Source organism: Triturus cristatus, chromosome 5_1 (genome assembly GCF_964204655.1).
Source record: "Triturus cristatus chromosome 5_1, aTriCri1.1, whole genome shotgun sequence".
Classification (NCBI taxonomy): domain Eukaryota; kingdom Metazoa; phylum Chordata; class Amphibia; order Caudata; family Salamandridae; genus Triturus; species Triturus cristatus.
Window position 1 is genome coordinate 925835480 of NC_140587.1, and position 1055832 is coordinate 926891311.

Genomic DNA, 1055832 nt, shown 5'->3' on the forward strand with positions numbered 1-1055832 from the left:
TGAGAAAATATTTTTCTCTCAATCATGATATCCCAGCAGAAGGCTTTTTCACATGGTGAAATCACCTTAGAACATACCACAATTCCTAAAATGAGTATGGTACCATCAACAAATGATTTATAATGTAACTAAAGTCTTAAAACCTTCTATTAACTGCAATGCTTTTTAATGAGGTGCTATCATGTATATTGGTCCCAGGATGGCTGCCAACACTTCTTGGATGAAGTGCTGACAGCCAATCAGATCTCAGGATGAGATGTGTGGTTAGGCTCCGCCCATATATAGATATGATTTTACTTTTGATTTTCTCAGGAACTACTGAACAGATTGTCACCAGACCTGCAAAAGGCACATCCCTGAACTGAGCACTACCTCTCTACCAAATTTCAAGTAATTCTGTTCAGCCGTTCGGGCTGTACCTTGGACTAAAGGTCCCTATGGAAAATTGCATGGGGAAAACATGTTTTGGGACCCCCCTTTTTTCTGAGCCCCCGCTTGACGAATCCCCCCGAGACTTTCAGGGTAGGAGCGGAGCGCCCCACCTATTTTGAAAATTTCGCGAGGATTCGTCAACCGGCGCCAAAGTTATTCCAAATAGAATGTTGCGGATTTCCTATGGAAACACGGTCCTAACTATAACTATCTACTGGCGACCGCCAGTAGATAATATATATATATACACACATATGTAGCAGCAACATCAAATGCTGACAATATATATTCTCGATTTTTGAGTTCAGTGCTTGTGCTACTTCATCACTGCTGTATCCTCTACAATCTGTTCCAATCCATTTCCAATGGATCCTGCGTTCTTGTCCCCTTGGGACACAAATTTTTAAGGACATGTTGAGTCTCGTATACGAGATCTAGTCTGCGCGGTGGTCAACATGCCCCAGTAAGTGGACATGTTCCAGTATCTCTCCCACCCCCAGGGGCTCCCTGCTTACTTCATCAAGGTGTGGGTGTCGTCAAATCAGCCTCTACTTCCTCCGACGATGCCGAATTCCATAAATCTAAACTCCTCCATTCTTCTGCTCACATGGGTTGTTCTGGCCCGCCTGCTCGAAAGGCAATGCAGTTGAGTAATGGTTTGTATGGTGGCCATCTTAGTAGAGTGACACAAGTCTCAATATAAATAGGAATGCAGGTGTATCAGGGGAATATCCAATTCTGAATGCTGGGACTTACCAATAAATGATTACTTCTTTACGTATAACTTCAGGTAATTTACAGTCAGTTGTGCTTCATGTCTGTTTATACGATTACCTCTGTACATTGGACTACATTGATGATATAATCATTGTTATAGAAATTCCAATAGTCCCTCCAACAAGGTATTTTTATTTGTGTGCCCTATTGTTTAATTGACATGGTATCATGTCAATTTGCTATTAACTTCCTGTCAGCAGTTTTTATATGTTTTCATTACTATTTCCTAACTGTCCTCATCCTAATTCTGGGGCCCGATCTACAGATCCATAACTTGCTTCTATTCCTTATAATCCCTTCTGTGCACATGGTCATATCATTCCATTTGTGATAACACCGTCAGATATCACTTCATATGTCCATATGGGTTGAAGTACATATGTGCTTATATTTCTCTAATAGATCTAACAATCTTTAACATGTGTTATTCAATTGGTACCGGGGAATCAAATCATTGAGTGCCTTTTTTTCTGCTCTGAAGTCTGTGTGCCTATCTCTGTTCCCGTAGGAACAGCAATCTCGGTGTGTCTACTGTAGTTGTGGGGACGTACAGTCAGCCAATTCCTAGCCACCTGAGATCTTTTTCTGTGTGATTCATTTCCAAAAAGTGAGCCGTAAGTTTCCTCATCGTTTTTTTACACCTCACATTACTCATGTGTTCGAAAATTCTTATCTTGACCCGCCTTGTGGTCATACCCACATATTGTAAGCCACAGTGGCATTTAATTGAGTATATTAAACATTCTGAATTGCAAGTAGTGTGGGTTCTCAATTCCCATGGATATTTGATCCCCAGGTCCACAGATTTACAGTTTGTGGTTTGCGGACAAATTCGTATATGACCCAGTACTGAACAGGACTATGGGCACAACCGTAAGTGGATTTCCTAGAACTAGAAGTTGCCGCTGTCATAACAGTCCACAATGATCAGGATAAAACAACTGCACTTTGGGAAAAATCAGCAACACCACCAGCCCATGACAAATGGAAAGATATTAAGCAGCAGCAGCAGTTGACATGTATTCACATTTTACTTTGCAGTTGCATCTAAAATAATTCATGTTCAAGGACACACATCTAATATTCATGGTCCAAAAACTCATATTTCAGTTTCTTCAACTTTTTTTCAAAAGTAAGTCCCAACAAGGAGCAGGTTTGCTAAATACAAAACACTCAATTGTTTTTCAAAATCTAACTTCATTAAATGTAAATATTTTCATAATATATCTGGTATTTATTCAAGCTTTCTTACATTGTGTAACTCTACCCTAAGGATGTCAACATGTTTGCAGTAAACAAACCTGCCTGAGCTAAATGTGAGTGATAGAGCATCAGTATTTGAAAAGAAAGTTTGTGTTGAAAATACTATAGTCTTCTCATCTGAGCTAATTGGGGAGTTAGTTCCAAAGTGTAGAGGCCACTAAAGAGAAGGATTTGTGTGCATCTTAGTGAGATTCGAATTTCATCTTTTCAAGTACGAGACTACTTCACTCCTGAGCTTTCTTGCCCCACCGGAAATGTGTAGTATGGAATTAATATAGGTGTTCCAAGAGTCTGATACTCAAATAAACAAGTTTCAATGTAATGACCTCCAGATGGAGCCAATGATAGTCTCTCAGTATGGGGTAATATGTGCAATTTTCCAGGTGTTTGGTGTTAGACTAGTGTCCGAATGAAGAAGGGAATTCAGAAGTGCCAGTAAAGTCTCTCTAGCTCCAGTGAGAAAAGAATTTCAATAGCTGATTTTTAAAATAACAATGATTTACAGATCAAAACTAAGATTGAGTGGAAGGAGATCTAAGTCAAATTTAGAGAGCAGATCTGCTCAAGCTGATTTGGTGATATCGTCAATATGAGAATGCATGGAGAGGTTTGAGTTAATCCAGAAGCCCAAGGATTTGACTTTTCTAAGTTAATTTGGGAGTAAAGCCATCAGCTTTATGTACAACTAATCAGTCAATATCTTAGGATAAATTCTGATTTTTCAAGATTTTACAGATTCATAGTTTCATAACATAATGAGTACATATTACAAAATGAGTGTGGTTTTGGAAAATGCAAAAAAGCTTTCCTTGATGTGCTATGGAAGAAATTTAAAGAAAACCTCTATAACATCATCAAACATTATTAAACAGCATAACATACAAATAAAATTGCTATGAAATTCTGTATACTTCTTTTTATTTCAAATGGGCTCTGTTGGAAGGTGGTTTATTAGTAGTTGCAGGTAGATACCTACAGTTAGTAATAACACCAAAATCACAAGTAAGGTCCATCAAGTCTCAATAAATGAATCCTTGCTCAACCCTTGGTAGTTTGGCTCATGAGCAGACAGGCTTACCTTAGGAGACTTGTGTGTAAAGCATTTAAAAAAAAAACAATAACAGTAAATAAGTAAGACACAGCACACAATAAAAATCTAACAACAATTTATAACAATAGGAAATATTTTTATGAATAAAATGATGCCAAAATGACAAAATCCTATATAAGAATCGGAGATATGAATGTTTAAAGATTAAACACTTCCTAGTGCCTAAAAACCAAAAGTGCCAATTTGGGACATCTGGTCATACTTGATCGAAACAAAGTCAAATTTTCAGGGCAACTGCGGTGGAGCGCCGGTCGGATAGGGTGAGTGGTAGGGCCCGGTCAAGTTTTTACCTTTTGACTTAGTCACTTTTTTGCAGCTTTTTCTCTCAATGTCAAGCGAGGGTCCTCGTCAGGCCGGGTTGCAGTTTGACGACAGGCCTCGATGAACTCCTGGAGGTCTCGTCGATAGCGAAGAGCTCCGGAGCTTCAACCGGGAAACCTGAAACTCAGGCCGAATCAGGGTTTGACATCGCATGCTCTCGACGATGGGTCAGTCAATTTATAGAGCCTTTTCCCCAAAATTCTCCAAATAGTCTCAAACCTCTGGATCTTATTCCAGAAGGTCTTTTGTGGTCTTAAAGTGCTCACAATACCAATCTAAGGTTCCAGAAGGTCTGAGTTACTCTTTGGGAAGTTGGGACGACAAGAACCACAATGCACCTGACCAAAATGCTTCAAAGTTCAGGTGAAGATGGTCAGCTGAGTTCTTCTTGGTGGAGATATTGCAGGTGGAGCTCTTTTGACCTGTTGCTTTCAGGTAGTCCATTACTTAAACTTTCAAAGCAAGGCAAATTACTTATTTTGGTGAAGCCCAATGTGTGCAGCAGATGCAGCCCTTAAGAGTGCAGTCCTCTTAGTTCAGGCCATCGGTTCAGCAGGGCAGTCCTTCTTCTTGTTTCTTTCAGACAGGGATCTGAGTTTCTGGGCAGCTCTCCCATATTTATCGAGGATTCTGAGATGGCAAGCAGAGGGGCCCCCCTGACCAATGAGAAACAGGGTTCCACCCTCAGAGATGACCACTTCTCCTGAAGTGTGGTATATTCTTGTCAAAGAAAGCTCTATTCCTCAAAAACCAAAATGGAGAAAATCTCTCCTGGAGCTGGCTAACCCAACCTACAGGTGTAGCTAACTTTTTCTAGCACTCTTCTTCCAGCCACTCTGCTAATTCAATTACAGGGGCTCCCATCTGGACGGGGGTGCAGGAAGGGGGGGTGTGCCTGGGTCCTGTCCGAAGTGTTTTTACCTTTTTGAAGACCAGTTTGGCTACCAAGCCCCCTTTCTGCCTTTTGCTCTGCAGCTTTCTGATCTCCTCCCACCAGATGTCTTTTTGTGTCCACTTCACACCTCATCAGAGCAGTTTGATTCAGCCTATCAAAGCCTGGCCAATCAGAAGAGGCTGCTGTGAGCTGAATATAGGCACATCAGACAAGCAAGGTACCTAACTTCTTTTCTGTCATAGTTGTAATACATCTAACCTTGGCAAGTTGTTGGATTTATTCTAACTATTAGTTAAACACTTTGAATTATTATTTTAGCTCACTCCTGTCAATAGTTAGACTTTATTAAAGTTTAACAAAACCTTCCCATGTTAGCCTACGGAGCTAATGCACTACAATGGGGAAAAACGAAATTGGCAATTCTTTCCTCACCAGGGCTTATAAAACATCTTTTTGATGTTCTGTGTTTATTTTAACATGGCACCCTACCCTTGGGGTACCTAAAGTAGACCTTGAAGGTTCACATAACTAATCTGAGATAAAATCCTAAACTTACTACTTTTGGTATTCACAGAAGGCATTTAGTAGTATTAAAGTTAGGACTCCTAACTTTACTACTAAATTGAGATAAAATCCTAAACTTACTACTTTGGGTATTCACAGAAGGCAATTAGAGGTAGTACTACTAAATGCCTTCTATGAATACTAAATGTAGTAAGTTTAGGATTTTATCTCAGATTAGTTCTGTGAATCGGCCCCAAGGTAGTTTAAGACTTTGGAAGTACCTTTAATTCCAAAGTCGAATTTGTATGTAGTTTTATTTTAAGTGCACAATGCAAGGCAGGGCTGGCTTTTAAAATGATAGCAGGCACCATAGCAGTGCACACGTAAGTGCATTGAATCTACTGTGCCGCTAAACCTACATGCCTACCATATACTAGGGGCTTACAGGTAGGTTGACATAACAATTGTAATTACACCTAATTACGATAAACATTTTAAACACGGCACTGGCCCTGGGCCTGGTTAGCAGGGCGCAGGGCACAATCAGAGTCGGTAACTACCAGAATCAGTCACAAAATGGGGGTGATCAGGGCGAAAAGGATGACTGTCTCACAAGCTCCCATCAGTATTGTGTTTGTTACAGCTTCTCCACCGCAGATACTTATCATTACTATGATGTTAAAGTTAATTTTCTATCTCCTTTCCATCTCTTGCTACAAATCAGGTTCTTTCTTAAACCAAGAAGTGTTAGCAGTCATTAAGAACTCTACCATAGTACGTCAAAAATGTGTATTCATTTCATTTAAATTTATAATCACTGTTATGGTTGTCTCCTATTGCCATGATGTTTTATCATTAACACTGTGGTTTACAGAGGAGATTTAACTTGCCACTGAAAATATTAATTTGGCACTTGCATTGTGTACTGCCTCCTAGAGAGGTTTGGCAAGCTTTTTGTTTTTTGCACCTGCAATTGTTTGGGGAAAACTGCATCTTCCTGGTACACAGAAGCTAAATAAGCCACCACCTAACTTTCCCAGAAACCAGTGCTAGAAATAGGACACTATGAAAGAAGCATTAACCAGTGCAGCACATTCCCAATAACCCTTCTCTCTCCTGTATCCTCTCCAAATAACTAGATTCTACCATCTGTTTCAGAGAACCTTGTAGTGAAAGACATCCCTTGGTTCAAATTCTGCATCACCACTGAGCATCTGGACCCAATTCTGGTAACACAGTGAGGGTATGAATCAATTGCTTCAGAAAGGACATACGTTCAGGAAGGGTGAATTGTTAGGCATTTTGATATGTTAGCTATGGCATATGCAATAATGTGTGAACCCAAAGAACGTGGTGCAAATCTTTGATTCCCATCAAGTATCACATTTCTGCTGTTTACAAATGGTTTGTTCCTCTTGTATGCAGAAACTGGTTTGCATTTTTTTAGAATAGCTTTTGTAGGTGATCTTGGATATCTCAAGTGATCCATTTAAATCACATACCACTTTTGCAATGTTCAAATGTACAGAACGTACTTGCCAGAAAAAAATATTCTCCACAGGAAGCACTCTTGTGTAAAGTCCATACATACATTAAAATGGGGGTTTGCTCCAATGAATTGTGGAGAGCATTGCTGTTGGTTAATTCTGCAGCACTGGACACACCCACTCACATTGTATTGCCTTCAGATATAAAACAGTCCAAAAATTGCTCAAGCGTCCGAGCCACCCTCACGCTCAATCCAAGTTTGTTCGTGGTAACTGGTTTATTGACAAACTATTGTATATTAGAGTTTAGAGAAGTCCTGCCAGAACCATGAGGCTAATTAATGGGAGCACTAGTCACATACGGTATAATGGGGATCTCCATGAAAATGCATTACGTGACTTAGGAAACTGGTCACCAGATGTCATTCAGAGGGTTTACAACAGAAGGATAGAAAGCGCGTCAATTTAGTGGGTTAATGCACAATAACAAAGATCATGCTGAAGGGTTATTCATTTGCCATTTTGACTGAGATACTGATAGATATGTGCTCAATAAAATGAATGGGGTTGGCAAAGGTTCAAACAACCGCCAGGATTTTGTATGGTGAAATGCAGATGTTCACTATCAGCAAAATGTGGACACAAGCACTAGTTTCTTTTCATCCCCCTCAGTGACCCACAATATTACTCATAACACCACTTGAAGACTTGTTCCAGAAAGAAAGGACTGTTATAAGTAAAGCTTGATCCTGAAATAGCACAACACTAAGGGGACGATACACAAAGGACCTCTGCACTAAAGGCGGAGACCCTGCAGTTGTGGTGGGGGTACACTTGCTGACCTGGCCCCACACTAGTAGCGGGACTTCCACAATGGGTAACTGCAGTACGAAGGCAGTGGCATAGCCTTGGGAGCGTGTTCGGGGTGTTACCCTAAAAAATGTATTCCGTAGTAAATAGTTGGGTACAAGTGCTTTCAGTCAGGTATGATGTGATGTCTGTCGGATTCCATCCTGGATTTTTACATGTCCACATAGACAAAAACACACACACACACACACACAAAGATGCTTGTCTCCTTTAAAACTTGGTTAGTTTAAAAACTATTAAGTACCCCTAACAATCCGCACTCCTCTCTCTTTCCACAGCCTGTTAAGTCCCCCTCAATTCCTGTTTCTCATAATGTATTTTAACAAGCTATGCCAGCGTGAATATTAGGAAACCTATAACTTGCATCCCCCCAATCTTACTGACCAAGTGACGCCCCTGTACGGAGATCCCGCCACCAGTGGAGAGGCCCTTTGTGAATTGGGCCCTAAACTGAAACTCTGTTCTGTTATCCCTCCAACCATCCCTTCTTCCTCAATAAGGAATTGGCATACTCGGTCCTTTTCTCGAATTCGATTAATTCCCACATACTGATCTTCTTTTGCTGTGCGCTATCTGCACCAGGCGCGTAACACCCATTGGACTCACAGGGCTTCAGCCCCCCCCCCCGTCGCGTGTGTCAGCCCGGGATGAGACAGCCTCGCGGCGCACATACAGCCGCACCCGAGCACTTCACAGGTCTTTAAAAGACCATTTGCATGTTAATGACGCCTCGCTGTTGTTTTACCCCTTCTAAGAGCCCCTGCAGCTCCACTCTGCCTATGGCTTAAAAGATTCAGCCCCCCCCCGAAATTTTTTCTTAGCCCCCCCCCGAAATTTGGCTCTAGTTGCGCCTCTGATCTGCACTGCGTGTCTGTCAGATTTAGCATGAGTGGATCCAGAATGAAGAGGTTTGCTATGAACACAGAATAGACCCCAATATACCTCAGCAGTAAGAGGCAGGCAGACCACACACATTGCACATTCCAGTGGTCAGTGAGTCCAGTAATTGGGTGACTGGCCCTCAACAGGTGGTTTGATCATCACATCATCTATTTTGCAAGCAGAAAGTGTTTCTAAATAGAAGCCATTATGTTCATTTTGTGCATTGTTTTGACAACATTGACCCTACTACACAACTGGACCCATCTGCCTCAGCTAAGCCTGGCTAAACTACTTAAGCTGGCTCCCTGAAAAGACCGACTCTCGCTTTAAAGGGACTACCACCCTCACCCAGTGTTTATTTCGCCTTATCTTCCTATACGCACCAGCTTCTGTTGAACTCGGTAACGTTCCTCCCAATCGCACGCAAAGACCACACAAGGGTGCGTACGCAGGAATACGTGCACACAGTCACCCATTCACAGGCGTTCACACATTTGTTGGCCCTTGTGAATTTATGTACCTGAATCTCTCACTCCTTTGACCTAATTGCTTCGTTCTCCTCTACCAGACAATATGCCTCTCTCTCTCTTAATTTTCTGAGACTGTTTCTGTAATAACCTGGCTCTTTTGTCAACAGTGCCTGTCAATATATCCATGCACGAGACTGGCTTTCTAAAATTCCTTAAGTGTCTGTTTGTATGCGTAGGTGTGCTATACAACGCCGAGTCTGTCTCCTTGCAGCTGCTTCGCAGCACTTCGAGGCCCAGCAAGCACACAAACATACCAACATCAATAATGGTGTTCTCAGGGCCGGCTTTAGGGCGGTGCGACCGGTGCCACCGCACCGGGTGCTGGCTTCCTGGGGGCGCCGTGCTTGAAAGTTTATTATGCTTTTGAAGCACCTGCTGCAGCCTTTCTTTCCCCCGGCAATTACCAGGCCGCACATAAATGTCAAGATAACTCGTGTGATTAATTATCTTCCTGGAGAGAGATCAGCATTTTGTATAGTTGAGGTTTTGACTTAGGTGAAGTTAGTGCAGAGGGTTAATATGCCTGCTGCAAAGAACGTGTACCAAGTAGATTACAGAGTGCGTATGATGTAAACAGATCAGCAGGTTACTGCTTTCAAAAGAGGCATCCTTTTATTACTTGTTATTTATAACTTAAAGTCCTAAAATAGGATAGTGAGCTATTAACTTTCATCCTCGAACTGCATACACACTGCAAAGTATACATTATTAGAACATTGATTAATTTTGCAAAAAAGGTTAATTTGGCTAGAAATCGATTCTTGTTATTAAAGAAAACTCCCAACTATGCTGTTTCTTTTTCGACTCTGAGTTTGTGCTTCTCCACATCAAGCACTTTTACACTATACTGCCTACCAGTATGGATGACATGTGACTCCTACACTTTTAGTCCTTTGGCTTATGTAGCATTTCCTATACACTGATTTACACACGTATGATTGATTGTCTCTGTGTAATGTGTGTGTGATGCAAAGTGCTCGGACACCCTACAGTGGTATGAGTGGCGCTATATAACTAATTCAATGCATCTGAGAGGGTGTGGGTATGGAGACTTGGTCACTGTTAAAGGGTGCTAGTGAGAGACTCTGTGGTGGAGGTGGTCACTGGGGGGGGGGCACCAACAAACATTGTCGCACAGGGCGCCACCAGCACTAAAGCCGGCCCTGGGTGTTCTTGCACTACAGCAGGGGACGGTCTTGCACTCTCACAGAATTAATCGTAATCCGTTCTACATTTACTAGGCGAAGTAAATCAGGTTGTCCTTATTTTCCAATCCAAGAAATGTTGTTCTTTTAACCTGAATGAAAAGGAGGAAACCAACATGCTTTTTTGGCAGGGTCAGTACTTGGTAGCAAATTAGTTTACAGCTGCTCATGACAAAACAGACAAATACTGTACCAGAGGAAACCACAAGTAGGAAGCAGCCTGCGCTTTTGTGACCCTCTGAGATATTTTTATACTCCAGTGTGGGCAGGCGGCCTCATAAACATTATTGGAAGAACTTGAACCGGATTTTAAAAGATAAACAGATTCATTCAATAATTCAAATCGTTGTGCATAAAAGGGTCTTTGTTAACTGAGTAAAGCTGTCCCTGGTCATCGCACACAGAACCTTGATCCCTAACTCTAGAGACTTGCAACTTTGCTGATGTGTGAGATGACCCTCTGTTTAATGTAGGCGCACGAAAAAGCCAATGATGGACATAATTCCAGTGCATAATTTGTGCTGGTGTTTGCAGGTGGTGTGCACCAGCACACATTTGTGGGGACGGGGGATTTATTTCTCATCCTCCAAACTTAACCTAGAAAAAAACAAGTTATAGTTCTACCTTAACTACCACTTTTGGGTTAGGTGTAGACTCAGGGCTGTTAAAAAATGTGCGGGAGAGGCAAAGGGGGCATTATGCTCAGGCCCCACACTTTCCAGGGCCCCTTTTACCTTCAGCAACATTTGTTAATAGATTTTCAATTCTGAGCAAGCTTGATACCTGCATTAACAAAGACTCAGCTTGTGTGGCTGGGCCAATAGTTAGAGCCAGAACCCATGTTTTTGCTTTTCCAGAAATACTTTTTTCATACTTTGAAAAAAGATGCTTCTTATCACACCTGGCCAAAATGGAAGAAGCATCCAAATGACCCCGCATTAAGTTTAGCCCTCAGCTCTCATGCAAACTTCTGATAACTTTGTGCATATAGGATTTCCATGTGTAGTTTTCGGGATTTTTGTCAATTACCAGAACGTTGCAGATCTACTCAAATCACCTGCCCTTGTGATGAGAACATTTGAGGACTCTCGAAAATGGCTGTGAATTGGCTTCTAATAAAACTTTACTTTGTTTATTTACAGGTTTCTGTGAGCTGGTGTATTACTATTCCTACATTTCAAAGCACTCTCATTCAAAGACATTGTGCCACGTGGATTAAACTTTAAAAGTTTCTAGTTAAGGTATCTGCTAGACTGTTAGGCCTGAGCGCTGAGGAGATTGGAAAGCACTAGACAAAGTCATGAAGATGAAGTGGTTAAACTTGAAGAATACACTTCTGTGTATTGTGAATCCCTCTTAAACCATCTTCAATAGTAAGTTTCTAGCATTTGCGACAAGAATTTTAGATTCTATTTAGGACATGGAGGCGAGGCTTATGCTTCTCAATCTTTACTACTCAAAACATAACAGGCAATGAAGAAACAGTAAAACACACTACATATCCCATGAGGCTTTGAATAATGCCTCCTCGTCAACCCACCATTAGTGTCTAGGCATAACATACAACATAGAGAGGCACCATATTTCCTGCCTCTTTCTTTGCAAAACAAACCTCAGTCAAACAAGTAAGAGAACCATGTCCGTAAAAAGGTACAAAATAACAGTTCAAAATGCCACTCAATGGACAGGCACAAAAGTCCACAGAACATCAACCTTTGGAGCAGACAGGAGTTCCACAGTACACCAACCAGATCTTTGAACGCAGTCTACAGAAAAACAGTAACCCTCAGGTGCCTCCGTTTTCCTTCGATTCGGAGCCTGAAAATAAAAGTGAGAAATAATTCCAATCGCAAGCCTTACTGAATCACAAGGGTGAGGAAACTTTAACAGTCTGTAAGTAACAGGATTTTCAAAGCAATGATACCACACAGCTGACCTGTCCAAATAGGTGGGACAATCCTCACCTCTGTGTCCTTAATAGAATCTAACATTCTTGTTGCAAATGCTAGAAAAGTTTCTATTCTAAGGCAGGGCTGGAGGCTCCGATTCTGCTGTTCAAAGATGACTGACCACAACAGACGAAGCATGCACAGTAGGCTTATAAAGCAAAATCTTTAACATATGATCAGATGACCAATCAGCAGCACACAGAATATCTTCTATCCTTGATCCCAACGCAAATGCTTTGGACGCCATGGCACCTCTAGCTAAGTAAGCACCATACCAGGAGTCAATGCCAGCTTCCGAGATGACCCAGGGGACCCAATGGACCAAGGTCGCTGCCGAACCGGATGGAAAGGTTTCGGAATAGCCAACAAGCGAAGACCCAGAGGATCAGCCCTATGCAACATAGTGTGTGCCTCATAAATCCTTAAACAATTGACCACACATAACTTTGCATTGTGCTGAAAAGCTGGATAGTCAATGAACTGTGACGTAGTCTTTGTCCTTTTTGAAATAAGAAATGAAACATCTTCTGAAGGAAAGAACCAACCTGCAAGTTCCAAGCCTTATACATCCGACACTTGTCGACACAAAATCAGGCATAAGAGCATAGACAACTTTGCGGAAAATTGTTTCAAGGATAAATTAGAATAGTCAGGCCATGACTCAAGTAAGGTCAGAACATTATTCACATCCCATAACTGAGAACACTGAGGCCTCGGAGGGTTTTTCACCCTAATACCTTTCAACGACTTACACATCAGAGAATGTATACCTACCAGCTTGCCATTATTGAGATCGTGACCAGCAGACAAAGCAGACCTGAAATTATTAACTGACCTGTAACATAATCCAGATTCAGCACATTCAGAAAGAAAATGTTATACATTTTTCAAATCAGATCCCACTGGATCCACCTCCCGTCAAAGGCAACAACCCACCCATCTCTTCCATGCAGAATAATATCATTTGTGAGTGGAAGGAGCCCAGGCTTGTGTATAAAAGTGCCAGCCGTAGATGAAATGCCCTCATTGTGGCCGTGTCTTCCGATATCTTCCAAGCCATGAGAGTCAACTGGCCTTAAAGGAGAAGAGGATGTGGGGAGCCCACTGGATCCAAGAGAAGATGCAGGAGTGCCGGAAGAAGTATGGGAAGGGCTCTTGACATTTCCAGAAGGGTTGGAAACCAAGGCTGTGTCTTCCACATCAGAGTAACCAGAACTAGGGACACCAACTGTTTCCTGGCATGAGCCGCAACCCTCGGAATCATGGCAAAGGGCGGGAACACATAATTCACCAACCTTGCCAATTCTGTAAAAAAGCTTCCATTGCCAGGGCCATCAGATCTGATCTCCAGCTGTAAAAATCCTTCAGTTGAGCATACAAGCAGGAAGCAAACAGGTTTACCTGACACAGCCCCAAGAAAAGCATAATCTTCTGGAAGATACCAGGATGGAATTTCCAGTCACTGTAATTCACCAGGAACATGGAATTCCAATCTGTCATGAGATTGTCCTTGCCCAGAAGGAATTCCACAAGAACTGCTATCTTCTGGGAAAGGCAAAAGAGCCCCAACCCCCTGGCTATGTTTGCCAGAAGGCAGGATCTGTCCCCCCCCCCAATTGACTGAAATATTGAAAAGCGGAGACATTTTCCATCCGTAGAAGGATGCAGCAATTACTCTTCACAGAAGAAAGGGAACTCATGGTGAATAAGCCTACCAGGAGCTCCAAACAGTTTATGTGAAGTTTGCGTTCTTCAGATGACCATCAACCGCCTGAAGAAAAATTGCCGGATCTTGCTCCCCAGCCCTATCGACTGGCATCTGACTCGATGACAACGTCGGGAGGCGCTCCGAAAATGGTCTTGCCCTTCCACGTGTCCATGTGAAGGAGCAACCTCTGAAGTTCCTCCTGGGCTTCGTAGGATAATGGAACCAGATGATCATAACTGAAACCCTGTTGCAGATAACAAATTTTCAAGCCTTGAAGAGCCCTGTAGTGTATCGAACCCGGGAACACTGCTCGAATCAAAGATGCTAGCAACCCACAATCCGAGCCAGAGATCTCAAAGACAAATGCAAAAACAACAGTTGATGGACAGAATGCAGAACAATGTCATACATTCACCCCAGTACAGAGATCTGGCATAAATCCATCGTTTTTTTGCTCACCATGCCATTCCAGTTTGAACCCAGCTATATGCAAATCAGTCTTGACCCTGTGCCTCATGGGAACACTCCAGCCCGAACTGCCAAGCAAGGTCCTCCCTGGACTGGAACCAAGCATCCTAGGACCGGTTTCGGGGTTTCACCCCTCTTCAGCCAGGATAGCTTGATTCCAGTGGCATGGAGAGCACGGGACTCACGTCTGAGCATACCCGTCCCACTCGGGGTGACAAATGCAAAAACAACAGTTGATGGACAGAATGCAGAACAATGTCATACATTCACCCCAGTACAGAGATCGGGGCCTAAATCCATAGTTTTTTTGCTCACCATGCCATTCCAGTTTGAACCCAGCCATATGCAAATCAGTCTTGACCCTGTGCCTCATGGGAACAGTCCAGCCCGAACTGCCAAGCCAGGTCCTCCCTGGACTGGAACCAAGTATCCTAGGACCGGTTTCGGGGTTTCACCCCTCTTCAGCCAGGATAGCTTGATTCCAGTGGCATGGAGAGCATGGGACTCACGTTTGAGCATACCCGTCACACTCGGGGTGACAAATGCAAAAGCAACAGTTGATGGACAGAATGCAGAACAATGTCATACATTCACCCCAGTACAGAGATCTGGGCCTAAATCCATCGTTTTTTTGCTCACCATGCCATTCCAGTTTGAACCCAGCCATATGCAAATCAGTCTTGACCCTGTGCCTCATGGGAACAGTCCAGCCCAAACTGCCAAGCCAGGTCCTACCTGGACTGGAACCAAGCATCCTAGGACCGGTTTCGGGGTTTCACCCCTCTTCAGCCAGGATAGCTTGATTCCAGTTGCATGGAGAGCACCATATGTTTGGATAGAGTAGAATTCAACTCCCATTTGATGGATTTCCCTTTCAGCGGAGGAAGCAGCAATTGGGCCATGATAGAATCCACTTGAAACCACAAGAATTCTATCTGTTGCAAAGGGATCATCATGGATTTTTGGGAGTTAATCACAAACCCCAGTTCCTGGAGCAGAGACACTGCCCAAGACAGTTGCATAAACAGTTGAATTTTGTTTTGTGCCAAGAGAATCATGTCATCTAGATAGAAGATCATGCAAACCCCCATCTCACCTAGACGTACCACCACTGGTTTCCAGATTTTTGTGAACACCCAGGGAGCTGACGTAAGACCAAAGTGAAGGGACCGGTACTTGTAGCGCTGACCTCTCGAGTGGAATTGCAGATACCATCTGTGAGAGGGACAAATGGGGACTGACAGATAGGCACCCTTGAGATCAAGATGAACCATCCAATCTCTTGCCTAAAGCATATCCGTCAGCAGATGGATACCTTCCATCTTGCAATGGCGATAAACCCCACACGGGTTGTGTTCCCTGAGGTTGAGAACCAGCCTCTGACCTCCACCATTTTTTTCTGAACCAGAAACACATTGCTGAAGAAACGTTGTGGATGGGGGGATGCTGGGGCAATAGCATGTTTTTCAAAAATTTCTAGAATTTTGGAGTCTATAAAAGAGATGGATTTTTGGTAAAAAGTGGGAGGAGGGGGAAGAGAGGGTTGCACAGGAGTGTGAGACAGTTCTATATGAGAGCCCTGAACTTTATCCAGCACTCAACAATCTGAAGCAGTCTTGGCCCAGGTGCGAAAAAAATTACGTAACCTGCCCCCCAGAGGAAGAATTGATGGAAAAGAAGGACTCATTACCTGTAGATTGGTTGTCGGAAGTGTGATAGCCCCTGTTGACGCCTCTCCTTGTTATCCCCTGGACCTCATGCAGTAGAAGCCCCCTTGGGCTCGGTCTTCACCATAGACTCTGAGTCTGGGACTGAAACCTCGTTGTTGAAGCTGCCAGTTGTGCGTCCTCTGACATGACCAGCCCAGCCAAAAAGGGGGTTGAACACTCGCTTCAAAGAGGATTTAGACTTAGCAAGACATGTGAAGGTGTTTACAAATTTGGCAATGTCTTTGATGAATCACTCCTCAAACAATTGCTCCACAGCCAGGGGGCCTGGTTTAGCAGATGCCAACTCGACCAATTGAGGGTCAATCTGCAGCAGTACCAATATGCAGTGTTCGGAGGCTAGAGCGCAGTTGGCGGTACCCAGGAGACAAATCTCTTGTTGTGTCCACCAAGCCAGAACCTCACAATGAATTGGGGCACCAGTATCCTGTGCATCGAGGGCCAGTTCCAGGATATTAGCCAAGGGGCTGTAGCTATCCAGACGTTTATCCTGACAAGCCCTAACGGCTCTATCGATACCTTTTTTCTGATCTTTTTTACTTTTTTTAGAAAGTCAGCATTTTGTATTCTGTGTCAGGAGTAAGGAGAGTTTTATGAGGGAGATCAGGCCTAGGGCATTAGGCCTTGAGCTGGGATTGGACTTCTTTTTCAAAGCCTCTATGGAGGTGTTGGTGCATAAAGTCAGCAACTGCAGGAGCCAGGGTCCAATCGGAGGGCCTGGAGTGGACAGTATCTGAAGGTTCAACTATGTACGAAGTGGGTGGAAGGGAATGCTTGCACTTCTTAGAACGTATAGGAGCATGGGACTTGTGAGAAGAAAAGGAATTGGTATCCATGTCAGTAATGGGGGAGTGCACGGGGGTGAGTCTGGAGTAGACCCTGCACTGTAAGCGTGATCCTTCAACGCCCCATGGAAATTTTAGTAACGGTGTTAGAATGAGGAAAAGAGGTGTCTGAGGAGGTGGTAGAAGTGGGAAGAGATGGACCACCAGATGGGAGAGGGTGGAAGGGCGGTCTGCAAGCTCATCAAGATGTTGTGAAATAGGTTGTAAGGCTGAGATGAGGGCTTTATCAATGGATTTCTGGACTGATTTATAAATAACTTCTTCTAGACCCTCGTCATGATAATAATCCTAATTTTCTTTAGGGCCTTAGGCTTTAAGGCCCTGATCAAAAGCCTCATAATCGGACACGGTCACTGGAGGAAAAACCTCATAATCAAAATCCCCAGAGGGAAGCAAGGGTCTTTAAGAGATACACAGGTGAAAAGGGTTTAAGAGACCCTAAAATCAAAATTATTACAGCTCTGACCAGCCCAATGGATCAGGACATCCATAGGAACAAAGAGCTGGCAGCAGGACAACCAGTAACTGACAGAAATTAAGTTCCCAAACATTTGGTTGGCTTATAAGCAGGGAAAAACCTCTTAAATAGCCAAGTTCAAATCAGGAAAAACAGGCCCCAAATAAATATCATTGCCTGCAGGAAATCCCCTATTATTTCAGCCCAGGGAGAGGCGGCACAAGTGTGTTAACTGGGAAGCTGCCAAGAGAATGACGCTCTGGCTAGCTTCCCAGAGGCATGCGCTCGTAGCCCAATTGGGCTGCACATGCAACCTCGATCCCGGGAGGAGCTGCTGCCTCACTGCAGCTGCGCAAACACCCTGAAATGGAAGGGCAAAGTATTACCTAAACAAAGGGCAAACCAGGGCTGAAAAAAGCACAACACAAACCAAGGGATGGAAAGGAGAGAGACCGAAGAGCGGCCGTGCCTTCAAAGTGGGCATGTAGCACCGAGGATTAAAATAGAACCATAAAGGTACCATACATAAGCACAATATTAAAGAACCACAGAGTGAATCAAAATGGAGAGGCACTTATCTTGACTATGGAGCAGTAAAAAAAGAGGCAGAAAAAATGGTCCCTCTCTATTTTGCATGTTATGCCCAGACACTATTGGTGGGTTGATGAGGAGGTGTGGTTCAAGCCTATGGGATATGTAGTGTGTTTTACTGTTTTTTCATTGGATACTATGTTCTGAGTAGTAAAGTTTGAGAAGCATAATCAGAGTCACCAGTCCTACCATGGTTTTAGTGGAACAACTATTGCCTGATGGTAATGTTAATTAAGTACTTCCAATCTTACCTGTGGCCGTTACGGGCAGCCGCTGAATAAATTGCTACCCACCCTGCTCTTACACATGGCTGCGGGGTGGCAAATGCAGGGGCCGCCACAGGTGGCCATAGGTCTAGCTACGCCACTGAGTTTAGGTTCAGCTTTTAGGAACAGATTCATGGTAATACAAAGCTTCGGTCCTCGGAGTCCGAAGGATCTGTCTTCCTGTTTCACGAAGAAAGCTTTCTCACAGTAAAAACATTCTCTGAAATTCTTCCATTGAGGCTTTTAACCATCGAAATAAAAATATACAGAAAATTGTGCCCACCCCCAACTTTACAAGTTTGAAGTTTTCAAACAATTTGTGTTGGCACAGTCAATAATAAACTATAATCAATCAAGTGTGCACTTGGCAGTATGCAAATAAATATTTGCAAACGTTGTACAGAGAGAGGCTATTATTCAAATACATTACTATAAATATGTGCGTGTAGGTAAATAAGTGGGGCTATCCAACACATAAAGGCAAATTTGCAGTAGCACAATGTTTAATTTTCGAAACTCTGCACAATCATTCACAACACTAATGACACATGCAAACACTTCTGGGGTCAACATGTAATACTAGTTCAGAGAATATTTAACATTGAGGCTTGGAGCAAATAAACAGTGACATAAATATTTAGTCAGAGCATGAAGGTGTGTGCTTTTGTAAGTGTGTCTGTGAGTCTGTTTGGCGAAGATCTTACAGTGGTGGACCAAGGCAAATAGTGCTGGCACAAGGATATAATAAGTGCTGGCACAAGATATCACATCACTAAGCAATTAATTGACTGCCATATAAGGGGACCCTTTTAAATGAGATCTGCTGGTGAAAGGGTGACAGTGGTGAAGGCCTCAACTATAACAACAAGGTGATGGATGGAATGCTTGAATTAATCTCAGCCACTGGCAATCAATCTGGGCACATCCCAGTCTATCATTTTTCAACCACCATGCCATATGCAAATTGGTCTTGACCCTGTTCCAACAGGACCAGTCCAGCCCGATCTGTTAGACCAGGCCTTATCTCACCCCGAACACAAGCAATCCATGACTGGTTTCGCCTTGATTAGGGATCGTTATTCTGGTATAACTTGGTTCCAGTGGCAGACTGAGCTAGGGGCCCAAGTGTGAGCATACCTGTCGCACTTAGGATGTCAACTGTAACAACAAGGTCATGGATAGAATACCTGAAATAATCTCAGTCACTGGCAATCGCTTACACCACATCCAGTCCATCATTCTTTGCCCACCACCCCATCTCAGTTTGGATCCAGCCATATGCAAATCATTCTTAGCCCCACTCAAATAGGAACAGTTTAGCCGGAATTGCCAGGCCAGGTCCTCCCTGAACCGGAACACAGGCAACCCAAGACTAGTTTGTTCTAATTAGGGATCATCATTCGGGTGTATCTTGGTTCCAGTTGCACAGTGTGCACAAGACCCACGTTTGGGCACATCCACCCAACCTAGGGTGTTGTACTGAGGTATATAAAAAATGATGGATGGAATGCATTGATTAATCTCAACCACTGGTAATTACTTGGGCCATATCCCAGTACATCGTTATTTTGCAGACCGTGCCATCTCATTTTGGACCCAGCCTGATCTGCCTGGCCAGATCTTACCTGAACCAGAGAGCAAGCAATCCAAGACTTGTTTTGCAATGATCAGGGTTCATTAGTCAGTTATGGTTTTGTTCCAGTGGCAAAGTGAGCAAAGGGCCCATGTCTCGGCATATCCGCCACACGTATGATGTCAACAGCAACAAGCAACAAACAAATCCATCACTTTTTTGTACACTTCAGTGTGACTGCTTAAGTGGGAGGGTGTATTCTGACATGGGTCCCATGAACACTGGGTCACTAGAACCAAGCAAGCACCAACTGGTGAGCCCTAAAAGGGGTGTAACTGGTCCTTGGAGCTTGTGTGTCAGTTTAAAGAGCTGTTCTGGCTATTCCTATTGGAGCTGTGTCAAGATTGACTTGCATATAGCTTTCTCCAAACTGAGGTGGCATGGTGTACAAAATAACAATGGATTGGGATGTGGCCTCGAGTAATTACTAGCGGATGAGAATGATTCAAGCATCTGTCCATAACTTTTTTGTATTCTTAAATGTGAAGGTAGAGCCTGTAAGGTAGTCATGCCTCTTGCACAATCCTATGAAAAAATAATGACTTGGTTTCAAGTGCTAAGATGATTCAAATGTAAACTGTTATTGGAAAGAATGAAGCATTGAAAGCTAATTGGATGAGTATGATAGGAAACCAAAGTGTGATAGGTAACTGACTTTACTGAGTGATGTATTATTAGTGATGAAGGAACAAAGGTTAATTGAGAGGTAGAGAGAACTATTTCAGCTGAGATGGAGAGTCCTCAGAAGACACCTATTAGTGGCTCGTAGTCACTGCTGAATGCTGAAAAATAGGCCTTTTCAGGTAATGTTTGCACAAAACATATAATTTAGAACAGAGTCCTGAAAGTCCTTGCACTGTTCCTGGAGGGTGTGCCATCTAAATGTGAAAACAAGGTGGACTCAGAAATCAGCGTAGGGAGGCAGTGATGTAGATTGATATATAGATCTTGCTCTAAGATCGTTGATGTTCATCTGAGTCAAGGGTTTATCACTGTTCTTCTAGTTGACATGCTAACTAATAGTCCTCTTTAGTTCTTTTGAAGTGGCTCTCTTTAACAGCAATGTTTGTTGCCAAAGATTAGTGAGCTGTGAATATTTGCCCATGCTAGCCAGAACCATAATGCTAAAACCACAACCCTCTGTACTCCTGAGTCAGACAAGATAGAATTGTATTAAGTTTTATGTATATATGTTTGTAGACATGTGGGATTTATATAGCACAAATCCAGACAAAAGGTTAAAAATGTAAAAAGAGGAAGATGTTTCCGCAGACACCCAAGATGCCAAATTTAAAATCTACAAACCTTAGTTGGAGCTAACATGTGAAGGCCCATTGACTAGCGGTACATCTCATAACAAATATCTCAGTTTTATCAGAAATCATTTTGACTCAGTGACTGCTGTCTAATCCCTGACCTCTGCCATACATTGTTGAAAGGAATGGGCTGACACACTACCGCCTCCATCCGAAGTTTACCATCTGCTTATATGTAGAATACGAGTCCATAGTGGAAACTTTTTGTCAAGGCTTGGTGTGACAGTCAGAAGAGGAGAGGACAGAACCTTGTGGCACTTCATAAATGGAATAGTGTTTCACTAAGGTGAAAGGTGTATTGTGTGGAATTGAGTGTCTATACAAAATGAAAATCCAGATAAATAGTAACACTTCAGTTCCAAATTCTTCCATCTTGTTGAACACATAGAATCGTATGGTCAACATTGTTTAATGCCATTAGGAGGTATAACAAGATCACATCATTGACACAGTTGTCATCTATTACAGTGCATAGGCTATCTGATATCTCAAAACATATGTTTTCAGAGCTACTATTGAGAATCCCACATAAGCGTCATTCAGCTAGTTTGATCTCCAGTAATGCAGCGTTCCATTAACTTGGCCACCATTGGGAGCGGGGACATTTGGTGATAGAGAAGAGGAAGCAGTTGATTATGAACTTTCTTTTAAGCAACAGAGAATACCACTGCTTGATGGAATGCAGGGAAAACATGTTGAGTTAATGGTCCATTAAATATGTTGCTTAATGAGTTAGGGATCTTTGGCATAACCTTTTTGATTAGATGCACTGGCCATTTGGCATTGATCTAACTTGGAACCTAATTTCAGGTTTTCAAGTACAGTTTAGACGTTTCTGCTAAGATGACTGGTATCAAAATCTCTGGTTCGTTAGAAACCAAAGTATGTCATCAGAAAACAAGGAAAACTGTTTTGTGGTGATGCCAAATATATTGAGGGTATTAGTTATATAATTTATAAGGGTTCCATCGTGAGAGCAAAATAAGGGGCAATACAGGCACCTGTGTTTTGTGCTTTTAGAGAAAAGATAGCTGTTGAGATGTATTCCACATTAACTATAATGCTGTCTGGTGGAGCCACAAAATTGACTATACGTTATCATGTTTGATCCTAGACATTGTGTTTATCTGGTACAACAACCCCCTGAGGACATCAAGACCCACACTGTACATGCAACCTGTTGAAGAAGGACAGGGTTTCCCCAAAATCAGACACTACAAATATGCATCTCACTTATGTTCTGGCCTAGAATGGTATTGCTCATCAATCACAAAACCATGGGTGTTGTTAGAGCATGATTATTCCACCATTCCTTTACACAATGTCCTTTGCTGTCCATCTAGACATAGTGGCCCTTGCACTGAACTTCTTTCCTTTGTGTAAATCTTACTAGAATATTGGAACCTCGTAACTCGGAGGGCTGGTGCCACATGTCTCTCGCCATTGATGCTGTTCAAATACAATTCTGACATCTGTCCAGGAGTCACTGGCTAGACGTCCAGTCCCGGATGCAAGTTTCAATAATTGGAGTGGGTACGATCCTCCATAATCCTCCATGTTTAGGTGATCTGTTTGATGGTGGGGAATTACAAGGCATGGAAAAGGGAGAGAAGTCAGAGATACACAATACTTTGAACTATGTCACATATAACACTGAGCAAGCAAGGGAAGGAAGCAAGTTTAGAATTCATTCTTGGGTGCTCCCCTTAAAGAGATTCTGAAAACAATAAGGCAGAAGGGCATGTTTATTATCTCACTTCATCCATTTATGCTTCTGTATGTTGTTTTCCCTCTTAGGTTTCTTCTCTTATCCATTGTAGTCAAGGGCCCCTTTTCACATGGTCACCCCATACTTTTTGCTGATGTTTGATGTGATTTGGACTGGAAGTGTGCTGAGTTCCTACTAACCAGGTCCCCATTGTCAGATCTCTTACCCAAAACTGTGCTATTGTTTTCCCCAATTGGTGATACCTTGTACGCTCTGTAAGTCCCTAGCAAATTGTACCCCTGGTACCTTTAGACTGAGATAGTAAAGAGGGTCCCCAAGGGCTACAGCAAGAATTATGCCACCCTAAGACCCCTCAAAAAGCTCATGAAAACTGCCACTGCAGGCTGCGTGTCTTGGTGCAGACAAAAGGTGAAAACATGACATCGCACACAGCCTGTGTGCCCTGCCTGTCGACACTTCATGAAGTATAAGTAAGTCACCCCTACAGCAGGCTGAACCATACCTAAGGCAGGGTTCACTATACTGCATGTGAGGGCATAACTGCATGGGGTTTGCCCCCGTACTGGTCAGTTCCATTCTCACCAGTAGATCAGGCAAACCGTTAATTAAAGCATGTACTGGACACTGGTGAAAAGGAGTTCCCCAGCTACATGATGGCTTCGCTGAAAACAGGTTTGTATGGTATCAAACATCTCATATTAATACACTTACACTGATGCCAGTGTCAGATTTTAGTAATACATACACTCCCTGAAAACCGACCAGTTACTGGTGTGCTGACTGACTGGTTTTTGCCGGTTTGCCACCTGAGATGAGTTCCTGACCCCCAGGGTGAGGGCCTTGGCTCTCTGGGGACCATAAACCAAGCCAGCTCAAGCAGGGGGTGCTTTGCAGGATGACCTGTGGATTAGCAGTCCAAGGCCGAGGAGCTTCAAAGAGGATTCTCTCACAGGAGTGGAAACCGACCACCTTTTGTCCAGAGCCCTTGGCCCCTGGACAGGTGGGAAAATTAGCAAGGCAAGACAGGCGTGCCCACCCTCAGATGAGCCCGACCCTTGAACTGGGCTACCTGAAGTGGATGAGACATTTCAGAAGTGACAATCTTGGTGATGACAAATGTAGGATCTCTGGGAAAGGGCTATGCCCCTTCCCCCAGGAAGTGGTCATATGGGGGTGTAGTGATTCAATTAAAGAACAGGATTAAAATTCCTTAGTGTCTGCTTAGAAACACATTTATGTAATCATTTGGAAACAGGACCTGAATGTCAAATTAGACTCAATGTGACACAACATAGGTGCTACAGCTGCTAAGTTATCTGTATGTTCTTTCCATAATGCAAATATGAATACATTTGTACTGAGGTGGTATTTTACCACAACGGGTTGAAGGCAGTGCATAGAGACTCAGAAGTGAGCTGGAGGAGGTGGGGCAGGCCTGGACCATTATACATTTGTGGTGACCCTGCACTCAAATCCGGGCTAACTGGGAAGGGGATTTAGCACATATTAAGGTGATCAGAGGAACAGAATTTGCACTTACCTTAATGATTCTGGTTCTGGGAGAACAGCAAAAGGATGGTATATACAGACTGACAATCCAAATGGGGAAATTGTTTATACACCTTCTCCTTTCTGATGCAGTGAATAAAGTACATAACTGGGACCGATATACCCTGCCCATTGACGTCTATGTGGTGGATCAATCTGCGCAACATTTATGCTATGGAAAAGTTGTTGGCCATTGCAAATTATAAAGTGAAGAATTTAAAAACAAAGGGGCCTATGCATCAACAATGCCATTTGCGATTCCTTATTAGCGAAAAATAAGGAATCGCTAATAAGGAATAGCAAAAGGCTATGCATGTAGGAATCGCTATTCAAATAGCGATTCCTTAATATTCCTTATTACCGAATCGGTAATACCGAATCGGTAATAAGGAATACCTACCCATTCATTCCTATGGGCTTGGAGGCCCATAGGAATGAATGTAAAGCCAGTCTGTATTAGCGATTCGGTATTACCGAATCGCTAATAGCGGGAGCACTTTCAAGGGTGCCAGGGTGTCAAAAGGACACCCTGTTGCACCCCTGAAAATGATATGTGCACATATGTTGCACACACACATGCTCTAAGGGCATGTGTGTGCGCAACATGAAACTTTGAAAAATGCACAAAAGTGCATTTTTCAAAGTTTTTGCAAATTACCATGCAGTTCATCTTCATGGTAATTTGCTCACCCTATTAGCGAAATCGCTAATTTTTTAACTTTGATGCATTGCATTTAAGGAATCTCACTTTGGGATTCCTTAAATGCAATCGCTATTTAAGGAATCGGTATTTAAGGAATCCCTATTTAAAGAATCGCTATTTAAGGATTCCTTAAATAGCGATTTCTGCTTTTGGGTTGATGCATTGGGATTGGGTATTTTTTACTTAATACCGGGAGCTATTACCGAATCGGTATTTTACCGACTGGATTTTGGGTTGATGCATGAGGCTGAATATGTGGTTGCATTTCAAAACTCAAATGAAAAGGGATCGTGTTAGTGCTAAAGGTTGCCCTGAGATGCAGGAGGCACTCACAAGTCGACTATATTTGAAACGTCGTCCTCTTCTGGAGGCATTAGAACTGCTGATAATTGCCAACAGCATATAAAATAGGTGCAGAATGAGCAACATCTGGAAAAATAGTCTACATAGGGAATATGCAGTAAATCAGTAGAAAATTAAACCTCATCCTTAGTAGTTAAGGGAATAGGCCAAAAATATCTGGCTCACCCCAAAAACATTTCATTTGATAACAAAATTCACAATAGAAAGCAATAGAAATCGTACACTCAGCATAAGGTGGGCAAATGTATCAACATATCATCAAATCAGAATACAGCATTAAGAAACGGTCATGTATTACCACCATCATAGCACTATCCCTCTAAATGAATAATAACGAATTCCATCTGACCTAATGTCATTGGACATGTCAGAACAAACCTGGTTACATTGACAATGGAAAACTTATGAATGTATAGACTCACAGTAAACTAAGTAGGAAAAGGCCTTGGAGTGCAACAATTTAACTAAAGAACTTCCACAGAGGATCTCTAAGAACAGCTTGTCAATACAAAGCATCAATGACAATTGTGCTGCTTTTGATGTCAAAGAGAAATAATAACATGATGAAAATATGGCGGCTTCAAATCCAAAATGGAGTCAAGGGATAATGGAGTCAAGGATTAAAATGCTAGAAGAACATAGTGCGATATATATTACAGCCTTATTGTTTCACTTGGAAAGAGTATTCATTTTACAAAGCAAATAATATTTTAAACTGAAAATAACACCAAAAAATTTCCCCTCTGATTATTATAATAATCATCAAAATCCCAGTGTGTGAGAAGTTGGCCTGGCATATGCTGTCTCCTAGTTATAGGGACACCTTGCACCAGTCCAATTCGACTCTTATTGATGATAGGTTTAAGACAACCTTTAAAGAAAGCTATCCTAGTGGTAGCTGTGGAGAGCAGCCTTCAGGTTAAGTCTTGAAGGAGTGTTAAGCTTATTGTTTTACCATAATAACCTCTTGAATAACCAAATGAAAGAGTAGCCCACACAGGTATATATATAAAATATATGTATTTATTCTAGACAGAATCCCACAGTCTCTTTATGAAGCTGTGGCAAAGTTATAATATCAAACAAGCATTGATAGACACAATAAATAGCACTATTAACATGGGGCCCCAGGGGGGGACCAAACCATATACTAAAAAAGTGGTATAAGAACCACGACAATTCTACAGGCAATCCCTAGGGCATTCAGGATCGCTGGCCCCTTAAGAATCCACCCCAGGTTATGAGGAAGGGGACCCACGGGAGACGCGTGCAGTGCAAGTAGCTGCTATCGGGATCTCTATTACAGCCTATGGAGAATGTCGAGGTTGGAAATAAACAGTTTAAAAATACTTCTAGCAGGAGTACAAAGTTAAAACTTCAGACTTAAGCTTTTGAAGAGCCCACTACCACGAGAGTACAGAGGTACCACTGTTACCTGCCCCAGGGAAGCCGGGTGCATAGGTCGTTTCTGCTGTCGGGTCGTGAACTGATTTTCAATGGGAAAATAGTCAAAAGTTCTGCTAGCCAAAAGCGTCGATGATGCCGTGAAGATCAAAGATGTGAAGATTGTAGAGAAGAACCTGAAAGCAGAGGGGACAGAGTCTGGGTCACGGCAAAGTGACCAGGAGGCTCAAAGCAAAGAGCCCTTCGATGTCGGGTGCTTCAGGTGGAAAGTGGTGTAGCTTGGATCTGCAGCCACGGGCTCCGGGAGGCTTCAAGGAAGGCCAGCTTCTGGAGGGCAACTGTCCCACATCGGATGAGGGTCACTGCGGTGTTAGTGTCCGGATTGGATCTACTAAGCCTTGGCAACCGCAACCCACGAAGAATAAACAAATCTACTACAGTGCAGACCCGCGAGGTCTGGGAGAGGTCTCCTTCAAGGAGACTGTAGAGCAGGCCTGGAGCAACCAGGGGAACTCTTGGGTGTAAAGATAGACCTCCTCTAGGGCCCACAAGTCGAGAGACAAGGGACCGCGGGAGGCGGCAATTTGGCATGCGTAAAAGGGCACCCACGGGCCACCGGAGGAGGCTAGGGTGCTGGTCTTTGGCACAATTGCTGTAGAGTGGTTGGCTCAAAAACGGGCCAAAGCACAACTTCCCCACTGGTCAGGGTCGTGTGCTATGCAAGAGGTGGTTGGTGTCTCGGGGTATTGGGGATCTCGGCACCCACGCGGTCCACGGTGCCCAAACTCGTTGAGCACACTCACTGGCCTCTGGGATGCGCTGGAAACCCACCTCAAGGTTTCTGGAAGTTGTTGAAGTTCGTGAGAGCAGCGAAATTCCAACTGGGTCACTTGCAGTGTTTCAGGTGCCTGCCAAGCAGGGGGATAACTCCTTTATCCCAAGGGAGATTTCTTCCGTCAGCTGGGCAGCAGCAAGTCGAAGGTCAAGACTGTAAAGTTCAAGATTAATCTGAGGCTCTGGGGCCAAGTTATTCACCTTTATCCCCAAGATTAGGAGAGTATCCAGAGTAGTGTCCACCAATGAGAGGTGAGGCGGGAAAGGGTGGCTACACCCTCTCCCCTTTGTGTGTTTCCCGCCTGGGCGAGGGAGGATGCCCCTGAACCGGTTCCAAGCGGTGTATGCAAAATGAGGCTTCTGCAGCTGCCTACGTGCAACTCTGAAAGGACCTTTGGTGCACCCACCCTGTTCCAATCCACATTATCCTGTCTGGGGAGATGCTAGCACCTCCCTGCCACAGGAGCCCTATTGTCCAGCTGGCGAGGCTGGGGTTTTCCCCAGCAACAGCCAGCCAGGGTCGTGTAGGTGGCAGGCAGTAGCCATTTTGTGTTACTTGTGCACTTTTAAATTGGTGTCTAAATTCTACCGCTTTTCCCATATCGCCCCTCTAGCAGGATGGAATCGTACCCTCATGCCCATGACTGGACTGGGGGTATGATTCCTACATGTTTGACACCAAACACGATATGGTTCTGTGTAGCCATTCTCAAGTTATCACGCTATCGCAATAGACTTATAATGCGGTTAAGAGTATCTGGTATGGCTACACTACAAACAACCCAGCAATGATTTTACGAAGGTTGCAGAGAGGCCCTACTCATGTAGGGGTCCCCCCTCACACATACCTCAGCACCCTGCCTTGTAGGATTACCAAGGCCTGCTATAGGGGTGACCTATGAGAGTATATGTGTTGTAATGGGGTGGGATATAGGGTAGCTATTTCCCTGTAAGGGGTGATAGCACCACCTTATCCAGACTACAGTAGTGGTCTGGTGGTGTCAGTTTGTATTGCTGTCCCAGGGTGGCACAATGAGTGCTGCAGCCCTGGTAGGCCTACTGAGGGACCCATGCCCTGGGTACCTAGGGTACCATCTACAAGGGACTGTCAGGGCATCCTCAGCATCCAATTCGTTTGTACCTAGGGTACTTCACATTAGTTTTAGGGAGAAAGCAGATAGGCTGGGGTCCTGGATAGCAGGATCCCAGCCAGGCTAGTCAAAAACCACTCAAATACCAGGCAAAAAGTTGGGGGCAACCATTAGTCAGATTCCACCTTCCTACACAGTGTCACAGTTTATAATACATTTTACATCACTTTGTCTCATGCATCTCAATTCGCCCAATGCCTTGATGTGATCATATGCTTGTACTTTAATATCTTCCACCTCAAAATCTTCATGTTTCCTCTTATTTGTAGATATTACAGTCACTTTCTTTTCACACCCAAAATGTATTCCCTCTTTGCAACACATTGCTTCAAGCATTTTAAACAGAAGAATGAAACCAATTAAGAAATATAGTACAATATTTTGAATAATAATATAGTATGAAACATACTCTCTCCTATACTGTCAAACCACTGACCAACCTTTGCAAATTCCTTTCCAGTCTCACTAAACCAATAACCAACTGATTCCCATAATTCATATTCTTTAAGAGCCTTTACCTCATGCAAAATATTAGTGATATTTTGTTTATATAGATATTAAATAAGCTTACTGTTATCAGGGTTGAAGGTACAGCACTGTTGTACCCTCGAAACATGGCAGACTTCACCCTCTTTTGCAAGCAAAATACATAAAGTAAGACTATTTGGCATGATTCTACCTCGCATATCCATTATTAATCATGAATATGAGTTATTGCTCCAGCAATGTTAGAAGAAAAGTGTTGATAACCTAATAATCTTTGCATCATTTAAAGCAACCCCCAAAAAACTGACTCATAGCACCAGCACATCTAATACATTTTGACCTAAGCCATGTTTCACTCTTTTCAAACTAATAACATCATTTATTTCATTAACATGGTAAACCTTAGGGAGCAACAAAGGAAGATAGCAGCTTCCCACCTAATTATGTGGTAGGTTAAAATGAGCTGTCTGTATACATAATATATTCCTCTCAAGATGAGCTCTTCACCAATCAAAAACTTATCAGCAACTTCTTTCACTCCCACTCTCTCCAACTAGTTCTATTGGACTACTTGTTACCATATTTAACACTCATTTTCTCTTTTGCTCCATCCTCAATCTAGGATGCACATTAGAATTTCACATTTTGTTCAGCCTCTTTCATTTCACTTGCATCTTCCCAATTTCTCATTATTTTCATCTTTGTTTCATTATTCTCCTTAATAAACTCACACTCTTCGTCACTCAAACTAAACACCAGCTCATTTTTAGTAAAGTTAGCATTTGAGTTACATTGTCCAATTTGTGTTTCCCATGATCATCAGATTCAGGAAATTCTTCCAAGGTAGCATTGAAATCCCCCAAAAATGTGCAAGAAACTCCTTTCCATGAAAATTTTTAGCAAACACATTACAGGATAATGAATAAGATAGAGGCAATTGCAAATATGCTGTCCCCTCTGTTACTGATGTAGGTAAGTAAGTGTATATATAACAAATATTTACATTCAGGAGAGCAGTATACACTTCTGTTAGATTTTAATATAAATTCACTTTAAAATTACCTACATGCGTATCTCTATGTGTCATGCTTGACGTATCATTGTGCGCAGTGTTTAATTGAACTTGTTGTGGTGAAACATATCCACTGGAGAAATAAAGCACAACAACAGGCTAGCTGATATTATTATTATCATTGTCAGTAAGAATATACTAAAAATTGTGCAGCATCTCTGCTTGCCTTTTGAAATCCTTCTACTAAGTAAAATAAACATAAACAAAAACTAAAATATTATTCAGAATGTTCAATTCATAGATGTAGTCCATAGTGTTCAAGAACCCCAAATCTTGTACTGGATAAGTAAGGTACAAAAAAATCACTTTCTAACTATAAAAATCTTTTGTGCACAGTTGAAAAAACTTTCATTTCAAAAATCCATCTAAACTTTTTTTATTAGTTCAGGGTGGTTCTTCTATCTAAAATACACTTACAGCTATTTCTCAAATCATAGAATTCCACATCTGATTTGTCATCCACAGGGGCTGATGTTAAATCAGTCCTTTCAGGAAATGTGTTCTTACTGTTTGGTGCATATACTTGTTTTTTAATTCTGTTTGTTAGATTTACAACTTTATCATTCTGTAATAGTATAAATTGATAACACGATTTCAGTAACAACCACACATAGCTCTTGTCAGTCTTTTGCCTGAAGGCGATTCATTTTCACTTTTGTCAAAGTTTAATTCAACTGGTCTGGCTCTTCTCTCATTACCTCTGGTCTTTGACTTTGGGTACAGTCTTCTGCTTCTTCTCACTGCCTCAAGCCACTTTTCTCCTTGATGCACATTCTCACTCTCAGATTATATTATGATTATTGCTGAGCCTTCTTCTTCTCTTGCAACTTGATGTGTGCCCTCATCTGTATCAACAGGCTGCACACTATAAACCATGGCTATTAGCAAACATCTTCCCAGGTGCCGCAACGTGTGGTCTGAAGTGTGCCAGAGGGCCGCATTGATGCCAGCAGGGTGGGAGTGAGGCATTGTGAGGAGAAGGGTTAAGATGGGGGGTATTGCTGGCTTGGGAGATTAAAGTGTGAAAAGAAAGTAACTTGATTATTGTTTTGGAATAAAATAGAATTGCACAATGTGAAACCAGAAAACCTGGGCTCAATCCTGGCCTCCCCACTTGACCAAATTGCGTGATCCTAGACAATGGTATAATTTCACTTTGGCTCTTTTTTCTTGATTGTGACATACAAGAGCACCTTAAAATACATGAGTGCAAAAGCAACCTTGTGGGTTTGATTTAATAAACTACACTGTTGTCCATGTATAATAACAAGCAAGACCTCCCAGAAGGTTCTATGTGACCACTGGCTTGCCTCTTAGTTCACTATTGACATTGTTGTCAGGGTGGGTAGAGACACAAATGTTTCTACATTCATTTTTGAAAACTATCACTTTTAAAATACTTCTGAATGCACTGATATAATCTGATGTACTAAGGTGAAACACATTTGCGTTGAGATGAAATACACTTTTTTGAATTTTAAAGAGAGTTTATCATATATTTATATGTTTATTGCAAAATGTCTTTAAAACAATAATGATTATCTCAAGTTAAGTGATGCAGGACATCTTATTTGCTTCTTCTCTTTTACTTCAGTTAGGGTAAATAAACGCATGTTTGCCATTTATTTAACATCTTTGTGAATGTTGCTGCTTGATCAAGTAAACAGCAGCCCAGTGCAGTCATTCTGCTGGGGGCCGCCTGTATAGGTCAGGAGGACCGCATGCGGCCCCTAGGCCGTTCTTTGGGTGTTACTGCTGTAAATCACTTCCCTTTAGGTGTTTTTGAGACTCAGTTTTTCAGCTTCACTCCTTTCCCACAAACAGCAGTTTCTATTTCTTGTACTTTTTGTTGTACTTGTTCATGATATGTTTCTTGCTGATTTTGATATTCATTTTCTACACTTCCTTGGATCTTCTCCCCCTCTGGATCCATGCAATGGAGGACAGCCGCCTCAAACTGACCACAGACAACACGGAAATCCTCATCCTCGGATCCAACCCCTCCGCATGGAAAGACTCCTGGTGGCCCACGTCACTGGGGTCCCCCCCCCCGGCCCCCACCGACCATGCACGCAACCTGGGAATCATCCTTGACTCAAAACTCTCCATGACCAAACAAGTCAATGCAGACTCCTCCACCTGTTTCAACACCCTCCGCATGCTCTGCAAGATATACAGATGGATTCCGACCAACACGAGGAAAACAGTCACCCAGGCCCTAGTGAGCAGCAGACTCGACTACGGAAACGCCCTCTACGCCGGAGCCGCGTCCAAGCTCATCAGCAGACTACAGAGAATCCAGAATGCCTCCGCACGCCTGATCCTCGACGTCCCGTGCTGCGACCACATCACCCCCCACCTGAGGAACCTGCACTGGCTCCCCGTCGACAAAAGAATCTCCTTCAAGCTCCTGATCCACGCACACAAAGCAGTCCACAAAACCAGCCCAGCCTATCTCAAAAGTCAACTCTCCTTCTACGTACCCAACAGGAATCTCCGCTCCACTGACCACGCCCTGGGCACGGTCCCACGCATTTGGAGAACCACTTCTGGAGGCAGGTCCTTCTCCCATTGCGCCGCCAAGACCTGGAACACCCTCCCCCTCGACCTGCGACAAACCGAAGACCTGCTGACCTTCAGGAGACAACTCAAGACCTGTCTCTTCGACCAGTAACCGCACCCCCCCCCCCCCACTCCCCCAGCGCCTTGAAACCCTACCGGGTATGTAGTGCGCTTTACAAATTATGTGATTGATTGATTGCAACAAACTCAAGCCTGACACTGTGAATCAGTGGTTGTTGTTACCACTTCTTCATCTGTGGTCTTCACTTTCTTTGGTATCCCCTGTTAGATACCAGCACACTTCACAGCAGTGCTAATCACAAGAATCACTTAGTGGGGTGGTCACAGGATTTTCAAACGTGCTCCTTCACCAGTACCCAATCGCTAGGTTAGAGCACATGACAGAAAACTTATTTTGTTGCTGGAGTTGCAAATTCACCTGATGAGAGACAGGTCGCACAACATAACCAAACCTTTGCAGTAATCCAAACAATTTCATCACTAAGGGCCATATGTAGGTAGCCTAACATTTACCACTTCATAAATACCGAATTTTAACCGATTCGGTATTTATGAAGTGGTAAATGATATGTAGGTAATCCATCGGTATTATTTACTGATTCGGAATGGGTCGGTAATTTAGAATCGGTATTTACCGATTCGGTAATGGTAACTGGCTTCCCATTGATTCCTATGGGCCAGGAGGCCCAAAGGAATTAATGGGAAGCCAGTTACCATTACCGAATCGGTAAATACCGATTCAGTAATGGGGGGAGCACAATCAAGGGTGGCAGGGTGTCACAGTGACACCCTGTTGCACCCCTGATTCCTGCATGTGTGCACATGTGGCACACATACATGCCCTAAGGGCATGTATGTCTGCCACATTGCACACTTCAAAGTGCAGAAAAATGCTTTTTTTCAGCTATTCGTCATTTACCACCAACTTTTAGTTGGTGGTAAATAACGAATCCCCACAACCACCACACACTCCCCCTACATATCATTTCAGGATTCGGTATTTACCGAATCGGTAAAATTACCGATTCGGTAATTTTACCGATTCGGTAAATTACCGAATCCTGAAATGTGCCCCCTACATACCAAAAGCCTGAATACCGGTCGGTAACGGGATATTTACCGAAAATCGTCCGTTACCGACCGTTATTGGGCTTCCTACATATGGCCCTTAGTCACACTAGTGCAGTAGAGAAGATACAAGGGATTCGCATAGCCCTTTGGATAAGAACCTCATGGTGGAGACAGGCTATTCTTTCTACCTGAAGTGCTTCTAATGCTCATCAAACCAAGTAGAAGTGTGTCTGGCCATTTCAAAGATGTTGAGGCACACACCTTAGCTTGTTTGGATTGTAGATTGACATTCAATTACTTAAACCATTTGTGCTGCTTCCAGTTTGTAACTACAATGGAACAGCTGTTCAATTTGTAAAGCTGTGCATATTAACTTCAGTATTACATTTTTAATATGAGCTCCTCTGTCTCTTTCAATAATAGCAGGCATACTGAATCTAGTGATCAACTCCCTCAAGAGTAGTTTGCCAACTGTCTTGCTGTCACATATCTTAGTTGAACAGGCCTCCACCTACAAAAACAAGTAAACTGTTACTACAATGTACCTAAGACCATTGTGAACAGGGATTTTGACATAATCAGCCTGTATTCAGGTGAATGGTCTCTCTAACTTCCCTATGTGACTCACAGTCACCATCATTTTTTTGCCTGAATTAATAAGTTGACTAGTAATGCTTTTCTGACACAAATCTTCTGCTATAGATCTGACTTGAGGGTCATGCCAATATTTTTTTAACTCCTCCCTATTGCACCTTCTGGGATATGGCTATTAGGGTCATTTTCGACATTGCTAAGTTAGCCTGAGCTCTGCAGCCAAGATGCTGCTTTTACGGACATTACTACATGACTTTATTTTGCAAGACTCTGTTTATGCCTTTCACATGAGAACTGTCTGCTTTTCGCGTTCTCTGCTGGTTCCTGGAGTTTAGTCTGAACACAATGTGCAAGGTCGATAAACAATGCACCTTGTATTCTGTTCTGGTGAGTCCCTAGCACCTAGACAAAACTTGCTAAAAGCTGCACTGCTGGAAACTCGTGCTTTTTTATATTACGGGGATGCATGTTGTTCAAACACACACTTGGAGTGAGACTTTTCCAGGGAGAAGAGCTATGCAGTTCCTATGATGTAAAACTTCCATCTAGACACTAAGATATGGCGTCTGCTGACAAAGCCCAGAGATCTTCCTTTATATAATAAACCTCACCTTACCAAGGGAGGCATGGTTAGGCCTTATAGTCCTATTTTGACTTTCTTTATATGATGACATCCCCCTTTATATTCTATGGAATTGTAACAATGCTAACGGTGTTAGGTTTGTGCATTTCGCTGCTGATAGTGGCCCGTATACTGCATTATAGAGCACGATAGTTAAAATAAATATTTTGAACTGTGACAGTGACTCTGACAATTCTTATTGTGGACAAGTATGAGTGAGTGAGTGAAAGGGTATTTCTTGCTACCGCGATTCCTGAGAGAGTCAGGAGTGTTGTGTTCAGGGTTGTCTAATCATTCATAGCTTCGCGATCATGTAGGAGAATGAATGAGACACTATAGCTACTCGGTTTGGGGATTTTGGGTACTAAGGTGGTAGGAAGGTACAACCCCTATACACTGAGGTCCTGTTTTCCTGCGCATAGTTTTGTGCATGTGCAGAATCCCGGCAACACTCCACTTGCATGTTTTGGGGCATGGAAAACCTGGCCATTGCGGGAAATATATTTTAGAGAGAGTATATTTATTTTCAGCTGTTATCCAGATATCATTAACATTGTTTTACAACCAGTTGTCTGTACCTTTTCTTTTCATCTTCCAGTACCTCCTCTTTTAGTTCAAGAAACTCACGCAAACCTGTTTATACTGGATTCACCAAAAAACAGATCACATTGTTAGTTTAATCAATTTCAGTTTTACATTGTTCCCATTCTTTTGAAGTGATTGTTACAGTTTCAAGAGTGAAATACCTAGCAACCTCATCTGTGTAGTGGTTGCCCATGGAGACAATATCATCACCACTCTTATGAGCAACACACTTTACAAATAAATTGAGTGCACTCTGCACTCTGCATGAGTGACTGTCCGATCTACAGACCTGTGGACTAGATCCCGCCATAATAATATTCACCTGCGGGGAGTCCTGGTGGGCGCCGAAAACTCTGACATACAGAGTTATGCGCAAGTGCTGTTCCGCTTTATTCTGGGGCATTCCAAAGACACTACCTTGCAGCTTGACAAGGTACATTGGGCGAGTCATCTGGGCGCCCCAAAAGCAAACCTCTGGACATCTTGGCACGTGTACATGACTTCCAGACCAAAGAATGCAAAAACAACAGTTGATGGTCAGAATGCAGAACAATGTCATACATTCACCCCAGTACAGAGATCTGGGCCTAAATCCATCGTTTTTTTGCTCACCATGCCATTCCAGTCTGAACCCAGCCATATGAAAATCAGTCTTGACCCTGTGCCTCATGGGAACAGTCCAGCCCGAACTGCCAAGCCAGGTCCTCCTTGGACTGGAAACAAGCATCCTAGGACCGGTTTTGGGGTTTCACCCCTCTTTAGCCAGGATAGCTTGATTCCAGTGGCATGGAGAGCACAGGACTCACGTCTGAGCATACCCGTCCCACTCGGGGTGACAAATGCAAAAACAACAGTTGATGGACAGAATGCAGAACAATGTCATACATTCACCCCATTACAGAGATCTGGGCCTAAATCCATGTTTTTTTTACTCACCATGCCATTCCAGTTTGAACCCAGCCATATGCAAATCAGTCTTGACCCTGTGCCTCATGGGAACAGTTCAGCCCGAACTGCCAAGCCAGGTCCTCCCTGGACTGGAAACAAGCATCCTAGGACCAGTTTCGGGGTTTCACCCCTCTTCAGCCAGGATAGCTTGATTCCAGTGGCATGGAGAGCATGGGACTCACGTCTGAGCATACCCGTCCCACTCGGGGTTACAAATGCAAAAACAACAGTTGATGGACAGAATGCAGAACAATGTCATACATTCACCCCAGTACAGAGATCTGGGCCTAAATCCATCGTTTTTTTGCTAACCATGCCATTCCAGTTTAAACCCAGCAATATGCAAATCAGTCTTGACCCTTTGCCTCATGGGAACAGTCCAGCTCGAACTGCCAAGCCAGGTCCTCCCTGGACTGGAAACAAGCATCCTAGGACCGGTTTCGGGGTTTCACCCCTCTTCAGCCAGGATAGCTTGATTCCAGTGGCATGGAGAGCACGGGACTCACGTCTGAGCATACCCGTCCCACTCGGGGTTACAAATGCAAAAACAACAGTTGATGGACAGAATGCAGAACAATGTCATACATTCACCCCAGTACAGAGATCTGGGCCTAAATCCATCGTTTTTTTGCTAACCATGCCATTCCAGTTTAAACCCAGCAATATGCAAATCAGTCTTGACCCTTTGCCTCATGGGAACAGTCCAGCTCGAACTGCCAAGCCAGGTCCTCCCTGGACTGGAAACAAGCATCCTAGGATTGGTTTCGGGGTTTCACCCCTCTTCAGCCAGGATAGCTTGATTCCAGTGGCATGGAGAGCACGGGACTCACGTCTGAGCATACCCGTCCCACTCGGGGTGACAAATGCAAAAACAACAGTTGATGGACATGATGCAGAACAATGTCATACATTCACCCCAGTACAGAGATCTGGGCCTAAATCCATAGTTGTTTTGCTCACCATGCCATTCCAGTTTGAACCCAGCCATATGCAAATCAGTCTTGACCCTGTGCCTCATGGGAACAGTCCAGCCCGAACTGCCAAGCCAGGTCCTCCCTGGACTGGAAACAAGCATCCTAGGACCGGTTTTGGGGTTTCACCCCTCTTCAGCCATGATAGCTTGATTCCAGTGGCATGGAAAACACGGGACTCACGTCTGAGCATACCCGTCCCACTCGGGGTGACAAATGCAAAAACAACAGTTGATGGACAGAATGCAGACCAAAGAAGGCATTATCAGAAAGGCCAGAGACTTGCATCGTTTACACTTTTGCAGTCATAAAATTGCACTCTTTCAAAACATCCTGGTGCTCACCATCCAATGCTGCAGAGACGTTGAACTGATTACTGAATTCTTACAATATAAAGAGGTCTCCTACAGGTGGGGTCATTCTTTAGACTGTTCTTTCACTGGGAGGACCAATTGTTTTAAACCAAGGTGCTGGGAGAGGTACACTGCATTCTGGGCCATCCCGGGGACCGTCCTTCCCACTCAGTGCATGGATCTCTTCCTGGCTCCTCCCACGCACTGCATTCTGGCAAAAGGCAGGTAAACTCAAGAAACACCCCCACCCTGGCCCAAAAGAAAGTGCTCAGGAATGACAAGCTGTCCTGGATAGAATGTTATTGAATATTGACAAGCACCCCAAATGACTCTCCATACTTTTGATTCTCTGCACCGTTGGCATATGTATATGCCCAGGGAATCTCTCTTGTTGCTCTGGCCTGGAGCGGCAAAGGGTAGCAACAAATCCGTTCACCTTGAAGTTCATGCATTGCCTGTCTGACTGGATTGTGCCCCACTTAAAGTTTTCCATTGTTAATGAACTTGTTTTCAACTTAACTTTGTTTCTTTGTTATTCATTACATTCCACAGACTGACCTCCACCACACACGAGCAAGGACTTAAATGCCCCCCCATGTCAGGTTTTGCTTTCCCTGAATCAAGAGCGTTGCACTGGGAGGTGATGACACTACTTGAAGAGACATATCTTCTTCCCAAGGATGAACATAGAAAATGAAATCCGTCTGGCTCCCATGCCAGGTGTGGTCCTCTGAGCCTGCAAAGAGTGACAGGGTTGCAATCCTTTTGTCTGTTTTTTTCTGGGGTGATGTCCTGGGTAAGGTGGCTGAGATTAAAGGTTGGATGCTCGCATACAGTATACAAGTGGGTTATCTCCCTATCATACTTGTCTCCCTATATGCGCCCAAGGACCAGCAGGTAAATTTCCTTATAGGAACCCTGACGTCCATTTTGCAACTCCTTGACATGGCCATCATAGTGGGGGGGGGGGGGGGGGGGCGTCCTGAACCTTGCCTTGAATATTGACTTAGACAGATCTGGTCAGCGTTTAGTTTCAGACTGGCTCCTTGCCACCTCAGGAACCACGGTGGTTGAATGATTGTGGTTTAGGAGAAATTTGGTGGTACTCTCGCCCTATTACCCATGAGTACACATACTACTCTGCAGCCCCAAACAACATATGCCTGCATTGATTACTATCTAGTCACCCCCGCAATACAAGCACTTGTCCAAGATATGTTCATCACCTCTATGTCCCTATCCGATCATGCCCCCTTCACAATGGTGATGTCTGACTCTATTGCTGGAGACTACGAGATGCCCTTCTCCTGTCTGAGACCAGGGTCACTGCTATCCACAATCTGATTGCCGACTTACTCCGGAATAACCACATGGGGGCGACGTCTGTGGCCTCACTGTGGGAAGCACTAAAACTGGTAGTCAGAAGTAAATTGATAGCGATCTAAGCAGCAGCAGACAATCACCCCCGGAGAAAGAAGCATTTAGGCTTTGAGCAGAAGATCCGAGAAATTAGAAGCCTCACACAAACACACCGGGGCCTCAAAGGTGTGTTGGGATCTAGAGAAGGTGTGCCTACAACTCAAGTGCCTGGACCTCGACAGGGCAGAGTACGCAATGTCACATCTTAAGCATAAAGGTTACTTGGGGAGAAGCCGCTGTGGACGGATGTTGGCCCATCACTTCCAAGCTAGAACACATAGGGAATCCGTCAAAATGATACTTAACTATGAGGTTACCGAGATCTGTGGGAATACACAAATCCCAAAAGTATTTCAGGACTTTTACAAAGCACTTTACAAGGCTCAAGAAAGTCCTGTGGACGGTATTCCGTTATACCTTGAGGCATCCCCGGTGACCTCGCTGACTTCATCTAACTCTGATTGCCTGGAGAACTCCATTAGGATTGCGGAAGTGATCCTGGCCATTGCCAGATTGAAGCCATTAAAGGGGCTAGAGGCTGATGGCTACTCCTCCAAATTCTACAAAATATTCTGTCATCCCTTGACCCCACTGCTTGCCTGGCTTGTTAATTTCTTCTCAGATACCGGGACCATCACTGACATCATACTTGAGGCGTTAATAACTATTATTCCTAAGCTAGGTGAAGATACCACATTATGCAGTTCCTATAGACCTATCTTGATTCTTTACATTGACGCCAAGTTGTTTAAAAGTATCCTTGCACATCGCCTTAATCCTCTTATGCCTGACCTGGTCGATCCTGACCAAGCAGGTTTAATCCGCATTCACCAATGTGTATACTCCACCTCATGGATAAGATCTTCCGGTTCCCTTAGGAGGCACTTCTCCTTTCAACCGATGCCAAAAAGCCATTTAACATAATACATTGGTACTATGTCTTTGTGACCTTGAAACAATTTAGCTTTGGGTACAGATTTAGGCACCGAGTCCAAAGCGTTTATAGTTCCCCCGCTTTCGTCGGTGAGGGTTAACGGTGTGTCGTCTCAATCCTTTCCCATTCTGAGGAGCATACAAAAGGGATGGCCTCTCATTTGCCTTATACATAGAGTGTACCGCCCAATGAGTAAGAGCAATCCCCACCATTGCAGGAATACCTTTCAGAGGGGACCAACATATCATTAGGCTCTATGCTGACAATGTTATTATTGCCCTCACTAACCCCCTCCCATCCCTTCTACCCCTGGTGACAGAACTCCATTTCATCGGGAAGTTTCCGGGTTCAAAGTCAACATACACAAATCCCAATTATTGAACCTCTCACTTACTCCACAGCACAAAACCTATCTCCGCTCTGTGTTCCCCTATATATGGGCCAAAAAGTCAATACCGTACATGAGAATTAAGTTGTCTCGAGCAATAGTACAGGCAGTAGCACTGAACTACACTGTTTTTCCTTGCAGGTCCAATCTGACCTGGCTAACTGGTGACAACTGCAACTGTCCTGGGAGGGTAGGATAGCTCTTACCAAAATGACTATTCTCACCCGCATCTTGTATGTCTTCCAACCCCTGTGCCTGACACCACCAAAAACCACCTTTCGTGCTTTACAACTGGGAATCAATTATTTTATTTGGAGAAGCAAAAGGCAGCGACTCTACAAGCAGTTACTTTAATGTATGTTCCTGGAGGGTGGATGGTCATCCCCATGGTCTGTAGTTACTTCTAAGCTACCCATTTTTGCTTTTCGTGGAGCGGAGTTGTCCCACCTCCAACAAATACCAGTCTTCAATAGACCAAGCAGTGACAGGAGCCAATATCTTGAAAGAGCTCTGGCTCACCTGTAAACATAGGGCATGGAGTCTTCACTCTTTCCCAGTGACTGGTTCTACCTTCAGGATTTGATATGCCATGGTACTTTGAGCCAAGCTGACCTCCTTTCCTTCTCCCATGACTCCCATACTAGCCACCCCTGAGTTTTTTACCAGGTGTGCAAGAAGAGTGATTTCGGCAATGGCAAGGAAGAGGCTGCAAACGCGTAGTGTGCATGTTTGACGCCCAGGAGATAATTCCATTTGACTCCTGAAGACAGAGTGTGACTTATTAGAGGCAGACCACCTCCAGTACTTACAAGTTCAGCACTGGTTGATGCACCCATCCATCAGAACGTATGCTGAGTGTCCTCTGATGTCCTTTGAGAAATGGGTTTTCCATAAGCAGGATAACAGAAGTCTGGTGAAGGACATGTACGCGCTTCTGGGGTCAGGCTCCTTTGTCAGACAAAACAGCAGGGCAGAGGCGGTGGGAGGCAGATTGAGGCAGGACACTCACCACCAAAAAATGGGAAGATATCTACTACAGGGCCCGACAAACTGCACAAAATATGGCAAGCACAGAAATGGCATATAAAATAGTTTCCTATTGGTACTTAACTCATGCCCCCTCCAATCCTCATCCCCGGGACGCACAAAGGAATGCTGGAGAGGTTGCCAAGGGACAGGCACCTTAGTACACCTATTATACATACCCAAAACTGGTCCAATACTGGGTACAAATCCTGGATGACATGGCTAAGGCCTTTAACACTACAATCCTGATGTTCCCTGTTAACACTATATTAGGGCTTCCTAGCCCTGTGACATACCCCTTGAGAACAATAAGCGGGAGGCAGATTGCTCTGGCTCTAGGGGCAGCTCATCAGGCCATGCTTACCGTTTAGGGCTCTGACATGATCCCTGACAATACAGCTTTGTTACATAAACTATGGTGTATTTTTTGGATGTAAAAGCTAAGCTATCCTTAGCTGTGGAATAGAAATAGGACACCTACTCCAAGCTGGGGGCACCATTTATCTCCATTCTATACACTAAATTCAATTAATTGACATGCCCAACTTATCTCAAGCTACTACACGTGAACCCTTCAATGCAAATACCCACTAAGAAACCCGCCCCAAACATCTGGGTAGCTACTTCTGAAGGTTCAAGTCTGTGGCTTAACCCACCTGATAAAGGGTGTAAGTCATCTATGCTTTACATCTGGAAGGAGTGAGGGAGATGGTGGGGGGTTATGTAGTTTGTTTTTTTGGCTTGTGTTTTGTAGTTTGATTTGATTTCTAGATACTGATGGCGCCTGGGCTGTTGGCGGACAGCTGTGTACCATGACTAATTTGCTTCTGCTTTCTATAATAAACAGAACTGATCCATAAAAAATGTTTCAGGTCTGCCACTGCAGAGCTTGTTTGTACAGAACTAAACTACTCTTTTGACCTGGCAAGCTCACCAACTTTCTAAGACCAAACCTTTCCTTTTATTACATATAAGTCACCCCTAAGGTAGGTCCTTAGTAGCCCCATGGACAGGGTGCAGTGTATTTAAAAGGAAGGACATGCACTTTTGAGTTTTTCATGTCCTGGTAGTGATAAACTGCTAAATTCTTTTTTCACTACAGCAAGGACTATCTCTCCTATAGGTGAGCATTGGAGCTGCCTTGTAACGCTTTACAAGTGTAACTTCTATTTGGGAAAAGATAGGAAAAGTACATTTGGCATCTCTGAACTCACAATGTAAAAACACATCTTTTTTTGTGAAGTTGATTTTTCAGCTGAAGGTTTGAAAATGCCACTTTCAGAAAGTTAGCCTTTTCTTACTCTAACCATTCTGTGCCTCTACCTGTCTCTGAAATACATGTCTGGGTTGGGTGACTGCTGGACTTTGTGAATTCCCTCTAGACAGTCACATAGAAAGGGAGTGGAAGTATGCCCTACATATCCGATGGCTCTTCCCAAAACTGGTGGATCTTCCTCAGCTACAGTGAGAGGGAGGAGCTGACACTTGCACCTGAATTGGCCTGTGCCTGTTTCCACACAAAGAGTTGCATACCCCTCTGAAGTGTGTCTGGAGCTGGGCAGGAAACGGGCAGGTTCTTGTGCACTACAAAGACTTTTCTTTGAAGTTTCCCTACTTCAAAGGCTAAACTAGGTATAAGTGGCGGACCTCTTATGCAAAATACTCAGAATGCTTCTGGAACTGAGGACATTCTCCCAGGATGAAGAGCTGTTGTGCTGCCAGGAGAGACTGCCACTTTGCTGCTTGCTTTGCTGTGTTGGCCTGCTGCCTGCCGCTTCTTGTCTGGGAGTGAGAAGACTGGACTTGACTCTCTACATCCTGCACCTCTAAAGGTTCTCCAAGGGCTTGTTAGGCGTGCCTCCCATTTCTGAAGTCTCAGGAATATCAAAGACTTCTCCTGCATCTTGCTATTAGCACCTGGGCTCCTCTGCTGTGGGTACTGCTCTGCCGAGTGGTGCCAAATACAGTCCTGGGCCAGTGGGTCTTTGGTGCTGCAATCCAAGAAACCAATGCATCAACACCAAGGTATTGATCAGAACTGGCACATTTCCCTGTGATATCAACGCATCGCCACTACCTGCACCAAAGCCGGGGCAACCGCTCTCCAACTGCATGATGCAACAAACTCAACTTACAACGCAGTCCTGACTTTTCAGATGCAGTGCCTCCCCATCACCGCTGCTGTATGAGTCTCAGACACTGCATCACCGATGTCTGCGACACACTGTCCCCAACTCCGATGCATTCCCGGCCTCAACAACATTGCCCGGCTTCAGAAATAACACATTGCCTTCGACAGCGAGGCATCCCCTCCTTTGCTCAATGCCTCGTCCTCGAGCTTCAACGCATTCAAGGTACTGTCAGCGGGTCTGCATGATTCCTCTACTGGCCCGCGCTCTATCATGGTTGGAATGAACTTTTGGATCTGCCCAGGTCGAGCAAGGCACCAGTTGGAGCTACTGATTTCTAAGTACTGCATTTTGATTTAAGCTTGCAAAATTCGTATCTTGATTGGTGTATGTTGGATTTGTATCATTTTGGTCTTGTTCTACTCAAATAAAAATAGGCTCTTTTTCTAAACTGTTGTGGGATATTTTGGTGATCTTTTCAATTTGTTACTGTGTGTGTTTGCACAAATACTTTACACATTTAGTTTAGCCTGACTGCTCTGTGCCTATCTACCAGAGGGTGAGCCCAGGTAAACCTTTAGTGTTTATTACCTTTACCCTGACTAGGATTGTGGTTCCTGCTTGGATAGGGTACATACCTCTGCAAACAAAAAACCCAATTTCTAACATGTGTCCCAAGTAGATAACTTTTCCCATACAATACTGTTTTTCTGTGCATGACACCTTACACTCATTATCTACGAGATGGTTCAAGAGTTGCAACTGTATCAAATTTGCATTCTTTTTCTGTCTTAGAGGCGACATCTGCTCATCAGTATACTGCATCAGCACTGAATTACGGGGCAGCTGTAGAGTTTCCAAAATTTTCTTTGGCTCTGACTAAAGATTGAGAAGCTTTCTGTATACCCTTGTGGGATTTGACACCAAAATAGGACGTTTTTCAGGAATATGATCTCGAAGAGAGATTGGCTACAAAGAGGAATGGAAAATCACCTTTTGCACAACTGAGCTGGTTATATCTCTATGCCCTATATACAAAAAGGAGCTCAAGAGGGAACAAGGTCATGGGCGCCTTCCACTAAAACCATCACTTTAAACAAAGGCCCTTGATACATCACACAAATCTAGTAGTCAACACATGGGGTCCCCCTAGTTGATATTTTGGGTAGGAAAGGTTCTAGGGTTTATCTAGGAACATCCCAAGTATGTGTGTTGTATTAAAAATGCAGGCCCTGTGCCTATAGATAAAAGGAAACACTCACAAGTGAAAGGTTATGTGAAAATATGTATAAAAATATAGGAAGTGCCTCATGTAAGCAACCCCAAAGGAGTGATTGGCAGGTTCTCACCAATTTTCATCATCGACAACTTTCCTATATACAAAGGGCCAACTCCTGAATAAGTTCTGAAGAATGCTGTATGTGTGTGTTTCCCATATCACCCTGTTGTGTGTGACACATATCTCAAAAAACCCTAGCGTCCCCATCGAGGGAGAAGAAAAAATATTATTAAAAATGAGTTGCGAATAGCAATTAGTAAACGTTTTTAACCCCTTCAGTGCCACGCCCTTTCCCCGCCCTGTGCCGGGCGTTGCATTAGCGGGCGGGGTTCATGACGAGATAGTCTCGTCATGGGCACAGCGCAACCGTGCTCCATGACGAGACTATCTCGTCATGGGCACTGAAGAGGTTAATTGTTTATGCCTGAACTCAACATACCATGTATTAGACCATTTTAAGAAGAATGGCTGAACACGTTCCATTGCCACTTTTTTACCTGCTGGCAATTTCTTCAGGGCATGAAGACTACACATCCCCAATTTGTGCACCGGACCTGTGTATGAAAAGAAATAAAAGACAAGCATTGGCATAGCCAATAGGTCTCACCTTTGGGACCTTATAAGCGTTTAGCCATGCAACAGTTGATGTTGTTGCACCAAGGTTATTGTGCTGAATAACTAAACACTTATAAGGTCCCAAAGGCAAGACCTATTGGCTATGCCAATGCTTGTTTTTCTGGAGGTCAGTGGGGGTTCTGGTCGGAGTGGTTTTGGTTAAGCTGGGGCGCCATAACAGGTGTGAATCTCAGTTCACCCTCCACATATATTGTAAGATGGATTGATCATTTTGTGTTCCCTGCTTGGGGTTAGTCAGAAGATGGGATCACTAGATGTGAATTCGGGTATGTACAGCTATCGATTGCGCGATTCTTTCACCCTATCATATTGTATTATATTGTGTATTCCATTTTAATGAAAATATCTGCCTTTTGCACACTTTGTAAGTCCTTGCTCACAGATGTGCTAGCAAGGGACCCACCACAGTTACTTTGAAGTAAGTCTGTCAACTGTAGCCCTGTATTTATATTGAAGCAAAACAATACTACAAGTACCAGAATGCAGTGCTACAAGCAGGCCTGAATGAATTACTCACAACATGGATGGGAAAACATGAGCTAGCTGGGTAAACTTTACATTGTTTCATTTTTCATGGATTTCTGCATTTCTCGCATTGCAAACCGAAGTGCTTCGAGGCACGCTTACAGACATGGGAGGTGAGAAAACGGAGGCACTTGTGTAAAGTCACACCGTGCAAGCAACGAAGAAGCTGTGATGCTATTTCTGATGGCTCCTCGGTTTAGAGCAGAGTGGCGAGGTGTTCTGTCTTAGCAATGAATCACCAATGCCACCCCTGAGCTTTCCTCACACGTGGTGTGAATTGTTTTGGAAAACCACAGAATGATGGCTGTGGAGCTGCCACGTGGCCCCATGTCACGTGCGGCAGCATTAGCCAGTTTTAGCTTTTTAGCAAGTGGTCCCTTGCTTTCTGGGGCTTGTATTTTTATATTTTCCATTATACCTGTGGAATTAAATGTCCAAGAATGCCACATGCTGTTGGCTACAAAGACAGCACTGGTTGAAATGGTCACATGTGACATGAGGCCTATCGGTGGGTATATAATTACAGGGGATGCATCGAATTTAAGTTCTGGGAAAAAAGAAAAAGTTCAAAACGGTACATTTTGAGATATTCTAAAAATATATCTGCATATTTCAGCTGAACATGGTGATCTAAAAGGAGTGACTTTTGTATTTTTGTTCTCCAAGTATGCTTTTTATTTTCTAATTTGTTAATAAATGTTTCTCTGTTAGGTGCACATTATGTATTATGTTAGAAATATGCCAACACAGGATTTTCAAATTCTGTTTGCCGACACTTGTCTCTTGGGATAGTTTTGCTATTACATAAAGTATGTCTTTCTGGTAGACATCATCTTCCTTCTATAACGTGTTTTCCAGTAATTTCTACCGCTTATTCACGAGAAGAAAGTGACGAATTTTCTCCGATTAGTAAACCTGTGAAAAAATGTTGGTGAAACGAAACATAATTGATGTTTGGTTCATCAACGTATGTTCAGTATTCTATTTTCTTAAATAGTGGAAAATACTGCCTTGACTCGTTGTTGCAGCCCTTATCTACTGGTTGGAATGCACACCCAGGCTGTGTGACCAAGCCAGCGCTCTTCTCCTTGACTGCAGCACACAGATAACACATCTAGTTTACCTTCCCTGAGGCATTTCTAAGGAGGTTGAAGACTTAAAGAGCTCTCTGCAGAACAGCGTTGGTAACCGCATGGCCAAAGAAACTCGGGTAAATATTGGCCTTGTTGCTCAACCCTCTGTCATATAGCATGTATGGTAATCGGATGCTGTGACGTTTGGCGCGACAAAGAAGGTAATGGCTCACTCTGTAACCCCACAAAGAGACGGTCTCAAAACATGAGCTGTTCCGGGTGCAGGTCCAGTGGTAAATCCTTTGCAGCTCCAGCACTGCACGCGCTGAAGGAGCAGTGTGGGAGACCACGCGACCTCCCCCCGGTCCCAAGCCTGCCAAGCACACTGACTGGAAGATTAGCGCCCCCACTGATGCGGCAACTACAATATTCCACTGTCTAGTATCAGAAGCTTCGCTAGGAGCACCCACTAGACTCAGCTGACGCAAGCAACAAGGCTAAGGCCGCCAAACTCTGCAGAGTGATGCCTATCAGGAGTCACGATATCTCGGATGCAGGATCTTATTACAAAAAAGAAGCCATGTTGAAGTCGGGCGTCTCTCCTTACAATACATAGGAGTGATATTTGGCAAGTTAAGTAAATCACACAACGGCCTCACAGTGCGCCAAATAAGCATATAGATGTCCAGAAGCAGGGAAGAAGGGACTGGCATTAATTATTCTCCCAGTGACAAAGCCATTAATGGCAGCGGAGGCAATTTAAAGTGAGAAAATAATAATAAATAAATAAAGAAGAACTAAAGCCAACGAAAAGGAGGCAATGTCTCCTTTCCTGTATTTGGGAACCCAAGTGAACAAACTGCACAACTATGGTGAGAGGATAGCCATGATTGGGCAGGAGAGGCATTGCATTTAAGTGAGAGTTGCCAAAGAAACAAGCCCGGGAGTGGTGCGTGCATGTGTGCGCAGTCTGCTCATTTTCAAGCACTGCACTCGTGCTTGTGGCGCGCCCCTGCTCGCTCCCGCAAGGGGAATGCCGCCACAAGCACGAGTGTGTGCTTGAAAATGAGCAGAGCGGCGGCTAAAGGCCCTCCTAAGCAATGCATGCTCGCTGCGTAGGCGAGACCTAAAAAAACAGACGGCATAGGAGACATGTTTAATTCAGATGTCATATGTACTTGTCCCAACTACATATATCAAAGGGCACTTAGGTGACAATTACCATATGGCTACCGGGTGAATCCCTGCCAGTAGACCACACAGGAGGAGCAGGAAATGTCTTTTGACAACTGCTTGGTCGCCTAAAATAAAATGGTGTATATCCATTCATAATCCTTTGACAACTCTATTTACCACAAAACAGCACTGCAATCTATTTAATCTGCTCGCGGATGAGGAGGAAAACTTACTCTACCCTCATGTAAAGCCTACCAACATCATCTACACTGACAATCTATTTAATGGGGATCCTTATATCACTGGTTAAGGGTCGTCCTGCGTCACACAACTCAGCATACAGGATCCTACTCCTAGCCTGGCCTTATGTGTAAAAACCTACACATTTTCTGTAAAATGGCGTGGTTTATTCAGGCCACCTCTTAGATATTGCAAGCTATAATATATTAGCTCATTCATATATGTGACCAATTGCCCCGGTTTGTATCACACTACTGGAAAACCATTAACACATAATTTGAGTTACTAAATGCCTGATAACAGGCCGTCCTTCGTTGTTGATAACACTACCAACACAGCCCAGATTCTTATCTCAACACAATCTGCCACAGTCGCTGCTACAAGTGATAGCCTGCAGCAGTCATTACACCACTAGCCCCGAATTCAAACACCACATCACACTTACCACTGGTATTGGCGCCTGTGTAAACAAACGATCCTCACCGAATCAGGACTCGAATCACACAATGTGAATTGGTGATGATTTTCAATAGAACCAATTTTTCCGGCAATACTTGCTGTAACCTGATTATCTATCTGCTTTTTTGAAATACCTACAGTTTGGACTTTTTTTCCCGAGAGGGGTAGGTTTGGAACCTCTATGGAACGAACTGTGGAGGGGTTGCACTCAATCAGGAATGATACAAGGTGGCCATTCATTGTGTCATTTACATATGGGCCACTCTGATCTACCTCTAGGACAGCACCATGCATGAAATCTTCCTCCCTCTTCAAGACCATCATCGCAAATTAATTGTGTTCGGTGAAACTGTGAGAATTTAACATTTATAATCAGATGATTTTGCAGAACACCTGAACTCTGCTTAAAGTGGGTCATTTTTTTCTCTGGATTTGCTGCATCACTAGAGTGACAGGCACATTTTATTGAATATTTCTTGATTTTGCACATTTCTTATAGAAGTCTGTTTGGCTGGGGCACCTAACTGTGTAATATGATTCACATTCTGCTTCATCTGTGGGATAAAATTGTTTTGAATTTGATCTGAATTCGGTCTTCATTCTTTCTTGTAGTGCCTAATTTTCCCACAGAAATGACACTGTGTACTCTTTTCAAACCTGTTAAAATTCCCATTCTTTCATTCAAGTTATTCACAAACCGTCTATTTGCTTGCACACCAGCTCCTTGTACTCCTTGTATACCAGAATTCATACCAGAATTTGCACCATCAACAAAACCAAAAGCAGAACTCAAATTCACCATCTGATGTCTACCACCTTTTTGTAATTACTTCATCTGCACAACCATCAGTTTGTCTTTAATCTTTCTCTGTTAAGGGTTGAAGCTGCCATGGCAGTACCTTGTTCATCAATTCTCTTAGTTTACCAACATATGCGACTCTGCTGAATATGAGAACTGAGCTCAGGATGCAAACCTAAAATAAAAGCCTATACACATTTTCCAATGTCTTCTTTTGCTGGATCTTCAACTCCACAGTTTTTTCTATAGATCTGCATTCGCTTCTCATAGTATTTATATACTGACTCTCTTGACTCCTGTGTAGCCCAATTCACCTCTTTCTCCAGCAGCTTAAGCTTCTAAAGCACTAGAACTTTCTTGTATTTGTCCATCACAAGAGCAGCAAGACCATTTTTAGTATACGTTCTTGGAGGCTCTTCTGTTGGACATGTGCACTCATCCTACAAATCTTTAGGCACAATAATTTCAAATAACATATTCAAATCTATCCAAAGCACCTTCGAAATAGCCACTAGTCTCTCAACCTCTGAGTTTCCCTTATCCAGTTCTTTACTAAAGTTTGGAAAATGTGTCTAAAGTTTTTGTGCAAGCTTTTCTTTTTGTATAAATCAATTTCACATTCTTCTGTTATTATTCAAACCTATCATATGCTTCCCTTTCACACATGGCTGATTATTTGGTTAAATATCTCAATTGGTCAACATTACACACAGTTAGTCTCCCTCTATCAATTGTACCCTGTAAAATTTGTACTCATTCATTTTTCAAATTACCCATATTAATTTCTCTCCTTTCGGGTTCAATCAGTTTTGCTGTAGTAACAACTGCATTACCAACCGAGACAACTGTATCAACTGTAGGTGAAATAATAATCCCTCTGTGTATATAGGATCTGCTTCACTCTTAGGTGGTGCACTTAGTACTGTTAATGAATGCGTGATCATGACTGGATCTCCTGCACCCATATTATGTGCTGGGGGTCTCGGTATCAGTTCATCATCAGTATTAGGAGGATGTTTCAAATCTAATAAATCATCTTGAAAATTATCCTCCTCATTACAATTAGGGGCCCATTAGGATGGCAGGCAGACTTTAGTCCACTCGCCACCCTAGCAGTGCTGGGACCGGTCGCCAGTGGTGCGGCAGTCCCTCACCTGCAATTAGGATTCCACCACCACCGTGGCGGTGGCATCCTCCATTCCCAGAATTGTGGCGGGCGGTGCTCACAGCACTGCCCGCCACAATGCTGGGAATGCACTGTGTGCACAGTCATGCAGAAGGTGACAGTCACCGCGAGGTGCCTGCCACCATGTACATGACAATGCAGGGGGGTACCATAGGTAACCCCCATGTGCATCCCCCAACCCCCTACCCTGGGGGCCTGCAACGGGGCCCCCACAGCAAACCCTGCATGCCTTTCCGTGGCGGCATCGCCACCATGGAAAGGCACGTCTCTGCCCGCATCCAAATATGGATGGCGGTGTCATGCAGACACCGCCACCATATTGAGCACATTTTCCGCCCGGTCGACTAGTCGACCGGCGGACATTCTTTCCGTCCGCCGGGGTCCCCCCGCCATACTGATATGGCGGGGGGAAATGGGTGGCTGGCGGTGAAGGATGTAGGGCGGATCGCCACCGCCATGTGGGCGGTAGCGATCCGCCCTACATCCTAATGGGCCCCTTAGGTTCCATATCTCTCTTTTCTCTTCCATTTTTAGTTTCACTGGATTTGCTCTCAATCTTCTTTTTTCTATCTCAATAATTATTGCTATAACATACCCACATCCAGCTTCGTTCATATCCTGTCTCCATGCTTTTCTCTGCATGTCCCAATAAGGCTCTAACCATTGACTCATTGTATTCCTAACCTGAGTCTTCATTCTATTTCTTTCCTGTTCACTTGCCGTTTGATCCCACTCATTCAAATCCTGAAATTGTGCAGGTCTAGATTGTAACTTTCTCTCACACATCATATTCCTCAAATGATCAAAGTTTCTTATATTTAAAGTACCTTCTAATGGAATGTTCATGTTCTTGTCACCAGATGTGATCTCATGCCAATCGATTAATCATATACATGCATGAAAACCCACATTCACCACCATCTCATATGCAGGGGAATCATCATGAGGAATCTTTTCTCCTTCAATATTAGGAACCTTAAAAACTTTAGACTTTTTCAATACAGCACCCTTTTTCCCTCTAACCGATTATACACATTCCACATAAAATAATCCAATGACAACGAGCCTATCGCAGTCCAGCTATGGGAAAGGTTCACCAAATCACCACACAACATGTGGGGAAACTGACCAAGGCCAGCGCAACTCACTGTGATGCTTACCAATCCCAGTGCCGCCTCCCAGTGACAGTCAATCAATTGTAGTGCACCTTCTTCGTGACTGTATAAATTTGCCAACTACAATGCTATTTCCTAGAACTCACTGCCTTTCAGACCATAAACAAAAATACACAAAAAGGGTGATGTGGCCGTACAGCAAGAATGGCAGACGCAAAACTGTGAGGCTCCATCCACAGTCCTGTTCATCTGATCAGTGCCATGGCTGCCGAAGCACCGAAGGCAAGGCCATTTTGGCACCAACACACCACGGACCCGTAAGGGTTGGTAACATGATCTCCGGAGACCGCATTGGCCGGAGTGAGGAGAATCTACACATCAGCTGTGACTGGCCCTGAGGAGGAGGTGACGCTTTTGGGTCGGGATGACCCTCAGAGGTGGACGCTATATGGCTGCTCCTGTCCCCCCAAGTCACGGGGGTGAGGCGACCCATACATTGAGTCAAACATGCCTTGGGTCGGGAGGAGGCCTGGAGCTTGCTGCTGAGAGATCGGGGCATGGCTAGGCCAGCAGTGTGCCCACCAGTGCTTGGCCCCACAGGGAAGCTCAGCATAGACTCGCAGAACACATCCCCTCACGCAAATGTTTGGCCCTGTCAACTAAGGCCTCCTGAACACATAAACTGGAAGAGGTTGTTGGTGGCCCTGTAGATACATTCGTTAGACTGGGTGGAACCTAGGGGTATCGAGGTACATGTCTCCTAGAGTGGTCCTCACCCCCTGCGGTCCTTGAGACAAGACCAGTGACATAGAGTAGAGACTTTGCTGTCCTTTCCTGCAATTGACAGCTGCCTGGGCCCTGCGCAAAAACATTGCATGGTAGGAACCAAGCAGAGCCGTTGGAGGCTGCATCGGTGCAACTCACTGCGTGGCGATGGAATACACAGGCCCTTTGGGTGGTAGGGTTTCCTCGGTGACTGCGCTGCACTCTACCTACTCAATAGAGGGAGCACTGAGGCTGGGGGCAGAGAGATATAACCAGCCCTGTTGGTGGACGTGCTCTTGAGGAGGATCGCCCTTTTCTCCCTAGACAATGGAGCTTGCCATTTTTCCTCCCTGATGGGCAGTAAGACCCACAGTGGCCATAGGCACAGAGGCTCAGCTGAGGTAAGGGATTCTGGGGAAGCAGCAATATATACTTCAAGTGGCGTTCCACACAGACCCATCATTATGGTGAACGGGAAATACTGACCCTTTTGTTACACCAGGATCGAGCATGGCTGATTCCCCAGCTGGAGGGAGCATCCAAGGACTAACAGCAGTACAGGGGAGACCTGGTGTCCTCAGCCACTAGTCTACTTGAAATACGTGAATGAAGAGAAGCCCAGGCAGGGCGGATAAATGGAGTGGGCATGGAGGTATCCCTCTTGAGCCAAGATTTGTAAAAAGCGACCAACCATATGACAGAGAGGGAAACCTGGGTCTCCAGCACTTTCACAGCAGAATACCTGCTGAGGGCAATATTAGATCATGCCCCTCTAAAGGTGACGTCGGGAAACAAAGGTGGCACCCAAAGGGGTGAGTGGAGCCTCAGTAGCTGGGAGCTCCAAGATAGAGAAGTGAACATTGAGCTCTGTACAGAGTCCTCGTTTTATTTTTAAGAAAACTGAGAGGTGTGTCCTCCTTAGTGACGCTTTGGGAGGTGTACAAGACAGTCGTTCGAGACAAGGAGCAAAACATCATAACCTGGAAGAAGAAACAAACACTGTAACGTATAGTTAGGATAGAGAAAGAGTTTATTGTCTGCAAATGGTGCCATCTCAAGACAGGAGAGCAAGAGGTATTAAACCAACTAGAGGCTCTGCGTAGATCTTACCATTCACTGACTCCTGACATAGCGAAGTAGCTATAACTAGCCACTTTTAGGAAATTGTATAAGGTGGAAGATAAAACACCTCCTAGCCTGGCTGAGTGTGAAGGAGGAGAAGGCTAGATGGGTGGAGGAGCTCCAGGGTGAGACGGTACAGCGGAGGCTTTCACACAATACTACCAGGAACTATACAGGGAGAGGCACACCGCCTATGAGTTTGCCATCATAGCTTTTCTTGAAAAAGTGCCAATCCCAAGATTAGACAATGTCTGCAGCACAGCCCAGAGCCAGGAGTTCTTTCTCATCAAAATAGCAGAAGCATTAGGAAAGATGTAATGGGGAACGACCCAATAGGATACGGGTAGAGTTCTATGACTGAACCCTCTAAATTTTGGGGTCCCACCACATGGCCATGTTTAATGAACTGTGGAAGAGAGGTGAGCTGGCACCAAACTTACTACAAGTGATAATTCTTGTGATTCCCAAGGTGAGAAAATCAGGAACTGCATGTGCATTGCATAGGCCGATCTCTCTGTCAGAAACAGTGGACAACATCTTAGCCACGGTTCTAGGAATTCCCCAGATGATAGTTATCTCTCCTTAGTCCATAGGGACCAGATGGGATTCCTGCCCAACCGTGCCACATGGCAAAATCTCTGCACATGCACACTTAGTTCGATTATCAAAGGAATGTCCAAGAGCTGCTAGCCCTTTTGACTAAGGCATTTGATTCTATAGATTGGATGTACTTCCATCAGGTGTTGGGGCGATTTGGGTTTGGTTTGGGCTTATGCTGGGTGGAGTTATTATACAGGAAGCCAATGGTGAGGGTGAAAGTGAATGGCATGCTTTCAGAGACATTTTTACTAGAGAGGGGGACTCAGCAGGAATGTTCGCTATCCCCTCTGCTGTTTGCTCTCTGCATGGAGCCATTGGCAACCTTGGTGCGAATCACAGGCAACATAGTAGTTTACCAGGAAGTGTGGAATGAATCAGAAAAGGTGTCATTATATGCTGACGATATCCTGTTATACCAACATGAACCAAAGCCATCACCACAGACGGTTTTGTGGGTGTTCCATAACTTCCAAAAATACACAGGATGTAGGATTAACTTAGATTAATCACCTTTATTTATATTGGGGGATAGGAAAGTGACACTCCCAGTCCCTGTTAGCATTAAGGTGTTGAATGAGGGATTCCGCTACTTGGGGATTGAAATAATATGAAAAAATTGGTTCTGTCGGGTAGGTCAATGGATTTGTACAAAGTATTCAATACATTAAGAAATATACGTTCTAGTCATATTTCCAAGTAACACACCAAGAAGGAACAAGTCAAATGTGCAGTAAATGAAACTCTTTACTTCTTGTATATACAAATCTAATTAAAAAAAGGTTGGCTGTCTGTGTCATAGTACACATAGGACGAAGCTACAAAAAACTACAGTGTACAATTACTGACTTATGGTGATAAGTGACAAAAGTGCTGTACAAAGGTGACATGAATGACATATACATAAAAAAGGGGGAAAGAAACTTATAGGTCAAGTCCAAAAATCAATGCATAACCCTCCGACAGTAGTTATAGCTTCCTGTTCAAGTCAGGGAGATTGCGTGGACTAATAGTGACAGTAATGTCGACGTTTTGACCCTTGGCAATGGTGCAGCTTATTAGGCATCAGACCATTGTCAAGGGTCGAAACGTCGATGAGGTTATGCATTGATTTTCGGACTTGACCTATAAGTTTCTCTCCCCCTTTTTGTATGTATATGTCATCCTTGTCACCTTTGTACAGCACTTTTGTCACTTATCACCAGAAGTCACTAATTGTACACTGTAGTTTTTTGTAGCTTCGTCCTATGTGTACTATGACACAGACAGCCACCCTTTTTTATTAGATTTGTATATACAAGAAGTAACGAGTTTCATTTACTGCATATTTGAGTTGTTCCTTCTTGGTGTGTTACTTGGAAATATGACTAGAACGTATATTTCTTAATGTATTAAATACTTTGTACTAATCCATTGACCTACCCGACAGAACCAATTTTTTCATATTGTACTTATCCAGGTTCTGAGGGACACAGGGTTACCCCATTATCTTTAATGACTTGGGGATTGAAGTCACGTATAGCAGAGCCCACTTCCTCAGAAAAACTTAGAGGTGGTTTACTGGGAGTTTCAAGCCAATGTGAATAGATGGAGGCATTTACCACTCTCGCTTTAGGTAGGGCTTCTTTATTCAAGATGATTACCCTATCTAAGTTCCTGTATATTTTCCAGGACACCACTTGCTCTGTTCCTGAAACTTGCTTTGATAGAGTGCATCTTACCCTGCACCTTCTGCTCTGGGATGGAGGCGTCCCCCGATTAGCCCTGCAAACATTGCAGATAAATGCCTACAAAGGTGGCAACTCCCTACCGGGTCTTAGAGTGTAGTGTTGGACCCACCAGCTGCAAGCAATAAATGAATGGAGGTTTGCCCCCAAAGACGCCTGGAGACAAGATTAGAATGTTCTCTGATGGAAGGGAATATATACATATACTAAATATATGGCAAGTCATGCAGGTAAGCGCTTCAGGACTGACCAGGGCTTCGCTGGAGTCACGGGAAAAGGCCAAAAGGTTTGTGGAATGGCAGCATAGGTGCTCTAGGGCAACCCCCCTCAGGAAAGGTGGCAGGCTGAAGGAGACACAGAAATTGTCTGGTTACATATGGTGGGGCATGATAGGCATCTCCACATTAGGCAATGTGGCTCGAAGGTGAAGCCTCTGTTCCAGCCTACCAAATAAATTTTGAAAAGCGCATTTGTGGCATGTGCCACATTTTTCTGGTCAACTGATTTATGAAGATATACATTTACGGTTATGTCTGTTCACATTTATCTCTTTCATCCTTTGTTATCTTGAGTGAATGACTAAGCCAAAGCTTAGCACAGATCAGTGACACCCAACTATTCTGTAGAAAAACCTCTACCTACCATAGATCTCTGTAACTTACCCTGCAGTACAGTATGTTCTCTTACTGCCAAGTGCCTTACTCATTATTGAGAGGTAATTTATTTTTCTTTTAAGTTTATTTACACATAAAGTGTTAGTTTTGTTTTGTTTTTGTACTAGGAAATCCTTTAAAAGGAAAAAAACATGTAGTTCTAATCTTGGCTTAATTCCTTGAAGCCAGTCAGTGCTTCTTTTTATGTGAGGCATGTGTGGGCAAAACTTGGCTCTGTGACAAATCATATCAAACATTCCAATTGCACTAGGGCAGCGATATACTGCTACTGTTCAACTAGCCACTTTATAAACAAGTGTTTGCATAGAGCATTCTTTACAATTTGTCTTTCTCTTTCTTCATATAGCTACTCCTGTTGGTCGACCATCTCGCCTGGATATATCAGCCCAGCTGCTGCAGCAGTGGGTCGAGGCCATCCAGGCCAAACATCACTGGCTAGGGGCTCTGGCATGGGCCCCAGTCCCTCCAGCCAGCCAATAGTGATTCCATCCCGGCCGCAACATCAGCACCGCTGCCTGCAGCTGGGATCTTTGACCCAATCCACCACTGCTGCCCCACCTCCTATGCAGACCGCTTCCAATACCACATGGTCTTGAGTTGACGCTGCTTGTTATCTTATCTTATCTTAATAGTGACTTGTAGAGCGCTCGTACACCGGTTGGTTTCATGGTGCTGAGAAACTAGGGGGTTACCAGTCCGGAGCAGATTATTTGTAAACCTGTGTGAATAACCAGGTTTTGAGAGATTTTCTGAATTTAAGCAGGTTGGTGCTAAGTCTGATTTCCAGGGGGATGGAGTTCCACAGGCGTGGGGCTAGGGTCGCAATCCTGCAGCCCCCTTGGCGTTTCAATTTGAAGGTGGGAGTTGTCAGAAGGTGGAGTTGGGCTGAATGGAGATTTCGAGTGGGGGTGTAGCGAGAGAGGAGATTGTCAATGAATTTGGGGCTGCGACCGTGTAGGGATTTGAACATCAGGCAGCCGACTTTAAAGGCGCATCACTGGGGAATAGGGAGCCAGTGCAGCTTCCTGAGGAGGGGGGAAGCGTGTTGCCATCTGTGCTGTTTGTGTATTAGTCGGGCCGCCTGGTTCTGTACCAGCTGAAGTCGCTTGGTGAGGCCAAGAGGAAGTCCCAGGTAGGTGGCGTTTGCGTAGTCCAGATGAGACAGGACCAGAGCTATCACCACCTGGACTAGTGCAGCGTGGGACAGTAGCCTGCTTATTTTCTAATTTTTTCGTAGCTGCAGAAAGCAGGCGGAGACCACCGTGCCTACGTGCGTTTTTATGGACAGGTCGTTGCCTATGGTGACACCTAGGCTTTTTACTGAAGTGGAGGGAGCAGGGGGGGGATGTCCCAGGTTGCTAGGCCAGTATTGTGGGCCCCACGGATAGTGACCTACAGGAGGTGGCAAGCCTTAGCTCCAAAGTTCATGTCCTTTGATGGCCTTTTGTATTTTTTACTTTGGTGGGAAAAAATGTGTTGTGGCTGGAGAGTGTGAGAATTGGGAAGGGAAAGTTGGATTTTGGGACATTATTTCTTTTGGACATTGGTTGGTGTCGAGGTGAAGTTTGGGGAGAGGGGTATGCCTGTTGTGTGGGTGGAGAGGGTAGGTTTAATACTTTTATGGATAAAAAAATAAAGGGACATTGTTATTCTACTTTATGCCTCAAATCTTTTTTTGGTGTTTTATCTTGCACTGCTGCCTTTAAGCGCAGCCTGTTTTTTTTTATCTGCAAGAAAAGTGTATACAAGTTAGGTATATTCTTGTCCTACTACCCTCTGTAACCACATTGACCACTGAGGGGAATTGCTTTGCTTCTATTGCCTACAACTTAGATAAACAACTTCTTCAGTAGAAGCTAATTACTAACTAAACTAGCTCACTTCACTCCATAATTCTATTACCTGAATAGATGAAATAATCGCTACTACTTGTCTCAAGGTTTCCCAAGGTGCCTTCTTAATGGTGTGGTGGTAGTAGTAGCAGGCTTGCTCCCTAACAGGGAAGGCATAACAATCAAGGTCCCACTCCTACCTTGATGAACTCCAATAGTAGGATTAGCCAAAGGATTATCTATCGCAGTCAACTAGATTGAAAGAAACACAGAGTTTGTGGGCTATATTATAATTATTTATTTTAATAAAGATGTTGTTACTGTGATCAATGCAATAATCAAGGCATAGCGAAACAGTATATTTAGAGTTTGTGGAGTCCAGGATTAATCAATTTCCAGTGTGAAACCAAGGCAGTTACAATATTCACTACCCCATCACAGGATACAAAATTGCATCCCAATTAAACAGTAATGGTATATTAACGAAAAGCAGGCAGTGGGTGGGCGCTATAACAATCTTCGAAAGAAAGAAACCCACATATCCACACCCTCGAAACCATTGCGTGTGGGGGGGATAGGGCACAGAAGAATGGCAGAATGAAGGGGAGGAGGAACCCCACTGTAGGGAACAAGAAGAGCAGGAGGGACTGTCTACAAACCATTGCAACAACCCCCGAACTCTGACCTGTGATACTCGCTGCACACATGGACTGCCAATAACGTGCACTCATCCCAGCCTCACTCTGTCTGCTGCACCTTAAAACCTCCCCGGAAGAGTCTCTGGACCTAGATTTGGGGAGGCAGCCAGGATGTCGTCTGTTGGCAGCTGCGCCTGTGTTAAGCTATCCAACATGTCAGCCCAACGTTCTAAATCTTGTTCAGTATACTCATCAATGGATACCTTCTGCAGTCTTCTCTCCTCTGCCACACCCCAGTCCTGTAGGACTAGCAGCCAACTCTGCACCGCCGGTACAGTAGGCTGTATCCAGTGGATGGCCATACAACGTTTACCAAGCTCTAGGCCCAGAAGAGTAAATCGATAGTTCATCCTGGTTGTGTGTCGGGGAGTCAGGAGTACCCCCAATAGGTAGCTGCTGAGGAAGGACTCCAATGCCACATGTGGGACCTCTCATAAAATCCCTCCTCAATAGCCCTGGAGCCTACTACAGTCCCATGTCATATGTAGAAAGGACTCCGGTGATACCCCACATCATTGGCAAGCATCTGACCTACCCTGCTAATACTGTGCAACCACTGCGGGCCATGTAATCATGATGCAAAATCATGGGTCAATTTGAACCGAGTGTTACTCGCCACCTCCCAGATCTGAGCAAGTGCTCTTTTCAAAGTGCCATCAGAAAGCGGCATAGGTAGAGCATCAATCTGTTGCAGAACCCAGACATGTCTATTTGGCGATCACCCTTAAGAGTCTTGCATATTCTAGATACTAACCCCTGAGTCGACCCAGAATCCAAAATCAGATGAAGCGTCTGGGACTCCATGGACCCCGCAGGGAAACTGGTCCAAATCTCATGACATGTGTGAGACACCTTAAAGTACTGCAAAAACTGTCTGCAGCAATGGTCAAACAGGTTCTGTGTCACCCCCAGTGTGACAAAAGTGCTTTTCAGATAGACGTCTCCAAACCTGTGGCAGCCTCCCTCGGAACACTGTGACATATCCATCATGGCTCAGACCATGTGAAAGGGCTGCAACCAGTTGAGAGCAACAATCTAGCATAGGGCACCCAATGTAACACACGTACCACTGTATGTTCTCAGACTACTGCCACCCGTCGGACAATAAAGGAGTGTGCAACCAGAATACCCGACCCTTGCATGGGGCACCGTGGAATATCAGCACCTGCCCCAATGCTCCCAAAAGCCTCGTCTCCGCATTCAGTTGTCTTCCCACCACTGAGCTACATATTGATGAAGGCCCACAAAATAATACAATTAGATATAAGGTAACAACAAAACACCCAGAACGGTATCTAATTAGAATGCCCAATTTATCCATGCTCCTCTTTCCAGCCAACACCAGAGACACCAGAAGGCTATTTAATTTAATACATGTGGACTTTGGGACTGTGTACATGACATTCTGCAGTATATACAAACCCCTAGGCAATAAAACCATTCTGCACAGTGCAATATTGCCCATAACTGACAGGGGAAGCCAACCGCAGAATTTGATTGATTCCGCTAGGCCCTCTATGACTCTGGCCATGTTAAGACAGTAGCGTGCTTCTGAGGTGTTCGCTACCTGAAGTAGCGTAAATTATCTCTTTCCTACCAGAGTCTAGTCTTTGGCAGGTCGGCCCATGTCGAGCGCACCAGTCTGCCAGAGGGAGCAGCACTGTCTCTTGTTTATTGACCGACAGGCCAGATACCATTCCGTATTCCTTAATGATTTGCAGCTGAGCCACAACCAATCTCTCTGAGTGTGTGAGATATATGAGTGCATCGTCTGCATAAAGCGAAACACCATGGATCACCCCACCTACTTCAATGCCCCACCTAGCCATGTAACTGCAAAGTCGAATCACCAAAGGCTCTATTGCCAATGAGAAAGAAAGCGGCTAGAGGGGGCAACCTTGCCTCGTTCATGTCCCAATAGGGATGTTCTCCGATATCACCCATCCATATCTCACATGGTCAACCAGCCCCGCGTAGAGCAGTCGTACCCAGGACATAAAAGTTGGTCCCAGCCCCATCCTCTGGAGAACATCCCAGAGATACTCCCAATTGAGAGTGTCAAAGGCCTTCTCGATGTCCAAGGCGATTAGCACTGCCTCCAACTCCACACCAGCAATGGAGTGTATTACATGGGACAGTCTCCACAGAATCATGTGGATCCTCCTACCAGGCATGAAACCGCATTGATCACTGTGCACTAAGTCGGACACCACACCACGCAATTTAGTCATGAGTGCCTTCACGTCTATTTTGGTGTCGACCCCTAACATTGAAAGGGGTCTATAGGATATGGCTTGGGGAGCATGACTATATTGGCCTCCCTCATAGTTTGAGGCAGTATCCTTAAGCTCTGTGCCTCCTAAAGTATCTCCAACAAGCGGGGCAGAAGTAATGCGGAGTATATCTGGTAGTATTTCTGAGGGAGCCTGTCTGGTCCCGGTGCCTAGAATCTACCCATATCCTGGACCACCTCTTGTAAATCCTCCACCAGGAGCTAGGCCCTCCACCTGTTCAGCCATGAGTCGAGGGAGAGTAAGACAATCGAAAAAGCTACCAGTCTCTGCTGACATTCCAGCCCGGGTCCACTATAAGCCGTCGCAAGGTGATCACGCAGGAGCTGGTTGATGGTAGACTGTGAGTCTGCAATAGAGCCGTTTAGCCATCTCAGTGAAGGGATCACCGGGTAGGGGCGTGTTCTCTCTTAAGCAGCCACACCAGGAGGTGTCCTTACTCATCACCCTTCCTATGAAGTAGCTGGCAGCAATCTCGCAGAACCAGGCAATCCAGCCTCTCCATAGTCTCCCCATCATCATCTTGGCTCACAATAGTGACCCCCACCACACTTCTCCATTGTGGGGGAATCAAACTGAAGGGTTGCCAGCTGCTGCCAGTTGAGCCTCAGAACGGCATCAGGTGCCTCCAATACGAAACAGGCACTCACTCAGGTTACAGCCTTAAGGGCATTCCATCCTGCCCCTCTAAGCGATGTCATGGTCCCATTGGTTTCAAAATATCACACAGTCATTGCTCTAAGTTCCTCATGGGTCTGTGGCTCATCGAGCGTCTTGGGGCGGAAGTGCCAAAGTGGCACCCAGGGCCCACGCCCACATACTCCCCATTCCATAATCAATGGCGTATTGTTGGAGAGAAATCTACCCAAGATGTAGACAGCACCTGCTTCAGTGACAAGCTCTCCTTTATAACAAGAACGTATCTAGGCAGCTGTATACGGCATGTGCAAAGCCATAACAGGTGCACTCCTAAGACTCAGAGTGGGTTGTGCGCTAAACATCCAGACAACCCAAACGCTTCATCACACCTTGCAGCACGGCCACCATATTAGCCTTCGTACCCTGTCTTGGGGATGACAATCCCAATTACTGTCAATCACACAATTGAAGTCCCCTGCCCACAGCAGGGGGGTTCTGGCATAAGGGATGGTCTCACTCTCCATAGCAAGCTAGAGGACTCCATCATCTGCATTAGGGGCATATACATTCAAGAAGTACACCTCACGTCCATCCAGTGTGCCATATAGCAACAGGTATCTACCTTCGACATTCGCTTCTATAACCCGAACACTGAAAGGTACCTGTGAGGCAACCCATATTAAAACCACCAGGGTGTAGGAAGAGTAGGTAGCTGAGTGTAAACTACAAAATCTGCAATATTGGGGGAAAACAATCTGATCCCATGTACACACATCCGACACCCAACACTCACTCACACTCTCTTACACACAATGCCTACAATCACATACTAGCACTCACTACCAGTCAATCAAAATCCCTGCTAGCTAAACAGAAAGGGAGAAGAGAGTAGCCCATCCCGTGCTGTGCACAATGCCAATCCCTAACCCATATCCACAGACTTTCCCATAGAATCACTTAACAGTTGTCCCCAGTCCACCTCATGAGACCTAAGTAGAATTCCCCCAGCTGTGCACTCTGCTGGGAAAGCCAAAGGCCAAGAGCCACAGAGAGTAGACCCATATAGAGGGAGTAGTGCTCAAAGTTAGCAATGCCAGGGGAACCAGTCACAAAATCAGGAATCCCCCAGTTCCGGACTCTCCTCCACTGCATGTCTGGTACTATCATCAGAGTCGGAGGCTGTAACTGCTTCCATCAGGGCCTTTGCCACCTCCCTCTTCGACTGCTGTTGCTCCAAGTCCAAGGTAGCATCTCGGCAAACCACCACTCGAGAGGAAGTTCTAGTGGCATCGGCACCACGTTGCCGACCTCTCCATAAAGGACAGGAGTGGTACGAGCTCCCTGTCCAGTGTCTTGAGCCGAGGGAGACTGCCCGGCGTCGGGATCCAACCATCACCTCGGATCTCCAACCAGTCCCACACCATTTCCAGGGTAGTAAAGAAGTGTGATCGGTCCTCATGAATCACTTTCAGCTTCACGGGGTGGAGAAGCATATAGTGTAGTCGCATAGCTCTCAGCTTTTTTTTGGCCACCACCCGAATGTAAGTTTGTAAGGCAACATGCAGAATGGCTTCCCTGTCTCTATAATTGAGCACCTTTGCTATCATGGTGTGGGAGGGTGCCCCAATAGGGGGCTTTAGCATCAGGTCTAGCATCCAGTGCATCTGGTTTAGCCGTCAACGTGCTCAGTTTAGCTCACAGGGAGGCAACCGCCTCCTGAAGTTTGGAGACATCCTGCTCCATCACCAATGAGCTCCCCACCACCTTGCGGAAATTCACCCTCAATAGACCAACATACAAGGAGTTAGCAATTTTTGGCTGTACTGCTGCACTCAAGGTCTCTATTGTGGTGAGTGTCTGGGTGCCTCTGAGACCCTGAGGCTCCTGTCAGGTGTCTGTACAGCCCTGAAATGGGGGGTTTCCAGCCTACTCAACCCCGGGCCGTGTATCTGTCCATATTGATCTGTTGGGCTGCTCTCTGTCATCTTCCTTTTCTCATAATAGGGTCTACTGTGTGTAGTATCTCCAAGCAAACTTTGCTTCCCAAGTGGGAACTTTCTACACCTGTCAGTGGTCAGAGATTGTATTCAACACACTTAATAATCAACACAACACGAACATCATGTATTTCTGGGCATAATGCACACTTGGAACTTTTACTTGCAGTACTAGGCCCAACCACATTCAAATGACATCAGCAATATGCACACTTTGGAAAAACCCTAATCTACCCCCCCCCCCCCCAGCATCCTTATGCGGTACAACATGTTGTCCACCCCAGGTCCATCCTAGCAATTCTTATAATTCAATTCCACACAGTTATTGGGTGCACCCTGAGTCACAATGATATCAGAAAAATGTACATACAATAAATTGTGGCACTTTTTAGCAGCACCGTGGGCCGTGGATGCTCAGGAAAAAACAATGGCAAACGTAATGCCTTTCTGGCAAGAAATCAGCAGATTGTGCAAACTACCATCCAGTGTTGTGAATCACGGTTGGTTCCCCACAGTAACTCACACACACACACTCACTCTACACCACTACGTGGTGCAACGGATATCAGACAAGTCCATACGGAAGACTTGCACAAATACGCCTTAGGTACCCTAATGCAATCTGACTGATACCCACAGGTCAATTGGTTACATTCTGCAGACCCCATGGCCCCAAGCCTCTCTCTGCCCTCAAACTTACCCTGATTATCTGACACCCACACATTGGAGAAGCCCCCATCCCTCCCCCGGCACTAGGCTGCACCGTAGGCTGCACACGGCTGAAGTCACACTTAGTCAGGGCCCCTGGAGCAGGTGGATATAGACAGCAAGGTCAATTAGGAGGCAGGCGGCAAATGGGTTTTGGCAGCCACTCTGGAAGTTCACTGACAAGATGTGGATCAGACACGGGCCAAGGGTAAGAGACGGTCACACCAAAGGGATCCCTATGGCTTTCTGACTCCAGCCCAGTTCTGAGAAGCACGGGGGGGTCACGCAGTCTCTAGACCCACTTCTGATTGTTCTCGGAAGTGTTCCTCCAGCCCAGTCAGTCACTCTCAACACCCAGGCCCGAGCTGGACAATACTACCTGGCACCACAGTCTTGTTGGGGAAAGCCGGGTGAGGAGAGGGCACATGGTCTGCTATACTGAGGGTCAAGGAAGGGAATAGTAGATTCATGGCCTCTCGGGAGAAGGAGGCCCTCCGTCAGGTGCACGTTGATCAGAGTCGCACCCAGGAAATCAGGGCACAATGTCAGGTGTGCGATGATATGGGTTGCACCAGACCATTCCGGTCACACAAAACGAAAAGTTTAAAAATGCATACCTCCTTAGAAATGAGGCACAACTTCTGGTGCAGAATGATTTTGGCTGCACTGGACAGCTCCAGTCACTCACGATTGAAGTGTTGCAAATTCCGTACCTCCCTGGAAATGAGGCACAAAGTCCGGTGCACGTCGATATTGGTTGCAAGAGACAGTTCAAGTCAAACACACAGGCATATGTTCAGCAATTCCTCACGAGGTAGAATGAGGCCCTACTACATTTACAGCCCCCTCCTCTGAGGGTCGCAACCTGTGAATCAGACACTGCATGCAATGAGTATGCAGTTGGTGTGTCGGACGAGAGAGATGCGGCGTGGTTGACAAAGCGGGCCACTCTGGGTCCTGCAACTGGTTAATCAGCTCACCACCATCTAGAATCTCATGCATGCCAAGGTCCTCACGATGCGGGGGCCACATGCCTTAGATGCAGGACAGACTCTGGGGGCTCGGCACAAGGCGATCTGGTCTCCCGGCACAATTCTTAGTTCCATGCCGTGCTACCAACAGGAATCCACCAGACGATATGGGCCCTTGGGAGGGCTCTGTGATTCAGGGTCACAGGTAGATGGTGTGGGTCTCTCTTAGGGGAGCTTTGATGTCCCTAAGACATCCAAAAGAACAGAGGGCAAGTTCAACAAGCCCTTGGAGGACACACTTCAGAGTGCCACACAGAAGCAGAAAGTCGACCCAGGCCAGCCACTATTCAGGAAGGTCATGCGTTCTCTTTCAATGGCAGTAATCCTCCTTGTATACAACAGAGTCCTCTGGCAATGTGCACCAGGCAGTTCCAGGTTCTCCGGTCTCACATCCCACAAGCGTATCTCACCATTTGCTGCAGCATGGCACCAATAGTTATACTGGAGTGTACCTTTGAAGATGGGGGCAGTTCAAAAGGTCTCCCTTTAAACCACAGATATCTTCCCTAAATTTCAGTCCCGTCTGCCATGAGGCCATGGAATGCAGATCTTAATCTTTAGTGGGGCCACGATCTTGCTCTGGAGGCCCAGTGTCAAAACCTCCTCCTACAATCTCTGCAGCGAGGCCCACAAATAGAGGAGGTCAGTCATTATAATTGAATGCGCAGTGTTTTATAGCTGTCACTGGGGAATGCTCAGATGTGCTCTTCCAATCTCCAGTGTGGACGGGAGCCAAGCACCAAGGCACATAAAGAGATTTAGAGCATAGAAATTCCCACTTTCTAGTCGTGGTATTTCTACACCAATCCTGACAAAGACACCTTGACCACTGGCAAGGGCTTGTCGCTGCAAATCCAATGATAGAAAACATCATGCGGCTGCTCCACTGCAATCCACTATTGCAGCCTGAAGTAATATCAACCATTTCCCCATGTTAGCTTACGGGAAGAGTAAACCACATAGGTAGCAAAACACACATGGGTATTCCTCACTACACAGGGCAGGGGACACACCTGTGTACCTGCCCTGTCTTTCAACTACCACTCACTTCACCCCTTAGGATGTACCCTCAGGGTACTCATGTGGAAGTGAAAGGTCCTTTCAGGATTACTAGTGACTTAAACAGGCCAGGCTGCGTAAACTCACAATTGCGCACATCAGCCTGCAATGGCAGGTTGGACACGTATTTAAGAACACCATCAGTGCAAAGCACACACCAGCTTGCAATGGCAGGCGGGACACGTAGTTAAGAGCACCATCGAAGCAAAGCTCATACCAGCCTGCACCGGCAGGCTGGATACGTATTTAGGAGCACCATTGGTGTGATTGTGCACACCAGCCTTCAATGGCAGGTGGACATGTCTTTATGAGTCTTTATGAGTATCATGGTTGCGAGGGCTCACACCAGTGTTCAATAGAAGGTTGGCCACATATTTAGGAGCAGCATCAGTGAGAGTGCACACATTAGCCTGCAATGGCAGGCCACTTAAGTCTTTACGAGCACCATCGGTACGAGTGCGCACACCAGCCTGCAATGGCAGGCAGGCCACGCTTAGCACACCCTCTGTTCCGAGGGCACACAAACTGCATTGGCAGGCTGGGAGCCAGTCTTAAAACATACTAGGTGCGAGTGTGCACCCACTGGCTGGCCATGGCAGACCTGTCGGACGTTTTCGAAACCTCAGGTGAGCACCCCTTCCTAATGTGCACTGCACTTACAGTGGGAAAGTTCCCCAGGCCCTAAAGCCTTAACCGGAGAATCGGCAACACCCAGGTAGTGTTCCGTAGAGAGAGTCAACCCCCTAGGTAGGGAAGAGCCATATGGGGGTTCATTCCTACCCAGGAAGTACACACACAGATGTATCTACCTGGCCACTCACTTAACTCAGGATGGTGGCAGTAAACATCCCCCTCAGGGTTGGCTAGAGAGTGAGACCGGCCAACCTGAGTATGAGACACTTTTGACAGACTACTCAGGTGAGTGGCACAATCAGCGCGGCGTCCACCTATTAGCCAATATCGCACCCGCCCTGGGTATGCGGTGTACCTTTTTACAGCGCACTCACAGGAATGACACCTAACCCAATCAAGTAAGCACCCTCTTTTGACATGTGCAGGAAGGGAGCGCACACTTTCCTGCTGCAGTACAGTGGGAAAGTGCCCAGAGTCTTACGGTCAGGTTCAGGAGACTTGGCAAAAACCAGGAGTACAAAAGCAAAACTTTTTAGGGCAATCCCCCTAAGAAGAGCCATGTCCAACAGCACCTGTATGGGATTTCTCCATGGTGAATATGGCTACTGTTGAATGCCGCCAAACACCCTCAAAAGTTTCTTCAGCGCCAAGACCTGTAAATAGCTGTTCTCTAACCCCCCCCCAAAAGAGAGCCAGTGTGCAGTGATGCACATGTAAACAGTGGCTTGACAACTGGTTCACATGTCTGTCGTCAGGTGGATAGTGTGAACAGCACTCTGCTGCAAAGTTTTTCCTACCAATTCCAGCACACCGTGATGGAGCTCTAAAACAGCAACTCTGGCAAAATAGATCTGTCTGGGAACCTTCCATTCTGGCAGATGGCCGCCACAAACTCTAAAAAAACATCTTCTTCCACAAAAGAACACACATTGGAAATGCAATAGGTCTTAAATTTGTTGGAGTTGGAGCTATTGGCAGGATAAATATTTTGTATCTATGCAATAGATATGCCCTACCCACCTAGATAAATAAAGAACTCTGTTGTGTGTTTTTTTTATGTAATACACCTGCAGTGGTGCTGTAGCTAGTGCTGGGAGTGAAAATGGCAGTTCTGACTCCAGGTTAAAACAAGCAGCGTTGTGAGGGTGCAGAACCACAGGCTGTCACTGGGTGTCCATTGGGACCTCTTTTGGCCACATATGGTACTGCTCCCTGAAACATGGCTAGGCAAAGGATATGGCAGTGGTGAGTGCTGCCGACTGGTGAGCTGGGGATTCTTGTTCAAGACTGCTTTCAGGCTCATCATCATATGATAATGGGCTGATTGTTTAATTAACCAGAGCCCATGGCTAGCGTTTGTAAGGTAAAAAAAATCATGCAAAACAGTAGTGGCCTCAGAGGGGAGGGGTGTGCGGAAGGCACAGGGAGATTAAGGGATATGAAGCAACCAAAGCAGTGTTGTGAGAGGGGTGAGCTGGAGGCACAGGAGACAAGCATTGAAAATGCAATAGGTCTCGGCTTTTATTAAGTTAAAGCCATTTGCTTTGTCAATGGTATTGTATAGCAAAGCAAATGGCTTTAACTTAATGAAAGGCGAGACCTATTGCATTTTTAATGCTTGTTAAGTAACAGATCTCCATCTGCAAAAACCTTTGAGGCACTAAACGGAGGCGGTAACCCTACACCAACAGGATACTGCATAATGTTTGCAGGATATATACACAGCAATGCGAGGCCAGTAGGCACAAAGAGCACCCAGGCAAACTTAGCAGCAGAACAATGCACGAACAATGTAGCGTACATTAATTTTCAGCATTGGTGAGAAATGTATTAATGCCTGCCCTTATCTAAGTGAGCGAGCTTTGGGGTCAGGCAGTGCAGTCACACAGCCTGCAGTTCAAAACCCCATACACAGCTGCCAAGGAGTGCCATGCCATGTCCCTGGTTGGGCGTGCGGAGGTGGGAGCCAATAAATGAAGAGCCACTTCCCTTTTGTTGGAAAAGGGCAACTGTTTAGTGTGTAAGAAAGCTCCCCATCTTATCTCTATTATGCGCGACGCTTAAAAGACTCCAAAATGAGCAAAGCGATCTACGCACTTCCACGGCATCATAGTGATCAAAAGTCAGCGCGAAACTTGCCATTCTTGAAGCGCTCCGGCAATCAGCCTTTCAAAGACGCCCTGCTGCAGGCCTAGAAACTTCACGTCACAGTACTTGAGCCCCTGGTCTCGGGATGCAAGAAGTGCGCAAGCAAATTGGTGCAGTAGAATTCGCTGCGGTACGCACGAGGAAATTCTAAATGCTAAAAATGTATACGGAAAAAGTGTTCTATTGCAAATAACTTAAAAGGAAGACTGACCTTATCAAAACATATCAGCTGGCTGCACTGTCCATAAAAACAGTCTCTGATGCTCAGCAGCAAAGCTCACTGCAGTGATTATTCTGTTATGTTGCTTCGTAGCATAACCAATCTAAACTACATTATTTTAAAGGTGTGGTGGTTCCTGCTTTACATTCGAATGTAATTTATGCTGTGAGAAAAGACGATGTGAAAAGTTATCTTGAAGGAGAGTTGGGTAGAGCCTTGACGTTAGGGCTCTGTTGGATACAACAGTTCACCAGTTACAAAGGTTTTCTATTGGCTGGCCTTATTAGAATATGTGATTTATGCTGTGAGAAAAGACAATGTGACGCCGCAATTATTATGAGACGTATTTGTGGCGAGCAACCTAAATGTGTTGAGCGGGTTACCGACTACATACGCAAACTGTTATGCTTTAGAAATACCTGAGTCGCAGTCCCGAAAATGAAAGCAGACCACGCATGTAACTTACAAAATAACAAATTTAAAATATAGTGCTTACCGAGTAATTGAAGGAGGCCGTTTCCCTCCGCAAGTAAAGGATCCAATCTCGGTGGGCGGGGTCAAAAGTGGACAGGGTGGCAACCCTCAGTGTAATAATTGCCTCCGGTGCAATCATTACACTGCGTTTTGCATAAACCATGACGCAAAATGACGCGCACGAATCAGAAAAAGGGCAGAGCTTAGACACGGCTTCTGGAAATGTATCGATTCCAAGAAGCCCTCTGCATGCCGAGAGCAGCGCATTCGCTGCTCACGTCAGGCCGAGACCTAATAAAGCACAGCAGGCAAATTATGTGACCGAAGTTTCATTGCACAATAAACAGAACTACTGAGGTAATGGTGGATGCAGTTCTCAGTGGGGGCCTACCAAATTTGGGAGCTGGAAGTGGTGGTGGTGTTGTCAGTCCCATATCCCTCAGAGCAGGTTGAATAGAAGGGGTAATGTTGGTCTCCTCTGGGCCAGCTTCCATGACTATGACTGGCTCGTCACCCTCATCCCCCATAATTGTAAGACTTTCAGGAAATGTTCTTTTTCCCTGGCCTCTCTTGACATGTTTCAGACTTTCGTGGATGAAAGTGGCCATTTACATGCCTGTGTTTTTAATCTGAGGACACTCGCTGCACCTGATAAAGATTGTCTTTCGTGTGAGTGATACCCCATTTTAACTATGAGAATAGTTTATCTTTCTTCACAGTTGGGGACCAGTGGGCACTGAGTAAGCTGCATTTACTCAGTGTTGTTTGTCACACACTTTCTTGATTTACTTCCTTCTTAAATTTCTCACCTCTGAGAAAGTTCACGTACACATGTCGTTTCTGTTTTGGCCAAGAAAGCTAATTATGATGAAAACGTGGGCATACTGTTGAGTACCATCCAGCAGCTCCCTGGGTTTGCGTACATGAGGTGCTATCTGGCCTCCTTTCACATTTTCTTCTTTCTATTCTTTGTAGCACATATTAATATGAGGGGTTAAAACCACTTTGTTGTGTGTATGTGGTTATTGACATTTAATTTAAGCAGAACAGACCGGACCAGCAGGTCGTAGGCAATGAGCTGTACCTGTTAGGGAAGTTGAGAATATTAGGTGAAAACTCCCTGTGGGTTCCAAAAGTATAAAGGTTCTCTGTTTGATAGATGTCAGATCTGATAGTGTTTGAAATGATGAGTGGGGGATGGTCTTACTTCTTTAATCCCCCTGTGCTCCTGTTGTGTTTGTGATGTTTCGGACTCAGACAGGGTCCAATCCATGTTCAGATCTCCAAATGGGGGGCTTGGAGAAGATGGTGGAGTACACTTAGTTTTTCTTGCTAGGGATCTGGAAACCAATGGTGCTAAAAGAAGAGGTTCTTCCTCAGCAGGAAGTTCAACTTCCTGTTTTACTCCTACTTCTGAAACATCTACTGTTGCTGGCTGCGACTGTTGCCCACTTTTCTCAGTTGAGAGCAACGATTGGGTACTACTTTACGAAAGAGACAAATCCACTTTAATGCACTGCTTATCTGTGCCACCATGATTCCAGTGGCTGCCTCGCTGACAGACATGGGCTTGAGCTTAGTTTGGGGTGGTCCCATTGATGTGGGAGTGCTGGTCCCGGCTTGCTCCCTGGAGGATGTTGTGGCAGGCACAAGTTGCCGGGAAGAGGTTGTGATTGGCACACCAGTGGTGGAAAGCTACTTCTTGAAACTGTCAGTCAGCAGTGGCACTTAGCTGCCCAAGTGGAAGACATTGGAGGACGCACTTCACAAGTTGTGTGGTCACATGACTTTATATAGGCAGTACTCTGGGTGATGTCTCTTGTGCACCTAAAAGCAAAGAAGCAAGAAAAACATTTAGTGAAATGTAGCATTGTTGTAGTTTGAATTAGTACTGATAAACACAATATAATTTAATGTGGTTATTTAATTTATAATTATCCTAAATGATTAACAACAATACAGTGTATCCATTCCAAAGACAAACCACATCACCATAAGATAATATTTCATTTCCAATCATGATAACAACATACAGATGTAACTGTTTGCTTTTATGTGCATCCAAGGGAGGCACATGTGGCAATCAGCGAGGTGCAGGGGAAAATGGAATAATCCTTAAAAAATTAATGCTGGTGTGCATCTATGGCGGGCAAAGGGGTCCAGGAGGTAACAGATTATTCCTTAAACAATCAATGGTGGTGTGTGTGCACCTATGGCAGGCAGGGGACCAAGGGGAAATGGAGTAATACTTACAAAATGAATGCTGTTGTGTGGCTGTGTGCCTATGGTGGAAGGGGATGGATGGATGGTGGGAAAATGTACAAAACAAAACGAAATATTTAAAAAAATGTCAAAAGAAATGTCATTCTTTTTTAACATTACAAAAATAATAAATAACATTTTTTTTAAATTACTAGTGTACTAGGGGACTATGAGAATTTGAGAAACCCATTGGGAGGCAAGGAGGTGCAGACAAAAAATCCCAAAAATGCATATCATATATAAAATTGTTAATAATTATAGTTTACCTATACTACAATAATCCTCAAGCATATTATTAAACTGATATTAGGGGAAAGTAAAAAATTAACACAAACAAAAAGGCATAGTCCTCTTCTGTTAATCTTCTTAGAAACTGGCTTTGAAAACTAGAATAAAAGAGTGGCTGCACAAAATGGCCGCCGGCCAGATGGTCAACCAACAACATCAAGTAAGGAGGCATGACCACAACAAAGAACACATGCAGGCATATGGCATAAGCACACTGGCTGGCTTCACAAAGTGGCTGCTAGCCACATGGTAAAACAACAACATCATGCAAGGAGGCATGGCCACAACAAAGAACACATGCAGACCTATTGCAAAAGCAGACTAGCTGGCTACACAAAATGTGCCACGGTCCACATGGTCAAACTACAGCAGCAAGCAAGGAGGCATGGCCACAACAAAGAACACATGCAGGCCTATGGCAAAATCACTTTGGCTGGCTATACAAAATGGCCACCGGCCACATGGTCAAACAAAATGCAAGGAGGCATGGAAAGCAAAGAACACATGCAGGTCTATGAACACTAACTACACAAAATGTCCTCTGGCCACATGGCATGGACAACATAGATAAATGGTGGCCTATGGCAAACACACACACACACTGGTTAGACAAAGGAGGTACGGGAACACTGAAGAAAACACTACCATTGATTCAGCAATGTTAAAAACAAAAGTAACTGAGCTATAAAAAATTTATAACAGCACCCATCCTCCTCAGGTCTCAAATATTACCCCACCTTTACACTTTTTTCCAAATTTATTTTTGAAATACATCAAAAAAACTAAACATTTTAATTTAATCTAATGCCATCCCTGTCCTAATTGATGTTGCAAAATAACATATGCCACAGAAACAGTTGGTTCATGCCCCCATGATTAGTACTGGGCCTACTTGCTGGATGGCCTACTGGCTAGATAGTAAAATAAATGAAGGATATGTGACGATACAACACAATCATTTAGATCGCGGTACGTTACATCGCAGTTATTACAATGCAAGTCGTTACAGCGACTTGCGTTTGAGGCGCTGGACTTAGGAATTGTATGATTTACTATTCCAGCTCCAGTGTGTGTAACAGTAGGGAAGGTGTTGGAATAGTAAATCATACTATTCCTAAGTGTAGAGCGCCATCCAGTGCAAGTCGTTGTAACGACTTTTGTTGTAATGTCCGCAATTTAAATGTATTGCTGTGTACTGACCGCGTTGTAAAGGTTGTTTCCCATAAATAAACATTGCAAATTTAACATAGAGAAAATGTACTGAGCTGTGCAACATTTTTCCAATACAAAAGATGAAAAATTAAATGCAAAATAATAACTAGGCCCCTGCTGAAACTACAGGCCACCCACCACAATACATTCTAAAAATCAAATAAAGCACAAATACATTATGGTGCGTGCCCTCTATTAAACAAACAACACCCTTATGCAGCATCTTTTTAAATTTCTTGTGATATTACAGAAACAAAGTCCTTAAATCCAATGGTATATACGTAGCAAACAAAGAGAGTGAACCTTCCAGCTCCAAATCTAAATGAAAAGTGACCAGCAGTAGTGGCCCGTGGAGGGAGTGCCGCGGTGGGGTGGTGGGGCGGGGAGGGGGAGGGGCAGGGTGGGGGTAGTAAACTCCAGCTCACGGCTGACCGGAGTAATGTAAGTAAATAAATAAATAAAACAAATTTCATTGCGTGCGCTGAAAAGCCAAATGCGTTTCAGTGCGTAATGAAATTCATTTTATTTATTTAGCAGATAGCAGAATTTAGCAGAAACTCCACATTACAGGCGTAGTGCGCAGGTCACAAATTCCACCAACTCTGAGAGCGGAGTGAATTTTTCCACCCATGCCTAATCATGAGCAAAATATGGAAAAATTGTTTAAGTCCAGAAAATGTAGCAAATCAATAGAAAATTGGACCGCATCCCTAGTAGCTCAGGGAGCTAAAAACATCGGGCTCACCACCAAAAACATATCCTTTTACAACAAATTCACCATAGAAAGCAGTTGAAATCACACAGTCAGCCAAAGGTGAGCAATGTATCAACATATCATCAAATCAGAACAGCATTATGACAACGTCATATACTACCACTCTCCTCCTAAATGAATAATAATGAGTCACTTGTGACCTAATGTCATTGGACTTGTCAGAACAAATCTAAGTACATAGCCAATGGAAGTCTTACAAATGAATAGATATAATAAACTAAGCAGGAAAAGACCTTGGCGTGCAACAATGTAACTAAAGAACTTCCTCTGAGGCTTTCCAAGAACAGTCTGTGAACAAAAAGCATCAATGGAAAGATTTTGCTACGTGCAGTGGCAATGAGCAATAATAACATGAAGAAAATATGACTGCTTTTAAATCCAAAATGGAGTATAGTCCTAATTAAGGCCTAGTTCTACCTGTGCTAGAAAAACATCACAGCATTATCATTTCAACTGCAAATTATTCAAGTTACAAATCATTTTGTTAAACTAAAAATAACACCGACACCTGTGTCCAAGGAGTGATTTTTTATTTGATTTGATTTTTTATTTTATAGAGCGTGACAATTGCCCAAGGGAATCAAAGCGTTATAGCCATATATAAACCCTATCTATATGTCCACCATAGAAAAAGAAATGCAAACTATAGAGTATAGAGCTAGGTTTTGAGTGCTTTTCTAAAAGTCAACAAATCTGGGATAGCCCTCATGCTTTACGCAAGAAAGTTCCAGAGTCTGCTTGCAGCAATCAAAATAGCTTTATCTTCCCATTTCTTCTTTTGGGTCCTCTGCACAGTAAGCTGGTTATTGTGTTCCAGTCAGAGGCTTCTACCTGGACTATTTTTTTTTTTTTTTTTTTTATTTTAGCGATTTCTACAGCGCCTGGTGACCCAAGGGTATCCCCGCGCTATGTAACTTGAACCTATTGAGACGGGAGGTAGTCGAAGGGTGTTACTTGGGAAACAAGTGGGTCTTAAGTTTTTTTCGGAACGCAAGGTAATTGGATTCCAATCTGAGGGCCAGGGGGAGTGCGTTCCAGCCTTTGGCCGCCTGAACGGAGAATTGGCGGCCTCCCGTGCGGACTTTTTTGAATCTGGGAATGTGGACTCGATTCTCATTTTGCGATCGTAGCACTCTGGTTGCTGTATAGGGTGTAATCATGTTGCTGAGGATCGCTGGGCCGGAACCGTTGTAGAGCTTGTGTGTGATACACATTGCTTTAAAGTGCACCCTTTGGCGCACCGGTAGCCAGTGCAGGGTTTTAAGGGCTGGCTTGGCAGATGTTCTGGAGGGGGTGTGGGTGATCATACGTGCTGCCGCGTTCTGTGTGCGCTGGAGTTTCGAGATGGTAGCCTCGGGGGCACCCAGATAGACTAAATTGCTGTAGTCTAAGCGGGACAGCACTAGGCCCTGGATAAGGAGCTTTCTGGACATAGGAGGGAGTAGGGGCAGGATTTTACGAGTCTTACACATGAGCCCAAAACATGTGCCCGAGGTTTTGGTAGCCTGGGTCTTCATCGTGAGTTGTGGCTCTAGCCACACCCCGAGTGTTTTGATTTCAGATTTAGGGGGGGGGGATTTCACCGAACACATCGGGCCATATCGTGGGAGGGATAGATGTCCATTGCTTACCGAGTAACATTACCTCTGTCTTTGTCCCATTCAATTTCAAAGATGATTCGTTCATCCAGTTGTGGATGTTTATGAGGCAGTTAGTCAGGTTTTCCGGATGGTCAATCAGCTGGGACAGGGAGACAACCAGTTGGGTATCATCGGCGTAACTCACCATTTTGATGTTAAATGGTGTTACCACGTCCTCGAGGGGGGCCATATAGACATTAAAAAGCGTGGGGCTCAGGGAAGAGCCCTGAGGCACGCCGCTGGTGAGTGGGAGGGTGGATGAGTGGTGACTGTCATCCCAGACTTGAAAGGTGCGTCCTGTAAGATAGGATTCGATCCATCCGATAGCTGTCCCGGTAAGTCCTGCTTTCGCCAGTCTGCTCAGAAGGACACGGTGGTTGACCGTATCGAAGGCTGCACTTAGATCCAGGAGGATCACTGCCACTGATCCTCCTGAATCTAGTAAGCCCCTTGCCTCTTCAATCACCGCAAGCAGTGCGGTGTCCGTTCCGTGGCCTGGGCGAAATCCGGTCTGGGATTGTCTGAGCAGTTTGTTTGTCTCAAGGAACTGAGATAATTGGATATTTACCAATTTCTCGGTGACTTTACTAATGCCAGGGAGTAGGGATATTGGCCTATAGTTGGTCAGGTCTGCTGGATCCAGCTGGGGTTTTTTTATGAGTGCTTTGACCACCGCACTCTTCCAGCTGTCGGGGACGATGCCATGTAAAAACGAACAGTTGATGAGGTCCGTAATGGTGGGAGCTATTACTGGGGCTACTGTCTTAAGGAACCTGATGGGGGCTGGGTCCAGGGGCGATCCACTTTTCATTTTTACAAGGGTTTGCTCAACCTCTGCGGGAATGACAGGTCGAAAAGTCTTAAGCGAAGGACGACATCTGCTTTCAGACAAATTGGGGACCGGACTGCTTTCCGTAAGGCTGGGAAGGCTGGAGGGAGGGAGGGAAGCCAGGATACGGGTGATTTTTTCGTTGAAAAAAATGGCTAATTCATTGCTTCTGTCGACTTTGGGTGTGTTAGAGGAGGAGGTGGTGGGGACCTTGGTCAGCTCTTTGACGATTAAAAAAGATTCTCGGGCTGAATTGGATGCTTCTTGTATGCGTGTGGTATAGTAGGAAGCTTTGGCTGATTTGATAGCTTCTTTGTAAATTTTGACCGCAGCCTGGTAGTCTTCTTTGTTGGCATTTTGCCAGGTCTTTCTCCAAAGACGTTCGGCCTTTTTGCAGTTTTTGCGGAGTGCTCTTAGCTCTGTGGAATACCATGGAGCTGAGCCACGTTTGCCGTTTTTATTTTCCCTATTTCTGAGTGGAAGTATAAGGTCTAGGGAGGCGGTAATCCAATCTCTGAATCTTTTGTCTGCGGTATTTGGGTCTTCTGCCTGGGCAGGGATGTTTTTTTCCAGGGTCTGAGTCCATTCGTCCGTGGAGAGTCTGGGCCAGGTCCTATCCTTGCTAAAAGTGGGGGGTGTGCGATTTTTCTTGGAGGTTACAGGTAGTTGGAAGGAGACCATAAAGTGGTCTGTCCAGGGGAGGGGCAAGGCCTCTTTGGCTGACATTGAAGGCGAGTTTGTAAGTACAGGGTCTAAGAGGTGGCCCTTGGTGTGGGTGGCACCGGAGTTTAGTAACCGGATGTCAAGAGCCGCTAGATCTTGAATCAAGTCAAGGGCTGCCGAGTTGGCCAGGTCTTCAAGGTGGATGTTCAGGTCGCCAACTATCATGTAGTTAGAGAAGGCGTGGGCTTGGGTTGTAATTAGGTCCAGAAGCGAGCTGATGAAGGGGCCCGGAGTGCTATGCCAGTGAAACATATCTTTAATACCCCCCACCAGACTGTGAAGAAAAAGGGCCTTATGAAGCATACATATTGCTTTGAAGAGTGTGAAGTTAGATGTTTGGGAGAGAAATTCCATTGATATCAATGGAGCTATAGACTTCTTAAAAGGGTTAGGAAGGAGCCAGGAGTATGGCACGCTTCAAATGTGAGCGATATTTTGGATACCACTGGGGTGGAGGGCTGATCATCAAGCTTATAATCAACCACTTTATTCTGAAGTAACAAAGAATCAGAAGCTAAGTCCAAAAGCTTTATTTACGTTGTAAGCAATAGACATCTCCAGCTTGCGAGGGCAGCTCTGTCAAACACCACAAACCAACATTCTAAGTGGTCTCTCTCTCAAGGTTCCATGGGAGGGACCACTGAAGCTAGAGAATATGGGGTTGACTGGGAACAGGAGCTATATACATAAGTTATAACACATTCCACACGTTAGTGAGATCTGATTATAGTTTGGAAGTTGGCAATAAATTAATGTTTGTCTTTTGTTATTTATTGGTACATAATATGTGCATGATTAATTTGTTTGTAACGGGCTCACATCTTCGTCTGATTACTATTACGCTATGAGACTTCTGTTGATCTCAGTGGGTAGATCCACCTGTAGCATTTGGCTGGGGATGGCAGCAGCAGTGACTTGCTCCAGAAGCAGCAGTCAATTAGATTGGAGGTAGTAGCGACTGGTGGCAGTGGATGCAACAGGTTGCCCTAGGATCCTCTGACATGTTTTGAGACACTGTTATTGGGTAATTTGTGCCAGTGTTTGCCAGTGATTGGCCCTGTTGCTTGTTTCTAAACACCGACAATTAATTTAGAACAGTATACCACAAGGTGATTGTCTCTCTATTTTTTAGCAAAACACGTCAGTAGAGTGTCTAACAATGCAATGTACTATAAAAACATAAATAGAACTAGCACTTAAGGGACTTTCCTAAAGCTCGGGGCGACCTGGAATTGTGCAAAATGTCAGCTTCTTTAAGTGATGCTGCCACAGTACTACAGACACTGGCATTTGGAGGAGCTGTGGGTTAATGCCAGCTGCAATGGCAGACCTCAGGCCCTGGGACTTATATTTTTACAAATGAAACTGGGGTCTCTTCAATAATTGTGATGCAAATTAAAGGCTGTAAAGTGTGATGTTCACAATAACCAAAACCCACACATAATAACATGCTTAAAATGATCCCTACAAATGAAAAGTGTTTGTTTGTAAGATAACTGATTGATAATATGCTTTTCGGTCATAATTTCAGCCAGAGGAACACAGTGTGCGGGTGAAAGAGTGGTAATTGCACTGCTTTTAGCAAAATGGAAACATCACCGTTTTTCCATTTTATGCAAATAGAAAGGCAGGCATTATTAACGGCAAGATTGATGCCTGACGAGGATGTCTCCGCGCAGACAGGAGTGACTAAGGGCCTCGTTTATATATTTTTCCTATAAATATGCTTGGAAACTGGTTGCATCACTGAAGTGCACATTTTCCGAGCATTCGTCAGAGCATCAGATGACATCTCAAACTGTACTCAGAGTAACCTATGACAAAGATCTCAGTTGATTGAGAAGGGATTGTGGATACAAAAATGTTATCGAGCAATGACGAAGCAAAGTCACAAATTCTGTAGAAAACCTGTCACTCCTCTCCACAGGTTGCTATGCCACGGTGCTCACCTTCACGGTGGAGGGACGTTGGCATTAGTCGATAAATGAAGGATTTTGTTTCATGTGCTCTACTCACCCCTTCTTGTGTAGTGAAGTGAAGATTCTAATAGACAGTAGTTTTTTTCCGGGCAACTACTGCCAATCGGATATCGGGCCAAAGAGCCTGAGCCGGTTATTCCGATCGAGGAAATAATCCGAATTTTTAAACATTAAGTTATTACACGAAATCATGTTTTTGCCTGTCTTCCAACTCTGCTATAGTACTAGGGCCAACTCTACATGATGACTCCGAGCGGGAACAAGGAGGAACTTGGATCACAGTAAGTCTCTCCCTTGATGAAATACTTACCCCAGTACTTACCCCAGTAAGGGGGTCTACATTGTCAGTGCCCACTTTTATTTCTCCTTCCCAAGATTGGGGGTGTTTTCCCAGTATGTAGGAACATAAAACTTACCTTTCAGTGTTATGGCCCCGGCCAGTGCTTTAAATGGGTCGGTCCTGTCCGGTACGGAGTACCAGCACTTTTTTATTTTGGGAGGGAGAGTACCGGCACTTCTCAAGAGAAATTCAATACTTTTAATTGGAGAGTACAAGCAGGTACTCTGCTACAGAGTACCTCCTTTTTTCTTTCCATTTTAAGCACTGGTGCCCCGCAATTCTCCCTTTTAGGAGCGTCATTCCCTGGTGCTGACCCCATGAAGCGACAGTGGGCCAAAGAAGCTAACTGAAATAGTTGGTCCATCATCATAGTTGGTGGCGATAGTGATACACCTCAAACCTGACATCCCCCATCAAGAAGAATTTCATATCTGGAGGTGCAGGCAGCGAATCTGATGTATTCTTGACGGATTCTTCATTACCACGCTTTTCTAAATCTGAGCCTTATTACAGAATAGTGTTTAGTGGAGAGGAGTTGGCCTAACGGCTAGGGCGGTGGACCTTGAATCTGGGGAACCGGGTCCGAGTCTCGGCCATGACGCTGAACATGATCATCCTGTGATTCTGGAAAAATCACTCAAGCTCCCCGTGCCTAACAAAAATACAAAAAATGAATGTGTCCTCATGTAACGCAACTGGTGCTATGTAAAGCGCTGATACCCGATTCAGGTCACGCTCCATAAAATTCGGTAAAAAAATAAATAGGAATACCACTGGAGGAAAATCCAGACTACTGCTAAATGTTTAACAAAACACCGGTATAGAAGGCCACAAAACCACGTTGGACGGGTGATAAATCAGACCAAGAAATGTAATACCACTTTGGTCAATATTGGTAGTATACTACACCACCCATAAAAATCACCTAATACACGGGTCTTGGGACTCACCCTTTGAGATTCCCTTTACAAAAATACAGGCAGCTTTGATGTGTGATTGTTTCAGGGGACAGCACTGCAAGGACAAACAGTGTGTGTGCCAGGCAAAGAGTGGTTACTGATGTAAGTACAGTGTGGCTTGCTTGTGGCTTTGTTGACGATAGCAGTCACGGCGAAGATGTTCAAACCTCCTGCTCCCTTTCTCCCTGTCACTCTTTATCCATGCATGCATTAATGATTCATGGTTTCTCTTCTCCAGCCCTCTGCCTGTTGCAATGAAACTGGGGGAGCTGAGAGGGGCCAGCAGCAGCCCTGGCCTTCAAGAACCGGCCTTCAATGGCCAAATGCCCGATGGAAATAATGCGAGTCTGATAAGCCCGTGCCCCGCTAAAACATGTTTAACAACGACTGGAACGCATGAAGAGTAACGGGCGTCAAAGAATTGCAGCAAATAACACAGAAACTTAGAGACAGGACAAGCAAAGGGCAATGCACAATCTTTTTAAGAGCACCTCGTCTATTTTCTTTCCACAATGCGCCCGATTCACAAAGGAATTTTGATCCCTAACTGCATGTTTACAGAGTGAGCCACCTTCACTTACACCTGCCAGGAATTCACAAAAATAACCCTGGCGGGCAAAAATGGGGGTTTCTACTGCAAATTTGTCTGCCACAAGTGCGAGAAATGCGCAGTACTACTTCCAAGGTAAAACGGGGGAGCAAAACAAGCTTTGCCTTGTAAATTTGTCAACTCAATAATGTGTAAACACTCACAAACTCAAACTCCTCCCAAGCGCGAGTTGCCTCCCCCTCCCTTAGTCCTTTTCCAACTGCGCCCTTTTGACCTTTGAACAAATCATGGACAACTTTCTTGGTGCCAAAAAAGGTCGAAGAATATTAAACACTTAAACATTTTATACATTTGTTTCTAGTGGTTATACATAACATTTTGTTGCCTCGCTTAACGATTATCCATCATGGCTCATTCAGTCCATTTTTGGTTATCTGCTTTCAGACAGATCACCTTTTGGAAGGAGGGACCCAATACCACGGCCATTGTTGCCCAGGGGTTAGGCTTCAACTTGCTACCGACTTGGTGGGTGTTTGCCCGGGCTGCAAGTGCCGTCCCACTTGCCTTCAGTGCCACCTTGGCCCCTCCCTGCTCTTTGGGGTCCCTGCCGTGTGGCATCCCAAGGACCCCATGTGAGCACCTCCTCTATCCAGCCTTCTTCTCTTGCCATCGGAGGGGATTGAATGCTTGAGGGGGCTGCTTGTCCACTTCTTAATCCCCTCCACGGCTCGCGGCCTGCTCCCCGTGATTGGGGGAGGCCGAGTTACACCTGGGACGACCAATCGTGGTCGCCCCTTTTTCTTGGGTTTGTGCCCCATGGGGGGGGGGGGGAGGCTTCCTGCCTCCTGGTGGCATTTGGCCCGGGCCTCCATTGGGTTCGGCTTTGCCTTCCCCGACCCAGGCTCCAATCCGCCCCATTCCCTCCCTAGAAATGGTCGGAGACTTACTCCAGCAAAAGTTTGGTGAAACTCCAGTTCCAGAACTGATAGAGGAATAGATCACCTCTAAATCTGGTGTTTGTATGTATGTGTTATTTCTGAAGCGCAGCTATCCCTCAGCGGGAGTATCTTGGCGCTTTGCAGAAATAGACGAGAGGTACAGGATGGTGCTGCTGTCTCGGAATTACTGGAGCGTTAAATGAGAGACAAGCAAAGAGAGTCCGGAGCTCCAAAAAATCCAAGTTTTCAGAGATTTCCTGAAACAGGCTTCAGATTGGAGGAGACGAAGATAACTGGGGAGTGTATTCCATGCTTTTACTCCAAGGCCAGTTAATGATCTACCCCCCTTAGTCTTATATCTGAATGGTGTGGGTTTTAAGAGGTTAGCTGAGGAAGACCTAAGAGGCCGTGTGGTGACATAGGGCATGAATCTAGATCTTAGATATGCGGGCTTGAGGCCCTGAAAGCTCTGAAAGTGATGGCTAGTATTTTAAACAGTACTCTTTTGTGAATGGGAAGCCAATGAGGCGTTTTTAAAGCTGTGGAGGCTGAGGATCGCCATGGCAGTTTAAGCACCAGGTGGGCTGCCGCATGTTGAACGGTCTGAAGCTTTTTAAAGATTGCTTTGTTGGCACCCGCATAAAGGCTATTTCAGTAGTCTAATCTGGAGGTTATTAGGGCTGCTGTGACAGTTTTTCTTGCTGTAGCTGGGAGAAGGTCCAAAAACTTTTCAAGGATTTAATCAGCTAGTTGGTGTGTATGGAAAGAGTTTGCTACCCAGGGAAAAAAATGCGGAAAAATTAACTCGCACTTTACATCTATTACCCCTGTGTGTATTTGTATGGTATGTACAATAAGGCGTGTGGAACATTAGAGCCTTGGGAAAATGGCACTTGACTTTCCCAGTAGTACAGTTAGAAGCGTGCCTGGTGCAGCTTTCTATGCACACTACTGAGAATGCTTGTGAATTGCAAGAAAGTAATGATTTGCACTTGTCTATAGATCCACTTTTACAGGTATAGATTTACTGTGTGTTTTTGATTTGCCCCCAAGATGTCTGTGTCTCTATAATTGTTGTACGAGAGTTGCTTAACTTTGCTGGCCAGCCAGAAGTAGCCAAAACCAACAGTGTGTAATTTAATGCCAACAATCTTTCAACAGTAGGTTTTGACTAAATAGAAGGTTCTCGTCTGCTAACAGCTACTTTTCAAGACATCAGCCCAGGGTGCAACAATTTTAAAAGAGATGCAAACTGGATGACCTTGGTACTTCACAAAACGGAGTCATCGATGTAAACACGAAAATCATTTGTTTGTGGGGAAAAGAAGTAAAACAAAGGATTCAAGAAATGGTTTCAAGTGAATTGGAATGTACTTTATTGAACATAGGACTCGGTAATGGCACAGGGAACTGCTGACAAGCAGGTAAGAGCCACACCTTTAAAAGCTGAAGTCAGACTTTAGGTCGATTCAATAAGAAACACATGCGAATCGCAGTATTCTATAAAAATAGCATGAGTGTTACCATGTTATGACTGTTCAAGCATTCTTGCAATGAATTCTTGACTAAAACCTCAGTTACCACATTTAGGGGCTCATTACGATGTCGGGCTGATACCGTCTCAGATTCGGGACCGACCAACTTGCAGTCGGCAGTTCCGAATGCTGGATTATGATGCGACCGAAGGTGAAATGGGGTGTGTGTGTAAAACCCTGCAACCTGTTGCATGCATCCCATGTTGCCTGCCACACAGTGCAGGGTTTTACAGGGCGGGACCTTAGTTACCCCCTCGGCCACCAACCATAGGCTGCGGGGGCTAGGGGCCCTGCTAAGGGCCCCATACTCACTCTCCGACAGCCTTTCTGTGTTGGAAATGCTGGCACGGAAAGGCTGTTGGAAACTGACATCTTAACCAACATCTTTCCATATGGGGGTTACAGTGTGGTTCCAACTGAAAGGAATACTCTGCAAGTTGGTTGGAGACGAGTCGGAATGATCGGCCAGTTCACATTCCCACCGCGAACATCGTGATCGGGCGGTCGGACTGTAAACCGACCGAGTCGGTCAAAAGGGCTCTGATGCGGTCGGGAAGAATCTAACTGTCGGGCAGAGGCTTTCCATGCAACATCGTAATGAGCCCCTTAATCTATCAAAAAATTCCCATGCAAAAGTGGAACCTCTGTGGGCAGAGGAAGCAACCTTAGTTCATCAAATTAACAAGTACCAGGTGAGCAAGTCACATACTCATCTAACCTCATCTCCCTCTTAGTTCAGAGCAGCAATTTATATAGGACAACCTCATGACTAAGACATGCAGTGCTTGATTCACTAAGCTAAACGTACACTTTTGTGTAAGTTTACGATTTTTGTAAATCACAAAGACATTTTCAGAGTAGTATCTTTATGACTGTGGAGTCTCCGCACTCGTGGTGGAGACTCTGCACATAAAAAGATAGACAGTCATGAAGATACTGCTCCTAAAATTGCTTCGTGAATTGCAAAAAATCTGAAACTTACACAATAGTGCAAGTTTTCCTTTGTGTATCAGGGCCACTGACTGCAGTCATGGACGTCAATTCATCAAAATGCAAAGAGTAGCAGAAGTGACATTATATGACCCTTAGCCCTGATAGTAAGACAGAAGTGACATCATATGATGTTGGGGCCACTACAAGTGACATTAAGAAAGCAGATGTTTAAATCATAAATACAGGCTCTGCTTTGGAAACATGTCAGGGAACGCAGTGTAGCACCAAGAGTTGCTGTGCTGTGTTGCGTGACAGGGAGAGAGCAGGAAAGCAGCTTATCTACAAAGATATGGCACTATCCTTCTCCATATCTAGCGGTGGTGCCCAATTATATCTACAAAGATATGGCACTATCCTTCTCCATATCTAGCGGTGGTGCCCAATTATGCTGCTGAGTGCCACACACCTTTACACCATAGTCCAAGGGTGTGTGCATGATGTCTAGAATAGGCCTTGTACTGGAAGGATACCATTCCAGTACAAAAGACTATGCCTAGACAAACTTGAAACATTTTCTCTATTCGGATGTGTGCTGTACCGTGCTGCACACATCCAAAGTGGGAAAAGTTAAGAGAAATAAAAACATTTCCTTTTTTAATGCCTGCTTCAAAGTGGTGTTACTTTTTGGTGCTAATCCCTGCCTACTATTTTAAGTAGATTAGAATTTGCATCAAAAGCCATGGATGGGTGCATGGGAACCCCAATGTACTACCAATGGAAAGCCCCCTTGAGGCAGCATAACGCAAATCAGCGCAAAGTGCTACTTTGCATTACTTTGAGTCAACGTTCCCACGCAAAACAAGCTCTGGTCTGGAAAGTAAATCCCCCCAAATTATTTTTGCGCCAATTTGCATCACTTTTGTGACTAAAACCTGGTGCAAAATGTTTGTAAATCTACCCCACAATCTGAAGTCTCACATTAGCTGGAACCTCCTGAGGCTCAGCCGGGAGTAGACAGCCGTTAGCGCTTGCTGCCTAAATGCTTGTTGCTCTGTTTTTAAAAACGCGAAGACTGTTTTAATCTCACTCACCCCCTATCCTCCTCACTTGCTCTTGGTGTGCAGGCATCCCCCAGCTTAACGTGACGTTCGCTGGTAAGGGAAATCGCCGTCCCACTCCATCTGCTTCCCCCACGCCCAGACAGCGACACGCCCACTCCGAGGCCACGCCCCTCGCAACTTGTACTAATTACGCGCTGAATCACGAGCGCGACAGTTAGTTTTGCTTGGAACCTCCTGAGGCTCAGCCGGGAGTAGACAGCCGTTAGCGCTTGCTGCCTAAATGCTTGTTGCTCTGTTTTTAAAAACGCGAAGACTGTTTTAATCTCACTCACCCCCTATCCTCCTCACTTGCTCTTGGTGTGCAGGCATCCCCCAGCTTAACGTGACGTTCGCTGGTAAGGGAAATCGCCGTCCCACTCCATCTGCTTCCCCCACGCCCAGACAGCGACACGCCCACTCCGAGGCCACGCCCCTCGCAACTTGTACTAATTACGCGCTGAATCACGAGCGCGACAGTTAGTTTTGCTTGGAACCTCCTGAGGCTCAGCCGGGAGTATACAGCCGTTAGCGCTTGCTGCCTAAATGCTTGTTGCTCTGTTTTTAAAAACGCGAAGACTGTTTTAATCTCACTCACCCCCTATCCTCCTCACTTGCTCTTGGTGTGCAGGCATCCCCCAGCTTAACGTGACGTTCGCTGGTAAGGGAAATCGCCGTCCCACTCCATCTGCTTCCCCCACGCCCAGACAGCGACACGCCCACTCCGAGGCCACGCCCCTCGCAACTTGTACTAATTACGCGCTGAATCACGAGCGCGACAGTTAGTTTTGCTTGGAACCTCCTGAGGCTCAGCCGGGAGTAGACAGCCGTTAGCGCTTGCTGCCTAAATGCTTGTTGCTCTGTTTTTAAAAACGCGAAGACTGTTTTAATCTCACTCACCCCCTATCCTCCTCACTTGCTCTTGGTGTGCAGGCATCCCCCAGCTTAACGTGACGTTCGCTGGTAAGGGAAATCGCCGTCCCACTCCATCTGCTTCCCCCACGCCCAGACAGCGACACGCCCACTCCGAGGCCACGCCCCGCGGACGCTTTCTACACTATATAAATGTGCAGCTCCCGGAAGCGCAGCGGACGAGCGCAGCGGGCGCGCCGATTGCGCGCCGAAGGCGCGCTTAAGGCAAGCTCGTCTGCGCTCGTCCGCGCCCGACCGGGTCCAGGGCCAGATCTCATGCCCGATTTCATGCCGGAACCTGCCCATAAAATAATTAGTTACTCTCGCCGAGTTCTCCTGAGTCTTAGACCCACTAACAACACCTTGTGCACGTATGCTTATGAAGGTGACGGACCCTTCTCCAGCTGCACACTCTGTCAGCCAGCCCGGCTTCAGTTCACAGACTCCCCCACCCTACATCCTGGTCTTAAATTAGCTGTTTTGAATTGTAGATCGCTCCCTAAGCATGCTTTACTTATCAATCATCTACTTGTAGACCATGACCTTGATGCTCTGTTTCTCACGGAAACATGGCTTACTGCTTACTCGGACTCGGATGTCGTTATAGCCTTACCCCCAGGCTTTCTCATTCAGTCCCAAACACGCCCCTCCGGCAGAGGAGGTGGATTAGCTATCCTCTATCGGGATCACTTTTCCTGCAGAATTAATGATGCCCACATCTTAGACTCAGAAAGCTGCAATTTCACCCTCCAGCTGGCTCCGACAAGCTCGCTGTCGGGCCTCCTAGTATACCGCCCCCCTGGCCACTCTGGCCCCTTTGCTAGTGCCCTCCTAGAATCAATAGCTTCACTAGCCTATTCTACCTCCAATTTTACCATACTTGGAGACTTGAATATTCATTTCGACGACCCCCTAGATTCAGGGGCCGCCGATTTGATTCTAGACCTGGCAGCCTACGGCCTCCAATTGATTAACTCTGGAGCCACTCACACCAAAGGCCACTTGTTAGACCCAGTTTTCACCAATGTTCACACCCTCCAATCCAAAACGTCTCTTCCCCTCCCTTGGACAGACCACTTTCTGGTCCCTCTCTTTCTACCAGGAGTATTTAGGAAACCCCACAAGCCTGCTATTCGTATCAGGGACAGGGCCTGGCCCAAGCTCTCTACAGAAGACTGGGCCAGAACTCTCAACTCGATGACCCTCACTCCGTCAGAGGACCCGGTCACAGCGGACAGAAATTTCAGAGAGTGGATTTCAACTTCCCTGGATTCGATCCTACCCATCAAAAATCATGAGGGAAAATACGGAAAGACAGGATCAGCTCCCTGGTTTAGCCAGGAGCTTAGAAGCCTCCGCAAAGAATGCAAAAAAGCGGAGCGACTGTGGAGAAAGGACTGGCTCCACTCGTGCAAGGATACCTACCGTAAGGCAGTGAGAATTTATAAATCCACCCTGAAACTCACTAAAGCCTCATACTACGATGCCAGAATACAAAACGCCACTAATTCGGTGAGAGAGTCGTACCTTATTGCCAAAGAGCTTTTGAACATACCAACACCCCCCTCCTCCAACAGCTCCCCTCTGGGCAGAAGCGATGAACTGGCAACTTACTTCGACTCCAAAATCTCCCGCATCCTGGCATCCCTTCCCCCTCCCAGTCAGCCAACCCACAGCAACACCGTTGTGTCTACTACTCTCACTGGAAACACCTCTCATCCTCAGCTAACTGCGTTTAGGGCTGTATCCCTGGACGAAGTGGAAAAAACCTTGGCCAAAATGAAAAGCGGATCTCCTCTTGATCCCGCTCCCATGAGATTCCTGAAAACAGTTGCCCAGGTCATTGTATCTCCTATTACGGAGCTGATCAACATCTCGCTGTCTCAAGGCTCTGTCCCCCCAAGCTGGAAGGGTGCAGTAGTCAAGGCCCTCCTTAAAAAACCTCAACTGGACCCCACCGACCTGGCAAACTATAGGCCGATCTCGCTCCTCCCGGGCATTAGCAAAATTGCCGAAAAACTCGTCAATGCCCAATTGTCCCTGTTCCTTGAATCTAACAACCTTCTGCGCCAATCTCAAACAGGGTTTCGCCCTGGCCACGGTACGGACACCGCCCTCCTCTCAGTCATCGAGGAGGCAAGGTGTATCCTCGATTCAGGAGGGTCAGTGGCAGTGATCCTCCTGGACCTGAGTGCAGCCTTTGACACGGTGAATCACCGTGTCTTGCTACACCGGTTGGCCAGGGCAGGTCTTAGGGGGACTGCGCTTGCCTGGATAGAGTCCTTTCTATTGGGCCGCTCCTTCCAGGTATGGGACGACAATTCCCGCTCAGCCTTATTTCCTCTCTCTAGCGGAGTCCCCCAGGGGTCCTCGTTAAGCCCCACTTTGTTTAACGTTTATATGGCCCCCCTGGAGGATGTAGTGGCCCCGTTCGGTATCAAGATAGTGAGTTATGCAGACGACACACAATTGGTCGTCTCTCTCTCACATCTTGACCACTGCCCAGACAATCTATTGAACTGCCTCCAGGAAATCCATCACTGGATGTGCGATTCATCACTTAAGCTCAATGGATCTAAAACTGAGGTCATGCTCATGGGTAAGAAATGGACCACTATTCCTTCTTCGGTTTGGCCTGACGTTTTTGGCGAGGCACCCACTCCGAAGAAGGAAATCAAGACCTTGGGAGTCTGGCTTGAACCTGATCTCTCCATGAAGACCCAAGCAGCCAAAACGGCAGGCACCTGCTTTGGACTCATGCGCTCCATACGAAAGATCCTCCCGCTACTCCCTCCCCTATCAAGGAAACTTCTTGTCCAAGGCTTGATCCTTGCCCGTCTAGATTATAGTAATGCCGTTTATTTAGGAGCCCCCGAATCCACCCTGGTAAAATTGCAGCGAGCTCAAAATGCTGCCGCCCGGCTTATAATGAATCTTCCCACTAGAGCCTCTGCCAGACCAGTACTTAAGGCCCTTCACTGGCTCCCTATCCGTCAGAGGATTCAGAGGATTCAATTCAAGGCCATGTGCACCACCCACAAACTCCTCTTGATCCTGAGAGACATGGTCACTCCTTATAAGGCTTCCAGATCCTTGCGCTCTGACAATGAACGCCTGGCCAACGTTCCGAGATTCAGGAAGGTGCGCTCTGGTGGTCGACGCTTCGCCGTAAAGGCGTCCTCCGGTTGGAACTCACTTCCACGCTATTTGCGTCTGGAATCCTGCCACCTCCGGTTCCGCAGAGAATTGAAAACCTTTCTCTTCCCTAAATAATTCCTCCTCCCCTGAGCATTACTAGCCCTTTCAGCGCGGGGATGCCTCCGGGTCACCAGGCGCTATACAAATCGCTAATAATAATAGCTGGCACAAATACCAAAAAACATGTTTATCTCAAATCCTACGGATATTTTCTGCACACGAGTAGGACAGCTGAAGGATATGTGTATGTCCCGCCCAGGTGCTTTGAGTTCGGAAGATCCACCCTCTCTCAGTGCCACTCACACCACACACATCCTCTCATCAAGAAAGATCTTAGTGGACAAATAATTATGCATTGTTTCCATTAAGTAAACTTCATGTTAGGATGGCTTCTTACCCACCGATGAGATAATGTGATTAAAATGACAAATTATTGCAAACATTGCCCCTGAAAGTGAAACCTGAGAAGATTTTAAATATACATTGGGCATCTCACAGTGGGAAATGAGGGAGGCATTAAACTCAAAAACTGATTATGTTACATCACAGTACCAGAGCTATGAATAGGCCTCAAATTGAATCGGGATTACAAAGCATGTTGTCTTTGCTCTTTTGCGGGCAGGAGAGCTGCACAAAAAGAGTCTTGTGGCCAAGCTGCACAACTGTACCGCTTGGGGAATGAAAAGGAGCGAATAAACCTGTGTTCAGCTGGGAGGTTGACGCCTGTTTTGGTTTTTCACTTGGATGGTACTTTACCAGCCTGGCTAATATTCTTATAATAATACCATTAGAAAATGGTCATTTCAGTGAATCTGGAATGTTTCTCTTTTGAAATATCAAACTAAAACAGAAAACACATGAAGAAAACACGTAAAAAAGTAATTGAAAGCTGTCTTTATTAATTCAATATGATATTAAAGCAACAAGATAAATAATTGCCAGATAAACAAGAATACTGAGTATTTTAAACAAATTCTTATTCACCTACCAGCTCTGGGCCCTTCCAGAATGATGACAGGTGAACATACAGAAGGTATAGTTGTCATAGAACGGTGACAATCATAACACTGTGCAACATCCTTGGCCAGCCTGAACCATTTAACCAAAATCACTTTGAAAGTTGGGATTTTTTTTACTTCATATTTATGAGCTCAAAATGTTATTTATTTTTATTTTACTCATTTGTATGGTGCAGTGAATCATCCCCAGCCGGATCTCTCGGCGCCTGAGAGAGGAACACCAAATGGGCAGTAGAGTCTAAAACAGCCAGGTTTTAAGTAGCTTCTTGAACCGTGCAAAAGTAGAACAGGCATTAATCTCCTCCGGGAGCCTATTCCAATGCTGAGGGGCAAGATGAGAAAAGCCCGGCCACCTGTCTTGACCTTTCTGATTCTCTGAGTACAGAGTAGAGAGCGATTACTAGATCATAACTGCTGCGTTGGTCAGTACAATTCAAGTTTTTTCTTCAAGTAAGCAGGCCGATCCCCTGTATAGACTTAAAGACCGTACATAGCAATTTAAAGATGGCCCGCTTCCTGATGGGGAGCCAGTGCAGTTGATGTAGGAGAGGAGCAGAAGGCGTACGTGCTGGCTTATTCAGGGCTAGGCGGGCTGCCGTGTTTTGGACCACCTGCAGTTTTGATGCCAGGTCTTCCCTTATTCCCACAAGCAGGGAGTTGTCATAGTCTAATCGACTGATCAAAAGAGAAGCAAGAAGCCCAAGAATATAAAGTGCAATTGGCACAAACATCAGGATGTTCTGGAGATGTCACACAAAAAATGCACTCCCCTATTATTAGTTGTGCAGGATATGAGGCCTTCACAGGTGATAGGTCTAGAATCATCTCCTTGTAGGGTATCAAGCACCCCATTGCAGCGCTTGACTCTCTCAGAGTAGCGAATCAGAGCAGTCCAGGGCCTACTCAGGGGAGGCAGTGTGGACTAATAATAACCATTTGCTGGCACGCTATAGCTACACTCAGTATATTATTGCCCAGTCTTGCTTTTTGTTTGAAAAAAAATTCTCAAACACGCTACTCAATATTGCACACTTATTTACAAATATATATACCTAAGGTAAAAAGAAGTACCGTTGGTGATACTCTGCTGTCACATTTGAATCCTAGTGGGTCACAACAGCCGAAATTACAATACCTCCCCTCTATACCTGATACAACAATATAAAGGGGTGTCAATCTCAATACCCCAGAGCTATTGACTTTGTCGGTGGGGGGGCACTTCACAATATATAAGGTAAACCTATTTACTTTGTCAGGTTCACCCACATGTTAAAAATCACCATCTTGTCACGGGAACCAGTAGCCATGTTTACATGCATTATCATTATTATTATTTGAATTTGTAATGGGCGCAGCTGCCCTGATGGGTTTCCCAGCGCAGAGCAGGTAGGGGAGAGATTCCTGAGTGAAACAAGTTAAAAGAGCCAACTCTTCAAACATTAGCGGAAAGCAAGGAAGGACATACAGCTTCTCAGTGACTCTGGGAGAGAATTCCAGAGTTTCGGGCACAAATATGAAAAGGAACGCCCTTTTATACGAGTCAAGCTGAACCTAGGCACACTGAAAAGGGAGTGATTCTTAGATCACAAAGATCGAGTAGGATGATACAGTGACACCAAATCCTGAATATATATATTGTGGCCCACTCCCTGCTTCAGCCCTTGAATACATAGCATAAGGCTTTGAACTAGATATGGTTAGGAACTGTCAGCCAATGAACACTCCCGAAGAAGGTTGGAGACTGAGGATATTTTTGGAAGTCCTTAAAGTAGACTCACAGCTGCATTCTGAACTAATTGCAACTGGCGGGTTGTAGCTTAATCTGCTCCCAAATACGACACATTGCCGTAGTCCAATCTGTATATAATTAAAGCCTGGATCATAGTCCGTTGAGTGGGAGCTGGGATCATCCAAATTATCTTTTTTTAGCTATTTAAGCGTTATTCACCTTAGCCACTTGAGGCTTCATAGACAATTTGTCATCCAAAAAGAATCTCAGATTTTTAACTTTCTAGGATCCTAGAGAGAGGTGATTTTTCCCAGAATCATAACCTCAGTCTCATCACCATTGTGCCTGAGAGTTTTTGTTAGGCAGATGCAACTCAGGCCTAAGCTTAAATCTGAGGGTCCATGGTTCTTTTTAGATGACAATGTAAAGATGATCTGTGTGTCATCTGCATAGCAGAAAGTGTCAGACCACACCTCTCCACTTCATCCACCAAAGGGCAGACGTAAATGTTATAAAATAAATGGTTCACACCGAACCTTAGGGCACTCATACCCTCAGAGCATGAGTCTCAGATCTGGCATTGGAGGAAAAGACTTAAAAATGTACTAATCTGTTAAAAATGATCAGAGCCAGGCAAAGGCCAAACCCACAAGGCCCATGACAGTCGGTCTCTCCTCCAAAATGCAATGAGACACCGTATCGAATGCTGCGATAAGGTCTAACAAAATGAGCGCGGCTGTCCACCCTCATCAAGACACTGCCTCAAGCACTCAGTAACTCCCAGGAGGGCGGATTCCATACTGTGTTCAGCCCTAAGTATCCGACTAAGAATGGTGAGGAAAATTCTGAGCCTCCACAAATTTGGTGAGGTGACCATTAATATGTTTTTTCCAAAACCTTGGAAAAAATAGGAAGAAGGGAAATAGAACGAAAGTTGTACATATTGGCCTGGTACAAGTTGTGTTTTTTTGGAAGAGGAAGGGCCATAGCATGTTTTCATTTCCGGGGAAACAGCCCCTCCCCAAGAGAGATATAAGGAAGATTCCTTAACATGGATAACAAGTTAGAATCCAGTTGCCTAATCATGTTACGGGATCCAAAGGAGAGCCTGATTTAATTCATTATTGCTAAGCAAAAGCACTGCAATGTTCATCAAATCACTGTTGATGGAGCAGGTAAAACAACATTTTGTATACCTCCTCTATTTTGCATGAAACTAATTACGTAATCATTCCAAGAATTAACTCGTACTAATTAGTTTGACGTGAAAAAGTATTAACCAACACTTACACCTTGATAAACACAAGACACACATGGGACTAAATTGCTAATTGCATGGCAGAACAACTCATTAATTAACTGTGGTACGCAAACTAACTTTAGATTGTGGTGAAATAGAGAATTGCATGATTCATGTTGCTTTTGTGATGGTTTGTGCTTTCAGTACTGCATAATGCTGAGTATTATTGCTTTAATGTTGCTACAAGCTAGGAAAATACTAATATACATTGGGATTAGAGTGGGATTAAACATTAGAATCTTCGTTTCTATATTCTAATTACTGTTATGTCTGTTTTTGCTTAAGTTGGCATTTGGGCCCGCTAGGCCACAGTACTTAAGATGGAGCTCCTGTGAAGCCGCCGTCATGTGAGCGCGATAACTTCTGCGCAGAATCGGATGGATCTGGAGATCTCCAAGTGACCTCAGCCCCTGTACCATTGTGTTCCTTGTCAAGGAAAGGAGCATGGAGGGTTGCCAAGTGATGAATGGTGTGAACTACCAAGGGGACAATGAAAGAGCTGCTTGTTGTTACCTTTGAACTTTTGCCTGTGAACCGGAGGAGAAGAAATACATTTTGCGCTTTGCTGCGCCAAGTCTCATGGAAAACCAGTGGGTCATGTGAAACTTTTAAGAAATTGCAAGTTGACCCGGACTGGCCAATCCGAACAGTTTCTACCCTTAAATTATTGCATGTTGATCTGAAGTAAGAGGAAAAAGGGTATAAAAGACCCTCATCCGCCCAAGGGTGGTGGTTCACTGGGCGTTGGGTCTACGTTGAACTGAAGAAGATTTCCATGGTTTACCTTGGGTTTCTTTGATTTTCAGGAAGTTATTTCATCTGATGGTTTGATCATTGCTGTGGGTTGGACAGTTTATCCCAGAGATTGTAGCAGAGACTTTGAATAATCCTCTGTGTGATCGGAGAGTCGCCAACTTTTGTTACCTGGTAACTATCAATTACATTTCTAAATCTATGCTTATGTTCCAAAGATTTGATTTTCTTCTTGAAATAAACCGAGTTATGTTATAATCTGTAGCGCCTAAATGCTAATGCAGTGCAAATTAATATTGGATAAACAAGTTTGGATTAATAAAAAATGAGTTTGTGATTCTTTAATGGAATACTGACAATTATTCAAATGTTTCCTAGGTTTTAATTGTGTTTTAGCTGTTTCTAAATCACCATCAACCAGTCCAACTAATTGGTCCGTCGACCAAGTGGTGGAGTGCCGTAATGTTAAGGTCAGGATTCTATAGGTGCAGATGTATATAATATATATAATGTAAAGAAATTAAATCCTGATAGGTAAAAAGGTACCCACATGTCCAGCGCTTTTTCTCCTGTGTACATATTTGTGTAAGACAAGTGTGTGTTGGTGTTATGGGCCCCACCAATGAATGAGTGTATGGATGAGTGGTTGTGATGACGAGTATGTGACATAGAGATAATATGTAAATTTGTCCTTTTCCGCTGGAGCACCTTCAAGGTTACGTTTTTAAATAAAGACTTTAAAATCAACATCATATGTCTGTGTCTTTCTTGAACCACATTAGGCCACACTGAGTTCATAAACGAAAGCAAACTACAAAGCAAATGTTCCAACCCAAAATCCTTATAAAACATAAAAGTCTCACCAGGCTACATTTCATGAGACCTGGAAGACATAGGGGCATTTTAAAAAAGTTGCTTTTGGGACACTGCTGTACTCCTGCAGATCAAACACTTTTTTACCTGTGTTGGGTGTGCCCCTGCCTGTTTCGGGGCAACCGCAAAGCCAAAATCAGAAGCCCCCTCTGCCCCTCAGGGCATTATGTGCAGCTTAGTTGATAGGAGCACGAACATTTCATCTGCATCTCCGTTTTTTTGTTTGTATTTGCATGTCCAAACATCTTTTTTTGCTTTCCTCAACGGGGTTGACTGGTATGCTCCCAGACAGATTTCATATTGAGGGTCACGGGGGGGGGGAGCCTCGTCGTGCTCCCTGGATGCCCTCCACCTTGGACATGGAAGCTGCACCCGGGCCCGCTTTCACTGGGTGGGAGCTTCATTGGTCATTTGCTCCCACCTACACAGAAGCAACACTGCCACCCAGCTTGCGAGGAGTGTGGGCAGGGTGGCTGAGGGCTAGTGTGCCCTGCTCCCATTCAGGGGGCAGGCAACATGCCCAGCCTCATTGGGCATTTTGCGATCCAGAGGATGGGACCCCCACCCTGAAGATAAACACTAGACTGAACCTTGAGGAGATAGGGGGCCCCAGGGGTGAATGAGTGGTTGGGAAAGGGGCTCCACACTCACCCCTCTCCCCATAAGAAGAGCACTGGCCCACACCAGGAGTTGTTTTAGAAAGTATGACAGAGCTCCACGTGCCTCATTTTCAGTACAGGCATGCTTAAACGAGCCATCTTCCTGGGTGTAGAACTCTGGCTGCGTTGGGCCGATTACCTTGATCCTAGGCTTTTTTTGCTCCTTGTGTCAAATCATAGTCACTCCTTGCGCCAAAAGGAAGCACTTTGCAGGAAGCTGGTTCACTGGATCCCTGCATCTGCTTTCTCCTTTTTGTGACTCCGTCGTCCATCAGGGCATCAGAGGGCTTGTCCTTCCATCTGTCCACAGTGTTGCATCAGTCACTGTCTAAGTCCTGGGTCTAGCTCTCTGTTTCTCCCTTGTGCAAGAATTTATGTGTGGTCAGAAAGTTTTAGATGCCATATCACGCCTGTACCCCAGTCCCAAGCCCCCTGCACAGCTTTCTAGGACAATCTAATATGTCGCTGTCAAGTGGTCTTTGTGCACAGCTTCTCTGAGGCTTTAACTTCACCACTAGCCGATATCACTGCCATGGACTTTCCTAAAAAAATCTTCAAAGGAGAAAAGAGAGACCCTCCTGTGTTGGCTCTCAATGTCTGGGCTTCATCCTTTGTTCAGTGGGCCTGGGCTGTCCCAACCCAGGTACAGTGTGACAGCTAATTACCAGTTGCAGATTTTTCTCCCCACTCCTTCCTTCTCAGGAGGTGAGTGAAGCACTGATAACTTCTCCTTTTGTGTGGGTCAACGCCTTTGTCACCTCTTCTGAGGAACACAGTAATTAACTTGCAAAAGGCGTGGAATCTGATTCTGAGCTGAGCCAGAGAAATATGACAATTCTTGATAACCTATAAGGAGTACATGCATGTTTTTGCAAGCTACATATTCAAACTCAGCATGCATGTTCCACCCCATTTTTACACCTCACTGGAATGTGTAGACCTAAGTAAGTGAAACGACAATTTAAGGCAGATTTTCCCTTATGTGTATAATACAGTGACATTGCAGATAATCAAGTAACTTACTGACCTCTCTATGAGTGCCCACTAATATTGTAAGGCCTACCCCAGTTCAATATCTATCCCTGCAGAATTCCTTCTGTGCTAGGTTACCTGAGATCAAGTAGCAGGCGGCGCACAATGGCAGTCTCACATGAGCAGCCCACATGTGTGCACATCTGTGTGCATACATGTTCAAACGTAACTATCACAGTGCCCCTTACCCTAGCTGTGTCGCAGCAGCCTTATATTAAAGGCAGACACTCGAGTAAACATATGCAGTCCAATTACCATATGATTAACGTGGTTGAGACTCGAGTAGTGAAACTCACCCACAATAAAGGCCCAAAAACCAGTTGATCAAAAAGCAAAAAAATCTGTGTGGGCTAAATGAGTAGAACCCATTTTGCTACATTGCATCTAGGAGCCGCCTCCAGTATCGAACAGGAAATAACCAGCTTAGCCTGAAAGGAACTGAGGGACTTGAAGATATATCCCAGCACGATTTTAGGGCCTAACCGTAAGAGATTGTGTTTAATATTTAGTGTGTTGCCTCTCTGCTTTTGGTGCTTACGTTAAATATATTCTTTTCACAAAAGCAAGTATTTGACTGGACAATCTCCTTATGGTGGCTACAGTTTCTACTTTGAGTCTTGCGCCTGGTTATGCCTCACACGTACCTTCCCTTCGAAAAGCTTTGGACTGCTCAACCAACGCTAGCACTGAGCGTCAAGTGCTTAAAGGGGTAGTACTTAGCCCAGTTAGTGAGGGCTTATAGTAGGTCGGGCCCAAAACAGCTGCAGTAAAAGGGACTCAACCCCTGCAGTTGGGTCCAGTACATCCTGTTTCATGGTACTCTGTAAATGGGTCCTGAAAGTGCCCATAACAAAAGTGTTAAAATCAAAACTTTAAGCCCTGCAATGCAACATGCTGTTGGCTGAAAAGCCAGAAATGTGTGATGGTATTTCAAATGATGGATCACTGCCCATGTTTGTAACCACTCAGGAGGTGTGAACCAGATAAGATATCTTGTTTTGCCTAACTAAACCGTCATAAAACCACACACTGAGACCTTTACTTAGAACTCGGCCGTAGTAGACACTTTACTCACCCCACCACTCCTGCAAACTCCATCCATCCTTCCCGGAAACAGGAAGCCAGAGCGACTACTACATGTATGACCGCCCCTCGGTGAAAAGCAAAGGTGGGGGATATCTGAGGTTCCTCGAGGTAGGAGGCCTGAGCGGGTCTTTGCAAGGCAGCCCCTAGGTGGAAGCCTACCCCTTGCTCCACCACAGGGTGAGCTATAAAGCCAAAATGGCAATATATGGACTTTTTCTTCCAGCAGGCATGTGGCCATTTCATTTTTTCAGAAATAATTAAATAGCGTTATTATGTTAGATTAAAGCTACTTTATTGTTTGTGACTGAGGCACAGGAAACGACAGTTTGAGCATAGACTCTCAAGAAGAATATTATTGAATCCGTTTCCCCTCCCCTATTACAATGGCGTAGACTAAAATTCAGAAAAACAAATTGACTGGTCCCAATAAGGCGGGGCACGTGTCTAGCTAGCTTCAAATTTAGCGTCCCGACCGCGAGACCACAGTCCCGCCTGCGCAGTATAACAATGTGTGGCAGCTGAACCCAGACCCGTGGTGATTACAGCTCTTGCAAAGCTCGTATAGTTTTCACAAGATAGATAAAGAAAATAAACATCGTCCTGTAGGGTTTTTCTAAGGCCGAAGGCTGCCAACAGCCGGTGAAGTGACATTACTATGTTTTTCCTGCATGTGCTTCACCGCACTTGTAAACACTTGTTTCCCTTGGGCATTGTTTCATGCTTTATACGTACAATATTTTTACGTTATCATCGTTGCAATTTTAAATTTAGAGTCTACATAGGTAGCCAGAACTTCGTATTTGCATTTCTATTTCTCGTGGAATCTTTTTACTTTTGTCGAGTAACAAGTAGAAAACACTGAAAGTGCTGGGCCAGAAGAGATTGCTCAGCTGAAGCACATTGCAAAAGATATTATTTGGGTGAGCAGGGAAATAAATACAGAATGAATGGTATGGCGGAACTATAACCCTTACGTGTTCGCAGGTAGGTTAGTTCGATCTGAACTGCCTTTGACATTTTTCTCACTGCAAGTGAATTAGTCCTCTCCTCTGAAACTAAAGTATATATGTTGTGGCCTTTATGCTACGCGTAAAATAATCAGTTCTGGCCTCTATTTGATTGACACTGGAGCCGTCAGGAAACCAGTGTCCAGTGTTAACTAGCTCGTTCCTTACTACCAGAAGAAGTACTATAACAGTGGAAAGAAACAACGTCTCAACAGGTAAACCAAGCGGGGGGACCGATTAAACAGTTTATCAATCGCATAGCACAGGGAAGAAAACAAGGGAGACCAAAGGAAGGTGAAAAGATTGTTATTTGCATATAGAGGCACAAAATTACAACTAAATTGCAGTAACCATAACAATCAATTGTGCACTGAAAAGTGTTGTGGTGAATAAACGGCGCAGTGACACAAGTGATTAAGAAACAACGTGGGGCGGCACAAAAAAATAATAAGGTAATCAGTGAAGGTCAAAAAAGGTATTTAAAATCACAAAACATGATTGCATTGTCTGTGGAGACCTATAGAAATGCCGCAATTGGCATTGTAGAGTTGACGGCGTTTCGACCTTTCTAACTTGAGGTCATCATCAGGACGATGGTTACATAATTGACACTGGAGCTGTCAGGAAACCAGTGTCCAGTGTTAACTGGCTCGTTCCTTACTACCAGAAGAAGTACAGCATAGTTATCTGTGTAACCATTCACGAGGGCAAGGTAGAACGTGAAATCCTTACTCCCCTCTTGCAAGAAATTGTGAAGGAATAAGGCAAACTATGGGTGAAGAGTTGCACCAACAGATCAGACCTCAAATCAGAAGCTCAAAATGGCCAGATGGACTGCTGAGTGACATAAGGCCTTTCCAGCCATGAAATGGGCAGCATGTAAAGTATTGTACTGAATGTTCCTGACTATGACCAGCCCTTTCTAGTGCACACAGACACTTCAGGCAAAGGAGCTGGAGCCATTCATTTGCCAGATATTTAATCCTCCAGTTTGGTACCTCACTGGATCTGCTAAGGATGCTAATTCACTGCCTTCACCCTTAGCCCCCTGAATACTCACTTTGGAACCAAGGTGGAGCTGTAACTAATCTTCCTATTTTCAAACTGGTTTGGGAATCTCTGTTAATTTATGGGGTGATGGGTATTTTTTCTACTGATTTTTGGGACGTTTTGCCAAACTCTTTGACACGTGGGCCCAAACCTGTAGACATTCCTTTACTCCAGACAGAGCAGCTGTATCACAAAGACAAATTGAAAAATGCTTTGTAGCATTCTGACTAAAATCTTTAACTTCATTCTCTGGAGACTGTTAACAAACTCACAGTAAATGCCAAAGATTCGAGTAGGTACAGAGATTGCCATGGGCTTATGTTCTCCATGATCAACCATGAAATACCATTGTCATTAGAAGCCCATGTTATTTGAAATATAGCATTTTACAGCATAAGTGGTACAACACTGTTCATGATGATATCTCTGCTCGAGCAGGCATTTGAGCTCTCTGGGAATTTTGTGTTGTTCCTCATCTTATTTACCCGCTTTACAATCCCATAAACACGACTATAACTCTGGTTGAACATTGAACTTACTGAGGGTAAGCACTGTGTCCATTGGTATCAGAGGTCCATACCTGGTACTGCTTTCTAGAGTAAAGCTTGCCTGCTCGACCTCACTGCCTATTAAAATTCAAGCGTAGAAAGGGGGTAACTATCTAATTGCAGGGTAATGCAATCGTGTCTGAGGTCCAAGGTAAGCAACAGTATCAACAACTAGAACTACAGAGAATCACTGACTGCCCTTGACTGCAATAAACCAACACCCTTGTTATCTCAGTCTGAATAGTGGCGGTAGCAGGAACAGTCTTAGGGGCTTATCAACAAGGGCTTTATCTCTGCTTTTTTGGCTTTAAAAGCCCAAAAAGCTGAGATAAAACTAGTGCCCTATCAACAACAGGGTGCTAACACGCAAATTTGCATGTTAGCACCCTTTTACTCTACGCTTCCCCTTGCATCTCTAATGAGATGCAAAGGGGGCGTTCCAGAGTAAAATAATAGGAGAAATGTCGCTAAGCGACATTTCTCCTATTATCAAGAATGTCGCTAACTCTGTTAGAGACAAAAAAAGCAGCGCTAACCGCGGTTAACGCTGCTATTTTACGTCTGGTATTTTTCTGACTTAGCCATGATATCCTATGTAAGGTGGATATCATGGCTAAGTTTGCCTGTCCCTATCCACAAGGTAACGTGAGATTATCGCTGGGTTTCCAGCGATAATCTCACGTTAGCCTGTTAGTGTGAGGATTTTTATCGCTATTGAGATAAGCGTTGCTAATAGCACGCTATCTCAGCGATAAAAACTCACGCTAGCCGGCGATAATTATCCTAGCGCTAAGTGCGCTTAGAGATAATCATCGCCGGTTGTTGTTGATATGCCCCTTAGGCTTCTTATCTACTATTTTGGGTGGGAATCACACGTGCAGCAAATCGACTCAGTTAAAGTCACAGGAATCCAGCGGTGACGTAAGTAGTGCAATCAAAGGTAAACATGATGATAAATATAGCTTGAGAGATCTCTGCAAAGTAAATGACTTGTTCCACATATGTTTGTAAATTAAAGATATCAATAGAAAGTCAAGTCACGTCAAAGTTTATTGTGTGATTACTTAAAAACAAACAAGTTACATAAAACACGACTACTGCATAAGAACACTATTAAAAGCCCTTATAAAATATAATTTCCTATATGGGGAGATATTTTGCAAGTGCGATAAAATTAGTACAAACTTTTAAAAGTGTGAGCTTTCTTGTTGTGTTCTTGGCAAACCGCCTGTCTTTTTTTAAAAAAAAGATTGAAAGTTAGTAATGTGTACTAATAATATGTGTGTGGCGGCTGAGGTCATGCAAAGATAGCAGTGTCTGAAATGCCATGGGCCATGTCATTAATGGGCAAAGGGCAGTAGCAAAGGCTGTACAGCTTGTAAACTGCAAACGGTCAGTAAAAAGGAGCAATGCATGTACAAAAACAACTCAGAATCATGCTAGGTGTGTTGATGCAGGCCATAAAAAAGTGCAAAGTGCAAGGCCGGAAGGCATACGTCTTCTTTGGTGCAAGTGGAATGATACAAGTTCATGTGCAGAAGCAACACAGGGTCTGCATTTTATGAGGCACCTGCAACAGAATTGATCAAGATTTTTTGCAATGAAACAAGAGCAAAAATAAATCTAGCTTCTAAAACCTCCCCATACACTCGGATGATCATATATAAAGTGCCTTGTGCTTTGACTTTGCCGTGGCTAATCTCCCCCACCCCACTAAAAGCCACCCTGATGGTAGGGCCAATCCCTGGTCTTCACACTGCCACTGGCCATAGCCTTGAAGGGACACTTGTAGGTGGCTTCTCACTTAATAGGTCAGTGTTCGATACCACCATGCTCCGGGTTTCACAGCTTTACTGATTCTTAGTACTTCTCAGGGCCCACTGTCTTATTTAGTTCAATTCGGACCGCTTTCATATACTTTCCGATTTTGGCCAGGTCCGTGGGCACTGTACAGGTGAAAAGCCATGAGATTGCCTCTAATCGGGTCCTAATCACTTGCCGTAGGAACATTGGCTTTAGGAGTGTCCAACGTTGTTGCAGTAATGCAGGGCAGCAACATACAATGTGTAACAGGGACTATGCTCTATATTTGCACTGCCTGCATCTGATTACCTGCTGTAAGCATTTCCATCCTGGGTTGAATTCCTTGATTGGAAGTTGTGCTATCTGGCCCATTGGATATCTTTGAGGCATTTCTTGCCCAGAGCGCTCTTCAAATATGGCTGCACGATGTCAGGCCTGGTTATTTTCCCTTTTCCTTCTGTCTGGCTACGCCTTCCGCCCTCAAGAGCTTAAAAACTTGTTTATTGAGAGTTTTCTTCATTGCCAAGTAATTCATTTCTTCCAGTGACCAATTGGCTATTGCTAAGTTCAGTTTGGACACTGCCAGTTGCATGTAACTGTTTCATGGATTCGATCCCCCTTAAAAAATGTCTTTAAGTATTTCTTTTAGAGAACCTGTGCGTGGTTTGAGTGACTGGGAGTAGTATTTTGCAAGGGTGCTCATGAATTCATACTTTTGTTGTACCAGTCCAAACTCCAACCTGGTCAAACGGTTGCTTGTGTGCTTTGGTAGTTGCAGACACGTTTATAACACTCGACGGCAGACACTGTGTCCGAATAGGCGGGTCAGCGGCGGTGGATCCTTGACGAATGTTTGACTACAGGACACTACCTTGACACACGAGGTCTGCATGATGCTAGTAGGCATCGATCAGTAGAAAATCTACTGGATTTCGAGTACAAGATGTGCAGGTGAGTGCATTAGGCCTCACTCTTGGTATGCATGTAGCACATGCGTAAAAACAAGGCAGGGACCTTAAAGTTAAGGAACAGTAATATATCGCCCTGACGAAGGCCCCCAGACCCGATTGGGCTATCAACATGGGCCGAAACATGTTGGCACTTATATGAGGGTATATTTGAATAAAATTATGTTAAAAAAAAAACCAACACATGGTTTTTAATGGTACCACGAGTACCCCAGAATAAAGGATTGAGTAGGGGTATACTTGTAGGTATTTTTATTTAAAATCTGGTTCCCTGCTTGACCAGTCATTTACTTATCTAAGCACTCCCATTACATCTTTGGTCGAGTCCGCCCATATAGTACCACCTTATCTGGGTGTGGAGAAAACGCCTATGATGAAGCATGTCACTATTATGTGAGTGAGGCGTCTTCTTCAATATCTTGGATATTCCACCTGACATAGTAAATAGCATAGTAATACCTCGTTAAAATTGAAGACCTTGTGGGTCTCTTTCTTTTGGCAACAGTTGCTGACTGTGATAAAAAAAAACGTTTATAACACTGTCACTGGGCTTTTTCCAGTGCGGATTCCATCTGCCCTGGTAAAGCTTGCTGAGCGTATCCTGCAACCGCTAACAACATAGATTTCATTGCTCTCCTGATTGGTATCGTCATAGGGGCTGCATAGTTTCTCCAGTAGTTTACCTTGTGTGTATGTGGTAGCTTGTGTTTTGGCTTTCATCTGGGTCTGGGGTGTCTTTGCTTTCCCTGTGTCAAATAACCATGCCCCTAGATAATTGTAGGTTCTTACTATTCCTATCATCCGGTTTTCCAGCCTCCATCTAAGAAAGGTTTTTCTTACATGTTGCCCAAAGACTGCCACCTTGGTCTTATTTGCATTAGTTGCTAGCTCATTGGCCTCATTATATAAGTTCAGGGCATCCAGACTTCTTTGTAAACCTACTCTGGTACTGAAGTAGGTGCAATCTATGACCCCCTAATTTTGGGGTAACTAATTTGGCACCTTGAAGGGCCTTGCCTAGATCTGCTGTATAAAATTTAGAAAGTGCTGGGGCTAGGGTGCAGCCCTGTTTCAGGCCCCGATCCATGTACAACCTTTTTGAGACTGTGTCCCCAGCAGTGGCGGCTGGTAAATGTAGGAGGGCGGGGGCGGACGTGACACACAAGCACATGCACACATACTCGTACAGATTCACAACCATGCATTCACACATGCGCACACACACACTCATCCATCCACAATACTAATTACAAAATGTTCAAACATAGACGCATGCACCAAAAATTGATTTACAAAAATCACCCTTACCTGCAGCTCTTCCTCGGATGAACCAGGAGGTTTGGGACTGCTGCCTTCCCACATTGGATGACCTGTGGTCTGCCGATGAAGGAAGGCAGCAGTCCTTACGTCATCACATATTGGGATGGGGTCAATGAGACTGCTGACCCCACCCTACTCTGTGACGAACTGTCCTGATTGACACTCGATCCTGGGCGCTTCAGATCTTAAAACTGAAGCTCCCAGGTGCAAGGCAATGAGTGACGCTACCCTTTGTCATTGAGGGGGAGGGCCTCAATGACCTTTGCTGAGCTGAGGAGGTCACGCCCGCAAGAGCTGTGACATTCTCAGCCCAGCAAAGTTCAGCTCAGGCAGCCAGGAGACTGTGCATTTAGCGCATGTCTAGCTCCTGGTTGCCTGACCTGAAAATGGACAGTGTCTATCAGGCCGACCTTTGCTCAGCCTGACAGACACTGTTTGTGAGGGGCAAAAGGTGAAGGGGTGTGGCCCCTCAGCCCCAGTGGACCAGCCACAGCTGGTCCCCAGTCAGTTTTATTCTCAACCAGGTGTTACTAAATAGTGAGATATAGAAAGTTATCTCAGATATACCAGCTCTCCATTTTTTTCACAGCTTGGTTCTGCAGACACCATCAAACACCACTGAGTAGTCCACAAAGCAGGCGAACACGCATGTTGCTTTTGGTGTTCACCTGTGTTCGCCTGCTGGGCCAAGTATGATAATGCTACTATGTTATCAATCATTGAACCACCCTTTCGAAACCCTGTTTGGTAGAATGATATAATGTCATTTTCCTTGATCCAGTCACTTAACTCATTTAAAAGAGAGCTGGTTCATGCTTTCCCTTCTATGTCCAACAGGGCTATTAGCCTGTAGTTCTTTAAATCCATTTTATCATCTTTATTGTATATCGGTTGCAACAAGTAGCCTCTCCAGAAATCCGGTACATCTGCTTTTGCCCTGCATTCCATATAAAGAGTGGATAATGTCTCTGCCCAATAAGCCTGGCCATCTTTGAACATGTCACCTGGGAGGCCTTTGGGCACTGGTGCCCCATCTCTTTTCATCTTTTTAATAATTTTTTGAACAGCATGCTGTTCCTGTGCCTTACCATCGTCTGTCTTTTGCCTGCCAATATGCCAACTCCCAACAGGGTCTCCCTGGCCCCTTGCCACGATGCACTTGGATCACTTGTATATATTTCTGCTACATCTGTTTGCCATGCTTCCGCTGTTTCTAAATTTTGCTGATCTATCTTTTCATTCTCTAGTTTGGCTATATAATCCCAGAATTGCTTATGCTTGTTGTTTTTGCATAGCTCATGTATCTTAATCCATTCATCTTCTGTGTGCCTTTGTTTTCATTTCCAGGTGAGATGTTTATGCTCTCGGTTGGCTTGCTAATATCCCATCTCGGTGACTTGTGTTCCAAATTTTCTAGTGGATCCTTTTTGCCTGCCTTAGGGTTTGAATGCTATCACTTAGGCCTCTACTGTCTTTTAACTTACTCCTGGATTTCCAGTTCCTCTTGTATGTTGGCGTTCGGGCAGTGTGCAAGTCTGCTATCCAGATTCCCCAGTTTTGTAAGAAAGGCATAAAAAATTCTTTCCCCACCCATTTCCCTTCTCTAATATCCATTTCTCTAACTTTACTTAGTTATCTGTATTCCACTTGATCCTCTTTAGCAGCTTGTGTTCCTCTGTGCCCCTGGTGTTGCTGATGGCCTCAATTGGTCCCCGTTGTTCGATGTTAAGGTTGAAGTTTGCTCTAAGCTCTATACGTAGATGTATGTGCCTGGCTGTGTCAGTCTATCAATGTGTATGTTCATAGGTGTGTCAGTCTATGTATAACTGTGTCCCTAGCTGTGTTAGTGAAGGCATAGGTGTGTACCTGCTTGTGTCAGTGTATATGTAAGTGCATATTTACATCTGTCATTACATAAATGAGTGCATGTTTGGATGTGTCAGTGTATATCTTAGTGTGTCCATGGGTTTGTCAGTGTATGTGGTAGTGTATGCCTGTGTCTGTTAGTCTATGCATCAGTGCGTCCATGACTGTGTCAGTGTATACATCAGTGTGTCAATTTGTGTGTCAGTGTATGTATTAAAGTCTCACATGGTGTTTCAGTTTATACATGACTGAATGACTGAGTGACTCTTTTAATCCATGATTGTGTGCATGGGGGTCTTAGTGTATTTATCAGTGTGCCCTAGGGTGCCTAAGTCTGTATATGAGTGAGTTACTTTGTGAGTTAATGTATGTATGACTGTGTGCTTCAGTGTCTTAGTAGATATATCTGTCAGTACTAGATTGTATCATGGTGTGTATGAATGAGCGTATAAATGTATTACTGAACTGATTAGTGTGTTTATGGGTGTGCCAATGCATGTCTCAGTGAGTCCCAGAATGTTTTAGTGTATGTGAGTGATTACATTAGTGCGTGTCTGGGTGTGTGAGTACGTGTTTCAATTAGTACTTGGGTGTGTCAGTGTATGAATCAGTGTTTAACTGGGTGTGTCAGTGTATACATCAGTGTTTGCCTAGAAAAGCGAAAGTATTACATTTTCCAAAAAAAACAATAACAAAGTACTGTAAATACTACAAAAACAATAAGGTAAAACGAATGATAATGATGGAAAAGTTAGAAAACAATGCAGTAGATAGAGTTGGAAAAAGAATCAGGGGGGTTTTTAAAGCCCAGATATTCACCCGATGGGTCTCAAGGTGCTGGGGGGAGGCATGCAGCTTCTGGATGTTCACGGGGATTCTTCGAAAAGCCAGGTCTTGAGGTCCTTCAGGAACTTGGAGAGTGTTGATGTCTATTGGAGGTGGAGAGGGAGGGTGTTCCATGCGTTGCCCGCGAGGAGGGAGAAGCAGCTTCTTCCTGTTCTGGAGTTCTTGTTGTGTGGTACCGTCGCAAGAGAGAGCTGGGCTGAGCGGAGGGATCTTTGGGTACGTGGAACGAGAGGTGGTGTTTCATGTAGGGGGGTCCGGTGTTGTGGAGGGCCTTGTGGGCATGGGTGAGAAGCTTGAAGGTGATTCTCTTCTCGATGGGAAGCCAGTGTAGTGACCATAGGTGTTGGCTGATGTGGCAGTGGCGCAGTAGGTTGCTGACTAGTCTGGTGGCGACGTTCTGGTTGTTATGTAGTTTGCGGTGAGGTTCTTGTTGATCCCGGAGAAGAGTGCATTGCCATAGTCCAGTCTGCTGCTGATGAGGTTTTCCTGTGTTAGTGAGAAATCCAGATGAAGGTCTTTTTGAGTAGGCTGAGGGTGTGGTAGCATGAGGAGGTGGCAGCATTGATCTGGTGGTCCATTTTGAGTTCGGAGTCCAGGATGACTGTGAGATTGCATGTGTGGTCCATGGGGGAGGAAGGGGTCCCGATGGTGGGGGGCCACCAGGTGCAATTCCAGGCATCTGGGCTTGGGCCCATGATGAGAACTTCGGTTTTGTCCGTGTTGAGTTGAAGGCAGCTGATCTTCATCCACCTGGCGACTGCTTCCATTCCTTCTTGGAAGTTGAGTTTGGAGATGTTGGGTTCATTGGAGAGGGAGAGGATGAGTTGGGTGTAGTCTGCATCGATACGATGTTGAGTCTGTGTGATCTGACAATGGATGCGAGTGGGGCCATGTAGACGTCCAACAAGGTGGGGCTGAAGGAGGATCCGTGGGTGACTTTGCAGGTGGTCATTGTGGGTTCCGAGAGGAAAGGAGGGAGTCTGACCCTCTGCATTCTGCCTAAAAGAATGAGCGGATCCAGTCGAGGGCCTTGTTCTGGATTCTGGCGTCATGGAGTCTGCTGGCTAGGGTGCGGTTTGAGACTGTGTCGAAGACGGCGGAAAGGTCCAGGAGCAAGATTACCACAGTCTCTCCTCTGTCAAGGAGGGAGCGGATGTCGTCTGTCGCAGCAAGAAGGGCAGTCTCAGTGCTGTGATTCTTCCCGAAACCTGATTGGGATGGGTTGAGGATGTTGTTTTCTTCTATGGAGGAGGCGAGTAGACTGTTGACTGCTTTTTCCATGACTTTCGCTAGATATGGGACTAAGGAGATCGGTCTGAAGTTCTTGAGGTCAGTGTGGTCTGCTGAGGGTTTTTTCGGGAGAGGGTTGATCTCGGCATGTTTCCCGTCATCGGGGAAGGAGGCGGTCTCAAAGGAGCGGTTGATGATTCGTTGAAGCTCGGGGGCAATGATGTCTGTGGCTCTGTGGTAGATGTGGTGGGGCAGGGTTCCGTGGGGGCCCCTGAGTGGGTTGTCTTCATAGTCTTTAGGGTGTCGTCGATGTTGAGGGCAGTCCAGCTCTCCAATGTCAGCTGCGTGGTGTGGGGAGCGGTGAGTGTGGGTTCCTCGCGAAGGTTGTTGTTGTCAAACTTGTTATAAATGGTCTTGATTTTGTGATGGAAGAAGGTGCTGAGTCTGTCGCAGAAGTCCTGGGAGGGCGGGATGTCGGTAGTCTCACTGTTGGGTTTGGCGAACTCTTTGATGATGCTGAAGAGTTCCTTGTTCTTGTGTGCGTGGGAGGAGATTCTATCCTGGAGAGCTTTCTTCCTTGAGTATCTGATGAGTTTGTGGTGGGCGGTGGTGGCTGCTCTGAAGTTGTCGAGGTCGGCTGGGGTTTTGGAGTCCCTCCATAGTTTTTCGAGGTATCTGCAGGTTCGTCTGGATTCTCAGAGTTTAGTGGAGAACCAGCTGCTTTCTTGGCGTGTGGGTTGGACGTTTTCTTGAGGGGGCGATGGTAAAAGCGATGGCAAAAGAGTTAAAAGGAGACCAAAATATAGACAACAATAATACATTTATTTAACAAAACAATTAAACACCATTGATATCTTACATATAACTACTATAGCTGTTGTAACTCACTCTGTCTCTCTCTCTTTCTCTTTCATTCTCTCTCTCTCTCTCTCTCTCTCTCTCTCTCATATATATATGTGATCTGGACACTTGTCTAAAGTCCATTTTTCAGTAGCTCCTATGTTCCTATGTCTCTGCATCTAACATAGTTGTGGAGTGTTTGCCCAATGGGGCTTAATTGTGTGGTAGAGTACACTATGCATTTATGCGAATATACATAATGGGCCTCTGGACTACTAAGGCTGCAAAATGATGTTGGTCTTAGCAATTGAAAGTATATGAAAAATTCAGTAAAATATTTGCAAGTCTATCGGACTTGCCTAATATTTGGCTCTCTTGGAATTAGATTGATGCAAGGTGATTGTGCTACCTTGTATGAGGTAAATTTAAGGTAACATGTTTCATCGTTTAATTGATGGCAATGTATTATTCCTTAATATTCTTTGAAATGCAACATAATGTATGAAGGATCTATCACACTGCATTCTGAGATATGCAACTTAGAAGTGGAATTTCGGGAATGTCATGTAATCAATATTTAATGTATTTCAGCACAGTTAGTAATTTAATGATTTATTTAACTGTCACATATTGAATTAATTATATTCGTTGCACACATTATTTCTTTAGTGTCTTCACCAAGTTGAGTAGTCACAAGTAGTTTTTAAGTGTAAAGAAAATGGCAGCCGTACTATGTGAACAAGGTGGCAGTGGCCACAAAAACACGTCATCCTTTGTCAGCTTCTGCCAAGAAATAAAAAAATATCGGAATTCCATGTTGCCGGTGCCTGCTATGGGAGCTGAAAGGGCAGGAATGCTATTGATATATATATATATATATATATATATATATATTATCTACTGGCGGTCGCCAGTAGATAGTTATAGTTAGGACCTATTTTCCATAGGAAATCCGCAACATTCTATTCCCAATAAGTCTGGCGCCGGTTGACAAATCTACGCGAAATTTTCAAAACTTTTGTCCAGTTCCGCTCTGCTCCTACCCTGAAAGTTTTGTGGTGATTCGTCAAGCGGGGGCTGAGAAAAAGGGGGGTCCCAAAACACATTTTCCCCATGCAATTTCCCTTAGGATCTGTTGTCGAAGCTACAGCCTGAACCACTGAATGACACCAAATTTGGCAAAGAGGTAGTCCTCAGTTCAGACTCGTGCCTTTTGCATAAATGGTGTGAATCTGTTCAGTAGTTCCTGAGAAATTTAGGGTAAAAAAGTTAGTGATATCTATGGCCGGGGAGGATCCGCGCACCCTACCCACACCGTAAGCGCACCCTCCCCGAACCGAGCGCGCACCCTCCCGATCATGCGCTGAATGCTAATTGGCTGTCGAGGGTCTGTCTACATTCGAAACCAGGAAATGTTGGCGGCCATTTTCTGCCTCGGTAGAAGCGAGGCTGAAGAAGCAAGGGGAATAAGTGTGTAAAACATATAAAGGGGGCAGAGTGGAAATACTCTGACCCTCTAGAGGTGCTTAGGGGGTCCCAGAAGGACCCCCTGGGGCCCCCTGTTTTTGTAAAAAAAAAATGGCAAAATGCGCGCAGGGTGTGCGCATCCTAACGCGTTGGGTGCACGGATTCTCTCGCGTTGGGTGCACGGATCCAAGGGGAAAAAATTGAAATTTTTGGGAGATGAAGATCAAGCTTAAGTGTTTTGTTCTTGAGTGCCTCTAAAAAGAGCCGTTGTGTTCATTGAGAGTTTTTGGTACTTATAAGTAAGTACCTATACAGAGTCTAAAGTTGTTGAGGAAGACTCTGTTTCCTTCACCAGTAAAGTGTACTCCATCTCTCCTATACATCTCTTGCATATGAAAGTGCAGATTGTTATTGTAAATGGACCCCATTCTATCGTCTCGGAGAAAAGCAGAAACAGATTTATTCACATGTTTCCTAGCTTTCTCAATTTGTGGATAAAAATGATCGGACCAGTTCCATTTCTGCCTTTGGCATATGTTAGAATACACAAAGGCAGTTTTGGGGAAAAGTGAAATCAGTTCTGCAAAGGTGTCCTTAATAAGGATTTCCAGACCTACACCATTCAAAGTGCCTAGGTCATTGCCACCACAGTGCACTATTATGAGGTCAGGGTGTTGGATATGCATGAAGGATTTCACCAATGGCATCAATTGGTGCCACTTTAACCCTCTCTGTCCAATCCATTTAATGTCTAAATTTGGCAAACCTAGGTCTTTGTGAATGCCTTGGTTTTCTGCATACCTTTGGCTCCAGAAAATATAGCTGTGTCCCACAATCCACACTCTAAGCATTTTTAAAGGAGGTCTGGATGCACTCAGATGGTCTCTGTGAATTAAATGGCCGTTTGGAAAGTAAGATGTTTCTAAAATGGTGGCTAAGATGCAGTTTTGAAAAAAGACAAGAAATCATTGGTTGTTTGACAACCTTCTACACTGAAAGGGAGGGTGCATTTTTCTGTTTTTTAAACGCATGATTCTTATTTGTTAACACAAACTGATTGTAAGGAACATTATGGTGCCGATTCCGATCCTGTAAAACCCGGGTATGAACCGTCGTACAGAGCGTTTTCTCTGTCCGACTCGTACCCGGGAAAACCACCTTACAAACCCGCAAGTACGATTCGTAGAGAAATACCATTTCCGTACGAATCGTAAAAAACACCGACCGACGAAAGTACACCCACAATTCCGATACGGGACACCGCGTACGTGACGTCCGGACGGAGTCAGGCAGCGTTTTACGAACCAGCAAGTACGATTCGTGCCTACGTCACTCCGCACGGATAATATTTTACGGCAGCCAAAAACTGCCGGGAAATTGAGGAGGACGCGAGGAAGGAGCACCTGTACGCGACGGACAGCCATGGACCCCATCCTACGTGTCATCCCGGCCCTCATAGCCTACAACCTGGTGCACAGGAACCGACGCAGATGCCGCAGAAGGTCAGAGCAACACCCTGGGGCAAAGGTGGGGGGCAGGAAACATAACCCCCACCCAAGGCAAAATGTATACATGCCCTGTACTTACTGTACCTCTAGGGTCTAGTCACTTGGGGGGGGCGTGTCCCCCAAGGCCTGCGTCCCGCCACAACGGAAGTGGACGTAGACGCGTCCCGTCACCACAACAATTGTGGTACGCACCGTACCCACGCCTTAAGAGCGTGCATACGGGTCATACCACACCTACCCCTACGTCACCCCAACATTGGGGGTACGGTCTGTACCCAGGCCTGAAGAGCGTGGGTACGGGTAACACCACGCCTACCCCTACGTCACCCCAACAATGGTGGTACGGCCCGTACCCATGTTCTGTAGGTCTGGGTATGGGCCGTACCACCATTGTTGGGGTGACATAGGGGTACGCGTGGTGCGACCCGTACCCACGCTCTTCAGGCCTGGGTACGGGAGGTAACCCTACGTCACCCCAACAATGGTGGTATGGCCCGTACCCAGGCCTGAAGAGCGTGGATACGGGTCGCACCACGTGTACCCCTACGGCACCCCAACAATGGTGGTACGGCCTGTACCCAGGCCTGAAGAGCGTGGGTATGGGTCGCACCACGCATACCCCTACATCACCCCAACAATGGTGGTACGGCCCGTCCCCAGTCCTACAGAACGTGGGTACGGGCCGTACCACCATTGTTGGGGTGACGTAGGGGTACACGTGGTGCGACCCGTACCCACGCTCTGAAGGCCTGGGTACGGTCCATACCCCTACGGCACCCCAACATTTGGGGTACGGCCCGTACCCAGGCCTTCAGAGCGTGTGGGCGGGTGGGTGGGTGTCGTGCTACGATTCACATCAGTGGACAGAGACTTAGGGGTGGGTGCCTATCACTCCCAGCAGTGCCCAGACATATGAGGGGTGGGTGCCCATCAATCCCAGCAGTGCCCAGACATATGAGGGGTGGGTGCAGAGGACTCCCAGCAGTGCCCAGACATATGAGGGGTGGGTGCAGAGGACCCCCAGCAGTGCCCAGACATATGAGGGGTGGGTGCAGAGGACCCCCAGCAGTGCCCAGACATATGAAGGGTGGGTGCAGAGGACTCCCAGCAGTGCCCAGACATATGAGGGGTGGGTGCCTATCACTCCAAGCAGTGCCCAGACATATGAGGGGTGGGTGCCTATCACTCCCAGCAGTGTCCAGACATATGAGGGGTGGGTGCCTATCACACCCAGCAGTGCCCAGACATATGAGGGGTGGGTGCCTATCACTCCCAGGAGTGCCCAGACATATGAGGGGTGGGTGCCTATCACTCCCAGCAGTGCCCAGACAAATGAGGGGTGGGTGCAGAGGACTCCCAGCAGTGCCCAGACATATGAGGGGTGGGTGCAGAGGACCCCCAGCAGTGCCCAGACATATGAGGGGTGGGTGCAGAGGACCCCCAGCAGTGCCCAGACATATGAGGGGTGGGTGCAGAGGACTCCCAGCAGTGCCCAGACATTTGAGGGGTGGGTGCCTATCACTCCCAGCAGTGCCCAGACATATGAGGGGTGGGTGCAGAGGACTCCCAGCAGTGCCCAGACATATGAGGGGTGGGTGCAGAGGACCCCCAGCAGTGCCCAGACATATGAGGGGTGGGTGCAGAGGACCCCCAGCAGTGCCCAGACATATGAAGGGTGGGTGCAGAGGACTCCCAGCAGTGCCCAGACATATGAGGGGTGGGTGCCTATCACTCCAAGCAGTGCCCAGACATATGAGGGGTGGGTGCCTATCACTCCCAGCAGTGTCCAGACATATGAGGGGTGGGTGCCTATCACACCCAGCAGTGCCCAGACATATGAGGGGTGGGTGCCTATCACTCCCAGGAGTGCCCAGACATATGAGGGGTGGGTGCCTATCACTCCCAGCAGTGCCCAGACAAATGAGGGGTGGGTGCAGAGGACTCCCAGCAGTGCCCAGACATATGAGGGGTGGGTGCAGAGGACCCCCAGCAGTGCCCAGACATATGAGGGGTGGGTGCAGAGGACCCCCAGCAGTGCCCAGACATATGAGGGGTGGGTGCAGAGGACTCCCAGCAGTGCCCAGACATTTGAGGGGTGGGTGCCTATCACTCCCAGCAGTGCCCAGACATATGAGGGGTGGGTGCCTATCACTCCCAGCAGTGCACAGACATATGAGGGGTGGGTGCAGAGGACCCCCAGCAGTGCCAAGACATATAGGGGTGGGTGCCTATCACTCCCAGCAGTGCCCAGACATATGAGGGGTGGGTGCAGAAGACTCCCAGCAGTGCCCAGACATATGAGGGGTGGGTGCAGAGGACCCCCAGCAGTGCCCAGACATATGAGGGGTGGGTGCAGAGGACCCCCAGCAGTGCCCAGACATATGAGGGGTGGGTGCAGAGGACTCCCAGCAGTGCCCAGACATATGAGGGGTGGGTGCCTATCACTCCCAGCAGTGCCCAGACATATGAGGGGTGGGTGCCTATCACTCCCAGCAGTGCCCAGACATATGAGGGGTGGGTGCAGAGGACTCCCAGCAGTTCCCAGACATATGAGGGGTGGGTGCCTATCACTCCCAGCAGTGCCCAGACATATGAGGGGTGGGTGCCTATCACTCCCAGCAGTGCCCAGACATATGAGTGGTGGGTGCAGAGGCCTCCCAGCAGTGCCCAGACATATGCGGGGTGGGTGCCTATCACTCCCAGCAGTGCCCAGACACATGAGGGGTGGGTGCAGAGGCCTCCCAGCAGTACCCAGACATATGAGGGGTGGGTGCAGAGGACTCCCAGCAGTGCCCAGACATATGAGGGGTGGGTGCAGAGGACCCCCAGCAGTGCCCTGACATATGAGGGGTGGGTGCAGAGGACCCCCAGCAGTGCCCAGACATATGAGGGGTGGGTGCAGAGGACTCCCAGCAGTGCCCAGACATATGAGGGGTAGGTGCCTATCACTCCCAGGAGTGCCCAGACATATGAGGGGTGGGTGCAGAGGACTCCCAGCAGTGCCCAGACATATGAGGGGTGGGTGCCTATCACTCCCAGCAGTGCCCAGACATATGAGGGGTGGGTGCCTATCACTCCCAGCAATGCCCAGACATATGAGGGGTGGGTGCAGAGTACCCCCAGCAGTGGACAAAGACATTGGGGTGTGTACGCGTATAATCAAAAGGGGGACGTCAGAGCTTGTTATTTATCGAGGTCCTGTTCCCGTGCTCCAAGGCATGTCTGTTAATATCAAAAAGGGGAACAGTTCCTCTCTATGGGCCTGAGTGGAGAGTTGCAATGACTTTCTACACTATTAGAGATGGTATCAAGGGGGATCTGCAAATTCAGATCGTAATGCCCTCACACACCTGTTAGGGTGTCATGCTTCATCATTGGGCGCTCCTCGTCGGACCGGCGCTGCAATGTCCGACGGGCCTGGTGGCATCTTTAACGGAGATCTTTTGATCTGGGAACGCCGTTTGGTGAGTGAGGTGTGTGGGGCTATAGGAGAAACATTGTCTTCTAAAGAGTGCAGGATGTGGTTTAAAACAGGCCCCTCGCCTTGTTAGTTCACTTTATTAATGTTTAAGGGTGGGACTTTATTAAAAACAGTGCGGCTACGTGTAATAAATGAGGGTATTTGAGTAGCCTTTTGTTGATTAGGTCAACATGTTTCGTGTCTGGTGCTCTAGGGTAAAGCGACACTTCTTCAGGACCAAATTGACATGACCGCTGTTTGTCAGTCACGGGAGGAGAGCTCCCTTTCTTAAAGTCAAGATCCTTTGTCTATGGTTCTTGATATGGCATTCCACCTGAATAGATAGGGCCAAGAAAGAAAGGGATATGGATACCATCAGAAACTCGTACAGGTGGACTGGTCAGCTAAATTACAAGCCAGTATGTCACACAAAAAGGGGCCAAAAGGGCCGCTCTCGTTTCATAACTGTAGGTTTTGGAACAGATAGATAAAAGTATATCTATTAAACTAACGCTAGGTGAGTATTAAAAATATGACATGAAAAAGTTATAACATGAGAAAGTTAACAGCAAAACATGGCTAAGGTGACATGACTGAGGTAACAGATAAAAGATAACTCCACTCACAAGGGGGAGGTACCGTTGTAGGGGGTTGAAGGAACAATTCTTACCTCCTAAAGGTTGGATGGAGAGCCTCATAGGTAAGGGAAGACGACCCGACCACTTGAACGGGTATACTACATGACAGGAAGTAAATGAGACAACAAACTAGAACCAACATGATACTGTAAAAAGAGACATAACAGAATAGAACAAATGTGTATATACTAAAATCCAGTGCTTTCCACTTTCAGCCGGCCCACAACGAGTCTGTCGGGTCATCTTCGGCATAACGCCCCTCACCTCCCTCACCATCGAGGTACTACTGCTTCACTGACGTCGGTATTGCCACATTAGTCTAGCACTAATCCACTGTTAATACCCAAGCCCACGGGACCATTTATAGTGTGGGCACGGGTAAGAATCTTCACCTTTCAGGTACGGTACACCTAGGCTGTCTATAGCGTCACTCACTGAACACTCACGGCATATTGCCCCACTCCTCATGCATCCTCAAGGTACGCCAGCTATAATATTCCCCCTAGTAGCATAAGCGTGGCACTAGAGGCAGGTGGGACACCGTTACCTTTTCCCGTGGTGAACATCTAATGCTGGTACATTCCTGTGTTGACGTGAATCATTAATGTCGATACACGAGTCTGTTTTGATGTGGACATTTAATGTAGACACAGTTCAGAGGCATATGAAGTGACATATCACTCCCACTGGATTTTAGTATATACATATTTGTTCTATTCTGTTATGTCTCTTTTTACAGTATCATGTTGGTTCTAGTTTGTTGTCTCATTTACTTCCTGTCATGTAGTATACCCGTTCAAGTGGTCGGGACGTCTTCCCTTACCTATGAGGCTCTCCATCCAACCTTTAGGAGGTAAGAATTGTTCCTTCAACCCCCTACAACGGTACCTCCCCCTTGTGAGTGGAGTTATCTTTTATCTTTTACCTCAGTCATGTCACCTTAGCCATGTTTTGCTGTTAACTTTCTCATGTTATAACTTTTTCATGTCATATTTTTAATACTCACCTAGCGTTAGTTTAATAGATATACTTTTATCTATCTGTTCTAAAACCTACAGTTATGAAACGAGAGCGGCCCTTTTGGCCCCTTTTTGTGTGACATACTGGCTTGTAATTTAGCTGACCAGTCCACCTGTACGAGTTTCTGATGGTATCCATATCCCTTTCTTTCTTGGCCCTATCTATTCAGGTGGAATGCCATATCAAGAACCATAGACAAAGGATCTTGACTTTAAGAAAGGGAGCTCTCCTCCCGTGACTGACAAACAGCGGTCATGTCAATTTGGTCCTGAAGAAGTGTCGCTTTACCCTAGAGCACCAGACACGAAACATGTTGACCTAATCAACAAAAGGCTACTCAAATACCCTCATTTATTACACGTAGCCGCACTGTTTTTAATAAAGTCCCACCCTTGAACATTAATAAAGTGAACTAACAAGGCTAGGGGCCTGTTTTAAACCACATCCTGCACTCTTTAGAAGACAATGTTTCTCCTATAGCCCCACACACCTCACTCACCAAACGGCGTTCCCAGATCAAAAGATCTCCGATAAAGATGCCACCAGGCCCGTCGTACATTGCAGCGCTGGTCCGACGAGGAGCGCCCAATGATGAAGCATGACACCCTAACAGGTGTGTGAGGGCATTACGATCTGAATTTGCAGATCCCCCTTGATACCATCTCTAATAGTGTAGAAAGTCATTGCAACTCTCCACTCAGGCCCATAGAGAGGAACTGTTACCCTTTTTGATATTAACATTGGGGTGTGTACATCATCCTCCCATAAGCAAAACTCCATGGGTGCATGAAGGCATCCACAATGTGCGACTATGTTGAGAGTGCTATGACAACACATCACTGACAGCAGTGTCCCACTCCCATGAGGATGGATGTCCTTCCCCCACTGCATGACACACCACATGTGGGTGTGATGACAAATTACACATGCATACCCACCACTGGCGGTGGCAGCACAATACACACACTGAGATCATGCAACAAGACTGTATCCTCATGTTAAACCCCACTCAACTAAGAGAGCCTAAGGGAACACACACGGTCACCCACATTCCAGGACTGATAGGAATGTACAGGTGCTGGGGCAGCCAACAAGTTGTTGCCTCCCATGGAGGGAAAAGTGTGGAGTACCCACAGATACAATGCCCACAATTGTCAGTCAGGTGCCCAAATACCCTGCAGAACAAGTAACACATGTGTGCTAGGCTGGGAGTACACACATGCATAGTGCGGAAAAGGGACCATGTCCACATAAAGCCATGGCAACATACTCCATACACAAGTACAGTGACTACCAAGGATGGCACAGACGATGCAGGCGGAGACATTGCTGAACAGGCATGGGCAAAGTTGAAGGGATCCCTCACACAGCAAGGAAATGTAGACACAGGTCAGCACAACAATTGGGAAACACCCTGCAGGGAAGAAGTCAGGTGCCACAGAGGAAGGAACACTCCTTGAGACAATGTCACCATACAGTAAGAGGTTACATGACCAAAGATTATTTGCAGAGACCTTGTGATGGCACGCAGATACCAGGGTCCTCCCCATGAGCAGCACACTACAACATTTCCCAGACACCTAACACATTAGCACCACCCCAACTCAGGGAGCAGCAGCACCAACAGCAATACCAGAAAAGCATTTGTGTGCAAATGAAAAACAAAATGCTTTATTCAGCATAAAAAATGATTGGATTTGAAATGTACACTATATACAAGGCCCATAGGCCAGTCCATATGCCTATTCCTGGGGGGGGACACATTGGGACGCGTCTCCCCTAGCTTGCCTGCACAGTTCAGAGTTCCTTTTCATCCACGGGGGGGGGCATCATGTGGGGGGGAAGGACCAGGTACTGCAGGGACAGGAGGGGCAAGGGTAGGTGTTGTGGGTGCAGGGACAAACGACTCCACCACAGGGGGTGGGGCAGCGCCAAAGGTGGTGGTTAGGATGGCGCTGCACACGGTTGCAAGCTCTCCCAGCGTCTCCCCTGCACCTGAAGGAAACACAGGCCCCAAGGAGGGGGGGGGGTCGCAGGGATGGGTTGCAGCGCTAATGGGGGAGGGTGCGGACGGGGGGGACTCAACTCCCCTGCCTGGGGACTTCCTCGACCGCTTGCTGGGTGGTGTCACACTGGGGCTGAGGGACTGACCGGCCATGAAGGACTCTCTGTCCGACTGTTGGGCAGGGGAGCTAAGGGGAGTGGTTTTGGAGGAAGTGGGTCGTGAGGACTGCGGACTCCCACTGTGGCTGCGTGGCTGCCGTTTGCCCCCCGACCCAGTGGGTGTGCCTACTTCCCCCTGTGTGTGCGTGACAGGAGGTGTGCGCTTGGCCTTCCCTGTTGGTGTGCTGCCTGTGTCTGGTGGGGTATGTGCATCGGGACGTCTGGGTGTGCTTGGGACAGGCATGGGAGAGGGAAGTGTGGATGGTGCAGGGGTAGGGGGGGACGAAGCGCTGCAGGAGACCCACTGCTGCCATCAGTGACGAGTCCATGGACCTCAGCAACATCCGTTGGTCAGACATCGCTGCTGACATGCCCTCCATGTAAGACACCATCTGTGTCATCAGTCTGGTGTGGCCATGGAGGACATTAAGCAGCGATGTCTGACCAACCTGCAACTGCCGCAGGATGCCCACAGACTTGGCATTGACGGCAGCAGGGGAGACAGGGGCAGGGGGTGCGGTGCCTAGCACGAAGGAGACATGTGGTCGCCTAGGACGGACAGAAGGGACCCGAGCAAGTGGGAGGGCAGTGATGGGAATGGAGGGAGCGGCGAGAGATGTACTGCTGCTTTCAGCTGTGGGAGCAGCCTCCGCCCCCTCTGGGAGCTCAGCCTCGGACCCGTCAGCGTCATAGTCGGTGTTGGGACTGAACAGGTCCTCCGCCTGACTCCCCTCACCCTCCGTGCCACTTTCTGCGCCAGACTCCCCAGCACTGGTGGCACCGGTGCTGGATCCCTCCTCCACATCCGTGCCGGTGTCTCCCTCGGTGTCCCCTGACGATGCTGTGGGCAAGGTAAAGAGGAAATAATCAGACACCTGTATATATATGACACATGAGTCCAAACTACATAGGTCACAGTGCATAGCATGAAAAGCATCATGAGTAGCATCTACAATACTACGCACATATGTAGGCCCTGCACTACACAGTTGGTTGACCCACCATGCCACTTTGAAACAATGGAGAGCATGACACAACAGCAAAGAACTTGATATCGAATTATACAGAGAAGCTAGTGTCTGTGGACAGTCGAGCACAGCATCTGGATCACACACCGTTGCCAAAAATGGATGAGCAGGAACCATGTCTTTTAACTTTTGACACATGCTGCAAAGCACAAACATTAAACCCTGCACAACATGACTGGGTCAATACTTGTTGAGTGTCTGTTCCGACTATCATCACACACAGGCCAGACCTGGCAAGGAGACATAAGGTTTGGACATGTAGGCCTTGCCCGCACAAACCCCCCCCTACCTGAGACAATGTGATTGAGACAGAGGAAGGACTTACACCTCTTAATCAGGGATCACAGAAATGGGCTCCATTAAATCCTAATTGCACTCTAACTACCCCTCGTGGGGATGACCACACATATTATTGACAAACAACCATCATCAGATAGTTGTACACAGACACACAGGCACTGGCCAGTGTGAGGATGCACAAGCCACATTGGGTCACTCTTTACAGTGTACACATGTAGCACACTTTATGTAAATACAAATGAGGCCAGGGTACAATACCACAGAGGCCAACCTATGCTGAAGACACTGAGAATGTCCACAGTGTTGGATGACACACATGATACCTAGGAAAAGGTGTCTCAGGGGACTGTAGTGGCCACACTGCTCCATGGTCCTGGATAGATCTGACTGCAACAGGTGCAACCGTCCCTGCACTATGCATATCTCCCCCTCATGCACAACATGTCTGAGGCCACAACATCGGTCATGCATGCTGCAAGGCAGTTCATTTTAAGCCTCACACTCCTATGTTGAGATTCTGCATCAGTGGCAACTATCATGGACCCCCAAATGACTGAACTGGACAGGGCACAGGCAAGGTCCCAACACATGTCACAGACCACCCCCACACATGATGCTGCAAGCATTGGGCACTTGGATTAACTGCCAGCCTAGATTACCTTGTGCAAGAGTGACTACACACAGACCAGGGAACACATGTCAAGGAGGGGAAGGGAGGAAGAACAGGACCGGTTGACTTTGAGGAACAGGATATGCACTGCACATATAAACCCTGGCAGTGTATCCGGGCGAATGAGCACTTCCAAAAGCTGGTGACACACAACAAACACACATGTACCTACCCCCTTCCTGCTGCTGCTTCTCCTGTAACCACCTATCCATGTCAGGCAAGACCACCGCCAGGACACTTTTCATTTGGTGGGTCAGGCGCCGGCGCCCGCCTTATTTGCGTGGAGGTAAGTCCCCCAGCAGGACCCGGGCGATCCTCCTGGTCCAGCACCGGATATCCTGCCAGCATTTCCTCACCTGGGCTAGGCGCCGACTGCGACCCTCCACTGACCTCACGGCCCTGACGGCCCGCTTCCATATCTCCCCCATGGCATAGGCGGCTACCTGTGAGGATGACAAAGTGAGACAACATCAATACACCTGCTCCATGTCACAGAGACACACATTAGAACAATTGGGCTTGTTTGAACAGGGCATAGTATGCAGCCAACTCATTGCACCTTTGTCATAGGGACATTATCCTCTGGGGAAGGCCAAATGCACTACGTGGCATTTAAAATACACAGGTGGCATGAGGGGTGCAATAGAATCAATGATCATGGGTCACACTGTGCATCACAAGCAACACCAGGATTATGGACAGCACCTCAAAGCAGTCACATGCCCCAGGCCACTGACGCAACCTCATCGGAGTACACAGACACACACAGGCACAGGACAATCACCTGCCATTGGCAACTGCGGGTACAAACATCACTCTGCACATGTGCCACTTGACTGGGGGGAGTCACAGATGTGGGGCTAGCTCAGCACGTCAGACACACAGCACGGCTCCCTGCTCACATCAGATGGGTAGGGCATATGCATCCTCCATGCAGCTGGGGTGCAACACTCCACATAGACACTCACCCACACGACAGGGGACTTACACACACACCAATGTCCAGGGGCCGTACACATCATTTGGACACTATCACCACAGGTACACTCAACTCACACACATCTGTGGGTACAGTCACCTGTCACACTGGGGGGACCACAGAATCACATCAGGACTATAGAAACAACATTCCCAAGAGGATTAGCCAGGCTGAATGTGGCATGCACCATGCAGTGATTGTCACAGTAAGCACAATGCAAGTGAGGAGTGCAGATATGAACCACATCAGGCTCTGCATGGGAGACATAAGGCATTCCCCCCCCTGGGACCCACCATGAACAACATTGCATGTCTGTCACACCTGGACACAATGCCAGAAGTGACAGACACAAAAAAGTGGCACAGTCAAAGCTAGTGGAGTCAGCACTCACCTGCTCCCCTGGTCTCCCATACAGGCAGGGCTACTGTGGGAGGACGACGTCCAGCAACGCCTCATTCTCCTCTTGGGTGAATGGCTGGGCCCTCTCCATAGACCTGGACATGGTGCCAGAGCAATCACAAGCAGCAGCAGTGGTGTGGAATGAAAGGTTGTGCAGGCAAGTGCTCTCTCATGGGTCCTGGCTGCCTTATATCTCCCTTGCTGGGCTGTTTCATTTACAGGAGTACAGAGTGATTGGTCAATCTCATTTGCATACTACGTTTCCTCCAATCCCTTTAAACCTACCCCAGTGAGGGCCTTTGCATGGTTCAAAATTTGAGCATGATGTTAAGTCAACAACCACTTTGCAACATAGTATATTGTCTCCAACTGACTTTTGCTGCCCACCTGATGCAAAATTTTGAACTGGAAACTCGGTCTCCATGACAACCAGCATGCATTTAGGCCCTTCTACTTGTCCCTCATGTGTCCCCTATGTAATTTCACTATCCACACACAGGTACGTTGTGTTCCACACGTACCCCTAGGGCACCACTACTCCAGTGATACGGTCCGTACACGCGTGTGTAGGGCCCGTATCACTTTGGTAGTGTTGCCGTAGGCGTACGCCATAGAGATACGGGCCGTACCCTCGTATGTACGGCCTGTAGCACTATGGCGTACGCCTACTGCAACACTACCCTAGTGGTACGGGCCGTACCCGTGTGTGTAGGGCCCGTAGCACTATGGTAGTGTTGCCGTAGGCGTACGCCATAGAGATACGGGCCGTACCCACGTATGTACGGCCCGTAGCACTATGGCGTACGCCTACGTCAACACTACCCTAGTGCTACGGCCCGTACCCGCGTGTGTAGGGCCCGTAGCACTATGGTAGTGTTGCCGTAGGCGTACGCCATAGAGATACGGACCTTACCTACGTATGTACGGCCCATAGCACTATGGCATACGCCTACGGCAACACTACCCTAGTGCTACGGGCTGTACCCGCGTGTGTAGGGCCCGTAGCACTATGGTAGTGTTGCCGTAGGCGTACGCCATAGAGATACGGGCCGTACCCGCGTATGTACGGCCTGTAGCACTATGGCGTACACCTACGGCAACACTACCATAGTGCTACGGGCCCTACACACGCGGGTACGGCCCGTAGCACTATGGTAGTGTTGCCGTAGGTGTACGCCATAGTGCTACGGGCCGTACATACGCGGGTACGGACCGTATCTCTATGGCGTATGCCTACACCAACACTACCATGGAGATAGGACCAGTGTGTACACGTACGTGTGTACGGTCCGTGCACACACGCGTACTCCTACCCAAACCCCATATAGTGATACGACCGTACACACGCCCTCAGAGCGTGTGTACGGTGCGTTTCACAGCTTACACTGGTGATAGGAGGCGCACAGGAAAGGAATGGAGGTGTATGACTCGCACAAGGATGGACATCAAGTCATTGTCAGTGCAGTGCATCATGTGTAGGGCCTAGGTGTGTCAGGCAGTGAGCTGGCACATGTCTCCTCATGTTTTAACCCAATAGTTGTGTGCTGACCTGTGTACACATGTCACGTGTGATGGGGCACCATGTGGCGCACTTCCCCTTCACACCTTTTACATGTGTGCATGTAGTTCAAACTTGTCAAGCACTGCATCACTGGCATGGCACAATCCCCAACACCCGCAACTGTCCCCTGATGCCAGGTACACGGATGATGACACCTGACATCTCACTACAAGCGTGCCACGATGTGACTATGTCATGTGTGTGTCATGTGTTCCCATGATCTTGCTGTTGGTGTTCCATCAACGGCATCTGCTGTAGCTGCATCCAACATGTGTCTGTGTGTAGATGCCCATGTCAGACTATTACCCACACCAGGACACATGTGGAATAACATGTGACGTGTGTCTGTATGCATCTAGCAGAGACTTGCGAGCTTAGGACATATCTGCGTAGGCTCAATGTCTGTGTGATCATATTTAACATGTACCCCTTCATGGCAAGGTGTGTGGTCTGTCATTTTTCCATGACATGTGACCTGTGCGTCTGGCTTGCCGGCAGCTGTCTGTATGAGGTGACATCCTTCAAATGCACATATGTGGAAGTATGTCACTCCTGTAATGTGTCTGGCTGTTCACTCACACTGGCCCACAGCTACTTTCATGGCATGTCATGTAGACCTTGACTATCCATGTTTGTAGCTGGCTCTTGGTAGGAGTATCACCTGGCTGCCATACGTGTGCAGGATGTATTGCACAGACCAGACTCTGTATGTGGCATATGTGTATTAGCTGTTGAACATGTGCTCAGTTCATTGACATTGGTGTAGTAATGTACTCAATCTTCGTTATTCCTTCCAATTTTCTGCAGGGCACCGCCTCTCCCCCGACCAATGCCAGACTTGGCTGCCATGAGGGAATGTGACTGCATACGCTGCTACAGATTCCCCCAATGGTTAATTGTGGAAACAGGCTGGCACCACACCTCCAACCGCGACACAGTTATCCGACTGCGCTGACCCCCAAGATGAAGGTGATGGCAGCCCTACATTTCTTTGCCACCGGTACGTTTCAATTGACCATAGCTGATGTGGGTGGCATGTCTCAGACCATGTTCAGCCGTGTCCTGCATGATGTTTTGGAAGCCATGTTGGAGCACCTGGATGAATTCATCCATTTTCCAACTCGTGAGCAGTTGACAGGTATCGAGGGTGAGTTCTATGCCCTGGGAGGGATGCCACATGTAATTGGGTCCATTGATGGGACACATGTGGCTTTGGTACCACCACAGGCACAGGAGGTAGCCTTCCGTAACCGTAAACATTACCACTCCATTAATGCCCTTGTGGTGTGTCTTGCTAACATGGTGATTTCCCATGTCTGTGCACATTTTCCAGGGTCAGCACACGATGCCTACATCATGAGGCGTAGCAGGGTGCCAGAAATGATGCTGCAGCTGCACAACGAACAAGCATTTTTTGTTGGTGAGTAGACTCTGTTTGTCCAGTATTCAGCGGTATCTTAGTATGTGACGGCATCTCCTGACCCACTTCTTTACATGATGTTTCCATGTAGGGGACTCTGGCTATCACAACATGCCATGGCTGGTGACGCCTCTCCGCAACCCGAGAACAGCTGCAGATCACCGTTACAACCACGCCCATGGGCAGACCAGGCGAGTGATTGAGAGGACGTTTAGCCTCCTGAAGAGCCGATTCCGGTGCCTCCACAAGACCGGCGGGTCCCTCCCATATGCACCGGTGAAGGTCTGCAAAATCTTCCTCATGTGCTGCATGCTGCACAACATGGCAGTGGAGAAAGCTGTGCCACTCATCCTGGATCCCGATGAGCAGGCACATCGACCCGTGGAGGATGATGGCCTTGGTCACGAGGCAAGTGAGGAGGAGGAGAAGGAGGAGGAGGAGGACATCCGGAGTCAGCTCATACGCAACTTCTTCTCATAATGGTGAGTCCCTGTGTCTGAGTGTGCACGCTTGGAGCCTTGTGTGGCATGTGTTGCAATGTGTGTGTCCAGCTGACTGTATGCTAAGTGACTTTGAGGTGTGTGCTGATGTGTCACTCGAGTGCTGATGTCATTCCACACATTTTAGCTGACACACTCAATTGACAACTAGCATGGTGTCAACCTTATTCATGTAGAGTACATGACCATGCATGCGGATGACTATGTTTTTCCTGACTTCTTGTGTGTCTCTCATCCCCAGGTAGTTGCGCATGCTGTCTGCTCGTGGCATCGTTGTGCTCCTGCTATTCCTCATGAGTAATGCAACGTGTGCTGAATCAGTGTTACATGCACGGACATGGTGAAAATTCTCCTTTGGGTAAGGATTCCAGCAAGGCTTTTTGGGTGTAGTAGTTGTTTGTAATGTGTGGGCACTGCTCCTGTGCAGGTTTTGTTACTATGCATACATGTCGACTCACCATGGGGCACATGACATGTGGCATGACTCACATGAATTGATAGTCACACTTTGTGACAGTCATCTGTTATGGGATTGTGGTTTGTGATGAAGGCATCAATGTGTGTACAACTTCCCTCGGAAACATACGGGAGGCTACGGGTGAACATATTGCGGGACATCCCCATATGATGCTAAATGGGGAATTGCAGCCTCTCCGTGTGCAGCAGGGGATGTTTGGCTCAACCCCTTCATGCGGCATCTCTGGCATGGTTGTCAAGGATTGTGCATATGAGTCTATGTGTAGATTAGCAACCTGCATGCTGTTCTTCATGTATTTGATTCTCTATTGTGCATGATGTCCATGGCTGTGTATGTGTTTTGGCATGTTAGTCCCCCCCATGGGCCGTCAACACCCTCTGGGGTGTGTTTCCTGTGCGCAGCTCGGCCTTCAGTTTCATGATCCGGTGTCAGTCACCTTTGGTAACTGTGCATCCTTTGTCTCTGGGTGTGTCATTGCAAACCGGTAACTCCTTCCTTGACATACTCCTGTTGCAGTAGTCCTTTCTGACATCCTAGTCTTTGTGTGGATATTGTGGCATAGTTCCCAGGACATGCCGCCTGCTGTTGCAGCCACTGCAGCAAGGGCACACGTAGTTTCCAGATTTGGCAACACACACACATCAAAGGTGCTCCTCCCTTCCTCCCTCAACACATTCATTTGGCTGTCTTCAGCTTGTCTGTGCCACAGTTGCGGCCATGCGGTACCAAAGGCTGGACCGTCTGCACATGCAATGTGCACATTGCACGACCCTCAGGTCCTTGCATGACCCACATCACACTACAGTCTGATGTTGCAGCCACCCTCCAAGCAAGGTCCATCCACACATCTCCCGCCTGCTCTCAGGCATGCACTGAGCGCACACATAACACCTTTGCATGATGAGTGTGCAACTCTGACTGCCTACACAGCGCTGCCACACCTTCTAGGACCTGTCACACCCACCAGGTCATGTCCCTCCTACTCCCCACCGGCTCTGTACCCCTGCAAGGCCATGGGAGTGGGACTCAAGGCTTCTGCATATAGTATGCTTTTGTCGTGAGGCACATGGCACAGGTATCATCTCTCAGCGTGTCAATCTACAATGTGTCCAGGACCCCCCTATCCACCATCACATGCGCACACGACCTCATCATCAACTCGTATGCGCTCCTCACCCTCACCAAGGACGCAGACATTTCCAGTTCCAATATTCAAGATTGCATGGGATCCATAGATGAATGGCAGAACAGCAGCCACCTGAGGCTGGACTTGTACAGGACTGAGGTCAACATCTGAGGATTGTCTCCTTACAGCTGGGTCAACTGCTTGTGTCCCACCCACCGAAGCCCCACACAGGCACCCAGTGTCCACGCACACAAGATGTTGTGCATCATGGATTGCTTGCTCAAATTTGCCATGGTAATCACCAGCATCTGTACCTCACACTGCAACACCCTCAGCATTATGCACATGATCCCCAGATAGATCCCTCCAAGGTAAGACGGACCATCCCCCAGGTCCACGACAACATCCATGTCAAATACTGCCCTGCCCTCTACGGAGCAGCCACATCCAAAATCCAGGGACACTTGTCCACATCCAGGCTGCATCTGCACACCTCAGCGTCAACATCCCGTGCCCCAGCCACATCACCGTCCAGCAGAGATAGCTGCAATGGCTCACTGTGTGCTGCGGGATGACCTTCAGACTCCTCACCCACACTCAGGAGGCAGGCCACAACCCTGACCCAAAACCAACCTTGTACCACTGTCATCCGAGACCCCGTAGTGCCATCTCCGTGCATCCAACCTTGACCTGGCCACCATTCTTCTGATCCACCGTACTCCTGCATGCAGGACATAGTTCTCCCACCTGGGAACACATACCTGGGACTCCCTCTCCGGGAACCTCCAAATGAGGCATGACCTCTACGCCTTAATGTTACTCTTCCAAATAGGTGTGTCCTCACAGTTTCCCTAGCACCCCCTCAGCAACTTGAGGCCATCACAGGTCAGTATTGTGCTCCATGTCTGCATTGAATGATAACTTCTGACCCATGTGTGTCCTGTACCACACTCAGATCCCAGGGTATGGATGGGTGGAGTTGGTTCAACACTCAGGCATAGTTAGACATTTACACACACATATGTTGTGGACTAAAACCAAATGACAGCAACATCTCATGAGAAGCAAAAAAAGAATGTATTTTTGGTGGGGTGAGTCTTTTGGTAGATGTGCTAAGGTGCTCTACCGGGTGCATAGAATCCAAAGTTCACAGGGGGAGATGGCATCCTTGTCAGTTGGAGTCATCAGAGTCCAGACCACAGTGTTGGTCATCATTGGTCAGACTGTGACCAGCAAGTCCATGTGGCAGAGATTGTCATTGGGTGAGGTGCTGCTGTTGCGCCAGAGGTCCAGGTGCCAGGCCAGATGACCTGGGAGATGTTGATGGTCCGCTGACTCTCACGGTCTTTTCCGTGGACGACCCACCTTCCTCGCGGGACCCTCAGATGCAGGCTTTGACGATGTCTGTGATGCTCCATTGGACGAATCCTCCTCCTCCTCCCTCCCTGTGGCTGGTGGTGGTCTTCGCTTGATGGCACAGGGAGGGTTGCCCATGTTGTCGGCGATCCGACGGAGTGAACGGCTCATGTCCGTTTGCACCGCCAGGAGCTCAGCCAGTCTTGCCTCCATCCATCCTTGGTGTTGTTGTTGACTGGCATGTTGCTCGGCCTGCAGGTTTTTCATCTCGTCGAGGGTCCCCTTGATGTCTGTGAGGCTCGACACAACCTGGCTGATGCCCCTGGTGTCACGCCGGTATGTGTCCAGGATGTGGCGCATGTGTGCCATACCGGTTCCCACAGCTGGCTGGTCAGGTTTTCGCCTCCGCCTGCCTCCACTCCCACCACCCCTGCCCACACGAGCCTGGCCTGCCGTTGTGGGTACATCAGGTCTACGGGACCCCTGAGGGATGGCATTAGTGTGGTCGTCTGCCTCCTCCTGGGTGCCCGGAGAACCTTGTCCCTCCTGGTCAGACTGGCTGTGTTGGTCAGTGCGAGCAGGGCTCCTGGGTGTCTCCTGGGATGTGGCAGGAATGGGGGTGGTGGTTGGCACAGATGTGCCTGATGCAGGTGCTGCAGGGGCTTGGGCACCAGAGGGCCAGGTTGGTTGGGGTCATCCACGGAGTGGTGGGAGTCGTCACTGCCGGTGGGATCATCTTCACGCTGAGCCTGGGACTGTGATTGTTCCCCCCCATTGTTAGGGGGAGGTCGATGACGTTGCCCTGTGTGTGAGAGAGAGACAATGTTAATGCTGTTTCATGCCACATCCATGTTTCATACATATTCAAGTAGTCACAGTTCCTCCAGGTGGTTGGATGTGCCTAGCATTCCTCTCAATGTACGCTTGGGGATGGGTATGTTGCGGGGGACAGATTGGTATGTGCTCCTGAGTGTTTGCCAGTAGATTTTTGGCTGGGATGCTTATTTGGCTATGGATTGGTCTTGTTGTGTCACATGTCCATTGTGTGAGTGGGTAAATCCGTTGCCTGCTCCGGGGGTGTGTGCTTGTGTGAGGGGGGTGTGTGACCGGGCCTGCTGTTGTGTGTAGTGTGAGTTGTCATTGGGTCTCCCAGGTGATGTGTCTGTCCCCTCATGGTGCATGCTGGCATGACAGTGTGTGTGTGTTCCTGTGCTGGGTATGTGAGCTAGTGGAGTTGTTGTTTGAGGGTACAGTGGTCACAGGAGGGCCTTGTGCTGCCTACAGCAGGGCCAAGTGTCAGCTACCTTGTCAGTACTTTGCCAGTCCCTGCGCATTGGGCATGGTGCATGGGTATGTACCTAGGCCATATGGGCTGTGGGCATTGGTGTCTGGTTCTGAGTTGCACAATGTGTTGTGTGAGCCCCACCCTCCCAGCATCCCGGACATCCAGTCTTGGGTTTGTGGTTGGTGTGCCCTGAGACATGTCATTGCCTTAATTTGTGAATGGGGCATGGAGACGTTAGTGGCATGAGCGTGGTTTTTGGGTGTGGTTGTGTGCAGTGAGGGCTTGGGGGTAGTTGCGTGCAATTGGTGTATTTGTGGTGAGGATGCCATTCCCCCCATGTTATGTGAGTTGTTTGTGTACTCACCAGGCTTTGCGACTCCTTCGACTATGTGTACTCCCACCGGCGGAAGCGTGGCCATCACCTTCTCCTCCCAGGGATGGTAATGTATAGGTCTGCAAGGCAGCCCTCCTCCAGTGATGTTACTCTGGGCGTATTCCTCGTTCATTTTCCTCTTGACTGCCCTGCGCAGATCGTACCACCTGGCTTGGCATTCATGCCTGGTCCTTCGGATGGGCGCAACAGCATTCACCTTATCGACGATCCTCTGCCACAGGCTGGTTTTTTGGGCTATGCTGGTCTGTCTGACCAATGTTCCAAACAGCTGTGGCTTGACTCTGATGACTTCGTTGACAAGGAACTCCAGCTCCGCCGTTGTGAACTTTGGATTCTTGTCTGTGGGCTTGGTGTGGGGTGTGGGTGTGGATGGTTGTGGGTGTATGGGTGTGAATGTGACGGTGTGTGTGTGAAGGTGAACAGAGGGTGTTTGTGAAGGAGGTTGTGTGATGGTGTGTCAGTTAAGGTGTATGGGTGCAGTTGTTTGTCTCTGGTGTCTGTGAGCAGTGGGTCTGTTGCAATGGCTCATGGGTTGTGTGTGTGGGCCTTTTTTATTGGTCCATTTGTGGGTGTGGCTGTGTTTGAATTTGTGGTGGGTGTGTTATAAGAGGTGGTTGTGATTTGGGCCTCTGTTTGCCTGTTTGGATGTGCCAGGACAGTCATAGAGATGTATTTTGTCATGTTGACGTGTTTTGTGGTGTTGTGTGAGTCGAATTGACCCTCCTTGTGCTGTTTTACAGTGTCCTGGTTCTGTACGAGTCTTTTTCGCGTAGGTACGGTCCCTACATACGTGATGCTGGGTGAGGGCGCTGGGGTACGGTGTTGGGGTACGGTGCGTACAGGTGCGGGGCTGTGCTATGGTGTTGGGGTGCGGCCCGTACAGGTGCGGGCTGTGCTACGGTGTTGGGGTGCGGCGTGTACAGGAGCGGGCTGTGCTATGGTGTTGGGGTACGGTGCGTACAGGTACGGGGCTGGGGTAAGGTGTTGGGGTACGGTGCGTACAGGTGCAGGGCTGTGCTACGGTGTTGGGTTGCTGCGCGTACATGTGCAGGGCTGTGCTACGGTGTTGGGGTGCGGCGCGTACAGGTGCGGGCTGTGCTACGGTGTTGGGGTACGGTGCATACAGGTACGGGGCTGGGCTACGGTGTTGCGGTATGGTGCGTACAGGTACGGGGCTGGGCTACAATGTTGGGATACGGTGCGTACAGGTACGGGGCTGGGCTACGATGTTGGGGTATGGTGCGTACAGGTACGGGGCTGGGAGACGGGCCTGGGGTGCGGCGCGTACAGGTGGGGGGCTGGGGTACGGTACTGGGGTGCAGCGCGAACTGGTGGGGGGCTGGGGTACGGTCCTGGGGTACGGGGCGTACAGGTGCGGGGCTGGGAGATGGGCCTGGGGTGTGGAGCGTACAGGTGCGGGCTGTGCTACGGTGTTGGGGTGTGGCACGTACAGGTGCGGGCTGTGCTATGGTGTTGGGGTATGGTGCGTACAGGTACGGGGCTGGGCTACGGTGTTGGGGTATGGTGCGTACAGGTGCGGGGCTGGGAGACGGGCCTGGGGTGCGGCACGTACAGGTGGGGGGCTGGGGTACAGTCCTGGGGTACGGGGCGTACAGGTGCGGGGCTGGGAGATGGGCCTGGGGTGCGGCCCATACAGGTGCGGGGCTGTGCTAAGGTGTTGGGGTACGGTGCAGAGGGGGGGTACGATGCTGACATACGGGGGTACGGTGCTGACATGTGCGGGGTGAGGGGGGCTGTACGACTCGTATTCGGGCACAAGTTTACCCGTGTACATGTAGGCTATAGCATTCGCTCCGTACGGGGCCTTTTACATGCGGTTGTGTATTCGGACGGGCGGTACGGATCGTACTTGCGCGCTCGGACTTCTGTTTTACGATTTGCACGTTAAAATGTCCGGCTCCCTATCGTACACTTTTCCCGACGCTATTCGGACGTAAATATTTACGGCTCCCTCTCGGACCATTTTCCCGACGCCATTCGTATGTATTTTTCACGTACGAATCGTACTTGGCCGTTTGTACGTACAAAAATACGGATACGAGTCGGACTGTAAATTTTTTTAACGGATCGGAATCGGCACCTAGATATGGTAAGCTGATATGTTGAAAAGATAAGCACGCTTGCTGTCTTGATTAGCAACATTGTGTGCTGAACTTGTGACCTGTGTGCTCAGTACAGTGTTCCATGATCTGTTTCTATGGTAACGGGCAGAAGGCAGATTGGGGGAAGGGTTTCAATTTATGTCATTTGGAAAAGGTCGAAATGTTTAACCAATAGAAATGTGTGTTTGCTTTTGAATTTATGTGGGAAGGAATGTGATTTGATGTTTACATGTACATGTGTGGGAAATGAGAGAGATACTTTGCCATTCTTTGGTTCTGCTGACAGGTGGACTGTGCAGAGATTCTGTATAAAAAAATCTGGTGTGTGACTGATATCTGGTGTGTGACTGATATACTTCTTAAGCTACAAAACAACTTGAAAGGTGAGTTATTTAATTGTGTGGGGATGTATGTAGACTATTTTGATTTTAATCAGACTAATGTATTTCTCCTGCTAAAGTGTAGGGAGTACTTTTTTTCTCTACAATCTTGTTGACAGTGTGTGTGCATGTAGAAACCATTCTGTGATAAGCATTTGTGTTTTCCATGTGTTTGCAGACAGATAACTATGCTGTTTATATATTTTGGTAGAATTAGAAACCAGTCATTGTTTATGAATTTGTGAAATGACTTATGTTTCTACACTAAAATGTAGTACTCCTTCTAGATGAAGAAATGTGTTTTGGTATAGTGCAAGGGATAGTGTTGTTTGTCTATAATCATACAGTAAGTCTGTGTGCATTTGGGAACCACTGTGAGAGAAGCATTTGGTAACATTGTGTATTTGCTGACAGATAACTGTTTTAAAACCTGTCATGTTGTCAAGTTTTAGTAGCATTAGAAGCCAGTCTTTGCTTATGCATTGATAAAATGAGTCATGCTTTGACACTAATGTGCTGTACTTTAATATGTAGATTGTGTGTAGTCTCCTTACCCCTTGCACAGTAGTGAATGAGTTTTGGTAAGCTGCTAGGGATAGTGTTGCTTGTCTAGAATCACACTGTGAGTCTGTGTGCATTTGGGAACCTCTGTGAGAGAAGCATTTGGTAACATCGTGTATTTGCTGACAGATAACTGTTTTAAAACCAGTCTTGTTGTGAAGTTTTAGTAGCATTAGAAGGCAGTTGTTGCTTATGCTTTGATTAAATGAGTCAGGCTTTGACACAAAAGCGCAGTCCTGAAATATGTAGATTGTGTGCAGTTCCGTTACCCTTCCACAGAAGTGTATGAGGTTTGGTAAACTCCTATGGATAGTGGTTGTTGTCTCGAATCACACTGTGAGTCTGTGTGAATTTGGGAACCACTGTGAGAGAAGCATTGGATAACATTGTGTATTTGCTGACAGATAACTGTTTTAAAACTTGTCATGTTGTCAAGTTTTAGTAGCATTAGAAGCCAGTTTTCTTTCTTATGCATTGATAAAATGAGTCATGCTTTGACACTAATGTGCTGTACTTTAATATGTAGATTGTGTGTAGTCTCCTTACCCCTTTCACAGTAGTGAATGAGTTGTTGTAAGCTGCTAGGGATAGTGGTGCTTGTCTAGAATCACACTGTGCGTCTGTGTGCATTTGGGAAGCACTGTGAGAGAAGCATTTGGTAACATCGTGTATTTGCTGACAGATAACTCTTTTAAAACCTGTCATTTTGTCAAGTTTTAGTAGCATTAGAAGCAAGTCTTTTCTTATGCGTTGATTAAATGAGTTAGGCTTTGACACAAAAGTGCAGTCCTGTAACATGTAGATTGTGTGCAGTTCCCTTACCACTTCCACAGTAGTGAATGAGTTTTGGTAAACTCCTAGGGATAGTGGTTGTTGTCTAGAATCACACTGTGAGTCTGTGTGCATTTGGGAACCACTGTGAGAGAAGCATTTGGTAACATTGTGTATTTGCTGATAGATAACTGTTTTAAAACCTCTTATGTTGTCAAGTTGTAGTAGCATTAGAAGCCAGTCTTTGCTTATGCATTGATAAAATGAGTCAGGCTTTGACACTAAAGTGCAGTACTTAAATATGTAGATTGTGCGCAGTACCCTTACCTCTTCTAGACTAGTGAATGAGTTTTGGAAAACTCCTAGGATAGTGTTGCTTGTCTAAAATCACACTGTGAGTCTGTGTGCATTTGGTAAGGATTGTGAGAGAAGAATTTGGTAACATCGTGTATTTGCTGACAGATAACTGTTTTAAAACCGGTCATGTTGTCAAGTTTTAGTAGCATTAGAAGCTAGTCTTTGCTTATGCATTGATAAAATGAGGCAGGGTTTGACACTAAAGTGCAGTACCATGTACTGTTCTCTTCACTGCGCCAGAACTGAAAATTTAAAAGTTTTACCCAGGCACTGTCCTAGCAGTAGTCTATTGATTTAGTCAGTTTCCAAGTACTCATGTTGTGAACCATACATTACCACATAGACTGCTTCAAATGTCTATGCAGTATGCATGCAGTCTTCTAACATACTATACACTTGTATTTCACACCTTCAATACCCTAGTCAGTATCCATACAGTCCAACAAACATCCTGTCACTCCCTTTGCACTCCTCTAGTGACCCATTCAGTACCAAGTACTAATCCATTCACTGTGCCAAAAGCCAACCACTTATCATTCAGTCAGTACCCAAGTACTCATGCAGTGAGCCAGGCCTTAGCACATGGACTGCTTCAAACGCCTATCCACTATGTATGCAGTCCTCTTAACCACCTACACAGTTGTCTTTCACACCTTCAATTCCCCAGTCAGTGTTCATACACTTCTAGCAAACACCCTGTTACTCACCCAGTGTGTCTCCTTATAGTACTGTAATCATTCAGTCAGTTGGCATGTAGTCTTTTAGTGAGGTAGGCTTTAGGGCATGAACTGCTTCAAAGTAGTATGCACTATGCATGTAGTGTTTTAACCATGGTCACACTTGTGGTTCAGGGCTATAGTTTCTTAGTCAGTTTTTATATAAAATGTGTTTGTACAGTAATGGAATAGTATAAATTTGAAAGTTATTAATATACATTTATTTGTGATTCTTTTTTACAGATACTGTTTTTCAACGTTAAAATAGAGAAATCATGGCAGAAAAAAAAGAAAAAGAAACTCAGAAAGGCGCAGGAGCAGGAGTGTTTCTCATCCGTTTGCACTCTTCTCGTGCAAGATTGTTCGGATTAAGGATCCTTAGGTGCTTCATCATACTTGCCGTGCCGCACGAGTATTTCTTGTTAGGATCCCCTCGCGACAGCACTCTTTTGAAAATCTTGCACGTGACCAAGGTGGCATTGGTCTTTGTCTGCCCCTCGGGAAAAGTAAAACATTTCCACACCACTGAAGAAAAATGTTGTGGGTGTGGTGCCTCCTCCAAAAATTCATCCTTCGATTTGGTGAATATTTTAAAGCGGCAACATTTACAGTTTTTGTAAGTTAAATCTATAAACTTTTGTTAGCCATAAGCATTTTATATATGTGTGATTTGTATCTTGTGGTATTTTACTGAGAATAGCATGTTGTTTTTTTTTTTTAACAATCTCTCTGATTGTTTTTTTTTGCCCGCTGTTAAGTGATGAGTACGATTGAAATCACTATTTCTAGTGAAATTCAATATATTCTGAGAACAGCAAAAAAGGCAAACAAATTACTTTGTGGAAATTATGCTGTGTTGTAAAAAATTTATTATTACATGTTATAATTTTTTTTTTCTTTTCTTTGACAGATCCAAATTTTAAAATAAGCAATTTATATGAATTTAGATTGCAATGAAAATCTGAAAAAAATGTATACCATTTTTTATTCCTATTACTGTGAAGGTGAGTTTAACTAAGTCTCAATATGCAGAATGAGGAGGTCTGCAAGAAGCTACAAAGTTGAAACACGTTTCTTAAAATACTCTGTTTATACCTATGTAGTTTTGAAATCTGACCATAATCAGATATCATGTGACCTGAAAAAAAAGAGATTTGAGGGGTTCATAATATTTCCCATTGTACCTATTGAAGTACCGCAATCATGTCAATCATTCTTCTTTTAACATCTTTGCAGACAAAACTCTGTGCTTACCTTCTATCATTCGCAAGGAATTTTAAAACCGGATATATGTCACTTTTTGTAACATAGTCATTGCGCAAGATACTCTTTCATATTTACAAAGAGAGGAAAAGGCACTCTGTGCACTTTTTATACTCCATGTAAATACAACCTCATAATGCACACCACTTTGTGTTGAAAGGGTGTTCTATAAGTGTTGTTGTGCATGATTGCACTGAATACTCATAGAACAAGACACATGTCTAGATTTATCAGAAATCATAAATCTCGATATGTGTGTGAATGCTGCACCATTCTAAAATTGGTGTAGGAAAGCACAAGAAGGAGAATTGTTTTCATTTCTCCACATTTTTATATCTTCAATGCATGCTGAAATGTTCAGCATACATTGAAGGAGAAAAATGCATTTTCTCATTGTTTTTGTGCAGGAAGGTGTGTCTTCCTGCAGAAAAACAAACAGCTTATGACACAGATATCCTTGCATTATGGTGCAAGGGTGCCTGTGTCACCACATGGCTGCAGTTTAAGCAGCTGTGCAGAGAGAAGCATAGATTTGCAACATATTTATGTACATATGTTGCATCCCTGTGCTTCGGAAGTACTACAGCACACTGCAGTTAAAGAGGTTACTGTGTGATGCTGCAGCACTTCCTCATAGTTCTGCACTTATACATTCACCATACGCTACTAATGCATTCTTTCAGTCAATTACATACTACACATACATTCATCTAAACTTTCTCACACTAACAAAGAAATTTAGCTCTTTTTTTAAACAAGGAAAGTTAGTTCTTAGAAGAACTTTTTTTTTCTTCTTTTATATTTTTGGGGGGGGGTTTCTACTAATTTTGTGCTTTTTTTGGTTTTTCTGGAAAAAAAAAACAAAAAACAAAACAGGAGGAACCAAACAATGAACTTCAGGGAACAAAAAAAAAACCCAAAAAACCTAGCAATTGTGACTTTCTTGGCGGCGGCAGATCAGATCAATCGACTGCTCACAGTAGCACAAAGTCGCATTGCACTTAGTGCAGAGCACTTTTAAAAATTGAAATTGAGGACGGATGTCCAAATTTTGGGCTGATGGATGCACTCTTGAAGTGCTCGGCTGCGATGAGGTGGAAGGCGCAGGAGCAGGAGTGTCTCTTATCCGTCGGCATTCTTCTCGTGCAAGATTGTTCAGATGAAGGGTCCTCAGGTGCTTCATCATACTTGCCGTGCTGCACGAGTATTTCTTGTTAGGATCCCCTCGCGACAGCACTCTTTTGCAAATCTTGCACGTGACCAAGGTGGCATTGGTCTTCGTTTGCCCCTCGGGAAAAGTAAAAAATTTCCACACCACAGATGAAAAACGTGGAGTGCATGGTTTCTCCTCCAAAAATTCATCCTCAGATGTATGAGGAGATGCAGGTGATGCCTGCTGCCCTGAAGCCATTTTTGGTTGAAAAAAGTTAGAGCTAAGTGAAATCTTAGTCCCAAAAATCTTCTTCTCTGCAAAGAGAGTCTCCTCCAAAGAAGGTCAAAGAAGAATGATTGAATTGGGTGGGGTCTTTCAATAGTTAGAACAGGAAGTGTAATGAACCAATCAAATCTCTTTTTTTGCAGGTCACATGGGATCCGCGCACCCTGTGCTTACGCATCACGCACCCAGCGCACATCCGCGAAATTTAATTAAAAAAAAAATATAGGATTAGATGTAAAAATATATTACTTTTAAGACTAGTTTAGTTTGTCTTCAATTAATATTCACATGAAATACATATATATGTAGACGCAGATGACGCATCGTGGAAGCGCGTAAACGTCGCGTTACATACATCGAACGTGTCGCGTATAGGCTGGGAGTCGCGTACCGGTCGCATTGCGATCGCGCACTGAAAACATACCCAACACATACCATGTGTGGATGCTGTCGCGTAGGGTTCGAGAACGGTGCACATAGGGTGCGCGGATCCAAAAAACATGGAAAAAATATATAAAATAAAGTTTTGAACATATAGTTAAAAAAATATTTTAAAAAATATAAAAAAATATGTTTGAAAAACCCAATAAAAACAAATAATATTTTTTAATTGTTAAAAGATTTAATTGAAAAAATAAGTTTAAAAAATGGTGATAAAAAAGAATTTCAAGAAAACATAATTAATGAAATTGACACACTGAATTTGAAAAATATAGAAATTCAATGCAAATCATTAAACATGATATCTTCAGACATAAGTTATAGATAGGAATTAACATTTAAAAAACCTTTGAAATTCACTGAAAAAACCATAGGTTTCATGCACGTTATAGTTAGGAATTGGCTTTAAAAAACCTTTGAAATTCACTGAAAAAACCAAAGGTTTCAGGGGCGTTATAGTTAGGAATTGGCATTTAAAAAACCTTAGAAATTCACTGAAAACACCATAGGTTTCAGGGGCGTTATAGTTAGCTGGACATTTCCCTCGTACAAAACCCTAGAAATTCCCCTGTTATAGTTAGTTCAGCTAACTATAACTCACGCCCCCGCAATGCACTGCTATGATGTCACATATTACATCACTCATGACATGGTCAGTGACATCACTGATGACATCACTCATGACATCTCAAATGACATCACTGATGACATCACTGATGACGTCATCCATGTGATAAATTAGTGCATCTTCTCACACCCTAATATAACCTTTGATACACCGGCTCAAAATTTCAGACGGCCATTTTGAAAACCTTAGATACTCCAATACCAATAACAACATACCCACTCATTGACACTTAGGTCTACATACATCTCCACTCACTCACCTGTACAGTCACTCATACTTACAGTCACTCCGTACAAGACTATCATATGCATTTATACACCTATATAGACACTCACACACCGCCAATCATCCATTGAGGTACTGACACACCTAGTCAGGCATGCAAATATTTAAACACAGACCAATTTACTCACCTATACAGTTAAACACACTCAAGTTCACTTACTCATAAAAATACTAACAAATTCTGACGCTCTTATACAATTACTAATCCAAGCACACACTCATCCATACAGCCACTCCCGCAATCCCTAACACACCCATACATACACTCACCCAACCATACAGTCCATCACAGATGCACTCTTAAAACCATGCACCCATAGAATCACCCACTCACACATCTATGCATAGAGTCACACACACCCTACCCACACAAACACTCAGGCACCCATACAGATACTCAGACAACCAATCAATAACCCATATAGACACTCATATAGCTATTCACAAAACAATGCAGCCACTTATACACCTACACACAGACACATACAGACATTCATACAGTTTAGTCACTAGTCTGCAGTAAGATACATTTAATGACTCACTTAAAGAGTCAGTTACGCACCTACAAAATCATCCATTCACACTCTTGTACACCCACTCATTCTTCAACAGACCTTTCCCTATATATATTAAACATATTAAAACTGTACAGAAACACATACCTACTGGATGATGTCATCAGTGATGTTATCAGTGATGTCACTGACCATGTCATGAGTGATGTAATATGTGACGTCATCAGCAGTGCATTGCGGGGGCGTGAGTTATAGGTAGCTGAACTAACTATAACAGGGGAATTTCTAGGGTTTTGTACGAGGAAAATGTCCAGCTAACTATAATGCCCCTGAAACCTTTGGTTTTTTCAGTGAATATTTATATATATATTATCTACTGGCGGTCGCCAGTAGATAGTTATAGTTAGGACCTATTTTCCATAGGAAATCCGCAGCATTCTATTCCCAATAAGTCTGGCACCGGTTGACGAATCTTCACGAAATTTTCCAAACCTTTGGCCAGCTCAGCTCCGCTCCGACCCTGAAAGTTTCGTGGTGATTTGTCAAGCAGGGACTGAGAAAAAAGGGGGGTCCCAAAACACGTTTTCCCCATGCAATTTCCCATAGGATCTGTTGTTGCAGCTACAGCCTGAACCGCTGAACGGAATGACACCAAATTTGGCAAAGAGGTAGTCCTCAGTTCAGACTCGTGCCTTTTGCATAAATGGTGTGAATCTGTTCAGTAGTTCCTGAGAAATTTAGGGTAAAAAAGTTAGTGATATCTATGGCCGGGGAGGATCCGCGCACCTTACCCGCACCGAAAGCGCACCCTCCCCGAACCGAGCACGCACCCTCACGATCGCACGCTGAATGCTAATTGGCTGTCGAGTGTCTGTCTACATTCGAAACCAGGAACTGTTGGCGGCCATTTGATGCCTCGGTAGAAGCGAGGTTGAAGAAGCAAGAGGAATAAGTGTGTAAAACATATAAAGGGTGCAGAGTGGAAATACTCTGACCCTCTAGCGGTGCTTAGGAGGTCCCCATTTAAAAAAAAAATGGCATAATGCGCGCAGGGTGCGCGCATCCTAATGCGTTGAGTGCACGGATTCTCTCGCGTTGGGTGCGCGGATCCAAGGGAAATTTTTTTTACATTTTTGGGAGATAAAGATCAAGCTTAAGTGTTTTGTTCTTGAGTGGCTCTGAAAAGAGCCGTTGTGTTCATTGAGAGTTTTTGGTACTTATAAGTAAGTATCTATACAGAGTCTAAAGTTGTTGAGGAAGTCTCTGTTTCCTTCATCAGTAAAGTGTACTCCATCTCTCCTATACATCTCTTGCATATGAAAGCGCAGATTGTTATTGTAAATGGACCCCATTCTATAGTCTCGGAAAAAAGCAGAAACAGATTTATTCACATGTTTCCTAGCTTTCTCACTTTGTGGACAAAAATGATCGGACCAGTTCCATTTCTGCCTTTGGCATATGTTAGAATACACAAAGACAGTTTTGGGGAAAAGTGAAATCAGTTCGGCAAAGGTGTCCTTCATAAGGATTTCCAGACCTACCCCAGTCAAAGTGCCTAGGTCATTGCCACCACAGTGCACTATTATGAGGTCAGGGTGTTGGATATGCATGAAGGATTTTACCAATGGCATCAATTGGTGCCACTTTAACCCTCTCTGTCCAATCCATTTAATGTTTACATTTGGCAAACCTAGGTCTTTGTGCGTGCCTTTGTTTTCTGCATACCTTTGGCTCCAGAAAATATAGCTGTGTCCCACAATCCACACTCTAAGCATCTTCAAAGGAGGTCTGGATGCACTCAGATGGTCTCTGTAAATGAAATGGCAGTTTGGAAAGTAAGACGTTTCTAAAATGGTGGCTAAGATGCAGTTTTGAAAAAAGACAAGAAATCATTGGTTGTTTGAGAACCTTCTACACTGAAAGGTAGGGTGTATATTTCTGTTTTTTAAACGCATGTTTCTTATTGGTTAACAAAAACTGATTGTAAGGAACATTATATTTGATAAGCTGATATATTGAAAAGTCAAGCACACTTGCTGTCTTGATTAGCAACATTGTGTGCTGAACTTGTGACCTGTGTGCTTAGTACAGTGTTCCATGATCTGTTTCTATGGTAACGGGCAGAAGGCAGATTGGGGGAAGGGTTCCAATTTATGTCATTTGGAAAGGGTTGAAATGTTTAACCAATAGAAATGTGTGTTTGCTTTTAAATTTATGTGGGAAGGAATGTGATTTAATGTTTACATGTATATGTGTGGGAAATGAGAGGGAAACTTTTCCATTCTTTGGTTCTGCTGACAGGTGCACAGTGCAGAGATTCTGTATAAGAAAATATGGTGTGTGACTGATATCTGGTGTGTGACTGATATTCTACTTAACCTACAAAACAGCTTGAAAGGTGAGTTATTTAATTGTGAGGGGATGTATGTAGACAATTTTGATTTTAATCAGACTAATGTATTTCTCCGGCTAAAGTGTAGGGAGTACTTTTTTTCTCTACAATCTTGTTGACAGTGTGTGTACATGTAGAAACCATTCTGTGATAAGCATTTGTGTTTTTCATGTGTTTGCAGACATATAACTGTGCTGTTTTTATATTTTGGTAGAATTAGAAACCAGTCATTGTTTATGAATTTGTAAAATGAGTTATGTTTCTACACTAAAATGTAGTACTCCTTCTAGATGAAGAAATGTGTTTTGGTATAGTGCAAGGGATAGTGTTGTTTGTCTAGAATCACACAGTGAGTCAGTGTGCATTTGGTAACCACTGTGAGAGAAGCATTTGGTAACATCGTGTATTTGCTGACAGATAATTGTTTTAAAACATGTCATGTTGTCAAGTTTTAGTAGCATTAGAAGTCAGTCTTTGCTTATGCATTGATACAATGAGTCATGCTTTGACACTAATGTGCTGTACTTTAATATGTAGATTGTGTGTAGTCTCCTTACCCCTTGCACAGTAGCAAATGAGTTTGGGTAAGCTGCTAGGGATCGTGTTGCTTGTCTAGAACCACATTGTGAGTCTGTGTGCATTTGGAAACCACTGTGAGAGAAGCATTTGGTAACATTGTGTATTTGCTGACAGATAACTGTTTTAAACCTGTCTTGTTGTCAAGTTTTAGTAGCATTAGAAGGCAGTTTTTGCTTATGCTTTAATTAAATGAATCAGGTTTTGACACAAAAGTTCAGTCCTGAAATATGCAGATTGTGTGCAGTTCCCTTACCACTTACACAGTAGTGAATGAGTTTTGGTAAACTCCTAGGGATAGTGGTTGTAGTCTAGAATCACACTGTGAGTCTGTGTGCATTTGGGAACCACTGTGAGAGAAGCATTTGGTAACATCGTGTATTTGCTTACAAATAACTGTTTTCAAACCTGTCATGTTGTCAAGTTTTAGTAGCATTAGAAGCCAGTCTTTGCTCATGCATTGATAAAATGAGTCATGCTTTGACACTACTGTACTGTACTTTAATATGTAGATTGTGTGTAGTCTGCTTACCACTTGCACAGTGGTGAATGAGTTTTGGTAAGCTGCTAGGGATAGTGTTGCTTGTCTAGAATCACACTGTGAGTCTGTGAGCATTTGGGAACCACTGTGAGAGAAGCATTTGGTAACATTGTCTATTTTCTGACAGAAAACTGTTTTATTTTAAAACCTGTCTTGTTGTCAAGTTTTAGTAGCATTAGAAGGCAGTATTTGCTTATGCCTTGATTAAATGAGTCAGGCTTTGACACAAAAGTGCAGTCCTGAAATGTGTATATTGTGTGCAGTTCCCTTACCACTTCCACTGCAGTGAATGAGTTTGGTAAACTCCTAGGGATAGTGGTGCTTGTCTAGAATCACACTGTGAGTCTGTGTGCATTTGGGAACCACTGTGAGAGAAGCATTTGGTAACATCGTGTATTTGCTGACAGATAACTCTTTTAAAACCTGTCATGTTGTCAAGTTTTAGTAGCATTAGAAGGCAGTCTTTGCTTATGCGTTGATTAAATGCATAAGGCTTTGACACAAAAGTGCAGTCCTGAAATATGTAGATTGTGTGCAGTTCCCTTACCACTTCCACAGTAGTGAATGAGTTTTGGTAAACTCCTAGGGATAGTGGTTGTAGTCTAGAATCACACTGTGAGTCTGTGTGCATTTGGGAACCACTGTGAGAGAAGCATTTGGTAACATCGTGTATTTGCTGACAGATAACTGTTTTAAAACCTGTCATGTTGTCAAGTTTTAGTAGCATTAGAAGGAATTGATAAAATGAGTCATGCTTTGACACTAATGTGCTGTACTTTAATATGTAGATTGTGTGTAGTCTCCTTACCCCTTGCACAGTAGTGAATAAGTTTGGGTAAGCTGCTAGGGATAGTGTTGCTTGTCTAGAATCACACTGAGAGTCTGTGAGCATTTGGGAACCACTGTGAGAGAAGCATTTGGTAACATCGTGTATTTGCTGATAGATAACTGTTTTAAAACCTGTGTTGTTGTCAAGTTTTAGTAGCATTAGAACGCAGTTTTTGCTTATGCTTTGATTAAATGAGTCAGGCTTTGACACAAAAGTGCAGTCCTGAAATGTGTGGATTGTGTGCAGTTCCCTTACCACTTCCACTGCAGTGAATGAGTTTTGGTAAACTCCTAGGGATAGTGGTTGTAGTCTAGAATCACACTGTGAGTCTGTGTGCATTTGGGAACCACTGTGAGAGAAGCATTTGGTAACATCGTGTATTTGCTGACAGACAACTGTTTGAAAACCTGTCATATTGTCAAGTTTTAGTAGCATTAGAAGCCAGTCTTTGCTTATGCATTGATAAAATGAGGCATGCTTTGACACTAATGTGCTGTACATTAATATGTAGATTGTGTGTAGTCTCCTTACCCCTTGACCAGTGATGAATGAGTTTGGGTAAGCTGCTAGGGATAGTATTGCTTGTCTAGAATCACACTGTGAGTCTGTGTGCATTTGGAAACCACTGTGAGAGAAGCATTTGGTAAGATTGTGTATTTGCTGACAGATAACTGTTTTAAAACCTGTCTTGTTGTCAAGTTTTAGTAGCATTAGAAGGCAGTTTTTGCTTATGCTTTGATTAAATGAGTCAGATTTGACACAAAAGTTCAGTCCTGAAATATGCAGATTTTGTGCAGTTCCCTTACCACTTCCACAGTAGTGAATGAGTTTTGGTAAACTCCTAGGGATAGTGGTTGTAGTCTAGAATCACACTGTGAGTCTCTGTACATTTGGGAACCACTGTGAGAGAAGCATTTGGTAACATCGTGTATTTGCTGACAGATAACTGTTTTAAAACCTGTCATGTTGTCAAGTTTTAGTAGCATTAGAAGGCATTGATAAAATGAGTCATGCTTTGACACTAATGTGCTGTACTTTAATATGTAGATTGTGTGTAGTCTCCTAACCCCTTGCACAGTAGTGAATGAGTTTGGGTAAGCTGCTAGGGATAGTGTTGCTTGTCTAGAATCACACTGTGAGTCTGTGAGCATTTGGGAACTACTCTGAGAGAAGCATTTGGTAACAAGATGTATTTGCTGATAGATAACTCTTTTAAAACCTGTCATGTTGTCAAGTTTTAGTAGAATAAGAAGGCAGTCTTTGCTTATGCGTTGATTAAATGCATAAGGCTTTGACACAAAAGTGCAGTCCTGAAATATGTAGATTGTGTGCAGTTCCCTTACCACTTCCACAGTAGTGAATGAGTTTTGGTAAACTCCTAGGGATAGTGGTTGTAGTCTAGAATCACACTGTGAGTCTGTGTGCATTTGGGAACCACTGTGAGAGAAGCATTTGGTAACATTGTGTATTTGCTGACAGATAACTGTTTTAAAACCTGTCATGTTGTCAAGTTTTAGTAGCATTAGAAGGCATTGATAAAATGAGTCATGCTTTGACACTAATGTGCTGTACTTTAATATGTAGATTGTGTGTAGTCTCCTTACCCCTTGCACAGTAGTGAATAAGTTTGGGTAAGCTGCTAGGGATAGTGTTGCTTGTCTAGAATCACACTGAGAGTCTGTGAGCATTTGGGAACCACTGTGAGAGAAGCATTTGGTAACATCGTGTATTTGCTGATAGATAACTGTTTTAAAACCTGTGTTGTTGTCAAGTTTTAGTAGCATTAGAACGCAGTTTTTGCTTATGCTTTGATTAAATGAGTCAGGCTTTGACACAAAAGTGCAGTCCTGAAATGTGTGGATTGTGTGCAGTTCCCTTACCACTTCCACTGCAGTGAATGAGTTTTGGTAAACTCCTAGGGATAGTGGTTGTAGTCTAGAATCACACTGTGAGTCTGTGTGCATTTGGGAACCACTGTGAGAGAAGCATTTGGTAACATCGTGTATTTGCTGACAGACAACTGTTTGAAAACCTGTCATATTGTCAAGTTTTAGTAGCATTAGAAGCCAGTCTTTGCTTATGCATTGATAAAATGAGGCATGCTTTGACACTAATGTGCTGTACATTAATATGTAGATTGTGTGTAGTCTCCTTACCCCTTGACCAGTGATGAATGAGTTTGGGTAAGCTGCTAGGGATAGTATTGCTTGTCTAGAATCACACTGTGAGTCTGTGTGCATTTGGAAACCACTGTGAGAGAAGCATTTGGTAAGATTGTGTATTTGCTGACAGATAACTGTTTTAAAACCTGTCTTGTTGTCAAGTTTTAGTAGCATTAGAAGGCAGTTTTTGCTTATGCTTTGATTAAATGAGTCAGATTTGACACAAAAGTTCAGTCCTGAAATATGCAGATTTTGTGCAGTTCCCTTACCACTTCCACAGTAGTGAATGAGTTTTGGTAAACTCCTAGGGATAGTGGTTGTAGTCTAGAATCACACTGTGAGTCTGTGTACATTTGGGAACCACTGTGAGAGAAGCATTTGGTAACATTGTGTATTTGCTGACAGATAACTGTTTTAAAACCTGTCATGTTGTCAAGTTTTAGTAGCATTAGAAGGCATTGATAAAATGAGTCATGCTTTGACACTAATGTGCTGTACTTTAATATGTAGATTGTGTGTAGTCTCCTAACCCCTTGCACAGTAGTGAATGAGTTTGGGTAAGCTGCTAGGGATAGTGTTGCTTGTCTAGAATCACACTGTGAGTCTGTGAGCATTTGGGAACTACTCTGAGAGAAGCATTTGGTAACAAGATGTATTTGCTGATAGATAACTGTTTTAAAACCTGTTATGTTGTCAAATTTTAGTAGCATTAGAAGGCAGTTTTTGCTTATGCTTTGATTAAATGAGTCAGGCTTTGACCAAAAAGTGCAGTCCTGAAATGTGTAGATTGTGTGCAGTTCCCTTACCACTTCCACTGCAGTGAATGAGTTTTGGTAAACTCCTAGGGATAGTGGTGCTTGTCTAGAATCACACTGTGAGCCTGTGTGCATTTGGGAACGACTGTGAGAGAAGCATTTGGTAACATTGTGTATTTGCTGACAGATAACTCTTTTAAAACCTGTCATGTTGTCAAGTTTTAGTAGCATTAGAAGGCAGTCTTTGCTTATGCGTTGATTAAATCCATAAGGCTTTGACACAAAAGTGCAGTCCTGAAATATGTAGATTGTGTGCTGTTTCCTTACCACTTCCACAGTAGTGAATGAGTTTTGGTAAACTCCTAGGGATAGTGGTTGTAGTCTAGAATCACACTGTCAGTCTGTGTGCATTTGGGAACCACTGTGAGAGAAGCATTTGGTAACATCGTGTATTTGCTGACAGATAACTGTTTTAAAACCTGTCATGTTGTCAAGTTTTAGTAGCATTAGAAGCCAGTCTTTGCTTATGCATTGATAAAATGAGTCATGCTTTGACACTACTGTGCTGTACTTTAATATGTAGATTGTGTGTAGTCTGCTTACCCCTTGCACAGTAGTGAATGAGTTTGGGTAAGCTGCTAGGGATAGTGTTGCTTGTCTAGAATCACACTGTGAGTCTGTGAGCATTTGGGAACCACTGTGAGAGAAGCATTTGGTAACATTGTCTATTTTCTGACAGAAAACTGTTTTAAAACCTGTCTTGTTGTCAAGTTTTAGTAGCATTAGAAGGCAGTATTTGCTTATGCTTTGATTAAATGAGTCAGGCTTTGACACAAAAGTGCAGTCCTGAAATGTGTATATTGTGTGCAGTTCCCTTACCACTTCCACTGCAGTGAATGAGTTTGGTAAACTCCTAGGGATAGTGGTGCTCTTCTAGAATCACACTGTGAGTCTGTGTGCATTTGGGAACCACTGTGAGAGAAGCATTTGGTAACATCGTGTATATGCTGACAGATAACTCTTTTAAAACCTGTCATGTTGTCAAGTTTTAGTAGCATTAGAAGCCAGTCTTTGCTTATGCATTGATAAAATGAGTCATGCTTTGACACTACTGTGCTGTACTTTAATATGTAGATTGTGTGTAGTCTGCTTACCCCTTGCACAGTAGTGAATGAGTTTGGGTAAGCTGCTAGGGATAAGGTTGCTTGTCTAGAATCACACTGTGAGTCTGTGAGCATTTGGGAACCACTGTGAGAGAAGCATTTGGTAACATCGTGAATTTGCTGATAGATAACTGTTTTAAAACCTGTCTTGTTGTCAAGTTTTAGTAGCATTAGAACACAGTTTTTGCTTATGCTTTGATTAAATGAGTCAGGCTTTGACACAAAAGTGCCGTCCTGAAATGTGTAGATTGTGTGCAGTTCCCTTACCACTTCCACTGCAGTGAATGAGTTTTGGTAAACTCCTAGGGATAGTGGCGCTTGTCTAGAATCAAACTGTGAGTCTGTGTGCATTTGGGAACCACTGTGAGAGAAGCATTTGGTAACATTGTGTATTTGCTGACAGATAACTGTTTTAAAACCTGTCATGTTGTCAAGTTTTAGTAGCATTAGAAGGCATTGATAAAATGAGTCATGCTTTGAGACTAATGTGCTGTACTTTAATATGTAGATTGTGTGTAGTCTCCTTACCCCTTGCACAGCAGTGAATGAGTTTGGGTAAGCTGCTAGGGATAGTGTTGCTTGTCTAGAATCACACTGTGAGTCTGTGAGCATTTGGGAACCACTGTGAGAGAAGCATTTGGTAACATTGTCTATTTTCTGACAGAAAACTGTTTTATTTTAAAACCTGTCTTGTTGTCAAGTTTTAGTAGCATTAGAAGGCAGTATTTGCTTATGCTTTGATTAAATGAGTCAGGCTTTGACACAAAAGTGCAGTCCTGAAATGTGTATATTGTGTGCAGTTCCCTTACCACTTCCACTGCAGTGAATGAGTTTGGTAAACTCCTAGGGATAGTGGTGCTTGTCTAGAATCACACTGTGAGTCTGTGTGCATTTGGGAACCACTGTGAGAGAAGCATTTGGTAAAATCGTGTATTTGCTGACAGATAACTCTTTTAAAACCTGTCATGTTGTCAAGTTTTAGTAGCATTAGAAGGCAGTCTTTGCTTATGCGTTGATTAAATGCATAAGGCTTTGACACAAAAGTGCAGTCCTGAAATATGTAGATTGTGTGCAGTTCCCTTACCACTTCCACAGTAGTGAATGAGTTTTGGTAAACTCCTAGGGATAGTGGTTGTAGTCTAGAATCACACTGTGAGTCTGTGTGCATTTGGGAACCACTGTGAGAGAAGCATTTGGTAACATCGTGTATTTGCTGACAGATAACTGTTTTAAAACCTGTCATGTTGTCAAGTTTTAGTAGCATTAGAAGGCATTGATAAAATGAGTCATGCTTTGACACTAATGTGCTGTACTTTAATATGTAGATTGTGTGTAGTCTCCTTACCCCTTGCACAGTAGTGAATGAGTTTGGGTAAGCTGCTAGGGATAGTGTTGCTTGTCTAGAATCACACTGTGAGTCTGTGAGCATTTGGGAACCACTGTGAGAGAAGCATTTGGTAACATCGTGTATTTGCTGATAGATAACTGTTTTAAAACCTGTGTTGTTGTCAAGTTTTAGTAGCATTAGAACGCAGTTTTTGCTTATGCTTTGATTAAATGAGTCAGGCTTTGACACAAAAGTGCAGTCCTGAAATGTGTAGATTGTGTGCAGTTCCCTTACCACTTCCACTGCAGTGAATGAGTTTTGGTAAACTCCTAGGGATAGTGGTTGTAGTCTAGAATCACACTGTGAGTCTGTGTGCATTTGGGAACCACTGTGAGAGAAGCATTTGGGAACATCGTGTATTTGCTGACAGACAACTGTTTGAAAACCTGTCATATTGTCAAGTTTTAGTAGCATTAGAAGCCAGTCTTTGCTTATGCATTAATACAATGAGTCAGGTTTTGACACAAAAGTTCAGTCCTGAAATATGTAGATTGTGTGCAGTTCCCTTACCACTTCCACTGTAGTGAATGAGTTTTGGTAAAATCCTAGGGATAGTGGTGCTTGTCTAGAATCACACTGTGTGTGTGTGTGCATTTGGGAACCACTGTGAGAGAAGTATTTGGTAACATCGTGTATTTTCTGACAGATAACTCTTTTAAAACCTGTCATGTTGTCAAGTTTTAGTAGCATTAGAAGCCAGTCTTTGCTTATGCATCGATAAAATGAGGCATGCTTTGACACTAATGTGCTGTACGTTAATATGCAGATTGTGTGTAGTCTCCTTACCCCTTGACCAGTGATGAATGAGTTTGGGTAAGCTGCTAGGGATAGTGTTGCTTGGCTAGAATCACACTGTGAGTCTGTGTGCATTTGGGAACCACTGTGAGAGAAGCATTTGGTAAGATTGTGTATTTGCTGACAGATAACTGTTTTAAAACCTGTCTTGTTGTCAAGTTTTAGTAGCATTAGAAGGCAGTTTTTGCTTATGCTTTGATTAAATGAGTCAGATTTGACACAAAAGTTCAGTCCTGAAATATGCAGATTGTGTGCAGTTCCCTTACCACTTCCACAGTAGTGAATGCGTTTTGGTAAACTCCTAGGGATAGTGGTTGTAGTCTAGAATCACACTGTGAGTCTGTGTGCATTTGGGAACCACTGTGAGAGAAGCATTTGGTAACATCGTGTATTTGCTGACAGATAACTGTTTTAAAACCTGTCATGTTGTCAAGTTTTAGTAGCATTAGAAGGCATTGATAAAATGAGTCATGCTTTGACACTAATGTGCTGTACTTTAATATGTAGATTGTGTGTAGTCTCCTAACCCCTTGCACAGTAGTGAATGAGTTTGGGTAAGCTGCTAGGGATAGTGTTGCTTGTCTAGAATCACACTGTGAGTCTGTGAGCATTTGGGAACTACTCTGAGAGAAGCATATGATAACAAGATGTATTTGCTGATAGATAACTGTTTTAAAACCTGTTATGTTGTCAAATTTTAGTAGCATTAGAAGGCAGTTTTTGCTTATGCTTTGATTAAATGAGTCAGGCTTTGACCAAAAAGTGCAGTCCTGAAATGTGTAGATTGTGTGCAGTTCCCTTACCACTTCCACTGCAGTGAATGAGTTTTGGTAAACTTCTAGGGATAGTGGTGCTTGTCTAGAATCACACTGTGAGCCTGTGTGCATTTGGGAACGACTGTGAGAGAAGCATTTGGTAACATTGTGTATTTGCTGACAGATAACTCTTTTAAAACCTGTCATGTTGTCAAGTTTTAGTAGCATTAGAAGGCAGTCTTTGCTTATGCGTTGATTAAATGCATAAGGCTTTGACACAAAAGTGCAGTCCTGAAATATGTACATTGTGTGCTGTTTCCTTACCACTTCCACAGTAGTGAATGAGTTTTGGTAAACTCCTAGGGATAGTGGTTGTAGTCTAGAATCACACTGTCAGTCTGTGTGCATTTGGGAACCACTGTGAGAGAAGCATTTGGTAACATCGTGTATTTGCTGACAGATAACTGTTTTAAAACCTGTCATGTTGTCAAGTTTTAGTAGCATTAGAAGCCAGTCTTTGCTTATGCATTGATAAAATGAGTCATGCTTTGACACTACTGTGCTGTACTTTAATATGTAGATTGTGTGTAGTCTGCTTACCCCTTGCACAGTAGTGAAGGAGTTTGGGTAAGCTGCTAGGGATAAGGTTGCTTGTCTAGAATCACACTGTGAGTCTGTGAGCATTTGGGAACCACTGTGAGAGAAGCATTTGGTAACATTGTGTATTTGCTGATAGATAACTGTTTTAAAACCTGTCTTGTTGTCAAGTTTTAGTAGCATTAGAACACAGTTTTTGCTTATGCTTTGATTAAATGAGTCAGGCTTTGACACAAAAGTGCAGTCCTGAAATGTGTAGATTGTGTGCAGTTCCCTTACCACTTCCACTGCAGTGAATGAGTTTTGGTAAACTCCTAGGGATAGTGGCGCTTGTCTAGAATCAAACTGTGAGTCTGTGTGCATTTGGGAACCACTGTGAGAGAAGCATTTGGTAACATTGTGTATTTGCTGACAGATAACTGTTTTAAAACCTGTCATGTTGTCAAGTTTTAGTAGCATTAGAAGGCATTGATAAAATGAGTCATGCTTTGAGACTAATGTGCTGTACTTTAATATGTAGATTGTGTGTAGTCTCCTTACCCCTTGCACAGCAGTGAATGAGTTTGGGTAAGCTGCTAGGGATAGTGTTGCTTGTCTAGAATCACACTGTGAGTCTGTGAGCATTTGGGAACCACTGTGAGAGAAGCATTTGGTAACATTGTCTATTTTCTGACAGAAAACTGTTTTAAAACCTGTCTTGTTGTCAAGTTTTAGTAGCATTAGAAGGCAGTATTTGCTTATGCTTTGATTAAATGAGTCAGGCTTTGACACAAAAGAGCAGTCCTGAAATGTGTATATTGTGTGCAGTTCCCTTACCACTTCCACTGCAGTGAATGAGTTTGGTAAACTCCTAGGGATAGTGGTGCTCTTCTAGAATCACACTGTGAGTCTGTGTGCATTTGGGAACCACTGTGAGAGAAGCATTTGGTAACATCGTGTATTTTCTGACAGATAACTCTTTTAAAACCTGTCATGTTGTCAAGTTGTAGTAGCATTAGAAGGCAGTCTTTGCTTATGCGTTGATTAAATGCATAAGGCTTTGACACAAAAGTGCAGTATTGAAATAATTAGATTGTGTGCAGTTTCCTTACCACTTCCACAGTAGTGAATGAGTTTTAGTAAACTCCTAGGGATAGTGGTTGTAGTCTAGAATCACACTGTGAGTCTGTGTGCATTTGGGAACCACTGTGAGAGAAGCATTTGGTAACATCGTGTATTTGCTGACAGATAACTGTTTTAAAACCTGTCATGTTGTCAAGTTTTAGTGGCATTAAAAGCCAGTCTTTGCTTATGCATTGATAAAATGAGTCATGCGTTGACACTACTGTGCTGTACTTTAATATGTAGATTGTGTGCAGTCTCCTTACCCCTTGCACAGCAGTGAATGAGTTTGGGTAAGCTGCTAGGGATAGTGTTACTTGTCTAGAATCACACTGTGAGTCTGTGAGCATTTGGTAACCACTGTGAGAGAAGCATTTGGTAACATTGTGTATTTGCTGATAGATAACTGTTTTAAAACCGGTCTTGTTGTCAAGTTTTAGTAGCATTAGAACGCAGTTTTTGCTTATGCTTTGATTAAATGAGTCAGACTTTGACACAAAAGTGCAGTCCTGAAATGTGTAGATTGTGTGCAGTTCCCTTACCACTTCCACTGCAGTGAATGAGTTTTGATAAACTCTTAGGGATAGTGGTGCTTGTCTAGAATCACACTGTGAGTCTGTGTGCATTTGGGAACCACTGTGAGAGAAGCATTTGGTCACATCGTGTATTTGCTGACAGATAACTGTTTTAAAACCTGTCATGTTGTCAAGTTTTAGTAGCATTAGAAGGCATTGATAAAATGAGTCATGCTTTGACACTAATGTGCTGTACTTTAATATGTAGATTGTGTGTAGTCTCCTAACCCCTTGCACAGTAGTGAATGAGTTTGGGTAAGCTGCTAGGGATAGTGTTGCTTGTCTAGAATCACACTGTGAGTCTGTGAGCATTTGGGAACTACTGTGAGAGAAGCATTTGGTAAAAAGGTGTATTTGCTGATAGATAACTATTTTAAAACCTGTCTTGTTGTCAAATTTTAGTAGCATTAGAAGGCAGTTTTTGCTTATGCTTTGATTAGATGAGTCAGGCTTTGACACAAAAGTGCAGTCCTGAAATGTGTAGATTGTGTGCAGTTCCCTTACCACTTCCACTGCAGTGAATGGGTTTTGGTAAAGTCCTAGGGATAGTGGTGCTTGTCTAGAATCACACTGTGAGCCTGTGTGCATTTGGGAACCACTGTGAGAGAAGCATTTGGTAACATCGTATATTTGCTGACAGATAACTCTTTTAAAACATGTCATGTTGTCAAGTTTTAGTAGCATTAGAAGGCAGTCTTTGCTAATGCTTTAATTAAATGTGTTAGGCCCTTTGACACAAAAGAGCAGTCCTGAAATATGTAGATTGTGTGCAGTTTCCTTACCACTTCCACAGTAGTGAATGAGTTTTGGTAAACTCCTAGGGATAGTGGTGCTTGTCTAGAATCACACTGTGAGCCTGTGTGCATTTGGAACGACTGTGAGAGAAGCATTTGGTAACATTGTGTATTTGCTGACAGATAACTCTTTTAAAACCTGTCATGTTGTCAAGTTTTAGTAGCATTAGAAGGCAGTCTTTGCTTATGCGTTGATTAAATGCATAAGGCCTTGACACAAAAGTCCAGTCCTGAAATATGTAGATTGTGTGCAGTTTCCTTACCACTTCCACAGTAGTGAATGAGTTTTGGTAAACTCCTAGGGATAGTGGTTGTAGTCTAGAATCACACTGTGAGTCTGTGTGCATTTGGAAACCACTGTGAGAGAAGCATTTGGTAACATTGTGTATTTGCTGACAGATAACTCTTTTAAAACCTGTCATATTGTCAAGTTTTAGTAGCATTAGAAGGCAGTCTTTGCTTATGCATTGATACAATAAGTCAGGTTTTGACACAAAAGTTCAGTCCTGAAATATGTAGATTGTGTGCAGTTCCCTTACCACTTCCACTGTATCGAGTGAGTTTTGGTAAACTCCTAGGGATAGTGGTGCTTGTCTAGAATCACACTGTGAGTGTGTGTGTATTTGGGAACCACTGTGAGAGAAGTATTTGGTAACATCGTGTATTTGCTGACAGATAACTGTTTTAAAACCTGTCATGTTGTCAAATTTTAGTAGCATTAGAAGGCAGTCTTTGCTTATGCATTGATAAAATGAGTCATGCTTCGACACTAATGTGTTGTACTTTAATATGTAGATTGTGTCTAGTCTCCTTACCCCTTGCACAGTAGTGAATGAGTTTGGGTAAGCTGCTAGGGATAGTGTTGCTTGTCTAGAATCACACTGTGAGTCTGTGTGCATTTGGGAACCACTGTGAGAGAAGCATTTGTTAATATCGTGTATTTGCTGACAGATAACTGTTTTACAATCTGTCTTGTTGTCAAGTTTTGGTAGCATTAGATGGCAGTTTTTGCTTATGCTTTGTTTAAATGAGTCAGGCTTTGACACAAAAGTGCAGTCCTGAAATGTATAGATTGTGTGCAGTTCCCTTACCACTTCCACTGCAGTGAATGTGTTTTGGTAAACTCCTAGGGATAGTGGTGCTTGTCTAGAATCACACTGTGAGTCTGTGTGCATTTGGGAACCACTGTGAGAGAAGCATTTGGTAACATCGTGTATTTGCTGACAGATAACTGTTTTAAAACCTGTCATGTTGTCAAGTTTTAGTAGCATTAGAAGGCATTGATAAAATGAGTCATGCTTTGACACTAATGTGCTGTACTTTATTATGTAGATTGTGTGTAGTCTCCTTACCCCTTGCACAGTAGTGAATGAGTTTGGGTAAGCTGCTAGGGATAGTGTTGCTTGTCTAGAATCACACTGTGAATCTGTGAGCATATGGGAACCACTGTGAGAGAAGCATTTGGTATCATCGTGTATTTGCTGACAGATAACTGTTTTAAAACCTGTCTTGTTCTCAAGTTTTAGTAGCATTAGAAGGCAGTCTTTGCTTATGCGTTGATTAAATGCGTTAGGCTTTGACACAAAAGTGCAGTCCTGAAATATGTAGATTGTGTGCAGTTCCCTTACCAATTCCACAGTAGTGAATGAGTTTTGGTAAACTCCTAGGGATAGTGGTTGTAGTCTAGAATCACACTGTGAGTCTGTGTGCATTTGGGAACCACTGTGAGAGAAGCCTTTGGTAGCATTGTGTATTTGCTGACAGACAACTGTTTGAAAACCTGTCATATTGTCAAGTTTTAGTAGCATTAGAAGCCAGTCTTTGCTTATGCATTGATACAATGAGTCAGGTTTTGACACAAAAGTTCAGTCCTGAAATATGTAGATTGTGTGCAGTTCCCTTACCACTTCCACTGTAGTGAATGAGTTTTGGTAAAATCCTAGGGATAGTGGTGCTTGTCTAGAATCACACTGTGAGTGTGTGTGCATTTGGTAACCACTGTGAGAGAAGTATTTGGTAACATCGTGTATTTTCTGACAGATAACTCTTTTAAAACCTGTCTTGTTGTCAAGTTTTAGTAGCATTAGAAGCCAGTCTTTGCTTATGCATTGATAAAATGAGGCATGCTTTGACACTAATGTGCTGTACGTTAATATGTAGATTGTGTGTAGTCTCCTTACCCCTTGCACAGTGATGAATGAGTTTGGGTAAGCTGCTAGGGATAGTGTTGCTTGTCTAGAATCACACTGTGAGTCTGTGTGCATTTGGGAACCACTGTGAGAGAAGCATTTGGTAATATCGTGTATTTGCTGACAGATAACTGTTTTAAAACCTGTCTTGTTGTCAAGTTTTAGTAGCATTAGAAGGCAGTTTTTGCTTATGCTTTGATTAAATGAGTCAGATTTGACACAAAAGTGCAGTCCTGAAATGTGTAGATTGTGTGGAGTTCCCTTACCACTTCCACTGCAGTGAATGAGTTTTGGTAAACTCCTAGGGATAGTGGTGCTTGTCTAGAATCACACTGTGAGTCTGTGTGCATTTGAGAACCACTGTGAGAGAAGCATTTGGTAACATCGTGTATTTGCTGACAGATAACTGTTTTAAAATCTGTCATGTTGTCAAGTTTTAGTAGCATTAGAAGGCATTGATAAAATGAGTCATGCTTTGACACTAATGTGCTGTACTTTAATATGTAGATTGTGTGTAGTCTCCTAACCCCTTGCACAGTAGTGAATGAGTTTGGGTAAGCTGCTAGGGATAGTGTTGCTTGTCTAGAATCACACTGTGAGTCTGTGAGCATTTGGGAACCACTGTGAGAGAAGCATTTGGTAACAAGGTGTATTTGCTGATAGATAACTGTTTTAAAACCTGTCTTGTTGTCAAATTTTAGTAGCATTAGAAGGCAGTTTTTGCTTATGCTTTGATTAAATGAGTCAGGCTTTGACACAAAAGTGCAGTCCTGAAATGTGTAGATTGTGTGCAGTTCCCTTACCACTTCCACTGCAGTGAATGAGTTTTGGTAAACTCCTAGGGATAGTGGTGCTTGTCTAGAATCACACTGTGAGCCTGTGTGCATTTGGGAACCACTGTGAGAGAAGCATTTGGTAACATCGTATATTTGCTGACAGATAACTCTTTTAAAACATGTCATGTTGTCAAGTTTTAGTAGCATTAGAAGGCAGTCTTTGCTAATGCTTTGATTAAATGTGTTAGGCTTTGACACAAAAGTGCAGTCCTGAAATATGTAGATTGTGTGCAGTTTCCTTACCACTTCCACAGTAGTGAATGAGTTTTGGTAAACTCCTAGGGATAGTGGTGCTTGTCTAGAATCACACTGTGAGCCTGTGTGCATTTGGGAACGAATGTGAGAGAAGCATTTGGCAACATTGTGTATTTGCTGACAGATAACTCTTTTAAAACCTGTCATAGTGTCAAGTTTTAGTAGCATTAGAAGGCAGTCTTTGCTTATGCGTTGATTAAATGCATAAGGCTTTGACACAAAAGTGCAGTCCTGAAATATGTAGATTGTGTGCTGTTTCCTTACCACTTCCACAGTAGTGAATGAGTTTTGGTAAACTCCTAGGGATAGTGGTTGTAGTCTAGAATCACACTGTGAGTCTGTGTGCATTTGGGAACCACTGTGAGAGAAGCATTTGGTAACATCGTGTATTTGCTGACAGATAACTGTTTTAAAACCTGTCATGTTGTCAAGTTGTAGTAGCATTAGAAGCCAGTCTTTGCTTATGCATTGATAAAACGAGTCATGCTTTGACACTACTGTGCTGTACTTTAATATGTAGATTGTGTGTAGTCTGCTTACCCCTTGCACAGTAGTGAATGAGTTTGGGTAAGCTGCTAGGGATAGTGTTGCTTGTCTAGAATCACACTGTGAGTCTGTGAGCATTTGGGAACCACTGTGAGAGAAGCATTTGGTAACATCGTGTATTTGCTGATAGATAACTGTTTTAAAACCTGTCTTGTTGTCAAGTTTTAGTAGCATTAGAACACAGTTTTTGCTTATGCTTTGATTAAATGAGTCAGGCTTTGACACAAAAGTGCAGTCCTGAAATGTGTAGATTGTGTGCAGTTCCCTTACCACTTCCACTGCAGTGAATGAGTTTTGGTAAACTCCTAGGGATAGTGGCGCTTGTCTAGAATCAAACTGTGAGTCTGTGTGCATTTGGGAACCACTGTGAGAGAAGCATTTGGTAACATTGTGTTTTGCTGACAGATAACTGTTTTAAAACCTGTCATGTTGTCAAGTTTTAGTAGCATTAGAAGGCATTGATAAAATGAGTCATGCTTTGAGACTAATGTGCTGTACTTTAATATGTAGATTGTGTGTAGTCTCCTTACCCCTTGCACAGCAGTGAATGAGTTTGGGTAAGCTGCTAGGGATAGTGTTGCTTGTCTAGAATCACACTGTGAGTCTGTGAGCATTTGGGAACCACTGTGAGAGAAGCATTTGGTAACATTGTCTATTTTCTGACAGAAAACTGTTTTAAAACCTGTCTTGTTGTCAAGTTTTAGTAGCATTAGAAGGCAGTATTTGCTTATGCTTTGATTAAATGAGTCAGGCTTTGACACAAAAGTGCAGTCCTGAAATGTGTATATTGTGTGCAGTTCCCTTACCACTTCCACTGCAGTGAATGAGTTTGGTAAACTCCTAGGGATAGTGGTGCTCTTCTAGAATCACACTGTGAGTCTGTGTGCATTTGGGAACCACTGTGAGAGAAGCATTTGGTAACATCGTGTATTTGCTGACAGATAACTCTTTTAAAACCTGTCATGTTGTCAAGTTTTAGTAGCATTAGAAGCCAGTCTTTGCTTATGCGTTGATTAAATGCATAAGGCTTTGACACAAAAATGCAGTATTGAAATAATTAGATTGTGTGCAGTTTCCTTACCACTTCCACAGTAGTGAATGAGTTTTAGTAAACTCCTAGGGATAGTGGTTGTAGTCTAGAATCACACTGTGAGTCTGTGTGCATTTGGGAACCACTGTGAGAGAAGCATTTGGTAACATCGTGTATTTGCTGACAGATAACTGTTTTAAAACCTGTCATGTTGTCAAGTTTTAGTGGCATTAAAAGCCAGTCTTTGCTTATGCATTGATAAAATGAGTCATGCGTTGACACTACTGTGCTGTACTTTAATATGTAGATTGTGTGCAGTCTCCTTACCCCTTGCACAGCAGTGAATGAGTTTGGGTAAGCTGATAGGGATAGTGTTACTTGTCTAGAATCACACTGTGAGTCTGTGAGCATTTGGTAACCACTGTGAGAGAAGCATTTGGTAACATCGTGTATTTGCTGATAGATAACTGTTTTAAAACCGGTCTTGTTGTCAAGTTTTAGTAGCATTAGAACGCAGTTTTTGCTTATGCTTTGATTAAATGAGTCAGACTTTGACACAAAAGTGCAGTCCAGAAATGTGTAGATTGTGTGCAGTTCCCTTACCACTTCCACTGCAGTGAATGGGTTTTGATAAACTCTTAGGGATAGTGGTGCTTGTCTAGAATCACACTGTGAGTCTGTGTGCATTTGGGAACCACTGTGAGAGAAGCATTTGGTAACATCGTGTATTTGCTGACAGATAACTGTTTTAAAACCTGTCATGTTGTCAAGTTTTAGTAGCATTAGAAGGCATTGATAAAATGAGTCATGCTTTTACACTAATGTGCTGTACTTTAATATGTAGATTGTGTGTAGTCTCCTAACCCCTTGCACAGTAGTGAATGAGTTTGGGTAAGCTGCTAGGGATAGTGTTGCTTGTCTAGAATCACACTGTGAGTCTGTGAGCATTTGGGAACTACTGTGAGAGAAGCATTTGGTAAAAAGGTGTATTTGCTGATAGATAACTGTTTTAAAACCTGTCTTGTTGTCAAATTTTAGTAGCATTAGAAGGCAGTTTTTGCTTATGCTTTGATTAGATGAGTCAGGCTTTGACACAAAAGTGCAGTCCTGAAATGTGTAGATTGTGTGCAGTTCCCTTACCACTTCCACTGCAGTGAATGGGTTTTGTTAAACTCCTAGGGATAGTGGTGCTTGTCTAGAATCACACTGTGAGCCTGTGTGCATTTGGGAACCACTGTGAGAGAAGCATTTGGTAACATCGTATATTTGCTGACAGATAACTCTTTTAAAACATGTCATGTTGTCAAGTTTTAGTAGCATTAGAAGGCAGTCTTTGCTAATGCTTTAATTAAATGTGTTAGGCCCTTTGACACAAAAGAGCAGTCCTGAAATATGTAGATTGTGTGCAGTTTCCTTACCACTTCCACAGTAGTGAATGAGTTTTGGTAAACTCCTAGGGATAGTGGTGCTTGTCTAGAATCACACTGTGAGCCTGTGTGCATTTGGAACGACTGTGAGAGAAGCATTTGGTAACATTGTGTATTTGCTGACAGATAACTCTTTTAAAACCTGTCATGTTGTCAAGTTTTAGTAGCATTAGAAGGCAGTCTTTGCTTATGCGTTGATTAAATGCATAAGGCCTTGACACAAAAGTGCAGTCCTGAAATATGTAGATTGTGTGCAGTTTCCTTACCACTTCCACAGTAGTGAATGAGTTTTGGTAAACTCCTAGGGATAGTGGTTGTAGTCTAGAATCACACTGTGAGTCTGTGTGCATTTGGAAACCACTGTGAGAGAAGCATTTGGTAACATTGTGTATTTGCTGACAGATAACTCTTTTAAAACCTGTCATATTGTCAAGTTTTAGTAGCATTAGAAGGCAGTCTTTGCTTATGCATTGATACAATAAGTCAGGTTTTGACACAAAAGTTCAGTCCTGAAATATGTAGATTGTGTGCAGTTCCCTTACCACTTCCACTGTATCGAGTGAGTTTTGGTAAACTCCTAGGGATAGTGGTGCTTGTCTAGAATCACACTGTGAGTGTGTGTGCATTTGGGAACCACTGTGAGAGAAGTATTTGGTAACATCGTGTATTTGCTGACAGATAACTGTTTTAAAACCTGTCATGTTGTCAAATTTTAGTAGCATTAGAAGGCAGTCTTTGCTTATGCATTGATAAAATGAGTCATGCTTCGACACTAATGTGTTGTACTTTAATATGTAGATTGTGTCTAGTCTCCTTACCCCTTGCACAGTAGTGAATGAGTTTGGGTAAGCTGCTAGGGATAGTGTTGCTTGTCTAGAATCACACTGTGAGTCTGTGTGCATTTGGGAACCACTGTGAGAGAAGCATTTGTTAATATCGTGTATTTGCTGACAGATAACTGTTTTACAATCTGTCTTGTTGTCAAGTTTTGGTAGCATTAGATGGCAGTTTTTGCGGATCACTGACATAATATCGACTACAAAAATATAGACTTACAAAAATATCGATGCCAAAATATAGAATGCCAAAATATCGAAGTCCTATCTCCAAACAGGAAATTACAAAAATATCGAATCCAAAATATCGTTGTAAGTAATATAGTTAGTCAAAATATCGAATTTTTTAAATGTTTTAAAAGTAATGTTAAATAAATGAAATAATACATATAATTAACTGACACATACTTAAAAATACTTAAATAACAGTAAACTTAATGAATAATTAAAGTAAGTAAAAAAAAAAATTAATACATATATCTTAACGTGATATTAATTAAAAATATTCAATATTTTCTGTGTAGGATAGCGGGCGCGTAAAATTTACTATTACCACTCCAGTAAGTGCAATAGTAGGGAAAGCGTTGGATAGCGGGAGGGTAAAAATTACTATTCCCACTCCAGAGAATGCAACAGTAGGGAAAGCGTTGGATAGCGGGAGGGTAACATTTACTATTCCCACTCCAGTGAGTGCAACAGTAGGGAAAGCGTTGGATAGCGGGAGGGTAACGTTTACTATTCCCACTCCAGTGAGTGCAACAGTAGGGAAAGCGTTGGATAGCGTAGGGGTAAAAATTACTATTCCCACTCCAGAGAGTGCAACAGTAGGGAAAGCGTTGGATAGCGGGAGGGTAACATTTACTATTCCCACTCCAGTGAGTGCAACAGTAGGGAAAGCGTTGGATAGCGGGAGGGTAACATTTACTATTCCCACTCCAGTGAGTGCAACAGTAGGGAAAGCGTTGGATAGCGTAGGGGTAAAAATTACTATTCCCACTCCAGAGAGTGCAACAGTAGGGAAAGCGTTGGATAGCGGGAGGGTAACATTTACTATTCCCACTCCAGTGAGTGCAACAGTAGGGAAAGCGTTGGATAGCGTAGGGGTTAAAATGACTATTCCCACTCCAGAGAGTGCAACAGTAGGGAAAGCGTTGGATAGTGGGAGGGTAAAAATTACTATTCCCACTCCAGAGAGTGCAATAATAGGGAAAACATTGGATAGCGTAGGGGTAAAAATTACTATTCCCACTCCAGAGAGTGCAACAGTAGGGAAAGCGTTGGATAGCGGGAGGGTAACATTTACTATTCCCACTCCAGTGAGTGCAACAGTAGGGAAAGCGTTGGATAGCGTAGGGGTAAAAATTACTATTCACACTCCAGAGAGTGCAACAGTAGGGAAAACGTTGGATAGCGGGAGGGTAACATTTACTATTCCCACTCCAGTGAGTGCAACAGTAGGGAAAGCGTTGGATAGCGTAGGAGTAAAAATTACTATTCCCACTCCAGAGAATGCAACAGTAGGGAAAGCGTTGGATAGCGGGAGGGTAAAAATTACTATTCCCACTCCAGTGAGTGCAACAGTAGGGAAAGCGTTGGATAGCGGGAGGGTAAAAATTACTATTCCCACTCCAGTGAGTGCAACAGTAGGGAAAGCGTTGGATAGCGGGAGGGTAAAAATTACTATTCACACTCCAGAGAGTGCAATAATAGGGAAAGCATTGGATAGCGTAGGGGTAAAAATTACTATTCCCACTCAAGTAAGTGCAATAGTAGAGAAAATAATAAATGTATTTTTATTTTTAAATTAATTAATTATTAATACAAAAACAAGTATTACCATTAATTACCAATCACACAAGAATTGATCATTTTTAAATACCAATACATTTTTGTTTAATTAATTAACAATTAATAATTAATTAACAAACAATTGTTTTTCAATAACAAACATTAATAAATGCAAATAATACCAATTAATAATTAATTTATAATATATTAATTAAGGATATACACAAATTATTTAAATAAGTTTTTTTTTCCCAATTATATTACTTCCCACCATATTCCCGTATAAACACAATACCCGCTACAAATATTAATTGAATACAATTAACATGATTATCAATTTACCTATTAATACTAATTAATTACCAATTAATACTAATTATTTACAAATTAATAATTAATCAACAAACAATTAATTTGCAATACCAATTAATAATTAACTAATAACAATTAAATTACTTCCCACCCTATTCCCCTATAAACCCACAACCCGCTACAGAAGTAAAATGCAAAATTAAATTAAAGATATATTAATTAACAATATACACAAATAAATTACATAATTATTTATTTACAATTATATCACTTGCCACCATATTCCCCTATAAACACACTGCCCGCTACAAATATTAAATGAATACAATTAACATAATTATCAATTAAACAATTAATACAAATTAATTACCAATTAATACTAATTATTTACCAATTAATAATTAATCAACAACCAATTAATTTGCAATACCAATTAATAATTAACTAATAACAATTAAATTACTTCCCACCCTATTCCCCTATAAACCCACAACCCGTTACAGAAATAAAACGCAAAATTAAATTAAAAATAATTAATAATTCCTATAAATTATTATTTAATAATATATAATTAAATTACTTCCCACCCTATTCCCCTATAAACCCACAACCCGCTACAGAAGTAAAACGCAAAATTAAATTAAAAATAATTAATAATTCCTATAAATTATTATTTAATGTACTATAATTAAATTACTTCCCACCCTACTCCCCTATAAACCCACAACCCGCTACGGAATTAAATTACAAAAAAATAAAAAAACATAAAATTCAATAATTTAAAAATATTCTAACATACATTCCAATATTAATACATACTTTTAACACATATACTAACACTTAAAACACTATAAAAAAATCGATATTTTTAACAACTATATTTTTGCAATCGATATTTCTTACCTGTTTTTCGATATTCTTCACCACTATATTTTTGCAAGTCGATATTCTGTCCATTCGATATTAAAAACTCGATATTCTTGCTACTCGATATTTTTTTTTCGATATTATGTCTATTTACCAGTTTTTGCTTATGCTTTGTTTAAATGAGTCAGGCTTTGACACAAAAGTGCAGTCCTGAAATGTATAGATTGTGTGCAGTTCCCTTACCACTTCCACTGCAGTGAATGTGTTTTGGTAAACTCCTAGGGATAGTGGTGCTTGTCTAGAATCACACTGTGAGTCTGTGTGCATTTGGGAACCACTGTGAGAGAAGCATTTGGTAACATCGTGTATTTGCTGACAGATAACTGTTTTAAAACCTGTCATGTTGTCAAGTTTTAGTAGCATTAGAAGGCATTGATAAAATGAGTCATGCTTTGACACTAATGTGCTGTACTTTATTATGTAGATTGTGTGTAGTCTCCTTACCCCTTGCACAGTAGTGAATGAGTTTGGGTAAGCTGCTAGGGATAGTGTTGCTTGTCTAGAATCACACTGTGAATCTGTGAGCATATGGGAACCACTGTGAGAGAAGCATTTGGTATCATCGTGTATTTGCTGACAGATAACTGTTTTAAAACCTGTCTTGTTCTCAAGTTTTAGTAGCATTAGAAGGCAGTCTTTGCTTATGCGTTGATTAAATGCGTTAGGCTTTGACACAAAAGTGCAGTCCTGAAATATGTAGATTGTGTGCAGTTCCCTTACCAATTCCACAGTAGTGAATGAGTTTTGGTAAACTCCTAGGGATAGTGGTTGTAGTCTAGAATCACACTGTGAGTCTGTGTGCATTTGGGAACCACTGTGAGAGAAGCCTTTGGTAGCATTGTGTATTTGCTGACAGACAACTGTTTGAAAACCTGTCATATTGTCAAGTTTTAGTAGCATTAGAAGCCAGTCTTTGCTTATGCATTGATACAATGAGTCAGGTTTTGACACAAAAGTTCAGTCCTGAAATATGTAGATTGTGTGCAGTTCCCTTACCACTTCCACTGTAGTGAATGAGTTTTGGTAAAATCCTAGGGATAGTGGTGCTTGTCTAGAATCACACTGTGAGTGTGTGTGCATTTGGTAACCACTGTGAGAGAAGTATTTGGTAACATCGTGTATTTTCTGACAGATAACTCTTTTAAAACCTGTCTTGTTGTCAAGTTTTAGTAGCATTAGAAGCCAGTCTTTGCTTATGCATTGATAAAATGAGGCATGCTTTGACACTAATGTGCTGTACGTTAATATGTAGATTGTGTGTAGTCTCCTTACCCCTTGCACAGTGATGAATGAGTTTGGGTAAGCTGCTAGGGATAGTGTTGCTTGTCTAGAATCACACTGTGAGTCTGTGTGCATTTGGGAACCACTGTGAGAGAAGCATTTGGTAATATCGTGTATTTGCTGACAGATAACTGTTTTAAAACCTGTCTTGTTGTCAAGTTTTAGTAGCATTAGAAGGCAGTTTTTGCTTATGCTTTGATTAAATGAGTCAGATTTGACACAAAAGTGCAGTCCTGAAATGTGTAGATTGTGTGGAGTTCCCTTACCACTTCCACTGCAGTGAATGAGTTTTGGTAAACTCCTAGGGATAGTGGTGCTTGTCTAGAATCACACTGTGGGTCTGTGTGCATTTGGGAACCACTGTGAGAGAAGCATTTGGTAACATCGTGTATTTGCTGACAGATAACTGTTTTAAAACCTGTCATGTTGTCAAGTTTTAGTAGCATTAGAAGGCATTGATAACATGAGTCATGCTTTGAGACTAATGTGCTGTACTTTAATATGTAGATTGTGTGTAGTCTCCTTACCCCTTGCACAGTAGTGAATGAGTTTGGGTAAGCTGCTAGGGATAGTGTTGCTTGTCTAGAATCACACTGTGAGTCTGTGAGCATTTGGGAACCACTGTGAGAGAAGCATTTGGTAACATCGTGTATTTGATGATAGATAACTGTTTTAAAACCTGTCTTGTTGTCAAGTTTTAGTAGCATTAGAACGCAGTTTTTGCTTATGCTTTGATTAAATGAGTCAGGCTTTGACACAAAAGTGCAGTCCTGAAATGTGTAGATTGTGTGCAGTTCCCTTACCACTTCCACAGTAGTGAATGAGTTTTGGTAAACTCCTAGGGATAGTGGTTGTAGTCTAGAATCACACTGTGAGTCTGTGTGCATTTGGAAACCACTGTGAGAGAAGCATTTGGTAACATCGTGTATTTGCTGACAGATAATTCTTTTAAAACCTGTCATATTGTCAAGTTTTAGTAGCATTAGAAGGCAGTCTTTGCTTATGCATTGATACAATGAGTCAGGTTTTGACACAAAAGTTCAGTCCTGAAATATGTAGATTGTGTGCAGTTCCCTTACCACTTCCACTGTAGTGAATGAGTTTTGGTAAACTCCTAGAGATAGTGGTGCTTGTCTAGAATCACACTGTGAGTGTGTGTGCATTTGGGAACCACTGTGAGAGAAGTATTTGGTAACATCGTGTATTTGCTGACAGATAACTGTTTTAAAACCTGTCATGTTGTCAAGTTTTAGTAGCATTAGAAGGCATTGATAAAATGAGTCATGCTTTGAGACTAATGTGCTGTACTTTAATATGTAGATTGTGTGTAGTCTCCTTATCCCTTGCACAGTAGTGAATGAGTTTGGGTAAGCTGCTAGGGATAGTGTTGCTTGTCTAGAATCACACTGTGAGTCTGTGAGCATTTGGGAACCACTGTGAGAGAAGCATTTGGTAACATCGTGTATTTGCTGACAGATAACTGTTTTAAAACCTGTCATGTTGTCAAGTTTTAGTAGCATTAGAAGGCATTGATAAAATGAGTCATGCTTTGAGACTAATGTGCTGTACTTTAATATGTAGATTGTGTGTAGTCTCCTTACCCCTTGCACAGTAGTGAATGAGTTTGGGTAAGCTGCTAGGGATAGTGTTGCTTGTCTAGAATCACACTGTGAGTCTGTGAGCATTTGGGAACCACTGTGAGAGAAGCATTTGGTAACATCGTGTATTTGCTGATAGATAACTGTTTTAAAACCTGTCTTGTTGTCAAGTTTTAGTAGCATTAGAACGCAGTTTTTGCTTATGCTTTGATTAAATGAGTCAGGCTTTGACACAAAAGTGCAGTCCTGAAATGTGTCGATTGTGTGCAGTTCCCTTACCACTTCCACAGTAGTGAATGAGTTTTGGTAAACTCCTAGGGATAGTGGTTGTAGTCTAGAATCACACTGTGAGTCTGTGTGCATTTGGAAACCACTGTGAGAGAAGCATTTGGTAACATCGTGTATTTGCTGACAGATAATTCTTTTAAAACCTGTCATATTGTCAAGTTTTAGTAGCATTAGAAGGCAGTCTTTGCTTATGCATTGATACAATGAGTCAGGTTTTGACACAAAAGTTCAGTCCTGAAATATGTAGATTGTGTGCAGTTCCCTTACCACTTCCACTGTAGTGAATGAGTTTTGGTAAACTCCTAGGGATAGTGGTGCTTGTCTAGAATCACACTGTGAGTCTGTGTGCATTTGGGAACCACTGTGAGAGAAGTATTTGGTAACATCGTGTATTTGCTGACAGATAACTGTTTTAAAACCTGTCATGTTGTCAAGTTTTAGTAGCATTAGAAGGCATTGATAAAATGAGTCATGCTTTGAGACTAATGTGCTGTACTTTAATATGTAGATTGTGTGTAGTCTCCTTACCCCTTGCACAGTAGTGAATGAGTTTGGGTAAGCTGCTAGGGATAGTGTTGCTTGTCTAGAATCACACTGTGAGTCTGTGAGCATTTGGGAACCACTGTGAGAGAGGCATTTGGTAACATCGTGTATTTGCTGATAGATAACTGTTTTAAAACCTGTCTTGTTGTCAAATTTTAGTAGCATTAGAAGGCAGTTTTTGCTTATGCTTTGATTAAATGAGTCAGGCTTTGACACAAAAGTGCAGTCCTGAAATGTATAGTGGTGCTTGTCTAGAATCACACTGTGAGCCTGTGTGCATTTGGGAACCACTGTGAGAGAAGTATTTGGTAACATCGTATATTTGCTGACAGATAACTCTTTTAAAACATGTCATGTTGTCAAGTTTTAGTAGCATTAGAAGGCAGTCTTTGCTAATGCTTTGATTAAATGCGTTAGGCTTTGACACAAAAGTGCAGTCCTGAAATATGTAGATTGTGTGCAGTTTCCTTACCACTTCCACAGTAGTGAATGAGTTTTGGTAAACTCCTAGGGATAGTGGTGCTTGTCTAGAATCACACTGTGAGCCTGTGTGCATTTGGGAACGACTGTGAGAGAAGCATTTGGTAACATTGTGTATTTGCTGACAGATAACTCTTTTAAAACCTGTCATGTTGTCAAGTTTTAGTAGCATTAGAAGGCAGTCTTTGCTTATGCGTTGATTAAATGCATAAGGCTTTGACACAAAAGTGCAGTCCTGAAATATGTAGATTGTGTGCTGTTTCCTTACCACTTCCACAGTAGTGAATGAGTTTTGGTAAACTCCTAGGGATAGTGGTTGTAGTCTAGAATCACACTGTGAGTCTGTGTGCATTTGGGAACCACTGTGAGAGAAGCATTTGGTAACATCGTGTATTTGCTGACAGATAACTGTTTTAAAACCTGTCATGTTGTCAAGTTTTAGTAGCATTAGAAGCCAGTCTTTGCTTATGCATTGATAAAATGAGTCATGCTTTGACATTACTGTGCTGTACTTTAATATGTAGATTGTGTGTAGTCTGCTTACCCCTTGCACAGTAGTGAATGAGTTTGGGTAAGCTGCTAGGGATAGTGTTGCTTGTCTAGAATCACACTGTGAGTCTGTGAGCATTTGGGAACCACTGTGAGAGAAGCATTTGGTAACATTGTGTATTTGCTGATAGATAACTGTTTTAAAACCTGTCTTGTTGTCAAGTTTTAGTAGCATTAGAACACAGTTTTTGCTTATGCTTTGATTAAATGAGTCAGGCTTTGACACAAAAGTGCAGTCCTGAAATGTGTAGATTGTGTGCAGTTCCCTTACCACTTCCACTGCAGTTAATGAGTTTTGGTAAACTCCTAGGGATAGTGGTGCTTGTCTAGAATCACACTGTGAGTCTGTGTGCATTTGGGAACCACTGTGAGAGAAGCATTTGGTAACATCGTGTATTTGCTGACAGATAACTGTTTTAAAACCTGTCATGTTGTCAAGTTTTAGTAGCATTAGAAGGCATTGATAAAATGAGTCATGCTTTGAGACTAATGTGCTGTACTTTAATATGTAGATTGTGTGTAGTCTCCTTACCTCTTGCACAGTAGTGAATGAGTTTGGGTAAGCTGCTAGGCATAGTGTTGCTTGTCTAGAATCACACTGTGAGTCTGTGAGCATTTGGGAACCACTGTGAGAGAAGCATTTGGTAACATCGTGTATTTGATGATAGATAACTGTTTTAAAACCTGTCTTGTTGTCAAGTTTTAGTAGCATTAGAAGGCAGTTTTTGCTTATGCTTTGATACAATGAGTCAGGCTTTGACACAAAAGTGCAGTCCTGAAATGTGTAGATTATGTGCAGTTCCCTTACCACTTCCACTGCAGTGAATGAGTTTGGTAAACTCCTAGGGATAGTGGTGCTTGTCTAGAATCACGCTGTGAGTCTGTGTGCATATGGGAACCACTGTGAGAGAAGCATTTGGTAACATTGTGTATTTGCTGACAGATAACTCTTTTAAAAACTGTCATGTTGTCAAGTTTTAGTAGCATTAGAAGGCAGTCTTTGCTCATGTGTTGATTAAATGCATAAGGCTTTGACACAAAAGTGCAGTCCTGAAATAAGTAGATTGTGTGCAGTTTCCTTACCACTTCCACAGTAGTGAATGAGTTTTGGTAAACTCCTAGGGATAGTGGTTGTAGTCTAGAATCACACTGTGAGTCTGTGTGCATTTGGGAACCACTGTGAGAGAAGCATTTGGTAACATCGTGTATTTGCTGACAGATAACTGTTTTAAAACCTGTCATGTTGTCAAGTTTTAGTAGCATTAGAAGGCATTGATAAAATGAGTCATGCGTTGACACTACTGTGCTGTACTTTAATATGTAGATTGTGTGTAGTCTCCTTACCCCTTGCACAGTAGTGAATGAGTTTGGGTAAGCTGCTAGGGATAGTGTTACTTGTCTAGAATCACACTGTGAGTCTGTGAGCATTTGGTAACCACTGTGAGAGAAGCATTTGGTAACATCGTGTATTTGCTGACAGATAACTGTTTTAAAACCTGTCTTGTTGTCAAGTTTTAGTAGCATTAGAACGCAGTTTTTGCTTATGCTTTGATTAAATGAGTCAGGCTTTGACACAAAAGTGCAGTCCTGAAATGTGTAGATTGTGTGCAGTTCCCTTACCACTTCCACTGCAGTGAATGAGTTTTGGTAAACTCCTAGGGATAGTGGTGCTTGTCTAGAATCACACTGTGAGTCTGTGTGCATTTGGGAACCAATGTGAGAGAAGCATTTGGTAACATCGTGTATTTGCTGACAGATAACTTTTTTAAAACCTGTCATGTTGTCAAGTTTTAGTAGTATTAGAAGGCATTGATAAAATGAGTCATGCTTTGAGACTAATGTGCTGTACTTTAATATGTAGATTGTGTGTAGTCTCCTTACCCCTTGCACAGTAGTGAATGAGTTTGGGTAAGCTGCTAGGGATAGTGTTGCTTGTCTAGAATCACACTGTGAGTCTGTGAGCATTTGGAAACCACTGTGAGAGAAGCATTTGGTAACATCGTGTATTTGCTGATAGATAACTGTTTTAAAACCTGTCTTGTTGTCAAGTTTTAGTAGCATTAGAACGCAGTTTTTGCTTATGCTTTGATTAAATGAGTCAGGCTTTGACACAAAAGTGCAGTCCTGAAATGTGTAGATTGTGTGCAGTTCCCTTACCACTTCCACTGCAGTGAATGAGTTTTGGTAAACTCCTAGGGATAGTGGTGCTTGTCTAGAATCACACTGTGGGTCTGTGTGCATTTGGGAACCACTGTGAGAGAAGCATTTGGTAACATCGTGTATTTGCTGACAGATAACTGTTTTAAAACCTGTCATGTTGTCAAGTTTTAGTAGCATTAGAAGGCATTGATAACATGAGTCATGCTTTGAGACTAATGTGCTGTACTTTAATATGTAGATTGTGTGTAGTCTCCTTACCCCTTGCACAGTAGTGAATGAGTTTGGGTAAGCTGCTAGGGATAGTGTTGCTTGTCTAGAATCACACTGTGAGTCTGTGAGCATTTGGGAACCACTGTGAGAGAAGCATTTGGTAACATCGTGTATTTGCTGACAGATAACTGTTTTAAAACCTGTCATGTTGTCAAGTTTTAGTAGCATTAGAAGGCATTGATAAAATGAGTCATGCTTTGAGACTAATGTGCTGTACTTTAATATGTAGATTGTGTGTAGTCTCCTTACCCCTTGCACAGTAGTGAATGAGTTTGGGTAAGCTGCTAGGGATAGTGTTGCTTGTCTAGAATCACACTGTGAGTCTGTGAGCATTTGGGAACCACTGTGAGAGAAGCATTTGGTAACATTGTGTATTTGCTGATAGATAACTGTTTTAAAACCTGTCTTGTTCTCAAGTTTTAGTAGCATTAGAACACACTTTTTGCTTATGCTTTGATTAAATGAGTCAGGCTTTGACACAAAAGTGCAGTCCTGAAATGTGTAGATTGTGTGCAGTTCCCTTACCACTTCCACTGCAGTGAATGAGTTTTGGTAAACTCCTAGGGATAGTGGTGCTTGTCTAGAATCACACTGTGAGCCTGTGTGCATTTGGAACGACTGTGAGAGAAGCATTTGGTAACATCGTGTATTTGCTGACAGATAACTCTTTTAAAACCTGTCATGTTGTCAAGTTTTAGTAGCATTAGAAGGCAGTCTTTGCTTATGCGTTGATTAAATGCATAAGGCCTTGACACAAAAGTGCAGTCCTGAAATATGTAGATTGTGTGCAGTTTCCTTACCACTTTCACAGTAGTGAATACGTTTTGGTAAACTCCTAGGGATAGTGGTTGTAGTCTAGAATCACACTGTGAGTCTGTGTGCATTTGGAAACCACTGTGAGAGAAGCATTTGATAACATCGTGTATTTGCTGACAGATAACTGTTTTAAAACCTGTCATATTGTCAAGTTTTAGTAGCATTAGAAGGCAGTCTTTGCTTATGCATTGATACAATGAGTCAGGTTTTGACACAAAAGTTCAGTCCTGAAATGTGTAGATTGTGTGCAGTCCCCTTACCACTTCCACTGCAGTGAATGTGTTTTGGTAAACTCCTAGGGATAGTGGTGCTTGTCTAGAATCACACTGTGAGTCTGTGTGCATTTGGGAACCACTGTTAGAGAAGCATTTGGTAACATTGTGTATTGGCTGACAGATAACTCTTTTAAAACCTGTCATGTTGTCAAGTTTTAGTAGCATTAGAAGGCATCCTTTGCTTATGCATTGATTAAATGCGTTAGGCTTTGACACAAAAGTGCAGTCCTGAAATATGTAGATTTTGTGCAGTTTCCTTACCACTTCCACAGTAGTGAATGAGTTTTGGTAAACTCCTAGGGATAGTGGTTGTAGTCTAGAATCGCACTGTGAGTCTGTGTGCATTTGGGAACCACTGTGAGAGAAGCATTTGGTAACATTGTGTATTTGCTGACAGATAACTGTTTTAAAACCTGTCATGTTGTCAAGTTTTAGTAGCATTAGAAGGCATTGATAAAATGAGTCATGCTTTGACACTAATGTGCTGTACTTTAATATGTAGATTGTGTGTAGTCTCCTTACCCCTTGCACAGTAGTGAATGAGTTTGGGTAAGCTGCTAGGGATAGTGTTGCTTGTCTAGAATCACACTGTGAGTCTGTGAGCATTTGGGAACCACTGTGAGAGAAGCATTTGGTATCATCGTGTATTTGCTGACAGATAACTGTTTTAAAACCTGTCTTGTTCTCAAGTTTTAGTAGCATTAGAAGACAGTTTTTGTTTATGCTTTGATTAAAAGAGTCAGGATTTGACATAAAAGTGCAGTCCTGAAATGTGTAGATTGTGTGCAGTTCCCTTACCACTTCCACTGCAGTGAATGAGTTTTGGTAAACTCCTAGGGATAGTGGTGCTTGTCTAGAATCACACTGTGAGTCTGTGTGCATTTGGGAACCACTGTGAGAGAAGCATTTGGTAACATTGTGTATTTGCTGACAGATAACTGTTTTAAAACCTGTCATGTTGTCAAGTTTTAGTAGCATTAGAATCCAGTCTTTGCTTATGCGTTGATTAAATGAGTCATGCTTTGACACTGATGTGGCGTACTTAAATATGTAGATTGTGTGCAGTACCATTAACTCTTCCAGAGTAGTGAATGAGATTTGGTAAACTCCTAGGATAGTGTTGCTTGTCTAAAATCACACTGTGAGTCTGTGTGCCTTTGGGTAAGGATTGTGAGAGAAGCATTTGGGAACATCGTTTATTTACTGACAGATAACTGTTTTAAAACCTGTCATGTTGTCAAGTTTTAGTAGCATTAGAAGCCAGTCTTTGCTTATGTGTTGATTAAATGAGTCAGGCATTGACACTAAAGTGTAGTCGTGAAATATGTAGATTGTGTGCAGTTCCCTTATCACTTCCACTGTAGTGAATGAGTTTTGTTAAACTCCTAGGGATAGTGGTGCTTGTCTAGAATCACACTGTGAGTCTGTGTGCATTTGGGAACCACTGTCAGAGAAGCGTTTGGTAACATTGTGCATTTGCTGACAGAAAACTGTTTTGAAACCCTTCATGTTGTCAAGTTGTAGTAGCATTAGAAGCCAGTCTTTGCTTATGCATTGATAAAATGAGTCATGCTTTGACACTAAAGTACAGTACCATGTAGTATTGTCTTTACTGCCCCAGAACTGAAATTTTAATATTTTTACCCAGGCACTGTCCTAGAAGTAGTCTGATGATCTAGTCAGTTTCTAAGTACCTATGGTGTGAACCATTCATTACCAACTGCTTCAAATGTCCATGCAGTATGCATGTAGTTCTCTAACCACCTACACAGTTGTTTTTCACACCTTCAATTCTCTAGACAGTTTCCATACACTTCCAGGAAACACCCTATCACTCTCTTTGTAGTCTTCTAGTGACCCATTCAGCACCATGTAGTAATTCATTCACTGTGCCAAAACCCAAACACTTATAAATTCACCAAGACACTCTCTTTCCAGTACTCTAATGATTCAGTTACTGTCTAAGTATTCATGCACTGAGCCAGGACATAGCACATGGACTGCTTCAAACCCCTATGCAGTCTTTTAACCACCTAGAGATTTCTCTTTTATACTTTCAATTCCCTAGTCAATATCCATATAGTCCAGCAAACATCTTGTCACTCCCTTTGCAGTCTTTTAGTGACCTTTTTAGTACCAAGTACTAATTCATTCCCTGTGCGAAAAGTCTACCAGTTATAAATTCATCCAGGCAGTCTCCTTGCTGTAGTCTAATCATTCAGTCAGTACCCAAGTACTCATGCAGTGAGCCGGGCCTTAGCACATGGACTGCTTTAAATGCCTATCCAGTATGCATTCAGTTCTCTAATGAGCTACACAGTTGTCTTTCGCAGCTTCGATTCCCCAGTTAGTATTCATACACTTCTAGCAAACACCCTGTTACTCACCCAGTGTGTCTCTTTTTAGTACTGTAATCATTCAGTTAGTTAGCATGTAGTCTTTTTGTGAGGTAGGCTTAAGGGCATGAACTGCTGCAAAGTAGTATGCATTATGTATGTAGTGTTTTAATCATCGTCACACTTGTGGTTCAGGGCTATAGTTTTTATATAAAATGTGTTTGTACGGTAATGGAATATTGTAAATTTGAAAGTTATTAATATACATTTATTTGTGACTCTTTTTTGCAGATACTGTTTTTCAACGTTAAAATCGAGAAAGTATGCCAGAAAAAAAAAGAAAAAGAAAAGAACAGAGACAGGAGGATTATTTGAAGAAACATCAACCACAAGGAAAAAATCTTCTGGTAAGATCACGAAGCAATTTATTAAAAATGTTTGTAGGAGCAAACAAACAGAATGTAGAGAATGCTGCAACTTCAAATAATTTTTTGAGTAAGAAAAAAAATCAAAATAAGAGGAAAAGTAAAAAAGCAAATGTTCAGTCAAAGGAGATAAAGTATGGTAAAAGAAGACAAAATCAGTATAAGGAATTACGCAAAAAAATATTTTACAAGAGAGTAGTGCATAATTTGCTGAAAGATGTAAAGAAATATAAAAAGAGAGCTTTATTTTATAAAAAGAAGAAGCATATTGAAAGCATTGTGGAAAAGGCTTTTGAAGTAAAAAGGAAACTGTTTATTTGAGCGTTGAACAGAATTCGATCACTAGATAAATCAATATATGTAATGAAGGCTAAAAGTAGGAGGAAAAGAGTTATTAATAAAAAAACAATTTGTGAAGTTTTTTTGGGAGAATGGAAACACAGTTCTAGTTCAGAGCCTTTTTTTAATGAAGAGAGTTATTCACTAAGTGAAAAATTATTGTACGCAGTTGACACCAGTGGTAGAGGTTATGAGGTTAGTGATGGTTGTCCAATGGAGAAAGAGAAAATGGTTGAAAGAAATGCAGAAGAAGTGATAGCTGATGAAGTTTTAGGGGGACGTGCTAAAAACCCTGTGTACACTTGGGATTGCAGTAGTGTTTGTAGTGCACGACAGGAATCTATTGAAAAATTATGTAGTTTTTTACGAGTCTATACTAAAAAAAGTGTAAAAAAAAAGATTAAGCTGTTGCAAGGACTAGACCCTTGCAGAGTGAGAAAACATACTGGTTTGCAAGGTCATTCTCTGGCTTGTCTTTCTAGGAAAGTTTGTGAAAGTGTTTTTCACCATTTCAGAATGCTGGCAGTACATCATACTCAAATGCGGAAGTTAGTGAGAAGGTTGTATTATGCAAAAAGTCCAGCACTAAAGTTAAGTGAGCTGAACAGTGTTCTTTTGCGTGGGTCAGTTTCAGATGTGAAGCAGGTCTGTGAGGATATTGAGTTTTGTTACTTTGGGCCTCAGCAAGAGAGTGAAGAAACTGACACATTAGTAGAACAAAATGTTGAAGACAACGTAGAACCTGTAATTACAGAAAAATTTGAGGATGAAATGACAAAGTTTAAGGTAATTTCAGGTGAAAGACCAAATGTTTCTTGTATTTGTTGTCGGCGAAGTCACTATAAAAATCAGACTAGGGGTGTCAATCTGTATTTAAAAAGTGAAATAGAAGATAATGATAAGTGGATGGAATTTGCAACTTATTTGTTGGTAGAGGATTGTTTTGATTTGGGATGTGAGCAGCGTATTTGCAAATATTGTTATAATAAATTAGATGAGAATAAAATGCCTGCTAGAGCTGTTCATAATAATCTAGAGTTGGTTGCTATTCCTCCAGAGCTGATAGACTTAAGTACGTACGAGTCTATTCTGATACAATGTGTTCACCCTTTTCAGGCTATTGTTCGTATGGAGCCCAAAACAAGTAAATTACCTCCATCAGAGTTGCAAAGAGGATTGAAAGGAAGAGTTGTGTATTTACCTTTAGATTTAAGGAAAAATGTTGAAACTATTGGTGTAGATCATGCAGAAATGAGCCACTAGTCATTCTAGTTAATGGTGTTCCTACTAAGAATAAGAAAATCTGGCAAGAGTTAGTGGATGTTAGAAAAGTGCAAAAGGCATCATTGTATCTGATAAAAAATAATGAGTACTATAGAAATGTGTTTGTTGGAGAAGAAGAAATATATTTAGCAGAAGATAGTGAAACATTAAGTGGACAAATTGAAAAATTGGACATGTCCAGATGTGAAGAGATCTATGAACATTACAGTGTACATCCACTTCATTCCAAAGAGGTGATGGGGAATACAATTGAGTTGTTTCAAATGAATAAAGCAACAGGAAGTCCCATGAGTGTATGGGAAGAGAGTTTGAAAGCTCGTTGTTTCCCGCAGTTGTTTCCAACAGGAAAAGGTGGAGGATATGATGAACGTCCTGTGCAGATTCCTGCATCTGAATATCGGACAACAAGATTATATGCAGAAGATCCAAGATTTCGACAATGTATCCCTTATATGTTTCATCTTCTGTTTGAAAGTGACTTGTCTGGACTTTCATATGCAGTAAATCACATTTTAAAAACTGGAATGCATCTGCAAAATGTAACTGCAAAGGATTTTATGGATAAAGTACATCAGAGAGATGATCATTTAGAATCTCAGTTGATTAATCTGATGGCATGTCAGTGTGGGACTAATGAATATTGGTACCGTCAACATGGAGAACTGAAATGCATGCTACGGAACTTGGGAACTCCTACATGGTTTGTTACACTAAGCTGTGCTGCGTATGCTTGGGATGATTTACTTGAAATTCTTCGAGAGGCAAATTCCAATATAAATAATATTGAATACAAGGCACCTGGAGAATTGTGCTCTTTGGATCCTGTCAATGTATGCAGATATTTCAATCATAGATTTGAAGCTATGATGTCTTTCATCTGCAATAAAAAGAATCCTCCTCTTGGAGAAGTTGTGAATTTCTTTTGGAGAAAGGAGTATCAAGCAAGAGGTGCTCCTCACATACATCTGTTGCTATGGGTCAAGGATGCCCCCAAATTTGGAACAGATTCAGATGAAAGTGTTTTGTCTTTCATTGAAGATTATGCTACATGTGCTGTACCAAATAGCAGAGAAGACAAAAACTTAAAAGAACAAGGCTTACGATTTCAAAGCCATAGGTGTGGAAAATACTGTCGACGAAAGTACAAGTCAAAGGATAAGTTCTATACCAAATGTCGTTTTGGATTTCCACGTCCTGTATTAGCCAAAGGAAGAGTGAACAGTTTCATGTCAGCTGTACGACATACCATCACAAGAAAGTCTCCGAAAAACACCTACAACTTAAGAAGAAGCGAAGAATCGAAATACATAAATGACTACAACCCAGTTATTTTATCCATGTGGAACGCTAACATGGATATTCAGTATGTTGCGGACAATTCTATTTCTGTTGCTCGATATGTAACGTCTTACATTACTAAATCAGAAAAGACTGAATTGAAAGAAATGTGGGAAGAGATTTCTCACGAGAAGAGTCTAAGTAAGAAATTATACAGTTTCAGTTTGAAAATGTTATCGCATCGTGAAATTGGAGCATATGAATGTTCAGATCGGTTATCATCTGCAAGTCTATATTCCAAAAGTAGAAGAATCATTTGGGTGAGTCTAGGTCTTGCAGGAATGCGAAATCGGGTACTGAAATCTGTTCAAGAAATTGAATATTTAGCAGAAAATGACCCTGAAAGTACAGATATTTTGAAAACCAATATGTTGGACACATACTATCCAAAGAGAAGTCATCATCTTGAGAACATGTGTCTCTATGAAGTGTTGCAAAACTACACTTTTAAACGAAATATTACAAAGAACATTAACAATGGAAAATATGGAGTGATTGGTTCTGAAGGATGTCTGGTGAAACAAAGGAAAGGAAATTTAATTAATCACAGAAAACTGAGTTGCGACACTGTTGACAAAAGGGAATTTTACTATTTAGCCCTTTTGCAAATGTTCAAACCATGGCATTCTGAACTGGAATTACTTGGAGATTTTCCCAGCTATGAAGATTCATTTAATGCTTGTAAAGATAGCATACAATGCAGTGCTTTCGCAAATTATGTGAAAATGTTGAATGATGAAATTGATCAAGAAGCTACAATTGCAGCTGAGATTGCTAGAGACAGTTCTCAAGATATTCAAAGTTCTGCTGCACTGAGTCAAGATCCACTTGGACAACCAATTGTTGAAAATGAAGCAGCGATTGCCATGAATGAGGTGGAAACAGCAATGTATCAAGCACAAGACGATGCAATACAGTTAGGAAACTTGGAAGAGCAACTAAATGTTGAACAGAAACAAATATATCAACAAGTGAAAGAGCAGATTGACCATGGATTACTTCATGAAAAGAAAGACTGCTCATGTACATCATTTCAACCTATCCGAATGTATGTGAGTGGTCAAGTTGGAACAGGAAAGAGTTTCTTAATTAAAGTAATTACAAGTTATCTGCAAAAAACAACTGAGTCGCATTTGTCTTGTGTTGTCACTGCTCCAACTGGATTGGCAGCACATAACATTAAAGGAATTACTTTACATTGTTTACTAATGCTGCCAGTAGAGCATGAGAACAAATTGGAATACCACAAGCTATCTGGAAAAGCTTGTTGTGAAGTTTCAAGAGTCCTGAAGAACATGAAACTTCTTATTATTGATGAGGTGAGCATGGTTTCAAACTTGATGCTTGCCTTTGTGCATTTAAGAATGCAGCAAATTCTTAAAACAGACTATGACGTGTTATTTGGAGGAAAACACGTCATAGTTTTTGGAGATCTACTGCAACTGACACCGGTAAAAGGACAACCGGTATTTAAAACACTTGCCCATGAAGATACCAGAAAGTCTCTTGGCAGTGTTGGTAATGTGAACATTTGGAGTAATTTTGAATACAAAGAACTGACAACAAATATGCCACAGGCAAATGATGCTGAATATGGAAGTATTCTTCAAGATATAAGAATTGGAATTCTTTCAAAAAAGGGAAAGAAGCTTTGGAGAGTCGATTACTTTGCAATGTCTTTCCAAATGAAAATGCAGTTGCTGCAAAAGTGTACGTGGAAATTGCTAAAAATAAGTCAGTGATTTGCTTAATGCCAACACTGCGTGAGTGTTCAATATTCAACGAAGAATTATTAAAATTGGAAAATGAAGAAATTGTCAAAATGGAAGCCATCGATAAAATACTACATGAAGGAATCACTATTATTTTAATGGGTAAGTTGAGATCAAAACTAGATTGTTTAGAAAAAAAAATATCTAAAACTGATGGTTTGGAAAAGACACTGTATGTGTGTGTAAACTGTCGGGTAATTTTAAGGCGTAATTTGGATGTAGAGAAAGGTTTAGTTAATGGTGCAATGGGCAAAGTGGTGGATTTTGTGAATTATCAGAAAAAAGAAGGAATTGAATTTTAAAAATTAAATTTGATCAGATTGATGAAGTTAAAGAAATTGGTCGTTGTTCAGTTCGTTTTTTTTTTTTGTTGGAGATTTATATGTCCGTAGGAAACAATTTCCATTTTCTCTGGCATATGCAGTGACTATTCATAAATCTCAAGGATTAAGTGTAGACAGTGCATTGGTGAACATTGGATCTACTGTATTTAAAGAGGGTATGGCATATGTTGCTTTGTCGCGAGTCAGAACATTATCTGGTTTGTTTTTGATTGATTTTGATGAGACAAAGGTTACTGCAGATGCAAACTGTGTAAAAGAGTATAATAGGTTAAGAAGAGTGTATGCTCCAAATTTAGGTCAATATCCTGTATTTTAAAAGCGTGTGGTTGGTCGAAAAAGAAGGTTAGAGAATATCTTTTCTGAAGGTGTCAAGAAAAGAAAAGAACAAGATAATGTTGTGATTGCAGGTAAAAATAATGTGGACACTGTTGGAGAGATTGTTGGTTATCAGTTTGAAAATAGTTCTAGTGTCAACTGCAATGCTAATGTAGTGGTCAATGTTGTTTTTTATCTTGAAGGTTTGCAAGAGCAAATTATGGAGAATAGGCAAAAAAGATTTTGTTCTCTGTTGCATTCTGTTTATGAAAAATTGACAACAGATAGAAGTAAAATACAATCTGTTTCAGATGTTCGTAGTCTTTTGGATGTGTGTTCTGGTTCTACACAATTTACACAAAATATCCAACAAGATGGTCAGGGATTTTTAATGTATATGCTTACCATTTTTGAAAATGAATGTGTAGAAATAGAAAATATTTTTGGCCTTTCTTACAAATGGGAACATCATTGTGAAAATTGCACGTATACATGTAGCACCAATGTAGACACTGAGAGATTTCTGTATTTAACATTACCAGACTGTAAATCAGTGACTTTCAATAAATTAGTGAAAGGTGCAAATCAAAACATGGAGTGTAGCCAATGTAAATCAGAAATGTTATCTACATTATTGTTAACAAAATATGGAAAAGACATAATTTTAATGATACAACATTGTACAGCTGATGGAAGAAAATTGGATACTTTAATACAACAATTTGTAGCAGCACAAATATCAATATCAGGAAGGACTTTTGTAGCAATTGCAATAATTTTCCATGATGGTCCTTCCACCACATCTGGACATTACACTGCCTATCTAAAAATGTGACAAAGGCTGGACACTTTGTAATGATGCCCAGTTGGTTTTCAAACAACGTTTGCCTAGGGAATTACAAAATTCCTACCTAATATTTTTGAAGCCAAAGTTTTAGGATGCTAATTTACTCTCTGAGGAATTTATTATTATAATTTAATAGAACTACCATTGGACAGTTTACATAAAGAAGAAGTGCAAAAATACCATTTGGCCTCAAGAAAAGGTATATTTTTGAATTTTGGACTTTTTGGTGGTCATTTATTCGGTGATTATTTTAATGTGGCAACATTTGCAGTTTTTATAAGTTAAAGTTATAAAATTGTGTAATCTGTAAGCATTTCACATGTGTATGATTTGTATTTTCTGGTATTTTACTGAGAATAGTATGTTGGTTTTTTTTTAACAATCTTTCTGATTGTTTTTTTTTTCCCGCTGTTAAGTGATGAGTACCATTGAAATCACTATTTCGAGTGAAATTCAATATATTCTGAGAACTGCAAAAAAGGCTAACAAATTACTTTGTGGAAATTATGTTGTGTTGTAAAAAATGTATTATTATATGTTATAATTTTTATTTTATTTTCTTTCACAGATCCAAATTTTAAAATGAACAATTTTTAAGAATTTATATTTGAAAGAGAAATAGGCAAAAATGAATAACATTTTTTATTCCTATTACTGTGAAGGTAAGTTTAACTAAGTCTCAATATGGAGAATGAAGAGGCCTGCAAGAATCTACAAAGTTGAAACACGTTTCTTAAAACACTTTGTTTATGTAGTTTTGAAATTTGACCATAATCAGATATCAAGTCACCTGCAAAAAAAGAGATTTGAGGGGTTGATAATATTTCATCTTTTTAGCTGTTGAAGGACCGCAATTATTTCAATCATTCTTCTTTCAACATCTTTGCAGTCAAAATTCTGTGCTTACCTTCTATCATTCGCAAGGAAATTTAAAAACGGAAATATGTCACTCACACATCTAGTCACAGAGTCATACACACCCTACCCATACAAACACTCAGGCACCCATACAGATACTCAGACAACCAATCATATAGACACTCATATAGCTATTCACAAAACCATGCAGCCACTTATACACCAACACACAGACACATACAGACATTCACACAGTTTAGTCACTAGTCTGCAGTAAGATACATTTAATAACTCACTTATGGAGTCAGTTACGCACCTAGAAAATCACCCATTCATACACTTATACACCCACTAATTCTTCCATAGGCTTTTCACTATAAATATATAAAACATATTTAAACTTTTAAGAAAAACACACATTCACTGGATGATGTCATCAGTGATGTCATCAGTGATGTCATTTGAGATGTCATCAGTGATGTCATCAGTGATGTCACTGACCATGTCATGAGTGATGTAATATGTGACGTCATCAGCAGTGCATTGCGGGGCACGAGTTATAGTTAGCTGAACTAACTATAACAGGGGAATTTCTAGGGTTTTGTACGAGAGAAATGTCCAGCTAACTATAACGCCCCTGAAACCTATGGTTTTTTCAGTGAATATTACCTACTGGCGGTCGCCAGTAGGTAGTTATAGTTAGGACCACGTTTCCATAGGAAAACCTCAACATTCTATTTTGAATAACTTTGGCGCCGGTCGACGAATCCTCGCGAATTTCTCGAAATAGGTGGGGCGCTACGCTCCGCTCCTACCCTGAAAGTCTCGGGGGGATTCGTCAAGCGGGGGCTGAGATAAAAGGGGGGTCCCAAAACGCGTTTTTCCCATGCATTTTTCCATAGGACCTTTAGACAGGGCTACAGCCCGAACGGCTGAACAGAATTACTAGAAATTTGGCAGAGAGGTAGTCCTCAGGTCAAGGAAGTGCCTTTTGTAGGTTTGGTGTAAATCTGTTCAGTAGATTCTGAGAAAATAGCCTTTAAATCAATATATATATCTGAGCCCGCTTACGGTACGCTTACCGTACGCTTACGGTAAGCGTACGGCGGCGTGCGCGAGCGCGATTCTGATTGGCTGTTAGATCTTAGTAAACATTCGAATCGGTCGAAACCAGGAAGCGGCGGCCGCCATTTTGTGTATTTCACTCTGAAAAAAAAGAGTGAAAACAAGGAAAGGGGGCAATGAGGAGAGTTACAGACCCCCTAACATTTGTAAGGGGGTCAAAGAAGGACAGAAAAGTACAAAAAAAACATTTATTGATTTAAAAAAAAATCACGGGGTACGCGTACGGTAAGCTTACGGTAAGCGTACGGTAAAAAAAAAAAAAAATAGATAAATGAAAAGCAGATTTAAGAGTTTAGAAATTAGGGAGCTCTAAAAAGAGCTGTTGTGTTTATGAAGTCATTTTTTTAGTGGTACCTACAAGTAAGTACCGATGCAGAGTCTAAGGTTCAAGAGGAAGACTCTGTTCCCTTCATCATTGAAGTGCACACCATCTCCTCTATAAATGTCTTGCATGTCATAACGCAAGTTGTTGTGGTAAATGGCACCCATACCATAGTCACGGAGGAAAGCAGAAACAGATTTGTTGACGTGCTTTCTTGCTTTGTCAATCTGTGGACAGAAATGATTGGACCAGTTCCATTTTTGCCTTTGGCATATGTTGGAAAACACAAAGGCAGTTTTAGGGAAAAGTGTAAACAGTTGTGCAAAGGTGTCCTTCATAAGCATTTCCAGACCTACCCCAGTCAAAGTGCCTAGGTCATTGCCACCACAGTGCACTATTATGAGGTCAGGGTGTTGGATTTGAATGAAGGATTTCACCAATGGCATCAATTGGTGCCACTTTAACCCTCTCTGACCAATCCATTTAATGTCTACATTTGGCAAAGCAAGGTCTCTCACCATATCTGTTTTCTCTGCAAACTTTTCACTCCAGAAGACATAGCTGTGCCCTACAATCCACACTGTGAACATCTTCAAAGGAGAACTGGATGCACTCAGGAGGTGTCTTTCAGTAGAATGGCAATAAGAAAAGAAAGACAGTTTGGAAATGGAGGCATACATATTTTTTTAAAACAAAAAGAACTGATTGGCTGTTTCATACCATTCTAGAATAAAAACTAGGCTGTATGTGAAAATTAATAGAAGCATGTTTTGTATTGGTACAAAAAAATGTGTAACCAAAGAACAGTACTATGGATTTGCTGTAAGGTTTGAAAAGTCAAGCACTCTTGCTCTGTGGAATTGAAACATTGTGTGTCGAACTTCTGACCTAACTGCACACAGCAGTGTTCCATGAGCTGTTGCTATGGTAGCAGGCAGAAGTCAAGTTGGGGGAAGGGTACTAGGCAGAAGTCAAGTTGGGGGCAGGGTACTTTTGGAAAAGGGTTGGTTTTCAACCAATAGAAATGTGTGAATACATGTGAAAAAAAGGGGGAAGCACTGAGATTTGAAACTTACATGTATATGTGTGGAAAAATAGAGGGAAAGTTTGCCATTATCTGGTTCTGCTGAGAGGAGAGAGGTGAACAGAACAGAGATCCTGGCTCTGATAATCTGCTGTTTGAGTGTCACATTTCTTTCACAACTAACTAATTTTAAAGGTGAGTTTACAGTTTGAGAGGGGATGTATGTGGTAACTTAAGAAATGAATAATAGAAATGGGAATTGTTTTTGTTGTAGTTACACATGGTGGTTTCATAATGTGTCAGTGTGTAAAAGTGATTTACACTTGCCCCGAAAAAAAAAAGAGCAGTAAGTGTGCTTTCAAATTGGCAAAGAAATTTCGTTTTGGCACTAATGTGAAAACATGACTCTGTGTGCATAGAAGAATTATAGGCAGAGATTTATTGCGTCTTGCTCTGGTGATTTCACAGTTGCATTAGATGGAAAGGGGGAGCGAATTTTTGGGGGAAGAAGCAGAGGCTTAGCACACACCCATGTCCTTGCCGTGTATAGTCATGCACAGTATTTACAAGCGAGTGGGGTTTTCAGGTTTAAGTCTGTAATGCAAATACATTCAGCATCACTAAGGCTGGTTGCCCTTGGTGGAGTGTAAGCAGTCACAGAGAATGCACATGGTGGTGGTCTGAAAAAAAAACAGCTTGGACACGTGCAATTAAATAAATCAAAAATAGTGGTTTCATAATGTGTCAGTCTGTAAAAGTGATTTCAAATTGTAAAAAGAGATTTTCACTTGGCCCGAAAAAAAAAAGAGCAGTAAGTGTGCTTTCAAATTGGCAAAGAAATTTCGTTTTGGCACTAATGTGAAAACATGACTCTGTGTGCATAGAAGAATTATAGGCAGAGATTTATTGCGTCTTGCTCTGGTGATTTCACAGTTGCATTAGATGGAAAGGGGGAGCGAATTTTTGGGGGAAGAAGCAGAGGCTTAGCACACACCCATGTCCTTGCCGTGTATAGTCATGCACAGTATTTACAAGCGAGTGGGGTTTTCAGGTTTAAGTCTGTAATGCAAATACATTCAGCATCACTAAGGCTGGTTGCCCTTGGTGGAGTGTAGGCAGTCACAGAGAATGCACATGGTGGTGGTCTGAAAAAAAAACAGCTTGGACACGTGCAATTAAATAAATCAAAAATAGTGGTTTCATAATGTGTCAGTCTGTAAAAGTGATTTCAAATTGTAAAAAGAGATTTTCACTTGGCCCGAAAAAAAAAAGAGCAGTAAGTGTGCTTTCAAATTGGCAAAGAAATTTCGTTGTGGGACTAATGTGAAAACATGACTCTGTGTGCATAGAAGAATTATAGGCAGAGATTTATTGCGTCTTGCTCTGGTGATTTCACAGTTGCATTAGATGGAAAGGGGGAGCGAATTATTGGGGGAAGAAGCAGAGGCTTAGCACACACCCATGTCCTTGCCGTGTATAGTCATGCACAGTATTTACAAGCCAGTGGGGTTTTCAGGTTTAAGTCTGTAATGCAAATACATTCAGCATCACTAAGGCTGGTTGCCCTTGCTGGAGTGTAGGCAGTCACAGAGAATGCACATGGTGTTGGTCTGAAAAAAAAACAGCTTGGACACGTCCAATTAAATAAATCAAAAATAGTGGTTTCATAATGTGTCAGTCTGTAAAAGTGATTTCAAATTGTAAAAAGAGATTTTCACTTGGCCCGAAAAAAAAGAGCAGTAAGTGTGCTTTCAAATTGGTAAAGAAATTTCGTTTTGGCACTAATGTGAAAACATGACTCTGTGTGCATAGAAGAATTATAGGCAGAGATTTATTGCGTCTTGCTCTGGTGATTTCACAGTTGCATTAGATGGAAAGGGGGAGCGAATTATTGGGGGAAGAAGCAGAGGCTTAGTACACACCCATGTCCTTGCCGTGTATAGTCATGCACAGTATTTACAAGCCAGTGGGGTTTTCAGGTTTAAGTCTGTAATGCAAATACATTCAGCATCACTAAGGCTGGTTGCCCTTGCTGGAGTGTAGGCAGTCACAGAGAATGCACATGGTGGTGGTCTGAAAAAAAAACAGCTTGGACACGTGCAATGAAATAAATCAAAAGTAGTGGTTTCATAATGTGTCAGTCTGTAAAAGTGATTTCAAATTGTAAAAAGAGATTTTCACTTGGCCCGAAAAAAAAAGAGCAGTAAGTGTGCTTTCAAATTGGCAAAGAAATTTCGTTTTGGCACTAATGTGAAAACATGACTCTGTGTGCATAGAAGAATTATAGGCAGAGATTTATTGCGTCTTGCTCTGGTGATTTCACAGTTGCATTAGATGGAAAGGGGGAGCGAATTTTTGGGGGAAGAAGCAGAGGCTTAGCACACACCCATGTCCTTGCCGTGTATAGTCATGCACAGTATTTACAAGCCAGTGGGGTTTTCAGGTTTAAGTCTGTAATGCAAATACATTCAGCATCACTAAGGCTGGTTGCCCTTGGTGGAGTGTAGGCAGTCACAGAGAATGCACATGGTGTTGGTCTGAAAAAAAAACAGCTTGGACACGTCCAATTAAATAAATCAAAAATAGTGGTTTCATAATGTGTCAGTCTGTAAAAGTGATTTCAAATTGTAAAAAGAGATTTTCACTTGGCCCGAAAAAAAAAGAGCAGTAAGTGTGCTTTGAAATTGGCAAAGAAATTTCGTTTTGGCACTAATGTGAAAACATGACTCTGTGTGCATAGAAGAATTATAGGCAGAGATTTATTGCGTCTTGCTCTGGTGATTTCACAGTTGCATTAGATGGAAAGGGGGAGCGAATTTTTGGGGGAAGAAGCAGAGGCTTAGCACACACCCATGTCCTTGCCGTGTATAGTCATGCACAGTATTTACAAGCCAGTGGGGTTTTCAGGTTTAAGTCTGTAATGCAAATACATTCAGCATCACTAAGGCTGGTTGCCCTTGCTGGAGTGTAGGCAGTCACAGAGAATACACATGGTGGTGGTCTGAAAAAACAGCTTGGACATGTGCATTTAAATAAATCAAAAAAAGTGGTTTTATAATGTGTCAGTCTGTAAAAGTGATTTCCAATTGTAAAAAGTGATTTTCACTTGGCCCGAAAAAAAAAGAGCAGTAAGTGTGCTTTCAAAATGGCAAAGAAATTTCGTTTTGGCACTAATGTGAAAACATGACTCTGTGTGCATAGAAGAATTATAGGCAGAGATTTATTGCGTCTTGCTCTGGTGATTTCACAGTTGCATTAGATGGAAAGGGGGAGCGAATTTTTGGGGGAAGAAGCAGAGGCTTAGCACACACCCATGTCCTTGCCGTGTATAGTCATGCACAGTATTTACAAGCCAGTGGGGTTTTCAGGTTTAAGTCTGTAATGCAAATACATTCAGCATCACTAAGGCTGGTTGCCCTTGCTGGAGTGTAGGCAGTCACAGAGAATGCACATGGTGGTGGTCTGAAAAAAAAACAGCTTGGACACGTGCAATTAAATAAATCAAAAATAGTGGTTTCATAATGTGTCAATCTGTAAAAGTGATTTCAAATTGTAAAAAGAGATTTTCACTTGGCCCGAAAAAAAAAGAGCAGTAAGTGTGCTTTCAAATTGGCAAAGAAATTTCGTTTTGGGACTAATGTGAAAACATGACTCTGTGTGCATAGAAGAATTATAGGCAGAGATTTATTGCGTCTTGCTCTGGTGATTTCACAGTTGCATTAGATGGAAAGGGGGAGCGAATTATTGGGGGAAGAAGCAGAGTCTTAGCACACACCCATGTGCTTGCCATGTATAATCATGCACAGTATTTACAAGCCAGTGGGGTTTTCAGGTTTAAGTCTGTAATGCAAATACATTCAGCATCACTAAGGCTGGTTGCCCTTGGTGGAGTGTAGCACTGTGGACATGGGCTTTTTAAAAAATCTGAAAAGTGGTTTCATAATGTGACAGTTTGTAAAAGAGATTTTCACTTGCCCAAAAAAAAGAGCAGTTTGTGTGCATTCAAATTGGCAAAGAAATTTCGTTTTGTGACTATTGTGAAAAGAAATGTAGTAATATATTTAAATACAATAACAGATTTTTTTTTTAGTTTTTTTCAGGTATTGCTGAAGAACAGTGAACAAAATTTAAGATGCCTACAAAATCTCGAGTTCAAAAAACGCTAAAAAAAAAACAATATTTGAAGACAACTGGAGGACCAAAGTTAGTAGAAGATGCTGATGTTGGGAAAAAGAAAAAATCTTCTGGTAAGCAAAAAAAACAATTCCTAAACAAAATATTTAAAACAAAGAAAAATGTAGAAAATGTCTGTTCTCGGAAAAATGTAACAAAACATAGAGAACAGCAAAAAATTGAGAATTTAGTTAATGCAAATATACCTTCTGCAATTGAAAAGTTTAACATAAACAGAAAAACAGCATTTAAAGAGATACGTAGAAAAATGTTTCAGAGAAGAGTTATGTCCAATTTGATAAAGGATATAAAGAAATATAAGCAAAAGGCTAAATATTACAAGAGAAAAAAAGAAATTGAAGCCATTGCAGCAAAAGCATTAGAATTAAAAAGGAAACTGTTCATATTAATTTTGAATAGGATGCGTACATTAGATAAAATGGTTAATGTACTGAAATCACAAAGCAAAAGCAAAAGAGTAGTGAACAGAACAAACTTTTGTAAAGTGTTTTTAGGAAAGTGGATGCATAGTTCAAGTAGTGAACCTTTTTTTAATGAAGAGAGCTATTTTCAAAGTAATAGTTTGCTGCATGCAGTTGACACCAGAGGTCGTTCATACGAAGTAAAAAATGGTTGCATAATGGAGAAGGAGATAATGGTTCCAAGAGATGAGGTACAAGTGATGGCAGATGAGGCAATGGGGAGACGTCCTAAAGCCCCAGTGTACACTTGGAATTGTAGTAGTATTTGCACTGTGCGTCAGGAATCTATTGACAGATTTCGAGAGTTTCTAAGAGAATATAGTAAAAAAAGTGTAAAACAAAAGATTAAGGTGCTTCAAAGTCTGGATCCATGCAGAGTGAGAGAGAATACTGGTTTGCAGGGTCATTCTCTTGCTTGTCTATCTAGAAAAGTGTGCAATAGTGTTTTCCATCATTTTAGGATGCTGGCTGTTCATCATACTGAAATGAGAAAGTTTGTGAGACGGTTGTATTTTGCCAAAAGTCCAGCAATAAAGTTAAATGAATTGAATAGGGCTCTGTTCCGAGGAACGGTATCAGATGTAGAGAAGGTTGTTGATGAAATTCAGTTTTGTTACTTTGGTCCTGAACAAAACAGTGCAGAGAAGGACACAGTAAATGAGGAAGAAGTGGAAGAGAATGTAGAACCCTCTGTAAGTAACACATTTAATGATCACATAACAAAATTTGCAATAGTCTCTAATGAAAGACCAAATTTTACTTGTATTTGTTGCCGCAGAACTCATTATAGAAAACAAACTAGGAATGTTGATCTCTACAGAAAGAGTGAAAATGAAGATAATTATAAGTGGAAGGATTTTGCCACATATATATTTCTAGAAAATTGTTTTGAATTGGGTGAAGATCAGCGTATTTGTAAATACTGTTATAACAAGTTAGAGGAAAATAGAATGCCGACCAGAGCTGTACATAATAATTTAGAATTGGATGCTATTCCTGCTGAACTTTCTGAATTAAATACATATGAGTCTATACTCATTCAATGTGTTCATCCGTTCCAGACCATAGTACGTATGGAGCCCAAAACTGGTAAATTACCTCCTTCAGATTTACTGAGAGGTTTAAAAGGTAGAGTGGTGTATTTGCCCTTGGATTTGAAAAAAAATATGGAAACTATTGATGCGGATACTTTGGAAACTGAACCATTAATTATTCTGGTTAATGGTGTACCTACAAAGAATAAGAAGATTTGGCAGGAGCTGGTAGATGTGCGGAAAGTACAAAGAGCAAATTTGTATTTGAAAAAAAATAACAAATGGTATGAATCAATTTATATAGAAGAAGAAGAAGAAGAAGAAGATTTACAAGGAGACACAGAAACACCAACTGGACAAATTGAAAAAGTGGACAAGTCAAAGGAAGAAGAAATTTATGAACATTTTAGCATACATCCTCTCCATTCGAAAGAAGTTATGGGAGACAATATTGATCTCTTTCAGATGAAGAAAGCAAAAGGAAATCCCATGAGTGTATGGGAGGAGAGCTTGGAAGCTCGATGTTTTCCCCAGCTGTTTCCTAAAGGAAAAGGAGGACGATACGATGAACGTCCAGAACAGATTCCAGCTTCAGAGTATCGAACTACAAGACTATATGCTGAAGATCCCAGATTTCGACAAAGTATTCCTTATTTGTTCCATCTTTTATTTGAAAGCGACTTGTCTGCACTGTCTTATGCAGTAAATCACATTTTAAAAAGTGGAGTACATTTACAAAATGTGTCTGCTAAGGATTTTATGGAGAAAGTGCAGCACCGAGATGATCATTTGGAAACACAACTGATCAATCTGATGGCTTGTCAGCGTGGGACAAATGAATATTGGTACCGACGCCATGGTGAACTAAAATGCATGTTACGCAATTTAGGAACACCAACATGGTTCCTTACCCTAAGCTGTGCCGAGTACGCTTGGGATGATTTACTGGATTTTCTACGAGAGGCCAATTCAAACATTAAAAACATCGAATACAAGACAGCAGGAGAACTGTGCTCATTGGATCCGGTTAATGTTTGCAGATATTTCAATCATAGATTTGAGGCTATGATGTCCTTCATCTGCAATAAAAAAAATCCACCCCTTGGAGAAGTAGTGGATTTCTTTTGGAGAAAAGAGTACCAGGCAAGAGGTGCTCCTCATATTCATATGCTGCTGTGGATCAAGGATGCCCCAAAGTTTGGAACAGATACTGATGAAGCAGTGTTATCTTACATTGAAGAATATGCAACATGTGCTATACCAAAAAGCACAGAAGAGAACAAGTTAAAGGAGCAAGTTCTACGTTTCCAAAGTCATCGGTGTGGAAAATACTGTCGACGGAAATACAAGAGCAAAGAAAAATACTACACTAAGGTGCCAATTCCGATCCGGTAAAAAAATTCCCCGTCCGACTCGTATCCGGATTTTTTTCCGTCCGAATCGTCAAAGTAGCGTACAAACTGCCAAGTACGATTCGAACGGAAAAAAGTCCATACGAATCGCATTGGGAAGATTTCCCCACACGTCCTCGGGTCGGGAAAAGTCACCGACACGTCCCCGGGCGAGAAACCCACCGTGCGGAAAAATAAAGTCCGACTGCGCAAGTACGATCCCTCCCGTCCTCCCCATTTCACAACCGTACGCAAAAAACACCGTCCGAACCGAACTCCCATAGCAACCATGGAGACATGTGCCCGCATACGCGCCGAACACCCCACCACCCCCCGCCCGCGTATGTACGCCCCGAACCCCCACCCGTGTATGTACGCACCAAACACCCACCCGTGTATGTACGCCCCCGAACCCCCCCCAGCCGTGTATGTACGCACCGAACCACCAGCCGTGTATGTACGCCCCCGAACCCCCCCCAGCCGTGTATGTACGCACCGAACCACCAGCCGTGTATGTACGCACCAAACCCCCCCCCAGCCCTGTATGTACGCACCGAACCACCAGCCGTGTATGTACGCCCCCGAACCCCCCCCAGCCGTGTATGTACGGACCGAACCACCAGCCGTGTATGTACGCACCAAACACCCACCCGTGTATGTACGCCCCCGAACCCCCCCCAGCCGTGTATGTACGCACCGAACCACCAGCCGTGTATGTACGCACCAAACACCCACCCGTGTATGTACGCCCCCGAACCCCCCCCCAGCCGTGTATGTACGCACCGAACCACCAGCCGTGTATGTACGCCCCCGAACCCCCCCCCAGCCGTGTATGTACGCACCGAACCACCAGCCGTGTATGTACGCACCAAACCCCCACCCCAGCCGTGTATGTACGCACCGAACCACCAGCCGTGTATGTACGCACCAAACACCCACCCGTGTATGTACGCCCCCGAATCCCCCCCCCAGCCGTGTATGTACGCACCGAACCACCAGCCGTGTATGTACGCACCAAACACCCACCCGTGTATGTACGCCCCCGAACCCCCCCCAGCCGTGTATGTACGCACCGAACCACCAGCCGTGTATGTACGCCCCCGAACCCCCCCCAGCCGTGTATGTACGCACCGAACCACCAGCCGTGTATGTACGCACCAAACCCCCCCCCCAGCCCTGTATGTACGCACCGAACCACCAGCCGTGTATGTACGCCCCCGAACCCCCCCCAGCCGTGTATGTACGGACCGAACCACCAGCCGTGTATGTACGCACCAAACACCCACCCGTGTATGTACGCCCCCGAACCCCCCCCAGCCGTGTATGTACGCACCGAACCACCAGCCGTGTATGTACGCCCCCGAACCCCCCCCAGCCGTGTATGTACGCACCGAACCACCAGCCGTGTATGTACGCCCCCGAACCCCCCCCCAGCCGTGTATGTACGCACCGAACCACCAGCCGTGTATGTACGCACCAAACCCCCACCCCAGCCGTGTATGTACGCACCGAACCACCAGCCGTGTATGTACGCACCAAACACCCACCCGTGTATGTACGCCCCCGAATCCCCCCCCCAGCCGTGTATGTACGCACCGAACCACCAGCCGTGTATGTACGCACCAAACACCCACCCGTGTATGTACGCCCCCGAACCCCCCCCAGCCGTGTATGTACGCACCGAACCACCAGCCGTGTATGTACGCCCCCGAACCCCCCCCAGCCGTGTATGTACGCACCGAACCACCAGCCGTGTATGTACGCACCAAACCCCCCCCCCAGCCCTGTATGTACGCACCGAACCACCAGCCGTGTATGTACGCCCCCGAACCCCCCCCAGCCGTGTATGTACGGACCGAACCACCAGCCGTGTATGTACGCACCAAACACCCACCCGTGTATGTACGCCCCCGAACCCCCCCCAGCCGTGTATGTACGCACCGAACCACCAGCCGTGTATGTACGCACCAAACACCCACCCGTGTATGTACGCCCCCGAACCCCCCCCCAGCCGTGTATGTACGCACCGAACCACCAGCCGTGTATGTACGCCCCCGAACCCCCCCCCAGCCGTGTATGTACGCACCGAACCACCAGCCGTGTATGTACGCACCAAACCCCCACCCCAGCCGTGTATGTACGCACCGAACCACCAGCCGTGTATGTACGCACCAAACACCCACCCGTGTATGTACGCCCCCGAATCCCCCCCCCAGCCGTGTATGTACGCACCGAACCACCAGCCGTGTATGTACGCACCAAACACCCACCCGTGTATGTACGCCCCCGAACCCCCCCCAGCCGTGTATGTACGCACCGAACCACCAGCCGTGTATGTACGCCCCCGAACCCCCCCCAGCCGTGTATGTACGCACCGAACCACCAGCCGTGTATGTACGCACCAAACCCCCCCCCCAGCCGTGTATGTACGCACCGAACCACCAGCCGTGTATGTACGCACCAAACCCCCACCCCAGCCGTGTATGTACGCACCGAACCACCAGCCGTGTATGTACGCACCAAACACCCACCCGTGTATGTACGCCCCCGAACCCCCCCCCAGCCGTGTATGTACGCACCGAACCACCAGCCGTGTATGTACGCACCAAACACCCACCCGTGTATGTACGCCCCCGAACCCCCCCCCAGCCGTGTATGTACGCACCGAACCACCAGCCGTGTATGTACGCCCCCGAACCCCCCCCAGCCGTGTATGTACGCACCGAACCACCAGCCGTGTATGTACGCACCAAACCCCCACCCCAGCCGTGTATGTACGCACCTAACCACCACCCCACCAGGGAATGTACGGACCGCACCCCCACCAGTGCATGTACGGACCGTACTGACGCCAAAAAAACACGTACTGAACCCGGACAAACCATATTTACACAAGGAGAGTCAAGTAGAGTTTCCCCACACCACCAAACAGGCCCAACAACCCCACAAACATCACATACACTCACCTGCAACTGCCAAACTGCCAAACAGAGGCCCAAAACTCAATCACTCCTCATAACACACCCACACAAATTTCAAACACAGCCACACCCACAAATGGACCAATAAAAATGGACCACACACACAAACCATGAGCCTTTGCAACAGACCCACTGCTGCCAGAGCCCACAGACGACCCACACCACCATACTTGAACCTCACACTTGCATACCTTCACACAACCACCTACACAAACACCCCCTCATCACATTCACACACACACCTCCACTACCACACCCACACACCCACAGCCATCCACACCCACACCCCCACAACCACACCCCACGCCATGTCCACCACCAAGAATCCAAAGTTCACAAAGGAGGAGCTGGAGATCCTTGTCGACGAAATCCTCAGAGTCGAGCCACAGCTCTTTGGGACATTGGTCAGACAGACCAGCATATCCGAAAAAACCGCCATGTGGCAGAGGATCGTCGATTCTGTGAATGCTGTTGGGACAACCAGAAGGACCAGGCACGAGTGCCAATCCAGGTGGTACGATCTGCGGAGGACGGTCAAGAGGAAGATGACTGACAATCACAACCAGGGGAACATCACTGGAGGAGGGCCGCCCCCCAGACCGGTACAATACCATCCCTGGGAGGAGAAGGTGATGTCCACGCTGGCGGTGGAGGGACTACACGGACTGCCAGGACTCCCAGACCCTGGTGAGTACACAAACAACTCACCTCACATGGGGGGGATGCCATACACAATCAATCATGCATGCCACCCCCCCCCAAGCCACCACCGGACACAACAACACTCCACAAACACACACATGCCACTGGCGCCTCCATGCCCCATGCATCAATCAGGGCCATGCCAAGTCACAGGCCACACAAAACACCAACACAACACAGGATGTGGTCGATGCTGGGAGTGGGGGCAGCAAAACTAACATTGAGCAACTCACAAGCACACAACAATGCCCTCAGCCCATATGGCCCAGGGCACAGCCATACAAACTGTGTGTACCCACACAGTACTGTCTTGCCTGCAAATGATGGCTGCCATGCAGGATGCCATGGGTCTGAAGGCACAATTTGCACATAACAGCAGACAATGAAGATGCATCGCTCTGATAGAGTCTCAGCACACACCGCCACAGCAGCAGCCTACACTCAGACACACTGCCCAATGGGTGCCCGGAGAACAGGGACTAACTCACATGAACAAGCCAATGGCCATTCAAAGACCGGCTAACTGTGTGTGCCCAGGAAGCTGGCCTGAGGTGACAGAGAGTGACAAAGAGAGGGAGGGAGAGGGGGAATGAGAGGGAAGGAGACAGAGGGGGGACACAGGGAGACAGACAGAGGGAGGGAGTAGGGTGACAGAGGGAGACCGACAGAGGGAGGGAGGAGGGTGACAGAGGGAGGGAGGAAGGGAGACACAGGGAGACTAAATCACCCTTGGGTGGTGTGGCCATGTCCACTCGTCAGCCGGTGGACTGTGTGCATGCAGACCAGGTCTGGCAGTGCCTCAACCCCCCCTTCCGTAGATGAAGACCGGTCCATGTGTCAATCTGTGCACGAGTCCATCCGTGCTGCAGGCACAGACCTAACCACACACCCAGTATACCCACCCACCGTGTCGGTAAGAACCCTGTCACAAATGCTTCAGTCCCCTACCTGCAACATCAAATTGCCTTGCCAAAACACCATTTGGCCACGTACAGTGCAACACGTAAGGCGCCTCTGCATGGCTCGCTACGCCCGCACACCACACTGCTGACTGTGTACCCAAATAGATGCATCAACTAAGATTGTGTCTCACACATGCGTAAAGCCCTGACAGCTGTGGCCAAGGGACATAGCCATGCACAAGTGCACTGTGAGAGGAATGCAGGACAGATCCAACTACCCAGAGGAAGAGTGCCAAATCAGAAATGCATGCAACATGGATGCCACATGTGACACTGTTAACATTGTCTCTCTCACACACAGGTCAACGTCGACGAACACCCCCCAACACTGGGGGGGAAGTCACACAGGACCAGGCTCCGCGGGATGATGACCCCACCGCCAGCGATGACTCTCACCACTCCGTGGATGACCCAGACCAACCTGGCCCCTCTGGTGTCCAACCACCTGCAGCACCTGCGTCAGGTACAACTGTGCCAACCACCACCCCCATTCCTGCCACATCCCAGGAGACGTCCAGGAGCCCTGCCCGCACACGACCACCCAGCCAGTCTGCCCAGGAGGGACACGGTCCTCCGGGCACCCAGGAGGAGGCAGGCGGCAACGCAGATGCCATCCCTCAGGGGTCCCGGAGACCCGATGCACCCACAACGGCAGGCCAGGTGCACGTGGGCAGGGGTGGCGGGAGTGGAGGACGGCGGAGGCGCGAACCTGACCAGGCAGCTCAGGACCCGGTAGTGTCCCAGGTCAGCAACATCCTGGATACATACCGGCGTGACACCAGGGGCATGGACCAGATTGCGTCCACCCTCAATGACATCAAGGGGACCCTCCAGGAGATGAAGACCCTGCAGTCCCAGCAACATGCCTGTCAACTGCAACACCAAGGAAGGATGGAGGATAGACAGGCTGAGCTCGTGGCGGTGCAAACCCAAATGACCGGTGTACTCCGTCGGATTGCCGACAACATGGGCAACCCTCCCTGTGGCACCAGGCGAAGGCCATTACCAGACACAGGGAGGGATCAGGAGGAGGAGGATTCATCCGACGGAGCGTCACAGACATCGTCACGGACTGCTTCCGAGGGTCCCCGCAGGAAGGTGGGTCGTCCACGAAAAAGACTGTGAGAGTCAGCAGAACATCACCATCTCCCAGGTCACCTGGCCTGGCACCTGGCCCTCTGGCCCAATAGCAGCACATGACATTCTCTGCCACATGGACTTGCTGGTCACTGTCTGACCTATGTTGACGAAGACTGTGGCATGGACTCTGACATTTTGCTACGACAAGGATACCAACTCCCCCAGTGAACTTTGGATTCTACACTCCCGCTGTGCACCTCTTGTCATCCCCACAAACCCGTACCCCACCACAAATAAATTAATCACACTTACAAGATGATGCCGTGATTCTACATTATTACAATACATGTGTGTGTCGTACAGTCAAAGCATGCCTGATCTCAGAATTAACTCCAACCATCCAAACCGTGGGGTCGCAGTCTTGCCCAGGACACACATGGGTCCCAATGTCTCATCTGATACAGACATGGAGTACCAAACTCACCTGTGCTGGGCCCAACCAGCTGAGTGGTTCCCGCACAACTGTGGCTACAGACACATTCAGGGGAGCAACAGTCATGCGCAGAGGTCAGGGATCATGTGGAGTGACCTGGCTTGCCGCTCCCAGGTATGTCTAGACATGTGTCCCTACAATGTGCAGCATGCTTGCGTCAGGCGGATGTTGAGAATGGTGGCTAGGCCAAGGTTGGATGCATGGAGATGCCAGAATGCAGTTTAGGATCACTGTGCCACATGGTTGTGTTGGGGTTGTGGGCTGCATCATGAGTGTGGGCGTGGATCTAGAAGGTCATCCTGCAGCTGGCTGTGAAACATTCCCCCCATCCCGTTAGGACGTTGATGTGGCCTGGTTGCCCGACGCAGTAGCAGAGCTGTGCAGATGCACTCCGGATATGGACAAGTACCATGGGAGTCGTGAGGCACATGTCCGTAGACTGCAGGGTAGGATTCTACACAGATGTTGTAGTTTCCCTGGGGGATGGTCTCTCTTGCCTTGAGGTGGATGGAACTGTGCATCTTGTGCATAATACAGTTCCCACTCCCTGACAAACCCCTAGCATCTTGTCACTCTACACATAGACACATATGCACCACCTATGAAAACTATGCCAGACCTGCGGCACGCACAGTGGCAACAGGGCACCATTGACAGGGAAGAGGCACCTTGGAGACAGAGGGACAAATTTATTAGTCATGTGTGTTGGAATGACAATGATACTCTGTCAACACATACACAGGTCATGTGGATGTACATGTGGGAGCAACACTGGCACCCCCCATTGCAACACAGATGCTGGCATCCCATTGACCTGGCACACAAGTGACGGATAACAGCTAAACACCCCCTGCTGCCACGGAGAGGCCGCTATACACCATTGAGGCCCTGATGGGGCAATCACACACCATGTCAACCCGGTGCAACCTGTATGTTTCCGAGGCCAGTGTTACACACAATGATGGCCTCATCACAATCCCCAATCCCCTGCCACATGACAGTCACCAAGTCTGAGCATGGCTCCAGGTGAAGCCTGCCCCATGTCATGTTCCCCATGTAGGATCACCATGTATGCAAATGGAACACACATGAACCGGAGAAGTGCACACAGACTACAAACAATTCACACACCCAAAACGACGTGAGGCATCCCTTACCCTGAGGAGATTTCAACACTTGGCCGTGCATGTGACGCTGAATCAGCACATGTCGCTGTGTTCATGAGGAGTAGCAGGAGCACAACAATGCCACCAGCAGACAGCATGCACATGGACCTGTGGAAGAGAGACACACAAGGATTCAGCACAAAGGAGCACATCCGCAAGCATGTACTTAACACGTATCATGTTGTTAACATGACAGGTGACAATGATGACCCTCAGACAACATCCTTCCATTGCGCCATCACTTGAGTGACACTTCAATACACACCACTGACTCACTTGGCAGACATGCAGATGGACACACACATTGCAACACATGCCACACACGGCCCAATGCGTGCACACTCAGACACTGGAACTCACCACTAAGCAAAGAAGTTGCGTATGAGCCGACTCCGCATGTCCTCCACAGCCTCCTCCTCCTCCACATCACTTGCCCCGTCACCAAGCCCTTCATCCTCCACGGGTGGATGGTCCTGGTCATCTTGATCCAGTATGAGTGGAACAGCTTCCTCCACTGCCATGTTGTGCAGCATGCAGCAGACGATGATGATCTTGCACACCTTCACCGGGGCATATGGGAGTGCTCCGCCGGTCTTGTGGAGGCACCGGAATCGGCTCTTCAGAAGTCCAAACGTCCTCTCAATGACTCTCCTGGTCCGCCCATGTGCGTTGTTGTAGAGGTGCTCGGCAGCCGTGCTGGGGTTGCGGACAGGCGTCATCAGCCATGGCATGTTGGGATAGCCAGCGTCCCCTACAAGGAAACATCATGGACAGAAGTGTGTCAGCACAGGCAGTGAGATTGGAAGATGACGCCAAACACTGAACTGCCAGAGTCTACCCACCAACAATACATGCTCGCTCGTTCCGCAGCTGCAGCATCATTTCTGGCACCCTGCTACGCCTCATGATGAAGGCATCGTGTGCTGATCCTGGAAAGCGAACACAGACATGTGAAATCACCATGTTGGACAGACACACCACAAGGGCATTAATGGAGTGATAATGTTTGCGATTCCTATACACCACCTCCTGTGCCTGTGGTGGTACCAACGCAACATGTGTCCCATCTATGGACCCAATGACATGGGGCATCCCTCCCAGGGCATAGAACTCACGCTTGACATCTGTCAACTGCTCACGATTTGGGAATTTAATGTACTCATCCAGGTGAACCAACATGGCCTCTAAGAAATCATGCAGAACACGGCTGAACATCGTCTGGGACATGCCCCCGACATCAGCAATGGTATGTTGGAACGTACCCGTGGCAAGGAAATGTAGGGCTGCCATCACCTTCAACTTGGGTGTCAGTGCACTTGGATACCTGTGGCGCGGGAGGAGTTGTGCTTCCAGCCGGCCAGTCAACTCATCAATCAACCGTTGGCTGAATCTGTAGCGGCGTATACAGTCCCGTTCATGCAGGGCAGCAATGTCTGGCATACGTCGAGGGAGAGGCGGAGCCCTGCAGTGAAATGGAAGGAACACCTAAGAGTGAGCACTGTACAACAACATCGTCAATGCACTGAGCACATGTTACACAGCCAATACACATATGCCACGTTGTGAGTCAGGTCTGTGCCACAGTTCCTGGACACGAACGCCAGTCAGGTTACACTCCTACCAAGGGACAGCCACTAACGGAGGGGGGCAAGATCACGATGACATGGCATGAGACTAGCTGTGGGCCAGTGTAAGTGAACATGCACACGCATCACAGGATTCACAGACATCCACACATGTGCAGAGGTAGTATGCGTATGGTACAGACAGGTAGTTGGATGCGATATGCACTGGTCACATGTCATAGGAATAGGACAGGCCACACACATTGCCTTTGAGGAGTACATGTCGAGACAGAACATACATAGGGAGCATGTGGATATGTACTTGTGTTGATACTCCGTGTAGTTGGATACATACACACCTCATGGCTAATCACATATGTGGGCTGGTGTGCGGAACAGTGTGCCATGCCCATCGACACACAGACACATGTTGGCAGCAGCAACTGCTGACACATTGAATCACACACCTACAGCAAAATCATGGAAAGACATGCCACACACATGACATGGTTGCAGCATGCAACGCAGCCATACACGTGTCATATGTAATATTCCGTGTACCTGGCATCAGGGGACAGGTGCGGGTGTCCGTGACTGGGACATGCAAGTGACTCATGGCTCCACTAGTGTGTACGACATGCACACATGTCAAAGGAGTGCAGGGGATGTGTGGTACAATGCGCACCATCACACACGACATGTGTACACAGCTCATCGTACATGTGCTTTGCCCACACCTCAGGGGTAAAGTGCCACATCACATCCTGACACACCTGTGTCACACACAGGTGGTATTGCACAGACAATGCATTGGTGTCCACCCTTGGCAATACCTGTCCGCTCCATTCCTGTCTGTGTGCCGCCTGTCACCACTGACAGTTGTTATACGCACCGTACATACGCTCGGAGCGCGTGTATAGGGTCCCTGGGCCAATATTGCCGCTGGCGTATGCGTACGCCACAGTAGTACGGACTGTACACGCGCTTGTGCGGTCCGGATCACAATATGGGCGCTGGCGTATGCGTACGCCACAGTAGTACGGACTGTACACGCGCTTGTACGGTCCGGATCACAATATGGGCGCTGGCGTATGCGTACGCCACAGTAGTACGGACTGTACACGCGCTTGTACGGTCCGGATCACAATATGGGCGCTGGCGTATGCGTACGCCACAGTAGTACGGACTGTACACGCGCTTGTACGGTCCGGATCACAATATGGGCGCTGGCGTATGCGTACGCCACAGTAGTACGGACTGTACACGCGCTTGTACGGTCCGTACTACTGTGGCGTACGCATACGCCAGCGCCCATATTGTGATCGGGACCGTACAAGCGCGTGTACAGTCCGTACTACTGTGGCGTACGCATACGCCAGCGCCCATATTGTGATCCGGACCGTACAAGCGCGTGTACAGTCCGTACTACTGTGGCGTACGCATACGCCAGCGCCCATATTGTGATCCGGACCGTACAAGCGCGTGTACAGTCCGTACTACTGTGGCGTACGCATACGCCAGCGCCCATATTGTGATCCGGACCGTACAAGCGCGTGTACAGTCCGTACTACTGTGGCGTACGCATACGCCAGCGCCCATATTGTGATCCGGACCGTACAAGCGCATGTACGGTCGGTATCACTGCTTGTGGGGTGCCCTAGGGCGTGGAACGCACCGTACCTGTGTGTAAATGTATGAAAACACATAGGGGACACATGAGGGACAAGTATAAGGGCCTAAATGCCTGATGGTTGCCATGGAGACTGAGTTAAATTTTTGAATTTGAGCACCAGGTGCACAGCAGAAGTCAGTTTGAAAGAATCTACATTGTTGCAATGTGGATGTTGACTTGACATCATTATCAAAACTGAAACCATGCAAAGCCACACACTGGGGTAGGTTTGAAGGGATTGGATGAAACGTAGGATGCTAATGTGACTGACCAATCAATCTGTACTCCTATACATGAACAGGCCAGCCAGGCATATATAAGGCAGCCAGGTCCCATGAGAGAGCACTTGCCTGCACATCCATTCATCCATGACCACTGCTGCTGATAGTGATTCCTCTGGCACCATGTCCAGGACTGTGGAGAGGTCACAGCCATTCACCCAGGAGGAGAACCTTGCCCTGATAGATGTGATCCTCCCACAGTTCCAGAGCCTGTATGGTCGACCAGGGGTTCAGGTGAGTGCAGACTCCACTAGCTTAGACTGTGCCCCTTTTGTGTGACAGTGACTTCTGGCATTGTGTCCATGTGTGACAGACATGCACTGTTGTTTGGAGTGGGTCCCAGGGTGTGGAAGGCCTCATGTCACCCATGCAGAGCATGCTGTGTTTCCTGTGTGCACTCCTCACTTGCATAGTGCCTACTGTGACAATGAATGCAAGGTGCATGCCACATTCTGCCTGCATACTCCTCCTGGGGATGTTGTTTCCACAGTCCTGATGTGATCCTGTGTTCCCCCCAGTGTGACAGGTGTCAGTACCCATGGATGTGTGTTTGTTCAGTGTACCTGTGCTGTGAGTGTCCAAAGGCCGTGTTCGTCCCCTGCACATTGGTGTGTGTGTTAGTCCCCTGTCATGTGGGTGAGTGCATATGGGGAGTGTTGCACACAAGCAGCATGAGGGATGGATATGGCCTGGCCATCGGATGTGAGCAGGGAGCAGTGCTGTGTGCATGCCGTGCTGAGCCAGCCCCACACCTGTGACACCCCCGTCTACTGGCACATGGGCAGAGTGAGGTGTGTACCCGCAGTTGGCAATGCCATGTGATTGTCCTGTACCTGTGTGTGTCTGTGTACTCTGCTGAGGTAGCATCAGTGTGCTGGGGCAGGTGACTGCTGTGAGGTGCTGTACATAATCCTGGTGTAGCCTGTGAGGCACAGTGTGATCCCTGGTCAGTGAGTGTGTGGTACCCCTCATGCCACCCGTGTGCTTCCACTGGCACGTAGTGCATTTGGCCTTCCACAGTGGATAATGTCCCTATGACAAAGGTGCAATTAGTTGCATGCATACCATGGCCTGTTCATAATGAGGATTGTTCTATATGTGTGTCTGTGTCTTTGCTCATGTGGATTAATGTATTCTCTCTTTTGCATCCTCACAGGTAGGCGCCATTGCCAAGGGGGAGATCTGGAGGGAAGCCGTCAGTGCCGTGAGGGGTACAGAGGGTCGGAGGCGGAGCCTGTCTCAGGTGAGGAAACGCTGGCAGGACATCCGGTGCTGGACGAGGAGGATTGCACGGCTCCTGCTGGGGGACTCACCTGAGAGCCGTAAGAACCGTGGCCGCCGTCGTCTGACCCACATCCAGAAGCGTGTGCTGGCGGTGGTCTTCCCCGATATGGACAGGCGCCTACAGGAGAGGCAGCAGCAGGAAGGGGGTAGGTACATGTGTGTCAGTTGTGTGTCCCCAGCCAATGTAAGTGTGCAGTTGCATGGATACACTGCCAGGGTTTGATTGTGCAGTGCGTCAACTTCTCCACAAAGTAGCACAGTGCTGTTCTCACTCCCTCCCTTCCCCTCCTTGCAATGTGTTCCCTGGTCTGTCGCCACTCTTGCACAAGGTTATTTATGCAGGCAGTTCATGCAGGTGCCCTATGCTATCAGCATCATGTGTGGGGGTGATGTGCCACAGGTATGGGGACCTTGCGTGTGCCATGGCCAATTTCAGTCATTGTGGTGTCCATGTCACTTGGCACTGATTGTGAATCACGACATAGGGGTGTGTCTCCAAAATGTACAGCCTTCCAGCATGCATGTCCAATTGTGTGCCCTCTGACATGATGTGCCTGAGTGGGAGGCCTGCTAAGTGCAGGGACGGTTGCTTAATTTGCAGTCATGTCCATCCTGGACCATGGAGGAGTGTGGGCACTACTGTGCCCTGGGGCACCTCTTCCTAGGTATCATGTGCGTCATCCAACAATATGGCCATTCACTGTGTCTTTGCCATGGGTTGCGTAGGGTGGCATTGTACCCTGGGCTCAACTGTTAGGACCTACAGGTTGCTACATGTGTCCACTGTACAGGGGGACCCATTTTGCTTGTGCATACTCACAGTGGGCATTACCTGTGTGTGTTGTTGAGACAATCTGATGATGTTTGCCTGTCAATGATGTGTGGACATGGCCACCAGGGGCTGTGTGTTTACAGTCATGAATTAGTGGAGGCCATGTGTTTCCATCCCAGAGTAAGAGGTGTACATACTTTCTCCGTCTCAATGAGATTGTCTCAGGTGTGGGTGGTTTGTGCGTACAAGGCCTACATGTCAGAAGCTTCATCCTCCTTGCTGGGTTTAGCCTGTGTGTGATGTTTGACTGGACATACGCTCAAGGTGCAGTGACCCTGTCATGTGTGGCCTGGTTTCATGTATTGCCTTTGCAGCATGCGGCAAGAGTAAATGGATATGATTCATGCTCATCCCTTTTTGACGACGCAGTGTGGTGCAGGTGCTGTGCACATTTGTCCCCAGAGGCTGACTCCTCTCTAAAAATTCAGGTGCAGTGATTTGCTGTTGTGTCATGATCTCCATTGTGTCTCAGTGGCATGGTGGGTAGAAAAACTGTGTGTTCCATGGCCTACATGTGTACATTGTTTTGTAGGTGTTACTCCTGTTGCTTTTCAGGCTATGCAATGTGACCTATGTATATTTGACTCATGTGACATAAGTGTACAGGTGTCTGATTTTCTCCTGTCTCTTCACCTTGCCCACAGCATCGCCGGGGGACACGGAAGGAGACACTAGCACGGACCGGGAGGAGAGATTGAGCACCAGTACCAGCAGTGCTGTCCTGTCTGGCACATGGAGTGGCACGGAGGCCGAAGGGAGTGAGGCGGAGGACCTGTTGACTGCCAACACAGACTATGACGCAGACGGGTCCGAGGCTGAGCTCCCAGAGGTGGCGGAGTCTGCCCCCCCAGCTGATGGCAGCCCTCCACATCCCCCCGCCACCTCAGGTTCCATCACCGGCCTCCCACATGCTCGTGGCCCTTCCCTCCGTGCTCGGTCCCCACATGTCTCCTTCCTGCCAGGCACCGCACCCCCTGCCCCTGTCACCACTGCTGCGGTGAGTGCGGAGTCTGTGGACATCCTGAGGCAGTTGCAGGTTGGTCAGACTGCGATGCTAAATGTCCTCCATGCCCACACCCAGGTGCTGACCCAGATGGAGGCATACATGGAGGGCATGTCGGCTGCGCAGTCTGACCAACGGCAGTTGCTGAGGTCCATAGACTCCACACTGACTGCAGCACTGGATCTCCTGCAGCGCTGCGTAACACCCCCTACCCCTGCCCCATCCACAATTCCCACTCCCGTGCCTGTCCCACGCACATCCAGACGTCAGCGTGCACGCACCCCAACAGACACAGGCACCACACCACCAGGGAAGTCGAAGCGCACACCTCCTGTCACGCACACACAGGGTGAGGAAGGCACACCCACTGGGTCGGGGGGGAAACGTAGAACACGCAGCCACAGTGGGAGTCCGCATTCCACACAACCCACTCCCTCCAAATCCACTCCCCTTAGCTCTCCTGGCCAACAGTCAGTGACAGCATCATCCACTGCGAGTGTGCCCCCCAGCCCCAGGATGACACCACCCCGCAAGCGGTGGAGGCGGGACCCGGCCAGGGGAGTTGAGTCCCCCACCCTGTCCACACCCTCCCCCAGTGGCGCTGCGACCCATCCCTTTGCCCCCCCCCCCTCCTTGGGGCCTGTGGTTGGATTGGGTACGGGGGAGTCGCTGGGGGAACTTGCCGACGTGTGCAGCGCCATTCTGTCCTCCACCTTTGGCGCTGGCACCCCCCCTGTGGCAGATTCATCCCTCCCTGCACCCACAACACCTACCCTTTCCCCTCCTGTCCCTGCGGTGCCTGTTTCCACCCTCCCCCCTGATGCCCCCTCTTCTGTGGATGAAATGGACTTGTGAACTGTGCAGGCAAGCTAGGGGACACACGTCCCGATGTGTACCCCCCCCCCGGACATTGCTGCTGGGCTGGCCCATGGCCCTTGTACATAGTGGACATTTTCTCTGATATATTTTCCTGCTGAATAAAGCCTTTTCTTTTTGTTTTGCACACTGATGCTTTCCTGGACTTGCTGTTGGTGCTGGTGCTCCCTGCGTTGGGGTGGTGATAATGTGTTAGGGGTCTGTGAAATGTTGGAGTGTGCTGCTCATGGGGTGTACCCTGCCATCTGCGTGCCATCACAAAGGTCTCTGCAAATGGTATTTGGTCATGTTTGCTCTCACTGTATGGTGACATTGTCCCAAGGTGTGTTCCGTCCTCTGTGGCCCAGGCCATTTTTCCTGCAGGGTGTCTCCCAAATGCTGTGCTGTGCTGTGTCTACATTTCCTGGATGTGTGAGGGTTGCCTTTCAATATAGCCATGCTGGCTCAGCGATGGCTCCGCCTGCATCTGGGGTATCACCCTTGTAGGTCACTGAACTTGTTGATGGGGTATATTGTCCGATGTCTGGGCACTGCTGGGAGTGATAGGTACACACCCCTCCTGTGTCTGGGCACTGCTGGGAGTGATAGGCACACACCCCTCCTGTGTCTGGGCACTGCTGGGAGGACCCTGCACCCACCCCTCCTGTGTCTGGGCACTGCTGGGGGTGTTTTGCACACCCCATTCTTATAGCAGGTTCGGTGCGTACATGCACGGGTGGGGGTTTGGTGCGTACATACACGGGTGGGGGTTCGGTCCGTACATACACGGGTGGGGGTTCGGGGCGTACATACTCTGCTGGGGTGGGGGTTCGGTGCGTACATACACGGGTGGTGGTTCGGTGCGTACATACACGGCTGGGGTGGGGGTTTGGTGCGTACATACACGGCTGGTGTGGTGGTTTGGTGCGTACATACACGGGTGGGGGTTCGGTCCGTACATACACGGGTGGGGGTTCGGAGCGTACATACTCTGCTGGGGTGGGGGTTCGGTGCGTACATACACGGGTGGTGGTTCGGTGCGTACATACACGGCTGGGGTGGGGGTTTGGTGCGTACATACACGGCTGGTGTGGTGGTTTGGTGCGTACATACACGGGTGGGCGTTTGGTGCGTACATACACGGGTGGTGGTTTGGTGCGTACATACACGGCTGGGGTGGTGGTTTGGTGCGTACATACACGGGTGGGGGTTTGGTGCGTACATACACGGCTGGGGTGGGGGTTCGGTCCGTACATACACGGGTGGGGGTTCGGGGCGTACATACTCTGCTGGGGTGGGGGTTCGGTGCGTACATACACGGGTGGTGGTTCGGTGCGTACATACACGGCTGGGGTGGGGGTTTGGTGCGTACATACACGGCTGGTGTGGTGGTTTGGTGCGTACATACACGGGTGGGGGTTCGGTCCGTACATACACGGGTGGGGGTTCGGAGCGTACATACTCTGCTGGGGTGGGGGTTCGGTGCGTACATACACGGGTGGTGGTTCGGTGCGTACATACACGGCTGGGGTGGGGGTTTGGTGCGTACATACACGGCTGGTGTGGTGGTTTGGTGCGTACATACACGGGTGGGGGTTCGGTCCGTACATACACGGGTGGGGGTTCGGAGCGTACATACTCTGCTGGGGTGGGGGTTCGGTGCGTACATACACGGGTGGTGGTTCGGTGCGTACATACACGGCTGGGGTGGGGGTTCGGTGCGTACATACACGGGTGGTGGTTCGGTGCGTACATACACGGCTGGGGTGGGGGTTTGGTGCGTACATACACGGCTGGTGTGGTGGTTTGGTGCGTACATACACGGGTGGGCGTTTGGTGCGTACATACACGGGTGGTGGTTTGGTGCGTACATACACGGCTGGGGTGGTGGTTTGGTGCGTACATACACGGGTGGGGGTTTGGTGCGTACATACACGGCTGGGGTGGGGGTTCGGTCCGTACATACACGGGTGGGGGTTCGGGGCGTACATACTCTGCTGGGGTGGGGGTTCGGTGCGTACATACACGGGTGGTGGTTCGGTGCGTACATACACGGCTGGGGTGGGGGTTTGGTGCGTACATACACGGCTGGTGTGGTGGTTTGGTGCGTACATACACGGGTGGGGGTTCGGTCCGTACATACACGGGTGGGGGTTCGGAGCGTACATACTCTGCTGGGGTGGGGGTTCGGTGCGTACATACACGGGTGGTGGTTCGGTGCGTACATACACGGCTGGGGTGGGGGTTTGGTGCGTACATACACGGCTGGTGTGGTGGTTTGGTGCGTACATACACGGGTGGGGGTTCGGTCCGTACATACACGGGTGGGGGTTCGGAGCGTACATACTCTGCTGGGGTGGGGGTTCGGTGCGTACATACACGGGTGGTGGTTCGGTGCGTACATACACGGCTGGGGTGGGGGTTCGGTGCGTACATACACGGGTGGTGGTTCGGTGCGTACATACACGGCTGGGGTGGGGGTTTGGTGCGTACATACACGGCTGGTGTGGTGGTTTGGTGCGTACATACACGGGTGGGCGTTTGGTGCGTACATACACGGGTGGTGGTTTGGTGCGTACATACACGGCTGGGGTGGTGGTTTGGTGCGTACATACACGGGTGGGGGTTTGGTGCGTACATACACGGCTGGGGTGGGGGTTCGGTCCGTACATACACGGGTGGGGGTTCGGGGCGTACATACTCTGCTGGGGTGGGGGTTCGGTCCGTACATACACGGGTGGTGGTTCGGTGCGTACATACACGGCTGGGGTGGGTGTTAGGTGCGTACATACACGGGTGGGGGTTTGGTGCGTACATACACGGCTGGTGGTTCGGTGCGTACATACACGGCTGGGGGGGGGTTCGGTGCGTACATACACGGGTGGTGGTTCGGTGCGTACATACACGGCTGGGGTGGGGGTTTGGTGCGTACATACACGGCTGGTGTGGTGGTTTGGTGCGTACATACACGGGTGGGGGTTTGGTGCGTACATACACGGCTGGGGGTTCGGGGCGTACATACCAGGGTGGGGTGGGGGTTCGGGGCGTACATGCACGGGTGGCGCTTGGGTGCGTACATACACGGGTGGGGGTTCGGGGCGTACATACCAGGGTGGGGTGGGGGTTCGGGGCGTACATGCACGGGTGGCGCTTGGGTGCGTACATACACGGGTGGGGGTTCGGGGCGTACATACCAGGGTGGGGTGGGGGTTCGGGGCGTACATACACGGGTGGCGCTTGGGTGCGTACATACACGGGTGGCGGTTCGGGGCGTACATACACGGGTGGGGGTTCGGGGCGTACATACACGGGTGGTGGTTTGGTGCGTACATACACGGCTGGGGTGGTGGTTTGGTGCGTACATACACGGGTGGGGGTTTGGTGCGTACATACACGGCTGGGGTGGGGGTTCGGTCCGTACATACACGGGTGGGGGTTCGGGGCGTACATACTCTGCTGGGGTGGGGGTTCGGTCCGTACATACACGGGTGGTGGTTCGGTGCGTACATACACGGCTGGGGTGGGTGTTAGGTGCGTACATACACGGGTGGGGGTTTGGTGCGTACATACACGGCTGGTGGTTCGGTGCGTACATACACGGCTGGGGGGGGGTTCGGTGCGTACATACACGGGTGGTGGTTCGGTGCGTACATACACGGCTGGGGTGGGGGTTTGGTGCGTACATACACGGCTGGTGTGGTGGTTTGGTGCGTACATACACGGGTGGGCGTTTGGTGCGTACATACACGGGTGGTGGTTTGGTGCGTACATACACGGCTGGGGTGGTGGTTTGGTGCGTACATACACGGGTGGGGGTTTGGTGCGTACATACACGGCTGGGGTGGGGGTTCGGTCCGTACATACACGGGTGGGGGTTCGGGGCGTACATACTCTGCTGGGGTGGGGGTTCGGTGCGTACATACACGGGTGGTGGTTCGGTGCGTACATACACGGCTGGGGTGGGGGTTTGGTGCGTACATACACGGCTGGTGTGGTGGTTTGGTGCGTACATACACGGGTGGGGGTTCGGTCCGTACATACACGGGTGGGGGTTCGGAGCGTACATACTCTGCTGGGGTGGGGGTTCGGTGCGTACATACACGGGTGGTGGTTCGGTGCGTACATACACGGCTGGGGTGGGGGTTTGGTGCGTACATACACGGCTGGTGTGGTGGTTTGGTGCGTACATACACGGGTGGGGGTTCGGTCCGTACATACACGGGTGGGGGTTCGGAGCGTACATACTCTGCTGGGGTGGGGGTTCGGTGCGTACATACACGGGTGGTGGTTCGGTGCGTACATACACGGCTGGGGTGGGGGTTCGGTGCGTACATACACGGGTGGTGGTTCGGTGCGTACATACACGGCTGGGGTGGGGGTTTGGTGCGTACATACACGGCTGGTGTGGTGGTTTGGTGCGTACATACACGGGTGGGCGTTTGGTGCGTACATACACGGGTGGTGGTTTGGTGCGTACATACACGGCTGGGGTGGTGGTTTGGTGCGTACATACACGGGTGGGGGTTTGGTGCGTACATACACGGCTGGGGTGGGGGTTCGGTCCGTACATACACGGGTGGGGGTTCGGGGCGTACATACTCTGCTGGGGTGGGGGTTCGGTCCGTACATACACGGGTGGTGGTTCGGTGCGTACATACACGGCTGGGGTGGGTGTTAGGTGCGTACATACACGGGTGGGGGTTTGGTGCGTACATACACGGCTGGTGGTTCGGTGCGTACATACACGGCTGGGGGGGGGTTCGGTGCGTACATACACGGGTGGTGGTTCGGTGCGTACATACACGGCTGGGGTGGGGGTTTGGTGCGTACATACACGGCTGGTGTGGTGGTTTGGTGCGTACATACACGGGTGGGCGTTTGGTGCGTACATACACGGGTGGTGGTTTGGTGCGTACATACACGGCTGGGGTGGTGGTTTGGTGCGTACATACACGGGTGGGGGTTTGGTGCGTACATACACGGCTGGGGTGGGGGTTCGGTCCGTACATACACGGGTGGGGGTTCGGGGCGTACATACTCTGCTGGGGTGGGGGTTCGGTCCGTACATACACGGGTGGTGGTTCGGTGCGTACATACACGGCTGGGGTGGGTGTTAGGTGCGTACATACACGGGTGGGGGTTTGGTGCGTACATACACGGCTGGTGGTTCGGTGCGTACATACACGGCTGGGGGGGGTTCGGTGCGTACATACACGGGTGGTGGTTCGGTGCGTACATACACGGCTGGGGTGGGGGTTTGGTGCGTACATACACGGCTGGTGTGGTGGTTTGGTGCGTACATACACGGGTGGGGGTTTGGTGCGTACATACACGGCTGGGGGTTCGGGGCGTACATACCAGGGTGGGGTGGGGGTTCGGGGCGTACATGCACGGGTGGCGCTTGGGTGCGTACATACACGGGTGGGGGTTCGGGGCGTACATACCAGGGTGGGGTGGGGGTTCGGGGCGTACATGCACGGGTGGCGCTTGGGTGCGTACATACACGGGTGGGGGTTCGGGGCGTACATACCAGGGTGGGGTGGGGGTTCGGGGCGTACATACACGGGTGGCGCTTGGGTGCGTACATACACGGGTGGCGGTTCGGGGCGTACATACACGGGTGGGGGTTCGGGGCGTACATACACGGGTGGTGGTTTGGTGCGTACATACACGGCTGGGGTGGTGGTTTGGTGCGTACATACACGGGTGGGGGTTTGGTGCGTACATACACGGCTGGGGTGGGGGTTCGGTCCGTACATACACGGGTGGGGGTTCGGGGCGTACATACTCTGCTGGGGTGGGGGTTCGGTCCGTACATACACGGGTGGTGGTTCGGTGCGTACATACACGGCTGGGGTGGGTGTTAGGTGCGTACATACACGGGTGGGGGTTTGGTGCGTACATACACGGCTGGTGGTTCGGTGCGTACATACACGGCTGGGGGGGGGTTCGGTGCGTACATACACGGGTGGTGGTTCGGTGCGTACATACACGGCTGGGGTGGGGGTTTGGTGCGTACATACACGGCTGGTGTGGTGGTTTGGTGCGTACATACACGGGTGGGGGTTTGGTGCGTACATACACGGCTGGGGGTTCGGGGCGTACATACCAGGGTGGGGTGGGGGTTCGGGGCGTACATGCACGGGTGGCGCTTGGGTGCGTACATACACGGGTGGGGGTTCGGGGCGTACATACCAGGGTGGGGTGGGGGTTCGGGGCGTACATGCACGGGTGGCGCTTGGGTGCGTACATACACGGGTGGGGGTTCGGGGCGTACATACCAGGGTGGGGTGGGGGTTCGGGGCGTACATACACGGGTGGCGCTTGGGTGCGTACATACACGGGTGGCGGTTCGGGGCGTACATACACGGGTGGGGGTTCGGGGCGTACATACACGAGTGGGGGTTCGGGGCGTACATGCACGGGTGGGGGTACGGGCCGTACTTCCACGGGTGGGGGTACGGTCCGTACATACCCCTGCCCACGCTCTGCGTGCCTGGGTACGGGCCGTACCCATGCCTTTGGTGTGTGGGTACGGTGCGTCCCACCATTGTTGCGGGCCGTGGGGTCCGCACCGTACACAGGCCTTGGGGGCGTGGCTACGGGTCGTACCACGCGTACCCCTACATGACCCCAGCAATGCTGGTACGAGCTGTACCAAGGCCTTTCTGACGTGGGTACGGGCCGTACCGCTATTGTTGGAGTGACGTAGGGGGACGCGTGGTACGTTCCGTACCCACGCTCTTGCGGCCTGGGTAGGGTACGTACCGGTTCGCGTGACCATCCACTTCCGTTGTGGCGGACGCTTGCGTTGCTGGCCTTGCCCCCACCCCCTGGAAGTGACCAGGCCCTGATGGTCAGGTATGTCCAGGCCATGTGTGATTTGGTACCATGTGTTGGTGTTGTGTGTCCTGCCCCTGCCCCCCCCTTTGCCCCTGGTTGTTGTGCTGACCTTCTGCGGCGTCTGCGTCGGTTCCTGTACGCCAGGTGGACTGCTAGGAGGGCAGGGATGGCACGTAGGTTCGGGTCCATGTCTGTTCGTCGCGTCCAGCTGCTCCTTGCGTGTGTCGTCCTGATTTCCCGGCAGTTTTTGGCAGCCGGTAAATATTTTCCGTGCGGGATGACGTCGGTTCGAATCGTACTTCCTGGTTCGTGAAACGTAGGCTGGATGCGTACCGACGTCACGTCGGCTCCTTTCAGGATCGGAATTGTGTTTAGTTTCTGTTCGGTCGGTGTTTTGTTCGAATCGTACGGAAATGGTGTTTCCGTATGAATCGTACTTGCATTTTCGGATGGATTTCGCACCGGGTACGAGTCGGACGGAGAAAAGGCTCCGTCCGACGGTTCGTACCCGGTTTTTACCGGATCGGAATTGGCACCTTTATGTCGATTTGGATTTCCTAGACCTGTTCTTTCAAATGGAAGAGTCAACAGTTTTATGTCAGCTGTGAGACATACTATCACAAGAAAATCACCTAAGAATACCTACAACCTTAAAAGAAAAGAAGAATCTAAAAATATAAATGACTACAACCCAGTCATTTTATCCATGTGGAACGCTAACATGGATATACAGTATGTTGCTGACAATTCCATTGCTGTTGCTCGATATGTAATGTCTTACATTACGAAATCAGAAAAAACAGAATTGAAGGAAATGTGGGAAGAGATTTCTCACGAGAAGACTGTCAGTAAGAAGCTGTACAGTTTCAGTTTGAAGATGTTATCGCATCGAGAAATTGGATCCTACGAATGTTCAGATAGGTTATCTTCTGCAAGTCTCTACTCGAAGTCAAGAAGAATAATTTGGGCAAGTTTAGGCCTTGCAGCAATGAGAAATCGGGTACTGAAATCTGTTGGAGAAATTGAATATTTGGCTGAGAATGACCCAGAAAGTACAGATATATTGAAAACAAACATGTTGGACACATATTATCCCAAGAGAAGTCATCATCTGGAGAACATGTGTCTCTATGAAGTGTTACAGAACTACATTTATTCACGGAAAGCTGCAGAAGACATCAACAGTGGAAAATATAAAGTTGTTGGTGAAGAAGGATGTTTGGTGAAGCAAACCAAAGGAAGTTTGATAAATCACCGGAAGCTGAGTTGCGACACTACCGACAAGAAAGAATTTTACTACTTGGCTCTTTTACAGTTGTTTAAACCATGGCGTACAGAGGATGAACTACTGGGAGAATTCCAGAGCTATGAAGATTCTTTTAATGCTTGTAAAGACAGCATACAATGCAGTACATTCTCAACTTATCTGCAAATGTTAAATGAAGAAATTGAACAGGAAACTACAATTGCAGCAGAAATAGCTAGAGACAGTTCTCAGGACAGCCAAAGTTCAGGAACATACAGTCAAGATCCCCTAGGACAACCAATCGTTGAAAATGAAGCATCAATAGCCATGAATGAAGTGGAAACGGCTATGAATCAAGGTCAAGAAGAATTTATAGACTTAGAAAATTTGGAAAGACAACTGAATCAAGAGCAGCAACAAATTTATGAAGAGATCAAAAACAAAATTGATCACGGATTTCTACATATCAAAAAAGAGTGCTCATGCACATCATTTCATCCAATCAGGATGTATGTAAGCGGACAAGCTGGCACTGGAAAAAGTTTCCTAATTAAAGTCATCAGAAGCTACCTAAAGCAAAAAACGGATTCTACTTTGTCTTGTGTGGTTACTGCTCCAACTGGGTTAGCAGCATATAACATAAAAGGAATCACCTTACATCGTTTGCTAATGTTACCAGTGGAGCATGAGAACAAAATACAATTCAACAAGCTAACTGGAGAAGCATCCTTGGAAGTTTCAAGAGTATTGAAGAAGATGCAAGTTCTCATTATTGATGAGGTGAGCATGGTATCGAACTTAATGCTTGCCTTTGTGCATTTAAGAATGCAGCAAATTTTGAAGACAGACTATGACGTGTTATTTGGTGGAAAACACGTCATAGTTTTTGGGGATCTTTTGCAACTTACTCCAGTTAAAGGACAACCAGTGTTTAATACTGTGACACATGAAGACACGAAGAAGTCATTGGGAAGCATTGGAAATACAAATATTTGGTCCTTCTTTGAGTACAAGGAACTTACAACTAATATGAGGCAAGCAAACGATGAAGAATATGGAAGTATTCTGAAAGATATCAGGATTGGAATACTCACAGAAGTTGGGAAAAAAGCATTACAGAGTCGGCTGCTACATAATTTATTTCCAAAGGAAGAAATAGTTGCAGAGAAAATATACAAGAATATTGCAGAAAACAAAAGTGTCATCTGCTTAATGCCAACTCTACGTGAATGCTCAATATTTAATGAGGAGCTTTTGAAATTGGAAAAGGAAGACATCAGGAAATTGGAAGCAGTGGACAAAATTGAGGATGGAAGAATTACTGTCACAGTAACAGGCAAACTGAAAAATAAATTGGACTCACTAGAGAAGAACATCTCCAAAACAGCAGGATTAGAAAAAAATCTTTATGTTTGCATGAACTGTAGAGTGTTTTTAAGGAGAAATTTGGATGTTGAGAAAGGCTTAGTGAATGGAGCAATGGGAAGAGTTGTGGGTTTTATTAATTATCAGAAAAAAGAAGGAATTGAATGTTTAAAAATAAAATTTGATCAGATAGAAGAAGTTAAAGATATTTGTCGTTGTACAGTTCGTTTTATGCTTGTGAAAGACTTATATGTACGTAGGAAGCAGTTTCCGTTTTCTCTAGCATATGCTGTAACTATTCACAAGTCTCAAGGATTGACTGTAGATTGTGCATTTGTGAACATTGGTTCAACTGTGTTCAAAGAAGGTATGGCATATGTAGCTTTGTCACGAGTCAAAACATTATCAGGTTTATTCATGATAGACTTTGATGACTCAAAAGTTAGTGCTGATACAAACTGTGTAAAGGAGTATAATAGATTAAGAAGAAGCTATGCTCCTCATTTAGGTCAGTATCCTGTGTTGGAGAAACGTGTAGTTTCTCGTAAAAGGAGAAATGAGAATATCTGTAATGAACATATAGAGAAGAGGAAAAAAAAGAGGAGTGATGTAATTGCAAGCAAAAAGAAAAAGGAAAATGAAGAACAGGTTGTAGGATGTCATTTTGAAAATAGCTCTGGTGTCAACTGCTATGCAAATGTAGTGCTGAATGTTGCATTTTATCTGGAAAGTTTGCAAGAGCAGATAATAGTAAATCAGGGAAAAAGATTCTGTTCAGAGCTGAGTCTCCTTTTTCAAAAGCTGAGTAAAGATAAAACTCAAATAGAAAGTGCTACTGACATTAGAAAACTTTTAGATGTATGTTCAGGACGAACACAGTTTTCTCAAAATGAACAGCAAGATGCACACGAATTTTTGATGTATTTTCTTCAGGTAGTGGAAGAAGAAGGAGTTCCCATTGACATTTTTTTTGGTCTCTCTTATAAATGGGAACATAGTTGTGATAATTGTTATAATATATGTGGCTCTATTGTTGATAATGAAAGGTTTATTTATTTGACATTGCCAGAGAGTAAAACAGTCACTTTTGCAAAATTAGTTAAAGATGCTAATCATAGCATGAAATGTGGTGAGTGTAATTCTGACATGTTATCAACATTAATTTTAAGGGAATACGGACAGTATGTAATTTTAATGATGCAACGATGTAGAGCTGATGGATCAAAATTGGATACTTTAATAAAGAAGTTTACAGGACAGCAATTATCAATTTCAGGAAAAACTTTTGTAACTGTTGCAATAATTTTCCATGATGGACCTACTGTTACTTCTGGACATTACACAGTTTATCTAAAATGTGAAAAAGGCTGGACACTGTGTAATGATTCCCAATTGATTTTCAAACAACGTTTGCCTTTTGATTTAGCAAATTCCTATCTAATCTTCCTGAAACCTAAATTTTAGAGAGACTTGGCAAGATCTGGACAAAATAATTTTACCATTTTACTGGATTACCATTGCAATTTTGTAGAAAAAATATTTTTAAAATTATCATTTGGCCTAAAGGAAAGATAACCAATTGTAATGTGGACTTTTTTAATTTTTAATGCAATTTTGAAAAACCAATAATTTAGAGATAATCGGTAACTTCTGCACATTTTAAATTTTGGAATGCTATTGAACTGCCATTGGAAATTTTTTTCAAAAATGATTAAAAAAATTACTATTTGGCCATGTGGAAAAGTAAGCAATTCTATTGTGGACTAAATAAATTATTCAAAAAATTTTCGTGAACCAAAATGTTACAGAGAATCGGTGAGATCTGGACAGATTAAACTTTAGAATTTTAATGGATTTCCCTTGGAAATTTATTCCAGGAAAAAAAAAAAAATACTATTTGGCCTAAAGGAAATAAAATCAGATGTATTTTGGAGTTATTTGAGATATAATATTGTGATTATACTTCTCAAACAAACATATCAGACGGTATTTTAAAGAAAAAAGTATTGTTTTTAGATGATATTTTTTTAGAATAATATGCATTTCTGTAATGATAAGTTTAAGTGAGAAGAGATTCTGGGCTTTTTTAATACAATCTTTGTGATTGTTAATTTTTTTTGCCCTCTGTAAAATGATGAATGCAATTGCTTTCACAATTAATAGTGAAATGCAATTTATTCTGAAAACAGCAAAAATAAGGCAAAAATATTTTTTGGTAAAAAATGTAAATATGTGTACTGTATTATTAAATGGTTTAAAAATATTAATACTTTTTTCTTTATTTTCAGATCGATATAGAAAATTTTCGGAAACTACAACCATTTTAAAAACTATTTTTTAAAAAAACAAATGAATAAATATTTTTTTGAGTGAGTATGGTAAGTCAATAATAAAAATTGTAGTCTCTCAAGGACTTTATAATGTGATAAATGATTTTTAGTGTTTTTTTTTAAAAAATAAAAAAAAGGTACGCTTACCGTACGCGTACGGTAAAAAAAAAAAAAAAAAGTTTTTAAAAACAAGTAAAAAAAAGATGGAAGATAAGGTTGGCTCTTAAAAGAACCGTTGTGTTCATGCAGGGACAGAGGAAAGGAAGCATGGGAAAATCATTCAAAGCTACAAATGTGCTGATCTATTTTGTTGTTTACTAGGGAAACACTGGTCTCCCTATGACAAATTAGACCTTTACAAAATGTGCAATGAATATCAACCTTCCGAAATCGAAGGTTCATTTCCAGAGGGCCAGCAAAAGGAGATTCTCCCCCCACAGATGAAGGGCTCACCTGACCTGCAGAAGAAGGAGTAAGCCCTGCAGGTGATGGTCCAGGCTGAGCTGCTGTGGATGTACTGGCTCGTCTTTCTGAAGAGTTACCTCCAAAAAGATGACCATGTGTCCTTCTGTGTACATCCTGGAGGTGTCTCTTCATGGTGTGATTCCCAAAGGAATACTTCCTGTTAGGATTACCTCTAGAAAGTACACGCTTACACAGCTTGCAAGTAACTAAGGGTGCATTCACCTTTTGCTGGCCTTCTGGAAAAGTAAAATAATCCCAAACATAAGAAGGCTTTACTTTCCTCGCTCTCTGCCTCAAGACAGTGCTGCTGGTGCTAGCCTCACTCTCAGAAGAGCTCTGCTGTTCTGCCATCGTATCCCAAAGACAAACCAGCTCCTTCTCCCAAGGGATCACAAGCAGAAATGAGGGGAATGGGTGTGGTGTAGGAGAGTTCTAGAACTGAAAGTACTTTCAACCAATCAAAAGTTGTGTTTCATGATCACATGACCTACCATACGCTTACGGTACGCTTACGGCAAAAAGTACGCGTGCGCGTAAAAAAGACACGCGCTTCCGCGCATGCGCATAACAGTCACTCCCCGGCACTTCCGCGTAATGTGCGCGTGTGGCGTAAGCGCGCACGCGTCCCACGCGCAGTACGCGCGGCTACGCAAATTGCGTAACTATACGCAAGCAGCGTAGATAGATTACGGACGTTGCGTAAACCGTACGCTTACCGTGAGCTTACGGTACGCGTACTAAAAAAAAAAAAATAAAAAAAAAAAAACATCTGGTAATAAATTTTACATGTTTATTTTAAAAAATATATTAAAAAAAAATATTTAAGGATTTTAAAAATTTAAGCATAGTCTTTATAAAATGAAAGAAAATTAAATTAAAAATATGTTTGAAAAAAATGAAGAATAAAAAAAAAAATTAGCATTTAAAAAACCTTGCAAATTCACTGAAAAAACCATGGGTTACACACACGTTATAGTAAGGAATTAGCATTTAAAAAACCTTGCAAATTCACTGAAAAAACCATGGGTTTCACACACGTTATAGTTAGGAATTAGCATTTAAAAAACCTTAGAAATTCACTGAAAAAACCATAGGTTTCACACACGTTATAGTTAGGAATTAGCATTTAAAAAACCTTAGAAATTCAGTGAAAAAACCATAGGTTTCACACATGTTATAGTTAGCTGGACATTTTACTCGTAAAAAACCAATGAAATTGCCCCGTTATAGTTAGTTCAGCTAACTATAACTCGCGCGCCCGCAATGCACTGCTGATGACGTCACATATTACATCACTCATGACATGGTCAGTGACATCACTCATGACATCACTGATGACATCTCAAATGACATCACTGATGACATCACTGATGACATCATCATTGTGATAGAGTGGCAGACCTCCTCTCACCTTAATATAAGCTTTGATACACACATTCAAAAATAGAGACTAAAATTTTCAAAACAATGGACATACCAATACCAGTTACAACAACCTCTTCAGTAATTCTAAGATCAACATACACATCCACTCATTCACCAACAGTCCTATACAGTCACTCATACATGTACTCACTCATCATATGTACTCATACACCTATACATCCTGTTACATAATGCCACTCATCCATAGAGTTACTCACACACATAGTCACTCATGCTAATAAAGAATCAAACATACATTCACCTGTATATACAGTTATACACACACCACCACACTTACTTCTACGGAAACTTACACATACTTAGTCTTTTAAACAATCACTTATAGAAACACATACTTATTCATACAGGAACTCTTTCAATCTCTCCCTCTCACATATACTCACATATATACACCAATAGTCACATATACTAGTTTAAAACATATGTAGTTACTCATAAAGACACTATTCAGACAGTCATTCACTCACTAACACACCAATACACGCACGCATCCACCCATGCAGTCCTGCACACATGCTCTGTTCAACACATACAAACAGTGAGTCACTCATTCATGCACCTATGCACTACGTCATACCCCCCACCGAACCATGCAGACACTCAGACTAATACTCAAAAAAACCAACTAATAACCTATATAGACACCCATGTAGCTACTCACCAACCCATGCAGCCACTTATACACAAAGTGAAAAAATGATACAGATATTTACATATTTAAATATTACTCACTAAGCCATGTATTCACTATGATACACTTAATCAGTCAGTTACACAATCAATTTTTCAAAAAGAAATCATCCATTTAGACAGTAATATACCCATTTATTCTTCTATCAACCTTGAGATATACATATATAAAACATATTTAATTTTCAGAAAAACACACATTCACTGGATGATGTCATCAGTGATGTCATCAGTGATGTCATTTGAGATGTCATCAGTGATGTCATGAGTGATGTCACTGACCATGTCATGAGTGATGTAATATGTGACGTCATCAGCAGTGCATTGCGGGCGCGCGAGTTATAGTTAGCTGAACTAACTATAACGGGGCAATTTCATTGGTTTTTTACGAGTAAAATGTCCAGCTAACTATAACATGTGTGAAACCTATGGTTTTTTCACTGAATTTCTAAGGTTTTTTAAATGCTAATTCCTAACTATAACGTGTGTGAAACCTATGGTTTTTTCAGTGAATATATATATTGGTAGTACCGGCTGGTGCTACGGAAGGAGGATTTGATATATATATATATATATATATATATATATATATATATATATATATATATATTCACTGAAAAAACCAAGGGTTTCACACACGTTATAGTTAGGAATTAGCATTTAAAAAACCTTAGAAATTCAATGAAAAAACCAAAGGTTTCACACATGTTATAGTTAGCTGGACATTTCACTCGTAATATGTGATGACGTCACATATTACATCACTCATGACATGGTCAGTGACATCACTCATGACATCACTGATGACATCTCAAATGACATCACTGATGACATCATCCAGTGAATGTGTGTTTTTCTGAAAATTACATATGTTTTATATATGTATATCTCAAGGTCGATGGAAGAATAAATGGGTATATAAGTGTCTAAATGGATGATTTGTTTTTGAAAAATTGATTGTGTAACTGACTGATTAAGTGTATCTTAATGAATACATGGCTTAGTGAGTAATGTTTAAATGTGTAAATACCTGTATCAGTCTCTCCCTTTGTGTATAAGTGGCTGCATGGGTTGGTGAGTAGCTACATGGGTGTCTATATAGGTTATTAGTTGGTTTTTTGAGTATCAGTCTGAGTGTCTTCATGGTGCGGTGGGGGGTATTACGTAGTGCATAGGTGCATGAATGAGTGACTCACTGTTTGTATGTGTTGAAGACAGCATGTGTGCAGGACTGTATGGGTGGATGAGTGTGTGCATGGGTGTGTTAGTGAGTGAATGACTGTCTCAATAGTGTCTTCATAAGTAACTACATATGTTTTAAACTAGTATATGTGACTATTGTTGTTTATAAGTGAGTATATGTGAGAGTGAGAGATTGGAAGAGTTCCTGTATGAATAAGTATGTGTTTCTATAAGTGATTGTTAAAAAGACTAAGTATGTGTAAGTTTCTGTTAAAGTAAGTGTGCTGGTGTGTGTATAACTGTATATGCAAGTAAATGGATGTTTGTTTCTTTATTAGCATGAGTGACTATGTGTGTGAGTAACTCTATGGATGAGTGGGATTGTGTTACAGGATGTTTAGGTGTATGAGTACATATGATGTGTGAGTACATGTATGAGTGACTGTATAGGATTGTTGGTGGATGAGTGGATGTGTATGTGGATCTTAGAATTACTGAATAGGTTGTTGTAACTGTTATTGGTATGTCCATTGTTTTGAAAATTTTAGTGTCTATTTTTTAATGTTTGTATCAAAAGTTATATTAGGGTGAGAGGAGGTCTACCACTCTGTCACAAGGATGATGTCATCAGTGATGTCATTTGAGATGTCATCAGTGATGTCATGAGTGATGTCACTGACCATGTCATGAGTGATGTAATATGTGACGTCATCAGTAGTGCATTGCGGGCGCGCGAGTTATAGTTAGCTGAACTAACTATAACGGGGGAATTTCATTGGTTTTTTACGAGTGAAATGTCCAGCTAACTATAACATGTGTGAAACCTTTGGTTTTTTCATTGAATTTCTAAGGTTTTTTAAATGCTAATTCCTAACTATAACGTGTGTGAAACCCTTGGTTTTTTCAGTGAATTTGCAAGGTTTTTTATATGCTAATTCCTAACTATAACGTGTGTGAAACCCATGGTTTTTTCAGTGAATTTGCAAGGTTTTTTAAATGCTAATTTTTTTTTTTTCTTTTTTTTTTTTTACATATTTTTTTTTTAATTTTCTATCCTTTTTTAAAGACTATGGTTAAATTTTTAAAATTCTATAATATGTTTTTTTTAATATATTTTATAAAATAAACATGTAAAATTTATTAGCAATACATTTTTTCCTTTTTTTAAATTTTTTTTTTAGTACGAGTACCGTAAGCTTACGGTAAGCGTACGGTTTACGCAACGTCCGTAATTTATCTACGCTGTTTGCGTATAGTTACGCAATTTGCGTAGCCGCGCGTACTCCGCGTGGGACGCGTACGCGTGTATGCTACACGCGCACGTTACGCGGAAGTGTCGGGGAGTGACTGTTAAGCGCATGCGCGCAAGCGCGTGTCTTTTTTACGCGCATGCGTACTTTTGCCGTAAGCGCACCGTAAGCGTACCGTAAGCGTACGGTAGGTCATGTGATCATGAAACACAACTTTTGATTGGTTGAAACTACTTTCAGTTCTAGAACTCTCCTACACCACACCCATTCCCCTCATTTCTGCTTGTGATCCCTTAGGAGAAGGAGCTGGGTTGTCTTTGTGATACGATGGCAGAACAGCAGAGCTCTTCTGAGAGTGAGGCTAGCAGCACTACCTTGAGGCAGAGAGCGAGGAAACAAAAGACCTCTTACGTATGGGATTATTTTACTTTTCCAGAAGGCCAGCAAAAGGTAAATGCACCCTTAGTGACTTGCAAGCTGTGTAAGCGTGTACTTTCAAGAGGTAATCCTGACAGGAAGTATTCCTTTGGGAATCACACCATGATGAGACACCTTAAGGATGTACACAGAAGGACACATGCTCGACTTACTGAAGGTAACCCTTCAGTAAATCAACCAAGCACATCCACAGCAGCTCAGCCTGGACCATCATCTGCAGTGCCGAGTCCTTCTTCTGCAGGTCAGGTGAGCCCTTCATCTGTGGGGGGAGCATCTCCTTTTTCTGGTCCTCTGGAAACCAACCATCGGTTTGCGAGGGTTTTAATTCGGTGCGCCACTTGTCATGATCTAATTTGTCATAGGGAGACCAGTGTTGCCCTAGTGAACAATTTAATAGATCAGCACATTTGTCGTACCGACTAATATTCCCATTCTTTCTTTCCTCTGTCCCTGCATGAACACAACGGCTCTTTTAAGAGCCAACCTTACCTTTCATCTATTTTTTATATATTTTTTTAAAACTTTTTTTTTATTTATTTTTTTACCGTACGCGTACGGTACGCGTAATTTTTTATTTTTTTTAAAAAAAACACTAAAAATCAATTATCACATTACAAGGTCCTTGAGAGACAACAATTAAAAACTGCAAATGTGATTGTAGAGAAGTGGGAAAAAAGGGACCATGACATTATTGACTTACCATACCCACTCAAAAAAAGATTTATTCATTTAATTTATTTTTAATTGCTTTTAAAATGGTTATAGTTTTCGAAAATTTTCTATCTCAATCTGAAAAAAAAGAAAAAAGTATTAATATTTAATAAAACATTTAATAATACAGTACACATATTTACATATTTTTCAAAAAATATTTTTGCCTTTTTTTTGCTGTTTTCAGAAAATATTGCATTTCACTATAAATTGTGAAAGCAATTGCATTCATAATTTAACAGCAGGCAAAAAAAAATTAACAATCTCAAAGATTGTTTTTAAAAAAGCCCAGAATCTCTTTTTTCATAAACATAACTTTAAAGAAATGCATAATATTCTAAAAAAATATCATCTAATATCTATACTTATTTCTTTAAAATACCGTCTGATATTTTTGTTTCAGAAGTATAATCACAATAATATATGTCAAATAACTCCACAATACATCTGGTTCCATTTCCTTTAGGCCAAATAGTAATTATAAAAATTCTTTTTTTGTTTAATTTCCAATGGTAATCCAATAAAAAACAAAAGTTTAAATTGTATAGATGTCACCGTTTCTCTGTAACCGTTTCGGGTTTTGTACGAGAGAAATGTCCAGCTAACTATAACGCCCCTGAAACCTATGGTTTTTTCAGTGAATATATATATATTGGTAGTACCGGCTGGTGCTACGGAAGGAGGATTTGATATATATATATATATCAATCTTTGAACTGTGGCTGGCATATATATATATATATATATATTCACTGAAAAAAACAAGGGTTTCACACACGTTATAGTTAGGAATTAGCATTTAAAAAACCTTAGAAATTCAATGAAAAAACCAAAGGTTTCACACATGTTATAGTTAGCTGGACATTTCACTCGTAAAAAACCAATGAAATTCCCCCGTTATAGTTAGTTCAGCTAACTATAACTCGCGCGCCCGCAATGCACTACTGATGACGTCACATATTACATCACTCATGACATGGTCAGTGACATCACTCATGACATCACTGATGACATCTCAAATGACATCACTGATGACATCATCCAGTGAATGTGTGTTTTTCTGAAAATTACATATGTTTTATATATGTATATCTCAAGGTCGATGGAAGAATAAATGGGTATATAAGTGTCTAAATGGATGATTTGTTTTTGAAAAATTGATTGTGTAACTGACTGATTAAGTGTATCTTAATGAATACATGGCTTAGTGAGTAATGTTTAAATGTGTAAATACCTGTATCAGTCTCTCACTTTGTGTATAAGTGGCTGCATGGGTTGGTGAGTAGCTACATGGGTGTCTATATAGGTTATTAGTTGGTTTTTTGAGTATCAGTCTGAGTGTCTTCATGGTGCGGTGGGGGGTATTATGTAGTGCATAGGTTTATGAATGAGTGACTCACTGTTTGTATGTGTTGAAGACAGCATGTGTGCAGGACTGTATGGGTGGATGAGTGTGTGCATGGGTGTGTTAGTGAGTGAATGACTGTCTCAATAGTGTCTTTATAAGTAACTACATATGTTTTAAACTAGTATATGTGACTATTGTTGTTTATAAGTGAGTATATGTGAGAGTGAGAGATTGGAAGAGTTCCTGTATGAATAAGTATGTGTTTCTATAAGTGATTGTTAAAAAGACTAAGTATGTGTAAGTTTCTGTTAAAGTAAGTGTGCTGGTGTGTGTATAACTGTATATGCAAGTAAATGGATGTTTGTTTCTTTATTAGCATGAGTGACTATGTGTGTGAGTAACTCTATGGATGAGTGGGATTGTGTTACAGGATGTTTAGGTGTATGAGTACATATGATGTGTGAGTACATGTATGAGTGACTGTATAGGATTGTTGGTGGATGAGTGTATGTGTATGTGGATCTTAGAATTACTGAATAGGTTGTTGTAACTGTTATTGGTATGTCCATTGTTTTGAAAATTTTAGTGTCTATTTTTTAATGTTTGTATCAAAAGTTATATTAGGGTGAGAGGAGGTCTACCACTCTGTCACAAGGATGATGTCATCAGTGATGTCATTTGAGATGTCATCAGTGATGTCATGAGTGATGTCACTGACCATGTCATGAGTGATGTAATATGTGACGTCATCAGTAGTGCATTGCGGGCGCGCGAGTTATAGTTAGCTGAACTAACTATAACGGGGGAATTTCATTGGTTTTTTACGAGTGAAATGTCCAGCTAACTATAACATGTGTGAAACCTTTGGTTTTTTCATTGAATTTCTAAGGTTTTTTAAATGCTAATTCCTAACTATAACGTGTGTGAAACCCTTGGTTTTTTCAGTGAATTTGCAAGGTTTTTTATATGCTAATTCCTAACTATAACGTGTGTGAAATCCATGGTTTTTTCAGTGAATTTGCAAGGTTTTTTGAATGCTAATTTTTTTTTTTTTCTTTTTTTTTTTTTACATATTTTTTTTTAATTTTCTATCCTTTTTTAAAGACTATGGTTAAATTTTTTTAATTCTATAATATGTTTTTTTTAATATATTTTATAAAATAAACATGTAAAATTTATTAGCAATACATTTTTTCCTTTTTTTTTATTTTTTTTTTTAGTACGAGTACCGTAAGCTTACGGTAAGCGTACGGTTTACGCAACGTCCGTAATTTATCTACGCTGTTTGCGTATAGTTACGCAATTTGCGTAGCCGCGCGTACTCCGCGTGGGACGCGTACGCGTGTACGCTACACGTGCACGTTACGCGGAAGTGTCGGGGAGTGACTGTTAAGCGCATGCGCGCAAGCGCGTGTCTTTTTTACGCGCATGCGTACTTTTGCCGTAAGCGCACCGTAAGCGTACCGTAAGCGTACGGTAGGTCATGTGATCATGAAACACAACTTTTGATTGGTTGAAACTACTTTCAGTTCTAGAACTCTCCTACACCACACCCATTCCCCTCATTTCTGCTTGTGATCCCTTAGGAGAAGGAGCTGGGTTGTCTTTGTGATACGATGGCAGAACAGCAGAGCTCTTCTGAGAGTGAGGCTAGCAGCACTACCTTGAGGCAGAGAGCGAGGAAACAAAAGACCTCTTACGTATGGGATTATTTTACTTTTCCAGAAGGCCAGCAAAAGGTAAATGCACCCTTAGTGACTTGCAAGCTGTGTAAGCATGTACTTTCAAGAGGTAATCCTGACAGGAAGTATTCCTTTGGGAATCACACCATGATGAGACACCTTAAGGATGTACACAGAAGGACACATGCTCGACTTACTGAAGGTAACCCTTCAGTAAATCAACCAAGCACATCCACAGCAGCTCAGCCTGGACCATCATCTGCAGTGCCGAGTCCTTCTTCTGCAGGTCAGGTGAGCCCTTCATCTGTGGGGGGAGCATCTCCTTTTTCTGGTCCTCTGGAAACCAACCATCGGTTTGCGAGGGTTTTAATTCGGTGCGCCACTTGTCATGATCTAATTTGTCATAGGGAGACCAGTGTTGCCCTAGTGAACAATTTAATAGATCAGCACATTTGTCGTACCGACTAATATTCCCATTCTTTCTTTCCTCTGTCCCTGCATGAACACAACGGCTCTTTTAAGAGCCAACCTTACCTTTCATCTATTTTTTATATATTTTTTTTTAAACTTTTTTTTTTTTTTTTTTTTTTACCGTACGCGTACGGTACGCGTAATTTTTTATTTTTTTAAAAAAAAACACTAAAAATCAATTATCACATTACAAGGTCCTTGAGAGACAACAATTAAAAACTGCAAATGTGATTGTAGAGAAGTGGGAAAAAAGGGACCATGACATTATTGACTTACCATACCCACTCAAAAAAAGATTTATTCATTTAATTTATTTTTAATTGCTTTTAAAATGGTTATAGTTTTCGAAAATTTTCTATCTCAATCTGAAAAAAAAGAAAAAAGTATTAATATTTAATAAAACATTTAATAATACAGTACACATATTTACATATTTTTCATAAAATATTTTTGCCTTTTTTTTGCTGTTTTCAGAAAATATTGCATTTCACTATAAATTGTGAAAGCAATTGCATTCATCATTTAACAGCAGGCAAAAAAAAATTAACAATCTCAAAGATTGTTTTTAAAAAAGCCCAGAATCTCTTTTTTCATAAACATAACTTTAAAGAAATGCATAATATTCTAAAAAAATATCATCTAATATCTATACTTATTTCTTTAAAATACCGTCTGATATTTTTGTTTCAGAAGTATAATCACAATAATATATGTCAAATAACTCCACAATACATCTGGTTCCATTTCCTTTAGGCCAAATAGTAATTATAAAAATTCTTTTTTTGTTTAATTTCCAATGGTAATCCAATAAAAAACAAAAGTTTAAATTGTATAGATGTCACCGTTTCTCTGTAACATTTTGGTTTCCGAAAGATTAATTAATAATTAAATAAGTCCACAATAGAATTGTTTACTTTTCCGCATGGCCAAATAGTAATTTTAAAAATCTTTTTTGAAAAAATTTCTAATGGCAATCCAATAACATTCCAAAATTTAAATTGTGCAGATGTTACCGATTTTTTCTAAATTTTTGGTTTTCCAAAATTTCCTTAAAAAATGGAAAAATTCCACATTACAATTGGTTACCTTTCCATTAGGCCAAATGATAATTTGTTAAATCTTTTTATTTGTAAATTCCATATGGTAATCCAATAAAATGGTAAAATTGTTTTCTCCAGATGTTGTCAAATCTCTCTAAAATTTAGGTTTCAGGAAGATTAGATAGGAATTTGCTAAATCAAAAGGCAAACGTTGCTTAAAAATCAATTGGGAATCATTACACAGTGTCCAGCCTTTTTCACATTTAAGATAAACTGTGTAATGACCAGAAGTTACAGTAGGTCCATCATGGAAAATTATTGCAACTGTTACAAAAGTTTTTCCTGAAATTGATAATTGCTGTCCTGTAAACTTCTTTATTAAAGTATCCAATTTTGAACCATCAGCTCTACATCGTTGCATCATTAAAATTACATACTGTCTGTATTCCTTTAAAATTAATGTTGAAAACATGTCAGATTTACACTCACTGCATTGCATGCTATGATTAGCATCTTTAACTAATTTAGCAAAAGTGACTGTTTTACTCTCTGGCAATGTTAAATAAATAAACCTTTCAGAATCAACATTAGAGCCACATATATTATAACAGTTTTCACAACTATGTTCCCATTTATAAGAGAGACCAAAAATATTTTGTATTTGTACCCCTTCCTCTTCCAGTACCTGAAAAAAATACATCAAGAATTCCTGTGCATCTTGCTGTACATTTTGAGAAAACTGTGTTCGTCCTGAACATACATCTAAAAGTTTTCTAATTTCAGTAGCACTTTCTATATGAGTTTTATCATTACTCAGCTTTTGAAAAAGGAGACTCAGCACAGTACAGAATCTTTTTCCCTGATTTACTATTATCTGCTCTTGCAAACTTTCCAGATAAAATGCAACATTCAGCACTACATTAGCGTAGCAGTTGACACCAGAGCTATTTTCAAAATGACATCCTACAACCTGTTCTTCATTTTCCTTATTCTTTTTGCTTGCAATTACATCACTCCTCTTTTTTTTCCTCCTCTCTACATCGTCATTACAGATATTCTCATTTCTCCTTTTACGAGAAACTACACGTTTCTCCAACACAGGATACTGACCTAAATGAGGAGCATAGCTTCTTCTTAATCTATTATACTCCTTTACACAGTTTGTATCAGCACTAACTTTTGAATCATCAAAGTCTATCATGAATAAACCTGATAATGTTTTCACTCGTGACAAAGCAACATATGCCATACCTTCTTTGAACACAGTTGAACCAATGTTCACAAATGCACAATCTACAGTCAATCCTTGAGACTTGTGAATAGTTACAGCATATGCTAGAGAAAACGGAAACTGCTTCCTACGTACATATAAGTCTTTCACAAGCATGAAACGAACTGTACAACGACAAATATCTTTAACTTCTTCTATCTGATCAAATTTTATTTTTAAACATTCAATTCCATCTTTTTTCTGATAATTAATAAAACCCACAACTCTTCCCATAGCTCCATTAACTAAATCTTTTTCAACATCCAAATTTCTCCTTAAAAATACTCTACAGTTCATGCAAACATATAGATTTTTTTCTAATCCAGCTGTTTTGGAAATCTTCTTCTCTAGTGAATCCAATTTATTTTTCAGTGTGCCTGTTAATGTGACAGTAATTCTTCCATCCTCAATTTTGTCCACTGCTTCCAATTTCCTGATATCTTCCTTTTCCAATTTCAAAAGCTCCTCATTGAATATTGAGCACTCACGTAGAGTTGGCATTAAGCAGATGACACTTTTGTTTTCTGCAATGTTCTTGTATATCTTCTCTGCAACTATTTCTTCCTTTGGAAATAAATTATGTAGCAGCCGAGTCTGTAATGCTTTTTTGCCAGCTTCTGTGAGTAGTCCAATCCTGATATCTTTCAGAATACTTCCATATTCTTCATCGTTTGCTTGCCTCATATTAGTTGTAAGTTCCTTGTACTCAAAGAAGGACCAAATATTTGCATTACCGATGCTTCCCAATGACTTCTTCGTGTCTTCATGTGTCACAGTATTAAACACTGGTTGTCCTTTAACTGGAGTAAGTTGCAAAAGATCTCCAAAAACTATGACGTGTTTTCCTCCAAATAACACGTCATAGTCTGACTTCAGAATTTGCTGCATTCTTAAATGCACAAAGGCAAGCATTAAGTTCGATACCATGCTCACCTCATCAATAATGAGAACTTGCATCTTCTTCAATACTCTTGAAACTTCCAAGCATGCTTCTCCAGTTAGCTTGTTGTATTGTATTTTGTTCTCATGCTCCACTGGTAACATTAGCAAACGATGTAAAGTGATTCCTTTTATGTTATATGCTGCTAACCCAGTTGGAGCAGTAACCACACAAGACAAAGTAGAATCCGTTTTTTGCTGTAGGTAGCTTCTGATGACTTTTATAAGGAAACTTTTTCCAGTTCCAGCTTGTCCGCTTACATACATCCTGATTGGATGAAATGATGTGCATGAGCACTCTTTTTTTTCATGTAGAAATCCGTGATCAATTTTGTTTCTGATCTCTTCATAAATTTGTTGCTGCTCTTGATTCAGTTGTCTTTCCAAATTTTGTAAGTCTATAAATTCTTCTTGAGCTTGATTCATAGCTGTTTCCACTTCATTCATGGCTATTGATGCTTCATTTTCAACGATTGGTTGTCCTAGGGGATCTTGACTGAGTGTTCCTGAACTTTGGCTGTCCTGAGAACTGTCTCTAGCTATTTCTGCTGCAATTGTAGTTTCCTGTTCAATTTCTTCATTTAACATTTGCAGATAAGTTGTGAATGTTCTGCATTGTATGCTGTCTTTGCAAGCATTAAATGAATCTTCATAGCTTTGAAATTCTCCCAGTAGTTCATCCTCTGTACGCCATGGTTTAAACAGCTGTAAAAGAGCCAAGTAGTAAAATTCCTTTTTGTCAGTAGTGTCGCAACTCAGCTTCCGGTGATTTATCAAACTTCCTTTTGTTTGCTTCACCAAACATCCTTCCTCACCAATGACTTTATATTTTCCATTGTTGATGTCTTCTGCGGCTTTCCGTGAATAAATGTAGTTCTGCAGCACTTCATAGAGACACATGTTCTCCAGATGATCACTTCTCTTTGGGTAATATGTATCCAACATGTTTGATTTCAAAATATCTGTACTTTCTGGGTCATTCTCGGCCAAATATTCAATTTCTCCAACAGATTTCAGTACCCGATTTCTCATTGCTGCAAGGCCTAAACTTGCCCAAATTATTCTTCTTGATTTCGAGTAGAGACTTGCAGAAGATAACCTATCTGAACATTCGTAGGATCCAATTTCTCGATGCGATAACATCTTCAAACTGAAACTGTACAGCTTCTTACTGACAGTTTTCTCGTGAGAAATCTCTTCCCACATTTCCTTCAATTCTGTTTTTTCTGATTTCGTAATGTAAGACGTTACATATCGAGCAACAGCAATGGAATTGTCAGCTACATACTGTATATCCATGTTAGCGTTCCACATGGATAAAATCACTGGGTTGTAGTCATTTATATTTTTTGATTCTTCTTTTCTTTTAAGGTTGTAGGTATTCTTAGGTGATTTTCTTGTGATAGTATGTCTCACAGCTGACATAAAACTGTTAACTCTTCCTTTTGAAAGAACAGGTCTAGGAAATCCAAATCGACATTTAGTGTAGTATTTATCTTTGCTCTTGTATTTCCGTCGACAGTATTTTCCACACCGATGACTTTGGAAACGTAAAACTTGCTCCTTTAACTTTTTCTCTTCTGTGCTTTTTGGTATAGCACATGTTGCATATTCTTCACTGTAAGATAACACTGCTTCATCAGTATCTGTTCCAAACTTTGGGGCATCCTTGATCCACAACAGCATATGAATATGAGGAGCACCTCTTGCCTGGTACTCTTTTCTCCAAAAGAAATCCACTACTTCTCCTAGAGGTGGATTTTTTTTATTGCAGATGAAGGACATCATAGCCTCAAATCTATGATTGAAATATCTGCAAACATTAACCGGATCCAATGAGCACAGTTCTCCTGCTGTTTTGTATTCAATGTTTTTAATGTTTGAATTTGCCTCTCGTAGAAAATCCAGTAAATCATCCCAAGCGTACTCAGCACAGCTTAGGGTAAGGAACCATGTTGGTGTTCCTAAATTCCGTAACATGCATTTTAATTCACCATGGCGTCGGTACCAATATTCATTTGTCCCACGCTGACAAGCCATCAGATTGATCAGTTGTGTTTCCAAATGATCATCTCGGTGCTGCACTTTCTCCATAAAATCCTTAGCAGACACATTTTGTAAATGTACTCCACTTTTTAAAATGTGATTTACTGCATAAGACAGTGTAGACAAGTCGCTTTCAAATAAAAGATGGAACAAATAAGGAATACTTTGTCGAAATCTGGGATCTTCAGCATATAGTCTTGTAGTCCGATACTCAGAAGCTGGAATCTGTTCCGGACGTTCATCGTATCGTCCTCCTTTTCCTTTAGGAAACAGCTGGGGAAAACATCGAGCTTCCAAGCTCTCCTCCCATACACTCACGGGAGTTCCTTTTGCTTTCTTCATCTGAAATAGATCAATATTGTCTCCCATAACTTCTTTTGAATGAAGAGGATGTATGCTAAAATGTTCATAAATTTCTTCTTCCTTTGACTTGTCCACTTTTTCAATTTGTCCAGTTGGTGTTTCTGTGTCTTCTTGTAAATCTTCTTCTTCTTCTTCTTCTTCTATATAAATTGATTCATACCATTTGTTATTCCTTTTCAAATACAAATTTGCTCTTTGTACTTTCCGTACATCTACCAGCTCCTGCCACATCTTCTTATTCTTTGTAGGTACACCATTAACCAGAATAATTAATGGTTCAGTTTCCAAAGTATCCGCATCAATAGTTTCCATATTTTTTTTCAAATCCAAGGGCAAATACACCACTCTACCTTTTAAACCTCTCAGTAAATCTGAAGGAGGTAATTTACCAGTTTTGGGCTCCATACGTACTATGGTCTGGAACGGATGAACACATTGAATGAGTATAGACTCATATGTATTTAATTCAGAAAGTTCAGCAGGAATAGCATCCAATTCTAAATTATTATGTACAGCTCTGGTCGGCATTCTATTTTCCTCTAACTTGTTGTAACAGTATTTACAAATACGCTGAACTTCACCCAAATCAAAACAATTTTCAAGAAATATATAGGTGGCAAAATCCTTCCACTTATAATTATCTTCATTTTCACTCTTTCTGTAGAGATCAACATACCTGGTTTGTTTTCTATAATGAGTTCTGCGGCAACAAATACAAGTTATATTTGGTCTTTCATTAGAGATTATTGCAAATTTTGTTATGTGATCATTAAATGTCTTACTTACAGAGGGTTCTACATTTTCTTCCACTTCTTCCTCATTTACTGTGTCCTTCTCTGCACTGTTTTGTTCAGGACCAAAGTAACAAAACTGAATTTCATCAACAACCTTCTCTACATCTGATACCGTTCCACGGAACAGAGCCCTATTCAATTCATCTAACTTTATTGCTGGACTTTTAGCAAAATACAACCGTCTCACAAACTTTCTCATTTCAGTATGATGAACAGCCAGCATCCTAAAATGATGGAAAACACTATTACACACTTTTCTAGATAGACAAGCCAGAGAATGACCCTGCAACCCAGTATTCTCTCTCAGTCTGCATGGATCTAGACTTTGAAGCACCTTAATCTTCTGTTTCACACTTTTTTTGCTATATTCTCTTAGAAACTCACAAAATTTATCAATAGATTCCTGACGCACAGTGCAAATACTACTACAATTCCAAGTGTACACTGGGGCTTTAGGACGTCTCCCCATAGCCTCATCCGCCATCACTTGTACCTCATCTCTTGGAACCATTATCTCCTTCTCCATTATGCAACCATTTTTCACTTCATAAGCACGACCTCTGGTGTCAACTGCATGCAGCAAACTATTACTTTGAAAATAGCTCTCTTCATTAAAAAAAGGTTCACTACTTGAACTATGCATCCATTTTCCTAAAAACACTTTACAAAAGTTTGTTCTGTTCACTACTCTTTTCCTTTTGCTATGTGATTTCAGTACATTAACCATTTTGTCTACTGTACGCATCCTATTCAAAATTAAAATGAATAGTTTCCTTTTTAATTCTAATGCCTTTGCTGCAATGGCTTCAATTTCTTTTTTTCTCTTAAAAAACTTTGCCTTTTGCTTATATTTCTTCACATCCTTTATCAAATTGGACATAACTCTCCTCTGAAACATTTTTCTACGTATCTCTTTAAACGCTGTTTTTCTGTTTAAGTTTATCTTTTGAGTTGCAGAAGGTATATTTGCATTAACTAAATTCTCAATTTTTTCCTGTCCTTTTCGATTCAAATCATTCTTTCCAGTACAGACATTTTGTACATTTTTCCTTTTTTTGAATATGTTCCTTAGAAAATCTTTTTTTTGCTTACCAGAAGATTTTTTCTTCTTTCCAACATGAGCATCTTCAACTAACTTAGGTCCTCCAGTTGTCTTCAAATATAGGTTTTTTTTCTGCTCTTTTTTTGCTCTGGATTTTGTAGGCATCTTAAATTTTGTTCACTGCTCTTCAGCAATACCTGAAAAAAACTAAAAAAAAATTCCTTTATTTTATTTAAATATATTACTACATATGTTTTCACATTAGTCACAAAACGAAATTTCTTTGCCAATTTGAAAGCACACTTACTGCTCTTTTTTTTGGCAAGTGATAAACACTTTTACAGACTGACACATTATGAATCCACTTTTCAGATTTTTTACAGAGCACATGTCCAAACTGCTTTTTCAGACCAGCATCATGTGTAACCTGGGTGTCTGCCTACACTCCAGCAAGGGCAACCAGCCTTAGTGATGCTGAATGTATTTGCATTACTGACTGAAACCTCAAACCCCACTCGCTTGTGAATACTGTGCATGATTCCACATGGTAAGCAGCTACCTGTGTGCTAAGAGTCTGCATCTGCACCAAAAAATGTCTCCCCCTTTCCATCTAATGCAACTGTGAAATCACCAGAGCAATACGCAATAAATCTATGCCTGTAATTCCTATTTGCACACAGTCATGTTTTCACATTAGTCACAAAACGAAATTTCTTTGCCAATTTGAAAGCACACTTACTGCTCTTTTTTTTGGCAAGTGATAAACACTTTTACAGACTGACATATTATGAATCCACTTTTCAGATTTTTTACAAAGCACATGTCCAAACTGCTTTTTCAGACCAGCATCATGTGTAACCTGGGTGTCTGCCTACACTCCAGCAAGGGCAACCAGCCTTAGTGATGCTGAATGTATTTGCATTACTGACTGAAACCTCAAACCCCACTCGCTTGTGAATACTGTGCATGATTCCACATGGTAAGCAGCTACCTGTGTGCTAAGAGTCTGCTTCTGCACCAAAAAATGTCTCCCCCTTTCCATCTAATGCAACTGTGAAATCTCCAGAGCAATACGCAATAAATCTCTGCCTGTAATTCCTATTTGCACACAGAGTCATGTTTTCACATTAGTCACAAAACGAAATTTCTTTGCCAATTTGAAAGCACACTTACTGCTCCTTTTTTTGGCAAGTGATAAACACTTTTACAGACTGACACATTATGAATCCACTTTTCAGATTTTTTACAAAGCACATGTCCAAACTGCTTTTTCAGACCAGCATCATGTGTAACCTGGGTGTCTGCCTACACTCCAGCAAGGGCAACCAGCCTTAGTGATGCTGAATGTATTTGCATTACTGACTGAAACCTCAAACCCCACTCGCTTGTGAATACTGTGCATGATTCCACATGGTAAGCAGCTACCTGTGTGCTAAGAGTCTGCATCTGCACCAAAAAATGTCTCCCCCTTTCCATCTAATGCAACTGTGAAATCACCAGAGCAATACGCAATAAATCTATGCCTGTAATTCCTATTTGTACACAGAGTCATGTTTTCACATTAGTCACAAAACGAAATTTCTTTGCCAATTTGAAAGCACACTTACTGCTCTTTTTTTTGGCAAGTGATAAACACTTTTACAGACTGACACATTATGAATCCACTTTTCAGATTTTTTACAAAGCACATGTCCAAACTGCTTTTTCAGACCAGCATCATGTGTAACCTGGGTGTTTGCCTACACTCCAGCAAGGGCAACCAGCCTTAGTGATGCTGAATGTATTTGCATTACTGACTGAAACCTCAAACCCCACTCGCTTGTGAATACTGTGCATGATTCCACATGGTAAGCAGCTACCTGTGTGCTAAGAGTCTGCATCTGCACCAAAAAATGTCTCCCCCTTTCCATCTAATGCAACTGTGAAATCACCAGAGAAATACGCAATAAATCTCTGCCTGTAATTCCTTTTTGCACACAGAGTCATGTTTTCACATTAGTCACAAAACGAAATTTCTTTGCCAATTTGAAAGCACACTTACTGCTCTTTTTTTTGGCAAGTGATAAACACTTTTACAGACTGACACATTATGAATCCACTTTTCAGATTTTTTACAAAGCACATGTCCAAACTGCTTTTTCAGACCAGCATCATGTGTAACCTGGGTGTCTGCCTACACTCCAGCAAGGGCAACCAGCCTTAGTGATGCTGAATGTATTTGCATTACTGACTGAAACCTCAAACCCCACTCGCTTGTGAATACTGTGCATGATTCCACATGGTAAGCAGCTACCTGTGTGCTAAGAGTCTGCTTCTGCACCAAAAAATGTCTCCCCCTTTCCATCTAATGCAACTGTGAAATCACCAGAGCAATACGCAATAAATCTCTGCCTGTAATTCCTTTTTGCACACAGAGTCATGTTTTCACATTAGTCACAAAACGAAATTTCTTTGCCAATTTGAAAGCACACTTACTGCTCTTTTTTTTGGCAAGTGATAAACACTTTTACAGACTGACACATTATGAATCCACTTTTCAGATTTTTTACAAAGCACAAGTCCAAACTGCTTTTTCAGACCAGCATCATTTGTAACCTGGGTGTCTGCCTACACTCCAGCAAGGGCAACCAGCCTTAGTGATGCTGAATGTATTTGCATTACTGACTGAAACCTCAAACCCCACTCGCTTGTGAATACTGTGCATGATTCCACATGGTAAGCAGCTACCTGTGTGCTAAGAGTCTGCATCTGCACCAAAAAATGTCTCCCCCTTTCCATCTAATGCAACTGTGAAATCACCAGAGAAATACGCAATAAATCTCTGCCTGTAATTCCTATTTGCACAGAGTCATGTTTTCACATTAGTCACAAAACGAAATTTCTTTGCCATTTTGAAAGCACACTTACTGCTCTTTTTTTTGGCAAGTGATAAACACTTTTACAGACTGACACATTATGAATCCACTTTTCTGATTTTTTACAAAGCACATGTCCAAACTGCTTTTTCAGACCAGCATCATTTGTAACCTGGGTGTCTGCCTACACTCCAGCAAGGGCAACCAGCCTTAGTGATGCTGAATGTATTTGCATTACTGACTGAAACCTCAAACCCCACTCGCTTGTGAATACTGTGTATGATTCCACATGGTAAGCAGCTACCTGTGTGCTAAGAGTCTGCTTCTGCACCAAAAAATGTCTCCCCCTTTCCATCTAATGCAACTGTGAAATCACCAGAGCAATACGCAATAAATCTCTGCCTGTAATTCCTTTTTGCACACAGAGTCATGTTTTCACATTAGTCACAAAACGAAATTTCTTTGCCAATTTGAAAGCACACTTACTGCTCTTTTTTTTGGCAAGTGATAAACACTTTTACAGACTGACACATTATGAATCCACTTTTCAGATTTTTTACAAAGCACATGTCCAAACTGCTTTTTCAAACCAGCATCATTTGTAACCTGGGTGTCTGCCTACACTCCAGCAAGGGCAACCAGCCTTAGTGATGCTGAATGTATTTGCATTACTGACTGAAACCTCAAACCCCACTCGCTTGTGAATACTGTGTATGATTCCACATGGTAAGCAGCTACCTGTGTGCTAAGAGTCTGCTTCTGCACCAAAAAATGTCTCCCCCTTTCCATCTAATGCAACTGTGAAATCACCAGAGCAATACGCAATAAATCTCTGCCTGTAATTCCTTTTTGCACACAGAGTCATGTTTTCACATTAGTCACAAAACGAAATTTCTTTGCCAATTTGAAAGCACACTTACTGCTCTTTTCTTTGGCAAGTGATAAACACTTTTACAGACTGACACATTATGAATCCACTTTTCAGATTTTTTACAAAGCACATGTCCAAACTGCTTTTTCAGACCAGCACCATTTGTAACCTGGGTGTCTGCCTACACTCCAGCAAGGGCAACCAGCCTTAGTGATGCTGAATGTATTTGCATTACTGAGTCCAACCTCAAACCCTTAAACTATTCTTTTTTTATACCAGTACACCTTAATTTATTGTGAAAACATAGTCCATATTATTTTACATGTTCCTCACATTTAAATTTCTCCCACAACAGAAAATAATAAACACAACTTCAACAAAAAGAATTGCATTTCTATTATTCATTTCTTAATTTACCATATACATCCCCTCTCAGACTCTAAACTCACCTTTAAAATTAGTTAGTTGTGAAAGAAATGTGGCACTCAAACAGCAGATTATCAGAGCCAGGATCTCTGTTCTCTACACCTCTCTCCTCTCAGCAGAACCAGATAATGGCAAACTTTCCCTCTCTTTTTCCACACATATACATGTTAGTTTCAAATCTCAGTGCTTGCCCCTTTTTTTCAAATGAAATCACACATTTCTATTGGTTGAAAACCCAACCCTTTTCCAAAAGTACCCTTCCCCCAACTTGACTTCTGCCTAGTACCCTTCCCCCAACTTGACTTCTGCCTGCTACCATAGCAACAGCTCATGGAACACTGCTGTGGGGAGTCAGGTCAGAAGTTCGCCAAACAATGTTTCAATTCCAAAGAGCAAGAGTGCTTGACTTTTCAAACCTAACAGCAAATCCATAGTACTGTTCTTTGGTAACACATTTTTCTGTACCAATACAAAACATGCTTCTATTAATTTACACATACAGCCTAGTTTTTATTCTAGAATGGTATGAAACAGCCAATCAGCTCTTTTTTTTTTGAAAAAAATATGTATGCCTCCATTTCCAAACTGTCTTTCTTTTCATATTGCCATTCTACTGAAAGACACCTCCAGAATGCATCCAGTTCTCCTTTGAAGATGTTCACAGTGTGGATTGTAGGGCACAGCTATGTCTTCTGGAGTGAAAAGTATGCAGAGAAAACAGATATGGTGAGAGACCTTGCTTTGCCAAATGTAGACATTAAATGGATTGGTCAGAGAGGGTTAAAGTGGCACCAATTGATGCCATTGGTGAAATCCTTCATGCACATCCAACACCCTGACCTCATAATAGTGCACTGTGGTGGCAATGACCTAGGCACTTTGACTGGGGTAGGTCTGGAAATGCTGATGAAGGACACCTTTGCACAACTGTTTTCACTTTTCCCTAAAACTGCCTTTGTGTTTTCTAACATATGCCAAAGGCAAAAATGGAACTGGTCCAATCATTTCTGTCCGCAGATTGACAAAGCAAGAAAGCACGTCAACAAATCTGTTTCTGCTTTCCTCCGTGACTATGGTATGGGTTCCATTTACCACAACAACTTGCGTTATGACATGCAAGACATTTATAGAGGAGATGGTGTACACTTCAATGATGAAGGGAACAGAGTCTTCCTCTTGAACCTTAGACTCTGCATCGGTACTTACTTGTAGGTACCACTAAAAAATCACTTAATAAACACAACGGCTCTTTTTAGAGCCCCCTAATATCTAAACACTTAAATCTGAATTTCATTTCTTTTTTTATTTTTTTTTTCTACCGTACACTTACGGTAAGCTTACCGTACGCGTACCCCGCGATTTTTTTTAAAATCAATAAATGTTGTCTTTGTACTTTTCTGTCCTTCTTTGACCCCCTTACAAATGTTAGGGGGTCTGTAACTCTCCTCCTTGCCCCCTTTTCAAGATATCACTCTTTTTTTTCTGAGTGAAACACACGAAATGGCGGCCGCCGCTTCCTGGTTTCGACCGATTCGAATGTTTACTAAGATCTAAGAGCCAATCAGAATCGCGCTCGCGCACGCCACCGTACGCGTACGGTAAGCGTACCGTAAGCGCACCGTAAGCTGGCTCAGATATATATATTGATTTAAAGGCTATTTTCTCAGAATCTACTGAACAGATTTACACCAAACCTACAAAAGGCACTTCCTTGACCTGAGGACTACCTCTCTGCCAAATTTCTAGTAATTCTGTTCAGCCGTTCGGGCTGTAGCTGTGTCTAAAGGTACTATGGAAAAATGCATGGGAAAAACGTGTTTTGGGACCCCCCTTTTATCTCAGCCCCCGCTTGACGAATCCCCCCGAGACTTTCAGGGTAGGAGCGGAGCGTAGCGCCCCACCTATTTTGAAAAATTCGCGAGGATTCGTCAACCGGCGCCAAAGTTATTCAAAATAGAATGTTGCAGATTTCCTATGGAAACGTGGTCCTAACTATAACTACCTACTGGCGACCGCCAGTAGGTAATATATATATATATATATATATATATGTATATATATATATATATATATATATATATATATATTTTATTTTTTTTATTTTTATTTTTTTATTTTTTTTTTCACTGAAAAAACCATAGGTTTCAGGGGCGTTATACTTAGCTGGACTTTTCACTCATACAAAACCATTGAAATTCCCCCATTATAGTTAGTCCAGCTTACTATAACTCGCGCGCCCGCAATGGACTGCTGATGACTTCACATATTACATCACTCATGACATGGTCAGTGACATCACTGATGACATCTCAAATGACATCACTGATGACATCACTGATGACATCATCCAGTGAATGTGTATTTTTCTGAAAATTAAATATGTTTTATATATGTATATCTCAAGGTCGATGGAAGAATAAATGGGTATATAAGTGTCTAAATGGATGATTTTTTTTTGAAAAATGATTGTATAACTGACTGATTAAGTGTATCTTAGTGAATACATGGCTTAGTGAGTAATGTTTAAATATGTAAATATCTGTATCAGTCTCTCACTTTGTGTATAAGTGGCTGCATGGGTTGGTGAGTAGCTACATGAGTGTCTATATAGGTTCTTAGTTGGTTTTTTGAGAATCAGTATGAGTGTCAGTATGGTTCGGTGGGGGGTATTACGTAGTGCATAGGTGCATGAATGAGTGACTCACTGTTTGTATGTTTTGAAGACAGCATGTGTGCAGGACTGTATGGGTGGATGAGTGTGTGCATGGGTGTGTTAGTGAGTGAATGACTGTCTCAATAGTGTCTTTATGAGTAACTACATATGTTTTAAACTAGTATATGTGACTATTGGTGTATATAAGTGAGTATATGTGAGAGTGAGAGATTGGAAGAGTTCCTGTATGAATAAGTATGTGTTTCTATAAGTGATTGTTTAAAAGACTAAGTATGTGTAAGCTTCTGTAGAAGTAAGTGTGGTGGTGTGTGTATAACTGTATATGCAAGTAAATGGATGTTTGATTCTTTATTAGCATGAGTGACTATGTGTGTGAGTAACTCTATGGATGAGTGGCGTTGTGTAACAGGATGTATGGGTGTATGAGTACATATGATGAGTGAGTACATGTATGAGTGACTGTATAGGACTGTTGGTGAATGAGTGGATGTGTATGTGGATCTTAGAATTACTGAATAGATTGTTGTAACTGGTATTGGTATGTCCATTGTTTTGAAAACTTTAGTTTCTATTTTTTAATGTGTGTATCAAAGGTTATATTAGGGTGAGAGGAGGTCTGCCACTCTATTACAAGGATGATGTCATCAGTGATGTCATCAGTGATGTCATTTGAGATGTCATTAGTGATGTCATGAGTGATGTCACTGACCATGTCATGAGTGATGTAATATGTGACGTCATCAGAAGTGCATTGCGGGCGTGCGAGTTATAGTTGGCTGAACTAACTATAACGGGGGAATTTCAATGGTTTTGTACGAGTGAAAAGTCCAGCTGACTATAACGCCCCTGAAACCTATGGTTTTTTCAGTGAATTTCAAAGGTTTTTTAAATGCTAATTTCTAACTATGCCTACAGAGATAGGACATGTGAAGAAAGAAGAAAAAACGCACAGAAAGAAAAAAAAGAAATGCAGAAAGAAGCAACAGAAGTCCTCAAAGACAAAGAAAATTGCAAGAAGAAGGATAACGTGCAGAAAGAACAAACAGAAGAGCAGAAAGAAGCCTTGTTGCAAAATCATCCTGTACCCTCAACTTTTTCAGACAGATACTGGTGGTAACTGAGTCTGACTAACCAGTCCTAGAGCCAGTGCTATGTTAAAAGACACTCAGAATACAGTGAAAACACCTACATACACTAGGGAACACTATGCATTGGGGTCCCCCTGTGATTAGCATGACCTCCTCTGTAAGCCCCTAGTATATAATAGGGTAGGAGGATTAAAACTAACTGTGTCAGTTTTAAATTGGGAGATTAAGTCCCCTTGAATCCTGAGGGTCCCTAGGGTCCAACTAGACCACTAGGTACCTCCAGTAAGCGCCACAGAGCTGCGTTGCAGAGAGATGTAAAAAGGGGCACGGCCTAGACCACCTCTCTTGGCCGTGGTCTAGGCCTCCTCCACCTCCTCCCTATCCTCTGTTGTCTGAATCCATGGACTAGCCTCCTCCCTCCTGCCATGCATGGTCTGATGTGCTGCCACTGTCCTCCATTTAGCATGATGTACCAGTCCACGCCTCCTGCCCTCCGTTGCCCAATTATATGCCCCATCATTGACCTCCTGCTTAGCCTCTGTGCTTAGCTTGCTGCCCTTATTCTCCTTCCCCCTGCCCTCCGATATCTTTGTGTATGCCCCTTCTCCATCCTTTTTGCCCACCATGTTCCATGGACCTGCCATTCCTATCTACTCTGAGTGTTCTGTTGAGCTGCCACTCCCCTCCCACCTGCCTAGCATTGTCAGATGACTGCAACCTGTCCCTGCCACCTCCGACCTACCTGTCCACATGCCATGCCCCTATCCCCTTCCTTCTGTCCTCCATGGTCCATTTTACTGCCACACCCTTCTGCCCTCCCTGGTCTGTTGTGCTGCAACTGCTCCTCCTGCCTGCCCTGCGCGGTCTGTTGTGAGGCCCCTTCCCCTGAACACTCTTGTCTGTGCCCAGGTCCTGACCCTCCCTTCTATCCATGGTCCTTTGTGCATGCCACTGCACCCTCCTTCTTGCCCATCATAGCCATTGTGCTGCCACTAACCCTCCCGCTTGCCATGCATGGTCTTCTGTGCTGCCACGGCCCCTCCCACCTTCCCTGTGTGGTCAGCTTGCTGCCCCTGACCCCCTCTCACCTTCCCTCCATGGTCTGTGTGTACGACATCATAGTCTCACTGTTGCTCTCCATGGTGTGTCTTGTTTCTAGTGCCCATCCTGCCTGACCTCTATGGTTATCTTGCTGCTCCTGTCCTGCACCCTTGCCCCCAGCCCTCTGTTTCCATGTGCAGACCCCTATTCCCAGCCTCCTGGCTTGTCTGTTCCATTGTAATGCCCTGATCCGTCCCTCCTGCCCTTTATGGTCTGTTATACTGCAGCTGTCTCTCCTGTCTGTCCACTGTGGTCAGCTAGCTACCATTGCCTCTTTCCCCACTGTTCTCTGTTGTCCATGTGCATGGTCTTGTCCCCTCTCTATTGCTTTCTATGGATTGTTGTGCTGCACTCCCGTCCCACATGCCCTGTGTGGTGTATTGTGCTGCTGCAAACCCTGATGCCTGCCCTGTGGGGTCAGTTTGGTGCACCTCTTCATGTCCCTCCTGTCCTCTGTTATCCGAGTCCATGTCCCTACCCCAATTCCTCCTGCCTTCCATGATCCAATGTACCATACTTGCGAACATTTTGAACTTGGTAAGAGAGAGATTTTGAAAATAAACTGGGGTATTGATTTTCCCCTTTGAGTTACAGTGAAAAAGAGGAGATTGTAGACAGGAGACAGATCAAATAAAGCCCATTTGAGCTTAAACACATTGGACGTTTCCTGGCTGAATCGGGTCTGTTGGCATGTATGGTTGTACTACCACTGCCTCTTCCTTCTGCCCACAATGGTCTATTATATTGCCACAGTCTCTCTTGCCAGTCCTGTATTGTTGGTTTGTTGCCCCTGCCCCCCTTTCCACTGCCCTCCATGGTCTGTTGTGCTGCCACTGCCCTTCCTGCCTGCCCAGTGTGGTCAAATTGTTGCCTCTGCACCCTCCTACCTGCCTTCAATTTTCAGAGTCCGTGCCCCTGGCCTCTGCCTCTCAACAGTATCCTAATGAACAACTAGATTGCTACCATTCTATATTTATTACAAAAGTGTGGAATGCCTGACGTCATCTTGATGTAATCAAAACTGTAATACCTAGAACATTTCCTTTAGAAATTACATATATGAGAGGGTCTTATTTGCATCAAAATTATGGTTAGTGCTCTAAAAAACTAAAATGAGGACATATTTTCGGAGTTTTCAAATAGCGACAAAGCACTTTTAAATTATTTGTTTTTATGTTTTTTTATCCAGTTCAACACTTGATTAAATGTTGCACTTAAGGGAGAGGATGTGGTGTTACTTCCAGAACGGCAGACTTTGCAACTGGGGAACCAGGTTGGAGTTTCTGCTTCAGCTCAACATTTTGTGATTCTGGTCAAATCACTTAATCTCCCCATGTCTACAACCAAAATGAATTTGATCTTGTGTGATGTAACCAATGGTCATGTAAAGCACTCCAATACCTGACAAGTCTGTATATAAAACTGCAAAAACACAAAAAATAAGTGTTTTGCACACGTCTGTCAATGGGCTACATGTGAGCTACATCTGGGTGATATTTGTGCTGCATTTGGTCTCTTTTGTCTCTGGTGGCCATCTTGGGAGATTTACTTGTTATGAAGTTTCCTAATTTCCTCATTTACTGCAGTCTCCTCAGTAGGAAATGCTTTCAGTTTTTTACTTTGATTCCATCAAGAAGGTATCCAGATATATCACACATTGGCCAAAAAGCCTTCTGCTGTGATATCATGAATCATGTTTGAGAGAAAACTATTTTCTCATGCTTTTCCCACAGAGGTTTGGAAGGTGATCTATAAGCTAAACTGAGAGCATATTTTCTGTAAATTCACATTATCTTTCTCAGTCATGTGAGAATGAAGTCTGACATTCTCAGTAAAACATGTACATCCAACAAGGGCAGAGACTGTCAGTTGATTCCTTTGTGTTCTACTGCAGCTCCCAGAGTGTTCTAAAGAACAACTAGAGCGCTAACAGTCCTACTTATGACAAACGTATGGCACACCTGAAGCCATTAGGTTGGAATAAAGTGGTAGCTCTTAAACCATTTAATTTAAAAAGGAACAAAATGAGGGGGTTCATTTTGCCATAGAAAGTATGATTAGTGCTGCAGAAAGAAAAATGAGGGCACATTTTGAGTGACTTCTCAAATCCTCTTCTATTTCATTTAAAAATTCTGACATGCAGACTGAAACATGCACTTTCAATACCAGCAGCAGACTTCCCTGGTGAGCAGTAGCTTTACTACAGTGATCTAATAAGCAACTAGAGTGCTAACATTCTGAATTTATGGAAAATGTGTGACACATCTGAATGCCTTCTTGATGGAATTAAAGTAAAAAACTGAAAGTATTTCCTACTGAGGAGACTGTAGTAAATGAGGAAATTAGGAAACATCATAACAAATAAGTCTCCCAAAATGGCCACCAGGGACAAAAGAGCCCAAATGTAGCCGAAATATCACCCAGATGTAGCCCAAATATAGCCCAATGACAGAATGTCCCAGAGTGTTCTAACGAACAACTGGAGCCCTTACTGTCTTACTAAGTGAAATTGTATCACAAATTGACCTTCCACGAGTGTGGCGATGTTGTTTTGTTGAAAAGATTATATATCACGAATTATACCTATATTTTTACACTATCCTTCCAGATTGTTTTTTACAGGAAAATACCAAGAAGGAATTGTATGAATGTTTATAATATGCATATTAGTCCTTGACATTGGTCAGGCACACCACATAAGTTATTTCTAGAGTGATACGAGGGATTAACAGCTTTGGTCCTGAAGAGAAGCCTAGGGTAGGCTTCGAAACATGTAGAGCAGAGAGGAAACAGCCCATTACAGCATAGTTTCCTCCTTTGTCTGACTTTTTACTAATACCAACTACAGGGAGTATTAAAGCTTTGTTTCCATGCAGCCAGGTATTTTAACTCACATCATTTTTCTGACCCTTCCACTTTCACATCAAACACATAGTATCACCTCACTACTACTAAGTGCTCCCACCTCTCCGTGGGTCGTAGCACGCCCCGTCCCGCAGCGGGTCAGAAGAACCCGATGATGAACATGCCACTTTTTACTGGGTGAGGGTTATTTTAAGAACACACATTGTTTTCCCACACATACTCAGGGAACTCTAAAATTCTCTTATAGTCACTTTAGAACACTCATTGGAAGGGCAGTATTTTCTAAAAAAAAGAAAGGGTGGATTTTCTTTGTTTTTTCACCCTACTTAGAGTCTTCATCCTCTAGACACTGTTTTGACTCAAGTCGTGGTTCTTATACCACTATTTTAGTATATGGTTTGGTCTCCCCCTTGAGCCCACTGTGTATTAGTGCTACTTACAATTGTTTCTGTGCTACAGTATTGTGTACTTTGTGTTTATCTGTGTGTAGAAGATACTGTGAGGTATTTGGAGTGTGTTATAATAATAAATACATATTTTTATAAATACTTTGTGGTTCTCCTTTCATTTAACCAATACAATAAGGTTGCATTCTGGTAAAACAAACTGCTTAACATTCCTTCAAGACTAAGTCTGAAAGCTGCTCCCTTCAGCAACCACTTGGATAGCTTTCTAAGGTTATCTTTGACCTCCTAAATCACCATAAGGGTTTTTTGGACTGGTACAGGGTGTCCATTTTAATTAGTGGACAGCATATACCAGGCCAACTTATCACACCACCCAAAGCACATGTTCTGGTGCCACTGTGTTAGGAATGTAAGGCAATCTCACCATTGTGTGTTGCAATATAAGCGCAAGAAAGTTACTAAATTCTACAGGCAACAAAAATATGGAGACAGTGAAGACCTGTATCGCTATGCAGACACCTCATGTTCAATCACGGTATCTGTTGCCAGCCTGGGGTACATAGCCTTCCCAAACCAAGATGGCAGATACTAGCACTTTCAGGGCAAGAGACAGTATTATACCCAGCAAAATTACGTTCTCTTTGGCTGATGACTGGATTTTGTTGAGTTTCGCCGCTCTCCTACCAGTTCACACCCAACTCACCCTCAATTTTCACCTTTATTGTTTTGGTTGCTCCCTTAGGTTTTCCTACTCATGATATCCTTCCTGGCTTCTCAACTTCAGTATTCCTGTTACCTGCTGATATAAAAACTGCTCTTGAAATCCTGCTGTTGTCATCTCTTCCTCTTCCCTGAATCTATTCTGGACTGGATACTCACAGTGCGGGTGACACCTAGCCTGCAGTGCTGAGTACAACAAACCATCTCATTTACCATGTCAATTGTCATTTCAACATAATAATATGCTATGTCTCACTGGAGGTGGGGAAAAACTGCAGAGAGACTGTGGAAGCATTCCAAGTCCACAGGACAGCTCGAGTATGTGTGCCTTCCCCACCACTCCTTTCCAATGTACATAGTTCTTGTTCAATTAAGTACTTACAATCAGCCACAATGGTAGAAGAGAGCTAAGCATCGGCATCTATATTCTGCTGTCCTGACAAACTGCTATGGTAGTGCTCAAAACAATGGAGATGCATGATCATCTTTTGAGGCCAGCAGTACAATGAAGAGTGATACAATAGGGAGCAGAGAGAATAGTGTTTCTTTCAGATTTTAGCTCACAGGAAAAGAGCATTTGCAGACATCCAACAGCAGCTGACAAAGAGAGGAATCACAGTACTACTGCGCTTTCCAATGAGACTGAATACTGAAAAGCAAGGGGAAACGCATTTGTCCTCTCATGTGGACTCTGTCAGAGCTTTTCTTGACAGCCTGGTCTCACATCTGGGCTGACATTATGTGTGGCTCTGAGATTGATTGTGGTAGAGGCCATGGAATCATCTCACTGAAAATGGGGCGTTTTCTACATTTCAGGCAGGGTCTGACATGGAGAGAGGGTGTTCGTTTCTGAAGAGGGTGACGATTTTCAATATAGAGGCAGTCTGTGATGACATATTTGTTTCTGTCTGCTTTTGCACTCTATTATTTTACAGAGATATCTGAGATGATGTCATTGGGGCTTGTATTGTTATGTAAATTTTCACTTTCTATAATTGCGGTCACTCTTGTGGTTTGGTATTTTGTCAGATAGGAAAGCTTGGAGTGACTGTTGTCACTGTGGTGTGTGTGTCACAATATTTCATGCCCCTTTCTGACTTTATAAGTTCTTAATATTAAAACAGATTAAACTTAAAATATTTGAAATTACTTTACAGCTATTGAGACAGGCAAGATGTTTTACCAAGCATTGCATACCATAAAATAATTTACATTCAACTGTCCTTGAATTGCAATCAAGCTTCAACTGTCTGTAAAGATCTCATGTCATCACTAAATAAAGCAGCACACCATACAACAGTTTTCAGAAAGGAGCTTTGATTTGTCCCCCTTTGGCTAGTAGCATCTTTGCTCTACCTACCCAGCCATTCTTAGCCAAATCATCCCCAACTCAATCTCCCTATCAAAGCTCCCTTACTCTACCCAACGTTCTCCTACCCTTCCCAACCTTCCCTGCCCATCTCAACACTCCCATGCCCTCCCATATCCTACCTAACCTACCATATCCTACCTAAACATGCCATACCTTAGTTAGACAATACCCTACCCCCACGGAGCGCATATTTCATACATAGAGTAAAGTGGCAGTTTGGTAAAAAAAAGGAGACAAGTTATGTATGAGTTAAATTTGACAACCATGAGTCAACCTATCCCGATTAAATTTGAAATAACTTCTTGCAAGGGCTGAATCATAGAAATTATGAAATCCTATGATTAAACGAACAACCCACAAACACTAATTACATACTACCCACATGCTAACCTTTTGCACTATAACACAAACTAACATTCACACAACATCTTACACTTACAAAAGCCAATTGATTGCCCCTCTGTCGCATCTGGGTGAATGCCGTACGTCAGTCTGCTGGTGGTACAAAGGTGCATCAACTGGATAGCTCTTCTGTTGCTCCCCATCGTTCATGGGTAGACCCTATAAAACACTACCATGTGTTTTAACAGTGTTTTCAATGGTTTGGGTCTTCAGATGGTACTGAGTGAGCTCCATATACCATAATAACCCCCAATGCACATCAACTGCCAACTCTAAAATGTTAAGTACCTACACATGAAACTATGTTCATTCTTCCATTCTCTGCAACATCCTTGCTGAAGCAGAGTAAAATGTAGCACACTGTGTGCCACTAGGTCATTAAACCTCACATCCCTTGCCCAACATGTTTCCCATGGGCCACACCACAAACTCGCCCAGGAACCTGATAAATATCAGAATTATTCATGGCTTGACCACGATTAAGAAGCACTATATAAATAATGGAACCTGATCACCCAGAAAAGTGTGTCAGTTCTCACAAAGGGTCAGGGAAGTGTGTTTTATGGTCTGGCTGACATCACTAGAGAGTGGACTTTTGGCTTCACCCACATGTTGAGGGCCAGGAATCCATATTTTGATTAGACAGAATTTGTGTGCTTCTGCAAAAAAGTGCTTGTCCTCCACCCAGCTGTAATCATTTTGTTTATCTATCCAGTTGCCTGAGCTTGAATGTTCAGGGGCACACACAATATTGCAATTCTATTAACGTGTTTTAGATAACTAGATCATTTATGACGTTTTTCTTTGACATCAACAAAGATTGAAGTAGGACAGTCATTAAACACCATGGATTTTTGGGTCTGGCTTGACAGTGCAACTGTCAACTGAGCTTTTATCCTAAACCAATATTATTCTATAGTTCTTTGCATACACACAAATACAAATACATTGCCATACTATTTACTAGATACAGAATTGGTTTAATGCCTGACCTATTGGCATTGCCAATACTTGTTAAATACTGATTCAACACAATGCAAACTAACAAGCAGCAAGCATAAGACATTACGAATACTCACAATAAACTTCACAATAGCATTAAACAACAAACACTCATGGCAACCCCTCTCTACCTCAAAAACAGTAGTAGTAAAGAATTTAAACTGCAGTTCTATCAAATTCAACACTTACTAGCACTTCACACCCACATCAAAAATACAACTAGAAATAAATATAATAAAAAAGCTAAAGCATTTCCACTAATGCTAGTTCACCATTCTTTTCACTCCTGTACATTGAAAATATTTGCTTAAATTAACTAAACGAACCAATTCTTGATTTAAAAAATAAACCTTAATTTGATTTGAATTCCTTTTATAAGTTTTACATTTGCATTTTATTATTTATAATTCAAATATAATGTATACCTAAATAAAAACATAACACAATATCCATCTCTTTCAACATTGTATTTTAACAAAACTAACAATTCCAACTTACAACATATATGCCAGACTTCTTGACATTGCCTATGCTCATTATACGAGTTCGCATGTCATTGTTTTCTTTCCTTCCACTGTTTTAGACATAAACTGTTTTGCTGTGACAGCCACAAAGTACAATGATGCACCATTTTGAAATATTGTTATTCTAGCACAGAATTAACATGCACTCAGCAGGCAATTTGCATTACCAGAAAGGAAGAACAAATATTTGATTTAATGTGGTTTTCATTATTTTTTATGTAAAATTGGTTTGCGTTGAAAAATAAGCTAAATTAAAAACAATCATTGAAGCACGACCAAACCAAGTTTCCTGAAAATGCGGCAAGTCTGGATGAAGGATGTAAAACCACAATTGAGATGTTTATAGACCATTTCCTACTGTAGCATACAACTGTGGTACTTGAAGTCCCACCTACTTGGCGTGATTCTGCTAAAGGCAGACTCTTGAATGACAGTTTGTTTTCAGACATTTGTGTGCAAATGAGCACTGGAAGCTTCCCAACTATATTCTGCACTGCCCTTAAAGGTAGACCATGCGCTCCATTGGAAAATTGGACTCTTGTGTCTGGTGGTTTATTCAGTCAGACATGAGGTACTGCAAAGAAAAAAATAATAATGTGGGAAAGGAAGTTGAGTGAGTCACTAGGAAAATGAGTCTATAAAGACTGCATAATAAACAGACTGGAACAGAACTGAGTTGAACTAATGCACCACCTCTTATGACGTCAAAACACCTCGCCCTATCCTCCTCCTCTCACCACATCCTCAGCTTCCTGCCTCCCACATATGGGGTTGTGCTTCCAGTTTGAGGATGAAGCCATAGACGACTTTCCCTAAATGTTTTTTACATCAATCTTTCGTTCTTTAGCTCACAGTGTATTTTAAACTAACTTATGCAAATAAATGATTGCATTTTTTCTGTTTACTCAAGTGCTCATCTTAAAGTAAGAAAAAACTGAATTGTCAGAGTTTAACTATTATTGTGAGTTCCATTTTTGTCACTGTATTATTATTCAAGTAATGCTGAATTATGGTGTCCACATCAGAGTGTTTAATTCATGAAAATTAATAAATATATGAGGGAAATTAAGTTTACCATATCTGCCAAAAGCCAGGGTTGCCGAATGCCATGGTTGTGTAGGTTTAATTTCACCTCATGCCTCTTTCTTCCACCACCTTCCACTTCCTGGGTCGGATTACACAATGTTGAGCACTTGTAGTGCTATTTAAGATGTATTGTGGGACTTTGTTTTAGACTGACTAGTGTCATCGTTTTTAATAGTTGCAGAATGCTCTTATTACCATTAGCTGCTATTAATTAGTGACCCTGTGCAGCAATCTGAATGCCCGATTGTAGCCAGTATGTTTAAAATGTGGGTCCCGGGGGAAGCGAAGGCACAGCCTTGTCTTCCCCTGGGAGGCTTTGCGAGGTTAAGTGGCACAGCAGGACAGGATTGGCGGTTTGCGGGAAGGGTGGAGTTTGGGGGGTCATATTATAAGGAGTCAGGAGAGGGGGTTTCAGCCTCTTTCTGACTCCTCACACTATCGAGGGGAAAGAAGTTTGTATAGTTTTATTGGGGTTTGGGACCTGGTTTGATTATGTGCTGAAGGGTTGCCATGGTAGGACAGGTTTCAAGGGCAGAGTCGGTGTTTGGGGGGAGAGGGGGTGGAGAGTCAGGTGCAGGCGTATCCACCCCTCGAAGGGGAGGGAGGGAGCATATGGGAAGGAAGATGGTGTGCGGGATGCCTGGAACACGACAAGGAGGCTTCATTGGAGGATGCTCGGGTACACGAAGTGTGAAAGAGACTGAGAATGGAAGGAGGCTATTGAAAGAAAGGTGAAAGGAGGAGTGCAGCAAGATGGGGTGCTGAGGTGAAAGCTGGGGTTGAAGAGAAAATGGTGGGAAGAAAGGGTTTACGTTTAAAGATGTTTTGATAATTATAATAAATTGTTGAAGGTATGCAATCCTGTCCTAATAAATGGTCTTTTACGCATCATGGAGTGCAGTGTCTGATTACCTCGCGACTACTCTTTGCGCCCTCTTGCTTCAACGGGACGAAGATAATTGCAATTATGGAGTAACACAAAAGCACTGGCACATCAATATTTCCTTGCCCGACAAAAGTTGCAGGTGTACATGTGCATTTTTTAAAACCTCCATCATGCACGTTTAAAAAAGCACTCCTCAAAATATTTTTGGCACCCATTGCCACCTCCAACCAGCTGCTTTCATAATGTGGTTGTGAAAGTCGCCTGCCCGAAACACTGACCTAATTTATCAGCATGGTCATGGACTAATGCCATCTTGAATGTTTTGGGATCCATTTCCTTACCTCTTTATCTCCCTTCTGCAGGTTATTTTTCATCTCAGTTTCTCCCTTTTGTCGCTGTTTTCTTAATTTCTCCTTCTTCTGTTTCCTCTTTTCTGCCTTTCTCTCTCTCCTGATGAGGAACACAGCCTGATAAGAATAATACGCTCTAGGGGCCAAAAAAGTGTCCATTCTGACCACTGTCAACCTTTGGATCAAAATGAGTAAAGCCTTTCATAAGTAAGACATGGCAACATTTGTGAACCAGGAAAAGGAAGCTTTTTAGAAAATTATGGCAAATTAATTGAATTGCATTGGAGTGGATGATTACCTACAAAGTATAAATGAAGGCCCTGCATGCACAGGTCTTCGGTTCTTCTATATCAGGGACAATAGGTAAGACTTATTCTAATAGATTGTAATTGGGGAAACTAAGGGGCATATTACATTTAGTGCCGTTGTGTTGGCGTTGTGTTGGCGATAGGGCCTTTCCCTTATTTACATGTCAGCATTAAGCTGCTTTACATGGCTTAATGCTGCCTTGTAAATAAGGCACCCTTTCACACTGTACTTAGCGTGAAAGTGGTGGGCAAAGGGGTTTGCGGTGGGCATTCCACCGCAACACCCATTGATTTTGACGCTGCCCCCTATTTACAAGGGTGACATAAATAGGAGGCAGTGCCAAAATTAAGACCAGGAAAAAACTGGTCTTAAAAAGGCTAAACAAGGAGACATGCTTTATTTCTCTGTTTTTTGCTGTTTCCATGTGTGCTGCCTTGTGCAGCACACTAGAAACAGCAAATTGCCATTGATTATTTATGTGCAGGAAGGTGACCCTTCCTGCACATAAACAATACCCCCCCAAAAAATGACGTTTTGCAGCTTTTATGTGTGCTGTATTAGGACACACACATAGAAATTACAAAACACAATGAATGATTGTTTATGTGTGGGAAGGGAGACCTTCCAGCAAGTAAACAATAATTTCCCCCAACGCAGACATCCTTGCACTATGGTGCAAGGGTGCCTGCGTTGGTGATAGGAAGCTGAACTCAGCGCCAGCACTCGGGGAAACACAGGGGTGCGCCGCATTCTTGTGAATACGGTGCATCACTTCATTTTCTGAATAGGGAAGTGTGGCGTTAGCAATATTTGCTTAACACCACGCTTCTCCATTCTGTTGTAAATATGCCCCTAACTGCGATAAGTGATTTGCAATATGATGTGATATCACATGAAGTGATGTCATAACTCATCACATCTGTCATGCACCTTACATTAAAAGGAATAGGCATATTATAATTGAGATAATATCTTTATATCAAAACAGAGATACTATCTTTACTAAGTATGATGTAAATATATCAAGAGCGGCCATGCTGGTAGGAGCAGTGGGGCAGTGGGGCGAGGGGGGGGGACTTGACCAACGACAATGAGGGGAAATTAAATATAAATAAATATTTCCTTTTGTCAAATTCAACCCACCCAGACCCACCGATCTTACCTGCACAAACCGTTCCTGAAATATGTACACAATGGTGTTTACTCATACCAGAACCACAATAATTAATATCTATTAAATGGCTGTGAAAATAATGCAATAAGTCCTTTAAACAATAAACATTTAATCATTTGCTCAGAATGAAATAATGTAATGTACATTCTTGCAGTGTAATGAAATACATGTTGAGGAATGCATATTTTACTGCAGGAGATATCCTTTACATTTGGAATTCAAAGCTATTATCAGAAATGAGAGACGTCAACTCCGTTTAGCTGAAATAACCTGAAGACAGCAACCATCTGAATCTAATCTCTCGATCCTACGGGTCGAACGCCAAAAATACAAAAAACATAGCTTCAGAGAAAAATCATCCTTTTTCCTGGAACAACTGGAATACTCCAAGAGCAGACCCAATGAACTTTTCCACATCATAAAGTAGCAAACATCCTCTTTCCCTCAACATGCAATTAACAACTCGACCAAACATCGTGAAGAATTTGCAACATTTTTCTCTGCAAAAGTATCGAGTATTGAACTCTCTCTTGAGCCCACCCACCCTGCCACCTTACACCAAGGCTGTCCCCTGAGGAAGGGGCCCTCCTGAACCCCATCTTCCGAATGCAGCTCATCTCCCTTACTCAACAGCACAGCTCTCCTCCTCATCAACACAGCTCTCTAATCCCAACTACTTGTAACTGAAAAACAATGCAACCAGGTTGGAATTCAACAATGTCAAAGAAGAAGAAGTCAGCAAACTACTTGCAAACATGAAGGCGACATCTCACATCTCAGAACCTCTCCGGTGGCATGTGTAATAAAGCTCAGTCACATCATCTCTCCTATATGGACCAATATAATCAATTCCTCCCTATCAAGCGGCTCCATGCCGGCTCCCCTCAAACTCGGCCAAGTAACCTCCCTCAGCAAAAAAAAGATGCAGACCCAAATTACCCAAATATCTACAAATCCAATGCTAACCTCCATCTCCTCACAAAAACCAGTGAAAAATGTGTGCTTGCACAACTCAACACCCACATTAAAAAATACAACTTAGATGACACCTTCTAGTTGGGTTTCAGGAATGGCTGCAGTACAGAGACTGCCATAATGAGCATCATAGTTGATCTTCACGTATCTCTGGATGAAGGAAATCTCAAATGCCAGTCTCACAAAGTGTCCCGCAAGGGGTAACCCTGTCCCTTGCTGTATTCCACCTCTATATGGAACTTCTCACAGTGATCCTGAAACAAGCTAGAACTGCCTATCACATATATGCAGATGACACCCAACTTTACATGAAAATCTCATCAGTCAGAGACATCCATCACCTAATGAGTACTCTACACAAAGTTCTATTATGGCTAACCACCAACCACTTCAAACTCAATCCTAACAAAGCAGAACTCCTCCTCATCCAACCCAAAGATAAAACCTTTCCCATTGCTAGCTGGCTCAACAACATCACTACACTCAAACTGTCCATCTCAAACTCTGTTATACTAGGGGAATCACACTTGACAGTCACTTAACCATGAAGGAGCATATTAAGACCTCTGCAAAAAGTGCCTTCTGCTCATTGAAACACCTAATAAAAGCCAAACCCTTCATACCCAGCAATGGCCTAAAGACTGTGGTGCAAGCCCTCGTCCTTCACAAGCTGGATTACAGTAACGCAATGATTATGGGTGCTCCACAAACATACCAAGCCCCTCTGAAAGTAACACTCCATGCTGCGGCCAGTCTACTATCGGGGGAGAGGCGACATGATCACATCACCCCCACTCTCAAGCAGTTCAACTGGCTTCCAGGAGAGGCAAGGGCTATATTAAAAACTGTATGCATAACTCACAAAACTCTCCACACGGATAAATCAGCTTACCTTTAAAATAAATTATCAATAGCCGGGCAAAAGAAACCTCTACAAAGCTCAAACAGCTGTCTCCTGATTCCGCCTAAATTCAAGAAAGAGAAATCTCGCCTCTGCTCTTTCTCTGGGAATGCCCCCAGAATCTGGAATGCACTACCTCAAGAATTACGCGAAAAACAATCTTCCCCCCAATTCAAAACTAAATTGAAACTCCTTCTCAATAAATTTCTGATCCCACCCTCCTAAAGCACCAGACAGACACGTGCTGCCACACACAAAGTCAAGTCTAAGCCTCCACACCTTTATCTTGGAAAAACTCTCATACCTTCACTCCCATTCCACTGGGATGCCCATCACCAGCTACCAGTGAACTATCTCACCCATCCAATCTACTGCACACCACAGCCCACTGTCAATCCCTGGTCTTATGTATGCTTACTTATCTCCTGGGTAACCCTGCGCAATTGCTTCTATGCATTGTTAAAACACTATCTATATATATTTATATATATATATATATATATATATATAGAGAGAGAGAGAGAGAGAGAGAGAGAGAAAGAGAGAGAGAGAGAGAGAGAGAGAGAAAGAGAGATAGAGATGTTGCTTCTACCTCAATGTTGTATCGGCTACTTCTCCTAATGCCTTCATGAATTTCGATTACACGTGCCGCAGAGCACTGTTAATCTTTGGCCCTATTGTAGTTTTTTACTTATGCCTCGTGTAACCCTGCACAAATGTATCTATGCATTGCTAAAAACTTTATAATTACATTTATGAAGTTTCTACCTCAATAATGTGTTAGCCACTGAGCCTAATGCCTTCATTTCTTTCGTGTACATACTGCCATCATGTCTTTATGCCTACCCAAATAGTTACTGATGCTATGCACTATTAAAACAATATCTATGTCTATAAGCTGTCTCTTCGTCAAAACACCTTAGATTATTTGCTTACGTACTGCTATTATGTCTTTATGCATACCCAATAGGTGCTACAGTATGCGTTGCTAAAACAATTTCTATATTGATAAGTCAATCAATCAATCAATCAAACCAAGCTTTATTCGATTTTGAGAATTAAAATCATAAAATCAAACATATTAATAAAAACAACAGCTAAAAATAGAAGCATTGGTTACATATAAGATACATCGTTATACTGTAAATACAGAACGTGTGAGAGATGATGAAAATATATTCATAAAATACATCTGATCCAAAAGAGGGAAAGTTTCATGAACGAGTAATGTCGCCCTGACTGATTCCAACCTGTGTCGAATTTGAAGATTTAATTATTTACACATTTTCTAGCTCGTAACACGCCCTTTAAAAAACCCAACACTGATCCAATGCAATAACAATTTTCCAGCTTCTGTAAATACATGAGTGCAGGGCGGCATTGCCTCCATCCACCTTGTTTTAAAAAGGGAATCAACCATCTACGCCTTTCATTAATATAAAATTTACAAAATAAAATGACATGTATAGTAGATTGCGGTGAAATATTGTCACATGGGCAGCAGAAAAGTTCCCTCGACCAATCATTAATTTTAGGGTGGGTGGTTAGGCGATAAAAAGACCCAAATCTAAATCTGGATAGCAAATATCTGTCATACCCTCGTGCAACCCATGCTAGGTATGGTTGGATCTCGCATGTTACAGTAATAATTTGGCTATTAATCACCGTGATTTTATTCAATTCTTGGGCTAGCCTGACTTCTTCTAAGTGAGTCATGCAAGTTTTTTTGAGGTCCTTTCGATTAAAAGAATTCATATTTTCAGGTAAAAATAAAAGTCTGGGCGGCCAATATCATGCATGAACTTTTTGACATATTTGAGCCAGGGTATTTTGTCCACATTATCCAAACTCATGGCGTCCATAATAATGTCCCTATTTAAGCCAGTGCTAACTGAAGTCCAAATTCTGTGCCATAACAAGATTGGTTGGATTTTAATTAAGTCAGAGATATAGACGACTCCGAGCTCGCTGTGGCAGTTAAAAACTGAAGTGCTAGCTGGAACCCCCAGGATATACCTTAAAAACCCGTTTTCAATGTATTGTAACGAAGCACAATCATGGAAGCCCCAAATGGCCGCCCCGTAAATGGCTGTGCTGACGCATTTCGCTTGATAAATTTTTAGTAATATTACGGGCGGCCTTTTCCCCAGTTTTTTCGAGAAGTTTTTTAAAGCGGCAATGGACTTCATAAAAAGTAGGCTTCTGGCCTTGACTGCTGCGGTCCATGTGCCGGTTCTGTTAAAGAGGACGCCCAGATAGCTGAACCGGTCAATACTTTCCACCCTATCTCCACCCGCCTGATAGCTTCTGGCTTTATTAGTGGTCCCCCCGCAGGCCATGACAAAACTTTTCTTAGCATTTAACCTCAGGCCCAGCCTATCCATAAAACTCGTATAAAAAGCAAGAGCCCTTTGGAGGCCAACCTGTGTACGAGCCATGAGCACCGCATCATCGGCGTAAAGGAGGGAGGCTATCAGGCGTGCGTGTACCCTCGGGGGATCCCTGGTGTGTGACACCAACTCCTGTTCCAGGGCGTTCGTATAGAGTGAGAACAGGAGAGGTGCCAAAACGCAACCTTGCCTGACGCCCCTCTCCACCTTAAAAAATGCAGAACACTCGCCCTTCAGTCCATAACGGACTTTTGCCCTTGCGCCAGAATACAGCTGTCTCAAGAAAAGTATTATCACAGGGTCGACTTTTAACGCATTAAGGACTTCCCACAGCTTATCATGTATTACACAGTCGAAAGCGGCTGTGAGGTCGACAAAAGCCAGGTAAAGTTTCCCTGTCTTTGCCTGTGTATATTTACCAATTAATATACTAAGATTCAGGATCTGCTCATTAGTGCCTAACCCAGCTCTAAAACCATATTGCACATTGCTTAAAATGTCGTTTTCTTCTGCCCATGCTTGTAAATGATCTAGGACAATTCTACCGGCGATCTTCATAAGGGAGTCCAGCAGGGATATTGGACGGTAGCAGGCGGGGTTCCCTCGCTCACCCTTTTTAAAAATGGGAACTATGATCGATTCTGACCAAGTCTCAATAAAGCCTTTTTCGCAACAGGCTTGTAGGACCCTTGTCAGGATGGGGCCCCACACCTCGAGGTTTGATTTATAGAGGTCTATAGGTATCCCATCTGGGCCCGCGGCCTTGCCTCCACTACTGGCCTTCACTGCCGCGTTGACGTCCTGAAGTGAAATATGAAGGTTGACAGGCCTGAATTTCTGTTTCCCTCTAGCAGTATCTTGTTCCTCGTCAGTGGGCACCCCATCACACTCTATTGAATACACATTGGAGAAAAAATCTAGCCAGGTTCTCTCGTCGATTGCCACCTCCATAGTTGGTTCTTCCAGGTTATTAACTAAAAATGGGGCGTTCACAGCCGACCAAAATTTGGAGCTGTCTTTACTCTCGGCGGCCTCGCAAAGATTTCTCCAATGATTGTCTTTCAATTTGTTCTCCCTGGATTTTCTTGCGGCATTATACAATTTCCTGCAGGCCCTAATCTCACTGCTGTCTCTTTCGGGTCTATGCAGAGCTTTCTTCAGGTTTGAATAACATCTGGTGCAATCCTGGTCGAACCATCCCTTCCTAGGATTACCTTTACCTCTGCATTCCCTGGACAATGTGCTTTTCACAACCTCGGTGATACAGTCAAAAGCTTTTAAAACATCATCATGCGACGGGTTATCACTTAGACATGTTGTAATTGGATCTATTGCCTTGGAAACTATTTCATTATTGAGCTCTGCAGGGTCCCGGCTAACCCAGCGTATGGCATAGCCATTTTTCCTGCCCAACTCAATATTCTGCAACCATGCCATACTGGTACATAATTTTCGAGACGCGCTATTAGTGACGGCTATGTTCACACTGATGGCCAAGTGATCACTCATGGTATTTTGGTGAATTTTGTAACCTTTCACATAATTAGCGTGATGATTGGGGATAAGAATAAAATCAATGATTGATTTGGCACCTCTACCAATAAATGTATGGCCAAAATCCACCTTAGGCGTGCATAAGCAGTTAGAGAAGCCAAAGTCGTATTTAAACATGAGCTCATTTAAGAGCTCACCTTTGGCTGTGTGCTGAAAGTGGACTGGAGGATCATTCTTATTCAGAGTTAGGCCGCATTTACCCGCATCTATAAGTGGGCACAAGCTAGTATTGAAGTCACCACCCCAAATGGGGATTAAAGTTATGTCACCTCTTAATTTTAGGTTATTAATATCCCTACTAAGCTTTTCTAATACAGACCCCAACTGATCCTTTTCCACATTATTATAGAAATTAATCAGAACCAAAACAGTAAACAGATCCATATGAATTAAGACGATTTGATAAAAAATTTCTGCACACACCATCTCTAAATTACGTACCCCCAACATGTTAGACACATATACACAAAGCCCCCCTTTTGGTCTGCCAAAAGGTGATCGAATAGCAGGAGTGTGGTATGTTTTAAAGCCATTAATGTGGACTCCGTCGATTACCCAGGTCTCTTGTAGGCATAAGATATTAAAATTACTAACAAAGTCCAGCCAGGCGGGATCATTCACTTTTTGCTTTAGGCCTGCCACATTCCAAAGACAAATGCTACAAATCCCAGCATGATGGTCAATAAAATCCACAGTAGTCCCCAAAGTGATATTTTTACTAGCTTGGGTGCTGCCTCCATCGTCCACTTGTTCCGGCACAGACTGGTCCAGTGAAGTTGGTGCACCCCATATTATGCTAGTAGGAGGTGAAGGCACCCTCAGGGGTTGTAAACTTTTAGTTGGTGGTCATTCATTCGCCTCTAGGGTAGATAAAGGGGCGAATCTATTTGAGACAACTAAATTGTGGTAAGGGCCCTCCTTATTCCAACAATGCAAGCCTTGGTTTTCAACAGGATTTTTAAATGGCAAGCGGTAAAAAAAGTCCAACTGGCGGACTTGGATACTATTGTTAGTAAGGTTCAGATGTTGGAATCTTGACAAGATTTCATTAACAAGAGCTGGTGAACCTAACGATAATACTATACAGTCTCCTTTATAAGGTTTGCTGTTAGTTCCAACCCAGTCCACTCTCCTCACCATTTTAAATTCCCCGAAGAGTGCATTTGTTAAACCAGTCCTGTTTCCCAACCAATTTAGGGTTTTATTTCTCAAGGCAGGCCAGGTTTCGTTAGCTGCCGGATCCAGTTTGGGTACATTGGCTAGGATGATAGTATATGGTGTTGCAGCCGGAGGGAGGTTAAGTGTTTGGGCTCTATTAATCGCCATCTTATTGATATCTTCTCCCCCGTCCGTCTATCAAGGGGTTTATAGCCTGCCCTACCCGTCTCCTTATGCCTGGAAGGTTTGCCATTTACTAAGGGGCTGATAGTAGTAGTCGTGGAGCCGTGATTAGACGTGTCTGGACGACCATTTTGCCCCAAACCTGCTAGTGCGCCCGTATCGGGCCGCACGACAGTTCCGCTCGAGCCCTCCCTCTCTACTCGATCGTAACCACCTGTTGGCCTCTGGGGCACCGTACCAGCCCCTAGGACAGTAGAGGGTTGGGCCGCGAGCAATTTATCCAAGCATTTTTCCATTTTCTCTATCCTAGTTGAAAAAGTGTTTAGTGATTTTGTCACAAATTCCTTTAAATCTTTAATGATTATGATTAGATTGGCCGATTCACATGTAGAATCGCTGCACGTCTTTTTCCCCTTCATTGCACTTGGTATGCCTAAGTATTTTTGTGCATTATATTTAACATTTTTTTGTTTTCCCTGGCACTTTTTTGGTTGAATCCTAGTTTGTGTAGGGGTCGAAATGGGGTGCGGGTGGATTACTATCACATCCTCATTAGGAGTGTTATTTGATGGCTTTGAAATAAGTGGGGTACCCATGCTGTTAGGTGAGACAAGGGGGTCGCAAGCTGCTGTTCCTGCTAGGACAGCGTCGTTATTAACCTGGATGGACCCATTAGTCTGTTGAGCGTGATTAGGGGTACCAGGGAAATCACTCGTTCCCGCCCCTTTATCCCTTGACCTGTTACTAACCGTGTTCCTCAGTTGGGGTAATAAAGGATCTGCTGTATCATTATTTAGTGTCTCTTCCACTGAGTTGATCTGTCTTTCGATGTCCCCAACGGCCCCAGTTAAATAATTCAATAGGGTCATATTGACCTTCCTGTGTTTACTGGGTATTTTAGGTGAATGGTTTGCTGTCTGTTTTCTTTTCCCCATTACAAGCGTTTAGGTCGCAAACATAGGACAGATGAAACACTCAAGCAACACTGTGGGAGCACAAATGCCAATAAATTTTTACCACAGAAACAACTCGCCCCAAAAGCAGAGCTAAAGCTGTGCGGATAAACCCCTATATTGGGGAAGGTCCGAAGATGTTAACAACGGCGAAGCGAGTTGTGCTAGATAGCGAAAGGGTCCAACCTAACCAAGGAAGTACACAATCAAATATAATGAAAAAAAAGGGCTACAGGCTCACAATAAGGGGCCACGAGGATGGTCACAGTACCTTTGTGTGCAGTCCAGGAGTTAGCACAGGAGGGCGGAGGTTAAGGGACTGGCCCTGCCCTGGCTCGTACTGGCGAGGACGGGCAAGGACGGGCCCGCCCTTGGCCCGGGCGCAGCCCGGGCGCAGCCCGCGCCTCCCGCGCCGCAAGGATTGTCGGCGCTTTTTAGCGCGATTCTGGTTGTTGCCGCCTCCCACCTGGAAGCGAGGTCTCTTGGGCTACTGAGTCCTGTAAAGTGCAGGTGCCTGAAGGTATCTGAGCGCGTCCCGCGCCGCGAGGATTGTCAGCGCTTTTTAGCGTGATTCTGGTTGTTGCCGCCTCCCACCTGGAAACGAGGTCTCTTGGGCTACTGAGTCCTGTAAAGTGCAGGTGCCTGAAGGTATCTGAGCGCGTCCCGCGCCGCGAGGATTGTCGGCGCTTTTTAGCGCGATTCTGGTTGTTGCCGCCTCCCACCTGGAAGCGAGGTCTCTTGGGCTACTGAGTCCTGTAAAGTGCAGGTGCCTGAAGGTATCTGAGCGCATCCCGCGCCGCGAGGATTGTCGGCGCTTTTTAGCGCGATTCTGGTTGTTGCCGCCTCCCACCTGGAAGCGAGGTCTCTTGGGCTACTGAGTCCTGTAAAGTGCAGGTGCCTGAAGGTATCTGAGCGCGTCCCGCGCCGCGAGGATTGTCAGCGCTTTTTAGCGCGATTCTGGTTGTTGCCGCCTCCCACCTGGAAACGAGGTCTCTTGGGCTACTGAGTCCTGTAAAGTGCAGGTGCCTGAAGGTATCTGAGCGCGTCCCGCGCCGCGAGGATTGTCGGCGCTTTTTAGCGCGATTCTGGTTGTTGCCGCCTCCCACCTGGAAGCAAGGTCTCTTGGGCTACTGAGTCCTGTAAAGTGCAGGTGCCTGAAGGTATCTGAGCGCGTCCCGCGCCGCGAGGATTGTCGGCGCTTTTTAGCGCGATTCTGGTTGTTGCCGCCTCCCACCTGGAAGCGAGGTCTCTTGGACTACTGAGTCCTGTAAAGTGCAGGTGCCTGAAGGTATCTGATAAGTCATGTCTACCCCAAAAATACAACAGCTATTTATCCAACAACCGTCATATATTTCACTCATGTACTTACAATTTTGCCTGTATGTCTACCCCAATATGTTTTATGTATTCCACATAATTACTACTCTGTAACACTGCGAAGTGCTTTGATGTCTTCAGGTCAAGTTCACACTATATAAAACTCTACAAATAAATGAATAAATATAAAGCCAAAGGAAAATATTTGTGAATAATTATGAAATGCGGCATGGTATTTAACATTTGTGTTCATGTGCAGGTTTTATCATCTCTGTTATATGGTTTCCTGGCTGCAAATGTGCTTCACAAAATCAATAAATACAGGCAGTTACACATGTGATAACTTTGTTTTACTTATTGTAAATGACATCTCAAAAATTGCAATGCAATTGAGGCCGCACATTACTGCGAAGAAGGCAACATCCTTATACATGAGAAACAGGCAGCTTCCGATTCTGTAATACATCCTGTGGCCTGACACGTTTCGATGGACTCTCACCATCTCTTCAGAGGCCTCGTGAGCAGGAAAAAGTAACCTGCATGACTCGCCGCCCCTTGCATTCTTAAATACGCAGTACCTTAATCGGCCACCGGTGTGCCGATATTTTTGCATTCTGGGCAGCGTAGTCTATTTAAGCACCATTTATCCCCTCCAGTGGGTTACATGCCCATGGTTGCTTGCAGGATAAATGTTTTTAAAGCCCTCCATTAGGCTTCCCAAATATGACTATGCCTGTTTAAAGTTACAAATCGCAGTACCATTTACAGGGGGAAGATGCCCCCTGTCCGCATCCACAAACCTCTTAGGATGGTGCGATCCCTCTGCGGCCTGGAACCGCCGCATAATAATATCCCAAAAATTGCCCAGCAATTGAGGCCGCACAATACTGCGAAGAAGGAAACATCCTTCTACATGGGAAACAGGCAGCTTCCGATTCCGTAATACATCCTGTGGCCTGAAACGTTTCGATGGACTTTCACCATCTATTCAGAGGCCTCGTGAGCAGATAAAAGTAGCGTGCATGACTTGCCCCCCTTGCATTCTTAAGTACGCAGTACCTTAATTGGCCTCCGGTGTGCCGATATTCTTGCATTCTGGGCAGCATAGTCTATTTAAGCACCATTAATCCCCTCCAGTGGGTTACATGCCCACGATTGCTTGCAGGATAAATGTTTTTAAAGCCCTCCATTAGGCTTCCCAAATATGACTATGCCTGTTTAAAGTTACAAATTGCAGTACCATTTACAGGGGGAAGATGCCCCCTGTCCGCATCCACAAACCTCTTAGGATGGTGCGATCCCTCTGCGGCCTGGAACCGCCACATAATAATATCCCAAAAATTGCCCAGCAATTGAGGCCGCACAATACTGCGAAGAAGGAAGCATCCTTATACATGGGAAACAGGCAGCTTCCGATTCCGTAATACATCCTGTGTCTTGACGCGTTTCGATGGACTTTCACCATCTCTTCAGAGGCCTCATGAGCAGTAAAAAGTAACGTGCATGACTCGCCGCCCCTTGCATTCTTAAGTACGCAGTACCTTAATTGGCCTCCGGTGTGCCGATATTGTTGCATTCTGGGCAGCGTAGTCTATTTAAGGACCATTTATCCCCCCCAGTGGGTTACATGCCCATGACTGCTTGTAGGATAAATGTTTGTAAAGCCCTCCATCAGGCTTCCCGAATCGGACTATGCCTGTTTAAAGTTACAAATCGCAGTACCATTTACAGGGGGAAGACGCCCCCTGTCCGCATCCACAAACTTCTTAGGATGGTGCGATCCCTCTGCGGCCTGGAACCGCCGCATAATAATATCCCAAAAATTGTCCAGCAATTGAGGCCGCACAATACTGCGAAGAAGGAAACATCCTTCTACATGGGAAACAGGCAGCTTCCGATTCTGTAATACATCCTGTGGCCTGACACGTTTCGATGGACTTTCACCATCTCTTCAGAGGCCTCGTGAGCAGGAAAAAGTAACGTGCATGACTTGCCGCCCCTTGTATCCTTAAGTACGCAGTACCCTAATTGGCCTCCGGTGTGCTGATATTCTTGCATTCTGGGCAGCATAGTCTATTTAAGCACCATTAATCCCCTCCAGTGGGTTACATGCCCACGATTGCTTGCAGGATAAATGTTTTTAAAGCCCTCCATTAGGCTTCCCGAATCGAACTATGCCTGTTTAAAGTTACAAATCGCAGTACCATTTACAGGGGGAAGACGCCCCCTGTCCGCATCCACAAACTTCTTAGGATGGTGCGATCCCTCTGCGGCCTGGAACTGCCACATAATAATATCCCAAAAATTGCCCAGCAATTGAGGCCGCACAATACTGCGAAGAAGGAAACATCTTTATACATGGGAAACAGGTAGCTTCCGATTCTATAATACATCCTGTGGCCTGGCACGTTTCGATGAACTTTCACCATCTCTGCAGAGGCCTCGTGAGCAGGAATAAGTAACGTGCATGACTCGCCGCCCCTTGCATTCTTAAGTACGCAGTACCTTAATTGGCCTCCGGTGTGCCACTCTGGGGCACTCTCAAAGCTAAAAATAATGCTTTAATTTGCCTCGGTCAAGTCCTTAATCATGAGGCATTTCCACCTCCGACAGAAGTTTACCATGCCTCCAGACTAAGATCCAAGTTGTATAGAGTGACTTCTAGCACTAATGCTATGGCACAATAAGAGGCCTCTCCCCCAGTCCTTTCTCCTCTACATACCAAGTCCAAATTATTAGAGGTGCCAAACGAAAGGCAGAGAGGGAAGTGGACTAAGGAGGAGGAATGCGAATAGGGGTAATGAAGATTACTGGTTAGTAATTGAAGCATCACCCTCTCCTCTATGTCTCTTCATCCCAGTCCACACCTTTTGAGGATATAATAAGCTGAAATATTCTCACGCTGACATCAAGTGATGCTGAAAACATATTTATTTACATCAACAATTACTTCATTGCTGACATTATAACAGTAGATGTAAAATTACATTGAGCAGAGTACTATATACAACCTATAAAATTTTACAAAGGTGTAAGCAACAGCCATAATACTTGTTTATGGTGAACCACAATACACTAAATTAACCTGTGCTTAACTCTTTCATCGCTTGGCACAAAATCAGTCAAGCTTAACTGAAAACTTTCACACTGATTTAGTAAAATAGAGAACTGGAGATATCCAATTTCAAATGTTTAGGTAAAAATAGTGCTTAAATAGTGGTTATCTGGTGATGCTAAATCAGGACAGAATTATACTTTACATCCTTGATGCAGGGTATTGCTCCACACAGTGTTAGTTCTGAGGAGCAATACGGGGTTCTGTGTTGATATGCTTCGTGCACCGTCGGTTCCGATGAGCGGTGTGTGGGTTTAAGTTATGCTGCATCTGTGCCAATGAATAGCTGCGAGGTCCATGTCACGTTGTGTCACTGCATCGATTCTGATGAGGAGCTACAAATGCTGAGCCCCTGTAACAAAGAGCAGGAGGCCAGCCGACTAGCTTTTGGAGTTACTCTGGTGGTCATGGGCTCAAGGTGCAGAGGACGAACTTCTTCCACGGGTAGCAAGGCAGCAGACCAGTCCTTCTTCTGAGTCTTTCACAGGGTCAGAAGTGATATGAAGAGTGGGTCTGAGTGCCCTCTTTTTATACCTGCTGCCCACTTTGAAGTGGGAGAAGCTTCTGGAGTTACCCCTTAAAGAGGTATATGGAATTTCCTGTCTCCTTGTCCTAGTCTCAGCCTGTCGGGGGCACAATAGGCTAGTGTAAAGTATGAAGTCTGTTGTGTGTGTGATGGGCCAGTGCCTTTGAAGTGTAAATGGGGTAGGTGACAGCCCCACCCCTATCCTTCCAGAGATGGCACATCCTGCCAACCCCCAGAACTTCTATTGTGATATTGCCTAGGAGGAATAAACAAAGATTAACTGTCAATTACACCTAGTCATGTGACTCAGGAACAGGCTGCAGGCACCAAATGGTTAGAACAAGAAAATGCAAAATCTCTAAAAGTTGAACATGGCATTCGTTAAACAGGGAATTTAATTTGAATTACTAATTGATATCAACGGATTACGGATTGAGACTTGAAAACTTATTGGATTAATTAAAATAAAAAATTTGAAACTCACTGAATGGGAAGTGTGATTTAGGCAGTGCATCCCTTGTTGGGATCTGACGAGGCTCCATGATTTTTCAAATCTCTAAAAGTGGCATTTTCAGAATTGTGGCTTAAAATCCAACTTTCCCATTCAAGAGGATTTTTAATTACAATTCCTCAGACACCAAACGTGACTTACACACCTGCTCTCAATCCAAAGTTATCACTTATTAAATGTAATAAGGTAATCCAATGTTATCTGGTGGGAGGGGCAGGTCTCAAAAACGAATGTGTGAGTTTTTAACTACATGGACATTATAAAACTTAAAAGTACATGTCCAACTTTTTAATGACTATGCACTCTGCACTATCGGCGGCCTATGGCCTACTTTAGGGGTGACATCTTTTTTTCCCCGGAGTTTTATTTAGCTCGAACTAGATCTGAAGGCATCAGAGTGCTTTATATGAGTACCAGTTACGTTACAGATGGAAACATTCATTTTTGTTAGGCACGGGGAGATTAAGCGAATTGCCCAGAATCACAGAATGTTGAGCGTCCCTGCCGAGACTCGGACCCGGTTCCCCAGCTCCGAGGTCGACCGCCCTAGCCATTAGGCCACATGTTTAGGATTGAGAAAGGGGTTATTTTGCAAAGTCAAATTTGCAGGTTAAAATTGCCATCAGACTGCAATTAAAGGCCTGGGACATGTTTTAAGGGGCTATTTTAATGAGCTGCACAATAAGTGTTGTTGGCTCAACAGTAGCATCTATTTTACTATTATAATGTCTAACACTTTATTAGGGATTTATTGTCAGATGTACTAACCTGAGCTATCCTGAACCCAGCTGGACCGAGCTCCGAGGTCGACCGCCCTAGCCAATAGGCCACATGTTTAGGATTGAGAAAGGGGTTATTTTGCAAAGTCAAATTGGCAGGTTAAAATTGCCCTCAGGCTGCAATTAAAGGCCTGGGACATGTTTTAAGGGGCTATTGTAATGAGTTGCACAATAAGTGTTGTTGGCTCAACAGTAGCATCTATTTTACTATTATAAGGTCTAACACTTTATTAGGGATTTATTGTCAGATGTACTAACCTGAGCTATCCTGAACCCAGCTGGACCGATGTTCATGCTTGTCCTACCATGCCCCTCACTGTGAGGTGAACTGCATTTCTGCTGTCCCATTTCACAATGAAGGGAATGGGACAAAATAATATAGAAACAAGATCTGGTCCGTTGGCTCACTGAACATCCTCGTCTGTGGTTGCCAGATAGGCGTCACCCTTGACATAATACCAGGTGGGCATGGAGGATGTGGTGCACTGCCTAATGCAAGCACTCCCCTGTGTATCGCACCACACTCACTTCAGTATCTGTATAACCTTTTCACACCAGTTGGAGGGTTTCCCGCCCCGCCGACTGCCGAAGGATATACCACACAGGTTGGACCTATAATAATTTTTATCTGAAATACTGCAGCCCTCATCGATGAAATCCATTGATTCACTCCTTGAATAGTTCTACTAACGATTCCCTATTGGTGCTCCTGGCAGCTTGAACGGCCCTCGGACCAGCCCTGATATTGATTCTTATGCAGCACTACAGATTACTGATATCTCAAAAGAACCTAAGTGAATATCTCCATTTTTCAGGTGGGCCTGTTTATCCCACACTGCTTATCTATCTCCACCCTGATGAAGGTGTTGCCCTGTCCAGGGCTATACACCGAAACGCGCGTTGGCGTTTAACTTTTCCCATGTTCTTGGACTCTGTTTCCACTCACCACCGGGATGATACACTAGAGAACCTTCCATTCTAACATCAGTTGGCAATCTTACCACCTTGATTGATTTGTAATGTTCTAGGAATGTGTTTGTTTTGAGGAATGAATGTGTATGTCACTATGAGTGAATATAAGTATGACTGATGGGTTTGTATGTTACTTGTGGAACAATGCATTTATTGATGATACCTTATGTATTTATTTATGTATTTTTGAAGTTTGATAACTATGTGTGACATAATGATAATAAAAGAAAAATAATTTTGCTCATTAATTCTATAGTCGAATTCCTTGAATATATGCATCTGTCAGCCCTAGCTGTTGGTGTATAATATTGGGACCCTCTTCTTTGGGCCTTTTGCAATTTCTATATAGGCAGGTGGCCCATGTTAGTGTTGGTTTCTACTAACCTTTTCACACCAACAGATCAGCAGGTAGCCTAGAATCTTGGCTCAGGAGAACGACAAGCTGTTGCCTTCAGTTAAGTCACTGAAAAATCACCGGAAGGAGTGGAGCCCTTCTTCAATCCAAAATTGCTGTAAGGCACCTTACACACGTGCCTCACAATAATGAATTGTCCAGACCTGAACTAGGTAAACCTTCGGGTTACTTCATCCTCCAAATATCCCTGGTGGCCATCCCTAAACATTGCAGCAAGCTGGGCATACGATGCTGAGGGCAGTGTCATATGCGCTAGTAGTTGTAGTCCTGAGTGTACTGACTTTGCCAAGAGCTGCTGAAATGAGATTCTATAGTGAGGTGTTAAAGATGCCCCTTTGCGGGTGTACGACTGGCTGCGCGACTTACTGTACACTTTCAGATGCACAATGTCCGCTGCAGGTCCATGACACGGGATGGCGTGCTGACATCCACTGCAGACTTGTGACACAGGATGAACATGTCCACTGCAGACTCATGACACAGAATGATGCACTGATGTCCTCTGCAGTTTCATGACTCAGTATCCACTAGATGTCGTTATCATGATGCCCAATGGCAACCGGAGCTGCTCTGAAGATGCGACTGAGGCCGCACAGACTCCTGATTGCCTAGCAACCGGATGAGGGCAGGGAGTGCCTTTATAGTCCCGGTCCAATTAAGATAGCTACTGAGTGGGTGACTCATTTCCTGGTTGTATAATCACCAAACTCATACCGTGAGTGTTCTGGTTGCCTTATTTCCTGATTGTATAATCATCAGACCCAGTCTGAGTGACCCCTTTCCTGATTGTATAATCAACAGCCTCAGTCTGGGTGATTCATTTACTAATTGGTTATTCACCAGGCCCATACCATGAGTGTTCTGGGTGACATATTTCCTGATTGTATAATCATCAGGACCAGTCTGCGTGACTCACTTCCTGATAATATAATCATCAGGCCCAGACCATAACTAATGGTGTCAACACAAAAACAAAAGCAAAGACAACAGCTGATGGACAGAATGTAGAACAATGTCATACATTCACCCCAGTGCAGAGATCTGGGCCTAAATCCATCGTTTTTTTGCTCACCATGCCGTTCCAGTTTGAACCCAGCCATATGCAAATCAGTCTTGACCCTGTGCCTCATGGGTACAGTCCAGCCCGAACTGCCCACGAGGTCCTCCCTGGACTGGAAACAAGCATCCTAGGACCGGTTTCGAACTTGATAGTTTGGGCTGGACTGCTCCCATGAGGCCCAGGGTCAAGACTGATTTGCATATGGCCATGTCTGAACTGGGGTGGCGTGGTGAGCAAAGTAACGATGGATCAAACCCAGATCTGTGACTGGGGGTGAATGTTTTGCCAATGTGCAACATTCCGTCCTTCATCTTGTGTGTTTTGCTGTTCGCTATATGTGGGAAGGGTATGCCCAGACATGGGTCCCATGCTCACTACGCAACTGGAGTCAAGCTATCCTGGCTGAAGAGGGGTGAAACCCCGAAACCGGTCCTGGGATGCTTGATTCCGGTCCAGGGAAGACATGGATTGGCAGTTTGGGCTGGACTGTTCCCATAAGGCACAGGGTCAAGACTGATTGGCATATGGCCATATCTGAACTGGGGTGGCGTGGTGAGCAAAATAACGATGGATTAAACCCAGATCTGTGACTGCGGGTGAATGTTTTGCCAATGTGCAACATTCCGTCCATCATCTTGTGTGTTTTGCTGTTCGCCCTATGTGGGAAGGGTATGCCCAGACGTGGGTCCCGTGCTTACTACGCCACTGGAGTCAAGCTATCCTGGCTGAAGAGGGGAGAAACCCCAAAACTGGTCCTAGGATGCTTGATTCCGGTCCAGGGAAGACATGGCTTGGCAGTTCGGGCTGGACTGTTCCCATGAGGCACAGGGTCAAGACTTATATGCATATGGCCATGTCTGAACTGGAGTGGCGTGATGAGCAAAATAACGATGGATTAAACCCAGATCTGTGACTGGGGGTTTTGCCAATGTTCAACATTCCGTCCATCATCTTGTGTGTTTTGCTGTCAACACCAAAACTACACACTAACTATATGGGGTGAGAGCACACACAAATTCAGATGCATATGTGGAAAGCACATAGATAAGCCACACAGATGCATATGGGCTATAAATGTGGGTTTATACAGAGCACATCCTCCAAGATAGCACAGAGCCTGTCCAGGGATGCACATCATGATAAGCGTCATATATGGTGGTGTATGTCCCCATCACACTTATAAGTATATTAAATATGCCAATCATGTGTAAGTCACTCTTACCATGTTGTAGGGAGTGAGTACAAGCATTTTAGCAGTGGTTAGCAGTGGTAAAGTGCACTGAGTCCTAAGACCAATAAAAAAGAATTAAACAAAATAGGAGGGGTGAAGGCAAAAAGTTTGGGGGAAGACCACCGTAAGGCTGACAAGTCTAACAATGGCTATGTAGCAGCCCTACATATTTCTTGCACAGAGGACCCTTTGACTCTGTGCATGAAGGGGATACTGCTCTAGTTAAATGTTATTGTTTATTAGAGGGAATCGATTCTCACATTTATCTATTTACCTGGGAGATTACCTCCTCTAGATTTGAGTTGTTACCTTTTTTCCTCTATGTGCTGATTTGTAGGAAATTTACAGAGACCTGAACTCTTTTGTACATTCCAAACAAATTGTCAAGATTATACTGACATCCAATGTGGGTGGAATTTTAGCATTGCCTTCTGATTAGTGAACTGGAAGAATGATCTTATGGGCTAGATGGAAATGCAAATGGATTTTCAGAACATACTTGGGATCTGGTTTAAGGACAACCAGGTCTGGAAGAAACTCAATTATTGGTAAGATGTCACAAGTACACCCAAGTTGCCTAACTGTTTTGCTGAATAGATAGCAGTAAAAAACAAAGCCGATCTGCCTGTCCTAAAGGCTCAAAAGGTGGTTGTTGAAAGCCTCGCCGAACAGGAAACAGGCATGTTTAGGATTCAGAACCACAGGTTTCTTGAGTGTAAAACTTCTTAGTACCTGTAAACTAACTGATAAATTCTCGAGAAGTCTTCTTCTATCTAGTCTAAGGGCTTTAATGACCAGCCACTGAGTAGATAAGGTTGCTGGAGATAACCCTTTCAAAAACCCATTCCTTAAGAACTAAAGTGTCTTAAATGGATAAGCTTGCAAAGAATTAAACCCTTTGGCCATACATCATTTTCTAAACGTAACCCAATTTTTCTTGTATGCAGCTAGAGCTGAAGACTTCTTCTAAGCTTGTGAAGAAGACCCTATCCTTTTAAAACTTACACTCTCAAGCTCCAGGCCATCAATTTGAGGTGCTGAAACTTGATTAATTGCTGTCATGAGAAGTAGAGATTGGAGGAGGATATAAACGTATTCTCCCCTATAAAGGCTCATAAGTAGGGAGAAACAAATGCACCAGGGCCAAAATGATGCTACCAGTATCACAGAGGTCCTCTCCTTAAAATTCTTCCCAAAGACCCTTTGGAGAGAAGAATTGGTGGGAAGGGGTACAGTAGCCCCTGGAGCCAATGTATTGCAATGGAATCTATTGCCCAAGCTTGTAGACACCGTTGTTCCATATAGAATGTTGGCAATGTTGCATTTTGGGGGAGATGAGAGTATATATATTCAGGGGGTTCTACATCTGGAATGAACTCATGGGCCAGTTGAATCCTGGACAGCCAGGTGGTAGCTCACTGATGACGGCAGATTGCAGCTGCGGCTGTCAGTCTGGAAATTCAACCTTCCCTGAATATACAGTGCTGTTAATGCTAGTAAGGGTAGAACTGGCCGGGGAAAGATCTGTTTTGCCACAATATTTAGATATCCCTGCTCTTTATCCACTCCGACGTTTAAGATAACATCTTCTTACCTGATAATGACGTTCTTGCTTCCAATTAAGTGGCGAAAGAGCAGAAAGCATTCCGCATGGTGTTAACTCACTCCAGTTGGATGAATGCTCCTCCACTTCCTATGGCTAGGCACCCCTCATTTCCTGATCCATCAGAATTAGCCCCTAAACCCAAAACTGGCATCTGTGGTCTACTGAACTGGTGCAGGATAGGTAGGGAGACACACTTTGACAGATTATATTCCATTAACTACAACCTCAACTCCAGTTCTATCTGAGTTGTTACTAGGAACTGTGATTAGGTGATGTAGTGTTGTAAACTTGGGGACCAATGCATCACTATATGATGATCTAACACTTCAGATGGTAATGTGCCCATGAGACAGCTGATGTTGACACAGTCATAAACCCTAGTACCCCCAACCAGGCCCTAGCCATACTCATGGATTGGCAGAGAAGGAGTCTCTGAATGTGCTGAGTTGGCACAATTTTTGCTTGGGGAATAAACACCTGTCTCAGTTAGGTACTGAAATGGGAACCAATGAATAGCTTGTTCTGGGATGGTTGCATATAGGATTTCTTGTAATTGATGACAAAACCCAGGTCCTCTAGTCTTATAGTCACCATCTACACATCTTTGATCACCTTGAGGAGAGAAGTAGCAGACAAAAAATAATCATCAAAATATGGGAAGGCAATAACACCTCTTAATTGAAGGTATCCAATGATAGGGGTTAATGCCTCTGTGAACACTCTGGGAGAGGTTGCCATTACAAAAGGCAGAGCTTGAAACTGGAAATGTTGATTCCGTTTACAAACATGCAGGAAACGCTGATTTTCCAGATTGATCTTCTTGTGAATGATTTACAGACATAGCACAAGGAACAAACAATGATCCCATTGAATCAAACAGTCTTTTGAGATACTTTTGGCACTACAGACAACATATTGACTCTGTCAATACTTGTAAGGAACCACCATACACCTTTGAGAGTAGATCTCTATGCCTGTTTTATGGACCTTTGATACAATTGATCGAAATGTACTTCGCACAAATTTAAAGGGTAGGAAACAGACCCCAGTTTGCTAAAGCCCATTTAGGATGTTGTTAGAAATAGGGGTCTCTAGTTGGCAGTGGTATGCACCTTGTCCAAGAAGGGACCCTTGTTTCTAGTCCGGATAAGGGAGTTACACACTTTAGATAACCCCTGCTTACCCTCTTGATAGCTTGGGTTGGGCTTGTCCCAAAGGCAATGTGTAAAGTATTTGCGCCCAGACACACAGTAACACAGTGAAAATGCTAGAAATGGACACCACACCAGTTTAGAAAAATAAAGTTTCTTTATCTAAACCAAGCAAGACCAAAATGACAAAAATCCAACATACACAATTCAAAATATGACTTTTAAAAGGATTACTGCAAACATACAGCTCACAAAAACATATCGCTCCAACTGCCTATGCTTGGTAATAGTCAACAAATGAAAATTTTCATTTAGTATAAGATCTTGGATGGAGAGATAGCATTGGAGTTTCGTTACCATTAAGAATGCATAAGGTAGTGTACCTGCTAAAGACTTTACAGGAACAGACAAGAGTGCATTTATAATAACCATAAGGTATTCATTGTTATGAAGTTGTGTTAAGAATTGCCATCATGAAGGTGCACAAGTGAAAGTTAAGTGAGACGTTCGGTGACAATATTATGAGAGATCTAAAAGGAGGGACCATATTTGGCACTTTTAGTATGGTATGATGATTTTTGCATGATTATTCTGATTTGTAAAAGATCAGTTTAGATTATTTTGGACATGATCATATAGAGAGAAGTCTATAAAGATGAGGAGGTAAATGTTGTAAGAACTCGCAAACACCTGAAAATGCGACTAAAGTCTAATGGTATACGAGGAATCATATTGACTGTCTGATGGGACAAAGCATTCAAGGATAAGTTAATTATGGTTGTTGCTATAGATAGTTGCCATTGCTGTCTCTAGAAGTGAAGTGAATTGGCATAATTTAAAGGTTTCTTACCTAAAACTGGAGAACCACAGCATCTCAGCCACTGTGTATGCAGTTCACCCACAAACTCTAAGGGCGACTGCAGCTCACAGCCCTCAATGCTACCTTCAACAAGGAATCTCTGCAGATGGCCACCCCACCAAATAGGACAGTGACTGGTCCTGGACTGAATTTGCTTTTCGCATTCTCCGGGACACGTCAAAGAGAACAACGGAAGGGTCAAAGGGCCAACATTCTTAGAACGGCAGTGTCAGCAACTGTACTCTTAGATACACAGGGCATTAGCACTAGGCCTGGGCGTAGTTTGCTGAGTTTTGCTATGCGGAACTCCGCAAAGTTACAAAAAACTCTGCAAAGTTCCGCGAGTGGCGAAGTGGAGTGTGAACTGCAGTTTGTGCTGGTATTCCTGCCGCTCGGGTAGAAACTTACCGTTCGCGATCACAAACTTACCGCTCGGTAGCGAGGAAAAAACTCAGCTGCACATCGCGAAGCGGAGTTTTCTGCACTCCGTGAGCTCCGCAGAGTGCGGAGTGCAGAAAACTCCGCAAACTCCGCGAACGGAGCGAAGTTCACCGCCCAGGCCTAATTAGCACAGGCCTAGCTGGTAGTTTTGATAGCCACAAGAGGGACAGTTCAAGGGGACGTTATGGATGTTAGGGAACTGTGATGCATTGAGAAGAGCAGAGGTTTACAAAAGGGCAGGTGGCGGGCTAGGAAGTTCAAGCTCTTGGGAGGCAGCCACAGGCTTGCCCACCGTGAAAAACAATACCACTGAAACTGTTGGAGAAATTCGTCAGGTAAATGAGTACTCAGTGGGGAAGAAATCGCTTGCCAACACAGACACTGTTCACAATATGGGTGATTCTTGAGGCTTCATACCTGTACTGCAGCTTCCTGAGATGCAGCATCAGCCACTCAATAAAGTGTCAAAATCTGTCTTCAGTGTCACAGCACATTTACAACTAAAAGCATTCTTCAAACCAATCCCACGTCAAGCACAAACAAATGGCCTAAGGTTGCTTTACTTTCATTCAACTTACAAAATTGGCACCTGAGTGCCACAAGCCCTAGTTCTGCTAACTGTAATTTTAGTGGAAAGGTTTTCCACTAAAGATAGTTTAACAAGGAATAGGTTTTATTCTCAAATGATTGACTGTCTAAGACATTCTGGACAGGCTATTGACCACATTACACTGGAAAATAACAGTTTTAATTCATAAAAATAGACTATGTTTAGGCTAACTTGTCTCAGAGTATTATCAATATCAGAAGTTTATGTAGCTTTTAGTCAAACAAATATTGGCACCAGGATAAGCAAGATTGTCACAGTCACAGTTCTTCCCACAATAATACCAGTCTCTGTTCTCTTGTTAGCTAATGAGTGTCCCATTAAAAACTGGAAAATCACTCATACCAGCACTGCAGCTGACCAGTGAAGGAAGTGAAGAAAGCATACTAGCTGTGCTCACACTAGCACCTTCAACTGATGTGAGAACAGCAGTTGTGTTAGGACTAATGGGGGTAGCTTAAGGAAATGAAAAAAACGAAACATGTGTTTGTATTAGCACTACAAATAATAACTGAATGATGTGCAGAAACTGTCCCATATGTGTCAACAGTGCCACTGATATAATGAATAGAAGAAACTGAGTACACCAAGGGCAGCATCATGAAAACTCACTGGCTGAGCGTGGGGCCCGGCACCTGTTTTTGTGTTTGAAGTCTCTAAAGCTCATATTTTTAAAATGGAATTTCTCAGAGTTAATGCTTGAACTTTAGAACATGTTGGAAGCAGAGAGGCAATCTCTGCTCATTGTTATCAAAATAGTTATGTCTGCATTCCATGATTCAATTTAGGGAAATTCCGAGTTGCATATATAAAAGTCTAGGCCATCTACAGAGTTTCTTCAGAGGGGACAGGTCATTCTAGAAGAGTGAGCGGCGAAAGGGACATGTGTTTGTATTAGCACTACAAATAATAACTGAATGATGTGCAGAAACTGTCCCATATGTGTCAACAGTGCCACTGATATAATGAATAGAAGAAACTGAGTACACCAAGGGCAGCATCATGAAAACTCACTGGCTGAGCGTGGGGCCCGGCACCTGTTTTTGTGTTTGAAGTCTCTAAAGCTCATATTTTTAAAATGGAATTTCTCAGAGTTAATGCTTGAACTTTAGAACATGTTGGAAGCAGAGAGGCAATCTCTGCTCATTGTTATCAAAATAGTTATGTTTGCATTCCATGATTCAATTTAGGGAAATTCCGAGTTGCATATATAAAAGTCTAGGCCATCTACAGAGTTTCTTCAGAGGGGACAGGTCATTCTAGAAGAGTGAGCGGCGAAAGGGAAAAATTATAAATTTGCATCTCAATACAGGGCAACCAATGTGGCCACACATTAATCCACTCAACTCTTTTGATCTGAGTTTAGTACGTTTTAACTATATATTTAAAAACTATTAGATGTAGATCAATCTCAGCAAAATCATATAATTGTACAGAAAGATCATAATAAGTAAAAATCTCCTTAAGAGATGTACCCTATATAGTACAAAGCAAATGACTAATTCTAAGATAATGACGCAGACAATCAGGAAGAAGAAAGGAAGGATAAACAGCATCAGATGATTTTCTTTAACAAGCATGAGCAAACTATCTTTCCCTACACTACAGTAACAGAGGCAGCCTAACTATAATATTTGGGTAAGGGCATAATCAGGAAAGAAAGAAAGATGTCAGCATTCGGAGTCTTCAGTAGAAAGCACTCCAACAATGGGTCAAGTAGCGTAAAGCCACCCAAGCAGAATTATTGGTCTGCTATCTGAGGAAACTTCAGATGGACATTCTCCCTCATTAAGCACAGTACATACTATCAACTGCAGCTGAATTGACACTCCCATGTGACTTCTTCTTTGGGAACTTTCCATAGCTCTAGCACAACTGGAAAATGTCATCAACTTTCGCACCTAGATAAGAAACAATCTCTTTTCGTACTTGATAATTCCTCTCATCTCCTATGAGAACTCCTCTCCTTGCTTGCTACTGCAATTTCCTCGGCCGACTCCTTCTTCTCAGGCTTTGCTATCTATTAAGACAAGACTCCATTATTCTAATTAATTAGGCTTATCCACACCTGCAGTAGAAACAAAATGAACCTAAACATTCCACAGCGAAGACTAAACACAGACATAACATGAGATTACAACGTGAGCTTGCACTGAAACAGACAGTTAAGCTAAGATAAAATAACATATGAAATTAAGCTAACATACAAATTAGGCCGCAATTTAACTGTTGACTTTGGCTAGTGCACTGGATTTCAGCTTCTTCTAACCATGAATATAATGCAACAAACTGCAAAAGTGACATTCTATTTATACCTACACATAATTATTTTGGGTTATATATGTACATTTGTTAAATACTATTTGCACACATCCTAGTTAAATATCTCACAATAAGTCATTTCATGATAATTTTTCCTGTCACATTAATGTGTAAATCGACATGTAACTTTTTAACTAACGTTCTAAACACATATATTTTTAATGAAGTACTTTTGGTATGAAATACTCCACTCCATTTAGTACATTAATTACAAGAGAGGAGATTTAAGTGCTGGCTATGCTTGAGTATGATGCACTCCTACATTTTCTCTGATGAAATCAGGATTACACTTCTCCGCATGTAATAGCTTTAGAAACCTCAAATAGAAACCTCAAATGCAAAAAAACAAGTGTTCGGAACTGTAGGGTGCTTTATAAAGCAGCAATTGGGCGTAGGAAAGAAGAAATCAGAGAGAAGGGATGGCAGCAGCTGGTTAGTGCTTCTTCCAGAAATTACACCGCCCAATTATGGAAGATAGTTAATGATCCTTTCTTCTCAACCCGCCCTAGCATCGTTACTGAGGTATTTATCCTCAAACACAAATGAGTTGAATATTTTACTGAGGTATATGATCATAGTGTGCAAGTGCTGGAGCAGAGTTTTCTGTTGAAAATTTATCGAGTTTTAAGCTCCAGTTTCGTGTATATGTTATGATTTAAAATTACTAATTTGTAATGATTAATTAATAGTTTGTTTTTGTCTGGATTAATCAACATTACTAATGAGAGAAATTACACGTGGGATGCATATATGTTGCTTAATAATAATGTGCGGTTTTATTAAATGTGTGTCGTAAGTGCAATTTGTTTTGTGTTTGTGCGTTTAAAATAATGTGTGCTAATGCTTTATTGTGTTGCAGAAGGCTAGATAAGTACATACACATAGGGGTATTAGTGGGAATTAACACTGTATAATCATTATAATGTAGATCTGCTCAAGTGGCTGAATTGGTGGCATTGACAAAAGGTGGCAAAATTGGGAAAAACCTGAGAGTGACTGTGATGACTGATAGTCAGTACGGATTTGGAGTCGTTCATGATTTTGGCCAGCTTTGGCTACAGAGAGGTTTCTTGACGTCGAGTGGGACTCCAATAAAGAATGCTGAAGTGATTGGAAAATTACTTGAGGCGATACAGCTGCCTAAAGAGTTAGCAGTAGTGAAGTGTGCTGCTCATGGACAAGGAGATGATTTTGTTACTCTTGGTAATCGTTTTGCCAATGACATAGCACAGTATTGTGCCAAAAACAATCATTCGATTAATAGGGCACGAGAAAGGGAGATGTCTTTTTGTTCTGTGATGTTTACTAATGTCCTAGAAACGTGGGATGAAGTGAAACAGTTGCAGGATGAGGCAGGAGATGAGGAAATGAGAGATTGGATCAAGGCAGGTTGTGCCCCAAGAGAAACAGATCATGTTTGGATCTATAGAGATGGTAGACCAGTCATGCCCAATTCAATGCTGTCGACAATGGCAAGAATATATCATGGCCAAGGACATCTGGGGAGGGACGCAATGATTAGGTCATTCAAGCAAACCTGGTACAATGCAAAGTTCAGGTTGATTGCAGAAAGCATCTGTCAAAGATGTTTGATTTGTCAGCAGTTCAATACAGGGAAAAAAGACAGTGGTGAGTCTAGGAACAATAGGCAGAGAATGCAAATAGATTTCATTGAGATGCCCCAAGTGAATAAATTGAGGTATGTTTTAGTGGTAGTCTGTTTGTTCTCAAGATGGGTGGAGGCTTATCTGACTAGGAGAAATGATGGGATAACAGTTGCAAAGTTACTGTTAAGAGAGTTGATTCCTAGGTACGGGTTCCCAGTGACCATTGAGTCTGACAGAGGTGGACACTTCTACAATGAGCTCATGGGTTTAATTTGTGAAGCATTGAGCATACAGCAGAAGCTACATTGTGCATACAGACCAGAGGCTTCTGGAGTCGTTGAACAGATGAATGGCAGAATAAAAAACCGAATTGGTAAGATGTGTTTAGCCACTGGAATGAAATGGCCTGATGTCTTGCCTCTAGTGCTGATGACTATTAGGTCTACTCCAGATAGAACCACAGGGTTGAGTCCGCACGAAATTTTAATGGGACGTGCGATGCGACATGCATTTGTGCCTGTCAACAAGTTGATGACAATAACTGATGACATGATTTTGGATTACTGTAAAGGCCTGGCTGACGCAGTTCATTCTGTGTTTCACCAGGTTGGAGAAGACGCTACCACACTTGAGAAGAAGCAAGCTCATGATCTGAGTCCAGGAGACTGGGTGAGGATTAAAGTACACAGAAGAAGAAATTGCTTGGTTCCAAGGTGGGGAAGGCCAAGACAAGTCATTCTGACTACGACAACTGCAGTAAAGTGTGCTGGTGTGAAAAACTGGGTGCATGCGAGTCATCCTCTGAGAGTTCCAAATCCAAAAGATGGGACTGGTAAGGAGTATTTTGAAGAGTCAGATTCCAGTGATGATGCAGAAACTGAACCAGTGAGAAGGGGGAAAAATCCTGAAAGAGGTGAAGGTGAAAGAGAGTTGAGTGATTCTTTCCCTTTTCCGAGAGAGGCTTCAAGAGAAACATTGAGAGTCTCAGAGGAGAGATCGGATTCTGTAAGAGTGCCTGGGGTTCCAACAAGCAGTAGAAGAGAAAAGAGCAGTTCCACAGAAATTACACCTGAATCAGATGAAGAGGTTGAAAATCCACTTGAGATTACACCTGAAGAGGCAGGGTCAGAAGAAGATAGAGAGGGACAGATTGCGGAAGACCCCCGAGGAGGTGTAGGGAACATTCCTGATAAGCTAGGTGAAGGGACAAGTAGACAGCAAGAAGATTGCGTGTCGGAGACCCGAGGAGGGACAGAATTAGGGAAGTCTCAATTAGTAGTGGAAAAGACTGTGGAGCGAAAGAAAATTGTTGAAGAACAAGAGGCAAATGAGACGGAATCAGATGAGAGTGAAAATGAGAAATCAGAGGGTCGAGTTCTGAGAAAGAGAACTTGGATCGGAGAAAGAAATAATAAAGAGGTGAGACCAAAAAGGGTTGTAAGAGGAGATCTTTGGCCCAATAGGATCAAGAGATTAAGGTATAGACTGACACGAGCAAATTCATCGAAAGCTGAACAGGTGAACGAGGTGTCAAGTCAGAATCAAACGAAAGGTGAAAAACAAAAGGTCTCAGAAGAACCAGAGGAGATCAAGAGAATCAGAAAACCTAACCAGAAGTATAGGTCACCGGAATGGACGTACGTGGCACTGTCTGAAAGTGAAGAGGCAGAGAGTCAAGGAAATCCCGAGGGGACCGTACGAGAAGTGGTTGAGGAGAAAACTGTTGGAATCCTGAAAGTTATCCTGACTGACATTGGAGAAGAGTCGGATGCACAGGATGTTGTTGATGATCTGATACAATTTGATGTTGCTGAAGAAGAAGTGAAAAGTGATGAAAATCCAAACTGAGTGAATTAAAAGAGTCACTTGAAGGAAAGTGAAAAGAAAAGATCTGAAAGTAGCTGTGTGAAATAATCTAGAGTTTTAAATTCAGTAGTGGAGTAGAAGAGGCTAAGTCAAAAGACACTGTCAAAGTAGTAAAATGGCTAACACAGAGAATAATCAAAGTAGATGTGCCTTCTTGAGAAGATGGTGTAAAATGTGCTGCTGCTGTACTGGATTAATAATGCTGTTATGGGGTGTATTAGCTTTATTAGTTACCTTTAGGGTTACAATAGACACCTTAGGAATACATGCTGAGAATATGACTAACTTAGAGAAGAATTCACAGAAATTAGTTCCAACTAGAAGTAGTAACATTTACATACATAAAGATAGGTCAATTAATGATTTTTCTAGCAATGTTTTTTCAAAGTTGTTGTACGAATATGTAAGGCAATGGAAGTTAGGGATTGCTACGTTTGTATGCAATTACCTGCGTCTGTTTCAGAGGGTGTTACTTATCACCATTTACCAGCTACGTATGGAATTTCATGTAGTGTGCTAAGTAGTGTTTTTTATTTGTTAGGGAAAATAGATTATGAGATGTCTAACAAAGATAATATTTTTGGGCAATTGCCTATGAACAACAAGCTGAATCCAGCTAAAGAAGCTAACATTTTTGGTGAGATTTTTATTGAGAAAGAAGAATTAACATTAGATTACATTTTTAGAAACAATTTAACTTGCAGTTTGAAAGGAGAGGAGAAGACTTTCCTAGACATGGTAGAGGAAAGGAGAATGAACATGCATGAAAAGGCAGGGAAATACAAAGTGAGTGAGACAATATGGGACATTGAGATGGGAAAGGAGTTAAAGAATGGGGCTAGTCCAACTTTGGCTTTAGATGCACCACAGAAGGGTAAACTATGCATTACCAGAAAGAGATCCCAATATGATAGCTATTTTGTTGGGACTAGTGAGTGTCATGATACATATTTCATTGCAACAGGATGGGGTTTTAAAGGTGGAGAAGATCCAGTTTTCCCAGGAGTGTATTATGTTTGTGGGAACAAGGCTTATTACAAGTTGCCTGACCATTGGTATGGCACGTGTTATGTGGGCCTGGTCTTTCCGAAGATTTTTCATATAGATAGGATAGAAGATATAGAACACATTAATTTACTAACACGTTTTAAGAGAGAAACTTGGTCAGAAATTGTAGGAGATATCTTTGGAGCTTTAATTCCAGCAGTGGGAATTTCTTTAAATGCATATGGGATTCGGAAACTGTCAACAGTGGTGGATCGCTTATCGACAAGTACCGCTGGAGGGTTTCTTTTGGTAAATACGGAGATGATTGCCGTACGTGCCATGTCTATGCAAAATCGACTTGCCCTTGATATTCTATTAGCCAAGGAGGGTGGAGTCTGCGGAATGCTGAAAGTTCAACATTGTTGCACTTACATTCCTGACGAAAGCAGAGATCTAAAGGTCTATATCAAATATATTACTGATTTGCATGAGGAATTAGTACCCCTGGAAGCTGAGAGTATCTGGACTAAAATAGCTAATAAGTTAGTAGCTGTTAAGAGTTTTATTGCTAAGATAGGTAGTACCATTATTGGTAAAATATTATTTCCATTGACATGCGTAATTGTTGCTTTATTGATACTAAGATTGGGGTGTTTGTGTTGTAAAAACAGGGGAGGGAAAAAGAGAATAATTAGAAGGGATACTGAAAAGAAACAAAAGAGGTCAAGGAGAGACCCACAAGAAATAGAATTAGAAGAATTGAGGGAGAGTGTTTACTTGCAGTCAAAGAGGGATGATGTGAGAGAGTCTGGTGTTTAATGTTCATAAAAGACATTTCCAATTTCTCCTAAAGATTGGGACTAAATTTTTTCATTTTGGGTGGTTTTTGTGGTGATAAGATATCACCAAAGGGGGGATTGCTGGAGCAGAGTTTTCTGTTGAAAATTTATCGAGTTTTAAGCTCCAGTTTCGTGTATATGTTATGATTTAAAATTACTAATTTGTAATGATTAATTAATAGTTTGTTTTTGTCTGGATTAATCAACATTACTAATGAGAGAAATTACACGTGGGATGCATATACGTTGCTTAATAATAATGTGCGGTTTTATTAAATGTGTGTCGTAAGTGCAATTTGTTTTGTGTTTGTGCGTTTAAAATAATGTGTGCTAATGCTTTATTGTGTTGCAGAAGGCTAGAAAATTACATACACATAGGGGTATTAGTGGGAATTAACACTGTATAATCATTATAATGTGGTAACGTTGTTTTGTGTTTCTTTTAATTAAGATGGTCCGTTTTGGCCTAAAACAAGATGGCTGCCATTTACAGCCTGCACTCGAGTGATTGAATTTTGACGAGAGGCCTTGCTGAACATGGTCGAAAGTCACCTGACCACAGCTTCTGCCTGTGTAGAAAGTTTCCGTGAGGACAGTAGCTCTGGGAATTATTCCAATTGTCCTTGGAGAAGGATAAAGCCACAATGAACAATGACCAGTCTGCGGTGGCTCTGCTATGATACCAAGGAAGAGCATTTACGAAAGTAACATTTGCAAACTCGAGTTTCCTTCTTCCGTATTTTTTATTTTTGTGATTTTTCCTGAGCGGAGGTTTTCTAAATGTAACCAAGAGACTTCCTTTCCTGCTCGCTCTGCTCAGCGGCTCAACGGATACCTAAAGTTTGTTTGTAACTTTTATTTGTTATTTTTCCTATAAAAATGTTAGACTAGAGAGGGTCCATGTTCATTGCGCTCATTACATTCATTGCGTTCCTTGCGGTCATCGCGTTTTGGACTTCTTCCTGAACCTATGCTGAGGACGGCAGCTCGAGAGACTTTACCGAGAGACCAGTCCTGACCTATTTAGCTAGAATAGGTAATTATGAGAATAATGATTTGCTAATGATTGATTTCTATTTTTGAACTAATTTAGATAAATAAGCATTTATTTGAATTCTTGTGTCGGGTGGTTATTTCTTTGTCATTTATTGAATTTCAGATGTATTTCCTATGTTTTAAATCATGACTCAGGACAATTTCTTTAAGGTCGCATTGGCCTCGCTTTAGATGCAGATTGGTTTAGGTTTCTCTCCTATATTCAGTGTGGATAGAGTAATAGTGTGAATTTTAGTGTGTTGGGCCCTAGCGTGTGATGAGTATATGTGCGTGTGACTGTAGATTTACTCTGTCCGTGGAAGTAGGGAGAATTTATATGCGCCGATCTGCAGCACAAGTGCCCACAGAATGCTGCACGGATACAGACCTAGGGAGTCTAGCAAGCTCAGGAGATTTCAAAATCTCTCTTGGCGATGTCATCACTGCGGTAAATAGATGCCAAAGCCAAAAAGCACCAGGACCCAATGGAGTTCCAGTTGATTCTTTTTAAGGGCAATTATCGTCCTATATCATCAATTGATTCAACAGTAAAAATATTGGGCAGAGTCCTGTTGAATCATTTGGAAATCTGGGCAAATGAAAATCTGATTTTGTCACCAGCAGAGTATGGTTCCAAACACGGTCTAAGGATGGAAGTTCAATGTCTGAATCTTCATTTGGTAATTAGTAAATACATGGCCATCAAGGAGGGTTGTCTCTTCTTGGCATTCATGGATCTAAGTGCAGCATTTCACAATGTCTTAAGGGAGGAATTGTGGTCCATTCTATTAAGTAAAGGGGCCAATCCCAAAATTGTTTACCTCCTTCCCCAATTGCATGATGATGTGGAAGGAAGGATTAGGTCCTGGCCACATGGGGAGTGTACCTCTTGCACAAAGATTAGAAAGCAAGTTAGGCAAGGCTGCGAGTTGGCCCCTTTACTTTTTAGCTTTTATATTAATGAGCTAGAGAAATACCTGGCAAAAGTGGAAGCAGATCCCCTAGAATAGGGACATGGTAGCTACCTGTCCTTATGTACCCTGAAGATTGTGTGCTTATGGCCTGGACGAAGAGTAGTGGCATAACAATGGACCCTGCGGCCCCTACAGTGTGGGGGGCTTTGAGCTCCAGGGGGCCCCCTAAGCACATTAACCTGGCCTGAAAGCTCTGCGGTGAGTCTGGAGGAGGCCAGTCCATGTACTTTGCAAGAGGGACCCCTCAACTTACATTACGCCACTGGACTCTAGAAACTACTGGACTGTTTTGTGGGGTTTAACTCTGATCTAGGGCTTTCAAAAAACAAATCCAAATCTTAGGCTATGGTTTGTGGGCATCCACAAAGTAGGCTAACTCCATTTCATATCGGCGATACGAGATTAAATGTGCTCCCATGTTCTAATACTTGGAGGTTCCATTTGATAGCCGGAGCACGTGGGTGCACTTGAAAAGTGTAAGGGTTACACAGTTTAAGCAGGCTCTTCTGTCCCTTTTTAAATTTGGCTCTAAACTGGGGTCTATGCCTTTGGATGTAGCACTCACCATCTATAAGGCTAGGCCCATAGCTACAGCCACTTATGGAGCTGGTCTATGGAGGATAACAGACTATTCACTGTTACAGATCAGCAGAAACATTTTTTTGCTCAGGCTTTTGTCCCTCCCTAACAGCATTCCCTCATCAATGACGCACAAGGAATTGGGATTACAGTATTTGGGGGCAAAATAAGGATGGCACCTACATTACTTTGGCTTTCAATTTGGTGCAGATCTGAGGCAGCACTAACACAGTCAGTGATCAATGATTGTTTACATTTATCAGGGGCCCACAAGATCAACGAAGAACGAGTTACGATCGATAAGTAGGATAGAGTTGTTTCCAGATCATATGTCCAAGGACCGCCAGACCAGATTACTTGTAAAAAGAGAGCTACTGCATCTGATAGCCAAAAGGAGGCGGGAGAGTGAGCAGAGGAAGGGTTTGGTGAGGATGTATTTTCCTTTGTGCATTACATCTAGCATAGAGCCATAACTGCTGAAGGTGCGCCGTCACCAGAGATTTCCTCTGTTGAGGTACTTTAGACTTGGTCTGGCCCACTTTCTGGTGTCTTACCCTTCCAATATTTTTACTGAGAAAGATGTAGCTCCATGCCCACACAATTCAGTTACGTCCCAATCTTAAACGTACATGCAATTTTTTTCTGGGAGCATTATAAAGAACAGAACATTTGGATCCTACAGCCCCTTATGAGGATTTTAAACATTAGAAAGTGCAAAGAGGTTATAGAGTAGCTACAATTGCTCCTGACTGATCAGGTTTGTATAACTTTATATAGATTTGTTGCTGGTATCATGAAACACAGGAAATTAGTTGGGAAATAAGGATTAATTATTTGACGCTTGCCTATTTCAATACCATTTAAGTGAATGTTTTATGAGATGTTGTATTTTATATGTACTAAAGCAGTTTATTCTGACTTGTATTTCGAGATGAGCTCAATTGTATGTTTTTTACGATTTATAGTGTCTATGTTCGAAATCTTAATTGTTTTTATCTGTATGTTTTTATCGTTTGTTTCTAAAACCGAATAAAGTACTTGAACTGAGCTGAACTGAAGTGTTCAGCTATGTGTCCAGCCAGCTTAGCTCTTCATGTTACAGTTCATATATGTCTGCACTGCTGAAACCAAAAAATGAATGTCAATACAATTCAAATAGTTATGTCACTGTTCCAGTCATTGGAGAAGAAAGTGAAGAAGTATGACTGAAAAGGTAAAATTACAATTAAGATCCACAAGCTAGAAAATACCCCCCTGAGGAATCTTTCTATGGAACCTTGGGCATGCGACAGCATTACAAAGGTTTGCTATTAAAAGTGGTCCCTGCAAGCCTCATGGACCCTTCCCACAAGATTACAAGCAGATGCTTTCCTCAGCATACTATTTCAATACAACAGTAGATCAGATTTCACCACTGTGGCTGTGCTCCTCTTTAAAATCAGGTGGTGTATTGAGAGCCTTGTTGGCTTCTTGGTGATTGAAAATATGCATGTATCAGTTAGCACTGCATGTTGATTTAAGAGATACTATATCATGTCTCAGAATCTGTTTGCATCTCATTCAGAACATGATGCTGCACTGATCTAAAGCTCAACCACACCAAGACAGAAATCTTGTTATTTGCCAAGAACAACCAGCAAAAAGTAGTAACAAACTTGCTCAAATTTTCACCCATTGCCAAGTCACTTGGATTTAACTTGGACACCAACCTCACCCTAGCACATGACCAATAAAACAAAGTCTGCTGGATTCCAGATCTCTTTGCAAAAGAAAGTCAAATTGTTCCTCCCAGAAATCAACTTCAGAATTGACGTTAAAGCCTTTGATCTCTTTGCTTAGGATGGTAGAAACATCCTGCTCATTGGCCTGTAAAGACTCCACGCCACCTCTCCATTTAATGGCATCTTGCATGCAACAGCACGTCTCATCTAGGACCAAGAGAGATATGATTGCATCACACCCATCTTGATGGAACTCCACTTTCTCCCCTTGCCAGACTGCCTCATCTTCAAAATCAGCTGTATCATTTATAAAGTCGCCACGGCAATCTGGGGCAACAGGCCTTTTGCATCTGTGCTCTCAGGATCTGGAACAACATCGGAACTTCACCAATCTGGTCCAGATCATAAAAGGGTTGGAGATGCTCCTCTCTAAAGAACGTTATATCACGATGCAGTAACAATCAACAAACTAGCTACCTGTCAAATCACTTGTTGACTTTTTTTTTGCCTTTGATCGTGTACATCACTCGGCTGCCTTTATTTAGGTTCTCGCACTACAAATACCTCATATTTAAATACATACATGTATCAAAAACTTCAAGACCATAAAATTATGTGCTGCCATAAGCAGCTCAAGTTCTCCATGAAATATTGGTGCACCTGAGGCCACTGACCCACAGCTAGAACCAGACTACAGAGAACAGGTGAGTTTTGGAATACACTTTCTAAGAAGGCTCATCGATTTTACTCACATATAGGTGGCTTGAAATCTAGCCATCTATATGAGGTCACAGTGGCAAATTTGAGGAGAGTGAAAGTGAACACCAATTGTCAATGATGGCCCTTATGGCCAAATACTGTGAAATTTAAAAGTTTCTAATTGGGAAAAAGCACTGGAGTAACATATGTTAGCCCTGTAACACAAAACAATGTAATTAAAAATACGTTCCAGTACAACATGAAATAAATGGAGTTACAATGAACATAGCAGAAGATTTTAGAAAATAAGACCAATTAAGCCAGGTTTTCAGTGCATTGCAATAGATCATAAAGATGAATACAGTCCATTTTAAATCCTAACTATTATTGCCAGCTTTGTAGGTTTACATAAAAATCACATAATAGTGAGCTGAGGGTAAAGCTATAGATCTTGTGAAATTGACAGAGATCAAACGTTTCGTGCTTGAAAAATGAGGATGGTCAAGGTTGTTAATGGTCTATCACAGTGAGGGTAGATACCATGGTGAGCAAATAGATCTTTTCCTGTGCATTCTCTGTACATTGCACTATTCATAATTTAAATTTAGAGATGAGTGATACCTGCATCAATGTTCTTAAATTAGGAAAACGTTATGATTTGCACAGGAAGTATATATTTCTTCTGTCAAAGCACCAATCTGTGGGAGTTACTAAAAGTAGCAAAAGTGCATTCCTGCTCCCAAATTCACCACTGAGCAGGGTATGCCGAACAGATTGGGTGCGAAGACATGATATGCTGTTTGCTCTCCACTTTTACTGCATCAGTGTCAGGAAGCCAATCATTACCATAACACAGCAGTATAAAAAGAGAAGTGAGTTCACAGAAGATATGTGACTTAGGAAGCAGGTGAAGATTTGAAAATATGTTAATTGTTGTAAACAAGTGCTAGAAAGAATGGTCATTATATTGAAACTGCTTCAGTCTAAAGACTTGGACCTTTTACAACGAGACAAAAGAAGAACTGCAGCAAAGCAGTTGCCAGAATTGGGTGAGCTTCAAGGGCTGCTTCTCCATGTGGGTGGAGGGGTGTTGCCCCACTGCTTTCTCGCAGTGCGAGAGACAGAAACATTTAAATGGTATTATGAATACGATTTTATCTTTCTGCTACTCGCACTACAAGACAGCAGAAGGGTTTGATTGGGGGTGGAGGGTGATCGGGTCTGCTCGAGGGCAGGGGTGGAATGGTTTGCCCAATGCTGCGGGCCCTGACTGTTTGGTCGGCCCTCTGGAGCCGACCAAACCAGTCATAGGCACTCTCCCTTTTCTCCATGTAGGCTGAATGCAGCATTGTGATTGGCTTAGGGGAGGGGAGGGGGGCTGCCTGCTTTCGGTTCCTGCAGAGGCAGGAAAGCAAGATCCGGAGCTGGAGGTGAGAAAAGGCGGGACCCGGTAAAGCTAAGTTGTATTTTTTTATTTATTATTATTTAAACCCCGTCTCTCTTGTGACCCCCTTCCCTCATAACCACTTGCCCGTCCCCCACTCTGCGCGACCCTGTGCCCGCACCCCACCCGGGAGCCATGCCGGCCGCGACTGGTGAGCTTTGAAGAAAATAAAAGCTCAGCGTCAGGAGCTCAGGGGATTGACCCCAGCTTTACTTAAAAAAGGACCACAATGTGAAAGTAATTGATGAGCTCTTGAGAACAAAAGTTATGTTATTCTAAAGAATATTTAACTTGGTTGTTTCCCGATTACATAGATACTGTTGACCATCAGAAAAATAAGCAATTCTCTTGAATGAAAAACATGTTGCAATGATTTTAATCCTGAGAGCTAGTAATGAAGAGTAACCATGAGAGTTAATTCTAACTCATCATTTAGGGCAGTGTTGAAGGAACAAATAACACAAATGTTAGGTGTCACGATAAAGAATATGACAGACCTTTTATTTTTTTTAAATAACACAACCTTCCAAAGTGTAATACACGTTGCAACAGCATCTCCTACAATTACTCTTACTCAGTTGCGGCTCCTAGTGGGAGTGCTGTGGGGCGGCGGGGCGGGGGATGAGCAGGGTGGGGGGGTAGTTAACTCAAGCATACGGCCGACCGGAGTTAAGTACATAAATAAATAAATTAAACAAATTACATTGCACGCGCTGCAACGCAAACTTGCCCTGTGCACTTTTTACCTCTTATCTCCCTCTTTTCTCTCTCTATCTCCACTCTACTCTCACTCCTCCTTTGCCACCTTTTGTTTTTCTTGCTTAAATATTTGTATTCGTACTTTGTTTATTGAATGAACAAGGGTTACAACAGATGCAAATATAGCCTGAATTTGTAGCTTGAAATACATTGCAAGTTCGGTCGCCGAGCAGCGGATGGAAAGCCCACAGTAACGACTATGCCGCACTGCAAAATAATGTGATAATGGTGTTGCGTGCGCAATTGAGAGAATCCGTGCGCACAGCAAACAAGCAGAGATTTGCCCAATGGTGCTCACGGTGTAGTGTAATTGTGCATGTGGGCATGTGGGCGAGGTTAACGGTGCGGATGGATCATGTAGTAGTAACTAACTGCATGCCTTAGCGATTTGGTCCCAGCTTTTGTCTATGTCCAAGATCCTGTCGGCCAGCGTCCCATTCGCATGTGGCGTACCCTTAGTATTGAGTGATTGGGGAATAAGTGACAGCGACGTAGAGTCACATCGTAGGTATATGTGTTGATTGTTGCCGTCTATAGTGGTCTAGACCCTGGCTGGCACAGGTGTACTATGCGTTTCCGAGCAAGGGTAATGGGATCCCTGTTGAGGTTTTTGGAGGTCCATAAGCATGACGTCCCAGGCAGACGCCAGGGGAATTTTGTATAGTTCCAGAGTGTCCTCCCGTCTCAGTGCCATGCTCTGTGCTGGAGCCCAATTTATGAAAGAATGGAGCCATGCCTCCCTGTTGGGGGTTCAGGGTTTTGCCACTGCCTGGTGACTAGTCTTTTGGCGGCAATCAGGCCCAAGTCTATGAAGGGTGATGACGCCTTGCGCTCTTTGGACCTACAGAAGAAAAAGGCGGGGGCCGTCATCGGCCCTGCCGCAGGTATGGCGGGGCACCGACCCCCTCCCCCCTCGCCTGCTCTCCCTGATGGGGCACGCTTTGCCGCGTCATCATGGTGCGGTGGACGTGCCACATCGGGGATTGGCCTGAGGGGGCTCCCCCTTGACCCGGAAGCGATTGAGTCGCTTCCGGGTCAAGGAGGAGCAGGGGTCAGGCCGGTTAGAACCGGCCTGGGCAGGACTAAGGGTTAAAAGACCAGGGAGCGCGGGAGTCGGTCTCTTTGTCCCGCGCTCCCAGGTCTGCCCCACCCAGCCTCTAGGAGGCTGTAAACTTTTTGTGTTCTTTTCTTGTTGCAGGTTTCAAGTGACGGTGGGGTGCTCTTCGGTGGCCGGCGGTTCCTGTATTTTCCCCCGACGCGGATCGTGGTCTCGCGGCGGAGAGCGGAAGCAGGAACGTACGGAGGACGGAGCCGGCGGACACCTAGGAAGTTGAACGGCGCACCGGGGAGTTAAGTAAGGCGCGCGCATGTGCCTACAAGGTATGGGCAAAGGGGGAATCTGAGGAAATATTCACAGAATCCGTGTTGCTTTAGGAGTCACGGTGGCCTAATGGTTAAGGTCTGAGTCTCTTACTGTCAAGGTTACAGGTACAATTCTCGTGATTCTGTTCAGTTAGATCTCTTTTTAAAAACAAGAGCTTTGCGCAGTGGCAGTATCATAGCTAATGAGGTCTAACGTAGGCGCGATTATTGCTTATTGAAAACTTTCCTCAATACCCCGCTGTGGCGACTTGAAATTATTCGATTTTACAATTTTTAGATAGTCTCCGAGGAGACTGGTAATTTGTTGCAGCAGGAAATAGCTCAGTTGGGAGAGCTTTAGACTGTAGATCTAACGGTCCGTTTTTTCAATCCCGGCTTGCGGCACAGAGGCCAATTCCTTAACAGGGCAGTAGGCAGGAGGTTTCAAGTTGGGCATCGCATTTCCTTGTAACATTGGCAATTTTTTGTGATTTGGGGCAAATTATATGAGCGTCCTCAGTGGCAGGGGGCATTTAAGGGGTGTTTATAGTGGCATCATTTAACAAGAGACTGTATGAGTTGGATTCAAGTGTATTGTTGCTTATCCATTGCTTATGCTAACCTAGTTTTTCATTATAGGAGTACATAGTGGGGTGCTCTTCATACTAGACCAGAAGGAGGCGAGACAGAGAGTATCGCTGTAAGGGGACACAGACAGGCCTGCACTTCACTTTTTCTGTGGGCCGCCGGGCTAGAGTTCGCTCGCCTACCGCCCAGGCTAGCTGGTGTTTGCCGCGGTCCCAGTTGCGTGGTGCTTACGGCCAGTTTGTGTACCCCCAACGTACAGGTAAGGACCTGGATAGGTCCCATTTAGGTGACAAATAGCATTTTGCTCGCAGGTGTAATTGCTGATCAGTGTGTGGGTTACCTGGCAATTGTTGGCCCACGAAAAGTGGCTAGTAAACGGGGTGCAAAGCATTCCCGCATGGAACATATGTTGGAATCTATGATGCGCAGGATGGCGACAATGGATAGGAGATGGGGAAAGGTAGAGCAAATGGGGCATAGCCTGGTGGAGCTCAGACAGAAAGTAGATGACCAGAGTGGCCCATCAGGCAGGCCCAAGCGAACAATAGTGCCCCCAAAACCCAGAGGGGAATTAGAATCACTCCCCAAGCGGGCTAGAAACAGGAAGGGGAAGAACCAAGACCCCACACCAAGGCAACCTTTTGGGGAGATTCCTTCTGGGGAGGGTCCCTCAGGTCTTCCAGTCACACCAGAGAGCCCTATAGCTATACCAGAGTTAGCGCCAAGTGTCCCATTGACCCCTGTGCCTTCCCCGCCTGTGCCTGCACCAAGTTCGGTGCCTCCAGCAGCTACCCCGGTGGTACCAATGATAATCCCAGTGGTGCCCACACCATGCCCAAGGGTTCTGGTCCTGAATCCAGTGGCCCCCATCCCGGTTTTAGCGCCAGCAGAGGTTGGTCAGGTCCCGCCGGAGTTAGCAGTGCAGATAGCGGAAGTCCTCCCTTGGTTAGGAAAGGGGGGAATGTTACCACCTTCTGTGGGCGCAAAAGAAGTAGGAGAGGACCCATTAGCAGAGGCGCAGAGGATGGTGGCGAGGATTATGGCTGCCCCAAGCGGGGTGCCGAGCCCAGGCCCGAGTAATACCAGTCTACCCCAACCAGCGCAACAAGAGAGCGACATTGGAAAAGACAAGATGGCGGAGCGAGCTGGAGTTGGGGTAATAGGTAAGGAGGTGGCATTGCCATTGCTGGGCGCGGGTGTACTACCCTCTAGAAGGGAACATTTAGCAAGGCATGTAACACGGGAGGTGAAGGAATTGATATGGTCTGGTGCTTATGTCAATATGTTTTCTTTACTTGTAGATAACAGGGAAATGGAGTATGCCAAGAAGCAAAAGGATTGGATGCTTCCCAGTGAATGGCGGGTTGAAATGTCGAGATTCAGGGTGGAGGAGACCCTGACCAATTGGATTAGGGCTTTCTCAGTGTTTATGGCCATAATAGCTGAGCGTTCGCCTAATCTGCAAGCAGAAATGGCGTGTTACCAGAGCAGGGTTACTATGACTCATGATAAATATGGGAGGGTAGGTTGGAAAGAATATGACATGAATTTCAGGAAGGCTAAGGAATTTGACCCATCACTTACATGGGACCGGGTTGACTCAATCTTATGGTTTGATCAGTTTGGCCCAGGGCAGCCGGGCAATGCAGTTCAAAATTAGAACAAGAGTCACACTTTCCAAGCACCTCAGCCCTTTCGGCCACCACAAACTGGGGGCACGGCGACTGGTGCAGGGAGGGGGGGCGGTCGCAAAGGAGTATGCTGTGATTTTAATAGAAAGACATGCACCAAAGCCCAAGGCACTTGTAAATTTAGACACGCATGCTCCATATGTAATCACCCCTCTCACCCAGAATCAAAATGCCTCAAGAAAGGGAATGCATTCTCAGGAAATAGAGGGAGGAAGAAACAAGAATAGAGAAAAGGAAAAAATGGTAACACATTCACCCATTGATGTTCTGGTGATGACTCCTTGGTTAAATAGGTACCCAGATCGTGCCACGGCTAGGATGTTACAGGAAGGGTTTTTGTATGGTTTTAGGATTCCGGCTGTTGACAATACAGGGACACCAGAGTGTAAAAATCAGCTGTCGGTAAGGTCCAACCCAGGGGTAGCAGCAGTTAAAATTGCAAAAGAACTGCGCCTGGGTAGAAGAGCGCGTCCGTTTGACCACATCCCCGTGCCCAACTTTGTCTGCTCGCCCCTGGGGGTGGTCCCAAAGAAAGATGAGGGGGAGTTCAGGTTGATTCATAATCTGTCAGCCCCTAGAGGCAATTCATTAAATGACGCCATCAACGAAGAAATCTGTAGAGTGAAATATGCTTCTTTTGACCAGGCAGTTGGTATGCTAAGGGTTCTGGGAGCAGGGGCCTTGCTAGCCAAATCAGGTGTTTAATCCGCCTTCCGGCTGCTGCTGGTTCATCCTTTAGATCACCACCTGTTAGGCTTTTCATTTGAAATTCTACATGGATATGTGCATGCCCATGGGTTGTTCTGTTTCCTGCGCTTACTTTGAAAAATTCAGTTAATTTTTGGAATGGGTTTTCAGGCAGGCAACGGGGCGCCACTATGTCATGCATTATCTGGATGACTTTCTCTTTCTGGGGTAGGCGGGCTCCCGGGAATGCGCGGTGGCATTGCAGGAATTTTGCGTGCTCATGCGTGCTTTTGGGGTCCCTCTGGCACCAGGGAAGACATTGGGTCCAGCAACCACAATTGAATTTTTAGGCATTGGATTGGACTCTGTACAGGGATGTTTTAGGTTACCTAAAGAAAAAATAGTGAAATTTAGAGCAGTACTCCAGAAATGTTTGGCAAAAGATAAAGTAACCTTACACCAGCTACAACAGGCAGTGGGCCAGTTGAACTTTGCGCTACGGGTAATACCTATGGCACGACCATTCTCCGGTTCCATCTCACAGGCCATGACAGGCCTGCAAGAAAAACATCATCACACAAGACTGTCGTCTGAGGTTCGCCAGGACATGCGGATTTGGATTGCATTTGTGGAGGGTTTCAACGGCAGGGTAGTGAGGCCTGGTCCCCCCACTACTTCCGTGGAGTTAGGTTTATGGACTGACGCTGTGGGCAGTGTGGGATTTGGTGCCATACTCGGGAACAAGTGGGTGGCGCAACATTGGCCGGCTTGGTGGGTTGGGAGTAGTCTGACAGCCAACATAGGTTTCCTGGAATTTTTTCCCATTTGGGTGGCATTGACTGTTTGGCCTCATCACCTGCGAAATCAATCTGTGATTTTTTGGTCAGACAACATGACAGTGGTGGAATGCATCAACCAACAGGCTGCACAGTGCAAAATGATCCTCTGCCTGTTGAAACATACAGTTTAAGGCTAAACATGTCCCGGGGGTGCTGAATAATGCTGCTGACGCACTCTCTCGCATCTGCAGAGGCAACACCAACACACTTCCCGGAAGTACTCTGGCAGATTGGTGCCCCCAGCTACAGAACCTCGTGGCAGCTAGCCTAGCACCCAGGACCAGGAAAGCTTACAAAGGGGCGTTTTGGTCTTACTGCACGTTTTTGGGGCAGGAATGGGCAGATAGCTGGCATAAGTCAGGGGGATTTCTCCTGTATTTAGACACTTTGAATAAAGAGGGGCGCTCTGCGGCGACAGCCAGGCGACATGTAGCAGCGGTTTCTTTCTTTGCACAGATCAGGGACACCAAAGACCCCACGAATAGTTTAATTGTAAGAAAGGCGCTGAAGGGGTGGCGGCACCTCCAGGGGGCTGCTTCTGACACCAGACAGCCGATTGGTTTGGAGCGGCTGACTGCACTGCTAACAGCCTTGGGTGCCATTTGCAGTTCAATAGGGGAGGCATTACTATTCAGAGCTGCCTTTGCACTAGCCTTTTATGGGGCATTTAGGGTGGGGGAACTGGTGGCACGCAACAAGCAGGACGTACAAGGTGGGCTCCTGCTGGAGCATGGGAAGATCCAAGGAGACGCTTTGCTAAAAACCATTAAAAAATCTAAAACCGATCAGGAAGCCCATGGTCGAAGGGATGGTACTCCACCGGGCACAAAGCCATCCATGCTGCCCAGTGATGCACCTAGAAGCTTACCTCCGACAGAGGAATAGTGCGGTAGGTGGGACATTGTTAATGCATGCGGACAGTACCCCGCTTACCATGTTCCAATTTAAAAGGGTATTGGCCATGGCGATCGGCATGACAGGTTTGAATCCAAAGGACTTTGGGACTCATTCATTCAGAATAGGGGCTGCCACTGAGGCAACAGCGAGAGGGTTGCATAGCAACAGTGTAAAGAGGATTGGAAGATGGTCTTCTAATAGTTACAAGCGCTATGTGCGGCTGCACATGTTGTGAGGGTACCATACAATTGTGGACTGATGCCTGTCCTGTTTGTTTGTTTGCTTTCAGTTTCTCGAACCTGTCACGCAGGGGGGAAACTGCCATCGGCACAACAGCAAGATTCTTCACAACGGCGGCCACAACCACAGGACAAGGGAACACGGGATGTGTGGGTCATTGGTCATTCTTATATACGGTGTATGAAATCTGTTTTCCTTTCAGGTACTTACAGACAAAGAGCTGAGCAGGATGGTTTCAAGGTTTCTTTCCATGGAAAAGGGGGTCTCTGCCTCAATCAGTTTAGAGATTATGTGACAGATCTTTTGAATAGACACAGCCCTCCACCCACGATAGTTATCTTGCATTTAGGTGGGAACGACCTGGTAAAACTGGGGAGAAGGGTCTTGATGGAGGACATAATCTCTGAAGTAGGCTGGTTAGCTAAGGCATGCCAGGGCTGCACCATAGTTTGGTCGCAGATGATACCCAGATTCAAATGGAGGGGGGGAGATTCTGTGAAAGCGTTGAATCACTCAGTAAGGAGGATCAACAATAAAATAGGGAAATTGTTCAGGTCCCCTCAGTTACTAAACATTGCACATGGGTGTGTCAGGGGGGAATCGTGCTTCTTAAAATACGGGGTCCACCTGACTAGGTTAGGTAATGAATTGATGTTAGAAAATATGATGGCTTGGCTAGGGAGTGTAAGGGCTGGGCATGACCTTTCAGGGTAAGAGGAGGGGGGGCCAGATAGTCGGGAAACTACGCTGGCCTGTGGCGGTAAGGTCATGACTGGTGAGCAGTAAATTTAAGGTCCCTCCCATAACTCCAGGGGCGGTACATCCGGTTGGCTGGATGGGTGCGGGGAAGGGGAAGTCACGCTTTCTTTAGGCTGGTTGGCCACCCCGCACGGGCACGATGACGTCACTAAATGGCGCAGAGTGCAAGAGCCCCCATTTTTAATGGAGTTCAAGGAGCGCATGGGGGTAACGGGGGGAAGTACCCTCTCGGTAAAGGCCTCCGTGTCTGAGGGCCGCCGCTTATGGTTCCATGGCCAAAGAAAACAGGAGCAGGGATGGCGGCAACCTTGCCTGGTACCATGCTCAATGGATACTGGGCTGGACAAGTAGGGGCCTGTTTTCACTCTTGCCTTGGGTAAGGAGTATAAAAGTTTAACCAGGCAAAGGCAACAGTCGCCTTGGCGGTATATGGAGAGGACAGCTAGTAAATAATCCCATTCTAAAGGATTGAAAGCCTTCTCTAAATCAAGAATCATGCACCCCGAATGTGCCATTGTTTCAGTGAATACCTGGCCACTCGAAAGAAGCAGCACAGATTTAGAGATGTACTGCGAGATGGAACAAATCCATTTTGGTCGGTGTGGACCAATGTAGGGACCAGAGGGACCAAGCGTTCCGTCAATATTTTGGAGATAATTTTGTAGTCTGTGTTAAGAAGCACTTGGGGGCGATATGAGCCCAATAGTTCTGGGTCTCTATCTGGTTTTGTCAGAGAGACCAGAAGGGATTCCTATAGCGACAGCGGCAATCTAGACGCCTCCTGCTAGGCCTCATAGACAGCTAATAAATGGTGGGCCAGGTCTGCGGCATAAGCCTTCTAGTACTCCGCCGGCAGACCATCTGGGCCAGGAGCTTTCGCAGTGGTCAGTGCTTTAATAGCCTCCTGCACTTTGTAGAGTGTGATCAGTTAGTCTAGCTCAGCATGTTGCTGTGGTGTGATAGTGGGCAGAGGGAGGGGAGAGAGAAACTCTTCCAGAGTTTGCAGGTCTGCAGCAGTGAGGGAGCCATACAATGCTGTGTAGTGCTAAAAAAACTCAGGGTGGATTTCCTTTTGACTATGAAGTAGTTGACCAATTCTTGATCACAGCACAAGGACTGGCCGGTGTGGTTGTTCGTGCCTGACTAGCCATGCCAGCAAGCAGCAAGCCCGGTCCGCAGAGGAGTGAGTGCGGGCTGAGTGGGTGGCGTAATTTAGGCATCAAAGATTCTCTAGCAGCTCCTTATGCTTGTGCCTTGCTATGGATAAGTGTTGGACACCTGTTGGATCAGATATCGCAGAGGATTCCAAACGGTGGAGCGATCGTTCAATTTGTGTCACTTCCTTGTCCAACTGTTTACGGATGCCCCAGCTGAGGCCCAGACATTGGCCACAAATTACCGCCTTATGAGCCTCCCAATCTGACTCTGCATCCATCCCTAAGCCTTTGTTATTGTCAAAAAAGGTGCGTATAGCATCCCCCTGAGCCGCGAGGTAGGGTGGATCTTCTATAGCCGCCAGATAGGGGTGCCATAAGCTCATAATCTGGCCATCCCCTAGCCACCTGATCTGGAGGAGATGTGGTTTGTGGTCTAAATGTGTACGCCCCAGGTAACCTATGTGGTGGCATCCAGGAAGTAACGACGCTGAGCCTAAAAAGCAATCAATGCGGACATGCAAGTTGTGCGGTGTGGAATAAAAGGAGTATATTTTAGTCTTGGGTGTTGTGTGCGCCAGACATCTGTTAGGTGCCAGTGGTTGAGCAAGTCCCCTAGTGACTGAGCATTAGACATTGCTGTTGTGCACGAGAGAGAGGGAGAGGACTTATCCAGGCAAGTATCAAGTACTGTATTGTAATCCCCTCCTATAAGCCAGGGGCGAGAACTCCAGTACACCAGAACGCCGAACAGGGAGTGCCAGTATGCTGCCTGCTTGGTGTCAGGAGCGTATATCACCCCTCTTATCATATGCCACCTATCTAACTGGAAAAGCACAAAAACATATCGCCCGTCTGTGTTGGCCATAGAGAAGGGGCGCATGGCCTTGATGGTGTTTCCAGCACAGGCCAATCTCGCACAGGAGGCACCAGTGGGACTCTTGGCGAGTGTGGGATTGGGTCTGGACCCAAAATGTTCCCTGTACCCAGCAAAGTGCCCTCATGCCCAGCATTCCGTCCATCATTTGTTTGCTGTAACACATTTCGCCCTAAGTGGGATGGGTATGCCCAGACATGGGTCCCTTGCTCACCGTGCCACTGGATTCAAGCTAGCCTGGCTAAAGAAGGGTGACATACCCTGAAACCGGTCCCAGGATGCTTGCTTCCAGTCCAGGGAGGACCTGGCCTGGCAGTTCGGTCTGGACTGTTCAAATGGGGCACATGGTCAAGACTGATTTGCATATGGCTGGGTCCAAACTGGGGTGACGTAGTGGGCAAAAGAACGATGGATCTAACCCACATCTTTTGACTGGGGGAGAATGTTTGCATTGTCAGCATTCCGTCCATCATTTGTTTGCTGTAACACTTTTCGCCCTAAGTGGGATGGGTATGCCCAGACGTGGGTCCCTTGCTCACTGTGCCACTGGATTCAAGCTTGCCTGGCTGAAGAAGGGTGACATACCCTGAAACCGGTCCCAGGATGCTTGCTTCAGGTCCAGGGAGGACCGGGCCTGGCAGTTCGGTCTGGACTGTTCCCATGGGGCACAGGGTCAAGACTGATTTGCATAAGGCTGGGTCCAAACTGGGGTGGTGTAGTGGGCAAAAGAACGATGGATCTAACCCACATCTTTTGACTGGGGGAGAATGTTTGCATTGTCAGCATTCCGTCCATCATTTGTTTGCTGTAACACTTTTCGCCCTAAGTGGGATGGGTATGCCCAGACGTGGGTCCCTTGCTCACTGTGCCACTGGATTCAAGCTTGCCTGGCTGAAGAAGGGTGACATACCCTGAAACCGGTCCCAGGATGCTTGCTTCAGGTCCAGGGAGGACCGGGCCTGGCAGTTCGGTCTGGACTGTTCCCATGGGGCACAGGGTCAAGACTGATTTGCATATGGCTGGGTCCAAACTGGGGTGGTGTAGTGGGCAAAAGAACGATGGATCTAATCCAGATCTTTTGACTGGGGGAGAATGTTTGCATTGTCAACATTCCGTCCATCATTTGTTTGCTGTAACAGCTTCAAAAGAAGCACCAGAAATGTAAAACAAAAGGCACAAGCAGAGGCTCTCAATCATACATAGAAGGAGTCCATTAATAAGGACGGAATCCCATCACCCACAGAAGTGGCATGCTTCATCATCTGGGATTTCTCCTCTTGGCTGGAACACCTAGTAGTGCAGCCAAGGTCTACAACCCCACACTGTGAGGGAGGAGCGCAGGGATGTTTTAGATGCTACTCTAATAAAGGATCTACTAAAATCCAACAGATGTAAAGCACTAAAGTTGCTTGAGTGATGGGCGCAGTGCAAAAAGTTTGTCTAAATGTGATGAGTGTTCTAAAACTAACTAACAGGAGAGAAAATAGACTTTATTAGTAAACTATTGGTGCCAGGGATAAAAACAGTGCATGTGCAGTTTTGAAAAAATTAACTGCATCTGTCCAATAAACAGGTCTACATGTTTCGGCCCATATGACCTCACTGGTGACGTGGCCTTCTTCAGGACCTAGATGTTCAATGCTACTGCGTGACAAAGTGATAAAGTGGAAAAAGTAATGAAAAACACATCTTCATGCTGCGCCGCATCAAACAGTGAGTTGGTCCGCTTGCACTCAGTGACCTGGGGGAACCCTAGCAGGTCTGAGAGGAGCTGCTGGGTCTGGAGGCCGTGTCGGGGCTAGGGGAGAGGATGTGGTCCGTCCGCTTAAACTGCCGACTTTGGTGCAGGAAACCAGGGTTCGAGCCTCGAGGTCGCGTCCACATCCTGTGATTCTGGGCAAATCACTTAATCTCCCCGTGCCTGAATATGTAATGTAAATACGGTGCTCATGTTCAGCGCTCCAATACCTTCGGGTCGAATTCGCGCTATATAAAAGATGCAAAAAAAAATAAAATGCTGACAATGCAAACATTCTCCCCCAGTCAAAAGATCTGGGTTAGATTCATCGTTCTTTTGTCCACTACGCCACACCAGTTTAGACCCAGCCATATGCAAATCAGTCTTCACCCTGTGCCCCATGGGAACAGTCCAGACCGAACTGCCAGGCCAGGTCCTCCCTGGACCGGAAGCAAGCATCATGGGACCGGTTTCAGGGTATGTCACCCTTCTTCAGCCAGGTTAGCTTGAATCCAGTGGCACAGTGAACAAGGGACCCACGTCTGGGCATACCCACCCCACTTAGGGCTAAAAGTGTTACAGCAAACAAATGATGGACGGAATGCTGACATGGCCGTGTCTGAACTGGGGTGGTGGAGTGAGGTAAAGAATGATGATGGATTAAACCCAGATCAGTTGACTGGGGGTGAGTGTTTGATTTGCTCAAATGCTCCGTCCATCATCTCCTTTGGTATTGCTTTGTTCGCCCTAAGTTGGCAGGGTATGCCCAGACGTGGGTCCCTTGCTCACTTTGCTACTGGATAGCCTGGCTGATGAGGGTTATGAACCCGAAACCGGTCCCAGGATGCTTGTTTCCGGTCCAGGGAAGACATAGCTTGGCAGTTCGGGCTGGACTGTTCCCATGAGGCACAGGGTCAGACCGATTTGCATATGGCCATGTCTGAACTGGGGTGGTGGAGTGAGATAAAGAATGATGATGGATTTAAACCAAGATTAGTTGACTGGGGGTGAGTGTTTGATTTGCTCAAACGCTCCGTCCATCATCTCCTTTGGTATTCCTTTGAACCCCGGCAGACCCATGGATAATTGTGTGTCCAACCATAGTTTTGTGGGGAATCTATCCGTGCCGGTCTTTAAACTTCCCTTGGACCCTCTACTCTCAGTTTGTTTTCTTCATAACAACAGAGGCCTATACAAACCACCCCTCCGGATCTACCACCAAAGAATTAGGATCACCAAGCTCACTGAAATCACTGAACGGATTGAAAACAGCTCCACCAACCAAAAAAAAGCTTTGCCATTGTAAAATAATCTGTGTCCCCTGCAACCAGCTCCACAACCATCACCCTATCACAGGAACTCAGAACCCAGCTATACAAAGACTTGGGGAACAAAATCACTACTATATGCAGCAACTGCATGCCCCAACTAGACCCCGCCACGCTTGCCTACCTCCATCCTGATGAGCAGCACACTCAAACTTCTCTGATGTGCTGTCTGATCATCACTCCTCAGAAAACTACCACCAAGATGCACAGCATCTACTCAGAGACACACTCAGAGCCTTGCCCCCATTTTATATTCCTCAAAGGACTCAACCCCATCTGCTAGGCCCTCAAGCTGAGACTCAAAGATTTTCTCACCACAGTGATCTTCCTTGCCTCATGGAAATACGTCACTATCTTATCCCTCCTAAAAAGCTCTCAGTAGACCTGAAGACTCTGGCGAACTACAGACCCATTTCTCTCCACCCCTATCTGGCAAAAGTCTTAGAAAACTCATCAACAAGCAATTGGCTAACCACCTCAATGCCAACCACCTCCTGGACCCCTCTCAGTCAGGATTACGACTGAGAACACTATGTCCCACCCCATCCTTCTCCAGCAGCTCTATGACACCAGAACAGTAGGAATCGCTGTCTGCTGCATCAGATCCTTTCTCACAGCTCGCACACAAACTGTACGCTTAACCTAATACTGGTTCTCTGCCTCCAACCAGACATTCAGCATTCCTCAAGGCTCTTGCTCGGCTGAATGCTCTTTAATGTATGGCCCTACTCACCAGTATCATCTTGTCCCATGGACTCAAAATCATATTCTTCCCTGATGGCACCCAGATCATCCTCTCCCTCCTCAAAGACACCTCCAACACCCAGATAAGGTTTACCAGCTGCTTGGCCTGAAGTAGTAAACTGGATGGGGACCAACTGCCTATAGTTCAACTTTGACAAGACAGAAGTGGTCATCTTCAGGAAAGACACCACCCTCATGGCCCTCTACCCACCTCGTTGAATCCTGCAAGGAATCTATGGATCATGATCAACAATCATATCTCAATGTCTAAGCATCTTAACATGGTTGTTTCCATCTGCTTCCACATTCTCAAACTTCTCAAGAAAGTCTCCCACTAAGCGCCCAAGATCCATCACTCAAGGACTGATCATCAGCCAACTGGACAGTGGTTGCAGAGGTAACTTGTGAGCATTTTTTATGAATGTAAATGCCTCACTTGACTCCTGAGTGCAAATGTAAATTACATCCACACACAAAACTCATGTGTGCATGGAACTTAGCAACATTGAAATATGTTTTTTATTTTTTTTGAGAAAACCATGAGGTTGGGAAAATAAATCTTTCAAACTTCACACACCTCTACTTAAAATCTGACATTGTAAACAGTGTGTTTACGAGCGCTTCAGAAACAAATCTTTGGGCACTTGTCAGTGACTAAATAAGATATCCATATCAGGAAGCATTGTCTACCAAGTGTAAATTTTGTATACACTAGATATGTGTATCTGGTATTTTGGGCCCAAAACAGCTGTAACCATGTGAGTGAGAGCCCACTTACATGTGTAGGTTTTTAATGAATGATCACAGAAAATGTTCCTTTGTTTAGTAAGTCAGATCAATAATCCACAACTTGCAAAAATTATTCTGGCTGGCTCATATAAAAATAACTACGAATTTTAACATCATTCAAAATCAAGAATGAATTAGAGCTTAAGAACTGACTCCCCATTGTAGAAGGCAACAACGGTGTTTTACATGCATGATGAATACACAGCCTATGTAACCCAATTAGAAATTGTTTGTCAGTATATTCAAAAACTATTCAATTAAACTGTGTTAAACTATGCCAGCCAATAATTTCTTTAATGGCTTGAGAGAAGAAGCTGAATTGTAACAACTAAACTATCAATTTTAGAATTTATGCACCTGGCTTCCAATCCAGAATCTCTTGTGATTCCAGGAAAATCACTATCTCCCTGTGCGTAAAATTGAAATTTCTGTCATTGTGGAATCTAATTGTGCAATTCAAAAATGTAAGTTTCAACTTTATGGACAGGACCTTGTATTGTCTCCCAGCACCCACTATCTAGGTTGGTGCTATGTAAATAAGAATATGCATTAATACATTGTAGGAGCCTCAGGGTTTTGAAAGGTGAGTTCTTCAGCGATGCAAACATTTCTAACTTGCAATCGATATGATGGTCATAGAGCCGAAAGAAAATGGAAGGATAAGCAGATGTCTGTCAATCAACTATTAGTAAGAGTCCAGTTTCAAGTGGTAAATAGGTATGTAACTATATGAAGTGTTTCACGCATGGGGTGGGGCTTGACCACTGCAGAAAATGGGCACTGAAGATGGGGGCGTCATGCCGCGGCAGGATTCTGCCTGTCAGGATGCCATCCATTCCATCATAATTGCCCTGCAATTAGGTGATTTTGGCTTAGGAAGGTCTCAAGACCAACAGGGGGCCCTTCTTATCTTTCCCAAATACCCCATTCGACTGTGGTCATACAATGGTCATATTTTCTCCTCATAGAGTGGTGTGGCCGCCATCTTGATTTTCTCTAGCGCTCTTGAGTGGATGTTTTTTCTCCTCATAACAGCACTAAAATTATTTTGTAGTAACAGCACATAACTTTTACTTTTAATGGCTCTGGTTACTTATCTTAAAGAGAGCTTATGGTCCATTTTTCTTCATATGATAAGAATCCTCAAAATTGTAATTCTTTCACAAACTATACGTTTATTGGAATCGCTTGAATGGCTTTTTACTTTTCGCTACTACATTACTTGCCATTGTTTGGTAATTGAATAACGGTCTTCAATGGGCAAGTCTAAAAATCTTAAATTATATTCTCTGACGTCTGTGTACCCTATAAGCAATTTACCAATAGCAACTGGTATATCTCAATCTGAGCAAACACCATCTACCCTTCCTAAATCCACCATAACTTCACCAACTTTGAAAACACAAACTCTTCCTTCCACTCATAAAAGAGTCAAAATAGGCCCTCCTTCTCTGATAAATTTACAGTCACCAATTTCATTGGAACACTTGCTTGACAAAATCAGAGCATTTCATACCTTTGTAGAAGAAACTAATTCTTCTAAATGACCCAATATTGAGGCAAGGGCCTTGATGATGATGCAACATATTAGCAATGTACAGGGTGAAACCCATAAAATAACTATTTTGGAGAAGGAGGTGGCTCATCTCAAATTTTAGACAGAGGATTTAGAAAATAGGAATAGGTGGAACACTTAACACCTTAATTGCCCTTCGGAAGGCATTGAAGGCACAAATCTGGTACCTTTCTTCTCATCCTTTTATCTCAACTAGTGGACTTGCTCAACGTCCTCACACAGCACATCCAATTAAGCCAAGAGGAGCCATCTCTTTTTTCTGAAATTTACTGACCTTCTGAAAGTTCTTAATGCTGCACAAATGAAAAAAAATATTATTTTGGTCAGGAAATAAACCCTTCCTTACCCAGGATGTAACCAGAGCTACAGGTACCAGAAGAAAGGAATTCCTTGACCTTCATCCACAACTACGAGACATTGGGTCCAGATATGGCTTGCTCCAGCCATATCTCTTTAAAGTCACCATTCAAGATAAGAATATTACTTGTGAAAATCCTGAAGACATTAAACTTTCTAAAACATGTTTCTTCTGACACTATGAATATTTTGGTTCCTTATAAGAATTAATATTATGTTTTTACCTTATGAGCGGCTGATGTCTCCTTCTACCCTATTGTAGTGTATTCACATTTTAAATAGTAATATACTTGTTGTGTTCAGTCTTGTTATCACTTACTATTGAATTCTAATATATTTTTTCTCACTGCAGGTTTCCTACTTGTCCTCGTCTTTTCAAATTTGTTGCCATTTGTTGTTGCATCGTGTTTCCCTGCTGTACCATCCTCACCCTTTTGCTTTTACCACCCCATCCTTATTTATGCCCCACTGTCAAGGTAGGTTTCATTCGTCATTGTTTTGACATGTACTACCTCTATTTCTTAGATCCTGTTCCCCTTCTTTTCCTTCTTCTCCATCTCTTCATTATTTACTTTTTTCCTCTGTGTTCTCCTTTCTACTTCTTTCTTGTGTATGACCATCTTCTCCTCAACTTCTTTTTGGACATTTTTATGCTTTATTACTCATGAGACAATCTTCCCTTCATCGAGCAACTAATGGAAATCATCTCTGGCAATATCTACTCATCAGTGTCCCAAATCTTCCTAGGTGACTTCAACCTTCACTGATCTAACCCTAATGACCACGCTGTAACTTGCCTCAAATCATTCTTAAATGACCAAGAATTGATTCAGCACTGTGACCAACCAACTCATATTAAAGGAGACATTCTAGACCTCATCATCTCGAAAGGACAGACCATCATTTTGGACACCATTACCCCTTGCGATTGGTCCGACCACCACTGCATCCTCTTTTATATTAACAGGGAGGTGAATGGGAGGAAAGCTCACCAAAGAAATCAAAGATCTGGAAAAGGGACCTCAGATCAATAAATTCAGATGAACTAGCAGTCATTGTAAATCTGCCCTCTCCTCTCAAGCTGACCTGGTTGAGGTTCAGTTACTCACACAATCTCATCTCCAACATCATGGATGACATTGCACCACTCCATAAAAAAAATGCCTCGACAAAAATATCCAAACCGTGGTAGAACGACAATTTAAACAACCGCAACCTTAGGGCAGCTGAACGTTCCTGGAGATCCAAACCCTCCTTGGACCAATTAAAACTCCTCAGAGATGTTAGGAGCTTCTACAACAAACAAATCAAGAGCGCTAAGGGAGACTACTTCAGACACCAACTTGATCAAGCTGCAAACTGCCCCAAGAAACATTTCGAATTGGTTAAACAGCAATCAGTGTTAGCTCCAAACAACTCGGCTTCTGGAGGCAGCCCACCCTCATGTGACGAACTGGCTGCTTTCTTCACTGAGAAATCAAGACTCATCAACATTGAACTCGCCTCAAAGAAGGCGCTTCTGCCATCCTCCGGGCTCGCACCACCCCTTGACCTCTTAGAAAACCGCAAACCTATCAGCCTGAACACCAAGAACAATGCATCATGGGTCAGCTCTACCCCTTTCAGTGAAAAAGATATCAACAAGATTCTTCAGAATATCAACCCTTCTAACCATTTCAGTGACCCCCTGCCGCCGGCCATCTTCAAAGAAATCAGGAAAGTCCTCATCCCCACCTGGACAAGGATTGTAAATGCTTCACTGTCACAAGGCACTATCCCAGATTGTCTAAAAGCAGCTCAGGTATCACCGATACTAAAAAAACCTAACCCAGAGAGAGCTGACCTCAATAACTCCCGCCCTATCTCCAACATCCCCAGCCTAGCCAAACTCCTAGAAAAATGCGTACAATCCCAACTTTGTGCTCACATTGAGAATTTCCAACTCCTGGACCAGCATCAATCTGGCTTTCGGAAGGGGCACAGTACTGAATCGGCTCTCACTCACGTTATGGATGCCATTTTAAAAATGCTTGACCAAAATGAATCCTGCCTCCTAATCCTCCTTGACCTTTCCTCCGCATTCGACACGGTCAATCATTATTCATGAGAGAAACCCATCCATTCTGAAGAATAGGATGGGTTTCTTTGGTTGTGTATTACAAAGGTTCTCGTCCTTCCTCCACCACAGATCACAAAGAGTTAAGGCAAACCACTCTCTCTCCCAGCCCTCCCCAGTTCTCATGGGCATATCCCAAGGGTCCTCCCTATCTTCTATACTCTTCAACCTTTTCCTAGAACCATTAGCTAACTCACTAACCTCCACAAACATTTTCTTCCATATGTATGCAGACGATACGCAGCTCTACTTGGAAATCTCCTCCCCGGATAACATCATCTCACTCAACTCTACCCTATCGTCTACTCAAAATTGGTTAACTGAGAACCATCTCCTGCTCAACACCTCCAAAACTGAATTCCTTCTCATCTCTCCTCCGAACCACATCCCCAAGTTAGACATGTGGTTGAATCACCTCACGGCTTTCAACTGCACCCCCCTCATTATAGACTCAGCCAAATCTCTTGGAATCACCCTGGACAAGCACCTGAACATGAATAATCATATCAGCATTGTGTGTAGAGGAACAAATCACTTGATGAGGACACTTATAAATATAAAACCATTCCTTCCACAAACTGATTTCAAGTAAATGGTTCAAGCGCTCGTCTTACCGAGATTAGACTATGGCAGCACTACGCTCTGTGGCCATCCCAAATATGCCTTGGCTGCACTAAGGGCATCACTGAATGCTGCGGCCAGACTAGTTACTGGTACCAAACGAAATGTGCACATATTCCCCGTCCTAAAATCTCTTAAAGGGTTGCCCTACGAAGCTCGAATCCAGTTAAAGATTGCCATTCTGGCGCACAAAGTCCTCCACTTGAAAACTCCCAGGTACCTAGCGCAAAAGCTTGAACTATCCTGTGGCGGTAGAGCCTCAAGAAGCGCTAACCCTTTCCTCTTGAAACCACAAATCTTTAGGAAAAAGAGAACTTGCCAGCTAGCCTTCTCTGGCGCTACACCAAAGATATAGAACTCTCTTACACCGTAAATATGCATAATCTCCTCAACGATTGCTTTCAAACTGGAAGTCATAAGATTCTTAATGAACAAATTCCTACCTTAATTTGGCTAGGTTCACCTGCTCAAGGTCATTGATCTTACAACCATTGGACCATCACTGGATGCTGCTCTTCTTTATCTCATAGTGTGCCCCCCCCCGTTTAGTCCGCTATGTACCTGCTTATTGTATTACTCTACTTTGACCCATTCGTCTTGTAATTATGTGATTATTCTTGCATTTGTTCCTACTTAATGTCAATATTGTATGTATTACCCTCCTTCCATCCTTTTTGTAAAGCGCTCTGATATCCTTCAGGATCTTGTTTGCGCTATATAAAACTTTATAAATAAATAAAATTAAAATAAAATAAATGAAGATTTGTATTCTGTTACTGTTTATAACATTTACAGCACTCACATGAAATGTCAAAGGATTTATTAATCCTATTAAAAGAAAAATATTTTTGTCTTATCTGGCCAAATTTGATCTGGATATGGTTTTCCTTCAAGAAACTCGCCTCACAGAACTTGAAGTTTTAAAACTCAAGCGTTGTTGGGTTCCCATTAACGAAATAGTGTAATCATTTTATATCGCAAAACGTTGAGTGTTACGATTTTATCTTAAGCAACTGATACTGACAATAGCTGGATCATTGTGAAATTCCTTATTAATAATAACCTCTTAACAGTTTTTAATGCTTATTTGTACCACACAAATAGACTTCAATTTTTGGCTGGATATATCTAAGCATTATTTACAATTCAATGATGATTACTTTTTTTAAGGAGGTGATTGCAAGCAGATTATAGATTCTTCCCTTGACCATCAAGCCACCATAACATTTTATCTTCTAAAATGCATGAACAATTGCACTCATTTAATACTCAACCACATCTGATTGATTCATGTAGAATTTGAAATCGTTCTTCACAGACTATTACTCCTATTTCCTGGAACATGGTGCTCTCTCTGGTCTTGTCCATATCTTAATTAGTAAATCTCCATTCTAAAATATTAAAAGATCTTTCCTAGGTCCTATTTTAATCTTTAATCAGGCTTTGATTTTTTCCCACTCTCACCCAAACCGAGTGGATGGAGATTTAATAATTCTGTCCTGCAAGACCCCAACTTTGCTTAGTATTACTTTCCTTTGCTAGGGAATTCTTTACTATTCATGACGATCCCAAGATCTCCCCTCAACATCTTTGGGACACTTTTAAAGCCGTTGCTCATGGTTTTATTATTGATTTTGTAGATAAAAAGAAGAGACATATGGTTAAAGAGCATATGTCCCTCTTATCCACTACTAAAAGAATAGAGCATCAATACTATACAACGAAATCTGACAATGCCCTAAAAGATCTTATCAGAGTCAAAATACATTTCAATGAACACTCTACAAATACTGCATCTTCCATTTTCCTTAAAATAGTGCTTGTTACTATGATGGTAATAACAAAGTTGGAAAACTATTTGCTGATTATATTCACATAAAAAAAAACATAATCATATTGACTCTATATGTGATTCACAGGGATATTATTTATTTAAATATAAAGGCATACTGAATGAATGTGTTGCATGCTATCAATCTATTTATACTCTAGACGCTCTCCCACTTTCCTCCAGTATTGACTATTACTTAGATACTATTTCTAAACCTGCTCACACTAATCATGATTTTTTCCCCTTGAGACAGATATCTCTTTACAAGAAGTCTCTAACGCTCTTAGTACACTTAAGAAAGGCAAGACCCTTGGTGCTGATAGTTTCACTGAAAAATAGTTTATTTCCAAGATTATTACAATTATTTAACATTTTCTCCATGACTGGCTTGACCCTAGGCACATTTCAGGAAGTCACCATTTGGCTTATTTATAAGAAAGGGAAAGACCCCTTATACTGTAAAAACTATAGACTGATCTCTCTTGTAAATGTAGATTACAAACGTCTTTGCTAACCTTCTAGCTATACTCATAGAACCATTTGTTCCCACATTTATTGGCAAAGAACAGTCAGGCTTTATAAAAGGATGACTTGCTTCGGGGAACACTAGATACTTCTTTATTGCCCTTGAGAAAGCTTCCCTGCTCCCTTATCCATTAGCAGCTATAACAGTAGATGCAGAAAAATACTTTGATGGGATTGATTGGAATGTTAGGTTCATGCCTTTAGTTTAGCATGGCCTTGGCCCCAAGATTATATCCCTAATCTCTCTTCTATATGTTTCACAAAAGCCTCAGTTTTAGCAATGGGGCAGCCTGCCCTTACTTCTCTCTCCAAAGGGTGGTACAACACGGTTGCCCTTTATCCCATTGCTATTTTATTCTAGCCCTTAAACTCTTCCTCTCCCATGTACAAAATAATTGGTTTTCAATATGGGGCTAACTAATTAAAATTATCAGTTTATGCTGTTGACATCCTTTTATTAATCTCGAATCCTGATTCTTCTATACCAGATTTGCTCACAGAAATTTCTTATTTTGCCTCGGCATCAGGTTACCAAACAAATTCAGATAAAACTGACATTCTTCCCCTCAAATAATTAGCTTTCAAACATGCATTTGAATCCTCTGGATTTCATCAGAACGCATCAAGGAGTAAATATCAGAGACTTTAGTTTGCCTCATCTCTTAGTGATTCAATTAACCCTAATCTCAAGGAACGTTTACCTAATGCTGACTTGTTACTATCCTCCTGGAAGCCTTTGTTTCTTTCTTGGTGAGGATGTCTTGGCTCTATTAATATGATGGTTAAACACGTTATTATATATCTTATCTATGATTCCTGTACACATACCTTCTCTAGAGATAGAAAAAAATCCAGGTTCACTTTTGTAAAACTGAACCAATCTAAGAGAAGAGGGGGTATACATTTTCCAGACTTTCATCTATCATAGAGCCTTTTTATTTATGGCAAGCCTCATTGTGGATTTCTAAAGCTCCTTACACATTTCTTCCCTTTACGCCTGATATTGAAAAATCATTTGTTTACCCATTTTCCATCCAAGAGGTGATTTCTTTTTCATATATTATTTCTATTCCCCTTTTTAAACACACTTCCTGGTTGTTGAAACTTTACTATTTTCCAATTGTCACCAATCATACCACATTTTTTAACTCATCTCTATGTTATGATAAATTTCTTACAGTTAGTAACATACCACTTTATTGGCGATCTTGAAAAAGAAAGGTATTATCAGGGTATCAGATTTCTTTCATGAAGATGCTCATATTTCTTTCTCACTCTTCCAAAAAATATTTAATTGACCAAACCACTTCCAAAGAAACTCCTCTCTTATAATAAGTATTGTATTATATTATTTTTTACTCATTAACAGAATCTCCTTTGCCTTCTCCACCTTCCTCAGCACATTTATGTATATTTGGATCCTCACCTAAAATCTCCTTCATATATAAATCGTATTTCTCTACCTCTCTTTCTTTTTCTAAATCTAAAGTGGAACTTCTCTGGGAATCTGACCTGAATTGCTCCTGGTCTGTTGCGCTCTAGGATAAGCTATGGTTTAGGCTGCACAAAGTATCCCAAAATTCTAGCACCACACAAACATTACTTTTCCTTTATAATAGGCTTTATATCACTCCCTCCCTTACTGCTCAACTCTGTTTATATAGTAATAGTAAATGTTGGTCTTGTCAATACCCTAACAGTAACCTTATGCACGTATTATTGTGGTACCCAAACACACTTGCTTTTTGGCTTCAAATTACAAAGATTCTTCATATTCAAAGTCAAGTCAAGTCAAGTCATAGAATTTGTATAGCGCACTACGTACCCAGAGGGTTTCAAGGCGCTTAGGAAGGGGAGGAGGGTTATTTGTCAAATATCCACGTTTTAAGCTGCTTTCTGAACGCTAGGTGGTTCTGGGTGAGGCGAAGGTAGGCGGGGAGTGAGTTCCATGTTTTAGCAGCCAGGTATGCAAAGGATCTGCCTCCCATGGTGGTCTTGTTGATGCGAGGTATAGTGGCGAGGGCTTGGCTGGAAGATCGTAGTTGGCGGGAGGGGGTGTAGAAGGACAGTCGAGAGTTGAGGCAATCTGGTCCGATGTCGTAGAGTGATTTGTGTGCGTGGGTAAGCAGTCGGAAGGTGATCCTCTTATTGACGGGTAGCCAGTGGAGGTATTTAAGGTGATCAGAGATGTGTTCGTTGCGAGGGATGTCTAATATGAGCCTGGCTGATGCGTTTTGGATTCGTTGGAGTTTCTTCTGGAGCTTTGCGGTAGTACCCGCGTAGAGGGTGTTTCCGTAGTCCAGTCGGCTCGTGACAAGAGCGTGGGTAACTGTTTTCCTTGTTTCGAGGGGGATCCAGCGAAATGTTTTTCTGAGCATGCGAAGAATGTTGAAGCAGGAAGAGGATACGGCGCTGACTTGTCTGTTCATTGAGAGTGAAGAATCCAGGATGACGCCTAGGTTCCGTGCGTGGTCTGTCGGGATGGGTGCTTTTCCGAGGGCTTCAGGCCACCAGGAATCGTCCCATGCAGAGGGGGATGTACCTAGGATAAGGACTTCAGTTTTGTCTGAGTTCAGTTTCAGACGGCTTTGTTTCATCCATTCGGCAACTTCTTTCATTCCTTCGTGTAGGTTAGTTTTGGCGGTGCTAGGGTCATTGGTGAGAGAAAGGATTAGTTGAGTGTCGTCCACGTAGGAGATGATGTTGAGGTTGTGTCGGCGTGCGATGGCCGCGAGGGGGCTCATGTATACGTTGAAGAGGGTGGGACTGAGTGAGGATCCTTGAGGGATGCCGCAGATGACTTCAGAGGCCTCGGACTTGAATGGAGGAAGGCGGACTCTCTGGGTTCTTCCGGTGAGGAACGAGGTGATCCATTCAAGTGCTTTTCCTTGGATTCCGATGTTATTGAGGCGTTGTAGAAGGGTGCTGTGGCAGACTGTATCGAATGCTGCAGAGAGGTCGAGGAGGATGAGGGCGACTGTGTCTCCGTTGTCCAGTAGAGTTCGAATGTCGTCTGTTGCTGCGATGAGGGCGGTCTCAGTGCTGTGTTTGGCTCGGAAGCCGGACTGTGAGGAGTCGAGGGATTTGTTGGCTTCGAGGAAAGTGGCGAGCTGGTTGTTGACGGCTTTCTCGATGACTTTGGCCGGGAATGGAAGAAGCGAGATGGGGCGGTAATTTTTGAGTTCGGTGGGGTCCGCTGTTGGTTTTTTCAGAAGGGCAGTGAGTTCGGCGTGTTTCCAGTCTTCTGGGAAGGTAGCGGAGTTGAAGGAGCAGTTGATGACGTCTCGGAGGTGCGGTGCTATGACGGAGTCTGCTTTGTTGAAGAAGTGGTGAGGGCATGGGTCTGTGGGGGATCCTGAGTGGATGGAATTCATCAGGCGGATGGTGTCCTCAGTGGAGATTGGGTTCCAGGCGTTAAGGGTGTTCACGGGGGGAAGGTGGTCAGCAGATGGTAGGGTGGGTTGGTTTCCGGGTTGGTTGTCAAAGCTGTTGTGGATGTCTGCAATCTTGTTGTGGAAAAAAGAGGCTAGGGAGTCGCAGAGGGTTTGAGAGGGGGTGATGTCGTTGGAGTTGGCCGAGGGATTGGAAAATTCCTTGACGATGTTGAAAAGTTCCTTGCTGTTGTGGGCGTTGTTGTCAAGTTGATCCTTGAAAGCTGTTTTCTTGGCTTTTCGGATCAGTTGGTGGTGGGTGCGGGTGGCGCTTTTGAAGGCGTCCTTGGTGCTGGTGGTTGGGTCTTTTTTCCAGGCCTTTTCAAGGGAGCGGCAGAGTTTCTTGGACTTCTTGAGATCATCGTTGAACCATGAGGCTTTCTTGCTGCCAGGTTTGCTTTGACGTTTTTTCAGTGGAGCTAAGGTGTCGGCGGTGTTGGATAACCATAGGGTGAGGTTGGCGGCGGCTTCGTTGGCGTTAGAAGAGAGGGCTGGGGAGTTTCGAAGAAGCGATGCGGAGATTTGGTCCGTGGTGATTTTGTTCCAGTTTCTTTGCAGGGTAGGTTGGGAGTGGATGATGGGTTTCGGCTTGTTGTAGATGAAGTGAACGCAGCTGTGGTCGGTCCAGAGGAGATCCGTAGTGTGGCAGAAGGAGATATGATTGCTGGATGTGAAGATGGGGTCGAGTGTGTGACCTGCGATGTGGGTGGGGGAAGTGACTAGTTGTTTAAGTCCGAGGTTGGCGAGGTTGTCCACGAGGGTGGAGGTGTTGTGGTCGTTGGTCTTTTCAAGGTGAAAGTTGAGGTCTCCCAGAAGGATGTAATCTTTGGAGGGGAGCGCGTGTGGGGTGATGAAGTCCGTGATGTCTTCACTGAATTTTGCGCGGGGTCCTGGTGGTCTGTAGAGGAGAGTGCCTCTGAGTGTTGTTTTGGGGTCGATGTGGATCTGGAAGTGAAGATGTTCGGAGTTGGCGAGATTGACGTCAGAGCTGGTTGAGATGCGGATAGATTTCTTGTGGACGATGGCGATTCCTCCTCCTGTGTGGCTGGTACGGTCTTTGCGGGTGATCTTATAGTCTTCAGGGATGGCAATGGTGATGTCTGGTGCGGAGGAAGCATTCATCCATGTTTCCGTAAGGAAGGCGATGTCCGGGGAAATGGTGTCTAGTAGATTCCATAGGTCAATGGCATGCCTATGGACCGATCGGGTGTTGAGAAGGATGCATTGTAGGTGGTTGGGGTCGGGAATCTGTGGTGTGGACGTGGCAGAGATGTTGTCGGTGCCGCTGAATTTGCAGGAGTAGCAGGAGAAAGGGCCATGGGTGTGTCCAGGAGCGGCAAGGACGCAGTTGGGGGCGCGACCGGGGTCGAGGGCTAGGAGGGAGGCGGCATCGTAGGTAATGCGGGAGGGCTGGGCAGCTCGAGGGGCAGGGGGTCTGGCGCTGGGCGCGGTCCAGGCGCGGACGGGCGTAGACGGGCTTACCTTTGGCGCACCTTCGGCGCGGGTTGGGCGCGGACGCTGCGCGTGGACGCTGCGCGCGGGAACTACTGTCATATATGGATAGCGGAGGGGGAGGGGCGAGGGCGGCTCAGCTGGGAGGCGTGGCGGGCTCAGGGGAACACAACAACAGCAGGATCAAAATGGAGGGGAGGTCAGAGCAGGGCGCCGGGGGAAATCACACACAACAATGCAATCAAAGCAATGTAAGCGCTGTGGGATAATAGCGCTATGAAATTACGAAGCTTACTAAAAATGGAGCTATGCAGATATCACAACTTGGTTACAATGCAGCAATACGATACCACGCTGTGAGGAGCAGCGAGGGGAGCGATCACTCAAGGCGGAAGCGGCGAGTGAATCACAGCGCTGCGAGGTTTGGGGAATGCTTTTGGGTGCTTGTGGGAGGGCGGCTCAGCTGGGAGGCGTGGCGGGCTCAGGGGAACACAACAACAGCAGGATCAAAATGGAGGGGAGGTCAGAGCAGGGCGCCGGGGGAAATCACACACAACAATGCAATCAAAGCAATGTAAGCGCTGTGGGATAATAGCGCTATGAAATTACGAAGCTTACTAAAAATGGAGCTATGCAGATATCACAACTTGGTTACAATGCAGCAATACGATACCACGCTGTGAGGAGCAGCGAGGGGAGCGATCACTCAAGGCGGAAGCAGCAATTTCTCCATTTTACACTTAATTCTAGGGAGTTTGCTTGATAATGCTTGCACTATTATTCATAAAAACACGCTATTAAATTTATTGTTGGCTTTAGCTTTTAAACAAACCGCACTAATTTGAAATGTTCTTCGAATATTTCATATAAAGCTTGGTAGTTTAATGTTTGTCATCATTGTAGACTTGACACAGTCTTTGCGTCTCATTCTCTTTCACGATGAAATAGAGATTTATTTGGGCTACCGTTGAAGCTTTTCCTGGATAAGTGCTGTACAGACTTTTAAATACGATTTCTATAACATCAAAAAATATTATACTGCTATGATATGTTGAATTTACTATCCTTAAACATGTATGCATTATTTGTATCTTGCTGTAAAAGAGTTATTATGCTTTCATATGCTTAAGTTTACTGGCCTTAATTTTCATTGATACCGTCAATACATTATACTTCGTTTAGCCCTATCTCCCCGTTCTGGCTCCACGTTTCCATCTTAAATGAAAATGGTTCAAAGTTTATGTTCTTTATGTTACAGTTTTCACATTATTATTTAAATGTTGTCCTTTTTAACCACCCATCACGTTGCCACTGTTCTGTTTTTTTGGCAGGACATCTTATACTGTATTTTGTGATGTTTATTTTGTCAGTTGATCAATCCTTACTCACGTCTACAAATGCCTACACAACAACGGACCCAAATACTTCAACGACAGAATCAATTTCCCCGTACCCAAAAGAAACCTCCGATCTTCCAACCTCGCACTGGCCGAAACCCCTTACATCTTCAGAGCCAGAGCAGGCGGAAGATCTTTCTCTCACATTGCAGCCAAGACCTGGAACGAGCTACCGGCAGACATCAGACGTGCCCCCTCCCTGAACACCTTTAGGAAGACCCTCAAGACCTGGCTAAACAGATCTGCGGACCCCCCTCCCACCCTCCTCAGCGCCTTGAGAACCTCACGGGTAAGTAGCGTGCTTACAATTCCCCTGATTGATTGATTGATTGATTGATCAATAAAGCTTATTATCTAAAATAAAAGTGTTTCACTCACAACTCATAACACTTCTGGTTTGTTGAAGGTCAGTGAAGCTGTCACACTTCGCAATTAACTGTGTTTTGATGGAGGGTGTTGTGAAATCGTTAAGGACTAATGTGTTTTCACCTCTGTTGTGAACTAAAAAACATCTACTTGTGCAAATATGATAACGCTTATATTTTTGGAACTCATGATAAATGTGACTAGCTCTGTGGGTTTGGTGAACCACCCAGTATTTGCAGCCAGTTCAGCCCCTGCTCTTTGCCCTCAACAATACTGAAATGAAATTACTATTTTACTTGCATTGTTCTAAGGTATTTCAGCAAATCCTTTTAAACTCCTAGTAAAATAGCAAGCATGCATTGTTGGGAGCACAGAAAACAAATGACATCTAAAAGTTCACAAACAAAGTTACAGATACCTAAAAAGAGTTGTTTTAGACTATTCACTTTGGTCTAATATATTCTCTCCCTAGGACTTTTAATATTATAGCTATTTGTTGTTTAACTTTTCCTTTTATTTTGTTATGCGGACTAAGAGCTAGATCATGAATTCCCCTTTAATTCTGAAGGGAGTTTCTATCGCCATCAGAATTGAGAGATCCACTGTAATTCCACAAACCCTCCCTTCCACCCTATTTCATTTGCTTAAAGCAGATGTAATCTCTGGGTGAAATAGTGGGTTGAAATGGGGATTTATTAGGGGATTTTCATCAGAATTATATATTGCCTTCATAATTTTTCATTTATAAGTGGCCCTCAGAATCCTAAATGCAATACTTGGAAACTCGGAGTTACCAATGCACCAGGTTTGATAACTCTCAGTAGCAGACCTACCTGGGTCTTTCAAAGGCCTCTTAACCCCTTCCATGCTGCGCAGATTCCGCCGCTGTGCTGACGGAATCTTGCGCGGGCGTGGTCATGACGGAACGGTTCCGTCATGAGCACAGCTCAACCGTGGCTCATGACGGAACCGTTCCGTCATGAGCACCGAAGGGGTTAATGAGGTCAGAAGTGAAAATACTCTTTTCCTTCCGTATTATGGCATTTGCAATCTCAGAGTAAGCAGGAATATTGGGCCAAATCTGGTATATGTTCCAATGTTTTGCATTTTATACCTAGGGGATTTGGAAGCTAAACAAGACAACCTACTAATTTTCAAGATCCAAGGAGCCAAATGTAAAATTAAACTCTATAATTTGTATGATTAGAAAATCAGTATACCCTTAATCAACTCTAAAAGTGAGAGATTCCACACCCCAAAAGTGGCGCACTTTCAGAGACAGGACTTCCAGAGCCAAGCAGGATGTTGCATCATTCACAAGCCATGAACCAAAAAGTAATGTCACCAGTTTGTGACAACACTAGGCCCTCTAATCAGGAAGCAGATCCATGTGACCAGAAGAGTCCTCATTTTGGTACATATTAAGGTTTTCAGTCAAGTCCTACATTGTTATGCGCTGGTAGTGTTGCTGTAGACAATACCAGACATAAGGCGGCCCAGACCACCACTCAACACCACAGATATAGCAACTGGGTTCTTACAGGGTAAGGCTATGTGGGTGTTTATGCCATTTCTTCATCCCAATGCACAGCATGTGTTGTAGTAGGAATTAAGCTGCCAGTCGGTAATTAATTTGCTGTACTGCACGCCTTTCTGCCTGGTAACAACACGGGCATAATTTGAAGTGGATTAATTCCTGTTTGGCCCCCGAGATTGTTGATTGACTTACTTGCTTTGGTGGTCAGTTGCTGAATTGAATTAAGAGCAACATAGAACCCATTCGATATATATACTGTTCATTTGGGATGCTCAGTTAAAATTTTATGTCCTGAGGATGACCATGGATTAATGCCAAAGGTCGAAACGCCGTCGACGCTACTGTGGCCGCAATTATTGGAGGACACATTGCTTTGTTCGTCGGAGTTTTATGTAAAGTGTTGAAACTCTGCCTTTTATGCTTTTTCTCCTTGTCCGCCACCTGTCTGGTTTTGTATATGATTGTAATATGTTATATGTACCAGCTTGCGATACTGAGCCCTGGTGATATTTCTCACTGAATACATTTTGTATTATGGTATTTTTTCATTAGGGTCTTTTATTATATTTTTTGGTATTTCAATGTGTGCATTGCTATACCTGTAAATTTTAGTTCATTAATTGTTCTTACTTACTGTGAAATTGTATACTCTGAACCCTTGTTTGGAATAATTATTGTAGTAGGAATTAAAGCCTCAGACAATTTTGAATACCTTTATACATGTGAACATGACTGGACTTGGTTTTGTGAACAGTACAAAGTTTTTTATTATGGCTGGTGGCTTTGAGACTCTTAGAAAATATTAAATAAATGCTATGTAATACAAATGTAATCTACATATGTTTATGTGTGTATGTACAGAGGACATCAGCACTGCTTTCCAGCCTGAGAATCAGTTGGATTTGTATGAATGTTTGCTGTGGTGGTAGCTGGTACCAGTGGGTCGTTGCAATGGGTAGCCTGCACTTGCCTGCCCATGGCCCCTGCCCACATGGCATTGTGACCCGTGCGGGAGGAATATATACCTTTACTACGCATGCTTTACATCACATGCCATTACAAAGTGGTCGTTACAACGTAAACCATTACATCACAAGTACTTTCAACGACTTCCTGTAGGAAGCGCGCTGGATTTAGGAATAGTATGATTTACTATTCCTATTCCAGTTTGTGCAACAGTAGGGAAGGTGTTGTATTGTAAATCCAACACCTTTTGCCCCTACAGCAAGTCGTTGTAATGACTTGTGATGTAATGGTTAGCGTTGTAACAATGCGGTCGTTGTAACAACCACGTTGTAATGGCATGCGATGTAAAGCATCCAATCTAAAGGCAGTTTCCCATGCGGGAGCTATCCTGACAAATCTCAAGAAGACAAAATGTGGACTGGTGCGCTTCTTCTCTATTATTATTCCCTTCCCATAAATGGGCATGCTTATCAGCAAGAATTTGCGGCTCTACTGGAGGAGCACAATATATTTGTTCCAGAGGATAATAATGAAGATGACTAAAAGCCTGGTGTCTGTGCCATTGAAGTATGAAAGCATTCGGAGAGATTGTGCTGGCAAGAACTTACACCCCACAATCTTTTGCAGGCAGGGAGCAGAGAAGATCAAGGAATAAACCAGACATGCCCAGCCTCATTCGCAGCTCCCTGCATGTGGCAAAAGGGTTGGCCAGTGCGCCCTTATAAAGTGGAGAGGCTAATGTAATGAGTGTATTATGTGGTATGGGACAGAGATTATCACAAGTTATAAATATTAATAAAGGTGATGCCTCAGAAGCAGGCTGCAAAATAGATAGAGTTGAAAAAAACATAAGAAGCATGGTTGGCATGTTTTGATCTAGGGACTAAATCAATTAAGCTCCTTTCACTACAAATGATGACTTGGGGCATTCAAATGTGAAAAAAACAATTGATGGACGGAATGATGAACAATGTCAAAACGTCACCCACAGTACAGAGATCTGGGTCTAAACCCATCATTTTTCCCTCACCATGCCATTCCAGTTCGGACCCAGCCATATGCAAAACAGTCTTGACCCTGCTCACCAAGGGAACAGTCCAGCGCGAACTGCCAGGTCAGGTCCTCCCCGGACAAAGCAGGCACCCTAGAACCGGTTTCGTGGTATCACCCCTAATCAGCTAGGATAGCTTGACTCCAGTTGCACGGCCCGCACTAGACCCACGTCTGGGCAAACTTGTTGGGCATGCCCGTTCCACTTAGGGTGACAAGTGCAAAAAGAACAATTTAGATGGACGGAATGCTGAACATGTCAAATACTCACCCCCAGTACAGAGATTTGGGCCTAAATCCATAGTTTTTATTCCCCACTTACCATTTTGAATTGCTCCCTGCAGTTTACTATCTCAAATGATTGACTTTGTACCTAGCTGATTTCAATGCCATTTAGAGATAACCTTACAGTGATGCAACAGAAAAACATACATTAATGTTTCCACTACTTCTACGATGTGTGAATGTAAGGCATTTAAAACAATTTTAATTATCTGTGCAATACAGATAAGTAATATCTAAATTGGCAAATTAGTTCTAATAGGAATTCAGTAATCGGGATAGGTTTCTCATAGGATCAATACTGATAAACATTAATATCTTATGTAGTTTTAAACTTTTACATATTTATTTGACGGTGACACTATTTTTATGATTTATGTTTAATAGAGCACTGACGAAGGAACAAATTAGTCATGAAACGTTTCTTCTGTCAAGTATGTATTGCACTTTGGATGTTTAAATAAAAGAAATGATTAAGGAATTTTCGAAGATGATGCAATTATGCTTATGAATTTCAGACTTATTTTCCAATAATATCACTTTTTGTGAAGAGATCCACTAGTTCCACTTTGCAGGTGTCTGTTTTTATACCTTTATATGAACAAAGTTACTATTTCATGTTCTAACCAGACAGAGTGTCTAGTCTCCACTGAGTGATTGCAATGCCTGTGTTACCCATCTTTTATCTTTTATATGTAACTAAGTATCTTGGATAATCATCGGTGGTGACTGATCCAGGTAAATATGCATACAACACCTTTTCCTGCTTTATGAATTATGTTAAAATATCAATGTACCAGATTCTGAACACCATAACTGAAATACTGAGATGATAAATATTTCCTTTTCTATGAATTGTACATAACAATTTATTAGTTACACTCAAAAACATTCAATTTGATTAAGTTTTAAATGTTCCTTTAAACCTTTGCCAATGCTTAAGCAATTCTTTATTTTTTCCAATTAAACTTTATTCGATTTCATAGAAATAAAACCATAAAACTTGCATAAAAACCATCATACATTAAAACATAATTTCATTAAGTAACACACTTATTAAAATATGAGTTGACCCCATTCCACAGCCTCCCAGTTTAATCAATGACAATAAAGTGCATACAGGCACATGCATCAAACAGAAAAATAGCAATTTAATATTTGCGAAAAGTAAGGAATCGCAAATAAAAAATCGCTATCTGGAATGCAAGAAGCCATTTGCGATTAAATAGCGATTTGTTAATAATCGCTAAAACTATAGCGAGTACACAAAAGCGACTCGCTATACCAGAAAATCCCATTTTGCGATCCTGCTATTTGCAATCCTGCTATTTGTAAAATCGCTAAAAGCGAAAATCGCAAAAAAGCGTGTCGCATTGGAAGCAGGCTGATGACATCACAACCAGGAAGTCATCCAGTCCATGCTTCATTCAGTGCCATGAGGAGCTCAGAGGAGAAGGCAGAGTACTGTGGCTGACCAGAATCACTTCCATCTCTGTATCCAGCTACATTTCAGACACAGGATGGACATGACTGCATCGGGGAGAGCGCCACGCCCAAGAAGAGGAAAATGAAGTTCTCAGAAAGGGAGTTGGAATACCTAACTGATGAGGTCAGCAGAAGCCATGATAAATTGTTTGGGAAATTGTCCATGAAAGTTCCAGAGGCAGAAAAATGTAAAATTTGGCTGTACATCAAGGCTAAAGTAAATGCTTTGGGAGTCACACACCGCAGCATTGACAATTTGAAGAAAAGGTGGTACGACCTCAGAATACGTGCCAAGGAGCACATAGCTGAAAGGCTGAGGGAAGCAGGTGCCACAGGAGGAGGACCATTGACTGCACCCACAAACACAGCCCTGGAGGACCTTGTTGAGGCGACGATCCAGCCTGAGGCGGTTGTCGGAGTCACACAGCTGGACACATCCGGCACAGCAAGTACAACACAAGGTAAGATGCATGCAAGCGTTAATCCCTTTCGTAATGTATAATCGTGCACATACCCCCAGGCAAACACAGTATACAGTCAAACTCCAGGCCACGTTTTCCCTCATACACAAAATGCATCTTGGAAGTTGTAGTCATGTCAGCAAATAGTGCATTTTAAAGCAGCAAGGGCAATCAAAAAACACCAACACTGCATGGCAGCCAGTGTATTTAGTCAGTGATTTAATCACAGCAAAGTATGCCAAATGCTTAACAAAGGTAGTCTGAATAAAAATTAACATTGCACTGTTTCACATCACAGATGCAGCTGAGGTGGACTCTGATGATAGTGACTGACTCCACATCTCCGAGACACCTGTGGAGACCGATGTAGAGACTCCAGTGGCCCAAACATGCACACCACCACCACCAAAACGCAGGGCACATGTCCCCTCACTGCAGCCAATGGAGGCTGAACCAACTCCAGCACCTACTACATCCTCCATCCAGCCACGTGTTGCAACACCAACTCCACCACCAGCACAGGTCCAACCAGGGCAACGGAGCAGGTGCAGGGCATGTATTGCTGCACGTGATGATCAGGTGACAAATCTGTATGGTGGCGTGGAGTCACAGATGCTATGCGTGCAGCGCCTGCAGGGGAGACATATGGGCACAATCACTCTTCAGATCTCCAAGCTGGCAAAGAATATAAAAACAATGGCAGGCAGTGTGCGCGACCTCACAACAGTGGTTGCAGAGGGCAATCGTGAAACTAACTCGAGCCTACAAGAGCTTACACGTACGGTGCTTGCAGGACAGAGCAATAAGCTGCGAACGCATCACCAGAGCCTGGTACACACATCAGCAAATACAACGACTTGCTGTAGGAAGCGCGCTGGATTTAGGAATAGTATGATTTACTATTCCTAATCCAGTTTGTGCAACAGTAGGGAAGGTGTTGTATTGTAAATTCAACACCTTCTGCCCCTACAGCAAGTCGTTGTAATGACTTGCGATGTAATGGTTAGGGTTGTAACAATGCGGTCGTTGTAACAACCACGTTGTAATGGCATGCGATGTAAAGCATCCAATCTAAAGGCAGTTTCCCATGCGGGAGCTATCCTGACAAAACTCAAGAAGACAAGTTGTGGACTGGTGCGCTTCTTCTCTATTATTATTCCCTTCCCATAAATGGGCATGCTTATCAGCAAGAATTTGCGGCTCTACTGGAGGAGCACAATATATTTGTTCCAGAGGATAATAATGAAGATGACTAAAAGCCTGGTGTCTGTGCCATTGAAGTATGAAAGCATTCGGAGAAATTGTGCTGGCAAGAACTTACACCCCACAATCTTTTGCAAGCAGGGATCAGAGAAGATAAAGGAATAAACCAGACATGCCCAGCCTCATTCGCAGCTGCCTGCATGTGGCAAAAGAGTTGGCCAGTGCGCCCTTATAAAGTGGAGAGGCTAATGTAATGAGTGTATTGTGTGGTATTGGACAGAGATTATCACAAGTTATAAATATTAATAAAGGTGCTGCCTCAGAAGCAGGCTGCAAAATAGATAGAGTTGAAAAAAACATAAGAAACATGGTTGGCATGTTTTGATCTAGGGACTACATCAATTAAGCTCCTTTCACTACAAATGATGACTTGGGGCATTCAAATGTAAAAAAAACAATTGATGGACGGAATGATGAACAATGTCAAAACGTCACCCACAGTACAGAGATCTGGGTCTAAACCCATCAGTTTTCCCTCACCATGCCATTCCAGTTTGGACCCAGCCATATGCAAAACAGTCTTGACCCTGCTCACCAAGGGAACAGTCCAGCGCGAACTGCCAGGTCAAGTCCTCCCCGGACAAAGCAGGCACCCTAGAACCGGTTTCGTGGTATCACCCCTAATCAGCTAGGATAGCTTGACTCCAGTTGCACGGCCCGCACTAGACCCACGTCTGGGCAAACTTGTTGGGCATACCCGTTCCACTTAGGGTGACAAGTGCAAAAAGAACAATTTAGATGGACGGAATGCTGAACATGTCAAATACTCACCCCCAGTACAGAGATTTGGGCCTAAATCCATAGTTTTTAGTCCCCACTTACCATTTTGAATTGCTCCCTGCAGTTTACTATCTCAAATGATTGACTTTGTACCTAGCTGATTTTAATGCCATTTAGAGATAACCTAACAGTGATGCAACAGAAAAACATGCATTATTGTTACCACTACTTATACGATTTGTGAATGTAAGGCATTTAAAACAATTTTAATTATTTGTGCAATACAGATAAGTAATATCTAAATTGGCAAATTAGTTCTAATAGGAATTCAGTAATCGGAATAGATTTTTCATAGGATCAATACTGATATACTTTAATATCTTATGTAGTTTTAAACTTTTACATATTTATTTGACGGTGACACTATTTCTATGATTTATGTTTAATAGAGCACTGACGAAGGAACAAATTAGTCATGAAACGTTTCTTTTGTCAAGTATGTATTGCACTTTGGATGTTTAAATAAAAGAAATGATTAAGGAATTTTCGAAGATGATGCAATTATGCTTATGAATTTCAGACTTATTTTCCAATAATATCACTTTTTGTGAAGAGATCCACTAGTTCCACTTTGCAGGTGTCTGTTTTTATACCTTTATATGAACAAAGTTACTATTTAATGTTCTAACCAGACAGAGTGTCTAGTCTCCACTGAGTGATTGCAATGCCTGTGTTACCCATCTTTTATCTTTTATATGTAACTAAGTATCTTGGATAATCACCGGTGGTGACTGATCCAGGTAAATATGCATACACCACCTTTTCCTGCTTTATGAATTATGTTGAAATATCAATGTACCAGATTCTGAACACCATAACTGAAATACTGAGATGATAAATATTTCCTTTTCTATGAATTGTACATAACAATTTATTAGTTGCACTCAAAAACATTCAATTTTTTAAAGTTTTAAATGTTCCTTTAAACCTTTGCCAATGCTTAAGCAATTTTTTTTTTTTCCAATTAAACTTTATTCGGTTTCATAGAAATAAAACCATGATACTTGCATAAAAACCATCATACATTAAAACGTAATTTCATTAAGTAACACACTTATTAAAATATGAGTTGACCCCATTCCACAGCCTCCCAGTTTAATCAATGACAATAAAGTGCATACAGGCACATGCATCAAACAGAAAAATAGCGATTTAATATTTGCGAAAAGTAAGGAATAGCAAATAAAAAATCGCTATCTGGAATGCAAGAAGCCATTTGCGATTTAATAGCGATTTGCTAATAATCGCTAAAACTATAGTGAGTACACAAAAGCGACTCGCTATACCAGAAAATCCCATTTTGCGATCCTGCTATTTGCAAAATCGCTAAAAGCGAAAATCGCAAAAAGCGTGTTGCATCGGGAGCAGGCTGATGACATCACAACCAGGAAGTCATCCAGTCCATGCTACATTCAGTGCCATGAGGAGCTCAGAGGAGGAGGCAGAGTACTGTGGCTGACCAGAATCACTTCCATCTCTGTATCCAGCTACATTTCAGACAAAGGATGGACATGACTGCATCGGGGAGAGTGCCACGCCCAAGAAGAGGAAAATGAAGTTCTCAGAAAGGGAGTTGGAATACCTAACTGATGAGGTCAGCAGAAGCCATGATAAATTGTTTGGGAAATTGTCCATGAAAGTTCCAGCGGCAGAAAAACGTAAAGTTTGGCTGTACATCAAGGCTAAAGTAAATGCTGTGGGAGTCACACACCGCAGCATTGACGATTTGAAGAAAAGGTGGTACGACCTCAGAATACGTGCCAAGGAGCACATAGCCGAAAGGCTGAGGGAAGCAGGTGCCACAGGAGGAGGACCATCGACTGCACCCACAAACACAGCCCTGGAGGACCTTGTTGAGGCGACGATCCAGACTGAGGCGGTTGTCGGAGTCACACAGCTGGACACATCCGGCGCAGCAAGTACAACACAAGGTAAGATGCATGCAAGCGTTTATCCCTTGCGTAATGTATAATCGTGCACATACCCCCAGGCAAACACAGTATACAGATCAAACTCCAAGCCACGTTTGCCCTCATACACAAAATGCATCTTGGAAGTTGTAGTCATGTCAGCAAATAGTGCATTTTAAAGCAGCAAAGGCAATCAAAAAACACCAACACTGCATGCCAGCCAGTGTATTTAGTCAGTGATTTAATCACAGCAAAGTATGCCAAATGCTTAACAAATGTAGTATGAACAAAAATTAACATTGCACTGTTTCACATCACAGATGCAGCTGAGGTGGACTCTGATGATAGTGACTGACTCCACATCTCCGAGACACCTGTGGAGACCGATGTAGAGACTCCAGTGGCCCAAACATGCACACCACCACCACCAAAACGCAGGGCACATGTCCCCTCACTGCAGCCCATGGAGGCTGAACCAACTCCAGCACCTACTACAGCCTCCATCCAGCCACGTGTTGCAACACCAACTCCACCACCAGCACAGGTCCAACCAGGGCAATGGCGCAGGTCCAGGGCAGGTATTGCTGCTCGTGATGATCAGGTGACAAATGTGTATGGCGGCGTGGAGTCACAGATGCTATGCGTGCAGCGCCTGCAGGGGAGACATATGGGCACAATCACTCTTCAGATCTCCAAGCTGGCAAAGAATATAAAAACAATGGCAGGCAGTGTGCGCGACCTCACAACAGTGGTTGCAGAGGGCAATCGTGAAACTAACTCGAGCCTACAGGAGCTCACACGTGCGGTGCTTGCAGGACAGAGCAATAAGCTGTGAAGGCATCACCAGAGCCTAGTACGCACATCAGCAAATACAAGGGCCGTCAACAAGCTCTGCAACACCAGAGCGCTATTGGCACGGTGCTCCGTTGCAATGCAAGTTGACCTCGGTCATTTCTGGGGGGATGTTGCAAGGGCCTTGGGACAAGTGACCACAGCGGTGGAACACACACAGTCCGGAAAAGTGAGTGCCATCAACTTGGAAGGGAAGGAGGGTAGTGAGGAGGCATCGAGCCTCAGTAGCATGTCGGTGCCGGTGACCCCTGCCAGGAGGCGCAGTTCGTGCAGCAACACATCCACACACACACATCCTGTTGATGTTGCAGAGGCACGCGAAAGGAGGCTGGGTATACGTGGCAGGAGGCGCTAGACATGCATATCCTCATTACTGGGCCATGGTGGTGTAACCATGGTCATTTACGACGTGGTGATAGACATCCAGTGCATTGAACTTTTTTCTTTTAACTTAATGCCTCAATTCAATCACCCTCCTAATTTGCACTATTCAAATCTTAATTAACATGGGCTCATGTTTATAAAACATTTACTTTCACCATTTAGTTGTTCTGGCTAATCATTACCTGCATCAGAAATAATGTTGTGTGATGTGTGCACGTCTCCTTTGGCCTTCTGCTGAGTTTGGCACATGTGCTTGAGGGTGTTGTGTGGGTGGTTGGTTGTCCCCATCAGACTCACTGTCGGACATCTCGATGTGTATTCCTCTTCTGGTGGCAATGTTGTACAACATGGCACATGCAGCCACTATCCTGCAGCAGGTCTCTGTCCGGTACTGCAACGCTCCACCAGTTTTGTGTAGTATACGGAAGCGACTTTTCAGGATTCCAAAAGTACGTTCAATCACATTCCGTGTGCTGATGTGTGCAGCATTGTACCTCTGCTCATGTGGTGTGGCTGGGTTGAGGTATGGCAACAGGATGTAGTCACGCACGGCGTATGCGCTGTCACCTTCAGGGTTGAAAGCAAAGGGTTAGCCACAGTAATGCAATTTCATCTGTATGACTGATGTTGCAAATAGGCCTATGTATGTACCAAGTAGATGTACTTCTCCAAATTCACCCCTGAGCAGGGGCCTGTGGATGCCACTGTGCCGAAATATGTAGGAGTCATGGGTACTTCCTAGAAATTGTGCCACGATGTCCGTAATGATATGCTTAGCATTGCACACAACTTGAACATTAATTGAATGGTAGGATTTCCTGTTCCTGAAGATGTATTTGTTGTCTGATGGGGGACAGATAGGGACATGCGTGCAGTCTATGCATCCAATCACATGAGGGAATTGGGCTACCTGGTAGAAGTCAAGTTTTGTCTTATTCAACTCATGTGGCGTTGTGGGGAAGGTGATGTGGGTGTGGATCCTTGTCATCATGGCGTCAAGGACGTTTTTGAAGAAGCGTGACAGTGAGCTTTGTGATACCCCTCCGGCTACGGCTACAGCTACTACCCCCTGGAAACTGCCTGACGCTAGTAGATGCAGACAACATAGGACCTGTACATGTGCGGGTATGGCATGGGTCCTACGGGTCTGGTGCTGCAATAGGGATTCCATCTCTGCAATTAGGTGCATGATCATTGCACGGTTCAGCCTGTACTTATCGTATATTTCATCCTCATTTTGGCCCAGCAATGTGATGCGCACGCAAAAAATCCTCTCCTGTATCCTCCTCCTGCGCTGTGCTGCTCCATTGATCCTCATCCTCCTTGCCAGTACGTAGAGGGCTGCCATTGTGAAGGTCTTCAGGGGTCTCCTGAATCATTTTTAAGGTGTTCTCAGATGATTTGCACCTGTATGGTTTTTTTTTCTCCTCTTTTTTTAACTTTACCACCTGATTGTGATTCCCCTTCTTCTGCACTTGCTAAATAGCGATTTTCAGGTAAATTGCTGTTTGTGAGTTTACATGCATTGGATAACGATTCTTTAATTGCTAATTGTAATTAGCGGTTGCTGTTGTATGTTCCACTTTTTTTTTTTTAAACAATTTTTATTGACATTTTGATTAAAGAAACAATGAAAAACCTTCCAGTATTTTCGACAGTACATACAAATTGACTCAGTCGGGTATACATTAGTGCAGTAGCCATTGCATCGTAATAGGTGGGGTCCGCTCTATCCTTAGCTTGCGGGCCATCGGCATACATTTTGGCTCATATTCAGTCTGTTATTATGGTCCATCAGTCACTTGTCTCCGACAATGAGTCTATGAGTGGGGGTTCACATATATTTCCACGATAAATATTCCAACCTCCCCACACCCGTGTCCATTTTTGGGGGCAGCATCTGTGCACATAAACTGATTTCTCCACAATCATAACGCTGTCCATATCTTTGCACCACTGGCCCAAAGTAGGAGCTTGATGGGATCCCCAACGCTGAGCAATATTACGCTTTGCCAACATCATGCCCACCGTCACCCAATCTTGTGCTGCGTGGTTGAGATCCGTAGGTTCCCACACATTAAGAAGGCACCTTTTGGGTTCCGGGAGAATCGTGACCTTCGTAACTTGTGACAGTGTGTGCATCACTGCGGTCCAGTAACTGCAATTTTCGGGCAGAGCCAGAGGGTATGGAAGAATGTATCTGGTACATCGCGCTGTCTGAGGCAGAGTGGTGTGTATGTCCGGTTAATTTTGTGTAGGAGTGTCCTAGTATAATAGGTGCAGTGTAGGATTTTTAATTGTATTAACCTAAGTTTGGACGATATCGCAACCTCTCTCGGAGATGTCAATGCCTCCTGCCAATCTGCGTCATCCATTTCACCCACCTCTTGCTCCCATTTAGCTTTAAGGGCCGCGGTGGGATCTGGATGATTATTTATTAGTTTTCAATATGTTTGTGAGATGGCCTTTTTGGTGAGGTGGTCTGTAAGGAGTCTATCCTCCAGTGGTGAAGATTCTTTGAGTTGTGTACCCTGTGGGATTAGTGTTGTGAGTGCATGCCTGATCTGCGTGTAGCGGAACAATTCCGTATGTGCCAATTCGTATGTGGTCTGTAATTGACCGAATTAGACCATTTCCCCTTTTTTCCACAAATCCCCAACCTTTGAGATTCCTATCAAGTCCCACTGTTGAAAGCCCTTTGTGTGACGAAGGTGTCAGGCCCCACAGCCGGTTACGCATTGACTGCTCTTAGAATCTTAGAAGGGCTAATCAAGCAGCATTCAAAACTACATTACCCGGCATGCATAGCGCGAGTCATGCCCCACGTGACTCGGACGCTATGCGGGAAACTGGATATAGAGCATTCATGGAAATCGGACGCTGCCGATTATTCTACCCGGATGGCCGTTCCTGAGGATTTCCTGGATTTCTGGAGGTTCGTGGGAGTAGGGGAGCCAAACACCCTTGAGGAATGTTGTGGTTTCCCTGCTGTTTGACCTTGTTTCCATGCACCTACGGGACGCACCGCGCTCGCTCCTCTGTTGGCGAGACCGCTCCTAAGCGGTCTCTTGCAGAGGAACGCGCTAGAGCCCAGTGGGGTATTTTGTATTACTTACGCTCCTCTGTTGGAGGAGACAGTCCAGTTTCCACACTGTCTCTTTGCAGAGGAGGGCCACGAGAGGCTCCTGGAGCAGTCTACACCTTTTGTCCCTGGCAGAGAAACCATCACCAGGGAAGTACATTTCCTTTGCCGCTCAAGTGTTTATATCGTTGGTTTCTTATTCTTTGGGAAGCATTCCATGAGTGACCCTCATCAAGGGCAGTACTTTCTTTATGATCTATTTCAGTATTATTAAGACAGAAGAGCTGCATGTAGCTTGTTCCACTTCTGGAGAACAGAGTATAATATTGTTCTTGCCAACACTACCTTGTTTTCAGCAGTTGACAAGTGGTGATTGTACCTCTGCTGTTCCTTATTTCTTCACTTTTCGATTGTTCATTGTATTTCATTTCCTAGGAGAGAGCGACATAAAGGGGGTGTGCCGGAAGTGGCAGCATTGCATTATATGTCGATCCACATGTACCCTGGGGTAGGTAGAGAGAATTATTCTCCCTTGTTTGCAATAGAGAGGGATTGTACTTCTTATATAGAACATGTTATCAATGTGTGTTCTCTCTTCTTACTAGTTCCATGTTGGAGGTTTGCAATCACACTCTTCTCTCTTCTGGTATCGCTACTTCACCCTCTTTCTTTACAGGTAGGGTACACAATCATTACAGTTGCTCATATATCTGTGTGCCTTATATGAAGGTGTTAATTGAGCAAATGGGTGTTGAATGTGTGTTCTTGTGTCCTTCACAGATCTCCTTCCCTGCCGTCCCTACCCTTTCCTTCCCTCGCTTGACTATCTCACCAGTCCGTGTTTATCTGTATTCCGGACTTGGGGCAGTCGAGAGATGGACCCCTTTGAGCATCAGCGCATTCCTGAGGTTTTAGGAAGGTGGAACTTGACAGAATAATCGGCCCACGAATTTCATTCCTCCTGGTTGTGCTGGTGTCAGGGATGGCCACCCTAGAGGATGTCATAGCAGCCTTAGCTTTAGTTCAGGCCGAGCTCGCTGCTTCACGCAATGAAACAGCCGCTCTCCAAGCCATATGATATAGGGGGATCAGCACCTCTTCCAGTAGTGGTAGAAATGCCTTCACAAATACCGTTGGCCCCTCCTGAAAGGTTTTATGGGGATAACAAGAAAGTTCAGGTGTTTTTGACCCAGGCTCTGCTTCACTTTAACTGTAAACCAAAGATGTTTGCTACCAATCAGGCTAGAGTAGCCTTTGTAATCTCTTATTTGGCCGGCGAGTAAGCACAGTGGGCAGTCCCCATAGTGAAAAGAGAAGACCCTTTGCTCTATGATTGGGATGCGTTTAAAGCCGAATTTGAAAAGACGTTTGATCGCAGATCAGAATCTTTTTCTGCTGATAAGGACCTGTTTGAACTTCGACAGGGAAGTACGGATCTGATAACTTATTTAAACAGCTTTCGACGATTAGTGGCAGAGACGGATGGGTCTGAGTCTAAACAAGCCGCCATTTTTTATCAGGGACTTAAGAATGAGTTAAAAGACGTCCTCGCCCAGATTGACCCACAGCCCCAGACATGTACAGCCCTCATTGAGCTGACCCTACGCCTAGACCACCACCTCAATGAGCAGAAGGGGGATCACAGGCAGAAAGACAGATATGCCCCACAGTTTGATCGGGCACAACCTGTGGAACATAGCACTACGAAGCCAGAACCTATGGAGATTGGTGCGGTGAGGGCGTCCTTGACCCTCAGCGAAAGAGACCACCGACGCAAACAAGGCCTATGCCTCTATTGCGGGGGAAAAGGGCATTTTCTTCGTGACTGTCCCGTCAAACCTAAGTACGGACATACTAGACCAGGGCAAGAAGTCGCAGTAGCTGCAGAAAAAGAAGCGGAAAACATCAGAGCTTGAAGGCGCAAGAAGGGGAGTCCTCAAGCGTGTGTATGATCCCTTCAGTGAATCACTATACGTTTATGGAATCAGAACATTTCTTCATTGTATTGGATATCCAAATCAACCAGGAGCACAAACAGATAAGGGCCATGGTGGACACCGGAGCCACGGGGTGCTTCATGGACAGAAAAAAAGCACAAAGGCTTGGCATCCAGCTCATCCACAAATCCACCCCAGAACGGGTTTATGCCATGGATGGCAAGAAGTTAGAGTCAGGCCCGATCAGCTACGTCACGCCTGACCATGAACTTATCTACGAAGGGTACCATCATGAATGGTTATCATTCAATATCATTCAAGCCCCTATGTACGGCGTGATTTTGGGTCTCCCCTGGATGCAAAAGCATGAGCCCATCATAGACTGGACTAACAAGACACTAACCCTGCGGTCCACCTATGCCAGAACAAGTGTAACCAGCCTCTCACAAGGCCGTCCAAAGCATTAGCCACCCGACATCACATCGCCACAGCGGCTGAAAAGAACGTGATCCTACCGAAGTGCTATGGGAGATATGCTGACGTATTCTGTGACACCAAGGCTGAGGAGCTTCCCCCACACAAGGACTATGACTGCCGGATCGATCTGGTTCTGGGAGCAGCGATACCTTGCGGCAGGATATATGCTCTAACCACACCAGAGAATCTACACCTAAGGAAATATTTGGATAAGCACCTAGCTTTGGGATTCATTCGTCCTTCAAGGTCTCCTGCTGCATCTCCCCTCTTTTTTATACCAAAGGCCAATGGGGATCTGAGGTGTTGCATAGACTATAGAGCGTTGATTACTATCGCCGTTAAGAATCAGTACCCACTGCCCTTGATCCCAGTCCTTCTTGAACAAGTAAAACAGCAGTGATGTACTGGACCTGGACCTCAGAGAGGCGTACCACCTGGTCCGAATGCGTGATGGCGATGAGTGGAAGACGGCTTTCAAGACGCGGTATGGGTTATTCGAGTATCTGGTTATGCCGTTTGGACTGTGTAACGCCCCCGCAGCCTTCCAGTTCTTCCTCAATGATGTTCTCAGAGATTTCCTGGACCACTTTGTCGTAGAATTTATAGACGACATCTTGATCTATTCATCCAATGAGGAAGAACATGTGATACATGTAGGACGCGTTTTGCAGGCGCTACGAGACCACCACCTGTTTTGTAAGATTACTAAATGCGAGTTTCACGTGACCACCCTGGAGTTTTTAGGGGTCATGCTTACCCCTTCGGGTCAAGTTATGGCTGAGAGAAAAGTCAAGGCAATCACCGAATGGCCGAGCCATCAGAACGTTAAGGATATTCAGAGCTTTTTGGGGTTTGCCAATTTCTACAGGCGGTTCATTCGACAGTTCTCTGACATGGTAGCCCCTCTCACCAGATTGACTAGGAAAAATACTCCTTTTCTCTGGTCAGAAGAAGCGCAGGCGGAATTCGATCTTCTCACGGAAGCCTTTACTTCAGCCCCTGTACTCACCAATGCCAATCCTGAAGTACCCTTCATCGTTGAAGCAGATGCTTCCGAAGTGGCTGTAGGGGCGGTACTATCCCAAAGACACGAAACGACAGGACATCTTCACCCCATCGCATTCATGTCCAGGAAACTCAATCCCACGGAACAGAACTACACCATCGCCGAAAAGGAGCTACAGGCCATTAGGGATGCATTTCTGGAGTGGAGACACTGGTTGTTGGGGGCAACTCATCAAGTGACGGTTTACTCGGATCATCGAAACCTCCAGTTCATGTGAGCCGCACGACATCTCACTCCACGCCGCTCCGCTGGATGTTGTTCTTTGCCGAGTTTCATTTCATTGTCACGTTTTGACCCGGTAAAGACAATAAGAAGGCAGATGTTCTTACGAGGCAAGAAAACCCAACGCATCCATCTGTCGTGACTGAGAGGGCAATCATAGACCCTGACAAAGTGATATGTATCATACAGACTGATGAGTTCCTACAGAAAACCAGACAAAGGATCCAATCCTTCACTTGGAGAAAATGGTTGAAATGTCACCATGAATGGCAGATGCGCCAAGGCCTCCCCATGAGAAACCAACAGTTGTTAGTCCCTACCACAGATCTGAGGCGAATGGTGTTCGCTTGGTGTCACGACCTCCCATGTGCAGGTCACGCTGGAGGAAAGAAAACTCTGGAGAAGGTGTTGAGACAATTCTGGTGGCCGACAGTACGGCCAGATGTTCTTTTATGGCTAAAACGTTGTTCCACTTGCGCACAGATGAAAACAGACCACAGGCCGACTCAAGAGCTTCTCCAGCCTTTACCCACACCCAATACCCTGTGGGAAAGGTTTTCCGTGAATTTCATCGTAGGGTTACCCAAGGATCAAGGGTGCACCGCGATAGTAGTTGTTGTTGACTACTTGTCTAAGATGGGGCATTTTATCGCCTGCAAACAAGTTCCATCTGAGGGTCTTTTGGCAAGACAATTATTGACTAATGTGGTCCGACTCCATGGCCTTCCGAAAGTAGTCGTATCGGACAGAGGGGCCCAATTCACTGCCCACTTATGGAAAACTTGGTGTTCGGAATTACAGATAGAATCCTCGCTTTCCATGAGTTTTCACCCCCAAACGGATGGCCAAACGGAGAGACTTAACCAAACCTTGAAACAATTCCTCAGGTGTTACGTTGATAACAACACAGATGCATGGGTGTTGTGGTTATGGGTAGCTGAGGTAGCGTACAATAGCGCCAAACATGCCTCTACACAGCACACTCCTTTCTTTAGCACCTATGGTTTTCACCCTCGTTTCACCCCATTGATCCTTCCTAGTCAGAATAACAAACTCCCAGATGTATGTAAGAGACTGTACCACATCCACACAACCTTGTTGGAAACACGTAGCAAATTACTCAGAGCCAAAGAAAGACACAAAGCCCAGGCAGACAAACACCGTAGACCAGGTCCCACCTACAAAAGAGGGGAGTGAGTATGGCTGTCAACGAAGCACATAAGATTCAAAAGACATAGTGTTTTTAAACCCAAATTTATAGGTCCTTACCGAGTGGTTAAACACATCAACCCAGTGGCGGTAAAGCTGAAACAGCCGGCACAGTTACACATTCACCCTGTCTTCCATGTATCTCTGCTGAAACCTTCACACTGTCCGGTGAAGAAACTGCCTATACCTGTTTGGGTGCAGCAGGATCCTGAATAAGCAGTCAAGGGGATTGTGGATTCCAAACTGGTAAGGCGCAAACTGTGGTATCTCGTTGCTTGTAAGGGGTACGGTCCAGAGGAAAACTCCTGGGAACCAGCAGAGGCTGTGCATGCTGCTCGGTTGGTAGCAGCCTTTCACAAGAGGTATCCCAGCAAGCCTAGTATCAGTGTCGTTCGGGAGGGGGATGTGCTGTCAGGCCCCACAGCCGGTTACGCACTGACTGCTCTTAGAAGGGCTAATCAGGCACTATTCGACCATTCAAAACTACATTACCCAGCATGCATAGCGCGAGTCACGCCCCACGTGACACGGACGCTATGCGGGAACCCAGATATAGAGCATTCATGGAAATCGGACGATGCCGATTATTCTACCCGGATGACCATTCCTGAGGATTTCCTGGATTTCTGGAGGTTCGGGGAAGTAGGGGAGTCAAACACCCTTGAGGATTGTTGTGGTTTCGCTGCAGTTTGCCCGTGTTTCCATGCACCTACGGGACACACCGCGCTCTCTCCTCTGTTGGCGAGACTGCTCCTAAGCGGTCTCTTGCAGAAGAACGCGCTAGCGCCCAGTGGGATATTTTGTATTACTTACGCTCCTCTGTTGGCGGAGACAGTCCAGTTTCCACACTGTCTCTTTGCAGAGGAGGGCCACGAGAGGCTCCTGAAGCAGTCTACACCTTTTGTCCCTGGCAGAGAAACCATCACCAGGGAAGTACATTTCCTTTGCCGCTCAAGTGTTTATATCGTTGGTTTCTTATTCTTAGGGAAGCATTCCATGAGTGACCCTCATCAAGGGCAGTACGTTCTTTACGATCTATTTCAGAATTATTAAGACAGAAGAACTGCATGTAGCTTGTTCCGCTTCTGGAGAACAGAGTATATTATTGTTCTTGCTAACTCTACCTCGTTTTCAGCAGTTGACAAGTGGTGATTGTACCTCTGCTGTTCCTTATTTCTTCACTTTTCGATTGTTCATTGTATTTCATTTCCTAGGAGAGAGATACATAATGGGGGTGTGCCGGAAGTGGCAGCATTGCTTTATATTTCGATCCACATGTACCCTGGGGTAGGTAGAGAGAATTCTTCTCCCTTGTTTGCTATAGAGAGGGATCATACTTCTTATATAGAACATGTTATCAATGTGTGTTCTCTCTTCCTACTAGTTCCATGTTGGAGGTTTGCAATCACCCTCTTCTCTCTTCTGGTATCGCTACTTCACCCTCTTTCTTTACAGGTAGGGTACACAATCATTATAGTTGCTCATATATCTGTGTGCCTTATATGAAGGTGTTAATTGAGCAAACAACTGTGTGTTGACTGTGTGTTCTTGTGTCCTTTGCAGATCTCCTTCCATGCCATCCCTACCCTTTCCTTCCCTCGCTTGACTATCTCACCAGTCCGTGTTTATCTGTATTCCGGACTTGGGGCAGTCGAGAGGTGGACTCCTTTGAGCATCAGCGCAACCCTGAGGATTTTGGAAGGTGGAAACTGACAGAAGGTTGCCCAGGGTTTCCGTGTCCCATAATGGAGTGGCCTGTGTCGTTACTCCCTCCCAGCCCATCGCACGTTGCGCCGCAAACCATATGTTGATAGTGTGCGCTGTCGGACCTGTAAGGTTGGTTTTCCTTACTTTGCTGTAAAGTGCGCCCATAATCTCTGCAGTTCCCAGGAGATGCCTATCCATACGATATGCGGGGTCATTCTGGGTTATGTAAAGCCATTGATTAAAACAAAGAGCTGAGAAGCCCAATAGTATAACTTGATATCAGGGAGGGCAATGCCCCCGTCATACCAGCTTCTCATGAGTTTATTTAGGGCAATGCGCGGTGCCTTCCCCTCCCACTGCAGACTGGTCACTTCTGCATTTATCTCCGCGAAATATTTTGGAGCAACGGGGAATGGTGTATTTTGTAGCGCATATAGGAATCTAGGGAGTGCCTTCATTTTGAAGAGAGCTGCTCTTCCCAGTAACGTGAGTGGGAGTGAGCGCCAGTGTTTGACATCACGTCGGAACCTCATCAGGGGCTTCGTGAGGTTTTCAGCAATGAATTGTGTTTTATCGTGTGTTACATATATCCCCAGATATTTAAACCCTCCATCAGCTATTTGAATGTCACACCCCCGCGGAAGCCGCGGTAGGGAGCCGCGCATACATAGAGAAGCAACTTTGCCCAATTAATGGTGTATTCTGATACCTGTCCATATGATGCGCATATATCTAAAAGGCAGTTAATTGAACGCGCCGGAGATGCCAAATATAACAGTATATCGTTCGCATAAAGCGAGATGCGATCTTCCCAGCCCATGGTCCATTTCAGACCGCGTATGACCGGGTCCTGACGCACCCAGGCCGCCAGCGGCTCCAGAACCAGCGCGGAGAGCAGTGGCAATAGGGGGCAGCTTTGTCTCATCCCTCTACCTAACGGGAAGTCTGTTGATATATGGCCATTCACGACAACCTGCGCCAATGGCTGTGTATAGAATAGCTGGACCCAAGCGCAGAATTTGGGACAGAATCCTAAGTGTCTAAGGACCGCAAATAGGAAAGGCCATTCGACGAAGTCGAACGCCATACATGCATCCAGCGATAAAATAACTGCATCCTCTTCTATAGTAGATTTATGTGTCATGACTCCATGCAGGCGCCTTAGATTAAGTGCCGTGTTACGATTTGGCATAAATCCAGATTGATCCGGGTGGATCACGGTGGCGAGATGGGGCAACAGTCGCATAGCGAGCGCTTTTGCCAGTATTTTTGCCTCGTCGTTGATTAAAGAGATTGGTCTATACGACATACACTCATGCAATGGCTTGCCGGGTTTAGGAATTGCCACAATGGTAGCCAGGTGCTGATCCCGGGGTAAGACTCCCCGCTCCAGACTATGAATATACATATTAAGTAAGTGTGGTACGACTTGAGGTGCTGCTTTCTTATAAAATTCCACCGGAATTCCATTGGGCCCTAACGCTTTTCCTGTGTGTAGGGTGCCTATTGCCAATTCCTCCGTTGTTAGGTCTTTTTCTAGAGTCTCAACTGCATTGGGGGACAGTGTGGGCATTTTTATATCTTTGAGGAATTCTAAATTTTCCTTCATCGTATTAGTGGCTATTGGGGTGTAAACTGTTTTATAATGCATCGCCAAGGCTTCCGTTATTTGTTGGGGCTCTGTCGTTATTTCGCCATTGTCAAGCCGGAGCTGTGCCACCCATTTACTGGCTTGCTCCTTGTGATCCAGCCATGCCAAGAGTTTTCCCGCCTTGTCTCCTAGTTCATAGACGGTGTGTTGGGTTTTAGTATGTTTGATTTTTGCTTCTTCCCATTCGTAGGCCCTGTATTCTTGTTGTGTGAAGTGCACCCTGTGTGTTGTGTCCTCATTAGGGTCTGCAGCATGGGCCGCTTCCGCCCGGGATAGGTCCTGTTCTAAACTTTCAATGTGTTGTTGCTGAGCCTGCTTATGACCGGCTATCAGGGAGATAGCCTGCCCTCTCAAAACTGTTTTGTAAGCCTCCCACTATGTTGCCGGGGACCGGACCGAGTGTTGGTTTTCCGCAAAGTAGTTCGTCGTCGTTTTGAGGAGACCCTTACTGATCTTGCGGTTTTTGAGGTAACTGGGGTGTAGCGGGAACAGCCTACGCCATCTCGGGGTGGAGGCGGTGTATGTGATGAGTATCGGAGAGTGGTCTGAGATACCCCTGGGTAGGTGCTCGATCCCAGTCACCCCCCCAGCCCAGTTGCTAATGTAAAAATATAATATAATCTTGAAAGGCTATTGTGAACGCCCGAGTGAAATGTGTATTGTTTCTCAGTAGGGAATCTATTTCTCCACACGTCCATCAGGTCTAGAGCCTCAGTGAACTCTGCTAGCGTGAGATTTGCGCCGCTAGGGTCCTTGGGGGTTTTTCTGTCTGTGGTGGCATCCAAAGGAGCATTAAAATCACCCCCTAGTATGGGTTCCCCCTGTGGGAGGGTCAGCAGAAATTTTCACAGAGCTGGAAAAGTTATTTGGTGTAGTGTCGGTGGAATGTAGACCGTCACTATGTTGTAGTTTTTACCGTCCCATTGACATGTTATTGCAGCAAAACGGCCGATATCATCCTTATGAAATCCAGTAACTATCAAGGGGAAGCATTTATTAACCAAGATCCCTACTCCCCGCGAACCAGTGGTGAGTGTACAACCATTTTAAATCCCCACCGGTCTAAGGCTTTACAGTCCATTCCCGTGAGATGTGTTTCCTGGAGAAGTGTAACAACAGGCCCTTTACGTTTTAGATATTGTAAAACTAATCCCCGTTTTATTTTATCACCCAGGCCGTTTACATTTCATGATAATATTTTGAGTGAGAGGTGTGCGGGGCAGTGTATGTTCTGCTTTTAGCGTATTCGCAATCTTGTTTCTCGCAGTTTTAGTGACCGGATTTTAGCGATTTTTTGACATTTTCGATATTTTAGATACTGCATTGGAAGCTGGTGTTTTGCGGGCGCTAAGGGTCTAATTTACCGATTCGCTATTTTTGCGAGTGGATTTTGGCTTGATGCATGTGCCAGATAGTACCTTAAAAAATATCTCCCATAGGTTAATAATACCCTTCAAGGAAGAGCTGATCCTCCTTAACCTCTAGGTCCTTAATGAATCTACAAACAGATGGCTACTTATCCAAGCAAATCCTAGTTTTCATAGTGGATTTTAAGTAGCCAACAATAAAAAATATACAATCCTCCTTCAACAATTGAAGATACATGAGGGCAGGATGAACCTGGGTAAATTTCATCCTCTTTAAAATAGGGCTTAACAAATACCTATGAGGAATCGCAAAAAGATTACAGAAAAACATAAAATGTAGCAGATCCTGCGGAGACTGACCGTCGTAACCGCAGGGTGCCAACACTTGACCTCTACTGCTCCCTTTTGGCCTGGCTAGCAGGAGATGAAAAAGATTAATGCGAAACCTGGTCAATAAAAACCGCTCATATATTCATAAGGGCCCCAATAGATAAGGCTCAACAGAAGGAGTTGTTTTTAACGTTAAAAAAGTGCGAACACTTGGTTTCCATAATTCCCGCTCGTCCCTATCCAATTTCTTTAGAGTGAGAAAGTATTCCCTAATTAATGCCACATCCTTTTTACAATGGTTTCAGGCTTAAAGTATAGGTCAGCACGGCCTAACCCCTTCAAGGCTACTTTTAATATACATAAGCCATGGTATTCGGGAAACATTATCAAGAGACATGCACTCTTTTAAAATGAGGCGATTAAGTGTTAATTCTTGATTCAGCCAACACTTCAGCCAAAACACGAGTGGACGTAGTGCTAGGGTGTCACTTAAAAAGGGGACTCCCAGTTCCTCATGGGCCGCCAAGTTAGACAGACCACGTGGAACACACAACAGGCGCTTCAGAAAATTATCCTAAGCCACCTGGAGAGAATCCACAGAAATATGCCCCCAAATTTTGCTTCCATAACTAGCTATAGCCACGCTTTTCGCTTGATATACTTTCAGCAAAGCTGCAATTGGTCTCTTCCCTAGTTTGGAAGCAAAATTAAAAATGGCCGCGTTCACCCGGGCCAAGTCCCCCCTTTTCCTAGTGATTAGTGGTCTCCATTTTATTTGATCATCCAATAGGACCCCAAGATAAGAAAAAACATCAGTAAGGGGGACTTTAGCGGGTCCAACTCTGAATTGGAAACTTTTTTTTGGTCGGGCCCCACCTGCATTATATATGACTTAGAGCTATTGATTGATAGGCCCAGATCCACCATGAAGAGGGAGAAAGCATCTAACAGGGATTGCAGACCTAAAGCAGTCCTCGATAAGAGGACTGCATCATCAGCATAAAGTAGGACGGGGAGACCGCGCAATTCTACTAAATAATCACCCTGCTCACATCTCAAACTGTGACATGGCTTTTACCTATACCATTGGTGTATGTGATGTGGCTTTAAAAATACAATATATTTGTTCTTTTAAGGGCTGTTGTCCACAGTGGCTTACACAAAGCTTTCTATTGTATTATTTCTAACAGAATGGAGACACAATACCATTAATGTTGTTTTACATTCTTTATAGCAAGTTCCCTTATGCAAAACATTAGGTCATATAGATGGCCAAAGTACTTAGTACCTTACCATGGTACACTGCGATTGCTGACTAGACATGTTCCCACTTAGACTATTACTAAAACTTTTCAGTACAGACATGATGGCACATCTCAGATCTCTTTTCCAGCTTGTTGAATTGCTGATGAAAACTGATCCCAAAATGCTTAATTTGTTTAATTTTTAATCTTACTAGCTCTAACGTTGTAAAAGAATCCCCACTATTTATCTCCAAAGACCAAACCCATGGTCTGATTAACCTTAACATATTACAATATTTCTCTAAAGTTACAAACACACACATAAACACTCATTCGTTACAAAAGGATGAGAGCCAAAAAACACCACCTTTTGTGACTGCACGCATTGTAATATTAGTCACATGCACAAGATTCAACAGAGGCCTTTGGGTGCAGGTCCTAAAAACTGCATCTAAGAAAATTAAAGCTTCAATAATTTTGTGAAGGCAATCAGGAAAATGTCTGTTAAAATGTAATGGGAAGTGTGTTCCAAATGTCAAGACATTAAAAAAGGATAGGCACTCACACTTGGTTGTCAGTGTAAAGTAGCTGACCATTACTTTTATGTTTCAACCTAAGGTTACAGGGCAGTGAGTAGATAAAAAGTATTATCAGATAAGATAACAAAATATGATTTGGACCTCTGAAAATAAGTTTCAATTTAAGAATAAATCTTTCTATAAGAAGGAAAAAAATATAACTATATCCTGGCACGTCTTACATAATATCTCCTCCTTAGGTCTACAGCCAATCATACTAAAGAATTATGTGCCCTTTGTAGTCTTTTCATTTGCATTTGATAATCTGGTTAACAACTGAATCATCATTAGGTAACTAAGATAAGAATTGACATTAGCCCCAACCACCAAGCTCTTCAATGGACCAGACTAGAAAGAGAACATGTTCGAGGACGGTGAAATAATTGTTACCTACTGCATTTATCTAGAGACAGAGAGTGTAACAGTAAAGGCAAAAAAAACTCCTAATCCTATACTCTTCGCAGCTGATGGAAAAAATGTGATTAAGGTGATCAGTGAGATACCTCTACAAGGTTTTCTCTATTCTTTTAGCCAATGACAATAGAGTGAGCTTTTGAACTGTTAAGCATCTATAAATGTTCTTGCATCCATGATTCAATCTTATTAAGCATGGTTCAAACCCCGACCAAGGGACTATCTTTGTGGGACAAAAACACAAACTTATATATTATAAGATTATAGTGGAACAAAAACGTGGTCACATTAACAAGCGAAATCAAAAATATATTAGTTAGACGTGTCAGCCTTAGGGTGGTCTTCCACAAAAAAAAAATTGACATTGCTCTTCCTATATTTCTGAATTCATTTTTGTTGGCCTTAGGACTTGGTGCACTTTACCACTGCTAACCAGTGCTAAAATCCTTGTGCTCATTGCCTAAAACATGGTAAAATTGGCTTAAACCTGAAGGGCGTATATAATTTACTTTTAAGTCCCTACTAAAGAGGTATACCATATACCCAGGACTTGCAAAATTAATGCTACCAATGGGCCTGCAGCACTTATTGTCCTGCCCACATATGTAGCCTTTTTAAACAGTCTCCGGCCTTCCATTGCAGCCTTTCAGCATTATAAAACTGTCAATTTGACTTGACAAAATAGCCCTTTTTCCAAATGTGAGAAATTGAGTTGTTGGTTGACTGGGGTGTGAGGCCTAGTCAAGCAACAGTCACAATCCCTCACAGGGTGAACCACAAAAATCACTAAAATTAACATGCTTAACCCTGGTTAGCTTGTCACAAAAGACAGTCAGGCTTAACTCAGAGGCAATGGGTAAAGTATTTATACAAAACAATCCAATAGTAGCTAGGGAACTCTATACTGCACCACCTGTAGTTTGCACAAAGTAGTTTCACTTGCTGCCCACCTCTAGGGGGTCAGATACCAAATTGCCTGACATAGAGAGAATTTTTATGTAATAGAAAGGCAACACACAAAATGAGGTTTTGAAGAATATAATACATCAATCAAGTTCACAATGATAGTCAGAATGTTTTTTCATATTTTGAATTCTTTATTCTTCTTCATACATGAACAAAAGTGCAGCAATGCATTTCCCCTGACATAGAGCTTCATCAGGGATGCAATCTGTAAAAAAAATATAGAATAAGACATACAATATTTTCTACTTTTTAAGATATGATACTGCACTCACAATTATAAATGAACAACACAAATATAATAATGCTGAAGTTCACACTACAGACACACCAAGAATAAAAGATTTGCCAAAACAGGGGTTATTTATTCCTTTCCTTCTTTTTACAAAAAGAGAGAGAAACAAATATGGCTGTCAAATTGCATAGAAGTATTGCAATAACCAAACAGTGATCTTTCTGATGTAAAGTGAAAAAAGTGTGACAAGTGATATCATTAGTGAATTATAGACAGGACAAACATAGGTGACATGAATATAGAGACGTTCAGACATCCTGTCCAATGTGTACAATTATTATCATGAGTCCTAAACCCAATGCTGATTCGAAAGTTGGGGTCAAGGAGACTGTGTGGACATGGATAACATTAAAGTCAACGTTTCGACCATTAGAACAGCACAGAGTAAAGAGCGTCAATGCGGGTCTTCATCAGGACGTATAAAGAGCGAAGTGGACAGCCACAAACACAATGAATCCAATTAATAGATACATGGGAAAGCAATATATTTGCAAAGGGTTGGTTCTGCGGAGTGTTGGAAGGTTGAAGATCAAAATATACTTGCTTTGATGCTCAAGAGATGCGCGCAATTCACGGTTTCAGGGATATTAGACAACAAGCATATTGTTGGTGCTCAGAATAGTGAGGGCCTCCACCATCCAGTACTGGTCTTATATTGAATTATGTCAGATCTCCACCAGCAGGTTGGAGTCTCAAATAGAACTGGATGGCTTCCACCGGCCAGATGGAAGGAGTTAAATGATTTCGCCACCACAATGGGTCCCTTTCTCGGGAGGCTGTCGCCCGTCAGGCTCCCGAGAACTCGACCCATTGTGGTGGCGAAATAGTAGCACCAAATTACTTTTTAGGAACTTAAAACTCTCCTGATTGTGTTTGGAGTATGTGGTGATAAAGGAAAGGCGTTTTCTGTCCTCAGTCCTGCTTTTGAGTGTGAGGGTGCTGTTGCGACTGACCTTTCTGGCTTTTTCACTGCCTTCTGTACTCTTTTTCCTCATAGCCTGAGTCTAGATATGGTCTGCTAATGTTCTGTGCAAACAGAGTGTCCTCGCTGCAGTTTCTTCTCATTCTAATCATTTCTCCTATGGGATAGATCACTTAGTGCATGGCGGGTGTGCACTTTTCTTGATGTAATGTGCTGTTGACCACTGTATCTTTCCTAAACTGAGTAATGTGAAGTTTGTTACCAGATATGTACAATTTAACATCTAGGAACTATATGTTGGTCTGTGACATATTCAAGGTAAGCTTGGTGGTATATTGGTTACTCTTGAGATAATCAAAATAAGACTTTGTTTGTTCCTCTGTACCAGCCCAGATGATAATGATACCATCAGTATAATGTCCCCAGTAGTGGATCTCATTGATCCACTCTCTGGCCCCTGAGGACCATGCATGAACATTCTCAGACCATATCATGAACAGGTTGGCATACGATGGGACACTTTTCAACACCATTGCTGTTCCCTGCAGGTGTTGGAACCAGTCCTTATTGTATAGAAAAATAATATTGTTGAGTATAAGATCTACCATTTTCAACAACATTTTGTTGTGTTCCATATTTTGGTTAGCTTGGCGAGTTGAGATAAGAAGTATTTAGCAGCTAGACAGCCAAAATCCCTCTGGATACAAGTAAAAAGGGACTCTGAGTCCAATGTGACCAGCCACATTGATTTCTCCCAGATCCTCAAATGCATTTAAGATGTCAGTGGTGCCCGTTGCAAACAAGGGAAGGTTAATAACCAAATGTTTGAGAAAAGAGTCTAGAAACTGAGACAAGTGTTCTGTAAAAAAGCCTATTCCAGAGATGATGGGATTTCCCAGAGGGAACGAACCCTTTTTGTGAACTTTTGGTAGTAAATATAGACATGGAACTCTCGGATTCTTGATTTTCAGAAAACAGAATCTACTTGTTTCCAGTGGGCCAGAATGCTGTTGATTATGAGCTTGGCAGCAATGCACTGGTTCTGCTGCAGTTTCTTGTAGCAATCTACATCGCTCAGTTGTCTATGAACTGTTCATAGTCAACCCAATTCATTACTACTACTCTTCCCCCCTTGTCTGCCTCATGAATAAGTGAGGTATCCTCCCCTAGACTAAGTAGCGCTGCTCTCTCTTGTTTAGTTATGTTATCCTTAAAGTGTGTATATGGTGATCTAGTACGTTGTGTCTCCAATGCATGTAGGTCCTCTGTGACACATTTTGTGAAAAACATCAATATTACTAAGGAGTGCACCTTTTGTGGTGAATGTACTATATATAGGCTCAGGTCACTGGCACCTGTAAAGTCCTGTACAATATAGAGGTAATTTGCCAAGTCGGCTAAGGTCATCTCATTGTCAGCATCTATAGAAAACAGCGTAGAGATGTCCTTCAACTGAGAAACAGATCAATCAGATAATGCTGGTCTACACACAGATGTTGGTCATTTAAAATCATGCACGTTAAAATTACATTCCAACTTGACGTTCCGCACAAATTTGAACAACTCTATATGTACATAAGGAAAAACACAAGTGTACATAGGACAAAAGCCCAAGCCTTTATTCAAGACAGGCAGTTAATACTCATTCAATGTCTGATTAGACAAATAAATTACTTGGTTGTTAACATCGGCAAAAGTTGAAATCATGTTTTGATTATACATCCTAACAACCTCAATTACTTGTTTGTTTTCTTTTTCTGGTTTGTGTTTGGACTCTCTCGTTTGTCTCTATTCTTTCTCCTACCCCCTCTCCTTGTTTTACTGTAAATCTTTGTCTATTGTGCCCTATCCGATATCTTAGGACTTCCTGAAAAAAGTAAAGGAGCAGGTAGGTTGTGCAATCTTGCGGCCCATGCCACTCGGTTCTGCTTCATCAATTAGGACACATCCAAACTGCTAGCCACACTTGAGAGGTTTAGGAACTGAGACATTATTGAATCTGTGGGAAAACATGTATATTCTTCCCTTGCTATAGTCTCCATCGCCCGGGGCAATTTTGCTTAGTTTTCTTTTGTTAACTGTTTTCTAGTATTGTATCTGCTCTTTTAAGATAGCATAGTTTTTATCTGTAGTTTCCTTCAAATGTACTCCTCTAATGCTTTGATTTCTTCTCTAATTTTTTCCACTCTTATTTAATCAATGTTTATATACAGTTTTAATATTTCTTTACTTGTGGCCGATACATGCACATCTCCAAGTGTAGCTGTTTAGCTACCCTCACAAGAAAGTGGTCAATGGATATAAAAATAAAGACAGGAATAAAGACCCATTTTACTGCTCCTCTGTATTTTCATTTTGGGTGTGGACATTCTGCTGAACATGGGTAAGTATGTGTTATCACTGAAACTAGTCTTTTGGTTTATGTTTGTGTTGAATTCTTATTAAGTTGAGGGAGTACACCAGTCAAGTTATTTGTATGTTTATTTGGCGTCTGTGTCTTGTCTTTTGTGTATCCTGTGGTTTGATGACTTATTAAGATTCATCTAGAACGTTTGCATGTTGTTTGACGTTCAACACGTATACATGAGGATCAAACGACATAATTGGAGCTTTGCATTGTTATGCTTTGCGGAGGATTCCATGATTGTATATCTTTTACTCAAACCATGGGATTTGGGTGGGCAGTGGGGGTTCTTTTGCACTTTTCTCCTGCACGAAAATGTGGGGACATAACCGCATTGTGTTTACCTTGCGGGATAGCATCTTTTGACAGTTCTGACTATCGTTTTGAATTGTCTTGTATTGCGAATTACGGATACATGGTGGGTGCATGAGTGCACTAACTTGTTCCGAATCAACTTATCGCACATTTGTTCTTCTACATGCAATATGAGTATGAAACCGGTCACCATAAGGGCCTTAATTGCATTTCTTTTACCCAAACCATGTGATTTGGGTGTGCGGTGGAGGTTTCTTCTGTACCACCCCCACGAAAATATGGGGACAATACTGCACTGTGTCAACTTTGCGATGTAACTTCATTTGGTGGTCCTGGCTCTCGTATTGAATTGTCTTGCATTACGTGTTACAGATCCACGGTACCTTCCTTTTGCACATCAAAATGGGACATAATAGCACTGTGTGAACATTACGGTATAACACGATTGCAGTTGTTTTTCTCCACGTGATATGAGTGTGAAATGGGTTATCACAAGTATTAGCAAAAGAAGAGGACATTTTTTGTATAGCCCCAACGCATTGGGCCTCATCGTTGACTTTGTGTTTATTGTTGATTGTCTAAGCTTGGACTACCGAACTTCATTCTCTGAAATCGCTGAATGTAAACATTGCTAGCATCATTTTTATAAAACATAACAAACGTATGATATCGGACAACTCATGGTCCATATATTTTACAAAGTAACTTATTGTGTCTTTTGTATGTTGAAGATCATCAACAACAATCTGTATCACGTTGCTTGATGATGGGGTATAATTTTTATTAACAAGGTGGAGAAATTGCCTTTGCGACAGTATGTTGATGAAGACTAATCACTTATTACGTTGTCTTCACTTGGAAACATGGTGTATTTTTTTACAGTGAAGTGACTGCTTGGACTTTGGGCCCATACACATGTGGTCAGTGCTGGTTTGTGCACTTTTTTATTTTTCCTTTCCTTTATTATGCTATGTGGAGATTTTGTTTACTATTTGATTATTGTTATGATTTAATATCTTGTATTGCTCCTAATGGATGGTTACTGTTTTTGTTTGAACCCACTGGAATCTTCCATGAAACTGACCATTCGTAGAGATCATGGTAAGATCATTTGTGATAATGTGGGATCGTTTTTCCCACCATGATTGCAAAAATGGATTACTTGGAACGGGTTGTCTATTCATGCGTTTTCCTTTCTCTTTTCTGTTTATGTGTTAATTTTAGTGTGCTTTTTCCCCAATTTTCTTTCATTATTACTTTTCCCTTCAATTAACAGATTGTCTCTAGCTGCTTCCTCTGATCTGCATATCCAAGATGACTTTCAACGATGTCACCTTTATGTCTTTATATTTCCAATAAGGAGCTATAGAGGGCAATAATGTGCCAGAACACCCTCCACTCAACAATTATTCTTACAACAAAGATCTGGCACACACAGCACTTTCTCAATTTATATATATATATATAGGACTGGGAAGAGGAAAGACATTTATATGAAAATCCTCAGCCAACAATTTTATAGCTTACTATAGCCCAATCCTATGTGCCTACTAATCTTTAAAAAGCTGAAAAGAAGGAGAAGAAGAGGTGGTCAGTCAGTACTCTCATATTAACACATACCCCCGATTTCAAGTGTATATGTGCTAGAAAAGTGTAGAGAAAGGAGAAAGTATCTCACGTGCGCACCACCAGAAGAGCTACTGGTGGGTTCTCACCAGCTTGCCCACGTTTGTATCATCATTGATAACTTTCTCACAGAAAAAGTGATGTGTCCAGTAGAAAAGGAAGTGAAAAGAAATGTTGTCCCCCGTGAAAGAAATGAGACACAAGAGGTCTCTATTTAAAAATGTACTAAACTCACAGACACTGTTCACCTTTTATTCCGAACTGTGAGTCTGTACCAAGTTAAAAACACAGTATGTTGTAGACCACTTTAGTGACGGACAACATGTTTCATTGCCATTTCATTTGTGGCAAATTCATCAGGGCAACCGAGGTCAACGATAACCTCCCTGGATAAATAACATCAAAAAAGAGGGACTGACAGACACACAAAGAAAGAAAGAAATTTGTTTAGAAGGAATATATCCATCTCCAGGCTCTCTTCAGTACAGGTTACAATCATAAAACTCGGACAAGTGGATCAACACTAGCCACTAGTCCTGTATTCCGTCATATGATATTTACCTAGTAGGAGCTATGGGCCCCACATACCAGCTCCCACCACGTCAAGGGGATGTATATCGTATACAGTTTTCATCCCTTTAAATAGCACTTTCGTTGCTAAGTATTTTTATCTGTGGAAAGAAATCGTACATTAGCTACTGCACCTCTCATGTACCATGATCAGTAGCACACTAAATCTCATGTCACATGATCAACTAACTCGAGTATCCAACCTGTCACATACTTCAGGTGATTGGACATTCATATTCAAAAACTATAGTCAATTTCCACGTAGTGTGACACTAAATGATTAAAACTATGAAACATCACGAGGAGCTGACAATCTCCGCTATAAACAAATCTGCAGATCTCCACAAATTTCCATCAGCTACCTACCACAGCACTCTTTAGTCAGCAGTCTTTAAAATTGTCCAAGACTTCCTGAAACCAGAGATGATGAAAAGCAATATAACCCCGTCCGATACTCTCTGTGAGAATCTTTTGATTTTTTTTCAAGAAAAAATTCAAGACATCTACGCCTCATTCACGGAAACAGATACCTCTAACCTACCTTCCTCCCCCCACACACACTTGGTCGGAATTCAGCCCTTTTAACTCCGATACCTCGCTCAGGCAGTTGGAAAAAATAAAATCTGGATCCCCCATTGATCCTTGCCCTGCTAGGTTTTTTAAACTACTTTCCCCACTGATTGACCCTACACTGAATCTGCTCTGGAACGCTTCCCTAAAATCAGGCATTTACCCGTTCATCTGGAAAACTGCACTTGTTCAACCTATCCTCAAGAAGAAGGATGCAGATCCAGCTGTACTAAAAAATGTCATCTCCCTTTTGCCAGCACCAGCCAAGATCCTTGAGAAAGAAGTGCAGAAACAGCTATCCTATTTCCTAGAAACTAACAAACTACTACACGATTCTTAGTCCCGATTTAGAGCTGGCTACAGCTCTGCTGGAGGTAACTGATACAATCCGGGAAACCTTAGATAAGAGTAGCTGTGCAATGCTGGTGCTGCTAGACATGTCAGCAGCGTTTGACACTGTGTCACATAAGATCCTCCTTGACAGGCTCAGGCAACTGGGAGTATTTGGGACCACTTTGGCCTGGTTTAGTTCCTTTCTTGAGGGGTGGTCCCAGAGAACAAGGCTGCATCCTCATGTCTCATCACCCCGCCTCGTGAATTGTGGAGTACCACAGGGTTCAGCTCTCAGCCCGACCCTTTTTTAACACTTATCTTGCCCCCCCTAGCCACACTTGTAGAGCAACATGGCATGGGTGTGATCTCATACGCTGATGACACCCAGCTGGTGTTCTCTTTTAAAGACCATTCAGAGGCCGCATTCACAAACTTTAAGCAGTGTCTGATAGATATATCAACCTGGATGACTAAGAACTGTCTACGGCTGAATGCCGATAAAACGGAGGTACTGTTTTTTAATCAGCCTTCCCCTCCCCCTTCTGATCTTTGGTGGCCTTTACAGCTCAATCCTCCTCCACTTCCTGTGTCCTCGGCCAGGAATCTGGGTTTCAAATTTGAGAACACTGTTTCATGCAAAACCCAGATAGGACATGTGTCATCAACCTGCTTCTGGAAAATGGAGGTATTACGAAGATTTCTTCACCTCCTACCAATGGACTGTAGGAAAATAATTGCCCACACACTTATAACATGACAGCTAGACTACGCTAATAGTCTATATCTGGGCTTACCAACCTATCTGTTCAGGAAACCGCAGATAATATAGAATGCAGCCGCAAGGCTTATCAGAAATGTCCCGCTAAGGCATCACATCTCTCCCCATCTACGTAGTCTACACTGGTTACCCGTGAAAAAACTTACAGAATTTAAAGCGCTCACTCTTGCTTACAGGGCAATAAACGGAGTTGGCTCCCGACTATCTACGGAAAAGAATCCGTAAATCCCATCAAACAAGAAACTTAAGATCCAATCATCTTGAACTCCTTGTCATCCCTCGCTTTGCCAAAGCTAGGAGGGAGGTCCTTCCCTGTCAGAACCCCGACTCTGTGGAACTCCTTGCCCGAACACATGAGAAAGGCCAATTGGGAGTCCAGCTTCCGGAAATCCTTGAAGACGTGGCTCTTTAGTCTTCCCTAGTACCTTGCGGATTCCAGCACACTCACCCCACCTCTTTCTATCCGCCGCTAGCGCCGGGACACTCCCTTTGGGGGTAGCCGTGCGCTCTATAAGCTACATAATAAATAATAATAATAAGTGTTGCTATGGTTCAATTTAAGTGGTAGCAGCATTGTTGACAAGTACCACAGTTCTGCTAATAAGTAGTGTTATGGTTGATTTAAAATGTAGCAGGAATTTTTAGAAAGTATTGCTCTGTCCCATTCAGAGCACTGGATACCTGTTAGAGTCCTATTAAGGCAACATCAGACCTCTTGAGATTAAGAAGGAGCTTCCACGCTTACTACCAATGTTTCTGGCAATACATTTGGGTTACCAGTGCACACTGGGGCACAATGGTGCACATATTCTGTGCCACAATTATTGGTGCACTTTTTAGCACAATGATTGGCCTCTGTGCTCTGTAGCACTGTGGTGAACATATTTGATGGCCGTGTTGTGCGGCCCAAAGAAGATCTGATTATGTGGCACAATGGTGATTTTGCTCTGTGTGGCAGTGGGGGATGTACAATGTAGTGTGGTGAGGGGCACTCTCTGTGGCACACTGATGGGTCAATCATGTGGCATACGGATCAGCATATCCTACGGCACATCTCAACTTATTCTCAGTCAATAAAAAACAACCGTCAGTGTGCAGTGACGGTGAGCATTCCTGTCCACAATTGTTTGCTATGAAGTCTCCTAGTTATTGAACTCGGAGAAAGATTAGCAATGACAGGCTGCAATCCTCGGAAGAGACGTTAGAGGGAGCAGTGTCATCTTCCTCGCGGCTGCAACCTTCTCCTTGCCTCTGTGCATACAGTCACTGTATGTTTGTGTGCGACCCCACGTGTCAGCAACGGCAGGGCTCACATTCGGTGGTTGGCTGTGGGTGGGGGCTGGTGTCTCACCGCAGCCGTCTGTCTGCAGCGCCAAGCAGCATCTCTTCCTCCTCCTCTTCCATTGCGCGTTGTACATCCTGCCCGCAAATGCACTGAAAACAGCGCCATCCTCAATTATTTCTACCCCATCCCCGGCCGCTGCTTCCTTCTCCACCCTCTCTGTGTCATCCATGTGTTGTTGCCGGTGATTTCACCTTACCAGCGCTCCCCAACCCCCTTCTCCCAGGCTCACAATGGAAAAGCTGTCAGCAGAAATTTCTGGCGTCACTGCTGCCCCGTGCCCCTCCTGCGGGTCACTGCTGTGTGGGAGGGCAGCTGGGCCGGGCCGGAGCTCTGGGCTTCCCCGCTAAAGGAGGGGAGGCGCCGGTGAACACCGTTATTCCTGCCTGGCCGAGGCGCAGCTCACCCGCCGGCCTCCTCTTCCTCCTCGCTGTGCGGCAGTGCCGGGAGTCTACGAGGAGAAGCCTGTCGTGAGCGATGGTGCAGTTCACAGCCCTCACGCCCTACTGGCCCCTCATCCGCTTCCTGGTGCCGCTGGGTATCACCAATATCGCCATCGACTTTGGGGAGCAGGTAATGTACAGCGAGACCCTTCTGTTCTGTCACCCCCTTTTTTTTGGCTGTAATCATCACGTTACAATATTGGTGGTGGGGGGGGAGGGGGGGAGACACATCTTCCATTTACCTGAAGGATAGCAGAGGAGAGACTGCTGCTTATTCTGAATTGGGCATGAATGTATCTCATCTCTTCCACCCTGCCATTCATCCATCAGTTTGCTTATTTACATAACGACATGCTATGGAATGCACGTGCTCCCTCCGAGAATGCTGCTTTCTTAAATCGCACTACACTTAAAAACAGGAACTTTACTAAATATAGTGTTTTATTAAAAGTATTGGTTAGCGTATAATTAATCATTCATCCACGTGCATGGTCAAGCTAAAGTGGTGCAAATAGTGCAGTGCACCTGCCCGAAAAAAAGCCGGCCCTTGCTAGAGATGTGGGATTGCTGAAGATTGAGGTTGGCATTTAGTCGAATGCCTGGTATAGATAGCACTGCCATGCTTCAAAAGATATGTTTGGGGCCATACGAGTGAAAGTGATGGAGTTTGGTGGCATAGATATCATGGCTTTCATTTTTAGAAAGAGTTGCCAATCTGATGGTAATAAAAAAGCGTTATGTTTGCCATGCACACCTAGAAGCTGCTTGAGAATCTGTGCAAGGGGCAGCCCTAGTTGTCAAATCCTAGTTACACCCCCTGTCATTATGGCTGGCCTGACACTTGCGCTGTGGTGCGATAGACATTAGTAGTTCACCCAGAACCACCACTTCCCCCGGCTCGGCAGCCAATCCCATGGCCCGTTTAATACCCACGTGTCTTATACCGGCATTAGCAGCCCCCTTTAAGTGTGGGTGTTTGATTATTTTATTTTAGACTTGCCAGCCAGTTGACTGGTCCTGTGTTTGCTGCCTGCTAGAGTTCAATATTTAAAAGTGTTGTAGCAGATGGGGGCCGTCTTCATAATTTATCTTTAAACAAATGAATAATGCAGACCTCTTGGAAGTGGGCGCTTTTTCAGTTGAAGACATTTGCATCATCTTGCCTAGCTTGCCCTGGTGTTTTAATCACACGGGAAATGTGCCACGTATGGGGAAATGTTGATAACAGTTCGTGGTTTATGTGCCCCCTTGTATCTTGCGCCGCCTCCAGTGCTGCTTCAAGCTCATACAGTGTCTGCTGGACGGAGGCCGCGGTGGCTTATGTGGGCCTCGTCGAGGCAGTGGAACACCCCTGAGGCGCTACCCTCCCCCACCCACCGAGGCGTGCCTCGCACAGATAACAAAGGCAGCAGGCCAGAGGTCACACTTAAAGCGCCATCCGGTGTGTCTCTTTTGCCACGCAGAATGATAGTTCTGTCAGAAAAAGGCGGGAACTATGAGCACAGCATTCTTTTTCAAGGCATCACTTGTTATTTGCATGGGAAAGCTCAATGGAGTATGTTAATTACAGGGGTAACTGTTGTTCCTGACTAATTTTGAAGTAGGATGCTTACTCATGTTTCCAATTAATGGCACCACTGCGGTGCTTCCTTATACTATTAGTGGTACCGCTACATCCCCACCAATACCACCGGCATCCCAACAACCCCCACTAATACCGCCATCATCACTAGCATGGTGACTTCCACTACTTCAACACCACCACTGCAACTACTGCAATCACTGCCATCACTTTCATGAACACTGGCAGTGCCATCATTACAGCCATTACCACTACCAACACTACAACCATTACTATTAACAACACTCTCTCTGCCATCACGACAGCTCCTCTACTACCACCACCATCGTCAACACTATTACCACCTTCACTACCACCACTGCATCCATTGATCTACTACCACCACCTCTGCAATCACTAACACCTCCACCTCTACTACCACCACCTTTGCAATCACTAACACCTCCACCTCTACTACCACCATCTTTGCAATCACTAACACCTCCACCTCTACTACCACCACCTTTGCAATCACTAACACCTCCACCTCTACTACCACCACCTTTGAAATCGCTAACACCTCCACCTCTAACACCTCCACCTCTACTACCACCACCTTTGAAATCACTAACACCTCCACCTCTACTACCACCACCTTTGCAATCACTAACACCTCCACCTCTACTACCACCACCTTTGCAATCACTAACACCTCCACCTCTACTACCACCCCCTTTGAAATCGCTAACACCTCCACCTCTAACACCTCCACCTCTACTACCACCACCTTTGAAATCACTAACACCTCCACCTCTACTACCACCACCTTTGAAATCACTAACACCTCCACTACCACCACCTTTGAAATCACTAACACCTCCACCTCTACTACCACCACCTTTAAAATCACTAACACCTCCACCTCTACTACCACCACATTTGAAATCACTAACACCTCCACCACCACTACCACCAGCTTTGCAATCACTAACACCTCCACCACCACCACCTTTGCAATCACTAACACCTTTCACCACCTTTGAAATCGCTAACACCTCCACCTCTACTATCACCACAAACGGTGCTCCCCCCCTACGTATTATCACCACCATAACTACTGCACCACCATTACCTTTACAACCACGACTACTACCTTTACTGCTGCTGCTACTAACAACACTACTACCGTCGTTATTGTAACTACTACCAACAGCACTACCATCACGATAACTATTATTGCTAATAACATCAGCACCGCTACCACCATCCAAACACCATCCCCACTATCACTACTACCTCTACTAATATTCATGCCTCTACTACTGATTCTACATCTGTCATAGCACAAACTATAATAATAGTATAAAAGTAATATTAAAAATGCTCACAATAATTTACTTTTATAAAGCACCTGCTACCCCCCGATGTGGTTTCGGGGCGCTGCACATTAAATACCCCGCGCTACTATTAATGCTTTTTAATGCAGCTGCGCACGCACCGACCTAGCAAATTCAAAAGTAAACTATTTCCTCCGACGCTGCCTTAAAACAAAACACATGGTTTCTTTATCATTTGCCTCACGACTGTGGCAACAGGCAGGCTGGTACCGCCGCCGCTCTCTCCTTACACGGCTTGCCTCCGCCTCGCTGTAATGATAATGTGCTGACTGATGGGCCGAGAGGTTGCCGACTGCCTGCTGCTCCCCGGCTTCCGTTCCCACAGTTGTCTCTTTGTTGCCAGCTCCCGAAAGTGCACAGTTGTCGCTTCCATTCTCCCTCCCTCCCTTGCAGTGTCAAGGAACGTCGGACCCTCAATATAGCAAGAAACAGTTCCTAGTGTGATTTTGTGACTACACTAACGCGTCACGGAGAGGCGGAGTTTGTGGGCATTCGCGAGCACAGTCTTGCCCGTGTACGTTATCAATAATTACCATTCTGTGATACAAAAATCCCAAATATCAGTGACGAGAATGTAGCTTTCATTCCAGCACGTGGCTCGAGCAACCATGACGGGATGCTGATAATAACCCGATCAAAAAAACTGAAGAAAAACACCCTGGTTACCACAAGCAAAGTAAACAACAGTGACACGAATCCCATTGTCACCGGGTGTGGGGTGATTTCTGCTGTATAATGACACAGCAACGAGGGCAAAAAAAGGGCACTGTGGAGAATGGCACTGTAGGTCAGATGCGCTGTCAGAGAATGCTCTATCAAGTTCACCAGGTCAGGGGACCTTTTGTCCTACGGTGGCCTGCTGTGCCCAATCCCTGTGTTTTTTCTAGGGCTCATATTTGCATGATTCCCGTAAATGAGAACATACATAGTCGTTTTAAGCACAAGGGTGTCTTATTATACATTTGATGCTGTTTAATAGTAGAAGTTTAATGTGAGTTTATCAGCCCAAGTCCCACCCCCTGCAATCTGCCAGCGTCCTTGCAGTGTTTCATAACTATGTGAGTAAAAATAACGCGCATGTGAGTACTGTGTTTAAGCGCTACTCTGAAAAGTGTACATGCCCTGTCAGTTGAGTGTTTAAAGAACAGTGTTAGCGGGCCGATTACATCATCTGCTCTGCCGGGACGCAAATATAGGCCCCTGCAGCTCATGAGGTGTGCGGTGCACACTCCCAGCTGTCCCCAATTCAGTTTAAGGCTTATTAACATGTGACTTAACGGAGTTTCAGGCCCCCATCCTCTTATTATGAAGGTTGGTTTACTAATCCGCTGCTGTGGAACATAATTAGACGAAAACCAGCACACTTATCAGTGTACTCCAATTTATAAATAGTTAATGAAAAGTTCTGTAGTTAGTGGGTACCACTCTCCACACATGGGTGTAGGATAGCACTTGTATTTAAGTACATATTGATTTGTGTCGGATGGATTTAAATTGGTGATTGGAAATAATGCTGATATGCAAGAAATATACACTTTTTTATATAAAGGGTGAATTTTGATTATTTAATTTGTTGTGCGCTAATGTAAATTTGCGATTGGAAAATATTGCTAAAATGTACCACATACAAGATAGTTAATTGTGTTATTGTTTTCTTTTGATTTTAGTACACTTTACCTGTGACAAAAGGCCTCCCAGGCCTGAAATGCTGTAGGAAAGGGGGATTGTAAAGCCACCTTTTAATGATGGGATATCAGGAAAGAAGTGGTTACACACTTGAAAGTTTGTCACACTGTGGAAATGAAATACTAATAAAATGAATGATTCATAAAAATTGGAACTTTTTGGTTATGAAGACAGATGCAATGAAACTATGATAATATTGATTAGAGTTGAGACTCCTCACAGTATCTAAAGTAGTGCTTGAAGGGACGTGTGTAGTTTTCTATGCATGCATATGCCGTGGCACATAACTCAGCACTTTGGGTGCCACGTACACATTCATTTTACAAAGACCCTTCTCCAGTACCGAATTAGATGATAGTCTTGGTGTGCTGGCTCCCTGCCCAAATTAAGGAAGCCCGCTATTCCAGCGCACTTCCCTGCTCTTGTATGTCTGTAACATCCTACAGGGACTACTATGATCCGACCAACCAGCAGCACAGGGCAGCAACATCAGTGACTATTCCTGATCTTCTCAAGGCCTTATGAAATCCCCCAGAAATAAGCATGTAGCAGTATCAAAGGCCCCAGATATATCCTTCCAACCAGCCACCTCTTGGAAATGGTGGGCTTCTTTCTAAGGTGGCTGAATCTGCCCTTCATTTCAGTAGCTTAGAATGAGTGTGGGGGTCCACACACAGAAGAGGTGTGACGCAGCGGCCAGGGTGCCTGACTCCAGACCACAGGGTACATGGTTTGATCCCCGGCTTCGGCGCAGGTGAGCCCAGTACCATGTGACTCTGGGCAATAGCTTGCTTAATCTTCACGATGGCCCCCAGCGCCGGGACACCTCTCCGGAGGTAGCTGTGCGCTTTACAAATGCTGGAATTTACAGAAGGAGGCATGGTCCCTGTGTCTTCCCTACTGTTCAGGCCTCTCATTATATAATATTCTCTACACTGAGTGTTAATCTGTCAGGTACTACTCTAATAAACCTCCTGCAGAGCATAAACGTTCCCTCCACAATGTTAGAGAAGCAAATCACTAGTTCTCGTTGACACCCCCGCCAGACTCTGAGAGGGAAACTGAAGTCTAGCTCCCGGTTCTGTAACTCACAGTTTTTGGAGGGCGCACACACACAATTTATTTATGAGCATCATATAGCTCTTCCTCACAGTGAGTTGCTATAGACAGCAGGAAATTGTAATCCATAATTCAAAAAAATGAAGAAGAGTTGTGTAATAGCATTAAACAGGAAGATACTTCAGAGATAACTCCATATTGGAGATTTAGTGTCTATTGAGAAGAAATTGATCACTAGATATTCAGATGGAGACAAAACAGGTGGCTTTTTAGTCTTTTCCTGCCAGCCGAAAGTGTGGGTGCCATTCCGGATATTAATGGTACAGAGCTCCAGAATGACAAGATGGCTCCAAACAACAGTTGGTTCAAAGCTTGATGTTTTGTACTTAGGTGTTTCCGAGACTAGGTAGCTCTCGCTTCTTAGACTTTTTTTGACCTCCTGACAGTATGAGTAGATTGTTGAGGTACGAAGGGTGGTTCATGCACATTGTTTTTACGCCAGGCGTCTATTTTCAACTTAATCTTAGCTTTTATTGGAAGCCAGTGAAGCTCTTGAAGTACACATGTTAATGTTATGCGTTTGAATTTTCTAGTGTTGCATAGGTAACATGCCACAGAGAGATGGACTTCCCATAGACTCACACTTTCACAATCTAAGCATGGTTGAATGAGTCTGTGCCCTACTGTTTTTAACTGGGCTGGAGAGAGTAGTTTTTGATTTTTTTTTTGGAAGGTGAAGAATGTGGAAATCGCATCACTGTTTATATGTGGCACAAGGGATGGAGAATGATCAAGTGCAAAAAATCAGAGAAATTACTGAGTTAGACAGACAGACTATATCTAATTTGCCCTCATCGGTTAAATTGAGGTGCAGGTTATTTCTGAGTCTGTGTGAGAACAATATCACTTCCGTTTTGGAGGAGTTACTAGACAACCAGGTTTGATTTTAACAGTTGTTGGGCTGGAGATATGAATGCCATGGAGGTGTTTTGATGTACATTTGTATATCATTAGCATTCTGGTGGATAGATACATGTGATTCTACAAGAATTAAGCATAGAGGTTCAAGGTATAGATTGACAATGATAGGCTCTTAGGATGGAGTCTTGGGGATCTCCTTCCAGCACTGAAATCTTGTTAGAGATGTGCTTTTTGATCTTTCACAATTTGTTATATGTTTGAACAAGATATCAATTTTAAAATATCGGAAGACAGAAAGATCAGAACCTAAATATCGTGATGCACAAATATCATTGACATGAATATTGTTTTATGAGGTGAGAATTAAGGTTGTAAGTAATATCAGTTTCAATATCGATTTCACTAATATAGTGGTTGAAAATATCGTTGTTTAATTATTTTCATGTGTTTTAGTTGATATATTTATCTTATGTGCAATTATTTTTTATATAAATATTAATTATTTTTTAAATATAGCTTGTAATTTCAAGTGATTTTGATTTTTTAATGCATTTTTAAAAGTGCAGTAGGAATAGTAAATTTAACCTCTTCTCTGTTAGCACTTCCCCTACTGTTGCACTGTTTGGAGTAGGAATAGTCAACTTTACCCATCCACAATCCAATGCTATCCTTACTGTTGCCCTGCTTGGAGTGAGAATAGTAAATTTAACCCCTCCAAAGCTCATTTCTAGTGTTTTAGTGGGTTGTTGGGTTTGTAGAGGGATAGGGTAGAAAGTTTATTAGGTAGTTAAAAATTAAGAATTACTTATTAAATACTATTTATTAATATGATTGATATTAATTATGTAATTTATGTAATACTGAATTATGTCCCTTATATGTTATTTGTGGGCTGTTAGTTTGCAGGGGTATAGTGTGGGAAGTTAATTAAGTAATAATTAATTAACAACTAAGTATTGTTAATTTCTTAATCGATTTTTACTTAGGTAAATTATGGAATACTTATATATTTTACTAATATTTCCTTTTCGGACTGCTAGGTTTGTAGGGTTGTAGGGTGGGAAGTTAATTAAGCAATAATTAACAATTTATTATTCATTGTAAATTATTATGTAATTGACTTTTGGCTATGTAAATTATGGAATACTGATTTATTTTACTTGTAAGTTAGTTGTGGGATGCTATGTATGTAGGGGTATTTGATGGAAAGTAAATTAGGTCATAATAAACTAACTACTAATTAATATATGTAAAATATTTATTTTATTGAATTTTTAGGATGTAAATTGTGGAATACTTATTTAATTTTATTTTAATTACTAGATGCTGTAGGGTCTATGGTGGGTAGTTATTTAAGTAATAATTACCAATCAATTATACATTTTTAATTATTTGATTTATTTTATATATGTAAGTTATGGAATAGTTATTTTTGTAGTTATATTTTAGATGTGGGCTGCTAAATTTGTAGGATTACAAATGGGAAGTTAATTAATAAATAATTGAATAACAATTATTTATTAATTGATCTTTTTTATTGAATAGTAAGTATGTAAACTGATTAATTGTTTTAATACATATATAAATATATATTTATTTATTATATTAATTAATAAAACATTTTATTAAGACTATAATATGTTTTCTACATTCATCGGGTTGCTCAGATGTATGGTGTTTGAAGTGTAGTATTTTCCCTACTCTTGCTTAGGCTGCAGTAGGAATAGTTAAATTAACCTCTTCTCTATTAACAGTTCCCCTACTGTTGCACTGTTTGGAGTAGGAATAGTCAACTTTACCCATCCAAAATCCAATGCTATCCTTACTGTTGCCCTGTTTGGATTGAAAATAGTAAATTTAACCCCTCAAAAGCTCATCTCTTTCTCTTCTGTTGCGCTGTTTGGAGTGGGAAAAGTACATTTCACCCCTCCCAACGTCCAACACTTTCCTTACTTTTGTGTAGACTGGAGTGGGAATAGTACATTTCACCCCTCCCAAAGTCCAACACTTTCCCTACTTTTGTGTAGACTGAAGTGGGAATAGTACATTTCACCCCTCCCAAACTCCAACACTTTCCCTACTTTTGTGTAGACTGGAGTGGGAATAGTACATTTAACCCCTGGGGATGGGTACCAGGGGATTAAATTAGCCTGAAGAAGGGGGCTGCACAACCCTCATCTCCCATTGGGATGGGGTCCACAGGGCTGAAATCGGTCCGGGAAGGGGACCCATGCGGCCCCTTTCCCCCATTACTTTTTGGCAGGGCCCCCGGAGATGAGGTCCCCTAGACCGAAATCGGCCCCGGGAGAGGGGGCCCTAATGTATATAATGTAAAATAGATATTTGTATTAATTATATTATATATAATTTCATAATAGTGCATATAAAATATAATGTGAAGTAAATATTTTTTATCAATTGTTGGCATGGCATAGTGCTGTTATTAACCCAGGGCGGACAACTACGCTAGGCTCGTGAAGTTTGAGTAGTTTGTGCTACTTAGCGCTTCGCGAATTGCACGTAGCACAGTGCAAAATCACATAACGTAGTTGGCATTTTTTGCTCGCTCGCGGTCCTCAACGTCAACTTGGCTACCGCGAGCGAGCAAAATCACATCCCGGCGAGACTTTTTCCCCGTTCACGATCAGAGACATCAAGTTGCCGATCGCAAGTGTGGAAAATAAACCTCCCGGCGAGATTCTCAACGCGGGGAGGTCAGGATTCTCATTGCGAGTGGTCGCGTATGCTCGCGACCGCTCGCGATGAGAAACTACCAGTCCGCGTTGAGAAAGCTGCCGCTTTGAGCGGCAGAAAATGACAGCTCGCACTGTGCAAGATGCCGTTTCCAATGATTGCACAGTGCGGACAAGCATCCGGCACTGTGCAATCATCGCGAACAGCGCACTACGCAGTTCGCGCTGTGCTACGCATATCTTGCGTAGTGCGAAGTGCACTTCGCGTAGCTATGCGTAGCGCTACTTTACAAACTACTCCCAGGGTTAGCTGTTATTTCATGTTTGCCTGTGAAAATGCCTCCGCTCCGGCACGATCAGAATGAGAGGTATCGCCCCTCTCTCTGAATCCCTTCCTGCAGCCACTGTATTTTCGCTAAAATAGCCTCCTTGGTTAGGATTACAGTGGCGAGTGGGTCATGATCCAGATAAATATACAGACACAGCCTCCGAGCAAAGGAGCCCTTGACCCTTCAGGGCAGCCTCAGAACAACGGGCACGGAGCAGCCTGTCGTTTAACATCCATCAAAGCAACACATGAGGCCCGATACCGGAATAAAGGCATTTATTCACAGGTTTTAGCAGCGCAGAGGCATCTCCATTCCCTTACGCGTTTCGGCGTCGTGCTGCCTTGTTCACAGGTGGAGACATCAATTAGCACAGTGCATACGTGCACGCTTAAAAGGTTTAAAATCACGTGACAGTCCTTGTGAAATACAGTCCCCATGATACATTACACTTATACTCATAATCCAGTACATGGAATCTTAGTGAATTATGTTTCTCTTTTGAATGTTCAATTCATTGCAGTGCATTTCTCACTGATAGTGGGTTTGATTACTCACACCGTCATGTCGATACATGGCATAGTGCTGTTATTCCATTTTTACCTGTGAAAATGCCTTAGCTCCGGCACGATCAGAATGAGAGGTATCGCCCCTCTCTCTGAATCCCTTCCTGCAGCCGCTGTATTTTCGCTAAAATAGCCTCCTTGGTTAGGATTACAGCGGCGTGTGGGTCATGCTCCAGAAAAATATAGACACAACCTCCGAGCAAAGGAGCCCTTGACCCTTCAGGGCAGCCTCAAAACATCGGGCACGGAGCAGCCCGTTCTTTAACATCCATCAAAGCAACACATGAGGCATATTAATACAAACATATATGTGTTTGTGCGTATATAAGAGTATATATTTATAGCATTAAATATTAGTGGAATATATTTAATTTACATTATATAAAATTTATATGTAAAATATGTGTAGTTTACTACTTTAACCTAATATTAAAAAATAGGTATTTCTGTAAACTTCTGAATGTTAGTGTCAATATATTTTTTTCAGATATTTTTGAACTTACCATTATAAGTATAAGAGCACAATATTGTGGAAAACAATATTTTTGATATGATATTGTTGTGAACGATATCGTGTTTCACAATATTGTGCCAGTAACCCGATTTGATATGAAAATCAGAACAGAATCTGGCCACTTATTCCCACGTGGCGTTCTAAGGTGTGGAGCAATCTAACACAGTCGACCTTGTTAAAGGCTGCCAAATGACCCAGAAGTACAAAGAGGCATGCTTCTGCAGGATCTAGGATGCCATGAATATCTTCCAGGATTTTAAATAGTTGCTCTCATCATGCCAAACCCGGAGGGGAAACCAGATTAGTATTTGTCTAGTGCAATGACCACACGTTTCCATTTCCATGACTTTCATTTGTTTTTGCATCATTGGGAAGTTTAAGTAAGTGTAAGATTCTGGATTTTTTTTCAACACTAACAAGGAGCGTGCACGGTATTATATTGAATGTGCAGGGCAGCCGAGAACTTGTGCACATTCAAGTGAAATACGGAGCGGTTTTGAAGCAGCCACACTGTGTTTCAAAGTGCAGGCGGCAACCCGCCTGTACTTTTAAGGGGGATAAAAGATCCCCTTGAAGATGAGTACAGTGAGTGACTCCACCCGCCTGCAAGGGGATGTCTTGGGGGTCCATAGGACCCCCTTTCCCTCTCCAAATGGCTGCCGTCAAGGGGCTCACTGACAGTGCACCACCTTTTAGGTGGTGCACTTACAGTGCACCTCCTCACACCTTCTTTGCCTCTGAGCCTGTGTGTATAATACGGCCGGCTGCAGAGGTAAAGAGATTCCATCATTTGCATGGGGCCATGCCCCCCATTCAAATGAGGGAACACTCTCTGGTGATAGTGCTGGCACTGTATGTGCGCCAGCGCTCGCTGTATAACAAAATGTGCCGCACAAGAGTCTGCTGCCCCTTCTGTAATACCAAAGTCCCCCGAGGACCGTCTACGCAGGCACACGTGCCTGTTGCGCCCCCGGGGCACTTTCCATAATTCAGCTCCTGGTGACTTAATCCCAGATTTAAGTTGGGTGATCATAGAATTTGTGCTATTATCTTGACGTCAGCTACCTTTGTCAAGCCAGACCTTAAAAGGGGAACCACTCAAATCTTGGGGACTATTCTATTCTGGCTAAGCTATTCAGACAAAAATATTTGCCAGTGATGTACTTGAGCTATATGTCTCAACTGATCTGGAAATGTCCTTCATTTGACACAAATTGATTATGGAAATGGAAGGCATTTTGATTTCCAGATAGTGTGCAGCACTGCCGGATGTATGATGTTACAACGCATGCAGTTACAACGCATGCTGTTACAACGAAAGTTTTACAACGCGAGTGCATTGACAACGCAGGACATTACAACGCAAGTCTTTACATCGACTTGCACTAGATGGTGTGCTAACATTAAAAAAGTGTAATTTACTATTCCAACTCCAGTCCACGTAACAGTAGGGAAGGTGTTGGGATAGTAAACTACACTATTTTTAATGTTAGCACGCCATCTAGTGCAAGTCGATGTAAAGACTTGCGTTGTAATGTCCTGCGTTGTCAATGCACTCGCGTTGTAACAGTTTCGTTGTAATGGTAGTGCGTTGCAAAAGTTGCGTTGTAAAGGTTGTTCCCCAGCACTGCCGCATTGGGTGTATGTAGATTTAACTAAGGCATTTGACCCCACTGACCTCGGATTATTGATGAGCAAGCAAATAAAACTAGAGTTTTATTGTCACTAGTTGCTACTGTAAGTCATCTCACTAGTGAAAGCTGGACTGTTTTCCAGACTCATAACTTTATACACTAATTAACTTCGCTGTATGTCAGGGTTGCATACTGCCTCATACATTATTCAAAATATTCTTGAGTCATTTGGATCCCTTTGTACCTGCTTCAAATAATTTCCTCTGAAAGCCTGACCCAGCCAAAGATCAAGGTTTATTGCTGGTGACTTGATGATCCTTGATCAGACTTCAACGAATCGCTATACATCTGGTACATACCCCACCTAGAATAATTCATAGATTAATCTTAACAAAATGCAAGCAATTACTTGTTCGAGCAAACATGGTACAACAATGACACTGAAATTGCTCTTGTTATCAAATACAACTACGGAGGCTTGGAATTAGTTATCAAATACAAATAGTTATATTTGCAATTTGTTTCCAGGATGACTTGAGGGGCAGCTAACAGCACAAAGGTTAAATATTTTAAGAACCTTTGTATCGCACCTAAATATTTCAGTGACACATGGTGTCTCTCCCAAACCTATTAATCTGGGCCCTAGAGCCTGTATATAAAATACCATGAGTGGCAGACCTAACCCTGGTGGCCGAGATTCAAGTATTTACAGTAACCACACCCCTTTATTAATTATAAGCGATTAAGGGGCTTTCCGTTGAGTGAAATATTACCGCTATCAATGAATACAAGAGCAAAACTTAACAGCTTATCTGCAAATAAATAATTTTTAGACGTATGGTATTGCCATCATATATTTTTATCATGTTTCATTAGTGTTCAGGTCCTGTGCAGCTTCTGGTAATAAAATCTTTGATTTGTATTCCATCGGCCCAGTTCAAAATAACATAAGGGTGATACTATGTACCTTTATATAAAGTACCAAGTATTTAGAAATGCTACAGTTGATTTAATGCTTAGAGTACTTTATCTTGCAAGTGGATCATTCATATTTCGAGTAATGTATGGTTGGCGCAAACTGCAAATAAAGGTTGCTTTTGAATTGTAAAAAAAGAAATCTGAAAAAAGTAATCAACAAGTCAAAATTCTACATATTGGAGATCTAGTAAATATATGCTGTGCAAAGTCTAGGATACCCTTTTACTAATAGAAAAAATAGCTGTGATGCTTTACCCCTCTTTCCACCCGCCATAGCTACAGCTCGCCTTTTATTAATACCTTATGCCTCATTTAAAGCTAGTGTATGCGCTATACCAAATTTGGAAGGCATTCCTCCTATTAACCCAACCTAGAGAATTTGTGCACCCCACATTTCCCTGTTGTACATTTTTCAGCATTCAGTAGTAAAGGGCTTCTGATCCAGACGTCACTTTAGCTAAAAAAAATAAGTTAATATATCTTACACAAAACAAAGGCTTCTTTGAGTGGCATTACGTCACCATGAAGATATTTGTATTCACAATGCCATTAGGAATAAACCACTATGAAGAAAAGTAGCTAGAACTCATTTCATATTTAGGGAGCTATGATGAAAAATAAAGTATCAGCAAAAGAGCAGTGTGACATTTAAAAAGCGGCTAATGATCTTAAAAAGATTAAGGGTTTCTGATAGTGATAGGGTTAGGATCAGGGTCAGGTCAGGGGTAGGTAAAAAATAGTTATGTTGAGGGTTAGAATTAGTATTAGTGTAAAGGCACAGATTGGAATTAGGATTAGGGAGAGCTTTGGGGCTAGGTTAGGATTAGTATGGGTGAAGATGGCTCACATGCATTTTCTTCACCAATCGTTTTGTGAAAGAATAGTCCAAATTCTAGTCTAAATAGTGTTAATTAACTTTATGTTTTTGACGATTTGGAATTGCCTCTTTATTATGGGATCTCTTCATAAATGTATTGTTCATCCCATTGTAGTTGCACCCCTTGAACTTTAGGTACTGTACAGATAATTAATACTACAGCCTTAGTTAGACACTGTATGGCAGTCAGAATCAGAATTCTCTTAGGGCAGTCATTTGCAGAATGCTTTATGGTTTTATTTACAGGTGTGCGTACTAAGCCCGTGGTATGGGTGTCATCGGTAGTCATTCAGCTTTGAAGGATTTCTATAGAATGACACAGGACAGGGCGTGGTACACCTTGTCATTAGTATTACTTCAAATTCCTAAAACATCCTGGAATATGTAAGTGCACTGATGAAATTCCATCTGCCTACCACGCCACCTTTCTATTAACTCACCAAAACACCCAGTTAAAGAAACAATGTTTAGTACTGAATAAAGATATCTATGGCTAGGAGCTTCCTTTTTTTACATGGATTCTCAACTTATGGGATCCCACTTCATGTGTTCCAATGCTAAATAAAATGAAACTATAAAGGACTCTTTGGTTTAGAGCAGCGGTTCTTTGAACTTTGACTTCTGTGGTCCATACTGAATCACCACTAGAGGCCAGGGACCCCCACCTAAACAATTTCTACAAAGTGAACCCAAAACAATACACAAAAGCACTGAAATAAGTATACAATACACATATTACAAAATAATTTCTTTAGCTCACAAACAGAAATCGAAATTTTAATTTTAATGGGAAGGTTGGAACTTTTCAGAATTTGGGTTTATTTCTAAAAGACAAAACCAATATGCTCGGCTCCATGATAACGCTTTGTCTTTTTTGCTGCTGATTCATCCTCTCTTTGTCGGAGCATGCGAGTGCTTTAATTGATGTCACTATGATCCATAGTACTGTTTGCTGTACTTAGACTGTGCCCACAAATCAAGCTAAGGATACCAACATAATGTTTAGCCTCCAGTTTCAATCTCAGAATAACAGAGTGCTTTGCACTTATCAGTTTTGCCTTGCTACTTTTGTATAGTTTATCAATCTACTAATATGATTTCATTTTCTAGAGAGTTGCAGACCCCTAAGTAGGTGTCACTGACCCCCCACTTGTCAGCTGACCACAAGATTAAGAATCACTACCTTAGAGTACTTTGCCCTCTCGTTGCCCCATGTCTTTGCCTTAGTTACAATAGATTTATATGAAAATGTAAGGGGGTGTTTCTAGTTCAGTGTCACATGTATACTTTAAAAATTATTAAAATGAATAGAGGTGGTCATTTTTTGTAGATAAAACAGAAACATTTTGTGTTCTCAATGTATAATCTAAAATTTCTTATGAACCAGGTTATAGAAGGTTATCCCTGCAATTTATAGGTGTGTACTATGTATACTGAACATTTAAGTTAAACGTCTATACATGTATATTTATGCCATACCTGTGAAAGTAAGTTTGGCCCATTACTGAACGTTTTAGTGCAAAGTTCAGATTGTGTTTTATTTCCTTACTACAGAAGAGATAAGCCTACTATTAGTTCTAGTGCTGAATTGTGTGATTTGGGTTTGCTTTCTTGCCTTTGTTTTTCACTAATGTACATGAAAGAACTGAATAGCATGAACGATAAATGCAGATGCCTTCAGAGTAATATGCAATGTATTACCACTATTAAGTAAGGGTTGGGGCATCATCGCCCAGTCACAGCTTTATATCGTGTTAGTCACAACCCCTCCCAAGATCAACAATGGTAATAAATAGCATATTATACTGGGTAGCTTTGCATATACTCTGTTTAATACCTTTCTGCTGCTATAACTTGGTTGTACGATGTTACGAAGCATGCTTTTACCACATGTGCCTTTACCACCCATCTGCCTTTACCATGCAGGTAAGTATAAATATGGTAAGTGAAATGTGTATATATATATATATATATATATATATATATATATATATATAAGGGAAGCCTCTACCCCCAGGCGCTGTCATGTGATCAAGGCCAGTAATCGGCCGAAATGTGTCATGGCGGCATGGTGTTGTACTGAATAAAATATCAAATAGCTCTTTAATTGAGTCTACTCTCGTTTTCTTCAAGCAAGTACTGGACGAGCTTTCCTGGATATATATATATATATTACCTACTGGCAGTCGCCAGTAGGTAGTTATAGTTAGGACCTATTTTCCATAGGAAATCCGCAACATTCTATTTCCAATAAGGCTGGCGCCGAATGACAAATCTTCGCAAAATTTTCCAAACTTTTGGCCAGCTCCGGTCCGCTCCTGTCCTGAAAGTTTTGTGGTGATTCGTCAAGCGTGGGCCGAGAAAAAAGGGGGGTCCCAAAACACGTATTCCCCATGCAATTTCCCATAGGACCTGTTGATGCAGCTACAGCCCGAACTGCTGAACGGAATTACACCAAATTTGCAAAGAGGTAGTCCTCAGTTCAGACTTGTGCCTTTTGCATAAATGGTGTAAATCTGGTCAGTAGTTGCTGAGAAACTTAGACTAAAAAAGATAGATATATCTATGGCCGAGGAGTATCCGCGCACCCTAAGCGCACCCTCTGCGAACCAAGCGCGCACCCTCCCGATCACGCGCGGAATGCTAATTGGCTGTCAAGTGTCTGTCTACATTCGAAACCAGGAACTGTTGGCAGCCATTTTGTGCCTCGGTAGAAGCAAGGCTGATTAAAAATAAGTGTGTGAAAGATGTAAAGGGGGCAGGGTAGAAATACTCTGACCCTCTAGTGTTGCTTAGGGGGTCCCAGAAGGACCCCCTGGGGCCCCCTTTAAAAATAAAAAAAAACTGCGAAATGCACGCAGGGTGCGCGGATCCGGACGGAAAAAAAAAACCCCGAAGTGCGGGCTTCCGCGCTTCGTTAATAATTAGCCCCCGGGTGGGCCAAATCCCGGGGGCCAAATTAAAAAAAATTAATGGGCGAGGGGGGCTGCGTGGCCCCCCTCCTGGAGCCCTCGAGGGCCCTAGGGACCGCCACCCCCCAGGGCCGGCTCCTACAGTGTCCTGGGGTGCCCACCTCCAGGACACTGTTGTTTGCTATGAGAGGGCGGGAGTCTCCCGCCCTCCCATAGCAAACTTCGTTAGGATTTTGAAAGAGAGAGCAGGGAAACCTGCTCTCTCTTTCAAAATCCTAACGATATTGCTTTTCCACATGGGGAGCTGCATGTCAGCAGCTCCCCATGTGGAAAAGCAATGCCGGGTCCGGAAGGATGCGGGGAGCCGGCTGGGACCGTGGGGGCGTTGGGGGTCCCCCCACGGTCCCCAATGTTTTTTTACAAGCCCCAGGGTATGGGGTCCCCGGGGATAATAAAATTTAGTGATAGGGGCTATTTTTTTTTTTACGGTAAAATTAAGAGTTGCGTATCCTAACGCGTTGGGTGCACGATTTCTCTCGCGTAGGGTGCGCGGTTCCTAATGCGTTGGGTGCGCGACTCCGAAGGAAAAAAACAGAAATTTTGGGGAAATAAACATCACGCATATGACATATCGTGGAAGTGCGCAAGCGTCACGTAACGTGCTTCGTACGTGTTGCGTATAGGCTTGGAGTCATGTACCGGTCGCATAGCAATCGCACACGAAAATACATACCCAAAGCACACCGTACGCAGATGCTTTCGCGCTGGAATCGAGAACGGTGCGCTTAGGGTGCGCAAATCCCAAAAAAATGGGGAAAAAAATATAAAATAAAGTTTTGAAAATATAGTTTCAAAAATATTTTTACATTTTTGACAATGTAAAAAAAACAAATAATATTTTTTAATTTTTTAAAAGAATTAATTTAAAACATAAGTAAAAAAAAATGGTGATAAAAAAGTATTTAAAAAAAACATAATTAAAGGAATTGACACAGTGAAATAGAAAAATTTAGAAATCCAATGAAAATCATTAAACATCATAGCTTTAGAGATAAGTTATAGATAAGAATTAGCATTTAAAAAACCTTTGAAATTCACTGAAAAAACCATAGGATTCATGCACGTTATAGTTAGGAATTGGCACTTAAAAAACCTTAGAAATTCACTAAAAAAAACATAGGTTTCAGGGGCGTTATAGTTAGCTGGACATTTCCCTCATACAAAACCCTAGAAATTCCCCCGTTATAGTTAGCACAGCTAACTATAACTTGCGCCCCCGCAATAAACTGCTGATGACGTCACATATTACATTACTCATGACATAGTCAGTGACATCACTGATGACATCACTGATGACATCTCAAATGACATCATCCATGTGATAAATTAGTGCATCTTCTCACACCCTAATATAACCTTTGATACACCGACTCAAAATTTCAGACGGTCATTCTCAAAACCATAGATACTCCAATACCAATAACTACATACCCACTCATTGACTATTAGGTCTACACACACATCCACTCACTCACCTGTACAGTCACTCGTACTTACAGTCACTTAGCACAGGACTATCATATGCATTTATACACCTATATAAACACTCACACACCGCTAATCATCCATAGAGGTACTCACACACATAGTCAGTCATGCTAATAATTAATCACACTCCCATTTACTCACCTATATAATTATACACACACAAGTTCACTTACTCATAAAAATAGTACCACATTATTACGCTCTTATACAATTACTGATACAAGCACACACTCATCCATACAGCCACTCTCACAATCACACACTCTCACATATAGCCAGTTATATACTCTTACACACATATATACTGCCTTTCACATATGTAGTTACTCACACATGTACCACTGAGATATACATTCAATCACTAACACACCCATACATACACCCACCCAACCATACAGTCCATTAGAGATGCACTCTTAAAACCATGCACCCATAGAATCACCCACTCACACATCTATGTACAGAGTCACACACACCCCACCCACACAAACACTCAGGCACCCATACAGATACTCAGACAACCAATCAATAACCCATATAGACACTCATATAGCTATTCACAAATCCATGCAGCCACTCTTACACCAACAGACAGACAGATACAGACATTCACACAGTTTAGTCACTAGTCTGCAGTAAGATACGTTTAATGACTCAAATATAGAGTCAGTCACGCACCTATGAAATCATCCATTCATACACTTATACACCCACTCATTCTTCCATAGGCCTTTCCCTATATATATTAAACATATTTAAACTTTTCAGAAATACAGACTCACTGGTTGACGTCATCAGTGATGTCATCAGTGATGTCATCAGTGATGTCACTGACCATCTCATGAGTGAAGTAATATGTGACGTCATCAGCAGTGCATTGCGGGGGCGCGAGTTATAGTTTGCTGAACTAACTATAACAGGGAATTTCTAGGGTTTTGTATGAGGGAAATGTCCAGCTAACTATAATGCCCCTGAAACCTATGTTTTTTTTAGTTAATATATATATATATATATCTCATCGGCTCAATACTTTACGAGGGCCCATGAGCGGTGGAGCGTTGTGCAGGACGAGCCCACCGGCAAATATATGAAGCAAAAATCCAACACAGCCAAGGAAGGAAAACGCTCACTCAGTTTCTTGTTGCTGCAAAAGTTTACTTCTGAATATGACGCGTTTCGGCCACAGCAGTGGCCTTGATCACATGTGATCAATGTGCTAATCCTTTGCTTAAAGACTTTGATAAAAAAGCAGACATTCGAGTGTCGCTGGTGTTGAGGGTGCTCTATACAGGAGCTGCTTTCCACCTAAACTTGAGAACTACCTAGAGTTCTCTTCTTCTTTTTTGCATAATTTATGCGTCACTCTATGCCTGAAAGGGTATTGTTTTGACATATACTGAGTGATCCCTTGTGTCTGGACAAAGCTATACCTCGCTGAAGAGCTCTAATGAGAGAGAAACACGTGTCAGGGGTTGCTTTTATTCATTTCCGGTTGGCTTGGTTGGTATTTTACCAATTCAAAGCTGTAATACTGTGCCTAGAGTGGTAAAAGGCTTTTGTCATTTTACAGCCTGTCATGGACAGCACTGCGCTAGTCCTATGCTTAAAGACTTTGCTGTTGGAATGGCAAAATACTTTGTCCCTTTCTATCTCAGTGTGGATGGCACTGTGCTATTCCTTTGCTTAAAGACGTTTATAGAAAAGCAGACATTTGAGGTGAGCATATCTAGAGTGTCGCTGGTGTTAAGGGTGCTCTATACAGGAGCTGCTTTCCACCTAAACTTGAGAACTACCCAGAGTTCTCTGCTTCTTTTTTGCATATATATTATATATATTTTTTTTATTTTTGGGTGTAAACTCCCAAATTACCCATTATTTTATTTTTACCCTGGGGGGAACAAACTCAAACCCCCTTTTATTAATTACACTTTTCATCCTATGGCCCTACCCACCCCAAAATCCTAAAGTACTCTTACCACCCTATACTCCTACCAACCCCTAAACCCAGTGCTTAATTTGAGCCTGTGATTTCCTGTGCTCAGCACTGACAGTTAATTGCAAACACTGGCTCTAGTGACAGTCCACCACATGATGGCACTGTCTGTTTAATCTTGAGTTGAGCACAGCAACCGTGTTTATTAAGTCAAATCACATTGAAAATGAATAATACCAGCCTCTCACACCTTTATTATAGCTTTGTGTAGCCTGAAATAGTCTTAATTGTCAGATTTGCAGGAGTGTGATGGTTTGGTGTTATGTTGATACTGTCAGTGGCATGGCTGGCAGTGGCAATGCGTGGTACAGGCTGTAGTGGCCTTCCGAGAAGGGCCCTGGCACTTAATTGTTTAGAAATTAAGCAGTGCCTAAACCTAAAAAATACTCATAGCACCCTATACCCCTAACCACCCCTAAACCCTAAAAATACCCTTACCACCCTATGCCCATACCCACCCATAAACCATAAAATAAATTTACCACCCTATATCCCTACCCACCCCTAAACCCTAAACACACCCTTAAAACCCAATATCCTCTCCCACCCCTAAGACCCTAAAATACCCTTTCTACCCAAAATCCTTACACACCCTTAAACCCTAAAAACACCCTTATGATCCAATATCCTTACTCTGCCCTAAACCCTAAATATACCCTTAAAACCTTATACCCTTGCACCTCCTAAGACCCTAAAATACCCTTTCCACCCAAAATCCTTACACACCCTTAAACCCTAAAAACACCCTTATGACCCAATATCCTTACTCTCCCCTAAACCCTAAATATACCCTAAAACCTTATAGCCTTGCCGTCCCTAAACCCTAAAAAATTCCTTACAACCCAATACCCTTATCCACCATTAAACCCTAAAAATACCCTTACCACCCTATGGGCCAGATGTATCAACATCGGCCCATTTGCGATCGCAAAAAAGCGTTTTACAATGTATTAAACATGTGTAAGTCGCAATATGGGTAATTGCAATTATTTGCGATTACCTAAATTGCGAATGCAGTTAGGGAATCGCAATTTGCAATTCCCTAACTGCAATTCTTGTAGCTATCGCAAGTTGCGAATTGGCATTAAGGAATCGCAAATGCAATTTCCTAGAAAAATTCACTTTTCTGCATTTTTCTAAGTGCCATGTGGTGCACATACATGCCCTTAGGGCATGTATGTGCGCCACATGTGTACACTTACCCTTTTTCGGGGTGCATCAGGGTAGCTTTTTTGCCCCCCTATCACCCTTCAAAATGCATTCGCAATTTGCGAGTACCTATTTGGTACTCGCAAATTGCGAATATCTTCCCATTCATTCCTATGGGCCTCTAGGCCCATAGGAATGAATAAAAAATCTACATACATTGCATTTTGCGAGTCTATAATAGCGAATCGGTAAAATGCGCTAATAAGGACTCGCAAAGTGTAATCATGATACATCTGGCCCTATATCCCTACCCACCTTTAAATCCTTAAAAGTATTTTATATGTGTATATATATACATATATGTCATGTGATCATGGCCATTTGTTTCCGGCCAAAACGCGTCATGGCGACAAGTTGATAGCACAATAAAAAATCACTGAAAGGAATTGGGTCTGCACTTGCTTTCTTCAAGCGGAAAGGGGATTGACAGGCAAGCGTGTGAATATATACATATATATACACACACACACACACATATACTTACCTTAACTAGACTTACCATGCGTGGTAAAGGTATTCATTCTAAAAGCACAAAAAATGCATGTGTGGGAAACGCTGCATGGTAAAGGCACTACGTGGTAAAAACGTGGTTAAACTGCGTTATAAAGGATGTTTCCACTATAGTTTTATTATCTGGTCAGATGACACATAGAGATTAGGGCTTGCTACTGATATCTGGTGTGAGCTGCACATCATCAGTTTGGATCCCAACCGAGGCAACTCAGCCTTTCAATCTTGCAAGGTCCATAAATTGAGTACAATAAAATAGAGTAATACTAATACCTTCTGGTTGCATATATTAAGTACTATATGAAAGCAAGTTGTTATCAATGGATTTCTCTGTAGGTATATAAAATATATATGTATATACATTGCTAAGCCAGGGTGAGTAACACTATTTATGGTGACGGTGGTTAGTCCATAGCAAATGCATTTTTTGGTTGCTCATGACTTTGGCTCAATTCGCCAAATCTGCACAGATTAGTTCTGTCATGCAGACTGGTCAGTAAGGCAAGGGTTGAAGTGGAGATCCTAAAAGTTGCAATCTACATTAAGACTCCCATAGGTATTTATATTATATGATACAGCAAAAACTGATATATAGAATCACTCCAAATTGACATGAAGATAACACTTAAACTACGGGAGACCCTTGCTTTAGTTCAATACTTCTGTTATTCTTTCTTGGGTGTGTAATTGGCGTGTAGGTTCAGGTAGGGGAGTTGCTTGCAGTGTCACCGCCTCTAACAGCTACATTCAGGATTTGCTAGTTGTGACCACAGACTTCCAGTCAAGGGCAGTTGTGGCGGTTACACGTTTGCCAAGGAGTCAGTATCCCTCAAAACACATTCATACGTTTCCATGAACCTGTGAGGAGCTCATTCAAAAAAACCCAGTGGGGGCACTGGAATTATGTAGCAATGGAGGACAAAATTATATCGCAGTGTTGACTGAATTATACAGCAAAACAAAGGCTGTAGTGTAATGCGGTACATTTTCTGATACTTTATTATTTTTACATATTTACACATACTAACAGTTTCTGCAAAGATTTTGCCTTATTAGTACCAGTGTAACATACAAATGTGGCAGTGAGAAAGGTGACCTTTGCAAAGAGCCCTCCACTTCGTAGCAACACAAGTCATATTTTTTAGTAACTTTTGATCTGTTACAGCTACAAATTTTGTTTTATTTAAAATCGTCAGATAATGCAGCAGATGATGTATTATGTGGCAAATATCGCAACACCATAATTATGTGGAAACATTTGCACACTAGGATATTTTGCCATTCATGTTTGAACTGCTCCTGTGGAAAAAAGGAGAAGTGCTGAAGACATAAAGTGCTTGGCTCGGAGACAGATGGTTTTTGTTGATTGGAAATGTATCCCACTTTGTGAATGTATTTTAATGTCGATAACTCATATTAAACCTTAAATATGTGTATCAATTGGTTGGATTAAATAACACAATACGGTGTAACTGCTCAGTAAAAGGCCAACCAAACACTAGAAATTGGGATGTTTTGCTGTATCTGGCCACACTTCTGACTCCGCCCACTAGCCCAATCCTCGCATTACTCCCGCCCTCTGATTCTCTGCTCAGTCTTCCTCTACTTTTTTTCTTCACTTTGACCACTGCTCTTGTACCTATACCCTATCCAACAGAATCCAGTGTGGATGGCATTCAACTGCACTTTGACATGGTCCCTCGACGCAGGGTCTGGCCTTTGGCCTCAGCTATGCCCTGTACCCAGTCCTTGTCCAACCAGAGCCTGCGTCAAGGGGGAGGGATTATGATAAGCTCCATGGCCAGGTCTGTGACATGAGAAACGCAGCCTGCATGCTAGGCTACCCATTCCCTTACCCTGGACAGCTCTCTAGCTTTACCCAAGATCTAGGAAGTAAAACTGATATTTCCTGGGCCACCCCAAATCTTGATAGATCCCTGCTCTTGCTGGAGAAGCTAGGGACGCACACTCTATTGCTACAAGTCCATAGTTGTCAATATTGTGATATCTGTGAATGAAAAGGTGTGGGATTTTTCAGGTTTTCAATACAAATATATTGCCATCATAAGGAACCTCTTAGGACCTTTACCACTGCGATGTAATCACAGGAAATTACATCACAAGCCACTCACGAGGGATCTACCCCACTTGAAATCCTGATATGTGATACAGGATACAGTGACAATGTAATATGTGGTCCTGTCAAGAAACTATGTAAATGTGCCTTAATCCTGATCTGTAGTCCTGAGGGAATTATTATATTGTACATGTCAGTATGTACAATCTACTTCGGATGCATAATTTTATAAATCATTGTTTTCAGGTGTCTTCGCTCAATACAAGTGCTCTGCCTCTGCAGCTCCTGGAATGAATTACGTTTGTAAATAAAGAAATAAGTATTGTAATATGTGGGTCCTAGATTACCCCAGCATGCCACCCAAAGTGAGGCAGCTTTGCCATGACCCGCTACCATAACTTACTGGAGCTGATCAGCGCTGCTCAACTGAACTAGGGCAATGGCCAAGGAGGCTGCAAAACTGAAGCTGCAAGATATTGCCGAAAAAGAACTAAATTGTCCAAAGACACCCTAAACCCAGTCTCACGCTACTCTTACCCTTGCCCCCATTATATTCCCCAAAATTTGAGAGGACCCCCCTTCAAAGTTCACGGAGGGCCCCCCCCCCACTCAGGACCCAGTCAGTAGCTTTAAGGCCAGGGGCACCACCATCCATGCACAGTGCCAGAGGTGGCCCCCTGGAGCTCTGGGCCCCCCACACCGCGGGGTTGCAAGGACTATTGTTACGCCATTAACCTCATGGTTGTGCCTCTTCCCCATCCTCTCCTTCATTTTGAGCCTTCTCTCCCGATCCTTCCACCTTCTCTTGACCTCCCCCATTCTCCTCATCTTCTCCTCCATCTTTTAAGGCCCTCCTCTTCCCATGGACCTCGCCCATGTACCTCTTGGCCAGCCCCCCTCTCATTTCCTGCCTTCTGATGCATTCACCTCCATTCCTCTTAGCGCCTCACCTGTTCCACCAGTCTCTCGGCTTCTTTTCCGGTGGCTGCTAATCAAATTTTAAAATGGCAGCTAATTAATATAGGCTTTCATTTCATGTCGATTTTGGCAGTAGCATTGATCCGTGCAGCAGCCTGCAGTGGCTGAGTCTTGAAAAGCAATAGCTTGCATAACGCAAAACACCATGTGTTTCTTCACAGTCTTTAGCATAAACATCCCTGTTATGTCTGTAGCTTGGACCTCTCTATCTCCCACTCTTTTCAAACAGCACTAGGTTGGAAAAGAAAGCAAGTGCAATTCAGAACAAATCACTGAAGTGGATTAAGACAAATACACACCAATTGTTCCTTGGGGAATCTTTTACATAGAGAGTGTATCATTGTTCCTTCTCCCTGCCTCTTTTATGTCATCACTAGTGACTTCTGTCTACAGGAGATATTGAAATGCTTGGAGGGAAAGATTTCCTGCTACATATTTACAAATCTAAGGTGTTCTCTTTTTAAAGCTGCCGCATTCCAGACAAATAAATGTAAGCAATTACAAAGGCAATAGGTTTCATCTTTAGAATGTGAGTGCCAAGCTATTGTTTTTTTGTCAATGTTTTTTTGTAAAGTATTTTTTGAAGAAGTAAAAGGAAACAACATTTAAAAATACTGGCTTATGAGCAAAACCATATCGTAAGATACCTCCAAACAATACACTGAATTCAATATTTTCAATCGTTTTAAATGGCATGATTTATTTTTTTAAATACGTTTCCTGCAGAAAACTCTAAACAGAATTTAAAAAGACTAAGGAGGTGTAAGAGTTTAAATGAAAATGCTTGCCAGTGCCTAATTTCCTTTCCGCAGGACTGAGAACTGAAACATGCTCCAGCCATTTGGTCCTCTACAGTCACAATAATTACACCTTCAGCCTCAGCTGAGTGAGGACATAAGCCAGCCCCTTCCCATACACCATGAAAACCTTTATATAGCAAGGCCTGCCTATCCTTTTGACAATATGTGCAGGATATAAAACAAAACAAACCTTAAATTCTCCTCTAGTCATACATGGCACAATTCTACCTATAGTTGGGCTTTTACAGACAAACTGTGAGGAGAATAGAGCAACACCAAGAGTGTGATGGGGGGTATTTGAGTGGGACGGGAGTATCACACAAGGGAGAAAACATTGAATGAAAAAGAAAAAAGTAGTTCTCTGAATGTGAGCAATGGAAGGTAACAACTCATCCAATTAAAAGAATAGGAAAAAAAACATACCCCAGGGGAGGGACAAACAGAAGAAAAGACACTGAATAAGAATCAATCACCTGAGCGTGAGAAGATAGCCAACCAATGAGAAGCAATGGGCTGGCACAAAACCCACTGTAAGTTTTTGGTATGGCCCACAAGAGGTCTTTCAACAATAGACAGCTAAAAGCTCCCTGTAGGTGAGACCTAAAAATAGCTATACTCTGGCACATGAAGCGCACCACTGGCCTGGTTTTTCCGACTACTGTGAGGAGAGTCTAGTACACATGCACATTACAAATATTACATATGCAAACATAGAATGCCAATCCTAACCTAGTTCATTAGTATTGTAGACCTCCCCTGCGATAAAACACTGGTCTCAAATCCTCTTCATCAACCTTCAGTCGAACAGAGGAGCTGCCCTTGGATACTGTATGGCTTGGGTACCCTGACACGTCAGATGAGGCTCTCTAGGCCTCCCTTTTATTTGCATTGCCCACTTCTTGAGAAGAAAAATCATGAGTTATGAATGAATAAAGGAAAGAAAGGGCATTTATAAAGTGCTCTGATACTCCAAGGAGTGTCCCGGCGCTCCACATCTCTACCAATGCACACAAAGAAGGGCTAATCTGTTTAGTCTTGGTTAAACAGTCATGTCTTCAGTCTCTTCCTAAACTGAGAAATTTATGTTGCGTAATGACACATCGGGAGCGAGAATGCATGCTCAGTGAATCTGTGAATTCACACGGACTGATAGTAAGCCACAGCAAGTGGTTCAGGCTGTCACTGCCTACTAAAGATTCTTGTATAGCATCTCCAGCCTTGCCCTGTACTGCTCTAAATGTGCATTGACAAACCCTGAAAATCTATAAAAATATACGAAGAATGCTCCACAATCATTGTTGGAAAGTCTTTCCAGTGTTTCAAAGCTTGAAGGCAGCCCAGATGCCTAGTCTTGCCCTTGTGGGCTTGGCTCTCATTGGTGGGCCCCATTGTGGTACCAGCTGACTGGCTGCTAGGATTCTTAGGCTGCCCCACTTCACCTGTGCTGTGTTTCTTTTCATGTTTTCACCACACCATGGCAGGAGACTTACTGTGGCTTCTTGTTAGGGCCTAATAGAAAGCAATATTATTATTATTATTTAGCGATTTATAGACCGCCTGGTGACCCGGAGGCATCCCCGCGCTATGAAATCAGTGGAGATCTGAGGGGAGGGGGAGGGATACTATTTGGGAAAAAGGAAAGTTTTCAATCTTTTACGAAAGAGGAGGTGACAGGATTCCAGACGCAGGCTGCGAGGAAGTGAGTTCCATCCTGAGGACGCTTTGACCGCAAAGCGTCGCCCACCGGTGCGTACCTTTCTGAATCTAGGGACAGTGGCCAGGCGTTCGTTGTCCGAGCGCAGGAGTCTGGGAGCTTTGTAGGGGGTGACCATGTCTTTCAGGGCAGCTGGGCCTACACCGTTGATGAGTTTGTGGGCAGTGCACAGAGCATTGAATTCTACCCTCTGGCGCACAGGAAGCCAATGTAGGGCCTTGAGGGCAGGCCTGGCCGAAGCTCTGGGGGGGAGACTCATAATGAGCCGCGCCGCCGCATTTTGAGTGCGTTGGAGTTTCGCCAAGGTGGATTCGGGGGCACCGAGGTAGACGGCGTTGCTGTAGTCTAGCCGGGCAAGAATGAGACCCTGAACCAGTAGTTTTCTGGATAGGGGAGGAAGAAGTGGAAGGATCTTGCGGATGGATCGCATGAGTCCAAAACAGATTCCTGCTGTTTTGGCTGCCTGGGTCTTCATGGTCAGCTCAGGTTCCAGCCAGACTCCCAGTGTCTTAATTTCCTTTTTCGGGGCTGGCACCTCACCGAAAACGTCTGGCCAGACCGACGGGGGAATGGTTGTCCATTTCTTGCCCATGAGCATGATTTCAGTTTTCGCTCCGTTGAGCTTCAGAGAGGACTCGCTCATCCAGCTGTGAACGTCCTGGAGGCAGTTCAATAGGTTGTCTGGGTGGTTGTCAAGGTGAGATAATGAGACGACCAGTTGCGTGTCGTCCGCATAGCTCACTATTTTTATCCCGTAAGGGGTAACGACATCCTCAAGTGGGGCCATGTAAACATTAAACAGGGTGGGACTAAGCGAAGACCCCTGGGGGACTCCGCTTGAGAGTGGTAGAGGGGCAGAGTGTGAGTTGCCGTCCCAAACCTGGAATGAGCGGCCTGATAGAAAAGAGTCTATCCAAGCGAGCGCAGCGCCCGCGATTCCTGCCCTGGCCAGACGATGGAGAAGGACACGGTGGTCCACCGTATCAAAGGCTGCACTGAGGTCCAGGAGGATCACTGCCACTGATCCTCCTGAATCCAGAATGCACCTTGCCTCCTCGATGACAGCGAGGAGTGCGGTGTCCGTGCCATGGCCGGGGCGGAATCCAGTTTGAGACTGACGCAGGAGTTTGTTGGCCTCGAGGTACTGGGAAAGTTGCACATTAACCAATTTCTCAGCCATCTTGCTGATGCATGGGAGAAGCGAGATTGGTCTGTAGTTGGCCATGTCATCAGGGTCCAGTTGAGGTTTTTTGAGAAGAGCCTTGACAACAGCGCTCTTCCAGTTCGGAGGAACAGAGCCTTGCGAAAGAGAGATGTTGATTAGTTCCATGATAGTGGGAGCTATGCTAGGGGACACTGTTTTTAAGAATCTTACAGGGGCAGGGTCAAGGGGAGAGCCGCTTTTCATCTTGGCCAGTGTAGAGACTACTTCGTTCAAAGATACTGCTCTAAATGTGGACAGCTGAGGGTGTAGGCTGTTACCCATAGGGTTAGTGGCCGCCTCTTTGTCCGTGTGGTTGGATGGACTGGTAGGTGGGAGGGAGGCTAGTATCCGGGCAATTTTGGAATCGAAGTAGGTAGCCAGTTCCTTACTTCTGTCCGGAGGAGGTGGGTGCGATGAGGGTGGCACTGGTATTTTAAGTAGTTCTTTGGCTATGAGGTAAGATTCCCTCGCCGAGTTGGAGGAGTTTTTTATTCTGGCGTCATAGTAGGCGGCTTTGGCAAGCTTCAAGGTGGATTTATAGATTCTTACCGTGCTGCGGTAGACGTCCTTACTGGCATGGAGCCAGTCCTTTCTCCACAATCTCTCTGCTTTTTTGCACTCTTTGCGGAGAGATCTGAGTTCAGGGGTGTACCAAGGGGCAGAGCCCATTTTCCCGTTTTTTTCCTCACGAGTTTTTATGGGGAGGATGGAGTCGGGGGAGGTGGAAATCCACTCCCTGAACTGTTTGTCCGCAGTGGTCGGGTCATCCGGGAGCCTAGGGGTTGTTGAGTTTAGGGCTCTGGACCAGTCCTCCGCCGAGAGTCTGGCCCATGCCCTATCCCTGGTATAGGTGGCTGGTTTGTGGGGTTTCCTGAATGCCCCTGGTAAGTGGATAGTGACCAAAAAATGGTCCGTCCACGGGAGTGGGAGAGAGTCTTTAATTTGTAGGGGATGGATGTTAGTGAACACTGGGTCTAACAGATGTCCCTTATTGTGTGTGGCTCCGGAGTTGGCAAGATGGAGGCCGTATGCCGCCAGGTCATTGATCAAGTCGGATGCCCCTGTGTCTAGAGGGCCGTCGAAGTGTATGTTTAGGTCTCCTAAAATCGAGAAATTGGAAGTAAGATGGGCCAAGGATGATACGGATTCCAGGAGAGCGACCGCAAAGGGGCCAAAATGGCCGGGGGGGGCGATATACCAGTAGGCCAGACAGGGTACTGGTCGGGGCTAACTGGATGGTAAAGAGGCAGCTTTCGGAGTCCAGGATTTGGGCATCGCTAGCTCTGCAAGAGAGGTGATCCCGGTAGATAATGGCTAGTCCGCCTCCTCTGCCGGAGGGGCGTGGTTGGGACTGGATAAGGAAGCCCGGGGGAAGAGCCATGACTACATCCGAATTCGAATGGTCGGTAATCCACGTTTCTGTAAGGAACAATATATCCAGGTCGTGGTCTGCTATGAGGTGATTAATGAGTAGGGCATGCATGGGTAGCGACCTGCAGTTTTATGTGGATATTTTAAGGCCCGGGGGTGGGACTGGAGGTTTGGGGAGTTGTAACTGGACTGGGTTGCAGATAATGCAGCTAGTAAAGGGTCCGTTTAGATCGTGTACATAGTTGCAAGTGCTGTCGTTAGTGGGTCTGAGACTAAGAAGGTCTCGACGGGAATAGCTTACCCTTGTGGGAGCTGGATCCGGCATAGGTTCTGGCCCTAAGCCCGGTCGTGCGCGGACGGGCGCAGATGGGCTTGCCTTAGGCGCGCCTTCGGCGCGCAAACGGCGCTCCCGCTGCGCTCGTCCGCTGCGCTTGCGCGGCAGGCACATTTGTAGGGGGTGTAGGGGGCGTGGCCTCCCGTGTGGGCGTGTCTCCGCCTTGAACTGCGAAGGAGGGAATCCCTGGTGCAGCGTTAAGATCCGCTGTGTCAGGGGGTCTGCGGGGGACTGCTCGGCGCGGTGCACAGTGCCCGTGAAGTGAGTAATAAGGTTTTTTTAAAAGAATCAAACACAATTTTTAAAAGAGTAAATCCTCCGGCTTTCCGCCTCAGAGGTCAGCACAATCTACTGTCGCGCTTTTCGATCAGCGCTTAAGTAGGCTAGCGGGTGGGCGTGGCCTCAGGTGGGCGTGGCCTCCCGTGTGGGCGTGTCTCCGCCTTGAACTGCGAAGGAGGGAATCCCTGGTGCAGCGTTAAGATCCGCTGTGTCAGGGGGTCTGCGGGGGACTGCTCGGCGCGGTGCACAGTGCCCGTGAAGTGAGTAATAAGGTTTTTTAAAAGAATCAAACACAATTTTTAAAAGAGTAAATCCTCCGGCTTTCCGCCTCAGAGGTCAGCACAATAGAATGGTAGACTGCACCAAAAGCAGAAGATTACTGCCTAAGTCAGTAGGGTTGGTAATTAATAAAATTCCACATTATGCAGCCAGATCCCTGAACGTGTCCATTTACCTAAGTGGAATGATGTTCCCCTCCCAAGCTGTCACCTCATCCGTAGCCAACAGTTGGGAAAGCTGTCAGTTATTCAGTATTCAAAAACCAGGCAGGAACAGGTCAGATGCAGGTCAGAGCTGCCCAATATCTTTGTGAGACATATGCCACAGGTGGGGAAAAGTTTGAGTATCAAACTTCTCTGCAAGGCCTCACCATTTAACAGAGAAAAACATGATTACTTTTGCTTATCAATTTCCTTCAGATCCTGCTTTTCAAGGCCAAAGTCTGTACACAGGACATGGTCTTCGGGTGCCTTTCTTCAGTTCTACCCACTGCTGTTGTCATAGCCCAGATCAAGGGTTATGGCGTGCTTTCTTGAATGGCAGAAGGCTTTGGGAAAGCAATTAGTGCACTTAACTCTCTTCCCATTCTTGTAGTCAGATCCCTGTCATTGCCTAATTGGTGGGGAACAAAATCTGTCCCATGGTTTGCAGCACCCAAAGTCATGAAAGCTCTTATTCTAGGGTTGAGAACTACTGTTCGTATGACAAAGAGCCATGACTCAGCGTTCATCTTCCGCGAACTACTCCAAATATGTGGAAAAGGACAAGGGAGCTATCACCTTTTAAGAAGAAGGAAGCTACTCTTCAGGGCCAGACCACTCCCACAGAGAAAATAATGGGAAAAAGTGTTTCTGTCAGCTTACCCAAGAAAATTCTGCTAGGACACACACACTCACCAAGGAGTAGTGGAAGGGGCCTGAGGAGTAGTTGAGGGGGCTGGTGTGTGTGGGATAGTTTGCCGAAAAATATTTGCCATGGAGCAATAAGTAAGGCACAATACAGGTGCCTCCATTTTGAAAACTGGAATGTACACTTTGTTGTACTGAAACACATAATGCTCATTATACTTTTTTAGAAAAGATTGGCAGTAAGGACAATGCCACTGACGTTTTATACCCTGATGTCTCCAGCATATTTTTGTATTTCAGGGAGACTAACATATTTTTTAAATGTAATCCCACCACAGGATATTCATTTTTAATTCATGTATAATTAAGTGAATCTAAAGTTGTGAATAGAAGACCAATATCATATCTTTTTGCTGTGATTGACACAAATCAAAAGGCCAGTGAATGACTATAGCAGACAAATTCATACAAGCCAATGTAGCCCCCATGGTTTTCCAAGTGACATAATGATGCTGTTTTTAGCCTGCCAACAAATCGATCAGTTAATGGGTTAATTGAAATATAAGTTACTACAACCAACACCACTCATAACACTTACCACGCATGGAGAACAATGACTACACTTCGAGCGTGTTCTTATTCTCCACAATAACATTTACCATTTCAGTGCAAATCACGACCAAACGCTATATTACATGACATTATAGCACATATTCACATATATATGTGTTGAAAAAAAGAATTCCTACTAACCCTGAACATGACACATCCATAAACCCAAACATATTCTTACTACCCCTCAACAATAGCCTTCCCTAAACAAGAAACCATTTATTACGCTTCAGCACAAGCAATCCCTGAACCCAAAAACCTCAAACTGTCTCTGTACACCACTCTTCCATCACGATAAAAACACATTACTTCCCTGTGCACCACCAATCCCCGAGTCCTGAAATCTCCTGTAGGAAAGTAGGATCAGCTTCTTATGGTTACTCCCACTTTTTGCACCCACTGTTTTGACTAGTCTGGCTGGGATCCTGCTATTCAGGACCCCAGCCTATCTGCTTTCTCCCTTAAATTGATATGTATGAACTTTGGTACAACTCCAGATTGGATACTGGGGTACCCTTATCAGTCCCTAGTATATGGTACACATGTACCCAGGGCATAGGTACCCCAGAGGCACCCATGGTAAGCAACATGTATTATGCCACCCATGAGGGGCCATGCAAAATGGAACCTCAGATCTGCTACTGCAGCTTATGTAAGCTGCTGCTTGCACCACTTATGAGAGATATAGGTTCACTATATCTATATATATCACTACACCTAAAACATTATAAGTCACCCCTATAGCAGGCCTTATCAATCCTGAAGGCAGGGTGCGGGGTTTTATGTGAGAGGGTGCTCCTGCATGAGCAGAGCCCCTCTGCAGCCTTTGGAAACCTTTCTCCTGGGCTGTGTGTGATACTGCCTGATATATAGATAGAGGTGCATTATAACCTCTCGGTAAATGCTATCTCGAAAACGACTGCAACGAAGTATGTCGTGTTTGGTGTCAAACACCTTGGAATCATACCTCCACTCCAGTAACTGTGTGAGAGGTATGATTCCTCCCCTCAGAACCGAGGTTCTGGGGGTAACTATGTCTACAGGTACCAACTTTCTCGAACCTTACAGCACAAAATGGATGCTGCCAGCCACAGACACGAGTCTGCCCTCCTACTGCTGAGCCAAGCTCAAGCAGGGGAAGGCAGCACAATAGGCATCCTGTCACAGGGAGGTGTGATCACCTCCCAGACAGTATTTAATGTATTGGGGCTGGGTGAGTGCACTGTCACAGTGCCAGAAAGGCTGGCTCAGGGGCACATTTGGTGTCCCTCTTTCTAGTCCAGCTCAAACCAGTTCTGGGAGCCATTTGCTCCTGTGCTCCTGCTTTGGTGCGAAACTGGACAAAGGACATTGGAGTAGCCTCCCCCCTGTCCTGTCCCTCCTCTAGGAGGGTCCGTAGAATCTGTCCAACCCGTTCCCTTGGGTATAAAATGGGTTACCTGGCTACAGAACATTAGATTGTATGTGGACAAGATTCTGCAAGAAATTACCACTACACTTCGACCGTCTGGACACGCTGGACTTCGCTGGACCTCCCTTAGGCTCGACTTCGTCTTCCCTTGCCGTCCCCAGTCTTGCGACCGTCCGTGTTCCATACAGGCTCCGTGCAGGACCCTGTGGACCTCCAAGATAACAGAAGAATCTCCCTTGGAGTGAAGGAGTGACTCCCCTGCAAATGCAGATACCATAACGCTTCTGACCGGTTTGCTGACCGTGAGCACCTGCAGACTCCGAAGGCTCCAGCAAAACAGGAGGTGGGTTTCTGAAGGTCTCCGAGGTTGAGCTGCCCTCTCACCATCACTGAGGCGGATATCCCTCGTGGGGACCATATACCCATACCCCTGTGCATCGCGTTTATTTGTAGCGGTACATGCTTGTTGTCGTGCAACAATTCCGTGCATTGGGCCATTTGTAGCCCTGACCCCAGTGCATCTTTTCTGAGAAGGACTCTGGCATCCTCACACTCGGTGCCCTGCTAGCTGCTATCCTGTGAAACCGTCTGCTGTCCCCTCGCGACTCCTGTGCCTTCGGCCTGTGGGTCCACTGGAGGGTCAACTCTGCTTTATTTGGGCTCCCCTGGTTGCTCCAGGCCTGCCCTGACTCCCCTTGCTTTGGTGAGTCTCCTTGTCCTTGCTGGGCCAGATCGACAACGAATTTGGCCATCTGTGTTGCTTGCCACTGCCATGGCTTGTTGGTCCTCCCGCCGGACACCGACCCCTCAGCACTCGACATTCGTCGTGGGATAACTCGCCTCCGGCTCCTGGTTGTCTTAGATGTCTCCTGGTCCTCGCAGCTGAAGAGTCAAGATCACCATCATTACACCTGAAGCACCCGACATCGGTGGGCATTCATCTACTGAGCCCCCGTCACTCCAAAGTGACCCAGACCCTGCCCCCTCTGCTTTCAGATTCTTCTCATCTAGAATCCATATTTTATTCCACCAGACACTTTTCTTACTTCCAGCAGCAGCATTTCTTTGTTGACATCCATAGAGACCGACAAGGGTTTCCCATGCCACTTCGTGACTATGCAGGCAGCTCCTCTGGGATAGGTAACTCTGGAACAAAGGTATCCATGGGTGGGGTGGCTCTCCAAACTCTTAAGTTCCAAGGGTTGTCTTCGTAATCTGCTGGGAAGGGTCCTTAATCTCTAATTTTCCAACCGCGACTTTCCCATTGAATTGTACAGAGCACGTGGTCGTGTTCTCACTCTGCACCCGTCCTCTGTAGGGTCCCTACTCACTCACCTTGGGTGGTTCCTTGGGGTCCAAGCGGTTCTACACCTTCTAGACTAGGTCTAGTCCCGAGTTGTGGTTCTTATACCACTTATTTAGTATATGGTTTGGTCTCCCCTGGGATCCCACTGTGTATTGTGCTACTTACTTTTGAGTCTTTGCAACTGTATTATTTGATTTGTGTTCTATCCTAGAGAGAGTATTATAGATAATAAATACATATTTTTATAATTACTGTGTGGTTTCCCTTTCATTTAACCAATACTATAATGCTGCATTCTGATAAAACAAGGTGCTTAACATTCCTTCAAGACTTAGCCTGAAGGCTGCTCTCCTTAGCTACCACTAGCTTTCAATAAAGGTTATCTTTGACCATGTCACCATCAGGTTTGTTTGGACTGGTACAGGGTGCCCACTTTAACTAGTGGACAGCCTATACTAGGCCACCTTCTCACAAATCCCTATTACCTTTATGCACGACACATCCCTGAACTCTAAAACACCTTACTACGCCATACACCACCCATCTCGGAGCTCTAAAAGCTCCTTACTACCCCATGGCCGCCATACCTGAGCCTTAAAATCTCCTTATCATTCCTTAACAGTACCCATCTCCAAATCCTAGAAAACCCCTTACTTCTTCTTAGCCCTACCCATCCCTGACCCCTAAAACCCCATTACAACTATGATACACTATCTGTCCTCGAGCTCTAAAAACCCATTATTGCCCCTCTGAACCACCTATCCCTGTGCCCTAAAAACGCATTCTTCCCCCTACACACTGGCCATCCCTGAACACTAAATATCCTCTTATTACCCCTTTACAATGCTCATCTCTAAACCTTTCTCCCTAAAATGCATTGGAATACATTTCAACTTACCTTGCCTTGCTTAACAGTATATGTGTTGTTAAAACTTTGTTTCAATTGTAATACTTTCAACTTGATGCTTTGTAGTGGTTTAATACCATCTTTTCGCCAAAGTAAGTAGGGAGTTGTGTAGAAGGGCAAAAAAGGGGAATGATCTACTCTGTCATGGAAGAACAAGCATCAGTGCTTAATTTGTGCCGGTGCTTAGCACCGGCACTTATATGACCGGGCCGGGTCTACACTCAATACGCATCTGCTGCACTGCACACACCAGGCGCACGTCACATTTTTCAATTTAACTTACAATACTGACTACTGTGCTGTCAGACAGTGACTCTCGTGCCGCAGCGTGTTTTTCCGCATCGCAATTGCATTTCCCTATCTGAGTCTCAGATTCTGTATTATTCATATTTAAACTGTGTTGATGGCGACGCCGCATCGCACAGCGCGCCGCGGAGCCGCCTTAACCACTTACTTGCTACTGGGGCGGGAAGGAGGAGGACACCGGTTTGGGCGTTTTTTGGGCTGGATTTTAGTTATGTTAGGGGCTGTGCGCCAACGTTGTGCGCAGCTTTTTTACACATTGCCACGCCCCAGCAGAACCAGTCCAGCACGCAACAGGCAGCTCGCTCACCACGAGGAGTCAGTCATCGCGTGTATGTCCGCCCCGGCCTCCGCCTTCCGAGGCCCGACCTGACGACCGTGGCGCGGTTGAGCCTGAGGGCATCGATTAAACAGTACTAGTAGTACTGTGGAGTGTCTGGTGGTTGGTACAATTAAGCAGCAGCAGTAACACCCGTCCAGGCCCTAAGTAAGTTCCTAACGACCTTAAAGCATGCCAATTGAATCCTCACAATGTGATTTTTCAATGGGGGGGAGGGGCCCTCCCTCAGTACAGACCTGCCGGGGTTAAGACTCACTCACTGTGATGTTGCAAATGAAGTCCAGGCTGCACTGACTGGCTCTGAGACAGACTCAGTGTTGGGTGGGCTCTGCGCCATTGATAGTAGAGAACACATCTTCTGGCTGGGCACGGGAGAGGGATTCAAAGAGGGTGCACGCTGGGTTTATTTTTACATGTTTGAGCAGTGGAAGGAGTGGATTGAAAAGAGGTGGTATGGGCAGGTCGAGGACACCAGGTTTAATTTGCAATTTAGGAGAGGAGGTAAGGTAACAGGAGAGGATGGTTGGGGGTGTGGCAGAAAACCAGGGATAATTTTATTTTAACATTTCGGGGGAGAGGAATTGAACAGAGGTGAGTAATGTCGAAGGTTGTGTGTGACGGTGGCAGGAAGAGAAATAATGTTTTTAAAATGTGGGGGGTGTAGGAGAGAGATGTCAGAGAGTGATGGGTGACAGACACCACGTTTACTATTGTGCAGGAGCGGGCACACGCGTGGCCATGTTGTGTATAAGCCTTCCTATGTCTCCTATGCTCCTGAACAGCAGATGAGAGCAGTGAGAGATGAAATGGAGAGGCCATACATAACAAAACATTGAAGATGGATAACGGTGAATGAAGGAGATGTTTTTAGCCTTTGGGTTCTGAATTACATCATAGCATTGTGACAATTCCAGCCAGCATGTCATTCAGAGCCCCTTGTGAAAAACATCCCAGTTATTCACAGTTATTCACCTATAATTCCCTGGTATTTTGGGAGAACTTCTTTGCAGTGCTTCACAACTACTTTGTCCACGTCAGACCCGTGGGAAAGAATCATTTTAAAATATTTAGATTACGGAATGGGAGAAATCACAGAGATTTTTATAATGAAGCTTAACACTAAAATCCTAAAAGAGTAAATTAAGATGTAAACTGACAAAACAACAATATTAAAACATTTTGTAATATTGTAGCAACTGCAAACATTTGTGCATTTTTAGAAACTGATTACTATGCATCACTGACTGATTCCCGGATATGAATGATCTGTTTCCCAAATATAAAGTTGCGTTACCTATTCTATCATGCTTGAGTTTAATGGAAGATTAAATGCAATTCTTTGTGGTGTTTTTTGCACAGCCTGCCTGCCTGGTGACACATTTTTTCTTGCTGTGCTTCTTGTTCTCTGCCAAAGCTCTTTAAAAAATCAATACTCCAGGGTTGTTTTGAGTTAGGAAAACGGTAGGTAACTCCTGGTGTGCTGTTAGTAGTAGCAAAGATGACAAAGAACATGCAAGAGTGAAATAGAGGAGCAGGGAGTGTCTGGTGATGTGTTAAAGATGCATGAAGGGTGCTCAAACCTACCCAGCCCTGGTACTCGGCACCATAACTTTCTGCAGCGCTGGCGACAGCAGTTTCAGAGCAAATGTTTAGCCCCGGGACCTAATTTTTTACAAATTAAGCACTGACAAGCATTGGCTAAGCCACTGGGTCTGAGTTTTGCTGACAACCTTGTACCTTTGTTTTGTTTTGTCATGATTTTTTCTAAAACTTTATTGTTGGTGGAGTTGCCAAGTACTGGCCTGCTGCTGCATTCTACCCTTGTGCTGGTGCACAAACAGTCTGCCTCGTAACACACACAATCTATGCACTGTAGTGTAGAGGTTTGTGTCTGCTGTGTATAAGATTTGTACTGGGAGCATACCCTTCCAGTATAAATTCCTAAATCTAGACAAATGATTACACATTCTTCACATACTATGTGCGTTGTACAGTGCGGCACACATGCAATGTGTTCAATGCTTGGAGAAATGAAAACATTTCTCCATGTTAGCGCTTGGTTCAAGAAGGCCTTATTTTTTAGGTCGAGCCTAGCGCAGCACGCATGCGCTGCTCGACTTTATGTAAGGGCTTCTGAAAGCTCACCACACGCTCGTGTGTGTGTGTTTTTGTTTGTGTCATAGGGTATTGGGCTTTGTGTGCGTCTTTCTAAGAAAGACAGAACGCAATTGGATAAAGGCGGGTGCTGTGCCGCCTTTGCTCCGCCAACGGCCTAATGCTTGCGGTTACCCGCACAGGCCACATCTGTTTTCAATTATCGTGCCCAGACACGGGCGAGATATTTGAAAACATATTGCTCGCTGTGGCATGCGCGCGTGCACCACTCACGTGCTTGTTTACTCGTCTTCAGCCCTTGAACCGGTGATAACAGCAAGAGTAAGAAAGGCGTAGTGGACTGTCTATCACATTTCATTATAAAGACATTGCCACAGAGCGCGGACATAAAGGCACGCTAGATACACTGCACGCCTCTGGACTGTCTATCAGATTTCATTATAAAGACATCGCCACAGAGCGCGGACATAAAGGCACCCTAGATACACTGCACGCCTCTTTCTTCCCATACCCCTTTGTCTTTTTATCTCACTCTTGCATGGTGTGTTTCGTCTCTGCTCTATTCACTAGTTTCATACCTTTCTCTTCATCCTGCTTCCTATCTTTTCTGCCCTCCCCTTGCCCTCTCTCCGAGTCACATTTTGATGATGGAAAACACGTTTCAGTCCCCAAAAAGGAGGGCAGGTACCTGGGTCTTTAACAACAACCCCGTGCACCAGCCTTGTTCAAGGCTTGTCTTGCAAAGCCCGCTTACGCCATTAGGACAATCGCTAAATTGTTACTAAAGAGCACAGGGGCCGCTTCCTGCTCTGGACGGAATGCATCCGCTGACACCAGCGCGTGGCTCTGTCACAGCATTATCACTCTGCAGCAATGCGGTGGCTCGGGTGAGCTAGCGCTCCAAGGCCTCACTCCTAGCACAGGCGCTGAGTGTACATTGTGGAGTACTGTATTTTCGGTGTGTGCACGTATACGCATTAGGTGTTAAAAGAGACTTCTCAGTGGCCATGGCAACAAGCAATCTTCAGTGCTGCGTGCATCAGGCAGCAACTGGCCTGCGTTCAACTAGTGATTAAGATCAACAAAAACATTCAACTGCGCCCTGCTATGCACCCACCCCCACACACACACGCTCACGAAAATACACATGCAAGGGCGTGCACACACCCTCCCGTGCGCCCAAATTAATAGCCAAAAGAAAGGGAGCTATTGCAAAACACTGGATCTTATGAGCAACTAACACATTTTCATGAGGATAATAAAAGCCAGTACTCCCCCATGACAAGCGGCCTCAGTTTCTGCATGGAATTACAATAAAGGTATAAATCCATGCTCTTTAGCTACAAAGGCTACATAATTCCGAACAAACGCTCGAAAAGAAGGGAAGCTTACAAACAGGCCACTAGCAATCGCTTGGGTAGGATTCCCACCCATCGTTTTTTTTACCACTATGCAATCTCAGATTAAACTCCTCCATATGCAAATGAGTCTAGTACTGCTGCTATGTGGAACTACGATGCCTTATCTGAACTAGAACATCAGCAGCCAGAAACTAGTTTCAGCCTAGTTGGGCCTCTTCATTCAGGTGCAGCTTGAGGCCAGAGCGTACTGAGAGCTCGACACACATTTCTGGGCATACTAGTAGTCTTTTGGGACATTACATTAAACAAGAAGACTGATTTGAGAGGTGGAGAGGTGTGGCTCACTGGTTAGAGGCAGCCAACCCATAAGCAGAGAATTGGCCAGGGACCAGGGTTCAATTCCTGACGCGGCAGGGTTGTGGACCAGGGTCAAAACAGACTTGATAATTCTCACCTCGGTACCTCCTCTAACCAGGAACACACTCGGCAACTCTGGGCATTAAGCTTGCCTCATCTCTACAACAGCCCCCCCACAGATGCCGGGGATGCCTGGTTTCACCTTGGAGATACCCAGAAAGGGACCATCTCACAGGGAAAACCAGGACAGGTTCCCCAGCGGTCACCAGCGTAAGGATACTCCATGGAGTCACAGTGTGCTTTACAAGTACACCCACATTTACATTTGCATATGCATGGTGGGCAAAAGGATGATGGATTAGAAAGCTAAGCCAGGAAATTGCCGGTGGTTCGATTATTTGCAAACCTCCCTTTACCTTTGTGTTTTTTACACAATCCTTCTGTGCTTAGGCAAATCAGGCTATTCCTATAAATACAAATCATGTTCGTAGTTCAATGCCAACGTATTTACTTACTAAAAGGTTTACCAACATCTCCATTGCATGCAGCCATTCGGTTGTTCGCATTTGACTGCAGGTGTTGTTTATTGTACCTGAACATAGTAGCATGCCTTTTCACTCCCCACACAGATGATAAAGCTTTGCCTCCTGTTCCTCTAAGCTGTACTTACCCCAAGGGTGAGAACGTCAGCCCCATGTGGCCTTTCTGTGGAGCATTATAGTACAAAGCAGACACTCGGATCACTCCTTCTGTTGTCATGTGGTTTAAGCCTCCTAAAAAAAGATAACAGACCTGCGCTTAGCTCTCTGAGCGCTTACTTTGCAGTGAATGATGATAAAGACGAGGGGTTGAATCGCCAGTTTCTTTTATTGTACTTTGTAAATGTCATCCTGGTGCAATCTATGGTCAGAGGAATCTAGTGACCCTTCCTTCTGATTTCCTATAAACCAATCTGAATCAAGGTCAGGAATATGGTGCACCACTGCTTTTTACAGGGGCCATCTTTAGAAGTTACCAATGCCCTCATGGAGACAAATTACCTTAGCCTTAGAACAGGCTGAATATTTCATAATTACATTTTAAATCAATTTATAAGCACAAAGCTTCAAGCTCATGCAGTTAAAAAATTGTCTAGCACAACTACCGCTGTTAAACGAAATTTGACTGGTTGCTCTGTCTATTTTCTGATCTTTGTAAACTAGCAGCTTGTGTGTTGCATGGATAAACACTTATAGGGTTCCAACGGCGAGACCTATTGGCTATGCCAATGCTTGTTTAAACAAAGCCAGGCCTGGTTATCTTAATAAATACAGCTTTATATCAAAAAATGTGTGCTTCTCTGCCCAAGTTTCCCCTGGGTAATTACCCATGTGAACCAAAGCGCCACGCAGCTGCTCAAAGAGCTGTCTTAAAAATACTTTTTATACTGGAAAATGAATACCTTCGCTAGACCCTGTGCTACTTTCTGTAACTTTGCACCAGCATAGACTCTTAGTAAAACTGTCCCCAAGCTTCTGTTAGTGTGCTCGGCTGTCAACTTAGACAAAGAAATTGTTTTTTTATGGCTAAAGTTCTTATGACTGAAATTGTGACTGCCCCACTCACATTACAATTACCCTTGAAGGAGGGGGCCGTTGGCAGTGGCCCACTATGGCCATGCCTTAAACCATCTCTGTATGTCTGGTCCTATTATCTGCTATGATTATTGTTTATGCTTTCAGCCACAGTCTGCTCAACCATGTTTGTTCCAGGAGCTGGAACAGTGTCCCACACTTTTAGGTTCACTCACTGTAGCAAATGTTTTGTTATGACTGAAGTCTGAGATCCTCTAAGCCTTGAAAAGGCACCTGTGTTTTTGTAAAAATAAACATGTGTGCAATTAAAGTTATTTGTACCGGTTCAGAACGGAAGTCTGCATGTTCATTCGTAGCGTTCCCATTAAGCCTTGTAGATGCCCAGGCAGATAACATTCCAGAGGCTGAAGATTTCTGTTACACATTCTGGGGGTTGACATCTGGTACAGCAGCTAGAAGCTGAACCCTACCACATCAGCTTAGAGGTTGCTTTTGACTCCAATGGCAGTAGGTGTGAGTGAAGCATTTGAACCGGAAACTCTGTACAAAAAGGTTCTAAAGGTCACAGGCTGCAGAATGACTGTGCAAACAAATGATAAGGGAGATTAGACCTAATTTAATTGCAGGTTGGTCAATGGTCAAAATATTGGGATTATGACCTGGAGAATCTGGTTCCTATGTCATTTGCATAGCGGAAGAACACATCAGGTCCCGTCAGTTATTGGAGCCGCTTAGTGCTTACTGGTGTTATAGTTGATCAGAGTTGGCAGGACACCTTTTATTTTTGGTTTTCATTTAAAATATCTGAGGAAAAATGCAGCCTGAAAGAAAGTTGTGTTAAAAATGTAGTATACTCAAAAAATATAATGAAAAATGAATACAGTGGCTACAAACAAATCGAAACAATTTGTGCCTTATAGGGCAAAGGTAAGCGTATTGGCAGCAGTGGCAAGCAGCGTCCTCCTACTAAAGCAGAGAGGAGCATTTACGGTGAGGTTGGGAGTGCACCGGGCGAGCTAGATAAGTTTGTTAGAATTCAGGGAAGGATCAAATTAAGAGGTATTATGGGGTTGGTAGGGTTCAGGGATTGGTAGCATGAAGAGGTAGTTAGGGCTTTCAGGGTTCAGGGAAGGGTACCATTAGGGGTTTTAAGATTTTGGGGATGGAGTTAAGGCGCACTAAGAGGTCATTGGAGAACAGTTACATATTTTCTGACAGAGTACCCTCTTTACCAAACCCTAAATCAGGTCATAAGGACTGACTTGAGAAGGTAGGAAAGCAGAGAGTAGCTAAGACTGGGATATGGAATTTTGGTACCCTAGTCAATGATGCACTGATCTACTTCTTGGCTAGCAATGTAGCAATGTATGATGCTTCTAGGAACAATGTGGCGCGTCCTACTGTTGGAGATATAGACCACTGCATATAATTGCCTGACTAAAGGTACGTAATGGTGCATAAGCAGAGGTGAAATACAGCCCTTGGACAAGCTGTTCAAGAGGTCCAGACATATTTGAGAACCGCGTGTTAACTGTCTCGAATCGTGTATATTTCTGATCAGACCTACAAAGGAACCCAAGACTAAAACTACAATTCAATTTTGTTGCGTAGGACATATTTGACTCCTGTGAGTGACTGACCAGAATACATCCAATGGTCACTTTCATAACGAAACTTGTGGGGGTCACCCTGCAAACCGCATGTGGGGGCCCTCATGCACTGGACCCAGTCAAGAGCTCTCTGGCCCAGCTGTGCCCAGCGCTGGAGGGGGCCCCCTGGAGTTTAGGGCCCCCCACATCGCAGGGCTTCTGGGGCTATTGTTACGCCATTGCCAGTGGTTTTGTTAACTTGCCCCAGGTGCAAATAATGAGAGGTAGACTTTTACCACATGTCTGAGGGTACCATATATATGAGACAAACTTTGCAATTCCATTATAGGAAACACTGAACATAAGTGGCGTCTTCAAACCTGAAACATGCCTGTTTTGCTTGACTACCAGACCCAAAGTCAACTTGAGAGTGAACAGATTCTTGGATCTGGTACTGGTTATCGCTAAGAGACGTATAGTAGTCACCAAGTGACCATGGCTTCCGGCAATGAGTGGGAGTTTGGCCTGAAATCTAGGGAGGTTCTTTGGTCAGAAAATTTAAAGGGAAGGGTAACAGAGACAGCAGTAAGAAACAGTGCAATCTTTCAGGAATGTGATAAAAGAGGACAACCTTAAATGCATTTCTGGAGGACTCGAAGAGATAAACTGTAAATAATCTCGAGTAGACACAAGATTTAAATAAGTAGAAAGAAAAACCAACTCACCCTAAGAAGGGATGAATGTCTACCTCTGGGATAAGATATCCCCATTGACCTTCTTGACCCTACAAAGCAGCAACATACTTCCATAGCTTAAAGGACGACCCTAATGGAGTGATGCTAAGCCCGCATTACACATCAGGCTGATTATTGTTATGCTTGAGTTAGGCGCACATAGGCTATACATGCATGGAAGGCTTCGAAATCAATCAATCAGGGAAATTTTAAGCGCTCTACTCGCCCGTGAGGGTCTCAAGGCGCTGGGGGGGAGGGGGGGGGGGAGGGGAGGTCCGCAGTTCCGTTCAGTCGAAGAGCCAGGTGAAGGTGTTCATGGAGGGGCGGGTCTGATGTCGATCGGGAGCTTGTTCCAGGTCTTGGTCGCAAAGTAGAATAAAGCTCTTCCCCTGATCTGGCTCTGTGGATGTGTGGGGTTTCGGCGAGGACGAGGTTGGTGGATCGGAGGTTTATTTTGGGTACGTGGAAGTAGATTCTGTTGTTGAGGTATTGGGGCCCGGTTTTGTGGAGGCATTTGTGGGTGAGTATCTTCTTAACTGGGAGGCAGTGGAGATTTCATAGGTGTTGGGTGATGTGTTCGTGTAGGGGGGTGCCATTGGACGAGTCTGGCGGTGGTGTTCTGTATCGTCTGGAGCTTGAGGAGTAGAGACTTGTTGATGCCAGCGTAGAAGGTGTTTCCTTAGTAAAGTCTGCTGGTTATGAGTGCGTGGGTGACTGTCTTCCTTGACTCGGGGGGATCCATTTGAAAGTCTTACGGAGGATGCGAGGGGTGTTGAAGCAGCTGGAAGCGACCGCGTTGACCTGTCGGTTCATGGAGAGGGAGGAGTCGAGTACGATGTCGAGGTTTCTTGTGTGGTCCATGGGGGTCGGGGGGCTGCCGATGGCAGTGGGCCACCAGGTGTTGTTCCAAGCTGATGGGTTGGTTCCGAGGACGAGGACTTCCATCTTCTCCGATTTGAGCTTCAGACAGCTGTTGCTCATCCAGGATGCGACGTCATGCATTCCTTCCTGGAAGTTGAGTTTGGTGGTGGTGGGGTCCTTGATGAGAAAGAGGATGAGCTGGGTGTCGTCGGCATAGTATACTATGCTGAGGCAGAGCTATCTGACAATGGCAGCGAGAGGGCTATGTAGATGTTGAAGAGGGTTGGGCTGAGTGATGATCCCTGGGGTACTCCTCAGTTGATTTTCGTGGGTTCGGAGAGGAAGGGTGGCAGTCTGATCCTTTAGCTTCTGCCGGTGAGGAATGAGTGGATCCAGTCAAGGGCATTTCCTTGTATGCCGGCGTAATGTAGTCTGATGGCGAGTGTGCAGTGGGAGATGGTGTTGAATGCTGCTGACAGGTCAAAAAGGATCAGGGCCGCGGTGTGGCCTTGGTCGAGGAGGGTGCAGATGTCGTCTGTGGCAGCAAGTACAGTGGTCTCGGTGCTGTGGTTGCTGCGGAATCCAGATTGAGAAAGGTCGAGGATGGAGTTGTCTTCGTTCTGCATTGATGGTCTTCCGTTTGCCGCGGAGGGGAAGAGCGAGATGAGCCGGTAGTTCTTGAGGTCCGTGAGATCTGCTATGGGCTTCTTGAGCAGGTTCTGACTCCTGCGCGTTTCCAGTCATCAGGGAAAGTGCCGGTCTCGAAGGTGGTGTTGATGGTGCTTCGTAATTTTGGCGCCATGGTGGTGGCAGCTCTGGGGTAGATATGTTGTGGGCAGGGGTCTGTGGGGGTCCCTGAGTGGATGCCTTTCATGGTTGCGGCGGTCTCTTCAGTCGTGACCGGTGTCCAGGAGGAGAAGGTGGGCTGGCTGGCGTTGCCGGAGGGCAGGATGGTTGCCGAGTTAGGTGTTTGGTTGTTGAAGTTATCATAGAGGTTTTTGATCTTCAGGTGGAAGTAGGATCTGAGCTTGTCGCAGAGGTTCTAGAAAGAGTTGCTTAGTGAGGCAAACTTGTCTGCACAGTTGGAAATCCATGTGTGGAATTCCCTGGCTGGGAGGTTGGCATCAGTTGCAGCGGTGGGGGTGTTGTGGTTGAGGGTAGAGTTGAGCTGCTCCTTGGTGACTCTGCTCCAGTTCTTTCGCGGAGGGCGCGTAGCGGGTTTGGGCAGCTTGGGTTTGTTGATGAGGAATTGTACGCAGTGGTGGTCAGTCCATGGGGTTGCATGGTGTGGCAGAAGTGGATGCTGTTTCCTCCTGCGAAGATGGGGTCGAGGGTGTGTCCTGCCTTGTGGGTTGACCGTGGTGACATGTTGTTTCAGTCCGATGTTGTCGAGGTTGTCCAGGAGGGTGGTGGAGTTGGGGTCACTGGGGTTGTCGAGGTGGAAGTTCAGATCTCCAATGAGTATGTAGTCCATGGAGGCGATGGCGTGGGATGCGATGAGGTCGGTGATGGTGTCGGCGAAGAGGGGCCGGGGGGGGTCTGTAGGCGAGGGTGCCGCAGAGTGTGAAGTTGGGTCTGGTCTGGACCTGGAAGTGGTGTTCGGCGGCAGGGAAGGTGTTTCTCGAGGTGAAGAGGCGGAGGGAGTTTTTGTGTGCGATGGCGAGAACTCCTCCTGGGTGGTTGAGGCGGTCCTTTCTCTGGATCTTGTAACCATCCAGGATGGCGATGACGATGTCAGGGGTGGAGGAGGCATTGGTCCAGGTTTCTGTAGAGAAGGTGACGTCGGGTGAGAGGATGTTCAGGAGGTTTCAGATCTCTACGGCATGTCTGTGCATGGAGCGCACGTGGAGGAGGATGCATCTTAGGGCGTCGACAGTGTTGGCGGCGGGGCAGTTGTGAAGGTTTGGCAGTAGTGGTGGCAGGAGAACTGACCGTCGGTCGTGTTCGGCATGGACTGCTGGCAGTTGCTGTTTCTTCTGGGGATGAGTGCGAGGAGGGTGGGTGAGTCATAGCGGTGGATGATCAAGGATCCAGGGTCCCTGGCGCTGGTCAATGTCTGGTTGCAGACAGGCTTGCCTTTGGCTGCCATTAAATGGGGAGGAAAAGCGCAGATGGGAGGTGGGAAGCGGCAAGGGGGAGGGGCGGCAAGGGCAGTGGCGGGACATCGGTTACGAGAACAAGCACTAATAGATAATAAAGACAAAAACAAAGCAGACGGCAGAACTGTCTAACAAAATGCAGGAGGTAAACAAAACGGAAGCAGACAGCATAACTATTAAAGATAACAAGGCAGGCAACAATGAGGGCACAATACCGGCAGCAGGAACCAGGGGCAGGCAGAGAGCGGGTAGAGAGTGATCTCGAACCCTATTCGCACCAGGCAGAGACAGCGACAGACAAGCGGAGCTGTGGGGAGAGAGAGCGGATCTCTGGCCAGAAGGTCAGAGGTCTCGCTCCCTGAGTCACTGGTTACCTGCTAAACATGTACCATGAATATATACTTCATTTGCATTCTTTACTGGCACTGAAAACTAATAAAAAAGTTTTGAAGAAAAGTTTCCAAAGAGTTAAGTATACCCCATTGCTCCTTCTTCCTTATGCTTTCAATTCATCCCTTGTGCTGCTCCCAACCCGACATTCTTCTTATATCTAGTCGCACTTACTCCACACCTGCGCTTTTACTGGTTTTGTGTTAAACCTTACGTCACAGTTTATGATACTTTGTAAAGTGCATCAGTACCATTTGTGAACATGTGCTGTATAATTCTGTAAAATAAATAAATCAATAAAATAGTACAGGGCATCCATTAATCAAAATGACATTTTAAAGAGCCTGGAACAACCTCCCCATCCACTTCCGACCCTCTACCTCCCTCGCCAACTTCAAGAGTAGACTCAGGACCTGGCTGTTCAAGTAGCTCCACCTCGCACAAGCGCCTAGATACCCCTCGGGGTTATTAGTACGCTCTGCAAATCCCTGATTGAAAGACAACCAATACCCCCTACCCGCACCCAAGATCCGAGTTCAGTGGTTCCCACGATTACGACTGAAGATTTTCTAATCACCTTCAGGGACATCTTAAGGATTTTGGGGGCCCTGGGACAAGCGAATTTTGGGGGCCTCTGTACGGAAAAGCACCCTCATACAAATTCTAAATGTGTTTCCATCTAATATTCAGGCATAGTGATACGTTTTCAAAATTAAACCACAGCACCAGCTCACTAATATTACTGCTAAGAAATCTCTGTGACACCCTCCCAGTTCTCATATGTGAGGTCCTGTTTTGATCTAAAAGAAACGTTTTTTGGGATGTAGCATGAAACATAAACACAATCTCTGTAAGGGACTCCCACACATCACCCACATTAACAATAAATTCAAGGAAAACAGTATTTAAAACAATCTGTTTTAAGAATTATTGACGGTAACAAGGGCAGGACTGAGCAGTACAGAGCAGGCTCTATCAGGGGCCCAATGAAACCAGCGGAAGGTGCACAGTCCGTTACAGAACAGAATAGCAAAACAATAGTTATTGTAGAGAAATACAAGAGATCCTGCAAATAGTTGGGACAACCCCTCACAGGAGGTAGGAGTCCATCAGCCCACCCTTATTGGCGGAGCATCGTCATCTGGTACTCCTGGGAATCACTGTCTAGGCCCGAAATCGCAGATCCCCAAGGACTCTGCCTGGTGCACAGACCAGTGATACCCAGAAAGGAAATAAACTCCTGCCAGGGTGCGTACCCAAGTAGTCGAGGGCTCCAGTGGTGTGCAGTGCAAGAAAGTGATGTGGAGTTAAAAATGAATACTTGGTCAAAAAATGTGTTTAATGTGGATCAACCAAGTTTCATGTCTAAAAGAACCTATAGTCTGATATATATTTTTACAGGCTAATCTTTGGTTCGTGTGGAAGTGTGGTCGACATGTTTCAGCCGATACGGTGACTTAACCCGGCTTTCATCAGGACCGAGAGAACAACAAAAAACAGCTACTGCCAAACTAATTATAAAGTGATAAAGCTAAGCCCATGCACCAAATGTGAGTGTGGGGTACCAGCGTGGCAATTGCCACCCTACCAGAAAAGGCTCAAACTTGAGCGTAAGAACAATGTCTTCATTCCCAGCTTTGTGTGGGAGAACAGCCTCACCTCACCCGGCTGACTGCTCGGAGAAGGAGGCACCGCTCCAGCTTTGTGTGGGAGAACAGCCTCACCTCACCCGGCTGACTGCTCGGAGAAGGAGGCACCGCTCTGTCCGTCGATACCTCTGACTGACTCGCAAGCTGTCTATCAGGGGCCCCCTTGAAAGGCTGGGGCCCTGGGCCAGAGCCCACTTTGCCCATGCCTTAAAACGTCACCTTTGTTTTGTAAACTGTATGGCTTATTATTCAGAAGTGCCTGCAAGTCAAGTAAGGAAGGCCTGGCAGCAGTGGCGGCATGCCCTGGGAGTGCTGCGGGGCGGTGCGGCAATGGGGGGGAGGGGCAGGGTGGGGGGGTAGTGGAGTCCGACATATGATGGACAGGAGTAAGATAAGTAATTAAATAAATAAAACTATTTACCTTGCGCCCGCTGCATCGCGAGCTCGGTGATCCATCCATCCATCAATCCATCCTCTCTTTCTCTCTTTTCCCTATCTGATTGCTTGCTCTCTGTCTTCCCCATCCTTCCCTCTCTATATTTCTCCCTCTTATGAAGCCTCCCTGTGCCTCTGAGGGGAAAGTGACAGAGGCACCATGACCGGCCCCTGCTTTCAAAACCCGCCTCCAAGGGTTCCAGCCCACTGGGGAAATGCCCGGTGGAGTGAGATGCATGTCTGACCCTGACTCTTAATCTCACTATCCCTCCTGCTGAGGTATCACCTTTTTTTGTATCCCAGCAGGGTCAGTCTAGGAATGGAGGATTACGGACAAGGGTGTTATATTGATGCCACACCATCTTCTTCCTCCTGGTCCATTCAGAATCTGACTCCTTCTTTCAACTACCAATCAAGCCTTCATTCTTTAGGCAGAGGCATTGCCTAATTTGTGCCGGTGTTTGCTGGTGCTCAGCAGCAGAACTTAATTCTTAATACCAGCACTTATTTTTGATAGGCCACTGCACAGTGGCACTGTCTGTTTTTTTGAGCAGAGCACATACATTTAACAATTAAGTATACAATTAAAGAGTTATTCTCCCATGTCATGACCATTCTTACAGCTTTGGTGGCCTGAAATCGACTAAACTGTAAATTTCAGTTTATTAAGATTTTACAATGTAATGCAGTGCACTTTTATGATTTTATTATGAAATCAAAGAATTGAAACTGACTCATTTGTAGGAGCAGGCAGTAGTGCAAGCTGCAGTGGTCTCCTGAGCAATACCTGGCAGGGGTACTAGTTTTTTTTAACAAATTAAGAATTTGTTTGTGGATTGTAGTAAGGGTGAGGCCTAGGCTTGGACAGGGCATACGAGCGGTGCACATTGGAGGGCTTTGGCGCTGGGGAGCACAAGTGAAGCCAAAACGGGGCCAACTGTTGGTGATATCTTTCATGGGATGTCGTCGCAGATAGTTATAATTGTTGTAAAAGTCGCCATTTTTGAAGTAAATTTATAATTGTATTTATACCTTCCTAGCCTGTTACTGCTACACATTTGGAGTTGTAATACAAATTAGATGGCTTTGCAAGACTCATGTTTGACTTTTGCTAGTCGTGTTGCTCCTTGTTCTTGTTTTACAGCTTTTTTATGACAGGACATAATCATGTTTCGATTCTTGTTGTTATGAACAGAGTGCGACGCCATCTTGAGTGATGGCGAGCATGATTATGTTTTTACAGGCACACACATTCTTTGCTACCTACCAATTGTACGTATTGTGTGCAGAGCATCCCAGATGAGTCAGGGGACATTTTGAGCGCGATGTTTTAGCTTACAATAGTGTTTTCTTTAAATTTATATACCAGCCACGGTCTCTCAGAGATTTTTACTACCACTTTTGCAAGTGAAAACTCGTTCTAACTTTATTCTGCTCATTTCCAAACCATTTGTTCTGTCACATCCTCGACCAGTGTGTAATCCTTTATGCTCCAGTATTTATCAAAGAACTTATTTGCAAGCTTTTGTAAACGAATTACACGGTTACATCAGAACCAAACATTTTAATTGAACATTGTTTTATCACTTTTTGTTTCACCTACGGGGGAACTATTTCTGTAGGTTCACAAGTGATGCTATGTTTTCTGTTTAAAAAAAGGTGTGCACCAGCGAGTGCTTTGCAATAGACCCCTCTAATGTGTACCACATTTCGTCATGTACTCTACAAATGACAGATTTTATAAATGGATCATACCTTGAAAAGCTCCCAAAAAATGCTCAAGCACTCAACTACATGATACATTTAGTTTCTTGTTTAAAAACAGTGGGGCCTATTCGCCAAAACATTTTTGAGTACAGAAATGAGTACAACTTTACGTGCTCCCAGATACTGTTCACTAAGGGCCCAATTCACAAAGGGCCCAAATCTGCCCTCCATTAACCCCTCTTTCCCCGGAGGGAGATCCTTGGATCCAAGATCTGTGTTGCAGAGAAGGTGAGTTGATAAGCAGGGGGGAGGAGGGGGGGGGGCACTTTACATCAGCAAAGTGAATGTGGAAATTAACTAGTTTAGTGGTGGATGCAGTGTAAGGACTTTTGTCGCGGCAGACTAGTGACATTTTGCCAACTCCTCCCTATAGGTATCGTGCTATGTTTGCAACTGGTTGTGCCTAAGCCTACCCCTTAGAATTGCATTACTGTAGAACTAGTACTTTGTGTACTTGAGTATACATTACCTGCTGAATGACCACAAAATACTCACATACACTAATACTTAATAAGGTTATTCATCCTGTTTAATACTGGCCAGTGTGACAGAACGTATTTTTAAAAAATATATATATATATAGTAGCCTCATCGCATTGAAGTCGATAGTAATAAATGCTTTAAGGCTTCTTGCTGCAACTCTGTAATCCATTTAATGCAGATTAAAACATGCTGTCAAAAGTATTTTTCTGTAGAAAGGACTGTTTTGACAAGATTTATACACAGGGCTGATGGAATCATGCAGTAATACACGGTGTATCACTTATGTTGCATAACTTGCAAACATCTGCAACATATAAAATAATATTTCTGCTTTTTTGTGCAACTAAAAGCAAACGATGAGGCACTTTAATTTATGATGGTGACACCGTTAGGGTCTACATCAGAAGACAATGGTAACGGAAGGTCCTCCAAAAATGGTAGGCTATCCATTCTCACATCTGGCAGGCAAGCAACAGTATTAGAAGTTTCCTAAATGGAAGGCGACTCCTTGACAGAGACGTTGCCGTCTTCACTATCAGTGGTGCTTGCGTCACTAGAGATACTGGTATGTCTTCCCGCCCTTCTGCATGTTTGGCAAAGTAAGAATTGTGAAAGACCACCATGGGCAATTTGGTGGAATTTCACTGAAAGGTTGATGTTCTGTATATAACAGGCCAACTCCATAAATATGTTAAGGAGACACAGAATTATGTTGGTGCGGACAACATACCCCAACTTTGGGCATACATTTCTAGAGACCCTAGTGGTTTTGGAAATAGCCTTAACCAACATTGGCAGAGTTTCCCAGAGGATTATAAAAATTGAGGTGCAATTTCTTTCAACAGCCTGGGCAAGGACTACCTTCTACCACACACTCAGACAATAATTCCACTAGCTAAACTCTAACTGGATCAGTTACATATTGGCTTAACACAGATTCAATACAGTAATAAATAATTTAAATATGTTTCGTCAAGAAGTCATGATTGTGGCGCGTCTTGCATATTTCTTCTGCACGTCCACCACGTCACTAGGTGTCAATTATTTGTATAGGTCTTATAAAATGTTTTATTCAGCAGAACATAAACCATCATGACGTGAAAGGTGCACGTCCTTATCCTTTCAGCTATGTTTGACGAGGTGCCTGTGTGATGTATACTATGTTCACACTGTGAGTCTACTGAAAAGACTTAATTCCTCATACCGAAGCAGCCCCAAAGGGCTGCACGTTACATATGTATAAAGGGCGTCGTTCAACAGAAGGCACTTAAATATTTGCTTGGAATTAAGTAGACAGAGAATCTCAAAACATATGGAAAATCTTTGGGACTCATTCATTTACAAAATGCAGATTCAAGAAACTGCTGCTTACACAACCAAAATGCAAACATACTAAGATGGTTGCAACTGAGAAACGGAAAACTTCAAAACATAGTAAACATTAAAGAAAGTGAATCTTAACATCAGTGCAGCAGCCTATGTGTTCACACTTATGTTTCCAGAGCTCGTGTACTATTTTTAAGACCTAGCCTGTAAAGATTTTTTATTAAAGAGAAAGTGCCATTCTCTTCATTTCTCTTTCAATGGGCGGTGTTCTTCTGTTGCCGGTTTGTATTGAAGTGAAAGCACAAACTCACCCTCACTAACACACCAGTGGCAACTTATGTATATCAACACTATTAAGGCCCATCTAGACATTGTATACATCGGTGATATGGATGACTCAGGAAACAGAAGAGGGCTTCACACCCTTTGAATGTGCAGTGTATTGTATTGTAAAAAAAAAAAAATAGCTTTGCTTTGTTATCATCACACTTTATGACTGCAAATGTATCGCGTGCTGTGCAGGGCAAGTGATAACGCGCAATCTGGGTTTCTCTTAAGGGAGCGGCTACAAAGTTGTTGCTCAATTATCGCGAGCGTGCGTAAGCGTCACTTCGGGTCAGGAATGGCCTTCACTGCGGCTTAGTCCTTTAATCATCTTGGGCCGTAAACAGGGGCGTAGGAGACACTAAAATTCTGGGGGGGACAGGGACAACCTTGTGCACTTTCCAGTGACCCTATACAAATCACCGCCCGTTAAACAAATACAATTGCATACTTTCGAAGTGAAATATTGAGAAAAGCAGGCATGTAGTCACAGTTTGCATGTATGCTTTATTGTTATTTACATTCATATAGTAATGAGACCAAATGTTTAAAAAAAACATATATATGAATCTTGCATCTTAATGCACAAAGCAAACAAAGGCCGCTGACTTAGGGTGGGGGCGTCGTATTTGCAAGTGCATTATGGTTTGAAAAGTACCTGCTGCTGCATTCCTGGTCTCCAGCAATTTTCAATCAACAATAAAAATGTGAAGATAACTTTGGTGATTAATGTTCTTTTTTTTTAGAGAGATCGAAGGCTTGTCTAGTGAAAGTTTTAATTCAAAAGGTCAGTGAGTTACTGCTTTTGTCTGAGATATTCTTTTGGTATTTGAAGTTTATAAGTTAAAATCCTAACATTGAACAGTGAGCTATGAACCGTCATCAAAGAGCTGCATAAAAACTTCAATGTATAGATTAGAACGTTATGATTTTTCCCCAGTCTTTCCCTATCCTAATGTTGGAAAATGGGTTCATTAGGATATAAATCAATTCTGATTATTGAAGAGAACCCCCCAACCATGGTGTTATGTTTTACATTCTGAGTTTGTGTTTCTCTAGTGTTGCAAAGCCACCCTGGGCACTCCCCAACTTTTTGCTGACTGGTACTGGTGGTACCTGACTGACTGACCCTGGCCTCTGCCTAAACAGCCAGTGCTATTCTGTAAGAGGCAATTAAAAATACAGTGAAAACACCTACATACACTAGGGTGCACTATGGGTTAGGGTACCCCGATGATTGGCATGACCTCTCCTATAAGGCCCTAGTACATAATGGGGCAGGGGGATTAGAACTACTTTTAAGTCCCTAGAATATAATAAGGCATGGCAGTTTAGAGGCCAGCAGCCCTTTCTGCGCTTGCATGTGTGCACTGATGAAGCCTGAGGTCAGTTTAAAAGTAGCCCTGTGTTATAGGGCTGCTTTTAAAATGCAAATTGTGCCCAAACTCGACTTTTGGGTTTGGGGAACTTACAAATTGATCAACTACAATGTTAGGGCAAAATTAAGTGGAAAAATGTTTTCCACTTAACTATGGCTGTATCATATTTGCCACATAATACATCATCTGCTGCATAATCTAACGATTTCCTCCAAAACAATTTTGTAGCTCAAACGGATCCCAAATTCCTAAAAGAAATGTGACTTGTGTTGCTGTGAAGTTTAGGGCCCTTTGCAAAGGTTAGTAAAGAAAACAATTCCTAAGAAAACAATTGGTCCCAGACACTCCTAATGACACTCAAGTTAATACCTGTAGGAGAGTGTAGTATGCAATCAATTCATACAACCGAAAATGTATAATGTAAAGGCACATTCAACAGGAAAATCTCATAGATAAGAGGCCAACCAAAGTCAATTAAATTGCAAACATCAATTTATTTCCCGCTGAATCATATTCATAAAATGCAAACTTAGGGGCTGACTACGATGGCAGGCGGACTTCAGTACCACCGCCATCGAATCGGGGAATGGGACCGCTGGTCTTCAAGGTGGATGCCCCACGATAGGCATTACAATGCGACTGCCACTACGGTGTTCGCAGTGCCTATCTTTTACATTGCAGCAGGTGCTGCTGGCTGCATCATCCGCCGCAAAGTAAAAAAAAAAGGAACATGTTAAATATATAGTTGCCTGCCACATGGTGCAGTGATATGTTGTGGGGCATCATAGATGCCCCCCAGGACCCATGTCTGGGGGCCAGGGGTAAAGGGGCCTGCTACGGGCCCCCAATGTCCCTTTCGCCAGCATTTCCATGGCAGGTGAACCGCCATTGATAAACTGGCGGGTAAGGGACATCGTAATCCCTGCTGCGGTGCATGGTAGGCACCACCAGCATTGTAGGAACCACGAGCCCCTCCACCACACCGGCGGGCTCAAGAAGCCCGTCGGGTGCGTGGTGGTTGGTCTTTCCGGCCGCCAGGTAACCACCGGCCATTGTAATATGGCGGGCTGTGATGTAGTCACCAATGGCGGTGGGACCGCCGCCGACGGGGTGACGTGGCAGTCCCACTGCCATTATAATCACCCCCTAAGTTTGGTGTGCATGCAAATCCTACATTGCCAACCCCTGGCAAGTTGCACTGCTAGTGCTAGAAAAAGGCCAATGGAGGTACCAATGGGTGAGGTGGACTGGCCTCAAGGGTCTTGTGACCTCAGTGACAGATTCACTGTTGATCTAGGATGTGCTTCTTCATATGCCTGCCCGTAAGACTGGAAGTGAACTGCAGTATGGATTGTGGTGGACAGGTCCACCTGCGGGTGCTAAGACACCTGGGCTTCTAAGGTCTATCGGGCCTTCTAAGGTGTAGCATCGGAATAATTTCTGTCAGGAGTGTGGTATGGTGAACTGGTCATGAAGGTCTGAACATGGTTCTCCAGTTTCAAATTCAGCAGCTCTGGCCAGAGTGCCACATTCTCTCCCACACTGAACACCATACTGGCCCACTGAGAGAAACTTGCACTGCCTTCAGCACAACTCAATTGTGCTGCGACTAAATTCAAATTATGCACTAGACAACAATAAAATGCTGCCTGAAAAAAAATGAATAACACCCTGGAAAAAGCAAACACTCATAGGGAATGCAAGAATAAGCAAAGCATGTGAACTGTAATCAGAAAAAAACATGGTTACCTTAACCGTTTTAAACTCATATTCAGAAATCAGTAAGTGATTTTGCCTCAAAAGTTCAAGACATGGCTACAGGACCAGGAAGGGACCCCTTTCAATTTCCATTGCTTATATCCTTTCAAAATGTATGCAGTTTGGTTTAAAAAAGACCACATCCCCAAACACAGAGCCGCATTTTATAAGCTAAAATAAATAAAAAGTTGAAAACGATCATATTAAACGTTTCCACTCTACCCATCAACCAGGTATTGCAGTCCCTTTAGGAATGGCGCACTTACCCACCCTGGGAAAACAATGTTGTTCAAAGAAAGAAGATAAAAAGAAAGTAGCGCTTTCACTGGCAAACTCTGTAAAGTGGCGCTAATGTGTGTGGGTGTAAATAACAGTCTGGCCTGTCTGCTGTCCACTCTGTATTGCTTTATTTAGGTATTTAACTATTTTTTCTCTCCATTCCGAGGTTTTTCTTTACAATAGAAAACGGTCAGAAAATGACGACATTTACAGCCAAAGTGTTCAGCCTTTTTTGGATCCATTTCACAGGGGAACAAATAAAGAAAAGGAGAGGCAAGAGAGAGTACCTTAAGAGCTGCCTCTTGAAATCAGCACGTAAGCAGGAGCGAGACAGAGACAGAAAGAGATGGAGGAATAAAGAGAGGAGGGCAGCTGCCAGAGGCAGATCAGGAGTAGTGGACACGGTCCTTGCCATGAAGGAAAAGAGACAGCGTTTATTTTTTCTCCGTTCTCTGCCCTTCCCAGAACGGCTGAGCCTTCCTGCAGCAAAACAAAAGGCCGAGGGCGGGTGGCCTCTAACTACAGGCAGGTCAAGGTAGCGCTTTCGCGTGCTAATGGCCCTGTGATAACAGAAGGGAGAGGGGAAATTCCTTTGTCCCCTCGTCCCCCCCACCCTTGTCCCCCGTGTCCCCCCCACTCCAAAATCTGGGGGGGATATATCCCCCGCATCCCCCACACTTCCTACGCCCATGGTCGTAAACATTGTATTTCTGATGGCTTCTTGCTGTGACAGCTGTCAAGCTGCTCATACAGGTGTGCTTTGTCAGGCGAGTAGCAGGGCCGGCCTCGAAATCAAAATCAGCCCAGGAAAAATGGTGCAAACCAGCGCACACACTACAGGAGTCATGACCAGAGTGGAGCACCGAGAACATGGTTGGTTCATGTAAGCCCTCCCTGCTCTAGAAGAAGCCCCTCCTAAGCTGCAACTCCCGCTGGGAAAATGCCCTGGTGACTTATGGCCAATCAGGCCCGAGTAGCATCTGTGGGGTCTAAGAGTGCGGGTGTGCAATGAAGGCGTCTACACACAATCTGCTGTCAGTGTGTTTTCCATTTTGCACACTTTACTATGCAGCCAGTTGGGAGCAGGAAGCGCAGTGGTGTGTGGTTTGACAAATCATGCATCCGGAGAGAATCTTGTGTATGCTATAGGTATTCCTTCCCATGAGTGCACTTTTCTTGCTTTGCTGCATGTCTGCTTAGGCACTTGTTTCCTGCTGCAGTATATTTTTCACCCATTGTCCCTGGGCACTCACTTACCTACTGGGTAGACTGGACTGCATGTCTATGTGTAACCACAGTAGTGGCGCAATTGGACCCTAACTTAGAGGGGGGCTAAGACTCCCAGCCAGGGTTGGCCCTAGCACTGGTTGCGCACGGTGCAACAGTGTTATTTGGCGCCCCTCCCCCATTTCCTCCTTCTCCATGAATTCCCTCACTCCCACCCGCCAACAATGCACCTCATCTCTCTATAACCCTTATCTGACAAACATTTCATTTTGTTATAGGGCTACTCTTAGTTCACTCACACTCAGTTCTGTGAACTGCTTTTTGTACATGTTCTTTGTAGCAGGCACATTAAGCATCTGTGCTGTGTGGGTGACAGGAGTGCCCAAGTGCACGGTGAGCGATGTGACAGTGTGAGAGTAGTGTGAGAGGAGTGACTGCAGGGTGAGTGAGGGACCATGTGAATTTGGGTGGGAATGTAATTGCAGAGTGGGACGAATGAAAGTATGGTTAGTGATGGGCTTGTTGGAGTGACATTGCAGAGTGAGCACTGAGGCGAACAGATGAGTGAAGTGTCCCATGAGTGCAAGGTGAGTAGTGTGCTTGTGTGCCTGCAGGGTGAACAGCGCAAGTGCATTGTGAGTGCATAGTGATCACTGTGAGTGCAGAGTGAGCGGTATGCTCATGTGACTGCAGGGTAAGTGCAGGGAGAACAGTGTGAGTTCATGGACCATGGCATAAGTGCTCTGTCGTCATTGTGAGTGCTGGGTGAATAGTGTGAGTGCATGGTGATCACTGTGAGTGCATTGTGATCGCTGTGAGTGCAGGGTGAATGTGAAAGTGAAGGGCGAGAATGAGGGGTGAGTTCTCTGAATGCAGGGTGCATTCCCAGACACTTGAAGTAACTCAGCATGTTATTGAAGGCTGGCGTGGGGTTTCAGATATAAGTGAATCTATTGCTATTATGGCATTATTCAAGGACAGGGCCGGACTGGCCGTAGAGGTCACCAGGCATTTTTTCAGTGGGCCGGGAGAGTGGGGGCCGGTTTTGGACCGGTGGGGGGCATTTTTGACACAGGGGGCCAGTTTTGCAGCTGTACTGCAATATCGGCCCCCTGTACCAAAAACTGCTGCAGTGTTTTCCACAAACACCCCGCCTCCACCGAGGCCCCACTCCCTCCCCCCCAGCCAGTCAGACTCAATTGCCAAGGCCAGTTTGTGTTTCCAGTCCGGCCCTGTTCAGGAATCGAGGGTGGAGGAAATAAATATTGTGCTCATCCTGCAACAAACTTCCAGTCTTGTGATTAGGGTTGCCAGCTCATTATGTCGATGTCCCAGACATTACAAAAATAAGCAGTCATCTAAAGCCTATTTTCAGCACTTATATGTGCATACTTGGAACATCAAATATAACTAGAAAGCTCTTTTAATTGTGTTCTAGGGCTGCCTGAATGATCCATGACTGATAATTAAAGGGAGCAAAGAGAGAAAAGTCAGATTATAAATGAATGGGGAACATCCTCAACAACAACTCTGGAATAACGAGTTCCGGAGTCATGCAAGTCGGACAACAGCTTGCCCGAACAACGACGTGGCCTTAACCACGCATGTGCATGGTTAAGGCTAAGTCGGTCTAGTGTTAGGCCAGGGCAGAGTTCAGTGGAGCGTTGGACAGGAACATGTAAGAGGAGTTCGGGGTGGAGGGGGGATTTGTGCTAGGTTTTGAGGGTGGGAGGGGAGCATGAGCAAGGGGGGTTCATGTTAGTTTTTAGGGGGCAGGAGGGGTTTGGATTAGTTTGTAGGGGGTGGGAGGGTTCGAGTTAGTTTCGAGGGGGTGGGGTGTTGGGTTCCTTTTTGGGGGTTGGGAGGGGTTTGGGGGTAGTTTTTTTCAAGTGGTTGTTTTTAGGGGGTGAGAGGGTTCAGGTTAGTTTTTAGGGGGTGGGGTCTCAAGTTAGTTTATCGGAGTTGGGGGTTTGGGTTAGTTTTTAGGGGGTGGGAGGGGTTGGGGGTAGTTTTAAGGGGTAGGTTTTGGGGGTGGGAGGGTTTGCTAGTTTTAAGGCGGTGGGAGGGGTTTGAGTTAGTTTTTAGGGGGTGAGGTGGTTTGGGTTAGTTTTTATGGGGTGGGGGTTGGGTTTTTACGGGATGGGGTTTGGGATAGCTTTTAAGGGGTGGAATGGGTTTGGGGTAGTTTTAAGGGTAGTTTTAGGGGGTGGAAGGGTTCATGTTAGTTTTTGTGGGTGGGATGGGGTTTGAGTTAGTTTTTAGGAGATGGGGGTTCGGGTTAGTTTTTAAGGGGTGGCGGGGTTTCGGGTAGTAGGAGTACATGTGTTGTGTGCCCTGTTAGTCTGCGTGCTGCAGCAGCCCCAGTGAGTAAAAAGGTGACTTTTGTGTTTTAGGAGGCACTGTACACAGAGAGAACCATGAGTCAGCTATTGGTTGGGAAGCGCACTGTGTGCAGCTGGGTAAACATTTCCAGCTGCAGTTTGTGTCCACGAAGGTGCTAAGCAGGTGTACACAAATAACTACAAAAGAGCACAACAACATCCACACTCTGCTGAACATAAATGTTACTCAAGAGTCTCCAGTGTGGCTCAGGAAGGCCAGTGCCACGCCAGGCTTCAGGGTGACTGACATAGACCCTTGGCATGTGCATTTCTTATCTGTGTTAACCTGACAACCAGGGATGGATCCGGCCAGGGATGGATCCGGGCAGTGAGTAATTTGTAAAATATTAAGTGCCAGGGCTCTAACCAGGGGGCCACTGCAGCTTGCACCACCCATCGCCCTTGACATTGCTGCCAAAACAACTACTAACCATCTCTCTTGCATGTAAATGAGACAGTTCAGATTATTTTGGGTCCCCAAAGCTAAAGGAATGGCTAGTGAGGTAGGTGTTAGCAATTTTTAGGTCTCGCGCCTAGCGTTGCACTGCGCGACAGTGCTCGCGCAGCGCGAGACATTTAGTAGATGAAAAAACGGGGATTTGGAGCTGGCCTAGGAATGGCACACGCACGAGCGTGTGCCTTTCCTTCTGTTGCACGTTATTGGCCTTTGCGTGTGTGCTTTTTTGAAAGCCAGCACGCAATAGGCCAAAGGCGGGCGAATTGCTCCGCCCACGGCCTATTGGTGTCTATTACACGCTTGGTGCACGTAATAGACACCAATAGGCCATGTGGTTTCACTTATCATGCCCAGACACAGGCGTGATAAGTGAAAGCACATGGCTCGCAGTGGCGCGCGTGCGCGCACCTTTCGCGGGTGTGTTTTTTTTTTTAACTGATGGAGCCTCAGTACCAGCCCCTTGTTAGTTTCTGTGGGTGGGAACGAGTTATCACCAGAGACAATGTGATAGTGTACTGTAACCCCTGCAGCCTGTGTTCAGAGTGTATTGGAGGACGTGGAGCGAGGGTGTGGACTGCAGGAATGGTACATAAAGCAGCCGAGCTCCGCAGACTGCACTGGACGCGGTGCTCTGGAAAGGGGCAGGGCTGTGAATGCCTCGGCGTATTTCTTACTCACAGACCTGCAACTCAGTGTGAGGTTGAAGGAACCCCCCATTTTAATTCGGATACCGCTTTTGTGTGCGCTTTACACATTTTCCATGGTAGCAGGCAGCACTCGCCCCCAAGAGTTTTTATCCCAGAGGGTCCAGCACAGATCCGAGTCCGCATTACACCCTGGGAAACGAATCCATCTTTGTGCCTTATAACAGCGCAGCTGCTGTAACCAGGGGGCTGCTGGGGCTTTCATCCGTCTTGCCGTCGCCTCTGGTGCACTAGTGAATAGTTCGGCAATGGGGGCCCCCTGAAGAGCGCACACTCATGGAAGACCTGAAGCTCGTGGCCGTGAACGGGGCCTGCACCTAGTGATCAACATGCAGAAGGACTGTCTGCGTGCTGCCAGGTGAGCCAATGCCCTCCTTCCCCCGCAGCACTCAGTGCCAACTTTTCACACTCACCCCTGCACTACCACTGACAGACACCCAGCACTAGTGCACAGCACAACTTGCACCAGGACAGTTATGTTTAAGGAGAGCAGGCTGCCTGGAGTTCTCCTTGTTTGTGGGTTTTTAGTGGGCTTGTTTATATTTTATATCCACCCCTAAGGGCCCCCCAAATTCTCTGTTGTTCCACAGTTCTCTCCCCATTCCTCCCCTAAGTTGACTTCTCCCCCACATGTCCACAGGAGGAAGGAATACAGAATCCTAGGGTGGGTGTAGCGGGGGTTGGAGCGTACGAGAGGTTGCGCCCTGCCCCGGATTGAGGTCAGAGATTAGATCTAAGTATCAGATGGAATGTAGCTGTGGAAAAATGACTTCTAACGCAGAGGACTGATGTGCCATACTGATCATATCGCGGATTGGTACGTGCATGGTGTGTGCGTATTTTGTGTTTACTTGGACGGTTGTGTCACTTGCAAACATTGTTACATAATTATGTGAAATAAAACTTATTGGAAACTGCGTCACTATTTAAACGTTTGTTTCTTGGATGTGTGTGCTGTCGCTACGGGTGCTTTTTGCTGACTGGGGGGGGGTAGGTGTGGAGCGGAGCCTGCAGGGATAGAGTGGGGGAGGGGGGTCAGGCAGCATTTGGTGGTGGCTGACTTGGGTGTCGGCCCCACATTCGGTGGCGCTGGTGGAGATCTTTTGAGGGGGGCTTGGAGCCCCAGTACTTAGTATTTTACACATTAAGCACTGCTAAGAAGGCATAAATAGTTTACACTAAAAGTGCATGTACATTGAAGATGAAGGCACTCAAGTGAGGCCAAGAGATGGGGATAGTTGGAATGAAGAGAACTGTAAAGGCTTATTTAGAGCACTTAACAATGGATATCTTTGATCTATAATTGGTGTGCAAACTCTCCGATAGAAAATTTGGTGATGGCGTGCTACTGTCTAAATACCAGATCCGTTTTAACATTTCATTTGAGAGAGACATCAGTGTGAGAGACAGCAGTTTGTGTGTCCTAGAGAGAGCATGGTGTGTAACAGAGACAGCAGTGTGAGAGAGACAGCAGTGTGTGTCCTAGAGAGAGCATAGTGTGTAACAGAGACAGCAGTGTGAGAGACAGCAGTGTGAGAGACAGCAGTGTGGGTGTCTCTTAGAGAGAGCATGGTGTGCAAAAGAGACAGCAGTGTAAGAGAGAGAGCAGTGTGTGAGACAACACTGTGTGAGAGAGACAGCAGTGTGAGAGAGACAGCAGTGTGAGAGACAGCAGTGTGTGTAAGAAAGACAGCAATGTGTAAGAGAGACAGCAGTGTGTGTGTCATAGAGAGAGCATGGTGTGTAAGAGACAGCAGTGTGAGAGAGACAGCAGTGTGAGAGACACCAGTGTGTGTAAGAAAGACAGCAGTGTGAGAGAGACAGCAGTGTGTGTGAGAGAGACAGCAGTGTGTGTGAGAGAGACAGCAGTGTGAGAGCCAGCAGTGTGTGTGTCCTAGGGAGAGCATGGTGTGTGAGAGACAGCAGTGTGAGAGAGACAGCAGTGTGAGAGATAGCACTGTGTGAGAGAGATAGCACTGTGTGAGAGAGACAGCAGTGTGAGAGACAGTAATGTGAGAGACAGCAGTGTGTGTAAGAGAGACAGCAGTGTGTGTAAGAGAGACAGCAGTGTGTAAGAGAGACAGCGGTGTGTGTGTCCTATAGAGAGCCTGGTGTGTAAGAGACAGCAGTGTGTGAGACAGCAGTGTGTGTAGGAAAGACAGCAGTGTGTGTGAGACAGCAGTGTGTGTGAGACAGTAGTGTGAGAGGCAGCAGTGTGTGTAAGAAAAACAGCAGTGTGAGAGAGACAGCAGTGTGTGTGAGAGACAGCAGTGTGTGTGAGAGAGACAGCAGTGTGAGAGACAGCAGTGTGTGTGTCCTAGGGAGAGCATGGTGTGTGATAGAGACAGCAGTGTGAGAGAGACAGCAGTGTGAGAGACAGCAGTGTGTGTAACTAAGACAGCAGTGTGTGTGAGAGAGACAGCAGTGTGAGAGACAGTAGTGTGTGTGTCCTAGGGAAAGCAGTGTGTGTAGGAAAGGCAGCAGTATGTGTAGGAAAGGCAGCAGTGGGTGTGAGACAGCAGTGTGAGAGGCAGCAGTGTGAGAGACAGTAGTGTGTGTAAGAAAGACAGCAGTGTGAGAGAGACAGCAGTGTGTGTGAGAGAGACAGCAGTGTGTGAGAGAGACAGCAATGTGAGAGCCAGCAGTGTTTGTGTCCTAGGGAGAGCATGGTGTGTGAGAGAGACAGCAGTGTGAGATAGCACTGTGTGTGAGAGACAGCAGTGTGTGTAACTAAGACAGCAGTGTGTGTGAGAGAGACAGCAGTGTGAGAGACAGTAGTGTGTGTGTCCTAGGGAAAGCAGTGTGTGTAGGAAAGACAGCAGTGTGTGTAGGAAAGACAGCAGTGTGTGTGAGACAGCAGTGTGAGAGACAGTAGTGTGTGTGAGAGAGACAGTAGTGTGTGTGAGAGACAGCAGTGTGTGTGTGAAAGAGACAGCAGTGTGTGTGAGAGAGACAGCAGTGTGTGTGAGAGAGACAGCAGTGTGGGAGCCAGCAGTGTGTGTGTCCCAGGGAGTGCATGGTGTGTGAGAGAGACAGCAGTGTGAGATAGCACTGTGTGTGAGAGACAGCAGTGTGAGACAGCAGTGTGAGAGACAGCAGTGTGTGTAGGAAAGACAGCAGTGTGAGTGAGACAGCAGTGTGTGTGAGGCAGCAGTGTGTGTAAGAAAGACAGCAGTGTGAGAGAGACAGCAGTGTGTGTGAGAGAGACAGCAGTGTGTGTGAGACAGCAGTGTGAGAGACAGCAGTGTGTGTGTCCTTGGGAGAGCATGGTGTGTGAGAGACAGCAGTGTGAGAGATAGCACTGTGTGAGAGAGACAGCAGTGTGAGACAGCAGTGTGAGAGAGAGTGTGTGTGAGAGACAGCAGTGTGTGAGAGACAGCAGTGTGAGAGACAGCAGTGTGAGAGACAGCAGTGTGTGTAAGAGAGACAGCAGTGTGTGTAAGAGAGACAGCAGTGTGTAAGAGAGACAGCAGCGTGTAAGAGAGACAGCAGCGTGTAAGAGAGACAGCAGTGTGTAAGAGAGACAGCAGTGTGTAAGAGAGACAGCAGTGTGTGTGTCCTATAGAGAGCATGGTGTGTAGAGACAGCAGTGTGTGAGACAGCAGTGTGAGAGACAGCAGTGTGAGACAGCAGTGTGTTTAGGAAAGACAGCAGTATGTGAGAGACAGCAGTGTGTGAGACAGCAGTGTGTGTGAGACCGCAGTGTGAGAGACAGCAGTGTGAGAGGCAGTAGTGTGAGAGACAGCAGTGTGTGTAAGAAAGACAGCAGTGTGAGAGAGACAGCACTGTGTGTGAGAGAGACAGCAGTGTGAGAGACAGCAGTGTGTGTGTCCTAGGGAGAGCATGGTGTGTGAGAGAGACAGCAGTGTGAGAGAGACAGCAGTGTGAGACAGCACTGTGTGACAGCACTGTGTGAGAGACAGCAGTGTGAGACAGCATTGTGTGTAACTAAGACAACAGTGTGTGTGAGAGAGACAGCAGTGTGAGGGACAGTAGTGTGTGTGTCCTAGGGAGAGCATGGTGGGTGAGAGATACAGCAGTGTGAGATAGCACTGTGTGTGAGAGACAGCAGTGTGAGACAGCAGTGTGAGATACAGCAGTGTGTGTAAGAGAGACAGTAGTGTGTGTAAGAGAGAAAGCAGTGTGTGTGAGAGCAGTGTGAGCATAGCATAACAAAACACAACATAGCATAGCATAACAAAACACTACAAAACAACATAGCATACCAAAATACAACAAAACATAGCATAACAGAACAGCATAGCATAACAAGACAAAACATAGCATAGCATAACAAAATATAGCATACCAAAACAAAACATAGCATAGCATACCAAAACATAGCATAGCATAACAAAACACAACAAAACAGCATACCATAACAAAACGTAGCATAGCATAACAAACCGTAGCATAGCATAACAGAACATAGCATAGCATAAAAAGCATAGCATAACAAAACACTACAAAGCATAGCATAACAAAACAAAACATAGCATAGCATAACAAAAACACACAACAATATACTTTTTAGAGAAGAAAAACAATATAAACAAGCATTTGCAATGCAATAGGTCTCGCATTATTGAAGTTTGAGCTATTGGCATTGCTAAATAATGCAACACCAATAGCTCAAACTTTAATAATGCAAGACATATTGCATTGCAAATGCTTGTTTTATTGTATTCCTAAACAACTGTTGTTCTGCTCCTCTCTAAATTAGATGAGCAGCGCCACCATGTGGTAGACTGTTCCAAGTATGGTGTTGACAATTAGGTGCCGAGCACTGGAAACTAATTAAGTGCCTGTGCTGAGCACCGGAAAGCACCGGCTCAAATTAAGCACTGGATCCGGCTCTCCTGAACCTACGATTGGAAACCCATGGTCTATTGTTTCGACTACCCAGAAAAGGAAGGCTCTAAACAGGCCTGCCAAATCACACGGTGCTACTGTGTGTCATACTATTCCAACTCCCTTCACATGGTCACCCGGTGAGGAGTCGAAATCACACAGTGGCAGGGAAAACGAGCTGAAAATCCACTATAAACATTGGATTTCCAGCTCGTTTTCGGAGGCAGTATGCAGCCGGTGTCCATTAAATGTTGTGAAAACCCCCCAGGACATCAGCGACAGCCTTGGTGACCCTTTGTTTTTGCCCCGCACCCTCCAAGGCACCCACTCCTTACTCAGTGAAATTATTTTGCAAGTTGGCAGGTATACTCTAAACCGGATTGGTTTTCAGTTCCTAACATACATGCTTTTGATTGTCCACATTGTTCTGCGTTGCCAGGGTGCTTGGATTTCTGATAGTATGAATTGTACCAGAATCTGCCTTTCAAAATGCTGATCCTTTTTAAGCAATACGAGAGGTTCAAGGCTGCCAATCACACAAGTCTGATTGTATGATTAAAGGCCACCACAGTTGCTGCTGGGGCTCACTAGATGTTGGTTCGAAGACATCTCAAACAAGCATTGGCATAGCCAATAGGTCTCGCTTTTGGGACCTTATAAGTATTTAGTTATGCAGCACAATATCCTTGGTGCTACACCATCAATTGTTGCATGGCTAAACACTTATAAGGTCCCAAAGGCGAGACCTATTGGCTATGCCAATACTTGTTGTAAGTGCCAGCACTGCTGTGTTGAGACTTTTTGGCCAATGATATGCTGTGTGACTGTGTGCAGAGCTAAAAAGTTTGATTCTTCTGCTTGATAAAATAATATACCCAGTCTACTTGCAGAGAATATGTTCACAAAGAGGCATATCCTAGTACTTCTGAGAGATAAAATATGTTTATGGTTTCCAAACTCAATGGAACTGAATGGTCATGCAGACATGTACCAGTCAGTGATCATGACATCAAACACAGATCCCTGCAGTGGATGCGTTAGTCCACTGAGCCATCGAGACCTGACTGGGACACTAAGGGCATTGCACCAGTACACACATGGGGACACAAAAAGCCTGGGAAACAGATGAGTCACTTCTCAAATGTTTTTCTGCACATAACATGTGAGGGAAATGTGGCACTTGTGCAAGTAAAATCAGAATGACTAATAAACTAGGTTTATTAGTTTATGAAAAGAGATATTTCTACAGATCAGACGTGCACATGGAAGTGGAACAGCATTATATTGACACATATGGTCCAGCAACTTGATAATGCAGTCAGGCCAGCACTTCCAAACCTTGGATCGCTGATGTGCTACCCCAAACCCATTGCCTCAGAGGTTCACATTTGTGAATGATGCCCCAAAATCTTTAATAGATAAAAGAACACATTCAATTTGGCACTTGGTCTCCTCACAAGGGTAGTGACTCTTTCTTCCTCGGAAGCCACTAGCACTGTGTATCGTCACCCTAAAAGCATTTGAAAGAATGTGGTGTTCCAGAGAAACAAAGAGAACAGAAAGGAAGTTCACAATAAACAAAGAACAGCTCACCTAGTGCATATGATGCCTGCTGCGCACATTATGCCATCCAAACTTCAAATGAATCCCTTTAGGATAGTCATAGCATGGCTTTGTGTCAGTTCATAAAATGAAGGCCCACGTTTCCTAAGGTGGTGCCTGGGCACTCGTGTGATAAAGTGCTGCAAAGCAGCGTGGCAATCTGCCATCCTTTATAAAGGTACGCGGGCACAGGTTTGAAGTGCACTGCGTCACAAAAGTGACTTCTTTGTAAGTCCGGGCCCATGTGTTAGCAGGAAGCACAAAACCCTAGTCCTAATTCCCAGAGACTTGACTACATAAAGTTAAATATCTCCCAGGAATGGAGGCAACGCCCTCGACTTTAACCGGCATAGTTAATAGTGAAGACGTATTTTGCTATTTCATGGCACTGTGAATAGTACACGCTCTTGTAACCCAGGTGAACGGGATTGAATTCACCAACCTCATAACGATTATAGAATAAGCCGTTCTTGTCTGGTATTTGAATAAGAGACCCGCAGGCTAAAAATTGCGAAAGCGCGCACTGAACTGACTGACCTCTTAGGAACGGTTTAAAAAGGTCTCTGCCTCCTGTCCGCTTCTGGTGTCTAATATCTGCCCCTCCACTCGTTACTGTTAGTGTCTGGGTAACCGAGTCATAGAACAGAGAGAGAAAGGGTGGACAAAGAACGAAGAAGGGAAAGGGGGAGAAAGAAGTAGGGGGGAGAGAGGGGAAGAACAGATGAAAGAAATGACGGAAAAAAGAAAGGCAGAAAATGAGTCAGAGAGAGGAAATGAGAGATATAATGCAGCACAGTGTGAGAAAAGAAAGAACGAAGACGAGAGAGAGATTGCCAGAAGAACGAAAGAACGAAACAAAAAGGATAGAGAGAGTGAAGAGAAGAAAGAACGAGACAGAAAGTAAGCCAGGGAAGTAGAGAGAGATAAATCGGGAATAGGAACAGAACGAGGAAAGAGAAGTGGGAAGAAAGACCACAAGCGCGTGCGCCACGCGAGGCACGTAAAAAAAAAAAAAACAGCCCAGGATTTTGTGTGTGCGCGCGCGCTCTAAAATTAAAAGCACGCGAGTGGAAAGTGAAAGCAGCAGCAGATGGCGCCTGATCGGGCACTGAAAGCAGGTGGCTGCACGCGTGCTCGCTCGCGTAACCGCCAGCGCTAGGCCAGCAAAAGCGTGTGGCAGCACTTTTAAAAGTCACTTACTAAATGTCTTGCACTGCTTGCGCTGGCTCAGGCGAGACCTAAAAGGCCAGGTAAGCAGGATTCAGATCTCTTGTATATATTGCAAAGGCGTCAGAGATAAGGAGGCTCACGAACACATCACGTGCATTGGGCTTCACTGTTAGATAAGGGAGCCTGCCCCACGCGTTGCACCCAGTAAGTCAGAGAGCGGTGCTGGGCAATCTTTTCTCTTTCCACTGTGCCTAAAGATTTTTCATTTTATAGTACAGCAACGTGAGTGCAGGAACAGCAGCACGGTGACAGTTTAAGCAAGAGTAGCAACAATCAAGTACAGTTGTAAAATAAAAACAAAGGTTGTTTTTCTGTTAAAAAAAAAGAATTGAAGCGGGTAAATGAGTGTGGTCAAATTATTTAACGAAAAAATGAAAGTGATGGAACTCAATTTATGTGCGTCCCCACTCACATCAACCTCTGGCCCTTGCACTAAAACGAAGTTTGCAACCATTTGCAATAAACGTGTGCCACTATGTGTACATATAATAAATAACTGATAAGCAAGAGCAGTCTCAAACTTAAAAAACAAGCATTGGCAAAGCCAACGTCTGGCTTTGGAAGCATGCCTTTTTCATTTTTTTCTCAATCATATAAATACATATTAAAAGTTTTGAAGTAATAAAAAGTACAAATGTTTCTGTCTAAAATCTGTGTTAGCGCTGGCAGAAACAGATAAAAAAACAAAAAAACAAGCAAGCAAACAAAGCAGAGATTGACTATGCAGCACTGTCTCTGAAATGAACTGCTTCATTAGCCAGATGTGCGCAAGTAAAATGCAGCTGCTCATGATGAAGAGAGTCAATGGATGAAATGCACTGACCAGCTGCCCACCACTTGATGCTACAGTGGCAGTGCTTAATTTGAGCCAGTAGTTTATGTTGCTGAGTACGGCACTTAATTGTCAACACCAACGCTTTGTGACAGTCCGCCACAAGTTAGCGCTGGCTGGCTAATTCAGAGATGACCGCAATAACAGTTAATTATTAATTCATTATACATTAAAAATTACTATTATCTGCCACCAAAGCCATTCTTATTGCTTTGGGGCCTGAGATAGTCTGAATTGTCAAAGTAGTACTGTGATGGTTAGTAGTTGTTTTGTTACTAACATTGCCAGTGCTTGGAGGGGCAATGTGTGGTGCAAGCCCCAGGGGCCTCCCAAGGAGAGCCCTGGCACTTATTTTTTTTTTTTACAAATTAAGCATTTTCTGGTGGGCAGAAGCAACATGCAAATGCTACTGAACAGACCAATGGTAAAAGAGGGCTGACCAAAAGCACCTGTAAGTGGTAAGTGAGATAGAAAAAGCAAAGAAATTCAAGCACATTCAAAACCAATAATCTAGCTATTTTATACGTAAAGTAGCTTAATTACTTATTGCCATGTTTCTGCATGTTGCTGTCGGAATGGCTGTGTGGTAGAATGTGAGAATGAATCAAGCGGGAGATGGATGAGTGACTGAGTGCCTGGATAATCAATGGGTGCGGGTGTTTAATTAAACTTAAACAAGGGTATGGATGAATGGTCAAATAACTAAATAGACATATGTAGTAATTGACAAAAAAAATTGTACAGTTTATTAATACCCAAGAAGTGGGTGTCCGGGCAATGATAGGGTGAAGCAAGGAGGAGATGCAGCTTAAGAAGCAAAAAGGTATTTTTTCAGAAGTTGGTGAAACTGAGAGCTAATGGACTAAAGACTGAAAGGAATAGTGCTTTAGGGTTTAGCCATGATGACCCATAAGTAGGCCCACTGGAATTATGTGGAAGAGGAGGACTAAATTATGCATCATGGTTGACTAAATTATGCGGCAATAAAAGTCATATTATGTGGCATAATGCCGCACATTTTGCGATACTTCATAATTGTTATTCACTTGGTAATAGGGTCTGGGAAAATTGTTCCCCTTATTAGTACCAATGTATCACCCAAATACAGCAATTAGCAACAAAAAGATGACTAGTCAACCTTTGCAAAAAGCATTGTGGTGCACAGAAACCAAACTAGAGTCATCACATTTCTGTAATGTTTGAGCTAGAATCTTATTTTTTGGTTCAAACCTGTAGATTATGCATCAGATGATGGATTGTGTGGCAAATGGCAAATGCGGCACATCTACAATTATGCAAAAATCACAGCAGAATCACATAATTGCAGTAGCCTTGCCCATAAGGAACGGACACTCAGATAAGATCTCCTGAACCACAAGACTTCCCGTAGAAAGGCAGACCTGGAACAAAGAGTCTTGGTTGTCTGGTTCCAGTTAAAGTGAGATCTCACATAAGGAGACAAAGAGAATGGGGCGTTTTATAAGAAAACCATAATGCTTTGAACGTGCACTGTTTGTGGTTTGGAAGCCGAGCACAGATTTGAGATGAAAGGAAATCCTACATCATATGCCTCATCCAAGAGTAAGTCAGGCAATTGCATAGAAATATTACAGGTCATGCCATCTTTCCATATGCACATCGGTACAAAAAGGGCAGTAGCAGTTTAATCTTCCACAAGAAATAGAACAAATGCAACACATACAGCAATAGTTCAAGCTTCACTTGTGCCTACAAAACAGACAGGGCAGACACAATAGTTCACGTTTTCATTATACAAAGGACGGGTACAAGGTAGGCAGTAGTGGCCTAGGAACATCAGAAGTACCTACTTTCCTCACATTCAGCCGCACAAGGTATTCCTGTATCCACATCCCTGCCATAGGTTTCCTGCACTTACACAGCCCTGGGCCCTGTCCTACCAACAGGACAAATGTTCACATTTCCACCAGGGTGTAGCAATCATTGTCTCATTGGCTGAGGGAGCCTGACATCGAAAAGAGCACAATAGGAAATGCTCTTGATACACTTCCATTCCATGTTGTAGTCTTCAGTTGCAGTAATAGTGCGGAGAGAGGGGTCAAGCTGCAGTACTGATGTGTATATATATATATATATTCAACTGCAATTAGGTTCAAGCCTGGCGCGCTCGTCTGCGGGTGCTGGCAATGGGCTCGGCCTTAGAGCCGAATACTCCTCTCATGTACAGAAAACGCCGCAATCAGTGAATTTGTTATATTGATGTAATGGCGAACACCACTCCTCCACCAACGCCTTTCGAACACACAGGTGAGAAAGACACTGTGTAGTCGAAACGCATTGGTGGAGTAGTGTTCGCCATTAAACCAATATAACTATAATATATATACACACACACACACACACACACTCACACACTTTTCAGATGACTCACAGTCTCACCACTGACCTTTAGGGGCAGAGGGGAAGAAAGAACAGCAGATGAAGGAGGGAGAGGAGCTATAGAGCATCGAGGCACTGGATAAAACCACCATCAGTTAGGGTTTCAGAACAGGGCAGAATTTGCAAGGGGGCACAGCTGCAGCAGTTCGTAAGAGAGCGTCAGTGCTTATTTTCTTTAAAGTTCAGTCATTTCAGAAGGCTTCAGTATCATGCCCAATGGTTCACAACTTGTCCTGTTCCTATAGATAAGAAATACACAATTACATGGATAACATTTAAAAAAACAGAAATACAAGTACTCATTATGACAGATAGGATGAGAACATTGTCAAGTCAGCAAATGAATTAAACATTGAACGTTTTGGGTAGCATTTGCTATTTCTGGAACGTTTAATACAAAAGAGCAGCCGTAATTTTGATCAGCACTGCTATATTTTTAGGATGTTCAAGCACCAGTGAGCAGCGCCAGTGTGCCTCAGACCTCTCCCTTAAGTTCATTTCCTCACAGTTTACATTTAATTATTTCGTTTTTCAAGAAAAAGTAGCTGCCTGCACGCACATATGACGCTTTGAGCCACAATATTTTTTTCTCACGGAAGCCATGGCTGCAAGTGAAAACAAGCATTGGCATAGCCAATAGGTCTCGCCTTTGGGACCTTATAAGTATTTAGCCATGCAACAGTTACATGAAAAAACATAAAGATAAGAAACCAACTGGGTGTTTGGGACCTGATTAGGGAAATTAAAGCTGAGAGGTCATAATATAGAAACAAGTTTTTAAAATCTTCCGAAAAGTCACATGATTGCAGATCAAGTGAAGCTTGAGAGATAGATGGTTACAGGCCCTGGTCACCAGGAAAGAGAAGGAATTACTTCCTGAATGAGCACAGTGAATTCTTGAGATTATGAGAAGCCAAAAAGGTTGTCGTAGAGCACGAGCAACAGTGTGAGGAGAAAACATCTGCTGACGATACATAAAACCTGTGCTGTGAAAAGCGTGAAGGACCAGACTCAGAGCCTCACATTTTATATGAAAAGAGTGAGAGTGATCTGTCAAAAATAAAACCCATTTTCCTAACAGAAGCCACTGAAGAGGGAGCCGAAGTAAGTTCTGCAGGCCACTATTACCATGTCCAGCTGTATGGAGAGTTATGGAGATCCCATGATTAGGATCTGTGTTTTGTCAGTGTTTAGCCTGAGGGAATGAAGTTGTATCCAGCGGACCACAGTCTAGAGTCAGATGACAAGAACTGCTTGGAACACCGTCTTTAATGAGTTAAGGTGAACCAGTATCTGTGTACCATCACCAGAGGTTATTGATCTAAGGCCAGATGAGTGAATAAGCTTTACAAGAGGGGTAACATAGATGTTGAACAAGGTAGAACCAAGGACAGAGCCCTATGGAACTCTGAGTAGAAAAGGCAGAAGGGCAGATGTAAATGGAGCGGTCGAGACAATTTGAGGTCTATCAGCAAGAGCCTGGTCGCAATATAGTTTGTGAATGCCCACAGACATTTCAATTTTTATCTACTTGCAAGCTGCTTTTCCCTCCTTTTCCCACCCTGGAAATAGTATTTGATTTGTTTCTACTCAAGAAGGAGTGGATCCTTTCCAAAGTGGGACGGGGAATGAAATCTTCCCAAATTTCAAGGGAGTAGGAAAAAATATTTTCCTCGTGGAACAAATAAAAAGATCAGAAGAAGAAACCAAAGTGCTATTTTGTAAAGGTGCAGCCATTTTACAGTGTGCAATCGTACCCTGCCTACAATTGTGCATTGTTCATATAGAAGAAAATATGCAGAAAATGAAATTCACAAAACCTTCCCAGGAATGCATGTGAAAACCTGCAACTTGCAACGTTTTCCAGCAATATCCTTAGATTGTTTCTATAGTGCTAAGAAGCATAAACGTTTCTTTGAGCAGAATAGGAAATTCCACTGAATTCAGACCCTAATCTTTAATTTTTGGTAGGTTTGCTTGTTTTTCGTTGCTGTATCTGTTGTTATGGGCCCAAGTCATCTTAGGTGCCACATTTATCTCAGGGTACCTTTCCTTCTATTGCTCACCTCAGTGATAAACCATGATGGGCCAAATACCAGAAGGGGCGCAACCCAGGCCTCTGCAGTGCCAGGCCCCCCCAACCCCTTGTGGGCTCACAATCTGGGGCCTATGGGTTTTAGAGACATATGGTAGTGGGGGGGTCCTAATGACATTATTTTGGACTATGACTCTGCCACACAGTTTCAGCACAACTTCAGATTATAAATCTTCATGAAGGTAGTTGCCTCAGTGATATTGTGCATAGAAGACACCAAGACAAATGCCTGAGTCACTGCATATTTGCATATTCAGGCCAGCCCCCTCCAGTTGTCTTCAAAGCACGCTAGAGGGTCATTACCTTACACTTGGGAACCTTTTATTATTTCTCAAGAGGTCATCTCATTTTATTTTAGATATTAGGAAAGTGAGCGCCTTCAACTGTTTCACTGATTTTTAAGTGAAATCTATAAACCAATATATTGCCCTAAAATCAAAATGAGATCCAAGATTGATTGGAGAGGCTTAGTGTATCTAAACATGTAAACATATGTACCACTTTGAACTTTACATTCATCCTGAATACATTCTAGACTTCCACCTGCCTACAAGGTCCCCCCAATTGTTTTATAACTATTTTGTTGATCAAGTGTCTTTTCTAGGGCCTTCAAGCCTGCCTCTTCACTGTGTTCAGAAACAACTGTTCCACATCTTGCCTTCCAGCTCCCTGGCAGGATCAGGCTCTGCAGTTTCCAATTGTCTGGTTCCGCAATCAAACCTCCAGTTTCTTTTAACTGTTGTTCATCGGACAGAACTTCTTTGGGCCAGTACAGAATATCCAAAACTAGCTAGGAAGTATACCTTCTTCTGCATCACATACTACGAGCATACTTGACCTACTCTCTCCCCCCCCCAGATACTCCATCCTTAGAAATGACAGACCCAACAGAATAGGGGGTGGTTTAGCCATAATCTTCAAAAACGAACTTCAACTCTCCCTTGTTAACAGTTCTGGCCACTCCACCTTCGAATACCTTGAAGCTGAACTAAAAGTGCAAATTCCCTCCCAATTCGTCTACATAACATCTATAAAACCTCTTTGGAGATCCTCATCCCTTCATTGATGAACTATCTGACCTTCTGACACAATCCTCCATATCCAACTCAAAAAATCTCGTCATTGGAGATCTCAACCTCCACTGGAACGATACCTATGAGCCCTCAACCACCCTCCTCACCAATCTTCTTAAGATTAATGGACTCAAACAACTATGACAGTCCCCAACCCACACCAATATCATCCCCATCGACTGGTCCGACCACTACTTCATTCTTCTCACCATTTCTACCACGGCATCACCCCCCTCCACTAAAATCATTAAACCTAAGAAACGGACCAGAAATCTAAAACTTATCCTCTCTGGTAAACTTGAGTCTAAACTCAAAGCTCAACTTCTCCTCACTCCTCTCTCACAAAACGCAAATTAGCTTTCTGAACACTTTACTAAAGCTGTCACTGTTGTCCTTGACCAACTGGCCCCACCTAAACTTACAAATCAAAGAAATATCCCTTTCAAATCATGGTTTAACTTACAGCTCAACAACGAAAGACGTTCGCTAAGCCTGATGGAAAGAACATGGAGACAGCATCCCTCTCCCTCACATGTGGCACTCCTCAGATTAGCTAGATCTACATATAAGAAACACATTTTAACAAAAAGGCATCCTTCTTCCGTACACAACTCGATCGGGCCAAAAATAGACCCAGAGAACTGTTCAACATCGTTCGTAACCAAACATCCTCCGCACCTCCAAATCCGATGGCCTCGACTGCTAGATGTTAAGAAATAGCCCACTTCTTCTCGGAAAAAAATCTATAAAATAGAGCAATCCTTCTCTTCAACTCAGATCCCATCCAACTCCCAACATACACCCGACATCACCTCAAAAGCTCATACCACATTCCCCACCCCCTGATCCCTCCTCACACTTGCCCACTACTGCACCTCACCCTAATCCACCCCTCACACATACCCACTACTTCACCTCCCCTAAACTACTCCTCTCACTAACTCACAACTACACCTCTTGAAACCTACCACCCTAACTCACAACTACAAAACAATGCCTCCTGGCATAACTTCCTCCCTGTAACCGACAACAAAGTTTTCAACATCTTGGTTAAACTTAAACCGTCCTCCCATACAAATGACCCCCGCCCATCTAACCTTGTCTAAGACCTAAAGCACATTGTTGCCAAATCTTGTACCACAATCATCAACACCTCCTTTGCCACGGGATGTGTCCCTATCTCCCTTCAACTTGGACAAATCACTCCCATTATTAAAAACCCTAATATCGACCCCAATGACCTTAACAATCTCCGCCCCATCTCTAACCTCCCCCTTTTTTCCAAAGCCCTTGAAAAATGTGTCCTGCTCCAATTAGACAAACACATCGAACATTTAAACTTACTTGACCCCCAACAATCAGGCTTCATGAAAGGCTGTAGCACTGAAACTGCCATGCTAAACATTGTTGATGACATCCACCACTCCCTAAACAATGGCGAGACCTGCCTACTTATCCTCCTTGATCTCTCTGCAGCGTTTGATACAGTCAACCACTCAGCCCTACTTAATGTGGTCAGAGATCGTTTCGGCCTCAGTGGTACTGCCCACAAATGGTTTATCTCCTATCTACAACACGGAACACAGCAAATCAAAATCACGACTGTCTATCTAACCCCACTCTGGTCTCCCTAGGAATCCCCCAGGGATCTATTCTCTCTCCCTCTCTCTTTAACCTCTTTATGGAACAACTCACCCTCATTCTAAAACAGGCTGGAATCAACTACCACCTCTACTCCAACGATACCCAACTCTACTTTAAGATCAAAACCCATGCGGACATCATACACCTTAACAACACCCTCACTAAGAACCAATCCTGGTTCCAATTAAATCATCTCAAACTCAACCCTAAAAAAACTGAAATCATTCTCTTCTCCCCTAAAAATAACCCTCTCCCCATTCAAACCTGGATCTTCGACCTTAATGCCCTCAACTGCTCACTCTCCCTGTCCAACTCAGTAAAATCTCTTGGTATCTCATCGATAATAGCCTAACTCTCAATGTTCACATCAAAAACTCGGCCAAAGGGGCCCTCTTCACTCTCCGTCATCTCAAAAAAATGAAGCCCTTTAATCCAACGGATGACTTTAAATTAGTAGTTCAGTCACTGGTCCTCTCGCGAATTGAGTCCGGCAACGCCATCCTCACCGGACTCCCCACGGTCCACCTAGCTCCACTCAAATCTGTGCTCAACCTTGCAGCCAGGCTAATTTCCGACTGCAAACGTTTCAACCACATCTCCCCAGCCCTCAAAACTCTTAAATGGCTCTCCATCGAAGGCAGATCCGCCTATAAAACTGCTTGCATTACACTTAAAGTCCTCCATCAAAATACACCGCCGTTCCTTGCCAATAAACTCTGCAAAGCGGGCAGCACACGACCTATGAGAAGCACCAACGCTCTCCTCCTAGTCCCACCCCTGCTAAAAAAGAAATCCACACAATCCCGCTCCTTCTCCGGAAATGCCCTAAACATCTGGAATGCCCTCCCCAAAGACCTGCGATGCAACCCTTCCTATATCAGCTTTAAAAAAGACCTCGAAATGCACGTCCTCAATAAATATTGGGGGTCTTATCCTGCGCCCTGAATTCGATCTCCCATTTCCATATTATATATGTATATAGCTATTGCTCTATCTAGCTGTGTATTTGATTTGTGTACTTTCAAGCCATTTCACTTTTGTTAACTTGTTGGTATACCATGCTGATGAAATATTGTCTTCTACTGTTACTATCTTCTTACTCATGTAAAGCACTCTGATACCTCTAGGTCTAGCCAGCGCTATATAAAACCTGTAAAACAAAATAAATAAATACAAAAGAAAATGTCTTACCCATGTGGGCCTCCTTCTTATCAACCTCTGAAGCAGTGGAAACAGTTGTCCAACCTTTGTTTGGTCCATCACACCCATTCTTAATAGCAGGTTTATCAGATACCTCAAAACCCTCCTCATAATTCTGATTTACACCCATGTTTCCAAAATGATTTTACAGTCTAATTATTGAGAAAAGCTCATGCAGTCCTAGTAATGTACCAGGCACCCAAGATCTGCCACGCTTTAAGAAGTGATCATTTGCTGATAGATATCCCGAGGGTTATTGAAGAAGAACCACCTCTTGAACTCCAACCATGCTATCCACTGGGAGAAGAACTGGTGATGCTGTGAGATCGTAGCAATACAAGCTAACTTAGACATCAGTTGAAGAACCTTAGATCGTAAAATGATTATTTCACGTTCACCTTATTGTGATTTGAAAAATATAAACTTTGTATGTCGTTAGTGAAGCTAAAATTGAATGTATTGCAACAAACGAGTCAAAGGCCACGATGGAGGCGGAGTTTAAAATTGCGTTTGGAACAGGCCTCTTTCTGTCCATTTATTTGAGCCTCAGTCTCTCCTTCCATGGCTGTTAAGTCATCAGCAATGCTCGCAGGTCTAGCGGCAAGGTTATTTCTGAACTTTATTCGTTTATTTCCATTTACCATCATGGTGGCATGCTTTGGCTCTTGCCCTTTAGTGCTTAACGGTGATGCACTTTGGTGGGAGCCACATTATTACGTTTCTAATATAGAAATGTACAAATATAATCTACAAAAATGTGACTTGTACTATATGATCTATTAAATTTACTTACCTCAATGTATTAGTCAAGATGGTTGAGCCAATATATGTGGAGGTTTTATTTCTGTCCTCGATTTGAGACATACAACCATTAACATAGTGTGTTTTGCTTGCAAAGGATTTGCCGCCTTAGTGTAGGCTGCTCTGTTTTTGCAGTCAAGGAGGTGTAATCACGTCATTGATTCAAGAAGGGGTCGAAGCACTCCTGAAGCTCTAAGACTCGCCAGTATTCCGATGGCCGTTGAGCCTTTCTACAGTTTCAAAAGCACCACCTTTGCCAGAAGCACTTGGAAGCATTGAAATTTCACTTAAGCCAATTGAAAGCTTCTTGGTAAGTTCTGGGAGAATAATCCACCTCTGAAAATTGGGGGGGGTTTCAGTTGTAAACAAACTCTAAGCCAGGTCCTCTGACAGGCAACCCCAACCATGCCAGGTTTCCCAGGACAATGCATAACTATCTGCTCCACCTCAGGCTTTCCATTTGAATTGTGGTTAACTGTAATTACAGGGATGTGTTTCACTGAGGGGTTCTGAGTGACATCAATAGACAATGAGAGTGAAGCTCAAGTTGTCTATGTCACTCAGAAACCCGAGATGAAAAACATCTCCGTAAGTCACTTTTTACCCATCTATAATTTTCTGTTGTATAACACCCCCATGGTCACCTGCCTCCTGCTTTTAACTACTACCCAAGGGCAGTGGAGTACTGGGGTGCCATACATAACATGGCGTCTCCCCAGTCCCAAATGTGACAAAAAAATAGCTTACCTGCCATCCTTAAAGCAGACAAGCAGCGCAGTGCTGAGAGGCTCACAGGGTGTCCTGTCAGTCTGTTCTAAAGCACTTTATGATGCAGTATCAGTGGTTAACAAGTTTTGTTATCAACGGTTGCTAGGTCATAGCAGTGAGTTACCAGACATAGAATCTGCTATAAAAGATAGAGGCTTCCTCTAGAAGCCATGCATAATGTTGGAATGAGCAAAATTTCCAGTCCCACAATATGAAGAAGAATTCAGGACTGGAGTAGTTGCAATGCCAAGGGGAACGGCAATTTAAGCGTTTTACAGTGAGGCTGTTTTATTCTAAACTACATCTCCCTACACTAAGAGCTCACAGCTGCGGGCAAATGCATGTCAGAACTGTATTGGATTACAGTGCGGGCAGTCCTCCCGCGGTGTTTGTGTCATCCTGCATCAGACTTAACTGCACATTTTAATCCCCTCAGCTCCTGTGTCTGCAGGCTTTGTCAAAGCATGACACAGCTAATTTTCACCATGACACTAGAGTTCTCTGTAAGGAAAAGCTTCACTGGAAATATCGTGAAATAATCACACCCACACTCAAACTAGCAGGGCACAAGTCCTAAAACAAGCATTTGCAATGCAATAGGTCTCGCGGTATTGTAAATGGCAATGTCTTTTATGTATTTGTTTTTAAAACCAACAAATAAATAAAAGGTTTGTTATTTATAATGTCAATAGGTGCTAGGTGAACGCAAAACGCTGCTAAAGGAGGAGCTCTTGCGGACTGCTCTGGTTTTTAAAGGGCAGCGTATTTGTTAGTTGTTTAAATCATTTTATATATTTTGTGACTTAATACAACATTATGTTTTCACTAAAAAAAAATGTTTACGTGTATAATACACACCAAAAAATATGCTGTTTAATTAAAGCAGGGTGGGAGGAGGTCGAACTTGTGCTTTACGGTAGTAGCAGAGTTTACGATGTTAAATAGAAACACCCTGTCACTCCTATCACCGTACACAGAGATGTTACCAGACTCGTCGCCTATTTCTTTGCAGCAGGGCTTCCTTTGTTCTTATTCTAAGATGTAAACGGATGCTGCTTTGATGTATGCAACAACAAAATATATGCTGTTTAATTAAAGCACCATGGGAGGAGGCCCGGATTGTTCGGTCTCGTGTTAGGAGAGTCTCCCATAGTGAAAATAAACAAGCACTTCACACATATGGTATGTATATAAACCGACTTAAGGGTGCCAGGCCCACCTGTTCAGTCCATGACCCTTTCAGATTAACCAAATAACTCTACTGTTACCCCCTACAAGAAACCTCACCCACTCACAAATTGAATAAGGTCACAAGTTATACCACTAAAGGTCCCAACAGGTGGCAGATAAATAGTTTCTTTTTCGAGCCTAGTCATGTCCATGCTGAAAACGAATCCCGTTTATTTTCCCTAGTTGTTTTTGTACACATGTTAACAAAAATAGTGAAAAAGCTATTGTTCTGTGTTTCGCCATGGTGTAAAGATCATTTTCCTATTTCGTCTTACGTAAGCATAAAAATGTTGGAAATAGAGTCGCTCTTTCATTGCATCAGTGCACAATTTCATATGAGCCGTGGTGTGTGAACCCTGTGTGGGCCCACCCTCAGCAGAGGTCTTTTAATAAAGCCAGGCAGGCGACCAACACAGTGGCAGGCCTACTGGTCGTTCAGAGGTAGCCGTCTATTCGCATACCTCTTCGTTCTGATGTGCGTCTGACACGGACCCAGCCCATTGGCATTTAAAAAACACCGACCTGTGTACTGTCAAAAAAAGTGACCATTTCTCAAGAGCCATAGGTTCTTCAGGGGATCTTGCCTGAGCCTGATATGGCGCTCACCCATCCGCACCAGGGTTCTGAGGCACCGACCTATCGGGATATATTAACATGACATATAAGGCTGACTCTCCCCCAGTCCAACTGCCCTGTCGGAAAACCTCCGTGCTCCGTCGGTCCCGTTTTGAAATGCGTCCCCGCACCCGGCCTCGCCTTTTATTCTGTGAGGTGGACTGGAGCTCTGGAGGCCTCAGGCCAAGTTTGAAAGCCCGGGGCTGCTGCTGGTACCTCTAGCAACTCTTTCCGCAGCTCACCGAGATTAGTAACAGCAGGCACACAGAGCTTCAAGAAACAGAGAGGGAACGGGGAGAGAGTTCGAGATCAGAAAGGGAGGAGAGAGGTGCGAAGGAGAGAGAGAATGATAGATGGAGAGGCAAGAAAGCGGGGCTAGCTACAGCATGTTTGTCGGCAGCTTTCGGTTTCACAGTCTGGCCCGTGGATTCACTGGAAGGGGCTGCGCCACTCACAGAGCACTGGCTTCGATTCTTAAGTGTCTAGTTACTGTGGAGTGCACAGTGCTGTCGGCCAAGAGAGAAAGAAATGCTCCACAGGCTAGAGGCCAAAACTCCTCCGAACAATGACTAGAAAAACGTTTCAAGACACCCCACCCCTCCTGCTTTCATGGAGACTGTCCTAACTCCTTTAGAGTTTTACCATTACGAAAACAGCAGCGTGTTTATTTTTGCATCGCGCTTTAAAATGAAAGCGCGATGCAAAACAAAAAATGAACACGCTGCTGCCTCTGCCAGAATCCCCCTGTCCTCCTTGTGACCCCTGGCGCCTCTCAGCGCCGTGCCTGCTTGCCCAGAGTAAACAAAGCAATAAAAACAAGCGCGCGGTGGGAGCGTGTGAGCGCGGAGAGGAGACGCCATGCACGTGCACATCGCCTGTCCGTGCACGCACATGATTTGTCTCCCTTCGCACATCAAACCCACAACAATAGTCTCGCCAAGGCGAAGCAGCGCATGCGCTGCTTCGCTATGCGAGACCTAAAAAAGAAGTGAGGGAACTAACTTGTTAATGAGCAGGCAAGTGGCATCACGACATGTGACATCACGCCACGTGACATCACGGCACGTGATATCACAGGAAGTGGCATCACAAGAAGTGACATCAGATCTTAAGTCCTCACATATATGTTTAACATGTCTATTGTGAGAACATTGGAGCATATTTCGAGTATACAGGGAAACCCTCCTGATTTAGGCAGAAGTTTCACACTTTTGTAAGCTACACATAAAACTGTTTTGCCTTTTGTCAGCAGTGAGTCACACCTCTCTTGTGGAGAGGTGTGGCTCACTGGTTAGAGGCGGCAGATCCACAAGCAGAGAATCGGCCGGGGACCAGGGTTCAATTCCCGACGCGGCAGGATCGTGGACCAGGGTCAAAACGGACTCGATAATTCTCGCCTCGGTACCTACTCTAACCAGGAACACACTCAGCAACTCTGGGCATTAGCTTGCCTCATCTCCACAACGGCCCCCCACATTCGCCGGGGATGCCTGGTTTCACCTTGGAGATACCCAGGAGGGACCATCTCACAGGGATAGCCAGGACGGGTTCCCCAGCGGTCTACAGCGCCACGACGCCTCAGGGCAGCAGTGCGCTTTACAAGACACATACACTTACATACACTAAACCTCTACCCATAGTGCTTTACAAGAACAAAAGTGGTACTTAAATTATTTCAATGCCTCCTCAGGTGTAGTAAGCTCTATATAAATGCTATTTATTTTGTGTAAATACAGGGAAGACCAAAGCATCTGACATTCTTACACTGCATGCATATCTTGTAAACTGTGACTTAACAAAGTGAAAAGCTGCCTCTTGAATGGGTGAAGTGCTAACAAGGTGTGAGCCTTTGTATCTCCTCTGCTGCATTTGCATCAGGTGTGAATCTCCTGACTGCTCCCAGCCAGAAGACTCATACAAAAGGAGGCCTGATGACCCCACAAATTGGGCCTTTGTTATGGCCCAGCAGGAGTCTAAAATAGGAAAGCACAGTCCTGTCCCCGCCTGCACATTGTTGTGGATCAAAAGCAGACAACGTGCAGGCACTGCTAAAAGTGTCCAGGTGTTTGGAAATTACACCTGGATGAGTTCAGCACATTTTTCAGTGGGGCCAAACTTCTTGGCAGGGTGGACAGCGTCCACCCTGTGAAAATAGTTGGCAGACGCTGTCTACCCGCTTGTACCCCCGACTCGTGCCCTGCAAACTAGAAGCATAAAAGGCCACTTTATTAGGACAGAATTGTATCAACTACTTAATTGTAAATTGAACACAACACTAAACAGATTATCAACTTGATCAATACATCAACTAATTGCCAAAACCCCTTTCAGCATACTCCCTTCTACAGCTGTACCAAGCATTCCCAAACCAAGTCCCCATACACCGATCTCATTCTTCAACTTCCATTCACCGTCCCGCTCGCATCTCCAAGTCTCTCTCTCACTCTGCCCATCACCCCTCCAACGAAGCCGCCTTCTTGTCCTGCTCCAAAGCCCCAAACCTCGTCTTCCCCTTCCCGGGTTCCCCTCTCCCGCCCCCAAGGGGTGGATACGCCCGCATCTGACTCACCACCTCAACTATCACCTATCCCCTTACAGCACATCCCTGTCCTACTGTGGCATAGCCTGGACCCCACACTCCAACCCCGATACAGCTGGGGGTGGGGGGGTCTCACTTTTCTCTCCCTAACTGCCTGGGTAAAGGAGTCGGATAAGAGGCTGCACTTTCGTCACCCAGGAGCGTAAGACCTTTCCGTACACCCGCTCCTTCCTGTCCCTCTCGCCCTATCCCCCGCGTTTTTCCCAGTGGCCTGTTCCATCCCACGAATACCCAGGGGGAGACCAACTACACCAGTCGCTCCCCCGGGTCCCTTCATTCTGGAAATGAAAGAGAGTTACATTAACTTGTTCCTTAACTTGTTCCCGGCTTGTATAACCGGGCCTGCAGATTGCTGAAGGCCCTACATTCCTGGCTGTTACTGGGCTAGCTCGACTTTGTAGGCGCAGAATTACTGCATGCGATTGTGAAAACTGTTTTTTTCTACCCTGGAAGCATGACAGAGCCATACAAAAGGAAATACATATATATTAATTCTGTCACTCTAGGTGTTTGTTCGGAGGGCAGTAAATTCACCCTTTTCACACAGCACTGCTCAGACAGTCGTGTTCAAAAACATTTATTCTAGTATTTGTGAAAGATATAATTATGTAAGCGTAGCATGGTTAACTTAATAAATGCATCACCTCTGTGAGAGAACATGATATTTGGCTTTTTCTCCGACTCACATGGTATTTATTCCACCTAAAAAGTAACCAGGGTTTACAAAATTTTCATTCATCATTACGTTGATCTATTTGTAGGAGGTCTGGGTTGTCATAGATATTGGTAAAGTGTTAATATATTTATTGAATATATTAACAACAAACTCACACAGGTGCAACACCATCCCAACACACAGACTCAATTGAGGGAGTCCCTTAAAAGGGGGAGGTAGTTTTAGCATTTCATTTCCTTAGATTTCCATTAGAGTACATGACAATTATTTCCTGATGTAGCAAAAGAGGTGGTGTGGTTTTGTGGATGAGAGAGGATGTGGCCTTGCGCTAGAATGGTCGACGTCGGAGCTGGGTTCCGAATTCGAGTCTCGACAACGACGCTCAACATCTTGTGATTCTGGGCAAATCACTTAATCTCCCCGTACCTAACAAAAATGAATGTGTCCTGATGTAACGAAACTGGTGCTCATTTAAAGCACTCTGATACCCGATGTCTTGGGTCTAGTTTGCGCTATATAAAACTCGAAATAAAAAATAATAATGTATAGGGTGAGAGGAGCCTAGCGCGCATCCAAGATGGTCGCGTGAGCACCGGGCTCCCCGGACCCTCGCTGCTCCTCGGAATTTATCCTGACTCTATCCTGACTTGGTTGATGGAATCTGGGAGACGAATGCTGGCTGAACACTAAACTCCTTTCGGAAATCAAATCGGACCTGGCAATCCGGAGTTATGGTGGTTTGAACTTTTGAGGCCCACCCGACGGCTGTGCCCGATGCGAGGGTGATCTGTGGAGCCGGGGCGTAGTTGAACAACAACGGCAGCAGGGCTGTGCCAGTGGCCGTCACATCACTTTCGGTTTCACTTTTGGTCTTTGAGGGGCTGGACTGTGGACTTGCTTGGTGCGACTGGGCTCTCATTTTGCCTTCGCTTGATGCCGGTGGCTTCGTCTGCTGCCAGCGTGCTCATTGACGGGGGTCCCTTCGCTCCGCCATATTGCGGCCTGTGGTGCGACACGCGTCTGCCTGGCCTGTGCCACCTCGACGCTTCCTCGGTGGTCCCCTTCGGCGATCGAGGTTCTCATGGGAGGCAAGGGGGACCCCGAGAGGCGTAAGACCAAAACATCCCTACGTGGGGGACCGGTCCAGACGAACAACATGGACCGCTACACTCAGGGTAAAGGATCCCCCGGGACGGCCACTGTCCCCCCGGAGGACACCAGTGGTGGCCCGTCCGTTTCTCCGGATCTGTCCCTGCAGGACATCATGGGCGCCATTAAGGGCATCAGAGAGACCATCGCTACGCAGTACGAGGCCTTGGCCCGTAAAATCGACACGGTGGCCATTGACATTACGCTAATCCGGGCGGATCTCTCTAAGACTAACAAGAGGGTTCAATCGCTGGATGTGCGGACGTCCTCCCTTGGTACGGACGTGTCGGACCTGCAGGCCACTCTCGGCGATCTCAAGTCGGCCAATGATCTGATGGCCCGGCGGCTGGAAGACTTCGAGGGACGGGCCCGCCGCAATAACATCCGCGTCATAGGCGTTCCGGAGACCTCCGATAACCGCCCGGTTGATCTCCTGGTCGAGGAGCTCATCCTCGAACATCTTGCTCCCGCTGGCCTGAGTAAGTTTTTCGCCGTGGAGCGGGCCCATCGAGTCCCAGGTGGCCGGCCGCGACCGGGTGCCCCCCCCGAGGCCTATCGTTGCGAGACTTTTCCATTACAGAGACCGAGACGCGATTCTGCAGGCCTCACGGGTCCATGGCCCGGTCCGACATGAGAACTCGTCCATTAACTTTTTCCCGGACTTCACCCAACTTGTCCAGAAACAGCGGATGGGCTTCCAGGGGGTGAAGCGGCGTCTCCGGGACCTCGGTCTCAAGTACTCTATGCTTTATCCTGCAAGGCTCCGAGTGGAACATGAAGATCGGACTACCTTTTTTGACTCTCCTGCGACTGTGAGTGACTGGCTTGATTCGCTGCCGGACCGGGGTGACCGGACTGGGCCCTCTGCCGGTACCGAGGGTGGCGGGTCTCCTTTGGAGTGACTTATGGTCCCGGACTCTGCCATGTTGTACTGTTCGGCTGGGTTCTACTTCTTTTGTGCATTTTGTTTCACTATGTTGTGTGTGGGGAGCGGGCGGGGACGGGTCCCTTCCCTCCTCCGGGGTCTTTTCGTAGAATGGGGTTTGTAGGGCGACAGGCACACTGCAAGTTGGGGTGGTTTTTTGGACCGCAGGGGTGCAGGGTGGGGGGTGTTGGAGTTGGGGGGGGGGGGTTGGTGGGTGGGTGGGGTTGTTTGGATTTGTGTTTTTTGTTTTCAAGGCGAAGTATTGGCTATGGTTCATCCTTGGGTGTTGAGCTCTTTGCTAGGGGGCCCTTGATCTACTGGAGGGGATGGGGGGGACGGGTTGAGATTGATGTCTTGGAACGTCAATGGATTGGGGGACCGTATCAAATGGGGTGTTGTGCTGCAATATCTGCGTCGTCTGACTCCTGATGTGGTGTTCTTACAGGAGACGCATCTGGTTGGCAATGTTTGTCGGGCTATGAACAGGGGGGGATATTGACTTGTGGCCCACTCTGGTTTCACCACTGGTTCGAGAGGGGTGGGCATTCTCTTGCGAGTTTCACTTCCGTTGGAGATCACCAGGGTGGTCCCAGACGATAGAGGGCGCTATGTGGCTCTGACTGGGAGGTGGGAGGGGCAGTCCCTTTCCTTGATCTCGGTCTATGTTCCCCCGGGCCTCCAGAACTCCACCTTCTCAGACTTGGGTCGGATGTTGCTTGGGCTTCCTGACAGTCTTTTGCTTATGGGTGGGGACTTTAATTCGGTTGTCTCGGGTGACCTGGACCGTCATCCGCCCAGGGCCCTCCCTGCTGCCCAGGCGTGGCTGGGCGGGCTCCTGGAGACCTTCGGTCTGGTGGACTGTTGGAGGTTAATGCATCCGACACAGTGTCAGTACACCTTTCATTCTGGGGCCCATGGGAGTCTCTCCAGACTGGATTATTTCCTTATGCCCGCGGCCCAGGCTACTCGGATTCGAGAGGTCAAACACCTGGCCAGGGGTATTTCTGATCATTCCCCACTGTGGTTGCTTTTTGACACCGGGTCGCGGTCCGCTGGGCGGATTGCTCCTATTAACCCTTGGTACCTGCGAGACCCCAAGATCCGTGATAGCCTGATTAAGTCGATTGATCAATATTTTTCTGAGAATGAGGGGTCGGTGTTGTCCTCGGTGTCCCTGTGGGAAGCTTTCAAAGCAGTGCTCCGCGGGCATGCCCTGTCCCAGATAGTGGAGGCCAAGAGGGTTAAGAGAGAGGCGGTTGTGACGCTGGAGACTGAAATATCGGGGCTGGAGGCAGCCTTGGAGGCGGGCGTCACTCCGGATGGGCTGCATGCCCTCAGCCTGAAGCAGTTTGAATATAAGTCTCTCGTCACTGATGCTGCCAAGACTATGTATAGGGAGCAGCAGGGTAGGTTGTATGACGCCGGAGACAAGGCGGGTAAGCTGATTGCCTGGTTGGACAAGAAGGAGAGAGTGAATCGTGTGGTCCCGGAGCTTCGGGTGTCGGATGGAGTGTGTGTGACTGAGCCTGGTGAGATTGTTGAGTGTTTTGCTGACCACCTCCGTGCAGTGTACTCCCCGGTGTCTGATAGAGATGAGGACGACTCTCGTCTTCTGCTTCGGTATATTGCCCTGCCCGGCTTATCCGTCGAGGACCGCGAGCTGATGGATGCCCCTTTGTCTGTCGAAGAGATAGCTACTGCGATTCGCTCCCTCCGCTCGGGCAAGGCTATGGGCCCCAACGGTCTGCCGATTGAACTATATAAGTTGCGCCCGGATAAAATCGCGCCTTTCCTCCGTCATATGTTTCAGGAATCGCTCGAGAGGGGTTCCCTTCCTGACGACCAGCGTCTGGCTACTATAGTGGTGATTCCCAAGGAGGGTAAGCCACGTGACCGCTGTGCCTCCTATAGGCCTATTTCCCTGCTAAATGCCGAACCCAAAATCCTTGCTAAGGTCCTCGCCAATCGCCTGCTGAGCGTTATATGTGACTTGATACATCCGGATCAATGTGGCTTCATCCCACATCGTAATACCGCTCTCAATTTACGGCGTCTGCACGGCGTCCTCGCTAGGGCGGAGTACTTCGCTGAACCGGCCATATTGGTTTCCCTAGACGCCACGATGGCCTTTGATACCATTGAATGGCCATTTCTTTGGGCCGTCTTGGCGAAGTTTGGTTTTGGGGAGGAGTTCCTTAGCTGGGTGAAGCTCCTTTATGCTGGACCAATGGCTCAGGTGGTTGTCAATGGGCGGGTTTCTCGGCCTTTCGCTCTCGGGAGGGGAACTAGGCAGGGGTGCCCGTTGTCCCCGCTGCTCTTTGCTCTCGCCCTGGAACCGCTCGCTGCCTGGCTCCGTTGGGAGCCCTCGATTAGAGGGCTCAGGTGGGCCCCGGGCTTCGAGGATCGGGTTTCATTGTACGCGGATGATATTCTCTTGTATCTCACCTCACCGCGGAAGTCGCTCAATGTTCTCTTTGATGTCCTTACTTCCTTCGGGAAAAACTCGGGTCTGATAATTAACTGGTCCAAATCTTGTGTGTATCCTATCTCTGGTGGTCTTCCTCTCTTGCCACCTCGGCTTCCGCTCCAAATATCTCAGTCCGGCTTTAAATACCTGGGGGTGTACGTTTCGTTGGATCCGGCGGTCCGCTATGAGCAGAATCTCCTGTCTCCGCTCCGGCGTTTGAGGGCAGATACGGCGCGGTGGTGTAAGCTGCCCTTGTCTCCGCTTGGTCGCGCGGCGCTGTTTAAAATGATGTCCCTTCCCAGATTCCTTTATGCACTCCAGAACTCCTTTGATGTCATTCCTGCGGCCTACTTTAGGGAGGTGGAGAGTTTGCAGAGGAGACTGGTTTGGGACGGGCGATCGCGTATCGCTTTGGCCAAGCTGACTCTTTCCTGGTATGACGGGGGCATCGCGCTTCCTGATATTAGACGGTACTATTGGGCCTCCCAGCTGTCTGCCATTAATCATGCTACGTACGCTCCTGGTTCGAACCCGGCATATGAGATGGATAAGTTCCTGCTCCCCGGCGGTAACTATAACAGAGCGCTTTACTCGCGGTCTGCTGGTAGGGCCCTTACGGGCCCTACCAGGATTGCGGTCCGTGTATGGAAGGCGGCTAACGTAGCGATGGGCTGGAGTGAGCGTTTAACGTGCGCCACTCCTCTATTCGACTCAGACCGCTTGGGAAGCCTCTGGACAACGAAAGGCTTCGAGCGCTGGGATACGATCGGCATCAGCAGAGTGGGGGACCTGTGGGTTAAAGGTGCGGTTAAATCCTTCGCGGCGCTTCAGCGCGAGTATGAGCTTAGTGACAGAGAGTTCTTCCGTTATGCACAGGTTCGGCACGCCCTGCTTTCGGTCTTTGGGGAGGGGACCACGGTCCCTTCTTCCTCGCCTCTCGAGGACCGCATACTCGATGGTCACGTCCCCGACAGTACTATCTCCCTGATTTACAAAAAACTGATAAACAATCGGGCTGACCTCTTGGTGCGTCTTCGGGAGGCATGGACGGGAGATTGGGTGGAGCTGGACGATGAGGACTGGCAGACTGCACTGTCATCCCCTAAGGAGGTGGCCATCCCGGCCCGTCTCCGCCTGGTCCAGCTTAAGATTCTCCATCGTGTATACGTGACGGGCCCCCGCCTGGTCTCGATGGGGTTTTCAGACGACGGACTCTGTAAGCGTGGCTGCGGGCTCAGTGCTACCTTTCTCCATATCCTATGGGAATGCCGCGAGGTGGCGGAATACTGGCGCCGGGTGCATGATATTATGAGACGAGTCACCGGGGTCGCTCTGCTGCCGGAGGTGCGTCGTTGTGTGCTGAATGTATGGGAGCCCAATGACTGCAATGCGGCTCAGGCTCGGTGGGCGGCCTTGGGGAACATGATTGCAAAGAGAGATATTGCACAGCTTTGGGGTTCCCAGCGGCCTCCCACCGTATCCGTCTGGAAGGAGAACATGGACTGGTGCATGTTCAGGGAGAAAACGGTGTATGTGGCTCGTGGTAAACCGGGGGCTTGGGGTATAATTTGGGGGCAGTGGAATGCGTATCGTGGGTCTATCTGTGCTCCCCCTTTGGTGGATACGTCCGGGGTTGCCTCGTCCCCCTGATCCTTGAGGGTTCCTTGTGTATCTCGTACTTTGGAGTACAGATTTGGTTCTCTCGTGGCCCCCCCCTCCCTCTCAGGTCTTCTTTTATTGACCCCCCTCGGGTGGTTGGGTGTTGACTCCCCCGGCTGGTGTTCGCCGCCCTTCATAAGTCGTTTCGCCTTGTTTGTTGTATTTTTGTATTTTTCTTTTTTGTTGTTATTTATACTAAAAGCGTGTATTCTGATTTCCCTTCTGTGCAGTCTGATCTACTGTGATAGTGCGGAGCCCCTGTGGGCCAGTCATTGTTTTCTGATATGCTGGAACACTTCGACTACTAGCGGCCGGCCCTGGTGGTTGTAGGCCCGTGTTTGTAACCCTTTTTGTGCACAATAAAATCTTTAAAAAAAAAAAAAATGTATAGGGTATCAAACAAGATACAGGAGCCAGAATCAAACCACCAGACCAATTTTCCATATCTTCCCCTATAAGTCACTGTCTTGGTCAGGTTCAAAATGCTAAATTGTATACCTGTTGGTGAATACCTTGTAACCACTTGCCAATTTTCATTACATAGGGAGTTTCCTTTCAAGGGAGAATTGATTTACTTTGATTTATTTTGGGAGTTGTGAAGAAGCTACATCTGAGAGATTTTATTGAGCCAAGGAGCCGCCCTCGAAATTAAGTGAAACCTGTGCTGTTTGCAAACTGCACATCTCATCATGTAATAACGCAAAAATTGCTGTACATAGCATTCTTGGGCCTTTTTCAACCTGGTGCCTCAATTTACTTATACACCAAGACAGTGGAGTAACAAAGGGACCCGCAGCCCTTGCAGTGCGGGGGGCCCCCAAACTCCGAGGGACCCCCTCAGCACAGTACTCTGGCCGGAGATCTCCTGATTGAGTCTGGAGGGGGGCCCTCCACTTGCCTTGCAGGGGGCCCCATCTATTTTCGTTATGGAAATGCACGAAGATGTGTCAGCCTATAAACGGTTATAATATCACTGTTTGGTATCCCACATCAGTTTATAGAAAGTCCTTTTCCTTTTTTACATCCAGGCCCGTCTTAACAACAGTATAGGCCACCTGGCAAAGGAGTGCACTGGGCCCTGCCTACAGAAACCCTCACAGGAATAAAATTGTTCCATAGATTAGCATGGGGTCCCTATGCTTGTGGGCCCCCCTGGAAACTGCCCAGCGTGCCCATGCTTTAAGACTGCACTGCTTATATCTCCATTTTGTGTTAAGTCTGCATCTCTCATCCACATAATGTGGCATGCTTCATTGTAGAGTTCTCCGTTCAACATTACGGACAGACTTCAAAAGGTTTTTTATTGCCAATATTACTGTGTGTTTTATCCATCAAGGGCCATATTATGAAAGTGCCCCTGGAGCGCAATAGGCGTATGCGCCCGCTTTGCACGCCCCCAGGGCACTTTGGTATTACAGAAGGGGCCTCAAAGGCTTGTGTGTTCCCTTCTGTAATACTGATAGCACTGGTGCACTTAGAGCGCCAGCGCTCCCTTCAGAGGGCATTCCCTCATTTGCAATAAAACCTGGTCCATGCCAATGAGGAAATCCTTTTGCCTCTGTACCCGCGCTGTACTACAGACACTGGTGCAGAGGCAAAGACACTCTCAGGAGGTGCGCTGGCAGTGTGCCACCTTGAAGGTGATGCACTCTCAGTGTGCCTCCTGACAGCAGCCCTCTGGAGGGGGGAATAGTAGTCTCTGACTGCACCCACCTGCAAGGGGCTCTCTAATCCCCTTTCAAATTGCAGGCTGGTTGCCACCTGCACTATGAAAACACGTAGCGGCTTCAAAGCAGCCGCTCCGTTTTCCACAGGGATGCACGAATTCGCGGCTGCCCTGGGGCAGAGCAATCATGGTAATATGGTGCATTTTTATTGTTTGCGCAGGGCACAACTTTTAAAAGGTGCACCTATCGCAAAAAATAAAAAATCGCCTTTAGTGTGATACAGCCCCTGGTGCTCTATGTTTGTGCTATGAGTCACTCTATTGTCCCAATAAACGATTTTGATGTGCCATAATGTGGTGATGAAAGTAAAGCTAGACTACTTTCCAAATCAAAAATGTCACCATAAGTCCATTAAATATGTGTAAAGGAAGAATACATTATTTCATTCAACTGCCAGGCCAAGTCCTCCCTGGACTGGAAACTAGCATCCTAGAACCGGTTTCGGGGTTTCACCCCTCATCAGCTGGATAGCTTGACTTGATTGCCTGATAAGCTGGCCAGATTTGAAATGCTAAATGTGCATAAAATGTTTATTTCTTGACCTTTCCATTAACATTTTTGTTCATAAAAATCAATCCATAACAAAGGAGATATGCTAATCACCGTCTTGATGGGTGCTAGTAAAGAACTGACTTGTAAGGGGCTATGCAGTGTATCAAGCTTTGGCTGGTAGGGGGACAGTCTCTGGGCTACGAATTTGTTCATTTAATGTATGTGTCCTGAATAATGCTCCTAAAAGACAGCGGGTAGCTGCTGATCTTGATTGATGAAGCCAGACATCCTGTGTGTACAGGAGACACACATACCTTGGGCTAAACGCACAGCATTAAAAGAGCTTGGGTATACACTAATTACGGCTCCTAGACAGGCTACTACAAACAGGGGGGTGGGTATATTGGCTCAACGGGGAATTTGTGGGACAGGGAGGTCATTAGCAGAAAATGTTGGCAGGTGGGCCATCGCTAAATGTCTGGTAGGGGGCATTAAGGTAGTAATATGTACAGTTTATGGATCAAATTTTGATGAAGAAGCAATATTAGAAGGGTTATATGTTGAGCTGGCTCAGTGGGGCAACCCGCTGATTTTGTGCGGGGACTTTAACATTCACCTGGAATGTCAGGCGAGGGAGCTAGATAATAATAAATATAGGGGTCGTAAACCTAAGGTTTTCAAAGCAATTCGGCAGCTTATTGGGGATCATGGACTGGTAGACGTGTGGCAGACCCTGAAGTATCCGGATCCTGTATATACTTTTTATTCTTATTCTTATCCCCACCACAATTTAGTTAGGCTGGGATGCTCGCTAATCCAGCCGTGAGGGCAACGGCTTGTACCTGTGGAAACCACATCCCCCAGGTGGCAGCGGGGCCAACGTGGCGTGATTCCCGCGCCCGGAGGCGTGTCAGGAGGACCGGTGGGCTCTCACAGCACAGGACGCGCGTGGGCCAAGGGTGGGCTCATTTGCGCCCATCCACGGCCGATCAAGGCTGGGCTGGGCCCCCTCTCTTGGCCTTCACCATCCCATTTCAACCCTCAAGTTCTCTGGACGGTTTGTCCTGTCGTGGCTGTAACTACCCAGAGCCAAGGAAAACAAAGGACGCGGCAGCCACGACCATAGCGAGGTCAACCCTGGGACTAAATTGTAAGTGACTTTTGTTTCCTTCTCTAGCCGCATCTGTTATTAACTTTGACTGTCTGATTTCCTCTCCCACTATTTTGGTACATAAGTGTGGTGGGGCATCCGTTTGCTCAGTCTAGTTATAATCACAGTATCCCCGTCATCGTACATAGTTAAATTTGCCGGCATGGGGAAGCAGACAACAATTGCCCTATGTCACGCACCCCGGATGCTTGTACCTCCCTCCTTACCGTAGACCTCTGTCGATATAATGCTCCAAAGGGCTATAGGCGTTGTGGCCAATTAAATTGAACTCACCGAGCGTAGATTATCACTGACCCCGGACCTTCCACAGATAAGCACCATTATGGACTCCCCAATCACACCATCTGGCATTGATCAAACAACTGAAACAACTAATCTGACCCTGACCACAGGGTTGGACACCGGTTTGACCCCCAAAGTGGTCACCAGAAGGAGGGGAGTTACAAGGGGTTCAGTTAAGCCCACACACTTAAGGCAGCCCACCAAGATGACTAGGGCTGGGGTCAAGCGGAAAAAGCCCAACAATGGTTTACCAGTGTGCACAGGCAACAGGCCAACCTCAACTGTGCCGGAGGGGGAACCTCAGCCCATGGATCCAACACCACCAGCATGGGTACGAGGCCAAATCCGAGATATTATGAGAGAAGAACTTGCAAAGTTATCTGCCCGACTGGATCGAATTCCAACCACCTGTACTTGTACTGCAGGTCCAGCACTTAAGCCCTCTATTATGGCAAGAGAGTCCAGTAAAGCGACTATAGTCTCCGCTGAACTTGGAATCACGGAAGATCAGAGAGAGATCAGAGAGAAGTCCATCTCTCCTAGCGGGGTCCCAACTGCCATCCAGGAGGACAAAAGTGACCCTTGCAAGAAGGGTCGCATGGCAAGGGGTAGTGCACTTGTCAATGAGGGTACCTCTGATGCATCTTCTGACAAAGGGGGAATGAAGAGACTGAGAGGCAGGGAAGGGATGGACCTGCCAACAATAAACTTGCCGCCAGCCTCAACTCCATATGTCATCGTTCTAACTGGAGTCCCACCTCTAAAAGAAGACCAGAAGGAAACCCACTATGAGTTAAAGAACAAATGTTTACACCTGTTTACTAGAAATAGCCAATTTAACCTTGTCAATGCAGATGAAATATTACTGACACGCAGAGTGCACTGGGTGGGTAACAGACCCAAAGATGCTAGGGGGGACTGTGCCATAGTTAACTTCAGAAACCCCACTATTGTGCAAAATCTATTGCAATACAGTAACTGTTCTCCATTAACTGGTTCTGCTATTAGCCTGCTTCCCCTCACCCATTTTTATGTTTCAACAACCACCTTCAACAACAGGGATGATTTTACATTTAGACACAATACATGGCGCCAGACTTGGCCAGTGGCAGGGCAAGATGCCCCGTATGCCGCAGCATTTTTCCATGATGATAGGGCTGACCCTGGAGCCAGACAAAATACATGGCACCAGACCCGGTTAACGACTGGCCAGGGTCCCCTTCAAATGCAATCCCATGTCTTCAACTTACCTCTGGCGAAAAGATATGAGTTAGACTGACTCTTGGCCAGGTGGCCATCTCGGTCTCCTTGTGCAAAGGAGCGCATAGTGTCAAGGACCGTGGACCCTAAGCAGAAGTCACCTAGCCCCCTTGAAATTGACCACTCTAAGATCACTGATAATGCTCAAACTGGGGAAATAGCCCCCCTCGAACCTCTTACATATACAACGATTACCGGTAGATTTAAAGTTCCCATCACCAGTAAGGACTCACAAACTTGCACCGTTAGACACCCACACAGCCTGATTTACTCACATGGTAACAGGGAAGAAATTGGCAACATAGCTTGGAGGGTAGACACCACGCCTACCGTTGATTCCCCAAATGAGTTTCAAGTAAACACCATAGGTACTTCAGTGACACCAGACATTGGAGACCACCCAAATATCAATGCTCAGGGTGACACTTTAGTTACCAGCAGTACAGTAAACAATCTCAAGATTGTATCCTGGAACGTGGCAGGCATCAAAAACAAGCTCAACTGCCCCGATTGTTTTTTTCTGTAGAAACATGTGATATCTGCCTGTTCCAGGAAACCTGGTTGGTGGAGAACTCATCCCGCAAGGGTTTTGTTACATTCCATATACCGGCAGTAACTAAGGGCCGAGGCAGGCCATCGAGTGGGCTATGCACGTGGGTTGGGACCCATCTTGGATGTAGGATTGCCCTAGTGCCCCACATCTCCCCAGACATACTGTGCCTTGTATTAACGTTCAAACTAGAGTTAACAATTGCCCTAATCAACATATACTCAAGGCCGGTTAGGATTGGACAGGAGTCAGCAACCCTAGAACACCTTGACAATCTGTTTGCTAGCCTCACGAATAATGCTTTAGTAGTGATGGGAGACGATATAAACTGTCAGTTCGAACCACTGAAAGATCTAACGGGTCCATCAGTAACTGAGGAGGACAAGCTGTGGTCAATCCCTAAGACCAACATCACCCCCATTAGGGACTGGACACCATTGGCACTTCAAATTAAGGCGCTTACCTTAAAGTATTCTTTGTGAGCCTGTAATGGTCGCTTTGGCTCAGACTGTCCTGGGAACAGAGCTGGCCATTCCTCTATCTTAGATTACATCTTTTTAGAAACCAGGCTATGGCCCCTGGCTAAAGATTTTGTTGTCTGTCCGCGGCAAGATAGCAGACAAAATGCCTTAATCCTTACACTTAATCTTCCCCCCATTGGGAATAAATCGGCTAAATCTACCGGTGTTGGTCACAGATTGACCCTTTCAAATAATAGGCGGAAAGTTAGGTGGGTCGGGGTGGAAAAATCGCAGGAAAAATTGGCTCTCTTATTCAATTCCATCACTCCCAACATTGAGGCTCTAGCAGAGATTGTGAAATCTGGAGACCTTGCTGTGTCCCTTGATGAGGTTAATATCATCAATGAATCCATAACAGCAAAGTTGGAGGAGACGTTTTGGACAACATGCACCAGGGGTCGATGTAGAACACCTAGGCAATCTTGGTTCAGTGGGGATTGCAAGACGGACAAAAAGGCATTATTAGAGGCCATTAAAACAAAGTGCAACACCTCAGTAAAAGCAGCCAGACATCATTATAAAAACACCATCGTAGCTGCCTCGTGGGAAATAGACCAGTGGGATAGCATGAAATTGGCCTTGGAATCTAAAGATATTCAACAATTCTGGAATATCGGAACCACTGGTAGTAGTAATAGCCAAGCAGCATTTGAGCCAAATATTGCGGCTGATTGCTGGAGAGAGCATTTCTTAGCTCTTTATGTTCCACCAGATGGTACAGAGAGTAGTCAGACCATAGCAACCTCGACTCACTTAGGGCCGGTAACAGCCACTCCTGAGATATCCCTGACAGAAGTCCTTAAAGCCTTAAATAAAATTGCACCTGGCAAGGCTGCCAGTCTGGACAAGATCCCAGGGAATCTCTATTGGGCTGAACCCAAGATCTGAGGCCCTTATTTTTTGGCAATCTTTAAAACCATCTTACTGGCAGGGATATGGAATTCCTATAGCCTGACACCCAGGACATATTGTTTGTGGTCAAGGGCAACAAGTTTCCATGTGTATTCTGTCCTTGGGACAAGTAGGCCCCACCCCTTACATCACTAACCCTTTGACTGCCAGTTTATAGTCCCACATGATGGATCAGGGAAAGCATTGCCTGCAGTTAAGGTGATATTTGCTTCCATGTTTTAATGCTGTTCAAACTTGTATTTATGGTTCATAAATGCAAAACCTTTATTATTAGCGTGAGCGATCTAAGTACATGTTGTAAGCTCAGACTACTGCTGACAGTGGTTAAAGTATAAAAATGGGTGCACACGCTTTCATTGTTTAGCACTATGAGGCTATGCATACTGCTCCCAGAATGCTCTCTGATTAGATGCAAATATATGGAGACGCTTGAAAGCAAGATGGATTATTCTTAGCTTTCAAGATAAAATGTTCACAAAAAAAAGCAAAAACATTTAGCTAAACTACTGTAACATTTTAGGTAGCGTTTTTCTGCAGCATCATTTAGTAAAATGTGTTGATGCATGCTAGTATTTCCCAAAAATATTCATAATGGAAAATCACTGTAACCAGTTTTAATAAGATTATGGGAAAAATAAAATAAACAAGCATTGGTAAAGCCAATTGGTCTGAAATTGTTGGTCAGTCTTTTGTTTTTATCAATGCGTGACTTGTTTTGACATGTTTTTTGTAAAAACTTATTGGTGTGGGTGCTGCTGGGCCCTCATCATTTTAAAAAACATTGGCAAAAGCAAAAATTGTTTCGGTCTCAAAAAGCACACACTGCCACAGTCATTCCCATGACTGAACAAAACGACTGTGTGTCAACTTTGCTCCTTGTGAAAGAACAGAATGCTGTCATTCACAGTGAAGCTAGCCAACTGACAGAGAGAGACATTTTAATAAACACAACATGTCATGGTTAACACCAGACCTAATTAGGGGACCAATTATTAAGTAAAGTCTCAAAAGTGCACTTATGTCCTTGCATTAAGTGCAGATATACGACTTTCCTGAATTCACAAGACTTTACAGAAGTAGGCCATGAAATAGTACTCCTAGAAAATATTTGTGAACTGCATTTTAGCACGAGCAAATATGCATGTATAGATTTGCTCATGCGAAAATACGAGCGTTTGCAAGTTTACTTCCCCTCCAACCACTTTTTTCCCAACCCAGGAAAAAGTTTTATGTCTGCCAATGTCAGGAGTAAATATCCAATCTTTCTCAGTATAGGAAAAGATTAGAGAAGAGTTGGTGAAAACCCTTAAAACATGCAAGTTAGTAGGTTTGCACAGACTCAAAAGGGCATTCCAACCCTGAAACTGTTGCTTAACTTCAGCGTCAGTATGTAGATCTGCGGAAACGTGACAACATAAGGGAATTGCTAGTATTCATACCCTGCTATGGAAGGAGCCCTGGCATTTTCAGAGAGGCTATTTCGGAGCTCTTATATAAGGGTATTGCTGCCATAATTTGTCACCGCATTACATGGCACAAAAGGGACAAGTGGATTTTGTTACAGGACAAGTAGATTTATGAAGTAACCTGCCCCATGGACAAGTAGATATTTTATTAAATAACACCCCTGACTGGGAATGGCTCTTCCTGCAACATGGTTAGACGCCGAGATTATCCTGGTATACAAGAAGGGATTCCCTTTGTCACCGGCAAACTATAGACCGATCAGTTTGATCGATGTCTCACAAAAAATCTTTGCCAGAACATCTGCAATCTTGGTTGGAAGAACAAAAGATTCTGACCCCCTTGCAGGCTGGCTTCAGGGAGAAAACATCAACAATAGACCAGCGTTTCAGGCTCCAGCTTCTCTACTGAAAAACAGTCCATTTAGAAGGGGGCATCCTATATCTGGTCTTTGTTGACCTGAAGAGTGCGTTTGACCTGGTACCCAGAGTTGCTTTATAGAGGGTCTTAAGCGAGCTGGGACTATCACTCTATCTTTTAAATGTATTAAGAGGGCTACACAATCAAAATTATGCCCAAATTAGATATAGGAAAAATTGGGAACTAACGCAGCCCATCCCTGTGAAAAGGGGCGTCAGACAGGGATGTGTGCTCGCCCCCACCTTGATCTGCATATACATCAACGGTTTGATTGATGCGCTGAGAGTCTGTAAGGACATCGACACTCCTAAAATCGCGCAAAAGCAAATTCCTGCCATGATGTTTGCAGATGACACCCATCTTCTCTCTAAGTCACCGATGAGCATACAAAGAATCCTAGATGGGTTTTGTGAATTTTGTAGGATCAGGGGACTAGAGATCAACATTAACAAAACAAAATGTATTATCTTTAACCCCAGCAAATCTACACGCCCAAACCCGCACTTGAACGGTATCCTTTTGGAACAGGTCTCTGTATTTGATTATTTGGGTCTAACTCTTACACAGAATATGACTTGGGAGGCTCAAATTAGCAAATCTAATCTCAAAATGACACAGACCATAGGTGGCCTGGCCAAGTTCTTTAGGGAAACATTCCAGAAACCAGTGAGCCCGGTTATGGAGATATACAAAACTCAGGCCAGGAGTGCTGCCCTATATGGGGCTGAACTCTGGGGGCACTCCAACCTTAGGCCTCTGGTTACTACTGAGAACAAATTTCTTAGGCAATTACTCAGTCTACCGATTAGCACCCCCCTGGTTCCACTGCGTATGGACCCAGGGGTCAGATCCATTGCTGAGGAAATTGGCTGCAGGCCACTACTATTATGGCGACGCCTCTGGGTAACACGGAGCTCCTAGAGTACAGATTAGAGCTATTGGAAATTTTGAGTCTCCCCGGTTCAGGAAAGCTGTCATGGCTTAGATTTATTAGGGAGGTTGTCTATGAAATAGGCTTAAAAGAACTATGGGATCACCCTGACGCTGCTTGTTCGAGAACTTCACGCAAATTACTAACTACCAGCTACTGAATCCGCTCATTGCTTTCTTACATTACTTTTCCTGGAAGTAAAAGACACTTGCAGGCTGGAGGCATGCCTTGATGCAATCCGCCCGGCATTAGGCAGGTAATTATATGTACAGTTTCATCATGGCTGTCTTCGCCTGCGTGCCTTCACTTGTAAATGGGCAGGTGGTCATTTAAGTGGGTGCCCAGCCTGTAATATGTGTGCTGAGTCTGAACTCCATGTGTTCTTCTTTTGCCCAGGATACCGCTCAACAAGACAAAGATGGTTAGTCCAGCTATGTAAAAACCTAGGCACAACCCACTGCACTAAAGCCTTCAGAATCTTAAAATATAACACAGATTCTCATATAGTCTTATCGGTTTCACGCCTCCTAAATACTATGTGGTGCGCTAGGAGAAATTTCCTTAACATGCAAAATCAAGGATTTGATTGTGGCTGACTTTTTTATCGTCTTTTTAATTCAAAATGTAACATCTCAGAAGAATTGTTTTATTTTTTTTAAGCTTTTTAACTATTTTAACTGTCTGTATATACTTGTGCTGTTCTTTTATGGTGAATAACTGAAATGAAGAAATATTGGATTGGATTATATTTTTCTGTCCAGGTTGCTTACGGTGAGAGCAAGAATGCAGGTGTGGCCAAGGATAATGACGGACCATGGTCCACTGTTATTGGATGTGTGTACTATTATGCAAAAGAAGCCAGGCAGAACCTTTACCTTTGATAGGAAACTATTATTGGATAGCTCGTATGTGAACCATATTAGAAGCTGGACCTCACAATTTTTGGATATTAATAGAGGATCCACTACTAGTGCTATGGTATGGGATGATCTGAAAGCAGGATTGAGGGGTGAAACACTCAGCCATGGACGGAGTTGGCAGAAACAACAGCAGATTATCATGCAGGGCCCTGTGGATGATTTAAGGATAGCGGAGCAGGAGCTAATGCAGAGAATCAGGAGGGGAGTGGACTTGAAGGGAATGCAAACTAGGATAGCCTGTTGCAAAGCTAAAATCAATAGGGTCTGGACTAAGGAGGTTGCTAGTAAGTACAATATTCACAAGGAGGAAAGATATGAATATGGGGAAGCTACAGGGCGCTGCCTGGCGCAAAAGCTGCGGGTTAAGCAATCCTCACAAAAGCAATCCTGACAAAAAATGACTGCCCTGGTTGATAGTGTAGGGAATACGGCTGAAACTGTGGAGGGGATCTTGGAAGTATTTCACGCCTTATATAAAGAATTATATACACAGAGTGAATGTAATGAGCAATACATTAAGACATTTTTTCAACAAATAGAGGTAGAAAGCATAAGACAGGAAGACCTGGAAGTATTAGAGGCCCGATATCTGTGAAGGAGCTCGAGGAGGCATTAACGTCATTAGCGAAGGGAAAAGCAGCAGGACCAGACAAACTACCACTTGAGATTTATGGTACATTGTTTCAGGTATTGAAGGAGGATATGCTGATTAAATTTCAAGAGGTACAACTGGGGAACCCTCCATTGTCGTGGGCAGAGGCCAATACAGTAATATTCAAGAAGAAGGATAAGCCGCCGGAGCTTCCAGGGTCGTATAGACCAATCTCCCTTTTAAATGCGGATGGCAAGGTCTATGCCAAAATTTTAGCAACAAGACTGGCGCGAGTAATCGCCCCCTTGGTATCGGATTATCAACATGGATTTATACCTGGAAGGAGCACAGTCAATCATATAAATAGGGTAGTCACTTTGATAGACTTCGCTAACGTACAACAGAGCAGATTAGGACTGATATTTCTTGATGCCGAAAAGGCGTTTTACCGTGTCTCCTGGCTGTTTTTATGGGCTGTTTTGTGCAAGATGGGGTTTGGTCCGGATTTTATTAGGGCTACCCAAGCTATGTATAAATCTCCTATAGCTAGGATCTGTGCTATGGGCAAAGAATCGGAGCCTATACATATAACCGGGGGGACAAGGCAGGGATGTCCCTGTTCCCCGTTATTATTTGCTTTATATATCAATATGTTCCTGACAATGTTGGAAAAGAGTAATATGATCAGTCCTATGGTGTGTGGGCAGTGTCAGACACAGGTTCTAGTTTATGCAGATGACATAGCGGTGGCGACATCAGATCCAAAGCAAGCGATTATAGAGATAGAGCGGTTGGCTTGTATCTTCGTGGACGTTTCAGGGTATAAGTTAAATTCAACAAAAACACAAATAGTATGTACTAAAGCGGCCTGCCCTGGGGAGAGTTGTGTAACTGAGTAAGTCACGTATTTATGTATTCATAGCTGCCAAGGTGTCAGATTGCTATGTGTGACATTTTCATAATCTCAGTGTAATTATGAGTGACATTTCAACAACTATGAGTGACACACTCTCGCCAGCAACAGTGACCCTTAAGTCTCCATAACCACTCTCTCTCACATGCTTTTGTTTTGCTTTTTAGAGCTACTTGTACCATTTTAGGGTGTCAGAGAACTGTACATCAAACATGGAGACAATACGTCATTCATACTGGGTATAGTTTAAGAGTGCTTGATCTGAAGAAGCGCAAACTCAGAATGTAAAATGTCCCACCATGCTTTGGGGTTGTCATTACTAATAACAATTGATTTCTACCCAACTGAACCCATTTTGCAACATTAGGATAATGAAAGATCAGGGGGAGATTTTCATTTGTAAATTGCAACTATTAAAAGGATCTCTCCGGCAAAAGCAGTAACCAAATAACCTATTTACATTATATGCACTTCTGTGAGCTGCGTGATGCCTGTGCTTTGCAGCAGGCACATTAACCTTCTGTGTAAAATTTCCACTAGAACAAACCTTGATCGATCCCCAGCGGGTCCATTAATCACCAGAGTTTTCTTGACAGTTTTATTGGTGCTCGAAACATACTGGAGGCAAGCAAACTGTCAGGTGTCATTGGAATGTGGCAGACACATTGGCGGGCGTGGGATATTGGCTGACGTGAGGTTAGTGCCACTCACCAAGGCCAGTATATGTTCAAAAGGAGGTGGGTATAATACCACTGATCCAAGAGAAGGCCCGGGTGGCCTGCGGGGATGTCTGGAAGGCCTTGAATTAAACTCTGACAAGTCAAATGAAGTAATCGAGTGAGCATGGAACAGCTGTGCGCACTGGTCATGTCATGTGTCAAGACGTCGGTGCTCAAACCTGCTGCGAGGAGGAAGTCCTCTTGAGTATATTCAGTTAACTGCGGTGGGACGGGGCGAATGGGGGAGAGTGGACAGATAACGGGATAGTGAAAATAAAATAAATAAATAAATCCACTTACCTTGCGCTTGCCGGATTGTCGACTCGGTGATGCGGCGAACGCAAGGTGTGTGGTTTTCTTTCTTTCTTTATTTTACTTTCACTATCCCGTTGTCTGTCCACGACCCCCACCCTCCCCGCCCCACCACAGTTAACTGTGCCGGCCGCACCTTAGTATATTGTTGTCTTTTCAAACTCATACTATGTGAATGGGACCTATTACGATTGACTTTGTTAGGACTGTGACGAGCAAGACTAGGACTCAGAGTAAAATAAGCTTATTGGTAAGTCGTCATGGCATTTTTAAACACCAGTGGTGTTAAATCATGTTGGATGATATATTCAAAAAATGCATACAGCGCACACACAACATGCACTGGCCATTTAGAAAGAGAACTGTCACCAGTTCCCGGTGAGCTGGTTATAGTAATCATCACAAAAGCCTGTTTAGATCTGATTGAAAACAGGTTGCTGTTGCACTGAAGACCATGGGGCCTCATTTATGAAAAGTGACGCATCACTGCGTGAAAACAGTGATGCGCCACTTTTCACTGCGCCCTCCCTGCGACTCCAGTGATGCGTCATATTTACAGTATGACGCATCATGTCGCAAGGAGTCACAGATACGTCAGTATTTCGGACGTATCTGTATGCGCAAAAGTGACGCATCGCTGGAGTGTGTCACAAAAGTGACGCAACTCCAGCAATGTGTCCTTTCACATGGGGCAAGCCCCATGTGAAAGGGCCTGCGTCAGTCTTACGCCTGCTGTGAGGCAGGCGCAAGAAATTGACGCATTTGCGCACTAGAAGTGGCGCAGTGAAATCTCATAGATTTCACTGCGTCACTTCTACGACCCTTTTTTGCGTCAAAACGCCCCCCTTGCATACATTATACCTGGCGCAGGTATAATGTGGCGCAGGGGTTTACAAAGTGCGCATCTACCTAGATGCGTCACTTTGTAAATATGGCGCAACATGGCGCATGTTTTATGCCACTGGTGCGTCACAAAAAGTGACGCACCGGCGGCGCAAAAGTGACGCAGGGGCTCATAAATGAGCCCCATAATAGACTTTCAGTCACAAACTAGTGCCCAAGTACATAGATATTTTCTTGCCCAGAGGACATTCCATCTCAGCAACTGGCAAAAACAACAGAAATGTCATAAGTCCAGACTGCAGGAACTGATGTTGTGTTTGTCCCTCCACAACGTTTTAAGTTTAGAGTGCGAATTAACATGCCACAATATCCCAGAGATGCTTTCATGGACTCCACCCATGTTTTGGTGTCTCAACATCCTGACCACACAAACCATGGATGTTCTGTTTGTAAAGCTCTGCTCCGTGACTACTCATGTGTTCAAACAAGCGACGGTCATTTTTTTTTATTTTTTTACTATTTCCATTTTTCCTTCTTCTCATCGTCCTCCGTTTTCCTAATTACTCTGAGGGTAACCAGACGCCAAGTGCTTCCTGCTGCCAGGGCCTAGTAAGCAACATGTTGCTAAGGCCTTGGCAGGCCGATGTGCAGCTCGCGCTACCTTGAGGTGTTCCAAGCAGATGGTGTTTTCCCAAGTACTGTCGGGATGACGAGGACATTTGCATAGTATTGAAAGCTCTGAGTGTATTATGGCCTGTGCTTAATTTGTAATTTATAATGCAGCGTGTCGGCTGCCAAGTCTGGCTGAGTCTTGCTTCCACCCTATGCATCTTTCTTACTGCACCCTACACTGCCTGTCTCTTTCTCTCACGTTTGCAGGTTCTGTATTGATCTATACTTTCTCCCGTTGTCATTGTTTTCCTATCTTTCTCTTCCTTTCTCCCTTTTGTGGGTCAGTATCTGATGAAAATTAAGTCTCAGTCCCCAGAAATCAGCACCAGTACCATCGCGGCACAAATTAAGCAAGTGTTTTTTGGGCGCCATGGGTGTGATTCTTGTGTGCGTGGAAATCCACAGATTGCTCGAAAAGCTGCGAAGGTTGCTGAAGCTACAGGAACAGCATCGTAAAGGAGCCTGCTTACACGCTTTACTATAGGCCAACCAGTGGAGTAGCTACTATTGGTGCAGCAGGTGCAGAGGCACCGGACTCAGATGCCTGATGGGCCCAGTGAACCCAGATTATTGATTTATTTTACAATTCTAGCAGCAGCCAGGTGGTCCACTTCCTTCCATGCACTAGAGCCCATGACACACTAGCAATGCTACTGAGACCCACTGTATATTGTAACATAGTAATTTGCATACCCTACTGCATTTAGGCTTTAGTTTTTAAATGGATGAAAATTGTAGGTGTGGCCATTTAAGTACTCATGCCGAGAAGAGAAGTGCTAATTGCGCCCACTACTATTTTTGCATTGGCATATCCCATCAGGTTCTACGATGTGGCAACTGCTCACACAAAACAGTGCACTAGTGTTGAAAACACGTGTGAAACAGACAGAAATACTGTTTGCACTAGTAATTCCCAGTTAATAGCTAAAAACTGTAAACTGGTGCAGATGCCTATGAACACCTGGAACCAGTGTATTTTGCCCATTGATGTTATTACTCTTTCTTAGTGATCAGGTCTAAATAACTGTGTTAACTCCGCAGAAACGCACTCACATGCCTCTGCCTGTAACTGTTTGGATTGTGCCTCAGCTCTTGTCAGGCTGCAAGATTAAACAGTCGCTTCTATTCCAGAAATGTGGGAATCTGGAGAACTTGACACAAGTGTTGTTAAAAGGGAAGTGACGTGAGTAGCAAATGCCTCACTCTCAGGAAGGTTACATTAAAGCTCAAAGTGAATCTGAATTACTTGTGGTATCTTATGACATTTTAATGTATGTGCCCTTATAGCACATTTGGATAGGAGGGGAAGTGGAGCAGAGAGCAAACCATCAACATCGAATCCCACTGTTTCTGTATTGGAGACAACACAGCAAATAAGATGAACTTTCTTTCTCCTCAGCATGTTGTCAGATGAGAGGTTCCCCTAGTGATCTACACTCCAAATCTTTTATTTACCATATATATGCGCTAGCAGGCTCAGGCCGTCAATAGACATGAGCTCAGCTACCAGATGCATGCTGATAGCTCTGAGCTAGCAATGAGACTACAGAAGGACAAGGAATGCCTCTCACATGTCCTTTTCCAATGTTAATGGAGACAAGCCGGCTGTTTCCAAATGGCGGGATAAATAGATGATGATGGTAGGAACATGTCCTGTTCACTCTTGATAAGAATATGAACTTAGGGCTAATCAATAAGTCAGAATTCATGCCCATGTTTTCCAGGTTGTAAAAACATGTAACTTCCCCCTGAACCTATAGGGTAGTAGAGAACTCCTACCTCTCAAACCCACTTTGGGAGATCGTAGTTTTATCCGTCATTTGGTCTGGTATCGGCGAGGACTCCAGTCATTTTGACCTTTGAACACCCACCAGATACCTCACCGTCCCGACCATCTCACCTTAGGCAGACACTACAACCAGTTCTCATCTTTTGGGTTAGGGGTCGTAAAACCCGGCTGTGTTAATTTGCACAACAAACAAGGACAGGAAATACCACCACATTCCCATGATTATGTCCTGTAACGCATCATATTTTACAGCTTTACTTACATGTGTTAATGCCTAACCTTAACAGAGATACTAATACATTAATTTCATAACCTTATCTAAAGTTGCTCCTGCGTATCCACAAATTGGCCATTGACTAGGAACATGACTGGTCCCAGTGACCCCTGCTCTGGAAAGTCTTCTTCCCAGTTAAATGTACCTGGATGAGTCCCTCCTTAGGGGAAGACCCTACCCACCCATATCCCCTCCTGGAGTACACCTGTGCAGGGGGCCCATCTGCCCTCTAGGATCCCTACATTTTTTATTATTGAGATTTTACAGCGCATGGCTATTCAACCAAGGGTTTCCTAGCGCTACGCTACAGTAAGGTACCCAGGTTTTAAGGTTACCTTGGGGACTCCCCACACCCAACATTGTCCCCTCCAGGGCCTGTACTTGCTTGACGCCCATTTCATCTGTGCGGGTGGCTGGCACGAAAGACCGGATGCCAGCGATCACTCCCAACCCGAGCCCATACAGTCTCCATTTAACTCACTGCCAGCACCCCTTGGAGAGTCATGTGACACTGCTCTTATGATGGTCTGAAAGGAAAAGGGGATGCCTTTTATGGAACCAAACTGTCCCCCCAATCATGACCTCACCTGGCACATGTCAGCATAGTTCACCTACTATCTGGCTCCTGTAGACCGAGGTGGCGAGTGAGAAACAAACACCCACTCGCGGCCTTGCAGACCCTTTATGGCTTGTGACATCACCTCGTGGCGCAATTCCGGTAGCACTACAAGTGCCTCTGGTGTGGCACACCCTGCCCCAGCCAATCGTTGAGAGTTGAAAAGTCTGCTTATGATTCAGTCCATCCCATTCTATGAAAGGTCTTATGAACCAGGGAAAACATTGATAGGTGCGTCACAAGACATTCATCCTGTGCAGCTCCTATCTGCCTGATACAACTAGCCTCACTTAGAACCCCTTCTAGTGTCACACGTTAACCCCTTCGTTGCGCCCATCGGCCAACGGCCGTCGCGAGCACTACCTCGGTAGTGCTGCGCACGTCCGTTGGCCGACGCGGCCCCGCCCTCTTAATAGAACACCCGCACCGCGGCGGAATTACCGTCGTGGTAAACGGGTTAAAGCTCAGAGACTGGCTGCTCTGCACTGCCAGGCAACGACTAAAAATAGCTGAGAGCCAGCTTGATGTTTACTTTTTGATATCAATGAATGTGAGTAAGCCTTATGTGGAACCTCCTTCAGTGTCTTACTGCTTTTGTTCTGGCGTTACATTTTTATCACACTGACCCACACCATAGTGACTTTCGATTCCATGAATTTAACACTACTTTAAATCCATGCTCAGAAATGTTTGCTGCCATTTCACATCAAGTGATCACTGCAAGTGCTAATTTAAGACATGGGGCCCGTTCACAAAACATTTTCTTGTCCTTCGTGGTAAGTTAAGGCAGCCCTTAGTGCAAACACCATTTACCAACTTGTTATTAAAGCAGGTTACTGGAGGCGGTACTGTGTGACGAGAATGCTTGGCGTGGTGTTGGTGTGTTCTGTTGTTTTTCGTACCGCTGTATTTTTGTGCTACATTATTATGATGGTTTTGTTCTTTTGTACAACGGTTGTGTTGAGATCTGTTTTGTTTTGATGTGCCATGGTTTGTTTCAATTGTACTGATATGCTGCTTTGTGTTTTTATTGTGTTATGTTCATTTGTTTACTTTAAATATGTCAACAAATGCTGCTATATTGCCATCCGAAAACAGCATATGCTTTTAAAGTCCTTTCACAAGCAACCTTTACCACTGTCTAAGGTAGTACCGTGCGACAACTCCAGCTCAAATACTTAAGGCGCAAGTCAGCCCAGAACTGTGGTAGAGACTTTTTCTCAATTTAGCAATTCCATTGTCACTGTATGTGATATGGCGCATGGTCTTTCACTGATTGATGACTTGAAAAGTTAAAGAGCTGGAGCAGTGGTGTTTTACCACCTTAGGCAGTAGGTAATAGTTGCTTGTCACAGGAACATTTACAGCATGTGCTGCTTTTGGCGGCACACATAAAGTAAACAGCAGACCATAACAAATTAACATTAACATTTTCAAAGCAACAAAGCCCAATTAAAACCTAACAGGGCACAGCTCAACAAAACAATCAAAATACAATACAAAATAACAGCCACAGTACAGCACAGCATCATATTAGAAAAATACAGCATAAAAAGAACACATCACAAAAAATGCCACTCAACAAATATGTACAAACGTTCTTGTTACATAGTAGCACCTCCAGGAACCTGCTTTCGTAATATGGTGGTAAAAGGTGCTTGCACCAAGCACTGCCTTCACTTACCAGCAAGGACATGAAATAACACCAATGAAAAATGTTTTTGATCCAGCCCTGTGTTTTGACACTTGGAGCATGGTTGACTCATAGCCTGTACACATTAATGCTGATGGTGTTTGTCACGATTTGTACATAGGTGTCATTTAGGGGTTCGCAGTTGCAAATATTGACTTGTCACCTGCTAATATTGGCATTGCATTTGCGACCCCAACCTCTGAGGTTGTAAATCAGTGTCAAAGCTCCAGGGATGTCAACGTTTTGTCCTACTTTGTTTTCTGCCTATTTTTATTATAAAAGTAGCAAATAGTACTCTTTTATTTCTATTATTGTAAAAATAACTGAAGCACAATTAGCTGGAGTGAGACCTTCAGTGGCAGTTGAAGAAATGAAAAAAAGATGCCACGTATGTCAAGAGACGACACAGTTTATCGGAAGAAAACTGTGATCTAAGGTAATACTTCCCTTAAGGAGGAGGTAAATTAATATTGCCCCCGAGACACTGGACCGGACTGAAGCTGGTGCCACTGTCCTAAAACTACCATATTCAATTAAGTATGGTTTTGTTTGTTCATTTTATTGATTTCTAAGCTGAGTGACAACATCATAAGGTCCTGATGAATGCCGTGAATTCATGTTCAATTGGCAGAAACATGTCGACCAGTGACAACTAGGACATTTTTTCAGTCCTTTATCACATGCTTTTATCTTAGCCCATGGGGACTACTATTAAATTTTTCTTGTCACCCAGGAGCTATTTTTAATGCACTTTTTTTGTTTTGTAATGTGCACTCTGTCCCTCACTCCCATTGCCTAAATTGGTAACCCTGGAAAACACCTCACGCTCCTCTCATTCCTTGTGGAGAGTTGTAGCCCACACTGTTTACCTTGCGGTGGCAGTGTGCAAGAGGGGACCCAATGATGAAGCATGTCACCTTTTGGTGAGTGAGGGTTCTCGTCTTTATAAATAAAGACCTCTAATCCTATTCTTTGTTTCCCTGCGCATAGAAACAGTACTGACCCATCTTTGGTCATAAGCATCCCATCATTTTTTGTGAGATATATAAATATATGTTGCATGCATGCTTGTGGGAGATAGTATGTTTATGTGAGAGAGCGCATGAGTATGTGCTAGCATGCATGTTTGTATGTGCATGAATGTATATGTGGCAAAGTAAGTGAAAATGTGTGAGATTGAGTGTCAGTAGGTGTTTATGGGTGAGTCAGAGTGAGTGGAAATGAAGTGAGTCAGAGTGACCATAAGTGAATGAATAAGAAAACATGTGAGGGAGTGTTGAAGTGTGTGTGACAATGAGTGAGTGACAGTGTGTTAGTATAACTGAGTTAAAGATAGTGAGATTAAATGAGAATGCGTGTGACTGAAAAACATATGAGTAAGTAAAAGTAAGTGAATATGATTGAGAGTGAGTGTGAATGAATGAGTGAGAAAATGTGTGTCAAAGTGAGTGAGAATAAGTGAGACTGAGTAAGAGTGAGGGAGTGAGTGAGTGTAAAAGTAATGCAAGTGAGAGAGAAAGTATGAGTGAGTCAGAGTAAGAAAGGTTGAATGAGTGAGTGCAAATACATTAGTGTTAGTAAGTGGAAGTAAGACTAAGGGCCTCGTTTAGATCTTGGTGGACGGGTTACTCCATCACAACATTGATGAGTTTCTAGTCTGCTGAAATATAAATTCCATTATGTGATTTATATTTCAGCAGACAGGATACCTGTACGCCAAGATCTAAATCAGGCCCTAAGTGCAAGAAAAAGAGTCAGAACGAATAAGTGAATGCAAGTGACTAAGAATGAATGAGTGAAAGTGAGTGTGAGTGATGAGAATAGTGTGAGTTGGTGAAAGTAAGTAAGTGAGTGTGAATGAGAATGTGGTGTTTTGCTTGCAAGTCTGCTGTTGGCCCTTGCATACTGGAGGTAATTGCTGTCTTATAACTCAATGGGTACCCATGGTAAAATACTCATACTAGAATATGGGGTTGCTGTGGAAAAATCCTGTAATACTCGAGAACATTTTTGGCTTGAGGGAGGATAAAAGCGTCATATGGGAGGGGAGCAACCATGGCGAAATGGTGGCCCTGACATATTGTGGTAATTTTTGACATATGTATCACTTGTGGTATATGGAAAGCATAAATGACAACATTCTGGTGCTGGCATTATTGGCATAAGAAGGCAGATAAGATAAAATGCTAAATGAATCCCACTCCTAAAACAGCCGATCCAAACATTCTCTCCAACTACTGGCCAATTTCTCTGCTGCTTGTAGTTATAAAACTAATAGATGAAATGGTTAACAGCCAATTATCCAACTATTTAGCAACTAACAGGCTTCTCCATCTCACCCAATCAGGTTTTCAACCTCATCACAGCGCGGAATCGGCCCTCCTTGAAGAGTCTGAAACCATTACATTTGCACTGAATGAGGGAGAGAGTATCACTCTCATTCTGCTCGATCTATCTGCGTCCTTTGACATGGTGACTCTTTCAGTGCTCTTTCAGATGCTGGCAGATAAAGGCATTGGGGGCTTGGCGTGGCTTTGGCTTAAGGCCTTCCTTGAAGGGAAAGCACAAGAGATCTGGCTCGCACCCTACTCTTCATCGCAGAAGAGGTTTGCTTTGGGTGTGCCACAGGGCACTTCCTTACGCCCCAACCTGTTTAATATTTACATGGTCCATTTGCTGTTCTAATTGAATCTCATGGGGTGGTGACCTTATCATATGCAGACAACGAACTACAGCTTTTCACCTTTGATCATTCGACCTCATATAAAATCTCTCCTTATGCTTTCTGTCTGATGGATGTCTTGCAGAAGATTTTCCTCCAATGCAATGCAGACAAAACAGAATTTTTCCAGTTTGGTTAAGCAAGAGATCTCTGGACCAATCTTAACTGGCCTCAAGATATTCCTTCTCTCCCCTCTCTAGCTATGACAGCTAGGAATTTGGGAGTAGGAATAGATGAAAAGCTATCCATGGACACCAATATTAGCTCAGTATCTGGTACCTGTTTTGGTCTGCTACATTCTATTATGAAATTCTTGGACATGTAACCAGTCGAATTCTGCAGAACAGTACTCCATGCTCTGATCACATCTAGGCTAGACTACTCTAATTGCCTTTACGTTGTGGTGCTCGGTCATAAGATGAGAACATTTCAGACAGTCCAGACGCTGCGGCCAAGCTCATTTTAGGCCTCTTGAGGAAGGGGTTCAGTCTCTTCCTATCTATGGTAATTGCACTAGTCACCCATTAAGAAATGGGTCTTGTTTAAAGCCTTATATTTCTTTCATTGAAGCTTCTATAATCGAGGCCCTTGCTACCTGATTAGAAGAAAAATTCTCCATGAAACTTCCACCAGGGTTCTTCGATTAGCTTAAGCTCTGTTTGGGAAATGTCCTAAGGTTTGTTTGGCCAGATCTGGAGGTTGCTCCTTTTCGGTGTTGGCAGGAAAAGCATTAAATGAGATTCTACTATCTTTGCAAACTCTTCAGTATGAAGCACGGTTCAGAAAGGAATGAAAAACACACCTCTTTTTATCTAACCAACTCAGTCAATCAATCAAAGGCATTTTCTAAAGCACATGGCTGTTTCAACCGAAGCATCTGGTATTCAAAGCAAAGAAGATTGATACCAAACAAAAGACACCTTGAGAGTTATTCAGAGTAAAACAGCAAGGTTTTTGAGGCCCTTATCACAAGTTTGCCGGTCTTCCAGGAAGACTACCAAGCCCGTGCTGAACCCGCCCGCCGGGCCCGCTGGATTCCGAGTTGAATCCAGGGCTGGTGGTGGTGCAGCAGCGTCAGTGTGGCTGTGGTGTCACAGCGCTGGGCATGTTTGGCTCATAGGAGAGCCTAAATAGCATACTGCCACCGGGACAGCACCTCCAGTATGTCCATGCATGGTGTGGCATGCATTGTGTCATGCATGCCACACAGTGCACACACGACCATACACTTTTAAGGTAGCACATCATGTCATCCCGCGTGCACCCCCATGTGCAGATTTGCCCTGGGGCCCTGTTGGGCACCTCTTTCCATGCCTTCGCACCAAGCATTTGATGGCGGGGTCCCCGCCATGAAGTGCTTGGTGGAAAGGCAGGTCGGAATCTGATCGGCGGTGCGGGCATCAGCACCGCCGCCATTCCCGCCTGCTTTCCCCATTGCTGCTGGAACCTGGATCCTGTCGGTGGCCGCAGTCTTGTGGCGGTCTCACTGCCACCATCGTAATACGGCAGTTGGACTGCCGGGGTGGTGTCGGTTTAACGTCCACTGCGAGAATGGAGTCCCAGGACCGCCATGCTCATAATAAGGCCCTAAGTCTCGTTTAAAAATGTCAACTGACTGTGCCCTGCCAAGACTGAGAGGCACAGCAATCCATAGCTTGGCTATAAGAACGGTAAAGGAGCTGCCTTCACGTCTAACTTTAGTTAATTTGGTGACCTGCATCAGTTGAAGATTATTCAATCTACTGTGAGTTGTTTTTCTGATTCATGCAGAATAGTGCTGGACACTCCCTTGGAGCAGCTGTGCACCCTATACATCGGTTCATTCATTTATTAATTTCGTCCTTGGAGGATTCAGGATCAGAGGTCATATAATATCTATTCCTGTGATGTTATTAAGGTGCTACTTCAGCTACCCCTGGTATTTTGGTGAATCGACATTCATCGATTTGTTGAAATTGTATGTGCTATTACTGCATCTCACTGATGAAATACTACAGTTTTTCAAAGATGGAACAGCACTCAGTTTATACAATATTACATGTTAATCTGGAAACAATGTGACTGGGCGCGTTCCTAAAGACTGTAATGTCCAATTGAGGGTGGTGCTTCATATTCCAAGCTTTATTTTAGCTTGGAACTCAGATGCAATGCACGTGACGTTTTTATGATCAAGAAGAATTTCAAAATAAAGCTTGAATTATAAAGCAATGTCATTTCCTAGATGTGTGCAAGGTTCTATTTTCCTTTTGTTTGTATTTACCGATATAAGATGGCAGATGCCACTTGGACCAGCAAATAAAAATAAACTAAATTTAGTAGCGTAAAAAGTGTCTTGTAATTATAGAGTGGCCTTGAGGAAAATGGCAACTGCTACAAAGGGAAAAATGAAAAATTTTGTTGAAAGGACTGCGGGGTGGATAAACAATGGAGTATGGGTTGGATGGGAACACGTAAGGGAAGCGAAGGGGAGTGGGCGGAGGGCGAGAGAGCAGTAGAGGCACTTGAGGCAGAAACTAGGGGAGAAAAAAATTAAAAAGAAAAGCAACAGAAGTGTGGGAAAAACAATCGATATGCCTGGGGTGGGATGAGTGGGATGAGGAAGCAACAAGGAATGCTTGAAGGATGTGAGAAAAGCATCACATAAGGGAGAGGGCTAGAAAACACATGGCCTATCATGGAGTGTTGAAATAAAAATTGTAGTTCATGAATGTGAGGAATGGAACGATGCAAGTCATCCAATCAAAAAGGGTGGCAAAGAAGCTAGGCTCCAGGGGATCAACAAATTTAATAAGAGGTAATAGAGTAATTGAACGATAAGCAATCAGATGAGAATGACAAGCAAGCCTACCAATGTTAAGCAGTGGACTAGCTCTAAGCCCACTGTAGGTTTTTAGATCTCGCCTGACCCAGCGCATACGCTGGTCTGGGGAGACTTATTGAGAGGGCTCCAAAAAGTGCTACCAGGCTAGCCTAGAGCTACAGTGCATGTGTGCAGGCGCGCGCGCCGTAGCTTTACCGCGATTACTTTCACTTTCGCGGCCGCACGCCCGATTTGATGTTTGATCGTGATCACTTTCGCGGCCGCAGGGCCGCTTTGGATAGCCAATAGGTCTCGCTTTTGGGACCTTACAAGTATTTAGTTATGCAACTGTTGCATAACTAAACAATTATAAGCTCCCAAAGGCGAGACCTATTGGCTATGCCAATGCTTGTTGGTTTTGTTCACAAGTCGTTTTGCATAAACAGACAGCTTAAGGCTGACCTAGGAAGTGTTTGTGTCGCATGCATTGTTACTCTGGTAAAACAATAAAGGGGCGACCAGGGGCGGCTCCGCTGTTGGAGAGGAGCATGGCCCCACTTAAAATCCCAGAGAACCCCTAAAAAATAAAATGCTAATTTATTCCCATTTTATTTTTCTTCCCCATCCTGAACAGAGTGTTCGGACAGGGACGGTACTGCTGATAAATTACAGCAGCATGTCACTCAGCAGGGAGGAGGGTGGGCTGGCAGTGCGCTGTTTAAAGTGTGCATGTCATTTTGGCCGGCCGGCTTGCGATGGTGAGCTACACATGCACACTTTAAACAGCTCTAACCCAGCAAGCCAAAGCCTCCAGAGTTGTGGAGCGCTGAGTGAGACTGCTCCCTCCAATAATGGAGCTGCTCTCATGCTGCATGAGAGCAGTGCCATGATTGGTCACGGGAGTTGCTTCTTCCTGTTCCGGTGGTGAGAAGAGGACCGGGAGGATGTTGCGTTATATTTGGCATGCTGGTTCCAATGGGCCCACCATGCTCTCAATCGGAGCCCCTGGCCAGTACCTGTCTCTAGATCTGTTTCTCAGGAGCTGTCCATGTGCTGATTGTGTCTCATGCAAGACACTGACAACCACCACTGACAACCACCATCTGGAATCCATGGTAACCAGGCATTAGCAATACAAAATATGTTTGACATCCAGCACATCATACTGTTTGCATTTGAGTGGCACACCACTGGAAATTTGAAAACACAAAGTAAGCTCAGCTGAATGCATCTCAAGGAAAGGGAAATATATAAAAGGATGACCGCGAGGGTTCATTGTAAGAAACGACCAGGAGAATCTCATTGCTCTGAAGCACACTGTATGTGAGCTTAGTGTATTGGTGGAGGAGCCATGGGAACAGTCTCAAAGTCTGTCTATTGGGCGTTTACAGATAGCAGTTTATGTACATGCAATTCTTCCACACATGAAACACAAAGAAGACCTGCTAGGCTGCATCAACCCTGTTGCTTCCATGTGCAATGTGTTTATCAGGGCTAGTGTTTGTGTGCGTTTCTGTTAGTAGAAGTGTGTTTTTTGTGTCTCGGTGCTCGTGTGTCCTTTTGCGACAAAGAGGAGACAGATAATATTGACTATGCTGTATTAATTGAATATGAATATATGGTTTGCTCTCCGAGAAGGGAGGTGTGGAAAGAAGCAATAAGATGCTGCAGGCCATTGATCTACGCTGGCCACAGCCTATCATGGCTGATCCCTCGCAAAGCAAACAAGTATTTGGAAAGCCAATAGAGCTGGCCTTTGCAAGCTGATGAGATGGTTACATTTGTTATTTGTTATTGAAAGCCCATGAAAAATATTTAAAAAGAAACTATGCTTCTGCCCTAAGTTAGAACCACGTGCATCGAATTAAAATATTAAATAAGAAAATAGACATTGCATATAATCTTAAAAGAAGAGTATGAATGATCAGATATATAAACCCTTTTTGTTTTCATGCACTTCATAGGAAAATAGGTGCAAAGAAATTGGTTTCGAATCACTGTAATCTGGTAACATCGTTTAGAGACAAATTGATGACTAAAAACATGAAAAGGGCTGAAGAACAAAACGAAAAAAGAATTGGAAGAGGTAAGTAATGGACTTAAAAAACCCTGGCACTGAAGTGCAATTCCTTTTAGGCATGTTTGATCAGGCAAAACACCATCACTCACAGTGCAACAGAGTCAGTGGCTAGAAGCCTGTTATGCTGTAGTGGTCAGAAGCAAAATGTGAAATAAGGCTCAATTCACCAATGGATGAGGAAGGCTGACTCAAGCCTCTTGTCAACCATTGTTTGCAGCCCTTTGCTAATAAATGCTCCTCATTGTATCATAAGTATTTATAAGGGAAGCCCTACCCCCATCGTCCCTCACTTCAGTGTCTGTGTCTCCACCCCTCAGCCACAGTTTGCATGCATTACATATCCCTGATCTGAGGGAGGCTGTCCTTATCCTCCATCTTGTGCCATGCTAAACCACGGGCATCCAAAATGGAACTCTCAGTTCCTAGTACTCAGACTTTCACAACACACAGAGCCCTAAATCCATACATGTGCTACACATTCACTGCACATATGCACAATCAGCATGCACACAGAATGTCAGTGTAAGGTTCTCGGTTTCACATAATAGAAGACTTTAACACAAGAGTGGCTAGTAGTCTCGCCTCTTCTTGACAGAAAAAAAAGTTGGCCATGCTACATATTCACAAAACACGATTTGTTACCACTACTGTGTTATTTGATGCACTCATGGTATGGACAGGATCCAGTGCCAACTATGAGGGCATATTCAGTGCTCCTCTCTAGGTCACATATGTTCCTGTCCCAGCAACCTCTATGTATGTGTATGAATATGGAGTTTTCGTAAATTATTTTCTTTTATTATATGAGGCTTGTGAGACAGTCTCTAGGCAAGACCCAAAAAATGGATTTTCAACCAGAACCCTCTAGAACCCACTTTTTTTGTCCTTCGCTAGTTGGAAAAAAGTTACTATGCATCTCTGCCTATTGCACACAACAACTGTAAAGTAACATGGTGACAGAGGAGGTGAAGCAACACTGTGGATACTGTTGTCTATCATTCGTGCCTGAGGGTCTATGATATGTCATTCCAGTTGAATAACCAGGTTGTCCCATGTGTACACCTGACTTTCCAAGTAGTCAAGGTCCGATTACTTTTAATTTACCTTGTTAATTGTTTTATTGCTGATGGCCCTGGATAAGGGTGCTATATAAACTGTTCAGGCATACTTACTTATGCCTCCTCCTCCTGGGGTATAGCCCATCAACCAGGACCCTCCAGTCAGCTCTGTCTTGGACTTTTCTTTCAATATGACACCAGGTGTAACCTGTCTCCTTTCAGTCAGCCTCAAGGCCTCAGTGCCAGGCATTTCTTGGTCTTCCTAATTTCCTTTTCCCTTGAGGGCTCCACATAAGGGATTGCCTGGTGGTGTTTGGTGCGGGCTTGCAGAGGTTGTGACCTGTCCAGCCACAGAATCTTTTCATGATTTCTTCATAAGCAGGTAGTTGGAACGTCTGCTGCCATAGGTCATTGTTGCTGCTGGTGTTTGGCAAGCGGATTCGGAGGATTTTCCTCAGGCAGGAGTTGATGCATGAATGTACTTTTGTACTTTGTTGGTGAGGGTCACTGTTGTCCTCATAGGTTTCTGCTCCATACTGAATGACCGATTTCACACTTGTGTTAAAAAGCCTGATCTTGGTTTGCAGCGTTAGGTTCTTGGAGTTCCAGATCTTCTTTAGCTGAATGAAGGCAGCCCTTGCTTTGCTGATTCCTGCCTTGACAAGAGAACACAGAAAAAGCTCTAGCAGGATAGATATCTTAAATCTCACAGAGAGGCAAGCTTATTATTTGTAGCCTCACAGGCTGGAATCACCCTTTCAGAATGAATCCTAGGTATTCAATAACTGTACACTCATTATAAGAGGCATTGTTGCACCACACGCAGACAAGACAATACCAATAAACTAGCGTTCACATATCCATGTTTTCTTATTGCATATTATTTGTACACTTTACATAGAGACTTTCAGGTTTAATTGCTCCTATACATCAAAAGCAATTAATGTCACAGAAAAACAGTTAAATGCAGGTGGGCATTAGGACTGCAATGACAGGCAATACACCGTTATTAAAAGGCGACAAAGAATTACCAACTCTAGGTAAAGATACCAAGTGACAGTAAACCTACTCGAATAGTGCACAAATCAATTGTATTCTTGCCTTGATGGCGGATTCTGTGCTACCCTGCTTGTCTAAGACCCTGCCCAGGTAGGTGAAGACCTCAACATCTTCCAGTGCATCGCCTGCAAGAGTGACTCCAGTTGTGTTGGCCATGCTAGCCTTCAGGATCTTGTTTTTTCCCCTGTGAATGCTGAGGCCAAGTTGTGCTGATGTGGCTGCCACCTTGTCGGTCTTCTTTTGCATCTGCAGATGGGTATGGGAGTAGGGCCAGTTCGTCTGCAAAGTCAAGGTCTTCGAGCTGCATCCATGGTGTCCACTGGATCCTATTTCTTCTCCTTGCTATGGGCGTATTCATGATCCAGCCTATGGCCAGCAGGAAGAGAAAAGTCAAGAGCAAACATCCCAGTGGACTCCGGTCCTCACATGGAAGTCTTGCGTGAGTTTTCATCCATGAACTATCTTGCAGGTCATACCCTCGTAAGACTTCCTGATGATTCTGTCCTGGCATACTTGGACAATATTTTGCTCTGCAGGAAACAGATCATTCGCTCATTTTATAGGCCTTCTTTTGCCCAGAGCAATGCCACTCTTAGTACCAAGGATGACCTGGGAGCACAATACATCCAAGGAAAATGTTTCAATAGCAGTCTCATATTGCACTCAGCAAGCAAGCATTACTGTTCTCCCACAAGTAATTATAGTACAAATTGGAACAATGTTTAATTACTTAGCATAATTTTTCAAATATAGTGGATAAAAGGTTGTAGTCATTGTCAGGTCTGAAGATAAATAATAGGTTTAGAGTTTAGATACAATAGTGTAAAGACAAACTAATTTGTGATTGTTGTCACGCATCTCAATTTACTACTACACAGCAATAGGCAGCACATTATTTTGTTCGAGACATTTAAATTATCACTTAGTTCTTGAGGTACACAGCTTCTTGCTGGTATGCAGAGCATCAGCAATCCCAGGTTCTCCCAATGTAGCTAGTTCACCTAGGGCTTTTTCAAGGCCTGTTTGCCGGATTAAGGTTGATTGTAGCAGGAAAAGAGATAAATGTTGACAAATCAGCAGCAAAACGTAGATGTTGTCTGAATAAATGGTCTCTATGTTCCGCAAAGAAAAGTTCCAGAATTGAGAACCAGTTTTTTTCCTGAGGACCATTGGCAGATTTGTTAGGTTTTGAACTGTACTTTTCATAACGTAATCCTTTTAAGTAGATCTAAGATAGACTCTCTTGGTTTCAGAGAGCTGCAATATTTTTATGGCTGAAATAAAAGCAAAAGCTTTTCAGATTACCGTATGATAATGTTAATTGTCTTTATTGTCATTTTACAGGAAAAGATAAAGAGGTTAAAATACAACAAGAGATTAACATTGCGGCATGAGCATCAATACACTTATGTGATATACAGTCCACAATATGTCATACCATGGGGCAGAAGGCGGTGGTGCTCATTTAGGTACATTCCTATCTATTACACCTAATATTAACTCAGTCTAGACCACACTTCTAGCGGACATGCTCTATTCACTATTTCCTGAGACTACCCTGGGGGTGGAGAGTGCAAGAGTACTCTGCCCCCAAGCTTCAGACCGCTACCAAGTACTTCTGTACTCTTAAGGGGACTCTGCATCCCTTCAACACTCCCTGGGGACCTCCATCCTCCTCTACCTCCCTCACCAATTGCTCCAACATCTGTCCCCAAATCTCCAGGTCGCGCTCTGCATTCTTGTCAGTCTACACTCCTCTGCTACAGTCCACTCCTGTAAGACGCCATCCATTTCTTCAGTGGGAATCGGGACTAATCCAGTCAATCGCAAGACGGTGCCGGGCTAACACCAGTCCCAGTAAAGCGATTCTATACCTCATTTTCCTCTCCTGTTTGGGGGCCGGCAAAATGCTGAGGAGGGAGTCGCGAGCTGTCAGTTCTATTCTAGCACTGAAGACCCTTCAGACTGTCCACACCACCTCAGCACAGTTGGCCTTGAGTTTGAGACACCCTCATGCCACATGAAGAAAATTTTATGGGGTCTCACTATTTCTAGTGCACCATTCTGCCTGTATGATAATGGTAGACCTGGATGCTACCTCACAGCAGTAGAATAGATGTTCTGATGCTCGCTGGTCTCCTCAGTATAGTGTGATACTCCTATGAAGTCTTATAACAGAGATACAGGATTTTTTTTATTGTCCCTGAAGAATCATCTCCAATACATTTAGTCTGAGAAACATTAAAAGTATATTTACGAGGATCGGCTATTTACCAGCAACACATAATAAGGAGGTGTAAAGAGTGGCAGGTTGAAAATGTATGCTGTATGTTGCTTGGCCAACAAACCACTCTTATGCAGAATGTATTGGTGGAAGATAAAATTCATCTGGATAGGTTGGGATCTGACTTGGAGACAGCAATCAAGTCCACTAAAATAGTTAATTCCCTGACACACGCGCAAAAGGTTTTGGAAAGGAAGGATAAGATCGAGAAACTGCTATCTTAGGAGAGCGGAGTAACCATATCTGTGAATAATTTCACTAAACATGGGGAAAAGTAACAAACACATTACTATACAGGGAGAATCCATTGGGGAAGTTTTCAGAACTCTATTCGAAGACTGTACAAAGAAAATCTGCAACTTGGCGGTAGTTATAAATGGGGCCTTTTAATCTGTGATAACAACCTGAAAATCGCCAAAGATTCAGAGCTCAGGGATGTCTGACAATCAGGTGGAGGAGGTTTCATGCCTAATCATGTGGAATAATCTCTCAGAGAGGGTAGAAAAATTAAGGAAGAGAAGCAAGCCCTGGTATTGGCTGAAATATGTAATGTATTACTGATAGGATATCCAGTGCTGCTGTAACCCAAAATGGGCAAGTGATTATGGATGCATATGGTGTTTGGAAAATAAATGTAAAAATGAGCACAGAGTGAGGGGAGATGTGAGAGTATATATATCATGAGAAACCATGGGTCAAGGTAATACCCCTGTTGAAAAGGATACAGAAATGACATAAAGCATAAATAAATGGCAAAAGCATAAACAAGCTAACTCGAATTTCTAACGTTTAATGGTAAACATATTTGTGGTAGCTCATTACTGCATTTCATATGTGCCTTAGTTGGGTTTCTAAAACGTTTGTGAGTAGATAGACCCAGTGAAACCAGCAAGTTAGTGGAACGCACTTTTGGAGTTTAATGTTTGTGTTTAATCAATCCCGTTGGGTTGATCCATTTTCGTGGAACTCTCTGATTGGTATCATTTAGGGCTCAGAGCAGGTCCAAAAAGAAACTTTGACTCCTCTTCAAATGCTGTACCTTACTCTGGGCTACAAAACTGAATCATCTTGGGTTCTGAGTACCACTTTAATCAAGCAAAAGTATTTTGTCAAAAATCATTCAGGTGGCTTAGAATGATATCCAGGACCATCAATAAGGACTTATATTGTGCTGCTAATCAGCCGATAAGGTATCCAGCGCAGGCAGGTCCGGGAGGCTCATTCGAACTGCCTGGTCTTGAGGACCCTTCGGAATTCCAGAAGAGGGGTGATGGTCCACAGTTGCATGAGCTGGCTGTTCCAGGTCTTTGCTGTGTTGTAGGAGGAGTGTCCTCCATTTTTTTTTGTTTTGGTGGATGCAAGCGTGTGGGCAAGTGATAGGGAGGCTGAGCGTAATCTTCTTGACGGTAAGTGGAGGTGCAGTGCAGTGGTTAATGTAGGCTGGTCATTGGTTTTGTAGAGCCTTGTGTGCATGGGTCAGCAGCTTGAATTGGCATCTCTTCTGTGCGGGGAGCCAGTGCAGTTGCCTGATGTGGTGTGTGATATGGGTTTATCGGAGGAGGTCAAGGAGAAGCCTGTCTGCAGTGTTCTGTATGGATTGATGTCTCTGTAAGAGCTGTGTAGCGATGCATACGTAGAGAGTGTTGCCATAGTTTAGTTAGCTGGTGATGAGGGCCTGTGTCACACTGCATCTCTTGTGCAGGGGTAGCCAGTTGATCTTTTATAGCATGCACAGAGTGAGGAAGCAGGCAGAGGCAACACTGTTGATCTGTTACTTAATTGTGAGCTTGGTATTAATGATAATTCTGAGGTTTCTGACGTGGTCTGCTGGTATAGGTGCGGGTCCCAGGCCTGGGGGCCAGCAGGAGTCATTCATGGAATTGCTGTTGTTGCCAAAGATCAGTACTTCTGTCTTGTCCGTGTTTAGCTTCAGGCAGAATACTTTTTCTCAGAGATAGACAACAGGCACATCTGCATGTACTTAAGAGTATTTTGGTGTCATATGGTCAGTGTGACTGTTGATTTCAATGTGTATGTGTGTATGTAGAGGGTACTTACATAGGGCAAAACTATCTGGGAATGAACATGACACTGAACAGAAGGTGAGAGCTTAAATATGTTTTTGAATATTAACAAGTAGTAGATGGAAAGTGAGGGCAAAATGTTCTGTGAATGGGTGTCTTAAGTTTCCTTCAGAATTATTGGGGGAGTGCGAGCAGGTCTGATGTTGGCTGGTATGTTGTTCCAGATCTTGGGTGACCTAACTGAGAAGGCCTAAGTGTGTTTTCTGTTTTGTTTTTAGGTCTCTCCTGAGCCAGCGCTTATAGCGCTGCTCTGGCGAGCGTTTTAGTAAGCGGGTTTTGGAAGTGCTAACCTAGTGGCTTTTTTCAGGCCTCCAGCTTGCGTTCGCGATGTCGTGCATGCGCACAGCTGCTATCATGGTTTTTAGCATTCCTTTCCTCGCATGGCCGGCTTTCCTCCCCCTCTCTCACCCGCTCCTCCCCCTCCCTTACTGCACGGAAGAGTTTCGTGAGACAACAGACAACAGGCGCCACTGGGCTCGAAGCCACACAGAGCCATCCGGCTTGATTAATGGCGGCATTTGCAAGTGTTACAAGACCACAGTCTTACACCTCTGTTGTCCTTACCACATTAGTGTGGCTCTACGGCCAGAGCTTCCGACATTGTAACTAGTGAACCACGTTCGAGTTCCAGCGTGGCTCAGTATTTTGTGATTCTGGGCAAATCACTTAATATCCCCGCGCCTCAAAAAACATGAATGCGAGCTTGTGTGATGTAACTGATGCTCATATAAAGCACTCCTATATATTTGGATCAATACTGCCCAAAAAAAGTCCGAAACCTCGACACTCCATGTTGGGTCTGGCTTCCTCACTCCCTTCTTATGCAGGCTTTAAAGCAATAACACAGGGTCTCACAACTTTCACCTTTGAGTCCATCCCTGAGACCCTGGTGCTGTCCAGTGTATCTAAAGCTGACATGCGACTGACTCTGACCAGCCCCTACGGCCATTGAGCAATACAGCGGTCCAAGTAAAACGCAAGCATTTTAAAAATGCAGTTACAACACAATATATAAACAAACATGCTACCTCCCCTCTTTCCCTGCCTGTCCTACCAAAGTACACCGCCCTGATGCGGCCTGCGGCACCACAATCTGCTTCAGATGCCTGCTTTGTTTGCCTTCGGGAGTCAGGGGACATTTTCATATTTTCAAGAAAGCAAAAAAACATTTTTTTTCATCTGAAGGAGGCAGCGGGGCGGAACGACGCCTAGGAGGAGCCGGTAGACTGCCCGAGAGCATCTATTCTTATCGCCACGAGCCCCCAGGGGCACAGCCAGGTGTGAGTGGGAGAGGTGGAGGGGCCGCCCTGAGATGTCTTCTTCAGCTCCAGGGCCGCATTCCTGCCAAGCCGCACCGCACAGGGGCCTGGAGGATCCGGCCCATCTCCGCGGCCTGCGCTGAGCGCCAAGCTCCTGGGTTTCACAGCACCAACTCTCTCACATATACCTAGCGATTCTAACAGAGTAGTAGGCACAGCAACCTATCTTTGACATTTTCTTTTTCCCATGCGGACTTAGGGGCTTATTTACAAGGCCCTTGCGCCACTTTTGCATCATTTTAAACATGGGAAAAGTGACGCAAAAGTGGCGCAAGGGGCTTGTAAATCTGCCCCTTAATGTGTAAAAAACAACGAAATAAAATACGTGCAGGGGGTCAACGTTTTTTTCTTGGAAGCTTGCACCGCTGAATATCAAAGAAGGCTTGGCCATGATGCCATCTGATGCCTCTTTACCTGAAAACCTTAACCTTCCTGTTCGTCCAGATTTTGAAGGGTCCTTTTCATTTCTTCTCTCTACCTTTCCCACTGTTTGTATTCTTTTCCTTCTCTTTTCCTTGTCCCTTTTCTGCCCTTTTGTGACTCTATGTCATTTCTAATGATAGCAAGCATTGGAATAGCCAATAGGTGTCGCCTTTGGGACCTTATAAGTGTTTAGCCATGCAACAGTTGATGTTGTTGTACCAATGATATTGTGTTGCATAACTAAATATTTATAAGGTCCTAAAGGCGAGACCTATTGGCTATGCCAATGCTTGTTCTGTTTTCCAGTCTGCAGACGTCTTGGCATTGCGTGTTGTGCTATTCACTCAGGATGACTGTCTTCTGGGTCAGAGATGTAGGGTTTTTCTTTCTGAAGGCCATGGGTGTTATGCTGCAGATCTTGAAGTTGGTGGTGGCCTAGAAGAAGAAGTGATAAGACCTCTCTGAGACCTTTGTTGTGGAGAAACAGTAAAGGTTGCACCAGTACACATCAAAGGCCTTAATGGAGAAGGTATTTCAAACTCCGCGGGACCCAAGAGTCCAGCATCTCATAGAACAGTGAAGAGCACTGGCTGACGCAAACATTTATCGAAACTAAGACAACATGAATTACGGACTCAGTAACATTGGCAACTGCAAGTCTAGTTGTGTTGGTAGAGACAAATTTGTCGCATGAGAATGTGTAAAAAAGAGCAAATAATATAAGAACATTGATAAACAGGTTTGTATGCTAGAACATCGTATGCAGAAATATGGCCTGACATAAACACATTGTCCTAAATATCGTTTGCAAAAATACTTTCCCATTGGGTGGACATTTTTCATTATTAACTTAAATTGGGTATTTTTTGTATGTAGGACGTATGTACATCACACCATAATCTGACAATAATATTCTGGGATCACAACCAGACAGTAGTGTAGGTACCCCTAAAACAGATATACCATGCCGCAACACCAAGTAGAATTCCACACAGGAGCATGCCACACAGCAGTAAAACATATTTAAGTTCATAATCAGCAGTTCACACAATAATTCCAAAGAACTGCCACCCTCACCTTATTTCTTAAGCAAACAGTGCAGTGTGTGCTAAAAATGGGTGCAACATGTTAACTTTACTCATATTAGCATCTGCAGCCAGTCAGTGGCGTAACACAGGATCCCGCAACCCACGCCTTGCGGGGGGGCCAAGCTCCAGGGGGCCCCCTCAGCACATTTCTCTGGAAGGATAGTTCATGATTGAGTCTGGAGGGGGCTCCCCACGTGCCTTGCAAGGGGGCCCCCTCAAGTTTTGTTACGCCAGTGCAACGGTATTAACAGTGCATATGTAAGGCAGTGCTTAAAGTGAGCTGGTGGTTTCCGGTGCCCCCACCGGCACTTAATTGTCAACACCGGCGCTTGACAGTCTGCCACAAGGTGGCGCTGTCAAGCTAATTTAGAGATGACCACAACAACAGTTAACTAATAATTGAATGTAGATTAAAAATGACTAGTACCTGCCGCCCAAGCCATTCTTATAGCTTTGGGGCCTGATATAGTCCGAATCGTCACGCTTGTTGGAGTGTGATGATCAGTAGTTGTGTTGTTACTATCATTGCCAGCCTTGGGAGGGGCAATGTGTGGTTTAAGCTGCAGTGGCCTCTTGCACTTATTTTTTTTTTTTACAAATTAGGCACTGCTGTGAGGCAGACATACACCATAAGAAATATCATAATTGGTGGCAGCTTCACATTCTTTTGTATGTTTGAATTATTCTGTGCCAGACGACTGGTAACAATCATTTTACTTTGCCACTACCAGACATGTTGCCTTTGTTTTTCCTTGTTCATGTTGGAGGGACCCACTGTTTCTGATTTGGACAGCTCATACAGCCTTATTTATCGCTGTATAATCCTTCCAGTTGGCAATGAACATGTTGAACTGCTGAATTAAATATATTTAAAATAATTGCAAAATATTATGTTTTTGTCAGTTGTACGAAAGCATGTCCAAACATTATTCTGACTAAAGGGTGAAATGCTTCCGTGTTGTCTAGCTGTGAACTGTAACCTGAAACATGTTGTGTGCGAATTTTGTTTTCACTCCAAGGTTTGGACTTTCTAGAATGCGTTCTGTACAATTTTTTCAGGCACTCAGCTTAAAACAAACATTGACAGAGCCAAAGGTTTTGCTGCTCTCACTTAAAAAGACCTGGGCAAGCACCGCTACCCTGTGAACATATGCAGTGTAGATGGCAGCAATGTCGTATTCTCAACAGACACAAAACGGGTGCAGTATAGTCAGCAAAACACACGCGCGTGAAAAATTGCGCCTGACAGCAGCAGTGTTAACTTTCTTAACACACCTGTCAGATGTGGTTTGGAAAGCAGCAGTGCAGCTTTCGTCACAGAAAAAGAGCAGCTGTGGCGTGCATCAGAAATGCTATCTTCCCACATCACACACAAGAAAAAAAATTCCCACACTTGCAAGAGGTTCAGCAGTTATGCAAGGTTTCCTCATGCTCAGAGAAGGTATGCAGAGTGCCTCCGGCAAAGAGCGACTGGATAGAGGGTATTTCGTTCTTAGCAAAAAGCTCATCCTGCATTAGCCTGTTTGAAAAACAATAGAACAAAAATTATTTGAGGTCAAAATATTTGCTTGAGACTACCATGTGTGTCGTGCAGACTCCCCCCCCCCCCCCCCTTCACGAATAGCTCTTTTCCCACGTCTGATATCTCTTTTCTTTTATCTGCTACTTTTCCACAGACAGTCTTCTGCCAAGTCGCTACACGAAGGGCCGCTCATTGTGCAGTTTATTTCATATTGTTTCACTATCAACCTCGCTGTTTGCGTCAGTATGAGATCACGCGCATGAGGGACTTTATTATAGACGTCATCGAGGACGCAAATGTTGTGCTTCCACTGCTTCCTAGTCACGATGAACCTGTCAAGGCATGTACAGCACCATACACAACTAAATGCAAATTAAAGATTACGAGTTGTTAGGAAACTTAAAAAAAGAAATCGGCCTGTAGAGGTAGCTGAAGCGGACATTTTGTTGGTTTATAAATGCGATTTAGATTTTAAGAATACGAAACTAGGGCAACGATCTGTTTACGTGGTGACGTCGACATTATAAACAGTGCTTGAGGTAGCATTCTGGTCATGCTGGTGGATGAGTCAGAACGGCGGCGATATGTTTATCTATCAGGACAGGTATCGCAACAGCTACAAAACAGGTGTCGAGTGCTGCCAAATGTAACATCCAAATAAACGCTTCATGTAGCTCTCAGTTTAAAAAAAAAAACGATTCTCCTCACTACACAATCAGTGTCCTATATAAATGGTAACATTCATTATTAAATAATCTAGTACAGTTCCACTGTGCCTAATTCAACACGCTTCCGTGCTTTAACGTTTACACCTATATTATAGCAAACAAGCAATGGCAAAGCCAATAGGGCTGGCTGGAGTGTGCTATGGTATGGTATTAAATGGTCTTTGCATGTATTAGCACATACAAGCCAGACCTCTTGGCTTTGACAGTGCTTGTTTTCAATGTCATTTGTTTTCATCATGAACGAATGGACTGTGTGAGCCATGAACACTGCTTAACTCAGTGATGTTAAAACATAATGCAATTAAATGCGGCCAAAGTCTGACATGTACAGAGTCTATTGAAACATTGGATCGAAGACAATCTCTAACCTGTGAATTTTGATATTTCGAGTCTCACTGTTAGTGAATCTCACAAAATAGTCATGTCATACGAGCTTTTATGACAATCACTGCAGTATTTGCTCAATGCGCAAGTGTATTGGCTGCACTGTATTCCAGTAAATGGGTACTGGAAAATTTGTAATCCGTGTTCACTTGCTGTTAGAATTGGAGGTGGTCCAGAAAAGGCCAAAGTGACTACATCTTTAACAACTCTAATAGAAGAGATGTGGACAAAACAGCAGGAAGATTATTATTCTTATGTTTTTTTTAAACAGACTTCATTGGCATTTTCAATTCCGTCTTGTCATTCCCAATACAAATCTTATTCTCATGTCTCTGGTAATAGTATTTTAGTCAAAGGCTACTTAGCTAGGTAACATTCATTTTATCTGCTTATTGTATACCTTGTTATTCTGCAAGCATATCTGAGGACTTCAGTCAACAGCAGGAAGATTAATATGCAAATCATAAAATGTTGAAGAAAAATGGACAAACAAAATACGGGAGTCCATTCCACGAGAAATAGAATTTGCAAAAAGGGAGTAAAGTCAACATTTGAAATCCGGAAACTAGGACATAGCGTAGGTCTGATAACAAGGACGGCTTCATTATATCCAGTTTTTACTTCGAGGGCACAGAAAGAACAAGCATTTACAATGCAATGGTCTCGGCATTGTTAAAGTTAGAGCTGTTGGCATTGGTCATGACATTCTTGTATGTTTTTGTTTTTAAAACATTTAAAGAAACGGCATTGTTATTTACAATGTCAATAGCTTAATCACTCTCCAATGTGAGACCTATTGCATTTGCACCCACACACAGGGCCACCCACACATACAAAGCCACACACACACAGAGCCACCTACACACACAGAGCCACCTACACACACAGAGCCACCTACACACACAGAGCCACCTACACACACAGAGCCACCTACACACAGAGCCACCTACACATACAGAGCCACTCACATAGAGCAACCTACACACAAAGTTACCCCCACCACTCACATAGAGCATTCTACACACAGAGTTACCCCCACACAGAGCATCCCACACACAGTGCCTCCCACACACACACACACACAGAGCCTCCCCCACACACACAGAGCCTCCCACACACACACACAGAGCTTCCCACACACACACACAGAGCCTCCCACACACATATACGCTACAGCCAGGGCTTTGAGAGGGCCGGGTCTCACCAGTGAAGAGCATCGGCAGTTTTTTAAATAGGGCCTCGAAACGGGTCTCTATCGGGCTCTGTTTTGTGCCCTGGCACCAGCGGTCCGTTTTTTGTCCGTTTTGTGTCACAGAAGGCACATTGACGTGCGTGCTCACTTCTCTCTAGTGGAGAAGTTAGCTTTAGCGTTGTACCCTTTAAAGATTTCCCTTCTCTTGTTTTTGCCAAATCGATGCTGTCCGGAATAGTTTAGACATGGTAATGACTAGCTCCACAAAGTGGTTTCGTGGGCAGAATAATTTCGGCCTCGCTGGATGCACGCGTAGTTTACAACACAGGCAAATTACCAAGGGCTAAATCTGAAGTTCTGCGAATCTCAGTCGTAATGTACGAACTATGCAGTATTTATGCAAAAGCCACTATTGTATGCAGGTGCCAGTGTACGGTGTAACTTTGCGAATAATCATGATGTGCACAGGGTCACACTGTGGAGAGCACTGGCGGAGATCTGTAGCCCCCAAGTATGGCACAGTATGGTGTGATGGAGTACCTATATAGCGCTTACTAGCCCTGAAGAGGCGCTAGAGCCGTGTTCGGAGAACAGCTCAGCACATCCAATCCCTTTTCTTTTGCACTTTAGGACATGTATGCCTACATGTATGGGGGGGCTTGTACAGCACCAGAACGCATACTATGAAAGTAGGCCAGATATGCTACTGTGACCGGGCACCGAACACCCTGAGTGCTCTGGGTCCAGTGGACACTATGCCATGGGGAGAGGGGGGGGTGTAACATAGGACGATCACTCTACACCGCATTAAGGTTTTGAAACCTCCTTTTAAATCGTCTCGAAAATTCCGAGCAATCTCATAATTATTAAACTGGTAAACAACTCACTGACCCTACTACCTACAGATCCTACAGTACAGTTCCCCCGCCCATGCACCCCCACCCCCACATCCCACCTTCGTCCAGGTAGCTGAGCCTCTGCAGCTCGGCCGTGACCCCGGCCACGGTCTTCAGCCGTTCCTTCAGCTCCCGGAGCCGGGTCTGGGGGCTGCACCCGGGGACAGAGAACAGCTCCCCGCTGGCTTCTAGGCGCACGGTGACTGTGTACTGCCGCCCGCCGTGGGAGGAGGCCAGCTTGGGGAGCCCCTGGAGCCGGTAGCCCGTAGCCAGAGGCCGGCTCGGGGAGGAGGCGACGAGGCCGATGGGGCGCGCCATTGCCGAAGCAGAGCCCTCAGCGCACCCGCCTGGTTCGGTGTCTTTGGGAGCGGGACAGACGCGTCGCTAGGTGACAGGGGCCATAAGTCCTCCTCCCCACACAGAGGAAGGCATTAACATCTCAAACGCCTCACTAAAAGAGAAAACAAAACTCATTCGGGCGGGGGACATTTTGGGTTGGATATCTGAGGCTGGCAGATTAAAAATAACGTTCATAATAATATGAAACCTTGCTCGCTTTTTACATCTACCAGTCAGACGCTGAATGCGTTTACACGATATGTTTTGAGAGTTCCGTAGTTATATTGTATCATTGCTCTTATAGGGCATACCCTGTTGCAGTGCCGCTGAAGCGCATCAGACGGGTGGGCACAGTGTTGTATAAATTGTTTCATTGTTTTCGAGTAATTGCGTTGTAATTACCTTTACAATATGCTTCTTACTCTGAGGCGCCGAAAAAAATAATGGAACCGGGAAAGAGATTAATGTCTGTGTTAAAAAAAAAAAGAAATCCGAACAAGAGATGAGAGTAGGGGGGCGAAGGACAGAAAGGCAGGGAGATAAGCGAGCATCTATGGAAAGAAAACACACACCGCCGCCTTTCTCCGAGGCGAAGCAGAAATGCCTCGGAGAAACGCAGCGGCGGTTTCAGATTCGGGGGCGTGTTTTTCTTTTCTCTCCTCTTGCCATTGGCTGGAGGAGAGAAAAACACGCCTAAAAAAGGGCGTGGCTAAAAAGTGGAAAGAAGAGCACGGAACACGCCCCCCGAATCTGAAAAAGACGGAGCCTATTTGGAGGGACGGCTCTCTTCTCCAATGGCTGGCCTCCGTTTAGGAAGCCAGCCAATGGAGGAGAGGCAAAAAGAGAGGCGGGCTAAATAGCCACTCTAAGAATCATAAGATCTCCGGACTTCCGGTTCTGCCTTCGGCAGACCGGACGGTCCCTCGACCTAAAAAGGGGATTATAAGGAAGGCTTACTTACCATCTGCTCTTCGTTCAATATAGTAAACAGGCTCATGACTATAAAGAAAGCCTCCCGTGCTATCCAACCAAGTAAAGCACACTTAAATTCTGCTGGGGCAATAACAAAGTTCAAAGCTTATGTGGGGGCACTTCAATTTGATATGCCACTCAACTTCCGTGGTCATTGCTTGATGTAGGATTGCAGCATTATTTGCAAAGGAGGGGTAGTTCATCGTTTACACCCACCCGTTGATGACAAAGGTGGAAATGATTCTAGATAGCTTGTGTCAGTCAGTAACCTGGAAGGAGCCAAAAGCATATGTGGATTAGTGATGGCTGCTTCTTAGAGAGTATTTCATCTTAGTGTTCATTACATTAATTACATTCTCCATCAGCTCTGGAAGATGTAAAAGTAAACTTTCAAACAAAATCGCTGCCAAAATACAGCAATACCTTCAAAAACAGTGCACAAGGGTTCAAAACATTCTGAAACAGAAACTTTAACCCCACTGTACTAAATCAATCTAATCATTTAGCCATAAGACTAAAATAGACAATCAAGCCATGGAACGCCTTACCTTGGTGATTGGGACTGAAATAGACAATCTCTACGCAGTCTGGACCCTCAAGGGTACTCAGGATAGAATTATGCAGCACAGCACTGAATATGCACTTGTAAGAAGAGTTTTTTTCATACATAAAGTTAAGGATCACCGCTACATTTAGGCAACTGCAGGCTATTTCCTTACGTATCCCCACAATTGGCCACTTGAATGGCCTGGTTGCTAGTGGAGCGGATGAGTCCTGAAAGCACCCAAAATGTTTGCAAAGGAACAGATAATGGGTGAAAGTACAGTGCTTCATTTGTTACAAAATAAGTGCCAGGGCCCTGTTCAGGAGGCTACCGCAGCTTGCACCCCCATGCCCCTTGCCAGCTCTGTCAGTGACGGTAACAGCACAGCTGCTTACCATCACACTCCTATAAGTGTGGCAATTCAAACTATTCCAGGTACTCACAGCTATAAGAATCGCTTAGGTGGCAGGTATTACTCATTTTTGTTATATATCGAATTAATAAGCAATTGTTGTCGCGCTTATCTCTAAATTAGACAAACAGCACCTCCATGTGACAGACTGTCATAAGTGCCAGTGTTGACAGTTAAGTGCCCATGCCAAGCACCGGAAACTACTGTCTCAAATTAAGAACTGGTGCAAGAATTACTGTGAGAATAAACCTTTTTTACATTGCCCCCTCCTGTAGTATATTTACAAATGCAGTGCCTTTCTGTTGAAATCACATATTTATTTAATTGTATAAATGAAGATCAATAATTCTGTTTCCTACACTCTATGAGAATCTAAAAGCTGTAAGTTGCCTTGGTCGTAAAGCGTTATATAAATGGAACAGAACACATGAGGCAGGGAGTGGTTCAGCAGTTGTTGCCCATACATACAAAAAGTATCCAGCAGAAGCCTCCCAAGCAAGAACTTTGGATACATGGTGGGCCCCAGGAACATAAGTCTCCAGATCTTTAAATTATTTCTCTTTTAAATGCCGCTTAGTGAGTTAAGTAAAGGAAGCAGTGAGCAGCTCATCAGTATGAATCAAGTCCTTACAGAACCTCTTATGCATGGATAGAGAGTCTTCATTTGCACATTTCATCAGATTCAGGAAGCATCTATTTATAGCATAAAGATCCCAGACATGACTAAACTGATCAATTCTGGCAGCACAATAACTAAAAATTGTGTCTAGTGAGAAGTAGCAGTTATGGCTACATCTGGATCTCCATCCTATATAGGACTTATAACATATCCTTTGGAAAGTGGACTTCAAAGGCAGCTGTAGTGACAGCACCTGCAATGGTCCCCTTTTCAAAATTCTGAAAACTGCCATTTTTAGGTCTCACCTAGCGTTGCAGCGCGCATGCGCTGCCCGATCGGCGAGACATATTGTTAGAGAGGAGATTTCAGAAGGGGGATCAATGCCCCGCCCATAATTTTGTTGGGTCACGTCAGCATTTATGCCAAACGCTGGCTTCCCATTGAAAAGGATGCTTTTTGGCCACTACCCTTTCTCAGTGGCGGATGGTGACATTTGAAAGTGGCGAGGTGTAAAATAATTTGGTACTGCACTGTGGCGAGCGCGCGAAGCGTGCAAGCCCGAACAACCTACGGGAGGTTCGGGGAGGTTCTCCCCGCGAGCAAATTTTGAAAAAAGAGTGGACAAATGGTGCATTTTCAAACAAATTTGAGGTCACAGAAACCCCTCTTGACTAATTTGCAAATGTCCACTTTCACCTCGCCAATGTTAATACCAATGAGTGGCTGAACAAAGTGCTGTGCCTGACCTGCACAATGATGCTGTCCGAGCAGGCATCCTGTCTTCCGTGGTTTTACTGCCCCCATAAGAACAACATTTCAAGTGCTCAGTGACAAAGGCCTGCCAGAAGTGCTCCATCTTCTACAGATGGGTGTCTCATAAAGTTATCAGAAAAACTCCACCTTGTGACTAACATAACTGAACATGTTGGTATTGTTACTAATTGCAAACGAACCGCACTGTCCAGTGTTTCACATACTGTGTTTTCAATAAACATTATTTTGCAGAAGACACATACGTTATTAAAGCAAATAGCACCTGAAATAAACATGCAGTATAACAAATACAAAAAGCCGTCTTTGTGAACTTTTTCACTAGAACCCCTACTGTGACGGAGCATACATATAACTGAAAAAATATAATTTCTCTCTCTCCACACTCTCTCTCACACACACACACACACGCAAACACACACACCACATGCACAAACACCACACACACACTCACGAAAAATAATACAATAATTGGTTCTATTGAGGGCAGAGATATAAGTATACATAAATCGGGGGGAAGGCACCCATTTTTGACAATTAATTAAGTCGGTATGAAAGGCGGCCACTTGCGCACCACGCAGCCCAGCTGGCAGTGCTATCTTTTTTCATATGATGTTTAAACAAAACAAGGAACAGAAAAATTATAACTATTAAATGCATATGAGGAAATGAATAAAGCATAACTTCTGCCTGCATAACGTACAAAGATGTGGAAAAGATGACCAAGGAGGGGGTGTTGCATTAACCAGGTTTTCAGATGGCACCACTGACTAAATTGTTAACTGAATTGCAAAGCGTCAGTTTGCTCATTCACATGTAGCACACACACCAGGATGTTACCGAGCACAACTGTCAAACAAAGTATTAATTTACGCTTCACTTTAAAGAGCACAACAAATGTAGTACTTTAAAGTGTAATTAAGAAATGTCACCTAATCAAAAAGTGCTGGAGCGTTCCTTATGTTACCTTTTCCTTGCGCAGTTTTCCCCAAAGCTGAGACTGTCCGCATGCTGTGGAAGGTGCCTACCAAAGCAAGTGTCATTCTCAAGTGCCACACTGCGCACAGCTCTGACTGGTTCGACAGGGTGTGCAACATTTTAATCGTTAGCTGCTCAGAAGAAGAGTCAGGTTACTTGACAAACTGCCCATCCTGTCACAGGCCCTCTGTACTCGTAAAATCCAATTAGTGCAAAACGTAGTCTGCCTTCACCCCGAGCCTGCCTTATAGCCTGACAGCTGAGTAGTGCCCTGCCCAGAGATACCCACCACATGGGGGGTGGCATGCCTGCCACCCAATGTGCCTCATGAGGACTTCGGACTTTGCTTTGGATGAATACTTTGACAATGGACATTTTGTAGAATCTTAAGGATTCTGCTTAAACTACGCATTAAAAACATGTGATTTGTATAACGGTGTGCAAGTATTTAACAACTCTTTTTCCTGTACATTGTGGTTTTTGCAGGGCTGGTCTCATAACTGTTCCTGATCACTCGCCGCATTAACCTCAAAGCGTGACTCAGCACTTGGTCTCATAGTTCTTCATCATCGCTTGGGCAATAACCTCAAATGGTGGCACCAACCATGTCTCATGGTGCATAGGTAATGCTTGAAAAGATCGGCACTTTATATGGAGATCTGAGGCGCGCAGGGTCAAGGCCTGGAGCCGCAGCTGAGATGTCTGTCCTCGAGCGCCTGGATGGTGCAAACAGACATGTGAGCACTTGTCTGTGCGCTCAGTCAGCAGTAATCCCAAGGCATTCCCAAATTAATTTGTCTTGCGCCTAATGAAGATTTTGTGAAGGCCTCATGATTAGGTTGGCAATGTTCCTGTAAGGGGATCACGCTTCAGGCCCTCTGAGGATGCGGGCCAATGGGCTGGCCTGCACCTGGCACTTTAATGGATCTGCACTCTCTCTGTCCCAGGGCTCTGTACATGGGATGGGAGAGGGTGGTCGAGAGCCTGAACTGGAGTGACCCCGGCAGGTCTAAATGTGCCCAAGCAACCTTGACATCCATCCATCCCTCTGGGGTAATGAAGGGAAGTGACAGAGGCAGCCACGGGCATGCTCACGGGAGGGGGAGAAGTGCTGGGGATAAAATTAAACAGATAAATGTTACCAATCAGACCAGGGTCCCCGCTGACGCCTGCCTGGCCACTGCTGCAGGCTCAGCCGTTTCCCGTCAAACGTGGTAGTAGTGGTGAACATGAGGTTTGTCTGCCTCGATGAGGAGGCTCTGACGTCACGCTCGCTCCTGTGCTGCCTACGTCTCAGCCAATCTTCCAGCAGCAGCGCCAGGATTGGCTTGAGCAGTAGTGCGCATGTTCTGTTTAGGGCTTAAAATTTTTGCGACCAGCCCGAACATGCGCACTAGGCTGCTCATTAGAAGAGCGGCATGGAACAACCCTCGCTCTTCCAAAGAGCAGCCTAGTGTGAGCATGTTCAGGGCTGATCGCAAAATGTTTAAGCTCTAAACAGAACATGCGCACTCTTGCTGTGCGCTCCGCCGACCACCTGATAGATATTATCGTGGATGGCTCGATGCACATGTACTTACACTGAAGTCCTGCTACCCCGCCCCCTTCTGTGCCGACTGCCTCAGGCGGCCTGAATTTGCAAATGTGAGTGTGAGAGTGACGGCAACGGCACGCACGCTTGTTACTCAGTCAACTCCTCCACTCATGCCTCAAATTAATTAGTGGGGCAACGCCCAAGCGCCCTAATGGATGCACCGGCCCTGCCCTTTCTCCTTTTGGTCCGGCCCATCCGGACTGGATCGTCTGTTTTGCGGCTGTCACAAAGCAATTTCTTATCTTTAGGGGGGCCATCTGTTTCTAATTAGCATGGCCTTAGCGCGTTTGTGCGGACGTACTTGTTTAAATGAGCTTTCACTTTTGTTTGCGAGGCGCTCGCAGGGGCCATCTGTTTTTTTCTTCAGTGTTCCTAATGTGCTTTAAATAACTTTTGTGTTTGTGCTTTTTTTTAAATGAGCTTTCACTTTTTTTCGCGAGCTTCACGTGCCCGGGGTTGTTTTGCCTCATGCAGGGCAGCCGCCGGCTCCGAGGGTCCACCACGTCTCGGCGGGCAGTCTATTATTGATTACTTGCTAGTTCTGCCACCCGGGCTCGATGTGAGAGGGAGCGCGCCTTTTTCTGCAGCCTCTCCGAGCTGTCTTGTCAGCCCCGCGAGACGCTGCAGTGATTAGGCAAAGTCATACTGACAACTTCACCATGTTCTACATTTTAAACATTTACGTTATTTGTATATTTATCAGAAAAGTACTTTTGGGAATGCCCCCCCCCCTTAAATCCAAATATTTACCAACTCTCTGCAGCGTGCGGGAGAGTACACGGCTGTCCCCGCTGTTTGCCAATGTGGAATGTGTGACTTGTGTGAGCAAGTATTTTAGTTTGAAGCTCACTTTCGACATTGCAATCCCAGACATAGTTGTTTGTTTAAATCATTTCTTTCCAACAAACATAGTCCATTTGTGGCTCAGTTCGGTTTACTGTTCAGAGCTACCAGTGGCATGCGGCTTCGTGGCGCTTTACCTTCCTTCCCTTCCTCATCAACTCCAATCTCCCTACAATTAACACCACCTCGCCCCCCCCCTACCAGCATGCCACCTTCTGGCTGTACGTCTTCCCTCTCCCCCATGTACCTCGGTCCTGTGCTCTCCTCAGGCTCCTCTCCCGCATTGTCCCAGCAGAGCCCCCTCCCTGTCAGTATCACCGGCTGTGTCTGCGAGGGAGCGGGGAGGGGGAGCGGCAGGTTCTGGCAGCAGGCACCTGTGATTACCTCTCCTGTCTTCCCTTCACCCTGGACCCCCTCCCACCTGCACCCGCTCTCAATGGCGGCCATCCTGCCACAGTGACCATGGAGGGCAACACGGCGCAGGACATGGCAGGTCAGTAATGCTGCCGGCGTCTGCATCTCATCCACCACCCCCCCTGCCTCACTGTCCCTTCCTTCCTCAACTCCAATCTCCCTACAATTAACACCACCTCACCCCCCACCCCCACCAGCTTGTCTCCATCTACACATGTATTCACGTGTATTCATATTTTCAAAGCAGCAAAAATGGAGCAAAACATATTAGGCAAATTTTGCTGTTGCTCGAACAAGCTATCGTTTTCATCCTCTTTCTTTTATCGGTTTCACTCCCTCTCGTCTCCTTTTTAATTGATCTCCGTTGGTCTTTCTCTGCCCCCACACATTCCGGTCTCTCTCCCAATCTCTCCATTCTATCTCACTCTTTACCTTTCTGTCTTTCTGCCCCGTCCCTCTCTTTCATTTCCGTTTCGCCTTCATCTTTAGCTCCTATCATGTGGTTCTCTTATGTCACACTCTTTCTTGCTTTTCTTTTTCATTCTTTCTTCTCTCCCATCTCCCGTTCTTATCTCTCGTAAATTCGCTGTCTCCTGCTCTTTCCCACCAATTCGTTAGGTAGTTTCTCTCTCCTTTCTCGTTCATTCTCTCCCCCCAGCTCACCTGCTATTGATTTTTTCTCCTCCACTCTAACTCTACATTCCTCTATCTATTTTTCTCTTCTCTTCCATTCTCTCTCACTCTTCGCTACTTAGTAAGTGTTATATAAATGCAAATACTTACCTCTTCGCCCTTTCCCTGGCTTTCCTCGCCCTTGTTTCGCCTTCCATTCTACCATTTGCCGGCACTCTACCGACCCCTAGAACTCTTGCAGACTTTCACTCTTTACTTCTCACCACCCCTCTACCATCTCTTTATCCTTCAGTTCCTCGTCCCCTTCTCGCATTCATTTATGTTTTTCACTATTTCTCCCGACCCCTTTCTCCTTCACTTTTTTCTTCCAGTCGCCCTTTTCGGGTGCTGCGGCACTGCGGCCTTCAGGAGCCCTCCATAGCGGCGCCCAATCCTGGTGGGCTCGGCTCAGGTCTCCCAGGGCCCCCAGCACAGCACCTGGCCGTGAGCAGTATGCAGGGTAAGGCCGGTCAGTGAGCTTTATTCCTTTCTATGTCTGTGAACGTGCAGCGGCACAGCTCATCTCGATGTTTGTATATAGACATGGCTGGGGTTATTCTCACATAGTATAAACTAACCTCTGTGTATGCCGATCTGTGGCACTCTTTTTAGGTCTTCTCTCTCTGCCCCCCCCCAACACACTCTTTTTATTTTTTATTTTTAAACTTTAATAAGCGAGGCGCTGTCTTCCCGGACACCGTGCTATGTAATGCAATAGGTGTTGCTTTTGGTATTGTAAATAACAATGCCTTTTAACTTTTTTTAAAGGCATTGCCATTTACATTGTCAGTAGCTCAAAATAATGTCATTGCAAGACCTATTGCATTGTAAATGCTTGTTCAGGATGGCGGAGCCAGCCCTCAGCACTGATGACTTTCAGTGATAACTGTTTGCACGGGGCACAAATTGGCTCATGTGGCTCCATGAGCAGAGGCTTTATGATTACACCCTTAAGAAAACTCTTCAGTCTCCCAAATAAGCTAGAAGACTTGAAAAAACGTTGATGCCATCAACACTTCTGTTAATTAGCCGGTGTCTGTCCATAAGCACTTCATAAATTCTTCTGTTTATATACAATTGCCAGGGCCGGTTTGCGTTCCCAGTCAGGCCCTGGCCATGATAATTTGTTTCCTGTGTAGCTGGGCTGACACAGTCTTGCAGCTACATTGTAATGTAAATAACAGGTGACATTACGCAGAGTTACTCATTTTGTTGACATCAGAAGGATGAAGGGCTGAGAGGGCCCTAATAGGATTCAAATGTGTGAACGAGATGTCGTACACAGATATTTCCAGCACCAACCTTTCCCTGAGCAATGTTACCTTCATCTGTATTTGCAGTTTACAAGACTTCTGGTGCAAGTAACTTGGTTGCAGTATTACATTTGTGCCGGCAGTTGCAGCTGGTGACACTGCCTTTCAGGTTAGTCGACCAGAGGCTTAATCATGATTGGCTGCCCTGGCTCTGCCCAGAGCTCAGCGCTTGTTTTTTAGGGTGTGAGGTGTCTAAAGTTCAAACTTAAGCAATTTCTGCCTCTTGTTTCCGACTTGTTCTGTGGTTCTGTGTAAAGTTCACCCATTACAATTCTGAGTGATATGTTTGAACTTTTGACCCCTGGCTGAGCCAGTGCAGCCCATCAGTGTAAGTGCTTATTTGTTTTCAGTAGACTTTGACCCACAGCAAAAGAAAGAAAAACAGAAAAATGTGGCTTAGAATGATAGGAATCATGCAAAAATCTGAAAAATATAGGAGTGGCGCAGCAGCCCTGGCAGTGAAACTACTTCTTGTCAGGGAGTGTGCACATTTGATCAGGAAAAATACCTTTACTCACATTGCAAGACAGCCAATGAATAGAGTGCACTGAACCATTGCCCCATGCTGTATGTTGATGTACGTAGAAGCACATTGTGAATGGCCTTGAATAGATCAGTGGATGAAGTGGGCTGACGACTATCCCTTGTACAATGCATTCATGTATGTATTGTTATTATTTTTTGTCACACAGCTAGCTGGCCAGGCCTAAAAGTTGGATTGGAAAAGAAACCGTAAGTGTGAGGTAACGAGACAGGAAGTGTAAGGAGATAAAAGAAAGAGGCGTGAGGCAGAATCTAGGCCTAAGGGCCTGGCTTACAGTTGGAGGCCAGAGTACTCCGTATAAATGTAGCGGATGTCCTTAGAGCGCCAGTGGATATAATGTACTTGTAATTCAGCGGTCGGACATACTCCACGTTTTTGAAGGAGTTACCTGTCTGCCAAACTCAATAGTGCCTGGAGTAGGCTTGCTGTTCTGCAACCTTGCATTCTTTAGCTCCGGCAGGAAGTTTCTGATACAATCTTTGTACCGCTACATTATAATATCACAAACCAAGCACCTATTGGTTGCCTGCCACTGATACCAGGTCATTGAGCTGTCTATGGTTCAGTACTGTAGCAGAAGAAAGAAAACAGAAGCCATGAGTTGATCTATGTGGTTGCATTTTGTAAAGGACTTTTAACTTCATCTTTGTTCTCCACTGATTGAAACCTGGATCTTTCGCTGACGATGCATGTTGCTCCATTTGAGGAATCGTTGTATTCTGTCTAGACCACCTTAACAGTTTCTGTAATGTCCTCTACACAGGGCGACGAGAGGAGTCAGAGGCAGGTTCGTAGCTAAAGTATTCTTTACTAAGAATGGCCTCTCTATCACGTTTATTCCTCTACTTCTGGGAGAGCTATCTTTCCTCTGTCCTGATCTGGAATGTCCTGCTCGTCCTCGCTCGTTCTTTCCTGTGCTTGGGCCAGGGAGCTGGCTGGTCTCCAGTCCTGGCTGTGACTCTCTCCTGAAGAGATCTAAATTCCATAGCATTTTTTTAAATGGAGTTTTATATAGCGCAAACTCACCCCGAAGGTATCGGAGCGCTTTACATGAGTGCCAGTTGCGTGACGGACACATTCATTTATCATGCCATTAGGTCATTATCGATTCCTCGTGTATATTCCAGATGATGACTTGTCACTGGAATCAGAAAAATGGTTTACCTTCCAGAAATCCTTTCAGAATCCTTCGAACCAAATATTCACCGTGAGGTCTGTAGAATGGTAATCTCGTTTATATCTGTGAATCCCGGCAGGGCGCTTCGCTACGATCTTCAGATATATGACTCTGCGTGTGCCCTTCAGGGGCGGTGGGTGAGATTTGAAAGTGGTGGCGCGCAACCGAATTAGCAAACAGCACCGTAGTGAGCGAGCGTAGCGAGCGAGCCCGAACCCCAAAAGGGGGGTTTGGGGGGGTTACCCCCCCCAAGAAAATTTTGGAAAAAAAGAAGAAAAATCGTGCATTTTCAAGCAAATTTGAGAAAGCAGGAAGGTTAAAGCAGCAATTGTGAAAGTGCAGTTATTACATTAATAGATGGCATAACATAGGTAGCTGCTTATTCAGTATTACCACAGAGCTTCATACTTTCTGTCCTATTTTGCTCAGGTGCTGAATTCAGACTATAAGACTCATGGAAATCTCAGCTCTAAGAGTAGAAGAAGTTGCACAGCAGTGTAATGGTTGCCAGGCTCGTTCCGCAGGAGCGTCAGGAACTTGAAGAAAAGTCCACAGTCTTCCCCTACGGCCTTCCGACTCTATTAGAATAGACTCTAGAGTAACGAATGGCACGCAAGGGGAAAACAGGGAAACAAAACAAGGAAAGGCGGGGGAAGAAAAACAGTCTTACAACATACTGAATATTAGACTCTAGAGTAACGAATGGCAAGCAAGGGGAAAACAGGGAAACAAAACAAGGAAAGGCGGGGGAAGAAAAACAGTCTTACAATATACTGAATATAAAAGAGGCAGCGCAATGCGCTGTTACCGTGATTCTGGTTGAGCTGAACTTTGTACACACACTTCACATAGGTCCACGCAAGTACCCCAAATATAAATGGTATAAAGCAGTGTTTCCCAAACTGTGGTCACATTCCCAGGGGGGTCCTCAGGCAGTAATTTTAAAAGCACAAAAAAGTTCCTTGTAGAATCAGCAGTTTTCCAGCAACAATAAAAGTGTCAAGATTACGTCGGTGATTAATGTACCTGCTGGAGAGAGATGAGAGTTGTGTCAAGTGGCAGCTTTGACTTATCTAATGTAGCACAGAGGGTTAATATGCCTACTGCAAAGAACGTGTACCATGCATTTTGAAAAACATTTTTTATGTGCCTAGGTTAGTGGGTTACTGCTTTAGTCACAGATTCTTTTGTTACTGTGCAGTTCATAAGTGACAATAGTAATCTAGCACAGTGACCTATAAACTGTCATCAAAGAGCTGCTTGCAAGCTGCATGATACAAGTTAGAAACATATGTTTGTTTCAAGTCTTTCATTATCCTAATCCTGCTAAAAAGGTTTATTTGGGTGGAAATACATTTTTATTGTTAAAGTCAATGCTAACCAGTGTTATGTTCTGAATCCTGAGTTTGTGCTTCTCCAGACCAAGCACTCTTTAAAAATGCCTACCAGTATGAATAACATGTGAATCCTACACCCTGTAGTCGCATTTGCCTTATGTAACATTTTCTATACACTGATTTACACGTATGAATCATTGTCTCCATGGGGCAGATTTGCAAGAAAATTGACTGTGTGTCGCAAGCCATTTGGCTGCGCCGCACTGAGTCACTTTCGAAGCACAGGGATGCGACATATTTACAACAATATGTTGCATCTCTGTGCTTCCCCCTGTGCTGGCGCACAAACTGCTGCCATACGCCTGCACAGGCACATTTGCACCATGGTGCAAGGATGCCTGTGTCGTGGGGAGATTGTTTATGTGCAGGAAGTAACCCTTCCTGCATGTAAACAATCAGAAATGGCGTTTTTCAACTTCTAAGTGTGCTGCATTAGCACACATAGAACTTGCAAAACGTCATTGTTTTACTGATTGTTTATGTGCAGGAAGGGACACCTTCCTGTACATAAACAATCACCAGAGGTAATATCCTGTTTCTATGCGTGCTGCAGAATGCAACATGCATAGAAAGAGGAGAAATTAATAAATTTCTCCAAGTTGCCCCTCCCTACGCCTCCCCTGGGGTGGCGTAGCATTCAGACACATTTCCAGATGTACGATTCCTCGTAAATCTGGAAATGTGTCTGGTTCCATGGGTTATGCGTGGGAACACCCACAGCAACACTCATGGAACGTCCCTTTCACGTAAAGTGCTGTGTGCAATTGGGCCATATTTACAAGACCAGTAAAAGTCACGCAGGGTTGCTTTTCCTGCCTTGGAAATATGGGGAACTAAAATGCGTCACTGGTGCATCACTTTTTGTGACGCACCTGTGGCGCAAGGGGCTTGTAAATCAGCCCCTATATGTGTGTGATTTAAGGTGCTCTGACATCCTTCAATGGTATGAGAGATGTTATAAAACAAATTAAATACATGTGACAGAGGGGCTATGGAGAGATGAGAGGCACTGTTGGAGGAGGATAATATGGGAATCATTGAAGAACCCCAACAAAGATTGTCATATCCTGGTGCATAGTAAGGTCATCATTTACTACTCTTTAAAAGCTGATACAATTCAATATATAATGATACATTTGTTGTAGACTGCACCATTATTTCCTAAATTGTCTTGGGGGGAGAGCCTCCCAAAGCCCCCTTTGTAGTGGTCAGGCGCACTCACTGCACTAGGTGTGCACTGTATGGGGACTGGTCTGAAAACATTTGCCTGGGCTGCTTTGGGTTTCCAGTCTGGCCCTGGCAGGAGTCTCATACTGCGAAATAAAACCAACCATTTAAAAGTTAGTCATGGAGATGCAGCGCTAACCCTCCTGTTTTTTGCAAATTCTTTCAATATAAAATACTAAAATCCTTAGTAATTCGAGTATCCGTTTTGTGTGCACACGTGTGTTTATTGTTTTCGAATTACTGTTTTAATGTTTGAAATTTAAGTCATACAAATTGCTTGGGGGTCCCCGGCTTCCAGTGGTGACTCAATTGGGGTCCTCAGGAGTAAACAGTTTGGGAACCACTGGTATAAAGGTTTTCGCAAATTGCCAAGGGGAAAGGTTTGATAGGCAACACAAGCAACGAATCGTTCACCCTGCGGGAGACAGGTCCGGCCAGTGAACAAAGGTGAGCAAATCTGTGTAGTCTCCAAATAGAACAAACACTACAAAACTTTTAAAAACAGAGATAACAATGCATTTCTTACCTCAATCAGAATTTTTGGTATTCAAACAAGTAGCAGCATTCACTTTTTGTAGATGAAATCCGCACGTCTCTCTTTCAGTGTAGCAAACTTGTCAATTACTTTCATGTTGAAGTCCGGTATCTTTTGGACTAGCTTGTGCTTGCTATGATAAAATATTCCCCGTCCCAACTGTATTCTTTAATGCTGTCTACGTGACCTCTCCCTCTGGTGCTCATGAGTGCAATGCTGGGGTTGCCTGGTTACCAGCCTTGTATACCACGTTCCATTCACAGGATTCTGCTTCTGGTGCCGCTGGGACGGCACGCGCCTTTCAAATCAATATAAAATGCAGGCTTTTCTAAGTCTTTATTTTAAATAAATGAAACTTTTTATCATAGGCCTCATTACCATCCCTTGCTCAAACAGCGCTCCTTCATTGTACAAATTAAATGATTTTTACTGGGCCACATCACCGTCTCCAAGAGGGGAGAGGATGTGGTTTAACGGCTAGAGCGGCCGACCTTGAAGTTCGGGACGAGGTTCCAGTCTGACAGGGGGCTCAAACGCCCTGTAAGTTTTGGGCAAATCTCCCCCTGCCTTAATAATTAATGTGTTCCTCTGTCATGTAACTGGTGTTCAAGTAAAGCGCTCTGATAGCTTCGGGTCGATTTAGCGCTATAAAAAACTGCAACAACAAAATCTCCCCGTCTGGCCTGCTCCCCCCCCTCGAGTACTGTCCAGTAATGCACTCTTTCCTGTGTTACGAGTTACTACAGCTGTTAGACACTTCTGAGAAATTACCTATTTCCATTTTATGAATTGTTTGAAGAATACTTACATTTGACACTTTCTACTGTTTTAAATCCGTTGTATACAAATTGAACGGGATTAAAAAGCCATTCCACTCATTAACACGTAGAGAAGCCCTTCCCGTCCCCCTGCATGTCCCGGCACATTAATACATTCGCCCTGAAAGTTTTGGGCAAATCTCCCCCTGCCTTAAGAATTAATGTGTTCCTCTGTCATGTAACTGGTGTTCAAGTAAAGCGCTCTGATAGCTTCGGGTCGATTTAGCGCTATAAAAAACTGCAACAACAAAATCTCCCCGTCTGGCCTGCTCCCCCCCCTCGAGTGCTGTCCAGTTATCCACTCCTTCCTGTGTTACGAGTTACGACAGCTGTTAGACACTTCTGAGAAATTACCTATTTCCATTTTATGAATTGTTTGAAGAATACTTACATTTGACACTTTCTACTGTTTTAAATCCGTTGTATACAAATTGAACGGGATTAAAAAGCCATTCCACTCATTAACACGTAGAGAAGCCCTTCCCGTCCCCCTGCATGTCCCGGCACATTAATACATTCGCCCTGAAAGTTTTGGGCAAATCTCCCCCTGCCTTAAGAATTAATGTGTTCCTCTGTCATGTAACTGGTGTTCAAGTAAAGCGCTCTGATAGCTTCGGGTCGATTTAGCGCTATAAAAAACTGCAACAACAAAATCTCCCAGTCTGGCCTGCTCCCCCCCCTCGAGTGCTGTCCAGTTATCCACTCCTTCCTGTGTTACGAGTTACGACAGCTGTTAGACACTTCTGAGAAATTACCTATTTCCATTTTATGAATTGTTTGAAGAATACTTACATTTGACACTTTCTACTGTTTTAAATCCGTTGTATACAAATTGAACGGGATTAAAAAGCCATTCCACTCATTAACACGTAGAGAAGCCCTTCCCGTCCCCCTGCATGTCCCGGCACATTAATACATTCGCCCTGAAAGTTTTGGGCAAATCTCCCCCTGCCTTAAGAATTAATGTGTTCCTCTGTCATGTAACTGGTGTTCAAGTAAAGCGCTCTGATAGCTTCGGGTCGATTTAGCGCTATAAAAAACTGCAACAACAAAATCTCCCCGTCTGGCCTGCTCCCCCCCCTCGAGTGCTGTCCAGTTATCCACTCCTTCCTGTGTTACGAGTTACTTACGACAGCTGTTAGACACTTCGGAGAAATTACCTATTTCCATTTAATGAATTGTTCGAAGAATACTTACATTTGACACTTTCTACTGTTTTAAATCCGTTCAGGCTGGGCTCAGGCAGCGACGCGCACGAGTCAGTCGAGACAGAGTGAAGAAGTGAACCCGACCGTTACTTACGTCACGCGCTCGGCATCCAATATGGATTGCCCGCCCCTGCGGTGACCGGCCAATCCTGGCGCAGTGGCGCTGCATGCAGCACCAGGATTGGCTTGGAGGGCACAGTGACTCCTCGCCCTGTCGCCCTTTTGCTGCCAGCGCTGCCGCCAGCAGGTCCTGCACTCCCCCCCCCCCTACTAGCTAATGGGGCCGGCCTGGGTGCGCATGCTCGGGCAAGTTGCTGCCCGAAGCATACATGCGGGGATAAACGTTTTTTTAAACAAAGACACCAGCCAGCCCGGCCCGCCCCCCCCCCCCCCCCCCCCCCTGCACACTCCCGATAAAGTCGGGTGCTGCCCGGCGCCGTGGAATAAGTAATTAAGGTAATTATTTCGAGTTTCTGTTTAACATTTATTTTAATTCTTTAACGCGGGTCCAGGGCTGGTGGGGCTACGCCCCTACGCCCCAATGGACGCACCGCGGCTGGTGCCCTTCAAAACAAACGTAAACTCACAACTCAAGAGACATGTAAAAACAGAAAGCATACAAATCAAAGCCCTGGGTGATATTCATGAACAATAAATGTGTGGTCCAAATCTCTTGGCCTTTCTCATTTGACTGTTCTCTGAGGTATAATGGACCGTTGCTCGGTGCATCACCCTGTTCACGTCGCTGGCAAACCTTGTGAATGTCTGACTCTGACAAACAGAGCCGGCCTTTGGGAAGATAGCGCCACGGGTGGAGAGAAATTTGGCGCCCTTGCTGATGCTAGTACATTAAATCAGGCAACAGGGGGTCCCTTTTGTGTTCACTGGTCAGGACCTGGATGAGCAGGGACTGGCCCCTGAACACAAACATCCCCCGACCAGTTCACCTAAATCACCGATGCCTCCCGCAGATGGTGGTTTTGTTGATGTGTGCCAGCAGAGGACAGAGGGTGAAGGGAGGGCAAGGAAGGGGCTAAAGGGGTGTTAAAAGCATTGCCTGCCTTATGATGATGAAGGACTACAACCAGATGGCCTCCACATGATACCCGGTACAGTGGAGAAAGCAGGATGGAGTTCGAACTCTACAGGGAGGTTGCAAAATTACATCACAACTGTGAATCCCACAATCTGCCGCAGGGTGTTATATCCTACCCGGCCATACTGGCGGCACTCTACAGAGGGCACGAGATAATCCTTCAGTAACAGTACTCTCTGCAGCATATACATGATAAATACACCAAACTGAATGAGAAGGCCACCCCACTGACCTTGCACATCAACACGAAAAGCTCTCTGCCATCAATGTGTGGAAGAGGAATTAGAGAAACAGTTAGTTTAAGTAGTTTCTCACGCCGGGGTCATTCACATCAATTCACCAAAATGGCAGGGAAGCGGAAGTGACATCACACGCCCTTCACCATCACTTTCTCTCATACACACATGCTTACATATACACACACATTCACGCATACACACACGCTCTCACATAAATACAGTCACCCGCAAGCACACACACAACATACATTTAAAATCACTTTTTTTACCTCAGCTGCCAGAGAGGGTCATATTTCAGCTAATTTAACTCCATTTTTTACAACAGAAATAGTGAAAAATATTATATACACACACACACACACACACACATATTACACTATTCGAGTAAGAATATAATTGAGAGAATACAGAGAGTGTCCAGTCTTAACTGACGCCCATATTGACGAGCTGCCTCTGTGTTCCTGGCACTGATTTTGCCACCACTGAGGCCAGGGTCTCAAAGGCAGTGCCAGGGTTAGCAAGGGGCAAGCCAGTGGTCAAATGACGTCCATGGCCAGGGTATGTAACATCCTGTCATTTGAATGTTTTGCAGCAAGCACCACGGTAAAATGCAGATTATACAAAAGTATAATCCAGAGCATAGTATAACTAAGGGTTTTACATTAATAGATTGCTCATTTGCTATTGACAAAACAGCGTGCGTTGCCTTTCATTCTATATTCTTTCAACCAAATATGCAATGATGTAATGTAAAATAAATCGATCTTCCAATCAAACGTAGTAGCTGCTTCACACTGTGACATAAAGTACTGATTTATAATGCACAGCATGCGCGTTAAAGGGTCTGGCAAACACCATAAAGTGAAGCTGGGTATTTCACAATAATAGCCAGTGGACATTTGCAATTGGCTGCTTCAAACGCAGGTATTCAGTCTGTAAAGTTGCTGTAGACTTGCAAGGTTTACGCTAGTTGACAAGCAGCTGTATAAAGATGGCGGATGTTGTTTGCGCATCAGTTTACACACCCCAACCCCTCGATAGCAGCAGTATGATGAGCAGATATACCAAGAATGATGGATTGCCCTTGTGCTTTTTAAACACATAGGCAGCTCCTCCGCTATGGAGGAGGAGCGTCGCCCCACTTCTTTTATGCAGTGCGAAGCAGAAACATAAAATGATAATAAGTTTGAGCAATGCTTTGCGGGTGGGTAAAAGGGGCTGCTCTGCTTTCAGCGCAGAGCAGGGGAGAAGTTGTTTGCCCACTCCTAAGTGCACAATGACAGTTTGGTCAGCCCTCTCGATACGGCCAAAACAGTCATGCACACTTTTCTTGTTCTCCATGCAGGCTGCATTACAGCCTGCATGGAGAACACGTTCAGGCACCCATTCCCTGGTTGAGCATCGAATCAGGTTGCTCAAAAACAATCTCAACGCTGCATTGCAGCGTTGTGATTGGTCAGTGGGGCCTGCTTCTTGTTCCTTGACTTACACGAGGAGAGCAAGAGCAGAGATGCAGGACCCGGCGGGCAAGGTAAGTTTATTTATTTATTTTTATATTTGCACCCTCCGTGAGCCCTGCCCGACCCCCCATGCGATCCCCAATGCCTGCCCCGCCACACGAGAGCCATGCCAGCTGCCACTTAAAGTCACACATGCCTTCGAGATTGGTAGTGTTTTGTCTTTCCCAACTCGCTTGCCAGAATGGATATTTATTCTAGGGTATAAATGAGCATTTTCCATGCATCTCCACTCAGAGCCTACTTTGTCAGCTGATGATATAGTAAAACACAGGAACTGTCAGGGTTTGATGGGCTGCTTATTGCTGGGCCCCGGTGCACCTGCACCTGCTGCACCAATTGCAGCTAAGGCCCTGCACAGTGTGTTTAACGTTCAGTTTCCATAGTTGTTCATTCTATAGCTACTCACATAAATTCATCACAGAGAGGGAAAGGTAATTGCGCCCACACTGTGTGAAGGCTGGAAACAAAAGGCAGGATGATAGTTGACAGAAAGGCTTCCACGGTATTGGGAGGCTTCTAACAGCTCTCCTGCTTATAACAAGCATTTACAATGCAATAGGTCTCGCAACTGCGAGTTTTGGAGCTATTGGCATTGTAAATATCAATGCTTTTACAAAAATTAACACCTATTGCATTGCAGAGCGCGGTGTATGTGAAGACGGCACCGCGCTCATTAAATTAAAAAAGAAAAAAAGAGTGTGGTGACCCTGAAGCGAGCGCCGCACTCATGATTAAAGTTAGTTAATAAAAGCATTTTTCAAGTGCTTCAATGCCTTATGAGGGTAGTATTTATATACAATAGTAAAATATGTTTCAAGCGGCACAGGCCATTCATTATGTGTACATTAAGGGAACAGATACATAAAACAAGGACAAGATGTGGTCTAGTGCTCAGGTTGATCTCGAAGAACAAATACTATGCAGAAATTATATACTATTCAGCATCGAAACGCCTGGATATCATTCGGTACGTGGTGTTAAGCGATGCTAACATTTTCACTAATATTCACAGAAATAAAGTTGTTAACAAGTAGCATTGCTACAGAAGTACCATCTGTATTTTCTAATATTCTGTTCAGTTACATGAATGTGGAAAGTGCTTTGAAGCAACTATTACGTGCCACTATATTAATGACAAAAGCTGTTTAACACAGTAAACTGTAATGCATCTATTTTTCTATGATTATGAGAAAGAGGTCCAACGTTAGTAAAATCAGTATTTTTTTTATGTTCTATGTCTCAGTGTGCTTTAAAAAATATGAACCTGGTACTAATATCACTTGTTTATTTATGTATGTTAATGTGTGAAATTTATATTTGACCTTGGTCTGTGCCATTTCTTTCAGTGTGTATGAATGCATGTGTGAATGTGCTGTTTACATGGACAAACCTTCAGTGTGTATGAGTGCATGTGTGGATGTGCTGTTTACATGTGCGAACCTTCACTGTGTATGAATGCATGTGCGGGCATGCTGTTTACACGGAAAAACCTTCATTGTGTATGAATGCATGTGTGGATGTGCTGTTTACATGCGCAAACCTTTAATGTGTATGAACGCATGTGTGGACGTGCTGTTTACACAGACAAACCTTCGGTGTGTATGAATGCATGTGTGGACATGCTGTTTACACGGACAAACATTCAGTGTGTATGAATGCATTTATGAATGTGTTGTTGACACTCTCGAACCTTTCTGTCGCAAACAAGATTCCTTTAGGCTCCTATTTTAAGCATACGGGTACCCATTCTTGTCATACATACATCATACAAGATCATCAGCAATCTAAAAAACCAAAAAAGGATAATATAAAGATGACATTTTTATTATATAAACATATGTGAATATTTCTGATCTAAAATTTAAAAAGTGTGTACAATAAATTCATAAAAACACATCCAAAATATAAAATAAAATAAATAAATTTGTAAATTGTATAGCGCACTACTCACCCGCAAGGGTCTCAAGGCGCTTGTACAAATACCGCTGTGGAACCCATCCTGGCTTTCCCTGTGAGGCGTCCACTCCTGGGCACCCCAAGGTGGGGGCCAGGCAACCTTAGCGTTGTGGGGGCCGTTGTGGAGATTAAGCAAGCTATTGCCCAGAGTTACAGAGTGGGACTCCATGATTGGAATGGCACCGAGGCAAGAATTATCAGGTCCGTGGAATTTTTGAGCCCAAGACCCGCCGAGGCAGGGAATTGAACGCTGGTCTCGGGCTAGACCTCTGCATCAGGGTCTGCCGCTCTAATCATTGAGCCACACTTCTCCATCAGAGATACATCAGAGATACAATTTTGCTTTAATTAAAAACACCTAATGAAACAGACTATAGTAATCGATGGAAACATAAGACCCAATGTTATTTCAATGGCACACCAAGTCTTACAACCAAGTAATTCGGAGGTCAACCCAGTGTCGTGTTGTCCTTATTCTCGGTGACCTCAAATGATGCTTGGGTGCTCAAATACACACAGCGACGCGTTTCAGTGGTACAAATTGATATGCCACCTTCTTCAAGCTAAACGTTAATGAATCATTGTTTCCCAATCTAGGTCTATTGCAAAATGTTCCAATCACCAATAGGAGAAAAAAAAAATTTCTTCCTCAAGTGGAGTTCTTATTGCCACCAAATCACACAATGTGTGAAGAAAGATGCATCACAAAAGAAGTTCACCCTTAATTCGTAGTTTTCCTTTCATATATTCTTTTGTTGAATTTATAAACGGACAGACTGTACACCAAATTCCATCAGCCTTCAATCTTTTGATACAATCACCAATAGTGTAGTCCGGGACCTAAAAAAGTCTCCGCTGCTCCAAAGCGTCTCCGCGTCCGACCGATCGTTCTCGAACCTTGCCAAAAGGCACATAAAGGCAGTGGAACGCTGCGCAAGGACAAAGGCAAAGACTCCCTTAATATGGGATTAGAAGACGTAGCTGGTTTGTGGACTCTTACTACAACACAATGCTGAGCTTTTTTCAAGAAGTGAGCAAAGTTGACGGAAGCAAATAATTACTACTAAGAAGGGGGACCCCTGGAAAATGATGAAGGCAGGTATGGCAGGGGGAATAAGGACCACCAAAAACAAGAAATACCTGCCAAAATTGTTCAGAAAAGGCCCTAAAAAGGGTCCTAATATTAACAACCACACACTGGTGCAGACCAGGACAAAAATCAAAATAATCCAACAATGATGTTATTTAATCACACTAGTTGATCATATTTATTTTCTGTATTGTCAACACCATTTTGTCAATTATATACAAATACATATATTGCAAAACAACATTCCACAAATCTCATTAATATAATAACTATGTCCCACACGCCTCATTCAAAAAACGCAATCATACTATCACACATTCCACAATGACATCATCCTATATATAATACCAAACAGTTTTTATTCACAGAAATAAAAGAACATCAAGATAGTAAAACTGTCACATGCTGGTTGAATGACAAGTTGACAGTTATCATCCACAGAATGTGGGTAGTGATATTTCAACTACCCAGCAACCTTAAAAACACCAACACGCATTTCGGTGTCAAGGCCCAGCCGGGGCTACACCTTCATCAGGGCTAGGATGGACAGGTGGTATGGGACAGACACACCTAAAATCACAGAAGAAATATATATAATTTCAGAATACATTATGCTATGGAAAAACAACGATACAATATACAAAAAGTTTTTTTGTCGCTTCAGCTCTGCCACAGTGTGAATAATCAATTATATGATAAGCATAATAAGGTAAAATGGAATAGAGTGCACTACCAGAATAGGATGAAAAATAGAGAGAAATGAAGAAACTGAGTAAAACTCAAACCAGTACCGCCCAAAGATAATGGACAGTGCAAAGTCCTCAAAACCGTTTGGTTATCAGGGAAGGATAAACCACCAAAGAAATTAAAAGATAAAGAAAACACCCAGTCACAGTGTTAGAGACACCAAAGGAGTACATATTGCACATTGTCACCCATCGCAAAGTGGTATACCAAAAGGCATTCTCTTATATAATGCCATTAAGTACCTGATGGTCAAACTCTTTTGCAGAATCGAAAAATAATTTTCCCCAAACTATTTAGTGGGCTCCGGACAAGGTTGATAACCTTACATATATATCTGAGATGATAAGCAGAGAATATAATTTTAGAAAAAAGAGTAATCCCAATTCAAGACCCATTCACACAGAGGGCGCGCACGTATATAGTAGAGGCGTCAAACCAACCTACCTATCAGTGTCCAATATGGTCCTGACCCATGGTTAAAGATCAAAAGGGTCCACGATGCAGAAGAAATAGTTAGGAATATTACGCCAAAGAATATGGTCGACGATAGGAGCTTGATGCCAGTTTCCAGAAACAGATAATATAGATACCTGGATGACAACAAGGAAAATGCAAGATCATCAGGGAAATGGGGGTGACTTTGTTTAAAAGACAGTGAGGGCAGGAACAATAAATCAAGTGCGTGCCTCCTATGCTATCAAGAAAAAAGCATACATGATGCCACTGCTATTGCAAGGTGTGGCATCCTAGTCAAACAAAGTTTTTTGCTAGGTCATGCCAGGCCAAGAATAATCAAGGGCCCATCTAATTTAAAATGATGTTAGGAAAAAAGGAAGCCTGCTCTCTTTAGACTAGAGGGGTAAGACACATCAGTCTAAAGGGCGCTGCGTATAGATAAGAAATGGCCAGCGCATGAAGAAATATAGTTCGCCTAACTGGTGAATGATAAGCGAGAAGACACACCCAACAAGCCACCGTACAATGAGGGTAACTAAAGCAGGGACATAGCGCGGCCATATCGCGGGAGAACAAAGCAGGATAAAGAAATTTATCCTCTCGCGAGTCCAGTACATCTTACCTGGATATCAAGAGAGCTTCAGTAGAGCGATACGTTTTCTACGACTCAATGCGGGACGGCCATCTTCAGGTAACGAGCGATCGAAGAGTGGGAACGACGGAACTGTCAGTCATTTCCTTATGCCGACGAACCAATAATGCTGAGGATCGTCAGGAAATCAAGGTAGAGAGCAGACTGCGGGAGGCAAGGTCTATCGAAAGAAAATGGCGGCCATCTTACAATAATGGACAAACTTAATTCAATATGAAGAGCAACGATCCTAGCGATAAAACCAGTGCCTTAAAAGGGGGGGGGGGGGGCAATGGCACAAAGAAAAATTCCAAATATGCCAAAAAGTAGAGAATTATCCATGTCGTTCCTCGAGATAATGAGTGAGAGTATTAGGAAACACATCGTAACAACTCTATCCCACAAATGAAAAGTGAATAAAAATTCAAAGGGAGAGTTTTAATGATACAGAGAAAGAATAGGGAACCAATAAGAATCCTAGTGTGCCAACCATAAGAGGTAGCAAGAATGAAAAGGCTGCAGATGTTATTATCGTTTTCTCCAAGGGGCAAAGTTCATTTAGGCCTAAGCTAACCTCAAGAATCCAAGAGTGCCAACCATAAAGGGTAGCGAGAACAAAAGGGCTGCAGATTATGTTATCGCATTCTCCCAGGGGCAATGTTCATTTAGGCCTTTGTTAACCGCATTAAGGAGGTAGATCCAAACTACCTCTCTTTTTTTGCGAATCAATATGGGGTCTCTTCCAGGGTTTGCAACAACTTTTTCCAAAATCGGCCACTTAAGGTCATTTTCAGAATGGTTGTTCCCAATCCAATGGGAGACTAAAGGGACAGACAGTTTTTTAGTCCGAATATTGGACTTTTGTTCCCCAATTCTGGTCCTACACTCATGCCCAGTTTCTCCCACATATATGAGGTGACAGGGACATATGATGATATAAACAATGTTGGAGGTACGGCAATTCGTCATCCTTTGGAGTTTGACCGAGCGCTCAGGGGTATTGATGATATCTCCCACAAGGGCATTGGGGCAAGCCTGGCAACTACCGCAACGATGGTTGCCTGTAATGGGTCCAGGGCCATATATAGTTTTTTGATGTAGGGAAGGCGGTTCTTGCAACTTCCCTTTCACTACATGGTTTTTAAGATTTTTGTTTCTTTTAAAGGCATAAATAGGTTTGGGAAGTAAATCTTCATCATTGCCCATGTTGAGAAGATACCAACACGAGTTGATGGTCTGTCTCAATTTGTGATCGATGTTAGAATGTCTGGTCACACATACCAATTTATCCATAGGTTTATTTTCCTTGGGTAGGAACATGGAATCACGATTGAAGTATCTCTCCCTTTTAAATGATTCTTTGATCAATTTGTAAGGGTAACCTCGGTGAATAAGTTTCTCTTTAAGGATGTCAGCTTGCTTGGGAAAGTCTTTGATGTCTGAGCAGTTTCTTTGTATGCAAAGAAACTGGCTGAAGGGGATACTGTCCCTTTGGCAGCGAGGATGGTAGCTACCATACTGCAATAGCGTGTTTCTAGCAGTGGGTTTAGTAAATAAAGACACATAGAGTTCATTTTGATTGTGCTCAATCCAGACATCAAGAAACTCCAATTTGTGATTGCTGAAGTGGGCAGTAAATTTGAGATTATTGTCTGCGGCATTAATCCATAGGATAAAGTCATCCAATGAAGCGTGGTCCCCCTTCCAGATAAAAAAGATGTAATCGATGAATCGAGACCAAGCTCGAACATTCTCATGGAAGGGGGCCATCTCATTGTAGATATTTACTTGCTCAAATTGTCCCATATATAGACAGGCTATACTAGGGGCACACAAGGCCCCCATGCTAACTCCCTGTACTTGTTGGAAGTAGCAGTGATTGAATTCAAAGTAATTCTCGCTGAGAACTACCTTGAGGCATTGGATGATAAAAGGGGCGTTGCTAATCCCAGGTACAGCAAACAGGATCTCTTGCATCACCATTAATGCTCCTTCCTGGGGGATATTGGTATATAGGGACTCAAGGTCCAATGTCACCAAGAGTTCCCTATCAGCATAGTAAGAAGTTCCCTCAATTTTGGCAATGAAGTGGCCTGTATCCTTAACAAAGGACTCCGATTTATTGACCAAGGGTTTTAAAAAACGGTCAATATATTTGGAGAGGGGTTCCGTAGCAGATCCAATCGTGGATACAATAGGCCTGAGGGGAGAATCAAGGACATTCTTATGGGTCTTAGGAACCCCGTAAATGATGGGCATGCAGGTATGACTAGGAGTAAGAAATTCAGCTTCCTTGGGGCATATATATCCCATATCGACTGCCTCCTCTACCATAGACAAAATACGTTGTTTCAAGGCAGGTTCAGGGTTTTTCACAATTTGTTTATAGTGTCTGGTAGAGGCAAGGAGTGTGTTCACTTTCTCAACATATGAGGGGGTATCAAAAATCACGATACCTTCACCCTTGTCACAGGGCTTGATTGTAAGAAGTTGGTTTTCTTTTAGAGATATAAGCGTGGTGTTTTCAACTCTGGAAAGGTTGCAAGGAGGTTTGGGTACGTATTTGATAATTTTATGAATCTTGGTAGTCACAGCATTCTTAAAGATACCTACCTCCGGTCCAACTACATCCAAAGTGGGAGTGAAGCTGGACGGGGGTCTCAATCCAGACACATTCTCACTGGTCTCAAGAGAGGGTCTAGTAAGAAAGTATTTTTTTTAATCTAATTTTACGAAAAAAATAGGTATAGGTCTTTCAAAAATTCAAATTTATTGAAGCTAATCGTGGGGACGAAGGAGAGGCCCCTGGACAGGAGAGTCAGAGCTTCCGAGTCAATATTGGTAGTAGACAGGTTAAAGACAGGGATATTTTTTACGTTTTCCAGTATTGATGGTGACGTGTCTGGATATACATTTGCAGCTGACCCTGACCCTGATGGAAATTCCTCTGTTGTGGGGTCCGTGTTCTGGAGCGGAAATTCCCCCTGCGGTTGCCTAAAAAACGATTCGGCATTGCAGATCTTTCAAAGGATTCCAGTCTAGGCTGGTAGTCGGGGTTATAGTTGAGGTCTTAGTTACTAGGACCCTCACCTTCAGAGTCCGTAGTATCCGAAAAGGTAGTAACCCGTCTATTACCCCATCTAGGGGTACCACTCTGGGGGGCATAGTCTTCTGAGGTATTATAGAAATTAGTCGCCAGGTATGGATACGCGCGCTCTTGTGTTCATAGTCGAATATCCTTCCTAAGTTTATCCGTTTTTCTCTTTAGGAGATGATCTGATAATGAATCTAATTCTAAGCAGATTTCTTCTAATTTTTTCTTACCCATATCGACTGGGTTGTCTTTTTTCAATTTCTCCTCAAGTTCTTCTGTTTCCCTGTTAAGGAGAGCTATGACTTCTCTCGCGGTCTCAATGATCAAACTCATCCAATCCCTGGAGCACCTATTGGATATTAAGGCGCATTTCTCCAGGAATTGTTTGATTTCTATAAAAAGACCAGGGATATTTCTGACCCTTAGTCCGATGGGAATAGTTCCAGCCTTCAGATATTCCAACATGAAATTAGCGTGAAATTCAGTTCGCTTAGATTTCTTCTTGAGATTAAGGAGTTTTGTCCACTCTCCCTCCAACCCTTTAGTGAGAGAAAACTGTTTGTCACTACCAGCAGATAGGCCAATCATTCTTGCAAAGTCTTCATCTGAAAACCCAAAGGTTTTAACACTTTCCATCATGTAGAAATAGAATAAGCCCAGATAGACAAAAGAATCCACAAACAAATAATCACATAAATAAAGTTCATAGGGAGATAGAAAACTCAGTTTCTTCATTTCTCTCTATTTTTCATCCTATTCTGGTAGTGTACTCTATTCCATTTTACCTTATTATGCTTATCATATAATTGATTATTCACACCGTGGCAGAGCTGAAGCGACAAAAAAACTTTTTGTATTTTGTATCATTGTTTTTCCATAGCATAATGTATTCTGAAATTATATATATTTCTTCTGTGATTTTAGGTGTGTCTGTCCCACACCACCTGTCCATCCTCACCCTGATGAAGGTGTAGCCCTGGCTGGGGCTTGACACCGAAATGCGCGTTGGTGTTTTTAAGGTTGTTGGGTAGTTGAAATATCACTACCCACATTCTGTGGATAACTGTCAACTTGTCATTCAACCATCACGTGGCAGTTTTACTATCTTGATGTTCTTTTATTTCTGTGAATAAAAACTGTTTGGTGTTATATATAGGATGATGTCATTGTAGAATGTGTGATAGTATGATTGCGGTTTTTGAATGAGGCGTGTGGGACATAGTTATTATATTAATGTGATTTGTGAAATGTTGTTTTGCAATATATGTATTTGTATATAATTGACAAAATGGTGTTGACAATACAGAAAATAAATATGATCAACTATTGTGATTAAATAACATCATTGTTGGATTATTTAGATTTTTGTCCTGGTCTGCACCGGTGTGTGGTTATTAATATTAGGACCCTTTTTAGGGCCTTTTCTGAACAATTTTGGCTGGTATTTCTTGTTTTTGGCAGCAAATAATTACCCTTAAAGCTGCCCGCTTCACTGTTAATGATCACATTGATCGTCAAAGAGTTGTGCTGAGCATTGCTAGCAGTAAAATACCAAGCCACCCAACGCACACTCCAGTAAGGTGGAGCAGTGTCGACAGCTTGCTGTGCATTGTTGGTAGGATTTACACACTATAGACTGTGTACTTAAAAAGCAGTGTGATGCCTTGCAGTGTTCACCAATGTGCAGGCTTTCTGTATAGAAGGTGAGAGAATTTCCAACTATACCACATCAGTCTTCGGCTTTGTGCTCAGACTGGAAGAATGGGTCAGGCACTACTAATAAAACTAGCAGAAAGAAGTTAAGCACAATTGAGTGGAGGGGCGGTGAGGGGAAGAATAAATAAACAAGCCACGGCGAAAGAAACAAGAGATGGTCACTAGCACAGCAAAGAGAAGGGGGGGGCATACACTACTCACAGAAAGAACCAGGAAACAATACAAAATGGCAGCTGGCGTGGATACCTGGTGTTTTGGGGGATGGGCCGGGAGGAAGATAGCAAAGCCACAAACCTAGATTAAAGTGCAAAATAAGAAAATGGGAGTATACTCCTGTGCCCTAGTGATCTTCTCTGTGACCCTCCACGACGGCGCCAGTAACAACATGGGGTTAACAACAATGCCAGCGATAATTGAATGCGCTGGTGACCTGTCTCAGGGAATCTCTAGGCACCAGTAAGGCATACGGATGTGGATGCCTGCTTTGGTCTCATGAGCACCGGAGAATGCGGGCTGTGGGTAGGGCCTGGTTGTCTGTGTGGTAGGCGAGGAGATAACACCAGAGGCCTTCAACGTGCGACCCAAGCTCTGGGAACCCTGCATTTGAACAACGTGGGTTGTGGGAGGGGCCTGGTGTGTGGTAGGAGTGGACAGAAGCCGTTTTAAGTGTACTCTTATTCCCTGTGAAGAATACCTTGATAGTGTGTGTGTGTGTACACACTGGAAGTCTTCCCATTGCCTCCATGCACTGGTAAGCCTGCATTCCAACAGTGTGGGCAGCCAGAAGAGTTGGAATGAAGCAGAGCTCCAGTCTCTGGGCGTTGCAGGGTTGGGTTACGAAGCATAGGAACCTGCTCGTTCAGTTTGGGCGTAAGTGAAAAGCCCGCCTTCACCTGCCTTTCTGTCGGGACTTTCTGTCGGGATACATTTCTCTCAGGACTTCAGCGGCCGTTTGTTGTGTATAGAACTTTCCTAGTAACGAAGACACCGACAAGTATTTTCTGTAGTAAACCTATTGCGAACACGAAGCTGTGAACTAACTCGGGCCACTTTCCTTAGTGAAGCGGCGGTGTTGGTGAGAGTTGACCACTTGCTGCTATTGTTTCAGCACACAATATGCTGACTGGAGTGTCCACGAACACTTCCGGGCGTGGGACCGCAGTTCATTGTTTCTTCGTCACAGCCTATCCCAGCAAGCAACGAATATAGCATGTTACAATGCTGCCAGCATTAGAAAGACAAGAACACACCATTCTGATAAATGAGTCCCAAGTAATTCTTAACAAGTACACAACAAAAGAAATGCACTGTAATTAAAGCCGTGCGGGAGGAGGCTGTGGGCGGCGGCCGCCACGGTATCACTTTCAATTAAAACTAGCCGCTCTGCCAGCACACCGTGATGTTTCACCGCGGCGCCATGTCTCACACTTAAACTGAAAGCGCAATGCAGAATGATAAAAAAAATGTGGTGCTTACAGACTAGTTAAAGGAGACCGTGTAACGCCACCAGTACACAATCGAGTCTGGATGGGCGGAGTCAAAAGGAGGCAGGGCGGTAACAAAAAAGCCTCACTTTCAATCGGAGGCCAGTGTTTACCATAAAGCATGACGCCGGCCAATGGGAATGATGGGCGGCGGTTCAAGTCCCCTTCCGAAATCTTCTCAACTACGATAAGCCTCGCAGAGCGAGGAGCGCATGCGCGCTGCAGCACTAGGCAAGACCTAAACATTTCTTTTGCCTTGGTATAAACCAGTGGCGGCCAGTACGTTTTGGAGGGAGGAGGGCAGGCGAGACACACACACACGCACATGCACAAATACACATAACACTCGCAGCCAGGCATTCACACATGCGCCCGCGTACACACACACACACACACAAACACATCCTTCACAAGACTCTTTACCAAACATTCATACATACACGCACGCATGCACCACACATTAATTTAAAGAGAACAAAACACACTTACCTGCAGCCAGCTCTACCTCCGAGGTTCCAGGAGGCTTGTGACTGCTGCTGAGGGAAGGCATCAGTCCCAACATCATCACAGAGTGGGATGGGGGTCAGTGAGACTGCTGACCTCACCCTACTCTTTGATGAAGTGTCACTGATTGACACTCGACCCTTGGCGCTTCAGGGCTTAAAACTGAAGTGCCCAGGTGGGAGGCAATCAGTGACGCTACCCCTAGTCACTGAGGGGAGGGCCTCAAGGACCTTTGCTGAGCTGAGGACGTCACGCCTACAGGAGCTGTGACTTCCTCAGCCGAGCAAAGTTCAGCTCAGGCAGCCAGGAGCCTACGCATTTGTGCATGTCTTGCTGCTGGCTGCTTGAACTGAAAGTGAACAGGCTGACCTTTGTGCTGCCTGACAAACACTGTTCGTTAGAGGCAAAAGGTGGAGGGGCGTGACCCCTCAGCCCGAATTGACATGCCACGCCTGGCATATACTAAGAAGTTAGAATGGAGTAGCTCAGACATTTGCCTAGGGAGGTAGGAGATAAGTAGTGGCAAAATTATTTCATTCGTGGAAACCATTTAATCCCAGCTTCAGTGCTTTTTTTTGCCAATAAGTCTGTTTCACACAGCTATGTGAAAGTAGGGTGACCATATTTTGAAAAACAAAAAACGGTACATTTCACAAACAACTTTTTCATCAACAAAGGGGCACAGAATGATTTATTTGACAGCGCTCGGAAGCTTTGAAAACACAGACAATGTGGCACTAAGTGGAACGAAATGGAACTTTTAGACACATTTGGCCCGATTCACAGAACTAACTTAAGACAAAATCCTAAACTTACTACCATTTTGGTATTCACAGAAGGCACTTACTCATTTCGGTATTCAAAGAAGTTAGGAGTCCTAACTTTAGGACTCCTAAATGCCTTCTGTGAATACCGAAAGCCTTAAAATTAGGATTTTTCTCAGTTTAGTAGTAGTAAAGTTAGGAGTCCTAACTTTAGGACTCCTAAACTGAGAAAAATCCTAATTTTAAGACTTTCGGTATTCACAGAAGGCATTTAGGAGTCCTAAAGTTAGGACTCCTAACTTCTGTGAAAACCGAAGTGAGTACGTGTCTTCTGTGAATACTAAAATGAGTAAGTGCATTCTGTGAATACGAAAATGGTAGTAAGTTTAGGATTTTATCTTAAGTTAGTTCTGTGAATCAGGCCCATTATGAGCCGTGTGAACTATATTGCTTTTTGCGAGAGGGCTACTAATTCTACTTGCTTCCCTCTGTGTTCAATCGTCCCTCACTGAAAACTGGAACATGTGTGAAATGTACTAAAATTTGCTGGTAGAGATGGTGACAACCTGGAAGCATCCCAGCAATTAGGGGATGTGTGAACACCTATGTAAAAATAATCAGCACTCTTTTGAGATGCACATATATCTCTTAGTAGCCACTTTCAACATGCTGTCACCGAGTAAATAAAAAGAGTTCCATATATTTAAAAAAAGGTAATTGTTTTGTGTGCCATCGACCTCTCTTAACATACAAATCCATTACCTTTAAATTGAAGAAGTGTATTTATTTACTCGGTGATGGTGAACTTTGTAAAAGTGGTAACCAAGGTAAATTGTAGTTTTTAAAAACGATTTCACTTTGATTGAGCTGAAAGCACAATTTCAAAATGTTTTAAAATGTTCTTAAAATCCAGTATTTTGTGGGCATTGACAAAACGTACACTAAAACTCCTTATCTTTGACAATTGCCTTTTTCAAGTTTACATTCCCTTTGAAACTCCCAGGCCTTTACTTACCTCTTATACATAGGAATGTACAAAATTCTTGCAAACTTTACGCAGGAATGGATTAGATATTTTGACATTTTCGCGTGTAAATTAGATGTTTCCTGCTGTGTGAATGTCTAATGTATGTATTGGTAAGTGATGACTTTTTTCAGAACTACATGATACTTGCAAATGAAGAAAGTTTTGTGAATCATGTCCTATATTTAAAAAAATAGAAATAAAGAAAAATTAACAAGTTACTTCGGTAATACTGTTTCTAGGGGATACTCTATCTCACCGCAGAGATTCCTTACCTTTAAAATACTACCAGGTGTCAGACTCGGTCTGGAAACATTTTCAGCATAGCCCATGCATGCTGGCACATCTCTGTGTAGAATCCGCTCTGCCCTGGAAGTGACGGCTGGAATGCCAAATAGGCACCACTTGGGCGCACTGATGTAGGTTTTCTTCATAACATTGTCTGTGCCCTCAGACCCCCAAAACCAATTATTTGTGCGAGTGTGCACGTCTCTAATTTGACCTTTTAGATGGGAAAGTGCCTATTACACAGAACTGGAAGATAGGAGCAGGAGGGTGGTGAGGGATCAGTGGTTAGATAGAGAATCCACCAGAAAGAGCATTACTGAAGGTACTTATCTCGTTATTCTGATGGATACTTCTAACCTCAGTATTCTTGCCTTCGTAATAGATACCAAAACAATACATGCCCAGGTGGCGGCTCTGTGGAATTACTCAGAGCATAAAGTCCTGCAAGACATAACAACCAAATTGCTCTTCCCTTGGCTGTCAAGGTTATGGTACTTTGTGAACAAGTGCACTGATGCCCACTTATCAGCGTTGACAAATATCCAGGACAGGCACTCTGCATGCTAATGCAGAAGTAGCAGCCTTGGTTCTTGTGGATTGAGCCTTCAATCCCTTGGGGACTGTTTCTTGGTCAGCACACAGCATATCTTGATGCAGAGGACTATCCACCTGCATAGTGTTCTCTTCTGCGTTGCTATTCCTTTCTTTCCCCCAGAAAGAGCTGATTGTCTGTCCGATGATCTTCGATGTAAAAGCCCTGTGCTCTTTTGGGATTCAAGAAATGGAGTCTCGCCTCTTCTTTCAAGGGGCGAGGTAGAGCAAAGAATGTCAGGGCTGTGATATCTTGGCCATCGTGAAAGGGAGTCACAGCTTTTGCTAGAAAGGTTGAAAGAAGGTGGTGTAGGGTGACTGTACTGAAAAAGTTTGAAGCTCACTCATGTGACGAGCTTAAGTGATCACGATGAGGAAAAATGTCTTCAGGGCCAGTGGATGCTGTGGAACGGTTGAAACAAGGTACCCAAAATAAAAGTAAGGAACATGTTAAGATCCCACTGTCATCTCAAATTTGTTTGGGGTAACATGGACTAGTCCTATAAAAAAAAAGAGCATAAAAACTCTTTATTTGAATAAGGACAGCTTGTCCGATAAACGCAAAAAAGCCGAAAGGGCAGATGGGTATATTTTAACACTGCCCACTGCAAGTCCTTCCTTGGTCAATTGTATTACAAACAGTAAGACATTCAACTGTTTATGAAGCGTCTGTGTTATGAATACCACTCCAAGCCAAAAACTTGTCCCATCACCCGGCTTAAACAGATTTTGTAGAATGACGCTTGGTTGCCAAGATGATAGTCATTACTTCAGGTGATAGATCGAATGCAGTCAACTGCCGCCAGTCAATCTCCACTCATGAAAGTATAGATTGCACAGGCCAAAGTGCAAGACACTGCCTTGCTGCTCCCAAAACTGTAACCTGATCAGCGGGCAGATGCTCATGCCCAGAAGTTCTGAGTACCACTAAGATGACTTGGGCCAAGTCGTTCCTGATCTTCAGAATTCAGGCAGGAGAGGTAGTGGTGTGAAGGCATACAGGTGTCCAGCACTTCACTCTAGACAGAATGTAACTCAGATAGAGAACCTTCTTGGAAACTTGAACATGCTAAAGTCTTGACACTGGCATTCTTAGTGGTGGTGAAGAGATCGATCCATGGCTTCCCTTTGTTGGAAGACGCTCTGCTCCACTTCTGGATGCAGCTGACAATGGTGATCTGATAGACATCACCAGCTGAGTTCACCCTCCCTGGTTTTTAAAGATCCCTACGGATAGTGATCATGTAGTGCCCTGATGATCCAGCCAGTTCCAAAGGTGCAGGGCCCCCAAGCACAGCATCCAGGACCATATGTAATATCCATGAGGGCTATGCTAGTCTCCCTTTGATGGGCAGCAGGAAGGCTTTCAACGCTAAGCGAATGTCTCGCAACACCAGAAAATTGATGTGGAGGAGGCCTCTGTTGGAGACCAGAGGTCTCCATCTCTCCACCTCTCCCAGATGATCTTCACAGCTCAGCTTCAAAGCATACATCACCACCGTCAGCTGTGGGTGGGGCAGGGAGAGAAAAGTCTGCCGCTGATCTAATTGTGGTTGAGCAGCCACCACTGCTGATCGGGAAACAACCTTTTTAACACAACCGTTATAACGCATGCGATTACATCACATGCCGTTGCAATGCAAAAGGTGTGCAACAGTGGGTAGAAGGTGTTGGATTTAACTCCAACACCTTCCCTACTGTTGCACACACTGGAGTTGGAATAAAAAATTTATCTATTCCAACTTCCAGCGCTCCCCCCGAAAGTCAGGGTAAAGTTTTGCGTTGCAACGGCATGCGATGTAATCGCATGCGTTGTAACGTCACATATTCCTGCTGATATTTTATATTCTCCTCCAAAACCTGGATGGAATCTGACAAGTTCCCTTGGTACAGGGCCTACTGAGACTTCAAGTCCCACTGCAGAGCTTGCATATGCCACATAGCATGGCCAACAAGTAGGATGCAGGAAGCCAGTAGACCAAGAGTCCACAGAGCCATCCTCACTGAGACCCCGGACAGAGGTTCAAACATCGGGATAATAGCCCAAATGTCCTGTACTTGTTGATCTGGAGTGTAGGCCCAAAAATGCACCACATCCAGGATGGCTCCAATGAAGGAGTTAGGTGTGGCATTGGCAGGTTAATCATGAATCCTAATGAAGTAATGGGGTTTGCCGTTGTCTGGATGTGGTCTATGAATGACTGTGGTGAGACCGTCTTCAACCACCATCACCGCTGTGAGCACCCAACAGGCACTGGTAAGGCCTAAAGGGAACACTGCAAACTGAAAATGTTGGTGGCCCACCTTGAACTGCAGGTAGCCCATGTGGGCCTGCAGGAGAGGGTTATGGAAATCAGTGTTCTGCAGGTCCATTGCCACCATCCAGTCTCCTGGATCCATGGCATGTAGAAACCGGGCCACCATGAGCATCTTGAATGTGTCCTTCTACAGGAAGAAGTTGAGGGGTCGAAGGTCTAAAATGGGGCTGAGGCTTCTGCTGTTCTGTGGCTCAAGGAAATATCAAAAGTAGGACCCAGTTCAGATCTCTAAGGCCGGGACCCTCTCTATGGCTACTTTCTCCAAAAGAGGCTGTACTTCCTGCAGCAAAATGGAACGGACAAACGGTCCTCAAAACCATTCTGATATGGGTGGAAGATGAAGCTGTATGGAAAAGAATTGCAGAGATTAGACTGGGACTATCTGCAGGACCCACCTGTCAGATGTAACCCATTGAAAAAAAGTCTGATCCTGCCTCCAACAAGGTGGTCTTGTGTTGCTAAAGCAGCTTGGGTTTCCTGCTGGAATGGTTAAGGACTGGGGGGTGCCCTGTATCAGCAGGCCTGTGCGTTGTCTACTGGATTCCCTCCGAAGACCCAAAAGCAGTGGGGTGCCTTTTGTTGGGTGATGTACCTACTGATGCCTTGAAAGGGGGAAATTGATGTGGATATTGCATTGCTGGTCTAGAAAGACCGAGGAGAGTGGGCAGAAGCTCTATTTTTATTTAAAGTGCTCAAGTGCAGAGTTGGTCTTCTTGCCACAGGGACAGGACCATTCATAAGACATATCAAATGAGGATGCCTGAATGTCACCTGAAAATCCAGTGGATCTCAACCATGAGTGGCACCGGAGCCTGACGCCGGTATCAACAGCTCTTCCAGCCAGGCCTGGCCAATTTGAATGATCTGCGCCAAATTAGAGCAGAACTCCTCTGGACTGCTGGTAGGATTTCAGCGACTGGGTCCCATCAGATATCATAGATGGGAATACCTACCCAGCAAGCAGCTGGCATTGGCAGACCTAAGGGCAAGACTAGCAGAAGAAAACATTCTCTTTCCAAATGCCTCAATTCATTTTGCCACCGTTTGGTGGGTAAAGATTTGGGATTAACCCTGCTGGTTGTGGCCTGTATTACCAGACTGTCAGGAAAGGGGTGCTGCATCGAAAAAGCAGGGTCACCAGGAGTAAGTCTGTGACAACATGCCAACTGTCCATTTACTGGTAGGAAAGAGCAGGTTTTATACCAAGTGCCCATGATGGCATCGATCAGGACCTCGTTGAAGGGCAGTAATTGTCCCAGGGGGGATTGTCCAGCCTATAGCGCCTCCATGAGAACATTGGTTTTTAGCTCAACGGAAGGTAACTGGAGATCCAAACCTCTGTTGCTCGTCTAATAACCATAGTGAACAAAGAAGATTCCATTTCAAGGGCCAGGGTGAGACTAGCCCCGTTCCAGGGGAAGTTTCCAGCCCATCTGCTTAGGTGTTGGTTGGCTCAGTAGCCGCAGCTGGACCCGAAGTGGGTTCAAGAGGCACAGATGGTGCGGAGGGCGATCCCACTGGTGGTAACCTGACTGGAGGCTTCCTCAGATATGTGGGGACGGAAGGCATGCCAGAGGTTTCTGGTAGGGTGCCAAAGATGTGGAGCATGGCTGAGAAATAGACATGGGGGAGCACCTTAACGTCCTTGTGACTTCTCAGAGGGTGAGTGGAGAGCATGGGACATGGCCAGTTTAGGCTTCTTGTGCTCCTTCTTTGATTTGAACTTATGAAAGACTTGGATCATGATGATGAAAATCAACCCCCAGAGTGGGAACAAGTCTATGTCCTCAGCATTGAGTGATAACAGGGCTTATGTGACTTGCTGCGGTGTTTAGCAATATACAGCTATCCATCAAAGAATATTCCCTGAACATTTAGAGTTGTGGCCTGAACCAGACACCCGTTGTAGACCTCGTGGGGATCTGTCACAGACAAGGCTTAACCCCTGTAGTTTTTGGAGTGAACATATTCCCTTGCACACTGGAATCATTTAGAAAAACAATTGTCAAGTGAGAAGAAAAAACATATATAAAGACATGGAAAGAAAGCAGGAAGTGATGACAGAACAGTTATTTTGCGTCTACATGCAGCTGTCACTTCCAGGGTGGCAAGGCAACAACATGAAGCTGCACGATGCCACCTACGGGTGCCCAAGGGCTGTCCTGAAAAATGTCCACACTCAGTCAGGCACCTGGGGTTATTCTAGGGTGACCAGGCGTCCCAGATTTGCCAGTATAGTCCCCGTTTTTCACCAGCTGTCCGGGCAGTTTTCGAGAAATTTAGCTCAAGTCCCGTTTTTTGGAAAGGATTGACTAAAAACGGGGGGAAGTTTAATTTATGTTTTACAAAGCGGGGATAGTTAGCAGTTGTTCCAAGAAAGCAATTTAATTCACAGGCAAGCTACTGGGTTTAAACATTGCAACTTATGTATGTTTTTTCTGCCTGTTTTGTAATTCTCTGCTGAGGAGCGCTGTCATTCTGTACGCTCGCTTGACGTAAAATTATAGTCCTTCTTGTATTTTTCTGAAATGTCACGATTTTTTGCTTTAAAATTCTGGTCACCCTAGGCTTTTCTAAAGTTGAGAAATCTGTGGTTTAAAGTATCTATCAGAGTAGCCAGATATAAGAGCAGCATGCAGCCAAATGGAACCTCAATAGAAAAAAATGAAATTGCAGCTTGTGATTCATCAAAATTAGTGTGCCAAAAAATAACCTATGATTTTAAGGGATGCCTGTGTAAGCCAGGATCAGTGGCGTAGCAAAAGTGGCATGAATGGCAATGCAAGCAAGGACTATAGGTCCCCTAGTTCCTAAGATAGTTATAAAAGATTATCATGATTTGGGGAGAGGGCATCTCAAACAGGTGGGCACACTGCTACCACTCTTGCTGATGATACTGTATATGACTTCTGAGGTCCTCTTTCTACCTGTCTTTGCTTTCTCATGCTTATGTTTATTTTTCTCCTTGTGGAGAAGTGTGGCTCAATGGTTAGAGTGGCAGACCCTGATGCAGAGGTCTGGCCTGGGACCAGGGTTCAATTACCACCTCGGTGGGTCTTGGGCTCAATTTCCTCAGACCTGTTAATTCTCGCCTTGGTGCCTATTCTAATCATGGGTGCAACTCTTGGCAATAGCTTGCTTAATCTCCACAACAGCCCCAACAGCGCTGGGATGCCTGGCTTCACCTTGGAGGTGCCCAGGAGTGGACATTTCACAGGGAAAAGCCAGGAAGGGTTCCACAGCAGTATGAGTACAGTGCCAGGACACCCTAGGGTAACAGTGCGCTATACAAGTTCAACACATTTACATTTACCCAATCCGATATTTTTCTTTACCACCCTCTCATTCATTCCTCTTAATATGATTCCTCTCTCTTTTTGTTCTGCTCCCCTTTCCTCTTTTCTTCCCTTTTTACTCCCTCCCTATCACTGCACCCATCTTCTACTTACATCTTTCCCTCAATATTCCTTCTGTTTCCACATTTATATTTCAAACTCACTTTTCTCTCTCTCCCACTGTCAACTCCATGCTCCCTTTTGGTCCAATTTCTTTATTTTTGCAACCTTTTTTTTCTTGCAATCCTTTTTGCTCCATCTTCTCTCTTGTTGTTATCTCATTGGCCACTTCTTTAATTGTATCCTCTACTTGCTACGTTTTAGCCTCTTCTTCCACTTTCCACTTTCCACTCTTCTTGATTTCTTATTTATCCTCTCCTCTATTTTTCAATACCCCCATCTGTCTCAACTCTATAGCCTATCTTTTCTTTGTCTCTGTGCCCGCTCCATTTCTGCCTAACTTTTCTCTTTCTACACTCAAAAATTCCCTGACCCTCGTTCTTTCTCCTCCGCGGGCCTGATTCACAGAACTAACTTAAGATAAAATCCTAAACTTACTACCATTTTGGTATTCACAGAAGGCACTTACTCATTTCGGTATTCACAGAAGTTAGGAGTCCTAACTTTAGGACTCCTAAATGACTTCTGTGAATACCGAAAGTCTTAAAGTTAGGATTTTTCTCAGTTTAGGAGTAGAAAAGTTAGGACTCCTAACTTTAGGACTCCTAAATGACTTCTGTGAATACCAAAAGTCTTAAAGTTAGGATTTTTCTCAGTTTAGGAGTCCTAAAGTTAGGAGTCCTAACTTTACTACTCCTAAACTGAGAAAAATCCTAACTTTAAGACTTTCGGTATTCACAGAATGCATTTAGGAGTCCTAAAGTTAGGACTCCTAACTTCTGTGAATACCGAAATGAGTAAGTGCCTTCTGTGAATACCAAAATGAGTAAGTGCCTTCTGTGAATACCAAAATGGTAGTAAGTTTAGGATTTTGTCTTAAGTTAGTTCTGTGAATCGGGCCCTGTTGGAAACGGCCCTTTTTGCAGGGTTATCCCCAAACTTTTTGCTTCTTCCTCCTTTATTTTTTCTGACCTGTGGTTGTTGGCAATAGGACTCTGAGCACTTTACCACTGCTGATCAGTGCTAAAGTGCATATGCTCTCTGTATAAATTGTTATATTGATTGGTTATCCATGATTGGTATATTTGTTTCACCTGTTAGCCCCTAGTAAAGTGCACTGCGTGTGCCAGGGCTGGTGATTCAAATGCTACTAGTGGGCTGCAGCACTGATTGTGCCACCCACAGGAGTAGCGCTAAATTGATGTCTTAGGCCTGCTTGCAGTGCCTATGTGCAGTCCAGGACTGCCAGGTCGACCTGGCCAGTGCACCCACTGACCAGGCCTTATCCTTCCCTTTCTGTACATGTCAGGCATCCCTATGGTGGCCCTAGGTACCCCCCTGGGCTGGGTGCAGTGTATCTGAAAGGTAGGGCATGTACTGAGGTGTGTAACATGCCCTGGTAGTGAATTACAGCCATTTTCGTTTTTCACTGCTGAGAGGCTATCTTGCCCATAGGATAGAATGGGGAAGGCTGTTTACATGCCTATCTTCCCATAAGGGCAAGATAGAAAATCCAAGTTTGGTATCTCTGTGTTCAGAATTTAATTATACATCTTTTTAGCAAGATGGTTTTTAAATTCACTGTGTGAGAATAGCACTTTTTAGAAAGTAGCTATTCTCCTGTTTAACCTTCCTGTGTGCCTGTGTGCTGGTTGGCTGACTGGTGTCAGGTGATGTGCTAGGTGGCTCCAGGAGCCTGGATGAGTCAGCAGCAGGGTGAATAGGGAGATCTGCTTTAGATGGGTGGGAGGAGTAGTCCCTGGGTCTGAATAGGGCTGCCCCTGACAAACACAAAGCTGGCTCCACCCCCTGCTGGCCAGGCTGAGGACTCTGCCTCTGCTGGCACAAAGAAGGCTCCACCTCCTGCTGAGCGTCTAACGACCCTGCCCCTCACTCTGAAAGGAACCAGGTGCTCCAGAGCAGAGCACACCCAGGAACCGGTTTGAGCAGGGGAATCCCCCCACTGGAACAAAGAGAGACAAAGACTTGGAGGGGTATAAGAAGAGGACCCCAGACACCTAAACTTTAGATCACTTTGGAACTAAGAAGAAACCTCTGCCAAGGAGAAAGCTGAAAAGGACTGAAGAGGAGAAGACTGCCTGCTTGCTGTTTTGCTTTGCTGCCAAGGAGAGGGGAAGGACTTTGCTGTGTCCCCTTCTTTTGATTCTGATCTCCAAGGGCCTGAGAAGAGCTGGCTCCCTGTTAGGAAGTCCCAGGAACAAAAGGACTTCACCACCAGCTCCCCTGGAACTCTGCTGAGAGAGTTCTGACCTGCCTTGGAGTGCTTGCCCAGTCTTGGGGCTTCAGGAGGTCGTTTTGCTGTGTTGAGGGAGCTGGGAAGCAGAAGCGTGAACAAGAGTGACTGGTACCCAACGCATCATCCGATTGCGTGTCGCAAGACGAGAGTGCGTGGAAAATTTCATCGCGGCACCATCGCAACACGCAGGGTCTCCGCATCGCCGAGTGCGTCGAGCATCGTCCCGAAGCGTGAAGCTTCCTGCCATTGCGAGGGTTGTCGCAGAACCAGTTTGCGGGCCGCACCACTGCCGGTGCGTGAAAAGTCTCCAATCGCTGCGTGCGTCGACGCAGAGTCCCGTTCCGTGGCGCATCGAGAGTTGCGGCGCCGGTAGGCAACTCTGCGCCACGCATCGCACCACATCGAAGAGTGTCGCATCGAACCTGTGCGTGAAGCTTCCCCCTAAGAAACCTACGCAACGAAAGCCAAAGGCATCGCATCCTCCCCCTACAGATCGGAGCCGGCGCATCCACCTCTGCTGCGTGAAGCAGGGCTGCTGCAAAGCCTCCCCAGGATCTCAGGAGCATCGCATCGCCTTTGCCATCTTCCTTGTTATAGCTTTTGGGAACCTTATCGCAACTACAGGTACTGTGGGGCACGAAAGTGTCGCATTTTGTGCATTGAGAGTCGCATTGTGCAGGACACTGACTTTGACATCCTGGAGTACTTTCTGCAAACTCTTGAACTATCTTTAAAGTAACCTTTTTGAATTATATGTTGGTTTGTCTGTAATATTTGGTCTTGTGAAGTTTTTAGTAAAGATACATTATTTTTCTAAAACTGGTGTGGAGTAAATCTGTGGTGTTTTCACTGTGTTACTGTGAGTGTTGGTACAAATACTTTACACATTGCCTTTGATAGCCTAGACTGCTCAGGCCAAGCTACCTAGAGGGTGAGCAGGGGTTATCTTAACAGTGTATCCCCCTTTCCCTGACTAGAAGCAAGGGTCCCTACTTGGACAGTGGTACCTACCCTGCCAACTAGAGACCCCCAGATCTAACATTGGTGGTCAGCGGTGAGGATTGAACTTGTATTTGTACTTGACCCACAGTAATTGGTGTACATCACTAGGAGTGCAGACCAATAGACAACCACATACTGTATTATTTTTGATTCTATTTTTGAGTAACTCTTCAACAGCATCATGTCTCAGATGGCAACAAGTGAGAGGGCAGAATTGGAGTTTTCCATTGAGGATTTGTATTCGTACAAAGTTGAGGAGCTCAAGCAATTCTGCAAAGACCTTGGTTGCCCTGTGAAAAGCGGATCTAGAAAGGATGTGCTACAAAGATTCTTGAAGGCCTGTTGGGAGGCCCAAGAGGAAGATGATGCAGATGAAGAGAATGGTTTTATTCCCCAAGATCTGCCCGTGGGCAGAGCAGTCTCAAGGGCTGGCAGCTCCCATTCCAGTAGGGGGCTCACTCCAGAGGAGTTGGAGGAGAATCAAAGGGTGAGAAACCATGAATTGGAAATAATGAAAATGAAAATGAAGCAATCGGAAGTAGACAAGGCGGCGGAGGAGAGCAGGAATGCCCGTGCCTTGGAGGAGAAGAAATTGCTTCTGGCTCATGAGTTGAGGATGAGGGAGCTTGATTTGGAGCTCGAGAGGCTTGAGGCCATGAGTGTCTCAGCTGAAGAAGAATGGTTAGCTCAAGAAGTGAGCTTTGTTGAGTTGGAGGTGGAGTCCAGCTCAGATGGTGGCAGCAAGATTGTAATATCCAGTGCTGAGAGAAAGGTACAAACACCCAGAGATGTGGCGCCTAACTTGAGGGAGGGGGTTGACATACACCAGGGGGTTCAGGTTTATGATGTAGTTCCAGTGGAGTGCAGTGTCCCTGAAGTGGATTGGGGAACTGGCACAGGGGACCATATTCCTAGTGGTGGGAGGGACACTCTACTGAACCTAGATGAGAGGTACAGGGAGAGGGGTTCCCCCGTGGTAGAAACCTTGGTGTGTGAGTGTGAAGACCGCCCAGAAGAGTGTGAGTTGTGTGACAGAGACAGTCAGGTACTGTCTTGCCAATCTCAGGAGAGTGGTGTGGGGTACTTGTGTGAGGCACTGGAGGGTGAGGCAAACGGTAGCTGGGTTAACAACTGTGGGGGGCTGTGTGATTCATTTGTTGGAGAGCATATTTTAAGTCCCTGTTTTCCAGAGCTATGCCAACACCCGGTGGAGTGTGAGTTCTCTGGTTCCAGAGAGCTTGCGTTGGAGGCAGACCTTTGGTTGGATACCAAAAGGTCTGGAGAGGCATTGGGGAGTGATCCCAAAAGGAGTGGCCCAGATATCTTCCAGACCTGTGAGGTGGAAGAGGTTCAGTGTAGCCCGGTTAGGTCCCAGTGTAGTGGGAGGGGTGTAGGGGCTCACGTCCTGTCTCAGTGGAGAAGGGGTGAGTGTGGGACTGTGGGTCCCAAGGTGCCCGAAACCCAGTCTCAGGGCCTGGAGGGTTTCTTAAGGGAACACCAGGTTGGGGGCCTAGACGGTGCTAGTAGGCCATTTGAGGATGATCTCCTAGTGTCAGGAGAACCTGGAGCCTCTGTAAACAGAGCTCCAGTGGTTCTGGTGTCTGGCGGTACCGCTCCAGTTGGGAGGGTGCAGAAGTCCAGACTGAGGGGTGAGAGGGGGATGTGTTCCCCAGTGGGAGAACCAGTGTGTCAGGGACAAGCCAGAAGGGCTGAGTCCCCTAGGAGTGACCATGGTGACACCACTTCTGTCCTGGGGGATCTTCGCGCACTGTCAGGTGGACAGGGGCCGGGAGATCTGCGCCAGGCAGACTGTCACGAGACACATGAGTCATGTGTCACCCTCGGGGAGATACTGTGTGAGTCCCCAGAAGTCCTGGCATGCCAGGCAGGTGTGCAACCGGAGGGTTTAGACCCTAGGTTGGGAGACCAGTTGCTGGAGAGAGGTCCTGAACTGGAGGGAGGGACATCTGTAAGCAGTGTCTCTACCAGTTTGTCTTGGAGATGTACCACTCCAAGTAGGAGGGTGCAGAATTCTGGAAGGGGGTGCAGAGGGAGGGAGTCCTCGCCTCTGACCCCGGTTCACCTGGAGGGTGTAGACCCTAGGTTGGAGGGCCAGGTCCGGGGTGTCCCCCCTGACCTGGGATCCCAGTTGCAGGATAGAACCCCTGAACTGGTGGGTGAATGGTGCAGGACACCTGCCGCAGGTGCCCTGACTATTCTAGAAGGGGGTACCGCTCCAGGTGGGAGGGTACAGAGCCCCAAGGAAGAGGAGGACTGGGTATGGAAAAGCCTACCCCAGCCTCCTGTCCAGCCACCGGATACAGGCCCGGGGCTGGTGGGTCAGTGCCAGGTTGTCAGACCAGACCTGACAGGAAAGGAAGTGGACAAAGGGTGCCGAGCACCTGGGGCTACTGCCCCCCTCCTTCTGACGCCACAGGGGTTTGAGAGCCCTGAGAGGCATAAGGCCTGGGTCTCATCCCTGACCACTGTCACTGGTCACTGTGGCCTGCTGTCTGTCTGTTGGGACACACCTGTGAGCAAGTTAAGGCTAGGTGCTACACAGGTGGTGTCCACAGGTGAAGAGAAGGGTTCCACATGGGTTGGCTTGGTGGACCCTGAGAGTATGGATGGAGAGATCCAACCGGGTTCAGGAAGGCGTAGAACAGGAATAGTACCCTGCTGTTTGGGCCAGTTTCCGTGTTCTATCGCCCTAAGCAGGGAATCCCATCGAGGTATCGCTTGGTCTACCCTGGCTTTAGGCTGGAAGGGGGTTGTGTTGGAAACGGCCCTTTTTGCAGGGTTATCCCCAAACTTTTTGCTTCTTCCTCCTTTATTTTTTCTGACCTGTGGTTGTTGGCAATAGGACTCTGAGCACTTTACCACTGCTGATCAGTGCTAAAGTGCATATGCTCTCTGTATAAATTGTTATATTGATTGGTTATCCATGATTGGTATATTTGTTTCACCTGTTAGCCCCTAGTAAAGTGCACTGCGTGTGCCAGGGCTGGTGATTCAAATGCTACTAGTGGGCTGCAGCACTGATTGTGCCACCCACAGGAGTAGCGCTAAATTGATGTCTTAGGCCTGCTTGCAGTGCCTATGTGCAGTCCAGGACTGCCAGGTCGACCTGGCCAGTGCACCCACTGACCAGGCCTTATCCTTCCCTTTCTGTACATGTCAGGCATCCCTATGGTGGCCCTAGGTACCCCCCTGGGCTGGGTGCAGTGTATCTGAAAGGTAGGGCATGTACTGAGGTGTGTAACATGCCCTGGTAGTGAATTACAGCCATTTTCGTTTTTCACTGCTGAGAGGCTATCTTGCCCATAGGATATAATGGGGAAGGCTGTTTACATGCCTATCTTCCCATAAGGGCAAGATAGAAAATCCAAGTTTGGTATCTCTGTGTTCAGAATTTAATTATACATCTTTTTAGCAAGATGGTTTTTAAATTCACTGTGTGAGAATAGCACTTTTTAGAAAGTAGCTATTCTCCTGTTTAACCTTCCTGTGTGCCTGTGTGCTGGTTGGCTGACTGGTGTCAGGTGATGTGCTAGGTGGCTCCAGGAGCCTGGATGAGTCAGCAGCAGGGTGAATAGGGAGATCTGCTTTAGATGGGTGGGAGGAGTAGTCCCTGGGTCTGAATAGGGCTGCCCCTGACAAACACAAAGCTGGCTCCACCCCCTGCTGGCCAGGCTGAGGACTCTGCCTCTGCTGGCACAAAGAAGGCTCCACCTCCTGCTGAGCGTCTAACGACCCTGCCCCTCACTCTGAAAGGAACCAGGTGCTCCAGAGCAGAGCACACCCAGGAACCGGTTTGAGCAGGGGAATCCCCCCACTGGAACAAAGAGAGACAAAGACTTGGAGGGGTATAAGAAGAGGACCCCAGACACCTAAACTTTAGATCACTTTGGAACTAAGAAGAAACCTCTGCCAAGGAGAAAGCTGAAAAGGACTGAAGAGGAGAAGACTGCCTGCTTGCTGTTTTGCTTTGCTGCCAAGGAGAGGGGAAGGACTTTGCTGTGTCCCCTTCTTTTGATTCTGATCTCCAAGGGCCTGAGAAGAGCTGGCTCCCTGTTAGGAAGTCCCAGGAACAAAAGGACTTCACCACCAGCTCCCCTGGAACTCTGCTGAGAGAGTTCTGACCTGCCTTGGAGTGCTTGCCCAGTCTTGGGGCTTCAGGAGGTCGTTTTGCTGTGTTGAGGGAGCTGGGAAGCAGAAGCGTGAACAAGAGTGACTGGTACCCAACGCATCATCCGATTGCGTGTCGCAAGACGAGAGTGCGTGGAAAATTTCATCGCGGCACCATCGCAACACGCAGGGTCTCCGCATCGCCGAGTGCGTCGAGCATCGTCCCGAAGCGTGAAGCTTCCTGCCATTGCGAGGGTTGTCGCAGAACCAGTTTGCGGGCCGCACCACTGCCGGTGCGTGAAAAGTCTCCAATCGCTGCGTGCGTCGACGCAGAGTCCCGTTCCGTGGCGCATCGAGAGTTGCGGCGCCGGAAGGCAACGCTGCGCCACGCATCGCACCACATCGAAGAGTGTCGCATCGAACCTGTGCGTGAAGCTTCCCCCTAAGAAACCTACGCAACGAAAGCCAAAGGCATCGCATCCTCCCCCTACAGATCGGAGCCGGCGCATCCACCTCTGCTGCGTGAAGCAGGGCTGCTGCAAAGCCTCCCCAGGATCTCAGGAGCATCGCATCGCCTTTGCCATCTTCCTTGTTATAGCTTTTGGGAACCTTATCGCAACTACAGGTACTGTGGGGCACGAAAGTGTCGCATTTTGTGCATTGAGAGTCGCATTGTGCAGGACACTGACTTTGACATCCTGGAGTACTTTCTGCAAACTCTTGAACTATCTTTAAAGTAACCTTTTTGAATTATATGTTGGTTTGTCTGTAATATTTGGTCTTGTGAAGTTTTTAGTAAAGATACATTATTTTTCTAAAACTGGTGTGGAGTAAATCTGTGGTGTTTTCACTGTGTTACTGTGAGTGTTGGTACAAATACTTTACACATTGCCTTTGATAGCCTAGACTGCTCAGGCCAAGCTACCTAGAGGGTGAGCAGGGGTTATCTTAACAGTGTATCCCCCTTTCCCTGACTAGAAGCAAGGGTCCCTACTTGGACAGTGGTACCTACCCTGCCAACTAGAGACCCCCAGATCTAACAGGCCCCATATCTTCTTTCCACCTCTTTCTTTTCATTATGTCGGCCCTTCCTGTCTTGTCTCCTTTCCTCTCCCATGCCATCACTTTTTAGGTCGAGCCTGGGCAGCGCATGTACTGCTCTGCATGGCATGCTGTATTCAGGTATGGACTTGAAGCCCCGCCCATTCTCTGCCAATAATTTTAATTGGCTTGTGTCATTGTCCTTTGTAAACTGTGGCTTTTCATTGATTATAGGCTTAGTAGTCCCTTCTTAGTACTGTCCTGTCTCCTCTTGTAACCTCCCATAAGGACTTGCCCTCTTACTTGTGTTCTTACTCAGTAGGCTTTAATTACAGCCTCCGAGCACTATTTACTTAAATGGTGTTCACCTGCCTGCTGTTGCAGGCAAGACACGCTCTCTCCTAATGCTTTATTATTATTTTTTTTTTAATAGCACGGCACACCACAGTGGCGGCCGCGCCTTTGTTTAATTTGCAGCGCTAAACGCCGCCACATGTTTTTGTTTTGTTTAGAAGCACCCCATGCTGCTCTTTCATGTTAATGGAGGCCACACCCCTTTCTTTAGACGAGCCGCATCTAAAGAAAGGTCTGCGGCAGCTGTTAAACAGAAATCGCAGCATGGGGTGCTTTTACAAAAAACAACATTTGTCAACTTGACAAACAAATGCTTTTTTTGTAAAAGCATCTCATACTTTGCTTTCACTTTAATAGCGGTGCAGACCTTTCTTTAGATGCGGCTTGTCTAAAAAAAGGGGCGCGGCCTCCATTAAAGTGAAAGTGTGGCATGGGGTGCTTGTACAAAAAAAGTATTTGCAATGCAATAGGTCTTACATTTGCAAGAGTTTAAGCTATTGTTTTACAATGCCAATTGCTTAAACTCTTGTATATGCAAGACCTATTGCACTGCAAATTCTTATTTCATTTTCTGTGCTTATTTTAATTTTCTTCCACTGCAATCACTATACTTTTATGCCCTTCGTTCTCTCAGTGTATTTTTATCTTATTTCTTTTAGTCCTATTTTTTTCTCCTTTCCTTTCAATCCATTTTCTTTATTTTCTCTCTGTCCTTATCATTTTTCTTTTTCTCTTCTCACCCAACTTTCTGTTCTATTTCTCTCTGCCTTCTACATTGCTGCCATCCATTTCTGTCTCCACAGTCAAATAACCGCTCTACCTTGCTTTTTCTCCTCCATATCTACTCTGTCCCTGTCGCTTCCAATCTCTTTCTATTATTTGTCTTCCTTGTCTTTTCTCCATTTTTCTTTCGTTCCTCTCTGTTTTATTTCAATTTTCTCAGACCTTGTTAAATGTTTTCTCTTTTTCCCTCTCCACTCATTTCTCTTGAGTTCATTTCTGTATTTCCAATGTGATTTGTCGAATTTTTCTCGATTGTCTCTGCTCTTCCATTAAAGTCTCTCCTTTGTTTCCCCCTTGTCCGTTTTCACACAATTCCTATTACCGCCTTACTTTTTCCTTTAGGTCTCCTCCCCCACTTTTTGGTCATTTGCCAAGCTTCCCTCCTGTTTACGCTTCCTCCTGATATATTTGCTTTTGTCTCTCCTGCCTTTCTTCTCTCTGATATGCTCCTTTATTTTGCCTCCACTGCCTTACTTCTCTGTTTCCTCCTCTAGCTTCTTTGTCACAATTTCCTTCTTCACTTTTTACTCTCCTTTTTTTCTCCTCAGACACCTTTCTTTTTAAGGATCCCTGTGTACAGACTTCAAATGCTTAGTCCCTGCTCTTTTTTAGCCTCTTTTATAGATTTGCTAATGCCTGTCCTTTCTCTCCCTTGGTGGCAGTCACCCCAGGTCCCAAAGTGTCAACACAGAACCAGGCCCTAGGAGGCAGTGTAAAACATATTTAAGGGGTGGAGCAACCCATTAAATAAGCTGCTGCTGGTTCAGAGTATGCTGGGGCCCGCTCACATCTAGGCGCCAGTGCCACTTCACCGGCTGTGCCACTGATAGCTGTTCCCCTGGCCAGGGTAGTGCCATCATATGTTAGGGGAAATACAAAAGTGTGTATGTGTGTTGCTTAAATATCTTAGGCTGCTGCCCATTACAGCTTTGGTTTCTTCTACAATATTTCAGGGGACGCTAGCGTCTGCTCCTATTTGCCAATACTGCTCAATAAAATGTATTAGAACATTGGAATGCTGAGAGTTCCAACCTTCTAATGTTTGTGTTCTGTTTCTCCCTTTTTAATTTAAAACATTCTATCCTCAGTGAGTAGAATGTTCTAATAGCCTTACAGCTCTTCTGCCTCGGGATTTACCAGTTTGTTAAAGGTCCTCACCCTTGTTATAGGCCGCGGCCTGCGGCTTGGGCCTATAACTCGGGTTCAGGGCCTGTAACAACCGACATAGCCCTAGGCAGGGGATTATAAGGCTATATTAATTACTGTAACAGCTTCCTCAGCTGTTCAGATGCCCACTGCTTTTCCACTATGAGATTTGCCCGAAATCCCGAATCAACTCCTCTCTGGGCTGTGTGTGTGAAGACTGCAAGTCTGCTTTGGAGGGCAGATCTTAGATGTAAATTGTTATACAGCCTACCTGTATACTCATTTGGGCTTCACCCCTTTTTTGGAGTTTGTTGAACGGATGTTCAGACCCGTTGTGGGATTCAAAATGCCAAAGCCTTTGTATGCATGTTCTGTGGCAAAGTTATACTTTTCTTTTTAATTAGCTGGTAGGTGTAGCACATGCTGCTCCTATGCTCCCCCGACCATCCACTGGAGACTTGGAGGGCTAGATGTGCCCATGGATTGTCAATTGTAAACATTAATAAAATGTTATTCTCACAATATCTTCTCTTGCTAAGGTATAGATGATAGGCCTTTAGTCTGCTGGCATGTGTATTGTTGTTTCCATTCCTTTGGACTATGGTAGATTTGGGCTATAGTAGATTTTATCACGATGAGGCACTTTGACACTCAGATTCTGAGACATCTTTAGTCTGTCTTTCATTTCTTCAGTCTCTAATGCATCATGCCCTTACGAGGGGGAAGATTAGAAGATGGCTTACTCCCACACACTTTTACCATCGAGTTATAACCCCCTTGTCGACATTGTGCATATCAGTAATTAGGGGAGGAATTTCCCCCTATTAAAAGTTGAAATTATAGGGGCAATCAGGAATACAACACAGAATTCCTATGGTAACTCCCCATTTTCCTCAGGAGTTTCCCATGGACATTTAACTTACTTTCCCAGGGAAAACCGCTGGACCCCACGGGGTAACCTCTGATCATGCAATCCTGATGGGGCTGGTAGCTCATGTTAATGGTCTCATTGGGTTTACTGTGGGACTTGTAATAAGAGCCTAAGAGCAAAAACCTCAGTGCACATGGGTGGGGATTTTGGGTTGTATTCTTTTGAAGTGAAGGACTTTCTTGACCCCTTTCAGATGCTCTCCTGCTCAACCTTTACACTCTAGATGTGTTCCCAAATAGAGCTCTTTCCGCTTTGGCGGGGGGGGGGGGAGTGCTGCTGAATTGCATGGTCAATTGTGTCAGAGAAGGGTATGTATAGGCATGTGTGAGGAGCATGAAAGTGATTATTTGGTTGACTGGGAGCTAGTGGAGTTCTCGAAGGTATTTGATGATGTGTCTGTGGCACGGGATGTTGAGGACCAGTCTGGCTGCGGCATTTTTAACGTTCAGTAGTTTCCTGAGGAGTTTCTGGGTGACACCTGCGTTGAGTGCGTTACCGCAGTCGAGTGTACTGCTGATGAGTGTGTGGGTGAATGTCTTTCTGGATTCAGTGGGGATCCATCAGAATATTTTTTCGAAGCAGGTGGTGCGTGTGGAAGCATGATGTGAATATTGCATTGATCTGGCGGTTCATCGTGAGCAAGGAGTCCAGTAGGATGCTGAGGTTTCGTGCGTGGTCCGGGGGGGTGGGGGAGTCCCAATGTGGCAGGCCACCAGGAGTCACCCCAAGCTGAGAGGATGGGTCCCAAGATAAGTACTTTGGTCTTGTCCCTGTTGAGTTTGAGGCAACTGTCTTTCATCCAGGTGGCAACAGCCTTTATCCCAGAGTGGAAGTTGATTCTGCCGGCTGTGTGTTTGTTGGTGAGGGAGAGGATCAGCTGGGTATCGTCAGTGTAGGAGACGATGTTGAGTCCGTGGTCCCTGATGATGGCTGCGAGAGGGTCCCTGTAGACGTTGAAGAGGGTGGGTTCAGGCAGGAGCCCTGGGGAATTCCACAGCTGATCTTTGAGGATTCTGAGAGGAATGGAGGTAGTTTAACTCGCTGTGTTCAACCAGGGAGAATGGAGTGGATCTAGCCAGGGTCTTGTTGTGGATGCCGGCATCTTGGAGTCTCATGATTAGGGTGAGGTGGGTGACGGTATGGAAGCCGACCGACTTTTCCACAAGGATAAGGGCTGCAGTTTAACCCAGTCAAGGAGGGAGCGGATGTCTCCGGTTGAGGTGAGGAGTGTGGTCTCGGTGCTGTGGTTGCTTCGGAAGCTGGATTGAGAGATGTCCAGGACAAGGTTTGCTTCGATGAACTTGGAGAGTTGGGCGTTGATGGCCTTCTTGATGACCTTGGCTGGGAAGGAGAGCAGGGAGCTGGGTCTTATGTTCTTGAGGTCTGTTGGGTCAGCGGATGGCTTCTCCAGCTTGTTTCCAGTTGTCGGGGAAGGTGGTGGATTCATACCACCTGTCACAGGATTTAACTCCATCAAGTTTGTGTGAGCCTGCCTACCTGTCAATACTGTATCTGCAATACTGACATGCACAAGAGACACATGAGTTCCCATCTTTCTGGGCTTTGGTTAAGATTAGTCATGTTTCAACTCATGTTCAAACTGCAATCATTCAGAAAAGATCATAGGGTTCTCTTTGAAGAAATGCAGTTATTTAGGGGCTGTCATTTTTTGTGCAATTAAAAAAACAATGTTAAAGTGTAGAAATGGTTATGATTTGAAACCAAATAACAGAGATTCACAAGTTAAGGTTAGAACTACAATCCATAACAGACTACTATCCATATCATGCAACAGACAGATACGGCCTTTGACAACCCCCTGGCAGGGCAGACAACCCCTGCAGCACCCGGTCTTCAATCAGGCCTAGCACTCAAATCACCATGGGCCGTCAACCTCCACTGCACACAGATGAAGGCACAGCTATACTGCACCAATTGTTTTCAGAATTCCCAAGTCCTTTACTGGATTAAGAAGTCCTGAGACCCCAAGAAGGCCCGCGAAACCCAGGTATAGTCTAGGATTCAAAAAACCAGTACAGGATTTGCTAATGCCACAATAGGAATAGGAATAATGCCAGGGGTGGATGGGTGATTTGGGGGCCCCCCAGATAGTCTGTGGTGGTCAAGGTCAGAGTCAAGGTCAAAGGCAGCCTCATTCTGCCTCTTATGCCTTTTTTGTCTTTATTTCTGCAGGCATGATACTCAGTGCCCCATTTAGGGTAAGGGCGGATTCAACAGTAATTCCCTTCAGCCGTTTTTTCTGCATTGAGGAGCAAATAATCCTATGGGAGTTCAAATGGGAATTGTCACTTTTGAAATCCCTCCTTTTTTGCCCCCTGTTCTTGTATCGAGGATCTGTGCAATATTTGCCATGAAAAGCTCAAAGTGGCACCAAAGTAATTAGTAAACAAAAATCGACTTTTCTATAGAAAGGCTAATCTACCCATGACTAGACAGGCGCCATTGCTTCCTGTGTAATATAAATAATAAATATATAAATATATTTATTTACTCAAAAAAACAAATGTTGCAGGGACATTAAAGTTAGGTTCAGATTTAGCACACAAAAAACCATACAAATTCAGCAGTTATATTCATAGTTATTTCAAGTAACTATAACTCGAGCCCTTAGGTAACTATAACTCTCGCCCACGCTATACACAGTTTTCTCATCAATAATTCTACAGCAACTGTTGCACTGACTTTATTATTAATGTCATAGAAGGTGTCATTAGTGATGGAATATGTAGGGTAATTAGCAGTGCATGGTGAGGGCGCGAGTTATAGTTACCTTAGGGCACAAGTTATAGTTACTTGATATAATTATAACTATAACTGCTTAATTTAGTATGGTTTTGTGTGTGTAAAATCTGAACCTAATTATAATGTCCCTGTAACTTTTGATTTTTTGTGGATTTCTGAAGTTTTTTTAATTCTATTTCCTAACTATAAAGTCCATGTGCCATTTGTTTTTTTCAGTGAATTTCTAGATTTTTAAAAATGTAGAGTAATATTTAATTACATACGTTAATCCAACCACCGCTGTGCAAGGCCTTCGGCTGTGCGTGGTGGGGAGTTGGATGCACGACCTGATCTGCACCAGGCGCTGAGGCCAACCCCTGCATGTAGCCAACCACCCTCTGCGCACAGCCAGGCACTAGCCAACCCGCCAAAGGCAGCTAACCCAAGTCCCCCTTCCCTGGTCGATTTTGGCTCCAGGGATCCCAGTCCCCGGGCCCCGCAACATTTTATTAGGGGAGGGGGTACATGGCCCCATCATTAGGCCGTACTTGGCCCCGGGGACCCATCCCCAGGGCCCACCACTAAACTTATGGGGGAGGAGGGCACGCTGCTTACCTTCCCAGGCCGATTTTGCCCCGGGGATGCCATCCCATGGGGCCCGGCCATATTATAAAGGGAAGGGGGGCACACAGCTGCCCTCTCGGGCTGATTCCGGCCCCTGGGACCCCACCCCCGGGGGCCCTCCTAATAAAGAGTGGGTGTCGTAGAGCCCACCCAGGGCATCCACTGCATCTTTGATTGGGACCGCAGGGGGAGCTCCAATGCCCCGTGACCCCAGCCAGCTCCCTGCCCCCAACAGGAGGAAGCATTGCTCCAACACACAGGGAACAGCTAAAAATGCCGCTCCCTGTGGGCAGGAGCAATTCTTTTATCAATTTCCCTGCCCAATTTCCCATCAAAGTCCGCTCCCAGCAGGCAGGAGCATCATCAGTAAAACAAAAAACGCTTTTCCTATGGCAACTATGTCAAAGATATTTCCACATGTGCAGGTCCTGTTATAATCTCAAAGCAAAACTAGAGTCACAGACATAGACCCAAGGAAGTTTAATTGGCTCTGTGTTTCACATCACACATGGGCTTCATCATGGCATCTATATGTATAGTTTCTCTCCCATCTCTACTGTGTGGCCCAATAAACAAAATTGAAGAACCCTACCGGAGTGCTGGTGTTGTTTCCGGATGGGAAAGGAAGTGTGAGAGACATTAGTGAGCAGGCACCAACACCCGCTACTGAGCTTCGGTACCGTAGGCGAGGGAGTGCCACTGTTGGATTCCACTGAATATATATATTATCTACTGGCGGTCGCCAGTAGATAGTTATAGTTAGGACCGTGTTTCCATAGGAAATCCGCAACATTCTATTTGGAATAACTTTGGCGCCGATTGATGAATCCTCGCGAAATTTTCAAAATAGGTGGGGCGCTCCGCTCCGCTCCTACCCTGAAAGTCTCGGGGGGATTCGTCAAGCGGGGGCTGAGAAAAAAAGGGGGTCCCAAAACGCGTTTTTCCCATGCAATTTTCCATAGGGACCTTTAGTCCAAGGTACAGCCCAAACGGCTGAACAGAATTACTTTAAATTTGGCAACGAGGTAGTCCTCAGGTCAGGGATGTGCCTTTTGCATATCTGGAGTCAATCTGTTCATTAGTTCCTGAGAAAATTGCAGTTAAAAGTACATACATATCTATAGGTGCGCACCGTGCGCGCAAGGTGCGTGCACGGTGACGTGCGCGAGCGCAATTCTGATTGGTTGTTAGATTTCAGTAAACATTCGAATCGGTCGAAATCAGGAAGTGTCGGCCGCCATTTTGTCTCTCACAGTCTGAGGCAGTGAAAAACAAAGGTGGAGAACGTGAAAAGGGGGCAGGGTGGACAGTTCCTGACCCCCTAGCCTTTGTCAGGGGGTCACTGAAGGACCCCCAAGGGTGAAAAAAACATTTTTTTTTTTTTCGAAAATGCGCACGGTGCGCGCACGGTGAAAAACCTGAAAAAAAAATATATTAATAAATACATAACTTAGCATTTAAAAAACCGTACAAATTCACTTAAAAAACCATAGGTTTCACACACGTTATAGTTAGGAATTAGCATTTAAAAAGCCTTGCAAATTCACTTAAAAAACCATAGGTATCACACATGTTATAGTTAGCTGGACATTACCCTTGTAAAAAACCAATGAAATTCCCCTGTTATAGTTAGTGCAGGCAACTATAACTCACGCGACCGCAATCCTCTGCTGATGACGTCAGATATTACATCACTGATTACATATGTGTCTTTCTGAACAATAAATATTTGTAATATATGTATAGCTAAAGATTAATGGAAGAAGACATGGGTAAATAGGTGTCTAAATACAGTTATGTAATATCTGACGTCATCAGCAGAGGATTGCGGTCACGTGAGTTATAGTTGCCTGCACTAACTATAACGGCGGAATTTCATTGTTTTTTTACGAGGGAAATGTCCAGCTAACTATAACATGTGTGATACCTATGGTTTTTTAAGTGAATTTGCAAGGTTTTTTAAATGCTAATTCCTAACTATAACGTGTGTGAAACCTATGGTTTTTTAAGTGAATATATATATATATATATATATTGCTCTGTAAGCGCTCAGTACGCAACAGCGCATTTCTTGTTGAAAAATTGAGGTTCTCAGAAGGCACAATGGCATGATTATTTAGTGAAGGCAGAGATTGCATGTCTTGATTGCCTTATGAAGTAGTAGTTACTGTTTAAATCAGGGAACAGTACTTCTTTATGTTGGTCATTCATTGTAGCATCTCTTATTTCGGTTGCCTGGAATCAAACAGACTTTGATTTCAAGATGCTAGGTAACAGAGACAGGAAAAAAACACATGTACAAAGCACTTCATTTTAATCAAACTGCTTCTTCATGTTGCGCAGATGCCTTGATGGACTTTCAGTGTAACACTCCATTACCCATTTCCTGGCAATGTGCAGGCTGGATTGTTTTACTGTGGCAGGTGATCCAACGTCCTGGCATTCAGAGTCCACATAACTGCTACTAAAAAAATGAAACAGTGGTTGGTATTTTTTTCTCTGTTCCTTTAGTTTACTATGTTCTTCCATATCAGGCCTTGGGTTTGCAGAGAAAATATGTACAACCGTTTGCTGATGTAAAATATAAACTTCAGCAGTGCTAAGTTGTGAACAAAAATAATTAAATAAATAAGTGTTATGGACCACAAAGTTTCATAGCAGTGTGCTGCTTGTGGCCTTCCTTGCTGGTGTCATCTGTCTACTGGTGTCAGCCACTGCCAACATGCGCTGCTTAGGGCTTACTCAACAAGGCGAGATGACAAGGCAACGGTACATGGGCCTATAGCCTCAGAATCCCAAAGCCAGCAGTAGCCCTAAGATTATCTTAGTAGCTTGAAAGAGAGCCTGCTGTTGCCCTGGAATCCAGCACGGTGGCTTTAAGGAAAGGATGCAGAGTACAGTGTTTTAATTGGGATGTAAATGGTGGAGCTGGGGTCTCTAAAAGAAGTGGAACTAGGACTCCTTTCCAAGAGGTGTGGCCTTTGTGATTAAGGTGGGGTTAAAACATGTAAAGCATCTGTTTGACACAGCAAGCCACATGGCCAATATTTGGGTGTTTCTCTGTGAGGTTTCTGTTACTGCATACAGACATACAATGAGCATATGCCTAAAGCAAGCCAGACGTGCTTGTTAGCAGCGTCAGATAGAGGAGCACCAACTAGGATTTGGTTGTTAATAATTAGAACTGAAAATGTTTCAATTCTGAAGATATGAAAAATATAAAACTGTGAATTAAAGATTATTAAGGTCCGTGGACGGGCAAGCATTCTTTGGGCTCTCTCAATCACTCACATTCATTCTCTCTCACCACTCTGCAGCCGGTCACTCTGGTAGACACATCCTTTTTCTCCATGCATCTTTCCGAAATCCTCCATATGCATCTCTGTAGTATCCTGATATTATGGATTGCCTCTCCCATGTTTCCCGGTCCCTGGCTGCTCAGCCTGTGTGAGTGTTCTGAATGGAATATTTGGTGTGTGGGCTATGAGTGGAATGCTTGGGTGACTGAATGAGGGATGGCAGTTGATGGATGGGGCTGAGCAGCTAGCAGGCTGCTCCCGGTGGAGTTTGCTATGACTTATACTTGGACTTATTCTACCTGTTTACTTGCTTACCTGCTACATGAATAAACCTACGTTGACATCATCACTCCAGTGTGGTCTCCTGATTACTACAATCTCTCATCACCTTCTTTCCCCGCTTACTGCCTTTTTACTCTGCCCTTCTGCATGTACTTCCTTGCATCACATAACCGTCACCCTCCCTACACATGCACAACCCATCCACTCACCTGCAAGCACTGCATGTTCTTTGTTGTTAGTGCTGCCTGCATTTTGACAGCTGTGTCCCTCCTTTATGCTCTTTACCATAGGATTTCATCTAACAAATGGCCATTGATCGGTGCAGTAGGGGAGCCATGGGCCTGGTGCCATGGGCCTGGTGCAAGCAAGGAAAATGGCCTCTTTGACTGCTGTTGGGGTAATAAAATACAGCAATTAACAGGGTTCAATGGACCCCTAAGGGCTGTGAGCCTGGCTGCTACTGCAGCTGTTGCAGCTATTGCACCTGTTACTGCTACGCCCCTGGCCCTGTGCACTTGACAGAGTCCACGGATTGTATGTGCATGTAGCCTAAATATCTTTATGATCTACTGCCACGCACACTGCATTCAGCCTCAGCTGCAGAGCTCTCAATAGTGTGCCGTCATAATCACCAACCAACATCCTGAAGTGATTCCTACAGCTGGAGGCAACTCAGTTCTCATTATGCACTAAATAAGATTGACGTGCTGCTGGAAAACAAAGACACCAATCGGGTAAAGCAAATAATCTTATGGAAAGCAAGATGAAATAAAGCATGTGAAATGTAAACAGGGACAGCATCGGAGACTTGCCTTAGGTAAGAGGTTTTACTGTCATTGTTGAGAAATCCATCAGTATTTTTGCCTGTAAAGTTAGAGATATGAATAGCGTGGAAAGGGTTGCGTGTTCCACATCAATTTACATTGTGTACAGTGAGAAGTAGAAGCAGGATATTGGACTGTGCAGACCTCTTATGGCGCCAGGGAAGCAAAACATCTGAATATTAATAAAATGAGTCTTTTTTCCTTGTCTATTGTTTTCCCTTTGAACAAAGGAACCATGACACTGTTTTCTCCTTTGTCCAAAGACCTCCTATGCAAGGATTGATGACCTAAGATTGAAGACTTACTGGAGGGGTGAATGACTAGCTTTCCAGTACCTTGGATTTAGCATCACCCGGGTATCCGCTACGTCAGTGGCCACTCCCACATTGTTAAAGTGGCATAGCGGAGTCCAAATTCTTAATGGCTGTTCATAGTGTCCACTCTAAGTAATAGTTAAGCAAGGCTAATATGTGGCAACTAGCACCGACTAAACCTTTTGAGAAAGGTATTTGCCTCTATTTTAAATGGGGAACATGCACCCACTCCAGTCCCTTCCGCCTTTCATCTACTTTTGGGCACAGGAAGTACCAAGACCCTAGGGACGTATGCATATATTCACTTGTTGATCAAACATAATACATTAGGTGGACAAATAACCAGGTCTTCGTAACCGAGGCAGTCTCCTCAAAGATTTTATAACATCAGAAATAGATCCAGTTCCTCAGTAGCTACTACATATTCGGGCTACATTTGTCATGATTTAAAGAAAGTATGAGGGCCGGCATCTGAAACCAAATGATGTGCAATATGTTTAGATCACTGGGCTTCAATATTTTATCATTTGTCCCTGGTGGCTACTTAAATTGCTCATAACCATACTATGATCTACATTCTAAGTAGATGATATGGGAATTTATGGGTTTAGCACAACTTCAGTATTTTTCACTGCTGCAAAGTAGTGACATTTTCAAGCAAACATTGACAAAGCCAAATGGGTCTGGCTTTGGCAGGTATGAAGTATGTTTTTTTTCATTACTGCAAGCACATGCCACAAAAATAAAGTAGGAAAAAAGGAAAACAAGTCTTTTATGGCTGCTTTATGCTTGCATTATACATTTTAAATTTACGAATATTCAGGAATGTCGCTGCTTTACTAGTAATGCATTTAAATGGCTAGCCTACCAGCTGCCCCATACAATTTTCAGTATTATTTATTGTGATGCTGACAAGGCTAAATAATAACCCGAGCCAAGCTTTCAAATAGCAGATATCTACTATATGACAATGTCACTTGCTCCCCATATAACAGCAACAGAAAATAAATCTGCATGGCAGCCAAAATGCAGGCACAATAAAGAAGATAGTATATCATGTAAGTTGAAAACACACTTTTAACCAGCTGTCTCACTGAAGAGAAAGGAACTTTTTTTAGGCGGCTGTGAACCCTGTGCAAAGGCTCAAAGTGAAGAAAACCAGTGGGCCAAGTAGCACCATGTTGTATGTTGAGGTGAGTGGAAGCAGAATGTGAATTATAGGTTAACCACCCAATGGGTTAGGCCTGCTCATAAAAAGCATCTCTATGTATACATGTGATAGAGAAACATTAGTCTGGTGAAACACGCAAGTTATCTCCAAGGCCAGACCTAAAAATATGACATTGTGCGCCTTTATGTAACAAAGCAGCACTGTGTGCATTCTGTTCTCATTAGGTAATTTATTATGGGGCTAATATTCACTAATGAGCTGTAATTTATGTGACGTGAAATACTTGCCTGAACGTCATACTGCACCTAGGAATGGACTCCATATTGGAGCAACGAAAAGGGAGTGTATTCAGTTATATTTGCTTTAGGGTTAATGCCCCCCTTTCAGATACATAGAGAGTTAGGCCATACACTACGGCACAGCATGGCGGCGGTGTGGGTCTGAGTCCATCCAACACTGTTGCTTCATAACATTGAGACCCTTTGACAGTGACAAATGGATATTTGGTACTGTGCAGCCGGGGAAATGTAGAGGGTAATGTCACACTGAAAACCCTATGCTGCACTTTCTTTTCGATTTACTCCCAAAAGTATTTACAACGAGGATTGTTAATCCCCTAAAGTGTTTGGTGCTCCCCCTCCTGAGTCTGGTCAACAAATGAGTACATTCGATAATATGTGAAGTGCAGTAGGCTTCACAAAAAGGACAGAGAATGATTTAGTATCAACCCATGAAAGTTTATTAAACGCTAATGGTTTACAGAAAGCAAAATCAGGTTAGATTTCTCATAATACAGGCTTCTCTCTGTGTCCTTCACTTGCACTATCTGCAACACAATGAGATACCAAACCTGCAGGTGCCTTCTTCAATGCATTATTCATTAAAACAAGCCATGATAATCACAAAGGAAGTATTTCTTAAACTGAGAAAGAAGGAAAAAGTACATTGTTTTCGTTAATTAGAACTCCGGCTTGTCTACAAATTAAATGTTCACATGTTACAAAGCAAGATGTCAAACAATGTTTGCCGTTTTAAAATTCAGGCATACATTATCTATATTAACTAAATGTGAACAAACATCATTTCTCTCTCTAATACCATGTCCGTGTCGTGTTAATGCAAACATTTAATATAGCTTTATAGCCCACTGTAGCTGGCTATACTGTCCATTAAAGTCCCACTCCAGCGTTAAAGGCCTGGTCTTTAATGACCGGTATAGCCCAGCTACAGCAGGCTGTAAAGCTATTAGAACATTCTTCCCCATGAGGGCAGAATGTTCTAATTAGAAGAACAAAGGCCTCTTGCAGCCAGAGAGGGGTAACATCCCCCTCGGCTCGGAAGCCTTTGTTCACAGCTCTTGGCCATGGCTGTTAGCTGTTGAACATTCACAGCAAGACCTGTAAAAGGAAGTCAGCCCCTGGTCCTCCCCACTTGGCTGAACTGCTTTTTGTAGTTCAGACAAGCAAGTATTCACCCCTCCCTCCTTCTGAAGCCCTAGTGACACTGAGCTATAGGAGGAGGGAAGGGTGAAGGCTGCATGTGTCCTCCTGCATGACCTTTACGTTTCACTTTCCTTTGCCTAATTAATATATTTTCAAGAGGCAGGGGAAAAAGAAAGGCAGAGGCTGTGCTTTAGAACATTGAAATGATGAGAGCAGTGGGCGTATACCAGTTCATATTGGCCGCTGCTGCTCCATTGTCTACAATGGAGCTCTCAACATTCCAATGTTCTAATAAAGCCTTAGAGCCTGACGTAGCCTGTTGTACCGGCCATTAAAGGCGCACTCCAGCGTTAAAGGCTTGAAACGAAGGTGAGGGCCTTTAACAAGGGAGATGGCCTTTAATGGCCGGTAAAGCCCTCTAGGAGGGTTCTAAGGCTATTAGAACATTCCACCCTTGAGGGCAGAATGTTCTAATTTGTGAAACAAAGGCCTCGTGGAGCCCGAGGGGTAGAAATCCCATCTGCCTCAGTGAGGCTTTTGTTAAACATTGGAACGTTGATGCTCTGGGCTTCTACCAGCCAAAACAAGCCCGGAGCACTCCATTGTTTTTGATGGAGCACTCAACATTCCAATATTCTAATGTAGAAAAAGCTTCATCACAAAGAAAGCGCTAGATTCTATTACAAAATCTGTTATTTTCCTATTTTGTTCAAAATTTTAATTTCATACAGTAATTAATAAATATTAAGCTCCTGTTCCTCTGGGATGCCGCTCCGTCTAACCAAGAAGCAGGAACCCACTTGCAGAGCCACGCTGAACAAGTTTTCAATGAATTGATTTGTTCATTCATTAATTCTCTGTGGTATCTTAGATCCGGCGCTGCATTCCAACAAGCCTGTAAGTCCATTTTGGTTACCTTTTTTGCAACAGGCCGGTTGTCAAGAGGGAGGGATGTGTCGCATCCTTCAGGATGGTACAGCAGGAAGAGTCGATTCCAGGCAAAATTCACTTTGTAAAGAGGCATGCCTCAATGTGTATAAGGTTTCCAGCCCAAGGAACATCAAATCTATAGTTCATGTTGCAGAGCGCGGCTAGCTCGCTCATATGATGATGAAGACCTACGCTAATGTGCCGACACTGCAATTTCCAGCACAGACAATATATGCAAGACAGGCTGGGCTTTGTGTGGCCCCTTTCATCGTGGATGGCGAAGGCCCTTAATTACAGGCTGAGTAAGCCAAGAAATCAGGAGAAAGTCATACACCTTTGATATGGTTCACATAACTCGAGAGGAGCAATTTTACTGCTGAGTCACGAAACAGCCAAAGAGGGATAACCTAGCTTTTCGAAAAGCAGTGCAGGGCAAATGTGTCATACTGCTGATGAAATACCATGTGTTGTGGAGTTCTGACACACAAATACACACACACTCTTCTACCCACCCCACCACACATCATTAACATTGTTTGTGAGTTGCGCATAACAGAAAATTGCCCTTGTTTCCAAAGTGCCTCCATGCCTTGTCAGGGTAGTAAATGCTAAAAAAAATGCTATTACTGTACTTAACAATACAACGAGTTAGTGTGCACTGTCAGGAAGCTAGCAGTAAAAGCCACTACAACAAAGCACAGCTGGCCTACTCATGAATATTCATGAGTAGGACCCCATACATGCATGCCCATTGGGTCGGACGTCAGCACTGAGGCACGTGTGTCCGCTGGTGGCAGTAGGCCTCTGATCATGAGGAGGCCGTTTTAGAATCAATTTGAGCAAAGCTGGTAAAAGGCAAGCTCCTCCATAGCACCTACTTGGTTAGTGTCAAATTGACACTGCCACTGTGTTTTGTGAAGAGTGCCTTGAAGCAAATAATACCATGTTTTAATTTAGTGTTTCATACTGGAATATGTGCCATCGCTAATCTTTGTAAATAACAGGTGTTACCGCCACCCTACCTAATGGTACTCATTTTACGGTCTTCAAAATGGCGGAAGGGTGAAGTGCACTTCGGCCTGCGGGTACCACATGTCAGTAGTGAGCATTTCATTCAATGAGCGATCTTGCCTGCAAAGGCTCTTCTTCTATCTGACGAGTCCTGGACGTTGAGGCCAGAGCGTTAAGGTGACTGCCATTGGACCATGTTTCTCCTTGGTGCAGGTCTTCTGCAGTGAGATCTACCACCAGGGATTCTACAAGGGAGACAGAAGGGTGCGACAGTCGGTACCTGATATGCTGAAGAAAACCTTATACAATGGAAAGCTAGTGCTGCATGGAATATTTGCTTCTCAGCAATGTTAATATTGAGAGAACAGTGCCTTGATGGAAACGCCACACAGGTCCAATAAAATTGGATGAGTCTCCCTTGTCTTTTTACATCTCTGTGCACCTCAGAAGCTCCTTAAATCCATGTATCAGGGTGATGATATTTCCATGCCATTAGCCTCTGCAACAAACAACAAAGTGATAAAAGAAATGTTTGAATTAATCTCAGCCGCTGGTGATCTCTCAGAGCCGAATGCCAGTTCATCTTTTTTTGCCCACTGTGACATTCTACACAGAGACCTGCCATATGCAAACCAATCTTGGTCCTGCTCCAATGGGATCGTCTCTCTCCAGGTTGAAACACAAGCAACCCCAGACCAGTTTCGATCTAGTTATGTCTTGTCAATGAGGTGTAGCTGGAGTCATATGGGACAGTGAGCACAAGACCTGGTACTCAGTTTGAGCTGGTGGTTGCAGGTGCAGCCCACCACCACTCATTTTTGGGTCCCAGAGCAAGAGGGAGAAAAACAAAAAAGGTGTAAGGAACGGGGAAGAGAAAGATAGAAGAACAGTGACAAAAAAAGAAAGCAGGAATGGAAAAACACGTGAAAGAATGAGATAAAGGGGCAGGGAGTGTCTGGTATGGGATGACAGAGGCATGAAGTGGACTCAAGGTTATGCAGCTTGGGATTTGGCACCCATGACATTCAATAACACCGGCCACAGGCTTCGGAGCATACCTTTGGGCCCTACTACTCTTACCTTTAAAAATGAAACAGTGACAGAACCCGCATCTAGGCATATGCGTTGATCTTAGGGTGCCAACTGCAACAAACAACAAAGTGATTGAAGGTATGCTTGAGTTAATCTCTGCCATTGGTGATCACTCCGGCCACATTCCAGTCCATTGTTTCCAACGGTGGCTTTCTAGACAGAGACCTGCGATATGCAAATCAGTATTTGTCCTGCTCCAATAGGAAAGGCCAGTCCCGACTGCCAGTCCAGGTCCCCTCCAGATGAGAACACAAGCAACTCCGTCTTGTCTTGTCAGTGACATACAGCTTGAGTCCTGCGGGGAAGCGAGCAGGGTACCCACATCTGGGCATATCCTTCTTTCTTATGGTGTCAGCTGCAGCAAGCAACAAATTGATGAGAGCATTGCTTACATTAATCAATCACTTGGGGCTACATTCGAGTCCATCTTTTTTCACCCACTATACCTTTCTAGACATAGACTTTCTAGACATAGACTTGTCATATGCATAAGATTCGAGCTACATTCTACTGAAGGGGCTCAAATAGGCCAACCACTGGACTGGGGTTGCTTGTGTTTTCTCTCAAAGGGGACATGGCCTGGCAGTTCAGGCTACTCTGTTCCTAATGGAGCAGGAGCAAGGCTGGCTTGCATAGGGATGGTTTCTGTCTTGAGGTCGTTTGGTGGGCAAAGAAATGATCGACTACATTGAGGCCTAATGTAAATACCAATGGCTGAGATTAACTAAAACAATCGACCAATCTCATTTTTGTTTTCCTCAGTGCAATGCAATCATAATGATGGGTATATCCAAATGCAGTTCTCGTGCTGTGTGTGCCATAGGATCTCAAGCTGCGTCCCACTGAAGAGACCCAAGTACGCCAAAACCGGTTTGGGGTTTCTTTGTGTTCTTGCTAGGAGGGTGCCTGGCAGTTCAGGCTGGACCACTCCTGTTAGAGCAGGGCCAGTACTTATTTGCATATGGCTGGTTCCTGTCTGAGGTGGCATGATGAGCAAAAAAAGACAATGGACTGAATTGCAGCCAGAATAATTACCATGTGTCTGAGTTTTAGTCAAGCAGTCCACCCATCGCTTCAGTGTGAATCCAAATTCCTTGTCAAAAGTGTCAATGATAGTCACTGACAGGGAAGGACAGTGACTTCTTAAAGCTACCAATTCCAAGCACAAGGCTACTGGATATAAGTTAATTGACCAATATGATTCACATTTTTTAAGAAATAAAATAATCATCATCCAGAATCATAAATCCCTGTGAAATAAGAATATATTCATTCGGTAACAATTTTTTTTTTTATTTCTTCATGGAAATGCTCATATAAATGTGTGACGTTTCTCGAAGCCATCGGCACAGCTTTGCGACTCTACTGAAAGGATGAAGAAAAGGGTCCAAACTAGAGTAGCAGCAACGAATAGCATGCGATACATGAAGCTGTTTTGTAGGGGCACCCCCATGCACAATGCTTAATTTGTACAATATTAAGTGCTGGGCCCACAATTGTTGCTTGAAGGGCAGGAGCACCGAATACATAGGCTGCGTAGTCACGATTCCACAATATGCCTTGTTACATCCACCCTCTGACAATCCATGCCCTTTTATCTTCCTCTTTCATGCTCTTTTTCATCCCTGCTTTTCTTCTTTGTCATTGTTTTCTGCCTTCCTCTTCCTCCTTGTTTCCCCTTTTCTGTTTTTCTCATGTTTGCTCTGAGCCAAAATTGGATGAGGAAAAATAAATGTCCCTAACAATGAGTGCGGTGGGCACCACCTGCAACCACTGGCTCAAATTAAGCACTGCGCATTAAAAAGAGGGGGGAGGGGTAACAACGACTAGGGTAATACTCCGCTGTCAACTTTGAATTCAACTTGAACCTAAATCCCTGTTGTGGTGCCTCAAGGTTGTGTTATGGACCTTGAGACTGCGCTTCTTCTTGGATGTGAGCCCAGCTACCATCGCTAACAAAATCTCCGAAACAACTTTATTGCACTGGGTGTCTGACCTGGGGTCTCTGGTGTGCTAGGATGGTCACTTTTTTCAACATCTGTCCTGGCAGTAGGTTTAGCCCCTATGCTGGTTTTCAGGGAGAGTCACCTGAACACAGATGGACGCATGTTTCCAGATGTTCCAATGCAGTATTAGTTAGCAGCCCCTAGCAGAGAGCAATTTCATCAACACAGATGGAACTGTGTAAAAGTTGCATTTAATTACTCGTAGTGCCCCGATATCTCAATTTCTAAGCTGGTAAGTGTGATCCTTTAAGTCATTCTGCATCCCAGGTTGATGCTAAATTGTTGTCCTACTTCTAGGTTTGTGGAATGTACCAGTTTTTCTTTTTAAACATCTGGTCACCCTACTGGGGGCCAATGAGAGTGTGCTTCATCTAGTTTGACTGACAGTCGTATTAGGATACAAAACATTTTCTGTCTGTGCAAGCGGAAGCTATCACAACTTTCTTCTCCACTACTAACAAGTCATCCAACTGCTGCTTTGTTCTTAATCATGTATTCTATTATGTTTATACACCTTGTTTTTCCTGCAAATGTTTTTCCGCCATCATCGTAATGTTGCAATAATTTAACAAATGCTCATCACTTAAATTCTATCCGGGAATGATTCACACGGCCTCGTTTTTTTTTTTTTTTTCCCCCACTCCAAAATGGCCCCCGCACTCACGCCGTTCTGGGTCACCCACAGACACAGTCCTATTTTCATTTCCACTACCCCTCGTTGCCTTAAACCACACTTGCATCCTGGAGTCCAGTCCCCATTGCCGGTTGACACGGACTTCCCATCGCTCCACCGAGACTCCTACGAGGTAAGCGCCCAACCCCGAGCAGCTCCCTAGGCTATCCGCCACACCCTCTTCCCACTAACGAGCCTTTCCCCTCTATTCAGCTCGTTTTTGAACACGGACAGCCATTGCAGCTGCCGCCCGGACCCTATACCAGACGCGCAAAAATTCAATGCGCGAAGAACGATTGTTCCCTTAAGCCCATCCCCTTGGTAAGCATGCCCTAATATCACTTGACTCTCCTGAGACTAGCTCCTCACTTTAAGCCTTTATTGATACGATCTTTACTTTCAGCTCAGTGATCGCCGCTGCTAACTCCCGCAATCCACGAGGACGTTCCCGCTGATACCCAGATTGGAACTCCCCTCTAGAGCCCATCAGGTAATCCGGCACACAGCCTTCACAAACACCCCTTGACGGAGACATCCTGCCCTAACGCTCTTTGTTCTCCATTCCCAGTAACTTCTAGGAGCCTCCGACTCTCCCCGCGTCTCCACCTTGACGCATCATGACTATATGCATTCGCCGAATCTAGGTAACTATCACTCCCACTCCTTGCCCAGCACTAGGCACTTCGCCAGGCAACTAACAATCGCGTAATCGCTCGGTTCTACTACACTGCCGCCCGTCACTATCACCTGCCATCCTTGCCGCGAACTCCATCACTGCCACAATCACCCCACGACCATAGCTTCGCACACAACTCGTCGCATCGTCGCATAGTTCTGGCAACTCTTCCTCTACGTTCACAAAGGTATTCGCCGAATCTAGGCAAGTATCACTCTCACGCCTTGCCCAGCACCAGGCACTTCTCCAGGCAACTAATATTCGCGAAACCAATCGCCTCTACTGCACGACCGCCCGTCACTATCCTTTGCCTTGCACTCCATCACTGCCACGATCACCACACGACCTACTCGTCGCATCGTCGCATGAATCTGGCAACACTTCCATCACAACTTGTCGCATGAGGCACTATTCCTGAGCACACAATTGTTGTTCTGCTGTTGTTCTGGTGAACGTTGTCAAACGAAATGCTGATTATCCTTCTTGTTCTCCCCTTCCTTCCCTCATTAACTTCCACAGGCTTTGCATTTATACCAGGCAATTGTTTGTAAACTCTTTAGTCCTGATGATGATCCCACTATACTAGGAGCTAGGGATCGAAACGTCACGTCGACTTTCTATAACAGTTCCACATTGTATCCATTGTGAAAATGTATTGTGGATGCTGTTGGCCAGAGCTTACTTAAGTTGATTATTGTATTGTAAGCCCCCATGGTCGCTCCAAAGCCTTTTGCCTGTTATTTCTTTGTATTTCTTTCTATTTTTGATCTTCCCCTTTTCTCTCTGTTGAAAACTTGGTACAGGATTGTGCCCTTGTTTCATCAGTCTTCACTATTCTAATTTATAATTTTGTGAAACTCAAGATTAAATGCTCCTCTGTCCGGCTGGACACAGGAGGAACACACATAGGTCTCATTGAAGTCTATGCTGAACTAGTCTTCCTAATCAAGATTACGCTAGGGACCATTGTTCTAAAAAATACAACTTTCTGAGTGTCCATCAAACTGAATTGCTAAAACATGATGGAATGATGATGATGATAAAATGTATAGAGCACTCGAATACCCGCGGGCATCTTGACGCTGCCTGTGACCATATGAACAGAGGCCCAGTTAGTTGTAATATAGCCAGGATTTAAAAAACTTCCTGAATGCCAATAGGGTGGTGGCAACCTTCAAAGACTGAGGAAGGCAGTTCCATTTTTGAGCAGTACATCTAATAAAACTTCTTCATCCCCAGGAAACTCTTTGTGGGGGGGGAAACAACCAGATTTCTGGCAGAGCTAGATCATAGATATCTGATTGGAGATTACCATTTGAAGTTGCTCCTTAAATAGTCAGGGCCCATTCTACGGAGAGCTTTGAATGCTATGCAAAGGGCCTTAAAGGTGATGCGCTGCTTGATAGGAAGCCAATGTAGCTCACTTAAGGCCTGGGCCACTGATTGAAATATGGGAATATTTAGTAGCATCTGTGCTTCAGTATTCTGCATGATTTGTAGTCTGTTCAAGGACCTCTTCCAGCAAACTTTGATTTAGTCAATTACAGCAGTCTAATCTTGAAGGGACTAAAGCTGTGAGGCTTGAGATCCAGTGTTGTAGAAGTGCCTGTTCACTTTTCTCTACATTTCTGTTACATTTTGCAAACCATTTAATTGCCTTGCATTTTGCCCTGAAGGCTTTCTTACAGTTTGAAGTTCCATTCACGGGCAATGTATTTGGTTACTTCATTTGAAGCACTTGTGCAGTGTTATATTATGTACAAAAGAGCAGTAAACTCATTTATAAAATAAATATAGTAATACAGAAAGCACTCAAATGTCTGGCCAGTGATAATCGTCTTTGTACTCTAAACGTCACTGCGCGAGACATCCTCGCTAGTTTAGACAACAGGCCAAACACACCATAATGTTATACAGGGGTATCTTTCATGGAGCCTTGTAGTCAAGAAAACGTGGACAAGTTTCACAAGAATGCACAATATTGATGCCTGTAAAAGGTCACATTGTACTGTATTGCATTTTATTGGACTTGCATTTATATATCAATCGTCACCAATCAGTAATTTCCTGGTTACATTTCATTCCACTGCATTCACCTTGCTTGTGACATTCCAAAAAGAAATTTACTGTGCAAATCAGTCACGGCCTTTCTCCCATGTCCCCCCAAAAATAGTCAATCTCAGGAGGTAGCACGCAGTCTTTGGTACAAGTTGTGTAGGAGCACCTGGGCTCATAGGTGGGCGTGACCTGAGCCCTGTCAACACTGGTTGCTGCTATGCTGTGAGGCCCCTAGACTCAGACTATGCCATAGATGTTTCTGTCCATACTCGTGGAGATAAGGGGAGGGAAAATGTTTCACGTGCTGTTCAAGGCTGGTGTCTGTCAGTTGGTACTACTTGAGTTGCCATAATCTATGTTTAAGAAAATAACTCCACGGGGAAATTCACAGAACAATTTTGACAGGCACTATGTTATGTTATGTTATGTTATGCAGGTTTTTGTATAGCGTACAGCTACTCCAAAGAGTGTCCCGACGCTTTAGAATGCACACTAATCATAGAACACAACAACGAAAATAAACAGAAAGATACAGAAGAGGAAACCTAATAGAACCTGAAACTAAGAAGTGAAAAGCCAGGTTTTAAGCCCCTTCCTAAAAGCCAACAAGTTTGGAGTGCTACGCAGGGCCACAGGCAATTTATTCCACAGCTGAGGCGCTAAGCATTTGAAGGAGCGGCCGCCGATGCGAGCTCTCTTCGCGCGGGGCACTACAGCAAAAAACAAGGCTTCCGACCTGAGCGATCTGGCCGGACGGTAAAAAGACAACCTATCCTGGAGATATTTTGCTCCCGATCTGTACAAGGCTTTGTGTGCCAGGGTGAGAGATTTAAAGACTATCCGCTTCCGGACAGGAAGCCAATGGAGAGATTCCAAGAGGCCCGAAGCTCTGGCGCAACGAGGTAGTCCTTGGCAGTAAATTAAGGCAGTGGTTAATACTAACACCTTTTACGACCCTATTATGAAAGCAGGATTCTGCAGGTGGTAATGTATGTATGTCAAGAACGCTTGTGTATATTCTTTGCGTGAAAAGTTGTTGTGGTGGTGATACGGTCTGTTGTTTTTGTGCTGCTATGATTTTGTGACACATTACCATAATGTGGTGTTGCAGTGCTGTACAGTGATGTTGTGTTCTGTTTTGAGTTATTGGTTAGATTGTGCCCTGTTTTAATTGTATTGATATGCTGTTTTGAGTATGTTACTGTGTTTTGTTCTGTGGTTTATTTATAGGTGTATAAACAACTGCTGCTACATTTCCAGCCAAAATCAGCACATGCCTTCAAAGTTCCCCTGACTAGCAACCATTTACCACTGTCTGAGGTGGTAAAATAGTGCTGCTCCAAAGCCTAAACTATTTAATACACTAGTCAGCCCTAAAGAGTGGCAGAGACCATGTCTTAAATTAAAGCTCCCGTTGCTCACTATATGTGGTCCCTTTGTGTGCTAACGCTCTATGCTGTACTGTGAATCGCCTCGTTTGCGCCCATGGTAGAAATCATGGATGTCAATGAGGAGTCGCCAGGGGTCGCAGTTGCGACCCCTAGCTTGCCCATTGCTATCCCTGGCACTGCCTTTGCGACCCCTGGCCTCAGAGGTGGCAAAATCAGTGCCTTGAAAACAAGGGTACATTATCAGAGTCAGACTCTAACCTTATTTTCTGCTAATTCTTATTGCATTTATAGTGAATAATAAAATATCATTAAATACTAGTGTAATAAAAAGTGGAGCAGCAAGACCTGGACCTTCACTAGCATCTTAGATAAGAAAAATAAAATGGGTTTAATGTATGTTGTGTGGAGAGTGAGTTTGGGTGAAAAAGCCTGTATATGTGTGAGCATGTATGTTTATTTATTGGGTTGTGGATGTGCGTGTGTGTCAAAATGAGTGAGCAGGGATACGTGAATCAGAGTGTGAATGAGTAGATCAGGGTGAGATTGTGTGCACAAGAGTAGGTGAAAATGAATGAGTGTAAGTCAGTGCTAATGATAGAATGAGTGTGAATAAGTGAATGTAAGTGAGCAAGTGTTGTTATGCTTGCAGATCCCCTGTTGGACCTGGAATGCTTCTTGGCTTATAGAAGCACTCTTGACATAATGTTGTCATTGGAATACTGGAGGTAATACTTGCATATGGGATACCCTCGACAAAATGCTACTGCTGGCACTCAGTAGGGAAATTTTGCCATGGAGCACCAATGAACAAATATCTGCGTTGGCCTCCTGGAGGAACTTCTTGGCAAAGTTGTCACCTGTGGCAAATTGCTTCTGATGGCACATTGGAGGAAATTCTTGGCATATGAGAAGACAACTGTGACAAGGTCATGAGGCCATCCATGACAAAATGTGGTCCATGACATATTAGACATAACCTTTGACATAAGTGACCTCCATAGTGCAAGAGAAGCAGTATTAGGATCATTCTGGAAGTGGCATTTTTTGTGTAATTTAAATCAAAAGGGACACTGTTCCAAGTCTTGGGTGCGTAATGTCACCCAGTCAGTGTAAGCAAAGAAGAGGGATAGGGTGAAGAGTCAGAAGAGAGGAAAAAGAGAGAGGCAGAGGTACATCCCCATTATCAAGGATCCAATCCCGAAGGGGATGGCCAAGTCTTGCCTCTTAATGGCCCTCACACATCCCGAGGGATGTCCTGCTTCATCATTGGGCTTTTTTTGCTCCTCGTCGGGCCGGCGCTGCAATGCCTGACGGTCCCCCGAAGGGTCGCTTTAACGGTGATCTTTTAAGAGAAAAAGCCATCTGGTGAGTGCAGGTGTGTGGGGTGGATCCAGTGAAAGTGGTGTTAAAGTGCGTGTATCAGTGAGTGATTAAAAATACCTAGGGGTGTCCACAGAGAAGTCCTTTAATAGTGTGGTGCCCCTGGTAGATTAAAAACCCAGAAGGTTGGTGAGTTACTGTGAGGCCTTATGTGCCCGTGTAACTTAGCATGAGGTTGACATTTTTCACGCCTGGTAGTCAGAGAGATCAATGGCGTTTCTTCAGGACCTAATCGATATAAAAAATGTGCACTAAAAAAGGGGTTCCAATGGAGAGATGGTAACCCACAAAGGTGAAAGGTAGCTTGGGAATGAACCACAGGGATATTATCCTAATGTGTGGAAAGAAAATCTTGTCAAGTAGATTTGTCCAAGCGATGGTAATACCTAAAAAGGGGGGATGACAAAAAATGGAATAAAGAGACAGAGAAAGGATACGAGTGTCAATGGTGTCAGGGCAGGATTCCAAGTGAAGCCTGTGCACATGACACGTGATTGCGTCCAATACAGTACTTATAAATAAAAATGTACACAAAGCTATTACTACTAGTCATAGTTGTTACGCGGGTGACATAGTCCAAGCCAACATCCACCGGTATGCGCCAAAAGACCCACACGGGTGCCGCGCCATGCTCCAGACAACGTCGGGCACGGTCAAGGTATTCATGGCGATCCTGGCGCCTCTCACGGTAGAGGTGTTGTGTAAGACATTCGTGCTGGTATATGGGTTTATAAAACACATATAAATGGTGTGCCGCCTGACACGCTGCTTCCTTGAATGGGGGGCATCGAACCGTCAATACCCACCCGTCCCGTCGCCGCGCTACCAGTTGCTGGCACATCATCCCATTAAGGTAGTGAGGATCATAATCAGACGGTTGGTCTGGGAGGACAAAGACATACACAGAGAACATTCAATAAAATTACGGGCATAGTCCAGCTTACCCTCACGTCAAAGGGAGCCGTCTCCCTAGGCTAGTTTCCGCTAGGTGCCCGCACCCTATTGGCTGAATAAAGGATGAGAAAGTAAAGTATGCACAAATTGCCATGACTGTTATTTTCAAAAATGCGAAAAAGGTCAAACTCGCCTCATGACTGCGGTCTCGACAGAGCAATTATAACTTACGGTTGCGTTGGGTGCCGGCTCGTGAGCACCTACCCTCTCCTAGCAGCTGCCTGCAAACACAGTGTGCGGCGCTTCCATTGAGTTTACATAGCTGCCAGACTGGTTGTAGAGGGCGTGCTCTACTTCCTGTTTGGTGTACGTGTGGAACCTGGTCCGTGTTGTGTCTTAATGCGCTTGCTTGGTAGAGCAGTGTCTCAGGGGAGGCGCGCATGCTCCGAGGGGGATATTTTCCTACGCATGCGTGTATTTGAAAAAGTGCCCCGGGTTCCCTTAACAGTAATGTCTAACCTGCAAAAAACATCCTTTATGGGGGCAAAATTAGCACTCCTTGATATTGTATAGCAGGTGCAATATGTGACACGCTGTAGGTATATGTCACAATGTGCCTCCCTCAGTGTTAACATCGTGGAGGGGAACTGGTGTTATCTGGGCCTTGCGAATGAATATGAGGCAGACCAAACCAGTCTGGACATTATAGGCAAGATGTGTATACAATGGGCGGGTGTGGTGTGGTTTATAAGTTTCAGTATTCATTAGGGTTATAGTTCTACCCAGGGTATTTCATCATCAACTACACTGGCAGGACGCCGGACAACAACAACAGAGACAAACCAGGAGCATGACACACCAAAGACCCCAGTTGTCAACCTTTCAAAGAGAGTATTGAGCGAAGCGGAGACCTCGACCCTTGAACTTGGATTGGGCTTCGTTCCCACACCCAAGGAAAACAAATTCAGTATGAACCAAGAACTCCATCAACTGTTCAGGAAGATACATCTGCAAGCGTTTTTCCTAGGTAAACCTACACCGGAACAACAAGACTCAGGACTGAGAAATCCATCCAAGTTCACACCACTATGGTCCCCGGTGAAATCGTTAGTTAACTGCAACACTAATATGAACTGAAAAGAAGGTGATGGAAGTCGATTTCTTTATTTTTTTTATATATAACTCTTTTCATTTGCAAAAATAAACTTGTTGGTCATTTTACATTTGCACTTATATATATTACAGTGTTGCATCCATAGACTCTCATACAAACATAATACTTTAGATGTCACAGTACACAAGATGGTATCAGTACATGATCATTGCGGCGTTAATGGTTCGTCAAGGGGAGGGAGCATGGGAGGTTCGCACAAGTTTTCCCGGTACTCATTCCACTTTGACCAAACTGCCACCCATTTCCGGGGGCACCCCCGGGCTGTATAGACTGTTTTCTCTTGCAACATGCACCAGTCCATGTCCTTCTTCCATGCACTTATCGTTGGAGGTGTTCCCGCTCCCCATAGGCGTGCTATATTACGTTTTGCAATTACCTGTCCAGGCATTGCCCAAATTCTACCTTTTACGGACAAGTCCGTGGGCTCCCAAATGTTCAAGAGGCACGTTTTAATTTCGGGTCGCAGGCTTACCCCCCAGACAGTATTCATACAGTAGTGCACCCGTTTCCAGTAGGTTTGTATTAGAGGACACTCCCATATTATGTGAAGAAACGTCCCCGCCTCCCCACACAGTCGTCTACAAAGCCCGTCCTCACTCCTCCCCATAAAAGTTAGTCGTGTACCCGAGATATAAACTCACTGTAATATTTTTAGCTGTATAAGCCTCAATTTAGCCGATATCGCTACTTCTTTGGGGGAGGAAAGTGCCTCTCTCCATTCCTCATCTTCGATCTCCAGACAGTCAGTCTCCCATTTTCTCCTAAGTGCAAGTAATGGGTCAGGGGTGTGATGTATGAGTTTTTTATATGTGAGGGAGATAGCCCTCTCCGGTAAGTGACCGTCAAGCAGTCTGTCCTCTAAGGGGGAGGACTCCGGGAGCGTTGATCCAGGTAGGATGTTCGACTTGAGTGAGTCCCTGATCTGCATGTATCGGAAATGTTCCGTTTGTGCCAAGTCGTATGTTTGCTGCAATGAGACAAAAGTCACCATGCCATTGGACCTCAATAGGTCCTTTATATGGCAGATCCCTATCAAATCCCAATTACGAAACCCTTTGGTGCGACCCAGTGTACCTAGCCTTTCGGAGACCCAGAGCGGGGTTGCCAATGTGAGTTTGTCAGCCCACCCCAGTTTCCGACTCACAATATGCCATAGTTGGACAGAGTGTCTTGTAGGTCCTGTGAGGCGATACTTGTTAGGTTTAGAGTAGAGCACGGCCTCCAAGTTTTCCCCGGGGAGGAGCCACCTCTCCATCTCATACCCGGGATCATCCCCACTCCTATATGTGCCCTGGTTTATAGCCGAGGGGTGTGCAGCCCAGTAGTATTTGCGGATGTCCGGAAGTGCTATACCCCATCGTACCACCCTAGTGTATGTTTCTGGAGCGATATACATGGCGTACCGGTCCACAGCAGGTCTCTTTGAGTGGCCTCAATATCCACAAAATACTTATGTGGGGCTAAATCAGGGTAGTTCTGGAGTGCGTACAAAAAACACGGCAGCCCCATCATCTTGAATAGCGCTGCCCGACCCAATAGGGACAGCGGGAGCCCCTTCCAAATGGCCCTTTGGAACCTTTGCAGAGGTGGTAAGAGATTTCTCTCATAGTGGGTCGCCACATGCTTGGAGATAAAGATTTCAAGGTACTTGAACCCTTCCGTGGCTATCTTAATCAGGCAGTCACGCGGTATTGAAGGAGGGGCGCCATGTAAGACGTACAGTAATGATTTCCCCCAGTTAATGCTGTAACCGGAGATTTTCCCAAAGCTGGTAAAAATGTCTATGGCAACTCTGCGGCATTTGGAGGGGAAGGCAAGGTACAATAGGATGTCATCCGCATAAAGCAAAATCCGGTCCTCCCACCCATCCGTCCATCTGAACCCTCGTAAAGAGAGGTCCTGTCGCAAGAGGCTCCAGGCAGAGGGCGAAAAGCAAGGGTGAGAGTGGGCAGCCCTGTCGCATCCCCCTCTCCAGTGTGAAAATCTCTGAGATTATGTTGTTCACCACAACCTGGGCTAGTGGCTCAGTGTAGAGGAGGCGCACCCACCCGACAAAATTAGGACCGAAGCCCATCTTTTTAAGGACCGCCATCATATAAGGCCATTCAAGCGTGTCGAATGCCATGGCGGCATCCAACGACACCACAACCGCATCTTCCTGGATCATGTGGCAGCGACCTAACACCCCGTGGAGTCGTCGCAGGTTGAGCGCTGTGTTGCGGTGCGGCATGAATCCTGATTGGTCCGGGTGGATCAGTTTGGTGATTATCGGCTTGATCCAATTTGCAAGGAGCTTCGCAAGGATTTTGGGTTCAGCATTTAATAATGATATTGACCTGTAAGAAGTGCACAGGTCTCTAGGTTTCCCTTCTTTCGGGATGGCCACCAGAGTGGCGATACATTGGTCTCTTGGTAGGTTCCCCAAAATGTTACAGTCATCAAACATATTTTTAAGGTGTAGACCCAGGCAATCAGGTTTGAGCTTGTACAACTCAATTCAATTCATAAAGCTTTATTCGGAGCTTAACACAAAGTCCATAAAAGCACATGTATACATACATCAAAAAACAAAATAAACAGAACCAATTATCATAAATACAAATCAATATAAATTTAAAAAACCATTAAAATATCATACTGTTCCTAACTTTGATCGCTTGAAGGAGAAAGGTTGCAGTAAAAAAACAGACATCAGGATTAAGGTTAAAAAACAACTTCATTGAATCATGGACATTACGTGTACCATATTTTAAGAAAATAGGTTTTAGGAAGACTGAATGAAGATGACCATAAAATTTACAAAACAGTAAAAGATGCATAGTACTTTGTGCAGATTTGTGATCACATAGACAGGGGCCATTCGGATATTTTTTAATATTGGGGAAAGCGACCAAATGGTGCACAATCCCCAACCGTAATCTGGTTAATACAAAACGGTGGGAAACTCTGTTAACGTAGCTCAAATATGGTTGGTAGCCAACAGACTCACAATACCTTCCATAAACCAAACTTGTAGAAGAATGTCCACCCAACATCGCCCGCCCATCAGATATATGGCTCATGAAAATAAGCTTCATCTCGCCTTTGGACAGACTAGAAGCAATGTGCGTATCCTTTCTAATGTCAAATCCATAAATCTCTGAGAAGCTATTGACTACAAATTTGATCCATGGAATCCTCATATGATCATCCATTTGAAGACAATCACTAATGATTGCTCTATTTAAAGATGTCTCTTCCTTGGACCAAACGGCACGCCATAACATTAAAGGTCTTAAAGTAATATTATCTGAGAGATATTGTATCCCGAGCTCTCTATGCGTCAATTCATTAGAGGCGGATATAGGTAAACACAAAAGTCTCTTTAAGAAAAGGTTTTCTTCTACTTGGAGACTTCGGGCTGAATAATGGCCCCAGACTCCAGCACCACATAGAGCAATCGAAAGACATCTCATTTGGTAAATTGTTAGCATGTCTTTGACCCGCTTATCCCCAATTTTACTGGCAAACTTAAACACCCCATTGGCACATTTGGCCATCTTGGCCCGGACATAAGTAATCTCACTAGACCAGCAGCCATTCTTAGTAAAATTAATGCCAAGATAATTAAATGAATTAACCGTTTGCACTTTTTGTCCATCGATGAAATAGGAGTTGGGTTTTTTAAAGCCCAAACCACATTCCAAAATGTGGGTTTTAGATTTATTAATCAACAATTTCCTATCCCGGATGAACATAGAAAACGTATCCATCAAACGTTGTAGGCCTATGGGCGTCCTAGATAAAATCACGGCATCATCTGCATAAAGTAAAACCGGGATCTTAAGATCATTAATATTCGGGGCATCTCCCACCACTTTTTTTAAAACTGAATCGACTTCATTTATAAAGAGGGTAAAGAGAAGGGGTGCAAGGACACACCCTTGTCGAATACCACGCCCTATCTTAAACTTGGGAGTGCACTCCCCCCCCGGTCCATAACGAACACTGGTGCTAAGGTTAGAATATAATCGCGCCAGGAAATATATTATACCCTCGGGCGCCCCCAATTCCAATAATTTGGCCCATAATATACCATGGTCCACCATATCGAAGGCACTGCTCAAATCTGCAAAGCAGAGATAAAGATAACCTTTTTTAGCCCTCGTATACTTCCCTATTAGGAGGTCGAGGTTGAGACATTGCTCAATAGTCCCTCGACCCTTCCTAAAACCATACTGACAATTGGCCAAAATATTGTTAGAGTCAGCCCACTCTTCCAACCTGACCAGAAGCACCCTGCTCATGATTTTTACTGAGGAATCAAGGAGGGAGATTGGACGATAATTCTTCGCATCCCCCCTGTCTCCCTTCTTATAAATCGGGATAATAAGGGATTCCTCCCATGTAGGTGGGACTCTATTGCAAACTGCCGCATTAAAAACTTTAGTCAACAATGGGCCCCACAAATCGGGGTCTAGTTTATACAGGTCAATAGGCACCCCATCGGGGCCCTGGGCCTTCCCCCCGTTACTCAGGGTGATACTTCCCCGTACTTCGGCTATAGAGATATTCAGAGGTATGATAGGCCAGTCTTCTTCCTGGTCACCCCTCTGTTTAACTGAATCAAAAATCTCCGAAAAGTGAGAAACCCAGTTCTCCTCACTTACATTAGCCGTCAATACAGGCATCTTGTCATCCTTTAGGAGCGGACAATTAACCGTATCCCAAAATAGAGAAGAATCAGCTGTGACTGCCGCCAGATCAAGTTTATCCCACGCTTCTTTCCTTAGTTCAGCCTTCCTATTCTTAACGGCTGCCTGATAGGTGGCTCTCAGGTCTCTAATCTTGCTGTTGTCTCTTGGCTTAGCTCGTAGAGCATCTTTAAGCCCCTTCAGTGCAATAGTACTAACATGGTCGAACCACCCCTTATGTTTGGATACCTTAGCCTTACCATGTTTCGTAAATTTGTTGTCAATAAAATGATTAATTTTGATAAAATTATGCACAACTTGATCAGTAACCACCTTACTTTCTAAAATGGCAGAAATGTCTACCAGACAACCTGCAACAATGGAGTTTGACACAAGCTCCGCTTTTTCCCCTTTCCATCTGATCCTGGGTCCATTAGGTCGGTGCGGTTCAATGTTAACAATGGTACACGTGTTTGCACCCTGCTTCACCTTCCATAGAAAAGTCTCAATGGTGATAGAGTTGTGGTCGCTAAGCGCATTATCCACGACCACCGGTGTTAAACACCAAGGACTAAGGCAAGAGGATATGCAAATAAAATCAATTACGGTATTTGCATTTCTTCCCCTAAAAGTAGGGATTATATTTCCGCAATCGTTTTTAGCATTAACCAGGGTTTCCATATCATAGGTGGTTAGGATTTTATTCAGAGCTTCTCCATATTTATCATGTGGGAAATGGGGAACTTCAACTCCTAAACTATCATTATAACCACAAACCCTTTGAAAGGAGAGTGGACAAGCAGCAGTGTTAAAATCTCCCATCCATATGTAATCAAAAACGGTATCATGCTCCATTAAAATATCAGCCAAGGCGGTCTCTAGTGCTAACACAACCTGATGCCTAGTATTATCAAAAACATTATTGTAAAAGTTTATTAAAAGAACATTTCTCCCGTGCTCCTGATAAAGCCATAAGATCTGGGAGTGGACCCAAACCAAAATATGTTTTTTTACCACAATGGGGACATCCACTGAAATCAAGACCAGAAGCCCTCCTTTTGCCCTACCTGAAGGGGATGCCACGGCTGGTAAATGATAGGAAACGTACCCATTGTAATTAGGTTGATCCAAACACCAGGTCTCTTGAAAACATATAATGTTAAAAAGATTAATAAACTCCAGCCAGCCCAAACAGGCATCCTTAGAGGAAATACCTGCTACGTTCCAACTACCAATTGAACATACCCGGGGCTTAGAGTTTTTGGTGTGCATTAAGCACAAGGGAATTGGGCCACAATGATTAGGCGAAACACTAATCCATGGGGGGGGGTCCACCCCCATCGTCGTAGTCCAGGCATACACCCTCACAACGTCTGTTGACCTTAATAATGTCATCCACAGGACTATTAATCACTCCTGGAGCCTCTAGGTCAACTACCCCGAAATTAACCTCACCTCCCAAAGCTTCAATGGAGACAACTTCCACCCTTATATCCGCCTGGTCAGATCCCAGTCAATCATTAGAATCCAAACCACTCAGAGGCTGGAATCTGTTAGATGTTGCCACATTAAAGGTAGTGTATAGGTTAAAGTCTCTTGTCCCCACCCTCTCACGATCAATAATAGGCTGGTTATGCAAATGCCTATAAAAATAACCAAGGGAGCGTAGATAGATGCCTTGACCACGGTAGGGGGTGGAACTACCTTTCCTCAAGACAATAGAGGCAAGGTGAGGGTTTCTAAAGTTAACAACTATACAGTCTCCAACGCAATTCTTACATGAGCTACCAATCCAATTGACTCTTCTGGTGCATATGATTTCGTCAGCTAGGGCTACTGGGAAACCACACTCCCTATGAAGCCAATCCACTGTCTTATTTTTCAAAGAGGCATGCGATTCACTGTAAGGATTATTATGACCACTCTCGCTAACCGGAGGGACATTAATCAGAACTGCCACATAAGGTGCACAGTCCGGAGGTAAATCGGGCTGGCAGGTAGCATTGATTTTAACTGTCCCTGAACTTTGTATCACCTGATTCCCCAAAACAACATTAGATGAAGAATTACATCCTGTAATCAACGGAGGGGTAGTCCCACTAGGTCCCTTCTCTGAAGTATCCCCAGAAGGAGGCATAGGAATATTAGGCATGACCGTTGTAGGAATCTCAGTTGTATTCTTAGGATTGGGGCCAACTGCTGCCTTATCCTTGACATGGTCACCATTGACCTTGTTCAACTTGTTTAGGAGGGGTTTAACAATCAAGTCGAACTTAGATTCGATGGTGCTAATCAAAAGATCAAATAGCGCTCCATCTATAGTGGCCGGAGTAGAGGCCGAGGCTACATTAGAATTTCCCACATCACTAGATGGGGTTTGTGTCACTTTTTTATGTGAGCGACTCATCCCCCGCTTTGTTTGAGCATTCTTTGTGATATTCCTACATGCCCGTGGGACTCGCTGTACTCTTGTTGCCATAGGGCTTGGCAATGGAGAATCAACATGATTGATTGATTGATTGATTGATGAGAAACTTATATAGCGCAGCTTTCGCCCTGCGGGCATCCTGGCGCTCAGACTGATGAACCAATATCAGGAGTGACAGAGGAGGGATGGATAGCCAACCTCAAGTTATACTTTGGGTATAACCAGGTTTTGAGACCCTTACGGAATTCTAGTAAGGAGTTGCACTGTCTTAAGTTCAGTGGGAGCTTGTTCCACATACTGGCAGCAGCTATGCTGAAGGCCCTTCCACCTACCCTAGAGCGCTTAAATCTCGGGACTACCAATAAACCGGCTGCGGAGGATCGAAGTTGCCTAGTTGGAAGGTGACGAACAAACCTGTCCTGTAGGGGGACTGGTCCAGATCCGTGCACAGCTCTGAAAGTCAGACATAAGGACTTAAAGGAGACCCTCTCCTTAACTAGGAGCCAGTGTAGGTCCCTCAGTGCTCTGGTACTGGAAGAGCTACGACATCTGTTGAGCACTAGTTTGGCTGCTGCTGACTGGATCCTTTGCAGTCCCTGGAAGATGTACTGTGGGGCCCCCAGGTACAAAGAGTTACAATAGTCAAGCCTGCTTAATACTATGCTGCGTACTACTGTGGCCCGAGACTCCCTGGGGAGCAAAGGTAGGATGCCCCGGAGCAGCCGCAGCAGAGCAAAGCAGACATTGGCGGTCTTACTGGCCTGGGATATCATCTGGAGGTCGTCATCAATGATCACTCCGAGATGACGTACCTTCCGGACCGGTATAAGGGGTCCTTCCTCTGGTGAAAGGCAGAATTCGGGGGAAAGGTGTTTTAGGATCTTGGATGGTGAGCAGAAGACAACCTCGGTTTTCCCACTATTGAACTGGAGAGAATTTCTTCTAAGCCAGTCTGTGGTCTGAGCCATGCATTGATGGAATCTGTTCATGGATAGTGCGTCATTCCCTTCTAAGGAGAAGGCCAGCTGCGTATCGTCAGCGTAGTTCACCAGACTGACTCCAAACGATTTGATTAACGGGAACAGGGGCCACAGGTATATGTTGAAGAGGATAGGACTAATTGCAGATCCCTGCGGCACTCCATACGCAACTGGAGACCTGCCGGAGGAGAAAGGTCTCAAGGTGACTACCTGCTCTCTGCCCTCCAGGTAGGATTGAAACCATTGCAGTGCTCTACCTCTGACACCTATCTGCCTTAATCTATCCAACAGGACAGGGTGGCTCACTGTGTCGAAAGCTGCCGACATGTCGAGAAGCACAAGAATCATGGCATTCCTGTTGTCAGCACGCAATCGAAGATGATCCAGCATGGAAGTCAAAGCCGTTTCGGTTCCGTGGCCCGGACGGAAACCGAACTGATCCCTATCAAGCAGAAAGTTCTCCTCCAGAAACTGGGACAGAGTCCTGCTGACTGATTTTTCAAGGATTTTCACCGGATACGGTAAAAGGGAAATGGGCCTAAAATTAGCCGGTACCAGGGGATCCAGATTCGGCTTCTTAATCAGTGGGGTTGACCAACCAAATGTGATTCAGAGCCAATAACAACCCCCGAAGTTGGGCTATCATATTGAACTTGGTCTTGGTCTTGGTCAGACACCGAAATGGAATTGTCCGGATCTGTAGGATCAATAATAGCCTTAGAAGGATTTATCGAGGGGGCAGGAACGGTAGGAATAGGGGGAGAGGTGATAGGAGGCTCCAGACGCCCCAAAGACTTTCTACGTTCCTGATTGATCTTATCCACTATTTTAACCATACAGTTATCTATAGTAGTCGACCCTGCGGCATGTTTAGCTTTAGACATTATTGCCCCAACACAATCTTTATCACCCCCTTCAGCAAGCAGCTAACTATAGGTAGCTATTGTTACTACTGCAATGGTCCAATAGAAAGTACTAGGGCTCATAAGATGTCAATGTACCTTATTACTGTGCCAACATACAGCCACCTCCAGCCCCCTCCTGTCCCGGACTGTCACAGACTGTCCGCCCTTTGTCCGGGCTTCGTCCTGGGCGTCCCGCGTCGCGTCCCGCGCCGGGGGGACCAGTGATATTTTGCGGAAACGGGAGCCAATAGGCGGATGGGCGGGCCGCTGCACAGCTGCGGACCTCACGGGATCCTGGGACCTGCAGTCCCGTCCGGCGGCTCCTCTCCAGCCACAGCAACACAGCGGGTTCACAGCACAGCCCCTCCAAGGACAACAGGCACGGTAGGTCAAAGCCCCCACCAGCGATGCGGGACCCGCGCCAGCGGGTTCCGCAAGGTTTTTTAAGTGGTTTGAGGGCGGATGGGCGGGCCGCTGCACAGCTGCGGACCTCACGGGCTCCTGGGACCTGCAGTCCCGTCCGGCGGCTCCTCTCCAGCCACAGCAACACAGCGGGTTCACAGCACAGCCCCTCCAAGGACAACAGGCACGGTAGGTAAAAGCCCCCACCAGCGATGCGGGACAACTCAATAGGGAGGCCGTTAGGTCCTAAGGCTTTCCCGGGCCGGAGTTCATTGATTGCCTTGGCCAGCTCTGCTACGGTGAGTTCACCGTCCAGAGTCTCTCGGTCGTCGTCAGAAAGTGTGGGCAGCTTAATGTCGGCCAAAAGCGTGGAGGAATCCTCCTCCGATCGCTCCGCCCCCTGCTGTATACTCTTATAATGTGTGCTGCAAACTCGCTGATTATCTCCTGATGTTCAGTAAGGGGGCCCCATCCCCTCAGTCTGAAGCTCAGATACCACCCTCTGCGCTTTCTGCTTTTTGTTCAGCCAGGCAATTAATTTGCCCGCTTTGTCCCCTTGATCATAAAGTCGTCCGTCTCTATCTCTTGCTACGTTTTCAGCTGCATCGGTAGCTAGTTCCTTATATTCAGCCGCTTTCAGCTGCATCTGATGTAGAGCCCCTGTAGTCCCGTCAACCTGTACTACCCCCTTCAGGGCAAGAATATCACTTTCGATGGTAAGCATTTGTGCCTCCTTTTCCTTGCACTGGCCAGCAATTTTGGAGAGGGCTTCACCCCTCAGTACGGTCTTAAATGCTTCCCAGAGGACAGCAGGGGATTCCACCATCCCCATGTTTTCTTGGAAATATTGGTCTATTGAGCGGGTGATCTCCCTCTTTATCCCAGGATTGCGTAAGAACCAGGGGTTTATGGGCGAAACCCAGCCTACCTTTTGTTCCCCAATATTAAGGGGTGCCCATACAGGGGAGTGGTCAGATATACCCCGTGCCAGATGTTTGATCTCTTGAATCGTAGTGTCTTGCTGCAAAGGTGTAAAGATATAGTCTATCCTAGAAAAAGTGTGGTGGGGTCCCGAGAAAAATGTATACTGCTGTAGATTTGGGTGGCGCATACGCCAGAGGTCAACTAATCCGAATGCCTCCAAGAGATTGGAGAGCTACATGTGCCCCGCCGCAATGTTCCGGGATGGGTGCCTATCCAGTCCTCCCGACACTACTGCGTTGAAGTCCCCACCAATTGCAAGCTGCCCCTCAGGGAGGGAGAGGAGAAGTTTACCCAGATCCTGGTAGGACTGAGTTTGGAGTCCCGGTGGGATATAAACCGTCACCAAATTAAGTATGCGCCCTTCCCACTTCCCCGAGAGCACCGCATAGCGCCACAGCGGGTCAGTCTCCGAGTGCTCAATGACAAATGGAAAGTTACGGCACACCAGGATGGCCACCCCGCGGGATCCCGAAGTGAAGCCGGCATGCGTAGCTAGTGTAAAGCCCCATCTGTTGAGTTCTTGGCATGTGTTACCAATGAGGTGCGTTTCTTGCAAGGTTACAATATCTGGGAGATGCAGTTTAACAAATTGGAGTACTATACTTCTCTTGAGCTTGTCTCATAACCCATTAACGTTCCAACTAAGGATTTTCAGACTTCTATCCCACCTTGTAGCCATCTCTGAAAGCCATCCCAGTACTTAGTCCATAGTGCCTGCAACACCGCACCACTCCGAAAGTACATTCACTGCATGACCAACTTAGACCCTCATCCCCCCCAGACTGCACCAACCACCCAAAAATAACAATGAAACTGTCGACCCCCCGCCTCCCTCCCACCCTGCTACCCTGCCACGTAGGTTTACAACTACCCACATCCCCAAATAGCAGAGTGCCTTTTGCCCTGAACGAAGGAGGGAGAGAAACCCCCCTCCCTCCCCTCTGAAAAACTGTTAGGTGGGGAGTGCGCTGGCACCAACTCCAGCCACTGAGCGCCTTTCCCCATATCTTTGGTAGCTGTTCAAACATATGCACAGATATTACGAATAGGCCCTAATGGCACCTCCAGTTCCATCCCGTTTCCCACCAACTACATCACTCAATATCCCAAGGCCGGTCGGGCATTCTTCCCGTGCAGTGCAAGTAATTAAAGTCAGAAAGGGTCTCCAGCCCTGGAAGTCGATTTTTTAAACATAACTATCCTTCCAGTGAGGATGTACTAAAAAAAAATGCAACTACAATGCTATAAAACGTAGTACATTTTTTGGGCACTGGCATTCTCCATTTTGCCATATGAGGCACTTGTGGGGGGTGGGGGGGCAAGGGCATATGTATCCCATCCGTGCCACAGTGAACAACACTGCTACTTGACCATATGTTTGGCATCTTCCACCGCTAGCTTCTGATACATCCTGCCATTGTGAATATCCCGTCATGTTATTTTACACACTTTCCATGCCTAGATCATGTGTTACCACTAGCGGATTCCATATAGGGTTCATGCCCCAGCTCTATTTGTCCTCCCTCGTTTAGGCCCCACCACCACAGCTGTTGAATGTGTCAAAGTGGCAGGAAGCTGCACAGTAAAACAGACTCCGCACCTTGACAGACCCATTAGTATATAAGGTTCCCTGTCCTGAAGTAAATTAAAAAATAAATATAAGGGGCAGGATAGGAATTCCCTGCCCACTTAGAGTCCATGGGAGAAGCCAGATGGAGCCCACAGTGCACGCGGCCCCTCTTCCTGACCCATTATAAGCCCCGGGGAGGCCCCCCTAGGGCCAAAATGCCAACAAAAGAGATAGGGCCCCCCTCCATGAGCCTTCAAAGGACCTGGGGACCTGCTCCCCCAGGGCTTATATATTTAATTTCCAAGGATTGATGCCACGCCCCTCCCCGAGCCTTCAAAGTAGCTGGGACCACATTCCCTGGGGCCAATATATTTAAATTTCACCTTGACAGACCCATTAGTATATAAGGTTTCCTGTCCTGTAGTAAATTAAAAAATAAATATAAGGGGCAGGATAGGAATACCCTGCCCACTTAGGGCCCATGGGGGAAGCCAGATGGAGCCCACAAGGCATGCGGCCCCTCTTCCTGACCCATTATAAGCCACGGGGAGGCCCCCCTAGGGCCAAAATTCCCAAAAAAGAGATAGGGCCCCCCTCCATGAGCCTTCAAAGGACCTGGGGACCCCCTCCCCCAGGGCTTATATATTCAATTTTCAGGGATTGATGCCACGCCCCTCCCCGAGCCTTCAAAGGAGCTGGGACCACATCCCCTGGGGCCAATATATTTAAATTTCAAAGAGGTTGGTCACGCAGTCCCCTCCCGACCCATTTAAGGCCCTGGGATGCCTACCCCAGGGGCGATAAATAAAATAAAAGAGGAGGGGTGTCTTCTATGCCTCAGGGCTGGCTCACATACTGTGTCCTGAGAGCCCACCCGGGGGACACAGTAGTTTCCCTGCCCGCTCCAGCGCAGGGAAACTTGGGCTTGCTAATCTAACGTCATGCGGGAGCAAACACAAAGTCTTCTCCCAGTGGGCGGGAACTTTAAAATGCTCCCCCTGACTGGCAGTTGACTTTTGATCAATTACCTACCCGCACTGATGCAGTGATGCAGGCAGTAAAACAGATCAAGAGAATGCTCCCGAACGAAGGGAGCAGCATAAATAGCTTCTCCCTGTGGTCTGGAGCAATTCCAGCTTGCGGGTAGCCTACTGAGGCCGCGGAGGACCTGGGGCTCCCCCCACGGCCCCCAACAATCGCATGGTAAGTGCTCTGAAAACACCTTGCTTGCACCCTCCCCTTTAACATAACTAGTGGCCCTGGGGATGGGTTCCCCAGGGCCTTTTTAAGGCTCCTGAGGGGGCCCTTTAATATAAAAAAGGCCCTGAGGGATGGGGTACCCAGGGCCTAAAGAGGCTCGGGCGAGGTGGGCCGCGCAGTCCCCGTCCCCTCCAAAAATATACAGCCCTTGGGTATGGAGCCCTCAAGGCCTTTTTAAGGCTTGAAGAGGGGGGTCATGTGGCCCCTCCCCTTTTTTGTAAGTTTTGGCTCCGGGGTCTAAAATGGCTCAGTGAGGGGACCCTGCAGCCTGCACCCCTTTAAAAAAAACAGGCTCTGGGGATGGGGGTCCAGTGTCTAAGGAGGCTCAGGGAGGGGGGTCATGCAAGCCCCTTCCCATTTTAAAATAGATATGGCTCTGAATGATGGGGTCCCCAGGGCCATAATAGGCTCAGTCTGGGGGGCCTTGTGACCATCTCCCCATTAAAAGAAAAAAAATGGCCTTAGGGAATGGGGTACCTAGGGCCTTAAAAGGCTCAGGAAGGGGGGCCATGCTGCCCCCCTTCCTTTTAAAATATGCACGGCCCTGAGAGATGGGGTTCTCAGGGTCATAAAAGGCTTGGGGAGTGGCGCACATGGCCCTCCTTCATTTTAAAATAAAAAAACAGACTTGGGGATGGGGTCCCTAGGGCCTAAAAAGGCTCAGAGATGGGTGCCATGCGTCTCCCTCTCCTATTTGTACTTTATGGCCCGGGGATGGGCTCCATAGGGCTTATATTGGCTCGGGGAGGGGGCTCCCATTGCCCTCCTCCCTTTAACAAATAGAGACCCTGGGGGATAGGGTCTCCAGAGCCTAAAGAGGCTCGGGAAGGGGGCTGTTCAGTCCCCCTCCACTTAAAATAAAGGACCTGGAGGATGGGCCTGATAAGGCTTGGGTAGGGAGCCATGTGGCACCCTTCCCTTTACAAAACATATGGCCCTGGTGATGGGGTCTACAGGGACTAATGAGGCTCTGGGAGGGGAGCCATGCAGCCTCCCTCTCTTTTAAAAAAGAAATGCGTCCCTGGGGAGTGGGGTACTCAGGGTCTAAAGATGCTCAGGAAGGGGGGCACGCAGTCCCTCTTTCCTTTAAAATATATAAGGCCCTGGGGGATGTGGTCCCCAGCGCCATAATAGGCTTGTGGAGTGGGCCACATGGCCCTCCTTCCCTTTAAAATAAGAAACCGTCCTGGGCAATGGGGTCCCCAGAGCCTAAAGAGACTCAGGTAGGGGGGCCAAGCAGCCCCTCGACCTTTGAAATATATATGGCCCTGGGGATGGGGTCCGAGGCCATAATAGGCTCAGCGACATGGGCTGTGCAGCCCCATTCCACTTTAAAAAAACACTGCAAAGGAGGATGGGCCTAATGAGGCTTGGGGAGGAGGGACATGTGCCCCCCTTCCCTTTAAAGTACATAGAGCCCTGGAGCTGGGGTCTCCAGGGTCTAATGAGGCTTGGAGAGGGGATCCACGCAGCACCCCACTGCCCTGGGGGGTGGTCGCAGGGCCCTCTCCCCTTTTTTTGCAAGTTTTGGCCCGGGGCCTATAATGGCTCAGTAAGAGGGCCCGCGGCCCTCTCCCCTTTAAAAAAAAGTCCCTGGGCAATGGGGTCTCCAGGATCTAAAGAGAGTAAGTGAGGGGAACCACGTGGGCCCCCTCTCCTTTTAAATGTATATGGACCTGAGTAATGGGGTCCCCATGGACATAACAGGATCCGGAATGGGGACCATGCTGCCCACATACCTTTAAAATAGAAATCGGCCCTTGGGATGGGGTTGCGCTGCCTTCTTCACTTAGTTGTACTTTTCTGCCCGGGGTGTGCTCCATGGGGCCTATAATGTCTCCGGGAGGGGGGCCCCTCTCCCTTTAACAAAAAAAGACCCAGGGGGATGGGGTCTCCAGGGTCTAAAGAGGCAAGGGGACAAAGCAGGCACCCTCTCCTTTAAAATATATATGGCTCTGAGGAATAGGGTCCCCATGGACCTAACAGGCTCGGGGAGGTAGGCCATGTGCTCCCCTACCCTTTTAAAGAAAACAAATTGCCCTGGAGGATGGGGTTCCCGGGGACTAAAGAGGTTCAGGAAAGGGGCCATGCAGCCCATTTCCCTTTAAAATATATCTGGTCCTGGGGGATGGGGTTCCCTGGGCTATCATAGGCTTGGGGAGTGGGGCACATGGGCCTCCTCCCCTTTAATTTAAAAAACAGTCCCGGGGGATGGGGTCCCCAGGTTCTAAAGAGACTCAGGGTGGGGGCCTACACATCCCCCCTTCCCTTTAAAATATATATCACCCTGATGAACCTTGGGTCCACAGGGCCATAAGAGGCTCAGGGAGGTTGGACACATGGTATCCCCCTCCCCCATATATATATATATATATATATATATATCCCGCTCTTCCCAACGATCAAAGCAGGCACCAGCAACCAGGAATCTGGAAAATATATTTATTCATGCAGAGATGAACGATGGATGACACGTTTCGGTGGATACAGCCACCTTGCTCACATAGCGCCATTGTTGATGCGTGGCAAGAGTCCATTCTGCAGCATACATAGAAAGAGCACAACACCATTAATGATTATATGTAGGAAGGTGTCCCTTCTGGCACGTAAACAATCATAAAATAATGACAATTTGCTACTTCTATGTGTGCTACAGAATGCAGCACACATAGATGTAACAAATCGCCATAATGGATTGTTTGTGTGCAGGAAGGAACACCTTCCTCCACATAAACAATCATTCCCTGCAAAGCAGGCACCCCTACACTATGTTGAGAGGTTGCCTGCATGGTGGCTAATCAGATAATTTTAACACCAGTGCTAGGGAAAACACAGGGGTGCACCATATTGTAAAGACAGTGCACCCCTGTGTTTTGGAAATGTCAGAGCACAGCGCTACCAAATTTGGCTCAGCTGCATGCTCCGACATTTCATTATACATATGCTCCAATATATGTTACATTATTACAAATAGGCATTTAACTATCTGCTTTTTATTCAACCCCAAACAAATCCTAATACCGAAAATATTGTTCCAAAGTGATTATTTTTACTTCATCACATCAATAATGTATAATGATTAGTCAAATATACCGAAAAATACAAAATCACCAAATACAGATCAAACCCTACAACCACCAGAGCAAATGTCATAAAGTTAATTGTGAAAAACAACGTCCCTGTTGTCTCACAGCTGTCAGAGAGCTGAAGAAGGTATCAGTCATGTTTCTGAATCCTGCTTAGAAGGTGTGTAACAGTGGACAATTAAAAATGTCAATGTATGTTTTGATGGAATAATCCTTATATGGGTCCACCTTCATCAGGACTGTACATGATCAAGGAATATACTGTAAGGGACGAGCTTGACCCACACAAATTGTTGTAGGGAAATCCAAATACGCTGATTTCAGCATAGCCTCTCATACAAGGAAAAGGACCTTAAGGCCTGATTTAGATGTTGATGGGCAGGTTACTGCTTCACAATCCTGACAGATATTCCGTCTGCTGAAATATAAATCCCATTATAGCCTTTGGAATTTCCATTTCGGCGGATGGGACATCCGGCACTGTTGTGACAGAGTAACCCGTCCACCAACATCTAAATCAGGCCCTTTGTCGGCATTACCCACTTTGACAACAACAGGGAATAGCAGATATTGAATCATATGGTAAACAGCATTACTTCCATGCCATCACAGCCTCCCATATCTGCAGCCATCAAAGGGAAACCTTTGGAAGAGCCTTGTGTTTTTGTTATGATGTTGACAAATCATTTGAGTTTGACATTAACCCCTTCAGTGCCACGCCCTTTCCCCCTCCTGTGCCGGGCGTTGCACTAGTGGGTGGGGTTCATGACGAGATAGTCTCGTCATGGGCACAGCGCAACCGTGCTCCATGACGAGACTATCTCGTCATGGGCACTGAAGAGGTTAAAGTCAGCCCTTAACAGAAACTCCCACATAAAATACCCGGAGGAAATGTAATTGTCTGCATATCATGGTCTGCTCTGGTTCTGCTACTTTGTCAGACTTATTTCACCTTGAAAAATTAGCTAGCTCCGATGAGAAAATATTACAGTGGCGGGAAGGCAACAGGGTCATATTCCATCTATTTCAACATTTGTTATTTTGAGTAGTAATAACTAAACAGGCCTTAAATACCAATGCTAAAGTCAGTATTAAGTAATGCAGCTTTGAGGAGGATTTGGCCTATTTAAAAAGATTAAAACACCTTAATTTGTTAAAAGAACAGTATTTCCCACCCCATCACTGCAGTGGTATGTTTACTCACTTTTAAATCACTGTGTTTAATAAAAGAATGTATGTTTTTAAAATTTAGACTCTAACAGGTTGATATATGCTACATATGATTAAAGACCCTGTCTGAAATACAAAATTGCAGACTCCATGAACTAGACTGTGAAACTCTTGTGAATATCCATGTTGTGTTTTAATGGGCAATAAGTAGACCCTGTTAAAAATATAATCCTTAAGAAGAATGCAGAAACTGACTGAAACGTCAAACACCTGGATTTAGGCACCTCCCCACATACTGTCGGTGTTGTGTACTACATCATGCTGGCTAAACACCACTAGAGCATTTTGTGTGAATAAACCTTGACATATGTGTTTATCTCTATTTATGAAACGTTTATACCACTTAATTAATGCTACTTATGTAAATTTCACTGCCAGCGCGAGGAGCCTCCATTATGGACAATGAATGAATGAATTATTCACAGAGCGCAGGGCTACTCTGCGGAGTGTCCCAGAGCTGCTATGAAAATCAGACAGCACCTTTCTACAGATTTTATGCAGAGATGTGTTATTAATTTTTTCCTGAACTGCCTCGTACATTGCATGGTGTGCAAATAAAGCAGGCGTTTGTTCCAAGCCCTGCTCCCCAGAACAGAGAAGGAGTGACCACCATCTCTAACCAAACAGGATTTTGGAATCTGAACTAGCAAAGATGATGCAGACCTCAAGACTCTATAGGGGGTATAGTGGGAGATCAAGTAAGAAGGACCTCGACTGTAGAAGCCGTGGCACATACAGATCAGTGCTTTAAACAATATCCTTTTTTTGATAGGTAGCCAGTGTAGTTCACTCAGCAGAGACAGAGTTCCTTCTAGATAGGCCAATTATAGGGAGGGATGCTGCCTTTTGGACAATCTGCAGTTTATGGATCAAATAGTTTGGCAAACCAATGGAAAGACAGGTAGAATAATCCAACCTTGAGCTGATCAAAACATGGACAACTGTCCTCCGTGTTACGACAGGGAGGAAATCCAGGAATTTCCTCAAGGAAGATAAGAGATCATAACAGGTTCCAACTACTGACCCAATCTAGGTGTCAAAAGATGGTTTCCATCACTTATATAGTGAGAACTGTCACATTTGTAGGAGTGTGATGGTTAGTAGCTCTGTTGTTACTATCACTGGCAACATAGCAGGGGCAATGTGTGGTGCAAGCTGCAGCGGCCTCCTGACAAAAGCTCTGGTGCTTATTTTTTTTTTACAAATTAAGCACCGATAGCGATGAATGATCAAAAGTAAAAAGCACCTGAGTATCACATGCGTATGAAATGGTAACTGCTTCATGAGATTCAATGAGGGATGCTAATGGGGGCCCAATAAATGTTAAATCGGGTAGGGCTCAAAGAGAAATCCTATGGTACTTCACAACAAGACTCTCCTTTGAGGACACATGTGGGGCAAATCAGATCTCTTGTGATCTCTCTTCGAGGAAAGACTTGGGCCAAAGTCATGCCTAGCCCCCAATACCAATATCGGACAACCACTGTAACAGCACTTGTTGGCAGACGGTAATAACTTTGCAGATGGATCCAACAGGAGAAGAGACACACTTTTCTCCTCATCGAGAGCAAATCTGATAGTTTCAGTCACTTCCAAAAGGGTAGACTTCGTAATGGGTTGTGAACGGAAACCAGACTGGGAATAATGATGGAGATGATTGGTTTCTAGATAGTTAGGTAATTAAATATTGACTTCGTTTTCCAATATTTTCATAGCCATGGGTCGTAACAAGGTAGATCGATAATTGGAGAAACAGGTCGGATCAGCAGAAGGCATTTTTCCAACAGGCAGGAATGAAGGCTAATGCCAAACTGGTTTAAATGCCCAGTTAACACTGGGGCGCTTAAGGAAGCAAACTGCCAGAAAAGCAAAGGTGGAACAGGGTCTAAAGGAGAGCCTGAGTGGCAATGCAGTAAAGCCGATAGGATCTCCATCAGACAAATCGGATGGAAATTATTCAGGAAGCAAGATCAAGTGGGTGTTAGTGCCACTGCACTGCGGGAGTCCGGAGCAATCGTATGTTTATTGGCTTCATTAGTGGTAGGAAGCCTACTGTGGATTTCCAAAAATTGTCCTAAAGAAAAGTGGAGAATTGCTCACACCACTCATCAGAGGCCTGACTACAAGCAGCTGGCTGCAAAAAGTATTTGACAAGTTTAAAAACTTCCTTAGGAGAGTTCTTTGCAGAGGCAATTTGAGCAGTGTAGAAGGAATGTTTGGCATAGATAATTGCCTTATGATATTTCTTCAAAGCAAGTTTATAACTGGTCTTGCTAATAGAGCAATAATCTCCGCGCCACTGTCTCTCTCACTGTCTCTCTAAATGTTTTCAGTTTTTTTTTCCTGACCACAAGATCTGAAGAGAACCAATAGGCGGAAAGCCTTTTAGGTTTAGAATAAATGTACTTGGTTGGGACAGCCAGGGTAACAGCCTCCTGCAACACAAAGTGTGGCATCGTCATCCATATAACCCAACAAACATGGCTGAGTAGATGCCAGAAATGCTTTCATATTCCTTGCTTTGGTTTTAGACCAAAGCTTAACTTCCAATGGATCCTGAGGGATGAACTGAGAATTCCTGATTTTTCTCCCAGTTCAAAGGAACAAAAAAGTGATCCTACCAAATTAATGGAATGGGAGTCTCCACACAAAGTGGGAGATTGGAAAATATAAGATCCAACATATGACCGCTTTGGTGGGATGGATGCTTTTTGAATTGGGGAAGGACAAAAGCTTGACAAGCTTCCATCGAGGACCAGCACGCCTTATAAGTAGGCACATCCACATGGAGCTTAAAGTCATCTGGGTTTGCAGATAGCCCTGTCGCCTCGTGGATGAAGATAAGATGACATTGTACACTGTGTAAAGAGGCCTTGTACTCAATGTTCGAGGCTTCGTGATAATGTTCTGCAAAGCAAAATATGTAAGCAAAGCAGTTTCAGAGAAATAAATCCAACATTGTCTTGCACACAAATATGTGCAAAAGGTTATTGGAAAATGCTATTGTGCAGAAAGAAGGCAATGTAAGAAAATGTGCAGCATTGCTACATGAGCCTAACCCAGGCACATAACAGTACAGTCAGATTCGAATATCTAAGGGCCATCATGGTAAGTACCTCTTCCCATGATGCTAGGAAATCTGTTTCAGGGCCAGGAAGGCGAATACCAACAGCACTGAGAAAGAGAGTTGAGGGGTAAGAGAAATGCAAAAACCCAGGCCCTCAGAACCTTTCAGATTCTGACTAGGATAAGAGTTACATTGAAAATCTTTACGAATAACAACTGCAACGCCTCCTCTTTTTTCCCAATCCTGTAATTCTGTTGTAAAGTGAATCCCAGTGGAATTGCATGACAGATATCAGAGTCATATACTGGCCCCAGCTAAGTCTCAGTTAAGAAGAGGGCGTCTAGATTGGTATCAGTAATCAGATAAAGACCAGACATTTCTGTCTGTCTCCTCTCAGTCTAAGCGCGTGGTGGTGGCGCGCGTCAGAGGAGCACAACGCGGGGGCGGTCCCAGGGCCGTCATTGGTAGCGCTATAAGATTGACGGCCCTGGGACCCACAAACTGGTCACGCCGTGCATCGCACCATCACCACTATGCTAGTAGGTTCTGCGTGCGTGCGTGGCGTGCAAGCCATACTGCAGACTGCAGTATTTGTTGTAAACATTTTTCTAACCAGATCTGAGATTGGTGTCACCCCCATGGGATGGTGTCACCCGGTGCGGTCCGCACCCCCCTAGTGACGCCGCTGTACCAAACCAGAATGAAAAACAGAGCAATCCACCTGCCTGAAGCTAGGAGTGTCAGAAAGACATAAACTGAATGAACTGAAGAACGAAAAAATGCATTCATAGAGGGTGCCTGCCTGCCTTACACAGTCCAGAGAGCAGATAGGCAGACGGCGCAGAACTGATATAACGCTACCTCATCCAGAGAATATTTCTCGCAGTATTGTTAATTGGGTTGAAAGCAAGAAATTCGTCCTTAGAAAAAAATATATCACAGGGCAGGGGTGGGCTAAAACTGGCATTATGGCTGGTGCTGTACGCGAACGGGAACAGCCGGGCTTGCCTGAGGCCCGCCTCTGGTGCGCTAGTGGCACGTCCACACCGTGGAGTTCATGTCTATTCAAAGTAATTTGCCAGAACCAGAGTAGCTCTGCAAATATTCCCAGTCACTAGATGTGAAACTCTGGCCCAAAACCGGACCTCAAGAGAAAAGTCGAAGAGAGGAGGTAGGGAACATGTATATGGTCAATAATGCCAGAAAAGTAGCCATTTTGGTAACAAATAGAGCCATCCCCGCAATCAAAAAATGCCATACTTCGGAAATCGTTACACGATAGAAAAGAAATTGTGATTTTAGCCATTGAGAAATCAAAAAGGAGAGCGCGGAGAGGAGATTATAAGGAACAAAAACCCTGCTTTGATTTACAGAGAAAATGAAGACAGCGATGGTGAGACCTCAGTGCTGCAAAAAGTCGATATCCAGAAATGGTGAACAGAAAATAATCACTGCATGTAGCAAGGGATATTTATGCCAGTCCAGCTGACTCAAAAAGGGGCTACAAAATAAGGGGCACATGCATCAAGGTAATCATTTGCGATTACCAATTAGCGAATTTTAGGGATTCACTATTTAGTAATCGCAAATGAAGGATTCACAAATATTTTTGCGAATTCTTAACATTCCCTAATTGCGATTCGCTATTAGGGAATGCATTCCCATTCATTCCTATGAGCCTATAGGTCCATAGGAATGAATGGGAATGCATTCGCAATTTCCAATTACCAAAAACGGTAAGTGTGCACAAGAGGCACACACACATTTGCGCCACAATGCACTTTGAAAATTGCACGTTCGTGCATTTTTCAAAGGATTCGCAAATTACCATCAACTTGAAGTTGATGGTAGTTTGCGATTCCTAATTGCAAAAGTCGCTTTTTGGAAATGCTACTTGCATTGCATTTAGGGAATCGCAAATTGCGATTCCCTAAATGCATTTGCAAATTAGGTAATCGCAAAAATTGTGATGACCTATTTTGCAAATTCTATACCTTTGATGCATCGAAAAAGGCATTTTACCGGTCGCAAACAGGCAGATTCTGCGAATCGGACCGTTTACGACTGGTAAAATGTTTGATGCATGTGCCCCACAGCTTCCTTTTGAATTCTTTCAAACATTACATGGTCCTTTCCACGCCCATTCATTATGTAGAAAGTGATTAGTATAATATTTCAACAGCATGCTAACAGTCATGCATTTTTCCTCTGCAATTTGCACCTTTTGTGAGCAAACTTCAATTATTGTTTTTGTTCATCTGATGTTTATGATTATGTCACCATTGGTGGATGTTGATCAGAGTGATTTTAAACATGTATTTTGCAGATTCGAGATTCTACAGGCTCTTCACTCAAAGTTAGTTTTTAATGAACACTAAACGTGAACTAGGGCGCCTTGCAGCTCTTCCGTGGTCTACTTTTGAGACCTCCTTGGATGAAGTGCCAAATCTTCTTTTGTTTCCTGTCTCTCTATATCTGACTTCTCATTTCGCACCTCTTTCTACCCCGCCACTTTCTCTACCTTACATCTCTCAATATTTCTGTTAACTCATTCATTGATCTATCTTTATACCTCTACCACTGTCTACCATTATCTCTCTCTAACTCTTCTCTTTCTACCTTACTTCACTCTGTACCTCACCCGTCTGTGTCACCCCTCATGTCTCCCTCCTTCCATTTTCTTTTCGCTGCCTCTGTACCTCATTTCAATACCTTACATATTTCACCATATCTCTTTCTCTACTTACCATTTCCTCTTTGTACCTCTCTGTATCTTCGATTTAACTACCTTGCCTCTCTTTCGTTATCCTAAAACGCCTCCTACACTATGTACCTCGCTACCTACCTTTTCTTTCTTCTTCACCTCGCTCACTGAGTCATCTTCAGTACCACCCGACACCGTCTTTCTCATGTCACCCACTGCCTCGTACCTCTTATTTCGCTTACTCAGCAGAAGTCACTCTCTAGCCATAGAAAGTGGAGATGAGGGTCAAGGCTGGAGAATAGAATTAAAGAGAACATAATACGATGTCACCCAATGGATTGGTGCTAGGTGCTCTGAGTTTAACCCATGCACAGAAGGGACAGTTGTGAAGGGGATTTATTTGTGATTAGGAATATCCATCAATAAAAGCTACAATTTCACACTTTCTGTGTACGTCTTTCAATATCATGCACTAGTCCACTAAGCTTCCATCAAGTCACCCTTACCATACCCTTTCCACCGTGGGAAGAACAGGCAGCTTATACTATGAATTCTAGTGCAGTATTGTTTTTGCGAGACAAAAATTGTAGATCCAGGAGCAAAAAGGAATGGCTTTAAAAATGTCTTCTTCAAGCTTTATTTTGACACTGTTTTGCTGGTGGATGTCTGACAGATTGAGATTTAGCAGCAATTTAGTATAATTCAGTATAGTATGGTAACATGAGGGCATGAATGAGCAGAAAATGGGTAATACATTCAAAGTTGTAGTGGATATGAGGTTCCAAATTATTCCCTGATGAAAATCATTAAAATGGCATTTCTACTCTGCACCTGTGTGTAAGAGACGAGTCAGGGCACGTTTTGGGGCAGGATCCAAGAATTAATTAGTCTGATGGGAGGAGTCTTTCTGACAACCTGGGAGCCTAGGGATACTCTTTTTTTATTCCACCATTTGTGAACAAAAGCTATCTTGTTTGAGCAGTTGCAAGGGTGGGGTCAGATACACCCAGCACACAGAGATGCTGGATTGGCTGGGTAAATAAGGGTACGCTTAAAAAAACACCACAATCTTTATAGTTTATTTTTCAAAACTGGTACATGAATAAACAATAATTGCCAGTGTTCCATTCACCATATTTTCCTTACTGGAAATTAGTATTTGGACCAATTTGTTTATTTGTTTTCATTTTGACAGCAAACATGGTTTTTGGAACCATTTGAAGGACAAGTAATTTAAAACCACTTACGAACTAGGGAAGGGATGCCAAGGCATGTTTTACTTTGGAAAGCGAAAGGAAACTGATAATAATGACACACATAGGTCCACTGGAATTATGTGATTATGCGGCTGTAGTGTTTTTCGGATAATTATGGATTTGCAGCATCGGCCACATAATCCATCATCTGCTGCAAAATCTGCAGATTTTAACAAAAAAAATGTTTCTAGCTCAAACAGATGACAACTTGCTAAAAGTGTTGGGACACACATCCCCGCATAGGCGAAGGCCTTTACAGAGGTTGAATGGTCATTTTTCAACTGCTTATTGCTGTATTTGTGTCTTATATTGGTAGTAACAGGGTGAAATCGTTACCCACGCAATGCTATGTGTAAAAATGACATAATGATGAAGAAATACTATCACAAAATCTGCTCTATTATGCCACCTAAATTGCCTTGTCTTGCTGCATCATTTAGTCAACCCTGCCGCATAATCTGGTCCGCACCTGCTGCATATGATTCAAAACCCTAGCACACGTGACATTCAAATTATGGTTCTTTTCCCCATGTTATTCACACAAAACAGTTAATCAATCAGTCGAGTTTCTTTCTTTTTCTTTTCTTTAATCAAACTTCAGGTTTTCCAGTCAGTAAAACGTTCTTAGGCCAACACGTGTTTCGTCGCCTCAGTAATTTTATACACGCGACTTGTTCACGGCTGAACATTAATACTGAAATTGAGTGCCATATGTAGATAGCTAAATACCGGTCGGAAACGTCCGAAAATCGGTAATTTTCCCGTTACCGACCGGTATTTAGCCCTTTCTAATGTAGGAGGCAGGTTTTAAGGATTCAGTAATTTACCGAATCGGTATTTTAAGAAATCGGTAAAATACTGAATCGGTAAATTACCGAATCCTTAAATCCTATGTAGGGAGCACTCAAGTGAGTGCATTTTTGGTTTAAGGATTCGTTATTTACCACCAACTACAAGTTGATGGTAAATACCGAATACCTTTTCAAAAGCAATTTTGTGCTTTTTTAAAAGTGCCATGTGTCAGACATACATGCCCTTAGGGCATGTATGTGCGCCACATGTGCACACATGCACGATTCAGGGGTGCAACAGGGTGTCAATGTGCCACCCTGCCACCCTTGAATATGCTCCCCATATTACCGATTCGGTATTTACCGAATCGGTAATAGTGAATGGCTTCCCATTCATTCCTATGGGCCTCCAGGCCCATAGGAATGAATGGGAAGGTATGCCTTATTACCGATTCGGTAAATACCGAATTGGTAAAAACGAATATTACCGAATCGGTAAAATTCGGTATTTAGGAATCGGTAAATAGAAATTACCTACATATGGCCCATAGTTCCTAATGTGGCGATAATTCCAGGCCACATTAAACCTGTGGCGTGGGGTGTTCTCCAAATTGTTACAACAAATGTGAGCTCCGCTGGGCGGTCAATAAGCACCCTTCTTCTGTAAATAGGCTTCCATATTTGACAAACAGAGCTCACATTTGTTGTAACAATTTGGAGAACACCCCACGCCACAGGATAAATGTTGACAAATCTACGCAAAATTTTCAAAACTTTCGGCCAGGTCCGGTCCGCTCCTATCTTGAAAGTCTCGGGATGATTCGTGTAGTGGGGGATGAGAAAAAAGGGGAGGCCCAAAACGTGTTCTCCCCATGCAAATTCCCATAGGACCTTTAGCCGCAGCTACAGCCCAAACTGCTGAACGGAATTACACCAAATTTGGCAGAAAGGTCGACTTTGGTTCAGAGTTGTGCCTTTTCCTTAAATGGTGTAATTCCGTTCAGTAGTTCCTGAGAAAATCAAAATCACATATATATCTGGGCGGAGCCTAACCACACATCTCATCGTGAGATCTGATTGACTGTCAGTACTTCATCCAAGAAGTGTTGGCAGCCATCTTGGGACCAATATACATGATAGCAACTCATTAAAAAGCATTGTAGTTAATAGAAGGTTTTACGACTTTAGTTACATTATAAATCATTTGTTGATGGTACCATACTCATTTTAGGAATTGTGGTGTGTTCTAAGGTGATTTTACCACGTGAAAAAGCCTTCTGCTGTGATATCATGAATCATGTTTGAGAGAAAACTATTTTCTCATGCTTTTCCCACAGAGGTTTGGAAGGTGATCTATAAGCTAAACTGAGAGCACATTTTCTTTAAATTCACATTATCTTTCTCAGTCATGTGAGAATGAAGTCTGACATTCTCAGTAAAACATGTACATCCAACAAGGGCAGAGACTGTCAGTTGATTCCTTTGTGTTCTACTGCAGCTTCCCAGAGTGTTCTAAAGAACAACTAGAGTGCTAATATTCTGTGACACATCTGAATGCCTTCTTGATGGAACCAAAGTAAAAAACTGAAAGTATTTCCTACTGAGGAGACTGTAGTAAATGAGGAAATTAGGAAACTTCATAACAAATAATTCTCCCAAGATGGCCACCAGAGACAAAAGAGCCCAAGTGCAGCGCAAATATCAACCAGATGTAGCCCACATGTAGCCCAATGACAGAAGTGTGCAAAACACTTATTGTTTGTGTTTTTGCAGTTTTATATAGTGCAGACTTGTCAGGTATTGGAGTGCTTTACATGAGCATTGGTTACATCACACAAGATCAAATTCATTTTGGTTGTAGACATGGGGAGATTAAGTGATTTGACCAGAATCACAGAATGTTGAGCTGAAGCAGAAACTCCAACCTGGTTCCCCAGTTGCAAAGTCTGCAGCTCTGGAAGTAACACCACATCCTCTCCCCTAAGTGCAACATTTAATCAAGTGGTCAACTGGATAAAAAAACATAAAGATAAAAAATAATTTAAAAGTGCTTTGTCGCTATTTGAAAACTCAGAAAATATGTCCTCATTTTAGTTTTTTAGAGCACTAACCATACTGTTAATGCAAATAAGACCCTCTCATATATGTAATTTCTAAAGGAAATGCTCTAGGTATTACAGTTTTGATTACATCAAGATGACGTCAGGCGTTCCACACTTTTATAATAAATATAGAATGTTAGCAATCTAGTTGTTCATTAGGATACTGTTGAGAGGCAGAGGCCAGGGGCACGGACTCTGAAAATTGAAGGCAGGTAGGAGGGTGCAGAGGCAACAATTTGATCACACTGGGCAGGCAGGAAGGGCAGTGGCAGCACAACAGACTATGGAGGGCAGTGGAATGGGGGGCAGGGGCAACAAACCAACAATACAGGACTGGCAAGAGAGGCTGTGGCAATATAATAGACCATTGTGGGCAGAAGGAAGAGGCAGTGGTAGTACAACCATACATGCCAACAGACCCGATTCAGCCAGGAAACGTCCAATGTTTTTAAGCTCAAATGGGCTTTATTTGATCTGTCTCCTTTCTACAATCTCCTCTTTTTTCAATGTAACTCCAAGGGGGAAATCAATACCCCAGTTTGTTTTCAAAATCTCCCTCTTACCAAGTTCAAAATGTTCGCAAGTATGTTACATTGGATCATGGAAGGCAGGAGGAATTAGGGTAGGGACATGGACTCGGATAACAGAGGACAGGAGGGACATGGAGAGGTGCACCAAACTGACCCTACAGGGCAGGCATCAGGGTTTGCAGCTGCACAATACACCACACAGGGCATGCGGGATGGGAGTGCAGCACAACAATCCATAGAAAGCAATAGGGAGGGGACAGGACCATGCACATGGACAACAAAGAACAGAGGCGAAAGAGGCAATGGTAGCTAGCTGACCATAATGGACAGAGAGGAGAGAAAGCTGCAGCATAACAGACCATAAAGGGCAGGAGGGACGGATCCATTGGCATTACAATGGAACAGACAAGCCAGGAGGGAGGGAATAGGGGTCTGCACGTGGAAACTGAGGGCTGAGGGCAAGGGGGCAGGGCAGGAGCAGCAAGATGACCATGGAGGTCAGGCAGGATGGGCACTAGAAACAAGACACACCATGGAGAGCAACAGTGAGACTATGATTGCATACACACAGACCATGGAGGGAAGGTGGGAGGGGATCAGGGGCAGCTAGCTGACCACACAGGGAAGGTGGGAGGGGCTGTGGCAGCACAGTAGACCATGCATGGCAAGCGTGAGGGTTAGTGGCAGCACAATGGCTATGATGGGCAAGAAGGAGGGTGCAGGAGCATGCACAAAGGACCATGGAGGATAGAAGGTAGGGTCAGGACCTGGGCACAGACAAGAGAGTTCAGGGGAAGGGGCCTCCCAACAGATCGCGTGGGTCAGGCAGGAGGAGCAGTTGTAGCACAACAGACCAGGGAGGGCAGAAGGGTGTGGCAGTAAAATGGACCATGGAGGACAGGAGGAAGGGGATAGGGGCATGGCATGTGGACAGGCAGGGTGGAGGTGGCAGGGACAGGTTACAGTCATCTGACAATGCTAGTCAGGTGGGAGGGGAGAGGCAGCTCAACAGAACACTCAGAGTAGATAGGAGTGGCAGGTCCATGGAACATGGTGGGCAAAAAGGATGGAGCAGGGGCATGCACAAACACATCGGAGGGCAGGGGGAAGGAGAAAAGGGCAGCAAGCTAAGCACAGAGGCTAAGCAGGAGGTCAATGATGGGGCATAGAATTGGGCAATGGAGGTCAGGAGGAGTGGACTGGTACATCATGCTAAATGGAGGGCAGTGGCAGCACATCAGACCATGCATGGCAGGAGGGAGGAGGCTAGTCCATGGATTCAGACAACAGAGGATAGGGAGGAGGTGGATGGGGTAGCAAGCCAACTGTTCAGAGAAGGGGGGTATTAGGAACTTTATTGTTTTTAAAATGTGTGTCTGTGCGAACTACTTAAAATATGAACAAGTATGCAGCATAATCTCACTTTTATTCAGGAAGAAGAGGACATTTGTGACTGTGACTCCGGCCTCACTTGGCAGAAACACCCCCTGACCCTCCACCCCCCATCGCAAAATGTAATGCCTGTGAAAAGGGTAGGTGAACGCAGTGTTATATAGAACATAGTCCTGAGAGCACGATTGAAAATGCAAACTAGATATAGTGTATGGTATAAACTATGCACCAAAAAGTGTGATATAAGATGAACCGGGGCGTGAAATATAATATGCAATACATTGTGCGCAATGACAGATTCATTGGAGAGCGTGAGATAGCACAGGCACTAGCGCGTGCTATGCGATCTGCGCCTTGGAGTGTAATATGCACAGGGCAGTGTTGTGTAACCTAACTAGTCTCTAAAGTTGTAATATAAAATATGTGCTGGGGAGTGTAACGTTGCAAATGCACTTTGACAAAGATATGGATCCCAGATTGTAATATGTATGGCATAGCGCTGTGCGTTATAACATAGACATCGTGGAAGGCACGTTAGATGGGGCAATATAATCTGTGCAAAGGCAAGTGTGGCATGACATATTCAGGGGGTGGTATTACAGTGCATATGGGCTAGAGAGTGTCATAGCATACGCAGTAGCTGGTGGAATACAACACAGAGGTGTGTGGCACTCGGCAGGCACTGGTGGGTGTAACACAGCATTGGGCTCAGCTAGGAGTGCGCTGTGACTCTCAAGTGAGGTTTGTCTCCTTTCCAGAGAGTAAAATAAAAAGTATTACACATCCGGCAGTGGATGTGTGTTTTATTAACCGTGAGGGGGTTTTCTTGCATAGTTTTGGTCGAATTTTTGTTGAATCCCCTTTGAATGGCTTGGTGTGCGTGTGTATTAAATGTGCCCGTCAATAGCTACCCATGTTTGTATAAATAAACGACAAGGGTGTCTACTTGGAGAGTACCCACTGGCGGGGCGCCGTGATTAGGCACGGTAGGGCATCAGACACGTCAGAGCTTCACAAGCGGTGTGAATACATTCCACGTGGATTCATTGTATGCATAGTCGCCTTTTAATGAATATCACGCAAATCGTCATGGTGATAGGTACATACGGTTTGTCCAGCATGTCCTAGGTGTTTCTATAAATATATATTTTTTTTAAATAATAAGCCCCCCTGCTAAAGAATAAAAAAAAAAAGGCCATGCCCCGGGGCCGATTAAGGCCTTGGGAGGGGGGCCACGCCTAAAAAATTACGGGCCAGGCCCTGGGGGATGGGGTCCCCAGGACCAATAAATTAGAAAAAGAAGGGGGTGCCGGACAGCCCTACTTCTTGAAAAAATAAAATAAATAAAAGACAGGCATCGTGCCAGAGGCCATGCCCCCTCCTTGCAGCACTCTGCAAACGCGCCCCCTGGCCAGTTGTAAGTTGGGGAATTAATTCCCCTTCAATACTGAGGGTCCCTGAGGGCCAACTAGCCCAACAGGTATCTCCAGTATGCGCCAGAAAGCTGCGTTGCAGACAGGTGTTCTGAGGCCATGCCCCTTTTTACACCTGTCTGCAACACAGCTCTGTGGCGCTTACTGGAGGTACCTAGTGGGCTAGTTTGACCCTAGGGACCCTTAGGACTCAAGGGGACTTAATCTCTCAACTTAGAACGGCCACAGGGCGCGTTTACACAGTGGTGAAGGAAGGGGACGGGGCCTGAGGTGAAGTGTCAAACAAGCCCTGTGGTGCGTTTTAAGAGGTAGTTTTAATCCCCCTGCCCTATTACATACTAGGGGCTTACAGAGGAGGTCATGCTAATCACAGGGGGGCCCCAACGCATAGTGTTCCCTAGTGTATGTAGGTGTTTTCACTGTATTCTGAGTGTCTTTTAACATAGCACTGGCTCTAGGACTGGTTAGTCAGACTCAGTTACCACCAGTATCCTATCCGTCTGAAAAAGTTGATGGTTCAGGATGATTTTGCAACAAGGCTTCTTTCTGCTCTTTTGTTCGTTCTTTCTGCACGTTATCCTTCTTCCTGCACTGTTCTTCGTCTTTGAGGACTTCTGTTGCTTCTTTCTGCATTTCTTTTACTTCTTTCTGTGTGTTTTTTCTTCTTTCTTCACATGTCCTACCCCTGTAGGCATAGTTAGAAACTAGCATTTAAAAGCTTTGAAATTCACTGAAAAAACCATAGGTTTCAGGCACGGTATAGTTAGAAATTAGCATTTAAAAAACCTTAGAAATTCACTGAAAAAACCATAGGTTTCAGGGGCGTTATAGTTAGCTGGACATTTCACTTGTACAAAACTATTGAAATTCCCCCGTTATAGTTAGTTCAGCTAACTATAACTCGCGCGCCTGCAATGCACTGCTGATGATGTCACATATTACATCACTAATGACATGGTTAGTGACATCACTCCTGACATCACTGATGACATCTCAAATGACAACACTCATGACATCACTGATGAAATAATCCTTGTGATAGAGTGGCAGACCTCCTCTCAGCCTAATATAACCTTTGATACACACACTCAAAAAAACATTTTCAAAACAATGCACGTACCAATACCAGTTACAACACACCTATTCAGTAATTCCAAGATCTACACACACATCCACTCATTCACCAACAGTCCTATACAGTCACCCATACATGTATTCACTCATCATATGTACTCATACACCTATACATTGTGTTACATACCACCACTCATCTAGAGTTACTCACACACATACTCACACATGCAAACAATGTATCAAACATCCATTTACTTGCATATACAGTTATACACAAACTACGACACTTACTTCTACAGAAACTTACACATACTTACTCTCTTAAACAATCACTTATAGAAACACCTACCTATTTCTACAGGAACTCTTCCAATCTCTCACTCTCACATATACTTACTTATATACACCAATACTCACATATACTAGTTTTAAAACCTATATAGTTACTCACAAAGACATTATTGAGACAGTCATTCACTGACTAACACACCCATACACATTCTCATCCACCTATACAGTCCTGCATGCATGTTGTATTCAACACATATAAACAGTGAGTCACTCATTCATGCATCTATGCACTAAGTAATACCCCCCACCAAACCATACAGACACTCAGACACTCATACTGAGACTCAAAAAACCAACTAATAACCCATATAGACACTCATGTAGCTACTCACCAACCCATGCAGCCACGTATACACAAAGTGAGAGACTGATAGAGATATTTACATATTTGAACATTACTCACTAACCCGTGTATTCACTAAAATACACGTAATCAGTCAGTTATACAATCAATTTTACAAAAAAATAAATCATCCATTTAGACCCTTATATACCCATTTATTCTTCCATCGACCTTGAGATGTACATATATATAAAACATATTTAATTTTCAGAAACACACACATTCACTGGATGATGTCATCAGTGATGTCATCAGTGATGTCATTTGAGATGTCATCAGTGATGTCCTGAGTGATGTCACTGACCATGTCATGAGTGATGTAATATGTGACGTAATCAGCAGTGCATTGCGGGCGTGCACGTTATAGTTAGCTGAACTAACTATAAAGGGGGAATTTCAATGGTTTTGTACGAGTGAAATGTCCAGTTAACTATAACGCCCCTGAAACCTATGGTTTTTTCTGTGAATATATATATAGTTTTTTGCACAGCAGAAATGTGGAACTCACATATTTGAATTGGCACTCATATGTGATAATGAAGAAAATGGTGGCACAGTGAACTAAAATATTTGCCCAGGATCACATAATTTTAAACCAGTTCATGGGTCAAGAGCATTACAATTAGGTCCAGTTTCTTTTATTTGGAACTTTTCAAGTTGGATCCAGTGATGACATATCATGCCAAATAAATGCACTTGTGTATTTTAAAAACAACTGCGTTATGGTGCAGTTGTGCAATTTTCCACTCATGGGTCTCTGAACTTTGTGATCCTGTTAAGTTTTTATTAGTGTTCTTAATAAGGCATTCTAATGAACAGCACTATGTAAAAAAATTAGAAGTACACTTAGCTGTTGTACAACTAATTGTATCTATTGAGCATATTACGAGGTAGTTCAGTTCATGATATATGTTAATTCAGGCTGTAGTCCATAAAACAATTAAAAACAATGTTTCATAAAAATTCTATAATCATAAGTATAAAGTACATAATGTCCTCTTACTCATCCTAAATACTACTGCCCCTCAATAAATTACATTAAGACATATTTCTTCCTATAATAAAACTATACAATCTCACCAATTATCAGATATTCCTGATTGCTTTTAAAAAACATCCTAATGAGTAGGTAACATCAAAAAACTCCATCCTAGATAAAAATGTCAGAGCTTTTTAATGCTCCATCACACCATATTTCAATAAAACCGGTTTTAAAACATTACAACACTCCGATCTACAAAATAAACAATCGAACATTGCGTTCTTAACCCACAATTACAAAGGCCATTAGATTTCTTTAACCTCCTAACTGCCTCATGATAGGAACACAAAGGATTGATCCCAATTCGAATTTTAAACATTTCCTGTCTCATGGTTGTGTTTGCTGATGCTACAAGATACAGGAAGGAAACAATCCTGCTAGGCATCCCAACATAGGGAGGTAGACTTTTTTTTTACTAACATATGTAATAACTCTGGCTCTGGAAATAGATTCAGTTTTGGCATCTAGTTCCATTTTGGACAATTCTATTGGACAATTACACCTGGGTTGGTCCAACTAATACAGATGTTTTATCCTCGATAATATATATCGTAGGCAAAGTCCCCATTTACATTCCCTCAATGATATCTTTACATCACTGGCCACCATTAGTTTATCCCAAAATGTCAGTATCGCTCTTTTGGAAAGACAGGACCATGATAGTAATTCTGTTTCCAGCCTTATAGTGGATTTGGGAAGATGCAAAATCCTTTTTAGATACTGCCCTTCAATTTTATCTCAATTACTCTTCCCGCTTAACTACACAATTTCTGCACCATATAATCATTTTGTCTGGACTTGTGTTTTATACGCTGTCTAACTTAGATCCCCCAAACACTTTCCTGCATTTACCTAATCCCATGAATGTTGGCAGGGTATTAACTTTACTTACCTCCAAATGCGTCCTCCAACTTAACATTGATGTAAAATGTATGCCCACATTAAGATACAATTTAAAATCCTTCTTTCTTTCCCAAAAAAGAACATTCTGTTTTTTTCCATATAGCAAAGAGCTGTTTGTCCTCAATGTATCTTTCAATTGCAGTTAATTTTCGCTTTAGCCAATTTGTGTCATATTCATTATAACTAGTACATCTGCATAAAGCACGCATGCCACATGACGCTTAAATGTCGTGAAACTATTTGTATCTTTTGAACATATTACAAGGTGGTTCGGATTTTAAATGACACAAAATTACAAGATTTTTAAAGATTTTAAAACAAATTAGAGGTAAGCTGGCTTACTACATTTAAAAAGGGCTGTTTTTAAAGAGCAAAATAAATGTAGGTGCATTTGTTTAAAGTGATAATGTTAAAACACTGATAGGTGCCAATGATGGCTTTCATTTGCAGCCATATAAATGTCTTCCCTGACGCCTATAAACACGCTTATCCACCAATTAAAAGTTTTTACAAGTTTTTCAAGAAAGAAGGTGTTACGTGATGATAGTGGAGATGAGGGTGAAAAGGTTTCGAATGTATGACGTTACAACGCATACATTTACAATGCATGCTTTTACAACGCAGTTTTTACATCGCAACATCCTTTACAATGCATTCTTTTACATCGCATTTTTAGAAACTACCTTTACAACGTATTCCATTACATCGCATCATACCATCACAACGCATACCATTACATCGCATTTAAGGTAAGTGTTGGATAGTGTAGGGGTAATAATTACTATTCTAACTCCACTGAGTGCAACAGTAGGGTAAGTGTTGGATAGTGTAGGGGTAAAAATTACTATTCTAACTCCAGTGAGTGCAACTGTAGGGTACGTGTCGGATAGGGTAAGGGTACTATGCGTTGTAATGGTATGCATTGTAATGACTTGCGATGTAATGCCAGCGTTGTAATGACATGCGTTGTAGTGACATACGATGTAATGGCTGCGTTGTAATGACATGCGATGTAAAGAATGTTATGATGTCATGACTGCGTTGTAAAGATTGTTTCCTAAAGGTTTCCTTTTGTTAGGTTTTGCCTACAGGGCGCATTATCTGTCAGCAAAAGCTATTGTTTTAAAAATTAGCTTAAAAAGGGCTTAGAGCCCACCCATTACTTACCAATACTTATCATTGGTTGGCCTCCACGTCCCTCTTCTTTCCGTCTTTATATTGGCCACACCTCCTGCTTCTCGCTGGCTGCCCACCTTCTCCTTCATTCTTCCTGGGGCTTTTGTCACTGCCTTGGAGCATGGACCTCTCAAGGCTTCCTGCTTGCAGCCAGTATCCTTCCATTGGCTGCAGGTACTTTTTTTTACTTTGTGCCATGCACTCTTTTAGAGTGCATGGCATTGTAGGGTCACCCTACCTCCCACCTTCCTTCTGCTGTATATTGTTGCTTCTCCCTCCCTTCTTTGCCGACAGCTCCCTCATGTTACTTCACTCCCCCCACGTCCTCCTCCCACTGGCTATTGTTTTTTCACCCCCTAACCCTCACGTGGTGAATTAGTAGTAGTAGAAAAACATGGGTATGACACAGTCAATGCTAGCCGCATTATAGCACTTTTTTTCTTGTTAAGGTGAATTGCCAAGCACACCCTTTGCCGTGCACATGCCTTTCTTCTTTTTGCACCTTCACACAAGCTCAGCCAGCCCTTCTTTAGAACCCAGTATTAGCAGCAGTAAACCAGCTCATCAGGAGCTGTCTCGGGTTTCCACAAAGTGTCTATCCTTGTCATCCAGAGAGCTCTAAGGCACTCAATCAGGCAAGATTCATATGTGGTAGTGGTTACCGGACTATCACGCAGCAGCAGATGCTCACCCTGTTGCCTGCTGCTGCACTTAGCACCATACCCCATAACATCACTTTCTTTCTCAGAGACTCTGGGGAGAGAAGTTATTTTCTCTGGACCTCTGGCTGCAAGTTTCCATTTTTTCCTGGAATAGACCCCTCATATACAAATAATATCCTTGTCCATGGCCCACTTCTTTGTGCACACAGAAGAGAGACTGAGGCAAGTGACTGAGTGTTGCCTGGTGCTTGGGTCCTCATTGCCACTGGTATCACTCTCTGCCTTCCTCCTTTCCACTCTCCCTCTCCCCTACCCCACTCCCTGGTGGCTGGGGACAGCTCAAAGAGGGAGGCTTTGGAGGGGCCCTCTAGCCTGTCTTCGGGCAAGATTTTTCTTCATTTTTGACCAGTGTAAACTGCAGATCTATTTTCGATTCAAAGTTATAGGCCACACATATTGCAAACCTGTTGACCTTTTCTTTTTACAAATGACAAAAGAAAAAATAGCAAACAGTGGCAAAGCAAATAGGTTACTCCTATGTAAGATCTATAGGCTTTGTCAATGTTTTTTAGACATGTTGCATACCTGCATGGGCTGCATACAAATGGCTTAGAGTAAGGAAAAAAGTGCTATGATATGGCCAGCGTTGACTACATCATAGCCCTATTATTTTCTTTACTTTCAGGCATGTTGCACAGCAGCCCGTTCGCGGTGGAGGCACTGATGTAACGAAACTTGAGGGCCCCCCCTGCAAGCTACGTGGAGGGCCTGTGTTACGTCACTGGGTAGAGGGGGCCACTGGAAGCAGGGAAGTGTCCCGCACAGTCATTGCTGTAGCATGAAGATCCTGTCATCATCGTAGTTAGTTGGGCGGGAGCTTTGCAGTGTCGCTCTCCACGAGTGGTTGATGCTGTAGCGCGAAGGGTCGAGTTAATGGAACTTTGGGTTGGCGGGCAGTGTGAGCAGCAAGATTTTGACTCCAGCAGACCCATTCACAGTGATGAACAGGTCAAAAACTTCAATCCAGCTCCACTGAGGCCATATCAAGGGTCCAGGACCTACGGGGCACCACTTGGTGGGCAGGGCTTGCTCCAGCTGCATCTGGTTTCTGGTTCAGGTGGTTGAAAACCTGTGGCTTTCAACAGATGGCCAGCAGACTAGCCCTAGGAGTTACTCTAGGAGTCCTGAGTTTAGGTTCAGATCCAATCCCTCTAACTCAGACAGGAGGGCAATAGGGCAGTGTTAGACCCAGGATCCCTGGTTGGCTGAGGTAGGTACCTTAGGCCAAGTAGGGACCGCGTTCCAACATCAGGGAAAGGAAGTTCACCTTCTGAGATAGCCCCGCTCACCCCCTCGGTAGCTTGGCATGAGCAGCCAAGCTTATCTTCAAGGCAAATGTGTAAAGTACTTGCAACCACGCTCACAACAACCCAATGATGACACCACAAATAAACTCCACATGAGTTTTATAAAAACAAGTATAAACTTTATATAAAAAGATATACGATAAGATCACATGATATGAATCCAACATATGAGTTTGTGTACTATTTCTCCTGGGCGGTTGTTAGGCCAGCCTGCCCTCGTAAGTTCTGGCGGTATTAATGAGCTCTTCTAAACATTCGCCTGTAATTCTAATATCATGTTATACAGTTCGTAATGCTAGAATCAGGCAATTTTGCAATTTAAAAAAATACTGTAAGACGTAACGCAGTCACTCTGCAATGTAAAAAGAATGCAATGCCTGACACAACAATCCGAAGTAAACCAAATTAATCCACTGTAAACCATCCAATAGACTGTAGTTTAAACCATCTCTGTTTTTCATTATGGAGTCACTCCGGAGACAGCAATATTGACCAAGATGCTTTATTTGTGCATATTCAAATGCCTTCGGACGCCCATCCGGGCTTACACATTGGCACGTGCTGTCAATCAAATTCCGGTGCGGACACATTTATTAACCCAATGCATTTCGAACAATTGTGTTCTTCGTCAGGGGTTTGCTGTAAGAAATCAGAAATAGCTCTTTAACTGACCATTCATACAATATTACCAAATCTTGCATCATTCCGAGCTTGCCTTTTCAAATCTACCACTCTCGTTGTAACCTCCCAATTTCCATGACTGTAAACAAATGAATAAAAATGAAATCAAACCAACTCTCCCATAATGAAAAACAGAGATGGTTTAAACTACAGTCTATTGGATGGTTTACAGTGGATTAATTTGGTTTACTTCGGGTGATATGGTTCACTTTGACATGTTCTACTAGCAGTGCGGCAGCTTGGTGCACAAACTTGAGCACCTTTGGTATTATCTAACGATTATCTGTGGTGGGATGATACACGGTTCTGCCAGCACGCAAAAACCGGCAATTTCAGCAAAAACTTAAACAAGCAAAGGAAGGTGTGCAGTCACTATGTACTTTTCTTGCTCAACACAAAAATCCGGCACTTTGCAAGGTAAAAATAATGCAATGCTTAATACAATCACCAGGTACGTCGTTATGCAGAAATAAGGCAATGCGTAATACACTAATCAGGTAATTTGTTATGCAGGAATAATGCAATGCGCATAACACTAATCAGGTAGTTTGTTGTGCAGAAACAATGTAATGCGTCATACGACAATCAGGTTGTTCGTTATGATGCAGATATAATGCCATGCATCATACACTAATCAGGTAGTTCGTTATGCAGGAATAATGCAATGTGTAATACTCTAATCAGGTACTCCATTATGCAGAAATGGAATAATGCATAATACACGCAGGCACCGATCACTGTGCCTTAGGCGGTCTCTCCGTCTCTCCTTCTGACTTGCAGTCAGCCTCTCAACAGTTGCCCCCAACATGGGTATGGTGTAATTAAAAAGTGCAGCTCCGCACTTCGGACTCTGTACTGCCACTCCCTTGGCAATACGGGCTGCGATACGAGCCGAAGCAGAGGCTCGTGCTGCCAGAACGAGAGAGAAGCCAAGAGCGTCTCTCTCCGAGCCCGCCCCCTGCCCCAGGAGTTGACACACATTACCTGGGGGGGGGCGCAAACTCACTCTCCTCTCCTCGTCCAGCGGCGGGGCCTCCAATTCAAAATTTGTGAATTGGCAACGGCGGGCTAGGGCCAGCGGCTCAGCTCCTCCGGGGCTGCTTGTCTGGGCCGCTACAGTTGCAAAGATCTCAGGCTGCCACAGGGCACACAGTGTCGCTGAGATTTCCTTGAGCATCGGGTGCACGGTCACTGGGCACTCCAAACAAAGGTCTCAGGCTGCACGAAGATCACTAGCCCAGTGTCGCTGAGACTCACTTTAACTCCGGTGCACACAATAACAAGGCAAATCCTCAAAGGTCTCACAGTGCACAATGCACACGCACACAGCGTTGATGAAACTCACTTAGATTCCGGTGCACACAATAACAAGGCAAATCCTCACGAAGGTCTCATGGTGCACAACGCACACAGCGTCGATGAGACTCACTTGGATTCCGGTGCACACGATAACTGGACAATCCTCACAAAGGTGTTCAGGTTTCAAAAAGCACATGCACACCGCGTTGCTGATCCTCGCTTGGACTCCAGGTGCCCACGATCACAGGGCACACCTTACGAGGGTCTCAGGCTGCAACAAGCACGCACACACAGCGCCGCTGAGGCTCTCATGGAAACTTTTGTGTTCCTGTGTTCCCGTTACAGGGAGTCAGCTCACCTCGGGCCCTTGGGGATAAGTTACTTCAGGACACAGCACACAGCAAAGTCCTTTCAAGCAGGGGGACACAGCACACAGCAAAGTCCCTTTAGCCTTTCCTTGGTTAAAACTGCAAACTGCAGGCCAGTCCAGAACACACAGCAAGGGTCCGTCCTATCCTTCAGTCTCTTCAGTTGTTTCTTCCTTGGCAAAGGTCCTCTTGACCACGAAGAAGCTCCAGTCTTGTTCACACTTGATCAAGCCATTCTCCAAAGTTCAGGGGCTTCAGCTCTCATAGTTATACCCCTCAATGGCTTTGAAGTCTTTGTGTTCAGGGGGCACTGAGTCCTGTTCAAACCCGTTCTGGATGCCTCCCTGCCAGTGACATCTTTCTTCCTTTGATTACTGGGGGTCTGGATTCTCAATCACTCAGCAAGAGATGGGACAATTGTTTTATAGCAGCAACCCAAGCCTCTTCACCTCTAGGGGCTTCTCCTCCACCTACACTCCAGATGCAGGTCAGCCTGTGGCTGTCTCACCTGCTCCCCTGGGTCAAGACATTCCCCAGATCCTATCGCTTTTAAATACAGACAGTCAATCCAGAGCCAGGCAGAGACACACAGAAATGTAAGAGCACAAAAACTCAGCCACTTCTAAAAGAGTGGCTTCTAAACACACAATGCAAAAACCACCTTCATAAAAACATGTGTTATTACATTTTGAGTTCAGGCATACTAAAATTCACCTTTCCATCTTAAGCCTTTGGGAAGATGGGCTGGAAAACATATTACACAGCCTCCCCATTCTGTCCTATGGGCAAGATGGCCTTTCAACAGTGAAAAACGAAACGGAGATTATTTCACTGTCAGGACATGGCACACACCTTAGTACATGTCCTACCTTTCACATGGGCCTACCATAGGGGTGTCTGATGTGCATAGAAAGGGAAGAGTAAGGTCTGGCAAGTGGGCACACTTGTCAGATAACAGGGCAGTTTAACAAACTGCGTGCAGGCACTGCAATGGCAGGCCCGAGTTCCCTTTTTAAGGCTACTGGTGGCGGTGGTACAAATAGTGCTGCAGGCCCACTAGTAGTATTTGCATTACCAGCCCTGGCACACATAGTGCACTTTACTAGTAAGGCAAACATACCAATCAAGGACAACCAATTACCATTACACTTCATACAGGGAGCACTTGCACTTTGACACTGATCAGCAGTGGCAAAGTGTCCAAAGCATCTAAGTCAGTCAAAAATAGCGGAGGTAGAGGCAAAAAGTCAGGGGTAATCATGCCAAGAAATGCCTGCTCTAACAGGCAGCAATTCAGCAAGGCAGCAGTCCAACAAGGCAGTAGTCGAGCAGGGCAACAGTACAGCAGAGTGGTAATCCTTTCAGCAGCACAGCAGTCCATCTTCCTGGCAGAGTCTCTGGAGATCCAGAAGTGAACTGAAGATTTGATGTCTGAGGTCCAATATTTATACCAGGTGCCTTCTTTGAAGTGAGAGAAGCTTCTACAGGTTTCTCTTTGGAAGTGCACAGGTTCCTGCCTCTCCTCCCCCGGCTCCAGACTACCCACAGGGGGTATGCAGCCCTGTGTGTGGAGGTAGGACACACATATTCAAGTGTAAGTAGGGCTGCGCCCAGCTCTAACCTCCCATCCTGCCAGTGATGGCCCATCAAGGCACACCTAAGGTCTCTATTGTGTGTGGCTGCCTAGGAGGAATACACAAAGACCAACTCCCAAATAAACACAGTCACAGGCTGCAGGCACAAAATGGCTGAGGCAGGAAAATTCCAACTACCTAAAAGTGGGTTTTTCAAAATAGTAATTTAAAATCCGACTATTCCATAAGAGAGAATTTGTCATTACAATTCCAAAGACTTCAAACCTGAACTGGTTACGTGTTCCCATTTGGAAGTTACAGCTTATTAAATGTAATAAGGTGACTCCAATGCTATCCTACTGGAGAGGCAGGCCTCTCAGTAGTAAAAATATAATGTAAGAGTTTTTCACTGCCAGGATATGTAAAACTTAAAAGTACATGTGTAACTTTTGAAATACACTGCACTCTGCTTTCTGCACTGACGGGGCCTACCCTAGGGGTACAATATATGTATTAAAAAGGAAGTTTTAGGCCTGGCAGTAGGTTTATCTTGCCAGGTCGAAATGGCAGTTTAAAACTACACATACAGGCTGCAATGGTAGACCTGAGACATGTTTAAGAGAGCTACTTAAGTGGGTGGAATAATTAGTACTCCTGGCCCACTAGTAGCATTTAATTTATACACCCTGAGCACAGGTAATTATAAGTAAGTTAAACATGACAATTGGGTATTAGCTCATTCTACCATGTTTTAAGGAGAGGGCACAGGTACTTTAGCACTGGTTAGCAGTGGTAAAGTGTGCAGAGTCCTAAAAGCCAACACAAACCTATTCAGAAAGTAGGAGGGTGAAGACAAAATGTTTGGGGATGACCCTGCAGAAATGGCAACAGAAGCCAATTGGAATCTTCACTCACGAGCACTGTCAGCCGTGCAGCACGCACATTTGAGCAACATGAGAAAGGCAGGCTTGGTGACCTGTTCTTCTGTGAGTCTCTTCATTCTTGTTTATTTTTTTCTACAATACAAATATGAAATAAAACTGCCAAAATAAATGCACTGGAATAACAATTTAGGCAAACTAAATTAAATAAAAGAGACAGGCAGCCTAAGGCAACCATAGCTGTAAACTACTGAAGTGAAAAAGTAAGGCATCTCTACTTTCCAAAGGGTGGTTTTGAGCTAAACAACAAACAAGTCACTTCAACTGCTTAACTTGCATTTTGGTAAAAGCTTAAAAAACACTCAGCATCTGCAGGCATGGCAACTGAAATATATAACGTTACTTGACAATAAAAAAAACCTTGCTCATAAATCACTACATAGGCTTCATTACTGAACACGGAAACGTGCACTTTTTTTCTCAGCTGGCCCGTGGCACAATCATTTCCATGTATTATTCTGCAAGCTCCACCGGGAGTGTGTATAATGTGATTCAATTTCACTGTACATATTTAACCAAGGTATGTTCTGCTGTCACCTGTAACGGCAGGGCCTTTAAGGCTCAACCCTCAGGTACACACACTGGTGGCTCTGGATTTAGCGAGTTCTGGAGAATACATCAAGCATTTGCAAGCTAAGGTATGGCAGTGAAAAATATGGTTTTTCCCATGGTCCCAGTTATTGTTCCCCGCAAGTGACCTCAGTTTGACATCATAAGGTTGGTAACATGACCCATTGGCAAGGGCTTAAGGTTGTCATAGTCTTGGTCTCATCGGGGTGTGTGCTTCTTAGGAAGCAACTGCAGCCTGCCCGAGGAACTAACTCAAACACACATGCCAGGGTTTTAGATGCCACATTAATGCAGCGTGTTGTCGTTTTTTATATGAATGAGCCATGCCTAAAGGGAAACACATTCCAAAAGGCTCCAGACTCAGTGCCTGTGGCCATTCACTGGGGGCTCCCCTGACAAGACATAATTTTATTAACATCCCTACAACCTCAATTAACCTCTAGCATGCCACACAGTCTCAGGATCAGAAATATACACTTTTTCATAGATTTCTTAAAATCCCTTTAAATGATTTTGAAACATACACTGGATATTTTTCAATAAATTCACGAGCAAACTAAGTTGTATTGTCAAAAGTCAAAATAAGCACACTTAATATATGTTAATACCGTTAATGTGGCAAAATAGTATAGAGCTGAGTGAAATGAAATACCTAGGAATATGCTGGCACCAAACACTCCCCAGTCAGTCTTTATATAGATTTGAAAGGCCTCTTTATGTAACCCCCATACTATTCCGATGGGGCTGGTAAAGAAATTTACCCACCCCATCTTATTTACAAAATCTGCAAGAACACATTAATTCCAGTACATTTCACCCAGAGACTGTGACTGTTAAAAAAACCATGGAGAAATCAATCAATCAATCACATAATTTGTAAAGCGCACTACATACCCGTGAGGATTTCAAGGCGCTGGGGGGGGAGCTGCTGCTATTGGTCAAAGAGCCAGGTCTTGAGTTGTCTCCTGAAGGTCAGCAGTTCTTCGGTTTGTCGCAGGTAGAGGGGGAGGGTGTTCCAGGTCTTGGCGGCGCGATGGGAGAAGGATCTGCCTCCGGAAGTAGTTCTCCGGATGTGTGGGACCGTGGCCAGGGCGTGGTCAGCTGAGCGGAGTTTCCTGTTGGGTACGTAGAAGGAGAGTCAACTGTTGAGATAGGCTGGGCCGGTTTTGTGGAGTGCCTTGTGTGCGTGGATCAGGAGCTTGAAGGAGATTCTTTTGTCGATGGGGAGCCAGTGCAGGCTCCTCAGGTGGGGGGTGATGTGGTCGCGGCGTGGGGCGTCGAGGATCAGGCGTGCCGAGGCGTTCTGGATTCTCTGTAGTCTGTTGATGAGCTTGGACGAGGCTCCGGTGTAGAGGGCGTTTCCGTAGTCGAGTCTGTTGCTGACTAGGGCCTGGGTGACTGTTTTGCTCATGTTTGTCGGGATCCATCTGTAGATCTTGCGGAGCATGCGGAGGGTGTTGAAACAGGTGGAGGAGACTGCATTGACTTGTTTGGTCATGGAGAGTTTCGAGTCGAGGATGACTCCCAGGTTGTGTGCGTGGTCGGTGGGTGACGTGGGCCACCAAGAGTCATCCCATGCGGAGGGGTTGGACCCGAGGATGAGGATTTCCGTCTTGTCTGTGTTCAGTTTGAGAAGGATGTCCTCCATCCAGTCTGCGACGGCCTTCATTCCCTGGTGGAGGTTGGATTTGGCGGTGAGGAGGTCCTTGGTGAGGGAGAGGATCAGCTGAGTGTCGTCGGTGTAGGCGATTATGTTGAGGTCGTGCTGTCGGGCGATGCGTGCTAGTGGTGCCATGTAGATGTTGAACATCGTCGGGCTGAGGGAAGATCCTTGAGGGACGCCGCAGATGATCTCGGAGGCATCAGATCGGAACGGGGGGAGGCGGACTCTCTGAGTTCTGCCAGAGAGGAAGGAGGTGGTCCAGTCCAGGGCCTTGTCTCGGATCCCTGCGTCGTGGAGGCGTGTGCGTAGTGTGCGGTGGCAGACGGTGTCGAAGGCGGCGGAGAGGTCCAGGAGGATGAGGGCCGCCGTCTCGCCGTTGTCTAGCAGGATCCTGATGTCATCTGTGGAGGCGATGAGGGCGTCTCTGTGCTGTGGTTGCTGCAGAATCCTGATTGGGACGGGTCCAGGATGTTGTTGTCTTCGAGGTGACGGGTGAGCTGGGTGTTTACGATCTTCTCGATGACCTTTGCTGGGAACGGAAGCAGGGAGATGGGTCGGAAGTTCTTGAGATCGCTCGGATCCGCCTTGGGTTTCTTCAGTAGGGCGTTGATCTCTGCGTGCTTCCAGTTCTCAGGGAAGGTGGCGGTCGCGAATAGGGAATTACCTAGGATAGAATGCAGCACTTTTAATCAAACTGGTAATTCCTAATTTCTACAGGTGGCACTCAGAATTTTCAGTAATTCTGCTCCCCTGTTACCGATGCCCCCAGCATTGGTTACTCTAGTGGAGGGCAAAATTACCAGGACCAATTCCCGAGTCCTTTTAATGCGGCCCTATGTGCCTCTTCCAAATCAAAATAAAATATTCTCGCAGAGGAAGTCAGCTGAGACATTGCTTCAGTCTAGTTGCTGACCTTCCGGCTTCAGGGTGACCTTGAAAGTCTCAACAGGAGCTTTTATAGCGACAAGCATCCAATAATCAGTATTGGTGTACGTGAATCTATATTCTATGGTAACCAGAGTCTGAGGTTTAAATGAGAGGGCTCTGGACTTTAGCTGCGAGATGCCCTTTTTGAGTAAATATGAGGTAAATGCCTCCAGAGAGTTGTTGAAGGATGAACCTGACAATACGTCCATTCATACAAGCTTTCTTTTAAAGGCAAATGCCACTGTTGGTGTTATTGCAGGTGCGCGTGTTGTTCTAGTTGTTTCATCAAATACATAATCACTGCTACATTTTCAACAATCATAAGTTCAGGAACAAAAAGTGTTTTTAGGGGCCCACCCAGAGGTCAAAGTGTGCAGAATCTATTGGGAAATACGCACTGAAGGTTTTTTTTTATTTGACCAAAACAGTTTCCATACTTTGGCCAAAAATAACCTTTCCTGTATGGTTAATGTGGATCTTGGGTGACCTCTGGCTAAGAAGGAAGGAGGGGGTCTCCTCCACTGTAAAGGGGGGCAAGGGACAGAGAGCTCAAGCAGAAACAAGGCTTCTGGTCAGGGTGCCTGGCTTCTACTTAAAAGACATTGCATGTGTGTGATTGGTTAATCAGCTACTCTAAGGACTGCATGGGAGCCCTTATAGGCTTTCATTCATAGAATAGTTTGAAGAACCATGGTGACAAAGAGTTATTATTTTTGAGAGCTAATATAAGGCGTTTACCCATTTTGGAACACATCTTTTCTTTTCACTGAAACATATAAGAACGGTTTGGTTTAGGTAGAGCCTGCATATTACTAAAAAAATCCAAGTTCTGTAGCACTCTGAGGACTCAAACATTGAAGCTATTTGCACATTTTGATTGATCGATTGAAGCCTTTGTTGTTGTGAGGTGGAAGGATCTCTCTCTAGACCCAAAAACACTCTGGCAGCAGGATCCTGAAGAGATGTAGGCCTTGGGTCAGATGTTCAGTTGCCCAACCAGTAGTGAGTTCCAAGTCCATTCTAGATGTGATCAGTGCTTTTACCAGCTCCTTTCTGGCAGATGGAGGGATGCAATGATACATATTGCAGCCCCCTAACATATGCTGAATACAACCTATCTGATCCTGTGTATAATACATGTATTAATCTGTGGATCCTATCTTATACTGTGTATAATACAGTATTTTAAACTTACTACTTCCATATTCACAGTGCATTTCGTTAGAGGTTGGGCCGCATTGCACTATAAAAAGACATGTAAGAACCAGTATTCAAATCAAAATCACCACTCCAGTTACACATATGTCTGATGTGATTGCATTAACCAACTGAGCTTTCCAAGCATTGTAAAGCATTCCCCACTGATTAGTTTAGCTGGCATCATTTTTTCATTTAAAGTCTGGACTTTGCATGTCGTATTCAGTTACCTGTAGGTGAAATCACAACAAAAAAGTTACAGAATATTGTGCTCTTGTTAGCTACTTGTCAGTTACCGTCCTCACACTCACTGACCATGTCCCCACTGTTTTCAGGATCACAGATCCAATACTTATGTTATGCACTTAAGTCACTGGGCTGAGGTTGACAATTACCAAGGCTGCCTACTTTAAACTACCACATGCCTCTTTATTCCACCACCATACACTTCCCTTCACTTTTTATCACTCTAATAGATTGTTTTTCTTCTCTGCTTTTTACCTTTATTTATCTTTGATTTTTTCTTCCACCTTTTTCTTCCTTTCGATGTCTTGCCAGTGGCATTGTGGGTATGGGCTTACGTGATGTGTGCCAATTGCACCTGACTCTGTCCTGGTGTCCCTTCACTTTAAATTTGGCAGAGTTGTATGGTTTTTGTTGTTTTGGGACTGTGTAGTATCAGTGGGGATCCAACAATAGTAACATTTTGCTCGCTTGCATCCAATCCTATTTTGGTCAGTCAACTTAGCCCTTTTCTGAGTGACAGTCTCTCTGTCTTAGGAATAGTGTCTTGGTGTCCGTCTATTTCTTTTTTGCATTTGGCACCCGGAGTGGGACGGGTATGCCCAGAAGTGGGTCCCATGCTCTCCATGCCACTGGAGTCAAGCTAGCCTGACTGATGAGGGGAAATGCCCGAAACAGGTACTAGGATGCTTGTTTCCAGTCCAGGGAGGACCTGGCCTGGCAGTTCAGGCTCGACTGTTCCCATGTGGAACAGGGTCTAGACTGATTTGCAAATAGCTGGGTCTGAACTGAAATGCCATGGCATGGGGAGCCTAAAAAACAATGGATTTAGGCCCAGATGTCTGCACTGGGGTGAATGTTTGACATTGTGCAGCATTCTGTCCATCAATTGTTCTTTTTGCATTTGTCACCCTGAGTGGGACGGGTATGCCCAGACGTCGGTCCTGTGCTCTCCATGCCACTGGAGTCAAGCAACCCTGGCTGATGAGGGGTGATGCCCTGAAAACAGTACCAGGATGCTTGTTTCCAGTCCAGGGAGGACCTGGTCTGGCAGTTCGGGCTTGACAGTTCCCATCGAGAACAGGGTCTAGACTGATTTGCATATGGCTGGGTCTGAACTGGAATGGCACGAGGAGCAAAAAAACTATGGATTTAGGCCCAGATCTCTTTACTGGGGTGAATATTTGCCATTGTGCAACATTCTGTCCATCAATTGTTCTTTTTGCATTAGTCTACTTTTGGGGGCAACACTGTTGGATTTTTCTTAGTTCTCTAACTCATATTTCACTTCCTGTCTTCCATTATGAGCTGTTTGTTGAACACCTCCTCATGTCAGCACAGTGGAATGGGATGACACATCTTTGGAAGCGGGTACATTTTTTTATATCTGTTGTTAGCCAAGACCTCTTATTTTCAATAAAATTATATTTATAATATACTTACTTATAGTAGCCTGCACTCTTCACACATTGGTATGTAATTGTGACATTCACATATTTCTTCAGTTCACTACATTATATTCCATGGGGCAATGGGTCAGCCCACTTCAGCCATTGCCTAACTTATGATTGACTGCATTCTTCCCTTTCACATGGAGCACATCCATGTACAAAAATGTCCTTTAGTGCCAGGGACTACAACGGCAATGTGTGTATTTGAGACCAGAAAAAACTTGCTTTCAGCCGAAGGTTTTCTAGATTGACGAGGGCCCAGACAGCTTCCCACAATAAAGGTTTGCAAAGACCATGACAAAACAAAACTAGCATTGCCAAAGTCAGAAGACTGGTAGCCAAAACCAGACCTATTGGTTTTGTCAATCCTTGTTATCTGTTTGTATTCATGCAGTCGCTGATAGGGCACAATTTGCACAAAAAATAAGTGGAGTACTATTTAACATAGGCAATGTGTAGTGACGTCCTAGGAAGTTAAGGTATTGCCATATTATGTGGAATCTGCAACAGGGACCCAATGAAAAACACACAGGCCCATATATAGCAAGGTTTTGCATCGCCCTTACACTACACACGGGGCGCAAGGGCAACGCAAACTTAAATGAGATTCACCAAGCCAAGGCCACTATGCATAGCCCTGCATTGGCTTGATAAATCTAGAGTAGCGCAAGGCAGCGCAAATGCTGCTTCACGTTACTCTGCAAGAGGGAGGCATTCCATGGGTGGAACGTGGGTGTTCTTACGACTCCACTCTTAGACTTTGGTGCATTTCCAGATTTACCATTAGTGGTAGAATTGGGAATGTGTCAAAATGTTGAGGTGAGGCTTAATGTGGCGAAATAACTTTATTTCTCCTTTTTTTTCCTCTTTCCACCTTTGCTGCATTCTGCAGCACATATAGAAAGAGGAAAATACCTCTCAGGGTTGTTTTTGGGCAGGCACCCTTATAACATGACGCAAGGGTGCCTGTGTTGGCGCTAGGCAGTAAAACGTCCGCTTGCATTAGGAAAGGACAGTAATACGCCGTATAATTGTAAATATTGCGCATTCCTGCCCTTTCTCCTTCACGCAGCACAGCAAAGTGACTTGCTGTGTTGCGCTGCATGGAATAATTATAAATCTGCCCCACAGTGTGTAAAAGTGCAAACAGAGTACAGTTGTTTCTCTTTGTACTAACTGTATATGATTATGCCCTAATAATTCCCATTTTATTACAGTTTTATATGTTTTTAGGCCTCTTCACAAAGGCATGTAACAATACGTAAAATAGTACTGCAGGAGTAATATTGTAGGCAATCCATAATGCCATGCTGAATGGGCCCCATTATATAATTGTGTGTAAGTGTGGCTAAACAAACAACAGGTAATCAACATAAATGTATAGACTATAGAAATACCTATGTAATCTACACATTAATGCCTATATACTTGTATTTCTATAAATGCAAGATCTGAGAGTTTTAGGCAGTGTTTGAGTTGAAATTTATTTAAGGAACCATGCATGTATGTATGTATAATTAATTATTTAATAATTTGCATAGCATGAAATACCAATTTGTGTTATGCAATTAAATGTAAATTAAGTACTGCATATTTGGTCTTAAATTGTGAACTATTCTGGTGTTGTTTTTATTTCAGACTCTTTGGGTTAGTATCACTAATGACATATGAAGCAAAAGATAATTATTTTCGAAACACTAAAAAGTTCATATGGTACACAAGATCTATGTTTATGTTAAGTACATCCCATTGAATGCTCTTCCACACTTCATTAAATATATACAGAAAAGAAGTAAAATAAATATAACACTTAAAAGTGATAAAAGATCATCCTAGATGTCGTGTTCCTTTTTTGCAATTTATATGCATTTTTATATCTCATAAAGGGGGTCAATGGGCTCATAAATGGATAAAAGTGATATTTTTATAATAACGCTAAGTACTCGGTAGAGGCTTAGTACTTGATAGATATGTTTACAAAATGTTATTTTTATTGGCCAAATAAAGCGTGCTTCGTTTTTAAGCAATAAATGTTATGTCAGAGCCCTCCCACAACCTATTAGAGAAATGTGCTCTTTGTTTAGATATGAAAGGGTAAAACTTGGGCAGTTCCCTGTGCTGCCAATGCATACATGTCACACTCTCCTTAACTACACTTAGTGAGAACAAGGTTGCTGCCAGAGTGGTTGGAAAACACATTGACATAATGTGTATTTATGAAGCGGACATTCACCTATAGGCATCTTGGTGCTGAATAACAGATGTTTATTGTTACCCAACTCAGTGGTACTCATTTTATCGACCTCTGAAGGATGAAAGGCAGAGTGGGCCCGCCGGGATTTAAACCTGTGACCATGAGTTCAAACACAGGACCCTAAAGTGGATACTTTAGTCCACTAAGCCACCAGACCCGGCTGCATTGCTCGTCCCTGCAAGAGCACACACTGATTGCACGCAGGTAGGCAGCCATTACAGAGGGGTCACAAGGTGATGCCAATGACCTAGTGCTTAATTGCAGGAGATGGTTTCAATACACATGAAAAGGGACTAATACCTGCTGCTCAAGCCATTCTTATAGCTTTGGGGTCCTGGAAGAGTCTGGATTGTGTAACTTATAGGAGTATGATGGTTGGTAGTTCTGTTGGTACCTTCACTGGCAGTGCTGGCAGTTGCAAGGGTGATGCAACCTGCAGTGGCCTCCTGACGAGAGCCCCGGCACTTATGTTGTTCTTACAAATTAAGCACTGGCATGTTCGGCAGCCCTATTTTTTTTTCTCAAGAGAACTCACCACCCGGTACTCAGTTTGCACTAGTTTGGGGCTTTTCTATTCGTGATCACCCTCACTCGTCCCCTGCTCAGCAAGGGTTCATCGGATTTTGCAAACATAATCCAGAATGCATAGTGAGAGTGTGAAATACCAACAACAAAAAGAAAAAACATGAATAGAGAGACATGCAATACAGCACTGACCCCACAAAAAGAACTAGATCAAAATAGCAAGCAAATATGTAATGTGGTCTTGAAAAACACATCTATGTCAAATTTAGCACAGACCAAAAATATCACCCAAAGCCCAGCATATGAAGGACCATCAGAATAACATGATTTGGCAGCTTGTGCCTTTTCTACTTAATTATGGATTTGCTTTAATTGCCACATTTTTCAACAACTTATCTTTGAAATTTGCATCAACAAATGTTTTTCTAAATCAAATAGGAGAAACTTGTTAAACAAGTCCCACAACTTTGGTGAAACACAGTGATAAAATACCTTGCAAATGTTAATTGGTTTGTTGCTGAATTCAAGTTTTAAATTGGTGCTAACGAGGTTATAGATTTTCCCCAACAGTGTTAACAATAACATCCCTATTTGATGAGCAGTATTTATTTTAAGAGGGAGCCCAGTATATTAAAAAATCACATTTTACTCCTATTTTTACGGTCTGATGTTATGACTCTAATGGAAAGAGTTGCTTCTAGTCTAGATGCCCATCACGCGCAAACAAACCAAGTACACAATTGAAGACCCATAGATGGGATGCGTGGAATAAAGGACGTATACCCTTCATTACAAGAAGTGTGCATAAGTGAGCTTGTTTTCTACTGAAATTTAATCCTCAAAATTTACAATTGAATTTAGTGACTGCGTTTGCTTTTCTTCCCTTGGAAACCTCTATAATTTGCACACAGTCACTGTCCCTCCTTTATCAATGTGTGTTGAACCACAAAAAAACAAGGTAATGCTGCCAAAGAATGTGCCTAATTATGACGCATAATTTGGCTTTTCTTGCTGCATGATTCAACTCTCGCAGATAATGTGGTCCATCTTTGCTTCATAATTGCAGTGGCCCTGAGTATATGTGACCCGGACAAGGGGTGTTTCTTGCTGTGGTGCAGTGGCACCAGGGGCCTAAGGGGCCCAATGCACTGCACATATAGATGTTTTTTTAGTATCTAACCGAGGATCAGAAGAGATGTTTGTTTGCCTTGTTTACTTTAGTGCCCATGGGGTGCTACTGATCCGGACCTGAATTCCAAACTAGCATGGCACAGTTTGAGATTTGCAAGCTAAAAATGTATAAGCGCTGCCGCGTGTGGCTTGTAATTTTATGCTTACACCGCATAATAGAAAATGTGGAAATTTAAAGCAACGGGAAGACCTGAATACTATGCAAGACCAAGTGTATCAAAAAGTGATTTTATTCTAAAGTAGACGTGGCACTTTAGGCGAACTATTCAAAGTAAATTAAATAATGTGTGCCGAAATTCCACTTTATTGAATGTAGGTCAGTCTGACTTGTATATAGCAGCTGTAGAAATACCGGAGAAACGGGCGCTTTTAATATTGGCAGGGAGGGGAGTACCGACTTTGTCACCTGGGATGGAAAATACCACTCCACACGCTTCCGGCAAAAACATTTGACCCTCCCCAACTGTGATGGAAAATACCACTCCACACGCTTCCGGCAAAGACATTTGACGCTCCCCAACTGTGATGGAAAATACCACTCCACACGCTTCCGGCGAAGACATTTGACGCTCCCTCGAAATGGCTTCGTGAGTCAGCACTTTTCAGCTGTTGGCAAAGGTAGACGGAATGCAAAAATCTCTAGAAGTCAAAAGAACTAATGATACTTTGAGGATTGAAGGTATATTAATTTGGGGCTCTCGATGAACTCACTGGAAAGCACAATGAGTTTCTTTCATGGAAAACACTAGACGATTATATGCAATGCCAGTGTAGTACTTAATTGGTGCAGTGGGTGGGTGCCAGTGGGGGCTCTGGCATTCACTTTTGGTAAGCAGTATATACTGTTCATCATAAGACTTTGACCCTGAGCGAGGGAGAGGAGCAGATGAGTGAAATGGGAAAGCAGAAAATAATTAAAACAAGTATTTGCAATGCAATAGGTCTCGCATTTATGTGAATTTGAGCTATTGGCATTGTAAATGAAAATGCCTTTAATTTATGTTTTGGGTTTTAAAACATAAAACAAAAGGCATGGTCATTTACAATACTAATAGCTTAAACTTGCAAATGCGAGACCTATTGCATTGCAAATGCTTGTTTATCTTATCAGCGAGACTGTGTCAAACTGTCCCCCTGCAGGAATGCTTTTATAAGTTATTACCTATTCAGAGAGGGTGGGGAGGTGCCTTGATGGGTTGGGAGTTGGTAAACTAGGTGGGCTATGAACCCTGGTGGCCCGTACATGCTTCACCAAGGTGTCATGTGGTTATATGCACCACGCTGCCAGGGCACTCGAGGGCCCACAGGTATAATACACTGCTTAGCAACTGCATTTTTACCTGACAGTACCTTACATGCCCGTACAGTACCTGAGAATTGTGCTGAGGGGAGAACTACAGCGTCTCTTTACATTTTACGGAGATTACAGTAAATGCCAGGATGGCATATTTATTAAAGCGCTATATGTCACCTAAGTGAGGCTTCACGGTGCTTTAGAACCTTGCTGGAGAATTTACACAGCGTACAACACAACTGGATAGTACCAGTTGCAATGAAACAAAGAATAAAAGGGATTAAAACGAGAAAAACTAATACATTAAAACAAGTAAATAAATGCCAGTACACAGTACTGCTCTAATAGCTCTCCAGTACCTAGGCTTCTTACGGTGGGTTGAAATAGACCAATGACTTCACGTGTTTTTTTTGTCAGACAAGTTAAAGAACGATACTATGTCTCTGTATTTAAGTCTAATAAAAGCACAACAATCTTTAGAAATAAAATGGTGCTGTTTCCCATTTCGATGCACTGCCTGTTCTGACTGGAATGAAAGTGGAACCACTGGGATTCGGTGGCACCATGTGATTGGCTTTCGTACAGCTGTGAAGCTGCCAGCTGTGACGTTAAGACTACCTCCCAGACAGCTGATGCGCCACACGAAGCAGAAAACAGGAGATTTTACCCAATATTAAAAGGAGTGAGTTCTCGAGGCAGCTTTTGCTGTTTCTACCCCAGACTTTCAGTCAGTCTAAAAGCTGCTGAATATAATGTGTTTTCATTAGGCGAGATTGTGCTGTGAATAACTATCAGTGAGTGCGCTTCGTCCATCCAGAAACCAATGTACAATTCACAGCGCCTGCAATAAAGGGACGTCTGCTTTCCAGGCGGTAACTCGTCAATTAATCTAACACAACACCCTCACGACACCCTCTCTCTGGGGGTGCCGACGGACCCGTGAAGGCATATCTCAACAGCATTAAACACTACAAGGACAAAAGCAATAAGAAAAGTTTTGGGATACAACTCCAGGCTAAAACGGCATCTGCAAAATACATTAACAAGCAATCACAAATCTGTAACCAAAACAACAAGCAAAACAGAAAGCAGCTCCACATACGGGCCGTTGAGGAGACCTGGGAGGGCGAGGGCTGCCCGTGCATGCATGGTACCTGTAACTGTCGCGTGCCCAGTGGCGGCACATGCGGCCGGTGCAGGCAGCGCCTGTCCCCTTCCGTGGCTCCCATGGTGAAGAGGGAGCCCCAGCACCAGAGAGGAAGTGCGGGAGCTGAAGTCCCGGGTCCCAGGAGGGGGCCTGGGTGAAGAGCGGCAGATAGCAGTGGTGGGCTCCCATGCCTAAGGAGAGAGCCCCGCGTCGTACTGGCAGAAGTATAGAGGAGCTGGAGTGCTCCGGAAGCGCGCCGCAGCCAGCCGCCATTCAGGAGGATTCCCCCCGCAGACCGGGTGAGTGGGGGATTCTCCATTTGTCCAGTGCTTGTGCCGATGAAGGCACAGTGTCAATGTTTATTTCCTGAGCGGACCCGCCGTTGCGGGCAGCTCCAACGATGGGGCGAGTTTTAAAAAAAGAAAAAAGTGAAAGTGAAACTGCATGCAGGCTTGCGAGGACGGAAGGGGGATAGAAGATGTGCACACCGCGTGGCTGTAAGTGCGTACACAGACTCCAATCCGCCAAAAGCCTGCGCATGCCTATCTCCTGTCCCACTTCCAAGGCAAGTCAGCAACAATAGATCTCGCTGGCGACAGCGCTTCGCGCTGCGTTCGCCAGGCGAGACTTAAAAACGATAACGAAGAGAGAAAGTGGGAACAAAAAAGATAACCTTCAAGAGTGAGGTAAAGAGACCGTAAGTGTACCAGAAAAAGGCAGCTTTGGTGTTTGGCAACCCCAGTCTCCAGCAGTACCGGTGACTGGCTCCTACAGAAAACACAAAGGACAAGGCAGCCAGGCCAGAATCTTTTTTGTTGTTGTGAACAACATCCTCACTGTTCCCTTCATTGTTTCCAATTATTGGGGGTGCAGTAAGGGCCCGTAAATAAGGGAAGAGACTCCTTTAACCTCCATGAGGCAAAAATGTTTTAATTTGCAATCAGAGATCCCCTTCACTCTTGATTCATTGTAGTGGTCGATAAACAACATGATTCCGTTTAACACCATATTCACAAAGTTGTTGAAGTGTAAAAAAAAACCGAGTACAGCAACTATATTCTTTGATGCATTCCCGAGAGGCCCTGGAGGTGGAGCCAGTAGGTGTGGGGGTAGAGGCATTGCCAAAATGATCAAAATATACTGTAAATATTGTGTTAGACATTTACGCACCAATCAATTCATATTTTTTTCCAATCACACTCTTAACTAATAGTTAAACATGCGTTTATTTGACTTCTAAAGAATATTTATTTACATTTAAACATACCCACAAAAATGTGTGAAGAGTGCTGTTTTTAACCACCGGAAACAGAACGTTTCCCTTTTTCATGTGTTGCTGAGAGTGATCTACCTCACTAGGTTGGAAATGTGATGAAGAGGTCATACACAGATCTCTGCAGTAGTTGTGTGGACCCACTATTCTATCTCAATATGATTGAAACCAGTGTCCAGTTTGTTGCACTCACATCTCTGAGGGTTGCTTGTCCAGATTAGACTCAGTGGGGTATATGACACAGAGATCTATATGGATAGACAGATAGATATTTGTTTGCCTATCTCTACTAAGCAATGATCGAGATGATGCGCTAATCTCCATTTGCAAAATATTGCATGGTTCTATACATTTTGAATCATTCCAGTCATGGTTCTAACACAAACTATGAAATTCAAGATTTGATTGAAGTAGTCATACAATTCTGTACTGCAACCAGTTGTAGTTGGAAATCAATGATGGCGTATCTCATCAAATACATTAATATAATTGTTCCAAAGGACGTCAGTGTAGCTTTACATCCAGGTATCTCAGAAGTTTGTGAACATTTTTATTGGCGAATAAAAAACAGGCGGAATAACTCATTACTGCAACAGACCCTGTAGCCCTCTTTGCAGTTGCTCTGTTTTCATGCAGTTAAAAACATCATAGAAACAATTTACATAAGTTTCACTTTTATTAGTGCTCTATATCCGTTTCTTGGAAGTGTGAGCGCTGTACAAAAAAAATTGATATCCTGATACAGAAATGTGACAAGAATATTTAGAAGTTATTTTACTCATAATACACTACCACATGTAACTGAGTTTATAAATGATTCAGTGATACTAAATCAAAGGGTAGGCACACTGAATTGGTACATTTAACGCGCTATAAAATGTTTACTTATTGATTAAAGAGGTAATACCATAGTTGCAATACTCGATGGCAGCCGTATACATGTCCCTGGTCTGATATTAGCGTTGCTGGTCACCATTTCTAACAACTTACACGTTTGTTCAGAAACCATACAATCAGGAAAGGGACTTCTTGAATTATGTTCAGCAATTACCCCCTTTTCACACCTCACAAAACAGTTTTGGGCAGGCCAGTGCTAGGATTCCAAGGGAATCAATCAACGAAATTTCTTAATTTACATCCTGAGGGTAGTACTCAATCTCGTCAGTTTGGAAAACTCTTGAAAACTCAACTTTTCAGAACAGTTTTTTGTTTAAGACTTGGAATCAATTAGTCTGCAATTATTATCAAGCATCCTTCTTGAGAAATATAAGACTGATGCCCCACATTTGGTGGGACTCCAACAACTAATTTGTTTTTCAACTTATAGTTTGCACCCTACAGTGCTTGGAAAGACACAGTGCTTAGTACGTGTTGTGCTATACAAAAAGCAAATGATACATTGAGCACTCAGAAACCATTTTATCTTTTTTCGTATAAAGTAAGTCAAGCGTGGGATCCCGTTCCCAAACCACCCTGTCCACTTCGACGTATGCATTTGCACCACAATCCATTTGCTATGATTTCTGGTGAGCAAAACCTTCTTAATAGAAATCTTTGTATGTTATTTTCACCACAGTCCATTCACAACCACCCCACATACACAATTACCACATTTATTACTTGCCTGTGAAATGGTGGAGGGGTTGGTTGTGCACTGCATGTGCTAGTGCCTGAGTTTGTGCACTATTAGTAATGTGCAGAAAGTAGTTTTCACTTGATTTTCCATGTACATGTTGATGTAGTGCTGTTGTTTTTAAAACACATTTATTATAATGTGTAGAAGTGTGCTTTCTGACCCTTGTCATCTAGGCCTCAATTTGGGCTAACAGCCCCATTGTTCAAAATGGATGTTTCTCTTGTTTCCCCCCTGCACATTTCACTGTTTGTTATTTTTGCAGTACGCAATCAAGCAGAATTATGTTTGTTAATTTCCATTGTCATTGTTCATGCTGTTCTTGATTAATCTTTCCTGGCTCCATCACAAAACTGCATCTATTACTTCAAGGTCTTCCCACTAGCTCACGGTACCCTATTCATTCATAATAGTTGCTTGTTGTACATTTATCTAGTTTTTTCTACCCTCTCTTGATGGCATTAGCATAGAGTGGGCCGAATCAATAGTCATGTAGTGGGATAGTGCTTTGATGTTAAGGCAATATGACGCTAATTGAGACTGTGATCTGTTTCTCTGAAAATGGAACACATTTGGCAGTAATATCATATGTGGAAGTAATGTATAAAACCCCTTGATTTTGGGTGTGAGCCAGAGAACTTTACTGTGCTACTAGGGATGCTGTCTGTTTCTCTCCTGATTTTGCTGCCCACTAGGGACTTGGAATATTTTTGATTTTGCACTTTCCTGTAATGCTCTATTTGCTGAGAGCCTTTATGCTAATTATTCTGTATGGCACTTTTTAATTTTTGTAACAAATCATTTAAACCGCATAAACATCATCGAGTATCCTAAAATAACTGGAGCACTCGGAGACGGGCGGTATGCGGATGCGGAACGACTAAACGAACACTTCCACGTACTGCTTGTGCAGACGGCTGTATCCACCCGTCTCCGAGTGCTCCAGTTATCTTAGGATACTCAATACTGTTTATGCGCCAATACATGGCCGTTCTCCCATTTCATATACCCGTACGCGAACTGGGTTGGAATTAACACCGGTTCCCCGATCCCGCACATCTCGACCTTTTTTCAGCCCTGAAGATTCACGGGTGACAACCCGCTTGACGAAACACGTGTCGGCTGGTTTCTTCTTCGTGTTTTCCTCCTAAAGGAGGTTCACAGTATATAAAACGAACAAATACTATTTCTTGTCGACCCTGTCTTCAATTTTGCTCAAACACGAAATATTTATGTTAATTCATGTTGTTTTGAACCAATTTATCTGACGTGTGCACCGGACCTTTGTATGTATTGTACAGGGTGAGGCCCTCACCCACTCTTTTTTCAGGGGTTTTGGGTTCCCCCTGACCTGGTAGCACCGTTTTCTTTTGATAACAATTTCCTACTTCACCGCTACCTGTTGAGTGCGCCATTCTTCCTGTATACTTAAAACCCTACGCAGAAACCTTAATACATCCAGTACTGCCCCATCACTACCAATCCAGTCTTCGTGAATTGAGCACTCATCTTAAAATGTTTCTTCTTATCCGGCCTGTACAGTTGGAAGAAGATCACGTGACTACCATGTAGTGGCAGATCTGACTATAACCACTCCACGCTGTTAGTTTAGCGTAAAAGGCCATTTATTAGGACAGGGTTGAACAACATACACATAACCTCAATAACCCCCAACAATCCCCAACTTCATGTCTCTCATTCCTCCATTCACTTCCACACTCCAATTACTCATTCCCACATCACCCAGCGACCTCTTCACTTATCCCATTCGCTTCCTCAATTCTCTTTCAACCAACTCCATCAATTCCAACCATCGCACTCCTCGCTGACGCACCCCCACCTTGCACCTGTATCCCCCTCCCCGGAAGGGTGAGTATGCCCGTCATGGACTCCCCCTATCCCAAGTACCGCCAAACCTCACCTCAACCCATCCTAAACTGGCACCCTTTATTTAATAACACCCATTACCCCACCTAAAACCAGTCGGGTGGACAACTTGTTAAACTTTCTAACCCTCCCTAAGGCGCTGGGGACAGGAAGAGGCAGAACTTCCACTCCTGCCCCCTTTTAACCCTTCCTAAGACCCCACCCCCTAACCCCAACTAAACCCCCTGTCCTTGGTCTCGCGCGAATTCCCCAGGGGAAGACTGGTCTGCCGACCTTACTTCCCCTGGGGGCCGCATCGCGCAATAACCACTCCACGCTGTTAGTTTAGCGTAAAAGGCCATTTATTAGGACAGTGTTGAACAACATACACATAACCTCAGTAACCCCCAACAATCCCCAACTTCATGTCTCTCATTCCTCCATTCACTCCCAGACTCCAATTACTCATTGCCACATCACCCAGCGACCTCTTCACCTATCTCATTCGCTTCCTCAATTCTCTTTCAACCACCTCCATCATTTCCAGCCATCGCACTCCTGCCTGACGCACCCCCACCTTGCACCTGTATCCCCCTCCCCGGAAGGGTGAGTATGCCCGTCATGGACTCCCCTCCTCCCAAGTACCGCCAACCAGGAAACCCCCGGAGGGCGGTTACCTGTCCCACGCTTCCCTAGTGCACCTTTCGTCCTCAAATCCGTCGACACCAAATGGACTCATTCCACAATTTAATTATAACATCCCTCAATTCCATCATATAATATGCATTCCTCATGTACGAAAGGTGCACCCAGTCATCGCGAAAGAGAAGAGGCTCCTCGAGCCGTAAACCTGCGTGAGCAATAACTTTGATATCATTGTGACCGCAAAAAACTCTCACGGCCCTATTCAGCTTCCGCCGAGCTCTTTCGACAGCTGCGGGCTTCAACGCCCCCCACCATATCCGGCGCGGTACGAATTCAGTCCAAACAATACAGGCGCCAGCCAGATTGCTTCGCATTGCTTCCAAGTCCCGTTGCATCAAATGTAAAAGAGACACTCCCGATTGCTTCACCAAGTCATTTTCTCCCAGGTGGATAACAAGCATGTCCGGGCAACCCCTCTGTGACACCTTCTTTGTCAACCAGGGCAACAAGGCTCCCCAGCGCATCCCACTCTTGCTCACCAGTGTACCTCATGACGGCTGCTCCGCAGGCCAAGGCTACGACCGTACACCTGCCTGTCCGCGTATTTTGATGCCCAATGAACAAAGGAATGTCCGAAAATCCAGGTAACCGTCTTAGCACCTGGACCCCCAACGCAACCTACGAAAGAAAAAGAGATTAGTACCAACGAAACAACCCCCAACGCACCAGCAACCCTGCTGCCCGCCCCAACACGCGCAGCAGTCACTTACGCACATAACGCTCACAACAACGAGACCTCCACCTCCCAATCCGCCTGATCCTATCCCAGGACCACCCCAGTCATGCTGCTTCCGTAGCCGTGCCAATCTGAAAGGAATGCATCCCATACTTTTCCGGGTCCCTGCCGACTCGTCGCAAAGCCATACGCAACACCGCCAGCAGCTGAAACACCGTCACCCGCCTCCGCGAGGCATGGCAAAAAATTTCCCTTACTGGCGCTTGTGCCTGCTGACAAAACACCTTCCATTGCCGAACTGGGCAAGCCCCTGCCCAGCCACTCTCACACAGCCACACCCATGTACCTCTTCCCCCCTGGTCTGTCTTGGAATGACCCAACCAAATACCCAACCGGAGCCCATCCAATCTCACATCCTCGAACCGTCTGCCAGCGGCACCTTTGGCCCCAAGCAACTTAGACACCCGAAAACCCTCAAAAAACATCCAAATCATGCATAAGCGGAACAAAGCCAACTCAAAAACATTGTAGCAACACTGCGGCAACTCGGCCAACAATTCAACCAACAAATCAAACGTTATTGCCTCCCTCAGGCCCCCCAACCTCCCCCCTCTCTTTCCCCCAGCCCTTTAACATTCTGCTCAACAACTCATTCTTGGCTGGGTCAAACCCCAAATACATCATGCTGTAAAAAGAAATCCCTGCCAGTTTCCCTGCAATCGTAACCTGCGACAAACCTCTGGCCATACAGTCCAAAACAAAGTGCACCACTCCTTGCTCACAACTATGCAGGGACATGCGCCAGTTCCCTCTAGACCATCCCAGAAAAGCACCGAACTCAGCCCATGCCAAACGGTAGGAGCGCCTTGTGGAATCAGCTATAGATTTCTCTACCAGGCCCACTACTCTCACTCCCCCCAGGCCCAGATACCCTCCGGCACCTTGGTCTTGCAAGCCTTTGCTACCGGTGCCAGGCTCCTGAAACGCTGCCACTGCGAACGAGAAAATGCATCCGCAATGTCATTGCTAGCGCCTGGAACATGTCGCGCGCGGAACAGCACATTAAATCGCAAACAAGGCAGCATAAAACTTCGCAGCAGGCGCAGCACTCGCAGGTCCCTTGCTTTTTGGTGGTTCACCAGGTCCACCACCGTCCTGTTGTCTACATGAAACAGGACCGCTCTGTTCTGAAACTCCCATACCTCCAGAGCAACCAGCAAAGGAAAAAATTCCAGAAACGCTATGATCCTACCTTGCTGTGACCAGCTCTCAGGCCACTGCTCTGCACACCACCTCCCGTCCCAGACAACACCAAACCCCTTAGCACCAGCCGCATCCGAAAAAATCTGCACCTGCCATACCATTTTGTCATCCACGAAGTCCAAAGGCACACCATTGAAATCGGTCAGAAAGCAATGCCAAATTCTCAAGTCCGCCCGCACCCCCATCGAGATCCTGACTCTGTGGGGGGGGAGCACCGCCCCAGACATAGCCATGCCCAGACGACGGCAAAAGGTCCTTCCGGCCCGCACCACTCGACACGCAAAATTCAACAAACCTAGCAGCCGCTGAACCGTCCGCAAGTCAATCCTCCACTCCGCCATCACGTGCAGCAAACACTCCTGCATCTCTGCCACCTTCTGTTCCGGTAAACGTGCCGCCCATGCTACAGAGTCCAATTCAATACCAAAGAATGTCAAACAACAGCTGGGCCCAGCCATCTTCTCCGGCGCCAATGGGACCGCAAAATCCCGGGCCAGTCGCTGAAACTGCCCCAGAGATCTCTTGCATTCCCCCATCTGACCCTTTCCCGCAAACAAAAAATCGTCCAAGTGGTGAGACACCATCCGGTGCCCACTCTGGGCCATGAAGGCCCATTGGAGAAAGGAACTGAAGGTTTCAAATAGAGCACATGAGATTGCGCAACCCATGGGCAGGACCTTATCCACAAAGATTGCCCCCCCAAATTGCATTCCCAACAAGGAGAAATCCGCCAGGTGAATAGGAAGGGGGCGAAATGCCGATTTGATGTCACACTTTGCCATCTCCGCCCCCCCGGCGGCAAGCCTGCACCAAACCGATCGCATCGTCCACTGACGCATACAGCACCTTGGAATTTCCACCGCAATGAAATCATTCACAGACACCCCCTCCGGCCAAAACAAATGATGGATCAATCTAAACTCCCCTTGCTCCTTCTTGGGCACCACCCCCAGCGGGGAGACAATTAGATCCGGCAGCGGCCATGTGTCAAAAGGACTACTCTCCAGAACCTCCTTCCTCAATTTGGCCTCCATCACCCCAGGCAATTCCTTCGCTGATCTCAAATTCTCTGCCCAACTCCGCTCTCGAGGGCCCTGATAACCCACACGAAACACTTCTGCAAAACCCCAATGAATTTTCAACGCTGCCTCCCTATCAGGGTAACGAGAGAGCCAAGGACCCATTGCCTCCACATCAACTGGCGTAGGAGCCCTTATGCCCAGCCTGTCCCTTCCCCTTGGTGATGCGCCACTGCTCAGAAGGTGTGGCCAGCGTGAAACATTGCGTGACCGGGTGGCGTCCACCGCACTTTGAGCACTCGTGCTTGAATTTGCAAGGGTGCCGCGTGCAGAATCCTTTATTGAAATTCCAGCAGGCCCCTGTGTTAACCCCCCCAGGTTTAGGCGACTGTCCTGTAGTTCCAGCGGGAAAGGTCTGACCTCCCGCCCCCCTGACACACTTTGCCCCTGCCCCAGACTGAGCGGGACGCGGCTGAAAAGGCCGATAAGAAACCAGAAGCCCACTGGCCGTGTGTGTAGATGCCGTCGACTGGGTGGAGGACATCCATTGAACCCACAGTTCCTGATCCACCTCCCCCCAAGGCTTGTCCAGATTAACGCTGATCCTAGCCCTGAACTCCTTGTCGTAACTGAGCCATGCAAAGCCACCGAAATGCATCTGGGCTTTGCGGATAATATCCATATACTTCAGCAGCGCTATGGCCCTGTCCAGGTGTTTCTCACAATACATGCTAGCATAAATCAAAAACGCCGATGTCCAATTCTCCATGTTCACCAGCACTCTCGGCCACCTAGTTAACTCCCATTCCTCCTCTTTCGAACCCTCCTTAGCCTGAATCTCCCGGTGCAGGAGCTTGAAAACATCCACGTATTCGTGTTTCCAGACCCTAGCCCTCGTTTTTTCCGATAAATGGGACCCCAACAGCATAGCCAAGCCCATGTACGGCAACTTCTTGCGATGCTTCTCCCCCGATTCCTCCTTCTCTTCCGGTTCCCCCGGCTTATCAGTCTGAAGACCGGCCCCCACCAACTGTTTCGCCCCCCATGCCGTCTCTGCCACCTTAACTGGTGCCCCCACCTCCCTCACAGAAGCATCCCCAACACCCACCGACCGGCAGGCCTTCTTCCGTCCCCCTCTACCCCCGTCCTCCCACGTATCCCACCAGACACCCTCACCTGTAAGCTTCACTGGCACCGCATGCTCCTGTCCGCCTGTCACAGACGACTTCCGTGTCTCCTTCCGGGTCCCACTACAGCTGGCCTTTGGTGCCTGCTAAACACCAATCTGTTCCGTTGCCGCCTTCTCCCGTCCCCCAGACACCTCTCGCACCTTACCATCCTCCAACTCCTCACTGTCAGAATCATAGTCCAATTGCTCCTCATACACCTCCTCTACAGGCACCTTCCGCACCTCACTCACCACTCTCTTTGCACCTTTCCCTTTGATGCCAGGCACAAACTCACACTCCGGCGCCGATGATGCCCGCTCCCTCGATGGAGAGCAGGCCGCCGCGGACCCCCCTGCTGCTTCGCCACGGCGTTTGGAGGCCGTCTTGCACCCCGCCGGCCCACCCTTGCCTCTACCAGCTTCCACCGCTGGCTTACACCCCCCAAGACCGTCGAACCCCAGCAGGTCTCTGCATCGTCAAGGCAGTCCCTACCTCATCCACCCATACCCACTGGCCTCGTGCCCTAGGTTGCCCCCTGCCCTGGCCTCGCCCTCGCGATACGTCAACCTGCCGCACCGGGGGGGCAGCCCCCCCAGAGCAACCCCCCCCGCCCGACTCTCTAGCTGTGCACAGCACCTGCCACCTGAGCTCACTCTCCTCAATGATTCGCCACTGGTCGCGTATGCGCTCCTCCAACGTCAAGTGATCCCACCTGTCCGTCATCCCCCCAACCTCCTCTGCACTATAGCCTGGCCTGCCACCTGTAGAAGGGCCAGGGGCATCGCATCCACCTGACGCACCGGGGGGGCAGCCCCACCCAGCGCAACCCCCCCGCCCGACTCTCTAGCTGCGCATAGCACCTGCCACCTGAGCTCAGTCTCCTCAATGATCCGCCACTGGTCGCGTATGCGCTCCTCCAACGTCAAGTGATCCCACCTGTCCGTCATCCCCCCACCCTCCTCTGCACTATAGTCTGGCCTGCCAGCTGTAGAAGGGCCGGGGGCATCGCATCCAAGCACCACCTTCACCCCTTGTGCCAACGCAGCCTTCACCGGACCTTTCCCCTTGCCCCCCCCTGGCCCCCGCTCCCACCTGCTGCCCCCTTAGAGAAATCAATAGGCTGGTCCCCCCAGCCCCCTTCATCCCCCCCCACAGAATCACTGCCTGAGAGCTCCAACACAAACCCGTCCCCCACCTGGGCCTCACCATCACTCTCTCCCTCCCCCTCTGACTCACTGGCCTCACCGAGAGCAGCCTTGGGGACTTCCCACCCCACCATGGGCCCTGTCACCTTCACCCCTGGGGCCTGCAGCTTCTCCCCCTGTGAGCCTGCCACCGCTTCAGCCGGCGCACTCCTTGCGCAGCGCGCCGTCCCACCCCCGGCCCCCCCGCCGCCTCAAAAGCTCCTTCAGAACTTTGCACCCGCGCGGGGAGTCTCAGACACCGTCCCCCACGCTTCCCGGCCTGAGCTTGCCTCCGCCCCCGCCCACGCGCAGCCATACCTGTTCTCTGCGGTGGTGGCTCGTCCAGGCATGCCAACACCGCCGCCGCCTCACCTGCTGATGCCGACCGAGGCGTCCGGGTCATACCGATCGACGCCTGGTCGAGCACGCCGGGCTGCAGGAGATCGGTTCTCCCGGCCCGGCCTATCACCATCAAAGCGGCGCGCACGGCCGCCGCATCAGGCTCCGCCATTCCCCAGCCGTATGCCGACAAACAGCCTCCGCCGCCGCAGGGCCCTTCACCACAGCTGACACAACCTCCGGCCTAATGCTCAACGGGACCCCAGTGGCACAAAGATCGCGTCCTGGAACCCAGCCGACAGACCAGGCCTAACTGCTAACACCACAACTTTTTTAACTTTCCTAACCCTCCCTAAGGTGCCGGGGACAGGAAAAGGCCGAACTTCCTCTCCTGCCCCCTTTTAACCCTTCCTAAGACCCCACCCCCTAACCCCAGCTAAACCCCCTGTCCTTGGTCTCGCGTGAATTCCCCAGGGAAAGACTGGTCTGCCGACCTTACTTCCCTTGGGGGCCGCATTCTGGTTTCCCAGTGTTGAATTATATGGCCGTTGTGTAGTTGATGGGATTGTAGCATGAGTAGTTCATGTCTCTGTGCTTTTCCAAAAAAATAGTAATTCCTATAGCTGTACCACCTGAACACATCATTTCATATCACAACATTGGTCTAATACAAATGCTAATTTATTTGCAAGTTTCATGTAATTTTGTACACATTTTCTTGTAAAGCTGCTGCAGTGCGCCTACATAGGGTTGATATCTTTTTAGCTGCATAAAGTCCAATTAACCTTAATAAAATTCGGTTATCTCCATCTGGCGGTGATAAAAGTGTGAGGTAGATTTGCCAGTTGGATGAACATATTGCTAGCCACAAGAGAAATAACGCTCTCACTGGAACTAAACTCGTTATCTTCTCGCCTGCTTGATTCTGATGTTGTAATTAAGTCTGGATAAGTCAGTGCGGGTTGCATCTCAATCTCCCATTGGTTAGTGGCTTTCGCTGCTCTTCCATGGCACCTGCTTTTTTTCTGACTGTTACTACCTCAATGAAAGTGGTCGGAGGGTGTGCCCCAAATCCACTAGAATCAGCCCACCACAAAGAAGTCAGACCATCCCTCGACACCCTCCCTCCAGGCTGGATAGCTCCCTTTGAAACCTTGGGCCACTAGACCCCCCTGCACAGAGTTTTACTTGTTATTTTGTTTTATTCTTCAGACTGGTTTGGGATAAGGCCTGCCATAACCTAATTCCTAAAACATGTTTCACATATGCCGTGTGTAAGATACATATTTTATGTGGTTGTAAACTCACTGTTTATTTAAGTCACAAAACGTTCTTACTCACAAAAGTACGACTAACGTAGGCCTGACAGATGAAACTGGCATAAAGGGGTGGCACTTGCAAGCAAAACACACTCTAGCCTGCTTTATAACACAGCTTGTATGTATATTGTGCATTGCCTGGAATACGTTTATGGGTAGTAAATATGAAAAAATGAATTTGCAGAAAAACATTCCATCCAAAACATCTTTTCTGACTTGTAAAAACGAATTGGTGCGCTCTCTCTCCCTTTCTCTCTCTCTCTCTATTTCTATATCTCACACACACACGCGTGCGTGCACACGCACACACACACACATTAGCAGATAATGTGATAGCCTCATTCATTCCTCCATTCAAAAATATATTTCAACTAAGAAGAAAAGAGGGAGCTGTACCTGATCTATGGGTTGCAAAAAAAGCATGCATGAAGTTGTCAATGTACAGTTTCTTTAATTATAGAATAAGTTTTAGAAAAGGGGAAGAGTGTAAATGGAAGATGGACCAAGTCTCGACATTTGAAATGCATGCTGGTTGCATTGAAGTGCCTGTTCTTGAAAAAAAGGACCGGAGGCATGTGTGGAGAGAGTAGAACAGCGGAGATATCCCTATCTCATTATAGTGTGGAAATGCCAGAGAATGCCATAACTTTATTCATTGGACTGGGGCAGTATGTCTTCTCACTCTTCATCGAATACAGGGTCAGGAACAATAATTTTATGACCTCATATAGGCCTGATTACGAGGTTGGCGGATAGGGTTACTCGGTCACAAACGTGACAGATACTCCACCTGCCAAAGTCTAAATCCATTATATACTATGGACCTTGTAATACGGCAGATGGGATATCCATCACATTTGTGACAGAGTACCCCATCCGCCAAACTCATAATCAGGCCCATAGTCTTACAAGAAAAAAGAAAAAATATATACACCTGTCAGGAATGGGATACTGGGGGGCATATTCTAAAGCCCCTATTGCCTCGGGAACGTCACTTTTTCTGACATTCCCGTGGCGATAGGGTCAGCGCCTCTCACCGCCACTTCCTTGAGAATATCCTCCTGGGTTTGTTATGGGAAGGGGATGTTGAATATGTAAAGGGAGACAATCAGGAAGTAGGGCATGGGTACCTCTAACACAGACAAGTTTGTTATATTGGGCTCCCATTGCTCTTAATTGCTTTACTTAACATTACCTATAGTCCGCTGACTAACAGGCCACATATCTCCAACTTTGTAATCCCCCCAAGCCTGCCTCAAACCATTTTAATCACTAATTACTTGAAAACTACTAAACCTATTTACACCAAGCCAAGCAAAGGTACTTTTTTGAGTAAAGTTCTACTTTCAGGCAAAGTTTGTTGTAATTCCATTCAGTGATTTTTCTTTGCCAAGAGCAAATGTGTCTTTATGAAAAAAAAAAATTTGTAATATATGTATAGCTAAAAATGTATGGAAGAAGACATGGGCAAATAAGTGTCTAAATACAGTATTAGCATCAGCAGAGGATTGCGGTCGCGTGAGTTATAGTTGCCTGCACTAACTATAACGGGGGAATTTCATTGGTTTTTTATCAGTAAAATTTCCGCTAACTATAACATGTGTGAAACCTATGGTTTTTTCAGTGAATTTGCAAGGTTTTTTAAATGCTAATTCCTAACTATAACGTGTGTGAAACCTATGGTTTTTTCAGTGAATATATATATATATATATATATATATATATATATATATATATATATACATACATATATATTGAGAGAGTGTGGTTTTGTTATATGTGAAATTCTAATGGCGCTCATTTGTTTACTCATTAAAAAATAATAATGTAAATTCATGAACCTAAATTTGCAGACCATCTGTTGACAAAGTTTAAAAAGTCAACCAATCTGATTGGATGGCAGAGCTTGTTTCCCATTGTCCATGGCCGATCTGCCAATATAAAGCTGGGTCTGCCAGTCCAAAGTTTCTGGGTGACAGGCAACAACAGAAACAATTTTGTTGTGGCCACTTTTACAGGATGCGAGGCCTGGTCCTTGAATCCTGAAAAAAGAAAAAGAGCCGAAAAGGGCAGAAACAGCAGCTCCTGACCCAGTGAGGAATTTGGGGGGTGTGGGGTAAGAACCCCTTTTCCGAGACTAAAATGTAGAAAAAAATTAATTTCGACATGGCGTTTCTGGATCCGGAGGCAAGGTTCTTGGCCGGCACGAAGCCCAGAAAATTTGAGAACGCTGCCTTGGGGTCTTGAAACTCTGCAACCAAGGGTCTTGAACCATTGTTGGACGTGCTGTAAAGTCACAGATGCCTAATCTACCTCAAGCAGGGTTGATGGAGCCAATACTGAGCTCAGAAACCCCAGGGGTCCAAGAGTCTGTGTGGGTTTATGAACCCTGCCATGGGGGCAGCAAATCCAAAGAAAGCGTGGCTAGCCTATGCGTACCCATCCTAAGACTGTGGGTTCTGGGAATTGGCCATCCATGGTGGGTTGGAGGTTCTGCTCTTAACTGTTGGATGTTGTATATGATCATCGATAAGCATTAAATTCACTGAACAAATATTAAAGTGACCTTACTATATGTTAAAAAAAGGCCAAAATCTTTAGATATTGTTTATTTTATTTATTTATTTGAAAGGTTTTATATAGTGCTGGCTTGACCCGGGGTATCAGAGCGCTTTACATGAGCATGAAGATAGTAAAGGAATAGAACAATTGTTCAAAAGCATAGCATTCTGGCAGGTTAACTAAAAAAGAACAACTTGATTAATACAAATCGAATTAACAGATAGGGAAAAAAAGAGCTACCTACATAGATAACATGGATATAGGCAATCAAATATTATACTGTAATACGAGATGAAGGTAAGCATAAAGGTCTGCAGGTAGTGAGTGATTAGGCGTGAATAGGGGGTGAAAATTAGATGGAGGAAGGGGAGGTAGTAAGGATGGAGAGAGGGTATGGAAGGGGATAGGAAAGAATAGGTGAGGGAACGGAGGGAAACAAGTGGGAAAGGGAGCGAGTAGAACCAGTGGAATATAGATAAAAGGGGTGTGGAGGGAGGGATGGGATACAGTAGGAAAGTAGAGGGGAAACAGAATGGTGGAAGCAGGGTGGGGGGCTGAGATGAGGATTATGGACCCCAATATTTGTTGAGAAGGTGCAGTTTGAGGTCTTTTTTAAAGCTGACGTAGGAGGGATTACATCGCAGGTCTTTAGGGAGGGCATTCCAGATGTTTGGGGCATTTACAGTGAAGGAGCAAGATTGTGTGGTTTTCTTTTTTAACAGAGGTGGAACGAGGAGGAGAACGATGGTGCTTCTCATCGGTCGGGAGAAGCCCGCTTTGTTGAGTTTATTTGAGAGGTACAGCGGGGTATTTTGGTGAAGGGCTTTGTGCGTAATAAATGCAATATTGTAGGAGGATTTGCCTTTGACGGGGAGCCATTTAAGGGTTTTAAGAGCAGTGGAGATGTGGTTGAAACGTTTGCAGTCGGCGATAAGCCTGGCTGCTAGGTTGAGCACAGATTTGAGTGGGGCAAGGTGGACTTTAGGGATTCCGGAGAGGATAGTGTTGCCATAGTCAGTTCTCGAGAGGACCAGTGATTGGACAACCGATTTAAAGTCCTCAGCTGGAATGAAGGGTTTAATTTTCTTGAGATGACGGAGAGTGAAGAGTGCTCCTTTAGCCAAATTTTTTATGTGGACATTGAGAGTTAGGCTATTGTCAATGGTGATTCCAAGAGATTTTACTGAGTTGGATAGGGAGAGCGAACAGTTGAGGGCATTGAGGTCTGAGATCCATGTTTGGATGGGGAGAGGGTTATTTTTTGGAGAGAAGAAAATGATTTCAGTTTTTTTAGGGTTGAGCTTAAGATGATTGGAGTGGAACCACGATTGGATCTTAGTCAGGGTGTTGTTGAGGTGCAGAACATCAGAGTGGAATTTAATCTTATAGTAAAGTTGGGTGTCATCGGCATAGAGGTGATAGTTGATTCCAGCTTGTTTTAGAACGAGGGTAAGGGGTTCCATAAAGAGGTTGACGAGAGAGGGAGAGATAATAGAACCCTGGGGGACACCTAGGGAGACAGGTGTGGGGTTAGAGAGGCAGTCGTAGATTTTAATTTGTTGTGTACGGTGGTGCAGATAGGAGGCGAACCATTTGAGGACAGGACCATTGAGGCCAAAGCGATCTTTGAGCACGTTAAGTAAGGCAGAGTGGTTAACTGCATCAAAAGCAGCGGAGAGATTGAGGAGAATAAGTAGGCAGGTCTCGCCATTATCGAGGGAGTGGTGGATGTCATCAACTATATTTAGCATAGCAGTTTCTGTACTGCAGCCTTTTCTGAAGCCGGATTGCAAGGAGTTCAGTAGGTTGAAAGTGAGTATGACCAATTGGAGCAGGGCACATTTTTTGAGGGCTTTGGAAAGAAGGGGGAGGTTAGAGATAGGGCGGAGATTTGTCCGAGTTGGGAGACAGGGACACACCCCGTGGCAAGGGAGGAGTTGATGATAGTAGTCCAAAATGGGGCAATGATGTGCTTTAGATCTTGGACAAGGTTAGAAGGGAGGTGGTCTTTAGTGTGAGAAGATGGTTTTAGTTTAGCAATGACGTTAAAAACTTCGAGCTCAGTAACAGGGTGGAAATTATACCAGGAAGCATTGTTTTTTAGCTGTGAGTTGGAGAGGTTGGTTTCAAGAGGTTTAGTAAAGGGTAAGTGCGAGGAGGAGTCAGGGGGTAATAAGGAATGAGATTTTGAAGTAATATCAGCAGTAAATTGGGAGCTGGGAGGGATCTGAGTTAAAAGGAAGGATTGATCTATTTTGGCGATTTTTTTCCAAGAAGAAGTTAGCAATTTCTTCACATTTAACAGTTGAGGCCGTCAGCTTTGGGGGGGTTGAGAAAGTTTGGTTATAAACAATGTTGAACAGTTCTCTGGGTCTATTTTTGGCAGGATCAAGTTGTGTACGGAAGAAGGATGCCTTTTCATTGAAAATGTGTTTCTTGTAAGTGGATCCAGCGGATCTGAGGAGTGCGAGATGTGAGGGAGAGGGGTGTTGTCTCCATGTTCTTTCAGTCAGTCTTACTGAGCATCTTTCGTTGTTGAGATCTGAGTTGAACCAAGATTTGGATGGAATATTTCTTTGACTTTTTAGTTTAGGCGGGGCAAGTTGGTCTAAGACATCAATGACAGTTTTATTTAAGTGTTCGGTAAGCTTGTTTGCATTTTTGGAGAGAGAAGTGAGAAGAAGTTGAGCTTGGAGTTTAGGCTCCAGTTCACCAGGGGGATAAGATTTAAATTTCTGGTCCATTTCATGGGTTTGATGTTTTTTGGGGGGGGGGGGGGGCGTGGTAGCTATTGTGAACAGTATGAGGTGATGGTCAGACCAGTCGATGGGGGTGATGTTGGAAAGGGAGGCCAAGTCATTTTTGGTGATGATGGCGTCAAGAATGGCCCTTTGGTGTGGGTTGTAGAATGGCACAGTTGTTTGAGGTCACTAATCTCAAGAAGATTAGTGTGGAGGTTGATTGTGGGATCCTCTGCATCGTTCCAGTGGAGGTTAATATCTCCAAGGAAGAGATATTTTGAGTAGGATAGTGAGGATTGTGTCAGAAGGTTGGATAGTTCCTCAGCGAAGGGAAGAGGATCTCCAGGAGGGTGGTCGATATTATGTAGTCGAATTGGAACCCTGTACCTTTAGTTCGGCTCCAAGGTATTCAAAGGTAGAGTGGTCTAAGTTTTTAACAAGGGAGAGTTGAAGTTCATTTTTGAAGATTATAGCTAAACCACCCCCTTTTCTGTCAGGTCTGTCTTTTCTGATGATAGAGTAACCAGGGGGGTAGAGTAAGTCAAGGATGCTCGTTGAGTGGTCATTGAGCTAGGTTTCCTTGAGGAAGGCGATGTCAATAGTTTCGCTAAGGATGGTTTCAGATATTTCAGTCGCATGTCGGACAGCTGATCGACAGTTCACAAGCATGCAGGCGAGAGGTTTAGGGTTATCTTTGGGGGGAGAGCAGGAATGGCTGGTGGTAAGTTGAGGCGGGGGTCTGGGGGAGACGGGAGAGGAGGGGATTCTGCTAGTCCCCAGAATAACGGGGTTGTTGGAGTGGGTATGGGGAGGATCATTAATCGAAGAATTAGGAATGTAAGAGTTGCATAGGTCAAGAAGGTCGGAAGGGGAGAGATAGCTCGAAGTGTGGAGAGGCCTATGTGAACGGCAGCAGAGAGGTGTAGTTCTCCAATGTTTGGGATTAAAGGTGTTTTGTAAGCCAGAGTTGGGGGAATTTGAACAATTGAGTGGGGTCCTGGAGTTGAGGGAATTGAAATCCTTCCTATGTCGTGTGAGTTAATTTGTTAAGGTTGAGAGATTGCGTTCTATGTTGCATAGTGTCTGGGTAATTAGAATGAAGGGGAACGCAGTTGGGGAGGAGAGGGGGGATAGGGTATGTTCCGTGTTGACTGCGGAAGGTAGTCTGATGTGCGGAGGGGGTGAGAGGCCGTGAGGGGGGTATGTGGAGTGTTCAGGCTGTTAGATGAGGGGAGGGACGTGGTGAAGGAAGGGACATTCATGGGGTCATGAGAAGTGGTTCGAGATGATAAGAGGGTGTGAGGGATGTGTCTTAAAATAAACAGTTAAAGTACGCTTATGTCATAAATGAAAATGGAAAAGCAACTGAAATTCATCCAAAACCATAACTTGCACATCAATACAAATTAGTAAGGATACCTAAAAGCGCAACATTATTAAATAACAATATAAACTCAAACCAGTATAAAATTCTACATTTATAGTCATCTCATTCAAGGTGTTAATGGTAAGGTGGTACATAATTTACCCTGTAAGATTATCCATGACATTTTTAATTGCATCTATGAGGTCACAAGAATTGCATTTTATTTATGAGTTATGATTGATTGACTCTTGTGCGAGCTATTGAGGGTCGATTGAACCATAAATTGTGACTGTCCGTATGTCTTCGGTTTTTAATCATAAACCACAGGTGTACTTGAACTGTGTTTTCTGTAAGTGAATATCTATCTATCTATCTATCTATCTATCTATCTATCTATCTATCTATCTATCTATCTATCTATCTATCTATCTATCTATCTATCTATCTATCTATCTATCTATCTATCTATCTATCTATCTATCTATCTATCTATCTATCTATCTATCTATCTATCTATCTATCTATCTATCTATCCTTCAGGTAGATTATGTTGACGAACCACGCAGGTGCCCCAGATGCTGTCATTTAGATGCTGCTCTACTACACATGACCTGGGACTGCCCTGGGCTGCGTGCTTTCTGGGACATGGTTATAGATACAATTGACACCATTTTAGGTTGCTACCTTGAGCTGGAGGTCAGTTTGCTGGGGCTGTTCAGTAGACCGCCGAAACTTAAGGTGAGCACCAGGTTCCTGGACCTTGCTCTAGTGTTAGCTAAGAGGCGAAGTGCAATGGCCTGGAAGTCCAGGGTGGGACCAGCAATGGAGACCTGGGTGAAAAATGTTACCCAGTGGGCCAGAGCTGAGGAGAGGGCACTGCTTTGGGAGGAGGCCCGGGGATGCCGGAGACATCCAGTAGCAGGGTTGCATACTAAGTACTTGGATACTTGGGAACATCCAGTTGGGGACTTTGTTGAGGAGTCTGATGACCAGGAGAGCCTATCTGATGAGGACAGGTGCCTTAACTCGGGCGACCACAATTGTGGTGGAGGACATGCATTGACCTGAATTAGGGCTGGGTTCTTTGGAGACACATCTCACCTCAGTAGCAGGACGGTTCACGCTACACTGTCCACCTTTAACCCCTACACCTCGACATGGTACCTTAGCTATGGAGGAACCTCCCATGCACCAGATGGTGATAGCCACACTAGACCTATCCCCCTTACCGATTGTCTACATTCCTCTGCCCTAATAGATTTGAGCGATCCCTTCCTGGGTTTATGACAGTTTGATGTCTGATATTTTTGTTTTCTATTCTTTCCCCCTCCCTTTCCTGGAGGACATGGTATCCTGGATTAGTGACTTCCCTATGACAAGTTGTATATTGTATATCTTCAAGCTTTAGCTTATACTGTAGACAAACTTGTATTGTGGTGTCGGTTGGGAGGTTGGTGCAACTAATGTCTACATAATTGTAGCTTACATGATGGTTAATTGTTTCTGTTCTGCACGTTTGTTGCGCCCTGCGAGGCCTTGACTGATGATACTTTATTGTGTGATCACTACCCATCTTCAGGTGATGTTCACCAATAAAAAATATATTTAAACAAAATCTATCCATCTATATCACATGTTTGGGTGCTTTTATTACTCAAAAGGCCCATATTTCAAATGGACCCGTGAAATACAAAAACTTTTTCACATGAGTCTGTGAAACATGTGTTTTATCATCCTAATGACTGCCCCCAAACCACTCGGCAGAGCCTTTTACAGCTGTCAGGACCATTAAGATTGAGAGGCAATAGCGGACCAAATTAAGCAGCAAGGTAATAAAAATTATGCATCAGGAAAAGGCAGCTTACCCCGAACGTACCATCACAGCATTATTTTGATCCACTGGAACTTAAAAAAATGTTTTTTCTTGAAATCTACAAATTATACACCAAATTGTATGGCACGTGCAACAAATGCTTATTTATGCGTAAACTCGTCAGCTCAGAAAGACACAATTCCATAGGATCTGACAATTGTTCATTAATTCTTACAGCATGAAAGATAAAAAAAAACATGTCCCCTTGTAAACTGCCCCTTGAAGAGAACTGTTTTACCAGTCCCTCTCTTTTACTGACAGAATTTGCAGAGGGTGGTTTTTTCTAAGTTTGCACGGGGCATATTATCAAGGGCAATATTGCCGCTTTAGCGGCACTTTTTGCCGCTAAAGCGGCGATATTTTTATCGCCCTATTAGCAAGCTGTCGCTAACAGCTGTTAGCGACAGTTTACTGGCAATAGCGCCCGTTTTTTGCCGCTCTGCATGTCAGCGATGAATATCGCTAATGACATGCAAAGTAGGCGTTCCCTTACATCTCTCTGTGGAAATCCGCGCTGGCATGGCAGCGCAATATTAGCAAGCCTTAGTTACCGCCTGCTTTGAAACTGACTTAGCCATACTTATCATGGCAGGTGGATTGTACGGCTGAGGCAACGGGGCATATTATCAAGGAAACGCGATAAATATTGCATTTCCCGATTTGCGCGATTCTGTTTGACGCCGCTATCGCAGGATTTGATCGCCGTGAAGATATGCGTTGATAATAACGCGATATTTCACCTATTGAATCCTGCGATACGCGGCGTTAAACAGAATCGCGCAAAGCAGGAAATGCGATATTTATTGCGTTTCCTTGATAATATGCCCCCACATTCTTAACTTCGTAAGTTTTTTCTCTCTTTACACCAGCCAAACAGTACATTCCAGTATTTTACATCCTAGTTTCAATAAACATTTGCCTGTTCAAAACATGCAGAACCTGTAACGCCATACGGTCCTGTTTTGCAATCTTGGGGTTCTGGTGATGTTCATGCCTTATACTTTGCTATTAAAAATCGAGAAACGTTTAAGGAATTCTTATCCCACTGCAAAAAATTCGCTGCACTTACAAAAAAAGATCGAACTGGGAAATTATTAGATATCACTCAGAAGGCCAAACTTCATTTTCTAAGCCTTTTGGCTTCTTTCACCGGATGCCATTCGAAAGCCATCCTCTTCCCCTCTCATCTAATGCATGATGCTTATTTATACACAGTTCTTCCATTTATATATATGCAAATGAGTCTAGTGGTTCCGAACAGTACATTATCTTTCTCTATGAAGGGACGCCATATTCCCTCCTCTGTGATTTTGCAGCTCATTTCCTCTTTGAAGAGAGGACGGAGAGCATGAGGTGATAAGGGAAAATATCCATCAGTACAGTGTCTCTTTTAATCAATGTGCCTAGACCTCACTCAGTGTGAATTTCTGCAGAATATTTAATGAAATCCCAATGGAGCTTCTTATACATGATGATTTGTCTTGGTACAGCTACAACAACCACTTGCCTGTTGATATTTCAGAGAAACCAATGCATTTCCTTTGTCAGCGTTGTGTGGGTAGAATTTAGTTTTGATACAAAATGCTCTGAGTGCTTTTACCTGAGAAAACAGTTTGAATAAAAAAATTTAAAAAAGATTGGATTGCAAATAGATGCATTTTTTAATGCCTGGAATTGTTTGGTTTATCTCCCCCATCCACTCTACAACAATTCAATAATGTTATTGTGCTGTGTTGCTGCGTCAGAAAGATAGAATGGGCCCCACACAGCGGAAGTGTGTTACAGGCCACTCTGAAGACCCCTCTGGCACTTCCTGGCCGCATTTATTACGTCACGGCTGTCACCATCGGACTCACATTTGTGGGGTCCGTGTTACAAACACACCTTTATGGCATCTAAACAGTGGGAGACCATCCCCAAAATATAACACATTGCATAAGGGTTTGAGCCAGTTTCATTAACCAGGGGTCACATTCACAAAGACAAGCTCAGTCATAATTCACATCTGTTTGCCTGTTTCACACCCAGGTAAAAGCTAGATGTGGTTAAACCTATTTGGGATACATTTACAAATGTTTGCGAATCATGACTAAATACACACTCAGTGGTTATTAATACATTTTTGTTTGATTTCCCCCAAAACCCCTCGAGTTGTCTCTTGTGATTTGCCACCGGAGGGACTTACATTTTTTACTAGTGTACTGGCTATGCATAAGTGGCTAAGGACCACGTGTACCTCTTGGCGGGCGGCCTGTCCCTCTCCTGGGCCACGGAGTGAGTTACTCTGTCCTCCTGCTGGAGGTGCCTCCCGTCAGATTTACCTGGCGGGCATTTCTAGCATTGACAGGAACCACCGATACTGCTGTTCCTGCCAATGCATTGCAAGTTTGACGGACGGCTCTGTTAACATGAAGGAGCCATACAAGAAACTTGCAACTTTTTAAAATAAAATTCTAAAGGATGATTTTCTTTTTGAAAATAAAGAAAATGCCCCCGTCATGAGCAGTGCATTGTGCACTTTTCAATGCTCCCTACCAACAGGGTTTTCCTGGCTGTGACGGACATTGAAAAACAGCTATATGTCCGCCTATCTAATTAGGTGGATGGACATATAGCCAAACCTCTGACGGGCCTTACTTCATTGGACCGTTAGAGGAGGTTGACTATGGCTGAGACAGAGTAATCTCCACTGTCATGAAACTATGGGCCGCATAAATTTAAATCTGACATGTTAACTGTAATGTTTGTTGGCGGAGAGGGAACTCCATCGCCCTTGCGATGGAGTTCCCTCTTTTCTTTGCCAAGATTTAAATCCCATCCATTATGCCTGTCTCACTCATTTTAGATTTGGTGCAATGTATGCAGATGTAACTGATTAAATCTTCCAGGTGTAATCCCAAAAGGACCTTTTCAAAAAGTGGGTTTAGTGTAACTGATAAATTCCTAAAGCGGCTGTTGTTTATCTTATGTCCTTATTGTTAAATTAAATAATTGTGTTAGGTAATTGCAACTATCTTACATGTATAACTTTTCCCGACCTCGACACACCAATGGATTTTTGTACATTAACCAACATCTCTGCTAGTGACTATGAAAACTATTGAACGTTTCATTCCCCTGATTACGTAGTTGGTATTGATTCGAGGTGTTTGGCTTAGAAAAATCCGTATTATTAGGTGACCTGATTTACCTATACATGAGAAACATTAAGGCTATGATTATTTGTATCTTATTGTATTCCTAAAAATAAAAAGCACATTTTAATTTTTTATATTTTGAATCTGTTGTCAGTTTTTGATTTTATACCTGCACACAAGTTGTACAACTTATGTATTTGTGGCTTTTTCCCTATTATTTTTTCTGGGTAGAGTTTGACCTTCCTTGCCCTCTTGTTCCACCATTCATTGATAGAACCCATATGTTTCTTTAACTCCATTGTTTGACAGCTGCTGTTTTAAGAAAGCATACATGAGCAGGTTCAATCTCCTCGGGCTTTGTGTTTCTCTTCAGTATATTTTGTTTTATGTTTATTTTGTTACTTGTTTTGTGATTTTGTAAAGTGCTATATGCAGTGCCGTCTTAACTCATGGGCACGCTGGGCAGTTGCACATGGGCCCCACGACCATAGAGGCCCCATGCAGACCAGAATTTAACTCTAATTTTCTGTTAAACATATTACTGTGAGTTGTTGTGTAGGCAGGACCCAGTGAACTCCTTTGCCCTGGGGCATATAATGCTGTTAAGGCGGCCCTGGCTATATGCTACTGCCAGCAGGTGTGAGGGAGCAGTGGGGTTGTAAAGGAGTCGGACAGGTGCATGGATTAGACAAGTGGATTTAATGGTGGTAATCTTCTAATACTTCTTTGAGACTGCTAGGGCAGAGTAGTGGTAAAACTCCGATGGGAGGGTAGTCTAAGGAAGGTGACTGACAAGCAAGATTGAAAGTGGCTCTGCTTTTTAGTTGGTTGTTGATTCTGTTTTTTGCAATTTTTTTGTTTTTTACCAGGCCTTGAATCGGGGTATTGCAGCGGTCAAGGAGGATGCGATTGAGATGCTGGCCAGCTACGGACTGGCCTACTCCCTCATGAAGTTCTTTACGGGTCCGATGAGCGACTTCAAGAATGTGGGCCTAGTGTTTGTAAACAGCAAGCGGGATCGAAGAAAAGCAGTTCTGTGCATGATGGTGGCTGGTGCTGTGGCAGCTGTATTCCATACTCTTATAGGTAAGTGTACACATACACTAGGCTGTGTTTTTGACTTATTTTGTCGGTATGACCATGATGGATTGATTACCATGTCTTCAGAAAGAACAATTGATAGACAGAATGCAGAAAGGTGTTACCCAGAAACCGGTCCCAGGATGCTTGTTTCCGGTTCAGTAAAGACCTGGCTTGGCAGCTCGAGATGGACTGTTCCCATGAGGCACAGGGTCAAGACTTATTTGCAAATAGCTGGGTTTGAACTAAGGTGGCGAAGTGAGCTGATGAATGATGATGGATTCAACCCAGATCTGTGACTGGGGGTGAGTGTCTGAAAAGTTTCAGCGCTCCGTCTATTGTGTTTACCATGTCTTCAGGCCTCTTCACCAGAATGATGCAGTATGAACAATTTACGTTGGTGAATCCTGGAGTTTGGTTTTGGTCTGAAGAGTAAAGTGTGCTTAGAATGCTGTGGATAAGATAATGAGAAGGTGGGGTTGCAAGTCTAAGTGCTCTCTGTGCAACTCAAGGTTTTAGCACTTACTAGGACTTCAAGTTGATTGCCATCGCAAATTACTAGTGCTAATTGTTATATCATGAAGGAAAATGATGTGCTGTGCTCAACCTTGTGCAAGCATTTTCTCGCTGTAGATGAAGTGAAATGTATTTATCCTCAATTTTATAGTAAGGGTGTCAAAGGACCTAGTACAAGCAATGGAAGTGTTACCCTTCACCCCTTGTTTTTGTGGTAATAGACAGACAAAATGGAGGTGCAGCTGTACCTTTACACCCCGGAGATCCAGTGTCACTTAACCGTTTGCACTAATTATAGCACCTCATCTCCCTCACCCATGAGAGCGGGCTCATATTTAATGCTTTTAAAGACAGTCTGGCAAGTCCCTCCTTTTGGTGCTACAGGGACCGGGACCACAGTCACAAGGCACCGCTCTCTGGAACTACCTGCCAATGAGATGCCAACTGAAGACAGACTACAGAAAATTCTGCAAACCCTTGAAGACTAACCTTTTTCATCAAGCTTATTATGTGGAACCAGGCTAAGCTGGAGAGGAGTTGGCCTAACAGCTAGGGAGTCTGACCTCAATTCTGGGGAACTGGGCTCAAGTCTTGGCAATGACGCTGATCATCCTGTGATTCTGGGGAAATCACTTAATCTCCCGTGCCTAACAAAAATAAATGTGCCCTCAAGTAATGCAACTGGTGCTATGTGAATCGCTCTGATACCTGATTCGGGTCAAGTTTGCGCTATATCAAACTCTGTTAAAAAAAAAAAAATCTTCGCCATGTCTGTTTTTTTCTCTCTGTTTCCTCACCCTGTTCCTCCCTGAATGTTTTGGAGTCACTTTTTAGATGAACTAGTGTTAAATCCAGATGCCAAAAGTTTTACAATTCTTCTTTAATCGCAGCAGCACGGTACAACACATATAACAGCTGATAAGGCAGCCAGAAATTACCGTACATAAAATTCAGAAAATTACTAGGTCAGAAGAAGTAGAATGGAAAGCATATTGAAAGTAAACTATAGTACGCAGCAATACAATTACAATGAAATAGGAAATAAGCAATTGTAAAACCCTATATATGCAACACCTAGCACCTAAAAAAATCATCAAATATCGTCAAATAAATACGTTTAAAAAAATGCATACTTTTGGTGTGCAGTCAAACAACTCTGATCTGTTTTCAGTAAAGTTCAGGTCCAATCACTACGCTATTTCCTTGAGGAAGTGTGACCTGTTCAGTCAGATGTATGTATAACTTAGATACAGCTTGTGTACGTCTGGAGATTCATTCAAGTGTGCATAGGAAAACATCTCAAGAAAGTTTGTCTTTCCCGTGGCCTTATGTGTAAAATTTATGACATGCCTAAGTTACATGTAGCTACATTATCCATTACCCATACGGTACAGATGTACATCACAACGATGCATTGGAATACACCAGCATGTCAGAACCGATGATTGTGCTTGTGGTTTGGTCCACTAATCTTTTAAGTTAATGCCAAGTAAGTAGTTCTATTAAATGGATTGAACCGGGAGGCAACTGGAGTCAAGTACCAGTATAAGTATGTCTTGTCCATCCACAATAAGTCAATAGTCTCACTTTGGGATTTAATAAGAAATTTGAGATACTATCAGCAGGTAAAAACGTTGTCAGTCTGAAAAGCATTTCAGAAAAACTTAGTGAAAACTCATCAACTTTGAATTATAATAAACCTCTAGCTGTGGTGGTAGCTGAAGGAAAAATATGAAGTGGAAAAACCTTGTTCAACAAATTGAAACATGAAGGCATGGATCACAATTGGATCGCAATCAAAGGTTTGGTAATGAATTAGTTGTTGCAAAGTCTGAGTGAAATTCTGAATTTGACAACTTAGAACGGAACTTTGAGGGAAATTAGGCATGAATTCAACAGTTCCTGGGTTCACAAATCGTCATTTTCAAAAATGTTCTCCTGTCCCTGATTTTGAGGGAGATTTTCCCTATTACAAACCAGGAGAGCAAACAACAGTGTTGGGCACAATTTGCATCCAGCTTGTGATACACTTTTGAGCACAAATTTGAGTCTGCGTGTGAAAATAAATTTGCAGCACCATTGACATCAGGCCCAAGGTGAATAAAAGACGAATGCAGTAGTGTAGTATTAAGGTTTTTTTTTTTTTTTTTTAATTTTCAAAAACCTTTATTGACAAAATAGCATAGACACATTACAAGTAGTGTAGTATTAAGGTTGAGCCTGCTGAAGGACTTCATCAGTTTCCCACATTCTCCATTTTGGGGCCGAATTAGGATATTTGGTGCTTTATTTTTTTTTTTAATCTTAGGGTCGGGTCGCAAGCTAATTCATTAGAGCAGACTGTGGACACTGAAAATATGTGCCCTCTCGGTTAGTGTGGGAAATGCACTTTATGGTTTTGACCCTACAGGGAAAACATGTTGAGCAAAAATCATTTCAAATGCCAAATGTTGGGTACTCTGTATTATGCTAGATAATTGCTTTTCTGAAATGTCTGAAATCAGAATGTAACAGGGTTACTGGTAAGCCAGCACCCAAGATAGTCCCTTTTTTAATTCCCTTTAGTTGTTTAATGAGGATTGTTCCATTTGATATAGAAATAGTGATTTGTGTGAATAAATGAATACAGACATGTATTTGTATGAGTGAATTATTGTACATTATTGGAAATGTAAAATAAATAGCAGTGAATTGATGATACAATTAAGTGATATGTTTTCCTGATTTTTCTGGAAATTCAACGTGTGTTTTCAACACACCCTGACACCAAAGATTCAGTTGTGCCAACCCGAATCACACAAACCAAACCAGCTGCACTACAGCCTCCCCACAACCCACTGAGAAATATTTGAGTGAGATGTGTATCAGGTAACGATCAATCACAGAAATCATCACAGGGATACCTAACCCTCTTTAATTAAGGAGTAACACACTCAAGAACACTAGAACATGGAGATACGTTTTAAAGATATATTTTGAAATCAAAATCCTACTCTGGTGCATATTATAGTGAACAAATAATGTGGTAGCAGCAAAGTTTACCAAAAGTGTGAAAAAGAGAAAATACCCCAACATGGTTGCTGTTATACATTTATAGCAATTCTACCCCCATTTCTGCTATTTCTCTGCAGTAATTTAATTCTAGCACAGCAGAAAATAAAAACCTATTTCATTTTTCAGAGGTGGGTCATACCCGCACACCTGTTTGAATAATATCACTGCTGTTCGATAAAGGCCTTCTATTCTAGTCATGAAAATCATGCTGCCTTATTATGACTACGGTGGCAGTGCTGGCACTGGTAGTCCCATTGCCCTATTGCAAGTTGGGAGGTCGGAACGCCATGGGACCGCCAAGCATATTACAAGTTTCCTCTCCACCACAGTTTTTGTGGCTGTGAGCAATTGGAGAGAAAACGACCCCTGCTGCCTCAGGGCTATGGTGTGCCTTCAGGTGTGTGCAGTCATCCCCTTTTCTGCATGGCATGGACTGCACCAGTCCATGCCATGCAGGAACGGGCTTTGGCGTTCCCATTGCGGTGCCTTTTTAATAGGCACTGCTGTAGGAATGTCAAAGTACTGCCCGCCAGACCACGAGATTACTCGTAATCTGGCAGCTGGTCGAGTTTGTCGGTCCTGGAGTGGGCACTGACATGGAGACCATCTCCAGGACCGCCAAACTCGTAATCAGGCCCTATGTGCCTCCCCAGTAAACTTCAGTTAGAATCAGGGATATGATTTTGCATGGCCTGTCCCACTGTTGTCTGGTGTGAGGGTCTCCTCTTTAGCCCCTCACTCTTTGTGCTCGCCTTTCATAACCTTATTTCACTGTTGTTAAACCTCTCAGGATAGACAATTAACAGAGAGTGGTGTGATGCCCTTTCACTTATTTTCATTCTGCGAGCCTGTGTTTTGAACAACAACAATACAAAAGACATATACTTATCAACCATTCTAGTAGCTCTTGAGAAATCAATAACAAATAATGTAGAACAGAACAGTCTGCACTTAGATAAATACTGTGAATATGGTCATGCATTGTTTGAATATCACATTGCAGAACACAATAATACAAACAAATTTTGAATTCTATCAATCACACATATTCATTCTTGTTTGATTGATCAGCACATGTAACTCAGGAAGAGAAAGACCCAGGAGGGAAAATACACCATTTTCATAATGAAGGTCTACACTATCAGTGCCTTGTTAAAACGGAATGGTAGCGCCATCAGGATTAAAGGATGTTGTGAATTTCTCAAACCAAAATAGATCACCATAGCTCCAAGAGGAAATTACCCATCGTACTCTCGTCAGAGAAAAAGATAGCTGGCAGGTGTCCGACAATCTTCTCTCTAATGAGTTATCCTCTTTTAGACAGGTAGTGTTATGAGTCCGACACCCCTGTCAGAGTAGCTTTAATCTACAGGGGTTATGTATAAAGCAGAGCCCACCCTTGTGTACTGAAACAGTATACACAGACAGTGAGTGGTATTTTACAATGATTTATATGCACAAACCATCTATAAAACATGTATCAGTATTATGACTAAAATATATGCATTTGTTACTAAAGTAAGAGCTAACTCAAGGGAAGTCCCAAGAATGTCTCAGCACACATTTCTATTCCACTCTAGCCTAAAATCCCCGTGTATTTTTCAGAAGTATCCTCAGCCAAATAATTGCTTGGCTGCATGCGCTAACTAATTCACAGCAAAGCAAATCATGTTAGTTTACCCGCATACCTCACTTCAATGATGGGCCTGCAGCCGGATTAAGATTTAATCAGAAGGACTCCTTACGATCTGTTCCATATGTCTAGCCCCATCCCTTTTCTTGCTTCTGTTTTCTCTTTAGCTTCTAAAGATTTATTGCAAGAACAGGAGAGGTTACTCTTGCTCAGCAAATTTGTTGCTACTTCTGCATACAATGGGGCCGATTCACAGAACTAATCTGAGACAAAATCCTAAATTTACTACTTTTGGTATTCACAGAAGGCATTTAGTAGTAGTAATTTTAGGATTTTGCCTTAAGTTTGACTTAAGACAGACTTAAGACAGACTTAAGACAGACTTAAGATAGACTTAAGATAGACTTAAGACAGACTTAAGACAAACTTAAGACAAACTTAGGACAGACTTAAGACAGACTTAAGACAGACTTAAGAGAGACTTAAGACAGACTTAAGACAAAATCCTAACTTTTCTACTACTAAATGCCTTCTGTGAATACCAAAAGTAGTAAGTTTAGGATTTTGTTTCAGATTACTTCTGTGAATCCTGCCCAATGTTTTCTTGTAGAAGTGCACAGAAGGCAGTGATGTAACAACTTTGCTTTCTCCCTGGCTAATTCCGCGCAAGACAATTCTGCACAAGACGAGATCTCCTTGTGTCAGAAAGCACCTCACACAGTTCAGAGGGACAGACAATTCCTTTTCTAATTTGTTTGTGTGAACATTGTCAAAATAGAGTTTAAAAAATAAAAACATGGTGATTGTGCACACATTTGTTAGCATTACCATTCAAACAGTAAATTTTGTAGGCCATAAGCCTAAAACACTCATTCTATAATAATGTATTTGTGTGCCCATGCTGGCATACAATCAGGCCTGACCTATAGATAACATGTATGTGTTACCAAGAAAGCCCTGCCACATGTGACAGGATAACTCCTAATGAGGGCCAGAGTACTGAAAACACATTTATTGATCTAATAGTGAGCTAACATTAAAACACGATTTGACTCTCAAAGGGTTGTTTTTCACTTAGACAAAATGATTGGTTAGGAATCATTGGGCTTCTTATATAAAAAAACTGTAAAAGGGGTATGTTATGGTGAAACAGTCAATAAGATAATTTGTAGACCAAATTTCTCCCTTCATGTACCTCCATTGCTGTTTTAAACTGTTGGTTAGACTGCTCATTTTAATAACAACTTAGTTGTAGATGTCCTTCTGAACCCCATGAGCCACAAGACCGAGTCTTAGGCTAACAAACCCAGCAGGATCCATGTACTACATGTTTTGTACCTGTCTGAAAACAGACTTGGGTTACCTTTGTCGTGGATGGAAATGGGAAAGCTGCAATTCATGGAAAGAAATGCGCTCCATAGGTGATGTGGCTCTGGCCTGCTTGGAAGCCTCGTGTAAGCTCTGATGGGATGTGTAAGCTATGCCCCAGCGTACAGGTGTGACTATCTAAGCTGTAGTAAACTATTGATTAAAAGTTGTGCCATACTGATGAAGAGGCTCTGTACTATTCATGAGGGTGCTAGTGTGAAGAACTATTGCTGCTTTTGTTACATGGGGAAAATATTGCAGTACTGCTGCAAAACCAGCCCCCAGTAACAAAAACAGCCTCCACCACTCCAAAACTGACCCGCAACTTTCCAGCCCACCTGGTAAAAGCCTGATGCCCGCTATGGCCAGTCCGGCCCTGATATCTGTGGTCCCAATTCCTTTTTCTTTACCAAGTTCAGCTTTGCTATGATCTGGCTGCTTCCATTTTTAACATCAGTTTGACCCTCATATAGAACCAGTACAGATAGACACGTGTCAAAGAAAGAAGGGCTAATTAATATAAACATCTTTATGTAGTAAGTGCTAGGCATTCATGGTCAAGAACCCATATAAATAAAAATGATTTCACATTAATGTTTATACATAAAATGTCAGTCCTAACAATTTAGAGCAGTTTATAGCATACAGGCGCTAATCGAGGCAATTCTTTTCTAATCTAATCACGCTGTAACTATGACATTTGCTGTACAAAATTTAATGAATGAATATGTGCTTTCTTGCAGAAATAAAGTGCCTCTCTTCTTTGCATGGGATTCATTTTACTAAGAAAGGTTTCAGCTGGATTTTTTGCAGCCTTAAAAGAGAAAAAAAGTATTTAATCGAAACACACTCCGAGAACAAAAGCAGTTCATGGGTATTTCTGGTGACCATCAAGTTTTAAAATTCTGAAGGGATGGCGAAGCTAGATAGCACAAGAAATTTGATCCCCAAAAAGTCTAGTAGATGGAGTTTAAGTTCTTCAAAAGCCAGTATTCCCATTAAATCTGTTTTAAATAGTTGAGTTCTGGTTAGGCCCAATGGAAATTTCCTTTACGCCGGTGCAACTTCATGTAATTTCTGAAATTTTTACGTGAAATTCTAAAAATTATGCCATTATACAATGTCGCATAATTACACGTAATTCGTGGGAAAGATTTAGTGTAAGAACAAGGCGGATACCCAGAACATGAGGAGCAGCTATTAAATATAGTGCCAAATGCTGTGTTTTTTTTCTATTTTGTGTAATTATGCATAGTTATGCACAATTATCCAGAAATGTTAATTATGCAAGTGCAAAGTATGTGTTTGGAATCATGTTAGATAAACATAGACACCAGTTTCGGCAAACTAGTTGGTGCTTGATCGCAAGCGGTGCCTTTCAGGGTGAATGGCGTCTGGAAATCTCACAACTTCTCAATGTCCAATAAGGAAGACAAGGACTACAGATGCGTGTGCAAATAGGTTTAATGCTTGGCATCAGCAATGATTGTACAAGGGTACTTTTCGGCAGAGAGCGGCCTTTATCAACATAATATGCGCCATTTTGCTCACTCATATAGTCACATGTGCACAATGTCATAATAAACATAGAAAACAGAAGCCAGAGTAACCTGAGTATACAATGCATATTTCCAAAACATATTAAAGGCATACTTTTGTCATTATGGAATAGCTCACCATGGTGTCTCAAGCACAATTGCATTCCAATTGATATTTGCTGAGTACGACACTTGCCCATATCGGCTCTTCAACTAAACACAATGATGTGGGCGGGATGTATAGTCCCCGCTGGTATATGTACTGCCAAAGTGGGTGGTGCACACACCATACATCTCGCATCATAATCACCATATTCAAATCCAAGAATAATAAAGCAGTAAACATAAGGGTACAATCAAGTATAGACAACAAAGTAGACAATCTGAGTCCCAATAAAGTGATTTCACGATAAGGTTCTCTTCTTCATATCATACTGCACTACACATATATAGGTACATATCCCGCCAAAGTGGGCTCCTACAAATGTGGTAACCCATGCTCACTATGTGTGGGAGCATGCCAACCCTCACATTTATTAAAAGGAAACAATGGCTCGTGTGAATAAATAACTAATAATATGATATACGAAACACAATGGCAATGAAAAAAGGGTTAAGCGTGACATCAGAAAGAAAAGCTGGCCATACACATTAAATAAAAAACATGGTTCTTTATATTTATAATGAAAACGTTTTTTTTAAAAACAGTCTCACAATATACATTCCAAACAAAATGGCAGTCTTAATAAACAGTTCTGAAAGGTGTCCCAGTGCAAAAAAAGTGATTAAACCTAAACAAAACAAGTGACATAAAGTGCAACATAAATAAAAGGTTTCAATTATTCATTATAGAGGCGATCATAAAGAATGGTAGAATGTGATTGTCAACACTTGTTCATCATAAGTGTCGAATAACGATTCGCCTCTTATTTCTCGTCAACGGCGTTTCGACCCTATTTGAAATAAAGGGTCTCTTCAGGACAATCTAATATAGGGACACCTAGAAATTAAATAAAAATACCATCAGTCTGAGGTACTTTTCAGAGGAGACGGTAATAGACCACTATTATTAAGTCTTTCTACCTGGCCGGCGATGATGATGCCTGACGTAAAAAATATATATAGTGTCACCTTGCTGGATGTGAAACAAAATAACTCACAAGGTACCCAGCTGGGTGCTATAGATATAAAGTTGGAAAGTGATTAATGATCAAGATGAATTATAGGAGTACACGGTATTACCAGTGCAAACACTTATCACTTACCCCTGTGAGGGTTAACTCAGGAGAGAACAACTGCCCAATCGTTGTTTATCTTATGCTTGCAACCTGATAGTGAATTCTTAGCGTAAAAATCAAAATGGTGGCGGGAAAGCTGAAGGATGTAGCACAAATAAGCGAGCCGCGTACTCGCTGTCGCTGTTCTCGAGGATTTCGATAAACTGTGGCAAAATTAAAAAGAAAAGAAAGCCTCATGAAAAGGTTTTCCTTATATCTCTCAAAAACAATTTACAGGATTAGAGGGAAACATTCCTACCTCTCTCGAAGTCGTTAAGATGTCTAAGTATACCGCATTACGCTACAGCAAAAGAACGTCGTTCAATCCTTGTGGTACGATCACCATGATTGGTGAAAAAAAATCAGTATTTAAAGGTGAATGGACACGAAGCAGTGAATCAAAATGCCGTGTTTATGATTAGAAAAAAACGGAAAGAGCGTTTTATGTTGCTAAGCAACTTAGTGCGTCTCATTCAGATGCTAGCAAATAGAATGTAGGCAAGTGATTGTCAATAAAGTTCCGACAACTTCATTAATTCTTTTCACAATATTTCCTTCCTAGTATACGGGGACACTATAATATTATTTAAAAGGGCACGTAGTCGGCTCTATGTTGAAACATAAAGTAAGGAATTAATGCATGCTATAAACGAAATTTAAAGACAGTTCAAAATGGTGTGTCAATCATATTATATACAGAGAAGTCCTATAGTTTCCTACGAATACAGATCAATTGGTCAAAACCTTTGGCAGATAACCACTTATTAATTATACAGCTGATCATTACATTTCCATAATAATTACATATTAATGTAAATTAAACACATGTATCATTAATTCTCAAAAGGCAATGTTACAGTTCATCACAGCAGAATACATATATTATTTACGATATTAATTGAAGAATTAATACAGGTGTACCATCTCTTATCTGCACACTCAGTTTAAACAACGAATTCTAATTACACATTGTATCTTGCCTGGTCTTAATAAATCGGAGTAATGTCTGAGCAGAACAACCTCAAAAACAATATATTTAGCAGAAAAGGACCAAATGAACCACAGCAATTGAAAACCCATTTAAGTAAGGGTAGTGACAAACCCACGCCATTCCTCAGCTGAATTCAACCCTTGTGTGATCGAATAAGTACGTTCGATCCAACGACATTCTAATCTCTGAAGTGTCTGTGATAGATCTCCACCTCTAATGGAAGCAACCACTTTATCTATCACTTGCCAGCAGATATCATTTGCTGTGTGGCCTTTCTCTAAGAAATGGTTGACTAAGGGAGCGTTAAGGACCGAATTTCTAATCCTGCTTCGATGCTGTCCAAGCCACGCTTTAACTGTTTGTTGGGTTTGTCCAATGTAAGGTAGTCCACAAGGACACAGTATACAATAAACTACTTTTTTGGTGTTGCAGTTTGCAAAAAAATTAAGTTGCTGATCGACACTGCCATGTTGAATTTTTTTTGTGTTAACCGTAAATTCACAAGCAACACAATTGCCACATTTATAATGCCCTTTTACATCTGGTAATCCCCAAACTGACTGCAGTGATCTCGTTGTTTGTAATGGGTTTTCCATTGATGATCTAATAAGATGATCTTTTATATTCTTGCCTCTTTTAAAGGCAAACATCTGGACATCGATGCTGGAATCTATACTTTTGATAATGTGCCAATTTTTTGTGATTAACTTGCGAATTTGATTTGTGTGTATACCAAAGGTGGTGACACAAATAAGTTTGTTTACTTTAGGTTTTTCTTTTGGAGTAAGTAGTGTTTCTCTATGGCAGAACCAAGCTCTTTTGAGAGAATTTTTCACCAACTTCTTTGGATATCCCCTAGTTAACAATTTTTCTCGCAAAATATACGCCTCTCTCATGTAATCCTCTTTCTTAGTGCAATTGCGACGTAGTCGCAAAAACTGTCCGTGGGGTAGGCCATCTCTTAATCACTTATAGAGTCAGTTACGCACCTAGAAAATCATCCATTCACACACTTGTACACCAACTCATTCTTCAACAGGCCTTTCAATATATATATTAAACATATTAAAACTTTACAGAAACACAGACTCACTGGATGACATCATCAGTGATGTCATCAGTGATGTCATTTGAGATGTCATCAGTGATGTCATCAGTGATGTCACTGACCATGTCATGAGTGATGTAATATGTGACGTCATCAGCAGTGCATTGCGGGGGCGCGAGTTATAGTTAGCTGAACTAACTATAACGGGGGAATTTCTAGGGTTTTGTACGAGGGAAATGTCCAGCTAACTATAACGCCCCTGAAACCTATGTTTTTTTTAGTGAATTTCTAAGGTTTTTTAAATGCCAATTCCTAACTATAACGCCCCTGAAACCTTTGGTTTTTTCAGTGAATTTCAAAGGTATTTTAAATGCCAATTCCTAACTTTAAGGTGCATGAAACCTATGTTTTTTTCAGTGAATTTCAAAGGTTTTTTAAATGTTAATTCCTATCTATAACTTATCTCTGAAGATATCATGTTTAATGATTTTGATTGGATTTCTATATTTTTCAAATTCAGTGTGTCAATTTCGTTAATTATCTTTTTTTAAAATACTTTTTTATCACCATTTTTTAAACTTATTTTTTCAATTAATTCTTTTAAAAATTTAAAAATGTTATTTGAACTTAATGGGTTTTACAAACATATTTTTTTATATTTTTCAAAATATTTTTTTAACTATATGTTCAAAACTGTATTTTATATATTTTTTTCAACGTTTTTGGATCCGCGCACCCTATGCGCACCGTTCTCGATCCCTACGTGATAGCATCCGCGCATGGTACGAGTTGGGTACGTGTTTAGTGCGCGATCGCAATGCGACAGGTACGCGACTCCCAGCCTATACGAGACACGTTCGATTTACGTAACGCGACGTTTACGCGCTTCCGCGATGCGTCATCTGCGTCTATGACGCGGTGGGTGCGCGGATCCCGCTAAATATTTAACATTAAAAAAACATATATATATGTATTTCATGTGAATATTAATTGAAGACAAACTCTAAACTAGTCTTAAAACTAATATATTTTTACATCTAATCCTAGATTTCTTTTTAATTGAATTTCCCGGATGCACGCTGGGTGCGTGCTGCGTAGGCGCAGGGTGCGCGGATCCCATGTGACCTCCAAAAAAAGAGATTTGATTGGTTCATTACACTTCCTCTTCTAACTATTGAAAGATCCCACCCATTTCAATCATTCTTCTTCGACCTTTTTTGGAGCACCATCTCTTTGGAGAGAAGAAGATTTTTTAGACTAAGTTTACACTTAGCTCTAACTTTTTTCAACCAAAAATGGCTTCAGGGCAGCAGGCATCACCTGCATCACCTCATACTTCTGAGGATGAATTTTTGCCAGAGGCACCATCCAAAAAACGTTTTTCTTCAGTGGTGTGGAAATTTTTTACTTTTCCCGAGGGGCAGAATAAGACTAATGCCACCTTGGTCACGTGCAAGATTTGCAAAATAGTCCTATCGAGAGGGGATCCTAACAAGAAATACTCTTGCGGCACGGCAAGTATGATGAAGTACATGAGGACCCTTCATCCGAACAATCTGGCACGAGAAGAGTGCCGACGGATGAGAAACACTCCTGCTCCTGCGCCATCCACCTCATCGCAGCCGAGCACATCAAGAGTGCATCCATCAGCCCAAACCTTGGACATCCGTCCTCAATTTCAATTTTTAAAAGTGCTCTGCACTAACTGCAATAAGACTTTGTGCTATGGTGAGCAGTCGATCGATCTGATCTGCCGCCGGCAAGAAAGTCACATTTGCTAGTTTTTAAAAAAAAAAAAATTATTGTTCCCTGAAGTTCATTGTTTGGTTTCTCCTGTTTTTTTTTGTTTTGTTTTTTTTGTAGAAAAACCCAAAAAATTTAAAAATTGTTCAGAAAACCGCAAAATAATTATAAAAGAAGAAAGAAGAAGAAAAAAAAGTTCTTGTAAGAACTAACTTTCCTGGTTTAAAAAAAGAGCTAAATTTCTTTGTTAGTGTTAGTTTAGATGGATGTATGTGTAGTATGTAATTGACTGAATGAATGCATTAGTAGTGTATGGTGAATGTTTAAGTGCAGAACTATGAGGAAGTGCTGCAGCATCACACAGTAACCTCTTTAACTGCAGTGTGCTGTAGTACTTCCGAAGCACAGGGATGCAACATATGTACATAAATATGTTGCAAATCTATGCTTCTCTCTGCACGGCTGCTTAAACTGCAGCCATGTGGTGACACAGGCACCCTTGCACCATAGTGCAAGGATATCTGTGTCATGTGCTGTTTGTTTTTCTGCAGGAAGACACATCTTCCTGCACAAAAACAATGAGAAAATGCAACAATTCTCCTTGTTGTGCTTTCCTACGCCAATTTTAGAATGGTGCAGCATTCACACACATATCGAGATTTATGATTTATGATAAATCTAGACATGTGTCTTGTTCTATGAGTATTAAGTGCAATCATGCACAACAACACTTATAGAACACCCTTTCAACACAAAGTGGTGTGCATGATGAGGTCATATTTACATGGAGTATAAAAAGTGCACAGAGTGCCTTTTCCTCTCTTTGTAAATATAAAAGAGTATCTTGCACAATAACTATGTTACAAAAAGTGACATATTTCCGTTTTTAAATTTCCTTGCGAATGATAGAAGGTAAGCACAGAGTTTTGTCTGCAAAGATGTTACAAGAAGAATGATTGAAATGATTGCTGTCCTTCAACAGCTAAAAAGGTGAAATATTATGAACCCCTCAAATCTCTTTTTTTGCAGGTCACATGATATCTGATTATGGTCAGATTTAAAAACTACATAAACAGAGTGTTTTTAGAAATGTGTTTCAACTTTGTAGCTTCTTGCAGGCCTCTTCATTCTGCATATTGAGACTTAGTTAAACTTACCTTCACAGTAATAGGAATCAAAAATGGTATACATTTTTTTTCTGTTTTTCATTCAAATATAAATTCATATAAATTGCTTATTTTAAAATTTGGATCTGTGAAAGAAAAGAAAAAAAATTATAACATGTAGTAATACATTTTATACAACACAGCATAATTTCCACAAAGTAATTTTTTTGCCTTTTTTGCTGTTCTCAGAATATATTAAATTTCACTAAAAATAGTGATTTCAATCATACTCATCACTTAACAGCGGGCAAAAAAAACACAATCTCAAAGATTGTTAAAAAAAAACCAACATGCCATTCTCAAAATACAAATCACAGAAATATAAAATGCACACAGCTAACAAAATGTTTTAACTTTAACTTACAAAAACTGTAAATGATGTCGCTATAACATATTCACCAAATCTAAAGTTGAATTTTTGGAGGATGCACCACGCCCATGTTTTCCTTCAGTGATGTGGAAATTTTTTACTTTTCTCGAGGGGCAAACAGAGTTCTGTTACGAGGGGATCCTAACAAAAAATACTCATGCTGCACAGCAAGCATGATGAAACACCTAAGGACCCTTCATCCAAACAATCTTGCACGAGAAGAGTGCAAACAGATGAGAAACACTCCTGTTCTGTATCTGTAAAGAAGAATCACTAATAAATGTATATTAATAACTTTCAAAATTATACTATTCCATTACTGTACAAACACATTTTATATAAATACTGACTAAGAAACTATGTCCCTGAACCACAAGTGTGACGATGGTTAAAACACTACATGCATAGTGCATACTACTTTGAAGCAGTTCATGCCCTAAAGCCTACCTCACTAAAACTCTACATGCTAACTGACTAAATGATTACAGTACTATAAGGAGACACACTGGGTGAGTGACAGGGTGTTTGCTAGAAGAGTATGAATACTAACTAGGGAATTGAAGGTGTGAAACACAACTGTGTAGGTGATTAGAGGACTGCATCCATACTGCATAGGCCTTTAAAGCAGTCCATGTGCTAAGGCCTGGCTCACGGCATGACTACTTGGGTACTGACTGAGTGATTAGAGTACAGCAAGGAAAGTGCCTAGGTGAATTTATAAGTGCTAGGCTTTTCGCGCAGGGAATGGATTAGGACTTGGTACTGAATGGGTCACTAGAGGAGTGCAAAGGCAGTGACGAGATGTTTGCTGGACTGTATGGATACTGACTAGGAAATTGAAAGTGTGAAAGACAAGTGTCTAGGTGGTTAGAAGAGTGCATGCATAGTGCATAGGGGTTTCAAGCAGTCCATGTGCTAAGGCCTGGCTCAATGCATGAATACTTAGGCACTGACTGAATGATTAGAGTACTGCAAAGATAATATCTTGGTGAATTTATAAGTGTTTGAGTTTTCACACAGTGAATGGATTAGTTCATGATGCTGAATGGGTCACTAGAAGACTGCAAAGGGGGTGACAGGGTGTTTCCTGGAAGTGTATGGATACTGACTAGGGAATTGAAGGTGTGAAAGACAATTGTGTTGGTGGTTAGAGGACTGCATGCATAGTGGATAGGGGTTTGAAGCAGTCCATATACTAAGACTGGGTCACTAGAGGATTGCAACGGGAGTGACAGGGTGTTTGCTGGAAGTGAATGGATACTGACTGGGGAATTGAAGGTGTGAAAGACAAGTGTGTAGGTGGTTAGAGGACTGCATGCATAGTGGATAGGGGTTTGAAGAAGTTCATGTGCTAAGACCTGGCTCAGTGTATGAATACTTAGGCAGTGACTGAATCATTAGAGTACTGGAAAGAGAGTGTCTTGGTGAATTTATAAGTGTTTGGGTTTTGGCACAGTGAATGGATTAGTACATGCTGTTGAATGGGTCTCTAGTAGGCCTGGGCAAAAATTTCGTTCCGTTCGCGGAAATTGCGATAATTTGACATTTTTGCGTTCCGCGGAGAGCGCGAAAATGTCAAAAATTCCGGTTTCCGCAGCTTGGCGATAATTTGTTTCTTGCTCGCGCTGTAAAATAATACATTCTCGCGCGTGCGCGATCGCCTTACCTGAATCCCTGCGTTCGCCGACAAGTTTTCTTGATCCGGTGGCGTTCTCCATGAGATGTTGTATTGTTTTTAGCCATTTGCGCTGTCTCGCGACAGTTCGCGCCCGCAGTGACGTCATGCGTCGCGCGATCACGTCTTTCTTCTCGCGATCATGCACCGCGAGAACAACTCAAAACAAGATGGCCGCGCCCGCAAGCAACCACATGGGTAAGTTGGCGACCCGCAACCATGCAGAAAATCTCGCGAACATGCCGGAAAAAAACTTCCGCATCTTCGCGATATTTCTGCTTGTTTGCGATAATTTTAAACATTCTCGCGATAATTTGCGAAGGTTAATTCCGCAAATTCCGCCCACCCCTAGTCTCTAGAGGACTGCAAAGGGAGTGACAGGGTGTTTCCTGGAAGTGTATGGATACTGACTAGGGAATTGAAGGTGTAAAAGACAAGTGTATAGTATGTTAGAACACTACATGCATACTGCATAGACATTTGAAGCAATCTATTTGGTACTTAGAAACTGACTAAATAATCAGACTACTTCTAGGACAGTGCTTAGGTAAAACTTTAAAATTTTCAGTTCTGCCACAGTGAACAGAATAGTACATGGTACTGCACCTTAGTGTCAAACCCTGACTCATTTTATCAATGCATAAGCAAAGACTAGCTTCTAATGCTACTAAAACTTGACAACATGACCGGTTTTAAAAGAGTTATCTGCTAAAAAATACACGATGTTACCAAATGCTTCTCTCACAGTGGTTCCCAAATGCGCACAGACTCACAGTGTGATTCTAGACAACAACCACTATACCTAGGAGTTTACCAAAAATCATTCACTACTGTGGAAGTGGTAAGGGAACTGCACACAATCTTCATATTTCAGGACTGCACTTTTGTGTCAAAGCCTGACTCATTTAATCAAAGCATAAGCAAAGACGGCCTTCTAATGCTACTAAAACTTGACAACATGACCGGTTTTAAAACAGTTATCTGTCAGCAAATACACAATGTTACCAAATGCTTCTCTCACAATCCTTACCCAAATGCACACAGACTCACAGTGTGATTTTAGACAATCAACACTATCCTAGGAGTTTACCAAAATTCATTTACTAGTCTAGAAGAGTTAATGGTACTGAACACAATCTACATATTCAAGTACAGCACATCAGTGTCAAAGCATGACTCATTTAATCAACGCATACGCAAAGACTGGATTCTAATGCTACTAAAACTTCACAACATGACAGGTTTTAAAAAAGTTATCTGTCAGCAAATACATGATGTCACCAAATGCTTCTCTCACACTGATCCCAAATACACACTAACTCACACTGTGATTCTAGACAAGCACCACTATCCCTAGGAGTTTACCAAAACTCATTCACTAAAGTGCAAGTGGTAAGGGAACTGCACACAATCTACATATTTCAGGACTGCACTTTTCTGTCAAAGCCTGACTCATTTAATCAAATCATAAGCCATAACTGTCTTCTAATGCTACTAAAACTTCACAACATGACAGGTTAAAACAGTTATCTGTCAGCAAATACACGATGTTACCAAATGCTTCTCTCACAGTGGTTCCCAAATGCACGCAGACTCACTGTGTGATTCTAGACAAACAACACTATCCCTTGCACTACACCAAAACACATTTCTTCATCTAGAAGTAGTACTACATTTTAGTATAGAAACATAACATAACTCATTTCACAAATTCATAAACAATGACTGGTTTCTAATTCTACCAAAATATAAAAACAGCACAGTTATCTGTCTGCAAACACATGAAAAACACAAATGCTTATCACAGAATGGTTTCTACATGCACACACACTGTCAATAAGATTGTAGAGAAAAAAAGTACTCCCTACACTTTAGCAGGAGAAATACATTAGTCTGATTCAAATCAAAATAGTCTACATACATCCCCTCACAATTAAATAACTCATCTTTCAAGTTCTTTTGTAGATTAAGAAGTATATCAGTCACTCACCATATTTTCTTTTACAGAATCTCTGCACTGTGCACCTCTCAGCAAAAACAAAGAATGGAAAAGTTTCCCTTTCATTTTCAACACATATACATGTAAACATCAAATCACAATCCTTCACACAAACTCAAAAGCAAACACACATTTCTATTGGTTAAACATTTCAACCCTTTCCAACTGAAAGACATTTCAACCCTTCCCCCAATCTGCCTTCTGCCTGTTTCCATTGAAACAGGTCATGGAACACTGCACTAAGCACACAGGTCAGAAGTTCAGCACACAATGTTCCTACACAAGAGAGGAAGTGTGCTTCACTTTTCAACATATCAGCTAATCATATATAATGTTCCTTACAATATGTTTTTGTTAACCAATAAGAATCATACCTTTAAAAAACAGAAATATACACCCTACCTTTCAGTGTACAAATTAGTCATACAACCAATGATTTCTTGTCTTTTAAAAAAAAAATTCTGTGGATCCGCGTACCCAACGCGATAGGATGCGCGCAAGTTGCGCGCATTTCGCCGTTTTTTTTTTTTAACCGGGGACCCCCTAAGCACCTCTAGAGGGTCAGAGTATTTCCACTCTGCCCCCTTTATATGTTTTACACACTTATTCCCCTTGCTTCTTCAGCCTCGCTTCTACCGAGGCAGAAAATGGCCGCCAACAGTTCCTGGTTTCGAATGTAGAGAGACACTCGACAGCCAATTAGCATTCAGTGCGCGATCGGGAGGGTGCGCGCTCGGATCGGGGAGGGTGCGCGTACGGTCCACGGATCTTCCCCGGCCATAGATATTTATGTACTTTTAACTCTAATTTTCTCAGGAACTACTGAACGGATTCACACCATTTATGCAAAAGGCACGAGTCTGAACTGAGGACTACCTCTCTGCCAAATTTGGTGTCATTCCGTTCAGCGGTTCGGGCTCTAGCTGCGACAACAGATCCTATGGGAAATTGCATGGGGAAAACGCGTTTTGGGACCCCCCTTTTTCTCGGCCCCAGCTTAACGAATCACCACAAAACTTTCATGGTAGGAGCGGAGCGGAGCTGGCCAAAAGTTTGGAAAATTTCGCGAGGATTCGTCAACCGGCGCCAGACTTATTGGGAATAGAATGTTGCGGATTTCCTATGGAAAATAGGTCCTAACTATAACTACCTACTGGCGACCGCCAGTAGGTAATATATATATATATATATATTAAAACATACACTTTTAAACAAACAAATCCACTGAAATTCACCAGTTATAGTTTTTTCAAGTAACTATAAATTATACCCTAATGTAAGTATAACATGCGCCTCTGCCATGCAGTGTTGTCATCAATTATGTTATTTCAACTGTAATCAATGATGTCATAGAACATGTCATGAGTGATGCATAATATGAGGTAATTAGCAGTGCACAGCAAGAGCGCGAGTTACTTTTAGATACGAGTTATAATCTTCCTCTTATCATGTATAAGATCAGGGTTCTTTCCTTTTCTAGCACACCAGTAATACTGTATATAAGTGCGAGGCAATATAGCCACAAATATATATGCCTCTCATTTTGACATTTTTCATCTGAGTGAACATTTATACACCTATATGCAGCCCTTAGCTGCTCCACACCACACATACACAATCTACTAACTGTTTCTTGTTTTTCCCACATTCCAAGTGGTGTTCTCAAGTACATTTTTGCAGCATTTATCTGGCCAAGTGTGATGGGGTATTACTTCATTTGGGTATTACCACATGCTGTATTACTGCTAAACTCTTCAGAGCAAAAATAGACGTTTTCAGCTAAACAGAAATTATAAACATGCAAAGGAGACCTAAATGCATAAGATTTTTCTTTATTCAGATTTGATGTTTTAGCTTCCAATTCCCAAGAAACATTTCCGTTTTTGCTGTATTTCGTTTGAAAACTGTTTATTTTCCCGACCTCTCTGGTAAGCCAAAGACCATATCATATATTCTGCCTTTATGCACAGTCGATACACATCAGATTATCTTAATAAAGTGACACAGTGGCGAGTCAAATACCAATTCCTTTGCATGCACAGCCTGCAAGGAGCCAACATAGGTGGTGCTGGACCAATTCTTCAAATGGGTACTGGGCAAAAACTGTATCTCACTAAATGCCTAGGGACGATGTGACAAATTCTGCCACAAGAAAAAAACCTTTGATGGACCCATTTATTTTTCATTCTCCCATCTATACTTTTAAGTTTTATGGGTGTGCTGTAGGACCTCCCTCACCCATGGTTCTCGCACCACTGGCCAACATTCTTATTCTGTCTAGTACATGCAATAGCCATTGGGTGCATTCTAAAAAATAACCCCTCCGGGAAACTTTCACAGCCCAACCCATTCAGAAATCAAATGTCCTAAGAATCTTGCAGACTTAATTTTCAACATAACCAATTGATCACTAGGAGGGAGCATTCGGCTAGCATTCTTAAAGTAAGCTGTTGTGTGTGAAAAATCCACCTTGACCTAGTAAAGGTCAGATAAAATAATGGTTGTTTCTCAACATCAGAATAATGTCAATGTCAAGTTTTCCATCGTATAATCAAAACAGGCCACCTATCCTTTGGGATATCCTCATAAAGGATAGACAAGGGGAAGGCATTAGTGCTTGATCTCTGACAGAGTAGACCCTCCCACTTTACAACAGTATTCAGCTGAAGGAGCAGGCATTTCTACCCAGGATCAGATCCAGACTGCAGACTTATTTCTGGTTGGAAGTGCCCTTCAAAAGCAACATACCACATCTACAAGTAGCATGGTGTGTAGGGATCATTTCTTTGCTCCACTAGCTTTAATATCTACATAATAAACCACCTCTAGCCTTTATAGCCTCAAGGGCCTAACTGTTGAAGTCATGCACCCATGACACATAAATGAAATGACTCAGACTAAAGAAAGATTTTCAATCAGTTTCAAGCACTGACCTGTTCTAAGCTGAGTATATTGACATATTCCATTACCACCAGCTCCAGTCTCCTTTTTCTGTTTACTCTTCTCCTCACCTCTCTAGTCTTACTGTTTTTAGGTCGAGCCTAAGCAGCGCATATGCTGTCTCTTCGATACATGCTGTATTCGCTATGTGGGCTAACAGCCTGCTCATTGTCTTTTTATTCATCCCTTTTATTGTCGTTCAAAAAAGCTTGCTTGCTAGTGCTTAATCCTTCTTCGTTGTTCCTCCTTTTTGTATTTGGTTTCCTCCTACAGAGTACCACCCAATTACTGTTAAAATTACGCTTTTTGTTTGTGTTTGTGTTCATTTGGGAGACAATCTTTTCTTTAATACCTGCTCGTGTCACTATTTGCCTGTCTTCGGGGGTTCAGCTTTGGCACCGTTCACTTAATCTCCCCTTCCCATTCAAATATCGAGATGAAATGTCAGACGCTACAGACACTGTTTTCAAAATCACCTCCTTAATTGTCTCTGACTTCAAAGTGCGAGGATTTCCCCCAAACCCCTCCCACTTTGCTGCTTGTTGCTTTAGCTAGCTTTGGGTGCTGGACCTTCAGCAGCCATACCTTGCATCATTGTTAATGGCAAGGCTTGGGCAACTCCGTCACATTTTCTGTGACGCTTGTTTATATAATGTGAACTCGAACGAAACAAAGGTGTTGGCGCGCTTTACATGAGTGCCAGTTACATTGCACAATCTCACGTTAATTTTTTGGGTTTCAGGTGTGAGGAGATTATGTGATGCCCACCCAATCCCTGTTTATTCATTTTTTTCTCCTCTACCTGACAAATGGGACCAGCATTCGTCCCTCCTACCTGCTCCCATGTCGCTGCATGCCCGCGCTGCTGCCTCTTTTTGTCCTCCTCCTCCTCTCAGAGCTCTAATTTTAAAGCAAATTCACAGCAGCTCTCCAAGGACTGTGATACATTTTTTATTATATAATGTGAACTTGAGTGACCTGAAGGTGTTGGTCCACTTTACATGTTATTACTTTTTTTCATAGGCTGTTCAATACTCTAATGGTGCAGTCTCATTCGGAATGTTATAGTGCTGTTAACTTGCATCTAGGCACTTGTCTTTCTCTCTGTGTTCAAAAGACTTGAAATGTGTCTGTAAGTGTTTTCTGAAACAAGCATGTATTCCTGAATCACACTGCAGGACACAGTGTATAGTTATTTTATAGACCTTCAATTCCTGGCTGCACAGCACCCAGGATGATGTGCTGCATGGCTAAACACTTATAAGGTCCCAAAGGCGCGACCTAGTGAAAATTCTTGGCCTGGGCGGTAAATTCCACTCCGCTCTCAGAATTTGCGTAATTTTGGCAATTCCGCGTTCTGCGGAGAATGCGGAATTGCCGAAAATCCCGCGATTCGCGGCGTAATACAATTTTTTCCTTGTTCGCGCTTTCAAAATATGTGTTTTCATGCGCGGGAGCAACTTACTGAGATCCCTCCATTCGCTGACAAGTTTTCCTATCCGTTGGTAGCCAGCTGCGCGATCCCGCGAGAGTGTGCGATCGCGAACACGTCATTCGGACGCACCATTGGACATCCGCGTTCGTGAACAGGAAACCCACATCGCGAGCGGGCGGGACAAGTGAAACAAGATGGCCGCGTCAATTGGCGACCGCATGGGCAAGTTTGCGAGATATTCCCCCCCCCGAGCACGCAAATAGCGTCTCCGAACAGGAAAAACGCATCGCGAACGGGTGGAACAAGCAATTCCGCGTGCTCACGGAATTCTACGGCGAATTTCTACTATTTCACAGAACTTTGTGTAACGCGACTACTCAAATTCCGCCCACCCCTAGAAAAATCACACTTCAAAGCATTTCCTTTACAATAAATACATTAGTAAAAGTAGGTTACGTGTGACAGACAATTATTATGGGAGTTATTTATTTGTATACAAGGTACATAACAGTGCACTTTTGGCCTTCAAAATGTGTTTGTTTGTAATTTAGCAGTCCCCCCTCAAGCAATAATTCGAAGAAATTAACCAAATGGTATATTATAAAAGTTCTTTGGGTAGTGCATTAATGACATCGACTATCAGTGCCCCGGCATGAGCGGGAAATTGACCCTTATTTTACAACCTATTCCTTTCATGTCTCTTTCAACGTCCCACTTTTGATGTATCTTTCATTGCCCTCTGCCACATGCGTTTCAGTCTCTATCTGATTTAAACCGTTTCCCTGCATGTATTTACCAAAAATCTAAAAGATGAAACATTCTTTTATGCACTCTTTGAATTCATGATAAATCTTACACGTTACAGGGTTCGAGCAGTTCTGCTTTCTATTAATGTGCAACTGCATTTTTTTGTGCACAAAGGTTCGACACACTGTGATATTAATTACAGAGCTCTGATTTTGTTTGTTTTTCATTCCTGCAGTGAATCCTAATTATGAAAATTACACAGATAATTCACAACACTGTCCTCAAAAATGTCAGCTGAGCAAGCAGTGCTGATAAGTGTTGACAGTACAAAAGGCACAGATGTCAATTTTACTAATGAACTCGTGCATGTATAGTTGCCGCATAATTATTATTACACAGCTGCTGCTTGAGTGTCCAGCTCCTGCATATTCTATGGAATGCTGCATAGATTGAGGCGTTATAATACAGCAGGGCCCTGTTCCATAGATGCCGAGCACAAATCGAGAAGATAACTGTTAGAAGGTCAGGCATATCTTTACTAGTAGAAGGGTATTGTACCTGTCTAATTACAAAAAGGCATGCAGCGTATTTATCTTTTAATAAATCTTCTCTTAAATGGACTTCTCGCACATAGTTGTCCACCTCGCAGTGGAGAAATGGCCCTGGGGTACCCTGGTCAACGATATCTATGAGTGCCTTGATGCATAAAGGGATAATTTACCTGAACCCAGAGTATTAACGTTGTTGAAAATGTCCCTTACACCTTCTCCCTTTTAACACTATATGTCACATCTTTTTCCTCCCACGTTAAATTACACGGAATACCTCTTGGTTTGAGATACACTTAGGGTCATGTTTATTTGGGCAGTAGACCTGTGGTATACATATTATTGTAAAATCTGCCACTCCAGCTGCCCAGGGCCAGACTTTCCATGTCTCGGGAAACACTGAAGTCATTGGAAGTCGTTTTTAGGTCTCGCCTGTGCTCTCGTTTGCGAGACTCTTGTGTTCTCAAATGGGTTCGGAACCAGCCCATTACTTACCATTTGTTTGCAGTATTGTCACTCTTCTTTGGTGTCTTCTAATTGAGCAGCGCTTGCCATCTGTCACTTGCTTCGCTTTTGGTGGTGTGCGGACAAAAAGCTTCAGAGGATGCAATGATGAGAACAGGGCCTTAAGGGGAATGTATGGGCATATGTGCCTTATTTTCTCAGATTAGGGGCCTTTTACATATAATCATTTATACAGTATGACCTTTCTTGTCTTGAGCCCTACTTTAGCTGTTACCTCATAATGGCTGGATTTATCCATAGGGCAACAGATGTTCCACTATCTGAATGGCAGTATCAGGAAGTTTTGGTAAATATTAAGCTAACTGGTATTTAAATAGAAGAAAGATTTAACAATATTATCAGTGGACATTTGTGTGTGATATTCAAAAGATTACAGCCACTACTGAGGGCTCTATATCTGCATATGGTTAAAGCCATTGTTGCATATTGATTCCAGAGCCATACACAACTAAGCTCACAATGCTCACAGAACCATTGCTAACATTGTGGCGGCTCTCTACGCTCAGCGTGAGAGCAGGGAGTGCGGCTGAGCTTTCGGCTGAGAGGGGCAGGAGAGCACAGAGCATGGTGGAGTGGTTGGCAGGGTACCAGGTAATTTTGTTTTCAGTTTGGTAGGAAGGAGAGGAAAGACTGTGCTGATGGTGGTGGGGTGGGTGGCAGGAGACTAGAGGTCATATTACACAAAGTGTCCCGGGAGCGTAATCCGGGTGTGCGGCCACTTTCTGTGCACCAAGGGTCATTTTGGTATCATAGAAGGGGCTACAGATGCTTCCGTCATCCCTCTGTAATACAGATAGCCCCGGCACACATGTAGTGCAGCACTACCTTAAAGGATGTTCCTTCATTTGCATGGGGACATGGCTCCATGCAAATGACGGAAGCGATTTGCCTCTGTCCATGCCATATTATGGACTCGGTGCACAAGCAAAGAGGTTGTCAGGAGGTGCACTTACTGTGGGCCACAGGGAGGTGGTGCCTAGTAAGTATGCCCACTGAGGCCGCTCATCTGGAGGGGACAAATTGGGTACCGTGGACACCACCAGACTTCGCTCTGCAGGCGGCTGCAGTCACTCACTGCACCCACCTGCAGTAGGATCTTTGTCTCCCTTGAAAATACCGGCCAGGTGCTGCCTGCACTGTGAAAGGCAAACCGTCAGATTCAGTCGTTCGCTAATGCGCTGTCCCCAGGGCAGCCTGAGTTTGCCATTGTTTTCGGGCAGCAAATTATAAGTAATAGTATGCACTGTTCCTGTTTGTGCCTGGTTCAACTAATTAAAGGTGTGCCACACGACAAACAGAAACAGTGTACCTTACTGTAATATGGCTCTAGGAGTTTTTATTTATTTATTTAAGGGAAGGTATATCGAGGGTGGAGCCAGGTTTTATTTTCCTTTTTTAATATACGTTGTATGTGGCACCTCTATTACTCTTTTGCCCCTACATACATGTTGGATGCAGGGGAAGATGACATAAAGTTGCAGCTGAGTAAAATTTGAATAACAGATTTTATTCACCTTGGGTTTCTTTCTGAGTGACATCATAGATAGCTCGAACTTCGCACTTGTCTATTTGATGTCACTCAAAACATCTTGGTGAGTAACATCCCTGGTTATGCACTGCTACCCACCTATACTTCTGTATGTTTTCAGACAACAGGTTTGAGCTGATTGGCATCCATCCATTCTGCCTTCATACCTCTAGGCACCCACATGGTTGCGTACGTGGAATAGCGTTACAATACGAACCACTGCAGAAACCGAGGGCGCTAAAGAGGAAACAAATGTTAAAAGTTATGGTCCAAAGTCAAACAGGATTTAAAAAGGAAAAGTTATGAACCCAAGCACACAATGGACATATAAATTGAGCATAAAGGCACCACAAAATGCAGAGCTAATCCTAATCTTTGTCGTGTGCATGATTTTTTTCCCCGTGAAAGAACATTCCCTCGGTTTTTTCCCTCAGCTCTATACTACTTGGCTATCACTCAAGTGGAGACACATAAGAGTGACCCATCATGATGGAATTTTAGGGGCCTATTAGTGGACTGCATTACACGTATAACAGGTTGGCATGTCTGAAACGGCTTCTCTAACCATGGATTCTGGATTATCTTCACCTTAGCTAAGGCAGAATTTAGAGTGGCAGAGGATAGTGCAAACTCAGTAAAAGTATCCAGGATTCGGATACTGCTCTATTTTCAGTCCAGAAAGCCCAGAAAACACCTACAGGCAGGCAGCTGAGGTCCCTGGATGGGCCACAGCTTTAGGAATACACTGGCTCCAATGGGGACCCAGGAACTGTTTGTCCTCACCTGGAGCTGTGCATCTACAAAGAAAGACTGGCTGCGTTCTACGTATTGGCCTCTGGCCTCACTTGTTCTACTGACATTGTGGAGCTCTTCCAGAACCGCAGAGGATTACCACACTCTGAATTGGTGTGGCATGCTGACCCCAGTCTAATATTCTGGAAAGGAGGATAGCGCTTTGTGTAAGGCTCACAGCGCAATTGAACTTACATTTCTGTGTTTCACTTGACTATCTGGACCTTCAGATGGGCATCCTAGGGGACTGAAAGTTACAAGAGAACTCACTGCCCAGAGTTTTTCCGGCAAGTACTCTTGGAGTGAAGACCAGACAAGAGTTGCTGCTGCTTTGTTTCCAAGGCCTTGCTAGGAGTCGGACCCACCAAATACAGCAGCTCAGATCCCCTAACAAGTGCCCACCACGAGGACAGGCCATCTCTGGGTAGCAGGTTTACTAATTTAATTGACCCCCTCAGTGCTGAGGACCAAGAGACCCTTCATTTGTCAGCATAGTGTAAGTCATCTGCACTTTCTGACCCTGTATCTTATCCACAGATGCTTAGAACTGCTGCTGAGGTGACAAGCAGGTTAGTTCTGTTTTCCTTTAGCCACCTGGGCGATCCTCCTTGCTATTAGAGTATTGTCCCTCTGCCTGGCCCCTTTACAGCCTTGGCTGGAGCCTTAAAACATTTGTCACTCCTTTCTCAGGGGTTGTTTGGCCTGTCATCTGCATCACTCTTGGCTGCTCAGCTTATCCTGTCGGTTTCATCTTTGCTGGATAAGGGACCAGGTTGATCTTCTCACGCCCAGTGGTGACTCCTCTGATAAGGCAGAGGAGCATTGCCCCACTGCTCAAAAGGAAAAATAAAATGATGATAAAGTAATATTATCATTTTATTTTTCCTGTTGCAGTCAGTGGCGGGGCAGGGCTGGCCTGAGCGGGGGGAGGTGTGGTTTGAACTCATTAAGTGCTAATGACTCTTTGGCCGGCCCTCTTGGCCTGGGCAAAGAGTCATGCACACTTTGTATGTTCCCCGCCAGGCTGCATCACACAGCCTGGTGAGGAACATGCACAGTCGCCCTGTCCCCGTCTAAGCGACGAACCATGGCGCTTAGACCAATCACAATGCTGCATTGCAGCGTTGTGATTGGCTCTGGGCATAGGTGCTTCCTGCTGCTGGCTGGGACTGGAGACAAGAAGAAAGAAGATGAAGAGGATGGAGGACGGGGCGAGAGGGCAGCGGACGTTCCAGGTAAGTCCATTTTAGTTTTCATTCCGGCCACCCCATCACCCCAGTCTGGTAGAAGCCGCTACTGCTCAATCCTCTCAGTCTTCCATGGATCTAGCCTTCGCTTGTTGCCCCAAACTTTATAACCTACCCTGGATACAGCTCATACATCATGGATGGTATGCTTTCTTTTTGAACACTCTAAATAACTGTGAACACCAACGCGCCCCACCACAGGTAAAGGGAGGAAAGCATGTATTTGTGGCCCCCTGGTGGGCTCCCCACGAGTGAAGTCAAGAAATATGGTGTATTTCTGTTTTAGTCATCCTATATTCCTATTGGTGGAAGTCTGCTTGACAGGTATGTACTGCGCAAAGTGTTCCCATTCCTTTGTGTTGAATGCTCGTTCCTTTGGCCACAAATAGTCCTGTCCATTGTCTTGTCAGACATCCAACTCCAGAGTGACGAACCCATCACAAACGTCTCTGGAGGCAGCACCGTTTCTTTTCTCAATGACTGCAGATGCCTATCTTTGTTGCAGCAAAGCCATTCCCTATGAGGAAGAAAGTACAGACATTTCTATGTACCTCTAAGTCACTAGAAGTCTGACAACTCCTTCTATACAGATACCCATGGTGTAGATACAATGGAGCTAATCAAACATTATTTAACCTACAGCACCATCCTTTATGTGCAACTGGCACTCAGGCAAAGATCTTTCATCCTAGTGTTTCTTTTAATCCACCAATCATGTGCACAGTACAAGCCCAACCTTTACAACTTAAAAAGCTCAGCAGTTTAGCCTCTGTTGGTTTGATCCTCTGATGGATTAATTGAGGTGAATTATGTGGTCATATATGGCAGTCCTCGGATCTAAGATTGCAGGATTGAAACTGATACTCCCAGATTATCCCACAAGCCCTGCCTTGGGTAAGGGGTCTATTGAAGAGGTGTGAATGGTAGGCTGGGGAATGCATGTTATTTTGCATGTTATTTTGGCTAGAGTCACTTGAAAGCCAATGAACAACAGCTCAGCAGAGAGGCAATAATTTCATAGGTCATGAGTCATTGCTGGTAGAAATTTGGCACCTCATAAGATTCTTTTCATTTTCTTTAATTGAACCATGATTAGAATAGTTTACTTTCTGGCCATCAAAAATACTTACAGCTTCGACTCAGGGTTCTTTGTTAGTGCTGAAAAAAGCCTTAAAGTGTAAATTGATGTTAAGTGTTGTTTTCAATTAAATGATGCCGAGGAATCGAACTGTTCTTTTGAGGGAAGGTGATGAATTCAATTTGAGAATTAAAAGAGAAGTACACGGAGTTCTTTAGTCCCAAGAGGCAACGGTGCAAAACTGAAGATAAGTACTTTTCCTTATGGAGTTTTTATGGCCAGGAAAAATAACAAAAAGCTTCTAAAAATAGATGGCATTGAGTCAAAATCCTCCGTAGATTACAGTGTGTTCAAAATCTCACTTTAGTGATTTTTTTCTGAAAAATATCAAGAGAATTGCTATAAAAACACTTCCAGACAAGGATCTTCTGACATTTTGCTAATGTGGCTCGCAGCCATTTTACCCTCCTGAAGGGCAAAATGGTTGCCTATCAGATTAAGAAAGCTTTCTGCATTTCCCCCCTACAGTAACCAAACTATTTTTGAAAACAGTGCTTAATTTGAGCCAGTGGTTTCCGGTTCTCGGCACCAGCACATAATTGTCAACACTGGCACTTATGACAGCTGCCACATGGTGGCGTTGTTTGTGTGATTTAGAGATAAGCAGAACAACAGTTATTTTATTATTCCAATAATAACAACAATTAATACCTGCTGCCCAAGCCATTCTTATAGCTTTGGGGGCCTCGAACAGTCTGAATAGTCACACGCGTAGCAGTGTGACAATTAATAGATGGGTAGGTACTGTGATGGCGCAGCTGTGGTGGCCTCCTGACGAGTACCCTGGAACTTATTTTTTACAAATAAAGCACTGGTTGAAACTCTTACAAATCTAAAAGTCTGAGAACTAAAAAGAAGGAAGAACATTCAGGGCCTCCACACTCGTGGCAGAGGCCCCACAGTCATGGTGGGACCTTCTCAATGGGAAACTGCAGTATGGAGGTCCGGCCACAAGTGCTGATGTGCTTTCTTCATTGTAGTTCACAGACTTTAATAATAGAAAAATAGGGGAAAGTTAACCAGCCAAAGTTTTCGACTATGTAAGTATTCAGGCATTCTTAAATGTGATACATTTCAAATTTTGCGCATGTGAATTCTTGGCTTCATCTTCCCACATTTTATGGAAGCACTGTGAAGGAGAGTACTTGCCTGAGAACATATCCCCTTCCCCAAGGAGCAATGTGTGGGTGCAAAATGAAACCTTAACTCTTTGGGAAAAAGCTTAGTCTATTACACATAAAGACACAGATTTACCAACACGTTGTGCCAGGTCTACATAGCAAACGTAACGCATACCCTGCGCACAGGTTTGTGGTGCTATTAACTTTCCAATGTAAGTATTTTAATTTCTCCATACTTTTCAAACTTTGCATGTGTGCTGCATTGTAGAGCACACATACAAAAGTGGAAAAAGTATTAAAGCATAGCTTTTACACCGGAAGGCTCCCCTTTTAGTAAAAAGCCTATGCTTAACAGAATGCACACAGCCTTGCACATGGTTCAGAGCTGTGTGCATTGGCGCTTGACAGCCTTAAGTGTGCCAAGGCTGGGGGAAAGAAAAACAGTGTCATGTCTTAGTAAAATTGGTGCTGTTTTTTATTCTCCCTTTGATGCAACACAGCACACCATCTTAGTTGCTATGCTGCATTGTGTCATATTTTAGTACATTTCAACTCTGGTCCCATGCACTCACTATAACAACACAAGTAGATCCTCTTTAGAAGCACTTGCTTCAAGAGAAAAATAAACTGTTTACCCAATGCACTGGTCCCAAATTGTGCAGTAGCATTTTGTGACCTGGCTCTGAATTTGCTATATTTTTTGGCAGGTCACTATTTGCATACAAACACAGGAATGCTAGCCTGCAAGAGACAGCTGACAAACATCACCCTGTTTAAGGTCCGAAAGGGGAAACCTTTTTTTAACACCAGCCCATGTTCCTCACTGGCCCGTTGCTGTGTTAAAAAACAAATGTTCCCCATTTGGGAGGAGTAGGCAGTGGTCTCCTGGACTACTGCCGCCTCTGCCCTAGGTAACCCCCCTTTTTTTGTGTGCAGATTTTTATATAGCGTGAACTTGAACCAAATCCAATCAGGTATCAGAATGCTTTACATAGCACTAGTTACATTACATGAGGACACACATTCATTTTTTTTGTTTGGCACGGGCAGATTAAGTGATTTGCCCAGAATCACAGGATGTAGAGCGTCATTACTGAGACTCAAACCCAGTTCCCCAGGTCCAAGGTTGAGCACCCTAGCCGGTAGGCCAACTCCTCCTTTGTGAATCCATTATCACCTCCTCTGTGGTATTAATAACTGATCAATGGTTTGCAGTCGCAACTGTAGTCGCAAGCCATTCAAACATACAGTTGCAACTTGCAGTGAGAAGGGCATGCCCCTTTCACGCCCCCTCCTAATTCTGACTCAGATTTTATAGCAAATACCCATTTTGCAATTCAGAAAGACTATTCTGACCCCCAAAATGGATTTGGTGTGTTATCAAGTCACAGGGTTTGCCATTACAAAATGGCTGAGTATGTCAAGCCCCCATTCAATAAACAAAGTGGAAGCTCACACTGTCACCTCCCTGCTTACAACCACCAAGGTAATCTATATACTTTAAATTCTCTAACTTGGATCCTTCCAGAGACAGTGAAAATGGCTAATCATTCATAGTCGCAATTAGGTAAAGATTCTATGGAACACCTCTTATTACTGCGTTCCATTATCAAATCAGGGAATTTGTTTTCCTCATAATAATAATGATACAGAATGCAATGCAAAGTTGCGTGTAGATGTTCAGTGTATCATGAACTAGCACACTTTGCAGCCATTCGTCAAGCCTTAGATCAGATGAGCAGAAAGTTACTGCTGTTGTGGGAAACTGTTAACGTCCTTCTTAATGTAGAGAAGACTTTTAAGAAGGGCATGTGTTACACCTGCTAATCACAACTGAGATTTGGAGTCGTACTAGAATATATATCCTGAGTGTAGATTTTAATAATCATTGTGTATATTTTAGGGGCCTGAAGTTACCATGTATTGGCTGCCTAGTTTTCCTTTTTTTGTTCCTCAGTCACTGACATAGGTTTCTATTTAATTGGTCATTTTCTCCCCTAGAAGTTTGGGTCTTGGAAAGAAAAGGCTTCTCAGCTGTGGAACTCTTTACCACTGGCCCTGCGGGGAGCCAGCAGCCTATTAGCTTTTAGGAAAGGCCTTAAAACCTGGTTGTTTTCTCAGTAGCTGGTTCTCCGTGAATCTTTGGCCCATTCTTCTGTTAGTTCTATTTGGTGTTATGTTTTTTATGTTGCAGTATTATCTCTTTCTCCATTAAAGTGCCGGGACACTCTTTTTGAGTAGCCGTGCGCTATAGAAATGAATAAATAACATAACATAACATAACATAACAAAAGCAGTATAAAGCTGTTAGCTTTGGGGAAAATGGGCCGTCCTTGAGTGTGTCTATGCCTCAGTGGTTGTAAGGTACCTTGGGAAATGTCATGGTCATTTTTAGGTCTCGCCTAGGCACCGCTTGCGCTGTCTCTTCGAAACGTGCTGTATTCAGGTCTAGGTCATGAAGCTCTGCCTACATTACACCCATCTTTTTAATTGGTTTCCGTCACTGTCCTTTGTAAATGGTGGCTTTTTATTGGTCAAAATGCTTTGTAGTCCCTACTTAATACCGTCTTTTCTCTAATTGTAACCTCCCATGAGGGCACCCCCGTTACATGTGTTGTTACTCCGTCGGTTTTAATTAAAGCCTCAGAGCACTATTTTCTTAAATGGTTTTGTCCTGCCTGCAGCAGGCAGGACATGCCCAAAGACACACAGAGCACTTCAAGCCAGGCATTTCTGAGGCCGCGCTTTATCTTTAATTATGGCAGCGCGCCTTCCTTTTATTCTCTCTCCACAGCGGGCTCGCAGTGTGATTTTCACTTTGTCAAACGTTGTTGCTCAGTGAGTCACAGCACTTCCAGCTCCACGCTTTATCGTTAATTATGGTAGCCCACCTTTCTTTTATTCTCCACGGTTTGGCTTGCAGGGTTACTTTCACTCTGCCAAACGAAGTTGCAGTCAGGACATGCTCAGTGAGACACAGAGCACTTCCAGCATGGCATGCCCAATTCCGCGCTTTATCTTTAACAATGGCGGTCCATCCTTTCTTCTATTTTACACGGCGCGGTTGCAGGATGACTTTCACTTTGCCAAACGCGGGCCCCATAACCGAGGCACACCAGTGCAGACCGTAACTCCTTCTGCTGCTTCGGAGCGCTGTCAGAGTGCTAGGTAGCACCACTTAACAGCAGTTCACTTGATCATTATGCACAGTGCTGGCCCCGTCTTTGTTGCACACCAACATTGCCCATCAGCTCTACTATATAAATACACAGTCCTACCAAGTACCACGCATCAGGCAAGACACAAACGCATTTCAGTGTGGTAATCCGCATTACTGCACTAAAATGCATTGTCACACATATCTACTGTGACTCTGAATGCACAAAATGTGGCAGCTACAGTGCGCTGCGCCCCCAGTGTTGTGCACTGCGTGCGCTGTGAGGTCAGGAACTACTGGCAGCCTCACAACTCACTCAACTGCACTAGTGCTTCAAATGTGTCATGATATTGTGATCATTCCCCCGCGGGCGCCTCTCTGACCGATAGCCTGACGTCATGAACCAATGACTAGAATGCCGGGCCCAGTCAGGTTGTGCTACTTTGCAGAGCCACGGGGGACGTCATGCCCTGCTGCTGGAGCGGGGAGTTTTGAGGAAGGTGCACCTCCATACTGGCAGTTTTGCTGCTGCGCCGCAAATTGAATTATGTGCTACACAAACAAATGATGGACAGAATGCTGAATGAATCATACATTCACCCTCAGTCAAGAGATCTGGGTTAAATCCATCGTTCTTTTGCTCACATTGAATCATGGTGTCGTTCACAATGCTGCTGTAGGGACCTCGCACCGACCCAGGCTGTCGCTGTGCCTGTAGCTCAGCTGTTAATTTACCCCCAGCCGAAATTATTGCAGCCGCTTTCACTATTTCTAAATAATAAACTAATTACGGCCTCATTGAGACTTAAGTTACTGAGTTGCCAAGCTACAGGAGTGTCGAGGACCTGTCACCGCAGACCCTGCAGCCACGTGCCCAACTTGAATTTCACTTCTCAAACGACGTGAGTACTTTCATTGGCATTTTTCAGTGTTCCTCAACCTACTGTGCCACGCGGTCGCGGTGGAAATTCATTTGCCTTTTTCACAAGACCCTCACTAGTGCGAAGGAGGTTTCAGGCAGGGCCTTAATTAGTCTGCTATTCAACCAGTGTTACAAACACACTGGGAATTTTCTCCCAGGGCGTGCTTTCTTTTGCAGGTTTTTATATGGCGTGAACGCCACCCGATGGTATTGGAGGGCTTTACTTGTGCCACAGATACATTACAAGGACACATTCATTTGTTGTTTGGCACGTGGAAATTAACTGAGTATCCCAGAATCACAAGATTTTGGGTCTGTTCGCCGAGACTCAAACCTGGCTCCCAGTACCAAAGTCAGCAGCCATTGATAATTTTTCCAAGACCAGCACCACCATGTTCTGCATCGTGAATGCAGAAAAAACCACAGCAGATTCGGTCTGCCTTCTTATGTAATGCCATACCAAATTGTTACAGCTGACGCCCCACACCACTCCTGCAAGACTTATATGATGATGGAGCTACTGTACAATTCTGCATCGAGCACACCGATGTACCCAACCTCTGAATGAGGAGTTGTGGGACTGGGGGGTGCTGAGAGATAAGACAAATTTTGTAGCCATCAGTTTTCCATGGATGTCCCATTACCAGCCATCTCTACATGACGGCTTTCTGCTGTTTGGAGTCCTCTTCTAATTGCGTCATAGGCAAGCTATCTCCAGTCAGTTCCACGGAGCTCAAATGCCACTTCAGATTACAAGGGCACTAGGTTAGTGCCTTTCCATTTCTGGTACTTTGCAGCAGTTAACGTCTTAGAGTTTCTCGTTGCTCAGATGGGTGTAATTTCTGATATTTATATGTTTTATCTTGTCTTTATTGCTTGATTTTGCTCGCGAGAAAGTGTCACTCACAGTCTTTCAAATGTCACTCATAATTACACTGAAATTATGAAAATGTCACACACAGCAATCTGAAACCTTGGCAGCTATGAATACAGCTACTACTGGGCCAGAGCGATCTCGACTGACGGTCCTTGCATCCGGGTAGCGGAGGGGGGGAGATCTGGTTTATTGTCTTTTCGACCTCACCGAGATTACCAAACAACGTTCCTAACACTGGAAGAGGTGACTGGGATACTTTAAGCAGCATTACCGTAAAGGCTTTAAAACGAGCCCTGCTGATTTTTTTACCCATTGCTTTGGTATCGGCTAAAGTGGTATCCAGTCACAAACGCAATGTCAGCCAGCATATTTTTTTTTGTTTCTTAGTAAAACACCTCTTGTCTGCACCACAGACTCCTGTCTCCTGCTCAGACATGAGGCAGTATCCTAAGCATTGTATGTCTGCTGTTAATGACTGCACAGTCTGGTCCAATCCTCACAGCGGTGCTTTGAGCCAGCACTTACTCTGCCTTTCCCCTCGCTCTGTCTACCCATAGTCCCACCCTATGGTTGTGGGATGCAGGAAACTGCTTTCCTGTGTTAGTCATGCCAAATGCAGTATATTTGTTTTCAGATGACAAAGGAATAATACAAAGGGAAAACGAACAGTTCGTTTTTAGAGATATATACAAATGTAGGATATCCCACATGTGCAAGTGTATTATCTAGATGTTAATATTCGTAATATTTTAAATAAATCTATTACAAAATTACCTAACGATCATAGTTGGGAGGGTATAACCTTTCATAAAGCAACATCAGAACTAGTTGTATGGTTAAATAAGATTACAATGAGGCATTCAAAGGGACTGAATTCAGAAACGAATCATCTTGTTGCATTCTGTGCCGTGACACTGCCACTACAATATCATTGAAATTAGCACTTTGAATGGGTCTGAAATTTCTAGACCCTGAAAGTAACAGGTGCTAACATTTTCCAGTTTGCCACTCAATTTAACAGACTGTGGGACACAAACTTCTGACCTGCAGAGCACTGCATGTTTCAGCAGTGAGCGTTCAACTCACTGACCTATCCTGCGGTTTAATATAATTGCCAACTACCTGAAATGAAGGAAGCAGAAGTGAAGTGATACACTTGGAGACAGGACGACTTTTTGAAGATGATGCACAGGGGTAGCCAGTGCGGTCCCTATAACTTCAGCACAGTGCAGCCTTTCCCCGCGCAGGTATAGCAGCCTTCAGTTCAGTGTGCAGGGTGGGAAACTACAGAAGCTACACAGATCTTGGAGGCGTCTCTCGTCTGCTCGTAATGTACTGCCGTCTTACCTCAGCAGGAAGTTGTAACAAAGAAGCAGGAGGGATTCAGAGACAGAATCGCACACACCACAGTAACAAGATGTGCGCCCAGACACACACACTGCACCATTTTACAATCATAAAAATTAAAAAAACACAGGATCCGTGTCTAACGTAGCATCAGCAAAGCACAGGAGGATACAGGAACACACTACCATTTTTATTAACACCATATGAAATATGCAAAGCACACAATACACACAGAAGCCGCACCCTAACCACAAGAACAGCTAAGTGTGTCTACCATCACCAAACTCCATGTGGTAGCCTACCAAGAGTTAACCCTTCCCCGAGTAAGCAATAAGGTGGACGAGTGACAAAGCCTTTGTGCGTGTGGAATTGGCCTGGGCAAGGCCTTCCCTCTGGGAGATCTTTAACAAGCACGTCTTGATATGGAGGTTTAAACATGCAGGGGTCCTTGTGCTCCATCGACACCCATCTGGGAACCCTAGACAGAGTCATGCCGGACCAGACACAAGCTGGTGTAAGTATCTTCCCGGTGGATACTATTGGATATTTCAGGAACACAAAGTAACTGGACAATCTTGAGGTTGTGAGCATTAGCACAGCCATGGTCAGCTTTGGGTTTGACCAAAGCCAAGCATTTGTCTAAAAGAGTACCCCATGTTTCCCACTTTGCCGTTCGGGGCACTCCCACTTTCCCGCTCGCCCCTTAGAAATATCTTTACACCTGCCCAGGGTGTTCGTAAAGGATGGACTCTCTGATCTTTAACATGAAATGGCGAAAAACTGAAACTGTTTCCAACATTCCTGATACTGATCTTATAGAGCAAATACTCTTCAAAACCCTCATCAAACCAGCACCACAGATCTGCTTATTCATAATAAGCATTTTCAATGCAAAAGGTCTCGCATTTGTTAAAGTTACAGCTGTTGACGTTGAAAATGACAATGTTTTTTACTTTTTTTTTTCATTTACAGTTGAGTAATTATAATTACCTAGCGCTATTGCCATTGGTACAAAAAGCAAAAGTAAAAAACATTGTCATTTTTAATGCCAACAGCTCTAACTTTAACAAATGCGAGACCTATTGCATTGCAAATGCTTCTTTACCTGGCCATGTTGCAGGGTGCAGTACCATATGTGGCCAAAAGAGGTCCCATAGGTACTGCACCCTGCAACCGCTAACACTCTCCCAATACCCCTTCTGAATTTGGGTGGATTTGAGTTGCGTTGCCTGGCAATGGCACAATATAGTATGCCTGATGGTGGATCCCAGCATATCACACCCATATGTGGGTGATGTTTTCCATCCATGGAAGACTAATACTGTATTCTTTGCGGAAGTACATGTCCCACACTGCTTGTGCTAGGGTCAATAAGAGAAAATTTGTATCAAGGCTTGCAGCAAGGCTCCCATCTGCCACATGTTCTCCATTGGAACTTGGGTCATAATGCCTCTGTTCTCCATTTAGATGCTCACCATTGACATGTAGGGTCATTTCCCGGTGTCAGCAGTAGTTTCAAGTCTCTCGCAGGGCTTAATTTGTAAAAAGAATAAGTGCCAGGTCCATCGTCAGGAGGCCACTGCACCTTGCACCTGCCGGTTCTGCCGCTGACAGTATCAGCACAACTGATAACCATCATGCTGCTACAAGTGTGACAGGTCAGACTATTCCAGGCACTCAAAGCTATAAGAATGGCTGAAGCAGCTGGTATCAGTTATTTTACTGTGTATTGAATTAATAAACTATTGTTGTTGTGCTCATCTCTGAATTAGGCAAACAGTGTCACTTTGTGGCAAACTGTTGTAAGTGCCGGTGTTGAAAATTAAGTGCCAGTGCCAAGCACTAATAACCACGGGCTCAAGTTAAGCACTGTTACTCTTGTCCTACCACGGACATACACGCCCATAAAATGATGCTCAAGGGCAGAAAGTGTGGAGGAATGTAGTGGGTAATACTGTTCACGGGGCCAGGAAATGCTCCCTGCTGCCTGCATCTTGTTAGACATTGTGGATGGCAGACTTGCAGAATGGGAAACTTGAGGATAAGGCAGTAGGACTGTGATGTATATTCATGAACCTTCACTCGTCTTGCCCCTCTGTGTGGTTGGGAGTCTCTGTAAAAGGAAGGTAAGAGTTTTTGTCTCGTAGATGGTGCTTCTTTAGGCCTGTGAGATTAACGTTTATGCCCTGTTTTGGCACCTGCATGATCTTGGTGGGAAGTCCAGTAAACTGCTGATGGTTTTGATAGGTTGGGGAGTTTGGCTAACAAATAAACAAAATTGGCACTTGTGAGAAAGTGGGTTGTTGGGTGGCTGTGGTGTGAGCCCTGATCAAGCAAGAGCCACAATTCCTTCCAGGGTGAACCTCAAAAAGTCACATAATTAGCCTTTGCTTAACATTGGGTAGCTTGGCACAAAAAGCAGTCAGGCTTAACTTAAAAGCATTGTGTAAAGTATTAAAGTATTTATGCAGCATACAAATAGTAGCCAAATGAAAACACAAGTCAAGAAAAATCCCAGATCGATTTAGAAAAATAGAGTAAATTGTAATCAATTATTTGACCCCAAAACAACAAACATCCAATCAGTAGAACTGGAGTTATGAATTTTTAATTTGTTTAGTAAAACCTAACGCCTAAAAGATCAAAACACCAATCGCGGACATCTAGTTGCGTGAGACCGGGTCAAAGTCGAAAAATATGGCCGACCGCTATGGAGCACAATTTAGATACACGGAGTGGATTGGGCCATTCAGTGCTTACCTACGGACTTAAAAGAAATGTTGAGAAAAATGTTCTTAGAAGATAAAGTTCAGCGGGCCGGGCTGCAGGCGGTGTCCGAGAAGGGAGTGTTTTCATCAGGGGGCCCTGAGTAGAGGCCACAGTGAAGATTTCTACTTTCGGGCTTAGTCATTTTTAAGGAAGTAGAAAATCTCAAGGTGAATGAGGCAGAAGGCTGTAGCCAAAGACAGTTCCAGGGCCTCAGATACACCTTTGGTGAAGAGCCGTTGAACCAGATTTGCTGCTGCGGGAAAGAACATAGCGGGAAAAGCCATGAAGTCAATCCGACCAGGGATGCACCTTGGGAGGAAAGACAAGCAGGTTGGTCCCGGTCTCCATCTGATTCTCAGAGCAGTTTTTTAAGTCCTCAGTTTTGGGTTTTGGCCATCTGAGCACTTTTAGCACCTCAACCAAGGGTCCTGGACTGATGGGACACCACTTGAGAGTTCAGGACTCACTCAGGCTGGGTCCAGGTGTGAGTTCAAGATATTGTGAGCATTGGCTCTGAACAGGACAACAGCAAACTAGCTCTTGGAGTCACTCTGGTTTTCCTGGATGCAGGGCTAAACAGCAGGGCTGGCCTCTGCGTGTTCAAGGCAAGCTCCAGACAATAAAGCATTTCTTATAGGTACAGCAAAACAGTCCTGCAGAGTGCACAGCAAGTCACAGCAGCAGGCAGTCCTCTGAGAGTCCTTCCGCAGGCCCAGGGGTGAACTGAATGTAGGAGTTTTTCACTACTAGAACACTTAAAACCTAATAAGTACATGTCAAATCTTTTAATCGCAATCCACCATGCCATATGGGCTACTTAGGCCTACCTTGAGAGTGACTTATATGAAATAAAAGGAGAGTTTAGGGATTGGCAATGGGGTTACATTGCATCTATTCCCTCTTTCCTAATTCCCTTCATCTTATTTCGCTCAGGCCTGGGTTTTTGCGGTTTCTCTAGCGCCGGGACGCCTCATTGCTGGGGCAGCTGTTTGCGCTCTACCAAACAATACAATACAATACAATACAACTCTATTTGTCAGTTTAAAACTGTATTCAGGCTGCAATGGCAGGCCTGGGGCATGTTTTAAGGGGCTACATATATGGGTGGAACAATAAGTGCTGCAGGCCAACTAGTATAATTTAATTTACAGGCCCTGGGTATATGGTATACCCCTGTACAAGGAACGTATAAGTAAATTAAATATGCCAATCAGAGTAAGCCAATCAAACCATGTTTAGGGGAGTGAGCTGAAATACTTTGGTTAGCAGTGGTAAAGTGCAAAAGTGTTACGGCCAACAAAAACGAACTACAGAGCAAACATGTAGGTAAGGAGGCAAACATTTTGGGGGAAGACTACCCTAAGACTGACAGGTCTAACAGCACTCTTTAAAACCTAAGAGCAGGTTTCCTAACTTTAATACTCACATTGTGTTTTAACTACTCTTTGGACTGCCTTGTAACCCCGCTATACTGAATTTGACATGCAGAGCTCCTTTTTAACTAATTAACTTTGATATAAAGAGGCAAGGTAGGCATAATGGAAATCTGTTTGTTTAATGTTCCTAATAACTTGTTCGTGATATTTTGCATCATTTTACAGTGGTTAAATGAAAAAATAACTATTGCGCACTTTCAAGATGTATTTCATTTTCAGGAAATTAAAACGATAGTGATAATTTGACCACAGATGTAGTAACTTTTATTCTTGCTTGCCTTTTATTTTGTGCAGGGGTGAATCTGTGCACCCAGCCCTGTATGACTTCCCTTACCTGTGGACTTTTTTTCTCTGCAGCATACAGCGAGTTGGGATACTACATTATTAATAAGCTGCACCACGTTGACGAATCAGTGGGAAGCAAAACCCGGAAGGCCTTTCTGTACCTCGCGGCCTTCCCATTTATGGACGCTATGGTGAGTTTTGAGCTTTTTTCATTGGCTAGACCAATGTCGTCATTGCTTGCAGTGCTGCTGGCTTCACCACCTCCTGGGGCACGCACTTCAGCATCCTCAGTCACAGTGTTTGTTGCCATACAAATGTTCTGAATTAACAGGAGCAAATTACATCAAATAAGCTATTTTAGCACATAAACAGAAAGATCTGTCTTTCAGTTTCAGGTCCAAGCTGTTAGATTGCATTTGGAGAAAGGCTCAGTGTTGCTGTGGAATGCCAACAGCAAAACTAAGCTCTGCCAATGTTCCTTCTGTTTTTTGCTGCTCAGCTTATCTTTCTCAAGTTATATCCCACCGAGCATTACATGAACATGACATGCATATAGAACCTCGTGCTCATGAGACGACACAAAGCAGTTCTAGAATGTTTTTAAATTAAAAGGGTTTGATAAAAGCCCACAGCTCTCATTGTTACCGTCTAGAGTACTTGAGGTAATCCTCATTACCTCCTTTCTCCCGTTCCTCTGAACACTCCCAGAGCAGGCGGGCATTCTGATACCCGCTGGCTTCGTGCACATAAGTAGTTCCTCACTTGTCTCACCCAGAGAGTGCTCTCTGTAGCCTGGTAACGCCCTTTCTACTTCCGGGGTGATCAAGAGAACTTCCTGCGACATAGCAAAAGTAATGAAACAATCTCAGAAGAAAGGAGCTTTGTTACCAGTGGATGCATGAAGATAAGACGTGCCACAATAGGTGAATGAGCATTGTTAAATTACAGAAATGCCTCATTTCAACAAAAAAAAAACCTCTGAAAGAACGATGATTGTGAGTGATACTAGTATTTATTATGCGAGTCAATACAGTATGGTCACTCCAGGGCATGAGCGTGACGGGTGTGGAGGGCGGGAATGGGGGAAGCAGTGGAACCGAAAGGTTGAAAAGTTGAGAACAAGAGATCTCATGTGAGTGTGTACTTTTATCTGATAGCCATCCTAGGAGGTAGCAGCTGGATTGTGTATAGGTAGTCTACCATGTAATAAATCATTTACATGAGCTTTGAGCTTGCTGCCGAGTGTGCGCCATGGTTATCTGTGCCATGTTGCGTGAACTGTCTAGATCTTATCGATAGTGGTCTACAGTGGAAGATCTGGGCAATCTGGGGCCAAATAAATTAGCTGTAAATGTTTTAGTGGTCCACGTTAAGTAGAAAAATGACCCTCCTCCAGGACTGTGTTGGCTTATAGTTTGACAAGTGTAAGCCTGGGTTTCCTGCTTGCCAGTTTAAAGTCCTTAATTAGCCTATCCATGGTAATATAGTAGCTTCAGTAACGGGAGAGGCAGCATGACCAGTAGATATTATTACCTTGGCACCACTACCATCTTTACACTTTGTATTCAGGCCTAAACTGCAGGGCGGGCCACCTAGCGAAATCCTCATAAGTTTTTGCAATAGAAGGCTGCAGGTTAGTTATTGTCAACCATGTATTCTAGTTCTCCGTTTATTACCCCTATATCCTGAAAAGGACTTGAAGCTGTCAAATATTGACATTAGGTGAAGGGTTGATGTCCTTAGTTCCCTCAGAGTAAGAATGTCATCTGCACATACCATAATTTTAGAGCAACATCCTGCAGTGTCCATCATTTTGAGGCTGTCAGCTTGTCATATGATGGTCACAGGGGTTCGAGGGTAAGAACAAATAGGAGCTGGGAGAAGGGACACCTGGGCCTTTTGCACTTGTAGATAGGAAAAGTGTCAGAAACTCCTGCATTCAATTTGAACCAATGGATCAATTCAATGCCATTTCACCTTGGATATAAAGTTTGGGCCAATGTCTGATCTTTCCACTATCCTGAAAGGACACTTTATCTGTTAGACCTCTAAGACATTGTTGAAAAGACTGGCTATTTTAGAAAGTAATCACAAATTATTTCAAAATCTACGATCAGGAAAAAATATCACTTACCAATCATGAATGAGGCTCAGATTTACTTTGCAGGCTTCTTAGCGAGCCTTATTAGAGTATTATTAAATTCTCTACATAATCTACCCGTGTTTTTGTCTTCTTTAAAGGTTGCATGCTTTACTGGGGCAATCAGAGTTTTGTTGATCATGTAGAGCTTGCTAGCTAAACTATGTCACCCAGTGCTTTGCTTAATGGTTGATCAGATGTAATTTCCAATATCTCTTCTGTGGTCATTGTCTTCTCCAGCATCTCTTGCCCTTGTTAGACAGCAGGGGGAGCACAGTCCCTTATGCAAAGTCCACCATCCTTGATGTGTAAACATGTTTAGAAAGGTATAGGTGACCAAAGTAGGATTCAAACGTTTTTGCGATTTCGGCAGAGTGAGTGACAGATTCATGAGCATTGTCAAGAATGGCAGAGATGGCAGACACTGCTTCCCTTTGTTTAAGTTGTGTCACTAAACGATGATACATTGTCCTGTAGTTTCCAATAATACGCAAGACCTGCACGTTTGTCGGACAACATAAACTTTGGGTGAGGTGCCTAGACGGATTCCGGGCACCCCGCAGGATATGTTGGCCTACACACCAGCTAGCTCATAGTGCCACCATAAGCCCCCCTGACCCTATCAGGGAGCGAATAACTTTTGGAAACCAATGAACATGACAAACCTGACCCCTCAGGGATTGTAGAAACAGATCAGAACCTTTCGCTCGGTCACTCGTGCTTACTTGTGCTCAGGTAAATTTACAAAAAACACAGTGAGGATGTTTTCAATATATTTATTGAACCACAGTTATTCTTGTATAGAATGCATGTGCTGCGATAATCAGTAGACAGAAGCAAATGAAAGTAATTACAAGCACCAAAAGAATAAAGAGTCGGTACAGCTCTATCATGGTGCTAAAACAGTGTATATATGCAGGCATATAAACAGGGTAGTAATATGGCTTACTCCTACTATGCAAACCCTACTCTAAGTGTACCTAGAGTGTGTTTGGGTATAGAGCCAAGAACCTCCCTAAAGGACGATCCAATCCCATTACGTAGCGGGAGAGAATTTTGGTCACGACTGGACACCCCTCACAAGATGACAGACCGCTGCATGGTGAAATCTCAGCATGCAGGGACCCTCCGTGTCAGCTGAAGTACCTCTTCTGGTAATCCAATGGGATGCTCTTTATTTATAATATAAAACAACCTTGTGATGTGCATACAGATTAGCAATGTTATGGATACGTAGATAGCCTTGTTGTCCCATGGATAAAGATAGAAACAACGTTGGTATATAGTGCGTAGAAAGGCCCTGTACATGGTGTTCGAGGCATCGTGATACTGTTGTGCAGAGCTAGGTGTGTAAATAAAGTAGTTTCAGGGAAACTAATTCAACATTGTCGTGCTCCCAAATATGTGCAAAAGGTCACTGCAGAAATGTTAATGTGAAAAATAGGACAATATAAGAAATGAGCAGCTTAGCTAAATGGGCCTAGCCCGGGCACAAACACCATCTACGTGCCATGTTCATAATAGCACTATCTCATATTACTTAGGGTGTGTTCTTCTTTCGATGTAAACAGTGCATTGAAATACAATTTCTTCCATTCTAATGATATCAAAATATATGTAGGTTGAAATATGTTAGAGTGATTCAGAGCTTCCTTGAACTTTTCCGTGGTGGACTGTGTCTCTTTTTCATTTTGCATTTCTCCACATCTGAAACACGCATAAGGTTTCCCACTATGGTTGCCGTTCCGGCTGCTCACAGGGTCAACACTGAAGACACTGAATCTTTGCTTAAGTCAAGGTATGTGCAAGGATTTTCTTTTAGAGAGGATTTCTCTGTGATTTGTTTCTAGATGTAATTTTCCTCTGTCGTTTAGATGGTGGCACCACATTAACAAACTTCAGCCCCAACTGAATTTACTGGTGTATGTTCCAAAAACTATCCATCTAGAAAGGATCCAGTCCAGGGTTATGGGTTTGTCACAGGTTTGAATCCCGGTGGGTCCACTCATCCTCTCAACCTTCCAAGGTCCATAAAATGAGTAGCATTGAAATTTTAAACAACATGCATCTGCTATTTCAGTGCCAGGAGGCTCCTCAATTTGAGATAACGTTACTTTACAAATGCACGTTATGTTGCCAGTGGGCACTTACTGGTGGTGCTCAGTTTGAAGTAAGGTGGTACTCAATCCCAGAACAAGAGCCATGTGCCCCTGATACAAAGATGCATTCTTTGTCTCTAGAATGTTTGGAGATGCCATGGATCTAGGAGACCCTGATCTTCCATGACATCTTGCAACAGGGCCCTATCATTGGCATTAACTGTGTCCATGGAACCAGGCCTATTTAGTATGGGGTCTATTTCAAGATTCCAATCTCTGTCCAAATCCAGTGAGTACTCTGGATATTGACTACAGAAGCTGAGATTTGGTAGTGTTAGGTGTGTATATCAAGCCTATAATGAGTTTGACACCAAAATTGACAATTGTAACAAACACTTATCTCTCCAGATCTACCCATATTCACAAGATCATATACTATAAAGTCTTCTGGAACGTGATTGCCTATCTGCACCTTTTTAGAGAAGTGAGGAGTTGCAAAATGATTGTTTATGTTGTTTGGTTGAGATATTCTTCAGCTGATGACACTTCGCACCAAGCCCCTCTTTTGGTTTTCTGATTCAACAGCTGTTAGATGTGTTTCCTGAGTCAGTGTGATGATTTCATAACTAAATATGATAGGAATTTCATGTGCTTCTTATAGTGGGTCATGTCATTTACATTCAGTAAAAGTAAAATGAGAGGTATAGGTCTGGCCTGTGAGGCGATACTATAAGAACTGGAACTTCAACAAAGGCGAACACCCACAGTTTGGTTGGGATGGTTGGTAACCAACTCGTATCTTAAAACAGGAGTGGTAGTTCCAGTAGGTCATCCTACCTCAACAAATGAATGATGGCTGTTTTCTTTGATTCATACAATGAAGGGGGCCCAGTCAGCAACTGTGGAAAAGGAGAACGGAGAAGGAAAGAGGAGAGAAAAATAATGTACCAGCAAGAATTTAGGGCACTAGGCCAGTTTCACATATCAAGTGAAATGAAACCAACAGTAAGGCTAAACGAACGGTATTCTGTGTATTTATCACTAATCTAAACATTACAGGGGTGTGGAATTTAATAAAATATCTACTTGTCCATGGGATAGGATGCTTCATAAATCTACTTGCCCTGTAAAAAAAACACTTGGCCCCATGGTGCCATGTAGTACGGCGGATAATTATGGCAGTAATCTCATTACATAAGAGCTCTGATAAAAGCCTCTACGATTATGACAGAGCTCATACCATAGTAGGGTTTGAATACTAGCAGTCCACATTTTTTGCCACCTTTCCACCGATCTACATACTAGGGCTGGATTGCAGTAAGCAATAGTTCCCCATGGTTGGAATGACCTTTTGAGTTTGTGCGAAACCTACTTTCTTTTTTGAACCAACCCGTTTTCCTTTAAGAGAAATAGCCTACATAAAAAAAATGATTGCTTTATTTAAAAGCAATCACTGGCATGGGTGTCTGCTGACCCCAGCAGGCCACCACCCCTGTGATTTTAGCAATTTCTAATGGCTTGCCAATTGTGATCTGCCTCATTAATATTCATGAGGTAGGTCAATTTGCGACCCACTAGGAATCGCTAAAAGAAACTCATGTAGTTTCATACATTGGGAATAGCGATCACCTAATTGCAAATCGCAGAGAATCGTAATTGGGTAATCGCTATTTCCAATAATGATAGATGTGGCCCTTTGTTTTTAGATGCATTCTTTTATGAAGATTTTATTTTGAAAGCAAAGAATCATCAATCTTGCTGTCAAGCCTTTGCAAATATTTGCATCTAATCATAGAGGATCCTGGAAGCATTCTACATAGACTCCTATTGTTACACTTTGCAAACGTGCGTGCACATTTGTATTCTGGAACCACTGTCAGTAGTGAAGTCTGAACTCACATTTCCGTGGAGCGCTCACCCTAATAATAAAGGCTTTCTATTTATGAACCATAAATACAACTTCTAACATCATTAAGAAATGGACACAAATATTACCTTAACTGCAGACAATGCGCTTCCCTGATCCACAATGTGGCACTGTCATCCTACAGCCAAAGGGTTTGGGCTGCAGGGGTTTGGGCCTACTTGTCCCAAGGACAAAGTAAACATGAAATCCTGTTGTCCTTGACCCCAAACAATATGTCCTGGGTATCGGGCTATAGGAATTCCACACCCCTGCATTAGATAGTAATGGAGTCTGGGCCCACTTACATCATAACACTTAGACGACAATCTTTTTGTGCGACATGCGAGGTAAGGGAAACCCTTCTTTTCAATTCCCAAATACAGTGTAGCCGTTTGGTTATACAATAACTTAGTTCAACACCAAATCTCGGGTTAGTACGTTTTATTCCATATTCAAATTCAAAAACAGATCAATATTAACTAGTCTAAGCATTATTGTATAGAAAAACAATACAAATAGTATGAAGCCAAATCTTCGAAAGGGATTCACTCTTTATAACAAAAAGAAAACAACTAAATCGATTATTGCTATTTAAGGAAACATAACTTTGCATCAGAATGCATCTTATCTCCCTATCTGTCCCTGCTCTACCCTAATTTAAAGTGGCAACCCTAACTAGAGCAAGAATTAGGTAAGAAAGAAATAGGAAAGGTGTCAGCCGTCAGAGTGCTCTATAAAAGAAGCTACATCATGGGTCAAGTAGCATAAAGCTACTCAAACCAAAGCAGAGGTCTGTGCCTCAGGATGTCCTAAGTCAGAATGCCAACTATCCCTCACTACGTTGCATAATAACATCAGTTCAATCAATCAATAGATAATTTAGTTAAATGAAAAACACAAAGTACATCACATGCAAAAAAACAAAGATAAAAAGTACATTTCTTAATAGACACATATCTTCAATATTCAAATGCTACGAAAGGTTTCAATTTAAAAAAGCCTTTGCATAATTTCAGCTGCTCAAATGTTTTTTCCTACTTCTGAAAGCCCCCACCAAAAAGCTTGCCTCATTAAAGCAAATATTGGTGAACTGTAACATTTGAATGTGGATCAGGACGGGTTTTACCTGCCAAAATCCCATCCTTCTAAGCACTGGTAAAATATAACATTGTCTATGGGTCTTTTAAAGATCACAAAAAAATATAAAGTGCACTGTATCTTGGACTGAGAAGTTATCACATGAGCAGGGCCCTGGTCTTCCACCTTATGCTCCCCATGGAGATCTACTAAAAGCCAGTGTAAAATATTCAATCAAAAACAGTTTTAAAGAAAGCGGTGCTGGGATGATATAACCATGATTAACTAGGGTTCCATAAAAAACATCAGTTTTTAGGAGTACATAGGCCCTGACTGTGGGTTTTAAAACTTCTCATTCTTCTCTATCTGCTTTAACTCTTGTCATAAATTAAGAAAGCAAAGCTTAAACGGCGGACTGGTGGTTCTGCACCTCACATCAGTTTCCCAAATTCAAAGTTCCTGCGCACTGAAACCCCGGCACCAGCAGTTACGTGATGCCTTTGTGTTCCAGCTCATGAGTAATGCAGCTGCAAGTGGGTGTGTGGCAGGCAAAGAAGTCCAAGATACTCTTGTATTTTGAAAAGTCTTTATTTTACAATTCATTTTTTCCAAGTTTTAAGGAACCATTAAACTCAGCCAACGCGTTTCGTTCTCAACCGAGAACGTCATTAGGGCTTAAGTCAAGTAAAGCACCATTTGCTAAAAGTCAAGTCGATGTGGTCCAGTGTGAGTGCCCCAGTCTAATAACTGGAAACACCAGGGAATTCCCAGGGCAAAGTAACGCCCAACAAAAAAGATCCGAATAAAGAATCCAGGCGCGGCAGTCCGTGAGAGGACTTTGTTGGGCACTACTTTGCCTTGGGAATTCCAGCCAGACTTTAATATAGTGCAGCCATGGGATAGAATGACCTTTATCCGGGGAAATACAATTTTTTATGATAGCCTGGTTCAGTACTAGCTCAGCACTTGACCAAATTGCGAACCTAAGTGCTAGGGGTATAAAAGCCAGTCTGTTTGCAGTATACTCCATACTCTTCATGCGCTATAAAAGTGGCGACTGATTGAGGGATTAACAGTAATATTCTAACAAAATCGTTTTCAGCTTTCTATATCTCACCACAATCCTTCATAAAATCAGTTACATCCAAAGGATGTCCCACAAATTGTACTCAGTAAATTTCCATTCTATCTGCACACATTGGCTTCTTCACACCACCCTGCCATTCCCATAAATTATTTCAGCCGTCCTTGGTCTCGTCTCCGTCTTCCATGAGAACTCGCCTCCCATTTTGCTACCGCTCTCCTCGTACCGGTTGCCACTTCACATGTCTCACTATCTACGAAGAACAAAGACCCTTTTTTTCTCTCTACTAGCGAAGTCTTGTCCACCTGCAGTGGGAGCACAAAATACATGCAACACTTCCACTGCAAGGGAAACAAGCATTTGCAATGCAATGGTCTCCGCATTGTTAAAGTTAGAGCTATTGGCATTGCTCATGACTTTTTTTTTTTTTAAACATTTAAAGAAACGGCATTGTTATTTACAATGTCAATAGCCGCTCTGGCCGCCCTCCTCCCCGTAAAGATTGCCATTGGCCACGGGTTTCCAAGGGAAGGGGAGGGTGAGATAGGCTGTAAGAACAGAGCGCGAGAACAGTTTGGAGGAGCCGAGAACCAGTAATAAGTTGTATTTTAATGCCGCTTGCACTATGCTTACAGCATAGTCACATAATGGGCGCTCGGTGTCGCATTTCCTAAGCTTCTGAAACTTTGGGTTCTATGTGTGGGTGGCTCTGTGTGTGGGTAACTGTTTGTAGGTGGCTCTGTGTGGGTGGCTCTATTTGTGTGTGGGTTGCTCTATGTGAATAGCTCTGTGTGGGTGGCTTTGTGTGTGTGGCTCTGTGTGTGGGTGCAAATGCAATAGGTCTCGCATTTGAGAGAGATTAAGCTATTGACATTGTAAATAACAATGCCGTTTCTTTAAATGTTTAAAAAAAAAAAAAGTCATGAGCAATGCCAATAGCTCTAACTTTAACAATGCCGAGACCATTGCATTGCAAATGCTTGTTTTTTTAGGATTTGTGCCCTGATTGTAGTATTAAACTTGAGCTTAGGTCAACTGCTTCAATTAAAGTAAACCACTACTACAAATGTCAGAATGTTTTCTGGTGCTAGAAGCATGCCCAGGACTGGAGCAGGGTGTCCTGGAGGACATGGAGTTAATCTGGTGTTCAAGCCTAACCTTTTTAGGGCTACCTGCCGTGCTGCCACTTCAAGTTTCAGTATTCTGTTTTTGGCGGGGGAGAAAGTGGTTTCAATATTCTGTTAAAGGGCGGGGGAGAAAGTGTAAAGAAGGCCAAAAAATATTCAGGAGACATATGGATATTAAATTGCTCTTGCCAGTTCGCCCAGTCCTGGTATTTTCTTTGCAGCCAAGTATTAATTTGTGTGTGTTTCCTATATAAAAAGTAGGATTATAAATGAAATAGCAAGGCAGTCACTGGAACGGAGGCAGCTACCTCGCACTTGGCATTGGACAATTTGAGATTTCCAAAATGACGCTTATCTGATGTGCGAATTGAATGTCGATGCAGTTCAACTTCTGAAGTCCAGTTTTTTTTTAAATCTGGAGGCGGAGGAGCTGCTAACCAGAGCAAATAAAGACGTGGTGTGACCAGCTGGCAGCGGCTTTATCCTTTCACAGTTTCAAGCAGGGGAGATCATCATTTATTCATTAAAGCAGCGCCTCCCCGGGGGACGGCGGGAAACAGGAAGTAAACACTCCTCAGGGGGCGCAGGGTCACCACGCAGTCACAGTTCACCCAGCCTGGCGCGGCAAGAGGGTATGGCGTGCTTCAGGAGACGGTTACTAAAATATGCACACCGTCTCAGTCTGTGCTGTCTCGCAGTCCCTGTAACAATCTGGCTGTGGGAGACAGCCTTCTGTGATTGATGTTTTCAAGGTGATCATCTGTCCCTTTTCAAACCCAGAGTTCTCACGTGTGAGGCGCGATACACTTACCTAGTAAGGGATTTCCAGCTCAACCCGCTTTGCATTCTGGCTCCTGTAGTTCCCTGATCCATTATAACTCGAGAACTACAGTCGATAAATAAAATGCAGAAATGCCTTCGCATCTCACATATCGCATGGACATTCCAGGAACCTGGCAAGTCCTACACTTTGTTGTGGACTGTGTAATGTAAAGCTGTGACAGGTTCGAAAAACAGTTGTTCCCACTAACTTGAATTTATGTAGTGCTTATAGCCAAAGCCTAGAAACATCACAGACCTGTTAATAACAAATGTTTCTTTGATCCTGTTAAGTTTATTAACATCGGGAAGATTAAAGTCTAAATCAGCCATACAAGCTATCATAACCGCCCGCGTCAAGCAGGTTGCATAAGGATCGCTTCGGCAGATGCTCTAACCCACTGAGCTACATGTCCGGGTTATGCGGATGGAGAATATCTTAAGTGAGCGTGTCTGGAGATAATTTCTGTTTCTAGACAATGTGAATAATTTTTACATACGTAGGGTATGCAGGAACGATGCATCTTCCATTTTAATTAGATATTTCCCGTTGTCACATTTCATGCTCGAGTTGCTCGCCGAGTCCTGTTTTTGTATTTCCCTCTGAAATGTGTGCGCCTCCACTTACACGGTATAGAAAAATGACGAACACCAGAATGCAAAGAGCAAAACTAAGACTGTATTAATCACACTTTAGAAAACAAAACTTAAGAGCTCCGTTCTACATGGTAGCAATGTTTGCCTAAATCGTGTGACACCTTCAGCTAGCAAGTCCTGGCTTTTTAGCCAACCACACTTCAGATCTGGGGACTTCTAGACGAGGTCGAAAAAAGGAGACAAAACACGGGAAGCTTCAAATCTTTTTCGGCTTCGAGGGCGTGTTCCTGCTGTTCTAAAAAGGGCGTGGCTAAAAAGTGGAAAGAACAGCACGGAACACGCCCCCGAATCTGAAAAAGACGGAGCCTATTTTCCGTTTAGGAAGCCAGCCAATGGAGGAGAAGCAAAAAGAGAGGCGGGCTAAATAGCCACTCTAAGAATCATTAAATCTCCGGACTTCCGGTTCTGCCTTCGGCAGACCGGACGGTCCCTCGACCTAAAAACTAATGCAAATGTTAAACTGAAACGTGAGCTTGAATCCAAATCCATTTCTGGCCCACAAGTTAAGCTAAGTTAACAAGTGCACAGGTTACATTTATGCGCACTATCCTACACACAAATAGATGAAAATTTCAACATATACTTTTTAATGAATACAGTAGTAAAATGAGTGATCCTTTAGTGAACAAACGTTTGCAAACATTTGTCATGAAATATTAATACATAAGCACCACATATCAGTTACATCTCTAAACACACATAGATTTCATTAGTGTGCAAGGATATTTTAAATATGCAACACTCCCACTGTCATCTTTAACATTAGTCGCACAGATTACATATGAATGCGGACTACCTTGGCCTATAATACACTCCTAACACATCTTATGGGGTCGGGTTGATTATACCTTTCTCCAATAGGAAGATTAATCTTCCAAGTCTTGTCACCTTGCTCTTCCCCAAGGACTGGACACGAATACCAATTAGCATGGAGCTTTGTTTACAAGTATTGTTTATGTATCATAACTTATCATTGTGTTATTATAACTTATCATTGTAGAACGCCCTTCAAATCTTGAATCACTTTCACGCTGAGTGTAAACCTAGCATTCGAATCAAACCAGTATCAAACTCATTCTTCAAATGGAAGGCTACTGTGAATGTACAATGGGCAACATGAATACTTGCTGATTCAACGGCAGAAAGTTATAATGTTCAATGTTCTTTAGTTCAGCATGGTAGCACGTATCTTTCAGCAAGTCCCTGAATAAAGAGGTCATGTTGCACTATTCTTGCCTTGTATGCACTGTGTTGTGTGATTTTATAGGTGATCTGGATTTGTCTCTTTCTCTCTGGCCAGTCCCTCTCTAGACCGGTCTTTGTCGACCCATTTTGTTTGTGACTCATTCCAGCCTTTCTTGTTCCGAAGCTAGTAGGTCGACTTTGATATTAAGACATCTCTCTCTCATGTTCTTCAGTATTTCGTCCACTCATTTTTAGTTGTGAAATGTCTGCTTATGGTACCATAAAAGCGTCTAATTCTTCTGGTTCTTCTCGTTCAAAGAATGCCTTGTTTTTCCTACAATTGACGATAATCGTAATAAGCATAATGGTCGGAGCGAGCATTGCGTACTTAATGTCCCATTTGCAAACTGAGGAGCACAGTGCTAAAAACTTTTCTTTTTATGTCTGTCTCAAGATCACAAGCATTCGCAAAGGCAATAGGTCTTGCCTTTATAAAACGTGCACTAAACTCTTGGCTTTGCCAAAGATTGTTCATAGCGCATTGTTAAAATAAAGGAAAAAAATCCAAATACAGGAGGAAAAGCAAACACTTATCTTAAGGTATCTCGAAACTGAACATTGAATATAATATTTTCAGTCTTTATAAACAACGTTGTTTATTTTGCACATTTTGCGAAAGAAAGTGTTGAAATATAAAAGAAAAAGCCTATTGCACTTAATCCATCCCAAAACAAGCATTTGCAATGCAATAGGTCTCGCATTAGGAAAGTTTGAGCTTTTTGTATTGTAAATTGACACATTTTTTATTTATGTGTTGGTATTGAAAATATTGAAATTACTAGCTTTCTCATGTACAATGTCAATAGTTTTAACTGTTGCAAATGTGACACCTATAGCATTTGTAATGCAATATGTGTTGTATTTACGTGACTTAGATGTATTGATATTACAAATAACAATGGCTTTGAATTTTTGCAAATAATTAATACTTAAATAAAAGTTAATGTAAATTATAATGGCAATCGTTTAAACTTTTGTTAATAACTCTTGTGAAGATTATGTTTAGTGTATTTAATTGCGCCTAAAATCCAAGAACAGAAGAGATATTATCATTTTTTTGTGCCATTTGTAATAAAGCCTAAATATTGAGAGAACATATTAGAGCCAGTTGTTGTTGAATGGTTGTACAGATTGATACTGTGGTGGCGGTGAGTGATGTTGTGGTGGTGTCGAGTGATGCTGTGGCGTTAATTGATGCTGTGGTAGCGCATAGTGATGTAGTGGTGCCCTTGAGTGATGCTGTGGTGGTGCTAAGTGATGCTGTGGTGATGCGATAGATAGATAGAGTGCAATAGTTCGATAGATAGATAAGATAGATAGATAGATAGATAGATAGATAGATAGATAGATAGATAGATAGATAGATAGATAGATAGATAGATAGATAGATAGATAGGGCGATAGATAGGGCGATAGATAGATAGATAGAGTGTAATTATGTAGAATATAATTATGTGGCACTGAGTGCTTTTGTGTGGAGTGTATGTTGATTTTAGTGGCGTGTAATTATGTGGCATTGAGTGTTATTTTTAGTGTATCTTGCATTGTTTGCATTGTAATTAATTGGCGCTGAGTGGTATTTGAAGTGTATGTGGCATTGAGCGCTGTGTAATTATGTGGTGTGTAACTATGTGGCACTGATTGGTTTTTGGAGTGTTTGTTGTATTGAGTGCATTGTAGTTATGTGGCATGTAATTATGTGGCTCTGAGTGGCATTCGGAGTGTATGTTGCCTTGCCTTGTATTTCTATGGTTCCTTAAACCCTTAGAGGCAATTCTTTTATTTTAACTAAAAGGATGGTAGTTAAATGGTGTTTACGGCAGGATGGTCGTTAAATGGTGGCTACGGAGAAGCTGTGTGCTGAAAGGCAAAGAGTTGTAACAAGAGAAAACCTCTATACTGGCCTATATAATTTTGAAAATGATCTCAATAGATTCTACAGGCAAAGAGAACACGGTTCATGAAAGTGCAAGCGAGGATGAAAATGGAATGAGTGTGGCAGGATGGTCGTTAAATGGTGGCTACGGAGAAGCTGTGTGCTGAAAGGCAAAGAGAACACAGGCATGAAAGTGAAAGCGAGGATGAAAATGGAATGAGTGTGGCAGGATGTTAGTTAAATGGTGGTTACGGGGAAGCTGAGTGCTGAAAGGCAAAGAGAACACGGGCCAAAGCTGGAAGAAAACGCGAGATGCTAGAGGAATGTGTGTGTGGCAAACACTGGTGGGGCTCAGAGCATTCTGTTGCTGCCTTGATGCCTGTGTGTGTGAGCAGTGGGGCTGTGTGTGTGAAGTGCCTAAAGTTGCAAGAAAACATATGGTTATTTAAATCCTTAGACGCCGAATTAATGGAGCTAATGTTATCGACCTTGGAAGGATGAAAAGGGAATGAGCGCGGCATATGTTAACTTTGTAAGCGCAGAAAGCGTGCAGGGCAAACTTATTATTTTGGTTGTTTGAGACTCAGATCTGGGCAAAGCTGCAAGAAAACACGGAGGGGGGAGGGCGGGCTGTGTGCTGAAAGGCAAAGAGAACACGGGCATGAAAGTGAAATCGATGGATGGCAATGCGTCCGTGAGACTAGCCCTGTGGTGGGGGAGGGACAGTTGTGAGAGGCGCCATGAGGAAACAATCTCTCGGCATGCTGTGGCGGGGGCGGGGGAGCGCATTCCAGGCGGGGGAGCGGACCCTTTGAAGTATGATGCCGAGGCTGTGGCTACACGTGCATGCGCCAGTGGGCTGAAGCGCTTCCCCAAACGGATTGCATGGCGGCACGATGCACGTGATTGTGCGCGTGCTCGCCATGCAATCCACTTTTGGGAGCACTTTGAAATGCCCCTCTTACTAGAGTCTCGCATAGCGATTGCGTAAACGCAATAGCTGGGCGAGACCTAAAAAGGCAGAGGATTAAGTGCATGTACTTAAAAGAACATAAAAACTGTATGAGAAAGTGTCAAAATTCAAGCGAAAATGATTGCCATTTACTTTCCTAGTGTCTGCAGCAGCCCAGGGAGCAGATTTGTTGGCCTCTGGGAGAAGAGGCCTTTTGCTAGTCATTCTTCTGCCTAAAACAAAGGTTGCCACTCTCCCCTAATTATAATTTCTTCTTTGTGTGCATGCTCTGTGGAAAGCAGGAGATAAGTAAAACTATCACTCTAAAGTCTGCCCTTTAGTCCACCCTAGCAAAAACATACCTGCTGCTGTGCTTTTACAGAAGCCCTGGGTGGGGTGGCGAACAATACAGAGCGTGCAAGGGGAGAGAAGTGTGGGGGAAGCAGCACGTGGGGGAGAGAGAAAAATAACAGCACTCCCCATGCAGTGCTCAAAGAAAAATAAAAAAAGTAACTCCCTTGTGTGAGCCGTGGAAGGATGCAAGTTAGCCAGTCAAAAAGATGGGAAAAAAGCTATGCGCCAAGAAAGGGACAAACACAAGAAGGGGAAGAAAAGCCTTTGAATAAAAACAAGCAAATGAGAATGACAGGCTCCAAACCTGCTGTAAGTTTTGGTATGCAAAAACAACAGTTGATGGACAGAATACAGAACAATGTCATACATTCACCCCAGTACAGAGATCTGGGCCTAAATCCATCGTTTTTTTGCTCACCATGCCGTTCCAGTTTGAACCCAGCCATATGCAAATCAGTCTTGACCCTGTGCCTCATGGGAACAGTCCAGCCCAAACTGCCAAGCCAGGTCCTCCCTGGACTGGAAACAAGCATCCTGGGACCGGTTTCGGGGTTTCATATGGTCATGTCTGTACTGGGGTGGTGGAGTGAACTAAAGAATGATGATGGATTAAACCCAGATCAGTTGACTGGGGGTGAGTGTTTGATTTGCTCAAACTCTCCGTCCATCATCCCCTTTGGTATCGTAAGTTTTGGTATGGCCCACAAGAGGTTTTTCAACAAAAGACACATGTAGAAAAGAGCAAAAATCAGCTGTAACAAAGATTGTATTATTCCTGTACATGAGCAGGCAGTTCTGCTTTTTTCCTAATGCGATCGCTTGTCTGGCCTGAGGAAGATACTCGAAGTATACTATAATTGGCCTTCAAGTATTAAAAGTTGTACTGTTTCAGAACCAGATCCAAACTGTAATGGAACTCTAAATTAGTCTGTTTTTTAAGTTTTGTTATGAAGGAAGGCAAGCTAGTCGTCAGACTTTAGACAACAGAAAACCTGGCATCAGTTCGGTGGCTAGGTTCCTGTAAGTTAGGTGTTTTCTTGGTTAATAGCTATAGTTCCTGTCCCAAGTCAGAAGTTCATGCAATCTGTGAGATTCTTTGCTGCATCTAATCTCCTGTTTGCTCATTCAAGTCTGAGATGAGGCCATGTCTGACTTCAGTGGCCTAACATCTATCGCCGGTGATAAATGATCTTCTCGTCCCTGTGGAAATCAAGTTTCCAACTTAACTGTGACAGCCTCTGTGAATAGAGGTTACTGTTGATGTTTTGCTATGATATGTGTTTATTATACGCTGAAAGTTATATGAATCCATTTCTTGACAACCAGATTTAAATGTGCCAGGTGATTGAGAGGTGGAAACCAAAGTCAGCATTAGCTTTGGAGTCTCTGCATCGAAGCATGTCAACACGAGTACACTGCACATATGCAGTAATCCGTTATGCATCATATAGTAACTATGGCCCACCTGCTTAATCAGGCTCATGAAAGTTGTAGTAAAGGTAGGTAAGAAGCTTAACTATCTAAGAAGTGACGCCGTGGATGAGGAAGGAGAGGAAGAAAAGGTACAGAATGAGTGGGGACACAACTCCATGAAACAATCCACTGGCTTGGGGTACTAACATGAGTTTGGAAATAAAACCAGCCCTTATATTACAGCAGGGCAACTGCTTGTGTTCAGAAGAGCAATACACAAGAGGCAAGTAACGCAGAAAAGACCAATGAAGCTGGAAGTCCAGTGCGCCTGTGATTCTGTGTGTGCAAGACAAGTTGGAGCTTGTTAGGGACAATTGCAATGCTACCACAATGTCTGCAGGTCAGAGGTTGTTTTAGATTAGTGGAAGGGTCTGCCGTATCTCACCCTAAATAGCCTCTACTTCTGGTCTCCCTGCTACATTTCTCACCTCTATTCTGAGGATATCAGGCCCTTACAATGGACTCCGGCTTCTGTTTCTTCTGTACCACCAATGGTTCTCCTTCACCTCCCAAGTTGTGCTTTGTTTGCTCAATATGGCATGGGCAGCATCAAAAAGCAATGAGTGTTATGGGGGAACGTTAAGCCAAGTTAAGTGGCTTAACGCCTCTTTGTAAATAAGGCAAAAGACTTAACGTCACTTATATGAGGCCTTATTTCGAGTGGTCTGGTATAGTACCCAGTAGCTGGGAGCCTCTTCAGTCCCTCTGTCTTGCCTACACCAAGGCATGGGTACTTCCGAGGAGTGTTTACTGGGTATTATTACATGTTGAGAGTCCCCTAAGTAACAAGGAATTCTCGGAATAATATGTAATTCCTCATTTTGCACCCAGTAATCAACTTGGAGACTTTAACTGCTGTCAGCTTCCATGTGAACTACACAGTGGCTGTCACATTCCCACGGATTTTGTAATTCAGGTGAGGCGAGTAACTTTCTGTTGCAGACCGGAATTAAATTATGAAGGCCTTTATAATGGAACCCATAGATGGAACATGGCTAAATAATTAAAGTAATGTCAGCCACTGTGTCATATACAAACTAGGGGTGTGTTAACTAGGGGTGTGTTAAATTCACACAATTTGCTTTTACACAAAATTTCGACAAAAATTATGTGAGATTATGTAAAATGAAAGTTGGTTATTTAACGCTATATTTTAGGGAGAAATGTGCCCTTTTGTCTATTTTCGATATGAGAATGTATTTCGCTCCAAATCAGTTGTGCAAAAAAACAAAAGCACAGCAAATAACAGCTTCTACCATTCTGTTGGTCCATTGTATTTGTGGTAAATCTTTACCACGAATGGCGTGTTTGTTGTAAATTTTTACTGAGAATCTTGCGTAATTACGCAAAGGTCTGGTAAAGTCGAGGTGCTCCTGTTGGGCAATAAAACCTCATTTTGGTCACCTACTTGGTGGCCACAGGAATTGGAATTGGTTTCTAAAGCTAGAAACTTGGGTATTGTCTTTGATGACAAACTGTCATTTGACATAAACATCAATGCGCTGACATCCTCATTGTTCTATCTTAAAGTTTTGAGGAAATGTTTTCCATTTCTTCCCCAATATATGCATAAATTGGTGGTTACTACACTTGAGCTGTCAAAACTAGACTACTGCGGATTGATTATATATTAATTTACAGCAAAAAATTATAATTCAATTACAAGTCCTGCAAAACGCTGTGGCGTGCCTGATACTTGCGATTCCCAAGTATTATCCGACTCCCTATCCCTGGCTCAGCTCCAGTGCCGGTCTATTTGGAAGTGTATTGATTATAAAGCCCTATGTTTTGTTAGGTCTCGCCTGGCAAAAGCAGCGCATGCGCTGTACTCGCCAGAGAGGACCTTTTGCAATCGATTCTGCCAAAGCCTTACATGCACGTGCAGGGATGGACAAAGTTGGCTGCTCTCGCCATTTGTCCAAACCTAACAGTATGCACGTGCATTTAAGGACAGTGGACAGCCCGCCGCCATCTTGATAAATACGCACGCTTTCACTTTAAACACAGCGTGCTTTCACTTTAAACGCAGTTTAAAGTGAAAGAACGCCACCATGCGCGCGCGTGCACTGCGCGCCAGCCCGGCCGACCTCCCTTGTTTTGCCTGCCAATACTCCGTCCGTCCATTATTTTCTCCTACCTCGGGGAGTGCTTGGCACACTTCTTCCAAAGCGTTAATGTCATATATCGTTTCTTGCCTGGGCTCAAAGCAGATCATACATGCCAACATTTCAGAAGAGCAAAGTGGGAGATTCTTTCAAAAAAATCGGGAGAATGGGGCCTTGAATCGAGTTACTGTTATGTATGGGCCTTGGAAGTGTGCTGCTGCAGGATCGGACATTTGAAATGCAAATTCACGTTCTTTTCTTACCTTTCAGAAGCATGGAGCGCAATGGCAGTCAGAGAAAGGGTGATGCAAGTGTTCTGCACCCACTGGCCTGGCAGGTTGCTGGCAGTGCAGATACCAACACCCCCCCCTCCACCCGTGTGGCAGCCCAGGCACACACACAGCCGCCCGAGTACTTAACAGGTCTTTAAAAGACCATTCGCTTGTTAATGGGGCTTTGTTGGTTTTTCACTCCTTCTAGAGCCCCTGCATTGCCACTCTGACTATTGCTGGAAGAATTAGCACGTTACACAATACCAAGCCCTGTCTGCTGAAACCCAGAGGAATCGAGTTTTTGCTTGCAGGAATCGGGAGGCGGGAGACTAGCCTTGAAATCGGTAGTCTCCCGCCTGAATCGGGAGGTTTGGCACATCTGAAGCAGATACGAGTTTGTTGTTTCTAAGGTGATGACGCCGGATTCTTATCTACCTTACCATCACCAAGAATCCTCTCGGGTCGCCAGGATCTTTTTATCTGCTAAATAGTGTAGAGGTGAGGAAATCAACTTTTAACACATAATCAATAAGTTAAGGTTAATCTCTAAAGGACCACTGACTCCGAATCTTCAAATGTTAGGAATTTATTACAACCAAGAATAATTGAACATACAAACACCTCAGTACAAGGTGAAGCAAATAAATAGGCACTAATACAAATGAAATCCTACGCAGAAGTCTCATCCGACTCAGAATAAGAAGAAGAATCAATTCGAGTAGCATTAGAAATGCAATAATTACTCCAGTCTCTATATTTGAAGTCATTAGCCTAAAAGAAAATCAGTTAGTCTATCCCTTCTCTATCTCTAAGGTGACATCCCTACTTAGCATTTTCCCTTCCAGGCAAGAGAGTAAAAAGTGTCAGCAGTGAAGCCTTCCTTAGAAGTGCACTCACTTAGTCAGAGCTCGCTCTAAAATGCTCCTTCTAGCTTCCCATCTAAGTCTCAACTGCTCAACCCACGGGGCACTGTCCCTAATTCAAAATCCCCAAAACATAGAACACGCCCTCCGACACACCTCTTCAGCCAGGTCTTCTTCCAGTACTTTTCCAGTGAAACTTGTATCCCATCCAGTGACTGTTATCTTGACCTTGGGTCCCAGGCACCTGCTCTGCCGAAAGTATCATCCTTAAATTCCAGTGTACTCCCATATTGGCTTCCCGTACCATCCTAACTCCTAAAACAAAGGCCTAGTCTCCCTTAACGAGCTAAGTGTCCTTGCACCTGCAGCAGAAACATGAGAACGAGAAACTTTCCACTTCTCTAAGATTTTCTAACATCCTGAAACCCAAAGCCTTACCAAGGGAAATCATTTTTGGCCTACAGCATTTAGCTAACATAAGAAATGAACAGGCCTTTCTCTTTAAACGTATATGAGATCAGGCCTTTACATTTTTAAACCTACTCTTCTAAAATCACATTACAAGCATTAACTTCGTTACACTTTATAGATGGAAAAGCAAACTACATGTACAGACTTTAATATGATGCACGTTTAAACCTAATACACTGCATTACATGGAAACTAATCATTATGCGTTAACTAAAATACATTTGCAGTGAACTATGACATTTCTCTTCATGAAAAGCATGGTTACATGTCTGATCATACTATTATAAGCAGATCTGAGTAATACATTCCTAAGTCACACCTTAATACCATTTCGATTAATATGTGAGTGCGGACTAACAGTGAATATGATGCACCCCTACAATTTTCTGAATAACGTGGCGCTCTATCAAAGGCAACACGTTTGTTACCAAGCGAGATGGTTAATGACATTGCCGCACAGGAGTAGTTCATTGTTTCGAAAGGCAAAGCTGCGTGCAGTGCTTGCTGTGTGTACGCTATGGATGGTTAGGCAGCAGAAGGTAAATGGTCTTCAGCACATCGCTGGGTGAGCCTGCCCTCTGTCCCTCAGTTATTTTGTGGGAGAGATGAATGGATCCAGGAACAAAAAGAGAATCCGCGACCATGGCGTCATCCTTTGTTGGGGATGAAACACATTTACTTCTTAATACTCTCCAGTGACCGAGTGCTTGCTGCTCGCCGTCACCCGGCTCCAACGATAGTCCGTCATCTATCTCATTAGCAGGGAGAAACAGCCAGAGCGGAACCTTGTCAGCACCTGTACCTGCCTAACCGTGCCCAGACTACACCCAGAGCAGCCCTTTGCCATCTCTCACCGCTCTCCCCATCTCCACACTACCTACCCACAGATTTGGGAGCAGTGAGGTACGTTGATCAAAGCATGTCTTACCCAGGATGGAGCAGATGTGAAACCAAGACACATCAATGCCAAACAGCAGAGTAAAGAGTATTGTTTGCAGGCTTCACTGGCTCACAAGTCACAACCGTAAAAGAGAGAACCCTGAGCCACACAATCAGAAAGCGTAACTAATAACTGTAGATCAAACAGCAGCACTGACTCAGCCTTTAGGACTCTTATGTTATTTATAGAGAGAACTTGTTCTTCTTTTGTCCTCTATATTGTTGGTGTTGTCGAGGGACAGGAACATTCAGCCCAGTAGCTCGTTTCTATTTTAATCACAAGCGATCAGACGTTCAAAAGGAGATCGTTTCTGTACCAAGGTGCAGGACTCCTTGGAACGCAAAGGCGTCAGAACAATATTTGCCAGTTACAGTTTCAAAATGTTAACTGTTTGCTGAAAACGTATTACCTCAAAACATAACATATTTCTTTTTTTTTTTATTTAAAAGAGACGTGCATCTGCATACTGACTGGATATCTAAACATCTGACCATTTTCTGCCACAGGAGCATGGAAACTGCTTAAATTAATGCCACCCCCAAACGACGCGGGTACAGTGAACGCAGCCCCTACATAATCCATAGGGGTTCGGGTCCCGAAATATTGTTTTTTACAAAACCGGCTAGACTATGATTTTTTTTTTACTGCAAGGTTCTCAAAAATGTACCGGCTTAAAAGCCGTGGGTATTACGAACAGCCCCGAAGAGGAGCTCTTGAAATATCTCAACACTTCGGTGTACCCAGGAGCAGTCTTCCTCTGCAGCAAGCAGACGTCTATTAAAACAATGAGTACTATGCTAAAGGTGCATGATTTATGAACGTTCCTTGTCCTGCTTACTGTCCACTTTAACACATTATTTTAATCTGCTGCTGTAAGGGAATAACAAGCATTGAAAATGCAATAGGTCTCGCCTTTGACTAAGTTAAAGCCATTTGCTTTGCTAATGGTATTGTATAGCAAAACAAATGGCTTTAACTTAATAAAAGGCGAGACCTATTGCATTTTTAATGCTTGTTTTTAAAGCTCTGAATGGCCTAGGCCCAGAATATTTGAAACAAAAATGTATCCGGTACCGTCCTTCTGGAACTTTGCGGTCTGCCTCAGCCTTCAATGTGACGGTTCCTAAAATGTAGTGATCTAGTTGAGGAGGCAGGAGTTTCATTTACTAGACAGCAAAAAGATGGAATTCTGTTCCTCTTTCTCTGAAGAATTGTACGGGTCTTAATTCTCTTAGGAAAGCCCTGAAAACATGGCAATAGGTTTCTTTTTAACCCCTTTATAGTCCTTTTTTTCCAGCTTTTCTTTTTGGCTGTTGGCAGCGCCTAGATGCCCCCGGGCAGTAGTGCACTATATAAAAACAAATTTCATTTAATTTCATTCAGAGTGGTGTATTGACTTCATTGGGGTAACCTGTAACGAGAAATTAATGAAATTACATAAATTACGCAAGCAGAATTTAAATTTCGCCCCGACTAATGCAAACCAACCACCAAAACAAATACTTTTGGGCTTTGAACACAAAAAATATGAGTCAATACTAACATCACCCTCCACCGAAGAAACACACTTGTTGCCGATTTAAGTTTCTTGAGGATGATTAATGCGTCTGTCATGTTATTCTGGATAGAGGATGTTTAATTAAACTATGCAGTGGACACATGCTTAATTTGTTTCTAATTGAAACTTTTGATTCATTGAAAAAGGAAAAACAACATTTTTGGAATGTAGTGTATGCTCCTTTTAACAGCACCATGCAATCAAAGTAACTGCTTGTGTGCTTATCAAATAAAACATTTTATCAAAGTTATATTGATCAATTTACAAAAGTGCTTCAAAAGTTGCATCAAATGCATTGGGTCAGTTCCTTGCTTGGCATTGATGTCACATAATAAAGCATCAGTTTGTTATTTCTTTTTCAAACTTTATGTACAGCACGCTGGTGGAAGGAGGTCACAACTAACAGACTCACATGGCCACCCCTCACATTAACCCATTTTTCCCTACACTAATCCACCACTAATCCTTTTGGGTTCCGGATTATCGTGCTACTTGTCAAAAATGGCTTCAAACCCCTTGTCAGGGGTTGTAAGCGCTATATAAATACAATTACAAACTTCAAAATTTCATATTTGCGCTTACCGTCAAATGTCTGTTTCTTTCAGGCGTGGACGCATGCCGGCATCCTGCTCAAGCACAAGTACAGTTTCCTGGTTGGATGCGCGTCCATCACTGATGTCATAGCACAGGTAAGGTCAACCAGTGGGGGGGGGGGGGGCAGGCACAGCAGGTCAGCATGGGTGTTCAGTGATACCCACAGGACATAATCTTTGTGTTCCACCAGATGGATGGTGTTCTTTCCACAAGGAATTTTTGTTGCAATATTTGGAGACCCTGCTTCCCTTGAGGTCACAGTCAGAAATACCGTAAAGGACAGCCACATATTGGTTAGCTGCTTCAATGAAATTGTTTTTCTTATAAAAAGGGGAAACAAACTGTTGGATGTGCCACTTTCAATTCTAACAGTTAAGTAATATCACATCTGACTCAAGCCTTGTAAAATGGGCACATAACGTGTTGATGGAAGGGCCGACGGAAAAGGACTTGTTGTCAACTTAAGTGGCAAGGACCAACCAACCAACCTAAGTTGAAGGGGAAGGTAACTATTTGCATTTGGATAAGAGAAAGAATGGGGATTTGTTATGCATTGAGCAAGGGCAAAGCAATTTTGAACGCCTAGTGAAGGGGAAGTGTGGATGGCAGTCAGCAGGGGAGAAATTAGGAATATATTAGCACAGAGAGAGGAAGTTGTGGAATGTTAGTGATTGGTGACTGCAGGGATCTACAGAGACCTGAATGTGGATAGTCAAGAGAGATGCAGAGTCACTCTACTCTTCAATACACTACAACACTCTACTCCCCTCTATGCTACGCCACTCCACTCTACGCCACTCCACTGTATGACACTTTCCACCACTCCACTCCACAACACTCCATGACATTCAATGCCACTCCACTCTCAAACAGTCTACTGCCCTCTACTCTATAACATCATGATCATCTCTTCTCCACTCTGCACCACTGTACACTACTCTTCTCTACACCACTCTACTCCACTTCACTCTACAACACTACTCCACTCTATTCCACTCTACTCGATTCCACACTACTCTACACTACTTCACTCTACACCACTCTACTCCACTCTACGCTACTCCTCTTTTGCCACTCCACTACACTCTACTACACTCCACCAACACTCTACAACACTCCACTCTATACCACTCCACTCTACTCCACTACATTCCACTCCACGATACTCCACTCTGACACTCTACTCCATTCCACTCAACTCCACTCTATGACATTGTATGATACTCTACTCCACTCTATGCCACTCCACTCTATGACAATCTACTCCACTCTATGCTACTATACAACACTTCACTCTACAACACTCAATGGCACTCTACGCCACTCCACTCTACAACACTCTATGCCACTGTACTCCAGTCTACACCACTCTACTCTAGGACACTATCCTCCACTCTACTCCTTGCCACTCCACTCCACTCCTCTCCACTTCACTCTACGTCATGCCACTCTACTCTACGGTACTCCATTTGACGACACTTTACTCCACTCTCTGAATGACACTCTCCGGCCCTCCATTCTACATCAGTCCACTCTTTGACACTTCACCCCACTCCACTCCTCTCCACTATACTCCACTCTCCTCCATTCCCCTCTACTCTGTGCCCCTTTCACTTTGCGCCCCTCCTCTGTATGGCATGACACTCTACGACACAACACTCTACGCCATTCTGTTTTATGCCACTCCTGTCTACAATAGTCTAACTCTACTACACTCTACTAAATTCCACTCCACTGTACAGCACTCTACTCCACTCTGTGCCACACCATTCTGTGTCACTCTATGCCATTTCACTTAAGGTCACTCTATTCCACTCTCCTCCACTCCACTCCATGGCACTCATGACACTCTCCTCTGCTCTTTGACACTCCACTCTACAACACTCTATGCCATTCTACCCCAATCCGATTTATGACACTCTAGGCCACTTTATTCCACTCTACACCACTCTACGCTTTGTCACTCCACTCTATGACACTTTACTATACTCTATGCTGTGCCTCTCCACTCGACTCCACTCTGCAACACTCCACTTTACTCCACTCTACAATAAATTACACTCCTCTATTACACTTTACTTTAATCTATGCTATGCCACTCCACGCCCCTCCAATCTACATCACTCCACTCTGACACTATACTCCACTCTCCACCACTCTACTCCAATCTATGCAACTCTACTCTACTCCGCTCTACGACACAACACTCTATGACACTCCGCTCCACGCTACTCCACTCCACTCTATCCCCTTCCACTCTACAATATGACACTCTACAGCACTCTATCCCACTGCACTTCACTCTACAATACTTTACTCTGCTCTTCTACTCTTTACTCCACTCCATTCTATGCCCCTCTACCCCATTCTACCATACTCTACTCCACTCTATGCCACTCCACTCCATGCCACTCTACTCCACTCTGTCACTCCACTGTACACCACTCCACTCTATTCCACAACACTCCACTCCACTTCACTCCACAGCAGTCCACTCTAATTCACAACACGCCACTCTTCTCCACTGTATGTCACGCCACTCTCCTCTATGCCACTACCTTTTAGCCATGCTGAACAGCAGCCAAGCTGGTGTTCAACATGTCTAAAACACATTACAAAGGCAATCACACATACATAGGCAAGACCTATTAGCTTTGCCAATGCTCGTTATGTAAGTAAGACATAAAACGTATTTTAGAGTAAATAAGTTTTAGTAGATCTGGACTGTGACTATTTTCTATGGTTAGGCGCCAAGGACAGAGTGCGAGTAAGTATGCAACAAGCTACTGATAAGTGTGAGCAGAGAGCATTTGGCACAAATCTCTGTTTGCTCTTTTTTTGTTTTGTCGCTCCCAGAGTCATAATATAAATATAAATGGGCTGCCGTTTTCCAAAGAGAGCTACTTATGTAAATATTTGTATTCATTTCACTGTTTCTAAGGTGGTAGTTGAATATTTCTCAGTAGTGCACTTTTCTTGCTCCAGTTTCACTAGTCGTACAGTTACATTGCCCACGTGTAATCAAAATCAGTATATGGCCTTTAGAATGGAAATGTTATTTATTACCTACAGAGGAAGCAAGCATCGACACAGGCAATAGCTTTGGCCTTTGTAGAGTTAAACTGGTTGCCATGCTTCACAGCACACGCTAAAGAAAGATAGGATAGAGAAAGAAGAGCACAGCATGGAACAAAGATTGCATTATGGGAGATCTTAAGCTCCTAGTGCACAGGATGAGAAAGCTGAGCAGGGTTAAGAGCACGATAGGGATGAAGGCCAGCGTCGGATGGGCATATAGGGCAACCAGGCACTTCCCAATGGGATATCTGATATGTTAGTGTACGGGCTGGCTGGGTTTTTGGGCTGTTTGTGGGCTTGTTTTATGGTCTGGTAGGCCAAGGTTTACTGTTCATTTCCCTAATATTAAAGCAAACATTGCCCACAGCAAGCTCAAATCCATGTAGGCTACCAGCTGTGCAAAATACATATACTGCTTGTCTTTACAATTTCAAAAGCGTCCCCATTTGCAAAAATGGTTCACTCTTTTAGCTTTCTGTTTCACTTAAAGGGGCCACTTTTATTCTGGTCCCTGGGCTTATTTTCTGTCCCAGTCGGACCCTGATGAGAACACACAGTGGGTGACAGCCAGCGCTGAGGTGGAGAACTGTCCTAAGGCTTCAAGGCACTACCTGAGCAGACAGTATACAAGAAGGGTACCCCCTGTTACTTTCAGGTCTAAAAGGAGGGGTAAATAACAAAAATTGTGAAACAACCTCTTATCTGACCTATTTTACTTCAACATAGGCAATTGCTCAAAACAACATTTCCCCATAAATACAATCTTAGCACAACAGCAGTTTTTTCCCCTTTTTTGTGATCTTATTTATCAAAACCTATATATTTTTTTCTTCCTTTTTTATATATATAGTATATTTAATTTCATTACTCCTATAATCATAGAAAATAGTTACAAATATTCACAAATTCATATCCTTTTTTATAGTATTATACATAAAAGATCAATTCTCTGAGTTGTGGTAACCCCCACTGCTAAACCATCACACCTCCATTCTCACCTATCATTCTTTTCATTCATACTACCACACATACCACACAAGAAACAACATAAAATCCAGAACTTTGATGGGATCCTACTCAATTGTGTTTTTCTTTCATGATTATAAATTTCAACTTTCCCATTTAGAAATGTGTTTATCGCTTCTTATTGACTCTTCTTCTTGTCTATCTCACCTCTTCAGTACCGAAATGTACAAAAGTTTCTTTTAGTCTGTATAGTGGACAGGGGGTTGTCTGTGAATACAATAGTAGTTTACATGAGATAAGGGGAATGTCAAACTCTGCAATAATTTCAAAAGCTTGTTTTACATAGTCATGCTCATATCTTAGAATAGCCCTTCAAAAATTGATCTAAAAAATGTCATCTATTAACTTCTGCGAATAAAAGTGTACCTTATAGACCGTGCTCAAAAGTTGAGAGAGTGAAGTTTAGTTACAAGTGATACTTTTATCCCACTGTGACTAGGGTGTGCACATGAAAGGCAAAGGAGAAAGTTTCTAAAAAAGATTTATGTGAACACACAAAACTATAAGTGAATACCCATTCTAAATGAGAGATTTATTTTAAAATGATTCCTACATTAGTTGTTTGACGTGAAGTTGTCTCTGGTTTTGATAGTTTCCTTGTCCTTAAAGTATCCTTTTCCTTAGGTATAAATCGTGAGGTTACTTTACCATCAGGGATTCATTTCTATGCTATTAAAGATAAACTTTAATAGAAATGTGTCAAAAACATATTAAATTGTTTTCTTGTTGGTAAGAGATTTTAGTTCTGTCAAATATATAAACTATCTATGTCTTACCCCTGATTCTATGTTCTTAGTATGAACAAGGTATTCTGTTCAACTCGACGAAGGTCAGAGTGCGATTTAATATTCAATATTTGTCCAATACTCTATCTCTTCTGTATCCAATATATGTTGTATTTAGGTCCTTAGGTAATATCTGCAACACAAACTACCCAAGCATTTTGTAGTTGTTTTTTTTATTTGAAGGTCTCTATTGATATATGGACTATATGGACTTAGGTGCGTGTATACCAGGGTGATGATGTTTTACCTGTGTTTTACCAACAATGTCAGTCTCACGATGATTTTCTCTCAAATCCTTATCTTGAATTTTACAAAGGATAATTTCTATTTTTAGCCGTGGTTTGTCCTAGTAGCCTTGGTTTCTAAAACATATAGGAAGCCAGTTGATATTTTGTTAAAAATACTGTCGGGCAGGTTCATAGTCATATTATATTAGACATTTATCTAGTCTTGTGTCATATGCAAGATACAATTTTCTTATTTTTGGTATATAACTAATTTGGATATTTCTCGTGGTATACCATAACTACCTGAGCAGACAAACAGGCTCCTCAGACCAATTACTACACTGCTTGACATGCTTGTGACAGCATCGTTCTGACTGGCTTAGGGGAGCCTGGGAGCTTCCTGCTTCCGGGAGTCAGGAGGAAGAGGACAGAGAAGAGGGGACCAGGTAACCAGGTAAGTGATTTTTTTTAACCCTCCCGCCCACCACCCCCATTCTTTAGCAGCCGCCACTGAGTCCAGGACCTAAAAAATGAGCAGCAGTGACCACCACTTGCAACCACCAGCACAGAATTTAAGCATTGAAATCATGCATAAAGCAGAATTAGCCACCAGGGCCGATGAACATACACATAATGAATTTTTTTTTTACAAAAGTAGTTTACGCACATCGGCGTGTGTCAGCGTGTGCATAATTCATGCTGGAAAAGCATATAATACACCAAAAATATTATGAGCAGGCATGGATAAGTTGGTGTTAATTCCCACAGAAGTGCCAAAGGAATAGCCCCGCGCAAACAATTCAAATGACTACTCAGCCAGAAATGAATATAAGGCACAGCACATTTTGTGATAAAAAATAAATAAAAAAGGTAAGTTCAGTATCTCAGTCTGCCATTCATGTGAGTAAATTCTTCTGGGGTGAGCCTGGCAAAAGTAGGGGATATTATTAGGGAAAACAAGAGGACCTTTTGTTGTGTAGTTCCTACTGATCCATAGGATCTGCGCATTGTTTAGACAGCATAAACTAAGGGTTGGGTGTCAAGTCTGATTCTGGACACTCCCACAGCATATGTTGGCCTATAGACCAGGTAGCTCACAGTGCCACTGTAAGCCCCCCTAACCTACCAGGGAGCGAACAGTTTCTGGCAACCACTGAACATGACAACCCTGATTCCTCAGGAATCGTGGAAACAGTACAGAACCTTTCGCTCAGTCACTTGTGCTCAATTGTTCTCAGAGAAATATACAGAGAATACACAGTGGGACGTTTTCAATAATATTTATTGAACCAACGTTATTCTTGCATAAAATACATGTTTTTCAATGATTAGGAGACAGAAGCAAATAAAGGAGATTACAAGCACCAAAACAGTGAACAGTAGATGCATTTCTAACATGTTGCTGAAGCAATGAATATATGTAGGCCTATATGCAATATGGTAATCTAACATACTCCTACAATGCAAACCCTACTCTAAGGATACCTAGAGTGTGTGTAGGTGTAAAGCCAAGAATCCCCTCTAGGGACGATCGAACCCCATTAACTGATGGGAGAGAGTGAAGGACCCCGTCTTGGTCTCGAGGTTGACACCCCTCACATAATGTCAGACCTGTGTGTGGTGATTACTCAGCAGGCACAGACCTTCGTGTCAGCAGAACTGCCTACTCTACCAATCTATCAGGATCCCTATTATTTATAATAAAAAGCAGCCTTCGCGGTTTGCGCACTAGATTAGTGATGTTATGGATATGTAGATAGCTCTGTCGCCCCGTGGATGAAAATAGGATGAGTTTTGTACCTAGTGCGTAGAGAGGCCTAGTACATGATGTTCAATCAATCAATCATGAAATTTGTAAAGCGCACTACTACTTACCCGTGAGGGTCTCAAGGCGCTGGGGGGGGGGGGGGGTGCTGCTACTGCTCACAGAGCCAGGTCTTGAGTAGTCTCCTGAAGGTAGTATGTCTTGGGTCTGCCATAGGAGGATGGGGAGGGTGTTCCAGGTCTTGGTGGCGAGGTAGGAGAACGAACTGCCACCGGTGGTCGCTCTTCAGATGCGGGAGACGGTAGCGAGGGCACGGTCGGCAGAGCGGAGCTGGCGGTTCGGGGTGTGGAAGGTGAGTCGTCTGTTGAGGTATGCTGGACAGATGTCGTGGAGTGCATTGTGTGCGCGGGTGAGGAGTTTAAAGGTGATCCTCTTGTTGACAGGCAGCCAGTGCAGGTCTCTCAGGTGGGGTGTGATGTGGCTGTGTCGAGGGATGTCTAGGATCAGGCGGGCAGAGGCGTTCTGTATGTGTTGCAGTCGTTTGAGCAGTTTGGTCGGGGCTCCCGTGTAGAGGGAGTTTCCGTTGTCCAGCCTGCTGCTGACGAGGGCCTGGGTGACCGTTCTTCTTGTGTCGGTTGGGATCCACCTGTAGATCTTCCGGAGCATGCGGAGGGTGTTGAAGCAGGAGGATGAGATGGTGTTGACTTGCTTGGTCATGGAGAGTGTTGAGTCGAGGATGAACCCCAGGTTGCGTGCGTGGTCGGTGGGCGTTGGTGCTGCTCCCAGGGCAGTCGGCCACCAGGAGTCGTCCCAGGCTGAGGGGGTGGAGCCGAGGATGAGGACCTCCGTCTTGTCTGTTGGAGGGTTTCCTGAGTGGGGTGAGAGTGTTTGCGGCGGTGTCGAGGTCGGTGGGGTCGGCGGGTGGGCGTCGGGCAAGGGTGGTGTTTAGCTGGTCTTCAGTGATTTTGCTCCAGCTGCAGCGGGGGGCCTGTTGGGTGTGGTGGTGCGTGGTGGGTTTCTGGAAGGTGAAGTGGATGCAGCGATGGTCAGTCCAGTGGAGTTCGGTGGTGTGGCTGAAGGAGATGTGGGGGCTTGCGGAGAAGATGGGGTCAAGCGTGTGTCCGGCGGAGTAGGTGGGCGCAGTGACGAGCTGTCTGAGTCTGAGGTTGTCGGTCAGGGTGGTGGAGTTAGTGTCGTTGTTGTTCTCGAGGTGGAAGTTCATGTCTCCGAGGAGGATGTAGTCCGTGGAAGCGAGGGCATGCGTGCTGATGAAGTCGGCGATGGAGTCGCTGAACTGAGGCCGGGGTCCCGGGGGTCTGTAGATCAGAGTTCCTCTGAGGGTGTTTTGAGATCAGTGTGGATCTGGAAGTGCAGGTGTTCGTCAGTGTCGTCGGAGTTGGTCGAGACCATGAGGGTGGTCTTGTGGATGATGGCGAGTCCACCTCCTACTCCGTTGTTGCGGTCTCTGTGGGTGATCTTGTAGCTGTCCGGGATGGCTATGGCGATGTCGGATGCCGAGGAGTTGTTCATCCAGGTCTCTGTCAGGAAGGCTACGACCGGGGAGGATGTGTCGAGTAGGTCTCAGAGTGTGACGGCGTGTTTGAGTGCGGAGCGGGTGTTCAGTAGTATGCATCTGAGGTGGTTGCGTCCTGTCACAGTTGGTGGTTTGGTGGCACGGAGACAGATGAAGCTGCAGATCCGACATGAGAAGGGTCTTTTGGTGCGCTTTGGGGTGGCCAGGAAGCAGGCGTGTGTTCGTCCGTTGTTGAGTGCGTGGAGGGTGTTGGCATCGTAGCGGCGTCTGGTGTCGTGGAGTTCGCGGGGCCCGGGGTTCTGGCGCTGGGTGTGGTCCAGGCACGCACAGGCGCAGACGGGCTTGCCTTAGGCACGCACAGCAGCCGCCGTAAGAAGGGAAGGTGGGAGGGAGGAGCAGCTGGGAGGTGGGAGCGGACGAATGGGAGAGCGGGGGGGCGGGCCACAGGGGACGCAGCGGCGGGAAAAGGGAGTGAGGAACAGCGAGGGGTACAGAAGGCAAAAAAGGGCACAGGGCACAGAGTGGCACAAGAGGGGAAAAGGAGGAATGAAACGAAGACAAAATAAACAATGACAACAAACAGCAATGCAATTACACTGAGGCAAAAGTGAAGCGAGTGGGGGGGGCGGGGCCGCAGGGAATGCAGCGACTGGAAAAACCACGGGAGGAACGGCGAGAAGGAGAGAAAGGGCACAGGGCACAGAATAGCACAAGAGGGTAAAAGGAGGCGTGAAACGAAGACAAAATAAACAATGACAACAAAAAGCAATACAATAACACTGAGCAACCTACGGCCTACCACTGGCCACCATGGATGAGGTGCAGGTGGTAGCGTGCGGGTGGAGGAGGGCCTCTGTTAGACCTGGCACCCTGGCGTGAGTCTCCCTTCCACTTTTTGTCGTTGTGCCTCATGTGTTTTTATGGTGTTGGCCGCTCAGAGCACTGTGCCACTGCCAACCAGTGCCACAGTGCAAGTGCTCCCTATGTAAAATGTATATGTTGGTTGGATTCCATGATTGGCTTATTTGGTTTACTATCAGACCCCAGTAAAGTGCACCAGGAGTGCCAGGGCGTGTAAATACAAATGCCGCTGGTGGGCTTGCAGCACTGGTTGTGCCACCCCCAGAAGCGGCCTGGTAAAATATGTCTAAGGTCTGCCATTGCAGAACCTGCGTGCAGTCTGGTACTGTCATGTTGACTGCGCAGGTGCACACTTGCCAGCCCCTAAACCTTCCCTTAACTTCATATTAGTCACCCCTATGGTAGGCCCAAGGGAAGGGTGCATTGTAAGCATAAGGTAGGACAATCCCTGATGTGTGTGGCATGTCCTAATAGTGAATTACAGCGATTTTCGTTTTTCACTATTGTAAGGCTACCTGTTCTCATAGGCCAGAATGGGTTGTTAAGATTGTTACATCTTATGATCCTAACATATCCAGGGAACATGGTAGAAAATCGAGTTTAGTATGCCTGAACTCAGAATAATAAGGTACATCTTTTAGTAAGGCTTATTTTAATATTCTGCGTTTGCAAATGCCACTTTTAGAAAGTTGGCCTTTGCTTGCCTAACCATTTCAGCCCGCCTCTGCGTGATGTGTATCTGCTGTCTGGCTTGTGTGAGTGACAGGGCTGGGGAAACCCAGATGGGCAGGGCTAGGTAGCCTGGTGGTGAATAGGAAGATTGGCAGATAGATGGGTGGGAGGAGTACACCTGGACTCTGAATAGGAGTGTGCTCTGCCACCACAATGCTGGCTCCGCCCCCTGTAGAGCGTCTGATGGCTCTGCCCTGCACCCTGAAAGAAACAGCCTGCATCGCAAAAACAAAGTGCTCAGAAACCGGACTGGACTAGGCAAGGCCCCCCTGGGCTGGCAGAACAAAAGAATTGCTGTATAAATGTAGGAGCCCTGCTCCCAAGAAATTAGATCCTGTCCTGCCAAGAAGAAACCTCTGACCGACGAGAAGGAACTGGGAAAGCTGCATGGAGGAGTACTGTCCCTGACCTGGGGGGTTGGCCTGCAGTGGTTGCCTTGCTGCTGAAGAAGAGGAACAAAGACTAAAGAGACTTTTATCTGACTTGTGCTGAAGATCTCCAAGGGCTTGTGAGTGAGCTTGCCCCCTGAACGAAGTCCCAGGAACAGTAGACTTCACCGCCATGGAATCGCCGCGGAAAACGGACCGTTTTCCTCACATCTTCGCGTCGAACTACTGTGTACGCCTCGCTGATCGCGGCGTACTCCCTGTGAGCTGATAACCCGCTGTCCGGCATGAACAACTCGTCTTTGGCCCCTCTACGAGCCGTAGCTCACACCGCGAAGGAAGGTACTACCAGCCCAAGCAACGCGAGTTATTGCCCCTACGAGCTGTAGCTCGCACCGTAATTGAAGGACATCACCGGTACCAGCTCGCACCCCCCTACGGACCGTACTATCACTGTACGCGCCTCTCCCCTGCTTTGGGAAAGGCCGTAGTACGTGTGTTGGTCGCATACGTCTCCCGTCCGGAGCGTACTGTTCGTCTGTCTCAGCAGTCCAAGTGAAGATCAGCGATCCCGGTACGTCGCGTACCCGAACGTCTGGCAGTACGGACCGTACTTTCGCCCCGTCCCCTGAGCCACGCACGCCCAAGGTCTCCCGTACCGTAGTCCGCGCCGCCCGGAGGACTTCGCACCGTACTGTACGCCTGCTGCCAAGGAAGTGTCCGTGACGAACTCACCAAGCATCAAGGTACTGTGCCCGTTCGCACCGTAGGGTGTATGCTTCACCCGAAGCGCCTGCAGTGTGTGTACGACCCGTCCCCAAGCCTGTGTCTACCGCGTACGACGCGTACGAAGAGGGACGACGCGCACAGAACTGTAAAAGTACGCTAAACTTAAGAACTCTTCGAAAATAAGTATTGTGGCCTGCCGAAACGTTATTTGGTCTTGTGCTAAGCCTGATAATTCTATATAAAGTATTTTTGATATATATCCTGTGTGGAGTCCATTTATGGAGGGTCACTGTATTACTGTGGGGGTATTTACAAATGCTTAACCTAAACGCCCTGAGATAACGCCTTGTCTGCTCGCGCCAAGCTACCTAGAGGGTGAGCAGGGGTTATTATTGGAGTGTATCCCCCTACCCTGACTGGAGGAAAGGTTCCCTGCTTGTCAGAAGTACCTACCTTTGCCAACTAGAGAACCCGGATTCTAACATTGGTGGTCAGCGGTTAGGATTACGAATTTGCATTTGTGATACATACACAGTGATTGGTGAACGCCACATAGTGAAGGCAGACCAATAGCGCAACCACTTACTTTAATTCGCATTTTTTTGGGAAATCGCCAGTTGTTAAAAGAATCATGCCTGGTTCAAGCATTGTGGAGAGAGCAGAATCTGTAGTCTCTGACATTGAAGGTATTGAATGGGAAGAAGAGAGACTAGAGAGCTACACCAAGGCCCAGCTGAAGGGCTTCTGCAAGAAGTTCAAGGTCCCCACTGTTGGATGTAGGACCAAAGCAGATTTTTTCAAGGCGCTGAGGGCCTGGGTGGGGTCAAGGAAACCCTCTAATGATGTGGAGGAAATTGAACAGGCAGAGAGCATCGCTAGCTCAGGCAGAGGCCTGTCGCCAGAGGAGTTGGCTGACAGGAAGGAAACCAGAGCTCATGAGATAGAGATGGCGAAACTAAATGGACAACTGGCAATGGAACAAAAAAGGCAGGAAATGGAAGAAAGAAAAAGCCAAATGGAGCATGAAATGAAATTGAGGGAGCTGGAGTTGAAAGCCCAGGGCTTGAGAAGCACTCCCTCTGGTGGCAGCACACCCCCAGTGCAGATAGAGTCCAGAGTGTACATACCCAAAGATGTAGTGAAGGAATTTTTTTAAAATGATGACATAGGGCAGTGGTTCAAAGCCTACGAAATAGCCATGTTCTCCCACCGGGTCCCTGAGAAGGATTGGGGAGCGGGGTTGTGGGGTCGGTTCTTGAGTGAGGGGCGGGACACACTGCTAGATTTGCCCTCAGATGTGTATAACTCTTACCCCCATATGAAGGATGCTTTAATGGCTAGGTATGGGTTAACTCCTGAAATGTATAGGCAGAGGTTCAGGGGTTGCACTAAGATTCCCAATAGTACGTATGTGGAGTATGTGACTTTTTTTGCAGAGCACTGGATGGTTGGGTGAAGGGTAGCAAGGTTGATAATTTTCAAGGGCTTCTTGATTTATTGGCATGGGAGCACTTGTCCAGTAATTGTTTTCCTGAGCTACACCAACACCTGATTGATAGTAGGCTGACTAACCCCAGGAAGCTTGCTGAGGAGGCGGACCGCTGGGTCAGTACCAGGGTCCACAAGGGTCCCGTGGGAGACTCCGCCAAAGGTGGGCAGGGTCCCCAGCAGAAGAGCGGGGGGACAAGGGAAAACGGAGGGAGTTCCAGAAGAGGCCCCAAAGTAATCCCCAAGGGAACCAAGGGAAAGGTTCTCAGCCTCCCCCACCCCAGAAACCGACTGGGGCCCCGACAGGTACCCCTGTTCAAAGAGGGCCCCCAACCTGTTACAGATGTGGTGAGCTGGGTCATTTTGCCAATGATCCCAGGTGTCGCCAGTTTGGTAAACCAGCACCCACTGGTGCACCCCCCCGGCAGACGGCTAGTGTAGCCCTGGGTGAAGAGATGGGTGTCCAAGGTGGGTAGGGTTAAGTAGAAATGTCCCTTGTCTCATTAGGAGACCGTGAAGTGGTCTCCAAAACCCAGCTGCCTGAGAACACACAGCCAGTGGGTGACAATAAATAGGGTTGAAGCTCTCAGAGACACAGGAGCCAGTGTGACGGCTGTCAAGCGCCACCTGGTGTCTCAGGAGCAGGTTGTCCCAGGAGCATTCTATCCGGTTGTTGCCGCCGACAACACCGAGAGTCACTGCCAGGTGGCTCAGGTTCCCTTTGAGTGGGGGGGGTCTCTGGTACTCTTCAGGTAGCTGTGAGGCCCGCCATGCCTGTAGACTGTCTGTTAGGGAACGATCTGGAGAGCTCACCTTGGGGTAAGGTGGAGCGGAGTGCTCACCTGAAGATGTTGGGTATGCCAGATTGGACGTGTGTCACCACATGGTCCATGACAGCGAGTAGAGGTGCTCAAGAGGACCTGAAGCCTGAGAGGGAGGCCCAGGAACCGGCCTTAGGGAGAAGAGGCAGGGGGCGCGGGAAACCGGCCCCCGAAGTTCCCACGGTCCAGGAGGAAGCAGACCTTGAGGGGGATGCCCTGGAACCTACAGGGGAACAGATAGCTGAACTGGGGGACCTGCCTGAGCTGACCCATTGGCAGCAAGAAGGAGGACCCTCCAGGGAAGAATTCTGCAGGGAGCAGAAAGAATGCCCTTCTCTCGTGGGTATGAGGCAGCAGGCTGCAGACCAGGCCAACGGTGATCAGTCTGGAACACATATCATTTACTGGGAGAACGACCTCCTGTATTGTGAGCCTAAGGTTGCTGAGCCTGGGTCAGCCCGTGTGCTGGTGGTACCCCAGCGCTTCAGAGCCTTCCTACTGGGGCTGGCTCATGATGTGCCATTGGCAGGACATTTGGGTAGGACAAGACCTTTGAAAGGCTTGTCACCCACTTCTTTTGGCCCCAAATGCACAGTAGTTCAGACACTCACTGCAAGATCTGCCAGACTTGCCAGGCAAGTGGGAAGAGTGGAAGGAAGCAGAAGGCTCCACTCCAGCCATTCCATGTGGTCGTTACCCCATTCCAACGAGTGGGGATTGACATTGTAGGGCCACTGGACCCCAGGACAGCGATGGGCAATAGGTTCATCCTGATCTTGGTGGACCATGCCACCCGGTACCCGGAAGCCATCCCTCTGAGGACAGTGACGGCCCCCATGGTGGGACGTGCGCTGATGGGAATTTTCTCCCGAGTGGGATTCCCTCTAGAGGTGGTGTCTGACCGGGGTACCAATTTCATATCCAAATATATGAAATCCCTTTGGCAAGAGTGTGGTGTAACCTACAAATTCACCACACCTTACCACCCCCAAGGAAACGGGTTGGTTGAGAGATTCAACCGCACCCTGAAGGGCATGATAATGGCTCTTGAGGAACCCATGAGGCGTAAGTGGGACGTCCTCTTACCATGCCTTCTCTTTGCTTACAAAGAGGTGCCACAGAAGTCCCTAGGGTTCAGCCCCTATGAGCTTCTGTACGGACACCCAGTGAGAGGACCTCTAAGTCTGGTCAAGGAAGGCTGGGAGCAATCTCCCAGGAAACCTCCCCAGAATGTATATAGCTACATGCTGGCCTTCAGGAACCAGACTAGGCGTTTCAGGGAACTTGCTGAGGCAAACCTGGAAGCCAGCCAGGAGGAGATGAAGCGGTGGTACGATCAGAATGCCACTCTGGTAGAGCTTCAGCCTGGACAGAAGGTATGGGTCTTGGCCCCAGTGGAGCCCTGTGCACTCCAGGATAATTGGACCGGTCCTTTTGAGGTTGTGGAGCGCAAGAGTCCTGTCACCTATTTGGTGGACTTGCGGTCTCCAAGGAACCCCTTAAGGGTCCTTCATGTCAATCGCCTCAAGCCCCACTTGGAGAGGTCCCAAGTGGCCAAGCTCTTAACGACAGATGCTGGGATGGAGGAGGAGACCGAGCCTCTTCCTGACCTCCTGTCAGCCAAGGAGCAAGATGGGTCAGTGGATGGTGTCATCCTCTCTTCCACCCTGACCCCTGAGCAACAGAACGATTGTCGCCAGTTACTGGGACAATTTTCTGACCTGTTTTCCCTGATTCCCTGTGTCACAGACTGGTGTGTCCATGATGTGGACACTGGGGATAGTACACCTGTGCGGCACAAGGCCTACAGGGTGACTGACAGGGTAAGGGCCTGCATCAAGGAGGAGGTCTCCAAGATGTTTCCCTTGGGGTAATTGAGTCCTCAAGCAGTCCTTGGGCCAGCCCAGTGGCATGGTCCCAAAGGCTGCAGCGCCGGGAGCCACACCCAAACTCCGGTTCTGTGTGGACTACAGAGGACTCAATTCAGTCACCAGGAGTGACGCACACCACATCCCCAGAGCTGATGAGCTCATAGATCGGCTAGGGGCTGCCAACTACCTCAGCATGTTTGATTTAACGTCTGGGTACTGGCAGATCGCCTTGACCGATGGGGCCAAAGAGAGGTCAGCATTTTCCACCCCTGATGGGCATTACCAGTTCCGGGTTATGCCCTTTGGGATGAAGAATGCCCCTGCCACCTTCCAGAGGTTGGTCAACCAGGTGTTGGTTGGGCTGGATTCGTTCAGTGCAGCCTACCTGGATGACATCGCAGTGTTCAGCTCCACGTGGGAGGAACACCTTTGCCACCTCTGGGAAGTGTTGATGGCGCTGCGGAGGGTAGGCCTCACGATCAAGGCGAGTAAGTGCCAGATCGGGCAGGGTTCAGTGGTGTACTTGGGGCACCAAGATGGGAGTGGCCAGGTGGCACCCCTTCAACCCAAGATAGAAACCATCCTGAATTGGGAGTCACCCAAAACCCAGACAGAGGTGAGAGTCTTCCTAGGTCTCACCGGGTACTATCGGAGGTTTGTCAATGGGTATGGCAACATTGTTGCCCCCTTGACAGCGCTGACTTCAAGGAAGCAGCCCAGGAATGTGATTTGGACTGACACCTGTCAGAAAGCTTTTGAGGCCCTGAAAGCTGCTATGTGCACGGCGCCCGTGCTTTTGGCTCCCAACTTCTCCAAAGAGTTTATCATTCAGACAGACGCTTCAGAGCATGGTGTGGGGGCTGTTCTTTCACAGATAAATGTGGAGGGCCTAGATCAACCTGTAGCCTTTATTAGCAGGAGGTTACTACCACGGGAACAGAGATGGAGTGCTATTGAGCATGAGGCATTTGCTGTGGTCTGGGCGCTGAAGAAGCTAAGACCCTACCTGTCTGGATCTCACTTCCGGGTTTAGACAGACCACAGGCCCCTCAGATGGTTGATGCGTATGAGGGGTGAGGATCCAAAGCTGTTGAGGTGGTCCATTTCCCTACAGGGTACGGATTTCACGGTGGAACATCGCCCTGGTACAGATCACGCCAATGCTGACGGTCTGTCCAGATTTTTCCGCCTTAGTGATGAGGAACTCCCTGGGATAGGGTAGTTCTCCCCACTTTTCAGCTTGCCAACCAGTGCCACAGTGCAAGTGCTCCCTATGTAAAATGTATATGTTGGTTGGATTCCATGATTGGCTTATTTGGTTTACTATCAGACCCCAGTAAAGTGCACCAGGAGTGCCAGGGCGTGTAAATACAAATGCCGCTGGTGGGCTTGCAGCACTGGTTGTGCCACCCCCAGAAGTGGCCTGGTAAAATATGCCATTGCAGAACCTGCGTGCAGTCTGGTACTGTCATGCTGACTGCACAAGTGCACACTTGCCAGTCCCTAAACCTTCCCTTACCTTCATATCAGTCACCCCTATGGTAGCCCCAAGGGCAGGGTGCACTGTAAGCATAAGGTAGGACAAGCCCTGATGTGTGTGGCATGTCCTAATAGTGAATTACAGCCATTTTCGTTTTTCACTATTGTAAGGATACCTGTTCTCATAGGTCAGAATGGGCTGTTAAGATTGTTACATCCTATGATCCTAACATGTCCAGGGAACATGGTAGAAAATCGAGTTTAGTATGCCTGACCTCAGAATAATAAGGTACATCTTTTAGTAAGGTTTATTTTAATATTCTGCGTTTGCAAATGCCACTTTTAGAAAGTTGGCCTTTGCTTGCCTAACCATTTCAGCCCGCCTCTGCATGATGTGTATCTGCTGTCTGGCTTGTGTGAGTGACAGGGCTGGGGAAACCCAGATGGGCAGGGCTAGGTAGCCTGGTGGTGAATAGGAAGATTGGCAGATAGATGGGTGGGAGGAGTACACCTGGACTCTGAATAGGAGTGTGCTCTGCCACCACAATGCTGGCTCCGCCCCCTGTGGAGCGTCTGATGGCTCTGCCCTGCACCCTGAAAGAAACAGCCTGCATCGCAAAAACAAAGTGCTCAGAAACCAGACTGGACTAGGCAAGGGCCCCCCTGGCCTGGCAGAACAAAAGAATTGCTGTATAAATGTAGGAGCCCTGCTCCCAAGAAATTAGATCCTGTCCTGCCAAGAAGAAACCTCTGACCGACGAGAAGGAACTGGGAAAGCTGCATGGAGGAGTACTGTCCCTGACCTGGGGGATTGGCCTGCAGTGGTGCCTTGCTGCTGAAGAAGAGGAACAAAGACTAAAGAGACTTTTATATAACTTGTGCTGAAGATCTCCAAGGGCTTGTGAGTGAGCTTGCCCCCTGAACGAATTCCCAGGAACAGTGGACTTCACCGCCGTGGAATCGCCGCGGAAAACGGACCGTTTTCCTCACATCTTCGCGTCAAGCTACTGTGTACGCCTCACTGATCGCGGCTTACTCCCTGTGAGCTGATAGCCCGCTGTCCGGCACGAACAACGCGTCTTTGGCCCCTCTACGAGCCGTAGCTCGCACCGCGAAGTAAGGTACTACCAACCCAAGCAACGCGAGTTATTGCCCCTACGAGCTGTAGCTCGCACCGTAATTGAAGGACATCACCGTACCAGCTCACACCCCCCTACGGACCGTACTATCACTGTACACGCCTCTCCCCTGCTTTGGGAAAGGCCGTAGTACGTGTGGTGGTCGCGTACGTCTCCCGTCCGGAGCGTACTGTTCGTCTGTCTCAGCAGTCCAAGTGAAGATCAGCGATCCCGGTACGTCGCGTACCCGAACGTCTGGCAGTACGGACCGTACTTTCGCCCCGTCCCCTGAGCCGCGCACGCCCAATGTCTCCCGTACCGTAGTACGCGCCTCCCGGAGGACTTCGCACCGTACTGTACGCCTGCTGCCAAGGAAGTGTCCGTGACAAACTCACCAAGCATCAAGGTACTGTGCCCGTTCGCACCGTAGGGTGTACGCTTCACCCGAAGCCCGAACTCTTTGAAAATAAGTATTGTGGCCTGCTGAAACATTATTTGGTCTTGTGCTAAGCCTGATAATTCTATATAAAGTATTTTTGATATATATCCTTTGTGGAGTCCATTTGTGGAAGGTCACTGTATTACTGTGTGGGTATTTACAAATGCTTAACCTAAACGCCCTGAGATAACGCCTTGTCTGCTCGCGCCAAGCTACCTAGAGGGTGAGCAGGGGTTATTATTGGAGTGTATCCCCCTACCCTGACTGGAGGAAAGGTTCCCTGCTTGGCACAAGTACCTACCTGTGCCAACCAGAGAACCCGGATTCTAACAGCCTCGAACTTCCGTCAGCGGCAGTTGGGCTAAGGGCACGGGCACACAGGTGGTGCTGTGCGGTGTGGGGCGCGACCTGCCTAAAAAAGGGTCAAGGGTCGCTTCAAGGCATCATGATTGTGATGTTCAAGGCATCGTGATAATGTTGAGCGAAGCTGGAAGTCTAAACAAAGTAGTTTCAAAGAAATGAATCCAACATTGTCATGCATGCAAATGTGTGCAAAAAGTCACTACTGAAATGTTATTTTCTAGGACAGTGTAAGGAATAAGCTGCCTCCCTACATGGGCCTAACTTGGGAATTTAACACTTTAACTTGATTTCTTTTATTATTTCTAATAAAGGAACACTTATTGAAAAACTAAAATTTAGTACAAGTAAAAATATTGTTCTACATACTAAAAGAAACGAGTAAATCATAACCTCAAACAGGTATAGATATTTCTCTTTCATGGAATTCAGTAAACTCTTCCAGATCATACATGGCCACCTGCCCCAGTCTCACTTTTCCAAACGTAATCCTGGAAGAGGTTTGTGAATTACATTATTATCCCTACGAAGAAAACCCTTTGACTATTCTATCTCCAATTTTGGGTGATGTTTCCTTTCCCTTTCCACATCTGCATTTTGGCAAACTTGGAAGAAATTCCTGCCTTGGAATGCCCAGTCCTCAACCACTGGGATTGATGCGCTCTATAAGTGGAAATAAAAATAATAATTTACTTACATGGAAATCTCCGTGTGAGTAAATCCATTTACTAGGCTGCATTGGTAATGTAGTTTTCAACTGTGTGGGAAATTATTTTGGGGGCGGGGTTGGGGTTATAGAGCAAACAGGTTTTACTTGGCTCCACATGTTTCAATTCAGAATTTTTAGTTAAGCTGACCTTACTGTTCGACCCAAAATTGAGTACAAAGTACACCCCTGTAGCAATTACAACTCATGTTAGCTAGGCCAAGTAATCTAATGTGCATTTGGGTCAGGGGTCAATTTGGGCTACACACTTAGAGCTTAGTGTACACAATCAAAATGAATACCTCAGTGCCTAGCCGGTATATTTTCCTAGAAAAAATATATATTTTCTTTAAAAAATATATATATTTTAATGCTACATAAGGCTTGTCAAGGGTAGTTAGCGCTATTATATATAAATGAAATTACAATGAAGCAAATATGACTATGCATGAAAATTAGCATACATCGGCATATGTCAGGGATTCGTATAGCAACAATTATAGGATTCTGGTAAATGTTTTTCCTTTACATATTTTCTTGTGAATTATCACACTGAAATCCTTACAAGATAATTCTACTCCGTTCTTCCACTCTGTCCAAATGCTGTATCCTCTTCATTGTAGCTGAGTATACTGGCAACCCTGCCTGCTCTTTTGCATTTATGAAGTTGTCCAATGGATGCACACCAAGCTGCACCACTTCATGAATCAATCATGGAAGGGGGAAGAGGATGCCCAGTTCAGCGAGCAATTTATAGAAACCCAATGCTGGAGCCTCAGAAATCTTCTGTGTACCCCTTCAGAAGCATTGTGGTCCAAGGAACCCTCCACAAAAATGGACTCATCCATACATTACCAGGGATCCTCAGGGCAAAGGGGGTGGTGCTGAGTAAACAAACATTTGCAATGCAATAGGTCTCGCTTTTACAAGAGTTTAAGCTATTGACAATGTAAATGATAATTCCATTTATTTGTCTGTTTTGACAATTAAGACATAAATAAAAGGTATTGTGACTTATAATGGCAATAGCTGAAAGTTTTGTAAATGCAAGACCTATTTCATTTCAAAGAAGCGGCCGCCATTGTCCTGGGCTGCTTGTAAAGTGAAATTGCGCATGGCGCGCCGAATGTTGCATGAAAGCATGTCTTCCTGCAGCAGGCGAAACTTATTAAAGAAAAGAGTGCTTACAGACTAAATCGGACCTACCGTGTAACAATAGAGGTAAAAGGGCCAGTCCTCATGGGAGGTTATAAATGAAGAAAAGGCGGTACTAAGGAGGGACTAACAAGCCTATTAACTAATCAGAAGCCAGCATTTACAAAGGACAATGACACAGGCCAATGAAAAATATGGGCGGAGAGTGGGCGGAGCTGCAACTCCATACTCAAATACAGCATGCCTCGCAGACCAACGCATGCGCTGCCCAAGCTCGACCTAATAACAAGCATTTTCAATGCAATAGGTGTTGCGTTTACGAGAGTTTGAGTTATTGGTATTGTAAATTAATAATTTTTTTATTTATGTATTGATTGTAAAACATAAACAATAGGTATTGTTATTTATTGCTACTAGTTTAAAGTGTTTGAAAAGCGAAACCTATTGCATTGCAAATGCTTGTTTTAGATGCTGCGCGCATATTTATGTATCGTGAGCAGTGTTTAAACAAAGGGGTGTGAGCAACACTAAAGTGTAAGCGGGTATGAAGCTTTATAATTTTGTTTTTTTTTAAAGCAATTTGAAAAGCTGCCTTATTTTTTCTGTTCTAGCTGATGCATTGGGGTAAGTATGAATGACAACAAGCTAGTGGGTGGAAGCTAGTTGTGTGTACCTGGGAGAATTGTTTTTTTTTTTAAGACCATCACCCACCAACGTAGTTGGTGGCATACTTCATCATTGGGTCCCACCCAAGGTGCTGAGTGCACCTTGGGTGTGCTTCGACGCCTGATTACAACGGTTTTGTGTTTGTGAGAGTGCAGTGATGTGAATGTTAGTGATGGTTAGTTGTAGTTTGTAAACAATGCGTTGCACTTACTAAGGTGTGGAGTAGTACAGGTGGTGGCATTGGTGGTGGTATTGGTGGTGGTGCTGGTAGTGGCGGTACTGGTGGTATTGGTAGTGGTGGAGTGGTACTTGTGGTATATGGTGGAGGTGGTACTGGTGGTGCTTGTGGTACTGGTAGTGGTAATGGTGGTGGTGGCAGCAGCTGTACCAATGGTAGCTAAGCTCTTAGCCCCAACCCGACATGCGACTGAAGAGTATGTCTGCGGAACAGAAGCATCTCAGCAAGAGGAGGACTTCAGAGAACAGATGTCTGCCCTTTCCCCCGATACCCCCAAGCAACTCTTCTTCTACCACTCCTTTCAACTATCTCTTTTCATCTTCAAGCCAGTCTTCCTTTGCTCTATCAAACCTCTTCACCACTTTTCTCCACTGCCCTAACAACTTGCCTTCTCTCCACTCACTGAAGCAATTCCTTCCTTAACCCCACTCCCGACACTCACATTCCTTCCTTCTCGACCACAGCCCCAAATATTCCCTTATCTGCAACTTGCTCGAGACACCCATTGCTCCCGCATCAGCACCCTCTTTATCCCTGTTACACCACCCCTCTCCTCTTCCACTCACCGCCCTACTTTACTATCACCAACGTTGGTTGGTGATAGTAAAGGAGGGCGGTGAGTGGTATCCATCCACCATACTGCCAAAAACTACCCCATCATCCACCCCACTGCTCACAGTCTGCATGAGCTTCTCCTTCTGCCACCTCCCAGATATATCATGCATTCTCCGTACTCACCACTGTAGTGTAGTTCCTATATCCCTGATAGGCTCTGCGCATTGGAATAACATACACTATAGATTTGACATTGGACTAAGGTCAGTATGTCTCTATCGAGTATATTAAACTTAATTACTTGTGTGTGCCAGCTAACTCAGAGGTCTCTAGAAACTTCTCGAATATACAAGAAGGGATTATTCTCTGACAACCGCATAAACATGACAACTTTGTTTCCCTTTAGAATCGGGAACAGTCTCAGAATCGTGGAAACAATAGATAACAGTTTCACTCAGTCAATCGTGCATGCTTTGTTTCTACAGAGTTGCACAGAAGTAGAGAGACGGGCGTTTCAATAAAAGGATTTATTGAACAGTCTTATTTCTCATGCAAGAGATATGAATTGCTACAATCGTAAGACAGACTGCGAGGTACAATATGTACGAGGTTAGCAGTAAGATAAAATAATACTGCAATAGCATGGTTTGTAGCTATGACATATATTAATCAAAATACATACATAAATAACATAATGCTAAAATGTGATACTCATCTGATGCTTCTAAATTGTTCTAACCCAGTGTACCTAACCTAAGTGCAGTAGGAGGTTTGATGTAGGTGCTGTTTCTAAAGTATAGCTAGCTATATTTTAGTTTAGCCAAGAGTTGCCAAAAGTTTCTCTAAGTTCTAGTCAGCTCCATACCAGAGAATGAGAGAGGTTGGAATCTCTTTTCAGGACTTGATAGTCTAACCCCCCGCAATGGAAGTCAGAGAGCACTGGAGCTGGATTCTCTGCAAGGAGGATGGCAGCGTCAGGTCAGTGCTTCAGGCTGGAACTCGATCACCTTCAGAACGTGCCGTGGCGAACTGCGTAGTCTGGGTTGGATCGAATCCTCCGGGAACCGCAATTTGCCAGGGCAAGTGCTGGTATATTTATACCTTGAAGGTGTCTAGGAATGCCAGTATTGACGTAAAAGTCGGGCAGAGGAACGTCATGAATGAACCCCTAAGGAATAGATGTTCATGCATACTTAATGAGTTCTTGGAGAAATCAATAATCAAGCTGAGGGAAATTCCTAAAGGCTTAGGGGTCTGGTTTTCCAAGAATTCGTTGTGACGTGGATGGACGGATGTAGGTGGCCATACCTGTATTTGGTTTGTACGGACAATGTCTAAATAAGGGCTGGATTTCTATGTCCAAATAAGAACAATGTGAATTGTACCTATATAAGGGCATAAATCGGGAAGCCTATATATGGAATCTAAATCTGCACACAACACCACCCCATGGGTGCGCTCCTGCCTTCACACAAGCCGAAGGGTGGAAGATGCCGCATGTAATCCACAGTGCTCCTAGAGACGCACTTCCCTGTGCGCCAATGTCTAATTCGCCAGTTCCCGCCTCGCTGTCTTTGGTGGCTGGGGCAGGAATGTGCATGCGCACACCTGTAGAACGCAGCAAGCCCCCCCCCCCCCCCCCCCCCGGGGTACGGTCAGGTCCTCGGAGCACCTGGCTCCCTCCTCCCCGGATCACCAGGCGCACACTCCACTGTTTCCAAGTCAACTGCTACAGAGATAATGGGACGCAGGTGTGGGTGGGGGCAGTGGGAGAAAACAGGGGCGCTAGAGGGTAGAAGGAGAGAGTGGGATAGAGAGCAGCACGCAGGGAGCCATGCTCAAGAGGGGGCTACAGAGAGAGCCGCAAAGAAAGAGGCAGGAACAGCGGGGATTGTGAAGGAGAGGACGGGAGAGGTAACTGCACGAGAGAGAGAGAAATGTGAAGGCAACAGAATCGGAAAGCGAAGCACACAATAGAGAGTGAGAGAAGAGACGGCTGCTTAAACAAGGGCTTAAAACATAAATATAAATAATAACCAGCGGCTTGCAAAAGTTAAAGTAAAGCGCGATTGCTGCAAGAGTAAAGAAATGGAAAAAACCCAAATTCTTTACTTTTTCAACAATCGCGGCTCCCGCGCTTTAGCTTACCATGGCTAAAGGTAAAGTGCGGGTGCCGCCAAAGTGAAAAATAATAAAAAAATCAAGCACTGGTGCAAGTTACAAAATAACATCATAGCTATTACAACTATTGAAGCTACCGCTATGTTAAATGACTAGACACAAACGTTTAAAAAAAAGTGCTTGCCCAGGAATTAAAAGACACCGTCTAATGCCGCAAGTAAAAGATCCAGTCCAGGTGGGCAGGGCCTAAAGGAGACAGGGCGGTAACAAGGAGGGACTAAGAAGCCTCCTTTACAATAGAAAGACAGCGTTTAGCATGCACAATGAGGCTAACCAATTAAAAGAAGGGGCGGGGCTTAATCACCACTTCTGAAATCTCCTCGATTACAAGAAGCCTCGAAGAGCATGCAGAGCATGCACGCTGCAATGCTAGGCGAGACCTAAAAAGGGACAGAATGGCAGGGGTCCGGTGAGGGACTAAAGATACAACCAGGTACCCTCACCCAAGGATTCTCGAGCTCAAAATGTCAGGAGTGCTTTGGGTATATATATTGTTTTTACATTTTGTAACTTTATTTTGATTTTTTAAATAACCATACAGAGAATAATGGCATGTGATTTACAGGTATGGCCTGTAAACATGCACAGACAGTACAGGTGATTGAACAACAAAGCATATAATCAGGGGTACAAGAAAGCAGTCAATGAGCATAACATTAGAGATGGCATAAACATTCTCCTGTACAATACCCGCAGGGTTCCTCACATGTCCCCAAGGGGCATAAATACACTGTTCCCCACCTAGTACAGTGTAGCAGCATTCTAAGCACGTCATTCCCAAAGCCTCAACAAATTACACAACTCATTGAAAAATATGCACGCTAAGCAACTTTAATGTTCTTCGTCACCAGGTGTGAACCCACCGACGAGTCAGCTAGCTTCCCCTCCCTTGCGCCATCAGACGCTGCCACACTAGGTCAAGCCAGGAAAGCCTGATAGGGCCTCCATATATCCTTCGGATGGCTGCAGACTAGCAGCAGTTCACAATAAGAATCTGACTTGTGTTATATTATGCAATGTCTACATGCCAGCGTCAGAAGTGCTTCCCCAGTCCAGCGCAATGCTATTCTGTGCCTCAGCAGCAGCAGTCCAATGGTCACCAGTCGCCTGGAACCCTTTGGGATATCCCCATCAAATCCCAGTAATACCAATAAGAAGATCAACTCAATGTGTTCCCCCATTAGCTCCCTAAGGTCTTCCAGCACTGCCTCCCAAAACCTTTGCACTCAAGGCAAAACTAAGCTACATGGGCGAACCCCACCTCCTTTGCACCACATCGGAGGTAGCAAGAATTATCGCATAAACCATACTGGCAGAGACGAGCTAGTGTACAGTACACCCTGTTAAGGTATTTGAAATATAACAACCTGTGCCCATTATTCAGAGAAACAGACTTCACAACTGAGCAACAATAGTTCCAATGCTTGTCACGTGCTTGGGCTATTTTGTGACATTGTTTCACCATTGCCACCCAAATTTAGATATTTCTGTGCAAGCGGGGCATGAGCAACAGCACATCCATCACAGTCATATAACACCGGAATCTGGCAGAGGAACAAATGGCTACAGCAGGGAAATGCCAACTTTCTAAAAGTCGCATTTTGAGAATTGTGACTTAAAATCCAACCTTACTGTTGAAGAGGATTTAAATTACAATTTGTTTGCGTCTAATAATAATATTTCTACCTGCTCCCAATCAAACGTTAGCACTTGCGTAATGTAATAAGGTAACCCAATGTTATCCAATAGGAGAAATAGGCCTTACAGTAGTCAAAAACAAATTTCTGAGTTTTCAACTACCAGGACATGTAAAACATAAACCCAGATGTCCTATGTTTTACATACAATGCACCCTTCCCAAATAAGCCTTTAGGGCCTATGCTAGGGTTGACCTATATGCATTAAAAAGGAAGATTTAGGCCTGGCAAAAGGTGTATTTTGACAAGTCAAAATGACTGTTTAATACTGCACTACAGGCTGCAACTGCAATTGCAGACCTGAAACAAGTTTTACAGTGCTACCTTAGTAGGTGGCACAGTGAGTGTTGCAGGCCCACTAGTAGCATTTAGTTTAGATGCCCTGGGTGCATGTAGTGCCATTTACTAGGGTTAGTCAGAATAGGGCCAGTTGTACCAAGTTTTAGAGAGTCAGCACAGGTACGTTACTACTGGTTAGCTGCAAAAAAGTGCACAGAATCCGAATGCCAAAAATAATAGGTTCAGCAGCAGAAAGCAAACATTGGGGGGAAACCCTGCAAAAAAGGACCAAGTCCAACATCACGTAAACCTTGTTCTCAGTGGCAGAGCCCTAACTTCCATTCAGTGAGGACTGTCTTGGGCTCTGTCATGTCTGAATGGGAAAAACTCTTGTCGGGTCCTGCTATCCACAGACAGGCAGACACTGTATGCCTACTCTGGGTGACACCTACCTTTGGTGCTCACACGCATCCCCGAAAGACTGGCACCTCCTTATACGTAGTTAGGGGACTTGACTCGAAAGTCTTTGCTACAGGAAGTTTTTGTAGCTTGTGGAGATAGATAATCTTAGTTTGCAGATATATAGTAGAGAGGCATGCTTGTAACATAGTAGGCTACATTCGGAAGCAGCTAAGGCATCCAGAGGATGGAGTGTAAGGAGAGGCTCATTCAGTAGGAAGGAGACAGAAAAATCAAGGTAAATTTGCATGCACTGTTTTAGTAATATGGTGGTGTTAGGCTTTTTGAGATAGGTTGCAATCTTAGGATGTATAAGAAGTGGAAAAGAAAGGTTGACGGTTGTTAGCTTTGGGCAGGTGATATATGTTGTTGGATCATTGGCTGTTCCATTGGCTTTCATGATGTTGACCAGGCTGCTTTTTCTTTAGGTTTGTCTCTTAAAAGATGGAGATTTGGGCAAATTCTGGGATTTGCATCGTTTATATTTGTTTGAGACAGATATATGGTTGGAGTGTTTTTTTGGGGGGTAGGAGGTTGTGGTTTTCCGTTATATTAGTAAGGGGTTGGTTATAAAGGGATATTGCTGATTTGTTTTTCCTAGATCTTAGTGAGTGATGTAGGGACATCTGGCTGTAGGGAGAAAGGCTAGTTTTAGAGATTATTTAGATTGTCTGTTGGATCACATTGGGAATAACAGGTCTCAATCATTCTTCCGAACTCTAAGTGATTCTCAGAGGCTCTGATCTTTGCAGGTTGAGAATTCTATAGTTTTGCTGCTTGAATGAATAAAGTAGTGCCACTAGTGGTTTCCTTCCACAAAATAGGGATTATTAAACCTGGTGCCAGTCTGGAATGTGATTCCTGGGTTGGGAGTAGTTAGTAATTTTTTCATTTTTAGTCCTTTGCCATTTTTAGACCTGTCAGCCTTAGGGTGGTCTTCCCCTAGACTATTTACCTGCTTACCTGTACTTTTTTCTGATTCTTTTTGTTGGCCTTTGGACTTTGAGTACCTCGCCACTGCTGAACAGTGCATATGGTTCTCCCCTAAACATGGTGACATTGGTTTATCCACAATTGGATTATTTCATTTATCTGTAAGTCCCTAGTAGAGTACACTACCTGTGCCCAGGGCCCAGGGCTTGTAAAATTAAATACTAGTAGTGGGCCTGCAACACTGATTGTAACACCCACACCAGTAGCCCTTCAAACATGTCTCAGGCCTTCCACTACAGAACCTGTGAGTGCAGTTTTACTGCAATGTCAACTCTGTCAATGTGTCATTTAAAACCTCTTGCCAAGCCTTAACCTCCCCTTTTATTACACTTACATCACTCCTAAGGTAGGCCCTAGGTAGACAATAGGGCATGGCGCTGTGTAAGTAAAAGGTAGGACATGTACTTTTAAGTTTTGCATGTCCTGGCAGTGGAAAACACCTACATTTGTTTTGCACTACTGTGAGGCCTATTTCTCTCATAGGTTAACATTGGGAATTCCTAAATACACTTTTAAGATATAATTCCTGATTGACAAGGAGTAGATCTGTCATGTTTCATATCATTAGAATGGTGAGGATAAATTAACTTTGCTGGCAAAGTTGACTTTGACCATACTATTTAAAAATGCCACTTTTAGAAAGTTGGCATTTTTCTGCTCCGAGAGATCTGTGTGCCTGCAGCCTGTCTGGAGAGGGAGACAGCTTGATTTTGTGCATTCCCTTTAGACAGCCACACACAAAGGAAGTGCACATCTGTATCCTGATGGCTCATCATGGGAAGGATTGGAGGGAGGAGCTGGCACGTACACCTGAATGGGCAGTGTTGTGTCCCCACACAGAGGCTGATTACCCCTCTGAAGAAATTACCTCTGGGCACTTCAAAGACCCTTCTTTAAAGTCACCCTTACTTCAAAGACACAACTGGGTATAAGTACTGGGCCTCTGCTTGAACCCAGAGTGATTTCCAAGGGCTTGTTGACATAACTCCTATTTTTGAGAGTCAGGGATATGAAAGTCTCACCAACTGCTCCTGTGCCTGGTCCATCGGAAGAGGACCCAGGTGCTTTCTCCAGTCGAACTGATGCATCTCCTATCTGTGGGAAGCTCAACTGATGCATCGTTGCGGGAGTAGAATCTGTGCATCGCACTCAAAATCTCTGCATTGCCTTACAGAACCACTACATCGCTGCCACTGCATGGAGAAGATCGACACATCGCCCCTCCAGGGTGAATCAACCCGGCGCATCGCCTTCAAAACCGCCGCACTTAGAACCAGCACTTTGCTTAACGGAATGGATGCATGGCAGTTACGTGGAAAAATCCGATGCAACACCCGAACTGCGTGGGTATCATTGACCATCTCATGCTGTGACAAGGATTAAGGTACTATTTCTCAACTGGCCCTGCGCGTATCCTGTAGCCAGCCTGCGCTCCATCGTGGGTGGCCTGAGCTCTTGACTTTGCCCAGTCCAGCTCGACCAATTAACTCTTTGAGTGCTATTTGCTTCTAAGCGCATTATCACTATCGCTGTTGCAGGAGCAGAATCGGCGCATCGCATCTAAAGTTCTGATGCATGGGAATGGCCGCCGCTGCAGTGTGGGAAGATCGACGCATCTCCCCGACTACGTGGAGAATCTCGGCGCATTGTCAATGGAACCAACATCTCTTGTCTTGGCGCATCTAATTAAGAACCTGCACATGGCCACTACAGTGTGAAGAAAATCAACACATCACCTCAACTGTGGGATCGACATCAACACTTCGCTCGGCAGCACTCTGCATTCCTCTTTTGTGACTAGGATCAAGATACTTTGTTCAGTGGGCCTTGCATTGCTCTTGTATCTGGCCCACGCTCCATCGTGGTCAGACTAAACTCTTGACTGTGCCCCGGTCCAGTGCGACAGGATAACCTCCATAGGAGCTTATTGCTTCTAAGTGCTATTTTTACATTTAATCCAATCAGTAAAGATCGAGATATGAATGTTTATTATTCACATCTCGACTTTTACTGATGGATTTTTGTTGTTTTGGTCTTGTTTTATTTATAAAATCATAATCTATTTTGCTAAACTCATGTGGAGTCTTTTTGTGGTGTTTACACTGTGTTACTGTTTGAAGTGCTGCACAAATAGTTTTCACGTAGCCTCTTAAGTTAAGCCTGTCTGCTCTATGCCAAGCTACTAGAGGGTGAGCACAGGTTAATTTAAAGTGTGTATATGACTTACCCTGACTAGGATTATGGTTCCTGTTTGAACAGGGTGCATACCTCTGCCAACTAGAAACCCAATTTTTAACAGCCATTTATTGCTCTGTGTGTGATGCAAAATAGCTTGATAGAGGACCTCCAATTGGGAGCCAGTTTAGACCCTTCTGGTCTGGTAAGATGCAGGCTCATACATTTACACTTAGCGGTATTCTTGCTGGTGAGTTTTAGATTCTTTGCAGCCTTCTCATAGTTTAGAGCAATATGCTGTGGTATAGTCCACTAGCATACTCAAGTTATCATAGGTTGAGTGATGTTATGGCTTGTACCGTTTGAGGAAATCCAAGACGTAGTAAGATGCATCCTAGTGTTGTCATTGTGTAGAAAGCTGATTCTGACAGCCTGTCCACTAGAGTATTCACGCAAAATGTAGTTCAATTATGAGTCTAAGATTTCACACTACTTTAGCTAGTTTCAGCTTTTTTCGGAGGATGTCCCAGTTCATCTGGCCGGAAAGCTGGAGGGTCATCATTTTTCGATTCACTGGAGGTCAGTATTTGTTTTTGTGAATCATGCAATTTGGGGTGATTTGATGTCTTTCATTGATGTAAGGCTATGAGACATGCTTTGAGTTTTTTATTTTTTTTTTTATTTTTTTTTTTATGTTTTAAAAGTTTTTATTGAACAATAAGTCGATTACAAGCACGGGCCTACAACCACCAGGGCCGGCCGCTAAGTACAGAATGAAATATACATTTATCAAAGCTGCAGTCGGTTCCCGGGGGTCGGCCCCGTAGTGAGTCCGGATAGTTCTAGAGGCACAGGAGACTTAGATCAAACAAACACAGAAAACTAAAAGAAAAACAAAAGGCGAGGCATAAAGACAAACGGCGCAGGGCAGGCTTCCTCCGGGGAACTCCAGGTCAGACCATTAAGCAGCACACGACAGGAAGGAGTACCGGGAGGCTGGGGACGGGGGGGGGGGGGCCAAGGGAACTGAACGTCCATATATAGTCATTCCAAAAGGTGCCCGGCACCGTCAAGGGTCAGGGGGACATGGCGATATCGGTGTCCACCAGGGGGGGCGTACAGATACCCCCGCGATAAGCATTCCATTGCCCCCAGATTCTGCCCCATGCCCCCGGCTTACCACGGGCAACATACACAGTCTTCTCCCTGAACATACACCAGTCCATATTCTCCTTCCATACTGACACGGTGGGCGGCCGCTGGGCACCCCAAAGCTGCGCTATATCTCTCTTGGCAATCATGTTCCCCAGGGCCGCCCACCGAGTCTGAGCCGCGCTATAATCATTGGGCTCCCACACATTCAGAACACAACGACGCACCTCCGGCAGCAGCACAACCCCAGTGACCTGTCCCATAACCGTATGTACCCGGCGCCAGTAGTCCGCCACCTCGCGGCACTCCCACAGGATATGGAGAAAGGTGGCACTGAGCCCACAACCCCGCTTACAGAGCCCATCGTCGGAATATCCCATCGAGACCAAGCGAGGACCCGTCACATACACCCGGTGAAGAATCTTAAGCTGTACCAACCGGAGACGGGCCGGAATGGCGACCTCTTTGGGGGACGACAGTGCAGACTGCCAGTCCTCGTCGTCCAATTCCACCCCATCCCCCGTCCACGCCTCCCGAAGGCGCACCAAGAGGTCAGCCCGATGATTAATCAGTTTCTTATAAATTAAAGAAATAGTGCTGTCCGGGACATGTCCGTCAAGTATGCGGTCCTCGAGGGGCGAGGAAACCGGGATCGTGGTCCCCTCTCCAAAGACCGAGAGCAGGGCGTGTCGAACCTGGGCATAGCGGAAGAACTCCCTGTCCGTAAGCTCATATTCGGCCTGAAGAGCCGCGAAAGTCTTAACCGCGCCCTTATGCCACAGGTCTCCCACTTTGCTGATGCCGATCGTGTCCCACTGGTCAAACCCCTTCGTAGTCCAGAGGCTCCCCAGGCGATCGGAGGCAAACAAAGGAGTAGCACATGTCAGTCGCTCACCCCAGCCCGTGGCCGCAGTGGCGGCCCTCCAGGTCCGCACAGCAATCTTAGTAGGACCCGTAAGGGTCCGGCCAGCCGAGCGGGAGTACAGCGCCCTGTTATAGTCCCCGCCGGGAAGCAGGAACTTGTCCATCTCATACGCCGGGTTCAGGCCAGGCGCATACGTGGCATGGTTGATGGCCGAAAGCTGCGCGGCCCAATAATACCTGCGAATGTCGGGAAGCGCGATGCCCCCGTCATACCAGGGGAGAGTAAGCTTAGCAAGAGCAATACGCGCCCGCCCGTCCCACACCAGTCTCCTCTGCAGGCTCTCTACCTCCCGAAAGTAGGCCACTGGGATGACGTCGAAGGAATTCTGGAGTGCATAGAGGAACCTGGGAAGGGACATCATTTTGAACAGCGCGGCCCGACCCAGCGGGGACAGGGGCAGCCTGCACCACCGGGCCGTATCCTCTCGCAATCGCCGAAGCGGACGCAGGAGATTCAGCTCATAGCGAGCCACCGGGTCCAGCGAAACGTATATCCCCAGGTACTTAAAGCCGCTCAGTGATACCTGGATCGGAAGCCGAGGCGGTAGGAGTGGAGGACCACCGGAGATCGGATAGACGCAGGATTTAGACCAATTGATCGTGAGACCCGAATTATTCCCAAAGGAAGTCAGAACGTCAAAGAGGACGTTGAGCGACTGCCGCGGTGAGGTGAGATATAGGAGAATATCGTCCGCATACAGCGAAACCCGATCTTCAAAGCCCGGGGCCCACCGGATCCCTCGAAGCGAGGGCTCCCAGCGGAGCCAAGCCGCGAGTGGCTCCAGGGCGAGAGCGAAGAGCAAAGGGGACAACGGGCATCCCTGTCTCGTGCCCCTGCCGAGGGCAAAGGGCCGAGAGACCCGCCCGTTCACCACCACCTGAGCCATGGGCCCCGTGTACAGAAGCTTCACCCAGCCAATAAACCCTTCCCCAAAGCCAAATTTAGCCAAGACAGCCCAGAGGAATGCATGCTTTGAGTTTTGATGTTCCTGTGTCTTTAAGGATTTCTAGTTTGAGAATTATCTGTGTGTTATCTGCAAAGCTGTAGCAGATGAGTCCTAAACTGTTGTTAAGTTTTAGTAGTAGTTTCACGTTTATATTAAAAACAAAGGTGCAAGAGTAACTTTTTTCCAGTGCAAAATGCTGCATTTTATGTAATAATATGGAAGGCAGATGTCGCTGCTGTAATACTATTTTGTATCCGCGCTGTACAAAAAATGGAAAAAAGTATCTCAATCTAAGTCCTAATTCTGAACGACAATGTTTTTTGGGTGTTTATTTGCAAAAGGGTGCTATTAGCAAAACATGCACCACAACCAAATACAATGTATGTCATTCGACCCACATTGGTTCATTTACTCAAGATGCACTAGGTGGAATCACAACTCAAGCACAGAAACTCATGATTCTGTTGAACAAACTGGTGAGAACTAGTCTACCTTGCTACCTATCCTTTGCACAAATAACTAACCCTTATGGGGTAGTCGGCGTTAATGGAGTTGGTGCTGATACTTCAAATAGAAACCATGATGTACGTTAAATCTAGTCATCTCTTTGTCCTGGCCCTCGAGAATCTGACCTGCTTGTTGCAAAACAGAGGTCAGATGTACGGAATCCAGAACCAGGGTACACATCATGCGGCAGCTTGGCACGCAGATGATGCGCTACTGTTCCTGCGGAACCAGGAGAACCGCCTCCCTCAATTGGTTTAATTGCTGTCAGATTTTGGAGACCTATCTGGGCTCCAAGTCAATTGGGAGAAATTCTGTTTATTCCCGCTTACAGCTGCCTGCACACTGGACTGCCCGATGTATGTCGGAGACTCCCTGAGATGGAAACCCAACACTATCGGGTATTTAGGGGTATAGATCTACCACACAGAGCCACCTCTGCAAAGTGGTAATCTGGACAAAATATGTTAGTAACATACAACTTACCCTGCTGTTCTAGCTGTACCTACCATTGTCACCCCTTTGGTGGCTAATATTAAAATTATTATTTTGTCCCTACCGCTACACCTGCCATGCACTTTTTTTCAAGATATGATAGGGGGAGCCCAGTGCAGATGAATAGCGATAGATAAAGCAATGGCTAGATGAAGGTGGTTTGGGAGTCCCCAATCTGGAGTCCTACCATATAGCTGCACAACTAATATGGATTGCACAATGGCTTGCAGTGGTTGGGGATCCATAGGGATCAGACATCTGACAGGCGTTAGGTGACAGAAGCCCCCTGCAGGCACTCTATGCTAGAGATAAGCCCACATGCACCTACCAGCGGGCACTACGAGTAGTCAAAAAACTGCTGGGAGAAATACTCTAAGAAATTGGGCAAGGACGTGTCGTACTCTCCAGATTTGCCATTGTGGGCAACTCCCAGACAAGTGATAGTAGCTGCTAATCACGCCACTCAGCCATGGGAGCACGTTGGTCTGACCACAGCTGGTAAGCTGTGGAGAGCTGTGACCTCTACAGAGGACAATTTCTAACATAACAAGATCTGAAGGACTCCATGAATGATATCTGGGGCACAGGCACTGCAGACCCAACAGCTTCTGAGACCCTAACTGTATTGTTGATGCACAGATACAATGCAAGGCGGTAACTAATATGCATCGTGCACTGGCCCCTGAATACTATGCACCTACCATTGCCCTGAAAGCTTTGTGGGAGCAGAAGTTGGGAGAGGACATACCTGTCGAAGAATGGTGTCGGATCCTAAAATACATGAAACAAGTGAGTTGAAATCAAAGGTTTAAATATGCGTAATTCAATTTCTTGCACTGTACATACATGTCACTGGCAAGTCTAGCAAATATATATCCCAGACTCACATCTGACTGCCCAAGGTGGTGGGCCACGCAGGTGGACTTCTTCCATATGACCTGGATTGCCCCATATAAACACCTATTGGCGGTTCCTTCTGGACCTGTTGGTGAGATGACAGAACGTACACTGCCCGCCACTGCAGCAGTATGTCTGCTGGGACATGTCCCCAGGCCGGTGAAGGCTAAACACGTCTCTAGGTGTATTGATCTAGCCCAAGTCCTGGGGAAATTTAATATTGCCATGCACTGGAAAGCATTGACACCCTTGCCGTTGGCATGTTGGTTGAGGAATCGGGTGTGGTGGGTCACTGCAGAAATAAATGTGATGATGCTCATACACAGGTAAACTGAGAGGGGATAGCTCTCTCTGAATGGGGTACCCTCTTGACGGTATCACAGGTAAAATATGACAACCTCCTCCCTTTCAGGTGACTGGGATTTTATATTCTGCCACTGAGCGTAAAATTGGCACGATATTACTTGGAGGGGGTAGGACTCACCTCCCGCCCAGGGGAGCAGGTAACTGCAGTGGTTGTGAGCCCGAGATCAGGTGGGGTGTACCTAGGAGGGAGCAGGCATTGTAGGCCGCACTAGGCAGAAGAACAATGGCAACTAGCCGGGCTATGGTTGGTATCAGATTCTGTGTGTATACCTCAGGGTGATGTCGTTATAATGGTCTTTGACATGTATGGGGCAATTGATTTTATGCAGTTATTTTGTTCTGTTTTTGTTTTGCTATTATAAAGCTCATGGAATAGATGGCTAGCATTGCGAATATGTATGGAACTGCTGTGCAACCATATAAAAAACTAAATATAGAGTTGAAGGCCCTGGTAAACAATATCTCCCCTCCCTTTAAAATATTGCAGCCCTCGAAAGATCACCAATGTAGTAACTTTTATCACTATGCCCTACTGGAGCGGAGTGGGCGTAGCATTTAGGAAGTGTCAAAAATGGAAGCTTAGCTCATTCAAATATGATTTGTTTTAAAAAGGGACATTTTTGTTAAAACCATAACTGTCCTGAGTGGGATGGAACTACAAATTAGTGGTTAGTCGCCCACACTTGTCTGCGGCCTGGCGGGGAGTTAAGTGTTTTATAAAGCTCTTAGAAGAAACACCATTTCCCTCAGGGAAGCCTGTGAATTTGGGTGGTGCTGTCATGCCCTGAGCTTAATCACCAGAATGAGTTGAATATATGAGCATCTCTGCACCATATTTCTTCAATTATGGGTTAAAAATCCAAATACGTGTATGACTCAGCTCGAATGCATGTTATAATGGACATTGTCTCGCGCTGCATGCAGCGTTTGGTTGCAATGCAGGGTTTGTTTACTGTCTTGCAGCAGGGTGGCTGCTAAGTGCACAAATGGAGGATGTCAGTTCCAAACAACCTTCAGTTCCTTAAGGTTTGAAAGTGAAATTCCAATAATGTCCACCACTTTAGGGGTAATGTAATACATACTGGGAACTATTGTTCAATTTATTCTGTGCTCTATTAAAAATAAGAGTTAACAAACAAAAGCTAGGCGAGGGGTCTCCAACCTTTTCTGTGATAAGAGCTATTTATGTTCAATGAAATCATGCCGAGCTACTGTTGTAAGAGAGACCACATTAGACAAGTTTACATTAGTGGCCGCCATACGCAAGATTACCAGCAGTGATCACCATAGTGTACCAGGCAGAGTTGCAAGCAGTGATGTAAACATGTTTATTTTTTAAATTTGGAATATGTCTACATGGGTAATAGATAGCAGAAAAAGATGCAATGCCCCTAGTACTAAACTAATAAACTCACCCCCTACCACATGAGCTATCACTTATATATTGGCTTTAAATATATTTAAGAAATCCAGCCCATTTTTCTTCAAACATCAGCTTACCAGTTCTAAAAATACTCGCATTTCTGTTGAATACACACTCTTAATTTTGGCATCGATTCAACGAAGCAAGAGCTTCTAATTTGGTAAGCATGGCTACTCACAGGAGAGCTACATACAGTTAATAGATAGAAAGACGGATAGCAAGTTAGGAGAAAGGAAGTCCAGAACCAGAGGAAGGTCTAAGAGAAACCAGACTCAGACACACACAGTTCTTTCTGGTTACCGAAGAATTGGCACAGGGCTCCCCAAAAGTGTTTACACAAGTCCTCTGGTGGGAAGGCTAGCCATGAATTCTAAAGATTGAGCTTGAACTATTTTGTGTCCTGACCACCAAGACACCTCACTGAATGACCACCAACTACTTGACAGCACTCAATCTGGTTTCAGACCTAACCGCAGCACAGGATCTCCCTCATTGCTGCCAAGGATGACATTCACATAACTCTGGACAGAGGAGACACAATAGCCACCATCCTCTTGGACCTCTCCGCACCATTTTACACAGTCTCCTACCCCATCCTCATCCAATGCTTACATGGAATCCAAGGACAAGCAATCAGATGGATCTGATCCTTTCTGACTGAATGGATCCAGTCAGCCTGGCACCATACACCTTTGAGGGCATGCAGGTGTGTGATTTCCAATCTCTCTAATGAATTTTTTACAGTTGATTGAGACAACAAAAGAGTTAACAATAACAAAACCATTCACTCTTTGTCAGGCTCATTTGGCCACACAATAAGGACCAGGAACCGGTAATTGAAGTGAAGGGATACATGGTACATCCATGGGCAGCCCCTTTGCGCCTAGCCTGGCATGCCTCTTTATGGCTGACTTTGAATCCTCACAACTATTTGCCAACACCAATCCTTACCTGTCAGATATCATCAAATGGAAACATTATATCGATTGCATTCTGATATTCTGGTCAGGTACGGTAGAGAGATGTGAGGAATTCCATCTGTGGATCAATGCCGGAGACCCTTATCTTCAGTTCACACTTTCCAAATCCAACAAGGAGCTCCCCTTCTTGGACCTCCTCATGTCACTTGATCAGGGCACACTCAAAACAAAGACATACGAAAAAAACACTGACTGAAATAGCCTCCTTCCCTTCAACAGCCACCACCCGAAGGCACTCAGAGAGAACCTACCATATGGACAATTCTTAAGACTCAGAAGGAATTGCAGTGAAACCAGCAATTTTGAGGTACAAGCAACAATTTCCTCCACAAGAGCTACCCTAAGAAGGTTATCAGAAATGCAAGGAAGAGAGCTCGCAATAACCATTGTGAAGCCCTCCTGGAAACCGTGCAAAAAACACAAGACATCATGACCTGTGTCACAACATTTACTCCTGCAACCAACCAAGTCAAAAACATTATTTTTAAACACTGAAATAGTGTTAATAGTGGTGACCTCAAACTAGAAAGGCCAGGGTTTGCCTTCAAAAGAACCCACAACCTCAGGGACATGCTGGTCCACACTCCACCCCAGAAAAGAACCATAACCAACCAGACCACTCTATGGGATCTTCCAACAGTTAAAGGTCACCATCCGTGTGGCAACCACAGCACATGTACTTCCACTAGCCACACTAAGGACCTCCAGATAGGCAATATCACTTGGACTCACCGACAACATATCAATTGCAAAACTAAAAACTGTGTTCATCTTATCAGATGCCCTTGTAACATGTACTATGTAGGAATGACAACGAGACAAGTTGAAGTCCGTATCAGTGAACACAAAAGTAATATCCGCTGCGACCGCAGCCCTACAAAAATGTGCAACCATTTCATTGAAAAAATCACACTACTGACCAATTTACATGGACCATCCTGGAAGCTAACGCTTCCTGGAGCACCATCGCTCTATTTCAGAAAGAGCAGCGCTGGGTGTTCCGTCTATACTCCAATATCAATGGGCTTAATGATGAGATGCCTCGGATAGAGCTACAGAGCTAATCCAACCATACTGTACACACTATTAGTACCCTAGTTTGTCACCCACAGTTGTGACTAGCTCAGACCAGCCTCCTATCAGTATCTACATTTCCGCACACACCCTCCTTAGAGGAACCATCTTTCAATGATCCATAATAACAACACCTTCCACTCTTAGTCCAACCTGTGTGTTTGGCCTCTAACTCAGTTACTATACATCTCTGTAGGATTTGACTCACCTATCCTTGAGAGGTGCCCACCCATGACCACGTCCCCTCGCCCCTCGGAGCACACAAGTACCATGTCTCGGCAACAGAACACTTCACGAGCCAGTGAGAGGTCGGGTAGGTCAATGAACCCATACTTCATGTCGTGACTGTAAGTACGGACCAACCAAAGCGCCTGCATGCTTCCACTTTGTTTATGGCTAACTAGCAATAAATAATACTTACTTTTCTGAACAGATTGCGACGGTGGTCACCTCTGCCGCTACTCATGGGATTGTACACCTATAACGATTAGGTGACCTGTTACCTCTCTTACCATAATCGGCACAGTGTGATTCCAGAGGTTTTGCATCAATGGATACAACGCCAAGCCTGATACAATACTTTTTAGATTACTACGGTCTTTCCTGACCATTTGAACCACTTACTGAGCACATTAAGCGCACTACAAAATGTTTTGAGTGCACTGCATTTCTGTACTCACTATGATTGATTAGCATAGCAACCTTACCGCTCTTGGTAAGATGTTCAACTGTTTGTTTGTCCACCTCTTCCCCCGATAATTTTTAATTTCACGCTCAACTAGTATTACTGGATACTCTGTGGGTGTTTATATGACAATAAAGCCCTAGGTCCTCCATAGGGGGACCTGCGCTTTACATTCGAACAACGTTACTATATGTGATTACTCCACTAACTACTTGTACCTCTTTTCCATTTGTATTTGTCATTCTAGATAGGACCACTTCACGGGTTCATTGAGTGATACTACGACATCTATCTAGACGACCAAACAACCAACCACCCCCTCTTATTTCACTGCCCCTAGGTCCTGACGAAGCGCACAGGAACTCCTCCTGAGACCAAAGCACAGCGCGAAACATATCGACCCTATCCCCGTCTACAAACGACTTTGCACTTGTCTAGCTACCAAGGGCCATTACCACCATCGAGCAGCACACAACCTTTTGTTGTTTTTATTGATGACAGAGGTTTTTTTAAATTAAATGTTTTTGCCTCACCCCCTCTAGTCACCTTTTAACATCTACACTTCACGTACCCTTGCACACAGACCCGCACACACCATACGGCAAGATTCCTAAAATGATCTCCGATAAATGACCCTTCGGGAGATCCGTAGGGCTTTGCAGCTCGGCCCAGCGAGGAGCACCGCCCCATGATAAAGCATGACATCCTTCGGGGTGTGTGAGGGCATCAAGTAAAGGTCCTTCCGACCTTCCCATAGGAACGACTATCCCCCCTTCTCTCTTGTGTTACTTCCTTAAGAACCTTCCTTGAGAACGCACCTGCAAAAAAAAAGAACATGCTAACTAAGCAAAGTACATTTCAGAAGCACGGCCTTTAGTCAGGTTACCGTTAACTGAGCATTTAATGTGCACTTAGATTACACTGTTATATATGCACACGTAACTTTGAAAAAAAGTGCAAACAGGAGCAAACAGAATACATGTTTACATATGCAATTATAGTGAAGTGTAAGCGTAAATTAAGAATACATGAATCATGTTAAACTGAACATTAGTGCACACGTTTGTAAATCTCAAATTTCTACAGTGAATACATTTCAGTAATGCATTTAAACTTGTCACACACGTTAATATTATTATGGCACACAGTAAATATAATGTCAGGTGCACATATATAATTGCACTTCTGTGACGTGGAAGGTTGGAACCTAAATGATGCTGCTTTACCTCAGACACCCTGACCTCATCTGCAGAGTTCCGCAAGGATCCTCCCTGAGCCTGACCCTCTTCAACACATACATGATTCCTTTAGCCAGAACCATCCGTTCCGTCCTATGACAATGACACACAACTCATTCTCATTCTCGCCCTCACGGAACAAAACGGTGAGTACCTGGATGAAGTTCAATGCCTGCATGGCTGAAATCACCCACTGGAAGAAGACCAACTGTCTAAAGCTGAGCACCCACAATACCGATATTGTGATCTTCGGGAAGAGCATGTTACTATGGGAATCCATCTGTTGGCCAACAGAGCTAGGACGAACACCCACCCACGCCAAGAAACTTGGAATCATTATCGCCAGCAAACTCGACATGACCACCCATGTTAATGCCGTCACTCTCTCATGCTTTCATACCCTGAAGATGCTGAGGAAGATTTTCAAATAGCTCTCAATCAGCACCCAGAAAACTGCCACTCATGCCATGGTCACAAGCAAACTGGACTATGAGAGCACTCTCTAATCAGCGTTCAACAAAAAACTCACCAGAAGGCTGCAGACTATTCAGACCTCAGTGGCCAAAATCACTCTCATCCTCCCACGCCGTGCTCACATCCCACCACACCTGCAGGAGCTCCACAGGCTCCCCATTCACAAACAACACAATTCAAACCCCTCACCCACACTTCCACTGCACTACATAGCACTGGCCCAACATACTTCAAAAATCGCATCTGTTTTCACAAACTTCCAGACACCTCTGCTCACCTGGACTCCTACTTGCACAAATCCCACGCATATGGAAAAACAGATTCGGCCATTGATCCTTGTCCTGCCTCTCTACTAAAGCATGGAATGACCTGCCTCTATACATAAGAGCCTTCGCCTCACTTCTTCAAATCCGCAAGAAACTGAGAACCTTGCCCTAGGTGTGCCGAGACCCACACCTGCTCATCTCCAAGATACCCTCCCGTACGATAGTGCGCTTTACAAATCTGCATACCATAACATAACAGTGCAATTTGCAGGTCATTTACAGACATTGAGAAGTGAACCTGGAGAACAGAATACAAGGAAATGGGTTGATTTAGAGGAGCAGCCACTTGAACTCACTAAAAGGAAGTAAAACACAGATCATACAGTCTGAACTTGGTCATTATGACATCACTTAAGGTATAATATGGATGGCAGGAGTATGCAGAGCATGTGAATCTACAGCACTAAACACTGCAAACAGATGGATACGGGGTAAGTAACATTTTCTTTTCCTAATTTTTGTCAGTGTTGTGCTTCTCTTTGAGGAGCACATGTTGATAGGTTGATTGAAAGAGCTTGCTCTTCAATCCCTTTCTGAAACTGTGATAAACCTGTTGGAGCCTCATACTTGTTGATACAGTGTTTAGCAGCAACCTGACAGCTGTTGCGAAGCAGAGGTCTCGCTGCTAAATTAGTATGACTTCATATAGCCTTCAGTGGTATTTGGAAAACACCTTCAGTAAAACTCTCTGCTTCAAGAACCAGAAAGAAAATGTTAAAAAATTAAAATGTGTAGTAAATAGATATAGAGTCATGTTCCTTAACACTAAAGGCTTTTTGTTGACAGGCAGAAGCTGGTGGTTGCATTCTATGGAGAAGACACCAGTGTCTGACCTTCCTTCCAGAAACCGCCAGTTGAAGAAAGTTATGCAATTTGGCTAAAACATAGACTGGACTGTGCACACGTTAGACTTTTTACTGACCACCAAATGTCATTGCTACATTGTTGCATTCTAAATTACTCCTCTTCAACATACTAGTTCTTTCCTTCTCAGGGAGCATGGTATAGTATGAGTATTTATAGAGTGCTTGCGACCCCGATGAGGCACTGAAGCGCTTTGCGGTAGAGTAGCACACTGCTCCATGGGATCTCAGTTCTAGAGCTCATGCATAAGGATTACAGTTTGCATGTTCCTTTAATGCAGCGTGAACTGCAGATCTCGTGTTGCTGGGCATCACTGTGACAAGTACCCCAGAGCTTTTTTTGATGGGCAGCGCAGACAGCAAGATCTTGGCATATACAGGCCCGTTTGCGGTCATGAAGAACCCAAAACTTCAGGATTTCTCTTTTCTTTGTAGAGGAAGTTCAACTGACTCCACACCAAGTGTCTATGACCTGAGGAGATCACTGTACCAGAGGCCGGCAGGGCCAGTTGCAGGTCCAGGCAGCAGGTCAGCTGGGCAGATGCAGGGAAGGCTCTGGAGCTTTTTATGTCCCTGTAGCTCAGAACGGGAGGTCCATCAGCTGACCCTTGTGGGTACTTCTGCCTGGGATGATGGGTTCAGGTCCCGTCTTCCTCCTCAGCAAGCCAGCCTCAAGCAACAGCCAGCAGGGCATCCTTCTTCTGTAATATCCACAAGCCCAGAGGCGTATGAAGAGTCGGGTCTAAGTGTCCAATATTTATACTTGGTTCTAGCTGTGAAGTAGGAAAAGCTTCTAAAGGTTTCCACCACCAGAGGTGCATGGAATTTCCTGCCTCCCTGTCCTGGCCCCAGGTTGTCTGGGGGCTCAAAAGACTAGTGTCGAACCCTTTGTGAGTGTGCATCAGCAGAACCATTGTGATGTGCAAGTGTGGTAGGTGACAGCTACACCTCCTATCAAGTCAGAGATGGCCCACCCTCCCAATACATATTCCCCCTTTGTTCTGCTGTATGGGAGCAATACACAAAGACCTACTGACAGCCACACCTAGTCATGTGACCTACTGCACAGGCTGCAGGCACCTAATGGTTAAGGACAAGAAAATGCCAACTTTCTAAAAGTAGTATTATCAGAATTGTGACGTAGAGTTCTAATTTACCATTAAAGAGTGTTTTAAATTACAATTGTTTATACACTAAACTCGATATTCGTATCTGCTCCCATTTGAAAGTTCTCACTAATTAAATGCTGTAAGGCACCCGGTGTTATCCAATGGGAGAGGTAGGACTAATGGCAGAAGTGAAAAACGAGTTTAAGAGTTTTCCACTATTAGGACATGTGAAAGATAAAAATACATGTTTACGTTTTTGGATGTGCTGCACCCTGCTTGATGATGGACTGTGTAGGGCATACCTTAGGGGTGACTTATATGAATTGAAAAGAAAGGTTTGTGCCTGACAAAAGGTATAATGGCCAGGTTATAACTGTAGTTTAAAACTGGACACATAGCCTGCAAAGCCAGGCCTGAGACATGTTTAAAAAGTCTACTGAAGTGGGTGGCACAATTTGTGATGAAGGCCCACCAGTAACATTTAATTTACAGGCCCTGGGTACATATAGTACCACTGTACTAGGGACTTGCAAGTAAATTAAATGTGCCAATTAAGTGTAAGCCAATTTCCCCATGTTTAAAGGTGAGAGCACAAGCACTTAAGCACTGTTTATCAGTGGTAAAGTGTGCAGAGTCCTAAAAGCCAACAAAAACGGGTAAAACAAATGAGTGGGTGAAGGCACAAGTTTGTGGACGACCCTGTAGGAAGGGCCAAGTCCAACAATCTTTTATGTTTTCCTGTAGAAATATTGGTCTGTTGCCATTGACTGCCTTGTGTGTAGTGTACAGCATAACACACAAGATGATGGACGGAATGTTGCACATTGGCAACACATTCACCCCCAGTCACAGATCTGGGTTAATCCATCGCTATTTTGCTCGCCATGCCACCCCAGTTCAGACATGGCCACATGCAAATCAGTCTTGACCCTGTGCCTCATGGGAACAGTCCAGCCCGAACTGCCAAGCCATGTCTTCCCTGGACCGGAATCAAGCATCCTAGGACCGGTTTCAAGGTTTCACCCCTCTTCAGCCAGGATAGCTTGACTCCAGTGGCGTAGTGAGCACGGGACCCACGTCTGGGCACACCCTTCCCACACAGGGCAAACAGCAAAACACACAAGATGATGGACGGAATGTTGCACATCGGCAACACATTCACCCCCAGTCACAGATCTGGGTTAATCCATCGTTATTTTGCTCACCACGCCACCCCAGTTCAGACATGGCCACATGCAAATCAATCTTGACCCTGTGCTTCATTGGAACTGTCCAGCCCGAACTGCCAAGCCATGTCTTCCCTGGACCGGAATCAAGCATCCTAGGACCGGTTTCGGGGTTTCACCCCTCTTCAGCCAGGATAGCTTGACTCCAGTGGCGTAGTGAGCACGGGACGCACGTCTGGGCACACCCTTCCCACACAGGGCGAACAGCAAAACACACAAGATGATGGACGGAATGTTGCACATCGGCAAAACATTCACCCCCAGTCACAGATCTGGGTTTAATCCATTGTTATTTTGCTCACCATGCCACCCCAGTTCAGACATGGCCACATGCAAATCAGTCTTGACCCTGTGCCTCATGGGAACAGTCCAGCCCGAACTGCCAAGCCATGTCTTCCCTGGACCGAAATCAAGCATCCTAAGACCGGTTTCGGGGTTTCACCCCTCTTCAGCCAGTAAAGCTTGACTCCAGTGGCGTAGTGAGCATGGGACCCACGTCTGGGCACACCGTTCCCACACAGGGCGAACAGCAAAACACACAAGATGATGGACGGAATGTTGCACATCGGCAAAACATTCACCCCCAGTCACAGATCTGGGTTTAATCCATCGTTATTTTGCTCACCACGCCACCCCAGTTCAGACATGGCCACATGCAAATCAGTCTTGACCCTGTGCTTCATGAGAACAGTCCAGCCCGAACTGCCAAGCCATGTCTTCCCTGGACCGGAATCAAGCATCTTAGGACCGGTTTCGGGGTTTCACCCCTCTTCAGCCAGGATAGCTTGACTCCAGTGGCGTAGTGAGCATGGGACCCACGTCTGGGCACACCCTTCCCACACAGGGCGAACAGCAAAACACACAAGATGATGGACGAAATGTTGCACATCGGCAAAACATTCACCCCCAGTCATAGATCTGGGTTTAATCCATCGTTATTTTGCTCACCACGCCACCCCAGTTCAGACATGGCCACATGCAAATCAGTCTTGACCCTGTGTCTCATGGGAACAGTCCAGCCCGAACTGCCAAGCCATGTCTTCTCTGAGCCGGAATCAAGCATCCTAGGACCGGTTTCGGGGTTTCACCCCTCTTCAGCCAGGATAGCTTGACTCCAGTGGCGTAGTGAGCACAGGACCCACGTCTGGCATGGTGAGCAAAAAAACAATGGATTTAGGCCCAGATCTCTGTGCTGGGGTGAATGTATGACATTGTTCTGCATTCTGTCCGTCAATAGTTCTTTTTGCATTTGTCACCCCGAGTGGGACGGGTATGCTCAGATGTGAGTCCCGTGCTCTCCATGCCACTGGAATCAAGCTATCCTGGCTGAAGAGGGGTGAAACCCCGAAACCGGTCCTAGGATGCTTGTTTCCAGTGCAGGGAGGACCTGGCCTGGCAGTTCGGGCTGGGCTGTTCCCATTGGGCACAGGGTCAAGACTGATTTGCATATGGCTGGGTCCAAACTGGAATGGCATGGTGTGCAAAAAACGATGGATTTAGGCCCAGATCTCTGTACTGGGTTGAATGTATGACATTGTTCTACATTCTGTCCATCAATAGTTCTTTTTGCATTTGTCACCCGAGTGGGACGGGTATGCTCAGACGTGAGTCCCGTGCTCTCCATGCCACTGGAATCAAGCTATCCTGGCTGAAGAGGGGTGAAACCCCGAAACCGGTCCTAGGATGCTTGTTTCCAGTGCAGGGAGGACCTGGCCTGGCAGTTCGGGCTGGGCTGTTCCCATTGGGCACAGGGTCAAGACTGATTTGCATATGGCTGGGTCCAAACTGGAATGGCATGGTGAGCACAAAAACGATGGATTTAGGCCCAGATCTCTGTACTGAGGTGAATGTATGACATTGTTCTGCATTCTGTCCATCAATAGTTCTTTTTGCATTTGTCACCCCGAGTGGGACGGGTATGCTCAGATGTGAGTCCTGTGCTCTCCATGCCACTGGAATCAAGCTATCCTGGCTGAAGAGGGGTGAAACCCCGAAACCGGTCCTAGGATGCTTGTTTCCAGTCCAGGGAGGACCTGGCCTGGCAGTTCGGTCTGGACTGTTCCCATTGGACACAGGGTCAAGACTGATTTGCATATAGCTGGGTCCAAACTGGAATGGCATGGTGAGAAAAAAAAACGATGGATTTAGGCCCAGATCTCTGTGCTGGGGTGAATGTATGACATTGTTCTGCATTCTGTCCGTCAATAGTTCTTTTTGCATTTGTCACCCCGAGTGGGACGGGTATGCTCAGATGTGAGTCCCGTGCTCTCCATGCCACTGGAATCAAGCTATCCTGGCTGAAGAGGGGTGAAACCCCGAAACCGGTCCTAGGATGCTTGTTTCCAGTGCAGGGAGGACCTGGCCTGGCAGTTCGGGCTGGGCTGTTCCCATTGGGCACAGGGTCAAGACTGATTTGCATATAGCTGGGTCCAAACTGGAATGGCATGGTGAGCAAAAAAACGATGGATTTCGCCCCATATCTCTGTACTGAGGTGAATGTATGACATTGTTCTGCATTCTGTCCATCAATAGTTCTTTTTGCATTTGTGTGTAGTGTACAGCATCATAAAAGTAGATCTTCTTTGGACAGGCTGTCAGTGAAGCACCTTTGGAACAGGGGTGTTATGGTCTCATAGGTTTACAAATGTAAGTTGTCTTGTCATTGTTTTCTGCATTCATTGAAAGCATTTCAAATTTGAGACTGATATCCCATGATGTAGACTATTTGCATAATCAAGTCATGATATATAATGATATAGCAAGAGTAGTACTTACTTTGATCTTCTATGTGAAAATATGCAATAGTACCCACATGATGTGAAATGTAGATTTCATTACTTGGTTAACTTGAGGATTCATAGAGAGAGCTGAGTCCATCATTATTCCTAATTTTCTTATCTGTGTAGACGTTGGTGGGCCTCCAAATTCTTCTGATAGATGCATCTTCCTGCAGAATCCTCCCATTAAGAATATCCTCCCAGACAACAGATTGGTCCGGCAAACTTTTTCCCCAGCAGTAGCTTCCCCGTGCTGGTGGGTGGAGACAGCAGCAAAATATCACACCAAGTGCTGGGGTACACCTTAGAGTCACCATATTCTCTCACTGTGCAAAATGACCAGTGTTCTAGATAATCCATTCAGCCATGCCTGTGAGTAGGTCAAAATAGTGTGTGATATTTACTACATCTAGTAAATACTGTTAGTCTTGGGTGAGTTATTACTAGTTACCGTAATTATCTCCTATTCTGAGTTTTTGAGGCCAAATGGAAAATTACTCGTCAAACTTGTTTTTTACACAAACCAGTCCCAAGTGTTACATTTTGACAGGCTTAGCATGCAGAAATTTGTTACTGGGAAATTGCAGAAGAGCGGCATTTACTGCAAAACTTGTGTTAGACCTGTCAGCCTTAGGTTGGTCTTCCCCCAAACTTGTTGCCTACTTACCTCCTCTTTTTGCTGATTCTTTTTATTGGTCTTAGTGCTCTGAGCCCTTTACCTCTGCTGAATAGTGCTAAAGTGCATGTGCTTCTCCCCTAAACATGGTAACATTGTTTTATCCACAATTGGCACATTGAATTTACCTGTAAGTCACTAGTACAGTGCACTACATGTTCCCAGGACCTGTAAATTAAATTCTAATAGGGGACCAGCGGTACTGATTGTGCCATCCACACAACTAGCACTTTAAACATGCTCCAGGCTTGCCACTGCAGAGCCTGTGAGAGCAGTGTACACTGCCATGTTGACGTGGCATTTAAAATCCCTTGTCAAGCCTTAAAATACCCTTTTTCCACATACGTCACCACTAGGGTAGGCCCTAAGTAACCCATAGGGCAGGGTGATTTGTATGTAAAATATAGAACATGCACATTTAAGTTTTTCATGCCCTGGAAGTGAAAAAAAACTAAACTTTTTTTGTTAGTACTGTAAGGCCTACTCCTCTCATACATTAACATTGGGAATTCTTTATTACACTTTTAAGCTGCAATTCCTGATTGAGAAGGAGTAGTTGTTTCATGTTTCATATTAGGTGAAATGTAATGATAAATCTGCTTTACTGGTAAAGATGGATTTACCATTACTATTTCAGAAATGCCACTTTTAGAAGGTAGGCATTTCTCTGCTCTAAAATCTCTGTGTACCTGCAGCTTGTCTCTAATACACATCTGGGGTGAGTGACAGCTTGCCTTTGTGCATTACCTCTAGACAGCCACACAAAAGAAGGTTATGGGTGTCTGGGTGCTCATCTGCATCCTGATGGGTCATTCTGGCAGTATGGGAGGAACGAGCTGACACACCTGAATGGACAGTGTCATGTCCCCACACAAAGGGCTGATTACCACCCTGTAGTGAGTCTGGAGACAGGGCTAGGAAGAAAGGGCCTCTGTGCACTTCAAAGACTCTCCTTTGAAGTCTCCCCCCCCCCACACTTCAATGGCAAAACTGAGTATAAGTACAGGGAGTCTGGCCCCACCAAAACAGACACTTCTGGACCTGTAAAGAAACCCTACCAGGAAGATGGACTGTTGTGCTGCTTCAAGTACTGTCACTCTGCTGGATTGCTGCTCTGGAAGAACTGATTTTCCGCTATGCTGCCCCCTGTTGTGGGAGAACTGGACCCTGCTTGAACCCAGAGTGATCTCCAAGAACCTGTTGACTTGCCTCCTGTGTCTGAGTCTCAGGGATATCAAAGTCGTACCAGTTGCTCCTGTGCCTGGTCTATTGAAGTGGACCAATGTACTTGCTCCAGTCGAACTGACGCATCTTCTCAATCCGGGAAGCAGAACTGACGCATCATTGCAGTTGCAGGAGCAGAATCAGCGCATTGCACTCAGAACTGCTGCAGTGCCCCGGAACTATTCAGTTGGAAACAACAAATCTCTGCATCAAAGCTGTGCCCCTCCAGCGTGGATTAACCAGGCGCATCGATTTTGGAACCGCCACACTTGGAACTAGCGATTTGTTCAATGGAACAGATGCATTGTCACAGTTGCGTGGAGAAATCCGGTGCAACACTCCAACTGCATTGGGATCATCGGCACATCTCATGCTGTGAAAAGGATTAATGTACTTTTGCTCTTTGGGGCCGTGCATGGGACCTGTAGCCGGCCTCCTTTCCATTGTGGGCGGCCTGGACTCTTGACTTTGTTCCAGTCCAGCGTGACCAATTAACCCTTTGAGCACTATTTGCTTCTAAGCACTATTTTACATTTACTCTTTGAAAATTCATATCTCGACTTCTACTGATTGCATTTTTGCCTTTTTTCTTGTTTTATTTATAAAATCATAATCTATCTTTGTAAACTGTGTGGAGTACTTTTGTGGTGTTTTCACTGTGTTATTATGTGAAATGTGCCAAGCTACCAGAGGGTGTATATCTCACTTACCTTAACTTGGATTGTGTTTCCTGCTTGAACAGGGTGCATACCTCTGCCAACCAGAAACCCAATTCTTAAAAACTCGGAATTCCTCAATTCTTGCAAAAACCTCCATTTCCTTTATTTCCTCTTATTTTGTAGGACTTTGGTATAGTTCTGACGTTTTTCTTTTCTACCAAGGTCTCAGATTCCTATTGTAGTGTCCACTCCCAGGCTTGAATTCGAATTGAAAAAGCTCTCCTATTGTTACCCACCCCAAACTATAAGTTAGGATCATAGAATAAGAAACCAACGTTGTCATAAACATTTCTTGTGTCTTCGTCATCAAAGTTGAACCCTTTGTGAAAGCCAAGTACTTTCGCTATGATTTCTCAATTTCAGAATATGCAGTGTCCACTAAGCACACATCGCATACCATAATAATGATGTATACTTTTTACATACCTGCTAATCAGTGCTAATTTGTAGAAAACATAAGTGTAGGGGACACAGAGTTTCTCGGGAGCATGCCATTGGAGTTACTCAATGGCAGCTTTGCGGAATACTGCGATTGCCTAGTCTTACTCTTAATTTCACGTCATGACTCTTTCTTTCATCACCCTCCACTTCGTGCCTCTTTATCTCACTCATGCAGATTATTTTCATCTCTACTTTTTTCTTTGGCACCCGTTTGCAATCTTTCTTCTCTTTTCGCCCTTTTCAGCCTTTCTCTCATGTGCTCCGAGTTAAAGTCTGATAAAAAAAAACATAAGCCCAAGTCCTCAAAAGACGAGTGTCAGAGCAACTGTAAGCCCCTGCACGAATTAAGCACTGCATCTATTTCTAGATGTTTTACTTTTCATCCTTTGAAAAATTGAATGTTGCTTTCTGGTCGGCCCTTCTGTTGATACTTCATTAAATGTATCACACATCTAAAACAATGCTGGTTTTATATCGGTTGACAGAATAATGCACATAAAGTAAGATAATTCACAAAGCTGCAGGAATTCCTAAACTGTTGGCTTTCAGTGCCATGTCACCCCAGGGATGAGAGATTAACCGTTAGTACTGTAAAATGTATGGCATTTGTCACTATCAGTTGGAAACAAACTCCAGTCAATACGTTTACCATGCTGGTTCCAGCACCGGCAAACACTGCCTCAAATTAAGCTCTGGTTTCAATCACTCTATTTTTGTGGTCCACAAAGCTAAGTTTACGAAAGACTCACAGTTTGCATAGGTACAAGGGTGTCTGTGTTTCCTGGAAATACGCCATAAGATACATTAGGAGCTGTAGTTTGTCAGGAGTATTTCTCAAAGACTACGTCAAAACCAGCGATCTGGACTCAAAAAGCTATTGTATGGTTGCTGTAACATAATACAATTCCAGCCATCTTCAAGAGAGTTTTCTACTATCCCCCTAGATCAGCCAGCAATCATGAACCATTTCACATCTCTGCTATATCCAACATGAAAGACCTCAATACCATCCTCAGTCACTCGGGTAGATTTGATGCCTTCATTTCAATCACATTAAGAACGTTTATAGGACCCTTCACTATCCTTAAGCAGTATCACCTACTCTTTAAGAAATGTCCTTATCATTGCCACATGGAGACTGATGACCTGCATCATCACTCCCAGTTCCAGATGTATGCAGATGACACCCAGATCCACATTCAAATTGAGAGGGGATCAGAGAGTCAGAACGACACGCCTGAGAATCTAAATCATATCTGCTTTTCAGTGACAAATAATTTGCTAGTCCTGAATGGTGCCAAGACACAGGCCCTTGTGCTTGGAGATCTAAACAGTAGTAGCATGCATTTATGGCTTGCCTACATGGAGGAATCAGATTTCTCCCTGATACACAGCATCAAACTTTTAGGCATCTTGTTTTACTGCAACTTATCCTTTGCCCCCACAATGTTATTTTTAAGGGTAGTTTTTTTACTCAGCATACTTAGAAAGGTGCTCCCACTTATTTAATCTGCCCTTCCGATGAGACTCGCAAGAACATCAGTATTGGCCTGTTTGCCCTTTCGCAACATGTTCTACATGGGCCTCCCTAAAAGGAGCAACAGAAACAGTAGGAAATTTAGAGCCATATAGGCACACGCGGTCTGAATTTAAAAACCACTAATTATATATGTATTGCACTGAAAATCACTCCATGGGCTCCATATATAACAAACAATGCAATTTATATTTCTCTGCTCCATCCACAGTGTATATAGGTGGGCTACACCAAGATATCTTTAGATCCTTCAGCACTACATTGCAAGTCCTAGAAACTGAGGTCTATCTGGACCTGGTTAATCAGTCATGCTAGTGTTGAGGCAAACCCATAAGTGTCTTATCAGTTATATGTTTCATGCTCTTTCTCAAGGGAGTATTACCAACCCTCCCTCACGCTTGAAGCAGGACAGACTGGGGCCTTTCCATGGCCGGTCCCTCTGTTGAGGGATTAGTCCCCGCCAAAAGAAATGCACTGCGCTCTTTGTCTCCATTCTACAGTTGCACAAAACAGATGTCACCCTGAGAACAACCATGACTTCCTCTCCTGATACCAGAGCCCTATGTTTGTAATGTCTTCTCAGTGCATTAGTGCTCTCACATTGCCACATGCAGTGGGATGTGTGGGATTTGTAATTGAAACTAGATCGGCAGCAGTTTCGCTGGGAGTTTGAAATACTCAATCCTTGCGATCAATTTTAGCACAAGATTTGATCTCATACTGCTTATCTGATGCATTGATGGCATCAGTGTATGAAAAAAGATCATTTGTGATGCATAGCATGGGCATAAAAAGGGAGCGCAAGCAACGTAACATACCAAAACTAGTAAATGTTTGTTGAGGGAACTTATGGTTCTATTTGACGGTTTGCAATGTCTAATATTTAAGAGAAAAAGAAATCTTAAAAAAAATGTAAATTGAAAGGACCTCGTGGTTATGATCTAAAACATGAAACCACTGGATTTATCCAGTTATGATGACTTATTTAATCATAACTCTTTAATGAACTGTTTATGATCTAACTTATGACATCACAAGTGACATCATTGATGGCTCTGGATTCTGATATGGTTTGAGTTACAGAAAGTATGGAAAATCCTACTCAAGATAGCAAGCAATGCAGCTGGAGGGAGAGGCATGTGCTGCTTAGCAGAGCATATGCAAATGAAACAATTGATGGATGGAATGCTGGACAATGCAAACATTCACCCCCAGTCACAAGGATCTGGGTTAAATCCATAATTCTTTTGCTCACCACACCACCCCAGTTTGGACCCAGTCATATGCAAATCAGTCTTGACCCTGTTCCTTTTGGGAACAGTCCGGCCCGAATTGCCAAGCCAGGTCCTCCCTGGACTGGAAACAAGCCTCCTGGGACCGTTCTCAGGGCATCACCCTTCATCAGCCAGGCTAGCTTGAGTCCAGTGGTGTAATGAGCACAGGACCCACGTCTGGGCATACCCTTCCCACTTAGGGCAACATATGCAAAAGAAACAATTGATGAACGGAATGCTGGACAATGCAAACATTCACCCCCAGTCACTAGGATCTGGGTTAAAGCCATCATTCTTTTGCTCACCACACCACCTCAGTTTGGACCCAGCCATATGCAAAGCAGTCTTAACCCTGTTCCTTGTGAGAACAGTCCAGCCCGAACTGCCAAGCCAGGTCCTCCCTGGATCGGAAAAAAACAACCTGGGACCGGTTTCAGGGCATCACCCTTCATCAGCCAGGATAGTGTGAATCCAGTGGTGTAGTGATCATGGGACCCACGACTGGGCATACCCTTCCCACTTAGGGCAACATATGCAAAAGAAACTATTGATGTACGGAATGCTGGACCATGCAAACATTCACCCCCAGTCACAAGGATCTGGGTTTCATCCATCATTCTTTTGCTCACCACACCACCCCAGTTTGGACCCAGCCATATGCAAATCAGTCCGAACCCTGTTCCTTGTGGGAACAGTCCTGCCCGAACTGCCAAGCCAGGTCCTCCCTGGACCAGAAACAAGCATCCTAGGACCGGTTTCAGGGCATCACCCTTCATGAGCCAGGCTAGCTTGAATCCAGAGGTGTAGTGTTGTGTCTTTTGCTTAACCTTGTTGTGCTCTCCCCCTCTCTCTCTCTTCCTCCCCTCTCCCGCGCGCTACCCTTCCCTGAGCGTGCCTGTTCACCAGCTGGAATGTTGACAGCTGGACGTTCTACTATGACAGTTTATGACAGTTGCTGATTACAGTTGGGAGGCATTTTGTCATTCACACTGAGCCCACCTGGTATGGTGTGTCGTCCTTATAACTATATAAATAACTTATCTACAAGCTGTCACCTGATGAGTCATCTTTACAATTTGGCGACGAGGATGGAGGTTGTCCAAAAAGACACTACCGAACGAAAAGAGAAGGATGTAGGGGAAGAGAGGGTTGTGCTAGACAAGTACGGATGGCTGCGCCAAGAATCATCCGAATCAGACGGAGAAGGTGATAGCATATTTTCACCATCTATTAAGCAAGGTACAAGGGGCGGTCAGGAACGTGACATCATTGAATCCATTGGTGAGATCAGAGAGCTGGGCACAAGTGCCTCTGAATCATCCCCTGGCAATATTAGTGTTACCACATCTGTGGATGACCAAGACGTTGTGGAGCCCAGTGATGAGAAGAGTGATCCTGTCACTAGTGCTACTAGTAGCTCTTTAGAGTCAAGAGACAGCCAGGCATCTGGTCATGAACTTGTGTCGGAAAGAAACACCTTGGAAGAAGTGGCCAGCACCAGTAAATTTGGTCGTAGCTTGGTTAAACCCAGCAAATACAAAGACTTTATATGCGACTAGTTACATATTTTTTGGGCTTGTATTCCATCCTTCTCTTCTTTCCTTTTCTATCTGATAATACATAAGGGAAGGAGATGTGTTGTGTCTTTTGCTTAACCTTGTTGTGCTCTCCCCCTCTCTCTCTTCCTCCCCTCTCCCGCGCGCTACCCTTCCCTGCGCGTGGCTGTTCACCAGCTGGAATGTTGACAGCTGGACGTTCTACTATGACAGTTTATGACAGTTGCTGATTACAGTTGGGAGGCATTTTGTCATTCGCACTGAGCCCACCTGGTTTGGTGTGTCGTCCTTATAACTAAATAAATAACTTATCTACAAGCTGTCACCTGATAAGTCATCTTTACATGTAGTGAGCACGGGACCCACGTCTGGGCATACCCTTCTCACTTAGGGCGACATATGCAAAAGAAACAATTGATGGATGGAATGCTGGACAATGCAAACATTCACCCCCCAGTCACAAGGATCTGGGTTAAATCCATCATTCTTTTGCTCACCACCCCCCCTCCCAGTTTGGACCCAGCCATATGCAAATCAGTCTTGACCCTGTTCCTTGTGGGTACAGTCCAGCCCGAACTGCCAAGCCAGGTCCTCCCTGGACTGGAAACAAGCACTGGAGTCAAGCTATCCTGGTTGATGAGGGATGAAACCCCGAAACCAGTCCTAGGATGCTTGTTTCCAGTCCAGCAAGGACCTGGCCTGGCAGTTCGGGCTGGACAGTTCGAATGAGGAACGGGGTCAAGACTGATTTGCATATGCTGGGTTAAAACTGGAATGACATGGTGAGCAAAAAAATGATTTAGGCCCAGATCTCTGTACTGGGGTGAATGTATTACATTGTTCTGCATTCTGTCCATCAATTGTTCTTTCTGCGCTTAGCAGGGCATAAAATATCTTTGAGACTGGTGCGCGGAAGCTGGCAGTAGGGATCTTTGCAAGGTTCCAGCTATGCCCCAAGCCCCGCATGCCCTTGAAGATACCAACAAAGGGTCATTAACTTCCTCTTGATAAGACAGCTTTATACTTTCTTCTACTAATTTGGTTCATCAGCATCACGAAATTGCAGATTGATCTTCTTCACCACAAAATGTGTTGTTTGGAAATGTCTCTAAAAGGCCACTGTGCAGCTTGAGCCTTCAGAAGAACAAAGGCGTCAGTAAGACGAGATGGAACTTATATCCTGGAATGTGACAAGATGCAGTCCCATTACGAACTGGCCAGAGAGCTGTGAGTTTCCATTTAAATACCATATTATTTGCTTGCAGAGAATGCAAAACTAGAGCCGATACCTTCAGAGAGGTATAAATGATAGCCCTTGTAGGCCTCTCAAGGCCACAAAGGGTGCCACAAAGATGGTTTAAGTATTCATATTACCACACATTTGAAAACTGTGACTCAGAACACTTCACTAGACACTTCAATGTTCAAGTATTGGGAATCATTGGAAATGACCATCGTTTGTGTGGTATCCCTCCAGAGTTTAGCCTTCTCTTGCTGAACCCGTTTTTGTGGGCCACAGGAGTCTGCACACTTTATCTCTGCTAACCAGTGGTTACTGACTCTCTCTTTCAAACATGTTAAAATTGGTACACACCTGATTGGCGCATTTGATTTACTGGTATATCCCTAAAATATGGCGCTACATATGCTTGGGGTCTGTAAATGAAATGCAACCAGTGGGCTGCAGCACTCATTGTGCCTCCCCCTAAAATAGCTTTGTAAAATCTAGTCCCCAGGCCTGCCACTGCCACCTGGGTGTGCAGGTTTAAACTGCCATTTTGACCTGTCAAAATAACCAATTTTAGCACCTCTTGCATAAAGTTGACATTTCAACCCTTTGATGTCAATCAGTGGGTCATCATAAGGACTGGAGGAAGTTTAATAGTGCCAATGAGACCATTAAAAAATTAAAAGGAACAGTGTGCTGCCAGAGCCGGCACAGGCTTACCAACCACACCCAACAAGAGACACTAAGATAACAATTGGGTCTGCTGCATGTCTTGAGCTTATCGAATGTGGAAATTGTATGTAGATACACTAATATTGCCAACACTTTCTCACATGAATGCAAGGCATTTACATTGAACTTTGTTCCAACGGTGAAACACAGAATGTGATGAACAGAATTTTGTGTCCCTGCATAGGTCAGAGCTACCAACAAAAACAATGAAAAAACACTTTAAAATTACATCTCCCAGTGCTGTAGCAGGCTTAGCTGAAGAATTCCAAATGCCACTTTAGTACAACATTACATTGAGATATGTCACACTTAGGATGGCTTCAAAAGGCACGTTATGTTATTGAATTCATTATAAGACCCCAAGAGGTGGTCATTTGGCAGCAATCTTAAAGTGCAAATAATGCATTTGAATTCCAAAATCTAACTCTACAAGGTCTTAACGGTGTAGACAAGTTGATCAGTCACAATTTAATGACTGCTCTAGTAAACATAAAAGACCAATGTGGACTCTATTTTACTTTTCTCTGGTATATATTTTTGAATATCAAATGATTATCTGTTTTCTTTTTTAAACTGAGAAATGTAGTAGCATAAACTATACATGCAGATGCACATATTTTAATAGTTTGTTACCATTGTTAAGAAAGGGGAGGGGCCTCTCATTAGTTATGGCCAAATCAATATACCTGACTTTCAGATTTCTATGTACTGGGAATAGCAATCGTTTTTGAATTTTTTCTAACCACTTGATACATAGTTAGGCATGCCTTCCAAGACAATTTGTGTGGAATCTTAGCAGAAATATTTCCATATTTAAGGCTGCATCCTCCCATGCACAATGTTAGTTTCCTTGCTATGATATCTGGGCCATTGCAGCATTGTGTATCATGAAACATGATGGTGGGTGGAGTGTTCAACGAGGTTCAGGTGGGCCATACCAGCAAGCTCCATGTGTGGGTAGGCGGGTGGGCCAGGCCAGATGGGATATGGCTCAGCTGAGGAGATGAGTTAGACATCTGCCAAGGTGTCCCCAATTGCCCTGGTAGACCCATACATCAGCTGGAACAGTAGCTGAAGAACTTTGCAATTGCCAGAAAGGGTTTCAAAAACTACCATCCATTTTATTTTTAAGCACAGATAGCCAACCAAACTGTGTAGCTCCCTACATTTTTAAAAATGTGCTGAAGCCTGAGCTGTCAGGCTATCAACTTCGCACACCCCTACATATTATACCATTGTCCACTTGGTATAGCTGTTAATGTGATAACCTTCTGGAAGTGTTATTACGCTTTGTAGGTGTCAAGCACATTATCTAGATATCATTTCAAGTACAAAGTGAGTGAAAACAACCGTGCTATGTTGAGCCCATAATTAATTTAGCTGCAAACTAAAGAGTGTTAATCGCTAATTAGAGCATTGCAATGTTGAGTTCTCCATTGAGGACAATGGAGTGCTCCGGCATCTAATGGCTGGTAGAAGCCCGGAGCAGCAACAATGTCCATGTTTGTTCACAGCAACATGTTTGTTCACAGCTGTTGCTGTGAACAAAGGCCTCACGGAGCTCGAGGGGATTTCAACCCCCTCTGACACTGTGAGGCCTTTGTTTTACACAATAGAACATTCTGCCTTCAACGGGTGGAATATTCCAATAGCCTTAGAGCCCCCCGTAGTGTGCTCTGCTGCCCATTAAAGGCCCGCTCCCTTGTTAAAGATGCTGGAGCGGGCTTTTAATGACCGGTAGGGCCCACTACGTCAGGCTCTAACACAATATTAACCCCTTATTACTTTGTACTATTATAAACCTGTTGTAGAAGCTTTAGCACAAGGTTCTACACTGGTAGCTCTCTATCAACCTGTAAGTAGCTCAACTATGTGCAGGCCCACTTAGTAAATAAAAACCTTTTGTTTGGATGAATTAGGTATGTTCTCAAAACTGAAAAAGATGTATTTTAAAAGTGAAATATGTATATTTTCAAAAATGATGAGCTGATGTTTTGAGAAAAAATATATTTAAGGTTGTTAGTTAAATGGTAATTTATGCTGTGTTGAGGATCCTTATTACTGATGTAGTTGCCTGGGGTTTTGCGTGTATTAATTCTATGTCTTGTAGAGGCTCTCAAAATGAAAATAGATAACACTTTTTCATTCCATTATTGCTAGTGACCTTCTCTGATGCACTAAGGTGGCCAGTGCTAGTAATATTGCATGCAATGGCATGTATAGAATCTTGTCTGAAGAGGTCAGTGTTGTAGCACTGATAATTTATGTTAATACTCAGGATGATTTCAATTGAACATACCTAGCTCTTATTACAAAATGGGTTAGAGATACCTGCTTTAGATGCACTTAATTTATCAACTTTACAGTTTAAATTTGATTTCAATTGAACATGCGTAGCTCTTTTTATGAAAAAGGTTCTGATCCCTGCTTTAGTTGCACTCGAATTATCAACTTTACCGAATAAATTTGATTTTAATCGAACATACGTAACTCTTATATAAAAAAAGGTTGAGATCCCTGCTTTAGATGGACTTGAGTTATCAACTTTACAGTATAAATTTGATTTTAATTGAACATGTGTAGCTCTTATTATGAAAATGATTGAGATCCCTGCTTTAGTTGAAACTTGAGTTATCAACTTTTCTGTATAAATTTGATTTTAATCGAACATACGTAACTCTTATTATAAAAAAGGTTGAGATCCCTGCTTTAGATGGACTTGAGTTATCAACTTTACAGTATAAGTTTAATTCTAATTGCACATACCTGGCTCTTGTTAAGAAAAAGGTTGAGAGCCCTGCTTTAGTTGTACTTCAGTTATCAACTTTTCTGTATAAATTTGATTTTAATTGAACATACATAGCTTTTATTATAGAAAAGGCTGAGAGCCCTGCTTTAGTTGTACTTCAGTTATCAACTTCACTGTATAAATTTGATTTTAGTTGAACATACATAGCTCTTATTATAAAAAAAGGTTGAGATCCCTGCTTTAGTTGTACTTGAATGATCAGATTTACTGTATAGATTTGCTGCAGATTGGTGCGACTGCTTCTAAGATTCTTCTGCTTAACCTCCTTTTTTCCCGCATTGCTTTTCAGGTGGTGTTTGTGGCCATCCTGCTTCACAGCCACCTCGAATGTGTGGAGCCTCTTCTTATCCCTATCCTGTCCTTGTACATGGGGGCGCTCGTGCGGTGCACCACATTGTGTCTAGGCTACTACAAGAATATTCATGACCTCATCCCTGACCACAGCGGGCCTGAAATGGGGGTATGTCTTATTCTGATTCATAGGGGGGAGAGAACTAAAAGACCTTTGCTGAAACTCTGCAAACAAGAAACTCATCAGAAAATTGACCAGAATATCCTTTTCAACCTGTGTATGTGTGCTAATATATGGGATTGAGTTGCATAAAATTATAATTATTGTTTTTTTTACGAGAACATATTGAGAACTAAGTCAATCTGGTTGGCCATTAACGAAAGCAGGCCGAGCTGGGAAAGCGTTCCTTGTAGCCATGAGCTGTACCATACGTTGACCAAGTGTGATGTAAAAAGTTCCTTCACCACATTCTTTGCTTGATGTTCTGCTGGTGATTAGGTCAGAGTAGAATGCTAGTTTCACAGTGAAATATCTACATTTCTGCTGTGTAGAGTTGATCGATTGATTGGCATGCGAAAGGTGAACAGTCAGTTACCAAGTGCATAGTGTCTTGTTCTATTTGTCACAGTTTGAAACTGGTGTGTGTCTGTTTACTGTGCAGGGAGATGCTACAATCAGGAAGATGCTGAGTTTTTGGTGGCCTCTGGCGCTAATCTTAGCAACGCAGCGGATCAGTCGGCCGATTGTCAACCTTTTTGTCTCCCGTGACCTGGGCGGCAGCAGTGCAGCCACAGAGGTATGTATGGGTCTCCAGGATTCAAGGTATAGGAAGAAAGAGCTTCCCTGTATACTAGATGAAACATCGGATACTCTCCAGTTATAAGTGAAACTGAAGGGAAACTGGACTCATTATACAAGTTGAATTTGTTATACATTAAGCAGTTGCTAATCTTCTGGAAAGTATACATTCTAAAATGAAACATTTAAATTATATCGTTTTGGGGGGTAAAAGCCACAATTGTCTATTTTGATTTAACAATGCATTTATTTCATACACTGGATCATGAAAAGTTGGAAACAAATAGACCATATAGACAATGCAAAGAGAATTTTTCGATAATGTTAGTGCTATGTTGTGTTAATAGATCTTGCACACTCTAATACTAATACACGTGTCCAGCTGCTAGAGCATAGACCTTTATGGTAATCTGTAACTGGAATCTATTATGTGTAAAGCCAGATTTTAACTCCTTTCAGAAAGGTAAATGATCTTGCGTTTTACGCAGTGTGGTTTGGGAGTGAGTTACACATTTTACCAGCAGTAAAAGAAAAGGACCGCTTCCTAAGCATTCTCGCTTAAACCTAGGGACCACCAATAAAGAGGCTTCTCTGGATCTTACATTTCTGCTGGAGGAGTATTGGTAAAATTTCTGCTTGAAACAGCTAGACCCCATATCATAGAAATCTCTGTGGACACAGCCAAATGATTCGAAGCTGATCCTCTTCGCAACTAGCAGTCAGTGCAAGAAATCCAGTGCAACAGATGGATATGCATAATGATGCTGACCCAACATCAACTGGGCTGCGGCATTCTGCCAATGTTGAAGCCTTGTCAAGAGTCCGGTAGGGAAGCCCAGAAAGAGAGCATTGCAGTAGTCCATCCAACTCAAAATGGCCATCTGAACCACCAGCAGATGCACAGTAAATGAGAGCTGTGGCAACATTTTCCGCAGTACTCAAAGCAGAAAAAAGAAGGTGGCGTAGAAGTGATAAACATGATTGGAAATGGAAAGGCTTGAATCCAGCAAAAAGCCATGGTTATGTACCACCTCAGAAGGGTGGGGACATTAGTCCAAGATGGAGGCCAAAATCCGGGGGAAATGGGCTAAAAATTCTGTTGTTGGTTAGCCACATTATCTCAGTTTTTTCTGCATTTTTATTTGAAATCATTTTGCCTTAACCAGATGGTTATTGCCATTGTGCAAAGATGGAAAGTATCAAGGGGTATCGCGTCCATGGCCATAGAAATAACCAACTGGTAATCACCACTGTAATATAAGCAGTTTATGCCAAACGATCTTATCAGTTTGGCCAATGGACACATATAAACATTGAGTGGGGATGAGTGCAAACCCCTCAGGGACCCCTGATTCACCACCTTCAATTCTGATTGAAAGGGTGTCAGAAAATTAGCCTGGAATTTTCCCTTAAAATAGGATTTACACTATTGCAACACAGACCCACAGATCACCAATTCTGCCGGTTTAGCCAGCTTGATGGAGGATGAGACCGTATTGAATACAGCGGATAGATCTAATAGCACCAGTGCCACAGACTGCCCTCTATCTGCCGACATCCTAAGGTCATCAAGGACCGGCACCAGAGAGGTTTCTATTCTGTTTGTCGGACAAAACCCAGACTGGATGGAATCTAAAAGCCGATGTTGCTCCGGGAAATCTGAAATAAGTCTGTTGACATGCTTCTCTAGAATTTTTATCGAAAAAGGCAGCAATGAATTTGGCTGAAAGCTGGAAAGAACAATGGGATTGGCATTGAGCTTTTCCAGCAGATGGACAATAATGGCCTTTTTCCGCACATCTGGATCATGAGCATGCAACAAAGACCTATTGCACACATTCACGAGTGGTTCATATAATTCCAGAAACAACCTGGGAGAAATAGGATCCAAGTGAGAGCCAGAGGTGACATAGCTGGCAATTTCCGTGAACAGCTAAACTGAGAACAATTCCGGGTAACTCAGACTGAGGAGAGTCTGGGTTGCCTTGCGAGCTAACTTCTCAAAAGTGTTGATTTGTATTTTTGCTGTAGATGGCACAGTGATCAGAATCACAATAGATGCTTTGGATAATCAGGAAAACAATAACACAACAAAAAAGATAAATGACTGAACAGTAATTTACTGAGAGAAAGCCCAAAAATGGACAGCGAGAGAGAGCTAGACCAAATAAATGTAAGTGGTTTGCTTTTCCTCAGTCAGTGCTACAACCCAGGGTCACAAATCTTGGGGTCATCATTAGGACAGGTGTCAATAAGTTAGCATCCGTAGGGCGGTTTAAGCACACCTGTCTGACCCCACAGTCTAGTGCCCCAGTATGCAAGACACCTGATTTGTAGGAAAATATTCTTACCCGATAAGCAATGTTCAATAACCTGGATAGTATGGAACAAATGGTGATTTCCTTAATGAGAAATTGCTGCTTTTTTCAGAAAATTGGCTGCAGGTTTATGTTTCTGACCACAAATGAAGTCCCAAGTTAAGTGATGGGATTATGCTATTATTAGCAACCATTCTCCTAATTAATCTTTTTTTCATATTACTGTCACTAATTATTACTCCTAATATATAGAATTATAGATGGATTTTTCACCGCGGGGTTCTAAGTGACATAATAAGCAGCTCGATCAGTGCTTAATTTGAGCTGGTGGTTTCTGATGCTCTGAACCGGCACTTAACTGTCAACATCAGCACTTATGACAGCTCCCAGATGATGGCACTGTTTGTATAATTTAGAGATGAGCAGACCAGCAATTGTTTAATAATTCAGTATGCATTAAAAACAACCAATACCTGCCGCCCAAGCTATATTTATAGCTATGGGGGCCTGTAATAGTCTGAATTGTCACACTTGTAGCAGTGTGCTGTTTAGTAGTTGTGTAGGTACTGTCATTGGCAACGCTGGCAGTGGCAATGGGTGTTGCAAGCTGCAGAGGCCTCTTGACTAGAGCCCTGGCACTTAATTGCTTAACAATTAATCACTGCAAGACATCAAATAGACACCGAGAGCAGAGCTCAAGTTGCCTAACATGTCACTCAGGACACTAAGGAGAAATACATCCCTGTGACTTACTTTTTACCCATCTATAATTGTATGTTATGTATTGCCCCCAAAATCCTCTGCCCCTGCTTACAACTGATACACTTGGGAAGAGGAATTAAGGTAGAGCTCTACATAACATTGCCTCTCTTCCCTTTCCCAAATGTAAACCAACTACCTGGCCTCCTGCCACCCACCCCACCACTCTCTGTGCCCTTCCTCCATCACCTTCAGACCTTTGCTTCCTTGTCTCCACAGCCTCTCTGACAGGCTGTGAGGAGCCCAGCCAGAGCTGCCTGGAATTAATGTATGAAGTAGCACCAGTAGTTCACAAGCTCTGTTTAGAATCCAGTCATTCACACCAGTGGCGTCACTAGGGGGTGGGGAGGGTGCGGACCGCACGTCACCATGAGTTACCGCACTGGGTGACACCAACCCTAGTGACGCGGCTGATTCACACTAAGGGCTGAGAAATACACAACAGTATGATTCATATCTCCAATATTTGTGGATTAGGCAGTGTTAAGCATTTGCTGACCAGTGTACTTCTGAATATGACACTTAAATAACAGAGTACAGCTACATAACTTCACAGCGAAAACTTTATGGGATTGTTTTTGGAACAAACAATGGCCTTGACCTGGTCATCAAAATCAAGAACTGTAACCTGTAAAGAAATAGCTGTAAGGACAATTTACGTGCCGTTCCCAACAAACTGCTAGGTCTCTAGGTCTCTAACCCCACAAATTATAATTGTGGTTATCGTGTTTACCTAATTTATCGTGGTCATTTTATGAACATCACAGGGATTAAAGTCTGAGTCGCCAATGCCTGGACTGAAACCTATGACGGCAGATCCGGGAGAAGCAACTCAGCCTACTCAGCTATCTTACTAAGAAGTCTTAAAGACCTGGTCCTCCATTACCTAAATACAGAACACAGAGCTGTTCTGCCCAGCTGGAGCATGATTACGAATAGTGTAACATTACGTAATTGAATCCCACCATGTCTGTTTAAAGAGCCTGTGTGAACTGTTTTCTCAATGCCTGGTCTTTTCCACTCAGTTCCTTCTAGGCTTGGCACACAGAAGTGACTTGTGCGCTTCCACCCACAGAGAGGGGACCGCTGCGTCTCTTTCCCAGGAGGGGACAATGACACCTGCTGGTATGTCCCAGGGGAAACTGCTCCCTGGACCAGAAACAAGCTTCTTATGACCGGTTTTGGGGTTTCACCCCTCATCAGCCAGGCTAGCTTGAATCCAGTGGTACAGTGAGCCTGGGACCCACGTCTGGGCATACCCGGCGCACTTAAGGCAAGAAAGCAAATGACACACAAATGATGGACGAAATGTGGAACAAATCAAATATTCACTCCCATGGGGAGCAGGGTCACGGCCAATTTACATATGGCTTGGTTTAAACTGGAATGGCATGGAGAGAAAAAAAACGATGGATTTAATCCAGATCTCTTTAATCAAGTGAATGTTTGACATTGTTTAACATTCTGTCCATTAATTGTTGTGTGTGCATTAGTTCACAGCAGTATCAGAATGTTGATTGCATGGAGTTAATCCCATGCAACTGAAGCCTGGCCAGTCAAAATTGGGGGGGGGGGGCAGAGGCATCATTGTTCCTCAGGGCTCCCCTTTCTAAGGGCCCAGAACTCGTGCTGGAATATATATTTCTATGTTTTTAATGCAAAGCCGCCATATTTATAAATAATGAGGCTACTATCATGGCTAGTACGACTACATGAAGCAAGATGATGGTTCTACCATGCTTTCCCTTTCCCTGCATGTTGTGTTTTTTAAACTGTACAAAAGTTCTGCATCGTATCAAAGGCTTTTCTTCAGTTTATTGACCCAAGCCACGTAAAAGCGTCTGCCATGGCAGCTGAAGCCACGCCTTCCTGACTGTGCTGGCAAGACTGGACAGTGACTTTTGCCAGTGTGGGTCATCAAAACGCAAATGTTTGCCCCAGACAGCAAATACTTCCCTTTTGTGAGACCCACCAAATGGATTTCACCAAGCCACCCAGGCCAGACGAAAATGTCAAACAAGGTATATTCAAGAATAAACTGCAAGTAAATGTGTTCTGCCAAGGACCTTTCCTTTAGTGAAATTCGAACCAGGTCCATATACTCCTCTGATCTCTGGTGTACAGTGCTTTAATAACATAATGGTTACTAGTCACATAAATAACCTAGAGGGAAGCACCCACCTGACGTACAGCAGAATAGAGGCTGCTGTCAAGATAAGCCCAAAAGGCATTATAATTCTATATCTTACTTTATATGTGTTTTGTTTGAGGTTGTTCAAGTGCAATTCTCTTTTATATAGCGTCACTGTGTATTTTATGTTTTTCTTTCCTACTCTCCCCATATGCACCCCGTGTAACTGCTGCTATGCTTCCATATCTACCTCACTACGGGGCAGATTTATGTTTCCTGGCGCATCCCTGCAAATCAGCAGGGATGCACCAGGAAAGATGCGTCACGCAAGTTTACCCTTGCGCCACCACAGATGCGCCGCATTTACAATGCAGCGCATCGTGGCGCAAGGATAAACAGATGCGTGACGCATCTGATGGTATAAGGGTGGCGCATTGCTGGAGTCGTGTCGCAAGCACAACGCAACTCCAGCAATGCACAGGGGCTGCCCATACCGAACATGCTGCGTCATGCCTTACGCCTGCTTCAAGCAGGCGCAGGGTTTTGACGCAGCAGCGTCGGAAAAGTGGCTCAGTGAAATCTTGTAGATTTCACTGCGTCACTTTTCTGAGGCTTTTTGCGACGGAACGCCCACCCTGCATACATTTTAATGTAGCGCAGGGCTTTACAACGTGACGCATCTCCCTAGATGCGTCACGTTGTAAATAAGGCGCAACATGGCGCATGGTTTACGCCGCCGCAGCGTCACAGAAGTGACGCAGAGGCGGCGTAATTGTCTCGCAAGGGGCTTGTAACTCTGCCCCTACGTATTTTATTTCTTTATGTACGCCACTTGCACCTCATGTAACTGCTTCTGTGCTAACCATGTAAAGCTCTCTGATATCCCCGGGTCAGATTTGCCTTATACAAAGCTCAATAAATAAAAGCTAATAAATACCCGGACTAAAACGACAAAATTATTAATGATGGCACATTGTGCGCTAAACATATACTGGTTAATAGTAACAATACCAATTATTGCCTTCTTAATGGCAGTTGCTCATCGGGGAATACAAGCTAGGCTGTCTCAGCATCTACTAGTGGGTGGAGCTATTATGGGGATGCGTTTTACAGACTGTGACGTCAGAGGCTGGCGTACCTTGAAACAACAGAAGTGCTAAAGGTTGTACCACGGCATACATGGGAAATAACTTATCGTAGGTGATATAAACATTACACATTTTTCAAAGTCATACGGGTGTATTCTGATTCTGAGCAGTTTATTGCTATGCTCCTAACTTTCATATTTTGTAATGGGTTTATATCCACATATATTTTGAGGTGCGGCCTTTCATTCATACATTGATAAATATTATGGTTTATATCCCTGGTGTTAGGGCACAAGTCGGGGGTACACGGGGATGGACGGCGTCCAACCACTATTTTCACAGGGTGAACGCCGTCCACCCTGCCAAGAATTTGGGCCCCACTGAATAATGTGCTGAACTCGTCCCGTTGTAATTTCCAAACACCGGGACACTTTCAGCAGCGCCTGCACGTTGTCTGCTTTCTATCTGCATAAGCAACAACGTGCAGGCGGGACCGGCTGGGGCTTTCTTATTTAAGACTCCTGCTGGGCCCATAACAAAGGCCGAATTTGAGGGGCCATCAGGCCTCATTTAGTTCCAGTCTCTTGGCTGGGAGCAGTCAGGCACCTCACACCTGATGTAAATGAAGCGTAGGGGAAACAAAGTCTCACACCTTGTTAGCACTTCACACATACTCAAGAGAGGCAGCTTTTCACTGTGTTCAGTTCCTGTTTAGGAGATATGCATGCACTGTAAGAATGTCAGATGTGTTGGTCTTGCCCAGTATTTACAAACAAATTGCATTTATATGGAGCCTACTTTCCCTTGAGGCGTTGAAATAATTTAAGTACCACTATTTTTTCTTGTATATCTCTACTCATCCCAATGCAGAGTGTCAGAGCGCTTTACATCAACCAGTTTAGAAGCTTTATTCGACAATTGTCATAAAAGCACTAAAAACATATACGACATACATCACAAAACATTATCGAAAAAACATTTACACTAAAACAATATAAAAATAGTATTAAATTCCAATAAAGCTCCAAAACAATAATAAAACCTTGATAAAAGTTATACGTCTCGCATAACAGCTTAAATAAGACATCAATATTTAAATTAGACCAACAGCAGAGGATTTTATAGTGCGAGTGCGAGTGCGAATGGCCCATGCCCATCCCAGAAACTTGGCAACAGCAATAGCTATAATAGGACCACAATCGGAGCCTAAAATTCTTAGTGCAGGCATACAGCTCCGTGTGCCCAGAGAATTACAAACTGATTTCAGCCATTTTCGGCGTGGAGCCACATATAGCGGACAAACAAAAAATATGTGGGAAATGGTTTCGTCCTCAGACCTACAGTAGTGGCACTTGCTACTCGTGGATGAGTCCCATTTATATGTAAAAGACTTAGTGCCTGTCCTTACACATCTCAGTGCCTGCTCCAGGGTTGATGGGTCCGATTTGTCATCTGAGCCAGGATATTATCATTATGACACCCTCCCCTAAAGATCGCTCCTGTTTGATTAATTCATCTGGTCTTAACTTGCTACCATCTGTTGAAACGATCGTCCCCCAGTCTGTCCCAGGTCAATCAGCTGGAACCAGGGCTGAAAAGTCTTTACTAAAAATGGGCTCCTGGAACATAGCAGGGCTGGGGTCAAGGCTTGATATTCCTGATTGGGCTGACTTTGTTGATGAGTTTGGAATATGGGCATTTCAGGACACCTGGGCACTGTCTCCCCACTTTCGTACAGGGTTCCTGAACTTCTACAAACCTGCTATTAAGAGTCACAGAGGCAGACCCATGGGGGGCTTAACCACCTGGGTCCGTCAATGCGAAGGTGTCACCGTGACAGAGGTTCCAATTGATAGTTCTGATATTCTGATTATTAGGGTTAAATCCCGTAGCGGCCTCAACCTCCTTATTATTAATATCTATGTAAGAGGTCTTCCGGGAGGCAAATGCTCTCCCACATGCCATCTCTTGGAGAATTATTTAGAGACTGCTCCTATGTTCACTAATAAGATTGTGGCTGGAGATTTTAATGTTTGTTTCGAGCCTTTGGGGGTCGACTATGGGGACTTCACCGAGGAAGAAGACTCAACTTGGGGTGTTCCCATGTTGGAGTTGGAACCAGTAAGCAAATGGTCTCATGCTGCCCTTTTCATGAAGGGCTTATGTTTAAATCAGGGCATGAGAGCAGTCAATGGTCGAACCAAATCCGATAGGATGGGGAAGATGACTTTTGACAATGGGAGATCAGGGAGCCGAATTGACTACATATTAGTCGGTTTGGATTTGTGGCCGCTCATAGACGACATGGAGGTAGTAAGCAGAGTCGAGAGCGACCACAATCCCCTTGTACTGTGTATCAAGGATAACAGCTTTGCAGCCTCCCCCACATCCTCGGATGGTTGTTCCCCTATAGATGTCATCCTTACCAATGATCTCAGAAGGGTGAGATGGCCGAAAATCGCCACTTGTGAACTTTCACGAGCGGCCATTAGAAAATTAATTAATAGTACCCTGGCCTCACTTAATCAAATGGAATCTCAAAATCTGATTAAGGAAAATATCCGGGACACCCATAACAAACTCTTTGCTGAGCTTAAATCCTTTTTTGTGAAAAGTCTTCCTGCCACTGGCAGGGGTAAAGAGTTGAGGCCATGTACGTGGTACAACAAGGATTGTAGATTGGCCCAATGTGCTCTGAAAGAGGCCATTAAATCTGGCTCTCTTTCTACCATCCAAAAATGTAGACTTGCTTACAAAACCGCCCAATCCAAGGCCAAGCAAAACTGGGATGAAGATCGTTGGAGGGATTTATATCAAGCATGCCACGACCGCAACATGGTCCAATTTTGGCACCTCCTTAAATGGGGTAATTCCCCCTCAGATATTCGCCCCTCTAATCAAGTAGAACCACAACAGTGGGTAGCGTATTTTGAGGAACAGTTTAAGGTTGGTACTCCGTCGGACAAGCAGATCTTCTATCCTCCAGGTGTTGAAAACACATTAAAATTCTCCCCTGGTGAAGTTAAGCTAGTCTTACGATCAATCAAGAGTGCCAAAGCCCCAGGACCAGACTGTATCCCTGCCGATTTATTTATTCAGGAGCAAGATGCATGGATCCCATATCTGACCCTGCTGGCTAATGCCCTTGCGGGTGGTGCTGCTGTCCCTGATTCGTGGCTCGGGCAGAGATACTGCCGATCTATAAGAAAGGCGATCGCTCTGCCCCGGGCAATTATAGACCTATTATTTTAATAGACGCAGTACAACAAATTATAGCCCGACTTGTTCTGGGTCGTATCCAAATCTGGATGTCCGATTCGGATGTGTTGTCTCCTCTCCAGGCAGGTTTTCGATCACACACTGGGACCCTGGACCAAGTATTCAGGGTAGTACTCCTGTACTGGAAGGTTGTTTTTCTGGGGGGAGGCAAGCTGTATGCGGCTTTCGTAGACCTAAGGTCTGCGTTTGACCTTGTGCCGAGGGACAAGTTATGGAAAGTACTCTTGGATATGGGCATGCCAAAAGAACTGGTTTCTTTTCTGGTCACCATTCATAAAAATACGTATGCCCGTGTCCATTGGGGTAAACCCGGGGGGCTGACTGACAGATTTAAAGTATCCAAAGGTGTCCGACAAGGGTGTGTACTCGCTCCCACCTTGTTTTCATTATTTATCAATGGGGTTGTAGATTACTTCTTAAATAGCCCTACTGATGCACCTACCTTGGCAGGAATGAAGATTCCCCTGCTCATGTTCGCGGATGACACCCTTTTGGTCTCGAAGACGAGACAGGGTCTGCAGCTTGCCCTGTCTCGCTTCGAGACCTTTTGCCGCGAGCATGAGCTGGAGATAAACGTTGGGAAGACCAAGTTTATGGTGTTTCGCGGCCCCCGGCGGGTTAAGGCGGAGGTGTGTCTGGGTGATGTCAACTTATCCCAAACGGCAGTGTTTACTTATCTTGGGGTCACTTTTAGCGAGACATGCAGCTGGTCCCACCAGCTGAATCTCCTCGCTCTCAAGCATGCTCAATTGGGAGGAGCTTTGCTGAAAGAGCACAAACACTCATTAACAAAACCAATAGCTCCTCTCATGAAGATTTATGGCTCGAAGATTTTACCTGCAATTTTATATGGAGCCGAGATTTGGGGTTTCAATAACTTGTCTAAGCTGATGACCGCCCAGAATAAATTCCTCTGGTCAGCTATCGGGCTTCCCCAATCTACCCCGCGCATCCCCCTATTATATGATCTGGGAATTCAACCTATAGAGGACTGGGCAGGGTATAGAACTAACTAACTATGCAAAAGCCCTCCTGGAGATCAAAGGGTTGGAGGGGTCGCATAGGATTCCCTGGTTGTCTAGCATCAAAACCCTGTTGTTTGATCTCGGGATGCGTGACCTATGGGCTAACCCCGATACAGAAGTCTTCCCGGCAAAAAAGGTCCTTAAGGATGCGTACTGGAATTATATTAAGAACAGGAGATGTGCTTCCCCTATAGGTTCCACGATGACTGTTACTTTCCTAGTTTTTAAGGACGAGTCTGTCTACGAAAGCTACTGGGATACTATCCTGAAGTTTCTCGATCGTAAACTGTATCACCAGTTCAGAGTGGGTGCCCTACCACTGCGAGGACTCAACAAAAGCTGGAGTCCTCTTGGTAGTGACAAATGCCCCTTTTGTCCAGACATGACGGAAACTATGGATCACTTCCTTTTTTGTTGCCCAATTTACCATCTCCCCAGACGTATCTGGCTTCGACCTGTCTGCAGATTAATGAGTACCCGTTCTGCACAGGTTGCTAGTAGAATCTTGAAAACAGATACTTCAAAACCCATAGTAATTGGTGTTGCCAAATTTATCAGTTGGGCATGGATCCTTAGGGCCAGGAAACTTAAATCGTGAACTGCGTTGTTAGCTGTCATAAATTAGCATTCTCTTTGGTCCTTGGGCTAAAAGGCGCGTCCCTATTTGCATTTTATTGTATTTTTTAACTTGCAGTGATTATTTTTAGTGTATTATTTTATGTAACATTTTAAAGGTTTTATAGTCTGTTTTGCATTGTATATGAATTGTATTGTAGTTGAAATTTTTTAATATGTGTAGAATGTCTTTTATGATGTGAATCGAATAAAGACTTTTTTGACTGACTTAGTGGGAAGGGAGCCTATCCTAAATTGGAAGTATAGTTTCCGATCAAGTGGCTTCTCTATTAGGTCCCAAAACAACTCACAAAAAGGCCTGGTTTTGAAATCCAAGAACCGGCCTGACAAGCTAGTTGCTAAAATCCCATTACATGATGACGAAAATAACATGTCCCAATATTTATGCTTTAGTTCAGACTTGGTTGGAAAGGCGGTGGACTCTGGGAAATCCCAGAGACACAACAAGTCCAGTTTGGCAAGTAAGGTTCTGATCTCTTTAAGCCAGCCTATTTTGTGAAAGCGATCCAGAGCAATCACATCTTTTAGACCCAATGCAAAGTGTGAGAGCTCCGGAGTGGACCATAGTCGCCTCCAATATAAGAGTGGACGTAGCTTTGCCATATCCTCAATTCTCTTCCTGCCTAGATCTAAACGGAGTGGGGTCATCAACACGTGCATATTACATGTACAATAAATTATATAAAATGTAAATGAATGTGAAGGATGTGTTACATAAAACTGGGGGGTTGCAAGGTGTAGAAGTCACATATCATCTTCCATAGCTCACTGTGCTATTATCCTCGCAATGCGCTCAAACGTACACATGATAGACCTGCTAAATATATATGTGAGGACTTTAGATCTGATGTCACTTCTTGTGATGCCACTTTCTTTAAAGTCATGGCTTGTGATGTCACTTTCTATGATGTCAATTCCTGTGATGCCATGTGTGATGTCACGCGCCGTGATGTCACGAATCGTGATGTTGCGCGCCCTGATGTTGCTAACCGTGATGTTGCGTGCCTTGATGTCACACGCTGTGATGTCACTTGCATACTTCCTGACTAGGTTTGTCCCCCCACTTCTTTTTTTAGGACTTGTGCCCTGCCTGGTGTGCCTAGTAAGCATACTCATGCTTCAGTTTTGTTAGACCTCCATAAATACAAAGGTTATACATGGCTCTCACTGGGAGTCTCTTGCGTGAATGCCAGAGTCTATATCTGGTAATTCGCTGCTATGAGGTAACAACAGTTGTTAACGAATTGTTACGTTCGACTTCCCCATTAGTCCTCTGCCTAGCAGTTTAAAGAGGAGACAGATGATTTTGGGGCCCACTAATAACATAAAATTATAGATTGGTAAGAAGTAAATTACAGGAATATTGTTCATCTCGAGGTTCTGAGTGACATCATAGACAACTCGAGCTTAGCTCCTTCTGTCTATTTCATGCCGCAGAGAACCCATCAGTGAAACATATCCTCGTAATTCACTGTTTAACCTTCCGACTATTTTGCCTGGGATTTGAAGTGAAGTTGGTCTTTATTCACTTTCTGGTGGCGAGGCGACCACGTAACCATAATTTCCTTACACTTTTAACCTGAGAAGTCAAGGTGTTTATGATTTCCTTTCTCTCCCACTCATCACTCGTCCAGATAAAGGGCTTCATTCACAGGCTCTGGAAGTAGGGGTGCGGAGTGCTGCAGCACCCCCAAAATAACCATGCTGGCGTTCCGAAAGTGAATGAGAACTAAAAATTAATTAATTTTTTTTTCATCTGTATGCCTTTATGGTTTGTTTCTACAACTGAATAAAGCACTTGAACTGAACTGAATTTAATTCGTGTTTTTATCTTCGAATATTTGCTGTGCTTTCAAAGACAGATCAAATGTCAGGCTATGTCTAATTGCTGCTTATGCTTTTAACACGGAGATTGGTAGATTGGTGTTTACCTTTCTCTGACTGCAAAGTGAGAGGATATGTTTAAAGTGAACTCTGACAGGCTTGCTGGTGTGAAAGGAAAGGCTGTAGAATGTTTTTTCTAACATACAATAAAATGTAAATACATGTAAATGAATTATACAAATATTTCAAAATAAATAAGCAGGAAAGCACAAGGAAGGGCTTTTAATAGGATCAAAACAAATCGAAAAACTTTATTTGGTTATGTTCAAATGTCAAATAATGACTGAAACCCGAGTGCCACACATTATAATTTTTGCGCTATATAGTTTAATGAGTACAAATGTAGTGGTCATTTCAATGGAAAATGTGCTGTTTGTAATTGACCGTGCGCTACCACACCATGTTTCTGTAATATATTTGTGACAGTGGGCTCCAAAATGCAACACCAGCTACATCCTACACCCTTACCACTCTCCAGTAGAATGGGCATGACTAATTTTGGCATTTGTCATCAGGGCTGGACTGACCGTAGCGGGCACCGGGCATTTCCCCGGTGGGCCACCAAAGTTGGGGGCCAGTTTTTGGCCCCTGGGGGCCGATTTTGTTACAGGGCTGTATTTGCAGCTCAGCTGCAATATCGGCCGCTGTAACAAAATCGGCCGAAACCAGCCGTGGCAAACAGTTCGGCCGCACCCACAACCCCTGTGGGGGGGCAGCCGAGCACTCTACCAGGGCCGGTTTTGGTTCCCTGTCCGGCCCTTTTTGTCATTTGTGGGATGCTTGAGTTTATCAGAATTCCTATGAGTTCAGTGATGTAACATTAATGGCAGCACCCCAAAATGAAAATTGCTCCAGCACCACTGGCTTCTGGCGCATTGGCAATGCGGCCTTGAGTGGTTTCGCAGTGAGGTTGTTACTGTTCCGTTTCTGTGTATAGTCCACGTGTATACAAGGGAAGGAAGCCCTCTTCTGGAACCTTTCACAGATGTCAGAATTCATAAGGACAGCAATAATTAAAACCATAAATGAGAAATATTGCTCACGCTTCACTATGTCACGTCCATCATCATGAAATTATTTATCACTCCTGAACCCTTCGTATGCCACTTTCTTCAAATTATATCTTTTGGGTACCTTTAGCCGGAAGAGAACAGGCCAGAACAGGCAGCAAGTGGACTGATTTAGGGCAAATTTATGGAGGGTAGACAGTACACCGCGAATGCCAAAGAAATTGTAATAAAAATCAAAGAAATCTGAGGCATATGAAGTTCAGTGAAATATTTATACATCGTTAAATATAGTTCTTTTTTTTTATCGTTCCAACTCAGTTTTGTTTTTTCACAGAACTGTAAATTACTGAGTTCATATTACCCAAGTTACATGTATGCTTTTTCGACATAGGAATGATAAAAGTTCATGTGAGCCCTGCTGCGCTGGAACCTGCAAAGTGCAAGTATCGCAGATAGCAGGCTTTTAACTCATTGGACTATTTACCTCAATATCAGCCCAAGATTCCATTCCATTTAGCTGTCATATTGATGTTACTGCGTCAGTGCGCATTCTCAAAACATGTTTGCCCTGCACGCTCCGTCCCGACCGTTTCTTCTCACTATAAATCTTGTTCTTTCCGGTTCAAATCCCTGCAGGGCCAGCTCTGTTCGGACATGTTTTACTGTTCTATGTATCAGGCATTGGTTTGGGAACAGTACGGCCCGCTAAACGCCCGACATTTCCTTTTACATGACTGCAATGATAGCAAAGATATTTTGGAAATATTAAAGTATTTAAAGGCTAGAGGTCAAAATATGGGAAAGCTCCCCGAGGATATTTAGGTTGGCTATCCCGATTTATTATTTATTTATTGGTTATTGTAGCACCTTTATGCAGATTGTGGGGATGCCCAGAAAAAAATATGTATCAAAGTTTCAGACAGCTGCAAGAGGATATCTTTTGGGAAATGTGCTTATCGTTTGCCGGCATTTCAAGTGCCGCACTGTCGCTGGTTGGCTAACTTTGGCGGGAACGCTCTCCATCTAAACCGGGGGCGTCCCACACCCCCTATTTCTGTTTTGCATTTTTGCATAATTTACACGCCACTCAGTGCTTTTGACTGTTCGATTAACTTGACTGAAAATACCGTATTGTGTCACTCACGTTGTTCACGATAACCCATGGAAGTGCCGAATCAGCAAACCTGCAGGTTGTATTTAAAGACATGTTTTTCTTACGCTGAGGGGTTCGCTGTCCTGCAGGAACCGCCTTTAAATCCCAGCTGTACAGACTCCGGATTTTGTCCTGAGATGCTACAGAGTTTGGCAATAATAGTCCATATATTTACAACACCGAGATTGCCTGGCAACAGCTAAGCAATCGTCTTCGATTGTTGGAGTAAATTAGTTCATTAGATTAGTTTTCACTGACATCTAAAACTTCTTTAAACTTGGTAAAACCACATGTGAACAGGGTGACATGGTAAGTCTTTTTGCTGTTTTCTCTTCCACAGCTATGCTTTTTTTTGTCCTGCACACGCCTCCTTTTCCCTTTTCCATGCTAAACGTTCTCCTTTAGTCAGGTCTGTGCGAACGTGATTGGGGATCTTCCCACTTGGTTGACCAGTTGCGTTGGTCAACATGCCCTGTTGCTAAGGAACATGGGGCCTACTTCACGCCTTCTTTACCTTGCACAGCTGCACTCACTGGAATTGTTTATCTCATTTCGAAACCAAAGAAAGTGGGTAAATATGCGCGAGTCACCGCTGAGTGCAGTGCTGAAATACAAACAAGTATGGTATGGCCTGTTATTGTATGGTATGGTTTGGCTTGTCACTCTCTAGTACTGTATGGCCTGGTATGGTTTGTTACTGTACTGTAGGGTCTGTTATAGTATGGTATAGTGTGGTTTGGTATGGTATGTCATTGGATAGTATGGTATGGCCTGTTATTGAATAGTATGGTATGGACAGGGCCATTGGAATTTTGTGAGTCTGCAGCCACAGCGACTTTCACATAATTATGGATTTGCCATAATCCATCATCTGCTGCATAATCTGCAGGTTTTAACAACAAATTGTTTCTAACTGAAACAGATCAAAAGTTATATAAAATATAGCAACTTGAGTTCCTGCACTCCAGAAGGATTTTGCAAAGGTTAACAGGTTATCATTCAGTAGCTTATTATTTATTGGGTGTTTAATTGGTACTAATAAAGTGAACTCTTTACCAGGCAACTGTTACCATGTGTAAAAATGACAATGTAAAGAAGTAATGCTATCACAAAATGTGCCACATAATTTGACCTTTCATGTTGCTTAATTTAGTTAACCTTGCCGCATAATGTGCCCCCCTGCCGCATAATGTGCCTCCTGGCACATAATTCCAGTGACCCTGTGTAAGGTATGGTATGGCCTGTCATCATATAGTACGGTGTGGTATTGACTGTAATTGAATAGCCTAGAATGGCATGGTATGGTTTGTATAGTATTGTTCGGTATAGTATGCTACGGTATGGCCTGTCATTGTATAATATGGTATGGTATGACCTGTTATTGTATGGTATGGTGTTGTATGGTATGGCTATGGTATAACGTTCCATTGTATGGTATGGTGTTCCATGTGACTGTATGGTATTGTATGGTGTAGTCTGTTATGTGTTGCTATGGTATGGTATACTATGGTATGGCCTGTCACTGTATAATATGGCATGGCATGTTATTGGACAGTATAACATGGTATGGTATGGTTTATCATTTTATAGTACAGTATGGACTTATATATTTAATTAAATGAATATAGAAATTAAAGGACTAAAACATGTCTGCTCTGCACATGTGAATACCGGCAAGATCTGGATAACTTGAGGACTGAAAGTAACTTAAACTGAATAGTGGGGCGGGGGGGAGTACATACAAGGGGAGAGCTGGAGACCACTTGGGGTCCGAGTTTAGGCTAGCAAAACAAATGCCTCGGACTGATACAGGTCTCCCACGAGCAGCGCGCTACTCATCTGTAAAGGCAGTAATCACTATATAAATAACCATACCATAGCAACAACATGGGTTTAATACACTAAATGAATTCAGCCTTTCATGCTTCAGAGGACGATTCTGCACCAATTTCAATTAGGTGTTTTGCTAATTGTTAATAACATGTTCTCTCTAAGACGTTTTCCTGAAATCACTGCATAACTAACATATTATTGGATTATTAGAATAACTGTCACGTGCTCAACTAGGCAAGCCGCAATGACTGTTACATAAGGTGAAGTATCTTGGAACAGAGTCACTTAAACTGTTTAATGTTTTACTGTAGCAATGAAGGATAGGGCGCTGGGTCTCACCTCCTGTCTTTACCAAATCTTAAAATGATTATTGAATCATACAGGCACTGATTTCTTTTGTCACAGTAGTTAATGAGTTACCAGGGAAAATATAGAGATAGTTACATAAAAAACATACACCCAAAATGTTTGAAATATAATCACTAGAACAGTGAGGCACTGGCACAGATTACTATTCACAGTTGCAGGATGGTGATCTTCTGCCGGCAAAGCAGGAGTTAAAAGCGCTAAACATGTTTGTTTACAAGAGGTTTTACTGTAAAATCCTGGGCAGTTTTAGGAGCAGGTTATTCTCCATACAGAGAGGAGAGTTGACAGTTCTGGTTATCTGTGTAATGAACTGTAGCAAATAAAGGAAAGGGAGTTAAATCACACGCCGCCCATTGCCTATAGTGCTTCGGTGTGTGTGTGACGAATCTAAAGAAGGTTAAACCAAAATCCTCCTAGAGCTGAAAGAAGCTGCCGCTGTCCAATGAAAAGAAAAGAAATGAAACCGAGAAAGCCTTCCAATGGTAAGTAAGGAGCGGGATCAAAGCCCTCTATAGTAAGCCTGGGCGGAGTTCGCAGAGTTCTGCTATGCGGAACTCCGCGAAGCGCAAAAGAACTCCACCACGCTATGCGGAACTCTGCAAGTGGCAGAATGCATTGGATAAATGCAGTTTGCGGTGCTTTTCAGTGCCAGGCGCTTGTGAAATCATCGCGAACTGCAACATGCACAGTGCAAGCGGACGCTGCTTCCTTTCTGCCGCTCGAGTAGATTTTTACTCGAGCAGCAGCTTTCTCAACACGAATGAAAAGTTTCTCAAGGCGAGCGGTCGCAAGCATACGCAACCACTCGCAATGAGAAATCTGACCACCTGCATTAAGAAATCTCGCCAGGAGGTTGATTTTCGATGCTCGCACTCGCCAACTTGATGTTGACAATCGCGAACGAGGAAAAATCTCGCCAGGAGGTAGATTTTCTCGCTCGCCAACTTGACGTTGATGAACGCGAGCGAGGGGAAAAATCTCCGCTCTGCTGAGTTTTTGGGAACTCCGCGAGCTCCGCATAATGCAGAGTGAGGAAATATCCGCAAACTCCGTGAGCAGAGCGGAGTTCACCACCCAGACTTACTCTTTAGTCGGCATCAAGGAGCTGTGTGCAACCAGTAAGGCATATATTGGGAATCGTATTGTTTTGTTTCTCCAACAGCCGTTAATCTAAACCTATTAAAAATGGTTCCTTAAGGTAGAAATTAACTCTTATTTGTGCCGAGAACCTCAGCCACTGCGTTATGTTTTAAATCCTGAGGTTTCTCTTGGCCATGCACTCTTAACATATAATGCCTACAAGTAAAGATGGTGACTCCTACACCTTGTAACCCTCACCATCTTATGTAACGCATCCTGTACATTGACTTTCACAGGTTTGATTTATTTCCAATTGATAATGTGTATCATTTGTGTGTGTAATTTAAAGTGCTCTGACACCGTACACTGGGATGAGTAATGCTATCAAATAACTAAATAAAAAAATAAATGAGTAAGTGTTATTTAAATTGTTATTTGTGTTACTACTCAGACAGTTAGATACATCTGATATTCTTACAGTATATGTATTTCACTTATATACAGGGGCTGAACAAAGTCAGAAACCTGCTTCTAGTGTTTCTCAAGTAGTTGTGAAGTGATAGCAAGCTGTGTGCCTTAGTCCCTCCATTTCATTGGCATCTTGGTGATAGGCTCCAGCTGGCTCCCAGCCAGGATCTAGCTTGAACAACAAGCGGGCTGATTGCCCCTTGAATTCTGCCTTTGTAGTTGGCCGGGCTGGGATTGCAAATACTGAAGCTCCTTCACCGCTTGCATTTTGCTGCTCGAAATGGAAGACAACATGCAGACACTGCTGAATATGCCCCGGTGCAGACAAATTACACAGGGGCAAATTCAACATATTTCACTGGATCCAGCCCAGATCCCAGTTCCGGTTCTATAATAGCTGTCAGATCCGGGATCCTGCTATATTCCTCTAATTTACTGCACTGACTGAGTGTTTAACTACAGTGAGCAAAGAGATATATGCAACGGGACTGTGATTTCTGTCAGTCAAGTGGCACTCTGTACATTCTCCCATGGAAGTGTTTGCTTGTTTATTTGTGTTCACATCACCTTTGACTATAACAATGCTTTGACAAGGTCTTACGCTCTTTTTTGTTGTGGTCATGGAATGTTCTTCAGCTGTCACAGTGAGGATACCCTCCTATGTGGAAGCAACATTTTCCTTGGCACTGGAGGCATATCATTCAAATGCCCCCTGAATTATTTTAGCTATTATTTGTTCTGTGATATTTTGTCTCAAATTTGATTCCACACTTAACTTGAGGCTGATAAGGACAGCCCACCCCTGATAAAAGGGCATATAGTAATTTTTAATGGTCATTCCTTAACTTTGATTCTTTCTAATTCTTTAGGCTGTTGCTATCCTCACTGCAACCTACCCAGTCGGACACATGCCATATGGCTGGTTGACAGAAATCCGAGCGGTCTATCCTGCATTTGACAAGGTTTGTAATATAAAAGTGTAAAACATACGTAAGTATTGCAGCCCAGGCTCTTGTAGCCTTGTAATGTGTGAATTGAAAGGTAATTTGCTTTTTACACTTGCTAGGGCACCTTATTTCTAAATTACGAAATCTAAATGAAGTGTGGATCTAATTGAGTGGCATCATTTACTTCATTCCTCAGGGAATTAGCTAGATATTCTGTTTTCCAGGCAAATGGCAACATTTTGAGGACGGTGCTGCTATTTTTCCACTCCCACCATTTATTGTCGGATATTAAAATCCCCTTTTATCTGCTCAAGCACCTTAGCTGAATCCCCATTGTTGTCTACTAAAGAATCACTTTCTCCCACCTATTAGTATTTCCAGACAGCCTCATCCAAAAAGTTGTGGAGTTTGCATGCCCTCCTAACCACGACCCCAAACTCTGATCCCATATCTTCCAATGTCTGATGGGCTGATGATGGGTCTCCAAGCCCCTTACTGAGGCATTGGGGCTATCTGTGCATCAAGGACCAGCTCTGCAATCACAATAGAGAAGGAAAAAAGACTTTATTTGGGCCACTGTAGAAAAGAGAGTTCAGTGACTGTCCAGCCCCCCAATCCACCAGGAGCAAGTTGTTCATTGAGTATGTTAACTCTCCTCCAAGAACCGCTCCAACCCTTGCCACCTCAGCAAGCATGACAGTCAAGGTCCTAGAGGCGGAACTATAACTGGTGCAACCATGTCTCCACTGTTGTGTGCAGCCAGACATTTCAACCAGCCGCGCTCCGTGCAGGTAAACAGTGGTGGGGCGGGGTGAGGGGGCATTTCGAGGGACGATGCAGAGGGAAAATTAAATAAATAATTCATTTCCCCTCTGCATCGTTACTCAAAATTCCCCCTCATCTCGCCCCACCGCAGTTACCTGCACGGACTGCGGCTGATTTCAACCCTACTGGTTGCATTTTGTACATTGTCTAGATTTAAACTACAAAATGTAAACCCGCTGAAACTTTCAAATGGAATTGTGTGCCATTGTACGAGGATGGTCTTTTCAGTAAAAGGGCTTTTAAAATCTCCCAATCGCATATTTTTAAGACTTGCAAGGGTATGCACACAGCTTTTCTGCTGTATTTTTAAAGAATTTACTTGGTGCTAAAAGCAATCATCCCACAGATCCCAGCTTTAAGTGTGTGGCAACAAAAAGAAACAGGAAGTTGAGCTAAACTTAAATTCTTCACAACTGCAATTACATACATATCATTCACGTCTGACATTGTACAAGAAATATAAATAGGTTTTATTTTTCGACTGGCGGTCAGATAAGAAGTTGTTGTTCAATGTTAGAAAGCTGGATAGTCGTCAGTGGGATTACCTAATGGGCATTTAGGTTTGTTTATTTCAGTGAGCTGGAAACACAGCGACGCGTAGTTGGGGGTTGGGGAAGGAGGGGGGTGAGGGGCATGGGGGTCCATGGGTGGCAGATCTAGCCACCAGGCCAGTTTTGGTCATGTCCTAGTCTCCCTATCCACTCTAAGCACTCTGGGACAGGGATGCGTATTACATACGAAAATTTAAATGTTGTTCTTGAAGAAAATATTTTTTTTGTATGAGACGATGCATGAGTTTTTTGAATTAGGAGTTTATTTGGCAATTCAGATTTGGAAAAAGGATTCTAGTAATCGAGTGCAGTTTATGGAAATGGATTGAGTAAAGGCATATGTTTCTTTACATCACACATAAGTAACAAGTGGATGTCAGATAAAAGCCCTGGGCAGGGAAAAGTATTTGACTAAATTAATGGGGCTTGGAGCCACTGTCAGTGTATATAAGAAATAGTCTGCTTGAAGCATGATTTTCAGGATACTGTGGGAGAAGCAGGAGGGAGCACTATGCAACTTTGACTCCAGGTCTCAATCTCTCAAACAATTATACATTTTTGAGTTTTGTAAAGTATCCCATGTCTTCGTATTGAACTCTCCCTTTTAACTGTGTATTCATTTCAAGAGACTAAAGGATAGCATCATTTTTTAGGGAGATTTCATTTTTTTCTGGGGCTATAAAAATGGCGCTTAAAACCTATAAAATGATCAGAATCCAGAATGCCAGAATCCTTTGTACATATTTTTTAGCACCTGGCTACAGCTATTATAAGCAGTCTGTTAGATGTGCTAATGTCATCAGTGCAAGGGCACGGTGTGTTGTGAATGGTTACCCAAATGCAGAGAGTCCCTATAGTAAATGTTTGCTTTAGAATTCCTCATGAATGGTATAACGAAGAGACCCTGGGGCATATTATCAAGAACGGCGTTAAAATTATCGCCGCTTTAGCGGCAGGAAACACAGTATAAGATTTAAACAAACACAGAAACACAGACCTGGAGTGGCTAGGAGAGGTGAAGACTTCAGCCTTCCGACAGGAGTTGTGCATCGCTGATATTCCTGAGGGCATGGGTCGGAGCACACGCTGAAGGAAGGGGAGCAGAGCATCCTCTATGTACATCAAAGGTCTCTTTGAATCCAGGAAGAGTTTCTGGTTAGTGGGGCCGGGGCTTATTGTCAGGGATGCTAGTGAGCCAGCCTTAAGAGACTGGATATTATTTATTGTGTTGCCTCTGCTTTGTTTGCTTTAATTACTACTTTTTTAAACAAAAGCAAGCACGTTACTGGCCATTCACCGTATGGAAGTTACTGTTTGTACTTTGAATCTTGCGCCTGACACCTACCTCCCCTCGAAAAACATTGGACTACCGGACACGCGCTACCACTGAGAGTCAAGTGCTGAAAGGGAAAGTACATGGCCTGGTTTCTCAGGACCAATAGCAGGTCAGGCCGTGGGATATCAGAAGCAAAATGCTTCAACCCCCTTGGTTGGGACCAGTAGCACCTTCTAGCTCCATGGCATTCTGAAAGAGGTTTTGACAGATATGTTGGCATTGGCAGTGTTTGTTTAAATCTTATATTGTGTGAGACAGATGGTACAGGTCTTAATGGAAGGCTGTTTTTATGCATAGATAACATTGAGAGTTGCCTCTGTCCCCCGTCCTTACCCACAGCAAGTGTGACTCATGAACCTATTGAACTGGGAAATAGATACATTGGTCCAAAGAAGGGCTGAGGGCTAAACAAATGTACTTTGCATGTTGCACACAAATTACATTGAGACGGTCTTGGTGAGTATTTTCTAATACCAACAGTTCTTTGAGCTCCCCATATGCATGCATAGTGCGCGTATTTTCGGCACTCCAGACAAAATAACATTTGACTGCTCCAACACTTTCCACAGACAAAAAAGAGGCAAACTTCAGTGCTCCACAAGGGATACAATGCAATTGAATGCTTAAATTAGGTGTCTTGTTTCTTCTTTCTCCAGACTAACCCTAGCAACAAATTGGAGAACAGCAGCAGCAGTGCAGTATCTCAAACACACATCAAGAAATTCACCTTTGTCTGCATGGCTCTGTCCTTGACGGTAATGAGGCTTTCGTTTCTTTTGTTAGTTGGGTGGGGGGAGGGGAATAGCGCGTGTGGGGAGACGTGGCTTGTCATACAGACAGGTGGAAACAATTACATAACCAGGGACCAATTATACTGCGTTTCAGGTTATGTTTTTGTCTATGACACATGGTCAATGTTTAACATTTTAGAGCAATGTGGCATCAGTTAATAACTGTAAGCTGCACATGCTTTTTGTTTTCTTGTGATGCAGAATTGATAGCTACATTCTTTGTTAGTTATGGATCTTAGTCTTGTCACAGTCACCACCTTTCCAAACTTCATAGCAAGCTACTTAACCCCTTTAGCGCGGCGCGGATTACCGCGCTGTGTTGAGGGTTCTATTGAGTGGGCGGGGCCATGACGGAGCGGTTCCGTCATGCGCACAGCGCAACCGACGCGCATGACGGAACCGCTCCGTCATGCGCATCGAAGGGGTTAAAGGATATGTAGCAATGTTTTCAACCTGTGCACTCGCTGCTTCAATACATGTTATTACAATGCTGTCCTCTTTTTATTGTAACTTAATGTATGGTGCTATATACCTTTTTTCTAAATTATTTCAGGGACAGTGTAATTGGCCATCACCCCTCAGCATATTTATGATTATGTTTATCCACTCATCATTTATAAGTGTTATTGTAATAAGGCTGAATGGCTGATTCTTCTATAGGATGTCAATCTTACAAACCAGTTGTCAATTTCTCACTCCTTGTACTTCTAGTCTCTGCTTAATCACTGCACAGATAGACTCACATGATGATAAGATACAAGAATATTCTTTATTTCATCATACCAAATTAAAAAAGATACATCCAAATTGCACTCCATAGTGCACACCTCCACAAGCCTTGTGTTTCACTAGGCTCCACTGCCTTGCTCAAGGTGAGCACCAATATAAATCCAAAGTGGGCACACAAAAGATTAAGAAATGGAGGGGTTATTATAGCCAATCAGAACCCATTATTCTATTATTTAAAATATACTTGAAATTCTTATACTTTGTCTCGTATGTATCATGGTGTCTGCAAATGTATTAATCAGCTGCAAGTAATGTTGATACAATTATATCAAAATAGATCTGAAGTCTTGGAGGTTTGGAAGATAATGATTGACACACAGCTCGAGAGGGAGTTTGCGCCTCAGTTGTTTTAGCTCATAGGGAGCCAACCTGTGTGTCTCACTGCCCCCCCACCACGGATTGTGTGTCTATCGCCCCGCTGATGGCAACTCAGGACTCGCTGTGTATGGGATCTGCCTTGGATCCTGCTATGCTGCCCAATATTGATCCAGAGATGGTAGTGCGGGGTGAGGGGACCGAGCGTGAGCATATCCAACATTAACCAATTTAGTAGGAATGTTGCTGGCCTGGCTTCCAAAATTAATCTTGGTGGATGGCAGTACTTTGTTAAAGGCTATGATATTGTGCTCATGCAGGAAACATGGGCCAAAACAGAGTTTTTGTGTGATGGATTCTCGTGTTTGTATTTCACAGCCACTCCTTCTCCCATTGGTCAGGCTAAAGGGGATTAGCAGCCTGGTTTAAGGTGGATATCAGCTGCAAGATTCACCCCATAGTAACTGAAACAGTCATGCTACAGGCCTTTGATCTAAATCAGGCAAATAAGCTCAGGATTTACGAAGTGAACTTCTACAACGTCTTTTCACAAAGGTGTAAATAGCTTTTTGAGGGTCTGCTTTCTTTGGTTGGCTCTTTTTCTGATAGGGAGTCCCAGGGTGGTAGACCTTTTAACCTAATACTGGTAGGCAATTTTAATGCCAAACTGGGTATACTGCCAACTTTTTCACCAGCAATTTATTATCCCCTCCTTATGGAAGCAGATCCATGGAATCCATGGAAGGTTTATTGTACCCGGATCTGGCGGCCCACGACCTAGAGAATGTAGTTTCCCCTAGTGCCACTACAACCATACCTACTTTTATCAGGAATGGACCTGGGTCCACTATAGACTATGTTTTTATTTCACAGAATTTATCTCTACTTACCACGGGGGGATGGTTCCATGCATCAGCATTTGGTGACCACTATCCTATAGCTTTTCAGCTTGCGGTCCCGCCTAAGCACCAGTACGCAGCGGTTGGATGTAGTCAGGCACTAACTATTAAAGATGCAGGTCGGAGACAGATTGGCGCCATGCGGATATGGAGCTAGTTATGAACTACATTTTGGGTAGTAGCATTGTTTCAGTGAGTATCTGTCTATTAAATACGCAACATCTGGACGTGGTCCTAAAAAGCTTTGGGGAGCTTATGTCCCGTGTTAATAGCTTCCTGACCAGTCCTAATGGTAGAGTTCCCTGCCAGGTTAGGTCATGGTTCGACAAAGAATGCAGAGTGGCAAGTGATAATCTGCGTAAGGCCATGTAGCAAATCCGTAGAAATCAGATTTTAATTAGAGCCTGTAGGAAAGAATATACCCTGTTTATGAAAAAAAGAACATTGGCAATTAAGGATGAGTGGTGGGATGTGATAATGGTAGCCTTTTAGAATAAAGATCCTCAGGCATTTTGGAAGGTGGTGCAGGCAGGCAAGTCACAAGCCCAACCCCCCAAGCAAAGTTGCGGTCCATATTATTCTCAAGGTGTGGTTTGACCACTTCTCAGCCGTGTATTTTTCTGAAATTGTGCCCACAGACGAGGGTCTAATCAAAGAGTCCCCCTGTGGCAATTTGTCTTTTAGGGAGGAGGAAGTCCTTAAAGCTATCTATGACAGCCCGAGCAATAAAGTGCCTTGCCTGGATGGGGTTCCCATGGAGGACCCAGGATTTTGGTCACGAATACTCACTTCTGTCTTTAATACAGTTTGCAGTGAGGGGATATTACCATCTTGGAGCCTTTCAATTATTATACCAATCTTTAAAAAGGGCAATGCAAACAGCCCAAGGTGCTACCGACCACTTTCCCTGCTTGACTCCACCACTAAAATAATTGGTAGAGTAGTTTTAGATCAACTTTTTTTGTAGACAAGGGAGAATAACATCATATTGTTTCTGAAAGGGCCAGGAACTATTGAGCAGTGTTTGAACTTAAATCTTATTGTGGCCAAATATAAATATGCGAGGGACATCGCAGTCCATCTTGCATTTATGACCTACTGAGCACCTTCAATTGGAGAAATAGGTCGAAACTGTGGGCAATTCTTGAACTTATGGGTCTTGTGGCAGATCTGATGTCCTTTCTTAGACTTCGACACCGGGATCTCATAGCCTCAGTAAAATTTGGCAAGTCCGGAGAGTGTACTTCCCCATTCAAAGTCAATCGAGGAGTACACCAAGGTTGCGTACTCGCCCCCATCCTCTTCCTATTATACATTAATGATTTGAGGACATTTGATATCGTTGGGGCAGATGTACCGCTTGTAGAGAATAAAGCCATGCCTGCCTTATTATATGTGGATGATGCGGTGCTTCTTGCTAGAACGGCGAACGGTATGAAGATATTGCTCAGTACCTTTGTGGAATTTATGAAGGGTCTTCATTTGGAAACAAATTACTCCAAAACGTTTGTCATGGTGTGTGGTCCTAGGAACACCAAAACTAGTACCCAATCGATTGGAGGGAAAAAAAATAGATAGGCTATCCTCTTTTCCCTATCTTGGCTTGGAATTTGATGAAGCTTTCACATGATGTGTGTGTTTTTAGAAGTAGATTAACCCGATTCTCTTGTTCGGTCGGCACCATTTTCTCTCTTGCTGCTTGAATTGGTAGAAAGCCATTGGCTCCATTAATAGAAATCCATAAAAGGAAATGCCTTCCAATCTTCACGTATGGCATGGGGTTACAGGGATGTTGATGCCATCCAAGTTGAAGGAAATAGATTTGTCTCTGAGGAAAATAGATTTTGTCTCTGCCTCTTGGCGTTTTTCCCCTCGACACCTCACTTACCCTTACAGCAAGAATTAGGCCTTGAGTATGTTTAGGACCTTATTGGTGCTGCTCCTGTAGCCCTTTGGGGTTCCATTTGGTCAAATAAGGAAGCTGAGCTCAACCGTGCAGTTGTTAGAGATTGTCTCGCTTGTGACCATATATTGAACATTCTATGGCTAAAGTATATGAGAGATACCACCTTGGCTCTGGGTTGTGCACCCTTGTTTGAGAACCCGGAAAGTATCAGCAAGAAAGACCAAAGCTGGACCCAGGTATGCTTTTCCACATACAGACAGGTTTCTAGGGAGGCTGTGTAAGTGGTGAAGCCTTCTGTAAGAGATTATTGTTTGACTCAAATAAAAGCCGGGATCGCCCCATACTTATTTTTTGTGCAGAACATGTATGAACACAACTTACTGACTCGTTTTAGGTTAGGAACGATATGCTCGATATTGTGTTTTCCCCTGGGGCAATACTCTCCAAACAATATTTGTATTTGCCCATGTGATGAGCAATCAAACCAGACCTTGTTGCACTTTGTTTTCTTTTGTCATTTCTATTTCCAGTGCATCAGGAAATTTCTATTGCCTCTGATGTGCAGACACAAATTTACTAAGTGTAAAACTGCATTGCTCTTTTTACCACAGCTAAATGACCAAGTTATCTGTTATTTGGTTGGCTGTTTTTTGAGGGGCATTTTACGTGTGAGAAAGGCAATGTTATTTTAAACAATAATCGCTGTGTTTGCACCTTACGTCATGGCCTTTGTGGTTGCTTGTTTAAATTGTACCATGTATTATATTGGTCCACGTTTTAAGAATCGGTCTTTTTTACGGCTTCGTGCCTGATATGTATTTTATTTCTATTGATACATTTTAAAACATTTAAATATTTTACTGTTTTTATATTAATTGTGTGTGTTTTAAATTGTGTATGTCTTTTATGATCATCTCGGAAACGATCGAATAAAGATTATTTGAAATGGAAATTGATAAAATCATACATATCACGAATGACACAAAAAATATAGATAGGCCAAAAGCTCCAATATTTCAAAGTCATTCTATTTGTAAAAATAGCAATCCAGTTTCATAATTTGATTTAATTTGTTGCATCATGGGAAGAAACATTTCAGAGAGATATCTCCACGAATTGCTGGCAAATACTTGGCAATCCATAGATATAAAATGTTATTGGGAATAATATAGTTCTTCATCATATTTGTTGTCTCAGCCACAATTCTCTGTTTCCTAGTCAGCAATCTTTCTATATTGACAAATCACTTTCAAATGTCTCTATAAAGTGTATAGCCATTGGATAGCGCTCATCTTCTCTCTTGATGCCGCCTATTTGTTCAGATATACTTTTCTTCTGACCTCTGATATTACTGCCAATGTATAACAACTTGGAAGGACATGGACCATATAAGTACCTAACTTGTTTCCAATAAATAAAATATCTCACTCAAATGTTTTTCCATTGCATCCTACAATACCCTTTTTCTTATCTAACACCTACGTTTGATAAATGTTTAATTTCGAAAAACCTATGGAAGTCACCCATTCCTCTCTTTTATTATTTTATTATAGGCTTGAACTCAATGTATTTCCCCGACCGAGGCGTTTCTATTTTAATATTGGCCTTTCAGATACATTTCTTTCTAGGGTAAGGATCACTGCTCAAGTGGGATCAATTGGACTTAACAATTAGGTTCAACTTATGACTTTGAGTCTTTGAGTAATATATACATCAGTAGTAGGGTCTGGCATCCTACCGTTACGCAAGAGTGTCTCACAACTGCAATTTTACAGAGACTCTCAGGCAGCATTCTTAGTTTACAGTGAGGGAATTTCTAAGAGAACACCAGAGGCCCTATGACATTATTATGATACATTTCTAGTTTATGGAAAACTAAGATGCTCTGTCTCCAGTGCTGGCACAAACTCAACCCTGCACTCTGGTTTGAAACAGCTGGTCGACCTTTTTAGCTCAAGAGGATTGGCCTGCTTTTTCAGAGTTGGCCCAGAGGGGGATGACTCGATATCTATGAGACTCACGTTCCAACACCTAAGGAGGACTTTGGGACACAATGTGTAGTACGACTCCAGATGCCACTTGCAGGAAAAGGACATAAACTTGAAGTCTAAACCTGTTATTGAAACTGTATTAAATCACTTGTGAGGCTATGAGCATGTGATTTGCCTACTCTCACTTGAGCAATTAGACATAGAACACTTAGTTTCTCTGCCACAGCTGTTTATTGGTCCCTAGTTCATATGTTGGTAATTTGTATTGTTTGTGGGCAAGGCCCCCAATGAAAGTGACCAGTTGTAGGTGCATTGTTGTTTCTTTCCGCTAATTTTCATTTCCACTCTCTTTGTTGTCCATCAGATCCAGATGGCTAAATCTCGAGTACCATTGATAAAACTAGTAAGAAAAAATGAAAATTCTTCTTGTAGGTATCAAAAGCTATGAAGACCAAGTTAAAAAGGAGAAAATACCTAGGAAATATTAAAACTTTGCAAAAGAGCCAGGAAGACTCTCATTCTTAACCCTTTCGATGCGCATGACAGAGCGCTTCCATCATGCGCATCGGTCGCGCTGTGCGGATGACGGAACCGCTCGCGCAACGAACCTTCAGCACGGCGCGCTGAAGGGGTTAAAATGGCTTAAAAGAGAAACATCACAAACAAGAGCACTCGTAAAGTGAGATCACCCTCCTCAATTGATGAACAAGTTCCACTCCAAATTCTGTCCTATAATACTGTAGTTACAAATACTGACCTTAATCCTTCGCAACACATTATGTCCCTAACCCAGACAATCCCAGAGCAAGCTCTTTAGCCCAGTTGTGTGGTAATTTAGGTCAAATTGAATATGTTCAGTCCAGCTCTCGGCCAAGCATTGGAGTAACTGGATCATACCTTCTGGTCTTTACACCCAATCTCATATGTGCTAAATGTATTTCCTGATGTGGACAATGTCCAGCCTTTGAATTGATCTCACATACTAAATATTTCACACCTGCTTCCTAAATTAAATGCTAATATTGCTCGTGTTGAATTCCAGTCTCATTATTACTCAACCTGGAATATTGACTGTGCAAAAGCTCTCTTCTGCTCAACTGCAGTTTGTACCATGATTTGGGCACATGTTGATGATTTTCGACAATATGGTATTGATATAGATCTTTCATAAATAGGATCTTATGTTGGCCGTTCTATAGGTACTGGCCACTTTGCTCTTACTGAGACGATCATTTCAGAGGGAAACTGCTGGCGAGTAGGGGTAGACTGATACACCGTGTTCTAAAGACAAACAGCAGCCCTCCATTTATCCAGCACATCTTCAAGGTTAGAGATGAAGATGGATTCACTTGCCTGATACTGAATTTAAGCTCATCTTGTTGAACATTTCAGGCCTCAATAAACTGACATTGGGTTCCACTATTAAATATAACTCTAACTCCATCATTATTTGTTTGCAGGAAACCTGTTTAACGAATTACCAGGATTTTATGGATTTCATTTATTAGTATAAACATGTAACTCCATCTTGGATTGGTCATGTGAAAGGTAGCATTGTAATTCTATTTGATAAGCGTACCAGCTAGAGCAGTACACATATTCCTTCTGACTTAAACACCACGATTGCAGTGAAAATAGATGCTTCTTTTAGTTTATCATTATCTAATCCTATGCCATTGTTTAATATATACACTCCCCCAGGTTATTGGTCTGATTCTATTTTATAAGATGCCATGGCTACAAATTTAAACATAATAAATATCCACCCTAATCTACCAGTCCGCTTCATGGGTGACTTTGGTGCTCATTACAACAACTTCATACACCGAGACTCCTATGAGGCCTCAATTTCCTGTGATATGTAACGGCCAAATAGATACTAGAGGTAAAAGTCTACTAATTTGGACATTGAAGCTTAATCTCTACATAATTAACGGGCGTGTTAGGAATGATGAACCAAGTTTAACTACCTGGAGTCAAAGGTCACATAAACCAACTATTGATTATGTTTTGCTCTCTTTTTAGTATGTCAGTTTGATGACCCACCTTTACTCCAGAAGTGAGTACATAAGTGATCACAACTCCTTCAAAAAATCATTGAGTTCAAGTGCCACTTCTACTTTTAAGTTACCGTAGAGGGAGGGAGATTACTTCCATCATAAAAAAGTATTTTAAGATCTGATGCATTTGTACATGTACAACTTTGACCCGTCTATTAGCTATTTTTTAGAGGTACGAATGGATTTGTTAATCTTAATTTCGAAAGTCTCCAATATCACCCACGTTGCGCATGTTAAATGAGTTTTTCCAAGCCATAGAAAGCTATTTTTTTTTCACCATACTCTTCTCAATAGGCAAGTAAGCAGTGGCGGCTCCTCCGCTATGGCGGAGGAGCATCACCTCACCTGCCAGCAGCCGAAATAATGACAAATTAAACAATAATAAACCCTTGTTTATTATCAGTTTTTTTTTTTCTCTTGGAGCCGAGGCTTGGAGGTGGGGCCAGGGTGAGGACAGGCTGGAGGGAGAGTGTTGGGCACTGCTATTCAGTGCGCAATACGGTCTGGCCGGCCATCTCAGGCCAGCCAAACCATCATGCGCACTGAAGCTCTTTCCAACCCCAGCTGCATTGCCGGGTTAGGGAGAGAGCAGGCACAGGCTGCCAGTCTAACTGGCAGTACAATTCATTGGCACAACAACCCTGATGCTGCTTTACGCAGCCTGAAAGCAGCATCAGGATTCATCGCAATGCACGCAGGGACCCTGTGCCTGCAAAAGAGAGGGGCGCGATGCAGCATGGAGGTGTTTCTTTTTTTTCTGTCTCGAAAATCCCTCCTTGTCCCTCTCCCCCTGCCCCGCCACCCTGTAAACACACCGGCTGCTACTGCAAGTAAGAGTATTGAAACTAGCTCAGGCTTGGCGTCATATACATAATAATATAAGCACGGAAAAATTGTGGGTGTGTGTTGCCTCTGTGACTGGAGTAGTAACCATTAGCAAAGCTCATATGGAGGTAACAGGGGAAGGCACCCCCTCTAGCCTCACTTTTCTTCCCTGTGCTTCTGTACACCAGTGGAACAGGACCCCACTGGGCTGTTGCCAGGCTGTAAAGGACATTTGTTTGTGTGTATGCAGCATTCGTGAGTGGGTGCATGCATATATGTGTGTGAATATGTCTCTTTGTGTGTTTGTGTAGGTGGAGAAGAACATTCAAGTGTGTCTGCCAGAGCGTGTCTCTTAATGTGGATGTGTGCGTAGGGTAGAGTGTGCAAGAGTGTGCAAGAATGTCTCTCTCTGTTTACTTAGGTGAGAACGTGCAAGTGTGTTTGTCTCCTCCACTCTACATTATTTACTGGTTCTAACCTTGTCCTTTCTAGGCGTCTTAAAAAGGAACTCTGACTTTCAGAAGTCACAGACTAACTAACACCCAACATCCAGTCTCCTGCCAGCTTGGCATATGAAAAACAGTCGTACTTTGACTGGCTATGTAATTTAATATACTACGTTGTTTGATGGTGTAGCTATCATTGGTTTAGCAGGTGCAGTCCTACCAGTGCCCTAGTGGGTCCTCTGGACCGTTAAAATTGCTGTATTTTGCTACCCAAGCATGATGCTGGGGAACACCTTTCTTTCTTTGCACTAATGGCATGCCTCCTTTGCTATGCCACTGATGATGCTGGTTATGTTTGCAACTCTCATCATGGCCCCTTCTGTGTATTTTAGATGGCCACATATTTATTTAATTTTTTTGAACCAAGGGGTTAAATGTGGAATGGACCCTCAGCTAATTGCTAAACTTCTAACGATTGACTGTTTAGCATTTCAAAACAGGTTAATATCCCTGACATACCATAATCTTAATTCATGAGGTTTCCAAACTAGACCACACTGGAGACATGTCTCAACCTTTGTATTCTTGGCCCTCTGATATTACCACCTATGCCTTATCCAGAGGCTTGTTTACACGCAGTAGTGTGGCCACTGCATACTGAAAATACTTGTGTACATCTTGGAATCATATTTCTAAAGTTGTAGTTAGCCCCAAAAGATGTTGTCATTCAATCCCTGTTGGTGTGCATTAGACCTGATAGCCTTCAGAACGTTTAGCCTGCCTCTCTCCATTTTTCTGACCTAGTTTTTGCTAGCTTTAGGACTCTGCACCCTTTACCACTGCTGATCAGTTCTAAAGTGCATGTGCTTTCTCCTCTAAACATTGTAATATTGGCTTAACCCCAATTGGCATATTTAATATACTTATAGGTCCCTAGTAAAGTGTACTACATGTGCTCAAGACCTGTAAATTAAATGCTACTAGTGTACCTGCAGCATTCATTGTGTGACCCACTTACGTAGGCCTATAACCATGGCTCAGGCCTGCCATTGCAGAGCCTGTATGTGCAGTTCTACAGTCACTCTGACCTGGCAAGGCTAAACTCTTGACAGCCCTAAACCTTCCCTTTTTATAAATAAGTCAAACCTAAGGTAGGCCCTATATGACCCACAGGGCAGGGTACAATGTATTTACAAGGCAGGACATGGACTTTTGAGTTTTACATGTCTTGGTAGTGAAAAACTCCCAATTTCGTTTTTCAGAACTGCAATGCCTTCTCTCCCAGAGGATAACATTGGGATTACCCTATTGCATCTTTTAAGTGTAATTCTCAATTGTGAAGAAATAGACTTTTCACATTTGGCTTCACTGGACTGACAATTTAAAATCACAACTTATTTTAAATTACAGTTTGGCAGATGCCACTTTTAGAAAGTTGCAAAAGAAACACTTGATTGATGGTTTGCTGAACAATTCAAACATTCACCCCCAGTCACAAGGATCTGAGTTTAATCCATCATTCTTTTGCTCACCACACTACCCCAGTTTGGACCCAGCCATATGCAAATCAGTCTTGACCCTGTTCCTTATGGTAACAGTCTAGCCCGAACTGGCAAGCCAGGTCCTCCCTGGACCGGACAAAAACATCCTGGGACCAGTTTCAGGACATCACCCTTCATCAGCCAGTCTAACTTGAATCCAGTGTTGTAGTGAGCACGGGACACACGTCTGGGCATACCCTTCCCATTTAGGGCGACATATGCAAAAGAAACAATTGATGGGCGGTTTGCTGAACAATACAGACATTCACCCCCAGACACAAGGATCTAGGTTTAATCCATCATTCTTTTGCTCACCACACTAGCCCAGTTTGGACCCAGCCATATGCATATCAGTCTTGACCCTGTTCCTGATGGGAACAGTCCAGCCCGAACTGCCAAGCCAGGTCCTCCCTGGACTGTAAACAAGGATCCTGGGACCGGTTTCAGGGCATCACACTTCTTCAGGCAGTCTAGCTTAAATCCAGTGGTGTAGTGAGCATGGGACCCACGTCTGGACATACCCTTCCCACTTAGGGTGACATATGCAAAAGAAACAATTGATGGACAGTTTGCTGAACAATGCAAACATTCACCCCCAGTCACAAGGATCTAGGTTTATTCTATCATTCTTTTACTCACCACACCATCCCACTTTTAGAAAGTTAGCAGTTTCTTTATTAAGCCATTTGGTGCCTGTGGCCTGTCTTGATGGGCCATCTTGAGGGCTGTGTCCTGTACAAACACAAAGGGCTGTATACCCCTGAAGTGAGTTTGGAGCCATGGCAGGAATGGAAGACATCTGTGCTCTTCAAAGCCTTCCTTGAAGTCTTCCTCACTTCAAAGGCACAACTGGGAACTGGAACTCTGACACCATAACTTATACTTCCATAAGTATACTTCTGGGCCTGTGACCACTCTGCCAGGAAGAAGAACTGGTGTGCTGCTGGAAGGACTGCCACTCGCTGGGGTGCTGCTTTCCTTGGCTCTTGCCTTGCTGGGCGCTTGCATTGCTGGGCTGCCCTGCTGCCTGCTGTTCTCCTGCCTGGATGAGAAGGACTGGACCTGCATCACTTGAAGCCAGAGTGACCCCAGGGATACAAAAGGCTTCCAACTATCTGCATCTTCATCTGGACTGTGCAAGGTGTGAGTCTTCCATGCTAAGTTGTGACACCCCAGTCCTCGACCCTGGAAAGTGAAGCCTAAAGTGCTTTTCCAGTGGTGAGGATAGGGCTTGTTTTTGTGCAGTGCCATCCAATAACTTGGTGTACACTGCCCATCCACATCCAAGACAATTTCAAATGTTTTCATTTCTCCTTGATTTGCATTTGTAAAATCTTTTCCTCTACATCATGTCTCTGCTTGCTGGTTCTACAACTGGAGCCATGGAATTTGAGCTGCCCAGCTTGGACAACTACACAGTGGCCCAGCTTAAAGACTTTTGCAAAAATTCCTGACAAGGGTGCTACCAAGAAGGTGGAATTTCAAAAACTGCTGAGGGCCGGGGCAGAAGCCCTCTCCAAAGAGAGTGACCGATTGGGGTAGCATGAGAATAGCTCTTCTGAGGAACCACCTATAGTGGCTGAGGGTGACAACCCTGAATTTGAGTTCCTGTGAGAGCAGTAAGCAGTGTCTTTTACCTGGTCCTATCCCCAGAGGAGTTGAGGGATAGGAGGGTGGAGACAGAATTCAAGCTGCAGATGGCCAAATTTAAAATGGAGCCTGAAGAGAAATACAAAAAGGGAGGCTAAAGAGGTAGAGAGGGCCTGGGAGGAAAAGAAGACTGAAAAGGCCTTGGAAGAGAAATAGTTGCTGTTAGGTTATGAGAGGAGCTTAAAAGAGCTGGCTATCCAAGCAAGGTAGGCGGACTCCAGCAGTGATGGTGGCAGACTGCATTCAGTACCTGATGAGAAAAGTGGGTTTGTATACCCAAGGATTTGGTGCCCAGTTATGTGGTCGGAGATGATGTTGATTTTTTTTTTCTGCTTCCTGAGGAGCACTGGGGGGAAGTGGTCAATGGAAATACATGGCAACACTTGAGAGGGACACACTTCTCACGCTAGAGGTTGGGGACCAAACAAAGTATACCCCTATGAAGGCCATTTTGATTGCCAAATTTGGTCTGACCCCTGAAAAGAGTCACCAAGGATTCAGGGACAGTGAGGTGCTCTCCAATCAATCCTGGTTAAATTTTGGGGGATTACTCCAGTAAGGCACTGAATAGCTGGGTGCAGGGTAGCAAGGTTAGTGATTTTAATGAGTTGTACAATTTAATCATGAGAGAGCACATCCTCAGTATCTGTTTTCCTGAGTGGCACCAGCACCCAGTTGACACTTAATTGACAAACCCCAGGAAGCTTGCTTCGGAGGTTGACCTCTAGGCTAGCACCAGAGTGTCCAAAAAGGTATCTGCGTGGGATACCCACAAAGGTGGTTAGGGTGCCCAACAGAAGAAAGGGGAGGGAGAAACACTTAAAAACAAGGACTTATCAAAAGGCGGCCCAAATAATTGCCAAGGGAGTAGTGGCAACCAGTTCCAGTCTGATCCTAAGAAGAAGGTGTTATTTGATCATAAGGCAGGGAGGTTTGTACCCCAATGTACTGGGTGCTACAAATAAGTGCACCCCAAGGACAACTCCAACTGTCCCAAGAGGCCACAGCCTCTCACTGATGGGCAGACACCTGGGTTGGCGAGTGTAGCGTTCAGGGAGGAGGTAGTCCCAGTTAGTTTTAAAGACAGACAGAGGCGACCCTAGTTTCCCTGAGGGATAGAGAAATGGTGCCAAAAACCCAAATGCCTTCAAATACTTCAAAGTATAGGCAGTGGGTCACCATTAATGGGCAACGGGAGGAGGCGCTACAGACATAGAAGCCAGAATGACAACTTTCAAGTGTCAGATGATACCTGCAAAGCAAGTCCTACCGAACACATTCCACCAAGTCGTAGTTGCCAACAATCGCGAGAGCCATCTACTGGTGGCTCTGGTTTCCTTTTAGTGGGGGTGGTGGTTGTCTCAGGTTCTCTGAAAGATGCAGATTGCCCTGCTATGCCTGTTGGATGTTTGCTAGGCAATGGCCTGAAGCATACTGCCTGGACGGAGTTAGAGCTCAGGTCTCACTCAGAGATGATGGGATTGTCTCAGTGGATCTGTATGACCACACGAGCATTGCTGCCTGGAAAGGGAGTCAAGGATGTCTGGAGCCTGAAACAATGGCCCAGGCAGCTGATACAGAGAGGGGCAAGAGGCATAGCAAACCGGTCCCTGAAGTTCCTGTGGTGGAGATTGACATGGTTCTCGAGCAGGAGGCACCCGAGCCAACTGGGGAAGACATTGCCGCCCTGGGTTAATGCCTGAGCTTGCCAGCTAACAAGTTGAGGTTGGGCCGACCAGTCATGCATTTCAGAGATTGTTGGTGTGTATTGATTTCAGGATCTAAAAAGAACAATTTGTCTCTGCTCATGGTCAAAGTATACTTCAGAGATTCATTTCTACTATGCAACTAATTTCTGAGTTCTCTGATTAGTGGCATATCACACTTTCAAATCGGGAACACATTGTCTATCTATTGTATGTAATGGACGCTTTCTGTTCTATCTTCACAATTGCTGTGCCAATTTAAGAGTGCTGTGGCACCAGATGTGGTTCAGGTGTGCAACAGAGTAAAATATTGCAGTGATGAATGTGGTGTATTTCATTTATTCAAAATCCCTTATCTACTCATTGAAAAATGTTATATACATTGTTCTTTTGACATTATAGGTTATTACATATGCCACAAGGGCAGGTAGGAAACCTTACCCCACCTTTTTCTGTGAAAGGAGTTAAACTAAGTAGATAGGGCTCCCTCCCCAGGCATGAAGAAAGCCAGCTGAAACATGCAGGCAGGATAATAACAGATGCATGGCTCTTGTACATCAAAAAACATCCAGAAGTTTTTTAACCATACACAGGGTACCCTTTGAATGAAGGAGACACATTTTGGGTATACCTTGAGTTATTTTTAAAGCAGCAAGATCCCTGTTTCAATCCAGAGACAAACATTTTACTTAGAATTCCCAACAATGGTTCAGTAGGGTAGAACCGTGTGGTACTACCCCACTCAGATGAGGAAAAGGTACAAAAGATAAAGCATGCCACCATGAAACCATGGATGAGGTGTCTTCTCCTAATATCTTTTAAGATCAGTGATGTTCAAGGAGTCCATCAAAGGGATGTGGGGGCATATTATCAAGAAACGGTGTTAAAATTATCGCCGCTTTAGCGGCAGAAAACTGCAGCTAAAGCAGCGATAATGGGCTTGATAATATGCCGCAGAGAATTCCAATAGAAGCACATGTTCTGGTGTCACCATGGACTTCTATTGGAATTCTCTGCTGCATATTATCAAGCCCATTATCACCGCTTTAGCTGCAGTTTTCTGCCGCTAAAGCGGCAATAATTGTAACGCCGTGCTTGATAATATGCCCCTGAGCCGCTGCATAGAAACCAACCCCACAGATCCATTTTTGTGGAAGTTTGATTGCCAGCAAAACTAGGCTCGAACTGGCTGTACCGTGCATCGGGCATTTCCCCGGGAGGCTGGGAGAGTGGGGGCGGGATTTGCAGCCATGGGGGCCAGTTTTGTTACTGGAAGCCAGTTATGCAACTGTGCTGCAATATCAGTGCCCAGTAACAAAAGCAGGAAGCAAGCGATTCCAGCCTCCCTGGGCAAGGCAGGGACTGGTCCGAGAAAATTGCCAGCGCTGCTTTGGGTTCCCAGTCCGGCCCTGACCGAAACGTGTGTGGGTGTCATATGCCTCTCTCTCTCTCTTTATAGGTAAAAGTGCTTCGAAACAGGCTGAAGCATCAAGACACCTGATGTAGCGTGCAATAAAAAATATCACCTGACCTGAATACCAAGTCAGTCTAGGGGAGATTTTGTTTATCGAGTTCAGCTAGTTCACTGATGCAATCACACAGAATCAGTGGCCTAGATATGTATGGATATAGCTTATCAGCTTACTGAAAAGTAATTCCTGATGCTGTGCTCTCTGTATTGGATAACAGGCAAAGCATGTTATAGAAGGCATAGGTCCTTCAGCCTTCTAGCGGCACAAGCAAGGTGAAAAGTTGCTACTGACACAGAGGGCAGCACGATCTTTGGGTTTTGTGACTGGATGGCGTGGGATGTCACTCATTAAAAAGACACCGAGTCTGAAAGAGAAAAAGAGTGAGTGCAAGAGACTGTGGGAGAGAGATCTGTTGAGAAGAAGGTGGGAGGGAGCCAAAGTATAGGAGAGAGGAACAGGAAAAAAGAGGCAAGGAATGAATAATGAAAAGATAAACAAAGAAAGAAGCCAAAAATTAAGGTGAAACAAAAGAATAAAAATTGAATCAGAATGAAGGAAAGAAAAAGCTGTTAAGTACAAGAGATGAAAAAGAGGGAGTAAGATCAATTGTAGAGAGATGTGAGTGAAACTCTGAGTGACAGATGAGGAGGTGAATGTACTTGTTTGTCAGAGTAACTGGTGAGGGGATTAGAGCATAAGATGAGCATAAAATGGGTTTGGGAATGAAAGTTAAATCGATAAAGAGAGCTGAGGGAGCATGTGGCAGAATAATTGGGAGATGAAAGAAGGAGAGATTGAATGAGGCAAGACAGACAAGACAGCAGTTAATTAAGAGTTAAATGAACATCATGTCAGAGAAAGGCAAGGCAAAAAAGTGAGAGGTTGCATTTCTTGACCAACCAATAGGTGGCTGCATCTAAAGTAATTTGAATAGCCTATAAAGGGCCTTGTTCTGAAAGAGCGTTTTGTGGCTTAGGCCCATTCATTACCACACACCTCACTTGGAGGATGTCACCACACTCGATAGTGCATTCAGCATCTTAAGTCGCATAGGCTCATAGAGTTGATTTGTATTAGGATCACCCTTCTGACACATTTGAATAACCTAAGAAACAATTCACCATCACATTGACTTGGAGTCATCTGATTCCTCTTCATTGGATAGAAGTGTGCGATTATCTTGCCATTCAAATTCACTCCATTAACTCATCTTGGCAACCTCATGTCCTACATCTAGAGCTTGCCATAATGGGATAATGTTGGCTTATTATGGGACATTCATGGCATGTGCCACAGTGGTGCCCCCTGCTGGCAGAATTAGACCCCAGGCATAATGGTGGTAGTTGTTGGCACATTGTGGATCCATAGCATGTTGGTGTTCATCACATTGACTTGGAGTCATCTGATTCCTCTTCATTGGATAGAAGTGTGCGATTATCTTGCCATTCAAATTCACTCCATTAACTCATCTTGGCAACCTCATGTCCTACATCTAGAGCTTGCCATAATGGGATAATGTTGGCTTATTATGGGACATTCATGGCATGTGCCACAGTGGTGCCCCCTGCTGGCAGAATTAGACCCCAGGCATAATGGTGGTAGTTGTTGGCACATTGTGGATCCATAGCATGTTGGTGTTCATCCCTGTTATAATTATGCTTGTTGCGTAATAGTGGTAACTCTTGGCATATTGTGAGCATTCAGGGTATGATAGTGCCTACACCCATGGCATATTGGTTGCCATGGCATAATTGAGGTAATTTTTGGCATATTGTAGACATCCATGTCATGACAGTTCCCATCCCGAAATAGTGGTGGTTTGAAATACTTCCTTTGCAATGGATGTTACATTCATGCAAAGGCAATACATATGTATGTAAGGCGATGTTTTTTCTTGTTGGACACGTTGGTATACGAGGATCAAATCTCTATTATGTAAAAAAGATAAAAAATTGATTATTTTTCTCCAAAATAGTTTTTCATGAACATTGTTGTCTTGTTTTGGGATATTTGACGGTTTTGTATCAAAATTGAAAATCCAATATTTGATAAAGTGCAGATATTTCCAGAAAGTAAGACAATTATATTTCCAGGCAAAACAGTTGCAATTCATGCTGAGTTTGGGAAACTTATGGCTGTTATTTTTTGGTTGTCAGGGGAGGTCTTCATAGAAAGGTTTTTATTTCATGACTTATGAAGGCATTTCATTATATATACATATTTATTTAATAAGCTATAATGTTGTTGCCACAGCTGTTAGATTCCTAAGTTGTTAGATTTGTAGTGGCACACCTAATTTATAAGCCTTTAAGATTGTTCTACCTCAGCTGTCTACCACCTGAGCTTGCGTATTCTGTATAAGTTTTCATTTTCCTCCCTGCCCCTTCCAAGATGATTGTCAGTCATAAGGTATGATGACTGACAATCTACCTGGAACGGTCAGGGTGGACAGTGGCGTGGGAAGTGGGGTGCGTGGGTGTGGCCCGCCCCGGGTGGCATCACTGAGGGGGTGGCAAAATGGCAAAAATATGTGTTTTAAACACACATTTTTGCCATTTTGTCAAGCCGGGGGTGAAAAGAAATTTCCCGCACCGGGTACCACCTGACCTTGCTATGCCACTGAGGGTGGGGAAAGGGAAACAGATGTGACATCGAAGAGTGAAAGAAGATGCTATAAACATTTAAAAATAATAGGCCATGCGAATACCAAGATATTTTGAGTTGCCTCAAATGCCCAGGGCTTTTTAGCAAATCATAGTGACAATATTTCAAAACATCCAGCCTTGCTACCGTTTCAGCATTTTTCTTGAGAAAGTTGAACCCCAGACACCATTGGTGAGTGGCAGTCTTATTATTTGTTTTTATTGTATGTGCTTTTATGATTGGTATATTAACAATCGAATAAAGCTTTCCTTGACTTGACTTGACTTGAGTGGCAGTCTTGCTTGGCTGGGTATTTATACCCACCACTATTAGACTTCACCAGATGTCACTGTTCACAGTCTCCCTTTACACCACTGCCATCTTGAAAATTCACCAGCTGCAACTTACCATGTTGTCCCTATATGCTCGAGAAAGCATTATTTGGGCCCCTTTTTATCTATTGTTCTCTGGGTGAGAATACGCCCGTCTGCACCATTTAGAACAATTATGGCTTGCTTTGCACCAGCCACCACTGTTATTTTTGTAGCATATTGATGTTGTACGCACAAGGACCCTCGTGGTTCTGGGGAGGAACCTGAATAGGAACTAAGGGGCATAGGTACAACAGAATGGTTGAGCACGGTGTTACGCCATAATAGGTAACGCCGTGCTGCGACATTCTGAAAATGCAGAGATGCGCTGTATTTACAATAATATGGCGCACCCCTATGTTTGTCCTAGCGCTGGCGCTACATTTAGCTGCATAGCGCCAACACGGGCACCCTTTCACAATAATGCAAGGACGTCTGTATTCCAGGGAATGATTGTTCATGTGCATGAAGGTGTTCCCTGCATAAACAATCACTAATGGTGATTTCTAACTTCTATGTGTGCTGCAGATTGCAACTCATCAGTATTTAATGATTGTTTATGTGCAGGAAGGGACATCTTTCAGTACATGAACAATCAATAATGGCGATTTGCTCTTTCTATGTGTTATGCAAAATGTGTGTCCAACATGCATGGGCCATCCCTCTGAACGTTTCTGTAATGGACCAATCCTGTACTCCGGACAAGTGGCGTAACGAAAGTTTAAGGGGCCTCACCTGCAATGTACATGGGGCATACGGGGCCTGTGTTATGCCCCTGCTCCGGACCTTACTTTCTGTTACATTCACTACACAAAACATCCACTCAGAACAGTTGAGGAAAAAGGCAGCCATGTTGAAGAGAAACATAGAGGGAGTTCAAAAGAGGGAAGAAAGGGTACAGAGAAGATTAAGAAACAATAAGGGAATGAAGAAACAGAAACTGAGAGAAAAGGGTTGCTGAAACAGTAGAACACCTACATTTGTAAAAACAATGAATGCGGAAAATTAAAGTGGAAAGAAATGGGGACATGAAAACAGAGACTCTAAAAATAGAACAATGCTAATGAAAAGAAGCCGCGCTAAAGCAATCAGAACTGTTCCCTAGCAAGCTGCTTTTTTAACTGTAGCACACGTGTAGTGTGTTGCAGGAAAGCCCCAGATATTCAGGGCAGACACTATTCCTTCACAAATGGTAGACTCCCATAACCACTTGCAGGAAAAGTAGGAGGGGTGAGTAGGACTTTCATTTCTGCCCAGGGCAGCACACCCACATGGCCTTTCATTTCCGCCATGGACATAACACCCACATGGCAGACCTCGGGTTAACATCCACTCATGAGGGCCCATGATGGCTTGAACACAACTACCAGTGAGCATTTCCAGAGCTACGGGGTCAGCTTTGAGTATGGCCAAGGTAGGAGTGGGTGCCCGAGGACTGTAATAAGGGCTTAATAATGGTTCTTTGTCTACTGGGTGAGAAATGAGGGAGCTCTAAAGGGAAAATTGGACAGCAATTTATAACTGGGAATGGGTATGAGGAGATGAATTTGCATACTGAGTCTTGATAGGAGGTGCGCCGCAGCAAGGGTATGTTAGGTATCAGGCACTGTCAAAACTTGCTTAGGGAATGTCTGCTGTATATATTTGGGGGATTTGGTAGAGTGGAAATTGTGGAAACTGTCATAACATTGGTGGGTTACTCACCAAGGTGTTCTGCTTAATTCCTTTACATACTTGTGATCCCTGTTAATGCTGCCATGGTAATGGCGCTTTACATGGGTGCAATGTGAGAAGTGGTTGGGATGGCAACACGGAAACTGATATAGTATTAGCTCTGTACAAACCTTAGGCCTGGGTTTGTGGAACTGATGACCTCAAGGAAATGAGTAACCAGCCCCAGTCCTTTAACCTTGAACAGGAGGCCTGGTATCATCAGAAATCCCAGAGAATATGGAGTGAGCCGTTCTGTTAAACAATAAAAAGCTGTAGCCTTTTCCCCATCAGCGACCAAACATAAAAAAATGACACCTTGAGAAGATTTGTAGCAGATTTAAGAAGCACCTCAGACTGACCAGCACTCTGCACCACCCCTAAGCAACAAACATTGTGTTTTAGCAGAACCCTGATATTCCCAGTATGAAGGATACTGGGGCATCACACACACATATTGGAAGCAGGCATGGGTGTTGCACTGATTCTGTCTAGAAACAGAACTATGCCTGGGACCACAGGCCATCAGAATGTAGAGACTGAGTCACCATACCACATCAGTAACTATAGGCCAAAATCCAATTAGCTCATAGTGCCTCACCTGCCCTCCTATGCTTCCCAGAGTAACAGGTGAATTGGCACCCCAGAACACAACTCTTCAGTCCCCACGGGGAGCTATGAAAACAGATCATCACCTTTTGTTTTCTCACTCATGAATGTCCATAATAAACAACAGAAAGACACAAAAAAGTTTACACTATTTATTGAAACTATTGTGTTCCGTTATGAAGCAGCTGTGTTGCAACTAGAGAACATATGCATACTAGCAAAGTAGTTAGCATCAAAAGTAAACTACTTTGAAAAGCCGTACCTTGGTAACTGATATATCTGCCCTAACCTGTTCCCACTACATGGGCGCAGTGATATATCAGTGATCTCTGGCATTAGAACCGGTCCCCATACCTGGCATTTCTAATTAGGTAATCTGCAACTCAGGTTACGCAAAGCTGGTGCATTCGTCTCAGGGTGGCAATGTGGCATTTGCAGTTCTAGCTCTTCTTGTCCACTTATTAAACAAGCATTGGCATAGCCAATAGGTCTCACCTTTGGGACCTTATAAGTATTTAGTTATGCAGCAGGTCTCAAAGGCGAGACCTATTGGCTATGCCAATGCTTGTTTAACATTGATCGCGAGTTGACTCCAAAGTAAATATTAGAACGCCTGGAGACACCTACCTCTAAACGTACTTCTACATCGCTGTACTCCAGAAATTTTACATCTTTCGACCTGAGGTCAGCGCGAGGCCTGCCACACCAGGCTGCATAAAAGAGACAGACCCATACAAGGGCAGAGTGCCACAGAACAAGCCCTGCTACACAAGGCCCTTGTACCACTGAGCCAGCCCTGCGACATATGCACCGGAGCGTGAGACCTGCCACGGCAGCGTGCCATAAAGTGAGCCTCTCCATACTGTTGCAGAGTGCCAACGAGCAAGCTATGCTAAGAAAGGGCAAGGTAATTTAGAGCTCAGCCTGCCACACAAAGGCCATGTGCTGCAGACCGAGCTTTACTGCACAGGGGCCACAGCAGAGCAAGTTTGATGTTTTGGCACGAGGTGCACATACCTGCAAGTAAAAAGTATTGCGCAGACTCTGAAAGCACTTGTCTACCCCCACACAAAACTGAAACTCAATTGCTGAAATCTTACCTATCCAAGGTCCCGTAAACCGCAGCGAGTCAGCTAGCTTGGTGCAGGGCAAATTTAAAGCGCCAGCATGCCTATAACTGCACCTAGTTGCAAGTATCGGCAGAGGGGGAAAGGGTTAATGACCTGCACATGCCATCGAAGTAAACAGAGGCCGGCAACGGGTGGGTGCTGGTGGTGGGGGGGATCCGCAGTGCGAGGTCTCTGCATCATATCTCCAGCGTGAAAAACCGGCAGCTTCATTTGGGCTTGGAGGGTGGGGAGGGCTCCGAATACGAGGTGGGAGGGGGGAAAACAAACAAGAAGCGAGGAGTAACCATTAAAACAAAGATAAAGGCACACAAGCAGCGTGCCCACTGCTGCTCGCTCCTGAAAAACAAATAAACAAATACAATCCCCTTAGAGGAACAATCACACGAGTGGTGCGCGCAAGCGCCACAGCGAGCCATGTGTTTTGAATTATCGCACACGCGTCTGGGCACGATAATTCAAAACACATGGCGCCCTTGCGGGTAACCGCAACCCTTAGGCCGTGGGCGGAGCAAAGGCAGGACATGCACCCGCCTTTGCTCAATTGCGTGCTGTCTTTCTTAGAAAGACATACGCAAAGCCCAATACCCTGTACCCAAAAACAAAACACACGCATGAGCAAGTGGTCAGATTTTTTAAGCCCCTTACAAAAGTCTTGCAGATCAGTGCATGCACGCTGTTTCAGGTGAGACCTAAAAAGAGCAATATTTCTGGACTTTTCTTGTAATTTGACACTACGTAGAGGTGATACTTTCTGATGCTACTGCCTCATCTGACCTTAAGGATGCATCACTAATTGTGAGTACCTTGGAATAAAGTGACAGGGTCTTGGATTATATCTGCATAAGGATTTTATTTTCTGGGATAGCAATTCCATTGGATTAACAGCTACCACAGAAACAGGGATGGGCATTGTGCTTGGGCATGTTATTTGAGAACTGGCATGATATTCACTGGCATACGGTATGCTATGTTCATTTTCCGTGTAGAGTAGGCTGAATCAGATAGGCACCCCTCTTGTGGCCCCAGTATTTATGCCCTCTGCATCTAATGTTTTATGCTGGTCACAAATTTGCAAAGTTTTTACAGGCACATACATAATCTGCTGCTACATGTATATCCTTCTCTAGGGCACTGTGGTAGACCCTGAGGTATCTAAATATTTCATTCGTTTTCTTGTAAATTGACTGTTTAGCCAAAATATTTGGAGAATTCTGATAAGAACCCTCCAATCCCACTAAAACAATGATTAGGCTCAGTCGGTATGCCTGCCATTTTTTTCAGATTTTTGCTATCAATCCGGCCTGACATTCCCCCGGAATTCCAGTCGACTACTCTCGAAGTTTCCAAGCCCCTTCAGCAATTCATTTATACAATGAAAAAATAAAACAGCAATGCCAACCTCTGAATTAGGGTGGCAACGTGTAGTCAGCAGTGGGCAGAGGGAAACCAGATTCCAGTTACCTAAAAATGTGCAAATTCCAGTCACTGGCCATATTTGCTCAGTCAAGCAGGCTCTGCCCCTGCATTCCTACACCAGAGTGTTGGCACAGCTCGCGCTGCTGAGTCACTGTGCTAGGAATGCCTCAGTGAGCTCCAGGGAACTGGATGAACCTTGTTGTGTAACATGTCTGATCCGCCAGAGGCTAGGATAACCACGGTGTACTTAACCTTGCTACTGAATGGAGGCAGAAATTAAAGCTTAACAAGGGATGTAAAATGGGGCAACCTGTCCGTCCCACAGACTGTATTATCCTTAGTACAAAGCATAGTTTCAGAAAAATCGGTTGCGTTGTTAGTTCTGTCCTTCCTTTTCATTGTACCATTAATTGTTATGCACTTTGACTTCCCCTTCATGACAAATATGAAGAAACCCATTGGATTTTGCTACTGGGGTCGTGTCATGTTCTAGATGTCTGCCTGTGCTGGTTCAGTAAGAGTATGTGTGATTCTTTATCGCGTCTCCAGCTCGTAATTTAACTTAAACAAGCATTGGCAAAGCTAATAGTTTTTGTCTCTGCGAGGTCTATTGCAGTGCTTCATTTGTAAAAAAAATAATAATAATAATAAGTGCCAGGGCTCTTGTCAGGAGGCCACTGCAGTTTGCACCACACATTGCCCCTGCCATGCTGCCAATAATAGTAACAACACAACTACTAATTATCACACTCCTACAAGTGTGACAATTCGTACTATTCCAGGCCCCCAGAGCTATAAGAATGGCTTCAGCAGCAGATAATAGCTATTTTTAATGTATATTTAATTAATAAATAACTATAGTTGTGGTCATCTCTAAATTAGTTAGACAGCGCCACCTTGTGGTAGGCTGGCACATGCACCGGTGTTTGCAATAAAGTGCTGGTGGCGAGCACCAGAAACGACAGGCTCAAATTAGGCGCTAGTCTATTGGCTTTGTCAATATATTTTTAGACATGTTTCACAGCAGCGCAGGCTGCTGTGCAACATGGCCTAAAGTAAAGAAGAAAACGCATTATGATGCGGCCAGTGTTGACGACATCGACATGCTGTTTTTTTCTTTAAGGCATGGTGCACAGCAGCATCTGCTGCTGTGCAATATGTCTAAAAAGCACAGGCAAGCAGCATGAGGGAGGTGCAGGGGAGGGGTGAGGGAACAAAAACAGCACGTGGGGTAACGCCACACAAAGGAGCTGCGGGGAGGGAGAAATACAATGGACAACCGGTGGTGGGGGGGGAGACCCTACATTGCAATGTACTCTCATAAAGTGCCTGGCTAAACATTTTTGTTTTCAAAAGTAACTTGGGGAGCCCGCAGGTAGTCCAATGACAGGAAACAGGAAATTGTGCTAGGTCCATGCTCCACAGCAGGGACAAAAACCCCTGGAAAAAGCAGGAGGAGGTGAGCAGCCAGGAAGAAGCAGGAGGTGTGGCCAATAAGAAGCAAGGAAGTGTGAGTGACATGGAAGCCAACCCATGGTAAATACGGATGAGTAATGGGTGGGCTCTAAGCCTGTTTTAAGTTATTTTTTTAAACAAAGATTTTGCCGACAGCCATGCATCTCAGGTGAAATCTTATATCCATGTTAATTCATGTTTTGCTGACAGCAGAACTCAGAAACACACAGCTGTGCTCTTTGCAGTTCATCCATTAACTCAGAAATATTTCAATAGTAACGCGCAGGCCTCTTCTGTGCCTGCGTTACACAGAAAGTAGGATAATGATACGGACCCTGAACTTAAATCTTTAGTGTGTGTCTGTAAAAACTAACTTTAGTAATGTGGGGGTGGGAGGTTTGAGTGAGGGTTGTGAAGGTGCTCCACATGTGTACCTATTTGCACTGAAGGCTGAGTATCTATGATCTTTGCCTTACTCAGAAGCTGAAAAAGACTGCTGTGTCCCGCTTTATTTATGTGTCTTTACTCTGTGTTCGTTAATAGTGATAAATGGATCACCTGTACGTCAAAAGTTTCGATAGGGGTTATGTATATTTCTTCAGGCCTAGAATGAGGCATGTGTGTAGGATACCCTCAAGGCTATGGAGTGTGGTGTAACCATCATCCAGATACAAGAGTAGGAGGGCTTGAACAGTAGTTCTGAAGTCACTTCTGGAAGAAATAGTTTCACTTTCTTTGGAAGAGAGAGCTGGTACCAGGCCATCTTTGTTTTTGGCAATGTGTTCCTTAAAAGTGAGGATGGTGTCCAGGGTGAGTACCAAACGCACACTTGTAGCCCATGTTTCTCAATTCTGCACTTCTTCAGCCAGAAACACTGACTCTCCTGTTGCTCCCCAACATTGCACCAGAGTTAGCACCTCCATCAGTACTTCAGTGGAAGCCCAACCCATCACAGAAAGCTGCAACCAGGTTTGGGCCTCTGACTCCAGAAAAACCTGAAGTTGCACATGTAGCCACCACACATCAACCACAATAGCTTCCAGGCTTGGGGCTGATCCAGTGCCTTCAAATAAGTGCAGCAACATTCCCAATAGAACGAGAACACAGCATATGAGCCTTGCAATCATGTTCAAACAACGTCTTAACTGTGGATAAGAAAGTGCTTGAGCAGCCCAAATTAAGTAGACAGTAAGTAGAAGATTATTTTCTAGAGTATTCGAAATTAACATCAGATACAGAACTAACAATGCCATTTACAAACATTCCTGCATCTGTTTTTGTTTCAACCATCTTAACACCACTTTAAGAAACAGTGGTTGATTGCTCTGTCCAAAATGTTTAAAGGTACATGTTGTGCTTATGTTGTTAATCCTTGTTTATCTACTCCAAAACTATCATACAGCTCTCCCTCTAGAACAAAACATTTGAGACCTGTCTAGGTAATAGGAATTTTAAGGCCGGTGCAACAAATGGGCAGAAGGAATAATGATTGCCTGAATTTTATTCTGATTAGGTGTTCTTACTTTACTTAATACTTTTGAATGCCTAGATCGCTTAGTGGTAATCTTCATTACTCAGATTCCACGTTCTTCTTCCCATTCCTCACTGTTGCAGTTGGGAGACCCCACCGCACTGTAGGCACCCTTAGCAAGCAACTTTCTTCTGTTTCTGTAGAGGAATACCTACCCCTTTAACGATAAAGGGGAATACAGTTCCAACATAACCTCATGTTACAAGCTCTCCCGTCCAATCCCTAGTGGGTATGAATGTGAGTAATGGTACGAGGAATGTGGATTTGGAGTAATGAAGATAAAGTATAGGTTGTCTAGACATTACCTTTCTCATCTGCAATCCTTGCTCTATTGCAGGTGTAGCAGAGCAACACCATTGTGAATAGAATATACATTCACAACGGAAATCAAGCTGCGCACCAATTTAGTCAAATAGATGTGAAATTGTCCTATATTCAGCGGTTAATAACACATTTCTAGCATTCAGAACCTGCAATTTAGAACCTTGGGCCAAATATAGCCTTTAATGTTTAACAAAAGTTGATTTTCTTGCCCACGTTGCTAACTGCACAAATGTGAGTGATAAGGACAACACCCCACTGTGCCCATGAGACAGCCATCCCATTAGCCCAGTGAGCCTGATCATACCCTAGATGCTCAACCCCAAAATTAAATGATTTAATTGAAATTGCTTCCTTAGCCAAATTGCATAAAATAGAAAGGGGAGCTTTCCCTCCTTATTTTTAGTCTGACCAAAGTTAACAGCAGTGAATCACTCTTCCTGTAGTCGTTTGTTCTAGAAAGTTAAATCTGAAATGCTCTGACCACATGGAGGGATTCCTCATGATCTAACCTACTGTCAGAAGATAATTCTGGAACCATTATCTCATGCAATCTATGAAATGTCAAGTTCACTTTTGGAACAAATTGCAGCCCCAACCATATAACCACGCAATCCTCGAACATTCAATGTTAAGGAGGACAGCACTTCAACGCAGTCAAATCTCTTATCTGCCTATCCGTAACTATTGCCATGAGAAGACGACCTTTAAGGTCTGGAACCTAGGGGGAACTTTCTCCAAAGGCTCAAAAGGAGCTATCCATAAGATTTCTTAGATTAGCAAAAGATCCCATTTAGGAAAAATCGTTCTAACCCTAACCCTTCTCTCTCAACCTCCACACCTCCAGACTTAACCGCTGAAAAACTATAATAGATAATGGAGGTGAAGGGGCCAGACGATAAGGGTTCATAGGAATAAATCACACTTGACCCATCAACAACTTCCTCAAAAGCAACACTAATAAAGACAAACACAATTACTTCTGCCTCCTCCCAATTTTCACCACTGGTGAGGAACTCGGGGAATGGGAGAGAAAAGATACTTTGTTTACTGACATGTTTCTGCTCTCTAAAGATTTTTTAATCACATTTTCCAGCTCTTTCCCAAACAACTTGTCTCACAAAAATGGCATCTTCAAATTGTAAGATTATTTAGATGAATCTACCTTCCAGTTTCTCAAATAAAGTGTCTTGTAGCCACAGTGCTGCTTGTTGCCATGACAGAAACCATTTTACAGTCAAATGTTATATCCCTGAGGTATTTTGCCTGGGATTCCATAGCTGTCAAAAGCTATGAAACATTCTTGCTCTCCTGGATGGCTGATAAAGACTGAAATCCTTATCTAGGTTCTGAGACCTATATACTGAATACATTCCTATTCTGTAAGCTAAATGCAGCCCCAAATATGCCCTCCCAAATGAAGCTTCTGAAATCTCATCCATTGGATTCACAATGAACACATCATCTGACAAAAGTTCAGCTGACTGACCAGTAAGACTAGGGAGCAAGTGATCAATAGTTAGCTTCAGTGGAAGCTCCACTTTCCCTTTTTCTAGCGGATGCAATCTCCCAGGTATTTGGACACTGAAGTTTGCTCTTGGTCCCTCAATTATCTCCTTAACAACCCACAGACCACAGATGTAACAGTACATTTTGGTATAACAGACTTGTCTAAAACACAGACCACTAGCAGAGTACTGATATTCATCTCATAGGAGTTGCAAAGCAGAGACAATATAGGACACAAATTGTTCGATTCTTCTTCCTCTAGGAATTCCCTTTTTGTTGTTGTCGTTATTAAAACCTGTGGATGGCCAAGAAGAAGATAGTGAAGAAGTAGTGCAGGTCAACTGGAATGAAGCTGTTCATGGCGGGGACTTGTTACAGCTGCTATTTTTGTAAGGCTTCAGAAATAGAGGTCTGCATCCTACCTGAATTAGTCAGTCTTACCCAAAAGGGGGTAGAAGTTTCATGCCTTTCTTTCTCACTGTGCTTGCCTGTCCTGATTTGCTGACACAAGTGAGTTAGCTCCTAAGTGTCTTTATCTACCTGAAAAAGAGAACCCCAATGAATTCCTATGTCTCTTTCTCCCTTAAGTACAGCCAGGCAGTAGAGCGGACAACCCCAAAACCTGCTGAGTAATAGTAACCCTCTAAAAGAGGGAGATATCACAGCATTGACTGGTTTGACAATAAATGACAAATGTCAAAAGTACAGAAAGGGTAGAAAACAGAATGTATTACCTTGCTCTACCTTAAATTGTACAGCATCTCCAGCTGTGTGTCTTGCATTTTGACCCCGTCTGAATTGTACAACTAAAAAATGGCTGTCCTGGCAAACGAAAACCAAAATAGAATTGCTGACCCATTTGCAGCAAATGCAGCATCACTGGTTTAGCACGCCCCATTCCAATCCAAGGGGATGTGGGCCCAAGAACTGTAATACCCAACACTCCGGGCTGTGTGAGTCTGAGCCATATGCTTACTCTTGCGGGCCCAGGCACCGTCTGAAGACAATATTCTAGGCTCAGCAGGCCAGAGCTTTAACTTGAAAGATACAGGCATAGATCCAAGGCAGACTCAGCGTTGAAGGCTCAGTGAACTGGATAAAAAAGGCCAATTGTCCACATTGTTGCAGGCTCAGCGCACCTGACCCCAAACCTTAGACTGACTTGCTTAAGCACCACTTTCACAGAAAGAGGAAAAGGATGGGGCAGCAATGCACTATAAAAATAATAACTTTATTTCCACAGGCCCAAGCTCTACCCTTTAATATATGAAGGGGAAGGAATGCCTGCATTGGAACAGAAAAAAGTTGCTTGGTATGGGCAACTGGAGTGGGTCGGGGCCTCACAACTTCAATAGTGAGTATTAGGGCGAACAATGTGGATAATGACGGTAATCCCTCCTTCTTTCCACTTTGTCTGTTCCACAAACAAATTTGCTTCAACTCGTTGTCGCGATGTACAAAGTAGCCGTTACAATTAAACTTGATGTTCAACTACTTTTCTTTATTTTGTCATGGTTTTTAGAGTTAGTGAGGGGAGGGAAGATTTGTGTCCCTTCGTCGTAGTCTTCTGGTTCGTCTTCAGTTCAAACGTACCACCACGTCTTCGGGGCACGGGACGTCCGTTTGGCTCACAAACAAAGAAAGGGGCACTTGTTAGTGCAATTGAAGAGGCCAATATGAGGGGGAAGGAGTGAGAGACACAACACCTCCTATAAAGTAGAGTGCGGGGGGGGGGGAAGCCGTCACCAGGACATCTTGGGATAAAAGAGGTGGGGGCGTACACGCAGCCGGTCTCCGATGGTCATAGACCTGCCGCCGTATCCTCGCCTTCCCATCCCTCTACTGTCGGCAAGCCCACCCGACACCCAGATCCCCGAAGACGTGTACGCACCTGTTGAAGCCACGACCCTCCGGGGCCGTGGCACGGCGGTGCGTCCTCCTTCCGGTCGCGGGGCTTCTCCAGTAGACGTTCGTCAGGTCCTCCTCTCCTGGGCAGCACCGTCTTCCGTTCTTCGGTCTCGTCAGGAACTCTGTCGAAGACGCTCTCTTCCTTCTGGTCGATGACGACGCCTCTCTCGTCCACACCGGCAATATGGGACTCTGTGATTGGTTCGTCCGTCCTCCAGAGGGCGGGTCTTTGGTCTATAGCGGATTTATTAAAGGGCCAGCTGTCGTTGTATTTTCTGCTGCTCTCGACTTTGGGATCCGGTAACTGCGGAGAAAAGAGGAAACCACTAGAGAGACGAGTCTTTCATGGGCTCCCCTTAGGCTCTGGAGTCCGACACTCGTGTGAAATAAAATCAAATTATTCGATTTGAAAGGTCCTTGTGCCGTCCCATCTCAGAATTTGGAAGACCCTCAATCAACTGGTTTTCCTGGGAAGTCCATTTTCTTCAGTGGGGCAGTCTTGCTCCAATGGCACAGCACCGGTGACACCCCACCTCAGGCGTCCTCCCCACTGCCCGCCCTCCGCAGGATTTCACACATCTGCTGCAGTTTGGCCTTTCAAAAAGGATTCTAAAAATTCATTTAAAAACTATCTTCCCACCTTTAACCTTCTTTAAGGGTGTGTTTTGGACCATAAGCAAATTAGTATCTCTATAGCATTGTGAACATAACTTCACAATTACGCTGCTCTTTTGAAACTTAGATTGATTCAAATTATCAATCAAAAGTGTCTCACTTCAAAAATAAAGATACTGGGTAGTTCAGTCTAAAAAAGGCATGGCCTTCCAGTGTGTCACAAGTTAGGAAGATTAACCTGAAAGAAATCCTGTGCTAATGATAAGAGAGAAGATTATAGGTTACAGGTGCTTTCCTCGCTGCTCTCATGTGCCTCCTTACAGTCTTACATTTGAAGACTCTTATATACTCCACTGTCTTTTCTGGCTGTCATCATTTTCATATATTTTGAAAATCTTTTTTGCCTGAGTTTCATTTATTTTTCTAAATTTGCTTCATGATGCTAAAACCAATGAAAGCTTTTAGAAGACTCCAAAGGTGAATCAAAAGAAAGTTAACTAACCAAAAATTCAAAAATATAAGACGAAATTTTGTTTTGTCCACGTTCTGCTCTGATAATGAGATGTGTTGAGTGGAACTAAGGTTGCCATGCAAAGGTTTTAAGTGCAGTTATTAATAGCATCTGCATGCCAGATGTTGCTGGATGGTTGTTTCTGGTCCAGGAAGGATCTCGCCTGGCAGTTAGGGCTGGACTGTTCCCATGGGGAGCAGGGTCAAGACTGATTTGCATATGGCTGGGTCTGAACTGGGGTGGTGAAGTGAGCTAAAGAACGATGATGGATTCAACCCAGATCTAATAGTACCTGTGGGTGAGTATCTGAAACGTTTCAGCGCTCAGTCCATAATCTCCTTGTGTTTGCTTTGTTTGCCCTAAGTTGACAGGGTATGCCCAGACGTGGGTCTCTTGCTCACTTTGCCACTGGATTCTCAAGCTAGCCTGGCTGATGAGGGGTATTATCCCAAAACCGGTCCCAAGATGTTTTCTTCCGGTCCAGGGAAGATCTGGCTTGGCAGTTCAAGCTGGACTGTTTCCAGGAGAAACAGCGTCATGACTGATTTGCATATGTATGGGTCCAAACTGGAACGGCATGGTGAGCAAAAAAACGATGGATTTAGGCCAATGTGGGTGAATGTTTGACAATGTTCAGCATTCCGTCCATCATCTTTTTGTCTTGTTGTTGTACCCTTATGACTCTTCAGAACTATTACTTTAAATAAATAGAATTTTAACTTTCTGCCGAATCCCTTTGGTGAGTAACTAACCCTTACCATATTATCCTGAGTGCTGCATAATTCCTGTGCATATCTTAGTTTTATCTTTTAATGTGTATTTCTTGTTTTACTTTTACTCATCTTTTAAGAAACATATATCGCTATCTCTCACCATTTTAAATCTGCACAATGGACGTAGAGTCTCTTCAGAATATTTTACATATAGAGGTCTTACTATTTGTCTCTATTGTTTCATACTGTAAGAAAATGGATGCAACATCCATGTGGAAGATGTATGCCTCACATTTAGCACTTGATATGAAAACGACCACAAAATCTTTGTGTGAAATATGTACAATCCAGAATACCAACAGAGGGGCATGTTTACAAAGGGACTGGGTCACCGGAATGTCACTTTTGCCAATGTTCCGATGATGCAATGTTCTGCTCCATATTTACAAAGTGTCGTGACGCCCCTTTGCATGGCTTATTACCACTTTGTAAATATGGTACCTTTTTATGCAGACATCTGCATGAAAGGGGCATGCAATGGGTTTTTCCCACCGCAACACCCATTGCTTTTTTATGCTGCCCCATATTTACAAGGATCTGTGGATCTGAGGCAGTCCAAAATCAAACACTATTCAAAAACAGGCATTAGTTTGGCGCAATGATCAACAATACTTATATTTCTGTAGCACATATTAAAAGAGCAAAACAACTTTAAAGATTTTTTTATGTGCAGGAAGGTGTCCTTACCGGCACACAATCAATCATTCCCTGCAACACAGACACCCTTGCCTCATAGTTTAAGGGTTACAAGCACCCTTCCACTATGGTGCCTGTCTTGCAGGAAATCATCCCTGCAATGCAGGCACCCTTGCACTATGTCTGTGTTGGCTCTAGGAAGTTTTTTTAGCACCAGCACAAGGGAAAACACAGGGGTGTGCCGTATTCTTGTAAATACGGCGCATCCCCGCATTTTTGAAATGTCGCAGCCCAGCACTGCAGATTTGCTTACACTGTTGCGCTGTGTCATTTTATTGTAAATATACCCCAGAATGTTTTACCCAACGTAGTTCTATAAGTGAGGGCAGTGAGAAGAAATGTGTAAACTTTCACAAACACATACATACGTGCAGAGGCAACAAACATTGGCATTTACATAGCATAACAATAAAAACAATTCCCAAGGAATGGGGGACACTAGTTGTTGTATTTTCAAAAACAAAATCCTACTTTGATCTATTGTTTTTGAAAATAAAAAAACATGCTAAAAGCTTGACTGATGGTACTATCATTTTGGCAGAGCCGTCAGTCAAACGTTTAATACATTTAAGGAACCACCTTGACGACGGTTCCTGCCAATGTTAAGAGATGTCTACTGAGCCAGCGGACATCTCTAAATTTGGCAGGCAGAGGACCCTCAGTATGGCAGGAGTAAAGTACTCTGCCATGCCAACGGTTTAACCTTTGTCCACCAAACTCTTAATCAGGCCCCCAAGTGTTGTACATCAGTAAGGTCCAGTCAGGAGCATGTAAAGACTCAGCCCAAGTGAGGCACTGTTACTCCAGTGTAGAGTCCACCCAGGAGCAATGGATAGCCCACCCGTTGGTGGCATTTTTAAAACACCAGGAGAGAACTATATGGAGTCAACCCAGGAGCAACACATGGGCCCACAGATAGGCACTCACTGTCACACTCAAAATATACAGGCAGACAAACCCTCACAGTCAATCTGTGGCAATCGAAGCTATACATTGACATATGAAGACACTCATGACCTGATTTAAAGTTGACGGACAGGTTACTCTCTCATAAACGTAACATATATCTTGTCGCCATATTACAAGTGCATTATTACCAATAGGACTTGTAAAACGGCGAATGGGATTTCCATCACGTTTTTGATGGAGTAATCTGTCGAAAAACTCTAAATCAGGCCCTCAGATGCAAAAAGAAACAGTCTGTCACTCTAAAACCCAGAACTACTTACAGACATTTACAGACCCTCCAAGACTCTCACTTCATGGCATTAACAGATAGAGACAATCCTGTGGAACTGCCACAATGTTTCCTGCTAAGTCGACCATGTTTTTCAGACCACCTTTGAATAGTAAAAAGTGGAAGACCATTCACATTATTAAAGTAGCATCCATTATTTTAGAGCACATACTCTCCTCTATAAATATATGCATTACAAATGTTGTTGCAAAATGCTTATTCCAATGTAAAGCTACATACATTGTGAAACGCCTTTACTGAGGTGTAGATGGAACCTCCTCCAGCTTTCATTCCAAATGCGGTATAACACCTGCGACCATGCACAGTAAAAAAGACGTAGAATTGTGAATTGTAAAAAGAAAACAGTAACATTAGATAAAAAATAAACTAAATTAAAAAAACTCGAGTAAAGCAAACCAGTGCAGGAGTTCTATTATTTATATTAACAAGTCCTTGTCCTACTACTTTTGGAAAAAATACTAGTTCCATAGGAATTCAAAACATACATTCGTAAGAATTAAAGCCTTATGACATGCAGCATGGAAGCTTTCTTAACTTGGCCCAAAAACATATTGAGGCTTTTTGTTCACCATGTCACTTTCTGACAAGGCAGAGACAGGCTTCACTTTTTTTATCCACAAGTGAGACATACACGACTCAATCCATATATCAGAAGCATCATGTTGCTAGAGATCACCCTTGGACATTCAGGTTTGTTCCTTCCAGCTGCTTGGACCAGTCCCCTAGAAGGTATTGTCCAGCGACCTCTAGGCCCAGCCCTCTCTTTCTGAATTCAGCTGTTTCCTCAAAGCTTCCCTCCTTTGGCTTGAGTTAAACTGACTACGTTCCACCCTATCTAACACTCCCTTTATGTGATGCCCTTTAGCCCCTCTATCATAATGTAAGTAAGTAATCTATGTAACATACTTTTTAAGTATTGGATTATCAATGTTTCAATCTCGTTCCTCATCAGCCATGGTTCATCACCACTACTGTATGTAGCCACCCACCAGCAAGTTGCATAGAGTGTTTGTGTTTGAAATGCTGTGACTTCCGACAAATTAATATACAAAACCAAATGTTTACTGACTGCACCTAAAGAAGAGGTTTGGGGAGGCCAGGATGTGTCGCTTTATGCACAGCTCTCTTTGGAAATGTCTTTTCTTTGGTCCTTTCATACCTTTTAAGTGTGGAATCCTGAAGCCTCTTTCGCTTCTCCCCCCCCCCTCCCCCCCCTTCCTGCCTTAGGTGTCTCCTCCCTTTAAAGTCTTCAATACAAGACAAAAAAGTCACAAAATTCCTTCTGCAGTCAGTCAAAAAGATTGTTTATTTAGACCTTAGGTCCTTAAACATATACGAACATACAAACATAACAATCTCCCATTTAAAAACCATCTCAAGCTGTAAACTATATAACAACCGTTAAAAACTCTGAATCCATTGAAAGATCGTCTAAGAATATAATCAAAATAGCAATTTTTTTAATTCCAAGTGCCATTTATAAAAACTGGTGTACATTTCATCAAATCAATACCAGTGATAAAACATCAGCTCTACACATTTTTTAAAACTTTTTTTTAACTTCAAGAAGTCTACTGCCTGTACATGATTCCTAACCTCATAATTTAGGAAGATTGGCCGTAGACACAGTTTTTGTGCATCAAGAACTTTTAGACAATCTAGTAAAATGTGCAAAATATCGCCTTTTGTGCCTCGGTTACAGGTACACTTCCCTTCGTGGTCTGTCGAGGCCCTTTTAATCCCATTATTCACATCACATGGATTCATTCCAATCCTTATCCGTTCTTTCCTAAACCAACGATTGGGAAGTATATACATGTATGGGAACTGTTGACCGTTTTGCCATGACTTAATCATAAAACATACAGATCTTTTCCCTTCCAAGTATTGTCTATGCTGGTCCCATGATATTTATTTCCCTAATATCCCAACTTCCTTCTTGCTTATGGTAGGATGAAAGTTCTGCTGGCATACATCAACCCTCAATTTCCTACGTGCCATAGAAACTGTTTCTCTGACCCCCTTTGCCCACTCTGTAGGATCTCACATTTACACCAATAGGATACTTTTTGATCCTCTTCACAGCCTGGGTGTTGCCAGTATCTTATTAGTGTCATACTTGCCATTTTCGCCCATGATACCATTCCGGTTTCTAATCTTATTGCCTGGATCATGGATGATCTGGGTAGGGACAATAATGTTTTTACACATTTTCCTACTTCAGCATCCCACTTCCTCTTACCACTTATAAATAGCAATTCAGCATATATGAACTGAGGAGGTACCATAGCCGTGTAAACTTTCAGAACTGATCTATCCATCATTTCTCCATAGGTGTTAATACATTTTCTAAGGCCACTAAAGAAGGATAGGGACCGAATTCTCAATGCATCTAGGTGTATTTCATAGATTTCTCAAACCAGATTACTAGGTATTTGTACTCCTTAACTATCTCCAGTTTTATGGAGCCTAGGAACCAGCTGAAATTCTTCCTCTTTTTGCTAAAACTCAGAATATTGGTTTTTACCAAGTTTACTGTTAACTTCTTATGAGTACAGTATTCACCAAACACTTTGAGCTTTCCTTGCAGACCAATCTCTGTTTGGTCCAAAATCACCAAGTTGTCTGCATAAAGTAAGCATGCAATATGTTTCCCATCTATTTTTGGGTTGGCACACCGCACTGTTCTCAGAATGGCTGGTAAATCTGCTATAAATAAGGAGAAAAGCAACGGGGCCAAGACACACCCCTGTCTTAACCCATTTCCAATCAATATCTTCTGTGACAGTGTTCCCTCTGTGTCCAGAATAACTTGGGCCCAATTCTGGCTGTGTAACCCTGGTATTATGGACAGGAGGCTATTAAACATTTTGGTGAAAAAGTCTGCCCACCAATCCATTCTAGTTCTTATAATTACTGCTGGGAGATTATCTGGGCCAGCTGCCCGGTTAGTATTAACTTTGATATAATTCGCCTTACATTGCATACTGTGAAAAGAGACCTAATATCTTGTTCCACCTCTATCCGTAATGTATCTTTCTGTCTTTCTTGATAAACCCCTTTTCCATATAGTTCTCCCAGGTAATTCTCCCAAGCATCTTCAGACACCACACAGTTCATAGTCCCCTGTTTCTTACTGGATCCATCTTGGACTAGTTTCCAGAACATTTTTACATTTCTTGTTTCTATAGCTTCAAGTAATCTTCCCCAGCACTTCTCTTTATATATTCTTTTGTGGTTTCTAATAGAGTTTTTATATAGTTTCCTTAGTTTCTGTAGGGTATTAATCGTATATAGATCGTATTTTAATCTCAGATGTCTTTCTTCTACCTCAACTGATTCCCTTGTGTGCTCCTGAGGTGACAAGATAGAAATATCTTGAGGCATATGCAATTTTTGATGGCTAAATCTTGGAGGTCTGGAATATCGAGTATGGATTGATGTGATATCTTAATATCATAACCAAAATATAGAGAACCAAAAATATGAAAAGGTAAGCGCATAACATGGGAAGTATACATTTAGAGGTTCATTTACAAGCCCATTGCACCACTGGTGCATCACTTTTATTGACTCACCGGCAGCGCAATGGGCTTCCCTATATTAACCAGGTCATGGAAAGTCAACGACTTTTTGCTTTAAGTCGCGGCAGAATTTCATTTTCGCCCGACGCGCGTACTATTTTTGCTGAAACGCCGTTTTTGGTGTTGCCTATCATCTGCGACAGTTACGTAGTTGTGGAGCCTAGTATTCTTTTTTCCTTCCCATTTGGCTATCGTCTCTTGTTTGAATTTACGGGCAGCTCTTGGGAATATTTTTTCTTTTTGCCCCAGCGGAAGCATTTACCTCGGTGTCACATTTGATGTCGAACTGCTGGAATTTTGGGAAGCTTTCGAGCAATTGTTTATTTGGACAACAATACCCCTTTGTTTTGGTGGTTGTCTACAACACAGAGTTAGTGGACTTTCCTGTTTGGAGTTCTACTTTCTGTTTATTAAGCAAGTCCGCTTACTAACCACGGGCAGCAACATTTATACCCAGTGTTCCTGAAAGATCCTTCATCCCTGAGATTATATTGAAGTCTCCTCTTCCTGGTGGTCCTGAGCTGTCTCGTCTCTCCTCTTGGGTAGCTAGACAGGAATCCAGTTGCAGTTGGATCTGGTTCTACCCTGGGGGTAAATTCATATCTGAGCAACATTTTGGTGAGCCAGCCAGGAGAGATTGGTTCATTGAGCCCGACTGCTGTTGAAGAAAGGACCCCGGCCAGAACGGATTCATACCTGCGCAAAAAGATCGATTCCTGATCAGTTGGAGTGGAGGGAAAAGTGCACAGAGTAAACACCTTTATGACACTGTGAAATGGCCACTCCTACTTCCGCCTGACACGGATGCTCACACGAATGCAGAGGCTGCTGGTGGAGACTCCCAACTATCCGGCTCCCACCCTCGGCAAGGAGCCACAGTAACGGCGGCTTCTTTCTCTATTATCCCGGCGGATTTCTTCCTTCCCTAATCAGCCTCGGTGATTCAGCGTGGCTGTGTGTGATTTGTGCATCGGAGCGCGAAAGGAGCACTGAACGGTGTATTTCCTTTTGCCTCTGACTAAGGGCGGGACCACCGGCCTGTTTTGTCGACTGGGGAATCCCCAGGGGCAGGACGCATTGTTTTTACGCGACTGGAGGCCCTGATTTTCTGCTTTTTCTGTGACTGTGTGTTCCCCCTCACGGCTGGGCTGGGCTTGGCTCCGCCCCTTGCATCTCCGGGGCCAACGACCGGCCGGGCACGGCTCCACTGGTCTTTTCCTCTTCCTGCCCACAAGCCCCAGGATCTCCTGGGACAGGATGCATTATTCCCACGCACCTGGAGGCACATAAAGGCACGCCTGGTTTCTCGTCCTGCGGGCCAAGGGTGGGCCCGTTTGATAACGGCTTGAGGCAGGCCACCCTCTTTGAGTGTCTCTTTAAGGTTGGTACTCATTTGAAATTTAGAAACATTCTGTGAGACTTGTGAGCTGTATACGGGCTGCAGAGAGGTACGGCACCGAATCTTTATCTCACTGGGAATCAAAACCTCAGCGGGAAAAATGGCAACTAAGTCTGGCAAGGGTGGGAAGGTGGTCCCTACGGGTTCAGTTATGGGAACATTGGACCAATTTATTGTACGTGCCTCTTCAATCCTGGCCTACGAAATTGATCGCACTGAAAAAAGACTGTCACTGGATATTGCAGCCAATAGAAGGTCCTCAATGGGTCTCCTAGCCGGGGCGGTGTCTCCCACTTCCACTACCATCATCCCTGGCCCAGTGGTTTAGCCAGGTGAGCGTGTTGGGGTGGACCAGGGTGTACACACCGTCCTAGTACATCCAGCCCCTAGTGAACCCCATCGGGGGTCGGAGTCTGTATCTACACCTATATCTGCACCTGAGGGACAAATAGGCTCTCTAGTTAGTAGCATTTCGCTTGACCCAGCGGAGAGTAACGTTAGGACCCGTTATACACGTGGTGTAAAATCCGCGCACCCAATACCAGTATCTAAGAGGAAGCGTGGGAGCGCGGCCCAGAAGGGCAGAAAGGCAAAAATTAAGAAGCCAAATGCTTTAGCCGAATCTTCTGGAGGTATATCGATGCCTCTAGATAATAGTGTTGAGGTCCTGTCTCCAACGATGGCTGGGATAGATCAAGCGACGCTACTTGGGACAGATACCCCGTCGGAATGGACACAGGCAACATGGGATAAAATTGAACAGCTATTTTATAGAACTTGTATCCCTATTTACAAAAGACTGGACTCCATCGAAAAAAGACTTGAAGCTTTTGAAGCTGTAGAAGCTAAAGCTACTAGTAGTGCGGGGTCTGTGGTCAGTGCTAGTAGTGCTAGTAGTGGGCAATGTATGTTGAGGACTATTGAGACTACTGAGATTATTTCAAGTTTAAACCCTCCAGTCCAGTCTCCACAGATAGTGGTATCTAAAAGTAACTCTACTGTGACCGCGAGTGCTTCTATCCTCCAGAATTCTTTGCATGCTACAAATGGAGCCCAGGACTCACGTAGGGTGGGAGCAGTGCTGGGTGGCTCTAACCTAGTTCCCCTTGTCCCAGGCAGGGGCAGTAGGGTGCCAAATGATATATCTTTAGCTAGTCTTCCATGTATAGACCTTCCCCCTGCATCTACTCCATATGTGTGCATCTTGACGGGGGTTCCCCCACTGAGACAAGGTCAACGTGAGGATTACACAGATTTAAAAAATAAGTGTACTTACTGGCTTAACATGAACCGAACTTTACCTCCTGGTGTTTCGGCTAAAATCCTTTTTGCAAGAAGGGTGGATTGGGTTGGGCCAAGACACAAAATGATTGAGGGTGATTGTATCATCATTAACTTTGGGGATACTAGTGCTGTGGAGTACATTTGTGGTTGGCGATATCAAGGTATGGATTCTAGGATAAAACCTCTTCCTTTAACATTCTTTTACCCAGCCTCCTCTTTAGGTCCTTTGAAAGCTAGGGTAAGTAGGAGTGGTCCCGTACGGGGGCCTAGGGGGGAGTTTGGAGTCCTGACAGGAAATAGGTTTGATGTTTTATCTGGCCTAGAGGAGTGTGATTGACAACAAATCACTCCTAATCACCATACCTCAGTATGTATTCCCAAAGGTATTAATCATCCTGATCCAGGTCTGAAGATGGTTGACTTGGTTTATGAAAATGAGAACAAAGTCCTAGCCTATATATTTTTAATGTTTATGCAAGAAGTCTGGTTGGTGGGCGACGTTCTTACGTTGTAGCTGACCTGAAAAGGTTGCTGGATGATATACCAAGGGAAACTAGTCCGATGGTCGTGGGGGATTTCAACACCACGTTTGAACCCCTAGGGCCAAAGGACCAATGCATAACGGAGGATGAGGATGTAAAATGGGGTATACCTACACTTGAGGCTAAGCCAATTAAAAAATGGACAGAGGCGGCCATACAAATGAAAGGGTTGTGCATTGGGCATCAGTTGAGGGCCGCAAATGGGCAAACGTTGTCTGATAAGAAGGGGGCTAATACTTTTAATAATGGGCGTAGGGCGAGCCGTATTGATTATGTTTTAGTACGCCTGTCTTTGTGGCATTGTGTTAGGGACATGGCCGTTGTTACTCTAGTAGAAAGTGACCATGACCCACTCATTGTCACAATGGCCGGGTTGCTAGATGAAGCCATACCAATTAGGTCAGTGGCAGGGGGCAGTGACTTGGTATTGACCAACGATACTCGACACTTGTGATGGAAAAACGTTTCAAGATCCCAGGCATTGCTGGCAGCGATGAATAATGAGGTGGATAGGGTATTAGAAGTCTGGGGATCTAGTGAGAGCGTGCCAGACTCCCCTGACCCATATTACCGAGATGCACACAGCACTGTTTGAACAATTAAAACTGTTCTTTTGTAAACCTGCTAAGAGTAGTCAGGGTAAGAAGAAGAAAATTGTTGGATGGTTTACTGATAATTGTCGATAGATGCGGAGGAAATTGGGGCTAGCTTTAGGTGAAGGAGACCCAGCAAAAGTAAGGTTGGCACGGGACTCCTATAGAAGAGCAGTTAAAGCAGCAAAAAATCTATGAGACCAGGCAAGATGGATGGAGCTTAAAGAAGCATGCGTGTCACGAAATCCTAAAGTATTTTGGGATACGTTTAAGTGGGATAGGGGGGGATCCCGGACCCCCCGCAGAATAATGTTGCCCACCATCTATGGGTGGAATATTTTAAACCCCAGTACGCTTCCTTGGAGGATGATGGGACTATGGGTCCTATGGAACTAATTTTTTTCTCTGGTGAGGTGTTCACGTTAGTGGAAGTAGATAGGGCTTTAGATACTATTATCCCTAGCCGTGCCCCCGGAATGGATAATATCCCTGGAGATGTGTTTTTAAATTATAAATCCTCATGGCGCCTGTATATCAGATATTTAGCAAATGCTATTGCCTGCGGGGCTCCAATCCCGGCCTCCTGGAAAGGGGCAGAGATAATACCGGTCTTTAAGAAGGGGGACAAATCCGTTGCAGCTAACTATAGACCAATAAGTCTTATAGACTCCATCCAAAAGATCATGGGTAGACTGATTCTACAAAAGCTGCAGTCTTGGATGGATGATGAACAAATCCTTACCCCACTGCAGGCGGGTTTTCGTCCCCTTACAAGCACTATCGACCAGGTCTTCCCTTTCTATTAACATCTATTGGAAGACAGTCGTATTGGGGAAAGGGGCCCTGTACGCGGTATTTGTTGATCTGAAAGCAGCCTTCGACTTGGTGCCACGACGTAGGCTGTGGCGTGTCTTAAGTGAGATGGCGATGTCTGCTGAACTGTTATCTTTGATCGTCTGCTTACATGAGGATAATCATTCGCGGGTCCGGTGGGGGGCCAGGGGTGAGGTCACCGAGTCATTTCCCGTTGACAGGGGGGTGCGCCAGGGTTGCGTGCTTGCGCCTACCCTGTTTTCGCTCTTCGTTAACGGGGTGGCCGATTTTCTCTTGGAAACCCCCACTGACGCCCCTGTGTTGGCGAAAGAACATATACCTATCCTCATGTTCGCGGACGATACTCTGATAATTTCCAAGACCCCCAGCGGCTTGCAAAAAGCCCTAAGTAAGTTTGAGGACTTTTGCACAACTCGGGGCCTTGTAATCAATACAGAAAAGACAAAATTTATGTCATTTAATGAGCATAAATCCTTCCGGGGCAAGGTATACATGAATAATGTACCTCTTGACAAAGTTGACGCCTTTACTTATTTGGGGGTCACGCTACAGTCAGACATGAGTTGGTCTAACCAAATTAATGTAGCTACCCTAAAGCACAAACAACAGGCTGGGATTCTTGCAGTTAATTTTAAAACCTTTTTCTCCAAACCGATTAGCCCATTGATGGAGATTTATGGTATGAAAGTCCTAAGCTCCACTCTGTATGGAGCGGAGCTTTGGGGGTTTGAGAATTTATCTACCATATCTGCTGCTGAAAATTCATTTTTGCGTAAGGTCACCAGCATCCCAATAAGTACACCCATGTGTCCATTATTGCTTGACTTGGGAAGGAAAGCAGTAAGGGACTTGGCGAAACTTCGCCCTCTTTTATATTGGTGAAGATTGTGGTGCACGGCTGAACTATCGCATTATGCAAGAGGGATCAAAGATGTAATGGACACAGATTGTTTCCATAGGATTAAATGGCTAGGGGAGATAAGGTTGTTGTTGGGTGAATCTAGGTCTGAGAGAGCTTTGGGATGATCCCCAAAATGCTCCTTTTCCATCAAAGAAGATATTGAAGGAGAAGTATTGGGACATGGTAATGGCATCAGTACGAGCGAAGGGTGCAGTAAAACATCTGACAGGCCGGTTCCTTGAATTGAAGATAAAGCCTGTATTAGAACATTATTGGGACTCTATTGAGAAACCTTTAGACAGGAAGTTATACTTCCAATTGAGGGTTGGTACCCTACCTGTTAGGTCATTTACTGGCAACTGGGTTGGGGTTATGATGAAAGCCTGTCCAAAATGCTTAGATAAAGAAGAAACGGTTAATCACCTGTTGTTCTTCTGCCCACTGTATAAAAAACCTCGGGCTATGTGGGTTATACCTATTTGCAAACTTCTAGGCTTCAGAAAGCATGACGAGGCCCTAAGAATCCTTACAATGGACCCATTGCTGCCAATAGCACTCGCATTGGCTAAGTTTTTAGGCTGGGCCTGGTCCATCCGATCCAGGGTTTTGCTCCAGGCTAATTGACTTAAATGCCCTCAGTTCCAAAGATAGGCTGTATCATAGTATGAATTGCCTGGGATAAATTGAGTATGTATGTATTTTATTTCCAGAATTAATTTACTCGGCAGCATTCCTTGTTTAATCCGTTCTTAAATGTTTTAGATTCAGAATATTTATTATCTTAATATACATGTTGTAACGTATGTGTACTGCTTTTATGACAAATCTGTCGAATAAAGCTATTTTTGATTGATTGGAAAGTCAAGCTGTGTGACTTTTTATGGCCTTGTAAATATGTTTCCCTTTCACGCATAACTCTGCCTGAAAGGGGTGTTCCATGGGTGTTGCTGTGGGTGTGCCCATGCAACATCCATGGAACTTGATGCATTCCCAGATTTACAACATATTGTAAACATGGGAAAGCATCATAAGTGTACACCTCCCCAGGGGAGGGGTAAGGAGGCGCAACGAGGAGAAATGCTCTTTTATCACCTCGTTTTTTTTCTCTTACTATGCGTGCTGCAGAGGAAAATGCCTTTAATGATTGTTTTTGTGCAGGAAGGTGTTCTTGAAATAGTATAAATATGTCTTGTGAACACAACATTTGGAGTTCTTTTTGTCACTCCCCTGATTTTGAATTGAGGATCAATTTTGACAAAGGATTGGGATTTAAAAATTCCATGTGTGAATTTAATAGCAGAATTTAGAATTGAGCAGAAGTAACCACCTGAATAGATAGAGCTGAAAGAAAGACGACCGAGAAGACAAAATGACATGTATACATCACTTGCTTGAGATATCTGTTGATAGGTGGAACAGGGTGTATGTTAGAACATACATTACAGAATGATCTAAAAATATAACCTGACATTATCAGAGGAAACTCATTTCTCAATTAAACAGCGGCATGGAGCCTGGCCAGGGTGAGGAAAAAATTCAATGTTCTTGTAATCTGCATGCAAAGCTTGTCCATTTTAAAAATCACACCGCGACAAGTGATGTGAGGTAATTTGATTTTGTAAAACATATTATCCGGGTCATTAACTTGATGTTTCAACTTAAAAACGTTACATAAATTTAAAGATGAAGCACTGTCAGAAGTGTGCACAATCACTCCTTCCCGTGCTCCTCCTAATGCACTGCTCATTCTGTATGTCCTGTAGGTAGTCAGTGAGCTTTATCGATATTCTTCGGGTGAAGAGGGTGCCATACTACGATTATTTATATGTCAGGGACCCATTTCTGGCCAATGCTTTCTAAATTTAGACAATTTCTTTGCGGGCAGGTGGCTTCTGGGTGAATAGGTACTTTGTTCATATGTACATTAAACGTGAAGAAAACAGTCTTTCAGGACACTAGCATGCTGACTTTCACCCCCTCCCAAAAGCTTAGCGCAGGTATTTTAAATGTATTAAGTGACTCATAATTACTTGTTGCCATTATTTTAGAAAAATCTCTGTCTGGTGAATCCTGCAGAGAGCTGACTCTTCCCCCGCCCCCTTGTGACATGGTCATGTGTCTTCTGAGAGTGCGCACATACACCTAAAAGGACCCAAACTGAAAGGCCATCTCAACTGAATGCTCATTTTTTGGGCTCCAGAATATATAGATGCAGTGGCGGCTGGTACCCTAGACATTTGGTGCGCCAATCACCCAAATATTTAGCGTTTTAGCCGCGTGTGGCTGTCAGCCATGGCTCGTTATAAACTACATTACTGAAAACCACGACTGATAGCTCTGGCATTGCGGGCAAGGCTGAAAAGATATTAAATTGAAAATAAAAAATAAAAATGCACTTACCTCCACTGGCTTGCCTTCTCCGGTCCGTGTGAGTCCCTCGGCTCTATGACTGCGAGCAATGGAATTCTCCACACAAATCTCAACTCTGCTTTAATGCTGCAGATGAGCAGCATGAGAACAGTGCCAGGATTGGCTGGAGCAGGCACTCCTCGAGGCAATGAGCACTTGTGCATGCTTTCCACCTAGCTGTCTTGGACAGCTGGGTGGACAGGTTTACACTGTGCATGTAGGCTGGCCGTCGCAAGACAGCCAGCCAAAATGACATGCGCAGTGTAAACTGGGGGAGTGAGCACCACTCCCCTTTCGCCAGTCAGCAGCAGTGGCCCCGCCCTCAAACACGGCTCGGCTGGGGAAAGGGAAAAATCAAATGGTAATAAATGTATTTCATTACCATTTTATTTTCCACCTTTGGGTCTGCGCTGGCTGCGGGGGGAGATGCTCCTCTGCCCTAATGGAGGGGCCGCCTCTTTATAGATTGGCTGAACAGAGAAGTGTCTGGGTGACCATTCAAATTGGAAATATTTATACAGAAACCACCACACCTATTAAAGTGGTCTCCTGTTTTTATTCCACTCTCATGAATTGTTCATGTTATGCCATTAGCATTCAAAACTTTTTAAATCATGTCAACACAAAGAAAAACAATAAATTATGAACAATACACAAAACATCAATGACAGGAACACATTTGTCAGAAACAAGAAGTTACTACAAGTGCAAAAAAGGGATGCTAAACAATAACACGCAATGAATTACACAAAATATAAATAAGGTGACCAGTTTTCAATTATACAAAGAAAGTGTGGCGGTATAGACAATTTGGACTTTCAAAGGCTATTACCTGCCCACAGCAGCTAGTCGTATGTGATAATAGCAACAGGCCAATTGCCTTGTTTGCACTTGGTGTGAATCAGTGTTCAAAGGCGTGATTTGGACTAGCTGGATAAGGTCAACGCGTTTCAGAACCTGGGATTTCTTTACGGGTTCTTCCTCAGGACCGGGACTAGGTCAAAAGACATTGAGGATTCTGAGGTGATTACATCACTATGGAGCCCCAAGTGGCGCTTAACTTTTCTTTGTGCGGATTTTTGTGAAAAATGTTGTTCGGCAAAGGAATGGGCGAGTTCAACTTGTTAGGTGCGATTTAAATGCGCTGCACCGGAGGGGGAACAGAGGGTGACTTTCACGGTTTGGTGCCCTTTGTGCTAACGATGGCAAACAGTTTCTGAGAAACAGGAATCGATTGAGTGTTTGGTCCCGGACGAGCCGAGAATTAGACTGCCTGCCATCGTGACTCCTGAGAAAAAAAACAATAAAGAAAAAAAACCACTATTGTATTATTTATACGGACCTATCTTATCAAGCCTTGAAAAAGTCTTTCTTGCGACGAAACACATGTCGGCTGTGGAGTTTCAACAACGTCGTGTCAACTTTTTCTCACAAATATTTGCTGCTTAAATTCTTGCTACTTGGAATTGAACATGTTATGTTGTACATGGCACATTAAAACATAAGTCCGACCTGAATTGATCAGAAAGGAAATCATTTTTGGTGCTGTTGTTTATTGTAATAGATTGTATGTGCTTAGAGGCTCTGCGCAGGGGGACATTGTGGATGGCACAGTGTTTTAACATTGAGCACGCAATAAGACAAACTATCACAAATACTTGCTAAACTTAACAGAGGTGCTGACTGTTGCTGTAGCTACCATTGTCATCATCCATATTGCAATGTGGAGATATTCCACTGCTTTGTTTTAGGCCACACTAATTCCCTTCTGAAATGATGTTCTCTTTTCATAAATGGCCACTGTTAAAACGGAAGATTTGTTTTTGGTCATGCTCAAAGCAGGGCACCTAACTCTGAAAGACTGAAGGTTTCAATTTCATGTGCAGGTTAGAAGAAAATGCTGCTTTGTTCATTTCCAGTTACCTCTTGCTTCTTCCCCCAGCTCTGTTTTCTGATGTTTTGGACCCCCACTGTGTCCGAGAAGATTTTGATTGACATCATTGGAGTGGACTTTGCCTTTGCTGAGCTCTGTGTTGTACCTTTGCGTGTATTCTCTTTCTTCCCAGTTCCAGGTAAGGTCATTATACTGAGTGTTTATTTAAAATCCCTGTTATATTACAAACCTGCTTTTGCTACTTAGTTTTAAGTCAACTGCTTCCTTGAGAAATTATTCATTGTCATGCCCACATTTAAAACACATTCGGTTTGTTGTATTATAGATGCCGTTCCATAGGTTATGAAGTTTGAGAACAACTTTTGTCAAAAATGAATATTTCAATTATGATATGTTGTGGAACTGTAGATAATTCACTTTGTAATGTGCCTCAATAGCAAATATTATTGAAAAAGAATGAACATAAGATTTAGCAAAGGGCAGCAGACTCATTTTGCACAGGGTTCTTCCCTTATGTTTTCTCCTATCCCCGACCATCTGGCAAAAAAATGTGTTAGAGAGGCAGAGGGGATTAAAGCCCTGCAGTTATTTAGATGGTAGCACGGTTAGTAACAGTAGGCGGTCCAAGAGCAGGGAAAAGAGAAAATTATTGGGGGTGGAAAAGAGTTTGTAGGAAGTTATTGGAGATGAATGACTTTAAAATTGGTGGAATATAGAATACCAGTCACAAATACATGAGCCGTTCAGCACATACCTCCTTATTACGTCCACATGACATCTACCATCTACCATACTATCTTGGTAGAAAATATACCTAATGACTCCAGATCTTAAGTCAGAGGGCATGATCATGCTCTTCAGACCCCATGGGGAAAAGAGGTTCTAAAATAAAGCTGATGGAGCAAATTTACTAAGAACTCATGCGGCACAGCACGGCAACTGAAGTTGCTGTGCTGTTTTGCATGAAAGGAACAGAGCTGGACAGGCCAACACCTTCTAAAATATGGCACTGGTGCACCTTAGGCTGCCTGCACTTTAGTGCAAAGGGGTGGTGTGTGTGTGTGTGTGTGATGTCTAGCATCATTTTTGTACCAAAGGGTATTCCTTTAAATAGTTTTAAACGTTTCCAAATTTGTATGTGTGCTGTACAGTACAGCACATGTACAAATTTGGAAAAGTCTGGAGAAAAGAGAACTTTCCTTCAACTTTACACCTGCCACTAGGGTTTGAATTTTTTATCACAAAACACTGTCTATTATTTTTATTTGCTAGAGGTTTACGTCAAAAACCATGGGTGGTTGCATGGAAACACCCATGTACCCAGCATGAGACCCCTCCTTGACACAAAGTAATGTAAAGTGCTACTTTGTGTTTATTTTGGGCTACTTTTTAGAGCAAATCAAGATTTGCCGTGGTTAGTATACAGTTTGTCAAGACATTCCATCAGTTTGAGTCACCTATTGTGGCTTTGCGCTTGAGCAAAGCCTTTCGAAATCTGGCCCAACGACTCAAGTCTGACAGCACAGACCTTTAAGCGTATCAAGGATTGACATTTCCATGTCCAAAGTTTGTGAATGCCCACAAAATTACAAGTTAATATATGTTCATCTAGTTTGTTAGACATTTCCAGCACTATGAGCATATTTGCACATATAAAATTGTACCATATTTTATGTGGGTAAAACCTACAGGGTAAATTTAGTTTTCTAAATTGCACATGTAAGTTAAGAGCAGATGTCAATGTGGAGCCTGTTGACTGTCACACTTCCTGACCATCCCTTTCACATTGCTGGATCTGGTCGGTCACTGAACTAATGCCTACACTTGTGGAATCCGTGCTACACCTCATGGATACAGGTACGAAACCCAGCAGTCCACTCGGCCTTTCTTCCCTCTAAGGTTAGCAGAATGAGTACTTTTGAACAAGGCACCACACAAATGTTATGTTATGTTATGTTACGCATTTTTATAAAGCGCACAGCTGCCCCAACAAAGGGGCGTCCCGGCGCTAACCACAAAAATCCAGAGGAGGGAGGAGGAGATCAAGTCACAGGGAAGAGGTAAGTCTTGATAGCTTTACGAAATGTGGTCAAACAGTCCAGAGTGCGGATTGACAAAGGCAGGGAGTTCCAAAGCTTAGGTGCCAAGAGACGAAAAGATTTGCCACCGGCTCTGGATCTCTTAACTCTGGGGACAGCAGCCAGCATCAATTCGGAGGAGCGCAGCGTGCGCCTAGGGATATAGGGGATGATAAGGTCAGACAAGATCTCGGGAGCGGAGAATATGAGGATTTTGAAGGTGATACAGAGGGATTTGTATTAAATTCTTTTGGAGATTGGGAGCCAATGAAGGCGACGGATGGCCCCTCTTCCAGAGCATGATCTAGAAAGGCCAAGGATGGCGCGCGCTGCGGAGTTCTGAGTGCGCTGGAGACGGTTAAGCTCTGCTTTATTGGCCCCCAGCAGCAAAGAGTTGGCATAGTCCAATCTTGAAAGAATGGTTGCTTGGACTATAAGTTGGCGAGTAGCTGAATCAAAGAAGCGGAGGGCAGGTCTTAAAGTACGTAGCAGCCCAAAACAAGTGCCAGCTATTTTTTTGGTGTGATCCTGGAAGCTTAAGGTCGAGTCGAACAAAAAGCCGAGGTTCTTCACCACCAGTTTATGGGGGGGGGGGGGGCGGTCCCAGGGATGGAGGCCACCAATGGGAGTTCCAGAGCTCCTTGTTTTTGCCTACTAAAAGGACCTCTGATTTACTAGCATTGAGCTGGAGACAGTTCTCCGTCAGCCAGCCCGCGATAGCTTCAAGGCCTTGTTGGAAATGAGCGGCATCTTGAGCAAGATCGTCAGAGAGAGCTACCGTGAGCTGGGTGTCGTCAGCATACGAAACCATGGAGAGTCCGTGGTGACGTGCAACAGCGGCCAGGGGCTGAACATAAAGATTGAACAGAGCCGGGCTGAGTGCTGAGCCTTGGGGGACCCCCTGCGCAATAGGTTTAATAGAGGAGGAAAAAGGAGGGGCAGAGACTTGAAAGGATCGATCGGTCAAGAAGGAACGGAACCATTCAAGAGCAGCTCCAAGGGCGCAAGAGACATATATATCTGCTTTGCACCAGTGCTTTAAATGGGCCGGTACTCACCGGTACTCAGTACCGGCACTTCTTTTTTTTACCCTAAAGAGTACCGGTACTTCTGCGTTACCAAGGAGAGTACCGGTATTCACTGTGTCAATGCGGCATTTTAGGTCACAAATATGCGAGCATGCATCGCTTTCTACACTGCGGCGCATGCTCACATAAAGGTAATTTCACAGCGGGGGGGGGCAGTGACACGCAACGGCAGAGCAACGGGTGTGACTTCACACGCCAGGTAGCTGTGCAGCGGGAAGAAAGGGAAGCCCTTCGGCTTTCCCCGTTCTCTTTTCTAGCACAGCAGAAAGGGAAACAGCCATTAAATTCCATCAACAAGCAGGTTTTCCCATCAGCGCCAGTGCCAGTCCAATTGAGGACTCATCGACAAGGAACTTTCTGCCACTCCGTAGGTGAGTGGCAGGCGCGCAACGCCCATTGGATTCAAAGGGCTTCAGTCCCCCCCCCCCCCGTCCTGTTTGGCTACCCGGGACGAGACATCCTCCCGGGCGCCCACGCAGCCGCCCCGAGTACTTCACAGGTCTTTAATACACCTTTTGCTTGTTAATGAGGCTTTGATGGTTTTCACCCCTGCTTAGGGCACCTGCAGCACCACTCTGCCTTTTGTTTGAAGAATCAGCCCCCCCCCCCCCGAAATTTGACTCTAGTTGCACCTCTGGTGAGTGGCCTGTGCGCTGCCCCAATCTCCTCGAGCCTAAAAAAATGAATGTGTCCATGTGCACTGCAGGGGAGAATGCGGTGCTTTACCACTGTGCCCTGCCTTCCAGGCCTCTACTCGATGCGGGATGCTGCAGCTTTGGCAGGGCGGGGAGGCGAGCAGGTGGCTGGATGCCTTGCGTCCTTTGCTGGATTACATGTTTTAATTAATAAGTGCTACTCACTAACTGTGTTGACTTTCACTGCGGCTACTTCCATACAGTCCAGAAAGAAGCTGTGTATCTGGTCTGTGGAAATCATAATGCCTAACTGTGCCCAAAATCCCTGGGTTATGTTTCAATAATGGGCATATGACAAGTGCATTTATCTTAAGTACGGAGATAGTCGTCCATTTTCACTTTCTTTCAGATTTGCATGAGGGTTGAAGTATTTTTTATAAATGTTGTTCCAGATCGTGGATGTGGAGATGAAGAATGTTTTCTTTCTGTTTTTTCCTTCTTGCTGTTCTCCATCGATGGTCTGCCATACTAGGGCTAGCCCACATCCAGTGACCTGCCACAGATGCACAAATGACTAGACCCCTCAAACGGTGAATGTTATACAATAATCACAAATCAGGAAATTCGTTTTTTTTTCTGCAAAGACTGTCTGCGTTGGGGGAGTGACACATACAGCCAGCCTGACACCTCCTTTTAAAGCAAATTGATGCAAATTCAAGTAACTTTCCCGGGACAATAACTGCAGTTTTCAACAAATTAAAGTAAAACCATCTATTTTAGGTGTGGTTTCTCCTTCATTGACTGCCTTCTTCTGGTTGCACACCCAGCACTCCAACTTGGGAGTTCTGCACCCACAGAGTGCCACCACTGTGTTCCGACAGACGCATGATATGAACACTGGATTTCCATACATGTAAAATTTGTGAATTGGCAAAGTGGTACACTACTATAAATATTGTCCCTAGAATGTAGCTGTCATTTCAGATGTGGCCAGAGGTCTAGACCCTCAGACCAGGCAGGGAGCCTAGGAAACACCCACACCACTACAGGCCATGACACATTTCCCCGCACTGGAAGGAGGGCGCGGGCAGATAAGTCAAAAGAAGCAAGGATCATAGTTAGCCAGGGAAACTCAGGCATGTCTTTCCTGCTACTATGCTGTGGAGGTATCCAGGTGTGTGAGATTGTGAACAGTACAGAGATATGAATGAGAAGTGGCAAACGTCTGCCCCTCCCCACATATGGTGGTGGCCTGGTGGTTGTAGCAGGGGCAAGTGTGGCAATTTCCACTACAGCAGCTTAGAAATCTGTAGGGGTCCACCGCACTATGAGGTGCACCAGACTGGTCGCCATCAGTTCACACAACAGCTGGCTGTATCTGGTGTGCATGAAAAAAGTGAGCCACACAGTGAGGGTGGGAGCACCATGAAACCCCCCCGCACCCACGGGAGGAAGCCAAGCTTTGGGCTTGAAGAGAATGAGCAGGCCTAAGGGAAGCTTAGAGCATCAAACACGTGGGTACAGGGTGCCTCCCATATCAGAAACAGTGGCTACGGCAGGCCTGCTGTCCACCATCATCTACATTGACACCACACTCATATGTTACTCCATCCCTTCACTAGCCCCTCAGAATTTTGGACTAGGTTTTGCTGAGTGGCACAGTATCTAAAAGTGTGAAATATTATTGCTCTGTTGTGAGATCCCAGATAACTTGCTTTTCCCAGGATCACTAGCATGACAGCTGACTGTTTCCTTACACCCTATGTGGATCAGAGTTGTATTTTAGCATGTAGTCTTTTTTCTTGTAATTAATTGCCTGTTGTGGAATTGTACTGGGGGCTGCTCTCTTCTTATACGTCAGGAATACTCTGTATGTTGACCTTTTATCCATAATTTTCCCTTCCTGTTTGGGTGTTTGAGTTTGTGGCATTACTACTGCAATCCTGATTTGTAACTGGCCTTTTTTTGGTTCAGGAGCACAGGTCACAAGCCTAACGCTGCACTGTCTGCTCCTACTGCCAACTCTTTTCTTTCTTCTTCGCCCCATTGCTCCCTTCACCCCAGTTTTGAAGCTGAAAGACATTGACAAATGTTTTTACATGTAAAATCTATATCCTTACAGAGGGTAGATATGGGGATTTACCAGAGGGTAGTGATTCGGTGCACTGAGGGCTCAGAAGTAGAGGGCTGAGATGCAGTGCAGTAACGGTTCAGAGGAGAGATTTCAGAGGGTACAAGAGAACGCATGGACAGTGGCACTGGATGGTGCAGGCGGAACAGATCCAAGACCACCAGAGGGTACAGAGTCAGGGACTGCAGAAGGTTGAGGTACAAAGAAAGTAATGAGAAAGGGGCACTCATGGGCAGATGGGTAGGTTACTTAGGGGGCATAGTGGCAGGGCACAAGAGCTTACACAAGAGTATCAGGATATATAGATCAGTGAGGAAATCAGGGGTACTCTCTACTCTATCCTAACTCTTGCGCTTTTTATTAGGTCCATCTCTTAATACTCTCCTCCCATTCCCACGGTATTCATCAAACACATTCTCTCATGTGCCTTCTGCCCTTCACTCTCTTGTCCTTCAACAAAGGGTATACTCCATTTTCAGGTTCTCTGCCACATCTGTCAGATATTTTGCACCACATGCAGGCAACTTCAATCCCTGTCCTGTACCATCCACTCCCACCACAGATAACCTTCAACATTCTGTTAACAATCCTTTTATTCCCCTCAGATACTCTTCCCCAAATAGAATGCTTCTCTCATTTACACTTCTCAACCACCTGTTTGTCTCAAACTTCCATGTGCCAGACATCCTACCTAATTACCTTCTTTAATGTGTGGGCATGGGAAACTCCCAAATGTGAACACCCCAAAATGTACCTAAATAACTTGGCTACAGAACTGATGATTTAGAAACGGTGTTAACCTCAATTTCATGAGGCAATGTGTCCACAAGTTAAAGGTACTTCGGCAGACAACAAAAATTCAATGGATCCAGTAAAGGCCAAATCAATTATTAAGTTCTAGATCAACAGAATAAGTTTAACAGTTTATTACATTTTACAGACAGCCACAAAGGCTATTTGTAAATACAGCATTACAAGATAGTGCAAAGTCAGAATTGTCCCAAATTAGCAGCAAAATAACCTGATTTTGTAGTTTAAAAACCACTCAATAGTGAAGTAATACTGCCACAAACTGTGCAGCATTATGCTGTATTTGTCTTTTCTTCATGCGTAATTGTCTTCTTCAATGCATAGTTATCTTTTCTTGATGCAAACCCTGCGGCATAATTTGGTCCTCTTCTGTCTCATAACTCTAGAGTTAAAGAACCTCACATCGGTAAGCAATCTGGAATGTTCTTGTTAATGCAGTGCCATATTATAGGAACAGGATAATTCGTCTTTCAGTAAAACAAGTCTCCGCAACTTTTAATGTTTTGTTTAATATACAGGTGCCTCTAACAAAAAGGGAAACCTGATAGTTACCTTTCAACAGTCAACTAGTACAACTTAATCAATGCAAGGGCACCAACAATACATTACAGATTGAAGCAATTTGTCTTCATTTGTACCCCCAAAAAATTCTTGAGCCCTTTAAATGTTTTTCATTAGCCCCTCCCTTAGTCCCACCTCTAGCCCCACCCCACTGCCACACCCCAGCTCAATCTGATGAGTACCTGCACTTTTTTTTTCTCCATTTAAAGCACTGCTTTGCACCCTCTTTGTGCAGCACCTTGTGTAATATGGATGGTGGCAGTGCAAAATTTGTGCAAACGGGGTCTCAAGGTGGCATTCCCTGATTTGCATGTAGTGACTAAAAGTAAATGAAAGAGTGCCATTGACCTTGTGGTCGTGCTGTATTACAGACGCAAGGGCAAGCAAGCTGTCAAGAAGCTCACTGATTGCACAGTTGTGGTGCTCCTTGGACAAGAGGTCAAATGTCTTAGGGCCCTCTGACATCATGCCCACTCACTGTTCATTCCTGCAGGGGGATCCCAGGCCCTATCTTTGAGATCTGTAGTTCTCTACATTGAAAGGCAGTCGGGTGGGAGATTAAGTCTGGGTGATACAGCAAGTTGTTTTCCTGTAAATGGGGCACACTGCAGTGGTGAGCTTTGGTGAACCCAAAAAAGGGTGAGCCATGGCCCAGACTACGACAGTGCACCTGATCTGTAAATCAGTGCTTTTTTTTCAGTGCCAAGAAGTGCCAAGGGATGAACGTGCACTCTATAAATACATGTTATGTGAGGAAGCTATTATCTTTTGTCAATTCTTGGTTATACAACTGGCAATTTAGGTGCGCAATCCTTGAAACCACCTGCATATGATGCACTTGGAATTTGGCCTGGTGAACTCGGTCACCTCTCTAGTGGTTACACAAGGATTCTCTCAATGTGATTACAGAGAACAGATTAGGGAAATCTAATTGATTTGCTGAAGGCGGCCAGAGCCTCCTCCTGAGAGCCTTTTAATAAAGTGTTATCCAGACACGGGGGCGTTGTTAATCTCTTTTCTTGATGTGTGAATCCAGTTTTACAGCCCTTTCTAATCATGCACCTGTGTAAATGATTAAAGAAGTGAAGCTTCTGTAGCCAAATGTTAGAAGAAACCAATTACATGTTCTCATTGTTATAAGTACTGTTGTTTTGCTTAAAAAAAGGTTTTGATCAATTTTTACTACACCCTTAGAATTATTAGAAATATTGAAGGTTAGTCTTGTTGTTTCATACTTGCAGAGGTTTAAAGTTAATTTAGATATGATAATGGCATGCAAACCCAAGCTGAGTTTTGATCGCTAATCAAAATCCCCAAAAGGGCTTTGGAGGAAAACAGTCTTGTATCAGTGTAATCACAGTCAGAAAAACATTTGTTCATCTGAAATTCCAAATATCTGTTATTGCACAGTCTTGGTGCACTGCATAATTCAGTGCACTGGTTTCCTGTCAAACAACTGGTGTAATTCTAAATACTATGAACGGTGTATCAGATTTTTATATCAGGGGCACTGGCGCGACCGCGCCGAAGGCGCGCCTAAGGCAAGCCCGTCTGCGCCCGTCCGCGCCCGGGCCACGCTCAGCGCACTACCCCCTGTCCATTTTTCCTCCGGCCTCCGGGAACGCCTCGTATACTCGAGAGCCTCATTGATGGAGCTGAATTTGAGGAAGTGTAATGCCAAGTGCTCTCGGATATCGGCAGAGTCCAAGATGGCTTGGTCCCTCGGCCCCTGCTCCAACTGCTCTTGGCCCTTACCCCTGGTTCGCCCGGAATACATTAAGTCCAGGGCTTCTCATAAATGCCAGATCTCTGGTAAGACACAGCATGGAGTGTTCTCAGTTGCTGCTGGAGTTAGACATTAAAATTGCATTTATCACTGAGACTTGGACTGACGAGGCACCCGGACCAGACCTAGTTCAAGCAACCCCCCCCGGGTTATTATTGTGAGGTTCTTCACAGAGCCAACAAGAGGGGGGGTGGCATTGCCATTGTATATCATAATTCAATTCAAGGCACTTTTAAAGCTCGATCACTGCCAGCGTGCGAAGCGCTTGCCTTCAACTTGAGGCTTACGAGTCATTTCTCCTTTAAAGGCACCCTCATTTATAGACCCCCGGGCACCAAATCACCGTTTTTCTCTTCCTTGGGTACCCTTTTTGAGGAGGCATTGTTGGAGAACTCGTATACCATATATGGGGATTTTAATTTTTATCTTGAACGACCTGAGGATCCAGATACAGCTCGACTCCTTAATATTATGGAAACCGCGGAGCTGATGCAACATGTAACGGGTCCTTCCCATCAGGCAGGTCACACACTTGATGGGATCTTTTCCAATATATCGGAATTAGCATTCACAGCTTTGTTACCGCTGGTCTGGTCAGACCATGCGGGAGTTAGGTTCGACATTTCACCCACTCCCCACCCATCCGAGGGGCGTCCCCAAACAGGGGCCAAAGTAGTCAGAGCCTGGAACAGGGTAGAAGCGGAGACCTTATCTAGGGTACTCTCCACCTCACTCACTCCCATTCCCAGGAATACGGAGGAGGCGGCTCTGTCCTATACAAACTGGCTTACCCAGGCCTGCGTAAAGCTGGCGCCGCCCAAACTAGCGGTTTTTAATATAACTACGCCCTCAGCCCCATGGTACACTACTGAATTGAAATCTCAAAAATGTGTATGCAAGAGATCAGAACGCAATTGGAGGAAGACATACATGGAAGGAGAAAAACAGGCATATCTGGCAAACTTGGCCAAATACAAACATATGCTAAGGGAAGCCAAACAAAAGCACTTTGCTGCTTAGTTTACAGCAGCAAAAAATCCTACGAAAGAGATTTTCGCCACTATTAATAAAATGTCTCTAGTAGAACCAGCCTCAGTACCGGCCAGCACTGAGCTATGTGAAAAGCTAGCTCTGTTCTTTCAGAACAAAGTGAATACTATCTTCACCAGTCTCAGTGGCCCGATTCAGAGGAAACAGGAGGGCAAGACTAAGCCCAGTGAATCTCCGCCACCAATTGCCCTTGAGGAGTTTAGACATCTCACCTTTCAGGACACCTTGGAGTTGATAGTTAAAGTCAAATCCGGATCCCCTCTTGACCCCTGCCCGCTTAAAATCATCAAACTGACACCAGAACCGATTGCCAATCATCTTACAGCAATTTTTAACGGTATGTTTGATGAAGAGGTATTTCCAGGAGTCTGGAAAAATGCGTCTATCCTCCCCTTGCTGAAAAAAACGAGTTTGGACCCTTCCGATCCTAATAATTTTCGACCCATTTCGCGTCTCCCATTTCCGGCTAAACTAGTTGAAAGGGCGCTAAACCATCAACTCACAACCTTTGTGAGGAACACTTCACTTCTGGATCCTTCACAGCACGGATTCCGGGAGGGACATAGCACCGAATCCGCGTTGATCGCGGCTACGGATCAGATCAGGCTCACGGTGGATCGGGGTGGAAAGGCAGCGTTGATCCTTTTGGACCTATCCGCTGCTTTCGACACGGTCCATAATGGCCTGTTAATGGATCGACTCAGGAAAAGTGGAATTCAGCATAAGGCATGGGACCTATTATACTCCTTTCTTTTCGATCGGAGCCAAATAGTTTCTTTGGAAAACTTTGCTTCTCAGCCTTTTTCACTGCCCTGTGGGGTCCCACAGGGATCCTCGCTAAGTCCCACACTGTTCAATATTTATGTATCCTCTTTAGCGCCCATTATCAGAAACCATGGCTTTAGCGTAACCTCCTATGCGGATGATACACAAATTGTTGTGTCTCTTTTACCCAGCCAGGAACCTGGAGTGGACCTGAATTTTCAGTCCTGTATGTCAGAAGTGGCTCGATGGATGGCAAACAATTGCCTCAGGTTAAATTCTAGCAAAACCGAGGTGATGCTATTTGGGACTAACCCTAATTTTTGGACCCCAGCTTGGTGGCCGCAGGAACTGGGGGCACTTCCCACTCCTGTAAATCAAGTTAGGAACCTTGGAATGGTATTGGATGCCAAACTATCCATGACATTACAGGTAAAGACGGTAGCCTCCAAAACTAGTTACATTCTCAGAATGTTGAGGAAGATTTTGTTCCTTCTTCCTCAGGAGCATCGACAGACTGTGGTAGTGGCCCTGATAACATCAAGATTAGATTACTGCAACAGTCTATACCTCAACATTCAGGAAGGGCTGCTGCACAGACTACAGCTGCTGCAGAATGCCGCAGCCAGACTCCTAACTGGCCTCCCTAAATCTGCTCATATAGCTAAGGCCATTCGAGACCTACACTGGCTTCCTATTAAGTGTAGGGTCCAGTTTAAGTCACTTTGTTTGGTCTTTAAGGCCCTACACGGAGAAGGCTCTGACTTCCTGATTAACAGGTTTAGAAGGTACAACCCTGCCCGACACCTCCGATCGTCTGATGCTAATCTGATCAAGGTCCCCCTAACAAAGAAAGTCAACTGGGGCGGCCGTAGTTTCTCATACGGTGCGGCAAGGTTGTGGAACGGTCTGCCTTCTCACATGCGTTGCATGAAAAATGTATTTCAATTTAGGAAAGCACTGAAGACTTGGCTATTTGTCAAATAATTCTGGAGCTAGGTTTATGGAGTAATGGACAGCGCCAGGACACCTCTTGTGGTAATCGCGCGCTATACAAATTACGTTAACATAACATAACAAAACTACACACCGGTCCTCTGTTTTTAACAAACCTGGTGTTACCCTATGTCCCTGGTGGATCTCTGAGATCAGAAGCTTATTGTCTTCCTAGGGTTCCACGTTTCAACCGATTACACTGGGACGGCTGATCCTTCTTGAGATGTAGAACCCCATCTCTACACTGGCCTGCCGTTGGATCTCAACCGCCTCTCAAACTTTGGATTGTGCAAGAAAATATTGGAAACTCTCCCCAACCCAGATGTTATTAGAATAGCTTATGCCAAGCTGCCAATGGGGGAGCTTGTGCTTTAGATAAAATTAAATGTGCACGGTAAATAAACCACAATTTGAATAAAAAGTGAAAGCTGTTACACTGTTCTGTAGTTAAATGAAAAATGCAAGCACATCATAGCATAAATTCTCTAGACCTGATCCACAAAATTATTTACACACCTAAATTTATCATTGTTGCGCAGATATGTTTATTTGGGAGCCTAACCGTACATCCGCAATTTAGAAAACTGTAAATTTGCCCTGTGGGTTTTTCGCACATAAAATTACATTCATATGGTATAATTTTATGTATGTGCAAATATGCTCCTAGGGCTGGGTTGTGGGCGGAAATGGCTAGCTAGGTGAACATCTATTAACTTGCAAATTTGTTGGCATTCGCAAACTTTGGACAGGGAAATTCCATCATTGGTACAGTTGAAGATCTGCTGCTGTCAAATGTGCGAATGGACAGAGAATATTTCCGAATTTGGTTGGGGTGTATTGGAAGATGTTCTAATATACAGACAAATATTTTCTCTGTGGACGAAAAAAATCTTATTGAGTGGAAATGCACTGATGCATCAAGTTTAGGTACACACATTTGTACACTTACTACATTCACACACGCATAAACGGCTATGCACAGGAGTAAGATCAATTTTACAATGACCTCCAGAAACACTACTGCCAAAGATTAAAGATAAGATTCATAATATCCTTTGTGACTTTCATAATAGCCTAAATTTACCTCATAGGCATAAGCACACAGGAGAGAATTTCCTGTTATCCTTGGTAAATCAAGTTTATAGAGATTACCTTCGGATGTTGACAATAGCTCTATATAGTGCAACCTGGAGAATATATTGAATCTTTGCAGTGAAATATATGTTTTGTAGTGCATGGTCTACATTCAGTTGATGTAGTAGTTCTTATAAATTAGTTGATAAAGCCTGTTTCCAGAATTCAACTTTTATTGCGAGGGTCAAAAGTCAAGGTGTCAGAATAGTCTCCTTCATGATCTGGATTATGTTATCACTCTCAGATTATTCAGCTAGAACTGATATGGTAATGATCTATAACCTTCTGCTTAAGGGCGTCAAATCTGTCCATGCAAAGTTACCAATTCAACGGAGATTACAAGAGGGGCATTAACACTAAAGGACCCCTTGACAATGATGCATTACCAGAGGAAATTTGAAATTACAGGCTCTATTTCACTGGTAATTCCTCAATGCTCATCAGAACTTCACACGGATAGTAGCCACATTTTTCAGGGAAAAAACAACCGTTTATGGTATTGGAGTTGTGATTCCAGAGGCCCCAGTAACTCATCAGGATTACCAGGGACCTTGTATGGCGACCCTACATGTTATGTGCATTGTTATAAACATATCTTGCATAGCTTCTTTACACCACCAAATTATTGTAGGACTTGCCCAGTGGGACAAACTGTGGTAGCAATTCACTTGAACCGAAGAAAGTACTCAAAACCCAGGACAAGGGTACAATTTGCCCTATAATGTCAATCCATTACTGTTCACAACATAAGTCCACATCTCCTAAACTTCTAGTGGTGGTTAGTTACCACTCCAGAGTATGTTCATTCTATCACCCTGTTTTGACATTTACTTTAGTTGATACTACTACTTGTGATGGCTTTACTCACCTCAACAGCAATGTTTTAAAATCATAGTTCAACCTCAAATGTAGATCTATTTTTCATCAAACTTCTCTGATAACTCCTTGTTCTTCCTTTTTTTTCCATACAGTTACAGTTCGTGCACACTTGACCGGCTGGTTAATGACACTGAAGAAGACGTTTGTGCTGGCGCCAAGCTCTGTGCTGCGAATTATCGTCCTCATCACCAGCCTCATTGTGTTGCCTTATATGGGGTAAATTACATTTCTGCAAATCTCACACCTAGTTTGGCTCAAAAATTAAATTACTCATTACTGATAAATCAGAGAGGAAGCCACCACCAGGGATAGTGAGTGAACTAGGACTTGAACTCTCTAGGTGCAACAATCCCAGAATGAGATAATGATTAGTATATTGCTGCAATTGGTATTTAATGTTTATGGTGACGAGACTGCCTATTTGTCTTTAGCATCAGTGGAAGTTTAGAAGTTGAAAAAAAATATTTCACTGTTGTTAAACCAAATGTGAACTATTAGGTGCAAAATTGAAATTTTACTTGTTTTCAGACCAGCTGAGCTACATTCGTTTGAGGAGGCCCAAAAACATTAAAATATTTGATCAGGTATTGCAGTTAATATATTTGTTGTATTACAGTGACAATTATGCACTGCATGAGCTACTGGACCAAAAGATTGGATATAGTGAAGTTGCGGAAGATGAGCTTTATGACATATAACTACGTAGCTGATAATCCAAAGCAAAATTAGAAGCAAAGGACTATTTAAAGCCACAAACCGCACCTGCAAGTGATTTGGTGCCCTGATGGTTATGAGCCCCCATTTTGTTGCTTTTAGACAAACGTTTTAAATATGAAAAAAATACCCAGTGCATATAATTTTAATATAACAGTATGGCTGCTTCCTAGTAGGTAGTTGACTTGGAACAGGTATAAAAACCTTTTTAACTTTTAATGCACAATACAGGAAAATATAATTCTTACGGGTAGAAAGAAAGAGTATTTTTGGCTTTAAATTAGTGTATCCTGAAGACATAGTTTAAATATATGAGGATCAAAAATGATAAAGAAAGATAAGAGAAACATTGGCAAAGTAAAGCTTTGGCACTTCAGCCATGGCCCTAAAGTGCACTTAATTGTGGATGTGCACATGTGATCAAGCAAAAATGTCAGAAAGAGTAAATGGCTTAGTGGGCTTACCTACTACTGCATGCTCTGTGCTGGGGTGGGTGGAAGCAAAATATGAATGACTGATGAACAGATCAAAAAATGGAGAGGGCTGATCTAAACCCACTCTATGTAATTATACATGTGTGTATTTTTTTATATTTCTTTTAGATTAAATGATGCTGGTGAAAATGCTAAAGTTGTCTCTAGGCCACACCTAAAAAAGGAACAATTACATAAATTATATTTGATGCAGCATTGTGGGCCAACCCTCCTAAAATTCATCCTTCAATGGACCTTTTATTATCTGACTGAGAGGTGATGAGAGTTAACATTACATCAATCAATCCAATTAACAGTATAGCCCATTTAGCTACACAATAAGTACTAGGAATCGGTAACTTGAGTTAAGAAGGTTTATTACAAATTAGCAATCAAGTTATGGTACATGAATATCAGCACAGTGCTATAAAGATACAGAGTAACAACTGGGAAACCCAACCTCCTAAAGCTGTGTAGGCGTACCAGTATTAAACAAACAAGAAATTCAGTCACAGCAACAACAAAAAAACTAATAGTAATATCTGGTGCTCAGAGAAGAGCTTCTGGTCTTCTCTTCTATACGTGAGTAAAGTCTAGAATAATCTGAATTAAATTCCCAGTTAAGAGGATGGTTGTTAAATCTGAAGAATCTAAAAAATCAGGGAACTGCAGAAAAATATAGAAATACGGTAACAATTTGAGAAGTAGGGGAAGGTGTCAGCATTTCAGAAGCTCAGTCAAGAGTCTTCTTGGGTCAGGGAATTTGAGTGTTTAGCCTAAGCCACACTCAGCAAGAATCAAAGGAAATAAGCATTGAGGTCTGAACCTGTCAAAGTCCAGGAAAAAAGAGTCTATCCCCAGACAGTGTATACTCCCGTTATTTGCACCAGAGTGTCAAAAGCAACACCCCTCAACAGGGGTCTATTGCCTTTCTTCATTCTCACTGCAAAGACTACAACTAAAAAGTATCCCACACTGAACATGGGGATCACATTGTCCTTGCTTACTCAAGTCATATTGTAACATTGCTGAATACCTTTAATAAGAAAGGATGGATCATTCATCAAGTCTGTAAAGAATACATCATTTAATTTGATTAAGGTGCACAGTCTGAGTAAATTCTGAAATCCTACAGTTAATGCACTTTTCGTTATGAGGTCAAGTGCAACAGGTATATTAATGTTAGACCACACGAGAAACGTGCTAAGTGCACGTTCATGTTATGTATTTGTGACGCGTGAAGGTATAGCCAATTTTGAGCTGCACCATGCACAAAAAAATATTAAAATAAACGTTTAAAAACTAGGGAGCAAACTAAAAGATATTGCAGCGCAATAACAGTGTGATTCTCGAAAAGGAAATACTTTTTGAGAGTGCTTTCCAAAAACTCTAGTTGAAGGAAAAGTACCCACAGCTCATAGTTAAATCCACACAATCACGACACCAGATCTACAACCTCCGAACTACCTCTACTCTCGGGTCACCTGACCGCGAAGTTAAGACCTGCATGAACTTGAATTGTCTTTTACTGTTCAGAACACCTCTTCTCAGTGCTGCTATTCCTTGTTACTTGTATATTATGTTTCTTTGTATGCCATGTTTCCCATTGAATGTGTTCACCTTACTCCTTATGTAAAGCGCTCTGATACCCTAGCTTGGGTCTGGTTCGTGCTCTATAAAACTATAAAAATAAAATAAATAAATAGTTATCATAGATGCCCTGTGTCCTGCACCTTGGCCTCAGAATCTCCCGTCATGGCCTGCCCTGTATCACAACAAGCTTCGAGGGCAACCTTCAGACATCCATGTTCCTCAGGGAGTGGGAGAAGAGTCCCCATCTTTCCTGAGTCAAACTTAAAATTGGTTCTGAATTACATTCTACTGCGTGTGTGGGTGCTATGACATTGGGATACCTGAGGTTTTTTCCAGCTCCCAAGCCATCCCTGGTAATCCCCATGAGGTCAAGGACAATATTTTTTCCACATGGATGGAGGTGCGTACCCACCTTCTATTAGATCGCCAATGTCTCCAGTGTTACCAGATGCCAGAGCAACCCTACTACTCTCCTGCCCCCCAACCCCCCACACTCATATACAATCATGTAAGTTCAGGGTGGACTCACAATCATGCTGTCAGTAGCAGGGCAAAGTTCTACTGCCAAAAGTCCACTCAATTCTAAATCAAGAAAATGGGCTGCTGATGACTATTGAGGGACAGTGCTGGGACACAAATTAGGTTGAAGTGGTGCGTTTGCCCAACTCTAAAGAGCGGCCCGTTACTTACAGTAGAATTGTCCTTTCTTCAGCAATCTATAAATAATTCCCTTTCCAGAAAGTGACCAATGCATTAAAAAGTATCTTGATAAATATGCCAAACTGTTCTGAGACTAATTTTTGCTGTCTTAGTAATTGCAATTGCACAAATAGTGCTGTTCACATACCTCTGCTTAAAACTGATGGTAGCGTTTCCAAATGAGTCAAGATTCACTAGTCTCAGAAAGCCTCTTCTGGACATTTGGAGGCATATTTACTAAGAGCTTGCGTTGCCCTTGTGTGACACAAGTCATTGCAACACAATGCAAGTGCTTAAAATGGTATTTGCGTGGTGTAGTAAATCCAAAGTAACGCAAAACCACACATATTGCTGTGTTGCATTACCTTGCGACAGAGAGGCGTTAAATCGGTGGAGGATGGGCATTCCCGCGCATCCGTCATGGTTTTTGACACAGTCCCTGAATTACTAGAGTCAGTAAACCTAAGATTGTGCTAAAATGCTGCACCTCTCTGACCGAGGCGTATCGAATAGAAATATCTTTATTTCTCCTCGATACTGCCTCTTTCTATGCGTGCTGCATTCTGCAGCAGGTCTTGAAAGAGATAAATGCCTCGAGGGATTGTTTTTGAACAGGAAGGTGTACCTTACTGCACAAAAGTAATCCTGCTAGTAAAGCAGGCGTGCAGCATGGCACAAGGGTGCCTAAATTGGCGCAAGGATGTCACAAGTGCACTAGCGCTAGAAGATAGAAGAAATGCACCATATCTTAACAGTTATAGCGCATTTCTGCTCTCTCCTTTTCACGCAACACAGCAAATTGTCTTGCTGCTTTGCGTTGCATAAAATATTTTTAAATATACCCCCGTATCTCGGATAAAAACTGTTTTCAAGTTAATTTGCCTATCAGAAGTTGCTTCTCGGATTAAAGCGTGTCGTGTTCTTGCATAATTACACCTGACAGTGATCCTACACAAGTTAAAAAATGTACATTTACAATAATCACGTCTGAAAATTATTTATAAATGACATAACTATTTAATTTGAAAAGATTAACGTTGTAAACGTGAGATTCACAAAACAGGCCCAGACATTTCTTTGCGGCACGTTTGTGAAGAATTTCTGCAGCTGGTGAAAATGAAAACGAAAATAAAATGAAGTGTTAACAGGTGTGGTGGTATGCATGTGTGAGAGGGAGAGAAGATTGTGAAGTGGAGGAGTTTAAAGGAAGTACTTGTAGAAGAAGAGGTTAAAAAGACAGTGGTGAAGTTTGAAACATACATATTGAAGAACATCAGAAAGAGATGTAGTGAGAGTAATGGGTGTCAGTCGTAACTCAAAGGAACAGATTGCAGAGCAAAATGAAGTGAAGGGGAGGAAGGAAGTGATTGAGACTCCCAGAAGGACACTCCCCAATCTCATATTTTCCCATATTTTCAGAATTCAAATATTTCCAATTCTAATTCAGAAGAATATGACTTTTTCTGCTCATTAACCTTATACTGAATACAAATCGGTACTAATAAGCATCAGCAAAGTCAATAGGTCTGGCGTGTGTTAGGTGTTTTAGGTGTATGTGTCTGCTGTTGTGTGATATGTTTGGATGCACGCACAGAAGCTACACAAATGCACACAGATACTGCTCAGGTGGCAAGTGGTCTCACATGTTTCAGGTTCTCCTGTTTTAGTCCACTCCGTTAAATACATGGGCTGTCTCTCTAATAAAGTATTTCTAGTTAACCTTCTTTGTCCACCCCTCCCTAAGAAACACCAAGTATTTCTAGTTACTATTCTCTGGCCACGCCCCTCTTAGAAACATCTTCATTTTCTTCCCACTTACAGCACTGCTCGTTGACCTACACTGGACGTCCTGCATTAAACCATGAATGTATTTATCTAGTTTGGAATGAAACTGTGCTTATCTTGTCTCAGTGTGTCCTGTAGATAAATATTTGTGGTTTATGATTGTCAGCGGTACACACTTTGACCCTAAATGCTGATGCTGTATTTATAGTTATGTATTTCTGCTAGGTTGCAGGTAAAGCCCGAGCTGTTATTGTTTTTACTATTGCACCTTACCTCGTTTGAAAAAATAAGTGTAATGCATGAAGCATGTGAGTTGCTCTTTTATTGGTTGTGTTAGCCTAATGCATCTTCCTGGGTATTTTTGTTGTGTGTTGGTCTTATACAGTCCCTCTCAGATTCAATCTGGAATTCTTGAAATAAAGCCTTGAATATATATCTCTGGACATCACTGCTAGAATTGAAAAATATTTACTCCAGAAATTGGGGGACAGGGTGTGGCAGAAGAAAAGGGTGGAGTCACTAGGGGTGGAGCTTGAAACACAGTCTGATAGTCAAATTATGCATTTATTTAAAAACAAATCTGCTGCAAGGAATCCGCAACAAGGACAAATGTGACAGTGTTCTAGGATACTTAATTGGTCACAAAGAGGATGCATTTTCAAATAGCTTAGAGAAGTAAGACACCTGCTGCAGAGATCATAGTGTACCCAGCAATCTTTAGGGGATTATATTAGCAGTAAGATAACTCTAGTGGTCAACCCAGGTGTGGGAGTGTTCTCTGTTTTGTCCAGTCACAGTTTTGACTCATAATGTAACATAAAGGCTTAATGGGCTTGCTGAAAAACACATCATGTGGCATGCAGATCACAGATTTCTTTTTATATAAATAGGTAAGTGGACTACTGCTTTTGACACTGAGATCATTTTGTAAGTTCGACTTCATAAATTGCAAGCCTTTTAATATAGCACAGTGCTCTATCAGTTCAAGTTCAGTTCAGTTCAAAACAACTTTATTTCGATTCATAACGAATCATAAAAAGCACGTAGACATAAAATACATAATTAAGGGGTACAGTTACATCGGGTAGCAGTCACTATTAAAATAGAGCAATTAAAATATTTACAAGATTTTAAAAAGTGCGGAAATTTATCAATAATTACATCGGGTGTTGTCAAAACTGTTAAGTTATCTATTTCCAGAACGTTTTTTAAGGCGAAAGGCAGCAACCAGAAAGTTAGCAACACTAAACATAGTTAGTGGTGAATCTAACTTTTTTAAATAAAAAAGTGCAGGCTTGATTTGCACGAACCCCTTGTTCTTGAGCAATGGAACAATATACTTTTTCCTGGGCAGATCGTATATACCACAGAAGAACAAAAAATGAGCAGTGTCCTGCAAAGAAAAGCCGTCACATTTACAGGCCGCTAAGTCCTCTGGCTTGGCCCATACCTTCGAGTCATTTAACAGAAAGTGAATCTGGTTAAGTCTTAGTTTGGTTAATAACCAGCGATGTAATGGAATAGACACTACTGTTAAATATGGTTCAATGGCCGGTGTAGTTTTGGAAATATAATGCTCCCTCACAGTAAGTTTCGCAAGCTCACAGCTCTCCCGCTCCATTTCTCTCGCTTGGGAAAAAGTCACTTTGAACCATTCCAGGTCATTCTTAACGATGCAGTCTGGTTTATGAAAGAGATCTGGGCGGCCCAGGGAAGTTAATGTTTTTTTAATATATGCTAGCCACGGGATATTTTTCATATTGTCCAGAAGTAGGCAGTCTCTCATAATTGTGTGGTTCAGAGTTAATTTGGAATTCAGCCATGTTTTTAACCACATCAAGATAGGGGATTGTTTGATGGTGTCACTAATGTACCCCTGGCCTAGTTCCGTATGGACAGAAAAGGTGGCTGTGGATTGAGGTAATCCTAGAAGCATACACAAAAATCTGTTTTCTTCCATCTGTATTGGTTCTATATTGTTGGAGTAGCCCCAAATGGAAGCCCCGTACCTTACTACTGAGATTGATTTCGCTCTGTAGAGTGCCAGCATCGCTTCCGTTGGCTTTCCACCCAGACGTTTTGAGAAGCCGACAATGGCGGCTGCTGTTCTTTTCATGGCGTTAGTTTTGACGGATATTTGAGGTGCCCATGTGCCCTTATCGTCATATACTACCCCCAGGTAGGTGAAAGTTCTCACTTTAGAAATAGAAGTATTAGCACAGTAGAAGGTCTTCAAGTCCTTATTTTTTCTGCCGCGTACAGCCATAACATGAGACTTGTCTGTGTTGATTTTTAAGTCAAGGGAGGTCATAAAGACATCGAAGGATGTCAATAGTCTTTGTAGCCCAAGAGGAGTACGTGCCACGAGTACCGCGTCATCCGCGTAAAGGAGGACCGGGGTGGTCAGTCCGCCAAAACGCGGGACGTCGAGTGTTGCCAGCTCCAGTGTGGATTCGAGGTGGTTGATATAGAGTGTAAATAGCATTGGGGCGAGAATACACCCCTGTCGCACCCCTCTGGTAGACTTGAATCCAGCTGTACAAACTCCTTCCGGCGTCATCCTAATGGACGCTTCTAGGTCCCGATGAGCCTCAGCCAGAAAATGAACCAAGGTAGGGTCCATCCCCAGTTCCAGGAGAATGTCCCACAGCCTGGACCTATTCACTAGGTCGAAGGCTGTGGACAAGTCCATGAACCCCAGGTAGATTGATCCGCTAGATGCCACTGTGTATTTGCCTAGGATCAGATGTAAGTTGAGGCACTGGTCCTCCGTCCCTCTCCCCTTACGAAACCCGTATTGGGCATTTGTTAGGATGTTATTGCTGGCAGCCCACTCATCGATCCTTGCCAGTATCACTTTCCCCAAGATTTTGAAAGACGAGTCGATTAGTGAGATGGGGCGGTAGCACCTCGGGTCTCCCCTCTGGCCTTTCTTGAAGATTGGAATGATGGTGGCATGTGACCAGGAGACAGGCAAGCTATGTTTCATGGCGGCATTGAAGACATTGGTCAAAATGTTGGCCCAGAAAGAGACATTTGCCTTGAACATATCTGCTGGGACGCCATCTGGGCCTGGCGCTTTCTTCCCTACTGTGTTGGTTATGGCTTTTTCAACTTCTTCCATATTAAAGGAGAGTGCTGGCTTAGGGGAGTTAGAATTGAGGATAGTAGGTGTTTCGCATATTTGGTCACTCCCATAGATGATTTTGAAATGAGCTAGCCAGTCCTCCTCACTGATGTTGGCCTCTAGGGTATCATTAGCTTCTCCAGAAAACAGGGGATTGTTTATAATGGCCCAGAAGCTGGAACTATCTCTTAAGGTGGCCTTTTCCATTAGTGAGGACCAGGCATCCTTTTTAAGAACTTCCTTACGTTCATGAATAATATTATAGTATTCTTTTCTTAGTCTGGCAACTTCCCCTCTGTCCCTTGGTGATTTTTTTAGTTCATTCAGGAGGCAAGTGTGTGCTTTCGAGCAGGCTTTGTTGAACCAGCCCTTGGTCATTTGAGTCTTTTTCCTGGATTTAACTGTAAGTTCATCAGAAATTAAAGCACACAAAGTATCAAAGGCGGTGATTACATCCTCCCCCTGTTTGGAGTTGTCTTGGCAGATGTCTAATTCATTGCGGGCTTTACTGCTTAGGGTCTTGAAGAACTCGGTTGGAACTACTTTGGACCACTTCAGCCTTCTACCTTGGTCCGTGGGCCGCACGGCCAGCTCAGGCATTTTGATTGTCCCCTCCTTGAGTAGGCCCGCAGAACTGGCAAGCTCAAGGATGACTGGGTTATGGTCACTAAACGCGGCCACAACTGCATTGTAAAAGACGACCCAGCTTAATAATCCAGGGGAAACAAAGATGTAATCAATGATCGATTCAGAATTTCTAGCACTATATGTCATGACCCTTTCACTGTAGGAGTTGAACCCCGGTTCATAGAGGTCCACGTTCACAAGGAGGTTTTCTAGTGCCAGTCCTTTAGTGTTGTGTTCAAAGTGTTGGTAATCGCCTGAGGTAGGGCAGTCAGTGTCTTCAATGTGGCAGGAAAGCCTGCAGAGATGTGTGTTAAAATCCCCCATAATTATAGTGTGCAACAAAGTGGTTTGGCGTTCTTTAAAATTAATCAAAAAAGACTGTAGAGAACAGAGATGCTCAGTGGAGTGTCCGTTTGCTACAGAATTATAAAAATTTATAAGAATATATTTGTGACCATTGGCTAGGCTGATCTCTAGACACAAGAAATTGGGGGAGTTAGTGGTTATTTGTTTAATGGTTCCCGCCAATTGGACAGTAATCAGGATCATAAGGCCCCCTTTGTCCCTTCCACTGGAAGATCCAGTAGCTGGGACAAAGTAAGATGTAAACCCAGGAACCCAGAAATCGCCATTGCAGTCCCAGGTTTCTTGTAGGGCTATAATGTCATGTTGGTTCAGGAAGTTCAGCCAAACACTGTCCTCCCTTTTTGAGCGAAGGCCGGCTATATTCCAGCTTATGAGTTTAGGCCTTCTGTTGGAAGCTCCTAGAGGGGGACAGTTCCCTGTAGGTTGTCTGGACATAGGGGTATTGGTGACTGGGCGTCAATCTTGTTCATCCGCCTGAGTCAAGGGCGTGAATCTATTATGCAGGGTTAAAGTGCTATTAAGGGACATAGGAATGTGTGTGACCGCCTTATGATTACTCAACCTATTAATCGTGGACCAGCTATAGTCTGGTTCTGGTTGAGTGTTATCGCGATGGGAGGGCAAGCTAGGTGTCCTATCGAATCCCCTGCCTTGGTCAAAACCCAAGTTCGAAAAAGGGTGAGGTCTAGGTTTGGGGTAGAAGAAGCCCAGGGGTACGGCACGGGGCCCAGCAATTAAGCCCTCTAAGGGTGAAGCATCCCAGAGTAATCTACGGGCCTCTCCCGGATTATTAAAGTTGATTATCAAGCAATCTCCCTCAGTTGTTTTATTAGTTCGCCCGATCCAGCCCACCCGCCGAACAGAGATAATGGCATTGGAAACTTCGTTGTCTCCTGAGCAGGTCGAATTTGCCCAAGACTTAGTCCTGGCTAGCAATTGGGGCAGATGTTCGTGTTCACCTGACTTGAGTGGGGGAACATTTACCAAGATGGCTACAAAAGGGGCAGCCTCGGGAGGTAGGTTAATAAAAGGTTGACGAACAGGTTTGGGTGGGCTAGGTAGGTTCTGTTGACCTGTAGTAGCAGGAGCTGCAGGCTTATTTGTTACTCCTGTTATACTAGGGATGTCTATCGTGGTAGTTGCTGGTCTAGAGGGCGAGTTGGGTGCGACGCTCCTGGCAACTGAGAAATCTTCCCTTGGTCTTTTAGTACCAAAGTTTGGTTGAGGACATTTAGAACCTAGGTCCGCCGGTGTATTGCCTTTAAAAACAAAAGTGGCTGGGTCGGCTGTTTTGTGGTGTTCATTCAGGCGTTCACATTTCCTTAGGATGCCATCGACGCACTGATGTAAGACGTCTATGATGTCTGAGGCTATTTTTGTTAGTGTGGGCTCTATCTTGTCAGTGATTACTTTTTCCACCATGTCTCTGATAGCCTTTTCAAGTGAACCCACTGTGCCCTTTCCTCCCTTGTGATTCTGCGTATTCCTTTTTTTATACTGTCTTTTTGCCTGCTTTGTGCTTGATGTTCTGCGTGCTCGAGCTGAGCTAAGAGGTTTGGGGGTAGCCCCATTAGAGTCAGCAGTAGTAGGGTGAGGAGGTAACGCAGACACCTCGGGCGGGGTTAATAACAATTTTTGGTTCACGGGGAACAGATGTGATACCGAGTTGTGGATGGCTTGTACTCTCCTTGCTGTTCAGCGATGGTTCTAGCCCCAATTTGCGTTCGGTTCTTGCAATTTCGGTAGTCAACTTCCCTACCTCCAAGGTTAGAAAAGAGAGAATCCTATTAGATTTCCTGGGGACGTTGTCCTTGGGTGTGCCACCCACAGTGGGGGAGGGTAGCTTTCTCTTACCCATTTAAGTCTGAGTCCTGGATCCTGGGCGTAAGGGGGGTGGCCCGTCCCGTCCCTCGTCGTCCCTAGACGGCCACAGACGGCCCGCCCTCTGCCCGGGCTCCGCCCAGCACCGCCCGCGCGCGTCCGCGACGCGGAGGAAGCTGTTCCCTTTTATGCGCCTCCTGGCGCTTTCCCGCAGGAAGAGGAAGCGGTGATGAAGCAGAGCAAGCTTGGAGCTGTAGTCCAGTCACAGCGTCAGGAACCCAGCGGCGCTGCGTGGTTGAGCCTGGCAGGTTGGTGCAGCGTGCAGCATGCAGTGTAGCGCTATGACCCCTCCTGGAGCCGGTATGCGCTAGCGATGTCCCCCGCTCCTCTGTGGGAGCTGTTCCCTTTTATGCGCCTCCTGGCGCTTTCCCGCAGGAAGAGGAAGCGGTGATGAAGCAGAGCAAGCTGGGAGCTGTAGTCCAGTCACAGCGTCAGGAACCCAGCGGCGCTGCGTGGTTGAGCCTGGCAGGTTGGTGCAGCGTGCAGCATGCAGTGTAGCGCTATGACCCCTCCTGGAGCCGGTATGCGCTAGCGATGTCCCCCGCTCCTCTGTGGGAGCTGTTCCCTTTTATGCGCCTCCTGGCGCTTTCCCGCAGGAAGAGGAAGCGGTGATGAAGCAGAGCAAGCTGGGAGCTGTAGTCCAGTCACAGCGTCAGGAACCCAGCGGCGCTGCGTGGTTGAGCCTGGCAGGTTGGTGCAGCGTGCAGCATGCAGTGTAGCGCTATGACCCCTCCTGGAGCCGGTATGCGCTAGCGATGTCCCCCGCTCCTCTGTGGGAGCTGTTCCCTTTTATGCGCCTCCTGGCGCTTTCCCGCAGGAAGAGGAAGCGGTGATGAAGCAGAGCAAGCTGGGAGCTGTAGTCCAGTCACAGCGTCAGGAACCCAGCGGCGCTGCGTGGTTGAGCCTGGCAGGTTGGTGCAGCGTGCAGCATGCAGTGTAGCGCTATGACCCCTCCTGGAGCCGGTATGCGCTAGCGATGTCCCCCGCTCCTCTGTGGGAGCTGTTCCCTTTTATGCGCCTCCTGGCGCTTTCCCGCAGGAAGAGGAAGCGGTGATGAAGCAGAGCAAGCTGGGAGCTGTAGTCCAGTCACAGCGTCAGGAACCCTGCGGCGCTGCGTGGTTGAGCCTGGCAGGTTGGTGCAGCGTGCAGCATGCAGTGTAGCGCTATGACCCCTCCTGGAGCCGGTATGCGCTAGCGATGTCCCCCGCTCCTCTGTGGGAGCTGTTCCCTTTTATGCGCCTCCTGGCGCTTTCCCGCAGGAAGAGGAAGCGGTGATGAAGCAGAGCAAGCTGGGAGCTGTAGTCCAGTCACAGCGTCAGGAACCCAGCGGCGCTGCGTGGTTGAGCCTGGCAGGTTGGTGCAGCGTGCAGCATGCAGTGTAGCGCTATGACCCCTCCTGGAGCCGGTATGCGCTAGCGATGTCCCCCGCTCCTCTGTGGGAGCTGTTCCCTTTTATGCGCCTCCTGGCGCTTTCCCGCAGGAAGAGGAAGCGGTGATGAAGCAGAGCAAGCTGGGAGCTGTAGTCCAGTCACAGCGTCAGGAACCCAGCGGCGCTGCGTGGTTGAGCCTGGCAGGTTGGTGCAGCGTGCAGCATGCAGTGTAGCGCTATGACCCCTCCTGGAGCTGGTATGCGCTAGCGATGTCCCCCGCTCCTCTGTGGGAGCTGTTCCCTTTTATGCGCCTCCTGGCGCTTTCCCGCAGGAAGAGGAAGCGGTGATGAAGCAGAGCAAGCTGGGAGCTGTAGTCCAGTCACAGCGTCAGGAACCCAGCGGCGCTGCGTGGTTGAGCCTGGCAGGTTGGTGCAGCGTGCAGCATGCAGTGTAGCGCTATGACCCCTCCTGGAGCCGGTATGCGCTAGCGATGTCCCCCGCTCCTCTGTGGGAGCTGTTCCCTTTTATGCGCCTCCTGGCGCTTTCCCGCAGGAAGAGGAAGCGGTGATGAAGCAGAGCAAGCTGGGAGCTGTAGTCCAGTCACAACGTCAGGAACCCAGCGGCGCTGCGTGGTTGAGCCTGGCAGGTTGGTGCAGCGTGCAGCATGCAGTGTAGCGCTATGACCCCTCCTGGAGCCGGTATGCGCTAGCGATGTCCCCCCTATCAGCATCAAGGAGCTTCATGCAAACTTTAAGTCATGGGTCTAGATCCTTTTTGTTTTTTTCAATTTGTTGTTATTCTAAGATTGCAATGAAAGGTTCCTTTGGGAAGTAGTAAGATCTTATTAGAACATTGGAATGTTGGCAGCTCCATTGAAAACAATGGAGTGCTCCGGGCTTATAATGGCTGGTATAAGCCCGGAGCGCCAACATTCCAATGTGTCTTTGTTCACAGCTCTGGCTCTGAACAAAGACTTCAGGGAGCCGGAGGGGATTTGAATCCCCTCGCGCTCCCTGAAGGGTTCGTTTTGTTAGAACATTCTGCCCTCTAGTGGCAGAATGTTCTAATAGCCTTATAGCCCTTCGTAGCAGGGCTATACCGGCTTTTAAAGTCCCGCTGCTGTTTTTAAAGTCCCTCGCCTTCGGCTCGGGACTTTAACGCTGCAGCGGGCCTTTAACAGCCGGTATAGCCCGCTACGGCGGGCTATAAGGCTATATTAGTACAGACAACCACAATCACTGCATTAGGTTTTATATCCTGACTTTGTGTTTTTCCCGACCATTCACTCTTAAAATGTCATGTCTACAAGTATAGATGATATGTGATTCCTAGACCTTATAAGTTATGTCTCATTGTCTTATGTAACGCTGCCTGCACATTGATTTACACATGTGTATGATTTATTCTACCTCTGTGTGTGATGTGAAGTGCTCTGACACCCTACATTGGCATGCAAAGCGATATAAAAGAATTATATTTTTTTTAAGTAGGTGCCATTTACATCAATATGTGTGCAATTACTCGTACAGACAGATGAAATTTGCATTCTTACAGTGCAAGCATATCTCTTACAGATGGAGTTGAACTAAGTTAAAAACCTGCCCCCAAATCTTAGTTTCTTTTAAGTACTTGTGAAGGAATAACATGTTGTATACCCTTGTTATCTTCCATTGCTTTGGTGTCTATGTGTTAGGCTCAAGATAACTCTCATCTAGTATTATGCTCAAACAAAAAGAGAGCTGACAGCACTTTAAATTAGTCTTTGTTTTGGACCATGCTGGAAATGTAAATAAGAAAGACTCTTGCCACCTGCACATTGCTGCTGATAACAGAATGCAGACAAACCTGCAGACTTTTACCTCCACTTCATTTTAGCCATTTCACCATGAGTGGTCTCTTCCTGCCCAAGCAGCACCCCTAGATCACCTGAGTACTGCTGTCTTTGATGAACCAATGGAAAAAGAGGATACACGTGATGGGACTGGATATCGATTAAAATGTGGAATGGGCAAAGTTAAATAACTTTTTTACTAAATAAAGAGGAAAGCATTATGTGGTTTTGAGCCAAGGCTGCAATTATATTGTGCTACATTTTCAGAGTACCCTTAAACACATGCCCCTTCTTCTGAAAAATTTATTATTTTTGTTTGCTTTGTTACACTCCTGTATTTTGCAGATACCACAGTGGAACTGTTTTACTACTAGTGGGTAAAAGAGGCTCTCAACTCCCATGGCTATCTGCAAATGACTGCAAAATTCCTTCAGCGTCTCCATTATGAAATTTGTTTTGTTAAATAACAATGCAAATTTCATAATGTAAAACTTGAAGCTAGTCTCACAGTTCAATACCTGATTCAAAGATTAATAATTTGTGGAGTCTTCCAAATCTACAACAATCAGTATGGTGGATTGTCCACTGTTGTATGTAGAAAGTTATTATTTATAAAGTTACCATTGTAGGGTTTAGGGGTGGCCATTAAAAATGTGGTGAACACACACAAAGCCATATTTTCTTGGATGTTCCCAAATATTGTCCATTACCTTTTACGCCCAATTTTTACTCCAATTTCTACTGGTAACAGATGCTGGAGAAAGTATACATATTGTGTATGAAAGTGCCCTAAATACCTGAGATTTGCAGAGGGTGTGCAGGAAGGGTATGTCCGAACTAAAAATTTATTTATTTTGAGAAAGAGAAAAAAGTTGATAACATTTGTACCATAAACCTAACCAGGAAGGAAATCGATACAAATCTTGGGGATTCAGTTAGTTTTAGGCATTAGATAGTTGTGGATTTTTTTTTATTATGTGTTAAATATCCCGGAATGTTCTGTTATGTCATTGCTATGTTAATTTTGAATCCAATAATCGTCCTTATTTTTATTATAATCACCTCACATTTGATCACACATTTGGACTCTGTCATCCTTCAAGTATAAAAAAGGGCTGTATCTCTTTAGCCCTTACACACTGTCCTTTGTGAGGGGCAGTTCATTGAAACACGACTCAGGGCCCATGTTTTATTCACTGATATTAGACATATAGCGAGGCTTCTGTGTATTTTCTTGCAGTGTATCACCGATTCGCTGTGGATGAATCATCCCCTTTTATGAGACTGAACTTCCCAAACAATACCAAAAACTTGTTTTGAAAACAGACTTCCCACTGTTCTTATCATACATCTTCATATGATCACCTCTCATCTGCTTCCATTTACTTTCCGTTCTTTGTCAATAATAGAACCACGAAGCTACATATATGTGGAGTTATGTACAAAAAACATCTCTACGTACTTTCCTTTCGATCGTTTGGCCTCAATAGTCTGCTCACAGTATTTTGTCCCATCGAGATTCCGGTCTCAATAATCTAGGGGAACACCCTGCAAAGGTAAATTAGTGTACTCATGGGGGGATATTTACAAGAAAATTCCAGAGCATTTTGTTATGCCAAATTTGGCAACACCACACTCCGACATTTTCAAAACGTTGAAATGCGCAGCATTTACAAAAATTCGACTCATCCCAGTGTTTTCCCTAGCGTTGGCACTAAAAAAACTGCCTAGAGCCAGCGCAGGCACCCTGCCGTCATGTTGCAAGGGTGCCTGCGCTGCAGGAGTGATTTTTTATGTGCAGGAAGGGACACTTTCCTGCACATATGACGATTTTTACTTTCTATGTGTGTGCAGCACACATAGAAAGAGCAGAAAACGAGGTAAAATAATACATTCTCCTTCTATTGCCATCCTGAGACCAGGTATTAGCTGGTCTTAGTTTTCGGCGCTGCCCCAGCCTTGTAAATCTGGGGCAGTGTCAAAACGCAATGGGTGTTGCGGTGGAAGGCCCATAGCAACACCCATTGCCCGCCCTTTTGCCGCGGCGGACTGCTGCGGAAAGGGGAATATTTACAAGGTGGTGTCAAGCCATGTTAAGTCGCTTAGCGACACCGAAACACCACCTGGTAATTATGGGGAATGGCGCTAATCCACCGAAACGTCAAAAAATGTGACCCTCCGGTGGCTTTAGGGGCTTGTAAATATACACCATAATCTTTTGCCAATATGGTGCATTGTTATGTAAATCTGCTCTCAGGGCGTTGGGTGGGGACCTGCTGGGGGGGGGGGGGGGGGAATGCTCTGACACCTTTACGCACGCACAGAATCTTGTGACTTTGTGGGTTTTCACTAACATTTTCTATGCTCATCCCCACTCATGAAACTACTGATAAAGCCAGGCATAAACCTGCTTCCAGGGTAAGAATGGGAATGGAACATTTCTAAAATTGTCAGGGGAGTACCGAAGAGAGTTTTCCAAAGGTAAAATATTTACCCCGTGACGAGAAAAAAACAGTGCAAAAGCCCTTTTGGGTAAGCATTTTCAGATACTTAGCTGTTAGAAGATGAAATTACGCATGTGTCAGTGCTTATGATTGCAAGTTCTCCTTGAAAGCTGAGAATGTCACAGCACACCAGCACCTAACCTAGAATTTCTCCCGAATTCTCAAAATTCATAAAATCTGATTCAAAATGTAGATGTTAACTTCCATCTTTAGATTTCATTGTTTGTAAATATGGCCCTCTCTGCTTTGCAGTAAAGACAGCTATTTTCAGTGCATTTTAGTCCTTTTTTAATCTCCCATGTCAGACTTAACTGCAGCAATAAATGGAAAATGCATTGTCTTCTTAACTAGTTGATTATTTGTACCACTTTTGTTGTGAAGTCATATTAGAAAGCATCCTACTCAATGTATGTCTACCAAAAATCCTCGCCTTACTACGTTGATTTAAATCTATATTAGCTTGCCCTTGTTACCTGTGGAGTGAGCGTTTGGTAAATGTGATGGTCGGGCACAGATATGTCTATTCCATCCAAGGTCTTCTGTCCAATCAATAAGCAGAGAAGCTCATGCACTTTTAAGTTCTTAGGCCCAAGACTCTCGAGAAGCCACCTGTTTATGTTGGTAAAATGGGCAAGTGTATTAAGTCAGGTGACCTCCATGAGTCATTTTGCTGAGGAAATGTAGCCTTAAATAAATTATTTCTGTCTATTTTGCAGCCTTGCAGTCTCTGTCTCAGTTCCTGTGAGCCCCCTCCTCTTGCTTCGCACCTCACCTCCTCGAAGTGCAGTGCTTAATTTGAACTAGTGGTTGCAGATGAGGCCAACCTGTACCCTTTTTTTGGGGAATGGGACTTTTTTTTTTTAAATCATCAGACTTTTACCCAGAATAAGAGAAAGAAAGGCAGCAAAAGGGGAAAGAAGGAGGATGAGAATATGGAAAAACAGTGAAAGAAGGCCGGGATGAAACAAATCTGCGAAAGAGAGAAAAGGGGCAAGGGAGAGTATGTTGGTGGATGAGAGGGGCAGTAGGTGAAATCAAGAATTGACTGCCTTTATATTCAACAAACATAACACTCAGCAGCAACTCCAGAGTGCTTCTGAAAAAAATGTAGGCACTTAGGGGCTTCTTCATGAGCCCTTTGCGCCGCAATCGTGTCACTTTGTTTGACGTTGCGGCGGCGTAAAAAATGAGCCACGTGGCCCCATACCTACTAAGTGATGCATCTCAGCAGATATGTCCCTTTGTAAAGCCCTGCGCTACATAATACCTGCATCAGGTATAATGTATGCAGGCTAGGCGTTCCCCCACAAAAAAGGTCATAGAAGTGGCGCAGTGAAATCTATGAGATTTCACTATGCCACTTCTAGGACTCCACTGTGTAAAAATCTTATGCCTGCCTCACAGCAGGCGTAAGACTGATGCAGGCGCCTTTAACATGGGACTTGCCCATGTGTAATGACCCATTGCTGGATTAGCGTCACTTTTGCGGCACACTCCTGCAATGCGTCATTACTGCACATGCAGATACGTCAGAAATACTGATGTATCTGTAAAGCATTGCGACATGGCGCACCATACAGTAAATCTGGCACATCCATGGTGTCGCAAGGAGGGTGCACTGAAAAGTGTTGCATAACTGTTTACAGGTAGCGACGCTAAATTCTTCATAAATGAGGCCCTTATTATTTTGCAAATTAAGCACGGATTGGGTGAGTGAGCAGCATCCAGGAGGTCTTTCGGTGCCTGGTAGGGTTGTAGACAAAGCTACCGGACTGTAAATCCCTGGACCCCTCCTCCAGTGACGCTCTCCCATTGCCTCCATATTCCAATTCTTTCTGGGGTGGAGTCTCTTACTTTAAATAGACTGCTGGGCCAAGCACAGAACTGAAACCTTTGCTGCCTCTGTTGCAGGCCATCAGCCTCCATGTCAGTGCTTAGGAAACTCTAGCTAGTTATGCTCTCTATTGCATTTCTTCTCCTCTGGATTATGTTGATCCTCACTTCTATTGTGCCCCACTCACTACAACCACACTTTGAAGTGTCATTTCTCCTTTCTGGCTCCTTCCCAAATGCAGGCAAGTCATAAGAAGTGGCAACAGACCTGCCTGATTGAAGCCTGACTTCCCACCCCAGCCACTGGGCTTCATTTAAGCAACTACTGCTAAACTCCAGATGTATCCTATCACACCATATATTTCCAAATCCTTGACACTGAGAGTCATTGGTGTGGGGAGTATTGACCTGTGACACACATCCTGGGTATATGCATACGTTGAATATTATATTGAGAACAGTAAGTAATCTTGGATCAGACACCGACTTTGACACAGTATGGGAATATTATCAAATAATGTGATGTACATCAACAGATTTTATAAGAGTTATACCCCACTGCTGAAGGCAATTATTGTTGTTAAAGGCCAGAAATCCAACATATAAATCAAACCATTAAGCACCATTATAGCCTGAGGCAGTGAGTGTATGAGGTCATTAGAACAGTCCACCCACTGGGGATAGAGTGTTATAAATTAAAAAGGGAGAAACAGAAAAACAAACATTGGATGGTTGGAGCTGAAGGTCACTACCAGCTATTATTGCGCGGAGCGACTTCATTTTCTGAGCTCTGAACACTCCAGTGTTCTAATAAAGCTTAGTCAAAACCTTCAATTCACATGTTCCATTTCTATTGCCAGCGTTGCCAATGCTATATTTAAAAGTCACCAAGGTGATTATACGCAGTGAGAAAAGCAGGTAAAATACTTACCTCTGCTGTTTTTTTGTAATCTCAGATAACTGAAGCCTCCATTGCTCTTTGGGAAGTGTGTTTTCTTATGTCTCAATACCATTTGCAAAAGAATTGCACAAGATGCAAGCCTTCAGTGTGTTTGCTATCAAATAGACATTTTAAGATGTCCACTGTTTTTCTATTTTCGGCAAAGTCCAGGGATTCAGAGTTACTGAATCTTGCCTTGGGTTTTCTCTATAGACATTATAACTCTGTGCCAAATGAAACCCCCCAAAAAATCGCCTTGTCAAGAATATTGCTTGAGTTTTCTTCTCTTTCCATTCAATGGTTTAACGTGTAATGATCTATACATTTTATTTAGTTATTTCTTTAAGTAACGTGTACCATAGTGTGAACCACTGAAGAGAAAATGTCCTTTTGGAGGTCCAGCCATGCTGCTTCTTTATCAGTATTTATTTTTGTTAGAAATGGGGTTCCTGGTTGGCTGGAGTATGCACCAAGGCAAGGCAGGAACCACCACCCTAGTCAGGGTAAGCTAGCTAGATACACACAGAAAGATAACTTGTGCTCACCCTCTGGTAGCTGGTCACAGTGCAGTCAGACTTATCTAAAGGGGCAATGTGTAAAGTATTTGTGCAACACACACATACGCACAGAAACACAATGATTACAGCACAAAAAGACTCGAAACAGGTTTAGAAAAATAGAGAATATTTATCTGAGCAAAAAAAGACCAAAACGATAAACATCCAAACAGTATAAGGTGAGATATGATTTTTTAAAAGATTAAATGCAAAAGAAGTGGTTATAAGTCACTAGCGATCAAAAGGTTACTTGAGGTTGCAAGGGACCAGTGCAAAACCAAAGCTCAGGCTGACCACGATGGAGGGCAGGCCAGATATAAGACCCATGCAGGGCCCGCTGAAAAAAAATCTTGGTCGGAGCAGAGTAGATGCTGAGGGCTTGATGCATCATTCTTTTCAATGAAGTCGTGTCACTGTGTCGTCGAGCTGTGCTGAAGTGAAGGCAATGTGTCATCATCGAGCCACGCAGAGCGTCGTCATCAGACTGTGCAGGCTGTAGGACTGCTGTCGTCCATTAGCCTCTGCGTCGAAGGGCGATGCATCGGTTCCGATTGGTGGAGTGGTGACGATGCATCTGTTTTGTAGCAATAAAGCTGCAGAACCCACTTCTGAGGCCCAGAACTTGGATAGGGCACCTTAGGTAAGGGTAAGACTCGCAGAACACAGAATCCAGCTGCACCAGCAAAAATTTAAGGAAGTCTTTTGTGTCCCTGAGACGTCAGAAAACAGGAGGCAAGCCCTTGGAGAACACTTGGAGGTCTGAAAGAGTCCAGCTCTCCTTCAGCAGAGTCACGGTGCAACAGGGCAGCAATCAGAAAAGCAGTTCCTCCATAAAAGCAATCTAGTTGAGTCCTTTATGCACCACAGCAGTCCTTCCGATAGAGGTTTAGTTCAAAATCCAGAAGTGTCTTATTTTAGGGGGTCAGAGACCCAGTACTTATACATAAAAGTGCCTTTTTTGTAGGGCGGTGAAGTCAAACCAGCTCTCTGAAGTGCACAAGGATCACTTACTACCCAGTCCTGTCTGCCAGGCTATCTGTGGGGGGTAAATCAGTGCTTTGTGTGTGGATAGGACACTACCTATTGAAGTGTGTCAGCCCATCCTATTCCTCCCTGCCAAGGAAGACCACTCAGAATGCAGATGAATGCATATGAGTGCTCAGAATACACATGAGCCTCACCTGCCTGTGTTTGTTGCTGTCTAGAGGGAAAGCACAAGGTATAGCTGTCACCCAACCCAGACGTGTATTGGAGACAGGCTGTCAGGCAGAAAAAGCAGTAAGTGCAAAGAAATGTCCACTTTCTAAAAGTGGCGTTTCTAACAAAGTAATGTTACATCAAACTTCACCAGAAAGGAGGATTTATCATTACCATTCCAAAGATATGATACATGAAAAAGACACTCCTTCCTGGTCAGGAATTACAGCTTAAAAGTATATTAAGGAGTTCTCAGTGTTGGCCTATGAGAGGGGTAGGCCTCACAGTAGTAAAAAACTAAATAGGCTGTGTGTCTCTACCAGGACATGCCAAACATATAAGTATATATCCTACCTTTTACTTATGTGGCACCCTGCCATTAGCGTTACTTAGAGCCTACCTTAAGGGTGACTTGTATGTAATAAAAGGGGAGTTTAAGGCTTGGCAAGTAGTTTTAAATGTGAAGTTGAATTGGCAGTAAACTGCACACACAGGCACTGCAGTGACAGGCCTGAGACAAGTTTGAAAGGCTTCTTCTGTGGGTGGCACAATCAGTGTTGCAGCCCACTAATAGCATGTGAAGTACAGGCCCTGAGTATTTGGTATATCACTTGACAAGAGACTTACCAGTGCAACAAATATGCCAATCAGGTATATACCAAGTCATCATATTCAGGTAGAACAATATGCACTTAAGCACTGGTTAGAAGTGGTAAAGTGCTCATAGTCCTAAGGCCAACAAAAAGAATCTGCAAAACGTGGAGACAAAAGACAAAAGGTCTTGGAGAAGCCCACCCTAAGGATGCCAGGTCTAAAAATCTTAATTGGCTATTATCTTCTTCAATTTTAAAATTTGTACCAGCACGTGCAAATTAGACCCTTTTTCCTGAAGATACTTCTTTTTGCTGTGAATCTTACTGATGCCTTGCAAGCGTGAAATGAAAAAAATGTGGCTTCCAGTAAGGCCAGATTTTTTTCAGTTATCCTTGGATCATACATTTTGGTGCCATAAGTTGAATGGATGTCAACTTTGATCTTCATGATTCCAAGAGTAGATTCTATCATATTGGCTCTGCACAATTTAATAAGTCTCACAATGTCTTCTGCTTTACTATCAATGATCCAAATGCCAACTTGACGTTGAGGAGAATGTCAGGCCAGGTTTAATCAACGTGTCTACTTTTTGGATTGATTTGTCTTAGAGAAACAACATCTTTGATGTTAGATACTCCAGACAACTCTATTGAAATCCCTCCTTTAAGATGTATTGAGTTTTTTCACTGTTTGCTTCAGTATCCCTCTACTAGGGTAACTATATTATGTAACTGTTTGGCTAATATGGCAAGCAATGCAGAGTCAAGTGAATATAGCAGAGCAGAAGTTTCATCTGTTTGATCTCTGATAGTTACATTTTTGGCATAATCACCATAATTGCTCTTTGTATAAGTCAATGAAGAAGGCACTAAAGGTCAAGGATGTAAGCTCACACACCTCTTTGAGTTTATTGTGATTATTTGCACCCTACTACCAACTCAATCACATTTGCCTCACAGCAGCAACATTCTGTTGATGACATCATACTGGCTGATTCCAGAATATTCTTCACAATAGCACTCACACAGATATGTGTCATACAGACAGAAATAAAGAAACCCTGAGACAAACAATTTCTGCTTGACAAACAACCCAATATTGTTATGAAGGTTGTTCAGACTAAATAAACTGCCCCACAATAAAGGTACCAGTATTACTCCTGGTGTGACAGTGACTCCCTTGTGAGTACTAAAAAAGTTTACTTCTCCTGGGTTAGATATATGTAATCTTTTGCCTGGTGGATTATCATGCTTTCATTCACATAATTTAATATTTATTGATGCAGTGAACACAAAGTGGAAAGAAATACTTGACTGGCAAAATACCTTCACTTCAGCAAGCTTATCGAACATTCAGGCAATGTTTTTTGTGTAATATGCACCTTCATTTAAGACTCTGATTCAGGCAACCGAGTATGGCTGTCAGATTAATGTTTGCAAACCAGGACCAATCCCCCAATTATTCAGCTCTGCTCATAATATGTTATGTTAATGGCAGAGGCCTGAGATAGGTTTGCAAGGCTACTTTGGTGGGTGGCGCAATCAGCGCTGCAAGCCCACCAGTAGCATTTAATTTACCAGCCCTGGGTATATGAGATACCACTTTCCAAGGGACTGACAGGTAAATTAAATAGGCCAAACAGGTGTAGACCAATCTTTCCATATTTATCACAGAGAGCACACGCACTTTGCACTGAACAGCAGTGCTTAAGTGCTCAGAGTCCTAAAACCACCAACACCATGTCAGAAAAAAGGCTAGGAGAAAGGCAAAGTGTTTAGGGATGACCCTACAAAAAGGGCCAAGTCCAAAATATGTAGGTCTTGCTAGAAACCTGAAGTTCTATACTACGATATACTGGTGTAATTTTATGGACCTCAGGTGGCTTGGGGGCTAATTCACTGTTTTCTATCCAAGGAAAAATCTTCATATGGCCATCTTCCTGCAGGTCTAGCAAGATGGTTTTTATCGGGGCGTAGCTTGGTCAGTAAGATTGGAGAAGTCTAAGCTTCAGAGTTTACAACAATCACGCTGGCATATAATGTTTTAATACATTATACGAGGCCAGGGCATATTAGAGGGGCTTATGGGGCAGTGGAAAGGGAAAGGAATGCGGATTGGTAGAGGTACTAAGTGAGGGAAAACACAGTATTTTGTAAACTTACCAACATTTTTTGAAGACTTTCATAACAGAGAAAGGGAGAGAGTGTGTGTGTGTTTCTCTCTGTGGTGTATCAGACAGACACCTGACCATACCATACTGAATTCACAAAAACAATGGGGAAACCCTGTGTCCCTCAGAACCTGGGTATCAAACAACAAAACTACAGCGGTTCTGTCGGGTATGGGAAGAATTATTTCACAACATTATGCAATTTTTCAATTTTTCATCAGTACCATATAATTTAGTAGTACTTGAAAAGAACATATGAAAAACCCACTTCATGTATATTGAATTCAATCAGAATATTTATTTAAACTAAATTTATAGAATAATCAGGCTGTCAACAATAAAACAGTGACATGTGAAATATGTGCTCAGTGACTGTGATAAAGTGAATGCAATATATACAAGTGCAGGTAAAATATATACAGGTATTCGGGTATTCACAGTAGATAGAACTCTTTGATCATAGAGGGGGTCAGTACAAGTCTAATTGATATCTCCAGTGGTGTGCAACGGTTCACTACGTTCGAAAGCCAGGAGATTCAATGATACTGAGACAGCAGGTTACTCCGACGTTTCGACCCTGAAGACAGCTTAATTCTTAGGTGTCATGGCAGGACTTCCTCAAGGCTATGGAAAGGATGTGGACAGCCTAGAAATAAAAGGATTGTATGAGGGCATGTGTTCCAAGTGTGGTATGAGATATAACGTGTCACCATCAAGGTGAACCACTCACCAAAGTTTGGGGTCTGACTTAGCCAGGGGAGCTCTTCTTCTTGGACATCGGAAAGTTAGTCTATCCATTCATCATGCTCTCATGGTGATTGTCATGTGATACACAATTTGGTCTTACCTGATGCGAATCAGGGACCGGAATATTCCTTGTACAAATTAAGGTGGAAGACTGGGAACTCAGTTATTCATTTCTTTACTGATTTATAACAGCGTGCTGATTCTGAAATGGAGCGATGTGCATAGTTATTCATCTGCGGTGGAATCATTACACATACTGGTGGTCTAGAGTTTAATCGGGACACATCCCATAGTGCAGGCTTAATCGCCGATCCTAATAATGCCCGCTTCAAAACCAAATAAAATGCTGGGCTCAGAGAAAAGTAGCGCTCAATTTGATCCTATAAAAGGACATCCAATATCCGATCTTGGTGAGCGGTTCAATTAAATAAAAACTGAGCGCTCGTCCTAGTGGTTAAACCATCTGCTTCAAAGGTCAATTATATTTGCACACGTGCTTGTCTGCCGATATGCGTCATGTATATTGTAAACGATATCAAATACAAGTAGCGCTCAATTAATCCTGTAAAGGACATCCAATATCCGTTAAACGATTCAATCACATTTAAAGTTATTCAAAAAATATCGCTCTCCCTAGTAGCTAAAATGTCTGCTTCAAGGGTTAATCTATTATATTTACATACGCGCTTGTCTGGGCCTTCCGTGTCAGGCCGACTCACCTACTTTGACGTCCTCCGCTGCGACAGTCTTGAGTCTGACTTTTGTTCGCGGGGTATTTAAAGTAGAATGACGTGGCTACACGTAATGCGTGCTCACGTGTACAACGGAGCCGCCGTTGAGTGCTACAGTAAAGGGCCATCTGATGTAAGCCTCTAAATACTTTCAGAAGTAATATTACAGGTGTAACAGTTTTCAAGAATAAATGTAAACACACGGTGCAACTCCTGAATTGCGACATTACTAATTATTATGAGCTACACGTTGCATGTATTAACATAACTTATTGTGCTTCAGTAGGGAGCCATGATGCTAAATAGCGGGTCTTTAAGATTGATTACACAGATGAATTTCATACAGTTGACGGTCCCATATTACAATAATGGTACATGTATCCATTGAAAGACTAGACATGTGAGGGCCATTATGCTACATGGCAGGTCATTGTGATTGGTTGCCAGATTGAAAAGGTGGAGAAATACATCTGATGTAGACCTCGAAATGCTTGCAGAGGTAATATTGCAGCTTATCGTTAAGAGTGGTGGCTAATGAAGTAAAAGGAACCCCCAGGAGGCTAAAATCACTCTGTTGCTGGATTGGTTGCAAAAGATACACTGGAGAAACGACCTAGGCCCCACTGGATACCTACTGACTTCATGATTTCTCTCCTAAATATCGCAATGAAGAAGAATTTTTTCATCTTTCTGAACCAACATTACTATCAATGCAAAGGCGTTGCAATGGGGACCGGATTTGCCCCAAGTCTAGCGAATCTGTTCATGGACTCCTATGAGGATCAACACCTTTACAGCCAAGCGAATCCTTATATAAATCAGATCACGATCTGGAAGCGTTGTATAGATGACGTGTTAATGATTTGGACAGGATCTGAAGCGACCCTCAGAGATTTTGAACAGTGGATCAATAATAGATCCACCGACATTCAATTTACGATGACGTATGACAATATGAAGATCAACTTCTTGGATTGACCTTCAGGGTAGAAGATGGAAACCAACTGAGAGGAATACCCTTTTAAAATACGATTCAAACCATCCAAGAAGTCTGAGAGACAATTTGCCATTCGGGCAATTCCTCAGGTTACGGAGGAATTGTGCCAGGAGATCTGACTTTTTCAAGAAGACGAAGACCCTAATTGATCGCCTGAAGGAAAGAGGCTATCCATTGGGACTTCTCAAAAGGGCAAAAAAGTGAGCATGGTACTGCCCCCGTGAATCTCTGCTGCAAGTAAAACCCAAGACCACGACACAGGAGAACATTGTGTGTGTCACCACCTTTAATCCAAGAAGCAACGAAATCAAGAAGATAGTCAAAAGGTATTGGAACTTGGTCGCAAGCGAATTGGGCCCCACAGATGCACCAATCTTTGCCTTTAAGAGAGGAAAGAATATCAGAGATTCGGTTGTTAAGGCTTTTCTTGAACCACCTAAGCCACTGGATATCAGAGGCCAGCTCAACCTACCACCACTAATTGGACATCACAGATGTGGAAGCTGTAAAGCATGCGCCCAAACAATTGAAGGCAATTCTTTCACACACCAGACTAGGACGTACAAACTCCCGATTTACACAAATTGCAACAGTGCCAATGTCATCTACATAATTCAATGCCCCTGTGACAAACTGTATGTGGGTCAGACTACACAGAAGGTGAAAGCTAGGGTGCTGCAACATATGAACAGAATCAGATGTAGAGTACAGGGCGCTCCGCTAGTTGAGCATTGCAATGAAATGGGTCACCAACCAGACAGCCTCAGATGGTGGATAATAGAAAAAATACAACCACACCCGAGGGGGGGCTCAGTTGCCATGTCTCTAAATCTTAAAGAATGTAGATGGACGCATGTTCTGAATACCATTGAAAATGGGCTTAATGAACAGGAAGAATCTTTTAGACAAGTTGGATTGTTATCAGTCTAATGCCCTTGATATGATGGTTTCTGATGCACATGTTGCTCTGGATTAGTTGTACTCACACATGTTACCCTTGATTCGATGCTCTTTTACATCCATTTGTATTTGTTGTAAATATGCATGCAATATATGGCATTCAATTATGGGCACATTACCACCTACCATTTATTGGACGAAGATGCATTATCCTTTTAATTTATTAGCACACTTCAATGTTTACACAACATGTCTAGTCTTTTAATGGACACATGTACCATTATTGTAGTACGGGACCGTTGACTATATGAAGTAATTTCATCTGTGTAATCATTCTTAATGACTTGGTATGTAGCATCATGGCTTCCCACCGAAGCACAATAAGTTCTGTTAATACATGCAACGTGTAACACATAATATAGCCTTATAGCCCGCCGTAGCGGGCTATACCGGCTGTTAATGGCCCGCTGCAGCGTTAAAGGCCCGAGCCGAAGGCGAGGGACTTTAACAACAGCAGCGGGACATTAACAGCGGTATAGCCCTGCTACGAAGGGCTATAAGGCTATTAGAACATTCTGCCACTAGAGGGCAGAATGTTCTACCAAAACAAAGCCCTTCAGGGAGCGCGAGGGGATTGAAATCCCCTCAGGCTCCCTGAAGTCTTTGTTCACAGCCAGAGCTGTGAACAAAGACAATCATTGGAATGTTGGAGCTCCGGGCTTATACCAGCCAGTATTAGCCCGGAGCACTCCATTGTCTTCAATGGAGCTGCCAACGTTCCAATGTTCTAATAAGTATTAGAACATTGGAACGTTGGCAGCTCCATTGAAGACAATGGAGCGCTCCGGGCTAATACTGGCCGGTATAAGCCCGGAGCACCAACATTCCAATTTGTCTTTGTTCACAGCTCTGGCTGTGAACAAAGACTTCAGGGAGCCTGAGGGGATTTGAATCCCCTCGCGCTCCCTGAAGGGCTTTGTTTTGGTAGAACATTCTGCCCTCTAGTGGCAGAATGTTCTAATAGCCTTATAGCCCTTCGTAGCAGGGCTATACCGCTGTTAATGGCCCGCTGCTGTTGTTAAAGTCCCTCGCCTTCGGCTCGGGCCTTTAACGCTGCAGCGGGCCATTAACAGCTGGTATAGCCCGCTACGGCGGGCTATAAGGCTATAGTAATGTCATAATGTAACTCATAATAAGTAGTAATGTCGCAATTCGGGTTATACACCATGTGTTTACATTTATTCTTGCGAACTGTTACACATTCAATATTACCTCTGCAAGCATTTCAAGGTCTACATCAGATGTATTTCTCCACCTTTTCAATCTGGCAACCAATCACAATGACCTGCCACGTAGCATCATAGCCCTCTACTGTCTAATGTTTACACCACATGTCTAGTCTTTCAATGGATACATGTACCATTATTGTAATATGGGACGGTCAACTGTATGAAATTCATCTGTGTAATCAATCTTAATGACCCGCTATTTAGCATCATGGCTCCCTACTGAAGCACAATAAGTTATGTTAATACATGCAACGTGTAGCTCATAATAATTAGTAATGTCGCAATTCAGGAGTTGCACCGTGTGTTTACATTTATTCTTGAAAACTGTTACACCTGTAATATTACTTCTGCGAGTATTTCGAGGCTTACATCAGATGGCCCTTTACTGTTGCATCCAACGGCGGCTCCGTTGTACACGTGAGCACGCCTTACGTGTAGCCACGTCATTCTACTGTAAATACCCCGCAAACAACGGTCACACTCAAGACTGTCGCAGCGGAGGATGTGAAAGTAGTTGAGTCGGCCTGACACGGCAGGCCCAGACAAACACGTATGTAAATACAATAGGTTGACCCTTGAAGCAGACATTTTAGCTACTAGGGAGAGCAATATTTTTTAAATAATTTTAAATGTGATTGAATCGTTTAACGGGTATTGGATGTCCTTTACAGGATTAATTGAGCGCTACTTGTATTTGATATGGTTTAGAATATACATGACGCATATCGGCAGACAAGCTCGTGTGCAAATATAATTGACCTTTGAAGCAGATGGTTTAACCACTAGGACGAGCGCTCAGTTTTAATTTAATTGAACCGCTCACTAAGATCGGATATTGGATGTCCTTTTATGGGATCAAATTGAGCGCTACTTTTCTCTGAGCCCACCATTTTATTTGGTTTTGAAGCGGACATTATTAGGATCGGCGATTAAGCCTGCACTATGGGATGTGTCCTGATTAAACTCTAGACCACCAGTATGTGTAATGATTCCACCGCAGATGAATAACTATGCACATCGCTCCATTTCAGAATCAGCACGCTGTTATAAATCAGTAAAGAAATGAATAACTGAGTTCCCAGTCTTCCAACTTAATTCGTACAAGGAATATTCCGGTCCCTGATTCGCATCAGGTAAGACCAAATTGTGTATCACATGACGATCACCATGAGAGCATGATGAATGGATAGACTAACTTTCCGATGTCCATTTTAGACCCAAGAAGAAGAGCTCCCCTGGCTAAGTCAGACCCCAGACTTTGGTGAGTGGTTCACCTTGATGGTGACACGTAATATCTCACACCACACTTGGAACACATGCCCTAATACAATCCTTTTATTTCTAGGCTGTCCACATCCTTTCCATAGCCTTGAGGAAGACCCGCCATGACACCTAAGAATTAAGCTGTCTTCAGGGTCGAAACGTTGGCGTAACCTGCTGGCTCAGTATCATTGAATCTCCTGGCTTTCGAACGTAGTGTACCTTTGCACACATCTGGAGATATCGATTAGACTTGTACTGACCCCCTCTATGATCAAAGAGTTCTATCTACTGTGAATACCTGTATATATTTTACCTGCACTTGTATATATTGCATTCACTTTATCACAGTCACTGAGCACATATTTCACATGTCACTGTTTTATTGTTGACAGCCTGATTATTCTATAAATTTAGTTTAAATAAATATTCTGATTGAATTCAATATAAGTGGGTTTTGCATGTGTTCTTTTCAAGTACTACTAAATTATATGGTACTTCTGAAAAATTGAAAAATGGCATAATGTAGTGAAATAATTCTTCTCATACCATACTGAAAGCACCTGTACCCAACTATTTACCAGAAAATACATTTTTATGGGGTGTGAAACACCCCCACCCCCGAAGCTACGCCCTTGTTTTTAAAAAAAAGTATTTACAAGATATATTCTTACACATATCACTACACAAATACTAAACATTCGGCTCTGAAAGCCCTCGAAATTTCACTCTGTTAATAGATGCTGCAAATATAAGAACTTGATAATTATTATTATTATTATTATTATTATTATTATTATTATTATTAATGAGTTTTATAACGCGCCTGGTTACCCTTGGGCATCCCCGCGCTCATCCAGAAAGAGACGTCATAACATAAGGCACTAGGAGTTAGGCAGGAAACAAGTAAGTTTTTAACAGCTTGCGGAAACGCAGGAAACTTGATTCCAAGCGTAGATAAAGTGGAAGGGAGTTCCACAGAGTGGCCACATTGAAGGAGAATCTTCTGCCCCCAGATCTTGCCTTCCTTACTCTCGTGACCTGCAGCAGGTGTTGATGGTCCGATCGAAGGGAACGAGAGGCTTTGTAGGGTTGCACCATATCCCGTAGGATGGGAGGGCCTTTCCCCTGCAAGATTTTATAGGCCATGCAGAGTGCCTTAAATTTCACCCTCTCCCTAACGGGAAGCCAGTGCAACGCCTTCAGCGCAGGTCGAGCAGACTGACGCCTGGGGAGATCCATCAGGAGCCTCGCGGCCGCGTTCTGCACCTGCTGTAATTTGTTTAAGGTGGACTCTGGGGCCCCCAGAAACAGCACATTACTAAAGTCCAGCCGGGAGATGATAAGCCCCTGAACAAGTAACCTCCTAGAGACCACAGGGAGGAGAGGTAGAATCTTCCTGGCTGAGCGGAGCAGACCAAAACACACGCCTGCGGTCTTTTTAGCGTGAGTCTTAAAGGTGAGGTCCTGCTCCAACCACACCCCCAAACTCTTGATCTCCTGATAAGCTGGCGTAAGAAGCAAATTCTGAATAACTCCTGCAAAATAATAACTTCATGACTGTTCATCTATAACATACTTCTGAGTTGGTAGATTTCTTTTTGTCCCTTTTTTAAAATTATTAATTGTAATGGTGTCAGCATTCAAACCCTGAATAGGTCACTGGATGTGCAACAGTCTTTTTTCTGTAGCTCACCTAAACCAGCTGATAAATTTCACTGGAAAGGACGGTTGTGACGCCTCAGCTTCCAACCTTCTTAACACCGCCCACTTCCGCCTCCCGGTGGAGGTTGGCGGGTGTTTTCGGATATAATTGCTTTAGGACTAACCACCTTAAAATATGTCACTCCATTCTCTCCCAATAAATTGCTGGAGAGCGGGGGTTACACACTCAACACTCTTTAGGTGCATAGCAGTCCTCCGCTTTCGGTCAGTGTATCTCCATTCCTTTGCTTCCTTTAGGTTTCTTTCCTTGCACTTTGCCCTCACGTAAGCACCAGATTACCACAATGCTAGAAGGGTCTGCCACATGGCTATCTTAATGGTATGGAGACCACAGATGCAGTAGAAACCGGCCGTGGTAATAGTCACGGTACAACCTGCGGCACCACGGGTTCATGTCTCCTGATGGATTCTGGTCTCTTCCAGCCCAAAAACTTGATTCTTACAAAGCACATTCTGCCGCAGTTCGTGCATCCTTAAATATCAGATGGTACCCAATGTAATGGTCACAATTTGACTTAGTGAAGAAGTGAGGATCAGAACTGTGGCCACTAGGTTCTCAGAGACACATTTGACTCCTCTCCTTTCTTCAGAGTGCCACTCTTCTTACCTGCCATTCTCTGTATAATGTCTATTTCTGAGAATCGCCTCCTGTCCGTCTCATGCCTGCCTGCCTGAATCCTTCTTATTGAAAATTCTGCATTTGGCTGATACCTCTTTTCATAGATCACAACCTCTCCTCTATAAAATCCTCTCCCCATAATCTAACATTACCTAATCTGCACCAGCCGATCTTTCTCACCAACCATTCGCCTGAAACCACATAGCCCCCACTAATGGCTATACCTAAATGGTATTAATTTATCACAAAGTAACTGGATTAAACGCGTGCAATTTTTCTTGAGAGTGCATGATTAATCACAATAACCAACAATAACCACTAGATTAACCACTAACCTTGGGGTTTGGAGTAATGTGCTCTGTAACGCATTTCAACGCCTCATCAGGGGTAGCAAGTGCTAAATAAATCCAATTACAATTACAATTTTGAGCATGGTGTGGTGGTTGACAGTCTTAAGTAATCCCTTGCAGGAGTTTGAGTGGTGATGATAAGATGCCTGTGCTGTGCTGCACTTAACAGTGGTGGTGGCACTGGGAAAACGTAAACTGCAGCCCCACTGCCTACCTGTGGTAGAGGAAACAGGGCCGAATTGAGGTGAATCCTGACCACGGGCCCAGCATACTGTTGTCTGAATATGTTATTTCAGTAAAACCACATCTGATCCCAGTGCACATATACCAAATGGTTAGCAAGATTAAATGTAGGTGCCACACCTAATTTGAACTTCACCTACCTTCCTTTAGACTTCTCCACATAAAATAGATAAATAACCAGCCAACAAGCCGCAAGTAAAACCTGGGGAAGCTCAGAGTCACTCTCACAACAAACCAAATAAACCTAATGAGGTAAAAATTAAATATATGAAAGAAGGAGAAGCCTCATTTTTAGGTCTGATGTTAGCCAATACCTATCGATTGTACTGAAACTATATATGATGTGTTTGCTTGTAGTGGCTTTCTGCTATCACGCTTCCTTCATTGGTCCGTTGTTTTGTCATTCACATTTTGTCTTCCATCCACTACAGCAAGAAGCAGTAAGTCAGCCAGTGCCACTGGCTAACTTACTTATGAGTGACAGCATTCTCTTCTTTCACAAGGAACACATCCAGATCCATGGTAGTTACATTCAGTGCCAGTGACTTTTATGACTATGTGTGCTTTTTGAGACCCAAAAATATTTTTACTTTCAGACAGTCTCAAAACAAAACAAGCACTGGCAAAGCCATAAAACTAGCAGCCAATGCCAGACATATCGGCTTTGCCAATACTTGTTAAATCTACAGTTCTGAGCCATACAGCAGGCCACTTCCTTTATGACAATAATTGTGAATAAATGCGATTTCTAGCTGAACAAAGAAAGATGGATGATATAAAAGGTAAAAGCTGGAATTTGTGGACTGGAAATATTTATAAAATAATGAGGAAGCCAATATTCTTCAATTGCTTAATACAAAATTCGAAATAGCATAAAGCTGCTTCAGTGATCATTAGAAGTGATTTTAGTATGAAAGTAGACTCATGCAGGACAGATCCCATACACAAATGAAACTAAGCAAGTGGTACACTTAAGAATGAAGACCAAGACATCTGGAAACTAGAACATGTACAGACATATTCACAAAGTAATCTTGGAGCATGTAAAGAGGTATTTACATGCCTTTGTGACTTGGCCCCAAAATAACTAAAATGGGACTAAAATGGGAATAGCCAGTGTATATTCATATACAGTTAATACAAATGGAAAGGACTGCGTCCTCTTTGTATATTTTTAATAGTAGTGCGTTAAATATTACGGGCCTGATTCACAAACGCATGTAAGAGTATGTACGAGAGTACGCCTATAGTACTGCTAGTAGTAGTTTTGTAATTTGGATCCTTAATAACTAAGATCATCCCTTACATTTACAGTACTAATATGTACTAATATGTAACTTTCAATAAACTTCCCCTGTCATCCACCAAAGTTACATGCAATTGCTCTGACAATCATTTAGGAAAGACTTTGCTCTCAATAAGCCCTCGTTAAGGAAATCTCTTCATGGGAAATTTAAATCCTCATTTTTAGAGGGTATGAAAATCAGAATAGAATCCCAAACTGTGATGTTATCTGAACTCTAATTGAAATGTTGATGCTCATGGCATGTCTGAGGGTGGCTTTAAGACCCTTTCAGAGGGATTTCTTTAGTGACGCCTCTGTAAAGTAAAGTGACAACAGTAAAATTATAGGTTGGCCAACCTGGAAAAAGAGAATGGGATGATGGAGACTCAAATGTGCTACACACTAACCAAAGGTTGTGCCATCAGATAAAGAGAGTGGGGTATGTTAAGTTTGTAATCTATACAATTCCTTGAATGTATAATGGGGGATTCTGAGCATTTGCAGGTATGGATAATCTGATTTAGACGTTTAATCCACATACACTTCTATAAGCAAAATGTTTAAATGTACAAAAGAATTGTGAGGAAATTACAATTCCTCTTTTAGCCTGACTATATAAATAACTGAAGAAACTAAAAAGACTATGCTCACCATGCTGAATATTGAATTGTATTTTTAACAGTGTCCATGGAGCCACTCTAGGAGTAGGGTCCCTTCTAGCTGGCTTCGTAGGAGAATCCACGATGGTCGCAATAGCAGCTTTTTATGTATATCGGAAACAGGTAAGAAAACAATACCCCGCAAACTTTCTTTCTAATTTCATGTTGTTAATAATGGTTGCAGTTCTTCATTTGGCTTTAATATTCCTTCTGTTCTCTTTAGGTTTTTTAATCATTTGTACTTGTTTATCAAGTTGCTTAATAAAAAAAGAAATAAATATTTTGAAACAAAGTAAACGTATTATGAGAAAACAGATTGATGAAGCACCAGTATCTGAAACGATCTATAGATATTTGTGTAAGGCATCAGGAACCCCTAGAATGATGCTAATAAGGATGTAAATGATTCTTCGACATTGCAAAGACAGGTATTGTTTACTGGTAAATGGTGGTAAAATCACTGATCATGCGTCAGCTCGGTGACGTGACTTAATTAGAAGACAGATGTCTTCAGTGTGTCTAAGCAAATAATTGACAGTCTTCTGCCAGTTTGCTTGCCTCAGACATCTCCTGTCCTTGGGTAGATAGAAGGTATAGACTTAGGCCAAAATGTTCTGGTAACATACTTAGGGGAACAACAAAGATGATGCAGAGCCGCACAGCTAAGCTCACTCCATAGAAGTAATGATGGATGAGGGGAAATAACCCGGGAAGCTACTGGCAAGCCTCATGACTGCGAGGCAGGTGCATTGTCGTATCACAGAGATTGCAGTTAAAGACAGAAGATAAAGTAGTGGAGGATAAGGAGAAACTCAAATGCCTTAGGGCATTCTGGTTTGGAACTTTATACAAGGCAACCAGAAAACAGGGAATTGTGCGCCTAGTGTGTAACGGGCACAGCTCTCCAGAGGTTGTCCAAATCTGATTAGTTACTGATTTCTAATCAAGTGATCTTGACGGCACTGAAGTACCATCGATCGACTAAGGCACTGTGGCATATTTACACTTTTTTTACGCTCCTGTGGCACAGTATCCTGGCCCATATTTACATGGCCATGCAGAGACACTTTGCGTTTCTTTACACGGCCTTGTAAATATGGCCCTGTTGGACTTGGCCCTTTTTGGCAGGTTCACCCCTAAACTTTTTGCCTTTTCTGTAACCTGGTGTTGGTGGTTTTAGGCCTCCGGGCACTTTAGCACTGTGGTCCAGTATAAAGTGTGTGCGCTCTCTGTGTACGTGTGGTGAGGTTGGCCTTCCCTCCCCTAGGAATGCATTGGGGACTCCCTGATCAGTGTGTGTCAGTGGTAATTCATGGTATGAGAGGAGCAGAGTGGTCGAGTTTAGTATGTATGAAATGGTGAGAATAAATGCTGCGCAATGGTGTGCGCAGATTTATTATGACTATGGGAGAAATGCCACTTTTAGAAGTTGGCATTTCTGTGTGCTATGTGTCTGCCTACCTGATGTGAATTGCATGTCTGGCTTGTGAGTGACAGGTGGTGGGAGGTGTGTGTGGCTCCAGGAGGGTCAGGGTGAGTCAGCGCTAGGCTGAATGGGACATCTGTGCTGGGAGTAGTGGGAGGGCTAATCCCCTGACTCTGAATAGGATGGTGCCTGCCCTAGTGAATGCTGGCTCTGCCCCCGGTTGTGTGTCTGATGACGAGCCCCCACCTGACAAAGGGGAAGAGGAGCTTGGAAAACAAAGTGCTCCAAATCCCCCCTCAACCAGTTGCATCTGGATCCCCTTGCCCTGCACTACAGACAAAGAGGTTTTGTGGTATAAATGTGACCCATGAAATTGTACAGTTCTGGGTTCTTGTGCTGTTCCTGACTTGGAGGCTTGCTGCTGCTGGGGCCCAGGAGGAACAGCCATGGGAGCTTACCTTCCTGCTGGAGGGCCCTGTGTGCCGCCCTCCCTGGGCCCAGCTATGCCCCTGGACCTAGCAGAACATTTTGCTTGGACTTCTGCTTTTTGAGGAAGGGCTCATGCTTCTAGTGCCTTGTGAGCGCTGTATTTTCCTTAACCTGAATAGGAGCGTGTGGGCTTTGCAGCGCTGAGCTTCCGCTCTTTTAGAGGGAATCCTGACATAGGGATTCCCCCGGTGATGATTAACTTGCGGGTGCCCACCCCGCGTCCTAGGTAATTTGGCGGGTGCCCACCCCGCTGACGAGTGGGTTGCGGGTGCCCACCCCGCTGTGTGATTATTTTAAATGATGGGAGCCTACCCCGTATTGCCGCCGCAGAGGAGACGCCGCCGAAAGGTATCGCCGGGCCACTGCTAAATGCGACCCGGAAGTCCGGCAGGACGAGCCTGACTGAGGGCGGGCCTGCCGCGCAGAGCCGGAAGTGAGGAGGAGGCCTGCCAGCCCGCGCGGGGCTCCCGTGAGCTGTTGGGAGCCCCGGTGCCGAGGGAAGGAGAGGAAGGCCAGCGGCAACCCACACCGCCTACCTCGTCTCGGAGGAAGGGAGGCGGGTTCGTCGTCCGGAGCCTCGCAGCTCTACATGAAGTCCCGGTCCCAGGGGGACCGGGCACAGAGAGAAGAGCCAGCGCCAGAGAGAAGAGCCGGCGAGAGAGAGAGAGGAGACTTCCCCCCAGCTGAGAGAGCCCGGTGAGTGGAGATGGCTGGGGGGAGGCGGGATTGAGGCACAAGTGGCGGTGCCTATCTTCTGAGCGGCCCCGCCTGACAGTGGGCTGCTCCAACGAGGGGCATATTTATTGTTTGCTCTTCCACAGTGCTGGGGCCAGTGTCCTCAGTGGCGCCGCCATAGCGGGTCACGGCAATGAGGGGGCATGTTTTGTTTAAAGAGCCCCAGATAGGGGCTTCAGGATGCACTTTGCTTTTGGGGGCCCCTTTACTTTGTTTATTCCCAGCTGCCCTGCGAGAGAGCAGGCGGCTGCAACGATTGGGCATATTTGTTTAGAGGGCACCCGGAGTGCCCATGCCTACAGAGAGTTTCACAGCTGCCCAGCAATTAGTGGGCAGCTGCAGCGTTTAGGCCTGCACCATTGCGCACTGTTGATGTTGCTGCATCGGCAGCCGAACCCTGACATTGTGGATAGAGGGCATTGGGACCCCCTGTGAGAGGCCAGTTGGCCTGGGGTCCGTTTTGGTGATGGGTAGGGCGCAAGGCGCTACAAGGATGGTGTAATGTGTTTATGCCTGATCTGATTATTGCCAAATGGGATTCCTGCACCATGAGTGTGGCATAACGTGTTTATGCTAATGCCTAATGTCATGCTATGATGTTTTGGGGAAGCACAGATTAGCGTAATGCGGTTATGCTTATGAGGTCATTGCATAATGTGTTTATGCTGATGAGGTTTGGGCCTAATGTGGGTTTATGCTAATATGATAATGCTTAGGTCATTATGGTACCAGTGGTTACTGGTTGTGTTTTATAATTATTACCTATTTCTGATGATTCTAACCGTGGCCCGATTGGCCTGGTCCTGTATATAATACCCTGTGAATATTGCCAGTGCCAGTTGGCGCATTGTAAATGTGTGATTATGTTTCTAATGTGTTTGTGACAATACAAAGGCTATTTTTATATAACCTTGTGTGGAGTTCCTTTTGTAGTGTGCCTAGTGTGTTGCTGCTGTGTGTGTGTGTTGTGCAAATACTTTACACATTGCCTCTGAGATAAGCCTGACTGCTCTTGCCAAGCTACCCAGGGGGTGAGCAGGGGTCATCGTCAGTGTGTAACTCCCTTGCCCTGACTAGAGTGGTGGTTTCTGCCTGGCGCAATCCTTACCCAACCAGAAATCACATTTCTAACAGGCCCTTTTTCACACACTACTCTGCGTCAAAGGGGCGTGCCATGGGTGTTGCTGTGGGTGTTCTCACGCAACACACATGGGTTTTTGACACTGCCCCCACATTTACAAGGATTCGTAAATCTGATGCAGTGCCAAAAAGGAATGCCTTTCCAGGGGCGGCGTTAAGGTGGCGCAACGAGGAGAAATACTTTTATTTCTCCTCATTTTGCGCTCTGCTCTGTCTATGTGTGCTGCATTCTGCAGCACACATAGAAGGAGCAAAACGCCTTTAATGATTTTATTTGTGCAGGAATGTATCCCTTCCTGTACAACAATAATCATCCCTGCAACGCAGACACCCTTGCACCATGGTACAATGGTGCCTGCATTGTTGCATGGATGCTGTTTTAGCACCAGCACAGAGCTGCACAGGGGTGCACCGTATTCTTGTAAATACGTCTCACCCCTGTAATTTTTAAATGATGCAGCCCAGCGCAGCAAAATAGCTTGTAGCACTATGCTGAGCCATTTCATTGTAAGTATGCCCTACGGTGTCCAGGCGGCTACTAGCAGTTACTAATACCTCTCTGAGTAGTATTAGTCATCCGGGCCTAGCACCATGCAGGGTTTGGTTGCTGTTTGCACAAAAAGTGAATGTTTTTTCTTCACTAAAATCTCATTGACTCAGGATAAACATTTATGTCTCTTTGACAATGTTACATCTACAGCTGGTTACAGCTGCGCAATAGAAGGATTATTCTCCTCTGTCCTGTGAGGGACTTCCTTTATGGCTGTGTTATATACGACACCAAAGAGCTGTTTATTGGTGCCTAACCAGCAGCCCTTGCCTCATAGTCAGTCACCTCTTAAACAGAGACTGGCCCCTCACAACAGGCACTAACTATTATCAACTGTTAGGAGCAATAGGCCATGACGGGCCATTGTCATTCTGTATGTGACAATGGCTGCAGAATTTAAGGTTATACAGGAGCGGTAAGCTAGTCTCTCACACCATAGAGATTAGAAACAAATGGCCGACAACTGGCTTTAGCAGCATCCAATTACCCACCTTCTGTAGCCCACCCGGTAACAGTTGCTATTTGCAGCAACACTATACTACAATGGAGGTCCCCACTTCTGCTTTTTCTTTGTTACTAAATGCTTGCCTAAGGCCCTGGTTTAATGTTTTCTGGAACTCTTCAATCTGTGCTTGACTGTATATAGCTTCCTCTCTAGTGTTCTTCTTTTCTTGAATATAGGGCTCATTCACTAAAAATTTCAATAAAAGGTTGCAGGTCGTTTGGCCACAGGACACCACCGTGAGCCTCATTACAAATGACCCGGAACATATTCACCTCCTCTGAATTACCAATGCCAAGGGTGCAGCGGCGGCTGGCTTGTACCGAGGGAGGTGGTTGGGGGGAACAAAAAAATGTATAATAAAATAGACACCTTGTATCTTGCAGCGCGACCTCTGCCTCCCTCTGGTGTCTTCACTCCTTACAGAAGCTCTCAAAGCACTATCCAATCTTTGTCTAAGACAGCTGGGTTAGAGAACTTTAAATTGCACGTGTCTGGCTGGCCATCCCAAGATGGCCGGCCAAAGAGACCCATTTATTTTATAGTGCATAGCTCCCTGCTCCTGCCACTTTGCAGCGCTGGCCCCACCCAGTCCTGACACTAAGCTCAAGACAGGCTGCTAAAAAAAACTGTGATAAATGAACTTTATTACTGTTTTATTTTTCAGTTCTGAGGCTTGTGGGGCGACGCAAGCTCAAATGGAGGAGCTGCCCCTGCAAGGGCGTCAGTAATTCAAGGGGAGTAAGAACACTGTACCCTAAGGGTACTCTCAGAAATGCAAACCTACCTGAGAAATCAGGACTACCACACCCAATTCTGCCTCTAATTCTCAGTTTTTCAAGTTTCAACCAGACATTTCGGCTGCTTTCAGCCGACGTGTCTTGTTGAAAATCTCACGACCCACAGAGGATAGTGTAACTTCAATGGGACAAGAAAGCTCCTGGTACCAGCCCCACTGCAATTACCGCAGGACTCGTACTGAGGTCCTCAGCATGTGACACTAATCAGCAGATTTTAAAGGACTATCTGGCAAAGTGTTCGTTGTCAGGTGAGTTGGTTGCCTCAGTCTTTTTCCCTGAATGGCAGGCAGCAATTCACAAAGGAAACACATCCATATCTGTCACCAGGGCTGGCTTTAGGGCAGATCGACTTTTGCGGCTGCACTGGGCGCTGACCTGTATAAGAGGGCACTGACCTCAGGTTTTTAGCAATAGCTTATGACTGGAGAGATGAGAGGTACTTTTTCCGGTGGTTGTGAGAGAATACGAGGAGGCGGTCATTGAATGTGGGGGCGCCAAAAATGATTGTCGCACCTGGCGCCAACACCACTAAAGTGGGCCCTGTATGTCACATTTGTTGGCACTCTGAGCTGAATTTTCAGGGCTAAATAGTGGTTAATCATATCAAATGCCTTAGAGAGTAAAGGTGATATAAGAGTGAGGTTTACACCATTCAATGAGAGATACCATCCAATATCCAAAATGTGATAGGGTATTATAACCAGGAGTTAGCCTTTTCTGAAAGGTGTGACTTGGCCACTTTATAAAACCCGCGGTAATGTACCCTGGGTAAGGGAGACATTGAGTGAGGCTAAACGAGCACCAAAGGTGCTGGTTAGGCACCAATAAACAGCTCTTTGGTGTCGTATATAACACAGCCATAAAGGTGTGCTGTAACATGGAATGGAAAAGGGCATTTCTCCTTTAAATAAGCTAATAAAGAACACTTTATTGAAGGCGCCTGAACCAGTAGGGGTGCCTTAGATAACTCGCAAGTACTGAGCCAGATTTAGTTTAAGGCCAGTATGCCCCTGGACACAAATTTTCCAGTGCCTAGAAATGGAAAATACAACTTTGCTACTTCAGGAATTTGGGAACCAATTTTCAACTGCAAAAATCTGTTGAAGTTTTTTTCCACACATGTTTATTGTAGTCATAACTTGACAGCAAAGACTAAACTTTAAAGAGTGTGTCATGTGCTGTTTCATCTGTCAGTGGCAGTGGCGGACCAGCTGGGCTTTAGCTTGTAATTGTACCTGTTAGGATGGCAATATCACATGCATGCCCCACTGCAAGTGTCTGGTATCATGGTTTTCAGATTCAGTCACCATACTCATGCTAATGTAGCCTGTGCATGAAGGCCTAGATCTGTGCTTGACTTACGAAGGTCGTGAACCTGTCGTGGACCTAGAGGATCACACCAAGTGGACTACTGTCCCTCTCACAGGTGCACACATGTAGCACGGTGGTGTCGCAGGTGCACACGTGTAGCATGGTGGGGCAGTATAGTGTTTATGGTATGACAAGACCTCTTTAACTATGTCAGGTGAATGAAAGTCTGCTGGCTCATTCACCTAAAGTTACGGTGCTAATTGTGAGCCCAGAATCCTAATGTTGAGATTAATGCACTTGGATTTGTATATGTATTCTAGTGAAGTTTTGTGTGCATTGCATGAGTGCATGTCAACTAGAGTGACACAGTTTTGAAAGCCCCTGGCTAGTGCATGTACGTAAGATGGAGGTATGGGGGAAAAGTGTGGAAAAGAGCAGAGCAAAGTTAAAAGAAAAATACAGGCTTGTGAGAAAATGGAGATGAGTTCAAAAGAAGAAACTATGGGGTATATGTACAAGAACTGCCGCTAACTAGTGTGAGCATTAGTTAGCGGCAGTTTTCTTAACGCGGCCTAGCACCAAAACTATCGCCCTGTTAGCGATGTATTTAGAATATGTCGCTACATGGTGATAGTAACAGCTAGCCGCGGTGAAAACTGCCACTAACACTAGCGTCAAGGTGATACAAATTTTGATGTTAGCGAGAGAAAAGTGACGAAAGGCCCATTAGTGGCAAAAAAACCTCATTTTAGTCAGCCCTGACTTTTTTTGCCTAGAGTAAAAATAGCCAATAAGTCCACCTCCAATGAAAAATAGGAAATAAAACCAATGGAATGCAGAATGGAGCAGCCATAGCCAAGTGCAGAACAGATCAACAACCCCTCAAACCCCCCAACAATCAGTATAACCTGCCAGAGTCCCAGTGGAAGAGGAAATTCAGATTCAGGGCTACAGTTATGAAACGAGGTGCATCGCTGGTAAAAAAGAGTGATGCATCACTTTTCATAGCGCCCTCCTTGCAACACGATGCAGCCAAAACCTTAAAAGTGGGTACAGTCCCCAGGGCCCAGAGGCCTTGCTGGTTCTGAGTCTGTGACCCGGAGTGGGAGGCAGAGGAGCTGTGGAGTTGCTGGGCCATGGCGGTAGACACTGAGGTGTTTGGCGATTGCCCTTACCTGGTGGTGAAATCTGGCAGGTCGCATAGAGACACGTTGCTGACCTGTGTGAGAACACCACCTGGTGCACCTTGGAGCTGGGAACTGTAGAGGCGCTCCTGTGCACCAACATAGGGAGGTCTGCATCACATACCAGGCGCCACCACTACACCGGGGTGTAGGGAGGAGATTACCAATGGTGGGCAGCGCCTCTCTGCATCACAGGCTGGAGGATGTTGTGCAGGCCGGATGCTATGGAGGGTGAGGCCCCTGAGCTGCGTCAAACTTGTGTTGTGGGAGTGCTGCAACTTCACGTCTGAGGGGGCCCTGTTGCATTACCTGCATCGGGAGGTTCCCCAGTGGACTTGGCAGCGACTACTGTACCCAGGATTGTGAAAACCCACCTGGCTGAGGCTCCTGCTTTGGAGAGAGTTTGAGCCCCGGTGTCAATGGCCAGGTGAGGAGAAGGTAGGACACGTAGGGGATTAGGCCCAGGGGGCGAGTTGGTCCAGGCCTAGCGCTTGTGGGTGATGCACATCGTGCCCTGAGCAATCCCTGCTCTGCGGCAGACCTACTTCACCGAGGCACCGCACAGGACTGGTGAATGACTCCACTAACTGGCTCAAGTCACTGAGATCGGCCATTGGTGGCAGAGGGTGCCAGGGACACAGGGGCCATTTCTGGCCCAGGCCCTTGGGTATGCAGCTTGAAATGCCTTTACTTGCTAAGGAACTGGGGAACACGGAATCTGGTCGCCATTGTTAGATCGCAGAAGGCAACTGGGTGGTGCTGCTTTTCCTTGCCCCCTGTTAGTTTTTGGGTTTACAGGCGACTCACCCTTAGTGGTCTCCCTCTTCCTGCAGAGCTGTGCTTTATGGTTGCTGCTGCTGCTGCTGTTCCCATCTGCTGCTGCTGGTTCCACTGACCCAGCGGCAAGATGTTCGAGTTGCTCCTCCACCCGCAGGCTCCTGCCTGCGCCTCATCCCTGGTGGTCCAGTGGTTGAGCGTCACTGCTCTCCAGCTTGATTGACCTCCTGTCCCTCTTTTCTGCTGTTCCAGTTCATCTTACTGCTCTTTTCCATTGTTTTTCTACCTTTATCTTTTTTTATATTTGCTTTGTTTGGCTTTGTTTTTCCAGTGTTTTTTTGCAGTACCTTTTTCCATATCCTTTCCCTCGTTGCTGCTGCGATCTCCCTCATCCCGCCCCCTCCAGTGTCCTTTCCCACATTTCCTGCCTCCCAGCTGTCCAGCCCCTCTGCAGCACTACCTAAAGGCAGACACTCTATGGCCATGCGCAGCGGGTGTGCCATTGGTGGGCCAAAGGCAAACCTGTTTGCATCCGTCCGCCTCTGTACCGCGCCCAGCACTAGGGACCCTGCCTCTCAGACACTCCACCGTTATGCCAGCACCCTCGTCGCCCTCAACCATGGACGCCACACTGTCTGCCATCTAGTGTCACCAAATTATACCCTTGCACCCTGCACCTGCCGAAACTGCAAATGCACTTCCTGCCACATCAGCACACCAGCGCATCTTGGCGCTCTGCCGGCCAACAGCGCACCCGACGGGCTCAACTGCATCATCCTCAACATGCGGTCCCTCCACAAATACGCCACAGAAATCTAGGACCTTCTCTACGCCACATCTTCAGACATCGCCTTCTTCACATTAACCTGGACCAACCTCTGCTCCGGACAAGACATCGCAATCCCCGGCAGCTACAAAATCACCTGCAAGGACCACCCCAACCGTACAGGAAGAGGCTTTGCCATCGTCTACAAAAGCACACTCCAACTGACCACGCACTTTAATGAGCCAGGGGCGACCATGGAACAACTCCACTTCCAGATCCGGACCAACCCCAACACCACCATCCATGGCAGCCTCGTCTAAAGGCCCCCTGGGCCATGAACCCCCATTCACCGATGCCATTGTAGACCTCATCGCACCCCAGGCTCTCCCATCCACGGACTACATCCTGCTCGGAGACCTCAAGTTCCAATTGGACAACCCCAGTGACCAGAACACCACCCCTCTCATGGTTAACCTCGCCAACATCGGACTCAAGCAGCTAGTCACCGCTGCAACCCACATAGCCGGACACATGCTCGAGCCCCTCTTTTCCGCCAGTGGGAACTTCAACTACAGCCACACCACAGAACTCTCCCGGACCGACCATCATTGTATACATCAACGCCTTCACCACGTCCACCGTACACCACCACCATTTTTGCCCCCCCCCATTACAGCGGGATCAAGGCCACTGAAGAACTTCTGGTTAACTCCCTCAGCACCACCACTCCGCCAAAGCTTACAGACTCCAACACCACAGTGCGCAACATCCACCGATGGATCTCCAACTGCGCTGACACCCTGGCACCCCTCAAGAAATGACCAGGCAAACAACACTCCAAGAAGGCTAACTGGTTCACTCCTGCCCTCCACTAGTCCAGACACACCTGCAGACTTCTCGAGTAGAGAAGGAGCCACAACATCAATGTACTATGAAGACAGTCACCCTTGCACCATGGTGCAAGGGTGCCAGGGTTGGTGCATGGCAGCCACTGTGCACCATCGTAGCGGAAAAAGACAGGGGGCTAAATCCCTGAGCCCCTTCTGGCAGTTTAACACCACAGATGCGTCATTTTCTTGACGTACTTGCAGCTTGGATCTTGCACCATGTTGCGCCATATTTCAAAGTGACGCACCTAGGCATATTCGTCACCTTGTGAAACCCTATGCCACATTATACCTGCGTCTGGTATGATGTAGGCAGGGTGAGCGTTCCAACGCAACAATGCTTGTAGGATTGGTGCAGTGAAGCCTCTCAGATCTCACCGTGACAATTCTAGGACACCACTGCATCAAAACCTTACGCCTGCCTCATGGCAGGCGTATAGGTGACTCAGTGCCATATGTATAGGTTGGCCCCATGCATTGCTGGAGTTGCGTCATGCTTGCAAAACAACTGTTGCAATGCATGACTTTAGTGCTGCCAGTTACGTCAGGATTCCAGAAATATCTGTAATTGATTGCAAAACGGAGAGCATACATTGAATAGGGCGCATCCATGGTGTCGCAAGGAGGGCGCAGTAAAAAGTGTTGCAACGCTGTTTTGTTGCAGCGATGCAACATTTTTAATGAATGGGGCCCAGGAATGCGCCCTATCTTATTGATAGGGCGCATTCCTGCCCTTTTGTTTTGTCGCAGGGCAGCGCAGCAACATTCCTTGCAGCGCTGTCCTGCACCAAAACCTCTGAAATGAGGCACAAGTCTTTGCACCGATTTTGAGTGGACTGGACTGGACTTAGCAGCAGTTTTGGTGCGTTATGGTCGTATGGGAATTTTATTGTAAATATCGCAAAGAAGGGTTAGCGGCAGTTTTTGCACGGGAACGCCCACCTTGCATCTCATTTTCGTTAAGTCCCGCTAACAGAAGTGGGGATCTTAAAAAGTCACATTTACGCCGGAAAAGTGAAGCTAACTGCAGTTAGCGGCAACTTTTAAATATGGCGATTTAAAAAGCCCCCATAATGTCAAAAAATGTATGCTACGGCGGCGTTAAGTTCTTGTACATATGCCCCTATGTCTTTTAAGCGTGAGTGGAGAGCACACAGTACCAGGGCTGAGAAAAATAAAACAAGACAAGGAAAAGTGAAGATGGAGGAAGTGGAACTGAAGCGTAGGAAAGAAACCGGAAGTGAAGAGTTTAGGAAAACAGACGAAAATGGCTAAGGTGGAAAATGTAAGGAAGAGTGGAACACAGCCTGGATGAGAGAAAAGGGAGGGAGGCAAGGTGAGTGGACTAAACAGTGACTAGGCTGAGAAGTTAAGCAGGTAGCATGAAGAGTGGGGAAGACAATCTAGACAGAAGAGAGCAGAATGAGGGGGGGAGATACCAGCGAAGGTGAAGGAATGAAAAGGGCTGAAAAAGAACTTAAGGGCTGGTCTCGGGAAAGTACTCTTGTGTTACCATTTTCACCACAAAATAGCCTCCGGCAGTTAGCAAGAAATGATTAGCAAAAGGTTGTAATCGAAGAATGTGTGCAACTTTTGTTTGAATGCTAACATATTTGCGGGGCTCACGCTAAGGGAATCCTTGCCCATACAACGGGGAATAATTGACTTTAGATGTCACTGGTTACATACATGTACACAATTACAGACTTATCATGGCTACTTCACACACTACAAAGTTAGCATGTCCCTGGCAACAATTCTTTCAAAATTAAACACACAATATTTCTGAAGCACATAAAAATATCTAGGAATTGTACAAATGGTGTCCTATTACTATGGAATCTTCTCTCTGGCGTACCAAATTACCTGGGGGTTGGAGGGAGATTTACTATAAACTAGAACAATGCAGCACAGCAACCAATTGCTCACAGCATTGAGCTTGGAGAAAAGTGCAGGACAGTGCCATATCTACTTAAATATGGTGCTGCTCTTCCTCAGCGGTGGTGCTCTTTTAGTCAGCTCAGCGTCATGCACACATTTTTGCACCATAGCGCAAATGTGTGTGTCTGATGTCTGGCTTAGGTTTTTGCACTGGAAGAGTACCCAGCAGTAGAAAAATACTATGCTAAGATATACTTTAAAATGTTTTTAAACATTGTATACGTACTGTACAGCGCAGCACATAGGCGATGATTGAAAATCTTGGAGAGGTAACACCTCCGTCAAGTAGGCATACTTTTTTTTTAAGTAAAGATTGTCTACAATTGTTCGAAGACAGGACTTACATCAAAAACCATGGGCGGTATTGTGGGAGTGGCCATGTACCAACTTTGGACACACTACTGATGCAAAATAATACAAAGTAGCACAAAATATATTTTGGGATACTTTTAGGCAACATTAAAGCTAAAACGTTTTGCACTAGAAAGTAGATAACAAATCAGCACTTTGCACCAATTTGTATCCCTTTTGGTGACTTTGCACTGGCACACAGTGTTAATAAATTTTCCCCCTCGTAGTGCAAAACCTGTGCTATATCCCGCTTTGCTCCAAGTGCCCTTTTTGTAATCCCACCCATGACATGCTTAGAACTGCTGTGCTGAACAACGTTTCCTCTGTTTTCGAATTGTCAAATTCAAATACTTACAGCATCTCTTTGCCTTTCCATCTTAGAAGAAGAAACGAGATGAGAACGAACAGGCAGTGGATGGGGAAGGCTCGGCGATGACTGACATGCCACAAACTGAAGAAATGACTGACATGGTGGAGATGAGGGAAGAGGGAGAGTGAGTCCCAAAAATCCTTCTTCAGTGGCATCAAAAGGACACTCTAACATTGTTTCTTATTTTGTCCTATTGTTTTTCCTCTTTTTTTTATTTTTTACAAGAGCCCTTGACTTTGCAAGGTTTCAGACAATTTCTTTAGCATACTGGGTATGCTTTATTTTAGGGGCCTTGATGGCCTTTGCTTTAAGTAAGCATTAACCTCTTTTATTCCATGCAAACACAGCAGACATGGGTACGTCACATCTGCTGGAAACTTCCCACAGCACCCTTCACAACTGGACAATCTACGCTACGCGTGTCAACCAAAGCACTAGTTGGATTTTTGCTGCCATTCGCTGCGCTGCCGTCCTCCATGTGTGTTTTTTCTTCTTCCGTTTCCTTCACTGAAACCTCAACCGCGGCCTCCGGAAGTTCATCCTTTTCTCTTTCATTGGAAACAAAGTATTTTGTGTCATTTCAGCCCAAATATGCCAAGGTGAGGAGTGTATTGACCTTCACCGTAGAGGTTGATGAACACTGTCGTACAGCACGTGATGCTATAGTTGGGTCTTGAAAGTCAACAAGCTTGTGGGTGACCTAGTGAGGACGGGCTAACCAGCCACCATTTTCTGTCTGCGGAAGTTGAGTGTGGGATACCCCTGCAACTGTTGCACTTGCAAAGGAAATGCACAACGCCATAACCAACTTTCATGGGAATGACTCTAGCAATAATGGCATTCGGAATGGGTCAATAATGCAAGATAATTACCATTTTCTTTAGATGCATGTGCTAGTTTCCAGTAGCGATCATATGTGGGTACCTCGGCACTGCTTCTCATGGTAAGGCTCATTTCTAAATGCCGGTAATGTTAAAATAGCACCCTGAGAAGCGACAAGTCAGTGGCAGGAAATATATGTGTTAGATACACTTACGCGAGTATGCTTACTCTGTTCCATGGTAGCGTGTTTTTATACCACACTTAAAACCAATGGGATCTTTTGAACTTGGAACCACGCCTATTTCTCATGGTTGCATAGTTCACAAGCCGACTGTTTTAAAAATGGGAAAATATTTGTGTTTTCGTCATGAACAGTATGTCTTAAAATTAGCAAAATACTCAAAATAGCCAAATGTGCTCCATGGTTTTTATTCCACATTCATCCTACCCTCAAATCAATATTTATCTTTTCAGTCAAGTTGTTTGAAGTGTATGTTCATTGTTTAACTAGTCTGCACTGCAAAAGAAAAAGTGCCATACAATCTCTTAGAATGTTACCATTTCAGTACCAGTGTGTCAGTGTGCCTTGGAAACCATATTGTTTCAGTATTAGTGCATGTAATGTCCCTTGCCATTTTGTCCTGATTCTATGTTAAGAAAAATTGTACTTAATATGCCGTCAGGTGAAACGTCACAGTGTCATTTATGTTTCTTATCTTGAGAGTTCATTGCTTTTTGGGAAAAGCATATAGGAAACTGACATTGTTTTAATGTGGATCCCCCCCCAGTTATTTGTGGACGCCTTTCCTTCAAACAGATTGCGTGTGGTATAAAAACACCTTGGATCCTCACAAATATTCAAATGCCAAAAAATAAATATATAAATCTGGTGTTTGTCCTCATGTTAAGACCCGTCTAGGGTCTGCTTCATTGCCATGAGGTTGCATTCTCCAAAACACATACCTACAAATAGTAAAGCATAAAAGGAAAATTGTATCTGGTCAGAACGGAGAAAAAAAGGCCGTTTTATATTATGCTTTTATTTCATATGACACGAGACTAGGTATTTAAGCAGCAGTATTTTTCGAATATTTGTAAATATTTAATATTTGTGTGGGTTTAGAGCATAATATTCTACTTCAAGAAGTAGAGGGGACAAAAGTATTCTATTTAAATATAATGTGTTAGGCTATGATATTGAGCAAATGTGTGAATGCTTGGTAATATGATTGGAAAGGGTGAGATTAATGTTATTAAAAACTTGAAAAGGATATTTTATGGATACAAATGGATTTAAATTTATATGTATTGCATATTGTATAATGACCAAATATAATGAACAGTGGTTAAGAAAATTGAGATGGGCATTTTTTTTTCTCAGTGAAATATTTAATTCTTATTTATATATGGCTCCTTTGCTATATATGATGCAAGGAGTTGTTCACTTCTAATTGTTTAGCATTTATGATTAAGTGTATTTTAATGTAGGGCTAAGTACAAGGGAAGCTTAAAGCCCGTTGAGTAAAATATGCATTATCAGTTTGACAGCGGTGTACCTAATATATCAGAAAACCAGTATTTGAATATTTTGGAGTACAGCGTTCTTAATAGTCCAATCTCCTCTCCTAGCACTTTAAGTCTTGGTTAATGGATCAAATGAAAACGTGTGAATATATATATATATATATATATATATATATATATATATATATATATATATTCACTGAAAAAACCATAGGTTTCAGGGGAGTTATAGTTAGCTGGACTTTTCACTCGTACAAAACCATTGAAATTCCCCCGTTATAGTTAGTTCAGCTAACTAGAACTCGCGCGCCCGCAATGCACAGCTGATGACGTCACATATTACATCACTCATGACATGGTCAGTGACATCACTCATGACATCACTGATGACATATCAAATGACATCACTGATGACATCACTGATGACATCATCCAGTGAATGTGTGTTTCTCTGAAAATTACATATGTTTTATATATGTATATCTCAAGGTCGATGGAAGAATAAATGGGTATATAAGTGTCTAAATGGATGATTTGTTTTTGAAAAATTGATTGTATAACTGACTGATTAAGTGTATCTTAGTGAATACAGGCTTAGTGAGTAATGTTTAAATATGTAAATATCTGTATCAGTCTCTCACTTTGTGTATAAGTGGCTGCATGGGTTGGTGTATATAAGTAGTATATGTGAGAGTGAGAGATTGGAAGAGTTCCTGTATGAATAAGTATGTGTTTCTATAAGTGATTGTTTAAAAGACTAAGTATGTGTAAGTTTCTGTAGAAGTAAGTGTGGTGGTGTGTGTATAACTGTATATGCAAGTAAATGGATGTTTGATTCTTTATTAGCATGAGTGACTGTGTGTGAGTAACTCTATGGATGAGTGGCGTTGTGTAACAGGATGTATAGGAGTACTTATGATGAGTGAGTACATGTATGAGTGACTGTATAGGACTGTTGGTGAATGAGTGGATGTGTATGTGGATCTTAGAATTACTGAATAGGTTGTTGTAACTGGTATTGGTATGTCCATTGTTTTGAAAATTTTAGTTTCTATTTTTGAATGTGTGTATCAAAGGTTATATTAGGGGGAGAGGAGGTCTGCCACTCTATCACAAGGATGATGTCATGAGTGATGTCATGAGTGATGTCACTGGCCATGTCATGAGTGATGTAATATGTGTCGTCATCAGCAGTGCATTGCGGACGCGCGAGTTATAGTTAGCTGAACTAACTATAACGGGGGAATTTCAATGGTTTTGTATGAGTGAAAAGTCCAGCTAACTATAACGCCCCTGAAACCTATGGTTTTTTCAGTGAATTTCTAAGGTTTTGTAAATGCTAATTCCTAACTATAATGTGCCTGAAACCTATGGATTTTTCAGTGAATTTCAAAGGTTTTTTAAATGCTAATTTCTAACTATGCCTACAGAGATAGGACATGTGAAGAAAGAAGAAAAAACGCACAGAAAGAAAAAAAAGAAATGCAGAAAGAAGCAACAGAAGTCCTCAAAGACGAAGAAAAGTGCAGGAAGAAGGATAACGTGCAGAAAGAGCAGAAAGAAGCCTTGTTGCAAAATCATCCTGTACCCTCAACTTTTTCAGATGGATACTGGTGGTAACTGAGTCTGACTAACCAGTCCTAGAGCCAGTGCTATGTTAAAAGACACTCAGAATACAGTGAAAACACCTACATACACTAGGGAACACTATGCGTTGGGGTCCCCCTGTGATTAGCATGACCTCCTCTGTAAGCCCCTAGTATATAATAGGGCAGGGGATTAAAACTACTTCTTAAAACGCGCCACAGGGCGTGTTTGCACATGTCACCTCAGGCCCCGTCCCCTCCCTTCCCCACTGTGTAAACACGCCCTGTGGCCGTTTTAAGTTGGGAGATTAAGTCCCCTTGAATCCTGAGGGTCCCTAGGGTCCAACTAAACCACTAGGTACCTCCAGTAAGCGCCACAGAGCTGCGTTGCAGAGAGAAGTAAAAAGGGGCACGGCCTAGACCACCTCTCTGCAACGCAGCGCAGTGGCGGTAAGTGGAAGTGGTGCAGATCGGAGCTTCCGAATCCCCTCTACTTCCACGGACGGAGTGATCTCACAGTCACACACGCACACACACATCGCACGCTGGTGGGGCCCATTACACCAACATTCATCCTAACACTCTATCCGTGCCATGTATAAGGGAAACACTTTCAGTTATACCTAACCAATCTGCATATACCTTGAGGTCGATGCGACCTACTAGTTGCTATAGATCTGGTGAAAACATTTCTTTACAATATGCAAATAAATTCATTAAACATGACAAGAAAATAACCACCCGACACAGAGATTCAAACAGAATATTTGTTTATCTAAAATTGTAAGAAAAGCCAATTAAATGCAAATTCATTTCTCTCATATTTACCTATTCTGTCTAAATGTCAGATCCTAAGTCAGAACCGGTCCTCAGTAAAGTCAATCAAAGCTTCTAGCCGTCATGTAGAGTCACCGTCCTCTCCGTCAGCATCGGGACCTCGGATCATCAGTTCGGAAAGAAGTGGCGCTAGACCTCTCTAGTCTACTTATATTTATACTAAAAATTACATTCTTAAATGTTACAGTCATATCGAGCAAAACGGATGAATGGCGGAAATAATGTCGTCTTGGTACATTGAGATACAATGCGAGATTTTCTCACACATTGATGGTTCCAAATAATGAATAGAAAAATAAGGGGTCCATAACTAATTCGTTACTTCTACGGATGTCTCTTTTGGATAAATTGTATCCCAGTTGTGGGATCATTACAAGTTCATAAATTCAATATTTCGGGTTTGCAACAAATTCCATGTTCAGGGGCACTTGGCAGGCTTCCTGGGCTTGTCGTCATGATCATGGCTTTTCAGTTCATCAGAAGTGCAAGGTCACAGGCAGTGTAAAGCTTCCTTGCAAAATTTCCATCTACTCGAATGCAGGCTGCGGGTGGTAGCCATCTTTTGGTAGGCCACATTGGTTAACTTAAATGAAATAAGACATAAAACAGAATTACTGCACGGAAATGATTATACAGTGTTATTCCCTTGCTAATACCCTTATGTGTATGTATTTATCTAGCCATTTGCGACATCTAAAGTCATTAATGCATATTAATTATAAGCGCAAAACACAATAACATCATATAAGCAACATCTATTTCGTCAATTTGCTCACCAACTTAGTTCATTTATTAATTTGGCCATGCAATAGCGTTCCCACGTGTAATTCTTCTGTTAATAAGATTGATTAAACCAAACTCGACAAACTTTTAGTAGTTATTAATTAATCGGTAGTACTTTTAATTATAACATGCGAAAATGAAACAGGTATTCGGTTTTAAAGAAAAAACCCTGCTCCATCAATCCCCCCTTTGGTGATATCTTATCACCACAAAAACAAAAACCCAAAAAATCAATTTAGTTTCCCCTTTTATGAAGAAACTCAAAATATCTTCTTGTTCATTTTTTTCAAACCCTTGTTTCCAACTCATCTTCTTTCTTAGTTTCTATATACATGCTTTCTCTCAATTCTTCTAATTCTATTTCTTGTGGATCTCTTTCTGGTTTCTTTTGTCTCTTTTTAACATTTTCTTTTGTGATTTTCCTTTTATTTCTTCTATATCTACAACACATACACCCTAATCTAAGGATCAATAATGCAACAATTACACAGGTTAATGGAAATAATATCTTACCAAAAATGGTACTACCTATTTTAGCTACAAAATTCTTAATAGCAATCATCTTATTAGCCATTTTAGTCCAGATACTTTCAGCTTCCAGTGGTACTAATTCTTCATGCAAATCAGTAATATTTTTGATATAAACTTTTAGATCTTTGCTTTCGTCAGGAATGTAAGTGCAACAATGTTGAACTTACAGCATTCCACAGACTCCACCCTCTTTTGCCAAAAGAATGTCAAGGGCAAGTCGATTTTGCATCGCCATAGCGCGTAAAGCAACAATTTCAGTATTTACCAAAAGAAAGCCTCCAGCGGTGCTTGTAGACAAGCGATCCACCACTGTTGACAGCTTCCGAATGCCAAAGGCATTTAAAGAAATTCCCACTGCTGGTATCAAAGCTCCAAAAATATCTCCTACAATTTCTGTCCATGTTTCTCTTCTATAGCGTGTTAATGGATTAGTTTGTTCAGCATTTTCTACTCTATCCATGTGAAAAATCTTTGGAAAGACCAGGCCAACATAACATGTGCCAAACCAATGGTCAGGCAACCTGTAATAAGCCTTGTTCCCACATATATAAGACACTCCCGGAAAAACTGGATCTTCTCCTCCTCTAAATCCCCATCCGATTGCAATAAAGTATGTATCATGGCACTCACTAGTCCCTATGAAATAATAATCATACTGGGATCTCTTCCTGGTAATGCATAGTTTGCCTTTCTGTGGTGCATCTATAGCCATAGTTGGACTGGCTCCATTTTTCAATTCTTTTTCTTTCTCAATATCCCACATTGTTTCACTCATTTTATGCCCTTCTGCTTTCTTGTGCATGTTCAACCTTCTTCTCTCAACCATGTCTAGGAAATTCTTCTCTTCTCCCTTCAAACTGCAAGTTAAATTGTTCTTAAAAACATATTCTAAGGTTAATTCCTTTGTTTCTAAAAAAATCTCACCTAAAGTGTTAGCTTCTTTTACAGGATTCAGTGCTTTATTCATAGGCAATTGCCCAAGAATATTATCTACATTAGACATATTATAATCTAATTTCCCTAACTGGTAAAATATACTAATCAACACACTACATGAAATTCCATACGTAGCCGGAAGATGATGATAAGTCACTCCTTCCGAAACAGAGGCAGGTAATTGCATGCAAACGTAGTAATCCCTTACTTCCATTGTCTTTACGTATTCATACAACAATTTAGAAAAAACATTGCTAGAAAAATCATTAATTGACCTATCCTTATGTATATGTACATTGCTAGTTCTAGTTGGTACTATTTTCTGTGAACTCTTCCCTATATTAGTCCTGTTCTCAGTATGTCCTTCTAAAGTGTCTATAGTGACTCTAAAAGAAATTAGTAGAGCAAGCACGCTCCAAAGCAGCATTAATAATCCTGTACAGCAGCAGCACATCTTGCACCATCTTTTCAGAAAGGTACATCTACTTCTATTATTCTCAGTGTTAGCCATTTTGTTAATTTGACCGTGTCTTTTGACTTAGCCTCTTCTACTCCTCTACCGAACTTAAGGGCAGCAAGTACCCAACAGATTTTACAATCTACTAGTTTTAATATTGTTTTTTTCTTTTCTTCTCCAAGTGATTTTCCTTGGATTTACTCAATTTGGATTTTTATCACTTTTCACTGTCTCTTCATCATCATCATACTGTATCAGGTCCTGAACATCCGTCTCTTCTCCAATGTCGGACAGGATAACTCTCAGGATTCCCACAGCTTCTTCTTCAGCAACCTCTTTCAGTAAAGCCTCCTCTGGACTTCCTTGACTGTCTGCCTCTTCTCCTTGTTTAGGCAGCGCCACATACGTCCATTCCGGTGACTTATACCTCTGGTTTGGTTTTCTTATTCTTTTAGTTCTCTCAGGTATCTTTGTTTCTTCTTCTTTAGTTGGATTTTGACTTGACACTGCGTTCACTTGTTCAGCTTTCGAAGAGTTAACTCGTGTCAGTCGATACCTCAGTCTCTTTATCTTATTGGGCCAAAGATCTCCTTTAGCATTTCTCTTTTGTCTTCCTTCTTTATTGTTTCTTTCTCCAAGCCAAGTTCTCTTTCTCAGAACTCGTCCTCCATGTATCTCATTGTCACTTTCATCAGACTCTGTCTCAGTTGCCTCTTGTTCATCAACAGTTTTCTTTTCTCCAACAACTTCCTTTTCTCCAACAGTCTCTTTTTTTCCACCAATTGAGATTTCCCTACTTCTGTCCCTCCTCGGGTCTCCGACACGCAATCTTCTTGCTGTCTACTTGTCCCTTCACCTAGCTTGTTGTTGATGTTCCCTACACCTCCTCAGGGTTTTTCCACAATCTGTCCCTCTCTGACTTTATCTGTCCCTTCTTCTCCAATATTTATCTCAGGTGGAACTTGTCCAATTTCCTCATTTGATTCAGATGTCACTTCTGTTGGAATGTTCTTTTCTTTCTTTCTTTTTGTGTTGGTCACTGTTAGTTGGAACCTCAGGTACTTCTTAAGAATCTGAACTTGCCTCTGCGGTTTGCACTGTTCTTTTCAGAACCTCTTTTGGGGGAATGAAAATTTCTCTTGACTCACTTTCCCCACTTTCAGGATTCTTTTTCCTTCTTACTGTCTCACTGTCTGCATCATCACTGGAATCTGATTCATCAAAGTATTCTTTTCCAGTACCGTCTCTTGGATTTGGAACTCCCAGTGTGTGACTTGCATGTATCCAATTTTTCACTCCAGTACACTTCACAGCAGTCGTTGTGGTCAGAATGACTTGTCTTGGCCTTCCCCACCTTGGAACCAGGCAATTCCTTCTTCTGTGGACTTTTATCCTTACCCAGTCCCCTGGGCTCAGATCATGGGCTGGTTTCTTTTCAAGTGTGGTGGCGTCTTCTCCAACTTGGTGAGACACAGAATGAACTGCGTCAGTCAAGCCTTTACATTAATCCAAAATCATGTCATCGGTTATAGTCATCAGCTTGTTGACTGGTACAAATGCATGTCTCATAGCACGTCCCATGATAATTTCATGTGGACTCAAACCTGTTGTTCTGTCTGGAGTAGACCTAATGGTCATCAGGACTAGAGGCAAGACATCAGGCCATTTCATTCCTGTGGCTAAGCACATTTTGCCAATTTTTGTTTTTGATGGTACCATTCATTTGTTCAACCACACCAGAAGCTTCTGGTCGGTAGGCACAATGTAACTTCTGCTGTACACTCAATGCTTCACAAATCAGACCCATGATTTCATTATAAAAATGTCCTCCTCTGTCTGATTCAATGGTTACTGGGAATCTGTATCTTGGGATGAACTCTCTTAACAGTGCTTGGCCACTGTTATCCCGTCATTTCTTCTTGTTGGATATGCCTCCACCCACCTGGAGAACAAACAGACCTCCACCAGGACATACCTCAATCTGTTGACTTGGGGCATTTCAATGAAGTCTATCTGCATTCTTGTGAAGGGTCCTCCCTCTCTGCCTATTGTTCCTAGGCTCACCACTGTTTTCTTTCCAGAATTGAATTGCTGACATATCAGACATCTCTGACAAAGACTTTCTGCTATCAGCCTGAACTTTGGACTATACCAGGTCTGCTTAAAAGCCCTTATCATAGCATCCCTCCCCAGGTGTCCTTGGCCATGATACATCCTTGCCCTTGTTGACAGCATGCTATTTGGCATGACTGGACTTCCATCCCTATAGACCCACACATGATCTTTTTCTCTAAGTGCACAACCTGCTTTCATCCAATATTTCATTTCCTCATCTCCTGCCTCATCCTGCAGCTGTTTCACTTCCTCCCATGTTCCCACCTCATTAGTAAACATTAAGGAACAAGAAGATATTTCTCTTTCTTTACTCCGGTTAATGGAATGATTGTTTCTTGCACAGTATTGTGCTATGTCATTAGCGAATTTATTCCCAACGGTGACAAAATCATCACCTTGACCATGAGCAGCACATTTTACCACTGCTAGTTCTTTAGGCAGCTGTATCGCCTCTAGCAATTTTCCAACCACTTCAGCATTCTTTATGGGAGTTCCACTCGAGGTCAGGAAACCTCTTTGTAGCCATAGCTGGCCAAAATCATGGACAACTCCGAAGCCATACTGGCTGTCACTCATCACAGTCACTCTCACACTTCTTCCAATTTTATAGGCTTTTGTTAGTGCCACCAATTCTGCCACCTGAGCGGATTTAACTCCTTTCAAAGGTGATGCTTCCACAACTCCTGAAACTGTACATACAGCATATGCAGCACTCAGTGTTCCTTCATCCGTTCTTAAGCAAGATCCATCCACAAACAACACATGATCACTCTCAGGCAATGGTATATCTCTTATGTCTGGTCTTGGTTTTGTACAGTAATCAAGCACATCCAGGCAGTCATGATCAACTTCATTTCTCACTCCCACACATTCAGCATCAGGCAACAGTGTCGCTGGATTCACATTCACACATCTCTCCAGGCTCACATTGGTTGCACCAAGAATGACTTTCTCATATTTAGTCAGCCGACTATGAGACATGAACTGTGTCCGGCTCCTTGTTAAAAGGATTGCCACATCATGAGGTACGAATACCCGTACAGGATATCCCATTATGATTCCCTCACTTTGTTCCAGACTTTTACAGGTAGCAGCTACTGCTTTTAGGCAACCTGGTAAATCCACAGCTACCGGGTCAAGTGTTGATGAGAAGTAGGCAATTGGCCTTCTCAGGCGTCCATGTTTCTGGATTAACACTGAAAGTGCACAACCATTTCTCTCACTACAATACAGCTCAAATTCTTTTTCGTAATCTGGCATTCCTAGGGCAGGAGCTTCACATAGTCTGTCCTTTAACTCTTTAAATGCAGCCATTTCTTCTGGGTTTAGTTCCAATGGATCTTTCACCTCACTTTTGGTCAATTTAATCAATGGCTTGGCAATCAGGGAAAAGTTACTTATCCACTGACGACAGTAACCCACCATTCCCAGGAACATTCTCACTTCTCTTTGTGTCATTGGGGCTCTCATTCCTCTAATGATTTTAATCCTGTCAATAGTCACTTTTCTCAGGCCTTTCTCAATGTTATGTCCCAGATACTGGACTTCTCTCTTGCAGAATTGCAATTTGGCAGGAGATACTTTTAATCCTCCGTCTGCCAAGTGATTCAGTAAAGCAATGGTGTCTACTTCACAGGCCTCACGAGTTTTTGATGCCACAAGCAGGTCATCAATATACTGGACCAAGACTGAATTTTCAGGCATTGTTAGACTTTCCAGAGATTTCTTTAGCAATTGATTAAATATTGAAGGGCTCTCTGTATACCCCTGTGGAATTCGGCACCATGCCAAAATCCGCTCTCCAAATCTAAAAGAAAATTTTGGCTGGCTGTCATGATGCAACGGGATTGAAAAGAACGCATGACACAAATCAATTACGGTATACCATTCTGCATCATGGGGAATCTGATACAAAATCACTGATGGATTTGGCACAATGGGACAGCATGACACAACAATTTTGTTAATTTTTCTCAAATCCTGTACTATTCTGAACTTTCCATTCGGTTTCTTCAGTCCCATTATTGGTGAATTACATGGGCTGCTCAATATTTCTCTTCACACCCCCTGCTGAATCATTTTCTCAATTATGGGTGTTATTCCTTCAATTATTTCAGGTGTCAGTCTGTATTGTGGAATGTTTGGGTAAATCACTCCCTCTTTTACAGTAATTTTCACTGGATCTACATTTCTCATCAGGCCCACATCTTCTCCAGTAAAATCCCAAACTTCTGCTTTCACTGTCTGTTTCAATTCTGGGGGTAATGCATCTGGATTAAATACAGCATATGTCCCCAAAGCCTCACATTCCCTGTTATCCATGGTCATTCTATATAGGACATCCTCATCTGGTGTTTCAAAGGTTATTCCATCTGGAGTACAGAAAATAGTGCAATTCATCTTGCACAGCAGGTCCCTGCCTAGCAAGTTCACAGGACTAGTGTCACACACCACAAACCGGTGCATGTCTGAAAATTTCCCTATTCTAACCCTTACTGGTTCAGTAAAATGAGTTTTAATCTGTGTGTTGGACACACCAACTACTTGGATTGCTTCATCCGAGAGAGGAAGATTCCTTATATCAGCTGACCTGACAGTTGATCTCGTAGCTCCTGTGTCAACTAGAAAAGTAACACTTTCACCATTGATTTTCCCATCTACAAAAGGTCCTGCCTGGTCTATTTCTAGAGTTGCGCCAGGTACGCACTCTTCCTCCTCTCTTCGGCACCGTCAGAAGTCTCCCTCAGAATCACTCTCCTCATTTTTCAGCCAATATTGAGCTACAGCGCTTGCGCGTTTTGGCTTGATTACCTGCTCTTCATCGTAGAAACCCGACTCTTGGCTGTACTTCTGGGATCCTCTTCTTTGTGGCAAGGGTGGTTTTGGCACCTGATTCTGCTGCTTAACAGCCTTCTGCTGTTGCTGATGCTGACCACACCCCTCACTCTGCACCTGTGAATTCAATGATGGATTGTCGTCATTAGTAGACGGTGGATTCTTACACTCGGATTTCCAGTGCCCTAATTTTCCACAGTTGTGGCAAGGGAATTTCTTTTTCGCTTTCTCGATATTTCCTTTCCCCTTTCCTGGACCAAACCTGGGTTTATTTCCTGGGTTATTTGCTTGTTCAACCAACTGAGCTTCCTGTCTTTCTGCAACTTTCACTTGTGCCCACATTGCCTTTTCTTTCAGTTTCCTTTGCTTCGCCTCAATCTCATCACTGAAGTATTTTGCATGTCTCAGGATCTCATCAATCTTTTTGCTCTGCCAGTCTACGGTATGCTGCCTGATCATTTCACTGATTTCAGGTCGTAAACCATACACAAATCTATAAACAAAATGGCTCAGATCCTTGTCACCCAAATGCTAATCTCCACTGAACTGTTTGAAAGCCAGTATTAGTCTTTCATAATAAGCATGAACTGATTCTTTTAATTCTTGATGTGTTCGATCTATTTTAACCCAGTCTGTTTCTTTGGGGGGTACCTTATTTTTCAAGAAGGCCATAACCTGTTCATACTTTTTCATGACCTCCGGATCTGGAGCTCCTGTCTTTGGATCTCTTGGATATTCCTTAGTGGGCCAGTCTATGACTATTTTACATTCTGCCCACAGGTCTGCTGGTACAATTATATCAAACAGACCATTCAGGTCAATCCACAGCACTTTTGACAACTTCACAAATCTGTCGACCTGTCTATACCACTCGACGGGTTTCTCCCTTAGTCGAGGGAAATCATTTGTAAATGACAAAATATCCTGTCTGGTCCATGGGACATGTACATACCCACCTCCTGGAATCTCCCTCATGGGGTAAGCTGTCACTGCTTTTTCTTTTTCTTTCAGAGGGAATGTCGAGTAAGTTTTATCTGCCCCATCCTCTCGCTTTCGGTACCATCTGTCTTTCCATCTTTCTACGTCTCCCCATTTTCTCAGCAAAGCAATCATCTCCTTAATCTGCCCTGTTCGGCCTGCACTGTTCAGATTCTCAATGTCCTTATCTGTAAAATCCACTCGGTAAGGCTTTTGTAAAGCTTTTACCTTATCCATGTCAATTCCCATTTCACTGGCTATTCCTTTCAATCTGTCATGCATGTTCTTTGCTTTCCATGTGATGCTCTTGCACAGGAATAGGATTTCCCCTTCCTGATAATTTTTCAGCGTTTCTGTAGGGATCGTTCCTACAAACAGCTCCTCCATTTCCATACGTAGTCCAGCTACATCAATTCCCTGGGATTCTTTTTCTTTCCTCTGCAAAGCCTTCAGCCAATCATTCAAATCCTCAGCAGTTATTCCCACAGATTTTTCTGCACCCCCTGGTTCTGTCACTCTTTGTGGTTCTAAAATCGATCCTCTGTTCCCTTCCACACATCCAGAATTCAAACTCGAGTTAGTCTGCATACTCAATTCTCCTCCACATATGGTATATCTCCACTGATTTTCACCCGTTCTCCACTGTGTTTCTCCTGCTCTCATTTCTGCCTGCTCCGGAGGAACAATCAATCTATTGCCCACATATGGTACTGTCAAACCACTTTCGCCCGTCCTCTGCTTGTCAAAGATCGGCATAACCGGACCTATTGTCACAGGCACCGTAACTGCCTCAAGATTCTTAGTCAGTTCCCTGATTTTCTCTGTCAATTCAAAGGTAGTCCTTGCTAGTTCTCTGGTCTTTTCATCCTCAGCTTCATTCTCTCTTTCATTCTCTCTTTTTCACTCTCTCTCTCTTTCTCTCTCTCTCTTTCTCTCTCTCTTTCTCTCTCTCTCTCTCTCTCTCTTTCTCTCTCTCTCTCTCTCTTTCTCTTTCCGCCAGAGAACAACTGCTTTTCAACCCAGGGGTGGTACCTTCTGTCTTAATAATTCGCAGGGTGTCTCTCATTGGGGTCACTGCTGTTCCTACCTCTGGTTCTCGTCTATACGGGGGTGGTCTTTTGTAGAGCATGTCCTCTAAGACATCATCATCAGACTCATTCGCCCCATACCTTCTTATTTCTACATTATGTTCTTTCTCTGTACACTTTCTCCCTTTCGTCTCCTCTGCTGTTCTTACAGGGTATAATACCTCGGTCATACTGGCATCACGCCATCGTCTCATCCGGTCATGATGGGTTTCGCGATCATACTTTCGCCCGAACATATACCTGTAACTCCCCCCACCCCTCTGCTTTTCTCGTTCATGCATTTCATCTTCCCATTCAGTCAATGCCTCGAACTGCGTCGGCCTAGGCCAAGGCTCTAGACTCATCATCCGTTCCCGTAAGTTCCTCAGTATGGCCAGATTAAATGAACCATGTTCCGGGAAAGCTAAAACTCCATCTTCCTTGGTATACTGCAGCCAGTTATCTAACCAAATACAGGTATGATACCCATATTTTGCAACCATGAAGGATGCAGGGGTTCTTATCGGGGGCAGTAACTGTCCTTCTCTAGTCACAATATCCTTATCCTTGTCAAACCAGTTCTTAACCTTACACTAAGGATTTCTTTTTCTTTTCCTCAGCATGGTAATACATTTTCTTATTTTCCGCAAAACTTTTGTCCTTTCTACAACTGTACGATCTCTTGTCCAATTGCAGCGCGACTCACACCAACGTACCAATCCTGGAGCGTCTACGTCACCCTGTATGTCTCCCAATCCTAGCGCGGTGTACACTAGCGCACCAATCACCGTGCTTCCACCGTTCCAACCCGCTGTCCAATCACAGCGCGGTCTTCCTGACGTCAGCAGTCGCTGCAGCAGCTCCTGCTCCTGTCTCCTGTCTCTCTCGTCTACCCCTCCTTTACAAAACTACTCGGTAGACTTTGTTTCAACTTCTACGAGTCTGTTAGTTACAACATACAAACATCTCCATTGTCTGCTTCGCTAGCCACAGAACAGCAAAAGACCTTTCCCACGAGAATTCTGTCTGTCCCGAGAGCAGAGCTTACCTCTGCCCTACTACAGAATCGTTACTTCCGTTGAAAAAGTAGCACATCCCTCTACTCTACCCTTCTAACAAGCATCAATTAACTGTTCTCTCTGGAATGCTCCTAAGAGTTTTACAATTAACCTGAATGCCTTCTCATTCACGCACTTTCATACCAGAAAATGTAGTACATTCACACAGAATTCTGTCTTTCCCGAGAACAGCGAACAGTCTGTCCTACTACAGAATTATATCACACGTTAACAAAGCAGCACTTACCTCTGCTCTGTCCTTCTAACAAGCTCAGAGAATACCTATTACCTTTCTAGTGATAAGCAATAACGGAATGCCATAAGGATCCCTGATACCGAAGACCAGAACTTCACAGATAACCTTCGCTATCATATACACCTCTCACACACAGAAAATACGTTTCTAATGGCAACACACGGCGATGCTACCTCATCGAACCCAGACAATGCGACGCGCAACTCCAATTGTCACACGTTTTCCCCTGTCTGCATACAGGGCCAACAATCCCGCCTTTTCCGAGAGCAGCACTCCCTCTGCCCTACTACGGAACTGTCACCAACTCCCTACGTCCCAGAAGCCGTACACAATACATAAAACTTAATACAACTTTGACTTACAGTGTTAGTACAAATATCAATCAATAATCAAGAAGCCTATATACACGCAAATTCACTAGATCAAGACAATAGTTAACCATCATTCTGCTACCAAGAAACTGGTGCAGATCGGAGCTTCCGAATCCCCTCTACTTCCACGGACGGAGTGATCTCACAGTCACACACGCACACACACATCACACGCTGGTGGGGCCCATTACACCAACATTCATCCTAACACTCTATCCGTGCCATGTATAAGGGAAACACTTTCAGTTATACCTAACCAATCTGCATATAACTTGAGGTCGATGCGACCTACTAGTTGCTATAGATCTGGTGAAAACATTTCTTTACAATATGCAAATAAATTCAATAAACATGACCAGAAAATAACCACCCGACACAGAGATTCAAACAGAATATTTGTTTATCTAAAATTGTAAGAAAAGCCAATTAAATGCAAATTAATTTCTCTCATATTTACCTATTCTGTCTAAATGTCAGATCCTAAGTCAGAACCGGTCCTCAGTAAAGTCAATCAAAGCTTCTAGCCGTCATGTAGAGTCACCGTCCTCTCCGTCAGCATCGGGACCTCAGATCATCAGTTCGGGAAGAAGTGGCGCTAGACCTCTCTAGTCTACTTATATTTATACTAAAAATTACATTCCTAAATGTTACAGTCATATCGAGCAAAACGGATGAATGGCGGAAATAATGTCGTCTAGGTACATTGAAATACAATGCGAGATTTTCTCACACATTGATGGTTCCAAATAATGGATAGAAAAATAAGGGGTCCATAACTTATTTGTTACTTCTACGGATGTCTCTTTTGGATAAATTGTATCCCAGTTGTGGGATCATTACAAGTTCATAAATTCAATATTTCGGGTTTGCAACAAATTCCATGTTCAGGGGCACTTGGCAGGCTTCCTGGGCTTGTCGTCATGATCATGGCTTTTCAGTTCATCAGAAGTGCAAGGTCACAGGCAGTGTAAAGCTTCCTTGCAAAATTTCCATCTACTCGAATGCAGGCTGCGGGTGGTAGCCATCTTTTGGTAGGCCACATTGGTTAACTTAAATGAAATAAGACATAAAACAGAATTACTGCACGGAAATGATTATACAGTGTTATTCCTTTGCTAATACCCTTATGTGTATGTATTTATCTAGCCATTTGCGACATCTAAAGTCATTAATGCATATTAATTATAAGCGCAAAACACAATAACATCATATAAGCAACATCTATTTCGTCAATTTGCTCACCAACTTAGTTCATTTATTAATTTGGCCATGCAATAGCGTTCCCACGTGTAATTCTTCTGTTAATAAGATTGATTAAACCAAACTCGACAAACTTTTAGTAGTTATTAATTAATCGGTAGTACTTTTAATTATAACATGCGAAAATGAAACAGGTATTCGGTTTTAAAGAAAAAACCCTGCTCCATCAGAAGCACCTGGTGAGCTAGTTGGCCCCCAGGGTCCCTCAGGATTGAAGGGGAATTATTTCCCCAACTTAAAACGTGCCACAGGGCGTCTTTGCACACGTTAACTCAAGCCCCGTCCCCTCTCTTCACCACTGTGTAAACATGCCCTGTGGCCGTTTTTAGTTGGAAGATTAAGTTCATTTGAATCCTGAGGGTCCCTAGGGTCCAACGAGCCCACTAGGTACCTCCAGTAAGCGCCACTGAGCTGCGTTTCAGAGAGGTGTAAAAAGTGGCACGGCCTGCACCACCTCTCTGCAACGCAGCTCAGTGGCACTTACTGGAAGCACCTGGTGGGCTAGTTAGCCCCTAGCGGCCCTCAGGATTGAAGGGGAATTATTTCCCCAACTTAAAACGCGCCATAGGACGTGATTGCACACGTCACCTCAGGCCCCATCCCCTCCCTTCCCCACTGTGTAAACACGCCCTGTGGCCGTTTTTTAAGTTGGGAGATTAAGTCCCCTTGAATCCTGAGGGTCCCTAGGGGCAAAATAGCCCACTAGGTACCTCCAGGAAGCGCCACAGAGCTGCGTTGCATAGAGGTGTAAAAAGGGGCGTGGCCTCAGAACACCTGTCTGCAACGCAGCTCCCTGGCGCTTACTGGAGATACCTGTTGGGCTAGTTGGCCCACAGGGACCCTCAGTATTGAAGGGGAATTAATTCCCCAACTTACAACTGGCCAGGGGGCGCGTTTGCAGAGTGCTGCAAGGAGGGGGCGTGGCCTCCGGCGCGATGCCGGTCTTTTATTTATTTTATTTTTTAAGAAGGAGGGCTGTGTGGCCCCCTTCTTTTTCTAATTTATTGGCCCTGGATACCCCATCCCCCAGGCCCTGCACCCTAATTGTTTTTGTTAAAAAAAATCTATTTGGCCCTCCCAAGGCCTTAATCGGCCCGGGGACCCCAACCCCCGGGTCATGGACTTTTTTTTTTTTAATTCTTTAGGAGGGGGGCTGCGTTGCCCTCCTCCTCAGGCCACTTATGGCCCCGGGGACCCAATCCCCCGGGGCCGGCCTTTGTTTTTTATTATTTTGAAAGAAAATATATTTATAGAAACACCTAGGACATGCTGGACAAACCGTATGTACCTATCACCATGACGATTTGCGTGATATTCATTAAAAGGCGACTATGCATACAATGAATCCACGTGGAATGTATTTACACCGCTAGTGAAGTTCTGACGTGTCTGACGCCCTGCCGTGCCGAATCCCGGCGCCCCCGCCGGTGGGTACTCTCCAAGTAGACACCCTTGTTGTTTATTTATACAAACATGGGTAGCTATTGACAGGCACATTTAATATACATGCACACCAAGCCATTCAAAGGGGATTCGACAAAAATTCGACCAAACTATGCAAGAAACCCCCCTCACGGTTAATAAAATACACATCCACCGCCGGATGTGTAATACTTTTTATTTTACTCTCTGGAAAGGAGACGAACCTCACTTGAGAGTCACAGCGTGCTCCTGGCTGAGCCCAATGCTGTGTTACACCCACCAGTGCCCGCCGAGTGTCTCACACCTCTGTGTTGTATTCCACCAGCTAGTGCGTATGCTATGACACTCTCTAGCCCATGTGCACTGTAACACCACCCCGTGAATATGTCATGCCACACTTGCCTTGGCATGGGTTATATTGCCCCATCTAAGGTGCCTTCCTCAATGCCTATGTTATAACGCACAGCGCTATGCCATACATATTACAATCTGGGATCCATATCTTTGTCACAGTGCATATACAACGTTACACTCCCCAGCACATATTTTATATTACAACTTTAGAGACTAGTTAGGTTACACAACACTGCCCAGTGCATATTACACTCCAAGGCGCATATCGCATAGCATGCGCTAGTGCCTGTGCTATCTCGCGCTCTCCAATGAATCTGTCATTGCGCACAATGTATTGAATATTATATTTCACGCCCCGGTTCATCTTATATCACACTTTTTGGTGCATATTTTATACCATATACTATATCTAGTTTTCATTTTCAATCGTGCTCTCAGGACTATGTTCTATATAACACTGCATCCACCTACCCTTTTCACGGGCATTACATTTTGCGATGGGGGTGGAGGATCAGGGGGTGTTTCTGCCAAGTGAGCCCGGAGTCACAGTCACAAACGTCCTCTTCTTCCTGAATAAAAGTGAGATTATGCTGCATACTTGTTCATATTTTAAGTAGTTCGCACAAACACACATTTTAAAAACAATAAAGTTCCTAATACCCACCTTCTCTGAACAGTTAGCTTGCTGCCCCATCCACCTCCTCCCTATCCTCTGTTGTCTGAATCCATGGACTAGCCTCCTCCCTCCTGCCATGCATGGTCTGATGTGCTGCCACTGCCCTCCATTTAGCATGATGTACCAGTCCACTCATCCTGCCCTCCATTGCCCAATTCTATGGCCCATCATTGACCTCCTGCTTAGCCTCTGTGCTTAGCTTGCTGCCCCAATTCTCCTTCCCCCTGCCCTCTGATGTCTTTGTGCATGCCCCTGCTCCATCCTATTTGCCCACCATGTTCCATGGACCTGCCACTCCTATCTACTCTGAGTGTTCTGTTGAGCTGCCACTCCCCTCCCACCTGCCTAGCATTGTCAGATGACTGTAACCTGTCCCTGCCACCTCCACCCTGCCTGTCCACATGCCATGCCCCTATCCCCTTCCTCCTGTCCTCCATGGTCCATTTTACAGCCACACCCTTCTGCCCTCCCTGGTCTGTTGTGCTGCAACTGCTCCTCCTGCCTGCCCCGCACGGTCTGTTGTAAGGCCCCTTTCCCTGAACTCTCTTGTCTGTGCCTAGGTCCTGACCCTCCCTTCTATCCTCCATTGTCCTTTGTGCATGCCCCTGCACCCTCCTTCTTGCCCATCATAGCCATTGTGCTGCCACTAACCCTCCTGCTTGCCATGCATGGTCTTCTGTGTCTTGTTTCTAGTGCCCATCCTGCCTGACCTCCATGGTCATCTTGCTGCTCCTGCCATGCTCCCTTGCCCCCAGCCCTCTGTTTCCATGTGCAGTCCCCTATTCCCTCCCTCCTGGCTTGTCTGTTCCATTGTAATGCCCCTGATCCGTCCCTCCTGCCCTTTATGGTCTGTTATGCTGCAGCTTTCTCTCCTGTCTGTCCATTATGGTCAGCTAGCTACCATTGCCTCTTTCCCCTCTGTTCTCTGTTGTCCATGTGCATGGTCCTGTCCCCTCCCTATTGCTTTCTAGGGATTGTTGTGCTGCACTCCCATCCCCCGTGCGCTGTGTGGTGTATTGTGCTGCTGCAAACCCTGATGCCTGCCCTGTAGGGTCAGTTCGGTGCACCTCTCCATGTCCCTCCTGTCCTCTGTTACCCGAGTCCATGTCCCTACCCCAATTCCTCCTGCCTACCATGATCCAATGTACCATACTTGCGAACATTTTGAACTTGGTAAGAGGGAGATTTTGAAAAAAAACTGGGGTATTTTTATTTTCCCCTTTGAGTTACATTGAAAAAGAGGAGATTGTAGACAGGAGACAGATCAAATAAAGCCCATTTGAGCTTAAAAACATTGGACGTTTCCTGGCTGAAACGGGTCTGTTGGCATGTATGGTTGTACTACCACTGCCTCTTCCTTCTGCCCACAATGGTCTATTATATTGCCACAGCCTCTATTGCCAGTCCTGTATTGTTGGTTTGTTGCCCCTGCCCCCTTTCCACTGCCCTCCATAGTCTGTTGTGCTGCCACTGCCCTTCCTGCCTGCCCAGTGTGGTCAAATTGTTGCCTCTGCACTCTCCTACCTGCCTTCAATTTTCAGAGTCCGTGCCCCTGGCCTCTGCCTCTCAACAGTATCCCAATGAACAACTAGATTGCTAACATTCTATATTTATTACAAAAGTGTGGAACGCCTGATGTCATCTTGATGTAATCAAAACTGTAATACCTAGAGTATTTCCTTTAAAAATTACATATATGAGAGGGTCTTATTTGCACCAAAATTATGGTTAGTGCTCTAAAAAACTAAAATGAGGACATATTGTCTGAGTTTTCAAATAGCGACAAAGAACTTTTAAATTATTTGTAATCTTTGTTTTTTTATCCAGTTGACCACTTGATTAAATGTTGCACCTAGGGGAGAGGATGTGGTGTTACTTCCAGAGCTGCAGACTTTGCAACTGGAGAACCAGGTTGGAATTTCTGCTTCAGCTCAACATTCTGTGATTCTGATCAAATCACTTAATCTCTCCATGTCTACAACCAAAATGAATTTGATCTTGTGTGATGTAACCAATGCTCATGTAAAGCACTCCAATACCTGACAAGTCTGCACTATATAAAACTGCAAATACACAAAAAATAAGTGTTTTGCACACCTCTGTCATTGGGCTACATCTGGGTGATATTTGTGCTGCATTTGGGCTCTTTTGAGTCTGGTGGCCATCTTGGGAGATGTATTTGTTATGAAGTTTCCTAATTTCCTCATTTACTGCAGTCTCCTCAGTAGGAAATGCTTTGAGTTTTTTACTTTGATTCCATCAAGAAGGTATTCAGATATGTCACACATTTGCCATAAATTCTGAATGTTAACACTCTAGTTGCTCATTAGATCGCTGTAATAAAGCTACTGCTCACCATGGAAGTCTGCTGCTGGTATTAAAAGTGCATATTTCAGTCTGCATATCAGAAGTTTTTAATGAAATAGAAGAGGATTTGAGAAGTCACTCAAAATGTGCCCTAATTTTTCTTTCTTCAGCACTAATCATAATTTCTATGGCAAAATGAACCCCCTCATTGAGTTCATTTTTAAATTAAATGTTTTAAGTGTTACCAGTTTATTCCAATCAAGATGGCTTCAGGTGTGCCATACGTTTCTCATAAGTAAGACAGTAAGCGCTCTAGTTGTTCTTAAGAACACTCTGGGACATTATGTCATTGGGCTATACTTGGGCTACATCTGGGTGATATTTGGGCTACATTTGGGCTCTTTTGTCTCTGGTGGCCATCTTGGGAGATTTATTTGTTATGAAGCTTCCTAATTTCCTCATTTACTGCAGTCTCCTCAGTGGGAATACTTTCAGTTTTTTATTTTGGTTCCATCAAGAAGGAATTCAGATGTGTCACACATTTGCCATAAATTCTGAATGTTAGCACTCTAGTTGCTCATTAGATCACTGTAGTAAAACTACTGCTCACCAGGGAAGTCTGCTGCTGGTATTCAAAGTGCATGTTTCAGTCTGCATGTCAGAATTTGTTTATGAAATAGAAGAGGATTTGAGAAGTCAAAATGTGCCCTAATTTTTCTTTCTGCAGAACTAATCATAATTTCTATGGCAAAATGAACCCCCTCAGTTTGTTCCTTTGTAAATTAAATGATTTAAGTGTTACCACTTTATTCCAATCAAGATGGCTTCAGGTGTGCCATACTTTTGTCATAAGTAAGACTGTTAGCGCTCTAGTTGTTCGTTAGAACACTCTGGGACATTCTGTCATTGGGCTATACTTGGGCTACATCTGGGTGATATTTGGGCTACATTTGGGCTCTTTTGTCTCTGGTGGCCATCTTGGGAGATTTATTTGTTATGAAGTTTCCTAATTTCCTCATTTACTGCAGTCTCCTCAGTAGGAAATACTTTCAGTTTTTTACTTTGGTTCCATCAAGAAGGCATTCAGATGTGTCACACATTTGTTATAAATTCTGAATGTTAGCACTCTAGTTGCTCATTAGATCACTGTAGTAAAGCTACTTCTCACCAGGGAAGTCTGCTGCTGGTAATCAAAGTGCATGTTTCAGTCTGCATGTCAGAATTTTTTTATGAAAGAGAAGAGGATTTGAGAAGTCACTCAAAATGTGCCCTAATTTTTCTTTCTGCAGCACTAATCATACTTTCTATGGCAAAATGAACCCCCTCATTTTGTTCCTTTTTAAATTAAATGTTTTAAGAGTTACCACTTTATTCCAACCAAGATGGCTTCAGGTGTGCCATACGTTTGTCATAAGTAGGACTGTTAGCGCTCTAGTTGTTCTTTAGAACACTTTGGGAAGCTGCAGTAGAACACAAAGGAATCAACTGACAGTCTCTGCCCTTGTTGGATGTACATGTTTTACTGAGAATGTCAGACTTCATTCTCACATGACTGAGAAAGATATTGTGAATTTACAGAAAATATGCTCTCAGTTTAGCTTATAGATCACCTTCCAAACCTCTGTGGGAAAAGCATGAGAAAATAGTTTTCTCTCAAACATGATTCATGATATCACAGCAGAAGGCTTTTTCACATGGTAAAATCACCTTAGAACACACCGCAATTCCTAAAATGAGTATGGTACCATCAAAAAATGATTTATGACGTAACTAAAGTCTTAAAACCTTCTATTAACTGCAATGCTTTTTAATGAGGTGCTATCATGCATATTGGTCCCAAGATGGCTGCCAACACTTCTTGGATGAAGTGCTGACAGCCAATCAGATCTCACGATGAGATGTGTGGTTAGGCTCCGCCCAGATATATATGTGATTTCACTTTTGATTTTCTCAGGAACTACTGAACGGATTTACACCATTTAAGCAAAAGGCATGAGTCTGAACTGAGGACTATCTCTTTGCCAAATTTGGTGTAATTCCGTTCAGTACTTCGGGCTGTAGCTCCGTCAACAGGTCCTATGGGAAAATGCATGGGGAAAACGCGTTTTGGGACCCCCCTTTTTTCTTGGCCCCCGCTTGACGAATCACCGTGAAATTTTCAGGATAGGAGCGGTTCGGAGCTGGCCAAAAGTTTGGAAACTTTCGCGAAGATTCATCAATCGACGCCAACGTTATTCCAAATAGAATGTTGCGGATTTCCTATGGAAAATAGGTCCTAACTATAACTACCTACTGGCGACTGCCAGTAGGTAATATACAATACAGCTCATAAGTTCCCTCTGCGCAGTGGCTGTAAGAAGGAGGTGGTCATATAGTTCAACTGTTGTCTCTACATTTCCTCTGAGAGGTTTGGTTGTAAAATTGCAAGGAGAAAATATGGACTATTTCTTAGCAATAATAACAGTGTCGATTTCTCTGCATGATCCTGAGGAGTGCACAATTGGGAACACATATTTCCAAGGGGAAGAAAACTGATGAAAGAAGCCTGGTCTTCTCAATAGACTCAATAGAAAAAATGCAAGTAACCAGAAATGCAGATGCAGCAGCAGGATGTTTATAGGGTAGGCACTAGCAACTAGTTACAGTTGAGTTTGTTATTTCATAGGTTCACTTTGTGTCCTGAGGTCAACGATGTAGCTCCGAAGGGGTCAGGAGTACAGGACACAGCTCATGGCAGAGGATGACACCATGCACTTAGAGTCCAGCCGGGTCAATGGCCAGGGATCCTGGCCCCAGAGAGTGACCAAAGTTGATGCTCTGTGACTGGAGGTTATTTCCAGCACTGCAGGACATTTCAGGACCTGGGAATGACAGAAGGCCATGCCCTGTCCGCAAAATCCCCTGGGCACATACACAGGCGAAGGTCACGTTTAATGAATAGAGGCAGGGAATTGGGTGCAGGATGCCACTGGTGGCCGCAACCTACAATCATATTACATTATTCATGATGAGGTCCAGTCATGCCATGTTTCCAGAGCCAAATAAACAAAGCTGAAAGTTGTGCCCTATGTGTTCTTGATGCACGGCATGTCAAATGACATGCAAAGGGCCCAAGCCCTCTCAGCATGGTTGAAGATTAGGATCACTGGGTTCTAGATATAGGAAAACTGTAACCAAGGCCAAAGACAACGGTCTGTAACCAGTGCCTAATGGTCACAGCTCCAATCCATGGCCAAAGAAAGAACCACAGTTAATGAGAATTCATGATGGCAAACCAAACCCTAAAAGCAGTATGGAGATATGAGTGAAATGTAACATTGACATTGGCAAGCTTGACAGACAGTTGTCTTGGCCTTTTCCATGCATGGCACTGATGCATTCCGGTCGCGTGAATATTTGACGAGTGGGTGAATATCCCCTATCAAGTATTCTCTGGCCTGGTATGGCTCGGCATGCCTAGAAGAGACAAGGGCAGCTTTCAGGTGCCCCTGATGCTCTATCTGCACATGGATCAAGTGAAAGCGTCAAATAAAAGCTGTCTAGGGCTTTGGGCTCCAGGGGTGCAAGACATTGTCTGCTGGGACCTACTTTGGGTAAACGAGAAAGGGTCAACTTGGACCTGTGTCCATGTAAGTAATGATGATGGTTGTTAAATAGACATCTATTTATGGGAAGTGGAACTGAAGCCTTACAACTACATTAAAGCCCATAAAGCTATGTTAGTGGTTGAAGGAACAACTATAATCTTAATAGAGAGATAACATCAGAAATGAAATCTCAAATAGCTTAATGGTGACATTACTTACACATTATTGCTCTATGCCGCATTTATTAGTTAACTTCAGAAATACTGTCTTGCCTCTATATGTACCCATCACAAGGATATTAAGATGTGGTATGTTGTACTCTGCAGCCTTTGGGGATGAGTATTTGCGCTGTACTTGCAGCGGTGTTTATTGAATTATTTACATACACAAATTGCATCTGAAGTGACATCAATTATTACATCATTGGGTACATTAAATATCACATCAAAAGAGATGCCATTGAGGACCTCAAAGCAGTGAACAGATCAAGCAGAGTGACTGGGCACGAGGACTGAGCATAAGACATTGCCAAAAGTCATGCTATAAAGTCATAAGCATCTGGGCAAGACCAACGCCATGGTCAGTGGGCTCTGCTATTGGTTGTGGTGGATGGAGCACAGCCAGTGAAAACTCTCAGTACCGGCCGAAGAATAGCTTAACAAAACCAAAGAAATTTCATAAAAACGTTATTATATGTAACTTGTGATTGTTAACTAAAATATAACAATGTCAAATTGAAAAAAGCACATAACAATTCTCCTGAGAAATTTAATTGAAGCAACTTTATGGTTAAGGACTAAAACGTTTAAAAAACTGAAGTTCACCAGCTATAGTGTATTATGTGACCACAACACCCGCCAGTGCACTGCTTTCACATGTGACATCACAAATTACATCACGATGATATCCCCTATCAGACTTCCATTGATAACAGCAGTGAAATTACTGCTGCAAACAGCACCTGTACGCATGATCTAGGAGTGCTTGTAAGGACTACACAAAGGGAGGCTACTGCCTGTGCCAAGCCTTGCTTTTCCCAGAGCCCACACTCTAGAGATGTGAGCGTAGAGTCGGGAGTGTACATAAAGATTCATTTTACTTCCTCCATCGATTTGAACATGGGCCTGGCCTGTGCTGCCGATGTAATGTCAGAGGATCACAGGTTGAGTTCATAAAGGAGCAGAAATTGACAAGCGGTGGCTTTCATGATATTAGAGATGAATTTGCAATGGATGAGATGTCAGCCATTGATCAAACTGATTTGGCATGCAGAGTGATCATCAGAGCAAGTCCCAGGTGATATCTATTTTCGAGGGAGTCATTAATAGAGGTAACCTTCATGCTTAGGTGGGTTTCATATTCATACTTCAGAATCCTGACTCATAGCACTCTCGCCAAGCCTGATTGTGACTCTATTTAAGAGTTTATAAGCATAAGTGGTAAAGTAAAACTCTGGAGAACCGCAAAGGAGATAAAGGGAAGTGGAGGACTTAATTTTTTCAGAATTCTTCCTTGAAGAGATGACGGTGTAGAACTAATCCAGAACTAGCCCTAAACAATCCATGTAGGAATGAAGATTGAGAAGAAACTGTTGTGATCAACAGAATGAAAGGCAGCTGGAAGACCTAAGAGCCCTAGTACATAGGAGCCACAATTACCAACCACCATCAAGGTTGCTGCTTCTATACAATATAACTGGATTATCCAGATGTGTAAGCATGAAGTAGGTTGTGTGCAACATTGCTGTTCTTAGGTTGCTATTGATTTTTCACAGATTTTGCAAAGGAACAGAAACTTGATGGTTGATTTTGTTTTTTAGATCTGAAGGGTTTGATTCCAGTGAAGCGTTTTTGATAAAAGGGAGACATACAGTTTTAAGGGATCATAGCTTAATGTTTAGAGGTATTACCAATGTGAAAACATGGTTAGACTGCTCCATCAGTCACTTTCAGGATTCTAGCCAAAATAGGATCATCCCAATAGAACGAGGGCCTGGGTGAGGAAAGGATTGCAAAGGGCATAAGAGAGAAAAGGTTGGAAAGTTGACCATATGGGGATTGGTAGTGAGATTTTTTTTTAAATATTCGAGGAACCAACATGGATTTTGAATATTTTGAAATGACATTGATTGATGGTGGTGAGCAAAGATTGTGATTGATGAATAACACAGTTGGTATTCTTTTTTAAGAAAAATGATAGGATCTTTGTGTTTTGATCTTTGAATTTGACATTTGTTACCAAACTCGAAGATGAAAGGGTATCTTAAAGTTTCTCAAGCTGGTGAAAGTAGAGTTTGTGGTAGTCGATTTCTAAATTGTGGCTAGTTTATGTGGGAGTCACACTGCCACTTGGGTCAAATCTTGCGTTATGGTTAAGAAATGGCCAGCGAGAATTATGAGAATGTCATGTTGTTTTCCAGTAGAATCATTAGAGGTTGACCAATGGAAAGTTATTGAAGGGACAGGTGAGAATCTTGTGTGTGTTAATTTGATATTGATGTGATAGCAAAGGCATGAAGGTGTCAAAGAGAATAGTTAAGTGGTCTAGAGTATCCATGGTATTGGTTGCATGAATGTATGAAGTTGTGGAGATTTAAGGGCTGGCACATTGTTATGCAAATGGGTAATCTTGTTTAGGAATTCCTGTGCATGAGGTGAAAGGATATGCGCTTCGCTATAAAGATTTGACAAGATGAGGAAAGGAGTTCAAAAGAGTATTACGTTCTTGATCACTGTAGGGAGAGTTTATAGAGTGTGGCAAAAGTCTCCTTTTGTATTGTCAGTTAGACTAAATCATAGGGAAACCGTTTCAGAGTTTTATTTTCCTGGAAGTGTGGAGAGGAAGGGAAACTGTATTTCTTAATAATAATGAGGAGGAGGTCTGATCAAAGTTGTTCCACTACATCAGCAGTTTTGGACCAGTAGTAGAATGCTGTAGGAAATTGGGTTCTTGTTTGGGGTGGAGGTGGGGGTAGAGGTTGGGGGGATGGAAAAGTCACAAGTTCAGGCCAACCAAGATGGAATGTGTGTTGGATTCAGGAGCCAGGTTAGGCCCGCTGTACAAAGAACCTTAAAACTGTGTTGCAGAGTGTTGCAAGATCCCGCGTGGAGCATGTGTTTTGCAGTGGTAGTTCCAATGATCTGTGGCTGTGATGTGAGGTCCTGTGTTGAGGATGCATCGCACAGCAGTAATTCTGGGGAGCTGAAGAGCTGCGATGCGAGGTCCTGTGTTGAGGATTAGTTACGAAGCGGCAGTTCAGAGGAGATGCAGGGCTGTGATGTGTTGTGCTGCATTGGTTCTGCTTGGAACACAGCTGGGCTTGCAGAGCACCTTCAAGCCCTCTTCCAAGGACAGAGAACTGTGATGGCACCACTGGGGGGGGGCAAGACTCACAACAGAAAGAGAGCAGGTGCTGGGTTCAAGGTGGTTGGAGCCTTATCTGTCCCTGAAGCTCTGATCAGGAGGCCAGCCAACTAGCCCTTGGAGTTATTCTGGTGGTCCTGTGTTAAAGATGCAGGTCTAGTCCTTCTCAATCAGGTAGCAAGGCACTAGGGCAGAAGAGTAGTGGGGCAGTAGAGTAGCAGTCCTTCTTTCAGCATGGCAGCACAGCAGTCCCTGAGTCTTCCACAGATCCAGCAGTGTGCTGAAGAGTTGGGTCTAAGGGTACAATATTTATACTTGGTGCCAGATTTGAAGTAGGAGAAGGTTCTAAAGGCCCCCCCCGCGAGGTGTCTCGAATTTCCTGCCCCAGGCACTGCTTGTCTGGGGGCAGAAAGGGCTAGTTTCAAACTCTGTGAGTGTTCATGCAGATTTCCAACAAAAAAGACCCAATCTATTTAGTACAGAACTACTTTTTACACTGTGTAAAGAAGGAATTGAGAAGTATCAAATTAACTTCTTCCAAACCACCCCCCACCATCTAGACTTGTGAGGTGGATTCCCAATTTACCAGAGTCTGTACTGATTTAAAAACTGCAAGAACCCTGGACCAATGTAGCAGTCACTCTGTTAAAAAAAATCAATATGTGAAAAAAACAGTTTTAATCACAGGGATATACAACCCACACCGTGAATATCAGTGAGAAAATATGTGCAGAGCAAAGTAGCACCTCACGTGCGCAACACCACAGCGGGCTGACACTGGTTAGATCATCACCAGTACTGCCACGTTTCTCATCATAGGTTACTACCTTGCTAAAACAAAACTGGGTAAATATACCAGAAAAAAATAATAATCAAAAAGGTGAAAATATGTGAATATCACACACCATAGTCCCGATTTAAAATTGATAGAGAGCCATGGCCACCATCATTTTATTCTTAGCTCATGGGTCAATTCAAAGATAAAAAGTGCTGTATTTTAACAGACAAACAGCCAGTAAGCCGACATGTTTCATTGCCTTACTCTTACGGCAATTTCTTCAGGGCAACAGGACTTCATTCACCTTATCAGCACACTTGCAATGGACTATTTGTGACTGCAAAAAACAGAAGAAAAGGGTTCTTGCCATTATGCACTGAGCGCCAAAACAGAATCTCTCATGGCCAATACTCTTCCAATCATACATGTGTCAAAAAACAACCACTTAGGTTATTATTACCCGTTGTCAGCCAAGGTTTTTCATACCAGCTCAACAGCGTGTCAAACAGGCACTGTAAATTTTGCAGTGATCCTGTATTTCACAAGCCCTCTTGTACTTTGGGCATTCTGTGGAGAAATTGACTCGAATCAGAAACCAACCATTTAGCAAATGTGTCAAAGAACATATAAGACAATTAATGGCACGGGGAGCGTTTCACATTTTAACATCCCCATTGTTCATCAATCATAGAGGCTAGGAGTATTTAAGCCGATCTCAACTTCGTATCCCTTATCTATTTAGGGATGTAATCGTACAAATTACACTGTCTAACACTGTCCCAGAACATCTTATCGGACACTCTATCCCAAAGCAATGTTCTACACCAATTCACTGGCCACAGCTCACACTCAGGTACATAGTAGCCATATATATAAATGTACCCATTCCTGCATCACTTCCCCACCTGTACGTCTCACCGCAAAATACTCGCGTCCCGAGCTTCGTCTCAGCCGCATCGGGATTCCTGCGCGTCCATCTAATATACACGCCGGTGCCTATGTGACCTACGTTGGTTTCTAAAAAGTCACGTGATATATGGAGTGAGGAGAGGCTCCATCTTAGAATGAGCAGATATTCAATAGCTTTCCTGGGAAAACGGACACCAGGGGTTCATAATCACAAAATGTGCACATTTGTTGGGATAAACAAAGTAATTTCAATGTACCGCATGATTTACATCCGTCCACCTCATTTGGATGATTACAATAATTACCCCAAAAGGAACAATCCCGCAAACACGTTAATTTCTACAGAAAACACGTGATGCATGGGGCAACAAGAAGCGCCATGTTTGTAATGAGCAGTGAATCAATGCCTTTACAGCTACCACCGGTTACCAACCCGGCCCTCCGGAGATCCTATTCTCAAAATGTACCCATTTGCTGGTGTAAGCATGATTTTTTCTAACGGGAAATTCATACCCGTCCACCCCATACAAATAATAATATTATTGATTCAGCTAGACACACTTTTGCTACTAAGAAAACAATCCTCAGGTGGACCCAACAAGGTCTCAACTCATAAAGGGAATTAAAAACAGACTCCCCGAAATTTCTGGAAAAGGAAACTATCCTTCATCATGAACCCTAGAACACAGTTTATTAAGATGTCTTTCTCTCTTTCCTGCCAATTATCGGTACCATCATGATAGACAGACAGCGTTCTTTCTGAATCGCAACCAAACTCATTTCAAAGCCCATAATAGGGTCATGCTGACACAAAGAAACAGTCACCAGCCTCACAGGGAGACTCTATTCCATTCAATCCCGTCGTTTAATCCGATTTTATCGACTCTTTCAGAAAAAATCCAGCGTGCTTCCTTATTGACTAATAGTGTATCCATATTTGAAGCATCACCCTTGATTCTCTCCAAAATTGTCCAAGTCAAAGATCTAGAATCATGTTTCTCAGTAACAAAATGCTGCACGAATTTTGTAGTCAATTTCCCTAGCCTAATGGTACTTAGATGTTCCTGAATTCGTATCTTGACCTTCCTCGAAGTCAAACCAATGTAATGCAGCCCGCATCTACACGTAATACGATAAATAACATTGGCTGTATTACAATTGGTGAACTGAGTTAGATGCCATATTCTACCATCCGTCAATGTTACTCTGTCAGATTTGGAAGTCAAACCACATACAGAGCATGACCCGCACGGGTAATGGCCTGCCGGTAATGTAGATGTGGTTTGTTCGACTCTTGCACGGGAGTGCACTAGTTTATCCTTCAGGTTGCCTGCTCTTTTAAATGCGAACCCGGGGGGTGGCATCTTGAAATCTGCTGTGGACAGTAGATCGCAATTCTTACGCATTAGTTGTCTAAGTTTGCTTGCTAACGGATCATATGTCATAACAACTGGTAAACAGTCACTTTTTGATTTTTGATTGGTATCTAATAGAGCACTGCGTGGTGTATTCAAGGCTCTTTTTCTCGCATTTTTTACCATCTTTTTAGGATACTGTCTTTGAATCAATCTATCACAAAGACCCTCAGATTGTTGCATGAAATCAGCTGTGGACGAACAGTTTCTCCTGTAGCGGAGGAATTGACCCACCGGCAGATTGTCTCTGAGGGCCCGAGGATGAAAAGAATTGAACAATAACAGGGAATTCCTATCAGTGGTTTTTTGATGTACCATCGTTCTCAATTGGCCCTGTTCAGCCCGGATATCAAGATCCAGATAGGTAGCAGGCTGGCGACTATATGTCCAAGTGAATCTCAGGCTCGCATCTAGTGTATTCAGCCGGTTCAAAAAGAGCAACAACTCCTCCTCAGTGCCTGCCCAGATACATAGAACATCGTCAATATACCGCTTCCAGAGGAGAATATTCCTCTGGAAGGGATTGGCATGATGGTAAATGTGATGTTCTTCAAACTGGCCAAAATATATGCAGGTCAGACTGGGCGCAAAGGTTGCGCCCATTGAAGTACCGGAGACTTGTAGGAACAAATCATTCTTGTAACAGTTCCTAGTTAGTGCGATCTCGATGCATTGTAATACAAACGACTGTGGTGTGTCGTAAAACCACTCTTGTTCCTCCAGAGCACGAGCTGCTGCCACCAGCGTCGCATCCTGGGGGATACAGGTGTATAATGACTCAATGTCAATCGTCACTAAAAATTCAGATTGTATGTCAAAACTCACAGTTTCTAGTACATTCAGAATATCTCTAGTATCCTGCACAAAAGAGGTTTGTTTAATGACTGATTCTCTCAGAAAAAAATCCGCAAATTGCGAAAGAGGCTCAAGGACTGATTGTACTCCCGAGACTATAGGGCGGCCAGGCGGTGGCCTTGCGGCCTTGTGAATTTTCGGGAGAATATAGAATGCCGGTGTCCTAGATTTAACATTCACGAGAAATTCAGCTTCTTTTGCAGTAATCCATTTCTTTTCTTTCGCCGCGGATACCATAGTCCCAATGATCACCAGGAGCTCATTACGAGGATCACGAGTCAAAGGTTGGTAATTTTCACGTTTATTCAAAAGTCTCAAGACCTCTCCTTCGTAGTCCCTAGTGTTTATTAGGACTATCGCACCACCCTTGTCCGCAGATTTTATAGTGGCAAGGGGGTTGTCCTGTAAACTTTTAACCGCTGCCCAGTCTTTTTTACTCATATTATTGAAAATAGGATTCTCATTCTTATTGATTTCATGAAGAATTTTATTTTCAAAGGCCGCCACCTCTGGACCCACACTTACTGATGACGGGCAAAAGTTAGAGGGGCAGTGTAAATCAGAAGAAAACAGAGAAGGGGGGTCCTGTGTCTTATTGGCAAAGAATTTTTTGATTTTAATCTTCCTCATTGTTTCGTGAAACTCAGTACGACATTTGAATTTATCATGTGCTGGAGTAGGCACAAATCCCAAACCTTTATTCAAAACCCGTCTTTCATCATCTGACAAAATATAGTCAGATAAATTCACTACAATGTCATTCAGAGTTGATTCCGTCCTCGACTCCGTGTTATTCGAGGGGAAAACCCTTGCCACGTTTGGTCTTGATTGAGTCGAGCCTGGCCTCTGCCCCTCTGGCCTCCCCTCCCTCTGTGTCCTGTCTGATTTTGTCCTAAAAAAGACCTCAACAGTAAACCTAGATCTTCATTGGATTGCTCAGGTTGATTAAACCTAACCCTGTTGGTCTTGTCACCCTGCCCACTTGGTCCACTAACCTCATCTTCCTCAGAAGATGTGTTGTCGAAGGTCCAATTGTAGGGTGATCGTTTAAAGGGCTGTCTACCTCCCCTGGCGAACCCACCACGGGGTCTTACATCAGTTCTTTGCTGGTAATAGCTGTCTTCCACATATGGGAATGCCCATTCGTGGGTGAAGCGTTCTAAATTGCGTTTCAGACCCTTTATTTTTTGATTTATCATGTAGTTTTTATAATCAGAGAGATCCTCCTGAATTCTAGATAACTGCTCCTTTGTGTCAGCAAGTGTGGTATCCCTCTTAATACTCTCTTCCAGTTCCAAGATCTCTTTTAAAAGGTCCTCACTTAATATTTTAGCCGTATTAATAATTAAAATCAGCCAATCACGGGTACACTTATTTGCGATGTAACTCCAATCAATCCTGAACTGGTTGTCCTCAAGAAAAATACGAGGTTCAATTCGTACAAGGAGGTTTACAGGGGCAGCCCCTGCTCGTAAATACTCAGTCATCAGTGCCCCGTGAAGGGCTATTCTAACTTGCTTCTTTTTAAGTGTGCTCAGCTTCTCTTAGTGTTCATGCAGAGCCTTGTGGTGTGCAAGTGTGATACATGATAACTCTTTCCTCTCATCAAGTCAGAGATGGCCTAACACCTATTCCCCCTTTGTCTCGCTGTCTGGGAGCAATCCACAAAGAGCATCTGCCAGCTACACCAAGTCTTGTGATCCAGCAAACATGCTGAAGGCACCAAATGGTTAGGACAAGAAAATGCCAAATTTCTAAAATGCCATTTTCAGAATTTTGACTTAAAATTTAATTTTAACATTAAAGAAGGCTTTAAATTACAATTACATTGACATCAAACTCAACATTCCTGCTTGCTCCCAATTAAACGTTCTCACTTATTAAATGTAATAAGGTAACCCAAAGTTATCCTAGGAGAGGAGAGAGAGATGCTTTGTAGTACTGAAAAACAAATGTAAGAGTTTTTCACTATCAGGACACATAAAAGTCGAAAGTACATGTCACAACTTTTTAAATATATGGCACCCTGGCCTATGGGCTGTTTAGGCCTGACCCTAGGGTCGACTTCTATGTATTAAAAAGGAAGATTTATGCCTAGTAAAAGGTTTATTTTACCAGGTCGAAATAACGGCACACACAGGCAGCAATGGCAGACCTGAAACATATTTAAAAGGCTACTTAAGTGGGTGGTACAATAAGTGCTACAGGCCCACTACAGGCATTTAATGTACAGGCCATGTGTACAAGTAGTACCACTGTAGTAGGGGCTTACAAGTAAATTAAATGTGCCAATTGGGTGTAAGCCAATGTTAACATGTTTACAGGAGAGTGCACAAGCAGTTTAGCACTGGTTAGTAGCGGTAAAGTGTGTCAGAGTCATGAAGTCGGCAAAAACAGGAGGAAAGAAGGCAAAAAGCCAGGGGAAATTGCGCCAAGGATGTCAATTCCAAAAGATGCAGTGTGAGTTGAGGTATATTTGTTACATTTTTTATATTTTGTTAATATCAAACTGCAGTGTGGTGATCATCTTTCATCTAGCAGACAAGACTGAAAATTATTAGTTTTGGAAAGGTACATAATGGAAGCGGAAATGGGAAAAAGAGCAACAGAGAGTAGAGAGGATGTACGTGTGCTTCTCTAATGTCTAAGTCTTGGTGAAAGTATGAAGAACTATGGTGTCAGGTGGCTGTAAGTTTGAGAGTTGATGTGAGGAGAGGAATTGAAGATTGGCTTGAATATGAAGGCAGTGGAACGGAGATAGAAAGTGGAGGTGAAACAGAAGGGAACAGAGAAGTAGAGAACAAGAACGCGGGAGAAGTATTAAGGTGTGATGGATAGAAGTGTGAAATTAGAGGTCTTGTACTAAGAGGATAGCTGTGAGGGCAGGTATAGTGAAAACCTGCAGTTAATAGTTGTTAAAATTGAGAGAGGCAAGGGAAGAGGGGTAAGAAGTAGAAGTTGATGCTTTGTTTCAGAGACACCAGGTTCTGGTCGAGTCTTTCTCTAAAATAAACTGAAACCAGACCACCAAATCTTTTTAATTAACAACTATTCTCAAATGTACATAATCAGGGCAACATTTTGAAAAATATAGTTACAAGGCTATTAGAAGAAACCTGGAACAATTATTTTTTCTATAGTCATCACTCCGATATCAGACTGAAGATGGGGAAAGAAACCACTGTAGCTGATATCAACGCAAAAACTCCTCATCATCCTGCATGAAGGCAGAACTAGCCACTCAAATGGACCTCTTGACCTCTGCAGCATATAATACTGCAGAAAATGCTGTTTTAGCAACAGGTGTGGACTACTCTTTAGATTCATCAACATGCAAGGATACATGCAGCATGCAACAGGGCTCTTCTCTCAGGCCACTACTGTTCAACATCGGTTTGGCACTTCCAGAGGTAGGTATCCAATACCAAGTTTTTCATCTATCTGAAGATAGGTTCGGGTAGCCTTCCAATCATAACCAAATGCCTCAAATATATATACCCCAAATAATTCAACCTTCCTTTGCCTGAATAGGGCTAAAACTGACATTTTAATGATTGGTGGGTCTAACGCTGAACCCTGCCCATTTTAGTAGCCAGTGGGCCCTGGTTCACCTTTTTAGAAAGTAACAAACCCTTGTTTATGAGACACAAATTGCTTTTTTGCTAACCAAATCCATCGGAAAGGGTCTGATTTTCAAATGACCATGAATACAAAATGCTTCCACTTGCTTAGGGGAAAACCCTAATTGCTGCTGGGGCATTATTTGGTGGCAGGGCACCACTGTGAAACGACAGACAACCAACACATACCATGTCTACAAAAATATTGATCCTATCTATCTATATCTGTGCAGCCTAAACATATTTTACTCACTGTGTTTATGACCATGACCCTTGATTACAGTGCACGGTGCCAACACTAGCGATACAAACCTATGCAACCCTTATGATTCTCATATATATTCATTTTCATATGCCCAGGTATTGTTTGTGTATTAACATTTCTACCGACTCAGCAAAATTAAAGCATTGTGCTCAGCTATAAAAAAAATAACCATGTACGTTATTGTTGAATGGACGATAGTAGCAGTTATCAGAAAGGTGGCTCTCCCCTTTTTTGACTAGTTTTCATTAAATTTAAATAGACGGTTTTCTGTTGATCTTCAGATTATGATCACATCTACAGTATGTCGCTGGAAAGTTGAAGCTGACCAAGCTTTAATACCTGATGAGGCTCAATCCCACTGATCCAGCGTGAGACCGGGAAGAATGGAGAATAACATTTACCGATGCCCTCCCTGCGTCGCAGACCCGACGTAACACTAGCTCATTCACACACACAATCATTGGTGGGGCCCATAACACCAACACTCATACGTCTCTCTCACGAGTCTGCACACACAGGAGGGATGAGTAATTCAAGCGCTGGACATGTGGGGGAAATACCTTATATAATCTAAAGGGAGAGAAAAGTTATTTTACAAAATATACATTAATATCCTTCGCCTATAGATCCCTAGTCTCAAACATCAAGGCACTCCACCCACTTGGTCAATGCACCATTTTAGTTGGATTGGTTGATGGTGATTTAGAACCAGCTAAAACACAATTTAAGACTCAGAATCCTTATTTCCCTTAATGAAACCACAAACTCATTTCTTGTTACTCAGTATTTGTTTATCTAAATTTTCATAATGATTCTTATTTGCATTTGTCTCGTCAAAGTTTAGAGTTTTAGATCAATTCAAATAAAATCGCAGAACATCATATTTACCTAATCTGGCTATTTGAAGTCCTCTAATTCATTGGCTCTGCATAACCAAAATTTGTTGTAAATTATCCGAAAAGCAGGCCAAAGCTCAAAGTCCTCTGCTCAGCATGCTACAGTCCCAATTTATCAAAGGACCAGAAATCGTGCAAGCATATCTAATAGCCTGTGGATTTTAGGAAAGGTTTGTAATCATCAAGCAGTCGGGCAGCATCTAAATCTTTAGAAAAGGCGTCACAACGAACGTGGAGATCATCATCCGCTGCTGCTGCTGTAGGTGGTAGGAGTAGATGAGTAGCCCTCCCTATTCTACTAGGCTTTTTATAATAAAATAAATCATAGAAGATACAAATTTAAACTTTAGAGCAGTCGTGATTGGATGGTTGGGATCGTTTGACCACTATCCCAATGTATTCAGTACAGTTCGAGGGGTGAGGTCATTGGTAAACGAAGTATCGGCTTGTTCCGGTTTACTGTAAGGTTGATTGTTCCCGTATCTTGGCAAGTATCCCGTTTTGTCTCCTTGACCGGGGACAGTCTGTGCAAAGGTCACTACGAGATTTAGGAGATCTCTTGCACATGCGCAGCTCACTTCGCGCCTCGTGAGACAGTGGCCACTTCTACCTGTGGCGACAGCGGCCATCTTGGATTTAGGCCCAAACGCCAACTTAAGCAAAACAAACACAAAAGAAAAATTAATTCATTGAATTGGTGATCCTAATGTTAACCCCTTGCTAATCCCTCTATGTGCTTGTATTTATCTAGCATATAGCGACATTTAAAGCAATTATATTCACCTTTTTCGATCCTCCTCATGAGTGCAACATCACAATGCAACATGTATCATGCAGTATTCTATTACTATATATACTATTGTTAATATGTGTACAGATTTTAGTTATAGGAGTTATTTAGCCATGCAATTAGCAAATCCCATGTGTATTTTAGATTTAATAATTTTGAATAGTAAACACGCAAAACTCGTTTAATAATATTATAATTAATAGATTATATAATTAGTATTTTTATGCAAAAAAATAAAGGAGGTATACAAAATTTTGCACTACCTGCTCCATCAATCCCCCCTTTGGTGATTTTATCACCACAATACCTAAAATTTTGTAAATTTATGAAAAGAAATTGAATTCATTGATTTTTAGTTCACATTTCTGTTTCCCCAACTTCTTCTTCTCTCGCTTTTCTATACATACTATCTTTCATTTCTTCTAATTCTACTTCTTCAAATTCTCTTTCTCGACCTTTATTCACTTTCTTTCTTAAGGTTTCTCTATGTTTTTCTGTATTTTCTTTCTTTTGAAACAGAAACATCCTAGTCTTATAACTAATACTAGCAAAATTACACAGGTTAATGGAAATAAGATTTTACCTATAAATGTACTACCTAATTTTAATACGAACTCTTTAATAGAAGATAATTTCTTTCCAATCTTTTCCCAGACACCTTCAACCTCCAGTGATGCAATTTTCTCATGCAAATCAGTTATATTTTTAATGTATGACTTTAGATCTTGACTTTCGACTGGAATATAAGTACAACAATGTTGAACTTACAACATTTCACAGACTCCACCCTCTTTTGCCAAAATTATATCAAGGGCAAGTCGATTTTGCATTACCATGGCGCACATGGCAACCATTTCTGTGTTTACCAATAAAAATCCTCCAGCGGTGCTTGTTGACTAGCGATCCACTACTGTTGATAATTTTCTAATTTTATGTGCATTCAGAGATATTCCCACTGCTGGTATCAATGCTCCAAAAATGTCTCCCACAATTTCTGACCAAGATTCTCTCTTTCTACGTGTTATTTGTCTACCTAGCTCATGTACACTATCTCTTCCTCTTCCCACATGGAATATCTTTGGGAAAACCAGGCCCACATAACATGTGCCAAACCAGTGATCTGGTAATCGTTAATATGCTTTGTTCCCGCAGATAAAATATAATCCAGGAAAAACTGGATCATTTCCTCCTTTAAATCCCCATCCACCCATGATTTGATATGTATCATGGCAATCACTGTTACATACAAAATAATTATCATATGCAGTTTGATTCCTTCTTATACACAACTTTCCTTTCTGAGGCCAATCTAAAACAATTGTTGGACTAGCTTCTCCTTTCAAATGTTTTTCCTTTTCAACATCCCAGACTGTCCTTTCCTCACTTCCCTCAGATACTTTCTTTTGCATTTTTAATTTCCTTTTTTCAACCATATCCAAAAACACTTTCTCCTCCTTCTTTAACCTAGAAGTTAGATTATTTCTAAATATAGACTCTAATGTTAATTCTTTAGTTTCGAAGAAAAATTCACCTAATACCTTTGCAGGTTTTACTTTATTCAACTTCTTAATTACAGGTACTTGTGAAAATATGTTATCTACATCTGAAAAGTAATATTCTAACTTCCCTATTTTGTAAAACAAACTTGCTATTACACTACATGTTATCCCATACGTTACTGGGAGGTGATGATAGGTCACTCCCCTCAGATACAGATGCAGGTAACTGCATGCAGACGTAGCAATCCCTCACGTCCATTGTCTTTACATTTTCATAGTAGTTTTGAAAATACATTGTTAGAAAAATCATTTATGGACCTTTCTTTATGTAAATAATTTCTATCTATACTAGTCGGATATACTTTCTGAAACTTTTCTACATTAGTTTTATTCTCAATATGTCCTTCTATTGTATCTAGTGTAACTTTAAATGAGATCATCAAAGCCAAAGGACTCCATAGAAGCATTAGTAATCCTGTACAACAACAACACATTTTTAACCACCTTCTAAGAAATGTACACTTAGTTTTTCTATTCTCTGTGTTTGCCATTTCGAAAAATGATCAGTGTCTTTTGACTTAGCCTCTTTTACTTCACAACTAGTTTTGTCTAACCCAAGGCTCTAAGTACCTACTTGGTTCTATCAGTTATGTCTCTTCCAGTAATTTTATTGTCTTTCCATTGGTCTCACCTTTTGGTTTTTTCAGTTTGGCATTTGATCGTCTTTCAATTTTCTTTCACAATCTTGATACAGAACTTCCTGAACATCCGTTTCTTCTCCAATGTCGGACAAGATAACTCTCAGGATTTCTGATTCTTCGTCTTCCTCAACCACTTCTGGTACAGTCACCTCTGGATTTTCTTGGCTATCCACCTCTTCTTTTATTTCAGGCAGCGCCACATATGACCATTCCGGCGACTTATACTTCTGGTTAGGTTTTCTAGTTCTCTTACTTTCTCCGGTTGTCGTTTTTCCTTCGTCTTTCAACTTTTCTTGACTAGATACTTCATTCACTTGTTCAGCTCTGGATGAATTTACTCGTGTCAGTCGGTATCTCAATCTCTTTACTTTGTTTGGCCAGATTTCATCTCTTGCTGATCTTTTCAAGTTATCTCCCTTTTCGTTTTTCTCAGTTCTCCATGCTCTTTTTCTCAGAACTCGACTTTCTGGTACTTCCTCATCACTGTCCTCTGATTCTGTTTTAACTTGACTTTTACTTTCAGCTGTTTTTCTTTCCACCACTTCTTTTATTTTCCCTACTTCTGTCCCTCCTCGTGTTTCTTGCACACAATCTTACTGCTGACTAACTGTCCCTTCTTCTAACTGGATGTTTGAATTCCCTACAACTCCTCGAGGTCTTCCGCAAAAACCTTTCCCTCACTGTCTGTATCTGTCACCTGACCATCTGCTTTTGTTACTTCAGGTAGAATTTCTCTCAGCTTTCCATCAGGAACTTATTTATCGAGAACTTCTTTAATTGTTCTTCACTGTTTTTCTCTTTTCCTGTATGTACTTGGGCTTGTTCAGTTTCTGAGTCTCAGCTGATGTCTGAGATCTGCAATTCCTCATCAAGGGAATGTTCTTTGGGGAAACTGTCAAATTTGGTTCTGACGCCCCCCTTTCAGGGTTTTGTCCTGTTCTAGTGTCTTCAGTATCAGATTCAGAGCTGGATTCTGGTTCTTTAAAATACTCTCCTTCCTTGTTATCTACTGGATTTGGAATTCGCAAGGTATGACTAGCATGGATCCAGTTCTTTATTCCGGCACACTTTACAGCTTTTGTCGTAGTTAAAATCACTTGTCGTGGTTTTCCCCAATATGGGACGAAACAGTTCCTTCTTCTGTGCACTTTAATTCTCACCCAGTCACCTGGGCTCAGATCATGAGCTGGCTTCTTTTCAAGGGTGGTGGCATCCGATCCAACCTGATGAAACACAGAATGTACGGCGTCAGCCAGCCCCTTACAGTAATCCAACACCAAGTCATCAGAGATAGGCAATAACTTGTTGACTGGTATGAATACATGCCTCATTGCTCTCCCCATTACAATTTCGTGGGGACTCAAACCTGTGTTCCTATCTGAAATTGATCTAATAGTCATGAGTACCAGAGGCAAGACATCAGGCCATTTCAATCCTGTGGCTAAACACATCTTTCCTAATCTGTTTTTAATAGTGCCATTTACCTGTTCTACCACACCAGAAGCCTCTGGCCGATAGGCACAATGCAGTTTTTGTTGTACATTCAATGCTTCACAAATTAGCTTCATGATTTCATTATGGAAATGTTTTCCTCTATCTGACTCAATTGTGACTGGAAACCCAAATCTTGGGATAAACTCCCCCAAAAGCAATTTTGCTACTGTTATTCCATCACTTCTTCTTGTGGGATATGCTCCTACCCATCTAGAAAATAGGCAGACCATCACTAAAACATTCCTCAACCTGTTACAGGGAGGCATCTCAATGAAATCGATTTGCATTCTGGTGAAAGGCCCTCCTTCTCGACCTGTTGTTGCTAGACTTACTACAGTTTTTCTTCCAGGATTGAACTGCTGACATATAAGGCATCGTTGACAAAGACTCTCAGCTACAAGCCTGAATTTTGCATTGTACCATGTCTGTTTAAATAGTCTAAGCATGGCATCTCTCCCTACATGTGCTTGCCCATGATACATCCGGGCCATGGCTGACACCATACTATCAGGCATAACTGGTCTTCCATCCCGATAGATCCACACATGATCTGTTTCCCTTGGTGCACATCCTGCCTTGACCCATTGTCTCATTTCCTCATCTCCTGCTTCTTCCTGTAACTGCCTCACTTCTTCCCATGTATTCACAATGTTAGTAAACAACAAGGGACATGAATTCATTTCCTTCTCTTTTGCCCTGTTAACCGAATTTTGGTTTCACGCACAATATTGAGCCATATCGTTTGCATACTGATTCCCAGCTGGCTGCGATGTAGTCTCCTGTTCTGGAGTGGGCAGCACACTTCACAACAGCCAATTGCTTAGGTAGCTGTATCGCCTCAAGCAATTTCCCAACCACTTCAGCATTCTTTATAGGGGTTCAACTTGAAGTCAAAAATCCTCTCTGTGACCAAATTTGGCCAAAATCATGCACAACACCAAAGCCATACTGACTATCAGTTATCACAGTCACTCTCACATTCTTTCCCAACTTACATGCTCTGGTTATAGCAAATACCTCAGCAACTTGGGCTGACTTTACTCCCTATAGATAAGATGCTTCCATTACTGCTGCTACTGTGCACACTGCATATGCTGCACTCAGAGTTCCTTCATCTGTTCTCAAGCATGATCCATCCACAAACATCACATAGTCACTTTCTGTCAAAGGTACATCTTTTATATCAGGTCGTGGTTTGGTACAGAAATCAAGCACATCCAAGCAGTCATGATCCACATCATCTCTGACTTCCACATTCTCAGCATCTGGCAATAATGTTGAAGGATTCACATTCAGACATCTTACAAGGCTCACATTTGTTGCACCTAATATGACTTTTTCACATTTAGTCAGCCGACTGTGTCATGAACTGAGTGCGGCTCCTTGTTAAAAGGATTGCCACATCATGAGGTACGAATACTCGCACAGGATATTCCATCAGTAGTAGGTAGGGATACCAAACATCACCATGCAAAAATCCTGGCCTTAAAAGTGACAGGTCTGGCCGCAAACTTCTGGCATTAAATTTGACAGGTCTAGTCTTAAATTTGACAAGTCTGGCAGGAAACTCCTGGCCTTAAAGCTTTAGATGTGACAGGGCTGGCCGCAAACTGATGGCCTTAAAAAACCCTGATTTTAAAAGGGGTGACATGTAGGGCTCGTCCTAAAAGTGGCATGTCTGGCTGCAAAACATGGATAATTGTGTATATGTTTAAAAGTGCGCAGAAAAGTGCGTGCATGTAGGAGGGAAATGTCTGGGCCTGTTTTAAAACTGGGGGGTTGCAGACAGCTGGTGGGTGAACAGCTGCGGAGCAGGCCTGAGACCCAGGGTCTGGGAAGGCTCGGGCCTGTATGTGTCAGGGTTGTAAAGGGGTAACAGGTGTGGGCTGGGGGAGGACGAGTGAAAAAAACCAGCCCCGATCCCCAGACATCCTGAAACAGGGTGGGCAGCTGGCAGGGTGTAATTCCCACATACCAAAGCTCAGGGCCGCAAAAGTGACGGGCCTAGTCTTAAATGTGGCAGCTCTGGCCTTAAATTTGACATGTCTGGCAGGAAAAACTTCTGGCCTTAAATTTGACAGGGGTCGGGGGATGGAGATAGATCCTGAGTCCTGGAGCCCTCCTCCCCAGCAGAAGGGCCAAACAACTTTAACACATGAGGACCCTTATAAAAGTGTCAAGAAGTTGTAGAGAGTTCTGCAAGGGTCACCCATGCAACGGTGTCTAACCCTAATGTACCAGATGTCAAAATAATAAAAGTGTTGTACTGTTTATACTGTACAAAGATAGAAAAGGGTCCCACCCCAAAGACCACCATGATGTTGTTCTAAACCCCGCCAACAAGCCATAAAGGGATGTGGGGGCTTCAAATTAGCATGCCAGCACAAATATAAAAAGGCCCCTTAAGGATTCCTGCTCCAAACACACATTCAAAAACCCCGGGGGAGCGACCTGCCTGGATTGTATTGCTGGACCTTAAGGATTCCTGACACAGCAGCCATTCAAAAACCCTTGGGGGAGCAACTTGCCTGGATTGTTCTTCTGCAGAGAGACACCCCAGGAACTTACAGCAAGAATGGACCTGAGCCACTTATCCCAGATTGACGCCGCCTGCTACACTTTGATGGAGGTAAATAAGGGATGAACCCATGGGCATGTTTAGGGGTTATTTAAAGTATTAGGGACACTGCATCTAAGTGAGCATAGACGCATTTTAAATGGGGCGCAGGGTTATTTGTAGTATTGTACCCTAGAGGTTTTAATTAAGCTTTAAGGCATTATGATCTGCTGGCCACTGCGAATAATGTTGGCATTAAAGTTTTTAAAATGTGCAAAATACAATGTAAATGTTTTTAAAGTGTGCAAAGGAGGGCCTGGCTGTGGTGCAGAGGTTGTAGGTTTAAGATTATACATTTTGGTTGTGGCGCAAGGGTTGTAGGCTTAAGATTATACATTTTATAGAAACATTTTAACATGCCGCATGATGTTAGAGGTTATGAGGCGTTTGTATTGTAAGTTTACCAGAGGGCCTCTAAATAAAATACAGGGTGTACAAATTCAATATAAATAATACAATTTGGTACTCACCACTCCTGTTTATCCTGACGGTGAACTGGCGCAGTGCTGGCATTAAAGTTTTCAGCTTTAAAAATAAAAGCAGCAACAAAAATAGAAAAAGTCCATGGGTCCTCAGAAGTCCATGCTGGTATGGGGTTAGCTGTCCTTGTTTTAAAAATTGTAATTTCCCAGAGCCTGCATGTTGCAGGGGCTGGTCTGGGGGCTCAGGAGGTTGTTCGGGCCTGGCCCATGAGTGTACTTGTTTTTACTTTTAAAAAATAGCCACAAACCCTCTTGCGGCTGCTCGAGAGTCTTGTGCCTGGCTCCCTGGGGGTCCGGGTGGACCTGGCATCCGTTTGCCGCTCCTTTTTTTTAAATCCCAAATGCCCCCGAGCCCGCTTCAGCGTGGCGCTGCTCGGGGGTTGCTGCAGGCTCCGATGGTCCGTGGGGGCTGAGAGGCCTCGCGGCCGATTGCCGCTCTTTTATTCTGTTTAAAAAAATGCCCCCGAGCCCGCTTGAGCGTGGCGCTGCTCGGGGTATTGCTGTTGCAGGGTCCTGGGTGGCCTCGCTGCATGGCTGCCGCTTTTTCCAAAAATGCCCCCGAGCCCGCTTCAGCGTGGCGCTGCTCGGGGTTTGCTGGAGGGTCCTAGGGTCCGTGGTGGGCCTCGCGGCCGATTGGCGCTCTTTTTTTAAATCCAAAATGCCCCCGAGCCCGCTTTAGCGTGGCGCTGCTCGGGGGTTGCTGGAGGGTCCTAGGGTCTGTGGTGGGCCTTGCGGCCGAATGCCGCTCTTTTTTTCAAGCCAAAATGCCCCCCGAGCCCGCTTCAGCGTGGCGCTGCTCGGGGGGTCTTGTGCCTGGTTCCGGGGTCGTTTGATGTATTGCGGCCGATTGCCGCTCTTTTTAAAAAAAAAATAAAATGCCCCCGAGCCCGCTTGAGCGTGGCGCCGCTCTGGGGGCTTGCTGGAGGCTCCGGGGGTCGCGCTGGTCCTGGGGGCTCCTGATACTCCACGTGGCTGCAGGCGTCCTTCCTGCTTCTCCTCCGGGGCTGCTGTGCAAGGCCCCGCCCCGTCAGTGACTGTATGGTGACATCACTGGCGGGGCGGGGTCTTACACAGCAGCCCCCGGAGGCGAAGCATGTAGAGAGAGCGTGTGTGTGTGTGTGTGTGCGCGTGTGTGTGTGTGTGTGTGTGTGTGTGTGTGTGCGTGTGTGTGTGTGTGCGCGTGTGTGTGTGTGTGTGTGTGTGTGTGTGTGTGTGTGTGTGTGTTAGCCTATGTTGGCGGAGCGCTTCACAATAGGAGCAGTAATGATGCATAAGGAGCAAAAATACAAGTGAGCATGTTACAAAATCAAACGGTGCATTACACGCGACAATAGTGACAACTGTGCAAGTTTCAAGGGCAGACAAAATACAAGATGTAGCAAACGTGTGTGTGTGTGTGTGTGTGTGTGTGTGTGTGTGTGTGTGTGTGTGTGTGTGTGTGTGTGTGTGTGTGTGTGTGTGTGCAAGTCAGCATGTTGTAAACGTCACGTTACACGAGACAATAGTGACAATTGTGCAAGTATCCAGGGCATACAAAATACAAGAGACAGCAAACGATACGTTACAAAAGCATACAAAGTACCCGTAGATGTAAAAATTGCAATAAATGGCACACTCAAAACACTAAAACAAACGTTACGTTAAAGGGGACAGTGGTGGCCAATGTATGCTAAGTTAGACCCAATGCCTGCGTTATTAAAGCACAGGCTTCTTCGCTACACAGACAACCATTTTCTTTTTGAATATATGTTTTAGAACATCACAGGTAGCGTTTTTATGGTTTTTATAATTGTGGGGGTGTGGCATCCTCCTAACAGTTTTTTAAAAAATGCGTACATTAATTGTTTGAAATTGTAATACCGTGTTTAAGAAAAGCCGTGTTTTAAAACAGTTGCTTTTTATTTAATCCAGATGCAAGACCCTGCAAAAACAGACGTTATATACGTGCCCCAGACACAGGACACCCCGAACATAACTATCAACGCCGGAGAATTGCCCGACCCGCAGACAGGTACATATATTTAGAGTGGTGTAGTTCAACGTAGTTTTGTACACACAAGTCTCTCAGAAGTTCTGGTTTTTTTCTAATGGGGTTCTCATGTATGTATGATTTTACAGCTTGTGATCCCGACCTACAACAAGTTCTTGAAGATCTTATGGTGTACTTCGAGGCTCAAGGAGCTATGAGCAATGTTCAAAACACTACCGTTCCTACATGTAAATAAATTTTTTTAAAAAAAGACAGCCGTTATTTAAACTGTCTAAGACGCTGGGAGGGGGGGCGGCAAAAGGTCTGACCAGGGTATGTATAGGGTACCTCCGCAGAAAGATGTCTAAAGTCTGGTATTATTTTTCTTTACAGGGGCCCCAGTGTTATGCACGGACGGCGTCGAGGTACAAGAGACGGCGCAATGTTCGAAAGAAAGACCTTTGAAGAGGAAGGCTTTAACATGTAAAGGGGGACCGTCGCCAAAGAAAGGAGCTGTAAAAAGACCTCAAGCAGGTGTGTTTTGCATAAAAGGGTGTGAGAAGTACTAGCGGTGTTACATACTCTCAGCCAGAGGGTCTAGCGACTTGTAGCAACACCTGTATAAATAAAAGATGGATGTGTAGAAAATTAGGATGGGGGTGCTTGTACATGGGGCTTTAGGTTTTCTCTAATATATGTTTTTTCTCTTTATATTCTAGAAGCGGCTCAGAAACCTGCTGAAGCGAGGTCGACCCAGCCATTAAGGGATATAACAGCAGCCGGTCAGAACATCAGATCCGCCGCAAATGGCGTGAGTAGGCGTGTACGCCAGGAGAAACTCTCTACATACTACACCCCTTCCAACACGAACAATCCTATAGAAAAATCTCTTATGCCTAAGGGTGGGGTCAGAACTGTAGGTGTATTTACAAATCCTGATAACATAGGGCAGGGTTTGTGTAGAACAGGTACAGCTGGTCCGAGCCCTCTCAGGGTATCAGAAGTGAAAGGGGTCTCAAGCGTGGCAGCCCTTAAGAAGAAACATCGGGACTCAGAGAACCGTCCCCACCCTTTAAAACGTGCGAAGGCCCCCCTTGTATTCACAGAGCCCCAAACCGAACCCTTAAACCTCAAGAAGAAGAAGGAGCAGGAACCCCCAGAGGTCCAGGCAGGGCCCTCAAGCCCTGAGAAGAACCCTAGGAGTCCTGACCAACAATCAAAACCCTTAGACCTATCCGTAAAAAGAGTTGCTAAACCCCTCAATGATGTCTATACCCCCCTGATCTCCAAGGAGGTGGTAGTTGTACCGCCTGTTGTAGAAGTCGTACCGCCTGTTGTAGAAGAGTTGGCGCCGCCGCAGACCCCTAAAACAACGCGCCTTTCAAGAAAACATCTTAAGCTGAAGCCTGGGGTCCCGAAGCTACAGATAGCGCCGTCCATGAACACCCCTATTACACCACAGGATCCAGTCTGTGTCCTGAAACCCCAGAATGATGCAAATAAACTAACTGTTCGTGTAGAGGTGCACGCCCCGGCTCAGACCACACGGCAGACTATAAGCGTTCAGGACCATCCTAGGGTCTCCAAATCTGATAATACACAATTAGGAGGGCTTTATAACGGGAGCACCATAGTTCTCAAGGCTTTGGGGGACATGGCAGACAGCGCTGGTGGAACCACAGAAGCGGTGCACAAGGAGGCTTCGAACAACGGGGGATTACAGAACCCTGGGAACCATGCACCGCACCATAACACAGACATTTCTGCTAGCCCCCATGATTACGACGACGCCGACGACAGCCCCACACATTCCTCATACCCCGGGTCCCCTATTACCCCTCCGGGAGCATACGACCCTACCAGCCCCGCGTCTAGCGTAAGCCCCGCAATGCCCATAGCATTATCTGGGGATAACAATACCGCCTTGGACCCGGGATCATTACCGTTTATTGCCCAACCCTTTGGTACTTTTTCGCTCATGGACACACCATGGCGTTCACAATGGGTACCTGTTTCTAAAACACTACAGGCACAGGCTTTACAGAAAGGGGCTAAGGCTGTTAACAGTAAAGCGGGTCCTGAGGAGTCACAGCCATTTATAAGACCTCGCAAGGCGATACCCACTAATCAGCAGCAAGACGACTCTATAAACATACAGGAGGTCTTGGGGGCTCATGTAAAAGAGATGCAGATGGCTGTTAGAAAACTAAAACGCCAGGCGAACGCCGCTAAATTAAAATTGGGGTTGGGGGTTACCAATAACTTTTACAAGAGGGCGGCCCAACAGAAGGTCGTGCGAAGGGTTGATATCTGTAAAAAAGTGATCATCCAGACGTGTCAGGCGGCTGTGGCAGATATATGGGGTATAAGGGCGTGACTATGGCAGAGCCAAACCCTAAAGAGTCCCAGGGGCTGTGGTGTTCATAAGAGGCCCCCGAAATCCAAGTATAACCGGCAGGTACAGAGGTTACTGACAAAGTCCTTACGCTACATACAACTGTTGAAACCCCGGCCACCGGTCTCCCTAGACCCCCTCAAACAAGACAACCCTGTTTCCCTAGAACCCTTCAAACAAGGTACCGTAGTTTCAAGACCACCACCTGAAACACGGCCTGAAATACTTAACGCTCCAACCCCTACCTCCATGAACAAGACGTACACCGCCACAAACCACCCTGTTCAGATAGGCTGGGGCCTGGATCCTAGAAAAGCATGGGCCCGTAAAAAAAAACAAAAGTGGGTTAATAGTGCAAGGCAGCGTAGGCTTTTAATACGTAAGCTGAAGAAGGCTAGAATATGCGCTACCCGGCGGTTTACAAGGACCCCCGAGACAGGGCACGACCTGAACCCCCAAAATAACACACCAGAGAACAAAGGCTTAAGTCACACTCCTAATGCTGAGGGTTCAGAGCCCTTGTTTTTAGAGAGTGTTAGAAGTTACAGCCGTCCTGTAGAGAGGTTTAACGCCGTAGAACACTATGAGGAGTTTAGATTTGTTAACCTACACCATATAGCATCATCCGATCATGGGGTTCTTGCTATACATCAGGCCGTGCAGGAGCTCATAGAAAGGTTGTTACGCGATGTGGGTCCTAATGACTTTTTCCAACTCCGCTTCCAGGGGCAGGGTTTTGACCGTCCTTTGTTCACAAGGAGGAAGGCCCGAGATGTGTTTGACGCTGTGCAATTTTTAGAAAACCTCTCCAGGCTATTACAGAGTAAGACGGAGCTAGTCGCCTATGGCACTTTTAGAGTCATAGCCCTCATTGTACGGGGGCGTGAGGGTGGTGTTTCCAGACCTTTAAAGAGCATACTATACAGTCAGCTAATTGGTAAGAAGCAGCGGTGGCTGCTCAACTTTAACAACCCAGCCTCCAATACCTGTCTGGCGGCCAGCATCGTGGGGCTGCTGATGGATCGTAAGACCCCTGACGCTGTCATTCTGTCTAGAGCGGCTGAAGCCCATGAGGTTCTTGAAATACCTCCTGACCGCCTGGTCGGCTTTGGTGACATAGGTCTTTTTGAGGACTATTTCGCAGTGACGGTGAAAGTTCTTTATCACAACGGTTCCTGGCAGTACTTTACAACGGGGGAACGTGTGAGAAACAAGACCGTATATGTCCTTCATAACGAAAATCATTTTTACGGAATCTTGAACCTTAAAGGTTTTCTGGGGGTTAAGTATGTGTGCTCCCATTGTGATCATATATACAACAATAGAACATATCACCAGTGTGAAATGCATTGTAAGATGTGTCAGAGGGACGGATGTATAGAAGACGCTACCTTGAAGGTGCGGTGCGGCACGTGTAGGATGTTTTGTCGCTCGCAAGACTGCTTGAGCATACACAAGAAATCTTTTAACTGTATCCCTAAAAAGGATTGCCTCGAGTGTGGTCGGTATGTGGCAACGGATCACAAGTGCAAAGGCATGATATGCCCCAGGTGCCATATGTCTTTCCAGGTCGGCACCAACCATCAGTGTTACATGGTTAATGGGCTCCCCCAAACCAAGACCGAAAACTATATAGTGTTTGATATAGAGTGCACCCAAGAGACGGGGGTACACCAGCCTAACTATATTTACGCCCACCACCTAACTTCCGACGCTAGCTGGGAGTTTGAAGGCAGAACGTGCGTTGGTGATTTCCTCAGCACTTTCATTCAAACCAAATTCCAAGGGTATACCATGCTCGCCCACAATTCGAAAGCCTACGACTCCTTCTTTATTCTGCAAAACATGATTCGTGAAAAGATCCAAGTTGAACTCATAACCCAGGGTTCTAAACTGATGCTGATGACGGTATGCTCTTTACAAATACGGTTCATAGACACCCTGAATTTCCTACCCATGAAATTGAGCAAGCTGCCTAAGGCCTTTGGGTTCCCAGGATGTAAAGGTTATTTTCCACACTTTTTTAACACCTGGGCTAACCAGAATTATGTGGGACCCATGCCGCCTCCTGACAGCTATGGGGTTGAATACATGATGCCTGATGAGAAAGAGAGCTTTCTACAATGGTACTCTGAAAACCGTGAAAAGGAGTTTCATTTTCAAACAGAGTTGAAAGCTTATTGTCAGGCTGATGTAATGATCCTACGGGAAGCTTGTAACCTCTTCAGAGATGCTGTGGTGTCTATGACTAAAACAGGCAAGGTCTTGAAATCCAAGACAACGACTAAGAAAGTCAAGGCCTTGAAATCCAAGACCCTAACTAAAAAGGGGCTGGCCGTGAAATCCAAAACCCCTAAAAGGCTAGAAGCGGCCGAATACATAGACCCGTTTCAAAACGTCACGCTGGCCTCCATGTGTATGTTCATCTACAAGCACATGTTTTTGATGCCCGAAACTATCGCTCTAGTACCGCCAGACCTCTATAACGGTAAACAGAAACGTTATTCAACCCCATCTATCCAATGGCTCATGCACGTCTCTGAGAAGGAAGACATACAAATTCAGCATGCCTTACAGGGTGGTGAATACCGCCTGGGCCCCTATCACCTGGACGGGTACTCTGTAATTAAGGGTGTGCCAACGGCCTTTGAATTCAACGGCTGTTTTTACCACGGATGCCCCAAGTGTTACAAACCCCACGAGTATAACAAAATGCTGGGTGCCACATTTGAACACTTATACAGACGTACTCTCACAAAGGCCCAGTATGTTGAAAAGCGGGGTTTTGCTATGAGAGTTCTTTGGGAGCACGAGTGGTTAGACATGTTAAAAACAGACACGGACCTCTGCTCTTTTCTTAACACTCGTGATTTACCCAAACCTCTGGAGCCCCGCGATGCCTTATTCGGGGGTCGTACAAATGCCATACAGCTGTACAAGGCCGCTGGTGAGGGTGAGAAAATACACTACTATGATTTCACCAGTCTGTACCCTTTTGTGAACAAAACAAAGTTGTACCCCGTGGGTCACCCCACAATCATCTATAGAGATTTTAAGCCCCTAACGGAATACTTTGGGCTGGTCAAATGTGAAATCTATCCTCCTAAGCAGCTTTACTTTCCTGTGTTACCATGCCGAGTCGATGGTAAGCTGCTGTTCCCCCTCTGTCGAACATGTGCGATGTTTAAAGAGGTTGGTGTTTGCAGCCACAGCGAAGAACAAAGGATGCTCACAGGCACATGGTGTAGCATCGAGGTACAGGCTGCCTTAGAGAAAGGGTACAGGCTCGGCAGAGTACACGAAGTGTGGCATTTTAAGGACACTACAACACAACTCTTTGCACCCTACATTGATTTGTTTCTCAGAGACAAGCAGGAAGCCTCAGGGTATCCAGAATGGTGTACTAGTCAGGATGCAAAACAGAAATACATCGCTGACTACTACGCTCACGAGGGTATCCGTCTACGACCCCATCTGATAGAGGTCAACCCTGCACGTCGCCAGCTAGCCAAACTCTGTCTAAACTCCTTGTGGGGAAAATTTGCACAGCGTACAAACCTGTCAAATACTACCTTAATAACAGATCCTGATGAACTGTTCAAGTACCTGTTTGCTCCATGCTACGAAGTGTCCAGCTGTGAGTTTATCGATGACGATACCGCGGCTGTGTGTTGGAAATACACCCAAGAGTACCCCACAACGTGTAACAACATAAACATTTTCATAGCCTGCTTCACGACAGCCCACGCGCGTCTAGAGCTTTACGGGGTTATGGATAAGCTCCAGGAGCGCTGCTTGTATCATGATACAGACTCTGTGATTTTTGTGAGCAAACCGGGGGATGAGGACCCACCTCTAGGGGATTATCTGGGTAATCTGACCAGCGAGCTAGATAAGGATGAGTATATATTGGAATATACGTCCTCGGGACCTAAGACATACAGTTACCGCACAAACAAGAACAAAGTGTGTATGAAGGTCAAAGGGATAACATTAAATGTCAGCAACACCCTAAAAATCAATTTTGATAGTTTGAAGAATCTGGTGCATGAATACGCTACCGCAGCCGATTCTGACAATGCTAAAACCATAGTCGTGAACCAGCCCTGCATAGTCAGATCCAAAAAGAAGTGGGAAATTACAACCCAGCCCCTACATAAAACATTGCGAGTTGTTTTTGATAAAAGGGTCCTGACTGCTGACTATAAAACCCTGCCTTATGGTTATTAGGCCCATTAGAGAACCAACCTCCAGATCATGGACACCAGGCTGCAACACCCGTTCTCCTGCGTGCTAGCAGGACCCTCGAACTGCGGTAAAAGCTACTTTATAAAAAAGCTCCTAGAAAATGCAGGCTCTGTTTTATCACAAACCCCTAACAACATTGTGTGGCTTTATTCATGCTGGCAGCCTCTTTATACAGACTTAGCTCGGAGGTTACCCCATATCAAATTTATAGAGGGCATACCGGATAACCTCAACGATGACGAGCTACTGCCCCCTACCCTTGTAAATATGATAATTGTCGATGACCTTATGCGTGAAGGTGGTGATCATCCGGAGTTAGAGAGAGCTTTTACTCAATATTCACATCATCGCAATCTAAGCATCTGCTACATTGTGCAGAACTTGTTTTACAAGGGAAAGAACAGTCGGTCTATAGCTCTCAACGCTTCATACCTTGTTTTATTTAAAAACCCCCGTGACAAACAACAAATATCCGTCATAGCTAAGCAGATGTACCCCGGCAACACACACTTCTTCATGGAGGCCTTTAACGACGCTACATCAAAACCCCACGGGTACCTGCTGGTAGACTTAAAAAATGAAACTCTAGAAGACTATAGACTGAGGGCTGATATTTTTCCCCCAGAGCTCCCTGTAGTTTACACCCCAATGCCCAAGACTAGGCCCTATAAAAAGCAACGCTGATGTCTTTTAGAGCCATTTACAGTTCAGCCATTATAACGCTCAGTGGTGACCATGTCTGCCCGCCTACGTCGCAATCTAGCGCTCCTGAAAATGCTTGCTACAGCCAGCCCCCAACACAGAAAGGCCATCCTGGGCGCCGCTTCTGACGATTTAGTGTCTGCCATTTCAGAAATAGCCCTAAACACCCTAAAAGGCAACGTTCCTATATCAAAGCGTCAGTTACAGGTGTTGAAGAAGAAGAGGGGTCTTATCAGGAAGCTCAGTAATAAAAGGGCATCGCTCATCACAAAGAAGAAACTGGTGAGACAGTCTGGGGGTTTTATAGGTAACTTGTTGGGCATTGCTATACCTATAATTACAAGCCTCATCACGGGCCGGTGATGGAACACGCCACAAAAATGTATCTGGTACCTAGGCAACAAATGGAGCATATGGGGTCTTCCTCGGACAACGCCTGGGATATCCGTAGAAATGAGACTCTACGTCTGGATACTGAAATTCAAGAAATTTTGAGCAGGACCGATCTAAATCCCTACGACAAGGCTAACCTTTACACCGCCACTCTCAAAAAATTCTTAAATTCCTACACCCAGTGGAATACCGAGAAAAACAAGCTGACTCTATATACCCCAGACTCTGAACAACCAACAGCTCCAGCCAACGCCCCGCAGCCCCTGCAACCGCCTCCCGATCTTGCAACATCCTCAGATACCTTTGTTGGCGATCTCTTAAAAAATATAAGCCAGAGACACAGAGGGGCTGCGCAGATGATAATGAGTAAACTCGCAGCTTCTAAAGACCTAACCTCTTGGAATGAGCGAGGTGAATTTCTCTACAGGGGACAACCGGTTGCAGGGTCGCACATGTACGATCTAGTCAAAGGTCTCACGCATCCCAAAATCCTGACGCCTCAAAATGCGCCTCGGGGTTGGGATCAGTTTCTGCAAGCCGCTGCTGAACTCAATATACCCTCCACGCTCGTTGGGAATAATGAACACCGTCGCCTGTTGGAAAATTTGAAGGACCCCCTACTACCATCGCCTATAAGTTCTGAAGTTCGAAGGCTATCCCCGACATGGTCGACCCCTGCACCTAAGGCGCCACCGCGCAAAAAGACTGTGCCCAAACCCCTCACGTGGATTACGCCTTGATGGTTCTACAGACCTTTTGAATAATTGTGTGTATTATATGTATAAACGTTCCTGGTTTTTTCGACTTCATTGGTTTCTTCAATAAAGTATGTGAAACTGATGACCCACCTACCAACCTGTTTGTAATAAACACATGTTATAACTTTTCAAGCCGTCTCAGTCGTCTTTTAAAACATTTAAGGTGCATGTATATTGAAATACGGAGTCTGAATACATGTTTTTTAAAATATAATGTCTTTATTTTACATGTTCAACATTAAGCATACGATTGTTATAAACCCTTACAGTTTTGACAAGCTACATATTCGGTTTTCACAGGTCTGACCGACGCCCTTGTGTTTTCTTTTACATATTTCACAACTATACTGTCATTGTTAACAAGATCCCTCGAATATAGATTTAAGAAATTTCTAAACGAAAGACCCTCTGACATTTTACTGATAAAATAAATACAGTGTTCCCCGCATGTGATGGCCATGGAATCCTGCACCCTCAGCTTGTTATACTCCACCACCGCTGCAGCTTTTTTCACAAACTTGAATATGGGCCGTGTATAGAGTCTGTGTTCAGGGAACTCTGCTGTACTGTCAAACACTGTAACCTTGTCCCTCGCTATAAACATGGCGGCCCAGTGTGTCCCACTCTTGTCATGCGGGTCTGTGTTAAAGACTAGGGTGCACGGTCTTTCTGGCCCTATTTCGCTTGGTAACCCATCGCTAGGGAAAACACCCAAAAAGTATTTCCTAGCGTATTTATGTCTGTTTAAGAAGTCACGTATCTGTACAGTATCCATTTCGCAAATGTTTTTAAAGATAGTCAAACAAAATCTGTCTTGCGTGGTTGATCTGTATGATGCTGTCGAATACCGAGAATACGACCATGTTCACATTAGCCGTCAGCGGGTCGGCGAAACGTATTTCAGCTTTTAGATTCCCATTTTTGACCAGGTTGTAGTGATCGCCATCTTCCATGTCCGGTGTCAGGTCGAATGCGAACAGCGTGTATCCGCTCCCATAGCCTTCTCTTGACACGGCTACACCACAGTCCCTTTGATGTTTTCCTGTTATCGAAACCAGACCCTGATATTCCCTGATGTAATTACTGGCTGCAAAACTGGGTGTGTAGGGTTTTGCAGGAATCACAGTGCCCTCGTGGACCAGCGCCGCGTAGTTGATTTTGTAGTGTTTAAAATTGAAGGGGTTTGAGGCATAGGTACCACTAAAAGCTGTATTGTCCACAAAACCTATGATGATGAGTTTGGGTAGCTGGCCCAGAAATAAATTCTGCTGCTGTGTTAAGCGGGTTCCTGCAGGGATGCTGAATACCTTCAGAGATACTCTTTCCACAGCGTACTTGGCGTTGGATATTTGTAAAGCTTCGGCGTGCGCCAACCTGACGCTCGGTGACACTTTCACTCTCTTTACAAACAGGCTCGCGGCCAGGATGCTCAGCTTGTAGTGTTCCGCATCCCCGCTGATGAGGCAGAATGCGTCCTTGTTGCGAGTGAGCTTGAGCTTAAGATCAATTCCGTTGATGAGCAGTTTATCTTGGAAGAAGAGGTCTGAATGTATGCGACCTAGGAGGTCAAAGGTACGACTACTTGCCGCCTGCCTTGCTCTTTTTATAAAACCCTTATTGGCTCCATCCAGAGCTGTGATTTCAAACTGTCCGTATGTATCCCGGTGAAACAGGCCCGCTGAAAGTTGTGTGTCAAGGGCATCGCTACTGTAATTTAGAATGCTCTCGATGTAGGCTCTGTAGGCGTACATGTTATCGTTCTGGGTGATGAGTCGATCACCTAAGGTGATGTCCACTTGGTTAAACAGGGTAGCTAGCGGGTAAGCGATCGTTGCCACTTTAGCGTCATCTTCAATGTCGGTCCCATCGGCTTTGACGATTTTACACATAAGATGTAGCAACGTGTTGTTGAGATCCAAATACATATCCGTGGACCCTGACACAAAAAACTCTATGGGGGCCAGCGGCGTCAATGCTGCTAAAGGTGATACCTCCATGAAGAAGCTGTTTTCGATGCTTGTCTGCGTGGGTTTTAGACTAAACAAGTCTAACTCTGATTTGGCGCACTCTCTAGATCCACAATGTACGAAGGCCATGGCTGTGTTTACGAGGCTTTAAAAAATATTTACTTTAGAGCCGTTTCGCTTCTTGGCAGCTCTCTTCCTTCTTGGGGCTCTTCTTTTCTGAGTGCGTTCTGAAGAGCTCCTCCTTTTTTTATAGGGGGCCGGAGGGCCCCTGCGTCTGGAAACCCCACGTTTCCTTTTGACACTCGCGCATAGTTTATACATCAAACCCGCTCCTTCTTGAGGTTGCTTGTTCATGCGCTCTGAAACCGCCGATGTAACAGACCCCACCACCTCCTGGGCAATGTTCGTGGCAGCCGCCTTAACATGTGGTTTTGCAATTTCATAGCCTCTTCTCAGGAAAGGCATAGCTCTTCTAAACAGACTTCTAAAGAATCCTCCTAATCCAGCCCCGTACATAACAGGTGACCCTTGAAAGTACGGCGGTCCTCCATAACCGGCTTGACTTCTGTAATAGTCTCTGTACATAGACGGATCTCCGCAGGTTTTCATAACCACCATTCCTGCTGCTTAATATCCCCTGTCGTGTCTAGGCCTTAAATGAAGTTTGACAATAACTTTCCCGTATTTAAAGGCCACCGGCTCAGACTGATCATCGTAGATCATAATTGAAATAGTGTCAAAATGGTTTTTAGAAACTGCGACGTAGTCAGGTTTGTTAAATTGGATATTGACCATGGTATTATTATCACCCTGTACATGAACACATCTTAACAGCGGCGAGTAACTATCCCCGATCCTCTGAGCCTCTACAATATCACCATACACATAGAGCGTGTACAACCCCCCGTTAATATCGGGGCACGTGTGATCTTGTTCCACCGGACTTTTCACATGTTGTACCGTCCCTAAAACCCTTTCTAATTTACCAGAGCAGTCAAACAGAGTATTGCGGTTTATGGATTTGAGAAACACCTTCCTTCTAACGTTATCTAGCACCAGATGAATATTCGGCAGCGGTTCTATGGCAGCTATGGATTTGTTGATGGCTTCGACAACGCTTGAAACGCTTGGGTAGTAGCCGTGAGGGAAGGATACGTTTAGGACCTTGGGGTCCTGTTCACGCTTGAATTGGAACTTGGTTTCGGCCGCTGTAAAGGTATTCCATGTTCGAGGGTACTGGATTTCTGTTAGGGCAACCTCCCAGTCCCCTTTCAGGTCCACAGGCTTAGCCAATTTGACGGTGTAATTAGAAATCTGATTGTTGGGGAACATGCCCTTAGAGGCGTTGGATGGTAAGGTTATATAAAAGGGTTTTGTCTCCATCGTATCAGCTGTTTTGAGCTCCCACACCCTTCAGGGAACTGGCCAACACCCAACTGTTAAATTTCTCAGGCCACCCCCGCCATTTGACATATGCCTGGCTCTTAGCCCCGCTACCTTTCCTTTTCAGAACCTTTTCAACCCTGTACACCCTGTTCGGATCATCTGGCACTTTTTGTAACTCTTCCTTGTAAAAAACCCCAGACACCGTTTTCCCATCGTAGTCCTTTAACCTGTAAATATACAGCCCTTCCTTAAGCTCCACACTTTCCACTATAAATATTTCATCGCTAAAAGTCTGCTGGTAACCCTTCGTGAAGACTCCTTTCAATTTTAAAATCCTTACGTGATCACCTTTTTTAAAAACAGGCTTCTTCACCTTTGTATCGAAATTACGACCATACACATTTCTCCAAACAGTTAGCGAATTACTAGGTGTCACATCTTCGGGGGCCCTTTTGATGGTCCTATGATAACTGGCGTTATATACAGCTAAGAAAGCCTGCAGAACATCCACGTATCTGTAGGTGTTGTGGGCCGTAAAATACCTCCACATCTTAGACTTTAAGGTTCTGTTAAACCGTTCTACAACAGCTGCTTTTACCTCCGTGTGTGTTACAAAATGTTGAACATTGTGTTGCTTTAATAATTTCTGAAATGCCTTGTTTAAGAATTCTTTTCCGGCGTCTGTTTGAAGTTTTTGAGGAATACGCCCCTTATCGAAGATGGCTTTAAAAGCGGCTGTGACGCTAGCCCCACTTTTATCACGCAGCGCCTCTGCGTAGGCATACTTGGACAACACATCTATGACGGTTAATATATAACAAGATCCGTTGTTATGTTTTGCTATATCTTGAAGACTTATTATGTCCGCTTGCCACTGATAATCTAATTGCGCATTAACGATTGTTGGGCGTCTCTTAAAATGTCTTCTGGCCGGTTTATGGAGTGAATACGCCTCCTCGCCTGATAACCAAGTCTTCACAGCTTCTCTGCTCACCGACTCCTTTTCATCCACAGCCCTTCTATATAGAGCTTCGGCGCTCCCCAAGCTGCCAACTCCCCTAGTATCGTAATAAAGTTTTCTTAACACGCCCCCCGGCATGTTATCAACCGTTACACAATGCAATGAATGACGCTTGTTTTGTGTAAGAACATTTTATTAAAAAAATAAAGAATAGTAGCAAAATCATAGACATGGGTTTCATATATTTTCACATTCTGCATAGTACGACTTAACACAGCGTCACCCTTTTGGATTTAACATTCTACTAGTTTGTTCTAAATACACGCTATCATGTAACGTTACATAAGAACCTGCTTAAAACAGTCTTCGGGGGGCCAAAGACCATACTTGTCTATTTTTTTTATACACATTACACATACGCCTTGCTATGAGTCTTTCTATCATCCTTCTATTGAAAGCAGTGTCCATTCCCTGCATAGCGGTTAGTTTTGAGCTAGGGTCTAAGGCATATCTGATCTCATTGACTGCCCCCATCAGGATCATCAACATATCGGGGTGGACATCTTTCTTTTCATTGTACAAACCATACACAACCCTTAGCAGTTTATATACCTTGTAAGGGTCTAGCAAAGTACAAATATATCGTATTGTTCTTGATCTGTATGATTCACACAAGCATTCGTGCGCCGCCTGCTGAGGATCTTTGATTTGATGGCCTTGACAAAGGCTGTAATAGTCCCGTTTGACACAATTTAGTACCACAGACGCGGCGAAAGCCTTAGCTGCCTGTCGGACGTCGTCGGGCAATCCTGGCTCTTCCTTTTCACACGCGTCGGAGCCGCATACACACTTATCGCAGCCCTCACGGTTTTGACATGTGGAACTTTCAGCTTGTTTTGAACACCACAGACAATTGAAAATTACATTGTTCGCTTTTGCAGGTCGCCACCCTGACACATGCCTCCACTCTGTAGCCGGCCTTTTTGGGGTTTCTCTCTAGGTTCAAAATACGAGAGAATGACAATACGTTAGTTGAAGAAATAAAATACATCATTTTTTGTAACTATCTGCTCATAACATTTTCATACTAACCTCTGCATTTTCACAGCCCTCTGCGGCGGCTCTGAAATCTTGCGAGTCGCTAATGTCCTGCGATACCCCATCATCTTCGACGCTTGTCCCAGGCTGTTGCAGACCTTCCTTCTCTGCAGCCGTCTTCTCCTGAATGTCCATGTCTTCATAGACTGGCGTGTTAGGAGGTGTTACAGCCTCTTTACCATAGTCCATTATGAAGTAGGTGCATCCAGCGGGTGCTGCTCTCTAGGGGTCAAAAGAAGACAGAATGACAATACGTTAGTTGAAGAAATAAAATACATCATTTTTGTAACTACCTGTTCATAACATTTTCCTACTAACCTCCGCATTATCACAGCCCTCTGCGGCGGCTCTGAAATCTTGCGAGTCGTCCATGTCCTGTGAGGTCCCAGCATCTTCGACGCTTGTCCCCGGCTGTTGCATACCTTCCTTCTCAGCAGCCGTCTTCTCCTGAAGGTCCATGTCTTCATAGACGGGTGCGTTAGGAGGTGCTACAAATTCTTCATCTTCCTCCAGGTCCACTGAACAGAGGCCGGCAAGCACACTGCCACTACCCGAGCCCTCACTTTCGCTGCTGTCGCACTTAACCGGGACCATCCGGCATCCGTAATCCTTGAGCCCAAGTTCCTCCATAGGCCTACACAGACCGGTGCCAAAACCAGTAACGTCGCAACCCATATCCCGAGGTGTTTCTTGTTGAGCATTCTCGTCCATTACCAGAGGTGCTAGGCTGCGGTAATATCTATTGATAAGGGTCTGGGAGCCATCCACCATGGCGCTTTTCACGAGCGGGTTGTATCTCTTCATTTTGGCTGTGGGTCCCTTGGCGTATTCAAACGTCTGCTTGTTGTCCACGGCTCTTGCCACATGCTTATATGTATTCTAAGAAACCACAACCCCTAAAAGAGGCGTACACCTCTACAACACAACAAGATCACGTGACCTCAGGCCTGCTCCGCAGCTGTTCACCCACCAGCTGTCTGCAACCCCCCAGTTTTAAAACAGGCCCAGACATTAACCTCCTACATGTACGCCCTTTTCTGCGCACTTTTAAACATATACACAATTATCCATGTTTTGCAGCCAGACATGCCACTTTTAGGACTAGCCCTACATGTCACCCCTTTTAAAACCAGAGTTTTTAAGGCCAGCAGTTTGCGGCCAGCCCTGTCTAATTTAAGGCCAGGAGTTTCCTGCCAGACTTGTCAAATTTAAGACTAGACCTGTCAAATTTAATGCCAGAAGTTTGCGGCCAGACCTGTCACTTTTAAGGCCAGGATTTTTGCATGGTAATGTTTGGTATCCCTACCTACTACTTCCATCACAATTACTCGCTCTGTTCCAGACTCTTACTGCTTTCAGACAACCAGGTAATGCTACAGCTACTGGGTCAAGTATAGCTGAAAAATATGCAATTGGTCTTCTCAGTTTTCCATGTGCACATCCATTCCTCTCGCTGCAGTATAGTTCAAACTCTTTCTCATAATCATGCATACCAAGTGCTGGAGCTTCACACAAACTATCTCTCAATTGTTTAAAGGCTGTTAACTCCGATTTATTCAATTCAATGGGATCTTTTAAATCCCTTCTTGTCAGGCGTACCAAAGGTTTTGCAATCAGGGAAAAGTTACTTATCCACTGACGACAATATCCTACCATTCCAAAAAACATTCTCACTTCTCTTTGCGTCATTGGTGCTCTCATTCCTTTTATTATCTTGATTCTTTCTGCTGTTATTTTCCTCAGACCTTTTTCAATTTTATGGCCTAAATATTGTACTTCATTCTGGCAGAATTGCAATTTCGATGGGGATACTTTAAGTCCTTCATCTGCTAGATGATTTAGCAATGCTATGGTATCCTCTACACAAGCTTCTCGTGTTTTTGACGCCACAAGCTGGTCGTCAATGTATTGGACTAGTACTGAGCTCTTGGACATCTCTAGATCTTCTAAGGACTTTTTCAATATCTGGTTAAATATTGAGGGGCTCTCTGTATACCCCTGTGGGATTCGGCAACATGCCAAAATACGTTCGCCAAACCGGAGGGCAAAAATCTGCTGACTGTCTTGATGCAATGGGATGGAAAAGAAAGCATGACACAGGTCAATCACTGTATACAATTCTGCATCATGTGGAATCTGATACAAAATCACTGAAGAATTTGGTACAATAGGACAACATGACACAACTATTTTGTTTACTTTCCTCAAATCTTGCAGGGCTTTTTCAGGTCCATAATTGGTGAATTACATGGACTACTCATTATTTCTCTCAAAATACCTTGTTTAATCATTTTCTCTATTATAGGAGTAACTCCTTCAAATATTTGGGTAACTTATTCCTTCCTTTATAGTCACTTTTACAGGATCCACAGTTTTCATTAATCCTACATCTTCTCCTGTGAAATCCCAGACCTCTGCCTTTACTGTCTTTTTCAGTTCCTTTGGTAGTTCTTCAGGGTGAAATACAGCAAATGCCTCAGTAATCTCAGGTTCCATATTAGCCATAGTCATTTTATATAGTACATCTTCATCAGGGGTTTCAAATGCCATACCATCGGGAGTGCAAAATATGGTGCAATTCATTTTGCACAATAAATCTCTTCCTAACAAATTTACAGGGCTTGAATCACACACGACAAAGCGGTGCATTTCAGGAAATTTCCCTATGTTAACTTTTACTGGTTCAGTGAGATATGTTTTAATCTGTCTGTTGGATACCCCAACTACTTGGATTGTTTCATCCGAGAGAGGAAGGTGTTTAACGTCAGCTGACCTGACAGTTGAACGAGTAGCACCAGTATAGGAAAGTAATATTTTCATCATTTACCTTTCCATCGACAAAAGGGCCTGTCTGGTCTACTTCTAGAGTTGCACCAAGTACGCACTCTTCTTCCTCCCCTCGGCACCGTCAATAGCTTTCTTCTGACTCACTCTCATCGCGTTGTAGCCAATACTGCGAAACAGCACTAGCGCGCAGCAGCTTAGTTACCTGTTCTTCGTTTTAGAATCCTGTCTCATTACTGTGTTTCTGAGGATTTACGTTCTGTGGAAAAGGCGGTTTTGGCGCCTGATTCTGTTGGGCAACAACCTGCTGCTGTCGCTGTGGTTGACAACTCACCTCTTTCTGCACCTGCAAATTCAATGATGCATTATCACCATACTAGGGGAAATTTACACTCGGATTTCCAGTGCCCTATTCTTCCGCAATTATGACATGACCACTTCTTTTTGGCTTCTATATTAAATTGTCCCTTTCCCTTTCCAACATTAAATTTTGTTTTCATACTTGCACCATTTGCCTGTTCAATTAATTGAGCTTCCTGTCTTTCTGCCACCTTTACCTGTGCCCACATAACCTTTTCTTTTAACTTACGCTGTTTGTCTTCAATTTCATCACTAAAATATTTGGCATGTCTCAGTACTTCATCTATTTTATCATTTTGCCGGTCTACTGTATGCTGTTTAATCATTTCACTTATTTCTGGACGCAGCCCATATACAAATCTGTATACAAAGTGACTTAAATCCTTTTCACTCAAATTTTCATCACCACTGAACTGCTTAAAGGCGAGGATCAACCTCTCATAATAAGCGTGTACTGATTCCTTAGTTTCCTGATGAGTCCTGTCAATTTTTACCCAATCAGTCTCCTTGGGAGGTACTTTGTTTTTCAGAAAGGTAATTACTTGTACATATTTTTTCATCACTTCGGGGTCAGGGGCACCTGTTTTTGGGTCTCTAGGGTATTCTTGTGTAGGCCAATTTATCATGATTTTCCGCTCTGTCCATAAATCTGCTGGTATTATTATGTCAAAAAGACCATTTAAATCAATCCATAAAACTTTTGATAACTTTACAAACCTATCCACTTGCCTATACCACTCGAGTGGCTTTTCGCGTAGTCGAGGGAAATCATTGGTAAATGACAAAATATCTTGTCTAGTCCAAGGGACATGTACATATCCTCCTCCTGGAATTTCTCTAATGGGACATTCTGTTACTATCTTTTCTTTTTTTCTTACGGGAAAAGCTGCAAACGTTTTGTCCGAGGCATCATCTTGTTTTCGGAACCATCTACTCTTCTATTTATCTACATCTCCCCATTTTCGTAAAAAAATGATTATGTCTTTGATCTGAGTTGTTCTTCCTGCGGTATTTAGATTTTCAATATCTTTTTCTGAAAAATCTACTCTGTATGGTTTTTGTAAAGCTTTTACTTTTTCGAAGTCTATACCCATTTCATTTGCCACTTCTTCTAATCTCTCATGTAAATTTCTTGCTCTCCAGGTTATACTTTTACATAAAAATAGTAATTCTTCATCCTGATAGGCTTTTAACTTTTCCGTGGGGATAGTCCCTACTATTAATTCTTCCAAAACAATCTTCAGCTTGGCCACATCTATAGATTGGGACTCTGTCTTTCTGCTGCAAATTCCTTAGCCATTCACTTAATTCATCTGAAGTAGGCCCTACACTATCTTTCTCAATAGTTTGTTGTGCTAATCGCTTTGGTGATCCTGGGACTGATTCGGTCGTCATTATTATTCTATCCACTAAACTTTGATTGACTGTCAAATTTGTAGGCGTACTTTGTTCTGGAATACCTGTTGTTTGTCTCCATGGGTTCTCGTTGGCAATTTTCTTTAGTCTCTCTTTTTGTTTATTACTGTTATAAGGAATTGTCAGACAATGCTCACTATCCTTCTGTTTATCAAAAATAGGCATTACCGGTCCTATAGTTACTGGAACAGTTACAGCTTCCAAGTTTTTTGTTAATTCCCTAATTTTCTCAGTTAATTCTAAAGTGGTCTTCACTAGTTCAGCTGAATTTTCATTACCTATTTTACCATGTTGTGTCTGCTCTATTTCTTTAAAGGGATTGTTTCTTTCTGTTTCTTGTGATACTGATTCAAATTTTATATTTCCTGGACTCTCTCTCATTGGGGCACTTGGTGTCAATATTGTGGAATCTGATTGATAAGGGGGTGGATTTTTATAAAACATGTTGTCAAGAACATCATCCTCCGATTCATGCACACCATACCCTCTTGACTCAATATTATTTCTCTTTTCCATACATTTTCTATTGCTAATTTCTTCTGCATTTCTTACGGGAAACAAACCATCATGATTCTCCTGTCCATATGATCTACCAAACATATATTTGTACCTTCCGCCACTCCTCTGTCGTTCTCTGTCATGCATCTCATCTTCCCATTCTGTCAATGCCTCAAACTGTGTTGGCCTAGGTCTCGGTTCTAGATTCATCATTTTTTCTCTCAAATTTCTCAAAACCGCTAAATTAAATGAACCATGTTCTGGAAATGCTAAAACTCCATCATCTTTTGTATACTTTGCCCAGTTATCCAACCAGATACAAGTATGGTATCCGTATTTCGCAACCATATAGGTTGCAGGCGATTTTGGTGGAGGAAGCAACTGTCCCTCGCTAGTCACAATCGGTTTGTCCTTTTTGAATAAATTCTTGATCTTTCCAAACCAGGACTTTTTCTCCTTTCCTGGTGGATCGTAATACATCATTTTGTCTTCCGTGTATCGCTAGATTTTCCCTACGACTATTCTGTTGTTTAACCAATCGTAGCGCGGCTTACACTAACGCACCTATCCAGAGCGTTTATGTCACTTCTGCAATTCTCCAATCCCAGCGCGACTCACACTAACGCACCAATCAGGAGCATCTACGTCACCCTGTAATTCTCCACTCTTAGCGTGGCATACACTAACGTTCCAATCAGGAGCACCTACGTTTCTTACTGACTGGCCAATCCCAGCGCGGTCTTTCTGACGTCACCTTTTCTTGCTACTCCTGCTTCTGCTGACCCCTCCTTTACAAAAAATTTCAGCAAACTTTTTACATTCACCTTTTACTAAAATTCTGTTAGTAACGACATAAAAACAACACCATTATCTGTTTCGCTAACAAAAGAATAGTTAATGACCTTTCTTACAAGAATCCTGTCTTTCCCGAGAGCAGCGCTTACCTCTGCCCTACTACGGAATTGTTACTTCCGTTGATAAAGTAGCACATCCCTCTACCTTACCCTTCTAGCAAGCATTAGCTAACCGTTTCTCCAGAATTAAGACACCTAGTTGGAGACGCTCTGCTCCTGAGAAATAAAACCAGAGTTTCACAATTAACCTGAATGCTATTTCATTCACGTACTTTCATACGGAAAATGTAGTTCATTCACACAGAATTTTGTCTTTCCCGAGAGCAGCGCTTACCTCTGCCCTACTACAGAATTATAACACTCGTTAAAAAAGTAGCACTTCCCTCTACTTTACCCTTCTAACAAGCTTAGGGAACACCTATTACCTTTCCAGTGATAAGCGTAATCAGAGTGCCTTTTGGACTCCTGGTACCTAAGACCAAAATTTCACAGGTGACCTTCGCTACCATACATTTCTCTCATACAGAAATTGTCCCTAGCAGTAACACACGACGATGTTACCAAATCGAACCCAGACAATGCGTTGTGCAACTCCAATCGTTACACATTTTCCCCGTGTACCTACATGGCAACAACAATTCCGTCTTTCCTGAGAGCAGCGCTTACCTCTGCTCTACTACGGAACCGTTACAAACTTCCGACTTCCTACATCCCAGAAGCCGTCAAACAACACAGAACTCGACGCGACTCAATATAGAGTGTTAATACATAAACCAATACTTTCCCACAATCAATAATCAATAAGCAATTTACAAGCAATAATCACCAAACCAAAATAATAAAAACCATAACTCTGCTACCAGAAAAACTGATCCACCGTGAGACCGGGAAGAATGGAGAATAACATTTACCGATGCCCTCCCTGCGTCGCAGACCCGACGTCACACAAGCTCATTCACACACACAATCATTGGTGGGGCCCATAACACCAACACTCATACGTCTCTGTCACGAGTCGGCACACACAGGAGTGATGAGTAATTCAAGCGCTGGACATGTGGGGGAAATACCTTATAAAACGTATAGGGAGAGAAAAGTTATTTTACAAAATATACATTAATATCATTCGCCTATAGATCCCTAGTCTCAAACATCAAGGCACTCCACCCACTTGGTCAATGGACCATTTTAGTTGGATTGGTTGATGGTGATTTAGAACCAGCTAAAACACAATTTAAGACTCAGAATCCTTATTTCCCTTAATGAAACCACGAACTCATTTCTTGTTAATCAGTATTTGTTTATCTAAATTTTCATAATGATTCTTATTTGCATTTGTCTCGTCAAAGTTTAGAGTTTTAGATCAATTCAAATAAAATCGCAGAACATCATATTTACCTAATCTGGCTATTTGAAGTCCTCTGGCTCTGCATAACCAAAATTTGTCATAAATTGTCCGAAAAGCAGGCCACAGCTCAAAGTCCTCTGCTCAGCACGCTACAGTCCCAATTTATCAAAGGACCAGAAATCGTGCAAGCATATCTCATAGCCTGTGGATTTTAGGAAAGGTTTGTAGTCATCAAGCGGTCGGGCAGCATATAAATCTTCAGAAAAGGAGTCACAACGAACGTGGAGATCATCATCTGCTGATGCTGGTGTAGGTGGTAGGGGTAGATGAGTAGCCCTCCCTATTCTACTAGGCTTTTTATAATAAAATAAATCATAGATGATACAAATTTAAACTTTAGAGCAGTCGTGATTGGCTGGTTGAGATCGTTTGACCACTATCCCAAGATTTTCAGTACAGTTCGAGGGGTGAGGTCATTGGTTAACGAAGTATCGGCTTGTTCCGGTTTACTGTAAGGTTGATTGTTCCCGTATCTTGGCAAGTATCCCGTTTTGTCTCCTAGACCGGGGACAGTCTGTGCAAAGGTCGCCACGAGGTTTAGGAGATCTCTTGCACATGCGCAGCTCACTTCGCGCCTCATGAGACAGTGGCCACTTCTGCGTGTGGCGACAGCGGCCATCTTGGATTTAGGCCCAAACGCCAACTTAAGCGAAACAAACACAATAGAATAATTAATTCATGGAATTGGTGAACCTAATGTTAACCCCTTGCTAATCCCTCTATGTGCTTGTATTTATCTAGCATATAGCGAAATTTAAAGCAATTACATTCACCTTTTTCGATCCTCCTCATGGGTGCAACATCACAAAGCAACATGTATCATGCAGTATTCTATTACTACATATACTATTGTTAACATGCGTACAGATTTTAGTTATAAGAGTTATTTAGCCATGCAATTAGCAAATCCCATGTGTATTTTAGCATTAATAATGTTGATTAGTAAACATACAAAACTCGTTTAATAATATTATAATTAATAGATTATATAATTAGTATTTTCATGCAACAAAATAGAGGAGGTATACAAAATTTTGCACTACCTGCTCCATCGCCACTTTAAAAATTGTGCAGCGCAAACTTACAAGTTAAACCAGCTAGGAAGACATAATGGAATTGCCTTCGCATAGGGTTGCAGTTTTGGGAACAATTGCATTATTTTTGGGAGGAGGTTAATTTCTGGGACATAAAGAATAACTGCAGTGATGGGAGGAGTAGGTCTGCTCAGGGCTGGTGTATACCTAGTCCACACATGTGCCTCATCATGGGACTGTGCCACAAACACAACCAGTATTCGTTAATGGTTTGTTCGGGATCAGGTCTTTAGTGGCAGGTATGAGACAAGCATTTGCAAAGCCAATAGTGCTCATCGTTTGATCTATTGGCTTTGCCAATGGTTTTAACAATAGTGGACAGCATCCCTGATGTTGTGCAGCATGACTAAAAGTAAACAAAAAAAGGTACTATGACGCATCTGGCCGCCTCATTTTGTAGACACACTTATGCATGCACCTACGAAATGGTTCATGCACTTTTTTTTATTTGTAATTACTGATCCATGCTGGATCGGTTAAATACAAAATAGAAAGTAGCACAATTTTGTTTTTAGGTGCCAGTGGAGAGGGAGGAAGCAAGCAACAAGGAGGCGGCAGGTAAGGGGGAAGCAACACAGAGGGGCTGGGTGGGGAAGGAAGCAATGTGGGGTAAAGAAAGACGAAGGGCAGATACAACACCAACAGTGCTTTTGGTGGAAGCAATACGGAGGGTGGGGTAGCATCACAGGCATAAGAGAAAAGTGGAGTGCAAGGGGGAAATAGAAACATACTTGTTAGAAAGAGGAACGTGGATCTGTTGGGGGAAGCACACAAGTGAGAAAGTAATGTAGGTGGAGAAGCACACCAGGGCAGCACAACAGAGGGACGTGGGTGAGAAGCACATAGATGAGAGAGGACAATATAGACTTTGGAGGAGGAGAAAATAGCAGTATCTAAGGTAGACCGCTGGACCATGCATGCACTCGAGTGCCTAACCACAAAGAAAAGAAAGGTGCTTCAAATGTAAGCAGTGAAAGGACCCATGTAATGCGTCCATGCTTTAGGGGAGGGGCAAACACAAAAAGAGCAAGTAAAGCCCACACAAGCTGATTAATGAAAAGCAATCAAGTGAGGATGACAAGCAATGGGTGGACTCTAAGCCCAATGTAAGGAGGTATTTTCGCCAACTGTTTGTACTTTGGCACCAAAATACCACGAGACAATCCTGGCACGGTTTCAGCCACTGCCTGGATTTGCCAAGAACTACATAATATGGGCGACAGGGCCTGATTTTAAGCCATGCAGGTAGCTAAACGTTATTTCCATGTGTTATGTAAGGTAAAACAAATTATCCATCTACAAATAACTGTCAGACCCTATTTGAGGGGCCACAGGGCAAGCATGGGTTATTGTGTCTCAGCTGAGAGGGCTGAGGTCATTTGCCTCTGATATCCCAGGGTCCATCTACTATGCCTCTGCTAACTATGCCTCTGCTAACTGGCCCTTTAGCACTTGACTCTCAGTGCAGCGATAGCGAGCAGTCACAGTCTTCTCATGGGGGTGCATTGAGTTCAACACTCATCATTCACCCAGCAGCACAATAACTGATTGTTCAACCCAGCATTTGTCTTTTTTATATAAAAGAAAGTACTTCAATACACTTGACGACAAATACTACATGTTACAAAATGCAATTATGAATAATCACTGGGGCAGGGTCACTGTACCCAGAGTTCAAGGTCTCCTTTGCTCCCCCAGCCTTCCTCTATCTCAAGGTAAAAAATGTGTGATAGGTTTCTGAAACAGATGCATTGCTACTCCTATCATGCAGAGGATGTTTGTTCAGATCTACAGTCTTAGTCTCAGTGTTAACTGTCTCACCAATGCGAGTTTTCCCTGCAGGTAACAGCAAGCATCAGTTTCCTCCTTCCTCCTTGAGGAGGAAGACGTGCCAGCTGTGGGTGCTTCATCACTCCAGCATCTGGCCCGTGGACAGCAGATAAGAGGACAGTTCCTCAAAGGCTGACTGGTTGCACACTCTGGTGCCACTCATGGTCTCCAGTGCTTCACAGGCCCTCTTACAGGCGTAAGAGGAGTGAGTGGGGTCAGAAGTGATGGACTACCATTGCTCATCCCTGGCAGCGACTCCACACACACAATATTGGGCCAGCTGCTTGGCCTACGCAGACCTGTTCAGTAGGTACAGCAATGCAGCCTGCTTCAGCTTTACCACTAACTTATAGTGGCGTAGTCCACTTTGAGACACAAGTGTTCAGGTCACGGTGGCATGTCTACTAGGCACACTTCAGGTCAGTGCCTCCGGCTCGTGGTGTTAAGAGCTGCAGTGGCACAGACCACTCGGGCACAATTCGGGGCAGTGCCACAGGATACCCACTTTGGTGAAAGAGAATTCTCCATTCCAAGAACATGCTGATCACTCTGGTAGATGTTCTTCAGCTCCAAAGTTTGCTACTTCTTCTAACCTTTGTGGTCAGCTCCCCCTATGGGGTTGGTTCCCTACTTCTTTCTGCCCCTCAAGTAGGTCAGCTTTCACATGCTTCAGAACATGGAGATAGCTCTTATTTTCTGATCAGACCCCAGGTGACGTCCCCTCAACTCTGCTCGCTTTAATTGGACATTGCCTCTGGCTGCACACCAGTTGTCTGGGTACTCTGCAGAGCACTCCCTTACTTGGTCTGAGAGAACTTGAAACTGGAACAACAAGAGGGTTCACAGCTCCAACTTTGAGACAGGTACCGCAGATAGGGGATGTGTATTCTCTTTATGCACTTTCAGAACCAGTTTGTGTTTGTTCTTGTTTCATGTGTCCTATCCAGGCTGTTTTCCACACTCCGCCTTTTTATGAGAGATGCTTGTCACAGCAGGATCATCTCCAATTTGGAGCACCCACAGCAAAGGTACAAGTAAGTGCATTCTGCACATGGCTCTCAACAACAACCAAAGGTATCCAACCCAATGTGTCTAGGCTCAGCACTAAACTCTCATGGTGACTACACCACCCACAAGTGACTAGGGTGGAATAGGTATCGTAAATAGGTATATTCAGGACACTACTAACATGGAATATGAAATCATTCCACTCGAACTACAATTCACATGAGCCCCTTGTCTTTGAGAAGTTCAAAAAGACAAACAGATTACTAACGCTGACCGCACTCCCATGCTGAGATGTAACTAACCTTTATCTGACTACACTACCCATGATCCTAATGGGTTTGAGTAGTCCTAGTACACAAACATGAGGATGACGTGTATTTCGAGCGCCCCTGAATGGGCGGGCCACCCACCTGGCATACATTTACTCAACTACACCAAGGTTAAAAGCCGCGCTCCCAGTTGCACCATTGCGAAAGCCGGGTGATGCGGACCAAATAGGTTTCAAACGGGACAGGACCTTTGAAGAAGTAAGGAGGTTATGGAGGGTGTTTTGCCGCTGTGGATGAGACCGCTTTAAATCTGGGGCGATTTTATTTGACAAGCTGACAGTAATCTTTCTCTCTCTCTCCCACACTATTGCGACTACCTCCACTTCGCAGAGTGTGACTAAAAGGCTACCCCGATTACCGCTCTCCTTGAGAAACATATAATCCACCATAATTGGGTAGGAAATTGAGCTTTCTCTATTGATTTTAGTGAGAAAAGGATGTGTAAGTATGTAGATTTATGATGGTATCATTTGAAATAACCAAGCTGTATGTGGATTTCTGCATGGAATTATGTTCACGGACTGTTGATAGTAGTACAGTTACTTACTACACGCTGCAACATGCGAGCAAGTTGGGCGAATTTTTCCATTTATTAGCTCACTTTGGTTGAACATAGGTAACCATGGCAAATTGAAATGAGAGCACATAACAGCACCCAGGTACTTGGTATTACATGGGGTACACATATGAACTGTGATGTATAAATATCTTGGTGTCCTCTCATTTTCTCTTACAGGAGGATTTGTAAAAGAAAAAAAGAAAGGAAGATAAGTATACCTTCCATGCTAATGTTGTGGATGCAGCTTTCTGCAGCCCTATAAAAATAAACATAAATATTACCTGTTAAAAAAAACTAGGGAGGGAACTTCTGGTTGCCCTGAAGAAAGCCCAGAACCCAATAGACCATGTTTGAAGGGCTGAAACATGTTGGCAAGACACTAGGGTCATAGGACCATCACTTCCTGCAGACCCAGTTGTATATATTTTAATATCCCCGACGACTCCGCTAATAAAGAGATACCTGGTGGCGAAGGAGAATTTGTAATTTTTAGACCCCCTGGTCTATCTCTCTAAAGTGCTCCCTGGAATATGGTTGAGCCCCCCCTGACCTTTACGAGTCAGGGTGAACCCGATGATGAAGCATGACACCACTAGGGCGTGTGAGGGTTAGTAAATAAAAAGGAATTGCTCCTTTCCCCACGTTGAGTGGGTGACGCCATGAGAGTTTAGTGCTAAGCCTAGACACATTGGGTGGGATACCTTTGGTTGTTGTTTATTTGATACTGGAGGACGTATCCATACCAGACATACCTCTCTACCCTTCTGATGTTGGTGGGGGGCCCTTCACCTTGGTTTTAGTTTAACATGGCTATTAACAACCACACTTAAAAGTGATCTGGAAGAGACACAAAAGGCTGTCCTCACCTAAAAGACTCTTGACACTCTGAGCAACAGATGTTTCAGTACCATCCTTTCACAGTGATGAGGACGCGACAAAAAAAGACTTGCCTTACCTAAAGGACCCATCACACTCTGAACAACAGAGACTGCAGTCCCAACCTTCCCCCCCCACCATCTTCACCTCAGTGCTCAGGAAGACTAATTTGCAGGTCTTTGCAGCAAAAGGACTTAATTGAATTTCTAAAGGAAGACAGTCTCCTCTTTCTCCAATCTAGTGACTAGGTCGCCCCTCTAAAACTTCAGTAATATTGAGGTACTCTTGCACTGTCTGGGAAAACAACCTAACATCTGTTTTGTACATACAAACACGCCAAGGACTTACACAATGTAACCCATAAGCCTCCATTACTCTGGTTCCCTCACTCATACATGCTAGGTATGCACCATCCAGGCACAGACACACACACATACATGCAAACATGCACTGGGATGTTAGCACTAGGACCTGGAAAAGCATAAACAGATTCACAAAAAGCAGTACACTGCTACAACTACTGTATGTGCTAATCCCATGACAGGGGCTGTAGTCCACTCTTCAACAAATGAGGGAACACTTTTGCACCCCTCCAGGTCGTGGGCAGGTCAAGGACCTTACTCATGTCAATGGGCATGCCTAGGCTAACATGCATATGCTAGATTAGCATGAGCCTAGAGCCAAAATCAGAAACCAGGACACCACATACTCACAGCTTGGCACTTAAAACAGGGGAACAGGACTGTACACTTTGCAAAGGACATTCCCGTACAAGGAAAGGGACACTTTTGCTGTTCCCTGAACATCAAGCCAATATAAAAATTAAGCTGGCATTAAAAAACAGCCCTCCTTGAAGATTAATGATTTTAAATGCACATATTTTTTGTATTCCAATACTCAAAATCAGCTCAGGTTGAGCTATTGCTGACCACCATTAGTGTCAATTCTGGTACTGCTGTGCTTACTAGCTCAGTCTTCATAGTTCAATACTAACAGTGTAACTGTTAGTAACTTACCAGCGGTGTAACTGCTACTCATATAAGCCATTACCTGTAAACTTTTCAAAGTCAAGATGACAAAGATATTTGCACAGCCGGCCATCACTGTCTCGGCAACACATGAGTTTTCCCATCCTTGAAATTGTGGAAACATTGTGCATTTCACAGCCCATGGGGGTCTAATTTATTTTTAGAACTTACCAGTTAAAGGCTTACTTGTTATCCTAAATAATGTGTGGAGTGTTTGCATTTTAGAGCACATTCACACTTGTTGATAGGATGATAAAACTGCTCTACAGGGAGGCTTATTTGAAAAACTCTGATGAATTTTTGAAAAATCCAATGGCATACGACGTATTCAAAAGCATTGATCACTGACTCAAAGGCTTTCAATATTATCTTCCATAGGGATGGGCAAACCACCTGCAAGTACATTTGCTGAAAAATGGTGCTTTTCAAAGCATAGTGAGCTAATTCAGTTAGACAAAAATGGAGTAAACTTAATTGCTAGTTTTCTGTAAGCCCAGTTAACTGCTCACTGCATATTTCCATTATGTCCACTTTGCACATCCCATTCAATAGCCATTAGGCTCACTTTTCACAGTATGTACTGTTTCCATTATGCCTAGCTGTATATCATGTCATTTTGTCTTCATGCATAGTTAGTACATAATTCTGTTTGCAGAATATCTAGCCATGTATTGCCAATTCTCAGTGCGATCAGATTTAATTATGGCCAGTTGGCACATGAGGCCAGTTCCTTTTGTGTTAAGTTAGCCTGTCATGACTAAGTTGCTATGGGTCCAGTGGGAACATCAAGGCCAGTCCCATTTAGGCCCAGTTAGCATAGCATTGATTTTGTTTCCATACTACCCACAAGTTTCTGTCATCTGCTGCGCTGTGTGGACGAGGAGAGGTCAATCGACTGGTCTAGTGTGAAGTTTCAGTTGAGCTCCACACACAACAGAGTTCAATTCAGACTGCACCTCCCATTCTGAAAGATACACACACAGGGTCATAATGTAAACCACTGCTGCTCCTGTGGTGTATGGGGACCTCCAACATTTCAGGGGTTCCCAGCCTTTAGGGGAAACCAAACCAGCCCATGGCCAATTAGTATCTGTGAAACATGGGAGACTTGGGGGCCCCTCATGACACCGTTTTGCTTTACGCCACTGGGCATACAAAGAAGAGGTGGGAGAGTGCTAGAAAATTGAACTGTCTTCCACTGCTACTAAATAATGTATAATTCAGTAGCAGCTCAGCTTGGTTGTTGCTTCTGGCCGTGTAGGATTCCATCCCCAGATCAGATGCAGATGTGGAAGAGGGGCAGGCTCTCTTTCACTGCCCACAACAAAGAACACCCTGTAAAAAACCTCACTTATACAGTGTGTGGCAGCAGCAACAGAGGCTAGTTAGAACTACCATCCACCATGTATCAAGCTCATTCTGCTAAGGAGACTACAGACGTCACCAGCTTTGGCAGGAAAGCTTCTGCAGCTTCTCCTACTTCAGAAGCTGATTGGTCTTTTAATTGTATCTGGAGGAATCCACATGAAGGATTCTAGGTTTCCTAAAGCAAAACTGATATACCACCATACTGTACAGAGGTCTACAATTCACAAGCACCAAGAAAGAAGAAGGAATATGCTTGCTATTGAACTAACAGCACATAAGAAAGACTCCAAAGTTAGATCAAAAATTAGAATGGCCCTGAGAAATGGGCAGATTACAAATTATTTATATTTAGTTATTTTTGTAATATGCTGATATGATTAAAGGAATTTACAGAGTGTGGGGTGGACAGGAAGTGGTTGAGGAACTACAGACAAACTAAAGTCGGTAAGAGCGCAAATGCTTGGTGGAAGGAGTTAAAAATTGGGTTTCTGGTGGGCAGAGTGTTCACCCTGTCCAAGCAGGAACCACAACCCTAGTCATGGTAAGTCAGATACACGCAAACATTAACCTGTGTTCACCCTCTGGAACCTTGGCACAGAGTAGGCAGGCTTAACTTAAGAGGCAATGCGTAACGTATTTGTTCAACACATCAAACAGTAACACAGTGGAAACACCACAAAAAGACTCCACAACAGTTTAGAAACATAGATTATTATATTCTGAATAAAACAAGACCAGAACAAAAAATATCCAATAAGGAGAATTCAACATATGAGTTTTTTAAGAATAAGTGTCAAAATAGTGTTTAGAATCAAATATCGCTTAAGGGGTTAAACAGGGATGCGCTGGACCGGGACAAAGTCAAGTGTTCAGGCTGCCCTTGCAACAGAACCCACGCAGGGCCCGCTGCACAAAGTACCTTAATCCCATGTCGCACGACAAAATGTGGGATGTGATGCGTTGATGCTCCCCATGCAGTTGAGGTTGTACTGGATTTCTCCACGCAGTGGTGGTGATGAGTTGAGCCCATGGACGAAGCATTGATTTTGGAGTGCAGTGGTTCCGAAGGCAATGGGCTGGATTGATTCCATGCTGGAGGTGATGCGTCGATCTTCTCCTTGCTATGGGGGTGATGCATTGGTTCATGATGCAGCGATTCAGGAGGCACTGCGGCGGTGCTGAGTGTAATGCACCAGATCCAGACCTTGCAGCGGCGAAGTGTTGATCCCGATCTTGCGGCAGGCAATGTGTCGGTTCTGATCAGCGCAATGATGTCAGTATGCAGGTTCTTGTCAGATGCAGCACTTTAAACTCACTTCCAAGGGCCCTGGTCTGAATTGGCAAAGCAAGACTTACAGCAAGTAAAGTTCAGGTGCTGGGTTGAAGACAAAAGGTGAAGTCTTTGATATCCCTGAGATTTCAGCAACAGGCTGCAAGCCAACAAGCCCTTGGAGAAACTTAGGTTCAGGGATGTAGAGAGCAGGTCCAGTCCTTCTCACTCCCAGGCTAAAGGCAGCAGGCCAACAGACCAAAGCAAGTTAACAAAGCAGCAGTCCGTCCTATAGCCCAGCAGGCCAATACAGCAAAGCAAATTAGCAGAGTTGCAGTCTCTCCTACAGCACAGCAGCTCATCTTCCTGGCAGAATGTCCTTAGTTCCAGCAGTGTTCTCAGTTGGTTGGGTCAGAGGCCCAGTACTTATACCCCATTTGGCATATGGAGTAGATAGACTTCAAAAAGATGCTTTGAAGTGCGTAAGACTCTGCTTTTCCTGCCCTGGATCCAGACTGACTCCAGGATGGTATGCAGTCCTTTGTGTGGGGACAGGACCCACCCCTTTCAGGTGCAGAGTGTCAGCTCCTCCCTCCCGTCCTGCTTAGGATGACCCACCAACATGCAGATGACTAGGAAGTCACACATACCCTTACTTTGTGTGTAGCTGTCTCTAGAGGGAATGCAGGAAGCCAGCTGTCACCCACCCCATATGTGTATTCCACAAACAGGCAGAAAAGCACCAAACAGTTTAAGAAAATGCCAACTTTCTAAATAGTGGCACTTTTAGAACTACAATTTAAAAATCAACTTCTCCATAAGTTTCATTTTTAAATTGTGATTCCAGAGACACTAATTTTGGTTTTACTATAATTTCCAAAATTTAAACTACAATTATAAAATGTAATTAGTCAGTACCAATATTTATCCTATGGGAGAGATAGGCCTTGCAGTAGGGAAAAACAAATTTAAAAGATAATTTCGTTACCAGGACATGTAAAACTTAAAAGTACATGTCCCACTTTTTAAATACACTGCATCCTGCAAATGGGCTGTGCAGGGCCTACCTTAGGTGTGACTTATATGTAATAATAAGGAAGGTTTGGGCCTGGCAAGTAGGTTGCCTTGCCAGGTCGACATGGCAGTTTAAAACTGCATACACAGGCTCTGCAGTGACAATCCTGAGACATGTTTAAAGTGCAACTTATGTGGGTGGAACAATCAGTACTGCAGGCCCACTAGTAGCATTTAATTTACAGGCCCTGGAAACAGATAATGCACTTTGCTCGGGACTTATATAAGTAAATCAAATATACCAGTTGTGGATAAACCAATGTTACTATGTGTTAGATAAAGAGCACCTGCATTTTAGCACTGGTTAGCAGTGGTAAAGTGCTCAGAGTCCTAAAACCAGCAACCATGAAGGCAGCAAAACAGTCAAAATCATAAGGTCAGAAGGCAATAAGTTAGGGGAAACCACACCAAGGATGGCAGTTCTAACAGAAGGTGTGGTGGAAACCATGACTTTCAAACAATGCCAACATAGCCCTGACCCTGCAATTGTGTCTCTTGCAAGATGCCCTATAAATAAAGGCCTTTGTCTTGGTAGAATGCCACATGTCATCACCCATTAAAAAGCAGATGCTACTGTCACTAAACCACATGGCACACACAGAAGCTTGAATGCCCTCATGGCATGATAAACATAGTCAAGTCTTCAAACTCTCCATCCAACATAATCTGATGATATGCAGAGGCAAGGTCCAAGGCGCTGATGGCCTATGCCCCTATATATGATCAGTTCAACAAAAACTGATCACAAATTCTTTCATTCGTCCATTGCTCAAACTTTCATGTGGCAACCAGCTTCTGTAACGCTGTAATATATTCCTCTACATCTTTTTGCTACCCTTGCCTCAGTTTCCCTAAACAATACCTCTCCAGAATAGTAGAAACCCGGGGTAGGCAATGTAAGTTCAGTTTTTTTTATACATATATCGAATTGATTCAATCTTCGAGCCATTTCTTTTTTAAGCTCAGACAAACCACTCAAAACCTCCTGGTTCTCAGCTCCTAGATCATGCATTGATAATGACACTTTCCTGTCCAACCCAAATTTGGATCTAGACACTTGCATAATTCTCAAAAATGCTTTCCCATTTTGACCAATGAATAGGAGGCTCACCAGGGGTTATCAAAAAGAAAAGAAGGCCATGTCTAGTGCCAGCTTTATAAAATTTCACTCTGCGTAAATCGTATTTGAAAACCAAATATTGCACAGACAAATGAGTTGCTTGTAACTGTGAAGATGAAGAACAAACAGATGCACCTTACTACACTGTGAGTATTTCAGCCTTATATATCCTTGTACCTCCTTTTTGACACCAAATCAATGTAAAGATGTGCCTGTCACCAGACGTTAAACTGGCTGTGGGAAGCTGCTGTAGTAGAACAGCCCTTAGGCTCAATCAAAATATAAGAGGGATGTTTTCACAAATGCTCACATACGACCAGTAAGCAATCTTCACGGTTACCGTTTTGCAGATGAAGCTACTCCATCAAATAAGCATAGGGTTCATGCTTCAAAATGTGCTTTTCTCCTGAAGAGTGCAAAGTGTTGCTGAAACTAGGCAGTACCAACAGAGTATAACACAGCAGTTCGACAAGCCTGACAAAATTACCACTGTATTGGGACTCCACAAAATGGCTGTTGACATCACATGCATAGCATTGTAATGCATTACACAATATACACATTATTCTGTCCAACATGCTACCAACCAAATTTTGACTGATGCCTGCTGTGATGTGGCATTGTTACAACCATACAAAAACAACAGTTGATGGACAGAATGCAGAACAATGTCATATATTCACCCCAGTACATAGATCTGGGCCTAAATCCATTGTTTTTTTGCTCACCATGTCATTCCAGTTTGAACCCAGCCATATGCAAATCAGCCTTGACCCTGTGCCTCATGGGAACAGTCCAGCCCGAACTGCCAAGCCAGGTCCTCCCTGGACTGGAAACAAGCATCCTAGGACCAGTTTCGGGGTTTCACCCCTCTTCAGCCAGGATAGCTTGATTCCAGTGGCATGGAGAGCACGGGACCCACGTCTGGGCATACCCTTCCCACTTGGGGTGACAAATACAAAAACAACAGTTGATGGACAGAATGCAGAACAATGTCATACATTCACCCCAGTACAGAGATATGTTCCTAAATCCATCTTTTTTTATTGTTACAACCATTGCAGACTCCAGAGATCACCTTGCCCTCAGACATGACCTGCCTGACCAATGATGCATAGGCACAGCCTCCTCATTCACCAACACTGAAGCCTCTATCCATCTTCTTGATCTAACAGGCCAAGACTGCTCTGCTCCTGAAACCAAAAGTCGCTCACTGTGAGAAATTGGGATGTTGGTTGACTGGGATGTGAGCCCTGGTTATGCAGCAACCACAATCCTTTTCAGGCTAATGACCAAGTAAACCCCAAATTAACTGGTGCTCAAACCCCTGGTAGCTTGGCACAGAGCAATCAAGCTTAACTTAGATAAAATGTGTAAAGAATTTATAAAACACTACAAACCGTAAAACAGTGAAAACACCACACAGAAAGATCCCACACCAGGTAGAAAAATAGAGCAACATTCAATAAATAAAACAAGATCAAAACAACAAAACACCAATCAGTAGAACCTGAGTTATGAATTTTTAAAGAATAAGGTGTAAAATAGTGCTTAAAAGCAGAAAGTACCAACCGTGGATATCTGGTCAAATTCAAAAGTTCAGGCTGACTGCAATGGAGCGCAAGTCAGATACAGTAAGAGGTTAGCCCTGCTGAAGGTTTACCTTCTAAGATTTTGGGCCAAGAGTCCTGTTTACATTGGAGAGGGTCACGAGGAGATAGGAGATCGACCGCGAGTGGTCGATGCTGCGGTGCGGAGACGGGCTGGCAGTGGCTCGAGCTGATCCTTGGTGCGAGTAGCGTGGTCTTGGTGCAAACGGGACGTTAGTGATCATGAAAAGCCCAAAAACTTGATTTAAATCCCTGACCCACATCAAGGGTCCAGGACCTGAGGGGGTTAGGAACTCACAGCAGCTGGGTCCAGGAGTGGGTTGGGGAGCCTCTTATGTCCAGAAGCTTACTGACAGGTTGGTGTCTGAGGTCCAGTATTTATACCCAGTTGTGTCTTTGAAGTGAGGGGAAAAGCTCCTAGGAGCATGCCTTTGAAATCTACAGACGCCCTGCCTTCCTGACCCTGACTCCACACTAATTACAGCGGGTATGAAGTAATTTATGTGGAGGCAGGACACAGCCCATTCAAGTGTAAGTGGAGCTGTGCCCAGCTCCTCCCTCCCATCCTGCCAGTGGTGGTCCAACCAGGCACACCTAAGCTCTCTATTATGTGTGGCTATCTAGGAAGAATACACAAAGCCCAGCTGTCATCTATTTATTATTATTATTACTGTCATTTGTAGAGCGCGCAGCTACCTCCAACGGAGGTGTCCCGGCGCTTGCAGAAGAGTAGAGAGGTCGTTAGGGCGCTGAAAAGTACTAGATCTGGTCGAACAGCCATGTTTTCAGGGTTTTCCTGAAAACCCGTTCTGATGAGAATTTCCGAAGGTGTTCTGGCATAGAGTTCCATAAAATGGTTGTTCTTACCGAGAAGGCCCTGCTGCCAATCCTAGATTTCTTAAAATGAGGGATTACCAGTAGCTCCTGATGATTAGAGCGAAGTGCCCTAGTTTGGTGGTATTTCTGGAGTCTTTTCTTAAGGCATGTTGGACCCAACCCTCAGGATGCTCTAAAGGCCAAGGATAATGCCTTAAATTCAATGCGTCTCTTTACAGGTAGCCAATGAAGGCTCCGGAGATGTGGGGATATATGATGGCGAAAAGGGACATTCCTAATGAGTCTTGCTGCCGCATTTTGTATAACCTGCAACTTTCTGACAAGATACTCTGGCATCCCAAGATACAGACTATTCACATAGTCCAGCTGAGAGATGACCAATGCATGGACTACTGATTTTCTACAGCTGATTGGCATTAGCTTCAGGAATCTTCTCAGGGCTTTTAGCTTCCAAAAGCAGGCGGCAGAAACCTGGTCTATCTGAGATTTGCCTGACAGATTGGCATCGAATTTAAATCCCAGATTTCTTGCTGAAGTTGACGGTACCGGGGGGGTTTCAGTTCCGCAGGCCACCAGAGTTCTGACCTGGGGGGAGAAGGTTGGTTAAAAAAGAGTATCTCCGTTTTTTCAGCATTTAGCTTCATACAGTTGTCAGTCATCCAAGAAGCCACTTTCAGTAGGCATCTCCTGAAGTTAGTAAATGCAGCCTCCGAGTGTTCCATAAAGGAAACCACAAGCTCAGTGTCATCAGCATAGGAGATGACTTTTACCCCTAGTTGTTCGATTATAGGGGCCAGTCATACACCCAGTCATGTGAACAGAGACAGGCTACAGGAACTAAATTGCTAAGGCAAGAAAATGCCAACTTTTTAAAAGGGGCATTTCAAGAATTGTAATTTAAGATTAGACTTTCCCATAAATTAGGATTCCAGAGACACCAAACATCAACAGGTTACTGTTAGACCTGGCATCCTTGACTTTTTGCCTTCTGACCTCCTGTTTGGTTGCCTACTTATTGCTGGCTTTAGGATTCTGGGCACTTTACCACTGATAACCAGTTCTAAAGTGCATAGGTTCTGTACTCAAAACATAGTAACATTGGCTTATACACAATTGTCATATTTATTTTATTTATAAGTCCCTACTAAAGTGCAATATATGTGCCCAGTGCCTGTAAATTGAATGCTACCAGTGGGCCTGCAGCACTGCTTGTGCCACCCACTTCAGTAGCCCTTTAAACATGGCTCAGGCCTGCCACTGCGAACTGACATTTTGACCTGTCGAGTTAACCTACTTGCCAGGCCCAAACCTTCCCGTGGATTACTTATGTCACTCCTAGGTTAGGCCCTAGGCAGCTCTATGGGCAGTGTACAGTGTAATTAATAGGTAAGAAATGCAGTTTTGAGTTTTACATGTGCTGTTAATGAAATACTGCTAAATTTGTTTTTCACTGCTGCAAGGCCTATTTCTCCCTTAGGTTAACATTGGGATTGCCTTAAAACATCTTTCAAGTGTAATTTCCAATTGGTAAAAAATGTAATTTGGAGTTTGGTGTCTCTGGACTCGCAATTTAAAATGACAACTTATGGTGAAGTTGGATTTTAAATTGTAAGTCTGAAAATACCACTTTTAGAAAGTTTCCATTTTCTGACTAACCATTCTGTGCCTCTGACTGTCTCTGAATGCACGTCCGAGTTGGGCGACAGCTGGGCTTTGTGCATCACCTCTAGAAGATCACACTAAGGGAGCTGGGGTGTTACATTGGCATCCTGATAGCCCATCACCAGACTGATGGGTTTTCCTGAAGTAGATTGGGTGGGAGGTGCTGATACTTGCACCTGAATAGGGCTGTGCCTGTCCCCACACAAACAGCTGTAGTGAGTCTGAAGTCAGGGCAGAAATGGCAGGAACTGTGTGATCTTCAAAGGCCTCATTGAAGTCACCCCACCTCAAAGGCACTTTTGAGTATAAGTACTGGACCCTTGACGCCGCCAAATCAGAACTTTGCTGGAACCAATGATATTCTGCCTGGAAGAAGAACCGCTGTGCTATAGGAGGGACTGCCACTTTGCTAACTGCTTTGCTATGCTGGCCTGCTGATTTCTGTGATGTAAAAGGGACTGCCACTTTGCTACCTACTCTGCTGTGTTGGCCTGCTGCTTCTTTGCTGGGAGTGAGAGGGACTGGACCTGCTCAGGGTCATGAAAGACTTCTTGCAATTCTGCTGGTGCTGCTGGACTCTGCCATCTGTGAGCCCTACCCTTTACCGAGGTCCAAAGATACCGCTACAAGGCTTGACGATGATGCATCAGCCCAACTGCATGAATCGGAACCAATGCATCATATCTTCGACGCAGGCGCTTGCTCCATTCAAAGGACATTTTCAGCGGGCCCTGCGCAGGTCCTATAGCTGGCCTGCCTTCCATCGCAGTTGGCCTGAAACTCTGGATTTACACCTCAAGTAACCTTTCAGCGCTATTGACTTCTAAGCACTGTTTTTGGAGTTAATCTTTAAAAATTCATATCTCAAGTTCTACTTCTAGGATTTTTGTCATTTTGTCTTGTTTTACTCAGATAAATATTCTCTATTTTTCTAAACTGGTGTGGGGTCGTATTGTGGTGTTTTAATTGTGTTGCTGTAATTAAAGTGTGCACAAATACTTTACACATTGCCTCTTATGCTAAGCCTGACTGCTCTGTACCAAGCTACAAGAGGGTGAGCACAGGTTAATTTAGGTTGTGTATCTGACTTACCCTGACTAGGATTGTGGTACCTACTTGTACAGGGTGCAACCTCTGCCAACTAGAGGCCCAATTTCTACCAGTTACCTATTTCCATTTGGAAATTACCTTCATAAAAGGTAATAAGGTAATTTCAATGTTAAACTATGGAAGCGGTAGTCCCTGCAGTAGTAATAAATGTAATTAAGACTTTTTCACTACCAGGACATGTACAACTTAAAAATACATGTGCTACTTTATAAATACATTGCACTCTGCTTTTCTGGGCTGTCCAGGACCTACACTAGGGGTGACTTATATGTATTAAAAAAGGAGGTCTGGGCCAGGCAAAAGGTTTATTTTACCAGGTCGACATGGCAGTTAAACTGCACACACAGGCTGCAATGTCAGGCCTGATACATGTCTAAAGTGATACTTAAATGGGTGGCGCAACCAGTGCTGAAGGCCCACCAGTAGCATTTGATTTACAGGTTCTGGGAACATGTAGTGCACTTTACTAGGGACTTATAAAAATAAATTAAAATATGCCAATTGGGTATAAGCCAATGTTACCATGTTTGATGGAGCAAGCCCTTTAGCACTGGTAAAGTGCATAGAGTCCCAAGGCCAACAAAAACGAATTCAGCAAAAATGGAAGAGTGAAGGCAAAAAGTCCAACAATTAACTGCTCCTGGACCGCCATAATTAGCAGAAGCGATGCCACAGACACAACATTGGCCTGCAACTCTTGGGAAGGCATCCACTATTGATCAGGGGTGCTTGTAAACAGGTGTGTTGAGATGTCACAACACATCGTCGCAGCCAGAGTGGTGTTGTACTTAAGCACAGCACTCTGTGATTTAAGCTAAGTGAGATCACAGGATGCAGTAGAAATGTTCAGGTGAGTTTATTCAAAAGCACTCTGGCCAACAGCTATCAGCCATCTACCTATGGAACCTTCTCTCACTTCAAACTATGCACATTTGAAGGTGGAAACTCTAAGTGAGAGGTAGTTTTCCAGATACCACAAACTGATGACATTGATACAGAAGAAAAGTGTTCAGAATAAGAAAAAATCTGGGAATGCACTGCACAAACACCGATTTCTACGATTATCCCACAGTCAGAGGATAAAAACTCATATTCAGGAGCAAATCCCGAAACCAGTAAATGTCACATACATCCTGCGGGCTAAGGGGCATATTTATGGGAGGCTTGCATCACGTTTGCATCATACAAAGTGGTACATACGTAATGTCACCATCTAAGTCAGATTTATGGAGCCACTTTGCATGGCTTTGAATGGCTTCAAAATCTGGAGTACGGTAACGCAGCACAAATCGCTGCGTTGCCTTACTCTGCGCAAGTCAGAAGTTCCATGGGCATTGCGGCGGGGACAAGGACATGTAAATCTGGAAATGCGCCAAAATCTTTTGCCTTCCCAGCTGAGGTGTAATGAGGAGAAACATCTTTATTTCTCTTAATTTTTTCCTATTTCTACGTTTGCAGCATTCTGCAGCACACATAGAAAGAGGAAAAATCTTCTCAGGATTGGTTTCGTTGAGAAAGGTGCCCATTCCTGCACAACACCAGTCCTGCATGCAACAGAGGCACCCTTTCACCATTGTGCAAGGGGACTTGTGGTGGCGCTAGGATGCCAAAACGCTGCAAGGGGAAAGGAATGCTTCGCATTGGATAAATACGGCACATTTCTGCCCTTTCCCACTGACAGCGCAGCAAGCTGACCTGCTGCGCTACTAATTTTATAAATATACCACTCGATCTTTAGCAAGTTCAGGCTTTTCTTTATCAGATTACCAGCCATCTCAATATGAGGGCCTTATTTGTCAAATTTGTATAAGCATTTCCGATCTGTATGTATCCAATTACATGTACAAATGCCTGTTATTTATTGGCGTTGTTAGATTGCGTCTTTTCCTCTGCCTTTGGGTGGTGAGTGCACATGCATCAGATTGAGGAATTTCAAGTTTTTCATTTCTTGGCTTCAACTAAAACAAGCATTGGCATAGCCAATAGGTCTCGCCTTTGGGACCTTTTAAGTATTTAAATATGCAGCACAATATCCTTGCAACATCAACTGTTGAAAGCTAAACACTTATAAGGTCCCAAAGGCGAGACCTTTTGGCTATGCCAATGCTTGTTCTAATGTTGGATGCACTGGGCATAAAGCCTGTCATCAGCACATGCCTTGGCGACATAAAGAAGGTAAATAAAGCCATCTGACTGACGCTCTTTATTTCTGTCAGCCTACTTTGTTGTGCCACTGTGCAGATTCTGTGATCACAAATCCTGCCCGTGCCTGTCAACAGGCGGCTGGGACATATGGAGTGCACGTAATGCCTTAATAAAATATTTCCCAAACCTATCTTCAGGTCGAGTTTGCGCTATATAATATTAATAAGAGCAATTTACATATGCATTAAGTAGATGTAACGGATAATTTCCGGTAAATACATTTATTTAAGGTATTCATTTGAAAGTAGTCTGCTTTTGTTTTGAACGTTGTGGCACCGGTACCAACAAAGCCCCGGAATAACTGTGTGATCGCTGGCAGGAGCGCTAAGTTAGGCCACACACATAGTGAAGGTAAGGGGCTAGCGGCACGGCACACTTCCTTCGTACACCCATTGCAGGCAGGGCCATCAATACTGCTCACTTTGCACAGTTGTGCTGAAAGGGCACAAATACATTTGTTTTCGCCTGCCTCCAATGGAAAGCTGGACATGGAAGAAGCCCGGCATTGTTAGCACCACTTCTTCTGTGCGAGAAGGAGACACGGCCGTGCAGAGCTCATTCGAACATATTTTTTAAAACATGTACATGGGAATTATGCCCTGCTTTTTCTGATGTTGGCCGCGCTGGGCAGAAAGCCTGTCATCAGCACATGCCTTGGCGACATAAAGAAGGTAAATAAAGCCATCTGACTGACGCTCTTTATTTCTGTCAGCCTACTTTGTTGTGCCACTGTGCATATTTCGTGATCACAAATCCTGCCCGTGCCTGTCAGCGGGTGGCTGGGACATATGGAGTGCACGTAATGCCTTAATGAAATATTTCCCAAACCTACCTTCAGGTCGTGTTTGCGCTATATAAAATTAGTAAGAGCAATTTCCATGTGCATTAAGTTGGTGTAACAGGTAATTTCCTGCCAAAACATTTATTTGTGGTATTCATTCAAAAAATGTAGTCTGCATTTGTTGGGAACGTTATGACACCGGTACAAACAAAGCCCCGGAATATCTGTGTGATCGCTGGCAGTTGCGCTGTTAGGCCACACACATAGGGAAGGAAAACAAATGATCACAAATCATGCCCATGCCAGTCAGCGGGAGGCTGGGACACGTGGCTGCAGGCGAGGGAAAGCCACCGACAGTTGATCCTGTGAATTGTTTCGGTCTTTCATCCACTTAAATATGTAAATGTAGGTGGCGCCAGTTTGTATTAAAGGAATGGCTCTGCAGGATATCGCAACCTGTGTTTAAGATAAGGTGTGCTGTTTGAGGGGTTGGAGGGGGGTGTTAGCAGTAATGCAAAATCGCTAAAGGAAGAGGTAGCTGAACATTTTTGTTTTATTTCACCGCCATTAAAGTTAACCAAGCGCGCACGCAAAGAACTGTGAAAGATGAAGACAATTTGGGTGTCATTAAAGAAAACAAACACGCGCGCAATTTTTTTTTAAAGCAGTTCGAGTTTGTTTCACCACCATCTAAAGCGCATTGTTATCGTAAAGTGCTTTGTGAACGTTGTTGTCTGCCTACAAGTAATAAGCAAAGAACTGTGAAAGCTGAACACAGTTCTGGTATATTTCACCGGCATTAAATAAAACCAAGTGCGCACGCAAACAACTGTGAAAGATGAAGATAATTCGGGCGCCCTTAAAGAAAACAAACATGCGCATAAAACTATGTTAAAGCAGTAAGCAGTTCGGGTTTGTTTCACCACCGCGCAAAAAAATGTTAAAGCAGTAAGCAATTCGGGTTTGTTTCACCGCCACGCAAAAAAATGTTAAAGCAGTCGGGACGCAAAAAAATGTCAAAACGAAAGTAATAGCGATCGCGATCAAAGCGAAAGTGATCGCGATCGCTTGGACGGGAGCGCTGTGTGGCAAGCACGTGAGTGGTGCGCGCGCAGCAGTGATTGGCGACTGCGCGTGTGCACGCTCACGTGCACTGAAGCTTTAGGCCACAGGCAGCATTTTAAAAATCCCAACTACAAAATGTCTCTCCGAGCCAGCGCATGCGCTGGCCTCAGCGAGACCTAAAAAGGGGTTCCTTGAAATGCGTTTACTATTTACACAGTTTTTCTTTAAAATACCATTAAATATTAGCGCGCACCCCACACTTTCTGCACCATTTACATTTGGTTCCTCCTGATGTTCAAAAGATGTTTAGTCAAAAATTAGTCATGTGTGCGATACAAAGATAGGGGCATATCATCAAGGACGGTGTTAAAATTATCGCCGCTTTAGCAGAAAACTGCCGCTAAAAGCGGCGATAATGGGCTTGATAATATGCCGTAGAGAATTCCAATAGAAGCCCAGGTTCTGGTGTGAACCTGGGCTTCTATGTGGAATTCACAAGGGCGATAATTTTAATGCCGTCCTTGATAATATGCCCCATAGACTCTCCTCATTTCAAGTGTATTTCCTTGACTAACTCCGATCCGGTGGAAATAGACACCAGTCCCAAATTAGAATAAAAACACCTGGGCCTGAATCACAAATATTTGTCCAGGAGTAACTGTGACTTACCCCTGCCCTCGATGTGAATTTTTCTTGAAGATCAAGGCGCAATTAAAACATAATTTGCTATGACTAGCTGTGACTTACTCCACTAACGTATGCATTTCCAGGATTACTCCTGAAACACAATTCTTTGCAGATCAGCTTTGGATAACCAATACTAATTCACATTTTAAAAAGGAATAAAATAACCTACTCAAAGAAAAAGATTTATGAAGGGGGCCCACTTTACTACACACTTATACGTTGTTCACAAAATTACAAAGCGTGCACGACTAAAATGTTACTTCTTACAGGTGCATGTCTCACTAAGGGCTGGAAAAAGATTTCTGAATCGGCAAGCAGAGTACAGACCTCTGGACGTCAAAGACACAGTTGCGTTTTCGCTGTCAGCAGTAAAGGGCGGCAGCTGAGAATGCTGCAGTGCTTTCTACTTTAGGCCATTCGACTTGACCTTTCAAAGTCCAGGGTAACTATAGAAAATGCTGTAATCGCGTTAGCAGATTTACCCCGCCTGTCACAACTTTCTAAAGCGATTTAAGACACATATGAGAAACAAAATCAAGCATACGTGAGAACCATACAGCGTCAAAATGAGAATAAAGGTGGCCTGTCTATATTATTTGGTCCTTTTTTTTAATTGGAAAATAAGGATCTCTCTAGATAAGAAGCAACGTCTATTTGCAGGTCCATGCTGCCATCTTGTGGCTGTATTATGCAAAATGTGCACTCCAATGAAGTGTAAAGAACACTTAAATACTATCAAGTCACAAATTGGACGTGGCTGTAACCAATTCTAACAGGCCAGGTGTTCCCGCAGCCGGATTTTCCAGAGTAACGCCGGGACAGATTTTATTGGATGGGAAGTGGTATCTTCTAAACAGTCGGCAGCAAGCACAGCCCACGTGCTCCCTACCAACCAACCCCACCATAACCTCCAGTCTTGCTAGCACATAAACTCCTTGCCACTGGCAACCTCAGCACCTCCCTCCTGCTACCCCACTTCCATGTTGGTGCAATGTAGAACTTTCTGGCCCTTTCCACGGCGTAAAGCCGTTTTGATTTCTATAAGTTATTCTTGCTCAGGTGCAATGCTGGATGCAGCAATACCATCGTGTGTACAGTTCTTCTATCGCTTTGAATTGGTCGATTTGGAGATTTTGCATCAGTCTCTGAGCAGGTCCTGGTCTGTATTACAGTAAATGCTCCGGGGCGGGGGGCAACGGGCTTTCAGTATTACATAAGGGGCCGCTTCTGTAATACTAAGGGGCATATTATCAAGAACGGCGTTAAAATTATCGCCGCTTTAGTGGCAGGAAACTGCCGCTAAAGCGGCGATAATGGGCTTGATAATTCCAATAGAAGTCCAGGTTCACACCAGAACATGTGCTTCTATTGGAATTCTCAAGGGCATATTATCAAGCCCATTATCGCCACTTTAGCGGCAGTTTCCTGCCGGTAAAGCCCATTATCGCCACTTAAGCAGCAGTTTCCTTCCGGTAAAGCGGCGGTAATTTTAATGCCATTCTTGATAATATGCCCCTCATAGCGCTTGCACACATAAAGTGCCAGCGCTATTTTCAGTTGGTGTTCCCTCATTTGCATGGGGGTGTGCCGCATGCAAATGAGGGAATCCCTTTTTCCTACGAGCCCGCGTCTTATTATAGATGTGACCATTACAAACTAATGGGGTAACCCATGACACGCCAAAGGACCTGGGTACAACGTGGTAAAGACACAAGGTGGTCCTGATGCTCCTTCTTTGAAAAAAAAAAGACTCCTAAATTAAATTGAGTTAGTCACTAAATTGTTCAAACATAATAATTTGTTTATGCAAGAGAAAGGGAATTATTCTGGACACACCGGGGAGGAAGACACAAAAAAACTTATGTTGTAGAGAAAAAGATCTCCTTTATATTCTCTTATTTCACGAAATATCAAAGTAGATAGTACATACAAATATCAAAGATATATCAATCAATGGTTGCTCTAAAGACGGGTGCTTGTGTGCAAATTGAATAAGAAGAGGAAAGTTTCAAAGAAAAGTATATGAAAATTATAATTCAATCATTTTATACAAATTACACTGGCTGGAATATTATTAAGAACGGTAAACCAGTGCACGTAGGCCTGTCTTCAAAACAGCTTTATCTTATTCTTCCATGTCCGCTTCGAGGAATGGTGCTAAGCTACTCAAAATGCACCATCCAAAACAAAGGAGGACTAACAAAACATAATCCAGGCCATTAGATAAGTGGTGTCGACGTTTTGAACCGATGTAGGCGTAAAGGGTAAATTCAGACCTCCGCATGCGGGTCTGCTTCAGGACAAAGGCATAGGTGTAAGGCATGGGTACTCACAAACTTTCTCTCGGAGGCCAAATTTACAGTGTGGTTTCTGGCTGAGGGCCGCACCGGTGGGGGCGGGGCCAGTGGGGGAGGGGGCGGGGCTAGAGCAAAAAAAAAAACCTATGACCATGAGGTTGAACACAGGCCACTGCAGCAGACGCCTTCATCTACTGAGCCACCAGACCCGGTATGCATATCTATCTATCTATCTATCTATCTCCCGCCCTATCTATCTATCTATCTATCTATCTATCTATCTATCTATCTATCTATCTATCTATCTATCTATCTATCTATCTATCTATCTATCTATCTATCTATCTATCTCTCTGTCTCCCGCCCTATCTATCTATCTATCTCTCTGTCTCCCGCCCTATCTATCTATCACTCTGTCTCCCGCTCTATCTATCTATCTATCTATCTATCTATCTATCTATCTATCTATCTATCTATCTATCTATCTATCTATCTATCTATCTATCTATCTATCACTCTGTCTCCCGCTCTATCTATCTATCTATCTATCTATCTATCTATCTATCTATCTATCTATCTATCTATCTATCTATCTATCTATCTATCTATCTCTCACTCTGTCTCCCGCCCTCTCTATCTATCTATCTATCTCTCACTCGGTCTCCCTCCCTCCCTCCTCCGTTCTCCCTCCGTCTCCCTCCTTCTCCCTCCCTCCCTCCCCCTCCCTCTGTCTCCCTCTCTGTCTCCCTGTCTTCCCCCCTCTCCCTGTCTTCCCCCTCTCCCTGTCTTCCTCCTCTCCCTGTCTTCCTCCTCTCCCTGTCTTCCTCCTCTCCCTCTCTTCCTCCTCTCCCTCTCTCTCTCCTCTCCCTCTCTCTCCCTCCCTCTTCCTCCCTCTGTTGCACTCTGTCTTCCTCCCGCTGTCACCTCACCCCCTGCTCTCACTCCCTGCTGCCCTCCATCACCTCACCCTGCTGTCCTCTGTCACCTCACCCCGCGCTGAGACGGCTTCCAGGGAATGCACACGGCCGCCGCACCCAAGTACTTCACAGGTCTTTTAAAGACCATTCACTTGTTAATGAGACTTTGTTGTATTTCACCTCTTCTTAGCGCCCCTGCATCTCCACTCAATCAGAGGGGAGATGCAGGGGTGCTAAGTAGAGGTTAAATACAACAAAGCCTCATTAACAAGTAAATGGCCTTTAAAAGAATCGCCCGGCCTCACAGCTCCGCGCTGCTGTAACCGGCGGTGTTCGCTGACAAGCACAGGGCACAGGCACTGTCTGCAAGGTCCGCGGGCCGCCAAGGAAGGCTTGCCGGGCCGCCAACGGCCCGCGGGCCGTACTATGAGTACCCGTGGTGTAAGGCAACCTTACGTAGCATCCAAAGTGGCGAAAACGGGTCAGTCCACTCTTCACATTAATGCGTCACTCACCGCATGGGTGCGGAGTAGTCTGCGTCACTAGATTGTTACTTGTATTGAGGATATATTACGCTGATGTCCAGGTTTATAATTCCAACCGGAAAAGTGAGTAAATCGCCATGATTATTGGCTAGCTGCTCATCACTGACAAAAGCAGTGACTGCACCTGCCTGCAAGGGGATCTCGAATCCCCTTTAAAAGGGCAAGCAGGTTGCCGCCTGCACTATGAAAACATGGAGTGGCTGCAAGCAGACGCTCTTCTTTTCAAATGAATGCGCTGCCCCAGGGCAGTGTGAGTTTGCGGCTGCACTCTGGACAACACATTCATGGTAATATGGTGCATTTCCCTTCATTGCGCTGGGTGCACCTTTTAAAGGGTGCACCCAGCTTAATGAAGGGAAATGCGCTGCATCTCTAATGCAGCCCTTAGTGTCTGCCCTCCTGTTGACTGCCTAGGGCCACATTACACATGCAGCGCATTTTCCTTCATTGCGCCGGGCACACCTTGAAGGAAAATGCAATGCATTATGGGAAATGGCTGCCCCCAGGGCAGCCGCAAACTCGCGCTGCCTCATGTGACATATGGAGCGGCTGCTTTACAGCCACTCCGTGTTTCACTGTGCAGGCGGCAACCCGTGTGCACTTTTGAAGGGGAATAAAAATCCACTTGCAAGGGGATGTCTGGGGAGTCCATAGGAGCCCCTTCACCCCCAGCAGAGGGCTGCTCTCAAGAGGCACACTGATAGTGTGCCACCTTTTAGGTGGCGCACTGGTAGTGCGCCTTCTGACGGCTATTTTGCCTCTGCGTCTGAGTCGGTAATACGGCAAAGGTGCCGAGGCAAAGGGATTCCCTGATTTGCATGGGGCATGCCTCCATGCAAATGAGGGAACACCCTCTTGAAGATAGCGCTGGCACTTTATGTGCCGCAGCAATATTGGTATCACAGAAGGGGCCACACAAGCGTCTGTGGCCCCTTCTATAATAACAAAGTGCCCCGAGGTGCGCCAAGCAGTCGCAAAAGCCCATTGTGCCCCCGGGGCACTTTATGTAATATGGCCCCTGGTTTTGCTTCCCTGATACTGCTTTGATGGTTTACCTGTCTCTTTCTCATATTGCTTAGTTTTAGCACATCATGCTTGCCTATTTCTTTTATTTGTTGTTTTTTTTACTGTCATTTGCTGTCTTTGCCACTGTTTTTGCCTCCCCCCACTGCCCGTTCGCTTCCCACCATTTGTCCTCTGATTTTGCTGTTGCTTTTACCCGATTCCCCTGTAATGTGTTGTATCTGCTATTTGCACTTTGCTGCTGTTTTTTCCTTCCCCCACTTGCTCTCTTACTTCCGTATTGCTCTGATTTTGTATCATTGTAAGCTGCTTTTACCTGATTTATTTGTTGTATCTGCTATTTTTTTTTTTTTTATACAGATTTATATAGCGCAAACTCGACCCTGAAGGTATTGGAGCGCTTTACATGAGCACCGGTTACGTTGCACAAGGACACATTCAGGCACGGGGAGATTAATAAGGGTGGGCGTCGTGCTCCGCTTCGCCCACGGAGTGCATGTAGCGCTGCCTGCTTCGCTGTTTACGAAGTAGGCGTAGCAGGCAGCGCTACGCCCACGCCGCTGCGTAGCTGAGCTGCCCGCCCTCATTTTAAAATACTTTAAAGAATATAAAAAGTAAATAAAGTGACCTTACCTGCAGTGCGGCGTCCCAGGGCTCCCTCTTCTTGCTTGCCAGTAACTTCTTCACACAAATGCGCATGCGCGGACGCCCAGGAGGGTGGGTGGGAGGCGGGCGCTGCGTTGTGGGGCTACGCGGAACGCAAGAGTGTGTGTAGATTTTGCCACACTACGCGCTGCTTCACGTAGCCCCACTAAGCCCAGGGTTAGAGATTAAGTGATTTGCCCAGAATCACAAGATGTGGACGAGACCTCAAGGCTCGAACCTTGGTTTCCAGCACCAAAGTCTTGTCTTTGCTATTTTTTGCCCGCCGCACGCTCTCTTCCCGCCATTTTTTATCCTATACAAGCAACTAAAGACTCTCGGTTCAGGAGGACCATGCTACTTGCTGAAAAAGCGCTTCAACGCCTCATCAGGGTAGTAAGCGCTATATGAATACAATTACAATAATCGGTCCAGATGGAAGAGAAAAAAAAAGAGAATACAGTGTGGATTTTAACATGAAAATAACAGATTTGTGGTTATTCCCCTATTTTATGAAATTATATCATAATAGCAGGATTTAGGTGTTGGAATACAGCCCGGAAACGTTATTTTGTGCCACAATGTATGCTCACACTTAAATTGGACCCACTTGTAATCAGGCACAGAGTGAAACAGCAAGAATTCGTGTTAGAAACTAATGCAGCGTTAACCTGAAGCACGTGAACGTTTATTAATCTTAGGTTTTGACTAGCTATAGTTTTCAGAGGAAATGAGTAGGATCCTTTTCGTCAACATAGCCAGAACTCCCTGCCTTCGCTGCACAATTCACTAATGTACCGTTACTAAAATCCACATTTGTAACATCCATGCAAAATACTACAGCCTTCAGTCTGAACCGTACTGCGCAATTGTAACTTTTACTGGGTGAGGAATGGCACCAGCTACTCCACTCATATTTTCCAACTGATGGAAGCTGGTGCAAAAAGTGAGCTGAAAACGACAGAGAATCCTAAGAAAAGACATTTGTAAAAAACCTGGCGATTCTGGGCATCGCACGTGGATCTTCATTTCAGGCCTCAAAACGTTTGATGGTCGTTAAATGGGATGACGATACTGACATGAATCAGTGCCACACTGGGCCCAGAATTACCATCCCATGGGACTGACCAGCTCATAAAGCAAGTCCTATATATTTACAGTCCTACAAATGTACACTTTGCATTAGAGACGGTACTACATTTTGCAAGCCGAAAGAAATACTGTGAAGTATCGACACAGTTTGTGTAGGTTATTATTCTGGCACCACATGCCACCTAAAGGGCACTTCATTTGGAGGAGTGGTGCCAGCTAGCAGGACCCTGGAATCCTGGCTGGGGTGTAATGTTTCACCAGCCTTTTGGGGGTATCCTGGGTCTACTTCAATTTATTCTTTTTCTAACAAGACCTAGTGAAACACCTCCTGGACTGGTTTGATGGTATCTCTAGGTCTGGGAAAAGGCACTTTGGTGTTTATTGCTAATGTCATATATGTATATCTGAACAGGCGCTGTGCTAATATAGATTTAAATGACATCAAAAGAAAGTTGCTCTGATTGGTGGCCATTCTTAACTAGCAAACATTGGATCTATCATAGATTGAATGCTGTGGGCAATATAACATCTTCTCAGCAAATCTATGCAACTGTAGCACATATGCTGCTGCTGTACTTATTTGTAGTGGCAGTGTGCGTGGAGCTCGGGTGGCTGTGTAGGAAAGTAGGATCTGTTTCTTATGGTTACCCACATTGTGCGGGCGTCCACAGCTCGAGCCAGATAAGAATTACTTCTGTCAGTGGGAGGTATGTGCCCGTGGAGACCCAACAGTTTCCACCAGTGTTTTGATAACATACACGTTTCTGTATTCTCATGGGAGCACCAATTGGCCAGTCTTTTAACGGTGTGCAGCCAGAACACGTTACATAATAATTCTACGTTGCCAGAACACTTTGCTTATTATGATTTCTTTGATAGGACACGGTCCACGTACTTCTGGGGTCTCAATTAGACCTTGTCAGTCACCCACCCTTGGACATGGGTTCCATTGAGTATCTATGTTTTACTGTTATGTCTCATTTGCTCTCTGTTTTCTATGTAACTATATTACACACAACTGTGGTAGACCCTGTAGCATCAAGTTGTTACTGATGCTCATTTTTGTGATTTATTATGTTTTCTTTTCCTAGGCATCGATCAGGAGCCGTATACATCATGCAGATGCAGCCAGTTCAAAGGTACACAGGATCACTGCCCGCCCTGTCTTATTTAGAGGGCATTTTAATTATTTCACGTGCACCTTACAAGTTTGGTCCTGAGGAAGCGCCAACGACCACTAAGGCAACAAAGGCGCATAAACATGTTGACCTACGACCTTGCTCACACCCAGGCATAATGTGCTGCAGGGGCAAGATTTTACACAGTAGTCTAGTCTGTGAAGGGTATACAATCCCAACAATTGCTGCACGTTTACCCTTTACACACCGACTCATCACTATGCACGCACTACCTTGACCCTCATTAGACCCCCACCCCACACACCCGCATGCACCATCCGGCAGTCCTAAAAGATCTCCGACAAAGAGACCCTTCGGGGGACCCGTGGGGAATTGCAGCGCCGGCCCCACGAGGAGCAAACGCCCGATGATGAAGCATGACACTCCTTGGGGTGTGTGAGGGCAACAGAGGACTACATGTGTTCTTTCACTTCACTGGTGGGTCCCTCTCACCTAGGATTCCTTCCCTTTTCCTTTTCTTCTTTCAATTTTCCTTTTTAATCAATAGGTGACTTTTTGCACCTCGATGCAATGGTGACTATTTGCACCTTGCTATAGGAACAGTATGCCCCCTTTGGTTTTGATATTGGCATATGGAGCATGGATACTGGACCTTCATTGGCTCCTGGGTCCCCCTCTTTGTTTATATTGATAATGTACGGCGGTTCAGCCGAGGACCCTTCTATAGTCGCTTTCTACTTGCTTTTCCTTTCCATGAGCACTTGAGGTACTAATTTATTTATAGTGGGTTTACTATCTGTTCAATGACTCCTTTAAGACAGGAGGCAATAGGGATGCGGAGTTCGCAACTCCAGTGACATTTCACTGAGCCTCTCCTTATAAATGTTACAATGATAATATCTCCGCCTTGAACTATCTCGTACTGGCACCCCCATCACAGCCTCCTTTATTATATGGATAGGCTGAGGTACAATATGTCCTATTGGACGGGTGTTATGTATACAGTGAGCAGTCTAAAAGTGATTTACCATGGGGCGCCCACCACCTCTAGAACACCATTCTTTTAATTTGGGAATTTGCTGTTAATATATTGAAGTGTACTTACCGTCCAAACCGGCATGTAACCATTTAATTCCTCAGCTAGGTTCTGCGCAAGGCGTGGAAAGTAGTCTCCCACATCACAGCACATGCGCATTGTATTCCTCCCCTTACGCATGCGCACCTCTCCCCACCCCCTCAGGATATCCCGGAAATGGTAACCGCCCACACTCCTCCTTATCAGTACCGCGTCCCACTACCTGTTGGCTCACAAACTGGCAGTCACAGGGACGGGGTAGGAGGACAGGAGTCAACATCCCGGTAAAAATTGTAAGTTCTTTAACCTAGTAGGGAGTAGCGTTGGCTCGCTAGCATGGATTCTACATCTTTTCATCCTTATTTCCTAATTGCTTTCCAGCCCGACATTGTGCGGGCGTCCACAGCTCGAGCCAGATAAGAATTACTTCTGTCAGTGGGAGGTATGTGCCCGTGGAGACCCAACAGTTTCCACCAGTGTTTTGATAACATACACGTTTCTGTATTCTCATGGGAGCACCAATTGGCCAGTCTTTTAACGGTGTGCAGCCAGAACACGTTACATAATAATTCTACGTTGCCAGAACACTTTGCTTATTATGATTTCTTTGATAGGACACGGTCCACGTACTTCTGGGGTCTCAATTAGACCTTGTCAGTCACCCACCCTTGGACATGGGTTCCATTGAGTATCTATGTTTTACTGTTATGTCTCATTTGCTCTCTGTTTTCTATGTAACTATATTACACACAACTGTGGTAGACCCTGTAGCATCAAGTTGTTACTGATGCTCATTTTTGTGATTTATTATGTTTTCTTTTCCTAGGCATCGATCAGGAGCCGTATACATCATGCAGATGCAGCCAGTTCATAGGTACACAGGCTCACTGCCCGCCCTGTCTTATTTAGAGGGCATTTTAATTATTTCACGTGCACCTTACAAGTTTGGTCCTGAGGAAGCGCCAACGACCACTAAGGCAACAAAGGCGCGAAACAGGTTGACCTACGACCTTGCTCACACCAAGGCATAATGTGCTGCAGGGGCAAGATTTTACACAGTAGTCTAGACTGTGAAGGGTATACAATCCCAACAATTGCTGCACGTTTACCCTTTACACACCGACTCATCACTATGCACGCACTACCTTGACCCTCATTAGACCCCCACCCCACACACCCGCATGCACCATCCGGCAGTCCTAAAAGATCTCCGACAAAGAGACCCTTCGGGGGACCCGTGGGGAATTGCAGCGCCGGCCCAACGAGGAGCAAACGCCCGATGATGAAGCATGACACTCCTTGGGGTGTGTGAGGGCAACAGAGGACTACATGTGTCCTTTCACTTCACTGGTGGGTCCCTCATACCTAGGATTCCTTCCCTTTTCCTTTTCTTCTTTCAATTTTCCTTTTTAATCAATAGGTGACTTTTTGCACCTCGATGCAATGGTGACTATTTGCACCTTGCTATAGGAACAGTATCCCCCCTTTGGTTTTGATATTGGCATATGGAGCATGGATACTGGACCTTTATTGGCTCCTGGGTCCCCCTCTTTGTTTATACCCCCACCTTTTGCCTGGTGTTACACTGTTTAGACTAGTCTGACTGGGATCCTGCTAACAAGGACCCCAGTCTATCTGCTTTCTCCTTGATATGTTATGCCATGTACTTTGGTACACTCCTCATTGGATACTGGGGTACCCTTATAAGTCCCTAGTATATGGTACACATGTTCCCAGGGCATAGGTACCCCAGAGGCCTCCCATGGGCTGAAGCAAGTATTAAGCCACCCATGAGAGGCCATGCAAAACGGAACTACAGGCCTGCCATTACAGCCTGTGTAAGCTGGTGCTTGCACCACTTACTTTAGATATAGGTTCACTTAAAACTTGTAAATCACTCCTACAGCAGGCCTTAACAATCCTGAAGGCAGGGTGCTGGGTTTTACGTGAGAGGGTGCCCCTGCATGAGAAGAGCCCCTCTGTAGCCTTCGGAGACCATTCTCCCGGGTTGTTTGTGATTTAGGTAGAGGTGCATTATAACCTCACGGTAAATGCTATCTCAAACGGCTGAAATAAAGCATGTCGTGTTCGGTATCAAATACCTTGGAATCATACTTCCACACCGGTAACTGATGTGGGAGGTATGATTCCACCCTTCTGAAGCGAGGTTTGTGGGGCCACTGGTCTTTCCGGTGCCAGTCTTCTCAACCCGGACAGCACAAAATAAATGCTGCCGACCAGAGACACATTTCTGCCCTCCTGCTGCTGAGCCAAGCTCGACCAGAGGAGGGCAGCACAATAGGCATCCTGTCACAGGGAGGTGTGACCACCTCCCAGACAAGATTTAGTGTATTGGAGCTGGGTGGGTGCACTTCCAAAGTGCCTGAAAGTCTGCACCTGGGGCACATTTGGTGTCCCTGTGCATAGTCCAGCTCAAACCAGTTCTGGGAGCCGTTGGCTCCTGCGCTGCTGCGAAACTGGACAAAGGACATGGGAATAACCACCACTCTGTCCTGATCCTCCCCTAGGAGGGTCCCCTGAATCTGTCCAACCCTCTCCCATGGGTACATAAGAGCTTACCTAGCTGTAAGACTCTAGATTTTACGTGGACAAGATTCTGCAACAAGAGACCACTGACCTTCGTCCGTCTGGACACTCCGGACTTTGACTGGGCCCGACCTCGTCTCCCTCTCCATCCAAAGCATCGTCTGTGCCCTTGCACCATACAGGCTCCGTGCAGGACCCGTGGAGCACTAAGGACAACTGAAGAATCTCCCTTGGGGTGAAAGAGTCACTCCCCTGCACGGGACATTACCAACCCATTTTTAGGTTTCGCCTGAACCAGCGCTTGCGCTGGTCTGGCGAGACTTTAAGTAAGGGCTTCCAAAAATGCTACCGCCGGCTACAGCTTGCAGTGCATGTGCGCGGGTGCGCGCTTGAGCACGATCACATTCGCGTCGCGCGACGGCCGCACGCGCACCACTCGAGAGACTACCACTGCCACCCCGTGGCCTTAAATAGCAACGGCATCTCCTGTATTTAAAGGCTTGCAGGTACCGGTTGTGTAATTCAGTGATATTATGCAATAATAAAACATTGATATTATACAATAATAAACATTTTACAATAACTATGTGCAGATCGGATTCTTCTCGGAAACCAATCCCTTTGTCAAGCCATGACAACCCCCAATGTGCTAAACAGTTTAATATTACTAAAGTGAAGATTTTAATTAACTAGTGTGCATATTTACATCTCGTAATTAAATCATGCGTAACATGACAGCTTCATAAAAGTTCAATACATCAAGCCAGTACAGGAATCCAAGTCTAATAACCTATGATACAGAGCCACCCGATTCATCTAATCAAAACCAACGTAGACCTTCATCCGATTCGAAACCTCCGTGCTTCAATGTGTGCATTGTATTAATTGTGTTTGTAATTAGCAGAGTTAACACCCAGTCTACTGTTCTGGGATGGCAGGGTGCCCTACACACACCTACAAACCTCGAGTTGGAGTCATATTCATGTTTTCCACGAAACACATGCCTGCAGGGGTTCGAGGGTTGCTGTGGGATCCCCAACATGCTCTGTCATGCAGCATCAACTCTCTCTCTCTTTCACGCACACAAGCTCTCTCTCTCTCTCTCCCTCTCACACACACATGCACGCTCTCTCTCTCTCCCTCTCTCTCACACACACACAGGCATGCACACATGCATACTCTCTCTCTCTTTCTCACACACACACATGCACGCTCTCTCGCACTCACACACACACGCATACTCACACATGCAGGCTCTCTGCTCTTTCTCTCTCCCCCTCTCTCACACACATGCACGCTCTCTCTCTCTCACACAAACACAGGCACGCAGACACGCACATTCTCTCACTCACACACACACATACACGCACAAACACATGCACTCTCTCTCTTTCTCTCACACACACCCACGCATGGACACATGCGCACTCTTGCTCTCTCACACGCATGCACCCACACATGCATGCTCTCCCTCACACACACACACATATACACACACCCATGCACATGCGCACGCTCTTTCTCTCTCCCTCTCTCTCGCACACACACACAGGCACTCACGCACACATGCATTCTCTCTTTCTTTGGTGTGTAGTGCCGAAGCACCATTGATTCCTGCTATGCACGGTAAGTCATTCATTGGTGCTTTTATTATGATACAAGGACCCCTTGCTCCCTGCCAGGCCTCCAGCACTGGTGGCGTGGTGGGGCTAGTTACAGTAAGACCTTCACTGGTGCTTTTAGCTTGACTGTGGTATGATACAAGGACCCCTTTGCTCCCTTTCAGGCCTCCAGCACTGGTGACGTGGTGGTGGCAGTGTGCAGTGCCGAAGCACTTTTGACTTCTGCTGTGCACAGTAAGGCATTCATTGGTGCTCACTGCTTTCAATAGGGCCATGGCTTGACAGCAGGCAGGCTCTGCTCCCTGTCAAGTCTCCAGCAGTGGTGGTGCATCATTCATTCCAGCTGCTCAGGGCTGGTGCCTGTTAATGATTCTCCTGCAGCTGTGGAGTCAGCAGTGGGTGTGGTTGTGAAAGGCTAGGGTGGTGTGTGTGTATTCCCTCACACCTTTTCCTGCTCTACTCCACACTCCCCGCTTGTCCCTCGTGTGTATATTACAGAGGTCCGAACAAAGCAGCATTTGAAATACCTAAAAACACAAAAGGATTGCATGAGAACCGGTGCCGTGGGGCGCCTTTCCTCTCATTGATTGGATATACCCGCTCTCCCTACAACTCTCTCTCTTTCACGCACACAAGCTCTCTCTCTCCATCTCTAACACACTCATGCACGCACACATGCATGTTCTCTCTCCCTCTCTCTCACACACACACATGCACGCTCTCTCTCTCTTTCTCACACACACACAGGCACACATGCACGCTCTCTCGCACACACACGCATACTCCATCTTCTGTAATCTTTCCCGCACCAGTACTCTCCGTGTTGCTTCTGAGCCCTGCTTTCGTTATTTCCCTCCACCCGCCTTTAAAAATAGAAAAAAGCTTTGGCACTGCTTTATTTTTCTTTATTTACCAGTACAACTTGGATCAGTAAAAAAAAAAAAGAAAACTTCACACGCATGCTGTAGGTGCGTTCATGTGTTGTGCTTTTACCTACAAAATGACACAGCTGCTGCGACTGCATAATAGCATCTTTTTTTTTAATGGGGGTTCCTCTTTATCCATGCTCCACAACATCGCTAAACAAGCATTGGCATAGCCAATAGGTCTTGCCTTTGGGACATTAAGTGTTTAGTTATCCAGCACAATATCCTTGGTGCAACAATATCAACTGTTGCATGGCTAAACACTTATAAGGTACAAGGTTTAGCCATGCAACAGCTGATATTGTTGCACCAAGGATATTGTGCTGCAAAACTAAATACTTATAAGGTCCCAAAAGCGAGATCTATTGGCTATGCCAATGCTTGTTATTCATAGAAGTTAAAATGCTATCATCTATATGAGTCTTGTGAAGTAAACAAATATCAGCTTTCTGTCTCACCAAGTAATCTAACACTTTAACACGCTTAACAGGGTGTCGTAACCCTTTAACATTAAGAGAAACAATTTAAAAGGTATTATTTTTATCCATTTTCATAACAGGAAAAACTGAAAAAGAAAGACAAACACTTAAAAGACAACATAGAAACATAAATAACATTTCTAAATTGCAGACACGCATGTGCAAGAAGCCAATACCCTAGAGTCAAAAATCTTAGAAAAAGCTTGCTACAAAGAAATATTAGAACAAAAGATTTAGGTATTAGTCTCATTCATATCCATGGAGATCAAAGTTTTCTGGTCTAAAAAAGCATGAAGATCATCATGGCTGTGAAAGGACCTGGAAAACCCACATATTCTCATAATGGATGGGTCAAAAAGGCCGTATTTAAAACCAGAGCTACATACTCGAGCTCGAAGATCTGTGAAATCTTTACATATTTTGACTATTTCCTTGCAATAGCTCTCTCCCGATGTCCTGACTGTCGAAGCAATTACAAGATTAAGGCTAGCATTACTTTTATTTTTGGCCTCAAATCAATTTATTATTGCCAGCGCTTCAAGAAAATACCTTTATTGCAGTGTTTCTTGGGATTTTCATGTAAACTGTCTCAGGTTCTTCTTTCCTTCATTCTACTGCCGAAGTTCCTGTCAGGAAGGTGGAGTTACTTCAAGGAGAGGGTACAACTGAGGCCTAGACCACTCCCACAGTTGATTTTTGCTGCTGCACAGTCTGCTTTTGTGGTGACTTTTAGTTTCATTGTCCTTATTTTTAGGTCTCGCCCTGCGTTAGCAGCGTGCATGCGCTGCTAACGCCATGCGAGGGCTTCTTGGAATCGATCCTATTCCAGAAGTCATGTCTGAGCTACGCCCGCAATTCTGATTGGTGTGCGTCGTTTGACGTCAATTATTATTCAGAAGGGACTTTGTTGATTGTCCAAGAGTGTTTTAAGTCCCTCCTGGTTGCCACCCTGTCCGTTTTAGGCCACGCCCAGCGGGAGGGGATCTTTTACTCGCGGCGTGCTACTATGGACTTTTTCCCTAGCCTGGCACTCTGCATTTTATAATTTTTCAGTCTTGTTCGATTATACCTTGTTTTGGTATGCAGGTTCTGGGGTAGTCTTGTCCTCGCCCTGCACTCTGCATTCTCGAATACTGCTCATTGGCTACAGCAGGTAGTGTTGTGTTATACTCGTTTTGTGGCTGCTCTCTCTACGACCCTGCAATCTGTATCCTGAAGTCCTGTCCTTTGGCTAGCCTGTGCGAGATTTACTCATGCGCGTTCCAGGGCGCGCCTTCCCCCCCACTGTGTGTTATTACTTCTCAGTCTCTTGGAAGCGGCCGCAGATGGCGCATAGCTCTCGGTGGCGGTTTCCAGCACAGCCACGAAACAAGATGGCAGCTTGAATTCAGGTGCTTCCTCTCAGTCAAAACTCATTGACAAAGTCAATAGTCCTGACTTGTTGTAGGTATGATGTTAATTACAAGAAGAAGGAGCAACACAATTTAAATACAATAAAATCTATATTAGAATCAAATCTTCAAAACTAAAGAAGTCATTAGGCAGATAGTTCATAATGTAGATCCATTCTTCTTTTTTGTAATTCGACTCATGTTTTTTCTTAGAAATGGTCATTCGATTTTTCAAATTAAAGACTTGCAGCTTTGTTGTATATATCAGATCATTCTTTGTTGCGATACTTAATTCAGCCAACGCGTTTCGTCTTAAAAAGACGTCATCAGGGCTGAAATAATAGAAAAAACAAATATAACTATTCAATTGAAACTTCAAAAAAACATGAGCTTGATAAAAGTATAACTCTGCCCATATCCATTCTAATATTTGTGCCAGTATAAGATAGAGGTACTGTATTTCAAACAATGTAGTTTTGGATTATTTCCAATGTATTAAGCATCTTTACACCACTAATAGTTCATCACCTAGACACATTTCTATATTCTTAATACAATAGAGATAGGCCTATATCCAATGATAATGCATTTCCATACAGTTAACACAAATCCCAATTACCATAAATTAGAACAGCATTATATATTTAATCAATTATGGTAATCAAACAAGTCTTCATTTTAAGGTCAACAGGGGTCTAAGAACTGATAATCACTTTTGAATTAGAACAAAATTCGTACCTTAGTAATTTAAGGTGAATCTCCTTGTTAAAAAGTTCAAATGCACCGCATGAATCTAATTTTGAGTGTGCTAGTACTTTTAGAGGAGTTTCATCTAAGATGAAGGGGGGAAAAGAAGAAAACAGAAAATTTTAAGACTTTTGTCAAGTTAGACCAATTTGGTTGCATTTGATAATCTAAATTAAATAATTCTTACCTATTTAATCTGTTATTTTTGCCCGTCTACTTTTCAAGCAAGCGTTCTTATTCAAACCTTTCTATGATATGAAATTCTTAAAAATAAACATATAAAGCATTTTAGTGGTAATATTTCTGAATAGTAATAATTATTCAAAACTGTACGTTAACTTATAACTAAATTTGAGTGCAATTCCAAAGATGGGTATTCTATTCCTCATTTAAATAAACTGTTCCCTCTCTGCATGCGCCAGTAGCTGTAAAACTCATTGCTAATGGCTAGAAAATGCCCTCTGACAAAAGGCCTGACTCCCACTGGTTGTCCCTTAAGCCAATGGTGGTCATTGATATTTATCAGCATCAAGTTAAGGCAAACAACACATCATACTGTTAACATGATCTGAGTTAGTCCATCGGTTAAATCGCCCTATTCAGTAACCAAAAATCATCAACCTCACGGGTTCGATTCTGCTACCCGGAAGGAACAGCAAAAACACACCAACCCTCAATATCCTCTTTTATAATGCAAAAAAATATATATAAAAAGAAGAAATATATTGTGGTGAAAGGAAGATTATAAGTTGGAAAAGTTTATTAAAAAAGGTGCGTGTATTTAAAAGAAAAATATGTATTTAAGGGAGAGGACATTTATAATTGGGAGGAGTAAAATAGCTGGATACAGCCTGGAAAATCACTGCAGGCACCCAAACCAAATTTTGCCACAATACACGAGGCAAAGTCACCTCGTACACCCCCATTTGTGCTAGCACTCACCTCAGTAATAGTAGTAGTTAGCGTGGCCCGATAAATCCCGCTGCAACCGTGCGGTCAAAGCTAACATCTTAAATACCTCCCATTGTCCAATCCCTGTTTTAATGCAAAATATATGGTAGCCAATCGAAAAGATGGTTTTTCTATTCCTCATTTAAATAAACTGTTCCCTCTCTGGTCCGTGAAGTATATGGTAGCCAATCGAAAAGATGGTTATTCTATTCCTCATTTAAATAAACTGTTTCCTCTCTGCATAAGCCAGTAGCTGTAAAACTCGTTGCTATTGGCTAGAAAATGCCATCTGACAAAAAGCCTGACTCCCACTGGTTGTCCCTTAAGCCAATGGCTTAACAGCATCAAGTTGAGGCAAACAACACATCATGCTGTTAACATGTTCCGAATTAGTCCATCAGTTAAAGCGCCCTATTCAGTAAACCAGAATCATCAACCTCACGGGTTCGATTCTGCTACCAGGAAGGAACAGCAAAAACACACCAACCCTCAATATCCCCTTTTATAATGCAAACAAAGAAGAAATATAATGTGGTGAAAGGAAGATTATAGGTTGGAAAAGTTTATTGAAAAAAGGGGCGTCTATTTATATTTAAGGGAGAGGAGATTTATAGTTGGGAGGAGTCAAAGAAGAGAACACGTCTATTATCAACGTGCTAGTTAGAATTAGTCCATAAACACATTCCATTACTGTTGTAAACCCAACTAGCCCAAGGGAGAGATGCTCAGCTTATTAACCCGAGCAATCCCAATACCACATGTTCAAACCTGCTACTGAGAAAAGCAGGCACAACATTTAAAGTCCTAATTCTTAGTTTGTTAATTCATAACGGTGCCTTTGAATCGAAATGCAAGAATATAATAAAACTGATTGCATATATCAAGAACAATCTATTTGTGAGACATTTCAAAAACAATGTACAATACAATACATTTTTGTAACGCAATATCTCTAAATTCTCATACTACACAAGAATATTATTCCGTTACATTTTGATATTGAATACATTTTCTTAATAATTAACTTCTGCTACGTAAGAGAAAAATTAATTTAATTTCCTATATTTCCATAAAAATAATTCAAAAATATGCAATTTCTAAATACATTGTTACCAACCTATGATTGCATGCAAATACTGTAAGTGAATTTATTTTGTCATAATGATTAATGACAACTATAAAAAATAATGTAATTCGTTGTCACTGTTAAGGCCAAGGATCGTGGCCCTACATCTACTAATCCGTTTTGCCTCTTGCTGTCGCAGTTCTAGTTCCCAATCCCCTCCTCTCATTTTAGGTGTGATTTTCTGTAAACCATGAAACTTGAAACTACCACTATGTTCGTGATCCTGCTTCACATGTTGATACAAGGGTGAATTTGTATCTCAGTTTAATATAGCTCTTCTATGCTCTTGTATTCTGAGTTTCAAGTTACGTTTAGTGCTACCTATATATATTTTAGTGCACTCACATATTAAAACATATATTACACCCGCACTATTACAATTGATGAATTCATTTATATGATAACATTTCTTAGTGTTATAGCTAAATGTTTTAATACGATTAATGCCTAAATCACATATGTTACAATTGCCACATGTGAAGAAACCTTTGGCTTGGCAGCCAATTAGTACCTTCTGACCTGATAGGTTCCACATAGTTTCTAGTAACAAGATTTCCAATAGTAGCACTTCTTCTATATGTCATTTTAGGTTTGTCATAAATCACACCCAGCAAGCCCAGACCCCCTTCAGCAAATTCCAATTCTTATTTAGGATCTTAAAAATCTGATTTTTGTGTGCATTATATGTGGTAATAAATGCCACACGGTCTGTATTCTGATGTCTCATTTTTTGAATAAATGTATCTTCCCTTTTTACCTTTTCAATTCGATGTCTTGCCTGTAAAAGGCTACTTGTAGGGTAGCCTCTAATTTCCAATCTACATTGGAATGCATCTAATTCTAATTTAAATTCTGTTTCTCTGCTGCAGTTTCTCCGAATACAAATCATTTCCCCATAGGGGATACATTTCACTACTGAGGCGGGGTGGGAGCTGTCCACTATTAAAATAGAATTAGTTGCTGGTTTTTTTCTAAATAATTGACTGTGAACCTGATTTTCGACTGTGAACATTTCAATATCTAAAAATTCAATACTGCTCGGATGATGGCTCATTGTTAGTGTTACATTAAAATCATTATTGTTCAAAAACTGGTGGTAGTCTCTCAATTCTGTATCTGATCCTTTCCAGATGACCAAAACATCATCAATAAAACGTCCCCAGAAAACTATTTGATCCATCCATAAGGCCGCGCTTCTGCTCCAGGTATGCTCCCTCTCAAACCAACCCATAAATAGGTTGGCATACGAGGGAGCAAACCTGGAGCCCATAGCCGTGCCTCTTATTTGTTGAAACCATTCTCCTTCTAAGATGAAAAAATTATTCTGTAAAATTAATGAACTCCTATCTATCAACATTTTGGAGTAGTCTCTTAAACTTGCACTTCTTTGTCCTAAATAGTGATTTAACGCTTGCTGACCTTTTTGATTCGTAATGCACGTGTACAGCCCTACGACATCAAAAGTCACAAAACTTAAACTTTCACCTCAAACTAGAGCTTGCAATTTATTAAGTACATCCATTGTGTCTTGTAGATATGCAGGTAGATTCGTAACTAAAGGTTTCAGAAACAAATCCACGAATCCCTATACCGGAGACTATAGGTCGACCCGGAGGGTTTTGTATAGATTTATGTATCTTTGGTAAGATATAAATTGTCAGTCCGTTCCCGCTGTCCTAATTTTATATTCATTAGGTCTCTAAGAGCCAGGATACCCGTTGGGTGACAGCCGCGCTATATAAGCATTCCATACAATACAATACAATAAATAAAGGGCGCAACAGGATTAGCAACTTGCAGATATCTAAACTCTTTCTCATCAAGCAACCCCTGTTCTTTCCAGGACTACAACCTTTCATTAATTGGGCTAGCTTCTTTCAGTGGGTTAGTAGTAAGCTTAAGATTAGTTTCTGTGTCATTCAGTTGTCGTTTAATCTCATTACAATATTCTTGTCTATTCATTATGACAATATTGCCGCCCTTGTGGGCCTCTCAAATTACTATATTGATGTCATTTTTAGGTCTCGCCTTGCTATCGCGTAAGCAATCGCAAAGCGAGACTATTGTAAAAGGGCATTTCAAAGTGCTCCCAAAAAGCGGATTGCATTGCTAGCACGCGCACAACCACACGCTTGGTGTCGCCATGCACTCCGCTTTTTGGGAGCACTTCAAAGGGTTCGCTCCCCTGCCTGGAATGCGCTCCCCCGCCCCCAAGCGCGCGCGTGCCACGCTCCGCCGGGCTTGTCTTTTTTTTTCTTTAAACTTTAAGCGCGAGGCGCGCGTGCGGCCAATGCTTGTTTTCCTTTCTCTCTCCCCACCGCACTGAGTACCGCCTGTAGTGAGCCCGTAGACACAGTAGGTACCTCGTGCACATCTAGGGCTCAGCTCACCAACCCTTGCACTATTTTACAGCAAGGTTTGTATGAGACCACTTAGAGAAAGCCTCGTTCATAAGAGACGCTTCATAATTACATTTAAACTATTTGGACTACGTGCTTCGATATGAACCGCAGTACCCCTCACCCTCTCCACATCACCCCTTACCTTTTATTCTAGTTTCATGGCCTCTTCCACACACTGACCCACCTTTTTCTCCGCTTAACACTGACAACGCGCATATTACAGTCATGCACAAAACAAAAACATTTACAATGCACCGATGTGTTTAGGCTCGCAAAGGCCTTGTCCAAACTTGGATGGTAAATAACCCGGTCACCTCCTCCTTTCCCTCCAGGCCCCTGCTTCACCTCCCCCACTGCCCCTTCACCCAGGTCTAATTTGATAGGAAATCCGGCCAGGCTTGAGTGACTTTGAAACTGGTTCACGGGAGGGTGAGAGCCCCGCCCCCTCCCCCCCACCTCCTGTATCTTTCTTTTCAGCTACCACTTGTAACAAAACCCCACTGCTGCCTCCACACAGGTGGGGGGGGGGGCGCTGTGCTCAGAAACAGTGTTTGGGATAAAGGATTCACTAAAAAAGTGTTGTGCCTGTTACACGGTACTGTGTAGTAGGGAGGGCTGTTAAATTCTGGAGGGGGCACTAAGCGGGCTGATGCCACTGCTAACAGGGCTTCTGTGCACTGTAGTCGGATTTCGATTCCAGCAGAGCAGTCGGTTGATACTGCTTTTCATCTTTACATGGTGGATGACAAGGCCAGACGAGCGGGATAATAATGCAACTATTGGTATATACGCAAGAGAAATGTTTCCATTGGGCTGTGTGGGTAAACTCTTCAAAAGTGTCCAGTGCCTGATAGATGTGACACTGCAGGTGGGGAGGTCACAGCAGCGCCTAGACTCCCGTGACTACTTTGGAACCAGGTGGTAGAACAGTGCACAGAATCCGGAGCTTATTTACAAGCTTCTCGCGCCGCCCGTGCGTCAGAAGTGACGTACGGGCAGCAGAATGGGCCCCTCAATGTTTTACGTAGAGGGTCGAGAGGTCTCAAGCAGCAGTTGGGATTTGAGAACACCTCTCTCGCCCAGAAACGGAAATGTACTGTTACTGGAAGAACTTGGTGATGACTCCATTTAGCTGCAGTGTGTCTCTGTGCGCCTCATTCCTTTTCTCCATAAAGAAGAACATGCTTTCGCGGTTGACCCGTGTTTCTGGATCCCAGCTAAACGTTATTATTGTAACTGCCTTTGCCTGCGTTTATTTAACTGTACACAGGTAAAATTCAGAGTCCAAAATAATGCGGGTTGACTTGTTTCCCGAATAAAAATAAAAAAAATAGACCCAAACGCAAGACCTGCGCTTCCCGTGAAATGAGCAAAGAATTCGTTCTGAGCAGAGAATTCGTTTTTTTTGTCTCTGACGTCTTAAGTATTTTATTTCATGGCTCAACCATGCCTGGCCCACTTGTGCCACCTTTTAAAAGTTGCATGAACGTGCTTTTCGCAGTGTGTCCCGTTTCAGATACCAAATCTCCGAGGTGAACCAAAATCTGAGGACTCCAGAAGCATCAATTCAGCCACCAGGCCACACAGCCCGTCCTATCTACTGTTCCCGCTTACCACGCCACGGTACCGCTTGCTGCCAAGCCATACTCAACCACGATAAAGTACAAAATGTAAGGGCGACGGAATTAAAAACAAGCACGGCCAGAAGTATACAAAATAGTTACCAACCGATGGGCCTCGTGTCTGCCTCTGCGTCGTGGCGCTTTCGACGATGTGAAATTCTTAAAAATAAACATATAAAGCATTTTAGTGGTAATATTTCTGAATAGTAATAATTATTCAAAACTGTACGTTAACTTATAACTAAATTTGAGTGCAATTCCAAAGATGGGTATTCTATTCCTCATTTAAATAAACTGTTCCCTCTCTGCATGCGCCAGTAGCTGTAAAACTCATTGCTAATGGCTAGAAAATGCCCTCTGACAAAAGGCCTGACTCCCACTGGTTGTCCCTTAAGCCAATGGTGGTCATTGATATTTATCAGCATCAAGTTAAGGCAAACAACACATCATACTGTTAACATGATCTGAGTTAGTCCATCGGTTAAATCGCCCTATTCAGTAACCAAAAATCATCAACCTCACGGGTTCGATTCTGCTACCCGGAAGGAACAGCAAAAACACACCAACCCTCAATATCCTCTTTTATAATGCAAAAAAATATATATAAAAAGAAGAAATATATTGTGGTGAAAGGAAGATTATAAGTTGGAAAAGTTTATTAAAAAAGGTGCGTGTATTTAAAAGAAAAATATGTATTTAAGGGAGAGGACATTTATAATTGGGAGGAGTAAAATAGCTGGATACAGCCTGGAAAATCACTGCAGGCACCCAAACCAAATTTTGCCACAATACACGAGGCAAAGTCACCTCGTACACCCCCATTTGTGCTAGCACTCACCTCAGTAATAGTAGTAGTTAGCGTGGCCCGATAAATCCCGCTGCAACCGTGCGGTCAAAGCTAACATCTTAAATACCTCCCATTGTCCAATCCCTGTTTTAATGCAAAATATATGGTAGCCAATCGAAAAGATGGTTTTTCTATTCCTCATTTAAATAAACTGTTCCCTCTCTGGTCCGTGAAGTATATGGTAGCCAATCGAAAAGATGGTTATTCTATTCCTCATTTAAATAAACTGTTTCCTCTCTGCATAAGCCAGTAGCTGTAAAACTCGTTGCTATTGGCTAGAAAATGCCATCTGACAAAAAGCCTGACTCCCACTGGTTGTCCCTTAAGCCAATGGCTTAACAGCATCAAGTTGAGGCAAACAACACATCATGCTGTTAACATGTTCCGAATTAGTCCATCAGTTAAAGCGCCCTATTCAGTAAACCAGAATCATCAACCTCACGGGTTCGATTCTGCTACCAGGAAGGAACAGCAAAAACACACCAACCCTCAATATCCCCTTTTATAATGCAAACAAAGAAGAAATATAATGTGGTGAAAGGAAGATTATAGGTTGGAAAAGTTTATTGAAAAAAGGGGCGTCTATTTATATTTAAGGGAGAGGAGATTTATAGTTGGGAGGAGTCAAAGAAGAGAACACGTCTATTATCAACGTGCTAGTTAGAATTAGTCCATAAACACATTCCATTACTGTTGTAAACCCAATTAGCCCAAGGGAGAGATGCTCAGCTTATTAACCCGAGCAATCCCAATACCACATTTTCAAACCTGCTACTGAGAAAAGCAGGCACAACATTTAAAGTCCTAATTCTTAGTTTGTTAATTCATAACGGTGCCTTTGAATCGAAATGCAAGAATATAATAAAACTGATTGCATATATCAAGAACAATCTATTTGTGAGACATTTCAAAAACAATGTACAATACAATACATTTTTGTAACGCAATATCTCTAAATTCTCATACTACACAAGAATATTATTCCGTTACATTTTGATATTGAATACATTTTCTTAATAATTAACTTCTGCTACGTAAGAGAAAAATTAATTTAATTTCCTATATTTCCATAAAAATAATTCAAAAATATGCAATTTCTAAATACATTGTTACCAACCTATGATTGCATGCAAATACTGTAAGTGAATTTATTTTGTCATAATGATTAATGACAACTATAAAAAATAATGTAATTCGTTGTCACTGTTAAGGCCAAGGATCGTGGCCCTACATCTACTAATCCATTTTGCCTCTTGCTGTCGCAGTTCTAGTTCCCAATCCCCTCCTCTCATTTTAGGTGTGATTTTCTGTAAACCATGAAACTTGAAACTACCACTATGTTCGTGATCCTGCTTCACATGTTGATACAAGGGTGAATTTGTATCTCAGTTTAATATAGCTCTTCTATGCTCTTGTATTCTGAGTTTCAAGTTACGTTTAGTGCTACCTATATATATTTTAGTGCACTCACATATTAAAACATATATTACACCCGCACTATTACAATTGATGAATTCATTTATATGATAACATTTCTTAGTGTTATAGCTAAATGTTTTAATACGATTAATGCCTAAATCACATATGTTACAATTGCCACATGTGAAGAAACCTTTGGCTTGGCAGCCAATTAGTACCTTCTGACCTGATAGGTTCCACATAGTTTCTAGTAACAAGATTTCCAATAGTAGCACTTCTTCTATATGTCATTTTAGGTTTGTCATAAATCACACCCAGCAAGCCCAGACCCCCTTCAGCAAATTCCAATTCTTATTTAGGATCTTAAAAATCTGATTTTTGTGTGCATTATATGTGGTAATAAATGCCACACGGTCTGTATTCTGATGTCTCATTTTTTGAATAAATGTATCTTCCCTTTTTACCTTTTCAATTCGATGTCTTGCCTGTAAAAGGCTACTTGTAGGGTAGCCTCTAATTTCCAATCTACATTGGAATGCATCTAATTCTAATTTAAATTCTGTTTCTCTGCTGCAGTTTCTCCGAATACAAATCATTTCCCCATAGGGGATACATTTCACTACTGAGGCGGGGTGGGAGCTGTCCACTATTAAAATAGAATTAGTTGCTGGTTTTTTTCTAAATAATTGACTGTGAACCTGATTTTCGACTGTGAACATTTCAATATCTAAAAATTCAATACTGCTCGGATGATGGCTCATTGTTAGTGTTACATTAAAATCATTATTGTTCAAAAACTGGTGGTAGTCTCTCAATTCTGTATCTGATCCTTTCCAGATGACCAAAACATCATCAATAAAACGTCCCCAGAAAACTATTTGATCCATCCATAAGGCCGCGCTTCTGCTCCAGGTATGCTCCCTCTCAAACCAACCCATAAATAGGTTGGCATACGAGGGAGCAAACCTGGAGCCCATAGCCGTGCCTCTTATTTGTTGAAACCATTCTCCTTCTAAGATGAAAAAATTATTCTGTAAAATTAATGAACTCCTATCTATCAACATTTTGGAGTAGTCTCTTAAACTTGCACTTCTTTGTCCTAAATAGTGATTTAACGCTTGCTGACCTTTTTGATTCGTAATGCACGTGTACAGCCCTACGACATCAAAAGTCACAAAACTTAAACTTTCACCTCAAACTAGAGCTTGCAATTTATTAAGTACATCCATTGTGTCTTGTAGATATGCAGGTAGATTCGTAACTAAAGGTTTCAGAAACAAATCCACGAATCCCTATACCGGAGACTATAGGTCGACCCGGAGGGTTTTGTATAGATTTATGTATCTTTGGTAAGATATAAATTGTCAGTCCGTTCCCGCTGTCCTAATTTTATATTCATTAGGTCTCTAAGAGCCAGGATACCCGTTGGGTGACAGCCGCGCTATATAAGCATTCCATACAATACAATACAATAAATAAAGGGCGCAACAGGATTAGCAACTTGCAGATATCTAAACTCTTTCTCATCAAGCAACCCCTGTTCTTTCCAGGACTACAACCTTTCATTAATTGGGCTAGCTTCTTTCAGTGGGTTAGTAGTAAGCTTAAGATTAGTTTCTGTGTCATTCAGTTGTCGTTTAATCTCATTACAATATTCTTGTCTATTCATTATGACAATATTGCCGCCCTTGTGGGCCTCTCAAATTACTATATTGATGTCATTTTTAGGTCTCGCCTTGCTATCGCGTAAGCAATCGCAAAGCGAGACTATTGTAAAAGGGCATTTCAAAGTGCTCCCAAAAAGCGGATTGCATTGCTAGCACGCGCACAACCACACGCTTGGTGTCGCCATGCACTCCGCTTTTTGGGAGCACTTCAAAGGGTTCGCTCCCCTGCCTGGAATGCGCTCCCCCGCCCCCAAGCGCGCGCGTGCCACGCTCCGCCGGGCTTGTCTTTTTTTTTCTTTAAACTTTAAGCGCGAGGCGCGCGTGCGGCCAATGCTTGTTTTCCTTTCTCTCTCCCCACCGCACTGAGTACCGCCTGTAGTGAGCCCGTAGACACAGTAGGTACCTCGTGCACATCTAGGGCTCAGCTCACCAACCCTTGCACTATTTTACAGCAAGGTTTGTATGAGACCACTTAGAGAAAGCCTCGTTCATAAGAGACGCTTCATAATTACATTTAAACTATTTGGACTACGTGCTTCGATATGAACCGCAGTACCCCTCACCCTCTCCACATCACCCCTTACCTTTTATTCTAGTTTCATGGCCTCTTCCACACACTGACCCACCTTTTTCTCCGCTTAACACTGACAACGCGCATATTACAGTCATGCACAAAACAAAAACATTTACAATGCACCGATGTGTTTAGGCTCGCAAAGGCCTTGTCCAAACTTGGATGGTAAATAACCCGGTCACCTCCTCCTTTCCCTCCAGGCCCCTGCTTCACCTCCCCCACTGCCCCTTCACCCAGGTCTAATTTGATAGGAAATCCGGCCAGGCTTGAGTGACTTTGAAACTGGTTCACGGGAGGGTGAGAGCCCCGCCCCCTCCCCCCCACCTCCTGTATCTTTCTTTTCAGCTACCACTTGTAACAAAACCCCACTGCTGCCTCCACACAGGTGGGGGGGGGGCGCTGTGCTCAGAAACAGTGTTTGGGATAAAGGATTCACTAAAAAAGTGTTGTGCCTGTTACACGGTACTGTGTAGTAGGGAGGGCTGTTAAATTCTGGAGGGGGCACTAAGCGGGCTGATGCCACTGCTAACAGGGCTTCTGTGCACTGTAGTCGGATTTCGATTCCAGCAGAGCAGTCGGTTGATACTGCTTTTCATCTTTACATGGTGGATGACAAGGCCAGACGAGCGGGATAATAATGCAACTATTGATATATACGCAAGAGAAATGTTTCCATTGGGCTGTGTGGGTAAACTCTTCAAAAGTGTCCAGTGCCTGATAGATGTGACACTGCAGGTGGGGAGGTCACAGCAGCGCCTAGACTCCCGTGACTACTTTGGAACCAGGTGGTAGAACAGTGCACAGAATCCGGAGCTTATTTACAAGCTTCTCGCGCCGCCCGTGCGTCAGAAGTGACGTACGGGCGGCAGAATGGGCCCCTCAATGTTTTACGTAGAGGGTCGAGAGGTCTCAAGCAGCAGTTGGGATTTGAGAACGCCTCTCTCGCCCAGAAACGGAAATGTACTGTTACTGGAAGAACTTGGTGATGACTCCATTTAGCTGCAGTGTGTCTCTGTGCGCCTCATTCCTTTTCTCCATAAAGAAGAACATGCTTTCGCGGTTGACCCGTGTTTCTGGATCCCAGCTAAACGTTATTATTGTAACTGCCTTTGCCTGCGTTTATTTAACTGTACACAGGTAAAATTCAGAGTCCAAAATAATGCGGGTTGACTTGTTTCCCGAATAAAAATAAAAAAAATAGACCCAAACGCAAGACCTGCGCTTCCCGTGAAATGAGCAAAGAATTCGTTCTGAGCAGAGAATTTGTTTTTTTTGTCTCTGACGTCTTAAGTATTTTATTTCATGGCTCAACCATGCCTGGCCCACTTGTGCCACCTTTTAAAAGTTGCATGAACGTGCTTTTCGCAGTGTGTCCCGTTTCAGATACCAAATCTCCGAGGTGAACCAAAATCTGAGGACTCCAGAAGCATCAATTCAGCCACCAGGCCACACAGCCCGTCCTATCTACTGTTCCCGCTTACCACGCCACGGTACCGCTTGCTGCCAAGCCATACTCAACCACGATAAAGTACAAAATGTAAGGGCGACGGAATTAAAAACAAGCACGGCCAGAAGTATACAAAATAGTTACCAACCGATGGGCCTCGTGTCTGCCTCTGCGTCGTGGCGCTTTCGACGATGGGCTCCAGCCCTCGGGGTCAGTCACGAGCGCCTCAGCCCTGCCGGGCACACGTCTCCACCTAGCAGTCCTCCGAGGCCTCTCGGCGCCTTCCCTGAGACCCCTCATCCCTTTTTCCCGCGCCGCAGGCTGGAACAGTCACGTGGACTCGTGTGGAGTGACGGCTGGTGCCTGGAGGTCTGGCAGATGGCATGCAATGCTGGGGGCTTTTTTTGTCTACACCCCACAGGAAGTTGGTAAACAAGCATTGGCATTGCCAATAGGTCTCGCTTTTGGGACCTTATAAGTGTTTAGCCATGCAACAGTTGCATAACTAAATACTTATAAGGTCCCAAAAGCGAGACCTATTGGCTATGCCAATGCTTGTTTAAACTGTTAATGGCCATCCATTCATCCTTACTTAAGTTATTAACATGTCTACTTTTATTCTTACCAGATAGCAATTGATCTTCCAATTTGTGTAAGTCTGAGATAACATTATGAACAAAAGCATCTATTGCTGCAAATTGTGTACCTTGGGGTGTAAATTTAGACGCCGGTTGCAAACCACTAGAGCAAGATTAATCCACAGGTATGTTTAATAAAGAGATGAGGTCTTGTTCATTATAGGTATCTCCTTCAGTTATAAATAAAAGCATTTGCACATCTCTAATGTGAGCAAGAGAGGTTGCAGACTGTATACTTTCCAAATTAACAGACTTAGATCTAGCGTAAGTTGAAAAAACACTTTTTAATTTTCTAGCAAACTTAAACAAATCAATTTCAATATCTGTAAAATTACATTTTGAACTGGGGCAAAAAGATAAACCCCTTTGTAACACAGAAATTTCATGAGCATTCAATGTTCTATTTGACAAATTAATCACTTTTAGATTCATATCCTCCCTCGCATCTAGCGAAACATGTTCTTTTTTAAAATTTTGTGCTGGCTGCGGCTTGCCCCTCCTGATTGATTTACCCGATTGCCCAATGTTTGTTTCCCTCGTTTGATTCGCTGCATTTCCTCGGAAAAATAAGTATTGACTGATTTAGATCCTAGTGTGCTGGGACCATGCCCATCCTCAATGGATGAAATGCTTGAGCTGCTATAATTGACTGAACTTTATTCATCTATTTTCTCTACACCCCTGGTAACTTTGGGTTTTAACACTTCATCAAAGCCTCTACTGAAAGTAAACACCGTTCCCTGGTTGTAATCTCTTTTGTCTCTTCCTATTTTGCTCAACATTTTCTCCTTGATTTGTATCTGATGTTTATTAATCACATCTTTTAGTATAGCTTAGTTTTTTTCGGTCAATTCAACTAGATTCATATCTTTGATTTCTTTTTCCAGTTCCACTATCTCGCCCTTCAGTTTCTCCACCTTCCTTTCTGCATTCTTGATTAATATACCCATCATGCAAAATGATGAAGAATGCAGATTATCCTCCCATTATTTAAGTAAGTCATTGTCCAGGTCATCATAGGTTGGAAAAATTGAGATCCTTAAACCCCTGGGTACTCTTTTCTGATCCATATAGTTTTTAAGGGTGATGCCATCCCACCATTTAGATAATTCAAATGTTTTAAGTCTTTCTAATTTGAGGAATTTTGCTCTTAAACTCTCATTAGAGGAGTCCTTTTGAGCATCAGAAGTATGTTTTTTAGTTTGAGCAAAAACCTCAGCCGCCAATTTCTCGCGATCACCCTCCATCTTCAACACTTACTAATAAACCAGTTTATATTGTGTTACCAAAAAGTCTCTCTACCTGTGCGACTCCGCCCTCAAATACTAACAACAGAACTCAAGCGGTAGGGAGCCGGGAGCCCTACCGCTTGAGTTCTGTTGTAGGTATGATGTTACTTGATGTATCATATCTGGATGCAATGACAGAAACAGCAAAATACAAGTTGGGTGGCACACTATGTTAAGTACGGATTTTTAGTTTACGTGTTTTAAGCAACTTCCTTAATTACATTGGCCACGTCCCTTTGAAAATCTGTACTTAACAGTGTGCCGCTCAACTTGTTTTTTCTAGTTGTTATTCTGGCGATGTTTGCACCCGCTGTCTGTACATTTTTGCACCTCCCCCTCCCACACTCCGTGGATTTTTGCACCCCTCTCCCCCGCACACACTCCGCTGTCCGTGCCTTTCCGCCCCCCCACCGCCATTGCCAATGCTTGTTAGAAGTCGCGTTGGTCGCTCATGTATAGGAGCCCTTAAGTTGGTCCTGGGAACCCTCCACCCCCAACGAAGAAGAGCTGCCCGAGAAAACTTTTGGCAGCCTGAGTTGGTGGCGCCTGTGACAGTGGTCTTCCAGTAAAGCAGGAATGAAGCTGAGGAGGGCAACCCTACTGCCCCTATGGGGCTTGCGCCTAATACAGGTGTGCTTTTGTCGTTTTGCATTGTTATGAGGTGTGTTTGTTTCATGTGAGCGCTTTGTTTGTAGTAGTGCCCTGTCTGTAAATTTTTTCACCTCCCCCGCCCACACTCTGTGGATTTTCGCACCCCCCTACCCCCGCACACACTCTGCTGTCCATGCCTTTCCGCCCCCCCACCGCCATTGCAAATGCATGTTAGAAGTCGCGTTGGTCGCTTGTGTATAGGAGCCCTTAAGTTGGTCCTGGGAACCCCCCACCCCACACCGCCTGCGAAGAAGAGCTGCCCGAGAAAACGTTTGGCAGCCCGAGGTGGCGGCGCCAGTGACAGTGGGCTTCCAGTAAAGCAGGAATGAAGCTGAGGAGGGCGGCCCTACCGCCCCTATGGGGCTTGCTCCTAATCCAGGTGCGCTTCTGTCGTTTTGCATTATGTTATGAGGTGTGTTTGTTTCATGTGAGCGTTTTGTTTGTAGTAGTGCCTGGGAGGTGGTTCATTGAGGGGGGAGCGCCGCTTATTGTTACTCGGACTTTTACAATTCTTTTATGGCCCATAGTCTTGGGGTTTCTACATTTTTCCACCTTTTTGATTCTTTTTTTTATTTGTACTTTTTTGTTTTATTAAGTATTACCTTTGACATTCTTCGTCACAACGTTGTGTGTGTGTTTGATAAACAGTACATGTCTAAAGACGTATTTACATTTTAAACCTGTCTTAAGTGTGATATTTTGACCTGGCGCAAGTGTGCATAGAGTTGAAATACATCAGTGGGTTTAGAATCTGCTTTAACAATCTGTGGAACCCGGAATGCACAGTTGTAATTCCAGCAGGGTCGACTGCACCTTTCTACCTTCAGGGGAAGGGAAGTAAGAACAACTGAGGGTGTTGCAGCAGTTAGAGGTGGTTCAGTTTTGTGGTGTGCACTATATACATGGTCTATTATCACTTAAAACCAAACATGTGTACAGTATATCATAACACAAAGTATGTGCACCAGGAAAGCAGGAAGGGTGTTGCTGTTCACAGATATGGGAAGGGGGATTTCTTACTTTGTACACAATTTCAAGTAGTATTTCACTGGAATTTTGCTTTCAGGACCACGTGAGCTGTTGTGCCCAGTTACAAGTGGAGCACTGCATCTAGCTCTGTCAGCCGCGTGTAGACTATTGAGTCCAGCCTCAGGCGAACATCTGGAATGCAGTGCCTGGTTAGGTGTTTTGCCCATTTGGGAGCACAGTGTATTTTTCTAGGTCTTTGTCATTATTATTGCATTCAGCTGTGTAGGCCACCTAAAGTATTCGGCCCAGTTATGAAGTGCACATCTGCAGTTATATCCACTCCCAAGATGCACATTGAGTTGTAGGTCACCAGCACTGCGCATGTGCGCCTTCCAAGGGTAAAGGGATATGCACAGCACTCAGTTGTTTTCTGCGACATGGGTGTCCACCGTAGATCCACGGGCCTGGGTCCTCGCCGGATTGAGATAAAGTCAACACTCATATACATAGCCACTCTCTCGTGCAATACTGTCTTGGATCCGGCTTTCCGGGCCTACTTTGGACACTCTTCCTGTAATATGTATGATATTCGTTGCATGATTGCAGTGAGAAGGGTGCTTTTACACAACCAGCGAAACAAGGCTGTCTTCCAGGATCAGAGAGCCCTGCTGACTTGTAATAGGGGCTGCTTTCACATTTGTTCCTTCACGTTAAAGACTCGGATTTAAACCCATGAAATACGTTTTTCTTGTGGAATTTGATAAAGCCCAGGCTTCAGGCACTCCTATGTCCATGGATTTTTGCACCCCCAACACCCCACCCGCACTCCACTGTCTGTGAATTTTTGCAACACCCCCACCCCCCCGACACACCGTGGATTTTCACCAACAGCATCACTGTTGCATGACTAAACACTTATAAGGTCTAAAAAGCTAGACCTATTGGCTATGCCAATGCTTGTTATTATTATTTTTAACTATCATTTGCTAATTTATTACAGTGTTTTTTTTTATAATGGAGGAGGAAAATATACATGTAGTTAATAACAAATGTAAACAAGTAATTTTCTCTCCTCCAATAAAAAATGTTGATCATAATGAGCCTTCATTATCCACTTCATTAGAAGAATTACAAGCAGTTCGTGCTAATACAAATAATATTACATAAGAATTCAAAAAATATCTGTAAGGAGAAAGCAAGTCTCTAATAATTCAATTAAAATTCGGGATACCAAAACTCACAGTCTTATGCCCATTGCTGCCAAAATTAAGCTGATGAATACTCTTTTACTGGATCTAGAAAATCGCACTCGTCAATACAACTTGCACATCTTTAATTTGCCAGAAGATGTTGACGGCAATGACTGCAGAAAGTATTTGGAGAACTTAATACCTCTTTTATTGCAGTTACAGTTCATGGAAAAATTTGAAATTGATAAGGCGCACAAATTCCCTTCCCATTGTAATGCAAGTCAAACCAAACCTCACCAAATGATCTTTGAAATTCTGTGTCACCATCATCTAGTTGTGATTCGGAAAGCAGCAAGAGCGATCCCGTCTTTAATGGTCAACGGTAACAAAAGCTTTTTCATCAAGTCTTCATCAAGGAAACAGTCAAAATATGTAAAGATCTCCCAGATCTTCGACCTAGAGTATGTAGCTCTGGTTTTAAATACGGCCTTTTTGACTCATTCATTATCAGAATATGTGGGTTTTCCAGATCCTTTCACTGCCCGGATGATCGTCATGCTTTTTTAGACCAGCAAGCTCTGATATCCATGGATATGAATGAGACTAATACCTAAATCTTTTCTTTCTAATATTTCTTTGTAGCGATCCTTTTTCTAAGATTTTTGACTCTAGAGCATTGTTATGTTATGAAGGATTTTATAGCGTGCTCAATTACTCGAGAGTGTCCTGGCGCGAGCAGTTATCGAAGAGCTTGAGAGACGGGAAGTTTGAATCGGCTAATTAAAAAGAAATGTTTTAAGTTGTTTCTTGAACAGACCGAGCTCCTGAATGCTCCGAATAGTCAAAGGGAGAGAATTCCAGGCCAGTGCAGTTTTGACAGAGATAGACTGACCTCCCAGCCGAGACCTACGAAAACGGGGAATGATCATCAAGTGTTGGGTGGCTGAACGTAAGGCTCTATTAGGGACCTAGAAGCTAAACCGCCTCCTTATGTATGCAGGACCCAAGCCCATTGGCTTTACGAGTCATTCTTGCACATGCATGTCATTGATTTAGAAATGTTATTTATGTTTATATGTTGCCTTTTAAGTGTTTGTCTTTTTTTTTCCTTTACTCGTTCAATTTTAAGAGCTACTTTTTTTATTCTCACAATTTTCTCTTTTCTTTCTTTCAGTTTTTTCTCTGTTATGAAAATGGATAAGAATAATACATTTTAAATTGTTTCTCTTAATGGTAAAGGGTTACGACACACTGTTAAGCGTGTTAAAGTGTTAGATTACTTGGAGAGACAGAAAGCTGATATTTGTTTACTTCACGAGACTCAAATAGATGATACAATTTTAACTTATATGAATAAAAAAATGGTTTAGTAATGTTGTCTCTTCTGCAGTAAACAAACAGAAAGGAGTTGTGATTCTCTGCAAAAAAGTGGCAGATTCAATTAATAAATAAATGTTCTGATGCGGATGGTCATTACCTTATAGTTACAATTAAAAATACTGTTTCACATTTGATTCATGTTTATGGTCCAACAATTGATGACCGTAATTTCTGGTCTCTTTTTACACAAGTACCTAAATTAGGTAATGTTCCACTTATTACTGGAGGTGTTTTTAATCTAATACATGACCCTTTGTTGGACGAAATATCTTTAACTAAATATCGTCCTCCCAAAGCATTTTCTTACTCTTAAAACTTTTTTTAAAAATACTAAAATGGTGGATATTTGGCACTTACACCACCCAATAGATAAAAAACGTATGTTTTTTTCCAGCCCTCATAATTCCTTTTGTCGAATAGATGGTTTCTTAGTATCCCGTCATTTAATGCGATCAGTCTGACCCCATCATTCATAATATTGATATTTCTGATCACACGCTTATTTCTTGTGTTTTTCAACTCAACTCCACACTCCAATCACAGTGTAGGTGGAGTATAAATAGAAATGCTGTCCTTAATAAAAAAACTAATCAAAACTTTTGACTGCAATTCATTTCTTTCACCCTCAATTGTAAATCACTGGGATGCTTTTAAGGCATATATCATAGGTGTAACCATATCCATTATGGCATGCCATGTTAAATCATTTAACTCAAAAATTAAAGATTTGATTAAGCAAATAGCAAAGTATGAATGTCTTTTTATTACATCTAGTGATATCAAATATAAACTACAATTACAAAAACTTAGTTACATATTAAACTCCATACTTAGTAAGCGGGCGGGCATACACATTTCTAATATTATGGCCAAATTTGGTTTCCGTGCTAAAAGATTTGGAAGACTTTAAGGAAATTATCTTCATATAAAAAAGATGCATTGCAGATTACTGCAATTCATGGTCCAGATGGTAAGATTGCATTATCCCATGAAGATTTGAAATATTATTCAGCTTTATACAGTAATGCTTCTTCTACTAATACTTCTCATATTGATTTTTTTAGAGTTGTGTGGCCTACCTAACATTTTTTAATCAGTTAAAGAAGAATTGGATGTACCGATTTCCATAGAAGAAGTTTTCAGCCATTAAATCCTTCTCATTGCGTAAATCCCCTGGTCCAGATGGTATTACTGCTGAATTTTATAAACAATTTTTCCCTCACCTTCCACCACATCTACGTCTGATTTTTACTCACTTTAGTATGGTAGGAGCAACTTCAGGGTCCTTCAATGACGCTTTGATTATGGTGCTCCCAAAACCCAATAAAGATACTACCATTGTTTCTAATTATTGCCCTATATCTTTAATTAATCATGATTGTAAACTGTATGTGGAAATGTTTGCAACCAGGTTGGCCTCTCTTATTTATATTGATCAATCTGGTTTCATGAAACATAGACATTCTATGAATAACACAAGACTATTATTCCATGTTATTGAAGCTGGTTCTTCCTTACCGACACCCTCAGGAGTCCTTGCATTAGATGTTGAAAAAGCTTTTAATAAAGTTCATTGGCAGTATCTATTCCATACATTATATGCATTTAATTTTGGTTCTCAGTTTATTCCCATAATCTCAGGACTTTATTCTGGTCTGTCTGCCAGAATCTTTACTAATGGCCAAATCTCTAGGATTTGTTTGCTTTTTAGAGGTACTAGGCAAGGATGTCCTTCATCTCCTTTACTTTTCCTCCGTGCTAATGAGCCAATACTTGATGCCATTAGATGTTCGATTGAAATCGAAGGTCTTAATAATAATGATATTGCTATTAAAACATCAGAATATGCTCATGATGTACTACTTTATATTAGTAATCAGGACTCTTCCATTCCTCCTTTATTACATTTAATTAACAAATAATCTCAGATGACAGGTTACACTTTAAATACTAACAAAACAGACATTGTTCCTCTGAATGTTCATTGTACATCTGCTATGCTTCCCTATAATGAGATATGGAAAATGTAAATATCTTGGTTTCCTATTTTCTCAAACTGTAAACAATTCATTGCTTTGATTTGTGAATACATTCTTAAAATTATGGAAGACAAATTTCATAAGTGGTCTGCCTTACATCTATCATGGCGGGGCAAAGTTGATTCTGTTAAAATGGTCATTGCTCCAAATGTATTCTACCTCCTTTCTTTGATACCCATACAACTTCTTTTTTAAGTTTCATAAAGATGTGTATAAACTTTTATCTTGATTTATTTGGAATAACAAACCCTAAGTTATAAAAAATTAAAAAGAGCCAAGCTTAATGGTGGTTTTGGTTTGCCTGATTTTCTCAACTATCTTAAAGCATTGATTTTAAAACAAGGTTCTTTTTGGTGCAAACAGTTTACCAGTTTACCTTCTTGGCTTCTCATGGAACATATTTTGGAATTGGTATTCCCTTTACCTTATTTACTGACTATGTCTAATTCTACTACATTTCAAAAAATGTCTGCCATACTTAAATCTACTATTCTAATATTACAGGACCTTGACTCTCTTTTTCAATTTCCCATTTCATATACCTCAAAAATGTCATTATGGTATAACCCTATAATAAAACTTGAGCGTTCTACAAACATTGTGGCAATCCTGGATAAAAGCTGGTATTTTTTACTTGAAAGATATATATCATAATAACGCGTTTTTACCTTTTGATGTATTGCAACAAAAATTTATTTTGCCCTCCTCGGATATTTCTAAATAAGAGTTATTGTGTAATTTCATCCTTGATTAATTTACCCCAAATTTTCCTTCAAACGTCACAACTGATTTGGGGATTTATATTCAAACGATAGCTGCTTCCTCACATGACGTATCAAAGTTTTATTAAAAAAAAAAAAACATAGAAGAATTCTACAGGAGATTATATATCGCTCGCTCTACTTTTTTGGAATAAGGAACTAGGTATTTCTTTCTCGAATTATTCATGGAAGAAAATATGGCTGATTAATATTTCAGGCTGGTTGCCTGTTTCTTTAAAGCAAACAAATTATTTAATTTTATTGAATTGTTTGTGGACTTCTTTAAGGGTATGTAAAGCAAACATTTCAAATTCTCCCGATTGTTGACTTTGTAATTTGACTCCAGATTTGTTTAAACATATGCTTTACGGAGGCAATTTTATCTCCAAGTATTGGAAGGAACTTTGGGATGTTATCACAAATCTTTAAAATTTCAGTTATTTCATTATATGTTGTTTTGTAAGTCTCTTTCACCGTCTACTGATGTCTAATATGAATAACAAACGTTTTAGACTTTCTGATATAGCTGCTTTCAAATTATTTACTACTTACTGGACAAATGCTTCATTACTATCAATTCATGCATGGTGGTCATGGATAATTTCCACTCCAAGAGGAGCTAATTTGATTCGGTTGGGTGTAGTTCAGAACTCATCAACTTATCTCGGAAACCAATTGATTAATATTTTGTTATATATTTATAGATACATTACAGGAAAAGATATAAAATGTATTGTTATTTAAGAAATGTGTAGTTGAAGTTAGTAGCTCTACTGAGATTTTCATGCAATGGCATTTCTTTTTAAATACATTTTTCAAATGTCAGTATATATTTCTCCCATCAATATTATTTAGTATTGATCTTTGTACCTCTGTCAGTGATCTTTTATGTATTGTCAGTTGTTCATACTATTAAAAAATGTAATAAAATATTTTGAACTTAAAATGTCAACTTTGTAAAGTTCCCCAGGAATTCCCACCACTCTTCCTGATCCTGCAAACTATTATTAAGAGTGGCTCAGAATTGTTAATATGAGACAGGGAGATACGATTAAAATTTTGGAGCCAGGACAAGGTTCTCTGTCTTGAAACGTCAGTTGATCAGCAAGGGTATTTGGAACCAATGCAATTGGCGAAGAGCAGCAAATCCGAGGTATAAAATATTGCTTAATAGATTCTGTGTCACTCTTGATTTGACATGCTGCTTCCTCATCAAAGCGTAGCAGAGAAGGCCCACGTAGTTATCACTGGGACTGCGCAGTTTTGAATAAATTAATGCTAGTACTGCAGTCATCCACTGGGTAAAACACAGACTTGAAGACCAGCCTCATAACTGAACCATTAAAAGGACAGCTCAAGATTGTAGCTTTTATGTTTGACGAGATGAAAATATTGTTATCCAGCTTTTCTTTTTTTTTTAAAGTTCTTTACTGTGGACACTGTTTGGAAACCTACCTAAAGCTTTAGGCACATGTTGATGCTCAGTAAATGATTTTTGTGGGCAAAAATCATTGATTTTAGCTTAAAATAATTGTGCTTTCTACACCATTTAGCATCCAGCGGCTAATTTGCAAATGTATTCAAATGAGTCCTTGGGAATGATGTCAACTTTGATTTGAGGATCATGGGTTTCAGGCAGTTTGATAGAGGCCAGAGTGGCTTAACTCCCTAGTAGATGTCATAGAAAACCCGCACTCACCGCTGTCATAACTGGCATTGGCTGATAAGGTGGCCAACCGGAAGGGGGGCTGGGAGGTGAGTGAGTAGATTTGCAGATAGGGAGAAAGAAAAGGCGAGTTGTATGGAAATTAAGCGAGTGAGCTGTGGTAGCCAAGAAAAAAGGGCGAGCAAGGTGAGCGTGTGGTTAAAAGGTCACACTAAGTGCTTGTTTTTTAACTTGTTTTTTGTGAAGTAGACTGCAGAAATTTCCTTTTTGGTTTGTGGTGCAATTTTTCAACATTTTTCACGTTATCCTTTCTAAAATATACCATACTGCGAAGCAGAATGCAGTTCTACTGCCTATACTTATGACTGGCAGCCTTCCCAGGGTCCTTTAGTATATATATATAACACCACAAGATACATGTGTATATGAGACCATGTAAATACTGGTACTTCTATGTACATATATGGGTGTATATAGAGAGGGGTTTGTGCCGGTTTCTAAAACTTTACTAGTTGTTGTGTAAATATGTAGGTGTAAGTAAATTGCAGTTATTTGAAGAAAAAACTTTTCATACTTCACTACATGATAAGCGTGTACATCAGATCATGTAGGTATTGCTGCTTCAATGTACATATGGATATATATTTCTCAAGCGGAATTTGGATATATGTGGCAGAGTGGTTTCGCCAAGCCACAACACGGGACCCTTTCCTACAATGGTCAACACCGTCAATCGAAACTGTGTCCAGGTTGTCTTGGATTGTATTCGCTCCGGAAGGAGAAAGGCGTTTGACCCCCCTCGGAAACCGGAACGTAAACGCAAGTCATACAGAAGCTGAGGACAACTCGCGAGTACCAAGTTGGAGGACGCGGAGCATCGGGAGAGGTTTACAGCCGTCGTGACTTTACAGTAAGCGGGTTCAAGTTGGGGAGGAGAGTTGTCAGCGCATAGGCACATATCAGTAGCAAATTTACTTTACTGATTTTAAGTCGCCGTAATATAACTTTCCAATAGCAGTATGTCGGCTGACAACGTGAGAGACCGGGAATCTGCTGCGTCAACCATGTTTACAGATAGTCTTCCAATTCCAAGCAATATACGTGGGAGAGTAAATGAAGAAGTGAATACTAGCAATAAGTCACTTAAGGATATTTTTTAAATACTAGAAAAGAAATCCAGAAGTAAGCAAGCCAAGTGGTGGGAAGCCAAATCTCTGCAAGGATATATAGAAGTAAACCGTATACCAAGGGGTCTCCGTATTATGATAGTGCCTAGCTATGAAAACCCGAACCCTGAATTAATGAGAGAATGGGCAGAAAGTAACTTAGATGCATCGCGACAATTAGTGCTCATTCTAATCATTCTAATCAAATATGCAGAGATTGATCGGACTAGTTTATTAGCAGAGATTGCTACCCTTCTTGAGCAATTGGAATCCCTGGGTACAAAAGAGGAAAAAGAGAAGCTAACAAATGAAATGAACATACGTTTAAAAAAGGAGGAAACCAAGATAATGGAAAGAAAGGCATTCAAATTCCAGCGAGACAGAAATGATTATGACCTAGGACAAATTTTTACATTCTCAAAGAAATACGATGCCCTTAGATATTCCGGAGAAAATAAGTCAAGTTAAACCGAGGAATGCCAGAAAAACAAATGAACAGGCAGAGTCTTCACTGACGGATTTAAGCTCAGGGGCAGGCACGGAATCAGAGATGCGCAATGACATCCAGCTGGGACAGAGAGACAGACCATCTCCCGGGAAAGAAATCAGTTTTTTAAACCGGGAAAGGTTGCAAACGCTCAGACCTCGGACTCAAAGAGTTTACGGAGAAAACATGCAAATTACAAATGCAGGCAGAGGGCGAGGAAGAAGCACTGCCTTCTTAAGCAAAAAGAGGGGCAGAGGTCAATGGATAGCCAAGGATTAATGCCATCTAATGAATGTGATAAAACCATCATCAATCTCACGACATGTGTTAACCAAAGTGGATGAGGATATCCTTAAGCTAGGTCTGTCATATGTCCCTCCGTGTAATATGAACTATGCCAATACTAGATGTGACATCTATAAAGCAGTAAGAAAACCTAAACTACGAAAATATTTTGCCTTGAAAGTCAACACAGACAAATCAGTTCCTAATGATCAGCCCCTGTGACCATGGATTCATCAGAAACGTCGTTAACAGCAGAGCTCCTTGAGCTTTGGGAAACTGATGGAATAGGCTACGTCCAGAGAGATGGCTGTATTAACACAGGAGCAAAATCAAACCTCCTTCCTTATTCAACCCTCTTATGCCACGGGATGTAATCAACACAACATTGCAAATAAAAATACTTTATAAAAAAACAGCGACACAGAAAAAGAAGTACAACAAACAAACATCTGAATATGAAGCACTGATAAAAAAGCTTAGCACAGATAAAAATAGTGTCATGCGACAAAGGTGGAAATGTGGTTTTCATGATGTGAACAGATTATGACAAAGAGGCCTATTCACAACTAAATGACCGTCAGTGCTACGGGAGAAGTAACACCAACTACTCAGCAAGATTATCATTTGAATCTAATCAAGTGGAAAAATAAGAGGCTTATTACAGAGGCTGAGTATAAATTCCTCAAGGTTGATAATCCGGTAACCCCAGCAATTTACTTTATTCCTAAGGTACATAAAAATGAAAATAAACCCCCTGGGAGACCGATTATATCAGCCAAGGGAGGGCTACTAGAGAAAACGTCGGTTTATATTGACTATTTTTACAGCCACCTGTCAAAAAAACTTTTATCTTATGTACAGGATACTGGAGATTTTCTCTGCAAGCTTCAACAAATTGAGTGGTTTGACGGTTATTGGATGCTAGCACTTGATGTTACCGCACTCTATACAAGTATTAAGCATAAAGATGGTTTAACAGCAGTAGTATATTATTTGAACCAGAGGGAAGGTCTGGACATTGAACATAACAGTATGCTACTTCAAATGCTTGAATTCTGCTTAACAAACAATGTCTTTATGCTTAACAATCTCCTATATCGTCAACTACAGGGAGTGGCTATGGGGGCCAGTTTCTCGCCAAGCTTTGTCTGTCTGCATATGGGCACTTGGGAGGAACAGGTCCTCAGAGTTAAACACAAGGAAACGATAGACAAATTTGTGGTAGCGTGGTTTCGTTATATTGACGATCTGTTTGTTGTGTGGAGGGGGAATGAGGAGCAAGCGAAGGAATTTGTTGCTAACATCAATGCTAATGAGCTCAACCTCACATTCACAGTTACCATGAGTCAGACATCAGTCACATTTTTAGATACTGAAGTTTACATTAAGAATGAATCCATAGAGACAAGATTATTTCGCAAGAAAACAGCTGGTAATACTCTCTTGCATTCTGGTAGTGCACATCCAGCCCATTTAATTGCGAGCATTCCATATGGGGAAATGCTCCGGCTAAGAAGAGTATTAGAAGAGTATGTAGTAACACACTAGACGTGGAGAGTGCACAATTATCAAGTAGAAAAAGATTTATTGAAAGAGGGTACTCCAAACAGAGTATAGACAGTGCCCTGATCAAATCAATGCAGCACACGAGACAGGAACTTTTGAGTGCCTATATCACCATGGCCCAAACTGAGGATGCAACTCAGGCAACAAATATCAATGGCAATTCTTCGAGACCAGAAAATACTTTCAGAATCATAACGGGTTATAGCAAACAACATAAATACATATATAGGATCATTAACCGTAACTGGCCCATAATCTTGAATGATCCTGTTATTAGACCTACATTACCCACACGAGTTTCCCTCACATTCAGTAGAGCTCCTTTGATGAGGGACCACCTAGTGGACACTAGTCCTGTAACCATAGAAAAGTCCACTTGGCTGCAAACCAATACTGGTTTTTTCAGGTGTAAGACTTGCAAATATTGTATACGTGGGGTAAATACCAAAGCATATCAGGATGGGTTCAGCACTACCGAACATCAGATCAAAAAATTACTAACATGCAAAACAGAGTTTGCTGTGTACGTGCTTGAATGTCCATGTCCCTTTAGATATGTGGGTAGCACGAAGTTGGCCGTGCATAAACGGATTCTACAACATCTGAGGGCCATATCAAATCAGGATAACACCTATCCTGTTGCTAGACATTTCAGAGATATACATCAGAGTGATAACCGTCTCCTCAAATACTATGTGATTGACGCTGTAAATGCTAGCAGACGAGGTGGTAATAGAGAAATCAAACTTCGCAAATTAGAAACCCGTTATATCTTACAGCTTGATACCAAGTACCCCATGGGACTGAATGTGACTGAAGATCTATACACATGTTTACCTTAACCTTTTAGCTTATACAATATGATCATGTATTTCTAGACAGTTGTAAAATGAACCAATTTAAACTTTTCAGTATATCTAGATGTTTTGATACTTTTTAGTTGGAATGCCGGCTGGTATTCTTCATGTTGTATTTTATTTACAGTGGGATTCTTTTAGTTACTTTGCCGTGCCTGGTAGAAACACAATTTGATAACTTTTTGAGTGTCTATATTCAGTTTCCCTTAACATAATGCCAGACAGGTCAAATATAAGTTTATCTCCTGATAGAAATCATGGAATTGATGCAATTTTAGTAACCAGACTTTATCCTTAAGTTTGGTTATGCTTTTGTCATGACAATATGAAACTCTACTGTTATTTTGTTGGTTTGTATATTATTGTATATGGGATGTTATGAATATTGGCAAGCTCGCTTAGATTTTACATCAAGAATCTGAATTGGAATTTTCATAGTATTAATATTTATAGTCACATATAGACACATTTTTATCACTTTATTAATTCTTTGGACACATGGTGCTAGTCATTTTTTCTTTTTTCACATATGTCAAAAATATCTTTTTGCCATTTTGGGTATTCTTCCTTTGTGACGGTATTTTTCAGATGATCATTTCTTCATAAATAGCTTTATACATCCGAGTTTTATACCCATGTACCATATGTGATCTAAATCAGCAAGTAGTTTAAACTACAGGTCATGTACATGGTTTTATGGAATTTTATCTACTTTTGCTATTTTTTGCTTATTTGTGTATTTGCTGGTTTATGTGTCTGTATTTTAAATAACACAATTGGACGATATTAGTCATAGGCATTCATATTTTAGCCATTATGAGTGCTAGAGTGCAGCAGGTAATTAAGTAAACACGTTTTTGAGCCTTTGCTCCCTGGAGGAAAAATAGTATAACAATAACACAATTATAATTATTTTCTCTAGGTCTGCGCGATCCATAATTGTTATGGCATTTATGCCACTAATTTTATACATACTTTTATGATCAAATTGTAAATATGGATTTTTATTGACTTATTTATATTGTCAAGTGTATAAACAGCATTTTTTGCACATTTTCATGCATTACAGCAATTCAGATGTTTAATTCATTTGTACACTGTTAAAGATCGGTATTTGCTCATTTACATATTCAGCTATAGCGCCACATTGGTGTGGCTTTTCTATGTCTATGAGTAGGGTGATCACATGATCCCAGTCTGAACTCAGAACTTTGCACCGTCACTATTTATTGGGTCACTGCCAGTACTCACGTTGTCATGTGAACAAGGCTCGTTGGAGCCGAAACATCAAGACGACACTGCATATGAAATAAAACAGCACTTTACTGGAGGTCCGTGTCCGCCTGTTATTTGGAGTCGTGGTGTTATCCGTCATCTTCATTTTTCTCAAGCGGAATTTGGATGGATCTATATATATATTCACTGAAAAAACCATAGGTTTCAGGGGTGTTATAGTTAGCTGGACTTTTCACTTGTACAAAACCATTGAAATTCCCCCGTTATAGTTAGTTCAGCTAACTATAACTTGCGCGCCCGCAATGCACTGCTGATGACGTCACATATTACATCACTCATGACATAGTCAGTGACATCACTCATGACATCACTGATGACATCTCAAATGACATCACTGATGACATCATCCAGTGAATGTGTGTTATTCTGAAAATTAAATATGTTTTATATATGTATATCTCAAGGTCGATGGAAGAATAAATGGGTATATAAGTGTCTAAATGGATGATTTGTTTTTGAAAAATTGATTGTGTAACTGACTGATTAAGTGTATCATAGTGAATACATGGCTTAGTGAGTAATGTTTAAATATGTAAATATCTGTATCAGTCTCTCACTTTGTGTATAAGTGGCTGCATGGGTTGGTGAGTAGCTACATGGGTGTCTATATAGGTTATTAGTTGGTTTTTTGAGTATCAGTCTGAGTGTCTGCATGGTTCGGTGGGGGTATTACGTAGTGCATAGGTGCATGAATGAGTGACTCACTGTTTGTATGTGTTGAACACAGTATGTGTGCAGGACTGTATGGGTGGATGAGTGTGTGTATGGGTGTGTTAGTGAGTGAATGACTGTCTCAATAGTGTCTTTATGAGTAACTACATATGTTTTAAACTAGTATATGTGACTATTGGTGTATATATGTGAGTATATGTGAGAGTGAGAGATTGAAAGAGGTCCTGTATGAATAAGTATGTGTTTCTATAAGTGATTGTTTAAAAGACTAAGTATGTGTAAGTTTCCGTAGAAGTAAGTGTGGTGGTGTGTGTATAACTGTATATGCAAGTAAATGTATGTTTGATTCTTTATTAGCATGAGTGACTATGTGTGTGAGTAACTATGGATGAGTGGCATTGTGTAACAGGATGTATAGGTGTATGAGTACATATGATGAGTGAGTACATGTATGAGTGACTGTATTGGACTGTTGGTGAATGAGTGGATGTGTATGTGGATCTTAGAATTACTGAAGAGGTTGTTGTAACTGGTATTGGTATGTCCATTGTTTTGAAAATTTTAGTCTCTATTTTTGAATGTGTGTATCAAAGGTTATATTAGGGTGAGAGGAGGTCTGCCACTCTATCACAAGGATGATGTCATCAGTGATGTCATCAGTGATGTCATTTGAGATGTCATCAGTGATGTCATGAGTGATGTCACTGACCATGTCATGAGTGATGCAATATGTGACGTCATCAGCAGTGCATTGCGGGCGCGCGAGTTATAGTTAGCTGAACTAACTATAACGGGGGAATTTCAATGGTTTTGTACAAGTGAAAAGTCCAGCTAACTATAACACCCCTGAAACCTATGGTTTTTTCAGTGAATTTCTGAGGTTTTTTAAATGCTAATTCCTAACTATAACGTGCCTGAAACCTATGGTTTTTTCTGTTAATTTCAAAGGTTTTTTAAATGCTAATTTCTAACTATGCCTACAGAGATAGGACATGTGAAGAAAGAAGAAAAAATGCACAGAAAGAAACAAAAGAAGTGCAGAAAGAAGCAACAGAAGTCCTCAAATACGAAGATAAGTGCAGGAAGAAGGATAACGTGCAGAAAGAACAAAAAGAAGAGCAGAAAGAAGCCTTGTTGCAAAATCATCCTGTACCCTCAACTTTTTCAGACGGATACTGGTGGTAACTGAGTCTGACTAACCAGTCCTAGAGCCAGTGCTATGTTAAAAGACACTTAGAATACAGTGAAAACACCTACATACACTAGGGAACATTATGCGTTGGGGTCCCCCTGTGATTAGCCTTACCTCCTCTATAAGCCCCTAGTATATAATAGGGCATGGGGATTAAAACTACCTCTTAAAACAGGCCACAGGGCGTTTTTGCACACGTTAACTCAGGCCCCGTCCCCTCCTTTCACCATTGTGTAAACACGCCCTGTGTCCGTTTTTAGTTGGGAGATTAAGTTAATTTGAGTCCTGAGGGTCCCTAGGGTCCAACTAGCCCACTAGGTACCTCCAGTAAGTGCCACAGAGCTGCGTTGCAGAGAGGTGTAAAAAGTGGCACGGCCTCGACCACCTCTCTGCAATGCAGCTCAGTGGCGCTTACTGGAAGCACTTGGTGGGCTAGTTAGCCCCCAGGGGCCCTCAGTATTGAAGGGAAATTATATCCCCAATTTAAAACGTGCCATGGTGCGTGTTTGCACACGTCACCTCAGGCCCCGTCCCCTCCCTTCACCACTGTGTAAACGCGCCCTGTGGCTGTTCTAAGTTGAGAGATTAAGTCCCCTTGAATCCTAAGGGTCCCTAGGGTCACACTAGACCACTAGGTACCTCCAGTAAGCGCCACAGAGCTGCGTTGCAGAGAGGTGTAAAAAGGGGCTTGGCCTCAGAACACCTGTCTGCAGCGCAGCTCCCTGGCGCATACTGGAGATGCCTGTTGGGGGCGCGTTTGCAGAGTGCTGCATGGAGGGGGCATGGCCTCCGGCACGATGCCAGTCTTTTATTTATTTTATTTTTTTAAGAAGGGGGGCTGTGTGATTTACCTTCTTATTCTAATTTATTGGCCCTGATGACCCCATCCCCCAGGGCCTGTCTCCTAATTATATTTTTTTGACCCCAATCCCCAGGGCCGGCCTCTGTTTTTTATTATTTTTAAAAAATATATATTTATAGACACACCTAGGACATGCTGGACAAACCGTACGTACCTATCACCATGACGATTTGCGTGATATTCATTAAAAGGCGACTATGCATGCAATTAATCCACGTGGAATGTATTTACACCACTAGTGAAGCTCTGACATGTCTGATGCTCTACCGTGCCTAATCCCGGTAGACACCCATGTCGTTTATTTATACAAACATGGGTAGCTATTGACGGGCACATTTAATACACATGCACACCAAGCCATTCAAAGGGGATTCGACAAAAATTCGACCAAAACTATGCAAGAAACCCCCCTCACAGTTAATAAAACACACATCCACTGCCGGATGTGTAATACTTTTTATTTTACTCTCTGGAAAGGGGACGAACATCACTTGCGAGTCACAGCGCGCTCCTGACAGAGCCCAATGCTGTGTTACACCCACCATTGCCTGCCGAGTGCCACACACCTCTGTATTGTATTCCACTAGCTAGTGCATATGCTATGACACTCTCTAGCCCATGTGCACTGTAACACCACCCCGTGAAAATGTCATGCCACACTTGTCTTCGCACGGGTTATATTGCCCCATCTAACGTGCCTTCCTCGATGCCTATGTTATAACGCACAGTGCTATGCCATACATATTACAATTTGGGATCCATATCTTTGTCACAGTGCATATGCAACGTTACACTCCCCAGCACATATTTTATATTACAACTTTAGAGACTAGTTAGGTTACACAACACTGCCCTGTGCATATTACACTCCAAGGCGCATATCGCATAGCACGCGCTAGTGCCTGTGCTATCTCGCGCTCTCCAATGAATCTGTCATTGCGCACAATGTATTGCATATTATATTTCACGCCTGGTTCATCTTATATCACACTTTTTGGTGCATAGTTTATACCATACACTATATCTAGTTTTCATTTTCAATCGTGCTCTCAGGACTATGTTCTATATAACACTGTGTTCACCTACCCTTGTCACGGGCATTACATTTTGCGATAGGGGGTGGAGGGTCAGGGGGTGTTTTTGCCAAGTGAGCCCGGAGTCACAGTCACTAACGTCTTCTTCTTCCTGAATAAAAGTGAGATTATGCTGCATACTTGTTCATATTTTAAGTAGTTTGCACAGACAAAATGTTTTAAAAACAATAAAGTTTCTAATACCCGCCTTCTCTGAACAGTTAGCTTGCTGCCCCATCCCCCTCCTCCCTATCCTCTGTTGTGTGAATCCATGGACTAGCCTCCTCCCTCCTGCCATGCATGGTCTGATGTGCTGCCACTGCCCTCAATTTAGTATGATGTACCAGTCCACTCCTCCTGCCCTCCATTGCCCAATTCTATGCCCCATCATTGACCTCCTGCTTAAACTCTGTGCTTAGCTTGCTGCCCCTATTCTCCTTCCCCCTGCCCTCCGATGTCTTTGTGCATGCCCCTGCTCCATCCTTTTTGCCCACCATGTCCCATGGACCTGCCACTCCTATCTACTCTGAGTGTTCTGTTGAGCTGCCACTCCCCTCCCACCTGCCTAGCATTGTCAGATGACTGTAACCTGTCCCTGCCACCTCCACCCTGCCTGTCCACATGCCATGCCTCTATCCTCTTCCTCCTGTCCTACATGGTCCATTGTACTGCCACACCCTTCTGCCCTCCCTGGTCTGTTGTGCTGCAACTGCTCCTCCTGCCTGCCCCGTGTGGTCTGTTGTGAGGCCCCTTCCCCTGAACTTTCTTGTCTGTGCACAGGTCCTGACCCTCCCTTCTATCCTCCATCGTCCTTTGTGCATGCCCCTGCACCCTCCTTCTTGCCCATCATAGCCATTGTGCTGCCACTAACCCTCCCACTTGCCATGCATGGTCTTCTGTGCTGCCATGGCCCCTCCCACCTTCCCTGTGTGGTCAGTTAGCTGCCCCTGACCCCCTCCCACCTTCCCTCCATGGTCTGTGTGTATGCCATCACAGTCTCACTGTTGCTCTTCATGTTGTGTCTTGCTTCTAGTGCCCATCCTGCCTGACCTCCATGGCCATCTTGCTGCTCCTGCCCTGCCCCCTTGCCCCCAGCCCTCTGTTTACATGTGCAGACCCCTACTCCCTCCCTCCTGGCTGGTCTGTTCCATTGTAATGCCCCTGATCCGTCCCTCCTGCCCTTTATGGTCTGTTATGCTGCAGCCTTCTCTCCTGTCTGTCCATTATGGTCAGCTAGCTACCATTGCCTCTTGCCCCTCTGTTCTCTGTTGTCCATGTGCATGGTCCTGTCCCCTCCCTCTTGCTTTCTATGGATTGTTGTGCTGCACTCCCGTCCTGAATGCCCTGTGTGGTGTATTGTGCTGCTGCAAACCCTGATGCCTGCCCTGCAGGGTCAGTTTGGTGCACCTCTCCATGTCTCTCCTGTCCTCTGTTATCCAAGTCCATGTCCCTATCCCATTTCCTTCCATGATCCAATGTACCATACTTGCGAACATTTTGAACTTGGTAAGAGGGAGATTTTGAAAAAAAACTGGGGTATTGATTTTCCCCTTTGAGTTACATTGAAAAAGAGGATATTGTAGACAGGAGACAGAACAAATAAAGCCCATTTGAGCTTAAAAACATTGGACGTTTCCTGGCTGAATCGGGTCTGTTGGCATGTATGGTTGTACTACCATTGCCTCTTCCTTCTGCCCACAATGGTCTATTACATTGCCACAGCCTTGAAGGAGGGTAGATTTTGTATCACAGGGGGCCCCTGGCCCGTTCTGTCCACACCTGAAGTATGAGACCCTTGTCCTTGCCCTGCCAGCCGCATTTGTAGGCCGTATTAAATTGACCAGCGGGTCCTGTGTTGCTATATAATTATCCTGAGACATCCTTACCACTCAGCCAGCATAAAACCCCTGTGTAGGCCCTTCTGTTCAATATGTAGGCCTCTTTGTTAAATTGACCATAGCTCTGCAATTTTAGTGTATAGCAGTCTGAAGGCAGGTCTGCGAGGCCTTCTGCTCCAAACTAGTAGCCCCCACCCTACCCGAGTGCTCCATGCTCGGTATCAAAGTTCAACATCCCCCTGAAGCTGTCGACATACAGTAGGCTGCATCCTGGACTGGTACTTGCTTCCTGGGCAGGTTTCCCGCTTTTAAGGAAGTGGCAACCGCAGAGCGTCAAGTTAGGAGAACTGAGGAGATTTTATACATGAATATATTGAATTCCTGTACAATACCCATTATTTTCTGCTTGCTCTATGGAACTTACGATAAGCGATTGGCCTGAGAGACTGACCTTTTCACCCAGTCCATTGTCAGCATTAAGTGGGTAAATGCCGAAATGTCTGGTAAAATCTGCAGACGAAGCTTTTGGGTAGCATACGTAGGTAGATGTAGCGTGCAAAGGAGCCCACAAAATGATATAAAAAGGGAGCACCCACAGATATCGACGGACAACCTCGCCGTCTGTATGTAGGTTAACAGGCTGTGCAGGTTTTCCCCAAGAACTGGGAGCTCTTGTCTTCCTTTGCTTAAAATGTCTTGCTCGGCTTTGCTTGAAGTATCTTATTCTATTTTACCTATATGAAATGTCATGTTATGTTTAACCATTGTTCTCTTTACTTTTGCATTTAAAAGATGTTGTATTGTAATTGCAGGAATGCTTGCTCTAAGAGTAAATGTGAGTGTCCCTAGGTAACATTTTCCTTGGTGTAACTTGTTTCTCATGATGCATTTATAGATGTGTTTTCTCTCTCTCTCTGTCAGTCCATTAATTGAGATACAGAGAATATCATGACAGCTGTATGATTATCTGGATTCTGTATTTTGTACTTTAGGTCTCTATTCTGCGGTTTCTTTGAAGTTGCATCTTCTCATTAAACTGCCATTGTATTCTGCCTCCAATTCCATGTCTCATATGTCTGTTTTCTTCATTTTTGGAGCAAGCGTTCCTAGGCACCCCGGCTCAAATTAAGGTGCCCCTTTTGTCCCGGACTCACTCTCCTGCTCAGTTCTGTGGTGGCTCCCGGGGCTCTGGGGACCGCCCCTAGCTTCCTTGACCCGTAATAGATCTTCCCTCCAACAGCCTCTCTTGCAAGTCCTGTATTGTTGGTTTGTTGCCCCTGCCCCCCTTTCCACTGCCCTCCATAGTCTGTTGTGCTTCCACGGCCCTTCCTGCCTGCTCAGTGTGGTTAAATTGTTGCCTTTGCACCCTCCTACCTGCCTTCAATTTTCAGAGTCCGTGCCCCTGGCCTCTGCCTCTCAACAGTATCCTAATGAACAACTAGATTGCTAACATTCTATATTTATTACAAAAGTGTGGAGCGCCTAACATCATCTTGATGTAATCAAAACTGTAATACCTAGAGCATTCCTTTAGAAATTACATATATGAGAGGGTCTTATTGGCATCAAAATTATGGTTAGTGCTCTAAAAGACTAAAATAATGACATATTTTCTGAGTTTTCAAATAGCGACAAAGCACTTTTAAATTATTTGTTATCTTTATGTTTTTTTATCTAGTTGACAACTTGATTAAATGTTGCACATAGGGGAGAGGATGTGGTGTTACTTCCAGAACTGCAGACTTTGCAACTGGGGAACCAGGTTGAAGTTTCTGCTTCAGCTCGACATTCTGTGATTCTGGTCAAATCACTTAGTCTCCCCATGTCTACAACCAAAATGAATTTGTTCTTGTGTGATGTAACCAATGCTCATGTAAAGCACTCCAATACCTGACAAGTCTGCACTATATAACACTGCAAAAATACAAAATAATAAGTGTTTTGCACACTTCTGTCATTGGGCTATATTTGGGCTATATCTGGGTGATTTTGGGCTACATTTGGGCTCTTTTGTCTCCGGTGGCCATCTTGGGAGATTTATTTGTTATGAAGTTTCCTAATTTCCTCATGTACTGCAGTCTCCTCAGTCGGAAATGCTTTCAGTTTTTTACTTTGATTCCATCATGAAGGTATTCAGATATGTCACACATTTGCCATGAATTCTGAATGTTAGCACTCTAGTTGCTCATTAGATCACTGTAGTAAAACTACTGCTCACCATGGAAGTCTGCTCCTGGTATTAAAAGTGCATGTTTCAGTCTGCATGTCAGAATTTTTTAATGAAATAGAAGAGGATTTGAGAAGTCACTCAAAATGTGCTCTCATTTTCTTTCTTCAGCATTAATCATAATTTCTATGGCAAAATGAACCCCCTCATTGTGTTCCTTTTTAAATTAAATGTTTTAAGTGTTACCAGTTTATTCCAATCAAGATGGCTTCAGGTGTGCCATACTTTTGTCATAAAGAAGACAGTAAGTGCTCTAGTTGTTTTTAAGAACATTCTTGGACATTCTGTCATTGGGCTATACTTGGGCTACATCTGGGTGATATTTGGGCTACATTTGGGCTCTTTTGTCTCTGGTGGCCATCTTGGGAGACTTATTTGTTATGAAGTTTCCTAATTTCCTCATTTACTGCAGTCTCCTCAGTAGGAAATACTTTCAGTTTTTTACTTTGATTCCATCAAGAAGGCATTCAAATGTGTCACACATTTGCCATAAAATCAGAATGTTAGCACTCTTTTTGCTCATTAGATCACTGTAGTAAAGCTACTGCTCACCAGGGAAAACTGCTGCTGGTATTGAAAGTGCATGTTTCAGTCTGCATGCCAGGATTTGAGAAGTCACTCAAAATGTGCCCTAATTTTTCTTTATGCAGCACTAATCATACTTTTTATGGAAAAATGAACCACCTCATTTTGTTCCTTTTTAAATTAAATGTTTTAAGAGTTACCACTTTAATCCAAGCAAGATGGCTTCAGGTGTGCCATACATTTATCATAAGTAGGACGGTTAGCGCTCTAGTAGTTCTTTGGAACACTCTGGAAAGCTGCAGTAGAACACAAAGGAATCAACTGACAGTCTCTGCCCTTGTTGGATGTACATGTTTTACTGAGAATGTCAGACTTCATTCTCACATGACTGAGAAAGATAATGTGAATTTACAGAAAATAAGCTCTCAGTTTAGCTTATAGATCACCTTCCAAACCTCTGTGGTAAAAGCATGAGAAAATATTTTTCTCTCAATCATGATATCCCAGCAGAAGGCTTTTTCACATGGTGAAATCACCTTAGAACATACCACAATTCCTAAAATGAGTATGGTACCATCAACAAATGATTTATAATGTAACTAAAGTCTTAAAATCTTCTATTAACTGCAATGCTTTTTAATGAGGTGCTATCATGTATATTGGTCCCAAGATGGCTGCCAACACTTCTTGGATGAAGTGCTGACAGCCAATCAGATCTCAGGATGAGATGTGTGGTTAGGCTCCGCCCACATATATATATTGATTTAAATGCTATTTTCTCAGGAACTACTGAACAGATTTACACCAGACCTACAAAAGGCACTTCCTTGACCTGAGGACTACCTCTCTGCCAAATTTCAAGTAACTCTGTTCAGCCGTTCGGGCTGTAGCTGTGTCTAAAGGTCCTATGGAAAAATGCATGGGAAAAACGCGTTTTGGGACCCCCCTTTTTTCTCAGCCCCCGCTTGACGAATCCCCCCGAGACTTTCAGGGTAGGAGCGGAGCGTAGCGCCCCACCTATTTTGAAAATTTCGCGAGGATTCATCGACCGGCGCCAAAGTTATTCCAAATAGAATGTTGCGGATTTCCTATGGAAACAGGGTCCTAACTATAACTATCTACTGGCGACCGCCAGTAGATAATATATATATATATATCACAGCCACTAAAACTTTGCAAAGTGTCATGTGTTTATATGTATGCATTAATATCAGTTTTTGGTATTTAAAAAATCTACTGCCTTCAACCTTTGTCCCATCCCTCTTCTCTCAGACTTATCTCAAACCTTTCTGACAACTATGAACTCACAAACGCCCTTTTCAAACTTCACCATTCTTTTTACCCAACTAATAGGTGCAAGTCTACTGCTCCCAATAACAACTTACCACTACCCCATTTCTAATCCATTCTAGCCCTACTCATAAACAACTAAATACACAAGAACTCAAGAGCACAAACTTAACACAATTAAGCTGCAAAGAAAAAAAGCACATATTAATAACCTTCTAACTCTTTGATTCTAATCTTGGGTTCCGAATTAGCATTCTACTTGCTGCAAAGCACTTTAATGCCTCATCAGGGGTAGTAAGAACTAAATAAATACCATTTACATTTAAAATTAATCATCAAAAAATTAATTGTGAAGCTAATAAAGAACTCTTTAAACAGGCATTTAATGGTTCTTTCGTCTCACTTGCTTCGTAACTAAGGACTATCTGATTTCTTCTTATTGCCAATGTACCCATGGTAGGTGTCTGTTGTCTTTAACACATACAAAATACTCTCAACAATAAATATAAATTGTGATGAGTCAATGTCCCTAAAATACAGAATTGAGTGTAGTGTAGTGTCCCAGAGATAAAGGACTGTGTTGTGGGTGACTGTGTTTTGGGTGACTGTGTTTTGTTAGCAACTCCAGGGTTCTGTTTGTGGGTTAGATTTTCCACCGACTAATTGTAATCTGGTGTATATCATTGTCTCTAAACTGTAACAGGTGACTGCCCCTATGGTTCAGTGCCAGTGGTGGCTCCTCCGCTAAGGCGGAGGAGCGTCACCCCACTGCAAGGAGCAGCAAAGAAAGGAAAAAGTTAATGATCATAACAAAATGTTATCATTTTATGTGTTCCTCCTGCTGCAGCAGTGCATGAGGGGGTGGGGCGGAGCTGCAGGGGAGGAGTGGTAGAACACTCCTGTGCGCAGTGACTGTTTGGTCAGCCCTCTCGGGCTGCCCAAACTGTCATGCGCATTTCCCTGTTCTCCATGCAGGCTGCCCCACCCCCTCCGAACCCTGGCTGAGCGCCGTGTCACGGCGTACAAACCAATCACAATGCTGCATTTTGATTGGCTTAAGGGAGGGAGCTTGGCTACCTGCTTTCTGTTCCGACCTGGAGTCGGACACAGGCGAGCAGGAGAGAAGACATGGATCCCAGCTGCTGCAAGGTAAGTTTTATTTATTTTTAAAAGTAGCCCATGCCACCCCTGCCCACCCACCCCTCCTCCATCACCAGCAAGCCATGCCGGCCGCCCCTGTTCTGTGCTTTTTGGTTTATGCTTAGGATAATGTACAGTACGGTGGACTAGTATGGATATGGTGCAGTTTGGTTGCTTTTTCTTAGTGATGAAAAAAGTAAGAAGCTGCTGCAAGTTGTCAGACTGAATATATGTTGTGGAAGCTGAATTGAACTGGTTAAAACTGTAAAAGTGTAGAAGCAAGTCAAACCCAGTGAGCAGCACCTGCATTCATAAAGAGCCATGTCGAAGTTGTTTGAAGGCGATCACACCCCAAGCAGAGCAGATGGGCTTCAAATTGTTTTGCGCTTATTAAGGAAATCAGACCGAATATACACACTGTGCATTGTGTTACAAAAAGTTCAAGTCAAACTGACAAATATGTATACTGATGTTCTGTATATACATTTTCTCAGTTTGGGTTAAACACTTAGTAACACAACGCACAGTGTGTATTTTCGTTCCGATGTGCCTAATGAGCACAAGGCAGGTAACTAGGAATCCTTTGCAAAAGGCGTGGCCGAAAAAAAAAACTTTAAAAATGTAAGATACAATCTTGTACTTTCCACACCATGCCACTCAACCAGTATTTTGGTACCTCACTGTGTTACTACATCGGAACATATCACGAGAACACCTAAAACAGGTCAGGTTTATTGGTTTTGCCAAAGCCTAGGCAGTATGATATAAATGAATAAAGTGATTTTGTTCCGAATAATCAGAATTGAAAATGTTGAAATTCTGAAAACATGATACTGTAAATTAAACAATGCTAAGGCCTGTAGAAGGGTTAGTGGTCATCGGATGCCTCAATCACTCCTCTTCTTGCCTTCCACCACTTTCCTCTAGTCTCCCACTATATGAGTAGGGCATTTTAGTTTCCCACATCTTTCTGAAATTCTCCATCTGCATATCTTATTCTGCGTTTCTTTCCCCTTCAGCACTCTTTTCACAGTCTTCTGTATGTACTTCCTTGCATCTCCTTCACTATACTATCAAGATACAACACACTCATGTAAGCATTTTCTTTTAATTTAGTTCTGTGAATTTCTCGACAGCAGTGTACCTCCTTCATGCACTTTTGCATACACTGACAATTATAACTGTCACGTGACTATTGCTCCATGTGCACTCCAGAGAGGCCAAGGATTGCATGCGCATGCGTGCTGAACACTTTATGACCTACTGACAAGGCACTGAGAGAAACATGCCCAGCATCTGCTTCAACTCGAGAGTTCTTAAGTGGCCTCTTAAAAACACCCACCCATACCCTGAACCTACCCCCTGGCATCTAGAAGCAACTATATGCTGTATGAAGAAAAGAAATAAAACAGAACACAACATTCTGGAAAAAAGCAAACACTCTTGGAATGGAAGATTAACTATAATGTTCCCAGGAACAACGTCGCTGTTATGGATCACCATAACGGTTTATAGTTCAGAAATCGATCATTGTTATTTTCCTGTAAAGCTAGGTCAGGTTTTATTTGCTGCTGCGTTTGAGACCGGAAAGGACCCACCTAACTTAAAGCCTTGCAACACACAACTCCATAGACTCACACTTACTGCATAACGATCATTACTACACTTTTATGATTTTGCAGGCATTGGATACAAAATAAATATGGGTATTGGCGTTTGGATGGCACAAAGCTAGCAAGGGAGCAATGGAGTGCTTAACAAGAGCGCAAGACCCATTCGCAATAAGGCAGAATATTTGAGGGACGAGATTTTATCAAGTGAAAATCTAGTGTTTCTCTGAAGAGAGGAGTCTTCAGCTCCTTTCTAAATTTCAGGTGACTAGGGCCATGGCAGAGGTTGTTCCACTATTCAGGATCACATATAGTGAAACCATGACTTCTCAATTTCTCTTTTTTTACAGTTTTTTGTTTCCAGTCTGGTGATGTACCTGCTTCTAATGAAGCAATGTCCAACTGAGGTAGTTAATTTCGCTGCCAGAGGTGCTATTTCTGGTGGTCTTGTAAATTATGTAGTTAGTCTTGAAAACAATGCATGCTTGGTAGGAGAGCCAATGTAGCCCTTCAGGGTTGGGGTGATACTGTTGAACCATTTTAGGCCATTAAGGGGATATGCTGCATCATGTAGGATGCCTTTCATGAAGGTGGCACATTATGGTGATCAGATTGTTTACAGAACGGGGAATTGCCTCTGTTCAGGTGAAAGACGACTAGACCTTGAACTGCTGCTCTGAAATCTAGCCCAGGGAGGAATGATTTCACTTGTTTTTTTTAAGAAGAGTTGGTACCACGCTGTCTTGTTTTCTTGGCAATGTGTTCTTTGAAGGACAGGTTGTTGTCAAGTGAGAAACCAAGTTGTTTTGTAATGAATAGCAGCTAATGAATGAGGCCATCAAGCCAAATATTACCAACTAACACTAAAGGTGGTATGACACGAAATATCGAAGTTTACATGCCCAGCACTAGCTGAAGCTCACCATAACAGAAACCCCTCAAAGTTGTTAAATGGATCCATCTAAATCATGAAACTTAAGGGGGCAGTTAGTGCCCCATTCCAAATTGTTGCTGGAAGAACATGAAGTTTAGCAGGGTGCTAAATGGCCACAAGACCATGCCAGGGCACGCTTCTAATTTAAAATTCATTAGAGTCCCTCATCTGCGGGTCCTTCCTCACAGGAATTTCACTACCCAAGCATAAACATGGGAGAGAATTGAAATTTGGGTAACTGATAAAAAAGTCAGTCCGCCTGGCAGGCTCATCCACAGCAACATGTGAAATTAAATACTTCAAAATACTGAGAGGTTAGCAGCAAGAAGGGCTTAATTTGTAAAAGAATGAGTGCCAGACTTCAAAACTCTGCTCAGAAGCCGACGGCTGGTGCTAT

The 1055832-nt window shown here is 44.0% G+C and overlaps 2 protein-coding genes, 1 long non-coding RNA gene and 1 other non-coding gene across 5 annotated transcripts; 3 read left to right on the forward strand and 1 right to left on the reverse strand.

The window, feature by feature from the left end:
* Nucleotides 1-297840: 297840 nt before the first annotated feature.
* Nucleotides 297841-297980, forward strand: LOC146832685 (U4 spliceosomal RNA). The gene has a single exon (XR_014961648.1). It is a non-coding gene; the product is annotated as a U4 spliceosomal RNA (small nuclear RNA).
* Nucleotides 297981-333896: 35916 nt separating this feature from the next.
* LOC146832686 (uncharacterized) lies at nucleotides 333897-498132 on the reverse strand. Its single transcript, XR_014961598.1, has 3 exons — nucleotides 498051-498132; nucleotides 402135-402237; nucleotides 333897-334055 (listed from the first exon to the last, which is right to left on the reverse strand). It is a non-coding gene; the product is annotated as an uncharacterized LOC146832686 (long non-coding RNA).
* ANKH (ANKH inorganic pyrophosphate transport regulator) lies at nucleotides 359933-909356 on the forward strand. 2 transcript variants are annotated; one of them, XM_085605964.1, is made up of 13 exons: nucleotides 500921-500991; nucleotides 501917-502044; nucleotides 648432-648648; nucleotides 689907-690025; nucleotides 713458-713541; nucleotides 773195-773365; nucleotides 773859-773993; nucleotides 793898-793990; nucleotides 797344-797442; nucleotides 845023-845152; nucleotides 858977-859100; nucleotides 893974-894073; nucleotides 907191-909356. In XM_085605964.1, exons 3-13 carry the CDS (start codon nucleotides 648477-648479, stop codon nucleotides 907305-907307), a joined length of 1344 nt encoding a protein of 447 aa, XP_085462090.1. In that variant the 5' UTR covers nucleotides 500921-500991; nucleotides 501917-502044; nucleotides 648432-648476; the 3' UTR covers nucleotides 907308-909356. The 2 variants fall into 2 exon arrangements, with proteins under 2 accessions (XP_085462089.1, XP_085462090.1); XM_085605963.1 differs by lacking the exons at nucleotides 500921-500991; nucleotides 501917-502044 and adding an exon at nucleotides 359933-360614.
* Nucleotides 909357-958572: 49216 nt separating this feature from the next.
* Nucleotides 958573-961308, forward strand: LOC146832688 (uncharacterized). Its single transcript, XM_085603958.1, has 2 exons — nucleotides 958573-959942; nucleotides 961220-961308. Exons 1-2 carry the CDS (start codon nucleotides 958583-958585, stop codon nucleotides 961306-961308), a joined length of 1449 nt encoding a protein of 482 aa, XP_085460084.1. The 5' UTR covers nucleotides 958573-958582.
* Nucleotides 961309-1055832: the final 94524 nt, after the last annotated feature.

Bases quoted from the DNA above. Each gene is read 5' to 3' on its own strand.
- ANKH (XM_085605963.1), top strand. From the start codon at position 360,519: ATGGTGCAGTTCACAGCCCTCACGCCCTACTGGCCCCTCATCCGCTTC. The intron at 648,649-689,906 runs GTAAGTGTACAC...TTTTCTCTGCAG, and splicing joins TGTATTCCATACTCTTATAG to CATACAGCGAGTTGGGATAC. The intron at 894,074-907,190 runs GTAAGAAAACAA...TTTCCATCTTAG, and splicing joins TTTATGTATATCGGAAACAG to AAGAAGAAACGAGATGAGAA.
- LOC146832688 (XM_085603958.1), top strand. From the start codon at position 958,583: ATGGTTAATGGGCTCCCCCAAACCAAGACCGAAAACTATATAGTGTTT. The intron at 959,943-961,219 runs GTGAGAAAATAC...TATGGTTATTAG, and splicing joins GTACAAGGCCGCTGGTGAGG to GCCCATTAGAGAACCAACCT.